The 963505-nt window shown below is 40.8% G+C and overlaps 4 protein-coding genes and 1 long non-coding RNA gene across 20 annotated transcripts; 3 read left to right on the forward strand and 2 right to left on the reverse strand.

The window, feature by feature from the left end:
• The first annotated feature begins 7341 nt into the window (after nt 1-7341).
• On the forward strand, nt 7342-589850 carry PDE1C (phosphodiesterase 1C). Of its 9 annotated transcripts, XM_032304733.1 has the most exons (20): nt 7342-7396; nt 78959-79039; nt 184243-184293; nt 212075-212246; nt 487384-487497; nt 489367-489549; nt 490508-490574; nt 495724-495840; nt 498014-498154; nt 506618-506718; nt 509442-509570; nt 510662-510763; nt 511320-511440; nt 520455-520536; nt 523910-524030; nt 524909-525084; nt 534108-534338; nt 540263-540340; nt 571287-571355; nt 589246-589850. In XM_032304733.1, the coding sequence occupies exons 1-20, from the start codon at nt 7357-7359 to the stop codon at nt 589413-589415; spliced, it is 2346 nt and encodes a 781-aa protein (XP_032160624.1). In that variant the 5' UTR covers nt 7342-7356; the 3' UTR covers nt 589416-589850. The 9 variants fall into 9 exon arrangements, with proteins under 9 accessions (XP_032160624.1, XP_032160629.1, XP_032160625.1 ...); XM_032304738.1 differs by lacking the exons at nt 571287-571355; nt 589246-589850 and adding an exon at nt 557445-561622; XM_032304734.1 differs by lacking the exons at nt 7342-7396; nt 78959-79039 and adding an exon at nt 93970-94114.
• Nucleotides 589851-620756: 30906 nt separating this feature from the next.
• PPP1R17 (protein phosphatase 1 regulatory subunit 17) lies at nt 620757-641838 on the reverse strand. 2 transcript variants are annotated; one of them, XR_004277013.1, is made up of 6 exons: nt 641662-641838; nt 635912-636018; nt 631320-631472; nt 629665-629817; nt 622868-623127; nt 620757-620769 (listed from the first exon to the last, which is right to left on the reverse strand). XR_004277013.1 is itself a non-coding variant. In XM_032305622.1 (5 exons), the coding sequence occupies exons 2-5, from the start codon at nt 635991-635993 to the stop codon at nt 623048-623050; spliced, it is 468 nt and encodes a 155-aa protein (XP_032161513.1). In that variant the 5' UTR covers nt 635994-636018; nt 641662-641838; the 3' UTR covers nt 621915-623047. The 2 variants fall into 2 exon arrangements, 1 of the variants encoding a protein (XP_032161513.1); XM_032305622.1 differs by lacking the exon at nt 620757-620769 and having other exon boundaries at nt 621915-623127.
• Nucleotides 641839-675749: 33911 nt separating this feature from the next.
• Nucleotides 675750-797152, reverse strand: ITPRID1 (ITPR interacting domain containing 1). 6 transcript variants are annotated; one of them, XM_032304882.1, is made up of 16 exons: nt 796986-797152; nt 788675-788700; nt 765812-765993; nt 764450-764498; nt 764077-764120; nt 754528-754579; nt 751640-751726; nt 748989-749191; nt 745243-745817; nt 740416-740473; nt 702011-702093; nt 700359-701636; nt 694692-694819; nt 693819-693930; nt 693107-693336; nt 675750-675952 (listed from the first exon to the last, which is right to left on the reverse strand). In XM_032304882.1, exons 3-16 carry the CDS (start codon nt 765969-765971, stop codon nt 675880-675882), a joined length of 3132 nt encoding a protein of 1043 aa, XP_032160773.1. In that variant the 5' UTR covers nt 765972-765993; nt 788675-788700; nt 796986-797152; the 3' UTR covers nt 675750-675879. The 6 variants fall into 6 exon arrangements, with proteins under 6 accessions (XP_032160773.1, XP_032160775.1, XP_032160774.1 ...); XM_032304883.1 differs by lacking the exon at nt 675750-675952 and having other exon boundaries at nt 689119-693336; nt 745243-745475; nt 745656-745817; XM_032304879.1 differs by lacking the exon at nt 675750-675952 and having other exon boundaries at nt 689119-693336.
• LOC116568991 lies at nt 693059-714814 on the forward strand. Its single transcript, XR_004276813.1, has 3 exons — nt 693059-693136; nt 693784-694012; nt 714640-714814. It is a non-coding gene; the product is annotated as an uncharacterized LOC116568991 (long non-coding RNA).
• A 139279-nt stretch (nt 797153-936431) lies between the features above and the next one.
• NEUROD6 (neuronal differentiation 6) lies at nt 936432-939867 on the forward strand. 2 transcript variants are annotated; one of them, XM_032305603.1, is made up of 2 exons: nt 936432-936721; nt 938182-939867. In XM_032305603.1, the coding sequence occupies exons 1-2, from the start codon at nt 936704-936706 to the stop codon at nt 939073-939075; spliced, it is 912 nt and encodes a 303-aa protein (XP_032161494.1). In that variant the 5' UTR covers nt 936432-936703; the 3' UTR covers nt 939076-939867. The 2 variants fall into 2 exon arrangements, with proteins under 2 accessions (XP_032161494.1, XP_032161493.1); XM_032305602.1 differs by having other exon boundaries at nt 936435-936721; nt 938041-939867.
• The last annotated feature ends 23638 nt before the right edge of the window (nt 939868-963505 follow it).

A 963505-nucleotide genomic window follows, 5' to 3' on the forward strand; every position in this document is an offset into this window, starting at 1 on the left:
GGAAACTTAAGCATAAAATTTACGTAATCTAAAAAATTTACAATAATTCCTTAATACCATCAAATATCCAGACAGTTTTCATATTTTCCCAATTGTCACAGAAGTGTTTTAATAATAGTTTATTTGAATCAAGATCCAAATAAATTACAATTGTTTAATATTTTTTTTTTAAAGATTTTATTTATTTATTTGACAGACAGAGATCACAAGTAGGCAGAGAGGCAGGCAGAGAGAGAGAGAGAGAGAGAGAGGGAAGCAGGCTTCCTGCGGAGCAGGGAGCCCGATGCGGGGCTCGATCCCAGGACCCTGAGATCATGACCCGAGCCGAAGGCAGCAGCCCAAACCACTGAGCCACCTAGGCGCCCCTGTTTAATATGTTTTAAAAATAGCTTTTATGTATAAGATTCTGCCCTACCTCCACTTGTAATTTATTTGTTGAAGAAATCAGTTGCTTATCCTATAAAATTTCACAGTCTGGACTTCTGCTGATTGTAACTCTATGTTGCCATTTATCATAATCCTCTATCCCTCGTATTTCCAATAAATTGGTAGTAGATCTAGAGCTCTCATTAGATTTAGGTTTGATATTTTTGGCAAGACAGCTTCCTAGGTGGTGCTGTGAACTGACATCAGGAGGCATATACTGTTTGTTGGTCTTGTTTCTCTTGTACTCTTAGGGGCCACAGCAGATTATTGCCTAGAACATTAATAACAGCTTTTTAAAACATTTGTGCTAATTGGTAAGCAGACTGCCTCAGAAAACAATAATAGTCAGTTAATCAATTCTCCTTAGGCTAATCTGTAACAATGACTGCATTTCAAATAACATCTCATCTTTTCAGGGGAATGTGATAAAATCTAGATGTGTAAATCTAGAAGAAATATTGTATAAGAAAATCGAAGGAGATTTTAGAAAGTTATTAAAACTTATTATTAAGTTGCAGTAAATAAACTGTTCACAGGAGCAGGCTAGTAGATTAATATTTGTCCTATGTTATTTTTATAAAAGTGAAAAATGGCAATAACTTAAAGGACTAGCATTAAGGTAGAGGTTAAGTATGTTATTGTGTGTCAAGAAATGAACAGATATATTATAGACATTTTAAGTTGTGTTTTATGAAAAATATAAATTAAGTATGAAGATGATATATTAAGGGAGAAAATCTGGTCTCAAAGTAGTATGTAATAATCTGATCCTCACTTCATAAAATATGGATATATTGGACTGGATATCTATGATTGGATGGGTATATATGATTGGGAGACACTATCCCAAAAATAATATGAGTCATATCTTAGATATTATACTATGTAATAACACTAAAATAATGAACATATACTTTGTTTATGTTTTAATGGTGAGAGTAAGATAAAGTGTGGTGGGGTTAAATTTTATTCTTTATTTTTTTTATTTTATGCTTTTCTGTAGTTTCTAAATTTTATCCCATGAATGTAGTTTCTAAATTTTATCCCACTGATCACTTTAATGATCGGTGAAAGAATATATTATAAAAAGTAATGAAAAAAAATAATGAACCCTCCATTACTGAGACATTAATTAGGGGCCATAAGTTGTGTTTTTTTTTCCTTTTTTAACATATTTATTTATTTATTTGACAGAGAGAGAGAGAGAGAGAGAGCAAGTGAGAGAGGGAATACAAGCAGGGGGAGTCGGAGAAGGAGAAGCTGAGCGATGCAGGGTTGGAGGACTCGATCCCAGGTCCCTGGAACCATGATCTGAGCTGAAGGCAGACACTTAACTACTGAGCCACCCAGGCACCTCAGAGACTGTAAGTTTTAACTTAATTTTTTTTTTTCTTGGAGCCTATAGAAGGAAGTGCTTCACTGGATGGTAAATGAGAACAGACAATGGAATAGATAGGAAGATCCAACTTAAATTTTCTTTCTGATTTTTACAGTAGACAGAACAATTGTCAGAGTCAGAGACCTGAGAGCCAGAGCTAGACTTGTGTCTTTTCTTACCACCACTTAGGTTTGGGCTATCCATTTCACCTTTTCAATTTTTATATTGTTTGGATCTAGAATACGGTAGATAGTATCTTTAGCCTTTCTAATTTACTAGGATCCTACCGTGACAAATGAAACAATGGAATATCTAGTGGGAAAACATCCTGTGTGTCATTGTTTTGAAGAACAATACTTGTGATGTTTATTCCTGTATTGTACCCAGAGGCTTAGCAATGCCGTCATAGTGCCAGCGCTCTGTGTCCCAGCCCTTTTCCGCCTCTCAGATTTCCCTGGAGCAGATCATCCTCTGACCTTTCAAGGTTGAGTTACGTGAATTTTTTTTTTTTTTTTATTTGCCAGTGCGTGTGGTTACCGCTCAGGCTTCCAGCATTGTATTATATTTCTATAGTCCCCACTTCCAGCATTGTATTATATTCCTATAGGCCCCCCTCCCACCCTGGGCAGGAGCCATGTCTAATCCTGTGTTTGGCTGACCATAAAAATGCTGTTGGTACCCCATCAATGTGAAAGGAGACTGGCTGAATCTCTTCTTTGCTCCTGTGTGTTCTGACTTGACTTGAATCATTCGGTTTCATGAGTTTGGGACCTTCTCTAGAGTGCTCTGAACTTTCTTGGGAATTGTTTAGGCCTCCTCAGCAGAGAGCAGTTAAAATAAGGCTGGCAACACAAATTCTCTGAATGAGGCTGGTGAAAATGTTAACTGTTGTGTTGGGATGAAACAGTGGCTGGGGTGGAAGATTTGGGCTCTACCTTGGGCTCTGCGACCCCTAACATGCTGCCAGCTCTAGTTACCCCAACTTGACCAAGGAGGAGGCTGGGGGCTGTTGTCTGTCTAGAGCCTATGATTTCATTTATGACCTGGGTTCCATCTGGCCTTTGTAGGGTCTTGGGGAAATCATTTTCACATTTCTGGGCCTCAGTGTTCTCATCTGCAAAATGAGGATAATATTATTTATATCATAAGGTTGTTGTAAGGAATAAATGAGACAAACTATATATATTATCCAGGGTTGTGTCTAGTACCTGGTGGGTTCTTAAAGTTTTCTTTCCTACTTTACTCAGACAGGGGTAAATTAATCTCCATAAAAAGCATTAACTAACTAAGGCTTAAAGTACTCTCTCATAGGGATACTTACAGTCTACAAGGGGTTCTTTTTTCATTTTTATTATTTTTTAGAGATTTTATTTACTTATTCATCAGAGAGAGAGAGAGAGAGAGAGAACTCTCGTGGTTGATGGGGAGGGGCATGGGAGAGGGGAGAGAGAATCTTAAGCAGATTCTGAGCCCATCACAGGGGTTGATGAGAGACTTGGCACCAGGCTTCACCCTGAGTTTCACACAGGGCTCACATGGGGCTAGATCCCTCGACCCTGAGATCACAACCCTGAGATCACGACCTGAGTCAAAACCAAAAGTTGGGCACTTAAATGACTGTGCCACCCAGACAGTCCTCCACAAGAGATTCTTAAAGATGATGTCAAAGAAAACAAATCTGAACTTATTAAGGAGAGGCTTTATTTGAAGGGTTGTTGCAAGAGAGGGAGGGATTGTTGCAATTGGGAGCATGCCCTGACCATGAGATCTGCAAATGGCTAAAGAGTTAGGCAAAACGGCTTTTTTTTTTTTTTTAAGATTTTATTTATTTATTTGACAGATTACGAGTAGGCACAGAGGCTGGCAGAGAGAGAGAGGGAATCAGCTCCCTGCTGAGCAGAGATGTGGGGCTTGATTCCAGGACCCTGAGATCATGACCTCAGCTGAAGGCAGAGGTTTAACCCACTGAGCCACCCAGGTGCCCCTCGTTTTTGTGTTTTAATACAGAGGAGTAAACAAAGCCAGAAAGAACTGGATGTAGTGTAGTGAGATGAAGGGATGACAGTATCAGATAGTAGATCAGGGAATATTTTACCCTGAGCCCAGCCTTTTCTCAGGAGGGTTGTGTGCTGGCTCGGGATGAGAGCAGGCTAAAGTTCAGAGGTCTGGAGAAAGGAGAGAAGCTTAATTAATGTTTGGTTAAGAAGCATTTTGTCCAGTTGATCAGTGGGGATGAAATAGTTCAGCTAATCATTTATGAGGCAAACAATGGAAATTTGTGGGGGTCAGTGTCCTAGCTTTGTCATAGGTAAATGAAGGGGCAACCTGGGGTCTTCTCTAAGTCATTTGAAGAAGGGTGATTTTGTAGTAAGCCATTTTCCAGATCATGGTAGGGCAGGGGACTTCTCGGCCTTCATTATTTTCCAGGAGCACAGGGCTCAGGTAAAATTCAACACTGCCATGCTAAAACCTTCAGGATCCAAAGGCACCTAGTTGGTGTCATCTCTGCAGGATTTTGATGGATAAGTCAGAAGGTCTTTCCAATGCTCCTCAATGCGTACTCTGCAGAGCATTCACCAGTGAAAATCTGGAGGGAGACCTCCTGTCTTTCATGGATCAGGTCAGAGGTCTGGAAAAGGAAAGGCAAGGGCCATGAGAATATCACCTATAGCTAGCGCGTTCTCTTAACAGTTTCCTTTAACCATACAAAGCCCCCTTTTTTGAAATGCACGTGCCAAAAGAGGACTGTTTTAGTTTTCCAGGCTCATCTCTTCTCACTGACAAGAGAACTGGGAGATTCTGGTTATCAGCAGCAGCAATGTCAACCAAACTCTGTTGATCTGAACCTCCCTTCAGGAGAAAGGTGTGTGTGTGCATGCTTATGTGTGTCCTGGGAAAGGCCTGGGTTAGCTGGTATGGCAGAGAGAACTCTGGAGGCTTAGGGTAGCAGTTCTTTACCATCCCATTCAGAAATACTATGTTAGGTACTTTCACAACAGGCACAGCCAAATGGAATATGTCACTTAGCCAAAGTCCAGAACATCTTACCTCTTTCCACACCTATCTTTATACTATTGCCAATGATGCCTATGTCAGGTTTGCGAGAAAATCAAATCCAGGTGCAAGAATAGGGAATGTCTACCCAGGGAGTTCCCTTTCTAAAAAGTCCTTTGCCCAGAGTGAGAATTTATACCAGGGACTATTAAGCCATCAAGTGAGCAAGGGAAGAATGAAAAGTGATTAAAATTAAAAAAAAAATCAATATAGCCATACAGACATCTGGGTAAGTAGACCCTGTTGCATTTCTTTTGACTGCCCTGAAAAGATGAATTTGTAGTGTTAGGAGAGGTGAGAGGACACTGCATGGTCCTTATATGGTATGGGGATCATAGTGTGTGTTTCCTTAAATGGTAGAGGGTCCATAGATTTCAGCTTTTGCCCTCCTCACAGCAAACAATTCTAAGAACAGAGGATTGTGTTGGACCTGAAGGTGTCCTATTCAAGTTAATTCCTTGACTTATCTTCTCTAAATAGCAGTTGAGGATTTTACTTTACTTTATTTAAAAAAAAAGATTTTATTTATTTATTTGTCAGAGAGCGGGGGAGAGAGCACAAGCAGGAGGAATGGTAGGCAGAGGGAGAAGCAGGCTCTCCACTGGGCAAGGAGTGCAATGTGGATTTCAATCTCAGGACCCCTGGGATCATAACCTGAGCTGAAGGCAGATGCTTAACTGACTGAACCACCCAGGTGCCCTACAGTTGAAGATTTTAAAAACTTTTTTTCTCTTTTCATCTTGGGATTCATTGATCTGGAAGCTACCTCTATGCTAATACTACTTTACATATACTTATTTGTATGCCATTTTATAGATGATAATGTCAAGTGTCATGCTGTCACAGAAAGGACACTGAATGAGGAGGAAGGGAGTGATGGATCTCAGGCCAATCGTGGAATCACTGATAGTCTTTTCACACACTTCAACCTTAGATATGCTGTGTATCACACAGTTGTTTGACTTCACAGTTAAATGCTTTAAAACCTTTGAAATGGGAAGCAATGTGGTAGGAGACTGGATCTAGAAAAAGGAGTCCAAGGGGCACCTGGGTGACTCAGTCTTTAAGCATCTGCTTCGGCTCAGGTCATGATCCCTGGGTCCTGGGATCAAGCCCCTCATCAGGCTCCCTGTTCTGTGGGGAGCCTGCTTCTCCCTCTCCCACTCCCCCTGCTTGTGTTCCCTGTCTCCCTCTGTCTCTCTCTGTCAAATATAAATAAATAAATAAATAAATAAATAAATAAATAAAGATAAAGGGGTCCCAGACATAAAACCCAACCCAACTCAACTGACTGCATAACCTTGGGTAAGACCTAAAACCTATCTGGACAACAGGATTTTAGCTGAAACATAATACCAGGCTTCCCTTTCTGCTTCTGGTCCCACATTAGGTCTCACCACCTTTCCACTGCAATCAGAGAAAAGCTGGGGCCAGCTGTGTAGGCCTGTTAATATGGCCCCTGGATGCTCTAGCTTCCCGTCTTGAGAGCCTCCAGGGCCCGCTGGCGTCTGCCTCCCTGAAAGGAATTATCTGAGTGGTCCCCCCTTGCGCCTCCGCCATCCTCTGAGACTTCAAACCCCCCAGCTCCCAAAGTCTTGGTTTCCACAGAGGAAGGCGCCCAGGGTGAGGGCCAAGGGAGGAGGCACGCTGGGGAGGGGGATTGCCAAATCTTCAGGGACAGCTGGCAGCAGGGCTCCTCTAGAAAACACAGTCTGGACGTGTAGTGACATTGGCTCTAAGAAGAGTAATTGAGAAGAAAACAAATGTAGGCTCCTCCTCTAACCTCACTAAACCCTCCAATCTTCTGGGGGGCAAAGGAGGCCCAGAAAGGAGCAGCAAGGACACGCCAGGCCCTTGGCCCCAGGTGTACCAACCAAGTACAGAAAGTAGAGAAAAAAGTATCTCTCACTTTAATGCCACGCCTCTTCCTTCCCCCACCCTTCAGTAAGGACTCTAGAGAGCAGCTGCACGCCGACCCCTCCAAGTGTCCTCATTTACCAGACTGTCGGGCACAGAAACGCCCAGGTTGTCCTGGGTCCACCCTGGAGCACGCCCTCCCTTCAGCCTTCTCCTCCTCCGTCAGAAGGGGCTGCAACCCGCGGGGTCAGCGGCGGAGCAGAGACTGGGGGCGCTCCGGCGAGAGGAAGGTGTAAGTCTCTGGCAGGGAAGGGGTGTGGGTCCCTCGGGGAGACGTGGCCGCTCACCTGGGCCCAGAGTGGCCCGCTGAGATGGGCTCCTTCTCCTCCGCGCTGGCTCGGTCCCGCAGCTCTGTGGTGCACTTGGGCTCGTCGCCACCGCAGCGCGAGGAGCCACCGGCTGCTCCCGCTGCTCGAAGAGACACATTCGCCTTTCCCAAGACCCGGAGGCTAGGACCCGGGCGGGCAGAGACGCCCTATCCGCCGGCAGCCTGGGTGGCTCAGGCCGCGGCGCCCAGCGAGGAGGAGGGCGCGAAGTTAGCGAGTCCGGAGCTGTCCCCGGTTCTGAAGCGTGCAGAGAGTATGTCCCAGCCCGGCTCGCCCCGAAGCGGTAGCGCCACGGGTAAGTCCTATTTTGTATAGGGATGTAGGGAACGCAGAGATCTGCTGCCTGGAGACCTGTGGGGTTCTTCTAACCACCAGGGGAAGAAATAAAGGCTCTGTTTCTCAACAGTACTTCACTTTCCTTGTTCTCTTGCCCATAACTTTTTTTTTTTTTTTAACAAGTTAAGATTCATTTCTGGTTCAACAGAGTTATTTTGGTAAGACCATTTTTCACAAGGATTTAAACAATACATGCAAGGCAGTTTACACTGTAAGGATCCCTTTACCCAGCTTTGTACTGTCACCAGAATCACGCACAGACGTCTTCCTTGTTGTCTTGGAAAGATAGGGATAAATGAGGCTCATCTTCCCATCTCCTTCCAGGAGAATTGGGAAAAGGACAGAAGATCCCTGTTTGTTTAAGACCTTGGTTACATGTGTGAAGAAGAAAACCAGTATTTGAACTAGTCTCTTCTGAAATGGCTTGTGGTGCATGGTTGGGGGAAGACGTTGTTAAGATAGGCATCAAGGGAGAGGTGAAAAAAGCACATAAGATTTGGGGTCAGGTGGACCTGAGTCTCCATCTACTGCTTTCATTGTGATCTTGGGAAGGATGCTCTCCTTTAGCCTCAATTTTGTCATATGTGACATAAGGATGATAATAACTTGAATCTCACTAGATAGCTGGAAAATCTAACCAAGACACAGTGCATGTAGAAGAACTATGAAACTGCAAAATGCTATGCAAATATTCAGTATTATCCTGGAACCTGATCTCTGAACTCTTCAGCTAAAACTGAAGGGACTAGTGAAAGTTTTCAATTTTTAGTTTAAGATGTTCAAAGGCTCCATTTTATAGGACAGGTGCTATTCTGTGTAAATGGGCATAAAAGTCTTTAGTTGGTACCTGTATTTAAAAAAAAAACTCTTACACTAGTAATTACTAAATACATCAGCTGGCCTTTTGTTTCATATGAATTCCCACTTTATCCCAGGCAAGGTTGTGATTATTCTCACTGCTGTTGTCTGTTGAGTTTTCAAAAAGGATTCAGTGTAATCAGTGGACAATGTTGCTTCCCCTAAAGAGAAAAAGATGAGGTTGATGGAGAGGTAGATTGGCTTACACATTGACTCATGAGAGGTAAGGATACGTGTATTCCTATTCCTTTGTGAATTTTCTTCTAAAAAATATTGTGAGTTTATTCATTAGCTTTTATTTGTTCTTAGGTCATTCAAACAACGTTCCTAAACAAAAATTATGAGAAGATACATACATACTGTCCTTGCAAGGATGGATTTATCATTTTAAAATATACTAGTCTTGGGGCACCTGGGTGGCTCAGTGGGTTAAGCCTCTGCCTTTGGCTCAGGTCATGATCTCAGGGTCCTGGGATCGAGACCCGCATCTGGCTCTTTGCCCAACAGGGATCCTGCTCACCCCCCCTGCCTGCCTCTCTGCCTACTTGTGATCTCTCTCTCTGTCAAATAAATAAATAAAATATTAAAAAATAAAATTTAAATATATTAGTCTTTTCCATCCATAGGACCTGTTTTTGCGGTATTAATTGAAAGAGAACCAGATCTGGAGTCAGGGTACCTGGGTTCTGCTAATCCCTGCATCCTAGGGCAGGATACCTGTAGTCTAAGCCTGTATTACCTGCTCTTTTAAAATGAGTACAATTAGGGGCTCTTGGGTGGCTTCATTGGTTAAGTGCCTGCCTTCAGTTCAGGTCATGATCCCAGGGTCCTGGGATCAAGTCCCGCATTGGGTTCCCTGTTCACATTATCTTTCTCTGTCAAATAAATAAATAAATAATTAAAAAAAAAATAAAATGAGTACAAGTAGAGTTGTACCAATTCACATGACATGAAACTCAAAAGAAATTATGGAGAAAAATAATTTGTAAACTGTAAGTGCTATACAAATGTAAGGTATTATCAAAGTATCTGGAAGTTTAGTATTTTCTAATATATAGGATGCAAATTTAATTTTTTATAATCTTATTATGGTCTATCATAGTTACATTGGATGGAATATGGAAGTCTGCTGTGAAACTCTTCAATATTAATTTGTGTGATATTAGTTGAATTACAAATATATATCTCCACGGAAGAATATTACCATATTTTTTTCTCACGCTTTTGATGATGTGGACAGAATATTTGGTTATCACAATTAATTCACACATTTATGATGCCTTCAGACCAATTTCTAGGAATTTGCATTCAATTAATTTCTGCTCTGGTTTGATGAATAAACCTATAAATACTACTAACTTTAACTTCGATTATATAAGATTTAATTTTTTCCATTCCTTCCATTTTATTTCATAAAGAATATCACCAATTAAAAATGACATTCTGAGTTTTATATTGCCTACGATATGTATGCAAAGTTATTCAATTTCTATATTTTGATATTTAAAAAGATGATATTTGAGCTTAAATCTTTGAAGTGTGGTGGGTTTAGATAGCTGGAATTGCAGATCAGGTTCAGTTTTATCATCTCTAAAAATGAAGGGAAAGAGACAAGTTTTATTTACATTTGCTTAAGGGTATATTTAGTAATGAGTAACTTTTCGAGTAGCCAGAGGTAAAGGTTTATATACCAACTTAACAACAGCAACAAAAAAAGAGGGGTAGTTTAGGGCTTAGTGGGCAAGTATGGAAGTTTCTACTGTGATTTTTGGGTGCTAGTGGGCAGCACAAGAATTTTCACACTTCCCAGTGTTAAGTGTCAGTCTTTTCCTACTCTGGAAATGCCCTCAGAAAAGGAGGGCCAATTGCAACTATATTTTTGGGAGGCTCTGCTTATGTTTAGGCAATGTTTCTTACTATTGCCACTGAGCAGATGCTTTTAGTTTAAAGTAAATTTCATATCATTTTGGTGGGCTATTAATTTCTTCATCAGCATTTGCCTGGAACTCAGTACCCTCATGTGTTAGAACCAGAGGTTCTCAAATTTTGGTGTTTATCATAATCACCTGGAGACCTAATTCTAGAGGCCCAGGTTTATAAGTATGGGATAGAGCTGGGAAGGGGGCGGTGGTTCTTAGTACTTTAACCAAATTTCCCAGGTGATTCTGTTACCACCAAAGTATGTATTACACTAACCGGGAGGCTGGTAAAACACAGAATCCTGGGCCCCATCTCCAGAGTTTTTGATTAGTAAGTCTGGCAGGCAACATAAGAATTTCCATTTCTAACAAGTTCCCAGATGCTGCTAATGCTGCTGGTCAGGATCATTTTTGAAAATCACTGGTCAATTCATAGAAACCACCTAGAAGGGTCACTATTCTTAGGTGTATCGTATTAGCCGTAACTTGAGTTCTTGATTTTGCACCTTGATGCATACTATGGAGGAGAGAGAACATGGATGCAAGGTAGCTTTCATTTACCTAATCTTTCTGCTCTACCTGCCTAGCTCCTTAGTGCCACTGTCTTGTTAATTTCTAAAATATCAGGAAAATTATGATTTTTTATCACTTTAATTTGGATTTTTGTTTTTGGAATTTTTTAGCTGAATGAAACGGACTTGTTGAGGAGGAAAATTCTTTACCTTTTAAGGTTTTTCTGGCTAGTCTAAAAATTAGATTGACATGAGACAGATTAACAGGAGAAAATCACATTTAATTATGTACACTACAGGGAATCCACATAAACATAAAAGATTCCAAAAACAGGCAAAATGAGTTGTATATGTCATTCTGGACTAAGGAGAAAGGGGTAGGATACAAAGGGAAGGAAGACAATTGAAAATGAACACAGTAAATGTCTGATAAACAAATGTTTACTGGGCCATCTAGAAACAATGGGACATAGAAAGGAATTCTAACAAACAGACTTTTCCAGGATCCTCCGTGTCTACCATACCTAGATTATATTATACTGTAGTTATCTGTGGTGATGGCTCCATTCCTGCAGCAGGTCATCTGTCTTAATTATTTTGGAAAGTTAGGAGGGGAGGTAAGAAATAAGAACTTCTTGAGTCTTCTATTTCTGAAGAATAATCAGCCTAAATTAATCCTCATTCTAAAGAGACATATTTTGGGGTGTCAAATTTTCTCCCCTGCAGATTGAGTAATGTGAAAATAAAACTCTTATCATTTTAAAGATCAGTGGGTGGGTGGTGATGCCACTAGTGTCTTAATCTTCAACACTTCAACAGCATCTCCTTGGATATGTCCCTGTTCTAAGTTCAACTCACTGTTCAACCCAGTGGGGTGTGTGTGTGTGTGTGTGTGTGTGTGTGTGTGTGTGTGTTTTAATCTGCCTTCTAGGAGTGAACAGTTAACATTAACACCATTAATTTAAAGTTAATTTAAATCCAAGTTCATTTAAACATATGCAAGCAGCCTTCTAAAAACTTAGGTTAATGACAAGGAATACTGGTGTTCTGGGCGAGTGCTGGCCCCCATGGATCTGGCATTACTTTCTGGAACTGCGCTCCTCTGCCATACTGCCTTCCACTTCGGGAGGCAACCTGGGTCCCATTGTCCTATCAAGTCTAAGAATTCTCCGAACCACTTTCCTTTCATTCTCTTTCTTAATAGTTACTGGAAGCATTGCTTTCAAAGGCAGTTCTCGCCTAAGGTCAGACTTGAGTAACCTTTTTATCCTGAGGCCCTAGCAATGTATTTGCTCCTGTTGGGTGGAAGACTTGGGGAAGAATGCTTCACAGCTTAGAAAACCCCTAGAGTCTCTTTATTATTTGATCTTCAGGACAAAGGTCCTGAGGTCGATGGGACAGATGGCCTTATTGTTCCCCTTTAATAAAGAAAGGGAATTGAAATAAACTTTTTATTCATTATTGATGACATGCTTTATCCTGGATCACTTGCAGTTAGTTAGATTTTCAGGTGGCCCATTGTTTCTTCCAGGAAGCATGGTGCCAGGGAAAGGGTTCTGGAATCTTAATCCCTGACCCTGACACTTCCTGGCTACCTGAATTGAACTTTCTCAGAGCCCATTTCCTTATGTGGAAATGGAAATAGAAATGGTATAGACCTCATTTCTATAAGGTGATTGGTGTAAGGCATTTAACCCATGCCTTGGGACATGATAATCATTTAGTAAATATTGACTATCTTTACAGATAAACAGACTCCCATAGCACAGGCAGAGCAAAGATAGAGACCTTTTGATTCTAGTCCAGTTCTCTTTCCACAATGCCATATTGAGAAGGGTATAGAACCAGAGAAAGATTGAGGGCATAGGGAAAGCAAGCCAAAAAGCACAAAGCAGTTCATTTGATGTTAGAGGATTGGGGTCCTAGCTCTCCCATTTTTGGATTAAGGACATAGATCCCACATACTTCTGTTATCCTTGGTGTTATGTTGTGTGTAATTTACTGTTCAATCCAGACAGTGGTGTGTGTGTGTGTGTGTGTGTGTGTGTGTGTGTGTGTGTGTGTGTGAGTTTCAATCTGCCTTCTAGGAGTGAGCAGTTAACATTAATACTGTGATCAGAAATAATAAGTATATTCCTAAATTCTTCAATTATTCCTTGAATTGCTCCAACTATGTTATATTTAATTGCATTATAGGATTTAAAAATCGGTATAGAGGTTATTAGAAATGATTTTTCATTGGTTAAAATGGGTAGTGCTTAAAGTATGTCAGTTGGTAAGATATATTGTCAGGTACTTCTGCTTTCATGAGTGAGGGATAGGAACATGGAGAGTCCACAGATCTGTACCAGCTCAAGTGGCACCCTACTCCCAGGTTTCTGATTTGGTTCTGTATTTTCCTCTTTGGCAGAAGATTTAGGGTTTGATCTTGCTTGGACTGCCATCTGGTCCTCCTGAAATATGGCTCATCCACATGCAGTGGGTCAGAAACGTAGTTTTCTGGGTGTCCAAGATGAGGAGCAGAACCGTAAATGTTGTGAGCACTGAGGACATGAGCCCATTCGGAGTTATTTTTCCTTGTTTTAGCTGAGGAAACAGGTTCATGAAGGCCAGGTCACTTGCCCAAGATCACAGAGCTACTAAATAGCAAAGCTAGGATTTAAACTTGAAATTTGATTGGAGAGATGATAAATCTAGGTGCAATAAAGGTGAACAGTGTCAGATGGACTTCAGTTAATTAAGTTGCATGGTATGGAACATAGCAAACTTTCTCAAAGTACATTCAGAAACCCACCTCAGAATTACTTGGGGTTTTTGTTAAAACACATTCTTCTGGGCCTACTGAGTCAGAATCTGACAGTGGAGCCTAGAAGTCTGCGTTTTTACACACATACCAGGGGAATCTTATTTATACTAACTTTGAAAGCTGTTCCCCTTTGGTGTTCACAGCAGCCTTTGGAGAGTCTGGGCACCTTGCTCATAGACAGATTTGGGCCTAACTGGGACAAAGTGAGATCATCGGTGTTCGAGGGCTTTGAAAGAGTGTGCATACATCAGACTTTGATTTGATTTTCATGGAAGGGCCCAGACCAGGAAAATAAATGTGCACATTGGGCCAGAACTGGCAGCAGCTGGACCTAATGAGCAAATATCACAAGAAAACTGTTGTGGGCTTTGTTCAAACTTGCCCTTTTCTGATGTCACTTGTGCTTCAAAGATCCCTGAGTCCGAGTAGAAGAAATAACATCATCTTTAGCAAGCTACTGATCTTAGTTTACAAAGGTTTTTTTTTTGTTTTGTTTTTAATGAAAATTGCCTGCTGAGGGAATGGAAGCTAACTCCAGAGGAGCCTTCGTGAGTAGGAAGAGAGCTCTTAGAGAGGCTGCTCTTTGCTCAGTTGCTCTCTGTCATGATCTCGCTCCACATCTACTATTTTTTTTTTTTTAAAGATTTGTTTAATTATTTTAGTGGGAAGGAGGGGCAGAGGGAGAGGAGAGAGAGAGAATCTCAAGCAGGCTCCTCATCAGTGTGGTGCCTGATGTGGGGCTTGATCCCACGACCATGAGATCATGACCTGAGTGGAAATCAAGAGTTGGGGGCTTAACTGACTGAGCCATCCCAGTGCCCCTCACATCTGCTATTTTTTGAATATCATTTTAGAAAGATATATCTTATTCAACTTTCTGGAGGATACTAGAAAATTACTAATTTGAACAATATATGAATTAGAAGTCAAATTCAATAACAGACTCTTAACTCCCAACTCTTTCCACTCCCTAGGTTACAGATTTCAGGAGGATTCCATCATATTGCCATTTTTTCCCTGCCATTTAGAGTGCTGGGCTTGTTACTGATGTCATATCTTCCTAATAGACCTCACTAAAAATGAAAGGAAACCTTAATAAACCTCAATAAAACTGTGCGGAAGAAAGGAACCATAAAGATCAGTACATGTACAACCTATTCACTTAATATTCTTGGTATCATTGCAAATTTTGCCTCTAGGCCAAATACTCCAAAAATTGGGTGGACCTCATTTCCGTGCTGTTTAGAAGACTCAATGAGAGGGCTGTTTGGAAAAGGGTCTTCTTGACTTCTTAAGACCTATCTGGCTGTTTTTGTTGAATTTGTTCCTGGACTTTGACACCCTAACAATGAGCATTTTCTTCCAGTCACGGAGGCAAGAAGTGTTACTAATCAGAGAGCACCCCCTCCAGAATAAAGCCTCTATTGTGAAGGAAAAACTGAAGCTTAGTCTTAAAATATACGTGTTGCTTTATCTTCCTGTGTCTGAATCTTGTTATGTAATGGTGCTCTTTGGACAGCAAGCAATGAAGTTTTTTTTGTTTTGTTTTGTTTTGTTTGTAAATGATTGTCAATGTGTGGAGAAAAAAATTAAATAATTATATTTTATTATATTGGATTATATATTATATATTATAGTATGTATTATAATATATATTATATTATAATTATAATATCATATCATATTATATATTTATATTTATAATTATATATTGTATTATATATCATAATATAATATTATAATACTATAATACATACTATAATATATAATATATATTATATTATATTATATTATATTGAAACAATAGAAACTAACATTTATTGATTACTATGTGCTAAGAAACTGTCCTATGCATTCTTTATGTACCAGCATTACACTACAAGGTGGAGTACTGTGTTATCTCCTTTTTATAGATGAGACACTAAGGCTAGGAGAATTAACCAAGGTCACATATTTGGTGAGTTCATACATCTGATGAGATCATGGATCTAGTGAGTGCTGGGGATGGGATTTGAACTCAGGTCTTAAGCACTTGTGCTAAACTTTTAGATCAAGGCATCAGCAGCTTGAGGCTGATGAAAGAATTTGACCAAGTTGTTATTGCCATAGTAGCAAATAGTATGCGAGAAAGACAATAATGCTGTAAAAGTTTTCAGAAGTACATTATCATTATCTTTCATTATTATAATGTTGTGGGCTAAATACAATGGTGAATATGTTGATAGGCTGACTATAGATAACATTCAAATTACTATGTTGGCTCAGATTATCTCTGGTTAAAATTAAAATAAGAATATAAATCTGTCTTATAGATATATATTTTTGATTATAAGATTATAAATTTATGATATCAAGAAAAATTTGAGTTAAAAGATAAAGCTCCTAAAATATCATCTCTTTAATGAAACAGCTATTTTGGCATTTGTGTATACCTTCCTATTTTTTTGTTTATGGGCATAATATGACTTTTACCTAGTTGGGATTATAGTATTTTTTTTAAATAAAAATTTTCTTTGGAAGCTAATATTATTTAATTGTTAAAAGACCAGGCTCTAGGGGCGCGTGGGTGGCTCAGTGGGTTAAAGCCTCTGCCTTCAGTGCCGATCATAATCCCAGGGTCCTGGGATGGAGCCCCGTATTGGACTCTCTGCTCAGCAGGGAGCCTGCTTCCCCCTTCTCTCTCTGCTTGCCTCTCTGCCTGCTTGTCATCTCTGTCTGTCAAATAAATAAATAAAATCTTAAAAAAAAAAAAAAAAGACCAGGCTCTAGAGTGAGACAAATGGGGAGTGAGAATCCTGGTTCTCCCCTTATGAACTGTGTGGTCCTTGGCAAGTTACTTAAACTCTTTGAAGCTCAGATTCCTTATCTGTAAAATGGGGAGGCAAACAATTGGCTTTACTGGGTTGTTCTGTGGGTTTAAGGGTATAAAGCAAAGCTCCTAGCATGGTGTAAGGCACAGAGTCACTGCTCAATGGACATTAGCTATTATTTTTATTATTAGATGTTGATGAAAAATTATTCTGCTACTTGTTAAAATAAAATAGAAGGATTTTATTCAGGACTCTTGCAATAAGAATATTACAATAGAGTAATACAATATTACAATTGCAATAGGAATATTACAATTACAATAGAGAAAGAGTTCACTCCCAACTCTGGGTACAGCAAAGATAAATGGAGATTTAGAGCTAACTAGCAGAGTCAGTGGGTCAGTGACTAGAAATTACTAACTTTTACCAAATTACTACAAGGAGACATCAGGGGTAAGAGGATTTTTGTTACACTGACCTAACAGGATTCTTGCTAAAGGCAGGAGAGAGATCTGGACATCAAAGAGAGGCATAAAGAACTTGATCAGATATCAAGAGTGATCAGCTATCAAAGGTCGGGGGGTTCTTGCTAAAAATGCACTCTGCAGGCCTGGCAAGGACAGGAGGAAGAGGGAAAGCCAAGGGTGAGACCTTATTGAGATAGAGACTCAGAGAAGCCTAACTAAAGTTTGGTCAAGAAGTAAGTCTTTGACAATGTATGATTTTATTAGTAGGAGTGATGCATTTTTAGTACAACTTCCTTAGATCAATACTAAGCAGCAGTCAGTGCTTAAGAAAAGAAAAAAGCAGTGCTTTTGAAAGGAAATCAGTCAGAACTAGGATTAACTCCTGCTTTGTATCAGCCTTGCTGGGTGCCTCTCAGCTTTTCTCCTAGATGTGGGTGCCTATGCCACAGAAATGGTGATTCCAGCTGGGAGCCACAGAGCTCATGGTGAGAGCTTCTAGACTGAGTGAAACAATACAGGGCCTGAGGGGCTGGTGTCAGGCTTTGCTCCTAAGGTGCTTGAGCTCATTAGACGCCCAGAGCATTGGTCTTTTGGAGCTTCTACCCGGGTCATTCTGCCCTGAGAGGGGGCGGCAACATTTTCAAAATTCTTGTCCTTCTGACCCTTGGGCGAAGTGTGTTGGCCAGGAGAATAAGGCATGGGTGGGGGTTTAAGGCTAGCTCCCATCTGTGGTTCTGCTCTCAGTCTCTAGACTCTCACAAGTCAGTAGTAGCCCCTCTGTTCCCACCCCCCAACCCTGGGGTCACTCCTTCCGCAGCTCTTCATCCTCAGCGGGTCCTTCTCACTCATTCCCTCACTCCGCCTGTCCTGATTTACAGACGTGTGTTCTGAGTCTATCATAGTGTGACTTGACCCCCCCAAATATTTTTTTTCCAAAGAATATGTATAGCCCCCACCCTAAGCCTGAACCTTACCCCGTCTCCTGCCTTGTTCCTGATGCGTCTTAGTCCTTGAGAGTGTCCCTGAGACTGTCTGTCATCCCAAGCCCACTTTCCCTTTACACTTTGAAGAAAATATAAGCTGGGTGAGGGTCAGGAATGGGTGGGGGCCGAGGGATGAGGCTAGATGATTAAATTGTTCATGCTACTTAGTCACGCTTAGTTAAAAAACACCTGGTCACTTCAATACAGCCACATCAAAATGTCACCTGGTTTCTCAGGAGTGAGTAACCACTTGGCCATATCCCTCTAGGGTTCTATTTTGAGTTTCCTGGAGGAGCAGGGCAGGGATGTCTCTACATCTCTCCCTCCCTTCCATGCTATCTCTCCTTATTTCCAGGGAATGCCCAAGGGTTCTTCTCACCCCTACCCCTGAATATAAATGTCCAGGCCATTCCCAAGCACACTTTGAGCCTCTGCATCCCGACAGGAGGGAGAAAGAAAAGGAAGAAAGGAGGAGGGTTCTGGGGGGGATCTCTTGAACTTAGATCAAAGATACTCAGTGTGTCCTGCCAGCAACGCCCAGGCCCCCGTGTCCATTATCAGCGCCTGTCAGTGTATCTGTCTGTGCATGCCCTGAAGAACTCCAGGCTCCCATCCCTGGTATATCAGGTCACATCACAACCAAAGGCTGTGGGAGTGGAGCCTTTGGACACAGCACTGCAGGGGATGTGGCAGGGAGGGGTGTGGCCAACACCACTCACTGGCCATACCCGCTCGCCCCTACCACCGTCTTTTAGAAGTCTCAGATCCTTTCCCTAAGAGCAGTCCCTGCCTAAATCAGGGAAAAGCTGTTCTGCTGGGATTTTCACCTACCACATGACCTTGGAGATGACTAACCTGTAAATCAGTCATCAAGACTTTTTGCTCTTTCCGCTCTGTCACTTTTTCCACAGCCACACTAATTGTGGGCTCCCCAGGGAGAAGGAAAGGAGGCATGTCCTTGGTGCCCCTGCCTCTCCCCAGCCTCCTGCCTTTCGCTTTGTTATCATTAGTCCTGGGTTTCAGGCTCCCCTGGGTACAGAAAAAGGAGAGGGAAAGAGGGCCAGTTAAGTAGGGGCCCTGGATCTCTGTTTCCAGACCCACACTGCTTCTCAAGCTGTCTTGGAATGGAAAGAAATGATAAGGCGTGTCCTTTTTTTTTTTTACTTTTGGGGTGGAGGCTGTAGAAGGAGAGGGAGAGGGAGAATCCTAAGCAGGCTCCCTGCCAAGCTCAGAGCCCCAGGTGGGGCTCGGTCCTTGGACCCTGAGATCATGACATGAGTAGAAATCAAGAGTCAGAGGCTTAACTGACTGAGCTACCCAGGTGCCCCAGGAGAGTCCTCTTTATCCCCTTTAAGAAAATTTCTCAAAAAAATATTTTTTTAAAAGTGGCTTCCTTGGACATACAGACTTTGAAGGGCCTAGGAAAAAAGTAACATGTGTACTATTAATATATATTTTTGTTACATCTATCAAAAAAATCTCGGGATGCCTGAGTGGCTCAGTCGGGTAAGCCTCTGCCTTCGGCTCAGGTCATGATCCCAGGGTCCTGGGATCGAATCCCACATTGGGTTTCTTGCTCAGCAGGGAGCCTGCTTCTCCCTCTGCCTGCTTTTCCTTCTGTCTACCGCTTCCCCTGTTGTGCTCTCTCTGTTTGACAAATAAAAAATCTAAAAAAAACAAAACAAAACTCAAGTTGCAGAAAATTTAGAATATTACTTTTTCTACTGTTATACTTCATAAAACAATTTTACTTAATTTTTTACATGCATTTTTATCATTAGTATCATTGTGTTCTCTAAAGCCATTTTTGGGGTCATTTGACATTTTTCACAGCACATCATCTTCCCTCATGTCCAAGTTTGTAAAACAGAACTCTTTGAACCTGTAAATAGTGCTGTCACTGGAAATTTGACAAGGCAGGCACTGACTGAAGTTTAGGTTTCAGTCACTCGGATTTATGTCTTTCCCCTTTTTGTGAAGTCTGAGTTCTATTCCACTGGGAAGGAGAGGCTGGAGAACTCAACTGTCAATCCTTCTTTACTGAGGGCTAACTTTGTGCATGCATGAACAAAATCCTTGTTCAATATTAGGGCATTCACAGCATTAATTAATATTTATAGCTGCTGGGACCAAAAACATCATCTGATAGTGGATAATGATTTCTTTCTTTCTTTCTTTCTTTCTTTTTTTTTTTAAAGATTTCACTTATTAATTTGACAGAGAGAGATCACAAGTAGACAGAGAGGCAGCCAGAGGGGCGTGGGAAGCAGGCTCCCTGCTGAGCAGAGAGCCTGATGCAGGACTCGATCCCAGGACCCTGAGATCATGACCTGAGCCAAAGGCAGCGGCTTAACCCACCGAGCCACACAGGCGCCCCTGGATAATGATTTCTTTTACTATCTCAATATGAGTTTAAAATAGCTTTATTATTTTCATAAAAATAATGCAAGCTTTTGGCAAAAAGGTCAAACAACAGAGAACAGTACAAAGAATTAAAGCACAAGTAAGCTACAAGCCAAAATACCTACTGCTAACATTTTGATAAACATGCTTCTAAGTATCTCTCTACGCATACACACAGAAAACACATAGACATGCTTACATATATACATATCATATTATTTAAATGAGACCATTTTATACATGCTATTTTATAATGTAATGCTTTCCACTCAATAGTATTTTGTGGGGCATCTGGGTGGCTCAGTGGGTTAAAGCCTCTGCCTTCGGCTTAGGTCTTGAACCTAGGGTCCTGGGATCAAGCCCTATATCGGGATCTCTGCTCAGCAGGGAGTCTGCTTCCTCCTCTCTCTCTGCCTGCCTCTCTGCCTACTTGTGATCTCTGCCTGTCAAATAAATAAATAAAATCTTTAAAAAAATAGTATTTTGTAATCATTTTTTATATTGCTGTAGTCATACATCATTATTTTAAATGGGTGCCCTTCTGTATACATAGTATAATTTACCTCTTAACCTCCATCTGATGGATTTGAAGACTATTTCCAGTTTTCTTCATCATCAACAATCCTGTATCTTGCTGAATTTTCCTATTGCTTATAGCAATTTTTTTTGTCAGTTCTCTTGGGGTTTCCAGATATGTAACCATATCATAGTAATAGTTTGATATTGCTATTTACAGTTTTAATGCTTCTCATTTCCTTCTCTTGTGTAGTTATATTTGTAATGACTTATTTGGAGTCCAGCATGGGGCTTGAACTCAACCCTGAGGTCAAGACCTGAGCTGAGATCAAGAGTCAGGTGCTCAACTGACTGAGCCCACAGGCATCCCCAGTAGTTATATTTATAATTACACTTTTATTACCCTTGGGACCAGGTTAAATTATAGTAGTGAAGATGAGCCTTCTCATTTCTGACTTTATTATATTGCTGTCTTTAGAATAAGTGTATGTATGTGTATATATAATATGTATTTGTATATATATATATATACACACACATATGGAAAAGAATATTTGTTATATTAAGGAATATAATATCATATTAAGGATATATATGTGTGTGCATATATATTTATGCATCTCTCTCTATGTATATATGTATAAATACCCCCCCACAGAATTATCAAAGATTCCTATTTTATTAGGCTATTTATTTATATATTTTTCTCCACATTTATATTTGAATTCCAGTTAGTTAACATGCAGTGTAATACTGGTTTCTGGTGCAGAATTTAGTGATTTATCATTTACATACAACCCCCACTGCCCATCACAACAAGTGCCCCCCTTAATACCCATCACCCATTTCACCCATCCCCCTGCCCACCTCCCTTCTAGTAACCATCAGTGTGTTCTCTATACTTAAAGAGTCTGTCTCTCTTTTCCTCCCTCTATTTTCATTTTCTTTTTTTCTTAAATTTCATATATGAGTGAAATCATACGGTAATTGTCTTTGTCTGACTGACTTAGTTTGCTTAGCATAATACACTCTAGCTCCATCCACATCATTGCAAATGGCAAAATTTCATTCTTTTTATGGCTGAGTAATATTCCATTGTATGTGTGTATGTGTGTGTGTGTGTGCCACATCTTCTTTATCCATTCATCAGTTGACAGACATTTGGGCTCTTTCCATAATTTGGCTATTGTTGGTCCTATAAACAAGGTGCCTATATCTCTTCAAATCAGTTTTTTAAAAAATATCTTTCGGGTAAATACTTAGTAGTACAATTGTTGGATTATAGGATATTTGGCTTTTAAAAAAAACCAAGACTAGGAGTAGATGCTTGTCAAATGCCTTTTTAGCTCCTGAGAAATCAGTATGGCTTTTCTCCTTAGATCAATAAATTTGAATAATCAATATATCTCCTGATATTAAACCATCTCTGCTTCCTAGAATCAGCTTTCCTTTGATAATACATATTATTGTCTTGATATGCCTTTGCCTTCTGTTGGTTAATATTTTATTTATGATTTTTGCTTTGATATTAAGTGAAATTTGCCTTTAGTTTTTTACTATGTGTGGAGTATTGAGCAGGTTTTGATATCAATGTAATACTTTCTTTACGGAAATAACTTAGAAATTTTTCTTTCTGTACTCTAGACAAATTTAAATACCATTGAAATTACCTGTCTTTGAAAGTTCGTATAATTCTGCCAGAAAAACCTTGGTCCTGGTGCTTCTTGGTGGGGGGGCTGTTTTTTGACAATTTCCTTTTTCTTCTCTAGAAGCTAAAAACCACTCAAGATTTTTGGTTTCTTCTGAGAAATCTTTAGGCAAATTTTATTTTCCTAAAGAATTCTCTATTTCATTCAGGTTTTCAATGTATTTATTTAGGCTTGAGTGGTGCGTTATGTCTCTCTGAATTTTACTGAATGCTTAAGCAGGATGGGCTTGAGCTTCCCTCCAGTTTAATTAGTGGGCCACACACATTGCTCCCAGCCACCCCAAATTTCTAGTGTCCAGAGTCTGTGGACCTGTGCGTTTCTTCCCTCTGCATGCTCTTGCCTGCACGTCGCCCCACTGCAGTCCCAACGAACACAGCTCTGATTCCATGGTTCCTTGAAGTACCACTAACCAAAAATGGTGGATGTAGCAATTTATAGAAAGTTTTTTTTTTTTAAAGATTTTTTAAAAATTCATTTTGAGAGAGAGAGAGACAAAGAGAGCGTGCATGAGAGAACATGAGCAGAGGGGAGGGGTGGAGGGGGAGGGAGCAGCAGATTCCCTGCTGAACCATCCCAGGACCCTGGGATGGTGACCCGAACGGAAGGCAGATACTTAACCGACTGAAATACCCAGGCACCGTAGAGAGGAGATGAGCGACAGCAAACAACTTAAAATTGTACATTCAACTCCTCTATTCTTTCCTTCACATCATCTCTTGGCCTACCTCTTGTTGTTTTGCTCTTTTCTCTTTCCAGCTTAGTATCATCTTCCCTGCCCATCAAAATTTTCCTACTTATTAGAGTGGGTTTTCCAGTTCTTTTAGTCTCTCTCCTCTAGTTTTTATGGTAGAGCTTATCTTTTTGCAGTTAAATACAATAGAACCCAGTAATAATGGTGCCCTGGGATGAAAAATTTCAGATATAACACAACTAACAATGTTCCTCCCTCTATGGAGCTGGATTTTAAATTCCAGTTACCTGGGGTGGGAGAGTGTGATGGGGGGTTGGGAGGGGGAAGGGGGAAGTGACTCCTCTGTGACCATGTTGGATGTCCTCCGTTCAGTGTGCACTAGCTGGTCAGGTACAGAGTCTGGGTCTTCCTGCCCTCTTCCCAGCCAGGTTACCCCCACACTACACAGGGTTTTGACTAGACGGTGTTTCTCCCTGCCTGTCTCAGTCAAGAAAAACCAAGCAGTTCTAAGGAGTACCTCTACAGTCCCACACACATACACTTTATACGGTAACTGGAAACCCTTCTGAAAAATATTGCTTTTCATTAACCTTTCAATAATGCAACTTTAGCATTTCATGCAATTGGATTTTCTGGATTCCATTTTCTTTTTCATTATGGTGGGGTTTATTGTAAACATCAATACATTTTGCTGAACAAGAGGAAGTCTGCAGCCAGCTTTGAATAGCATTTCTCCCCCCTCCTTCATACACTAGAAATAGAGGTCATCAGTGGCATCTGGGCAGGTTTGATGTTCACCTCCTTAATATTCTCTCTATAGTTTGTACCTGAATGTATTGTATTTGAGGATTTTACTTTATTTTCCTTCTGCTAACCTAGGAGCCCCTAGGAAGGGCTTTCTTTTCTTCAGTTTTTCAATCCCAGTGCCTGGTCCTGGGGCTAGCTCACAGTAAGAGCTCAAGAGGTGTGGTGGAAGAATGCATAAGAGGCTGGGAGATGAATCAGTCTTTGGCTGTGAGAGGAACTTGGTGGTGGAGATCTGGAAAGGCAATGAGTGGGTGGAGCCCGGATGCTACTCCCGGTTTGGCCCTTGAGGGGGTAAGACACAGCTTCTCTGAGCCTTTATTCTTTTTTTATAAAATGAAAATAAAAATACCTGGAGTATCTATCTCATGGGGTTGTTGAGATAAGCAAAGAATGTAATGGACAGGAAAGGCACTTTGGAAAGTATACTGAGCTGTAGAAGTGTGATGACTCAATCCTTTGATGCATGGAAGATGGGCATGCCTCTAATGGGTATACAACTATGCTAATAGGCTTCTGACTTCCGTCCGAGCTTTACGGCAGAACAGGGATTCTGAAAAACTCATCTTATGAATTCCTAGAATAATTGATAAAGCACAGCCAACATCTCTTAAAATGCAGAGCTGAGCTTGCGGGAAGTTAAGAGAATCTCTTAGGGGAACCAAAGAAGTGCAATGGGGCTGCTGATCGCAGTAACCAGGCTTTAACCCCTCTAGGGGAAGGGGGTGACAGGAAACAAGACCTCTGGCTTGGGTTAACTTGGGAATTGGGACTGAAACCCTGTATAAAGCAAGGACCCTCATGACTGAATGTGTCAGAAGAAATTTTGTCCACCAGCAATAAGAAAAAAAAAATAACAACACGTTATCTATTTTGTCCTGGGCTTGGGCAGAGGAAAAGAGAAATCTTTTTTAAGCCTTTGTTTCTGAAGGTCTGGTGTTGTTTGCGTTTGAGTTCCTGGTTCATATTACCTGTGTGTGTTGAGACACTATAGTGTTTGTAATACTCAATGTGTATAATATAAAAATGTGTAATGTGCAAATGTGCAAAATGTGCTAATGTGCAAAATAAAGTAGACTTGGTTGCTAGTGCCCTGGGCTCCAGGCAAAGGCAATGTAAGACCTTGCTTAACACAGGCCTGTGGGGCTCCCACAGATAAAGTCCTGCTGGCATAAATGCTCTATTTAAAGTTGTAGGTACACAAACCATCTTCAGCTGAGATATTTCAAGTGAGTAAACCAGGATGGATAGAAATATATTATTGTATGATCCCACTCTCAAAAGACCACCCTTTCTCCTCTCTCATCCTGTATGCACTCACATACAGCCCCTCCCTGTGGTGTGGATATGATTCACTGAGCATAAACAAAGTACAGGCAATATATTGGTTGTCAGCAAGGGTGATCTAGAGTGTGTATATGATAGGAAGGGGGGCAGGGGCAAGCCAAGATGGAGAAGAGGTCTACGCAATCCTGGCTCTTACCTTCTTCCTCCCACCCATGCCATAAAACCCTCTGCAGGGTTTTGACGGGAGAGCATGTCTCCCTGCTTCCAGAAAAATGAAACAAATCCAAGGAGCACCCTCAGCCCCTTGCCTATGGAGCAAATGGGCATGAAGAATATGTAGAGTCAGCAATGCCCGTGAACAAATAAGTAACAGCTATTGGACATGAAGTTAAACACTAGTGTGAATGCTGTAATTAACAGTACCCATTTAGGGACTGCTTGCTCTGTGGCTGGCACTTTGTAAATCCTTTGCATGCATAACTCCTTCAGCCTTCGTAACATAGGGATCATCCTGGTCCTATTTCAACCATGAGAAAAGGGAAGGGCAGAGAGTCCAGGGTCACAGGGCCACCTCCCTGACTGGAGGCATCAGGATTCAGGCCCTACAGCTCACCGCTCTGTGCAGGGGCTTGGTCATCGGGCCAATATGTGTATGAGCATGGATGGCTGTATGCAATAGTGAAGATTTTTTTCCCCAAGTTTTTATTTATTTATTTGACAGAGAGAGACACAGTGAGAGAGGGAACACAAGCAGGGGAAGAGGGGGAAGGTGAAGCAGGCTCCCCGCAGAATAGGGAGCCCAATGTGGGGCTCGATCCTAGGACCCTGAGATCGTGACCCCAGCCAAAGACAGACACTCAATGACTGAGCCACCCAGGTGCCCCGACAGTGAAGATTTTTGTGCCGAGGGTGGTAACATGGGTACATTTTGAATTATTGTTGTTGTAATTTAATTTTTCTTAAACTTTCTACCTTTAAAAATAAAGAAGAAATGGAAAAAAGGTCATCTGTCATCTTTCACAGCCCTTTCCCCCACTCCCAGTACCTAACACAGTGACTTGGAGGTACTATGTGAGAGTAGTTACCACATGCATCATTGACTCTGTCCATATAAAAGGTGATTTAGGGGGCTCCCTGCCAAAGTGTAGGGGTAGCAGAAGTATTTATTGAATGGAATCAGATTGAATCATGGAGTGGTTTCCCATTGATAGCGAATCAAATCAACAGCCGTGAAGGGCAAACCAAGCCAATAATCCTACAAATTTAGGGAGGACAAGAGTGTGATTGTTGCAACTTTCATGTCTCCACAGCTCAGGCTGCTTTGAATGATTAAAGTGATGAGGGATTTTAGTGCTAGTTTACATTTATGATATGGCTTCTTCCTTCTGAGTGTCTTCAAGCCTTAAAGTACGGCTTGCTGGGTCTCACTGCTAGGGAGTAAGGTTGATTATTTCGTAAGAGGGAAAGTGTCCAAGCAGGAGAGTGAGCGGTTTAGAACTCAGATGTAGAGCTCAGAAGAGGGCAAAGGGACCATATGGATTTGGGGAAGTAGCAGTCTATGGCGGAGAAAGGTGGAAATGAGGCCTTCAAGTGACACCGCCGTCCAGGCAGCGTGGGACCCAGGTCTGCAGGTTTGCAATCTTCCTTCTGCATCTTGGAGTTTCAAAAGTATCAGTTTATTAATTTAGTTGCCATGTTACAGAACGTTAACGGTTAACGGTCAGTGAATTCCCTCCTACACGGAGAGCTGAAATGTTTTCAGAAATTTGCGTGATGACCAAATTTGCGTGAAGTTCTAGGCTCCTACCTCTGCTTCGGGTGTGTCCTCCAGGCAGCTCTGAAACCCCTGCCCCAAAGGCTATGGGGCAGGGCAGGACACAACCCACACATTCTTGTCTTCTACAGGCTCCCAGCTTTTCTGAGTACCTGCTTTTCTTAGACAGGGCCCAACATGGTTAACTCGCTCTATAGCCTTATTCTGATGACTCACTTTTTAAAAAAAATTTTTATTAGCATATTATGTATTATTAGCCCCAGGGGTACAGGTCTGTGAATCGCCAGGTTTACACACTTCACAGCACTCACCATAGCACATACCTTCCCCAATGTCCATAACTGATGACTCACTTTTGACACCTTTTGGGGGACTTACTGGAAGTTTGACAATAACTGCTAATATTTGCTGCACCCAGGTGCTGTGCTTACATTTTGCAAGTGCTATTTTTCTCCTTTTCATAGATAAAACAACAGAGGCTCAGAGAGGGTGAGTGGGAGGCAGTAGAGTGCGGTGCTCAGGAGTCTGGAATTTAGAGTCAGATAAGGGGTTCACTTTAGGCAAATTATGCAGCCTTTTATTGTCTTGGTTCCCTGAGTTATTAAATGGGGATAATAATATCTCAATTGCATGACAGACATAAAGATAAATAGATCATGTGTATCAAAGTGCTGAGCAGACTACCTGACCCCTAGGAAATCCCTAATAAATGAGAGACACTATTAGTACTGAATAGTATGTGCTAAAGTCACATGCCAGCGAGATGATAAAATCAGAACTGGAACCCAGGTCACCTTCAAGCTGAAGCCCCCTGTGCTGAAATGCTGAACTGCTGCAGATTCTCCGACAAAGTCTAGTCACCCTCTCAGAAGCAGGAGTGGCCCCTTGAGCAGAGCTGTCTGCGCAGCTTAGGAGCTTTTTTTTGCATTTTGCTTTTTTTTTTTTTTTGCTTTTGCTCAAACCCTGAAGGCTGGTCTCCAAAGAGAGGGCCATGCACAGCAGTGGAGACCCAACCAACCTGCTGGGGTTTGTATGAAAACATTAGAACTTCTACTTATGTTTATTTTGTTTTGTTCATCTGATTTGCAATTCCATTCTTACGAGTTTCATGAAGGTCATATTATGTTAGGACAACAGAGCGTGCCCATAATTTACAAATAAATGAATAAGGTATCTTGGGAGTGCATTCCAAAATATTTTCACAGGTTGGGATGTACAATTAAAACTCTGGGGAGGCTCCTTGTTGAGATAATGGTGCAAGCAAGGTTATGACCATAAATTAGGTCAAGTCTATGGCAATTTTCAAAGGGTGAGCAACTGGGAATTCTGTGTATACTGGGACCTCAGATGGAAAATTGATGACATTTTATCCAAGAACTACTTAGGCAAAGTGAAGGTGGGTTCTGAATCACAGTGAGGAGCCAGGACATGAAGGTGACTCTGGCTTGGAAGGTGCATGCGAGGGTGGGAGCTGCTCAGGAGTGACCCTGGAAGGGGACCTTCTGCAGTACGGCCCTCCCAGGACATATGCTAACTAAATAGCACATTCATGATCTCACTCAACTAACATTTGTGATTTGATTTTCACTATCTTGCTTGGAGTTAAACAACCAGTTGAAGCTCTTCTGTGACAAAACCATAAAATATCGGCAGGAAAGAGCTTTGAACACCTTTCTAGTTCATTGGTTTCTGACCTCCCTAGTTCCATGAAAAAAAGAAGGTTTCCATGGCCAAATGATTTTTGGAATTACTGGCAAGACAAAGGTAGACTGGTTTACCTATTGCTGGGCTTCTCAGATGCATTGTTCTAGAAATGTGCTCTGTGACTCCAAGAGCTGAATCTAGCCTGATTTTCCCATTATTTTCCAACTCTCTTAATCATAGAGCACCCACCTACGCTCCCCCCACTCTTTTTTTTTTTTTTTTTTTTTTTTTTTTTTTTGTATAGAGCATTTCTGTAGGAAACACTGAGGAAAAATGAATGAGGACATTCAGGTTTAGAGAAAGAAACTGATTTGTCAAAGGTCATGACTTGAGTAAGGCAGGTGCTCCTGTGCCAGGTACTGTGGTATAAACCCGAGTAAGGCAGAGTCCTTTCTGTTGAGGGCTCCCACTCTTGTTGGGGACACAGTTGTAATATGGTGGGATTTTAGAGACACACACAGTGTGCTGTGCTTCTCGGAGGAGGCAACAGTGAGCTCTCCAGGTTTAGAGCTCTGTCTAGGATATCAGACGATTCCAGGACTTTAAAAGAAGAGTATCTTGTTCAGTTTGTGTAAGGATTCCACAAAGTACTTGTATCTTTTATTCCAATCATTCTACATCCACAAATTTAAGGATATAATGGGGAAAAGGCTTTAAGGGGAAGCAGTGGTGTACTGGAGATGGTTAGCGGGTTTGTCCAAACTAACTGTGCACCTGTGTTCCCAGTCCCTCCTTCTGTGGCTTTCTGTGGGAGTTAAAAATCAGCCATGCCAGGGTATTTACACCACGGAAAACACTAGAAATAAAGCCCTCCCCCCCCAGTTGTTAAACATTTTCCCCCATGCCACTGAACAAAGATGTTCACTATTTATAATAGTTATGAACTGGGTATAAACTAAGTATCTAGCAAGAGGACACATTAAATGATGTTCTTTTGTTTTACCTGAGGATGCTTTTCCAGTCATTCAAGTCAGGAGTGTTTTGAAGTTTTCCTCATAGAGGTTTTTTATTTATTTTTTTTTCCCCCTGGGAGTCCTTCTTATTATACCCTAACAATTTTTTAAAAAATATTTTATTTATTTATTTGACAGACAGAGATCACAAATAGGCAGAGAGGCAGGCAGAGAGGGAGGGAAAGCCGGCTCCCCACTGAGCAGAGAGCCTGATGCGGGGCTCGATCCCAGGACCCTGGAATCATGACCTGAGCTGAAGGCAGAGGCTTTAACCTACTGAGCCACCCAGGTGCCCCCCCCTAACAATTTTTTTTTAATAAAAGATTTTATTTATTTATCAGATAGAGATCACAAGTAAGCAGAGAGGCAGGCAGAGAGAGGGGGAAGCAGGCTCCTCGTTGAGCAAAGAACCCGATGTGGGGCTTGATTCCAGGACACCAGGATCATAACCCAAGCCAAAGGCAGAGGCTTTAACCCACTGAACCATTCCAGGTGCCCCAATTACCTAACCATTTTTATTGTTACCAGTTTTATTGTCTCTCAAATATCTCTGGCTCTCCTTGGTATTGATCATATTCTGCAAAACAACTTCCTCGCTGTTTTGTAGAAACAGTTCTAGCTAATTAAAATGCTTTTCCTTATATTGGCCCAATATTTTTTTCCTATAATTTATGACTTCACCACAGTTTTTAGTTTAGCTCAATTAGAATAACATATGAGAACTATAATTCCCCTTCTCAGCTTGCCACTAGGAGTTTAAGCCCATCTTTTTCATTTTTTTAAAAAAGATTTTATTTATTTATTTGACAGACAGAGATCAAAAGTAGGCAGAGAGGCAGGCAGAGAGAGACAGGGGAAATCGGGCTCCCTGCTGAGCAGAGAGCACAGTGTGGGGCTCGATCCCAGTACTCTGGGATCATGACCTGAGTCGAAGGCAGAGGCTTTAACCCACTGAGCCACCCAGGTGCCCCTCATTTTTTAAAAGATTTTATTTATTTGGGGCCAAATAAATAAATTTGGCTCAATGGGTTAATAAAGCCTCTGCCTTCGGCTCGGGGAGCCTGCTTCCTCTTCTCTCTCTCTGCCTGCCTCTCTGCCTACTTGTGATCTCTATCTGTTAAATAAATAAATAAAATCTTTAAAAAATTATTTATTTATTTATTTGAAAGTGAAAGAGAGAGAGAGAGAGAGAGAGAGCACAAGAGCATGAACAGGGAGAGGGGCAGAGGAACAAGCAGACTCCCTGCTGAGTGCAGAGCCTTGCTAAGGAACTCAGATGCTCCAGACCTATCCTAATTAGCCTCTGTGTACCTGTTCAGCTTTTCTACCTCTATCTCCTACCCTTACTATGCACCCTGGCAGTGTGGAATCACGTAATTCCCCATACATCCCCTCCCTTTTCATGCCTCTGTGCTTCTCCTTATGCCTTTCCTGTAGTCCTTGCCTCTTCATCTTTTTGATAAACTTTGAGTTCTCTCAGTTGAACAGACACCTCCTCTAAGAAGCCTCCCCTGATTTCCCATCATATATCTACTTTCATAGCATAGTCTTCCCTTGACCTGTTTTGACTGGCACTTATTACATTGTGAGGTAATGTGTACTACATGTCTTTCCCTCCTTAATGCTAGTTTCTCTCCATTCTTTTATTACTAGCATCTAGTACAGTTCCTGGTACATAGTATATACTCAAATTTATCGCCTTTTTCATTTTCATCAAATAGTTGGAAATCCCTATCATGCCTCTCCTTCAGCTCCCTCTCCTCAGGTCCCCCCCTCTTTTAAAAAAGATTTTATTTATTTATTTGACAGAGAGAGGGGAGAACACAAGCAGGGGGAGTGGGAGAAGGAGAAGCAGGCTTCCCACTGAGCAGGGAGCCCAATGAGGGGCTCAATCCCAGGACTCTGAGTTCACGACCTGAGCCGAAGGCAGACACTTAATGACTACGGCACCCAGGCACCCCTGTTTTCAGCTCTTTTAACAATTTCCCTTATGATATACATTCTGGATAATCTCCTATTGTTTGAAAAAAAATTTAACCAGAGAGACATTTCATAGTTTTCCACAACCTTTGCATCACTAGCAGACAATACACCTTAATTATCAAAACCCAGGGGTCCCAGTGGAGGGCCAGATAACCCAGAAGCTTTTTGTTACTTATTTCTCAACAATTAAATTTTCCACAAATAGCCTTGTACAAGGTCAGCTCTACACGATGTCATTTCTGAGTAATTAGTAACCTGCATCTTTTCTTGTATCATTATTAAGGAAAGCCTAACAGGTATACATTTCCCATAAGTATTGAATTGTTTGTAGCATTGGGAAAGTAGCTCATAAAACATTGGTTAAGGGAAGACATAAAATGGGGTGAGTGTTAACGATCTCCTGGCAACAATAAAGCAAAATATATGATTTGAGTGTTGGCACAAATTCAGGCAAAATTCTTGGCAGGAAATCTTAATGAAGAGTCCTCCCAAATCAAGTTGCATTAGGGTTACATTTTTAAATTTTATGTCTAGATGTTCTGACCATTATTGAGAGTGGTATTGAATTCTCCTTCTACTATTGTTGAGTTGTTGGTTTCTTCAATTCCGTCAATTTTTCCTTCATGTATTTTAGTGCTTTGTTTTTAAGTGAATATATCTTTGTTTTTAGTGAATATATCTTCTAGATGAATTGATCTCTTTATCATTATAAAATGTCCTTTTTTGGTTATGATAATGTTTTTTCTTGTCTATTTTTGTCTGATGTTAGTATAACCACTCCAGCTTTTTCTGTGATTACTGTTTGCAAGGTATATCCTTTCTCCTCTTTATTTTTATTCTTTCCTTACCTTCAACTTATTTGTGTTGAAAAGAAGGAAGAAATTTTCCTCTAAGATTTTTCTAGCTGGACTGAGAAATAAATTTACTTTTTAAGATTTTTCTCTTTAAGTTTAGTGTTTTATAGCTTGACTACAATGCATTTGGTATGATTTTCCTTCTGTTCATTCTGCTTAAAATTTACTGGTCAACCTGGAACCACTTTAAACTTAATGTTTGACTTAGGGTTTTTCTATCCTCACAGGTAGTGTAGATTCCAGTTCTGAATCCATATGAGTAAAGTCTTGTGATTAAGAATTCTCTAGGGTGATTTTTTTTCATGTTCTACTTTTTCATGTTCTACTCAGAGTCAGGATAAAAACATTGACGATCTCCACTGTTTGCCCATGCTATGGGGAAGGTTTTTTTTTTTTTTTTCCTTTCTTTTTTTAAAAGATCTACTTCATACCATTGAGGATGGTGTTTTTTTTGGAGGTCCTGGTTTTCAGTGAGACTTCTCGTTCAGCCTTCCACCTCATTCAAGTTCCATGCTTTATTTCCGGTACTCCTGTGCTCAAGAGGCCCATTAAAATCAGTCTGTAACCACCAGGGATGGACAGATACCTCCAGAGAGAACGTCAGTTTTTTTTTTTTTTTTAAAGATTTTATTTATTTATTTGACAGAGAGAGATCACAAGTAGACAGAGAGGCAGGCAGAGAGAGAGAGAGGGAAGCAGGCTCCCTGCCGAACAGAGAGCTCAATGCGGGACTCGATCCCAGGACCCTGAGATCAAGACCTGAGCCGAAGGCATGGCTCAACCCACTGAGCCACCCAGACGCCCAGGAATGCCAGTTTTTGGTACTTGCATATCTCTCTGGATTTATAGTTTCTCATTGTTTCTAACTTCTGAGAATTTCTTTTACTTTTCTGCCAGCTCGGCCATGTAAGTGAAGGAGATTTAAAAATGTTTTACTAGCATTTTAGGTGTCCTGTGCCAGGAGTCTTTATTCTTGACAACTGTATCAGTCATATTGCAGAAAATGAAAGTCAGTCTATTCATTCAGCAGAATAGTCTGGCTATTACATGTGGATATTATCTTGATATCACTCCAGTACAGTAGCCGTGTGAGGCTCACCATCTATTGAAGGGGAGTAATATATACACATAATAAATTGATGTAGAGGGTATGATGGTTCTCTATAAGGAGTAAGGGGGGGGACACCAGGGCAGAAGTGGAGGGTCCAGGAAAATCTGACAAAAGCTGACTTGAGCTGGATTTTGAAAGGAAAGGGTAGAGAGACAAAGGAAAGAATGAAGGGAGTTGGGTCAGTAAAGGCATAGAGGTGTGAAACAGCATCTTTCCAATCCTAAATCCAGAGCTCCTTGGCCATTCCAGTCTCTGGAACAGGTCTCAGGCCTTGTTTTGGGTGTTAAGGAGTTCTAGGCCAGAATGTGTCAGCAAGCAGTAACCTCATGCTTGGTCCATTTGACTTTGTGCCTTGATTTCCATAATGAGTCTGATGTACAAGGCCAGTTTCCTCCTGTATTTGTTTTTAATTATTATTTTATTTAAAAAATTTAGATATAATTGACATATAACACCATGTAAATTTAAGGTGTATAAGGTGCTGATCTGATTATATTGCAACATGATTATTACTGTAGCATTAGCTAACACCTCTAATATGTCATGTGAATTTTTGTGTACGTGTATGTGGTGAGAAAAATTGCGATCTGGTCTCTTAGCAACTTTGAAATTTATTATACATTATTGTTGACTATAATCCCTATGCTGTGCATTAGATAATTCTTGACTTATTTATCTGGTAGTTCTCAGGCTGTGTCCTTAGCAACCTTTCCCTAGTTTCTCTACCCCCCCAGACCCTACCATTTTACTCTCTATCTTTACAAGTTCAGCTTTTTTAGATTCCACATATAAGTGATATCAGGCAGTATTTGTCTTTCTCTGTCTCATGTACCTTACTGAGCCCAATACCCTTAAAGTCCATCCATGTTATTGCAAATGGCAGGATTTCCTTTCTCATGGCTGAGTGATATTCCATTGTATATGCATATATACCACATCTTCCTTATCCATTCATTCACTGATGGACACTTGGACTGCTTTTATATCCTGCCTATTGTGAATATTGGTGCAATAAAAATGGGAGTGCTGATAATATTTTTGACATCACTTTGAAATGTTTTCATTTCATTTGGATATATAGCCAGAGGTGAGAAGGATGAATCATATGGTAGTTCTATTTTTAATTTTTTGAGGAAACTCCCTACTGTTTTCTGTAGTGATTGAACTATTTTACATTTCCACCAATAGTGCACAAGGGTTCCCTTTTATCCACATTCTTGCCAACACTTGTTATGTCTTGTCTTCTTGATGATAAGCATCCTAACTGGTGTAAGGTGATGTGTCATTGTGCTTTTGATTTGCATGTTGCTAGTGATTAGTAATGTTGAGCATCTTTTCATGTATCTGTTGGCCATTTGGATGTCTTCTTTGGAAAAATGTCTATGTAGTTCCTCTTCCCATTTTTTAATCACATTGGGTTTTTCTGGTTGCTGTTGTTCTGAGTTGTATTAGTTTTTTTAATATATTTTAGATATCAACTCCTTATCTGATATATGATTTACAAAAACTTCCACCCATTCTGTATGTTGTCTTTTCATTTTGTTGATTGTTTCTTTTGTTGTACAGAAGCTTCTTAGTTTAGTATAGTCCTATTTTTGATTTTTGCTTTCACTACTGTGCTGTAGGTGTTATATTAAAAAAAAAATCATTACCAGACCAATGTCAAGGAGCTTCTTCCCTATGTTTTCTCCCCAGAATTTTGTGGTCAGATCTTATATTTAAGTCTTTAAGAAATTTCAGATTAATTTTTGTGAGTCATGTAAGATAGGGGTCCAGTTTCATTTTTCTGCATTTTCTTTTCCAGTTTTTTCAATAACATTTGTTGAAGAGACAGTTCTTTCCCTGTTGAGTGTTTTTTGGCTCTTTTGTAAAATGTTAGTTGGCCATACATGCAGGGGTTTCTCCTGTATTTCTTGTTTCCCGTACCTGCTCCTGTCTGGAGCTTATCTGACCTTCCGGGATTTAAATCCTGCCAAGTTCTTGCTGGTTCCCCCTGGGTATAGTACTTCATGTGACTATAGCCTAGCTCCTTCTTTTCACTCTCTGCCAGGCAGTGTCAGATAGCCTTTGTAATCTTCTCTCATTCCATTTTCTCAAACACTCTATGAAGAAGATCATGTTTGGATTTCAGTGGACAGAAACAAAGTGCCAAGATGAGCTTCCCACCAGAACTCTGTCAGGGAGCACTCATGTTCCTAGCACACCCCTTCATGTTCGCTTTTGGGGGACGGTGGGAGAGCAATGGTCATGCTCAAGAAGGGAAGTGCCGTGGAGCCACCTGCCCCCTGCTCCTCACACTGAAGGTCTTTTGAAGGCTGTCAGAAGAAAGGAAGCTGTAGCTCTAGTTTCTTTGGCATTATAGAGAAGCAAAAATAAAAATCTACCTCCTGCTGGCTCCCAGATATATGTCTTTAGTCTAGAATCATCTTCTGAACTACTGATCAGTATATTGAACTGCTTACTTGGTATCTGTACTTTGAATTTTCTGAGGAAGCTCAAAACCATTATGTGTATAAAGATGAATTCATCTTCTCACCTAAATTTGGCTTCTCCTTCTGGGTTTCAGTGTTGGTGAATGCTACCTTGATTCAGTCAGATGCCCAAGCCAGGGATCAGAGCAACATCCTTGCCTTCTTCTCGCTACAAATCCTGCAATAGTCCATCTCTGCTCATTTATGTCTGTTCCATTGGCCACTTCCCCAGCCCACTTCCCCACTATCGTTCGTCCGGCTGGTGCCCCTGCCTCCTTCCTCCTGCGCTCTTCTCATCTCTTTTCCAAAACCAGCTAGAGTCACCACTTTAAAATCTTGGTACGCAAACTGTGGTCTGAGGACCAGCACCAATGACACCACCTGGGAGTTCATTAGAAATGTGTGATCTTAGATTCCTAAAATCCCAGGCCCTGCCTCAGATCTACTGAATCAGAATCTGCATTTAACAAAACCCTGAGGTAATACCTAAGTACATTAAGATTTGAGAAGCATAGCTCTAAAAGGACTATCTAATGATATGTCTGCTTTTTAAAAGGACTTAAAGGCTCCCTACTGCCCTCAGGAAAATTCCCACTCCTTAAATGACCCCGTAATGCCCTTTAAGAGCTGGTCCCTGCGTACTTACACAGATTTGTCTCCCTCTCGCTGCGTGTGACCTCTGAGCAACAGTCATTGAACTGCTCTCAGTTCTCTGGTAGACTGAAATCCGTGCTTTTCCTTTGTATTTGCAAGTGATTTCTCTCTGTCTGGAATATTCTTTCTTTGAAACATTTCTTTCTCAAGGAAGCCCTTGTGACCTTCCATATCTAATTTGGTTTCCCTTTTATGTGGTCCCATGGTACTCTGGATTTCCCCTATCTTGCTAATTAATTTCTTTTTTTTTAAAGATTTTATTTATTTATTTGATAGAGATCACAAGTAGTCAGAGAGGCAGGCAGTGAGAGAGGAGGAAGCAGGCTCCCCACTGAGCAGAGAGCCCGATGCGGGGCTTGATCCCAGGACCCTGAGATCATGACCTGAGCCGAAGGCAGAGGCTTTAACCCACTGAGCCACCCAGGTGCCCCGCTAATTAATTTCTTTTTCAAATAACATTTATACAACACCTGTCTGCATTGTGATGAGATGCAAACCATTGAGAATATCTTGGATTGTAGATGCTTGTTTTATACATTCTTTCCCTCTAGACCCAAGGCTTGGTATAGATGGAAACCATGTTTATCCACTTGTGAATACTTAGACCTAGCACAGCAACTGGCATAAAAGGATACTCCATAAGAGCTTATTAAATGAATGGGGAGCTCCAACTATACTGATGACGAGTATGGGATATAAAAGACCTATTCTGTGAGCTAAGAAGCTAATTTTGGCTTTTGAGCAGTCCTGTGTGGGTCTGAGCTTTTCAGATTTGTGCGTGACAGACTTTTATTTCCTTTGATTTGAGTGTGTCTTCTCAGTCTTTGGGAAACTGGTAAATGGAGACAATGGGAAATATTATCTTATTTTAAAGATGCAGAGGGACACCTGGGTGGCTCAGTAGGTTAAGTCTCTGCTTTTGGCTCAGGTCATGATCTCGGGGTCCTGGGATTGAGCCCCGCATCCGGCTCTCTGCTCGGCGGGGAGCTTGCTTCCCCCTTTCTCTCTGCCTGCCTCTCTGTCTACTTGTTTGTGATCTCTCTCCTTAAAAAAAAAGAATAAAAATAAAAATAAAGATGCAGAAACTGAGGTTCAGGGAGGTTAAAAAACTTGCTAAAGGTTTTACTGGCTGTAAGAGTTAGACCTGGGATTCCCTCCTAGGAGGGGCTGACTCCAAAGCTGAGGACTATTCCCAGAGCCAGGACTTGAATAAAGGTCAGGTTGGCTGTTTCTGTCCTGAATGAATGAGTCAGTGAATCCATCATTCTGATAGTTATTTTACTAGATCAGATACTTTACATTCAAAGGTCAACCATCTCTAACATCTGGTCTTTTCCATTAACAGCAGACTTTCCTTTGGCCCCTGCCATGTGGGATCTGAAGCCTCTTTTTCTCTCCATAGAACGCCAGATCTAAAGGAGACCTCTCTAAAGTCCAGTTGATTCCATTCTCTCTTTTAACCAAGGCTCAGAGACACAGAGAAATTTACCTAAAGTCACACAGCAAGTGAGTGACAGAGCTGGTTTTCAAACCTGGACCTTTGAGTAGTTAATTCAGACCTCTACCCCCTGGACTTTGCTACTTAGTTTGCAGTAGGTATGGCACAAATGCTCATGTCACAGTGCTTGTGGTTGCTGCTCAGTGCTGGCAGCTCCTGCAGTGGATATAATGACTCAAGCCTCAGTCACAGGCAAGTCCCCTATGAGTTTTAGTAAGCAAAAGAGACGTTCATGTCTTGAGCTGTAATTATCCATTCAAATTCCTGCAATTAATGTCAGAGATAATAACTTGATAGTTATTATTAAATATAAATGTGGATAGTCCTGAGATGCCCCAGTGTAGCTGTCTATTAATTTTGAGTGGAGACATCAGCTGGCTGAGGTCTTGCCTCATGACTGTGTGTGCGCATGCGTGTGTGCGCACGCGCGTGTGTGTGCACGCATGTATTTGAATGTAGCACTTAGACAGCCAGAGCAATGTATTTTGGAATTTTCTATCCCCTGTTGTCTTTGAGGGGCATGAGGATCAAGCAGACTTATCCTCAGGCTAGAAGAGGTCTGCCTGGTGGCAGTGAGGAGGAGTAGAGAGGACACAGGTGCTCGCATCAGAAAGACTGGGTTCATATTCCCACTCTGACCTTTGGCAAATTTCTCAACTTTGTGAATTTGTAAAGTGGGTCTTAGAATGCCTGTCTCACAAGATTACGTAAGGTGATGTGTGGGAAGTTCTGTACACAGTGTCTGGCAGTTTCTAAGTGACGCAGGAATGGTTAATGAACTGTTGAGGAGGAACTGGTAATGTTACCCAGTAGGTAGGGGCTTGTGGAGGGACTTCTTCCCAAAGGCCAGCTTTGGAGGCAGTCATGGGCTGCCAGCCAGGTTTCCAGGGCTCAGCTGCCAGCAGCTGGTCCTGATGCCCCTGGGATGGCTTTGTCCGGACAGTCCACATAGCACCCAAAGGCCTCTGGGTCTGTGGCATACTCAGAAGCCTTCTTGTCTCTGGGAAGGGGTCTGGCAGGACCCACTTCTGGGGACAAGGATTCTGGGCAGGTGGGCCAAGACAGAGACTTAGGACCCTTACTGAAGAGTAAAACGGAGATAAAACTACCAGAATTTGGGCCCAGGTCTCAGCAGAGCAGAGCCATGCAAGCAGAACTGGGGCCAAGATCAGAGGCAAGTGCTGGATGGTGAGTCCAGGCAGGATGGGTCCTCAAAAACTCCTCCTGATTAGACCCTGAGCTCTTTAAGGGAGGCATATTGTGTGTTAGAAAGCAGGTGCTGGGCCAAACTACCTTCATTCAAATCCTGGTTCTGCCATCTACCTGCTTTGAGATTTTAGGCAAGATACCCCTCCTCTCTGTGCTTCAATTTCTTCTGTGAAATGGGAGTGATAATCATATCACTTATCTTGCAGTCTCTTTGGAGGATTGAATGAGTTCATTTATGTAAAGCACTCAAATCTGTGCTTGGCATATGGTGGTGTTCAGGAAAGGTTTAGAAGGTCTTCTGTGCGCCAGGTACTGTTCTAGGCTCCAGGAACGTGGCAGAAGACCAAATAAAGTTCCTTCTCTTGTGGAGCTGACATTCTCCCGGTGGGCAGTGGCGGTGGTAGTAGGAGGGGTCCGACAGACAATAAACAAATATACAAATGAATTTATACTGTTAAGGGATAATCTGTAGGGCAGGTAGGTAGGGCAAGAGGGTTGAAGAGGGGAGATATTTTAGGTAAAGTGGTCAGGGAAAGCCCCTCTGGCTAGAAGACTTGAAAAGAAGCATGGGTAATTGAGAGAGTCATGTGCACATTAGTTTTGTAGACTAAAGAAAGAGTAACTGGGACACCCTGAAGTGGGAGCATGCTTGGGCATTGAAGGAACAGTAGGAAGACCAGTGCGGGGCAGGAGTGGAAGGATCCAGCAGGATAGTGGGGGATGAGCCTGGAGAAGGGGTTGGAGCATGTCACACAGAGAGTCGGGGTGAACACAGTGAGGACATTGGACTTATTATAAGGGAGATGGCATGCTTCGGTGGGTGGCAGGCAGTGAAGCAGAGCTGTGCAGGTTCGTGTGGGGTGTACTGATAAATGACCTCTCTGGGGGAACGAGTGGCCAGGAGACTGGTGACCGGGGGAGCAGTGGAGCAAAGTTCAATGCTACTGCCATAGAACAGGCAGAGAGAGTGGTGACTTGGATGAGAGAAAAGCAGTCGTGGGTGAACAGTACTCATTTTCTGCAGGTAATTTGAAGGTAGAGCAGATGTGAAGAGAGAGCACAGTCAAGGATGACCCCAGCACCTGTGGTCTGAGCAGCTGGAAAGATGGAGTTATCATATCCCTCTGGATCTGAAGAAGGTGGAGCAGGGGGCAGGAGAAGGTGCTGAGGGGAAAGCATCCCTTCTGCTTTGGATGTGTTACATTTGAGCTGCCTCTGAGATGTCTAATTGAGGTTTGCCAGGAAGCTTATTCAGGGGAGAGACCGGAACTGGAGGCGTGGGACGGGGACGTTGTCAGCGGCATGTGGGCAAGTTCCCCTGGGAAGTGAGAATGGAGAGAGAGATTTCCGGGGACTCATCCCCGGGGTACCCCAAAGTGGGAGGTCAGAAAGATAACGAGTCCTCACAGGAGGCTGGGAAGGAATGGACAGTGAGGTACGGCGGGGGGAACCAGGCATGAGGGGTCTGGAAGGCAGTGGAATGCATGTTTCCAGAGCGGAGTAGAGATCAAACGGGTCACAGGCTGCTGGAGGCCCAGTGGAGTGAGAACTGAGGTTGACTGTTGATGTGGGGTTGGGGTCATTGTTGAACTCGGTAAGAGGGCGTCAGTGGAGCCGTGGGGATGAAAGCCCAGTCAGGGCAGGCTTAAGGGAGGATGGGAGAAGAGGAGAGGAAGCAGATAATTGATATTCCAGTATCTGGAATGGTGTGCAGTTGAGCAAGAGAACTTTTTTTTTTATATTAAATGATAGGGCAAATAACAGATTTGTGTGCTGCTCAGAATGATCCCGTAAAGAGGGGATGATGGTAATGCAGGGGAGAGGGGCAATTGACAGGAGCCAAGTCCTTGAGTAGACAATAGAGATGGACCTGTGTGTCCCAGGGAGGGGCTGGCCTTAGACAATAGCTCACACCCCCCAAAAGAGGCCCTGGAGTTGGCTGGGTGTTTCCTGGGTGGGGAGAGACTGCTGTGACACAGTGAGTTCTGCAGAGAATGTTGGAAGACTTGTTCCAACGCTAAATTCTTTTTATAGCCTCAGATTTCTGGTCTTAGACATACAGCGAATTTGATGAACTTATTACCGGAAACCAGACAGGGCAGCCTCTAAGAGCAGCTGCAGGAAATTCTTGGCTTCCAAATTATGCAGTTGTCCATCAACAGCTCAATTAATGCTCTCAGGCAGCCGTGGGTTCATCAGCTGTGTTTGCATTAAATAGGGTCAGGGAGAAACCCTCAGGAAAATGAATGAGATGGAAGTCCACTGTTGGGTTTATTTTCAGTTGTTCTGGGCAACTCTTATAAGGGTGGCATCTTGGGCCGCTTTATTTCAGTGTTGCTGAGAATTGACAATCTGAGAGGCCCTTCAAATAATGGACAACTTCCTGAAGCTTCAGGGACACAAGTCTTGCTTTTTTTTTTTTAATTGGAAGGAAGGCAGTTTCTCTTTTTCAGGAATCCTGAGTTGTAGGAAGTTTCTGTTCACCAGCCCTAATTATGGCTTATAATAACCTTGGAGGCCAGCTGGGTTAGCTAGTGTCATTGTCCTCAAACAGAACATTTGGCGATTTTGCTGTGGGTGAGAATGCCTCTCTCTGTGTTTCTGACATTGTTCTTTCTCACTGCAAGCCAGACCTCCCTTCTATGTCCTTTTTTTTTACAGCCCTAGTGATGGTCTTGGTTGGTGTCTCTGATCCTTGGGTCTTTGACTCAAGGGGTCTCTAGCTGTGGTATTCTTAGCTCTGTCCTATCAACTGGACTCGGGCCTCTGTGTGTCCTACCTACACACCTCTCTCAATACGGCTGCTGAGTTTCTGGCTGCCAGTCCTATAGTCTGATTGGCAGGGGGATGGTGTCCCAGGCCCCACCTAAGCCCTGATGAGATCCACCTGACTGTCTGGATCAACCTCCTACCTATATTGAAATTCTATACTGGGCCAGGCCTTCTGCTTGACAGAGGGACCAAGAGATGACTGTGACAGTCCCTGAGGGGGATCACAGGACAGTAGGGAGACCAGCCCCAGGGAAAATTCAGAGAGAGAGAGCTTTTTCAGGGATCTGCGACTCCTGGGATGGGGCTGGGGCTGGGGCTGGGGCTGAAGAGCACTGGAGATGGAACTGGGGAGAAAGCAGGCCAGAGTCTGGACCTCTGGCTGAGGGCAGTGGGGAGCCACTGAAGTTTTAAGAAGGCAAGTGACATGTCACACTTGCATTTGAGATTTGCATGCAAGAATCTCTCTGGCTTCTGCTGCCTCCAGGAGTGTAGATTAGAGGGGGCCAGAAGACTGGTGAGCAGGCTTTGTTCATCTTTGCCTCTGCCTGAGCCGGGGAGGTAGCAGAGGGTATATGACGGCTGACATCAAAGAATGTAAATACACTCCATTGGCAGGACTTGCAACTTGGCTTTAGGACATGATGCCACTGAGATAACTTGCACAAATCCAATTACTTCCAGTCCCCATACAAACCCCTTACTCTCCCAATCACATGGGCTGAGCAGCCGTGTGACTTTAAATATTACCTCTTACGGCGCCTGGGTGGCTCAGTGGGTTAAGCCTCTGCCTTCAGCTTAGGTCATGATTGCAGGGTCCTGGGATCGAGCCCCAAATCCCATCTGCTCAGCGGGGAGCCTGCTTCTCCCTCTCTCTCTCTGCCTGCCTCTCTGCCTACTTGTGATATCTCTTTCTCTCTCCCTGTCAAATAAATAAATAAAATCTTAGAAAAAAAATAAAAATAAATATTGCCTCTCCCTCCTAGAAATATTCTCTCTTTGTAGAGATTGGGGGATAGGATTATCTTCCTTTGTGGACTCTTGTGCACCAGAAATCATGACTCCAGTCTATGGGAGGTTGAGATAGAACGGAAGAGGAAGCTCACATGCTGTTTGCTTGGTGAGAGGCAGTAGCATATGACATTGGAGAGCACGAATTTTGTACCTAGACTACCTGGATTTGAATCCCAGCCCCACCACTTATTAATGATTCTGGGTGAGTGACCTACCCTCCCTATGCCTCAATTTCTCCATCTCTAAAACAAGGATAATAATTGTAGCCTATTTCATGATATTACCATGAAGATTAAATGAAATAATACCTGTAAAATAGAACAGGGCTTGGCAAGCTAGGATTTAATACATTGTAGCTATTATTATTGGTGACTTGAAACATTTCAGGACAGGAGGCAAGCATGAAATGCTACTCAATGGCAAAGTAACTACAAAGAAACCCACCAAAATAGTCCTTCCCCACTGGGGTACCAAAGAGGCAGGGCATGGCCCATAGACTATTTAAAAATAGCTAATAGAAAGTGCACATTAGTCTGGGGCGAGTATCACAGGCTAAACAGGATATTGCAGTACACTGTGGTTATAACAGTGGTAGGAACAAAGTGCTTTGGGAAAATAGGAAGACATCAGTGCTGTTCCTGGTGGGAGGGCTGGGAACAGGCAAGGAGGTTAATCAGACTCCCACACTCCTTCCCAGAGACCTGCCTCACACGCTTGTGACTGGATGGACCACCTCTGGCCAGCTCCCACTTTGCTCAGCTATTGAATGTCCTGGGGTCATTGTCTAAACCTTTCCATTTCACTTTCTAGATTGACTGGATAATGGGAAGGTAGGGGGAGAGATGGCAGTATCAAAGAACAGAGTAACCTGTAGCTGGGTCTATGAAGGGGTGCCCAAACTACATAAATGCTTATGGGATCTTTTTTCTTTATTTAAAAAAAAATTAAAAAAAAAATTTTTTTTAAAATAAGTAAGCTCCATGCAGGGCTCAAACTCATAACCATGAGATTGAGACCTGAGCTGAGATGAAGAGTTGATGCATAACCGACTGAGCCACACAGATGCCCCTATAGGATCACTGAAAAGAAGTCATCATATTTTTATGTTTCTACAAAGAGGCATGGGCTCAGGAAGCTCAAATGCTGATTTAGCCCATTAGATTAGCTGCCAGAGAGGGTGCCCCATGGAAAAGAGATGGCTTGAAGTTTAGGGAGAGAGAAAGGGCAGAGAATTCTCTGGCATGGTGGGTCTACCAAGAGCAGCAAGCATCCCTACTGGGGGTAGAGGGCTCTGTGGTTAAAGACCTCACCTGACCCTCCTTCTCAACAGCCCCAGGGAACAGGGGAGGGCAAAGGGAGGGGGCACTGCGTTTTATGAGAATTTGAGAAAGCATGATATAAAATATTAAGAAAATCTTACTTTATTCATGAAATGAATGTGATTCTCTCAAGTGTTAAAAATCTATCAGGGATCCCAGAATTTCAAAGCTGGCTGGCAGATGGAATTACCAGTGGTGTTTATGCTAATGACCTGTGGCTGCCTGAGTCCAGCTGGTAAACAGAACTACCCACCACCAAGATTTAAATCATATTAGGTCTTCAAGATTACCTCCTTTGCATAAAAAAACAAGGTCCTATATTATCAAGATCCTAATTTGACAGATGTGAAAGAGGCTCAGGGAAGTTGTGTCTCGCGTACAGTACAGAGCAAAGACTGGAAGCCAAGTTGCGTGACCCCAATACCAGGGCTTTTCCAAGGACAGCCTATAGCCAGGTTCCTCAGCCTGTGCTATTTGATGGATTCTTTGTTGTGGGATCTGTCCTGGGAATTGCAGGATGTTTGGCAACATCTCTGACTTCCACTAGATGCTGGTAGAATGGATACCCTTTCCCCTCTCTCCTTCACCCTCTCCAATCCCTATAAGCCCTCCCCAAATTATCCTTTTTTATAATTTTATTTATTTATTTGACAGGCAGAGATCACAAGTAGACAGAGAGGCAGGCAGAGATAGAGAGAGGAGGAACCAGGCTCCCCGCCAAGCAGAGAGCCCCATGCAGGGCTCTATCCCAGAACCCTGGGATCACGACCCAAGCTAAAGACAGAGGCTTTAGTCCACTGAGCACCCAGGCGCCCCCCAAATTATCCTTTTTATCATCTATTTCCCCAAGGGACTCAGGAGTTACAAGGACTTTTGTAACCTGACTGGTTCCTGGGAACTGAGTGGTGCTTGTCTACTATCAGGGATGATGTGTGACTCACAGTTTTGCCTTGGCCTGAGTGGAACTGGGCACCATGGATGTGGGATTGGCTGAGAGCCAGGGTAAACCTGAGTTCACGTGAAGATGGTGGTATATACATGCAATGGAGTATTATCCATAAAAAAGAATAAAATCATGCCATTTGCAACAACATGGATAGAGCTAGAGAGTACAATGCTAAGTGAAATAAATCTGAGAAAAGCAAAAACCACATGATTTTACTCATATGTGGAATATGTGGAATTTAAGAAACAAAACAGAAGAACAAAGGAAAAAAGAAACAAACCAAAAAACCAGACTCTTAACCATAACGAACAAACTGAGGGTTACCAGTGGGGAGGTGGGTGGGGGATGGGTCAAACAGGTGATGGGGGTCAAGACTGCGCTTATTGCGATGAGGACTGAGTAATGTATGGAATTATTGAATCACTATATTATACACCTGAAACTAATATAATGCTGTGTGTTAACGATACTGGAATAAAAATAAAAGAAAATTAAGGGACTTTATTTACCAAAAATTTGAGTTCATGTGATATCAGGGATTCAGAATGTTTTCTATCTTGCTCAAAACCTTTGATCAATGGAATTTACCTTTTGGCATCTGTTCTGGTGACTATTGGTATATAACAAAACACTCCAAAACTTAGTAGTTTAAAACAACCATTTTATGATTCAGTGGATCAGGAATTGAGACAGACACAGAAGGCGTGGTCTGTCTCTGTTCCATCGTGCCCTGGGAGGGTCTCAGCTGGGAGCACATGAAGGCTGGGTGATTCTTGACTGGGGGCTGGAATCATCTGGAGGCTCATTCACTCACACGTCTGATGCCTGGAACGACTAGAAGACAGACTGCCTCTCCGCCTGGGTGCCAGCAGACAGCCTCCATGTGGCTGAACTTCTTACACAGTGGCTCCAGTACCACATGCGAAGGCTCCAGCCCACAATCAGTTGCCTTCGATCTAGTCCTGGAAGTCATACAGCCTTACTTCTATGACACTCTATTAGCTGAAGGAGTCACCAGTCCACTCAGATTCAAAGGGAGAGAACATTTCACTTTTCCATGGAAGGAGTGTCAAAGAGTTTTGTGGCCATTACTGAGGTATAATTCACATACTAAGTTATTCACCCACTTCAAGTGTACAATTCAGGGGGTTTTAGTATATTCAAGAGTTGTGCAATCACCACCACAATCAATATTAGACTATTTTCTTTACCTCAGAAAGAATTCCCTTATCCATTAGCAGTCACTCCCCATTTTCTCCAGGATTCCTGTTCACTCTGCCCTAGGTAACCACCAATTCCTTTTCTATCTTTATTGATTTGTCTATTTTGGACATCTCATAGACATGGAATTGTATAATATGCAGTCTTCTGCGACTGATTTCTCTCATAACATCATATTTGTAGGGTTCCTCCATGTTGTAGCATGTGTCAGCTCTTCATTCCTTCTCATGGCTGAATAATATTCCATTGTGTGTATATACCACAGTTCTTTACCCACTCAGTGCCTGGTGAGGGTCTGCTTTCTGGTTCATAGATGGCCAACTTCTTGCTGTATCCTCAGATGATAAAGGAGCAAGGGAATGCCCTGGATTCTGTTTTCTAAGGCCATTAATTGCATTCATGAGGGCTCTGCCTTCATGACCTGAGCACCTCCCAAAGGTCCATCTCCTACTGACATCATGTCGAGTTTTGGGGGACACAGACTTTCAGGAGTAGCAGCATCCATGCATGCTGTTCATTCAGTGAGTGTTGGCTGTGTACGTACTGTAGTCAGGCAACCCACCAAATGCTGGGAATATAATGGGCAGCAAAAGCAGGCGTGATACCTAACTTTCTGAATATATAAGCCCAGGGGAGAACAGACATTTGTCAAATAATGACTGAAATGGTGGTTATTCACAAACTGAGAAGGGCTATGATTGAGGTTGTGTAACAGGGAGGTTTAAGCTGGCTTGGAGAATCTGGGAAGACTTCCCAGAGGAAGTGATATTTGAGTGGAGGTTGAAGGGATGCATAAGAGTGTGGTAAGTGAAAGCAAGTGATATTTTTGGGGGGGAAGGAGAGCTAGGGTAGAGGATAGTATTCAAGACAGAGGAAGCTTTGTAAACAAAGAACCAGAGACTGAAAGGAGCAGAGCAAGGTGATGTGAAGTAAGGTCCCCAGCATTAGATGAAGTGCGGCCCCTTTCTGAAGGCGGAGTCTGGTGTGACTGCACCTGCTGCACACTAGAAGCTGACCCTGGGTTTCTCCTTGGCCTACAAAGTTTTGACCTCACAGCATTCGAATGCACAAGAATCAGAGCAGTGCTGAATTTTCTCCCACAGCTTCCCTTTGAAGCCAAGTCAGATTACACTGGTTTTCAAAACAAAACCCGAACATTTGAGGAAGAGATGGGCAAATTGATACTGCCTTTGTTGTCGTGTTTTGTCCTCTCCAAACCCACTGGATCTGTGCCGTTACTGTCTTTGGGAATGCTCACCATAGCAACAAATAAGTTTGTTTCGGGTCACTCCTCTTAGTAATCATATTCTGTGCCCAGACACCTTATAGATCACAACTAAAATTAACATTTAGTGGACAACAGGAATGGCTCACTAGTTGTTTCTCTTCATTCCAGGTAGGTCAGCGCCTGTGTTCTAGCGTTGCCAGGCCAGGAAGGTGAGCTTGTTGGTCTTTTCCCTGTAAGTGGTGGTCACAGAACACCTAATGTGTGCCTAGTCCTTGCTGCACTCTGTGTGGGGTTTAGAGTCAGGAAAGACATCATCTTCGTTCCCACCCACCCACTCCCCAGGAATTTGCCATCAAGTAAGGAAACTCTATTTCATTAAAAAAATTAAATACCAAAGTAAGTTCTTCTGTAATTATAGCACAATTCAGAGGCGAGATGGACATGTGTGGGCCAGAGGATTGAAGAAGACTGGCTTGCATGGGGGTTTGAGTTGACATTGGGGGATGGGTGGGTAGGATTTGGATGGGTGCTGGGAAGGAAGGAAGGCATTCCAGGTAGAAGGGACTGCATGAGCAAGGGCTCTGCAATGGGAAGGACATAGTTATGCCGACGACAGTGAGGAAGTGGAGCTGAATGGAGCAGAACAGAATGCAATGGTTTCGGTCAAAAATAAAACATTCAGTAACAATCCTTTATATTTGTACAGTTTACATTTAAATAATGTAAAAAGAATGGCCATTCATAGAGAGGTAGTATTGCACAGTAATTAAGAGCGTAAGCTTTGGAGCTAGATTCTTTCATTCATTCTTTAACTGTTAACTGAGCATAGTAATGCGCTATGCACTGTTACAGGTATTGGACATATAAATGTAACAAAACAGGAAAAAGTTCCTGTTACGGAATTTATTATTTTATTTTTATTTTTACAGATGTATTTAATTATTTGAGAGAGAGAGTGAGCGCACAAGCAGGGGGAGTGGGAGAGGGAGAAGCAGGCTCCCTGCTCAGGAGGGAGGCTGATTCGGGGCTTGATCCCAGGACCCTGGAATCATGACCCAAGCTGAAGGCAGATGCTTAGCTGATTGAACTACCTAGGTGCCCATAAGTTTCTGTTATGGAATTTAAATCCAGTGAGAGAGACAGATGAAAAAAGTAAATAGGTATATGATATAAACAATATACATATAGATAACATGTATGTTATACACATGTGCACACACATATGTCTAATATTAGATAATGAAATATGCTATGGAGAGTAATAAAGCAAGAAAGAGGGATCTGGTGTGCTGGATCTAAATCCCTACTTTGCTACTTACGAACTGTATGATCTTGAGCAAATTACTTAACTTTCCAGCATCTCAGTTTCATCATCAATAATAATAGTCCTTGCTCATAGAGAAGTGAAGCTTCCATGAGTTAATGTGTTAGCACTGAGCCCTGTACCAGGTGATGCTCTACGAATGTTGGCTGTGCTGTGTGCCCAGCTCTCTTCTAGGCTCTGGGGGTGCAGGGATCATCCACGCAGATCCAAGTCAGTCTCTGTTCCCCATGCAACCCCCCGGCACTCCCAAGTCTAGTCTTTTTACAGAGACTAGCACATCCTGATTTGATCCTGTGAAGGGGGAGTGGTCCAACTGTATTATCAGCACCTCTTGCTACTGAAAACACTGCAGCTTGAGAAGTAAGCAGGTAAATGTTCTAGAGAGCAAGCTGGGAAGGGATAGGGGCTCTGATTTGATTCCAGTTATACCGTGCTGCTACTCAGCATATAAGAATTGCTCCTTTCTGGGGCGCCTGGAAGGCTCAGTCGGCTGAGTTTCAGACTCTTGATCTCAGCTCGGGTCTTGATCTCAGGGTCCTGAGGTCAAGCACCGTGCTGGGCTCTGTGCTGAGCATAGAGCCTACTTTAAAAAAAAAAAAAAAAGTTCCTTTTTGATCCCCACTTTCTCTGGCCTGGGAAGTTAACATTAAACTTCAAAAACTAAAAATGCCTGTTGGGATTGCGGAAGAAAAGATACTGCTGTATTTGGTTAGCTTGTTCTGGAGAGTGCTTGCAGTCCCTCGATTTGGTTTGGGGACCTCTGAAAGAGACATACTTTGGTGGTGGGCAGACACTGAGTGGGACGTGAAGGAGGAAGACAGAGAACAAAACAACAATACAAGATAAAATAAGACAGGAGTTGTGTCAGGCAGGTTCTCCTAGGGACGTAGGATGGCTCTGGTCAACGGCACAAAGCCCGTGGACTCCTGGTGGGGCCACTGCCTGTTCCCTGTAAGTGCCTTTGGGCAAATTTGAAAACCCGAGAATTGCTAATTAGAGACAAAACAGAAACTCATAATCACTGGAGGTCCCAGACGGAGCTGGACATTTCTGACATCTTGGGCATGAAGATGTGTATCTTCCCCAGTGAGCAGAATGAAAAGCCTGTGTATACAGATGCCAACGTTGCATCAGTCCTAAATCCCATGGAGTGCAGCCCTGAAGGTCCAGGCTCCAAAGATCTATGCTCTGACTGCGAAGGCTGGTCGATAAAGAGGTGCAGGAGTCAGAGCGCTGAAGTTCTTTCCAGGGAAGCAAAGGGAAGTGGGGCCTGGCTCAAGTGAATTTGAAGTAAGTTTCTGCTGATCTTGGAACTTCCCCTAAGCTGGCCACCCAAAATGGTCCACCTAATTCTGTTAGAACACCTCATTTCTATCCCAGCCTTTCCCAACACCTAAATTCCTCAAAGTCCACGAAGTTGAGTTTCCTCTTGCAATGTTTCTATTCTGAAGCCAGTGCCCAGAGTCAACGACAGAAAGAAAATAATATGTATTTTAAAAGATGGGTCAAATTTAAATTCAAGCATTTTTATTTTATTTTACATTTTCTCTGGATTTCACACTATTAAACCACATCACCATCTCCTAAGTTGTTTATACGCAAATGATATGCTCCAAAGTGAAGACTGGCCTGGGGCCCCTGGGTGGCTCAGTTGGTTAGGCATCTGCCTTTGGCTCAGGTCATGATCTCAGGGTCCTGGGATGGAGCCCTGCATCAGGCTCCGTGCTCAGTAGGGAGTCCGCTTCCCCCTCTACCATTACCCCCTTCTTGTGCTCTCTCCCTTTCCCCAAAAAATAAATTTTTTTAAAAAGTGAAAACAGGCTTTTGCAGATTAGGATGTTTGTGTAGATCTTGACAAAGAAGATATGTCATCCGGGGAGGGAAGATGTCCCCTCTAGGACTCTCTGTTCTGTGAGCATCCTGTCCTCTCCCACTTCTAATCCAGGCAGGAATTATTCCCTCTCTTAGGTATGGAAATGAGCCTAGAATACACTTATTCATCATTCATTTGTAAAGTAAATGAGTTTTCTATTCTGAAATAGCAGGTGTAATTAATTCAGTATAAATCTGAGAAAGCAAGGTTGGAATAACAGAAGAAGATGATTAGGTAACCATGACACATTAAGTATAATAATTAACAAGCCATCAGCTAGTTCACAGGGGGAGGATTCTCAACAAACTGTGCATGGCACTCCTGTTATGGATTTCTTTCACATTTATAGAACTTCCATGATGATTTATGAGTATGCTCCTAGATCGTGTCCATCCAAACAAGATTCTGGATAATTTAAAACACCTAAGTTAAGTACAAAGGACTTCAGTTCCCCCAGGGCCTGTGTCTTCTGGCTTTTGTGCCAGTGGACACTTTGTGTCCACTTTTTTTTTTTTTTAAAAGATTTTATTTATTTGACAGAGATCACAAGTAGTAGAGAGGCAGGCAGAGAGAGAGAGGAAGGGAAGCAGGCTCCCCGCTGAGTGGAGAGCCTGATGAGGAACTCGATCCCAGGACCCTAAGATCATGTCCTGAGCTGAAGGCAGAGACTGTAATCCACTGAGCCACCCAGGCGCCCCTCATGTCCACTTTTAACAGCTTCCTAGTTAGCAAGGTGTTTTTTTTTTTTTTTTAAGATTTTATTTATTTATTTGACAGAAAGAGAGATCCCAAGTAGGCAGAGAGTCAGGCAGAGAGAGAGGGGGAAGCAGGCTCTCTGCTCAGCAGGGATGATGAGGCAGATGCGGGGCTCGATCCCAGGACCCTGAGATCACGACCTGAGCTGAAGGCAGCGGCTTAATCCACGGAGCCACCTAGGCGCCCCAGCAAGGTTTTATTTCACTAAGCAGGCACTTATCTCTTGAAGTCATCAAGGCAAGAGCACTGTAATTAACAAGGGGCAGAACGCTTTTATTTTGCTCTCCCAGTGTGTGGGGAAGATGAGGTTTCCCAGGGAGACACTTCGGGGTCATTGGCAGTTGACCAGTATCTTGGATGAGAATATCTCTGATTTCCTGGAGTTCCAAAGTCAGAGGGCTGGCTGAAGCCCTGGTGATCATTTGCTCTAACATGCCATCCCTGTCCTCCACGATGTCCCTGACAAGACCATCCACCCACTCTGTGACGGAACAGATCATTTTCCTTCATCTGATCTTGGCCCCCCAGTTATCCCTTCTGTGTGTCCTGGGTCCCAGATCTTATCATATAGTCATGTTTCAAGATCTTATTGGTGGAATTCGTTTCAATGAGGAACATATCCCAGTGAAATAAAAAATGATGGTCGTGGATACTATAAAATCAAGAGTATCGTGGGGGAACTTCAGAAATAAATTTGTGTCTTAGCTTAGATGGGACCTTTAAGAAAAGCCATCTCTAGTACTTATAAAACCTTGAAACTCCTTTAGGAAATATCTATCTCATAAATTCGCAGGGATGAGCTTTAAGGTGTAATTAAGTTTCACTTTTAATTCAGGTGACATTTGTTTTTGCCAGGCCCTGAGATCAATCAGGAGGCTGCAAAGAGAAATAAGTCATGGTCCCTGTCCCGGGTCTACCTGGAAGGCAGATGAATAAACGGACGACCATAATACAGCATACTGGGAGATTCCTCAAAAGAGGAACAAAGGGGGAAGGAAATTCAGATGAGGGCGCATTCGTTCATCCAGGTATGGATGGTCAGGGAAAGCTGAGAGGTAGCCCTATTGATGTTGGAACTTGCTGTGTCCTGACGCGTCAGCGGGAGCTGTCCGGATTTGGCGAAGAAGCAGGAGCAGGGGAAGAGGACGGGCGGGAGTGAGAATGCACTGTGATAATGCGCACGGAGATGCCTTCTCTTCTTTTTCAATAGAAATGCTTTCAGGCTCAAGGTGCTGCAGTGAGTGCCTGGAACACGACTACCTCTCCTGCCCCTTCCCGCATCTCCTGGGAAGTCGTGCATGTTTTCCACTTACGGCGGATCTGCCGCTCGGGGTAGGGGAGGCTTAGCTTGCCGCAGGGCAGAGATGCACCTAGAGTCGTACCTCCTCTACATCTTAGTCGAAAGTTCAGAGCTCCCCTTAGTAACCGCAAGTGCAGTTTTTTTGGATCAGCCCGTGACCTTTCTGCCATATCTAGAGTTCTCCCAGGAGGCCACAGGTCACCTTGAGGGCTACCTCCCTGGAGGGACTTGGAAAGTTCCTTGACATTTGAAAGTGAATTTGCCAGCAATCCCCTTGGAGCAGAGGGTTCACTTGTTGTTTCTTTGATCGCGTGACTCCCCCTGGTGGTTCTCTGTTAGAATAGCATCTTCGTGGAGGTGCGGGAGAAAAGGATTTAGAATTTATCTTTGTCACAAGTTGGCGCAAATAGCAGTTCTTGCTCACTTAGTGCTGTTTAATGTGGGAGGGGACAGTACAAGTGAGCTCACCTGCATATGACAGGGCCCATTTGATGGTGCACTTGGTTGAGTCGGGGACTTCAGGGTGTCACTGGTGTCCTCTGTAAGAGGCCTTTCTGAACTCCTACAGAGTCCTCGTGCCCCAGATATGGACCTGAAGCTGGATCCATTGTCTTTAGAAGACCACTGTTAAAAAGCACACTCACGTTTTAGGTTAGACAGAGAGGGATAGTCATCATATGGGTAAAGAATAAAATCACATTTATTGAGCACCTGTTGTCTGCCAGATACTGTTATAGGCTCCTTCCCATATCTTCCCATCTTTAGCTACCTATGCTGATGTTCCTGGGATAAAAATGATTTCAGACCCAGGCCCACTTCCCTGTAAGGTCATTTGCAGTGTTTAGACTATGGACGCTGATTTCAGTTCATTAAACCCAGTTGCCATGTGTGCAGTCTACTCCCATGAACAGAGCAGCTCAGATGTTTTTATTATATTTAGGGCTGGACAAAATTAAGGATGCCTCCTTTGTGTGGCATCACACAAAGTGTATAGTTTTCAAGTGTATAGTCAAGTGTACAGTTTTCTCTTTTATAACCAATTACCATAAACAGAAGTTTAAAACAACATACATTTATTATTTCCCAAGTTTCGGTGGGTTGGGAGGTCCCACTGCTGAGGATCTCACGAGACCACAGTCTAGGTGTGGGTTGGAGAAGTGTCTGCTTCTAGCTCATCCAGGTTGCTGGAAAAATTTATTTCTGTACAGCTTTCTGAAGACTGGCATTTTGCTGGCTTTCAGCTGAAGGCTGCCTTCAGATCCTAGAAGCTACCCACTGTTCTATGATATGTGAATTTCCTCAACATGGTGGCTTACTTTATCAAGCTCGCAAGGCGGATCCTTAACCTTAGGTAGGGCTTTGACCTGATTAAGCCAGGCCCACCCTCAATAACCTCCCCTTTGATTAACTCAAAATTAGCAGATACGGAACCCTAATTACATCTGCAAAATACCTTCATCTTTGTCATATTCTATTGGCTAGAAGAAAGTCACAGATTCTACTTATAGTCAAACGAAGGAGATTATACAAGGCATGACCATGAGGGAGTAGGGATCCATGGGGGCCGTCTTAGAATTCTGCCTACTGTGATAAGATTGTCTTTATCCTTTCTTATTACAATATCATGAAAACTGTCAGTCCATAAAGACAGACTAGCCCATAGAGTTCCACTCTTCCTCAGTTGTTCAAAAAAAATTCAATATCTTGCGCTACCCGCTAGCACATGCATTGTTCCACCTCTTGGCAGAAGCTGCCAAGGTGTTCAGTTGCCCAAGTGTCCTCAGCTTCAGGGCTAATAGTGTTTCCTTGGTCATAGGCCTTGTGCTATGCGGCTAAGTCTCTGCTGGCCTAACCAGGCTCCGTTACAAAATGTGAGTGTGGGTTATGGGAAATAGGGATGAGGACTTTAGATTCTCTTTTAAAAAACTTTATTGAGATATAATTTGCATACCATTAAAATTTATCCATTTTAAGCACACGGTTCAATGGGTTTTAGTACATTTATACATTTAAACCATCCCCACAAGCCAGTTTCAGAATAGTTCCATTACTATAAATGTTCCCTTGGGCCAATCGCCTTCAGTCTTTGCTCCTACTCCCCAGCTCCAGATCATCCCCGAACTGCCTTCAGCCCTACAGTTCTGCTCCCCCGCACCCCAAAATACAGAGATGGAGTCATGCACTACGTGGTCTTTGGTGCCTGGTGTCTTTTATCAAGCAGAATGTCTGTGCGGTTCATGTTGCTGCATACCCGTTCCTCTGTTCTTCTTTATTACTGCATAGTATTCCTTCCAGGACTGGCTACATAATTTGTGGCCCAGTGCAAAGTGCAAATGGCAGGTCCCTTATTCCAAAAGCGGGAAAAAGAGCCATTACAGTTTTTTAAACTGTACGACTTTCTCCTCTCTTCTGCAGTCTCTTTCTCAGCCTGTTGTGGTGTTTTTTATTTGCTATTGAGTGTTGGTACTGTGTTCCCTCTGGCATCAGGATACTGTGTCCCTGTGCACGTGGCCCACTAGCAGCTGGTTTGCTAGCTGCTAGTCCTGGATTAACATGCTGTGGTTTGGCTGGGGGAGTGAGTTGAGGCAGGCATCTCTCTTTTGCATGGGCCCACTGCCCCAGCCTATGGTGACAGGTAACCCCCAAGGGTTGCATTACCTCTCTGCTAGGATGTGCTAGGTACCTAGATCTGAAGCATGTTCCATTGGACTTCACTGACTGAACAAAATTCAAGGATAGATTTACTAGGAATTTCAAGACAGCGACCATAGAACATTGAACCATAAGTGTGGGGCCCTTCTAAGTGCGGGGCTGCGTTCCCATGAAGCTGGCCCTCATTCCACTGTGTATTCTATCATTTTGCTTATCTGTTCACCAGATGATGGACATTTAAGGTTCTAGTTTGTGATCAATATGGGCATTTGCCTATAAAAGTCTTCGTGTGGACATATGTTTTCCCTCCTTCTGGTGGATACCTGGGAGTATAATTGCTGGGTCATATGCTAAGTATGTTTTTAACTTTTTAAAAAACTGTCAAATTGTTTTCCTACGTGGCCGTGCCATTTTACACTTTCTTTAACACTATCTGAGGGTTTCTTCACATCCTCACCAACACATACCATCTGCTTTTTTTTTTTTTTTTTCATAACCTTTCTGCTGGGGGTGTGTGTGGTGGTATCTCATTATGATTTTAATTTGCATTTTCTTAATGACTGGTAATACTGAACATCTTTTCATGTGTTTGTTTGCTATCTGTATATTTTCTCTGGTGGAATATCTATTTACATCTTTTCCCATTTGTTTTTAAAATTTTTAAAAAAGATTTGTTTATTTCTTTTGTGGGGGGAAGGGCAGAGAGAGAGAATCTCAAGCAGACTGTGCACTGAGTACGGGGCTCTGTGCGGGGCTTGATCTTATGAGCCTGAGATTATCACCTGAGCTGAAGCCAAGAGTCAGACACTTAACCACCTGAGCTCCCCGGGCATCCCTCCTATTTGTTTTAAAGTTGGGTTGTTTGTCATCTTATTGAGTTGTCAGACTTCAAAAAAATATGCTCTGGATATAAGTCATTTCAGCTCTACAGTTCGCAATTTTCTCCTGGCCTGTGACATGTCTTTATTTTCTTAATGGTGTCTTTTGAAGAGCAAAAATTATTAATTTTAGTGAAGTCCAAGTTATCATTTTTTTCCCTTTATGGTTCTTACTTTTGATGTCATCTGATTCTTTTTTATTATTCTCCAGGGAAGAAAATGGGGGCGAGACAGTCACTATTCTTTTACTTGATTTGGGGCACTGAAAGAGAGATTTCTCTTGATTATATTATAGAAACGCACAGAGAAAATGAATGTAATTTTTAGATTAACAGAGGCTTTGCGGCCATCCTCTGTCCTCTTCCCCATTGTGGGCATGCTGCATGTACTTTGGGAGGGGCTCAAGGATAGGGTAGGCTTAGGGGCGATGGAGAAGAGCCACAGCCTGACAGATACACTCTATGCACACAAAAAGGGAAAACATGTGGGAATTTCAGGGATCGGGGGATCCTCAGGTTCTGGAGGAAGGATTTTTTTCTGCATGATCGTGTTAGGAGGGGAATGGTTAGAGGCAGAAGCTCTAGTTACTCTTTGTTTCAAAATCTAAGCACCATTCAAGGCTATTGACCAGATGCAACCTCATTTAGCTAAACACACGTGGACAGTAGATGCAATCCTTGTAATGTAAATGACTGAGAGATGACTCGGGACATTGTTAGATTCTTATTATCTTTCTGTTAACTTAAAAAATACTTACTGAACACCACATATACCAGGCACTGTTCTGGGCCCCAGAGATGCCTAAACAGGACAAAACAGACAACAGTCCTTGCTCTTGGGGTGTTCATAATCCGGGAGGAAGGAGATAGAAAAAACATAAAAAGGAGGGAAAATGGGATGTGACAGAAGTGATTAATGTTGTGGGAAAAGGTAGTAGGGGATGGGGGATCCAGGATGCTGGAGACATTTCATAGTATACCGGGTGGTGAGGGGAAAACTTAGTGAAGGGGCTGCTATTTGAGGTGGGGAGTACTATCTGGGGAAAGAGCAAGAAAGGAGACCCCAAGAGGTGGTATGCCCTTCATGTTCAAGGCCTGATGCAGAGGTCAGGTAGAATGAGCAAGGAGGAGAGGAAACAACGAAGCAGGAGGCAAGCCAGAGGGAAACAGAACCAGTTATGGAGTCCTCAGAAACTGGCAAGACTTAAACTCTTATAGAGAGTGAACCAGAAAAAATTTTGTGCAACTATAATATCTACATTTCTGTTCCCTTCAGGGGTATAATAGTTACATTTTCCTCAAATGATTTCCCCGAACAATATAACAAATTCAGTGTGTCATTGAATAATAGTTAACTTCTTAAAATGCAAAATGATAACGGTGTGGATAATAACACAGAACAAATGGATCTAAAATGTTATTACAGAGCTGCCAAAAAGAAGAAAATACCAGCCTATGTACAAATGAATAAAACCAAAATACAAAAATGCATCTATTTTCTTTGAAATGGGTTTTAAATGGATTAATTAAAAACAGAGACTGTGGGAAATTACTAAAGATAATTTATTACAAAGGAGGCTATAAACGGGGAACCGCTGTCTTACCACGAGGACAGATTTGAAGAGCAACTCAAGAGGGTGTGCAATGCAATTATTAGATACAAATAAGATGCACGCTTAAAGATTTTTTTACACATACCCGAGTAATATGGAGAAATGTGGATGGTAATTCAAACACAGTGTCTTCTGGTGCGGGAAAAGAGGTGCAGCATGAACTTGCTAACTCTCCTTACGACGCTGGCAGGGCCCACCCTTGGTGGCTTGTGAACCCAGCTCATGGTCTATGAGAGAGGAAGAGACTTGGCAACAAGCTCTAAGTCAGAGGCAACATGACTCGACTGAAAAGGTGTGGAGTATGTGGCTTGAAACTCCAACTGATACTATCAGTTATTTAAATCAGAAAGGTCTCCAAGCTAGGGGGGTCCTAAATTGCCAGAACTGGATCTTTAAATGTAAAGAAAAATCCCATTTTAATCCGACTAAAGTAGACCGAGAAGTAATTCAGGTACACATTGCCCTGTTTTTGCCTGCCCTGACATTCACCTTCGCCCAGCTTCGTCACAAACTGTTGTTGGCGCCCTCTGGTGGCAGGACCAAGCCGCAGACTAGTGACCGGCAACACTCTGGGGTTAACATTAACTGACAGCCCTTATATGATGAGGGATGCCTGGATCAACTTATCTCATGTAAAATCTAGCATTTCTCTTCGCTAAAGATGCGTATTACAGAGTTTAGTAAAATCACTCAAATGATATATTGGGTTTAAGAATAAATAAGCACAGAATGGGTTAAGTACAAAAATTTTGGTGGAACATTTCTCCGTGATAATAATAGCTAATACTTTAGGTTCTTACTATTCTTTTTCTTTTAAAGATTTTATTTGGGGGAGAGAGAGAGAGAGAGAGCCAGAATGAGCAGGGAGGAGGAGCAGAGGGAGAGGAAGAAGCAGGATCTCCACTGAGGAAGGAGCCCAGTACAGGGCTTGATCCCAGGACCTTGGGGTCATGACCTGAGCTCAAGGCAGACAGTTAACTGTCTGAGCCACCCAGGCACCCCGAGGCTTTTACTATTCTAAGTGCTTCATATTTATTAACCCATTTAAGCCACACAACAACTCTATGAGGTCTATTATATTCCCATTTTACATAAGAGAAAACTGAGACCTCATTTTCACAAAGTCACACAGCCTAGTGAGTGGGACAACTGAGATTTAACTCAGGAAGTCTTGTTCCAGACCCTGTGCTCCTAACCCCCACCCCACATCATTGCTTATGTGGCTGAGCATACAAGTGGTTTTATGTGATGACTTGATCACTAGCATTGACTAACATCCTTTAAATAACTTTTCAAAAGCAAAACAAGATGATGTATTTGTACATATATTTTTATGTATATATATATATATGATTATATGTATGTATGCACACTCATATATATATAAAGCATATTTGAAACAAAATATATCACCTAAAGACAGATACATAAAAGGGAGAACTATATATACAAACCTAGATAAAAACATGACTTTGACTTTAATTATAAGTTTAAAAAAAAATTGTTTATTTATGTTAGAGAAAGATGTAAGCATGAGTGGGAAGGGCAGAGGGAGAGGGGATCCTAAGCTGACTCCACACTGAGCAGGGGGCCCAACACAGGGCTCGACCTCATGGCCCAAGGTCACAACCTGAGCTGAAACCAAGAGTCAGGTGCTTAACCAACTGCATCACCCAGGTGCCCCATGACTTTGACTTTAAAAGAAAAATATTTGTAGATTTTTTTTTCTAGTGATGCACATATTCCCAATAATAACATGTGTTATCAATTTTTTGTTATCAATTATTGTAATGCTCTTTACATTGAGATTGATAATTGAGAATTCTGCATGTCTTAATTTCTATTAGTCTAAGCTTCTCGAGAGCAGAATTAGGGTATGATTCATCTCCGAGTGCTAGTAGTAGAGACTGTTTGCATTTGTTGAATGGATGAACAATGGAATGGACGAATCAATATATCTGCCAAACTTTTTACACGGTAATGAGTATTCACAATACTGATAGCAAAAGGTCCTGTAGTGTTGATGATTCACAACTCTCCTGACTACTTTATATACTCACCTTATCTGCAGCAACCTCATGAGGTAGTTACTATTATGCTCTTCATTTTATAGATAAGGAAACTGAGGCATGAAGGTTAGATAACGTGTTCAAGCTGGTAAGTGGCAGAGCTAAGATTCAAACCGGGCAGTTCAGTCCTGGAGGGCATGAGGTCAGCCACCGTGCCACATGACTCGCATAGACAGACTCGCGCTGGCCTTGGCTGTGATGAGTGTGCTTATAGAGCTGCAAGGCTACATGCCCAGGGGCTTTCTCTGTGCTTTGTGCTTCTGTGGGAAAAGTCCTGGGCAAGGACTCCCTTCAGCTCTGGGAAACTCAGACGTCCCATCTCCTCCCCCCCAACCAAACTCACTGTGCACTTCTCCCCGTCCCCAACAGACCCCTATTCTGTGTCTCTGTCTCAGCAAGTGGCAATAACAGGCTCTTGTCTGGGCCTCCTTTCTCCAGGGTTGTCCCTGTCCCATTCAGGTTCCACACAGCATTTCAGAGTGATTAAAAAAAAAAAAAAAAATCAAAGGACTTTTTAAAAATCAAGCTGTTTGGGGCGCCTGGGTGGCTCAGTGGGTTAAAGCCTCTGCCTTCGGCTCAGGTCATGATCCCAGGGTCCTGGGATCGAGCCCCGCATCGGGCTCTCTGCTCTGCGGGGAGCCTGCTTCCTCCTCTCTCTCTCTCTCTCTCTCTCTCTCTCTCTGCCTGCCTCTCTGCCTACTTGTGATCTCTGTCTGTCAAATAAATAAATAAAATCTTTAAAAAAAAAAAATCAAGCTGTTTTACATTCACAGCAAAATTGCCTAGAAAACAAACACAAAGTGGGTAAACCCATGTTAAAGTCAATAACTGCACACCTGCCCCCCTCCGAGCTGCTGTGTTGCTGCTGGAGAAAGGGTCACAACCATGCCAGTGGGACCCATTTTACCTAGAAGATTGCAGACCCCAAACAGCCCCCCCATACCCCTAGAAAGTCCCACGGTTCCCTACAAACATTCTTCAACCTTGCTCATCTTCTCTACCAGCCTTGACCCCACAACCTCCTCCAGCTGTGGCCTCGTCTCTATGGTCCTATTCAAAGCTAAAATTTGAAGTAGTTAGGTAGCTTCACTAGTGCCATTTCCTTACCCTATAGTCTCTCTCCTATCTACATTTCCACTGGCTTCTGTAGCTCATTCTACTGAAATGGCTTTAACAAGTCTCTAGCGCCATGTCTTACTACACACAGTTACTTAACTTACCAGCAAAATCTACAAAAAATTTTAAATGTTTTTCTTTCTTTTCTTTTTTTACTTTTCAAAAAATTTTTTAAATGTTGGTGAAATATACTCAATACACAAATTGTCACCTTAATCATTCTAAAATGTACAGTTTAGTCATGTTAAGTACATTCACATTGTGCAACCAATCTCCAGAGCTCTTTTTGTCTTGTAAAACTGAAACTCTGTACCCATTGTTGTTGACTTGTATGACTGCCTTATATATGCTGGACTTTTTTTTTTTTTGCTTCTCCTCCTGTGCATCCTGGACATTAACCTCTTTTCAGATACATGATTTGCAAATATTTCTCACATTCTTTAGGTTGTCTTTTCACTCGGTTCATTGTCTTCTTTCACGCACAGAAGTTTATAATGTTGATGTAGTACAATTGATCTATTTTGTTGTTGTCATTGCCCAGGCTTTTGGTGTCATATCCAAGACACCATTGCCAAAACCAACATCATGAAGCTTTTTTCCTGTATTCTCTTCTGAGAGCTTTGTCGTTATAGTCTAGCTCTTTGATCCATTTTTTTAAAGATTTTATTTATTTATTTGAGAGAGAGACAGTGAGAGAGAGCACGAGCAAGGAGGAGGTCAGAGAGAGAAGCAGACTCCCCATGGAGCTGGGAGCCCGATGCGGGACTCGATCCTGGAACTCCGGGATCATGACCTGAGCTAAAGGCAGTCGTCCAACCAACTGAGCCACCCAGGCGTCCCTCTTTGATCCATTTTGAGTTAATTTTGCTATGTGGTGTAAGACAAGGGTCCAACTTCACGTTTTTTGTGTGTTTTGTCAGTTTTCCCAGCGCGCCATTTGTTGAAAAGGCTTCACTCCCTCTTTTCTGAATCCTTTCTCTTCTACTGCTTTGTGACTCCTCATGCTCCTGCTTTGCCTCTTACCTCAAAGACTCTTCCTTCTCCATCCATATTGCTGGTCCCTCTTCTTTCTGACCTCTGATCTACGTAGGCTCAGTACGTGTCTCTTGCCCCCTCCCTTCTCTGGGTGATCTCATCCAACCCTATGGCTTTAAACAGTGCCACCCTCCCTGCTCCATTCTCTCTGTCCATCCCAGATCCTGGACTTTAGGTCCACACATCCACTTGCCATTTTCATGTTTTTATTCTGATGTCTAATAGACATTGTACCTCACATCTATTGATTACCTCATAGAATTCTGCTGATTCTTTTTTCACTCCCTTCTTTGCTGATTCTCCCCCAAGAAAGAATATGTATAGCAGTGAACATTTTTAAATACTACCCCCCCCCCATTTTACTGCTGTAGTTTGGGTCTCCCAGCTGCCTGCCTTTGTAGCACCTGCTCTTTACTACGAAAGCACTCAGAATGTTAGCTGATTGTAATGGTTTGTTTCCAGTGATTGGCTCTCTCTCCAACTAAACTATTAGCACTAGGGTATGTGCCCACTTTATTTGAGGTTGAATCTCTAGTGCCCAGCATAATGTTTAGTCCATAATAGAGGCTCCAAAGGTATGCATCAATTGAAGAAGTGAATTATTTGGTGGTGGGGTATGGGAGGTGGTCAGGTTAGGAGACCAGAGTCAGGGAGCCCATTCAGGAGTCTCTCTCGGTCAGAGGTAATAAATACCTGGGCCAGGGAAGTAGGAATATATTCCTTGGAAAGGAAGAAATATATCATGAAACATGAAAGCAGAATCTATGGAATACAAATGTCTGGGGATGGGGCAGGAGGGACGAGGGCGCAGGACACTGGTGCTGAAAGTAGGCTTCCAGGATGGGGCCAGGGACTTCTAAATCATGCTCACCAAAGTCATTTGTTCCCATGCTTTAGTATAGAATTCTCTTATTTTCTATGGAAAGTTCCCTATAGGCAGTTCCTGGGAAAGTGTACCGGCGTCCAATGTGTGAAGATTGCACAAGATATTTAAGTGTTGCTTGGGCAACTCTGTTCTCTGAGAGCTAGCATGCACTTTCTGATCCCAAGTTATACCTTATCTCTTATGTCCAGTCTTTGAGCGTTTGGTTTTGGAATTTAGTCTACGTTTTTTAGCTTTTTTTCTTTTTCCTTCACAGATGTATACACATCAGCTTAAGCTCAGCGAACTCTCAGTTGAGAGAGTCCCTGATTCCAACCCACATGATCGTTCCCATTTCTGTGTTGATTGTAGTAAGGTGATGAGACGTACGTTTCTAATCACTAGTTCCATCCTGTCACTTTCCCATTTTCTACACACTTACTTGACATAATAAGGGCAAAATGCAGTAAAATATTCAAATAAGTGCATAAACAATCTCTCTTTAATGGATACAAGTGGGGGTGCTGCTAAAATTGAACAATCAGTTGAAAGCTGGCATGACAACTTGAATGGTTTGCTTGTTGGATGATATACAAGAGATCCCCCGCACTGAGGGCACCTTTGCTAAGCAGTGCCCTGCTAGAAGGGAGTGAGGGAGTGAGGGAGATGGAACTCTACCTATATTTTAGGAAATTTGCAGATGGTTCCATATCATATCATTAATGGGCTCTTGCTATTATCAGACCCATTCCGTCCACTCACTGTGTTCATTTCTTTTATAAGAACTTGTTGGGGGTAAATTATGTCCCTCCAGAATTCATGTGTTGAAATCCTAACCCCTAGTACCTCAGAATGGGACTGTATTTGGAGACATGGCCTTTAAGGAAGGAAGTAAGGGAAAATGAGGTCATACGGACAGACCCTAATCCATTATGGCTTAGAAGAGGCAAAGAGAAGTCTTCTTCTACGTGAGGACACAGGGAGGAGATGGCCATCTGCAAGCCAAAGAGGGGGGCCCTAAAAGAAACCATCCCTGTCAACACCTTAACCTAGGATTTCACTATTTGAAAATAAATTTCTGTTGCTTAAGCCATCCAGTTGGTGGTACTTTGTTATGGCAGCCCTAGGAAACTAACACAGAGCTCTTTGACTGAATGTCACCAGCCTTGCTGAGACTTCTTGGCCAACTTCTGAGTCTCACAGGGTCTCTGCAAAGACTGGTAGGGGAAGTGGAAAGGCAGCCCATGCAGGGCCCATGTGAGGAACAGAGGTTGTGAGCAGTAGGGCTTGTTCAGGGTCACACACAACAAAGAGGCCAGACTGTAGACTTAAGGTCACTCCATAGAAGATTTGGATGGGTCAAATTTTAGTATGTTTGAAGAGAGGCTACTAAAAGACCTAAAGTCTTGAGTATGTCCATGCAACCACTTAGATGAACCGGTGTTTATTTTTTTTTTTAGGTTATATGATAATGTTCATCAGCATTTCCCAAGAATGGTCCAAATGCAAGAAGTTGTAAGGGAGAAAATGATAGAGGAGAGAAGAGTTTATGAATCTACCCTCAGATTTCTGCTGAGATGTAAAAAAAATAAAATAAAATAAAAAGAAGTAAAAGTCAATTACAAATCATTTTAAAAGAGAAGACTATTTTCTTGTCTCATTTAAAAAGTCATAGATATTTATGGTGTAAAATCTGAAAGGCAAAAGTTTAAAGAAAGAAACGTGTCTCCCTCAATCCTGCCGTTCAAAGATATCTCTTCTGAACATTGGAGTAGCTGTCTGTTCAAAATCTTATTCTAAGGCTGTGCAAATATCTATCTCCAGCTTTGTATATCTCACAAAAGTGACATTACGCCTAGTATATACTATATTATAGCCTTGTTTTTGCATTCTCCATACTGGGTAGGGCCCAAAACTGTGACCCTGAAATCAAGACCAGAGGTCAAGAGCTGGATGTTCAATTGACTGAGCCACCCAGGTGCCCCTGAGAAAACACTTTTTAAAGGGTGCATTGTCTTCAATTACCTTGAAACTAAGGATCTTGATTTAGGCAATCACTACTGAAGTTATTCTTTCTTAGCAATTATATGTTGTCACTGGAGGTAGTTTAGTTTTACAGAAATATAAAGTTTTTAATATTTTATTTATTTATTTGACAGAGAGTGAGATCACAGGTAGGCAGAGAGGCAGGCAGAGAGAGAGGGGGAAGCAGGCTCCCTGCTGAGCAGAGAGCCCGATGCGGGGCTCAATCCCAGGACCCTGAGATGATGACCTGAGCCAAAGGCAGACTGAGCCACCAGGCGCCCCTACAGAAAGAAATCCGATTAAAATATGAAATTAAATAAAATGTATTTGATGACTTCTAAAATTTTTTACTTCTTTTTTCATTGATTCGTTTATGGATGGTTCATTTTATTTGGACTTTTAGTGTGTGTACCTGAAAAGGTGTCTGTTCCATGAATTCAAATTTGAGGTTTCAATGCCCTTCCTCCTCATCTTTGTCTTCTTCCCCTTCTGAAATACAGGGCCTGTGGTATTTTTAAACTTTTTTGTTGTTGTTGAAAATGTCCAGTCTATGAAGCAAGTTCAAAAGGCCTGACCTTTTGTTTTCATTAAATTATGGAGGAAATAGAGAAAGTTAATGTGTTTACTTTAAAATGAGGAGAATCACAAGACAAAAAGCCTGCTGCATTGCTGTGATTGTTTAGTATCTGTTCAGGGCTGACTGAGTCTCTGCCCCACATGTCCCTCTAAACAATTTTGTTCAATGCTCACTGTAGTCCGACAATTTAGGTTGCATTTCCTCCATTTTCTCTGGGCAGAAATGGAGTGGAAGAGGTTGACTCACTTGTGCAGGGGCACACGGATGATGAGTGGTGGGCGCCAATGCATGTGCTTTTTCCATTATACAGCGCCGTTTTTTCGATGACCAGAGCAGCTCTTCAAATAGTTTCGGGGTGTCTTTAATGGGCATTTGGTGGTAAGGAGCATGTACATACAGGCCAGTAGTGATGATAAAATACTCAGGCTCATTTTGTGGGTGGCTGTGAGATCATTCTCATTGTTTTGTAGTCATGAAACTGTATCATGTACAGTACATATCATGATGAGTAAATGCGTGTGTGCGAACATAGCATATATACGTGTACGAAAGACTGCCCTGAAAGAGACACAGCTATGCCTTCACAAACCCTCAAAATACAGCCAAATCCTATCGCCGAAACAAAAATTTGCAGCCAAACGCTGTAACAATAATATGTCAAGGCCAAACACTTAAAAAATGCACAGAAAATTAATATTCATAATTATAATGATTTTACTATTTATTATTGTTTTTTTAATCTTCACTCTTTGGACTTGATGTTGGGCACTGATGGGCTGTGACCTTGGTTTACCTTGACTATGATTTTGGTTATTTGTTGCAGCGGTATCTCCTTTGACTGCCAGCTGTTTTTAAAGTCTATTTTTATTGATGTAAAGGATAAATATATTTATTTTTTAAGAAGATTTATTTGTTTATTTTAGAGAGAGAGAGAGTGTGTGTGGGCAAATGCAGTGAGGGAGAGGCAGAGAGAGGGAGAGAGGAAGTCTGAAGTGCACTCCTTATTGAGCCCAGAGCCAATTTGGGGCTCGATCTCATGAGGATTCTGAGATCAGGACCTGATGGGAAACCAAGAGTTGGTTGCTGAACCAACTGGGCCATCCAAGGGCACCCAAATATGTTTAAATGTAGACAAATCACAAGGCACAGGCTGACAGATTTTCATGAAATGGACTTGACAGTGTAGCTGGCACCCAGATTAAGAAAAGGGATGTCACCTCAGAAAACTATAAAGTACTCATGAAAGAAATTGAGGAAGACACAGAGAAATGGAAAAATGTTCCATGCTCCTGGATTGGAAGAATAAATATTGTGAAAATGTCTATGCTACCTAAAGCAATCGACACATTTAATGCAATTCCTATCAAAGTATCATCTATCTTTTTCAAAGAAATGGAACAAATAATTCTAAAATTTATATGGAACCAGAAAAGACCTCGAATAGCCAAAGGGATATTGAAAAAGAAAGCCAAAGTTGGTGGCATCACAATTCCGGATTTCAAGCTCTATTACAAAGCTGTCATCATCAAGACAGCATGGTACTGGCACAAAAACAGACACATAGATCAATGGAACAGAATAGAGAGCCCAGAAATAGACCCTCAACTCTACAGTCAACTAATCTTCGACAAAGCAGGAAAGACTGTCCAATGGAAAAAAGACAGCCTCTTCAATAAATGGTGCTGGGAAAATTGAACAGCCACATGCAGAAAAATGAAATTGGACCATTTCCTTACACCACACACGAAAATAGACTCAAAATGGATGAAGGACCTCGATGTGCGAAAGGAATCCATCAAAATCCTTGAGGAGAACACAGGCAGCAACCTCTTCGACCTCAGCCGCAGCAACATCTTCCTAGGAACAACGCCAAAGGCAAGGGAAGCAAGGGCAAAAATGAACTATTGGGATTTCATCAAGATCAAAAGCTTTTGCACAGCAAAGGAAACAGTTAACAAAATCAAAAGACAACTGACAGAATGGGAGAAGATATTTGCAAACGACATATCAGATAAAGGACTAGTGTCCAGAATCTATAAAGAACTTAGCAAACTCAACACCCAAAGAACAAATAATCCAATCAAGAAATGGGCAGAGGACATGAACAGACATTTCTGCAAAGAAGACATCCAGATGGCCAACAGACACATGAAAAAGTGCTCCATATCACTCGGCATCAGGGAAATACAAATCAAAACCACAATGAGATATCACCTCACACCAGTCAGAATGGCTAAAATCAATAAGTCAGGAAATGACAGATGCTGGCGAGGCTGTGGAGGAAGGGGAACCCTCCTACACTGTTGGTGGGAATGCAAGCTGGTGCAGCCACTCTGGAAAACAGCATGGAGGTTTCTCAAAATGTTGAAAATAGAACTGCCCTATGACCCAGCAATTGCACTACTGGGTATTTACCCTAAAGATACAAACGTAGTGATCCAAAGGGGCACGTGCACCCGAATGTTTATAGCAGCAATGTCCACAATAGCCAAACTAGATGAACCTAGATGTCCATCAACAGATGCATGGATCAAGAAGATGTGGTATATATACACAATGGAATACTATGCAGCCATCAAAAGAAATGAAATCTTGCCATTTGCGACGACGTGGATGGAACTAGAGCGTATCATGCTTAGCGAAATAAGTCAAGCGGAGAAAGACAACTATCATATGATCTCCCTGATATGAGGAAGTGGTGATGCAACATGGGGGCTTAAGTGGGTAGAAGAAGAATCAATGAAACAAGATGGAATTGGGAGGGAGACAAACCATAAGTGACTCTTAATCTCACAAAACAAACTGAGGGTTGCTGGGGGGAGGGGGGTTGTGAGAAGGGGGGTGGGATTATGGACATTGGGGAGGGTATGTGCTTTGGTGAGTGCTGTGAAGTGTGTAAACCTGGTGATTCACAGACCTGTACCCCTGGGGATAAAAATATATGTTTATAAAAAATAAAAAATTAAAAAAAAAAAAGAAAAGAAAAGGGATGTCACCAACATCAGAGAAACCTTGTACCCAGTCTTAGTTTCAACTGCCCTGCCTCCAGTGGATTCCACTGTCCTGACTTTTGTCACCAGAGATTAGTTTTGCATGTTTGTAAAAGTCACATAAACTGAATTATAGAAAATACTCTTTTGCATTTAGTTTCATTTTTCTCTCTTGCTTTCTGTTTTTTTTTTTTTTTTTTAAGATTTTATTTATTCGTTTGAGAGTGAGAGAGACAGAGAGAGCATGAGCAGGAGGAAAGAAAGAGGGAGAGGGAGAAGCAGGCTCCGGATGTGAGGCTCGAGGTGGGGCTCCATCCCGGGACCTGGAGATCATGACCTGAGCCAAAGGCAGACGCTTAACTGACTGAGCCGCCCAGGCGCCCCTTGTTTCATTTTTCCACATGATGTTTGTGAGATTCATCCGCATCCTCTTATGTAGCCTATAGTCCTTTCTAGGTAGCATTTATTTGTGTCACTACCTCACAATTTGTTTTACCCTTTCTCTTGTGGATAAACATTTGAGTTTTCCCCAGTTTTTGATTGTGTTGTATGGTGCTCCTAAAAACACCCTCGTACATATCTTCTGGCACAAATATGTCCATATTTCCTCTGGATAAATGCCTAGGAATGGCTTGCTAAGCCAGAGGGCATGTGTACGTTCAGCTTTAGTAGATGCTGGCAGATGCTTTTTTTCCCCAAAGTCACTGTATCTGTTTAAATCCTATAAATAATATGTGACTAATTTAGTTGCTTTGAATCTTTGTCAACACTTGGCATTGTTAATCTTTTTTATTTTAGCCATTTGGTGGGTATGCAGTTGTAGCTCATTATGGTTTTCTCTCGTGTTTATCTAATGACTAATGAAGTTGAGCACCTTCTTCAGAAAAAAAAAATGTAGTTAACATACAATGCAATACTGGTTGCTGGAGTCCAGCACATTTTTTCATATGTTTCCTGGCAATTTGAGAATCCTTTTTGTGAAATGCCTGTTCAGATCTTTTGCTTATTTTTCTATTGGGTTGTCTATGTTTCTCTTATTCATTTAATAAACCTTAATTGGCATATAGTATTATATTAATTTCAGCTGCACAACATAGTGATTTGATATTTCTATAACATTACAAAATGATTACCACGATAGGTCAAGTTATCATCTGTCACTATACAAAATTATTATATTATTGACTATATTACCTGTGCTGTACAGTACTATATTTTTCTTACTGATTATAGGGATTCTTTATTAATATATATCCCAGATAATATAGTGGCTGGAGCTAGCATGAAAGTCCTGAGATTCTGAAAGGTGTGGTATGGTGGGGGGTGGAGGGAACAGAAAGGGAGATTGTGGCCCCAGAATAAAACCTCACTTTCTTCTCCCTTCCGCCCTGACAGCCCTGATATTTTAGGTAGCAATGCCTTTAGTGCCTCTGGTGGCTCTGTGCTTCACCAAGGGGTAGGCTGGCCCTCCCTCTTGTCCTGTTAATCTGGGTTTCAAAGCCTCATATTCTGGGAATCTATCCAGTATTATAAATTCACCATTTCAGGTGATTTTGTCTATTCCCAAACTTGGGAGTCATCTCCTTTTTTCTCACCTCTCCTCCAAGCTCTCACCTCTCTAGTCCCACTGCGTCCTGTTGATTCTATGTCCAAAGTAGGCATCCAGTGAGATCACTTCACTCCTCTTCTACCAGCAGGACCTGGCTCAGGGCCCATCATCTCTCCCCTAGGCCAATGAGATGGCTTCTAAATGGACTTCCAACTGCTACAGTGAACTGTTTTGAAACATAAAATTTATACTTTTCTTTACTGTTCTTTATTCTCCCTGTTATTATTCCTCATAATGCCTTCTCTTTCCTTCATAGCACTTATCATGATTGGTAATTACATGTTTCTTTCTGCCTCTGTTTTTGTGTCTTCTCCACCGACTGTCAGTTCCATGAAGGGGTCGGGCCTACTTTGTATATCAGGCATCTCAGTAAATAGTTGTTGAATTTGAACATGAGTGATTGAATTAATGCCTCATGTCAAATCTGAATCAAGCCCCCCGTGCTCCCTTCAAGAAGTCATCCATACTTCAAGGGTTGGAGCTCTCACTGCCCCATGGCCACCTACCCTATATTTGAAAGGAATGCAATTATACCTACCTCCAGTGTTCAGGAAGGAGGCAAAGCATGTAAGCTGAAGGAAGCCTAGGTCTCAGCAAGACTGAAAACAGGAAAACCGTCCCAAGGCACCAATGTCCTCACTTAATTATTTTAGTTGGAAAACTCCTCTCGGTTAGCAGATGCAGTTCTCGGCTCTTAGGCCTTAACCTCCCTCCCACCTATGATGTTCCTAGGGAACTTGGTGCACTTCTGTTCTGGGGACAAAACAAGCTTGGGGGTTGATCCTGTTCTCATGCCCTGCTTCTGACCTCTTTTCTGGGACAGAGGTCTAGAGTGGAACACATTATGGCCTGGGGCTCTGGAATGGGCTTCACCCATCTCCCAGTGGCTCATCTCCTTACCCAAGTGTGTACTTAACATCCTCTCATCAAAGGTGCTGGCAGGGAGCTAGATATCCAAATGCATCGCTGGAAAGAGACAAGACTGCAGTTTGAAATTCTGGCTGTATTGAGGCCGTGTCCCCAGTGTTTAGCTAGTCTATTAAGTAGTAATCTAACCCTGTGATGATCTCAATTAATTTGATGTTTTCCCCAGTCCCCTTTAGATAGTCTGTGTTCAGTGCTGTGGGTTCACGGGCAGTTTGAAATCCAGCACAGGAGAAGTCCTCCTCTGTTCTTTCTCCTTATACTCTCACAGTTCAAGGTCAAGGTGGAATCTATCAGTGTTACTAAACAAGGCCATGATGCCAGAGAGATCTGGACTGAAGCTTGATTAAGCCACTTACTAAGTGGGACCCTGGTCAGGTCACTTACTTTGCTGAGCCTCAACGTCCTCATCTGCAAAATGGAGAGAATACGTATCTCCAGGGCCATTGTGAAGATTAAGTAAGTTATAGAAGGTGTCCAGCACTGTGGCTAGCAGAGAGCGGGTGTCCTATTTGAGACAGCTCTTTTCCAGTCTCCCATCTTCTGGTAACAATGGCAATGAATCAATGGTTTCTGAATCTATTTGGTTGTTCTAGGAAATATTATATTTACTCTTGATTTCAGAACAGTTTTTGTTGAATTGCTGTGGGCAGTGCCAGGCTCCTTGATGTCTCTGATCCGGGAGACAAAAGCAAGGTGTGGAAGGTGATTTCAGCAAATGAGCTAGAAACAGGTCCAGACCCTGAGGCTCTTAATAATCTATCTCCACTTCGTTCTCAATTCATTTCCACCGGTGTGGGCACAGAGGGCTTTAATTCCCTCCTACCCATAGCATTGGCCTGAATAATTAGAATCCCCTAAATGCCCTACTTTATGTAGTAATTTCAGACATGTTCTTATCTGAGCCTTTTGTACAACACTGACAATAAACGAAAAAAGAGAAAGCAAAGATTTGGAGACAATTTACTGATCTTTCCTAGGTAGTAGAAGAACGAATGGCTATTATTTTTCTCTTATCAGATATCCACATGTGGCAAGTGATAACTTATTCACATTACTAGTAGAACTTCTCCCTCCTCACACAAACGTGCTGAATTAAAACACTGGGCAAAGTAATTTAAATGTTAAATTTAAATGTTACTGCACCTCTGAAGTAAGGGTGAATCTATATATAGTGGTCAAAAGTAGAAAGCAGGAGGCTCAAGGCATCTCATGTTATCTATACTGGAATAAAAGCTAATCAACAATTGAGAGGGAGCATTGATGTGTTTTTGGTTGCAAAATAGACAGGGCTTATTTCATTCATAGTAGGTGCTCAGTAAATAGGGACTACGTTGATGAATGATGCTTCTCTTCTGAACACCTCAGAATATTTTGCTTTATCTATTTTCCTCAGTGAGGAAGGGTTTAGATCCTCCCCAAACAGGGATACATTTATTAAATCCATCAGCTGATAAAAATTGATTGAGTTTCTCTTATGTGCTGAGCAAGGAGCCAGAGGCAGGGCTCAATCCCAGAACCCAAGGATCATGACCTGAGCCAAAGGTAGAGGCTTAAGTGACTGAGCCACCTAGGTGCCCTGAGTCTGGGTTTGTTCTGTGTGTAATGGGAGCCATTGGGATGTTTTAAGAAGGGGAATAATGCATTCTGATTTGTGTTTGAAAGGAATTTTTCTGGCTTTTATTTGGAGAGTGGATTGGAGGGAAGAAAAAGAGGAAGCAGGGAGATTAATTCAAAGGTTATTTAACAAGAACCTTTGGATGCCTGGGTGGCTCAGTAGGCTAAACCTCTGTCTTTGGCTCAGGTCCTGGTCCCAGGGTCCTGGGATGGAGACCTGTGATGGGCTCCTTGCTCAGCAGGAAGTCTGCTTCTCCCTCTTTTGCCGCCTGCCACTACCCCTGCTTGTGCTCTCTGTCTCTCTGTCAAATAAATACATAAAACCTTTAAAAAAAAAAAAAACCACACACATGCCAAAACCCTCCCCAAGAACCTCAGTGACATGGCATTACATAGCACTTGAATGGCTAAAATGGAAAAAAGAAAATATAGTATCAAGTGTTGGCTAGGATGTGAGCAATGGAACTCTTTATACTATGATGAGAGTGTAAAATGATTTAACCATTTTGGAAAGCTGTCTGGAAGTATCTACTAAAGCTGAATGTATATATCACTTATGAACCAGCAATTACACTCTTGAAGATATAGAAATAGAATAGAAATGCCTACAAATGTCTACATACGTGCACCAAGAGATGTGAAGGAAACATTCATGGCAGACTATTTCTAATAGTCTCAAACTGGAAACAATCCAAATATTCATTACAGTAGAATGGAAAAATAATTTGTGGCACATTCATCCAAAGGTATATAATTCAGCAGAGAGAATGAACTGTTTCTACATGTGAACAACATGGATGAGTCTCACAAATAGAATAAAAAAAAAAATCAAGTAACATAGAGTATGGTGTTAGTTTTCAGCAGTAGAATCTAGTGATTCATCACTTACATGTAGCTCCCAGCACTCGTCCCAACAAGCACCCTCCTTAATGCCCATCACCCATTTAGCCCATCTCCCTACCCACCTCCACTCCAGAAACACTGTTTGTTCCCTATAGTTAAGAGCCTCTTATGGTTTGCCTCCTTCTCTGTTTTTTATCTTATTTTTCCTTCCCTTTCTCTTTCTCATCTGTTTTATTTTTTAAATTCCACATATGAGTGAAAGCATATGCTATTTGTCTTTCTCTGATTGGCTTATTTTGCTTAGCATAGCTTACTGTAGTTTTGTCCACATTGTCACAAATGATAAGATTTCATTCTTTTTAATGGGTGAGTAATATTCCATTATTTAATGTACACACACACACACACACACACACACACACACACACCCTGTATCTTCTTTATCCATTCATCACTTGATGGACATTTGGGCTCTTTCCATAATTTGGTTATTGTTGATAGTGCTGCTGTAAACACAGGGGTGCATGTACCCCTTCGAATCGGTATTTTTATATACTTTGGGTAAATACCTAGTGGTTCAATTGCTGGGTACTAGGGTAGTTCGATTATTAACTTTTTGCGGAGCCTCCATACTGTTTTCCAGAGTGGCTGCACCAGTTTGCATTCCCACTGACAGCATAAGAGGGTTCCCCTTTCTCTACATCCTTGCCAACAACTCTTGTTCTCTGAACTTTTAACTTAGCCATTCTGACAGGTGTGAGATGGTATCTCACTGTGATTTTGATTTGTATTTCTCTGATGATGAATGATGTTGAGCATTTTTTCATGTGTCTGTTGGCCATTTGTATGTCTTCTTTGGAGAAGTGTCTGTTCATGTCTTCTGCCCATTTCTTAACTGGATTATTTATTTTTTCGGTGTTGATTTTGATGAGTTCTTTAAGGATACTAGGCCTTTATCTGCTATGTCATTTGCAAAATCTTCTCCCTTTTTGTTGGTTGCCTTTTAGTTTTGTTGATTGTTTCCTTCACTGTGCAGAAGCTTTTTATCTTGATGAGGTCCCAATAGTTCATTTTTACTTTTGTTTCTCTTGCCTCTGGAGACGTGTCTAGCAAGAAGTTGCAGTGGCTGAGGTCAAAGAGGTTGCTGCCTGTTTTCTCCTCTAGATAAACAAAATTTTGAGCAGAAGAAACCAGATGCCGAGGAAGCTATATGGTTCCATTTACATACATTTAAAAATAGTTGAGGGGCGCCTGGGTGGCTCTGTCAGTTAAGTGTCAGACTCCTGATTTTGGCTCAGGTCATAGTCACAGAGTTGTGAAATTGAGCCCCACTTTGGGCTCAACGCTGGGTGTGGACCCTAAAGAAGATTCTTATTCTCCCTCTCCCTCTGTCCCTCTTCCCTCCTCTCTCTCCCTCTCTGAAAAGAGAGAGAGAGAGAGAGAGAGAGAAATAGATGAAACTAATCTATGTTGAAAGAAGTCCAGATTTTGGAATGGTGGTTCTTGAATATGGACCTGTAGAGGCTGCTTTAGAGTAATGATTAATTGCCAGGGCTCTAGAGCTAGGCTGTCGGATCCAAATTCTGGTTCCATCACTGATGATCTGAGTAACACCAAGCAAGTTACTAAGTAACTCAGTTTATTTTATCTGCAGAATTGGGCAACAGTAGGACATTCTTCATAGACAGCAAGGACTCAATAATGCAATATACATGCAAGTGCCCCAAATAATATTTGCCCTTAGTAAGGATTCACTGAAATCAACTATTATTGTAATCATGTTGTCTTCAAAACCCATCAGATGTCTGTCTGGTACATGGTTGTCTGGTACTGGTACATAGCTGATACATTTACTAGGTATATAAAATGCTAATTATATGAGCAGAAGCATAAATGGAGGTAGAGAAGAGAGTGATTCTTGTGAGCTGGGGTAAGGGGATTTGAACAACCGATGCAGTTTGAAATGGGTCTTGAAATGTTGGTAATGTGGACAGATAGGGAAATTTAATGGTTAATTCAGCAGGCATTCATAACCTGTTCTCACAAAGTTAGGCCATTTGGTAAATATAGAAACTGAATGTGAAAAATAATTAGCATTAAGCTGATTTCATCTTAAGTTAGTAGCAGACCTGGTATCAAAATTCCATTTCTCTCTTCCCTGGTGTCTGCTGAGGTGTTACTAAGTGCTTTGCTCTAGGAATATAATAGATTTTAATTATTGAATGATGCACTTGAGAAAGCAGAAAGAAGTCAGGAACATTCTGTAACTCTGGGGCATCTACTTTACGCATCCTGGAGAAATTTACATAATACGCTTATGTTTCCACAGCCACCCAAAAGTAATTTTATGGTGACTTAGAGATTGCTTCCCTCTCCCACATCCATTGTCACTTTGCTTTTTGTGAATTATTTTTCCTTTTGGAACTCACCTGTGCTGTCTTCTGGCAAATCAAAGCCAAGCTAACAATGCATAGCTCTGCTCTGTGATTGTGTTAAAAGAAAGGCTGCTTCACAGAAAAAGAGAGAGATATTAATTTGTCTTTTGGGGGATGTGCACACTGATTGCGGTTGACATAAAACTCTTTGAGGTTTTTATTCTTTTGTCGTTGGGCAACCGTTTCTTCAGCTAAGAGTAGATGAGGACTGCTGTATAAGAGGGATCAGGACTATTGTGAAATTTATCTTAGTCCAACCCCACTCCAAAATTCATAGCCTCTGGGGCAAGATGGAATTCACTTTGAACTAGGACTCTCTGTCACTTGGTAGTGGTGCACCTTTGATTTCGAGCCTTACTTTCCTCTCCTTTAAATAGGGATTATGACCTTGTAGGTGGAGTGCGTTTCAATGAGATTGACAGTATGAGGCAGAGCCCCGGAGGAGTGTAATAGGTGCTTAAGAAATGCTTTTTTCCTTGCTCTCACTTTCTTTTCTCCCTTTCTTCCTCCCTCCTTTCTCCTTCCTCCCTTCCTTCCTTTCTGTTCCTTCCTCTTTCTTTCTGTCCTTCCTTCCTTCCTTTCTCTTTTCTTCTCTCTTTCTTTTCATTTACTTATTACTTTTTATGTCATCTCTTTCTCCCAGAAAGTGTGTTACATGAACACATTTAAATTGACAGACAATGTAAAAATTAACATGCAGATGAGACTCTTATTTCACGAATGTGTGCAAGAGTGTGGATGGATGTGTTCGCACGTGTGAGCTTCTGGGAGGCATGCAGGTGCAAGTGTGACAATATTCCTAGGATAATATCTTGCATAGTACCTTCAAGACCACCTTTTTCTTCTCTTCTCCTAAGCAAGCAAATCCATTAACCAAGAACAACAGAAAAAAGTAGCAGACTGGTCTGAAAGTGCATTGGACAAGAAAAACCCATTTTATTCTTATAAAGTCTTTGATATTTGTGACACACATGATACTTGAAATTCAAAATACACAAGCAGTTGTCATTCTGAAAATATGCTATACATTGGGTGGTCTCAGGGAATCCCAAACCTCTGTGAACTGTACAAAATATTACTATACATAAGGTGTGGTTAGTCAATAACCCATCAATTAGTACGTTGAAGATTCTGTTTGGGAAACTGGCATTCATTGAGTTGACCTCAAATCACCTTGTCTTCTCCCTTCCAACCTCCAGTTGGCTGGGCTGCGTGAAGAGAAACTTGCTCTGTGTTCCAGGCTATGGCATTCTAGGGGGTCTTTTATCTAGCCTCTTCATTTTGGTTTTGGGAATAATAAAATGTATAATTGTGTTTTATTTATTTTTGCTCAGAAAGCATAAAAACTATATGAAACTGAGGGAAATACTTTTTTTTTGAGGGAAATACTTTTAGTCATCATAAAATATGTGTAATTAAACACCATATCAAGAAACATTTCTGCGGGAATATTTTCACTTTAGAATGGACTTCTTAACTTTTCAGACTTTGAACCCACAGGGCTGGCAGTGGGGAGGAAGAGTATGCAGCAGACCTGTTGAAGGCTTGTGTTCAAATCCTGACTTTGCCACTTATGAGCTCTCTCATCTTAACCTTTCTAAGGTTTTTTATTTCTTTTAGTTATTTATTTTTTGGGGGGGTATTTGAAAAATGGGAGTCATTATAACTACTCAACAGGGTCATGACAAATGACATTCTACAGCAGAGTTTTTTCTATTCCTGACTTCTCTGGACCCGTGCTCTCAGGATGCAGGAATATTTCCCACATGGGGTTCTCCAGGTGTCTGAAGGAAGCTGTTCACTTTCCCAGATGGTCCCTTTTCTCGTGATAGTTTGCCCATTGTCCATATGGCTTGGTCCCTTCCTGTGCTGGTTGAAGAGACAGAAGTCAATAGCACGGGGGGGGGGGTGGATGGGAGGTGGGAGGGGGACACGGATGCCATCACCTGGAGAGAGAAAAGAAAAAGGAGCCTGTAAGGTTTTATAGGCGAGATAAACACGACACCAGGTGAAATGGGTGCAAGGCAAGATTTATTAAAGGCACTCTCCCCCGAAGTTTCAGGGCTCAGGAGAAGGGGAGCCAGGAAAGTTGCACCGGGAGGAGGTGGGCACCCTCAGGTGAGGTTTCTCGACTCCGACTCCAGAAAGAGGAGTGGGGGAAGTCGCACTGGGAGGGAGTTGGTGGGGGGGGTCTTTTATCTGTTTCATGCATAGGTATGGGGTTACCTATGGAGACGTGACCTGGGCATACATCCTTTTGGTGGGAGAGTCAAAGGTTAAGGAAAGGTGGGGGAGGAGGCTGGAAGACGGGACCCTGCGGTCATTTCTAATGTTCCTCCTGCACTCCCCACTGACCCAACAGAGCCTATAACAGAACACTTGGGAACAGCAGTGGTTAAGGGGCAGAGGGAGGGAGGAAGGCCAGCCAGGGGAGAACAGGCATAGGGAGTGCAGGAAAAACCAAAGTCAAAGGCCAGGCAGAGGCATCCAGGATGTCCTCCTCTGGTTATCACCTGGGGCCTGACGAGATATTTCTTTTCTTGGCTGACAGAAGCCAGGAGTACAGCATCTGCAGAGGAGTGCCACAGCCCTGGGGAGACTACGGAGAAACTCAAGGGTACAGAAGAGCAAGGTAAGCCCCACAGAGCTGCACCTGACTTCATTCAAAATCCTTCAAATGCTCTTCCTTCTGCTCTAGCCAAGCTCAAGGGAGCAGGACAAGTACAGTCAGTTCCACTGAAATGATGGCTCAACCAAGATTCAGACACAAATCCTTTTCTCAGCCGTTGCGGAGCTGGGATTTGAATCTAGGTGTCCTGAACCTCAGTCCTGAGCTCTTTGACTGGATTGGCTGTATCTTAATGGGGACTTCTAAGCGTTTCCTGTTCCCAGGGAGCAAGGCAGCGCCTCGTGCTGGTATCTTGGCCATGCCAAGGCCTGGATGCAGGACTCTGCACTGTTTGTTTTTGTGAGAAAATACCCAGGCAAATGTGGTCCATTTTAACATTCTCATAGCCAGTCTCTTGATTTTTCGCCTTTATTCCTGGGCTCACTGCCCCTTTCCCTGGTCACTGCTGCCGGGTAAGTGAGGGCCCTTTCCACCCAGTGAGAAGAGACCACAGGCAGCCCAAGAAGGTGCACTTCAGAGAACAGAGAAGACTCCTGCTCGCATATTGCTTTCAGTGGTCCTCGGTCACTTGTTCTCTTAGCATTTCCCCACTTTGTGTTCCTGCTGCCTTTCTGGTTTTTTTAAAAAAAATTATTTAAATTCAAGTTAGTTAACATATAATGCCCTATTGGTTTCAGGAGTAGAATTTAGTGATTCATCACTTCCATACTATGCCCATTGCTCATCACAAGTGCCTTCCTTAATGCCCGCCACCCATCTACCCCAGCACCCTGCCGACCTCCCTCCAGCAGCCCTCAGTTTGTTTCCTGTAGTTAAGTCTCTTATGATTTCTCTCCCTCTCTGTTTTTACCTTATTTTATTTTTCCTTCCCTTTCCCTATTTTCATCTGTTTTGTTTCCCCAGTTCCATATATGAATGAAATAATTTGGTATTTGTCTTTCTCTGACTTGTTTCACTTAGGATAATACACTCTAGTTCCATCCATGTCTTGGCAAATGGCAAGATTTCGTTCTTTTGGATGGCTGAAGCCTGTTGCCTTTTTGTTAAGTGACCCTCCTGAGGGGTGCGGAGTGGAGCCTTGCCAACACACGGGCGCCCCCCAGCGGTGCTGGTGGGAGGCACAGCCATGAGGCCCATGTCCCCAGGGGCTCCAGTGTGGGGAAGAAGAACCTGTGTTTCCCAAAGTTCCTGAGGCTGTGGGTAGTGGGGGTTTGGGGAGTGCTGGACACAGGGACGCTGTGAGAGTTTGGAGTGTGGAAGGATTTCATCACATTCAGAAGGAGACTCGGTACTGAGTCCAAGCATCCCCGAGTTAACCCCAGGTGTAAGGTCCTCTAATGTGTTCAGTGGTGCAGGTCACGTTGTCTCCTAGCTCCATTCCCCTCCTTGTTTATGTGAAAGGAGCACTGCTTTCAAGGAACTTTCTTCTGAGAGGTCAGGGTTTGTAAACAACCGGAGAAGTGTGGCGAAGTGCTGGAAATCACAGGGGCGATCAGAAGTCCTGGAGGGGAGAATTGCACTGCTCGTCAGCTGGGCGGTCTATACCCATTTCTGACCCTGTCCCTTTACCTACCACTTGCCACTCTTCACACATGACTATGTCAGAGACTCCTGCGAAAACACAGTGAAATGCGTATGGCTTGAAAACAAGGGGGGGACACCTGGGTGGCTCAGTCGGTTAAGCCGCTGCCTTCAGCTCATGTCATGATCACAGGGTCCTGGGATCGAGTCCTTGCTCAGCAAGGAGCCTGTTTCTCTCTCTGCCTCTGCCTGCCACTCTGCCTGCTTGTGCATGCTCTCTCTCGCTCTCTGACAAATCAATAAACTCTTGAAAAAAATAAAAAAGAAAACAAGGGAATGGTGACAATAAGATCAGATACAGACACTTCCTGAGTCATTCCTACAGGTTGGACACTGCTCTAAGCACCTTTCATGTCTTAAGTCACTTATTCTCACAACAGCCAGATGAGGTATTGTGATCAGTCATGAGGAAACTGAGGCAGAGCCCAAGGTCAGATGGCCAGTGAGAGCAGGGCCAGAGTTGGACCCTGGTGTGGGAGCTTGCGCTGTTCTTTGCAGTGTTTTACTGTATGACTGTGAGGACGGTTGGGATGAAAATGAGGCAAAATGATTAGGGTGAAAATGACACTAAGAATCTAAAAATAAATCCTATCACTTTTGTTTATAGCCTTTTATCACTCTATTTAAAAAATGAGACTAGCATTGGGGTGCCTAGGTGGCTCAGCCAATAACCAGCTGCCTTTGGCTCAGGTCATGATCCCAGTGTCCTGGGATCGAGTCCCGTATGGGGCTCCTTGCTCAGCGGGAAGCGTGCTTCTCCCTCTCCCTCTCCCATGCTTGTGTTGCCTCTCTTGCTGGGTCTCTCTCCGTCAAATAAATAAATAAAATCTTTAAAAAAAAATGAGGCTAGTGTTAATGTTATCTCCTCCAGGAATTTGTGGGCTGGACTAATAGTGCCCATGCTGCATCCCCTCCCCCTACAACTTCCCTCTGTCTTGGCACCGTCTATGACTATTTGTTGATTCACTCCAAGGTCAGCAGGTGTAAACTGTGAGCTGCCTGAAGGCAGGGGCCCAGGAAAGGTGGACTGTGGGGTTTAGATGTTGGACCTCTGGGTACTCATACAAATTTCTTCCAATTTTTCTTTCCCTTCCTATTTCTTTGAGACAGCTGGATGTCCCTTCCATGTTCCCAGGAGAGGTCCTGTTGAGAGGTTTCAGGGGTCCATCTGGGTATCAGGGATGGTGGTCTGTAGTCCTCTAAGCAGCTGCTGATTTGAGGGCAAGTCATTTTCATGGCATCTGGGATTTTCTTCTTTATTTTGGTGCAGCAGGAAGCTGCAGGTGGTCAGTGCTAGGGGTCTGTGACAGTGCTGTAGAAGGGAACCACGCCCACCAATGATACTTGGGGGTGGGGGAGAAGCTTGGGCAGTTGGTAAAGGCCCCCTCCCCCAGGGACAGAAACCTCAAGGGCAGCTCAAGAGCAGTTAACCTAAGGGACACAGTTCTGTATTCCAGGTGTGGGGCTGGGAAAGGAAGAGGCCTCTAACTAGCCCCAGTCTCCTCCCTGCTTAGTTAGTTCTTTGGATTTTGTTAAAAAGGAAGAAGTTGAAAAAGTAAGAATGAGTGGAAGGGCCCTCAATCAGATGGGAGTGTCTGGAACTTTACACCTTTCAGAAGAAGAGAGGCAGCCTCGCATGGTGGATGGAGGCCCGGAGAGGAGTCTGATTCACCCCCATTCACATGTCACATCCACCTTGCTGTGGCTGGCCTCCGTTCTTCATGTGCGAGCTGGGAATCATTGTGAGGGCTCAAGGCGATATGGACGGGAGAGGGTCAGGCACAGTGACCTCAACAAATAGGAGCTGAAAATCAACACAACTACTAGAAGGACCTATTGGCTTTTCTCTTCCTTTTTTCAGTTTAATCACTGAATTACCACCTCATTTTCACCCTTTCCCACTTATTATTTCCAACACATGCTTTTGCATTTCCAGTGCCCTTCAGTTTTCCTTGAGAGGCAATTTGGTTGTCACACATTCTTAGTTGATCCCATAACTGTGTGCTCAGTGCAGGCTACGTGTCAATGACAATGCTTTGTGGTTTGCAGGATATCTTCAAAGTTGGAGAGAGAGAGTTAACGAAGCCAGGAGGCAACTCGTGGGAAAAGAAGAAATCCAATCATCTCCATTCTTCTAAATGCCCTTTGCTGTCTAGAGAGGTGTGCCCTTTGCTATCTAGAGAGGTGTTTTGTACAAAAATTGGATTCCCAAATAGATGTGCAAGAATTTATCACAATGGAAAAAAATACCTTTTGGTAACTTAAATAGCTGACAAAAGCATCTCAGCATAAATCATTAATACTCCCACCTGCTGCCAACTGTAGCTGCTTTCTTTTCTCATGATAATATAGACTGATTCTCTTGTAGAGTTTTGGGAGCAGCAACATAATCAACATCTGGAAAAATCTTCCTGTGATTCTAAGATTTCAGTCGTCTTGTCAATGTAGAGATTTGTGCTTTCCCTATCCTTGAAGAATTTTTTAAAATTCATGATCATAGTTTACAATTTCAACCATCCAGGTGCGTAATCTATGTTTTTGGGCATCAGCTTGCCTTGTTTGGTGAACATGCCTGATATTTTATAAAGTACCAATGTAGAAGATGTTGCATTACTGACGATGTGGTAGCAGGATTTTTCCATTAGGTCCTAGTATGATGGAAGAATGAAATACCTTCTAAAAAGAGTAACCAGGAGTTTTGGGGCAATGAACATGAATTCTTTTTTACCAATTCTTGTGGTAAAGATGGACCATCTTATCCTGGTCCATGGAGCATATGGAGAGCATATCTTTGACTTAGAAGGCTGACATGTTCATTCCCCTATTTCTGCTTGAAGCTACTGTTAGAACCAAAATACTCATGTATTCATTTAACCAGTATTAACTGCCTGCTAGGTGCTAGATGTTATTCTAGGTGTTTGGAATATATCAGCCAATGAAATAGACATTGACCTCATAAAGCTTAGGGATGGGTCATTGATCTGGCTCAGGATAATTTAGTTTAATATACATTTTGTTTTATTATTATTTTTAAAGATTTACTTATTTATTTGAGAGAGAGAGAGAGAGAGAGAAAGAAGGGGAAGAGGGAGAGAGAGACTCCACAAGTGGACTCCCTGCTGAGTGCAGAGCCCAACATGCAGCCTGATCCCAGGACCCTGAGATCATGACCTGAGCCAAAACCAAGAGCTGAATGCTTAATCAAGTGACCCACACAGGCACCTCTAATATACATTTCAAATTATAAAATGTTTTAAACATGAGAATACAGGAATTAATTTAGATATCTACGTCTGTACTGACAACTGATTTTAAAATGTATATTTTTCTTTTTTTGTTGTTGTAATTATGGGCATAGTGTAACATTTAGAGGACACATCAAAGAAGAAACTATATTTCACTGATGTTCCTGGGTGGGAGACCACCAAGGGTGCAGCCAGCCTGTGTACATATGAACTAGGTCAAGCCTGGGCTCACCAGCTCTGGGAAACCAAGTTACCTATGACCCCAGCACCAGAACATAATCATCAGTACCATTTTGGTGTGTTTTCGTCCTGTCTTTCCAAAGTATGTTTTTAACCTAATTGCAACTATATTGCATCCTACTTTGCAGTTTTTTCTTTTTTCTTAATGTAGTTAATCTTTACTCTAACTGTGTTGGTCTGTCACATTTTCTCCAAAACACCAGCATCCTTATCATTAACAGCGGCAGGGTCCACATCCAGAAACAAAAGTGGAGTGTGTGTGTACGTGCGTGTGCGTGTGTGTGTGTGTCTGTCTAGCTGTGTATATCTGTGTGGGTCCATGTTTGCTAGTGACAAAGAACATGTTTGCTATCCTGTTGGAGGTGAATTACTAAGCTGGAAGAAAGTACGAGATGAATTTAGCTGCCAGTAAAAAACAGATGGAGGAGAATCTATTATAAGTCATTTTGTATTTGTAGTACGAAATAGTTGGATCCAAATTGGTGAACCCATTTTGGTGTCGGAAATCCTCTTTTGGGCTGCCTGTCTGTTTTCTTTGGTTCCAGCATTCCTGGCGCTCTTGATAATTCTGTTGCCAAGGTTGCCACTGAGAGGAGTTACTTTCTCCAGGGATTTCAGAACTGCAGTGAGACACTCTTAACTCCGTAACACATTCTTGTTATTGGAGGTCTTGAAATGAGTTGTATTCAGAGAGTCCTTAGAACAGAGCCTGGCGCATGGTGGCCTGAGTCATGTTAGACCCCTAAGAAACTGTGCTCCCTTATCCACATCCAAGTGCATATGGGAGCAGATTCTACCTATAACAGGTTGTCCATTTGGGACCTATTGCTGTGCAAGTTGTTACCTTGGATGCTCTGTATTTATTCGAATCCCCTATTCCCCTGAGCCTCATCAAGCATGTTTGATGCGGCAAATTTTGCTGGCCTACTAAGGATCATTCAGCAACTCTCTGTTATTCCTCTTGCCTCTTAACATACTGGCATTTTTCTATTTTATATATTTAGGTTTTCTAGTTACAGAAAGAAAAAGTCATATGTCACAAGAATCATGTCATTTTTAACTACTAAATGAATTATAATTTTGGCTTGCTTTCTAAAGTCTGAGCTGAAACATACTATTAGAACTGTTTGTACTCTTAAACCTTCTCTAAATGATAATACCAGCAACAGAACACATGAAAAATAGGTGTTTTTTCTGGGGCAAAACTTTAATTTATATGGTGGTGGTGGGCTTAGGTGCTTTGATCAAGTGAGCCTCGTCTTTATTTATTTTTCTTGAAATATTTTATTTATTTATTTGACAGACAGCGATCACAAGTAGGCAGAGAGGCAGGCAGAGAGAGAAGGAAGCGGGCTCCCCGCTGAGCAGAGAGCCCGATGCGGGGCTCTATCCTGCGACCCTGGGATCATGACCTGAGCCGAAGGCAGAGGCTTTAACCCACTGAGCCACCCAGGCGCCCCAAGTGATCCTGGTCTTAAGATTGAAATGTTATAACTCTCATTTGGGGGCAGATTTTTTTCCCTCAGCCCTAGCAGAGGGGTATAAACTATGTTAGCACCCGGAGACTTGGATGTCAAATTTGGTCAAACCAGTGATAAGGATAGGGTTTCAAAGGATTCATGTTTACCAAACCCTCTTTTCTTTCTTAATTTCATTTCTCAGATACCCTCTTACAGGTTGGTGGGGCCATATGGCTGATTTTTGGCTAATGGAACGTGGGAGGAAGGGATATGTGTTTCTTTTAGGCCTAGTCCCTAAAATTCTTCTTCATGGTTTTCCATCTTTTTCTCTCCCTTCATCTGTCAGCTAGATGCGGGGCATCCATTGGAGGACCCTGGGGACTTGGGGGTCAGTAGAGTGACCCGGTGGAAGGAGTCTGGGCCCCTGAATCAGTCCATAGTTACACACCTTCCCTACTCACTGTTGGGCTTTGTAATGAGAAAGAAATGAATATTATGGTGCCAGGCCACTGAGACTTTGGGTATTTGTTATAGAGGTTAGCTATGCAAACTAATTCAGGATGTGGCACATAGTAGGCACTATAGGCACTATATATATATATATATATATATATATATATATATATATACATACACACACATATATACATATATAAATATTTATAATAGTCATATATTATTATTATTTTTTTTTTCCTATGGGCCTCCAAGAAGCAACAGAATGTCAGAACCCTCTCAAGGAAGTCTGAAATGAGAAGAGTTGATAGGGTGTATCTAAGTGAAGCCCTTGAGAGAAAGTGAAGAATCAAGAAGGAAACCCAAATACAGGTGGGGTTTGCAATGGAAGACATGGCTTTGAGTCAGGAGCCAGATGGAACCATCATGATGGAAACAGGTTGAAGTCGGACGCCAGATGGAAACATCATGATGGAAATAGGTTGGAAATAGACCAGGAATGTTTCGGATGAATATTGCAAACCAGTAGTGGTTTTTATCCCTGGCTTCTCACTAGAATCATCCTGTGAGCTTTTAAAAAATACCAGTGCTTAGACTTCCCATTCAAGACCAGTGAATCAGAATCTGTTTTGGTGAATCTTGGTGTCTGTATGATTTCTAGTTCCAATGTGATTTCAGCATGCTATTGGCGTGAAGAACCACTGTTTTAAGTGGCATTGAAGTGTCTGTGTTTTGCCTTTGTTGGGCAGTGGCAGTAGATACGGACTAATCTTATAGCACACTAGATAAAGGGCAGAGGTAGTTGCAGCCAGAAGAAACTATGGCCCAAACACACCATTGCCCAAGATATCTATAACTCTTTTTCCGGCAGAGATATAGAAGGTCAGCCCATGGGCTTGCCAGGGTATCTTTGAGTTCCACTGGGTCTGGGTGCTCTGGTCAGGGGACCAGATTTCGTCCCCATTCCATAGCTGTCATGAGCCATGTTCATCTGTCCTGGGGACTGATGGAGCTTCATGTCTATGAGCCGGGCTTTGTGTAGACACAAAACAGCATGGAGTCAGTGGCCACTGTGGACCATGGGGCATAGTGGTTGCTGGTAAAATATTATGCTTTTAAGGGTGTGGGCAATCACTTTCCTGAGCCACAAGGCATCTCTTTCCAGCAGCTGGAAAAAGATACTGGAGAACCATTAATGGAGCTCTCCAGAGTGAAGAGGATTGTTCAGCCAGAGAAGGAACAGTGTGAGGAGGTAAGAGCTTCCAGGTTGAGGGGCTTCCTGGTCACATGACAGTAAATGAATTAGCCAGAAAGCTGGGAAACAAACCAGGAGCAAGCTGTGTCCTGGATGCCCAGGAACAAGAAGACATCTTCAGGAGGCAGCTGTGGTCCACTGAGTTAATGCTGCCAGGAGACCTAGGAGATGGGGGCCACAGCATGTCTACTAAATGCCCAGGTGTGCTAATGTGCAGATGATGGAAGTGTCATGGAATGGGGAGGCCACTGGACGCTGGCGTGTGTGCATGGGTGGAGAGGAACTGAGCATCTCCTCAGGTGCTGTCTGAACCATGCCTTGTCTAAGCTCTGGACTCCAGCTCTGAGGAGCCCTGCGAGTGTCTGCAGCTCAGCCGAGTGATAGAGGTCTGGAACCTATGGCTGCATTGCTCCTGGGGTGACTGATTCTCTGGAGCTTGGACCCAGGGGTGAGAGGACCCTAAGCCTTGTTTCTCTTGCCTCCAAGTATGGATTATCTCAAACACTATATGTAAAAAACAAGCACAGAAGGGATTTAGTGTCTTAGTGATGATGATCATGTTAAAAAAATTTTACTGAAAGTTTACCATGACTCAGGTTCAGGGTAAGTCTTTTTTTAAAAAAGATTTATTTATTTATTTTGGAAAGAGAGAGAAAGAGTGCAGGAGGGGCAGAGGGAGAGGGAGAGAGGGAGACTCTTAAGCAGACTCCCTTGCTTAGTGTAAAGCCCTAGGCTGTGACTCAGTCTCAGGGCTCCGAGTTCATGACCTGAGCCAAAATCAAGAGTTGCATGTTTAATGGACTGAGCCACCCAGGTGATCCTCAGAGTAAGTTTTTAACATAAATTATCATATTATAAATCACCTATTCCCTATGAGATAAGTGTTATGTCTCCATTTTACGGACTCAGTGTGGCTAAGCAATTTGTTCAAGGTCACACAGTCAGCAAGTAGAGGAGATTTTTGCTTTAGATTATTAATTTTAAGTGTTGCTAACCTGTTCATTATGGAGCTGTGTTTTGAACTGGCTCTGAATCTCATCATAGAGGAAAATAGAGGAATGGCAGAGGGAGGGAATGCCTGAGAATGAGTCTCTTACCTCCTTCATGTCACTTCTTGGCATGCAGCATTGCGTATTACATCTGTGTTCAATCTTTAATTCATTAAATCTAGTGAGGACCTACTCTGGACCAGGCACTGTGCTGGGCCTGGGAAGGAAGATCCAACCCTGGTACCAGCAGCTCGTATCCTCACGGGATGACCAGCATACAGAAAAGCAGTATGAGTGCAGTGTGATGGTTCTAGGACAGAATGGGGTCCCGGGAGGCTCCTGGGACTGGCCACTCCTGGAGTGGCCACCTCCCTCCAGGAAGGACAGGCAGGAAATGCTTGTTGGAGGACCTAGGACATCAGTGAGACTTGAAGGTTGAGGAGGAGGTCTCTAGGCAAACCAAGTGGTCTGAGGGGAAAGAATATTCCAGGCTCATATTCTGGATTATGTAAAATAAATTCAAGACAGTCTTTTTTGTCACTCCCATTCTCAAAATCTCCAGACTACAAAGGCTATTGGAAAGGTCTTCTGAAATTCTCAGGGCAAAAAAGAAATTGAATTTACTCTAATTTGCTACTTACTACTTTTTGCCACTGAAGAAATTTTTGAGACACTGAAGGCAGTTACTGAAAAATAGTCACTTTCACAACTGCACTAATAACATATAAACGTAGTAAAAAGAGTAGGCAGGAGGTTGTCCCTATCACAAAGCAAAATTGCCTTGTTGTGCAAATAGAATTCTGTAATCTCCATCAGGGTCTTCTTTCCAGCACCTTTCTTGGACCCTCAAAGGTGTAGGCACTTTCTTTTTTTTCTCCCTGTTTAAGCATGGGCCCTAGGGAAGCAATAGGGTAGAAGCAAAATGAAACCAGGAGGGGTGTTAGTGACAGCTGAAGAGGACTTGCCTCCCTACATGCAGACTTTGTGAGACTGCTTCCACATTCGGATGCTCTGTTTCAGAGACTGTCTGGGGCTTATTTTTCACGTAAAGTCCTCAAAGCCAGGGAATACTTCTTGGTTAGCATAATGCCTAACATAGTTGGCATTCAATAATGATTGATTGATTCTTCCTTTTCTCTGTTTATTTCTTCTTCCTCTGTGTTCTGCTTTGAAGGAAGTATGTTTGGTGGACTAGTGAGCACTCCTACTTGCAAGCAAGAAAAACTCCCTTATGCTGGGTCATTTACAAAAAGGAAATATAGTATAAGGTATTAGGGTATTTTATGGAACTTAGGAGGGGCTGATTTTCAGATACTGGCTGGAATGGGTCTCGAGTTTCGGGTCTCCTGAAACTAACCACCCACCTACCTTCCTTCCTTCCTTCCTTCCTCTCTCCCTCCCTTCTTTCCTTCCTTTCCTTCTTTAAAGATTTTATTTATTTATTTGAGAGAGAGAGAGAGAGAGTTCTTGTGGGCACATCTGTGTGGGGAGGGGCAGAGGGGAAAGAGAGGGATAAGGGCCCTGTGTCATTCCCATAATCCTGAGATCATGACCTGACCCAGAATGAAGAGTCAGATACTTAACTGGCTGAGCCACACAGGCACTCTTGGAATGTGCTGGAACTTTCTTTTTCACCTCTCATAATTCCTGTTTCCAGCAAATAGACTCATTAGCTCCATCAAGGTCTTACCAATTACAGCCCGAGGAGCAGGGTTGCAATTCAGAAACTTCATTGCCTGCAGTTGTTTCTGTGATCATGTGAAGGCGAGGGGGCCTTTCCCAGAATTTGGAATAGCTTTCAGACAGCTCAGTGGGAGTTCATGAGGGGTATGAACAATGCTCTTAATCGGGCAACTTGGGTTTACAATTCTTCGACCATTGGCTGTTGGGAGAATTCCAAATGGTGAGACAGCTTCCTACCTGAGAATGGTTGAAATGTATTAACAAAATGTCGAAGAGCTGTCTTTTCTTTGGTATGACAGATAAAAAGTTATTTTCTTGGAAAGCTGACTTTTTTATAACAAAGGCTATATATAGTGTCTCATCTTTTTCTAGACATTTTGACCAATGAACAATAAATACATGATATTGGCACTCTTTCTCATAAAAACCCCTACACAGCGAGTTTCCAAGGACATGAGAGTAGTACCTGTGTCAAAGGGGTATCCTGCCAGATTTTTACTATTTTGTATGTAGTTGTTACATTTTGAAGGACATGATTTCATCCATGAGCCACGAGCTGATTTAGGTACTGAGTTATTAAGATGAAGTAGGGTCATGCATTACCCCTTGGGAGAGATTCATCTTAATATAATTAATATTGGCCAAATACTGGATCAAGCTATGAATGTGTATATTGTTTTTTCCTTCCTTCCCTCATGACACATTTGTTGCTGTACCTTCCTTGTTAGAATCCACTCTAGTAGTTAAAAAAAAAAGATACTTCCTTTCCAAACTTATTTTATTTTAGATTTAAATTTTATTTTATTTAAGAAAGAGTGTGCATGTGCACAAGCAAGGGGAGAGGTAGAGGGAGAGAGACAAGTGGACTTGCTGCGGAGCAGGGAGCCCCATGTGGGGCTCTGTCCCAGGATCCTGAGATCATGACCTGAGCCTAAGGTAGACACTTAACCGATTGAGCCACCCAGGTGTCTCTCCTCAACTTATTTTAAAATAAATGTAATAAAACTAGAAGTTATCCAAGTCCAGACAGGTGTAGGATATTTACTGTAATCTAAGAGCAAACATTTTCTGTAAAGGGTCAGATAGTAAATATTTTTGGTTTTGCAGGCCATACAGTCTTGGGCACGACTACTCAACTCTACCTTTTGTTTTAAAAGCAAGCCATAGACAATATGTAAGTAAAGGAGTGTGTCAATGTTCTAACACTGAAATTTGAACTTCATATAATTTTAACATGTCAGAAGACTTGGTCTTCTTTTGAATTTTTTTCGCTCACTTAAAAATGTGAGAGCCATTCCTCACATGAAGACCACACAAACAGGTGACAGGTTGGATTTGTCTTGGTGGCCTTAGTCGGTCAACCCCAGCTCTGACAAAAGTTGCAGCATCCATACATCTGTTTAGCTGTTTGGTTTAGTTTTCTTACCTCATAAGCATTCTTGACTGAGCATTTCTGAACAAGCAGGTGAAAGCAATGCTTCCTTTGATCTTAGTCTCAAGCTCCTTCTTTCTTGGCTTATGTAATGTGAGCACTCGACTTCACTTGGTTTGGTGTGAGAGCTCCACACAGAGAAGGCTGCTTTGAGACTTTGCACTTGAAGCAATGCGTTTAGTGGTTCTGTAGGTGTGCAATCTCTAAAATCAGGGAAAGAGGTAATGATTCTGGGGAGAAGCAGTTTAAAGACAGTCCTAATTGTTCAGGCAAGTTATTTTTACCAGTCTTTAGGGGACAGATAAATGATCACGTTGTTATTATTTTTATAGATTGTATTTCAAAAAGCTTTTCTGCTAAGAGTGATTAAATACCAAGTTTTAATTTCACTCACTCAAGAAAAATTTCCATTGCATTAGGGTTTTCTTTTTTCTTGATAATTTACTGTAGGAGACTGTCACACAGGGCTTTCAGGCTCCTCACTCCAGGATTTACAGTGACACAAAAGAAGGCAGGTACTTCTGCTAAAGGTTTGGGAAACTGGGAGAAATACAGGGGAATGGGAACTATTGGAAACTCCTTTTCATTACTTAATTTAAAAATATATCTAATATTTTAGGTAATATACATAAAAATGTTATATGTAAAATTTTCCTTATTTACAAAATTAATGGTAATAGCAATAACTAAAATATATTGTTGTCATGGAGAAGAATTTTCCAGTGTCTACATAATGAAAGTCGGGAGCCACCCGGCAATTGTAGTAACCGAATGTCCACTGTATGTCTGGGTTTCATCCTCTCACTTAATCCTCATGATAAAATGAGGAAAGCAAGACTCATGAAGGTCTAGCATCTTTCTCATGGTCGCATAGCTGGTAAATGGTGGAATCAGATTTCAGACCCAAGTCTGTCTGTCTGTCTGTAGAGCCCTTTTGATGCTTTCATGTTGTAACCACTTGCGGTCTCAAGGAGTATCTTAGAGTTAAAGCAACCCCTGGCTTCCAAGCAGAAATGTGTCATTATGTGTGACATGAGGCCCTTGTCACCTGTTGCCTTGTGGAACAATTAATCTTACTATTGATCTAAGGATACTATCAATATGAGTGTGGGTCTAGGTGTCTAGGTCTTTCCTGAGATAATTTATAACTGAAGTTCCAAGACATCTGACATAAAGAAAGAAACACCTATGTCTCTGAAAGTATATGGTTAATTGAAAGAGATTCAGTTCCCTGAGACATTCATTAACCTGGGGGCTTGAGGGTTTTATGAGTCTCCTGAAATTGTGTGTAGAACACTGCACATGTGTGTATATGTGCCTTTTTTTGGAAAGTGTTTCTAATTTTAATTAGGTTCTAAAGACATGTGGACCCACTGCTCCCTCAACTCAACTGGAACCAATTAGGAATAAACCTGATTGACTCTCTAAATATACTTGATTGCCTCTCTGACTGATAAGTGTTTATTAATTGTGTCAAATCCCATCACAGCAAATGAAGATAAATTAATTGTAGTCTCCCAATAGTTTGAGCATAGCACTGTCATTCTACATGTGACACTGGGTGGACTCCACCGAGGGACTGGGCTCTGGTCTATTCATGTGGGCTCCCTAGTCCCTGACATAGAACAGTGCAACTCTAAATCCTCAATAACTGTTAGCTGGTCATTTCGGGTACTGGAAGGGCCAGGGATCGGTGTCAGAAAGTGATACTATGTCTAACCGCTGCCACTTTCTATCTGTAGGACCTTAATCAAGCCTCTCTGAGGCTCAGTTTCCTCATCGGTAACAAGAGGATTAGCTGTAGGACCGGTAAAATCTCTTACCTCCCTAAATACCAGGAGTCAATTATTTGGCAAAGCCATACTGGAGAGAGCTGGGACGTGCCCTGAGGAATGGGCTAGAACACGGTTGTAAATCGAATACATTCGAGCCTCTGTGTGAAAGCACGTGGCTACAAATATGGGTTGCTTTGATAATCAGCTCTAGTGAGGGACTGCTGCGCAGTAATCTTCTGGGGCTCCTGGCTAGCTGAGGGGACATCTGCTGGGAGGAAGTGGGCGTGGCGATTTTCCTGACTTCCTTGTTTGGAGTAAACTTTGGCAGCATCTGACCGGCTTAGATGTTTGCTTTCCCATCTGTTGATGTGCTGTTTGGGAGCTCTGCTGCCTGCCAGAGAAAACGTCTAGAAGAAGCACGACGCCAAATCTGAGCCATTCCCTTGAGTCCCCAAACCCCACCAGCCCCCAGAGAGGGGAAGGCGAAGTGGAGAGAGAAAACAGGCGAGCGCGCTGGCTTCGGCGCTCACAGAGACCAGGGTAGAAAAGACAGAGATTTCGGCACCCGCTCAGCCCCCGTCCCCACGCTGGGGCGCGCGTCGCCTCCCTTTCCTAGCGCTCCACGCGCCCTATCTGGAACTTGGCACCGGGGATGGGGCAGTGGCGCCGCGCGCTGATCGCTCGGTGTGTCTAAAGCCTCGGCGGACTTGCAGCCACAGCGCCCGCAGCCGACGCTTCGGGCTTGCAGGCGGCAGGCGGCGGGGCGGCGGGGACCGTGCGCAGCGCGGCCGGGGGAGGGGACATCGCCGAGCGCGGGGCGAGGGCGCGGGGTTGCGCGCTGCGCCGCGGGGAACCCCGGGACGCCGCCGGCCGAGCCATGACGGACGCCAGCAACAGGAAAGAGGGATTCAAAAAATGCCGGAGCGCTACTTTCAGCATCGATGGCTACAGCTTCACCATCGGTGAGAACTTCGTACCCTCTGTCCGACTCCTGGTTCCTTTCCCCTGGCTGCGAGGGTCCTTCCTAAGTGGGGGCAGGAGGTGGTCAGGGGTCCGGCGGGGCCCCGGGGCTCTCGCGAGGGGAGCCCCGGGGAGCGGTGACAGGGTCAGGGAGCCGCGGGAGTGGGGGGTCGCCGCGCCCGGGGCTGTCCCCGCGGTGTCGCTCCCACCGCTCTGACCCGGCAGCCTGCTGGAGCTGGTTTTCAGGGTTACCCCTTTCTGAACAGCTCCATTTCCTTGCTGCGACTTTAGCAACATAAATCAGAGAGGAGAGATAGAGACAGGGATGGAGGCAGAGAAAGGGAGAGATGGATCTAGAAATACTAAAAGAGGGAAGTCAGAGAGCGACAGAAAGACGTGGACACCGTAGAAACTGAGACAGATACACAGAGACATTGTGGAAACACCTAGATATCAGGTCAGAAACAGAGACAGAGACTAATAGAATGACAGAGAGGTGGGGATAGTGACAGAAACAAGAGACGCAGAAGCTGAAAGAGACAGACACACAGAGACAGAGTCAGAGACAGACCGAAGGACGGTTTTTACAAAAGTTTAAAGGCGGAGAAAGGGGCACTGAGAAAGGCAGGCGAGGGAAGTTGGGATGTATGTAAGAAGGTAGGGAGAGGGAGAGAAAGAGGGGAAGAGAGAACCAGTCAGACAGGCACGGAATCCAGGCAGGGAGGGATGGATCGTGTTACTGAAATGTTTGAGCAAAAGGGGTCCCCTGTCCTCTGGACTCGCCGTGGCTCTCTGTTTTCTTCGCGTCTGAAACCTGTTACCAAGAGGAGTACCAGAAGGGCTATTAGAGGTAGCAGGACTAGCGGGCTGACCCTGTGGGGGCTGAATTTCAAGAGAACAGTTCTGGATGCTTTCACTACTGGTCCCATGCTCTGCACTATTTTGAAAGAACTGGCCAGAGATTGGCCCCTCATCTTCCCAGGAGGTGGACAAAACCAGGGAGGCTTCCTTTCTGGAATGTCAGAGTTTGGAGAAACAGGGCAAAGCCAGGTGCCAAGGAGCTACTCCAGCATTTATTTCTACTTCTGGGTATGCTCTGCTCACTATGGCTTTAAATCTGAACTCAACCCCCAAACCTTTGAAAATCAGGTGGTATGTTAATTTGCTTTTTGGTGGGCTGCCTCTGCTTGCCTTTGCAGCAGGAAATTGCCAGGGGCTAGAAGGTACCCATGGAGAGGAGCTCATTTTTTGAATACTTTGTTCCTTTTAATGAAGTGGCCCAAGATTTCTGGGCCACGGACTGAACACGTTCCTTTCAGAATTAACTCTGAACTCCTTAGCCTGCTTCCCAAGGCTCCCCATTCTGGCTTGAGCTAGGGTTTCCTGCCTCAACTGTCACTTCAAATGCGTATCTTCCCCACACTCATCATTACTTGCCTTTAACCAGATCCCAGCCCTCAGAGCCTTTGCTCTGTTCAGCCAGGAATGCCATTTCCCTAACTCTGCTTTGAGAAATCTCATCTCTCCTGTCTCTCACTGGCCACCTCCGGTGCTGTCCTTCCCCATCAGAAAGAAGTTGCCCCTCGGCACTCCCTTGGCCTCATTGTTCTTTGTGAGAGCTCACACACTGTCCTGAGTTACTTATTTAGGTGCCTATGAAACTATGTCTAATTTATCTTTCATCCTCTAATGGTGATGGTGACTGCTTGGGAGTTTTTGTGAAAATGAATTTAACCTTGCCAAGGACAAAGGGATTCATTAACAGGCCATTGTCATGTTAATGTTAGTTTTTCTTGAATCTGGTAAGAAACCTTCTAAAAGTGATTTTTAAAGCTTTACTTGGTAGTTCCCTCTGAGATCTTCTAAAACGTGTGGCTTCTAAAACCCAGGTTTCTAGTGTGGTCCTTCTCCTCCTAACCCCTTCCGTCCTTTTACTCCGGTCTTCACTAGGAGAAATGATTTGGCACATTGGTATGGCCTGCAAGTTATAAGGGACCTCAAAAGTGAGCTGGTCACTTCCTGGTGAGAGAGCTGCCAACTTATTTCAGATCTTTGGACATTTATTCAGTTATTCCTTTCCATCTGTCCCCCTTCCCTCCTTCTTTCGAAAAGTGCTTACTGAATTTTACTATATATATATATATATATATATATATATACACACACACACATCTATATATGTGTGTATATATATATATATATATTTTAAAGATTTTTATTTATTTGACAGAGATCACAAGTAGGCAGAGAGGCAGGCAGAGAGAGAGGAGGAAGCAGGCTCCCTGCTGAGCAGAGAGCCTGATGTGGGGCTCCATCCCACATGATGGGATCATGACGTGAACCGAAGGCAGAGGCTTTAACCCACTGAGCCATCCGGGCACCCCTGAAATTTACTATATTAAAAGATACAATTTAGCACAACACCTGGCACTTGGTGCTCCTTCAGTAAGTGGCAATTGTCTTTATTCAAGGCCCTAAGTTAATATCATGGGGGTAGTTGATGAAGGTAAATCAGACTTAGAACCTGGTATTCAAGAAATTCGTACTCTTGAGGTGATGTGATCGGTCCATATATGACTTTTTACTAAGTAGAAACTTGTATGTGACTTTAGAGATATTTTAGAACTTTTAGGCCAATATAGACATTTGAGAAAACACAGATAATCAAAAAGGAAGAAGAAAATCACTTGTGATTTTATCAGCCAATGCTGAAAATTATTAATGTATCTTTATATACTCCTAGTACTTTTTGGTATATATACTTTTTAAAACAAAATGCAATGGTAATATTTGGTAATCTATTTAACATCTTATTAGCTTTGCTTCATGTTATATGTAAAGCATTTGTTTAATCAATCTCCTATTGTTGGTTATATTTAGTGTCTTGATTTTTTTCATTTTTCATAATAATAAAAAAGGACTAAATCTTAGAGAACATCCATAAATACTTTTGAGAATACATTTCTAGAAGTATAATTGCTTGGTCCAAGACTATGTATATTTTTAGGGATTTAAAAAAATACATCTATTGCTCAACTAACCTCTGGAAATACCTACTTACACTCCTACCAGCAGTTTAGCAAGCTGCTCATAGACTCTCATGAGTACCAGATACTTATAATTTCAAAAGAAGTTGCTGGTTTGAGAGTTGGACAGAAGTATCTCAATTCCATGTTATTTCATTTCTTTTGTAAAATTGTATTTTTATTTCCTTTGTCTATATGTTTTTCTTCTGAGTTATTTATCATTCATTTCAATTTGCGGGTACTTTTAATTTATAGTGTATAACACATGTTAATTATACATATAATTAATATATTAATGATAGATAATATGTAAGTATAATGCTGTATATTAATGATATAACATACAATTACTGTATATCAATCAATCACATAATTATATAATTAATATATATCAGTAATATACATTATACATGCACATGTCATTTTTTCTTTTAAGTTGGCTGGGCATGGAGCCCAAGATGGGGATTGAACTCATGACCCCGAGATCAAGACCTGAGCTGAGATCAAGAGTCAGACACATTACTGGCTAGCCATCCAGGTGCCCCAATGCATACGTATGTGTCTCTCTGTGTGTATATATATACACCTATATACATATCCAGGTGACCCTTGAACAACATAGTTTTGAACTGCACTAGTCCACTTATACATGGATTTTTTTCCCCAGTAAATAGAGTTCAGTACTGTAAAATATATTTTCTCTTCCTTATGATTTTTCTGATAACATTTTCTTTTCTCTAGCTTACTTTATTGTAAGACTATATTATGTTGTACATATAACATACAAAATGTAAGTTAATCAACTGTTTATCCTATCAGTAAAGCTTTCAGTTAACAGTAGGATATTACTAGTTAAGTTTTTAGGGAATCTAAGTTATATGTGGATTTTTAGTTGTGTGGTACCTTGATAACCTCTAACCTCCACATATTCAAGGGCCTTTCTCCCTACTTCCTCTGTGTGTGTGTGTGTGTGTGTGTGTGTGTATACACACATAACTTGTGAGTGCCATATCATGTATATTACGAATATTTTTTTCAGATAGGAGTACTCATATTCCTGCAACGTCAGCATGTGGCAGTTAAGACTTGCTTTGGAACATACAGATATCTTGTAGTCCACGCTCATGGTTGCCAGTGTTAGGGAGAAAAAATTTTTCTCTACCATTTAAGATTCTTCTAGCTGAACTAAGAATCAAACTGACATGAGGCAGATGAATGAAGAAAATAAAAATTTAACTATGTACATACTGGGAATCCATACAGACATGAGATTCCAAAGACAGTCAGACAAAATGAGGTATATATGTCATCCTGAACTGAGGAGAAGGAGGTAGGGTCTGAAACTTCAAAGGGAAGGAAAGCAATTCACAAGAAGATGGGAAAGAGTAAACGTTTTTACAAACAGATGTTTGCTGGGCCATTCAGAAACAATGGGGCATAGAGAGGAATTTTAACAAACAGACTTTGCTAAGTTCCTCCCTGTCTATCATCCCTAGTTCATATAATACTGTAGTTATCTCTGGCTCTCTTCCTGGAGCAGGTCCTCTAAATTCTTTTATTCGGGGGAAGGCCAAAGTTTCTTTCTAAGTCTTTTGGGCCTTGATTGTTTTCAGCTCAAAATAATCTGCATGCAAAAGTAGCTCATTTGGGGGGTGCTCTGCCTTGGCCCCTACACCAACTAGTCACATGGTTTCTGCAGGGTGGAGTAAGTAGACAGCCCCTCTCTCACCATGTGAGAGAAGATTCTTGATGAGATCCTGGTGGCTCCCAGATTGTTTCTTTTCAAAAGTGTCTGACATTGTCTTTGGGAACCACCTCCTATTCTAGTCTAAATTAATAAATGCGGAATTTCTAGGTCAAGGGACTTTACTAAAAGAATTCATGTTATGTACTGGCAACTCAAAAGATTCTTACTAGGGGAAGCTGATGAGGACAGTGGAGGTCTTAGGAGTCCTGTAGGAGGGGAAATGTGATAAGGTCAAGAATAAAATTTGGGGCACCTGGGTGGCTCAGTGGGTTGGACCTCTGCCTTCCGCTTGGGTCATGGTCTTGGTGTCCTGGGGTAGAGTCCCGCATCGGGCTCTTGGCTTGGTGGAGAGCCTGCTTCCCCCTCTCTCTCTGCCTGCCTCTCTGCCTACTCTCTCTCGATTTCTCTCTCTGTGTGTCAAGTAAATGAATAAAAAGAAAAAAAAAGAATAAAATTTGGAGGGCTTAAAAAAAAAAGAATAAAATTTGGAGGGCTACTGACAAAACTCTCTGTTGAATGGACATTTCTGCTCTAAGGGGAGGCATCGACTTCTGGTTCAGACTGGCAGGGAGAAGGCTTCAGCTGTGGTTCTCCATGGGGGTGGTATACCCTAGGGGGTGTTTGGATGTATATGGTGTGCTTTTGGTAGTTGCATGGAGTGTGGCTATGAAAAGCTCTAGAGACAGTGAGCAGAGTGCAGAGGAGTTCAATGTTTTACAGAGTGAGGTACAGCTCTTCACAATGGGGAATTTCCCTAAACCCCAGCAACACCCCCATGGAGAAAAACTATGAGAATTCCCTCTGACATGGAAGCCTGGGGCTCTTAAGCCTTTTCCCTGGCTTTGGGACCTCTGGGACATTAATGGTCAAGGCTGCAGTGAGAACAGGTGCTGCCATATATCGAACGTAGCTGTGCGGTTTGGACCAGGCTCTGATCTAGGTGCTTTACTCAGCTCATTTGATCACTTTTTGTAATTCTGGAAGTTATCTGTTATGACCCTATTTTAGGAGAAGAAACCCCTGAGAGACTCTGAGAGGGACTAATTTGCTGGAAGTCACAAGCTAGGAAGTAGCAGAGTTGGCTTTAAACCACATCTGCTGTGGCCCCTTAGCCCAGGGTTTGCCCTACACCATGCTGCCTCCCACAGTGGACTTTATTTCTGCCTACACCTTGGAACCAGCCTGTCATCCTTATGAAGAGAGACCAGGGAGTTTGCCATGTCTGCTGGACCAGCCCAGGCTGGGGCAAAACCAGCCAGTGTTGGAGCATTGTCACAGGTGGGGCAGGGTTGCTCCTGGGGGGAATATCAGGTTGAAGAAACAGGGGTTGCTGATCTGCTTCCCACCAGGGTTCCTCTTCAGCCTCATCATTCCGCATGTCATGATGCAAATGTTCTTATGTCCTCTTTATAGAACTTTCTCAGGTCATGAAATCAGATGTGCGATCAAGAGGTCTTGGAAATAGGACTATAAAGTTGAACATGTGCTATACCAGAAAGCCCCAACTGTCGTCCAGCATTTGTGCTTTGAGAGTTCCCTCCCTAGGAAACCATTGAATTTTCAACTGTAGCAAGTGATTATAATGATTAGTATTAATTTAAGCTGTATGTTGAAGTTCAAGCGTAATTTGACCCTGGTGAGGTACTTGTGAACTAGCATTGGAGTATGGAACAAATGGGTGTGGGGGGAGTGCAGTATTCGTGTTTTCCAGAGGAACTTTCCTGGTCTTTTGGGGCTTGGATATCTATTTGGGTTTTATTAAGGACATGCACAGATTTTTACGTTTCCCGTGAGGCTGCCTAAAATATAAGCACAGAGCCTTCTCCACAAACTGAGGTATGTCTGCAAAAAACAAAAGCACTTTTTTTTTTTTTTTAAAGCTACCTGAGTGGGTCTCACTTAGTCTCTTTTGGTACTCCTTACCACTTACTCTACAGATGAGAAAATGGAGCTCCAGGAGGGCCCTCACTTCCTTTCTCCCCTCAGGGATGACCTCAAGGGTGTTGAAGAAAATGGGTGAAGCCATGGGCTGGGAGGATGTGAAGTTGGTGGGGTGTATGGCAAAGAAGCTGCTTCCTTCAAGAATGAATCTGGTGGTGTGGAAAATTCTAGGCCTGTACTGAAGCAGTGTTGCTAACAGAGGGATGTGTTTCCTGTAGCAACTGCCACTGGCTCCCTTGCCCCTATGTTTCTCTCTGTAGGGTTGTCCCAGAGGAGGAAACATAAGGGGCCCCTAGACAGCAGAGGCCCAGGGGGCTGGGAGTGAGGGTTCCTGTTCTGCCCTTGGATTGTCGGAGCTGGGAGCCCATGCTAAGTGGAGAAGGTCTGCTGGTGGATGCTCCTATCACAGGGCTTCTGGGGTGGGCAGGGGTCTGTGGGAAACGAGCCAGGGTGACTTGACTGTATGCCCTGGGGATGGGACCCACTCTCCAGCCCAGGCGTAGAGGCCCCTGTCCTCCCTTGGTGCATATGGCTCAGGATTTTCTCAGTCCAGTGTGGTCTCTGGGGTCTCTTGGCTGAGTGTCCTGTCTCTTTATCTGCCTGCTGTCTGTCTGGGTGGAGGCAAGACCTTTGGGTATTGCCTGCTTGGTTGGGGGTGACGGTAGGGAGCAAAGAATTGAATAAGGATCCAAGGCAAAATACTCTACAGCCACCTCCCAGTACCCATGGCCCTAATTCCCTCCTCTTCCCACCTCTGAGAAGGCTGGAGCAGAGTGAGGGGAAGGGGTATGTGGAACGAGAGGTCGTGCTGCCTGGGCCTTGCCATCTCTGCTCTGGCACCCATCTCCCCGACCCACTGTGCCTCTAGGGCAAATCATTCTCTGAGCCTCCGCTTCTTGTATGTGAAATGCAGTGTGAGTCTTAGGTATGGAGCTGTAGTGAGGATCAGGTGAAGTTATGTGAGAAAAAATTGCTTTAACTCTAAAATGCCATTCAAATGCTTCTTATTATTAAGGAAGACTTCATACTGGTTAAAATTTGTGCACCCCTCTTCCCAGCATTTATACTGCAACAAAGTGCAGCTGTATCTGTGGCTTGAGGAATGAGGCTCTCACGATGGGGTTCTGATTGTCCGCTAGCAGCAGGAGTACACAGTTTTAGGGATGGGTGTCAGTGGGGAGGTTGCATTTGTAGAGAGAAAACCCTGGGCTTTGGGAGTCACGCAAAGACTTATTGTCCTGGCCAGGCAAGTCAGTTAGCTTCTCTGAGCCTCAGTTTCCTTCTTAGAACAGATGAGGTAGTACCACCTTCCTTGTGGGTAAACCACAGAATGGAGAGTGAGGTGCCACGCACAGTGCCTGCCGGTCACACTGTGTGTCTTTGCTCAGTGTCCCTTCCCTTTATCTGAAATCAGGCCGTTGCCTACAGCTGGCTGTGGCCTGGAGTGGATGCAGGTCGGTGGTGTATGATCCTGAGGGTTGGTGGGTACCCTGTGGAGGCTCAGTGGTGGGTCTGTCTGTGCTGGTGTGGGAGTGAACACTAGGAAGAACAACCGTGCTGGTCCCCAGCACAGGAACAAGAGCAAAGTGTGCACTGGGCACCCCTCTGCCATATCATGGACTGATGCCCTTCCCTGGGCCATACAGTGTACCTGGAATGTCTACCCAGCTTCCACGGATCTGGCAGAATCCACCTGGAGCCATGGGGAAATTGGAGTAGTTCCAGAATTGTAGGAATGACCTTCTGAGGCAGGCCTGTGGATCTGTCCTGGGACATAGAAGGAAAAGGGGAGCAGGATAGTTAAATTGGACTTCTTTGAGTGCAGAATATGACAAGCTCTGGAGTTAGACACCGGGTTTCATATTCTGAACCACATCTTTCTTTTGTTGTGATCTTAGAGAGGTGACAACACATGGCTAAAGTTCGGTGTCGTAAGCTATAAGTAGACACGATAAATAGTATCTACCTTGCTGGGTTGGGATGTTAAATGAGATAAAATCAAGTAGAGTTCCTAGGTGTTGTCTTAGTCCATTTGGGTTGCTGTAACAGAAAACTGCAGACCTGGTGGCTTCAACAACATGACTTCGCATAGTTCTGGAGGTTGGGGAGGCTCCAGTGGATTTGGTGTCTGTTGAGGGCCTACTTCCTGGTTCATAGATGGCCATTTTCTCGCTGTGTCCTCACATGACAGAAGGGTCAAGGGACCTCTCTGGGTCTCTTTAAAAGGGTGCTAATCCTATTTCTGAGGGCTCCACCCTCATGACCTAATTACCTCCCAAAGGCCCCACTTTCTAACACCATCACATTGGAGATTAGTGTTCAACATATGAATTTTGGGGGGACACACTCAGTCTATAGCACTATTACTATTGGAAGTTAATAAATATTTGCCAAATATAGCATGAACTAGACACTGTGGAAGAGCGGGGGAACCATGAGGGGAAAATGCCCAATTCTGGACTCAGAATTGAGAGTTGGGGTGAGTTTCTTACCACCTTGCTCTTTCATCCTGTGTGAGTCGCTTAACATGGGCATCAGTTTCTCCATCTGTAAATGAAGTGGTTGAGTAAGGCAATCTCTGTGGTTCCTGCCACTCAAGAAGGAGGTGAACCTTGAGTCCTAAGGTCCACCATAACTTACCCAGAGTGGGAAGGTGCAGGGGAATGGCTAAATGAGGTTCACTGGATTTCTGGTGAAAGATGCTTTGCAGAGTTCAGAACAAAGCAGGGTAAATTGGATGTAAGACTAGTAGAGAGTTGGGCGCCTGGGTGGCTCAGTGGGTTAAGTCTCTGCCTTCAGCTCGGGTCATGATGCCAGGGGCCTGTTATCAAGGCCCACATTGGGCTCTCTGCTCAGTAGGGAGCCTGCTTCCCCCTCTCTCTTTGCCTGCCTCTCTGCCTACTTGCTATCTCTCTCTCTCTCTCTGTCAAATAAATAAACAGGAAAAATCTTAAAAAAAAAAAAAAAGACTAGTAGAGAGTTAAAATTATTCTTGGAGTTAAGTAGCCTAGATTGTGTGTGTATAATTTTGTGTGGTAATTCTGATTCACAGTGAGTTTGATGACCACTGAGCTAGGCTCAAGGAGGGAATCAAAGGCAAGAGACTGTCTATGCCTGGGCCTTCCACCCATTCCACTTTGATGATATCAAATCCTTGTGGGAAATGGGGCAAATGAGTGGAGATTTCCAAGTATATGTTTGTCAGTAGGTTTGGGTTTATTCTGATGGTATAGGAAGCCTTCATGGCTTCAATTCATGTTCCTAGATTTGTTTATTATGAACCATAAATGTGATAATAGATTTATAGTTATGGGAGCATCTGTCATGGGTTCTGCTTAATAAATGCTTGCTGGATTTGAGAAGCTCTTAACGGAGGTTAAGAGCATGGATTCTGGAACTTGACTACCTTGGTTTCAATTTTGGCTTCATCGTTTATTAGCTGTGTGATCTTGAACAAGTTACTTACCCTTTCTCAATGTGCTCCTCTGTTAAATGGAGATAATTACATTACCTGTCTCCTGGGGTGTTAGAGGATTAAATGAATTAATGTATCAAGAACTTCAAACAGTACCTGGTACATAGTAAGTTCTGTATAAATGTTTGTTATAATATTATTTTTGTGTTATTATTATATTCATGATACATATCCATAATGATGATATATTTCTACAATAATATTATCATGAAGATAATACTAATAACCAACTCTAAGTCCGGTTTCATCAAACACTTGTATATAGTGTTCTTTGAAAAGCTGTAATTGTGACCTCAATCTTCTGCTTTCTGATACTCAAATTTGGCATTTCCTGCCAAAAGGCGTTCATTCACTTTTGTATCCTTGGGCATTGGTGTCCTGATGCTGTACAGTTATTTTCAATGAATCCATGGTGGACCTACAAATTCTCCCATCTTTTCAACCAGTATCATATTTTAGGATTTAGTGTGTCACTTGTGATGGCTTTGCACGTGAGTCCCTAATTTCTAGGCCCTTTTTAGATGGTTAACTCTCCCAGGCCAGGATGGTAGGTGGAAAGGAACGTGATGCAGGAGACTTGGGCTCTAGGCCCCATGCTGGCCTGTTCTGTTCCTGTGACTGTGGGAAAGATCATGAATCTCTTTGAACCTCAGGTTCTGCATTTGTAAATGGGTTGGCAATTCCTTCTTTGTCGCATTGGGAGAATTCAATAGGATGAAGAATGTAAGAACCTAGCTCACTCTAGATGCCCATTGATTGGTAGCTATTGGTTATGATGATGGAGAGGCCCTGTAATCAGGGAGCGGGCAAGGCTCCCAGGCCCACAGCTGCTTCCGTGGATGGTGCTCACCAGCCTGCTCCCTGGCTGCCTCCCATAGACCCCCACCAGCCACTTATGTTGAGTGCTGGCAGGGCTGCCAGTCTGTCTTTGTTTTAGTATAGGATTTCTGACCAGGCTGGTATCTGAATCTCCTGACTTACCCCAGCCGAGTGCTGGGTAATTGATGCCAGCTGCTCTGGGGAGAGCTGGTTGGCACTTCCTGTGCTGTTTGGCAGGCAGGCTCTGGAGTGTGGTGGGAGCTTGGCCTGAGAATTAGGCCTCCCCCAAGGAGCCCTTGGGGAAGTGGGTCTTGGAAGCAAAGTTGTTGGAAGTTGGTTTTTACTTATGGGCTTAAGAGTTTCTTCTCTTAACTCTTTGCTATTTTTTTTTTTTTTTAAAGTAGTCTCCATGCCAAATGTGGGGCTTAAACTCAGGACCCTGAGATCAAGAGTCACATGCTCTACTGACTGAGCCAGCCAGGCACTCCTCTAAACTCTTTCTTATGCATACTTTCCCTTCCATCTCCCCTGCCTTAGTTCAGACCCTTCACTTCACTTACTGAGTCTATTGGGATATTTCCAACTGGCCTCCCCTTCACACTCTTCTCAAAACAGCAGCTAAATCTTCTTTTGGAACATACAAGTGAGCTCTTTGTCCTCCAGTTTAAAACTGTCCAGTAGCAAATTTCTGGGGAAGATGGCAGAGTGGATACCTGTCCCATGGATACAACTAGAAAACACCCACATCAGTGTAAATAACCCAGAAAAAGACCCAAAGATGGGCAGAACAGATTCCACAGCTAAATGAAGAGAAGCCACCTCATCAAAGTGAGTAAGAAAGGCAGAGATGTATTTGGGAGCTAAGTGGACCCACAGGGACTGTCTACAGGAGGGAGAGATACTGCAGACTGAAAGAGAGGAGGGAAACCAAGCCTCACATCAGGCACTCCAGATATGGGGAACTTGCATGGGGGAGAGGAATCACCACGATATTTCGCTTTGAAAACCAGAGGAGCCAAATTTCATGAATTCTTACAATCAGCAGGGCTTAACACTTGGAACTTTAAAAAAATCAGTGGACTTAATTTTGGGAGAACTAGATGGTGGTTAGGAAAGGGGGTCCCTGCCCTTAAAGAGATACACAACAGTCCTGGAAATACAGCATAGAAGAAGTTTGGAAGACATCTGGTGTATACAGGAGGGAGACTTGTTTACTTACTCAGAGCATGTGTTAGAGGGGCAGGAATCATTCAGGGACTCCTCCAGGAACTGAAGAGCTTGTTGGCACCATTTTACTCCCCTGCCTCCAGCATAGACACACACAGACACCTGCAGGAACCAGTGTGATGCCAGTACTCACTACCTAACTTGCTAACACTGCTTGCTCTGCCCCGTGTGCTTTTTTTGGACAACCCCTCTGGACCTTTCTAGCACCATGCACCTTGCCGCCATGCTTTCCTGAGAACTCGCTCCCTCCAGCCTTGTGGCAGAAGTTTTTTAAAAGTAGCCCCAGTTCTCCTCTCACAACAGACCTGTGCGAACCTTGCTAACACTGCACATTCTGCCCCCATGTTCTCCTGTAGTCCTTCCAAATTCCCCCTCTAATACACTCTTGGCTAGAGCCTATCCAAAGTGGTACCCTAAGCCTGGCAGTGTGCAAGCAGCTCTGATGGGGGCCAGCACTGCTCTAAAGTGACTCCTGCCGTGGGGAGATAACTACACACACAAGTCCAACTGCAGCCCCATCCGTGGACTGGGGGCAGACATTTGGTCTGACTACAAGCACTGCCCCCAAAATGAAGGCTTCTCAAGAGACAACACAGGGAAAATGCCTTATAGTTCAGTGCTACCGCATCTCTGGCCTGGTATGGCTCAGGTCAAGCCCAAGTGGCCCCACGCTGGCCCAGTAACAGCACAGAGACCAAACCCTGCCTACATCAGGCAAAGAGAGACATTGCACTCAATTGGACTGAAGGCAAATGCAACACAGCCAGAACAGTAGGGTGCACACAACACACATAGGCGACATCCCTGAAGCACCAGGTTTGGGTGAACAGGGGACATTGCTTTGCAGGGCACTATAGGACCGCTTCTTCATAAGGCCACCACAGTAAAAGCAGAAGAGGTAGCTGACTTTTCTAACACAGGAACAGACACAGAGATTTAGAGAAAATGAAAGACAGAGGAATAGGTCCCAAATGAAAGAACAGGACAAAATCACAGCAAGAGAGTAAATGGAGCAGAGATCAGTAACATCTCTGACAGAGAATTTAAAGCAATGGTGATAAATATATTCATTGGACTTGAGAAGCATGGAGGACCTCAATGAGACCTTCAATAAAGAGACTGAAAACGTAAAAAGGAACCAATTAGAGATGAAGAACTCAATAACTGAAATTAAAAATACACTAGATGGAATAAATAGAGTAGAGGAAGCAAAAGAATGGATTAGTAACCTGGAAGATGGGATAATGGGGAAAAAAAGGAGTGAGAAAAAAAAATAATAATAAATGAAAATAGACTTAGGGAACTCAGTGACATTATCAAACATAATAAGATTCGGATTATAGGGATCGTAGAAGGAAAGAAAGAGAAAGATGCAGAAAATGTATTTGAATAAACAATAGCTGAAAATCATCTGAATCTGGGGAAAGAAACAGAAATCTAGATTCAGGAGGCACAGAGAACCTCCAAAAACTTCAACCTGAAGAGGCCCGTATCAATACTCATAGTAATTAAAATGGCAAAAAGTAGTGATAAAGAGAGAATTTTAAAAGCAGCAAGAGAAAATAAAACAGTTACATACAAGGGAAACCTGATAAGGTGATCAGTGGATTTTTTAGCCATAACCCTGCACACCAGAAGGGAGTGGCATGATATATCCAAAATGCTGAAGAAAAATCTTGCAGCCAAGAATATTCTATCCAGCAAGATTATCATTCAGAATAGTAGGAGAGATAAAGAGTTTCCCAGACAAAGAAAAATTAAAGGAATTCATGACCACCAAACCAATCCTAAAAGAAATGTCAAAGGGAACTTTTTTTTTTTTTCGCTTGAATCTTTTTCTTTTTTTACATTTGAATTTTTTTTTAACTTTTTATTTTTTATAAACATATATTTTTATCCCCCCAGGGTACAGGTATGTGAATCACCAGGTTTACACACCTCACAGCACTCACCAAAGCACACACCCTCCCCAATGTCCATAACCCCACCCCCCTTCTCACAACCCCCCCTCCCCCCAGCAACCCTCAGTTTGTTTTGTGAGATTAAGAGTCACTTATGGTTTGTCTCCCTCCCAATCCCATCTTGTTTCATTTATTCTTCTCCTACCCACTTAAGCCCCCATGTTGCATCACCACTTCAAAGGGAACTTTTTGAGTGGAAGGAAAGACCATGAAAAGGAATAAGAAAATAGGAAGCATGAAAACAGTAAAATTAAGTATATCTATAAATATCAGTCGAGGGATTCACAAAATAAAAGATATAAAGTAGGGGCACCTGGGTGGCTCAGTCATTAAGCATCTATCTTCAGCTCAGGTGATGATCCCAGATTCCTGGGATCAAGCCCCACATCAGGCTCCCTGCTGAGTGGGAAGCCTGCTTCTCCCTCTCCCACTCCCCTGCGTGTGTTTCCTCGCTGTGTCTCTCTATCAAATAAATAAGTAAAATCTTTTAAAAAATGATGTAAAATATAATACCATATATCTAAAACTGGGGAGAGGAAGAAAAAGAGTAAAGAATGGGTTCAAACTTAGGTGACCATCAACTTAATATAGATTATTATATGCATAAGATGTTATTATATGCATAAGATGTTGTATATAAATTGAATGGTAACCACGAATCAAAACCCAGTAATATATAGGCAAAAAAATAAAAGGAAGGGAATCTGAGTGTATCACAAAAGAAAGTCAGCAAACCACAGCAGGAAAGAACAAGAGAAAAAAGGAACAGAGAACTACAAAACAACCATAAAACCAGGAATAAAATGGCAGTAGATACATACCTATCAGTAATTACTGTGAATGTAAATGGATTAAATGCTTCAAGCAAAAGACATAAAGTGAGAGAATGGATAAAATAGCAAGACCCAATTATATGCTGCCTACAAGAGACTCATTTCAGTCCTAAATATGTAGTTTGAAAGTTAAGGGATAGAAAAGCATTTATAATGCAAATGGAAGTGACCAAAAACTGGGATATCAATACTTAGACAAAATAGACTTTATTTATTTATTTTTTAAAAAGATTATTTATTTATTTGTCAGAAAGAGAGAGCACAAGCAGGGGGAAAGGCAGGTAGAGGGAGAAGCAGGCTCCCTGCTGAGCAAGGAGCTCAATGTGAGACTCAATCCTAGGACCCTGGGATCATGACCTGAGCCAAAGGCAAATGTTTAACCAGCTGAGCCACCCAGGCATCCCGACAAAATTGACTTTAAAATAGACCGTAATGAGACAAAGAAGGTTAACTATATAAGCATAAGGGAAACAATCCAATGAGGAGATAAAACAATTGTAAATATTTATGCACTCAACATGGGAGCACATTTAAAAAGATCAAAGTCATTCCTTGTATCTTTTCTGACTACAACACTATGAAATTAGTAATCAACCATAAGAAAAAATCTGGAAAGAACACAAATACATGAAGGTTAGATAACACACTCCTAAACAATGAATGGGTCAACGAAGAAATCAATGAGGAAATAAAAAAAATAAAGAAATACATGGAGACAAATGAAAATGAAAATATAGTAGTCCAAAACCTTTGAGATGCAACAAAAGCTGTTCTAAGGGGGAACTTCATAGTGATACAGACCTCCCTCAAGAAGCATGAAAAATCTCAAATAAATAATCTGACTGTACACCTAAATGAGCTAGAGAAAGAAGAACAAACAAAACCCCAAACCATCAAAAGGAAGGAAATGATAAAGATCAGAGCAGAAATGAATGAAATAGAAACTAAAAAACCCAGCAGAACAGGTCAATGAAACCAAGAGCTGTTTCTTTGAAAAGATCAATAAAATTGATAAGCCTTTAACTCAACTCATAAAAAAGAGAGAGAGAGAGAACTCAAATAAACAAAGTCAGAATTAAAAGAGAAGTAACAACCAGCACCACAGAAATACAAAAGATAAGACAATATTATGAAAAATTATATGCCAACAAACTGGACAACTTAGAAGAAATGGATAAATTCTTAGAAATATATAATTTCTCAAAACTGGATCAGGAAGAAATAGAAATTTGAGCAGACTGATTACCAGTGGTGAAATGGAGTCAGTAATCAAAAAAGTTCCCAACAAACAAAAGTCCAGGATGAGATGACTTCAGAGGTGAATTCTACCAATGTTTAAAGAAGAGTTAATACCTATTCTTTTCAAACTATTCTAAAAAATAGAAGAGGAGGAAAGCTTCCGAATGCATACTATGAAGCCAGCATTATCCTGATATCAAAACGAGAAAAAGGGGCACCTGGGTGGCTCAGTGGGTTAAAGCCTCTGCCTTCTGCTTGGGTCATGATCCCAGGGTCCTGGGATCGAGCCCCGCATCGGGCTCTCTGCTAGGCAGGGAGCCTGCTTCCCTCTCTCTCTCTCTGCCTGCCTCTCTGCCTACTTGTGATCTCTATCAAATAAATAAATAAAATCTTTTAAAAAAATGAGAAAAAGGCACTACATAAAAGGGGAATTATAGGCTGACATCTCTGATAAACATAGATGTAGAAACTTTCAATAAAATACTGACAAACTGTATCCAACGATATATTAAAAAAATCGTTCACCATGATCAAGTGAGATTTATTCCCAAGATGCAAGAGTGGTTCAATATTTGCAAATCAATCAACATGATACATCCACATCAACAAGAGAAAGATAAAAACATATGATCATTTCAATAGATGCAGAAAAAACGTTTGATTAGGTACAACATCCATTCATGATTAAAAAAACTCTCAACAAAGTAGGTCTGGAGGGAATATACCTCAAAATTATAAAGGCCATATGTGAAAAACCTGCAGCTAACAGCATACTCAAAGTGGAAAAACTGAGAGCTTTTCCACTAAGATCAGGACAAGACAAGGGTGCCCATTCTCACCACTTTCATTCAACTTAGTACTGTAAGTCCTAACCACAGCAATCAGACAAGAGAAAGAAATAAAAGGCATCCAGACTGGTAAGGAAGAAGTAAAACTATCATTATTTGCAGATGACATGACATTGTATATAGAAAATCCTAAAGACTCCATCAAAATACTGATAGAACTGACAAATAGATTCAGTAAGGTAGCAGGATACACAATCAATATGTAGAAATCCATTGCATTTTTATGCACTAATAATGAAGAAGCCAAAAGAGAAATTAAGAAAACAATCCCATCTACAATTGCACCAAAAATAATAAAATGCCTAGGAATAAATGTAACCAAGGAGGTAAAAGACCTATACTCTGAAAACTATAAAACAATGATGAAAGAAACTGAAGACAGCACCAACAAATGGAAAGTTATTCCATGCTCATGGACTGGAAGAACAAGTATTGTAAATATGCCCATACTAAAACAATCTAGAGATTTAATGCAATTCCTATCAAAATACTAACAGCATTTTTTCACAAATCCTGAACAAATAATTCTAAAATTTATATGAAATCACCAAAGACCCTGGATAGCCAAAGCAGTCTTGAAAAAGAACTGGAGGCATCACAATCTCAGATTTCAAAATATACTACAAAGCTGTAGTAATCAAAATAGTATGGTACTGGCATAAAATAGACACATAGATAAATAGAATAGAATAGAGAGCCCAGAAATAAACCCATGCATGTATGGTTAATTAGTCTTTGACAAAGGAGGCAAGAATATACTATGGGAAAAAGACAGTCTCTTTAACAAATGGTGTTGGGAAAACTGGACAGCTACATGCAGAAGAATACTGGACTACTTTCTTAACCATACACAAAAATTGACTCAAAATGGGCGAAGGACCTAAATGTGAGACCTGAAACCATAAAAATCCTAGAAGAGAGCACAGACACTACTTTCTCCGACATCAGCTGTAGCAGCATTTTTCTAGACAGGTCTTCTGAGGCAGGGGAAACAATAGCAAAAAGAAACTACTGTGACTACATCAAAATAAAAAAGCTTCTCCACTACAGAGGAAATGTTAACAAAACAAAAAGATGATCTACTGATGGGAGAAGATATTTGCAAATGACATATCAAAAAATGGGTTAATAACCAAAATATATAAAGAATGTATACAACTCAACACCAAAAAACCCAAACCCAAATAACCCAATTAAAAATGGGCAGAAGACATGAATAGACATTTCTCCAAAGAAAACATATAGATGGCCAACAGACACATGAAAATATGTTCAGTATCACTAACCATCAGGGAAATGCAAATCAAAACCATAATGATCTATCACCTTACACCTATCAGAATGGCTAAAATCAAAACCCACAAGAAACAACAAGTGTTGGTGAGGATGTAGAGAGAAAGGAACCCTTGTACATTGTTGGTGGGGATGCAAACTGGTGTAGCCACTGTGGAAAACTGTGGAGGTTCCTCAGAATATTAAAAATAGAATTGCCATATGATCCAGTAATTCCACTGCTGGCTATTTACCCAAAGGATACTAAGACACTAATGCAAAAAGATACATACACCCCGGTGTTTTTTTTTTTTTTCCCAGCATTATTTGCAATAGCCAAATTATGGAAGCAGCCTAAGTGTCCACTGGTAGATGAATGGATAAAGAAGATGGGAGATATCTATAATGGAATATTACTCAGCCATAAAAAGGAATGGAATCTTGCAATTTCAACAGCATGGATGGATCTAGAGAGTATAATGCTAAGTGAAATAGTCCAGTCAGAGAAAGACAAATACCGTATGATTTCACTTATATGTGAAATTTAAGATACAAAACAAATGAGCAAGGAAAAAAGGAGGCAAACAAACAAACAAAAAAACAGACGCTTAACTATAGAGGACAAACTGATGGTTACCAGGCAGGAAGTGGGTGAAGGATGGGTGAAATAGGTGAATGGGATTAAGAGTACAATTATCATGATGAGCCGTGAGTAAGGTACAGATTTGTTGGAGTTTTATATTTAAAAGGGATCATACATGTTTTCTATTACTTGCTTTTTAAAACATAGTTGTTGGGCACCTGGGTGGCTTAGTTGGTTGAGCCTCTGCCTTTGGCTCAGGTCATGATCCTGGGGTCCTGGGATCAAGTCCCACATTGGGGGAGTGTTGTCCCTGCTTCTCCTTCTGCTCCTCCCCTCAACCCTCACGCTTGTGCTCTCTCTCTCTCAAAAATAAATAAAATCTAAAAAAAAAAAACAAAAAAAAAACCCCACCCCAAAACCTAATTGTGTATATGGACATTTAAAACCACTCTGCTTACTCTCTAACTTAGTACCTAGGTCCTCTTTCATGCTTATCTCAGTTTTCCTAATGCCCCCACTTTGTGATACCCCCCAAGCCAGGTGAAACTTACCTGAGCATTTCACAGCATGGCCTGTTTGGACAGTGATGTCTCACCAGTTCGTTCTCTCTCTCTCTCTCTCTCTCTCTCACACACACACACACACACACACACACACACACATACTCCACATACACTGATTCTCTCTCTCTCTCTCTCTCTCTCTCTCTCTAATTGAGCATTTGTGGTTTGCTAGGCACTATTCTAAGGGCTTTGCAAGTACCTGCTCATTTAATTCCCTATTTTTTGATGAGGCAGGGAAACAAAGGCTCTTTCCTGGGAAGTGGAGAAACCACGATGAGTCTGGGGTTTCTGAAGCTGCCGTGGTTATGAGTGAACCTGACTATACATGGGAGATGTCAGAGGAAGGGCTCTTCCTGTTCCTGTGGCGCATACCTTAGGTAAAAATTCAAAGCAGTTGGGAACATCTACCATTTCCTCTTCTCCCAGTGAGAGGATTTATGACCTTATAGGCTGGTAGACTGATATTAAAAAATAACATCCCTGAGCCAAGTGTTATCTGAGGGATTTATAAAGAATGAGGCTAACACGGGTAGGAAGGTCTCACTGCCTGCAGGAGTCAGCAAAGGCTTGGACTCTGTTTTTTTCAGTCTTGTCTTATCTCCCCCCCCTTCCCTTCATTCAGTTTTATTGAGGTGCAATTTACATACCATAAAATTCACCCATGTTGAAAGTACAATTCATGATTTTTAGTAAATTTATGGAGTTGTGCAATAATTACTATGTATAACCACTCTACTGTTTTATTTTGAATAGTGTTCATTATATTGATATATACATTTGTGTATCCATTCGCCGGTTGATGGACACAGGTTATTTCTGTTTTTTTGTCTATTATGAATAATGTTGCTCTAAACATTCATATACAGGTGTTTGTGTGGATATAGGTTTTCATTCTCTTGTGTGTGTTCCTAGGAATGGAATTGCTAGATTGTATGGTAAATTAATGTTTAACTTTCAAGAAACTGCCAGACTGCTTTCCAAAGTGGCTGTACCATTCTATGATCCTACCAGCAATATATGAGTCCTTGAGCAGAGTTTTAAAGAAGTAGGAATTAACTAGATCTGTATTTTTCAAATACTGCAGGGGCAGGCCTGACTGCAGAAGAACCAAAAGGGGACTTTGTTAAAGATTTCTGTTACGAGGAATTGGAGATCCTGATTTCTAGTTATGCAATGGAGCCCAGGCTCCATGTGCATCTAAAATGCACATTTTGGAAAGCTTTCTAAGTAACTCTGATGTGCAGCTTTGTTTGGGAATCACTGGATTGGATGAGGTTAAGAATGGGATGGGCATGGGAAAATTTTGGGACATTCTAGGCAGAGAAAATGGCATGCAAAAATCTAGCATAATATGTCATTTAATGATTAGCAGTAGGAGTCTTGGGATTTCATATTCATTGTAGGAGAATTTATTTTGCATTCTGATATTGCAGTTGATTCTCTCTGGCTTGCTGGGCAATCACTGCTATTTACTCTTCTTTTCTGTAGGTTGGAGGTGTATTAGGTTTTCTCTAATGGAAATGACAATATTTAAACATTCTAGGGAGACACAATATAGATCCTGTAGTTAAACACCTTGAGGCTTCAGTTTATGTTTGCTTCTGTGCAAGTTGCCTGGCTCCTTCTACCCCCTGGTCCCTGTTAGTGGAAATTGCATTTAGTGTCTGTGCCGACACTTGACCCCGGGTCTCTGGTGGCTGTCAGTCTGAGCTCTACAGAAGTGGGAGATTAAGGCCCTTTGTGAATAAAGAGTTGGAGTCAGTGGTAGGGCTGTTTGCAGAGTTGGATGCATGATGAGGGGAAACTTGTAGTAATTACCGAACAGATGCCCTTAATGAGGTCTCTGCTGGGTTTCCAGCTGGCAGTGAGAGCCCTGCATTGGGATGGGAACGTCGCAGTCACTGGATCATTATGTGACATCACATCCTCCCCTTGTTGTCATAGCAGCTGTAATCATCCCCCTGAAAGTGTCCCTCAGGGTGAGGACAAGACACATCTTTTTCCATTAATGGGAATCCACGGTGCTTTCTTCCATGTTAAGGAGAAAAAAACTAGCATGTTCCTGCTCTTTGAAAGGAGAAAAAGCTTAACAATTTTCAGCATGATTTTACTACTATTATTGCTACTATTTTAACAATTACTATGCATGTCATACACGTTGATTGTAGAGACATTTACAAAATAAAGAATGGCAAGGAGAACACAATCCTACTTGTAATATCAATATGTACAGACAAACACTGTGAACATTTTGGTAATTTTTTTTTTTTCTGCTTGAGTTTTAACACGTATGTACACTTACTATTGTTTAAATATGAGACCACTGCTGTATGGTTGTTTACCTTTCCCTCCTACCTAACAATGTATAATTTCATAGCAAAATCTTCTTCTTCAACAGAGTTTCTAAGGTATTGTGGTTATTTAGCTGATCTCTGCTGTTGGATGTCCATGTCCTTTCTGTTTTCTTGCCATTATGAATACCATTCAGTGACTCTCATAATTTCTACATCTTTGTAAATCATTTTGCCTTAAGATTAATTCTTTGATGAAGTTGTTGAGTAGAAATATTTTTGAAGGTTTTGAAATGTATAATCTAACCTCCCGCAATGTTGATCTAGTTTACAATTCCACACATAAAGTGTAAGTTTGCCTGTTGACCTTTACTTACATTGGATCTTAACCTTTAAACTTGTACTCTGATATGTCAGACAATGGCACGTAACTCTTCCATTAATTTATTTGATTATTTCTGGGTTTGAACACTTTTTTTCCCCTCATGTTCTTTTATAAGCAGCATCTGTATTTCTTTAATAAATAGCATATTCATTTTTCTATTTGGGTTTCTCTAATATAAAGCTTTTATATATTAAGGCTATTAAACTTTGGCGATATTTGCTGTAAGTAATTTTCAGCACTCGTAAATATCCCTTTTAACTTTGATGTTCAGACATTATATTATATTATATTATATTTATTTATTTATTTTTTAAAATTTATTTATTTATTTGACAGACAGAGATCACAAGTAGCCAAAGAGGCAGACAGAGAGAAAGGGGGAAGCAGGCGAACAGAGGGCCCGATGTGGGGCTCGATCCCAGGACCCTGGGATCATGACTTGAGCCGAAGGCAGAGGCTTTAACCCACTGAGCCATTCAGGCGCCCACAGACATTATATTTTAAAACAAACCAAACAGGGGCGCCTCGGTGTCTCAGTGGGTTACGGCTCAAGTCATGATCTCATGGTCCTGGGACTGAGCCTTGCATCGGGCTCTCTGCTTGCCTGCTTCCCCCTCTCTCTCTGCCTGCCTTTCTGCCTACTTGTGATCTCTCTCTCTGTGTCAAATAAATAAATGAAATCTTTTTTTTAAATTAAAAAAAATTTTTTTTAATAAATGAAATCTTTAAAAAGGTAAAATCAAACAATTTTTTCACTTATGGTTCATGTTTAGAAAAACCTTTTACACTGAAGGGATTAGGAAAATCTTCATCTCTATTTTCTTTTAGAACTGTATTTATCGCTTTATTTTAATAAAATCTTTAATTGAAATCTCTGAATCCATCTAAATTTTTTTTGTAATAAGGTAGAGATTTAATTTTTTCCCCTCCAGATTATACATTTTTCTCTGCACTAATGTAAAACATTAATTTCATAATATGATAATATTGACACACATCTACATATACACATTTGAGTCTCCTTTTGGAATCTCTATTTACTTCTTCTTCCAGTCTTTTCCTATAGTAGTGAGACACTTTTTAGCTACTGTAACTTTGTCATACATTTTAAGATCCAATATGGCAAGGCTACACTCATTCATCTTTTTCAAAATGTTCTTGGCTATACTTGCTCATTTTTTTTCTTGATGGACTTTAAATTTCTAGTTTAAAATTCCATTCAAGAGTCTTTAGGGGAGTGCCTTGGTGGCTCAGTCGATTAAGCATTTGACTCTTGATCTCAGCTCAGGTCTTGATGTCAGTTCGAGCCCTGTATTGTGCTTCAGGGTGGGTGTGGAGCCTACTTAAAAAAACAAACAAAAAGTCCTTAGGATTTTTAATAGGGTTGTAGTTAAGAGCGTGACTTAGCAACTCCCTAAGTGGTCTGATTCTAAATAAACTTTAAAAAATGTTACATGGCCACTGAGAAACAGAGCCTATTTTCTGTTTTCATGCATAGGATGAAATATATTTATTAAATTAATTTAATTATATTGTAATTATATAATCCTGATTAATTACTCAGAATAGTAAACATATTACTGCAATTATTCAGATCCTTATCTATTTTTTGACTGCCTGAGCTGATGAAGACTACTTGTTTATCAAAGCCTTCTCATTATTGTATCTTGTTCTTGTAAGTTTCTTTTTGCTTTTAGCTTTATATGTATTTTGGTACACTGTAATTTGTTTTGTAGAATTAATGAGAATTATATATTCACTTCAGTTTTACTCTTTTTCAATATAGATGGTTCTCTATATATATATCTCTAGACTATGACTAAGTGGTTTTACCATTGTCTTTCTTCAATTTTACACTATCCTAAGCTGAGGATTAACCCACTCAGCTACCCAGGTGCCCCTGTAATCTACATTTTTGTATATGTGTTTGTATATGTGTGACTATATAATATTCTCATTATCAAAAATTCAAGTTAATCAGTCCTCTCCCATTTGCTTTCCAAAAACATGAAACTCCCTAAATTTATATCTGACATCTTGGTGAACACCTTTTACTTTATTGGGTGTGTGTGTACATGAACATACACATTCACAGTGTGCTCTGGGGTCATTCTGTACATGTTGGTGTGTAATCTACATTTTTAAAAAAAAATTTATTTATTTGACAGAGAGAGATCACAAGTAGGTATAGAGGGAGGCAGAGAGAGAGGTGGAAGCAGGAGCCTGATGTGGGGCTTGATCCCAGGACCCTGAGATCATGACCTAAGCCGAGGGCAGAGGCTTAACCCACTCAGCTACCCAGGTGCCCCTGTAATCTACATTTTTTTCCACTTAAAACTATGCCATCTTTTGGTTGCCATAAATAGCCGCCCCCTTTTAAAAAAGATTTTATTTATTTATTTGACAGACAGAGATTAAAAGTAGGCAGAGAGGCAGGCAGAGAGAGCAGGGGAGAGCAGGCTCCCTGCTGAGCAGAGAGCCCGATGTGGGGCTCCATCCCAGGACTCTGGGACTATGACCTGAGCCGAAGGCAGAGGCTTTAACCCACTGAGCCACCCAGGCGCCCCCAGGTGCCCCCCAATAAACCTGTTTTTAAATGAAGGTCTTGGTTTCAAATGTTTCTATTTTTCATCAGATCAAGAAATTAAGCTTCTTTCTCATTTTTTCCCTTATCCTTTTTGTTTTACTCTGTATAGTATTTTGTTTTTCTTGCTCCACTTTGATAGTTTTAACACTTTAAATTGGGGAAATTTAGTATAATTATCATTATAATTGTTATATTTGCCCTTTCTGACATGAACAATCTTTCTACTGAAAGAAAATGACGTGTTTCTTTTTTTCTTTTTTATATATGGACTATATTTTCTTTTTCTTTTTTTTTTTTAAGATTTTGTTTATTTGTTTGACAGACAAAGATCACAGTAGACAGGCAAGCAGAGAGAGAGGGGGAAACAGACTCCCAGCTGAGCAGAGAGCCTGATGTGGGGCTCAATCCCAGCACCCTGAGATCATGACCTGAGCCGAAGGCAGAGGCTTTAGCCCACTGAGCCAACCAGGTGCACTGGACTATATTTTCTTTACCTTTTCTCTAGTGTTTGGAATACATGTTGTAGTATTAGTTACCTTTCATTTTGCAGAAGTTCCTTTAATCAGCTTTTTCAGATAGGGTCACATGTGACATGGCACCTTTGGTGATAAGGTCCCCACTTCTTAGGCTATGTTGGTAAAACCTGTGGCTTAAAAATCCAAATAGTTTTTTATATGATTCTTTTTAGCATTGTAGATTTTTCTCTTTAGGTAAGTTTTATATTTGATTAAAAAAAATAAGGTGATGGTTAATTTTATATGTCAACTAGAATAGGCTAAGTGATGGTCAGATAGCTCTGGGGGTGTTGTCTTTGAGGGTGTTTACAGAAGAGATAAGCATTTGAATTCATAGGCTGAGTATAGATCACCCTCCTCAGTGCTGGTGGGCATCATTTAATTTGTTCCAGATAAGAAACATCTTATGTTCATTATTATGTGAGCCAATTCCTATAATAAATCTCTTACATATATCTGTATGTATCTAGTTGGTTCTATATGTCTGGAGACCTCTAATATGAACCCCTTTCTTGAGATATAATATACCATACAATAACCTGCTTAATTATACACTAAATTATTTTTTAGTAAAATTACAGAATTGTGCCACTGTCTTCACTATCCAATTTTTGAACATTTCCATCATCCCAAAAAGAACCTGTATACCCACTGACAGTCCCTGAACCCAGTTTCATGGCCAGTTTTCTGCCAATTGTTTATCTCTTTTAACTAGTTTTATTTCTCACTGCTGGTTACTTCTGTGCTTTTCTGGAACTCTTGTCTTAATCTTCAAATTGTTGGATTGCAAATTCAAGAAACTTTCTAGAAACTCCTTTGTCTCTTAAGAGCGCATACATGTCAATATACTTTCTTTCCTTTTTTTTTTTTTTTTGTAAAGATTTTATTTATTTATTTGCCAGAGAGAGCGCGAGAGAGCACAATCAGAGGGAGTGGCAGGCAGAGGGAGAGGGATAAGCAGAGTCCCTGCTAAGCAGAGATCCTGATGTGGGGGCTTTGTCCCAGGACTCTGGGATCATGACCTGAGTCCAAGACAGATACTTAACTGACTGAGCCACCCAGCTGCCCCTCAAAATACCTTTCTGACAGAGCAGGGTGGCGTATAATTGCCTGGTGGTAACTTTTTTCTTCTTCAGAATTCTATAGGCATTGATTCAGCATCTTTGGATTTAGCCTAGCATTGGAGAAATCTGAAGCCTGACTGATTTTTCATACATTATAGGAAATCTGGCTTATCTTCTTGAGTGCTTATAGTTTTTCTTTTTTTTTAATTAAAAAAAAGTTATCCATGTAGTTAAGTAGTTTTTAAGTGTAGGGGTAGATGTGGGTCTCTCTCTCTCTCTCTTTTTAAAAATTATGTTATATTAGTCACCATACAGTACATCATTATGGGTCTCTTTTAATGGACTTTTAGAGAAAGTCAAAGTCCTGTTTGATCTGCCTATGCAGTTCTTCAGGTTAGGAACGATTTCTTCTATTGTATTTTTGCTTATTGCTTGTCTTCCATCTGTTCTGAAGTTTCCTTCAGGAACACCCATTATCCCTGGATTGGCTTCCATTTTCTGTTTTCCATAACGAGAATCACTTTGATTTCCATGTTCTTTCCCTGACTTCCCTTTGATTTGAGCACCAACTGGATTTTGTACATACAGCATCTGTTTTGTTTTTTAACTGTTTCCGGTGTGTATTGCTTCTGCTACTGAATTTTTATTTTCTCAGGGTCCTTCTTTTCCCTTCTGCACTTGTTTTCTTTGCAACTTTAATTGCATTTTAATTTCCATCTGCTCATGTTTATGCTTTCTTTTTCTTTTTTTTTTTGTCACATAGTCGATCCCCTTATCATGCATGGGGCATGTTGGTATCATTACTCCCACCCCAGTTTCCTAATTCCATTAGGCCGTTGTCTGATGAGTCCTGCCTCACTGCAGTGGCATCTTTCATCTCCTCTATTGCTTGATTCCTTGGCACTCTGAATGTGAACAGCCACAGCTATCAGTGTGCATTGTCATCAAGGCTCATCCTGATGGTGTATGGCCTTTATCTACAAGGAATTTACTGTGCTGTCACCAGGTTTCTTCTCACCCTTTTAGTGTTGTACTTTCTAGAATATGTGTTTTCTGATTAAATTTGGAAGCCGTAGGAGGTGGAGTTGGGGATGACAATGAGGGAACAGAACCTGAGGCTGAGAGATGGAAGGGGAAGTTTGAAGCATCTTTATTTCTGTCCATCTCTCTCTCTCTCTCTGGTCTTGTGATCTGTTTCATTATCAGAGGCAGGCTGTGTCAAGGTGTTCAGCAGCTGTGGTTTCAATCCCGTGCCATCTACTTTATAATCCTCATCACTTGCTCCCAGGTTCTGATATTGGGCTGTGGTCAGTTTTAGTTTTGTTGTGACTTTTTATCTTCTTCTTATTTGCTATCAGTGAGAATTCAGAGGCATCTGCATTGTGGCTCTATGCCATTTTGGGCCAGAAACATCATAGCCGGTTTCCTAAAACTTGTGCAAAAAATTTTAAATGCCTATTGGCAATTGTCGAAGACTGCAAAAGTGAGGTCTAGAGAGGATTAAAAAATATCTCTTCATAGCTGAGTGGTGCCATATGTTGCTTATTGCAGGAGAACGTGGCGTGTATGCAGTTTTTAAGTGATGTGTGGTGTAGGGATTTTTAATTTTTTTTAAAGAATGAGTCCAGGAGCAGAATAGTGAACAACCATTTTTAAAAAAATTTTTAATTTTTTATAAACATATAATATATTTTTATCCCCCGGGGTACAGTTATGCGAATCACCAGGTTTACACACTTCACAGCACTCACCATAGCACATACCCTCCCCAATGTCCATAACCCCACTCACCTTCCCCCAACCCCTCTCCCCCCAGCAACCCTCAGTTTGTTTTGTGAGATTAAGAGTCACTTATGGTTTGACTCCCTCCCAATCCCATGATAAAAGCCAGGATTTTGTTCTCTCTGTGCTAATCAAAGCTTCATTTCCTAGTGCTTTCTTTCTCCAGTGGTGATTGTAGGGGTCATAATAAGAAGTAACTGATGCTTGTTACTTGATTCCTGTGGACCAGGTACTGTGTGAAGGCTTCACAGGTCGTAGATCACTTAATCTTCACAACAACACTCTGAGAGGGCATTCTTCCCACAGAAAGGTTAAATGACTCGCCTAAGATCCCAGAGCTTACGAGGGGGCAGAACCAGAGTTGGAATCCAGCCCGTGTTGCTCAGGATTCCCAACTCCTAACTGTCACACAGCACCACCTCTCAAAATAGCTGTGTGTCCTGTAGTTAGCCAACCCCCTTCTAGATCCTGAGGTTCCATTTAACCCCTAACTGTAGGCTTAATGTCTGCTTGCTCTTGCGTTAAAATGCCTCTCATCTGTGTTAACAGAAGACCCGAAGATGATGTTTGGGAGGTTTAAACTTTTTCTCTCACTTGTTTTTTGAGTCATGTTTAGATAACCATTAATACCTAGGTAGGAAGAGACAAATGCTCATTTAAGTCTGGTTTGTGCTTGTTTTTGCCAGTTCTGATACCTCCTTTCTTGTCTTTGCCTTTGTTTACTTTCTGTAAAGTGGGGCTGAGAATAGAAGTTACAGTGAAAATGAAAGCGCTCATGAGTCTAGAGTACTTACAACGTGCTTGGTACATGGTAAATGATCAACAAACTTAGCTACTGTTGATAGTATTATTGCAGTAAAATTTTCTGCTCTCTTTATGGCCATTTATATTCCAAGTAAATGCAAATATGTGTGCATTTTCACAAATTGGATATCTTGCCATTTGTAGATAAGGTTTGCTAACTCGTGAGCTGTCATCGGCAATTAGGTCTCCCTAAATGAGCGTGGTTAGGTATCATGTCATTACGTCAATGAATTTGTTAGTTGTTTTCATTTACGCAAACGACTTCTTGTCTTGGACTTTTAGTTACACTAATGTACAAGTGATTTATCAGCTCTCTGTGGTGATGAGGTTTGAGAGTGAGTGTATAAGTGAACCACTAGGGAAGCTCTACACTTTATTTCATTGCCCATTCCAGGAGCTGTTTGCAGCGGCAATCCAGAAAGACTTGCGGCTTTTGTTTTATTTTTCCTGATGTTCCCGCCAACTTGCAGTAGGGAAGTCTTAGGCTAGAGGCCAAGATACAGAATGGGATTTTGGAGGATTCTCATATGAAAGATGGCTACAGTCAAATTGAACTGTTTGCCTGCTGTGGTATTTCTTTGTTTGATGCCAAACTCTTACTGTGAAGTATGTTTCCAGGTTGACTTGCTTTCTCACTTTTGGTTCAGTAGGATTCATGGAGGAAGAGGCCACTTGTATGAGTGGCTGTGCAGATCGCGTGCCCACAAGAGGAGTTTGTGTGAGCTCCACTGACATCAGTGGGAGCAGGGCATGGGCATGTTGCAGAGAAGTTTTTAATTTAGAAGTTTTTTTTTTTCTTTTTTTTCTCATTTTAAACTCTGAAATACACATCAGGGAATAAAAGCTGATGAAATATATGAGCTTACTTTCCTTGCTAGAAATAAAAAGTGTGCTTATGCGGAAGAGGAACAACTTTTTTGTAGTTTTTTTTTTTTTAAAGATTTTATGTATGTATTTAGAGAGAGAAAGTGTGAGTAGGGGGAGGGGCAAAAGGAGAGGGAGAAAATCTCAAGCAGACTCCCCGCTGAGTGAGGAGCTCCTCACAGGGGTTGATCTTAGGACCCTGAGAACGTAACCTGAGCCACAACCAAGATTCGGTCGCTTAACCAACTGACGCACCCAAGCACCCCAAGGAACAACTTTTTGTACAGTAATCTCCCCAACCTGAGCTTGAATTCGTCATCTATGAAACTGAGAAATTTAGGTTGATTAGTGGTTTTTCAATAATTGGTAGAATCCTGGGGCCTAGGAGAGGTGCTGTAGGAATCAAGCAAATGTTTGATTAAAACAATAATTGTAAAATACATTTTTAACTTTTGAAAAAACTGTTAAATACATTCACTTGTTCTGCCAAAGATACTAATTTTCTTGAACACATCAACAATTGTAAACATGTTAATTTATGTTGTAAGATTAGCTACTTTTCTAGTAGAATTTCAAATAAAGTGTCTTCTGTTATTTCAATTTATTTGAAAATTATCCTGAGATTACAGGGTGAAGAGAAAAGCTTATCTAGTTTGTCCTTGTTTATAAGTAGAAATTTGATTTTTTTTTTATCCTGTGTAAACAATGTAGTACATGACAGAGAAATGCACTGGATAATGAAGCTCAAATAATCCACAGGAATCATCCTTAAATCCCAGTCTGAAATTTTGACACCTGAAGAAACAGCATCTAATTGACCTCACTGACCTACTTTATAATAAATATATGAGTTTTACCTTTTAAATAAAATTATGATAATTAAATACCATTATATCCTTATTGGGGTTCTGGATACAATTCCATTTGAATAAAAGGTTCACTGCTAAAATGTTTGAAACATTGTACTAGATGTTTCACAGTGTCCTTCTCTTTCAAAACCCTTTTCAGATTTAACTTCACTCTAAGCCTTGCTGTTGTCCTTTGGCATATGTTCATTAAGTACATAACCCTCCATAACTCTCTTCTGTAATGACAGGAGACAAGCCTCAGATCATGTCTCAAGATCTCTAGAAAAGAGAGAGAAGCACTAGTTGATATTCTAAGTTTATTATTCTCCTTAAGAACCCAAGAAAGTGGTGATACTAGGAATCAGTGTCTTTAGATTTGGGACAATGGCATATATGACTTCTGTGATCTAGGATTCTACCACAATTACAGTATTGATGCAACTGATTTTGTTAAGAGTTAGTTGGCTTCATGCTGACTAGAGACACAGCAATAGCCATGATGCCCTCAAAGACTGGTTATATTTGTCTTCAAAGGCAAAATTTGAATCCCCTGGTTTTCAAGGATGTCCTCCTCTATTACCATGGCCATCTGTTCTGGCGACTGAGCCCTGAACTGAATTCCACCTCCACCTAACTAACAAACAAATGCAAGGGGCAAAAGAAGAACTCCAGTGTGTTCTGAAGTCGAGTACCAGTTCCTACTCTGACGACTCTCTGTCCACTGTGGCTAAGGAAATAGTCGTGGGATGACATGTGTCCTCTGGTGTTACCCCAACGTACTTTAAGAAGTACTGTAATTACAGGAAGTTCTTGGTTTATGTTTATGCACTGGCTCAAAGCACAGGACCAAGACTTTACCATTTAATTTTATGGACAGCTTTGTTTTCCTCTAATATGTTTTGCAGAATGCTGGCTGCCTACCCCCCAGTTTGTGGGATAGGTCGTGTACCATCAGCCTTTGAGTAGGCACCCTTCTCCGTGTCTGTCATTGCTGCTGCTGCAACTGCTTTTGTTTTTTTTGCAGCTAATGTTTTTTTTTTTTTTTTTAAAGATTTTATTTATTTATTTGACAGAGAGAGATCACAGTAGACAGAGAGGCAGGCAGAGAGAGAGAGAGGGAAGCAGGCTCCCTGCTGAGCAGGGAGCCCGATGCGGGACTCGATCCCAGGACCCTGAGATCATGACCTGAGCCGAAGGCAGCGGCTTAACCCACTGAGCCACCCAGGTGCCCCAATGTTTTTTGAGAGCTGTGCTGGAAGAGTCACTTCCTGGATGTGATCCAGGCTGAAGTAGATTTCTTCATTGCCAGGTGTTGAGACATGTTCTGCTTAATAACCTAAAGGCCACCAACCATACCTCCATCTTGAAGCAGATGCTACAGAAGTTACTGATGAATTATTCCATACCTAATAACATGGGGTTATCTAAGCATATGGCAGATGCTTAATAAATACTTATTGAAATTATAGGATGGACCTGCGCTCTTTTGCCCAGTGTATTCTTTTACACTGTCATGTTGGAACTGTATGCCCAATGAAAATAGCTTTTATAAGCACCTGGGTGGCTTAGTCAGTTAAGTGTCTGACTCTTTTTTTTTTCTTTAAGTTTTACTGAGGGAGAGAGATAGAGAACGAGCATGAGCTGGGGGAGGGGCAGATGGAGAGGGCTAGCAAGAATCTCAAGCAGACTTGGGGCTGAGCATGGAACCCCATCCCACAACCCTGAGATCATGACCTAAGCTGAAATCAAGAGTCCAGGATGCCTGAATGGCTCAGTATATTAAGCTTCCCACTCTTGATTTCAGCTCAGGTCATGATCTCAGGGTCCTGAGATGGAACGCTGCATGGGGCTCCCCACGAGGTACAGTCTGCTTGAGATTATCTGCCTCCTTCTCCCTTTGTCCCTCCCCACCATGCTCACTCTCTTTATCTCATAAAAAATAGCTTTGCATTTCTGTTTTTGTTCTCCAGCTCATCACTTAATGTGGCCATATGGCTGCATCAGCAGTTACTTCCTTAAATCTCATTGGCTAGAAGTAGGTCACATGCATAGACCAATCACTGGCTTCTTTGAAAGGCATTGTTACTGACTTAGACCATTCATGAATCAGTTCTTGGACTGGGTCCAGTGCACCCAAACATAATCAGGATTCTGTCTGGTAGGCTTTGCAGGGAGAATGGCTGTTGGTTAGTCAAAAGTGTCTGACACAGGCAACCTAACTGACTGTTTTGCTGGTTGAAAGTCAAGATTTTTCCTATGTAATAAATCTTACTGCAGGCCATGAACTTTGGCCATGAATCTTACTGCAGGCTTTGAGACTCTATTGATTTGTGCAAATAAGTTTGTTGAGTTTTCAGAATATACTTGAATGGGAGAATTCTATCTTCATTTGTTCAATGAAAAGTAACTTATCTTTTGCAATCTCCTCGTGAAACAGGTAGCTGTATATGTATATGGTCTGGTCCTGTGGGATGTTCAGAATGTTTGTCTTGGATGTGTGAGAATGTAATTGTTTCCTGGTCCAGCTGCATCTCTCAGCACAGGTCAGTCAAGCTGGGTTATGAGGTCTCCTACTGAGTCTGGGCCTCACTGTGCTTGGATGTACTTCTTATTCCTTGCTGGTCCCACTGTTCTTTCTAACCTGTAAGGCGAGTTTCCATTTTCTCTGGGCATAGAGAGCTCTCAAAGTTTCATTATGCATTACTACGCTCCCCAGTTTATTAACTCAAGCTAACAAGCATCTTCGTATCTCAGGCAGGCTGAGATGCTGCAGGGATGAATGGGTTAAGACATAGTAGAGGTAACTTAGTGACACTTGTTGCAGGTAGACCTGTGGGAGAAATGACAGGTCTGCAGCACCCAGGCATTTTCCAGAAGAGGGCCTTGTGTATCTTGTCAGATTCTTCCATTACACCTCCATTTTTTTCATTTGCAACAGAAAGGCACCTGAGAAGCCTCCCCAGTCATTCTTGAAGGTGGAGCTAATAGACCACAAGAGGCTGTTCACCTGACTGGTGTTCGTTTCACTTGCAAGCATTTTTCCATTTACCGTAATCCTATGGTGGAGGTCTTGTTGCCAAGTCAGGGAGGCACGGTGCACAGCCTTTGACAGGTGTGCCAGCCCCTTCCTGTCCTGCCTATTTGTCAATAAGGTGTGAGGCTGTTAATTTTCTTTTTTCTTTTCTTTTTTTGGAGACTGTTAATTTTCTAAGTCATCACAGGTAATTTCTTTAAGTTCAGTTAATCTGATGCCATAACTTCCTCCAATACAATGGATTTCCTTCTGATGAAACCTACCCATTTCACAGCATCATTCCTGTTTCAGAAATGCTTCTGTTCCTGGATAAAATGTTTTTAAGCTTTTTCTTTAAAAATTGGTACCTCTTGTGGTTTATCTACTCTAGACTATCATAACCTTCTATCCTCATATCAACTCCTCCAAAGGAAGGAACATGTGCCTAGTTTATTACAACAGTATATACTGAGGTTAAAAAAAACATTCCTTCTATAGGCACCATCCCTGCCTGACAGGTGGATTAGATTGTCCAGCAGGCTCACCACTTGGCAGGTTGGCATTGTGGAAGGGACTTCTTAAGGGTCCATCTCTTTTTACAAATTCATCCAGGCCCTGTTTGCCCCTCTATTTTGAATTGCAGGAAACTGATATAGAGAGGTTATAGGCCTTCTGCTAAATGGCAGAGCTGGGATTTGAATCTGGATCCCACCCACTCCAAAGCCTGTGCCCTCTGCACTGTGCATCCCCAAGTACCATAAGATTGTTGAGCAGGATTTCTAGGATCATGGCATCCAGCCTGGGGGCACCTCAGGTCTTGAAGCCAGGTGGCATCTTGGTCACTATTCCTGATCAGCTCCTTCTATGTGGACTTTCAACTTGCCATTGTATAAGATGTTTTCCTTAGGTCAAGCCACTGGAAACCAGTCTCCTCTTCTAAAGGTCTTTGGGGCACGGTGATGGGTGGCATGGTCACATTTGAAATTAACTTGACTTCCTGAGAGGTGTTTCAACTTTTTCCTTCTTGACTGTGCCATGCATATATTCTTACCTAATAATCCCAGGATAAAGCATTTTCCTGAGCCTCATAATCTCTTGCAGATTTTTCTTTTTTCTTTTTTTTTTTTTCCATTACTCAAATGCTTTTTTATTATTGTAAAAAGAAAAAAATTAGAAAATACAGTTGTGCAAAAAGAAAAAGTAATTAAAATCACTCTAAATTTTACCACCTGGAAATAAGTACTGTTAGATTTTGTAGTGTCTTTTTTTTTTAAAACATTTTATTTATTTATTTGACAGAGAGAAATCACAAGTAGATGGAGAGGCAGGCAGAGAGAGAGAGAGGGAAGCAGGCTCTCTGCTGAGCAGTGAGCCCGATGCGGGACTCGATCCCAGGACTCCGAGATCATGACCTGAGCCGAAGGCAGCGGCTTAACCCACTGAGCCACCCAGGCGCCCAGATTTTGTAGTGTCTTATTTAAGATTTTTTTACATGCAAAATATATATATAAAATAGAATTAATATATATATATATATATGTATTGTTTTGTGCTCTGCTTTCCAAACTTTTTAATTGGATAGCCTGCTTTTATTGCTTAACAATATGTCCTAAACTCCCTTCCATATGAATGTATATAGATCCACATCATAATTTTTAACAAGTACACATTATTCTAATATACATTTATTAGAGTTTAAGCAAGGCCTTGCTATTCAAAGTGTGGTTTGTGGGCCATATCGTAAACTTCTTAGTAATGCAGAATTTTGCCCCTAGCCAGAGACCTACTGGCTCAAAATCTGCAGTTTAACACAACCCCCAAGGGCTTCGAGTCACATTGAAACGGGTGAAGCATGGGTTTAATAAAGTCACCATTGTTGAACATTTAGGTTGCTTCCAGCATTTTAACTATAAACAACAACACGATAAACATTTAGCAGGCATTTTTGTATATACCTATATACCGCTACTGTCCCAGCTGCCATGACAACCCGACTTTGGCAAGGTCGGGTTACTAGTGTTTTATAACTCTTGGCCTCTTTCAGATCTCATGGGGAAGAATTCACAAGATATGAGAGGGTCTCTTCGAGTGAGAATAACAAATGGTTATCAGGGGTGCTATCTGGTACTGCTCCCTCTCTTGGCCCCTCCTTGACCATCACTCAGGAATCCTTTCACCTGGCATGTGTTTGAGGATGGAGAGGAGGAGGAAGGTTTAGTTCAATGCTATTCATTATAAATAAATTATAAAAAAATGTTATTTGAAATATTATCCATTATCCTAAGTGCATTTAAGTACTAGACTCATTTTCCCCATCCCAGTGAAAGGCTGGAATTCAAATCATCGATATTAAAAATAAGCTAATAAATTGCATTATAGGCAATTTTTTCCTTATTTTTTTTTTCTCCAGGCTTTCTTTGGGACATAAAGCTCATTAGTCTTTATTTTACATGAACCTAGTCAACAAATATGTACTGTGTCCCAGATGCCTTAACTCTCTTTTGGAACAAGGCAAGGTAGAAATAAATAAATGTAAAGCCCCCACATTTAAAAAAATAATTACTCTGTAGTATTTTTCTGTTTCCTTTATATTCTGTGCTTTATATATATTATTCAATCCTTTTATCATTCCAGAAAGACAGGTGTCATTAATCTCATTTTCTTTCTTTCTTTCTTTCTTTCTTTCTTTCTTTCTTTCTTTCTTTCTTTTTTTTTAAGATTTTATTTATTTATTTGACAGAGATCACAAGTAGGCAGAGAGGCAGGCAGAGAGAGAGAAGGAAGCAGGATCCCCACTGAGCAGAGACCATGACTCAGGACTTGATCCCAGGACCCTGGGATCCTGACTTGAGCTGAAGGCAGAGGCTTAACCCACTGAGCCACCCAAGCACCCCCCCACCCCACTTTTTAAAAGATTTTATTTAGTCTCATTTTCTAGTAGAGGAACTGAGACTGGAGAAGTTGGTGATTTGCCTGTTGCCATGGTTTGGGCATTTGGTGGGGCCAGGGTTTAGACCCAGGTCTGTCTCCAACTCCACTCCTCATCCTGTCACCAGGTCATACTGAGCCAGGCACCTTCCTAAGCCTTTTGGAAAAATGTAGGGAGGAAACATTTGGGTACATCAAGACTGAACTGAACTTAAAATTTCCTGCATCTGGTCTTACCCTAACTTCCTCAGTGCTGGGTCTAGGAAGGGATCTGCACAGCGTGGGCTCCTGACCTGGCGAGGCCTACGGGGCCAGGGTGACAGCCCCAGGAGTCTGCTCCTTTTCTGATCTCATTGGACCTCCCACATCCAGTGTGCTTGTCCTGATAGCATACTAGCCTGACTTCTTTTACTGACAGGCACACGCATTACCTTTAGGACAGTTGTCCTCCCTAAGTCTTTCTGAGCCTCTGTTTTCCACTTCCGTAAAACAGGGAGAATGGGGCGCCTGGGTGGCTCAGTGGGTTAAGCCGCTGCCTTCGGCTCAGGTCATGATCTCAGGGTCCTGGGATCGAGTCCCGCATCGGGCTCTCTGCTCAGCAGGGAGCCTGCTTCCTCCTCTCTCTCTCTGCCTGCCTCTCTGCCTACTGTGATCTCTCTATGTCAAATAAATAAATAAAATCTTAAAAAAAAACAAAAACAAAAAACAGGGAGAATAATCCCTAATTTCATGGATGCATATAAAGGGCCTGAGAGCTCCATAAACTGGAGGCATCATATCTGGTGTTTGTGGTCAGCCCCTGCTGGGCAGAGAAATGAAGCCTTGATCAGGAGAAAAAGAAGCAATTTCAGAAGGGATTTTCTCCCACTGTGACATTATATCCCTTTCTAGTCACTGACAGGGGTATGAGAAGAGATCCCAGTTCAGGTGGATGGGGGTCATTTGGTGGAATGTTAGAGCATGAGAGAGAGATAGAGTTGGGGGGGTATTTTTTCTGTAGTTTGAGGGGAAAAGCACCTTTTGTTTTCTCCTTCTCTTCCAAGCCATCCCAGTCTCCAATGCTTGATGGGTTCCGCCCCACCCTACTTTTCCCCACCTATTCTTTGGGGTTTGGGTATCAGCCAACCCTCCTTTTCATTGTACTTGCTCTGAGTGTCTCAGTCATTCCAAGGTATTTGCTGCTACCCATGTGCCAAATATTCCCAGAGTTTTCTCCTGAGCCCTGAGATCACTCTAAAACTCGGAAGCCATGCTCTGCACTGTTCACTTGACGTCTCAACCCTACTGTCTCTAGAGGCATGCATGCCCCAAACTGACTACACCCTCCCTCTGCCCTTAGTTGAAAGAACCACAGTGTATGATCTGGCCTGGGCACCCCTTTCCAACCACATCTTCTACCTGGGAAAGCCCTTCAGGTCTCTAACTTTGGAGTGTAATTGACCAGGACCTCTCTGCCCAGCTTGGCTTGGCTGGGGAGCTCAGGCTCCACCCATAAGGCCTCTGGCAGCCAATGACTGGGTCCCAGGGAGGGAGCGGTGGGGCTCTTACTGCCTTTGGGGCTGGGTACTGGCCTGCCACACTTCTTTCAGATTATGGTGTAGCTCAGGGTGCTTTCATCCCTCCTTCTCTTCCTGCCTGCTCCCCACGGGTTGTGGTCACCTTCTCCAGCTCCCTCCCCCATTTACTCACAGGGATCTCAACTCTTGACATTCTTGCCCATATAATCCCATTTTTGCATGGAGGACCGAGGCTAGCACACTATTATTCGAGCTCATTCTCCTCACAGGGTCTTTGCCCTTGTAGTATCTTCTGGCTTAGATGTTCATCCTCAAGTCCAGCCCCATCTCACCATTCAGGTCTCTGCTCAAATGCCATATCCCCAGACAGGCCTGCCTTGACCATTCTACCTAAAGAAGTACCCGCCTCACTTTGGCCCCAGATTTTGTCACTTAACAGATTTTGATTCCTTCATAACCTTCTGAATTCTTTGTATTTTGTTGCTGACTGCTTTCCCTCAGCCGTCAATTAGAAAGTAAGCTCCAAGGTTGGCTGGGTGGCTCAGTTGGTTAAGCCTCCAATTCTTGATCTCGTACTGAGTTCAGACCTCGCACTGGGCTCCATGCTGGGCATGAAGCCTACTTTAAAAAAAAAAAAAAGAAAAAATGTAAAAAGAAAAAAGAAGTAAGCTCTTAAAAGGACAGGGATATTGTCTGTCCTGTATACAACTGGGTTCCAGTATTGGGAAAAGTGCCTGGCATATGCTAGGTTCTCAAAAATGATTTCTTGATTTGTTGTTCTCTGTATCTCTTCTGCTTCTGCTGATGGTGCCACTTGCTTACCCTAGTTTTCACCTTATCAGGAAGTTGGTATTCCTCCTTAATTCCTCCCCTGGAGATTTTCTCTCTCATATATTTTTCAAACCATTCCTCTCCATTTCTACAGCCTCTTTCCTGTCTTTGTTTCTCACCGGGATCATGGCTGTAACCACCTAACTTGTCTGCTTTGACAGATCTGTGTTTTGTGCATTTTTGAGATTGATCCTTTAAAAATGTAAATACCACTGGTCAAGACCTTTGGTGCCTGGCTTAGATCCTGATTTGAACAAAACAAATATAAGAAGACACTTTGGGGTTCTTTCTAAATTTTGTTGAAAAATATAGTATATTCTCCTAAGATTACTCTCTTAATAAATTATTTAATGTCAAATTCATGAAACTCAATTATCAACTATAGCAATGTTTTAATTGCCGCAATGGGCAACATATTGTCTTAATATTTGAGGCCACATGTATAAAAATACATAAAATTTTTACCTACACACAAAACTTGAAAATAAAAACATAGTAATCTATTCAATGGTTGAGCTCTTTTCATTTACAACCCTTAATTTTGTATTTACTTAGGTATTTGTTGTTTGGGTGCAGTTGATACACAGTGTTGTATTGGTTTTAGTTATATAACAATGATTTGACAATTCTGTACATTGCACAATGCTTGCCGTAATAGGTCTGTTTGCCCCCTGTTATTGTACAAACGTATTACAGTGTTGACAGCTATATTCTCGAGATTGTGCTTTTCTTCCCTGTGATTTATTTATTTTACAGCTGAAGTTTGTATTTCTTAATGTGTTTATTTAGTTTTATATACAATAAGTAATGATTCTTTGCAGTTAAAAAAAGACACTTTGGATATAACTGATAATTGAATATAGACTGGGTATTAGATATTATTAAGGAATTATTAATTTTCTTGTGTATAACAATGCTGTTATAGTTACATTTAATAAAGTCTTTATCTAGTATAGATAGGTATTGGAGATTTCATTCATGAAGTGATGTCTGCAGTTGGCTTCAAAATAAAGTAAGCTTTTGTTTCTTTTGTTCTTCTGGCTTGGTAATATCTCCTTTCTCTCTTGCCAGTTCCCTCCTCCCCTTGGAGAGGAGGTTCTCCAGATATTCCTACATATCTTTTAGGAGCTTGCTCAAATACCACCTCTTTCATGCAGCCTTCCCTGATTGTTCCATTAGACATGATATCTTTTTTCTGGGAACACACATAACATTGTATGTTCTTAATTTCTGACAGTATAATTCTGATCCATTTTTTCAGTTATTTGGAAAGTATCTATCTCTGCTAGTCAGGATTCCTTTAGTGGTAAGTGACTCAGTTTAACTGACGTCAGTGAAAAACTTTACATAGGGACTCACAAAACAGAAAACACCAAAGAGTAACCTAGATTTAGGCACAGCCAGAGTCCATGGCTCAAATTATGTCCTTGTGCCTGGTCTCTGTCTCTGTCTCTTTCCATCTCTTGGCTCTACTTTCCTGTGCATTGGCTTTACTCTTAGGCTAACTCTGTCTTGGTGGTGGCTTTCAGTTACATTATCGTTAAAACAAAAGAGAAAGAACATTCTTCCCTTTCCCTCTTATTTCAGGCCTGTATCCCTATGATGTCGTATCTCTATGATAGAATTTTCTTGGCTTGAATTGGATCATGTGCCCATCTCTCAATGTCCTCTGTCTGGGGAACATTTGGATACACTGGTTGGCCAAGCTTAAATCAGGTTACCACTCCTAGAGCTGAAGGATGGGGCCAGATTCATTCAGGCCTGAGCAACTGAGAGGAGTTCAGTGACTTGCTCATTAACTATTAGCAGCAATGTAATTATCTGGGCAAAAGGGCAGTGAGACAGAACAAGGTACTGATGAAATGAGTTCCCTTCTTTTTTATTTCTTCCTTGCTAATCTTGGTCTCCCTGGAGTGGTCCATCTTTTCTGTTTTGGTAACTGCTTAACTCCATTATTATTCTTAGAATTTTTTAAAAAATTAATTTTGTATTGAGATATAATCGACATAACATTTTATTAGTTTTGGGTGTACAACATCCGTTACTACTCTTAATTTTGTATATCTGAATGAGTTCTTCATAAACTGGACTATTGCCCTTGCTTCTTGGCAAAGCCATCCCAGATTCCAAAGGGAAATGTAATTTGGATTAAAGAACAATAGGGGATATTGTAGTGTGAGCTGGCAGAACAAAAAAGCATCTGTTTGGGCATTTTGGAAAAGCCTACTTGAAAAGGAAGTGCAAAAGGCTTATAGGCAGAATGTTAGTTAGAACTGTATGGTTGGTTTTTTTCTAGCTCCATGTTTGGCCCACTCTGCTTCATCAACTTTAGGACAGCTAGAAGGAGGATAGGATCAATGTAGGCACTGAATGAGATCTCCCTTCCCAGCAGGCACAGTGTGATGAGAGACCTGACAGCTTGGATCCATTTTTGAGGAAATCAGAAACAAGTTTTGAAAGTAGCTGTGTAGAAAAATGGATGGGTTTTTGAGTCAGATGAACCTACATGTTCAATGCAGTCATTTAGTAACTATTTGACTTCGGGTGTGTTAGCTAATCTCTTTGAGGCTCAGTGTGTTAATCTGTGAAAGAAGGTGGTCACGAAGGGTCATTGAGATATGTAGATAAAGGGCCTGAAGATAGTAGGGGCTTGATGAATATTGGCTTCTTTTCCTTATTTGATAAACATGAACATCTTAAATAATCCCTGTCGTTTGCACACTAAATCTTCAACACCTGTCAGTGTTTTGGGGGTTCTCTATTCATTGGTTCTCAATTGTTTGGAGTGTAAAGGTATCCTAGCGATCTGGGGGCCATTTACAATCATCACTTTGCAAACATCATAGTAAAGTTTAGATGAGTCAAAAATGATTGGTGGATACTAAATCTAGAGAGTGGGTAGGATTTTGAGGAAGAGCAGGATATTTGCCTGGTCCTCCAACTTCTTGCAAGGAAGGAAATAAAACAGTAGGGATATTGAGAAAAATAGGACATTACTTTTGACCAAGTGACCAAAATTAAAATGACCTGTGAGAGACAGATGGGCATTGTGTGCCTCCAAATGTGAGACCATAAGAAAGAAACACCAACTTTTCCACTGCTGTTTGCTTTGTTCAGTTACTCTCCTTCCCTTCACTGCTTCTCTCCCTGACCCTGACTCTGATTGTCACAGGCTTCCGACTTTGAACCAGACTCAAAGCCAAAATCCTAACCACTGAAGTCTTCTCTGGTGAGATGACCATTGTCAGTGGGCCTGGAAACAGGAAGACGGGTTAGGCCTAGTCCTCAGGGTCTGATGACACTTTTTGGGGGGACTAGCTAAGTATTTAGGTGGAACAAAGAATTTCTGGCTGGGTGGAAACTGGGCCATACTGTGGTTTGTGTTGTGTGTTTATGCAGTGACATTGACAGACGTATGTAATGGAGGTTGTTGAGAAGAAAGCATGTGGGATAAATGGACTCACCCTCTTCATGCAGGCTGGAGGAGCTTGTTACGGTGACAAGTAGCCTCTATTGACAGTGTTCTCTTTCTCTAGATTAATTGGATCTACCCAGGCTACTGTATATAGCAAGACCACAGGGTGGAAATGGGTGATGTTTGCTTCAGGAATTTCCCTTGGGGTGGATGAGAGAACAAATAAAATTCTTTAAGAGCAGTGTTTTTGTGTGTTTGCTTTGCTTTTAAAAGTTTCAGCCCAAGAGTAGTGAGAAAACCATTTTAAGTCAGATCCAGATTCAAGTCCAGGAAAGCGTCAGCACCCCTATGAGGACACGTACAGTTTTGGGAGCGTGTCCAAGGTTCCCCAACTGTTGAGAGGTAGAGTTCAAGTTGAATCCACTTGTTCTTACTCCAAGGTAGTGTGCTGTCTAGAGCAGAAACTTGGCCAGGCCCTGAGCACATGAGGCATTTGTCCTGTACCTTTGGAGCATTGTCCAGCTGTGCTCACCTGTTCTAGGATGCAGGTAGAATTTATTTAGTTATTTATTTTTAAAAGATTTTATTTATTTATTTGACAGAGAGACATCACAAGTAGGCAGAGAGGCAGGCAGAGAGAGAGGGGGAAGCAGGCTCCCTGCTGAGCAGAGAGCCCGATGTGGGGCTCGATCCCAGGACCCTGGGATCACGACCTGAGCCGAAAGCAGAGGCTTTAACCCACTGAGCCACCCAGGCGCCCCATAGAATTTAATGAAACATTGATGACGGCAGTGACTTGGGGTCTCGGTGCTGCCCCTCACCAGCCTTGGCCCTCTCTTCCTCCCCTCTTAGAATGTGGGAAAACAGTTTATCAAAACTTCTGTTTGGAGGAGAAAATTGCTGATAGCATCTCTGGGTCCAGGGAGTTAGGAAGCACATACCATATGAAATGTTACAAATTCAGGACTTCATATGGAGAGGGTGGTTGGGTGATGGACACTGGGGAGGGTATGTGCTCTGGTGAGTGCTGTGAAGTGTGTAAGCCTGACGATTCTCAGACCTGTACCCATGGGGCAAACAATACATTATATGTTAATAAAAAAAAAATTTAGGACTTCAAAAATATCTTTTTCCTCTTGATAAATTTTACTGACTGCCTACCATGTGCAATGATCCATCAAGGTCCAAACTGTGGAGTGAGATGGATGAAACCTGCAGAACCCGCCCTGTGCTGGGGGCATGGAGGATGTCACCGTCTTCAGTCCTCAGAGTGGCTCCAAGCAGTAGATCCTGTTGTTTCTAATTCACCAATGTGTAGACTGAGGCTCCAAGGGGGTAACTGACTTGGGCCTACTAGGCTTTTCAAAAAGCAAGAGCAAAAGCTGTTTCTGGAAGGAGCTGAGACTTTCGAAGGATTCTTGAGTATGAGGACAGATGTCCTTGGCTTGAATGAAAAAAACAACACAGAAGGCTGCAAGCTTGTCCAAAATAAAGTTTCAAAAAGTTGGCTGCCTTGTCCACTGGGCTTCCTGGAGTTTCTATGTGAGCCAGTCCCCAAATTGAAGCACTGACCTGGCTACTTTTCTTCTTCTTCTTTTTTTTTTTTTTTTCCAAACATCATTGTTCCTCAGGGAGCCCAGAGTCTTAAATTCCCTTGCTGGCACAGGGCGTGCTGGGCACACAGCTTGTTAATTGAGAATTCGCTAGGGGCATGCCCTTTCCCTCATCCCTCTGCACACCAGCCACCCCCAGGTCACGCCACATGCGGGGACCCAGCTCTCATGGGTGAGAAGGGAAACACATGGAAAATGTTTTGTTGAGAAACTGATTGTCAGGCTTTGTATCTTGAAAAGGCAGGTTACCAGACAAGACAAGGGCTGATATTGATCCCAGATTCAATGTAGACTCCGTTGCATCCGGTTTGGAATGACTGTGATGGGTCGGCGCTTGTGCTAACATATGAGTTAATTCTGAGAATTAGGTTTTATTATCCCATTATATAGAAGAGGAACACAGATTTTAAGTGGTTTGGGAACTTCACTGAGGTCCACCAGCTGGTAGGAGACAGATAGCAAATTTGAATTCAGAGGCATTTGTCCTGTATTTTTGAGGCATTCATTAGTTCATCTGCTGCCTCTGGAAACTCTGCTCAGGGGCCTGGTGTCTTTGAATTTGCCCATCTGTCTCCTTGGAGATCATCCAACTTGCCCGAGCAGGTAGATGGAATGGGCAGCATGTATCCAACCCCATGGCTGTGAAACAGCCCCGGTGAGAGCTGGTCCCTGCCTGTCCCTCACAGAGGTGGTGTCAGGATACAGTGAGGCTATTTGGTTCCACTCTCAGACACAGGAGGTGGCCAAGCAAAGTCAGAGGGCTCCAGACAGAACTTTGCTGGTGAGTTGATGGCCAGGAGCATCCGCCGTACTAGGGCTCTAACCTCATCAAGAGCCTATGCTGGGCTTGGGCAATGGAGTGACATGTGAACTTCAGTGAGATTGTCTGTCCTGCTGCCCAGCAGAGAGCCATGACCTCTTCTATGTCATGATAAGATTATGAATGGTAATAATAGGAATAATAGTAGTAATGGTGGTAACAATAATAAAAACCACTCATAGAATGATGACAAGGTGCCAAGCACTGTTCTAAGCATCTTAGAAATATTAACTCATATTAATCCTCACAACAACACTTTAAAGTAGGTACAATTTTGATCTCTTTTGTAGATGAGAGTACTTAGGCACAGAGATGTCACATCATTTGTCCACGATCACACAGTAGATGAGGGAGCTGGGATTTGAGTTTAGGGAGTTGGTTTCTGGCACATCATTGAGGTGGCTGTAAGTCTTCATTGAGCCACTGTCTTTCAGGCACCTGTCCAGGCCCAGAATAGAGGCAAAGCAGACACAGACAGCCACAGCAGGTGGTGGTAGTGCTGTTCCTTTTTCTAATTTGTTTGTTTTCCTCCATGACCTGCCTTTTCTCTAACTTCCCTCAATTCTTATCTTTACTGTTTCTGGGTCCTTGTTCTTGCCTCAGTTCTGCATTGGCACAGGGTAGCCTGCTGTCCAACGTGGGTTGGGGTGGCTTGTGTGTGAGTTCTTGGACGTCAAGAACAGTATGCCTGATAATCCGAGCAGCAGCATGAAGCCCAATGCATAAAATGTGCTTGTGGAGCGGAGAGGTGGATGGATGGACAAATGGACTGATGAATTTCAGCCCTGCTATTCAGTGAGCAACTTCAAAATGACCTTTCCTGGGTGAGGGAGGGGATGGGGACTGGCTAAAGGAAGGTAGAGACAAAGCAAGACACTGAAGTTAGAGACTGGGCTGAAATTGGCAGGAATGGCAGCACTTACTGATTTGCAACTCATAAATTTGCAGTTTAGGGGCACCTGGGTGGCTCAGTCGTTGGACATCTGCCTTCAGCTCAGGTCATGATCCCAGCATCCTGGGACTCCCTACTCAGTGGGAAGCCCGCTTTCCTTCTCCTAGTCCCCTTGCTTGTGCTCCCTCTCTCGCTGTGTCTCTCTCTGTCAAATAAATAAATAAAATCTTTAAAAAATACATTTGCAGTTTATATACATTGTCATATTTAATTCTCACAGTAACACATAGTAGAGGTAGAGCAGATGCTGTTAGTTCTATTGTACAGATGAGGAAACTGAGACCATGAGGAACAGTGACTTGCCCAAGGTCACATTACTGTGTATTCAGTGGTTCTTTCACTGCTCCATGGGACTGACCCAGAGTAGGGCAGGGGAGCCAGCTAAGCCGCTGAGCAGTGCCTGGAGCCAGCTGAGCCTGAATGGGGAACAGGAATTCCTTGGCAAGGCTGGTAGAGATGTTGGCAGAGAGAGCTGGCTGCTTGTGGGAGAAATATAGCCCCTGGTGAGCTGGCTGCCTTTAGCCCCAGGGCTCATGCTCTGGAGAAAGGGAAGCTGGGATGTGGATGTCCAGGGCTTTTCCTCCAGACGGTTTGCTCTGCTGCCCTTCTCCTGGACCTTCCACTCCAACATCTGGCAGGACAGTCAGACTGCCTGGCCACGGTGGGAGCTCCTTCTCTATTACTCCAAAGAGGATGTCTATACTGAGCTTTGGGAAAACTCCATTAAACAAGCGCTTACACCTTATTTCCACTTGAGTGAAAGCCGGGAGGTGTCTGGTTATTCAAGTTCAGATGCTCAGGTCTCTGAGCTGGATTCTTGCTGGGAACCCTACCTCATGTCAAGTGGCAAAACACGTTGGAACTAGGCTGGGCAATTCTCGTGAAATGCCTTTTGATGTCTTTCTCTCATCTTCTTCCTTGTGAATCACTCTGGGTCAGACTTTTACCAGCTTTTGCCTCGTGAATGGTTTCCTCTCTTCTAAGCCTAGTCTTCCCATCCTTCCACAGCTGCCACAGTGCTCTGTCCAAAACACAGAGAAGACTGGGTCCCGTCTCTGTTTCAGCGTTTTATGTTGCCTTAGGTCCTTCATGGAAGATTGCTCACCATAGCCTACCAGGCCCTTTTGGCCTCGCCTCTCCCGTCCATGTGTACCTAACTCTGGGCCCACAGCAGTAGGAGCCATGTCTCTCCCAAACTTGCCATCCATTGTCCTGTGTCCTTGTTCTCGTTACTGCGGGGATGTCCCCTGTCCTCTTTCTCTCTTTCCTTCAGGGCTCACTGCAAATGTACCGTCCTCAGTGAAGATTTTCATACCTTTTACCTCCTGGCAGGCAGGACAAACATCCTTTCCTCTTCCATTTCCATAGCATTCATAATATTTCCAGTGTTATATTTAAAATAATGCATTTTAGTCATTTGCTTGTGTCTGGCTCCCTGGATTTTCTCAGGGGCAGGAGAGAGGGTCTGTTCAGCTCAGTCTCCGGCCAGCACAAACCACAGCTTCGTCTGATGATGTTTCACAACTGATGACCGTGAAGCAGTAGGGCAGTCCCCTACAGCTGCATTCTCTTTCCTTCTTCTCAAGGGCAGTGAAACGTCAAGGAACCCAGAGAACTGAGAATATTTCAGTAGAGGAAGGTGTGCATGCCTGTGTGTGTGTGCACGCGTGTGCCTGTATGTGTGCATGTGATACTTTCTGAGATTTGGGTTTCAGGACCCTGGGATTCTACTTGTTTTACTGTCTTGGGAGCTCATGGCTCTCTTAGTGTAAACCTCCACATTCCGTTTTTATTCCTTATGTGCCAGTCACTGAAAAACAGGTTCTCTCCAGCACTGCCTGTGGTGACTTTAGGGAACAGGTATTATTTTCATTGGAAAGATGAGGAAACTGAGGCCCAGGAAGGTTAGATAATTTGGCAGAGGTCACAGAGCTAGTATGTGGTAGCCCAGGGTTCATAGTCTGGATGCGTTGACCTCACCTGGAAGCTTGGGCAAAATGCAGATTTGTAGTTATGCACCAGACTCACCGAATCAGAACCTGCACAGGAGGCCTAGGAATTGCCTTGCAATAAGTTCTCCAAGTAGTTCTGATGCACACTCAAGTTTAAGAACTTTGAGTATGGTCTAGCTGTATTCAAACCAAGCTCTTCTCCAGGCTTCTCCAAGGCCTGTCCTCATTCTCCTGCTTCCTTAGTGAGAAGGGGGAAGGGTTTGGGGCCAGAGACCCAGACACAGAAATAAATCTGGGCAGTTTATTCTGGTGTCTTCCATCTGAGTGGCCTTGAATCCCATGAACTCATTCATGCTCTTAACAGCTTTGTGAGGTGACGGCAGCCACCATGGGGTCATGCTCTGGGCCCTTGCCAACCTCTGGTACCTCTTGTTATCAAGGCGGATGATTTCCAAAGCAGAGAGCCTTGAGTTTCATAGCTCTTCTGGGAATAGTTTGGCAATGGGAAAAGATTCAGTGTTTCGGCCACTTTAGACTGGCTGCTTTCAGTAGAGTCCTGAGGAGAAAGGGGAGTTGTTTCTTTGATTTCTTTCCTGGTCAGATTTTAGGATGTGCCTTTGACTTTGTGGGGCAACCATGATCTCCTGAGAGAATTTCCTTGGCAGGAAAGTCCTTCTTGGAAGCATAGAGTTGATTGTAGGGTCCTAGAGCCCTCTCTAGAACAAGACCTTCTTAGAAGTAGGTAACTCCTTCCAGCGGGGGTTTCTGAGGTCTCTTCTGCCTTCCTCTTGCTCACGTGTGCATTTACATACACATATGTGCTTAGGTACCTGTTTACATGTGCACACACACACACACACATGTGCACAACATACTCACACACCACATTCACCCAGTCTGGATGGATTTGCCTAAGTTGGTGCTGTCTCCGATGAATAGTAGAGCAGAAGTCAGGATCTTTCTCTTCGTCATCTGCCTGAAAATAGCATTTATTTTTTGCTTTTGGCCTATGGTGATACCAGTGAAGGAAGCCATTGGACATCCTGGTTTCATTTTAAAGTGTCTTCTCGTGAATATATGTAGAGGCCCCGTTTCCCGGACTTGTCAGTACGAGTGAGATGCAGTCGCAAGTGTCATCGGCTTTTGTCCCCACCTACTTAACATAGGACTTCCAGCCTCCTGAGAGTCTCACTGTTGATTCTGGAGATATCCATGAAAGAGTGTCAGGTGTATGCAACAATTTTTTTGTTCTCTTGTAGTCATGATAACTGTGACTCACATTCACATGTGTTCTTGGAGTTGAGTCCAGCTCAGATGCTCAGATATGGTCTCATTTCCTTGTTTCACTGGTGCACAAGGCCCTCTAGGGTTCCCCAATTCCTGTCCTGCCTTATACCCTTGCCCTTTTCTAAGTAGTGAGCTACCTGTGGTTTCCAAAGGCATCATGATAATCCCTGTCTGTGGGATGGTATTCTTAGACTTGTATGCTTGGGAATTTTTTCATCTGTTTTGAAAGACCCGCTACCACCTCATCCAGGAATCCTTCTCTGACTCACTGACCCCTGCTCCCAGAGCAGACACAGCCTCTTCCGGGTGCTCCTGTGTGTGTGTGTGTGTGTGTGTGTGTGTCTGTGCAGCATTGTGTTTACCATGCAGCATTGCCTTTAGTCACTTTACTTCATCTCCCATGTCTGTGACCTCAGTGTGCAGCTCAACACCTGGCCCATTGCTTGTGCCAGAAATGTTTGTCTGAATGACATCGAAACCAACTTTCCCTCAATCCTGCAAGTGAGCCAGAGGAGAAATGATTGGCTCCATTTTATAGATGTGAAATTGAGGTTTAGAGAGATGGCTTGATAAGCCCTGGGTCTTCTAGCTGATACGTGATGCAGGTGGGTCACAGGTACTTCCTGCCTAATGGCAAAGGCCTCCGTTCTCACTCCTGAGCTGAGCTGCCTCCTGGCCTTCCTTGAGCCCTTTCCTTCCTCAGCTGCATAAACTCTTTTAGAAGTCATCACAACCCCTTGGAAATCCGTCATTTTAAGAGAGATGAGAAAATACTAAAACAACAGCCCATTATAAGCAGATTCTCATTCCAAGTCTGGGGTTTCATTCATTACAGACCATTTGCATGAAGAATGGCAGCTGTGTTCTCTGGCAGTCTGGGTAAAACCGATCAGTCATCATGGGGTTTCAATAAAGGCCACTTTGGCTGTGGATGGCATAGAAAGGCTATTTACAGAAATAGTAAAAAAGGGTCTTGTTATAAGGTCACCAATAAGATGGCCCCAAGGATTGTATTTAAATAAGATTTTGGAGAATCTGGACTTAACTAGGTTTTTGGAAGTGTGAATCCTATTCCAAAGATGACCTTAGATCTCACTGAACAACCTGTTTATAGGTTGTTGCAAATATTAAGTATCATTTTCTCTAAGGTATATCGTCTCATACCGAGATGCCTGTAGTTGCCCCTCCCACCCAAACCTATTCCCCTTTCAGCCACCAGGATGATCTTTGAAGAACTCAATTCTGAATGTACCTTACCCATTCTTAAAGTCCTCTGATGGCTTCCCATCCAACATTGCTACTCAAAAAGTGTGGTCCCTGGACGAGTGCCTGTTTGTTATCAGTAAGCCATGACAAGTGACACAAATTGAGAGCAGGCATTTAAAATCTTTTATAGTAACTGGCAGAATTATTCAGAACTGAATAATTATTTTGTGTCTGTTTGGTCGTGGGAAAAATGGGGCTTGCATTTTGTATGTCTTTCAATTGTTAATTTTCTGGTAGTAAACTTTTATTGGTTTTAACAAAAGTATCAGCACATGACAAACTGGAAATAATTTGAACAGTACTGGCCTGCTAGGCCTGAAGCCTCAGGTCCTGTCTGCCTCTCTAGATTTGGTTTTTGGTCCTCTCACATCCTCCCCACATGCATTTTCCCCCCATGTGGAGCTTTGCGAACGCTGTTCCCCCTGCCTAGAATGCCTCTTCCCTGCCTGTTCTCACAATGGATTTAATTTCTGCTTGTCCTCCACTCACAATTTTCCGAAGAAGTCTTTTTTCTTTTTCCGCCCAGACTAACTAGTCATATGGTCTCATTGTCCCTGGTTCTTCTTAGTACTTTACAAAACTGTCATCAGATAATTGTACAATTTGTTGCTTAAAGCCTGTTTTTCCAGGAGAATATGTTCCATGAGGGAAGGAGCTGTGCCTGTTTCATGGTTTGTGCCCTGTAATTGTGGGATATTGCACAGTGCCCCAGACAGATGAGGAAATCAATGGGAAAATGTGCTTGCTACACAATTTATATGATTGTATTAGCATAATTTTAAAACAAGAGAGGAGTTGCCTAAGTAGGCAAGTTAGACAGGAGGAGACACAGATGATGATCTGTTTAACATAGAATTAGATGGTCACCCCCGAATAATTGGCAGTTACCTAAAAGATTCATAATCCCTAAGTGTCCGCTATATGGGAAAATACAAAATGGAATGCTCTCTGGAGACATTAGCCATCAGCTGCGTTGTCTTTCCAACCCTGAGGCTGATTACATCAATGAGATGCAGTCTCAACTAAAAGGGTTTCAACTTGGGGCCTCTGGGTGGCTCAGTGGGTTAAAGCCTCTGCCTTTGGCTCAGGCCATGATCTCAGGGTCCTGGGATCCAGTCCTGTATTGGGCTCTCTGCTCAGTGGGGAGCCTGCTTCCTCCTCTCTCTCTCTGCCTGACTCTGTGCCTACTTGTGATCTCTTTCTGTCAAATAAATAAATAAAATCTTAAAAACAAAACAAAACAAAAAACTTCACCTTGGCTGGAGTGCGGAGAGGGAGGGATGAGGGAAACAGCAGGCGACACACCTGGAGAGACGACTAGGACCAACCTTTGAGAGCAATCACAAGGACTCTGGACTCTATTGTAATAGCAAGGGGAGCTGCAAAATTTTAAGGGGCGTGGGGTAGAGAACAGAGAATGGAGAAAAGGCAAGAGGTGATAAATATTTTAATTATGCCTTTCTTATTCACGGGTGGATGGTTTAGTGTGTATATCATCCTCCTCTGAGCCATGCAGCTCCTCTGTGCAGGTGCTGGGGAGAGAGCAATTCACTGAAAAGGAAGAATCTTGAGGCCGGAAAGCAGTTAGGAGCCTGCCACAGTGGTCCCAAGAAGGAGCATGGCATTGGAATAGGAAACCAGGAGCATGCTGGCAGTGGTGGACTGGAACGAGGCAGGCAGATGACAGGTAGCACTGACAGCATTTGGCGATGGATTTGTTGTAGAAGGTGAGGGAAAAGGAAGGAAGGAGGATGGTGACCAGGTGCCCGGCCTGGAAAACCAGGTAGATGAGTCAGCTTTCCCTGAGCTGAAGCTTCAGGCTGCTTTTGCTATGTTTAGATTGGGCCAACCCAGCTTCAGAGGTGCAGGCAGAGGTGGGTGGGTTGGAAGAGGGCCCACGGGGCGCAGTCCCGGGCTGCCTGATTTAGGCCTGGGTCTGCCAGGACTGTGGACGTGCCAGCTGCAGGTGGGTGAATGCCAGCTCTCTCCAGCTGTGAGAGGCTAGGAACGGCAGAAGCCACGGAGCAGAAACAGGCTGCTGGGGAATCTGCTACTTTAATTTAAAGAATTTAGCATTAGCTGTGTGTGTGTTTGTGTGTGTGCATGTGTGTGTGTGTGCGCTGATAATCCGTCATTTTCTTTATCTGCATCATGCTTCACTAAAGCACTTGACTTAATCCGGCTTGACTTATACAAATGTCACCATCTGGCACTAGATCATGCGCCTTTTCAATCAAAAGGAGCGGAATGATTCCATTCAGAAATGCAGGTCCATGACCAGACGCCTTCGTGGTGCGTTACAGCCAAGAACTTGTAATCAGCCTTTGAGGTATTTTTTAAGTAAAAAGCTTATTTGGGTTAACTTTGAAACAGATTTCATGCAGGAAAAGGCTCAGCAGTTTTAGGGGCTGTCCTCTGCCCCGAATTGTCACAACAAACCCCAGGCAGCTGGGTGTGCTTAGGGAGGGACGTGGGTCATGCCGCTTTGGAGATGAGTCGTAAGAGGATGTGGCTACAGCATTATCAGGCGTAGTCATCATCCTCCAGCATTTTGTTAATAGCCCTCGCCGCACTGGGCAGGGAGCATGGACATGGTTTAGCAGGAAGTGCATCAAGCAGAGGTGCTAAGCCTCTGGCAGGGTTTCTCAAAGTGTGGTCTGTGGACCATCCATACCAGCATCAACTGGGAAGGGGGAGGTGGGGTTCTGAGTTGGCTGGTCTAAGATGGACCACGGAAACTCTACTTTTAACAGGTGTTTCTGACACACAGAGAACTGGAGAATCACTCCGAAAAGCCCATGTGTTGAGTCAGACAGACCCCGGCTCCAGCCCTGCTCCTTCTTGACTGTGTGTGTGACCTAGGTTTACCACTCACTCTCAGCCTTCATCCGTAGAATGGGGACAGTAGCAGTGAGAATGTAAAAATCAGTAGTTGAGAGGATTCAGTGAAGTACCGAACACAGACGTTAGCAGGTGAGTGCCAGTAAATGGGAGCTATTGGGCCATTATTCAGCTTCTGCTAGACCAGCTGATCTAGGGAGGCTCGTGTGTCTTACAATGTTGCAGAGTTGAAGATGCTGGGCTCATGGTGGAGTGGTAGCAAAGGCTCGTTTGACTTATGTATACCTTAATTTCCCCCTCTCTCTTATGTAATTTAAAATTCTCCAAGCTTATATTTTGCATATGCATTCTTTATTAAACACTGCCTTACTGCGTGCATTTACCTTGTACATTGTTTAGGATGGTATAGAGAAGACAAAAGAGACTGTACTTTACAACTGACTTAAGGGATTTTCAAAGGCAAACCTTGAGCACATGTGATCTTTGCTTTCTGAGCTAACTTTAGAGCCTCACCCCCACAGAAGGTGTGACTCCGCTACTATCTTAAGATGCAATGATTGACTTATTTTTGTGCATTTGACTTTTTTTTTTTATCTGCAAAATGGAAATAATCTCATGGATTGTTGGGTGGATACATGAGAGAGTGGTTGTGAAAGGTACTTAGTTCTTAAAAAGAAAAAGTTTTAAATTACTCCAAAATAGAATTGACAAAAATAATCACCAGAGTAGTGGGATGGCTCTTTAAGAGCAACTCCAAGAAACTGGGATTTTCTGTACCATAGTCAGTTCTGTTCCATAACCTCCCTGGTACGAGTCTCTTCAGACCCAGGTTAGATACTTCCAGTGATAAAGGAGAACTTAACTGTCCCCTGTGGCAGCCACTTCCTTCCAGATATCTTTGATGATTGGACATCTTTTTCTTTTTTTTTTAAATAATGTTTTAGAAAACATTTGACTCCCAATGGGCTCTCATGCATTAGCACTGAGAACATAGACGCAACCCCTCTTCTGTATGACAGCCGCATATATTGGAAGACTACAGATGCTTCTCTTCTTTACCATAAACCACTCTGCGGAGACTCCCGCCTAACATGTCTCATGTCTGTTCTTCACATATGCAGTAGCAGTTAGGTACAAAAGGAAGCTTTTCATAAAGTCTTTTCTCTCCAGGTATTGTGTTTTCCAAGTGCTGGTGACATTCGGCCCATTGGTGTGGTTCAAAGTTAATGATGGTGCAGCCCCTGGGTCAGAGTACTGGCTGCAGCAGAGGGTCCTGGCGTGTCTGTTTGATGAGAGGTAGTACAGTTTGTTTGCAAGGGTTGCATTTTTCCTTTTGTACGTCTTACCTGTCCTTCAGGTCTTGGTAGAGCTTACCTTCTCCAGAGGTCTTCTGTCAGTCTGTTGTGTCCTCTGGCTTTTTGTGTTCGTAATTCACTAGGTAAGCTTTTCTCCAGGTTCTAAAAAATCCCTTCTGGGGCTGAACCAAGCTGTTGTTTTGGTTTTACATGTTTTCATTCTCCATACGTTTATTTCTCAACTCCCCCACTATACTGTAAGCTCAGTTAAGGCCAGGACTCGGGCTTGTGTGTGTTAAGTATTTCTAGTCCAGTGATTTTTCATGTTTTTGGTGTTCATTGATATGATATGGATTTGAGGACGATTTGGTCTTTCCTTTAATACTAAATTCTCTCCCTCGGGGACCTCAGCCATTTGTTTCTGAGCAGTGGTTTCTATGTGGAGTTCTTTATTATCTATAGCAAACTCCAGACTCCTATGTCCCATTGCCAATTGAATCTCAGATACAACATGTACAGTCCTAACTAATACCATTTACTCCCTCACGTGGGCCACCCAAGCCTGCTCCGAATGGCAGCGTTCTTACTTCAATAACCAGTGCTTACCTGTGCCCACATAATATATTCAGTCTTTTTTTTTTTTATAAAGATTTTATTAATTTACTTGACAGATCACACGTAGGCAGAGAGGCAGGCAGAGAGAGAGGAGGAAGCAGGCTCTCCGCGGAGCGGAGAGCCCGATGCGGGCCTTGATCCCAGGACCCTGGGATCATGACCTGAGCCAAAGGTAGAGGCTTAACCCACTGAGCCACCCAGGCACCTCTATATTCAGTTTTTGAACTGACTCAATTCAACTTTGGAAATGTCTGTGAAATCCATTCCCTCTTCTCTATTCCCGCTGTCATGCCTCCCTGGAGGCCTGCACTACTACCACGTAATTCACACATTGCTTTTCTTGGGTTTTCTTTTTGGCTACTTGCCATGAGCTCAATGCTGTCAATCTCCACTCTTGGTTTCTTCAAGTCATGTCTTTCCCAAAAGCCATCTGTGAATTCTTAATAATTTTGGAAATCCTGGGTTCAGTGTTTTTCAGACATAAGCATGGATCAGAATCTTGTTGGGGCGGAGGGGTGGCTCGGTTGGTTGAGCAGCTGCCTTCAGCTCAGGTCATGATCCTGGGGTCCTGGAACGAGTCCTACTTCCAGCTTCCTCATCAGCTGGGAATCTGCTTCTCCTTCTGCCCCACCCTGCTTGTGCTTTCTCTATCTCTGTCTCTCTCTCAAATAAATAAATAAAATCTTAAAAAAAAAATACAGATTCTTGGGACCCCCATTCCCTGAAAATCCCAATCCAGAATGTCTGGGTTGATTTGGGAATATGCAAGCTTCTTGGGTGATTTCAATGCAGGAGGTGGGTTAATGGTACACTGAGAAATATTTGCCTGCTCCCATTTACAATATTTTTATCCACAGAGTCTTCTAATTCATATGACATTTCTTAATCCGCAGATTTATGGAAACAAATGTTTGCTTTGGAGAACTAGGTATAAAATACCTATACTCATAGCGAGGTCTAGGATAGTCTCAGATGGCCATTAATGGTTTTAGATATTCATGTGACAGTCAGAGAGGAACTTAAAATCGACATGATCTTCATGATACCTCTTTCTAAAAGGTTTAGTGGACTGCTTGGGTGGTGTAGTTGGTTAAGCTTCTGGCTCTTGGTTTCGGCTCAGGTCATGATTTCAGGGTGGTGATCGAGCTCTTCCTCGGGCTCTGAGTTCAGTGTGGAGTCTGTTTCAGATTCTCTCCCCACTGTCCCTCCCCACCATGCAAGCTCTCTCTCCCTCTCTCTAAAGTAAATAAAAACATCTTTAAAAAGGACAGTTTTTGGTTTAGCACTATTATCAAGCTTCCTCTCTTCTGAAGTCCTATATCATCTTGTTTGTACCTTTTTCATGACGCCAACATCTTTTAAAAAAAATCATTACATTCTCCATGTGTATTTGTAGGATGAAAGAATGCAACATCTCTTCCCTTTTGAGGTGTCCAAGTCTTTAGCTTAGGTCTGTTTGGTGGGTGCCTGGGCAATGAAACTGTGAGAGTCCCATCTTTGAGGATCCCCAGGAAAACACCACTTCTAGGGGGTGTGTTTCATGTATAAATGTGAAAAGAGTTTTCTAGTCATGTACATTTTAGAAACACCATATTTATCAGGTTTCTGTACAGCAGAACATTGTGAGGCTTTGGTATGCCAATGTACCCTGCATGTCTCTGGGATGGGAAGGCTGTTTGCAGGGTTAGCCAGCATTATCCGGCAAAGCACTTTCCTATATGGACTACCTTGCTGCTACTCCATAGAATGTCTATTAGAAAACAATGCTTCAAAAAAGACATCCAGATGGCCAACAGACACATGAAAATGTGCTCCACATCACTTGGCATCAGGGAAACACGAATCAAAACCACAATGAGATACCACCTCACACCAGTCAGAATGGCTAAAATTAACAAGTCAGGAGACGACAGATGCTGGCAAGGATGCAGAGAAAGGGGTACTCTCCTACACTGTTGGTGGGAATGCAAGCTGGTGCAGCCACTCTGGAAAACAGCATGGAGGTTCCTCAAAAAGTCGTAAATGGAGCTACCCTATGACCCAGTAATTGCACTACTGGATATTTACTTCTAAAGATACAAATGTAGTGATCTGAAGGGGCATGTGCACCCCAATGTTTATAGCAGCAATGTCCACAATAGCCAGACTATGGAAAGAACCTAGATGTCCATCAGCAGATGAATGGATAAAGAAGATGTGGTGTATATATACAATGGAATACTATGCAGCCATCAAAAGAAATGAAACCTTGTCATTTGCGATGATGTGGCTGGAACTAGAGGGTATTATGCTGAGCAAAATAAGTCAGTCAGAGAAAGATAACTATCATATGATCTTCCTGATATGAGGAAGTTGAGAGGCAGTGTGTGTGGGGGGGGGTTGGGAGGTAGGAAAGGAATAAAGGAAACAAGATGGGATCAGAAGGGAGAGAAACCATAAGAGACACTTAATCTCACAAAACAAGCTGAGGGTTGCTGGGGGGAGGGGGATAGGGAGAGGGTGGTTGGGTTATGGACACTGGGGAGGGTATGTGCTATGGTAAGTGATGCGTGTAAACCTGCTGATTCACAGATTTGTACCCTTGGGGATAATAATACATTACGTTAATAAAAAAAGAAAACAATGCTTCAGACTGAGGGAGCTGGTGTTAGGTGAAAATACTAAATACCCACAAAGGAAAAAGGAACTAAAGTGGATTCCTTTTTCCACGTTCAGTATCAGGGCTCACAGGCACCTGCTCTCAGAATGCTGCTTCAGTTCAGGACCAGCTAGACCAGACCAGGGCACATGGTTCTGGAATAATGAGAGAGCTTTTGAGGACAGGTTTCATGTGTGAGCTGGGCTTCGTGGCCTTCAGGTGTACCAAAAGCGTTAAGACCAGCCTGGGCTCTTGCCCTGTTTCTTGTAATCTAGCACTACTGCTTGTCCCAGGCCCAGGGACTGGGTCCCCGACTGCCTCTGTGCTCTCTCCTTGGGCCTTACATGGCCACTTTCCCATGTCACTGTCCTTTCTCTTCCCCCATCTCTGCATAAAGGAAAAACACAGCACTCATTCATTCCACAAATTGTGGGGGTTCTGCCTTTGTACCCTCCTTTAGGCCTCTTCCTCCTACATTTCCATCATTTGTCAGAAGGCAGAAGAAGCTTGCTGAGCACGGGAGTGTGATGTTATCTTGTTTTTGTAAAGGAAGTGTGTTTCATAGTAACTTTTGTAAAATCTGTCTCCTTGGAAACCCACTGACACATAAATCCTCATCTTGAAAGGCTTTTGAGACATGCTTCATTCTTTCACTATTTCCAAAACTCTTATGTCTGTCTTTCCTGATCAGGAATACTGAGACTTTCTTGTCCTCTTTGTCAGGTTGTAGTCCCCAGATTTCAAGGTTTCTTTTTGGGAAAGAAGATGATCAAGAAGACTATCTATCACAGATTTAGTCCTAAAAGCTCAATGGACTTTGCTCTTCACAATTACTCTCAAAAGCTGGTATCACTGTCCCCCATGTGTCCATGAAGAGGAACTAAAATTAAATAGAGGCCATCCCCCAGGATAGAGGCAGGATTTGAACCTACTGACTCTTATCTCCAGCTGTTTGATCCTTAGAAGGACTCTTCCAGGCCCCACTATCACCACTTCCCACCTTAACTGCGATGTTGTTGAAGACCCCAGTTTCCTTCAGATCTGTGTGTTGGATGGGGGACTCTATTTTGGTATTTCTAGTGTGCACTTTAAACCATTTTAAGTCCACCAGCACCATTTCCCATGACATGTGGGTCAAGGAAGGTGTGGATCATGAACACCCATTGATAATTTCCATATCCCATTTTAAACTAGTGTCACCAGCTTCCTCCTGCTCAAAAATGTCACCCCAAACAGGTGAACTATGAGGGCTCAAAGGACTAATCTGAGTGTTCCCCATGCTCCCTGCCTTGTGGGCCCTGTGTGTATATCAGCAGAGAAAGACCAGCACTGCCAGCGTGTGGGGCCACCCCTGCCCATGTTCACTGTAGGAAGCTCTTTATCTCAGAGCCATCTCCCTAAGAAATACATCATGCATATGTCCTTTGTGCAAGTGTGTAATGCCTGTGTGATCCAGGTAGGTCTCATTCTTCCTCCTCCTAACATTCTTCCTTTCCACTTCAGTTGCCCAAGAGATGGTCTCTCTATACTTGTCCGCCAGGAGTAACTCATTTGTGTCAGGCACTTTAGAAAGCCAAGCTCCCAAGTCACCCATCACCTTCTTCCAGACACTCATCTCCATATGGCTCTTGTATCCTTTAACTGAACCAGTGTCTCTCTTCTCCCTGTTCCCTTCAACCTTCCACAGGGCCCAGTGGGACCCTCATTCTCCTACTTGTAAAAATCCTCTGTGTCCTCACTTTTCTCTGAATGGCTGGCTGCTTTGCCTCTTTGCTCCATCTAGAACTGAGCTGTCTTCAGAGGACATGGCTTCCACGGGGTGTTTTATTCTCCCATGCCCCACCAGGCCCAGAGGCGTGAACATGAACAACTTCCTCCACATCGCTGCTTCAGGCCACTGTTCTTGCCCCCTCCTGAAAAGCCCCCAGGTCTTGGGGAGCTCCTGCCTCAGTCTGTACTACCCACAACTCCTTGTTATAATCTTGGGTAAACCATCTCCAGCCATTCCTTGAAGACTTTTTTTTTTAGGGAACAGTTGGATCTTCATTTCATTTTGCATTTCACAGCTTATAAAACCTTCATGTTGTGTCTCAGTCCTTATCAGAGCCCCCTAGGTGGGGACTCCTAGTTTACTATTTAAAAGCAAAGATATTGAGAGAAAATGGTTCACAGCAGATTACAGAAATAGTCAAATAGCGGAACTTCAAATTCAAGTCTTCTGTTTGAAAAGCCAGTGTGCCTTGTGAGACCCACGGGCTCTTCCAGTAAGGTGAATGCCTCATCTTTTATTCATCCATGTTCCCTCACTACTAAACATAAGTGAAACACAGAGTCCTTGAAATAAATACTTGTCTTCCTTCTGCACTTTTTCTGTTCATTGTGGATAAAAGCTGCAATAGAAGGTGGGTGGGAGAGGTGTATGAACTGAGAAAATCTTAAGGAAGAGACTTTTGAAAATCACAGGTTTAGATCTGTCTTAGTTGCCATGCCATTACTTTAGTTACTATTTATTAAATAGCATCATGTTATTTCTGATAATCTGACAAACTATTTGTAACCCCAAGTCCAGGATGATCCCCTAATTTTTCATTGTTTTTTTTGCAAATATAATAGAGGAATATTTTTCTGTGAATATTGGATCTACAAATTCTGTTATTCTTCTCCTTTTTTAAAAATATAATTATTTTTTATTCCCTTGAGGACTTTTATACACTCACTCTCATAGGCATACCCTAGGCTTTGTCATTACTGATTACTGTGTATCCCCCCTCCCTCCATACCCCATTAACAACATCCTACTTGCTTACTAATTCTTTTTTCCTTCCAGACCACTTCTAGTAGCAAGCCCATCTTCAACAATTATTCAAGACATTGGGAACTCCAAACTATTGACCCTACCTTTTCACTGACCAGCACCGTGTCAGGTCCTCTGTCCCATCCTTACTCATCTTGTTTCCGTGGGCCACCATTGTAATCACTCCTTTGTACTCAGCCTCTATTTCACTTGTTTGGCAACACCACGTAGTCATGTAATCCACTAAATCCGCCTACTCCCTGGCTGTGGAATGTGGCTGAGAAAGCATAACCATGCTGCCTGTCTTATTTAAAAATTCATGACTGGGGTGCCTGGGTGGCTCAGTCAGTTAAGCGTCTGCCTTCGGCTCAGGTCATGATCCCAGAGTCCTGGGATTGAGTTCCACATTGGGCTCCCTGCTCAGTGGGGAGTCTGCTTCTCTCTTTCCCTCTGACCCTCCCCCCTGCTCATGCTCTCTTTCTCTCAAATAAATAAAATCTTTTAAAAAACTATAAAAAAATTAAAAATTCATGACCATGTGAATCTCACATTGGACCCTTATCCTACCTGCAAATCTTAAGCAAATCTTAATGCTTATCTTCCCTTTGAGAGACAACTGTTGTATATCCTCTCATGTCTTCTCAAAATTTTTGCAAATCTTACGACCTCCTCATTCTCTGCTGATGACCTTGCTGCTTATTTCTCTGAGAAAATAGAAGCAATCAGAAGAGAATTTCCTCATGGTCCCATTGCCACATCTTCAACCTTTCTTGCATGGGTACTTCCATACCCTGCATTCATACTTTACACTTGCTGTTTCTCCCTGAATGCACTGTTTTGATACAGTGGATGGATTGTGTCTAAGGCCACTATCTCTACAGTGCAATGGACCCTATATCCTCTCTACCTTCTCAAGAACTTTGCTTGCAATTATCCCCCCTCCACAGCAACCAATTTTTCTTTTTCTTCTGGATCACTTTCACTCACAAGCCAACATACTTTAGTAGCTTCTATCTTAAAAAAAAAAAAAAAAAAACCTGTATGGACATAACATTCTCCTCCAGTAATCACCCCATTTCTTGGATCTCCTTGATAGGAAGATTTCTCAATATAATTTTTACACGTGAGGACTTACTTTTTGCTCTTTAGTCTGTGCCAAACCCACACTCCACCACAACTACAGTGACACTGCTTTCGTCAAGGTCATCGCTTCCACATTGACCTCCACATTGGCCAAATCCAGCCACCATCATATTTCATCCTCAGCAGCATTTGACATAGTTGCCCACTCCCTCCTTCTTAAAACTCTCCTCCACCTGGCTTTGTGTGCGTAAATGTGTGTGTGTGTGTGTGTGTTAAAGATTTTATTTGAGAGAGAGAGCACAGGAGCAGGGGCAGAGAGAGAGGAAAAAGCAGACTTTTGATTTTTTTGAGACATGTGTCAGAGCACATCCTTCTCTTGCTCAAGGCTACCTGATGGCCTTCCATGGTCTGGAGGGTCTTGTTCCCAGATCTCTCATCCAGACAAAGGGTTTTCCTTGCCCTTTTTCTCCCCTCAGTTTCCCTTCTCTTCCGCCTCTGCCCCAGCCCACTGCAAGTCTCCATGTTATGGATCTCTGCTCAGATACTCCTTTATCAGAGACTCTCCTGACCATGCTATTTCAAATAGTACTGTTTCTGTTTCTATCCCTTTAACTCTGTTTTGTTTTTCATTATAGCGAATAATGGCATCTGATTTATTAAATATGTATTAGTTTGTTTTCTGCTTTCCCTTTCTGAAGCTCCACAAGAGTTTTGACTTTTTTGTTTGTTTGTCGTTGAATCCTGAGCCCCTGGAGCAGTGTGTCTGGTACACAGTCAGCCCTCAGTTGATATTTGTTGAATGAGGGCAGGCATCTTCTTTCCTTAACCTAGATAAGGTTTCATTACCATCACATATTCTTTAAAAATTATGAAATATTTTAGGTCTACAATGTATAGTGAATAATATAATGAGCATCTGTATGCCTACCGTCAAATTAAAGGAATAAAATGCTACTCTGTTAGGATGGGCGAGTTTAGGTTGCTATACCAAACAGTTCTCAGATCTAAGTGGCTTAAGACAAAGAAACAAACAACAGGTTTTATCTCTCACTCATGCTTCACGTCCATACATGGGGGACAGAGGCCCAGTCCAGGATCCAGGCTGTGGGTATTGTTGTCAGCCATGCAAAGGGAGAGAAAGAGGACCAAGCACAATTTTACTCAAAGGCTGCCACCTCCAAGTGGCACTTCTGTATACATTTGCTTGGCAGAAGCAAATCACACATACCTGCCTAGCTTAACGGAGCAGGGACATGCACTCAAGGGAGGGGAACTGAAATATTGGTGAGTAGGCCTCGTGACTGTCAGTTACGGGTTTTGTTAAAGCTCTCTGTGAACCACTTCCTGGCCCCATTTTTTCCCTATCTCTAGAAAACATCACAATACTCAGTTTGGTGGTATTTCATTGTGGTGTTAATTTTCATTTCCCTGATTGTTAGTGAGATTGAGCATCTTTTTGTATTTATTAACCATTTTGGTTTCCTCTTTTGTGAGTTGCCTGTTTATATGACTTTACTAATTTAAAGAATGATTGCGTTATTTATTGCTTTTGTATTGTTTTACTAGAGTTCTTTGTGTAGTTTGGAGACTAGCACTTTGCTTGATGGCTTATATTTTACTTTATTTATAGAATTCTTGAAACACTGTAGTTTCAAAATGCTTTATTATTTTTAAAACTCTTTACTTTTATGGTTTATGCTTTTTGCATCTCACTTAAGAAATCCTTTCCTATTCTGAAGAAAAAATATTTTCTTTTGAAAGTTTTGCTTTTCATGTATAGGGCTTTATTTACCTGGAGATGAGAGTTGTAGATGGTACTTTTCTTCAGTATAGATAATAAACAGTTTCAGCACCTACTAATTTGCGATGCCTTTTCTGTCTGTCATATGTCAATTTTCCATATAGCAAATATTTCAGGACTCTTTATTCTATTCTATTCTATTCTTTGTGTCTCCTCTTGGGCCGATAAAACATTCTTAATGGTTTCATAATTAAGTTCTAATATCTGGTAGAATGAGAATTATCTTTCTTCCCACCTCTGTTCTTCAAGATTGCCTTGGCTCCTTTTGGGCCATTGTTCTGTTTTAAAAATTTTCAAACGTGCTTGTCAGTTCTATGAAAAAACCTTGTTGGAATTTTGATTTATTTTTTCAACACTTATGTATCACTTACTCTATGTCAGGCATTGTTCTAAATGCTTTGCAAATACTTAATCAGTTAAAATATATACTTTTATATGGCGAGAACAGATATCTTTATGCTGCTGAGTTTTTCCATGTATGAACATGGCAAAGATCTGGCTTTCTTAAATATCTTTTTAATAAAATTTTGTGATTTTCTCCATAATGGTCTTGATGTTTCAACTAGATTTAGTCCTTGGCACCTTGTAAACTTTTAGCGCTGTGGTAGAATATACCATTTGAAAAGTTACACTTCCTAATTGTCCATGGCTGGTGTAAAGGAATTCAATATAGATTCTTTTTTTTTTTTTTTTTAAAGATTTTATTTATTTATTTGACAGAGAGAAATCACAAGTAGGCAGAGAGGCAGGCAAAGAGAGAGAGAGAGAGAGAGGGAAGCAGGCTCCCTGCTGAGCAGAGAGCCTGATGCGGGACTCGATTCCAGGACCCTTGGATCATGACCTGAGCCAAAGGCGGTGGCTTTAACCCACTGAGCCACCCAGGCGCCCCTCAATATAGATTCTTATTGTTAATCTTAAATCCAGCAAGTTTATTCAACTCTCTTAGTAGTTCTAATTATTTGTCTGTGAATTTTCTAGGATTCCTATGTGAAAATTATAACCTGTGCTGGTAGGACTCCTAATTGAGCAGATGTGGCGATAGTGGGTATGCTTATCACATTCCTGACTTTCTTTCTTTTTTTTTTTTTAATAGATTTTATTTATTTATTTGACAGAGATAAAGTAGGCAGAGAGGCAGGCAGAAGAGAGAGAAGGGGAAGCAGGCTTCCTGCTGAGCAGAGAGCCTGATCCCCGATGCCAGGCTTGATCCCAAGACCCCAAGATCATGACCTGAGCTGAAGGCAGAGGTTTAACCCTCTGAGCCACCCAGGTGCCCCCACATTTCTGACTTTCAAGGGACTCCTTACTCTTTACCACTGAGAAGAATGTTTGTTGTCGGCATCTGGTAGATTTGCTTTACCAGTTATGTAAGTTTCCTTCAATTTTAGTTTGTGGAGAGATTTTTGTTTTTTGTTTTGAATTTTATTTTTGAAATTAGCACAGAATATTTCGTGGTGTATAGTTTTGGTATTTTCACATGCCTAGATTTGTGTAAACACTGCTACAGTAAGGGTATCGAACAGTTCTATTACCCCCCAAACCCTTCAGCTATCCTTTTATAGTTAAACCTTCTCTCTAACCCTCACCTCTGGCAACCACTGATCTCTTCTCTGTCATATAATTTAATTTTTTTTGAGGATGCTACACAAATAGAATCATGTAGTATGTATCCTGTTGAGCCTGGCTTTTTTCACTCAGCAGAATGCGTGTGAGTTGTATCAAAGTTGCATGTATCAGTCGCTTGCTGCTTTGTGTGGTTGAGCAGTATTTCTGTAGTATGGTCCTAACAGTCTGCCCATTTACTCACTGAGGGGCATTTGGGTTGTTTCTGGTGTTTGATGATTGTGAACGGAGCTGCCATAAACATTTGTATACAGGTTTTTGTGTGATGTAAATTTTTGTTCCTTAAGGCTAAATACTTACCATAGTAAGTGTATGTACAGCTTTGTAAGAAACTGCCAGAATGTTCTCCAGAACCATTTTGCGTTCTCACCAGCAATGTTTGAGAATTTCAGTGTTCTGCATCCTCACTAGCATCTAGTAAAGTCAATTTTTAAAAAAATTTTAGCCATTTTACTCATCCCAAGAGGTGTGTAGTGGTATCTCATAATGGTTTTAATTGCATTTCCCTGATGGCTAGTGAGGTTGACCATCTTTTCTGTGTGCTTTGTAAGCTTGCTATATATTGTTTGCAGTGAAATGTCTAACACTTTTGCCCAAATTTTTGTGTTGTCTCTTTTTTCTTTCTTTCTTTTCTTTTCTTTTTTTTTTTTTTTTAATATTTTCTTTATTTATTTGACAGACAGAGATCACAAGTAGGCTGAGAGGCACGCAGAGAGAGAGGAAAGAAAGCAGGCTCCCTGCTGGGCAGAGAGCCCGATGTGGGGCTCGATCCCAGGACCCTGGGATCATGACCTGAGCCGAAGGCAGAGGCTTTAACTCACTGAGCCACCCAGGTGCCCTGTGTTGTTTCTTTTCTTACTCTTGAATTTCTAAAATTGTGGTAAAATTTACCATTTTATCATTTCCAGAACTTTCACATCATCCCAAACAGAAATTTTATTCATTAAAAAATAACTCTGTGGAATGCTTAGTCAGTTAAGTGTCTGCCTTTGGCTCAGGCCATAATCCCAGGGTCCTGGGTTCGAGTTCCCATCAGGCTCTTTGCTCCATAGGGAGCCCGTTTCTCTCTCTGCCTGCCTCTCCCCCTGTTTGTGCTCACTCTCTCTCTCTGACATAAATAAATAAAATCTTTAGATACTAACTCCCATTCCCTGCACCCCCCCAGCTCTGAGTAACCTTTATTCTCCTTCCTATCTTTATGAATTTACCTATTCTAGGTTCCTCATATGAGTGGAATTATACAACATTCGTCCTTTTGAGTTTGGGTTTATTACTTAGCATAATTTTCAAGGTATATCATTTTTAAGGTATATACGTGTTGAACCCTGGATCAGAATTTCATTGCTTTTTATGAATGACTAATTTTCCATTGTATGCATAGTCTGCATTCTGTTGATCCATCAACAGATGAATAATTGTGTTGTTTCCATCTTTTGGCTATTGAGAATAATGCTACTAGAGACATTGGTATACAAGTATCTTGAGTTCCTGCTTTAAGTTCTTTTAGGTATATACCTTGGAGTGGAATTATTGGGTCATGTGGTAATTCCATGTTCAGCTTTATGAAGAACCTCCAGACTTTTCCTTAGTGGCTGTACCATTTTGCATTCCCACCAACAACTTACTACTCAGTTTTGAGAGTTCTTTTTTTTTAATATATCCTGAGTACAAGTCTTTGTTTGGGATGTGTAATTTACAAATATTTCCTTTTTTTAAAAAAATAAAGTTAAAAAAATTTTAAAGGTTTATTTATTAATTTATTTTATTTTTTTATATACATGGTTTATTTATTTTTTGGAGAGAGAGCGAGAAAGAGAATTTGTGAGTGGGGAAAGGATAGAGGGAGAGGGAGAGAATCTCGAGCGGACTCCTTGTTGAGTGAGGAGTCCAATGCAAGGCTGGATCCCAGGACCCTGAGATCATGACCTGAGCCCAAATCAAGAGTTAGACACTTCACTGACTGAACCACTGTACTTTTGGTGTCATATCAAGAAATCATTGCCAAGACCAATTTCAAGAAGATTTTCCCCTATGATTTCTTCTAGGTGTTTCATGGTTTCAGGTCTTACCTATTAATCTTTAATTCTTTATGTGTTGATTTTTGTGTATGGTATAAGACAGGATCCAATTTCATTCTTTGCCTATAGATTTCTAGTTTTCCCAACAACATTTATTGAAAAGGCTATCCTTTTTCTTTTGCATATGCTTGGCACTTTTGTCAAAGATCAGTAGATTGTATATTCATGGATTTATTTCTGGGTTTACCGTTCTCTTCCATTTGCTCTATGTTTGTCTTTATGCTAAATTTCTTCTTTATCTCTGGTCATTTTCTTTTATTGAAGCCTGTTTTGTCTGACTAATACAACCACTCCTTTTTTAATTTAATAAGTTTTCTTCAGGGTATATCTTTTCTCACTCTTTTGATTTTAGCCTTTCTATAGCATTACATTTAAAATAAGTTTCTTGTAGACCTTATGTAGTTGAACTCTTAAAAATCCGTTCTGGGGTACCTCAGTGGTTCAGTTGGTTAAGTGACCAACTCTTGGTTTTGGCTCTGGTCGTGATCTTGGGGTCCTGAGATCAAGCCCCATGTTGGGCTCTGTGCTTGCAATTGCAGTCTGCTTGGGATTCTCCCTCTCCCTCTGCCCCTCCCTTCACTGGTGCACTCACTCTCTCTCTCTAAAATAAGTAAATATAATATTTTTAAAAATCTGTTCTAATAATCTCTTTTAATTCGTGTATTTAGATATTTTGCACTTAATATATTACTGATATGTTTGAGTTTAAATCTATTTTATTATTTCTTTGGTTTGTTTCCTCTGTTTTTCTTTTTTGCTTTCTGTTTTCTGCTTACTTTTGAACACTTTTAGTCTCTCATTTTGTTTTCTCTGCATTGTTTTACTGAGACTATCTTTCCATTATTTCAAGAGTAGTTGCCCTTCCTTGTTGGGGAATTTTCATAATAGCTGCTTTAAAATTTTTGCCAGATAATTCCAACAACTTATCATTGCAACATTGATATCTGTTCATTGTTTTTACTCATGTTTATCATCATATCCAGAAAAGTTTTTGAATTTTATCCTAAACATTAGAATATTGTGTGATGAGACTTTGGGTCTTATTTAAATCATAGGAATACTTTAGATATTTTTGTTTTGGCAGATGGAACCAAGTTGTATTCAGACTTAAAGTTCTGACTTGTCTTCTGTGGGTTGTGACTAGAATATCAGCTTTGTTTCCAAACCTTGACAGTGTTACTCAGATCTGTCCCATGTGTACCACTCAGCAGTCAGTCTGGGTAGGTACTGGTCTATTGGTTCAGCTTTTAAGGTCTATACTAGTCTGTTAAGAGTCAGATCCATGGGCACCTGGGTGGCTAGTGGGTTAAGCCTCTGTCTTCGACTTGTAGGGTACATGGTCAAAGGAACAATACTGATACAAAGCAAAGGTCAAGCAAAGCTTTATTTCGCACCAAGCATTGAGAATCAAACTGACTAGCCAGGGCCGTCTCTTGCAAAGAGGCGACCTCTCTCTGCCTCTGTAAGGCAGAGGCCCATGTGGTTGGGCCTGGCCATGCACAGGTGGCCAATGAGATTGTAACACAGAGAAAGCTGCACAGTCCTGCTAGGTCACACATAAGTGACCAACTGAATTACAATTTACCCTATAGTAAATTGTATAGATCACACATAAGTGACCAATTGAATTACAGTTTACCCTATAGTAGATATTTGAACTAGCCTATCACCTTGGTGCCAGAATTGGCACCCAAAAGGCACCCAAAGGGCAGGGCCCATACTCCTTGGTAGCTAGGAGACAGTATGCACCCCCACTGATTGAATGCCTCCACCTGGCCTGACCTACCCTTGTATTTGGGCTTTCTTAACTGGGACTAGTTTCCAGGACTCGTTTTTTTAAGTAAGTCCCCTGGGGGAAGGAGGGGGCAGGACAGTATAAGTTTTACTGTGTAAACAACAAGGCCATTATTTAACCGGATGGAATAGCTTTGGCTAAATAGGCCCTTACAGGCTCAGGTCATGATCTCAAGGTCCTGCGATGGAGTCCTGCATTGGGCTCTCTGCTTGGCAGGGAGCCTACTTCCAACTCTCTCTCTCTCTCTCTCTCTCTCTCTGCCTGCCTCTCTGCCTATTTGTGATCTCTCTCTGTCAAATAAATAAATAAGATCTTAAAAAAAAAAAAGAGTCAGATTCATACATGTACTGCTCAGAAATGAGCCTGGAAGCTCATACAGCTTTCACTGGTTTGTTTTCCAGAACTTCTCCACAGCTCCCCTCGTACTTTATGGCTTCTTTAAGCTCCCCTTTTAGGTCTCTGGCGAGAAAGCTGGAACTCTATTTAAATTTCTCTAGTACTCATGTCCCATGATTGTACCTGAATCCCAGGCCAAGGGGTGGGCAGCGAAGGTGGAGGGAGAAAAATAATGCACTGGGGGTTTTATCACTCTCTTGGGACCACAAATCCTTTGATCAGAGAGGTAGATACTCCCCTATAAGGGCTTATGGGTGTCTAGGGTCTGACATACAATAGAATACACAAAATAAGAAAAAAGATACATGGATTTTCCCTACTCAGACTATTAGAAGACTCATTTTCCAATTCTCTTCCAGTCCTGGAAGTATTCACCTGGCGTTCTCTTTTTTCATGGTGCTGTCTACTCTGTATTCATTTTGATATCCCCTTTACTGCCTTGAGGCATGGCCAGAGGACAATGGAAGAAGAAAAGAAGAAAATCGAGAAAACTTACCACTGGTTTGGTGGCGCTTTGAATTGTTGTTTCTTTTAATTTGCCTGCCATGGTTTACTTTCCTTGGATAGGGGCTCCGTGCGTGTTCCCCAGGTTTCGTAGCTGCCTCCATTGGGAAATGTGGGCTGGAGGGTGGCCTTCCTCCATCTTACTTACTTACTCATCCTTTTTGTTTTATTTTTACTTGTTTTCTTTTAATCATAAGGAAGCCTTGAGTTTTTTTTCTTTATTTTTGGATATTTTTGTTTTCTTATATAATCTCCTAATATTCTAAAAGAGGGAGATTATGAGATGATTAGATTCTCTGGTATTATTCTTACAGTTCTTTGATAAGCATAATTCATTTAAGCTTTATAATAAAAAGGCCATTTTTGCTTTCAGTTTGCTAACTGGTTTGGGTCTGGTGTTTATTTACTATTATTTCACCCATGTCCATGTTGGTTGGTGTTAGTAACATTATGGAAATATTCTATTTTCCCATATTTTCTTCCTCTTTTAAATAAATATTCCCCCCACCAGCTTTAAGATTTACTTAGCTCTTGTGAAATGGTAGGTTGATTTTTACTTTACAAAAATTGGACTCTAAGTGTGAAGGAAGAGGTCAAACTAGAAGATAGCTGTGCAGAGACATCTGTTAGCGGCCATTGGAGCCCTTGTACAGATGTTGTGTGACAGCTCCCAGTATCAGTTTGCAGGTAATTCCATAGTCTGTTATTTCCTGGGCTGCACAGGTTGTGGAACCTGGGAGCCTGGAGTCTTGGGTCCTCCTCCTGTGTGGTTCTGAACCAGCTGTGTATGGGAGAAGTCTCAGGGACTCGTGTAGCAAAGTGTGTGGACCAGGTTCACATAAGGTGAGAAGGAGCATTTTCAGGGATATTTAAAATGTCCTCTCATGAATGTGGTTGAGCCAGGACAGACCAGCTAAGTGATTTTAGGCAGTCATCCTGTCTTCCTGAACTCTGGTATCAAAGTGGGGATCTCTGTGACTCTAGAGGTCTTTAAGGCTATCATGCCTTTGAGCTTAAATTGGGCTACATTGTCTGGAAAGGGAATTGGGAGGCCTTGTCGGGGTGGGAAGTGGTAAGAAAGGACCATTCATGAGGCAGCCCAACAGGAGCAGGGCCGAACAGCAGCCCCAAAGGGTGAAACACTTTAATTGGCATCTTCCATAGAACAGCAAATTGAGTGCTCGGATTTCCTCCTTGTGTTCTTTCTCCCTTGACTCCTCCGGTCACCCTGGCTGGAGCCTGGGCAGAACTGGGTTGCTGCCTAGGGGCCATCGCCGTGGTGTTCATGGGCTCCCAGTGAGGCCTGTGCAGAATCTGAGCTCTCCCTGCAAGGTGGTTGCCAACTGCCTGGAGGGCCACTAGGGAGCACCTAGAAGCTTCCACTTAGCAACACTTTCCCTCCCAGGACCTGAAAGCCTGCAGAGGAATGCACTTCATGCTTATTCTGGAGAAACTTCTGAGCTCTGGCCCTTTCAGTTCCTACTTCCTTCCAACCCTCTTTTAAGCTTGGGCTTCAGAAAATTGTCTGGTGAGGGATACTTCCTTGAGATCCTTCACTCTCTGCCTCCACCTAGAACCAAAAATGTGATACTGATTGAAAAAAGAGTTGAGATGACTAGCTTAGATAATATAGCTCTGATTCTCTATGGTTGTTCTTAGAACAGCTTTCCAGTGGGGCCAGACCTACCTTCAGCTGCACGGTTGCAAGCCCCAGCTATGCTACACCCAGCTGTATAATCTTGGGGAGTTCACTTCTCCTCTCTGGGCCTTGTATTCTTCCAATACAGAGGGAAGTTCTTGAGGTAGGTTATTGATTACCAACATCTTTTCCAGCAGGGATGGTCTGTGGCACCATCTTTGCTGGTTATCCCAAGGAAGGTAGAGGTCTGGTAGAAAGAGCAAGGGTTTTGGAGTCAGGTAGATGCAGGATCTAACCACTACTGACCAGGAGGTTGGTAGTTATCTTGTAGAACCATACATGCCTTTGTTATGAGTTGGAAAACTATACCCCTTCTGAAGTCACTTTTTTCCGCTCCCTAGAATTATGCAGTGCACATCCTGTCCAGGTATACACAGCTGTTGTCTGTGTCCTAGGGCAATTTATTTAACCTCTTTAGACCTCTGTTTACTCATCTGAAAAAAGAGGATACTGATGCCTATCTTACAGGATGATGGTGAGGATAGACATATGTGTAAAATGCCCATAGCTCATACAGAGTGGTTGCCCTGGAAGTATAAATTTCCTTTTTATTTTTACAGGAACAGTCTTCCTGAGATGTGGGCTTCAGGGCCCAAGGTACCTCCCCCTTCCGAAAGAGCAGCCTAGTGTTCGTCCTGTCAGTTTGCCTCAGATTCTGTGCTGTCTTGGGTGTTCATTCCAGGATGCCTTGGGATGCCACCTCTGTTTGCCCTACAGGAGGGAAGGAGGGCCCCCAGTGGCAGGGTGATCACCTAGGCACAGAGTAGCGTCACTGTTGCGAGGCAGTGGGGAGGCTCAAGAGAGCCGAGGCCAGAAAGGAAGAATGGCACAGATCATGAGGAATTTCCTCTGGCCGAGGGTAGCCCTGGAGATGGAGAGACAGAAGCTATTCATGCCTCCTCCTGTTCCACCTGGCAGGCAGGGCAGAAGCACTGGTTCACCCACTGAGTCGGGACCTGGGATGAAGGCCGCTGAGGCGCCTGGTTGAGGGGTCATGGATTTCTCCTAACAGAGGTGTTGGGAAGAGTGCCAGCTCTGGTGTTAATTCCTCTTGCTTTGAATTTGGGGACTGCCACTTTTGTCCTCCCAAAATTCATATGCTGAAGCCCGAAGTGATGGTATTTGGAAGTTTGTCTTTGGGAGGTAATTAGGTCATGAGAGTGTAGACCCCATGATTGGATTAGTGTCCTAAGAAGAGGAAGAGAGCAGCTTAGCTTGGTGGGTTTTGGCCCATAGTCTCTTATGAGGCCACATTCAAGACCTCAGCTGGGATTATAGGCCCCTGAAGCCTTCACTGGGGCTGGAGGACCTGCTTCCCTGTGGCTCGCTCACATGACTGGCCCGCCGATGTTGGCTTTTGGCGGGAGGCCTCAGTTCTCCACGGTGAGGGCGCTCTCCACAGGGCTGCCTGAGTATCCTCATGGTTTGGCTGGCTAACTCTCCCAGAGCAAGGGATCCATGACAAAGAAAGGTGTGAGTAGCGATGTTTTATGGCCAATACTTGGAAGTCACAGAGCACCCATTTACAGTAATCTGTTCATCGTGTGGTCTGTCCTAACGCATTGTGGGACGAGAACACACAAGGGTGTGAGCATGAGGAGGCAAGGCTCAGGGGAACCATCTTGGAGGCTGATAGTGTGTTTCCACAACAGAATGAAGTGTTTTGGTGTTCAGCCGCATTCATTTATTTATGGTGTCCTTCTGTGCCCCAGACACATGCCAGCCCTGTGTTAGGTGCTGGGAATGTGGCTGTGAACAGGACAGACAAGGTCCCTGCCTCATGGGACCCACTGTCTAACTAGGAAGATAGATATTCATTTCCCAAATCATGATTCCATCACAGTTTTCATAAACACTGTAAAAGAAAAGAAGGAAAGGAACAGAGTTCAATGAGAACATATGACGCGGGGCTCATGTAGCCCGGGGCAGGGATGGAAGGTGGTTGTCTCTGAGAATGTCCTCCCCTCTGTGTTTCTGGGGCACTTTGCATTGGGGTCCACCCTGGTGCTGCTTCAGTTTTTTTTCTCCATCCCTAGCTCCCCAGCAAATAGTGAGCTCCTCAGGAGCAAAGATGTCACCTTGATGCAGCTCCGTGTCCCCAGTGCCTGGCCCCGAGCTGAACACACACTAGGGGTTCAGCGCGTTTGAGCTGAGTGACTGCACGATCTGACGCCTGCAGAGACCTCTTCTCCTCAGAGGCTGTGTTTGGGGCCGGGGAGAGGGCAAGTGTGGAAGAGGTAGGATCCAACTGAAGACGAAATAGAGCGAATCTGCCGCCCTCCTGTGCAGGTACTACTCTTTAATGGCCTCTGCCCCCTTGTGGCTGTTTTCAGGAGCAGCATGGAAAGAGCCCCCAGAGTTGAATTCTGACTTGGAGGCTAGGATCCGATGGGGCCTAACTAGCGTCTGCTGTGGTGCATTGGGTTTCCTTGGCTTCTTCAGCTCATTTATCAATGGAAACTGGCTGTTTTGGCAGCAGTGAGAAGCATAGTCATTATCACAGAGCTCCTGCTTGTTGTGTGCTTATTATGTGCTGGGCGCGGCAATGTGCATTCTCGCCATCACATTGCACTGCAGGGCCTTTGCATCTGCCGTCTGCTGTGCTTCTCTCTGGACATCCCCACCTCCTGTGCGTGCCTGCTCAGATTTCCTCCTCATCAGAGGCCCTACCTGACCATCATGTCTCAAGGTGCACCCTTCATCTTCTCAGCCCCCTTCATCATCAGGCCCCTTCAGCTAGCTTCTCACCTGGCTGCATTTCTAACCTTTATTGTACTGATCATATCTACTTATTTTAAATATGGACTCTGGGGGGCACCTGAGTGGCTCAGTGGGTTAAGAATCCGACTCTTGGCTTCTGCTCAGGTCATGATCTCAAGGTCCTGGCATCAAGCCCCACATTAGGGCTCTATGCTTAGCAGGGAATCTGCTTGAAATTCTCTCTCTCCCTCTCTATTCCTTCCCCCACTCATGCTCTCTGTTTCTAAAAATAAATAAATAAATAAATATATATATTTTTTAAAAGATTATTTATTTATTTTTTTGAAAGATCACAAGTAGGCAGAGAGGCAGGCAGAGAGAGAGGAGGAAGCAGGCTCCCCACTCAGCAGAAATAAATAAATAAATATTAAAAAAAATACAAACTCATAGTCTGCTTAGGTTTCTATAACAAAAAAGCCATAGACTGGCGGGTTTAAACAGTAAGTATTTATTTCTCACAGTTCTGGAGAATTGCACTTGGCTGGGAGTCCACCATCAAGGCACTAGTGGGCCCAGTTCCTGATTAGTAGACAACTGCCTCCTTGTTGTATCCTCACATAGCCAAGAAAGAGGGTGTGATCTCTTTTCCTCTTCTTATAAGATCACTAATCCCATCATGGGAGCTCTACCCTCATGACCCATTCACCTCCCAAAGACCCCACCTCTATGTTAGGGCTTCAGTGTATGAATTTTTGGGAGACACAAACATTCCGTTAATGGCACATGGAGAGATAAATAAAGGGGTCACAATGTTTGTCCAGGGGAGTAAAACATTAGAATTCTCTGTATTAGTTGAAATATAAAATTTCATAGTGGGAACAGAAATTATGTTGAAAGCCTCATCCCTTTATAATTTACAGAGTGTTTTCTTTTTCTTTTTCTTTTTTTTAAATTTTAAATTTTTTATTAATATATAATGTATTATTAGACCCAGGGGTACAGGTCTGTGAATCTCCAGGTTTATACACTTCATAGCATATACCTTCCCCAGTGTCCATAACGCCACCACCCTCCCCCCGCCCGCAACCCTCAGTTTGTTTTGTGAGATTAAGAGTCTCTTATGGTTTCTCTCCTTCCCGATCCCATCTTGTTTCATTTATTCTTTTCCTACCCCCCAAACACTCCATGTTGCATCTCCACTTCCTCACTTTAGGGAGATCATTTGATAATTGTCTTTCTCTGATCGACTTATTTCGCTAAGCATAATACCCTCTAGTTCCATCCACGTCTTCGCAAATGGCAAGATTTCATTTCTTTTGATGGCGGCATAGTATTCCATTGTGTATATATACCACATCTTGTTTATCCATTCGTCTGTTGATGGATATCTAGGTTCTTTCCATAGTTTGGCTATTGTGGACGTTGCTGCTATAAACATTCGGGTGCACGTGACCCTTCGGATCACTATATTTGTATCTTTAGGGTAAATACCCAGTAGTGCAATTGCTGGGTCATAGGATAGCTCTATTTTCAACTTTTTGAGGAACCTCCATGCTGTTTTCCAGAGTGGTTGCACCTACAGAGTGTTTTCTTATGAGGTAGCTCATTTAGTCCTTTCTTAAAACAACGTGAGGAACGCGGGACATGTATCCTGCCTTTAAAGCAGCTCTGGCCCTTAGAGGCTGAACGAGGGAGTCAGGACCAGGCAGAGAGAGGCTGGCATTCACATCGAGTCCTGGAATCCTGAATCCGGATCTTTGTCTCTGTACCGTGATAAACCACAGTGGCCATCAGGGTCTGCAGTCCTATGAAAATGACTCTCATGACACAGCTTTGCTAACACCCTTCCCAAAACGAGTAGACACAACTGTTGCCATTGGCTGTTCCCATTCCCTTTGTCCTTTCTTTCTAGGTCCCCTTTTGCAGGGCTGTGCAGAGGCTAGCTGAGGAGTGGGGAGAGGCTAAGGCAGTGTATTTTTTTCAAATCTCACCACAAGCTTATATTTAATTTTGTTAGAGAGCTCTACTCTGCTCCCCTAATCTAAAATATACACCCCTACAACCTTTCTCTCTCTTGAGAGTGCCCTGGACTTTTCTGTCACAGTGTTCATTCCAATCCTTAACTAGACTCCAAGCTCATTAGCAGAAAAACCCTATGCGGAAGAAGGTGAAAACTGCCACAGCCCAGCAGGCAGTCGGGGGATGTGAGCTCAGTGTGTGTGCTGGGAAGAGTAAGAGGGAATTGTATAGGGAACAAACTGAGGGCTGCTGCAAGAGCGGTGGGTGGGGGATGGGGTGACGGGCATTAAGGAGGGCACTTGATGTCATGAACACTGGGTGTTATATGTAAGTGATGAATCACTCAATTCTACCCCTGAAACTAATAATCCAGTATATGTTAACCAAATGGAATTTAAATTAAAAAAAAAAAAAAAAAAAGGAATTCTGTAGAAACTACAAAGGGAGACACAGAGGAAAACACGTCAGGCTTGTCCCTTGAAGGTTTGTAATGTGCGTTCTAGAGGCACAGAGGCCACCTTTCCTCGCCTTACCGCAGTATGTCCTCTTAGTGGGGATGCTGTGGAAGTTTCATCCAGCCAGGCGGCCGTGACATGCTGAGCAGCCGCCTTCTCTGAAAACAAGTAATGATTGGTTTGCCCTTAATGCCTCATCTCTTGCTCATTCACCAGTAGACTGTAGTATGGTTTAATAGTTTTTTTTCTTGATTAATAGAGCTGAGCACAATGGCCAGCTCCCTGGGAGTGCTCTTCATCTCCAGCTTGTCCTCTGCTACCTCCTCCCAGAGACCACAACTGGGTCTTCCTCGCTTCCTTTTCTAAGTCAGTTCTAACATAAGATCCTGTATGCACAGTTTTTGTCCATCTCTCGGTTTTTTCCTTATTAGTACTAAAACGAAAGGACCAGAGCAAGGTTTTGACCTCCTGTGATCCCAGAGTTATCTGGAACCAGAATCCCAAGATACCATTCCTGCATTTCTGCAGAAGATGGTTATTGAGATTCCTGTGTCGTGTGTGCACTTAGCTGTGAAGATAGTGTGAAGATAGGAAGAGGATTAAGAGTGCATCCCTACTTTCATAGAACACACATATTGTTGGAAAGCTAGGCCTTAAAGAAATAACACTGACCCCATCATTTGCCTTTCGTTGGGCGTCTCACCCTGACTGTGGGTTCAGGTGGTGCTGAGTGTTTCCCACATTTCAGCTTTCACCTGGACAACCTTGAGAGGTAAGTGCTGTGACTTAAAAGTGCATGTGAGGAAAATGACTTGGACAGGTTTGGGAACACAGCAGAGGGGCCAGCGTTCCAGAACAGGTCCGTCTGACTGGAAAGCCTGCAGTCTCTCCACCTGTCATGACAGGAAGCTGGTGTCAGGAGGACAGGAGCTGGATCACAGAGCCACTTGTTCTTTCGGGGCAGTTGCATTTGGCTCGTGATGCGTGAATGGGCATCCGGTAGTTGGAGAAAGGGGAGATGGACGTGAAAGTCGAGGGAGGGCATGAATAAAGGCCTGGGGTAGAAAAGCATCCAGAGTGGGACCCCAGGTAGAGAACTCAGGATGTGGGAAATGGTGGGGTCTGAGGCTAGAGCAGGGGGGCTGGGGCCACAGTGTGTGGGACCTTGGCACCCGGGGTTGGACTCTGTCCTGTGGAGCAGGCCGTGGGGAGACTACAGATAATACACAAGAAACGACAAGATGGAGGATTGAAAACTCAGAGGCCTTCAGAGGCCAGCCAGTAACAAGCCAGGCAGTGGGCTCGTTCATTATTGCTGAGGAGGCTTTGGGCCAGGCACAATTCTGAGTTTGGGGGGTACAGAACATAAAGGCGCTGGAAGCTTCCTTCCGGGAGCTTATACCCTCTTGTGTCCGTGATGGAGAAGTGTTTTAACTCTAGATGCCGATAGGTGCTTGAGAGAGGGTGAGGGTCTGAGAAGGCTCTGGGGTCCCGCCATTGGGGTGGAGACCTGAAAGGTGAGGGGCTGCTGTGCAAAGGACGAGATCTGTAAGAGGCAGGGTATGAGGTAGCCCAGAGCAAGGCCCGGGAACTAGACTGCACAGTAACGAATCTGGTTCTGCCACTTACAAGCTATGTGGCCTTAGGGAGGTCACCTAACTTCCCTGTGCCTCAGGTACCTCTTCTGTTAAGTGGAGATAACAACAGCACTACCCCTTAGGGTCGTGAAGAGAACCACATGAGTTAACACCTGTAAAATGTTTAGACTGGCCTCTGGGCATGGAAGGTTCTGGAAGGGGAGCCAATGCTATTGGAATCCTTGTTACTGGTATAGCACAGCATTCCAAGCAGGAGGAGTAAGTGAGAAGGCACTGACGTGGGAGTAGCTTTGGTGGCTTTGGGAGGGAGAAAGGAGGCTACGCAACGTGGTCAAGTAGCAGATGAGAGGACATGAGGTTAGATCAGGGAAGGATGTGTAGGCACTGATTTGAACACAGTGAGGAGTGCTGGAGGGAAGTAAGCAGGGAAGCCGTGCAGTCTGAGGGACTGGTGGCAGACGGAGAAGGGGCGAGAGTGGAACAGGAGAGCCTGCGGTGATGCTGGGGTCATCTAAACAAAGGACCCTGGGTGCTTGGGCCCCAGTTTTAGGAGAGGGGCTGGAAGGAGTGGTAGGAGTTAGGAGATATTTTAGAGGTAAGCGCTATAGGCCTTATTGGCAGAAGGGCTATGCGTATGATGGAAGGAACGGAAATTATATAACCACACATTTTTGTCCTGATCACCTATGGTGGAAAAAGGAGGGTCGAGGGGTGGTGGTGGCATTTACCGAGCTGAGAAAGCCTAGGAAAAGCAAGATTTCTGGAAGAAACACAGTCCTCTTTGGCCATGTGCCGTCCGAGAGTCCTAATGCGCGGGTCTCAGGTAGGCAGCTAGGATGCAGCCCGGCTGGTGTGAGCGGCTGGGATTCATGCCACGGTGGCCAGCTGTTCCCAAGGGAATTTAGACCTTTTACTTTTGAACACTTGCTTGCCAAACTCAGTACATCTGCCTCCAATTTGTGACTCTCCCTACCCCAAAGGGTTCCCAAACTTCCATCCAGTCAAGAAGATAAATTGCCAAGCCAGGAGCCTTTTACGGGTTGGAAGTGGGGCTTTTTGGCGTCTGCAGAGGAGGAGAGGTCCTGGCAGCCTGCCAGTCTCTGTCCCAGGTCCTCTGTGGCTTCATGGCCGGACCTGGCTTCCTGCGCTCTTTCTCCAGCCTTCATTCAGCCGCCCTGTGTGCAGCAGGCCCTGCGCGAGGCTGGAGGGAAATTGCCTGGCAGATACGGGCTCCACTGTGGGGAGCTCAGCTCAGTGGGCATCTGAGTTCCTGTCCAAGGGTATAGTGACGTGTGCCTAGTTTTATTTGTTCAATGCCTTTGATCGGCTCAGCCTGCAGCTGGTCAGTAACAGCATGATGATCTTTGCTGCTGGACAGAACAGTGCCGGCAGCACGTGCCTGAGCCAAGCTCGGGAGCTGAGTGTGCACGCCAGCCCTTCGGGGCTCAGGGTCCTGCAAGGACCATGCACGATAACGGAGCAGCTCCAGCGAGTGCTGCCTGGACGTGGACTTCTTACCTGGGAACTGGGGGCCTCTTGGCTCATTTTGGGCTTTGCACCCTGCTGGCGGCCTGCTCGGGGTGGGGAGCGGTTTTCTGGTTCAGCTCTGTTCTTTGTCAGGCCCATGGAGGGGTCTGAGTTTCCGTCTCCCTCTCTGCTTGGACCCCCTTCTCACATGCAGACACTCAGCGTCTGGTCCTTCAGTAGGTTTCAAAGTCACGCTGTGAACAGTTTTTTCTCACAAAACTGCTGAAAGAAACCAAGGGAATTGGACGTTAGACTCCTTAGTGTATGTTTTCAAAACCGTACCGGCGCTTTCTCTTAGAAAGTGTGCTTGGCTGTTCCTTTTCCAAGTGGGTTGCGCTTTAACACCTTCCTATTCAGGGTGCGGTCCCGGGACCCACACCATCGGCATTACCTGGGAGCTTTTTGAAATGCAGAGTCTCAGGCCCCACTTCTTTTTAATCTGCATTTTGGTAAGATCCTCAAGTGATTTTTATGCATAGTAAAGTCTGAGGTGAGGTGCTTCAGAAAGCAGCCTTCTGGAAAATACTCAGTCTTGGACAACTCCTGATTATATAGTCCAGGAGATGGTTCCCAGGTGCCCTTTGTCTCCTGAGAAGATGGGCATCTGGCTTAGCCTGAAGGTCACTGTGAAGGTGAATGTTGTTCCAGCAATGGGTGGCTGAGGCTTACTTAAAAGAACGCGTATAGGGGCACCTGGGTGGCTCAGTTGGTTAAGTTTCTGCCTTCGACTCAGGTCATGACCCCAGGATCCTGGAATTGAGCCCTGCATTGGGCTCCCTGTTCAGCGGAGAGAATGCTTGTCCCTCTCCCTCTGCCCTTCTGCCCTGCTCGTGCTCCCCCTTTCTCAAATAAATAAAATCTTTAAAAAAAAAAAAAAAGACACACACATATATTCTCTTCTTTTGGCAATGATTTAAGTGACTTGACTTTTGTGGATGAAGGCCTCCAGTTATTTTTGTCAAATGAGGGGGGACTGGGTGTGTCAGTCTGGGGATGAGAGGACTTAAGTGGCTGAGGTCAAGACAGTTGTCACCGAATATTTCATCATAACGAAGAGCTAAGATTGTACAGCGGGTTAGAGGTGAAGGAGCTCATCTCCAGAAGGGCTGTACTCCCATCCCTAGGGGTGATTCAGGCATCAGCTTGCCATCCTCTTGTCTGGGATATTGTAGGGGATCCAAGCAGGACATGCGGCGTTGAATCGGACGCCTTTTAACATGCATTCCAGCTTTGGTAACTACAGAGGAAGGAGCAGAATGGCTCACAGAACTCAGCTTCAAGCCCAGCTTTCCCATTTACTAGCCCTGATATGGACAAGTTACTTACCTTTCCTAAGCTTCAGTCCCCTCATCTGAACATAGGGGTAATAATACTCACCTCATGGGCTTGTGTGAACATTAATGAAAATTATGGACGTAAAGTTCCTACCAGCGCCTGGCATGATGTGGCAGTGTAAGACATTTCCGCGACCCTGCTCTTCTTCTCTATACCTTTCTTTGCCTTGTCTGGAGTGAGCTCTAGTTAGTGAACACTTTGGACAGCCAGCCTGATATTGGGTTTTAATCTCATTCAGTTCTGATTCTTATTCTTCTGTGAACAAGGACCTTTCATTTAGCATTTGGCAGAATTTGGATCAGGTCCTGTATTAATATTATGTTTCCCCAACTTGGCCTCAGGCTCTGTGAGGTTAGGGTCCAGTACCTTGACCAGGTGGTTTCCACAGAAATACAAGCACCGTGATACATTTATTTTGTAACAATTCCAGTAATCCGTGTCAGGAAACTCCATGCCCAACCTTTGGGTCTCAGCTGGACTCCTGGCCACCCATGGGCCTGTAATGTCCATCCTTGCCTCCAGCATAGCAACAGGGAATGGGGGATCCAGGGGGGACTCAACAGAGGTTAATCAGTTGTTTGATCTAAGTCACAGGAAGCTGTGAAAAGTCAGTTTGAAACCCAACATCTTGGAAAGAGGGATCAGGAAAAGGAAGCAAGGAAGTGACTGAAATAAATAAATTTCACTTTTTCTTAATAGCCTGTTTTGTTCCATGAACAGTGCCTGGTGCCTACAGCAAAATAGAAATAAAATATAATTTGTGGAACAAGGTAGGATATAGGTAAATAAACAAATGTATAAAATCAGGGCCAGGGAAAAAAGAAATTCATTTCATGAGTCTTCCCATATGACCCAAATTCCTCCAAATTAAAAAAAAAGAAAGTAAAGGAAAAATGTTTCCCAAGCAGTCTTCTCAGATTGGCAAAGGCTTGTATAATTTTCCTTCTGTCTGTGTTTCACTGCACGCCAGGCTGAGTGAACCAGTGAGCCGTTCTGCCCTCTGGCAAGCAACTCGCCCTCTGTAAGGATTTGCCCGTTACCCTAGGAGAGAAAGGCCTGGAAGGTGCACCATCCCTGCCACTCTCAAATTATCAGCCCTGATGAGTCATCACTACAAATTGGTTTTATTTTCTTTTCTGCAAGAGCTTGATTCAAAGTCGATTTGACAGCCAAATTGGCCCGGAAGGTATAATGAGGCGATGCTGAGCATCTCTGAATATAGAAGGGGGGGGAAGGAACAGGCTGAGGGGTGGTGATGTCTTTTATGTCATTTGGGCACCAATTCCAGCTGGATTGCAGAGCTCTGTTCTGTGTAAGAAACAGGAGAGCAGGGGGCATTCCTCTGTGAGCTCCTAACTTGAGCCTAAGTGGGCAGGAGACAAGGACCTCTCCTACCAGGACGGGGTGGTAGTCGGGCTCAGCAAACAGTGGTAACACTCGGGTGCTGAGATGTGACAGGCAGCACAGGGGTCAGGAGCACTGGCTCTGGAGTAACGAAGCACTGGATTCAGTTTCCAGTTCTGCCACTCAGTAGTTTCATCCCAGGCAATTTACTCAAGTTCTCAAAGACTCAGTTTCCACATCTGGAAAATGGGAAAATAGTAGCAATAACTTCAGAGAGTTGCTGTGAAGATAAAATTAGGTAATGAATGAGCAGAACTTCATCTGGTCCTTAGTTATTACACAGCTAGTGTTTCTCATTTTAAGCAACCCCAATAATGTATTTTAGATAAATGTTTAGCTCAGTTATCTTTGTGAATTAGGCATGTTGTGGCCCTGTTCTTTGATGTGCCATGTAAGCTGACGAACTTTCCCATGTACCTGTCCGCCCTTCCCTGGCCCACCTACTGCGGGCTTTGATCATGCGTCAGACTGGGCTTCAGAAGCCTCCTTAACACAGCACTTTTACATTTTTGTGCTTAAAATGGATCCTGGGGTTGTCAGGCATTGATCTTTACCAAACCCAGCAGGGAGGAGAAGGAAGCCAGACCCTTTACTTCCCCCTCAAACACACCCCCATTTGGGAGTTAAAGAGACTGACTACATCCCTTTTCCTGAGAATGCTGGGCCCGGAGCGGGAGACACGGTTTGTTTCCGACTCCGCTCCTTGGCTCTGGCCTGATCTTGGGACAAGTCGCTTGACCCCTTGGAATGTCAGTTGCTTCCCCCGTTAAAGAGAACAGGCCTCCTGGGGCTGTATTTGTGAGCTGTAGTGCTTCTCATGCCAACATGAATTTGATTCTTGTTCTTATTCCCTTGTCCCTATTTTCTCCCTGGGGAGGATATAAGAGGGTTGGGGAGTCAGCTGGTAGCTGGGGCTCTTCCACGAACAAGGCAGTGAAGGTCCTTCCTTTGTGTCTGGCGTCTCCCTCTTCTGGATGCCATTGCTGTGAGTCCTGGCGCCCGCACCCGCCTCGCAGAAGGACCCCTCTCTACTGACGGTCTCTGGGCTTGTGCCAGGTAGGAGGTCCCGGGCAGGTGACCTCCTCCAGTCTCTGGAGGCCAGTAGGTGGCTCTCGGGGCGGGCTAGGGGCTGGAGGGAGAGGGGCAGGCCTCAGTAAGACGTTTCTCCAGGTGCAGCCCTCTCCGGAGCATGGCTCCAGTGTGCCTGCCCCTCTTGGAAAGCAGAGAAGCTAAACGGAAAGAACATGGACTTTGGAGCCAGGTACACCTGGCTTTGAATTGGAGTTCGGCCACACAACTGCGGGTTCTTAGAAAAGTTACCTGACCTTTCTGAATTCCAGTGGCCTGAGTGCGTTTCACGTGGGAACGGCAGTCTCGGTGTGAAGGCAGGGGCCGGGACTGGATGTTCACAGCCTTCCCTGGTACCTGCAGTTCGGTCAGGGCTTGATAAATATTGCGCAGTATTTCTGAGCGCGTGGAGCCCATGGAAGTGCTCCCTGTGTGCTAGCGTCCTTTCACCTTCCTCCTCCACGTCTTCCAATTCTTGGCGCCCATTGTACTCCGGGAGGTAGGTTGGTAGAAGGTTGGTCATCAGCTTGTATGATAAATATTGCGTGCCAGGCGTTTAGGCATTGGGGGTGGGGTGGAGAATCCATGCTCTGAGTTTGGCTCACATCACCATGACCATGGAATCACGATCATGCCCTTCTTCCCTGGTGCTGGTCCGGAGAATCCATTGTAGAGGCAGGAGGAAGGCAAAACGCCCGATGAAGGAAGTACAGAGCACACGAGAAGGCAACGGTGCTGCGGGGAGGAGTAGACTAGGGAAGGGGAATGGGTGTGGGGCAAGAGGGGGAGTTGGGAGTTGTGATCTTAGTCATGTGATCATGGAAGGCCTTACTTAGAAGGGGACAACTAAGCACATGTGATGATCTTGGGCCAAGTCTCTTGCTCCCCAGCACTGAGCCAGTTTTCCTTGCCATTGCTTGGGTTTTTGCAAGCTGAAGGCAATGTGAGCAGTTCTAGCTTCATCTTTTGTAGTAACTTAGGAAGATGTCTAGAACCTCCTTCTAAGGCTCTCTTCTCTGGGAGTCCCTTGTGCCTGGCTTTCTGACCCACCAGGCTTCCCAAAGCACCTCCCCTCGAGAGGTTCCTGGGCTGGCCTCAGAGACTGTGGCAAAGCAGCAGACAGGCCACGCACTGGGCAGATTTCCTTTCAGGAAGCCAGATTTTGTTCCCGGCTCGCTTGCTAACCGTGCTTTGGCCGTCGCACCCGGTACCCCAGCTGCGTTTATACTCACCCAGGTGCCAGAGCTTCCAAAACAAGGGTGGTGGTGTTTTTGAGGCTACTTTTGGTTACAAAGCAGTGTGCACCTGCCCAGGCCACCACCACAACTGTTTGGACCACCCTCCCTCCTGTTCTGATGGCCTGGATTGTTCGCAGCTGAGCTGGGACATCAGTGCGCCCTCATGGTCAGGGGCTGGGATGCGCATTGTTCTGAGTTAACTTCCTGTCTCTCCTGCCTCTCTCTCAACGGTTGCCATGGCAAGCCCTTCCTTTCAGATTTGCTTCTGGCCATTTTGTTTTTTTTTTTGGGGGTGCGGGGAGTGTGCACTAGAACACACATACCAAGGGTGTACTTCATTTATAGTGCTGCTTTTCTCATAGGAGTGTAGCTTCTGAGGAAATTGATTAAAACCCAGACTCCTGTCCCCACTTGGAGGAATTCTGATTCAGGGTTTCTGGGTTGGGACCAAGGAATCTGTATCATCATCATCATCATTATCATTTTTAAGTCAGTTCTCAAGCTCATGGTAGATAGACCCAGACTGAGAGGTATCCCTTTCCCCTCTAACTTATTTGTATGTCAAGCTGGAGTGAAATCTACTATGGTAGTCCCCCCAGAGCTTTGCCTAGTGCTGGGCTTATAGTTGGTGCTCAGGGCACCGGTGGAAGTTGGAGGCAATCTTTTTTTATTTTTTTATTTTTTTAAGATTTTTAAAATTTATTTGGCAGAGAGAGAGATCAAAAGTAGGCAGAGCAGTAGGCAGAGAGAGAGAAACAGACTCCCTGCTGAGCAGGGAGCCTGATGTGGGGCTCAATCCTAGGACCCTGAGATCATGACTTGAGCCGAAAGCAGAGGCTTAACCCACTGAGCCACTCAGGCGCCCCTAAATCATTTTATAAGAAACCCTTCTCAATGTGAAGAGTTGCTCACTAATAGGTTCCCACAATTATGTTTGCAGTCTGAACAGTTGATTTTTTTCTTAATGCAGAGGCATATCTCTGTTCAGGCTTTTGATGACAAAACAAAAACATCCTGAAAAGAAGAACTGAGTAGGGGTGATTATTTTTGAAGGAATTTGAGCCACATCTTCCTTCCCAAATGTTGCTTTGGTAACGATGTGTGAAGTTACAGTATCAGTGCCTCTCAGCTGCTCAGGGGGATCAGGGGGCCCCTTAACAGGTATGAAGCTTGGGTCCCATCTCCAAGGCTCTGTTTCATTGGGCCAGGGTGTGGCCTAGGCATCAGGATTTTAAGACGTTCCCTAGGAAATTCTCATGTGTGGCCAGGGCTGCAAATCCCTGACCTAGAAAGTGTGGAACTTCTTGAAGAGGAGAGTGGGAGACTTGTCTCTTGAATCTTAGAGGGAGTCCTCTTGGACTAGAGATGGAAAGTCCCCAGGATTTTGTGATCCAAGACTGCTCTGGAAACTGAATCTAAAAAATAATTTGTATGAATAAATAGACATACACATACAGTATCTAAAATGTTAATGTATATCAAATAATAGTTAATTGTTTTCTATCCCTTTAATAAAACATTTTTCTAATTATAAACTTGGTACACGACTATCATAAACTATTAGGTTTGTGTAGAAAAGTATAAAATAGGTTAAAAATCTCCCCAAGTGTCAGCATACAGAAGAAGTAACTATTAATACATCTTGTACACATCTTTCCACTCGTTTCTCTTTGCCTATAGAGACATGCAGCCTAGCCCTACAATTCAACGTCAATGGAATCAATGATATATACAGGTCTGGGTATTTTGCCCAACAGTATGATATGGATAACTTTCCTTAAATCCTCATAATCACTTTTATGAGATTTTGCCAAATGCAAGCTCTAATAGGGTCTGATGAATGGAACATCTACTTTGATGTTAAGACTTGCTGTAGAGGGGCACCTGGGACCCAATGGGTTAAGTCTCTGCTTTCGGCTCAGGTCATGATCTCAGGGTCCTGGGATCAAGGCCTGCATCAGGCTCTCTGCTCAGCAGGGAGCCTGCTTCCCCTTCTCTCCACCTACTTGTGATCTCCCTCTGTCAAAAAAAAAAAAAAAAAAAGACTTGCTGTATATATATATATACAAATATACGTATATATATACATATATATATATACACACATACATGTATGTATATATATATATATTTAAAATAAAGGGCAAATAGCAGAGGTCTAGGGCTCCTGTGTTGGTCGAGAAGCCTGGATGTGTCTGAGCAGTCAGTGGGCTGGGCACAGAGGGCTCAGCAAGCTTGGCCACACCACTTTTTGTAGTGTTGGTCTCTATTGAGTTTTAGTTTCATTATTTAGTCTTTTTTTCTTTTTTAAGGTTTTATTTATTTGACACAGAGATAGAGAGTACAAGTTGGCAGAGCAGCAGGCAGAGGAAGAGGGAGAAGAAGGCTCTCCACTGAGCAGGGAGCCCGACGTGGGGCTCTATCCCAGGATCCTGAGATCATGACCTGAGCTGAAGGCAGCTGCTTAACCAACTGAGCCACCCAGGCACCCCTCATTATTTAGGCTTTTAAACAGTTTTTGTTTTCATTTGCTTTGTGGACCATGCCAGAATAGAGAACGTTGTCCAGTGCCAGTCAACAGAGTTGCCTCCTGACCGTGCAGGAGGCAGAACCACCTGGAGGGGCGTCTCGGCGGTGATCCATTGCTGGGCTTTGGACTGGATAGCTATTCAGTTATTGAGAAAAGACAACAAGCTAAGTTTTTATTTGAAATCTGATAGCTTGTCTTTTTTGGGGGAGGGGGGCGTATGGGCAGAGGGAGAGAGAAACTTAAGTAGGGTCCATGCCCAGCACAGAGCCTGAAGTGGGGCTCAATCTCATGCCCCGAGATCATGACCTGAGCTAAAATATAGAGTTGGATGCTTAACTGACTGAGCCACCCTGGTGCCCCTGAAATCTCTTGCTTTTTAAATGTAGACTACTAATTGTTTAAAAACACTGGGGGGCCAAACAACACACCTGGGACTTTTTAGAGTCCTCTAGGAGCCAGTCTTAGGTTCTTGGTCTGCTAAGCCATCTGTGGCAGTGGTATGGATTTAGTCTACTTGATTTAGTTCTAAAAATATTGACCTATGTGTTATTCTACGTGGCACTTGCTCAGTGTTCAAAAGACTGGAAATAAAAGATGAAAAGTTATGCTCCTTGTCTTGGGTGGGGTACCTTGTAGTTGAGAGGAGCTATTCTCAAAATATGGTCCCCAGGCCAGCTCCTCAGTATCAACTGGGAACTTGTCAGAAATGCACATTCTCAGGCCCCACCCCAGATTCACAGAATCAGAATTTACATTTGAGCAAATGCTGCAGTCTTTTTTTTTTTTTTTTTTTTTTTTTTTTTAAATCATACCTTCCTGATGGTTCTGACTCCTTGCTGAAGTTTGAGAACCAGTGGTCTGGGAGGGGAGTTAAGTGTATGGACAGAGTTCAATGGGATGGAGAAGTTGTGGTGAGAGTCAGGGAAGCTTTTCAGAAATAAATGACTCCACTTGAATCTTAAAGGATGAGTAGAAGTTGGCAGGTGAGGCCCTGGGGAGAGGAGGGAGCAAAACGAACAAGAGTGAGGAGGAGAGAGTGTGTGTAGGGTTTGGGAATTGTGTTTAGAGCATGTGGATTTTCTGGCAAATAGAATGAGCTGAGAAGACTGGATGGGGCCAGGTGTTGCATACCAGGTCACATTAAGTGGATTAGGTCTTGTAAGTGTTGGGACATCACTGGAGACCTTGGAGTAAGGGAATGTGGCACTGGGTCTGCGTTTAGGAAAATAATACCACTGGCATGTTTCTTTCTGAGTAGAGACAACCCTCTTGATACTTCACTGGCCTAGATCTGGATTCCTGCCTCTCCTGGTGAGATTTGGATCTGGGTCAGCAATTCCCATCCTTGTATGGGGTGGTGAGTAGAGGAGAAAAAGCTCTTGCATGAGGAAACAGTCCTTGCTGCATGTGAAATTGTGACTGCAATTGTCATATGTCACGGTGTCCCCTTCCTTCCCACAGGGTAAATGCTCATTCTCCAAGCTGAACATTTTAGTGGATCCTAGTGTTTTCAGCAATGGCAGTGGTCTTTGTTTTCCTACTTTAAAAGCAGCTCATCAATTTCTGCAGCAAATATTTTTGGGAAAAAAACCCTTGCTCTGTTTTCTTTCCTTAGCGTTCTTTGGTGTTTAAAGAGGAAACCATTTGAACTCAAGGCCAGGGAAACTCATGTCTATACCTTAGTAGGACTTTCTTCTCCCTCCCTCTCTAGCCCTCTTTTTGAAATGCGGGGAGGTAGTGGGAGCAGGCTGCCATGTCATCTCCCCCTGCTGGTCGTTTTTTGTAATGTCTTGTTGGTAATCTACAAAGCCAGCGCAGACAATGGGCTATGCAAATGACAGAAAAGTAGACCCAGGTTGGATCCATTCACTTTTAAAATTTGTCCACAGGTAGTGCACTGTGAAATCTTTACCTTTGTGAGAGGGTGAAAGGATTCTTTTTTTTTTTTTTTTTTTAAAGCTAAAATGAACAGGTTTTTCCAGTTAATTGCTTTGGGTGCTCTGTTCAACTTGACCACAAGTATCTGTGCCTGTTTACTATGAGTATATAAAACAACCAAGCTGTAATTCTTATGAGCATTAAAGTGATATTTAATGTGAGTGAAACTTGTGTTTCTACTTGATGATCGATCTCTGTTTTTAATCACAAAGGTGGTGTTCATAAATAGGGGATTTTCATGATGACTCTATCCACATGATAAATTATATAGAGACATTTCAGAGGAGGGTGAAATGCCTTGCTGAGAAGCTCTAAGGGTAAGGTTTTTCTAGAGCAGTTCTCTGAACAATTCCACTCCCCTCGCCCCTTTTAAACTTCTCTGTTTGGGAGCATCTAAATATAAACAGCCTTCCTAATAAAAACTAATCTTGTTGTTACCTTCTGAAATCCTGTCTTGGCTTTGCCCTCCTATGCGGAGCAGATTGGATTTATGGGGTGGTTACATTTATGTGTTTCAAGAGAGTCTGATAAGAGGAAGCTCAAACCGGCTTGGAACTCAGGCATTCTTGCCTCTTCCCACGTAGGTACAAGTCAGTTACCACCTCGAGGCATAGTAAACTGTGATACAAGAGTTATTGTTTAGGTCCTCTCCAGCTTTATTCAAATGCACTCATCAAAATGATTAAGACATTTATCCTCCTGTAGACATTGAGAGCAATCCCAGAAATAAGAGAAAGAAAGAAGTGAAGTTGCTTTTATTGTCTTACAAAGATCCTCGAACATAGTTTAATGTCAAATCATCCAGAGGGTTAGCTGTAAGTTGGGCGTATTCTGTGGACCATGTGCCTTGTTCTAATTGCATTGTCTGCTTTTTTTTTGTTTCTCCAGTTGCAAATGAAGCTGGAGACAAGACTGCCAGACCCCTTGCCCGCTTCTCCCGTGAGTAGATCTTGTTTCACTCCTTTCCTGGGCTCCTTCAGAGGCTTTTTTTAACCTGCATGCTCTACCGCTGTAATCCTGCCAGGTGTCCGTAGAACACTGTCAATAAAAGAGTCATATAAAAAAATATCTTCAGCGGGTTAATATTTCATTTGAGCTCCACCGCGGGTGAGCTATTCATTGCTCTTGCCTTTTCAATCCTTAGAACTATGTGTGGTTTATCAAACTGTGCTCTAGTGTTTTGCTATTTCAAGTGGGGTCCTGGGAGCCACAGAACTAGCACGCCTGGGGAGTTTTAGAAATGCAGAGCCCCAGGCCCAAGGAATCAGAATTTGAATGGAACAAACCCCTAGGTGATTTCTGTGCACGTTTTAGTTGGAGAACTGCCCATTGGGAATCCCTGCAGCGGAGGTGGGCTTTTTATGAGGATAGAGAGAGGAAGAGTATGTGAAATGCACGTAGTCGTCAAGGTCCACACATGTGTGAAACCGTCATCAACACCCAAAGTGATTTAGGGGCTGCCTCCACAGGATTTCCCTCCTTTAAGTGACATTTTGGAAGCTCAGATAGATTGAATGGTTTTCCTTGGGATCCCATAAGGGTCTTGGAGCTCCCCGTCAATTTCTCTCGACTCTTCTGTCTCCAGGTCTTGATCATAATGGGAGAGTCAAACGCTTCGCAGTGTTTTCTGTGCTAGTGTGATCAGCAAATCACACAGACCATTAATGCTGTCCCTGGAATGAAAACCCAGATCCCAACAAGGGAACAGAAATACCAGAGGTTGAGTGGGGCTGGGTGGGGGTGCCCCCCAAAGCCTGGAGCAGAGAACTGGTGGGGCTCTCCATCGAAATGGATGGATTTTTCTTCCCAGCACCATCAGTACTTGCTGGCTTTTGCTTCAAGTAATTTCACGGCTCGGGTGAAAATTTCCGGGTCTTGGTTTTCCCATCTGGAAACCAGAAAATTCATACCCATCTTCTCTCCTTTATAAAAAGGTTACCTACTTGTGAAGTCATGGCACACAAATTCCTAATCACTGCGTAGTTTGCATAAAGTAGATCAAGTCGTGAGTGTGGATACCACCAGAGTATGCCTCAATGCCTAGAACTGAAAGTATCATTTCTCTATCTACAGGGCCTTCTTCTAAATTCTGCCTTTCAGCTCTGCTGGGGAGGCTTCAAAACTTTTGAGACTGATTCCTAGAAATGGTTTTTATAGAGCTGTAATAATACATGGTAATGCGAGAGCATTAAGTGCTCACATTTTAGAAGCTGTGAAATAAAACACTCATTTCTCACTGCCCTCCTACCTGGAACCTTACTTCCCCAAATAAGTATCTCATCCCACAACTCAACAAGAATGATGAATATGCTTTTAGTCCCTTTCCTTATCTCCCGAGCAGTAGTCAGGCAAATTAATAAGCCGAAATTGTAATCCAACCACTCTGCCTGCCTTGTGGTACTCCCACCTCTGTGAGGGTGCCTGGAGCTTTTTTTTTTTTTTAAGATTTTATTTATTTATTTGAGAGAGAGAGAGCAGAGAGCACAAGCAGGGAGTCGGGAAGGGCAGAGGGAGAAGCAGACTCCCAGCAGAGCAGGGAACTTGATCCCAGGACTCAGAGATCATGACCTGAGCAGAAGGCAGAGACGTAACTGATGAGCTGCCCAGGTGCTCCTGCCTGGTGTTTTGATGCTCACTATGATCCGTAGGAAGGGGATGGACCAGGGTCCTACCACCGTGAAGCCAGAATGACAGCTGGAGCAGCTGGTCCCTTTCCAGACAGAAGAGGTTGACTTTGCTTGTAAATAGCTTCCACCACTTCTGAATTGTTTGTCTGGGTTGGAGGGATGATATGTCACTTGAAAGCTTATTCATAGAAGATAAGTGAGGACATGAGAGAAGCAAAATATATAGGCAAAAAGTAATTAGTGGCAAACCAGTCAAATTGGGCTGTTTCTGGAACCAAAAAAAAAAAAAAAAAAAAGAAAGAAAAGAAAAACACTTTTGGACTGTGCCATGTTCTGGGGGTGGGGGGGATCAGATGGTATCATTAGTTCCTAAATCTTTTCATAGCAGATAATAGAGGAAGAAAATTAGGTGGCCTTTAGGAAGAAAAAAATATATATTTTTCTTTTTTTTTGGTGGAGGAACTGGGGATTGAACCTAGGACCTCGTGCGGGGAAAAAATAATTCTTAATGTAGTATTGCCTGACTGACACTTCGCTTAACCGCATTGAAAGTAACCTTGATGCTGTGGTGTGATGGGAATGAAATGTTCAGTTTGGGGAGATTGGAAGGATTTGGATGACAGACTTCTCTTTGGAGGTTTGAAGATGAATACTGTGACCTTCTCCAGTGTTGGCAGCCGCTAACACAGGCGTCAGACCCTGTGGTGTGCACTGCCCAGCATGGATGTCAGCCCAATGGGAGTGGGAAACAAGAACACAGGCTGGAAATGCTGTGAAATCTGGACCTCCTGAGGTGGGGGAGGGGTGGTCTGCAGAAGAGAGCTCCGGGCTGGAAGGAAGGAGCTGGCTCTGGGGCCTCCCAAGTCATCCCAAGGTTTTCATTCCCCTGGGGGGTGGGGCTCTCACATCCTGATTCCGATGGCCCTGGAATATGCGGCTCATTTCTGTATAGATTTTGCCCGTGCTTGAATCAATATACTCTTCTTGGCTTCCCTACATTGCAAGAGATGAGCTGTGTTGATTCTATTAAGAAATCCTAAAGGAGAACCAAGGGAAGTAGAGGGTAGGAATCATGAAAACATCTAGCTTCTCTGAGCCCTGGTTTCTGATCCTGCTCTGGCCAGCTGGTCTACCAGCCTTGTAGGCCTCATTTGGTCGCTTCTGCAACACAGCCCACGCTGGGGTTTCTTCTTGGAATCCGTGTCTCTAAGTGGCTGACACGGCTACCAGGAGGCCCCTCGTGGACCAGTCACTGCCTGACACTGGGGCTGCTGAGGCAGATGTTGCCCTGATAGCCCGGGATAAATAATACGAAGCACAATGTCTGCACACTCAGTGCGCGGTAAGTACGGGAGATTGTCACTGTATATTACCACCCTTCCTGTCCCCCTCCCTCCTCCCGTTGACTTCCACCCTCTCTCCCTCCCTCCTTCTTTTCACATATATTTATTGAGGACTTGTCTATGGCAAGCCCTAGAGACACACACAGGAGTGAGTTTGTCTTCAGAGAGCCCATAGTCTGATCAGACGATGCAGAATTAAATGGTTCCAATATAGCATGTGGAGGGAAACCCTAGAGATCGGTACCAGGAGCTACGTGAGCCATATGGGGAGACCTCATCCTATCTGGAGTGGGAGTGGATTCAAGGGAGTCCTCCTGGAGGAGACAAGTATTCGCTGAGATTTAGGGAGGAAGCGGAAGTTAATAGGGAGAGAAGATAACTTATTTTTTTAAGAAAAATAAAGGCAATACAACTTTTCAGGGACTAAAGGCTGCAATGCAGTGCTCAGATGTGGCCACAGTGTGGCAGCAGAAGCCCAGAATTTGGTGTGCAAGGAGCCTTGAAGGAGGCAGGCATCCAGTGTCCCGGACTTTGAGGGAGGCAGCCAGGGCTTTGAAAGAGCCTGTGCAGCGGGAGGTCTGGCCTCAAAGCTTGTGTAGCTGGGCAGCAGCACTGTGGAGTTTTTCCTCCTTTGCTTTCTCCCCTGAGGTGAGCTGTGGTTGAAGAGAAAATAGTGGAATCAAAAGTAGTAAGGCAGTGGAGCCCCATTCGACTTCTGCTTTTGGAGGTAAAAAGCCAGGTAGTGTTGAAAACAGATCATCCTATTGAAGAGCTGGAGTAGTCTGGGGAGATGGATGTTAAAGCAAAAGGAAGGTCACTTGCTGTTTTTGTACTGGGTGTGTAATCAGGGTGAATGATCCCTTTCCCTGGGTGGAGAATGGGCCAGGGCAGATCGGGGTGTTCATTGAGGATGAGCTCTGGGGTTGGGATAGAGAGGAGCCAGCACCTAGTACAGGATGATACCCATTGTGGAACCCCAGGGCAAACTCAAAATCGTATCCGACAGAGTGCTAGATAGAGTCTGGCCAGAGAACTTTCTGAAATTGCTTGTCACAACGAGGAGGGTCGTTGTAAGCATTAGGAGCTTGAGTTGGAGTTGGATGGGTTATGGAACCATGGTGATGAGAACAAGGAGAAGAGAAAGTGGGTGGGAGGAAGGGCTGAGAGATGCCGGAGGCAGTGGGCTGTGGCTGGTGGCTGGGTGCTCAGTGGTGTGGGGGGCAGGGGCTGTGGATGAGTCAGAGCCATTTAAAGGACCCAGGATAGGGCAGGAACTAGATCTGGAGATTTTCTCATTTGTCTTCAACAGCCCTAACTATTTCTAAAAAGTTCAGATCCTGTATGGAGCTCTAGGTCTTACCCTAGCAGCATTTAATGACTGTACATCTTCATTTCCCACTTGTTCCAGCAGAAACTGGAACTTTATCTTCAACAGTGGAAGCTCTAGAATTTCTATGCACGAGGGACATAGGGGTAGCAATCTAGGTCAGTTGTCCTCAAAGTGGGGTCCTTGCAACTTGTGAGAAAGACAAGTACTTGGACTCCTTATTGGGTCTGCTGAAGCAGAAACTCGGGGTGGGTCCCAGCAAACGCTATTGGTGATTCTAATGTACGCCAGTTTCTAAACCACCACTTCAGCTGTGATGGTGATGAGGGGGTAGAGGCAGAAGCCAGGGCACAGAGCAGCACAGTGTTTTTGTTTATAGATCATGGAGTAATATAATTAGCATTTTTCTATAACCGCTTGTAGTTATATATACACATGACAGAGCAAATGTTAATTACTCTCATCAAAGAATAGTGTTTTATTTTTATTTTTTCAATTAAAAAAAAAGATTTTATTTATTTATTTGACAGACAGAGATCACAAGTAGGCAGAGAGGCGGGCAGAGAGAAAGAGGGGGAAGGCAGGCTCCCTGCTGAGCAGAGAGCCCGATGCAGGGCTCAATCCCAGGACCCTGGGACCATGACCTGAGCTGAAGGCAGAGGCTTTAACCCACTGAGCCACCCAGGCACCCCAAGAATAGTGTTTTATTATTTTATTTTTATGGGGAGGGATCGTGGGGGAGGCCTGAAGGCGATTACGGGAAGAGTCTAAAGATACCCGTACTCGACCCTTAGACCTGGCACTCTCCGCATCCTCTCTTGAATCTAATTCTCTTTTCTCTTCCTGAGGTCATCTCCTGCCTACTCTTGGCCTTTCCCCCCCTCAGAGAGCAGGTTGGCTGCCCCCCCCTTGCCTCTTGCTTCCACCTCGAATCACCTGAGCCATCATCCTCAAACTCCCGTTTTTGTCATGACCTATTTGTGTTTCAGGACCGCAGACAGTTAACTCCCCAACTTTTGTTCAGCCAAGATACATCTGCCTGACTGCAGTGGGTTCCACATTCTGTTGTACTCCTTGTCTCTTTCCCTTTCATCAAATCCAGTTGTTATCAGCCAAACAAATCTGTTTGTATTTATGACAACAGACATACCAACCCATTATCTTACATTTGAACACTTTCAAGTTAGACTAGAGCTTACAGCTGATCCAGTCCAAAGCTCACCACCCATGTAAAATTTAAATCCTCTTCATGGCATCCCTGTCAGGGGGTCATGAGCTCTCCACAAGAACTCATCTAGTGGGGAAAACTCAGCTTGGCCTGGAAGGGATTGAAGGTCACTGTCATAGTGAAGGCCTGGAATATGTATGTGTTTTAGGGAACTGAGACTCACTTTGATTTCTCTTTTTGAATGTATGGGATTGGGTGTTTGAATGTATCCATTATGGTACTTGGTCCCCAATATGTTAGCCGTTGGTTCATCCGGTAGACTATATGGTGATACTATAAGTAACTTCTAGGAGCTTGTGGGTGATATGTAACCCAGGGGTCAGCTGGAAGCTCCTGGTCCATTGAGATCCAGGGAAATAGGCTCAGACTGCTACTGTGTGCCCTTTGGAAGTTCAGAGCACTCCTCGGTGTTTTCTGTGAATACTGGGGATGGCCTAATATTCTCCTTGCCTTGATTTCCTACCTCTTTTGTTTCCTTCTACTCGCCTCTGGCTGTCTTCTTACCTGCTCTGAGATAGGCTCAGATGGGAAACAAAACCCCTTTTTCTTCTTTTGGAGTAACCAAAGGCTGTTGGTCAAAGCAGAACTTGAGCGGAGATGAGAAATCCACAGGAGAGATGACAGTATCCAGTTATGTGAAGACAACTTGAATTCACAGTTCTGTTCTCACAGCCCTTTCATCCATTCATCCATCTCACCACCTGTCGCTTCCTTAAAGACCACTTTGCCCATGTAGCTGCTGGTCTGCCGCCCCTCAGTCCTTCTGTGCCTACCCTCCTCCACTTTTTGACCTGTATTTCCATTTCCCTCCTGGGAACTGAGAGACACTCCTCCAGCTCTCACACACAGCAGCTTGATCATCACATTAGTTGTATTGGTATCTGCTGACACCTCTGCCCTCAGCACCACACCTCTACTCCTTTTGACTTATTCTTATTATTTTTTAAGATTTTATTTATTTATCTGACAGGGAGATAGAGAGCACGAGTAGGCAGAGAGGCAGGCAGAGGGAGAGGGAAAAGCAGGCTCTCCACTGAGCAGAGAGCCTGATGTGGGGCTCCATCCCAGGACCCTGAGATCAGGACCTGAGCTGAAGGCAGATGTTTAACCATCTGAGCCACCAGGAGTCTTGACTTATTTTTTTTTTTTTTCCTACATGCAGACTAATTTCTTTTTCCTTCGTGGGAATTATAGTCCAGCTTGTTGAGATAGTAACAAATATTTACTCCTTCCTACATGTGTACAAGCTTACACAATTTGAAAATCTGAATAGCAATTTTTGGTGTATAGTGTACCCTCAGGGAGGGCAAGGGAGACATAGGTTGAGTACTGCATGCCAAGCACCTCCTCTTTTCCTCTCTCAATGTATGCTCCTTTGAAAAAAGTTAGGATGAAGTTTCTGGTTCCAGCGAAAGGTAGACTAGGATAGCCTGAAATCCTCTATTTTTCATGAGCATGTAGAAACGCTGAGTAAAATATTTTTAAAAATGTTTTTAAATGCATAGTTAAACTTGCAACAAATAAAGGGAACTCTGCAGGTGGAAATGAATGAGGAACTTAATATTAGTACAACAAGCTGTAAACATGCCTGCTGATTCTGTAGGTATGCCGTGTGGGAGTGTTGTTGCCAAGGCCACGGGATCTGGTACATGGGGTAAGGATTTCAGGCCTTGGGCTGTGCAGGGTGAGGAGTTGGATCTGAGACTTCTGCCTGAACTTGGACTCTTAAAACTTAGATGGAATGGACTACTTTCTTGAAAAACAAACTACTATAACTCATCAATTATGAAGTAGCTAATAGCTTTATAACTATTAAGAAAATTGACTTAATAATTAAAAATGCCCCAATAGAAATCCCAGACCCAGTAAGTTTAGCTAGAAAGTTCTACCAAATTTTTAAAGAGAAGTTAACACCAATTTTATATAATCTCTTCCAGAAAACAAGGAAGAGGAAACATTTCCCAATTCATCTTATGAAGTTAGTAGTACCCGCATAGCAAAACCAGAGAAAGATGGCAGACCAATATCCTCATGAATGTAGATGTAAAGTTTTTAACATAATATTAGCAAAACAATTCCACAATATGTAAAAAGAATTATATACCATACCAAGTGGGTATGAAAATTTCTGTATTGAAAATTAATATAATTCACCATAGCGAGCTAAAGAAGAAAAATAATATGATCATATCAATTGATGCAGAAAAAACATTTGACAACATTTGGCATTCATGATAAAATCTCTCAGGGAAATAGGAATACAGGGGAATGTCCTCAATTTTTTAAAGAGCATTTATAAGAAACCCACAGCTAATGGTAGACTGATGCTTTCCCCTTAAAATTGGGAACAAGATGAGGATATCGGCTCACATTCTTTTATTTAACGTTGTGTTGAAAGTTCTAGCCAGTGCAATAAGGGAAGAGAACGAAATAAAATGCATACAGATCATAAACAAAGAAATCAAATTGTCTCTGTTGCAGAAGACATGATTATCTATGTAGAAAACTGTCAGGAGGGGCACCTGGGTGGCTCTGCCTTCAGCTCAGGTCATGATCTCAGGGTCCTGGGATTGAGCCCCGAATCGGGCTCTCTGCTCAGCAGAGAGCCCGCTTCCTCCTCTCTCTCTGCCTGCCTCTCTGCCTACTTGTGATCTCTGTCTGTCAAATAAATAAATAAAATCTTAAAAAAAAACTGTCAGGAATTTATAAAAAACCTTCTAGAGCTGGGGTGCCTGGGTGGCTCAGTCAATTAAGTATCTGCCTTCAGCTGAGGTCATGATCCCAGGATCCTGAGATCGAGCCGTGCTCAGTGAGGATCCTGCTTCTCCCTCTCCCTCTGCTGCTCCCCCTGCTTGTGCTCTCTCTCTCTCTGTCAAATAAATAGAAAAAATCTTAAAAAAATACCCAAACCAAACCAAAATCTAGAACTAATAAGTGAGTTCAGCAAGGTTATAGGATATAAGATAAACATAAAGAAAATCAAAATTAAAAATACAGTAGTGTTTTCAATTGCTCAAAAAAAGTGAAATGTGTAGGGGTGCCTGGGTGGCTCAGTTGGTTAAGCATCTGACTCTTGATGTCAGGTCAGGTCATGCTCTCAGGGTTGTGAGATTGAGCCCCTCGTCAGGCGTCATACTGGGCACAGAGCTTGCTTAAGATTCTCTCCCTCTGGCTTTGCTTCTTCCCCTTCTCTCTATCTCTCTCTCTAAAATGGAAAAAAAAATGTGAAATGTGTAGATGTAAATCTAACAAAACATGTGTAAGACTTACATGAGGAATGGAACGCCTGGGTGGCTCAGTTGGTTAAGCAGCTGCCTTCGGCTCAGGTCATGATCCCAGCGTCCTGGGATCGAGTCCCACATCGGGCTCCTTGCTCTGCAGGGAGCCTGCTTCTCCCTCTGCCTGCCATTCTGTCTGCCTGTGCTCTCTCTCTCTCTCTCTCTCTGGTAAATAAATAAAATCTTAAAAAAAAAAAGACTTACATGAGGAAAACTACACAATGGTAATGAAGGAAGTCAAAGAAAATCTAAATAAATGGAAAGAAATACGTTCATGGGTTGGAAAACTCAATGTAGTGAAGATGTCAACTACCCCTAAATGGATAAACAGATTTAACAAATTCTTATGAAAATCCCAGTGAGGGTTCCATAGACATAGACGAGATTATTTTAAAATTTATATGGAAATTCAAAGGAACTAGAATAGCTAAAACAATTTTAGAAAAGAAGAATGAGGTACAAGGATCAATCTATTTGATTTCAGAGCTTAATGTACAACTACAGAAATAAAGACTAGGTAGTACTGGTCAAAAGATAGATTCATAGGTCAATGCGACACAGTAGAGAAGTCAGAAATAGATTCATACAAATATGCCCAACTGATTTTTGACAAAGGCACAAAAGCAGTTTAATAGAGCTAATATAGCCTTTTCAACAAATGGCGCTTATGTATTTGGACATCCATAGGCAAAAATACAAACCTTAACCTAAGTCTCAAACTATATATAAAAATTCACTTGAAATGGATTATGGGCTTAAACATAAAACATAATGCTATGAAACATTTAGAAAAAGAAACAGAAAAAAAAATCATGGGATTATAGCACTAGGAGAGAAAGACCTGTCACCAAGGGCATGATTCATAAAAGGAAAAAAATTGATAAATTGGACTTCACCAATATTAGAAACCTTTGTTCTATAAAAGGCCCTTTCAAGATGTTGAAAAGACAGGCTACAAAGGGGGAGAAAATTACTTGCAAACAATGTTGCTATCCAACAAAGTTGGAGCTGAGGGAGATGCAGACTCCTCCCTGAGCAGGGAGCCTGATGCAGGACTCAATCCCATGACCCTGGGATCATGACCTGAGCTAAGGCAGACACTTAACTGACTGAGCCACCCAGGTTCCCTAGCATTATAATATATAAAGAATTCTCAAAACTCAAAAGTAAAAAAGAAGACAACCCATTCAGAGTATGCCAAAAGGCAGGAAGAGACATTTTACCAAGGAAGGTACAACAGATGACAAGTACTTGAAAAGTTGTTCAACTTTATTGGTCAATAGGGAAATGCAAATTAAAACCACAATGAGATACACTACCCATCTAAAATGGCTAAAATTAAAATGGCTAAAATTAAAAAATAGTGACAACACCAAATCTTGCGAACTGCATTATTTATGCATTGCTGCCTAGGCCACTTTAAAAAAGTTTGGCCATTTTTAAAAAATAAGTAAACACCCAAGTACCATATGGTCCTGGAACAGCACTTCTGGGCGTTTATTCCAGAGAAATGAAGACTTACATTCACACAAAAACCTGCACATGTGATCTCACACCTATTAGGAAAGAAACCCCAAAGTGTTGGCAAGAATGTGGAGAAATTGGAACCCGTGTGCTCTACTGTGAGGATCACAAAGTGGTGCAGCCGCTATGGAAAACAGTATAGCGGTTCCTCAAAAAATTAAAAATAGAATTACCATATGATCCAACAATTCTGCTTCTGGGTATATACCCCAAAGAGTTGAAAATAGGAGTTTGGACAGATATTTGTACAGTCCTGCTCCTAGCAGCATTATTCACAGTGTAGGTGGAAGCAATCCAAGTGTCCATCAGTAGATGAACGGATAAACAAAATGCCTCCAGACTAAAGTGTCAGTACAATAGAATGTTATTCCGCCTTAAAAAGGAAGGAAATTCTGACGCAAGCTACAACGTGGGTGCGTCTTGAGGACATTGTGCTAAGTGAAATACGCCAGCCACAGGATACTGTATGATTCTACTTTAATGAGGTACTTAGAGTAGCGAGATTCATGGAGACGGAAAGTAGAATCACAACCATGGCAGGGACTGAGAGGAGGAGGCCATAACTTTCATGGGTGCATAGTTCAGTTTGGCAAGATGGAAAGAGTTCTGGAAGTGGATACAACGTGAATGTATTTAATGCCACGGAACTTGGTTACACAGAGAAATGGTGAAGATGGTAAATTTCTTTTCTTTCTTTTTTTTTTAAAAAGATTATTTATTTATTTATATGACAGACAGAGATCACAAGTAGGCAGAGAAGCAGGCAGAGAGAGAGGAGGAAGCAGGCTCCCTGCTGACCAGAGAGCCCAATGCGAGGCTTGATTCCGGAACCCTGGGATCATGACCTGAGCTAAAGGCAGAGGCTTTAACCCACTGAACCACCCATCCGCCCCTCATGTATCTTTTACTACAGTTTAGAAAGCCCCACACGTGAATCATTAGAGAAGTTTTATTCATAATAGCCACATACTGGTAACAACCCAGATTTATTTATCCAGTGTATGGTTCTATTCATACCATGGTATGCTGCTCAGCAATGAAGAGAACAAGCTACCAGTACATGCAACAGCCTGGATGAATCTCCAGAGAATTATGCTGAGTGGAAAAGCCAATCCCAAAAGGTCATACGTATACTGTGTGATTCCACGTACACTGTTATTGAGATGACAGAATTACAGAAATGGAGAGCAGGCTTGCGGTTGTGAGGAGTTAAGGAAGAAGGGGGCTGAGAGGAAAGTGGGCGTGGCTATAGGCAGATAACAGGAAGGCTCTCCTGGGCTGTGTTCTGACTCATCTTCACCACCCTTGCTGTGATACTGTACTATAATATTATAAAATGTCACCACTGGGGGGAACTGGGTAAAGGGTACATGGGATTTTTGTATTATCTCTTGTAAGTGCATTTGAATTTATAATTTCTGAGAGTCAAAAGTTTAATTAAAATAAAAAAGCACTTCTAAGATGACTTTTCATAGCCTATAGAATTCAATCAAAATCTTTGACATGTCACATCAGGCCCTTCGAGAGATGACCCGAGATGACTTCTCCTGCTAAGCCCTAACTCATCATTTCAGCTTCAGAAAAATGAAATTAGTTGTCCTCTCATGCAATTTCACTCCTCCATGCCTTTGTACATGTGGTTCCCTCTGCCTGAAATGTTCTCTCTCTCTGTTGATATCCAAGCCAACCCATTCATCTCTTAAAACTCTGTAATAGACCACCTTTTCTGTAAAGCCTAGCCTGACCCCTGGAACAAAATTACCATTCCCTGCTTTGTTTAGCTGTATTATAAATAAGCTCTTTAAAAAAACAATTTTTTAAAAATTTTCTTTATTTATTTGACAGACAGAGATCACAAGTAGGCAGAGAGGCAGGCAGAGAGAGAGGGGGAAGCAGGCTCCCCGCTGAGCAGAGAGCCCGATGCGGGGCTTGATCCCAGGATCCTGAGATTATGACCTGAGCCGAAGGCAGAGGCTTAACCCACTGAGCCACCCTGGTGCCCCATAAATAAGCTCTTTAATGACTGTCTCCCCACTAGATTTTTGAGTACCTTGAAAACAGAAACTGTGTCTTGCCAGTCAGTACACAGTAAGTGTTCAATAGATGTTTGTTCAATTGGGTTGAAAGCAGAGTGACTAGAACTGTTCCAGATCTGTAGCAATTTCAAACAAGGGGATAAAACCACTTATCACTGGGACAGTTCTTAGAGATTCATACTCAATCACCTGACTAGAAGAGAAGTCAGATGCATTTTAACTTATGGGACTTCCATGATCTTCCAGTCTCAACTTCCTGTGATGCGCTCTTTTCAACAACTATGGAGGCCTACTGTGGCCAACCACTATGTCCTGTCCCTCTCCCCCAGCTCCCCATAGGCAGGTAGACTAAGGAGATGAGTGGTTCCTGGCCTTGGCTAAGCCTTGGATTGAAGCCCAGGGTGGACACATTTAGTTTTGTAGGCTGTAAAATGTGCGACTATAGAGGTCATCATCCTGCCGTTATGAAGTCCTGGGGAAATTCTCCTGTTTAGAGCTGCAGTTCTTGGAACTTATGAAAGAATTGCCTAGTTTCCAGGCCAGTAAATTTTGTGAAGCCAGGTTCCCAGTCCCATTGGGCAACATTGGAAGAGAGGTCAAGGTGTGAATCCACTTGTGTGAGAAACTGAAGAAAACCCATGCATGATACAATTGATGCCCAAGGAAGGAAGAAAACACTGAGAAGTTTACTGAAGTTTCTTAATGTGGTTTCTACAGCCTCAGAAGCAGTTATCTTAGAAGCATATGAAAAAATTAATTTTGAAAGAACATTTTGGGTACATGAGTATAAAAATGAGTAAGTCACAGTTCTTTCCCTAAAGGAGCTTATCACCAACAAATGATCTATTGTCTTTATTTTGTTACCAGGAATGGCTAGTTTGGGCCAGAATGTGAAAGAGCTCTTCTCTGTGACTAATACATTACCCCAAAGTCTCTGTTTTTCTGGAACTCTTGATTAAAACACCAAATCTCCAAGCAATTACTTTCAAACACTTTATTTTTTATCACAGTACACATACCATTTCAACATGTCTAGGATGAATGTGGCACATTCTTCCAAGTGCTCAGAGCACTTTCATACATACTATATCACTGAATTCATTCCTACCAAGTTTTTATAATGAGGTTAAAAATCCGTGCTGGAACCTCCCAGAGGAATACTAGGCAGATTTACAAATGAATCATCCAGCAGATGGTAAAACTTGGATTTTTGCATGCTTTGCAGACATTAGCATATTTCAAGGTAGTTATGCATTGAAAATTTTTCACTTAATTATGGGGGTGGTGGTGTCTGAATTAGTGAACGTCTAAATTATGGCAAACTTAAAAAAGTGCGGTCTTTTAACTCTCAAGTACCTAACTTACACTGACCATTAACAAAGTCTTTGTCAAGTAGATTTCACTCTCAATAGATAAACTTCTCTTTTAATTAGTGTACTAAATGAATGCTGTCAGGGTTCTTGAAAACAGCCTCCCTTTAATCTTGTCTACATCATTACTCTGCTGAACAGACTCATTCTTCTGACGTATGACAAAGAGTAATTGAGACTCTTCCTCTTGGAATTGATGGTCTCACTATATAGTGATCTACTTCACCATATGAATTTCTAAGTAGACTTTGAAAATTATGTGGGAGCTTTGCCCATCAATTGGGTAAAGACAGATGCAAGGCTTTACTCTGAAGCAAGCTGGGCACAATTTTTTGTGCTCACTCTTTTGGCTTGGGTTATGCATTGCTTATTATGATACTGTTTGGATAGAAATGTCAGTCTTACTCTCAGTTCTTTCTGCTGAATTTATTTGGAAACCCAAGGAGACAGTGACTAAAACCCAGAGTGACCTACATTCGTTGCCTTTTGGAAAACAATAATCTCTTTCTGAGCCTTTTTGTATTCCTGAATGACCAAAGTAGGGTTAAGTTCAAAATAAAAGTCTAGCCAAATATGAAGAACTAGGGAAGCGAAACACCGTCATAAAGACGTTGGGAAGAAGTAACCTGAAAAATGATTTAATGTAGAAGCCAAAAGGAAACATGTAAATGCTACTTCGCATTCTCCATAAGAAGTAGGAAGACATAGCCCTTCTAAGATAGGAGCAGTAAGCCATAAGAAAAGAAGCAGGTTGATTTTGAGTAAAGATGAAAAGAAAGTAAATATGCAAGCTAGGAACTAAAATTCACATTGAAATATAGAAATGACACTGAAAAAATTTAATTAAGGATTGGAAGACAAACTTGAGAAACAGTGTTTACACTATAGATGAAAATGATGAGCAATTGAAAATGAGACAAGATAATAGGAGGTCAGAGAAGAACCAACACATGTAAATGAATCATCGATGTTCTGAGACTAAAGCTAAACAAAATAATTGGAACAGAAGTAGTAATCAAAGATAAAGTTGAAGGCAACTTCCCTGAGTGGAAGAAAGGGCTCAAGTTTCCATGTTGAAAAGGCTCATTGTATTCCAGAAAAATAATTTAAAAATCAGTAAAAACAACTCACAATTCTAGATATGCTAGCAAAATATTTGGAATATGAAGATGAAAAAAAAATGTTTGCAAGAAAGAAAAACTATCAGATTTGGCTCCTAATTCTCTTCTATAGTGCATAAATAGCAGAAGATAATTAAGAAATATGTTGAGTTTAATCTAAATTCAGTGAATCTGTACTTAAGTTGTTGCTCATGTGTATCTACATCATTAACCATTCATTCTGGGAAAGAATTATTTGAGGGTATACTTCAAGCAATTGAAACATGAACAAAATAGGACTGACTGTCCCATGCAACGTAATTCTGGAGCACTTGAAATGTGGCTAGTGTTATTGTTTTTATTTTTGCTTTTTTTTCTAGGATTTTATTTATTTATTTGACAGAGAGAGAGGTCACAAGTAAGCAGAGAGGCAGGCAGAGAGAGAGGGAAGCAGGCTCCCCGCTGAGCAGAGAGCCCGATGTGGGGTTCGATCCCAGGACCCTGGGAACATGACCCGAGCTGAAGGCAGAGGCCTCAACCCACTGAGCCACCCAGGCACCCTGAAATGTAGCTAGTGTTAACTGAGATAGGATGTAAGTGTAAAATATCCACTGGACTTTGGGGAAAAAAAAAAAAAGAATAATACAAAACTTCATTAATATTTTTATGTTGATTACATGTTAAAATGAAAATATTTTGGATTTATTGACTTAAAGAAAATGTGGGGTATGTATATCTTTTCAAATTATTGTCATCATTTTCTTCAGACAAATGCCTAGAAGTGAAATTGCTGCATTATATGATAGTTGTATTTTTAATATTTTGAGGAACCTCCATACTGTGCAAACTGTGCATTGGGAATGCACCAATGTACATGCCCACCAACAGAGCAAAGGGTTCTCTTTTCTCCACATCCTTGCCAACACTTGTTATCTCTTACCTTTTTGACAGTGACCTGTGGGAAGTGATATCTCATTGCGGTTTTCATTTCCATTTCATTGATAATTAGTGATGTTGAGCATCTTTGCATGTAGCTGTAGACCATTTGCAAGTCTTCTTTGTAACTAATTTAAATTTAAATTGCTACATAGACTAATGACTACCTTATTGGATAGCACAGCCCTTGGAAGTAATCAGAGAATAAAACAAATAAATACTCAAACTCTTAACTATATAGATGAAGAGTAAAATAGAAAATGCATAGAAATCAATGCTAAGGAATTTGAATATCTCTAAAGAATGGCAGTTTTTAAAGGAAAATACTCCAAAAGAAATAGATATATGGAATTCAGCAATAGCATGTGATGACATTGAAAAAATTGTGAAATAATTACTTTGCTAAAAATACTTTGGATCTCAAGAGTTTTATAGGCAATTATATTCAAATATCAGGGAATAGGTTATTCCTGTGATGACAGCTACACAGAAGAAGAAAGTAAAGGCTAATCTTTATGAAGATAATTGCAAAAAGCTTAAAATAGAATTCTAGCAATGCAAACGTATAAATATACAACATGAACAAATAGAATTTATTTGAGTACTGCAAGGTGGCTTTACAATTATCAAGTGTTTTAATGTATAATCTAGATGTTGTACAGACATGGTCTTTCAGACATTTAAGCTCCATCCCACAACAGTTTTAATTACTAAAATTCAATCAATGAATTTTTCAGGGGTTCTCCAGGTTTCTTCTCCTTACTTGTCAGCATCATTTTCTGGGTCTGTTGAATTTTTTGGTACACTTTGTGTTTTGTAGATGTTGATTTACTTTTTTTTTTTTAACCCCCGGACAATAAACTAAAGATGAGACACAGCCTAGTCTTCATGATTTTCAAATCGTCTCCCCAATATCACTTTCATACAGCAACAAGTGGGTAAAACTGTTTTACTGTTTTGGAGAGATGGTTATGTTGCACTTCCACCCAGCATTAAACTTAAATGTGGATATCAGATTTAGATGTTTTTTGGGGGGTTCTGCCGTTAATGCTGTCAGCTATGGTTCCAGCTTGGAGCCATCCTGCTGGAAAGTTTCTGTTGTAGCCTTATTATAAATTTCCCTTCAGTAATTGACTTTGTGAATATCCATCCCCCCAAAATAAAAATAAATCAGTGATGATGGCTCTATCATCCATTGAGATGATTGTGTACTGTTTCCCCTCTCTCGCCCCCTTCTTTTCCTTCTTTTCTGTTCTTTTTTCTCCTTCTCTTTCCTTCTTATCTGTTCTCTTCTACTCACCTCTAAATTCTCTTTGTTTTATAGGCAAAATAGGGCAACTCTTTCTTTGTTATCTCTTTTCAATTCATACCTTTAGGGCTTTTCACCTACTCTCCCCCCAACCCCTTGTTTTATGAAATTATTTTTCCAACAAAGTTCCTCAGAGGAAATTTGATTCCATCTGGAAAATAAGTTTGTTTGTTTTTGTATTTTGCTATCAATACAACACATCAGTAGGTCAAACAGAAAGGGAGAGAGAGAGAGAGAGAAAGAGGAAGGGAGGGAGGGGAAATAATATATGATCACCTCAATAGATGAGAAAGCCATTATCACTGATTTATTTTATTTTATTTTTTGGGATAGACATTCAAAACTCAATTATAAAAGGGAAATTTATAATAAGACTGCAACAGAAAATTTTATAGACATTTCATAAATGGAAAATTAAGTGAAGCTAGCAGAATCATAAGATTGCTTGCTATTGCCAGGATGGTTCAAAATTCTTCTGAAAGTTTTAGCTGATGCAGTAAGACACAAAATGGAAATAAGAGGCATAACAATGAAAAAGAAGGGAAAATGATTGTAGATGGTATATATGCTTAGGAAAACAAAAGCAATGAAGCCAAGAAATCCTTAGAAAGAGTGAAAGTTTAGTAAGGAGAGACATTGTTAAGTAAATACAATAAATAAATAGCTGTCTTATATCCCAGCAAAAACAATTAAGAAAGTGTAATCTAAAAATGTACTCTCTGGACAGGAGTGGGCAACCATATACACTGTCCACAAAAACAAAGAAAACCAAACCAAACCAAAACAACTACTATGAATTTCCAGAATCAAGGAAAACTAAACTTTTTAGTTTAGTTGGAAATAAAACGGAAATAAAAACCTTGAGTACATGCCAACCTTGTTGGCAGTTGACTGGAACCTGATACAAGCTCTCTTAAGCTCAGGTAGGGTGTGTTGGAAGGATACTGGAGTAGTTCACAAACCTATGAGGAGCTGTGAAGGCTGCTGATAGGAGGGATTACAACCAGGGACGTGCCCCTCTCAGGATTCTTTTTTCCGGATTTCCTTAGTGTAGTAGCTTCATTTTCTTAGGCTTATTTAGTTATTGGGATGTGGTGGCTTGCACTAGCAACCTACTAAGAAAGAAAAGGTACTTCCTTTTAGTTTCAGGGTGGAAAATACCAGGGAAGAGCTGTGATTATCCAGGCTTGGGTCGTATATCCACTCCCTGACTAATCACTGAAGCCAGTAGAGTAACATAGGCAAAAGCCCGTAAGAGTCATATGGAATGAGTAATGTGGGAGGGAATAGTCTCAAAATAAAATGAGAGGGGCTGTTACAGTAAGGGAGGAAAATGTACTTGGGTAAATAAATACAACAGGTATTCCATACAGAAAGGACTACTCATCTACCTGGATGAGAGCATTCTATATTGTTAAGATGATTATTCTTTTCCTTGAGTAATTAATTATACTATTCTTAAGTACTGCCTCAGTATACACTCAGAAGGGAGAGTTCTCTTTAGAAATTGACAATGTGATTTTAACTGAAGTTTTCTTAGAGACATAAGCAATTAAGAATAGCCAAAAAAGAGAAAGGAGGCGGTCTTGCACTATCCGATATTAATAGATACTGTGAAGTTATACCAAGTAATGTGATCCACTCATTAAAAAAACAGGTTAATCTAATGGTATAACTCAGAAATAAACCCTAACATATTTGAGAATTTAGAATATGTCATTACAAGTGAAGTTGTATTCTTACATTTTGCTAGAAGAGAATTTCTCACCCTGGTGTGTATGATATTAGAAATAGAGTTAAATTTAAAAAACTTTAAAATTGTAGGAGATGAAAATTGTAGGAGAAAAAAAATCTCTGAAGTGTTTTCAAAATCAAGAGTTAGTATGTTAAAAGTAACAGAACAGTGCCTATGTGACTGATTTAAAGATATTCAAGTCTATCGATACCTTATTTTTTGCACTGTCATTGTTTTTAGTGAGCATAAAACTTCTCATCTGGGTTTCATTAAGTTCATTCCTGACCTTTGTGCTCCAGCCCCAGTTTTCCTACCCCGTGGGAATTTCAGGACCCGGATCCTCTCAGAGGGAAAGGATACCTACGAAACCATGTCACAGATATTTTGAGAATCATTGATGGTTTCTAAGAAAATTTTTTCACCTTTTTGGAGATTTAACTCTCTTTCCTCTATGCTTTTGCAGGACTCTAATTTCTCAGCCTTTTGCCAGCATAATCTTTGTGTATTTTTTTTTTTTTAATCAGGAACTGAGTTGATAAGTCACTTGTCAGATTTAAATAGGATTACCGACCACATCACCTTGGGCTCCTCCAGCAAGCACTTCATCAGACTGCCGCCATTAGACACACTTCAGAATGAATCAGAAAGGATGAATACCCAACTTTTGTAGCAACATGGACGGGACTGGAAGAGATTATGCTGAGTGAAATAAGTCAAGCAGAGAGAGTCAATTATCATATGGTTTCACTTATTTGTGGAGCATAACAAATAACATGGAGGACATGGGGACTTAGAGTGGAGAAGGGAGTTGGGGGAAATTGGAAGGGGAGGTGAACCATGAGAGACTATGGACTCTGAATCTGTAGCTATTTCTGATTTAGATCCTCCTCATCTCATTTTCTTGCTTTCTTAAGAAGTCTTTTCTCAACCCAATTAAACTCACCTTGCATTATTCATCTCTCCCTGCAGCCCAGACTTCCTTCTTTAAAGGAAGCTGCACATGGCTTCATGGAAGAGACTAAGCAACCTCAAGGCTCTCCCCAGCTGCAGATAGAGTGTATCTTATTTCTTTTGTAAAAGAATGTTTGTTTCATAATAGCAAAACTGGACTCTTCTGCTTGATCTACATTATGCATCTGTTTATTTGCTCATAAATAAAGTAAAAACAGTGTGGTAGATCAGCTGGAGCCCTGGATTACTAGAAGGAGAATTTTGGGTCAAAGGAGCAATCTGCTGTTTTCTAACTCCGTGGTCTAGGTTATATGGTCTCTTGGAGTCTTAATGTCCTAGTGTTCAATAATATTTCAGTAATATTTACTTCCAAGGGTTGATTTGATGACTGAATAAGGTAACACAGGTGAAGCCCTCTTTACAATGTCTAGCACATAGCAACTGCTGAACAGTGTTTGTTACATCTTGTTCTCTTGATAATCTCCATGGTACAGATGCTGCCACCAGAGTTTATGAGTCTGGAAGATTTATAATCAATCTAGAGGTTTCCTGGGGGTACACAAAAAGTTGTCTCTGTAAAGAGAAGGGAGAGGATTTATCGCAGAGACAGAGGGGAAATAACAGAAAAGGAGAATGTAATAAGCTTCAAATGAGAGTCAGGAACAAGTCAAGGGAGACAGGAAAGCTGGGATGGGGAGGGGAGGGGAGCAGGCAGGAGCAGGTGACGTGGAGCGGGCTGAATGGAGTTGCTCATCTCCTGCACCTGAGCCACATTATTTTTGGTACCCCGAAGGCTTAGTGTATCTATGATTTCCCTCATGGGGTTTTTGATATTATTGAGAGAGACCTGTGTGACTCTTATCTGTTAACATATTTTTGCTTCTATTTAGTCAGGAACATTTCATGCCTTCAAAATCAGCTTAAAATAAATCAGAGCAGGGGAATTTTTATTTTTCATCTTGTTAGAGCAGACCATTCCAGTACCCTGCGAGGGTGCTCTGCCCATATTTGTGGAGGCTCAGAGGACGAGTTCTTTCCTGCTCTCAGAGTTCAACTCCAAAAGGCCCACATCATATTGCCTTAGGAAGAACCATGGCAAGGGTCTGTTGTGATCCTTCTAAGGCAGGAAAAAGTAGCAGCTGGGATTCTGATTGTATTTTCTAGGATACAAAAACTGTGTGGGAACTCTATGCTTTGGGTACCTCTTGAACCCAGCTTCACATCCTCTTGGCCCACTTTTTAAGCTCTAGCTGTACTGTTTTCTCTTTATTTATGTCCTGGGGATTCTCTGATGATGTGGGAATTGTCCCATAGTCATGCATAGTCGACCCAGAAAGCCTAGGGAATTAATATCCTGTGGTGTTTTGCTTGTCCCTGGGAATAGAGCTTGCATATAAATGTTCCTTCTTCCTTTCCTCAGGAGGATAATTCTGAGCATCACTCACAGGTCTTCTGAAGATTTGACAGCTAGGGTACAAGGGGTAGGAGGGAGGAGTTAGTATTATTTTATTATTAAAGGTACTAACACTATACATGAAGTGGTATGGTGGTATTTGGAAGTGGACTTGGATTAACTGTAAATGTATGTTGCGAATCTAGGGAGACCACCAAAAAATAAAAATAAAAATAAGAAAAGAACTATAACCATTATGCTAAGGAGAAAATGGAATCATGTAAGATGCTCAATTAAAATGACACAAGGCAGAAAAACCATGAAAGTAAAAAATAGGAACAACAACAAAAAAGAGCAACAGATAAAAAGCAGTAATGAAGATGGCAGATATTAATCCAATTATGTCAATACTCATTTGAATGTCAAGGGTGTGAATGCATGAGTTAAAAGACAGAGATTGTCAGAGTAGATCAGAAAATAAGAACCAACTATAATTGCCTATAAAAAACCCACTTTAAATATAAAAATATCTCCAAAGTCAAAGGAAACAAAAGCGAAAATGAGGCAGCCCACAGAATGGTAGAAGATATTCGCAAATGACACTACAAACAAAGGGCTGATATCCAAGATCTATAAAGAAGTCCTCAAACTCAACACCCAAAAAACAGAGAATCATGTCAAAAAATGGCCAGAAGACACGAACAGACACTACTCCAAAGAAGACATACAAATGGCTAACAGACACATGAAAAAATGTTCATCATCATTAGCCATCAGGGAAATTCAAATCAAAACCAGATTGAGATACCACCTTATACCAGTTAGAATGGCCAAAATTAACAGAACAGGAAACAATAAGTGTTGGCGAGGATGTGGAGAAAGGGGAACCCTCTTACAGTGTTGGTGGGAATGCAAGTTGGTACAGCTACTTTGGAAAACAGTGTGGAAAATCCTTAAGAAATTAAAAATAGAGCTGTGCTATGATCCTGGAATTGCATGACTGGGTATTTACCCCAAAGATGCAGATGTAGTGAAAAGAAGGGCCATATGTACCCTAATGTTCATAGCAGCAATGGCCGCAATCACCAAACTGTGGAAAGAGCCAAGATGCCCTTCAACAGATGAATGGATAAAGAAGGTATGGTTTGTATATACAGTGGAATATTACATAGCCATCAGAAAGGATGAATACCCAACTTTGCATCGACATGGATGGGACTGGAGGAGATTATGCTGAGTGAAATAAGTAAAGCAGAGAAAGTCAATTATCATATGGTTTCACTTGCTTGTTGAGCATAAGGAATAACATGGAGGACATTAAGAGAAAGAAAGGGAACATGAATTGGGGTAAATTGGAGGGGGAGATGAAGCATGAAAGACTGGACTCTGAGGAAAAAACTGAGGGTTTTGGAGGGTAGGAGGGTGAGCCTGGTAGTTGGTATTAAGGAGGGCATGTATTGCATGGAGCACTGAGTGTGATGCCTAAACAATCTTGGAACACTGAAAAAATAAAATAAAATTTAAAAATATAAAAACTCATATAGATTAAAAGTAAATTGGTGGAGAAGAATATGCAGTAGTAATAACTATATTAATTTCAAACAGAGCAGACTTCAAACAAGGAAAACTATCAGGGATAAAAGGGAATTGCTAAGGATAGAGGGGTTAATTCTCCAAGAAGACCTAACAGTTCTTAATGTGTATGTGCCTAACAACAGAGTGTCAAACTATGTGAGGCAAAAACTCATAGAATTGCATAAAGAAATAGGAGGTGAATTCACTATCATAGATGCAGACTTCAACACCCTTCTCTCAGAAATGGACAGATTCAACAGACAGAAAATCACCAAGAATGTAGTTGGACTCACCACACCATCAATTTGGTGGAACTGAAAATCTGTCTCTAAATCAGGGGCATTTATCTTCTTTTTTTTTTTTTTTTTTTTTAAAGATTTTATTTATTTATTTGACAGAGAGAGATCACAAGTAGGCAGAGAGGCAGGCAGAGAGAGAGGCAGAGAGAGAGGAAGGGAAGCAGGCCCCCTGCTGAGCAGAGAGCCCGATGTGGGTCTCGATCCCAGGACGCTGAGATCATGACCTGGGCCGAAGGCAGCGGCTTAACTCATTGAGCCACCCAGGCGCCCCTATCTTCTTTTTGTATTGAGTTATGGACCCCTTTGAAAATCTAATAACAAATCTGAAACCTCCCCTCACAAACAAACACAAAGATTTATTTATCAAAAAGTTGCTATAAATACAAATCAGGTCTTTTTACACTCTGAAGTTTTCATCACAGATCAATTTTAATAGGAATAGTTCTTCAGATGCTAGTTAGGAAAAAAAGGTGGAAATATTTTTTCTGACGTTATCATCATAAATCTTTAGAAGAACTTCCCTATCTCTGGGATTAAATAGTGAGAGGGAATATACCATAAACTTATATATAGCAGGGGGTATGGGATTCCTTATGTGCACATAGAGTGACCTGTATACTGAATATATACTAACTCTTGTATATATATATAGCACTCTTTATGTATATAGATGCTGTTTTAATGAATGAAATAAAATTTATTTAAAAAGAGAAAGAAGCCTGCACCATCAATCAGCTGGATATAATGAATATCTGTAGTCTGTTTCCTCCAACAACAGTGGGATACACCACATTCTGGGTCATAAAACAGATCTTAACAAAAATTAAAAAGAATATAAATCATGCAGTGTCTACTCTTAGACCACAGTGGAATTGAACCAGAGACCAAGAACAGTCTCCATTTGAGACTCCTAATGGAGAAAGAGCTTAGGTCCCATGACCCTTCTGATTCACTCACTGAGAAAATGGTGAAAAAGCTATTATGAATTTGTTAGTGCTTCTACATGAATTTGTAATTTATTAATCACATCTATATATACTTAAAAATTAGTCATAAATATGTGTAAGACTTTACTTCATCTACAGATAAGACGGATTCATGGACCCTTTCATATTACCATGCTATTCCTCAAAAATTCACTGCTTTGTAGCATGCCAGCCTCCTTTCTCAAACACAGATAGAGCCTTAGTTCTTTTTTGTCTAAAGAAGACTTTATAAATGACTAGCATTTTATTCAAGGTACTTTACAACTTGTCCAACCAGCCTTTGACCTTTTCTCTGGCCACTGTCCTCTCTCACTTTGCTCCAGCCTTTACAAGCTACTTTGTTATCCTCTGAGCCTTTGCACATACTTTTTGCACTGGGAATGTTCTGTTCTCTGTTTTTTCACCTACCGAAGATCTGTTTCTGCTTTAGATTCATATCATATGTGACGTTCTGTGTGTAGCTTTCCCCTGAGCCCTGAAGCAGAGTGGGTGAGCCCTACCCTGTCTCCTAGAGCACTTCATTTGCCCTTAGTTATGGCGCATTGTGATTGCTTATGGGTTCATCTTTCTATTTCTGTGGGCCGGAATGGGACCTGGCATATTGAGGGAATTAAATATGTCTATATTGAATGAATAAATAAAAGAATGAAGGGAAATGGGCAGGGAGTTTATTGTAAGGTCTTCATTTAGATCAAATTTAAGAAAACAGGCTGCCTCTGTTGTTCTTCCTACTAGAACCAGACCTTAGTTAACATAGAACAGACCTTTATTGACATAGAACCAGACCTTCATTAATAGGAACAGATCTTATTAGGATATCTGTTTAAGACTTTAGAAATGCTGCACTGCATTTCAGGACTTGGAGGCATCTGTTGCCTGGCACTAGTATGGTTTAATTTTCTCTTGATTAATACAAAGGCAGTTTGGATGTGGGATATCCCAAGGGGAGCAGTCATAGCCATGGTCCTTGACAGAGTTGTTTGCTGACCCATATGTGTCCTTAGTGAAGGTTCAGAGATCTTTGTGAGATACTCCCCTTTGGGTATAGAGTTCTTTTGACCTTAGTGACAAAGCTGTCTTTCAAGTGATTTCTTTTGTTGTAGGCTGCTGGTAGCTGGTTAGGGTCCTGTCTGCCCACCTATTACATGCGTATGCATTAACTGGGAGTGGTTGTTACCTCTCTGTGCACACCCCCTCAAACCCCATAAAGAGCCTTTATGTGAGTTAGAAAAAGGTTCTTCTCCCTTTGCACCAGTGAGGTAGAAAAAGCCAACCCCTTCTGGATGGACACAACTCCATGGGTGCATGTCTTGACAACCCATTGGTATCTTTATGCAAGGATAAAAGCTTTCTTTCCTTTGGGAAGAGGATAAGAAGCAGGAGCCAATGGTAATTGGATAATAGCAATAGTAGTACTCTCAGGCTCCACTTAAAATTTTTTTTTGTTTTTTTTTTGCTTATAGACTTCTTTACAATAGCTACTTTTATAGTATTTATTTGTATTTTTATAATAACTTTATTTTTATATTTATCTTTATATTTATATATTTTAAATATTTAATTTATATTAAATAAATAAAATTTATTTTTATTTTTTATAGATTTTATTTATTTATGAGAGAGAGAGAGAGAGAGCACAAACAGGCAGAGCAACAGGCAGAGGGAGAGGGAGAAGCAGACTTTCCGCTGAGCAGGGAGTCCAATGTGGGGCTCAATCCCACGCCCTTGGGATCATGACCTGAACTGACAGCAGACTCATTGAGTGAACCACCCAGGTGCCCCAAATAACTTTTTATTTTAGAACAGCTTTAGGTTTGCAGAAAATTTGCAAAGGTAGGATTGAGAGTTCCCAGATACCTCATTCCCATTTCCCCTATTACTTATCTCATATTAATAGGTAATTTGTCATAATTAATGAACTAATAATGATGAATTATTATTAACTAAAGTATCTACTTCATTCAGATTTCCTTATTTTTTTTTTTTTTTAAGATTTTATTTATTTATTTATTTGACAGAGATCACAAATAGGCAGAGAGGCAGGCAGAGAGAGGAGGAAGCAGGCTCCCTGCTGAGCAGGGAGCCCGATGCAGGACTTACTCCCAGGACCATGAGATCATGACCTGAGCTGAAGGCAGAGGCTTAACCTGCTGAGCCAGCCAGGCACCCCAGATTTCCTTAGTTTTTACCTAATGTCCTTTTACATTTCACGATCCCATCAGGACACCACATTTCATTTAGTCATCATGTCCTCTTGGACTCCTCTGGACCGTGATAGTTTCTCAAACTTTCATTGTTCTTTGATAACCTCAACAGTTTTGAGGAGTATTGGTCAGGTGTTCACAGAGAATGTCCTTCATTTGGGGTTTGTCTGATGTTTTCCCCTTGACTAGACTGGGTATTGGGATAGATTTTTATTATTTAGGTATGGTAGGGCCAACAGATTCAGAGATGACTGCCATTGAAAAGATAGTTTTGTGATACTTGCAGATCCCCAAAGAGGGGGTACATGTCTCACCATGGAGGCCATGCAGAGGGGCCCTGAGAAAAGTTATAAGGCAGAGCTGGGGTGGAGGAAACTGTGGGCAAGTGACTTTATTGTGGCTTCTGTAGGGAGTAATGGGCAAGGCAGGGTAAGCAGGCTTAGGACTGGCTAATTTGAATAATTTCAGTGGACTGTAGAGCATAGGAGCTGTCCCTAGTTGCTCTGGGGTGAGTGGGGCAAGTAAATGGTGGCTCAATGTGCAAAAGCTCAGTAAGGGAGCTTTTGGGAGTAAGGGAGTATTGTGGGGGTGGACTCTGGTTTGGTTGGTTTGTATTTGAACAGCAAGGTGACTCAGATGCATTATTGAGTTGTCCAGAGCAAGGCATGTCTGGGATATGCACATAGGACTGATGTTAAAACATCAGGTTGACAGAAGCTAGGAATATGCTTAATACACTGGGCCTATATGTTTTGGGAAGGAAGACCATAGAGGTGATGTTCCAGTCTCATCACATCCTAGCAAGGGTACATGATTTCGGTGTAACTTGTCCCTGTCAATGTTGCCCTTGATTGCCTGGCTGATTAGGCCCTATTTTGTGACACTATTACCACTTCATGTTTGCCTTTAATGTTCATCTCATATATTTGAAGTGTTTGTTGGGTAGAACATCAGTAAACATGCAGTATAATTTCCTTGGGTCTTGATCTTCTAGAAGACTTAAACTGCCTAGAGTGAGCTCTGGGTTTTAGAGGTGGGGCCCTGTTTGAAGTGGGTGTCTCTACAGAATGGAGTCTTGAAGCTTGGTCCTTGCACATGCTGAGTTTGTAAGGGACACTTGTGTCTGAACAGCCTTACTCTTCTCTAAAATAGTAATCTTTGTATACTTCCAATTGTTCAATAAATATATATGTAAATGTCTACAGCTCTACCATGAGTTGGAGTTGATCGCTCCTGAAATGAGACAAGATTGATATCCTTAATACTTAGCTATGGGTCAAAATATTCAGGATGTTAGCTTATTTTCTGCATTTAAATTTAAAACTTCCTGGTAGCTCCATAGGTTGCCTGACCAGTATCTTTTGGAGCCCTCAGATGATGGTGGAGATCATGAGAAATATATGTTTCCCTGCTTTGCTTTTGAAAATCCTGAGTTTAGCAAGGCAGGACATGTTGTTGGTTGGTAATTGACGGCACACCTTTCTCCCCTCATAACTCAGGGTCTAAGTCGCAGAACTGTCTGTGGAACTCCCTCATCGACGGGCTCACAGGGAATGCCAAGGAAAAGCCACGGCCAACGATTGTCCATGACCCCCGACCACCAGAAGAGATCCTAGCTGATGAATTGCCTCAGCTCGATAGCCCAGAAGCCTTGGTGAAGACATCCTTCAGGTTTGGTGGCTTGCAGTCAATTTGTTCCTTCTTATTTGCCGCAGAGTTATTTCAATCCAGTTGGGTGCGTCGTTAGCGTGGCCAGCAAATTACCTCATTTCTCTGCACTGAGTAAATTAGAATTGATGAAGGAGTGTTGGAATTAATGCTAGCTGGACTTCTGGCTGGATTTCCTGAATGTAGTGAAGATGCTATCAGTAGTTAAGTTGCTGTCGGTATTTAATTGGTATTGGCATTTAAATGCTGAGGCAAAGGATTTACTGATGTTGGCAATTTGAATTGGATTAATGAGTCTTTTGCTTCAAAGGAAGATGACGGATGGAGATAAGTGCACAGAGAAGCATATGTGGGAATGAATTCAGCGCCATGCGTTTACATTCTATGGCTGGGGGAGGGTTTCTAGTCATAAGACACGTCAGAGCTGCTGCTTCCTGAAATGATCTGCAGAGGCTGCTGACTCTGTTCTTGTTCATCTTTAACGTAGGGACCTCTTATATTTTCTTCCTACACTGGACTCTACTTCCTCATGACTCTGGCATTTACCTTTCCACCATGTCAAAGAAAAATCAATCTGAGTATGGGATGTGGTGGATAAAAGTAATTTCTTCCCCTGAATGGGTCTTTGAAGTTCACTTTTCAAATACACAGCAGGGCTGGTATTGGAAATTAAGGTTGATTTTTTTTTTTTTTTTGGCAGCCCGTCTTTCCTCCTTGTTACCCTAGTTTTATGTCTTTCACTTTTATTTCCATTATAGAAGGCTTTCATACTCTTCCCATGGCTAGCAGAACATAGAAACCTCACTTTTTCTCCTCCCATAAACAGCTCAGACAACTCTTGGCATCCATGAAAAATATACTCTCTCTGGCATCCAGGTGATGTGTGTAATCGCTCAGTAAAAGCCATTTCATTGTGCGAAGCTTCTTAGTGTAGACTGAATTATAGATGAGCTCTGAAAAGCAGGGATGAATAGGTATTCGGATTTCTTTATGTAATGTGACTGATGCAGTGGTGGGGCAAGAATTGCAAAGCAAATGCTTTTCTTTTTCTTACTAAAGGTTTGGTTACTGCATTGTGAGGTTTTACATAAAATAAAACCCACTCAGGTAGAGAGAAGTAACTTCCATGAACCTGTGACTCTTGGCACATGACTGTGTGGGAGAGGGAAGGGCGAAAGTCTTTCTTGGGCTGTGTATTCTCCTTTTGGAGTGTCTCTGGTAGAGTTCACCCCTTCACCTGGGGTCTTTTATAGCAGCTCCTTCCAGCCCAGAACAGGTTCATTGTCCTCTTCAATGAACAGCTAAAGAGGCATTCTCATGAAAAGAACATCTCATTTGCTTGCCAATTCTATTACCAGCATCTCTTCTCGTGGCCTTCAGTGCTCTTTAATAGAGAAAATATATTGATGGCCATGAACTTCATTTGATCTGCTGGTTGTGTTATGTATCAGTGTCTGGGTCCCAGAAAAAAGATTCAGTTATGTTAGTTAAGGTTGGGACTAAGACTTGGTGCAGTATGAAAAACGTGGCAGGTGTAAATATACCAAGCCTTCAGCAATTGAAGCTAGAAATCCGTTGGCATTTGTTATTCATTTATTTGCCTCCTTAATACAGCTGTGTGTTTTTCTGGCACCATCCTTTCTTCTGAAGAAGATAAGTGTTTTCCATGGCAATGTTAGAGGGTAAATATCCTCTATGTCATTTTCCTTAACTGTGGTGGTCACATCAGTTGTGGGATTTGTTGTACATAAATTGTCATAAGCAAAGTACTGACATGTGCTAACAGTTTATTTATCAAGAAATATATTAGATCAGAATCAATGTTACCCATGTAATAGTGCTGCTTGTTTTCTATGTGCTTCATGGATTGCAAAGAAATGAGTCGTCACTGGATTTTAAATAAGGCTGATAAAAATGTATCACTTATGTGTTCTCTCTTGCCTCCCCACTCCCCCATTTCACATTTCACTCGAGTGAAAAAAACACGAGACTTGCTGACTTCCTAATGCCAGTGACTCTGGGAAATTTAGGACGAATGGTTTGTTATACCTGCACATTTTTAAATTTCAAGAGTGCGTCAGTGATCAGTGCTCTTGGTCCCTGAGATAACTCCTTTTACTAAGCAGTACAGTCTTACCTCTACTGAGGTTGAAATGTTGGGCTCTTCTTTCTGACTCTGAAAAGTCAGAGCTGCTCAACCCCTGTAAGTGTGTGTGTGTGTGTGTGTGTGTGTGCGCATGCGTGTGTGTGTGCGCTGGTGCATATAAACACATTTATGCACACCTGTATACACAGTTAAGGCATCTGGGCATGTGATTGTTAATATCCCATCTTTTTCAATTATGGAGGGTCTTCTTTGCTGAAGAGGAGCCCATGGTTCTCATCAATTTGCATTGTCTGTCCTCATAGCTACTCTGTAAGATTGTTACCACTGAGCAACATAGTGGCAACTTTGCATACTCCCTTCTCTTTCTCCTTGTTTCCACTTGGGGAGTCATTAGGAATCCTGGGTCATGAAATAGGGTCATCAGCTTTTATTATCAAATAAGATCTAAACTGCAGTGACAGTAAGCCTAATGTGCCAGATTATCAGGAAGTCTAGTCTTTTCTTGGGGGTTTGTCTCCCTAACTGTATCCAGGGACTCCAGACTTTCTGACATTGGTTACGGACTCAGCGCTTAGCCTGCTCTGCCTCCTGTCACCAGCCTGGGCAATGGGGTCTCAAACTGAGGATGGACTTTTGGACCTCAGTGAAGTTCTAAGTCTGTGTCCAGTCCAGATCTCTTCTTTCTTGTGATGCCTCCTCCAGCTGGCTTCTGTAATCTTTTCCTGACACCTGATCTCAGCACCATCACAGTTTCTCAGACATATGCTAATGATGTTGATCCTTAGAAGGAGGGGGTCAGTTGTTTTATATCACTTTCCCTAGAAATCTTTTCTAGCTCTCTGCAAGTATGTGGAGAAAATTATATACAAGCCACTCCCGGGACAAAGGAATGCATACTTGTATTTATGTTTGTATAATATTTCCATTCAAGTAATTCCTTCTTGATCAAAGAGAGAGCCTGCCCTAAAGATAGATTCTATTCACTATTCCAAAGATAAGAAGTGTTTATAAATTTAAAAATGGTAGGTGTTTTTCAAAAAAGCTTCAAGAGTTTGTATGTTTCAGTGTCCCCCCCCAGGCTCCGTATTGCAACAACAATAATGGTAGACTTCTTATATTGCCAGGCATGACCCTAACAACCTAAAGATGATGCCCATTTTAGAAATGGAGAAATTGGCCCAGAAAAGTAGAGCCCATAGTTCTGATTGAATTCAAGCACAAGCTAATAAGGACAGTTGCTTGCTAATTGCCAGTCATCAATGAAGCAGAAGCAAGGCGTAGCTTGGGTAGGCTTTAGGTCTTACTTAGGCTTTAGTAGCCCCTGGAATCCCACCCCAAATAAATGTATCATCTATAAACTCACATAAAAGGCACGCCTGTGGGGGCGCCTGGCTGGCTCAGTCAGAAGAGCATGCAGCTCTTGACCCCATGTTGGTCGTACAGGTTACTTAAAAAATAAGTATATAAACTTCTTAAAAAAAAAAAAAAAGATTGTGATGCAAACGTGGCTTCAGGACACTCCTCTTCTAACCAAACAGCCACTGGCGGCCAACACTCTGTTTATGTCAGTTAGCAATAATGCAAGGGGGTGTAGCAGAAACTGAGAACTTGACACACAGATTTAAAATAACGATTTTAGAAAATGAGAGGCACCGCCTCAATCCCCCAAGGCTTGTAAGTCAACAGTTGAGGTGTGTGCAAATGCCATCTCAGTTCTGAATGCGTTCCCTGGCACGCTCCCTGCCAGTCCTCCTCTTTGCTGGGCAGCGGTGGGGAGGCAAAGGTCCCATGTCTCAGGGCAGACAGTTCAGCAGAGTCTTGAGAGGAAGACCAGTGCATGAAGGGAAGGGACTCCTCATTTCAGTCCAGGTTCAAATCCCAGCCAGTAACCCTGGCAGCTAACAGTTTTGTGTGGTCATACTATGGACTTTAGTCTTTAGTCCTCATGAAAGGGATATTCTAAGCTACCCAGGAAAATTCAACTCCTGAAAGTGGCTGTACTGGGCTTTATTTTTTCCTTTTTTAAAAATTTTATTTATTTGGGGGCACCTGGGTGACTCAGTGGGTTAAAGCCTCTGCCTTCAGCTCAGGTCATGATCCCAGGGTCCTGGGATTGAGTCCCGCATCAAGCTCTCTGCTCAGCGGGGAGCCTGCTTCCTCCTATCTCTCTGCCTGCCTCTCTGCCTTCTTGTAATCTCTGTCTGTCAAATAAATAAATAAAATCTTAAAAAAAAGATTATATATATTTATTTGACAGAGAGAAAGAGAGATCACAAGTAGGCAGAGCAGCAGGCAGAGAGAGAGGGGGAGGCAAGCTCCCTGCTGAGCAGAGAACCCAATGTGGGACTCGATCCCAGGACCCTGAGATCATGACCTGAGCTGAAGGCAGAGGCTTAACCCACTGAGCTAGCCAGGCACCCTGTACTGGGCATTAGTCTTGATTCGGTTACCAAAGTAAATTGCTTCATCTCTTTGAACCTCCATGGCTTAACTGTCATATCCGAGGGCAGACAAGGGCAGTGGGTCTCAAACATGGGCGTGCATCACAGTCACTTGGCGGGTTGTGAAAACATTGTTGAAGTCCCCCCACGTCTGGGTGGGGTCCTAGAATGTGCCTTTCTAACAAGGTAGTGCCTATGCTGCTGGTCCAGGGAACATGTTTAGAGAATCATTGGACCAGATGATACTGAATATTCCTTGGAACTCTGAAATATTTTGCTGTATTAGTTGGAGCAGGTCAGTGATCTCATCTGGCCTCAGTTTCTTCATCTTTGAAATAGGGATAAAGGTGTCCACTTCCCAGGATTGGTGGGAGGCTTTAAAGGAGGTAATATAAATGAAAGACAAGCATACGCACAGTATGTGGCATCTGGATACTAATCTCTTTCTATTCAGCTCTCACTGGAAACCTTCTATGCCTTTGAGCGTTATACACATGGAGTAAATAGGATCAGACTTGGGTTTTGTGGCTCCGGAGGCAGACATTATGGGCCCTGAGAGTTTGCTAAGCTTCTGGCATGAAGAATCTGCTTTTAAGACCTGAGACTTTGGAAAAGAAGAAGGTGGGAACTGTAACTTAAAAAGAAAAAAAATAGTGTCATTGTTCAGAAAGTAGACACTCCTGGGAATTATACACCCTGGTGCCTGTTTCCTTCTTCCTCATGACCTATCTCTTTGAGCTTGTTGTTCTGCTCAGGTTTTTCTTGAAAGAGATGAGAGAGAAAACTAAACCTAGAGCTTGAGGAAGAGAGACAAGCCCCACCAGTCTCATTAGTGACAGGACTCTGAGGGCCCAGAGAACAGGAAAGAGCTGGCTGCCGGCAGCCCTTTCTTTCCTCAGCCTCTAGTGTGCACAGTTGCAAAGGTGAGACCCAGTCCAAGTTGCACTGAGAGGCAAAGAAACCAGTGTTTATTGAACATCTGCTATGGCCGGGAACTGGACATTCATTTGCTCCTTTAATCTCTCCAAACAAGGGCAAGGTGAGTATCATAATCCCAGTTGTACAGGTCAGGAAACTGAGGTTCAGAGAGATGAAACAGTCTACCCAGAGTCACTCAGCAGGTGGCAGAGCCAGGAATTTCAGCCTGGTCCACCTGGCTCCAGAGCTATGACTTCTCTACTGCATCTCCTTGGCTTCTGGGTCTGTCATTGGTGAGTAAGACAGTGTGATCGGTTCTACTAATTTGGATGTGGTGATTGGGATACGTAGTTTGATGCTTCTCCTGTGAGACGACCCTGTTATTTTGTGCTAAATTCTTTCTCTAGTTCAGATTTATGTTTTTAAGCCACCCATGCTTTTGGATAGGACCCCTTTAAAGGCAGCGCTTCTCAAACTTTATGAATGAATTCCTTCAGGGATCCTGTTAAATGCAGATCCGGATTCAGTAGTCTGGGTTGCAGCCTGGGAATGTGTACTTCAAAGAATCTCTCAAGTGATGGGAGGCTCTGAGGACCACCCTCTGAATGGAAGGGCCTGGGCTTTGGACTGTCACAGATACCAGTTTGCAAATGCTCTTCTAACCCATGTGATCTGAGTCTCAGTTTCCTCATTTTACAAATGGAGACTGAAATAACAACACAGGCCTTGGGGACTGTTGCTGGGATTAAGAGGGCTAATGAATGTGATAGCCATTAATTCCTTCTCTCCCAGTTTTCAAAACCCTCCACACCTTGACCCCTCTTTACGTGCATGGGTTGTGCAACGAACCGCAGGCTGGGAACAGGAGCCCTGTGGGTGCTTTCTGTGCAAGGCTGTCCTGGTCTGACCTCCTTAGATGCTAGCAGAGATTCTGAGACTCCCATCCAGGGCATGGGCCATCTCGGTTACTTCCCTTGAGCCATGGGACTCCCAACATGGGTTGAGTTACCAAGTTTTGATAATTTTGCATTTGGAAGAATAGCATGCTTGGTCCCCAGAGAATCACTGAGGTTTTGATGAGCTTCTCTTCCTACTGAGAATGGACTTATTTGGGCTTTGGCAAAAGTGTTCCCGATTCTATACATAGCTTACTAAGAATATGTTGCGGAGAGTAGAACTGCATTGAGCCAACGCCCTCAGCTATGGATGAGATTAAGGCCTTGTCAGATCCCATTTAACGGATTGTGTTTTCCATGCAGAATTAAATCGTTGAACTCATCCTCATTTTGGATTTTGGCAGTCATTTTCCCACTAGGGGCTACTGCCAAGAAGCCAGTTTCTGACTTGATTACTTTCAGGAAATGTGCAATCTGGCTGATGATACGGCGTGGCGTGGGGTGGCGGCCCCTGCAGCTTCGGACCCAACCCTAGGATGAGTCATGGGTTAAAATTCCCAATTAGCTCATGGGAAGTCTGGTCACACATCTTTCTCTATCACCGTATGTTGGTCACCTGCTGGGACTTTCGGGGACACCTACTTCCCTGACTTAGTGCTGCCTCTCTGGAGTTGACATTTTCCCCTTCTGGTCTTTGCTAATCCTAATTGTAGAGTCTTCCTTAAGTTCGTTAAGGGGAAAAAAGAAAAGAATGACTTTAGAGGGCTTTTTTTTTTTTTTTTTTTTTTTTTTTAAATTCAGAGGAGTTTCTATTGCAAAGATGGTTTCCCATTAGGGAAATATTTAGGCTTCTTTTTGGTAAGTAAGTTTTTATGGACAGATTTTTTTAGTCTTGGAAATTAACAAAGCGTGGAACATGCAGACACTATTCCTCTTGTATTCTTCCTGGTCCTTTCATGGTATTTTGGGAAAGAGGGGCTCTATCTTTGTGGCAGCCATGCAAATGAACCTTTCACATCTCCAAGCACAAGGAGTGTACTTGGCCCAAGGCCCGAGCCTCTGTGTGAGAAAATTTGTTTTGGTGATGGCTGAGCCTGTGTTTCCCAAGGGTACTCTCAGCCAGTGACTGAGAGCATCAGAGATGCTAAGACTGGCCATTCCTGGGAGACATGGGACTTCTCTAATGGTGACTTTGGTTTGAGGACTCCATGATGGCCTTGCTGAACTTTCTTTGGAACTGTCCCATAGTCTAAGATATTTCCATTCAACCTTCCTTCCTTTTCTCCTTCACTGGGAGTCAGACCTGCATCCCAAGTCTGCCAGCCTCCCTGGCTTCTTCCCCATGTTCTCTTACAGATGGTCCCCTGATATATTTCTTGCAGGTCTAATCCTGTCTTGGTATCTGTTTCCCAGAAGACCTGGGCTAACGCGGTCCCTGTCTCACTGTGATCCTCTGCTGGCTTACGACTGTGGGCTCAGATCCGAGGCTTCTGGCCTCAAGATCCTGGGTCAGTCCCTCTATTTAATTTAACATTTTGTAGTTGATGTTGTGCCTTCCTCATGGGCTCTAGTGCTGGGGTAAATATGGGGCAGGCACAATTTTCTTTATTTCTTTAGTATCTTGTACTTTTATTGCCTACAAAAGACTTTGTGAAACATTTGGATTCACTAGAGAAACTATAATATAAAGAGAGGGGAGAATTTTAAACCATACCCAAAATACATCTGTTTCTGTTGTCCAAGACAAATGCTCAAAAATGTTGAACATCATGTAGATGATTTGTTTATGGACACACTCCGGTTTCCAGCCAGTGGACTTGCCTCCAGGGCTGAGTTTCCCCAGAGAGTGCATCCTTCTTCAGACCAGACACATTCTCACTGGACTACTGGAGAATCCAGACTTCCAAGCACAGAAATGGACTTCACCTGAGGTATCCTCAGCACCACAATGTATACCCCTCAGAATAACTCCTAGAAGCACATTGTACAAAGTGTAAGTGACTCATCCTTAAATAACCCTACAGGGAGTATGAGGCAGCTTCAGTACTGTCAAGTGGGGGGCGGGGGTTGGGACACTCTTGGAACCTCTATTTCCCTGCCAGTGTGATGTGTGGACCAACCTTCTGTGCTTCCTGATTAGCAACAGGAACTTCTGCCTTAGGCCACACAGAGACCTGAAGTGTGCAGGGAATCCTTGATGTTCTGTCTCAAATGACGGAAGGCCTCCCCACCCCCAACCCTCCTCTGGCAGTGCTTTGAGACCCATTGCTTTCTGGTTATGATTCTACTACACTTCTGATCAGTTGGTCCAGATTCCTGCCCTTGGCTACTTTGTCTCCATGACAGCCTTACTGGTCAACTCTCCAGTCTCAGTCCAAGGTTATTTCTGAGGTTTAGCCTTGGAGCTCATAGGAACATCTGGGGCCTGGCCAAACCACACAGAACCTAAGAGACAACTTGGGAAAGCTAAAACCTAGTCTCCTACTACCTAATGTTACTGGCCACTGAGTGTACGTGGACCTCTTTTGGTTTTGTGGGAGGATGTCTTTCTAGAGAGAGAAGAAGACATACAGCTCTCACCACTGCTTCTCTTCTGCTCTGGTTTCCCTTCTCCCTGTAATCCTCTGAGTCAGAAAAGCTGGACCTTGGCTTTCCACTTCTACTTTATATCCTCCTCCTCCCCAACACCAGGTCTTAGGCTTAGGCTTAGGCTTAATGGTAGATGAGGTAAAGAGACAGATTGGCCTACTGATATGGGACCCTACACTGGGAAATATCTCAAAAGCACCATATGTTATTTCTTATAAACTTTCTGTGATGAATGACTTTACTGTATTTTTTTTTTTGCAGTAAAATTAAAGTATCTGAGTAAAAATAAAGCAAAGCCCTTTAAAACTGTGTCCAGTGATAATGCAAATAGGATATCACTTGGCTGGTTGTTGGTCCCTCTCCTCTGCAGTGGGGGCTCTTGGTTATATTATTATATTATAATAACATGACCCTGCATTTTACTCTACAGAAATTTTTTTTTCCCTACTTACAGCATTAGGGCAGGTGTTTTGCCCTTTTAGCAGGGAAGGAGCAGTTTTCTTCTTAACAGAAACTTTTTAATACCAGATGCTATCTTCCCATTCAAGTGCTCACTCTACACTTACATCCTGTGCTGTGCAATGGAGCCACATGGGGCACCCCCCCGGTCCTCACATTGATTAATGAATATGATGGCACTTGGTGTAACCATGAAACAGGCCACCTTGGATCATGGTGTCCGTGAAAGAGAAGCAAAAGGAGCAGTGTGAGCCAAGGTTTGGAGGCAGGAAGATAGGCTGAAGGAACTGGATTTGTGTGTAAGGCATATGAGAGGGAGGCAGTATTGGAAAGATAAAGTAGGAACCAAGTATGGTAGGTTTACCGTGGGTGTAAGGTTCAGTTTTATTCCATAGGCACAGATCTTTGGAGCTCTTATAAAATCTTCAGGGAAACAGAAAGAAGATTGCATTATCCATTAAGTTACAGAACTAGGAATCACATTTCCATGCCTCAGTCCCCTACACACAGAGCATCAAAACAAAGGTTTCTGACCTTTAGCAGAGATGGAAAAATGGAGCTAGAGAGAACCATGGGGTCTAAACACTGAAGGTGCCTGGAGGATGTATATGGATAATTTGGGGAAGAAACCTGTGAAAATGTGTTTTTCCACATGGATTGGAACTGAGACAGTTTTTTTTTTTTATTACTTCTAAATGCAGTGGTAGCTAATGGTTATTGACTAGACAGCCCCATATCTATAACCTACCTGCTCCTCATTTATTGATTACTTAACAGAAGTGCAGCCAGAAGTGAATTTGCTATAATAAATTACCTCCAGACCCTGGGGGTCAGCTTAGTTGGGAAAGGATTGTTATTTGAACAAGAGCTGCAGACACACTTGTCTTCCTTTGGAACCTTTGGAAGGGGTGATAATTCTGGCTTTGGTGATATAGCTCAAGTAGTTGGAGGCAGGCACATTGCAAATTGCCCAAGAGTGTGACTTGGACACTGTCTGCAAAGTTAAAAACAGGAAGATATGAATCAAGTAACAGTCTTGGATTATGGGTTTGGATTATGGATTTGAAAATGGTCCAGATTTAGAATTAGAGAAGGGTATATGAAGGATATTTGAATTATATTTATTAAATTATGTGTTTCTCTAATACTTGGCTGATTATTCTGTCCTTGACTGTGACTAGTCATGTTAGGGTTGAGTTTCCATGGTGGTTAAGTTTACAAGGGTAGCAATGAACAAAAAACTATCATGTCTAGCTCTAAGCCAGTCCACGAATCCTAATATATAAGAAATGACTTGGCATTTGTATTTTTTAAAAAACCTATTTCAAAAGTTTTTAAACCTCCAGAAAATTTGCAGACTAATAAAATGAAGAACTGTCTAACCTCTCCCTAGAGTCACATTTGCTTACTTGCTATCAAATATCTATCCCATGTCATCTCGTCTTATATCCTAATCTATCTTTTTTTTCTGAATTTCTTGGCCTGAAGTTGGAGACTTCATGATCTGTCAGCTTCAACTTGAACTTCTGTGGAATGAGACCATTTTCTTGCATGGCCACAGTAGAATATTCAAACTCAGGCAGCTTAGCATTAATATAATACAATTATTACATAATACTATATTCAGCCCATATTCTAGTTTCACCAAATGTTCCCGTAATGTCTTTAATGGCAATCTTTCCTTCTGGCCCAGGGCCCATTCCTGAAGCCCACATTACACTGAGTTGTCACGTCTCATTGATCTCCTTTAATGTGAAACAGTTTCTTAGCCTTTCTTCGTCTTCCATAACGTTCACATTTTGAAGCAAACTGGTCATGTGTTTTGTTTTACGGAGTGTTGCTCTGTTAGGGATCGTATGATCATTGCCTCGGGGTTGGATTCAGGTTGTTCATGTTGATGGGAATACTATGTAAGTGGTGCTGTGTCCTCAGTGTGGCCTTAGTGGGGAGGATTGCTGATTGTCCGTATTACTGTTGATATTAATCTTGAGCATTTGGTTAAGGTTGTTTCCCCCAATTTTCCACTAGAAAGTTACCTTTCCCCCTGAGTAAGTAATGTTACCTGTGGGGAGATACTTTGAGACAATGCAGGTAGCCTCTTTGCTAACAAACATGGAGGCACTGGTTTTAGTACCATTTGATGATTCTTGCCTGAATGAATGGTTGTTTCTAACTCTGTCATCCCTTTTCCATCTATTAAATGACAGTTTGACTGTGGACAGGATATTTCCCTTCCCTTCCCTTTCTAGAGTATAGTATCACAACAGATTCTGGATTCTGGAACAGATTCTGGGTTCTGGATGAAAGAGTGAAACAGATTCTTCCATCCAGTGTTGTATAAGCCGTGTGTCTTCATTGCATCTGGAGCCCAGGGCTTTAATTACAAGAGAGGGGCTGCAAAGGCCAAGCAGAGGGATAGTATAAGTGGTCTTGCAGTCTCAAATGCATTAACTCTAATAGGTGGAAATAAGCTCTACCTGGAATATGAAGATGTGTAGCAGCAAATCCAGGGTGTAAACCCCTGCCCTAGTGGTAGGGGCTTTTTGGGGTCCTCTGATCTGGTGGAAGGCAGTGTCCTTGCCTGGCCCTGTTGTTACTACAAGAATTAGTGGAATTTGCAGAGTGGAGAGAGTCGTGTGGATTGGGTTGGGAAAGGCGTGGCTTAGTCAGAGAAAGGAGTTTGAATGTATTATTTGGGCTCGAGGCAGGGTCTCCAGTTCTTTCCCCTTCTCACCTCTTTTTGCCATGATGCTCCACTTTCCGCTTCCTGCTCCTGCTGGCTGGTATCAGATGATTCTACCAAACACCAGTCCAAAGAGCTGCTTGTATCTTGCTGGTGAGGTATAGTGGGAATATTTGAGCTCTGGGTTTAATCTAGCTTTACTCCTTGCTTTCTGTGTGACCTTGACCATGCAGCTTAAACTGAGGCTCTGTTTCTTCATCTGTTTTATGGGACTAGATATTCTTTTCTTCATGGGATCCCTGTGGGGAGTCTAGGAAAGTTACGCATGTTAGGCAGGGAGCACAGTCTCTGGCATCAGCAGGGGCTTGGTAATGTAGGTAATATGATTCAGCATCAGTATCCTGTTTAATGCTCTCAGAAGCTGTATACTTTGCTCTAGGTCCTGTGTGGTGTGAGGGAATTAACTTCATCTGACTTCAACAGCCATGTTCACATGTCCTTTAGCACGGAGTTGCAGTTCTGACATCTAGGACCTTTGAGGTAACCTCTACCTCTCTTTTGTTTCTGGAATTGTACTGTATCATCATCATCATCATCATAGCTAACAGCCTACAGATGGAGAAATAGACATGAAATAGTTAACTAATCCAAGCTCGTATCCCCAGTGGGTAGGTCTGGGATTCAAAGCCAGACAGTCTGGCTTCAGAACCTACATTTTATTTTGTTCTGTTTTGTTTTATTTTATTTTATGTATGTATTTGAGAGAGAGAGTGAGAGAGAGAAGATGAGCAGGGGGAAGGAGAGGGAGAGGGAGAAGCAGAGTCCCTGCTGAGTCCCTGGATATGGGGCTAAATTCCAGGATTGTGGGATCATGATCTGAGCCCAAGACAGACACTTAACTGACTGAGCCACCCAGGTACCCCAGAACCCACATTTTTGTCACTAGGCCACCTTGCTTTCTTAGTCTAGCATCAAGGAGTGGGTCTGTGTCTTCTGGTTTTGTTGTTAGTGTAGACCTACTTTCCAGTTAGATTCCCGATGCCTGCCTGCATCCCTGCCATTCTGATCCAATGCTAGATGCCAACATCTGCCTGCTTACTTCATTTCCTGCCATTTCCTGGTTCCTGGGGTGGACTTTTACCACATCACCAACTGGCCTGCTGCCTTAGGCTTCATTCCCTGCCAGCTCCTTCCTCCTGCAGTACTTTATTCAGCCCTAGAAAAGCCCTAGAAAGCCCTTCCTAAGACTTCCTACTCTCCCAGTTGTGAGTCTACACACCTGCTATCATAGGCCTTTCCACGAGCAACCACCAGTATCTCCCTGCAGTCTTGCCTGAGCTCTTTCTCTCTAGGGACTGTGAACCACAGAGGTGCTCTGTGTACTCTGTGTAGGATGTGGACCTGGCTGAGGAAGGTGGTGTAGAACTGGGGCTTGGAATCAGACAAAACTGGATTTCTGTCCCAACTGTGTCACTTACCACCCTGGAAAAGTTACTCTTCTGCTTCTCTTGCCCTCAGTGTTCTTTTCTGCAAAGTGGAAATAGTGATGATGGAAGGGTGGAATGAAAAAGTATATGTAAAAACACTTAGCCCAAAACCTCCTGAAATCTGATATCTAAGTATGGTTGGAGTCCAGGTAATCATCATGCATCAATGTCAACTTCCTTTTGATAACATACTGTAGTGTGTATGATGATGACATTGGTGGAAGCTGGGTACATAGCAAATCTCTGTACTATTTTTGCAACTTATTGTGTATCTATAATTTTTAATGAAGGTTAAATAAACTTAGTATGGTCCCTAATACCTATTAATTGTAGTTTTAAAGATTACAAAATGTCACCATGAATTTTGTGGTTTGGCTTAAACTGAACTGATTGAGGTGTGTGTGTATGTGTGTGTGCTGTCTGTGTGTGTATGTGGGAGAAGGAGGGAGGAGGAGGGGAGGGAAGGGAAGGGGAGGGAAGGGGAGGGGAGGGATAGGGAGAAATGGGGGGCGTCTACCTAAGAGAAAGTATAAAAAATGAATTCTAAAGTTCTATCCATTTTCTAACTTATCGAACAAAATCAATGGCATCACCAGCAACCATGAGTGGATTTGCTCTGTGCTGTAATTTCATCTTTTCCCAGTTGAAAACCTTGCCTTTTACCTCACCCAGCGGTCTCTGTTCTCTTCAGATTTATTATCTACCTTCTATGTCAGTGGTTCTTAATCTAGGCTGCACAATATACTCACAAGCGATTAGACCAGCATCCCTGGGGTGGGGCCCAGGCAGCTGTAGGTGTTAACAGCCTCTCTGGTGAAGCGCAGTACAGCAAGCCCGAGAACCACGGCTCTGCCTCTGCCTCCTTTCGCCGTCCCTTCATCCCCTATGTTCTCCCACATCCACACCGTCTTGGAATATTCAAATATTCCACAGGGCACCATTTTTCTGATGGCCGTTAAGGCCTTTCCTGACCATAGTCACCAGAGACAGACTCTGCGCCCTTCCTACAGAATGTATCTGGAACGGGCGTCTAGAGTTTTGGAATGATCACAGAATGAGCTCTCCCACCCCCCGAGACGCCATATGTCCGTGCCATTTTCGATAACTGAAGTGTCACCAAATGTTCCTTGTGTTGTCTTTCTCCAAAAGCCAATTCAACAGAATGCAGGCAAGTTGCATGTTTTCTTTTGGGAATGTGATATGTGGAAGTTTTCAGAAGCCTGCTAGGCGTTGACAATTTTTACTTACTATTTCAGTGGCTGATATGTTTTCACCACCTTTGGGATAAACTGACTTTGAGACATTGCCTCAGTTTCTTAGTCACCAGCCCTCCTTTCTTCATCTTTCCAGAAGGAGATTTTGTTATGAAAACAATGTGCTTACCTTGCAGAACATTTGACAAATGGTAAAAGAAAAAAAATATCTTGAATATAACCCATGCTATCATTTTGGCATCCTTCCTGAAATCTTTCCATCTATGCCTTATTCTTACAGTTGGAGTTATGGTGTGGATACAGTTTTGTATCCTGTTGTTTTTTTTTTTTTTCCACTGAACATTTTATCTTAAGCCTTTTTCTATGTTGCCACATAATGTGTGTATGTGAATGTGTGTTGGGCAGTTGGGTTGTTCCCAGTTTTTCATTTTTGGAAAGAATGCTATGATAAAAAATCTTTGTGCATCTAGATATCGCCATATCTGAAGCTGCAGCCTAAGGGTAGATAACTAAAAGTGGAAACACTGATTCAAAGGGAATCTTGATTCAAAAAGCCACATCACAGAAGAGCCCTGAGTAGCCTTTTCCGATAGGGTTTCTTCCAGTCATTCCAATCAACACTGAATTCATTGGATTGAGTGTGATAGTGCTCATTTTTCACAGCTTGGAATTGAGTATTATTATTATTCCTAAGGTAGCCTGCCCTTTCATTAAAGCCATATGGTGCCTATGCTGACGGTTTCCATGTCTTTTGCTAACATACTGTTCATGGGAGTAATACAGTCACTTTTTGTTCTGCTCCTGGTAGGTGTCAATATCATCCCTCTTTCACACATTAGCAAAGTAATGTTCAGAAGAAGTAAATAATTTGCCTGTGGGCACACAAGTGAGAAAGAACAGAGCCAAGGGTTAAACCTATATCATTTTGGCCCCAGAGTCTTTGTGCCTTCCACTCCACTGACTCCCTGGCTGGGAGCAGCAGCACAGATAATGGGTTCATAAATTGTTCCTGGGGCAACAAGTTGGGGGCAAAGGAGAAGAGAGGACACGTGCCCAGGAAAGACCTCAGGATAGTTCTTGCCCTCAAGGAACATAGAGTTTAGTGAGAGAAATATAAAAGTAAATCAGTGGTTACTGTACTTTTACAAACAACTTTATTAAGATATAATTGGTATAGAAAAAAACTGTACATATTTAAATATTCAAATGGATGAGTTTGACATTTGTATACACCTGTGAAGCCAGTTGAGTTTGAATGGTTCCACCTGCCCCCTGGAAGCCCATCAGTAAAGTGAGAGATTTTGTTATCTTGGTAGGGATCCTTCTGTATTTCAGCCTCTGCTTATCCTTGGGAAATCTTACTGACTTTAGAGCAAAGGTGGTCAATTTCACAGGCACAGCAGCAGGGGAGGCTGGGAGTTTTGGAGAGTTTGGGAGCTGTCTTTGCCAGCCCCTGGCTTGCTGCAAGGACATTTCCTATTCCAAACTCTTTATCACTGAGGACTTAATGTGGCTGACTCTTAGAATAGTGTGAACAACATCTCCCAGAGCTGGGTGGCGATTATCCAAGCATGTAAGGTGACCCCACACTGACATGGCTCTGTGTGAAGGGGGTCTCCTGGAAGGCAGCCAGGGCATTTTGGGAATATGAGCAGCTTTGCAGTGACAGTTGAGTTGTATCTGTTGCCGAGACTCATTTCTACAAAGCCGTGTGACCTTGGGCATTGAGCTAGACTGTCGCCGAGCAGTTGCCACATTTTTCCAAAGGGTGATGATAGTTCTTGACCCACCCAGTAGCTTAGATCAACAACTCAGAGTAAAGGATTATCTCCTTGATTATGAGTGGAAGCTCATTTTCTAGACAGAAAGATATATTATACATATACATATACAGACACACACACATATATATACGTACATATATATGTGTATATATATATGTATATATATATTTATTTTGCATTTCTATTTCTAAGTGATGAATGCTCATAGAAAAGGTAAAGGGAAAAATATCACTCATTGTTCTTTCTTTTCATATTGTTAAAATTTGATTGATTTCCTCTTGGATGTGTTTAACTTCTCTTTAATCACACAGTATCATGTTCTAAAATTGAACATTGTAAACCTATCCACCAATCTCCACATTTAAACTTTCATAAACATCAAAGAACTTTAAATGTCACTTAGTGGATGTACCATAATTGAGCCAGCCATTTGTTGATTTGGACCCTGAAATTTTCCCAGTGTTTTTGCAAATGTAATATAAGCAACTCTGTGATAGACATCTTTGCATAAATAGATTTTTATAGATCTAGGGTAATTTATTTGGGTTAGATTCTCATATCCGAGGCAGAATTTATGGAACTGCCCAGATGAGCAGTGTTTCTGTGATCAGAGGTCCTCTGCCTAATAGTGACTTTGTTGTCCTTCTTTGGATACTGTTCCAACCCTTCTTCACTTGGTATTTTCTTATCAAACACATATTAACTGTAATCTCTTTGGTCTTAGAATGTTTTACCTTGACCCTTCCTTTAATTGGTGTGTACGATCTATGTAATTTTGATACTCATGTTGTATACTGACATAGGACATGGCAGAGAATCCTTTCTCACCTGTAGTCAGCATATTTTGTGTACTCTGCAGTTTTTAATTCAATTCCACATACATTTTTTTTGATCAGTAAAGAGCAGCTTTTAGTCTGTTAAAGGAACTTGAATTGGGATTCAGAAAATCTAGGTTCAAAATCTGGCTCTGCCCTTTACTCTTGACCATACACACAGCAACTAAGCTTCCTGAATCTTATAAATTATTTTCCACCTGAAAAATTGAAATAATATCTTTCCAGTGGATATTTGTGAAGATGAGTAGATGATAATAAACTCTTCATTGTTATGTAAATGAAAGGTACAATTATTTTCATTTATGCAAACTATTCTGTTGGATACCTAGGTGACACTAGGATGAGCAATTCATTCATTCATTTATTTAAAACACTTATTGAGTACTACTACGAACAAGGCAATGATCTGGGTACAGGGCATACAGTGGTGAATAAGTCCCTTTAAGCCCTCAAGGAATTTTAAATCTAGTAGTGTAGACAGCTGGGCTGAGCTATATGGTAGCCATTTACTACATGTGACTTGTACCACCAAGCAACAGCTTTTTAAACTTCATTTACTTTTAATGAATTTAAATATAAGCTTTAAAATCAATTTAAAGCTTTAAGATCAATTGAGTTATGGAAAACTATTGTTTTCCATTAAGAGTTATAACTGAACAACTTGAGTATGTGAATCTATGCTTTCAGCTGTATACTTAAATCTAAACATAATCAGGTATTTCCAATGAAATTTTAGCTTCCATATTGAGATGTGCTACAAGAGTATATTACACTTATTTCTAGGATTTAATACATACAAAAAATAAAATACTAATAATTTTAATATTGCTTAGATGTTAAAATAATATTTTGGATACTTTAGGTTAAGACATATTATTAACTTACCTATTTTTACCTTAAATGTGACTACTGGAAAATTAGATATGTAGATTGCACCATATTTCTACTGGCCGTGCTGAAGTGACTAAAGAGATCCATGATCACAGCATGAAATCTCACGAAATCTAGTGCAGAGTGCACTGAAGGGCAAATGCTCTGGAAATTCTGGGGCTGGGAGACAATGAATCATTCCACTGGCAGGGGCTTTCAGAAGGGCTTCCTGGAACAATATCATTGACAGAGTGTTGAAGACAAGATATATGGTTTTATGATTAGTTTTTGTGTGGATATAGCAAGTTCTAGTGAAAGGAAGTAGATTTTGCAAAAAAATGGTGGTCAAAGAGTTCGGAGCCTGGCATTAGGAAGTATAATGGCTTATTTATTAATTTTTCCCCCTTTTAACTGCCATCAGCTTTAGCTCTGCCTTATCTGAAGTCTCCGAGATTCAAAGTCTTTTCATGCCCAGGCTAGGTCAAGGTGTCCTAAAGTATCATCCAGTCCCCCAGAGGGCAATAGAAACTACGAATTTCGGTCGTCACAATGCCTGGAGGTGAGAGTAGGGGAGGAGTCCAAGATCCTAAAATACAAAAGACAGTTCCATACAAGGAGGAATTGTTTTGCCCCAGATGCCAATAGCAGCGCCATGAGAACCTCCTGATAGAACCAACCAAATTGCTTTGGGAGCTTTTTCTACTTCTCCCAAACTACCTACACATTTTCATTTCTCCCTATTTAAAATTTCTCCTTGGGAAAATCCAAGTAACTAAAAATCCAAAAGCTAGATGATAATCCAGTTCTCAGATTGGGGATACAGTTTTATTTAGTAATTTTTACTGAAAATAATGTGTACCAAAATGAAGTAGAAAAATCATGGTCCTAGGTGTCAGAAACCTGGAGTTTCAACCTTTTCTTTGCCAATAATCTGTTCCGTGATTTGGGACACGTCATTCAGTCTGACAGCATTTGTGAAATGGGATCAATAACACCTGTTTCAGAATTATTGTGAAAATAAAATAAATGGAGATAAATGAATGTGTAAAGTGGTACAGTGCTATAAAACATGAAGGCACTCTTTTGAACAGTTATTAGTAACAATATTTTTACAGTAATTAATAATTGTGATTATGGCTATAGTTAATAATGCCCACACAATCATTCATAAATACCTATAATCACTAACAATTATTGTTATGTTATTATTTGTTATATCTTAAATTACAATCAATAAGCAGTTATGGGGAAAAAACCACTCCTTTGAACCTGAGAGTAAGAATTTTGCTTAGACAGGAGTTCCTACATCTGTCCCAGTCATGTACTTCCTCCAGGGTGTATGTCTTAGCTGGTGGATAAGCAAAAGAGTTGGTTGGGGGAGCGGGTGGAAATACGGGACTTGGGAGCTGTCAGTCATCACTTTGGTGTTCTCCATTCAGTAAGTCATGACATCCTGCAGGACCCCTATAATTAGTTTCTCCTTTGCCATTCTCTCCAGCTATTAGTTTGGCTCAAGTCCTTGGCTCCTCTCACCTTTCTCTCATAATAGCCTTCCAACTGGCCTGTCTGCCTTTAGAATCTCCTCATCTAATCCATCCTACATTTAAAAACCTTCAGTGGCTTCGCATTGCCTACAACATCTGTGCACAACCGAGGCACTGGGAGACACTGTTGAACCAAAGTAATTTGTTACTACTAATAATTAGAGAGCAGAGTTCTGTGAATAATTTATTCTCTTTTCGTTTTACTCTTTAAAAACCAATTAGAGCAAGGTTCACTGTATCATTGCTGTCTAGTGTGAGAAAGTAAGGGTGGAATTGGAGCTAATGCATGGAAAAAAAAGTTCACAAATAACCCCCAGATATGCCTGCAGATGGTGTCATTCATCATTTATGTTGTGGGAGAAAATAGTTGAGAACCAGTAGCCTGAAGAATAAAATCCACATTCCTTTGCATATCCAAAAAGGGTCCTTATTTTGTTTTGATTTTTCCCTCCCATCACCTCACCACTCCCGTCTTCCCACCCCCTGTGCTATTGCTCAGCCACATCAGTTGTACGGACCTTCGTCTCCTAGCCTGCATGTGTTCTTTCTTCTGGTGGGAGCAGCCTCTGAGCTCCTTTGGGGAGACTGTTTCTCTACTTGAGGCCACAGGGCTTGGGTGGAGCTGACCCCAGCTTCAACCTTCCAGCTGGGTCGTGGTGTCCAGGCCTGGCTGGTGAAAGTACAGGATTGGAGATGGGAAGGTGCCTTTAGCCATTTCAATCAGAACTAACCTGTGGTTTTGCAGAAATTATTGGAAGACTGGTACTGAACTTGTAGGACGTGTGTCTGGTGCTTCAGGGGTGATGTAGTCTCCATGGGGAAAAGCCTACCGGGATATAAAGCTGACACAGAAGAGAGGAGTGCTGAGAGGCAGGTGGACACAAAGTCTTAGCAGCATCATTTGAGCCACTGGGTCCACTTGAAGCTGGATAAAGCTTGGTTTTATGGGCCAATACTGTGTCTGTCTGTTTGTCTCTTTCTCTCTATTTTTAAAAAAATTTGTTTGTTTATTTATTTACTTAGAGGGAGTATAAGTGAGGGGAGGGGCAGAGAGAGAGGAAGAGAGAGAATCTCAAGCAGACATGTGCTGAGTGTGGAGCCCCATGTGGGGCTTGAGCCCACCATCTTGAGATCATGGCCTGAGCCGAAATCAAGAGTTGGACTCTCACTGAGTGAGATGCCCAGGTGCCCCTCAAACCAGCAGTATTCTATGTATCTGTCCAGGGCTGGGTCAGATATCCTCGCTTCCTTTCCATTCTACTTGGGCAGGATGAGTCTCGTCCTTGTTCCTACAGTTCAAGGTCACACATGTTATTGCACTTTGTCTTACAGTTAGCTACGGGTGTGTTGGAATTTCTGGCCCCTTACTGTGGGATGCTTGTTTTCAAATATTTGTTTTTGTTTTTGTTTTTAAGATTTTATTTATTTATTTGACAGACAGAGATCCCAAGTAGGCGGAGAGGCAGGCGGGGACAGGAGGAAGCAGGCTCCCTGCCGAGCAGAGAGCCCGATGCGGGGCTGGATCCCAGGACCCTGGGATCATGACCTGAGCCTAAGGCAGAGGCTTTAACCCACTGAGCCACCCATGAGACCCTTCAAATACTTTTTAAATTTAAATTTATATTCCTGACACTTTGCACAGCTTTTGTGAATAGATGACAAATATTTATTGACCTGAATTTCATATAAAAAGAGAAATACTGAAAGGAAGAAGGATAGGGAAAGGAGAAAAAAAGTGCATTTTACCCTTTACAATGTGAGTCTTGGACGTGGTCTGTGGATAGAGGAAGATGTGGACAGAGGAACAAGATGTTGAATAACAAGTTAAACCTATTTAATCTCTTTTTCTGGGAACTGTTTGTACTTGACAGCTGCAAAATATATGGTAGCCCGTAGATGGGAGGGATTTAGCATAGCACATGGGACGGCAGGAAGAGAACGAAGTGATGATTCTTTCTAAGTTACATAAAGTCATGGTCAGTGATACTGTGTCCTGCACAGCTGCGAAGCCCTACCAGCTGATGGGATGCTCCCTCTTGGAGAGTCTCTAAGTACTCTTGACCCTTCTCACTGTCCCCGAGTTCAGGCTGTTCCCACTAGACTGCTCCCATATTCTTTTCACACATAGTTCATTTTGTGTGTTAGGTTAGAAGGACTCCTATAGCGTAGATCTGCTTCTATCACACCCTCACTTAAAAACCGTCAGTACCTGAGATAGAGGTTTAAAACATCACTTAGGAATTGCTATTGTGGAGCCTGGTTTTCTTTCACAGACTCATTTCCCAGCACTTCCCTGTAGTGTTCCCGGTAGAGTGAAGCATATGACAGTCTGCTGTTGACCACGCCTTACCGCTTCTGTCTTGATAGTTCCCTTAGGGACGTCTCTCCACCTGGAAGATTTAGTTCCCGACTCTGCAACCCCCACAGTTGTCATTCTTTGAGGCCAGAGGCTAATGCCAGCTTTTCCCCTTTCCACATTCTGAACTGCTCTAAAGTGTTTTGGTCAGTAGAGTTATTGATATATACATGCTGTATTAGGGTACTCTGGCAGCTGTCTAACACACAAACCTCCAATTCCAGCAGCTTACTACAGTAAAACTGTTTCTCATTTGGCCACCGTCCCATGGAGCTCGAGCATCTTTTGGCCACGTCCCGTCAGAGACTCGGGAATCTGCACCATCTTCTGTCACTAGCTTTACACCTCGGAGGCCTTAGCTTTCAACTGTCAGTCTGGACAGCAGGAGAGAAAGAGAGAGGATGCTGGATAGTGGGAAATATTTTAGAGGCTAGCGTGGGAAATGGTGTGTGTTGTTTCTACCTGTGCACCACTGACCGGAGCTGAGTCATGTAGCACCAGGCTAAAAGCAAGGATGGCTGGGAAATGCAGGTTTTTGTTTTTGTTTTTGTTTTGTGTGACTTTGTGTGTGTATGTGTGTGTTTTTTCATGGGTCCTGGAAGAGGAAATGTGATTGGAGAGACTCTGGCCTGTCACTGCCGCCTTGCTAGTGCAGAAGTTTGTTTCATCATTTCCACACCCCGTGGCATCTCTGTATACAGTAGCCTGAACATATCAGGCATCAGCAAAATTGACACCCTGAGGACCAGTGTGTGGGCAGGACTGTACGCGCTAGTTTTTGCTATTTTAATTTTGCTTCCTTGCTCCTGAATAGGGACAAAATCTTGTGTGCCTTGCCCTTTTTGACCTTCCCCTCTACTTCTCTTCTTCTTCAACCTTTTCCTTTTTTTTTTTTTAATTGAAGTATAGTTGACATTTTTTTCCCCTTCTTCTTTCTACATTTTTCCTGCTTATCATCTAAAATTTTCCTATTTTCTTAGGGTGCTTGGGTGGCTCAGTCATTTAAGCCTCTGCTTTTGGTGCAGGTCATGATCCCGGGGTCTTGAGATGGAGTCCTCTGTCATGTTGGGGACTCTCTGCTCCACAGGGAGTCTGCTTCTCCCTCTTCTCATCCCCCTGCTTATGCTCTCTCTCTTTGAAATAAATAAAATCTTAAAATTTTTTCCCATTTTCTTTGCCTTTTTCCCCCTTTGCCTTTTCTTAACTTACTTTTTATTCTCACTCAATACCTAATTGCAAAAGGCCAAAGTGCAGAGTCAAGAATGGATATGTGTGTGTTCTGGGGTGCGGGGGGAAGAGGGAAGCCGTTTTACTTTTATTCTCTTTTTTGGTGGTGGGGGTGTTGGAGAGGTGTTAAATAAACTTTTTTACTTGGGAATTATTTTGAATTTACAGAAGAGTTACAAATGTGATATAGAGTGCCTCCATTTACCCCTCACCTGGTTTCCCCTAATCTTACATTTTGGTACTTTTGTCAAAACTAAAGAAACTAACATAGGTACCTTTCTTTTAACTGAACTCCAAACTTTATTTGGATTTTGCCAATTTTTCTCCCAGCATCCTTTTCTCTGTTCTAGAATCCCATCCAGGGTAACATATTACTTTTGATTTTCATGTCTCCTTAAGTCTTTTCTGGTCTGTATCAGTTTTTGTCCTAGTTTTAGATGACCTTGACAGTTTTGAAGGCCAGATATTGTATAGACTATAGACTGTCCCTCAATTTGGATTTAATGTTTTTCTTATGATTAATTTGGGATTGTACGTTTTAGGGAAGGAAACCATGAAGTGAATTTCTTTCCTCATCACATCACATCTGGATACATGATCTCATTCATTATGATAAACCCAATCACTTGTTTACATAGTACTTGTCAGATTTCTTCACTTCCTGTTTTCTCCTTTCCATACTGTTGTACTTTGAATACCAGTCACAAAGTCCTTCCCATACTCAAGGGGGAATGGGATTAAGCTCCACTTCCTGAAAGGAAGAGTATCTACTTAATATTATTTGGAGCATCCTATTCTTATGCTTCCTCACTTAAATGCTTTCAAAGTTCCTAAATAGATTTGAGTCTCAATGGCAGACATAAATCCTGGCCTCAAAAGCTATCTCCCTGACAACTAGATGAAGAGACTTGCATATTTTTATTCTATAGGTGAGTGAGAGGGTCCATCCTTAGGAATCAAAACAAAGCAAACAAATGAGCCTATTACCATGTAATCATGCTGTGAAGTAGCACACCTTGGAATTGGCTAATAACGCATAATACTGCTTGACTCACTCACTGCCTTCATTATTCATGAACCCACATCCTTACTCTTGGGTAAAGTGGTGAGGCACCTAGGCTTTTCAAAATTACTCCCAACCTTTGTGGCAGGCCAAGACGTTGAGGTGCTCTGTTAGCTGGCAAGGGAAGAGGGCAAGAGGGTGCAGCCACAATCCTGCCCCTCCTAGGCAGCTTATCCAGCATCAAGCATGTTAGAGGTAAACCTGCAGAATGTCTGAAGGGAGGTAAAGTTTCTGGCTTCAAAGCCTGCTTTCTCAGCTGTCACAAAGAGTATGAAGGGAATGCTTTTGAAATAAAAAATTGAAATGAATCACAGCTCTAATTGTTTCCCATTTATAATCATAGTTGGGTGAGATTAGGCAGATCACTGTATTCTACATGTGAGGATCTACAGATGATGGGAAAAGTAATGCAACTCAGTTGTAACAGTGAGGCCACTTTAGGACTTAGCTGCTAATGCACAGCCTCATTGGGACATGGAGTTCTGAGAGACAGGAGCTGGAAGGGAATTAGGGGAGCTTCAGCATCAGGCACACCTGAGTTTCAGTCCTGATGTTGCCATTTATTACTCAAGTGACATTTGCAACTTCATCTCTCTTGAGCCTCATATTTCTCAGCTGCAGAGTGGAATTAATGAAAATTTTCTTGGATGGTTTTTGCAAGGATTAAATGATATAATGCCTGTTAAATACCTACCTGGTACTTAACACATGGTGGTTGTGTCAGAATGCTTTTGGCCTAAGTAACAGAAAATCCAACCCAAAGTGGCCAAAGAATCAAAATCACAGAAATCGAAGAGTGGTAGTAGGATTATTCCGGGATTTGTTGGTGCAGATGTTCAATATTGTCATTAAAATCCCAGGTTCTTTCCACCTTTCTGCTCTGTCCTCCTCAGCAGGATGTGTTAGGCCTCAGAAGTAGCTCCCCTCATAGTCATAATATGGCTGCTGAAGTTCCAGGCATCACATTAATAGATGATTATCTTCAGAGGAACATGAGGTACCTCTTTAGTGTCTTTCTTAAGAATGAAGAAACCATTTTCAAAAGCAAACCCCATTCCCACCCTTCCTTTCCAAGTTGATTACTCATGTCAGCCGAGTTGACTAGAATTGTATCACAGATTTGTATCTAAATTGTGGGTTGCCCTAATCCACTCCTGGGCCTGTGTAATTGGTTTAGACCAATTAGAATCCCCTCCTGGGGCAAAGGCTGGTTCAGCCTTCTTAATGCAATAGCCACACTTTTACCTGAAAAGAAAAAAAAATCTAGATTCTCTTGAGAAGGAGGCACATATGAATATGTCAGAAATTTGGAGGTTTAGCAAACAAGGTTGCTGAGATAATTAATGAGGTTGGTCCTTGGACTTACTGGTTAAGATGGGAGATATTTTTCCTTTCCTTTAAACTGGCCATTTGTAGAGTTGTAGAGTCTCAGGCTTTACAGAAATCTCTCTAAAGTGTATCTAAGGAATGGTTATTCCCTTGTCTTGAAGTCTTGATTCTCTCCCCATAGCATGGCTGAATGGCTTCTGGAGAACTAACCTTGGGGTTGTATCTTTTTAAAATTTTTTTGTTTCTTTATTTCTTTTGAAAATCTTTTATTTATTTGTCAGAGAGAAAGGGAGAGAGAATAAGCATCAGGCAGAGGGAAAAGCAAACTTCTTGCTGAGGACCTTGGGATCATGACCTGAGCCAAAGGCAGATGCTTAACTGACTGAGCCACCCAGGTGTCCCCCCCCTTTTTTTTTTTTTAAGATTTTATGTATTTATTTGTCAGAGAGAGAGTATGTTCACACATGCCAACAGCAGGCAGAGGGAAAAGCAGTCTCTCTGCTGAGCATGGAGCCTTATGCAGGACTTGATCCCAGGATCATCCCCTGAGGTTGTATCTTAAAGTGATTATTTATATCAAAATTAATTGAAATTAAGTAAAATTACAAATTTAGCTCCTTAGTTGTACTAGGCACATTTCAAATGTTTAATAGCCAAATGTGGCTAGTAGGTATAATATTGGACAGTATAAATGATGTAACATTGCCATTGCTGTAGAAAGTTCTACTAGACACCGGTGCTCTTGATTATTCTCCTGATTTTTTCACTTTTAAAATTCTGAAGGAGTAAAAGCCTCAGGACTACTGATGTCAATATATAAATTTAACAATTTGATTGGTAAATTGATTGGTTGAAAAATAGAGCAGGGGTACCTGAGTGGCTCAGTCAGTTAAGTGTCTGCCTTTGGCTGAGGTCATGATCCCAGGGTCCTGGGATCAAGCCCCCATCAGGCTCGCTGCTCAGTGGAGAGTCTGCTTCTCCCTCTCCTTCTGCCCCTTCTCCCTATTCATGCTCTCTCTGTCTTTCAAATAAATAAATAAATAAATAAATAATTATGATCTTTAAAAAGAGAAGAAAAATAGAACAAATAAGAATGATTTATAGGTCGATGTATAGAAATTCCTATCATAAGTTGTCAGTTGATCTGTGTAAACTGTAATCAATGATTTTCAATGTGTCTACATTTGCAATATGAGTTTTAATTGATTAGTTATTATATAACATATTTTGTGCCTATTCATTTATGCGCACAAACCTCAACTCTTGGTATTCTGGGAATAATAGTCTCTGACTTTGTCATTTTCTCTCTTGGCTTGGTCTGCCCAGTACTTTGCAATTCCCAGTTGTTCACGCCTTCATCAACCAGAAGATGGGGAAAGCAGAGGGTATTAAATTCAAATAGTGAAAAATTAGAGCTTGTCAATGACTTGGGGAAGGATTCGGAGGGGAGAATATTGGTCCAAATGAGTTTGGGCCATCTTTGATTTAATTATCTATTGTATTATTAATAATAGTATCTTATATTGGAATATCCCTTTCATATTTGTTATTCCATTTAATTTTCACAACAAATCCATATAAGCTATCTTATTATCATCATTTTTAGACAAGAAACTAGTTACTACTGTGTAATGTGGTACATTAGTTGAAGGTTACTTTTTTAAAATAAATATTTGGCTCAATAAAACTCTCACTGATCACACACACAATATGTGTTTCAAAAGATCATAAAACTAGAATTTGAACCCAGAACTCCTGATTCAAAATTCATTGTTATTTATATTATTCCAGCTTGCCTTTTTATTGTTGTTCTCTATTATATCTTAGTATCTTTCTACTTTGCCAGAGATATTTAACACGTGACCATGGTAAACTCTCATAGGAAGTTATGAAATACAAAATAAATGGACTCAATTCATAAGTAATCATTGAAGGGCTTAGAGATCTTGACATGAAAACTCTGCTAAATTATGATTATATAAAGAGGATATAAGCTATAATAGGATTTCCTTGATCAATCAGAAGTGTAAACACTAATGGATTGACACAAGCCCTCTTATTTATTATAAGTAACCATTACCATTTACATGCTGGGATGATGTCAAAGGGAGTAGAGAGTATGAGTAGGAGATGATGAGTTGAATGGATAGATACTCTGCCCTAATATATTCCCTGTTAATGTTGTTTCCAGAGAGGAAACACTCTTTCAACTGATGTAGACAAAACTTAAATAATAGGTCAAGTGAATTGGATAACAAATATTGAAGTGGAGAATGATTATTGGCTCTTTCCATTACTTAATCTGATGATGAAAAGCCTAGGAGAACTCTGTCTGCTTCTTCTCCAGGGGACAGAGGAGATACAGCAGCTGGCAATGAATCTCCCTCGCCTTGTTGATTATTCAGTTTTAGAGCCTTTCTTTAACTGTGGTTGCTAATCAGGTTTTTTCCAGGCAGGCTTCACATTGCTTTTTAATAATGGGGATGCCCAAGCAAAGCATGTGACAGGGATTAATTTGATTGTATTGTCCAGAAAGTGGAGCATGGGCTCAAAGAGTGCTGCAATTGCACAGCCCTGTGAAGAACCAGGTGATGCTGACGTTTTTCCTAATGGAGAGTAAAGATGGAAAGTGCTAGGGCTGGAGGTGGACCCTGGTCTATTTTTAGATTGCTGTGGATTGCTTGCTATGCATCTTTGCTTGCAGTATGAAAGTTGGTTTGTGGAAGCAAACTTCCCTTCACAATATGTATTGTGTTAAGTGTTTTGTAGGGTCTTTATTGAACGAGACCCTCAATTTATAAAAACACTAGATTACTAGATACAGGAATAAAATGAAAGAATGAATGAATGGGTGAATAGATGACTCTGTCAGTAAGGGTGAACTACTACGTGAAGAAAATACAGTGCTTTATAAAAGTAGGGCTTAAAGATTTTATTTATTTATTTTTGAAAGAGAGAGAGACCGTAAGTGGAGGAGAGGGGCAGAAGGAGAAGCAGACTCCTTGGTGAGCAGGGAGCCCGATGCGGGACTCAATCCCAGGACCTTGGAATCATGACTTGAACCAAACGAAGGCAGACGCTTAATCTACTGAACCACTCAGGAGCTGTATAAATGTGTGGTTTAAAAGGAAAGTCTTCTGTATAATTACTTCCTTCTTTTCTATTAAGGGCTGCTAAATACACAACACCAAACTACTTCCAATTAAACAAGTGAACTTTGCACGTCTTTTTCACATAAAGACAACTTTTTGGAGAAGGAGGCACAGACAGTTTAGATTCTCTTAGGCCCAGACACTTCCTCTGTTTAATTATGATTCAGTAGAGGTGTTTTTTTTTTTTTTTTTTTTTTTTTTGTTGTTGTTGTTGTTGTTGTTGAGATACAATTGACATATAACCTTACATTAGTTTCAGGTGAACACCATAATGATTAAATATTTGTACATGCATATTGTGAGTGATGTAGTATAGATTTATTTTGGATACAAGGATCTGAGTGAAAGCTATGTCAGCATGGATCAACATTTTAGTAATTTTAGCCTTACTGTTATTGATATGTGCTTGTTTTGGCTCCTCTCTCTTTGTAACTAAATATGCATTTTTGTCAGAAAGAGCCCTTTGATAAGATAAAATCCAAGATAGAGTAACGTTGAGTTATTTTTAAACAAGTTCATTCTTTAACAAATATTTTTGGGCATTTACTATATGCTGGACACTTCTGGGAACAGAGGAAGCAGAAATGGATGAATGGACTAGGGTAAAGTTACTGGGGTTGACCATAGAGGGCTGTGCTTTCCTCAAAACCTCCCTTGAGATGTCTCACTTTTCATCATCACTACTGCAAGACGTTTTTCAAAGTATTCTTTCCAACAATCTACGGGACTTGTTATGAGAGGAGTTCTGGGAACACATTTTTCTGTTTTGCATCACATTTCCCTTGATGTTTCAGTGTTTCTTCTAGATTGGCATGTTGGGAAGCAATACTCAAGAACCTTAATCTGTTGTGAACTCCTTCTTCTTCTTCCTCTCCTCCTCCCCCCTCCTCCTCTTCCTCCCCCTTCCTCTTCTTTCCCCCCCTCCTCCTCTTCCTCCCCCTTCCTCTTCTTTCCCCCCTCCCCCCTTCTCCTCCCCCCTCTTTCCTCCATCTTCCCCTCCTCCTCCCCCTAATCTCCATCACCCCCCCTCCCCCTCCCCCTTCTTCTTCCCCTTCTTCTTCTCCTCCTCCTCCTCTTTCTTCTTCTTCTTCTGACTTTAGGTCTCTGTATTAAGGTCTGCTGAATTGTTTTACTTAGGAGTAAGGCACAATGAATTTTGCAGTTTAGATGTTCCCTCTCATCAGAGAGGAGAATGAAGTCCTTGCCTCTCTTCTTGTCTTCTTTTCTTTCCTCAATCTCTTTAAGCTCTTGCACTTTGTTCTCTAACCTCTTCATTGGATGTGCTCTTGTCTGGGTTTTCACTGATTCCTGTGTTGCCAAATGTAATTGCTACTTTTTTGCCTTCATCTCACTTGGTCCATGCTACTATGCTGCACAGTTAATCATTTCCTTCTCAAAACACCTTTACTCTTGGCTCATGTGATCACCACGTACATCTGTGTTTTTATACCTCATTGGCCATTTTTTCCTCAGTTACATCTACTGGCTCTCCATCCTGTACTTGACATTTCCATTTTAGGGAATACTGTAGCTTAGTCGTCATCTTCTTCTCTGTCCTTACCTTAGGTGATTTTATCTGTCCCAGGTCTTTGTCTTTTAACACTTAGACTATGATGTACCTAGATGTGGTTTTCTTGAATGTGTTATTCCTGGATATAAATTTTTCTGCCTGCACTGTTGTGTAAGTACGATTTTGCCGCTGGAGCTCTTTAATTTGTAAATTTTTGTCTTTTAATAAATTTTGGAAATTCTGGCCACTTTTTCTATTATTTTCTTCTGGCCCAATTTCTTTCTGTTCTCCTGGGACTCCAACTACCTTTATGGGAGACTTTTGAAATTTCCCACAAGTCCCCAAGGCTCTTTTAATTTTTTCAGTATTTTTGCTATTTTTGCACGAGATGATTTCTATGAAATCTATCTTCAGATTCATTGAACTTCTTTGTCTTTCTCCCCCTACTATAAACTCCCTGGAGTTAGGGTCCTGTCTGTCTTGTTCCCTGCTGTCTCCACTATCTACAACATTGCCTGGAAGTGCTAAATACAGAATTGTTGAATGAATGAAGGAAAGAATGTGAAACCACTTGGAAGGTAATGCCAGTGGTTTAGAGACTAGGAGAAGCTGAACTTGGCAATGGCAATTAGGAGGAAGAGAGGACAGGCCCAGGAAGATACCTTATCATGAGTCATATTATCAGATCAGTTTGAAATTCAATATAAGTAAATTATCCTAAGGCAGAGAGTGAGTGAATTAGGCATAAAAGCCTTACTGACTCTAATGAGATGGATTCATTAGGCCTCCTGAGGGTCACTAATGCATTAATGGGAGCCCAAGGCTCAACTCTGGTGTACAAGTGACCAAGCATACCTTAAGGATTTAAAATATTCATTTCATCCATCCAATGAATCAGTCAACCAACCAACAAATTATTATCCTTACTGAGAACTGGGTCCTGGGCCATATCCTGGAGATACAGAGATGATTATTTTATGTTACTTTATGTTGTAAGACTAGTAGTGTCAGACATTCAGAATAATCAGTGCCATCTAGCATGATAAAATGCTCTAATAAGGGGGTTGTGCCGGGCTCTCACTCTGAGCGTGAATATAAAAGATTCAGGAGATTTGAAAGGGGATGCTTGAATTGTGACATTTGAAGGACAAGTGAATGCCTTTTAGACACCAAGGGGAAGGCTTATGGGGAAATTTACAAGGGGTTCATAACCTGTGGGAAAATTCCAGCACCCTCTGGTGGCATGTAGCAGCCTTGATCCACCTAGATTTATCCTGACCTCCTCAACTTCAAGAGACTAAACGTGAAATGAGACTTAGATGCCCAATACAAGTTAGCCATAGTAACGTTACTCACCATTGTTAGTGTAATGGTGACTGGGCAGAGCATGAGTTCAGAAGATGGTTTTGAGGATGCAAGAATGATTCATTAATGTCATTTTTTTCTTTTGATCGATTACTACCTTGATAAAGAGAAGCTTGAGAGCAATTGTCTATTGTATTTTAACAAACTGAAAGTAATTTGTTTTCCTGTTACAAAACTGTTATGTTCCATGTCTATTAATAAACTGAATTTGGGGGCTCCTGGCTGGCTCAGTTGGAAGAACATATGATTCTTTATCTCGGGGTTATGAGTTCAAGCCCCATGCTGGGTGTAGAGATTATTAAAAAACCCAAATAAACTTAAAAAACTATACTGAATTTGGTAAGCAAATAAGTATATATGAATATATTGAAATTAGCATAATAATAATCAAAAAGAAGAAAATTTAAAAGTATAATTCTAATACCCAGCTATAATCATTGCAGTATCTTTTATATCTTTTTACTGTTGCTGTATGTTTTTCTCAAAAACAAACAATTTTATAATTTTAAATTATAATTTAAACTATAATTAAATTAATTATAATTATAAATTTATAATTTAATTTAAGTGATAATTATAAGGCAAGTCATAATTTGCTTCCTGCATGAATAGTGTATTAGGAACATCTGGAACATCTTTCCATGTCAGTAAATGTGCATCTTCAGTCCACTGTTCTCAACCATTTTTTTTTACTCCAACATAATTGAGGGATTAACTACAGTCTTGATAGTGATATTCAGTGTCAACTTTTTTTTAAGGGGTCAAGAAATAGGATGGAGAGGAAGGAACAAAGATGGCCAGTTATGTAAAAAAAAAAAAATCATGTGACAAATACTAATATGCTACATCACTTTTAATGATTGTGTAAATTATAATGTTTTAAAAACAAGTCCCCATATGTTGGTCATTTAGGTTATTTCTTATTTTTAACCATAATGCTTAATATTGATAAACATTTTTTTAATGTTAGACTTCTCCCCACATCTAATTATTTCCTAAAAATACATTTCTAGATGTAGAATTACTTTACCAAAGAGCTTTTCCTGTATTAGTAGTACATTGACTCTAGGCCATTGACATATTTTTCTCATTAGTATTATACAAGTTGATATTATTGTTATAACAGTTTAAGAGATTGTCTGTGTTCTACCATTTAAGCCAAGAGGATTAAAAAAATCAATGCCAATTTGATGGTACAGAAATATTATCTTTGTTTCATTTACATTTTAAAACTAAATAATGAAGTTGAACTTTTTTTTTTTTAAGATTTATTTATTTTATTTGAGAGAGAGAGAGAGAGAGAGACAGTAACAGCACGAGTAGGGGGAGGGGCAGAGGGTGAGAATCCCAAGTTTACTCCCAGCTGAGACTGGAGCCTCACATGGGGTGGGATCCCCCCGCACATTAGATCATGACCTGAGCCAAAATCAAGAGTCAGATGCTCAACCAACTAAGCCACCCAGGTTCCCCAACACTTTTATAATCTTAAAGATCATTTGAATTCCTTCTTTGTGTATGCACCCGTCTCTCGATATATATATTTATCTTACTGAATTAGTACAAATTACTACATTATTCTACTTGTATCTCATTTCTCCATGATATGGTATAGACTTTTAATTTTATGTCACATATTGACACATAACAATTCTTGGAAGGTAAGGTTTCTCAACCCTTTATTTTTCACACTTAGAAAAAGAAATTTTCTGAATAAAATTTCTAGATAAAATTTCCACTTTCATATTATGTAAGCAGTTCCTTAAACTGTAATTTAGCATTCATATGGCTTCATTTTTTAAAAAATGATTTATTTATTTTGAGAGAGGGAGAGAGAAAACAGGTGAGTGAGGGGAGGGGCAGAGGAAGAGAGAGAGAATCTCCCCGTTGAGCAAGGAGCCTTATGCGTAGCTCTGTCCCAGGACCCTGAGATCATGACCTGAGCCAAAATTGAGTTGGATGCTTAACTGACTGAGACACCCAAGTGCCTTTCATGTGGCTTCATTTTCAAAATTTATATCTTTAATACATTCATGTCTACTTTGGTGCCTTGCATAAGATACTCACTAATTTTTTTTTTAAACAAATTGCTATATAACTAACAGAATACCAACTCTTAAAATTCTATCTCCTAAAGAGAAGGAAAAAAAGGAAAAAGAGACACGGTGCCACCTGTGCCTTGCTTGCCTGGGGTAGACGATCAAACCAGATGCTACAGACTCTGGCTGGGGTGAACCTGGCTAGCCATTTGGTACAGGGCAGCATGGTCTCCCCTCCATGGCCATGAAGGGGGGAAGAGCAGTAGCAGGAAGCAGGACTTGGGTGACATCTGCTACCAGATCATGATCACCACCAAAGTGGTGAGGCACAAGCAAAGAAACATGTCCCGAACAATCACAGAATGAAACCCTCGCTCTTTAGCATCCTATGTGAGATTAGAGAAAACAGGTCTCAGCATCAGAGGAGCCCAGGAGGAGGGCCTCCGATTCCCAGCTCATGAGACTGGATGATACACTTTTGGCAGAAGGGGTTTCGGGTCCTGAGAAAGGTGGGGTATCAGCAGCAGCAGCAGCTGCAGGTGGTTCTTCTGATAACTGTGAACACGCAGGTTACAGAACCAGGCTGACCCAGATGTGACCAATCTATCACAGAGAACTGCAGAAATATGAACAAGTCAGCAGTCACTATTCTCATAGTCTTGCCCAAACCCTCTATTGCTCTTCTATTAGATTGTTCTAACCACTTCTGTGAGGAGTAGGTATTAAAGCAAAGAGCAAAATAAATAAGGTCAATGCAAAACTCTCCATTTCCCCAAAATAAATTTCTATCTCTACCAATGTTAATTGCCATCTTTTCATATGCTAAATTCTGAAGTCTGCTTCAGTTCTTTTTTTTTTTTTTTTAAAGATTTTATTTATTCATGACAGAGAGAGGGAGAGAGGGTGCATGCGGGAGCAGAAGCAGGGGAAGGGACAGAGGGAGGGGGAGAAGCAGGCTCCCCAAGGAGCATGGAGCACAATGTGGGGCTCCATCCCAGAACCCTGGGATCATGACCTGAGTTGAAGGCAGCCACTTTACTGATTGAGCTACCCAGGCCCTCTTCCTTCACTTCTTTTTTGACTTCCAATTCTAGTCCATTAATTTGCCTCATTTTCTTTCTTTCTTTCTTTTCTTTTCTTTTTTTTTGCATTAGCATCATATTGTTCTATTTACTTACTGTAGCTTTATTTTTAATTTTTAATTTTTTAAGATTTTGTTTATTTCTTTGACAAACAGAGATCACAAGTAGGCAGAGAGTCAGGCGGAGGGAGAGGAGGAAGCAGGCTCCCTGCTGAGCAGAGAGCCCGATGCAGGACTTGATCCCAGGACCCTGGGATCATGACCTGAGCCCAAGGCAGAGGCTTTAATCCACTGAGCCACCCAGGTGCCATTTGCTATAGCTTTATAGAGTATCTATTATGGTCTGGTTGGGTAAGTTTCCTTTTGTTACTATTCTTTTTCCCAGAAATATTTTAATCAATATATACATTTAATCTTTCAGGAAAAATTTAGAGTCTCTTTGCACATATCCCCCAATCTTATTGAAATGGCATTTTAGAAAAATTAATTTTAATTAATTTAGATCTTTATAATATTGAATCTTTTAGTTCAGGAATTGGTGTGTTCTCTACTTATTTTAGTCTGCTTTTATGTTCTTCAAGAAGATTCTATCAATTTTTTGATATTGTTCTTGTTATGCTTGTTTCTAGGTATTTTATATTATTGTTGCTGTTAGAAAACCCCCATTTTCCTTCCACATTATATTATCTTCATTATTCTTGTTGTATAGGAAAATTACTATTTTTTGTAATGTATTTTGTTACTTTAATAAGTTCTTATTTGTTTTCTTTTGAGTTTTCCTGGTAGACAGTCATGGCATTTGCACATCAGCCCAGAAGAGTTTTCTTCTATTATGTCTTTGATTTTTACTCTTGTTTCATTGCTTTTACTCTTTCTTTAGGGATTTCTATTATATTAAAGCACGTTCTCAGTGTTTTTCTTTGCATTCTGAGGAGCTCTTAAGTTGATTTCAATTCCTGCACCAGTTAGGGTATTCCAGAGGTACAGAACAAACAGAATATATGTATAGATAGAGATTTATTGTAAGAAATTGGTTCATGTGATTATGGAGGCTGATAAGTCCTAAGATCTGTAGTTGGCAAGTTGGTGACCCCAGAGAGTCGATGGTGTGGTTTCAGCCAAAATGCCAGCAGGCTTAAGATCCAGAAGAGCACTTTGAATCTGAGGGCAGAAAAGAACCCAAGTCCCAGCTTAAGACTGTCGGGCGAAGGGAGTTCCCTCTTACTCTTGGGACACTCAGTTTTAGGCTGTTATGGAAACTGGAACCTTTCCCATTACATTGTTGCTTTTCTAAGACCCCTCTGGCAGCTCCCAGTAGGAGTCTTAAATGAAGCAAATCTGGAGATATGTTTAAGACTTTGCCTTAACCTGGGGCTTTTCAATGTCATTCTGTATGTTTCTAGCTGACAGTTTTGGCTTAGCAGCTTGAGTGTTCGCAGTCTTCCTTTATTTCTTCCAGTTCCCTGAGAATCCTCTTGAGCTTTCCGTAGACTTGGAATTTTAGTATAAACAGAGTATGTCCAAGTATATGTATGAATCAGTGTGGAAGGCAGGGATTCAGTGAGAAGGGGACAGAAGAGAAAATAAAAACTCATTTTTAGCTTGCCATTGAGACTGACACCTTTTAGCTCCCCAGTCTACATGTCTTGGACACCCTCTCATATATTATCTGGCTTGGCATTTTGTGCTACTCTCTATCCTGGAGGAGTCCTTCTAGAAGGAGTTCTGGGTAGGATCCAAAGTTAGTCATATCAGTATAGCATCACAAATAGCATATAGCAACTGCAAAATGTTTTGACCTAGAGATACAAGAAATGTCATATTTTGTTTTATTTTTCTACATGAAATCAACCCTGGATTTAAACCCAACTAGCTATGATTGGTGAAGAATTCTAATGTTCATTTTTATTGGGGTTTTCTTCTGTATGGGATCATGCAAGGATCTCTGTAGTGATGTGTGTCTTGGGAAATGAAGGAAGGACTTGACCTTAAGTCCATGGTGGTCACCATCATTGGTGTCCTTCCATTTGTTCCTACATGCTCCGGTTAAGACCTGCTCCTTTATGTCTGTCAGGCTTTGATTTTATACTTGTCTGTGGTGATGCCACCAAGATCCCTCCTTGCAGGCATGACCATGATGCTATGCAGTCTCCCAGTTCCTCTTTACTTACCCCTTACTTCCTCATACACACTCACATAACATCTCAAGTTCTAGAAATCTAACCCTCAGGAATAAGACAAGTCTCTCTTCCTCTTGTTGCACCAGTGTCCATCTGTCATCCACTTAGAAAACTCTCTTAAATTATTGTCCTTCCCTGAAAGTAACAGAAACTAGCCCTCAAGAACATAGAGACCAGCTCCCTCTTGGGAGGGGAAGGGGAGAATAGACTTAATTTTTTTGGCTAATGAGTTCACAACAACATCCTGCCCCCAAATTAAAAGCACAGTACCAATTTAACTTCTCGATAATTCATAGTATTCCAGAATTTCTATAGTCATTTAGGAGAAAAAGATGAGCAGTGAATTTTGAACACTTTGACCACAACCTACTATAAGAAATATACTTCTGTTCATATGAACAGACACTTCTCCAATGAAGACATACAAATGGCTATCAGACACATGAAAAAATGTTCATCATCACTAGCCATCAGGGAGATTCAAATTAAAACCACATTGAGATATCACCTTACACCAGTTAGAATGGCCAAAATTAGCAAGGCAGGAAACAACATGTGTTGGAGGGGATATGGAGAAAGGGGTTGGTGGGAATGCAAGTTGTTGCAGCCACTTTGGAGAACAGTGTGGAGATTCCTCAAGAAATTAAAAATAGGACTTCCCTATGACCCTGCAATTGCACTCCTGGGTATTTACCCCAAAGATACAGATGTTGTGAAAAGAAGGGCCATCTGTACCCCAATGTTTATAGCAGCAATGGCCATGGTCGCCAAACTGTGGAAAGAACCAAGATGCCCTTCAACGGATGAATGGATAAGGAAGATGTGGTCCATATACACTATGGAGTATTATGCCTCCATCAGAAAGGACGAATACCCAACTTTTGTATCAACATGGACAGGACTGGAAGAGATTATGTTGAGTGAAATAAGTCAAGCAGAGAGAGTCAATTATCATATGGTTTCACTTATTTGTGGAGCCTAACAAATAGCATGGAGGACATGGGGAGTTAGAGAGGAGAAGGGAGTTGGGGGAAATTGGAAGGGGAGGTGAACCATGAGAGACTATGGACTCTGAAAAACAATCTGAGGGGTTTGAAGTGGTGGGGTGGGGTGGGAGATCGGGGTACCAGGTGGTGGGTATTATAGAGGGCACGGATTGCATGGAGCACTGGGTGTGGTGCAAAAATAATGAATACTGTTATGCTGAAAATGAATTTAAAAAAAAGAAAAAAAAGAAATAAAAAAGAAATATACTTCTGGCCACACTGGTCAAGAAAATAAGAGAAGACAAATGAGCAATATTAGGAATGAAGGAGGGGACATCATATTAATCCTGGAACACACATGTGTAAATGTGCCCCATGTTTGTGCCCACATATGTGATAAACTGACCAACTGTTACAAGTTTGAAAGGCTTGAAGACTAAAAGAGTTGAAGGAGTATTATATTGGAGTTGAAAGCTTAGGTTCTACTTATAGCTCTGGTAATAATTTTGAGCTCATCTCTCAACTGCAATGGACCTCAGCTTTACTGTGTACAGAAGAGTAAATCAACCTGTACCAGAGGCCCTGAAGCCCCAAAGAGATCATGGACACAGAATCCTCATACAAATTATAATGTCCCATTTACATATGAGATCATTTTTCTTAGTTATTATTATTAGTGAAGTTTGGTCAAATAGCTTTTGGTCAAATAGTGTGGAAAGCCTAGCCAGCGAATGTGCTTGAGATTAATATTTTTTTTTCTTTACCATTAAAACAAAATCTGTCTGATGGGTTGGACAGAAAGAAAAATTATCATGTCAAGAGAGGTAGAAATTCAAGGATGTTTTCCCTCTGATGGGCTTCCAGTTGCATACTGAGCAAGAGTTTGATTTTTGCATCTGCATACTCCCAGGAGCAGAACGGCAGAGCTTTTCACTTGCATAGTTGAGTAATAATTTGCAAATAAAAATGCTTTTCCCCATATGGTCGAGGAAGTCACAGTGAGATGAGGAGTGTTAGCACTCCCCTCTAATGGCTTAGCTTATTGCCATGAAATGGGTTATAGGGTGCTGTTGATGAACTTGTCCAGAGACACAACTGAAGCTTTGTAAAGAAGTAACTATATGTTTGTAAGGAGCACAAGTTTTATAACTTTATAGTTTCATAGTCCAAAGCAATAGCAAAAGAGGACACAAGTCACCTAATGGGGATTATGGAGTGAAAGGTTTCAGACCAACCTCTCTTGTTCTGGTTTCCTCTCACTCTCTAGTTCACTGCTCCCTCAGCTCCTGGCTCCCTCAGCTCCAAGGTGACTGCACCTTCTGTGTTTCCCAGGGCTCATCCTCACTCTCACCCCAGGTGGTGGAATGCGGAGAGGAAAGTACAGGTGGCAGAAAAACTCTGGCACCTTCCCCTTTGCTGTTTTACATATGTATGTGCCTATTATGAGCAGCCCCCCCTGCCATTTGGGGAGGTCATTAAGGTGTTTACTTGGAATAAATCTGAAAAACCCCTGCCTCCTTGGTTATTATGATGCATCAGCTTTAATTGGAAGCAGCAAGGGCACACTACTCGCATCCCTTGAGAATAGCAGGTGTATTATCTTATGGGGTTTGCTGAGCACATTAGGAACGTCCTTTGGCAATGTGGTAGGTATAGCTCTGTAGTAGGAGAGAGAGCCCTACATCAAATCTTCTACAAACTGAGTAGTGTATGAGGAGTGGCTAGCAAACCTAGGTGCAGAAGTAAAAGGAGGAATGGATTGATTAAGATAATGTTATCAGAACATCACCTCAAGTTTCAAAATACCCTTTAGTTCCTCCCCAGAGTTATGTCACATTTAAGGATAAAGCTTTCTTGACTCACACTTCTGTAATGTTTTAGGGATTTTAAGGGCTTGGTGTAAGAATCTTCTTCTAGAACACCCTCATTCTTTCGTTTTAATACTCCAATCTCATGGGTATATTTTTGCACTATTACTTGAGCAGTATCCATGCGTCTATGCCATTTTGTTCCCACCATATTGGTTCCTTAGTCATGTGTGGCTTTGCAAGATGGGCTTCTGACAAGTCACAGCTTTCCACTGTGCAAAGCCTTCTGGAAGGTGTAATTCTTTCCTCTGATGGCTATTTTCTACAGAATCTGCCCATGCACCTTTCATCTTTTTTCTCTTCAGATAGTTGGGGACAAGGAAGAATCTAGGGGCAAAGGAATTGGAGAAATATGGTAAAGTAATTTACATTTATAATTGTATCCTATAATTAAGTTATCACACTGCTGTTGACTGACCATTTGGCACACTGCCTAGACTCATTGGTTTTTTGTTTTTTTTTGTTTTTTGGCTTATCTTCCTTTATTAGGAATATTTAGCCCCACTGAGTTTAGAAATTAGAAGATATAGTGAGCATAATATTGCAAATCTTGGTTATGATTTTTTTTAGAAATTAATACTTCAAAGACAACTGGTGGCCAGTCTCATTTCTGAATATAGACACAAAATTTCTAAAAACATTATCAAATTGAATCTTGCAGCATCATGACCAAGTAAAGTCTATGCCAGATAAATTGATTTCAAAAGGCAACATCCACTGTTACGCTGAAAATAAATAAAAAAAAATTAATAAAAAAAGGGCAACATCCATTTCTTTTTTCCCCTAAGTTATTTTACTTTATTGTGTAAGAACACTTAACATGAGATCTACCTTCTTAGCAGATTTTTAACTGTAATGTTGGCAGTGTCCATTTCTGACTAAATCTCTTACAAAAATAGAAATAGAAGGACAAGTTATTTTTAGGACACACAAAAAATGGTAACAAGGGAGGTTTTTCACGATTGGAAGGATGTATTATGAAGCTATAATGATTAAAACACTGTGTGCAGATTTGAGTATAGATCAACATAGATGAAGAAAATAGAGTAAAAAGTCCAGAAATGGACCAATGTCTTTATAAGAGTTGTTTATGTAGTAAAGAGGGCTTCTAATTGGTGGGTAAAGGATGGCTAATTCAATAAAATGTGTTGGAACCCTTGGTGAAACATCTGTTAAGAATGAAGTTGGATCACTTATGTCATTCATACAATAAGCTTTAGAAGGAAAAAAATGTGAAAAGAAGAGTAAGAGGAAATAAGTAGAAGAAGCATGAGGAGGGGGAAGTGGAGGAAAATAACATGGAAGTAGGAGAAAAAATCATTTTGGAGGTGAGGAAGGCTGAGTGGGGGGCTTTCCAGCAGCCTGCAGTGAGTACCTGGAATTGGGGGAAAACCCATGAGAAGACATATAACCTCCTTGAGGGAGACACCATCTTCAATATGGAGATTCCCAGGGTGTTAAGAAAGTTTAGGTTCTGACGACTCCTCTTTCGGCAACAGAGAATTACGTGTTTTTTGGTTGAAGGATAATATTGTAGCCATGAATGAGTTCAAACAGTATTGGGTGAAGATACAAAATGAGGTTAGGAGAACATCAAGGAAATCCAGTTTTATTTATTTTCCTGTGGGATTTTCTTGTAAAATGGATAGGGAGGTAACTTATATGAGTTTATTACGAGATCTTGTTTTGTCTACCTTTCTCTCACCATTCCTGTATTGACCAGCCCTGACAAGAGTAGTGTGGCACTGCACCCTCCCCGCCACCCCGCTTCTCAAGGTGTCTGTTATTGTTCTTACCTTGTCTTCTTAGCTCTGCACTCTTTCCTGCAGTTCTGGCTGCTGTCTGATTGTAGTCCAAAGGTCTCCTGATCTGAACCTGGGTTTCCCCGACAGACTTGGACTTGGTAGGTTCATGGCTCCCAACACTTCTGTGGCTCCAGAAGAACCCAACTCCCAACTGTGGTGCCACAATCTCAGGCTAATTGGTTGTGACCAAGCTGTCCTTCCCTGCCACCTCATTCCACCTCTATGCCTTGCACCATATTGTATGGTGGTGGTAAATTTCTAACATATTTAAGACAACTGGCACCTCACACTCACACAGTTGTGTGTCTTTAAAATGCTATGAGGGTGCTGATAATTTTTAGAAGATTTCAGGATCTATAATCAAACCTACTATCTTTGGTATCTCAGTAACATCCTTACTGTCACTTCACACCTGCCCCTCTGCTCCAAGCTTAAAAATCTAGGGACTTTGCACTAGTGATGTATAATTTTAGTACTTTCTGGTTTCATTTGCTTATACTTTTCAGATTTTTAAGAGATTTCATCCTTTTGAGTCTGATTCAGAGAGTGTTCTTGAGTTTGCTGTGGGACAGAGAAGGAATGGGAAGAGCCCCTTACTCTCAGAAGCCTTGTCCTACCATATGGTTACAAACCCTGTTTCCCACTGTGGTGTGTATGAAAGGCCTTACTACGAGTGTAATTTGTGTCAGTCCACTGCCTCCCAACAGCACCCTCCAGCTTTGTTTGCTTAAATGAGAGTACGTTCAACCTGAAATGTTTTATTTCCAGCAAATGTGTAGTTGTGCTTCAGGCCACTCTGGAGTTTTGAAATTTCTCTGGGGATTTTAAGGAGATTTTTAGTTTCCTCGCAGACCAAGTCATCTTCTAATAAGCTCAGTTGTTGCTTTCCCCACCTGCCTGAGAACTTAAAATGCAATAGTTTGGAAAATACCACCCATCTATGGGGTTTTGTCAGACGGCAGTCTCTGAGAGGCAACATCTTGAGGGACGGTGATTCATCAGCATCATTGTTACAGTGGTGTATAGATTGAGTGGCATCTCTCCCTTTAAATTAGGCAGAGAGAGATGGAAAGGGTGGAAAGGGGAAGAGATGATGATGGAAAGGGCCAGTAGAGTGGGACTTGGGGGCCAAGCATGTAGCTGCCTTCTTCTTTTGGTCAACCAAGGGAAAGACCCACTCTTCCTCAGGTGTCATGGTTTCTTCACACAAGGCAGCAGGATTTTGTAATGAAAACGGTGGTGATACATGTATCATCCTATGTGCTAAGCATTGTCCTAAACTCTGGATAATAGATTTCATTTAGTAGGAAGTTCCTGGGCTTTGAAGATAAACACACCTGGATTTATCATTTGTGTGTTGTAGTTCTGGGTAAGCTACTTTTCTAAACCTCAGTTTCTTTAGATATAACCTGACCCTGAGGGTAGTGAGAGAAGCTGCTGTAACAATGGCCCATGACAGTCCCTTCATGGCAATTTTGTTTTATGATCCTTCATCGATTTCTCTTGACTTGGGTTTGGCACAGCTTGTCTCAGCCCCAAACATGGCCTCTTCGTGCACTTAAAAATTATACTTCCCTTCTTTACACCTGATCTAAACATACTACTCTCCTTTCATGTAATGGTTTAGGGATTCTGTTTGGCTGTCCCCCTGTCATGTGCACATTCACATGTCTATCTTAAAATGCAGAGCCTTACAGAGGGCAATGATCATCTCTCTGCCACTTCTTCTCTGCAGGGCCAGGCTATGGCCAGGCAGAGTTCAGTGGATAATGAATATACTTTGACAATTCTCTCAGAGCTTAATGGAGGTAGTGAGTGAAAACGCAGGCATACTTTCCCAGTTGGAACTGCTCTCTGGTGGTTGCCTCAAGAATTGTGCTGAGCAATGCACAGGTATAGAATTATGAAATCAGTTTGTTGTGCACCAGAAACTACTATAACATTGTATGTCAACTATACTTTAAACAACAACAACAACAACAACAGTATAATCTGCACCCCCCACCCCCAAAAGCCAATTCAGGCATATGTATGAATATATTGGGAAGAACATGTGTTCCCATGGTGGTGAACTTATATTCTTGGTATTTATTTATTTAGAATGTTGCATGTACCAGGCATTGTTCTAGGCACTGGGCATATAGCAGTGAACAAAACAGACAAAAGTCCCTGGTCATGTTTGGCTCATATATACCCCTATAGCTAGGAGTAAATAAGTAACACATAGAGTGTGTCACAGGAAGATGAGCTATAGAAGAGTCATGTCAGGAAAGGGAATGGGTGGAGAGTGCTGGAGTGAAGTGAGGGGTTCTAATTTCAATTAAGGCCTCCCTGAGAAGGCAACTTTGAGCAGAGTCCTGAGAGGTGAGGAAGTGAGTCCTACAGATACCTGAGAGGGAATTTTAGGCCAAGGGAAGGGCAACTGCAAAGTCCTAGAAGAGCGAGTTGGTTGAGGAACATCAAGGAGGATGAAGGGGTAGAGCAGAGTGAGGAGGGGAGGGGATGGCACATGCGGTCAGATGTGGGACCTTTGTAGGCCATTGTAAGACTTCACCTTTTACTCAGTGAAAGATGCGGGCCACAGGATGGTTTTGAGCATGGGAAAGTCATGATTGAACTTCTATTCTAAAAGGATCACTTTGACACCTCTTCTGAAGAGAGACTGAGGAGGGATAAAAGCAGAAGCAGGGAAACTAGAGAAGACTGATCATTAGAGTCAGGGTGAGAGGTGGTGTATAGAGGCAGTGGAGGTGTAAGATGTGGACAAGTTCTGGGTATGTTTTCAAGGTAGAGCTAAAGAGATCTATGTATGTTCAGTGAGAGAAAGCAGGGATGTCAAAATGGGAAAGGGCAAGTAGAAACAGTGGCCTGTGGCTCCAGAAGGCAGAAGTAGGGACAAAGAATATGATAGAGGAGCTGGTTTCAGCTCAGGAATTAAAGAGGCAACAACCCAAACCTTACATTCAAAGCTGTCCAGTGAAGAAATGGGCTGCCCTTGTGCTGGTGAAGCCTTGGTGCCTGAGGGAGTCCTAGCCAAGGCCTGCCATCCTAAAGGGATACTTGTGCATGGGAGGAGGGGTCAGCAAGCTCCTTCTGTGAAGTGTCAGATGGGAAATATTTTAGGCCTTCTGGGCCATGCAGTTTCCACACAACTACTCCGTTCCACCAGTGTAGCATAAAAGCCATCATAGATAGTACCTGCGACTGGGTTCCAAAAAAAATCTTAGTTACAAAAATAAGTAGTGGGCTGTATTTAACCCATGGCTGTAGTTTGCTTGTCCCTGGACTAGAGGGTCATCAGAGTTTCCTTTCACCTCTACAATTCTGTTATTCCCTAAAATTAAAAAAAAAAATCGTCTTCATTTCAGGTGTATCTAAGTATAGACATTCAAGGTCCAAGCTCAGAAAGTATACATTTCATTTTGGGTTTATTAACAAACTCTGTTGACCAAGGTGAGCTCTTTGTTTCAACTTGACAATGCAGTATTTTAAAAAATATTCATAGTTCCATAAGAAATAGAAGCTCATGCTATAAAAATCAGAAGATACCTCAGAAGACTTCTTCATTCTAAGAAGAAAAGACAAATCACTTTTTATCTACCAAACAGAGACAGCCTGTTTAAGATTTACTGAATAGTAAAATACCGTATCTATACTATGCACCCTTCCAGACTTCTTCATTTAGGGCAGTGGCTCTCAACTGGGAACATTTTTGATCACCCCTACCCTCAGCTGCATTGGTAGTGTCTGGAGACATTTTGAGTGGTTCCAACTCGGGGGTAGTAGCTATTTACACCGAGTGGGTAGAAGCTGAGGGCGTTGTTAAACATTCCTACAGTGCACAGCCTAGTCCCCACAACCATCATCTGGTCCAAAATGTTGATAGTACTGAGGCTGTGAAAGTTTATTTTTTTAAATTTATGTATAGTTGACGCAGTAATTCAACATTTCCATACGTTAAGTTGTGCTCACAAACGTAGCTCCCATCTGTCACCGTCAACACTATTACAATACCATTGAGTATATTCTCTATGCTGTGACTTATTTCCATGAGTTATTCATTCCATAGCTGGAAGCCTGTATCTCCCATGCCTCTACACCCATTTTACCCATCCCCCACACTCCTTCCTTCTGACAACCACCAATTTGTTCTATTTCTAGGTCCAGTTTTGCTTTAGGTTTGTTAATTCATTTGTTTTATAACTGTACTTATATTAAAAAAGAAAAATGGAATCAAAAGTATATACTATTTTGTCATATGTTCTCTGGCAAAGCAATAAGCCTCTATCCATCTGTCCATGTATCTAAACTCTCTGTTGTTATTAAAGCCTATGTTATCCTTTTCTTCATGTGGATGTATTTTGATTTTAAAAATCTCTTCCTTATTTTCAGATATTTAGATTATCTCCAGTTTTTTGTTTTTGCTTTTGTGATCACAAACAACAGTATGAAGAGAATGCTTGTACATAAATGTAGATGCATTTGGTAAATTTGTACCCCAATGACACATTGTGCCTACAATAGAGTGGGTATTTGATAAGTGTACCCCAAGGCTGAGCTTCCATGTCTCACTAATTCTTTTGCTCCAACAGTATTTGTGGCCAATTCCCTACATGTTCCTTTGGCCAAGGGGCCTTATTTTACCTCAAGTCCTGTAACATGGACCAGATGAATCAGAATATATGTGTGCCAGGCGTAAGGCTGAACTGAAGAGAAGGCACAAACATTGGAATGGAAGTGTATGGTAGCCAGTGGATTGCATTGAATGACTCAGATTCCATCTAAATTCTCCATGCTCTGGCACAAACCATAGGCCTGGTGCTGTGGGCATGGGTTGGTATCTGACAGAGGGGCCAGAGGGGCTGGAGGGGACCAGGGTTGATATCTGACAATGTGGGATGCCCGAAGAAACCATGGCTAGATTTTCTAAATTAGGAACATTTATCTATTCATCTTATATGCTAATTAGCACAAGGAGGGAGCAAGTTGATATAGGTCTGGAGCCAAATGTTGACCTTTGTCATGGTGTTAGGAATATTGTTGGCACAATAAACGCTTAGGAAAGGATTGGGGCTGAGGATCTTGCTTTTCTATAATTTTCTTCTGGAATCATGACCTGGACAAACCCTTTGAACCTTCAATATCTTTTGGATTGATCCTTTGATTTTTTTTTTCACCTTTTCTATTTTTGTTTATTTGTTTTTTTTCTTTTTTACTATACTCTGTAGAAGAGTCTTTCAGCCTCTATTATGACACATTAATTCAATATTTAATTACTTTTATTGTATCTCTAATTTCCAAGAGTTATTTCTTATTTCCAGTTATTTCTTATTTCCTTATCTCACTGAAGGTAAATGTAATCTTTTTTTTTTTTTGCAGACAACATGTAGTCAGGTTTTTGTGTTTTATTCGTTACAATAGTCTCTGTCTGGGAATTGCTGTATTTGCCCCATTCACATTTATTTATTTATATATTTTTAAAGATTTTATTTATTTATTTGACAGAGAGAGAGAGATCACAAGTAGCAGAGGGAGAGAGAAGGGAACAGGCTGCCTGCTGAGCAGAGAGCCGGATGCGGGACTTGATCCCAGGACCCTAGGATCACAACCTGAGCCAAAGGCAGAGGCTTTAACCCACTGAGCCACCCAGGCACCCACCCCATTCACATTTAAAGTAATTATTGCTATAGTTGGATTAATATCTGTTTTACTTATAACTTTTTTTCTCTTCTTGTCCTTATTGCTTGTTCTTTTTTGTCTTCTAATTTTTTACCTTCTCTAGTTTTAAATGAGCATTTTATATAATTGCATTTCCTCTTGTCTCAGTGTATCAACTTTATTTCTTTCAAAATTTTTTGTTAGTGGTTGCTCTAGAGTTTGTAATATGCATTTGCAATTAATTCAAGTCCACTTTTGAATGACACTGCGCTCATCACAGGTAGTGCAGGCACCTTATAACAAAGAATTCCCAATTCTTTCCTCCCATTCTTTATAACATCACTGTCATTTATTTTACTTAGCCATAAGCTGTAATTATCAAGTACATGGTTACCATTATTACTTTGTACAAATTGTTATCTGTTAAATAAATTAAAAATAAGAAAAAGTATTTTATTTTAGCTCCATTTATTCCTTCTCCACTGCATTATTTTTTAACTTATATACATCCAGGTTTCTGACCTATGTCATTTTTCTTCTTTCTGAAGAATGTCTGAACATTTCTTACATGGTAGGTCTATTGGTGACAAATTCTCTCAATTATCATTTGTCTCAGGAAGTGTATTTCTCCTTTATTTTTGAAGAATAATGTTGCTGGATATAGAATTCTATGTTGCTTTTTTCATTTAGCACTTTAAATGTTTCACTCTAGATTCTTGCTTTACCTGGTCTCTGAAGAGAAGTCCAGTGTACTTCTCTTTTGTTGTTTTCTGTAGGTAGGTGACATTACCCTCCCTTTGTTTCTTTCAAGATTTCCTCTTTGTCTTTGATTTCCTGAGTTTGGTTATGATAAGTGTAGATTTTGGGTATTTATACTATTAAGTGTTTTTTGAGCTTCCTGGATCTGTGGTTCGGTGTTTATTGTTAATTTTGGAAAATTTTCAACCGTTATTACTTCACATATTTTTTGTTTCTTTCTTTTCTTTCTGATATTTTCCTTATGTATATGTTAGATCCTTTCCATTTGTCCCATAGTTCTTTGATATTCTGTTCTCTTTCTTTCTTTTTTCTCTTTGCATTTAAGTTTTGGAAATATCTATTGACAGACATACAGTAAAGATCATTATTTTGTCTCTTCAGACTGTTTTGTCATTTGTATGGCTTATAATTTTTTTGTTAAAAACCATATATTATGTATCAGGTAAAGGGAATGGAGGTAGATAGGCCTAATTTCTCTAAGAATTCGATTATGTTTACTGTAGCGTGGTGTCAGACGTGAAAATTTTCTCTCCTGTGCTTTTGTCTCTAGTCCTTGGCTTCTCCTGGAGGTTCCATAAATGGAATCTGAGGCTTGTATTACTTTTAGCTGTAATCCCGTTTCATTACAAAGAAGCCCTACTGATGTGGTGTGTGGGGGGGTGATAATTTTTTTTAATTTAAAAATTTAATCTTACAAAATCTCTTTTTCCTCTCAGGCTTTACCCTCTCATACTTTGTCTTTTACATTAGATACTTTCTTCAGATTCTGATGCTATATTATTGGCTGTCCATATTTAAGAGAAGGGCACTAAAATGCCACTTAAAAGCTCTGTGTATGGGTGGGGAGGGAGTGGTAGGATGGTGATTCTAGATTGTGGACTTTACCATGATTCGTTGAATTGTTTGGGGGGAGAATCTGTGATATCAGTGTATTTCTTTTTTCTTTTCTTTTCTTTTTCCTTGTCCTTTTCATTCCCTTTCCTTTCCTTTCTTTTCTTGGGCTAGTGCAGATTGCACAGAGGAGAATTTTTGTAAAAAATTTTCAGTTTCCCTGAGGGTTGCTGGAAGGGAGGGAGTGGGAGGGATGGAGTGGCTGGATGATGGACATTGGTAAGGGTATGTGTTATGGTAAGTGCTGTGAATTATGTAAGACTGATGAATCACAGACCTGTACCCCTGAAACAAGTAATACATTATATGTTAATACAAAAAGAAATAAACATTAAAATATCAATGGAAATGACTCTAATAAAAAATCCTAACAGCAAAAAAAATTTTTTTCAGTTTTCTTTAGACCGCATTTGCATTTCTCTTTCCTTCATCCTCTCAGTATACGACATTATTGTTTTTCTTGATCACCACTATGCAGTGGCTTTATTTTACCTTGATATGGGACCCAAGAAACAGGAAATCCAATTTAGGAAAGAAGTCAAGTTGAGCTGTGGGGGTAGCATATCCTGTATAGCTGCCTGAGAAAAAGAATACATTTTTTAAACGTTGTATGTCTGAAAATGTCTTTATTCTATTCTTATGCTTGTTTGAAATTTTAGCTATGCTTAGTTTTAGGTTGAGGAAGATTTTTTTTCCAAAACAATTAAGTCATTGTTTTATTGCCTCTAAGTTCTTGGGTTATAATTGAAAGCTGTGTGCTCCCTAATTCCAGTTCTTTTAATGTGAACTGTGACCTTACCCTCCTCCCTGAAGTTTTTAGTATATTTTCTTTAGCCCTGGCATTCTGATATTTTATGATGGTATGCCTTGATATACATCTTATTTCTCATCATGTTGCTCACTTTGAGGACCCTTTTAATCTAGGAACTTGTGTCTAGTTCTGGGAAATACTACTCTATATTCCTCTGGTAAGTTCTTTCCATTATTCTCTTCCCTTGATCTGGAAACATTTGTAGTCAGATGTTAGATATTCTAGATTGTTCTCTTATTTTTAAAGATCTTTTCTATGATTTTCCATGTCTTTGTCTTTTTGTTTTACTTTATATTAGATTTTTACAACCTTACCTTTTATCCTTTGTGTTGCATCTTTTAATTTTTTCTAATATATATATATATTTGCTTTTAATAGCTATTTTTGACTTTTATCATGTTAAATAATTCTCTTAAATACATGACATACATTGTCTGTCCATTCATATTTAAGAGCACTGAAAGCTAATAGCAAGCCCTCTCTATGCGATTGGACTTTAAACCTCTTGAGCTTTACTGTTGGGTCATTGGGCAGCTTCCTGGCTCGTCCCTTTGGGGAATTCCATGTTAGTATCTAGGATATTTTCTCTGGAGAATAACTCTGGATATTTTCTCTTCTTCAGTTTCTCAAGAGTCTTCCAGCTTCCTGCTTGAGCAGGAATGGGTGGGAGATATCTCTCTGACTGCCAGAACCATGGGAATAGAAAACAGGCTAAGACCCTCAGCTCCATCTTCATCCATACCTTCCACTGAACTTGACTGCTCAGGTTTTGGGTTTTTAGGATTCTGCAGGATGAATCACCTTGCCCCTCTTGTGGAGGGGTACAAGTATTTTGATTGTGGTATGCTCTGTTAGCATAGTCACACTGTACCCATTGCCCTTTCCTGCTTCCAGATAATCTATTGGAATCTTTTGCCCTCCCTTGTCTCCTTCACATTCTTTTTGTCCATTTTTATGCTTATGGGTGGAGTATTGGGTGGGAGAGTCAAGCTAATAAAACCTGAATATAATTGATTATATTAAACCAGTATCCCCTGGACTTGTACTTTTAGTCCAAGCAACTCTCTCAATCTGTAAGTGGCAACTGAGTTTTACCTGGTCTAGGCAGGAACTTCTCCCTTATTGAAAGGGACATGATTTTATATGGGTGGTCATGGGCTCCTCAACACTGGGGAAAACCCTACAATCCTGACTTCTCTATGTGAAGCAATCCCACGGAGGCCAGGGAGGCTGAAAGTTCTCCATGGATACATGTTCTGCGTGAAGAATGTCTATAGTAAACCAGCTTCTCCAGGGCCTGCCTTTGGTAGCAGGTGAAGGGCCCATGCCTCTGGCAGCAATCTCCAAGAGACCACACCAAAAACACAATTGTTAAACAGCAGTCACCTCAAAAGTCACTCTTTGCCCCTGTGTCTCCCTGTTGCTAGCATGTTATGCTGTAGAAGCAGTTGTCACTCCAGACCTCTCAGGAATGGGTCCAGTTTTTCCCGAACTGTTGCCTCCTACCAGAAGGGAAGGGAAGGAGGGAAAGGAGTTGACATTGACTGAGGTAGGCAGCATGCCAGCTGCTTTATATAGGCTTGCTAACCTCATTCTTGTATAACAACCCTTTCAGAATAGTATTATTACCCTCATTTTGTAGAAGGGGAAGCTGAGATTCAGGGAGGTTAAATAGCTTACCCAAGGGCATGGTGGCTAAGTGGCAGAATGGATATTTGAACCCAAGTTTGTCAAGCTCAAAAGCTAGTAGACCTTCAGTAGACTACTGTGGAGGAGGATAATGAAGGGGCCTCTGTTCCAGGAAAGCCAAAAGGAATCCTGCTCTACGTTTAGAGGATGGGCTCAGTCAATGTGGTCTTAGTGAACAAATACAATGGAAGGGTTCCCTTTTTCTTATTATTTAAGAGCCTTAAGAATACCTGGTATTATAGATCATTGTTTAGAAGAATCCAGAAACTTAGATACCCAACCAACTTTGACCAAGAAATATATCTTGAAGATCTGACCAAATTTTTATCATTATTTTCAAGTAATTCTCTCTGTGGGGAATCCATTGTAAGAATAACTTTGTTGGTTGATGTCACATTCATATGCTTGAAAAGCAGGTTGACCTTCTTTTGAGACAGTTTTTGAAAGGACATTTTAAAAAGTAACAGGGAAAAAAGCAACTTATATTCAGGAGCAAGAGAATTTGGATGTGGACCTCCTTATTTTCCAGCACAATGGTTTAATGTTGAGCCTGGGATCCCAGTGTAGGAAGTGACATCAAGTGTGACCAAAACATTCAGTTGTTCCTGTGTATTGTGCCATGTGGACATAACATTAGTAAGAACAAGATAATGTTGAATCATATCAACCACTTCTTAAGGGTTTAAATTAGTTCGTGTTTGTCTAATTCTTTTTCTCCAGCATATTTGTTCAAGTATTGGAGAGAACCTAGGTACATCAGATCTGGCTTAGGTAGGACTGTAGGTTGGGAGTAAGTTGTTCAGCAAAGAGAAGATCAGGAGCAGGATAACAAGTGTGCGTGTACATGTGTTTGTGTATGCGTGTGTGATCATTTCAGGCATTGTGTTGGATACTGTTTGGTGTTTTGGGATCACCTTTCTTATTCTGGCAAGTAGGTGGGCATGGATAGATCAGACTAGATTAAAAGGGAAGGTTAATGTTTGACTCTCTAAGGCATTATGTACTGCTTAAGGCAGGACTGAAGTCTTTACATGGCTTTCTGAAAAATTCAAATAAAACATTGTCTTCACTTTTTCCTGAATTTAGTAGATATTGGCATTTGGGCATGAGTATGTAATTTAGGTGATAGTAGGTTCATATGTTACCAGGCAGGAATTTAATTTATGGCATTGGGATGACTAATGGGAGCAACCAGAACTATGTATTTATTTTCCCATCAAGCAGTGAATTTATACCACTGATTTCCTCAAACAAAAAGTTCTCTAGGAATGCCATATTAAAACATTCTGAAGTTCGATGGGACATAGAAATGTTGCCTCCTTCCTTTCATTTATTTCTTCCTTTTGTTCTGTCCACCTTAGCTGAGAAATGGCCATGTTCCATGTGCTGTGCTAGGTACCTGGGAGTGGAGTGGGGTCTGAGGGGCTGTTCCGTGGCATAAACTGACATGCCAAGGAGACAGTCATATTTTTAAAAAGTGCATTGTGAGTACAACTGACAGTGGGAGGTGGAAATAGGGATGCACCATGTTAACTAGACTTATGGTGGTCATCATCTCATACTACCTGCAAATATCAAATCACTGTGTTGTACACCTAAAACTGATACAATGTTATATGTTGATTATATATTTCAATTATAAAGCAAAGCAAAATGGAGAAAGAAACAGCAACATAAACCCTGAGCAAACAAACAATGAAGATTCAGGAGGTAGCGCAACTGGTGTGATGGCCGTGATGATGATGATGAAGGATGGAGGCATGAGATGGTGAAGGGCTGAGAAGAGCTCAGTGGAGGGGTGCGAGTGAGCCGGCCAGGTCAAAGGAAGACTCAGAGTGAACCAGGGGAAAATGTACCCATGTCAAGGTAGGTGTGAGGGGAGGGTATTCAGAGCAGGGTTCTCTAGCCTGTGGAGAGAGCATCCTCAGAGGCACGGTGGATAGTCTACTTGAGAATAAGTGGAGAGTCATGGAAGAGGAGGAGACTGAATCAGCAGGCTTGTGGGGCCTTGAATGCATGTTCAGGACTCAGATGGGATTTTGCAGACAAGAGGGACCCTGCAGAGGTTTGGTGGTTTTTGTCTTTTTAATCAGTCAATTTAGTGTTTTTCTAATCATATAATATATACAGACTTATATAAAACATGAGAAAGTTTTCACAATTTATAGAACGTTAGAGTTAAAAAGGATCCAAAGTATCACTTCTCCACTTTTTTCTTTTAGATGACAGTATTAACACTGTAGAGGTGAAACACACATGAACAGCATGCAGAGGTTTAGGGGAAGCAAAATCGGATGTAGTCCAGGGTTCCTTATAAGGCCACAGATGATGTTTCCTCCCTTTGGGTACTTTCTTCTTCTTGAAATCAAATAATCTATGTATAACTCTTTTTCTTTAAAGACTTAAACACTTTTTGGGTCTGGCTTATGTAATATACTTTGTCTCACTCTTTTCATATTTATGTAAAAATATTTGAAAAGCGATTTTTTTTTGTTGGTTTTATCCTTTCTGTGTATTCTCCAAGAGCAATTATTGCTGCTATAGCCAATTTTCAGAATAATTAAATGTTTCTTTCTCTCTTTATGGTTCTTGGGGCACCTGGGTGGCTTAGTGGGTTAAGCCTCTGCCTTCGGCTTGGATCATGATCTCAGGGTCCTGGCATCGAGCCCCGTATCAGGCTCTCCGCTCAGCTGGGAGCCTGTTTCCCCTTCCCTCTCTGCCTGCCTCTCTGCCTACTTGTGATCTGTCTGTCAAATAAATAAATAAAATCTCTCTCTTTATTGTTCTAATGTAGTAGAGCATATACAATATAATATTTATCATTTAAACTCTTCTAGAGTGTCGAAGTCTGTGGTATTAAGTCATGCACATTGTTGTGTAACTATCACTACTGTGCATCTCCATGTACATTTTCATCTGGTTCTGAATTTTCATCCTCTTAAGCTGAAACTCAAAACTTCTCTCAGCCCCTGGCCTTACATTATCTCTATGAATCCCCCATATTTTTAATGAAAATTTTAAAATATGCAGTTAAGGTGATAGAATTGTATAGAGAACATAATATATGGACCACCTTCTCTCTGTAGTTAACAATTGCTATATTTGCATTTCCACAGATCTGTCCACTTATTTCTCTGTCATTTATCAGTCCCTGTTATTTTTTCCCCTATGTTTTTGATACATTCCAAAGTAAGTTGTAGACACCAGTATCTTTTCCCCTAAATACTGCAACATGTGTGTCTTACCAAGAGTTCAATATTTGTTTACAGCCATAAGTAGATATTTTATTTTATTTTATTTTTTAATAAATTAATTTATTTATTTTCAGAAAAACAGTATTCATTATTTTTTTTCACCACACCCAGTGCTCCATGCAATCCGTGCCCTCCATAATACCCACCACCTGGTACCCCAACCTCCCACCTCCCCGCCACTTCAAACCCCTCAGATTGTTTTTCAGAGTCCATAGTCTCTCATGGTTCACCTCCCCTTCCAATTTCTCCCAACTCCATTCTCCTCTCTAACACCCCATGTCTTCCATGCTATTTGTTATGCTCCACAAATAAGTGAGACCATATGATAATTGACTCTCTCTGCTTGACTTATTTCACTCAGCATAATCTCTTCCAGTCCCGTCCATGTTGCTATAAAAGTTGGGTATTCGTCCTTTCTGATGGAGGCATAATACTCCATAGTGTATATGGACCACATCTTCCTTATCCATTCGTCCGTTGAAGGGCATCTTGGTTCTTTCCATAGTTTGGCGACCATGGCCATTGCTGCTATAAACATTGGGGTACAGATAGCCCTTCTTTTCACAACATCTGTATCTTTGGGGTAAATACCCAGGAGCACAATTGCAGGGTAATAGGGAAGTTCTATTTTTAATTTCTTGAGGAATCTCCACACTGTTCTCCAAAGAGGCTGCACCAACTTGCATTCCCACCAACAGTGTAAGAGGGTTCCCCTTTCTCCACATCCTCTCCAACACATGTTGTTTCCTGTTTTGTTAATTTTGGCCATTCTAACTGGTGTAAGGTGATATCTCAATGTGGTTTTAATTTGAATCTCCCTGAGGGCTAGTGATGATGAACATTTTTTCATGTGTCTGATAGCCATTTGTATGTCTTGATTGGAGAAGTGTCTGTTCATATCTTCTGCTCATTTTTTGATATGTTTGCCTGTTTCGTGTGTGTTGAGTTTGAGGAGTCCATTATAGATCCTGGATATCAACCTTTTGTCTGTACTGTCATTTGCAAATATCTTCTCCCATTCCGTGGGTTGCCTCTTTGTTTTGTTGACTGTTTCCTTTGCTGTGCAGAAGCTTTTGATTTTGATGAAGTCCCAAAAGTTTATTTTCTCTTTTGTTTCCTTTGCCTTTGGAGACATATCTTGAAAGAAGTTGCTGTGGCTGATATCGAAGAGATTACTGCCTATGTTCTCCTCTAGGATTCTGATGGATTCCTGTCTCACATTGAGGTCTTTTATCCATTTTGAGTTTATCTTTGTGTATGGTGTAAGAGAATGGTCGAGTTTCATTCTTCTACTTATAGCTGTCCAGTTTTCCCAGCACCATTTATTGAAGAGACTGTCTTTTTTCCACTGTATATTTTTCCCCTTTTTTGTCGAAGATTAATTGACCATAGAGTTGAGGATCCATAGATGGGTTCTCTACTCTGTTCCACTGGTCTATGTGTCTGTTTTTATGCCAGTACCATGCTGTCTTGGTGATCACAGCTTTGTAGTAAAGCTTGAAATCAGGTAACGTGATGCCCCCCATTTTATTTTTGTTTTTCAACATTTCCTTAGTGATTCGGGGTCTCTTCTGATTCCATACAAATTTTTGGATTATTTGTTCCAGAGTACCGGTGGAATTTTGATCAGAATGGCATTAAAAGTATAGATTGCTCTAGGCAGTATAGACATTTTAACAATGTTTATTCTTCCAATCGAAGAGCATGGAATGGTCTTCCATCTTTTTGTGTCTTCTTCAATTTCTTTCATGAGTGTTCTGTAGTTCCTCAAGTAAAGATCCTTTACCTCTTTGGTTAGGTTTATTCCCAGGTATCTTATGGTTCTTGGTGCTATAGTAAATGCAATTGATTCTCTAATTTCCCTTTCTGTATTTTCATTGTTAGTGTATAAGAAAGCCACTGATTCCTGCACATTGACTTTGTATCCTGCCACGCTGCTGAATTGCTGTATGAGTTCTAGTAGTTTGGGGTGGAGTCTTTTGGGTTTTCCATATAAAGAATCATGCCATCTGTGAAGAGAGAGAGTTTGACTTCTTCATTGCCAATTTGGATACCTTTTATTTCTCTTTGTTGTCTGATTGCTGTTGCTAGGACTTCTAATACTATGTTGAACAAGAGTGGTGAAAGTGGGCATCCTTGTCTTGTTCCTGCTCTCAATGGGAAGGCTGAAAACTTTTTCCCATTGAGGATGATATTTGCTGTGGGTCTTTCATAAAGTTCAGAAGGAACTCAAACACCTGGAAGCTAAAGACCACCTTGCTTAAGAATGCTTGGATCAACCAGGAGATAAAAGAAGAACTGAAACAATTCACGGAAACCAATGAGAATGAAGACACTTCCGTCCAAAACCTATGGGATACAGCAAAGGCGGTCCTAAGGGGGAAATATATAGCCATCCAAGCCTCCCTCAAAAAAATTGAAAAATCCAGAATACACCAGCTGTCTCTACACCTTAAAGAACTGGAGAATCAACAACAAATCAAACCAACTCCACACATAAGAAGGGAAATCATCAAGATTAGAGCTGAGATCAATGAGGTAGAAACCAGAGATACAGTAGAACGTATCAATGAAACTAGAAGCTGGTTTTTTGAAAGAATCAATAAGATTGGTAAACCATTGGCCACACTAATCCAAAAGAAAAGAGAGAAAGCCCAAATTCATAAAATTATGAATGAAAAGGGAGAGATCACAACTAACACCAAGGAAGTAGAAACAATCATCAGAAGTTATTATCAACAGTTAGTTATATGCCAATAAGCTTAGCAACCTAGATGAAATGGATGCATTCCTGGAAAACTATAAACTACCAAAATTGAACCAGGAAGAAATCGACAACCTGAATAGACCGATATCTAATAACGAGATTGAAGCAGTGATCAAAAACCTCCCAAAAATAAGAGCCCAGGACCTGACGGATTCCCTGGGGAATTCTACCAAACTTTCAAGGAAGAAATAACACCTATTCTCCTGAAGCTGTTTCAGAAAATTGAAGCAGAAGGAAAACTTCCAGACTCTTTCTATGAAGCCAGCATTACCCTAATCCCCAAACCAGGCAAAGACCCTACCAAAAAGGAGAATTTCAGACCAATATCACTGATGAATATGGATGCTAAGATTCTCAACAAGATCCTAGCCAACAGGATCCAACAGCACATTAAAAAGATTATCCACCATGATCAGGTGGGATTCATCCCTGGGGTACAAGGATGGTTCAACATTCGCAAATCAATCAATGTGATACAACAAATTAATATGAGAAGAGAGAAGAGCCACATGGTCCTCTCAGTTGATGCAGAAAAAGCATTTGACAAAATCCAGCATCCGTTCCTGATTAAAATGCTTCAAAGTATAGGGATAGAGAGAACATTCCTGAACCTCATCAAATCTATCTATAAGTAGATATTTTAAATCTTAACACCAGGGACCAACTTCTTCAGGTAGTTCAGTGTTTTAGAAAAAGAACTCGAGGCCCTTGTGCTAGGGGAGATAAATGGGAGTGATCTAGAGGAAATTACTCCAAGGTTTGTAGCAGGCCCAAGATTCATATAGATCCAGACTTACCCTAGAAAATCCTGAAGGATACTTAAACAGAGTAAAACAGCAAACTAAAAACCTAGTGTAACTAAATCTCTCAAACTTAATGAAGCAAAAGGAGTAAAAGCTTTGGAATCAGAGAAATCTGGATTTTCATCCCAGATGTCCTATGTGCCCATCTTTCCACCCATCCTGCTTCTACGATGATTCATAAAGGATTTGGTGTGGTTTATAAAGGCCTAAGAAAAATAGACATTGAAATCTACATGGAGGGATTGTGTTAAGATCATTTGAACTCGGGGCGCCTGGGTGGCTCAGTGGGTTAAGCCGCTGCCTTCCGCTCAGGTCATGATCTCAGGGTCCTGGGATCGAGTCCCACATCGGACTCTCTGCTCAGCAGGGAGCCTGCTTCCTCCTCTCTCTCTGCCTGCCTCTCTGCCTGCTTGTGATCTCTGTCTGTCAAATAAATAAATAAAATCTTAAAAAAAAAAAAAGATCATTTGAACTCAAGTTTCCTGGCAGCAAATACAATCATTTATATAATTCTCATTGTCCATGAGAAGAAAGACTCTCCAAGGTCAAGTCACATAATCTTACGTGAATCCCATTTCTCTCATCTATAAGATGGGGAATGCAAATTCTTATATGTCTCAGGGTTGTGGTGAGAATTATGTGGGTCATTGCCTTTGAAGGGTCTGGCTCACTGCCTGACATACCTGTGCTTAGCAGTTGTCAGTCCCTCTCCCCTTTCCTGCCATGTTACCTTGAGACTTGTGCTCCCACTCAAAGTGGAGTGTGAGGAGTCCAGCAGAAGGGATGTTTTCGTTAGAGTCTCATAATTGAGGTTCTAGTGCCCATGGCAACTGTTTTCCTATTTACCCACACATTTCCCAGTGATAGTCTTAGTGCATTCTTTAACTGTTCATCTTTTCAGGGCAGGCAGAAGTTTGCTAGGGTGCTTCACTGTCTTTTTTTCTTCTAAGATGCACCAACAGGGTAGAGCTATATGATTAAAAAAGCAAACAAAGAACACATTGTCATCAGCGTGGGATGCTTTGTTGATGGCTAAGAGCATTTTAACTTCCGTTTACAGTTTTCCAAATATTGGTATTAGAATGGAGGCATGATCTGCTGATCTTTAGGGGCCAGTCAGTGGGCAGCAGGGTAGATTGTTGGATAGTTCACTGTAGCTAGATTATTGAACAATTCCTCCAGTGCTTTAGGCATCTTGGCACTAGAGTTGGGCTGTCACTTGGCATTTCAGTTTGCTTCTTGGCACATTGGTCTTCTGACAACCCCGAATTCCAGATTTGCTCACTTTAGTTAATTCAGTAGATGTATTTAGATGTTGTGATGGTTAATTTTGTGTTTCAACTTGATTGGACTAGGAGGTGGCCAGACGTTTGGCCCGGTATCATCCTGAGTTTGCCTATAAAGATGTTTCTGGATGAGATCAGCCTTTGAATCAGTGGACTGAGTAAAGTAGATGTGGTGGTCTTCACCCAGTTAATTCAAGACCCGAGTAGAGCAAAATACCTGAGTAAGAGGGAACTTCTCTTGCCTCCTGTTCCAGGGAGCTATTCCAGGTCTATTCGGTCTATTCCGGCCTTTGGACTTAGGTTGAAATAATCTGTTTTCAGGTTCTCAAGGCTGCTGGCTTTCAGACTGGAACTTATAACACTGGCTCACCTTGGTCTCCAACTTGCCACCTACATATATATCTAGGGACTTCTCAAGCCAATGCCTTGCAATAAATATACACATATTTGGCATATATCTGTACATAGGAAAATACACAGTTGTTATTTGAAGAGTTTGAGGTTTGGGGCACTGACCCTGGCACCATCGAAAATCCACATATAACTTTATATTCTCCCCAAACTTAGCTACTGGTAGCCTACTGTTGACTAGGAGACTTATCAGTAACATAAACGGTCAATTAACACACATTTTGTGTGTTGTATATAGCATATACTGTATTCTTACAGTAAGGCAAACTAGAGAAAATGTTAAGAAAATCATAAGGAATAGAAAAATGCATTTATAGTACTGTACTGTATTGAAAACAGTCTGTGCATAAGTGGACCCCTGTGGTTCAAACCTTTTTTGTTTAGGGTCAACTGTATATACCTATATATGATTGTTTATAGATCCTATTCATTCGGTTTCTCTGGAGAGTCCTTATTAATGCAGTAGCTTGGACTGGAACCGTCACGTCTATAAACATAGAGCATAGGTTATTTGCATAGAGATAGTGGGACGTTTTCTATATCATAGAAAAATAATAATTTTAAGGCATGAATTAATTGCTTTTTGTTATGTGATGGTATTTATTGCCTTATGTAATTCTCAGCATAGCCCTGCAAGGCATTTTAGAGCCAGTGAACAGGAGCAGAGCCAAGATTTTCATGCAGGTGTGTTTAATTCCCAAGCCTATGCTCTTTCTACCATGAAGAGAATCCTAGGATGTCAGGAGGAATAAATAGTTTATTCTCTTGGCAGGATTTGAGGCTCTGTATGGCTTTATAGTTTAGGATTAAAAATTTTTGTTTTGGAGATATTTTAACATTTTCTGTTTAACATTTTGTTGTCTGACTTCAATCTGTATGATGGATTGAAAAAAAAAAAAAGTCTTCCAAAACCGTTAGTGTGTTCTTTCCTTGGCTTTGATTGAAGTGCCTCACCTGCTCAGTGACTGAATGAACTCACGAAGCTAGAACTGGATTCTCAAAGTTATATTGGGAGAGCGTTAGTGCCTACAGGTGATTTGCCAAAAAAGGAAGTGAGTGGGGGTGTCCATGGTCCATTAAATTGGACCTACATAATATACCTAATTTTGGAGGTTCGTGATTGTACCTGAGAGTGTTAAGTTCTCAGATGTCCTCCGATAAAGATACCCTCTTCATATTTTGTAACTCAGCATTTTTAGAACTTATTTGACCCAAGGCCATTTATGATGCCAATTTAGAACCCCATGCAACATGGTATTAGGGGAAATGCTGGCCTCAGCATGGGATGGATGTCTGCCCTTGGTACTTATTGAGGCTGGAGAAAGGCCCGGTATGAAGGACCCTGTGTCGTGCTCCTCTGTAGGTATTTTACTTACAGCCTCATTTGTGTAGTTCTCATTTGAGTGAAGGCCTGGAGGACATACACATTTGCATCAGGATAGTCAACACGTGATGCACGCTATTCTAAAGTCCAAGACGCAGAAAGAGCAGCATTCTCAGAAGTAGCAGTGTGATTGCAAACTTCGCAGATGAACATCCCTCTAGCAGCAGCATGCTGGGTGCATTGGAAGGTGGATGTAGAGCCATACATTGAAGCCCCAAGTGGGCTGGAGAACTAGGAGAACACATGCCTGTGTCTTGTTTGGTATTCCCTGACCCAGTGTGATTCTGGCCAAGGCCGTAGCCTCTGCAGCTGCGCCCTGTGACACAGCAGCAAAGGGCAGACCGCTCCTGCTGGGGGTGACACAGCTGTTACCATAATCTGGGAGGAAGAAACAGTCCGTGAAGGTGGGACCTGATGCAAACCCATAGAGGATGATGGATCTGTGTGTCCCGGGAACGTAGTTTTTGATTATTCTGACTTCAGTGTCATCAGAAATGCCACCATGGTATGCTTTCTTTCCCAAGGAGATTTTCAGTCTTCAGGCAGTCTAAGCACACAGAAGTCTCTTTGAGCAGCAGGAGTCTTTTTCTTAATGAAATAGCAAGATGATTTCAGCAGGCATTTATCTGACATTTCCTATATGTTCTGGAGGACAGACTAGCCCAGTCCTTGCCTTCAAAGAGTTTACTTAGAGGAGGCAAGAGTGTCTTTTAAAGAAATAAGGACAATAAGGTAGCAGAAAGCTACGTAGATCTTAGCTGGAGATGGTGGATGGGTGAAAGGAGGAGTGCCCCCAATAGTGGGGTGGAAGGTCTGACTTGAGGCCAGAACTGGGGAAGAGCCAGTCATTTAATGGAAATCCCGAGTACTGTGGCTGGAGTTTAGATGAGGTCACTCAGGTCACAGGACTGGTGAGGAGAAGTAGGATCAGGGCCAGATAGCCTCTGTGCCACATACTACATACATATCTGGGACCTTATCCTATGGTTGATAGGTAGCCACTGAAAGAGTTAAAATATCATCGTATCTACACTGTAGACAGGATGCTTGGACTCCTGTATGGGGAGATGCAAACAGATGAATAAATCATAAATAGGGCTCGGGACTCAGATTTATGTTCAGTTGGCAGTCTAACCCACTCGGAGGTGGTCTCTTTATTTGTTTAATAATAACTGCTTCACCTCTTTCACAGCAGTTTTTTTGGTTGCACTGAAATAAAACATGGGAACTTGTTTAGCACAAGAGAAGTAAATTACTTGGCTTGACGTAGTAAAAAATAAAATAAAATAAAAAGTTCCTCCACTATATTCAAGCCAAGTGTGATGCACTTCCTCTGTCCGCTTCTGTGGTTCCGTCATTCTTACAACAGCAAATTCTTCCTCCTCCATCATTCAGGAATGGGAAAAGTGGGGCTAAAGAAGGACAAGGCATTGAGTTCTTCATGTGGGGATTTGAGTGGTCGTGTGCTGGAGGCAATTGTTAGCATTTCTGCTCAACTCTGTTATGTGACATCATGTTGGTAACTTGAACCTGGCCATCGTGGGAGTATTTACACTGCAGAAATCAGCAAATGCTGCAAAGAAGGTCCCACCCTGCACCAATTAAACATTGACTGGCCCACTGTTGCAAGGGGGGGCTTGCAGAGGCAAGATCAGAGATAAGCAGGGGGAAGAGACTCCTGCTAGTGGGGTCCCTTCCCATCTATTTCTGGCTCACAGTGACATATTCAACTCTCTTTGCCTTTTGGGCATTAGCCCTGAGATCAAGAGCTGAACCAGAGACTGTGCCTTCCTGTGCTCCCAGCCTTGCGGAGAAAGGTGTACGGTAGGGCTCTTCTGCCCCTTGGGTCCACCCTGCCAGCAGTGTCTAAAACACATAAGCTCATGTCAAGGGCCTGTCACCCCAGGCACAGCTGGGCTGGCTGATCAAGGCTCACAGAGCCTAGTGCAACAGTTCCACTATACTGGCTTATTTTTACCCCTCAGTTTCTTTGATCAAGTCACCAGACGATAAAGAGGAGGAGGATGTCTTCTGTGTCAACTGTCAAGGTCCAGGTCCCAGGTCCTCATACCAATGATATTCCTTGTAAAGAGAGGCCTTTGCCAATTGACAGGTTATGTGACAACACTAGGTTTGGCTCAAAGTTGGCATAAATGTCTGTGGAATGAGTGAGGGAGCATTACTAGCAAGTGGGGCAACGCAGGTTTGAGAGAAATAACACCACTTTCCTGAGCAGTGGAATTTTCTCTCAGGTAGCTGAACTCATTGATGTCCCTTTGGAAAGACATTGGGTAGATTGGTCAGGGGTATAAATTGCAATGACTTGAGCAGGAGTTACAGTTGACATTTTGCAGCAAAGAGATGCAAAAGGCAACGGGATGTGGGAACACTCACAACTGGCAAGCTTGCTGGGAGGCAGCTGGAGAACTGATCCTCTTGTGGAGTTGAATGTGTAGGAAATTGGGGATTAATGTTCTGCAGCAAATTCTCACAAAGGACTCCCTCTTGTGATGGCAGAAGATTGGCTATTAACGGGGTGGGAAAGAAACCTGTTCTTAAAGGCAGAACCCACTTTGGAGGCCATATTTACCTTAAATAAGAGTGTGCACTTTTAATTTTCCTAATGATGTTTTTAAATTTATTCTACTCAGTTTTCTAGGTATTTATGACATGATTGCATTTTTATGGGCATATTTTCATTTCAAGAGGCAACAAGGTAATCTCTTATGCTGGTTTGCCTGAGACTTTCCTGCATCTCAAACTGAAAGTCCTGCATCCTGGGGACCTTCTCAGTCCCAGGCACACGGGGGACAGCCAGTCATCCTAGATCAGCTATGGTGGAAACTGTTGTTTGTAGTCGGACAGCTGTATGGATTTACTGAGTCACTTTGGGCCAGTTGCTTGACCACTGTCACCAGAACAAGCCAAATTATGCTGGCTTCCTAGGATGTTGTGTGGAATTCAGTAAAACAATAGTGCCACGCACGTCGTTGGTGGGCAACACATTTTTTTTTTTTTTACACAAATATAGTTTTTCTATCATCCTGTCTTTTCCACTTTAGCTTTTTGTTTTGTTTTGTTTTTTAAAGTAAACCCTTGATGGAAGTAAGTGGGGGGCTTACCCTTTGCAAACCCTTTTGCTTTAGCCTCCTGTAGACTATCTTGTTGGCTGTGCGGTGTGTTCCGGAAGCGAGCTCCACATTCACTTTTGATTGTTTCCAGGGCTGAGGGCTTGACATTTGCCTGGCAGCCCATGCTAACCAGGAATGCCTGTGTTTTTCATGGGAGGAGAGGGGACAGCCCTGGCTTCTCACTCTTGGTGTCAGATTAGGGTCACCCGGAAGTCAGCACCGACCTGCAGCTCCCTGTTTCAGAAAGTTGTTTGGAAACACTCGTGGTCAGTGGCCAGCAGGAGCTCATTCCAGTACTGACCTGGTGTCCAACAGAGCGGGAGAGAAGGTCATGCAGCCTCAGATATGAGGATAGGGAGTGAGACAAAAGAAACACTTTCTGGAGCTTGCTTTCTAACACTCAAAAGTGAAAAACGGGCCGTTTTTAAGGAATCCCTCCTCTTTTCTCACAAGGCTATGCACAAGAATTTCTTTCATGTAAAAAAGAAATATATTTGGAAACTGGATGGAAACCGTAAGCACATTATTTTTCTCAGGTTGGTTTTAAGGCCTTGAGAATAAGAGCAGACTTTTTTTTTTTTTTTTTTTTTTTTTTTGCCTACTTAGAAGGTCAGGATGAACCTAACAGGTGTCAGTTTCATTTCTTGGGCCTGAAACCTTGGAGTCATCCTTAACTCCTCTCTTCTCTCACAAGTCCAGAGTATACTTCTCTCCATCTCCACTGCTGCCACCCCGGCCAAGCCCCCATCATCTTTTGCCTGAAAAACTAGATGTGGCCTTTCACCTGATCTCCTTACTCCTACTCTCCATCCTCATGTCAACAGCCAAAATGGTCTTTGAACACAGAGGTCAGATCATGCCTCTGCCCCACTCCGTATTTGCTATGAGTTCCCATTTCACCCTGAGTAAAAGCCATAGTCCTTGCAGTGATTGACACGAGGTCTTTCTGCAGCCTCCCATCCCCAACCTTACCTCCTCTGACTCTTCCCCTGGTCTCCCGACTTATTCCTAGAGCTACAAGGTCTACTTCTGATTAGGGCTGGCCCTGGCTGTTCCCCTCCCTGGGATCCTCCTCTGCTTAGCGCATCCTCTCATCTCCTTCCAAGCTCTGCTCAAATCTCACCTTCCAGAGAGGCCACCGCTGACCACCCTGTGTGTGTGTACCCGTGTACCGTGGCCTGGCCTGGTCCCTCCACGTGCCTCCAGCCCACCTACTCTGCTTCTCCTCTTTCCTGCAAGTCTTGCCAGCATATCATTTGTGTATGTCTTTGCTTTAGTCTCTCATACCAAATGTTCATCAAGACACAGGCGAAAGAGAATAGGCAGATCTGAGTTCAAATCCCACCTCTACTAGCATTTATTTCCTGTCCGATTTATAGAAGTTGCTTAACCTCTGAGAGGCTCAGTTTCCTCTTCTGCAAAATAGTGACAATGAATTCACTCAGCAAGTAATTTGGTTGGGTTGGGGAGGGGAGGGACCAGCACTGTGAAAGGCACTGGGGAGGGAGAGGTGAATAGTAAGACACAGTCCTTGTTAATGCATGATTGTAAAGAGGATTAAATGCACATATGCATATCATATACCTGGTAGAGAATTTGGTATGTATTTGGTGTTCATTAAATACAGTTCACTTTTTAGGGAGGCCTGGTGGCTCAGTCAGTTAAGCATCTGCCTTCAGCTCCAGTGATTATCCCAGGGTCCTGGGATCGAGTTTCCTTCTCCTTTTAGTTCATATCATTTTCATTTCGTGCTAAGAAGAGTGAACTAGATTAGAACACACACACATACACACACATCATTGAACCACAGTAGGATTTTGGCAAAAGGAGCCTGGAAGAGCTCCAGGAGAGTCCAAGAGTCTCCTTATATATGCAAATCTTAGCATATAGGTTTAATTTAAATAGGCAGAAACTCTGTAGCTTTTATCAGATTCTCCAGGGGTGTCCTTGATCCATAAAAGTTTAAAACCACTCTAAAACCCCATGATTGGTCCACTGTTCTGGGCTTCTCTAAACAAAGATTTGTAATGGAAACTCTGAAATGATGATTAATTCCAGGGTGGAAGGTGGCTTTTGTGTGGTATTGGTGGTGCTGAGCCCCCAGCTTCCTGGGTGGTGAGAGGAAAGCCTGTGTATGTCAAGGTCATTGCCTTTTGAATCCCTGGTGCCGCTGGAATTTAAAGGCTTGTTCCTACGCAGATGAAACCAGCCCTGACATGGCTGGGATGACAGTGTGAGAAGTGTAAGCACAGGTGTTATGAATGCTTCATTAATCTGGGTTGAGTAGAGATCACAGAGGGCAGAGCCCCTCGGGCCCTCTGCATAATTCCGTGTTCTGATTTGGGAAGCCCGAGAAAAGGACTGGCCCAAAGGGAGATGAATGCAGAAGTGTTGCTATTATTATCATTATTATTACTATCATTATTATTTGTGTTTTCGATGAGGAGCCTGCTGCTCATTTAGCTTTGTGCGTTGCTGTCTGCTCTGGAACATGTCAGCTCAGCTCCCATCATTGTCTCCTCATTTGCATGTACCATTCCAGGAACACGCTTTCTTTTCATTTCTTGCAACAGAAGAATTAGATGAGAAATGAGAGAAGTTTAAAAGACAGGAGAACAGTGCCAAGAAAGTATTTTGTCCTGCCTTAATGAAGGGAGCCAGTGCTATTTTTACTATGGTCTCTCCTCTGGAGGAAAATGCTGCAGAGGCAAAAGCAAGACCATGGAATGGGTGAGAAAGGGTTTCCTGGGTGTGGGGTATGTGGGGTTTCTTTCTGGAGTCCCTCACTGTGTTCCCTGTTGGTCAGGGAACCCCTCAGGAAGAGACCGTGCCTCCCCGGGAAACCGGTGGTACATGCTGTGCTGTGTCTTTCTGAAGGTGAGGCTCTATTCGTAGGCCTTTAGATGAATGACCGACGCAGTTCCCATAATAATTAAAAGCTCTTCCCCCCCCCCCAGCTTTATTGAGGTATAACTGACCAATAAAAGTTGTATATGTTTAAAGTACAATGTGATATTTTGATATATGTATACACTGTGAAAGGATTACTACAATCAAGCTAATTAACATACCGCTTCACATAATCACTTTTTTTGGGTGCTGAGAACACTTAAGATATACTCTTAGCAGTTGAACTCATAAAAGCAGAGTCAAACAGTGGCTGCCAGGGATGATGAGGGGGCAGGGGAATGGGGCAATGTTGGGCAGAGGTTTGTTGGTACAAGCAACGTGTGTACAAAGTTTCTGTTACTCGGGATGAGTACATCCTGGAGATCTAATACGTAGCATGGTGGCTTACAGTTAGTACTCCTATATTGTATACTTGAAATTTGCTAAGAGACTAGCTGTTAAGTTTCTCACTGCAAGGGCCTTCTCATTTCAGCGTACTGCCACTGTCTGCCAGTGTGGTCTTGGGTCAGTGGTCGTGGCTGTACTCTCCTCTCCCTGTTCTTTTCTGTAAAGCTACTTAAAGATGGCTGGAAATGGTCTGCAGTTGCAGTGATTGTACCGTTATCAGAGGGCTGTGGATGAGAGGGCTGTTGGTTAACCAGATGCTTAGCATTAGCCTTTCAGCTTACACAAAAATACCTACTTTTGGGAGACACCATAGTGGGTAGGCCGATGACAGGCTTCGGTTTAAATCCAGTTCTTCCACTTACTAAATGACCTCGGACAAGTTAAGTTTCCAAGCATTGTCATGATTACAAAGAGGGTGATAACATACTACATATGGTAAACAGTAGCTATTCTTATTATTATACTGCTACTCTTACTATTACTAACTCACATTGGTAGCAAATACTTATTTTGGGGGAGAGGAGAGACTGGATATGTCCTATGGACACTACGCAGGGTTAAGCCTGCCCTTTCCGGAACAGTGAAGGCTCTGTATGCACATGGCCTTTTAGAGCTATATTTTGACAACTGCTCAATTACCCAGATAGCTGAAAACTATGTCAGCCACGATCCCAATGCATTATTGATGTTGGCCCTTTCCTTCCAGCGGCATCGCCGGGTCCTTGTCAGTGGAGAACAGGAAGGGTATTCTCTCTCTTGTGTCCCTTGGAGGCAGGCCAGAGTGGAATCCTGCTCCAAAATGTTACTTCCCTTCAAAGGTGAAAAGCATGAGTCACAGCTGGTCGTCCCCTTGGGTTATTTCACGGGTGATTAAGGACAGGCAAGCGCGCTCCACTGGGAGTGAGGACAGAGCCGGCGGTGATGCAGAGGGATTTTCCTTCGCTGAGCAAACACCCAGCGACGTCACCGAGCCTCTGGGGCGCTATCAATTGCTGCGGTGAAAGGTGAAAGCGCCTTCCGAGGGGATATTGATTTGGCGTGATGGTTAGCAGCAGCTGGGACAAAGGGAGCCTCCTCGCCGCTGCTGCGGGCTTCTGGCCGCTTTGGAGGACCCGGCCAATGAGAAAAGCGTGTCCTCGATGTTTGCAAATGCCGGGCGAGATGGGCTCAGCCAGCGGCACGAAATGACGCGGAGTCAGGCTGCTGCCAAGATGCCCAGAATAATGCGTTCACATGTACTTTTGGAGAGCAAACTCTGATAAGCACTCAAATTTAAGCACGTGCTTAATTGGCTTAAAGAAAAGAGAAAGAGAAAGAAAAGTCCAATCACCACATTTTCAGAAGGTGGTTTTTTTTGTCTTTAAATTTCTGTAGCCTTTTTTAGGAGTGTTTTTTTTTTTCTCCCCTTTATTCTTCCCCCCATTCCTCCCCCACCTCCTTTCCTTTATGTTTTAAGTGGTTTATGATGATGCTTTTATTAGTCGTGGTTTCCGGGGCTAGATAGTAACTGTGGGCGGTAGGTGATCGCTGCAATTTTAATCAAATTTATAATCAGATTGAATGATAGAAGTCTCCCTGCCAAGATTCTGACATATGCACATTTTCATTTTGATGAGACTGTTGTTTTTAAGAGCCATAGTTATCAAATAAAGCTCCCGAGGTGACCAGGAGTAAATGACCAGCCTGCTGTCAATAAACCCTTCACCAAGTTTGATTTTGCTGTGGGAGGTGGAGGGATTTTGAAAAGGTCATGGATGCATTAAAATTTCCTCTCTGACCAGCTGGTTCTAGAACAAAGAGATGGATAAATCCTGCAGTAAATGAATAGGAAATGTGGTCCCAAGTCCCAGCTATAGTAGTATCTTTAGGAATTGCTTGGAATTGATCTGGCAGAATGTTTTCTGATAGATTGGGTCGTACATAGAGCAGCAGTACATGGGAAATGATTACTGTGGTCACTAAAATTGGAACCTCCATGGCAAATGAGACCAATTTCTGGCCCAGATGGAGAGGCTACTCCTGCTATGTTGTGTGGATGGGTGAAGGGTGGGGACTGATTTTCACGAATGCTCTGTGGGCCTGAGTGGGCGTGGGAAATAGGAACTGGAATCTTTGTTATCTGGAGGCTGATGCCGAAGGCTGTGTTTGGTGTGCCTATAGTGAAACCAGAAGGGCTGCAAACAGGATCTTAATTGACAAGATTGGAGCTCTGTTCAAGGACTTGGTACTTTCTTTTCAGTGCTTTGGTTAAGATTTCTTAAGTGCTTCTGAAATCCCACTGAGGAGAATTATTTTCATTTCTTCACTTACATTTAGCCCAGGCAACGGAGTAGCCACAGGATGGTGCCTGTGGGAGTCCACCCCGTTCCATGGTGGTACTGGTGGCACAGAGGGTTTTTAGAGCCTCTGGCTAAGATTTGCTTTGCATGCTAATTACTTTTCCAATTGTGCCCATAAATTTCCATGCCTCTCCATAAATCAGGTCCCACACCCTGCTTATAGGAGTCTGTTTATATCTCAGAAGTAAAAATATAAGCATATGCCAACTTCTGATGAATCTGTCAGTCTGTATGTAGGAAGGATTCAGGGTCTTTTTTATTAGTATGAATCTGTCAAAAATGTATGGGTGGAAGGTATTCACGGGGACATTATTTTATTCTTCTGGATCTTAAAAATCCTTTCACTTCTGAGAATCAGAGGGAATAGAATGGGCCATTTAGGTGTCCTGGAGGACAATTTAAAAATTGCCCTTGGGAGCATTTCCCCTAATTTCCCTTGTGTCCTTAATCACACAAAAAGTAACATTTCACTTATCTGGACATACAGTTAACCTTTTTTGCACCAAAATGTAACCTGGCCAGCGCCTTACTGCCTTTCCCCAAACAACCCCAAATTAGCTTCCCGTCTAGTTGAAGATGGATTTGTTCCCATGTCTCAGGTTTGCTCATTGAATATAGTTCCTATGGCAGGAATCATTTTGGACTATAAATGAAATACATTTCATAATCCTTCTCTGAAAAGCCCAGTTGGTCATGGGCCATTTGTTCTGTTATAACCTCAGGGACAGTGGCGGACAGGACACTTGTGATCTCTGCCCTCTGGGACACTAGTCTCATGAATCTTGTAGTAATACTATCAACAGGGAAATCAGTTCATCACTGATTGGATTAGTTCAGTATTGTCATTGTGGGTTTTGGATGCTGGAACTCATGGGTCTAGATCTCTCCTCAGTTCAGGTCACTTTTTTTTTTTTATTTGTAAACTAAAGATTATTTTTTTGAGAGAGCAAGAGAAAGAGAGAGGAGTTTGCGGAGGGAGGGGCGAGGAAGAGGGAGTGAGAGAATCCTCAAGCAGGTTCAGCCCTGAGTGCAGACCTTGAGGTAGGGCTGGATCCCAGGACCCTGAGATCAAGACCTAATGGGAAATCTAGAGTAGGCCTCTTAACTGACAGCCCCACCCAGTGCCCCAAGTTACTTTTTGAGATCATTTGCATTCTTACTCCTTTCCAGACGCTCTTCATGTAGCAACCAGAGTGACCCTTTACAAACACACCTCTTGGAATCCCTAAGTGATTTCTCCTTGTACTTCAGAGGAAAGCCACCCTCAAATCTGCCCTCAGGGCTCTAGTAAGGCACTACCTGGCTCCTCCCTGGCTCCTCCTCCCACTCCCCTTCCCACTCCCCCTCCCCACCCCCCCACCCTGCCCTTTGCCACATCACCCCAGCCACCACTACTAACTGCCCTCAAGCTCCTTCCTGCACCAGAATCTTTACATATGCTGTTCCCTCTTGACAGAAATGTTTTCCTCCTTTCTGTTAGCTAAATGACTTCTTTATCTGCTTCAGGGCTTGGCTCCCTTGTCCCCTGCTTACAGACGTCATTCTTGACCACACAGGTGGGTTAAAGATGGCTCTGAAATCTGTGTCACTTTCTTCCCTCCCCACCCCCCAGCCTTGGAAGGTAGAATTTATTTCTCCTGACCTTGAATCAGAGCTAGCACTGTGATTGCAAACAAATACAGTGGAAGTGATCCTGGCCCAGCCTTTGAGAGGAATGGCAGCTTCCCCGCCTTGGAACGCTTGCTGTCACAAGCCAAGGCCCCACGTGTGCGTGAAATCATATTCGATAGTATGATTGCAAGTGCATGAGAGACCCCAAACAAGACCAGTGGAAGAACTGCCTGGTCAACCCTGAAATCATGAGAGGTAAAAGAATGGTCGCTGTTGTTCTGAACCACTACATTTTAGAGGGTGGTTTGTTATAAAGCAGTAGTTGGTTGATGCCAACCTATTTATAAATAGGCCCCACCCCTATTGTTTTCTGTACTGGATTCTGTTTATTGTCTTTTTAGCACATTTAATGATTTGTGATGATGTGTTTATTATCTGTTTCCCTAATTAGACTGACATTCCATGGTAGAGGCACTGGGTTTCTTATTGACCGCTGTATACCTCTCACCACAGAGCGCCTAGCGCATAGTAAGCACTCAGCAAAGTTTGTTGAATGAATGAATGGAAAGTCCTGGCATTTTTTTGTGACATTGGGTCTGTGTCATCCCACCCTCTCACTCCCTGTCCTGCTACAGAGATAAGAATCTGCAAATCTTTTTCTCTTGTGGCAGTTCAAAACAATTTTTTGAAAAAAAATTATTGTTCTTTATAAATTATACTTGTTAAATCAATTCTGCTTTGCATCTACTACACACCTTCTCAACAGATTTTAACAGTTCCCTACCGACAAGAGCATAAAAGGTCTAAGCTTCCATAGGGTGGCCCCAGCCCACCTCAATGTCCAGCCTTTGCTGTCCTACCCCTGGGGCCCCCTACACCAGGCACACCCATTCCTTGCCATCACCTGTGCCACCACACGCATTTTCACTTTCCTGGAGTTTCTCTTCTCTAGTTTTTTCCTCCAGGAAGCCTTTGCCAATGGCCTGTGCCTTTAATGGGCATTCCTTCTTCTTATCTGTGAACAAACCATTGAACCACATCCTTGGATGGGAGCAGGAGCCATTCTTAAGATCTGGGAAGGAGGCTCAGGGATAATGGAGCACTGGTCCATGGCTTCTGCTCTCAGCTCTGCCACTGGGCCTTCTGCACTGGGCTTCATTGAAACTGGCTGGGCTACTTGTTCCTCTCCATATGATTAGCATCTTGGCTAAAAGGGTTGCTAAGGTCCCTTTCTGTGCCGAGGTTTTCCACATTCAAATTTGCTTCACAGCCATCGGAAGAACAACCCGCTGATTTATGTGCATTTGGGTCAGAATTTGGCTGACTGTAGCATCAGCAGTTTTACATGAACAGAATTTTCAATTTCATTAGTACAGCCACGTTCATTCTGCTGGGTTGGCAGTGTCTTCTGAGAGGCAGAGTGGCCACGAGAGTGAGGAGTCAGGAGCCGCGTGCTATCGTGTTACCTGGCCACTAGTGGAGGGTAGATCAGTGGAGGGAGGCCAACAGATCTCTTGGACCTCATCCACTTCATCTCTAAACTGGGGATAAAAATAACATATTTCACTCACTTTAGGATCGTTTTGAGGAACTCACTTGTATAATAAGGGCAATGCCTTGGTAGGCCATTATCAAACTGCTACTGAAACAAAATTATTGGGGCACCTATTTATCAAGATAAAAAGTCTCCTTACATTTACCTCGGGTCCCCTGCCCACCCCAAGGTCCTGTACCATTTCCAGGTTCCTTGCCTTCATGTTCTATTGGATGGATGAGATGGGGGAGGAACTCTACTATGCTTGGAGAGCTTTCAGTGTTTAAGGCACTGGCCATACATTTTTTTTTTTTAAACTGCTTCCAAAAATCCTCTATGGGAGTTCTATTAGTCAGAATTTTTATGGTTTTCAGTGGCAGAAGTCTGATTCATATTGTTTATTTGGTTCATATAACTTTTTTGGGGAAGGGGTTGAGCTTTTTTTATTTTTAAAAGAAATTTTTTTATTAACATATAATGTATTATTTGTTTCAGGGGTACAGGTCTGTGATTCATCTGTCTTACACAATTCACAGCACTCACCATAGCATATATCCTCCCCACTTAAAAAGTCCATGGATAGCTCTGGCTTCAGGCATTGTAGGATCAAGGGGCTCAAAAGATCCTTTAACCTTTGCTTCTTTGTGTCTGTAGCTATTCTCTCTGCTGTTCTCTGTGTTGGTGTCATTTTTTTCTGGTATACTCTCTCTACATGGTAAAAAGATAACCCCGGGGCCAGGATAACTTCAAGCTTTATAATATTATCTCAAAGGAAAGATAAATAGACCCTCTCTCTTTCCCAGTGGCCATATCAAATCTCTCATAGGGAACAAATGCTATAGTTACATGTCACCCTTTGGTCACTTTGTTTAGAGATACAGGGATGGCTCTGATTGACCAACTGAAGTTGTGTTTATTAGAGTCAAATCTAGCCAGACTCCAGATTTTTCTGTAGCTTTTTTGGGGACCCATGAAAAGTTTGGTTATCCCAGGCCAGGCTGTGGGTTTCAAAGGTATGTGAGAACTGAAAGAGATCTGGCAGCCGCTGAGCCCAACCTAGCCCATGGCCAGAGAAGGGAAGTATCTTATCCCAGGTTACGTGTGATTCAGTGCTATGCTTAGACCTCTACTTGCCTGTGCCACCTCCACTGGAAGCATTGCATGAGTTTGCCACAGCACGTGAAAGATCCTACCAGAGAGAGGGGCAGAAACTTGTTCAGTGAGACCACACCTGAGCTGGGATTGCATCCTATTTCTTCTCCTGTCTGCTCCCCCTCCCCCTCTTGGCCAAACTCTGGGTAGCTGAGATGGTAGCTACTCAGAGCCCCATTTCAGATGGGCCAGAGAATGGGAGTCCTCTGGCCTTAGTGGTTCACCCTTCTTCGTGTACTTCCTTTTTCCTGGTGGAAGTGGTTCCTGAGACTGAGTCTGCCCCAAATTATAAAACCAAAATGAGAAGGCATCAAAGGGAAAAGACAGCGTGACTGTCACCAGAGAGGCCCCTTGCCAGAAAGGGAAGCCGATGGGAGAGGAGAGCCTCCGCTGACAGTGTGTTTTCGGGCTGGCTCACATCTGGTGTGAACGGGAAGGAGGAGCTGCGGTGCCTGGCGGTGCTACTTCCCATATCCTAAAGTCTTCTCTAGAACTTCCCCCTCAGCAGACTCTCTGGATGATGCCACTGCCAAATCATGAAAAATGTAACAAGGGCGCTGGTGAGCTTCATGAAGGTTGAAGCAGGCAGTCCTGATCTCGAAGCTTCTCGAAGGGTATTTTGGAGACAATGCCGTGCACTTTCTGGTTGTGTCTCTTTTCTTTGGGCAACTCTTCCTTCTTCATAGGCTGAGGAGGTCATTTGTATTTGATAGTCGGATTCATCTTATGGAACCCTGGTTATCATTTGCCCCATGGTTGTTGCATATGCCCCTGGCAGGTTCCTGGAGAGCTGATCTCAGTGTATGATGTGTATTCAGGGCAGCGGGCACCCTTGACATGGGACCATGCCTTCCACTGCTTAGCATCACCCCTCATTCTTCGTCATGTGGGGAGAGCCTGAGTTTCTTCCATGACCATAGCCTGGCTGATCCTTCCAGCCTTTCCTCCTGTTCTTCTTAGTTATGCACTTACAGTCAAGCCACCTAAAATAGTCTGGGAGCAGCTGCACACCCCACACCTTCTCGTGCTTCTGTGTTTCTTTTCATTCAGTGTGCCCTTTCTGGAATCACCTGCCTTCACTCATCTCCATGTAAGCAACTTCTCGTTCATTTTCAAGATCCAGTTTGAATGTCACCTCTGCTTTCCTGTCCCTCTCCCCCCAGCATCAGTGACCCTTCCTCTGTGTTCCTGCAGGCCTGCCTTCTCTGTTATCGATCCTTTTACTTACCTTTTTATGTGTCTGCAGGGACACAGAAAGGAAAGGAACAGGAGCTTTGCACTCTGGTCTGGGTTTAAAACCTGGCTCTGCCACTTGTTAACTGTATGTCTTTGCAAAAGGGATCTGACCTTTGAGAACCTCTTCTTGCCTTTACTTGTAAATGGGCATGAGGAACTCTTCTGAACTGTTTGGTTGAGGATGAAATGAAACAGCCTGTGAGGTGCTTAGCATGATGCTTGACAGAAGGTAGTAGTGTTCAGTAACAGGTAAAAGTAGTGATTGTGGTTTTTATGATTATTATTGGGTTGTGATGTCCTAGAGATGAAAGGGACCTGAGGGCTCATTCTTCACATATAAAGCCTGATGCCTACTTCCTTGTCGGAGAGTCACCCAGCTTTTCCTTGAACTCTGCCACACAAAGAGACATCACTTTCTCTCTTATCTTTTGATACTTAATGCTGCTGATACAGAGGCTTGCCTAGTGCTTAGACAAAGTTACTCTATGTTTATTTGGGGAACTATTTTAAATTGGCAGTTATATTTATGTATATATGTATATGTATATGTATGTATATATGCATTATATATTATATATGCATGTCTGTCTTTTTTTCTATCTATTTTCTATTTTCTGTCTATTTCTATCTAAACATCTTATATGATGTTTCACCATATAAGATTTCCTAAAAAGTCTTACTGAAAAAGCTGGGTAAGGAAGTCACAGTGGAAGTTAACTTCCCAAGCAAAGTTGTGAGTGGCTTTGCATTTCCTTAGATCTTTAGATTCTCGGTGGGTTTGCATCTGTTTATTGCCTCTCTCTGTGTGGACTACCCATGGAAACTGTTGTTCATAAGGTTGCTGCAGCGGTCAAACATATCCTGTCTGTGATAGATAAAAAGAATAAAATCTGAGTAACATAATAACATGATGCATCTAATAGTACTAATACTTTATTGGCAGGAAGACAGATTTTTTCCTAATGTAGTTTAGAAACAACCCTGAATTAGGAGCAAGAAATCCTAAAATAGTTTACGGTACTTTGGCTTCAGTTTTCTCATCTGCGAAGTGGGCGTATTCCTCACGCAGAAATGGGAGATAGACAAGGCAGTGGTGGACTCTGTCCCTGAGAACGACGCATTTCCTCCCTGCCCTATTCAACCAGAGCAGCTCTTTCTTTAATTTTTCAACATGAAATAGCATTGGAATCCCTTATAAAATGTTATTCTAAATAAAATGTTCTGTCACTTAAAAATTTTGTAAACTTCTAGACCATATTATCTTTAAGTTCTCTCCGGCTCCAAAAACTTTGTGTCTCTAAAATAAAGAAGAGTGATGTATCCTTGCTAACTTTCTGATGCATGCTCAGTTTTAAAAAATGAAACAAAATTACTTTTGAGAAACTTATTTTTAAAAAAGATTTTGTTTATTTGACGGAGAGAGACACAGTGAGAGAGGAAACACAAGCAGGGGGAGTGGGAGAGAGAAAAGCAGGCTTCCTTCAGAGCAAGGAGCCCAATGCGAGGCTTGATCTCAGGACCCTGGTGTGGGGCTCCATCCCAGGACCCTAGGATCATGACCTGAGTCGAAGGCAGCTGCTTCACGACTGAGCCACCTAGGTGCCCCACATTTTAGAAACTTTTTTTGAATAATATTTTTTGTCTTCCCTTTCTGATTGGCTTAATTGCAGGGAAAGGCTGTTCCTTTTCTTTTTCTTCCAAAATTTGCTCTTCTCTGACTTAATCCAAATCACACATCTGAAGAAAAGGTGATAGGTATGGTGGAGGACAGGAAGACAAATATGCTTTATTATTTCCTTGCATCCTTTCATCCCAGGCCAGTCATTGGAGAATCCATACCATAATTAAAATATGTTTTCAGCAACATGCATCTCCCTTTTCTGTGGTTTCTTCCCCCCCCCACCCTGTTCTCTCCAGATGACCTTGTAGACCCATAAAGGTGGAACAAATGTAAAAAAATCTTTATACCTAAATTCTTCTCTTGAACCATGTGGAAAATGGGACCCGGTGGGGGGACAGATTTGTACTGGATAGGGTAATGAGCCATAACTCAAACGCGGGTCTTTTCCAGGTCAGTTCATTTTCTAGTAGGTCTGGAAAACCTCCTGTGCTTTAGCTCCCTTATTGTAAAATAGGGATGATAAGAATACTATTTGCCTATTGGAGTTGTTGCTAATATTATGTGAGCATAGAACCTTAGAGCAGTGCTTGGACTATAGACAGTTTTGGATACCTGTGTGCTGTTCCCCTCATTACTACACTTCCACATTCCGACAGCAGGCTGCCCAAGGTGCACAGAGATGGTAACCTCATTTGGAACCATGCTGCCTCCCGTCTTGCATCCCCAAAACAAGTTATTAAAATATGTCTTTTTTTTTTTTAAACATCTAGTTTTAGCAGGTTACTGCTCCCTGCTGGGTAACATTGGGTAGGTAATAGGTTCTTTTCAGATAAATGAATTTAATGTTAACATGTTGGCTGCTTAATGCTATCTTTGTCTGGTGGTAATGTGTTAACTCAGTGATAATGTATGTGCTTTCAGAAAATCAAGGACTGACTTTCACGAGGTGACTTCAGATTGTGTGGTAGGCGAGTGTGTAAGCCGTTTTCAATCAAATGGGTCAGTCATCTCACCTTGAGGAAGCCACTTTCTTCCACTGGAATGAATGGGGGTGGTCATGCCATTCCCATCACTCTCACCTCTAATTTCTGGAAAGTAAATGCCGACTACCAAATGGGTGAGCATTTAGGATTTAGACACTAGCACTGTATTCCTTTATCAAGGTCGTATGACTGTAACTTTACTGGAAAAATGAGGAAAAACTAGCTGTTATCTTTATCACTATCTTACTTTTGAGAAGCAGGCATAGAACTAATGGCTAGCCAAAGGATTCTGGGAGTGTGAATGAAAGAATCTGCCAGGGAGGGAAATATGGTTAAGGGGCAAGCTGCACCCAGAATCTCAGGAGCCCTGGGTCCCAGCTTTGAAATAGCTCTGGGAGGTGGTAGTGGCTTCATCTAGATGGGAGTTTGGCTGCAATCAACTTGAGCCAGGATCTTTCTTTTTCCGTCTTTGGTCTCTCTCTTAATACCCCCTCCTTCCTCCCTTCCCAACTCCCTATCTGGTCCCATTCTTCCAGAGCACAGTGCTTTATTGACACTGTGAATGACCTAGGGGGACACAGTGAGTTGCCACTTTGTGGAGCTGAACCTCTTTGCCAGTCTCAACGCCTGCCCAACCATTGCGCCCCTGCAGGGACCTCTTGAGGAATATGTGGCATTAATCGGTGGAACTTCCTACCTCCTCAGTGTTGGTTTATATTTTCCTACCCGGCACCACCGCCATCCCCCCATGCCCTCCCCCCACCCCATCATGGGTCGGGGAGGCGGGGAGGGATGGACAAATGAAGGCTCTCATTAGTAAGAACATATCAGGTCTTTTTAAGTGTGATGTGTGATTACTTTAATCCCTACCAATTGCTTTAATATTTCAAATGGACCCGGGTCTCCGGCGGGCCTGTAGGTGAGCCGCACCTGAGAGCTGCCGGCGCGAACTCCGCTGAAGGTCGCCGCGCGGTTCTGCCCGCAGCCCTCTGGGGGGCCGCAGCCCTCGGTTCCCCGGGACGGCGCGCTGGGCACCTCGGGCGTCGTTTTGTGCGCGCCGGGGCGGTGCGTGGCGCGCGTGGGGCTCCCGGTCCGAGGCCCGAGCGTGTGCCCCGCGGACGGCGCTTCCCCGCGCGCCCCTCCCTCCGCGCCCGCGGGTGTCAGACCAGACGCCAGCCCCGGCGCGCTGACAGACGACTTTTCTCAGTTGTCAGTTTTCTCGCTTGTCAGCAGAGCTGCTGGTAAGTGAAAGAAAACAAGAGACGGGGCGCGAATGCGGCGAGGCTGGGCAGAGACGGTGGGACGGGAGGAGGGAAGCCGCGGGCCGCCCGCGGCTGGGGCGGGGGGCGCGGGCCGGTGAGGTGCGCGGCCTCCAGGTCGGACCACCCCGCCCGCACCAGCTCCCCCTTGGCGCTTCCCTTTCCCTCTCTCGCCTCTTTCCCTTCTCTCCCTTCAGTCTCTCCCTTCCTACCCGGTCTCCCTTTCTCCCCCAAATCCATCAGCTGCTACACTGATCGTTTCTGTGGCTTTGTCTTAAAAAAAAAAAAAAGAAAAAATAAAAAAGAAAGAAAGAAAAAAAAAAATCCGAGTAGGTCGGAGGTGCTTTCTCCTGGAGCAGGAGCACAATCCCTGTTGTGCTCGGGACCATGGCTGGTTCCTGCAGCTGCCTCCGGGAGGCACCTGGGCCGGGGGTCGCCCGTGCTGCGAGCCCGCAGTAAGTCCGGGTTTGGGGGCACAGAAAGTGACAGGCAAAGGCGCGCGGCGCCGGGCTGGGGCTCGAGGGCCGGACCCGCGAGGAGGCGGGGAGAGGGCCAGCCCAAACTCTCACAGCCTCACTCCCAGTGATAACCTGCAGCTATGGAGTCGCCAACCAAGGAGATTGAAGAATTTGAGAGCAACTCTCTGAAGTACCTGCAACCCGAACAGATCGAGAAAATCTGGCTTCGGCTCCGAGGGCTGTAAGTAAATCTATTTACTTCTCTTACCCCGTTTCTCTCTGCAATCGGTATTTTACGACCCTGCTACAGCCGTGACTGCTCACCCCCTTCCTGCAGGTCCCTTTAAATACAGCCCTGGACGTTCCACAACTGCTTCTCGGTTAATTACAGTCACTGCTACCTTTTTTCCCCCCAAGAGACTTGGGTTTTTTTTGTTTTGTTTTGTTTTGGGTATTTTAGAATGCCTTGCTATTTCCATAGCATACTTTCTTTGGGGGAAGGGGAAATGTCTTTAGATTTCAGTTGTAGTTAGCTCAATGTCCACGGAGATGTTTCTTATCTTTTTATCCAAGGAGGAAAGTCTGGGGGCACTCAGGCCACAGACTGTTAATCAAAGGAAGATACTCTCTACAAAATGCTTGCAAACATCTTGGCAGGTGGTCCAAGAACTTACCAACAGTTCACATTCAACATTCATTCTGGCTGCTCGATTTTCCTCTTTCTTGCCCCAGTCTAGTTCAACTTCTGATATTTTCTTAGGATTCTTTCTATTGGGGAAATAATTACTAGAAGGTAGGTCTGTTTCTGGAGAAAGCGGGGGGTCAGAACAAATATTGGAGTTTCCTAGCAATATTAGAATAGTGAAATAGCACATTTGCTTTCAGTACAGTGGCCAGAATTCTAGTTGGACTGATGGATAGAGATCTCTGAATTTCATTCACTTCATTGTTTCTGCTAAGGGCTGTTTCCTCTCTCTTACCGACAATCTCCTGCTAAGGAGAGGTGTCCTTAAAATACGTGGTATTTTCTGTGAGAAGATTTCATAAACAATGAACAGCTGGTTACTCTGGTCAGGAAGCTCTAGTGATAGCTGTGCATTTACAGCTTGCCCCTCAGTTGACCAGGCAGATCCCCAAAACACCTTTCATAACTACCAGATACTCATTTCATGAGACATTTGGCATCAAATATCTAGTGCTAAAACAACAACAACAGTTTTTTTTCCAAGTATATTCTCCATTCTCTTCCTTATGGACAGTGATAGGAATAGGAGCTCCCTGGCAGTTCGTTTTGCAGTAGTTAGTATGTTTGAAAGCGCGCATGCGCGCACGCACACATACACGCAACCTGAAACAAAATAAAAAAGGCGCTGATATAAGTTAGCTTCATCCTAGAGGAGACCACATCCCAACCGGGATGTTCAAAGTTTCTAAAGGGAAGGGATAGGCATATATGTTTTTTAAGGCATATATGTTTTCAATGGCACATTGAAAGCGCCATTTATAAAAGCCCTTCCATCAGTAATCCAAGTGAGTTTCATTGCCACGGATCTGCACAGGAAACCATGCCAAATAAGATGATTTTTGGGTTGTCTGGCTGCTGCAGACAGAGGCGGTACTTGGAGATCTTGTCTTTTTGGTTGGCAAGCTGTCCTGACCATTGAGGTGCATTTGCTGTTTACAGTAAGCACATGTTGTATGTATGAACATTACAACTGATCATATTGGGGTGCACACAGAAAATCGTTGTGTCTGCAAAGTCGGGATCTGAGGTAGGCAGCATCAAAGTGCTGCTGGGGGGGGCCCCCTAAAATCTCAGCTGGAGGGACTTGTCCACACACATTCAGGAGCTGCTTCTCTCTGGCTGTTTTTATAACTACAACCAACCCCATGGAGCTGCTCAGGCTAGAGGGGAGTGTTTGAGTAAATCAGCCAGGCTGAGCATGTGTGTGAAAAAGCATTTAGTGCTTATAACACACTGTCTTACCGCTTTCTGGTTCCTGTCTTTTTGGCTTCTCTCCCCAAGGTGTTGGGGTGTGACATAACCACATTTTCGTTCTGTCTCTTCCATCTACTCAGCATCCTGTGCCTTTGAATATAAAAGGTGTGGGTTGGTTCTTCTCCAAGTGTGTGTTTTCGAATTCCTCTCTTTACCCTTCCTACTGAAATGCCCTCCCTAAAAGCAATCTGAGGAGATCTGTTGCTCCACTTTCTATTTTGAAAAGGACATGTTACTATCGTTATTGTGACATATATATATATATATATATTTTACTACTGTTAATGGTTCTTACTGCCACTTAAAAAAAAAAAAACCAAAAAAACCCAAACGGTAGTGCTATGATAAGTTGCTAAAGACTCTGGAAACCGAAGGCATGCTTATTTATACCATTTGGAATAACACTCTTGCTGTTCAAAAAATAGAAACTCATAGGAGGTGGAAGGGTATGTTTCTGTTTGTCCACACAACAGATTGTCGGTAAGAGAGAGGAAACAGCCCTTACAACATTTTTGAAAGACCAAATAACCACAATTGGATTCTCACTATTACCTTGACTCCTTTTAGAAGGGGCTTTATAGGCAAACACAGATAGTCAAGAATTTGGTTCAGTTTGTTTGAGAGCCATCTAAGTTCAGGACTTGATCATCTCATACCTGGACGGTTCAGTGGCATCAGTCTTCTTGTCAGTATCTTCTGTGTTCAGTCTACTGTTCAATTTTTCATCTCCTCTGTTAGAACGTAAGTTCCTTGAGGATGAATACCTTGTGTGTCTTACTACTATACTCCAGGACATAGAGCAGGGTCTGGCACATAGTAGATGTTCAATTAATAGATGATGACGGAAACATTAAGGAACACATATGAACTTTTTAATAGTAAAAAGGAGGATAAATATATATTGGGGTCAGCTTAGAGGCCACATGATCTATCCACACTGTATTGCATGAAGTAGACAGGAGGCAAGTTTTGTTAACATCATTACCCAGGTTGGGCACAGAAATCTAAACTGAAGTAGGAACAGGGTAAGATGTGGGAAAGGAGTGGTCCTTACCAGCAGAAAGAGGATTGTTATTGCTGTTCTTATCTGCCAAGAATCCACAATGTAGGAGAATATAGGGGATGATCCTTTACGTGTTACAACCTCCGCCCATTGCTCTTTCATGCTTTGTTTCCTTTTTTTTAAAGATTGTATTTAGTTAAGAGAGACAGAGAGAAATTCTGAGAGCATGAGTGGGGAGGTGGGAGAAGGCTGAGGGAGAAGGAGAAGCAGACTTCCAGCTGAGCAGCAAGCCCAGTGGGATCCCCTGGGATCATGACCTAGCTCAAAGCAGATGCTTGACCGACTGAACCACCCAGGCGCCCCCCATGCTTTGTTTCTTTTTTCTTACACATCTCACCACCTGAAAGCTATGTATTTTATTTACTTATTATGTAAACGTATTTTACATGTGTATTTATTTTATTTACTTATTATGTACTTTACTTATTGTGTTTATTGTCTGTCTCCTCCAACTGAAATATAAACTTCATGAGGACATAGTTTTTTGGACTGTGTTGATTGCTGGTGTATCCCTGCACCAGTACTATCTGGTATATAGTAAATTCTCAATACGTATTTGAAATCTAGAGCCTGTTCACATATTTTTCTGGGAAAGAATTGGGAAAACCTTTTTTTTTTTAAAGATATTTATTTATTTATTCGACAGAGATCATAAGTAGGCAGAAAGGCTGGCGGGGTGGGGGCTGGAGCAGGCTCCATGCTGAGCAGAGAGTCTGATGCGGGGCTGGATCCCAAGACCCTGGGATCATGATCTGAGCCAAAGGCAGAGGCTTTAACCCACCCAGATGTTTTGAGGTGGCGTTTGAGCCACCCAGACACCCCTGGGAAAAACACTTAATCTAGCCTTGTAACAACATCAGGATGCTAATAGCACATCGACTATCAGAAATGGGAATTTTAAACACTATCTCCCCCTCTTGAGATTGCAAAACCCTTGCAAGTTTTGATGTTTACTATAATGATGACTCTTATCTCCCTTGAGCAAGGTGCTGAACACCCGTGCATGGAGGCTGACTGTGATTCGAGGCTTGTGGTATTCCTCACTCTCCCTCTGCAGCCCTCCTACCATCTCATACCCACGTTCCTCTAAGCCAGGGGGAAACAAATACTACACACCTGAGCTTTTTAATGATCTTTGCCAAAGGGATGCTGTCTGCTTACGTTTCTGGGAGGAGCCTCTCTCCCCCCCGCCATTTCCGTTTCAGTAGACCTCTGTTGTCCTCCAGTACCATTGTCATACCTCTTCCCTCTGTAGAGATGGTGGAATCTGTAAGAGCCCTTCCCAGTGGTTGTTTTGTCAGGGTATTTTCCAATCAGGGAAAATATGACAAGGGTGGCCCTTTATTCCTCTGGTGATGTCGGGGAACCTCAGGACTGTATAGGTTGGAGTCATGACTTGCACCTTGGGTCCTGATCAAGAGTTTTCCTATTTGCCAGCCTGTTCTATGATGACAAAAAATGTTTCTATACTTTTTTTTTTTTTTTTTTAAATTGAGAGCAAGCCTACAGGTTTCACTGACTCCTTTGGCATTTATTGTCACAATTGTATTTAAGCCATCATGTATTTATTTTGCCCAAGTATAATTAATTTTTTGCTTATGTGACACTATGAAGATGATTTCTTTTGCATTATCTAAAACAATATTGTCATATAAAGGGAGGTAAATGGCTATTAAGGTAACGGACCAGCACAATTGATTTTTTAGTATTCAGTGAGCTTTTTGACTCCCTAGTATGGTAATGGGCCCTGCCTCCCTCTACTCCCTACCCTGGGCTTAGGTATGAGCTCAACGTCCAGGACTAGCCAGTCTTAGGATTTCACCCTAGTGGCAACAGTGGTAGGAGTCAGGTGTGGCAGGGAAACCAAGCAGAAGTGATAGAGTCCTTCATTGAGACTGCTCTCTTGGCTGTTGGGGAGTGCTGCTTTCCCTTCTGGGTTTTCCTGGTGGCTGCCACTGGGTCCACTTCCTACTTCATGGAGAAGACCTTTCTGTGCTAGGGGACAGGAGAACCAACACTCAGAGAAAAGCAGAGGGGAGAACATGTTGTGGAAAGCCCTGGTCTGCTCCCAGAAGCCCCAGTTCCTGCACCTGTTTCTCAGATTCTGGGCTCTCCCAGCAACAGGACGAATCGGGCTGTTTCTGCTTGGGTTGCTTGGAGTTTGATTTGTCTTAAAGAGTCTTCACTAATACCCCATTGAAGCACAGAGAGCTTAAGTGACTCTTCCAAAGATGTGGGGAAAAGCCATAGGCAAAGAAGCCCGCATCTTTGCTTTCATATTTCTTATTTAATTAAGCCCTCTTATGCTGTATTTTCTCTGTACTCATCAGAAATTTTTAATAGTGCCATCAATGTTCAGGCAACATTAGTTTACTCAATTAACATCTACTGAGTGTCTATTATAAGCCAGGCACTTTGATAAGCTCTGGGTGTGCAAAAGCAGATAAGATACCCTCCCTTTGGCCCTTACCAAGCTAGCAGGAGAGACTGAAAGGAGAAGCTGGAAGTGCTGACTATAGTTACAGAGGAATGGGCTCCTCCACCTGGGCTGCCAGAGAAGGTGCTGCAGGCTAGCAGTGAGCTGCAGATTTATTCTAGCAGAGTCCTTAGAGTCACAAGGAAGAAACTTACACGGATCCTTTTCATTCATATCAGCCTTCTGCAAAGATGTGAAGGAGTCTTTTCAAAGATTTGAGGAAAACAAGGAATCCTCTAGTCAGCCCAGAATAAACCAGAATAAATAAGCCCAGAATTCTGAGCTGATTTTATGGAAAATGAGAAAACCTGCTTCTACTTCCTAGGGATATAGCCTGAGTCCTAGTGCCCTTCTCTATGCTCATCTCTCACTGATAATTCCTAAAAGAGGAGGGTGTGTTTGGGTCCATCTGCTGTCCTCTAACATTGAGTTACTGGATAGAAATCTCTCAGGTCACCTCAAAAGGAGTTGGCCCCCAAATTGGTCCCTGGTCCCTCAGGGGGACCTTCCCCTACAAATCAATTTCCAAGAACCTTAGTTACTTTCCTTGAAAGGTAGCTATGTGATGTCCTTTTGCAACGTATCAAGTACAGTATGGAGGGATAGATAGAAGCTAGTGAATGGAGGTAACAGAGTGTGCAAAGTACAGAGGCACAGGAGATATTAGCACGTCAAGGAGGAGTGAGAGATAATGTTGGACAGGAAGGCATGGGCCAGATAGTGAAACATGTAATTTTGAAAAATTTGCTTTTTGTTTTATTCAAAACTATACATGCTTATAATTTAAGGAGATAAGTACTTTAACATGTTTTCCTATGTTGCACATACATAGAAGTGTGTCCCACTCTCCACTTATCTTGCGGAATCTTTTTTATTTTGATACATGTAATTTTAAGGAGTTTACATTTTATCCCTTACCTTATAAGGAACTGTTAAAAGACTTTAAGCTAGAGAATAAAGATTGAGACTTGAATTTTAGGATGGGCTATTCTGGAGGGCAGACTGGTGATGGAATCTGAGGTCTGGAGAGCAGTTGGAGAGGATTCTTGAATTTAGGGTAGTGCCACTTAGTTTTGGAGCAGAGAGATAGAGAGAGAGAGAAGGAGAATTTGGCTTCCAAGTTTGTTTTGGCTTGGATGTCTTAGTGAGTTTGTTGCCATTTGCCTTGTTAGGGGCCATGGAGAGAAGAGCAGGCTTGGATAAAGCAGGATGATAAACTTGGGTTTGGACATGTTGAAATGGAGTTGCCTCTGGGAGATCCACGTAGCTATTGGTGATAGCAGTCTGGAACTGTGGAAAGACCTTTGGCCTGGAGCAGGGGGTCTGAGAGTCATGGTTCTGAGGTAAAGCCTTGCGAACAGATGGCCTAGGGAAGAAGGGCTTCACCCGACTCTCACTAATAAAGCAATGCCAAAAGAATAACCTAAAAACTCTTTACGTCCACCAGATTACATATTTTAGTATATTAATGGGTCCTTCCACTCTCTCATTTAATTAAAAATGTCAAGTGGCTGAGCATATTTTTGGTGAACTCCTATTATATACCAGATACTAGGAGCTTCAGAAGAGATGTAGAAATATCAGGAGTAAAGCCCTGCTCTCAGGAAATTTAGAGTCTAGTTAGAGACAAGATAATTCTTTATACATGTGAGAAGTTAAAAAAAACAATAGAAGTATGCACAGTAACTAATTGCTTATTAAGTGATATTGACACAGGGTCCTAGGGTTCTGAGAAGGAAGACATTCATGTGTGAGGAATTGTTTTTGTCTTTCTCTTCCTACTAAAGATCAAGTAAGTCTCATCTGAATACTTCCTTAGTGTGTATTAAAGGGAGGAAAGAGGTGAATAGAAAAAGGCTAAGTAGGTTCTTACACTTAGAATGAAATTTTCTGTACTTGAATACTAATGCAGTATATTAGCACGTGCTCGCTTGCTTAACATAATTTGGTTGTGCTGACTTATTAGCCAATTACAACTCAGTATTTATCACTTAAGTATTTATTATTTTGACCAAGCTTTACAGCCTCTGTTGGCTGGGAAGCAGCCATAAGCAGAGAGATTTCTGCATTTCTAGTTTGATTTTCTATCTTTAATTTTCTTTGGCTCATAGAAGATGGCTTGGTTCCAGTTTTCCCATACGGGGGGGAAAGTACTCACCTGACCTAACTCATGGTTTTTCAGTAAAAGACTAAGAAAAATAATGGTTGAACATGAGGCCCATAGGTAGTCCATAATGGCTTTAAGAATGGCCATCGCAGTTTCTCATCATAATAAAAAATGAATTCTACAACAAATAAAATACTCTATTCCTAGAGAAAGTGTACTGAGTCCATGGGAAGCTTTGGTATTCTTCAGACTTACTGGAGTGTGCTTTTTTGACAACTCTTATTAAACAAAATAAATGAGGCTTCATGAGTATATGAACATCCAAGATGTTTTTAGGTTGTGAAATAATGAAAAGCTTAAGAGAATTATTCAATCAAGAAGACATAATTTATAATTATAGGTAATGAATTTTATTTATATATTTGAATGAATACACATACACCTATATGCAGGAAAGTCATCCATCACTCATTCACTAAGCAAACACTTTTCCAGGCACTCACCATGCACCGGGCACTAGAGAGTGGGAAGCAAGCTAAAGGCTCCCTCTCTTCAGGGAACATTCAGTCTACTGATGGAAGCAAATATTAAACATGTAATTCCACAAGTAATTATTTACATTGATGAGTGCCACAAAGAACTATAGGGCACTGTGGAAACATGTGAGGGGATGAAACCTTGTCCAAGAATCAAGGAACCCTTCTCTGAGGGAGATTTAAGCTGAGCTATGAAGAACAAGTAGGTATTAGTTAAGGAAAGAGGTAAAGGAGAGTATTCTAAGGTATTCAAAGTCTAGGAAAACATACGCAAAGAGCTAATTGAACATGGAAGCTCTGAAAAAAACAGGAGGGCCAAGTAGCAGTAGCCAAGACTCTATGGAGGTAGGAGGCTCAAGACACAGCTAGAAGGGGATCAGATCTTGCATTTTATTTTACTTATTTAATTTTTCTTTAGCCAAGGCAGCAGAAGAGATGATTTATTATATACTTGTTACATTCAGCCACAAATGAAAACAGAATTAGTCCCAAAAGTCACAGGTCCAGGGCAAAGGACCAAAAGGAATTGTTTTGGTATGAGCAAGGTGGGTCTCTCAAAGGTGGTGATTGTGATCAGATGGTGATGAATATTCTTGATCCATTGAATCAAACTCTAGAAAGTAGGCACGCACTCCAACAATTGGTATTAGTATCCCTTGCCTCTGGCTTTCCTTATCTCTGTTCCTGTGGCTTCTATGGGTCCTTAAGCTATTGGTTTGCTTGGACCTCTGCCTCACTGTCTTCTTTGATGCTTTAGCCTATGCATTGGCTTCTTCCTCTTCTTGGCTCTCATGGTATGGCAATTTCCAAGAAGAGGTGCTAAGGCCAAGAGGCTTCTTTTTTTAGACCAGGGGGTTTTAGCAATGGGAAGCCATTGTAGGTCTGTAGGAATGGATTTGAGAGATTTTTAGGAGATAGACTCAACAGTACTTGGATGTGGAAAATGAGGAAGAATGTGGAATCTAGGATAACTCCCAGGTTTTTTGCTTCATTTCCAGATGCTATTTACTTAGATCAGGACCACTGAGGGGGGCGCAAGATTGCAGGTTTTGTTGTGCATGGGAGCAGAATGAATGGAGATGAGTTCAGTTTTGGACATATTGAATATGAGGGACCTACAAGATGTCCTTGAGGAGATATTGGGAAGGCATGAGCAGTTGGATAAGTGGGTCTGGAGATGAAAGTTCTGGATTGAAGGTATAATGGATAGCCCAACAAAGTAAGAAGGAAAAAAAATGGTATATTTGTATATATACATAGACATACACACAAGAGAACACAGTTTAGTGTGACACCCTAAATGGTCTGACAGAAGGTGCCAGAAGACTGTAAATTTATACGTATTTTCTCATTGGCATTTTTTTTTTTTTTAAATTCAGCATATGGGAAAGGCCAGCTAGCCATGGTGTACATAGCTTTGCTTGGAATCCTTATGTTGACTACTTGGTGCTGTGCTCACCATAACATAGATTTGGAGTAGAGACAGAAACCTGGAGGGTAGGAAGGATCATTCCCAATATTCTAAAGGTAGAAAGAGACCGTGACCCAAGAAGCCAAATGGAATCTAGGCCCTCATTACGGACCTTCTGGGAAAACAGGGCATGAGCCAGGCAGTGAGACCCAAAGTGTGGAGCCCAGCCGCCACCATACAGCCTGTTGAAGGTTGGCTGGATGGGGGTTCTCTGGACTCTGCAGGAGGCCATCCTTTGTCTAGGCTTGCCCAGTGCTACCCTGTGGGGACAATGCTGTCCTAGAGGAGGCCTTTGATGGACACACCAGCTCTCTGTCTCTTGGGGCAGTGCATAGGTCCTGTTGGGGTTCTCACCCTCCATACTACATGTGCCTTGTTCACGGCCCTTTCTCTCTTTAAGGGCTTCCCCAAATGGCCCTCCCTCCCTTCACTTTCATTCTCTTCCAGAGGGACCTAATATTCAAGATTCCCCTGAAGCTTTCCTTGCCTTAAGGCCACCAGAAGAGTGAAAACTTAAACAATCAACATAAGAATGTGTTGGATATTTTGGCTGAAAGTCACTATTGGACATCCAAAGAACATTAAGTTCTGTTTATCCAGATTCCAAACAATCAAAATGCTGAAATAACCAAGACTTTTCCTGTACTCTAGAGACACTCTGAGTAAATCCAGTAGTGAAAGATTAGTTTTTGAAAGCTACTTCCATGTGTGTTTTAGGAATAGTTCAAATTCAGACTAATATCTGACCCTTTTTCCCTCTACCTCTCTGACTCTTATCTAAGAATGACTCTGACAGGTCTTTACCTTTAAAATACCTCCCCCGAAGAATTTTATACTTAGTATACTAGTCCAGGTGGTTGCTATTTGGAAATCCCGTCTGCTAACTATGAGGAACCATAAACACTTTCATGAAGAGAGTCCTGTGTTGCTTATTTGTGAAACAAAAGGATTAATTACTGTCAATTGAAGCCCCATAAATATTGTTTAGAATAGTCATTCTTTCTATAAAACTATGGACTGAAATTAGTCATCGTTTAAAAAAAAAATGAAGGAATTATTCAAAGTACCCGTTTCTTGGAGTCTTTGGATAATTGCAGTAAAGGTTATCCTCAAGGAGAATTTGGTTCCAATGTTCAACTCATTTCCATTGGCAGTAGAAGCTCAAAATGGTCCCTGTGAACGCACCTGCCGCTTAATTTTTTTTTCCCTTTTTTTCCCCTGTATTTTGGATATTGGCCTCATTTCTACCACATTTAAATTGTTGAAATTTACAGAGTCTGTGTCCAGAGAAGAGCCTTATATGGATGATGTTCCTGGGAGAGAAGGTTTCAGAGGAAATAGGAAAGACCTTTGCTCCCCAGGAGCTGGTATATTGGCTTAAATTCCCCTGCTTTCTGCCAGAAGGAGGTTTTGATAAGAGCTGGGAGGAAGGGTCTAAGAGATCAGGGAAGGAATACTAATAGTAGGAATACTATTGGAGTAGATGGGAAAGGCTTGGAAAAATTAGACCAGTCACTGACGTTAAACTTGGCAGAAGATAGAGTTTTTGTTCTGGCTAAATACGTATGGGGAAGAACAAAGTAGGGAGCTGAAGCAACTCCCTGGAGAATTCAAGTTAAAAATTCTACCCCTCCCCTAATTGCAGGGATAGATCTATAAAGAGTAAGATGTTGTCTTAATCCTTTGGATTTATCCCCACTTAGGCAGTGTTGCACAGATATTAAGAAATATTTTTGTTTTCAGCCTTTCTCATTGATGTTTATCTAAACGGGAGCCAGGCGCCCAGGAAAGTGGTCACAAAAACCTCTTCCAGTCCCACCCACGCAGTTTTCTTGTACTTATAACACAGCAAGTGGTTGTAAATGCGTGACCAGAGGGATAAATAACTTGTGCAAAAAAGTACTACCTCGGGGCACCTGTGGCTTAGTGGTTAAGCCTCTGCCTTTGGCTCAGGTCATGATCTCAGGGTCCTGGGATCAAGTCCCATCTGGGGCTCTCTGCCCAGCGGGGAGCCTGCTTTCCCCTCTCTCTCTGTCTGCTGCTCTGCCTACTAGTGATTTCTATCTCTCTGTCAAGTAAACAAATAAAATCTTAAAAAAAAAAAAAGTACTACCTGGACTTCTACAAGCATGATATTTACTTTCTATTTTCTTTCTCGAAAAACCCTTTTCCATATTTTGTTGCTGGTGCCAGTAATTAGCTCACTGCCTCGCTTAAAGCAAGATGGGAATAATGCTTGGTCTGCTCAAAACCCTTGCTTTCCAGAGGAAGATTTCAGCTTTCTTTGGGGAGGGGTCCCATTTGGGGAGCTGTTGGACGGTAATTTGAGTGCTGGAATTTTTAACCCAGGCCCAGGAGAGAAGCAGGCATGCACAAGAGATTTGGATTTCTGTGTCTGGCCAGCTGTCTGCAGGCAGACAAGGGGGCTGGGGAGGGAGAACAAAGAAGAAACACGGCTTTGAGAATGTGGGAGCCTGGGGCACAGTGTGGATTGGCTGTGTGAGTTGGTGCTATTCCATGTGGGGCTTCCTGTGGGGTTGTTCAGTTTGGATTAATCTTTCTCAAAGGTTTCTCCTCTTTCCAGTGTCCAGCCAGCAGTAGGTAGAAATATACTTGTTTCCAGGAATGAGTTAAGAATCGATTGTCTTATTCATAGCTCTGTTTCAGATTAGCATTCTCTCATTCTTCAGATTCACCACCCTTACCCCCAAACCTCACTTCTTCACTTGAATTTGATCTCATCACTTTGGGTTAAACATATTACAATTCTGTACTTTGGGAGTTGCTGACCCTGAGTATGATTTTCCTTTACTAAGAAGGCTAAATGAAAGGGTGTGAGTCTGTGGGACTAATAAAAAAGCGAGCAGAAAGATTTTCTAGAAGATTTACAGAAAAACAACCCTTTCCTAATTATTGGGTGAAAGTGAGTTTATGTCATTTCACTATTTTTTATTTTTTGTATTTCCTTAGATCTTCGGCCAAGCAGGAAAATAGAATCATTGCTTACATGGATTTTTCCTCTGCAGTTTATCAGTTAAGAAATATTTGAACTAGTAAGGGAAGAAAATCCCTCACTTTCTCTAATATCATCTCCCCTTCCCCAATACTCTACAAGAAGGTTCCAGGCAACTGCAATTTATATACACTTTCTTATTGGTGTTTACTTATAAATGAGAAGTGCCATCAAGTAATCAATATACACGTAGCTTTGCAAACCTAGGTTTTAATGTATGCATCATGGAAATGAAATCACTGGTAGGAATAAGAAGATACATACAAGAAACTTCCATTCTTAGCAACATGTAGAGGAGGTTCTACAAATGATTTAAGGCATGTTCAGTAGAAGTTTCCAGATACCCAGTTCTGTTCAGTCTGCCCCCCATATGCCAATGAAAAACAAAACCAGAGGATCAGATGATCATTCAGATCCTTGTTCATTTCATGGATATTTGTGACATTTTATCTTCGTCCACTTTCCCACAGGGAGTTGCATGTGACCTGAACTCCTGAGAACATTAGTGAACTCCACACAGTTAACGGAGTCTTGCTGTGCACTTTGTTTTTTCTGAGTCTGTCCCCCAGTCTCCACTCCCTTGAGGGAACTGAAGACTGAGAACCAAGATTCCCAATGCCGTCTGTGCATTGGAGTGGTAGTGACCTTGGTAGGGTAGGATGGAGACAGGATCTGACGGGATCAGGACCAGAATGAGTCATCCTTGCCTGGAAGCGCGGGAGAACACCGAAGGCAGAGCTTGAGTTCCCACTGTGCATGTTCAGTTGTTGTAAATTCAACTTCCCATACCAGAAAACCTTCTTGTGCCCAACTGGGAGGTATCTTGCTGTCAACTTGGAAACTCAGCACAAGTTTTATTTTTTTTTTAAGCCAGCTTGTTTGAATATTAAGCCTATTTATAAACCTCATTATTGCAGCACCCATATGGCTCTTACTCAAAGATACTCACTTTGAAAAAGTGAAAGACTGCCAGCCAGCCTCTTCATAATTTAACATCAGTGCTTAATCAACTCTCACTTATCCAGGCTATCAGGAATGATTCCCAAATCATCTGTTTGACTTTGGAGTATGTGAAACTTAACATTTGTTTGATTGTGGGCATGCCCATTACATTGGGAATGCCTAACCATCAAAAAGCTAATAAAGCCCTTCAGAAACATCCTCTCTCCCACCTCATTGTTTTCCGGTGCTGTTCCCTTGCAGTCTGTGCTCTGGCCCCAGGCAGGCCCAGGTTTACAGTGGACAGAATCACTCCTTTTACACTTGCTTAGTTTCATCCTTTCTCTCCCTGGCTGAAGCCAAAATGAAACTCAGAGTCTAGAAACCTCTGCTAGATGACACAGCTATGGAGAGCTTTGGGGAACGTTTTTAAACATGGGTGGCAGGAGTCAGTGGTCTTTGCTCTTTGATGATGCTCCTGGCTCAGTTTTCACTTCTTCAGATGTGATCAGCTGTATGTAAATGGACTGAAGCCTTTGGGGGAGATTTTCCAGTTCCTCACTTCCCATTCTGCACACAGACACAGACATACACCAGTCATAGACCCACCCACAGACACACACACATGCACACACCATTTGATAGTTCTTGGGCAATCCATGGTTCCATAGAAACATTCCAGGCTTAAACAGACCCTGATTTTCAGTGAAGACCAGGAATCTTCTAATTTGTCTAAGGGGTAAGTGGATATGGGTCAGTCAGTGCTGGTTATAGTACATTATGTCTCTGCATTGACTTTCAACTTCTGGAGAGTACGTAGGGATTCTTTTTAAGCAACTTACTAGGCTTCAGTTTTTAGGGAATTATTGGTAAAAAGAATCTTTATCAAATGATAACTTTAGATATTTCTAAGGATTGTTTGGTGTCCAGTTCATAAATATCCAGTTTTACTTTTTTTCCCTCCTACCTTCTCAGCAATGGCCCTACTTCAACATTGGAGGGAAGTGTGTAATTCTGCTAGGTTAACTGGGACCACAGAGAGAGTAGGTGGCAAGGTGTATAACCTACAGGGCTTGGGGGGAAAGCTGGACAGAGTTTCAGCTACTCCCCTTCCTAGCAAGACTCAGAATAGCACCTGCTTCCTCTCTGGTTCAGGTGTTCTTAAGGAGAATTGCAAGTATTTAATTTTTTTTTTTTTACCTTTAGAAAGCAATCTACAACTTTTTTTCATTACTTCTTTAATGAATAAAGCCTTTTTATTTCCAAACAGAATTTGGAAACCTACTGAATTGAAATACCATTATTTTTGCAGTACTGTTATTAATACAGTAGCTGACCCTCAAACCCTTCCTTGGTACCCAGCACTGTGCTAAAGGCTCTTTGTTGTTCTTAACACTAGATTCTCACATCACCTTGTGAAGATGTTGTTATTATTGCCCAGCTTTTATAGGTAAGGAGACTGGTGGTTGGGAACCTGACGTCAGTTGCTGAAGGTCACATTGCTTATTGGGCGGAGTAAGTTGGGAGATGGCTTTGAGCTCAGGCAAGGGATCTCAAGCATTGTGCTCTAACGTCTCTCAGAAGAGTGAGGAGGGTGGAACCTGTTCTGGGAAGTTTGCAAAGCAATACTCTAGACCTTCAGGGATGTGGTTTCCTTGGCCCAGCCTTGTGGAGATGACCCACCTCTGCCTGAGTGTGAAGCCCCACTGTCTCCATCTCCCACATGGCCGGCTTTGCCAGATCCCAGGGCATAACAGCTCCCGGTCATTCTTTACTTTTTACAGCAGCTCAGCTCAGCTATGTGAGTCTTGAGATTTGTGATCTGTTGTATCAGGTTCCAAAAAATTGTAAATGTGAAGTAAATTTGAAAAACCAAAACAGAACATTTAAAAACATTCCTTTTGTCTTTCAGGTTATGAATCAGGAATAAATTCTTTCGAATTCTTAAAAACAAAAGGCCAAAAATAAACTGGGTTCTTCTCCAGTTCATTTCCTGCATTTGGAAGGAAAGGACCCAGTTTGTTTTATTGTTGTTGGTTTTGTTTGTTTTTGTCTAGTGTCTAAGTTCCCCTTTGGCACCCTTTGACTTCTTTGCATACCTTTCTTGATTTTCTTTGAAGACCTCAGAGTTTGCTTTCTTTCTCAACCAGCTGAAGGTTCTATATCCTTAGATAAGTTACTTAAAATCTCTGAGCCTCACTTCCATCAAGTGTAAGGTTAGGGAGACCTCCCAGGGTCCGTAGGTGTCAAAGTGAATGAATTTGTATAGTAGGCATGGAACTGAGGAGATGCTCCTCAACTGTGAGGCCTCAGCCTCCTCTCATTGTGTTTCTCCTGTGTGCAGAGAACTATGGCTATGGTAGGCGTCCTCACTGCTCATGGTAAATCATTGCTACACAGAAGGAAAATGAGTAGGAAGAAAGCGTTTTTTGATCAGCTTCTTGACAAATCCACTTGTTCATTCCCTGCTAATGTATTGAGCAGCTGCCACTTGTCAATCACCATGTGAGGAAGGAGAGAAACACCAGCAGGTAGTGGACAAACCATCAATGCCATCAGTGTGACAGATCGTAACTACCTGGAGTGACAAATGCAGAGATGTGGGTGAGCTCTGGCCAATATGGGGCATATAGGGGCACTGTCCAGTCTGGGAGACTGTAGAAGGTTTTCAGGAGGAAGTGATGTCTTGGTTGAGAGCTGAAGGATAAGTAGGGCTCGTTCAGTCCTTGCTGATCCTGCCCAGTCCAAATGATCTGTGAGTTGGATATTGAGTATACTTTCCAAAGAAGTATATTTTCTCTTGTACTTTAAGTGCTGCCATTCAACTCCAGTAGAAGATGACACTGTTTGGATTGGGTCTGTCTTGGTTCTGAAGTGTCCAAATGGGACAAGATGGGAAGAGAGCTCTTCAGGATGATGAAGCCAAAGATGGATTTAGGAAGGTGGGGGAGTAAGTACGAAGAAGGTGGATAGTACTGAAAATCAAATTTTTGGTCTTTCTTTGGGTTTACCAAATGCACAGCCAGTATTTTATATGTGTGAGGGGCAGCTATATATGATTTATTTATTTTGCCAGGAGACACGTTGCATGCCACCCATGTGCCATGTGTTATGTAAGCCCTTGGAGTAGATACACAGATCCATGTAACAGGACCCCTGGCCTGAAGAAGCTCAAAATAAGGGGTAAAGGGATCTAAAATTTTCAGAATGCCTACATGGCAGGCATGTACTTGGCAAATTCAAAACACTCTGTCCTCTGAGATCATTCTTTCTATTTTACAGATGTGGGTACTAAAGCTTAATTTAGAAGAGAGCATGCCTGAGGTCTCACAACTTGGGGGGGCAGGGGTGGGTAGTAGGGTTTTGAACCAAGTCTGTTACATCCCAAAGCCCTATTGTCTTTCCACATAATAGGAGATGAGACAAGGCAATGCAAGAGATAACCCCTTCTCCCAGGTATCATCTTTTTTAAAAAAAGTATACATTGTATTACTTTTCCTACCTTTGTGCTCAGCACTTTTTAGCCTTATGGCCTGCTATCTCCTTCTATATCTGTCTGGGCTGGGCTGATTTGAGGCCACTAGACATACCCTCCTTTCCTGTTTGCCTCATACTTAATGTATTTTTCCTTCTGAAATCCCAGCCATCAACCAGGACTACCTCTTCCACAAAGCTTTCCGAGCCGCCCCCCTTGTGTTGGTTGTTATCATAACATAACACTTTTTAGGTACATATTTTAACTTCCATTTTTAGAATAACGATTCTTTCGGAGAGTGAATTTCAACAGTGCTATTATGAGGATTAGTGATCTATGAAATGCTTGTTACTTGTAGGTGCTGAAAATGGAAGCTCTTCTTATTTTTATCCATCTTTGATTATCTCAGTGCTCCCAGCAGTGACTTTGTATGGTTCTTGGCAAATGCTGGGAGAGTTCTGTGGAAGCCAACAACAAAGGTTGTCTTCTTCTGACCTTTGAAGGTACCCTCTGCTGATAGAATTAGTTGGGCTTCTGGTTCAAAGCCGGGGCATCCATCTGGCCTGACTGCCCCCTTGTCTTTGGTCTTTGCACACTCTCAATGGGTTATTTTTTGATCTTGCCTTAAGAAACTCCTTAGCCCAGTTTAGTAGACAGTAGTCTTAACAAGGGCTAAGGGCACAGGCAGCACCCATAACACACTGTGGTCTATGCCTGTAGATAAATCCTCTGCCCTTGGCTACTGCCTAACAAGTGATTTGTTCCTGCTGACAGGGTCGAGGCACAGTCTTTAGAGGGGGCACAAGACACTCTCTTAGGCACTCGGTAACTGTGGGGAACCACACAAGAATCTGCCTTTGTGGAGCTGACATTCATGAGGGTTATCTCATTTATTTTTTACCATAATGTCTTGAGAGTGGTTCTTTGATTATTCCCACTTTATAGATGAAGAAACTGAGGTTTAGAGGGGTTAAATAACTGGTCTCACACCGTAGAGCTCAGTGCCAGAGGCAAGACTTGAAAGCAGGGAGTTTATTCTAAAGCCCAAGCTTTAACCCACTCTGTTAGTTGACCTTCCTCTCTTTATAGAATATCTTCATATATTTGCAGTCTTATATGTGTATATCTACATATGTGACTGTACACATGTGTAAGATAATAGTAAAAATAGTAAATATAAAAACAGTGATCCATTAATCTATTGCCCTGGGGTCATGGTTATCATTTTGGTGTTTCCTTTCAGATGTATATTTGGTGCATTAGGCAAGATTACCCCGTACATTTTATGTTGCATGCTGTTTCCTTCACTTAACACTCAGCACCATTGTGTATATGTTCATTTGAACAGAGGTGTAACAGATCATAATGATTCTGAATTTGAAAATCTGTGCCCTTTTTAAAAAGCGTGTGACATATAGCTCTATGAGCAAATTAGTGGATTGGCTTCCTGGGTGCAGTGACTGTAATGGGAATGCAGGTGTGGAACTAAGGACAACTGGGATGCACTGCACTTTCTGGAGATGCTGCCAGAAGGATGCATTTTCTTCTCCCAGCACGTTCTTTCCTTGAATCCCCTCCAGTAAAGAGCCTGTTCAAACTCCTTTGAGACACTTCCAAGCCTGCAAAAAATGACACAAACCTGAAAACCATTGAGATAATGGGATAATAAACTTGGTGGCCACTTCCCCTTGAGTGCTACTATGACCTGGGTGAAATAGCTAGGGCTGATGTTATCTATATTTGATAGATTAAGAAACCCTATGCCCAGGAGATTTGTCCAAGGCTGAATAGCAGAAGTAGACTAGAATTCCAGCCACTTCTGCTCCTAGGGAAGTTTCTTCTAGGAACTAACCCACAGCTGCAGAGCCATTAACAAGTTCCTACTGCTGCTCTCACCACTCCTTCTTCTAGACTTTCTCATTGTCCCTTTTCTCCCTTCTTTCTTCTCTGAAGAGCTTGTGTCTGATCTTAAGGCTTAGCTACATGATTACTCATTTTCATTGTAAAAGGCACATCCTTAAAGGGACTTAAGTGCTATATGGTGGAGGTAATAGTAATAATAGTGACAATACAAATAGCTAATGGTTATTGGCCATTTTATATGTGCCAGACAAAAGAAATGTATAGGATCCTGCCCAGTTACTTCTCACTAAACCCATGAACCTAATAAATGGAGGGCTGAGATTTGAAACCTTTAAAACCTGACTTCAACCCAGATTCTGTAGTGCTCTCAAAGGGGAAGAATGAATATAGGAAGGCAGAGCCACTGAGCTCTTGGGATGTTATTTTTTTTTTTTCCCCTTGGGATGCTATTTTTAAGTGTTAAGGCTGGTCATAGGCATCTGACCACAGTATCACACAATAATCCAAAACTTTTAGCTGGGCTTTGAAACCCATAAGCCTCACAGAAAGAACCTCCCGCAGAGTTTTCCCCTTCGTGCCTGTCCCTGCTGAAGTTATCTTTTCTAATTCACTGCCTGCCACAAATTCGTTTCTGATGTGTGTTTATGCTTCTTTTCCTACAGGAGGAAATACAAGAAAACATCCCAGAGGTAAGAGTGTCTTTCTGAGAAGGGAGAGCTTGTTGGTTGAGTCATTTGTGGCACAACTCTTCAGAAGCCTGGCTCACGGTGGACGCTCAGTGTAATGGACAGTCTCTTGGCTCCTCAGCGAGGTGCCTGCTTCATCTTTGGATCACTTCTGCTGCTGTAGTAAACCCTGGTTGTAACATTTAGTGTGGCACCCTGAGTGTCTATCTTCCCGTGAAAATGGATCTGGTGGATGAAAAGGCCTTTTAACTATAGATCTGCCTATAGGAAGTGGTTTTACTGAAATCTTGACCAGAGAGGGCCTGGGCTGGGAGGTGCGGAAGCTTTATGGATGGGAGCACCAAAGTATCTTTAAGTATTTGAATTCTCCTTTGCCTGCAATTCCTATTTGCCTCATTCTCTGATAAAATGCTGTTGAGCTCAAAGCATAGGTACAAATTCCTTTAAGGGCACTAATGGTCTTTTTTTTTTTTTAAACCATAGAAAAGGTAATTTAAAGTAGAATATCATCTTTTATCATCCTCCATTACTTCATGTTATTGAGAAGAGTTGGGAAAGCACATTCCAAAGAAATAGAGTTGCTCAGATCTTTTGTTTGCCAAGCGTTAGAAGCCCAGAGTTCAGACTAAAAGGCTAGTGTCTGCTTTTCATTGATTGTATTTGATTTTGGTATTATGACATTAAACAGATTATATTCAGATAAAAAAAAATCCCACCAATGAAATTAAAATCTGCCAGTCGGTTTCAGCAATGGTAGTTTCAGTCGGATGACCATTTTAATCTTACCTTTTCTCTTGAGCATCATCTCAAGGCAGAGAGTCCTGTTCTGTGGTTTCCAAATAAAGTCAATAATCCACAGTAGTGTTGTTACCGTTTGATATACAGTGTAGAGGTGCACACATCGTTGAGAGAAGATGAATACAACCTTAGGGTTTCCTGGCAGTTGCTATACTTTTCTAAATATAGTGAGCTTACACAGATGGCTAAATAATTCTGTCTTGTTCAGGTTCATTGGGTTCAGGGTAGTAATTGCATGTGAACCACTGAACAGGATGTAAATTAATCACTCAGATTAGAGGGCGTAATAGTCATCAGTAGTAAAAGGTAATTTATCATTTTTACATGTAGTTAACCTGGGGTATGAAATATTTCAAAGTTGCTTCAATTTTATTTGAAAAGAGATAAATAGACAGGTTAGAGGAGTTTAACAAGAGAGCCGCTCCAACCTGTCAAGTTTCAAATTACTATGTCGATTATTTTTGAAAGCACATTTTTGCATATCTTACATGAATGCTGTCGCATTTTTTATTATGTCAATATAATAAAAAAATAGACTGTCTTGTCCCAGCTTCACTGAAGTCATGCAAAGTGCAATTAGTAGAGCGTTGGTTTGGGCTCTTCTATTTTAAATCACATACATATTTCCTATGAAACTGATACATGTCTGCTAATCTCTCATTGATTACAAACCATCTCTAAACTTCTGGCTTGAAACAGCCGTTTTATTCTGCTTACAGTGATATGGGTCAGGAATTTAGGAAGGACTTGGCTGAGTGGTTTGAACCTGGCGCAGCTGGAGTGGGCTGCAGCTACTGGAGATAGAGGGTCCACTTCCAAGATTGCTTCTTCACGCATGTGGGCAGAGACTTGGTGCTCTTTGTTTCTTTCTTTCTTTGCACGTGGCTTTTATCCTCCAGCCTGGAGCTTGGGCTTCTCAGTGCATGGTGGTCTCAGGGTGGTTGCACTTTTTGCTGCCTTCCTAGGCCCTATGTGTTCCAACAGACAGGAAGTGGAAGATGCTGGTCTCTTCATTACAACTTGGGCACAGAAACTGGGGCAGTGTCACTTCTGCTGTATTTTATTGGTGAAAGTATTACAGAACCCACTCAGATTCAAGAGAAGGGGACATAGATTATAGCTCTTGATGGAAGGGTGGTTAAAAAAGTTGAGACCATCTTCATTTACCAAACCTGTAGCCTTTATCAGAATGATCTTGCTTGAGAACTTTTCTGGGGATCTGTAAATTTGGATGAAGTGGATACCTCGTTTGGTAAATGGTAGACACTTTTAAAGATGTCTTGATATCTCTGTCAGATGCTGGTCTGTTTGAACATACCCTTGTCTACTTGGTGATTCATTTGGACTGAGGGGAGCTGTGATTCCTTTTTCATGTTGGGGCAAACATACTAGTATAAACTCAATAGGCTACTTGAATGCTAAGTGTCGTTATTTGACTTCAGTTAATAATTAGATAAAGCCGGTGGCTTCACGTAGGGAAACTAAAAGTTATATTAAAAAGCTTTAGATCTCATAGGTTTGCTTTGGACATTAGGAGAAAGAGAGTCCAAGATACAAAAATAATCTACCTTTGTTTAAACTTCTTGTGCTGGGCTTCATTTCATTTCGCTTATGTATTTATTCACCTTTCAAAGCCGTGTTAAAGAAAAAACAAATCCTCTGGCTTTCAAAGTCATCGTCATCCTACTATACAGCTCAATTGAGGAAGGTATCGTGCTTTAAATATTTTATCAAGTACTAGGCAGATTTCAGTAGCCCAAGAGTATGTTATGATAGTGATTCTTCTGAATATCACTGTTAATATTAAAGGAAATGTACTAATTTCTTCCAAGGCCAGAATTTCAACCAAAAGAACGATGTTATAAAAACCCTTGACTGGGTTAGCAAGGGCACCAGTAAGTAGAAGATAAGATTCTCCCTGCACAGAAGCCCTTACTGGATTAGGCTTTACATCAACGCAATTAAGGGGAGCCATCCTTTTGCCTTGTGATTGAGTCTTGTCCTAGAGGGCCAGTCATTCCAAGAGATTTGTTGAAGTGGTGACATGGTAATTTGACAGCTAGAGAGGATTACCCAGGAGAACTGCTTCCCCCTAAAATTCTCATCAGGTTGTTTTTAAATAGCAGCAACTTCAAGTTATCAGGTCTGGCTCTGAGAAGTTTGTATCTTTGAGAAAGAATGCCAGATCATGTACAAAATAATCACAAATACCTAGAAATAATCTAATACTTCTGGGCTGCCACTAAAGAAAGGATTTGCTATCAGAGATGGTGTTGTAAGCTGAATCTATGTTAGAAGTGTTTGCAGCACACCCACACACATACGCACACTCACACCTCTATTTTAGTGTGCCTGGAAATGCTGTGGTTGGCCAGCATAATCAGAGGCAGAGGTACAAATAATGACTTATCTACAAACCTCAAGGACCTCTGCAGACTCATGTGCAGTTTTCATGTCTGGACTATGGAAATACTTAGATCAGAATGGTGAGGAGTAGGAGTTTTAAGCCAAATCAGGTAGTGAAAACTTCATTAGAATAAAGGTTTTTGATTTATCAGGTATAAATTCTAGGTTGGTGGGTGGGTTTGTTGGTTGCTTGGTAGATTGTGAAATCTTAGTTAAGTTTAGATAGAGTAAGAAGTTCTGGTTCTGACTATATCTGATTTACTCATTTTATAAATCTAGACATTTCTGTGATGAGATAACTCTCTGATAGTCTAATTAGATTGATAGTCACATGTATATAAGTTTTGACTCCCCCAAAACTTAACTACTAATAGCTTATACTGTTGGCTGCAAACCTTACCAATAATATAGTCAATCAACACCTATTTTATATGTTATATATAGTATATGCTGTATTTTTAACTTAAACTGAGAGAAAAGAAAATGTTATTGAGAAAGTTATAAGGAAAGAAAAACACATTTATAGTACTGTATTTAACTAAAATAAAAAGATCTGTGTGTAAGCAGACATGTGCAACTCAAACTTGTGTTCTTCAAGGGTCATCTGTACAAGAAATTGCCTGTGAATTGTGACGAGAGAGGTACATGGTTTTGTAGTTAAGACATATGTGAAAAGCAAAATAGAATGTGGTACATGCTATAATAGATCTGAATATTGAAGGTCATTGGGAACAACTGGGTCATTTGGGAAGGTATTTACATTATTTTATACTCTTCTCTCACTAGACCACAAAGAGGGCTATACTGTTGCTTCTTATTCATGGTGCTTGGAAGTATGGGCCTATTAAAGTCTAATAGGATAGCTGAGAATTGTTTCTCTCTGTTTTCTCCATGTTTTCATTTATCTTAAAGCTGTATGTTTTGCTGGTTCTTTAGGCTTTCTCTCAAAGGGGCAAATGTCTCAAAAACATTCTGGACATTAGGAGGAACACAGCCCAGGATAAAAACATGTGGAGATAATTGGTTAAGTGGATATCGCACATGCAGTTAACAGAGTGGCCTCTATCTGTTGCCAGGCAAAATAAGGAGTTATTTTTTCCTCCAAGTGTCTAATGCCTGCTTTCACTTGAATTTTTATGTGACTTAGTAATCACATTTGATAAGGCCAATAATTGATTAAATCCAGCGAATGATTCCCTTAGTCAGGTCTGCCTGTGCTGTCACGAATCAGCATGCTTAATGAGTCATCAGCAGAACCACCACCTTTGCTGTTAAGAATAGATTGTCGTGTGTGTGTGGTGGGGGTGGGGTGGGGTGACAGAGGTGGGTGGGAAGTGGATCTTACCCTCTGGGAAGGATGCCTTCAAAGCTATTATATCCTTGTATGAGCAAGTGTATCTTCTGCTGAGCTGTGCCCCTTTCTCATTCTGGGACATAGTAAGACTCATTGGTGAATTCTGAAGCTCTTTCAGCATCGCAGACATAAAATCAGTGGTGTCTCTTATCCAGTGAAAAATGACAGTCAGTTGAAGGGGACATAGGATAAAGCAAGGCACATAGTTTAGCATACTTATGAGTGACCAATTTTGCATACTACTACTTACTTAGTAGTGTTGATATTTAGAGCCTGAGTATTAGTAGTAAAATCAGACAAGGGAAACTTCTAAGTGGCAAAGTCCTTTGAAAAATATTTTCCTGTATTTGTGATGAACTATGAAATTCTCAAGAGTAGTAAGGACATGTGCATCAGCTGTGAGAATATGTCCAATTTACATTCCAAGATTGCCAGCTGAGTCGAATTGACTTTCCAGTGAAGCTACACCAGACAGAGCAGCAAAGTCATTTGGTTAGAGCACAGATCACAGATGGACACTGAGATTTAACCACAAAGAAGAACACCCAATGCAGTTAACATGGAAAATGGCCTACAGGTATTGAAATTTCAGGTGAAACACAACCCGGGGAGAAAGGGGGGCGGTGATGGAAGGTCTATATAGATAGTTTGGTCAGAGGTCAGGGTCACTCTCCTACTGTAACATCAGGAGCCTGGGGAGCACAGGTGCAGGGATCTCGAGCCAGAGAGGTGGTGTAGGTGTAGCAGGAGTTAGGAACTAGGTGTAGGGAGAGAGGGTGCTGAGGTACAGTAAGTAGCTCAGACACTGAGTCTGAGTAGTGTAGCTAGATACTAGTAGCAGTAATGACTTTGTCGTTGAGCTGCTGTTTTCTGAGCCAAGAGGATCATCTAGGCACAATTCAGTCTTCATTTCTCTTCCATCCTCGTGTCTGATAATTACTACCATTCTCCCACTTGCCAAAGATTAATACTTTTGAGTCACTTCATATGAGCTTCTGTTGTGGTGTTTCTCCAACTTTAACTTTTGGTTCTTCTCCTTCCCCCATGTTAAACAGGTCTCTGACAGGTTGTTATGGGCTTTTCCTTCTCACTATTTTCATTCTCATGATCTTGCTCCCGTCTCATTACTCATCTCTTAAAGAGTATTGAATGACTTTTCCTAACCACTCTCTTTACTCTGGTTTCTTCATTTCATTACGCATACCCATGTCTGATTAATCTTTCCACAGTGTCTCTGATGTGCTGTTTCAACAGCAACAGCAACAGCACACCTCCATTAGCTTTCTTTTGACTAATAAAAGCTGTCTTCTGGTTTAGGATTTTAAGGGTTTCTACAACTGCATCTACCTCACTTTCCTGCGTTGTCTCTGTTACTCCCTTCTGTTCCTTCTAAGTTCCAGTCAAGCTGAACTCCTTACTGACTGCCATCTTTGCCTTGCGTTTTCTGTCGTCCTTCCTTCATTCATAACTTTCTGCTATTTTAAATGTTCTCATTTTTACCTGTTGAAAGCCCGTGTTTTCTTGGAGATCCAATTCGAAAGTCATTTCTTTCCATGGAGCTTCTTAGATCTTTCCACCTAAAAGAGATCTTGCTCTTCTAGTTATTGCTGGTCTAATTCTGTATGCAAGAAATAGCTGGGTGCGGGTCATTCTTCTTGGCACTAGTGTGATTTTTTTTGAGAAGGGAATATGCTCCCCAAAAGCATGGTGCATTGGACATGATTGGTATTTGTTAAGTGTGGGTTGGCTTTATGAGTGAATCAGGTTGATATCCTCTGTATATTTTTACCTTATGGAATTGTGGGTAAATAACCAGAATTACCAAGTGGAATTGTGGGTAAATAACCTCAGATTGATGAATGACTCATACTTACAAGTGGCTTTGCAGATCACCATATATTCCCACATCCAGACTCTCATTTAGTTCTCACACTGGCTAGAGTGGAGTCCTCTGAGGTCAGCAAGCTAGATGGCATGCATGGTCAAGAACCAGAAAGTGTTTAATTGCTTGGATCATCGACTCTGCTTTTCTCTTCTATATGATTTTTGTCAGTGTGGAAATTCACATATGGGTGGAAACTGTTTTTGCTCTATTACCAATGCTTTAATCTCTATCTTTCCTCCATTTAAACCATTAATTCTAGAGATATTTAGTGCCATGACAAATGTATTTGTTTACAGTGCATTATTCTAAATATTTGATAACTGTGGTGTGCATCATTTGGATGTTCTGTGGTATATTGCCAAAATGGTTTTGAGAATCATTTTCTTAGGTTGTCTAATAAGATTTAAGTATGACTTTAAGACTTCAGTAGCACTCATGCTGGATATATTGCCTCAGAAGTTAAACCCGGACTTTTAAATTGCCTGGGTAGGCAAGTCTGTTATCCCTCCTAATCCCGGTGGCCTTCATTTCTAAAGAAGCAGAATTGACTTGATTGATTCAGTCATTGGTGAAGGCTTCCACATTGGGGCCAAGTCCAACACCCAACAGCAGCAGCCTAAGAGGCAGATTTTGGAGTCTCTGGAGGCATTGGATCCAATAGTGTAGATCAGAGCTACTTAAGCTTGACCTTATCGATACTTCTATTGTGAGGATAGCCTGTGCATCAGGGAATGTTTACTAATATCTCTGGCCGGTGATGGTGATGGTGGCAGTGATGGCATTGGTGGTGCCCCATGCATACAGCTATTTATTAAGACTGTGGCTTATGCTCATTAGATCCCACTAACTTCAGACTTAACCTGTTTGCTTTTTATCTGCTTTTTTACCCCCTGCTGACTTCTCTGTATTGAGAGATGGGTTCCAGGAGCACGATTTGGGGATTTGACAGATAAGGTGCTGATGAAGCCATTGTGTAGCTTAAATAGCTTCCCATTTAGCATCATTATTTTGAATAGAAAGAAATTTTCCTTAAATGAGTCTCTTGTGTGGAAAAGGGTACTTTTGATCTATAGATTGGTGGGGTGGATGATTCCCCCTCCTTGATATCCATGACTTCCAACTTTGGTTCCTGTGGGGTACTCTAGGGGCATATTATGCCAGAAGTTTATTAACAAGGCAACATAACACTGACACTCAGAACATGGCTTTTGGGGTCTGAATGGCCTCAATGTAAATCTCATTTCCACCCCTCCTTAATTTTGTGATATTTCAGCTTGATAAGCATGCATATTCTCAAGGTGTAGGCTACTAGTTGTTCCTAAGTCTTAAGGTTGTTGATAAGGATTAAAGGAGACAATGTATGTATGGTAGCTGACCCAGTTCTAGGCATATAATAAGTGCTTAATAAATATTAGCTGTTAATATAATGCCCTCCCTCCCTATAAAAATTAATGGCTATTGAATGAGACTTTTCCTCATAATAAAGAATGAGACCTTGCTAACTCTCTGCAATATTTGGCCTCCCTCAAAGACTTATTCTGCTTGTATAGGAGATTAATTCTTCAGGATCTCATTAGTCAGAGGAGTAGCTGGAGTGGTGCCAGCAAATTATGGACAGGTGGGAGAATCTGCCTTGTGCTTCAGGCTGATTCATAAAGTTGTGAAGATAAAGTACAGGTCTCTAGAAAGAACCTAAAAGAAGGAATCCAATTGTTTAGTCAAAGATTCTCAGTGTTACCTGCTCTCTGCTATTCTCTTGGCCCCTGTATTTATCTTTTAAGATGTCCTGCCATGTCCATGTCAGGGGGCAGGGACCTACCATCCCTGCCAGAGATTTAAAAGAGGAAGTCAAGTTGCCAAATGAAAGCTAGTCCACATGGTTGCATTAACAATACTACTCAGAGGTTGAATGAAGAGCAAATTAGAAATATTTAGTTTTAAAAGTGGGTTCTGGGGCACTGGCTCAGTAGGTTAAGTGTTCTACTTTTGATTAGATTAATTAAATTAAATTTAAATTAATAAGCATTAATTTTGGCTCAGGTCATGATCTCAGGGTCATGAGATCAAGCCCTGCATGGGCCTCCACACTCACACTGCTTGAGATTCTCTCTCCATCTCCCTCTGCCCCTCCCCCACTTTTTCTTTCTCTCTCTAATGTACATAAAAAATATAACAATGAGTTCTGCCAAAAGTATTGAATAAAATAAAATCAGCATGTTTTATTGGTAGGTATAGATTTTGGCTTGTCTCACTTCATTCCCAGACTCTTCACTTTACTGTATACTTACTATCAGCTGGGTGATGGTCAGGCACTGCGAGACATTAAAAAATAAAAATAAAAGGACTAAGATGTGGTTTCTACCCTCAAGGAGCTAAGGACATATTGGGAGAGAGAGAGAGGGACCCAGGCAGGTTATTTCAATATGAGGTTTTTCATAGAGGTACAGAGGAGTGCTCTGCTTAGTTTGGGGGCTCAGGAAATCTTGTTGGAGAAGAGCCTGAGCTAATATTTAAGGGTGAATAAGAGAAAATAGCCAGATATGGGAAGTTTTTATGAGCATTTATTTAGAAGGAGTAACATGAGCAGATACTCGATTTTAATAACTTTTGTTATCTGAGTCCCAGTCTCTGCTCTGGCTTGAGTGGGTTTTGGTATGCAAGGGTAGGGCAGGATCAGTGTGCTATGGGTCTCCTAGGGGTGTGTCATGAATAGTTGTGAGCTGCTGCTCAGAGAAGTAAGTTTTCACTTCTCTAAGGGTTGTAAGCAAAGCAAAGTAGACAATTAATAAAGATTTCTCTTTATTTGAAGGCAGGTACTGTGGCCATCTGGACCCTGAGGACCACTTGCCTTTTAGAATGGCTCATCCCAAAGAAACCAAGAACTACTTCAAAATAAAAAAGGCAGATAAAAAAAGAATCTCCTATATCTTCTGTAAGAGAGTAGAGATTAGAAGTAATGATGGAAAATGTTCTGTCCTCGACATGGGGAGTTAGAGAGGAGAAGGGAGTTGGGGGAAATTGGAAGGGGAGGTGAACCATGAGAGACTATGGACTCTGAAAAACAATCTGAGGGTTTTGAAGGGGTGGGAGGGTGGGAGGTTGGCGTGCCAGGTAGTGGGTAATATAGAGGGCACGGATTGCATGGAGCACTGGGTGTGGTACAAAAATAATGAATACTGTTATGCTGAAAATAAAAAATAAATTAAAAAAAGAAAGAAAATGTTCTGTCCTCTATTTTCTCAGTTTTTATAAGGCTGGTCTTCCCCCCCCCCCCCCCCCGTTTTAGATATTCTTATTTATTTTAATTACCTAAATAATTTCTGAATACATTTTCATTGTAAAAAAATCCAAAGATTAGAGATAAAGGCAAAGTTTCTTTAAATCATTGGTTAACCGTGTTCTGTTTCCAGGTAACCACTGTTATGAACTTTTTTTTTTTTTTTAAAGATTTTATTTTTCATTTATTTGAGAGAGAGAGAGCATGAGAGGGAGGAAGGGTAGGGGACAAACAGACTTTTGGCTCAGCAGGGAGCCCAGGGTGGACTCAATTCCAGGACCCTGGGATCATGACCTGAGCCAAAGGCAGATGCTTAAGTGACTGAGCACCAGGCACCCCTATTTATCAACTTTATTATATTTTACTTCTATATGTTTAGATAGAATTCATCAGTGAAACCATCTGGACCTGGCCTGGGCTTCTTGTAGGAAGAACATATTCAAACATATTCAAAGTTCTCCAATGATATCAGAAACACCAGGAAGGTCTGTTAAAACACAGCTTGCTGAAATTCACTCCCAGAGTTCTGATTCTGTAAATCTGGGATGAGGTCTGAGGATTTCCATTTCTAAGTTCCCAGGTGTTGCTGATGCTGCTAGACTGAGGAACCACACTTGGATAATCACTGCCTTAATGGGTGTAGGGGTACTCTGATTTTCTCTTTTTTTTCCTTGGGTCATTCTTGGTAAGTTCTCTCAAAATTTGTTCATTTATCTATATTGTGATATTTATTGATATGATATTGCTTACCATCTTTTTAGTTTCTGCAAAATCTGCCGTGATACCTCTTCTTTTATTCTTGATAATGGTAATTTGTGCTTTGGCTCATTATTTTTTTCAGTCCTTTCTACTTGTTTATTATTACCTATTAATGTTTTAAAAAACCCAACTTTTCTCTCTAATCTTTTCTGTTGATTACTTTATATTTTGTTGCTTTCTACTCTTATTTCTTCTTGCTTACTTTGGGTTTAATTTTCTAACTTCTTAAGATGAAACGTAGAGCATTTACTTCAAACCTTTCATCTTTATAATATACATATTTAAGCTATATAGTTCCCTATAAGTTATATTGTTCTTCCTCTGTATCTCTGTGTTGTCTATGCCTACAGTGTTATCACACTGGATTCTAGTTAGTTCGTCTCCCTAAGCATCCCATAAGCTCCTTCATATAAAAGACCCTCCTAATCATTTTTTGTTTTCCTAATAAATCCAGGATGACTATGTCAGAGCAAGTGGATGAGTGAATATGGTTGACCTGGTGGCTTAGATGCTTTCTCCTTTGTCTTTGTTTCTTACATATGTGGTTCTCAGACACAGGAGCACCATTTATGGAAGGAAAAGTCATTTTTGAAGCAAACTATGTGGGGGTTGAGAAGTCCTTGTTTTGAAATACTGTTATAATAGGTGGCAGTAAGGCCTGCTTGGCACTCGGAGAACATTATTCCACTGCCTAAGTTGGTTGAATTTTCTCTGAGCTACCCCCTCTCTGGCATTTTCTTTGGAGTCCAGGCTGCTCTTCGTGCTCATTACCAAATGGGGTCAAAATGAAATTTCTCTCCCTTCAAGTCGCATTTCACAACTGACCAGGTACATTATGGCTGAAATGTGGGGCTGCTTTTTCCATTTCCACAGCAGCTGCTGGTGTGGATGGCTGTGAGAGGCCAGAACAGAACCTCTGCTAATGTACTTATATACTAGAACAGATACAGGCTGATCCCGTTGGAATTTTGCACTACTGGGTCCTCAGAGATTTAAACTCTCCCATGCATGGATTTTCTGGCTTTTGGCAACTTGTTCAAAGGAAGAAGCATTATGGTGTTTGTTTCCCCAGGGAAAATGGGAACTTCTTTGGAGCATTGAGCTCGGAGGCCCATCATTATACAAGACATTTACAGTAAAGAGTTAGTAACAAAATATCATTACTTTATTCTCAAACTTTTAAATCCATACCAGGGGTATAGATCTCAAAACAAACACATAAACTAGGCTGAGGAGACATTAAACTTTGATTAGAAATCACAATGACTGTGATGATAATAATAATAGCTATGATGGTACAGGATAATACATGATAGTCATTGTATTCCCGGCACTAGGCTAAGTGCTTTCTACATTTATCTTATTTAATTTTTGCTATAATCTGTGTTGTAGGTGCTTTTGTTGTTCCTATTTTATGGGTGAAAAAATGTCTTAGAGAATATAAGCAACTTACCCAAGGTCAGAAAATAGTAGGAAATAGTTTCAGCTGAGGCCAGTTTGGCACTGAAGTCCTCTGCTGTCCTGCCTGTTTCTTTGACTCTGGAAGATGGCAGGATGGTGACAAAGTGGGGTTGTAACTGTGCTTGCACAACAGTCCATCATCAGGGCTGGTTTCAGTCATGCTGATACAGGTGACTTGGGCATTTGCTTAATTCCCCTGTTTAGTTTCCCCGTGCATCGGAAACTGATGATGATTCGGGGCTACCTCAAACATACCTGGGGGAGAAAAGGAAAAATAATCCTTGTGGAGAATGAAGACCTTAATGAAAGCTGTACCAAAGGGAAGGATCTCCAGTTTGCTCAGCCGTTTCTTGTGCTGCTCAGGGGAGGCAGAATACCAGCCTGGCATCTCTGTCCAAGGCACAAATCTGTGCTGGCACAAATCAGCACTTCTTCCTTTTTGTGAGATCTCTGATGAGATGTGGCTTGTGATCAAGTATAATTGAGGTGTGTGTGGGGGGGTGAGTATCTAGAAGCTCCAGTCCCATCTGTGGGGCCACAAGAGGACTTGATTTCTCTTTCTGTCAGCTTTTAGAAGTTCATTGAGGAAACCAGTTTTTCCAGTTCTCTCCCTAAGAGTCCTCCTTTTTTTTTTTTTTCTTGCAACAGGCTGATTTCCAGGTGCTCTAAATCAGCAAGTGGTTTTCCTGCCCACTGTGACCCACGATAAGAAACGATTTTATACTGTGACTAAGTGTGTGCTTACACACACATGCTCACACCCCCACACACTCACAACTGAAATAAAAGTTTATCTCACCACGAGTAATTTAACTTGATATCTCATATTCTATTCTATTAACATAGTAAACTGGTTTTATTACCCACTGATGGGTAGCAACCCATAATTTGAAAATTACTGGTGGTGATCAGTGGGTGCTGAAAATAAGGGCATAAATTATATCCTTTTATGGATATATTTGAGTGTCCAGGTCTACCCCAAATGCATTAGTAAATTCAAATGTGTGTTTTTTCCTAGGGATAATTTAACAACTCTCGAAGAGTCTTGGGGTTTTCTGCCAACCTAAATTAGAAGCAAGTTGTTTGAACCTCTCTCAGGTGGGTAGGTCGAACCAAAAGAAATGGCCCACAGAGGAAGAGCATGGTGGAGTGTCAGAGTGAAGGCCCAGGGCCCTTGGCCTTTGCCTGCCTATGTGGTTCGAAGTGAAAACACAAAGTAGTGGGAATGGCCTGTGTCTTAGGGAATGGCTTCTTATTCCAATAAACCCCTGAGGATCTGCATTCTTTGGGAATTTGCAGTAGATAGCACTAGTAATGGAAAGCAAGACTTTTCTTTTTTTCCTTTCCCAAGTGCTGACAGGAGGAAGGATATTTATCCCTTTGGTAACAAAAGAAATTGGGCTTCTCTGACGCACAGGGCAGCATGAAATGCAAATGTATTCCGTATTCCGTATGCGTATCCATTCTTCACCCTGCCTTCCAGACTGTGAGTTCATTAAAACTACTGAATGAGTTCCAGGGTAAGGAAGACGAAGCTGTCATTTGCTATGTTCCATGGTTTGCTTCTCCCTTTTCTCTAAGCTCATTCATCTGTGGCTGAGTCACAAAGAAATAGCACGTTCACCCCAGAGCATCCTGCACCCTAGGACCACTTGGAGACCTGACATTTATTTGATTCTGTTAGAATACAGTCAAGACAGAGTTTACCCTTCCTCTCTTGCCTCCTCCTCCTCCCTGTGGATTCAATTCTCAGTTCACCATGGGAAGATGTAGCCTTGTTTGTTGATCTCAGTTGATGATGAGTTTTGAGAAGTCACCTTCTGAATTAATTGTGTTGCTGATGGAGTTTGTATTTTCCAGTTCATGGGCTGGTTTTCTCACACCTGCATCTCTCTGCTCACTCGTTAGCTCTTAGTGTACACATGCTTTGCTGCTGCATCGCTCCTGGGAACTATGCAAACAGCACTTCTGAAACTTTGCTGTGATCACCTTAAATATGTTGTTGATAAAATGCAAATTTTGATCCAGTAGGTATGGGGTGGGACTTGAGACTCTGCATTTCTACTGGGTGATGCTGATGCCCCTTGTCCCTGGCCCTTTGAATAATGAGGCTCCCTGGGCGGGCATGTAGGTGCCTGAGAGGCCACTGTTGTGTGGATGTTTATTGGTTTCAATATGCAGTGTGTGACTAGGGGGTGGTAGATTTTAATCTATAATAAGAGAATCAGGAATCATCATTCCTTCTAGGTAGAGTTGGTCTGTACCATCCAGTCTGATCACTCTTCTCTCTTTCGGGAATAAATGCCCTGTTTCCTATCAGGGGCTGTCTTTCCACCCCTGCAGCAGTAAATGGATTCATTGAGACCTTGATTCTTGCCTTGGAGTTGTGAGGACCAGAGTAGGCCCAGGTGGCCAAGAGTTGGGAAAATTCTCAGGGTGTGAGAGATTCTTGAGAGTGACATATTTAACCAGGAAAAAGCAGCCAGGGACAGTAGTGAAGTTCCTGCTGATCTGGGACACCACCTGATAGTGGAGTGACAACAAATAACTTTGTTTTCCTCTTCAGGAAAGCTCCTCCAACACAATGGCGCCCCCCTAACCCCCCACCACCTCCCTGCCCCTGCAAACACAAATGAAGTCAAACCCTTGCTGCAGCCTCTTCTTTCCAGGATAGCACATGGCTTTTCTCACTAGTGGTGGCATCGTGGATTTCTGCAACACATGATTAGAACTCTATACTACCACGATCAATTTAAGAGGGAGGACATCTGATCCTTTGATGTTGCTGTAGCTTTGGCTGGGGTCTGTGAATCGTCAGGCTTAAACATTTCATAGCACTCACCATAGCACATACCCTCCCCAATGTCCATAACCCAGTAAGAATTTATTTAATTCATCATTAACAAAGGAACGGATAAGAGGTTACAACAAGATTATCTACCATGAACAAGTGGATTTATCCATGGGATGCAAGGGTGGCTCAACATTGCACATCAATCTATGTGATAGAACAAATCAGTAAGAGAAGAGAGAAGAATGACATGGTCCTCGCAATTGATGCAGAAGAAGCATTTGATAAGATACAAGATTGTTCCTGATAAAAATTATTCAAAGTATAGAGATAGAGGGAACATTCCTCAACTTCATAAAATCTATCTATGAAAAACCCACATCAAATATCATCCTCAATAGGGAAAAGCTGAGAGCCTTCCCTATGAAAACAGGAACATGACAAGGATGCCTACTCTTGCCACTGTTATTCAACATAGTATTAGAAGTCCTAGCAACAGCCATCAGTCAACAAAAAGAAATAAAAGGTATTCAAATTGGCAAAGAATAAGTCAAACTCTCTCTCTTCACTGATGACATAATACTTTAATGGAAAACCCAAAAGATTCCACTCCAAACTGCTAGAACTCATATAGCAATTCAGTAATGTGGCAGGACACAAAGTCAATGTACAGAAATCAGTTGCTTTCTTATACACTAACAATGAAACTATAGAAAGGGAAATTAGAGGATCGATTCCATTTACTATAGCACCAAGAACCATAAGATACCTGGGAATAAACCTAACCAAAGAGGTAAAGGATCTGTGCTCGAGGAACTACAGAACACTCATGAAAGAAATTGAAGAAGACACAAAAAGATGGAAGACCATTCCATGCTCATGGATTGGAAGAATAAACGTTGTTAAAATGTCGATACTGCCCAGAGCCATCTATACTTTCAATGCCATCCCGATCAAAATTCCACTGGCATTTTTCAAAGAGCTAGAAAAAATAATCCTAAAATTTGTATGGAACCAGGAGAGACCCTGAATTGCTACGGAAATGTTGAAAAAGAAAAACAAAACTGGGGGCATCACGTTGCCTGATTTCAAGGTTTACTACAAAGCTGTGATCACCAAGACAGCATGGTACTGGCACAGAAACAGACACATAGACCAGTGGAACAGAGTAGAGAGCCCAGATATGGACCCTCAACTCTATGGTCAAATAATCTTTGACAAAGTAGGAAAAAATATACAATGGAAAAAAGACAGTCTCTTCAATTGGTTCAAATGGCCATCCAAAGAACAGGCCCATAGATTAGAAAGGTGCGAATGGAATGCAGAGATTTTCCACAGTGCAGGAGGGAAGTTGACTGCCTCCCCAGCAGACAGAATGTATCTGCATGTCTGTAGACAAGAATTATTTTGTATTGGGGTGGCTGGGTGGCTCAGTTGTTAAGCCTCTGCCTTCGGCTCAGGTCATGATCTCAGGGTCCTGGGATCGAGCCCCACATCAGGCTCTCTGCTCAGCAGGAAGACTTCTTCTCCCTCTTTTACTTCCCCCGCTTGTGTTCCCTCTCTTACTGGTCTCTCTCTGTCAAATAAATAAATGAAATTTTTTTAAAAAAAGAATTATTTTGTATTATTATCATGGATAATCATGGCCCTGATTATCTACAATTGACAGAGTTGTCAAATGACTCAAAGGCTATAGGGGTTATGCCTCTTATGGTGAGGACAGAAGCAAGAGAGACGAACCACTTGGTCAACTTTAACACTTTTGCTTCAGGAGTATATGTCATGACTCAAACTCCTGTGGGCAGAATGGTCTCATGGCCAAGCCCAACATCAGTGGGATTGAGAAGCCCTCTCATAGGGGTAGAAGAGGTCTATGTAACAAATGACAATAGCATCTAACACAGTTTGTGTTTATTTTATAAATTCTTAATCAGTTTTATTATAAAGTCAGCCAAAGACAAAGAGGAGCTGTGAATCATAGTTGCAATCCTGCATCAAGCCCAGCATCCAGTGAATTTCTCCATTTTATGTTTATTTCACAGTATCACCAAGACCTTGAGTCATACACAGGTAGAAGCATACGAATGGATTCAGGTTTACATGAGAAGATTTGTGGAGATGTGAATTTTTAAAAAATATGCAATTCAAAGGAACTACTTCTCTGTATTCAGGGACACATCCCCATGTTCAAATATCTACACAGATATGGTGGGAGAAGCTTTTTTCTTAGGCGAGCACAAATACCTAAGTGTGAGTATGGTTGGTTCCAGTACATTAAATTTTGATTTGGGATAAACACATTTGAGAGTGTGCCTTTTAGTTTTAAAATTCTTTTTTTTTTTTCCTATACAAGTAAAATATGAATGTATTTTCCCTATAAAAATGGAAATATTACTGAGAAGGCTAAAGCGTTCAGTCTCCTTTGACTCTCCCTCTGTCCCTCCACCTATCCTGTTCCCAGGTTCCTCCTGAGATATTAATAACTATTACCAGTATGGGGTGTATGTATTTAATATAATATGTATTTCTCAGCAACGTGCTTTTTCAAGCAATCGTATCTTGGGTTTTTTAAAGATTTTATTTATTAATTTTAGAGAAAGAGAAAGAGAGCAGGAGAGAGCACACAAGTTGGGGGAGAAGAAAGGGGAAAGGAAGAGAATCTTAAGCAGACTCCCATCAAGCCCAGATCCTAACACGGGCTCTATCTCATGGCCCTGATGTTGTGACCTGAGCCGAAACCAAGAGTCAGATGCTTAACTGACTGAGCCACCCATATACCCCCACATCTTGGAAATCTTTGTTAGCTCCTAAAAATTTATCTCTTTAAAAAATTAATAATATCTGGGGCACCTGGGTGGCTCAGTGGGTTAAAGCCTCTGCCTTCGGCTCAGGTCATGATCCCAGGGTCCTGGGATCGAGCCCTGTGTCAGGCTCTCTGCTCGGCAGGGAGCCTGCTTCCTCCTCTCTCTCTCTCTGCCTGCCTCTCTGCCTACTTGTGATCTCTGTCTGTCAAATAAATAAACAAAATCTTTAAAAAAAAATTAATAATATGTCTAAGTCGTAGTTAATTGGGCTGCTTGCCTAATGGTAGACGTTTTGTTGTTTCCAGTTCTTTGCTATGATGAGTTATGCTGCAGTGAAATAAGAAGGCCCATTATAGTGTTTATTGAGGGAGTCTTTAAAATGCACAATTGCAATGGCTAAACTCTGTGCTTTCTTAGTTTTTCAGAGGTATTGGTGCATATAATTGATGTTCATCAGTTTGAAAATCCCTTTTATAACATTTACATTATTATTTAAATCTAGGTCCTGTTACCTGTTTGGGTAAAAGTCATTAAATGTGAAAATCTTGCTCTCAAACTCTTGATTCCTCGCGTTTGTTTCTGTGAAATGCTGTGATATCTGCCCCCTTCCCCGCTGCCTTCTCTCCTCCCTTCCATCTTTCACCTCCTCCCACTCCTCACTTCCCCTCCCTCTACTTTTTTTTTGCAGGCCCCAAATAGCATCTCACATATTATTTCTTGATTTATTCTGCTTTTATAAGATCTGAAGATCATTGTTAAAACAGAACTATGTACAACATTACTTTGAATCATAAAGATCAACTTGGGATAAAAAATTCTTTGTTTTTCCAAACAGGATGGGAAGGATATGGACTGGAAATAAAATTAACTACAACAATAATAAAACTGACATTGAGCTGGTTTTCACATTAGCGTGGATCTTAAACTTGTTTTTTATTGATTTGCACATATGGAAGGGGTGACTTAAGTGCTCTTCTTACTCTGCTAAACTTTTTAAAAAAAGATTTATTTATTTGAGAGAGATTGAGAGACAGCTAGGGAGAAAGAGAGAACGTGAGTGTGCGTGAGGGGAGGGGCAGAGAAAGAGAATCTTCCAGCAGACTCCTCACTACACTCTGAGCCAATGAGGGGCTGGATCTCATGACCCTGAGATCATGACCTGAGCCGAAATCAGGAGTTGGACTAAGACACTCTACTCTGATGTACTTCTAGTAGCAAGAATAATAAGATATGTGAAGAGATTGAATAAGTGCATTTGAATTAATAAATAAACATTTGAGAAGGGGGAAGCATGGGACCTTTTAGATTTACACTGAACGTCCAAAATCTCTGCTGTTCCATATGGCAACCACTGGTCACAGGCAGCTATTGAATCCTTGAAATGTGGCAACCACTACTGTGTGTTGAAATGATAAACATTGGGATACTTTAAATAAATAGTGAAATACACTGTTTTAAAATGTAGCTCCTAGAAGATTTTAAATGCCACCTGTGACTCTCAGTAAATTTCTTTTGGACAACACTGCCATAGCTGGGAACCAGGAGGAAAACTCTCCCTAGCCAGATTTACTTTTGCATTCCCCTCTTTAGTAAAGACATACTTAAGTTCTGATCCTACCCTTAGTCCCCAAAGATGATTAAGTTGAAATCCCAAGAGGACTTGCCTGTGCTTTTTTTCTGATTGGTTTTGAAGACTTAATACGGTTTCAGTGTAAGACTCATTATATCAGATTTTTGCTGCTCTGAAAACACGAAGTGAAGAATTGAAGGAAATGGTAATCACTACATTAGCCTAACAGATAAAAACAATTTCTTTTTGAAGTTTTTCTGCAGTAGATTATAATGCAGCTCATAACAGTGAGACTCATCTTGATAGAGATTCAGAGTTGTGATTTTTGATTGATAAAAATTCCTTACTTTAGCCTCTTTACCATTTTTGATAAGCTTCTTTGCCTTTGCAAAGAAAATTGAGGCAGTTACATTCATTTGTGACATATTTGGAGTCTTAACCTTTCCCATCTTGGTAAAGACAGCATTTCTTTGGATTTTTGTAACTTGATAACTATTCAAACACACACACACACATACACACACACACACACACACACACACACACAACCACTAATTCTGCACGTCAATATTTTTGGTTTGGCTTTTGTCAGTCCCTGAAGATTTTTTTAAATAAATTATTTTTTAGTTTTACCTTCACTGGAAAACTGAGTGTAAGGTACAGAGAATCCCATATGCCCCTGCCCCTACACACCTACAGCCTTCCCCACCATCAACTTGATGAACCTACACTGACATATAAACATCACCTGAAGTCCATAGTTTATATTAGGGTTCACTCTTGGCATTGTACTTCCTATGGGTTTGGACAATGCATTATGACAGATATCCATTCATATGGAGTAATTTCATTGCCCTAAAAGTCCTCTGTGTTCCATCTATTCATCCCTTCCTCCCCCAACCTCTGGCAACCACTGATCTTTTTTACTGTTTTCATAGTGTCATCTTTTCCATAGTGTCATATGGTTGGAATCGTAAAGTGTATAGCATTTTCAGATTGACTTCTTCCACTTAGTAAAATGCATTTAAGATTCCTCCATGTCTTTTCATGGCTTGATAGCTCACTTCTCTTAGCACTGAATAATGTTCCATCATCTGGAGGTACCACAGTTTATTTTTCCGTTTACCTACTAAAGGATGTCTTGTTGCTTCCAAATTTTGATAATGATGGATAAAGGTGCTATAAACATCTCTGTGCAGGTTTTTTCTGTGAACGTAAGTTTTTGGTTCATTTGGGTAAATACCCAGGAACGTGGTTGCCAAGTTATAAGATAAGAGTAAATTTAGTTATTTTTTCTTTTTTTAAGATTTTATTTATTTATTTGAGAGAGATACAGTAAGAGAGCGCATGAAAGGGGAGAAGGTCAGAGGGAGAAGCAGACTGCATGTGGAGCTGGGAGCCTGATGCGGGATTTGATTCTGGGACTCTGGGATCATGACCTGAGACAAAGGCAGTCGCTCAACCAACTGAGCCACCCAGGTGCCCATGTATGTTTAGTTTTTTAACAAACTTCTAAGCCATCTTCCAAAGTGGTGTACCATCTTGCATTATCATTAGCAATGAATGAGAGTTCCTGTTGCTCCATATCCTTGCCAGCATTTGATGTTGTCAGTGTTCAGGATTTTGGCTATTCCAATAGGTGTGTGGTGATGATGATTGCTTTCATAGGCCCAGATGAGTGAGTGGTTCAGTTGGAATTCTCTTGTCCCAGCAGAATACTGTTCTTAGAGGACTGAGGTATGTTCTTGATGTTCTGAAATGGATAGCGAGCCCCTTCTGTGGTGGCTATTGAAGGATAAGAGGAGATGCAGACCAGATGGGGCACCAACACTTCGTCTGACATGGAAACTGTGGCCAGCTCTGCTCTGTGGGTGAACATAAGGAGAGCACAGGCTATGCACTTGGCAAGGGGAAAAGTGGGAATGCTCAGTTTGAGCTGGAGACAGCCTTTGTTCCATTTGGTGTGGATTCATTCTAACCATGGTTTCTGAATTATATTGGGAGGAGTGTGTGTGTGTGTATGTACAAATGAATGCTTGTGCGCATGTGGGGGGATATCGGTTACCTCAACGTGTAGCTTTTGTTCTCTGAGAGCAGCTTGTGTAACCAGCTGTCAGATGGAGGTCCCTGATTAGCAGAGCAAATTCCTGGGACAGTATTACAAGGAAACAGAAGCTGCCCGAACTTGGTTGGCCTGAAAAGACACAACTAGGTAGGTGTTCTGATTCTCCTCTTTAAGATCAAAAAGAGAATGTACTTCTTTGTGAACAGAGCAGTGGAGTGGGGTCTGTATCCTGACTGTGTGCCCTTTGGCTGTAAGTACAGATTGGGAACTGCGTCTATGACATGGGTGCTGAATATGTAATCGTGGACAGGCAAATCCGCATCAACCAATAATTGACCTTAACTGTCCTCTCCCTGTTGTAGTGAAATCCCACCCGTGGCAGACCTACCTCATGGCTCTGCCTTATTTCTGACGCCGTGAGAATTGGCTCACCCAGAGCTGCTATTCCTCCTCTCCCTGGCACTGCCCTTCTGCCTTCTGGTTGTCTGCCCTATCTTGGAAGCCTCAGCCAGCCCTGCTAGGATCAGCTCCTCATGTTCTGAGTGGTAGCAGGCAGCTGTTTCAGCGATGTCTTCAAGCCGTGAATACATACATGCTTCTAATTACCATCTTCATGCCCCATTGGTTTCTGCTAATTCCCGCCACCATTGTTTCCTACCTCCACCTCCTCTCCACCCCCTGGACCCTTGCCTTGGCTTTCAGGCTGTCCTTGTGCTTGGATTCTCTCTTATACTCTGTTTTTGGTGTCTGGCATCAGATGAATGTAAATAGATAGACACATTTAGAGATGGGAGAAAGTTTTCTGAAAATATGGTAACTTTATATGAAGATGACTCTTAGCATGCTGCCCATTTTCTGCCTTGTCTGCTTTGACCCTTGAGGTCAGGGAGGATCCATTGCATTCTGGCTTCTAACAGCTGATTCTGGGACCATTTCCTGCTTTACTGGTTCTTGGCCTGCTCAACTGTTCCATTTAAACCTCCTGGATGTATTCCCTCATTGGGCTGGTACTTGAAGACATCACTTTCCTGGTGGCCTGTTTGCCATCTGTCCAGGTCATTACAATTAACTAAAAGGAACAAAAGGTGGGGGGATTATATGCACTGAGAGAAGTGAAATTGCAATTATCTTGGGACAGAGACCTCTGTAGAGAGCCTCAGTGATAAGTATTTTGAGCAGGATCTTGTTAAAGTGCTACATTTCAGCCCTGTGGTTGAACTGTATATGGGATCCTGTGCTTCTGAGAGCTTACTGAACTGCGTTTTTCTGGTTTAGCAATTAAACTTAGGTCTCCTTAAAACAGATGCACCTATATGAAATGAGCTCTGATTTTATGCTTAATCTTTGCTGTCTCTGATGGTTTTGAAGGAGGAAGAAATAATTTTTTTTAGGAAGGTCAAGCAATAAGAGAGTAAGGAGAGAAGAATAAAAGCATAGAGAATTTTTTCTTTTTCTTTTTGCTCATTGGAAAAAAAAATTAATACACATGATCCCTGAGCAATATGGAGGTTAGGGGCACTAACCCATCCCATGGAATTGAAAATCTGCATATAACTTTCGACTCCCTGAAAACTTTACTATTAATAGCCTACTCTTGACCAGAAGCCTAACTGATAATCAGTCAAGTAATATATATTTGTATGTTTTATGTATTATATGCTGTTTTCTTACAATAAGCTAGTGAAAAGAAAATGTTATTGAGAAAATCATAAGGAAGGGAAAATACATTTATGGAATTGTACTGTATTTGTAAAAAAATCTGTGTGTAAGTAGACCTGTGCAGTTCAAACTCATGTTGTTCAAGGGTCCACCATATTTCTTAAGTTCCAGCTCTGACTAAATACCATATATGCTTCTTTATTTTGAAGAACTACCTTATTAGGTTGTATGTGTCCCCATTGTATAAAGGTATATTGAAAGCTTAAGACAACTTTGTAAATTGTTCCTCAAATCAAGATTTCATCAATTTTTAAAAGTTTTTAAAAAAGATTTTTATTTATTTGAAAGAGAGAGAGAGAGAGAGATAACTCAGCTGTTTATTAACAGTTTTGTTAAACTGTTAACAAAGGTTACAAACAAAGAGGGAGACAAAGTTACAAACAAAGAGGGAGAACCAGATTCCCCCCTGAGCAGGGAGCCTAATGCAGTGCTTGATCCCAGGTCCCTGAGATCATGACCTGAGCTGAGGTCAGATGCTTAACCAACTGAGCCATCCAGGTACCCCTTAGTAATTTTCGATCTGCTAGGGATGTTACACATCTTCCTCCCTTCTCCTCTCACCCATATTTTCTTCATATGTTTTATAGCTTATTTATGCACTCAGTATTTATTTATATTTTAGTAGAGATAAACCTCCTGACATGTACTGATATACATTGACCAAATACTTTAAGAACTTGTAATGTTTAAATAATGATAGATTCATAGGAGTTTACAGAGAAATGTGCAGGGAAATCTTGTGTATCCATCACCTAATCTCTCCTAGTGGTACATGACTATGGTATGATCTCCAAACCAAGAAATTAACATTACTACAATCCATAGAGTTTATTCAGATTTTATCAGTTATGCATAAACTCTTTGCCTGTGTGTGAAGCTCTATGCCGTTTTGTCACATGTAGCTTTGTGTAATGAGCCTCACAATCAAAAGACTCTACTGAACCATTACCATGGGACACTTCCATGTTATTCCTTTGTAGTCATACCCATCCCCTCTCCTCCATCCTTAATCCCTGGAAAACTCCTGATCTGTTCTTCATCTCTGTACTTTTGTTATTTCATGGGTATGACATAAGCGGAATCATACAGTATGTATCCTTTGAAGATTGGCTGTTTCTTCACTCGTAAAATTTCTTCAAGTTTCATCCAAGTTGCGCATTATCAATACTTCATTTGTTTTGATTGCTGAGGAGTAGTTCATGGTATGGATATACCACAGTTTGTTTGACAGTTCGCTTACTGAAAGATAGTTTGGGTAATTTTCAATTTGGGGCTGTTACAAATAAGGCTGTTATGAACATTTGTGTGCAAGTGCCTGCATGAAAAAGAGGTTAAGTTCTTCTGATGTATGTTTAGAAGTTCATTTGAGCTTAAGCACAGAAAAATCATGTTGTGTGGGAAGTTTGATGGCTTAATAATCATGGTTGAGGTTGTTTCTCAGCAAAGAAAATCTTTAGTGAACATCATGGGTCAGAAGAGATTTCAACCATTGTAAGCTGTTGAAGTGTTGAAGCTTTTACTAATCCCACTGGCTTTCATACTGATTTTGTTTTATCCATCTTATTCTAGAGTTAACCTTTCTGCCAGGACCAGTTGTATGGAAGTATGTTCTATTTTTTAGGCTTTTTGTTTGTTTTTGTTTTTGAAATAGAAATAGTGCAGCCACAAAAGCCAGCAGAAAAGTACTCTATTGAAAAATTGTTTGGCCAGTCTTTAATGTGTACATGTATTGGTGGGGATTAAGTAGGCAAGAGGAAGAGTAAGGCAAGAGGAAGAGTAGGAACAAAGTCTTTTCGAGCTTGCTTTTAAATGTTAAAAAACAAACCAAACCAAAACAAAATCAGAAATGAAAAGGAAGGCAAGAAAAGCAAACTCACAGTGGATTATAGTTTTGGTAATAGGAAAATAAGAATCAATTTCATATTGATTTCCCACATCCTTGAGATTAAAATAAAATGACATGCAAACACTATGAAATACATAAAATTTTGTCATTCATTTTTTTTGTTCAAGTAGATCCAATTTAGAAGAAGGCTTTCCAACAATATTCTTTACAAAGTGATAAATATGTAATTTGCAATTGATATCAGTGGATACATAGTAGAAACCATATTCATATTCTTCTTTTATCTTTTAAGTGCCAGGCCTAACTGGATTCATTTGTTCATTTATTCATTTACTTATTCACTTAAATGATCTCCTAAATCATTACTAATACTTATGCTGTATGCCTGGCTCCTGAAGGAGCCCATCCATATTGCAAGCTCCTCTTAAACCACTTTATTTCCCATTACCCCATGATTTCTCACATTCAGGACTTCTTGGAACTACATTTGCCCTTTATGATCACTTAAATGAATTCTATGTTCTTCAAGGCCCACTTCAAATTATCTCCTCTATTGATTTGCTCCTGACTTTCCCTCTCTAGAAATTATATAGCTTTCTTCTGATTTTCCTCAACATTTTATTTGTGGTCCTTTAATGTTTATTGCTTTTAATTATGGTTATTATGTGTATGTCACATCTTTGCTACTCTGTTGTTAATTTCTTGAGTGCTGAGTTCCTCTTTGACCCTTCTTAGTATTTATTTGTTCTCTCCTCCTCTCCCTTTCCTTTCTTCCTTTCTCCCTCTGGCTCTTTCTTCTACCTTTTCATCCCTCTCTCTCACTGTTCATTTTTTTTCTCTCTCTCTTATAGGTATTCATTAAATATTTGCTGACCACCTGCTATGTGCTAGACACTCTAATAGGGGCTTTGGGTAGAGAGTATAAAAACACATATTAGACCCCTGGGGGTAGCTTGATTATATATTTAAGTTAAACATCAGGAATGAAAAAAAAGATTTCTCTGATTATTAGAGAATCTAGAGACATCCTAAGAGAAAAAGTATTGAATTTTCTTCTTCAGATATTTTAAAGGAGTGTAAATTATTTTTTTTTCCTGAGAGAGAAGTATGTAATATGGTCTTCCTTAATGGCAGTAGACTGAATAGTATCTATTTTATTCCTACATCCAGGATTCTGTGAATTTAAGAATGTTCCTAAGTTTTGTTGATAGACATCAAGTGGACCTCAGTTAATGATATAAACTGAAAATGTCAAATAAGACATGATTGGACTTCAAATCATGTGCTAAAATAACTTTTCTTGGTGCATAAAATATTTCAGCCAAGCATTCTGGAAGCTCTGAAAACAAAAAAGACACACGGAAGTACAGAATAAGTATTTGATTTGCTTATCACTTACCTATGTGGGATCTAATTTGTATCTTGTCTCATGGCTAAGGTGCTTAATAAATGGCAAATAGGAATTGTGTCTATACAAGGTAAGATGTGTTTTCATGTCATTCTCCTTTTATTATTATTTTTTTAAAGATTTTATTTGTTTATTTGAAATGGTGGTGGGGGGAGAGGGAGAGGGCAACCATAAGCAGGGGGAGTGGCCAGCAGGGGAGAAGCAGGCTTCCTGCTGAGTAGGCAGCCTGATGTGGGATTTGATCCCAGGACCCTGGGACCATGACCTGAGCCAACGACAGCCTCTTAACCAACTGAGCCACCCAAGTGCTCCACTGTCCTTTAACTCTTATCTGCCTTTCTGCCTTCTCTCAAAAAAAAAAAAAAAAAAAAAAAAGAAAGAAAGAAAAAAAGAAAAAGATAAAAAATACAAAAATACTGCGGAGAGAATGCACTCAAAGCTGGGAACTTCTGCTGAGCATAATTTGTTTAGAGAGAAGTAAGTGCAGTAGGGATTTGTAGAGCAAAGTCTACAATGCTGTCAGAAGTTCACTGCCTTGGATTTTATGTGAAGAATATAAGGAATTGGAAGAAGTCCATTTCCAAACAACAGAATCTCTAAGAAACCTTCCTTTCAATGCCGTGTGAGGAAGAATGAATGTGGGACATGGGCCCACAAAGGACATGGGCCTAGAAAATACAGAGTTAGGGCAACCTTTACTGACGGGCTTCATTTGGGATTAAATCAAGAGTGATATCACCCATAAAAAACTGATCAGAGTGCAAATTAGGAAAAGACTCTAGAAGAATGTATTGAGGAGTTGTTTCTAAAATTCTCTTACATACCCTCCTCAGATGTTAGTTTTGTGTTTGCCTCTTGTGTGTAGCTGGTTTCTAAGCGGGGCGGAGCATTTGGCAGCAGAGACTGTGGTTGGCCCCCGTGTCACGGCCATAATGGCTTAACCAGACTGAGGGTATGGAAATTACTGCAGTGTAAAACATCGCTTCAAAGTTTATCTTATTTGTGGTTTTGATGAAAATGAGCAGTATATGATCTGTACTTTGTCAGGAAGATTTGGATTTGCTCCCCAGAGCAAAATTCTAGATTTGTGTGGAATTTGTCTGATGCAGACTGAACTCTTTGGGGCCTTGTTTGAATACACTTTATCCTCATACAGATTGCCAGGATTTGAGGCTCTTGTGTGCTTTTCAGAAAATATAACTGCAATTTTACACTAAATGTCTTTACTCTGTAAAACCAAGAATCTGTGGGATGTTCCCCCGTCTGTCTTGATTTTAAACTACCTGCAAATTTCTCTGCTTCAGGTGTGTGGGATTTGGCTCAAGTGCATAATATTTAGCAAAGAACCTACTAAAAATTTTGGTATTTTGGAGGCCCTTGTATCATTTTATGGACTAACTATTTCAGAAAAACAAATTTAGAATTTATAAAATTCAATTACATTCTGTCAATAAAACTTAGGAACATGGTTTTTCTTAAATTCACTGAATCGGGGATCTGGGAGTGAAATGGATCCTAATCAATCTGCTGTCATTCAGGAAAACTCCATTTACATACCCCTCTCTCAGGAAAGAATATAATTTTACCTTCCTTTAAAACTTCAGATGTACTGAAAAGAGTCAGAGAGGGTACACATGCATTGGGAGATAGACTACCTGGGAGCTGCTGGTCCTGCTGGCCAGCATAGACCCACTCCTCCCATTACCAGTGTTTGCTGTTAGTGTATGAGCATTTAGCAAAGTGATTATAACCTAACACTTGTATTGCACTTTTGAAAAGCACCCTGTTGAGTGGGAACTGGGATCTGGCTCATGGATTAGAGTTTTCTATTTACCACTTCCTTTTAGAAACCACAAACCTCATCAAACCCTCTGCAACTGACTGTACTTCAGTGATGTCCCCTCTCTTGAGATTTCTTCATTTGCACATTGAGCTAAGGCCATTTGGAAGTCCTTGCATCGGGCAAACATTTCTGGGGCTGTTTCATTTCTGTGTGTTTGATTTCTCCTCTTCCTTGAGAACTCACAAGCCGGAAGCACTCTCTGTTGGGACCTGCCCATACTTCTTTAGTAGAAATAGGCTCTCCCTGGGAGTCATTTGCTGGGGTGCCCTGAGCTCAGCTGTGTCCTTCTTGTCCCCTGCCCAGCTAGGCTTTGTCAGGGCATGGGATTTGTTGGTGTCTTTATACTGCAGCACCCAGGATAACGCTTGGTAGATGGTCTTCCATGGACATTCTTGGGATAAAGCTCATTGAAGGTGCACAATGGGGCTAGCATGTCTGGGAGCTAAGGGAAGAAGACCAGGTTCTTCAGCAGTCAGACCCTAAGTGCCTATGCTGACCAAGCTGACTACTTCGGACAGAACAGAGGCCCTTGGATGGGGCAGGGAATGGGGCTCCCATGGCCCTAGAGTTAGTGGTCTTTGGGGTCTGCCGCAGGCCCTCTTCATTCTCTTTCCTGACAACTCAGCTTCTCCCAGAACTTCCTCTAGTCTCTTCAGAATCATGATTCCCAAATCCGTATCCCTCCACCAGCTCTCTTCCCTGACCTTCAGACCTATATATCCAACCTTTGTCTTCACTTAGAAGGCTCATTGGCACCTTAATTTAGGAGTCCAAATGTAATGGGTTTAATACATTCCATTCCAAATTTTCTTCTCTTGCATGTTGTCTATTTTGGTAAATGGCATCATCATCCCTCTGGTTGCCAAAGCCACAGCCTGGTTTCTCTGTCCCATATATGAAGTTGTGTCCCTTCAATTTATAAGTACCTCTTGGATCGAGCAGCCCTTCTCTGCTCACACCATCAGTAGCACAGTTCGGGCTGCCCATTTCTTACCTGGTGACCTCCAAATTCAGATATTTGCTTCTTATCATATTTCCTTTGGGTCATGTATAGGTATCCTGAAGCCAGAGTAATCTTTCTAAAACACCATCAGCCAGTGTTATAAGTTTTCTGTTTAATAGTTCTGTATTGTTTTCCAATTAATATCTGAACTTCCTAACACGGTACACCTGACCTCCCATGAAGAATCCTACTTACCTTTTACCACCAAAGTGAACACTATCTTCTCCGACCATACTGCATGTACTTTATTCCCCCCAAACAATGTGTGGGTCTCCAGTCCTTGCCCGTGTTCTATCTGCCCAAGTCGATTCCTTCTTTCTCCAGCACTTTTGCTTGCTAACTCTGATTCATCCTCTAGTTCTCCATGTTTGCATCATTACTTCCCTGATGCTTCCTTTTACCAGCCTGCCACATGCTGCCACGTACCTTATACTTTGTCCATCTTGCATTAATGTGACTTGTGGTGCCCCTCCACTCAACTGTAAGCTTGATTTGGGTTTTTCTTATTAACATATAATGTATTATTTGTTTCAGGACTATAGGTCTGTGAATCATCAGTCGTACACAATTCACAGTGCTCACCACAGCACATACCCTCCCCAGTGTCCATCACCCAGCCACCCCATCCTTCCCATGCCCCTCCACTCCAGCAACCCTTGGTTTGTTTCCTGAGATTAAGAGTCTCTTATGGTTTGTTTCCCTATCTGGTTTCGTCTTATTTCATTTTTCCCTCCCTTCCCCTGTGATACTCTGTCTTGTTTCTCAAATTCCTCATATCAATGAGATCGTATGATAATTGTCTTTCTATGATTGACTTATTTTGCTTAGCATAATACCCTCTAGTTCCATCCATGTCATTACAAATGTCAAGATTTCATTTTTGATGGCTGCACAATATTCCATTCTTTCTATCTATCTATCTATCTATCTATCTATCTATCTCACGTCTTCTTTATCCAGTTATCTGTCAATGGACATCTAGGACATCTAGGCTCTTTCCGTAGTTTGGCTATTGTGGACATTGCTGCTATGAACATTGGGGTGAACGTGCCCCTTTGGATCACTACATTTATATCTTTGGTGCAATTGGTGGGTCATAGGGTAGCTCTACTTTGAACTTTTTATGGAACCTCCATACTGTTTTCCAGAGTGGCAGCATCATCTTGCATTCCCATCAACAGTATAGGAGGGTCCCCCTTTTTCCGCATCCTCACCAACACCTGTTGTTTCCTGGCTTGTTAATTTTAGACATTCTGACTGGTGTGACATGGTATCTCACTGTGGTTTTGATTTGTATTTCCCTGATGGCAAGTGATGTTGAGCACTTTTTCATGTGCTATTGGCCATCTGGATGTCTTCTTTGCAGAAATGTCTGTACATGTCTTCTGCCCATTTCTTGATTGGATTATTTGTTCTTTGGGTATTGAGCTTGATAAGCTCTTTATAGATTTTCGTGACTAGCCTTTTATCTGCTATGTCATTTGAAAATATCTTCTCCCATTCTGTCAGTTGTCTTTGGTTTTGTTGACTGTTTCCTTTGCTGTGCAGAACATTTTTATTTTGATGAAGTCCCAATAGTTCATTTTGCCTTTGCTTCCCTTGCCTTTGGCGATGTTTATAGGAAGAAGTTGCTGCGGCTGAGATGGAAGAGGTTGCTGCCTATGTTCTCCTCAAGGATTTTGATGGATTCCTATCTCACATAGGGGTCTTTCATCCATTTTGAGTCTATTTTTGTGTGTGGTATAAGGAAATGTTCCAGTTTCATTCTTCTGCATGTGGCTATTTTCCCAACATCATTTGTTGAAACGACTGTCTTTTTTCCATTGGACATTCCTTCCTGCTTTGTCAAAGATTAGTTGACCATAGAGTTGAGGGTCCATTTCCGGGCTCTCTCTTCTGTTCCATTGATCTGTATGTCTGTTTTTATGCCAGTACTGGACTGTCTTAATGATTACAGATTTGTAATAGAGCTTGAATTCTCGAATTGTGATGTCACCAACTTTGGTTTTCTTTTTCAACATTCCTCTGGCTATTCAGGGTCTTTTCTTGTTCCATACAAATTTTAGGATTATTTGTTCCATTTCTTTGAAAAAAGATGATGGTATTTTGGTAGAGATTGCATTAAATGTGTAGATTGCTCTAGGTAGCATAGACATTTTCATAATATTTGTTTTTCCAATCCATGAGCATGTAACATTTTTCCATTTCTTTCTGTCTTCCTGAGTTTCTTTCATGAGTATTCTATAGTTTTCTGAGTACAGATTCTTTGCCTCTTTGGTTAGATTTATTCCTAGGTATCTTTTGGTTTTGGGTGTAATTGTAAATGGAATTGACTCTTTAATCTCTCTTTCTTCTGTCTTGCTGTTGGTGTATAGAAATACAACTGATTTCTGTGCATTGATTTTATATCCTGACACTCTACTGAATTCCTGTATGAGTTCTAGCAGTTTTGGAGTGGAGTCTTTTGGGTTTTCCACATAAAGTATCATATTATCTGCAAAGAGTGAGAGTTTGACTTCTTTGCTGATTTGGATGCCTTTTATTTCTTTTTGTTGTCTGATTGCTGAGGCTAGGACTTCTAGTACTATATCGAATAGCAGTGGTGATAGTGGACAGCTCTGCCGTGTTCTGACCTTAGGAGGAAAGCTCTCAGTTTTTCCCCATTGAGAATTATATTCACTGTGTGTGTGGTTGCAAGGAAATGGCTTTTCATAGATGGCTTTTATGATATTGAGGTATGTATCCTCTATCCCTATACTGTGAAGAGTTTTAATGAAGAAGGATGCTGTACTTTGTCAAATGCTTTTTCTGCTTCTACTGAGAGTATCATATGGTTCTTGTTCTTTCTTTTATTAATGTATGGTATCACATTGCTTGATTTGCAGATGTTGAACCAACCTTGCAACCCAGGAATAAATTTCACTTGATCATAGTGAATAATCCTTTTAATGTGCTGTTGTATCCTCTTGGTTAGTATTTTGGTGAGAATTTTTGCATCCATGTTCATCAGGGATATAGGTTTGTAATTCTTTTGATGGGGTTTTTGTCTGGTTTTAGGATCAAAGTAATGCTGGCCTCATAAAACGAGTTTGGAAGTTTTCCTTCCATTTCTTTTCTTTTTTTTTTTTGGGGGGAACAGTTTCAGGAGAATAGGTATTAATTCTTCTTTTAATGTTTGGTAGAATTCCCCTGGGCACTTGTTTGTTGAGAGATTTTTTGATGACTGCCTCAATCTCCTTACTGGTTATGGGTCTCTTCAGGTTTTCTGTTTTTTCCTGGTTCAGTTTTGGTAGTTTATATGTTTCTAGGAATGCATCCATTTATTCCAGATTGTCTAATTTGCTGGCATATCGTTGCTTATAATATATTCTTATAATTGTTTGTATTTCTTCGGTGTTGTTTGTGATCTCTCCTCTTTTCTTCATGATTTTATTAATTTGGTCTTTTCTCTTTTCTTTTTGGTAATTCTGTCCAGGGGTTTATCAATCTTATTAAATTCTTATTTATTTGTTTATTTAATTTATTAAATAAATAATTAAATCTAATAAATAAATAAATTTATTCATAGATTTATTTAATAATTTTAAAAATATTATATATAATCATATTTTAGTATTATTTAGATATAATATGTTAAATAACATATAGTAGTATATAATAGTAGTAGTATAATATATAGTAAGTATAATTATTATATATATAATATATATATTATATAATTATTTATTACTTATTTATTAAATTCTTTACTTTCCTGGTTGATCCATTCATTCTGTAGTAGGATACTCTTTAGCCTCCATGTATCTGAGTTCTTTCCAACTTTTAATTAAGTTCTAGTTTCAGAACACTGAAACTAGAAAATAGTCTGAAAATATGGGGGAATGATCACGATCTTTTGGTACCAGTTGAGACCTGATTTGTGACCCAGGATGTGATCTATTCTGAAGAATGTTCTATGTGCACTACAGAGGAAATGTGTATTCTGTTGCTTTGGGATGGAGTGTTCTGAATGTATCTGTGAAGTCCATTTGGTCTAGTGTGACATTTAAAGCCTTTATTTCCTTATTGATCTTTTTCTAAGATGATCTTTCCATTTCAGTGAGGAGAATGTTGAAGTCCCCTACTATTATTATATTTTTGTCGATGTGTTTCTTTGATTTTGTTATTTTTTTAAAAAATGTTTTTATTAACGTATAATGTATTATTAGCCCCAGAGGTATAGGTCTGTGATCGTTAGGCTTACACACTTCACAGCACTCACCATAGCACATACCCTCCCCAATGTCCATAACCCAATGATTTTGTTATTATTTGGTTTATATAATTGTCTGCTCCCATGTTAGGGGTAGATTAGGGTTTGCTATGCCTGGCTTAGCACAGGTGCTCAATAAAGAGTTAAGGGGTGAGTCATGGGGGAGGAGTCAGTCATGGTGAATATGAAAAGGAAGTGTCTGGAGCCTTAACTGTTCAGTAGAAGATCTTTTTAAAATATGTTTTTTTTTGCTTCTCTTTTAAGCTGCTGGCTCTTCCAAGGTCATGCTTAAGAAGTGAAGCTCAGAGTTGTCAGGGAATCAGAAAAATGTAGTTCAATACTAAAATATTCACCCATTTAATGTGTATAGTCAATACATTTCATGTATTCAGAATTGTGTGACTATGACCAAAATTTAAGTTTAGAGCCTTTTTATCAGTTAAAAGGGAAACCCGAGACCCATTTGTATTCATTCCTCATTCTTATCTCCCATTCTCCCTTAGCTCTAGGCAATCACTAATCTACTTTTTGCCCCTATATATTTGCCTTTTCCAGACATTTCATATAAATAAGATCATATAATATGTGGTCTTTGTGTTTGGCTTCTTTCACTTAGCATGATGTTTTTGAAATTCATGAATGTTGTAGCATGTATTAATATTTTACTCCATTTTATTGCCAAATGATATTTCATTGCATGAATGTACTAGAGTCTTTTCTGTTCATTGGTTTGTTGACCTTTGGGTTATTTCCACATTTTGGCTGTTATGAATTATGCTGCTTTGACCATTCCTATATAAGTTTTTATGTAGACATATTTTTAGTGTTTTCATATCTGTTGATTATATACCTCGGTGTGGAATTGCTGAGTCATGTGGTAACTCTGTGTTTAACATTTTGAGGATTGCTTAATAGTTTTCCAAAGCAGCTATAGCATATTAAATTCTCACTGGCAGTGAAAGAGGGTTTCAATTTCTCCACATTGTCTGCAGCATTTGTTATTATCTGTCTTTTGGATTGTTGCCATCCTAGTGGATGTGAAGTAGTAGCTCATTGTGGTTTTTATTTGCACTTCCTTAATGGATAATGATATTGAGCATCTTTCCATGTGCCTACTGGCCATTTGTATATTTTCTTTGGACACCTGTCTTTTCAGATCTTTTGGTCATTTTTAATTGGGTTATTTGAACTCTTTTGATTTTTAAGTTTTAAGAGTTCTTGATATGTTCTAGATACTAGTCTCTTAGCAAATATATGATTTGGAAATACTCTTCCCTTTTGTGGATGTTGTCCTTTGCTTTTTTGATGGTATTCTCTGAAGCACATAATTTTGATGTTGTCCTGTTTATCAACTTTGTCTTTTGTCACTTATATTTTTGGTGTCATATTTAAGGAAATATTGTCTAATCCAACTTTACAAGATTTACTCTTGTGTTTTTTTCTTCTAAGCGTTATATAGTTTTAGCCCTTACTGTTAGGTCTATGATCCCTTTTGAGTTAATTTTTGTGTATGGTATAAGGTAGTACTCCTCCTTCATTCTTTTATATGCAGATAGCCAGTTGTTCCATAACCATTTCTTGAGAAGACTTACTTTCTTATCGAATTTTCTTGGCACCCTTCTCATTGTCAAAGTATTTCTGTCTAAATTGTTTCCAGCATTATTATTTTATTTACCATATAAGTAACACAAGTAGAAAATGATGATAATAATAATAATAACAACAACAATAATTAGCAGTATTGAGTCTTTACTAAGTGTCCTGAACTATTCTAGGAGAGTTACCATTTAGTAATCATAGTAATCTGTGAGGCAGTTATTATCCCCATTTTCAGAAAGGAAGCAGAGGTGTGGAGAACTTAAATAATTTGAAAATGGACATACAGTTGGTAAGTGTTGGAGCCAGGATTTGAACTCAGTCAGGCTGACTCTACAGACTATGTTCTTAACCATTATCCTATCTCTGACTGTGTATTGTTCACAGGACACATAAAAATTTGAAACAGTCAAAATTCTACTTTCCAGAGAACTACTATCAGCATTTTCATATATACAGCCTTCTAAATCTTCTTCATTGCAAAAGAATGGTATAACAATGGGATTAGACTACATACACATTCTTGAAATGGTTTTACTTTATTGATGTGTAAATATATATATATATATAAATATATATATACACACATCAATAAAATATATCAATAAATATATATAACACACATCAATAAATATATATAAGTATATATTTATATATATACATATTTAAAGATTTTATTTATTTCTTTGTCAGAGAGAAAGAGATTGAGAGAGAAAGAGAGAGCATGAGCAGGAGGAACGGCAGACAGAGGGACATACTGGCTCCTTGCCAAACATGGAGGTGGGATAATGACCTGAGCCAAAGGCAGACACTGAATGGATTGAGCCATCAAGGTGTCCACACTTTATTGATATATTAGTGACTTTTCTTGTCCATGAATCTGCTTCTAAAGCATCATTCTTTATGTCTGCATAATATTCTTCCATATGTTTGTCCATTGTTGATTTAACCAATCCACTATTGTTAGACATTTAAGTTGTTTTAATTTTTCATTTTATAGACACTGTTCTCATGCATGCATTCTTTTATGTACTCTTCCAATTTTTTCCTTAGGATTATAAAAAATCCCTTTAGTGGAAATTTAAGGAATATGAAATATCTTATAAAGATTTTAATACATAATGAAAAATTATCCTCTAGGAAATTCCTAAATGCTTACCTTTGATATTTTATATTTTATATCTGATAGGTAACTCTGATCTTACATTGCTCTAGTGTGCATCTTTTTGATTATCAGATTGAACATATATCAGTAGGGACTATAAATTTTCATTTGTGAATTAGCTATTTGTATTTTGTCCATATTTCCAACTAAGAACTGTTTATAGGTTAAAAAGTATGAATCCTGTGTCTTTTATTTTTGTTTTCCCTCTAGTTTATCATTGCTTTTAAAAATTTTCCTTATGATTTCTTTTGATGTATAGAAAATTAAATTTTTCAGTAGCAAACTCTATTAGCAAAACACATATCAGCCTTTTCCTTTATGGCATCTTTGTTTTTAAAAATAAGAGGTCAAAATATTGTTGCCAGTACCTGACTTCCATGTACTGAGGGAGGATATTAGAAATAAAAATAATTTTCCTTTATATTTCCCTGGCTTGTTTTATCTTAAACATTGGTTTTATGGATTCCTTTAGCTTACAGAGAAATAAAGCATCAGTTTTAACCATTTGGCATTAAAAATGTTAGTGGTGAGACAGGCTGGAATGGAGAACTGGGGTCTTCTCTAAATTGTATGGTTTTCAGCAATATTTTCTTCTCCATGGTTTGTACTCATTTAAATTTGCTCCTAGCATTTAGATGCCATATCTTAAAACTCAACTGGATTGTATGAGGTAGTGTGGACTTTTTCAGAAATGTTGGTTAGTAAAATCCCAGACTATCCAATCCTGAACTTCATTCAAGTGCCATCTCAATATAACATGGGGATTTGGGATTTTCTGCCTGAATGAACTGGTTATTTCCCAAGCAAGGGAACAATTTCTGGCCTCCTAATCTGGTTTGTTGCGATGATGATGGCCACCAGACTGATTTTACCCAATTGATTTAGAAGATGGATTTTCCCCAATTTTTAACCTGTTTTTTTCCATATGTATGAAATACATTACTAATTTTGTCTCCAGCTCTATGTCTGATTTATTCTTTTTTTTTTTTTTTTAACCGTTTTGGCCTTTTATTAGAAACCTTAAGAGGCCAAGTCTTGAATTTTTACAACTGAAAAGAATACCAACCACATACAGTCATGTTTACTTTAACCTCAATTATATGAAAAATTAATCATCCTAAGAGAATATCCTTAAAAAAAAGACCCTTACAGACTGGTTCATTTTTCCTCACCTGGTGAAACACAGCTAGAAATAAGAGATAAACCAGAGACAATTTATGCTCATGTCTCAACTTTTATGCACGGAAGTCCTTATACTTTTTTGGAGGACTAGAAATGTACCTGCCTTAATTAGAAGTTAAGACTAAGTACTTTCTTTTGCAAAACTGTGCCAAACACTTTATAAGCTTTATCTCACTTAATCCTCACAACAAAATATACTAGTTTTGTGCATGTTTTACCTAAGAGGAAACTGAGACTGAGTGAGATTAAGTAAGCTGCCCTAGATCAGAGAGCTAGGAAATAGCTCTATGGATTCAAACCCAGGTCTCGGACTGTATGTAGGGCTGTGCTGTAGCACTTCTCAGGAGAGAAAAGGAGGTAAAGAACTTTATTGACTTTAAGCCTAGTTGAAACCTTACCCATATAGCGATAAACCTCAGTGCTTGTACAGATTGAAAACCATTATTATTATGTGACTATGATTGTGAACACCTGCAAACTAGAGTGTCACCATTTATGCGTCAGTTAAGCATTTGATTCCTCATTTTTTGGCCATTTGTTCAGTAATACCTGTTTTGCCTCTGTAAGTTCTAAATGCACACATCTTGAAAGGTAGGGTTTTAGCAGCATGCTTTCAATTGAGATTCCTAAGCAGAACTGTAGACCCTGTCTCTTTCTGTGAACTGGGAAAAGACGTGCTAGGAATAAATGAGGACTTTCTAATCTCGGAGTTTAAGAAAACTTTGATAAATTTCTTAAGGCTATATAGTAAAATAAAAATTCTTGGACGTTTTTGCTCCTAAATAGATCACATCTATAGGCATTATAACAATGTCACTTTTTCACTAACCATTGCTGTAAGGTATGATCTCTTGAGTCAGATTATATCAGAAGTGTCATTGACTATATACTTGGTGTTTTTTTTTTTTTAATGTTTTAAACTGTCTTCTTGTGGACTTGGCATGTAATGCCTTTTTTTTTTTTAATGCCTTTTGAATGTGAATTTTCCTCATTTTGTTTTCTAAAATCTCAGTAAAGTACTTGGTATCTTGCCTTTTTACTAAGTTTTACAGTGCTGAAGGACATTTTTCCAGGCTGGGTCTTCCACTCGCATATCATAAGGATGCTACCCAGGCCTGTCTCTTGTCTTTGCACAGCCCCATAGGCCCACCCATATGTTCCCCTATGAAGGGACTGTCATTATTCATGCATTCTTTCTTGAGGGTCCAAGCTGCACAGATGTGAAAAGAACTTTAAGTTGAAAATTTTGAAGGATGTGTATGTGTATGTGTGTAAAACTAGAAATGTAGTTTTGCCAACTGCAGTTGAGGAAGGATTATATAAGTATAAAGGAGCATTATTTTGCTGAGGCTGTATACATAAACCCATCATGTTAATAATAGCAGGGTAGGTCACAGTGTGTATTTGAAAATACAATTTTAAAGGATCAGAAAAGCACACTTTTTCTGCCAATACTCTTTTTGATTTAGCAAAACTCATTTCTGTTAGCAGTCTGAAACATCGAATAGGAAAGTGGAGAACACTCGGCTTTCTAGGTTCTGAAAATATGGATTGTATGTCTTTCAAGGTCTTTCAAGGTAGATTTTCTAGGAAGTCTTTCAAGGTAGATTTTCTAGGAAGTTAAAAAGTAAGCATGAGTAACTTCATTTTTTTTTTTTTAAAGATTTTATTTATTTATCAGAGGGTGGGGGGGAGAGAGCGAGCACAGGCAGACAGAATGGCAGGCAGAGGCAGAGGGAGAAGCAGGCTCCCTGCTGAGCAAGGAGCCTGATGTGGGACTCCATCCCAGGACGCTGGGATCATGACCTGAGCCGAAGGCAGCTGCTTAACCAACTGAGCCACCCAGGCGTCCCGAGTAACTTCATTATTGTTATTGTTAATAATAGCTACAGTTTATTGAGTATTTCTTATTTTCAGACACTGCGTTAGATATCAGTTGATATCTACAATAGCCCTGGGAAGTAAGGGTTATGAATCACCATTTTGCAGTCAGAGAATGTGAGCCTCAGAGACAGACTTGTGTTAAGATAACAAAGCTAGAAAGAGATAGAACAGGACTTGTAACAGAGGCCATCTAAATGTGAAATGAGTATTTTAACATCAGCTTTATTGAGTATAATTCACACACAATCAGTTGTACTTATGTAAAGTGCACAATGTAAGTTTTAGCATATGCATACACCCATGAACCCATTACCATATTCAAGATAAAGAAATATCTGTCACCTCCAAAACTTTGCTCACGATCCTTTTAATGCCTCCCTCTAGCTCTGCCTTGACTTTTTCTTTCTAAATGTCCATTTCTGGTTATCTGCTTTCTAGCACTATAGATTATTTGGCATTTCCTAGAATTTTATGTATATGGAGTCATACAGTCTGTACTCTTTTTAGACTGGCTTCTTTCACTTAGTATCACTGTTTTCAGAGTCTTCCATGTAGCACGTATCAGGGCTTCCTTCTTTATATCGTGGAATATTATTCCATGCTATGGATTAAATGCCACAGTGTTTTTATTCGTTCACTCTCGATGGGCATTTGAACTGTGTTCAGTGGGGCTATTACATAAAGTTGCTAAGAATATTATAGGCAAGTTTTTGTGTGGACTATAGACTTTCACTTTCGTAGACTAAATACCTAGAGGTGGGATGGCTAGATCATATGGGAGCTACATGTTTAAAGTTTTAAGAAACCACCAAACTATTTTCTAAGTGTGTGCCATCTTGTATTCCCACCAGCAGAGTCCGAGAGTTCCAGTTACTGCATAGCTGTGAAGCACTCAGTCTTTTTAATTGTAGCTTTTCCAGTAGATGAGCCGTGGTATCTCATTGTGGTTTTAGTTTATAGTTCAGTATCATCTAATTATGTTGAACACTTTTTTCATGTACTTATTTGCCACTTATATATCTTCTTTGATAAAATATCTGTTCACATCTGGTTCTCATTTTAAAGTTGTTAATTTGTTGTTGCTTCTGGAAGGTCTTTGTATAATTTAGACACAAATTCTTTATCAGACTTGTGATTTGAAAATATTTTCTTGCACTCTGTGTCTTGCTTTTCATTTTCTTAACACTGTCTTTTGAAGAGTAGATGGTCTTAATTTCGATGCAGTCTCATTTATCAGTTTGTTGTTTTTATGGATTGTGATTTTGATGTCTATTTTAGGTTGAATTATGTTTTCCCAAAAAAGGTGTATCCAGAGTCCTAACTTTTTGTGCCTCAGAATTTCACCTTATTTATACCTATTTAAACCTACAAGGTCTTAACAGAGGGAATCAAATTAAGATGAGGTCATTAGGGTGGGCCCTAATCCAGTGTGTGACTGGTACCCTTATAAAATGGGGACCGATGTCCTAGAGAGGTTGAAGTGCTTTCTGTGGGTCTTCTGAAGCAGGAACAGAGTAATAGGGCCCGATCAGGTCACCTCATTCTGGACCCTGCCCTCCTACCGCTTTGGATTCATTGACTTTCATAGTAAGGAGATTGTATGGTATTTCAAGAATCCACCTTTGTCATCACGTGTATTCCCACTGGGTTGCTGGGAAGGAATATCTTTGTGATTGCTTTAGCAGTGTGAGTGAGACGGGAAGGCTGAGGGAAGGAAGCATACCCCATGCTTGGGACCCACATCAGGGTCAGGGAAGGCAGTAGTTAGCTGTACTCAAGGAAGATGATTTATAGAGACACAGGATAAACATGGCCATCTACAGGCCAAAGAAAGAGGCCTGGAACAGATCTTTCTCAGCCCTCAGGAAAAAACAAACAAACAAACAATAGGCTAATACCTTGATTTGGGACTTCCTAGCCTTCAAAACTGTAAGACAATAAATTTTTGTTAATCCACCCAATTCATGGCACTTGCTTATGCCATAGCAAACTAATACAGTGTCATAAGGATTTTCTTTTATATGTTCTTTTAAAGGTTTTAGGATTTGCATTTACGTCTATGGTCTATTGTGAGCTGATTTTTACATGTGGTGGTGAGGGTGGATTGAAGCTTAGATTTTTATGTATGAATGTCTAATAGTTCCAGCCCCATTTGTTGAAAAGACTAGCCTTTCTGCACTGCATTGCAATTACATCTTCGTTGAGAATCAGCTTTCTGTATAGTTGTATGTTTATTTTAAGACCATTTTCTGTTCTGTTGCTCTATTTGTCATTTTGATGTTAATGCCAAACTGTCTTTGTAATAAGCTGTGAAATCAGGTTGCATTTCTGAAGTTTTGAAGATCTTTGCTCTTTTTCAAAGTTGTTTGCTATTTTAGAACTTTTCCACTTCCATATGAATTTTAGAATCAGTCTGTCAATTTCTTAAAAAAAAAATCCCTCTCTAATTTTGATTTGGATTGTGTTGAATCTATAGATAAATTTGGGAGAGATTTTACAACTCAACAATATAGAATTTTCTGACCCATAAACAGTATATCTCACCATTATTTTAGGTTTCCTTTAATTTCTTGCAACAACATTTTGTAGTTTTTAGTATTCAAGTCTTAATCTCTTACCAGATTTATTGTTATCTCATATTTTTTGTGTTATTATAAATGATATTATTTTAATTTAAATTTAATTTTTATTTTTTCCCCCTAAGTGTACAAATGCTTATGTCTTGATGTAAGAAGTTACTTCAGTGATGGCGGTATACAATGTAGTTCAGTGAGTGAAGCACCAGGCTAAACACTTCTATCTTAGTGAGAGAAGATGGTACTTGAAGTTCTTCTATACTAAATGGCATTCTTTTTAAGTCTCAACTTCTTATTGTTCATTTATAGTATATGGAAGTACAGTTCGTGCTTGTGTAATGATCTTGTATCTTGCAAGCTTCTGGACTGATTAGTTCTAGTAGCTTTTAGGTAGAGTCCATCAAGTTTTCAACGTAAAAGATGTTGTCCATAAAGGCAGTTTTCTTTTTCCCTTCCAAAGTATATGTCTTTTATTTTTTTCCTCTTGCTTTAAGGTACTGGATACAATCTCCAGAATAATTTTGAATGGAAGTGGTGAGAATAGGGGTGCCTGGGTGACTCATTCACTAAGCATCTACCTTCGATTCAGGTCATGATCCCAGGGTCCTGGGATTGAGCCCTGCATGAGGCCCCTGTAGGGAGCCTCCTTCTCCCTCTCCCACTCTACCTGCTTGTGTTCCCACTTTCGTTGTGTCTCTCTCTGTCAAATAAATAAATAAAAATCTTAAAAAAAAAAAAACAAGTAGTGAGAGGGGATATCCTTATCTTTTTCCTGATCTTAGAAGGAAAGCATTCTTTCTTTTACTATTAAGTATGATGTTAGGAGTTAGCAAATTTTTTTCTGTAAAGAGCAAAATAGTAAATTTTTGGCTTTGAGGGCCATATGGTTGCTGCTGTAACTTCTTGACTGTGCTGTTGCAGTAGAAACAGCTGTGTCTTCCTCACACATACGCACTGACATCATGTAGCGAGATGCAGGTGGGATTCTCTGCAGATCTGTGATGTTTTCTCTTTGTGCCATTCTTCTTTCTCAGGTAGTCTGTCCTGCACATTCTAGCTGCCTTGGTCTCTTTGGAATTTCACCTCTGTTTCTTAACTCAGGGAGTGTGCCAGGCTCTGCCTGTGTTCCCAGTCCCTGTGCTGAGCCCTGGAAACTTTCTCAAGGCAGTAAGCTCTGGCAATCAGAGGGCTCCCCTTGTTCGTTTCCCACGTCTCAGGTCTCAGATACCATTCTTCATTGCCTGTTCTTTGTTGCCTTGATGTCTAGTGTCTTGAAAACCACCCAGTTACAGATTTGCCTATTTTTAGATTGTTTCTTGCCAGAGGGTAAATCTGATAACTGCTATTCCAGCTTGTTTAGAAGCGTCATTCCCCATATTTTTTCCCATAGCCTTGCCTTGTACTGTGTCTCTGTGAAGAGGCCATTTATCATCCAACTTGCAAGAATCTACAACCATGAAGTAAAATAGCAGCTTTTTGGCAGCTAATACAATGGGGTAAGAGCCTGGGCCATTGATCCAAATGGTACTAGACTACCCATAGCTGCCACTTTTTATGTCTGATCGGTTGAACATATGAGGACCAGGTGTAAGTATCCTTAGGGTTGTGGCAAATGTCTGGAAAGGAGCTATTTTTTGCTGAATATTTATTGAAGGGATTCTGAGACAAAATGCTAAAAGCTACACTTGAATTGCTATCAGAAGATTCAATTTTTAAAGAACAAGTTTCTGTCATTTACCTTTGAAATTTCTCTGAAACTCATTATTTAGTATTATCATATTATATTAATTTTTACTTTTCATGAAATTCTTTATATACAGGGAGTCTCAAAGAAATATTATATCTGGACTGAATATTACATATTCAACAAATATTTTTGAATTCCTGCTTTGCATGAGGTAGTGGTATAGGTATTGAGGGTATAGAAGTAAAAACAAAGTGACAATTTCTTCAAGCTTCATTCTAGCAGAGTGAGGCATAAAATAAAGTACATAAGTTAAATATATGGAACTGGCATTGCTATGGAGAAAAATAAGGCCAGTTGAGACTGGGGATAGTGGTGTTGGTGTGCAAGCAAAAATAGTGAGGACGGGAAAGGCCAAGACCCAAAGTATCTGATCATTATTTGTATGACTATTTTGATTATTTATCTTAGGATAAACCATCATGATATATGAAAAATAATCATTACAGTCATTTTACAGTTCCTTTCAGTGGCCTCTTTTCCCCATGCTCCTGATCCCAGCCAAGAGAATTAGTGATACAACTTACCTGGTTTACAATATTCTAAAAGCAAGTGGGCTGAGGCTTATGTTGGAAACAAAGTACAATTAGGAGGCCAGTATGGTAGGTGTGCTGAGGTGGCTCTTTGGAGGAAAGAAGTTAATGGGGCATATGTGAGGGTAAAGTTTGTTTCTTAGGACACAAGGCCTATGTATAGATAGAAGTATTGAACAGACAGCAGTAGGCAATTAACTCTGACACAGGTTAAGTTCTATTTTTAAAACCTCTCTGGATCCTAATAGGCTTAATTAGGCAAACTTAATGGAAAAATAGGATTGCTCATGGGGTTCCAGATTCTGAACTCACTGTTTTAGTCATAATGCATGCACTTGAATATTATAAAAATAAGGCAAACCTTGGAAGACACGAGGCTTTGATTGCACCAAGGATTATCATAGAAAGTGAGTGGGGAGGAGAGAAAGGGAGACCACCACCACTGAATGTGCCAGACACTGGACTCGTTCCTATTCTTGTCCTGCCATATGGCTACGAAGCAGGAGGGTGGCAGAGCTGGGATTGACGCTTACCCAAGCTGACTTAGTATCACGCTGGCCCCTTTTTCTGACTGCACTGGGTGACCCCAAGGGCCACCACGTCTTCCTCTCTCTCATGTCTGTTGGCCATATGTGTGTACTTTATTGCCAGTGCCAACCATGTTTCTCTTTCCTACCCAACTTACCCGTTTATGGAATTGTATCATGTTTTTCTGTCCATGAGCAGAAAGAGAACATTCCAATACGGAGCTCGTATGGGAAATGGCATCAATCTGTTTTATAGTGTTAGCACCAGCTGTAGGTGATGGGCCTAGCAGGGAAGCCCTCCTTGAACATGAGGCTTGTGATCCAAGACACCTATCCAGCGGTGGTATCTGAAAGATCTGGGACCCAGGACATGTTTTATGGCCCCTACATGGGAAAACATTTTGTACTTAAGTGTGAATAAAATAGTTTTTCTAAATTAATCAATGTCGAAAATGTTAATTCTTCTGAGGGCATTGTACCCCAAAGTGAAACTGCTCACCAGTTTAATGTGCCAGAAGAATAAGAAGGGAGTCATTTTCAGGCAAAGAAGTAGAAATCAATTACCTGTAAAAGTTTTTAAATTCTTTTTTTTGGGTGATTTTGTTTCTAGATTAAGTAAATGAAACCCCTGTGCCTTTTCTTACTTGATTTGCTTCAGTCAGAATCAGTGCCCAAAAAAGGGCAATAGACCTATCATCGATCTGCAGAAAGAAAATTCCACTAAAGAAGGGAGTAATGACATTTTGAAGAAGTGACTTTTGAAAAAAAGTTATCCTGGAAAAATCTGATTTAAGTCTGGCTTGACTATTTCAGTGTATCTGGGGGCACCAACTGAAATTTGTGCAAAATGTCTTTAAAATGAGTGCATTCAAAGATGAGAAATCAGCTGTTGACTAGAAGCAATCCCCTAACTTCTGGCTTTATGCCAGAGTGTGAAGTGTCTGTTCTGAACTAGACCTTTCAAACATGCCAGCCAATATGGAGCAGCTCCTTGCTGCTGGGATTGGAGGAACTCCTTTTATGTTGCCCTCGGCCCGCAAGAACGACAATCAGCCTGGTATGGTGTTAATGCTTCATCTGTTTATTTCATCAACTTCCTTAGCTTATATGCGGCAGGGTGACCAATAAGGGGCCAAGCAATGGGGAGAGCCAATGAGAGTCCTGTTACTATGCTGATTAAATTTGAAATGACTATGTCCTCCAATGACTATGTCCTCCTTTAGGTGGGCTTCACCAAAACGTTCGTTGTTTACTTGCAGCGTATTTTGCTGGCAGTGAGCCAAGCGCCATCTTGTAATGGCGGGGACTTTCCCGGCCGGAGGCGGTCCCCGACACTTTTATACTTTCATGAACAGGCCAATGAGGAGGAGAGGGAGCTCACTAATTGTGAGGTTTGTGTGATTTACCAGAATCTCAGCCTCCTTGTTCTGTGGCGAAGATGCAATGAAATGGTGTGAGTAAGGGTTAGTGGGCACTTGATCAAAAAGGGCTGTGTATGGGGCTATGATGAGAGTTTATAAACTAAGGATTTGGATGAATCTAGTCTGATTCTTTGCACTTGAAGTTCAAGTTTCAAAAACGCACTATATCCTAGAAAGCTCTGTGGATTAGTAAAGCATTAGTAACAGTGACAGCTTGTAGGATATGCACTTTGAGGCCAGGGAAGCAATGTTTTACATATTTTCATCCTCTATAGAAGCTGGCACCAATATGAAAATACAGTATGTGCCGACTAAAGAATTATTGATTATTGGAAATTTTCCTCTTATACCAATCTAGAATTTCTTACAAATGGCTCTTTGGATATATTGGGAAGTGTGTGTGGTTCCCAATAATTTGGTATTAAGGAGAATTTACCTGTGGTATATGTTTGGACTTTTTCTGTGGCATGTGATAGAAAACCCATCTTAAGCTAGTATAAGAAAAAAAGAGATAATTTATTAACCAGTGAATCTGAGACTCAGAGAGTATGTTGGCTTTAGGTGTGGCTTGATCCAGGTGTTCAGATGAAGGCATCTAGGCCCACTGTCTCACTCTGTTTTCCCACATTCCTTCTCCACATAGGCTCTATTCTGTGCCAGGTTAAGCTGTTGCCAGTAGGCCTTAAGTACCTCCAGATTCAGTCCCGTAGACTGAAACATTATCTCTACTCACTCTTGCACAAATCCTAGGGCTTACTTGGATTGGAGAAGTTTGGGCACATGTCCATTCTGTAGCAGATCCTGTGGAGAAGGAGTGGGTCAGTATGCACTCTGGCCAGGTCTGAGTAAGATATTCTTTCCTGGAGCTGGCAGTCCTGTTCTCTCAAAGCAGGAGGCCTGAATGTGGGGATGTGAGGAGTGTATGACTGCCAGAAGAAAGGGGGGGTGGACACCAGGTGACTAATTTACAGTAAATATTCCCTCCAACTGTAGGCCTTTGTAACTCATTCCTCCTCTGGTAAAGGTTAGAGAAAGGATATTATCCTTAATGAGATAATGACAATTCGAATTAATCTATTCTGTTATATGAGTCCTCTTTGTTTTCAGGCGTCTTGGAAGCCATTTAAACAACAGAGGCTCCCTTTAAGTGTCTAGACTATACTCAAGGGTCTCTCTGAAAAGAACTCTCTAGGGATCCAGGAAATTGAGAGATTTTGGTACATGGAGTTGGTTTCAAGTTTTCACCATGCATCTTAGCTGTGACTTTCTGGAAAACTGAGCATGTGGTTCTCCCATAGAGCCCTGCAGAGGTGTGAACAGAACAGCCACATTAAATTCTGTGCAAAGGACAATCTTTGCATGAAGCCCCTTCTCATCCATATCTTACCTCATCAGAAAAGCCTTCCTGATTCTTTTATCATTACCTGAAATGACCTTTTGTTTTTTTTTTTTGTTAGTCTTTTCTCACTAACATTAAACTCCATAAAAGCAAAACATTTTTTTTTCTTTTCTTTTCTTTTCTTTGGATAGCCACAGTACCTAGAACAGCATGTGACACAAAGTAGGTACTCAATAGTTAGTAGGGAATGAATGAATGGCTCCAAGAACCAGTCTTCTGCCTCCCTAGGAACAGACTGTTTTTTGTAAACATGAGGTTGGCTTAAGTAGCTACAGTGGCTGAGTGCAGCCATAGCTATGTTGTTGTAATGGATGGGCCATGTAGTGTAACGAAGTCATTAAACTCCGAATGTTTTGCTTTATCCCAAAGACATATGACTGGTTTAAGGCAAGGAGTGCATCTGGCTTCCATGATAGATGGGGCTTACAGTTAGACGATAAGCATTGTAGTATGGAGTGCTTGTCTTGATCCATACAATTATATCTGAAGACAAACCATATAGAAATGGAATAAGGTTTACTGTTGGTGCCTTCTTGGAGCTCCATCTTACAGCCTGCTTGACAGAGATACCAACTTGCAGAATTTTGCCAGAGTGCCTGGAAAAGAGTTAGAGTTTCCTTTGCCAGTACCTCCACCCATGCCTCCCCACTCCCACTGAGCTGGGAGAACAAGGACTGATTTGAGAGATTGCCCTTGTTACAGGGGACCTACCTGTCCCCACTGCAGACAACCTGTTGATTGGGTCTCTGCGTAGGTCTGTGGCAGCCCAGGCTTTTTTGATGAATTGTATTCATTTGGTCAAATGCGTGGGCTTAAACTTTGCAGAAATGAAGTTGAATGAACATCAAGAAGAGCTAGAGGGCTGATAGCTTAGCACACTGGTGGGACTCAGAGTATATGTTAGTCTTACTTATAGATACTGCTTTTATGGCGAACTACCTAAAAAGACATCCACAAAATGAAAAGAAACTGAATTTCAAGTTTTAAAAATATTGTTTGTAGTTATCAGTCTGTGAGTCTAAATGATTCAGAATTTTTCATTCCACTTTGACATTTTTAACAAACATGTATAGCACGATCCAGGTGTTAAGCAGTGAAGATAAAAAATTGAATAAACTACAACTGTTTTGATTTCAGAAAACATTCTGTCTAGAAAGGAGGCAGATCTGCACATAACTCATTTGAGTATCTGTGGTAAGTGGTATGATATAGTCTGTGCAAAATACCATAGGATGTGGCAGGTAATTCTTGGGGTGGAATGTGTGTGTGGTGTTTATGCTCTGGCTATGACTTTTTATCTCTAATAATACTAGAAACAGTAAACACACCAATGTTCATTGAGTACTTGTTACATCAGGCAGTTTTCTATTTACTTATTACCTTTATCTCATGTAATCCTTGTAGTGGACCTTATGTGATAGGTACCTAGATCATCCTCATTTTGCAAATAAGGAAGCTGAGGCTCACAGAGGATCGGCTTTGTCCCAGGTCATGTGGCAGAACCAGTACTTACCAAGGTGACTGTGAGCCATGGCTTCTCAACACCACGGGGCTCATGCTTTCATGTTGGCTGCCTGGATGCTCCCAGAGGTGCTCCCTGTGGATCACAGGGGGTGGTTTTCTTCCCCTGTAGGTCACTCTGCTTGTCTATGGAATCTGTGCACATGTGTGTGTCCCTAAGGTGACTTTACTGGTATGAGGATTCATTTTATGTGTTAACTTTGCTGGCCAAGGGTGCCAAATTGAACATTGTTTCTGGGTGTGTCTGTGAGGATGTTTCTGAATGAGATGAGCATTTGAATTGGTGGACTCAATCAAGTAGATTGCACTCCCCAATTGGGTGGGCCTCATCCAACTGGTTGAGGGTCTGAATTTTACAAAGAGTGGAGGGAGGAAGAATTTGCCTCTCTTTATCCTGCCTCACTGCTTGAGCTGGAATACGTCATCTCATTTTCTCTTGCCTTTGGACTGGTTCTCAGGCTTGCAGACTGGAACTAAATGACGCCGATGGCTTTCCTGGGTCTCTAGCTTGCAGGCAGCAGATTCTCCATGATTCCATGAGCCAATTCCTTATAATAAATCTCCTTTTATATATATGTATGTGTACATATGTATTATATGTGTGTAATCTCCCATTTGTTCAGTTTCACTGGAGAACTCTGGCTATTATAACCTGTCTCAGGGGAAAAAAAAATCTTACTACATTTGTGCGTTATGAAATGATGTTTGTTGGTCTGCTTTGGACAGCTCACTTAGTAGTCCCCACTCTGGTTCTCACTGGGTTTTCAGCATCAGTCTCACTGCTGGCACTGAGCTCAACCTACTATGTTTTAATGTGCCCACCACAGCTGATGGAAGGTTCTGCCTGGGAGCCTTGGGGACCTGGATTTTGAGCTCCTCCCCCAACTTTTTGACTTTTGGCTTCTAAACATGACCTCACTGGACCTTAGTTTCCACATCTGCAATGTGGCGATAAGGATGTGTTTGCTCCCTCAACCATGGGGTTGTTGGGCAGGGCAGTTATTCCTGTGTGTATTGGTTCAGTTGGTTGATGGTGATCTCTCCAGGAGGTGCCGTAAGCCAAGGCCAGTCTCACAGCCCCACTGGGGAGATCTGATGTACGTGGATAAGGTTGAGAACAGTTACTACTACATACAGCGTTACTATACAAAAAATTATATAATAATTATCAGTCACTATACAATAGGTTATTTTAAAAAAGGATTTTATTTATTTATTGAGAGAGAGAGAAAGAGGTGAGCAGGCAGAGGGGCATAGGGAGAGAGAGAATCTCAAGCAGACTGTACACTGAGTATGGAGTCCCACGTGAGGCTCAGTCTTGCGACCCTGAGATCCTGACCTGAGCAGAAGCCAAGAGTCGATCACTTAACTGACGGAGCCCCCCATGCATTCCTACAAGTTTTATTATTACACATGATGATAGTAGTGGTGATAGGCAGCTATTACTTACCAACAACTTACTGTGTACCTGGAAAACATACTTTTATTTAAACATTAGAATGAACTTCTGAGATGGGATTTCTTATTCATTTTTTAAACTCATTAAAAAACATTTAAAGTAGGGGTACCTGGGTGGCTCAGGCATTAAGCATCTGCCTTTGGCTCAGGTCATGGTCCCAGGGTCCCGGGATTGAGACCACATTGGGCTACCTGCTCATCAAGGAGTCTGCTTCTCTCTCTCTACCATTCTCCCTGCTTGTGTTCCCTCTCTTGCTGTCTCTCTGTCAAATAAATACAATCTTTAAAAAAAAAAATTTAAAGTAGTACATATGCGTGGTATAAAATTAAGATGTACAAAAACTACATTAAATGAAAAATTAGTCTCCTTTTCACTGTAGATCTCTTGGTCCTACTCTCCAAAGAAAACTCACTATAAACATTTTTTTGTAGCCTTCAAGAATTCTTATCCACATATGGGCAATATACTTATATCCATTCTTTTGCACAGGTGTAGCCATATTACATACAATTTTATACAAAAAAGATCAGCGTCTACCTCATTATTTTTGATAGTGATTAGTACTCTTTCTCAGAGAATCAGTAGAGTAAAAAATCATATTATGTGAAGGTGTTCTGTAAAAGTAAAAATATTAAAAAGTGACTATAACTATAAGAACTGGACAGCATATGGGAGCTCGAGCTAAGGGGCTTCAGTAAAGGACTTTGGATTCTGGGGCAGCTCGATGATCCAATGGAGGGTGCAGTGTGGCTTTCTGGGTGTGCAGGTGAGCACAGAGAGGGTTTATTGGGCATGTGTGTGTCCGGGGCTCATCTTGGACCCCTGCTCTATAATGAAAACACTGATTCCCATCCCGCTGGCTGGTATCTGAGGCTGGTGGGAGGGTCCCATGCTGGGAGGATTGGCGTGGGACAGAGTGGGACAGAAGCAGCGAATGACAGAGACCTAGGAGTACAAGGGTTGTCTTCTTGGGCCCCTGCCTTCCCACACCACTTTTCTGCTCTGTGTTTTTTGCTTTTTGTTTTTCTTTTTTCTAATTCCCACCCCTCCCTTTCCACCCATACTCCCACCAAACTTAACTGGTAAAATCCTGGTTTAACTTCAAAATCTTCCCCAACACCCTTGCAGATCCTTCTTACAGTACTGGGAGTACAGCAGGATAAGAGCTAACTTGTTGTGAATTCTTATTACATTCCAGGCAGCATTCTAAATTCTTTACATGAATTTACTCTTTGAATCCTTATCACAACCCTGGAAGAGACTCTATCCCTCTTTTATAGATGAGGAAGCCGGAGGCTCAGAAAGGTCATACCTTTGATGAGTGATGAAGCCCAGTTTCAAATTACGGCAGTCTGATTCAACGGTTTGACATAATACCCGTAGTTGCTATTATTTGGTTTTTGCAATGACCTTGAGTAGGTGTGGTTGTCTCCATTGTCACAGATAGGAGGGAGAACTGGGTTTTCCATGCAATTCTCATGTCCTTTCCCTTCCAACTTGCTGCTCTGTAGACACCTCTGAGAGTAGAAGCCCTTGCGCCTGATCTACCCACCACTACTGGGGGTCTCTTTCTTCTCCCAACAGTAGCCACGCTTGGCATTGCTCCTGGCAGATGGCAGGCACTCAGTAAGTAATTGTGGCACGATCAGTCTGTCTCTTGGCTGCTCTATGTGTGTGGGTTCCTTACGTCACCTAAACTTAGATGCATGTGTCACCATATATAATACTGAAACTATATACGGAAAGGTATAAAAACCTGTGATGACTTAATGTGGACATGCCACCCAGAGTTCATCTGAGTTCTTGTTTGAAAGCGTTTTTACGTTCATGTAGGAGTGCCATTCCCTCCATGTTCTTGACCTGGCATGTCATCAACAGATATAATAATGCATCAGTGTCACATGAGCTTATCATGTGCTGTGTGGGAAGTGGCTGCGGGGTCCAAGAGCTATGAAACTGCAGGGATTCCTGGTGCTTCTCCCAGGCTCTGCTGTGCTCTGCTGAGTGTGATTGGCGCAGATCCCCTGGCCGAACCTGTGCCGGGCTGTGTGGACCCTGTATGGGGGTTTGGATTGGGCTGTAGTAGGGTGTGTCAGTTATCCTGGCTCATTTAACCATGTGCATGTTGAACAGATGATGTGGTCTTATTGAAAGGTGTATTTGCATATTAATGTGCCTGCATTTTGATTCTGAGCCCTTTATTTCCTCAGGACTATGCCCCTGAAGTTTATGCTTAGGTCTGAGAATGCATGTCAGTTCTAGCCATGCCGGTGTCTGATGTAACTGTCCCCTGGCACAGTACTGGGCACACAGTGAGCAACCATAAATATTGAGTGAATGAATGGTCATGTCTTTAGGGAGTGAGAAAGTTTTTGGGTAGGGAAGAGTTTCTGAAAATCCTCCAAGTGTATTGTTTCTTCCGTTACTGAACCCCAACATTTCCTTTGTGTTTCAGTACTTGTAAATGACTCATGGTGTTCTGACAGCACAGCCATTAGGAGGTGGCATGGTAACCTTGGCTGTGACCTTCTTGGTTGCAGTAGGTTTGCCCAGAGAGTTGCTAAAATTAAACTGTTGCTTTGGCTTAGTGCTGTTGACCTGCTTTCATCATTTGAGAAAATGTGCAGATATTAGAAAATTTGCCAGGGGCTGGAATTTGGCTGTGGAAATGAATTTCGGATAATCCTCCATTTCGCTAAAAGAACTTCTAGTATTACAATTTGCATATGTTAACCAAATTGTTAATTATACACAAAGCAATGTGTATGTAACTAAATTACCATATTTTTATTACAAATGGTCATTTTCTGCTTTAGTCTTTTTAATTTTATTGTGAACTGTACACATGATCCTGTAGCATTGTTTTGTTGTTGTTGTTGTTGTTTTTATCTTTTATTTTTTAAAAAATATTTTATTTATTTATTTGACAGAGATCACAAGCAGGCAGAGAGGCAGGCAGAGGGGGGGGAAGCAGGCTCCCCGCTGAGCAGAGAGCCCAATGCGGGGCTAGATCCCAGGACCCTGGGACCATGACCCGAGCTGAAGGCAGAGGCTTTAACCTATTGAGCCACCCAGGCGCCCCTTTTTTGTTGTTGTTTTTATAAAGATGTTATTTATTTATTTGATAGAGAACAAGCGGGCACAAACAGGCAGAGGGGCAGAGGGTGAAGGAGAAACAGACTCGCTGCTGAGCAGGGAGCCTGACACAGGGTTTGATCCTACGACCCTGGGATTATGCCCTGAGCCAAAGCAGATGCTTAACCAACAGAGCCACCACGGCACCCCTGTAGCATTCTTTAATTTAGTTTAACAATTCTTTTGTGGATCACTAATATAAACTCACATCTGTACCTAGATGTGTACAAAGATAATTGATGATAATCCAGTGTATTACCTTGGCCTAGCACAGAGTCAGACACATGGAAAAGGATTGCTAAGTATTTAGTGATCCATCTAATATGTATACATGCATTTTTCCATCTGGTGATAGTGCTATTAAAATGTATTTTAGCAGCCATATAAAAGTATTTTCTTTATTTTTTTAAGTAGGTGATATTTATATATTTCAAATTTAAATTATTGTTCCAGAGCTCTATGATACATATTCTGGAATCCCAACTCATTCTTGTCTAAGCATCTGACAGGTTTATGATGTATGTTTTCTCTGAGATAGAGAATTGGCTTTGTCTATAATCGTGCCTATAGCCAGCCCTCCGTATGGAGGTGGGAAGGCTCACTATCTGGGTGAGATAGTCAAAAAGATGTTAATCCCACCACTTGGCAATGAGTCCTGTAGCAACTCCCAGACTGTTGTTGAGACCATTGTGAATCTAAGAAGCCAGCCACCATTCTTTCAGTCTCTCCCAGTTTTATTGTTGCATCTGGCCAGCAATTTATTTGGACCATTGTAGAATCTTATCTACACTCCCCTCATGGGCATTAGGTCTCTAACTTTTGTCCCATCCACGTGGAGACCTGAAACCAACCACTGTGAGTGGGGATGAGGAAAGGGAGATGGAACCAACATTTCTTCTGTAGCTACTGGTCAGGTACTGTATGGGATCCTTTATCTGTGTTATCTCATTTGATCCTCATGACAACCTTATGAAGTAGGTACCAGCACCTCCATTTTAGAGTGAGGAATCAGAAGCTTCATGTGCTTAAGTAGATTGACCAATGTCCTAATTACTATTTTGAACTCAGATTTGTCTGTTGAGAAATCCACACTCAAAGCTTCTGTGCTGACTTGCTTCATGTAGCACTGTTATATTATGTTTTATTAATATTTGTCAATCTCTCCATCCATCTTTACAGTTTCATGCAATGAATTACTCCTAAATTCAGTGCCAGGAAGACCTATCTTTCTGTAAGCTGGTAGTGCTCCCTTTTATTACATCGTGAGAGTTATTTCACTTCTCTTGATTATCTTTTTGCTTGACTGGAGAGCCAAATTGAGTGCTCAGTTGTAATAGTCCCCATCTCTGATTTCTGGTACTTTTATCTCCCCCTTTCTATCTAGAATTTTACTGCTCTCTATTCTCTTATTTTAACTGCCTTATAAACTTCCAAATTATTTCTCAAAGTTAAATTATCGTAACATTTTTCAAACAGTTAAACTGTTTTACTCATCTTGGACATTAGCTTAACAATGTTCAACAATAAGGAGATACTGGATCCAGTTAAGCAATACAATTTGTGTCTTGTTTTTCCACACACGTGTGTGTATAGAAGTGTATGCCAGGCATCACGTTACCTGATTTCAAGCTTTATTACAAAGCTGTGATCACCAAGACAGCATGGTACTGGCATAAAAACAGACACATAGACCAATGGAACAGATTAGAAAGCCTAGATATGGACCCTCAACTCTATGATCAATTAATCTTCGACAAAACAGGAAAAAATATACAGTGTAAAAAAAGACAGTCTCTTCAATAAATGATGCTGGGAAAACTGGACAGCTATAAGTAGAAGAATGAAACTCGACCATTCTCTTACACCGTATACAAAGATAAACTCAAAATGGATAAAAGACCTCAACGTGAGACAGGAATCCATCAGAATCCTAGAGGAGAACATAGGCAGTAATCTCTTCGATATCAGCCATAGCAACTTCTTTCAAGATATGTCTCCAAAGGCAAAGGAAACAAAAGCGAAAATAAACTTTTGGGACTTCATCAAAATCAAAAGCTTCTGCACAGCAAAGGAAATAGTCAACAAAACAAAGAGGCAACCCACGGAATGGGAGAAGATATTTGCAAATGACAGTACAGACAAAAGGTTGATATCCAGGATCTATAATGAACTCCTCAAACTCAACACACACGAAACAGGCAAACATATCAAAAAATGAGCAGAAGATATGAACAGACACTTCTCCAATGAAGACATAAAAATGGCTATCAAACACATGAAAAAATGTTCATCATCACTAGCCCTCAAGGAGATTCAAATTAAAACCACATTGAGATATCACCTTACACCAGTTAGAATGGCCAAAATTAACAAAACAGGAAACAACATGTGTTGGAGAGGATGTGGAGAAAGGGGAACCCTCTTACACTGTTGGTGGGAATGCAAGTTGGTGCAGCCACTTTGGAGAACAGTGTGGAGATTCCTCAAGAAATTAAAAATAGAACTTCCCTATTACCCTGCAATTGCACTCCTGGGTATTTACCCCAAAGATACAGATGTTGTGAAAAGAAGGGCCATCTGTACCCCAATGCTTATAGCAGCAATGGCCACGGTCGCCAAACTATGGAAAGAACCAAGATGCCCTTCAACGGACGAATGGATAAGGAAGATGTGGTCCATATACACTATGGAGTACTATTCCTCCATCAGAAAGGACGAATACCCAACTTTTATAGCAACATGGACGGGACTGGAAGAGATTATGCTGAGTGAAATAAGTCAAGCAGAGAGAGTCAATTATCATATGGTCTCACTTATTTGTGGAGCATAACAAATAGCATGGAGGACATGGGGTGTTAGAGAGGAGAATGGAGTTGGGAGAAATTGGAAGGGGAGGTGAACCATGAGAGACTATGGACTCCAAAAAACAATCTGAGGGGTTTGAAGTGGCAGAGGGGTGGGAGGTTGGGGTACTGGGTGGTGGGTATTATGGAGGGCACGGATTGCATGGAGCACTGGGTGTGGTGAAAAAATAATGAATACTGTTTTTCTGAAAATAAATAAATTAATTTATAAAAAAAAATAAAAAAAGAAAAGAAAAAAAAAAAAAGAAGTGTGTGCCAGGGCACGTGCACACAAATATTAAGAGGGCATGCCTTCTGAGCCTCCCGTCTATGGCCCGCATGGGCCTGTCTTGATATTTGTTTCACTGACTCTTCTTTTAGGATCTGATCAGAACCAACTGCACAGTGTGATGAAAGATCATCCATCCAAAGGACATTGTCCTTCTTACTCCTTAACTCCCCCATGTGAAAGCTGTTTTTAAAAAGGCATTTTCTGACTGTATGAAGACTTTACTCTAGGTCTGTGACCTTGAAATTTAGTTTTGGGTACCATTTTGGATGATCTGTATTAAGTGTTTCAGGCTATAAATTACTATTCTAACGTGAGGGCTGGGGCTAGAGCAGGGCAGGGACAGGGTAGGAAACACTTTCTCCCATACAGGTGCAAACCCATATAGTAATCGTGATGGTTCTTCAGTGAATGCTGTTTCAGCCTCTGCTGTGAGGTAGACATTTCATGTTGCCAGCTTCACTCTCCAACTTGGGTTTCATACCCAGTCAGTGCATGGAGGAGTGTGTGTGTGTGTGTGTGTGTGTGTGTGTCCTGAAGCATAAGGAGGCAGATGGTTCTGAGGGCTGGCACAGAGTGGGAGCTTCCTGCTGAACAGATGTCCCTCTTGGGGTAATGCCGGCTGCCCACTAAACCTATGTTTTCTGGCATCTATCCCCATTACCAACGGTTCTTTCACCTTTTGAATAGGCAGCTTGTACCTCAAGTACATGTTGGGGGAGGCAGGGTAGGAGATGTGGACCAACCAGTAACTGGGAACAAATACAAACACATTTGCTTAGCCTAGATGCTGGGGATAGTTCAGTACTGATGCTTTTTGTTTGTTTGGGTCCTAAGATTTGATGCTTTTGCTAGGAGACCAGTTGGTCTGTTGGCTATAAGCAGCACTGTGTATAGATGCAAAACTCCCTCCATGAAGTTACAAAGTTGGGTAGAAAATCTATTCTTATTTGTAAGAAAGTGGTGAACCAGTCAGTGTTTTCAATGCCAAAACCTAGAGGGAATGAAAAACAAATGAAAAAACTCTGAAACAACTCCTTAGTTCATAATTAGGAACGTAATATAATTATGTTATAATTTTAAACATAATTTTAAAATGGCTTACTCTTACATGGATTTAGATGCACAGTTGAAAAATGTAAAAATGTTGGAGAAATATCCTCTACTGTAGAACAGGACTTCTGGGCTCTGAAGGTGTGGAAAGAGAATGAGTCACTGGGAGGTAGATGTATAAGCCTATATTTTGGCTCCTTAAAAATTGCAAAAATGGACTTGTCCATTTAGTATTTACAAAATAGACCTCCAACCAGAAGGGGCCTCACCGGCTCTCTTCCTTCCCTTTACCCTCCCACTATAATTCTAGGAGACCCTAGTTGTAGTTACCTGTAACTAAAAGGGATTCTCAGGGGAAAGAAAAAGCTGCCTTTCTGAGTAAGAAAAAAATACCCAAAATAGTATCTGGAAACAAGCGTATCCATGAAAAGGGCAAAGATCATCTGGGTATTTGGCCTTCTCTCCAGGATGATTCTGTTTATGATATAGGATGGGAAAGCATTTCTAGATGTACTATTATAGTCCAGTCAGTCCTGCCATTTGGGTTTTTGTTTCAGGGGTGAAATCACAAGACTGGTTCCTGCTACATTTTGACGGGACCAAGGATTCTGAGATAAGTTGGAGTCTTTGGTAAACAAGCACTTGCTGGAACCTGCTGCCATTGTTTTACAAGCCAGTTAGGAACAGTAACTAAGCAAGCTTCTAACAATCTTCAGTTACTGTTTCAGGGTTTGAATAAAGCTTAGGTTGAATTCACTTCTTCTGTAGATGGTCTTTCACCATCTGAGGATCCTGAAGTTTCCAGATCCCTAATTGTTGGACCTGTAAAATTTAATGGCTGAAGGAGAGTGGGAAAATGGTTCCTAGTTTCCTTCTGATTGTGATGAGGCTATCAAGAACTCACTTTTTGTAGTTCAAAGATACCATACATTGGATACTCCTCGTTGGATTTGGTAATCTTGGTGTAGACAGGTAAGATTTTACCATTAGCCCTTCCTTATTAAAGGCGAGAACTGAGAGGTCAGAATGTCACCCAGCTCGTCGATAGCAAATCTGCTTTCAAAACTAGTTCTTTTACTTTCCAAGTTCAGTGCTAGTTCCAGTAAGCACATTAACACTAAAAACTAGGACTTTCTATTCTGAAATGTTTTGATTATGAATGTGTCTAAAGTATTCATTCTTTTTGTAATAAGGCAGCTTAGGTAATATTAACATATATTCAGATCAGAAAACTAAGGCATACAGAAATTTGGGGACTTGCTCAAGGCCATAAAATGAGATTAGAGGCAGAGCATTGAGAGAATTGTGGTCCTTCAACCACACACAGTGACTGTTGTTTGCGTTTATATCTATCTTCTTCTGGTTTGGAGCACTTGCCACAGCTTGTGATACCAAAGGAATTAGTCAATGGGACTTCAGTATCAGATAGCAACGGTGATTTGGCGACATCACGGACTTTCCACTTCCTGGTTTCTCTTCCTGGGACGCTAATGATTTATTCTGTCTTCTACATTGGGCAGTTGGGAAGACATACAGATAAATTGTATGCTTTTCAGCATAAACACTGTCCAACAAGGGAAAACTCAGGACTACTGCATTTGGCCAGTTACAAAAAGGTTTTTATTTGTTCTTAAGAGATCAAGTTTGTCCATCATTTTCTTTTTACGGATAAGGAAAGAGATTGAGAGAGACTTGTCAAGGTTGCAAGGTAAGTTAGTGTAAGTTTTAAGGTCATACATAAGTTAGTGTAAGCTTTAGGATCAGCACTTAGGCCTTCCAATTTTCTGTTCTGTTCACTTTTTACTCTCTTACATCTTTGCATATATTAGCATTCCAATTATTTATTATTTTGATGTTCCTTACTGATTTGTAAGATTTTATGAGGCTCCTCACTGTAAAATTTCTTCCTTTAATTTCTCATACCCAAAGATTTTATATTTATAAAATATTACATTATGAAATAGAGAAAAAAATTAGATTTGTAGAGGAAATACACCCATTCTCCTGATTTCTAATTGATCACTTAGGACAGCTGAACATATATGCTCTGAGGGCCTGTGTCTCCCTTTCTTATTTTTCCCCAAGCCAGGTCCTCTGGAACTATTTGCTTTCTACCCCTGGGGCTGGCTCAGACTATGATCCTTTGCATACCTCAAAATGTCTTTAAATCAGCCAGCTCTAGTGTTAGATTATCTATTGGGTTAAACATTCATACCAAGTGGTCAGGAATGATTATGTTGGAGTTCAAACAGTAAGCTCACAGATATTCTCAGTCTCAGACATAGCTGAGACATTCAAAACACTTTTTATTATCTCACTATGAAGCCACTTAAATATTAACCAGTACTTATTGGCTTGTATTGGGAAACACAAAAGCATAATTATTGGATACGAAAAGCTCCTCTAAGAGATGTTCCCAGAGCAACTGGCATAAACTAATTAGAGTTTAACTATTACGGACAATACACTAAGTAGGTACTAATTGTATGGTGTGAAGATTAGTGATCAGAACTTCATTGTGTTACGTATAAAATGCCACTGGAGAATGGAAAACAATAAAACTTCCACTGATTATAATTGATATTTATACAGTGTCTTCCTCCCAAGATCCTGACAAGTGCTAGCAAGCCATCATTATCTGCCATCTCTGTGTGGTGATGAACAATAAGGATTTAGCAGTTTTGCTTAAATAAAGAGTCACAGTTATTAGTATTGGTGCCATAATATTTAGAAATGCTGTTATTTACACACCTGTAATGTGTTTTCTATTAAGCTGTGAAATGCCCCCCTTTCCCCTGTGACTGTGAACGCTGCTGCAGACACATGTGACTGAAGGCTGCAGGACTTTGTACTTGGCTGTCCCTTCCCTCTGCACCCTTCTCAGACCCTCCCAGCCTGTGGAGGACCACCTCCCTGCCCCCCAGAGAAGTCTCACCCCCCCCTCGATTGGGAGTTCCTGGGGTTTCTCATATGTGACGAAACAATTCTCTCATGGTTTTCCTCCCTGAAGCCTTCCTTCCCTGATGTTCATGGGGCTTGCTGGTGCTAGGCCCCAGTGCTTCAGTCATCCTGGCTCCATGGTGTTTCCTTTAAGAAAAGGACTTCAGTGATGAGCTGGTGTAGATTCCTGATTCTCCTAAAAGTACAAACTCTGGTATCATCCCAGTGGGTACTGTGGTTCCCTGGGTGTCACTGAGCTGTAGCCACATTCACACCCTGGGTATCGTTGTGAAATACCCTTGCAGCCTGTGAGCACAGCCCACCTTTGCATTGGGCTCAGGCCTTATGTGTGGGACCCCTCTGGGGGACAGGCACTCTTTCTCTCTTTCACCCCCGACCCCAGGGCCTTTTTCAGGTCATGCAGATGAACTCATGGAAATCGATGTCTCTAGGCTTGCCTCCTTATGCCTTTTCCAGATTAACCCAGAGGTCTGGAACCAACTAGAAACCCTATAATATATTACCAGCCACAAAGACGATGGCTTTGTGACTTTTAGAAGAAGCACTGTGATTCACACTCCAGTGGCCCAGGGACAGAATGGTGAGCAAGAATTCACAGGTTGTGTCAGTGGAAAAGGAAGCATGCTGTTCAGGAGATTGCTTAGAGCTGGTGGAAAAATAAGCCAGTATTTACTGAGTTCTTACTATTCACTGGACCATGTACTTAGTATTTACTGATTTTATGCACACAGGTACACATACACATAATACATACACATAACATACACATAACATACACATAACACACACACACACACACACACACACACACACAAACACAAACACAAAGATGCATTTCATTAAGTTCTTTTTTTCAGTCCTACAGTGGAAGTCAATTTCTTCATTGTCCAGGACAGATAACAGGTTCAGAAAGCAGAGGGAGGAATGGAAGGGAGCCAGTATTTACTGAGTGTCTACTTTGTGTCAGGCGTTGTGGAAGTACACAGTATATGCTATCTTATTAATCCTTACAGCCATTGCCATTTTGTAGGTGAGGACATGGAGACACAGAGAATGTAATTTCTCGATGGCCACAAAGTTAGTAACTGATGAATCTGAGATTCTGACTTTGGTCTGTTAGAGTTCAAAGTCGTAGTTCTCTCCTTGGTGCAGCACAAGGGACCCAGAGACCTCACTTAACTCTGTACCCACATACCTGTTTTCAACCTTTGCCTCAGAGGCCCTAACCTCGTTTACTTAATCAGAATCAGCATTCTAGGCCTCTGAATTTCACCCTTGCCTGTATTCTCTCCATGGAGATGTTGCTTGATGTGGTGACCAGAGCCTGTAGTGTAAGACTTTTGAGGGCTAGCCTGGGAAGTTAGGCACTGTTAGGTAGCATCTCTGTAGGGAAATGCATGTCACATTCCAATTAAATGTCTCACAAATAAACTTTGACTCTATAATACACATTCATTCATATATGAATGAGGGAGCTTCTCTTGCTATCTGGAGGCAACTCAAAGTTGCTGGTAAAAAACATGTAAGAGGCTCCTTGGTAGGAGGAGGAAATAGTAGTAGTTCAAATATGAAATGAATATCATAGTAAGATCTCAATGAAGTATTTTTTTATTTTTTTATTTTTTTAAGAAAGAAGGTATAGGGAGAGGCAGAGGGGGAGGGAGAGAGAGTGTCTCAAGCAGACTCCATCCTGAATGCAGAGCCTGATGCAGGACTCGGTCCTACGACCCTGATATCATGACCTGAGCTGAAACTAGTAGTTGGACGCTTAACTGACTGAGCCACTGAAGTGTCTCGATGTATTGAATTTTTAAGTTTGATTTTATTTATTTATTTTTAAAAAGATTTTATTTATTTGACAGACAGAGATCACAAGTAGGCAGAGAGGCAGGCAGAGAAAGAGGAGGAAGCAGGCTCCCTGCTGAGCAGAGAGCCCCGATGTGGGGCTCCATCCCAGGACCCTGAGATCATGACCTGAGCCGAAGGCAGAGGCTTTAACCCACTGAGTCACCCAGATGCCCCTTAACTATGATTTTAATTTAATTTTTTTCCCTGCATTTTGCTGCTCTAAGTGACTCTCCAGCAGAGCAATTAATTTAATTTTGAATCTGAATTAAGTTCGGTAGTCAGACTCACGAAAGCAGATACTTTTTTCTTTAAACCTAGTAGAATTCAAGCAAATCTATATTAATTTCACTTATGATAAGGATTTCTCTGCTGCTGCAACTTGGACAGATACTATTCCCATCATTCTCAAAATCAACCAGACTATCGAGGGTGTTTCCTTATCTAATTCCAATTTAGAATTAGGGGCTTGGTCCCTTCTTCTGAGAAGACTTCATGCACCATATTTGCTTTTCTGTTCCTCTGCGCCTCCCACACCAGACTGCAAGCTCCTTGTGGGAGGGGCTCCTTCACACTCACCAGCTTCCCTGTACCCGGCCCCGTGCCCTGCCCAGTCCTCAGGAAGTCTCTGCTATGTAATCGACTCTGTAAATGACTTAGTTATTCCCTTTTTTTTTTTTTTCTAGTTGAGGAAGTTGAAACTCAGGACAGAATAGATAATTGAGTATGATTGTATAGTAAGAAGTGATGGAGCCTGCGGGAGAGAGTGTGAGCCCAGAAGAAGGCTGAAGGAGCCGGTCTCTGGATTATCATAGTTGGGGAGAGCAAAGGACAGTTCACCAGTCAGGGGCCAACAAGGGCTGCAATGAGTGGTGTCATTAAAGGGAAAAGGTGACAAAGGAGAAAGTAAATGTTCTCCAGATGAGCAGGGACAGTGGAGTATAAGAACACGTAAAATGTTTGGAAAACCACTGGACCAAAGGTGAAGACTTGTTTTATATCTATACCTATACCTACATCTGTGTCTGTGTCTATATTCATATATCTATCAAAATAGAAAAGGAAAAGTTGGTTTATCAGGAAAATGTCAGTGGATGTGTATGTAAATATGTATTATACATAAATAAATAAAACCCGATATGCATGTTTGTGAAATGTTTTTGGTTTTATGGTAGGGAAATAATTGGAAATACCTGCCTGCCTAGGGTTCACAGCAGCAGCACATGTTTAGCAAAATGTGTATGATGGTGAACTAGCTACTGGGTTGGGAGGAGACATACAGAGTAGTACCATTCTGTCATTGATCTTAAAGAGTTATAAGCCAGAGAAGGAGGATATGCCCTGAACACAAATGAAAATAAGGCAGAATTTACTTAGGGCTTTACCCTAAGTAAAGCCCCCAAACTTTAAACTTCATGTATATATATATGTATGAAGAGGCCCAAATATGGAAGAAACTGTACCAAGTTAGAATATATGTTAAAGATGATTCCTGAAGGATGGGCAGAAGTTCCACAGATGAGGCTGGAATGGAGAAGAGGCAGGTAAGGCAAAGTCCTGTTAGGAGTTGCTGCGATTGCTTATATGGATTACATGAGCATATTTTAAATTAACTTACAGATGTCGGCATTGTTATCAGTCATGGCTCTGGCTGGAAACCAATGGCAGACCCAAGGGTTTAACTCAGGGGCACTTAATAAAGGTACTTTTTACAGACAAATGGGCACAGTTAATAGAACCAAGAAGAGTAATGAGACACCCAGGGACTGGCAATGGTGGGAGACTGTCTCTGCCTGGGTCTGATGGGTCAGGGGAGGGGTGAAGGGACTGAGGGCTGGAGGTAGCTCAGAAAATTATGAGAGGAGCTGCCTCACCTGGTGCTATCAGAACAATAGTAATCTTAGGATGTCATGTCCTAAGTTCCCCGTCCACCCCAACTTCCTTCTCTTTCCACTCTCTGATCTTCTGCTGGTGCCTCCAACAGAAGCTCAGTGGGCAAGTGGAGGGCCACAGTGACTCCAGGTGAGTCATCCCCCAAAGGCACCCTGAGAAGGATGTAGAATGGATTCAAGCTAGGAGATAACCAGCACAGATACAGAACATACTCCACTCATGCCAACGTGATACCAAAGGTTCATTATGGAACTATTCACAGAGAAGAATTCACCAAAAGATGGCCTTTTCATTCAAAAGGATTTTATTACTGAAGTTACCAGAAATAATCTCTTTTAAGTCTACTTTGCATGCTAATGAAGCTATAGTAAGTTTCACTAGAAAAAAAAATTGTGATGATGCTTCGATAAGTTAGTTTTATTATGGAAGGGGATATTTTATTATCCAAGACCTTGCCCCTTCATTTCATCTGGGTATTTGCAGAGAGAGAACAAAGACCTTCTTGGGGATCAGAGCTGGAGCCGATTGTTTTCCCTTCAGGCCCGAGTGTGGTTTTCTCTTTAGGCAATTAAAAAAGTCCCAGAGCTCTGTAATATCTTCCAGGACTCCTGAAAAGGAATGGAGGCAGCGGTAAAATGAGCTCAGCTGGATGGGCCCACCCTGTTCTGGTTCCTAAATGCCCCTGGGAATGAGTGCTTTAAAGTTGCACATCCCATTTGCATCTCTCTGTATACTTTTCTTAATCTCCTCGAGAATCCTTGGTTGATCAAGAACAGGTTGTTTCTTTAGCAAGGATTTCCAGGTAAACAATTTAAAGATCTCTCTTTTTAAAAAATATTCTATGAAATAAACATGCGTATGAATAAATTTAAAACAAATAATTAAATATCTAGTAGCTTAATCCCAATCTATCTAGGAATTTTTTTTTTTCACATACCTGTTTAAGGTACAGAGTCAAGAAAATTTTAACAGTTCTGACTCCTATTTGCTTGATTTAATCAATGTTGACATTAAATGGTATAGATTTGAAATTTGTCTTGAAACAGATGCATTTCTCCCTAGTCTCTTTTTCCCTTTTTTTCCTGGAAAATGGAAGCTCATAAAAGTGTTGCAATCATTCATCTTCAACAACTCTTCATCATTCCCCTTCCCCGTTTGTTCCTAGGCTGTTCCAGAAAATTACCACAAACTGAGTGGTTTAAAATAGGAACATACTCTCATAGTTCTGTTTTCTGGAAGTCGAGCATCAAGGTGTGGGTGGGCCACGCTCCCTCTGGTGGCTCTAGGGAAGAATCTCTCGTTGACTCTTCCATCTTTTGGCGGCTCCATACATCCCTTGGTTTGGGGCAGCAGGGCTCCAATGCCTGTCTCAGTCTTCACTCTGTGTCCTTCCCACTTCTTATAAGGTCAAAGGTCACTGGATTTAGGGCACACCTGAATCTAGTAGGATCTCACCTAATTCCTAACTAATTATATCTGCAAAGACTCTATTTCTAAAGAGGTCACCGTCCTGAATCAAGTTCTCCCAAAATTCATGTCCACTGGAAACACAGGATGTGGCTTCATTTGGAAATAGAGTCTTTGTATATGTAATTAGTTAAGTTAACTGAGGTCATGCTAGACCAATGTGGACCCTAAATCCAATCACTGGTATCTTTATTAGAAGGGGATACCCTGAGAGAAGAAGGTATGTGAAGTAGGAGAGAGTGGGATAATGCAGCTATAAACCAAAGAACAGGAAGGATTGTCGGGAACCTCTAGAATCTAGGAAGAGACAAGAAAGAATTCTTCTCAAGAATCTGTAGATAATATGGCCCTGCCAACACCTGGATTTTGGATTTCTGAGCTATAGAACTATGAGCGAATAAATGTCTGTTCTCTTAAACCAATGAGTTTGTGGCAGTATGTTATCATGGCCCCCCAAACTAATAGTCTCATTCTGGCTTTCCAGGTAGACATGAATCTGTGGGGGCACTAGTCAATGCACTATCCTCCCTTCCCCTACTCCTCTTTGCCAGTTTTAAAACATTTGCTGAATGCCTGCTCTTACCAAGCACTGTGTCAAGTGAAGTGCCTGAAAAAATAAACCCAGGCCCTGCTTTCAAGGGGCTCACAGTCTAGTGAGGGGAAGAAGGACTTCTGAAGGGAACCATGACACTGAACTGTACCAAGTGCTGTGGTAGGGTGGAATGCAGAGAGGTATGGAAGAATGCAGGAATGCTGTCACATCGGGAGTGTTGGGGTGTGTGGTGTGCATGCACACATGCATGCATTCGGGAGGACTCTTGGAAAAGTAACACTGTAACCAGTACCCAAACTGAGATCTAAAGGATGAATCGCATTCCAGGAAACCAGGAAGCCAGAGTAGAGTATGCATTTTAGGGGTTTAGGAGAGCCACTGGTAGAGGACAGGTGGGGACTTGGCTGGGGTCACACCCTGCATAGGACAATTTCGGGATTCAGGGCTGGTGCCCTAATTCCAAAGCCATGTTGCTGGTGAAGAGGGAGATCTTGGGCAGCATCTGTAGCTGGATAAGGCAAGGGTGGGCAGGGACTGACAGACTTAATTAGTCTGAGTGAGAATAAGGGGGTCTTAGGAAACATCTTGAGTTAAGGTGAAGAAAGGGAGCTGTCCAATGTATAAAAGCAACACTTTTCATTAGTGATTAATTCACCCAGCTTAAAAAGCATTTTTATACGAATGAGCTTCTTATTTGGCCCTTACAGTAACCTTATGGTGAGATGTGTTGGCTAGTGTAGTTCTACCTATTATATAAATGGGGAACAAGGTACTAAGGGAGGGTGCAAAGCAGAGACTGGATTTGATCTGATGTAAATTAAAGTTCAAAATTCTTTTATTTTAGGGAAAAGATGATTCTCAAGGTTTCAGAGAAACCATTCCATTGGAGTCAATCATAAATTTTTTTTTTCTAGATTTTATTTATTTATTTGTCAGAGAGAGAGAGGAGCGAGAGTGAGCACAAGCAGACAGAGTGGTAGGCAGAGGCAGAGGGAGAAGCAGGCTCCCTGCTGAGCAAGGAGCCCGATGTGGGACTCGATCCCAGGACGCTGGGATCATGACCTGAGCCGAAGGCAGCCGCTTAACCAGCTGAGCCACCCAGGCGTCCCGGGGTCAATCATAAATTTAATTTACCCAATTATATAAACAGCCTTACTACCTAAAAAATGTGACCTAGGACCCTTTGTGTTTTAGTGGAGCAAAGAAGGATCATGAGAAAGCTCATTCCTTCCTTGTGAAGATGTGGTATCATTTCATGACCGCTGTAGTTCCAGTTGGCTAGTCTGCTCTCAGCCCTTGTCCCTGGACTGGTAAATCTTTCCTCAGAAGAGAAATTTTGCACTCATGGCTTGAGGGTATCTCAACAGCAGTCTCCCTGTTTTTTTTTTTTTTCTTTTTCTTTAAACATAGATTTTTGATCATTTCCCTATACTTCTCTCTACTCTTTTGCAGTAAGGGTCATTTTTCTCTCAGAGGGACCGAGGGGGTTGAATGAACAGCTTCTCTGAAGGACTGTGTCTTTTTAACTTGGTGAATTTCCTGTCTGAGGCTTCCATTTTGTATATTTTTGATTTGCTGAAATTTTTCAGAGAGAGAGAAATAGTTTGTATTCCTCTATGACAAGATCCACTTATGTCAACATTTGATTTAGCAGTCAGTGTTTTTATAAACCAAGGTTGTATACAATCCACAAACTCGATCAATTTTTAAAAGATCATTGTGCCAGAGGTGACCTCCCTTAGAAATTATTTTCCACAACTCTCTGTGGTGGAATCCCTAAATCTTTTAGGCAGAACCAGCTACATAATTTGCAGGACCCAGTGAAAAATGAAAATGCAGGGGCCTGTTGTTCAAAAATTATTAAGAATTTCTGGACAATGACATCAGAACATTAAATCAAGTGCAGGGGCCCCTCTGACTGCAGGCTGATGAATCTGGTTCAGCTTCCAGGTTGATCACTCAGGGTAAAGTGGTAGAGTGGAGGGTGCAGGTGGGAGAAGGTAAGTCAAAGATGCTGACGGCTGCCTAGAAGGAATAAGAAAAGAATATGGCAAAAAAAAAAAAAAATACAGGGAAATAAAGGGATGGGGATGACAGACACTCAAAAGAGATGGAGAAGGAAGTGTAACTCCAAGATGGTATGGGAGAGAAGGAGAGGGAATGGATAGATCATCTGGGTGCAGTTTACCCCACACATTGCCTCAAAGTCATTGCCTTTTGTTTCTCTTTCCTAAGGATCCTCATACCATCTCCCAACCTGAGATTCACTGTCTCTTCGCTGAAGAGTCAGTGCAGAGTTCCTCAGCTCATGGAGACCTTTCTTGAATTCCTGGTGCTGAGGGTGGGAGAGCACGATGCTTTCAAGGCATTGCAGATAAGTCAGTACTTATCTGTACTGTACTTAGCGAGATTTCTCCTCTTTTCTACCTTCCCACCCTCACGCTGAAGTACATTCTGAGTGTCTGTCTGCTGGAATTCTTTGTGCTTCTCTGGGCTGGAAGGATGATTCTGGAAAACAGAATCTTTCTTCCATAGCAACCACTTACCTTGGTTATCGTTCTTATTGACTGATGAGAAACTCCCATCAGGTCAGGCTGCGTGTTTTTCATTGCTTTGTCTCCAGTGCCTCGCAGCATTGTGCTGGTACATAGTAGGCATTTAATTGTCTGTCTGTTTGTGTATGATCGAACATTTCAGATTATCATTGTTGGCTTACTCATATATTTACATTATAGACTTTTGAGTTTCTCCCTGTGATGGTGATTTTATATCTTTATCTTTATATCTTTATATCTTGTTTCTCTCCAAAGTTACAGTGCATGAATGAATGAATTATTGGTGAATTCATTGATGAGGGTCACCAGAATGTGAGAAGGAAAAACAAGGCAGAAATTGCAGAGGGGAGAGGTGTTTCTAGGAACAGTGATTCTCGATCTTGGCTGTGACTTGGGAACACCTAAGTAGCTTTTAAGAATCCCAATGCTCAGACTGTACCCTAGAACTCTTAAATAGGAATCTCATGCATCACAATTTTTAAAAACTCTCCAGGTGATTCAAGCATCAAGTCAAATTTGGGAACTGCTAGTATTGACAATGACTCTGATCTCTTCATGGAGGAAGGAGCTAAAACTTCATCTGTTCACATTGTTGTAAAGATTGGATAAGTCAACATGTACAAAAACCTTTTCACAATGTCTGGTATTCAGTAACACATGTTACTGCATGTTATTCTTTTACTGCATGTATACTACAGGCCCTTCCATGTATACTCACACATTTTCTTGCTCTGGTAGATAGGTGCTAGTTTGCTATCACAAAGCAACAAAGCTCAGGAAGGTTTAAAAACTTGACCAAAGTTTCCTGGCTGGATGGTGCCCACATTCATCTGTTGCTGGTCTTTCTGTGAGATACTACCATCGAGAAGTTGATAATCCTCAATTTATGTTTTTATAGAGGGTTTCTGGTAACTCAGTTTTTAAAGCTTTGTATACGCACTGAATACTTTTCCTCGACTAAGTTTGGCTGGGTTAGCCACACACTGAAGATTCATCTGCTTGTTGAGGATTTGTTTGCAAAGGGTAAGAAGGCCTCTTATTCTTACTTTTAAACTCTCTGTACAGTTTGTTTACTAATTCTATATAGTTTGGCCACTAATTTCCAAAACAACTTTCTGTATGGTTTGGTTATGAGTTTTTTTTTTAAGATTTTATTTATTTATTTGACAGAGATCACAAGTAGGCAGAGAGGAAACTGAGAGAGAGAGAGAGAGAGAGAGAGAGGAGGAATCAGGCTCCCTGCTGAGCAGAGAGCCCAGTGTGGGGTTCAATCCCAGGACCCTGGGATCATTACCTGAGCTGAAGACAGAGGTTTTAACCAACTGAGCCACCCAGGCACCCCTGGTTATGAAATTCTGCCAGTATTATTTCTTTAGAACCAACTATAGCCAGCTGGGATGGCCATGGGCTGGGGGTGAAGGTTGCCAGAAAGGAGTGGGCAAAATAGAAAGATGAAAATGGAAAAAAAAATCCCAGAATAGAACGTTATCAAAGCAGCCAAAAGGGAAGGTGGTGATCTGAGAAGTGGGAAGTAAGAGAATGAAGGGGAAGAGGGAGGTCTATGGAGAATAAGTTTTGGTACCTACAGTAACTCAGAGAAGTTCTTTGCACCTCTGCCAAGAGTTGCTCATTTTCTTTGCTTAGTTGGTTTTACAAACAAAATAAAAAGGTGTTAGCATTATAAACCAGAGGGCTATTTTATTTACCCATTCAATAAATATTTATTGAATAGCCTAACAGGAAAAAAAAGATGAAAAAATGAAAATTTTATTAAAAATATAATACAGGGGCAGCTGGGTGGCTCAGTGGGTTAAGCATCTGCCTTTGACTCAGATCCTGATCCCAGGGTCTTGGGATGGAGCCCCGTGTCAGGCTCTCTGCTCAGTGAGGAGCCTGTTTCTCCCTCTGCCTGCTACTCCTCCTACTTGTTCTCTCTCTGTCAAATAAATAAATAAAATCTACAAAAAAAAAAAAAAATAGAGATTGGGACACCTGGGTAGTTCAGTTGGTTAAGTGTCTGACTCTTAATTTCAGCTCAGGTCATGATCTTAGGGTAATAAGGTCAAGCCCCACGTTGGGCACCACACTGGGTGTGGATCCAGCTTATGATTTTCTTTCACCCTTTGCCCACCCCCACTCTCAAAAAAATTACATATATATAGATATAGAGATAATAGAAATTGAGGCAGTAAATATTTTATATAAGTGAGGTTACAACTCAGGAAGAAAATATAAACTTGATATCCAAAAAACTCTAAAACATATCAAACAAATTCTAAAAATCAGAAATTCAGTTGGTATTTTAGATTTTTACATACACATACTTCTCCTATCTTTGAAAGATGAAGTAGATATTAAGGAGATACTAATTTTCCTAAAAAATCTAATTAAGAAAGAAATAGAATACAAAGAGAGCAAGCATGCATTTTTTAAAAGCAGTAGAGACTACATCTCATTTGAAACATCCATAAAACTTGATTACATGTTATCAAGTATTTCATTAAATTATATATAAGTTAACTCAGAGACCTTTCTAATGTTTGAATTAGCTCTCACGTGTAGTGGAAGAAATAAGGAGGCATATGCACGATGCTATGGGATATAAGTTCTGCGCAGCAGCAGCAGTGTGTTTCCCTGTAAACCATGGCCCCTTTTGATTCTCATTTCATTTTTTAATCAGGAGCGCTAGTTTCACTTTCTAGTAATAACAAATTATTTTGGGTTGTCAGGTGTGATAGTAAAGGGAATTCATGTTTCAGTGCATTTACTTTTGTACTATCTTTTTATTATCTTATTTTATTTATTTTATCTTATTTTTAGAGGCAGGGAGGGAAAGGAGAGGTAGGAGAGAGATGATCTTTAGTAGGGTCCATGCCCACTGTGGAGCCTGAGGCAGGGCTTGATCTCACCACCCTGAGATCAGGACCTGAACTGAAATCAAGAGTTGGACATTTAACCTACTGAGCCATCAGCTGCCCCAACTTCTGTACTATCTTCTGTGGTGTGTTAAGGAGTCATCCATAAATTGGTTTTAATTGAGGCTCCCTCTATATCCCTGTCCTCCTGGACAGTCTCCACCCTGGCTCTCATTTCCTTTCTCTTGTGTAGAAGCTTCCATAAGACTCTTTTTGATTATTCATCCTTTTGGGAAATTTAAATTCACTAAGGAATATGTAGTCATTAGAATGTTCACCCATACCTGTCTTTGAATCCATGTAGCTAGGAGCAATTGGGAGATTTTCTGTCATTGCATAACCCTGAGACAGTTAGTACTCTGACTTAATAACAGTGTGGCAAGGACACTTACATGAAGAGAGAGATGGGTTTAGAATATTTTAGTTGTTATTCTATTATATGTCAATATGACATGATCTGCAAGAGGAAATTTCTCTAAAGAACTGAACTCTACACCAGTCACATTTTGTTCATTCAGAAGAGGTGTGAAGCAGTGTGGATTCCCATTTCTTCAGGTGGTAGATATTATATGAATTTGGGGGGTAGGGCTGTATATGTATGAGTTAGCTGATTTGTGTGAATATGCCCCAAATTTATACAAATTTGTCCAAGTCTAAGTGTTTTAAAAGTATCTTTTGAATTACTTTTTCTATTCTACTTTATTCCCAACTATTGATTTTGAAATTTTCTTTAAACATAAAGGAAACTTAAAAGATCAGTATAATGAACATTCTTATACCCCATCTAGATTCAACAACTGTTACAGTCAGTTGGTTCTTGATTTCAGTTAGGCAATTTGTGTGTGTGTGTGTGTGTGTGTGTGTGTGTGTGTGTGTGTGTGTGTGTTATGCTTAGGCCCATTTCAGAATCTATTGGTTTTGGCTTATACTCAAAATTATCCAGACTAAGAGGGACCCACTTCTGCTGTATATACACATGGGGGGGGGAAAAAAAGTGTGGAACCGTCTATAAATAGTATCTTCAATTTCAGGAATTTGTTATACCTATTGATTCCAAAGAGTATTCCTATGTTCTGTAAATTTTATTTATTGTTATCCTTTCATCCTCTTTTGTATAGACTACTGAGAGTTGACCACTAATTCTTCCTGAACACACGGTTTGACATTAAATTTCTGGTTGGTAACTTACCATAACCACTCCCAGGACAAAAGTCAGATTCATGTCATATGGAACTGTTCTTCATTCTTTTGAATTTGTACTGATGTGCTTGTTGACAAAGAGAGAAATATTTGAAAAGCAGAAAACCTTGGGATGACCTCTAATCCCAAGAGGTCATTGGAAGGGCTTCTTGTCCATGGCATCAGGACTGAATGGCTGCCACGTCAGAAGTCAAGTTGAGAGCCATTGCCAGGACTGCTTTTGGTTCCTTAGAGGAGACTCTTAACCTCCACATAACTCTGTTTGGATATTTTCAAGTAGAAAGAAGAGTGTGCTGCCCTGTACTTCAGGTGGAACATCAGGCAAAACAGTGAATGAGTTGTGTTTTACAGCGTAGAAGGGGAAGGTAATATAATAGGCTATTTTTAAGACACTGACAAAAAATATGATATATTTGAGAATGATTGTTTTACTGGAACATCTAGAACAAAGAATCAAATAGGAATTGTACTCAGAAAAATTCTGTTCTCATTCTGCTTACAAGGCAGCAGTTTCATCTGTAAGATAAGGAACTTTCTTTTTTTCTGTCTCATTTTTAATGCTCAGATATAAAACTTTCTAAATTGCTTTGACATCATCAAAAGATAAAATATATGCAGTTAGCACTTTCCCTGTTATCTCCTCTTTTATGTGTATTGACACATACCACTATATATAGTAGTATGTGTGTGTCATCTACTCAAGCTAAGAAAGTAGGCATGCCTGTCTAGAAAAAGTGCTCGTAGGCAGATATAGTTTTAAAACTAAAGCATTGATAAAATATTGTCACTTGAGGTAGTGGGGTAAAATGTAGCTCATAGTCCATAAAAGTCTTTATTCTTTTTTTTTTTTTTAAAGATTTTATTTATTTATTTGAGAGAGAGAGCGAGCAAGCATGAGAGGGGAGAGGTCAGAGGGAGAAGAAGACACCCCACCAAGCAGGGAGCCTGATGTGGGACTTGATCCCAGGACTCCAGGATCATGACCTGAGTCAAAGGCAGTTGCTTAACCAACTGAGCCATCCAGGTGCCCCAAAAATCTTTATTCTTGAGTAAAAGTATTGTTGATCAAAATTCATAGAGATGACTTGCTTTAGATTCATCATTATTGAGACATTTGAGTGTGAAGCAAATTAATTTAATTTGAATTTTTCTTAGCAAAGAGTTTTATATTTCATGTGTGTGAAATAGACCAATTAAAGACAAGTGATATGTTATGTTATTAAGAATTACTTACAGTATTCATGACCTTAGCAAAAAAAAAAAAAAAAAAAAAAAAAAAGAATTACTTACAACCTTATCTGCCAAATCTCAATTATCCATAAATCCATAGGTTTATAAATGCACAAAAGCAGAATTTAAGATTTAAAAAATTTTCTATACTTTTTGTCTTTCTGTTTATTCTTGGCTGTAGTTTGACATAACTTATTATAAGGTTGCATTATTAGATATGCAAAGGTGGTATATAGTTGCAAAAAAACTTAAAATTCAGTTTGACATTTAATGGTCTCATAGAACAGAAGAAAAGACTTTAAGAAAGGATCAACAAGGTAGGTAGAAAATGCCCTCCCACAGCTGTCCACATACTAATCCCTGAAATCTGTGAATACATTACCAACATGGTTAAGGATCTTGAGATGGGAATATTATCCTGGATTATCTAGTGGGCTACTCATACAAAGGCGGCAGAATATCAGAGACCAGGAGAGATTTGAAGATACCACGCCGGCTGGCTTTAGAATGGAGGAAGGGCTCATATGTAATGGAATGCAGGCAATCTCCGGAAGACGGAACAGACAAGGAAATGGATTCTCCACTAGAACCACCTTGAGTGCAACCCTGCTGATGTCTTCATTTTAGGCCAGTGAAACATGTATTGCCCTTCTGAACTCCAGAACTACAAGATAAGAAATTTGTGTTGTTTCAAGCCACCAAGTTTGTGGAATTTGTTGCAGCAGAATAGGAAACTAATAGAGTCAGGAAGCAAGCTAGTCATAAATATAAATGGTTTTTGACCAGGAAGGTGAAGATGAAAACCTGCTTGCGGCTCATTTCATAGAGTATCAACCCAAAGGCCTTATGAAATATAGAAAAAACTAATCTTGCCACCCAGGATTTACTGAAGCCTAGGAATTCACCATCTAGGAGGTGTTAGACAAATGTGAAGTACTTTTATCAAGATTAGTCATCATAATTATATTAGTAGGTGGAAATTAAGCAGGAATTTAAATCATTCTGCACAGGATAAAGCTTTAACTTCCATACTTTTAAAAATCAAATATTATTTCTAAAAAATAATTCCTTCCTGAAATCTTAATCCCTGATACTTAAGGTTTGCTTTTTATCTGTGACTCACCTAAAACTTTGTGATGAGCTGTGTCTGTGCAGCTTTGTGCTGGGGTGCAAGCAGAACGCTAGGTTGAATGGCTGGAAGATGCCAGTATGACTGGCTGAAGCCTCATCATCTGCCAAGGAGAGGAGAGCTGACAGCTCTGGGGTACTTCCTGATGTCTGAGCTGGTATGAAGAAGGCTGCTTTTTCTTAAAGGAGCTCTCTCCTGGAACATTGACTTAGGCCTCCATCTCCTTGTGACAATTTACATGTTATTTTTCTCCACCTTCAGGAAAGATGAGTTCTCTGAGGTTTTATTATTTAAAGAGTGTTGGTACTACCTGTCACCTGTCAGGAAGATGGAGACCAACATAGGTTATAGTTGTTGACCTGTGGCAAAATAATTACTGGGTCCAGTCAATTCTGCTGCTTGTATTTCTTCTTGGTTGATGTTTGGATTAATAAAGTAAATCTTTACATTTTTCTGGTAGCTTTCATATGCAGATCTCAAAGCAAAGCATGTACATATTTTTTAATGCACTTTCAGGAAGCCTGGCAGGAAGCTAATGGGCGTGTGAACTATCTTCTTAATACATGTGGCTTATATGTGTGGACTCTAGAGTTAGGCTCCCTAGGTTTAAATCATGGCTCTGCCACTTACTGGCTGTGTGACCTTGAGCAAGTTACTTTACTTTTCTGTGTCCCTGTTTCCTCAGACAGGGATAAGGACACTTTTTCATAAGATTATTTGAGGATTAGATGCGTTAATATGTGAAAAGCAGCTAGAGTAGTACATAGCCCTTTTTTAAAAAATAAAATGATGACTATCACTTACTTGAATTATTTAATCTCTATAACCTCCATATAATGAATTAGGGACTATTTTTATTCCATTTTTCAGATGGAAACCAGCACACATTAAAGGAAAGAAGCTAAGATGTGAAATTTTGTTGAGCTTCAGAGCAGTGCTCTTCATGACCAATCTATGCTGCCTCACCTACTTCTTTATTTCCATACAGTTACTCATGATAACGAAGACCCATCATTTTTGAGTGCTGTTCTGATTGATGGATTAAAGACTCTAAAGTTTGATTTATTAATGCCATCTTCCATGATTCCTGCAGTTGGGAAGGTGAATGCTCAGCATAGGCTCCTACACAAGGTTCAGTATCTTTACCGGAGGATTTATTATTCCTATCTAGTCTTATAAGCAAATATGACTGGCTGTGCAGCATCATTTGAAATGAGATTTCATAATGTGGAAATACACCCAATCTTTCTGAATGCAATGAAACCACTGAATGAAAATAAAGAAACAATTTGGTTTAAAGAACTTCCCAGACCATTGACTCCTCTAGAAACACAGGGATGGATGAGTATATCCTTGAAGGAGTAGGATCTCATTCATTTTTTGTAGGGATTCTGTTGAAAAGTGGAGATCTAAGACAGTCTCAATATCCCCAGCATCAGATTATTGGTTAAGAAAACTTTCCAGGGGCACCTGGGTGGCTCAGAGGGTTAAGCCTCTGCCTTCAGCTCAGGTCATGATCTCAGGGTCCTGGGATCGAGTCCCACATCGGGCTCTCTGCTCAGCAGGGAGCCTGCTTCCTCCTCTCTCTCTCTCTCTCTGCCTGCCTCTCTATCTGCTTGTGATCTCTGTCAAAAAAATAAATAAAATCTTAAAAAAAAACCCAAAACTTTCCAGATTTTCTTCCTTTTTTAAGGTAGAATAATATTCCATTGTATGTTCATACCACATTTTTTAATTGAAGTATAATTAACATACAGTATTATATTAGTTTCAGTGTGTAATGATTCAGCAATTCTATAAATGGAACTCAGTGCTCATCAAGATAGTGTACTCTTAATCCCCATTATCTATTCTACACACCCCCACCCCCCTCCCCTCTGGCAACCACCAATTCTCTGTTTTCAAGAGTGTTTTCTTTTTTTCTTTGTTCATTTGTTTCTTAAATTCCACATTTGAGTGAAATAATGGTATTGGTCTTTTTCTGACTGACTTATTTCACTTAGCATTATACCCTCTAGATCTATCCATGTTGTTACAGATGGCTAGATCTCATTCTGTTTTGTGGCTGAGTAATATTCTAACATATCTTCCTTATCCATTCCTTTATTGTTGTACACTTGGGCTGCTTACACATCTTGGCTATTGTAAATAATGCTGCAGTAAACAGAAGTGCATATATCTCTTTTAATTAGTGTTTTCGTTTTCTTTGGATAAATTCTCAGTAGTGGAATTCTGGATCATAAAATTATTTTTAGTTTTTTGAGGAGTCTCCATACTCTTTTTTACAGTGGCTACACCAATTTGTATTCTCACCAACAATAATTGAGGGTTCTTTTTTCTCCACATCCTTGCCAATGCTTGTTATTTCTTATTTTTTTTTTTATTTTAGCCTTTCTGATAGGTGTTAAGTGATACTGTGGTTTTGATTTGCATTTATTGATGAGTGATGTTGAGCATCTTTTCATGTGTCTGCGGGCCATCCATATGTCTTCTTTGGAAAAACGTCTATTCAGTTTTTCTGCCCATTTTAAAATTGGATTATTTGTTCTTTTGGTGTTGAGTTGTACAAGTTCTTTATTTATTTTATCTATTAACCCCTTATCAGGTATATCATTTGCAGATATCTTGTCCCATTCAATAGACTGCCTTTTGGTCTTGATGGTTTCCTTCACTGTACAAAAACTTTTTAGCTTGAGGGTGCTTGGGTGGCTCAATGGGTTAAGGCCTCTGCCTTTGGCTCAGGTCATGATCTGGGATCAAGCCCCGAGTCAGCCTCTCTGCTCTGCGGAGAGCCTGCTTCCTCCTCTCTCTCTGTCTGCCTCTCTGCCTGCTTGTGATCTCTGTCTGTCAAGTAAATAAGTAAAATCTTAAAAAAAAAAAATACAAAACCTAGATTTCTAAAAAAGAAAAGAAAAAAAACTTTTTAGCTTGGTGTCATACCAATAATTTAATTTTGCTTTCATTTTTCTTGCCTGAGGAGACAGATCTAGAAAAATGTTTCTATGGCCAATGTCAAAAAGAATTACTGCCTGTGTTTTCTTCTAGGAGTTTAATGGTTTCAGGTCCCGCATGTAGGTATTTACTCTATTTTGAGTTTATTTTTGTGTATGGTGTAAAAAAATGGTCTACCTGTCCAGTTTTCCCAGCAACATTTGTTTAAGACACTGTCTTTTCCTCATGTATATTTTTGCCTCCTTGCTTTCTATTCTGTTCTATTAATTTGTATCTTTTTTTTTTTTGCCAGTACCATACTATTTTGATTACTACAGCTCTGTAAACTATCTTGAAATCTGGGAATGTGTTATTTGTCTTTCTCATGATTGCTTTGGATAGAGCACGTAGGTGGCTCAGTCAGTTAAATGGGGCCTTCAACTCAGATCTTGATCCCAGGGTCATGGGATCGAGCTCCAAGTGGGTTCCCTGCTCAGCTGAGAGCCTTCTTTCCCTCTTCCTCTGCCTTGCCCTGCCCCCACACATGTGCTTTCTCTCTCTTGCTGTCTGTCTATCTCAAATAAATAAATAAATAAAATCTTTAAAAAATGTTTAAAAGATTACTTTGGCTATTTGTATACCATATTTTCTTTATCTATTGATGAACACTTGGGTTGCTTCTATATCTTGGGTATTGTGAGTAGTGATACATTGAACATGGAAATGCTTGTATCTGTTCCAAATCCGGATTTCAGTTCTTTTTGATATATACCTATAAGTGGGATTGCTGGACTACATGGTAATACAATTTTAATTTTTTGAGAAACCTGCTTCCTGTTTTCTACAGTGGTTACACCATTCTACATTTCCACTAGTAGCGTGCAAGATTTCCAAAATCTGCCGTGCAAGATGAAAAAATTCTAGAAATCTGCCATGCAACATCGTGCTTATGGTCAATGATAATATACTACACACTTGTAATTTGTTAGGAGGGTAAAACTCATGTTACATATGTATATTATATGTGTTACATATATATTTACATTAACAATATAAGTAATAGATATTTTAACCACAATTTAAAAAAAAAAGAAAGAAAGAAAACACTCTGTTGTCTTGTATCCTAGGGCTCTATCTACGAGCTGCTAAAAAGTCTTGGCAGGAGAATGCATTCTCTTTCCACCCCATCTGATAGCCTTTAGCTCAGTCCTTCAGCCCCAGGGTCCAGGCCTCCTATTTTGTCTTGTTCCCTGGCAAAGCTGGGCTTCTCACTGATTTCAGAGTTACAGGACCACCTCTGAGTAACCTGGCCTACTTAGCAAGCACACATTTCTCCCATCCTGACCCAGCTTCCAAAAAGACCAATTTGGTCTGCCTTAATGTCTGCTTAATGCTTTCTAATTTGACACTAATCTTCTAAACATCTGTACTCAATTTGAGTCTTCTAAAATGTACATTCTCTAAGTACCCATCAGTTAACATTATAATTTTGTGAAGCTTAGATGACAGAATTGGCTCCCTTGCTGCCTAGCTTCCATATGTAGCTCTGACTTGGGAAGACTGCTTCCTCACTGGGGGGCCCCCGCAGGGAGACTGCTGAAATCCACGTTGAAAATTCTGGGCAGATGCCTTTTTCAGCCGAGGCAGGATAGGATGATGGTACAGAATATGAACTTTGGAGTTAGAGAGCCTGGGTTTGAACATTAGTTCGACAAATACTGGCTCTGTAGTCTTGGGCAATTTGTTTAACTTCTCTACACTCAGTGTCTTCATCTCTAAAGTGGAGATGATGATATTTCTACTTCATTAGCTCTAGGAAGAATTAAGGAAGATGCCAGAAAAGATTTAACCCAGGGACTGGCTCATAATGAGCAGACAATTTGGGTACTTGTTGTTATTAATCAATATGGAGTCTTTATCTCTATTATTATTCTAACCTTGTGTTAAGTGGTTTTATACAGGGTTCATTCATTAATTTATTTTGTAGCTGTTGAGCAACTATTGTTCACAACCTATTGAGGTCCCAGTGATTAATAAGACAGAGATCTTTTCTCTCAAGCTCATGCTTTAGTGCACAGACAGAAAATCAACACAGGTATCAAATAAAATGAAGTCAGATTGGGCTAAGTGTTATCAATGGAAATAGTGTCATATGCTAGAGAGTAGCTGGAGTCATAGTTTTAATGTAGTTGATAGAGAAGAAAGGAGTAGGAAACAGAGACACAGTTCGTATTTTCAAACAGGAAGCATCATATTCTTTATCTTTTACTTTTAACAAAGCCACAAGTTGGTACTCCTTCAAAGGATGTTTTAAATCAGATTAATTTTGAATGCCTTTAATATTTACTAAAAGGAAACACTTTTCCCTGCTACCTTTTTCCTCCTTTTGTACAGGTCATTTCACTTTTGAACAATCTGACTTGGCTTCCCTACCAGTGCCTGTGAGGGTACTATGTGCTGTTTCAAACTATGTAATAGTACACTCTATAGATAACCCCCTTCTAAGCTATATTGTAATGAAGCAAGATCAGTAAATTGCAATAAAAGGTGATTGTTACATGGGGATGACTACTACATTTGGGGTCCATTTGCACCAGATTTTTCTTTTTATTGTTATTATTACTTCCTATCTTCTTTACTCTCTTGCTGCCAGACTTGCTGTTGGCCACCAGTGAAACACCAAGCGGATCTTAAGGAACATTGCAGGCATCATTTTTTCCCCTTAGGTGTGTACCAGTCTCCATTCAGTTCCAAACTCAGATATCCTGGGTGGCTTTCTGGGTCTTTATTGATGCTACTTTTTGCTGTAGACGTCATTTGTAATGTTCCTCACCTTTATCTTAGAACAAATTTACTGTGAATAAAAGTGACCCATTTCTTTTCAAATGTTTCATGTAGATGTTATAAATTTATAGTCAGGTTAATCATCACATTTGTCCCTTCTCCCAAAGAGGTTTAATAATTTAATTTGATAGATGTTTTCAAAGACTTACTCTGCTGTAGGGAGACCAGTTAGGAGACTATCTGAATTATCCGTATTTAGGACCATAGTGGCAGTGGGATTGGTGGCAGTGAGGTATACAGATTCAACATGCATTTTGGAGATAGACTTCGATGCTTGCTGATAGTTTGGTTATGGATAAAGGGGAAAAGTACTAGTTAGGATGACTTAAGTAATATTGAATACTTAATGGAAATTCTGTATCTCCTAAGAGATGTTCATCTTAGTTCATTTCATATACCTATCATGAATTTAATCATCATTGACCCTGAATCTTTTGTTAACTTGCTGAAATTAAGGTGCCCCAAAGCATTTCACTTATGCTCCTTTGTAGCATACATTCCACCTGCAGATCACAGGTTACTGCCTTCTAGACTGGCTCTTTCATCATCTCATACATCATTTGTTCAACAAATGCTTGAGTGGTTGTTGAATGAATAAGTTTCTTCTTCCTATACTGGATTGCAAACAGAGACCTCCATAATTCTTTTACTGTGGTAGCATGCAATTACATATTATTTAATTTCCTAGGTTATATGCTAATTCTTTATGTGCTAAAATGTTAATTTTCCTTTGAAAGAGACCTGGCTATTGTCCATATATATTTCCCTGCCTTCTTACATAGTGTTCTAAAGCAGAGGTTAGAATTTTCTTAACATATTATGGCTTCAAAAGAAGCTTCATTTATTGGAATAATCTTTACGGATGTGTAGTTTTAAAAGTAGATGGAGATGCTGTGGGATGTAAGACTGAATGCCCATTGGTCTTAGTTGTGATTTTTTTTGGTTGAACTTAGAGTTTGAACTGAGATCTTTGACTTGGGTTTTTGACAGTTTTTTTTTTTTTTTAAATCCATTCTCTTCATTGCTGCTAACATAGTTTTTGACTTGTGTGCAGCAATCTTTATTCTTTTAGCTCTTTTCCACAATAGGTAACCATTTTGTTGTTAGCCCCTGTGTATCTGCCCATTATCTTTATAGGTCTGAGAAGGAAAGGATTGGTGCTAATTTTGGTAGAATTGCAGATGTCTTTGTCACCTTAAAGGAAAAAAATATTTATAGACATTGACTGTGTGCCTTGGGTGTACACAAGAAGAAATGGCTAATTCTACCAAGAAGGTCAAAAAGCTTCCTAGAATAGGAATTAGGTTGATCTGTGTCTTTGACACCGTTTGGTGTTCATCTGGCAGCTATGGTGCAGAAGACGGGAAGGCAGAAGGCAAATGAGCAAAGTGAGCAGATAGGTGGGCGTGTAAACCCACCTTAGATCTACTGGAAGTGGCAGGTTGTGCAGTAGACAGAAGCTAAGTGGAGTGGTGGGTCAGAGGGCTGGGGAACACTCAGATGGTAAACAAAGATAAGATGTGAGATAAGCATAAATGCTTTCATGAACTTGGGCTTTATTCCGAGGGCACCGGGGAGATTTTTAAAAAACAGCTTTACTGGGTATACTTTACATATAAAATTCATTTACTTGTACAGTTTTGTCATTTTCAGTCAATTTACAGAGTTGTACTACCATCACCACACAGTTTTAGAAAAATTCCATCACCCTCTTTTATGCCCCTATGCTGTCAGTCGGTTCCCACTTTATAGACTTATTAAGGCATTAGTTTGGCATTTCACTCAAGAATTCTAGGAGTGAGGTGGGGATTTGAGGGAGATAAGCCCAGAGTCTGGGTCTCTCTCCTTCCCTTTCTTTCTCCCTTTTGTCCATCAAGATTGCATTTATTGGACACTTAGCATGCCCCAGTATATCCCAGTGGCCTCCTCCAGTCCCAGAGTAAATGTCACTCATAAACAGGGCTGTCGCCTATAGGGAGTATTAAGGTGGTTTAGGTTGACAAAACATTTCAGTTTCCTCCTGGTTTACAAGAAACCACAATTCTGGAAATAGTTACCCATTAGAACAAAAAGAAAATATTGGCCTAAAAAGGACAGTTTTATCTTGAGACCTATACTATTTTCAAATTTGCAAAAGATTTCCATTGTTCAGTGTAACTATGTTGTTTAGCTGTCTCATTTCTTTGTGTGTGTTTTCCCTTTTAATTAATCAAATAGTGAAGAGATCTGCTTTCCATATTTGAGAGTGTATTTGTCTTAATAAAAATCATTGAGCACACTGGTATGATTTTATAAATCACAGATACCTTTTACTATATGATTCCGGCTGGAAAAAAAAGTATTTTTTCACTAAGTACAGCTCCAGGTTAGACTCAGTTCTGAACAAAGAAAGTTATTAATATTTAGACTTACCTAAGCCATAATGTCCAGCCCTAATATATTCTGAAAAAAAAAATTTAAAGAAAAATTTAAAAGAAATACCTGGAATGAAGTGCTGCATTATTTCTTGTCTAGTTTTTAAAGACCTTGTTCTTTTTGGTAATTGATTATACTACTACTTCTGTGCATAGCAGAATACAGAGTCTCAGACTGCCTGAGTTTGAATCCTCAGCTCAGCCTTTTGCTAGCTCTGTGTCCCTGGGCAAGTTAATGAGGATAATAACACTTACCTAGTAGGATTGTTTCGAGAATTGAATCAGTTAATGTTTGTCAAAGGGCTCATAAGTATCTGAAACAATGTAAATGCTATATTGTATTATATTTATAAATATAGGTATGTCTCTATATATCTATTAGGCAGAAATCAATGTGCATTTTTTGTATGCAAAGACTCCCAGTGCATAATATCAACAAACTTTGACTTTTTAAATATTAATCCTATTATATATTTTTGTCATTAGTGTTCATAAGTTTAATTATGATGTGTCTCAGTGTGGATTTCTTTGAGTTTTTCCTGTTTGGGGTTCTCTCAGCTTTTTGAATCTGCAGATATGTCTTTCAACAAATTTGGGAAGTTTTCAGTAATTACTTCTTCGAATATGCTTTCAGGCCCTCTCTCTCCCTTCTGCTTCAGGAACTCTAATGATCTGACTATTAGATATTTTGCTGTTGTTTCACTGGTGTCTCTTTCTATTGTTCTGTCTTCAAGATCATTTATTTTTTTTCCTCTGTCTTATTCATTCTGCCATGGGCAAATTGAGTACTTCCAGAGACCTATTGTTATTGCATTTTAAGTTCTGTCATTTCCATTGGGTTCTTTATGTCCTTTTTTTTTTTTTTTTTTTTTTTTTTTGCACTAGATTTTCTATTTTTATTTGTTTCAGAGACATTTGTAATCACTTTATTACATTAAAAAAATGAAGCATTTCAATGCTGGATACTTAAAAATGCTTGTCAGAATTCAAATATCCAATTCATTTCGGTGTTGGCCTCCATTGGTTATCTTTTCTCATTCAGGTTGTGATTTTTTTATATGGTCTGTGATTTTTAAAATTGTGTCTTGGACATTTGGATATTATGGTAGGAAGTTCTGGTTTCTATTTTAGCAGACAGTTGCCCTGTTTAGATTTAGAAATGCAGTTGGATTTATTTTGCTCATGATAATAAGAATAAAAATTATTCAAATACCTTACATGTTTGTCAGCACTTTCTGGACATTATAATTTCATTTGGTCCCCGTAACAGTTCTGTGAGGTAGCAAAGGCTAGAACTGGCTAGGCTATAGCATCTCTCCCTGACGCCATCATAAAGGAAGACTCTCAAGACCTAGAAAGGCAAAGGGACTTCTTTTCAGTCATAGAGCTTGTAGGAGCAAGCAGCAAGGCTGGGGATGGAGCCAGGATTTTGATAGTAATCTGGTCTTGACCCAGTGGGCTAATTTAGAGTGCCCCCCTCTTCATCTCCATAGTTCTGTAGTATTGGAGCCTTTTGAATTGGAGGATCTGCTCAGGCTGCATAAAATATACATATATATATATATATATATATATATATATATATATATATACCGCATAGATTGGGTGGCTTATATAACAGAAAGTTATTTTCTCATGATTCTGGAGGCTGGAAGTGTAAGATCTAGGTGTCAGCAGTATTGGTTTCCTGCGGCTTCTCTTCTTGGCTTGTGGATGGCTGCCCTCTTGTTTGCCTCTTTTCCTTGTCTTCCCCCTGTGCATGTGGCCCTGGTGTTCTAATTTCCTCTTCTAATAGGGATTTGGATTAGAGCCTGTGTTAACTGCCTCATTTTTAACTTAGTCACCTCTGTAAAGACCTTATCTCCCCAAATGTTCACATTCTGAGGTACTGGAGGTTGGGATTTCAACACATGAGTTTCGAAGAGACACAGTTCAGCCTGTGATAGGAGTAGAGAGGTTATCACGCACATCTTGACAAATTCTGACCTACTAGACAAGACTGTGTTCATCAGTGAAGGGGTGCTGTACAGAAAAATACTGGGAACATTGGTTTTTGAAGTTTTGTTACTTTCTTATTTCCTCTTTTTGTCATGAAGTGATTTAACCTAATTTCACTTTATTCTTGTTTATCTTCTGTCCTTCTTTCCCTACCCTCTTTTCCAATCCAGGGATCCAGAAGCCCAATGTATGGCCCAGACTGTTGTTATTAGCTCTGTGACTTTTGCTAATGAGAGTCACCTCTATGGGCCTGAGTTTCTTTAGCTTTGAAAAGGTAGAGACTGATTGAACTCTATGCCCATTACTTTTATTCCAAATGGAAAAATTCCATGATGTTATTGATATCTCATGCCAAATTTTCTCTTTTTCTCCTGTGCTTTGGCTTGGTACCACTACTTAACTTTATCTGTTCTTCTTTCAAAAAATGTAAATGACTTCTCTGAAAAAGATATGGGTAAAAGTTGACAAGTACATTTTAAATCACTGCTCTAACACTCAGATGAGGATATGGCATTTGTTAAATTGTTCGTACTGACAATTGTGAACATTTATTGAGCAATGACTATATGCCAGGTAGAGTTCCTCCTGTGGTGGCTGATTGCAATGGGTCTGGCATGGTTACTGCGAAGGGGACAGGAAGGGGAGCTCTATGAAGAGAGGATGGAGTCCCACGGTGTTCTTTTTGAGTAATCAATAGAAAATTGATGTCACAGAAAATTGATAAGGACAAGGCAGGGGCCAAGCTTGCTGTTCTGATTAAGGCAGCAGGGATACCAAGTGGGGCCCTAGGCTGTGCAGAATCAGGTAGGGTCTGATGGGTGTAGGATGCTCATGACATTGATGTGGAACAATGAGCGAGAGGTAATTAGATGGCAAAATGAGCCACATTTTGGGATGTCCAGATGGACTCTTTTATTTATTTATCCGTTCATTTATTCACTTACCCATTTATCAAGTATTTATTTTTGCTTATATTCTGGGCAAGAACCTAAGAGCTAAGTAGGAGTTAGCAAGGAAAGGTAACTATAACTATATGACAAAAAGGTTGATTAGACCTGGATGAACAGAGTGTGCATGCAAGGTGGCACAGATGACAAGGAAGTGTACCTGAGGCTGCCCTCCCATTTCTTTCTTTCTTTTTTTTTTTTAGATTTATTTATTTGGAATTGGAGGGGCAGAGGGGAAGAGTGGGAAGGTCTTAGCAGATTCTGCACTGAACTCAGAGCGCATGGGGCTTCATCTCAGGACCCTAAGATCATGACTTGAGTCAAAACCAAGCTAAAACGACTGTACCACCTAGGTGCCCCGAGGCTACTCCTTTCTTCATGGATCCACTGGATTCCAAAATATTCTTATGGCACTCCTCTCTGAATGGAAGAACTTTTATAAGCCATCACTTAATCCTCAGTGAAATGCCCTAGCATCTGGGGCAAAACCCAGCAGCTGTGTGGCTGTGTGGTACAATGTACAGGGCAGGAAATGGGTAAAAGTTCTGTATCCAGCTGACATTGCAGCTGGGAGTTGGGATTGGCAGAATATAATTGTTGAAAGTGGCAAGTTGCCAAGTTCTCAGAGCTTATACTCTGTGCTTGCCTTGCCAGCTTGGAGCTAGTTGATGACCAGCAATTGTCAAGACTACTGTTTTATTGCTCCGTTCCAAAATGGGAAATTTGCAATGATTCACTAATAATGTGGGGTCACTTATAAAATTGCTTCAAGTCATCAAAACTGATTACAGTCATGTGAAACACTATGGCACATTACTTTGGACATTTCATCTAATGCGCCCAAGCTTCACATAGCAAATTGTGCACCAAAACAAAAACTATGAAAAGATCTGCAGAAACAGCAAAAAGGAAACACTGAAGCAAATACAAATTTGAGTCTTTGAAAACATACAGTACGCCTCTTTTGGATATTGCATCCTATATCCCTTGATCTTGGAAGGTACAAATAAATGCCCATATAATTACTCTTTAACTGAGTAATTACATGCTTGTTCATGCCCCGTGGATTGATTAGCAATTACACTTGGAATTGCTAGGGGAAAAATGAGACCTGCTAAAGTGGCTTCTGTCAGGTCCTAACTGAACATGGTTAAAAATGATGGCTTGCAAAATCACTCTGGTGGTATTTTGATAATGATGGTTTCCAGAGTTTGAGGTGTATGGTAAACAGTTTTCAGAAGGACTGAGAAAAACCATGCTGGCTATAGTTTGGGCATATATATATATATTTTTTAAGTTTCCGTGAAGGGTCTTTCTCAGAATAAAGTTAAATTAGTGTTTCTCAGAAGAAAGTTGAATTGTAGTTGGTGATATGTTCAAGATTGGGTTTGGACCAACCAGGGTAATTGCGGTGAAGCTTTTGATGAGATGGAGAATCTTTTCAATTATTGTCAAAGTAAGTCACCAAATGCATTTTTTGGTAGTTGCCAGCTCTGCTTTAACAATGCTCCTCTCCCTTCTAAGAATGGCTATTTATTAATATTTGGTGGTAAACTTCCACTTTAGTTTAAATTTCCATTGGCAAATGAATGCTTTGTAAAGCACTGGCAATGGGTCATTGTGGTAGTTGGGTCCCTCATTGACTAACCCATGATTTTTGAGTTTGGGTATCAGTTCAGGTTTGGCAGGGAGCAGACTTCAACTCAAATGGGTTAAGAGCTTTTAATAAAGGAAAACTTACAAATGTAGGCCCAGGAGTAAGGGGATCATCGAGGGGGTGTTGGTGATCTAGAAACTACTAACAGTGGGAAGTTATTACTACCTTTAGTTCTGAAGGCACAAGGAGAGGAATTAGCATTATATGAAGCCATTAACAGCAGAAACTATGGAACAGGGGTCTCTAACAGGAGCTGGAGTCGTGGGAGGGTACCACCATTGTCAGAAAATGTAATTCAGAGGAAGAAGAAAGTGGAAATACCTGAACTTCTTTCCTCCTGACCTCTCACTCCTTGTTAGTGATTCCCACTGGTCTTATCTAAGCAGAACCCTACCAGTAAGGGAGTTCTGGTAATTCATCTTTAGGAGGAAGTCTTGTGTCATAAAGCAGGGCAGAGAAGGCAGGAGGATAACCCAGAACTGAAGTGGAGACAGAAGAATCATCTACGTAATACATCTTAGTAATGATGGCTGCTACCTATTACTAATAATGCCTGCCACCTATTGGATTCTTGTTATATGCCTGGCACTGTGCTAAATGTGCTATGTATCTAATCCTCAGTGTCCCTAGACTCTCATCATATTCTGTATACATAATCCTTGTAGACTCGGAGGTTTAGAATAGTTGTAGTATAACTGAGGTGCATGTACACAGGCTTGGGAGTATGCAGCTGGGTTCAAATACCATTTCTGATGCTTACTAGTGGAAAAAAAAAAAGTTTTCTCTGTTTCTTATTGATTAAGAAGCTATCGCAAAGTGATTGAATAACTCATTCAAGATCATACATCTGGTAAACAGTAGAGCTGATATTTGAACCCTACCCTTATGTTCCCAAGCCTGTGTGTATATGCTTCAGTTATGCTGTAACTGCTTCAAGCCTTGGTTTTCAAGTTGTGATACAGAGTTAATACACCCATCTGAGAAGGCCATTTTGAAGAAGAGCCTATGAAGTGTGAGCACAGTCCCAAGAGTATAGGAAATGCTCAGTGATGACTCATTCTCTTCCCATCCTCCCCTTTCATCATCTTTCTAGATTAAAATGCAGAAAAAGGAAGTGTGGTCTACAGCCCCATGTGGCTGGGATGCCTACTTTCCCAGTAGAGGTGTTGTGCTTTAAATGTCTTTCCACCTTGTTCCTTCAAGGATTCTAATCCTAAACATCAGTTTAGTTCTGGTGGTGTGTTGGACCAAGTGACTAAATAGAAATTCAGTGCAGGGAGCAAAGGTAGTTAATAAGTAGCAGTGAAAATAGATGGCTCTACAAGTTGTTTATTTAACAATGCAATTTTCATTTCTTTGGAAAAGGGAAACCACAACAAATTCTCAACTGAAGAAAGATTTGTGTCTAAAACAATTGAATAAATTAAGATTCAAGAAGAAGGCAGCCCTATGATTTTTGACTTACCCATATCTTAGCAACATGGTTCAACTCCAAGAAGCATTTTCACAAATCTGTTGTTCCCTTTCCTCCTTATCGTAAAGATTTTTCAGTAAGAGTATTATTGATTGTTTTCACTGTTTGAGGAGCTACAGTGATAGAGTTTAGTGGGTATTTGGAGTTCACCATAAAGATGTTATTTTGGTGTTATAGTATTAAAATCTCTGTGTTTATATTGGGTTTTTATCTTCTAACTGCCCATTGACTCAGTTATAACATAAGCTTGTTTATTTTGGTGGGATTTCTTTTGCCAGCTGAGCTTTCTAGGGACTTTCTTAACAAATAGCACAGGTGGACTCATGTTACACAATTTAGTATTTGCTATCTCTCTAGGTGCTAACAGATTTTCATACATGAACTTTCAACCTCCTACCCATTTTGTAAACTCTCATGTCAAGGTCAGTGGTTTCAGGATTCTTTTATAACCTTCTAGTGTCTAATTCCCTGGCAGAACAAATCAATAAGTAGATGCTCATTGATGTTTTTGTATCTGCACTTATTTCTATGTCTTGCAAGGAAACCAAATCAAATTAACTGCTCGTTACTCTTCCTTCCTCCATTTCCCCATGGCTTTTAATCCTTAATAGAAAATATCTTTGGTCTTTTTCTTAAAGGTGACAGATTACTCTCAAAATTATAGGGAATCCTAAATAAATATATATATAAACAATAATATAACTGGGAGAAAAGAATCCCAGTCCTAACTGCATCAAAACTAAAGAATAAACTCAACAGGTTGTGGGAAGAGCTGAAAAAACACTAGTTCTCTACTGTCAGAAGCTCTGAATAATTTGGGAAAAATTCATGTTTCTGAATGGGGAGACCTCAGTTTTTTGTTTTTTGTTTTTAAAGATTTTATTTATTTATTTGACAGAGAGAGAGACAGTGAGGGAGGGAACAGAAGCAGGGGGAGTGGGAGAGGGAGAAGCGGGCTTCCCACCGAGCAGGAAGCCTGATGTGGGGCTTGATCCCAGGACACCGGGATCATAACCTGAGCTGAAGGCAGATGCTTAATAACTGAGCCACCCAGGTGTCCTGACTTCAGATTTTAATATGGAAATGATTTCATTACTAAATAAATGCTTATGTGCAAAACAAATAAACAAATGAGCAAATATGTAACAAACAATATAGCCTAGTGATTCAGCATGACATTTGGTTTTAAATATCTGTAAAATGGGCTTAACGCTTTTTTCTTACCTTTTTTTAGGTTATGTTTTACAGTGAGATTAAAATAAGAATATATCTATAAAATGCTTATGAGTGACTAGCATGGTAATTGATCCATAAATATAGGCAGTTATTCTTATTTTGGTTTTATTATTACTTATATACATAGTGGTAAATGATGTTTATCTCTGTGGTGAGCATCTGGCTTGTTTTTTCTTCTTTGTGTTTTCCAATTTTTCAAATGTATTGCTTTTATAGTAAGACGTTAACAGAAGTTGCCTTTAATCAGAGGGAAAAAGGAGAACCTAAAGACACCAAAAGCCAGATATTCTTAAACTGGGGGGCCAAATTTAATGGTGGAGTTGACCTGGTTATGGTCCCTGGTCAATAGGACCAGGCAAGTGGACCTGACTTTTCAGAAAACCCTTCATGTGCTGAGGTTCAACTTGTGGCCTGTCTCTGTTCTGAGGTAATTCCTGCTGATCTTGTATCCACACAAATCCTGATCTATATGTGTGGGTCTTGACTGGCGTGGAGACAGGGAGGCTTTAGATGGCAAACTCAGATGTGTAAGTGCTGAATCATTTGGCTCAGACCAGTCCTAGGGAGACATATTGCCCTTCTTGGAACCCTCCCGTTGGTTTGCGGGCCTCCCATTTGTCTGCTACCTTCCCCTGTAGGGCTCCTTGAAATTAACGGTGTCATCTCCTCTTTCTTTTGTCTCCTGCTGATGGCTTCTCTCTGTTCTCTGACCAGAAAATTTTAAGGTCCCATTATTTTAGTTCTAATTTTGCACTTCCTCCATCCTTCTCTGACCCCCTCCAACCCACCGCACCCCTCTGCAGCCCTTATGGAATACAGTTGAAGCAGAAGTGAGTCACACCTCTGAGTGGAAAATGTGGCCCATAAGCCTATCCATTGCAAGGTTTATATTCTGTCTCCACAGAACTGTCATAAACTGGAAATCTTTGGTTTTCAACTATTACAAATAGCAACTGTTACAATGATTACCACGATTACAAAGGACTCCTTTCTATTGTGTGTAGACTCTTGGGGGTCGTTGGCACTTACCAGCCACAGTGAACTTGCTTTGAAAGATGTCTGCAATTCGGTGCTTACAAGGTAAAGAGATTTTAGGAGTAGCAACACTTTTGAAATATTATCTAGGCTCCTTTAGTTAGAATTGGTTTGCTTTCAGTAAAAGGCCCGGGAGGTCAGTGGGAACAAAGTGCCTCTTTATTTTGTGCTATTTTGATGGAAAGGCGCTGGAAGGCTTTTGAGCATTTAGAAGCTGGCATTTGATTTCTAATTATGAAACTCTGGGCATGATAGAAAGGTAGACAGTATATCAGGAATTTTCTTTTAACATTTACGCTAGATTTTACTGGGATTGTTGGCTGTAAGTTTGTTTTTGTGTCTTGAGGTTTGAACTGTCTGTGGCTTAAAGGACATCTCAGCAACCTGAGGCAGGATTATTTTTTGCAGATAGCTACTTTCTTCTGTTCACATGTTCATTAACTCCTTTTGTTGAGAAGAACAAAAGGAAATAAACTGATTTCTGGAGGGTTTTTTTTTTTTCAAGATTTTATTTATTTATTTGAGAGAGAGAGAACAAGCAGGAGATGGGGCAGAGGGAGAGGGAGAAACAGACTCCCTGCTGAGCTCGATCCAGGGACCCTGTGATAATGATCTGAGCAGAATCACCCAGGTGCCTCCTGGAGATATTTTTATTGGTGTTGGTTCATGCCTGAGTTTGGGTGAAATGGTCTATTCTTGTTAACGTCAATGTTAAATATATTCATGTATGTAAGTTCACATCCATATGTATATTATGCAGCATGTATATGCACGTACATGTATCTATGTTTGTGGGATGGGAAAGTTCCAGCATGCCCCAGCACGATCCATTATGGAATTATAGATGGGTACCTGGGAGGGTGAATTTCTCAGTTTAGTTGAATAGTCTCTACCTATGATTTTATACAGTACAAGTCCCTTGTCCCATTTCCCCTCCTGGTTCTTATCTGTCAAATGGGATTCTTCTCTGTTTTCCTCAGAAGAATGGAGTGGAGATGGATGAGAGCATATCCCATACGTTCTGAGACGGTTGCAGGGTTGCAGAGTTCTTGTCTCATGGGGTTGAAGAATGACTCTCATGGACACAAAAGGGTGAAGTGAAGTGAAAGTTTATTAGGTGAAGGAGATAGCAGAAAGGAAAGAAAAAAGCTCTCAAGAGTGAGAGGAGTCCTGAATGGATTGCCACTGTGGGCTTTCGCTGATGGTCTTTTATTGAAAAGTGACTGGAAAGCTTGTGGCCTTGAAGTTCTTGTGCCATCCTGGTTTAAGTGAGGACTATTGATAACATCCTTAATGGCTTACTTCTTTGAGTTCTGGTCATTTTTGGTGATTACAGTGTAGCTGCCAAAAAAATACATTCTCTAACATTCAGGGCCAGGTGGTCTGGTTTGTTCCTTTATCTCTGGTTTTGTATGCCTCAGCATTTCTCCACATCTGGGATTTCTGTGAGCCTGGTCAAGGGAGTCAGGAGCCTCCTATCTCTCTCTGCCTATACCTTAACCCTTTCCTTACTCAAGACCACATATAAAAAATAGGAAATATGGATTTAGAGCTACATCATTCTCTTTAAAGAGAAATCTCAATATTACACCTTGTATATTTTATCATGTATATACAGAGAGACATTATCCATATGCTCAGTGCTCAGTTATATATATGTATGTGTATATATACTGTATATATAATACATATGAGATATGTCATATATAGGCTGTAGATAAAAATAATTTAATGATGGTGAAGAGTTTTGGATACATTTTGTTTTCTTTTTTTCTCCACATGCTGACAATATAAACTCAGATTAATTGTAGATCATTCATCTTTAACCTTAATTAACTTGTTGCCTCTCTAGGCAAATAGATCATGCTTATTAAATAGAAAGTAATAACTTTACTATTGCCTCAGAAGATGGCAGACAGAGAGTGTCAATTTGCTAGACAAAATTGGGAAAGGAGATGATAAAATTGAACATACAGATCTTGTTGTGGGGAAATGCATGAACAGGAGTTCAAGAGAGCAGAAATTGTTTGACTGACAAGGATCCTGTTGAGAGAGAGGAACAATCCAGAATTTGCAAGCATTTTGCTAAATTTTGACCAATAATACCTGGTAGGACTCTGGAAAATGATGGAGTCACTCCTATATTTTAATTTTTTAAGACCTTATTTTTATTTGTGAGGGTATGAGAGAGAGCATGTAAAAGAGCACAACAAGGTGGGTAAGGGTAGAGGGAGAAGCAGATCCCCTGTGGAGCAGGGAGCCTGACACGGGGCTTGATCCTAGGACTCTGGGATTATGACCTGAACTGAAGACATACGCTTAACTGACTCAGCCACTGAGGCACCCCTCCCATATTTTAATTTGATATGTAGATTTTATTTTATTTACTTTTTATTTTGAAATAATTACAAACTCATGGAGAATTTCTAGAGTAGTACAAAGAACACCGTATACCCTTCATCAAATTCATTGTTAATATTGTTAACATTTTGCCAATTTTCTTCTTTATTCATTATCTGTTTGCCCATCTACCTACCTATTTTTCCTTTGAACCATTTGAGGTTAAGTACTCCCTTATTCTTATATACTTCAGTGTATATTTCCTAAGAACAAGGACATTTCCAACATAATCACAGAACAATTACCCAAGTCAAGGTGTTTGATAAAAAACCATTATCACACTTACAGTTTTGCATTCAAGTTTCATTACTTGTCTTCATGCATAGCAGTTTTGTCTAGTCCAGCATCACTTATTGTAGGAATCCAAAAGAGTTCCTCCATCTTCTTTGCTTTCATGATCTTGACATTTTAAAGAATAAAGATGAGCTATTTTGTTGAATATCCCTCAGCTTGGGTTTGTCAGAAATTTCCTCATGATTAGATTTGGGTAATGCGTCTTTCACAGGAATTTCCCAGAAATGGTGTTGTGTCCTTGTGACTATGACACATTAGGAGTCACAGGATACCAGTTGTCTCATTGTTGGTCCGTTAACTTTGATCCCTTGGTTAAGATGGTATCCTGCAGATTTCTCCACTGTAGTTACCTTTTAATTTTAGTAAGTTGAAAACTGTTATTTCTAGTATATTTTAAATATTGATAGTTTGAAATGAAACGCATACATCACTCCTTAAAGTGTATATAACAGAATATTTGACTTAATTTGATATCTATTATCATCTTTAAAAAAAATAACAGAAACAAGTTCTTCACCACTTGGAAACTCTATTCATTCCACTTCTCCTAGAGACTGTTATCCTATGTTTGAACATCTCTTATTGATCACCCTATCCTGGTGTCTTGAAAAAATATGAATATTAATAAAACTGCATTTATTTTCAATTTCTTGTGACCGTAAGTCTTTAAGTATTAACCTTTTTCCCCCTCTGGATTGGGCTATCTTTAGAATTATTATTATTATAAAGTTGACAAAAATTATGTGAATGAATTATAATTTTTAAAATAAATAATTGTTACGTGTAAATAACAAAGCTATTAACAATTTAGACAAAGATAGTTGTGGTACTTCGATTAAACAAGGTGTTGAGGACTGCTATTTTGTCTTATCTTTTTGTTTGTGACTTCATGGTGGAAAGGAATGGTAGGAAGGAGAACTGGTAGAAAGTCTCAGCTGCAGAGAGATTAGTTCTGGGGACAACTACACAGAGAAGTCAAGAATCTGGAAATTGATTTCCCAAGTGACTAAGCTCTCTGCTAGTTAATCCAATCCAAAGATTTCTCTAAAACTCAAAAATTCCATGGAGTCATCTAATATCATGAATATGCCCAAATTATTCCAAGGTCAGAAATTTGTACATAATTTTATAAAGTGTGTCTGGGTGCACTGTGATATATATATATAGATTATTTTGTGGATTTCCTGAAGCTGCACTAAAGCAGAATATTTTTTGAATTAGTACTACCATGCACTGTGGTAGGCATTTTTTTTATACTTGATATATGAAGATTGGGAGTTACAAAATAGATAAATTAGGGCTGGATGTTCACGTTGCAAAAGAGAATTTTGCGAAAGAAATAGTCATAGACTTTCTGTAAATAATGAGTACTCTTGACTACATGTTTAAATTTCTCTATTAAAAAAATCAGTTCACAGACAGTTCTTTAGGAATATTTTGACCATATATGTCAAATTCACCTAAAGCAGCAAGTATTTATAAAAGATAAAACATTTCTAAATATGATTGTAGTTTTTAAGAGAAGCAGTTACTAATGTTGATTGGAAGCTTACCAGGATAAATTGATGAGACCTGGAAAAATTGCATGAGCCTGAATGAGGAAATTGAGATCAAGCATTGTTTGGCCATTCTAACTGGTGTAAGGTGGTATCTCAATGTGGTTTTAATTTGAATCTCCCTGATGGCTAGTGATGATGAACATTTTTTCATGTGTCTGTTAGCCATTTTTATGTCTTCATTGGAGAAGTGTCTGTTCATATTTTCTGCCCATTTTTTTATATGATTGTCTGTTTTGTGTGTGTTGAGTTTGAGGAGTTCTTTATAGATCCTGGATATCAACCTTTTGTCTGTACTGTCATTTGCAAATATCTTCTCCCATTCCGTGGGTTGCCTCTTTGTTTTCTTGACTGTTTCCTTTGCTTTGCAGAAGCTTTTGATCTTGATGAAGTCCAAAAAGTTTATTTTCGCTTTTGTTTCCTTTGCCTTTGGAGACATATCTTGAAAGAAGTTGCTGTGGCTGATATTGAAGAGGTTACTTCCTATATTCTCCTCTAGGGTTCTGATGGATTCCTGTCTCACGTTGAGGTCTTTTATCCATTTTGAGTTTATCTTTGTGTACGGTGTAAGAGAATGGTCGAGTTTCATTCTTCTACATATAGCGGTCCAGTTTTCCCAGCACCATTTATTGAAGAGACTGTCTTTTTTCCACTGTATATTTTATCCTGTTTTGTCGAAGATTATTTGCTCATAGAGTTGAGGGTCCATATCTGGGCTTTCTAATCTGTTCCACTGGTCTATGTGTCTGTTTTTATGCCAGTACCATGCTGTCTTGGTGATCACAGCTTTGTAGTAAAGCTTGAAATCAGGTAATGTGATGCCCCCAGTTTTACTTTTGTTTTTCAACATTTCCTTAGCGATTCGGGGTCTCTTCTGATTCCATACAAATTTTTGGATTATTTGTTCCAGCTCTTTGAAAAATACTTGTGGAATTTTGATCAGAATGGCATTAAAAGTATAGATTGCTCTAGGCAGTATAGACATTTTAACAATGTTTATTTTTCCGATCCAAGAGCATGGAATGGTCTTCCATCTTTTTGTATCTTCTTCAATTTCTTTCATGAGTGTTCTGTAGTTCCTTGAGTACAGATCCTTTACCTCTTCGGTTAGGTTTATTCCCAGGTATCTTATGGTTCTTGGTGCTATAGTAAAGGCAGTCGATTCTCTAATTTCCCTTTCTGTATTTTCATTGTTAGTGTATAAGAAAGCCACTGATTTCTGTACACTGACTTTGTATCCTGCCACGTTGCTGAATTGTTGTATGAGTTTTAGTAGTTTGGGGGTGGAGTCTTTTGGGTTTTCCATATAAAGAATCATGCCATCTGCGAAGAGAGAGAGTTTGACTTCTTCATTGCCAATTTGGATACCTTTTATTTCTCTTTGTTGTCTGATTACTGTTGCTAGGACTTCTAATACTATGTTGAACAAGAGTGGTGACAGTGGGCATCCTTGTCATGTTCCTGATCTCCATGGGAAGGCTGCAAATTAACAATACAGGAAGCAACATGTTTTGGAGAGGATGTGGAGAAAGGGGAATCCTCCTACACTGCTGGTGGGAATGCAAGTTGGTGCAGCCACTTTGGAAAACAGTGTGGAGATTCCTCAATAAATTAAAAATAGAGCTTCCCTATGGCCCAGGAATTGCACTACTGGGTATTTACCCCAAAGATACAGATGTAGTGAAAAGAAGGGCCATCTGTACCCCAGTGTTTATAGCAGCAATGGCCATGGTCACCAAACTGTGGAAAGAACCAAGATGCCCTTCAGCGGATGAATGGATAAAGAAGATGTGGTCCGTATACACTATAGAGTATTATGCCTCCATCAGAAAGGACGAATACCCAACTTTTGTAGCAACATGGACAGGACTGGAATAGATTATGCTAAGTGAAATAAGTCAAGCAGAGAGAGTCAATTATCATATGGTTTCACTTATTTGTGAAGCATAACAAATAGCATGGAGGACAAGAGAGTTAGAGAGGAGAAGGGAGTTGAGGGAAATTGGAAGGGGAGGTGAACCCCGAGAGACTATGGACTCTGAAAAACAATCTGAGGGTTTTGAAGGGGTTGGGGGTGGGAGGTTGGGGGAACCAGGTGGTGGGTATTAGAGAGGGCACGGATTGCATGGAGCACTGGGTATGGTGCAAAAACAATGAATAGTGTTATGCTGACAAAAAATAAATTTTTTAAAAAGAGAAAGCATTGTTTGTACAATATTAGCTTTAAAACAATTTGTAAGCCAAAAAAGACATTTCATTTAATCACTAAAGTATATTCAAGGTTTAGAACACCTCAGTGAATGAAAAGGCAACTAACTAGCATATCCAGTATTGCAGGTGGACCAAACTGGAGCTCCATGGCTGGAAACAGTACTTTTAGTAATAATACCCAGTTGATTTTCAGTTATTTATCATGTAGATGGCAACTTGTTAAAAATATAAAGCACATCAGGTCTTGGTTGCTGCTCAGTGGCTTGATGGGGATGATGTTTTCTACCTGCTTTGCCCTTACCCCCCACCACTGCCAGCAGTAACCAAAGCCACAGCTGGGAGGTGAACTGCTGAGAAAGTGCATTTTGGCTAAGCTACTTAGGAAGGGAGCGGTGTATGTAATGCTGCATAAAAACTGGCCTAATGTGGCCAATGTTACCCCTTTTAAAAAAATGACAGCGCTTAAATTAAAAAAAAAAAAGGTAGCACTAAAGAAGTATTCTCTTATTAGATGCTATAGAGAACCAAACTAAATTTGCCAGTGATGTCACAGTTCTCTAATGCCGAGTCTCTTCCTTTTATCCTCTTGCTCTGCCTCTTGACTATGAACCCTGTGCATCAGCTCAGGGGGCCTTGGGTGCAGCTGGTTCTTTCCATACAGGGGAGCTGTTTTCAAGGTCATATAGAAAGACATTTTTGAATGATGGATTAAGGTGATGCTGGGGTTACTGGAAAAGGTTTCTATTTATGCCTGATAACCCCAAGTTAGCTAATGTCCACAGTAGAAGAACAAATGGAAAACTGACCCATTACCCTTAGGCTTGAAATGCCAAATACGAGTTGTGTAGGCACATAGACAATCTTTATGTCTGTATCAGAGGGGTTAACTGACTTGCCTATCTAGTGTGAAATGTAAGACTAGAGAAAATTATATGTGTTTAAAATTTCTATTTTAATAGCACTATGGTTTTAGCATGGGACATTTTCTTTTGTTTCTATAAAAAGGATCATTAATAAAATTTCTCCATTTTTATTCCTTAGTGTGCATATTGGCCAGTTTTGCCTTGGGTGCTATCATATGTTCAGATTATGATCTCTCTGTAGAGAAATTATGTATGCTTATTAGGAAGAATATTTTATTCCAGGAGAAAAATCTCTTCTGCATGGTTGGACATGCCAGTTTATGGAAGGGAAGCAGACACCTGTGCAAATATAAATTGGTTTCATTGTTTATCTGCTCATGATTTTGACTGACTGGCATTCAATTTTCTTTTTGTGGATTTTTTGAAAGACTCTTATAATTGGGATAGAAGTTAGGAATTTTTGTTTGGTTGTTGAGTCTTTGTTAGAAAACAAAGTTCATGTTTTGTTAGAAAACAAAGTTCATGAGTTAGTTTTAGTTTGAATTTTTGGTTTACTGACTCATCCTGAATTTTGTTTTCCCTTGGTGGCTATAGGTGATGTAGATAGGTAGGTTAAACAGAAACAAATTTCAGGACAGGGTTCCCCAAAGTGCGAGTTGAAGTGATTTAAAAGGTGACTCTGTGTTAAGAGAGAGAAAAACTTAATAATTATAAATGACTTCAGTCCAAACCCCAGTTAACAAATTTTCACTTCATTTAACTTATCTCTACTTACTGAGAAATTTAGAGAACCTATTCTTCTGGATAAAAGAGTTCACATACACCTGTGGAAGTTTATTTTACTTGTAAATCTGTTAAGGAGCACATTCTGAGCATGCATCAAACTGTTTTATGTATTAAAACATTAAAAGTTATAAATATTTAAAAGTTTAAAGATCTTTAATCTTTCATGACTTGCTTTGTAAGAAAAGTTGATCATCTTCACCTGTGACCCAGCAAAACAAGCAAAGACAGGGAATATAAAAAAACATGAAATGTCAAATTAGAAGTAAAAAGTGTCATTGTCTTTTTACAAAGGAAGAAACTGAGACATTGTGAAGGAATTTGCCCAGGGCTACTCATAATCAATATTTAAACATGTATTTATGACCCGCACTACAACTCTATTCTCTTATAATCACTTCCATCAAAAAGTAATAGTTTTGGTATGATAAGCCAAGCTGCTACAGATAAATGAAGAAAAATGTAGGTAACTATTTCAGTAAGCCAGAGGGACAGATTCTTGGCAATCTTTATAGTACCTAAAAGCCAAGAATAGATCAGAGAATCAAATTTTTCACTAGAAATAAATAGACCTATTAAGAGACCTATCAAAAAGAAAAACTATAATAGAAAACTGAGATAGCAAATTAGACCAGTTAGGGTAATGCTAGCTGCTGTAACAAACACCAAATTGCCAGTGACATAGCATTACTGAAATTTACTTTTTCTTCGCATGTTCCTTGTCATGTGGCCAAGCTCCCAACTGGTGATTTCAGTATCCAGGCTCTTTCTATCTTGGGACACATCCTGTGAAATGTCCACATTCAGCCAGAAAAGTGGGGAAAATGAATGAAGAAGGGACAAGTGCTCCTTAGATTCTTGGTCCTCATGTGACACACATGCCTTCTTTTGAGAAGTAGTCCCATAGTCTCACCTCCTTGCAAGCAGGTTGGGACAGATGGCCCCTGGTCATGCAACCACTTTTCAACAACCCAACCCAACCATGAATGAGGGAGAATGAGTCTTTGGGAGGTCCTCACCCCCTGGCTACACAAACAGGGCCTTCTTCAGACCTCTAGACTTCACAGCAATAAGTTTTGCTTACTTATAACAGAGGATTGAAATGGAGAATATATTTGGGAAAAGAACGAGGAAGATGCTAAACTTCAAATGACAAAGTTTTAAATCATCGCAGTTTAAAATGCTCCCTTCAAAATACTATGTACCAAGGTACTAAGATACCGCATTCTATAGTTCTACTTTTCCTATTTTGTTGTTGATATCTATCATCTATCTAGCTATCTTTTTGCTTAATATTTTACAGACTCAAAAGAACAGTACTTTTTGCCTTCTTTTTTTCCCTTTCTTTTTCATGCAAGTTACCATGAAAATGATATCTGGGTTGAAGCTCTCAAAAAATGCAAGTCTTTTTAATGGCATCATCTGAGGTAGTTTCTACTGGTATTCTGATGTGTCAAATACATTTATCTTAACATGGAACTCCTGTGTCAAAGTACCTGGTAGGATGAATGGATATTTTCTCTGGAGAAACTCATTTGAAACAAAACCAAAATCTGAGTTTATAGAAGAAACCTAGAAAGTAGAATTTCCCTAGTGAAGGTGTTCTTGTGTAGAGCCATCAAATGCCCCATTTTGGGCTTCCAGTTTTGGCCTCTATACTTTCAGTAATTTTGCTGAGGATCTGTCCATACCAAACATACACAGTGGGGCAAATTATTTTGCATTTACTTGGAGACTAAAGAATCAAAACCTTGCTCTTTTTTTCTCAAGGTGTTCCCCCTCTGCCTTCAGAATGGAGTGTGGAAATTGGATGCAAATAGTGGAGTCCATTAAATTGAGTTAGGAGTAGAACCTGCTGTGGTTACCAATCAAATAAGCACAGCTGCAAACCTGTGTTCTTGTTGGCCCAAACAAATTCAGGAAGATTGGTCAAAGAATTAGCAAACATTTAGTAGCTTTTGAAATAAATTTAATCTCTCTTTTTAAATGGCTGCCAGTTAATTCTAGCTTTCAAGCTATGATGGTTGACATACGTATTTATTACCAACCAACAACATCATAGTTTTTGAATATCTACCATATGGAAAAACATGTAAGGCACACTATTGGAAATATCCACAATAATGAACATCATCTCCAAAATTGAGTACTTGTGGCTCATTTGCATTTCTAGATAGGTGCATGTAAAAATTTTAATAATACCAGCTGTAGTGCTTATTTAATTTTTGTCAAAACTCATTTACATGCAGCCTCTCATTTTTAGTTTTTCAGGTCTGTTGAGTGTGAAGAGCAAGTATTCTTAGTCCATCTTCTAGATGTGGAACTTGAAGCACAGGGAGGCATTGCAGTAGCCCTGCCAGTGATACATAGTGTGTGACATCCAGGACTAAAACAGAAATAGTACTTTTTCCATGAGACCTCTCTACCTCCCTATATAACAACATTTTATGAAAAATAAATCATTCCCTCATAGAGGTACATTCTTATACCTAAGTTGGGTAGGAAATTTATGCTTGAGTAAGTAGGAAAAGATAGTCAATAAAACTTGAGTGTTAGAGATAGATTAGAATATTAATGCCCTCAAGGCCCACCCATGTTGTTGCAAATGGCAGTTTTCTTTTTTTAATGGCTGAATAATATTTCATTGTATATGTATACCACAACTTCTTTATCCATTTATCCATCGGTGGACACTTAGATCATTGCTATGTCATGACTATTGTAAATAATGCTCTTATGAATATGGGGGTGCAAATACTTTTTGAGTTAGTGTTTTTATTTCCTTTGGCTATGTTCCCAGTAGTGGAATTGCTGGATCTTTTTTTTTTTTTTTAAAGATTTTATTTATTTATTTGACAGAGAGAGATCACAAGCAGGCAGAGAGGAAGGCAGAGAGAGAGGAGGAAGCAGGCTCCCTGCTGAGCAGAGAGCCCGATGCGGGGCTCAATCCCAGGACCCTGAGATCATGACCTGAGCCGAAGGCAGCAGCTTAACCCACTGAGCCACCCAGGCGCCCCGAATTGCTGGATCTTATGGTAGTTCTATTTTTAATTGTTTGAGGAATCTCCATACTGTTTTCCATAGTGGCTGTACCAGTTTAAGTCCCACCAACAGGGGTGTCCGGGTGACTCAGTGGGTTAAGCCTCTGCCTTCAGCTCACGTCATGATCTCAGGGTCCTGGGATCAAACCTGGCATCTGGTTCTCTGCTCAGCAGGGGCCCTTCTTCCACCCCGCCCTCTGCCTGCCTCTCTGCTTACTTGTGATCTCTCTCTGTCAAATAAATAAATGTCGCGGGGGGGTGAGAGGTTGGGGGAACCAGGTGGTGGGTATTGGAGAGAGCACGTATTGCATGGAGCACTGGGTGTGGTGCAAAAACAATGAATACTGTTACACTGAAAATAAATTTTAAAAATTTAAAAAAATCTTAAAAAAAAATAAATAAGTCCCACCAACAGTGCAGAAGGGTTCCCTTTTCTCCAAATCCATGCCAGCATTTGTTATCATCTGTGTTTCTTAATGATGGCCATTTTAACAGGTGAGAGGTGATATCTTTTCATGCATTTCCCTAATGACTAGAGGTGTTAAGCATGTTTTCAGGTACATGTTGACCATTCATAAATTATTTTTGGAAAAATGTCTGTTTAGGTCTTTTGCCTATTTTTTAATTGGATTTTTTTCTGTTGAGTTGTATATGAGTTCTTTATATATTTGGGTGTTAGCCCCTTATAAGATATATGGTTTTCAAATATTTTTTCCTCATTCCATAAGCTGTTCTTTTACTTCGTTGACTTTTTTTCTGTGTTGAAGCTTTTTGGTTTGATGCTTTTCCACTTGTTTATTTTTGGATATTTTTGCTTGTATTTTGGGTGATGTATCCAAAAATCATTGCCAGAACCTGTTTCGAGGAGCTTCTTACCTATGTTTACTTCTAGGAGTTTCATAGTTTCAGGTCTTTAATCCATTTTGAATTAACTTTAGTAAGTGGTGTAAAATAGGGATCTAGGTTCATTCCTTTTAAAAAATATATTTATTTATTTATTTGAGAGAGAGAGAGAGAATGAGAAAGAGAGAAAACATGAGAAGGGACAAGTCAGAGGGAGAAAGAGACTCCCCGCCAAGCAGGTAGCCCAGTGTGGGTGTGGGACTGGATCCTTGGACTCCAGGATCCTGACCTGAGCTGAAGGCAGTTTCTTAACCAACTGAGCCACCCAGGCACCCCTCTTTTCATCTTTTTGCATATGAACATGAATGTCTATTTTGTCTGGCACCATTTATTGAAGAGACTGCCTTTTATCCATTCAGTATTCTTCCCTCCTTTGTCAAATATTAATTTCCTGTGTATAAACTTAGGTTTATTTCTGGGCTCTCAATTCTGTTCCTTTGGTCCTTCTGTCTGTTTTTATGACAGTACCAAACTGTTTTGATTACTATAGTTTTATAGTGTTGTTTGAAATTAGGAAGTATATTATTTTAATTTTAGCATTTCAATTTATTTAAGGATTTCATAGCAGTGGTAAGGCAAGGAGAACTGTAAATTGGTATTTTCTGTGGAACACTAAAGGAAGGGTAGTTACTGAAATCTGGAAGGCACAGCATCAAGGTTCTGTGTCCCATGGCTGGCGACAGTCCAGCTCTCTCACACACATGGTTAAGCCTAGCTGCTCTTGGGATCAGGTGTTCAGTCAAGTAAAACAAAAACTATTCATCACAAAAACAACCCATGAGGGAGTGCTGGTTAAAGGAAGACTCTGCCAAATTGTGGTTAGTTACGAGGGGCCAATCTCATCCTGCTGAGTGATGCCCACAGTTGGGATGAAGACCTTATAACTGTGCAGTAGCTACTGAAGCAACGGTTGGTTTCACCATTTCTTCTTTGCCTCATTGCTCAGACCTACCTGGCTACAGGTACCTGCTGGACAAACACTAGAGATAAATAGAGTAATCTTGGGGAGGGGAAGACAGCTTTACTAAAGGCTGAAAGAAGGGCCAGTGGCTGAACTGGCATATGTGTCTTGAGAGCTTTGGGATTTACTCTTCTTTGCATGTATTCATGGATAATTTCTGGGTCAAATACATCTCATTTTAATAGGAATAGTAACTAAACTCCTGGAGGTTACCATGCTGTCGGCGTATCCTCTAAGTTGGTGAACATTTTAACCTTTTCTAACTCTTTTTTCAAGTTTAATTCTTACTGATTTTGTAAGTAGAATTTACTAGACTGGATTCTCTGGGCAGTGCCCATTGTGGATGGATTTTGTGGGGGATGTCACAGTAATTTGCTACTAATAATAAAACCATAAAGTTTCTGAATGATTTACTTAAATTGATGAGTGGACTCAAGCCATTCCTAAGCTCTTACTTTTCTTCAAATATACTTTTCAGGAGTGAAAGAAAAAGGGAGTGGAATGATAGCAAGAACACACACATATGTGTAAGAATGCTTAAACTGCACTCACACATACTGAAAATCTTTTCCAAAGAGAGCCCTTTTTTGATACATGATATTACATTGCTCTGTATATTTTTAAGGAGTTGTGGAAATTGCGATGAACTTTGAGAGTGTACTTCAGTTTACTGAAGTTGTACTTCAGTTTATTGAAGTTGTACTTCAGTTTACTGAAATTGGGGTGGCCTATTGAAGTGTCTTTTACTTTATCTAAATTGGGATAAGCTATGGGAGTATATTTCCCAAAATATTATTGATTAATGGTCAACTCTTAATAAGTCCTCTGGGGTTCTTTTTGTTTTTGTTTTTGTTTTAATTTTATTTATTTAACACACAGAGAGAGATCACAAGTGGGCAGAGAGGCAGGCAGAGGGGAGAGAAGAAGCAGGTTCCCTGCTGAGCAGAGAGCCTGACTCAGGGCTTGATCCCAGGACCCCAAGATCATGACCTGAGCCAAAGGGAGAGGCTTAATCCACTGAGCCATCCAGGAGCCCCAAGTCATCTGTTTTTATATCAACACCCTCTTGAGCCTCTTGGGAGTAGAACTTGCATCTTCTTTATCTTTGCATACCTTGATGGATCAGAGTGCCAGTCAGATAGAGAGATTTATAAATATCTGAATAGGAGTTTAGATTTTTTAACTTGGGGACAGACAGCTTGAGGACTAGGTTAGTTAACAGTTACCAAAATAAAGCAAGAGAAACAGCCAAGAAACACTGCCTGCTCAAGCATATAGCTTTTCTTTATTAAGTGAGAGTGAAAAGATGTGCACATTTTTTTTTTTTCATGTGGAAGCTGAAAAATTATGCTTTGAAACATATGAAGCTTCTAAACTTCACTGGAGCAGGTCTTTATTTTTTTTAAACTTTTCTTTATGTACATAGTCTCTCACCCAATGTGGGGCTCAAACTCAGGACCCACAGATCAAGAGTGGCATGCTCTTCTGACTGGACCAGTCAGGGGACCCTAGAAAAATGTCAAAAAAAATGTCAAACACCAGTTAATCAGGAAAAAAGAAAACTTACTAGAATGTAAGCTAGCAAAAGTTATGATAACCCTTGGCTGCCTTTGGGAGCTCCATATGCTTAGGATATATAGTTCATTTATCAGGCATCTGTGGGGAATCTAGTGCTCCACATAACTTAATTTTCTAGACTACCCTTTTACGTCAAACTAAGAGTTGAAAATGCCTTATTTGGGGTGAAAATGTCTATAAAATGTTGAAACTCTCAATCTAGAGAACAATGAACCCAATTCAACTTTTTTATGCACATTTATTACCTCATTTATTTTATCCTACATTGTAAGATATACAATTACTAGATTTCATTAAAGGAAAGAAACACTATTATGTTAAAGAACACATCACTTCTAAGACTCATTTTGATTTCTTAAACATTAAAAAGTGAAAACATATATGTAAGAATAGAGGGAAAATGGTAGTAATTTTTTATTTTTATTTTTTTTTTATTTTTAGACCAAACGGTGCAGGGTTACTGAATATAGTTCATCAGTTTAAAAGACCCCAGACTCTATTGTTTGAGGAACTTTGCTTGTTGTAGGTTTTTGTTCGTTTCCAATATAACCTCTCCTGGGGACAGACAGCATGTCAGCCTATTGCCCTTGCCCACCCTTCATATTTGCAATTTCCAATATGCTAAGAGTGGTAAGTAAGTTTGTTACACAAGGTTAGGGCTAGCCGTAAAAATAGGGGGTTTCCAGTAAACTGCACTGATTTGAATGCATTGACTTGTAGGGCTCCTTCTTTGCTGTGCCCCAGTTTAGAGCTTGTCTCGGATCTTGGTTGCCAGATATGTGATTGCTATTAAACTACAATGTGTAGCTTAAAAAAAAAAAAAAATCTTCCTCATCTAGATGACTAAGGAAGAGTACTAGGTGTTAGGATGATAATTAAAGCAAACAAACAATAACAACTCCCCCCCCCCAGAAAACCCACAAAAATAAAAATACCCCCTCCCATCTCCCCCCATCCCATTCCTGAGACAACTATCCTTCTCCTCCCAAAAAGTATAAGTAATACTGAAACATCAAGAACAGGGATAAGTAAGGAAAGAAAATTGGGAGCAAGAAGAGATCTGGAGAAGATATCCAGAAGTGGTAATTTTGAATACTACTTTATTTTATGCTTAATATGAGAAGAGTGCTAATTGATTAACAGCCTTCATGGAGCTAAGTGAATGTAAAGGAATGAATCATTTCCAAATACTAAGAAAATAAAATTCAGCTATCACTTAAATAATTGTTTTTAAACTTCAGCTATTTTCTTCAGCCAATACCTAAACTATTGTAAAAAAGGGAAACTGAACTGTACTTAAACAGAGTTTATCATTTACAGCTTCTTTTCGTGGTTGCCAATCAGCTAAGATACCTATGTTTACTGAGTAAGAGAGTTCCTATTAGTCAGATCCAAAGTACACATAACTGTTTTGATAAGGGAGGACCTCTCAAATGAGTTATTGACACTGATATCTCTAGAGAAATTGGAATGTATCTTTATGTGGGTTTTTGAAAACATGACAGATGGTTTCCTATTGAGCTGGGTGGTTAGAAGGTCCTAGAGAGGGGTGTCTGGGTGGTTCCGTTGGTTAAGCATCTGACTCATGATTTCAGCTCAAGTCCCATGTTGGCTCCATGTTGGCTCCATGCTGGGCACGGAGCCTACTTAAAAAAATGAAAGTCCCAGAGCGAAGTTGCGGTTGAGGACTGGCAGTGTTTCAGGTGCTGATCTGATTAGTGTTGGGTTTAGCCTCTCAATCTTGTTGACATGATCCTGGAAATAGAGGCAACATTGTCCCTCACATTTTAATACCATCACTTGTGCATCTTATCGCACTTTCTTTAGACTTGTAACATAGCTAGAGTGGAGCTTCCCGGGTAAATGTACTTAGTATCTGGACTTAACCTCTTCTTAGGAATGTATGTTGAATTAATATGTTGTATATTGTCTCAACTATATTTTAAGCTCTTTGAAGTATTTGCTTCTTTATATCTTCTACAATGACTTGATTGCAGTAAATGTCCAATCAGTATTTTGAGTAAATGCTAACTTAATTTTTTAAAAGCTATTTTGGGACAGGTACTATTAAAATATTTACTGATGGTGACCCTGCATATGTGAAGATCACTGAAACGGCTCAATAAAATGGTACTTGGAGTTCTTGCTTAGCAGTGGTGAATGATTGGGGGCTTCTCCTATGATGAGTGGGTACTGTGAAGACCTGGTTGACTTTGGAGGGATGTAGTGATGCCTTTGGATAGGAAAGAGACCCAGCCTAACTTGGCCTCAAAGACCTGCCAGTTCTTAAAAGTTATCATCATCATTATTGTTTTACAGAAGTAAATCATGGATTTAATTCAAATATAATATGAAATAAATTCATGTGTCAATTTGGTTAAGCCACAGAACCAAGATATTTGGCCAAACATTATTCTAGATGTTTCTGATAAAATATTTTTTAGATGAGTACTTGCTTCGGCAGCACATATACTAAAATATTTTTTAGATGAGATTAACATTTAAATCAGAAGACTTTGAGCACAGCAGATTACTCTTCATCAGTTGATCAGTTAAGACTGAATAGAAAAAAAGACTGACTTTCCTGAAGGAATAGAGAGTTCTGCTAGTGCCTTTGGCCTTGAACTACATTAACTTTTTCCGTGGGCTTCAACCTGCTGGCCTACTCTGCAGATTTTGGACTTGCTGGACTCCACAGTCACATGAGCTAATCCCTCTCTATGTCCATCTTTATCTACTACCTCTATCTCAATCTCTATTCCTTTCTCTGTGTTTACCCCTGTCTCTATGTCTACCTCAATCTATTTCTCTTTATAAACATATATTACATATATGTGTACTACATATATGAAATGTACACAAATACTCTCTCTATATACATATATATACTCTATCGCATATATAGTATATAGAGAGATACATATCTAATGAAAATTAAAAAAAACAAATACTCACTATCAATCGGTGGATCTATCATTTCCTAATGGTTCTTTTTCTCTGGATCCCTAACTAATACATGCGTCAGATATATTATTTAACTCGTTTGTAAATGAGAGGACTAGTAAGATATTACAGCTCATTCAAAAGAGAGTTCAAAGTACCAAAACTTTGATAAACGAAGTGTGTTTCAAGAAAAATTGCGTGATTATTTGTGGATAATCTGGGCCTTGGAAAATGGTAAGATCAGTCATCCAATTTGAGAGATTTTATTTCTAAGCAAATTCCATTTGTGAGAGTGAGTGTGAATATACGTCGTTGACACAGATTTAGTGACTGGATGAAGCTATTTATTATATTTCCTTCACACCAAGTCTTACCACACATTGCTGATAGGCTATTCCACCTGAAAGAATTTGAAACTTTCATGTCCTGAAATTTGATTCTTCCATATTTAAGCAACCAAATCTATTTGGTATCACTAGACCTTATAATTATACAGCTAAACAATGTGTATACTTAATTCGAGGGTGGAGGATTATGATTTTTCTGTTAGAACTTTTTTCCTGATCAGTTGATACAATGGTGAATTCCTAAATCCAGTTATAGAAGAGATACTAAATCATAAATGGCAAATCTTAATTTAAAAAATCAAATAATAATGAAACACTAAAAGCAATAAAATGGTAAAATAATAACTTAGTCAAATTCTACTATTATGAAAATAATTCACAAAGAGCAAAGCAAAAGCCTACAGTAAATATTAAAGAAAAGCAATTCATTGTAGCTGTTAATGCAAACAAACGGCTACTACATTAATTTTCTGTTGTTAAATTACCACACACTTAATAGCTTAAAACAACACAGTCATTTTCTTGCTGGCTGCTGAGCACAGGTGGTGGTTCTCAGTTTCTAGAGGCTTCCCATGTACCTTAGTTTGTGGTTCCCCTCCTCTATCTTCAGAGCCAGCAGTGGTGGGCTGAATCCCTTTCATGCTTCACATTTCTCCTGTCTCTTCTTCCACCTCATCTTCTGACTGCAACAGGAAAGCTTCCAAAGGCTCCTTTGAGTATATTTGATCCTCCAGGATAATCCAGGTTACTCCATTCTAAGATTCCTAGCCTTAAGTGTATCTGCAAATTCCCTTTGTGTATTCAAGGGTTCTGGGGATTAGCTTGTGGACATCTTTGGGATGAACCATTATTCTGCCAGCTCCTAGACACATGCTGAATCATGTGCCACGCATGTACTTGTTGACTTTAGGTGAATGTTTGAGCATGACTGTGATGGAGAGAGAATACCAACAATAAGTAAGATGAGGAAGTTTCAAAAAAGTTTGAAAGTGATAGAGGATGGCTATTGATTGGTCTTGTTTGGGGGATTTGAAAAGTGGGGTTTGGCCTAAAGGGAGTTTAAATACAGAGTAAGGAGTTTGTTTTAGTTGAGGGAAGGCCACTGGAACAAGAGGACATGTCGCAAGCTGCACTGGGAATGATGTCAGCAGCTTCAGCTGGAGACTTCTGCTTGACCGCAGGATGTTGCTGTTGAGGTCACTTGTGAAGACTTAATAAATATGAATTTTGTCCTACTTGATTTTTTTAGTGAGATTATTTTTTATCTAGCTGTCCATATCTTTAAGAAATAGTATTTTAGAGATTCCCCTATAGTTTTTCTGAGCATAATTTTTTTTTCACGATAGGGATCAACAAAGTCTTCTAATCAGTTTTGATCTCAATCTTTGAAACTTTGATCCTTCTCTAATGAAATGTATAGTTTATCTTCCCTTGAGAGAAAGCGTTCATGCACATGTCTCTGGAAAGAAGACTCCCTGTGTGTACTGAAATTCTGGGGAGAATGAATTAAGTATGTTGGAAGAATTACTCATTACTTAGGGGCTTATATCTCGATCCTTGATGTTTATGAGACCATAACTGGTGGGTTTGCTTTCACCTTAAGATTTGAGTACTAATTTTAGGTTGGCATAAAATGAGGAGCTTGATATCTCCAGGTGTATTACCCTGGGCAATACAAATCAATTTACTTATCTGTTGCGTAAAAAAATACAAATAGATCAACAATCAATATAGCCTTTTGTGAACCGGGCTTCCTTTGGAAAAGTGTCTCCCATAAACTTTCTGAATCCCATATGTTTGGTGAACAAATACTCCAGGCCAGAGGTCAAATATGTATTCTGAGCCTCACTGGGCTAGACTTTTGATATCCTTTTGATGTTGGGAACTAGACCATAGACATATAGCTCTTACTTATTACCTTACATGGATCTAATCTGGCAACATTTGTTTTGCTTTTAGAGCATGCATGCTCTGAAGCTCAAGCTTTCCAAATTGTTGAAAGACAGGGTCTTTTTTAGAAGTAGCCTAACCAGGGGAACACACATAGAATAGGGATTTTTCATGCTTTCAGGCCTTGGAATTTCCTTTTTACTGGGATCCTGGTCCTGCCTGGCCCATCTCTATGGCTACAGCTACATATTCTCCACCAGTCATAGCCAATTGTATTTTTTTTTAAGCGTTATTGATGTCTTGCTTAGCCTAAATGGTACATTTTTTTAAATACATGCGCTTTTATTTTACTTTTTGTAATTGCTTTATTGAGATACGTTTTCATGGGTTGATGCACATGTCCTAACTCACCAAAGTATATGCATTAAAAATGTGCAGTTTCTGTATATCAGTAAGAACAGTAACAATAACATAAACCATGGTACAATTTTATCTTTTTTTTTTATAAAGATTTTATTTATTTATTTGACAGACAGAGATCACAAGTAGGCAGAGAGGCAGACAGAAAAGGGAAAGCAGGCTCCCTGCTGAGCAGAGAGCCTGATGCAGGGCTTGATCCCAGGACCCTGGGATCATGACCTGAGTTGAAGGTAAAGGCTTAACCCACTGAGCCCCCCAGGTGCCCCTGTGGTACAATTTTAAAAACACATCTAAGTGACAAGAACCAGATTGTTAGATTTAACAGCAGAAAAATAAAATTCCTTAGTAAATGAAGAAATCTTATAATCAAATATGAGGATCAGCTATATTGGATGAAATTTTAAAGGAGAACAATATAGATGGTGTTTATTTTTCACATTTGTACATGTCCCAAGGATAGCAGTCCCCCACACAAGAGATGGAATCCAGGCAATACCATGCTTTCTTACTACAGCCTCCAGTGACTATCGCTTTTCTCTCAAAATGAGTGGTGTGCAAGAAGAATTATCTCAAGTTTCTAAATCAGATCCTTCTAATATTTTGCATCATCACTCACTTGAACAGCATCATTTATTACCTATGAGACAAACAGCAGCACACATCCATTTAATACCCCTTGGATCAATTTCAATTCATGCCATTTTAGGGTATATTTCTTCTGGGAATTCAAATGGCTTTGACATCATTGTTCTGCCAGGTTCATAAATTATTAAGGGTCAAAACTTTAAAAATGTACCCTTTCCTGGGGGCAACTAGGGGCAGCATGAGGGAATTGGTTTTTGATAAAAGGCTATTCGAAGGACACAAGTTGGGAGCTAGCAACTCTGAAACTGATACTGTTTCTGGAGAGGTTTGGAGGGGTTCATGATTCAGACTGATACAAAACACAGTGCTTCATAGTGCTTATGATTTCCCTCCTGAGCTTTGAAATGAGGTATCCACAGTTTTCAACCAGAGTCAGTGTTACACATCTGGCTCTTTTTACTGTGGTTTCCTCAGGCTACTCTGGGAAGAGAAAAATGGGTTGTTCTTTTCTCCACCTTTATAGAGATGTTTAGCTACTGTTTTTAAACATAATTGTAAAAGGAAACCCAGAAAGGTAATCTACCTCCCCACTCTATATTCACATGAGTAGTGATATCTGTTTCACAGATAGATAGCTGATTCTCAGTTTTGCTGGAAATATTATTTCTTGTTTTGTGTATCTTTGCTTTTTCAAGTATCAGCGGTATTTGTTGTATGATTTTGTCAAACAAAATCACTGAAAATACCACTAAATTGTGATTAACAGTTTTTAAAGCACTTTCATACACCAATTTTATTTGAGCTACATAGGAACACTCACGTTATCATAGTAAGATCACAAATGACAAACTTTTGACAAGAAGGTAAGGGATACCCTGGTTACTGCATTAAAGAGCTATAGAGACAAAATTAGAAGCCAGATCCCAGGACAGCTTCAGTTCAGTGTTCTTTCTCCAAAATGTTGGAAAGTTTTCCATTAAGAATGACTGACAAGAGGGGGATGTTGGAAAGGTCACAAAATCCGTATTATTTACATATTAATGTAGTGTACAGATGTTATCTCTTACCTCCTCCCTGGATCTGTCAAGATCTGATTCAGTTCTGGGAGCAAGCAGTGTGGTAGGGCTGACGGGGGTGACTGTAGATGAAGGTTCCAAGGTAAGGATAGTTTCCTTTTCTGCGCTGTCCATAGAAACTTATGTGCCTTTGGCAAGAGGATCTTCTGTCTTATCATCTAGCATAGCTTCTGTGGGTTTTAGACCATTGGAATTGGTACTGATATCTTCTGCAAGATGATTAGCTTATTCTAGAGATAAGTTGACTCAAGAGACAGTGCTGGTGAGCAAGTCTTCTCTATCCTTCAGCTTTGAGTCGGTGGGTTTCTTGTCCTCTGTGGAGGAGGCTCCCTTTAGGCTGCCATCTTTTCTTGCCCTTTACCATTGCTTTTTAGGGTTCTACTCAATGTACTTAGAGTACCATCTTAGGACTTCGTTTCTAAAGTCTTACGATAGCCAGAGTTCAGGTCACCTTTGTTCTACTGTGGAATGTTCTGATAAACTTGTGCCTTGGGAGGCTGCCATATGCTTGGGTGGACAGCTTAGGTAAGTGGCTGCTTAGTGTTTTGAAATGCCTGTTTCCATTCAGAAGATTGTGTATTTTGCTTATTCTCTGTCATATGCAGAACTGGGGCTTTAGCTGGAATTAATTTTATATTTGCAATTAACCCTGAATTTGTGTGTGGATGTGTGATGTGGAAGGTGTATGTATGTTCTGTTCTTGTAAGGGGTGAGATAGGCAGGGCAAATTTACCTGGAGAGAAGGGAAGGATGGAAATGACTGGTTGGTCTATGTGGCTAGAAGAAGACCCAGTTAGGATCATCAGGGTTAAACTCTGGGTTCACTAGCCCACAGACAGTGACTGGTTTTCATTCACCTTGTCATCCCCAATTCCTTACCAGAATTAGTGCTCAGTAAATGAGGACCAGGGAGGGACCAAATGTTCATATGAAACAGGTTCCTGCTCAGGTTACTAGACACAGTCTTTGTCCTCCTCCAGGGAAGCTCTGACTTAGAATCCCTAAACTTAATCCCTAATCTTAATGCCTCCTCCTAATGTCTCCATGTGTTCTGTGGTATCCCTAGACTTCTCTGCTCCTGCTATTTCTCCTGCCCCCTCATCTCCTTCCCTCTCCTCAGGCTGTCCAGGTCAGCAAAGCTGGATTATTTGAGTATTCCCTAAGGTCCCATTTTTTGTCTCAAACAGAAGCCTTTGCAGACACTTTTTTCCTAGTCTGAAAGTGGATGAATCAACAACCTACTGGGCAGGGAAGAACTGGATAATTATTCAGGGGAAAGCCTGATGCAGGTTCCTCCAGTCTGTTCTCCCAGTTACTGCTTCCATCTTAAGCAGTAAGACTTTACCTACCTGAGAGTATGTCAGAAGAAAAAATATAGCCTAGACAACTCTACCTTTCCAGTACAGCATGGTTAGTCAGAGATAGAAGGAGGCAACTTGGTATAATAGAAATGTCATGGGATTTGAAGTAAGACAGATGGGAGTGCAAATCCTGTCTCTGTTATTTATTAGCAGGAGCCTTGGGCAAATAACCGCACCCCTTTGACTCCCATTTTGCTCCTTGCATGTAATAATTCTTCACCTGGAAGGTGACTGTGACAGAGAGAATATAGATGTAAAATCCCCGACACAGAGTATTTGATAAGCAAATGGTATCTAGGATGATCATGATTAATAGTAACCTCTCACCTTGCTGTAAGTCTGATTTGTTTCAGGACTTTGGGTCTATTTGATCCCATTGTGATTTGAAACTGAGAATCAGAACCACATCCCAGCTCTCGGGTCAGATATAGAAAGGTTATGAGACCACAGGCCAAGTCATCCAGAAGGCTTAGTCCCCCAGTGATCTACCAAAGAACATGGGAAAGTGGGTGTTACAGAATGCATAACTCAACTACTTGCTTCTGGGTCTTAAAAATGAAAACAGGGACTTTCCCCGGCCAACAGTTGGACTTATCCCAGATAGTCTTGGAGACCCACTCTGAGACTCTGCCCTGAAATGAGAGCAACCCAAAAATGGTTGCTAGCCACCTTCATAGGAACCTCTCATGGACTGGAATCTTGTTTCAGTCCTCTGTGCTTCTCTGGGATCAAGCACAGAAGTTGGAGAGAGGGAAAACTCAATGTTTGTTGACATTGGAGCTTCCAGTGAATAGCCAAGAGATAAAACACAATATTCATCTTTAAAGTCCTTTCATTAGAGAGAGTGTGTGTTCGTTCACAAAACACACATTTGAAGAGGGTAGGGATCAGTTTTTTGAGAAAGAGTAAGCATATTTTTCACTACTTGACAGATGGGAAGCTGAAAGCCAAGAAAGAACAGATATAGACCTGAGAGAGGGACAGTGGTTTGCTGACTCTTATTTCTAAGCTCTCTTCTTAGAACCCAGTATCTAGTGTCCCAGACAAACATGGGTCTGGGAATAGTTATATCCTGTCCTTGGACACTGGGTCTACCTGTTGCATTCTGGGATGAGTATTTTCCCAGAGCAAAGACATTGGTTTGAAAAGTTGGGCTTCCTACTCACGGGGCCACAGTCATACCATCGGGGCTCTGACCTACTTTCCTGCTAAGTGGTGGCCCTTGTCCAAGGCTTGATCTTCCTCTACTCTGCTTGTATTCTACATCTTCCTCTTTCTTAGATTCATTCTTTTCGTAATTGGAGAGTTCTTTAATTCATGGCCTGTGGAGGCAAAGTCTTCTGAATGCTAGAAGGCTTGAAATATATATATAAAATTTTCCCTTTCTCTTTGAATGTCAGTTTGATGGGAACCAATTCAGAATAATATCCTATCCATACTCAGTGAGAGTTGTCCTTTCTCTCCTCACACTGCAGTGTTATCAATGAGAAATTTGATAACAGTATGTACCTTTGTAGGTAATCTGTTGTTTCTCCTTTCAAGCTTGTACTATTTTACTCCTCACTAACTTTGATGTTCTGAAATTTCACCACAATATACAAGTATAGTTTAATTCATATTGCTTGACACTTGAACCCTTTTCAATTTGAAACTTGTGTTTTTAGCTCTGGAACTTGTGTTTTTAGCTCTGGGATTTTCCCCCCTAAAATTTCTTCACTTACTTTTTTCTCTCTGCTGTTTTTTTTCTCTCCTTCTGAACACCTGTTAGACATATATTGAAATATCTTGATCCATCCTCCTTGTTTCTTAACTTTTCTTTCATATTTTAGAGGCCTATTTTTTATATTAAAATTTTTAATTTAATTTCTTTTCAGTGTAACAGAATTCATTGTTTATGCACCACACCCAGTGCTCCATGCAATTCATGCCCTCCATAATACCCACCACCTGGTACCCCAACCTCCCACCCCCTGCCCCTTCAAAACCCTCAGATTGTCTTTCAGAGTCCATAGTCTCTCATGGTTCATCTCCCTTTCCAATTTCCTTCAACTCCCTTCTCCTCTCCATCTCCCTATGTCCTCCATGTTATTTGTTATGCTCCACAAAAAAAAAAAAAAAAAAAAAAAAAAAGAAACCATATAATTGACTATTTAAAAAAAATACTTACCATTGAAATACAGTAGACATACAATGTTTTATTCATTTTAGGTGTACAACATAGTGATTAATAATTCTATAAAACACTCAATGCTCACCACAAGTGTAGCCACCATTTGTCACTGTTGACTAATTCCCCATGCTGTACTTTTTGTCTCTGTGACTTATTTTATAACTAGAAGTTTGTACCTTTTAATTCCCTTCACCTATTTGCTCATTTCCTCACCTCACCCTTCCCCCTCTGGCAACCACCAGTCTGTTCTCTATATTTATGAGTCTGTTTCTGGTGTTTTGTTGTTGTTGTTTGTTTTGTTTAGATTCTGCATGTAAGTGAAATCATATGGCATTTGTTTTTCTCTGTCTGACATATTTCATTTAGCATAATGCCCCCTAGGTCCATCTCTATTATTGCAGATGGCAAGATCTCACTCCTTTTTATGACTAATAGTACACATACACACACACACATGCACATACACACAGAACTCTATATTTTTGTTCTGCATCCTGGAAGAGTTCCTGGACTTGTTATTTCTGTTTCCTAAATTACAAACTGCTATTTAGCCCCTCTATTCAGTTTTTTGTCCAATGATCAAAATTAATTTAAAAGATCTTAAATATATTTATGGATCTCATAAATATCATATCCCATCTCTTGAAAATTGTCAGTGTATTTATTCTAAATTTATCTTTGCTCTATTTCCTCAGGTACTAGTTCTGTTGAGTTTGGTGTTGGGTTTTCTAAAACATTTAGTGATTCTTGCTAATATTTTTTTCTTTGTATTTGAAAATCCCTTTTTTCCTCTCTGCTTGACCTACCATACTATATTTCCAGTTAACGTGGAGATGATCATGTATTCTTTTGAAAATGTTTGCTGGTAACTTGTCTTCTGGGTATCAGGAAATTGCTGTCCTTCTTAGTGTCTGGTACACCCTCAGCCTCTCTGACTCTAGTCCCACACTTTTTGCTTTAGCCAGTGGGCACTGTCCCTGCTGTCTGTTGCTTAGCACAAGAGGAACAGTGGTGAAGCCTTAAATGGCAAGGAACTCCAAACCTGTCCCTGGTGAATACTTCACGGGTTTCTCCTGGTATTCTGCCTCAGTTACCCGTGAGTTGGCTTTCCCCAAATGCTTTTACTTTGTAAGCAATTCTTGCCTCTGTGAATTTTGGGATGTGGTTTCATTCTGGTTTTGCTTCTGAGTTGGACTGTTACTGTCTATGATATTTCCTTAAATTTTCTGTTTCACCATGGAAACTTTTCTTAGTTTGCAAGGATGTTTTGCACATTTAAAAATACATTTTTAGTTATTTCATGGGATTTTAAGGGGAAGGCAGGAAATATTTATGTGGTCCATCAGTCATCACTCTCCTTCTTCTCCACCCCCTTCCTGCCCTGCCATTTTTCTGTTTCCTATGCATGGAAGACATAGGCTTTTAAAAGTTTCTTTTTGACTGGTTACATCATCTATTGTAACACAATAAGAAATCTCACTGGAACCAGATGCTGATCAGAGGATAACACAACAAACTTTTTTTGTGATAGGCTGTGTTGGGGAGGGTCCTCTGAGGTAGCAGGAGAAGTGTCTGAGCACATTTTCTAGTCTCACTTTCTAGTGCAGGGGTCAGCAAACTTTTCTGTAAAGGACTTGATAGTAAATATTTTAGGATTTATGAGCCACATAATCTCTGTCACAGTTACTCATCTCTACTGTTATAGAATGAAAGCAGCCACAGACAGTATACAAAGAAGTCAGTTTCAAATAAAACTTCCTATAAAACCAGTCCAGTGGACAAATTTGACTTGAACAATAGTTTGCTGACCCTTGCTCCAGTGTAACTTGCCAATTCAGTTTGGGATCTAGAGCATTATTTAGAATATAAACTATTTTTTCAGGTCAGAATTTTATGAGAAAGTTGATCCGTCAGGTAAACCCCACATATAGAATTTCAATATCAACATAATATTAGAAATGTCACTTATCTTTCTGTTTATGTTTTGAGTTATTTTCAAAGTCAAACATTACTGGAGAGCTTGAATAAGACTGTGGCCTGGGTCATATCTGAAAATACTGTCCTCTGATGGAGAACTGATAGATGTTAAGGAAGCTCTGTCATGAATACTCAGTTATGAATTTCTGAAATGCTGAAATGGAGAAGGACCAGCATCCTTCATACCCCATAAATAAACTCTGTGCAGAGAGAAGTGTGGGTAGGAGCTGATGGTAGGGTAGAAATGACAGTAATGTGAATCTGCTGATACATAAAAAGACTCTGAGAGCTACAGTGAAAAAGATGAGAGGCCATTTTGAAAGAAGCTACTTTGGCAAGAAAATGGCTTCTCTTCACTGCAGAGGAGTTTGTATAATAGTCCAGCCCTTCACTTTACATTTATGGAGTGGAAAGCCTTCCCTGAGGTGACATAGATGAATCAAGACTCAGACTGAGACCTCTGATTTTCCAGCTTGTTGCCTGTTCCATGACAGATAATGTCAACAGATGCCACAGATATCCTTAAGAGAAAAAAGTAAAAAAAAAAAAAAATCATTGGGGAAGATGAATTACAATCCTCCTTTGGCTGTAGTTTCTTTTCTGTTAGACAGTTGGGGTAGAAATCATGATTCTCAGCTCTGACTATGGATTAGAATCCCTAGACAGCTTTAAAATAATTTCTACACACAGGTTCAATAGGAATCAAGTAAATCTGTCTTTCCAGGAGGGGCCTGAGCTTCAGGATTTTGAAAGTTCCCCATGTAATTCTACTGTGTCGTCAGAGCTGGACAGCATTGGTCTGACATTCATAGCCATTAGTTTGTGGGGACTCTCCTGGATTCCGTTTCTGTATTTCACTTTGTGGTGATGGTTATGGACGGCTGAGCGTGCTTCTTCTTTATGAATTTCAGTTGGTCCTGAGTGGACTGTTTGGGAGTTGCCAAGACTTTTTATCTGCCTTGACCTTTGTCATATACCATCTTATGTCTTCTCTTTTCCTTCCTTTCTATTTATTTTGATCAGTTTCTGTCATATTTCATTAGTTCATTTGGTAGAAAAGAGATAGTTACTGGCCTAAGCATGACCTGATGAGTCAGGCAGGGTGAGAACTGTTCCTGCATGTCTTGAGGTGGCTCTCTGAAATCTTTCTTTACCTTCCTCTATCACCTTCCTCAGATTAGTTCTTTCCCCTTAAAAATTCTTTGCTTTTCTCAGCTGTCAAATTTGTTTCTTATGTGTTTCATATAAGACACTTGTCATTGTCTCCTCTGTTCTCTGGCATTATGGGAATATAGTGATCATATCACTAAATATTAGAGAAGATCATATCATCAAATACCGAAAGCAAAGCAAGGATTTACCATTAACAGTTGTTTTCCTTTTAACTCTTGTCCAAGTTTGTCAACTTTATGGATAGTAACCTTGAGAACTGAGTGAAATTGTGTATTCATCGTTCACCCAAGTCAGTGATGTGTGACTAAATAACCATGTACATGAGTCAGCTACTTTCTTTCAAAGAAAGTGACTATGTATTTGTGACTTGAAAAAATAAAAAGCAGTCTGGCCACCTCAATAGTTTTGTCCCCGCATCGTTAGAGTAGTAATTTTAAATTTGAAGTTTTACTGGTGTTTGGGCTTGTTTAATTCGGACACTCTTAAAGGATTTAGATTATGTGTCCAGATTTTTCTGTGCAATATCTGAACATACATTGAGGAGCTAAAAATGCTTTAGTGCTGGTGGTAATGGTGTTACTGAGGCCTCGATATTGCTGTATTCACGGTGCACTGTAACCATAATGAAGATTAGAAATACAACCTAAATAGTTTATTCAATTATTCATTCAACAAAATTTTAAATTATTGAGTACTTATATGTGCTAGGAGTTAATTACGAAGTATGAAGATAATTCAAAGTAGGTTTTTCTTAAAGCTTTGCAGTAAACTTTTGTCAAAGTTTTTGGCATTTGTGAGGTAGAGGTATATATATATATATATATATATATATATATATATATATTTAAAATGAAAGTGTTCTAAAAGTAAATATTGTATTAGGTATAAAGGGATTTCCACCAGTAAAACTGAATCTGGCTTTAAGCTGTTTGACTGTTGACCCTCAATTTATCCAGTTGGTTTACTCTTTTTTGAGATATTTTACAGGATAAAAGCTACAAATTTTGGTAATCCTATTACCAAAATTTGTAACTAGTTTTGAAAACTGAAAATTCTAGTTCTCCACAAACCACATTTTATTTATTTATTTATTTATTTATTTATTTATTATTATTTTATGTGGGGTAGGGGAGAGAGAGTTTGGAGAAATGGCAGAGGGAGAGGGAGTAAGAGAACTCAAGCCAGTTCCACACCCAGCACAGAGCCCAATGCAGGACTCAATCTCACAATCCCCAGATCACGACCTGTGCCGAAATCAAGAGTCAGATGCTTAACCAACTGAGCCACCCAGGGACCCCTACAAACCACTTTTAAATGTGTTAGATGCCTACTGATTTTTTTTTTCCTAGGATGCTAGATTAATAGCCACCGTTGAATAAAAATGATCTATCTTCCAAGATGACATTGCAAGGATCTCAAAGTTGCTTGTAAGTCGTGTAAAAGGTGTTAGATGGTGTCTACACAGTAAGAATGTGCGATGAGTAAATAGCCAGAGGGCTCAATCAATATAGATCTCCAGCCTGTATGATTAAGGATTTAAAAAAAGGGGCTTTTTTCCTCATCACAAGGGAGTTTGTTTTAAATGTAAACCAAATACCATTATAAATAAAGCAAGGTGGGTTTTGTTTTTTTTTTTTTAAAGGCAAAATGGAGAAATTCTTTATTTATCTTGTACTGTCTGGGAATGGAGTGCCCCATCTTAATGAATTTTATAAAGAACTGAAATTTGCTACTGCAAATGCCACTTATAAAGATTGTTTTGTATTGGACAGTCCTGAGAGTAATATCCATGTCCAATCTTAAGCATAATGTACTGAATAAAATGAGTTTCTTAATGGTTAATATTGTTAGCATTGACAGTTGGTAGTGAGCATAACTTGATGCATATAAATATTTATTAGGGCAATAAATGGTTCTGGATGTCTTTTTAAAAAAGATTTTTATTTTATTTATTTATATATTTTAGAGAGAGAGAGAATGTGCGGAGGAGCAGAGGAAGAGGAAAATAGAGAATCTTAAGCAGGCTCCACACTTAGTGTGGAGCCTGATGTAGGTCTTCATCTCATGACCCTGAGATTATGACCTGAGCCAAAGTCACGAATCAGATGCTTAACTAACTAAGCCACTCAGGCACCCCTAAAAAAGACTTTTTAAAAAAAGAAATTTATTTATTTATTTATTTGAGAGAGAGAAAATGCATATGGAGAGCACAAGCAGGGGAGTGGCAAAGGGAGAGGGAGAAGCAGGCTCCCCACTGAGCAGAGAGTTCAGTTCCAGGACCCTGGGATCATGACTGGAGCTGAAGGTGGACACTTAATTAACAAACTGAGCCCCAAACAGGCATCCCCCTGAAAAAGATTTTTAATTGTAAAAACACACATCTTAACCATTTTATGTGTATAGTTTAGTAATGTTAAGTATATTCACATTGTTGTGCAACAAATCTCTAGACCTTTTCGTCTTGCAAAGCTAAAACTCTATACCCATTAAACAATGACTCCTCATTTCTCTCTTCTCCCCCAGCCTTTGACAACCACCATTCTACTTTGTTTCTATTAATTCAAACTACTTTAGATGCCTCTTATAGGTAGAATCAAGAGAGTAGTTGTCTTTTTTTTTTAAGATTTTATGTATTTATTTGACAGAAAAATAGAGAGCACAAGTAGGCAGAGTGGCAGGCAGAGGGAGAGGGACCCTGGGATCATGACCTGAGCTGAAGGCAGCCGTTTAACCGACTGAGCCACCCAGGTGCCAAAGAGAGTATTTGTCTTTTTGTGATGGCTTATTTCACTTAGCATGGTGTCCTCAGTCTTCTTCCATGTCATAACCTGGAACAGAGTTTCCTTCTTTTGTTCCATTTTTATTGAGAAATAAGTGACATACAGTACTGAGTGTAAGGCATACAGCATGATGGTTTGAATTACATATATTGTGAAATGATTACTGTAATAGGCTTAACTAACATTCATCATCACATACAAATACAACAAAAAGAAAGAAGAAAAAAAATTTGTCCTTGTGATGAGAGCTCTTAGGATTTATTCCTTCAGCAACTTTCTCGTATATCACACAGCAGTGTTAGCTATAATCATTATGTTGTACATTACGTCCCTAGTACTTATTTGTCTTATATCTGGAAGTTTGTACCTTTTGAATCTTCCTCCAATTCCAAGACCTCCTCCTCCGATAACTACAAGTCTGATTCCTCTTTCTATGAGTATGTTTTTGTTTATTTTGTTTTTCAAGATTCCACATATAAACAAGAACATACAGTATTTGTCTTTGTCTTACTTATTTCACTTAGCATAAAACAATCAAGGTCCATCCATGTAGTCACAAGTGGTAGGATTTTTTATGACTAAATAATGCTCCATTGTGTGTTTATACATAACTTCTTTGTTCATTCATCCACCAAGGGACACATAAGTTTTTTCTATGTCTTGGCTATGAAAATGAAGATACAAATAACTTTTTGAGTTAGTGCTTTTATTTCATATAGATATATTCTCTGAAGTGGAATTGTTGGCTCATATAGTATATGTATTTTTAGTTTTTTTGAGGAACCTCCATATTGTTTTCGATGGTGGTTGTACCAACTTATAATCCTGCCAATAGTGCAGAAGTGTTCCCTCTTCTCCACATTCATGCCAGCATTTACCTCTTGTCTTTTTGATAGTGGCCATCTAATGAGCATGAGATGATATCTTCTATGATCGTAATTTTTATTTCCATAATGACTAGTGATGTTGACTGTTGTTTCATGTACTTGTTGATCTTTCAAAGGCTGAATAATAATTCTATGGTATATATACACCATGTCTTATTTATTCATTTATTTTGTGGTCATCTGGGTTTCTTCCACCTCTTGGCTATTGCAAATAATGCTGTTACTGTAAATTTCTAATAATATTGCATAAGGGTAAGAGTTCTACCACATCCTTACTAGCACTTATTTTTAATTTTTGTTTTTGGTTTAGGTAGTAGCCATCTTAACAGGTGAGATATCTCACTGTGGTTTTGATTTGTGTTTCTCTAATAATTAGTGATGCTGAGCATCTTTTAATATGGTCGTTGGCCATTTCTAAAACTTTGGACAAATGGGAAGTCCAGAATATATATGTGTGTGTGTGTGTGTGTGTGTGTGTGTGTGTGTGTGTGTTTAATTAACCCCTTATCAGATATATGATTTGCAAATAATTTCAATTATTCTGGGTCCTGGATATTCTTTGATCAGTTTTTAATACATTGCCTATTGTAAGGCTATTAAATGTAACTCATTTCTTCATTCATTCATGAAATATTTACAGTTCCAGCTCTATTCATATGGCTAACTATAGTTTGCTCTCTATCCACTTTCTATTTCCTTGTCTCTAACTTGCTATGAGCTTTTATTTTTTATTTTTTTATTCTAAATTTTTATTAATTTTTAATTAGAGTATACTTGACAATGATGCTATGAGTTTTTAAACCAGAGAAGTTCTTACACTTGTATGCAAAAGTTCATAGGTCTACAAAGTTCTAAATATCTTGCTTGTTATCATCACCTTCATGAAGTTTAGTACCTGAACCTAGTGTGGGGAATTCTCTTGACCCTTCCTCTTTGTGTACTTGCTTGTATATGTTTCTGATTCCTATTAAGTTTGAGATTAATGAGGTGTTGTAATTTTCTAGAGTTCTTTTCTCTCTTGGAAGGAATAGAATTAGAGTGCCATAAGTATAGTTTTTTAGAGCACGTTGTTGAGTTTCCTTTCTGTAGATCTTTTCGTTAAAATCTCTGGGAAAGAGAATTTGAGTTTTTATCAGCAATTGGCAGGATCAGTCCTTCTTTCTACTTGGGTTTTGTTGTTGTTGTTGTTGCTGTGTGGGTAGCATCAGTATCAGTGTAGTTTGGGTGTGGTGGAACTTGTTACTCTCTATGTCAGTGTATCAGTGAGCTTTATGGGCCATTCCCTAATTCATCAAGGCTATTTGTCAAATATACAGCCGTATGTGATTCAGTCTTTGGTCTTTCAAACCAAAAGATTATATTTCTATTTCTATTTATATTTATATAAATATATATAGAACAAGTTTTTTTTTCTTCTTTCTTTTTGTTTTATCTGTAAGTGATGATGGATGACGGATTTGTACCTTCATGTTCATAGCCAAGAGATTTGAAAAAAAAAAAATGATCCTTTGTCAGACTACATGTCTCATATTTTTGGTTTGCAGAGTATGGTCACTGTAAATGTATATAATGAGAAATAATGGAAATGTGGACAGAGGTTGCTGCCTCTATCCCATGGAAGATACTCTTTCCTATGTTCCCCCATAGTGAAGTCCCCTCCCCTCTATCAAAATGTGAGAAGTGATGGGGCGTCTGGGTGGCTCAGTTGACTAAGTCTCTGACTTGTGATTTCAGTTCGTGTCTTAATCTCAGGGTCATGAGTTCAAACCCACTCTGGGTATGGGGCCTACTTAAAAGAAAAAAAAAAGTGAGAAGTGGGGATAATAGGCATTTGTTGTCCTCACTTCTCCCCAACCCATGCTCAGTGCAGTGAGCATTGTAGAAGCTACTATTACTGCTAGAAATGTCTTTCTTCCCTACCCATTGCCCCTTGGTGAGGTTATGCCTTGATAAATAGGAGACTGCAGAGGTAACGAAACTTTAGTACAAAGGATCCCAGAACCCTATTCTTGGGACTATCGTATCATTTTATTTTGTATTGTTCTTAGCACATGTACCTGAACTTTAATTCATTTTATCCTTCCCTGTGCCTCAACCAGATATTAAATACCTCGAGCCAAGGAACTAAATAATATTTGTCATTACATCCATCTCCAGGGCCTAGCTCTGTGCCTGACACAGAGTGGTTGCTTGTGAATAAACAAATAAATGAATGACTGTTCCCCCCGGTATCATTGGAACCTTTCTCTGACCTTGGCGTTGCTGGCTTTTCATTTGTACTGAGAGGTGATGAAAGGTTTTCCTTTCAGAAGTATAAACTTCAGTGTGAAAAGCAAAAGTCAGAGGAGAATGAACTTGTGCCCTGAAAATCAGTAAGAGGGAACTTCTGTAAGAGCGAGAAGTATGGGCCTGGGGCAAGGGGCAGAGCTGAAATAAATGACTTGATTTGTTAAGGAAACAGAAGAATGCCCAGGGCCCAGGGTTGACAGCCAAACATTTTTTATTTTAAAGTATTGATTTCAATTAAACAAAGGAATTTCATGTTAGTATATGAACCTTTTTATTCCTTTCCATCTACCCAGGATGCCTTCTCTTCACTATTTCAACCACTTGGCATTTTAAACTTTATAGACCCATCATATATAGATAAAACTTTATCCATTGGCTCCTTTTTTTTTTTTCCCCCAAAAGATTTTGTTTATTTCTCTGAGAAAGAGAGTAGAGAGTGTAAGCAGATGGGTCGGGGGAGAGAAGGGCAGAAGGAGAGGGAGACACAGACTCCTCGCTGAGCAGGGAGCCTGAGTGTGGTTCGATTCCAGGACCCCGAGATCATGACCTGAGCCGAAGGCAGACGCTTAATGACTGAACCACTGAGGTGCCTCTATCTATTGACTCTTACTGAATTTTGTTGCCTGTCTTAAGAGAAGGTTATGGGATAAAATGAATCCATTCACTTGACATTTTTATCCTCATATGTGTGACCCAGAAATGAGGTTTTTAGTTTAAAAATGCGGTATTATCATTGCATTTTTAATACGTAATAGTACATAATCATTTACTTTCCTTTTTTTTCTCCCCCCCTTAAATCACATGTTTGTATTATCAGAAAGGGATTTTAGTATTTGAGGACTCTATTTCTTGTAGAGCTAGACCCTCATAGTCATATTGCCCATGGTGACCCTACAGACAATGGAAGATGAGACTGGCTGTCAGTCACCCTGAGAACAGCAAGTGCTACCAGAGACTTTTAGTGAAGGTTCTGGTCACAAACAGGTTCTTAAAAGAATGGTGACTTAAACATTCTTAAACATTCTTAAGAGAATCATTCCTCTTCCTCATCAGTACTACAAATCAGATAATTTTTGAGTACTTTTGCTATTAACATTTCGATTGTGAGACAAGAGAGTTTTACCATATAAACCTGACATCAACTCACATAAACGAGTGTAATTTTTTTTCCTGGGTGTGCTATCTGAATTTACTGGAGATTTTTATATCAGAAATTTTCCACTTCAAAGAGGTTGTGTTGTGAATATAAATTAGTTTCAATGAGAAACATGCTACACAGATAAGGGTGCCACTGGACTAAATGGCAGAATTACATTAATTATTACATTGTTTTCTGAATTATGCTTACCAATGAAAATATTGTTAACGAACTAAAACAATAGTCTTAGAGAGTTATACAATTACTATTTCATTTAAGTAGATGCATTTTTAAAAAACTGAGTTATTTTTGAAGCTGGTGTCATTCTCACAGCAGAGATGGGCATCGAATAAAGCATTCTTTTTCATGCTGTGAAAAGTTCTTACGTTTCATGGTGTCAGAACATTGCGCCACCCAGGAGATATGTAGTCTTTTGGTAGAGACCTGGGAGGTAGCGCTAAAAACTTTTGAGAAAATTCCATATTTTTTTTCTGTAATGTGGAAAAGCATAAATGGAACAAAGCATGTTCATGTGCTTCGATAAAATGAAATTAATTCTTTGGGCACGGTTTTTTGAAGTCATCCTAAAACTGTTATATACTTGTTTAACATAATAGGCCTATTGGCTGTGCTTGGCATAAAAATTTGTTATTTAGATAGAAAATTTCCTTTTATTTATTCTTTTATTTTTAAAAAGATTTTGTTTATTTATATTTTAGGAGAGAGTGTGTGTGGGTGGGTGGGAGGGGAGAGGCGGGGGGAGGGGGTAAGAATCTCAAGCAGATTCTTGACGCTGAGCATGGAGCCCAGTGTGGGGCTCAGTCCCAGGACCTTGAGATCATGACCTGAGCTGAAACCAAGAGTTGGGTGCTCAGCTGACTGAGTCCCCAGGCACCCCCAAAGTTTCTTTTAATATGATAATTGGTGTTGAGGCACCTGGGTGGCTCAATGGATTAAAGCCTCTGCCTCAGCTTAGGTCATGATTTCAGAGTCCTGGGATCGAGGCCCGTATTGGGCTCTCTGCTTGGCAGGGAGCCTCCTTTCTCCTCTCTCTCTGCCTACTTGTGATCTCTGTCTGTCAAATAAATGAATAAAATCTTTAAAAAATATGATAATTGGTGTTGAAAAGCAAAAGACTCCTCTGTTCTGGGAAATGAATTAGAAACTGTTCTTTCATGTGAATGGTTACTGTAGCATCACTTCTAGAAGTAAATACTTAGGTATTAATCCCATCCATGTTTTAATTGTTTTAATAAACTGGAAATACTGTATAGATATACTGGTTTACTACTTTATCAGATTGTTAGTTTTCTGTCATAGCTCTTTCAGAGGCTATGTTCTAAAATGCTCATAGGTTTGCATTCCCTTTTTTTAAGTAAAGATTTTATGTGTGTGTATTTTTTTTAAAAGATTTATTTATTTGAAAGAGAGACAGAGAAGGAAAGAGCTGGGGAAGAGGGCACAGGGGTAAAGAAACTCCAAGCAGACTCTACGCTGGGTGTAGAGCCCCTTGTGGGGCTTGATCTCAAGACCCTGAGATCCCAACCTGAGCTGAAACTGAGAATTGGATGCTTAACCAACTGTGCCACCCAGGCACCCCTCACTTTCAACTTACGTATTTAACTCACTGATAGTCTGCTATACTATAAACTATAAAACTGTAGTTTGCTGAGTTGCTGATTTGTGCTGAGATCTGAGTTAGGGACTCTCATATGTTTCATTTAGCTAATTCTCATGACAATGCCATATGTAGGCTGGAACATTAGCATTTACAAATCTCTGAGTTGGAAAACATTTTGTATCATAGGCCCTTGAATGACTCACTGAAAAAGAAAGAGCATTTGAAGACCCACAGTTGGCAAGTACGCAGATGTCAGGCTGTATATGTGTGTGTAACTGCACACACACAAGCATGCATGTAGGGTAAATATAGCGTGTTCTATCCATCCATCACGAATACAAGATATAGTATTCTGTTGATAAGCTTCTATGTGTAGTAACAAGTATACTTGTGTCTTCCATTATAGCTGTTTTGAGAGGACTAGCAGCCTTGCACCTGGGTGGGCAGGAGGAGAGAGGTTTACAATATATTTAAGACATAAGGCACAGAGTGTGCACATATGCACACATGGAGATGCGGGTTGTGGTGCATATGTCTGTGAGTCTGTGTGATTTTGCATGTTTGCCAAATCTCTAATCATTTATTGAATTCTAATTTTACATGAAAACTTAGCCCTAAGGTTTAAAATATATTTGAACATTAGGTAAAATTATGAAAACTTGTGGTTTTTGAAATAATTTTTTTCTCATTTTCAGTGATAGTGATGTCTACTTTAGAAAATGGTGCTTGCAACTTAAACATTTTTTAAATTATGAAATATGAAATATAGATGTATATGGTAAAAAAATGCAAACACTGTGATGAAAATTAAGTTTCCCTTCTACCACAAAGGGGCCCCACTTCCCAGAGATTGTCAGTGGTTCCTGGTGCATTGTACTAAAAGTTTTCCCTGTACTGATGTGCACATACAAATATAAATATAGATATAAATAATTTTTAAAAGTGCAAATGAAAGATACTTTGCATATGATCATACTGCTATTTTTTCCCCTTGAGTTTCCCCCTAGCATCCTGTATAGATTTTCCTCATTCTTTTCGGACAGTATGGAATTTTATTGTACTGATGACCTAATGTCTTAACTAGAACCTCACACATAACAGACGCTGAATAAACTTGTGCTGACTTAGTAAGTTAAATAATTGATTTAGTTATTCCTCCCATTGACGAGGAGGGACAGCTGACTGATAACAGACATATTTAGGGGGAAAAAAAAACCCTAATAATGAATCAAACTAATAATTAGGTTCAACTCAGCCTTATAGACCTTTATCTTTTGGAGTCCACTTATTGGTGGGGCTCTGTTTAAAGAAATTCTTCAGCTCTGATCCCAGTAGTAATGAATCTCTCTCTCTCTCTCTCTCTCTCTCTCTCTCTCTCTCTGACACACACACACACACACACACACACTCACTCACTCACACACAGATAGAATTGTCTCTTCTTAGAGAGCTGCTTCAGGCATATGAACACATTTTCAACCAGGTATTTTCTATAAATCCAGCTGAGTGAGCCATGCATTTGGAAATTTTCATTGTTGTCTGAATTAAGGACTTTTTTTTTCCTGCTCTGCAGTAAGAGCTCTTCAGTTAATATAGTTTGATTGGGGTTGATAGGACACCAAGGTTCCATCTTCTTTATGCATCTCACAAAGGTATGGTTCATACATAGATCTGTGATATGTCACCTTTCACTCATTTGTCTCCCATCTTGAATATATTTTGCCATTTGAGGTAGTGTGTATCAACTGACTTGGCAAATGTAATCAAATAAATTAGACTTCAAAAAGAGTACTATTGACATATAAAATAGTTATGGGAATCTAAGACTCTTCTATTTTCTGATGGTCCTGGGCTTGAACTTCACTCTTTTGGTTCCTAAAATTATTTTAGTAACAGAACCACATTGTCTCCAAGGCACCTGCCTTTCCCCCTGGGGAGAACGCAGTGTTTTGGACTTTCTAGTTGCTTCCAGCAGCAGAACAGAGCGTGAACCACTGCCCATCTCCTTGAATAGAAAAGGCATTAGAGCAAACAATGTCACAGTGCCCTCCTTCTGAACCCTGCCTATATATAAATGTGGAGTCCCCAAAAGGAAGGAGCAGCTGCTGGATCAGTGCAGGAAATGAAGAGGCTCTTTACATAGACCAGGTGCCTGTGGCTCCCATTGATTTGTTGATCAAAGCTGTCTGAAATGCTGCGAGGCAGCGATTTATCAGTGCCAGTCATGTGCCCGCAGGCGACAAGCCAGTCCCTTCTGTTTCCTAGGTTGGAATCCAAAGGTGGTCACATGGGAAGAATGAGAAATGCTTTTCAGCTCAGAGGAATCTTCTACTAAGCTTTGCTGCAAATTGAAGGGGGTCTCTACTTGTTTGGGGGAAGAACCTAGATACCCTTCTCTACTGAACGTACCCCAAACAGTGCTAGCCAAGGTGATAGGAACCTTCGCACTTATGTTTTAAAACTCAGGTTTCTACTGACTTAAAATCAGAGCTACTTAGTAATGGGATCCTGTGTAATAGAAAAAGTTCACCTTAGGAAGTTGGGACTATTGCATTACAGTTGTTACTGAGAGGGTTCTTCGTTGAAAGCACTGTACTCGGATGACCTTGCCTTGGCTTTGCTGAGACCAAATCCCACTTCTGATCTGCAAGGTCCTAACTTTTCCACATCTACACTTCTTGGTGTCGTATTCTGTATGCCACAAACATATACAGTTGACATAAAATATTCTCAGTTGTTTATAAGCCAAATGTCGTTTTAATTTTACATATGGGTAGCTGGTCTCTTCCTTGTTACTTAGGAGAGAGAGAATTATTTACCATCATTAAATAAACTCTGGCAGCCACTCACCCTGAACTAGTGGTTCTTGACTCTGGCCGCTCCTTAGAATTACTGGGCGGGGGGGTGCTTGGAAAATGCTAGTGCCTTGGAGCTACTCATCTATCCCCCAACTCGCACCCTCCCATAAATTCCAATTTAACTGGTCTGGCTGGGTACTGGGTACCCATAGTCTTTAAAAGTCCTCCAAATGATGCTAGCATGCAGCCACTGTGTTTGAATCATGCTGTGCTGCTCAGGTGAGAAGCAGCTCAATCCAAAATCAGAAGGGCAGTTCAGAGCAGTTCCCACCGGAATTATTGATTTTGGGACTCACGTTTAATATCTCTGTTGGCTTTCTCTGTTTAGAGAACCTTAATGCATGTTGCTGGGACCTCCCTCCTGTGCCTCAGTGTCAGCTGCTCCCAGGACCGCCCCCCCCCCGCCATGTCTCTCTGCCCCAGTCGATTCAGCATATGTCCCTGGTCTATGTTTAGTCATAGCTTCCCAAACATACACTCCCAGCTTGATGCAAATGTGCCCAAGCTGACAGAAACGTCTTTATAGAGAGAGAGACACATGGAAAGAAAGAAAGAAAGAAAGAAAGGGCAGAGGCTTCCAATTCTGGGACAATGGACCCACTTTCCCAGTTGTCGTTATACATTGTGTAGTCTTTTACATTCTTTCAAGGACTTTTAGTAATGATTTTTTTTTAATATAAAACTCATTCTTAACTGTACACTTATGTCTTGAAGATTAACATCTTTTTTCTCTTTTGCTTATAAACCACTGAGTGAATGATTTTATTTGCTTCAACTGTTTCTCTAAGCATAGCTGTCAGCCTGTACTATTGTAAAAATGTCCCATAAACAGGATGCTGGTCCTACATTTTGTCCACCCACATCACTTTGTTATATCCTCATTTGCTTCAAATACCCTAACGTAATTTGGTTAACTGTAAGAGAGAGATATGCTAGGGAAGTTTTATGACAGCCTGTGCTTCGATTAAAGCCTTCAGAATACATTTTACCTCTGAAATATGCTGCTTAAAGAAAATAAACATTTATCCGTATTCAGAAAAATAGGCATACAGCAAAGTTAGTAGGATTACAGCCTCCAGACTGGCATTTTTGGAATGTAAATTCAGAATTAAAACTCTATAAAAGCTGTATCGCTATGCAAATGATGGAGAAAAAAGGACTATTAAATTATAAGCAAAATCTGGCTCTAATTTCTCAGAGAATTCTTGCCTGGGGCAATGAGATCTTACATTTTAAGAGCTCCATTCTGTTGGTGTTTCCAGAGCATTTCCCTAAGACTATTAAATAGAGTCTACTCAAAATAATCTGAAGTATTTGTAAGAGAGGTCATGGCCATCACACAGGAAGTATTTAAAGAAAAGTTAAATGTAGACTCCCTTTTCATTTTCCCTGCCATGGAATTTCATATGGATATTGAGGTAATATAATAAAGACCTAAAGAAAGAGGTGAACTTTGGAGGCTGACTGGATTCAGACTGTAGTTCTACCAATCCTCAGCTGTGAAACTTTGGAAAACTATTTTTTAGCCTTTCCTAATTCCAATTTTTCACCTCCACCTTGAGTATTAACAATATAGATCTCATATAGTTGTGAGGGTTAAATTAGTTAATATAGTTCCAACATTTGGCATAGTGCCTGATAGAAAATAAATGCTCAACAGATAGCTATTATTTAAGTAGTTAAATATTATAATCACTAATAATAAAAGAAGATTAATTTTTTTAAACTTTATTTCATTTTTTAGATTTACTTGTTTATTTTAGAGGGGATGGAGGGGCAGAGGGAAAGAAGGTCTTACTTAAGCAGACTTCACGCTGAGTGCAGAGCCTGACTCAATCTCATGACTGTGAGATCACGACCTGATCTGAAACCAAGAATTGGCTGCTTAACCAATTGTGCCACCCAGGTGCCCCCAGATTTATTCTCTTGATTCCACTGAGGAATGAAGACTAACCTTTCACCAAGAAAAAATAAAACTCAGACGCTGGACCAAGATGGCAACAGAGGAGGGTCCTGAATTCCTTCCTTCCAATGATGCACCAAATAGTGTAGGTACCTGTGGAGCAATTGCCTCTGAAAAAAAGTCCAGAAACTTGGTTGAATGACTCCTAGACATCAGGCAACTGAAAAAATACTTACGTCAAATTGGATAGTATAAGCTGAAACACACTCTTGTCATAAATCCTACTACTGGCGCAGCATATACAGTAATGGAGAGAAAACATCCAGCTTCCAGCATCTCCCCAAGGCACGGAGGGTTTGGATCACATATCTAGCACTTCAACTTTTAAGGCTACTACTGCAGAAGGACAGGCCCCCAATCACACAGCTCTGAAAGCCAACAGGACTTGCACTGATGAGTCCCATAAGACTATAGCAAACAAAGAATCAGTTCTTAACAGGGAGCAAGCACTGGCAGCTGGCTATCCCTCCAGGGCTTAGAACAGAGGGAGCGAATAAAAGTGCCCACCTCCCAGTCTTTCTCTGGAAAGGGTTTGATTGCATACTTTACAAGTGCTCCCTGAGGGTCTGGATTATAACTACCATGGTACTGACTGAGCTCCTTCCTTGAGCCCAAAAGAGGGCACATCCTCTCACTTGGTCCAACCAAAAAAGCAAGTTGCCAGCAACTTTCTGGAAGGAGCTTGTTCACACCTCTGGCTCCCCAACTTTTATGACTACTGCCTGAGGTGTAGGTCCCTCATCACCCAGCTCTGATAACCAACAGGACTTGGATTTATGAGTCCCACGGGACTATAGCAAACAAAGAAGAGCTTTTATTCATTTCTTTCTTTATTTTTTATTATTTTTTTAATTTCTTTTCAGCATAACAGAATTCATTGTTTATGCACCACACCCAGTGCTCCATGCAATCCGTGCCCTCCATAATACCCACCACCTGGCTCCCCCAACCTCCCCCTCCCCCCCTTCAAAACCCTCAGATTGTTTTTCAGAGTCCATAGTCTCTCATGGTTCATCTCCCCTTCCAATTTCCCTCAACTCCCTTCTCCTCTCCATCTCCCTACATCCTCCATGTTATTTGTTATGCTCCACAAATAAGTGAAACCATATGATAATGACTCTCTCCGCTTGACTTATTTCACTCAGCATAATCTCTTCCAGTCCTGTCCATGTTGATACAAAAGTTGGGTATAGGTGCACCCCCTGTGGCTATACACCTGGGCTCAGTGCAGAGGGCAAAGGCAAAAATGTCCTTCTTCCAGTTTCCTCCTAGAACAGGTTTGACTGCATAGTTTCCCAGCTGCTGCCTAAGGGTCTGGCTTCTGGTCTTCCAGCATCTGGGTGCCGACTGCAGAGCCTCCCCTTTGGGACACTGGTGAATCTTGGCACACACTCAACTACTGGGAGCTACTAAGAAAACAGATGGTAGCTTGAACAATCACAAAAGTTTGAGAGGCAAAGAGGAGCTCGGGCTGGGCTGATCGACAAAGTTCATTTCCTACAGGAGACCAATCTGTCAAGACTGGGGGGATGACTGTTTTATCGAATGCACAACACAGAGAGTCAAGGAAAAGAAGGAAACAGGAATATGTTCCAAGCAAAAGAACAAGGTGAATCTCCAGAAGCCTTAATGAAATGGAGATAAATGATTTACAGAATAGAGAATTCAAAGTAATGGTAACAAACGTACTTGCCAAAGCCAGGAATGGAGCGTGTGAACAAAGATAGAAATGCAACAGAGAGAGAAAAATCTAAAAAACGAAAATAAATAAAACAAATTTTATTTTAAATAAAACATAAATAAATAGCAAACAAAAATAAATAAATGAAAAGTACCAAACAGAAATAAAAAGGATGAAGAATACAACAACTGAATTGAAAATTGAGTAGAGAGGTTCAACCATAGCCTCGATCAAGGGGAGGGAAGCATGTGGTATTCTTTTCTCAGGTCGTCTTTACTCCATGAACTGTACCCTTTTTACTCCACATATGACAATACTGTCTATTAAGGATTATATGGGTTATGCCCTGAGATTATGACTCAGGTATTTGTTTTCTTAAGTGTTACTCCCTATTTTTAGTTTCTTAATAAGATAGTAAATAAGTAAAAAAAAAAAAAAAAAAAAGTCAAATTTGAACTTAGAGATTTATCTGTAAACCCCGCCATAATATATGACTTATTTATATCAGTACTGCTGGTGATCATTAGTTACATGTAATCCAATCCATGGAAACAGAGGAACAAGAAAGAAGAAAAGGAATGCTGTTCACTTTTTAAATGTTAGTCCCACCTTTGAAATCAGCCATCTTGGGTGAAATAGATTTAGATTATAGTGGTATGCTCTAGTACAGAGGAGACATCTGGCCAAATATGGCGGATTAAACACATGGGTATACCTGTGCTCCTTCACAAAACTGTTGCATATGATAGCAAAGCAACGAAGAAGACATAAATGTACAAGAACAGAAGGGGAGAGGAAATACTGGAAAAAAAGGGATGTCAACAAAAATTCGAGAGCTGGAAATTGCATGAACTGATCCTGACAGTCATAGCATGCTGGACACAGCAGAAAAGCCTTCAGAGAGGGAAGGCAGAGAGGGACCAGTTCATACTGGCTGCAGAAAGACTATTCAGGAATTGGGGCCACAAAGAAGCCCTGAAGGACTAGTTCACGGTCTTCATATGAGCAGTCAGACCTCCAGGTCCTCTCTGCACAAGTGCAAGTTGCATCTCACCCTCTTTGTCCCTCTTCCTCCTCCTTTCCCCTCTCCTCCCATCTCTGTCTTCCTCTTTACTCTGGGTTGAAGAAATCACTGGATTTTCATGGGTCTATAGAGCTGGCCTGGGCATACATGCATCATATATACGTATACAGAAATGAATAATATGTTGCCTCAGAGTTGGCTGTTTGATACAAATTTTGTTCCATGTGGGGTATTCCATTTCCAAAACTCTGAAGCTACAATGGCATGGACGTGTGACACAAGCTGTCCCTGTCTTGCTTGACTCTAAGACACTGAGACTACAGGTGAGGTGGGGGGTTCTGATTAATCTTTAATTGATAGCTGTCATTGAAATAGAAAATGAGCATGTTAAAAAATCAGTAGTTACTCATGGATCTGTTTGATACAATAAATCAGTAAATGAATTTAATTAAGGAGGTCCAATCACCTTGACCTCTTAGAAATCTCCTAGGGCTTAATATTGGAAAGGACTTCAATATTAAATATCTTTGAAGGTCTTTGATGTATGGCGTTGTGGGCAGCACTTGATATTTATATTATTTATAGTATTATTATTTCCACATGGTTTAAATCAGGGCAATGATTTAAATCTAAACTATTCAATATATCATTTCTAACAAAGGCTTTTCCAGAACAGGGGTTATAGATATTTTTAACAGGTCCTTTGGCAAGGCTTTGATGTTTAATTATCAAAACATGATTGAAGAGTAATGTATTACTTAAAAGTATAGCTATTTGGAAGAAATGGAGAATTATGAAGAGCAGATCAATAGCTTGCCAGGTCCTGAATGCAGGTTCAATGTAGTAATTTGGGGGAAAAGAACTTTATTGATTTGATTTCTATTTTTTTTTTTAAACGTGTTTGTTGGTGTTTTTCAGAGGGGATGTTTTGCTCTTTGCTTTTTGTTTTTTGTTTTTTACATTCAGTTGCTATATGAAAAAGCAACTTACCCAAATGCAATATCAAGACAGTTAATGTCATTAAGTGAAATATTTCTTTAGCAGGCTTATTCAGGAAGCCAGAGAATTAAAAGTACTCTACAAAGGCTTGGTTTTGGCAGTGTAATTAATGTAATGCTCAGGAACTCGTAAGTCTGACTCATTTATACTTGGGTTGACATTAATTTGCTTTAAAGAGGAATACTCATCTATGATTGTTGCATTGGTAAAAGGTCATAAAATCTTGAAGGTGCCTGAAAACCCTTAAAATGAAATTGATGACTACAAAACTCTTCTTTTCCCTTAAAATAATCCCTGGGATTTTAGAACACATGAGGTAACATATCTTCTATTCATAAAGAGAGAATTATTCCTACCAAAATGAACTCTCTGTTTATCTTGTGATTGTATTTGAGATGGGTCCTAGATCAGGATTGAGGCCATTTATTTCTCTACCTGTGGTTTTTCCCGTTCAGGAGAGCTGCCTCACTTTGAGCTGCTGGACCTCCATAGGGCCATTTATGTTTCTGTCCATAACAGGTAGTGGGGTTCTTCCTCAGGTCGGCTGTGAAGTATAGACTTTTAGCATGAGGACTGGCAGCAAAATAATAACGTACACCCCCGCAGCATCACATCCATACATTTCCCTTTACCAACCAGGTGTTAGAGGAAACTGGTCTGGTGACTCTAGAAAGATGTATGAATAAATGGAATGGGAACTGATAGTGTCATTGTAGGCCATATAATAGAGCAGTCCCTCAATATTATGCTCACACTTACCACAATTTAATATAGAGTAATGTTTTTACTGTCTACACCCCATCCACCTTTCCCCTACCAAATGTAAGCTCCACAAAACAGTGTATTTTCCCATTTTATAGTGGTCTCCTTATACCTGAAACAGTCTGGCACAAGGCTGCTTAATAAATATATGACGAATGAGCATGCCTAAGCTACCCTATGACATGCCCTTCCCCAAGGAGAAGTAAATTATGTAAAACCTAAGGTCTGAGTAAATACATTGGTTCTTATATCAGGAAAACGGTATGGTATGAAGATGGTGCATAAAACCAAGAGCAGTGCAGGCTTTTGACTTTCTTGCATTTTGGGCTCTCTTAGTGACTCTGTGTCTTTAAGTAGGCCATTTGATTTCTTTGGTCTTGACTTTCTACAGCTATATGATAGACATAATATTTCTAGATATCTTTGGTAAGTACTCAGTAATTCAATTTTATTGGACAACCACTTATTGCCTAAGATATACAAATCACCCTTTATGTCTGAGGGGTTTTAAGAATGAAATAGATACATTCTGAATCTTCAGGGATCATGCGGCTTACTGGAAGAAGTCAACAATAATAGTAATAGTAATACTCATAATAACACTTATAGGGCATGTATTGTCTGCTAGATACTTGTAAATTTCTAAGTTTTATATACTTAAAAACTTATAAAATATTAATGTTTAAAATAGTAATAAAATATATATAATTTAGTCTTTATAGTTTCTCTGTGGTGGATATAAATGTTATTCTCCTTTTACAGATAAGGAAACCAAAACACAGAGTAGACACTTCAGGCTAGGCAAGCCCAGACAAAAATTCTATGGATTCAATGAAATGTGAAGGATATATGGTTATCACTAATCCCCCAAATAAACAAGTAGCATCATCTAGGCCAATTTTGTCAATATCAAAACTGAAAGTTAGGCAGACTTTCATGGTGAAGTAACTTGGCAGCAGACAATAGACCCAGTGGGCAGGCAGGGATTTTTAGGAAGATAAAGCAATCTTCAGCCAAGACCTAGGTGAAAGGGCTGTAACTTGGCAGCCGAAACTTGAATATTGGTAGAACTCAAGAGGAAGGCCAAGACTGGGTCTGGGACTCTTGGGGAGCATCTAGGTTGGGCTGATGTAACAGAGATTGGGACATGAAAGGACATCTCTTATTGGCTAAGGCAGGATCTTAATAAAGGACCCAGGTTCGGAACCCACAGATCAGTCTTCACAGCAATTAGATGACTTTTGATTATATTCTTGAGGGACCTTAAATCTCATCCTGGGTGGCAAATGGGTTGGTTTAAGAGGGATAATAATGAATGAGTGAATGAAAGTCGTCTTGGTGCTAAATAGAGCTAAATGAATTGGAGATATTTAGGGGCAGACAGACAGACATATCATTGTTACATAGTAAGGTTTTTTGTGGTATTGGATATATTCTTCAGCAAAACCCTCTCATAGCTTCAGAAAGTAGTAACTGTCTCATGATTCAACTGGGGTGTTGTCTTCTCAACTCTTTTCATCTGGACAGCGTTTTTTGTATCATAGATGCTGACAGGCAACATTTAAAGTGGAAGAAAAACTTTGAGATAAACATAAGTTACATTTGTTTATGTGGCATGAGCATCTTTTGCCAAAGTTGTTTTTGAAGCAATTCTTTTTATGTATTTGGTAGTTTAGTATTCAACCTTTGTAATGATTGAAGAAGATAGCTGATAATAGGGGAAAAAGGAATGAATTTGCAGAATTCACATCTCCTTGCCTTGAAAACACATATTTAGTGTGAGTTCACTGTAGTTAAAGATGTATTATGTTAGATCTGCTCTTTTCTTTCCCTAGATTCCTCTTCTTATCCTGGCCAGTATAAGCATCCCTATTTAATACACAAATAGAAAAGCAAGATATATGTTGACATTTGGGTGTAAATGGATCAAATTGGACATAGAATTGCTAAATTCTTCCCTGAACTCCTTGTCATCAAGTGTTTCTTTCCTGCCTATGCTTATTTTTACACATATAATCCAAACTCTTATCTTTATCTTGACATAAGGTTTTCCAGTGATAATCTCATCTTCTCTAGACTATATTTTAACTAAGATCTTAGCCTTTGACTTTTTTTTGTAGTTGTTTTGGCAATATTTGTGTAATTAATTCATACTTGGTATAGAACCAACTTTGAATCTGACTTGTAAATCAGATTGAGCTGCTTAAAAATGATCTGAGTGACTTTGAGCCAATCTGAGTTATGTTTGTATGAATTTATTTTAGCTGGTATACGCTTTTCTTTTTGTTTTTGCCTTGGACCTAAACCAGACTAACTATATGGAGTGTCAGTGAGAAAGAATGAGGATAATTGCTGGTTTAAAAATATAACTGCTGTGGATTTAACTGACGTACAACCCTGAGATGTAGGCGGAACGTAGCAAGCTGAAGGGTGATTAATGAAGTGGACTGTGCAGGTTCTTTTCGAAAAACGTTGTTCCATGAGCAGGCACAGCAAACCAGCACACAACTGCTGCTCAGTAGCCAAAGCCAGACTGGTTTTCGGAGGCTAGGACTGGAGAACTCTGTGTAAGGACGAATACAAGTTTGTCCTTGCTTCCTCAAAAGGCGTGCCAGTGCCATCTCTTGAAATGATTTTAGACTATCCTTGTCTTTGTCCCAGATCACATGTTCCAGACTTGATCTGATCACTTGGGTTGCCTTTATACTTTAAATCACCCCACTCCTTGCCCTGTTCAGATTCTGGTGTCTTACCTGCTATTCTCAAGGTCATCCACAGTCACCTCTCTAATTTGACCCCTGCTGCTTAACTTCTGCCTTTGTGACTCCAGACTTTGGGTTTGTCTTCCTGGCCCAAGGTTGATTGTTACCATTAGCCTCTCTCCTCCTATGTGACCCAATTGGCCAAAACTTATTATTTATAATGTTTTATTTCCCCAGCTTACTCCGTAATAAAATGGAACCAGACACAACTATTGTAAAGCATTGGCTAGTACCTTGGGGATAGTCTTTCTTGTAAACGGTCTCAAATTTCATTGAAAATTTTTATTGAAATTCCGTGTGACTGGCTGTGTGCCTACCATGTAGAGAGCTAAAGTGAAAGTTGAAAATAGGGCTTCTGAATTATAGACAGTGTGGGACAAAATGCAAACTCAAATGTATGCATCCTCTGTGATGATGACAATGAACCCTTACCACTACCCCTGTTCAGGGGGAGAAAGCTGAAGTCCATGATGTTTGTGTCCTTGTTGTTATGTGGTAAATCAACAGGGTTGGGAACACATCTCAGTCCCTGAGCTCTGGTGTCTCTTGAGCACCAAAGCTGGTTGAAATATGAAATACTTGGTCTAGCCAACCACTTGGGCTCAAGAAGATAAAAAACAAGCCCAGCTATGTAGGCAAACGTTTGAGTACTCATCTGTGAAACACAAGCATTATCAGTGACTATCTGTTAAATATGTTTCTGTGTGCAAGAAAAAAAATATTTTTTTCATATTATTTGTAGCCAGCCAACTCTGTTGTCTTTTAAAAATCAGCCCTGCTGATTGCATCCTGCTGTTTTTCAGGGAACTCCCTGTCTCAAAGGCCAAAGTAATTTTTAAAATTATCTATGTTTTAACATACCATGATATGAAAATAGTACTGTCTCTCTCAAAGTAAATTTCCTTTTAGAAATACATGTTTATCCAAATGGAAAGAAAATCTCTTTGTAGGCACCTGAATGGCTCAGTTGTTAAGCATCTGTCTTTGGCTCCAATCATGATCCCAGAATCCTGGGATCGAGCCTTGCATCAGGCTCCCGGCTGAGTGGAGAATCTCCTCCCTCTCCCACTTCTCCTGCTTGTGTTCCAGCTCTTGCTGTGTCTCTGTCGAATAAATAATTTAAATCTTAAAAAACAAAACAAAGAAAAAAAAATGAAAAAGAAAAAGAAAACTTGTATGTTAAGTCATTATATTCTGAATATTTGTGGTAATAACTGTGTGGCTAAGGGACTATAACTAGATTTGAAATAGAATTCTTCCTTCTCATTCCTTGTTTCAGAATTAATAGGTTTTGTTGATTTTTATCCTCCTTCTGACCATAGGGACTTGTATATGTTTCTGCTGGTCTGTTAACTTTATGTCTACCTCTGTTCAGTAACCCTTTGCTTCCTAGAAACCAATGGATTTAAATTTTGATTAAAAGAAAATATGTTGCGGGGCGCCTGGGTGGCTCAGTGGGTTAAAGCCTCTGCCTTCAGCTCAGGTCATGATCCCAGGGTCCTGGGATCGAGCCCCGCATCAGATTCTCTGCTCAGCGGGGAGCCTGCTTCCCTTCCTCTCTCTCTCTTAAAAAAAAAAAAAAAAGAAAAGAAAAGAAAATATGTTGAATTTAATGCTACCTACCTGAACAGGAACAACAGAGAAGATAAAAGCTCCTGCCACACTTTGGTCATGCTGAGAAGGAGAAAAAGGGAAACCAATTTTGCTTCCTCTGAAGGCATAGATCGCGGGCAGCACACTTCATTTGTTTTTAATTTTTTTTTAAGATTTATTTATTTATCATGAGAACAAGAGAGAGAACACGTACAGGAAGGTTGGGAGAGGCGAGGGAGAGGGAGGGGAGAATCCCAGGCAGACTCCCTGCTGAGCATGGAGCCCCATGTGCACCTTGACCTCATGACCCTGAGATCCTGACCTGAGCCAAAATCAAGAGTCAGCCCCTTAACCAACTGAGCCACCCAGGCACCCCAATAGGCAGTGCACTGTAAAAGAAGTAAACAAGGAAACTCAGTGGCTAGGTTGAGATGTAAGCATTGGGTTTCCAGATGGATTTCTTAGTTGACTTGAGGGAAGGTTATTTACCTTCTCTTGGCTTCAGTTTTCCCATGTGTAATATGGGCATATTAACAGTACCTGGCTAACGAAGACTGATGTGAAAGGTTTCAGTGTTATGAGCACATCTAGTGCACAATGAACCCGATTTATCATTTACTGTTGTAAAGGGAACTGAGGGGGAGCGCTCCCTGGCTGACACCACCTCGGATGTGTAGAAGTGGATTTCAGGGGGACTGATATAGGAATGACCTTAGGGAAGTTAACAGCACATGCTCCCTTCTTTGGAGACAGGCAAGCAGGGTGAGGTTTGCTTTTGCAGTTATGGCAACTCATGTAAAATACCGTAGTTAACTTAGAGGATTCCTGGAGCCAGCTTAGAGGTTGTGTGATGACTCGGCTCCTTGAGATTGTCCTGTTCCTGATGGTTATACACCAGGCCTGAAAGGTGACAGGGAGCATCATAGATACCATAGAGGCCTCTCTCAATTTTCAAAGGGTTAAATTTCTGTAAATGTATGTTTGCTAGTTTACGTGTGTGAATGTGTGTGTGTATAAACTAATCGAAAATGATGGCCTAATTCCTACCTTCTCCTCTGAATATACGTTGGCTTTATATTTTTGTTGGATTTAGGCTTGGCATTTTGATGTGAGTATTCTATTTAAAAATTGGGCTGACAGGGGCACCTGGGTGGCTCAGTAGGTTAAGGCCTCTGCCTTTGGTTCGGGTCATGATCTCAGGGTCCTGGGATCGAGCCCTGCATCGGGGCTGTCTGCTCAGTGGGGACCCTGCTTCCTCCTCTCTCTCTCTGCCTGCCTCTCTGCCTACTTGTGATCTGTCTGTCAAATAAATAAATAAAAATCTTAAAAAAAAAAAAATTAGACTGACAGTGGTGCCTGAGTGGCTCAGTCATTAAACGTCTGCCTTCAGCTCAGGTCATGTCCCAGGGTCCTGGGATCGAACTCTGCATCAGGCTCCCTGCAAGGTGGGAAGCCTGCTTCTCCCTCTCCCACTCCCCCTGCTGGTGTTTCCTCTCTCACTGTGTCTCAGTCTGTCAAATAAATAAATTAATTAACTTTAAAAGAAAAAATTAGGCTGGCAAATTGGAAACCAGCCTCTCAAGCTAACCTGAAAACCCATCTCAGTTGTTTTTAGAATTGGTTTTCTCATGATCACAAAGAGTTATCTGTTGTTTGCATAAACCAGGTATTGCACTCTTCTAAGTGTTTTAGATCAATTGCATGAGATGGGGGCTCTATTTTCCATCTTGACAGAGGAGGACACTGAAGCAGGGGAAAATCCAGTAGCTCAAACTCATACCATTTTTGAGTGGCAGAGCTGGGATTGAAACCTAGGCCATCAAGCTGTAGAAGCCGTGCACTCACCCATCACATCTGTGCCTCTCATCTTACAGGCTTTTGAGAACTGATGGGTCTTCTCATCACAACATATTGCAATCAAGTCATGTTATTTATTTGCCTGGATTTTACCATGCTACTAGCTTTTGAAAAGCCTCCGCTTGATTTCCTCATTTGGCCCCACTGGAGCAAGCAGGTGGTTCCCATTATCTGTCCCAGGGGTTGTCAGGTGGAGCTGGTACAGGGCAGCAGCAAGGGAGCAAGAAACGCTCCACTTGCGAAAGGCAGGTTGGGGGTAGGGGATAAAGGCTTTCCGCACCTCCAGAGGTGCTTCTAAACTCCAGTTCACCTAAACTGAAGGAGAAAACTTCAGTGAACAGAAATAGGACATGGCAAAAAAATGGAAAGAATACTGCCTGAAGGACTGTGCAGAATTAAAATGGGGGAAGGCAGTAAGAGCAGGGTAAAAATAAAAGAAGAAATCAGGAGGAAGGACCATCTTATGGGAGAAAAGTTAAGCTAAGCAGTGGTCTTGATTTTTGGAGAAGACCCAACTTTTTTCTGGCTGTAGTGGAATTACCCTACATATGTCTTCATTTTTAGAGAATATATATTGCACAATGATTAAACATACCCCAAAGAAAATGATTCTCAGTCAGGAGTGATTTTGCCTACCAGGGGACATTGACAATGCCTGGAGACATTTGGGGTTGTCACAACCGGGGCCTGGGTGCTACTGTCACTGAGTAGGTAGTGGCCAGGGATACTATTGAATATCCAACAGTGCACAAGGCAGCCCTTCACAACAAGGAACTAGACCAACATGTAAATAAGAGTGCCAAATTTGAGGAACTCTACTCTAGAGCTAGACTGCAGGGTTCAAGTTTTGATGCTGTCCCTTACTCTTTCTTTGGTCTTGGGAAAGGTACTTAGCCTCTGTGCATCAGTTTTCTTCATCTGTAAAATGAACTGAAGACCCACCCAGTTTCCTTTAAAATAAGAAGCTGTGAAATGTAAGATAAGCTTTCATTTTATGGAAGATAAATCGGTGCCAAATAAGTCATTCTATAGATTGTACAATATATTTCTGTTTCAGATATATTAAAATGTGGAAATAAGTGTGTCTTAGAATTGATGATACATGGTACGATCTGTTAGTAGGATTTTAGAAAGATTAAGTAGGTTTGTGTTCTTAGCTCATACATGGTAGGTACTATTTGAGCTTTAAGAGTAATGGGGAATAAAGAAAGAAGGTTTCCTTTTCCTTCCCTCTCTTTCCCTCTTTGGTGGTAATGAACCTAAAAGTGCCAGTACCCTGGGGGCTTTATCTCTAACATAGCATACATTCTGGATGCTGGTTATCAGCTCCAAGTGGAACAGAATGAGGGAGCCAAGTATGAAGCCCAAGAGAGTCCAGGCAGTTGATGGTCAAGGGTATGATAGAAAAGGTGGCCAGACTCATTCCTCAAATAAGAGGGCATGAGGCCTTATTTAGAAAGTTCCAAGGGTGTGTTTTGATAGTAGACGATGTCCAGGCATCTGTGTGTTCTCTGACAATGATTTGATCAAATCACTGATCACCAGTGTGTAGAAATAGCCATAATGGCCAAAACCCATCTACTTACTTATTTATAATTAGACACTGACATCCTGGGTAACCAACTAAGAAGACTTAGGCCACATTTTTTTTTTTTTTTGAAGTTTTTATCTTTGACAGGCTCATTTTCCTCTTTCTCAGTGGTGATAACGATGTTTTCATATTTCAGTGGTTAGGTCAGAATTCAGTGGATTTCTGAGTGAGAGAGTTATACAGTTCATATGTGTGAAGTGCTGTCTTAAAAATGAGAAATTCATGTGGAACTTCTAAAGAATAAAAGGCTCTCAAGCAATTATTTATCAGGATCTGTAGTTTCCATGCTAGAGTCTCACATCCTTTGTACCACAACCATTGCAAGTGAAGTATCTAAGAGATAGAGCACAAGAGAACTGTCAGCTGAATCAACTCATTCGTTCACTTGCTCATTCACTTAGAAGACATTTTATTGTGCACCTACTATGTTATAGTCACTGGAGTTATAGGGATGAGTAGCAGTTTAGAGTGTTTATTAAAAGTTCACATATCTGTGTTTTGTTCTTCTTTAAAATTTATTTTTCATTAAAATGGTGGTAGGACCCCCTAGCTGTTGCTAAGTTTTATGTTGCTTCCAATATAAAGTCACTAAACCCCTTAGCAACAGCTGTGTGTTTCTTGAATAGAGGCTGATAAACCGACTAGAATCACTACAACTCTTTGCCATGTAAGAACTCAAGAGTCATTCTGTCAGTCAGGGTTCAGCTGGAGAAGTGCATGCCATAGGAGATATGTATTAGATTGTGATTGCTAGGGACAGTCTTACTCAATTCTGGGGGCTGCCAGATGAGATCCAGATATGCTGGCCATCAGGCAGGGCAGCCTGGAACTCTTTGACATGGTTGAAGCTGCTATTCAGCAGCAAAGTTTCTTCTGGGAAGACTCAGTTCTGCTTCTAAGGCCTTTCAACTGGTCCACTTGTCTAGTATAATCTCCTTTGTTTAAAGTCTACTGATTATGGACTTGTATCATACGTACCTTCACAACAACTCCTAGATCAGTGTTTGGTGGAATAATTGAGAACCAGCCTAGCCAAGCTGACACCTCAGAAAGACCATCACAGGGCACCTGCGTTGCTCAGTGGTTAAGCCACTGCTTTTGGCTCAGGTCATGATCCCAGAGTCCGGGGATCGAGTCCCATATCAGGCTTTTCCTGCTCTGCAGGGAGCCTGCTTCTCCCTCTCCCTCTGCCTGCCACTCCCCCTGCTTGTGCTCCCTCTATGTCAAATAAATAAATAAATAAAATCATTAAAAAAAAAAAAAGACCACCACAGAAATGTTTGAAAAAAAAATTGTTTTAAACTGTGTATTTTAATGGATAAATAATGGCCAGATTATCTCAGTCTACTATTAATTTTCTAATAGTACTTTGACATTGTTACATTATTTGGACTGAATTTATAAAACATCACAATTAGTTGATAAAAATCAATGAAAGGAAAAAACAGAGGCATTTTTGCATCAATTTTTTGATGCAAACTGTCAAATTTGATGCATTTTGCATCAGTTTAGTCAATTTGTAAACTAACATGTAAAAGGTGTGTCATTAGTTGCGTTAGCATTTTGAGGACAATCTGTGGCTTCTAATATTTCTTTTCATCATTTAGCTCATTCATTGGATGCCAGTCTCCATAGTATTGGGCATGGTCTTGGGATCTAATTTTAACTTGGTAAACATACAACTCAATACTTTAAAATATTCTATCTCTAAGGAATATGGTCACAGTATTTGTGTTTTAGTGTCTTATTCATCTGTTCAGTCATTTGATAAATCATCCAATCTATGTTATTTATTGAATTACATAATGGTTAAAAACACTGGCTCTTGAGTCACATGCCATCACTTTCTAGGTGTGTGACCTTGGAAAACTTACGTACACTGAGCCATTTTTTTCCTTGTGAAATAGTAATAATAATATAACTACTTTGTAGATTTGTTTGGAGAACTAACGGAGGTTATCCTGCAAAGTCAGAGTGTTTCCTTCTCGAAGTCATGGACCTGATTTTCAATCACTGTTCATCTTGGCACAGCACAGGGACTGACTGACAGAGGCGTACAAACTGATCATAATAACACACCATGATGTGTCTGTTAATGGTGGCTGTCCTGAGCGTGGCAGAAGTCCCTCGAGTGAGAATACCTGCATATTCTTACTGTGGTGAGGTGTTTCGTCATCCAGTCCTCACATGGTGAACCTTAGCCCCACTATCAAAACTTGGCATCGAGATTAACGACCCGATAAAAGAAGAACTGTTCCACCAAGAAGCTGAAATTAAAGAAAGAAAATTATATTGAAACTTTTCATGGAAAGTCAGGTCCATGACCTCCAGAAGTAAATTTAAAGATCCTAAAGAAATTTCTAGGTTACAGAGCAATATTACTAAATGATTGAGTATTACCTTCTCAGAGATTGACCTACTGAGGGTTGTCACATGAAATCCAGTTTATCTGTATCCTGTAATTAAATCACTGTATGGTTATGGGCCCATTTTAACTTTGTCTTTAAATTAGATATAAATTAAATTTTACATCTTCCCCTTTTACCTGCCCCCCCTTTTTTTCTGTACACTCATCTATTTCTCTCATAAGGTTTTATTTTGCTCTAGTTCTTTGGCTGCATATAAATACTTCCTGACTTGTAGGAGTAATTTTTACCTGTTCCCAGGTGATTGCTGGCATTGAAAGTAAATGACTCTGTCAAGTATATTTCCAAAGAACTTCTGCACAGAGAACTTAACTCACTTTATGAATACCTTCATATAAGAGATATATTTTCCACCTTTGTATAATAAATCTGCTTATATCTTTGGGATATTTTTTCATATAATACAGATTTTATTGTTTTTTATTAGATTACTTTTCACCCTAAAATAAATTGCCTACCAATGAGTTGCAATACATTAACTTTCCATGAAGAATGAAATGAAAGGGAGGAATATGAAATTATAAATAGGGGTATGAATGGCATTATCCTAACAACAGGAGACTTATCATAGTCTAGTTTGTGGGGCATGTGATTACATTTCCCGTCATTGTTCACAGGCAGACCACCTCACAGTACTTCATATAATCCTTCTGTTAGGCTTGTGTTCCATAAAATGGGACTCAAACACCTGCTTCCCATAAAGTTTTACAGGTTCTAATTTATTAAATACCATTTATGCTTGCTGATTTTTCTTGGTGATAGTCTCCGTATAGAATGAGTTATGAGTCACAGCCGACCTTATCTATGGAGGCCTATGTGTGTTGGGAAGGAAGGAATGGTGCCCAGGAATGCAGATGAGGCCGGATTACTGTATAATATGATTGGATGCCATTTTTCTTGCCCTTAGCTTCAAGGATATTTATCTTGCTCAGAACTTTCCATCCTCTGAGGTTAGTTCTGACTCTAAACACACACACACACACACACACACACGTGCAAATTCTCATGATGTATTAGGAGGTTGTTGGCTCATTCTCAGAACCTATTCTTGCTCATCAGTTTAACTCTTTTTAAAATATCATCTTGCATCATAGTTATTTATATACCTAGCAGAGTGTCTGGCACAAAGTACACACATATGTGCATGCATACACGTAGCAGCCGCTGGGCATTTAGAAACACTCTGCTAACCACTCTACATGCATTATTTTATATAATTATCACCAAACCTGTGAAGCAAATACTCTTATCATCCCTCTCTTATCAAAGAAGAAATGACAATACTGGGAGTTTGAAAAACTTGTACAAAGTCATTTGACTAATAAACAAAAAAGCTAGATCTTGGAACAGAAGGCTTTATATCCCATTGGCCACATGCTAGACTGCTGGGCAAACCCTTGTCTTGTTCACTTACTGTTGTATGACCGAATGACTATGCCCCTCAGTGAACTGGAAACTTCTTGCACCTTTTCTCTCAGTAGCCCATACCATACCTGCCGTAGCTTGGCAGCAGCAAATGCTGTTATCTCAACAATACACTTGGCCAAGGGCATGGGGATTTTGGATTGACACCTCTTCCAATATCAAGCCCAAACCAAGAAAAGTGTATGTCACTGCACAGTTTATTTATTTAAAGCAAAGGCAAAGATGGATTCACAGAATGACCCGTTATCCTTGTAGTAGTTTATACTGTAATATACAAAGTTAACACACTCTTGGGATTGAAGAGAAGTTGACACTTGGGAGATAATAACTAACTAGAATCTCATGATTCTTACACTGTGAAAAGAACCTGAAAAAATTGAAAGATTTGTGTAAGAATGAGATGACTGAAGGTGTTACATGTGGTGTCTGTGAGGAAATAATGTGGGAATACTTAACATAAAGAGAAGTTATGGTTAGATAATGACTTCAAATATATGAAGATTTTTGGAGAAATGTGATAGTGATCAGTTTACACTTAAGAGAGAATATGTACTTAAAGTAAAATGTTTGGCTTGCCAATTATTATTCATTTAACATATTTACTTGATGTCCTCTATGATCCTAGCACTACAAAGGAAATTTCAACCATAAGGGATTTAAAAGAAAAAAAATTTGCACACATTAAGTTATATAGTTCCCACTCTCCATTTAAAATGACAAATTATTTCCCTGGTTCTAAAATGTAGAAGGAATTGGGATGCCTGGGTGGCTCAGTCAGTCAAGCACCTGACTCTTGAGTTCATGTCTTGATCTCAGGGTTGTGAGTTCAAGCCTTCCATTCGGCTTAAAAAACAAAATTTAAAATGTAGAAGGAATTTATTTCACAGATAATTTTGCAACAAAAGACGCAATTTTTTCAAATAGACATTTCCATCTCTAAGAATTTTCTAAAAATAAGTGGCATAGCATTTTATCTTAATTTGATATTTTTTTCAAGAAGTCATGATAGCAAAGTCCAGGTCTACTGATATTTAATTATAAAATATAGTGATAACACTTAGCTAGTCTATAAGAATAGAGTTGTTCATTCTTATTTGTACGTCTGAAACCACATAGAATACTGTCAATTTGTGACCTATTTGCTCTTGTTTCCTTGGGTCTAGAATAATGTGTAGCACATCAGCAATCTTCAAATGTATTAAGTCAAATTAATTAAATTACGTGCAAACAATCACTGGAGATCTTGCACTGAATTTGTGCTGTTAGGCTGTGAGCAACATGAGGTCCATGTCATAGATTCCTCTGTTGTTCTCCACAGTGTCTAACAGAATATCTAGTCTAGAGTAAGTATGTTCATTTATCATTCACTATATGAAAGAATGCAATAAAAGAAGTCTTAGCATAGATTTTACCAAGTTTTTCAACTGAATAATAATTCAGATAACACATTTGACTGCTGGTTAAAATGCTCCTAGTTTGTGATGATTAAAAAAAAAAAAAAAGCATCTCATCAACAAATATGGTCAGTTGGCAAAGCTTCCAAAGGATTTCCATAAGTCCTTTAAAGTGTATTAATTCCAGTGATGAACCATAGAGGTTAGGATGCATAATTTACTGTTAAAGTATTAATTTTACTCACTTTAGTCGACATGGCAGGTCTTTATTGAGTTGGTTCTTTCTCAAAAGAATAGTGGAAGTTCAGTGATTGTTGGAAAAAATTCTTATTCTTATCCATTTCTATAGTGAGTTGAAGCAGTACTTAGCAGTAATCAGTAGGAGAAAAATTATACATAGAACCTGCTTCCTTCATATTTGTGTGTCCAGACACACTAGATTTAGATATTTTTAAGAAGTGAGTGGAGATGTGATATCTTCTTTAGGAGAATCTGAAGAATCTAAAAAATTAACAGTCGTTGTAGGACCCTAAATTTAAGGCTTTTACATTGAAGAGAAATTTCTTTAATTCTATACAGATTTTTTTCACTTTCAGTGATTTTGCTTGCAAATTTTATATTGTCTCCAAATCCAAATTTTACTGTTACCCCTAATGAGAAATGCTAAAAGTTTCCTTAGGATTATTAGTTCATTAAAGTTTGAAGTTGTTTCTCTTTGCTTTTTCATTATGTTCTGTGCTTCTCTTTGATGCTTATCAAATCAAGAATGGGAGGGATGGGGTGGCTGGGTGGTAGACACTGGGGAGGGTATGTGCTATGGTGGGCAAGAGTGAGTTGTGTAAGAGACCTATATCTCGAAACAAATAATACATTATATGTTCATAATAAAAAAAGGAAATGAAATGGTTTATTTACTATTGCCTGGTCCTGCATCTTGAGAGGCTGAATTCTACTTCCATCCTGGGTTGGTGTGGAGCTCTAATGACAAGCATTCCCCAAAAGACTATACATAGAGTCCACTATGTTCCTGTACTCTAAGAAGGTTGCCATGAAATTCAGAACATTCTCACTGTCTGAGTTTTCTTTTGAGTGTAAGTTCATTGCTCTACTTACATGTTTAAGTATAAACAGGGAAACCAAGATTGAGAGTCAGAATAGATTTAAGGGGGAAATAACCACTTACTCTCTTCTCTTAATCTTATTTTTCTAAATTATAGCGATAACCAAAGAAGAACTGATTATTACATAAGCAATAATGCTGGCCCTTTGATTAAAGCTGTACATGTAATTTCCTAGCTGTCCCATGGGCAACTGTAAAAACGTGATTAGATTGTAATAATAAATGAGTTTGACCAATTGTTTTCCTGTTTGACTCAGGCTGCTATTTTTGAGAAACCTCCCCTAAGGAAATAGTCTTCCCATTAAGTGCTCTCATTTGGAAAGCTTTGGCAAAAGAATGGACTATCCTGAAACTTAAATTCTTAACTAGTATAACATAATGCATAGATTGACTAAAGTATCTAGGACTCAAAGATTGACAAGTTCTACAGTGAATATAAATGCAAGAACTGAGCTAAGAATCTGACTTTGTGGTATTTGATTGCGATTTACAATTGACTGGAGAACTGATGTATAAAAGTTCATTTATTAGAATTCCTTACTGAGTGAATTAATTTATTAGTGGTGTACATAAGATTAAAAATTTTTCCATGTATTTCCTGGCATATTTGTAAAAATAGGATCCTTGTGGTACCTATAGAAAGGAAAATACAATTTGTTAGAAGTTTTAGTCATCACATATATCTTCACATATTTTCTGTGCTCTATAGAAATACTTATTTTAGTATTTTAAAAGTTTCTTTGTAGAATCCCATATGCCAATATTTGCAGAAGCTTTATTTTCATATCAAAAAGGTATTTTTTTCTTAAAAAATTTAAATATTGTGCATCTGGGTGGCTCAGTGGGTTAAGCCTCTGCCTTTGACTCAGGTAATGATCTCAGGGTCCTGGGATCGAGCCCTGCATTGCATCGGACTCTGCTCAGCAGAGAGCCTTCTTCCCCCTCCTCTCTCTGCCTGCTGCTCTGCCTACTTGTGATCTCTCTCTCTCTCTCTCTGTCAAATAAATAAATAAAATCTTTAAAAAATTTAAATATTTCCTTTAGATATGGAATTATTTCATAAAAAGCACAGTTCCTTATTAGTGCATTAACTCCTTGCTATTGGTTACTTCCTTAAGGTTAGTGGTATAGCTTTGGCCGTATTTACCCATTAGTCCATAAAGTTATTTGTTCAAATGAAATATGTAACAGAAAATACAATATAACACTTTGATTTTAGAATTAAGACGTACTTTTTTGTTTTTTCAGCATGTCATTTGGGAAGGCTAAGAAAGATCTATTATTATGTGGATTCTGTAAGTTATCTGGTAACCATGTATACTTACCCATTTCACTTTATGTGTGTGTGTATATGTATATATGTTATATATATAACATATAATTATATATAACATATATGACATATATAACACACACACACACACACACACACGATTATATTATATTAGTCACCCTTCAGTACATCATTAGTTGGATTTGTCTGCTACCTTGATGTGGTGATAGTATCACAGGTGTTTGCATCTGCCCAAACTCATCAGACTGTTCACATTAAATATGTCTACATCTTTGCAAATCAGTTATATATCAATAAAGCTTTAAAAATAAAACAAACAAGAAAATCAATTAAGTAGAAAGTATGTATGGTCTGTTAGTGTCTTTTTGTTCTTTAGCTTATTTTATATTGGCATTTATTTATTTATATTTTATTTATTTTTTTTAGCTCTTCTATTTTTTTAATTTAATTTATTTTTTCAGTGTTCCAAGATTCATTGTTTATGCACCATACTCAGTGCTTCATGCAATCCATGCCCTCCTTAACACCCACCACCAGGCTCACCCATCCCCCAACCCCTCTCCCCTCTAAAACTCTCAGTTTGTTTCTCAGAGTCCACAGTCTCTCATGGTTCACCTCCCCCTCCGAATTCCTCCCCTTCACTTTTTCTTTACTTCTCCTAATGTTCTCCATGTTATTCTTATGTTCCTCAAGTAAGTGAAACCATATGATAATTGACTTTCTCTGCTTGACTTATTTCACTCAGCATAATCTCCTCCAGTCATGTCCATGTTGATACAAAAGTTGAATTCATCCTTTCTGTTGGAGACATAATATTCCATTGTATATATGGACCACATCTTCTTTATCTATTCATCCGTTGAAGAGCATCTTGGCTCTTTCCACAGTTTGGCGACTGTGGCCATTGCTGCTATGAACATTGGGGTACATATGGCCCTTCTTTTCACTACATCTATATCTTTGGGGTAAATACCCAGTAGTGCAATTGCAGGGTCATAGGGTAGCTCTAGTTTTAATTTTTTGAGGAATCTCCACACTGTTTTCCCAAGTGTCTGCCCCAACTTGTATTCCCACCAACAGTGTAAAAAGGCTCCCCTTTCTCCACATCCTCTCCAACATTTGTTGTTTCCTGTTTTGTTAATTTTTGCCATTCTAACTGGTGTGAGGTGGTATCTCAATGTGGTTTTGCTTTGTATTTCCCTTATAGCTAATGATGATGCTCATTTTTTCATGTGTTGCATTTTTTTTTAATTGAAGGGACAGATTGCCAATGGCATTGCTTTTCTCCGGTAAGATCTCTAAGTGCAGATAACTAAACTTCTGTTTTCTTTGGAGCAAGGTTTCTTGGCATTACTCACATTTCAAGTCAAATAATCCTCCGTTGTGGTGGGCTGTCCTGTGTATGACACGGTTAGCGGGATCCCTGGCTACTAGTACACTAGATGCTGGCAACACTCTTGTTACAAACAGAATGTCGCCAGACATTGCTAACTTTCCTGTGGGCAACAAAATCCCCCTCCTTGAGAATCACTGCTGAGGCTGAAGCAGTAATGTGCACATTCAAGAGTCAAGTTTAAGTCTAATGGAAGCCTTTGGGCAAAATGAAATAGGTAATAGATTAACCTGCTTCCTGTCACTTGTGGGGGGAAATACAGGAATGCTCATTTCTAAGGGTTTACACATTTTTTTCATCACTCTTTCCTCTCCTGCATCTTTCTTTGCCCCCCTCCTTTCTTTCCTCACTTTCTTCTTTCGGCCTCTTTTTTTTCTCTCTGTCCCAACATCTTTCTCATACAGATATAAAATCTGTAATTTTTTTTAAATACTTCTGTTAATAACTGGGCATTTAGGGATCTTCTGAGACTTGCAATATTGGTTGCCACTTCTTGATGCTTTATAATCTACATTCAGGATTGACTGGTGTAAATGGGACATCTGTGATCTTGGTAAAGACTGGAGCCACGAACAATGCTATGCTAAGGGCAATCTGGCAAGAGGCTAGACTGCATGAATGATGGAAAGCTTCTGAGTTGCTACGCAGAGAAGCAGAGAGGATCAAACATGACTTCTTTACTATTCTATATTAGAAACATAAATAACTTCCTTCAGTTAAAATCTAATTGGAACAGAGGGGAGCCATTCCAGTTAAAGATGATAATCTTATATCAAGCCCTTTATTACCCCCCTTTCTAAAATTTCCATTGAAAATCCAAGGAATAAAAAAATGAGATGAAATATATATCTATGCAAATGTATTTCATTGCCTTTCAAACAGTCTTACCAGGTATTTGGGAAGGTCTGGAGAAGTGGGCATGCTCTTGTTCTGCTGGTGGAAAAGAGAAGATTGCTATATATTTTTTAGTGGCGGCTTTAGCGATACAAGCATCAAAGAGTTGAGAAATATTCTTTTCCTTTAATCCTGATACTGGACTTCTAAATTTTATCCTCACAAAAAGTGCACAAAAATACACACATAAAAATTTTATTTAAATATATCTCATAATTATTATCTCATAATTATTAGATTATCTCATTAATAGAGTGATTATATAAATTATGGTATATATTTAGTGACAGACTTTGTTATTGTTAAAATTGTGTTGGAGAAAAACATTTATAGTATGGGGAGAGATTTATAGCCTATTAGGTAACAAACATTCTTCCAAATAATTTGTGTAACGCAGTCCAAAAAAATCATGACTTAGAAAAATCTATCTATGGGTATATGATAAAATATTAAAAATTATTATCTCTAGGTAGAACAATTTGATGTGACTTTTATTTTCTCTTATTTTGTAATAGGCATTTTATAGATTTTCCGTAATGACCAGGTATTCTTTTTGAAATAAAACAAAGTTTGTAAAATTTAAGAAAGCCTAATGGGGTACTATACAGGGAATGCCAATGACAAGTGTGCTTATCATTTATGAAATACTATTTCATTTGGAATCATCTCTGATATTTTTTTAAAGAACATAAGCTAGGGAGAACTTTATTTTTATCTCACATTTGTACATGTGTTACAGTAAACACAAAAGAAAACAAAACCAACCCTAAGTTGCTTAGAAGAATGTTATGAAAATTTTAAATAAAACCCAAGAAAAATTTCTCAGTTTGTGTTAGAAAATGTTCTGTGGCGGGTAAACAACTTATTATTGGTTGTCTGACTAGTAGAAAAGAAAGGAGTAAAATATTAATGCATATCAGGTTATTCATAGTTTTGACCAGAAATTCTTCTAACCAAAAGCATGTGAATGAGGGAGAATAACTAGGATATGGTGGTTCTGTGTTTAATTCAGGAACAATATTCCAAATGTGAGAACCGGCAGTCATAATGATATGCACATTTGTCCTTATAAATTATGTTAGCCAGTCATCCGGGAGTGTCCAAAGAGAGAAAGAAAAAATACTAGGGACAAGTCATAAGAGACAAAGGGAGAGAATTTTTTTACTTATTCTTCTATCATTGCAGAAGTAAAAATGAATTATATCCGAATATCTGAGACCACCTTTCCTATTTAACTTATGAAATCTTTGATTAATCAAGTGATAATGTCACAATACTAGAAAAGAGTGGATGAAATGTTCTTAAAATAGAAAGCTGGTTCAAGGAGAGTCGCATGTTGTGGTTACTGCTTTGCTGCCATAAATGCATAGTCTTGTATCTTTTTTGCTCCTTATCTTTTTCTCTTGCTATATGATAGAAAATTTTAAGTGCGTGAAGAGAAGGGAAACTCTCTTGTGGTATAATTGTCATTTCACCCCAAGTTTGTCAGATCCCTTGGGAGAGCAGTGCTCCCCAAATCCCATATGATAGAACCTTCAAGCCCTGAAGGGTTTCAAAGAAAAACACAAATCGTTTTGTCAGATCTCAGGGGAAATACCTTACACAGTAGTCTTACCTCAGAGAGTCCGAGTGAGTGTCGCATCCATGGTAAAAGATCTAAGAAGACAAACACCGAAGTTTGCCTAACTGTCTTTAACCTGGATTTTCACAACATTTCCATCCGGAAGTCTCTTTGTGACAATGCCTGGTAACATCCCGTGGGCCAAGTGTTCTGTGGAACACCACTTAGAAATGCCAGTCAAGATGACTTGAACCACACAAGGCCATTTAAGTAATCAGAGTATTTGTCTGAAAGTGTTACCACCACCCTACAAGGTCAGAATTATCAGCATGATTTTGTTCATTTCATATTTTGGTCTAAAATCTGCCCTGGGTTTCTGTATTTTTAAAAGCACCCAGGAAATTCAAATTCAGTGTTGGCTTTGGGAATCTTGGCACTAACATAAATTTTAGAATAATGCCAATACAACGATCAACTTCACTATTCCTGTAATAGTAGTACTACAGCTATTACTTCTTCAAAACACTTTCTTCCCTGCTTATCTCGTTGCCACTGCCTGTTGACTTGCTGCCATGGTGGCAAATAGATCACAAAAATGTGAAGGACAGTATGTTCTGGACAGTATGTTCAATGAAGGTGAGTTAGCGGCTCTCATTCTTAGACAAAGTAAGAACGAATCCTTACCACATGGACCACAAGTAAGAAGTCTCTAAGAATAAGGAACCATTCTGGTAATAAAATCAAGTAGTTGGGTGATCCATCTTCCCCGGCCTTCCCCACTTGTGTCCATTCTCTGTGTGGGTCCTGCTCCCCCTCCCCACTGTGGTCTGGGCGCAGACATCTCCCAGCTCTCTGCAGAAGCCTCAGCACTGGTGCCCAGACACCCACTCCTCTAGCATCTGGACATCTGATCTCCTCTTGGGCACCCCCCCTCCTTTGGAGGGAAACACTAATAGGTATGTAAAGTCTTTCTGCCTTTGCATTCATCCCTGTGAAAGGACCCCAGAGCTTTGTCCCAGGGCTAAATATGCACGACGTGTTTCAAATGACCACCAGAGAGTCACTGTCCAAAGTAGGGGGGTGGTCTTGTCCCACATCTGCCCTCTGCTCCTGAGATTCAGGTAGGATAGAAAAATGAAAATAATAAGAACTGCCCGTTTAACTCGTGTTCTGTCCTTTTGGGATCCCTTCCCCTCTTACAGACCACATTTTGGAGTAGAAGAAACTTTCAGAAAAAGTCTTCCTAATGTTTTCTTCCCTGTGCCTTCCTCTGTTTGAGACAGTGTCCGCTACTACCCATAGGACATCGTCTAAAGTGGACACTACCGACCCGCCTCCTTCCTTTATTGTTCTTCCGCCTTCTTTGGAAAGGGAGCAGGGCTGTTGGCTGGCAATTGCCCTGTTGATGGCCTAGGGAGACATAAATAGTATACTGGACTCATGGTTACTGCCCTTTCAAGTGGGACCAAAGGCATTATATTCCCAAATATGAAGGGAAGAAATTCAGGAAATCACTTGGAAATTATCTCATATTTCTCCCCTCCCCCTTCTCTTCCCCTGACCTCTTCTCAGAATACCTATTTTAAAGTGCTCTCTTTTCCTAAGTAGGAGATGGAGGGTCCCGTGAACTTTGCCACTGATTGCTTTCAACTTTGGGTTTCTTGGTGTCTTTAGAAATTGAAATCAACAAGTTCAGACCTTATAATTTTTCTTTAATGCCCAAAGCAATCTATTTTAAGATTTCACGTATTCTGTAGAATTTATCTCTTGGTGCCTGCCTTCCCTACCAGACTGTACCCTCAAGATGCATGGGTCCAGCACAGCTGCAGGAATATATTAGGACACATGAAATACTTGTTATGTTGAGCTGTCCAATCTCGCTTGCATGTCTACACCTGTGGAGTCTTGTCTGACCTCTACTAGGAATAAATTCCCTCTTGTGTGTGCTCCAGCGATATTTGGTTATAGCTCTGGCCCTGGATTTGCCAAAGAAGATTATGGTGGTTTTGCACTGAGCTCCCATGCCAGGTGTGAGTGCCTTGGGAGCCGGCATGGTGGTGCACCTGTTTCTCACATGCCGAGCCTGCCTCTGAGGAGTTGCTCAGCACAGTGAGTGTAGGCAGGCAGTGGATAGAAGGCAGAGGATTTCTCACAGCATCCTCAAGATGGGCAAAGAAACTGTGGCTTCTGTACTTCCTGTGTATGATCTGATCTTCATAAGCTTTCTACTCTGCTGGGTCTGGGTCTGTAATTGGGTATTCCTGTGTGTGTGTGTGTGTGTGTGTGTGTGTGAGAGAGAGAGAGAGAGAGAGAGAATGAGAGAGAGAGACAGAGTTTGGTGAAGGTGGAAAGAGAGAACCTATAATATAATTTATGAAATTCCACCCAATCTAATAATTTAGATGGTCCTTTTAGGTGACTCCTGTTTAAAAATATTTAAATACATAGACTTACAGATTTCCATATTCCTTTTCCTGTTGCTCTCCAGGACAGCATGGGCCTTATGGTCTTGCCTTGTTATCTGGCTCCTCTTCTCTCTCTTGTCCACTTGGTCACTGCAAATCTCTAGCTAAGGTCTATATTTCTCCCCAGCATTTCAGCCCTGTTCTGCTCCTGAGATGCTACGATCTCGTTGAGGCCTGGCTGTAATTCCCACTTGGTTCCTATGGCCCTCACCCACGGCAACACTCTTGGTAGTCCCACCAGTCAGCTTTGTCAGCTGTCCCGTGCCCTTATGCAGGGCACAGGGGACCTCTCACACCTCCCTTCTTCCCACCCAGGAGCTGAGGGAGACTCCTGGGTGTCTCCCTCTAACTGTCTTGCTCTAACTGTCATCCAGGAGCTGCTCATACTGGGATGTGCTGGGTTGGTGTGAGAATGGCCTGGGTGTCACTGCAAGGAGTCATTCTCTTGCCAAGTCCACAGAAGGCTAAATGACAGTGTTGACCTATCCAACAGCCGCTCACCTCAAGATTTTGGCCAAGCACACGATGCATGTCCTAGGCTCTTTCGACCACTTCCTGGGGACCTGTCATGGTGAGAATGGCCGTTGGCAGCAGTTGGTGGAATTGGGAAGGGGGAAGCTGAAAACACAACATTGTCTTTTTTGTGATGATCTTTTTGTGAATCCGGGCAGTAGATTTCCCTGCATGAAGGGGAACTAGGGTTTTAGGGAAGGGAGGTCTAAAGCAGTAGGTCACTTGGACCACAGGTTTTACCTTTCCGGCTCTGATCTGATGGCATCTTTGTGGAGGGAAATGTAAGAATGCAAGGGCTAGGAGAAAAGGGTGGGAAGGAATCCACACCTGGTCCATAGCAAGTGATGGTAAATAGCCCAGAACCAAAGCACTCACAGAAGTGGCTGTTCCCTGAGCCATATGAGGGTGACTCTCCATTTCAAAGAGCCACCCCCCAACTATAGCAGAGATGCTTTTGTTGTTCTTAGTTCACACTAGCACTGGGGCCAAGCCTAGCCACTTCTCTGGTTCCACAGGGACACCTGTCATCAGGTCTGGCTGGCCTTCGGTCCTGTAGACAGAGCAGGTGTGTCCTCAGCTGCTCTACCAGGTCAGGGATATCCCCAAGCCCCAGTTGTGTGGGTTTGCAGTTCCTTGAAAGAAAAAACTTCTCTTCTCCAGAAACCCTTGATAGCTTAGGTGTGACCTCACCACCACTTCCTCGAGACTTGACAGATCTCACGTACTCTTCCAAAGTCAGGATGGAGTGTTGAACGTTTTGTGATTCCCTTAGTGTCTCTGTTTCCTTTGACAGAGAATCCTCGAATGGGACTGTTTCCTCCGCATTTTAGTCCTGAGCAAGAGCCTGGAGCCTCAACAAAGCTCTTCTGAAAAAAGTTCTTTTCACATTAAATAGTAAAACATATTACAACACCACAGAAGTTCAAGTGTCATTATAAAGTCTTACAGAGTACGTACTGAGTTTTAGAAGGTTTTCAGAATGTGACATGAGGAAGTCCTTGTGCCGTGGGGGCTCACCCTGCTCAGGAGGGGAGAAGTCCAAAAGCACAGGACAGTATTTTTAAACCATAAAAATCACCCCCATGAACCCTGAGAAATAATTTACTTCGGGTAAGGTAAGGTTTACTTGCAGGGTAAGCAATATCCCTATTGGTCCATCAGTGTTTGCTATGATTGCTGCTAATTCCATGTAGATCAACTGTCCTTGTAAATTCTGACAGAAAATAGCTAACAGAGGATGAGCTGTGTTCCTAAATAGCTATGGGAGTTGGGTCCTGTCTTAGCATTTACCTTATTTAGCTACCTGCGCTATAGCAAGTTTGAGTTTCCAGCCACAGAGGGGGTGGGACATGATTCCAATAGTAGAACAAATCCCAGCCCTCAAGTACAAAGCCAGGGAGCTAATGCTGGTGAGGGAGATGATAGTGCCTGAATAAAAAGTCTTCTCAACTCTTTTTTTTTTTTTTGTATTAAAATATAGCAAAAGAACGGAGAATCTTGTGGCTTTTGACACATTCAGTTATTAGAATGTGCTGGAGCAGACAATGAATGATAATGCACTACAGGTCCAGATCCCTACCTGCCCCCCACCCCAGAGCTATTACAGAATGATTTACAGTTGGCAGGAAATTGAGTGGTAATTATGTGGAAAACAAACTTCAAATGTTAATAATATGCAAATTGGTTTCCTGTTTGATTGGAAATGACTATATAGTACAACACAATCGCTGTGACAGGTTCTTTCACACTCCTGCCTACTTACCCTCACTCCATCAGCCTCATGCCTAGCTCTGAATTTCCTTCTTCAAAGACCCTTCCTGGTCAGCCTGCCTTAGTGAAATCAGCCTCAAAATGGGACAGACTTCTGAAGAGGAACTGGAGAGGGAGAGCAGAAATGCAAGGAGAGAAGGTGCCTCATACCTCAGAACTCTGTAGGGATCATGGCCAAGAAAGGTGGAACCTGGAACCATTTAGGCAAGTCACTGGAGTTCTTCTTTCCTCGTCTTGTTAGTGTGCCGACCAACTGCTGCTAGCATCTCTGTTTCTTCAGCTGATCCAGAGAATCTCCAGCATGAAATCGCTTTGAGTCGTTCCCTGGTTCTTACCATGCTCTGAACACCACTGGATGTAAGCCCTTGTTGGATCCTCTCCAAGGCCATCAGACAGTTAACAGCCCACCCGTGAACATTTCTCCCTTCCTCTGCTGAAACCAAGCAGAAGGATCCGGAAGGTAGATAGTAAACCCACCACATGAACAGAAAGACCCTATAAAACCAGCCAGGGTAAGGACAACCTAAGTCCAGCCTGTTACTACCAGTATTCCATTACACTGCAGGGCTGTGTCCCTTTTTCTTTTCTTTTTTTTTTAAGATTTTATTTAATTATTTGACAGACAGAGATCACAAGTAGACAGAGAGGCAGGCAGAGCGGAGTGGGGGGAAGCAGGCTCCCCGCTGAGCAGAGAGCCCAATGAGGGGATCGATCTGAGGACTCTGGGATCATGACCTGAGCAGAGGGCAGAGACTTTAACCTACTGAGCCACCCAGGCGCCCCTGTGTCCCTTTTTCTAAATTAAACTTTTCTGTTGAGATAGATGCAGATTATTACAAGAAATAATAGGGGGAGATTTCCCACATACTTTTTACCCAGCTCCCCCAGTGGGAACATTTTGTAAAACTGTAGTACAACCAGGATATTGACATGAGCACAATCTGCTTATCTTTCTCGATCCCCCATTTTTATTGTATTTGTGTATGCACATCTGTTTCGTTCTATGAAACTTTATTACCCATGTAGGTCTATGCATTTTTACCACACTCAGGATCCAGGATAGTGCTATCACCACAGGCTCCTTTTATGTTCCCATCTTTGTCCCACTCTCTGCCCCCTCCCACTCCTGGCAGCCACTAACCTGTTCTTCATTTCACAGTCCTGTCATTTTAAGAACGCGATACAAATGGAATCCTTTAGTATATAACCTTTGGGATTGCCTTTTTTCACTCTGGGTAATTTCTTTGAGAACTATCTCGCTTTTATCAGAAAGTTCGGGAACTTATCTCATAATCAGCATGATTATGTTTCTCAGTTTAGTAGGATTATAAAGTTATTTCATACACATCCCATTTGATCCTTTCAACAAGGTAGAAAGAAAAGAGTTAAAAGGAAAACAAGTGTAGGTGACAGGATTCCGTGTTCCAGCTGTGGCTGAGGTTGGCTGGCTCTCCAGCAAACCAGCTCCCTCACCTCCCACACAGCCAGACTACATCTTCTAGCTTTTCTCCTGGAAGGGCATGACCATGCGACTGGTTTCTGGACAATGGGAAGTGACCAGTGGTGATGAATTTCAATTGTAACCTGGTTCAAAAAACCCTCCCACCTGTGTCTTTCCACATTCTCTTTCCTTCTGTGGCCATCTTGGAACCTTTGTCGAGCTTGATGGAGCCACGAGGTTGGGACAAACAACCCTGATTGAACTTTCCTGAATCTCTTGACCTTTAGAGCTGTGAGTCACCAGAGGTATGGGGGTGGCCACTGTGGATTTGGAGGCAGTGGAAGGGAGGGAACAATTGCAGATGGTAACACTTCCTTTCCTACCATTTCCTCCGGGGCCTGGTGGGGCTGCCTCCTGTCCTAGCCCAAGGACACGCACTGCACTGTCCTCACACAAAGCACCCTTGACTCACCTTGGGAGTGTCTCAAGGTTTTGGGGGGGGGCTGTTTTTTAATTTCTTTTGTCTGTGTGTGTTTTATTTTATTTATTTATTTTTTATTTCTATAGTTCTGGAATTAATCTCAAGGAAGGGAGCTGGGCTAACTCAGCATCTTTTTAGCCATTCTTTGTAGGTTTTTATCCATGAATTCATTTTATTTATTTCTGTTATAAAACCAAAAGTTGGGGAGAAAGGTAATCCTGCATTTATCTTATTAAAATATACTATGTTTCTAGTATGGTAGGATTTCTGTGATTTTGCTGGGTGAGTGAGCTTTAGCTTCTCTGGATAATCATACCAATGCAATGCAATTCAGACTGAACAAGGAGCTGAGTTCAAGGAAGGAAAACGAGGGAGCCATGGGGCTGGGTTGACTCTCAAGATGTAGAGAAACATGTTTGTGTGTGGTTTCAACCTGCCTAAATCTTCCACAGACTTTCCTCTGATGTTTGCTCATTTCCCTTTTCTCATTACCACCATTCAAAGATGTTTTTAGTTTTTCTCATTCCTTTGGTCTATCGAAACAGATGTTTTTGAAGTGGCATGTTTATCCACAGACAGAAGTGATGGCGATTCTTTGCACATGAATAGCTGCAAATGAAAAATGGCTTCTAGAACTTACCTATTGGCAGCCTGGCAGGATTTCATCTCCCCCCTGCACAGTCCCCAGCATGGCCTGTGGTGGATTCTGAAGGATGCTCTTTGTATTGTATTCTTTGTATTTTTTTTTCCTGAAGAAAGTGGGCCAATAAAGTGGGTTCTTACTAGCATCCTTTCCTCCTAAGCTCTGCCTGAGAAGAGTCATAACTTTAGAGAGGCAGTGTTTTCTTTCAGGAATAAAGATTTTCTTAGCCTAATTGTGCGTCTTGCACTTTTTTTTTTTTGTTTGTTTTTTTTGTGCGCTGTCTCCTTTTAACAGAATGTGTGAGTTGAGTGACAGTTATAACAAGTTGAGGGATAAACCGGTTTTGAGGAAATATTTCTCTAGAAGACCAAGAATGACTACAGGGGGCCCCTTTCTCAAGCACTGCATTACATTACTACAAGAACTCTTGCAGGAGGACAGTCAATATTGGAAACTCAAAATGAACTGAAGCTTTAACCTTGGGTCATAATACTTCCTGAAAGACCATCAAAATAGAAACCTTCTTTTGACCTGAACAGAGTTTTCTGTCTAGTGTTGCTAGTGAGCTGGCATGCGTGTGCACACATGCTCACTCCCTCTCTCGCCCACAAACATGCATCCTGAAAGGAGATATACTCTGTAGAACAGAAAGCAGAAGACGACTGACTGTGCAGGTATGTTTCATGGTGTAGCTTCATGAAAACAAAAGGAATGCAAATATCCATCATCCACAGTAACCAAGAGAGTTATAGCAATACCTTTGAGTAGGCATCCAAAAAATGGGCCCATGCTGATGGACCAGAACAGTCACATGGAGAACAGGATAATTCAAAAGCAGTTTGTGTTTAGCTGTTTTAATTATTCTTGTGCAGGTTCCCTTGCCTGCTTATGTTGTGCGTATATTAATATAAAAGGACAGGTGCACATCCTTATACATAACCAGCTGAACGTTGAGAGGAGAAGGCTGGAATAGCGCAGTGGTAGAGGGACACAGCCCCAGAACTGAAAACTTCATAAGACTTGGTATTTGGGAGTATACATTCTTCAGCTTTGTTCCTTTTTATTCAAAACCATATTGGGTATATTTGGTTGCATTTCCAAATAGATTTTAGAATTAGCCTGTCGATTTCCACCAAATGACCTGCCGAGAATGTATTTGGGATTAGTTTGTGTGTATAGATGAATTTAGGCAGAATTCATATTTCTTAAATACCCTGAGGTTTAAATTTCATGAATGTGGATTCTTTAATTTATTTAGGCCATTTATATATCTCTTAAAAATATTTTATAGTTTTTCTCTATAGAGTTCTTTTTTGTCTTTTATAAGGTTTATTTCTGTATACTTTTTATTATGATTTTTTGTAGTAGTACCCTTTTCCAATTGTTTATTGCTATTTATTCAGTGACTTTGCTAAATTCATCTTTTAATCACAATACTTCCTTTGTAAATTATTTTAGATCTCCTGTCTATGTATGATTTCATCTGCATTAATAATTTTATTTTTTCCTTTGCAGTCTGTATACATTTTATTTCTTCTCTTTTCTTTCTTGAGCTGGTGAGAAGTTCCCATGCAGGCTTGAAGGGAAGTAGTGGTAATAGATGGCCCCATGGTAAGTTAGCTAGCTCAACAGGAAAGCTTACTGTATTTTAGTATTATGCATTATGATGTTTGTTGTAGTACTTTGGTTTTAAAGACCTGGTATCAGATGTAGAAAATCTACTTTTTCTCCTTCTTTGGGAAGAAACCCATTATGAATAGGGGTTTCCTCAAATACTTGTTCTAAATCTGTTTTGAAGATTGTATCAAGAGATTTTTTTCCCCTTTCTTTCCTTTTAAAATAATGAATAATATTTATTCATTGATTTAAAATATTAAAACAAGCTTGCATTCTTGCAAAGTGTGCTTGGTGTTTGCTTTCCATTTTATTTAACTTGTTCTTTTTCTGTTTCTTGAGATGGATTAATTTATTCTTTTCCTAATTTCTTCAGATGGATAATGAAATCACTTATTTTCAGATTTTCTCCTTTTCTAATATATTTAGTTAAGTCTATATATTCCCTCTTAGAACTGCTTTACTTATATGCTGCAAGTTTTGATGTATGATTTTTCATTAATATTTAGAATTATTTTCTCATTTAGTCTTTGGCCCATGATTATTTAGAAGCATATTCCCAAATTTTCAAACATTTAGAATATTTTCTTCCTTCCTTCCTTTCTTTCTAAGATTTTATTTATTTGAGAGAGAGCAAGAGAGAGCATGAGTGGGGTGGGAAGAGGGGAAAAGGAAGGGGCAAAGGAAGAAGCAGGTGGGACTTGATCCTAGGATCCTGAGATTATGAACTCAGCTGAAGGTAGACTTAACCAAGTCTACCTGGAGCCACCCAGGCACCCCCAAACATTTAGAATATTTTAAATCACTTTTTTTATTGATTGCAGCCTGACTTACACTGTTGTTAAAGAACACTGTCTGATTTCAGTTGTTTGGAATTAATGTTGAGATTTTTGCTATGATCCAGCCTATGGTCAGTTTTGATAACTGTTACTTATACACTTGAAGAGAGTATTTTATTCTGCAACTGGGTGTAGTGTTCAGTATGTGTTTAATTAGTCAGTTTTCTTAGTGATGCTATTTAAAGTCTATAACCTTATTATTTTTTTAAATCATTAATGACTTATACAGAGAAGTATGTTAAAATATAGATATGGACTTAGACAGCTGGTTTTTTTCTTATGTGAAAGAGTAATTAGAGCCCAGTTATCTATTTAAATCTATTTGAATATCTGCCTAAGCATGTATTATTAGGAACCATAAAAACAAAATTGTCTTTTATTTATGAGATTAGCAAAAGGTAAAAGTTACACAACTAGTCTATTTTTGCCAGTCATCAATTTGATGGTCTTCTTGCTTTTGGTTTGGAGGTAACTAAATCAGGAAGCCACATGCCTAAAATAAGTCCTTTTTCAGAAACTATGAAAAGCAGTAATCCATACTACCACCAAACTCTTGCAGCATCCTACCATGGGACTATCACATGAGAGATGATATTTGTACTACTCTGTTCAGGCTACAAGACAAACCTCATTATAACAAAAACGTATAGAATTTTCCCATTTGTTAAGGACCAGCTCTCCTCTACTCTGTGGCTAGATCGATCTTTTAAAATGCAGATCTTATCATACCATTCCCCTACCCGATTTAAAAATTCTCCAGGGGATCCCTAATATCTCCAGGAAAAAATTAAATTTCTTCAGCTTGGCATGATAAGCCCACCAGGGTCTAGTTTCTTTCTGCCTTCTTCTAATGTCTTATCTCTTCACATATCCTTAAGCTCCAGCTACCCATGGATTTCCCTGCATGGATCACAGTCTTCTGGCTGTTCTCTCAGTCCAGAGTGTGCCTTTTTTTTTTTTTTAATCCCATCTTGCTTGCCTGGCTGATACTTAGGTGGCCTCCAGTGGCTCTGATGTCACGTCCTCAAGGGAGGGCCTTGTGTTTTGTATATGCTTTCTTAGCACCCTCACCACCTCTGTCATCATGCTTTGCTATACCTCGAGGTAGGGGCTGATGAGCCTTCATCTTCCCTAATTAAGGGAAGGCACTGTGTTTTCTCTTTCTGGATAGTTAGAGACTGTCACAGTGCCTGCACCCAGAAAGCACACAGCAAATATTGAATGAGTGTTTCAAGGGCAGCCATCTTAATTAATTATAAAAACAAACAAATGACCAGAAGAACACTCAGGTGGCATTAAAGCATACGCCTGAAGGTCACTTAGAGTATCCCATTTGGAGGAATTGTTTTAATTTTCTTTCTATGGCATTTAAGTAAGTGACAGAGGGATGGGAGTGACATGGAGGAAACAGGTGTGTGAAAAGTACACAAGAGACGCCTTTGCCTTACAAATACACGGATGTGATAAGCTGAAGCATTGAGGTTTTTATTCAAAAGAGTTTGTAGGACTCATGATTCACTGAGACATGTACAGGAAGTGTTTTAAAAGATCCAGTTCCCTTTTATGTTCTTTCAAACTAAACAAAGCCTGTCGTTGGCCACCCCGGCATTTTAGGGAGTTACTCACCATTCTCAGAGGGAATGACCTTGGGCAGAAAGGACAGACATAAGAAAACACATTTCCTGGCTTTTTATTCCAATTTATTTTTGCTCCATAGGCTTTTCTGATTATTTCATTGTAGTCGTGTGTAAAGCTCAGCACATGTGTATGCTTTCAAGGCATAGTATTATAGGGTTTTCAGGACCTTACTAGGGTGGGGAATAGTGCCTAGTTCATTGTAGGGCAATTTTCTGGGTTATGAAGTTGAGTCATAAAGTTATCTCCTGGGGGGTCCAGTTGGCTCAGTCTGGTTGAGCATCTAGCTCTTGATCTCAGCTCAGGTCTCCATCTCAGGGTCATGAGATCAAGCCCTGTGCTGGGCTCCATGCTGGCTATGGAACCTACTTAAAAAAAGAAAAACTTGGGGCACCTGGGTGGCTCAGTCATTGGACGTCTACCTTTGGCTTGGGTCATGATTCCAGTGTCCTGGGATTGAGCCCTGCATTGGGCTCCCTGCTCCGTGGGAAGCCTGCTTCTCCCTCTCCCACTCCTTCTGCTTGTGTTCCTGCTCTCACTCTCTCTCTTTCTTTGTCAAATAAATAAATAAAATCTTTAAAAAATAAAAAGGAAAAGTTATTTCATAATAAAATCAATCCCCTTAGCCCTAGAAATTATCTTTGTGCAAAAAAAAAAGAAGACGTTCTCTTTTCTATTCCAACAGCCTTTTCAAATTCCAAAATACAGTGTTCAGCCTTTCCTTCCTTAGTTCCTCTCTTGTGACGCTTTTATGCATTTCAGATAATTGCATAGTCTCAAGGTAACTCAGCATCCAGGACTTGCCCTGGGCTTGAGGGCACAGAAAACTGAAGAAGCACAGCATTTCATCATATGTCTTATAGCCAGGAAGCCTGTAGAAAACAGTGTCTGTGGAGAAACGGAGGACTCCCGTAAGGCTGCCGTGGTTCATCCACAACGAAATTACATGCTATCCTAACAGAAAGGCGTGTTGCCAAAGTTTGAAAGCATAAGCTATTCCTAAAATGGTGTTGCACTTCTATATTGGAACTATTATCTGGCAGCCATGGTGACAGAAATGGATGGAGTGCTGGAAACTATGAACATTCACTTAGAAGAGGAGCTTTATTATTGTTATTGTTGTATATTTCCTTTTCCCCTCCTTCAACTTTCTCCCTCCCTCTCTTTAGGTGCCTGAACCAGAATTATTTATGAATAGTATTAAATAGCTAGTTATATGGTGTACAGCTTACCATGGGATCTGTCCTTGGGGACATAGACTTTTAGGTGAAATGAACCCACATGGAAAAACATCCAGACGGATTTCAGGAGGAGAGCAAAGGAAGGCATCGGAGCCTTCCCGCCTTAGCCAGTGTTCTCCAGGGTTAACAAAAATACTTTAGGGCGCCTGGGTGGCTCAGTGGGTTAAGCCGCTGCCTTCGGCTCGGGTCATGATCTCAGGGTCCTGGGATCGAGTCCCGCATCGGGCTCTCTGCTCAGCAGGGAGCCTGCTTCCCTCTCTCTCTCTGCCTGCCTCTCTGACTACTTGTGATCTCTCTCTGTCAAATAAATAAATAAAATCTTTAAAAAAAAAAAAACTTTATAACGTGGCTATGAGATACTTTATAACAAGGCTATTTTCAGGCAACCCTTCTTAAGATGGATTCAGATCTAGGGAAAACCTAAACTGTGCTGGAAAATAGGGGAGGATGCCCCCTTATTTCCAGATACTTCAGGAATTTTCAAAATTTTTGAATCTCGTTGGTGTCAGTAGAGAAAGGGCCCATTTGAAACTTTTTCATTCACGAAGCAGCAATTTCACCAAGAGGCAGGTGGTAGGTGGGGAAGGATGGGGCATCATGTTCCAGGAGTGATAAAGAGGAGAGGGTGGACGGAGGGACCAGTGGAGGAACACCCACCTGAATGCTCTCTTCGAGCCCAACAATACTTGACAATAGGACATCTGGAACCTTCCAGGGCTTGTGTGACAGCTGTATAAAGCATAATGCCGGCAGCTATGTGGGCAGGGACAGGTATGGATTGTACCTGGTGGGTGCCAGTCCAAGTAGGAGCTTGGTATCTAAAAAGTTGGTCACCATTTACTTTTTTTTTTTTAAGTTCATGTAGTCTTTCTATTGTCAGATTTTGTTTCTTTGTAATTTCTTTTCTTGTCTCAGTAGATTTGCTTTTTATTACATTATGATTTCAGCTTTCACCTTTGTTTCACAGATCCACGTTTTCTTGAATTTTATTGAACACAAAGTAGATGTTCCCTAAAATTTACCATTAGTACATTTGTTGCCATTCATACATTTTATTTTCAAAAAGTGAGTCCTGGACACCTGGGTGGCTCAGTGGGTTAAAGCCTCTGCCTTCAGCTCAGGTCACAATCTCAGGGTCCTGGGATCCAGCCCCGTATCGGGCTCTCTGCTCAGCAGGGAGCCTGCTTCCCCCTCTCTCTCTGCCTGCCTCTCTGCCTACTTGTGATCTCTGTCTCTCTGTCGAATAAATAAATAAAATCTTTTTTTAAAAAAGTGACTCTTTTCTTTGCATTTTGAGTGTGGTATTCTCTGCATTCTTGAATGCTGAAATCTTTTTGTTGATATATATATTTTTTCTGTTTGGTTGTTTTTGAATAAAGAGAGGTGGATGTCAGCTAGGTGTTCTCCTTAAACACAGTGGGTGTGTTCTAGGTTTCCTTTATGTCTGCCAGGGTGTTGATAGAACCTTTTACTCATCTCACAAGCTGAGAAACGGAAGTAGATATGAATTTTTAGTACTTTTTATGTATCTTAAAGATACCTCATTCTATATTATTTCTTCTCTGGATTTGTTGAAGCCATTGGGTTATGTGTTTTGCTTCTGTTTACAACTATCTGTCAGGGCAGACCTTCACACCAGCTATATAAATGTGGGTATGCCCAGTGTTGGTCTGGTACTCTTGGAGACTACATCAGGATGGAGCCCCGTACTCTTGATTTTCTGCCACTTGTGGCACTCAGCCTGGGACTTTCCAGGGGAGGTGGTTTTCAGTGCTCTGGTCTGAACTGTTGAATGGAATTCCAGGTGATGCTTTCACCAGGCACCTCACCCCTGCTTTGGCCTATGGCCCTGGTTGCCAGATCCCAGGATAATAGGAAGCTTTTCCAGGCTTGATTGCCCTAATACTGTGCTTTCCTGGGAGCGGGAATCGTTCATAATCATGGATTCAAATTGAAACTCTATATGATGTTCTTGGTCATTTCAGTTGTTTTTGACTGATTATCATTGGTTTTTAGTTCACGAAAGTGACGTAGGAAGCCCTTCTACTAGGAACTTCTTTTCTCTTAGGAAAAGAAGTGTCAGTCATTTTCATATTTACTTGACTTCGCATAATTAGCACTGTATTTCATCTGCCACTTTTAAAAACTCTTTTGAAACTACTTGTCTATTTTGTAAAGATGGGCTTTGTTGAATCTAAGTCACATATCCGTAGTCCACTTAATGGGAGACCTAGGAATCTACTCCCACCCTTGAAAGATCACTGTTCTAGAATATGCCTTCAAGTTTTTTGTTTTTGTTTTTTAGAAAATCATATTAATGATGAAATTTTGAACTTGCCCACACCTGAGAATATGTTTTTTGGCAATTCTACTAAATATAGGTATAGACATAGATATCTTAAATTATACCACATTATTCTCAAAAAACGGTATGACTGTTAAATGGCTTTCTGGTATTTGGCATGGTAGAAGTCTATGGCCAACTTACATTCTGTTACTTTCTAAGTCATATATTTTATTTTCTAAGATTTGCCAGTTCTTTTCTCTATTGTTTGAAATAGAAAATTACAACAGCATATGTTGGATGTTTTTATGTATTTTTTTTCCTGGTTTTATCTGATCCCTTTTTATCTGCTTATAAAGATTTTTTTTCAGTCTAGGAAAACTTATTCGATTAAAGCTGCTTAAGTTTGTTTATTTCTTATGGAAGACCTATTATAGGTGGACAGGATTATATGGTTCTGATTTTTATTAATGTTATATTTGCCTAGTCATTTTTTTTTCTTTTTGTCATTTTTCCTCTTAGTTTTCTCAATCTCTCAATAGTCAGTCATGTCAATTCCTGGTAGAATCTTCAAGCCCCAAATGAAGAGAGAAAATTTTAAAAATTCTTAAATTTACCTTCATTTTACTTTGCTAGTTGAGAGTCCAGACAGCTTGGGGGTGGTTGGGCCCCTGGAGGTGAGAGTCAAAATCAGAGGCAAACCTAGCCAGGAATGTGTTTTGCTAAAGAACTTCCAAACCTTATTTGGAATAGATCTCAGGGCTCACAGCTACAATCTCCCCATTCTTTGGCAGACTGGCCGTCCACTCTGTGTGAGTGACTGGTAAGCCCTTCCATGCCAACTCCCTGTCCTGCTGTCCCTGAAACCCAGAACACCTCCTAATGGGAACCACAGGGCTGATCCTCACCCCTGGGCCCACAGAGGCCTCTGCTGGTTTCCTTTGTCTACTTCCCTGTTAACATGTTGGAGAGTCATAAGTCAGGTAGTGACCACGCTCAATCTCATTTCTTTTGTATTTTACATTGTTGAAATCCCTGGGAATTTCTTTTGTATGGCTGATCATACTGTTTAAGGTGGATCCAGAGTTTTTCCTCAGTCTTTGCTGCTGATCGTTTTCATGGAGATCTGGAGGGGAATAATTTACACCTTGCCACAAAGTAAACTATCCTCACTTAGGATGGCAAATCTTGAGAATATTTTGAAGTCAGGAGAGTGCAAATAGACTTGGGAGATGGAGACTTGATAATAATCTTAAGTATATTGCTAGAATGTTTCCCATCTGGTTGCCTGGGATCATCAAGGTCACTGAATAACAACAATGACAATGAAGGTAACAATTGCCTTTAGAAAAACAACCAGGAAAGGGGAAATGTTGGTCAAAGAATATAGACTTAGTTTTGAGGTGAATAAATTCGGGGGATCTAATGTGTTTTGGTAATTATAATTAGCAAGTTATTAGCTTCAAATATTGTATACTTGAAAGTTGCTAAGAGTAAATCTTTAATGTTCTCACCATGAAAAAAGTTATAATTGTCTGAGGTGATGGATGTGTTAACTAACCTTATTGTGGTAATTGTTTTGCAATATATATGTGTATCCAATCACCATGTTGTATACCTTACACAATGTGATATGTTAATTATACTAAATAAAGCTCAAAAAACCTCATGTTTGATGTGAATATATTAATATCACAACACATATATCACATATATTACATATATTATTTATGATATAAAGTTTGATTTAACTTTATATCAACTTAGAAAATTTGGTGGTTGGATCTCCATCATTTAGCTCAGGGAAGTTAAATATCTTACCTGGTATAACATAGCTAATATGTTGTGATGCGGGGCTCAAACCCAAGGTTGTCCTCAAAGCTCCTGTTCTTTCCTTTGCGGGCCATCAAACAGCCTGATGAGTTGTCCAACCTCCACATCTCTGATTTTTACAATGTTCTCAGTTACTGGACTTTGATCATCTGTTGTTATTTTTTTGCTCTCATATATACTAACCCCTTCCCTGTGGGGATAATGTTGATATAAATGAAAGAGCCTACTTTATCATTTCTCTTACACTTTCTGAAACACTTGACTAGCAGGGCGGAAGATCTTGTCTTCAGTACTTTGCTTTACTGTCCAGCCTCTCTCTCTTTTTTTTTTCCTTAAAGCTGAGGTATTTATCTACCCCTAGAGGAATTCCTCTTGCCCAGTAAAGTAATTTATCTTTGTGTATTCCTTATGTAGCCCTCTGTGGGTATTTTGGTGCTCTGAATCTCTTCACCTGTTTTGGAATATGCTTTGACCATGAGGTTGCTCATGCAGGCTCAAGAAGTTGGTCATGGCTAAACAAACAGTTTAATTTTTAACATAGCAGAATCTTAAGTGGTATTTGGTGATGTTGGTGTGGTTCATGCTTTACTATATCCAATTAAAATTTTAAAAATTGAAATTAGAGAAGCAGCAAAATCATTGCTAATTTAAGGAATTCTTAGAAAGATAAAAGACAGCTAGAAGGTCTTGGGGTGGTCTGTGCCTGGTAGTTGAGAACATTGTTGTTCTTGCTTCACAATGGCAAAATCGTATATATTTCTTTTATAATTTGCTCCTTTGAGAAATGCTGGTCAGCTCCATCATTAGATTTCTATTTTCCTTCCCGGTAAATTGGAATAAATAAAAATACTCTGTGCCTGTAAAATGTGCTGCTGGGATTGTAGGATTATTCATGGTCTTCTCTATTCTAATTTAGTTGTGTCTTTTCTCCCCCTAGGTTACGGTCTTTGGTCAAACAATTAGAGAGAGGCGAGGCTTCAGTGGTAGATCTTAAGAAGAATTTGGAATATGCAGCCACGGTGCTTGAATCTGTGTACATTGATGAAACCAGGTAAGCAAAATGTGTCAAAAAGTTAGTACACTGAGGGTCGGTTTTCTGTTATGTGGCTTTTCTGAAATGTCCCCCTTGGCCTGTAATGGGGTACCACTCAAATGGGGGGTGATGGAGCTTGGGTTTCCACAAAACGAAATTTGGACCTCTCTCCTAGCCTCTGTGCCTCCTCATGGGAGAGAGAGCTAACTAAACTTCTCTGACATGGCCATTGTGATAATGAAGTAAGATAATGCAAGAGGAGAAAAAGTGATTTTTAAAAACATGGTAAGATTTCTTCTCAGGTGTAGAGTTCCACTGTAATAATTGCACACTGTTAACCTCAGCCTAAAAATTGTGTTCATGTGTTAATTCACATTGTCTGTCAATGGAGGTTCCTGAAGTGACCTTAAAGCATTTTTCCTCTTAAGGACCCAGAATTCCTCCTTTGATCTTGTACATTATCAATTTTCTTAATAGACTCTTCCCACCTGAATTATCAAAAGGTATTAAAGCACTGCCTGTCACCAAATTCATCTGAAAGGAGCAAAAGTGCTTTTCTTTTGAAAAATGTTGACGTGGTGAATTTGCAAGGCTTTTCTTCTCTTTCCTAATTCAGGCTCCTCTCTCAGGCTTAACTTCTCTATGCCAGATTCCAATCTGAAAGGATTTCTCACAAATCTGAGGAGTATGCACGTGGTGGTTTAGTTTTTGGTGACTTCCTTGGTTCCTAATTTAGGGAAATTTGATAGCATCATTTTTTCCAATGTTACATTTTATCCGTCCTCCAATTGATGTGTCTAAAGGAAAAAATAAAAAACAAAAAACCCAACAACCTTTTTAAAAAACTCTTTTTATTGATACCTGATTACAGCTTATTTTTAGTAGGGCTTAATGTAAGTATAAAATACAATTTTATTATAACTTACCATTATTTATGTTCTCTTCTGGTGGTTTGACCTAGGAACAAATTTGAAAAATTAGCTAAGCATATCTTACAGATGACTTAAATCACTGAGCTCAAATAAGGAACTGCATTATTTTGGAAATTTTGCTTGAATTTAGAATTTACATTTCTGTACTGTTCTATCAAAGTAGAATGAATATCAATTGACATCATTTCCGTTTATAACCACAGATAACTGCGTTGATGTGATTTGGGTAATATTTTACAAAGTCTTTCTTTTTCTTTTAAAAATTTTTAATTTTTTAAAAAATTATTTTTATTTTATGTTAAATTTGTTTTTATTAAAGATTTATTTTATTTATGTATAACTGATGTATAACTTTGTATAGCTTTAAGTTGTACAATGTGTTGAGTTAAGGCATTTATATATTGTAATATAATTACCACCAGAGCATTAGCTGACACCTCCATCATGCCACAGAATCATAATTATTTTTTTGTGGTGGGAACAATTAAGATCTAGTCTCTTAGCAACTCTGAAGTTTGTGATACAGTATTGTTATCTATAGCAAAGTCTTTAAATGTTCTTTTTTTTTTTTTAAACACAAACTAACACCACATGGTCCATCTAAGCAAAGCTCCCTGTGAATGCATTATTAAATGGAAGATTTAGATCCCATTCAAATTCCACAAGATACTGAGGGCTCCTTAGGGGAGTGGGTCTGGGACCCATAGCCTGAGAGGGAGCATACTTGACTTTCTCTGGTTTCTTTGTTTCTTTGTACAGTCTGGTAGAACAAACCATCCTGAAAGACAATGGTGACTTTTATAAGCCTTACCAAAAAGGGGCTGCATTTTTTGTGGCCATTTTTGTTCGGTTTCTTTGTACCTGTGTATTCAGGTGGGGTGGAAAGGAACAGCTGTTCCGAGAGCTCCAAATGCAGGTGTAATCTCAGTGTCCTGGTTGTGTTTCCTGTGTTTAGGAGACTTCTGGATACGGAGGATGAGCTCAGTGACATTCAGTCGGATGCAGTGCCTTCTGAGGTCCGAGACTGGCTGGCCTCCACCTTCACCAGGCAGATGGGGATGATGCTCAGAAGGAGCGAGGAGAAGCCGCGGTTCAAGAGCATTGTCCATGCAGTGCAGGCTGGGATATTTGTGGAGAGGTAAGGAGGCTGCCGTTCAGGGACCAAAGCAGCAAAAAAGACACCTGTTTCCAATAACTGGAAACTTTGCTTTGATGTAATTTTTGTATCTTTATAAACACTGAAAATGCTGGTGGAAACAGGTAGTCATGAAGGAGAGATTGCAAAAACGTATTTGTTTCATCTTTGTAGCTTCAATAGGACAATTCTTTGCCTTTGCTCAGAACTCCTTTCATTGACTAGAAAAGATTTGGTGTCAGTTCAGTCTCCCATTTTTAAAAAAGAACATCATCTAATCCATCGTCTTTTGACATACATGGAACAGGGCAGGGATGCCTTGAGGTTGTTGACCTGGGGGGGTGACAGTTTATTTAAAGGCTTTGAGTTCTCATGATGCTTTCCAGTTTTGTTAGCCATTTTGCTCTTTAAATTAAATTGCCCCCTTCCCCAGAAACAGATTCCAGAAATTGATTTAGTTTTCCTACGATCATTATTTCACAAATCAATTTATTGTTCCTGTAATCCTTATTGCACATTTACAGGTCTTAGAAATGCCATATTCAGTTCAAAGGTCACCTGGGACATTTTTCCTTCTTGTTTTTGAGAGTTCTAAAGAACAAGGTCTTCCAAATGAGTTGCCCATAGGTGTTCCTCATTCAGGTTAAAGTACTTCTTTGCATACTATCTATGCTATATTATAATTCACTTCTGGCAGAAGTAGTGACCCATTTTAATAACTGAATTTCCAATTTGAGGCCCATTGATTAATTTTTGTTTGTTTCCAATGATTCATGTATTTGGGATTGCTTTAATTTCTCTCAAATGTAACTCTGTCTGAGGCCACTTGAATAACTGTGAAAAAGGTTATTAAAAACTGTTTCTTTGTTCACCGGCTGACCCAACTTCTCGTATTTGTCAGTACTTAGTGTAAATCTTCGTAAGAAATAATACTGCATTTTTCCCCCTCTGACTTTGCCAGAATGTATAGAAGAACATCAAACATGGTTGGACTGAGCTACCCACCAGCTGTTATTGAAGCATTAAAGGTAATACCAAAAAAAGTCTGACAGTGTACATGGTATCTTATAAGAGGTACAGTTATATTTGTTGTTAGAGAATAAAAGGCTTTCATTTATGGTTCACTTACAGGTTTTCCAGTCATTCCTGACTTATTCTTTCATTGTTTTTTACTTACCTATTCTTACAGTATCGTGATCTTTTTGCCTTTGACTTGCTAATTTTTTTTTAAAAATCAGACTATGTGGGTCTCATGCCTATCCACATCACCATCAATGGGGTGGGGTCTTTGATGGGATCATAGTTGTATCATTATCTGATTATCTACTCTAAGTCCATTTTGTAGATGAAGAAACTGAGACTTAGTGAGATTTTTAAAAAGATACAGTTAACTAGAGCCAGAAGAACTAAGGTCTGATACCAGAGTTCCAATCACATAGTAAGTGTTCGATAACATTTTCCTCGTGAATGTGTGTCTCCAGAACCTAAACATACTCCTATTTACCTAAGACTCTCACGGAGCCCGAAAGTTCCATGGGAAGTTACACAAGTATTTGAGTTTCAATGAGCTAAATCTTGCAGAATTACTCCCACTCAGGCAAGCTCTTAGAATTGTATAGAATATTCTCTAAGAGCCTCAAAGTGCCTGTATTCCTCTTAGGGCTGTGTCTGTTCAGATCCACTGGCTGGAGGCTGTCCTGGCTGTGCTAAAGCTGATTTGGCTTCTGGATTTGAGCATGGGGGCTGTGCTAAGGGTCAGGATCACTCGGCCAGTTGACACTGCATGGTGTCTATACACGGAATCATGTCATCCATTTGCTTAGGGACATCCTAGCATATGAATGCATGTGTGTGTGTGTTAAGATGGATTTATTTATTTATTTGTTTATTTATTTATTTTTAAGATTTGTTTACTTATTTGACAGAGAGACTGTGAGAGAGGGAACACAAGCAGGGGAAGTGGGAGAGGGAGAAGCAGGCTTCCTGGCAAGCAGGGAGCCTGGTACGGGGCTCAATCCCAGGACCCTGGGGTCATGACCTGAGCCAAAGGAAGACGCCTAATGACTGACGCACTCAGGCACCCCTTATTTATTTAGTTTAGAGAAAGAGAGAAAAAGAGCATAAGCAGGAGGAGCAGAGGGAGAGGGAGAAAGAACCTCAAATGGACTTCCTGCTGAGTGTGGAGCCCAACATGTGGCTAATACCATGACCTTGAGATGATGACTTGAGCTGAAATTGAGAGTAGGGCCCTTAACCAACTGCCCAACCCAGGCGCCCCCATTCTGACTATTGTTATGGCTACTGTTGTCTGTCTCTGCAATCTGAAACATGTATTACATGATACTTAAATTACCTACTTATAGAATCAGGGTTGGGAGAGCTTCATGATCAACCTAATGTCAAGAAAGACTTTTAGGGCCATTTTGATTTTATATTTCAGTCTCTTTCTCTTGCCTAAAGACATTCACTAGTTAAATTTGTGAGACCCTATATTCAAATTGCCAGTTGTCCATTTTCTGTCTCTTAACTCATCCTAAGAACAGAAAAGAAGCTCAAGAAAGATGCAGCAAGAAGACACATGTTTCTTCTTACTCCTCTTCAGTACTCCCCACCCCGTGCCCAGTGCACCAGTGTAATTTACAGCCACATTTGCCATGTAATCAGTGAAATCACTGCATGAGATCTGATGTTTCATAACACCCGCTAGGAAGCTGCATTGATTTTCATAACTGAACCCAAATCATTCAATGAAAGTCTTCGGGACATGAAAAGAGTCCTTTAATTTCTTCTCTTGTCATGAACATAAATACAGGTGGTTATACAAGTATTAAGACATTTATAAAAACATTTCCTCTGGATTGGAGCATCCTTTCTGAAAAAGATGTGGAGTGACCTGGGATATGAAGGTCACTCTCAGATGCCCACATGTTGTCTTTCTGAGGAAAAAGGAACCTAGATGATTCAGACCAAGATTAAATGCTGCTTATCTTAAGTACCCTTAAGTTAACTCTCTGAACTGCTACCCTTCTGCAGAAGTATTGCTGATAATGTGCATAAGTTTAGAGCTGTGTTTTCTCCTGAGCCTGGCCCCTGTTTACTGGGGGATTTTAAGATCTTTTTACAAGGCAGTATTTTCCCCCTCCCTAGACTCTGGTTTTATCTGCAGTTGATTGAAGATGAGTTGGTGGAGTCACACAGATATTTTCTTTCTTTCTTTCTTTCTTTCTTTCTTTCTTTCTTTCTTTCTTTCTTTCTTTCTTCCTTCCTTCCTTCCTTCCTTCCTTCCTTCCTTCCTTCCTTTCTTTCTTTTTTTATTTTTCTGTTTTTAGGTAGTACCTGTTTAAGAAATGGTCATTTCTACTTCACTGCCAGCAGTTTTTATGAAATGGTCATTGCTTTCTTCTATTCCCAGAAAGCACCCCCCTCCAACTGAGAGAGTATAATTCAATAAAATGACTGTCATGCCACAGTCATATTAACCTTTGTGATTAATGTAAGAACAGGGCATGAAATCACATTTAAGTAGGAGAATATCCACCACCAATCTCTAACTTTGAAATATGTTGCAGCATTGTTCTTTTAATTTTTTCCATCCAATATACGCTAGCTTCTGATTTGGGGGAGTCTTATCTCTGGGCTTTTGTGGTGGGGCTATTGGAACTGTAGAAGTGTGTTGTTTAGAAGGTATCACCCTGGGTAGACTCTAGGTTTAAAGTGGAGGAAAAGAGGAGGTTCAGGCTTCCATTACATTAGACTGACAGGAAGTTCCTGAAGTTTTTCCTTGGGAATGGGACTTGGGCCATGTCTGGTAAGAGAAGAAGAATGGCTTAAGATGGGTTAAAGATGGTTAAACTCGGTCCTTGTTAAAAAGGCAGATTCTAGGTCCCAGGCCAGGATTCTGGAAGTCCCTCAGCTGAGAATCAACATTTTTCCTGAGCACTTCAGGTGATTCTGTAGAACATTAAAATTTGAGAATCACAGCAAAGGCTGTGATTAAAAATCACATAAAATGAGTAGTGGGACAAAACATCCCAATGACTATTTACACTCATCCTGTTTCTCTAAGTCCTGAGATCCTGAATCAATCGTGACTTCTTACTGTGATCATTTCTCTATTTTCAGTGATAGTTCTCTTTTTTATTCATTCTGGAGAAGAGTAAACATTGCAGATGTGACAAAGTGTTTTCTCACCTGTTGAGTTGTCAGTGGACTTTTCCTTAGGACTAATGGATGTCATGGCAACATCAATTATAGTAGCTAAGGTGAAGCTTTAGGTCTTGGGTTAATCTTAAAGGGCCCCACTGTTTATGGCCTAGGCCCTATTGGTATATTTAGGGCATGAGGCTTGGGTCACAGCATGTATTCATTGAGTTTACAATCTCCTCTATTGACAATGATAACACTGTTGACAATGATGTCAGTGGTGTTACTACCTAGTTCTGGTACCAAATGGCATTAGACACTTCCTTAAAAGTGGGGGAAGTAACACCTATATGTAGGCATATGAGGATGAGCAAATGTATATAAACCCTTTTCACTCTGCCTGGCACAGACAGTGTGCTCAGCTTGTAGCTATTTCTTTAGTTGTTATAATGGAGGAGAAATGTTAGAAGGCTGAGGTGAGGTTACCACTAAGAGTCAACTGAAACAAGCCAGTTGAAAGCCTTTTGGAAAAGTTTGGCTTTCCCTATATATACTTCAGTTTTCCTGTGCCCTCCTGTCCATGAGGGAGACCCTTAATAGCCTTGGGATGATCTTCAGTGGTTGGGATGTTTGAGGAAGGACAGGGTTGGGATAGATGGATGATGTTGGAATGCACTGAGGGCTGAGGTGAGAGCCCCTCAGGCCAGCAGTTCCAGAAGAGTCTCTTCCAGGGAACCATCTGACTTTTCCTGTTCTCTGTATGGTCTCACATGCGTCCTTGTGTGGTCTCATGTATGTCCACTTATGACAACACACTTTCTATACCTACTGAAAGTGAAATTCTTCTTCTTCTTCTTTTTTTTTTTGGTAAGATTTTATTTATTTGTTAGAGAGAGAAGAACAGGGGGAATGGCAGGCAGAGAGAGAAGCAGGCTGCCTGCTGAAGAAGGAATCCAATGTGGGACTCAATCCCAGGACCCTGAGATCATGACCTGAACCAAAGGCAGGCACTTAACTGACTGAGCAACTCAGGCATCCCTGAAAGTGAAACTCTTGACACAAGAAAACCAAATGACTGTTGCTTTGACTGCTGCTTAAACACACCTTTGTTTACTATATCCACCAGTAGCCGGTTGTAAGTCAAAGACACATCAGACAATGTTTACATCTATTTTGGAGTAGCTATTTATAGACAAGGCTTTGAACTTCAAGACTGATAAAGTTTAAAGACTGATGTGTGAGGAGTGCATTCAGCTTAGCTCTCAGTTTTACCTTTTTTAGTAAAGTGGCTCACAGATATGAGGACTAGGTTCACAGATCAGTGACACCAGAAGTGGTCGCATTTTCCTGTTTTGTGAAATGAAGTCTTTCTCCATGGTTTTAGCTCAGCAGTCTGAACTGAAGGGACACATGATTTGTGTTCCGCATCAAACATGTTTTTTTTAAGTGGATTAACATAATCAACTGTGGACTAAGGAAGTCAGGAGATAATAGTAAGGGACTGGGGAGATGTTTGCAATAGGGAAGCACCTTAGGTTGTCATGAAGTGAAATAAACGTTTGAAATTCAGCAGTGGTAGTGACAGGCTTAATGCAAAGAGCCTGAGATTAGGCATCTGTTGACCGTGTTTGTGTCCTGATCCCACTTGGTCCCTAGTGCTGCCCTTGTGATAGGTCTTAGGGAAATTAACTTACCAGTTTTCTCATCTGTAAGATGTGACAAATAATACCTGCCATTTAGATTCGTTTTCAGGATACATTATGTATTTATCGCTGATCACAATGCCTCACATATGGTAGGCACTCAATAAATTATAGTTGTTCTTGTAAGTAGTAAGACTATTTAATTATGTTATTAGTAAATGCTATGTGGGTCTGCCAAGCTGGGAAAAGTTTGAGGGCAGAAGTGGTGTTAGAGTCTTGGGCTATGAAATCCTGGGTGAAGGTTGTGGGGTGACTCTCCAAGTGGGGAGACAGGTATCTGTACAAGTGGCTGGGGACTTAATGCATTCTTTCTCCCTTCCCTGCCATGCAGGATGTGGACAAGTGGTCCTTTGATGTCTTTTCCCTCAATGAGGCCAGCGGGGATCATGCACTGAAATTCATTTTTTATGAATTACTCACCCGTTATGATCTGATCAGCCGTTTCAAGGTCAGTGCCTACTTTTAAAAAATGCATGCATTTGTCCATCTCTCTTTCTCTCTCTCTTTTATTTTTTTTTTAAGAGAGATTTTATTTGTTTACTTTAGAGAGAGTGAGTGAGAAAGCAGAAGTTTGTTGGGCAAGGGGAGGCAGAACCGGACTCCCCACTGAGTAGGGAGACCAATACAGGGCGTGATCCGAGGACTCAAGGATCATGACCTGAGCCAAAGGCGAGTGTCTAGATGCCCCACATTTGTCCATCCTTCCATGACTTTTGGGTTAAGAACAAGGGAGTCCTTTTAATATAAACTGAAGACTGCTGTGGGACTTGGGAAGCATCATCCAGACTGCCGCTGCCCTGAAGTCTGGTAGTGGGAATGTGTCCTTAAGCCCCTGCCGGGTGGGGCTCACAGCAGGCGAGAGGATGGATCTGCACAGTTTGGTTCCAGTCTTCCTAGAAGTACAGCCTGAAGTGTGGGCTAGCGGGACTCCTCACAGATCTCATTTCAGCCTGATGTCGTGTACTGTCCATCACCGCTGGTGTGGAGACAGTAATGGAGACAGACTGAGCATCTGCTGTCTCTGCAAACTTTTTTTCCCACCCCTTGGCTCAAGCGTAGACAAATGCTCTCACTTATCATCCATGACAGGTCACTGGTATTTCCCAGCCATTCATGCTTCAAATTAATTCTTCAACTTTAAGTAAAGAACATGAATCGTTCCCCGCGTTCAATCCCCTCTGCTTTGTAATACCACTGACTCTAGGGGTCTGGCCAGGTTCTCCAGGGCATCTTTGCATTTGTGTGGTGACATCTCTCCTATCGTGCTCTTCAGATTTCTCTCATCATGGGGGTAAGCCTTTAGAAAATGCAGGGGTTTGGTTTTTTTATTTTTAACATAACGTATTGATTTCTCTTGACGGCATGGTTCTTTATCATTTTCCTAAGGACCGTGTGTACTCGGGAGCATGTTTCCTCCATAGCCATAAATGCTGTATTTATGGTTCTTAATTTCTTTGTGTCAAAAATGGGCCTGAGAATCTGGTGGGTGCTCAGGACCCTTCCCACAGAACAAAGCTTGTGCACATATGCACACCTTTACCTGTCATTTTCTTGGCTCATGGATCTCTCATGAGCAGCCCCGGGAACCTAGGCTTATTCGATATTCGTTTTTAAAACTGATGATGAATTAATCTCTGACATAGGAGAGGCAATATTTAAATTTTTAAGAATCCACAAATGGTAAATATGGAAGGATCTGCTCAAGGAAGAACATGTTATAGACTCTGCTGAAGCATTACAGTAAAGCATTTTCCTGATTTTTTTTTTCTTCCTAACATGCTTATTGGTCTCCTGGAACCCATGCTCTCTCTTTTTCCCCCAGGGTTGTATTTGGTAACTAACCCTAAGCCAAAGAATTAACCTAAAAAGGAAATACGATGAATGTTTTCAGGGTCCCCTTCTTTTGTACAGGCATTTTACAGTTGTTCCTTATTTTCTGCCACATAGAAAATGAAGGTATCTATATTATATGTATTTGAGACAGAAAAGGAATTAGGCTAGTTTGAAATATTATTCCAAAAATTGCAATGCAACAATTATAACTTGCCAAGCAATAGACATAAGAACACAGTCTGTTTCTGTTCTTGTACAGAACAGGCTATCACATGTTTTGTTTTTTAACGAGTGTCCAGTGCATACAATCACTGCTTCTAAAGGGCCCGGTTTTCAGGAGGCAGCAGCTTGTGTTTGTTTTGCAGCCATTTTACAACTTTAGATTTTTATGTACTTTATGTTTTCCCACAAAATACATGAGCTGTGCTACCCGGTATGTATCTGTTTATTTCTCAAGAAATAAAAGACTCTAACCTTTGCTCGGAAAAGAGATGAACACATACCTTTCTGCCCTAAATATTTTTGAGGTGATTCTGGGGTTCTGGACTGAGAACAACAACAACAACAAAACATTCACAGGTCAGACTGTTCTTAACCTAGGGACTTCCTATGAGATTTTCAAATCATTGCTAATTTCTTCAGTAGTTTTTACTAATTTTGCAAAGTTCCAGTCTCTTCATGCGCGATGTTATGCTTCCAGAAAGATGCCGCTCGAGTGACTTCGACTTCTGCTTCCTCACTTAAAGCGACAAAACCACTGACTACTTAACCTTAATGCTTTCTTTCAGATCCCCATTTCTGCCCTTGTCTCATTTGTAGAGGCTCTGGAAGTAGGATACAGTAAGCATAAAAATCCATACCACAATTTAATGCACGCCGCCGATGTTACACAGACTGTGCATTACCTCCTTTATAAGACAGGAGTGGCGGTAAGTACTGATAGGAATTCAAAGATGACACAAAAGATGTGATGATGATTCTTTTGTTTTTGTTTTTGTTTTAAAATATTTTATTTATTTATTTGACAGAGATCACAAGTAGACAGAGAGGTAGGCGGTGGGGGGTGGGGAAGCAGGCTCCCCACTGAGTGGAGAGCCTGAAGCAGGGCTCAATCCCAGGACTCCGAGATCATGACCTGAGCTGAAGGCAGAGGCTTAACCCACTGAGCTACCCAGCACCCCATGATGATTCTTCTTATTGGAGGCTGTTCCTATTCTGATGTGGTTGGGCCCACAAGAAGTGCACTGGGGCGTGGACTTCCTGCTCCCCAAGAGTTGTCTAACCAATCACTGAAGGTCTTGGAGTTCCTTGTAGCCTCTGATATTTTCTTTATCCAGGACTTAATTAAATAAATATGTGGTAATGACTTGCATATTTATTAGGCTATGACCAAATTAAATATAATTAAATATAGTTCTAGAAATTTCTAGAACTAAATATGTATTTCCAGATATGGAGAGTGGTACCATTGACCTCTTGCTACGGTCAGTCACAGTGCTCGCTATCCATGCATACTGAAATCATATCAAGTGTGCCTGGTGACCACATTGCACAAAGTTAGCTTTTGGTTAAAACCATTTGATCTTCTTCACGAGGATTACAGTTTTTTCTTATCCTATTTTTTGTGTGTTCAATATGTTTGACCTTAGGGGCAATCTTTACTTCTAATCATCTGAAATTTTTCTTACTTGTTTTGACCCAATATTTCAGCTCTTTAGATGTCTTTGAATCTCTGTTCTGTAATCCATTGTATGAACTGGCCTGTTTAACGTGGTTATCTGTCCCTTTGCCCTCTTTGCCTTCATGAAAGCTATTAATTTTATAAGATATAGCTATTAGTGACAAACAGCTAGTTCTCTATTTTAGGTCTCTATGAGTTTTTCCTTTGAAATCTTCAGAGTCGACATCAAGGTAGACATTGTTTGGTTATGGTTATTAATTAGCCCATAAACTCAACACATTTGTTATTTTTTCCTCTAGGACATGTTAAAAGGCTTGGTCTAATATCTCACTGAATTAAAAATGGAACACAGTGGGAGGAGTGTGGGCTTTGGAGCTAGATATAGTGGGATATAAATCCTTGAGTAGTTACTTATTAGATTTAGTGACCTATGATAAATTGCTTAAATCTCTGAGGCAGGATTTCCTCATTTTTAAAATGGTGAAAAATATTCTATCATGTAGAAAAACTGTGACGGTTAGAAATAAACTATCAGAAATAGGAAGTGCTCTGTCTGTCTTGTGAAGGAAGCTCAACAGTTAGAAATTGTTTTTAGTGAAACTTTGCTGAGTTTTCCCAAAACCTCTCAACAATTTTCAGTTCTTCCTTATTATAAAGCTGGCATCTTGAAAATATTATTTTAAATTTTTAAGAAATATTTTATTTGTTTATTTGACAGAGAGAGACACAGTGAGAGAGGGAACACAAGCAGAGGGAGTGGGAGAGGGAGAAGCAGGCTTCCTGTGGAGCAGGAAACCCGATGTAGGGCTCCATCCCAGGATCTTGGGACCATGACCTGAGACACTTAACAACTGAGCCACCCAGGCATCCTGAAATATTATTTTAAAAAGCTATAATTTTTTTAAAAAGCTATAATTTTTTAAATTATAGAAACACTATCAAGGGGACCTATTTAATGTGATAAAAAATTTCTGTCAGAAGCATAGAGCAGACTTAGTTAATGGTGGTTCCTGGAAAACATGGAGCAAAACAGGGATGGCTACACTAATGTTGTCATTGAGCATTTTTCTGGAGGTCTCAGAAAAGGCAATCTAATATCAAAAAAGTTGAAGTAACCTATGAAAATAGTTTGACCATCTCTTTTAAAAAATCAAGAAAATCAACTACATATTATTAGATCAAATAAAAGGCTTCAAATAGATGTCGATAAAATAATTGTCCTAGGGGACCTGGGGGGCTCAGTTGGTTGAGCATCTGCCTTCAGCTCAGGTCATGACTTCAGGGTCCTGGGATCCACTCTCCCTTCAGGCTCCTTGCTCAGCGGGGAGTCTGCTTCTCCCTTTGCCCCTCCCCCCACTAATTCTCTCTCTCTCTCTCTCTCAAATAAATAAATAAAATCTTAAAAAAAAAAAAGCTATCTTAAAAAAAAAAAATTAAAAAAAAAAAAAGCTATCTTAGACATTGGAAATTAGTAAGTATAATAAAGGAACATACCTTCCAGAGAGTATTTTTTTTTAAACTGATAAATTACTAACGAAGAACTTAAAAACTGGTAAAAAGGAAACTATAAAACTAAATTAAAGAGCAGTAAAACAATATTAAAATAAGAAAGGAAATACATTATGTTTTTAATGCAAAGCTTCAGTATTATATAGATGTCAGTTTTCTTCAAACTAATCTGTAATTTCAAAACAATACCAATAAAGGCGAATGAAACATGATAAGCTGAGTCTGAAATTTATGTAAAATAGGTATTTAACAACTTTAGAAAAAAACGGTCTTGAAAAAGACAATGTTTGCTGTGATGATGTAGTTCTTACATCCCCTACTAGATGTTAAAATATCTACTGAAGCTATAGTAATAAAGATAGGGTAGTATTTGTGCAAAATTCACTAAATATATGAGTGAACTAGACACAAATATTTATTGAGCACAGTTTTGATTTAGACATGTTGAGTTTCAGGTCCTTATTAGACATCACTGTGGAAGTATCAAGCAGGAAGAGAACCAATGGAATCTAGAGCTCTAGGAAGAGGTCAGGGATGGACATGTAAATTAGGCAATGTTAGCCCTATCAATATTATAGAAAGATGGAATTAATTGAGATCATCTAAAGAGTGAGTGTGAATAGGAAGTAGTAGGGGCTCTGAAGTGAGTCCTGGGGCAACCTAAAGTTTAAAATGAAGGTAAGAAATTAGAGCCAACAATAGTAACTAAAACTGAGTGGTCAGTGATGTTAGAATAAAAGCCAACAGAGTGTGGGATCATGGAAGCCAAGGCGAGTAAGTGCTTCAAAAGAGAATAGTGAATTGTGTGGGACATGACAAAGTGTCAAGTAGGATGAGGTTAAGTGATTACTGTCTTTGGCCACATGGAAGTCATTAGTGCCCTTGACAAGAGTGGTCTCAGGGCTTTGGTAAGGGTGGACCACTGACCAGAGTATAATGAAGAAAGAATTCAAGTGAGAAGGTAAGGACAAGTCTATAGACAACAACATTACAGGGAAAAATGACTCAGTTCAAAAAATGTTTTGGGAACTATGGTTCATTGGGAAAGAAAAGAATGTTTTTGTTCTACTTTAAACCAATCACCAAATATTGGGAAAATGAATTAAAGATTTGAATACAAAAAAATTTGATCATATTAGAAGAAGATATGAGAGTATTTTTATTTCCTTGAAACAGGAAAATCTTTGTTATATAAGCCTCAAAACACAAGTTAAATAAAAATATTGATCAAACTGAATGTATTAAAATTAAAACCTATAGGATAAAAAGAATCACCATAATGATGTAAGTACTTGAAGAAAATATAGGATTAAGATCCAGATTATAAAAAGGAATCAACAAGAAAATGACAGAAATTCAGTAGAAAAATAGGAGGCAACCCATTCACAGAGTTAAGATTGCCCTGTTATAGTCTCTGTCATAGGCAGAATTTTGTCTTTCCCCTCCCCTGCCCCCAGTTTATATTGTTGGAAGCCCTAGTCTCCAATGCCTCAGAATGTGACTGCATTTGGAGGGAGGGTCTTTAAAGAGGTCCTCTAGGTCACATGGGTGGTCCTGATCCAGTATGACTGCTGTCCTTATACAAGGAGGAGATTAAGATTACAGACATGCTGGCGCATTGAGGAAAGACCATGTGAGGACACAGCACGAAGATGACCATCTGCAACCTGGTAGAGGGCTGTCACCCAAAATGACCCTGCCAATACTTTGATTGTGGACTTCTAGCCTCCAGACTATGAGAAAATAAAGTTCTGTGGTTTAAACTGCCTAGTGGGTGGTATTTTGTTATGGCAGACAAACGGAGGAGCGGAGTTATGATTTGATCCCAGGACTGACTTCTCTCTCTCTCTCTCTCTCTTTTTTTTTTAATTTTATTTATAACACCATGCATTTAAATATCTAGCCATACTTCTACAACGCCTGTGGTCAAAAAAAAGGCACCCCTGATATTCTTAAACCTCAGTATCCTCATGTGATCCTTGCAGGTATCCTGGTGAGGATGAGCATAGACAGGCAAATGCACTTTGGCCTCATCTATTCAACATATATTTAGTTAGTACCTGCTGTGTACAGCGTACTATGGAGATAAAAAGTGAATCATACACAGCTTTTCTAGCCCTCAGGAAAAACTCCCAAGTATTTATGCTAATGCAAGTTATCATTAACGTGAATGTTACAGCAGCCAAGGATTGTGACGTTCAGCGTGCTGTTCTTAAACGAGCGCATTTGCCATTGAATTTTCATTATCAATTCAGGCCATATTCAGAATCATTCTTAAATATAGAAACTACTTCCCACCCACTCTCTCTTAGAAATGCAGTTCAAAACAAACTTGCTTTCATTGCAAGCTTACAGAAACAGTGGGGAGCATTCTGATGAATGGAGAACATATTGTTACTCTAACCTTTCATTACAAACCAGGAGGGGGAAATGCTTTAAATCATTTCAGTTTTATAAACTGTAAGACACATAGGGAATCAAAACATCCCATTGATAAAGTGATGTCTGGGCTTCAACATCAACAGTATTACTCATTGTAATCTGTTTATATTACTCATTATTGCTTTACTTAGACGCCAAGAAGATGTTTGAATCCTTTCAGAATTATTTCGCCCACTTTTAAGGGAAAAATCCTTGAACAGAATTAGACTGAAAAGTTGTTGATTGAATAAATATGAATCAGACTTTGAGCTTTAGTCAAATTTTGATTTAGGTCAAAGGATTCCAAACTCCAAAGCCATCCCTTGTCCCCTTCCATTGCTTTTGTTAGGCAAGTGCCATTAATTTTCCTTTTGCTTATTATTATTTTTTTTTTTTAGAGGGGAGAGGCTGTGTATCTTGTTCTTTTGATCATATCTGTCATCATCATATTCACACGGGAAACACTAAATGGCTAAGGAGTGTTTAATAATTTTACCAATGTTTGTGGTCAGTAGAATTTTGGCCCCCATGACCTTTGCCCTCTGTTGTAACACTAATGTTGCATTAGATGGGAAAATACAAATACAGTGAAGTTTACTAATCCAAGAACTGGTAAAATCTAGGGAGATGATTCCCCAAGTGGGCCCAGTATAATCTTGTGGGTCTTTGAAAGTCCAGAGGCAGGACACAGGAGCTGTGAGGACTCAACCAGCTGTTGCCAGCTTGAAGATGGAGGTAGCCAAGTGGATGGAAAGTCTGAGAAGGAAATGAAATTTGCCAATCCCCTGAATGTACCTGGAAACAGATTTTTCCACAGAGCTTCCAGAAAAGAACACAGGCCTGCCAACACCTTGATTTCAGCCATGTGAGGTCCTCACTGGAAAAATCCAGCCACACTGTGCTGCCTTCTGACCTCCAGAACTTTGTGCCAATAAATGGGAGATGGTCTTTGAGCCTTAAGTTTGTGGCAATTTAAGGTAGCAATAGGAAACTAATACAGGGGTGGAAACATTACTAAGGAAACTGTCATTCACTTACAAAACCCGCAACTTGTGAATAATGTCCCCTCAGGCAGTTTTGCCCGTGTTGCTTTCCTTCACTGTCCACTACCGCCCCTTGCCCCCATGCCCATGCACGCAGGGCTTACTTCCTGAAGTCCATCACTGCCGGTTGTCCCTGTCATTGAATTCGTTGTGACACTCATTTTATGTGGATAGGAAATACTGATTGAATCTGTGGCTTGTACCTTGTCACGCTTTGATAAATCTGGAATAAAATTCATGCCATACTTAATTTCTTACTTCTTATGGGCTGTCACAAAATCTTCTGGATTCACAGTAATTAACTGGGAAAACACAAGAAAATCCGGACCATATTAAAATATGAAGACTTGCAGGGCGCCTGTGTGGTTCAGTCAGTTAAGTGTCTGCCTTCAGCTGAAGTCATGATCTCAGGGTCCTGAGCTTCCTGCCCAGTGGGGAACCTGCTTCTCCCTCTCCCTTTGTCCCTGTCCTCCTCCAGTCCCCGCGCATGCTCTCTCTCTCTCTCTCAAATAAATGAAGCCTAGTTTCCCTCAAAGCAACTTCTCCATCTCTGTCTCTTTTAATGATGCTATTTAATGCCACCCATCATTTTTTTGTTTGGTGTAGTTTTGTATTTTGGTCACTCAGGCTAGGAATGTTAGGGTCATCTTTAATTCATTCTTCTCCTTGACTGCAACTTCTTCCTCCCTCCCGTATTCAGTTAATTGCTGAGCCATATGAATTCTAGCTTCATACTGTCCATACGTCCTCTAAGGACTTTCCCGTGCAAAAGTACTGCTCTGGTTTCTCTCCCTCAGTGGCATGCTGATTGTGCTGCCCTCTTGCATCATTGCCTGTTGGATCCGATTTGTGTTCCTCACTCTGGCTTTTAATGCCTGACACCACGGGGCTCTAATCAGCTCTAACTGCCACTTCACTAAAGGGACTCATATCCTTACCCATGATGAATCCCCTTTTGACACTGGGACTAACTCATGTGTTCATTCTTCTGGAAATGTCCACTGCCATTTCTTGTTCGGTCCATTCTTTAGGGCCCATCTGTGAAGATCTTCTTTATCTTTTCTTTTCTTTTTCTTCTTTACTTTCTCTTTTTCTCTCCTTCCTCCCTCCCTTCTCCTCCCCACTTTCCTTCCTTCCTTCCTTGCCAGGTACCATCTGTCCTTTCTTCTTATCCTCAAACAGCAGAACCAATTTCTAAGCATCCGCAGGGTTTGTTGAAAAGCAAGGGTGTTAAAATGACTTTTATAGGCTACGGTTTTATTTTTTGCTGTTGCTTATTTGAAGCATTTGTTGATTTTGGTTTATTGGAGTGGGCTATACCTAAGATAGGATCTTATTAGTATATTTGGGTAAAGGGGAGTAGTTACACTGATATTTATAATGTGAGAACCGTAATTACATAGTTATTTAGACACTTGCTGTCTGGGTTGATGCTCTGTGATTCAGATTTGTTTAGATGGATATTGGCTCTCAGTCATAATCTTTTTATTGATTGATTTATTGATTTCACAGTAGAAAAAAAAAATTGCCTATTTATTTATTTATTTATTTACCCGTGAGTTTAAATCCTTGAAGGGTATAGCCTAGCATGGGTTCTATGTCCAAAGGCCATAGGAGGAAGTTTGCTTTGGAATTTGGCACGAGTCATGTCACTGCTTCCATGAGCATGAGTTACCTTTCCTCCGATGACTTGGGCCACCAGGAGTCACCTTTTCCTTTGTACACATGAGCACTCACTCGCCTAGACAGAATTGGGTTTCATCTCGGGTATAAGCACTTCCAGATACCCTACTCAGAGCCAACAGAAACAGCCTCAGGCTACAGTGTTCCAGACATATTTGTCATTTTAGAAGTTCTGTTCCAAGCAGGGCTCGACAGGTTCCAAGATAACCTCGTAATCTTATTTTAAAATGTTAAGTTAACTTTGTATAAGTTTGGAGAAAGAGCTATGCTGGTGGTGAGGGCGTAGGTAAAAGGAGTTGAGGCTGATGGGTGGGGACAGGGTACTGGGGAAGGATTGAAAGAAATGGCCAAAATGAAATATATATATATATATATATATACACATATATATATATGTATATATATATATGTGTGTGTGTGTATGTGTGTGTGTGTGTGTGTGTGTGTATACCAAGAACATGTGTAATATAAGCTGCCCGACAATGCTGCCTCTGGTGGTCCAGGGAACACAATTTGAGAACCTTGGACTATAGTCAGTTTCGGTGGCATGGTTGGGGGTGGGTGTCTCTTCAAACATCAGGGTACATAAAGCAGAAGGCCAGGTTTATCTTTCCTTCTGTCTACATCCAACCACTTTGTAGTAGATATACATTAGGTTTTCTGTTACTCTTAATTCTCGGTATTGTGTTGAAAATTTTAAGTTATTTTTTTTCTATGTCTACCAGATATCTTTACTTGGAATTTAGGAAAGAATACATGAGGGTTTTTAAAGTCTTCATGTTCCTTGTTTTTTGCTTCCTTGGGAAAACAAAACAAAACAAACAACTACTAGTTAGCTTTCTCAACCTTGCTGGGCATGCTACTTCCAGATACCATATTCCTCAGTCTCCACAGAGGGGAAAAAAAGAAATTCTGTCTGTCAGAAAACATGTGTTTGGCAGTAGCTTGCCAGCTGCAGGGTGGAAAGGCAGTGATGCGGGTGTGTTGTCAGCAAGCTGAAGACTGTGTCGGAGAAAGAGACAGATTATCTGATTGCCCTGCAATCTCCCTTTCAGAACTGGCTGACAGAGCTGGAGATCTTTGCTATCATCTTCTCAGCAGCCATCCACGACTATGAGCACACCGGAACCACCAACAATTTCCACATTCAGACACGGTGAGGATGTTGGATGTTTGGAGAGGAGGCAGGAGGGGGCAGGGATAGAGTTTGGGAAGTTGGAAAGGTATCAGTCACCCTTATTTTGCATGGTTACTCTGTTCTGCTTTTCTGAAAAAGAGAACTTTTCCACAAGAGATCAACCTGGTCAGCTTCAGTCAAGATTTAGAGTTTGAGAAGGCATCTGCTCCAGTGCTCCTACGTTATCCCCATGCAATACGGATATCCTCTTCTTCTCTACCAGAATGCTAGCTCTTTGTTTCCTTATGTATGCATTGTGCACACTCTACATGTCTCTACTACATGACAGAACAGTTGGCACAAAGGTGCAGAGGCCAGGTAGACCGAATTAGTAAGGATGGGCTGAGATCAAGATATTTCTGTCCACACGTACAATACCTGAGCCTTTTTGCCCTGTGACCTCTGGGATTCTGGGGACACTCTTCTCATCCTTCCCGATTTCATCCCTGCTGTCTTTAGTACTTGCATTGCTCCCTGGCAGAGGGCTTGGGGAGCTGGGTTGTCTCATGTAGACCGCCTTCACCATAGATCTGTGTATCCACTATGATGAACTGCAGAGGTAAACCCACAGCTCTGTGGGGGGAATTAAATATGGGTTCAAGTGTCCAACTCTGAACCTCTTGACTATAACAGACATCACTAATCAATTTTTTTTTCTTGACCAAGCTTCGTATTTATCCTTAGTATTCCTCTCAGCACAGAATTCCAGACAAGCAGTACCATTCACTTGTCTTTTCCATTTAGGATGAATCCTTATCTGTCCTGTGCTAGCCTAAGAACTTGCCTTCCCTTAAGACGGTTCTAGGAAGCTGGAGAGACTCTGATAGTAGGGCTAATTGGGCCTTGACATAGTAATCAAAAGAAGCTAGAATTTGGGGGAAGGTGGCATGGCTAAGAGGAAGAATGGAGCAGGGAGAGATGAGAATTTGAATAAATACTTGAGGTTTCACTTGAAAAAAGCAGGTGCCCACGCCAGATAGGTTTGTGTTCATTAAATCAATCTACATGTATTTAATGAACCCAACACTTCATTATGGGGAACACAAAAGAAGACAGTACTGTCTGATCTCTGTTCAGAAGGGGAATTTCAATAGAATAGCAGCAGACAAAAGGATGTAAGCCGCTAGCTTCATTGTCTGCCTCCCGCTTCCTCACACAGAAGAGCCCAGCTGCTGGGAAGCAGCCTTTTGTGGTTCTGTGGCAAGGGCTTTAAATACAGGGAATGCCACAGAGCAGCTCTGTTTCGTGGATGTCTACAAGTGGAATCTTTGCTCTGAGGACAGAGGCTGTGGTGAGCAGCACCTGCTGAAGGAAGAGAGGTTTGTGTGGAGCAACTGTGCCTGGGTCTTTGCTGGAGCCCAATACCCAAACCCATCTCCACTCAGAGGAAATGGCTTAATTACAGCAGCTGGAAAAGAGCTTAATGTCACAAAATGCACATCAGTTGGAGCCTGTCTTCACAGATACATGATCAGATCCTTCGCCACAGGGATTGCACATTTTGTGTTATCTCCATAGGAGTGAGGAAATTCCAGTGGATTCAGTTACGCTTGCTTTGGAATAAAATTTAAGCATTGGTTTTCTTTAACAGAACTTTATTCAAAGCGTCTCAGCCCGTGTGAGCCCCATACAGAGAACTAAATCCGTAAGCAGGTTCTTTGTCCTTTGATGGTATGTTAAGCCTAACACTTTAAAGCTATGCTAGATATATCCCAAAGGTTGGCCAATGACAGGCACAAGTTATTGGGGGGAGTAATGGCTGAAGGGTCAGAAGGCCTTGATCTCAACCCTGCCATGTAGGCACTGTGGGGCTCTCTGAAGTCATTTTACATCACTGAGACTCAGCTTCCTTGATGAGAAACAAATAAGCTATAATCATCTAAGTTTTAACTGAATTGAAGATATTGAAAGAGTGTACAGCTCTGTGTTTGGTGCAGTGGTTTGTGAGGAAGTGACTAGCAACTATCCTATAATCCTATATTCTTTACTCTCAATCTTAAACTTATGTCTTTCATATGGCAAAATGTTAAGGTCAAGGTACTACCAGAGGAACTTGGCAAACTGTACCTACCAAGTGGCACGTGTTCAGAGAACTATAACGATAATAAATAAATTCTTTCATTGAATAAAATTTTTAAAAACTAAAGGCATTCCAGAAAATAGAAGGAAGTTTGAGTTGACCAATGTTTTATGAAATCCCCTATGCTAGTGGTAGAAATCATTGAAGTCTGGTTATAGAACAGCTTTCAGAGAGTTATCAGTGGGATATCACATATTCCTTTTTTTTTTTTTAAGATTTTATTTATTTATTTGACAGATAGAGATCATACGTAGGCAGAGAGGCAGGCAGAGAGAGAGGAGAAAGCAGGCTCCCTGCTGAGCAGAGAGCCTGATGCGGTGCTCAATCCCAGGTCCTGGGATCATGACCTGAGCCAAAGGCAGAGGCTTTAACCCACTGAGCCACTCAGGCACCCCGAGATATCACATATTTCATGTTAACATATTGACATTAAAATACCCTGCCTATATCTGTTGATAATTTGTACTGCTGGTTTTAGCTTATTGGTTGGCATGAGTGACATAGGGGCAAAGATAATTGTCAAACATAGGAAAAAAGATGGTGTATTCTAACTTGAGAGAGTCACCTGAAAAATCTCAACCATTTAACATCCTGAATTATTTTTGCTTGGCTTTCTGTTCAGGTCTGACCCTGCTATTCTGTACAACGATAGGTCTGTATTAGAAAATCACCATTTAAGTGCGGCTTATCGCCTTCTGCAAGAAGATGAGGAAATGAATATTTTGATCAACCTCTCAAAGGATGACTGGAGGTAAGGATGAGACAGGAGAGAGATTTGGAGGCCAGGAAAGGAACCATGAGGAGAGACGAAGCATGCTGCTTTTGGAGAAATACTACCACTTGAACTGTTTATGTCACCCTTTCTCTCTCCTCCTTTCTCCTTACCCCGTCTCCCTCACTCCCCGCTCTTCACCCCTCCTCTCCCTTTTCTTTCTCTCTCCCCTTTCTCTCTCCTCCCTGCCTTCTCTCTCTCTCTTTTTTTTCTTAACACAATTATTTAAATATATCACAGGCACTTTGGAAATACTTGCTTCTTGTTACGTTAGGAAACGTGTATTGCTTTTGTCTTCGCTTCTTAAATCTGAGTTTTTTTCTTTTAACCTTTGTTTTTCGCCTTCTATTTGACTTGAACTTCTCTTAAAAGTCTTTCCAGACTGGCTAAGGAAATTATTTTGGCACTCAGAACAAATCATGGGTACCCAATTCTGTTGCCTAAATGACATTGTGTGTCTTTGAATGAATTTAGGCACACGTGAGCTTGAATACGGACACAATTACTAGTTGTATAACATTTAGGAAGCTATTTAACCCCTTCACACTGTTGTAAAATTTAATTTCTAGAAAACAGATAACAAAATATACCTCATGATTTGGTTAATGTTATAATAAACTATATAATCCATTGAAAATGCTTAGCACACATTGTGATGTATATAGCAGGCCTGCAAGTTTTTTGTAGCTACAAATACAGGTCAAGGTATTTCAAAGATTAGAGCCTTACAATGTTCTGAATCTACTGCAGTGCAAATAGTACTTATATTTTAATTAAGTGATCAACTATTCATTGACTATCTTTGTGCTAGCCATTATGTAAAGATCCAGAGAAATAAGCCATACTGTGTCATATGTATGTTCCACATGTCATATTCCTAATAAATGATTTCCTTAATTCTTAACCTTCACTTATTCCTCATTAAAAAAAAAAAGTCCACCTAAAAGGCTCAAATTGATTAGAATTGTCACCACTAATTAACTGCTTTTGCTTAGCAGTGGCAAAAAACGAATTTTTACTTTCCATTTTTTTGCTTCCATGTTTCTCTCTCCATGGGGTATCTCTGAAAGGGAGTTTCGGACCTTGGTCATTGAGATGGTGATGGCTACGGACATGTCCTGTCACTTCCAACAGATCAAAGCAATGAAGACTGCTTTGCAACAGCCAGAAGCGTGAGTGGACCTGTGACATCATGAGTTTTCATAGGTGTTTGAACTGGTACTCGTCCATGTTGCCGTGCCTTCCTCAGAGAGCTTCCCTGAATGGTCTCATGAAGTGAGGCTGGTGGAGGAGAGAACCTGACAGTTGTACTTGTCACAGACAGATTTTCATCAGGGTTGAAATAAATCAAAGGGCCAGTAACAATTTGCCCCCAGTTAAGAATTTAAAAGAATTCTTTGTGGGAAACTAAGCTATCAAAGATTCACTTGGTACAGGGGCAACAAAAGTCTGTGAGTGACTCGTAGATCCTTGATGTCTTTTTGAACGATGCAGTCATTTCAGAAATTGTTTTCAGTCGGTTTATGAGGTGTCCAGCTCAGTAAGCATGGAGACCAAGCTGATGAATGTCCCAGCTGTAGGATGAAATGATGCTTCCCCCCCCAGCTCAGCCGATGTGGGGTTTGAGATGGGAGAATGGAAGAGATTAAGAAATTAATGATTTTTAAAAACTCTTATTGAGGTTCTGAAAATTTGGTTATCATATGTCTGGGTCGTTTTCATTTTTAGAATTGAAAAGCCGAAAGCATTATCTCTGATGTTGCACACGGCAGACATTAGCCATCCCGCAAAAGCATGGGAGCTCCATCATCGCTGGACAATGTCACTCCTGGAGGAATTCTTCAGACAGGTATGTTGTTGTACTACTCCTCAAGGCCATCAGCCCTATCTAGATAGTTTCTGAGTATTCTATTTCAGCAATGCTATAATAAGATAACTGGCATTACAATCATTTTCTTTGGGGAGGAAGGGTTGATAACTTTTTTTTTTTTTTTTTTTTTTAATTTCCTGGCCTCTTGCTCATGTGATATTTGACTCTTACCTAAATTTTGGTTCTCAGAACATTATGCTGTTTCTGTCCTACGCATTTCTGTTTGGAAAAAAATTTTCTCTTTGTCAGTTTCTTGTCACTATTTTGCCTGGGTACTTTCCCTTTTACTCATCGGGCTAATGGGCTGACAAAATGACGGTTGCTTTTGCATCGTTGTGTGGGATTAAGAGGTTAATCTTTAACTTATAATGATCTATTATAATAGATTATGTTGTTTCTTTGGAGCAGATAAGCCATGTTGTCAAATTCCATGTTATCAAAAAAGTGAGGTGTAGCAATTTTTTTTTAAGATTTTTATTTATTTATTTGACAGAGAGAGAGAGAGAGAGATCAGAAGTAGGCAGTAAGAGAGGGAAGCAGGCTCCCCACTGAGCAGAGAGCCCGATGTGGGACTCGATCCCAGAACCCTGGGATCATGACCTGAGCTGAAGGCAGAGGCTTAATCCACTGAGCCACCCAGGCATTCCGAGGTGTGGCAATTTGTGGTCAAAAAACCACTAGAAGCTACTGTCAATTATGTTTAAACATACTGCCTCCTAAAACTCAGGGTTGTGTCTACTAAAAGGGTAGCCAGAGTTTTTTGTGAGTAGGCAATGCTTTAAAAAAAATTTTTTTTAAAAGGTACACAGAAGTAGAGAAATCAGGAAGTTAATACGTAGTATCAAAACTGGTGTCTTCTCAAGAAGAGCTGCCATTAAAACATGTGCTTCAAGACATGTGGTCCTGAGATTGAAGGCAAGATGACTTGCAGACTGGGGGGTCTCCATGATAGAAATTCACATCAGTACAGTTAATTCAGTTACTTCTGATACTTCTTGAAGGGTGGTGCACGTCATGGACTAGGAGACCTCTGAGACCAAACAAAGCACTGCTCATGCCACTGATCTCAACCTTGTCCCCTAACCTGACAAGAGATGGGCTCTTTCAGTGGTTACTCAATTTCTGGAAGCAAATTTCTCCTGTGATTACTCTTATTCTGTGATTCTGGTTTGAATGGAAAAATTGTAAAAGGCATCTGTACGTGTGTGTTTTTTCTTCTGAAACTGTACACAATATCTAGTGATGAGTGGGACCAGAATCAACAGCATATTCAACAAAGTCCAGAAGACCCTTATTGGAGTTTTAGTTCCAGCTGCTTCGTGGGGCTAATGGAATCCCTCTGCTAGTTCCCAATGGTTTTATCTGTGACTTGTGTTTTAGGAGGTGGTGGTGGCAGCAAGAAAGAGTTAGGGGAACATTGGGCCAGATGTTCCCTTCGGATCCTTCTGGCATTAAATGTTCTATACTCCCTCCTGCGCACCTCAACACCAGCACACACATGCTCCACTAAGCTGTTATATGAATATACCATGAGGTACCCTATCCTGCATATGGCTGTTTCCCCATGCAAGGTCATTGCTTGGTCTCAGACTTGTTCTCAAGAAGAACCCAGGGGTGCACAAGGACAGGAGGGCCTTGTATATACAAGAAGGACTTTGCCATTTTTCTGAAAGCTATTTTTCTAATATAAATGAGAGGATTTTCTGAAAATAAGACCATTATCATATGCTTTCTTTAATATTACTTGTGTAATAACAACCCCTATGGCTGGGAGTATTTAATCTACAGCCAAAGGGAGGTGATAGCCAACTCATAAAAGTTTGAGATATTGAAGTGATTCCTTCTTTTAATTGTGAGTGTATATGAGAAATTTCTTAAATATGTGCACATTTTTTTCCCATAAAGGAAACCTTGTGTGCATACACACATGCTGGAATTGAATGAAAAGGTGCTAGGGGCAATGTGAAAATAACCTTATTGAATTTCTTGCCTATTGGGAATAGAATGTTAGCTCATTGGACTGGAACTATTTTTTAGTAATTATGATTCAGTAAATTATTTTTATTGACTTAATATTTTAACCCAGATGCCATAAGCCATTGTAAGTAACCCATGTAGGAGAAATGTTGCCTCAGCTCTTAACTATAGATTTTAAATCAGACAGTTCAAATGGGAAATCTCAATGGGACTGTAGAGTCTTTGAGAGTATTATATTTGAAAGTTGGGTTGTAATTCAAAATAAGGGCATAGCCTCAGTGCTGATAGACCAGACCTCCCATACTTTGCTAAAAGAGTTAGTTACATCTTCAGTATTATAACCATATTTTACAAAATCCAAGCTGTGGCCTTAGGGTGCTTCTCAATGAAATATTGACTTTAAAGAAGTATAAGTTTGCCTCTTTGGTAAATACATGCTATAAAAGTCTTGAGGTTCATTTCTCTTATATTGCTGTTTATGTTTGTACTTTGCAAACGTCCTCTACAGTTCTTTTAATATCCTCTGCGTCTGTAGTTATTTTCCCATTTCCAATTCTCATTTCATGTATTAGTGTTTCTCCCCTTGCTTCTCTATGAAATTAGCTAATCATTTGATTATTTTGTTTCTATTTTATAATACCTTAATTGAAGTATTCATTTTTACTAATTCATTTCTTCTGCTTGAGCTTATTTTGTTCTTTTGCCAGCTCCCTGAGTTGGATGCTCTGTTCACTTATCTCATTCTGCCTGTTTAGTATTAGAAAATATAGGGGTAGGAGTTTTTTTCTTGTGAATCGCATAGACTCTGATATGCAGTATTTTCACAATCATTCCTTTCTAAATACTCTGTAATTTTGGTGTAGATTTTTCTTTTCCCCAAGAGTTAGTTCAGATAGAGGTGTTTATTTATATAATTTTCCAATGGTGGGCTCTTCTGCTTTCTAGTTTTGTAATTAATTTGTGGCTTATTGAAATTTGATCAAGAATTTTTTCATTGCTTGGATTTTATTGTGAATCATTTGTCAGCTACTGTATAATCAGTTTTGTGAATGTTCACTGCTCTTGAAAAGTAGATTTATTTTCTACTTATAGGGTATAGAATTCAAACAATACCCCATACATCTACCTTATGAATTATGTCATTTAGGTATTTTATATATCATTTAAAAATTTTGATCTTCTGTAGGATGACAGATGTCTCTTTTCTTTTTTCTTTCTGCACAGTGTGAATGTTGATTCTATGTTATTTGGTTCTTGGATATTCACAACTATTAGATCATCATAATTTATTGTACCCTTTATCATTATAAAGCCTGCTTCTTTGCCTCCTCTAATGCTTTTACCTAGAATTCAAATTTGACTTATTTTAAGAATATGAGCTTTGTCTCTGCATAGATTTTAGCCTTTCAGAGATACTTTGGTTCGGGTGTGCATTTTAAACACTGTATATAGTTGAGGTTTTTTATGAGGCCATCTAAGATTCTTTTCTTTTATTATTTGAAATCAGCTATTTTCATACCTATTGAAATGACAGGAACATTTGATCTCAGGCACCATCATATTTTATATTATGCTTTCTGTTTTTATAGCTTCTTCATAAATAGTTCGTTATAGATGTGCTATTTGCCTTGTCCTATATTAATTTCTTCTGATGACTTGGAAGTTTTATATTATGTTTTTAGCTCTTCCAGTGGCTAACTTGATAATAAACATTTTATGTCCTCTATTTATTTAGATAGTATCTAATGACTCCTTGTTATAAAAAAGAGTAAACTTCTACTTCCTCTCTCCTCTTCCCCAGCACCTGATTTTTGTAGGTCTTATTAACTTGTTTAACTCTTGCAGTCTGTCCTTTATTAAGTATAGCTCTATTTTTTTTTATATGTCAGGTTTAGATGATATATTCTTATGTCCAACAGATAAGACAGCTGGTGTTTATTCATTACCTCCCAACACCATTCCTCATTTTCCTTTCCATAACATAATTAACTCCTTGTTACTATTTGTTGGCTTTACTATTTCTAAGTTGTTCTGATTTTTTAAAATGAGTGTTCTATGGCGTGTAGGACATGCTGCTTACAAAAGGTACTACACCTTAAACAAGGTGACTCAGAAAGGTAGAAAACACATCTGGCAAGAGCATAATTTTCTAGTTATTCTTATCTCAGTTCTCCTTAGTGTTGGTACTTTGGCCCTGGTTGATCATCCATTGGTTGGCCAAGGTTGTTCCTTGGGTGGTTTCTTCTAGAAGAGCTAATGAAACCACACATTTGCATACTTGCCCATTTTTGTACTGTTCTTATACTTGGGCCATAGTTTGCTTGGGTAAAACTTTTTTTTTGGATCAAACTTTTCCCCCCCGCTGCCTTTTTTAGATTTTAGTCAAATGTCTTCTACCTGTGGATATTGCTATGGAGAGATTGGAGGCCCTGCTGTAATTATTTTCATGTGTAGGTGATACAGCTTTTTGCTTATGGCCCTAAAGGATTATTTCTTTATCTTTGAAGCCCACTGACTACTAAAATATATTTCAATAATGATTGTTCTATAATAGCTATTCTTGGGAACTGGGCATGTTCTTTACTTCTGTAGATTCAAGTTACATTGATTTCACCTTTGAATGCTTTCCTTTTCCATTTGTTAAGTTCTCTTCTTTAGGGAAAACAGTTATTCATATGTTGACTCTCTTTTGTTTCTCATCCATGTGTATGTTTTTCCTTTAAGCCTTCTTTAACTCTTTGATCAGTGGTCTTTGTTTGGCCTGCTTTTTACATTCCTGACCTCCATACCCCTTAATGTGTTTTCATCAAGAACAGTTCTTGTTTGTGCTGCTGCCAGTGCAGTCTTCTTTTATGCCATGGTTCTGTTTTTCTCTTCCATATCTTTCCCGAGCTCCGCTAGCTCCTGTTTCCCTGAGCCCTTGTTCTTGATAATTTCAGGCATTTCTTTCTGTTCATGATAACATGGTTGGTCATCACTTGGTGGCACTGTTTTTTCTGTTGTTTCCTATCTGTTTTGTTGTTGTTGTTGTTGTTTGTTTGTTTTTTTCTTCCTTTATTCCCTTTTTTTTCTTCATTTGAAACATATTTTCACAGGTTTTTTTGTTGGTAGTGATGATAGTGCTGCTGCTTCTTCCTCCTCATACTTCTCCTTTTTATCCTCCTCCTTCTTCATTTTTAAAATTATTATTATTTACTATTGTTGAATGAAACGCATTATTTTTAAACTATTTGCAGGAGGTATATGCCAGGGAGAAACCAGAGCAGCAATATTCTAAACTGCTCTTCATGGTTTGTTATGAGGCTTCTGTGATGTGTGATATGTGTGTGTGTGTGTGTGTGTGTGTGTGTGTGTGTGTGTATCTTCACTTCTTCCCAGACAGCAGTAGGCAACAATTGCAGGGCTGCTCACAATTCAGACTCTGCCATCCATCATCTTCTTGCCATGCCTATGTGTTTCCTCATCCAGTGTCTCCTTTTCTACAATTCCTAGGGACTAAGTAGGGCCCAGCATTGCTCCTCACACCAGAAAGAACCAGGAGAACTAACTCTTCAAGTTTTACCTGAGATCTGGAGCCCTAGGCCTCTTCTCTGGGGGTCTTATCTCACTCCTCTCCAATATTCACAACATTTGGCAGCCGTTCCTCATCTAGTTCATTTGAGATTACAGATTTTTCCTAACATTTGTGTTTCTGTTTCTTGCTCTCCTGTTTTGAGAGGATAATTTCTGAGAAGAAAAGACACAGATGTCTTCACTATATTATCTTAAACCCCAAATCACAATGATTTTTCTTATACCTCCTACTTGTAACTTCTTCCCCTGGGAAGGAAGAGTGTACAGTGCTATGAATTTTTTTTTTTTTTCTGTGATGCTTTTGTTACCCTCTCCAAACAGATACTTTTTCTTCACACTACCTGAGAAGACTCACTTAAAATGTCACCTGCCCTGTGAACTTACAATATGGAAATAATCTTTGTTTTTCTTGATTGGCTTGTTTCTTACTTATAGCTTCTATAAAAAAACTCCAAAGTGAATAATGACACACATCAAATGGAAGTTTATTACCCACTCATGTAAAGCACAGGACAAGTGTTTCTTGACTGGCAGATAATTTACAATCAGCATTGATTTTAGAGCCAGACTCTACATGGCTTCCATATTGCTTGTCTACGTCAAGCCAGCAAAAAAGGGAAGAACGTGGAGAAGTAGGTATAGGAGATTTTATATGCCAGAAGTTTGGTGGAGGTACGACCCCCATCTCCTCTCATTTTATTATATAGTACTAACTGGCAGAGATCCTGGGAAATAGTATAGCTGTGTGGACAGGAAATAAAGAAGGAAAAGGAGGTAGGTCTTATGAACAGCCAACTGCCTGACTGTTGCCCCAGCTTGCCTGTCATAAATGTCTATGTAGCCAAAGAACTTCAGTGTTTCTAATCAAATTCATCTCTTCTTTCATTCAACAAAATGCATTGTGCTCCTTTTGCAGATTGACTATGTGACTTTATTAGTCTTAACTCCTATGGTAGGAATAAGTTACTTATTTTTCTGTATTGTCCTGGAAGAAAAATATGAGTTAGTAAAAAAAAAAAAAAAAAAATCCGTTGTGCTGAGACTTTTGCCCTTTTAAAAAATATTGACATCTTCAGTAAAAGGAAAGAGTATGTATAATTCCACACAGGCCAGTAGTTATAGAGTCATAAAATATTGTTTCAGTCAAGTTGAATTCACCTGTAGAAATACATCCTTCCATATTACTTTCTGCACATTTTTTTCAGTTCAAAAATGTATCCATTCTCCAAAGGAAATTCAATGACTACTATTTTAAAATAGGCATTTAATAGCTCAATTAAATCCAAAAGATGTAAGTGATGTGGAGATGTGGTATGGACAAGTCCATGGGATAAGAAGTTATTTATTTATTTATTTATTTATTTATTTATTTATTTTTTTTATTTCCAGCGTAACAGTATTCATTATTTTTGCACCACACCCCGTGCTCCATGCAATCCGTGCCCTCTATAATACCCACCACCTGGTACCCCAACCTCCCACCCCCCGTCCCTTCAAAACCCTCAGATTGTTTTTCAGAGTCCATAGTCTCTCATGGTTCACCTCCCCTTCCAATTTCCCCCAACTCCCTTCTCCACTCTAAGTCCCCATGTCCTCCATGCTATTTGTTATGCTCCACAAATAAGTGAAACCATATGATAATTGACTCTCTCTGCTTGACTTATTTCACTCAGCATAATCTACCCAACTTTTGTAGCAACATGGACGGGATAAGAAGTTATTTAATAGCTTGTACCTTTTCACTAATACAACCCAAATTAACGCATACACCTTAATAGCCAAGTGGTTAGTGTTCACCACCTCTTCTTCTTGATCACCCCTGTAAAAATGAACCCCCAAACCAACTTGTATCCCTGCTTCATAGGGAATAAGAATGGGTTTTATTTGCTTTAGCTGAGCTGTCCTGCTAAACCATCAAAACAGTTTATGTTACAAATACTCTTTCTTCTCTTTATCCTGCCCAAGTAGAAATAGCTCAGGAGTAAATTATTTTTATCCTGCCACTTTAGAGATAATACAGTCTGCAGCAGGGTATACTCAGAAATGGAGGAGCCATTGTGTCCCTTGGGAACAGGAAAGTGTGCAGAAGGAACTGAGCCACTTCAGGACTGTTCCTGAGGCCCTTGGATGTCCCTACCACCTATTGTGACCACACCATTCAGCTTCCTCAGACGCCCATTCCTTTTCCTTCCTTTCAGTAGATGTTCTCTGTGTGTGTGTGTGTGTGTGTGTGTGTGTATGTCCGTGTCTTTTCTCTTTGATAGCATGCCTTAGAAAGAAAAGTATTTAGTTTTTGAACCTGGTCTAGTTTTTATTGTTATTACTTTTTATGTACTATTGATTTATTGGTAATACGTATTATAATCAGAGTGTATTTGGTATAACAAATTGGCTAAATGTTTCTCAACTCTTGACATCAATATTAGAGATACCTAAGATACCTAATATTAGAGAAACAATAATAGTTCTTTTATTTATTTATATGTATTTCTCATTTAATCCTCATCATAACCTGATGTGATAGGGGTTATTATCCATACTTTATAGAACATAAAACTGAAATGTAGAGAGGGAAAATAAACTTGCTGTGATCACACAGGTAGAGGGAGAAAGGCCAGATTCAAGCTGAGGGCAGTAGCCATTAACCTGAGCAGATTCTATCCTAGTAAAATGAATCAGCACAACTTCACTATTGCGAGAAGGGTGCCATATTCTCCCTTTCCTCTACCTGTGTGACTAAAGGATGGAGCTTTTCGTCCAGGTTTTTGAAAACCATCTCCCTCATTATTTAGACTTTCATAATACTTACTTGTTATAGTGCTGTTTCTTGGGGAGCTTGAGAATATATTGACTAGAGAATTATTACTGTCTAGCTTGAGAAGCAGAAGCAGTCATTTACTCTGTCCCTCTTTTGGTCCACATTCCATTATGGACCAAGCCCTGTGCTCAAGACCCTGGAAACACTTATCCTAGTTGTGTGTAGCGTTAGGTAGCAGCACTGGGGGTGTAAGTCCAAATCAGTCCAGTTTGAATTTGTGTCTTGGCCACTTCCCACAACTGGGGGAGCTTCACTGGCTCAAGAAAGGCTGCAGACTGACACGACAACTTGAGAACATATAGGAATTCTGACTGCAGTGTTGGCTCTGGGCCACAGGACGCAATGGCTTTTCTTATTTTCCTCGGGGGACCTTTTGCTGCCTGATGAGGCTTCCTATACAATACCATGTGCCTTTGCAGTTGGATGAAATGATTGGATCCCAGAGGGCTTCAGCTTCTTGGTGTCTTTTATACAAAGGAGTAAGCCCCAAAAGGACTTCTTACATAATGTAATTGTAATAATTATAATAAAGACCAATGGCCTTTGTGGCAGTTGAAGTTGCTAAATAAAATCTGGGCAGCTTCACCTACTGATCTGAATTTACTATGACCTCCTGTTTTTCTAGGGTGACAGAGAAGCAGAGCTGGGGCTGCCTTTTTCTCCTCTGTGTGATCGAAAGTCAACGATGGTTGCTCAGTCGCAAGTGGGTATGTGTTGACAGCCCTTTGGATGGAAAGAAAAAACAGAGGGGTGCCTAGAAGTAAGCTCAGATGCTCCCAGTGGCCCTTTGGCTGGGAACCTGGCTCCATTCTGCTGTACTGTGCTCATGGCTCTGGCTGGTTGGGTTGATGGAGCTGTTTCCCCCATCCTACTCCTTGGAATGTGGCTGGTTTGTGGGAAGATTAGACAGTGATGCTCTGCTATCTCTGTTATTCCCCACTAAGAGCAAAAGGGGCCTCAACTTTCCAGTGTAATGACAAGAATCAGTGGCAAGAAGCCCATTCTATTTCAGCCTCTCCATTCTGCACGCAATACCGGAAGTCTCTGTGGCATTGCTCCTCAATGATGCTTGATGCTTCCTCTGGCCTTGTTTCCAGGACAGTCCCATTTCCTGAATGACCCTACTTCTAGGAATGGTTCATTTTAAATATTTCTTTCTTTTTAGAAATGTTTTAGCACCTTTTTTGGGTGAAGATAATTTTATAGTGCTGATAACCATAATATGTGTGCATTACAAAAATTCTCAGATATGAGAGAGGGGTACCAGTATCACACATAAATTAACTATCAGCAGTGCTCTTCACTTGGAAGAGTCTGAAATCACTTAAAAAAGAAATTCAAAGATTTACTGATTTTTTTCCTACTTATATTTTGAGTACTCATTCCTTTTTTTCATAATAATATATTGAGTTTCTGTGAGGTGCCAGGTGCTAATGGACACTGTTTTAAGATGTTATAAAAAAGCAAATACAAATTATGTATGGTATCTGCTCCCAAAGACATTGAACCAGTGTTGGGTGGTATGTAGGACGTTAGGAAAACAGAAGCTGTGTGAGTGTTACAGTGCTAAGGTAGAGTTTTGTACATGGAGCACTTGGGTACACAACAGAGTGTGTGGACCGTTAGAGGCAGAAAGACTTGTTGAAGGGTAATATTTGAGTTGGGGCTTAAGAAATTAGTAGGTAGTATCTAGTTAGATGGTGTTGTTGGTTAGAGGTGTGTAATGGTGAGTGGAAGGGCATTCCAGGTAAGGGATTAGCATATACTGAGCAGGGACATTTAGAACAGTCTTGTATGGTCAGGGCATTACAAACAGCTCCATACGGCTGGAGTAGTGGGCAGAGAATAGGATGAAGTGAGCGACATGTCTGGAGAGAAAATCAGGGCATATCTAAAGAATTTTAAATAAGATGTAAAAATATATAAATCGATGCTTTAGAATAAGAGTCTGCAAACTGTAGCCTGGGGACTAAATCTGGCCTACCACTTGATCCTATAAATGGTTTTATTATAACACAGCTAAGCTCATTCATTTGCAAATTGTCTGCGGCTACTTTTACACTACAGTGAGAGAGTTAAGGAGTTGTCATAGATTTGGCCCACAGAACCTAAAATATTCACTGCCTGGTCCTTTACAGAAAGTTTGTTAACCGCAGTTTTAGAAAAATTTTCTATCAGTAGCTGGGGGGATTCTGAGTTAGACTAGAGGCAAGGAAATAAGCCTGGTGCCTTCTGCAGGATTATAAGGAAACAATGATGGGTGACAGGATGAGGGAGGACAGAGATTTTCCAGGAGAGGGGCGGCATGTAATATATTAAGGATTCAGCTGGATGCAAAACTAAGGTAAAGGCAGCAATCCAGATTAAGTGGTTGGACCATGGTCCCGTTATAAGGGATGGAGGGGAAGCTGGTAATTTAGTTCTGGTTTGGACCTGTTAACTTCAACTTGAATGAAAACAAAAAGGTGAAAACAGTGTCATGAAACACTTCAGTTTCAGCTTAAGCCAAATTTATAAAATTAGACTGCAATGAACTGTCATACAAAGTTGGCCATCAGTGTTTCCTTATCAGGATACTATGGGTATTTGGGACAATGCTTGTTTTGACAATTACATTGTAAGAATTTTAGCATGCTTCATTGTTGGGCATTAAGCGCCAGGATCACCCCCACCTCAGTCATGAAAACCAAATAGCATTTGTACAAAACACCGTATTTCCTTTGATTGGTATTTCATTTCCTTCCAACTTCCATTTGGCTGTGTAATGAACCACCACCAGTAGTTTCAGATCATATATTTTTTACTACTATGTCACAGAATACCCAGGCATTTTTGGGCCATTGAGACAGTGACTCTAACCTAACATTAATTATCTCCCCAACATGGCAATATCTCCAAGTTCCAGTTCCAGATCCAGATCTGACCCCTCTCCCAGTTTCCAACCCTCATTCTTCTGGTTCTGCTTGCCCTCTCTCATCTGGATATGTCCCTGGCACATCAGAGTCAGCAGATCAAAGACTGAGCCCATCGTCCTTTACCCTGGCCTCAGTTTCCCCATCATCCCTTGGTTCTCTGCTTTGCTGTGGGAGGTCTTTGACAATTCCCACTTAGAAGCAGCACCCCCCTCCCACCGCTGTGCTTGCACCTGTGCCTCCGTGACGCCCCCGTCTTTCACTAGCACTAAATCCCGCCTTCCTTATCTTTCCGTCAAGCTGTTGCAACAGCTCCTGAAATGATTTTCCCAGCTTCAGCCTCTTCTGCTCTCTCCCTTCATGTCCGTCTTGCTGATTAACTTTCTCAAAGAATAATGAAAAAAATCTAACTGTGATTCTCTCCAAACATCTCAAGGGGCTTCTAGTACACATTTTAGGTCATACCCAACTCCTTAGGCAGATCCTTAGGAACCTCCCTCCCTGAGCTGGTGACTACCTGCCTTCCCAAACTTTCCCTCTCCAACTCCAAAAATATCCTTAAGCCCCAGTCATTCCTCAGACACATCCTACATTTTCCCCATCCTCATCACTTGGCTTATCCTACCTCTTCCACCTCGAATGAAGAGACTTAGGGCTCAGCTCAAACATTACAACCTCCATAAAACTGTTCATAGGCCTCTCAGTGGGAAGGAAAATATTCTCCCTCCCTTACCTTCCCAGAGGCCATCTTTGGGCTTCTCTTTGTCCTTTTCCATGTACTCTAGGGGTCATTTTTGTGCTTAATCTCTCTTATAACGTCTTGAGGGTAGGCAGATTGTGATCTACGTCTTTGTCTCACAGGCAGCACCGACTGCAGCATTTGTTGGATGGAGGGGGCGGGTTGAATATGTGTTTCTTAATCACTCGATTGAGCTAGCTACTAGAAAGTCATAGAAAAGTTATGTAGGAGAAATGGAACTGACTCACGATATTCAACTCAAGGCACATGTTAAATGAATAAAGACCAACTTCCTCTCTCCTAATCTGATCTGGAGTTCCTCTGTGGATAAATTTTAAAAGAAAGTTAAGATTCATCAGTTTCCATAGGAAAATATGGAAAGGCCCAATTAACATGTAGTTCCTCTGAGGTGTTGCTGTCTCTCTTCAGGTTTTATTGATTTCATTGTGGAGCCCACCTTCACTGTGCTCACGGACATGACTGAGAAGATTGTGAGCCCTTTAATTGATGAAACCTCCCAAACTGGTGGGACCGGACAGAGGCGTTCAAGGTCAGTGGAAAAACTTGAAGGATGGGGGTCAGGTCAGCCTGTCTGTGAGGACAGAGTTGTTCCTTTGGGAGAGATGGGGGTATTTTATGATGATGTTTGCTCTCCCTCTCTTGTAAGGGGGATGTCTGCCTCTTTCTTTTTCTCAGAGGAGTGGAAGCTGGACTGTCTGTGCTCTCCAGGCTGGCCTGGAAGGGAGTGACCAAGATTCACACCATGACTGGTGGGTTTCCAGTGCTGGTCCTCTGCCCTTTTCTCTCTTTTGGTGCTTTTGCTCATGGCAGCACCCATCACAGCACTTTGACCTTCTGGGCCCAGGTGGCCCTTTCTCCCCATACAGCAAAAAGAAAGTACCTTGATCAGAATTCTCACAAGAAATGAAACTGACTTTAATTTCTAGGTTTAGGAGAAGAAGGAAGTGGAGGAATGAAAAAGAACCTGGGGTCAGAGGCACTCCAGTATGGGGAGGGGGCCTGGAGCTGGAGAAAAAGAGGTACAAGTGACTGGGTAACTTGGAAAAGTGGTCAGTGTAAAAGCAGGTAGTTACAGTAGGGAACCAAGTAGAAGCCCAGTTTCAAACGGGTTAGTTTCAGAGAACTGAAGACAGAATTCATGTGAGAGAACTCTGGTCATATTGAATAAGAGGATACCAATCAGCAGAGAAGAAATATGGGGAAAAGCAACCCTCATGAGGCTGAAACCTTGATTTTTATTTCCTGCTGAAAATATAGAATTTCCTATTTGTCACATATGGAAAATAGGAATCGCAAATTTCAGGACCCAGGAATTTCGCAACACAACTTCCTTCTTGGGCTCATTCCTTGGCATACCTTTTTTTTAAACACTAACCTTCCCCTTTGGTGTGACTTTGTGTCCTCCAGTTTGAACAGCATCAGTTCAGCGGATGCAAAGCGGTCAGGTGTGAAGAGCACTGGCTCGGAAGGAAGCGCCCCCATCAACAGTTCTGTCATCCCCGTTGACTATAAGAGTTTTAAGACGACTTGGACTGAGGTGGTGCACATCAACCGGGAGAGATGGAGGGCCAAGGTGCCCAAAGGTAACATGCTACTGGGGAATCTTCCAGGGGATCTGTCCAGACCCACTTAGAAAACAAGGCATTGCCACCCCTGATTTATAGGAGTTACAAAGGAAGCACGATCTCAGGATCTGGATTCAAATGGCTTGACTGGTAGGGTCCTGTGTCTGTACCACTCAGTGCACAATAGAATAAGGCAAGTCCCCACTTCAGCATGACCTTTGTGCTATCTGACTAAAATCTTCTTGTTGTTGTGAATATCCTACCATGGATGGGCGTTATTTCTTGGTTTCTGCGAGATCACCTTGTCATTCTCATTTCATGTCATGTGACACAATGATGAGGCCTACTTTCTTCCTTTATCTGAGTAAAGCCTGGCCAATAGCCACCTCTGACTTTACATTGGGACAGAAGGAACTTTAATATCCTTTCAAGCATTTTTAGCCCCCTTTCATGTTCTCAACTTATCTTCAGTCATGACTCAGGGACCTTCTGAGACCAGACAAAATTTAGGTCTCTTACTCTTCTGCCATCTTGCTCCTCCCCTCAGACTGATCTGAGATGAAGGTAGCTTGTAGGCAAAATTCACTGAGGCCAACATCAAAATTCAGATGAGAAAAGTCAGGACTCTTGGTACTATAGATAAAAAAGACTGAAATCCTTGTACTTCTTGACAGCTGAAATCCGTTTGCTCATACGCATATTCATGTTTCTCGAACACATGCTACACGATCCATACATATGACGTGCTCAGCCTGTAGTCTAGGGAGGAACACATATGTGGGATAGGGGTACGATGCCATGGCACTGGATTCTGGGGAGAGACGCAAACATAGATGGCTCTTGGAGCTCAGGGAGGGGACTGACCCCAGTCCCCTCCCTGAGGTGAGACTTCAACAATAGTTAGTGTTTGTTAACATCTACCCAATGCTTCCTACGTGCTGAGAGTGTGGAGATGAAGCACAGACATCCTGGTCCTTAGAGCTTACCGTCTCCTGAGGGCAGAGGGCATTCCCACAGAGTTTCCTCCAAGGGGAGGATGGAAGTTCAGATTTGCGCTTGTCGCCAGCACCCATTGGCCCTGGGCCCCAGGCCCTCATTACAAGAAAGGAGAGTTTCATCCTCAAACACAACCCTGACACTTTTATCACAGCAAGTTGAAGGAAGTGTGGGAGAGGCCGGGCAGGACAAGTTCTGGCTCTGGAGGCCCCTCATACATCAGGGGCTGCTTCTAGTGTAGGACAGAAGGAAGTGTGGGAGAGGCCGGGCAGGACAAGTTCTGGCTCTGGAGGCCCCTCATACATCAGGGGCTGCTTCTAGTGTAGGACTGCTGCAGTTGTTTAAAAGCCAGCTCTTGTGGCTTTTAAACAACAGAATCCTGCCCGAGTGGTTGCTTGTTTCAGGTAGGGCAAAGGCGCTTTTAAGGCTTTATTTATGGCGCTTTTAAGACTTAATTGGGCCCTTATCATTTCAGGACAGATGTTGGACCCTGAGCTACGGAGCCAACACCTCTTCCATGTTTTAAATGTAGCCTCTCCCAGTCTATTCCGATGCTTGAAACATTTAAATTCTCCCTGTTGGCAGAGCTTGCAAGCAGCAATTGCGGCTACTACGTCATCTCAAAAGAAGCGCTCTCTTATAATCAATTACACTCATTACATACGAAAATCCAATTCCCGACAACACACAGTCTAAAGAGGTACTTCAAAATAATTTGTTTGCAGTTCTCTGGCTTACTTAAGTTACCTTCAGAAACTGATCACCGAGGGGAGCCATAGCCGGCTTCTTTTCCAGGGGAAAACTGGCCCTTTGAGAATGTTGTAAATAAACGCTAATAATTACAAAATGTTAGGTATGCTGATTGTGATATGGTTAAGCTATTTTGGAAGCATAAAGGGACTTGTCCCTAAATCTGCCTAGGGTGTTTGGGAAGGCATCTTGTAGCCAGGACTTCAAGGATGCCTGAGGTTGAGTCCTGCAGGAGGTGTTAGATTTTAAAATGGGAAACAGGAGAAAAGAGATGGATGGAGGCACAAAGCCTGGGTTATGTATTATATGTTTCGTGCGAAGATAGTTTGAATATCAAAGCAAATTTCAGTTAGTGGGGAAATGGAGAATTGAATCCCTACTTACACTGGGCTCTTTGGCAGATTCATGTAGATTCTTTGAGAAAATTACCTTCTGAGGGTGATAATAGATATCACAGAGTTGATGCAAAGAACGGAAATAGATTTGCAAAGCCCTGAGAATGGAGCTGCATGGGGTTAGTGCCTGATAACTCATAGTGGTTATTTTAAAAAAGCTGGAAAAGAAAGTTAGAGGTTGGAATGCAGAGCTAAGAAGATGGTGCTAAAAATACCAACCTGTATCTAATACTCTATCTTACTGTTTTCAGCCTCCCAGGAATGCTGTTGACTAGTTCACTAGTGCTGAGAGATCCATTTACATCTTTCTTTCCACTGGTGGTTAGTTTGTACTTGATTATCCCAGGCTGCTTTGCTCTTGTTCTTTTCTATCAGAAAACCATAATTTTAAGAAAGTCTGACCTGCATGGGGCACTTGAACATATCTTGTTATTAAATTGATTAGAATGGGATCTAAAGTCTTGGTTTTATTAACCAACCTGATAGACAAAGCTTGCTAGACCAGAACCCATAGTTGCTAGAAATGATTAAATCAATATTTCTTAACAGCTCTCAGGGCTGAAAATTATTATTCCCAAAGATACGTAGGCATAGCAATTTGTAAGTCTGATCAATATTGATCAATTTTTTTCAGTATTTAATACTTTATAAACATTTTTTTCTGGTGTAAAAATATGTGTTTAGGTTACAATGCTGAAATACAAATAAATGTGTAAAGAAAAAAATAAAAATCACTCCTGATAAAAATACATTACATGTTTATAAAAATAAAAAATAAAAAATTTAAAAATTTAAAAAATTAAAAAAAAATCACTCCTAACCTCTTTAGCCAGATATTGGTGAAATTCGGATATGATTCTTTTTAATTTTATTTATCATGCTTATGTATTTATATAAGTAAAACTTTATATTTTGTTTTATTATTTCTATTTTAAGAATTTTATCTTGATACTGAATATTCTCAGAAAGTATGATTTAAATGGCTGCATTTTATGTAACACACCTCTATTTCTGCACATTTTGGTTGTCAGTTCTTCATTATTATATATAACACAGTTATAAACATACAAGTTCAAAAGTCTTTGAACCTGCCTCTGATTACTTACCTATGATAAATTTCTAGATGTGGAATTCTTCTGTCAAAGTAAATGAAAAACTGTAAAGCTCTTGATATGTATTATCAAATTTCTCTCTGGAAAGTTTCTTCTTCTTCTTTTTTTTTTAACTAATGTCTTCCAAAAGAAGTGGGAGGTATTCCCCCTTCATTTTTCTCATTAGGATGTTTATATTTTTATTATTGATTCATAATAACTCTTTACATATTAAGGATGGCAATTCTTCAATTGACAAAATATCTTGGCAGTTTCTGTCATATCTAGTTTGTCATATGCCTTTTAATTTTTTGTCATATGCCTTTTAATTATGTTCTTTTTTGATAAGTACAGTCACCATCTGTCAACCTACAACATTCTTGTCATATTATTGAGTATATTTCCTATGCTGTAGTTTTTATCTCCATGATTTATTTATTTTGTAACTGGAAGTTTGTACCTTTTTGATCTCCTTTATCTATTTTGCCCTTCCCCCTACCCATTAGCTAGCTTCATAAATGGTCTTTTTAAATATGTCCTATTTGGGGGCTGCCTAGGTGGCTTAGATGGTTAAGGACTGTCTTGGGCTCAGATCATGATCTCTAGGTCTTGGGATCAAGCCCCATATCAGGCTCCCAGCTCAGTGGAGAGTCTGCTTCTTCCTCCCCCCTGCCTCTCCCCCTGCTTGTGTTCTAATGAATAAATACAAAATCTTTAAATAAATAAATAATCTTAATTTTATTTTCCCAGAGATTACCTTTACATTTTTTATTGACTTATGTGTCTATCAATGTAAATATGAAGTCATATATAGTGACACTCTTTGCAAATGCTGAGATATTTATTGTATTTTTATTTATTTCTTCCATAATCGATCAGTTTCTGTTGAGATACCACAAAATTTGTAATCTGAGTGATTATAAGTAAATTATTATTTTTAAATTAACTTAACCTTAATATTACTTTTAATATTTGCTTCAAGTTTTATATCTAGCTTAACAACAATTTTTTTTAACACTAAGATTTACTACTTTTATTGCACATCATTTATATATTTTCCTCATTCTTGAGGATCTAATACTGGTTGAATTTTTCTCCCAGCTGGAGTACTTCTTGGCTTCCATTTTTAGAAAGACCCTGTGTTGAACACCTTCTGAGTCCTTAAATATATAGAAGTATTTTTTTGTTGTTTTTGTATATAGCAAAGAGTTAACCATTCAAAATTCATATAGTATTTTGGTTGTTTGTTTTCCTGTTAGTCAGTTTCTCTCCTTTTCTTTCTCTCTCTCTGTAGGTAGTATAAGTAGGCAATTCAGAAAATTGTATCAAAGGATAACTAGTTCAATGCCATTTTTAACCAAGAGACCATAAACCATTATTCAGAAAGGGAAATTGAACAAAGAAATCAATGTACTTCTCCCAGAATGTGTAGGTATTCAGTGTGGGATAGAACCAGCTCTCAAGAGGAATGAGAATTATGGATCATGAGGGCGCTGCTCTGCCTTGCTCTACCTTAACTTATTAGCTGCTTGTTTGGGCCATTTTCATTGTGAGACAAATCACCATAGATAGTCTGAATCAGGAAGCAAAAGGAAATGGAATTGAACTATGACATTTCCTTTCTACTAGTCTAGAAGCCTACCAGAATGACTTAGATAGATGGCTAAAGATGATAGATGCCTAAAACTAAGAGCTGAAAACTTAATTCTATCTATATTATCCTCAGAACCTTGTAGCACATACAAATTAATTGTGCACTTAACCTACTTTTTCTCTGTGTAAGAAAGGTTTAGGTATATTAATAATTTTGCCCTGAAAATATGTGGCACAAACATACTTCCTATCATTTTTTTTTCTTATTTACATGTTTGCTTGTTTTTGTTTGTTTGTTTTAAAGATTTAATTTATTTATTTGACAGAGAGAGACATAGCGGAAGAGGGAATACAAGCAGGGGCAGAGGGAGAGGGAAAAGCAGGCTTCCCGCCAAGCAGGGAGCACAATGCAGGGCTCCATCCCAGGACCCTATGATCATGACCTGAGCTGAAAGCAGACGCTTAACGACTGAGCCACCCAGGCATCCCTGTTTTTGTCTATTTAGAGTAGTATCACTGGGTGCTGATGGCTGGTCACCCTAATATCATATATTTCAAAGACTCAAAGAGAGATGCAAGTAGAGAAGTTGAAGAACATTGCAGAGCCACCTGCTGGAACACAATTGCCACAGGGAAAGGAGTCATGTAATGGAACAGGTCACCTAGGATCTGCTTATGATGTCATAGGAGCTACCGTCATTAATGCAAACATTAGTCACCTGCTGTCCACAGTAGTTGGGCAAAACCAGATTTGTTTCTAAAATGGACCTTCTCCCAGGTTTTTTTCTGCTGGATTTTCCATAAAAAATTGTTCTGACTCAGTTGTCAAATGAATTTTTCTTGCTCAGATAATATTTTATGCTCTTCTGTAGCAAACCAGAATTTAACACCTTCAGTTTTTATCAAGTTCCTTTTAACTTGTGGATATTTTGAGTGTTGGAAGTTTGCCACAGCTACAGTGGGGATTCTGTGAGAGGACCATGAGTTATTTAACCTGGTACTTGAATATGAATGAAAATTCCCTTCCCTATCACTTTTTCTTTGTGTGGTGAATACAGTCATCTTTTTACTCATCTCTATCAGTGGTTAAGGAAACCAAAATTTGTCAAATGGCTAACTCCCCCAGGATAGGATTTTAGAGTTTGTACACTTTCTGTATTTTACACAGGCCTGGATTACAGATGATGGAATATGTACAAGTCAGGTTCATTGGCAGATAGGGGGAACCATACCCACTGTGTTTCATTTAGTTAACAGATACTCCATGTGTATCTACTATGTGCCAGGTGCTATACCAAGCACTGGAATTCAGTGACAGAGATGACATTTAACCTCTGTCCTCAGGGCACTGTGGGAGGATGAGAGGAAGTCAGGGTGAATATTCTATGGGGACTTCTGTGACCCTGTAGTCCAATGAGAATGCCATCTCAGCATCTGCAAGGGCATTCTCTTACCCTTTAGTTGTACCTTTCTGTAGAAGTCAGAAGACAAATTGTACTCTATATGTGCATAATTATTTAATTTTGTAAAGAAATCTTTACATACCTTTTCATTATAAAGTATAAATGCATCTTGTTGAGTAGCAGAATGTCAGGAAATATTGAATGGCAAACATTTAAAATTTAAATCCATGCTTGTCCATACTGATTGCATATTAGAATCATCTGGAGAGCATTTAAAATATCCTACCCTTGCCCCTCTCCCTCCACAATATGATTTAATGTGTCTGGGGTGAGGCCAGGGCATTGAATTGGATGGGTTGGAAGGATGAATCAATGAAAAGATTAATGAAAACTCCATAAGATATTAAGGAAGACATTTGAGCCAGGCAGATATAGGGGGAGGAAAAGCAAAATGAAGCTGGAGATCAAAGACATCCACAAAATACAATGCCATAAAGCCCCCAAGAACATGTGAACTGGATCAGATTTAGGCTTTTGTGCTTTTAAGCAGCTAGGACAAGGGGAGACATAATCACCCTGGTGCCCATTAGATTACAAACAAACTCGTTGTCTGTGAAGGCTAGCTTTTTTAGGAGTAAGACTAGGCAAGGAGAATAAAGAGGACCCTTGATAATGAGACGTGGGATATTTTTTTTAAATTAATTAATTAATTATTTTTTCTGTTACTATTTTTTTAAATTTTTTAAATTTATTTTCAGCGTAACAGTATTCATTGTTTTTGTACCTCACCCAGTGCTCCATGCAATCCGTGCCCTCTCCAGTACCCACCACCTGGTTCCCCCAACCTCCCACCCCATCACCCCTTCGAAACCCTCAGATTGTTTTTCAGAGTCCGTAGTCTCTCATGGTTCACCTCCCCTTCCAATTTCCCTCAACTCCCTTCTCCTCTCTAACTCCCCTGTCCTCCATGCTATTTGTGTGGGATATTTTTAACCCATCTAGAGAAAAAAAAATGCAGTAGTGCTTTTTAGAATGGATGGCACAATCTGGAAGGCCTTTTGAATCAGTTGGATGCTAAACAGGCTGAGTCTGTCAGGTAAGGGAGGACTGGTCTCTGTTAGGTGTATGTCACTTCCTACAGCCCAGCACCACTTCATCTGTCGATAACCGCTTCTAGATCTGTGTTAGCCATACTGACTAACTCGGTATCCCTTGAACATACCAAGCTCATTCTGACCTCATGGCCTTGACGTTTTCTATGTCCTTGGCCTGGAATGTTAGTTTCCCTGATTATTTCATGGCTGGCAATTCATCATTAAGAATTTGTCAGGTAGCACTTTCTTTACCTCCTGATCTAATGCCACCTCCTCCCTTACACTGATCCTGTTCCTTCATACTACTTTGCTTTCCTTTTTGCTTTACCTTTTTCACCACCTGAAATCATCTTACTGACTGGCTTTCTTTTTTTTTTTTTAATTTTTTATAATTTTTTATTTTTTATAAACATATATTTTTATCCCCAGGGGTACAGGTCTGTGAATCACCAGGTTTACACACTTCACAGCACTCACCAAAGCACATACCCTCCCCAATGTCCATAATCCCACCCCCTTCTCCCAAACCCCCTCCCCCCAGCAACCCTCAGTTTGTTTTGTGAGATTAAGAGTCACTTATGGTTTGTATCCCTCCCAATCCCATCTTGTTTCATTGATTTTTCTCCTACCCACTTAAGCCCCCATGTTGCATCACCACTTCCTCATATCAGGGAGATCATATGATAGTTGTCTTTCTCTGCTTGACTTATTTCGCTAAGCATGATACGCTCTAGTTCCATCCATGTTGTCGCAAATGGCAAGATTTCATTTCTTTTGATGGCTGCATAGTATTCCATTGTGCTTTCTTAATTATGGTCTTTTCAGTTCCCATAAATCTTGTTTGCTCCTACATTCCCAGTGCCTAAAATGGTACTTGATACTGTCACTCCTCAATAAATATGTTGAACCAATGAACCAATCTTTTCATGAATACTTGATTATATGCAATGATGCTGTGTTTTTGATGAAACACAGACCTTTGCAGAGTAAGGAGAATTGGAAATAAGGCTGACATCCTCTCATTAAAGGGGAAGATGCAGACAGGGTACCTGCCCAAACTAGAGGCTACCTTTAATCTTGTGGACAGTTTGAAGACCGTGCTTTTTGTAAGGCCTAATTATTCTCTTCCTACTTTTAATTTCACAAACAGTGACCTGAAACAGTGGCAGCTATTTTTCCTGTCTTTCTGTTTTGTCATCAGTTGTTTGTGTTTCAACTCCAGAGCCTAAGTGAATCTCCATGAAACTCCTGATTTCTACTGTGGCCATGAGAGGGTTTTGTAGTGTCCCTGAGCCTTGACTTCACATTTCTAAAATAGTGTTATAATAATGGTAGCTACCACCTAAGTCTGTTTTGGGAATGAAAAAGTAACCCTTAGAAAGCACTTAGCATAATACCTGGCAAAGAGGACACACTCAAGAGAAGTTATTGATGATAAATATTGAAAATGCCAATTGTTATATTGGTTTATTGTTATTATCCTTATTATTATTACTTTCTCCCTGCCCCTTCTGCTCGCCCACTATTTCCAGAAATGACATCACCAGGAACCGATTTTATTGGTTTCCTGAATATGGACACTAATCTCACTTGAATTAACCAGAGATAGACCCCAAACACTCAGTGCAAATACTTGTTTTTGTTTAAAGAGGCAGTTCTCCTAATAGCGTGACCTCTTTTCATCTTTTCTGTGCCTTTCCTGACTTGCCATGGGAACAGAGGAGAAGGCCAAGAAGGAAGCAGAGGAAAAAGCTCGCCTGGCTGCAGAGGAGAAGCAAAAGGAAATGGAAGCCAAAAGCCAGGCTGAAGAAGGCGCAGCTGGCAAAGCCGAGAAAAAGACATCTGGAGAAGCTAAGAATCAAGTCAATGGAACGCGCACGAACAAAAGCGACAACCCTCGTGGGAAAAATTCCAAAGCTGAGAAGTCCTCAGGAGAAAAACAACAGAATGGTGAGTACAGTTTCCCTGGTGAAAGGCTCTTTTCAGGGTGTTAATGATGTGATGAATGGAAACTGGCCAACAAACACACCTAGGAGGATGGCTCTTGGAGCCTCGTCTCTGCCCCCCCCCCCCCCAGCTGCTGCTCATCACACCTCACTGGGCCGTGGATTCCATTAGGATCCCATCAAAAGCAGCCAGAGGCTGGCTTGGGCCTTTCTCCTGGGGAGATTTATGTTTGTCAGACCTTTCCCAGCTGTTCTGGAGACTCTGGTCAGTGCTGACCTGTCCACTGGGGAAATAAATATTATCAATATGAGCACATTCCTGAGTGCTTACTGCCCAGATGTGTGGATGGAAAGTATCTTCCATATGCACCCTCCCTCTAGCAGGCAGGGCTGGGACTCAGGTCTGTCTGTCTGTAGGTGAATAAATATATACATTAGGATGACCACCTGTCCCCTTTGCCTGGGGACTGAGGAGTTTCCTGCATCTAGAGCTTTAGATTTTAAAACCAGAAAAGTACCAGCCAAACCCGGATGATCTGGTTATTACCTTAAATGCACTGTGCTTGACGCTGAGAATTTAGAAGTAGAAAGGCCACAGGAAGTCCATAATCTCATAGAGGACATGGACATCCTTAGAAATAATTCTGAGCAAGTAACAGTCATGGCAAGGCAGTCAAACTTAGCTCAAGGATCATGTCAAAAAAGAGACATTGGCCTTCTTGTGTCTGAGGTTCATAGAATGGAGAAATGTCCAAGAAAGCTTCAGAGGCTGGTTGTCCCTGAGCCGTTTTCAATGCTGAACTTCGCTGGTCGGATGGGGGATGGGGACTTCTTCACCAGAGGGACCAAGACAAGCTGAGGCACAAGGGCATGGAATGGTTACCCTGTTTAGGGAAGAGTAGGAAGTTCAGAGTCTCTGGAACTTTCAAGGGCCCAGTTGTAGCAAGGTCGTTTTGTAGTCTGACAGACTTGGATTCGAGGCACAACTGTGTCTCTCACTTCTTGGTGGCCTTGATCAGGTTACTTAGCCTTCTACTGGCTCTGTGAAGTGTGCAGAGTAATACCAGCTCACAGCAGGGCCACTTAAGAGCCTCCAATAATGAGAATGAGAGCCGGAACAATGACGACAATAGAATAATTAGCATTTATTGACTATCGACCAGATGCTCTTTTAAGTCCTCTCTTTACTTGTTTATTGTCTTATCTGCCTAGTAGGCCACTCTGTAGCTATTATGTATGCAACATAGTCTGAATAAATGAGGAATATGTAGAAGAGGCTTAGCACAACACTCTCCAATTATTTTTACAATGAACATATAGAACATGTAGAATCAGAAAACAGTATTTTAATACATATGATAATGTTAATAATTCATATTATGTTCTAAGAGCTTTGCATAAATTCCCTCAAGTAACCATGTGAGCTCCCCAGGAGGTAGAAGAAACTTGTCCAGTCCCTCAGCAACCTGGTTCTGGAGACTACTGCTAAGTCACTTTGTATTCAAGTGTATCATTGTCCAGAAAGTATGTTCAATTATATAAGAATTTATGATATACCTGTTTGAGTTTTTAGAGGGCAGTGCAAAAGACCCCCTCTTGTCCCCTCTGGAGGTCAGAACCAACTAAGAGAGAGATACCAGAATCAGAAAGTCAGTGGTCAACATATTAGTTCTCTTGCAACTGGAGTTGAATTGGAAAGTGTGACTTGGTCTGCTGAGCACATGGGCTTCTTCACACATCTGCCTCGAAGTGAACTTAGCCAACCAGATACTGGCAGGGCAGGCGGGCCTAGGACCTGCCACCTCATTCTCACTCCAGCACCCGAGCAATCCAGCACCCCAGCACCCCAGAAGGTTGCTTCTGGAGTGATGCAAAAAGTATGAGTCTTGTAGAAAACACATCTTGGAGGGGGCTGGGAACTAGAGAAATGGGTGGCTGAACTGAACTTTGCATTCTCAAACTCTTGCTAGATGAGCCTCTCCTCCTCAAAGGAGGAGTATGGAAGGGCTCCTGAGAGAGGCAAGATATGTTTCTTCCCTACTTTTTTTTTCTTTTAGGAAAGCGGGTTAAAATGCCTTTTCCTTCATAAAAGTAATATGAATAGCATATTGAATGCTTAATATATGCCAGACATTGTACATGAGATTTTACCTACATTAAGTCATTTAAAAATGCTAACAGCTCTGTGAGGTAGATATACTGATTCCCGTTTTGCAGATGAGGAAATGGAGACTCAGAGAGTTTAAATCACTTGCTTACAGTCAAGCAGCCACTAAGTAGAGATCTCAAGTCAAATTCAGGTCTGGGTCCAAATTCTGTGTTTTGTTATCATCATGTCCCTTCTATTAGCAAGTTTTGGTGCTGTTGGGGAGAGTGGGAAATCAGAGGAATATTGAGGCTCAGCCGAGGTCCACGAGAAGCTTATAATCTCTTCCAGGGTTTGATGTACTTTTTCTGTAAAGGACCAGATAGTAAATATTGTAGACTTTGAGAGCCATGCCATCTCTACTGCAACTGCTTAACACTTCTGTTTTAGTGCAAAAGCAGCCACAGATAACATATAAACAAGTGAACATGGCTGAATTCCAATAAAACTTTGTTTCTAAAAATGCAAGTTTGAATTTTATATACTTTTCAAATACCATTAAATATTCTTCTCTTTTTTTCAACAAATAGTTTTCAATAAAAACTATTCTTAGTTTTGGGGCCATATAAGACCAGGCACTGGGAGCACGTTTGGCTCATGGGCCAGAGTTTGCCAACCCCTGGTCCAGTCAGGGAGAGAAACCAATGAACATAAACATGCCAGTCATAGAGAGGGTTATAAATTCTATGAGATAGGAATAAACAAATACCCAGAGAGGGCAGAGGTGGCAGAAATCAATTCTGAAGACCATTAGAGGGAGAGCCTGAAAGAAACAAACAGGAGCCTGAGTTTTCGACTAGGCTGGGTTGATTTCACAACTGTGTTTATTTCCCAAAGTAATCAACAGTCTGCCATTTCCCTTAAAAATTAAGTATTAAGTGAGAGATGGGAAAAGAAGTCAATTTTAAGCAATAATAAGAAAGGCTAATGGTGGTTCGGGACTGTGTTACAGCAGCCTAATGAAAATGATTTATAACTGTGCAGAAAGGCTCTTTTGTTTCCCCTGTTTATTGAATAACAGCTCACATCAGCCATTACTCCATATACAACCCATGGGAAATTACCTAATGGATTCTGTTCAAGGAACATCATCAAACAAACATGTGTCACTTTCCCATCATCCTTCTTTGTGGTCTCCTAAGATACTTCTGGGATGGAACCAGAGGACGGTGGTTAAGTGGAGGTTCTAGAGGTGTTCTCATCAGCCACTATGAAATCCCCTAAGCTTTGGTCTCCATCAAGTTACTTCCTTTCTCAGCCTCCCCAACCCTGACTAAGGACAAGGCAGGCTGCCCACAGGCTGTTGGCTGGCAAATTGAACCTCTCCTGTGACTTCTGGAAGACATCCTGGTCTTGTTGCAGCTGTGGATAAAGCTCCAGTCCAGGGAAACCTTGAAGCCATAAAGTATTATGCATGAGGGTGTAAAGGCTCATTTAGGAAAGAAAGACATTTTTCTGCAGGTCATTAGTTTGACTACAGGGCTCAAGATCCTTGAGTTCATCTCTGGATCCTTAAAAGAAGGAGCCAGTATTTGAAGTGTTCTGAGGGACTTCCAAAGGAATCCTCTCTTTGGCCACTGATGGTGGTAAAGGGTGATGAGTATGTTCTTCACTTGAATTCCTCCTGCTTACACTCTGGCTGGAGTTGACCCCCTTTCCCTTCAATCCCTTCAGCCAGTTCATCCCATTTCAAAATTAAGAGTAAGAGGAAACTTGCGTAATTTATTGACTCCTAACTTAGCTTAGGATTTATCAAATTCCATTGAAAATACTTACTTTGTCAAATATATCACAACCCAAAATGGTCTTGAATCATCCTTAGATAACCAATTCTTTATAAATCTGTGGGTCAAAAGCATTTAAAAATGGCAGCAATAAATAGAAGCCTGAAATTGGAAACTTGAGCTTCGTAGGGAAGTTAGAGCCTAGCTTCTAGAATCAGACTGATCTATGTATATTGTGGTAGATTGCTATATTTATGCCTTAGGTTCCATAGCCATAGAACAGAGATGGTAATATAAGTTTCATATCCATTCTTCACAAGTTGGTTTGAACAAATCACTTTGTGGAAAGATCAGTTGGCCATCTCTGTAAAAACTGTCAGACAGATGGCTTAAACCAGATCTACGGCTGCCAAGAGGAACAGTTCTGCTGCTGGAAGGAGCCACACATGCAAGGTTATGGGCAGAGGCGGGGCCCAGGGTGGTGTACAAACCACTGGCAGGCAGCCGGCGCGCTGCTCAACACAGCAGGACGGACCAGCGTGTGCCTCAGTGGCTACAGGGAAGCCAGAGGAAAACTCACCCTTGGAAAACATCCTCAATCATTTGATGAGTTTGTTATTCTGCAAATTGATTGTTTTGTGAATTAAACTGTGATGAATTTGTCTACTTTCCATCGTAGTCCCTTCACAACGGGGTTGTTAGAAGAATTTAATGAAACGATGCAGGCAATATGCCTGGCACAAAGAAAGCAGGAAAGATAAGACCCTGCTTTCTCCTTCCTGGCTGCAGTTATTCCTAGGGTCTTCTTGCTTCAAGAAGTTTGAGTATTTTAGTTGTAAATTATTCTGGGTTTTATGCAGGCTAAAAAGAAAGATGCCGCTAGTAAGACTGTAAGAAAAATTTCCAAAACTTGAGAATAAGGCTGGGGAAAGGATGCCATGTCCTTTCAATGTCATAGTGGCAAACTGTTGAACAGACATGGCCAGGGATTATGTAATTATCTTAGACAGGGGTCAGCAAGAAGTTTTCTGTGTTGGCCCAGCCAGTGACTCGTCCTGGTTTTGCATGTCTCCGTCACAACCATGCAGCGCTTATCCCTACGGCGTGAAAGCGGCCGCAGACAGTATGTAAATGAATTCATGCGACTATTTCCAATGATCTCTGTTTCCAGATTGGCCCCCGAGCTACAGGTGGACGACTCCTGCTTTAGGAGAACAGGACTGTTAACTTTGTCATGTACTATTGACACAAACCTAGGTACTACGAAGTTGTGTGATAACTTACAGATTTTTGACTGTTAGAAGAGATTACCCCCTTGCCCACAGGTTATGATTTTATTGCCCTGTGGGAGATAACCAGTTTTGTTTCTAACACAGCAATCTCATTTTAAAGGCTTTCTAAAAGGCCTATAAATACCCATTTCCTTAAATGCCCTTGGCACCATCCTTACTATCTCTCTGGTTCTTTTGTGAATGAATTAAGTTTTTGACACATGTTTATTCTACATCTGTTTGCATAGTGTTTCTGAACACTTACAAATCATATTTCGACAAGCTCGTTACTTAGAATACCGTTTATAACTCCGGTTTAGAGTTCAGATATCATTGCGTGATGTGCCAGAAATCGCATTCAATACCTTAAATACATTTGTCCTTAGAGTATGTCTATAAAGTAGATATTATTATCCCCATTTTGCATATGAGGAAACTGACACCTATAGAACTTGAGTAGCTATGAGCTGGCATAATTTACATTTGATCTGAGTTTTTCTGCTCTCCACAGCCCAATAATAAAGCTGAACTTCTTTTCTCGAAAATAAACATTATTGGCTCAAGTGCTACATTGTTTAACAGGAACTTTGTCTTAATTTCTGGATTATAATCTAACTTTTAAGACCTAATATATGGTTTAAAAAGGTATTTACATTCAGACATGTACCCCCTCATGACTAAAATTATGTACTTTTTTTTCATCTTTTTACCTTGACAAGTTTAGGACTATTTATAACGTCCCTTTTAGCTATATACATATGCTGTTTGTCATGTTTATTACTTTCAGGTGACGTGAAAGATGGTAAAAATAAGACAGACAGGAAGGATCAATCCAATGTCGGAAGTGATTCAAAGAAACCAGATGGTAAGAGCATAATTCCCATTATATTTTTCCATAAAATGTGCGATTTAATGCAGGTTTGTTAGAATTACACCTAGAATTGAATTGTGATTGTTAATATATTCTTATACCGTAAAAAAATCCCTTCACTGCATGTAGGGAGTACTCGACCCCTATTTCAGTAATTTACAGATTATCAATGTGTCTCTTCCCCTCCGCCATCCTTTGCTCCATCTCAGATGCATTCTATACTCTCTCTCTTCACCACTTGCCATTTTTTCATTTTCACTTTAAAGTTGCCTCATGACTTACTGTTTGGAATGGAATGGACTACGAGTCTTTGGGTGTGAATTGTGCAGCATAAATGGGAAGTGCTCCATGTTTTCAGTTTCAGCACTTTCTCTTTAAATGAGGAATTATTGCTTTTGGTAAGAACAGAAATCTGTTCAGTGTTATCACTGTATTGGGAGGCCCACATGTTGGAGAATGAGCATAGTTGTAGAATGCAGGTTGGTCAGCAAGAATAAGTCTCAAAGGCAAGTTCCGAATGGCAATCCCCACCAAACCAGTTAGACTGAACCTACCTTGTGATGTGCTCCATGAACATTGCTTTTACTTTTCACAAAGAGCATTCTACTCTCTCTAAGGCCTGAAAAGTTCAGATTATATTATCCTTCAGACTTTGTACTAGCCTACTGAGAAAACTGTTCTCATCTTTTATATCAATCTCCTGTTTCATTTGTAACATGGTCTTATTCTTGGCGACTCCTTCATACATGTACATGATATTAAACTGAACATGCATGCTTACCTCGGCAGCACATATACTAAAACTGAAAATGCAAACTTCTAAAATTTTTTTTTAAAGATTTTATTTATTTATTTGACAGAGAGAGATCACAAGTAGGCAGAGACACAGGCAGAGAGAGAGAGAGGAGGAAGCAGGCTCCCCGCTGAGCAGAGAGCCCGATGCGGGACTCGATCCCAGGACCCTGAGATCATGACCTGAGCCGAAGGCAGCGGCTTAACCCACTGAGCCACCCAGGCGCCCAAAATGCAAACTTCTAGTTAGTGGTTTGTGTTAAGAGTCCTAGATGCTTTTGAATCATACCTCCCTAGAGACATTGCATTGAATGCTAAGCTGTTTGATGATTTGGTTTTAATGTCATTGAAGGATAAATACCAGATTGAGGAGTAAGAAGAAATTTGGACACAACTCCACCTATTAAAAAGGAAGCAGCCCCTCTAGCTTTCATCTAAGCCACTGTGGCAGGCTTTCTTTACGCATATGCACGAAATCAGTTCTCGAGACTTTTCTTCTAAGCTCATTCAATAATTCACGCCAAGTGTCTTATCACATAATACCTAGGGAACACTCATGTGCAGTTTTTCACCAAATTGTTTATGGAAATGGAAACCATGTATCTAATAAAAATAAAAATAAATACCTCCTTGAATGATTGTGACTAAGACATGAATTACACAGAGACAAAACAGAATTCAAGGGGCCCCTGGGTGGCTCAGTGGGTTAAGCTTCTACCTTCAACTCAGGTCATGATCTCAGGGTTCTGGGAGTGATCCCCACATTGGGCTCTCTGCTCAGCAGGGAACCTGCTTCCCTCTCTCTCTGCTTGCTGCTCTGCCTACTTGTGATCTCTCTCTCTGTCAAATAAATAAAATCTTAAAAAAAAAAAAATCCACACACAATAAAAACAGTATTCAAAATGACAGTCATCCTAGCCAAACTTTATTATGGGTAAGGTTTGTTGCCAGACATCATTAAACCCAAGTCAAGATAACACAAGCCGAAACATGTACAATAGAGGAGAATGGTGTTAGATATAAACCCAGCACCTGGAAACCTGGCCCATCCTGCATCCAGTGACTAGCCCATCTGAATTCCTAGAGCATAAAAGTGCAGAGTAAGTCCCAAATCTTTAACATGGGATCTCGTTGCATTTTTATATTGTGCTACAAATATCTATAATATACATACATCATCTGTTATGATGGTGTCATGTGGGCTTGTGAGTTAAATTTTATTACCTTCATTAAGCACTTTTATTTTACCGGTGCCATTTATAATTAAATTGTCCCCAAGTATTAAAAATAATTAAACAGCTTTTTTAAAAAAAGAGGGGTGTAGGAAGGGGTCAACAGATACTATGTTCTATTGAACAAATAAATGTAAAGCTTGACTGTTTAATGAACATGATTCTGGATCCCACTGGACAATGAAAAGGGTTCAATAAATAAAGAAGAGATATTTTCTGATGTCTATTCCTTTCCCCCTCCATAACTCTAACTTTCCTCTGCTTCCAGTGGGTCTGGTGTGTTTATACTAGCAAGCTGATACACAAACTTGGACATGAACAACTTTCTGTTTTAATTTCATTGATGGGCTAACATGACATCAGTTGTTCTCACTGCTTTGATACCATAAGGACACAGATCACTGAGCTTTAGTTACTTGTGCTATCTTAGCCAAAAATCTTTCCCAGGATTAAAGCCATTCTTGGTGGCATGAAGTGGATAGATTTCAATCAGCCTCATTTATCTCTTCACCTTTGATCATCAAAAGTCTCTACTTAAGGAAAAATTTTAAGTGATATATGGATCAGAGGGTACATTGATTATTAAAAGCTGCCTAGTAACAACCATATACATTTTGAATATTTCTTTTTAATAGATCCTATTAACATTTGATGATGAGAGGTAGTCAGTTTAACTATTATTAATGCCTCTTTCCCTAATACAAGCCTTGGGAGCCAGGGGTGACCAGCTCTGTCTAATTTTTGAGAGGGAGTATCCAAGCACAATTCAGTGCCCAGTATGACCAAACCGACTATGGTTTGAAGTTGGAACATTGTACCCATTCAGAAAGAAACCTGATGGAAACTGGACCACAGTTGGTTATTCCCAAACTCCACTGAGCTGAGGCACACACAGAGGGAAGGGGTGTGTGCTAAAAGCATAAATTATATCCTGGCATAGTGAAAACATTGCAGTTGAACATTATCTCTGTCAGGCTACTGAGGTACTACTTAGTATCCTGCAGTATTAATTTTCAAACTGGCTTCAAAGAATGAATGTCCTTTGAAACTACATTGTTTACTCTTAGGGAGAAATGTACTAACATAAAAAGATCGGGGCCTCTGAGCCAAGATTCTCTCAGGGCCTAAACTTTTACAGTGTCACTGGGAGACTGGCGGGGTGCCAGTGAATGAATTATTTTCAGTGTGTTTTTAGTCATGTTTGAAACAGCATAGTCTCTTGGACCTGCCATAATTTTTTATAGTTGCCCAGAAATATGAGTTTGCTTTTAACTTTGACTACATTAAAGAGATATAAGAGATATAAGAGATAGCCACCATTTGTGTCTCTCAAAAGACTGATTATAATTAGGCCCTACGGGGTTATTTGCCAAGTCCCAGAGAGAGAGAATTCAGCAGGAATTTCTCCTTCACTGAATGTTCTGGAAATTGGAGTGTTTAAGGGTGTTCATGAAATTTAAAAGTCAACTGTGTAGAGTGAAAAGAGTGGACAAAAGACCATCTATGTACCTCTGCTTCTGCCAAAGAGGACTAATAAGAATTAGATTCACCCTTTCACCTGAAACAATAATAATCATAATAAAAGACAACTTACATGGAAAAATAGTTTTCAAGATACTGGACATCAAGAAATGAAGAACAGTAATCTCTAAGAAACAGGAAACAAATGATATAATACCTATGAATGATCCAGCTTCCTCCTTTGAGAGGATTTCCAAGCAACATAGGAGGGAGAATCGAGGCAGACCTGATGGACTCCTTGAGTTGAAGAGTTGAATAAGGGTCTGGGGAGAGCCACTGTGGCTCCAGCTAACAAGATAAAGTACCAGAGAGGGGAGAGCTGTAGAGATATAGAACTCCAGAAATCTAAAGAGTAGTCATTCATCAGAGTCCTGATTGACCCATACAGATAAGAAACTACCTGAGATCAGGAAAGAACCATTCAAGAGGATTAGAGGGAATGGTCCTAATGTTCACACTTCATATAAGGCAAGAAAAGTACCTATTCTCAATAGTCAGACTTGAATACCTCATAATTTAAAGGGAATTGGATAGAAGCCACCTAAATGTCTTATTTTGTTAGTTGGGGAGTAAATAGCTGTCAGCTAAATGCTGCTTTGGTCTCACCTAATAAACCTTGAAAGCAAGACATAAAAGGATCAAAGTGTTTCCAAATAACTGCACCCCAAAGTTTGTGTATAGGAATACAAAAATATCCAGTACCCAACAAGGTAAATTTCACCATATCCAATATCCCATCAAAAACTACTGGATGTGCAAAGAAGCAAGAAAATACTTTGCATAATGAGAGAGAGAGAGAGAGAGAGAGAGAACTGAAACAGAAGTTAGAATAGCAGACAAGAATATTAAAGCAGTTCTTATAACTATAACCCATATGTCTGAAAGTTGATTAGGGAGATGGGAGATATAAAGAAGGGAAAATCAAACTTCTAGAAATAAGCACTATAATGTATGATTTAGAAAACATACTGGATGGTATTAGCTAAAAACATTGGATGAGATTAATAATAAGTACAATGGGTGAGATTAGACATTGTAGAAGAAAAGACTAGTGGAAAAATTATCCAAAATAAAACAGAAAAAATTATAAAGAGCAACAGTGAATTTTAGGACATCTTCAACAGCCTGATGTATGTAACTGGAGTTCCTAACATAAAGAAGAGAGAGAAGAAGAAAGAAAAATATTTGATGAAGTAATTTACTTGGGCAAAGAAAATTTTGCCCAATGATGAAAACTACAAATGCACAGACTCAAGAAGCTCAGTAAAGCCGAGGCACAAGAAATTTGATAAAATTACACCAAAACATGTCATAATCACATTATTCAAAATGAGTAATGAAGAGAAAATTTAAAAACAGCAAGAGGGATAAAAAAATTCATGTACAATTGAAAAAAAAATGAGGATAACTGTAGATATCTTATCAGAAACAATGCAAGTGAGAAGACAGTGGAGCAACATCTTTAACATGCTGAAAGAATAAAATAATTCAATTAAGAATTCTATACCCAGCAAAAATATCTTTCAGATATAAAAGCTGAAAGAAGTCACAGTACAAGAAATGTTAATGAAAGGGAGTAGGGTAACTATGCCAGTTGGAAATATGGACCTGCCCAAAAGAATGAGGCACATGAAAAATGGTAACTAAATGGATAAAGATCATTGCCTATTTGAACAAAATAATAGTAATACATCATCTGATTTATAACACATACAACTGAGGGGTACATGTATGGTGCCTTTGGTTAGGTGACTGACTCTGTTTCAGCTTAGACCCTGGTAATCTCAGGGTCATGAGATCAAGTCCCACATTGGACATCATGCTCAGTGTGGAGTCTGCTTGAGATTCTTTCTCCCTCTCCCTCTGCTCCTGCGTATTCTCTCTCTCTCAAATAAATCAGTAAATCTTAAAAAATAACATATGTGACTGAAATAGCATAAAACAATAGCATAAACAGACAATAGCATAAAAAGCTGGGAAGGGAGAAATGGAAGTATATAACTGTAAAGTTCTACTATACATGAAGTGACATAATATCATTTGAAAGTTAATTGTGGTAAATTAAGAGCATATACTATAAACTCTAAAGCAATTAAAATAACAAAACAAAGCCATATAGCTAATAAGCCAACAAAAGAGATAAAATGGAATTGTAAAAATACTTAATCTGCAAGAAGATTTTAAAAAAGATAAGAAGGGAACAAAGAACATATGAGACAAATAGGAAACAAATAGCAAGATCATAGACTTAAAACTAAGCATATCAGTTACGACATTAAATGTCCTAAAGACCCCAATAAAAAAAACAGAGATTTTCAGATTATAAAACACAATTGTAGTCTGCCTTTATTTAAAACACACACACACACACACACAAATAGCCCAAAAGTAAAAGGATGACAATTGGTATATCAAGGTAACTAATAAAAAGAAAACTTGAATGGCTGCATTAATAGCTGACAAGGTAGATTTCATTGCAAACCCTATCACCAGAGATAAAGAAGTCCATTTCATGATAAAGTCCGTTTATAAAGATGATATAATAATACTTTATGCACTGAATTACACAAAATTAACTGAAAAAATTATCTTTTTAAACTTTTTAAGATTTTATTTGTTTGGTGTAGAGAGAGAGAGAGAGAGAATGCATGAGTTAGGGGAGGAGCAGACACCCTGCTGAGCAGGGAGCTGAGGGCTTGATCCCAGGACCTGGGATCACGACCTGAGTTGAAAGTAGATGTTTAACCAGCTGAGTCATCCAGGCACCCTCAGCAAAAAAAAAAAAAAAAAAAAAAAAAAAAAAAAAAAAAAATTTAATCCATAATTTTATTCAGAGACATTAACATTCCTCTCTCAATCATTGATAGAATAAAGAGATATAAAATCAGCAAGGAAAGGAAGATTTGAACAACAATACCAACCAACTTCACCTAAGTGGCATCCCTAGAATACCCAACCATAGAGAACACACATTCTTTTCAAGTGCATTCGAAGAACATTTATCGATATAGACCAGATTGTGAGTTATAAAATAAGTCCCAATAAATTGAAAAGGAGCCAAGCCATACAAAGCATATTTACAGGTCATTGTGGAATTAAATTGGCATAAGGATATTAATATTGTTTTAGTATCCTTTTAATTTTTGTAGAATATATCATGACTTAATCTATCATTTTTTTATATTGGTAATTTGTCTTTTTTCTCTTTTTTCCCCCTTACCAGTCTGGCTAGAGGATAAGTTTTACTAATTATTGTTATTAATATTTCTCATTGTTTTTCTGTTTTTATTTCATTGATTCCTTATCTTTTTTTTTCTTCTGCTTTCTTTGAGTTGAGTTTGCCTTATTTTCTAGCTTTTTCTTAAGGTGGAAGCTAACATGATTAATTTGAGATTTTTTTTCTAATGTAGGCATTAAGTGCTGTAAATTTCTCTCTAAGTACCACTTTAGTAGTATGCCATAAATATTAACATGCTGTATTCACATTTAGTTCAAAATACTTTCTAATTTCTATTTTAATTTTTACATTGATTTAAGAATTATTTAGAAACGTAGTATTTATTGCCAAATATTGGGGGATTTTCCAGAGATAGTGGAAATGTAAGTCCTCTCCAAATTGATCTACAGATTCATGCAATTCAATTAAAATCTTAGCAGGTTTTTTGGGGGGGGTAGAAATTAGCAAACCAATTATAAAATTTATGTGGAAATGCATAGCACCCAAAATAAATAAAGCAAGTTGGAAAAAGAAGGGAAAAGTTGGAGGGCTAAAAAGGAAGACCTTGTTTGAAGACTTAAAGCTTAGTAATGAAAGCAGCATGGTATTAGCATCATGATAGACAAATGGGTCAATAGAATAGAGAGTCCAAAAGTAGATCTATATGTACATGGACAACTTACTATTGACAAAGGGCATTCCATGGAGAAAGGTAGTCATTAACAAATGGTGATGGAATAATTCATTATTGATATGCAAAATTATCTCCTATATTTTACATCATATGCAAACATCAAAATCATAAACCTAAATTGAAAATGTTAAATTATAAGACTCAAGGTTAAGAAAACAGGAAGGACCCTTTGCAATCTCAAGGCAAAGGTTTTCCAGGTCTGACACCAAAAGTATGAACCATAAGAGAAGAACCTGATAAATTATACTTTAATAAATTAAGAACATCTGCTCTTCAAAAGCTTCTATTAGGAGAATGAAAAGACAGCCCACAGACCTGGGGAGAATATTTACAAAGCCTATATGTTTTAAAAGAGTTATATCCAAAATATATAAAGAAATGTCAATGTTCAAAAATAAGAAAATAAACAAATTCATTAAAGACATGCAAAAGATTTAAACATTTCACAAAGAAGAGATGTACAGGGGCACCTGGGTGGCTCAGTGGGTTAAGCCTCTGCCTTCGGCTCAGGTCATGATCCCGGGGTCCTGGGATCGAGCCACGCATCGGGCTCTCGGCTCAGCGGGGAGTCTGCTTCCTCCTCTCTCTCTGCCTGTCTCTCTGCCTACTTGTGATCTCTGTCAAATAAATAAATAAATAAATAAATCTTTAAAAAAAGAAAAAACGGAAGAGATGTACAGCTAGCAAATAGGTACATTAAGGAGATCATAGATATCAGTAGGAAATGCAAATTAAAAGCCAAATTAAAAATTATAATGAGAGAAAACAAAACAAAACATATACATGGGGAGATGATTTTACACTTGTATATTATATTCACCTAATAATTTCTTAGTTCTCAACCTCCCTTTGCCTGTGAGGACACAACTTTGTCAGCTCATTTCCTTATAGCCACTCTTTCTGTGTATTTCTTAAGTTGCTCCTTGTCTTGTCTTTAGGCTCTCAATACAGGAAACATGAAAGGCAATTGAGCCAATATTCTTGTTAGTTCATGTAGAACAACTACTTGAAATTAAAAGTCCTGTAGTATACATTCACGAATTTGCTTGTGATGCGATTCTTCACAAGACTGGTATCTCATGACCTTGATTTACTGCAGGACTCACAAGAGTCAACCAAAGAATTATTGTGTTTTTCCTGTTTTCTAACTAGATGATCCTACCAGAGTAGTTTGAAAGTGGGTAAATAAATGGAATGGATGACTCTGACTCTGTTAGATGCCTTTGGTTCTGTTATAATAGATGTGCCAGTTTATAAAAGCAGTGGAAGGATATAGTCTGAACCCTTTACACTTGAGTTGTACTTGGTGTTCTTATTTTTCGGCTGACATTGAAAATATTTCTTTAGTTGCCTTAAGGGTGGAGTGTCATGACTTGCTTTGCAGTGGAGTTGGTAGTGAGAGATAGATAGGGCCTGCCCAGGCCTGGAGGTGTGCACTTCTCTGCAAATCCAGGGAGGAAACAGTACAAAAGCAGGTGCCTGGAGAAGGTGCATGAAGAACTGAGACACATGTCTGTCTTTACAGCAATGATAGTATCTGACTTAGTTCATGTTCGGAGATATGAGAAGCAACAAACACACTGGCACATACATCATTATTCAGGAGGCACGTTTTTGTTGAGACCATCATCAGTTTTCATGTCTGTATAAATACTTGTACCCCAGTATTCTCTTCTCAGGGAATCATGCTCACCTCATTCGTTCTTCCAAGTATTTTTTCCCCACACTACTCAGGACAGTAGTTGTTAGGCTGTCTTAATACACCAGAATAAAGAACTGCCTTATTTCAGATCTATCAAAACCATAGCTTGTAAGTCAATGCTTCCTTTTATTTCCTCATTGTTCCAATCAATGCTGTTTCTTCCCACAGGGCTTCTTAGTATCACTTGCAGCTGATGCTGTCTGTGCCTTGGTCCATGCAGAGCTATAGAAGCAATTGAACACTTTTGCCCACCTTCAGTATACTTGTATTTAAATCAATCCCATACATCTTACCTAGCCATGGGGAACTTTATAGGCATTTATATTTCAGAATCTTAATGGATTACAAGTCTTAGAGGGAAGTGTCTTAATGGCCATCCTAGTTGAAACTTCTGTCCCAATTTGTTTTATGAAAGGTACACATAAGACAATTTAGTAATAGAAGAGGTAATGGAGTCTTGAAAATTCTTGACATAGGATTTGTGACGTGAAGCCCACTTTGTGGATTTTCATTCATTTTGTTTTGTATGTAAGAACTATCTTATCTGGAAAACAAAACAAAACAAAACATCAATCCCTTCATTTGGGAGCCTACACTATGCGTGATGTTGTAAAGGAGAAGAGCTGATTAGCAAGAAGGGCTCCACACAATGGAAAAGGAGTTTCCTATTGACAGTAAATGAAGAGTTGGTTATGCTGCAAAAGATCTGTTGACACTAACACCAATACTCCTAACCAATGTATGGTTTTGACTGCCAATTTACTGATGTACAATATGTACTGGAATACTCCTGTCAACTGGCTAGTCAGTGGTTTCTTTCTCCTAAAGGAAAACCTAACTGGGAACTCAAATCATATCAGAAAGTTGCTTGACAAGCTGAGAATGTAAGGAGAGTTAGTTGATGAAGTGTAACTTCAAGGTAGAATATCTTGATACATCTTTCTCCACCATTGGGATAGACTTGCCAAGAATAGTATGGCGGCCATCTTGCATGCCTTGTATTCTGACAGTGAAAGAGGCACTCCTCCTTGGCACCTCTCTTTCTAGTCTCCTTTTTGACTACAAATTCAGCCATCAGATAGGTTGATATCTTGGAGTAGATGATCATTCTTGTTTACTTTTAGTTCTTTGTGATTGCATTTCTGGACCTTAATCTTGAAGAAACCTCTTTGTTTTTAAGGCATTGTTTTTGATTCCCCATCATAGGCCACAAGATTTTCATGACCTTTATAAATCTCCACAGGTACGATCAGATTATGAACCGTGATGAGTAAAAAGGGCCAAGGATGGTGAGCAGTTCTGATAACACTAGTTGTTACCCTGTCCTTTCCTCTCACGTCTAGGGCAGTACTACTGTAACAATAACCTTAAGTCCTTCCTAATTTACTTTAAGTACAGAACCTATAAAACTTTAGTATTTAACTGCTTTTAGCAATGAATGATTTGCAGTACACCTCACTATTGATCATGCCACTGAAGTGAACCTCTGCTGTCTTGAGGTAGTTTCTATAAATAGTTAATCCCATCTTTTGGGTATTTTACTTGTTTCCTTCTCAGAGGATAACAGTTTTTTTCTTAGTTCTGGGAAGATACTGCACTGTAGTCCTTTATGTATTGACAAAAAGCTGCCTATTTCTTTAATGAAGAATTTTCCTTCAGCATGAGAATCCAGCATCTTTATGAGTTATTTTCCATGAGTGTACAGGGACCAAACATCTGGAGTCCCCTGAGTCCCAGTTAAGATAAGTCATCATAATAACACATGTTCTGATTAATACCCCATTTCCCTTAGCCATTTGTTCATGAAAACTCCTGTGACCTATTTACTTAACAAATGTATGTGTATGTACTAACATACGGAGCATCAACAGTGAAGAAATGATATGGTTTAGCAAGAAAAGCCATGAGATGTTTGTTTTTCAGAACATTTTACATCCTTATTTTCTCAAGTAGTAAGATAACCCAAGGGTCTAAACCGTGCACTCCCATATCCCTGTCGAAGGAAAACTACAAAAAGTTTGATAAATGAAGGAGAGGATTGCAAAATTATTTTTTAGCTGCCTGCTATTCTCATGTATCTGGACAAAACCTCACTAATTGGATTTTAAAGGGTTTTGTTGCAAAACATTTTGATTGATATACTTAAATGTTATTTTCTAGTTATTTTCAGAAGCTGTGCTGTAGGTTGACCCAATAAGAGTTATTGTGAGTTCAGCAACACTGAAACCCAACACAGTTGTTTTTTTGGATGGATTTGGAGGAACACTAGTAACCATTCCATGATATGTGGCTAGGATGTGGTCATATGGGGTGAACTAAATAATGTTCCTGCTCTTTTTACTACCGACTTATACTCTTGAGAGCTTGGAAGTACAAAGGCTATTACTTACACATGGTTCTAGTATCGGTGAGTCACAGTGAATCAGAACAGTTAGCTCTTTCAGTTACAAACATGCATTTCAAACTAATATAAACTTCCAGGTTTAGTGAATATCTTTGTGCTTCTCAAGGAGGGGGTATAATAGGTATCCTCATGATGGATTATAAAGGAACAGGTGGCATGCTACTACTATCATCCTCCTGTCCATTTTTGTGCCTTTGGAATTCACCTTTGTAGTATTGAAACAGAAACTGAAATATATATAGTATATACATATGTATGTATATTGCATATATAGGTGATATAATCTATATAATACAATGTAAGATTGGTGGGTTTAAAATAATTAAATTGTGTTATACCAAAAAAAAATTTCTGAAGTCAATTTATGCTTTTTACATTGCCATTTAGATTCCAGTCACTTAGCAAATAACTACATAGTAGAAATGTCAAATAAAAGTATATTAGGTACACTTTGGTAATGACAAAATTAATCTTTTTAAACAACTTTTCCCTTGGAATTACTGGTATATAAGCTTTCGTTGTTTCACTTTATCTTCTAGACATTTCGTTACACTCTTAATGTACCATTGTATTTTTAAAGGAACCCAGTCTGACAGAAAGGATTATAATTTTGGAACTGTGGAAAATGTGATTTTCCCCCCTCAACACTGATGTTCAGGATTAAAAATAACTTCTTAGTATTCATGAAATAAATATTTATCTATTTCCCCCCTATATTTTAGATTTTGTCAGATTCTACACATGGAATGGAGGAACACAAGTAACAATGCATTTGTCAAAAGAAGCTCTATTAACATTAGAAAAAATTCATTAAAATAACAGCTGCCTTTGCAGTAAATATGTGCCAATTTCAGGAGCTAGCACTGTCTACATTGTTAATGCCATTTCTTTTCTAGACACCCACACACTAGGAGAACAGTTAAAAATGCAGTATCAAGCAAGTATCAAAGCTTCCTCTTTGTGTTTATTCTTAGCATTCTCCACAGAATGGCACCACAATCTTCAAGTGACATCTGTATTTCATAAGTATTAGCCCTCTATCATACATGCTATTTTTATTTTCTACTCTGGAGCCACAGTGAAAACTTGAGAAAAAATATTTCTTTCTTCTTTCACTTTGAATCTTACATTGCTTTTCCTGAACTAATAAAATTGAGAAAACGTGAAGAGCAGTCATAATGTTTCAGGTCTAAAATTCTAGCCTCACTTTCTCTGAAGGACTTCCTTGGTCTCTATGGTCTCTGGCTTCTTGTTGACTTCAAAAACAGCAGATTCAAAGACTGGTCAGAAATAAAAACTCTCCTATGCAGACAATTCTAGGTTGTCTCATCGGCACAAAGGAGTGGTATGGGCTGTGGCTGCCTGCTGTTTACTTACCTCTCAAGAGTGGGGCAGGTCTGGGAGCACTTACAGAGTCAAATGTTTTCATTGTTTCCTTAGGCATTAAAGTACTAATTTCTTAATAAGAGACGAAAAACAGTAAAACATGTTGGGTAGTGTGGGGCAGAGAGGGAGAGTTATTCACAGATTTTTAGTTTGAAAAGACCATGCTGTTTAAAGGGAAAGAGAAGGCAGAAAAGTTAGAAATTAATACTTTAATACCATCATTATTCTCAGTGATAACACAGATGCCATGGATCAAAAGAAAAGAAAAAATTGGGCGAGGGTTGGAGCTAAAAACTGCCCATCTTTTGTTCTATTCTTATTCTGTGAATTTGGATCAAATGGGTAAATTTTAAGATCTCATCTTGTTGGCATAGGCAACAGGAAGTTTCAGGAAGTTAATATTCCCATAAATTTACTTACTTACTTTGTCTGTCCATCTGTTAATCCATCCATCCATCCACCCATCTATCTTAGCAGGGCTGTAGCATTAGTATTACATGCAGTGAACTTAACTTAAAACAATCATACTGTAATCATATCCATTATCATTTGAGGCAGGGAGAAAGCAGGCAGTATATGTTTTTGGATATTTAGTGATAACCATTTAAAATAGCACTTAAGACCTAAAACAGTGAAATGTCTGGATAAATTCTAACAGCTATATCTAAAATAATATTTGTTTGTTTTTAGCATTTCCCCATTATTAAAAAAACAAACGAAACCAGAACCCACTTATAAGCCCACAATAATTCTACTAGACATCTAAAATTGGGTTTGATTTTGCCACTTTTATTCTTCCTTTCCATTGCTTACTGTATTTTGTTGTTTTCATAGAAAGTTGACTCCATAAGGAGGCAGCTATGGTAGAGTTTCTGGAACTCGAAAATCTGGTTTGAATCCCAGCTCTGTTCTCAGCCAAGTCAGCTTATTTCTTTGAGCTTGGATGATAGTTGAATCAGGCTGTAAAAAATCAAAACCAAGAAAAATGAAAAAGAAAAGTGTTTACAGTTGTTTTTCAAGCCTGGTGCCAGATTCGTAGATGATTTAGGAATAAACATTATGACAGATAAACACATTTTAAGAGTCAAATCACGTTAAATCGAAATTTAAGCCTCTTCTTAAAACAATTATCTTTAAACCGAATGGTTTCAGACAGCATCTCCACTTACCTGTAGGAGGAGTAGCGTGGGAAGAGTGGAATAAACAAGGCCACACTGTTGTCAATTTCCACCTCCTTTATTCTTCAAATGAAGTTGCTGAAACATTTTTTGTTGTGCATTTCGTTGGAGTAAATATGGTTCTGTGAATTCATATAGCCTGTGCCTCAGGATTCAGAGCCTCCACGGCTACCCCTTTGAGAGACGCAAGAAGTCTTTGGTCAAGGGGCGGGTGCGTTGGTGGATGGCACTCCCTTAGATATTTTCTCGCAGTATCCCAAGTTAGGTGAAGATATTTTCCATTTCTGCTTATAGATCATAAATAGGTGGCTGAGTTTAACTGCTTTTTGTGGCCTCCAAAAAGCCAATGTAGATTTTCAATCAATGAAATTCGGAGAGCCTAGAACAAAAAAAATGATTCTTTATCTCAGTTAAATACAGAGTGGCCACTTACTTGTCTTCAGGAACTTATTTTCCTAATGCTTTGTGGTCTTATCCAATTTTAGCTTAAAATGCTTGTCCAATTTTAGTTTAAACTGAAAGCTAAGATGCAAAACCCAACCACAACAGAGCAAATATAGGACACTCAGTGCTGAGGGAGGAAGTGTGGAATGAGTAGGGAGCAAGCCTGATTTACAGACCACATCAAAGCCACATGTACGACAGGTGCCCCTTCTCCGGGGTGTTAGTCTCCACAGTGGGGCAAATTCTCCAAAGGAAATACATGCTTTTGACATATCCTACCTTATTATTGAATAAAATATAAAATAAATATGTTTATGATTTTCTTCTTATATTTTGTTTCCTGCTATGAAAAGATTTTCAAAAAGGGTGGTGAGAGACTTCCTACCCATCATTATGCTTCTGTATCTGTCCCATCTACTTGATACTTACTTAATTCACTAGCTTTCAATTAAAAAATAATTTGTTGAGCATGTGCAATGTGTCAGGCATTGTAATATATGCAAAGAGTGAGGAAGATAAGTGATGTTTCTCCTGCCCTCAAGGGATCTACATCTTGAAGGTAGCTGTGATGGGAGACACCTTACAGCAAATGCCCTAAGAGATTTAGAAACAGAAACTACTTTTGGGAGAACCTGTGTTTGGGAAGGCTAGGAAGTCATGCAGGTCCCAGACCCAGCTACAGAGCAGCTTTTACTGTTGGTTGTACTTAATGAACATAGGTGCAGCTTAGACACACGTTTCCTTTATTTACCTCTTCCCTCCATCCCTTGACCAGAAGACGGTGGAGGGGAGGGTGGACATCCATAGCAGGTCACTTCCCATCTCATTCAGAAGCAATGACTGGAAAAGGAAAAAGGTCTTCTTTCTAGGGCCTTTGGGATCCATTAAGATCCTAGATGGACTTCTTTCCATCTCTGGAACCCCGCAGGCTGGACAGCTGGCTACCGTTCACAGAGGCTTCATGAAAAAAGATGTGAATCGCTTCCCTTGTTGGCTAATTGAGGCTCACTGGTATAACAGTGGTCCTTGTCAGCTCTTCCTAGCATCCTTCCAACCAATGGGCCATTTATTAAACAATCACCTCAGACTTATATCATCATAATAAAATTGGATTTTATATTTGGGGGGCTGGGGACATCTCCTAGGGTAGTTAGTGCTATGATGACTGTCTGAAAGGAGTCATTACATATGACCTCAAATGGGTAATGGTGGAGCCAAAGCACTCAGGAGGAGACCTGCCTTGCAACTGCCACCCAGACCAAATTGTACAGACGATCAGAACCAGGGGGAAATTTCTAGTCCTTGATTTCAGGTTTTATTTCACCCCTTTCCCTCACTGGCAAGTTCCGGAGAGGCAACTCATGACTTCCCTTACTGCCGGTGCCAGCATCGGACTAACTGGTCAGAAGTTTTTCTCTTTTCTGTTACTTCTGCCAAATGGGTGAAGGTGTTGATGGAGGGTAAACATACATGGAACCAAAATGAAGAAAGAGGAACAACAGGAGGATCAATCGTATCAATGACTCCTGGAAAATTGAAAATTGATAGTAATTTCAAAAGATCAGATAGGGCTCTCCCATTTCTCAACTAGTTCGCTGCCTAATTTCAACTACTTCTCATTTAGGACAGTATCTCAGTCTTTCAAGTTGAATAGGAAATGTTGCTTATCCACAAGTGACTCCTAACATTTCTGTAGGAAAACGGTGTTATCCTTAAAATCTAAGCCACTGTACTTCTCTCCCTGCACAGGAGGGAACCATCTCTAACTATAAGGCATGATAACTTATAGACCCTGCAACATTCGTGGGAAGCAATAACATGCTTTTTGTTTGTCTGCTGGCTTTTTAGAAATTCTGTCAAAGCCTAGTGAGCTTGCATGGAATAGAGTATGCCACGTGGGGGAAAAAAAAAATCCAGTACTGTCTATTTCCATCAACTTAGTCCTGTTTCCATCTTTGTCTTCCTCCTCCGCCACCTCACTCTGGGTCCAGTAGAGAAGTCAGGTGATTTACCCATCTGAATAATGATTTCGCTTGGGATACATCTTGCTTTAAATCTTCTTGGGGAAGCTTCTGAGGGGTAGGTGGGTGTGCAGAAATTCTAAGAGAGAAAAACATTGCTTCTGGTATGGACATGGTTGGGATTTGGTGAATCCGGTTTCTTCCAATCCCACTGATCCCTGAGGCACATTGGCCCGATCTGGCAGGTGCTGTCATCTTGGTTCAAAATAAGGTATTTTAGTATCCATATTGCATGAACCAAATGTTTGATAATCAAGTTGAAAGTAACCATTAAGATTTCGAATGTAACCAGTGTTTAAAATTCTCCACGGAGAGTTTCCCTTTATGAACAGAGCAAACGGTGCTACAAAGGAGACAGCAGTGACTAGTATGGAAATGTTTAACTGATCACCCCCTCCCCCCTCTTTTTTTGTTCCTCAGATTTTTTTCTCCTCAGACCCGGCGGGTGGAGGAGGGTGGGGGGAAAGGCAGCATTGACACTTTTCTTTTTCTTTTTCTTTTTTTCAGATTCAGAAGAGTAAAACACACCTCACATACAATAAAAGAGGCTGCCAGTGTCTTGCATCATTTTAGCTGAGCTTCTTCATTCTCCTTCTCCTTCCACAAAGACCCGTATCTGGGGAAGGTGTCCAACTTTCAGAAACAAGCTCCCCCTCCCCCTACACACTTGGCCTTCCCTCATGCCACCTCCTTTCAAGAGATGGCTCTCTGGGAGCTGGTTTGAGGTCTAAGAACTCTGGGGAAATCCTCCCCCAAGCAAACCAAACAACTTGAGCTTTTTGCACAAACAGAAACAAAACGTGAAGGGACTCCCTCAGAATTCTTTGCTAATGCCCTTGCTTTCAAGGCACCTGTCTGGCCTGATGAGGATGGACATCCTGGATATGCTGAGGGAGGCCTGAAAAAGCCACATGCGCAGTAATTGCCATCTTACTACTGTCGATGCCGTTCCTTTAAATTGTTATTTTTTTAACTGGCTACTGATGGTGGATACAGCCGTGCTGGTCCTTCATCACAGCTAAGATGATGACTCCAGTCTCTGGTTGTTTCTTTCCTGAGTCTGGAACATTCTTTTTCTCCAGTGTTCTTTCAGACTTAAAATTGGTTCTTATGCTTGTCTTTCCATTTATATAGGACATTCTTTTTTTTTTTTTTTTTTAAGAGATTATCCTATAGGACTCTATTTGTAAATGCTTAATTTATCTGTGCTTTCATTAATAGAAACCTGAATGTTTCCGCTGATGACCGTACTGTTTAGGTGGGAGACACATTGTTTTCATTGGGTAGCATCCATGACTAAATGGTTACTGAAATTCTTACCACTCGGCGGTCCTCTTCTTTTGGATATTTATGGTTTCACTTAATCACTCTTCTTTCTAGTCAGGGAAGTGCTAAGGGAATTAGTATCAGGGAGATATGTCAAATAACTCTTCTCATTTTGGTGGGTCTTTCAAAATAACACAGAGGAGATAATTAACAGCACAAGCCAAAAGAAAGCACCGTGGATGTAGCATGGAAAGAGAATAAAGATTCACCCCCCTGAATTCAAGTCAAAAATGGGATCCAGTGGAATCTAAGTAAAGGGTAATTTTATGAGTCTAAATGGTGTGATTTGGATAAAACTGATTCTTAAAAGGTGGTTATGGTCCCCAAAGGAATCTTTGAGTCCTTCCCAAGGGGAACCCCCATGACTCTGCTGGTGATGGAGTGGGGGCTAATCATAGGAAGAGAGCGAGAAAGCTAGATGGTAGGCTTAGGTGTGTTCCCCATTGCAGATTTAATTTCTACGTTAAAAACACCAAAACAAACATTTCAAAAATCTTCTTATTACTAAAGCAAAACGTTGCTATTTCTTCAGACAGAAAGGGTAGTCTACAGGGCCTCTTGCCCCCACTGAAATATTCCCCAACAGAAAGAGCTGAAGAACTCTTGCATCAAATGCCCAGTTTGTACTGATATTTAAACACAGTTCTCTGGTCAGCTTTACATTTTGCCTTGTAATAACACATATTTTTCTGTTGCTCCCTCTGCTTTTGTAACAGTGACCACAATAAATAATGTGGTCACAAACTCAAACCAGGGGCCTAATAGGTTGAGCAAATGAGTAAAGCAAAGCCATGTAAAATCAGAGTTACTGTGATCAATGGCAGTTGGTATCAGTGAGGCAGTAAGGAGCAGTAGGCACTGTGAGGAATTGGAGCTTTCTGTATATTGAGATATGTCTTATGGAAACAGGGCAGTTACTAGTCAGCAACAGGATGAGTGCTATGTAGGAAAGGTGGTCCTAGATACCTGGGATTTTATATAAACCCTCTCCAAATATTTAAATACTGGCAATGAGTTCATAAATCTCCAAAGATTCTGCTGGTTGAAAAAAGTATGCCTATGACACACATACCATCCATGGGATATCGGGATGCAAACTATGCTCTTTGAGGTGTTATGGTTTTGTATAGGAAGGAAATACAACCAGGGCATGTCCAGTTTTTCATCTTGGAACCTGAACTTTTTACCTCATTTCTGTTCTGTACTTTTGTATGTAGAGCTTTGCAGCCGGTCAAAATAGAAAGCTTACAACTTCCCTTTTATACTCAACAAGTGAGACTAAACGAGATCTGAAAAAGAAACAGGAATATAGCCATTTTTTCTAGCAACAATAAAGACATGGTAATGTTTTCCATTTGCTTTAAGTCACTAATTAGCTGAAAAAGAATGGGGAGAGAGTTTCATTCGGTATAGAACTCTGCTTGGAATTCTCATTGTGGAGAAGCAAAACTCCATGAAACTCATCTTTAAATCCTTAACAATTATTTTGAAGGGGCATTAAGTAAAACTGCAAAATTATCAACTTTTTGAAAATATAAACAATGTATTATTGTAATATTAATTAATACTGGAGTTGATAAAACATTGACATTATGATCCCCAGTCAGTATTGACTGGAAGAACAATATTTCCAAAGCTCTGGTGCACTTTCTGTGGTCTTTCTGTTCTCTTGAAACAGCTTCCAAAGGAGCAGCAATATGGGATACACATTATTCCCTTTTTTGGAGTCCGGCATCTTACTCAGTATTACACAGTCAGGCAGAAAGCAAGGGCTTATACACCTCAATTAAGAATTGATCAGCAGTAAAGGGACGTTTCCACCATAGACAAACCACAGTTTCTACCTGTCCCTGGGTGCAACACTTTCCAAATGAAGTTGACCCTGAAGTTTGGGAGACCCTATGTCACCAAAGAGCTCCACATCCAGGTTTTTTGGTTGTGCTATGTTTTGAGACATAACGACCGATCCATTGGGAGGTCTTCATTCCATCTTTTATTCATGCCAACCTTTCTTGGATTATGAGCCCTAATAACTTACAGCAGCAGGCAAGAGAGTCATTTTTAGCCCATTAAATTTAAATGGATTTTCTTCCATTACCCATTTCATTCTTGGAGCTTTTCAAAACTATTGAAAACATCTGACAGGATTCTATTAAAGGCCTGTTACACTTAAACAGAAAAATAGTATCTACACATCGGAGAGCCAAAGAAGAATCTAGCATGGCTGTTTATTTCATTTGCGGAACTAAAGCCACTGTATTGTATTTTCCACCTAGAACCATGCCTTTAGTAAATTTGGAGAGTGAACAAGTCAAGAGCAACATTATGATGGGATATGAGGCAGAAGGCAGACGAACAGATGGAGACCAATTTTGTAATCCTAATCCATATTTTGGGAGTAAGAATACTGGTCTTTTTGTATCACTTCTGTGATGGATCACTTTTCTTTAGATAGATGATAGATAAATAGATAGAGAGATAGAGAGAAAGAATATATATTTTCTTCTATTCTTCACCGTTGAGCAGAGACATGATAAACATGACTTCATAATGTCCTCTGTGGGCTATAGGGAAAAACAAAAGAAAAAAAGCAGTCAGTCTTTTTCTCATAATGAGAGATTCTAAGATTAAAGTCTATGTATGCAGTATTATGTCCCCAATAAAGATTCCAGTTAGAAATGTTGTTCTGATTCTGAGATCCCCACACATCCCAACAGGAGCTGCAGTGCTGCTCCCCCCACCCCAACCACCACCAAACACGGCCCAGAGATAGTCAGCATTCAGGAAGTAGGTGCACAACTGTCTAGCTGTGTTCCGCTATCCACCTGTGAGTGCCAACAAAGCCCAGCATCTCCTATATGCCAAGCATATCGCTAAAGGCTTACTTTCCACGGATATGCAGACATACCATAGTGACATGAGTAGCTTATCATAAGAGATAGAAATTGCAGGTGGTTTTGGGGAAATTGTCAGAGCAAGTTTATGAAAAAAATAGAAATAAAATAAAATTTTCTCTATGGCTTTCAGATTTAAGAAAAATAAAAACAGAATAAAACAGGATTTATCTGAAATTGTTCTTCCAAAAGGGATGATGACACCAATCTATATGAAATACCAGTGAACTTATTTGTAATCCAAGTTGAAATAGTTAAAATCCAAAGTGGACTGTCTTGCAGCAAATAGGAGATCCTATATGTGCGGCGTGGGGAATCATGGCCCAATTTTGCTCTACTGAACTTATGGTTGGTACAGCACTGAGCCACAGAAAATTGGACATTAAAGAACATAATGGTGCACTAATGATGTTATATTAGATCTTATGTGTGAATAAATGGAAAGTAATACTTATGATTCATCAATATTGCTCCAGCATTAAAGGCCTCATAATCACTTAGAAAGTGAACTTTAAAAAAAATTGTAATGAATGGCACAATATTTCTATGAAACATCCCTTTGAGAACTGGGGACGCATTACCTGCCAAGAACAGATTTCAGTTAAGACTTCCTCTCGTCAAAGACCCTGAGCATTGGGGTGAGAGTAGATCAGAATGGTGGCAGAGCTACCTAGAACATTTGACAGATTTCAGTTAATTTGGGTTCAGAGAGGTTAGAAAAAGATGGGATGTTCTCAACATTTGTAAAAGACTGCATACTTCTCTAGGAAAGTCTGCAGTCATCAAGGATTGTTTCATTGAAAGAACACCTTGTTTTTACATTAAACAAAGGTGGGTACCGTGGGAGACCGAGACTGAAAAATTCATGGAAATCCTTTTAAACATTATTACTTTCTGGTTCTTTTAACTAATCTGCCCCCACCTCTCCCATTTTTCATTAAGATATTGTAGATGTATTTAAGATGACTTTACATTTATGCTGGATCCTGTTCCCCAGGTAGAAGTGGATCCACACTGGCCATGGCTGGCTTCCCTCAATGAACTTGGACCTAGCGTAGATTGCTATCCACTGAGCCAGGAGAAGCAGGGGGAGGTGTGTGGGTCCTTTCAACACCCTAGGGGCACACTTATTCAACCTCCTTTGGGAAGAGCGTGCATCTCTGGAGATACATGCTGGCTGGAGCAGGCCAGGGGGTGCCCTCATGGAAGCTCCCATGGCTTCTGCCATGATCACTGAACCCATGTATTTTCATGGGAGCGGCCTTCTTAACCTGCGGAAGAATTTCTCTGCCGGGTTATTGTGCAGGGTAATTCATTTCAAATAAAGCTCATTAAAACCCAATAGCTATAGATTGGCTTTTAAGTAGATTGCCCTGGAGGCACGTTATTGTAGAGTCTTTGCTTCTTTGTCATGATCTATCTTGGGGTAAGTATTTGTATACTTGTGTCCTTGTCTTTGAGTGGGTGTATGTATGATGGTACAGAGACAGAGTCACACACCAATATACATAGATTTATAGTAAAAACCTACAGCTGTAGGTATCGTCCAGTAGATGATTCTAGAGATAGAACTGTAGACTATACATTTTCCTTTATTTCTTGCTTTGATATTTTTATACGATTTTATATGCTGTAAAAAAATTTTTAAAAATATTTGCTATTTTCATTTGTAGAGCTCAGTTGGGTTTTTATCGGCTCTGGTGCCCACTGTACAGCCTGCTTCCTCCCCCTACCTAATTTAAGAGTCTTCTCCTTTTTCATACCTTTCTTTTATCTTTCCCTTCTTTTCTTCTCCCATTTTCTACCTTCATAACTCCTTCTTTCGCCTCTGTCCAGGCAAGCCATTCTGCCTGTGGAATCATTTTAGCACAAGGAAACACAAAATAATGGGGGAAAGAGAAGCATCTTCTTCCAGTGGAATTAACATGAGGAAATGTCAGGTGCCAAGGATGGGATAGGTAGCTGTGGAGGAGGGAAAAGATTGAGGAAAGGAAGCAGGAAAAAGGAAATCCTCATGGGAGATCAGTTACCCAAAGCAAGATGAGTCACTCTGAGGCTTCACCTTCCCTCCCCTTCCCTCAGTAGAGAACACAAGAATGGCCAGCGCTCACCAGGGGTCTGTAACCCCTCTCCCGGCATGGGCGCTGGCCCTGTGTGAATGGATAACTCAGCTCATCTCAGCCTTAGACTTTGTTGCTGTTCCGCTGGATTTGTGAGAGGTGTCTGGACTGATACCGGGAGTGTTTAACAAGACTCAAAAGAGGGAGGCAAGCAGAACCCAAACCCCCAAACTCAGTCCAAATCATGCCAAATAAGTACTTCTTTGAGGGATAAGGAGGAGATTTCTGGGTGTGTTCTAAGAATGCTCCTCCAAGAGGGAAGATGGTAAAATGTACTTATGTTTGTTTTTATAGCGGTGAGAGGATGTACTTCCATGATGTAAAATAGCTCTCTAGCAGATAAAAAGCAGGTTGCAATTTGCATTTGTGTATCACAGGGCAAGAGAATGGCCATCCATTCTGAAGAAGAGTGTTTTGTTCCCTATGATACTGGTTTGTATGAAAACAAACTATTCAAATACCATAGCATCACACCTCGAAATGCAAAAATTATTCCTCAAGATTCATGTAAAACAGAAATGCTAAACTGCTCTCAATAAACTCAAGATGTGTTTCTTGTAAATCTTTATTGCACAGATGAGGCTGACAGTCTGTCGATGTACAATTTCCCCCATCATCTAGTGATGAATAAGTACCTGTATGTTCTTCTGATTACCAAATAAAAACAAATGAGTTAATCTCTTGGTTGGAATTTGAAAAATCAAATGCCGTTTTTTTCTTTCTTTGCATGTTTTCTGCTGTTGTCTGTGTTCTGTCCCAGATATGGGGCTGCCCAAGAGCTCACTCAACCATCTGTCTCTTTTGTATTCCTCCGAACGCCACGTAATACCCATACCAAGTGCCTTTGCCTGCACCCTTGAAGCTACACAGGAAAGCTTGACTCATGTCATCTTTTCTGAGGGACAAGGTGGATGGGTTATGAAAAGCTCCTCAGGGCTTAAGAAGTGTCAGCATGCATGGAATGAAGCTGGCCTCCATATGTTTCGTTTTCTTCTGGGTACAATGACATGGTTTGACAATCCCGTGATGCCAGTTTTCGAATTCCGGGCTTTTCATCTTTCTTTCTCTCTTGAAGGGCCTACCTGGCAATATTTTATTTCTCTCCAGCAGTGGACATGAGGGGTCTGGCTAGGGAATAGCATTACCCCTGTTTGTGGGTGTACTAGTGATTCACATCCAGGATGGCACCCAGCCTGCCTCCTTCTCACTGGCCACGAAGAGGGACTTGTCCAGCAGAGAGGATGCGTCTGACACAGATAGCACCCCCTGCCCAGCCACCTCCCTATGCTGTTTCTGTATAGAACCCCACTGGAATATTCCCCTCACAAAGAGGGCGGTGACAGCTCTCCAAAGGGGCTGTGTTTGCCATGCATTGAAACATATTTTTAAAAATTCTTTTTCTGAAAACTGAAACAGAACTTACTCATGTTTAAAAACAGAAAACAGGGGCGCCTGGGTGGCTCAGTGGGTTAAGCCGCTGCCTTCAGCTCAGGTCATGATCTCAGGGTCCTGGGATCGAGTCCCGCATCGGGCTCTCTGCTCAGCAGGGAGCCTGCTTCCTCCTCTCTCTCTCTCTGCCTGCCTCTCTGCCTACTTGTGATCTCTCTCTCTGTCAAATATATAAATAAAATCTTAAAAAAAAAAAAAAACAGAAAACAGAATTTAGTAAAATTAAATTCACCTGTAATACCCTATCCAACAATCATTCACTGTCAGTTCTTTCCTCATTTCCATATGGTTTCTGCTTTGCAGAGGCCATACAGTGCTGTATATTTATTTTTGTGTTTTGGTTTATTCACATAACATTGGGTTATAAGCACTGTCCCATTAAAAAAAAACACCCTCTTTATTAATATAATTTCAGTAGCAAAATAATAATTCACTTGGCTCTAGCACAGTTTGCTTAACCAACTCTCTGCTGTTAGACAATTAAGTCACACATATTTCATGTTTATTTACTTATTTATTTTGCCACTGTAAATAATATAGCAGGGAAGTTCTTTGTATATAAGGCTCTGTTGCATTTCTGAATATCTCCATTGGATGAATTCATAGATGTACAGCTACAGAGTCAAAGCTTGTGAACATTCGCTTGACTCGTCATTTGCTGGCCCAGTTCCAAAGCATGTTCACCTATTAAAACAGCTATATCTAAAGAGCATGTAGTGTTGCTTGTGAATAGCTCTTGTAGTTTTCGTCATTGATCTCTGTGATGAACAGAGATCTGGTTATAAAGCAGGCACGGTATCCCAGTGGGTGTATGGGGCAAGAAAAAAGGAATATGCGGTGCTAATTGATATACTATTGGAAAATGACTCTTGGGGAAGTATGGCTGGGTTTGAAGCCCCCCAGACTCCTTCAGTGATGCCCCAGCCCTGAGCAGAATGTAGGCTTCTCTTAATGCTCTTGTGTCAAGGATGGGAAGAGGCAGAACTGGGGATTTGTCCCAAGACAGCAGGCAGTGCCTTGTTGCCTTCTGCTGCACCCCAAGTGGAACACAGAGGTGTTAGAAGATGTGCTGAGCTGTAGAGATCAGAGGTTGTGGGTATCTCAAAGGCAGACATTGCAAAATGGTAAAAGAAGGGGATTGAAAATGCCCAGTAGGGTGATGAACACTTTTCCTACTTCCGTCTTTCAGCACCGCCCCTGCCCGTGGGATCTGTCTGCTGGCTTGTAACAACATTCCTGCTGTTGCCCCATTACTAATGATGACGCTCAATCTCAAGGGCTCTTAAAATACCCTTTCCCGGCAGGCTTGGCGGTGCTCACCCTGTTTTGCAGAAGGGAAATGATTTGTTCGACATCAAGCTGCGTATCCCTGGGGTTTACTGCTAACCTCTCGGTCCTGAGTCTTAGGTGTGTGTATCTGCCCCAAGGTCAGTTGTCACTTCCATCAGTGCCCTCTGCTCCAGACACTTGATGAATTGGTTTCATTGCCCTTTAGCTGAACCAACCAAGGACATTAATTTGAAATATCTGAGAGCTATGCGTTTGTCAAAAGATACTTCCAGTCACACAGGCTGCAGTGATGACATTTCTGCCCCGAGCTGACTGATTGGGTTGTTTATTCTTTGAACATTCACATGCCGTGGGTCAAGGACAATGTGATCTGTGACCTTAAAATGCTTATCTTCCAAAGATGACATATTAGCGACTCTACACACGCACAAACACACACCCCTTTCTTTCTAATATGAACTAATAATAAACACTGTATCGCACAGCAGTTTGCTAAGCACTTGTACGTGTGAACTCTGACTTGATTCTCACAATTGTATCCTGAAATGAATGTTTCTGAATTTTTAGAGATGAGGAAAATGAAACTTGGCAATGTCAGCCCTGATGTAGTTGTTTACTCATGGTTTCATTTTACGTACTTCATTTATAAAATATTTTGGAATTCTAAAATCACATCAACGTCATCAATTTTATTTTTTTATTTATTTTTTTTAAAGATTTTATTTATTTATTTGACAGAGAGAAATCACAAGTAGTCAGAGAGGCAGGCAGAGAGAGAGAGAGGGAAGCAGGCTCCCTGCTGAGCAGAGAGCCCGATGTGGGACTCGATCCCAGGACCCTGAGATCATGACCTGAGCCGAAGGCAGCGGCCTAACCCACTGAGCCACCCAGGCGCCCCTATGTCATCAATTTTAAAAAAAATTTAAGAATGCAGAATAAAATCAGGGACAGAAAGGAGCTAGCGTAGATGGAGTAAACCATGGTAAATGTTAGTGTGTGGTCATGCAGGCTGAATTGCAAACCCCCCCCCCCCCGCCAGTTCCCAGCATTATATCATAAACTGGATCTGAGTTTCCTGGAAACCTAAATAAAAATGAAAAGAAACCATGTAAAAGATTCACATCATCTATGAGGATCAAGCATCAAGCACCTTGGTTGTTCAGAAGCAAGAGGGCTTGCCCTGACGACTGAAATACCATTGTTAGATATTCACTGAGTGTGTGTTTCTCACTCATGGCCACAGAGCAAGCTCCATGGGGAGACTGAGAAATGCCCATGCCTGGGCCCCACTCCAAACCCACTAAACAGCATTTCTGGGGAGAAGTGCCTGGGTATCAGCATATGTTCTTTACAACTCCCCAGACAATCCTAATGTGTAGCTAGGATTGAAAAGCCCTGACAGTGAGTTCCCAAGTCACTCACAGAGGAGCATCCCAAGTAGATTTCTACAATAAATCCCAGAGAGGGTTCTCTGAGTCCCAAGATGTTCTGCTGGCGCGGAAGAGTAGGGCACAATTTGGAAGCTGATCTGGACTTAGACTAGATCTTCCAGCTAGTGTCTCTGATGTTTTCCTTGGGAATGGGAATGAGGGAAGGGGTAGAGTTTTAGAACACAAAACTTACAGAAGTTGAATATTATTTCCACAAATGGAACTGTGAGTCAGGTGTAGGTAATTTGATGGCTGCGGCGTGGAAAATGGTTTCAGGAACAAAACTTCAATGAATAGGGAGCCAGTGGGAGGTTGACTCAGACCCTAAGCACCCATGGTGGTCCATGATGTCGCCTAAAGGGTTGGGGAAACTGCAAACAGGTATTTTATATGTCTCCACCTGCTACCTGTTTTTGACTCATGATTAGGAGAGGCATGGATGGTTTCTCCCTTTACCTGACATATTGGGAATTTCATCAAGCACACAGAGAAACTAATTCCCTGTCTAGAGGGCTTGTAGTCTTACTGTTCCACTGTGCAAGGCTCCCAGAAGTTCAGCACCTGCAAAGAACATACCAAGGGAATGAAAAGGTGCCAGCCTCAAGAAAACTGTAGACATTTAAAAGATCATCGTAGGTGATTAAAAAAAAAAAGAAGAAGAAGAAGAAGTGCACCAAGCATTTCTATGAAATCACCTGGTACTAGGGAATGTTTCTACAAATAATAACACCGGAAGCTTCAGTCATTCAGTGCTTTGCAAGTTTTCAAGCGCTCACATAGGCAACATTACGTTTGATCTCCCAGGTTCACAAGAGTATCCTGGAAAATGGATAGATGGATATCCTGGAAAGAGTATCCTAGAAAGTAGAGTGCCATATTTTCCAACAGTGAGACAAGAAAAAGGAAATTTCTTTCACGCACAGTTTTCCAAGCCTGCCTGAAGATCAGAATCACCTGGGGGCATTTGTCAAATATCCAGGTCCTTCAGGAAATCCTGGTTCACCAGTGCTCAGTTGGGCTTGAGAATCTGGTTTAGTTTTTCCTTTTTATTAAAATTATTGTTTAGGTTTTTCTCATCCTTAGGCAAATTTAAGATAACTGCATTTGAAGGAATTCTGGGTAAGGGGTTAGTCAAAAAACAGCAAGAGTCTTGGGGAAAAGTTTCTCTGTCTGAAGGATCCTGGCTTAGGGATTGCCCCAGACACTCAGTAGCTTTCTGCAAATTGTTTAAACTCATTTTGTTTCCAAATTCCACAAAATGGGAATTATTTTACCATCAGAGAGTTAGTATCGGAAAAGATAACTAATGTATATTTTAATGTCTATAGCCAATATGGTGCTTAGAACAGAGTAATTACATGATGGGCAGCATCACTATTACTAGTAATAGCATCACTAGTAATAGCATGACTATTACTAATGACCAAGTGGTCAAATTGTGAATCCCCGCTATGAATAAAAAACCTGAACCCAGGCTCCATCCTAAAGCAATGGTTCTCAACTGAGGGCTGTTTTGCTCCTAGGGAATATTTATCATCGTCGGAGGTCCAGAGGACATTTTTGATGATCTCGACAGGGGAAATGCTACTGACACCTAGTGGTCGAGGCCAGGAATGCAGCTAAACATCCTACTATGCACAGAACAGCCTACTCCTGTGGCCCAGGTGTGCTGCTGCTGAGAAACCCTATCCTAAAGGGACAGAGAGACAAGGACAATGTTTCGTGAGCAGAGGATAAATGCTTTGAGTTTATAGCGTCCCCGTGTAAATGCAGATTCAGTGGAACCCAGAGGCAATTGTCGTGGATCAGAAGGGGCTCTGGACAATGTCAGAAGCATGGATCTGCATCCTGGTATTACCCCTGATCAGGGCTGACTGTGTAGGATATGGTATGAATCGGACCCACTGGAGTTGTGCAATAAGGCAGCCCTGGACCTGACCCAGAGCATCACTTTGGGCAAGTCTTTTTAACTCGGGTGTCGGAGACACCTCATTCTGCCAATGGTCATTAGACCCACCTGGGGAACTTGTTGACAGGCAAACTTCTAGCTCTGTTCCCTGGATATTTCACTTTAGGAGACTCAGGAAAGGACCCTGGAAGCCATATTTATAAAAATTTCCTCAGGGACTTTGAAATCACGGTCATAGCCAGGTTTGGGCTCTCTGATTTCCCTGCCTACTCTGATATTCAGGGCATATACAAGACCTGACAATGGAGACGTGAAGTTCTGCCAGATGTAGCTTCTCTCACCTCATGCACATTAACCATTTTTGTGGCTCTGAGGTATTTGGATTCATTTTGTGTTTTCTATTTTTACTATTAGTCCTCCTCCCACTATTAACACCACTCTCCCTACTACGGCCAATAATAATAATAATGATAATAAACACAGAATGTCAAGCATAGTACCCTGTTCTTTAAGACTAAAATGAAGCTGTCTCAAGCACTATCCTGGGGGTAGATCTCCACATCTCACCAGTGACTCGGGTTCACTTCCAGCCCCGAGTTCCTGCTTCCTCAGATGTAGATCAATCCACGGGTCATCTTGTCATTTTTACCCAGGACTGTGGTGACTCACACAGTTTCTCAATGAACACAACCTCCATAGACCCCAGGCCTGTCTGTGCCAAGTAGACTTTACAAAAAGTTTGCATAGGGTCGGGGACTTGTAACACGAATAACCATAAATCATGTGTATCTTCTGTTTAAGAATTCTCTCTGTACTTCTGCCGGGCTCAGACTCCAGGCGTCTGCCATGTTGCTGGCTTCCGAAATCCAGGCCTCTTTTGCCCCACTGTGGATGGCAAAATAAAGAAAGAAATGAATGAATGAGTAAATAATCTTTGTATACATGTATATATGTAAGATATATGTGTATCTATGTGAATGTGTTTCGATATGTGCATGTCCGTGTCTATATAATATGTATGTGAACATATGTGTGTATACACTCAAACACACACACTTACTTACACATTTATGTAAATGTTCTTTTGCACAACAGCTCAGCCCTCCCTTCATTTTGCTCTCCTTCCTGATCCTCACTCCGGGGTCTGCCTTTTCACTCCCTCAGGACCCATAAAACCATTTGTATGAACAGAGATAGATAATCTGTTCCCTGTGGGAGTTCTGATGCCAGGAGCAGGGAGCTCACAGACCCCGATAACCCAGCATTTGTGTAACCTCCTGCACACTCTCACATACCAAGGTCCCTTTCATGCTCACCAGAACACTTGGAGGTCACTGTGTGATTTCCCTCCTTGTGCAGATGAAGACTTGAGCTTCCAAAGACTCACGTTAATTGTGTGAGGTCCAGCAGAGTGTAAAGGCTATATGGACAACCCCTAGCCCCACCGCTGCCCATGCCCGATTCCTCGATTCTAAACTGAGAACTTTCCCGTCCACAACAGCAGATCTTTACCCTGGACGCACATGAACATCATCTGGGGGACTTTAAAAATACTGATGCCAGAGTTCTGCCCTAGTACAATGAAGACAGAATCTGGGGGTGGTGCACGGGCAATTGTATATTGTATATTTAGATCCACTCCCTTGTGGATCTGAAGTGCGGCCCTCCTCCATGGTGTGTTGGTCCCCAACATACCAACCTACCAACTAGGAGACCGAGAGCCACCATGCGCACAGAAGTAAAGGCTGAGCTCCTGGCTCTTTTGGGCCACGGGATGCATGATGTTCCCATGAGCTCACCCAGCCTTCTCCCAAATGTTGTTTTCAGACCCAAACATTTGGATCATTTGATAGTGTTTCAGATGAGCATTTCCCGTCCAACAGGTCTGTCCATGATCCTGCTCTTCCTTACCCCTCTTTTCCTCTTTCCAGGCACAAAGAAGCGCTCTCATGGCTCACCAGCCCCAAGCACTAGCTCCACAAGTCGCCTCACCTTGCCAGGTGGGTAAATGGCACCACACCATCATCTTACCATTCACAGGGAACAGAGAGGACTGGTTTCTCTGATGGATGGGGACTCTGGCCCCTTATCTCTCCAGTCCACCCCATGTTATCAGAGAGATTTTGCCTCTGTCATCAACATTTGTAATATTCCTTCAGGGACGAACATAAGGTACCCATAAGTGGCTCATAATCTTTCCTGCTCATTGATGGAAAGAGTAGAATCTTGTTCTTTCTCGATGTTCGTCTGGACATGCTATGGAATGTTAATAATGCTAAATGTTAATAATGCTAGCAATATGGAAGAACTTCTTTGAGAGGCAGATGGTACAGGGGAGGGAGTATTAGCCTTTGTGAGAGACTTGGGTTCAAATGCCAGCTTTGTCTTGTTCACATTGTGCAAGCTCACTACACCTACTGAGCTTCTCGGACCTCTGCTGCTCATCCGTCTGCGTGACAATAAGGATTAGAAGTAATGCTTGTAAATTCAGCATAGTACTGACTTTTGGATAATCTCTACTACTGAAATATGGAAGTAATGTACGGTCTGTATTGGGTATCAGCTGACATTTACCAGAAATTTTTAAGCATTCATGATGATCCTGTGTATTTACTATTTAATATGAGGGGCACCTGTTGGTCATTTCATCTCCAGGTATAGGCTTATTTTCTCTACCATAATTTGGTTTTTACAAGTAAAACTTGGAGGAACACATTTGTTTTGGAGGGAGGAGAGGTCATAAACAGAGACACTGGCAAATTTGAAAAATAACAAAAATTCTAAGAAGGAAAAATGTTAATAATGCTAGCAGTTGGAAGAACTCATTTGTTTAGGAGGAAGGAGAGGTCATAAATAGAGACAGTGGCAAATTTGAAAAATAAAAAAAGTTATAAGAAGGAAAAATGTTAGTAATACTAGCAAGAGGAGCTAACCAAAATTGCCTGTCCTTCCAGTCTTTATTAAATACTTTTTTTTTCCTAGATTGGAATCATATTCTACATAGAATTTTGTTTCCTCCCTTTTAAAACTTACTATTACATTATAGTTTCCCTGTGTTATTAAATATTAAGTAATATATCAGAAACTAACATTTTGTATTATACCACAATTTATTTATATATTCATTGATAAGTTTGGCCTTTATGTAGCTTATATTTTTGTTATTATAAATAACCTTATATTCCTGTGCAAAAATCTTCTTCCGCGTCAGTATGGATTTGGGATAGATTCCTATAGGGAGGATTACTAGCTCAAAGAATTTATATGTATTTAGGTTCTTGACACATTATTGTCAAAGTGATTTCCAGGAAGGTAGTAGTATTTTATACTTTTCGTGGTGAGTTTTCCTTTCACTATGCTCTTGCTAATGCTAATATTAACACTTGACCAATCTGATAAGAGAAAAAATTATATTCATATGCACTGTGCATCCATTTTACCATTTTAAAAAAAGAATCTCTTTTCTAATGTTAATTTGTCATTTTGCATTTCTTCTTTTTGGGAATTGCTGAATTTCATCCATTCTGAGAGGGACAGTGCCTTGCATTTTAGTCCCTCTGCAGTAGGAATGTCTTGCAAGCAATGTTGTGCTATAACTGAACGAGCAGCATTGTTTTCTTGGTTGTACATGAAATAATACTTCACTTTACAATCAGTGGCATCTTGGATTAGATGAAATATAATCTTTATTTGTTTGCTTTTTCATCTTCCACTTCTGTAGCTCCCCTACCGTAGTCCAAAAACTGGACTCCGTGTCCACTGAGTAGCCCTTGAGCTTTCTTGTCACTGTCACTCTACCTGGAATACTCCTTACCCTTTTCTTTTTCTGGATAATTTCTCTTTGTGGTCTTCCCAAATCATCTAGGTAGAATTAGTAGTGACGTATAATGATTTGCTTGTAAATCTCTTTACCCATTTACAGGTGGCTTTTCCAAGGTGGGACTGTCTTTTTTTTTTTTTTTTTCCCCCAGTGCCTGTCACGGTGACAAGCATGCATTGGTTGCTCATTAATGTCTATATGACTGGGTATGTGGGTGTGTGTGTGCGAACTACCCAATTTCATTTATGACCGTATAGAAGGCAAACACCTTCAGAAAAGACTCTTTCAAACTTGGAGATGTACTAACTATACTAACTCGCTTTTTAGTATTGATAGGACCTTGCTCTGTGGTCTCTGGAAGCCTCTTTCATCTTGTTCCTGCTTGTGGTTTTGGTGTTTTTAGGACTAGAGACATTAGGAGGAAAACAGCTCCAAACCAAACAAATGCAGTGTGCTTTGATGGTGTTTGTTTTTCTCTGTAAGGTTATAACATTCCTGGGTCACATGGCACCTCTGACATCATTCTGGACAGCTGATCTGGTTCTCACCGGCTGTGCTGGGGGCCTACCGTTGGCCTGCTAGTTTTCTAAGGCTTATGAGTCAGAGTTGCAGCCATCTCGTCTTTGGCCTTAGTGTGTCAATTCAAACTGATCCTAAGTTGGGTGTCTTAGGCACTGAATTCTGACCATTCCAAACCCTGTAGAAGTGGAGTGGGTAGTTCTCAAAGCACGTCACATAATTAACTGTGCTTTGTCTAGCAGATACTCTTCACAACACTCATTACAATGGTCAGCTTGCTACTTCTTCCTATCTCAGGAATACCATGTTGCCTCCATTGACTCAAATGCTTCTCCCACAAACTCTTGGTGTGGGCTGTCACGCAATTTAAAATATCATGTTTAAGGATAGTCAAAGAGCCAAACAGAGGGATACTAACCCTTGAAAAACAATACAATAAAATTATTCAGAAAAAAACCCCAAGAACAGAGGTATGCAAAAGAAGCCATTTGAAATCTAAAATTTAAAAAAGCAAACAGGCATGTAATCATTGGAACTTGGAAAAAGAAAGGGAAAAACAATGTGAAACACAGCCAAAAAGAGAATTAATGTTGTCCTTAGGACTTAAGAGCAGGGAACCAAGACAGGAAACCATATCAAAAAATGAAAGAACATGAACCATAAGACTTTTAGAAGATTATACAGAGATAAATGTTTATGACCTTGGATTAGACAGTGATTTCTTAGATATGACGCCTAAAACCCAAATGAAAAATGTATAACACAACTTCATTAAAGATAAAAATTCTGTGTTTCAAGGGACACTATTAAGAAAGTGGAAAAGAAGTCCACAGAATGGAAGAATATATTTGAAAATCATGTATCTGAAAAGGGTCTAGTATCCAGAATATGTAAAGAATGTTTATAAATCAACAATAAAAAGATAAATAACCCAATTGAAAAGAGGAATGAGGATTTAAATAAACATATTTCCAAAAAAGATACAAATGGAACATGAAAAGATGTTCAACATCATTAGTCATTAGGGAAATGCAAATCAAAACCATAATGACATACTACTGTACATGCGCTAGAATTGAGACAATAATAGTAAGTGTGACGATGATGTGGAGAAATTACTAGCCTTGTACATTGCTCCTGGGGATGTAAAATGGTGCAGCAACTTTGGAAAAGAGTTTTGTAGTTTCTCAAGAAGTTAAACATGCAGTGACCAAATGACACAGCAATTCTGCTCCTAGGTATATTCCTAAGAGAACTGAAAAGATATGTTTACAAAAAAACTTATCCACAGATATTCAAAGTGGTATTATTCATAATAGCTAAAGAAGTGAAGAGAAACTAAATGTCTACCAAGTGATGAATATATAAACCAAATGTGCTAATCTATATAATAGCTTTTTTAAAAAGATTTTATTTATTTATATGAGAGAGCTCGAGCTGGGAGGGAGGCAAAGGGAGAGGGTGGGGCAGACTCCCTACTGAGCAGGAAGCCTAATGTGAGGCTCCATCTCAGGACCCTGAGACCCTGACCTGAGCTGAAGGCAGATGCTTAACTGAATGAGCCACCCAGGCGCCCCCATACAATAGAATATTATCTACTACCTATCTAAAGGACTGAAGTATTGATACATTCTACAACATGGATGAACCATGAAAACATTTGCTAAGTGAAAGAAGCCAGGCACAAAAGGCTGCATATTTTATGATTCATTTATGTGAAATATACAGAATAGTCTTACCCAAAAGAGAAAATAGATTAGAATCTTGAGGAGAGAGAAGAATGAAGAGTGAATTCTCATGGGTATGGGATTTCTTTTCGTAGTGATGGAAATGTTTTGGAATTAGATATGGTGATGGCTGCATGACCCTGCAAGTATGGTAATTGAACTGTACACTTCAAGTGATGAATTTTATGGTATGTGAATTATATCTCAATAAAAAATGAAAGCATGGAAGATAGATAAATAGCTCTAAAGACTCACCTTAGGTGGAAAACGCAGCTCAGCTGCCATGCCTAAATAAAACCAAATGCTTATCTAATGCTATTGTGTGAGGTTGCCAAAAATTAACTCAAGAATGAGAAATTCTTTAATGTCACGGGAAGCTGGCTATATTCAAGCAGGTCACTTAAAATAAAGTGACAACCAAATAATGGCAAAATTTGCATTGGTAATAGTAGATGCCAGAAGACAATGAAAATGTATCTACCATGTGTTGAGGGAAAGTAAATCAATATATAATAACTAAAACAGTTCACTTATTAGTTATGAGTGAAGGGAAAGTAAAAACATTTTCAGGTATACAATGACATGGTTTACCAACTGCAGACTTCATTAAAAGAAAGATTAAGGGATATACATAAAAAAAAAAAAACAAAGTGTATCTTCTTGCATCTTGAGATACAAGAATAAATGGCATACACACAAGTAAATAAAACATTTTGGTAAATTTGAGCAAATAGTTTAAAAAAATAATGTCCAATTTCTGTGTTAAAATAGGAAACGGAAGCTTACAGCTGGAAAGAGGCTTATTCAGTGGAATGTTAAGGACTGCTAGAATCTATTTTGTGTTTGGGCAGAATTTTGTAATTTTGTAACTTTTTAACACAAAGGATCATCAATAAAATAATTGATATATACCCTATAACATTTAAATGGGGGAACTGAACAACAAAGGGAATATAAAAATGTATCAACTTAATAGAAGACAGAAAGGAAGAAAAGGAATAAAGAATGATTACAAAATTAGATGGTAGAATCAAATACAAAACAAAACGAAAATTAGGTAGTAGAATGAAGTCCAAAAATATCAGTAATAATAGTAATTGCAAACGGCCTAAATTCTGGTATTAATATATGAGAGATTATCTTTTTTTAAAATTTTTTTATTTCTTTTCAGCGTAACAGTATTCATTGTTTTTGCACCACACCCAGTGCTCCATGCAATCCATGCCCTCTCTAATACCCACCACCTGCTTCCCCCAACCTCCCCGGCACCCCCCCCCCCCCCGCTCCCCCGTCCCTTCAAAACCCTGATTGTTTTTCAGAGTCCATAGTCTCTCACGGTTCACCTCCCCTTCCAATTTCCCTCAACTCCCTTCTTCTCTCCATCTCCCCTTGTCCTCCAATGTTATTTGTTATTTGTTATGCTCCACAAATAAGTGATTATCTGATTAGATAAGGAAAGCAAAATCCAGTTCTATCCTGCTTTTAAGTGCACACCTTTAAGAAAAACCTACAGAATGAAAGTTTGCTAACATGTTGCTAAAGAAATTCTATTCGAAATAAAAAGGCACTTCTTTGAAAAACTTGTCCATTTTAATATCTGTTCAGCAGTCTGTTATATCAATGAGCCAAAGAATGTTTCATCATTCTCCTGTTGACAGTTATTATTCATTTCTTGCTATTATAAACAATGCTTAATGTACAAGAAAAGCAAGTTGCAACAAGATGTATACCATCTAACACAATTTATATTATCCCTTAAAACAAGCAAAAATATTAGCTATTTAACAGATGCATACAAATGCAATAATTGAGTGTTCATATGCACAGGGATATCAAATTCTAGATGATGCCTTTTGTGTGATGGGGGGAAGAGAAGTATCCTGGAAGAGTGTACTGGGTACTTTAACTCTATTTGTGACATTTAATCTCCTTAAATAAACTTATGAGCTAATATGCAAAATGTTAAAATTTGATTAAATTATATTGAAAATACATGAGAACTTGACATTATTATTATCCAGACTTTTCTATATGCTCAAAATATTATGTATTAAGAATTTTAAGTGACAAACATATTGCTGTGTCCTAAGGCAGTTTTGTTTAGTTTCATCCACATAAACGCAATTTCACATATATTTCAGAGAAATTTAATGTTTTCCCTTTCTAACATATTGGGAGAGATGGGTGTTGGTATATGAGGATTCAGATATGAAGAAAGCCCGCTGGTAACATGCTTCAGTCCAGAAGCCACCACAGACCATTTCATTAAGGAACTGCTTGTGTGGCTTCTGAAATTATCAAAGGGGTCGTCCTAAAGCTCCAGCAACTGGGAAACTCTCCTGGGGACAGCACCTTGATCCTTTTTATATCTATAGCAAAGTGACTCTCATGTAGTAAAGTAATAGCACCTGCAGCTGATTTTTTTCTAGAACAACCTTCTACTATGCCCTATGAGGTCTGTGAACCCAATCACACTCCATGGGTGGACTGGAAATGGTGGAGAGCTGAGGAAACGTTGGCTCTCACTGGAGGAGTGGCCCAGAGCTTCAGCAGTACTCACAGTCATGACCACTAACGATGGTGCCTAGTCAGTGACTGACTTCTGAGCAGATTCCCCAGGGCGCCTCAGTCATGTCACTTTCTGGAAGCGATCCTTAGACAGAAAGGTATAGTACCATCACTTTTGCTGAAGCAGATAGCTGATGGCTCCTGTGTGCGTACGGCTGCTGGTGTGCACCCTAGTGTTGGCGTAGATGCAGCTCTGCTTCTGATCTCCATGCCTGACGTAGAAAGAGTCTGCGTGTAGAGATGCCAGCTGGCTTGCAATGACATTGTCGTGTGTCCTATTCTAGGGGACTACGGATAAAACGTCCATCCAGAGGCTTCCTCAGAAGAGAACTGACCAGCTCTGAGGTCTGAAGACATTTTAGGAAGCTTATGATTTTTTTATTATTATTATTAAACCAAGACCAAGTATTATGTGTATTATAAGTAATGAGTGGTAAACTTCAAAAAGTAACTTCCGATCTCCCTAATACAGGTTTTTAACAATAAGTACTTTGATTTGTATTGCACATCTATTAACTATCAGGGATAATGCTGGATTCTTAACATGCATGATCTTATTTAATCCTCATGACAACTCTCTAAGGAAGGTCCCTTATCTCCATTTCACAAATCAGGGAACTGGAGCCTAAATGGTAAGCAGCTTGCCGGAAGTTAGCAGTCAGCAAGGCAAGGCAAGCCCATGCTTTTTGCTTGAGTTTCATTGCTCCTGGGTAAAGACTGATGTCAAATAGTCCGTACTGTAACCACCTTCCTTACTCTGCCCGGGGATTAGACCAATTACCCCTGCACTAATTTTTCAGGTGCAGCTGTGGGTGCAAAGGGATCCTGCACTGTCTTTCAAGTGAAAATTCCATTGAGTGCTCTCTTTGTAATTCTTTTATCTTGAGTTCAGTTTGAGGGATGGCCGTTGTCATTCTTTCTGTAGATTGGATCAAAACTCATTTGTGACATATTGATTTAGCACTTTAGAGCTTCAGAAACCTGGTGAAATTTAGCTTTTCAGGCTTCTTCTAGGATAGGTCCTTGTAAGTATGAACAAAGGGCAGAGTTCCTGACTGAGCCTTACACTACCCATTTCATATGCACATGTGGACAACTGAACACATGGACGGAAAAAGCTTAAGGAGAAGACTTAGTTTTTCTCCAAGATATTTTTCTCATTTGAAACAGCATGCCTCACATACATTGGGTCTGCTGGGGCAAACAAAGAGAAAGAGCTAAACTGAAGATGATCCCTCCTTGAGAGAGGACTTTCTTGTTCTTTGTTTGATTAATTAAAATAGTCATTTATCAAATGGAACTATTAATCATTAAATGGTCAGGTCGCAGGGCATTGAATCGCCAGCCATTGTCTAAGAAGAGAGCTTGTTTTCCAGCCTACTTAATTGTTCCTCCTCTTTCACCTCTTTGTCAGAGGGAAAGTGGTTCGAACCCCATGCCTCAGTGCCTCTCCAGACTCCAGGAAGACCTGTAGAAACCAGCCGAGGTTGTAGTGTTTGTCTAATGCAGGTGTGTTCAGGCTTCAGACTGGAGACTTCGAAGGGAAGGAACTTGCTGACTCCCTTCCTGGAGCAACCCTGGGCAGCAAATCTGGGTATCAAGACATTGTGGAGGCAAGAAGGAACTCTCAGTGTCTGTAGATGCCGATCAACTTTGCCAGCTGGCGGTTATTCTAAGTGACTCATTTATTCTTTGGTAAGCAGGAGGTTTATGAAGGTTACCAAATGTGACACAGAGTAGTTCACTCATTCATTAAATATTTCTTAGCACCCCCTGTTAGCAGTTCTGTGAGTAGGTTCTGGGAATGCAAGTGTGCCGAATACCCTGGTGTGTAGCTAGGATTGATTATCTGTGGGGTAAAGCATAAAGAAGCATTAAAAAAAACCAGGGTGTCCTTGATTTAAGAATAGCTTCCAATGAAGGTTACTTGAAGAATGTTTATGCCTCAGCATAATAAATGCAAAGATTCCTAAGAAGCAAAAGTGCCCTTGTTATTTTCCCAGTTGCATCAAGATTAGAACACAGGGACTGAAACTTCTTTCATCCTGGTTGGTTGTCTAGTCACACTTCCTGTCCCAGCCAGGATTTCCAGCACTCATTCACATTCATGGTTAGGCTTTGTCCATTGTGATTGCATGAACATTCGTATTTGTACATTGTATAAATAGTTTAGAATGTGGGCTAGATGTTTTTGCTTTGCTTCAAAGGACAGTTCGTTCCAGCAAAGTGGTTTCCTCGGGTAGCGGATATATACGTCCATATATACATGCACATTTTGGATGATTAGTTTTCCGTGAACCAGAATGACGTGTTCTCTGCCAAGTGCTCACAAATAAATTTATTAAGTTAACCCCTTCATTGTTTGGTAAGGTCTTCCATGTAGTGATAGCCAGTTGTGCGGAGAATTATATGACTTTTCTACTCTAGAATAAGAAATCCATCAGGGAGGGCACCATTAAAAGGCCCTCAGTGAGGATCATTCACCCCTGTGCTATGGGATAATGGTTGCCACATACCATGTTCCTACCACATCCTGGCAGTCCACAAGTTTACAAGGTACTGTATATACATGATCTCATTTACATTATATACACATGATCTCATTTACATCCCCTTTAAAATCCTCACAGTACTGTGCATATTCTTCCCATTTTACAGAGAAACAAAAAACAAAAACAAAAAACCCAAGTTCCGGGATGTTTATCTCCTTAGAATCTTACAGGTAGTAATAGCTTAACCCAGTGATGTGCTATCCCAACCCAGCACATCACTGGGTTAAGCTTCTCTTGTAATAGTACCATACCACCTGTTCAATTCTTTTTTTCAATATTTTTATTTATTTATTTGTCAGACAGAAAGAAAGAGAAAGAGTGCACAAGCAGGGGGAGTGGCAGGCAGAGAAGCAGGCTCCCGGCTGAGCAAGGAGTCTGAGAGAGGACTTGACCCTAGGGTCCTGGAATCATGACCTGAACCGAAGGCACAAGCCAACCAGACATCCCTCATGGGTTCAATTCTTATCACAGATCTTAGCACATGGCCAAGGGTTGGTAGCTCCTGCATGTAATGATAAGATCTTGCCAGCTGCCCTAGCCATCCCTCAATACCAAAGTGTAAGTTGACTTAGTCTCAAAACCAACTTGGCACTCAAGCCAGTGTTTCTCTACCTGGGTACACGTTAGAGTCACTGGACATGACCAACATACTGATGGCTTAGGTTCCATCTTAAAATGCTGGATTGCTTCAGAGACTCCTGGGGGCAGGAGTCAGTAAACGTTAAAGCTTTTCAGGTGATCTGAGGTGCAGCCAGGGTTGAGAACTGCAGGTGGAAGCAAACAGCTTCGGGCTGGATAAAGGGCAACAAAACCATGTGGTTTATCTTTTTCCTATGGACATAGGTTCCTCTGGGGGCCTGGAAATGCTGACGGGGTCATCTGTCTATCTTAGGTAGTGGTTTGGTACATGCAGTGTCACCTCAGTTCCTTCTAGGTAGCTTCTCAGTTTCTGTGCTCGCTGCTCTGTGAAGTGAAAATATGGTACCAGGGGAGCCTGGGTGGCTCAGTCCATTAAGTGTTTGCTTTCACTTCAGGTCATGATCCCAGGGTCCTGGGATTGAACCCTGCATCAGGCTCCTTGCTCAGCGGGGACTCTGCTTTTCCCTCTTCCTCTGCCCCTCCTCCCCCTGTTTGTGCTCTCTCTCTCTCTCTATCAAATAAATAAATAAAAACTTAAAAAAAAAAAAAGAAAATATGGAATCAGTGGATTATTTAGCATTCTCATTTTTGAGGTGAAATCCTTAGAGAGCCAGCATCTTTTAAAATATAGATGATGGATTTCATTATTGTAGTGTTTTTAAAAATGTTTTTTATTTATTTGTCAAGGAGAGAGAGCAGAGCGAGTGAGAGAGAACCTGAATGGGGGAGGGAAGAGAGAGAGACACAGACTAACCACTGAGCAGGGAGCCCAATGCTGACGTGGGGCTCGATCCCAGGACCCAGGATCATGACCTGATCTGAAGGCAGGTGCTCAACTGACTGAACCACCCACGTGCCCATCATTATTGTTGTTTTAATATAAAATACACCTTGAAGAGTTTAAGAGTAGACAACAGTACATCTAATACGCCTAGTATATGAGTGATTTTCTGGCTGGGTTAATGTTGCTAAATTGTATTGCTACAAAAGGAAGAGATACCGAGCTCTGTGGCCTCAGTATAATGCTGTTTGTGTCTTGAGGAGACAGATGAATTCCCTAACTGGGAAAGTATGACGCTGCTGAATTTTCCTGGCAGTTGCAAACCTTCCAGGGGGGGATGGAAAGCAAGAGCAAGGCAGCACCTACTATGTGCCCATACCATGTTGACGGCTCCACACGCGTGATTCCTTTCCTTCTCATCACAGCTCTCTGCGGTGAGACTTCTCAGCTCTGTTCTCTACGCGGGAAACTGAAATCGTGTGCCCGCAGCATAGAGGGGGTAGAGACAGAACTGATTCTGGCCCCTTTCAAGGATGGGGGCGGCTGCAATCAGGGATGTAAAAACACCGAAAACTATAGAGGACGAGACCCTGCTGCTGGTCTCCTTAAACAGCAGAGCCTTGGGTTTCTAAAAGGTTGTTATGTTTCACTTCCATTTTTTTAAGCATCTCATGGGAAGCCTAGATAATGAACAAGAACCAAGTCTGTTTTTCTGTTGAAACAAATTAGTATCTTCCACTCACCCCTTAAGGGAAAGACCAGCTTGGAAAGCCAGTTTAGCCAAATGCTAGAGGTTTAAAGGGAATGCTTCTGCCTTGGCAATGCGATGAACCCTTCCTGATTCAGTCCTCTGTGAAGCTGATGCTAACATTGAATGGAGACTTTTGGCTGATTTTGTATTTTCTCATGAGCTCACCTTCAAAATGTCACTAATTCATGCCAAATTAGCTAATGTGGCTGATCTGGCCAGAATCAGACATAAGCCTGGTTTGGAATTCCAGATAATCTGAAAAGATATCCCAGAAAGAAGCTAGAAAGAGTCCAGAAGGGAGACAAATCCAGAGACATAGAGAAACATCAGGCAGATTATCTCAAACTGAGCAACACTTAACTTGCAGCCCAAAATCAGTCCTGCAAGAAATGTCAGTGCCTGTCCGAGAAGTCTTTGGCATCTCTCTGTTCAGGGTTTAGTCCCTCTTTATCCACCGGGACATGATCACTATTACGATGACGATCTTGAGAGAATTCATCATGGACCGAAGGCATTCTTTATGCCAGACACTGTAGGAAATCCTTGACACAGCCAGTCTGGCTGAGTCATCCCAGCAGTCCTGCAAGATAGACAGCACTGGTACACCCGGGCTACAGAGGAGAAATGTGGAGCTTACAGGTGAAGTGACCTGCCAGGAAAAAACAACAACAACAACAACAACAACTACAAAAACAGGAATGGTAGAAGCAGGCTTTAAAACTAGATTTCCGCCTGCAAAGGTCTCACTCTTATCTTACTCCTCAGTCAGACATCGGGAACGTGCTCTTTGGTCTTATTTTTTCCTTTCCCACAAGTGAGATATATTTAGAAAACAATGGTTCATCTCAGGGTTGGCTGTTCTTGGTGCGGGTCTTACAATCCTCAAATGATAGCACCAAAGTTGCTGTCTCCAACAAAAGAATGCCTTTTCATTCCTCAGTGCTTTTGTCTTCCTGGTAGACCCGAAAAGAAGAACAAAATATGGTGGGCAGGAGGGGGTGGGGGAGAGCATAATTGTGAAGACCACATGTAACCTTAACAGATTCATGTAAGACTTCTCCCCACCCCAGGCAGTTTGTTGTGATCAAACTACAGCAGCAACATTAGCTAGCTCTCCACAGTTTTCACAACACTTTCAGTGTGTGCAAAACATTGGTACTATTGTTTTTTGTGAAGATAAGGAAGGAGACATTTGGAGAGACCAAAACAGTAGCTCTCAACCTCACACGGTGAGATTATCTGAAGAGCTTTAAAAACTCCTGAGGTCTCAGACAAACCTGCATAGATTCTGCATTCATTGATCTGGGGTACGACCTGAGTATCGGGATTTTTAAAAGCTCCCTATGTGGTTATCACATGCGGCCTGGGTAAGGACCACCAGTTAAGCACCTACCCAAGATCCTGGAGCTCTGCTTGGCTTGACTGCTCATCAACAGTCGTGACTTTTGGAATTCCTGTTAACATTCCAACCTGGCCTAAGTGAAGGGAGAGATAAAAGCAGTTACTCAAGAGACCTTTATATAATTCCTTCCTGAGCTATGACCACAAATTCTATTAAGTGTGTGTCTGTTGAGGGAGATGATTTGCTTTTGCTTTGGGGGAAGTGTGACTGTAGCTACTAACGAGCATGTTCAAGAATCCTGTCTGTTACACAGATTATATACTCAAACACTGAGAGTAGAAATGAGGTACTATTTTGACTCTCATAACTTAACATGGTAATTATTAAAACTTACTCTGAACCTCAGTGCAAAGTTGCTTTAAATATTGGGTGAAAGCTCTGAAGTTGAGCCGCCTGGGCGTGAATCCAGAATCCAGAATCCAGACTTCCTGCATATCAGTTGTGTAGGCTTTGGCACGTTCCTTAAGTTCTCTAAGCCCCAGTTTTCCTTGCCCCAAAAGGGGGTGATAACAGCACTTGCTTCATAGGATTGTAGAGAAGATTCACATTAAATTCTTAGCATTGTGCCTAGTAAACAATGTGTTGTCTTATGTCATAACTATCTTAACGGCGGTGAATCCCGACACGAAAATGCCAAGTTTGGTTCTTTCATCATTCCGTCCTTGATGGAGCTGATGTTAGCATTCCTATCCCTTGCAATTCAAAACTCGTGAATGATTTTTGTGCATTTTTATAAGAACTTTCCATAAGGCAGATACTGCAAGTAGACCTGCTTTTAGAAATGAAATGCATGGCAGTGGGATTTTATTCCTCATGTAAAACAACATTTCAGAGGCAACAAATGATTACTTTTGTGTGTGTGTGTGTGTGTGTGTGTGTGAATGCGGGTAGAAAAAGTCTAGAATGGAAATGTTTTCTTCCCCCAAAGGTGGTATCATGATATTATCTTTGAAAGGGCAGAAAACATATGTCCAACACTTTTTATTTTAAGAAGGTGCTAATATTCAAATTTATTCAGAAATTAAGAGCAGACCAAGTTGCTGCCCTCAGAAGTAGGGTTCTGCAACAGAGATTCAGAAATTCTCCAGATGGAGTTGCTGCTGCTGCATGAGAGATTGGGGAAGATCCCCATGAAGTCAGAGAGGATGGAAAGAACAGAGACAGATCCTCACACAGACTGTTACTAAACTCACGGAGACTAGGCAGGACAGACAGTAGGTGAGGACTGGTGATAGTTCTGTGCGGCCTGCTTTCACTTAGTACAAAACAACAAGGTGTGCTGAAGTAAGGATTTCTGATAGTATATGATATGACACTGTAAGATAAGGATGAGGAATTAGGCCAGTCTTTTCTGCTGGACACTGGGAGATATCCCTGTAAAGGAGTTCCCTAAGCTAATAAAATGGAGAAAAACCACATGCTGTTGGCTTCTCTCCAGGATTCCTAACACACATCTCCACTATTTAGGTGCCTGAGAGGTCCTGCCATGAAGATAGTAGTTTATCTTTTGACTAAGGAACCTCCCTGTCCCCCAACAATACCTATCACACTCACAACTTCATTGAAGGGTATTTGAGAAACACTTTAAAAACCCTCTTTTACATTGCAATACCGGAACTATCAACTATATTAATTTGATTTAGGACTAATCTCAATCTAGTTTCTGAAGAATAATTCTATACACTCGTCTCCCACACCACAAGAAAAGTGACCATCAAGCAAAATGGTCTCAAAGACCTCTCAAAGAGGCGGAGAGGGAAAAACAGATAGATTGGCGGTGGCGGAGGAAAGGGAGAAGATCATACACACTTTTGGGAGAACTGTGGTGTTCACGAGAAAGATGATTTAAACAAACGAGGATTAAAACTCCTCAAAGAGCATTGCTTTTATGAAAAACAAATACTGTATGTAATTGTGAAATAAAGGATGGTGATGTATCGATTTTTGTCTTGCACTTTTCTTTTCCTAAGTAATTTGAAAGTAATATAGATAATGACTCCCAAATCCAGGGTCTGTGCAATGATGATATGTACCTTTGTCAAACCTTCCTTAGCTAATTAGACAGCTTCCAGCAAGTACATTGCTTTAAGAGATGAGAGCAGATTTTGTGACTATGTCCCCAAGATTTAAAAAAAAAAAAAAATGGTCTAACTTGCTAATAATCAAGCATATGGAGAGATGGGATTCTATGCCCAGTTTGGTTCTTCTTCTCTACCGCCAGAGAAGGAGAGGTGGATTTTGACAATACTGCTTGGGTTCAGGTGTGAGACGTGTGTAGTCGTCGAAAGCAGAAGGATCCGATCCTCTTCCAGTATCTTGGGAATAGCCAGTAGACAAATGAAAGAGCCCTAGGAGGCCAGGCCAGCACCCCAGAACAAAGGTCTCCACGAAATTCAAGATGGTGTCCTTATCCCCGGTTCTCCTGTTTTGCTCTGTCATCAAATCACATACCCCCGCAGACCGGAAAGGCAATCAATGCCTATAAAACAGCACTGTATGAATTTTTTTTTTTTTCCAACATTTTGAGTAAGGGCGACAGCAGGCATATAAGTATTTCCACAATCTTGGTGGGAAGCCGATCTCTATCAGCAGGTTCAACTCTATTTGCAGTGACTCTGGTGGCAAGGGGAGTTTTTGTTCAGACAATCAGAATGCCAGCAAACGGTAACTGCTCCTTCATGCTGAGAAGTGGGAAATTCAATAATGCTTTGGCTGGGTTCATGCTGAGTAGCTAAAATAGAATGAATATGGAGAGGGACTGTGACTTGAAGAGCAGTAAATCAGCTAGCCCAGACGTTTGCAACAAGCAGCTTTTAATCTGAAGTCTCTCTTGTTTCTACCCCATTATCCAGGGTAACAGGGCTGTTTTTGTACTTGTTCCTAGAGTGCTTTGTGCTGTTTACTGTAAAACTCAGAATTAAGTGCTCTGAGGTCTGTAAAAAAACAAAACAAAACACCTCTCTTTTCTTCTGCGTGCATATTATGTCACTACCAGAACATTTGCTGCTAGTCTTTACTACGAGTTAGCCTAACTGAGAAGGCAAAGTTGGTGTGGGTGTTACGGCAGTAATAGTGTCCCTTATTAGACCTGAACACTTTTTTCTTCTGTAAGCGAAGTGACAAGTCTCAGTGGGGGGGTCACTAGAATGGAAGTCCCAGGACGGCAGGGATTTTGGTCTGTTTTCTTCACTGTTCTGTCAGCAACACATAAGTGCTCTACGCAGTCCACGAATGACCATTAGTCTACAGACGGGGAAAAGTCTAGTCAGCTCTGAGCTCTCTGAGACATCTTGTACTAAATCTCCAAGTGACCTCAGGTTTGCTGGCTTTTTGTTACATACGATCTTGCAGAATAGCTCTGACGTATGATTCAATGGAAGAAATTTTTAGCAGTATGTTTCTTTTTCAGAAGTCGCATCAGCAAAACCTGATCCACATAGAGAAATTAGAAAATGGAAACAACCAACCAAAAACCATGTTTAAACTCCTCAGAGATAACCACTGCTATGATGTAACTGTATGATCTTCTGGATTTTCTTATGCACATATTGATACATGCTGTAATGAGATTAGATTATATTTATTGCCTTTTTGATTTAACAGGATTACACGAGCATCTATTTTTATTAACAAACATCTGTAGTATCGGAGTAGTGTATTTTAAGAAGGTACCAGAACTTAACCAACCCCTATGACTGTACATTTAAGTTGTTTCTGATCTTTTGCTTGACCATATTGGAAGAGAGTTGTGCAACTGGTTTTCACATGAGTAACCTTTTGTGTCATGGATCTGTCCCCCAGTCTGAGCCTTCAAGCTGACCCACCTGTGTATTACCTTTCTTTGCCCACCCTGTGTTGTTAGAATCACTTCACCTTGAACAAGTGTTTGAGGAAATGACTCAGCACCAGCTCTGTCCTTCAAACCTTTTATCTAATTACTCTACCTCATCAGTTTGCGATGATCATTTAACCTGCTTTTCCCTTTATTCATTCTAACACTGTCTCACTGACAATGCTCTCCAGGAGGACCAAGAAGGGGAAGAGATGGTGCCAGTGGTGGGGGGCAGAGCACAAGGGGCACTGGGAAGAGGGATCAGTTAACACTTTATGTCTTTATGTGGCCTGACTGCTTGTTTCTTTTTATCACTGAATAATATCCCATTGTATAGATGTTCTACAATGTGTTTATGCAATTAACTATTGAAGGAATTCCTGGCTTATGGTTTTGGGCAATTAGGAATAAACTTCTATAAAACTCATGTACCGGTTTTTATGTGGACATCAGTTTTCAAATCAGCTGGGTAAATACCTAGTAGCATAACTGTTGGATCGTGTGGTAAAACCATGATCGGCTTCCTAAGAGACTGTCGAAGTATCTTCCAAAGTGACTGTAATACTTGACATCCTTCCAGTGAGGATGGGAATGGTGTCGCTCCTTGTCGTCCCCAGTGACGGGTGTCACCCACTCTGGTTTGGATTTTATCCGTCCCGGTAGGTGTGTCGTGTCTATCATTGCTGTTTTAATCTGCAGCCATGGCTTTCTGGCTGTGTGCATCTCTTCCTCAGCGAGGAGTTGGTTCAGATCGTTTGCTCCTTTGTAAATTGGGTTGTTGATTTCTCTTTACTGAATTTTAAGAGTTTTAAAAAATATTTTGGAGACAAGACTTTTATATATGTGTTTGGCAAATACTTCTCAGTGCTGTCTTTTTTTTTTAAAAATCACTTCTGGATCATGTGCCACTTTGCAGCCCTAAAAGCTCACATCTGGTGCTAAATGCTGGTCCGTCCTATGGCTCTGCTCGCCTGTTTGCTTTGCTAGTCCCAAAAGTGATCCCACCGTTCCCTCGCACTTCCTTCCTTCCATCCCACTCATGGTCAGAAAACATTCCTCTTCCAGGATCCTCGTTGTCTCTCTCGAGGAATTTGTCTGTCTTTATTTTAAGTAAATGACCGAGGTGAGAATGTGTTTATTCATCTTTCTGTAGTGAGAGCCCCAGTGAGGGTCCCACTTGTCTGTTTCCTGCTTTGAAAGGAAACAGGTCTGGGGAGAGCCAGTGGCCCCTGGTGTTTAGGTGGTGCCACGTCATTAGTAAGGCTAATGGTTGTCTGTCTTCCTTTGCATGGCCGCCAGTCATCAAGGCTCCTCTGCGCCATTTTAAACGCCCTGCTTACGCATCTAGCTCCTACGCACCTTCAGTCCCAAAGAAAACCGATGACCATCCTGCGAGGTACAAGATGCTGGATCAGAGGATCAAAATGAAAAAGATTCAGAATATCTCCCATAACTGGAACAGAAAGTAGGTCACGGGGAAGAGAGGGAGTGAAGGAGAGGCCCATCCTCTGCCTGTCGGCTCTCACCAGCCAGAGTGGGATACGCTTCCAAGACCCTTGGAGGCTTTGGGGGCTGGTGCTTTTGTAGTCAACTCCAGCGAGGCAAAGTGAAGGCCATGTGTGACTCTCCCCTTTGTCATTTTGTTATGGACCCATCCATCACTGGATCTGGGAGTCAACACAGACTCCAGCAGTAAGGGGGTAGTCTCATACGGCTTTTATTTGTATGGGTCTTTCAAAATCTAAATCAGACCCCACTTAAAATGATGTATCCTCTGTAGAAAATTCCTCCCACTGACACTTCTTTTATCCCTAGAAGTTGACTTGCCCTGGTAAGAATATTGTTAAAATAATCATCATATTTAAGAACTGCACTTTTGGGGTGCCTGGGTGGCTCAGTCGGTTAAAGCCTTTGCCTTCGGCTCAGGTCATGATCCCAGGGTCCTGGGATCAAGCCCCACATGGGGCTCTCTGCTCAGTGGGGAGCCTGCCCCCCCACCCTCTGCCTGCCTCTCTGTCTACTTGTGAGCTCTCTCTGTCAAATAAATAAATAAAATCTTAAAAAAATGCATTTTTAAAAACAGCTTTTCCAATTTTAAACACAATAGGAAAGGATGTTTTTAGAAGTACATTCCTTAAATACGGTGACTATGACAATATTTGAAATTCAGGCAAATGTGTAACTTTCAAAGTAAACCCATTAAAATTAAAAGTTCTGTTTCTGAATGTGACAATCACAGAGGGATAAGAAGACTGATGAACAGTTGAGTTCATGGAGAATTCTGAACTGAGGCTCCACAAAACAGATACAAGTCAAAAATAAAGACCCTTGCTTTGGTTGTCATTGGATGCTTCTTGCCCGGTGGCCTCATTTTGTACCTTTAGAGTCGTGAGAGTTTGCAGAAGACACATTTTGGCTCTACTTCTTCTAATTTGTTACTTTCACTTACAGTTGACGATGCTAGAAATCAATGGGATGCCCATGCCTCAGAGACTCCAGGTTTGAGATCTGCCCCAGGAGATGTCCCTTTGGTCTTGTGGGCCTGGGGCAGGAGGGTGGAAATTCCTGAACCTAATTTGAATCCCTTCCTTGCAGATTTTTGTCCATTAATTGGACAAGTTGGAGATACCTCTAAGTTAAATTCCAGATCAGTTTCCCAGCAGACCCTATAGCTGTGGCCCTTGGGGATCTCAGTTGCTCTCACAGGTCTTGCTGGAACGGAAGTCGATAACTCACCTCTCTTCACTGTGGCATTTTTAGCTCTTCAGAATCTCTCCTGGACTTTTCACTTTGGGACTAAAATCACACAAAATGGTAAGGAAACATCCAAGGCCAGAAATAGTTTTTGATCCCTTCAGAAATGCTCTGGTGCGGTGGAAAACTTTAGGTTTACTGTCCAGCGGGCCTCATCGCCAGTCCTGTCCTGTCTCTAACTAGCTGCATTTCTTCAGTCTAATGGCATAATCTTTAAAAGCCTAAGTTTGCTTAACTAGAAAGTGGGCATATACCCACGACCTTTTGTGGTGAAGACTGAGGATAACATAGGTTTGGATTGTTATCGCTGAACTCAGTGAGTGACCGGAGCACAACCAGTGTGACGAGGAGCCTTCCACGTCCAGAAAGGACTCTCAGGCACCCCTGCAAAGAAAGCTGTGCACGGACGGTCCCAGCATCTGCGGTCTGATTCTAAAGGGTTTCGTGTGCTCTCCTTCCCCCTCTTGCCCCAGCTCCCTTCCCCAAACCTCAGTTATGCAAGCTGAGCCAGCTCCAGAGTTTAGGGCCCACCATGCTACTGAACAATTTACTTACAACATGCTTGACGATAGTATTTCAGGGAATTTAATTACTCTACCAAAAGAAAAATCACTGTGACTTTTGGTTAGGAAAGCAATTGCAATTCTTAACTCCTGGCCCGGTGCCGGAGCTAAAGGATCCTTCTGTGGGCTCTTCCTCCTGAAGTAGTTTAGCTCTGCAGGTAATTCCTCCCTGTTTGTCTCCAGATGCCTCCATGCTTGCTTCACAGAGCCATGTAGGCACACAGGGAAACTGCCCACGGGTAGCGGCCTCCTGGCGACCCAGTGCATCATCAGTGATGTTCCTCAAATCTCCCCCATTTCTTTCAGTCTTAGGCATTGAGACATCAAGATGACTGTGCTTTCTCCACTGTGCTTCTTGACATTAGAAGCCATGATCCTAGGGACGAAGGTTGGCTTGTTCTGTATGTGTTTATCCCCAGATGCTGTTTTTCAGCTTTGGCTAATATGTTGATGGAACAAATGTACAGCTATTGGGATTCTGCTCTGCTTGTAAAATGCCTACCATGTTATTTGCATGATGGATTGTATAGACATGCCAGATTATATTCTTATAGCAAATAAAAAGATGCTTTTAAAGGACTTTCTTGTATGAGTCGCCTTTTTCTTCTCCAGGATTCTGGGATTCATTTGGAAAGAGTTAGATTTTCTCTATGCCTGGCACGATTCAGTCCTGAATATCTCGTCAGGATGAATGACACAACAAGCTTCTCAGTCGGCTTCTTGATTGTATAGGTGGTAGGTGTTTTTAAAACCACCTTGTCCCTATACCGCAAACCCAAATCGATTACTTTGTTAGTAGGAGTTACCCATAATACCAGCTAGTCTGTAGGTAAACACCTGTGTGATTAACTCAGTTTCTGTCATTCCAGGCGAAGCTATGTAGTTGGAAAGAACTGATATTCTGAGGCTAGAAAAACCTACCATTAAATCTTGGCCCCCTTTTGTTTGCTCTGGGAGCTCCAGCAAGTTTTGGAATTCCTCTGAACTTCAGTTTCCTCGGCCATAAACTGCGAGCAGTAATAGCCCCTGACTCGGCACAGCGCAGGGCTGAGAATACGGTGAGGGCATCAATAAACAGCCGCTACTATGTCTTGGAGAAAGAGTAGAGTGTAGTAAAAAGAAGTCCGGCTTTTGAGTTTGCGAGCCAAGTCCCTTACTAGTTCTGTGGCCTCAAGTACATTGGTTAGATTCTGTATCTTCATTAAAAAGAAGTTAATAATTTATCCAATAATTTGATTAACAATAGCCACCTGGCTGTTCTCCCAGGTACCGATTTCTGCCTCACGCTGCACTTCAGTCTTTAATGTGCATTTCAGCATTGGGTTGGAAATCTGACATCCCGGCCCTCAGCTCTGCCTTCGCCTGTGTTTCCCCGCACCCTTGGAGTTCATGGGCTTCCATCTTTTATCTGTTATGGCTCCTTCTCACTCTCGTGTTCCACATCTCTGCACCCTTGACCACCACTGGCACCTTACTCATAGAGCTCTGTCCTTCATTTGTTCCCGTTCACCCCATCTCATCTGCCACACCGAATCCCTTATTTTTTCCAAATTTCCACCAACACCAGCCTATGGCATACAACAGACGTTGCCCGAATGATGGCACAACAGGACAACTACATAAATTAAAAATCCAACAACAATATCAGCTAGTCTCGGATTTCTCATGGTCATGTCTTCCTTAGACACCGATTTCCCTGTGTCTTCTTGGATCTCTCCTTCTACGAAGACCTCTCTCCCCTCTTGAACTTTAAATTCCTGTGAATGTGCAGAGCAGTGCATCTCTTACTCCCGACACCACACAAGCTCAAGGCATTTTTTAAAGCTTATGAACTCACTCTGCTGCACAAAGGGCATTTACTCTGGGCCCTGCTCCTATAAGCACAGAGAACTGACAGAAGCTTCAAATGGTATTTTTTTTTTCTTTGTAATATAATCCAATTCTTAGGCAGGCCCAGTCCCTGTAAGAAAAGGGCAGTATAAATTGTTCTCTCCATCTTCCCACCACACCTCTGCCAAGAAAAAGTCTACGAGTGTTCTGGAGGCTTTGGCCAGGGGGAGAAGAGGGAGCATTGGGGTTTTTTGTTTGTTTGTTTTTTGTTTTTCCATCTGGTGGTAATACTAGTTTCACATGGGTAGGGCAGTGACCATCACTCTAGGTGCTCAGAGAACGCTCATTTCTTTCTCTTCCTACCTCTTTCTACCCCAAGCCAGTTAAGCCTTCCCAGGAACCCATCCACTGAGATTTTGAACTAGGGAAGGCCCTCCAGCACTCTTATTGTTATGATTTCTAATTCCTGTGAGGTAGAGGGGAAAAGTGGAGATGGTTGATAACCCCTATTTTGAAGTACAGGATTTCCATAAAGATCCATGTTCTTGGAACACTCAGGGGGCTCAGTCAGTAAAGCATCTACCTTTGGCTCAGGTCATGATCCTAGGTTTCTGGGATCGAGTCCCACATCAGTTTCCTTCCTCAGAGGGGAGTCTGCTTCTCCCTCTGCCTCTGCCTGCCGCTCCCCCTGCTTGTGCTCTCTGTCTCTGACAAATAAATAAATAAAATCTTTAAAAAAAAATTCCACGTTCCTAAGACAGATGGAAGGCCCCATATTTACCTGTGAAGTTTGAATTTATTTCCTCATTGACTGCCAACTTCACTTGATCAATTACACTCTCTTTGATCCATTTCCAATCTGAAAAAAAAAAAAAAAACTATTGGGCTGACATCTTGATTTATTGGGAATCTGTCAAGTTAGATGTGAGGATTTGTTAGGACTGGGAGTTTCGTGTGGGTGAAGGATTAATGATTTGGCTCCAGGTCCAGGGAAAGGCCAGGAGGGCCAGAGAAGGTTCTGCAGTATGGTAGATGTAGGTAGTAGCCTTTCCTGGTGGTAAGTTTAAAGACTAATTTAGGAGATTTATGAGCATTCATTGTGCTTTTTTTTATATTTAAAGAACATGAAAACTGCTATTGGGGACTAGCAAGTGATAGTAACTACAGAATACTGTATTCAATTGTGTATTTTAATATTCAGCTTGGATTCTCTGTGCATGTTCTATGGCATGCTTTGTTTTGTACACTTGAGGAAGAGCTCCAGCTGACCCGTGCTTATAGAGGCACCTTGCCTAGAAACCAGCCATTATGGAAACAATTCATTTATGATTATTGCCCTTTTAGTATCTCTTATGACTCACTGGGTAAAAAAGATTCCACACTTTAAGGCACAATAGTAAAAGGATATTAAGTAAATGTAACAGAGACAAATATCCAATGACAGCTGCTAAAAACTAAAATTATGTAACACTGTTCTAGCCCAATAGATTAAAATTTAGTTAATATTTTTTGAGAACCCACTAAGACCCAACCACTTTAATATGTACTAATATATTTAAATTTTTTAAATGATTTTATTTATTTATTTATTTGAAAGAGAGAGAGAAAGAACGAGAGCATACATGCATTTGTGCAAAAGCCAGGCATGGGGGTGGGGAGAACAGAGGGAGAGGGAGAGAGAGAATCCCAAGCAGATTCCATGCTGAGCTCAGAGGTTGATGATGCAGGGCTCGATCTCCTAACTCTGAGATCAAGACCTGAGCCGAAACCAAGAGTCGGACGTTCAAGCTCAACTGGCTGAGCCACCTAGGTGCCCCATAATATAGTTAAAACTTGTGTGGGAGTATATATTGTTTCCACATGCTGTGTTGCTTGCACATTTGATGTACCTCTTTGCTGAACCTGCTAGTCTTATGCATCTTCTATCACTTGGCATGCTCTCATATGGCTCCAACACAGAAGCCAGGAGCAGCAAACATAGCACAATCATTCCCAAACCAGATTGGTGGTATCCCTCTCCAACTTGGACCAGTATTGTGCCCTTTGTTGAAACTTTGTCATGAAGCTTTGCCAGGAGAAGCCCCACAACTGAGCTAACTTGACCACGCACACACGTGTAGCTCAGTCTTTCATGGACCAGCACTCACTGAATGCATCTTCCTCACCTCCCATCAATTAACCCAAGTGGATGGCCCCTTCCTCCACTTCCTGCTTCCTCTTCCCCGTCCTCTCAACTAGAGCATTAAGAAAACACAATCCATGGGGAAAACGCATTCCTTAGTTATTTGGCTTCCATCCCCTGTGGATATCTGACTCTATGCCAACCTTTTATTTGTCCCTGATGTCTTAGAGAAAGACATATTTCTTTTCCTCTTTAAGACCAGCTCCCACTACCAAACCGTATCCCTTTTCTACTGGCCAAATAGGCTTACATTTGATTCTCATGTAGAAAACCAGCAATGAAATTCAACAATCAAGTGGATAGGTATCCAAACGGCCGAAGGACAATGACATTTCCACAGGCTTGTTCCCTTTGAATTTTTGAAGCTTTTCACATTGCTGCCTGCACCACTTCATCTAGAAGCTCTCTTCCATTCTCCTGTGAGCACTGCACTCTCCTGATTTGTCTTCGTCTCTTTACTTCACGGCTGGACTAGCAGCTAACCACTTCTCTTTCTCAGAGGACTTTTCCCAAGATCATGCCATCACACTTCTCAGCTTTATTCCCATAAATTGTATCTTTTCTCAGGATTTTAAGGACCAACTCCTTCTGCATGACTTCCAACTCTACAGATCTGTCGTTATTGCTCCTCAAACCCACACAAGCATTCCCAACTTCCTGTTGGACTTCCTCATCTGAATGTTCTGTAAACCTCACTTTCAAACTCTTCTCCAGCTCCCACAGTGTGCTCATCCGGATGTCTGTATTTCTGTTATTGCTCCTCCCATTTTTTTAGCCACCCATTCTCAAAGTCATTTATCTTCTTTATTTCTCCAAATCAGTTTCCACATTTTGTCACTGATACTTCTCTGGAATTCTGCTACCAGCTCCAGATCTCTTCGTTAGGAAGTATGGAATTTCATAGCAAGAAAGGATACTCCCTCCCACGTTAGACACCTCCAAGCTCCAGAAAAACCAACTTCCGATGACCAATGGTAGAGGCTCTGTCAAGAAACACATGAAGAACAAGTCTCTGCCAGTGTGCGTCTTCCCCAGTGGGAGAAGGGTACCCACTGCTGTCTCATCCACAAGGCTCTTCACAGACTGAGGTTCAGCACCTGTCCACGAGGGCTGACAAGTTTGCAGAGAGCTCTGCCCAGTATCCTGTACAAGATCTCCCTTGCCCTCTTCCTCCCCGGCCACACTCAGAGGTCCGATGAATGCCAAAACGTTCAAATTCAAACATTCTAGGACCTAAAGTCATGCAGGTATCACTGGGTGATTCTGTTTAATGAATGAATATATGGAGAAGGTATTAATTGGGCCTTTTCCAGAAGACAAAGGTCCTTATGAAATGACACCCATCACCAGCAGCACTATTTGATACCCCTCACTTTCACTTGGAACTACTTCCTGACTGAACCAGGCCCGCTCTCATGTATGTTCACATCACTCTTTTTATGCACTTTCTTCCAGATCTTATGAAAATCTTACTTATTCAAGACCCAACAGAAAATTTCATCTTCTCTGGGCCATATGCTCTGATCCCTTTGACTAGAATTGGTCTTTTGCCTCGGTTATCCCTCAGAATGCTCTATTTCGCTTCTTAATGACACTTGAGGGGTTCTGCCTCAAAGCACACAAATCTTCATTCTTTTTTACTATATTATCATCTTTAGGAGAGCAGAGACCACCCTCCCCACGCCACTTTCTCATATTTGTGTTTGCAAGCAACACAGTGGTTCATATAGAATACGTCCTCAAAATTGTGATGGCTGAAGATGGCACCAAACCAGAGTAAGGCAGAGTTAGAAAATGTGTCAATATGTGACTAACACATTACCACGCCTCCTCTAGTCACTTACGACACACATTACTAATCAATCAATGTACCTTTTCCCATCAAGTCCAGACAGAGCCTGAAAAGGTTTCCCAACACAGAGCTCCATGAAATTGGTTCAAATGTATTGGAGTTTCTATTCTGTTAAAATCAATGTATTGTCCATGGATGAAGATATAACCCCGTTTCGCTTTTACTCTAATTCTCTGCTGATTCAATATCGCTTTATGTTTCAAAATCTCAGTTGATTCAGAAAAAGAAGTGTATGTTTAAAGATTGAAGTAACATTATACTTTTCTAAAAAAACAAAACAAAACAAAAACAAAAACAAAAACCAAAAAACAAAAACCTACTTGGTTGCTCCTATGTGTCTCCGTTTCTTCAGACTCAAAATTCCTGGAGTAGAATGGAATACCGCTCTAGACCCTGGAGTCTCACCCTTAAAAGTAGGTCGTTCACGTAGGCCCTTCTGTCCCACAAACACTGACCCATGGGGGTCCCACAAGACCCAGAGTTTTGGAAACAAATATCAGAGTGCGATCTCATCATTTCCTAAAATAGGCTAAAAATGCCTGGGGCGGTGGTGTTGCATTGGACAACACAGTTGTGTTTTCAGTCAACAGTCTTCCACCTGAAGAGAATGTGAATGTTAATAAGCCAAATGCAACGTGTCACTGAAAGGGCATGCCGCCTTGCCCATTTCTGATGATGGGGCTGAAGCCGCGATGAGCTGGTGGCACAAGGCTGTGGGTGAGGAATCCTAGGGGTTTAGTTTTGTGGCCTGGAGTTAGGGACCGAATCGCACTCACTTCTTGTGCTGTGCTGCCACCTGGCGGCATCTAGAGGCGCGAGCTGTTTGCTGTTTGACCATTTCATGGGGATGGTTTTTAGGGGGATGAATGTTGAATCTTGGATTCGAAAGAGCAGGCAGGTTGCAGAGAATACCATGCTCGCTCTGATAACGCTGCTACACTTCTGTACAGGTGGAGTCTACTGTCAAACACAGCGCAAAGGTTCTTGAATAGTTTTATTGTTGAAATTATATATATGAATATAAAACTATATATTAAATATAAATATAAATGAGAAGGATCCTTATCCTATGAAGAAAATATAGTTGGGGGAAATATTGGAAAACAAATTATAGAAATCCTGATAAATATAATAAAGACAGAATTCTAGGGGTACCTGGGTGGCTTAGTTGGTTGGGCGTCTTGACTTCAGCTCTGGTCCTGGTCCCGGGATCGAGCCCCACCTCAGGCCTCTCTGCTCAGTGCGGAGTCTGCTTCTCCCTTTCACTCTCCTTCTGTGCTATCTCTCTCTCAAATAAATAAAATCTTTTTTAAAAACTAAAGACAGAACTCTAAATAAAAGACAATGTCCACGACATTTTGTATAGGAGAATAAATAACCCTTTTATTTCTAACACCATTTAATTATATTGCCATTACAGCACCTTGAATTTCTATTGATTATCCCTAGTATGCTCGCAGGCTGCCACAACCTCAGTTTTGAAGTCCTTTCCCTATCTTTGCTGGAGAAGCTGTGAAAGTTAATATTCAATTGCCCAGTTTTCTTTTTCATTTAAGGGTGGCCAGGTGACACAGTTTTTGCTAATGAGATATAAAGCTATCTCTTCCAATTCTTCTTGCCTGGAATACTGACTTTAACCTGGATATACGGCAGCCATTTTAGGTCCATGAGGCAATGATGAGCATGGAAACGAAACCCAGCATGTTAACTGGAGGGGAGCAGAAAGACAGAAAAAGCTGTGTCCCCGATTACATCACTGAACCACTACACCATCCCTTGGAACTTAACTGCTGTGTGATAATAATAAACTATTTCTTTGAGTTACTGTTACGTTCCCATTTCTTTTGCTACGTTTGAGGCCTATTCTTAACTAAATAAAAGACCCTGCTTCCCTGAAGTTTCATTAAATATTTGTTTTACTTTTTTGCAGGACAGAATGTGTGTGTGTGTGTGTGTGTGTGTCCAGAGCTGATACAATCTTTTTGCTTCAGTTGTTGACACCATTGAAAACACAAGCTGCCTTTTTTGCTTTTATTCCCTTTGCCTTCTTCATCTTATTTGCTTGTGGGAGAGCAGTTGCAGGCATCTGATGGGTAGAGAGGAATGAAAAAACTGAAGGTTAGGTAGGGGAGGGGAGGGGACAGTGCAGAACAGAAAGCATACACCTGGTAAAATGCAAAGAGGCGCACAATCCCGGAGCACAGTGACCAGTGGAGAGGCTGGCGTGAGAGGAAGTTCTCTGATGAGCCAGGGCTGATCACGTCGTGCTCCTAGAAGCATATGAAGATTGTGGACGTGATTCTGAAGATAAGAGGAAGGTTTAAAATTTCTTTTACCACAGTTCCAGTGGGATAAAGTTCTTATTTTACAAAGACCACCGTCGCTGGAGAATGGAGAATAGCCTAGAAAGGGTCAAGAGAGAAAACCGGGAAGCTAATAAAGAGACCATAGGAGTGGGGAGGAATCGAGGCCAGGCTAGGAATGGTGTTGGAAACAGCAAGGTAGGTCGAGTTGATTCTAACTTGAAATTAGGACCAACAGACAAGGGCTGGGGTGTTGAGGGAGGAGTGTCTACACGAGTGAGGGCAGATGAAGGCAGCGGTCTCCGAAATGGATGTGCATGAGGGCAGGATGGAAGGGAGAGGTAAAGAGGAAGCATCGAGAGACAGAATGGAAACTGGTTATTCCATTAAGACACACAATTAGGAGTTTGATTTGCTGGTTGGGAGCTTAGAAGAAGGTTTGCGCTAGAGCTGGATATTCCCCATCGCATAATCTTGAAATGTTCATGGTCTACTTGGTCTTCCCCCAGTGATACTTAGCATTACGTTGGATGGTATAGATGGGTTCTGTGACATTAAGCTTCAAGAATGTGGGAAGCAAAGATCTTAGTTAGGGTCAATGCTGGGTTTCAGTGAAGGAAGATTGGGGAGTGTGATTTGAATTCAGTTATAATATAATCCTAAAGTCCTGATTCATAAGAAATTTGTAATTTTGTGGTTGTGGTGGTGGTTTAAGATTTCTTTATTAATTTGAGAGGGGGACAGAGCAAGCACTTGAGCTCAGGAGCAGGGGCGGGAGGTAGGGAGAAGCAGACTCTCCACGAGCAGGGAGCCTGATGTGGGATTCAATTCCAGGACCCTGGGGTCATGAACTGAGCTGAAGTCAGATGTTTGACCGACTGAGCCACCCAGGCACCCAAGAAATCTGTAGTTACTAAAAGAACAGAAATGGCAGAGTCTAGACAGCGATCATCAAATAAGACCTTAGGAAGATGTTGGCTTATTGGTTGATGTTAACAACCGATTGATAGCAGCCAAGCAGACGGCCTTAGGGTTTTTCCTGAGCAAACAGAAGTCCTGTGAGATGTTTGTTCCTTGTTGGTTTTCAGTGGAATACGTAGGATGTAGGCTCTCATTGTCCTCGAATATATACATGCCCCATGCTGCTTTCATTTTCTTTATTCGTGCCTCTTTTTCCTGGCTTGGAGCACCATTCATCCATTGTTTTATTGGACAATATTGATTGAATCCCTTCACTGTGCTGTGTTCTGGGGCTATGCAACCTTGGCGGAGTGGCAGTCCTCAGTCCCCATGGAGCTCTCATCCAGTGGGTGGGTAGCTTTATGAACAAACCCTACCAAACAGTGTGATGCATGAGAGCTGGGCTCCAGCTGTGAATAAAGTGTTTCCGGAACAGAAAGAGTTGTTAACTCCAGGGAATGCTTTGGGAAGCGAACGGGGCACGGATGACCTGCCTGCCACCTTCCTCCCCGCCTGCTCTGCAGCCAGTTCCCGCCCCAGATCCTTTTCACTCCAGTTGTACTGAATTCTTTATCTCCCGCTCAGTCCCTTTCTTCTTGGCCCTTTGCTAAGCCACATACCGGGGGGATATGGGCACGACTGCCCAGGAGGGAGAGAAGCCGTCGCTGGATGAAGGTTGCTGTAAAGACAGTCCCCTGGTTAGGAGAATCTAAAAGATGAAAATGAATAGAAATAACTGAAGATAAACCAGAAGCTAAAAATTAAAAATAAGGTATAAAGGGACGCCTGGGTGGCTCAGTGGGTTAAGCCTCTGCCTTCGGCTCAGGTCGTGATCTCAGGGTCCTGGGATCGAGCCCCGTATGGGGCTCTCTGCTCAGTGGGGAGCCTGCTTCCCCCTCTCTCTCTGCCTGCTGCTCTGCTTACTTGTGATCTCTGTCTGTATCAAATAAATTAAAAAAAAAATCTAAAAAAAAAAGATATGAAGTAGTTAAAAACAAGAAATGAAGTAGTTAAAAACAGAGTAGAATAAAACTGAAGGAAAAATGAAAGAAGAGTTTAAGAGTCCAAAAAAAAGAGTCCTTATTAATAAAAGAGTGAGAAAACTAATAATACTGAAAATAATTGGATGTATTTAGGTTTAGAGCAGAAAAGGTTAAACTTAAAAATATAATACATATTATATAGCCCTAAAAATGTACAATTTTGATGGAAATGTGTTTCTTAATGAGACAATAAATCTATTTTTCTTCATTAGATTATGACCCCATTGATAAATATTATCTATTGCTGAAATGATATACTCTCATTTTTAGCATTGAGACAATGTTTGAGAAAACTGGTTCACATAAATAAAGATGTGGAAATAGACGAAGTTTTATTGAAGTTCTTAAATCTTCGAACTTCATGTGCATAATGTGCCAAAAATAAACACTGGTAATCTAGCACCAAATAATTATTCTGATAGTTTAAATAGGTCCTATTTCAACTTTATTGCCAGTGAAATAGTGAAGATGACACGATTTGGAAAGATCTATAAGCCAGGCATTAGAGTGACTCACCTGCTCAATTTTTTCAGGTGCACCAAAAAGTTTTACCCAGACTCTGAAAAGACAGGCAGGGCTAAGTAGAGAGAAGTAGGTAAGGGCGCCATGATGAGGCTCTCAAAAATCCCCAAAATGAGGTGTAAGAAAACCTGGAATGCACCAGACCACCCTGCCCTAAGTGTCTGAGGGGGGAGTCTTATTTATGACAGTCTCCTGTGGTCAACAGAAAATAACCAGACCCTAAAAAGAAGGAAGCCATTAAAGATGTTATCACTAGTCCTTAATTAGTGGTGTTGCTAGTAGAGAAGTCAAAAAGATTTAAGTTTCCTTGTTAACTTTCTGTAAAAGACCAACCCTATAAGTCCTCAGTGCCAACCCTGTTGGGACCCCTCTCAGTCCTGAGAGTTTTTCCCCTGTAGCCTCACCTAATAAACTTCTATTGCTTTACTCACTCTGCTTTGCGCACGAGATTCATTCTCCGACTCTGTTTGACAAGAACCTAGTTCTTCTGCTTTAACTCCTCCATTAAGAGTCTACATGTTAGTCAATCACCACTCGGGAAAACAGAAACCCTCATATTATATGGCTTCGTCAATATTATTCTTTTCTTTGGGTAATCAGAGCGTGGGGTGGTGGGTGACTTCTTTGCCCATATCCCCCCAAAGAAAGGGAGTTCCCTAAAGCAACAGGAAGGGAGTTCGCCTGTCTCATTGGGACCCTTCAGAGCAAAATGCTCAAGACAGAAGGCTTTGCTTAGCACTTTGATGGGTCTTCCACGGCTGCCTGACCTTCTGTGGCGAGCCTTCCCTTCGCAGACTGAGATGGAAAATGGACACCCATGCAAACATGCAGACCAGACCAGTTCTCAGGCGGCTCAGTTTTAGGGATGAGAGTAAAGTTAAAAGTTGGGAAAAGAAGTCATGTAGAATGTCCCGTGTCCATGTGCCACTTGGGAAACCTTTGTGCTGCACATGGAGGGGCACGTCCGGTTCGAGGACTGCTGTTTGAAACTCTCAGCTGGGGCCTGCTTGGTTACTTTTGGGTGAGGATAGTAATTCTAGGATTTTACACATTTTCCTGGAGGAGGGGAGATGAGGGGCGCTGAGGCAGACAGTTTGCCAAACTGGTTTTCTTTTCTTCTGGCCACCTGCTAGACTTTGTTTCTCGGAATCCTTTGCAATCACGTGGGCCGTGTGACTCATTTCTGGCCAATAGAACGCAGGGAAGTGATGCCTACATCTCCAGCTCGTTCCCAAAATCTTCTGCACAATTCTTAACAATTTCTCTGTGGCCTTATCAGCTGCTGGATGCAGTGGGTGGTGCGGTGGAGGGTGCTGAGGCTAGGGGTGAGTGGAACCTTGAGATGGAAGGTGCCTGAGTGAGCACAGGGGAGAGTGTCCTCCTCTTCTCCCCCAGTCCTCCTGCAGGGCCACCAACCCACACTGCCCTGTGGTGTGACTGGAAGCCATGCTTTCCTGTAATAACCCACAGAGACGTGGGGCTCTTTATTTCAGAACTTGGCACCCCCTCAACAATCAATGTTTACTTTCAAATTTCTGCAAACTGTGTATTCAAAACTATGCAAAGCTTTACTTTCTTTTATAGCATATGGATTCTGGCTGGTGATAAATTGATCTACATGCCTTATTGCTGTATTTGCACTTTAGGTTTTTTATTTTGGGTCAGATGGAAAGGGCAAACCTGCTGGTCTCTAGATTACTGAATCTGCTTATTTCTAAAATACCTCTGGAGTTCTTTTATGGTTTTTGATATTTTATTTCACTCCCTATCATTAATAGGATAAAGTTTATTTACATCCAAAGACTTTACAAAAGGAAGGCATATCAGGTACATACACACACATATCTATATTCATGTAAGGATATATTTTTTCTCTAATTTTTGTGGATGGTACTGTAAGTAAAGAATATGCTTTTAATGTTGTTGAATTCATGGTGACTTTTTCTAGTTACACATTTTTTTTCAAATAATGCTTTCTAAAAGTTGAAGTTTTTTCATATGAAAATGAAACATTTCTAAGACTAATATGGATTGAGGGAGATGGGGCACAGATGGGGGACTGGAAGAAAAACTCCAGTCCAATGAGAAAGCACCTACTAGGTTTTCAGGCTTTATAATCTCTTTATTTAACCTATATAATAGTCCGCTGAGGCAAGCCAGACTTAAAACTCCTGTCCATTTCTCTCCTTATTAATGATGACCAAAATCAGAGTATTTTGGAATAGTTATTGCAGAAAAAATAGATACATGTTTAGGTTTTAGACTTATTATTCTAAGGTATGAAGTCTTTGGAGTGGAGATGATATTTCATATGTGAGAAAATGAATTCAGACTATTATTTGGGAAAAGTCAGTTTGAACTACTGAAAAGCTAAAATTTTTTTAACAGCTAAATTCTTGGTTCTAGGTTTCAAAAGTTATAGTTTTATTATATAGGAATATAAAGAGACCAAACTTGGTTAACGGTGGTAATGTTCGTTAATTTTTTCCTGCAGCTAAGGTAGAATCAGACGAGTTGTTATAATGAACAAATAATTTGTAACTAGAACATCACCTGCACTAAGTGGCCCCTTCTTTTTTTTTTTTTTTTTTGTAAACACCATACCCAACATGGGGCTTAAACTCAGGGCCTCATAATCAAGAGTCACATACTCTGTCCACTGAGCCAGCCTGGTGCCCCTAAGTGGCTACTTTTAAAGAGCCCCAAGGCTGGCCCTGTCCTGCCTGGCCTCTTGCATCTTTTCATACCATTGTCCACACTTTGCCATGTTCCATTTCTTCACAGGGCTTTCCTCCATATAACTATTTTCATTATGTAGAATGTCATCCTGGTTCAATCCCACTCACACCACACACACACACACACACACACACACACACACGTGCACCCATTCTCTTAATTCTGTGACATTTTAATTTCTAATTAAAAATTTTTACAAAGCCGAAGTAAGTCTCAACCTATCTAAAGGATCACAAGAATCTCTGAATATGCAGGTTCCAAATCCGCATTTGCTGGGTATTGAAGACACTCACGTTTGCCGGGCAACTGCAATGTGAACTTCTTCCAGCAGGTGGCGGTGGTGTGTAGGAAGAAAAGAAGCACTCCGCGACAAGGGTCTTCAGGATAGCCGAGAAGAGGCTGGCTGGAAACCTTCTCTTTGAGTCTGCAATCATGTATTGGGCTCCTCTACTTTTCAGGCACCGCCCTAAGTGTGCAGTGGATCCAGTAGGAGCGAGGCAGGGTCACCCAGCCTGAGGACCGCACAGTCTTAGGGGAGAATGTGCCCTTGTGTATCAGGCAGGCCATTCATTCCTGCCGCTTTTGGAAAACAACTCAAAACCAAATCCCACACCTTGTGCACTGCTGGTGGGAATGTAAAATGGTACAGCTGCCGTGTACAGTAGAGTAGCTCCTCAAGAAATTAAAAATAAAATAACTATATGATCCAGTTCCACTTCTGGGTATATACTTTAAAGAATCAAAAGCAGGAAGCAACCCAAGAGTCTGTAGACAGGACAGATAAGCGAACTGTGGTATAGCCACATAATGGACTTTTATTCAGCCTTAAAAAAGCAGGAAATTCTGCCACAAGCGACAGCATGAATGAACCTTGAGGACATTATGCTAAGGGACACAAGCCAGTTCCAAAAAGATGAGAATTGTATGATGGCGTTGGTATGAAGTACTGCAGAGAGTCAAGTCATCAAATTCAGGAGACAGACAGGAAGAATGGCGGTTGCCAAAGGCTGGGGGAGGGGGAATGAGGAGTTATGACTTAATGGGTATAGAATTTCAGTTTAACAAGATGAGGAGAGTTTGGAGGTGGACGCTGGTGACGACTGCACAACGCAAGACCACCGAACTGTATGTTTAAAAATGGTTAAAATGGTAACTGTGTGTATTTTATCACACACACACACACACATCCCTCCACAGCAAGTCCTCTGCCCCCAAATGCCTGCAGCATTTGCCATCATTGTAAGGACACAACGAAATTCCTAAGGCAAACCTATACACATTTCCCGGAAGCACCCCTCAGTATAAGACCTGTAAAGTGTGTATTTGTAATGGCTTGGCTATTGTAATAGATGTGATCATCGATCAGATTTGATTTCTTCAGCAATTGTGACCCTTCACAGGTGCAGGGGAAAAAAAAAAAAGCAACAAGAACAATTGTTTATGGACTATCTATCTGGGCCAGGCTTTCTATTTTGTGTTATCTCATTTAACTTTTATTACCACCTCAAAGAGCCAGGATCTGGTCATTTTTCTCACTCAGCAGGTAAAGAAACAGAGGCTCAAACTTCAGGATATAACCGAAGATCCAGAGCTAGTAAATGTCAAGGACGTGAGGGGGTGGATCCGAATTCTGACTGCAGGAGATACTCGCTGTGTGGTCTGGTTCGGAGCCTGGAGTCCTGGTTTTGCTTATGGTGCCCTTTGGACACTGAATGCAGAGCTTTTCAAATGTGAATGGAGTGTGTGAGGATGCCCTGGGGCCCTCTGGCCTGGTGAAAAATCCAGTTCTGGACTGGGTTGGGCAGATGATTCTATGATTCTCCTGAGCTCCCGGGTGACAGCAAGGTGCGGGAGCACTATTCCAGGAGCCAGGCTTTCCTCTGCAGAGGTTCCCAGACTTTCTGTCTCAGGAGCTTTTTCTCAGGACTCCAAGCCGAAAGACATTCCTCTTCCGAGTTTTAAGTTGTTAGCTTCACACAACGTATTCGGTGTTCTGTTCTTAGAACTTAGTAGCCATTTGAAAAAATTGTGTAGATAAATTGAAGGAAAACTGTGGTAAATTAATTCTATTCTTAAATAACCGCTATTATTTGCCAGTAGGATATAGGTGCACCCCAGCCCTGCACAACTTCTGACACCTTGGAATCAGTGTGGACTCCACCACCTTCATTTCCTGCCCCATATCAGTATTTTGTGTGTGATACTCACTCTTTAGCACAACAGTCAAAAACTCAGCTTCAAAAAGATAAGACATCCTGAAATTGTGAACCGCCTGGCGCTGGTAGTATCAAGTATTGCTGTGTTTCCCTCAGAAATGTAAAATATCCCACGGCACCCCAGGGTTCCTTGGTGCACAGTTTGGGAAGCGTAGCTTTAATGCACTCTTAATTGTGTTAAAGAACAGTAGGGAGGAGCCTGGAGAAGACTTCTGATTGGGAGCCAAGGGACGCTTTTACTTTGTGAACTCAGCCGGTTGCCAGGGTCTTGGGACCCTTTTCTGACCAGAGCAGGGACTGATGAGGGAACAGTAGGCAAGCTGAGGATAAAGCAGAAGTTGAAACCCCACAGCCCTGCCCCCTCAGATGGGATATGTGTGCCATTCCTCACTCTTGGCTAAGGCAAGGAAAAAATGAATAGTTAACTAGTAGAGATCACAGTCCTGCCGGACATGAGTCTGCCTCAGTTGACACAAGTCCTGGTGATTGACAAGGAAGAAGCTTTCTTATCAACATCCTGACTTCCAGAGACCCATAACTTAGTTTCCTGAAGGGCTCACATCACCTTTCCCCCCATAAAATTGAGGGAGGCTGAGGCAGAAGGAAATGTAAATAAAATTGAATTTCTTTGAAACCTGCAGCCCATTGATAAGGACCTGTGACAGGAGGAAGGGGACATTCCTCCAGGAAGCTCCCAACTATCCTACTGCTAATGCCTTACTAGAGGGGTAAGCAGCCTTAACTTGACAATGGCAAGGTCTCTGGGATCCTGTGAGTCTTCTTTAACATATGAAAATTCTTTCTCAGAAACCTCCCTTTTTCCCTACCTCCCCCAGCCCCCTAGCATATAATCAGCCGTTCCTCACAGCTCCCTTCCAGCAGCTCTTTCTGCCCACGGTCCCGTCCTGGAGGTTTAATAAACCACCATTTTGCACTAAAGATGCCTCAAGAATTCTTTCTTGGTTGTCGGCTCCAGACCTCACCCCACCACACCTCACATCAACTCTCACAGTGTCTTCTTCGCAGTAGTTGCTCAATAAAGAGCTGGACATTCAACACCTTATAAAAACATCTTAATTTCCAGGAGGCTGGGGAGGGTGGAGTTTTTTTAATTTTGAAATATCTGAAACATTTTCATATGTGAAAGAAGCATGCCGGTGTTTTACTAGTAATTTTGAAAGGATGCGTACATAGTGGAGACATTTGTCCCATGGAATTCTAGAAGGACAGGAATATTAATAAGCAATGGACAAGTACTCAGAACAAAAGAGTTGAGTCCAGTTCCAGGACAAGTGCTGACTACCTGTGTAGATTTGGGCACAATTGGGGCACAATTTACATTGGTTTCTTTATGTGTTTCCTGAGAATCATCATAGCTGCTCTCTCCCATGAGATATTTAAGAGGGTACCGCATAGGAATGCACTTTTTGGGTTGGGAATTCTAGCCATCATGGCCATGGTCCTCTCTCCAGCCCCTCTGCAGAGTGTTGACATGACTGTGTCCTATGTTCCACAGATGTCATCAGCTCCCAAAAGCCTGAACCAGGAGGGAGATCCCTGCCCAAGGTCACTATTTTAATGCTGGGGCTCAAATGTTATCCAGGTAATTTGGAAGGAAACACTGGGAGTAGACAAGGAGACCCTCAATCTCTATCCATTTGAGAGGTAACAAATTAGGCATTATAAGTCAATTTATTTAATGAATATTGATTCTCTTTGGGGACAGAAACTTTCACCTTCATCTGAGGAGCAAAAGAAAATGGATGTCAGCAGAATGGCAACTACTCTTATTCTTTTGCGGAGGACAACCATATGGAATGACTTGCCCTTAAGGATGGAAATTCCAAACTCAGAGCCTGACATGTGTCCCTAGAACAAGAGCCGCACCTCAGAATCTCACCTCAGTATCAGGATGAATCACTGGTCCCACCCACCCAACTCAGCTGTTCCCCTCTCCCCTAATCAATGAGACCTCAGGGGTTCTACCAAACCTATCTTGTGAGAATCAGATTCAAGAACATCCAGCCATTAATCCCCAACGTCTTCCTTGGGTTGACAGTTTCACTATTCTTGATTTTAGCTATATCATTAAATTTAAAATAAACCAAACACAAATGGTGGGACTGAAGAGTTCGAAGTGACTGGTTGTGTTAAGTCAGAGTTCTTTAGAGGAACGAGTGACAGAGATACAAATTTAAGGAATTGGCTCATGGATTGTGGGGTTTGACATGTTTGAAATCTGCAGGGCAGGCCAGCAGGCTGGAAGCTCAGGCAGTGTTTCTATGCTGCCATCTGGAGGCCAAATTTCTTCTTTGGGAAACTTCAGTTTTTGTTCTTAAGGCCTTCAACGGACTAAACGAGTTCCACTTACATTATGCTTCACTCAAAATCTGTTGACTTCGGTGTTAATCACATCTTAATAATACTTACTCAGCAACATCTGTACGAGTGTTTGTTCACACGACTGGGCACCATAGCCTACCCAGGTTGACAAATAAAATTAAGCCTCACCATTGGTGTCTAAAAATGACTGAGTCTCTCAAAAACAGTCCCAAATCAGCTACTTATCATAATTCCGCTGCTACCATTGTAAGATGAATAAAACCTAGAGGGAGAAAAAAGAAGAACTTTTACAGGTAAGTGTCTTAAGGAAATGAAATACTCAGGGCCCTCCTCCAACATCCCATATCTGGGCTTGCTGACCCCACACCATGAGTGGGAACATCTGAGTGGGTGTGGGAACATCTGTCTGTGTGTGCTCACCAAAAGGCGATCAATCTTTGGGATGATGTACCCTTTACAGCAACACTGCCTTCTCCACTAGGGCAAGTCCCTTCTGAATAACACCCTGCTTTTTCGGATTTGGAATTGAAGGAGGTTATGGAACTCTGGGAAAATAAGCAATGCAAACAGACAAGTCAGGGAAAGGAAATGTCCTCCATTCCCCTTCCAGCCTGCTCCCTGAGCCAGACTATGGACCAAATCAACCCCTGACAAGAGGTGAATTTGGTGGAAGTTTGACAAATGCAAGGTGTTCCTGGAAATATTTTGCCTTAGCGCTTAGTGAAAAGTGCCATCCCCCACCCCCAAACATTTGGTACTTAGTTGTATTAGGAGGTGATTTCTGACTAACGGTGGGTGGGAGCTTCTGAGAAGAGCTAAGCTACCCCACACTCTGATCTCTCAAGCTCTCATTCCGTCCTTAGGGGCTCGAAGGTTCCCATGGGCTTCCTGAATCTTGGTCAGGGTCCTGCAGGTCCCATGCCGATGCCTCTCCGGCCTCCCTGAGACACTCCCCACTGGGCCGGAAACACGAACCATTCATTGTCATTCCTTCCTGCAAGACCGTCCAAAGGCTTCCCATCAACAGGACAATGAAGGTCTGTTTCCTCTGGGGGCCTGCACGGCCCTCCAGGATGCGCCCACCTGCATTTGGCCAGTTTCGTTACTCCGAAGCTCCTTGCATTTTTTATCCCTTTAGATCTTACCAGGCTATTTCTGGTCTATTTCTTTTGTTGTTTCCTTCCTCTGCTGGGTTGTTTCCTCTTTTGTCCACCCTTCCTATCCGTTTTCCTCTGTCGTCTCATCCTTAAGCCTTTTCTGGGCCACTCCTAGGTGTGACCGCTGCCCCCCGAATGGGTACCTGGTATCGCAGGCATCACATCAAATCCTATGGACTTCTGTGTTTCCCCTTCCTCACAGAGGACAGAAACCATTAAGCCTCCTCGCAGCAGCTAATAAAGTCCTTGCCCCAGAGTGTGCAGGCACCTCTTCAGTTGAAAAACTAAAAAGGGGTATTTTGCAAATGCTAATTTAACTGAGCTGGCAGGGAAGCCCAGTTCTTCTTTCCCACACTTGCAGGGCTCATGGACTGAAATAAACCGCGTGCTGTTAGGGGACAGCTCAGAGGTCAGAGAGGCGGAAGGGTGGTGGGGTGACAGGTGGATGGGAACAGGGGCTGGCATGGCACTGGGTGACCCTGAGGGGCCCTGGAGGGGGCGTGGCTGGAAGCCTGGTGAAGGGAATGAGGAGGAAGTAGAGTGGAGGGAGCAGAAATTGAACCCAAGAATTGAGGTTGGAGGTCAGTGATTCTGAAACATTTCTATAGAGCTGAAAGGATCAGAGTGTGTGTGTGTGTATGTGTGTGTGTGTGTGTGTGTATGAGAGAGAGAGAGTATGGGCTCTTGTGCCTGCACACATGTGTGTGATTTCATGTAGCACAGTATCTGTTGGTGAGACCACAGACACCAAGAGAAAGTGGGGAGGAGAAATGAACTAAAACTGAATTAATATCTCGAGGAACCAGAGGTTTCTAAAGCAGATCTCAATTACTTGTCCCATCAACCTGGCAAGGAAGGTCTAACCAAATCGTTTTTTTTTTTTTTTTTTTTTTTTTTTTTTTTTTTTTTTTTTAAAGATTTTATTTATTTATTTGAGAGAGAAACAGTGAGAGAGAGCATGAGCGAGAAGGTCAGAGAGCGAAGCAGACTCCCCATGGAGCTGGGAGCCTGATGTGGGACTCGATCCCGGGACTCCGGGATCATGACCTGAGCCGAAGGCAGTCGTCCAACCAACTGAGCCACCCAGGCGTCCCTAACCAAATCGTTTTTACAGACAAAGACATTGAGGCGAAGGGAGGCTGAGGAACTTGCCACAGAAGGTGTAGCTGGGGAATGACCAAGCTGTTAGTCTTCCTAGTCATACCCCCGGGGTGTAGTTCCAGAGCGCCCCATTGCATTACATGTCCTCCCCAGGTGTCTCTCTGTGCTTGAAAATTAGGTGTGCAGGCTTTTCCTACAGAATGGTCCTGGTGAAAGTTTAAATTGCTTTGCCTCCTCTAGTGGACTCTATCAGAAAAACATAACTACTCTGGATCGTGGGTTAAAGAGGAAATCTCTAGTATTTTTCCTCTGAGCCCCAGCATCTCTCACTTGCCTGATCCTGTTCTCTTTACTGGACTGAACTTAGGGTCTGGAGTTGGCCTTCAGCCAACATTCTGGATGGGCATCTTTGAGGTTATAGTCTTCCCTTTCTCTAGTGCCCTTGGTGTGAGCAGCTTTTCCTTGATGTGGAAGAGTAAGTCACTTACCGGGTCCTTTGGATTCAGATTTAGCAGGTTTTGCTGAGGCTAAATTTATTGCTACTGCTAAATTGAAAAAGGATCATGCAAGCAGTGAAAATGCGAAAACCTCTTCTACTCTTTTCTCTTTCTGGCTCCTCACCCCATGGCTACTCTGTGTGTGCTTGTGGTGTATTGGGAGTTGAGATTTTATGAAATTCGTCACTCATGCCAGACTGAAGCGTTTGGTAAGGAGCGAATGGAATTTATTCACTCCAAGTGAACTCCGACTGAGCCCGTCCCCAGGGTCTCTGGGCAGGGGGAGCCATGCCAGGAAGTCCCAAGTAGAAGACCAACGTTGTTCAACAGAATGCATAAAGAAACCAACTTTTACTGAAAAGCTTCTATTATTTTGTACTTCCTTTATGAACCTCTTTGCTTTTGCTCATGTGTCCCTAGGACTGAAGTGCTTGCTTTCCATTCTTTTTCTTTTTTTTTTTTTTCAAAGCAAGCTCAGATGTTACCTCCTTTTTGAGTTCTTCTAAGACCTCCCTGGCAGCACTTAGCCTCTCCCTAACCCCAATTCTTCCAGGTCCCGGAACCGTCATTTATCTAGCACATAGGAGGTCATCATATTTTGCTGACAGCTTCCTCTAGGATGATGTGAGCCCTGGGAAGCCTGGGACCATGTCTTACTTTATCGCTGAACCCTCAGTGCTCAGAAAACAGCAGATGATCCCTAAATACCCAAGGAATGCAGGAATAAATTAATATAACCCCCAGAAGTTCCAAATAGAAAACTGCCCCTAAGGGGTCTGACATAGGTTCCAAAATGACACAGTCAGATCCCGGGCCAGGTCCTCCCAGCGTTTTGAGAGAGTTTACCTGGTTAACACTCACATAGCCTTTAGACCTTGTTGCAAATATCATTCCTTCAAGGAAGACTTTTCTGACCGCCTTCCCTCCAAGATGAGGCCAGGCTCCCTGGTTACAAGTTCCCATAACCCTGGCTTAGTCAGTATAAATACTTAATTGAATTATTTATGCTTCATCCCATCCTCCTGGACTCTGAACTCCCGGTGAGCACTTTCCACCGCTGTGTCTGGTGTGTGTCCCGTCCCTGTGTTCAAGAAGTGTTTGTTGAATGGATGTGGTTATTAAATTTTACACCAAAAGAAGAACATAGAACTTGGAGTCAAAGACCGTGACAGCAGTGTGGTTGACCAGACCTTGGGCTCTGGAAGGACAGGTTGGAGTGAAGTGAGAGCAGCCAGAGCAGCGTGCCTTCAGTCCACGTGGAGGCAAGGTGTGGGGGCTGGGGCTGGGCGGAGGGGCTGGGGCTGGGCAGAGGGCCTGAGGGCACCTGCAGTGCAGGGGCTCACAGAGGGCGGGGCTGAAGCGAATGCGGGGAGGGAAGGGGCAAGTCCAAGGCTGAGGCAGGTACAAAAGCAGTCTGCCAGAGGAAGTCCTTATCTGAAGAGGGACACAGCACCTTCTCAGGGATTTTGGTGCAAAGACGACACGGTTCGAACCTCAGGGGTTATACTTACTAGTTGTGTGAGACTTGGGCTCGCTCTCTTCTGAGACTGTTTCCCCTTCCTGCTGCCTGTGAGTGGGACTGTTGTGAAGAGGACGAAACGGGGGCCCATGGAGGCAAGCATCCAGCACAGGGCAGTTGTCAGACGGTCTCATCTCTCCATTTCCTCCCCTTTCAGCTGAGTCTTCTCTGTGCAGCCACGGCTGTGGCTGGTCACTTAGCCTGGCTCTCTCAAAACCAAAAGCATCTGAGCACAGGTTTGCCTATTGATTGGAGTTTCCTGTCCAGAGCTTTTCCAAGCATTGTTGGAAATCTAATTCCATTATTGTGGTTATTTAACATCTGGTGTTTCACTTGGAGTTTCTGGAGTTTCCCTCCTATCTCTGCCCCATGAAGAATGCTAAGGTATCTTCCAACTTAAAATCACCTGCTTCACTATACCCAATCCAACTGCTTGGATGGTAGATTGTTTCCATCCACAGCCTCCAAAATTAGGTACCTTTATATTTCAAGCCTTTGCTCTGTATTAAAGGAGCACTGTCCACAGTGCCACCAGCCACATTTCAAGTGCTCAGGAGATATAAGGTGGCTAGTGCCCACCATACTGAACCTCACAGACCTAGAGCATTTTCTATCAATACAGGGAGCCCGGTTGGTCAGTGTGGGTTGGCACTTCCAGATAATTGGATGTCATTTGTTCATACAAAGCGCCATGATAAAGGAGCCATGTTGTTGAGAGCCGATCATGTCTGAATGGTGAACGTAATTTCTGTGCTGGAATTCTCTTTCTGTGGACCTCTCCTCCTACTACCCCTTATTAGGGTTGAGCTTGCAGTGAAATGGGCCACAGAACATTCTGCCTTTTGCCAAGTATTGTGTACTTGAGGTTGGTTAGAGAGAAGATTTGGGGTGAGATTTATATGGTACACTCATACACACACGCATGCAATTGAGGGATTGATCATGGAGCCTACGTCTTTAAATCTCTTGTGACAAATCAAGAATACTCTTTTTTTTTTTCCTCTAAAATTAATATCTGAGGCCAATGGGAATTTTATTGCAGAGGTGGGGTTTGGTAAAATCAGGCATGGATTTTCCTTTACTCCACTCTAGCTGAAGTAATGCTTGACAGTACTAAAAAGTATAAATATTTGTACTGTTGGCAAACGTACACGGCTCCTTCACCAAATACCCAAATGGAGAAAAAAAATAAAATAAAATAAAAGCTTCCTCTCTGTTTTGGGTCGTTAGAGCAAAGCTCTAGGAGGGGATTTATAACTACACAGTTACAAATTATGAATGTGCATTTGTTCAAGAACTACACCCTGTTGATTTGCTATTTAGTTTTTTTATTGCTGGCTTTTTGCTTTGCTCTATAGGAGACGGGCTGCGGATTTGGCGGCTGCTCAGACTGAGGAATCACCAGGGACGATGTTCCTATTCAGAAATGCATGGGGTATATCAAAGACAGAGCTTGCAAACATGTATATTAAAACCCATCCATTACCCACACAATGAAAACCTGCATCTCACTCAACACGGGAGGCTTGGGGCTGAGTGTGAACCAAGGACTCTCACGTTGGAGGCGGTTGAAGGAATGCTTGTCCTCCCTAATTATCTCGTTCCTGTGCTTTCTAACCCTGCTCAGCAAAGTCCTCAGGTTTCCCTAAAGGCTAAAGAAGGTGATGGGGAGGGAGGGAGGAGAGTGGAAATGGGGGGCTTCCCACCATACTCTCACTTAGCACCTCTGCCGCTATGTGTTCTACATATTAGACTCCCCAGTATCATTTCCTTGCAAAAAAAAAAAAAAAAAAAAAGAATCCCTCAAACCCTTGACAATGGAAGCAAGAAGCTTTCCTGGGGGATTAAGGGATTTAAGGAAGGGCAGAACTGACCATAGTGCTTGTTTCCTTTCTGAATAGAAACCTTAGAGCAGGGGCACCTGGGTGGCTCAGTGGGTTAAAGCCTCTGCCTTTGGCTCAGGTCATGATCTCAGGGTCCTGGAATCGAGCCCCGCATCAAGCTCTCTGCTCAGCGGGGAACCTGCTTCCTCCTCTCTCTCTGCCTGCCTCTCTGCCTACTTGTGGTCTCTGTCTGTCCAATAAATAAATAAAATCTTAAAAAAAAAAAAAAGAAGTCTTAGAGCAGTGGAGATTGACCAGGATGCCTGGAACCCTTCACGTGTAGGATGGCTCATTTCAGCAAATGTGTGGAATTCATTTTTGTTGCTACTACTGTCTGTCAGATGGAGCACAGAATCATGTGGTTGAACACAGAGCCACGTGGTTGCGTGCCGGGATGGGTACGGAGGGCAATGTGTGACTGGGGAAAGAATGAAGGGATCACAAGTCAAGAAAAGAGCTATTTCCCAGAATGCATAAGAATTGACAAGAATTGTAATAGCATTGACCAGGCCAGTAAAGGGTTGTATCAGTCACTACGCACTAAAGGACAACCTCATCAGCACTGCAGAAATTAGGGAAGATGTCTTTTTAAAAATTTCCTGAAGCAGGTACCCCTGTCTTATTAATGTTCACTTTTTATTTTATTTTATTTTTTTAAATTTTTTTTTAATTTTTTATTTTTTATAAACATATATTTTTATCCCCAGGGGTACAGGTCTGTGAATCACCAGGTTTACACCCTTCACAGCACTCACCAAAGCACATACTCTCCCCAATGTCCATAATCCCACCCCCTTCTCCCCAACCCCCTCCCCCCAGCAACCCTCAGTTTGTTTTGTGAGATTAAGAGTCACTTATGGTTTGTCTACCTCCCAATCCCATCTTGTTTCATTGATTCTTCTCCTACCCACTTAAGCCCCCATGTTGCATCACCACTTCCTCATATCAGGGAGATCATATGATAGTTGTCTTTCTCTGCTTGACTTATTTCACTAAGCATGACATATCAGATATTTTATTTTATTTTATTGACAGAGATCACAAATAAGCAGAGAGGCAGGCAGAGAGAGAGGAAGGGAAGCAGGCTCCCTGCTGAGCAGAGAGCCTGATGCGGGGCTCAATCCCAGGACCCCGAGATCATGACCTGAGCCAAAGGCAGAGGCTTTAACCCACTGAGCCACCCAGGTGCCCCAATGTTCACTTGTTAATTTCGTCAATCATGCTGCTAAAGAAGCCGGTCAGTGAAAGTGGGGACGACAGATGATATTGGAGTAGCACTGCAAAAAATGGTGAAAGATTTGCCTCGGCTCATAGAAGCTCCCTTGCCCTTAGCACAGGCAGCATCTGTCTCTCAGGCACCTTGAGGGGCAGACTTACCAGGAAGTGAATAAAGCTATTCGTGGCCGCCTGCTGGTAATGGATGGTCCATTTGCTCTTCAAGCTGTGGTTCTAGAGCTCTTAAGAGCAGTCTGGACTTGACCATCCTCACTCTGGAGGGTGTTTCAGACGCTTTCCCCTGAGATGGTCCCAGGACCCAGGACCAGCCCGGAGGAGGTACCCTAGGGACCCGGCCACAGCTATGAGTTGAAGAAGTTTCTCTACAGCAGTCATTCCTCCACAGCCGGCTGCCAGGATCATAGCATAAGGCAGGCAGTTGGTCCTTAGCTGTACAAAACTGTCAAGAGATTAGGAATTTTTGTAACAGGAGGTCTTAGAAAACCTGGCAAATGTGAATTCTTCTAAGACTCAGGCACAGGTGAGCATGGGCTCTGAGGGCTTTGATCCCAGAGGACAAGCCGACTCACCTAGATGTCACCTGGAACAGCAGGAATGACTTGGGCCTTGATGAGTCTCAGTCCACACTGTTCCTGTTTACCTCAGCCAGTTAAGGCATTTGATGTACAGTGGCGTGACCCACAAGACCTTGGGGTAGAGACAGAAGGATGGACGAAAACTCTGCAGGCCCAAGGTCAAGGCTGATGGAAACTACATCTTATAGCTCATGGCTCCTAGCCTAAGCTGTTCTGTGAAGTCCACAGACTGCAAAAGGGACTCGAAGTACACAGAAGTTCCTTCTGCTATGAGAAAAAAAACAAAGATGCCTTCACATATGATCAATGAGGAACCAATTGCTATTGAAATAATAATAATAATGATAATAATAATACACATATATGAATAATAAACTGTTCCCACTAATTACATGGTCAAACCAACATCTTAACTTTTCTCTAGTCATTTTACCAGTTCTCAAACCTCAAGGATGATGGGCATTTTCTCCCCATTCTGCATAACCACTAGGGGGAGCACGTAAGTCGGCAATGGAGCCTCTCGTAAAAGCAGAGACCCTCGGTGCTGGAACCCAGCGACCCGTCCCAACCCCTCATGCTGGAAGTGCCCTACTCCAGAGTCTGTGAGGTCACCTCTTAAGCCGTGAGGTTACTGGGCAGCTGCCCTTCCCTCCGACTCCACCATTGATTCTGAGCAGAGAGGACTTGATAACAGCAAACACGGCTCTTGGGGAGGTGGGCTGCGCATTTGGAGAACTCTCCGCAGCCAACTGGAAGACCTGGGGTCCTGAGCACAGCCCAGCTTGTTGTAGCTGGTGTTTGCATTCAGCTGTAGTGACTATCTGGTCCTTTGCAAGAGTCAGTGGCCTTGTGTGCCTCCAGGCGGGCATATGGCGAGGCAGCCTTGCGCTGTGGGGCTTGGCTGCTGGCGAAGTTCATTCACCCACTTACTCACTCGCTGATATTTCTTGAGCATTTAGATCACGTTAAACTCTATACCAGGTACAGGGTGGAAGGGGTGCAGAATCAGATGAGGGGGGAGGGGTGAGTGAGGAGCGTCCCTGGCGGCGGCAGGACACTGTAGTGTCGCACATATTAGGGGACACCACACATGTTAGGAACTGTCACAAGACCAAAGCCCCTGGAGCCCAGAGGGTGGAGGGATCACTCCCAAGCTCCAGATCTTTGCTTTCATTTTAAGTCAGGAGAAGACGTTAAGCAGAGGTCTGACATGGTCAGATTTGTGTTTTGAAAAAGGTCACTCTGGGGTGCCTGGTGGCTTCGTCGTTAAGGGTCCGCCTTCTACTCAGGTCAGGATCCCAGGCTCCTGGGATGGAGCCCCAGTCCGAGTATGTCGGATCCTGTGCTCAGTGGGGAGCCTGCTTCTCCCTCTGCCTCTGCTTGCTGCTCCCCCTACTTGTGCTCACTTGCTCTCTGTCAAATAAATACATAAATTCTTAAAAAAAAAAAAAAACCCAAACAAAGAAAAATGTCACTCTGGCTGCAAAGTGGAGAATGGATAATATGGGAACTAGAGTGGAATAAGCAGACAAAAATCATCTGCTCACTATCCTAAAGCGTAGGGTCTGCTCCCCATCATCAAATTTGGGGTGTCCGGAAGTTGAACATATTACTTATGTACTTACTCAAAAATTATACTCCACGGGGTGGGGGGAGTCACTAAAAGGAACCACTTATGTATTGCATTTTTGTCTGGATCACTGAAAAATCTCCTTCTTTAACCTTCTCTGACATCCAGACACTGCTTTTAGGGGGGTTTTCAGAACAATTTCATACTCTGCAAAGAGCTCTGGGCTAGGAGTTCAGAGACCTGAATTCCCATCTTGGCCTCTCCTCCAAGTCTATCTCCCTGGCTCGTTAGCTTTCTTACAATGGCTTTTGAGGATGAAATAAGATGACAGAGGAAAAAGGGCAAACAAACACAAAGGCTCAGAACATGCCGTTCCTTTTGTGAAAGACCTTATTTAAGTCGCGTTTAGTACATTTTAAATATACTTTATATATGATTTGGTGGATAGATATTAAAGTATGTATTGTTTTTCTGAAGCTCTCACATAAAAGGCTCTGGAGTTTGCTGTTCTATCCAACTCTGAAAATTCACATTTAGCCTCAGGAGGAAGAGTGACATTGGTGAGATGGGTGTGATGCATTCCCTTTTCTTTTTCTTCTTCTCGGTGAGTCTCCTGAAGAATGAGGGCTCTCATCTTATTGGCAGGATCTGCTACTGTAAGTTACCTGTCCTTTTCTTCTTGTGAAATGCAAGTTGATACCTGGGATTTTCGAGGGCAGAGCTCCTTCAACTGTGAACACATTTATGCATGAAGAGTCTTCTGCCTTGACTTTGTGGGTCAGGGACTACAGTCATCCCAGGGATCTGAAACCTCCGTACAGAGACGAACCCCTCAAAGCCAGTTCAAAGCAGTCCTGTGTCTAGGCGAGCGGGAGGAGAATATTCTCTGCTCATCAAATTCTCTGCCTTTGATAGTTTTTGAGTAACGTTTTCACACTTGACCAATCACAAGTGGCAAGGGAGCGTCATTTCCACAAGATGACAGAGGGTCTACAAAGTCCATCATGGAACTAGCCTCTTACCCTCAGCTAGGAAAAATAAGTGCTCGACGAACATGCTACCTCAGTCTATCCGTTTTAAGAATCAGCCCAGGACGACACAGGCTTGAGAGGGAGAATTCATTTCATTAGACTTAAAAGGGAATACTGCTTGAGTCCTTTATGGTTCTATCCCCATCCTTCAATACCAGGTCCTTTCTGCATCTCCTAGTTGATAATTAAACATGTGAAGGAGGCTGTGTGATCTCAGCCAATAGCTTTTAAAGAGGGTCTGGATTTAAAGAAAGGCACCAGTCCTGTTGTGTTTTTGAACTTGAATTTTTTTTTAATTTTTATTTTTTAAAAGATTTTATTTATTTATTTGACAGAGAGAGACAGGGAGAGAGGGAACACAAGCAGGGGGAGTGGGAGAGGGAGAAGCAGGCCCCCTGCTGAGCAGGGAGCCTGATGTAGGGCTTGATTCCAGGACTCTGGGATCCTGACCTGAGTCGAAGACAGATGCTTAAAGACTGAGCCACCCAGGCTCCCCAGTGTTGGTGCTTTTGAAAGACAGCTAAGTGTCTCAGGTCTGGTGCCTCCTCATGTCAGGTAGCCTGGGGTTGGTGGATGCCTTCGGAAGGGACAAATGGCCAAATGGTTTGCCAGTTCTGTTGGGGTCTTTAATCTGGGCCTTCTTTCTGAATGGGCTCCAGTGTAATGCTTTTATTTTCTTAATTATGTTTTGTCACAGGTGGGAAGTTATTCACAATACACCGAGAACTATTTTCATCAGAATGTATCTTCATTATTAAGCCTCTACTTTACCTGCCCGGAAAAGGGTCACATGGGTCAAGGGGAGTAAGGGAGATTAGACTTCAATCCACATCACCCCTGTGATGTCCAGGGTTGGTTGAAAGTTTGCTTGGCTTTGTCGTCATTGCTTGGTAAATGCTCCTTGGCAGCTAGGACTGTTACTAAGGCCATTCCCAGAAAGAGGAGGGCTGGTCTTTCAGTTAAGCCTGCACGAGCCATGGGATCTCCTTATTAGAAGTCCTTCTTTAGGTGCTGAGTCTTCAGCTCAAATTCTATATAACAGCTACCCATTTAATACCCAGGCAGTGGGGATTTGGCAGTAGAAAAGGCTCTGAGAATCTCTTAAAATTATCCGTGATAATTTTAATGGATCGTGATCGATCCATTTTTTTTTCCCCACTTACGAAGCCCTTTGCCATACATTATCTCATTTAAATCTCAAACCATCAAGAAAACCAAATAGGGATTATTATTTTCATTTTCAAGATAAAGAAACAGAGATCTTTGACCCTTGCTCAGTGTCACTCTGTTGGGATCGGAGCCCAAGGCCTTCGTCTCTGCAACGGTCAGTCTGCTCTCCTCACCACCCAGACCTCAGGATCGGGTTGGGTTTTCCCAGCCTGGCAGTGAGTTTATCGAGTATGTTCTGCAGTCATGCCCGCAGGGACGCACCGGGCTTATCAGCCAATCTGACAGTGCAAGACTGCATCTGGGTTTTTCTAGGCAGCATCCCCTTGGTAAAAATTGCTTCCAGTGGTGATATAATCTAATCCTATTCTGTGCATTCACTGCCTTCGGCTTTTTAAAAGAATTTACGGTGGCTGTTGCCCTGCTTACACCTAAACCAGGAGCCTGGACACCCCCTGACACGGTGACTGAGGCCATCGGAAGTGAAAGGGGAGCCCTGGGATCAAAGAGGTGAGAGATCAGGGGGAACACCAAGCCTTCACCAGAGGCTCCAAACCCAATGTGAAGGCTGCCCAGTGAAGCCAGCGGGTAACGTATGCCAGCGGGGGCAGAGGGTGAGTCGAACGTGTGCTCCTTCTGAAAGGGCATCCGGTGCCCAGCATCAGCTGACAGGTGTCACGCTTCTAATCAGGCCCAAGGTTGTCAGATCTTGAGGTGTTTTTCTAAGAGGATCTGGAAATCTAGAATCTGATGCTAATTCTCCTGATTGGATTGTTAAATATTAATAGCGGATTTGAACCTTGTTAAGCCCAGGTGGGTCAAAAGCAAACAAATCAATCCTGTGACTCTCTTTTGCAACCTCTTCTCTTTATATTTGCAAGTAAATAATTTTTAGAAGAAATGCACCAGGACAGAAAGATGTGGTCAGAAGCATTTTTATTTTCAGAAGTGTCCTGCATCGTTTCCACATTTGTGAGAAAGCCTCTTGGAGCCAGGGTGTGGACAGAGCTTGGAAATGACCATTTTTAGGCAAGATCTGTTTGAATAGCCCCCTTTCTACTTTTGAACAAAAATTTTTGCCTTTCCCTATGTCTGTTGTCTGTTGGATGATGCAAGGTCTCCCTACAGGAGCCACAGACAGCAGGCTGGAGCAGAGGTTCTGTACAGATCCCTGCTCAGGAGCGAACACTACATCTTTCCTTCCCATCCAAGAAAGCATGGGAGGCCTACATAAGTGAGAATGCTAAACATATGGGAGTGGCCTTCCACTGGCCTTAATTAATTTTTTAAAAGTAAGTTCATCACAAATAATATTCTACCTATCATTAGCAATGGTTCACGTGTGACCAGTTCACAAATCTCAGGACAACGTGGTTAAGAGATGTTTCAAAAAATAAAAATAAATAGGGTATGTTGCTAAGCTTCTCAGTAGACCAGCACTCCCTATCTTTGGCATTTTCAGCCAATGCATGATTGATTTCAGTGATGCCCCCAGTTCACTCACCGTTATGGGATTGGTTACAAGGACCTTGGAAATGTCACCAGAGACACTTGGACTCTTGAGGAAAGACAAAAGAGGTAAAAGACCATGTTCTCCAAAGCAATCAGTGAGTCTGCACCCAAACATTCTTGGCTCTCTAACTGGCAACTGGCTGTCTGCACTTGAACTGCTCTTTGGATCATGTGAAGTCAAGACCCACCCACCAGCATAAACCAAGAAGGAAAGCATTTCCATGCTGTTAGTATTCTTTGCTCCATGGATTGATCCAGAAGATGCAGAAACCAAACACTAGAGCTTTCCCTGTTACCTCCTAATTTAGAATGATCTGTTCCCTTTTCAACTGCCTCAGAAAATGAAAATTCAAGAGGTGGGAATACAAACCAGATTCAAGAAAGAGGTGCCTGGCAATCTGATACAGCATGCCTCTTGGGGGAAAGGTGTCTGGATCTCAAAGGCGGACTATCACAAAATGAGAGCAGAAGCAAGTCTATTTTTTTTCTAGGTCGCCACCGGGAACCAACCTAACCTATTTACAAGTGGTCTCAGGGGAACTCTCTTTAAATAGCTATCTTGTCACCATCCTTTTCGTCATCTTCCATGATCACTTTGGGTCTCTCGTCCCTGAGCAGTGTCACACCTGCAAAACAAAGCACCGATTTGCAATTAAGTGCCTCTAATGAAAATATTAGATAACCTTCCAGCACAGGCACGGCGCACAAGAGCATGGCAACCCAGAAATCCCTTAGCGTCTGCGGAGCTAAGTGTTAAAGGTGCAGCCTGAGTCAGGGCTCTGGGTGCCTTACTTGGGCTGCGCAGAGGAGCTGTGACTCAATGAGCCACCATTCTGGTGACCAGGAGATGCTTGACCTGGGAGTCAGAGGCAACGTGGACCTCCCAGTCTATGGTCTGCATTTAAGTCTGCAGACCAGGAAGACGAGAGGCAAATAGGCTTTGGAATCCACCTGCTTTGGACCTCACGTTCTGCCACTCCTCCAGTCTGGGTTGGGCCAGATAACACTTTCACACTTGAATTTTCTTGGCTAGAAAAGGAGTGCCCTGATACTTATGTAAAGGGTTATTGTGCCTCCTGAACGGGATACACAGACAGTGTTGAGCCACACCTGTGAGCCCGAGTCCCCTTCTCCTTTCCCTTCACACGGGCTAGTTCGGTTCCCCTTTCCAAGGAATGGGTCAGCAGCAGGGAGTCAGAGTTAAATACGTTCTTCTCACACCTGGGGAAAAGATTGAGCTGGGGCTCTGGACATGTCATTCCTAAATGTCAGGACCGGTGGGTGAGAAAGTTTACATGGTTCAGAGCAAAAGGAGAAGTTCAAGGAAGTGCAGTGAGTGCTCGTAGAGTTCTGTGGCTTCAATTTGAAAAAGTTGTTCTTCATTTTTATTTGATTTTCTTTTTGGGGATGAAAATATCCTTTCTTTTTGGAAATTTTAGGAGCATCAGATGGTTGTTTTATTAGCAGCCTTGCTAGGCAAAATTCAAAACTCTCCCTGTGTTGGGCTCCAATATAGTTTATGTTTCAAAAGTTTACTGGTTGTTGAAATTCAGAGGACTGAGCACAGTTTTTTGGACAGGTCAGCCGAGTGAAGACCATCCAAGGAGGGCTGGGTGGTTCTGCTCATTCTTTAAATTATGAAGTAGGGCCATTTTAATAAAAAGACAAAGGAAGCTATGATTCAAGGCGAGTCCTCCATGATTTCTGTCATCCTCTCCAGCCAACCACCACTGCCTTGCATTGCCCCCACATTCTCACAATTAGAGACCTTTCCATTCATTAAGCATTTCACAAAGATCTAAACATGAGGGTAGAAAGCTGTGCACCACAAGAGGCCTTTCTACAACACTGGACTCCATTCAACAGTGGCAAATTAATGAAAACTATGTGTTGATCTTAATGACTATTCATTTGATTCAGTTCCTAGTTTGTTCATATGGGTTCTTTACCAATTAGGTGATATTTATTGGAGGAGAAAAACAATTTCAAGAGTCTGGTTGAAACTGAGGATTTTGCATAAATCACTTATGAAACACAGTGGGAGATATTTTCTTTTCTAACAGCTGCAAGGAGGTTTGGATTTTTATTTGGAATTAAGGCTATCACGGTAGGAGAATAGGAGTAAACTAATGCTAAGTCCCCAATCTTTCCATCCTGATTTCCTTGATATCTTTTCACCTTAAGCCAGATTTGAGTTGATTCAAAGTGGGCAACAGTATTTAAATTCCAGATCCCAGGGCACTTGGTTGGCTCACATGGTTAAGCATCTGCCTTCAACTCAGGTCACTGTCCTTGGGTCTTGGGATAGAGCCCCATGTAGGGCTCCCAGCTCAGCAGGGAGTCTGCCACTCCCTCTGCCTCTCCCCCTGCCCGTGCTCTCTCTCTCTCTGTATCTCTCTGCTCAAATGAATAAATAAAATCTTAAGAAAAATAAATTCCCAGATCCCAGTCAAATTTCTGATTATTTGGGGTATCCTTGAAACCTAGTCAGATGAGCATCTGGGCCAAAAAAAAAAAAAAAAAAAATTCCTAAGATTTCAGGGAAGGGAGGAGCCTGTTTAGCCATCAAGGTCAGCCCTTCCCAAAGTAGGCTAGGCTTTCCACAGGGACACAGGAGGTGATTTCAAGTGGAAAGTGAACTAGCATTTGTATTGGTAGAATTAAGCATTCTTTTTAGAGGCTGAAATCAGTGACTTTTCTATCATCAATACATTTTTATTCTTGATGCTTCAGATCTTCGACTTTGTTCCTTTGAAGATAAATGAAGTTGATATACACGGGTCTGTGGTTTACCTTAGTTCTGATCCACTGTTCTGTGGGCAGCAGAGATGTGTCATTGAAGGAATATACACTACAGCCAGAAAGTTTTCTCCTCCTTGGTTGTCATTTGACTTTAAGAAAGTCACTTAACCTGTCTGAGCCTCAGTTTATTCATCTGTGAAACTGGAGAAAAAAAATAAATCCTATCTCCCCCAGGGGGTGATGCTGCCAGGTAGACATAGACCAACATTCTACAATGCTTCCAGCACTTTTACATAAACGTCCAGTAAAGCATGTTTCACACTGTAGGAATCACTGGACAATACAACCACCCTCCCTACTGAACCCTGTGGTTCTTAAAGGATATTCTAGCATCTAGCGCAAGGGTTGGGGTACAGTAGGGGTTTGGAAAATGTCAGTTTCTACCCTTCCATTCTCTTTGGAGGAGAGTTTATGGAACTTGGCTCTTTGTTAGAGCCTGGTACGTTTTTAAGGCCAAAGCTTTCAGTCCCAGGTCTCTAAGGGTCAAGAGTTAGCCTTGTAGCAAGGTGTTTTAGGCCATGATCCCATTCAGAGCTGGTCACCTGCATTACAGATGTATGCCTCTGATCTAAGGGAGCTGGGGCTAAGACACCTCCTATCCTGCAAGCCAAAGCAAAGAGAACACTCTATTCCCAGCAGGACAGAGAAGGTGTCACTTTCAAAGGACACAACAGTCCCCTTTCACCAAGTATATTATTGAGCTTTGATTTTCAAATATTCATAGCTCATGGGCCAGTTTTCCAAAAGGCTTCTCTTCAATGCTTCTGGCCTCATGATTCTTTACTTTCTCTGGTTCCCTTTGCCACAGAGCTTAACTAAAGACTTCTTTTTCCTTTAAGCAGGTCTCAGCTACTTGGATCTTACTAATCACAACCCAGTGAACTCTGCCATGTAGTCGCCAAGATGGGGGGCCCTGGCAAATGTGGGCCAAGTTGGGAACAAACGTTGGGTTGGCAAGGAAGCCGGAGATGTCTTCTCACTGAGGAGTTGCCTGGCAGTTGGAACCTGTCAAATAAGCTCATTAACCTAGGGGAATGAAGGTAGTTAGCAAGAGATTTAGAAGAGAGAGATAATCCTTGTCCAGTCTTCACTTGCCAAGGGCTAATGAGAGGAGACGTCTCCAGAGTGCATTTATCTGTGAGTTCCTCTCAACACCCTTATTAGAACCAATATGAGTCTCTCTGAACATCTGCCGAAGGCTCTATCCTTATCAGCTTAACTAGCATTTCGATTACTGCCAAATCTTTAGATACTAAAAGGCTCTTCAAAAATAAAGTGCTTCAGCTAATATGCTAATAAAAGCTACAGTCATAGAACACCATCTATAATTGCAAATACAGCACAGAGATTTGCTGATTCAAGGAATTCCATAATGTGGATAGAGTCCATGAATATATAGCCTCCCTCTCCAGCTCTGTGTGCTTTGCTACTCTCCTAAGATGTAGATATTGGGATGCAGGCAGCATCCACGGCCAGATAAATAGGGCTCAACGTTCTAGGAAGTCCCTTGAATCAGTGGGTTTATATGGAAAAGTAAAACACTGCAGCTAGGAACATTCTTACCTTTAGAAATGATTTGAGTAATCTCAAGGAATATAAGGTTGAGGGGAATGGAGGGAAACTGACATTTACTGAGGACATTAAAAAATCCAGGATCTGTGCTAAGTGCTTTATGTGCTTTATTTAATTATGTTAACAATCCTGGAAGACAGATTTTATGGCCCTCCTTTCAGAGAAGGATGAAATGAAGGAGGCATTTTTGTTTGTGCTAGTTACCCAGGGTCACAAAGCTAGAACGATTAGAACCAGAGATCAAACTTAGACCTTCTTGCTGTGTGCTAAGGTGACTCTCTGCCCGTAACTATTTTTGTTCTACTACCAAGTCTTCCCCTAGGAGGACTTCAACAAAAACGAATGCAAAAATAGGTAAAAAATAAAGTCTCCCAATGAAGAACTTGTAACTGCAGAATTGCGATTCCAAATAGAATATCAAACCAACAGATACTTATTGAGCATTGCTATATAGAAGGGACTGGACTAGATATCAAGGTCAATACTAGCACAGTTCTCATGAATTCATCAAATGTAAGTTAAAGACAGCTATGATAATGGCAACAAGAGCCATGAAGACCATACTGAAAGAGATGACAAAATCTTGGTATTTGCATGCCTATGTCGACCACAGAGTTAGTTGAGAATGGAAAGGATTCATTTTGGATTTGGAGGAGTCTGTTAGCAGAGGCTTTGAACTGGTTGAGTCTTGAAAGGTGACTGGAACCAGGACAGAAGCAGAGCTTAGGGGGGAAATGTGTGGTGTGTCGGAGGATCAGTGCGGGTAGGAATGTATGTCGCTTATGAGAAGCTTGTTTGAGGCAATTCAGACCCTGCCACTTGGTCCTCAGTCCATTTCTCCAGAAAAGTGCCTCCTCAGGCCCCATGCCTCTTTGCCTGGATCTGCTCCACAGAAATCAGTAACCTTGTCTGCACCTCTGGCACCTCTGACTGCCTATTCATGATGTCTTCTTCTTAGTCTTCTTTCATTTTTTTCTTTATTAAATAAAATAATGAGCAAACATAGTTCTATAACAACAAAATCTCATCTCCTCCCAAAGTGTCCCTTCTGGAGTGCCATAGTGCCGAAAGTCCCAACTATACCACAGTACAGTGAAAAACTGCCCACAGGAGACACAGACCTGGCTTAGTGCCCCAGCTCTGTCACTCACTGTGTTTGATCTTAAACATAATTTGGTCCTTTTATCTGTCCATCTAATCATCTCATCATCATCCAACCAATCAACCAAGAAGCTATCCATCCATCAATGCCATCTTTCAGTTTCTTTATCTGTAAAGGGAGTTAATAGCTACTTTTCTTGCATTATTTAGCTGATTTAAAAAAATCCATGAGACATACCAGCCTCAGTATCTAATATTTAGTAGGGTCTCAGTAAACACCAGTACATTTTCTTCTCTGCCACCCACCTCTAAATACCTATATAACACACATATGCACACACACACACACACACAGAGTCTAATGATCTAATCATGAGCGTACATGTCTTATTCCCTAACCTCCCCATAAAATTGTCAGGGAGAAGACTACACTTCACATATTAGCTGCTGTATAGCTTTGGGCTGTGCACAGAGTTTGGCAAGATTTGGGGTTTGATTCGACACATATTAATATAGCTCTTATAAAGGCAATACTTTCAGGATTAAAAAAAAGTAAAATCTTGCCATTTGCAACTGCATGGATGGAACTAGAGGGTAGCATGCTGAGTGAAATAAGTCAATCAGAGAAAGACAATTGTCATATGATTTCACTCCTATGTGGAATTTAAGAAACAAAACAGAGGATCATAGGGGAAGAGAGGGAAAAATAAAACAAGACAAAATCAGAGAGAGAGATAAGCCATAAGAGACTCTTAATCATAGGAAACAAACTGAGGGGTCCTGGAGGGAAGAGGGGTGCGGGATGCCACCTGGCATCACTGGGTGATGGCCACTAAGGAGGCACGTGATGTAATGAGCACTGAGTATTATACAAGACTGGTGAATCATTGAACTCTACCTTTGAAACTAATAATACATTATATGTTCATTAATTGAACTTAAATAAAATAAAATTTAAAAAATAAAATAAGTTAACATTTTTATTATGGGAGTTTTCAAAATAGAACTATGTATTTAATACTTGCTAACATTCTGTCATTTTTGTTTTATCTAATTGTCTTTATGTAGAGCAAACTCCCTCTAACATTTCCATATATAGCTCTAACACTAAAAGCTTTTTAAAACCATAACTAAACTGCTATCATCATATCTGACAAAATTAACAATAAATATACAATTTCATCTAAAAAAAAAGATGATACTTTCAGGGATCATTTCTAGAGTTTGCTACTAAAGGTAGCTCTCACTATTTCTACACCTCACTTTCTCTCTCTCTCTGTCTCTGTCTCTCTGTCTCTCGCAGTGAAGATCTGGTCAATACATCCAGCCAGATGTCTTGGGAGATTCAGCCATCATTTGTAGGATGCATGATCCATGGAAGGCTGGGGAGGAGGAGATTTCAACTCTTTTCAAGGACCCACTGACATTTCTATTTCATTGGCTCAGTGGACCTGCCCAGATCTGCTGAAGCACAAGGAATGCTCTGAACCTCCCTCCCCCATTTCCAAATCAGTCCTTGGGGAGCTGCCAGGGAAGGTAAGCCTGAAAGGCAGCAGTAAACTCTGCTAACCCCACAGAGTGCTTCTGGGTGACACAGGACAGAGGCCATGCCCGTGGTACCTCCAGATGGCAGGGCTCCTGAGCTGTTCCCATCACCCCCTGCAAATGCCTTGTGTCAGCTCTTTTACCTGCTGCAAAGGGGGACACGTGCAGGGCAGGTGTGTCTTTTCTCCTTGGTTTTTTCGGTTCCAGGTCAGTGTTATGAAGAGCTGGACTCATCTTGCCTGTTGGGTGTCTCTCCTGAATGTCGTATCTTTTAATTAAGTGTTCTGAAAGCACACCTGCATGGTTAGGGGGACAGAGGGAGAAACATGGTCAAATATGTCTATTGTGGGATGTCTGGGTGGTTCAGTGGGTTAAAGCCTCTGCCTTCGGCTGAGGTCATGATCCCAGGGTTCTGGGATCGAGCCCCGCATCCGGCTCTCTGCTTGGCCCGGAGCCTGCTTCCCTTCCTCTCTCTCTACCTACTTGTGATCTCTGTCTGTCAAATAAATAAATAAAATTAAAAAAAATACATCTATCCTGATATGTAAGGATGATGCATGTGTATTTGCACATATCCCTAGTGATGGTAGTCAACATAGCTTTTCAAACTTATTTTAATAAAAGCTTTTTTTATATTAGAAAATCACATCTATCGAATCTATGACACAAAGGGTTTTGCATGCCTGATTTTCTTTTAGTCTCACAAAACCTGGAGGAATTTAATATTACTGCCACTATCACCTATCTGGGGAAGGCAAGGCAAAGCAAACATGCCCACAGTGACACAGCTTGCAGGGGGCCAAGCCAGGAAGCCAGCCCAGGTCTGTCCTCCTCCGAGGTCCATCCTCGTGAGGGTGGTGGATCATTTGCTTCTCTGCAAGCCATACGTTCGGCTCTTCAGTGACCTCCCTGCCTTTTCACTTCTCCCACACATGGCATTTCTCTCCATCATTTACAAACTCCCTGAAAATAGCCTCTTCTATATAACTTTCCACAATCCACTGCCCAGGCTGAGCTCCTGAAGTCCTTCTGGAAGAACCTCATTACGGCCTTAACAGCTTACTGCGTATTTCAGCCATTTATGTGTTTCTATTATTTCTCAGAGGACTGACAGTTTCTTCTCAGGAAGCTCTCTGTTCTATTTGTTTTGTCTCCCTCCAAGTGGCTTGTGAGTGGAGAGAACATTACATCAGTGGCCCGGAGGGAAGGAGAGAAGGAAATAAGAACACACAAAACTCTGGGGAAACAAGAGAGTCACATCACACACGAGGTTGTTACAGAGACATGTTAGCTGTTCCCCAGACCATTTTGCTTTTCTCCTGGGCACACAGCTGGGTGACATCTCTCTGCTGCCCTTGCAGTCAGGGGACATTTGTGGGTCACTTTTGGGTGGGCCAGTCTTCCAGTCTATTCTTCCCCTTTCCCCCAACACCGCCACCTCTCCTACTTCCTTTGTCCCCCTGCTTGCCGGATGCTGATGCTCACGGTGACTTTGAATGCCATGTGCCAGTGAGGTCCGAACTCTCATCAGCTGGAGTCCCTGAATTACCGTTTGGAGCAGAACCTGCCTCCCCAGCTTGCACTACTGATGAGGGAAAAAAACCCTTGTGTTGTACCGCTAACATTTTGCAATTTGTTTTCTATAGCAGCTGGACATATAGTAACGAAGACAGGTGCAGGGATAGTACCAGTGATTTAAAAACACCCAAATAGGTAAGGAAATCTTTCTAAGACCAATGTGATCTAGTGGTAGCGGTTCCCCCTCACAGACATGCAAACCGACCTTCTTGTCCATTACCTGGTATAAAAGGTGGGATGTGCAGTGCTGGTGTATCTTTTCTCCTTGGTTTCTTTTGTTCTGATTCAACATTCAGGGCAACCTGTGCATTTTTTCCCTTTCTTGGCTTCTTTTTAAGATCACAGTCTTTAATGAGCTGGTCTGAAAGGTCATCTGATTTTGATAGGATGCAAAGAAAAAAAAAGAATATAACATGAGTAAGGTTCACACACAAACTGGTTGGTTTCCAATTACTTGCAGAAGCCATTTGATCTGAAAAAGAAAAGGATTTATATATTTTGGGCTAGTCTACAGAGGACCTTCATAGTCTTGTACAAATGTATAGAATTAAACAGAAAACTGGAATCGTCTATGAGACTCCAAATGACGAGAGCTCTAATGGCTGGATAATCAAAGCAAAGAACTTCAAAATACAGCTAGACAAGTCAGAGTAGGCTTGAATTAAATTTCTGATAGAATAGGTTCTCTGTGCTAAATGCTCTTTAATATCCTTTGTTCAAGGCTTGCTCTCTTGAAGACTGCATGGGCTGGTGCAGAGCCATGCATGCTCTTTAGTCTTTGGGGAAGGTTCTCTGCAAATTCCTCACCTGCCTTCATTTCTGTGGCCAGCCGGGTCACACTGACCATTCACACTTGCCTTCAGCATTGGTCTCTTCATTCACCTCCCCCCTGGCTTTGCAATTCTCCCAGTTGCCCATCCTCACTCCAGGTCCTCTTGTCTTCTTACTCAGCTCTTTACCTTCCTCCGTCCCCAGAGCTCGTGAAGCTTGGATTCTGCATCATGTCCGTCAGATGTCAGTGTGTGTGATGAGTCCAATCTGATCACTCCTCGCCCATGAGAGTATGTTCTCTGCTCCATCCAACTCCTCAGTGCTTTGGGTGATGGCGTGCCACTTCTTTGAGCATCTCTGTCATTGTTCTAGACAATGACACTTGTTTTTTTGTTTTTGTTTGTTTGTTTTTTTAAAATTTCTTTTCAGCATAACAGTCATCATTGTTTTTACACCATATCCAGTGCTCCTTGCAATACGTGCCCTCCTTAATACCCATCACCTGGCTCTCCCAACCTCCCACCCTCACCCCTTCAAAACACTCAGGTTGTTTTTCAGAGTCCATAGTCTCTCATGGTTCACCTCCCCTTCCAATTTCCCTCAACTCCCTTCTCCTCTCCATCTCCCCATGTCCTCCATGTTAACAATGACACTTGTTTAATCTATCGTGGTTTATCTCCTGCTCTTGACGGAGCCTTCTTGGAGATTAAAGATTATATCCTTTTTTTTAAAAAATATTTTATTTATTGATTTGACAGGCAGAGATCACAAGTAGGCAGAGAGGCAGGCAGAGAGAGAGGGGAAGCAGGCTCCCTGCTCGGGGGCTCGATCCCAGGACCGTGGGATCATGACCTGAGCCGAAGGCAGAGGCTTTAACCCACTGAGCCACCCAGGTTTCCCAGATTATATCCTTTTGACAATTTAATTCTTAATTGCCTCTCCCTTCCATAAATGCATATTGAATGGATAAGTGGTATGGACTGATCTGAGTTCAATTGCTTACTCTGTCACTTATTAGTTCTGAGAACTTGACCCTTAATTTCTAGGAACTTTAATATTGTCTCAACTTCTAAAGTGGGGATAATTTTAAATCAGTGTGTGTGTATGTGTGTGTGTGTGTGTGTGTGTGTATGACAGAGACAGAGACAGAGAGAGATGACTGCATTTGATAAATGTTGAAAAGCAGTTGTTACATTTGATATATTTTAGATCCTCAAGAGAATGTTCACTCTGGTCATTGCTCACCCTCTAACCTTCAACAGGGTCCAAAGGAAGGTCCACCTCCCTGCCCTGTCTCCATAAGTTTTCCCAGTCTTGGGCGTCCTGTCTCATTTTCTGGATATCTACAGGATTTTTGCTCACATAGCACTTTTTCTGCATAAGTCTTCTCTGCTTTCTTTGATGACAGATATCTTGTGTTTTATCCCCTTGAAACAATTAATAAATATTTTGAATGTATGCTTGAATGAATGACCTCACGCACGTTATGAATAAGGAGATAGTCCATTAGGGTTCAAAGAAACCACAGACATTGAAGCTGTCTGCCTTCTCTGGAAACTCACTATGGTCTGGCTACCGTCTGGTACATCTACAACTGTGAATGAATTTGAGGAAATTTAGAGATTAACTCGATCTTTTCAGCCCCTTCTTTCTTTCCTTCTTCCCTTCTTTCTTTCTTTTTTTCTTGGTTCCTTTTTTTTAAAAGATAGATTTATATTTTTATTTATTTAAAGATTTTATTTATTTATTTGACAGACAGAGAGCACAGGTAGGCAGAGTTCCAGGCAGAGGGAGAGGGAGAAGCAGGCTCTCTGCTGAGCAGGGAGCTTGATGCAGGGCTCGATCCCAGGACCCTGGGATCATGACCTGAGCTGAAGGTAGATGCTTAACCTACTGAGTCACTCAGGTGCCCCAGGTTTATTTATTTTAGAAAGAGAGAGACAGAGAGAGAGAGAGACAGAGTGCGTGAGTTTCGGGGAGGAACAGAGGGAGAGAATCTTTGAGTAGACTCCCTGCTGAGAGTAGAGCCCAATTCTGGCATCCCCGAGATCATGACCTGAGTTGAAATCAAAAGTCGGGTCCTTAACTGACTGAGTCACCCAAGTGCCCCTCTCTCTATTTCTATTTATGAAAATATTCATGTCAGTGTCTTTAAAGTGTGGAGGATTAAATGTGTCAAACCTGTTCACTTCAGTTTTGTGGGTCTAGAGGCAACCTGTGTCATTCATAATGCATTTATTTGACAAAAACTGATGAAACTCATCCTCTATGCCAGGCCTTGAGCAAGATTCTAGGACTAAAAAGACAAATAAGAAATAGTTCTTCTTGGGCACCTGGGTGGCTCAGTGGGTTAAGCCACTGCCTTCGGCTCAGGTCATGATCTCGAGTTCCCGGTATCGAGTCCCGCATCGGGCTCTTTGTTCAGCACGGAGCCTGCTTCCTCCTCTCTCTCTCTGCCTGCCTCTCTGCCTACTTGTGATCTCTCTCTGTCAAATAAATAAATAAAATCTTTAAAAAAAAAAAAAAGAAATAGTTCTTCTTTTCAAGTTGCTATGGTCTATTGGGCTTTATGCCTGGACAGTCCTTTGTTTTAGAAAATCCAATATACATGACAAAACCACCGTTAGAAATACTTAGTAACCACACATTATTATGCTTCCATCATCCAAAGATCACAGTACATAACCAAAAAATCAAATAGCATGATTCTCTTTAGCCATATTTAATAGTAATAAATATTTCCTTTCACCTAAAGGATTTGAATAGATCCATCCAATCATTTCAATTTAATAAACATTTATTGAGATCATACTGCATGTAAGGCACTGAACCATATGTTTTTAAGGTTACATATACAAGAAAAAAGAGGTGAGAGAGGACCTTAATCGAGTACCGCTTATGTACTAGATGATTTCACATCCTTTCGTGTAAAAAATTTTTTATTTAACTTCAATTTCATCAACATATACTATATTATTAGTTTCAGGGGTAGAATTTAGTGATTCATCAGTTGCATACAACACCCGGTACCCAGTGCTCATTCCATCAAGTGCCCCCCTTAGTGCCCATCATCCCATCACCCCATCCCCTAAGCCCCCTCCCCTATGTTTCTTAAGGCCTGGCTGAAAATACAACTTGAAAAATTTATTGCTCCATAGCACAGTTAACTTCTCCCCATATCATACATACCATAGATGTTTGTTGAACGAATACATATTGCTCAGAATGGGTGCTGCCCAGCCGTGGGGTCTCTGGAAGTACAGGCTGGATGTGGACCCGTCACGGGTCACCCTTCCACCCCAGGATACGACTCAATGCACAGTACAGGGAGCAAGAGATTTGCTACGATTTTGACTTTTACTTCCATTGCACTTTTTCCCCACTTTTGGAGAAATCCTGAACATAAACTATCTTGATGGCAAATGGGGAGAGGGGAGGGGGGGGGAGTCATAACCAGGCGAGACATAAACAAAGGCTATGAATATGCAAAAAGCCCATCCATCAAAAGTCTGAGTGTCTCATTTTTAGAAATGGGTAGAGGCAGAAATGTTTCTGGTATTTTCATTACAAAGGTTATGCAAAAAGTCAGTTCTGGGAAGGAAACAGATTGACAATAAAGCAGAAAAAGGCTATTTAAAATTCTGTCTTGATAGGCAAAGAGAGATATTTGAAATATTTTATTGGCACTGCACATGGGGTGTAACTGTGCCGACAAATACTGGAAACAAACCGTGCTGCCACGTTCCATTTATTGCCTCAAAAATGCTCTGCCTGGGACTCCATTAGACCCCCAAAAAAGAGGACAATGCCTTTTCTCGCTTTTTCTAACTCTAATGAACCTCTCTCTAGTGCTTCCACTAATATTTACATGGCAGACCCCACAGAGTCATGGCTATTTGCCTGTCCATCTGGTGTTGGCCGTCACCAGAAGGCCCACATGATCAGGTTTCAGGGGGCCTCCCTCTGACTTGCCTGAAAACCCAATGGCAGAGGCCCCTCCTTTCTGACTTCTGCTACTGCCATTCCCACTGGAGCTCTTACCTAAGTGGTCACAACGAGGGTCTAGCTTGTCCAGTCTGTCTTCTGAGAGCTCCAATGGCTGCATTTGCTCAGTGGACATCATTGAAGGAGGTGTTCCTTCTCCAGCACTATGGAAGCATAAGAAACAAGCCTATTATTGTGTCCTCTGCTCATTTGTTCACTTGTGAAGTAAGTATATTTATTGAGCACTTACTATTGTGTTTTCAATTTAATCTTATTTTCCAAATCTGCTTCTCTTACTTACCTACTAGAAGCTCTAACTTAAGATTTAAGTCAAAATAAATGAAACAACACACACAAACACACATACACACACACGGATTTGTTGGTAATTGTCATGCATCAAATGTTCAATATTTATCTTCTTTCAGAAGCACTGTGGGAGTTTCAGAATGAATACTTGTCAATTCTGAATTAGAAATGAGTTAGTTGAGAATTACAGAAAATCTTGATTAAATCTTGCTTATGTTTTTCAATTGAGTTCTGTGTAATAAGATTATTCCTATTTCTCAGATGACGAAACCAAGAATCCGAAAACACAATTAATTTGTTTAGTCACATAACAATTAAATAGCCAAGATCCAAGTTACTAAATAGCCCGGATCCAAATCTAGTTCTGAAGACTTCCAGTAGACACGCAAGACTCTCAGGCAGTGATTCCACTGAATGTAAATTGAACCAAGCTTCTGGTTTTCTATCATTAAGTGCTATGTTTTATATGCACATATGCATTAAATATATGTAGCATGTATATAAATATTGCATTACACATATATAGCATGCAGTGTACACTGTAAAATAACTTCAAAGTAACGAGATTTCCTCCCTATCCATATTCCAGGTGGTAAAGTCCTGGTAGGAAAAAAATCTAACTCTTGAAATGGATCCTTATTATTTTCTCCTTAGAGAGTTCTGACATTAGAGCAAGTCTGCTCCCCCCATTTTTCCTAAACCACAAATCCATTGAACTTTCCAGAGCTATTAGTTGTAGCCCTTGTCCAGGAGGAGTGGAAATCCAGAATGGACATGTGTCAGGTCTGAATGAGAAATGCATTAGTTGAGACTTACAGAATCTGATTCTGTTTCTTTCTGATAATCTATTACTCATGTCCCATCACAATGAGAAGGCTTAGAGAGCAATAAGATTCAAATGACCCAAACTGATCCTTTTTTTCTTAAGATTCCTGGATCACTGGTCTATGGATGAACACAGAGACCAATGGTGTTAACATTTTGAGTAGAATGAGTTCAACTCTGTCGTCTTCTGAAGAATAAGCCGGTTTTCTCCAGGAAGCCTGGAGGGCCTCTCCCCCTACCAGCTGAGATCACTGCATAGCAGATGGAGCTGTTCACAGGTTCCTTGACCCTGGCTTTTAGTGTTACTCTGAGCACACTGATTTTACTGAGTGACTTTAGCACAAATCAATTCCGACCATTGTGTTAGTGTCTGTATAGAGACTGCCAGCTCCCCGGGAACATAAGGAGGTATGTGGCTCACTTGGGAGGCTCCCACCTGCTTGAGTAGAGGGGGGAGCTATGGGACCATCAGTCGGAATGAGTGGGCTCAATGCCGAGGCCTCCAGGAGAAGTGACAGCCTCAAATACAGCCTGTGCACCTACTTAGCTAATCTTCCTCCTCTCTGGGCAGAAAATCAAGAGCTCTGTCCTTGACTTTGTGCTGAAAGTCACCCCACAGAGGACCTAGTCAAAAAATACTCATTCTCCAGAAAGACAGCGGAGAGGCTCAAAAAGATTGAAGTGACCTCGCATTAGTGCCATGCTCAGAGTCAGCGTAATTGTTTGAACCCAGGCCTCCTGCCTCCTACTCTAGGTCCCATCTGGCAATGGTCCCCCTCTTGTTTTCTTCAGCCACAGTCAGCTCTTCTTTGTACTTGGGTCATATGGCTGCTTCTGTGTGCCCAGTAGTGGGTTATTTAATCTGAATCTGAGTTTTGGGTTCCAGCGGATCCAGGTAAAATTTCAACTCTCTACCTAAAAAACTGTATGACTTCGGTGAAGAAATCTTTGGGATGTAGTGAGGGTGAAGGGAGCCCAACTACAATATAATCACGTTTGCCCTTTCTTCTTACAAGCGACAGCCGCTGTGCTAGCATGAGCGAGAGCTAGTTAGCATCTTTGTGGTGCACCCATAGCTGGGTGCCCAAGGATGTAGGTCCCTTTCTGTCTCCCTATCCCATTCCTATCCTCCATTTTACTGTCTGCAAAATAGAGATATCAGTATCTACCTCACCGAGTTACTATTAGGGTTAACTAGAACAGCTCCCTGCTTTGTACACTACGCGTACTGAGTCCATGACATTGTTCTGTAGCTGATGCAGGTCAGCTTGTATAACCAAAAAGTACTAAAGATAATCAAATCTTTCATTTTCATCTAGATACCAAACCACAGGAGAGCTAGGCTTCATCGGAGCAAAATAACTTTCATAGTACTAGACTTGAGAGAGAGAGAGAGAAGCGTCCCCCTAACAGCGGAGTCGTGCCAGTGTCCGACGTCCCTGGACAAGGCAAGGGCCCACACTTTTTCCCCAAGATAGCACCTAGTGTCCACGGGGGAAACAATACTGGTTTAAACCAGTGTGATTGCAAGGGTGCCAGCAGCGGACTGCCCAGCCTCCGTGCGCTAGGGGGCTGAAAGATGGTTTTCAGATTGGGGCTTTTACAGCAAAAAAATAGTCTGAGCTGGGCAGGGGTGTGTTGGCCCAGGGGATTAGAAGAGACTTTTATGGTGGATGATGTCATTAAGCTCTTCTGGGCAGAGAAGTTGCACACAAAGAAAGGAACAAATACGCAAGGAGATGGAGGTTTGGTGTAGTGTCACCTTATTAGTAACTGTCCTTTACCTGCCTGTTGAGCGTTAGTGTAAGATGACCCCGTCTCCCCACCCACGCACCACTCCTCTCCTCAGGGAGAAGGGCTGCGCTTGGTGAGTGAAAACAGTTAGACGTGAGCCAGTCTAATTCTTGAACTAAGAAATGGAATATTTTGGGTCCTCCTGCGTGGCTCAGTTGGTGAAGCATCTGTTTTCGGCTCAGGTCATGATCCCAGGGTTCTGGGATCCAGTCCTACATTGGGCTCCCTGCTCAGTGGGAAGCCTTTTTCTTCCTCTGCCTGCTGCTCCCCCTGCTTATTCTCTCTCTCTCTCTCTGGCAAATAAATGAACAAATCTTAAAAAAAAAAAAAAAAAGAAATGGAATATTTTCACTTATGATTCCTGATCCTGCCCATGCTTTCCTTTCATTAATTTAGCCTCCCTACTCCAGGCACTGGCCAGAGGACCCTGCTCTGGTCATGCTGCCCAGGAAGATTTCATCGTCTCCCTCAGTAGATCTCTGTTCAGGAGCTTCTGAAACGCGGGCTCTTTTTTCATTCCTAAATTCCTGGTCCCTCGGGTGTTCAGATTCCATCCAGGGGGCTAGCCTCCCCCCCCTTAAAGATTTTATTTATGTATTTGACAGAGAGAGAGATCACAAGTAGGCAGAACAGCAGACAGAGAGAGAGGGGGAAGCGGGGCTCGAGCCCAGGAACCTGAGATCATGACCTGAGCGGAAGGCAGAGGCTTAACCCACTGAGCTACCCAGGCGCCCCAGTTTAGGGCCATTCGTACGTGGTGCCTTGTGGGGATTGCATGAACTGTTCTCTAGCACAAAGGTTTGTGACCCTTTAACCTTCTCTTGCGGTTTCCTGTGTGCCTGGTGAGATCTCTGGATTTTAGCAATCACACAGTGACATCTGTGGATGCCGTCGTGCTCCCCTGCCTCCCCCGGAAAGCATGTAGCTATGTGAGCCATGGAAATCAGGAAAGTTTTCCTACATGACCCTCTTAAGGGGGGGTCACAGGAAACACCACAGTCATACCCACTAATTCCATAGCAAAAACATGAACATGTGCACCAAATGCCATGAATAAAAACTACACCAATGTTCATATCCTCTCAGCTCAGATCTTGCTACCAGATACATTTATGTTGAACTTAAGAACAACTAAGAACTTCTGGTCTTCAGAGTTTTTCAGATTTCTCAATTAGAGAATAAAGGATGGTGGGTCTGTATTCACTTTCTCGATGCCATTTGAGCGATGAGGACGGCTTGGTGTAGCATGTGCAGGAGGGAAACCAAGCGATAGGCTTTCAGGGGTTTGAGGAGGTTTTCAGGACCCAATATTAAACTTTAGCAACTTCTTCTTGCTAATTTTTACCTTCCTTTTCACAAGAGACAAGGCCCTTCTTCTCACAGAGAGACACTTGCAAATGCAAATACCACTGAGGGAGGGGCTACGGTAACTGACATCACACAACACAGGTCACCTGTGCATTGAATGGCAAGAGTCACCCTCTCTTTTGAGAATAGGACCTGGAACACCAGGGACCCGGGAAGGAACTCCAGCAGAAGGCAGAAGGACAGACAAGGCAGGGCGGCTGCTGAAGCTGAGGACAGTGTTCGGGGAGCCCACCTCCACCAGCACAGAGCCAGCTCCTGGTTTAAGGCAGGAGTGCCAGTTGCTCAGCTAAAAACATTCGTCAGTTCAATCTGAGGTCGGAAGTGAGTCTGGGCATTTTGCCCTTCTTGATACCGAGTACGTTCCTTAGTTGGATGTTAGAATATGAAGTTTAACTCAAGGTCACTGACAGCAAGCATTTGGTGCAATATGGGATAGAAGCAAATGTTTGATTACCTGTACCACTCTCTAGCTGGGTGAACTTGGAAAAGTGGTATGCCCTTCTGGAAACTTAGTTTCCAAATCTGTAAAGTGGGCTGATGGTGGCTTTTCTCCAGGATTGAGAGTATTCACAATACACTGTGTGTAAGGTTCCAGCCCAGATCCCAGCGCATGCTGACCCTTCAAGAAGTGTAGGTTGCTTTGTTTGTTCTTTGCCATCCTCCCTTTGTGATTATATGACGTGTATATCTCAACTGAACCATTGGAACCATCTCCTTGCCCCATTTCTGGCCTTCTCTGAAGCTAGTAATGAGATCAGCACGATCCAAGCTTCCAAGCTACAAACCAATGGGAGACACCCCCCCACCCCACTTTCCGAGTCTGGCGAACATGGTACTACTGATTGTCAGGAGCGACCTGACACTTGGCTTAGTAGTAATGAAATTCCAAAAAATTCTAAAGAATTTCCCCAAAGTAATCAATTCTGGACTTACTCGATGTAATAAAAAGTTAGAAGGTTATGACCACAGTCCGATTTGGTGTCTGATGATGTACAATTCATATCCTCTGTCAAATCTCTTTTTAACTAGAGGATTGAATTCAGGTAAAAAAGTACTACATTTTAAAATCAGGTTTGTTCAATAAAAGACAAATGTGCAGTATTCCTCCTAGGAGTGACTCTTCCTTGAAGTAGGGCATGGAAAGGGTTTTTTTTTTTTTTTTTACTAAGCACACTCTCCCTAGCCTCCTTCACCTTTTGCATATACAGATATACCAATGTTCCTCTGGAAACTTAGCAACTGAATTTGCAAAAATTCTGACTCTCACAGAATTCAGGACTCTACCTCCCTTAGAAAAAAATGTCTTGAGGGTGATAACTTTCCCTGTTCCCCATCTAGCCCCAGCTTAACCTTGCTCCAGAAAGCACACTCGTGCCCCCACCCCTACCCCCCACCCTTGCTCCACCGGCTGCAGCCCTCTTTGTCCCAGCAACCATAAAGAACCTATAACTTATTGGGAATTTGCTTTTCTTGCCATGAAAGTTTTTGGAGTAAAAATCGGAAGCACTTACCAATGAGTGCCGGCGCTGGGATGAGGCGAGAGATGGGGAGGGCAAGCCTTCTCCCTGAAGCTGGGCAGGCTTTTCTACAGCAGTGGCTGCTCCAGCTCCTCTTATCTAGGGACCAGCTGCTGCTGTTGCCATGGGGATGCTCCGTTTCACAGGCGCCAGGGCAAGGGGGATGGAGAGGGAAAGAGGACTGATCTCGCTGCCACTGTTCCCGACTGCAATAACTGTCCGTTTCAAAAACACAATATGGAGTTGTGCTTTGAGTACCTAGTTTGCAAGGCTGGAGAGACCCAGACAAGCCAGCTCGACACTTTATTTAGTTAGACACTTTAATCTCTGAAACCACCCTATGTAGTAAGGTTTTTGGTGCCTTTTTTGGGAGGAGGAGGGGGCTGGTTTTGCAAATACAGTAGATGGGGCACAGTCAGATTAAGTGACTTGCCTGAAAGGTACCACAGCTGATTTTAACGCTTAAATCTACTTGAGTTTGAATTCCAAGTACTTTCACTCACCACCTGGGCCTCCTGGAGTAGTATTGGGGTGAGAGGAATAGTAGCAAGCAATCGCTAACATTTACAGTAGGCTTCCAGTGTGCTAATCACTCTTCTTTACATCTAACAAATCATGGCCAGAAAAGCAGCTGTTCGCATCCCCATTTCACGGATGGGGCGCTGAGTTGATAAATCGTTGCACAAGACCTCTCTGCTAGTAAATGGTAAGGCCAGAGTTTGAGCTGGGCAGTGGGATCTAGAGTCCGCTGCTCTTAACCAGTTTGCAATACTGCTCGCCGAAGAGAGCATTTCATGGTGAAGAAAGCAGCCCTCACTATCCGGGGTGGAGTCTAGAGGCCAGAGAAAATTTGCTCCTTCGAAGGAATGAAAGCAAATGTTCTAATATGAGGAATTCCCATGCACTTCAGGAAAGGCAGGGGGAGTTAAAGGTGTTGAAGCGAGGCTGGTGGTGTGATGTGCTGTCATATAGAAAGGAAGGGTCTGAGTTTGGGGCAAGCTTACTGGAGGAGATGTCCTATGCTGACCAGAGGAGCAGTTTGTAGTCAGTGGTCTGGGCATGAAGAGTAGGGCAGTTAGTCTAGGGGATGAGGTAGGGATCAGTGGGAGGGGCTTGGGATCCCTGAGGGCAGCCAAGAGACCACCCACCAATGATGCCCGAGAGATGGATTCAAAGTACAGTGCAATCCACGCATGGGGTTTCCTCTCCTTCCAGAGGCTGCAGGCAGCATGAGTCTCGAGAAGCCACTTGCTGGCTTCAATCACCTGTTGTCACCAGTACTGAGTGGTTGATTCCCTCTTTCCAGTTGCCAACATCTCAAATAATAGGGCTGGAACCATATGAAACTCAACCTGAAGTTGATGCTTAGGGTTAGAATTTATACAGAAGTCATGGTCACAAATCTGCAGGGAGCAGGCTTCCTTGTTAGAGCCGTTTGTCTTGGTCCTTCTTGGAATCTCCTGGAGAAAGATAGAGGCTGCCAATGCTCCTGGCTAGGAAGGGAGGCTCTGGATGCTAAGAGAAAGTCCCTAGAAACAACTTTCTGTTCTCAACTGCCTACTTTATCTTCTTATGAATAGCCTTTTTTGGCCAGTGGGTTAGCAACATCTTCATTTCCAAACCTGAGTGGAAAAAATACACTTTCTTCCTAAACTCTTCACTTCTTTTTAAAAATTAAACATTTTTTGAGATAATTTAGATTCACATGCAGTTATAAGAAATAATACAGAGAAGTCTTCTGTACCCTTTAAGTAATTTCTTCCAATGGTGCTATCTTGCAAAACTATACGAAGTATCCCAAGTGGTATATTGGTGCTGATACAGTCAAGATACCAGATGGTCCCATCGCCACAAGAATCCCCCACGTTGCTCTTAACTAGTCACACCCACCTGCCTCCCCTTCCCTTCCTCATTCTCCCTGCTTCCACCGACCCCTTAACTCCCCCAACTACTGATCTAGTCTCCATTTCTATACTGTTGTTGTTTCCAAAATGTTATATGCATGGAATCATATAGTATGAAATTTTTTGGATTTGGCTTTTTCTCCCCACTCAGCATTATTCCTGGTGATTCATCCAAATTGTTTCAAGCATTAATACTTTGTTCCTTTTTAATTACTGCCTGATTTTCCATGGTATGTGCTATCACATAACCATTTACCTGTTGTAGGGCATCTGAGTTGTTCCTAGTGTTTGGCTATTACAAATAAAGCTGTTATAAAAATTCATGTATAGGCTTTTGTATGAACAAAAGTATTCATTTCTCTGAGATAAATGCCCAGGAGGGCAATTGCAGGCTTGCATGGCAGTTGCACGTTTAATTTTATAAGAAACTGCCAACTTGTTTTCCGAAGTGGCTCCACCATTTTCTATTTCTACCAGCCACTTAGGAGCAATGCAGTTTCTCTGCATATTTGCTAGTATTCAATGTTGTTAGACTTGTTTAAAGTCATTCTCCTAGGTATAGGTGTAGTGGTGTCTCACTGTGGTTTTAGTTTGCATTCTCCTGTGGACTAATGATGTTAAACCTCTTTTCCTGGACTTATTTGCCATCTGAAAGTTTCTTTAGAGAAACGTCTTTTAGTGTCTTTTGCCCGTTTTTTCACTGGATTGTTTGTCTTTTTACTATTGGGCTTTAAAATTTCCTTATGTATTCTAGATACCTGTCCTTTCTAAGAAATACAGTTTTACAAATGTTTTCTCCCAGGTTAGGGAGTTGTCTTTTCAAACTCCTAACAGCATGTTTCATAGAGTTCAAGTTTTAAATTTATATCAAATCTCATTTACCAATACATTTATTGATAAATTTTAAAACACAGATATTTGAGAATATTTCCGAAGCTCTTCAGAGAAGCTGAACTGTGTTAGGAATTTTCAAACACTCTTTCATCACTTAATTTCCCCAACGCGAAGGGAATCTTTCAAAGAGAGAAGAGAGTATGAGTTCCTTATTTCCCTTTGGACAGATATGTGTACTTATTCCAAGTTCAGGTTGTTGTGGTGGTGGTGTTTTTTTTTCCCCAGGGCTTTCTACGCATACTTTAATCGATTATGCCCACCACCCCCCCTTTTAAAGCAGATGTAAACAGCAACTGAGATGGCAGATGGTAATGTAAATCTATACCTCAGAGAGCTCTAAGTAACAGCCACATATGTGCAGTGTTGAAGTCATAGACCCCTTGGCCTACAGCGCTCCCAGTGTAAGTGCAAAGAGCCATTGTGTCCATGACATGATTTGTAGGTCCAAGAGCCCTCTGATGTGTGGCTCAATTGGCTTCTGGCTTCATTCCTGATGGTTGCCTAATGGTAACTAGCTTTAAATGCATATATTTTCATTTTAATCACAAATACTCAATCTTTATGAATGAGAATGATCACAGTGATGTACATTTCCAGATAATTTATTTTAGTCAATAGCTATCAAGTGTGCACTTGAAATATTTGCCTTCTGAAATCAATCTAAGGGGGTTTCTGTGTTGAGGGGTGATGGGGCTCCAGTTTCTCAATCAAGGGGGAGAGAGAAAGAGAGAGAGAGAGCGTGAAAGCAAGCTGCTCAATGAAAATTTTGCAGGCGCTGGTTTTATCCCAGACATCTTGCTGGATCTCTTTGGTTGTCTCTTTTAGCACTTAGAGAGGAGAAATAACTGTTTTGGATCAATATCTTCTGGTAAATAAGTGTCTGTGTTCTTGCTTTGGGCAGCTCTGAACACCTTTTAGCTCTTTGTGACAGAAGATTATTTGAATTGATCAATAACAAACTCTGATATCATTTATTCTCATTGGATTAAAAATTAAATTATAAAATGTGCTTTATATTTCATAAATAAACTAACAAATACTTAGTAAGTGCTTGTTGAAATAGGAGGTCATGTTTTTAATTTATTAGAGATTATTGTAGATACACATGAAAATAATACAGATTCCTTTCTCTATTGTCTTTTGTGCTGTCATTTGTTGGTTTTGCTTTCTAATTAGTGCTGACCTTGTATAATGATTTGGGAAGTATTCCTGTTTTTTGTTTTTTTTTTTTATTTCCTGGAAGAACTATGATAAGCTTATGTCATTCTATTCAAATGTTTAGTAGATTTTCCATTAAAACCACCTGGGCCCAAAAATTTATTTGGGGAGACTTCAAATTACAAATTCAATTTCATTACTGATTCCAGGGCTATTTCATATTGGTTAAATTTTGACAGTTGGTAGTTTTCAAGGATTGGTCCATTTCTTCAAAGTTATTGAATGTATGAGCCTTCCTTTATTATCTTTTCAACGGCTGTAGAATATGTAGAGATATTCCCTATTTCATTCTTGATACTGGTGATTTTGCCTTCTATTTTTGTCAGTCTAGCTAAAGGCCTATCAAGTTTATTGCTTTTCACCCACCAAAGAACTAGTTTTTGTTTTATTGATTTTCTCTATTATTCTCCTATTTTCAATTTCATTGGTTTCTCCTCTTCTGTGTATTACCTCTCTTTTTCTGCTTGTTTTGGATTTATCTTATCCTTCTTTTACTAGTTTCTTGAGGTAGGAACTTAGGTTACTGATTTGAGAACTTTCATCATTTTGAATGTAAGTACTAATGATATAAATTTCCCTCTTAACACTGATTTAGCTGCATTCCACATATTTTGATTTGCTGTAGCTTTATTTTTATTTTATTGTACATACTTAAAGTTTTTTGATACTACCCTTTTGACCCATAGGTTGTTTAAAAGTATGTTATTTCATTTCCACATGTTTGCAGGTTTTCCTATTGTCTTTTTGTTGTTGATTTCCAGTTTGATTTTATTGTAGTCGGAGAGCCACTTTGCATAATCTCTATTCTTTAAATTTGGAGGTTTGTGTTACGGCCCCAAAAATAGTCTAGCTTGGTGAGGGTTCTATGATTTCTTGAAAAAAAAAAATGTGGATGGCGTGTTCTCTGTTTTTCAATTAGATAATTTTGGTTGATTGTGTTGTTTGGATCTTCAAGTTCTTTGGTAACTTTTTGTCTAGTTGCAGAGATGGGAGTGTTGAAGTCTCCAACTTTTATTATGGATTTGTCTATTTCTCCTTTCCATTGTATTAGTTTGTGCCTTATGTATCTGAGACTGTCATTTGTTGCTGAGGCAATGAGGATCGCTATATCTTCCTGATATATTAATCTTGCTATTATTTGTAATGCTCCTTTTTGTTCCTAGTAGGTTTTTGTTGTTGTTGTGAGGTTTATTTTGTCGTATTAATATAGACACTCCTGCTTTTTAATAATTGCTTGTGGTGCATATCTTCTTCCATCTGTCTACAATCAACTCATTTATATTGTTGAATTGGAAGTAAATTGGAAGCAACATATAGTGGGTAAAGATTCTTCAGATCTCTGTTATTTGATATATTTAGACCATTTACATTTAAGATAATTACTGATAGATTAACATTTAACTCTGATATTTTATTATTTGTTTTCTTTTTATTTCTTCTGATTCTTGTTCCTCTGTTTCTGTTTTCTTGCCTTTCCTTCAGTTCAGTTGAGCATGTTTTAGGATTCCACCTTCATTTGTTTAGAAACTGAGCATATTTCTGTATTAGAATTCTCCAGAGAAAAAGAACCAACATACATATAGAAGGGTATTTTTTTTTTTTTAAGGAATTGGCTCATGTAGTTATGGAGGCTAGCATGTTTAAAATATTCAGGGTGGGCTTTCAGACTAGAGACTCCATATATTCAAGTCTAAAGGCCACCTGCAAGCACTTAGGGGAAGTTATTTTTGTTCTGTTTGAGCTATAAACTGATTGGAGATGGCTCATTCACATTATGGAGTCAAAGTACACTGTCTTAAATGTTAATCTCAGACATAAACTCATAAAAACACCCAGAAACATTCAGAATATAATAGTCTACTAGTATCAACATGAACATTTCAAGCAAAGTGTGGAAACCTGAGTTTCACTTAGGTCCCTTCCCTTTCCCATTTTTAAACATGGGATTCTCTTGAATACCAAATGGTGTTCTAATTTTTGTTTTAATCATCAAATATTATTCATAAAACTCATAAGGAAAAGTTTGTTCCTATAAGTGCCCATATTTCTACTCTTTCCATTGTTCTTTCTTCTTTCCTGATGCTCTGAGATTCTTTCTTTTATCATTTCTTTCTTGTTAGAAGAACTTCCTTAGGTTAAATTTTAAAGAATATATTTGCTAGCAACACAGTCTTTTAGTTTTCCATTGTCTGAGAGCGTGTTTATTTCCCTCTAATTCCTGAAGGTTAATATCACCAGGTATAGAGTTTGAAATGGATATATTTGTTTTTTCAATTCAGTACTTGAAGAATATTATGCTACTTCCTCTGGCATCTGTGGTTTCAGATGAGAAATTCACTATCATTTAAATTGGTCTTCCCCCATGTGTGATTTGTCATTTCTTTCAAGATTTTTCCTATGCCATATAGTTTTGAAATTATAACTTGGTACAATGCCTGGTATTAAGTTAACCCCTGGTTAGGGAGTTAAACATGAATAAGATTTGGTCCCTACCATTTAGGAGTTTGTAATCTGGTAGAAATGAAGGGAAATTGGCATAGAAAAAATGATGGACACACTGTGCATTCTAGCAGATATGAGCCAAATGCTGTGGGATCAGCAGGAAAGAAGCAAGGATCTGTTTCTTTGAAGATAGTTTGAGGTCTTTGAAAAAAGGGAAGACTGATTTCGAATGAAAGGCAGAACAAGATAATCTAAATAAAGGAATAATAACCTATTCAGCTATCCATCCATCCATCCAACTATCCATCCATCCATCCATCCATCCATCCAGCTGAACATTGAGGAATTATGTTCAGGAAGTGTGTTAGGTACTGCAGGTACCATGGCAAATAAAACACAGTGGCAGGTACAATGTCACCACAGTCTCAAAGTTCCTTACTTGGAATATGGCAGGGGTGACAGCCAAGGACTTCCAAGTTTTGAAGGTTGGAAGAATGTAGCAATTATTTACCTGTCCTTCTGAGAAAGAACAAAAAGTTGCGGTCTTTCTGTAAGGACAGTGTTATATACAGTTTCAAGAATCATCAAATTTTAAGTAAAGCTGTGAACTATTTCTCATATTTTGGCCTCAATGATGATCTCTCTCCAGGAATATGGGTGAACTGCATTTAAATTGGGTGGGTTGGTCCCTACTTTCCAATGTGTGTTGGCTGTCTGAATGTCTCTGATGATGTGACACTCAGCTGACACTGAACCTGACATTCAAGTCTTCTAGTGCTTGACTGGGTATTCGATTTATCCTACCTCCCCATTTTCCACACATACTATATCTTTGATCTCTCTCTCTCTCTCTCTCTTAATCTATACCTTGATTTTCTCTTATTTCTTGCAGCTGATTCAGTTCTAAGATCCACTTAGATGCTTGTCTATCTAGCCTCCAATCTTCTATCTGGCTTATATTGATTTGTCTTATCCAGTAGAGAGTTAGAACTGCGATGTCCGTAAGCCTCATTCTGACCAAAAGGGCCATCGTCCCATTGACATTGAGCAGCATTTTGACCCCATGGGACATAATCACACTGACTGATTTTGAGCATTATTCTGATCGAAACCTCATTCACTTTGACCTAGCTACCTTTTATTAAGTGTTATTTCAATTTCCTAACTATATTCTGGTTAATTCTCATCACATCAGTATCAGGTATATGTTATTTTATGTTACGGATTTAAAACCTAACTTTCAGAGACCCAGATCACTTGTCAATGCTGAAAAGAGCAAAAGAGTGATTTGAACCCAGGTCTTTCCTGAGTCAGTGTTCTTCCCTCTACTTTGCTCTTTAATGAATGTGAAACTTCCTAGCTGCATTGGTGGTCTCTCCAAGCTTCATGCTCTTCTAGTCCCCTGCATCAATGAAACAGACCAATCTGACCCGTCGCTTGTTCCTTTCTGAAAATCAAGCTGATTTTATTCTTTTTGAGTAATATGCTCTCAAAGCTGGACATCTGGCTACTGTATAAAATGGTGATCACCACTCAGCAGAACAACAAGGGAGCCATGTGGCTTTTATTCGGTTCTTAATCCAAAGCTTTGCTTGAATATTAATTCTATCATGGCTTCTCTGATGCTCGATTAATAAGTGTACTAAAGATGAAAAACATGCTGAAAATATGCTGACTAATGCAGCTCTAAGTCATCAAGGGCGCCCGAGTGCTCTCTGGTCACTGGTTATCTCTCACAGCATGTGAGAATGAATAGGCCTGCAGAGAATGGATTCATCACCATTTCAATGCTTGCCTCCTTCCAGCTAAGCTGTTATGAGTTCTCCAAAGTTGAGACCTGCCTGAATCCTGAGAAATCTCCACCAGAGAGGCAGGAAAATAAAGGAACTGAGCCTAATTCCCACTGTGTCACCAAAGCCCAGCAAATGTTACTGCAAGTGTTCATATAAGGCTGCCTTGTTGGAGGAAACCAGCAAGGGAATTGGTGTCAGCTACCAGATGGTAATAGTGGCAGACGTGCCACACTGTTTATGGGGGCTTCTAAACACAGAGGGAGCCAGCACATATATTTTCCCAAAGGGCACATAGAATTTTAAGGTATGTGCAATGTAGTTTAAAGCTTCTGTTGCTCAGGGAGAAGTAGTTAAATGAAGGGTGATCATGTTTGAATTGTGCTACAAAAACATTAATAAGTAAGTTCATTAACTCTATGAGCATAAGGAAAAGTGTTGACTAAGGTTTTTACGATGTGGAACTTTTTTTTTTAAGTTTTGGGACTTTGCCTCTTTAGTTTCAACTGCATGAAAAATGACACACAATTTAGGAATATGTGAAAGCAAATTTTAAACTCAGCATGTATTTCAAATAGCAGCTATAACTTCTGCACTTGGTTTCAAGGAAATTACATGCCTCATATTACTACCCTCATAAAGCCCAGTGGGAAACTCTCCAGACTGTTGCCAGTGAGGAGGTCAGCTATGTGATTTCTGGCAAAGCCCTCTAGGCAGAGCTCTGGCCCCTCCTCCTGTCTACCCTGGCTTGGCAGGGGCAGCCTAGAATGCCTGCAGAAGAGTGGTCCCGGGGTGCACTCTGGTGGGAAGGGAAGGTTAGAAGATCTGCTTCTAAGCAGCTTTTGCAAGCAAGCATGAGGTTATTACCACATTGTACGTTCATTTGGGTTTGGATTGATGACGCACACAGTGTGAAGACTAAGTCAACCAGCTCCTGACTCATCTAGTGTTTCCAGAAAAGCTTTTCTCACATTCCCACCACAATACAGGAAGTTGCAATGATACCAATTGCCTTTGAGGTCAATTTCAAACATCTACAACTAGGATCACAGTTCATTTGATCTAATTCTGTATTACCTCTCCAACCTGGTCAACCACTACTGAGAGTACATGATTTCTTCAGTCTTCCCCATGTACATTCTTGTCTTGAGCATATAACATTCTAGGAAAGAAAGCACAAGATGTGCAATCAGAGAAAACTAGGTTCAGATTCTATCCTGTCTAGTTACACTCAAGAACACAAGCAATTTGGTTTCTGAGACTCAAGTCTCCCAGTTTTAAAATGAAGGCAGTAATACGGGGCTGTGATCAGTATTAAGAGAGAGAATACCACAGACATATCTGATATGCTTGGCTTACAGCAGTCACCTAACAATTATTCCTCCTCTTCCCTTTCCTTTGCTTCATCTTTTATTCTCACATTCCCATTCATAGTAAAACCAAGTTTAATTGGTTTTAAGATAGGAATCTCCTGGATCAACTTAGACAGAAGCTGTATCTGGAGGTTCAGCAGAACTTGGAAAATCATGTGTGAGAACATCTATAAGAGAGTAGAACTCCATGACTATTCAAATTGCATTCATTAAAATTGAAGTTGAGGAGAGACTTCTGCTGCCAGTTAGGCTTTAGAATGTTGCAAGGTCTTAACAATGAGAACAAACAAGATAAACCACAAAAATCATAATTGTTATTTTTTTAATCTTGACTCCAGAGAGTCAAGGAGGCAAAGGAAGCTAAATGAGCTGAAAATTAGAGAAAGTGATAAATATTCGTAGGAGAAAGTAGAGGAATGGCTACCTTTATCACTGGGGAAGGGAGAGGAGAAAGAATAATTCATTGTAAGTGAAAAGAATTCATAATGACTGGGTATGGGCTGGGGGTGGTGATACTGGTGAATTAGAATCCTGAAAAGCCCTGGCCAGAGAGCACTTCACTTTCCCAAGGGTTTGCCTTGAGTGCAAGAGGATAAGTAGTGTGCTGAGGGCTAGGACAAGACAGGAGGGCTGGAGGAAAACAAAATATTCTACTTAAGACTCTTGGCACCTTCTCTAAGTTAAATGCAGTGGTCCACTCCACTGAAAGCTGTGTGTGGGGCAGGAGAGTGAAGGAAATTTTCCTTGAGTTACCCGGACCATCCCTTAATACAAGGCAGGAGCCTACAGAAAGCAAGGAGCAGAGCAGGAAAACCATGAGAAATCTCTACAGCGCACTTCAGGCCTTCACCAAGTGTACTTTAGAGCCTGTGAAAGACGAGAATTGGGGCAGCTGGATGGAGAGAGATCTTACAGAAATGCACAAAACCAGAAGGACTGAAAGGCAAAGAGAAGCCCTCAGTGACTCAAGCTGAGAGCTGAGCTGTTGAGCAGAGAGAGCTCTCCTGTGGTGCTGAAGGGGAGCAGCTGGACAGTGAATCTTAAAGAGATCTTGAAGTCATTAATGCATTGAGCCCAAGTCCTGGTGAAGAGAAGGTCCTTATACTGCCCTGAAAATATCTGGAGTCAGTGGTGAATGAAAGCTCTGACATAGCCCCAAACCAGCTTAACCTCAAATTAGATTTATTTAGACCCCCATGTTATGGCATGACAGAAGAATATGTTTGCCTTTTCCTTGGGGCAAATATGTATTTTTTAAGGATTCTATTTATTTATTTATTTATTTGAAAAAGGGCAAGAGAGCACAAGCAGGGGGAGCTGCAGATGGATAGGGAGAAGCAGTTTCCCCTCACAGCAGGAAGCCCAATTTGGGTCTCCAGCCCAAGACCTGGGGATATGACCTGAGCCAAAGGTAGATGCTTAACTAACTGAGCTACCCAGGTGCCCATTTCCTTGGGGCAAATATTATTTGCTTCAGTCTCTACCGTTCTTTTACCCATGATATCTGGCATATAATAAAAAAAAATGTGACACATGCAAAAAGGCAAAAAAAAAAATGACACAGGGAAACAGTAAACATGTAAATAAACATAAAATACCATTATCTTTCTTTCTTTCTTTCTTTCTTTCTTTCTTTCTTTCTTTCTGAGAGAGAGAAAGAGAGAGAAAGCCTGAGTGCAGGGGGAGGAGCAAAAGGAGAGGACAGAGAAAATCTCAAGCCGACTCCATGCCTCCAAACCCAGCGTGGAGCTCAAGGTAAGGGTTGATCTTATAACCCTGAGATCATGAACTGACCTGAAATCAAGAGTCTGATGCTTAACTGACTGAGCCACCCAGGCACCTATATTTTTCTCATTTCTTAATTTATTTAATTTTATTTATTTATTTATTTTTTAAGATTTTATTTATTTTGTCAGAGAGAGAGCGAGCGAGCACAGGCAGACAGAATGGCAGGCAGAGGCAGAAGCAGGCTCCCTGCTGAGCAAGGAGCCCGATGTGGGACTCGATCCCAGGACTCTGGGATCATGACCTGAGCCGAAGGCAGCTGCTTAACCAACTGAGCCACCCAGGCGTCCTGTTGTTTCTTAATTTTTAAAGTGACAATTGGATACTGAAAACGTAAAGAGTAACAATTTATTATTGAGATTATATATATAGAAGTAAAGTGTCTGATTACACACTAACAAAGGTTGAAGGACAGGTAACAGGAAGAATAGTGTTGTAAGGTTCTTACAGTATATGTGAAATGACATAATATAATTTAAAAGTAGATTGTAGATTGCTTTAGGTAGCATAGACATTTTCACAATATTTATTCTTCCAATCCAGGAGCATGGAACATTTTTCCATTTCTCTGTGTCTTCCTCAATTTCTTTCATGAGTACTTTATAGTTTTCTGAGTATAGATTCTGTGCCTCTTTGGTTAGGTTTATTCCTAGGTATCTTATGGTTTTGGGTGCAATTGTAAATGGGATTGACTCCTTAATTTCTCTTTCTTCTGTCTTGCTGTTGGTGTAGAGAAATGCAACTGATTTCTGTGCATTGATTTTATATCCTGACACTTTACTGAATTTCTGTATAAGTTCTAGCAGTTTTGGAGTGGAGTCTTTTGGGTTTTCCACATATAGTATCATATCATCTGTGAAGAGTGATAATTTGACTTCTTCTTTGCCGATTTGGATGCCTTTAATTTCCTTTTGTTGTCTGATTGCTGAGGCTAGGACCTCTAGTACTATGTTGAATAGCAGTGGTGATAATGGACATCCCTGCCGTGTTCCTAAAGCAATCTACACATTTAATGCAATTCCTATCAAAGTACCATCCATCTTTTTCAAAGAAATGGAACAAATAATTCTAAAATTTATATGGAACCAGAAAAGACCTCGAATAGCCAAAGGGATATTGAAAAAGAAAGCCAACGTTGGTGGCATCACAATTCCGGACTTCAAGCTCTATTACAAAGCTGTCATCATCAAGACAGCATGGTACTGGCACAAAAACAGACACATAGATCAATGGAACAGAGTAGAGAGCCCAGAAATAGACCCTCAACTCTACAGTCAACTAATCTTCGACAAAGCAGGAAAGAATGTCCAATGGAAAAAAGACAGCCTCTTCAATAAATGGTGCTGGGAAAATTGGACAGCCACATGCAGAAAAATGAAATTGGACCATTTCCTTACACCACACACAAAAATAGACTCAAAATGGATGAAGCACCTCAATGTGCGAAAGGAATCCATCAAAATCCTTGAGAAGAACACAGGCAGCAACCTCTTCGAACTCAGCCGCAGCAACATCTTCCTAGAAACAACGCCAAAGGCAAGGGAAGCAAGGGCATAAATGAACTATTGGGATTTCATCAAGATCAAAAGCTTTTGCACAGCAAAGGAAACAGTTAACAAAATCAAAAGACAACTGACAGAATGGGAGAAGATATTTGCAAACGACATATCAGATAAAGGACTAGTGTCCAGAATCTATAAAGAACTTAGCAAACTCAACACCCAAAGAACAAATAATCCAATCAAGAAATGGGCAGAGGACATGAACAGACATTTCTGCAAAGAAGACATCCAGATGGCCAACAGACACATGAAAAAGTGCTCCATATCACTCGGCATCAGGGAAATACAAATCAAAACCACAATGAGATATCACCTCACACCAGTCAGAATGGCAAAAATCAACAAGTCAGGAAATGACAGATGCTGGCGAGGATGCGGAGAAAGGGGAACCCTCCTCCACTGTTGGTGGGAATGCAAGCTGGTGCAGCCACTCTGAAAAACAGCATGGAGGTTCCTCAAAATGTTGAAAATAGAACTGCCCTATGACCCAGCAATTGCACTATTGGGTATTTACCCTAAAGATACAAACGTAGTGATCCAAAGGGGCACGTGCACCCGAATGTTTATAGCAGCAATGTCCACAATAGCCAAACTATGGAAAGAACCTAGATGTCCATCAACAGATGAATGGATCAAGAAGATGTGGTATATATACACAATGGAATACTATGCAGCCATCAAAAGAAATGAAATCTTGCCATTTGCGACAACATGGATGGAACTAGAGCGTATCATGCTTAGTGAAATAAGTCAAGCAGAGAAAGACAACTATCATATGATCTCCCTGATATGAGGAAGTGGTGATGCAACATGGGGGCTTAAGTGGGTAGGAGAAGAATCAATGAAACAAGATGGGATTGGGAGGGAGACAAACCATAAGTGACTCTTAATCTCACAAAACAAACTGAGGGTTGCTGGGGGGAGGGGATTTGGGAGAAGGGGGTGGGATTATGGACATTGGGGAGGGTATGTGCTTTGGTGAGTGCTGTGAAGTGTGTAAACCTGGTGATTCACAGACCTGTACCCCTGGGGATAGAAATATATCTTTATAAAAAATAAAAAAATAAAAAATAAATAAAAAAAATAAAAGTAGATTGTAATACATTAAAGTTTCATATTATAAACCATAGAACAACACCTTAAAAAAACAAATTGGTGTGCCTAATAAATTGAGAGAAGTGAGAAAATGGAATCCCAAGAAATAATTAATTCAAAAGAAGGCAGGAATTGACAGAAAGCAGAACAAAGAACAGAGAGGCTACTTAGTAAATATTAAGATTATAGAATCAAAATGGACAATATTTTAATTAGAATAAATGTGAATGAAATGAACACTTAAAAGGCAGAGATTGTCCAACTGTATAAAAAAGAAAGTTCAAATTGTGTATGGTTTATAAGACACAGACTTTAAATATAAAGGAAAAAATAAAACAAAAGCAAAAATTAGGGAAAATATATCAGACAAAGAGTAAGCTTAAGAAAGTTCAGATTAGAATATTAATATCAGACAAAGTAGACTTGAGGACAAGAAGCATCATCAGAGATAAAGAGGGACATTTCATGAGATAAAAGGTCAATTAATTAAGAATACACATAAGTCATAAGTGTGTAGATATCTAGTAACAGGGTTTAATAAAACAATAACTGATGAAAGTAGAGGAAAAATAGAGAAATCCATAAGTATAGTTAGAGATTTTAACAATATAGTTAGAGATTTAACCCTCTCTCAGTAATTGATAGTACAAGTAGAAAAACAATAACAATTCAGAGGATTTGAATAACACTATGAACCAAATTAAATTAATGGAGATTTTAAAACATTCCAGTCAACAATACATTCTTTTCAAGTTCATATGGGCTATTACCAGTATAGACTATATATTGAACCATAAACACACACACACACACACACACACACACACTTAATTTCTAAGGATTGAAATAATACAGAGTATATTTTCTAGCCACGGTGTAATGAAATTAGAAATAAAGAACCCAAAATATTTGGAAAACCCTCAAATACTTGACAATTAAGACACAAATCTCAAAATTGTCCATTAGTCTAGAAATAGAAATCAAAGACAACTATTTTGTACTGAATGATAAAAATATATCAATATATGTAGAGTGTCATTAAAGCAATGCTTAGAGGACACAAATTACCAAAATGGATGCAAGAGAAAAAAAAACTAGAAAATCTGAATAGCCCTTCGTCTATAAGGAAATTTCATTCATAATTAAAATCTTACGTGCGCGAGCACGCACGCGCACACACACACACACACACACGAGCCTGCCAGTCCAGATGGCTTCACCACCAAATTTACCAACATTGAAGATGGAAATAATACCAAGTTTACATAAAATCTTTCAGAAAATAGAAGGAAGGGAACACTTCCCAAAACATTTCATAGGGCCAGCATAATTTTCATACAAAAACTAAGCAAGGACATTACAAGAAAAGAAAATTATCAACCAGTGTAGCATCTAGGAGCATGTTCATGGATTGGATGACTTAGTATTGCTAAGAAGCCTGTTTTCCCCTGTCTATTTAAAGATTCAATGCAATTCCCATTCAAAGCCCTAAAATTTGAGAGACCAAAACAATCTTGAAAAAGAACAAAGTTGGAGGACTTACACTACTTGATTTTATTTTATTTTTTTTAAAAGCTTAATATATTTATTTGAGAGAGAGAGAGAGAGAGAGCTGTCAGGGAGGGGCAGAGGGAAAGAGAGTCTTAACTCTGCACTGAACTCAGAGCCCGACACAGGGCTTGATCTCATCACCCTGAGATCACAAGGCTGAAACCAAGAGTTGGACACAGCTGAGTGTGCCACCCAGGCACCACTTGATTTTAAGACTTAATGTAAAGCTACCATAATCAAGGCAGTGTTTTATTGCTGTGGACTGGTGTTTCTCAACCTTGGCACTACTGACATTTTGGCCCAGGTAATTCTTTGTTGAAGGCATTGTCGTATATGCTATAGGATGTTAAACAGGATCACTAGCCACTATCTACTAGATGTCAGTAGCCACCCCCTCTCTGAATTGTCACAGACTAAATTTATCCTCACATCACCAAGTGGCTCCCTCCCTCAGTCCCTCCAGGGGTGGAGAAAAGTCACTCTGGTTGAGAACCACTGGCGTAGAAATAGCAGAGAGAGATAAATTGACTGATGAAACTGATCAGACAGATCCACACTTATATCACTAATTGACTTTTGACAAGGCTGCCAAAGAAGTTCAATGAGAAAAGACTTTTCAATAAATTTTCAATCGCATCACTCATCAAAGACTCAAAACAGAAACAGCCCAATGTCTACAAACAGGAAAATGGATAAAGAAATTATGGCATACTTACACCATTAAATGCTACACTATGGTAAGAAGGAGTAAACAACCATTACACCAAACAATATAAATGAACCTCAAATGAACCTCTTTATATAGGATATAAGTGAATATAAATGAACCTCTTTGTTGGTCAAAGAATCCAGCTCACATAGCATATGATTATATTTTACATCATATTCAAGAATAGACAAATCTAATTTATGATGAAAAAATGAGAAGTTGCTTATCGTAGGAAGGTTGCTAATTGAGCATAGAAAACATTCTGGGAGTGATGTAAATATTCTATATCTTATTTTGGAAAAGATTCCTAGAAGTGACATGATTGGATCAAAGGAAAAATACATATGACACTGTGGTCTACATTACAGATTTTTCCTGTTAAATTCCAGTTAAATTTCCTGTTAAATTCCAGTTAGTTAACATACAGTGTAATATTAGATTTAGGTGTCAAAATTAGTGATTCATCACTTACATACAGTACTCAGTGCTCATCACTAGTGGTCTCCTTAATGTCCATCACCTATTTAATCTATCCTGTTCATCTCCCCTCCAGTAACCCTCAGTTTGTTCTCCTTAGTTAAGAGTCTATGTCTTGGTTTGTCTCTCTTTCCCCACTCTATTCATTTGTTTTGTTTCTTAGATTCCACACATGAGAGAAATCATATGGTAATGGTTATCTGTCTTTCTCTGACAATTTATTTTGCATAGCATAATACCCTCTAGTTCCATCCACATTGCAAATGGCAAGATTTCATTCTTCTTTACGGCTGAGTAATATTTCATTATATACTATATATCCATCTATAGATATAGGTATAGATATAGGTATAGATATAGATATAGATATAGATATAGATATAGATATAGATATAGATATAGATAGATATAGATAGATATCCCCCACATCTTCTTTATCCATTTATCAGTGGATGAACATTTGGGCTCTTTTCATAATCGGGCTAATGTTGGTAATGCTTCTATAAATATCAGGGTGCATGGATTCCTTCAGATCAGTATTTTTGTATCCTTTGGGTAAATACCTAGTAGTGCAATTCCTGGGTCAATAGCATAGTTCTATTTTTAACTTTTTGAGGAACCTCTTACTGTTTTCCAGAGTGGCTGCACCAGTTTGTGTTCCCACCATCAGGTGTCGACAAGGATGTGGAGAAAGGAGAACCCTTCATATTATACATTTATGGTCAAACTGGTACTGTTAAAAGAAGTGTCCATTTTCTCATAACCAATTAACAGACTTACTGTCAAATTTATGGATTTTTGCTAAAATGGCATCTCAATACATTCCTAATTTCTTTCATTTGAGTGAAGTTGAATATTCTTTTATATAGTTAAGAGATATTTGTATTTCTATCCTGTGAGCAATTCATTCATACTTCTGTTGACACTTTTCTCAGTAGCTCTTATGTTAGGATTATTTCCTCTTCATCTACAGAAGTTGCAAATACATATTTCAAGCTTGCCATTTATTCTTAAATTTCTTTCTTTTTTGCCATGTAGAAACTTTTTTTAAAGTTATGTATTCAAATTTGTCAGTATTTTCCTTATTGCTTCTGGAATTTATACCATAGGAAATATTTCTCCACTTTCAGATCATAGAGTAATTCTCTTATTGTTAAAAAAATATTTTTATGGTTTTGTTTTTTTACATATAAGCATCTGATTCACTTAGAAATTGGGCTATCCTAGAAAAAATGGATTTGATTTCATCTTTTTTCATATGACTGTCTAGTTATCCACTTATTTTTTGTATCCTTTCACTCTTCACCTTGTACTTTGAGGTATCACCTTTACATACACATACACATATATACAACTACATATATACACATGCATATACATGTATATGTAGTTTTATGTATATGCATATATATGTAGTTTATAATATATTATAATACCTAGTAAGACTCTCCCCTTCTCTCATTGTTTTTATATTTTAGGGGTTTTCTGACTATCCTTGTTTGTTTATTTTTTCCAAAGAACTCTATTTAATTTGCCTACCTCCAGAAAAGTGGCATTTTCACAGGAATGGAATAAAATACATAAATAATTTTGGAGAGAACTGACATCATATCTTTATGAGGTTCAAATCTACTCTTTTTTTTGTCTTTTAGGACTGTCTTACATTTATTCTCATATGGCTTTTGAATATTTCTTGTTAAATTTATGCATTAGCATATGTAAGTTTATTTTTGCTATTGTAGATGAGAATTTTTCTTTTATTATGTCTTCTAGCTAGTTTTTTTTCTTGTACCTATGAAAGGTATTGATTTTTACATGTCAATTTTATAATTGCTATTTTATTAAACTCTCTTGCAGTTTTTGCAGTTTTCCTATCAATTCTTTGAGTTTCTCAGATATATAATTATGTCATCTGTAAGTAGAGATTTTTCTCTTTTTTTTTTGCAATTCATGCATTTTCTAATTCTTTTTCTATCTCTCTCTTTTTTGAGATTTTATTTATTTATTTGACAAAGATAGACACAGTGAGAGAGGGAACACAAGAAGGGAGAGTGGTGGCAGAGGGAGAAGCAGGCTTCCTGCTTGAGCAAGGAGCCTGATGTGGGGCTCAATCCCAGGACCCTGGGATCATGACCTGACCATGGCAGATGCTTAACCACTGAGCCACCCAGGGGCCCCTCTTTTTCTCTTTATCAACAGTGTGGGATGACCTGATCAGGTGGAGGGCAGTGGGCAGCAAAAGAATTCACCCAAGGCAGAACAAAGGAGATAGGAGTTTATTTGACTCTACCACAAGGGAGTTGTGTACAGCAAAGCAAAAACTGCCAGGAGGCAGTGGTGGGGGACTGTATTTAAGAGGGAAGGGAGGAATTGGAATACATGGAATTTTCCTTTTTTGATACCTGTGCTTGGTGTTAAGTAGTCTGTTGGTCAGCTAGGGCTTATCAATATTTTGTGGTGAGTTCCCTAATAAGCCTATTTGCAGTCACCCTGGTGGCCACTATGGGCCCGTTTACCTTATTCAGGCTTCCATTGTTCAAGCCTGTTAACTAAAAGCAGCCCCTACAAATAGAATTCGCTGATAAAATATGAAGATGATGTTTAATAGTTGAGGAGATAGTAGGCTTTGTTGCTCCTGACATTGGAAAGAATATCTAGAAATTTTCAGAATTGTGGGGGTACTACATTGGCTACTGTGTTGAATTATTAAGGGAATATCCATTAATTCTTTTATTTATTTATTTATTTATTTATTTATTTATTTATTTATCCTGCTAGTAGGAAGACTTTTTTTTTAAATTAAAATATAATGTATTATTTGTTTCAGGGGTACAGGTCTGTGAATCATCAGTCTTACACAATTCACAGCACTCACCATAGCACATACCCTCCCCAGTGTCCATAACCTAGATACCTTATCTCTCCCCCCACCCACCCACCCCCAGCAACCCTCAGTTTGTTTTGTGAGATTTAGAGCCTCTTACGGTTTATCTCCCTCCCTGGTCCCACCTTGTTTCATTTTTTTCCCTCCCTACCTCCCATGATCCCCACCCTGCCTCTCAAATTCCTCACATCAGAGAGATCACATGCTATTTGTCTTTCTGTGACTGACTTGTTTTGGTTAGCATAATACCTTCTAGTTCCATCCACATCATTGCAAATGGCAAGATTTTGGTTTTTTTGATGGCTGCATAGTATTACATTGCATATATATACCACACCTCCTTTATCCATTCATCTGTTGATGGACATTTAGGTTCCTTCCATAGTGTAGTTATTGTGGACATTGGTGTTATAAACATTTGGGTGCTTGTGCCTCTTCAGATCACTACATTTGTATCTTTGGGGTAAATACCTAGTAGTGAGATTGCTGGGTCATAGGGTAGCTCTATTTTCAACTTTTTGAGCAACCTCCATAATGTTTTCCAGAGTGGCTGCCCAACTTGCATTCCCACCAACAGTGTAGGAGGGTTCACCTTTCTCTGCATCCTCACCAACATCTGTCATTTACTGACCTGTTAATTTTAGCCGTTCTGACTGGTGTGAGGTGCTATCTCACTGTAGTTTTGATTTGTATCTCCTTGATGCTGTGATGTGGAGCACTTTTTTATGTGTCTGCTGGCCATTTGGATGTCTTCTTTGCAGAAATGTCTGTTCATGTCTTCTGCCCATTTCTTGATTAGATTATTTGTTCTTTGGGTGTTGAGTTTGATAAGTTCTTTATAGATTTTGGATACTAGCCCTTTATCTAATATGTCATTTGCAAATATTTTCTCCCATTCTGCTGGTTGTCTTCTGGTTTTGTTTACTATTTCCTTTGCTGTGCAAAAGATTTTGATCTTGATGAAATCCCAATAGTTCATTTTTGCCCTTTGTTTCCTTGCCTTTGGTGATGTTTCTAGGAAGAAGTTGCTGCAGCTGAGGCCAGGGAGGTTGCTGCCCGTGTTCTGCTCAAGGATTTTGATGGATACCTGTCTCACATTGAGGTCTTTCATTCATTGTGAGTCTATTTTTGTGTGTGGTGTAAGGAAATTGTCCAGTTTCATTCTTCTGCATGTGGGTGTCCAATTTTCCCAACACCAATTGCTGAAGAGACTTTTTTCCATTGGACATTCATTCCTGCTTTGTCAAAGATTAGTTGACCACAAAGTTGAGGGTCCATTTCTGGGCTCTCTATTCTGTTCCATTGATCTGTGTATCTATTTTTGTGCCAGTACCATACTGTCTTGATAATGACAGCTTTGCAATAGAGTTTGAAGTCTGGAATTGTGATGTCGCCAACTTTGGTTTTCTTTCAATATTCCTCTGGCTATTCGAGGTCTTTTCTGGTTCCATATAAATCTTAGGATTACTATTTCTTTGGAAAAAGTTGATGGTATTTTGATAGGGATTGCATTAAATGTGTAGATTGCTTTAGGTAGCATAGACATTTTCACAATATTTGTTCTTCTAATCCATGAGCATGGAACATTTTTCCATTTCTGTCTTCCTCAATTTCTTTCGTGAGTACTTTATAGTTTTCTGAGTATAGACTCTTTGCCTCTTTGGTTAGGTTTATTCCTAGGTATCTTGTGGTTTTGGGGGTAATTGTAAATGGGATCAACTCCTTAATTTCTCTTTCTTCTGTCTTGCTGTTGGTATATAAAAATACAACTGGTTTCTGTGCATTGATTTTATATCCTGACACTTATTGAATTCCTATATGAGCTCCAGCAGTTTTGGACAAGTTCTAGCATATTTGGAGTGGATTCTTTTGGGTTTTCCACATAAAGTATCATATAATCTGCAAAGAGTGAGAGTTTGACTTCTTTGCCAATTCGGATGCATTTTATTTCTTTTTGTTTTCTGATCGCTGAGGCTTGGATGTCTAGTACTATGTTGAATAGCAGTGGTGATAGTGGACAGTCCTGCCATGTTCCTCGCCTTAGGGGAAAAGCTCTCAGTTTTTCCCCATTGAGAATGATATTCACTGTGGGTTTTTCATAGATGGCTTTTATGCTATTGAGGTATGTAGCTTCTATGCCTACACTTTGAAGAGTGATCAAGAAAGGATGCTGTACTCTGTCAAATGCTTTTTCAGTATCTATTGAGAGTATCATATGGTTCTTGTTCTTTCTTTTATTAGTGTATTGTGTCACACTGATTGATTTGTGGATGTTGAATTAAACTTGAAGCCCAGGAATAAATCCCACTTGGTTGTGGTGAATAATCCTTTTAGTGTACTGTTGGATCCTATTGGCTAGTATTTTGGTGAGAATTTTTGCATCTGTGTTTATCAAGGATATTGGCCTGTAATTCTCCCTTTTGATGGGGTCTTTGGTTTTGGGATCAAGGTAATGTTGATCTCATAAAATGAGTTTGCAAGTTTTCCTTCCATTTCTATTTTTTGAAAAGTTGCAGGAGAATAGGTATTAATTCTTCTTTAAATGTTTGGTAGAATTCCCCTGGGCAGCCATCAGGCCCTGGGCTCTTGTTTGTTGGGAGGTTTTTGATGACTGCTTCAATCTCCTTACTGGTAATGGACCTACTCAGGTTTTCTATTTCTTCCTGGTTCAGTTTTGGTAGTTTATATGTCTCTAGGAATGCATCCCTTTCTTCCAGATTGTCAAATTTGCTGGTGTATAGTTGTTCATAATATGTTCTTATAACTGTTTGTATTTCTTTGGTGTTGTTTGTGATCTCTCCTCTATTGCTCATGATTTTGTTAATTTGGGTCCTTTCTCTCTTCTTTTTGATGAGTCTGGACAGGGATTTATCAATCTTATTAATTCTTTCAAAGAACAAGGTCCTAGTTTCATTGATTTGTTCTACTGTTCTTTTGCTTTCTTTTTCATTGATTTCTGCTCTGATCTTTATTATTTCTCTTCTCCTGCTGGATTTAGGCTTTCTTTGCTGTTCTTTGCCAGCTCCTTTAGGTGTAAGGTTAGATTGTGTACTTGAGTTCTTTCTTGTTTCTTGAGAAAGTCTTGTATTGCTATATACTTTCCTCTAAGGACTGCCTTTGCTGTGTTCCAAAGATTTTCAACAGTTGTGCTTTCATTATCATTTGTTTCCATGAATTTTTTCAATTCTTCTTTAATTTCCTGGTTGACCTATTCATTCTTTAGTAGGATGCTCTTTAGCCTCCATGTATTCAAATTCTTTCCAACTTTCCTCTTGTGATTGAGTTCTAGTTTCAAAGCATTGTGGTCTGAAAATATGCAGGGAATGATCCCAGTATTTTGGTACTGGTTGAGACCTGATTTGTGACCCAGGATGTGATCTATTCTGGAGAATGTTCCATGTGCACTAGAGAAGAATGTGTATTCTGTTGTTTTGGGATGGAATGTTCTAAACATATCTGTGATGTCCATCTGGTCCAATGCATCATTTAAAACCTTTATTTCCTTGTTGATCTTTTGCTGAGATGAGCTGCCCTTTTCAGTGAGGGGAGTGTTAAAGTCCCCTACTAGTATTGTATTATTGTCAATGTGTTTCTATGATTTTGTTATTAATCGGTTTATATAATTGGCTGCTCCCATGTTAGGGGCATAGATATTTAAAATTGTTAGATCTTCTTGTTGGACAGACTAAGTTTGATACAGTGTTCTTCCTCATCTCTTATTATAGTCTTTGGGTTAAAATCTAATTTATCTGATATAAGGATTGCTGCTCCAGTTTTCTTTTGATGTCCATCAGCATTGTAAATTGTTTTTCACCCCTCACTTTAAGTCTGGAGGTGTCATTGGTTTAAAATGAGTGTCTTGCAGACAGCATATGGATTTTTTTTTTTATCCCTTCTAATACCTTGTGTCTTTTGATTGGGACATTCAGCCCATTTACATTCAGGGTAACTATTGAAAGATATGAATTTAGTGCCATTGCATTGCCTGTAAGGTGACTGTTACTGTATATTGTCTCTCTTCCTTTCTGGTCTGTTACTTTTAGGCTCTCTCTTTGTTTAGAGCACCCCTTTCAATATTTCATGTAGGGCTGGTTTGGTGTTTTCAAATTCTTCTAGTTTTTGTTTGTCTTGGAAGATCTTTATCTCTCCTTCTATTCCAGTGACAGCCTAGATGGTTTTAGTAATTCTTGGCTGCATTAAATTTTTCTCATTTAGTGCTCTGAGTATATCTTGCCAGTCCTTTCTGGCCTGCCAGGCTCTGTGGATAGGTCTGCTGCCAATCTAATATTTCTACCATTGTAAGTTACAAACCTCTTTTCCTGAGCTGTCAGGGTTTTCTCTTTGTCACTAGGACTCATAAGTTTTACTATTAGATGATAGGGTGTTGACCTATTTTTATTGATTTTGAGGGGAGTTTTCTGTGTCTCCTGGATTTTGATCCTTGTTCCCTTCACCAAATTAGGGAAATTCACTATTACAATTTGTTCCAATATACATTCTGCCCCCTCTTTTTTCTTCTTCTGGGGTTCCAATTATTCTAATATTGTTTTGTCTTATGGTATCACTTATCTCTCAAATTCTCCCTTCATGGTCCAGTATTTGTTTATCTCTCTTTTGCTCAACTTCCTTATTCTCCATAATTTGGTCTTCTATATCACTAATTCTCTCTTTTGTTTCATTTATCCTAGCAGTAAGAGAATCAGTTTTTCATTGCACCTCATTAATAGCTTTTTTGATTTCAAGCTTGGTTAGATTTTAGTTCTTTTATATCTCCAGGAAGGCATTTTATTTCTCCAGAAAGGGATTCTCTAGTATCATCCATGCTTTTTTCATACCCAGCTACTACCTTGGTAATCATCATTCTAAACTGTAGTTCTGACATCTTACTAATGTCCATATTGATTATGTCCCTAGCCATCAGTACCGTCTCTTGGTGTTGTTGTTGTTGGTGATGGTGGTGAGTTTTTCTGCCTTGTCATTTTATCCAGATAAGAATATATGAATGAGAGAACAAAATACTAAAAGGGTAGCAACAACCCCAGAAAAATATACCACTAACAAATTGGAGGAGGGCCCAAACCAGGGGGAGAATAAATGAGGTTAAAAAAAAAAAAAAAAAGAAAAGAAAAAAAATATATGACTGGTGAATAGAACAGAGCCACACACTTGATTTTGGGTGTATTCTGGTCTGTTAGAAGAAACTGCCTCCTAATTGTTAAAGAAAGAAAAACATATATATATATATATATATATATATATATATACACACACACACACACACACACACACAAATAAGAGTAAACATGATGAAGGAATGGAATATTAATGTAAAGATGAAAATTTAAGAAGATTCTAAAAAAGGAGTTGATAAGATAAGAAGTAGGTTGAATTAAAAAAAATGGGGGGAGAATGTGAACAGGCTGGAAACTAGAACAAAATCATGAGCTAGATTTAGGGTATATTTTGATTTGTTAGAAGAAACTGTATCTCAAAATTTTAAAGAAAGAAAGACCTATATGTATATAAGAAATAAGTTTAAATACAATGAAGGGGTAGAATATTACTATAATAATGAAAATTTAAAAAGATTTTTCAAAAGGTATTGGTAAAATAAAATAGTTAAAAAACGTTAAAAGAGAAAAGAGGAAAATTTAAAAAATAGAATAATAAAAAAATAAAATTTAAAAAATTTAACTTTGAAAGACTAAGGAATCATGGGGGGAAAAGCCATGAATTCTATGTGCTGTATTCCTCTAGCTTTGTAGTTCCACAGTTCTCATTGGTCAATGAACTTGGTCTTGGCTGGGTGTTCTTGCTGATCTTCTGGGAGAGGGGCCTGTTGCAGTGATTCTCAAATGTCTTTACATGTGGCGGAATTGGACCACCCTTGCCAGTGTCCAGGCTATGTAATCCACTCCGTTTTGCTCTTGGTAGATTTTGTTCCCTGAATGCTTTCCGTACAGCTTTGGAGGACAGGAATGAAGATGGCAGCCTCCTAATCTCTGGCCATAGGAGCCAAGAGCTCAGTGCCCCACTCCTCAGTGTACCCTCAGAGAAAAGCAGTCAATCCTTTCCATTTCCTGGTCTCTGGCCACACTCCATACTCACCTGGCCCATGACCAAGCATTTCTATGTCTGGTGCACAGCCCTGTTTGGAGTCTCTAAACCCAGCCAATTCCTGCAATGTGCTTCCATGCCACTCCTCCTGGAAGAGGAAGGTGAGTCTCCCCAGATATGCTACTTGTGGAGTCCCTGCTCTAAGAGCAGAGGCCTGACTGGGCCTCAGATCATGGTTTAAGGTAACCCTGAGCTAAAAGTGCACTCCTCAGCTCTGTCTCTGTAGCCAGATTCCCTGCTCTGATACTTGGAGGCTTTGCTGCACTCAGGCACCTCCAGTTTTTTTGTGACCCTGTGGGTCCTGAGATCACACTGTCCCTGTGAGGGCTCCACCCCCTGCTTAGCCTCTGGAGTGATGTCCCTCAGTGGAGCTGACTTCTAAAAGTTCCGATTTTGCTCCACTGCTCTACCACTTGCTGGAAGATGCCCCCCGCCAATCTATCTTCCCATATATTGCTTCAGATTCACTTCTCCACACATCCTACCTTCCAGAACGTTGTCGCTTTTCTGTTCCTAGAATTGTTGTACTTCTCTTCAATCTCCTGTTGAGTTTGTTGGTGTCCAGGATGGCTTGATAAATATCTAACTGAACTCCTGGAGCCTGATGATATTTACGCCTCCTGCTCCTCTGCCATCTTGGTCCTCTAATTCATGTATTATTGAGTGTTTCTTTTTAATAATTGAATTCCAAGTTTCATAATTACTTTTTCTGCATCTATGAAGATAAAAATATAATTTTCCTCCTTAACATTATTGGTATGCTGAATTATTTTAAAAGACTTTCTATAGACACAGAGACCAGTGGAACAGATTAGAGAGCCCAGGTATGGACCCTCAACTCTATGGGCAAGTAATCTTTGACAAAACAGGAAAAAAATATACAGTGGATAAAAGACAGTCTCTTCAATAAATGGTGCTGGGAAAACTGGACAGATATATGTAGAAGAATGAAACTCGACCATTCTCTTACACTGTACACAAAGATAAACCCCAAATGGCTAAAAGACCTCAACGTGAGACAGGAATCCATCAGAATCCTAGAGGAGAACATAGAGGAGAACCTCTTCAATATCAGCCACAGCAACTTCTTTCAAGATATGTCTCCAAAGGCAAAGGAAACAAAAGCGAAAATGAACTTTTGGGACTTCATCAAGATCAAAAGCTTCTGCACAGCAAAGGAAACAGTCAACAAAACAAAGAGGCAACCCACGGAATGGGAGAAGATATTTGCCAATGACAGTACAAAGGGTTGATATCCAGGATCTATAAAGAACTCCTCAAACTCAACACGCACAAATCAGACAATCATATAAAAAAATGGGCAGAAGATATGAACAGACACTTCTCCAATGAAGACATACAAATGGCTATCAGACACATGAAAAGATGTGCATCATCACTGGCCATCAGGGAGATTCAAACTAAAACCACATTGAGATACCACTTACATCATAGAATGGCCAAAATTAGCAAGTCAGGAAACAATGTGTGTTGGAGAGGATGTGAAAAAAGGGGAACCCTCTTACACTGTTGGTGGGAATGCAAGTTGGTGCAGCCACTTTAGAAAACAGTGTGGAGATTCCTCAAGAAATTAAAAATAGAGCTACCCTATGACCCTGCCATTGCACTACTGGGTATTTACCCCAAAGATACAGATGTAGTGAAGAGAAGGGCCATCTGTACCCCAATGTTTATAGCAGCAATGGCCACGGTTGCCAAACTGTGGAAAGAACCAAGATGCCCTTCAACGGATGAATGAATGAGGAAGATGTGGTCCATATACACCATGGAGTATTATGCCTCCATCAGAAAGGATGAATACCCAACTTTTGTAGCAACATGGACGGGACTGGAAGAGATTATGTTGAGTGAAATAAGTCAAGCAGAGCGAGTTAATTATCATATGGTTTCACTTATTTGTGGAGCATAACAAATAGCTTGGAGGACAAGGGGAGATGAAGAAGAGAAGGAAGTTGAAGGAGATTGGAAGGGGAGGTGAACCATGAGAGACTATGGACTCTGAAAAACAACCTGAGGATTTTGAAGGGGTGGGGGGGGGTGGGAGGTTGGGGGAACCAGGTGGTGAGTATTAGAGAGGGTACGGATTGCATGGGCACTGGGTGTGGTGCAAAAACAATGAATACTGTTACTCTGAAAAGAAATAAAAAATCTAAAAAAAAAGACTTTCTAATATTTAACAAGTTTTCCATTTCTGGGAGGGGTGACCACATAGACTATATAATTTTTTTATTGTGCCACTGGATTCTATTGGCTAATCATTTAAGATGTTTGCATTGATATTCACAAGTGAGAATGGTTTAATTTTCTTTGGCTATAATCTTTTTCAAGTTTTTGTGTCAATCTGCTTCCTTCACAGCTGAGTTTGGAAGTTTTCTCTCTTTATGTTCTGGAAGAATTTAAATAACATTACTATTATTTCATCTTTAAAAAGTTTGGTAGAATTTCCTTGTGAAATTTTCTGGTTTTGGTACTTCTTTCAGGAAGTGTCCATAGAAATATTTTCTCTTTGTCTCCCATGGGAATTATCTTATTTATGCTTTCTATCTCTGCATGGTTAATTTTGCTGCTACATCACTTATAAAATTATTCATTTCAATTTGGGGTTCCAAATTTATACAGAGAGCTGTGCAAAACTGGGGTGACCATAAAAATCATTTTCCAATTGAGAGCTAACCTGTGTGATCACTGGAAGCAATGCTGGGACAACAAGGTGGGACAAATGGTCATCCTCTGCAGTCATTCCTTAGGATTTGTTCAAAGTCCCTGACTGATGTTACTTTTCCTTTGTCATTTTCCCACCTTGCCTTGCTTTTCCTTAATTATCTGGCTAATGTTTTGTCTCTTTCATTTATTTCATTCAGAGAAACAGCTTTGTATTTATCTGATAATTCTAGTATTTTCCTTTTTATTGACTCATTAAGATTTGTTTTTGTCTTATTAGTTCCTTCTTTTGGCTTTATTTTGGTTTACTATTTTTTTCTTTCTAGTTCTTAGAATTGGTAGTTAATTTATATATACACATTGTACTTTTATGTGTATATGTTCTTGCATATGTATGCTTATTTATTTACATAACACACATATATGTGATTTTCTTTCTCACTACTGCTTTAAGTATGCATCATAGCTTCTGATGTGTAATGTTTTCATTTTTGTTGTTTTTAAGAACTTCCACGATTTTGTTTTGTATTTCCTTGGATTAGGAGTTAATGGTGCATATGTTTGGATTAGGAGTTAATGGTGCATATGTTTGCATGTGTGTGTTTATATCTCTTAAAACTACTATTATTTGGAATTGATTTCTAGTTTTATTTCACTGGAGTCAAAGAATGATCTTTGTACCATATCCACCCTTGGGAATTTATTGAGGTTTTCTTTGTAACCTCAGCTCTGGCCAATTTTCCTGAATGTTACATATGTACTTGAAATGAAAATGTACTTTTTTTATTGTCAGTCTTTGGAGTTTGCATGGCATGTGTCCTTGACTCTGTTTCACCCACTGTTTTTCTCTGATCACTTGTTGACAGCCCTCAGCTCGGTTATACTGCCGTACCTCTTGCTTTTTGCCATGGGCTTCTCTGCCACTGCTGTGTGGAGCATGGACAGGAGCCTGCTCAGCGTTCTAGCATGTGTGCAAACCTAGAAGCACTGTGTTATTAACAAGGCATTCAGATATTCTGGGGCAACTCTGGGAGATGGGAAGCAGGGGTAAAATATTCTCTTCCATGTCTCAGGCAATTGATTCTGAGATACATTCCCTGTACATGGCTTTCCAGATGGGTACCTTGTCACTTGCTTTCTTGTAGATGTTGTCAGTGGATTTTGACTTTGCTATTCTCTTGCCTTGTCTTATCTTTTTTTTTTTTTAATGGGTAATTTAGTAAGATTCAGAAACTACACCTCCACTGCTGACATTTTCTCATAGTTTTTCTTATAAATTTAGCATATGTTTATATTCCTCACCAATACATTCTTTTTGCATACTTATGGAGCCTAGGTAAGTACAACTGTATTGTTGGTATTCTGCAGCAATTTGCTTTTTCTTTTTTTAAAGCTTTTTCAGATTCACTTGTGATGAATATAGTAGGGTATATCAGTTAAGGAACTGACAAACGAGTACCACTCTAGGTATGAAATAGAAGAAATTTAATACAGGGCATTGGTTCCATGGAGGATGAAGAGCCAAAAAGTAGAGGATGATGAAGCAAGCCAGTTATTAGTAACAGCACAAGGACCCTCCACCACTAGGGTGGGAAGGACATCAGGGTTGCCTGAAACAGAAGGCAGCCTAAAGCAGCAAGTGTGTGGCCTTGGCCTCATTGCCACCTTCTAAATTTCATGTCAGTGTACTTAATTGATTAGACCTAATTTGTACTCTGCTTCTTAGCTACTGGGAGTCTGAGAGTTTTTGTTTTTGTTTTTTATTTTTTTTTAAAGATTTTATTTATTTACTTGACAGACAGAGATCACAAGTAAGCAGAGAGGCAGGCAGAGAGATAGAGGGGGAAGCAGGATCCCCACTGAGTAGAGAACCCGATGTGGGGCCCAATCTCAGGACCCTGGGATCATGACCCGAGCTGAAGGCAGAGTCTTTAACCTACTGAGCCACCCAGGTGCCCCTTGTGGTTTTTTTTTTTGTTGTTGTTTTGTTTTTGTTTTTTTAAGATAAGATTTGTGCATCGCAGGGACACACATCAGAGAAAAGTGGAAATGGAGTCTGAGCATCAGTCAACTACGTCTTCAAAAACTTGCAGTCTTGTCTTCCCACCCAAGTCCTTAATTCATCAGGTCTTATGCTGTCAGGAAGGAACCTTATTTTATTTTTCCACATGGATAACCAATTGTCGAAGTACCATTTCTTGAAAGTCTATTCTTCCTCTACTGGTCTGCAATGCTATTTTCATCATAAGTGAAGTTTCTGTGTACGTGTGGTTTGTTTCTGGTTTCTCCATTCTGTTCTTTTGGTCAGTTTGTCTATCTCTGTACCAACACCACACTGTATTGATTAATATATCTTATATATTTTTTGATATCTAGCAATATTCCCTAATCTTGATCCTTCCAGAAGTGTTTTAGCTCTTCTTTGGGATTTTGCTTTTCTTTTTTCTTTTCCAATATTTTATTATTTACATTTCCAAACATATAAAAAGTTGAAAGCATTCTACAGGGAATATGCATTATACCTATTATCCTAATTTATCCAGATTTTATCATTAACATTTTGTTATACTTCCTTATCATATAGCTATCCTTCTATTTATCCCTTTATCCTTGGATCAACACATATTACTTCTGATGCATTTCAAAGTATGTCGTAGATAGTAACAGGCAAAACTGATGTATGATGGAAAAAAAAAAAGCAGAACAATGAGGAATCAGCCCCAAATGGCCAATGACTTGGTAATTACCTTCCCTTTCCCTAATTTTTACCAAGCTTCAACACAGGACCAACCAGATAAAGAGAAATATGTTCCCCAAAACCAATCATATAGATGACGCATTTGTAGCTAGTTCATTTCCAGGTTCACCATGCCAACAACTCCCACCCAGAGCACACTTGAAGGCTTCCCTTTATTTCACTACAAAGCTTTCATTTACCCATCTGCCCTCGAGTCACTGCCAAACCCAGGTGAGGGTGGCTCACTCCCTTGTTATAGTAGGCTCTGAAGTGAACAGTCTTTGCTCGCTCTCATGTGAGGGTCCCTCATTTATTTCCACACTTCCAAATGTGTGCAAAGAATGTGAAGAGGTGATTAAAAACCACAAAAGAAAAAAAGAAAGAAGAAGATAAGAAAAAAAGAGTGAAAAGTATGTATGTTTGATTTCACTACTATTCAGATAAATGCAAACCAAGCTCACATACCAGACTGGTAAAGTTAAATGAATGCTAGTGCCTTATCATGGAGAGACTACGGAGGAAGGGTCATTGTTGGTGAGTTTATGTGCGATACATTGTAGAAGGGGATACTTTGGCTGCATGTATGTAAAGCTCTAAAAATGTTCATGTTTTGGTCCTGAAATTGCACTTTTATTAATTTAATCAAAAATGTTCATATTTTGGTCCTGAAATTGCACTTTTATTAATTTAATCTACCAAAACTGTCTGTCCTATGTACAAAGATACCTATTTCATTGTTAGTAAGAAGGAAATAGGAGAAGCAAGCTGTATGTCAACTTAAAGTATTAGCAGTGGCATGGGCATGCTATGAAGACACACACACGAGTTGTGTCTTTCTACAATGTCAGCTTTATTCAGTCATAAAGCAAGGAAAACATAATTATAAAGCAGGTTTAGGATCCCAAATTCAATGACATTTCACCATGTGATTAATTTGGCTTCTTACACAGCATACAAAGCAGGACAGAAGACAAGTCACACAGCAAACAAGATAACACAGGGGACAGGAAGTTAACAAATCAAACATGAAGTCGTCTGTGGGCGCACAGTTGAGATAAGGCCTTGGTCTGGTTCGGGTCAGCTCTCAGCACTGACTGCTTCTGATGTTCAAGCAGGAAGGATTTGAGTTCCACTCAGAGATCCATCCATCAGAGCTGTCAGCAGCAGCTGCCTTTTTGCAGTGGTCAGACAAACAGGGGCAGTGTCTTTGTTACCCCAAATCCTCCTTTTTAAAAGGGATTTTATCAGTCTTAGGCCTCTGTAGACCAACTCTGCTTCTGCTTTGTTGTCAATTCTGGGCTGTCATCAGCTGGTGCTGGTCTCCATGATATCTGGTAACCATAGTACCCTTACTGCTTGCATCATTGCTGACATTGGTCCCCGCTTGACAAAGGTGACTCCATTTTGCTCTCCACAAGTAGTATTGGCAAATAGTTTGTAATTGCAATGTTCATGTATACAATTATGTAATTTTTTGAAAGGCCACACATGTATTTTTACTTCTTGGTAAAGTATATCTCCTGCCCCTTACCACCCAGTTTTGTTTTTTGTTTTTGGGTTGTTTTTTTTTGTTGTTGTTGTTGTTGTTGTTGTTTTACATTAACAATTGGGCATGAATCTGAGACTTTTTGACACAGGAGAGGGGACTAATAATGCCTAGAATAAAAAAGTCATTTCTTAGCTTTGAACATTTTAAAGTGCCTATCAAGATAAAAATAAAAACAGGACTTTAGGAAAGAAAATAAAAATACTAATTTTCTAGAAAACTCTCAAACTATATTTTCACAAATTGAGTATCAATCCTTGGAGCATGAAAGAGTGGAGGTTATGATAAAAAGAATGGTCCAATTTCACATCATGTACAAAAGCCCTTGTGGGATTAGGGGTGGAAGAAGCTAGGAGACAAATAAGAGGGGAAAATGAATTCAGTTTTAGTGGGTTTTGTGCCCTACTTCTGGTATCTTCTGGGTCCCTGTTAGATCTCTGGGATTCCTTGACAGTGGTTTGGGAATCTCAGAACTTAGGGGACTTACAACTTGCTTCCCATTTGAGCTTCTGGTTGACCAGCTATGTGTCTGTCCATGGCTATATCTTATATGTCCCATGGCTATATGGAGTGGACACAACAGCAATGCCAGTATGGTAGACTTAGGTGGACAAAGGGTGTGAGAGAGGGTCCCATGATTCCCTTCAGCCCAGGCATGATGTTGAAGACAGCCAGACATTCCAGTGTGCCCCAATTTGGTGATGGGAGGCAGGGTATAGAGCGGGCAATGTATATTATGTTCAGAGTCAGTATCATCTTGGCACTGTTGGGTCCCCCCAAAAATGGGTACCCCAATAAAGGGTCTGTGATTAAAGGAGTGAGACTGATACAAAGTGAAAATCAAGCAAAGCTTTATTTAGTGCCAAGCATCAAGAATCAAACTGACCGTCAAACAGACTGGTCGGGACGCCCCTTACAGAGAGGGTGACCCCTTCCTGCTTTCCAGACTTACTTTTATAGAGCAAAGGCCATGTGGTTGGGCCTGGCCACACACAGGTGGCCAATTAAAATGTAACACACAGAGAAAGCTGCACAGTCATTCTAGGTGACCAACTGAATTACAATTTACCCTAGTAGACATTTGAACCAGGCTATCACCTTGTTCAGAATTGGCGCCCAAAAGGTGCGTAAAGGGTGGGGCCCACACTCCTTGGTAGCTAGGAGACAGTAGGCGCCCCCACTGATTGCATATCTCCACCTGGCCTGACCCACCCTTGTATTTGGACTTTGTTATCTGGGACTGGTTTCTGGGACTTGTTTTTAAGTAAGTTTCCCTGGGGTGGGGGGGTGCAGAGTCAATTTAAGTTTTACAACAAAAGGCAGTTGGACCGGGGTGGGGCTGCTCTGGCTGAATAGGCCCTTACAGCACAAGGGAATGAGTAACCAGTGAGGGACAATGGGGCTTCCCAACAAACGGGGTACGATAGTCGATAGTCTCGTAGCAGATCATAGACAGGGCCTGGGCCTGAAGTTCTCAAGTTTCTTGAGAGTCCACTTTAAAGCTTGGCTTGATTTCTCTAGAACACAAGCAATAATAAGACAAAAGTTATCAGAGAGATTTGGGCAAAACAAAGTTCACAGGGAGATGTGCAGCATCATAAAAGAGAAACTGGGGGAAAATTGCACTGAAGCGGGGGCAGGTTTAGAATGAACAAACAGACTCTAAAATAATTACAAACACCAGTGCATAGGTGTGGCTTAATCTTATGGAGGCGTGGGCATGGGGTATAAGGATATTCGGAGCTGGTTGAAACCCAAGGTATCAAATCACTTACAATTTCAAGGTTGATTGGCTCTTGACACAGAAATATCTGGGTTAACTGGAAAGACACCTTGGGACCCGTCGCGGGATGGGAGGGGGGCTGGAGGTAGAGTCCGAAGTGAGAGTCAGACATTCCAAGGTTGAGCATAGTACTCTGCTGAGCAAACCTCCTCTATGAGATAAAATGAAGAACTCAAAAGGAGGGGCAGGGCAGGGGGTTGGAGAAAAGAAGAGGCATTTTGTGCTCTTTTATTTTTAAATTTTATTTGATAATCAAAATGTCTGTAAGCAGCAATTTAGGCCTGGGGAAAGTGCCCACTGAAAAATTGGGATGAATAGCAGACCTCGAATCTCATTACATGAGTAATGGTCTAACAAAGCCTGCCTATTCTTTGCCACCCACTTGAGCTTGTACAATGCAAATAATCCCTTAGGCCAGAAGAGGAATCTAATGCAAATGCTGTTTTTCTACAGATGCCTTATTGTTCCTTTTCCAAATACAACCCTGAAGACTGTAGTTTGTTTGTGATGTAGGAAAATCATTTGGCTGCTGTGAGCTAGGAAATTGGTGTGGAAAGAGTTGTCACAGATACATGAAGTGGCCTGTGTTTTACTTTGACAGTGCTATTTGGAGTGAAGAAGCAGGTTTTGATACTAAATTGGGATAATACCATTTTTATAAGGACTACTTATATAAAAGTAGTCTAAATTTTTCTTTATTAATAGATTGTTCTCCTGTGACCAGTGACGTACAACTTATTAGAGGTACTAAAGGTTAACAGAGGGTCGAATATTTTGGCTAGTGTCTTTTTCTGGGATAACTCATGAGAACTGTTCTGCTAAATATAAAGTGACCTTGTTTTTTTGTTTATGATAAAAAGAAGAGAAGAGCAGAAAAGAATAGACGAGGGAAGGAAAATAAAAAGGAAAGGAAAGAAAGAAGAAATCTATTACACTTCTGAGTTTGCCCAAACTGCCATAATAGGTCTTGGCTGGCCTCCCCGGCTTCCCTTTCTGCTCCCAAGTCAATCACCTCAAGGTTGTCAGACTCCTTTGATCATGCCTCACACCCTGTCACTATCGTACTTCAAACCCTCGGATGGCTTCTCATTACATTCAAAATGAAATCCAAGCTTCCCACCCTGGCTTAATAGATCCTATATGACACGGTCTCTACTTGCTTCTCCTTCCCCAAATAGCTCCAGCCTAACTTTCTCTCTGTTCCCTAAATAGGCCAGATTTATTCCCAGCTCAGGTGGCTTGTTTGCTGTCCCCTCCCTGGAAACATTCTGCTTCAGGTGTTTGATAATTGCCATATTATTTTTTTAACACTTCCTTAGGATATAATTTATATACGATATAAGTAAACAATTTAATGGCTGTTAGTATATTTATAGAATTGTGTGACCATCACCCATAATCTCATTTCAAGATATTTTTTTTGCCTCCAAAAGAAATCTTGTACCCATTAACAGTCACCTCCATTCTTTGCCTCCTTCTCCAGCCCTAAGACAATTTATAATCTAAATTCTGCCTCTACAGATTTGCTTATCTTGGATTTTTTACATAAATGGGATCATAAAGTATATGGTCTTTCCTGGCTGACTTCTCTCACTTAGAATGTAGTCAAGGTTCACCCATGTTGTAGCACATATTAGTAGTACTTTGTTATTTTGTTCTTTTTTATTGCTGAAGAGCGTCCCCTGGTACTGATATACCATGTTTTGTCTACACATTCATCAGTGGATAGTAATTTGTGCTGTTTTTACTTTTTGGCTCGTATGAACAGTGCTTCTGTGAATGTTCATGCATAAGTCTTTGTGTGGACATATGTTTTCCTTTTCCTGGGTAGACAGAAGTGGACCTGCGGGCTCAAAAGGTAATCCTGGGTTTAGCATGTTGAGCAATTGTTTTTTCCTTTTTTTTTTTTTTTTTTTTAAGATGTGAACCTTCAATTTTTATTTTTTAAACCTGTTTCATATTTTTATTTACTTTTTATTTATTATTATTTTTTTTGATGTAGTGTTCTGTAGTGGCTGCACTATTTTCCATTTCCACCAGGAATGTAAGAGGGCTCCAATTTCTTTACATTCTTGTCAACATGTATGCCATCTGGTATTGTCCCGTTATTCCGGTCTGTACTCCAGTGACAGAGCTGGTCCATCTTGGTGACCAGTACAATAAAACCTCTACAGTCACCATCATGTACTTTTATGTGTTGATTACTTAAAAGCACTTATTTGAAATGTTGTTATTTTTGTTTACTTGTTTATTGTCTATTTGTACCCTAACCTTACCCATCAGAATGTAAGTTACGTAAAAGAAGATGTTGTCCATATTGTTTTGTATATTTGTGACTCTGCAATGTTGCCTGGCATATAATATGTGCTGAATTGCTATTTAATGAATAGACCAGTAAAGTAAGTAAAAGAACTAAAATAAATTAGTAAAGTAACATAGTTATCAAAACAAGTTTGGGAGAATTTCCTTGAAATATACATTGACAGGAGACAGAGACTCTGCCTTTGATATAATCTATGGAATTCCAAGGGTTGTTTCAGAAGTGTGTGTTTAATGTTACAAGAGACGGCTACACTGTTTCAAAACAGCTGTAGCAGTGTGCATTCCCACCAGGAATGTAGGAAACTTTCAGTAGCTCCACATCCTTGCTGGTACTTAGTCTTGTCAATTTATTATCAGTATTGTTGTTATGGTTATTAATGTCATTCTAGTAGGTGTGTTCTGTTAGGTCATTGTGTGTGTGTGTGTGTGTGTTTTAATTTGCCTTTTTAAATGACTAATAATTTGAGACTTTTTTCATGTGCTTATTTGCCATCCATATGCTATTTTATTTGAGGTATTTGTCTGAATCTTATGGTTGGTTTTTTGTTTTGTTTTGTTTTATTTTCCCCAACTGGGCTGTTTTCTAATTGGGTCATGGCAGTGCTTAACATATTTTGAATGCCAGTTCTTTATTAGATACGCATTTTCTAAGTATTTCCTCCCCATCTACACATGTCTTCATCTTATTTCTTCTTTCTAGAATTTATTTTTATTTTTTCAATTTATTTTTAGATGGACCCTGGTATTATTCTCTCTCTCTTTCTAATAGTCAACTTTATTTTTTAGGTACATTGTTGACTTATGGAAAAATTGTGAAGATGGTACAGAAAGTTCTTCCTATATGTCTGAACCCAGTTTCCCCTATTATTAACAGTTTCCATTAGCTTGGTGCATTTCTTTCTTTCCTTTTTTTTTTAGTTTGTCGATAATTTTTTCATTGGTGAGAGTTTAGAAAATTTCACCTTTATGACTCAACTAACGAACCAATGTTGATACATTATTACAAACCAAAGTCTTTACTTTATTCAGAAGTCTACATTTTTATTTCTTTGGTGTTTACCTGATGTTATTTTTTGGATCCAGCATCCCATTCAGTGTAGCACGTTATAGTTGGTCCTCAGTCTTTTGGTAGGTTCCTCTTGGCTGTGACAATTTCCCAGTTTCTTTGTTTTGATGTCTTTGACGTTTTGAAAAGTATTGGTCAGATATTTTGTAGAATTCCCTTGAACTGACATTTTTCTAATGTTTTCCTCATGATTGGGCTGGGGTTATATGTTCTTAGAAGGAAGACCACAGAAGTGAAATGTCACTTTCATGATATCATTTAAGGATATATAATATCAAACACATACTATCACTGCCAAGGCTGCCCTTAATCTCCTGGCTAAAACAGTATGTGTCAGGTTTTTCTATGTCAAGTTATTTCTTTTTCTTCTTTTCTGTACTATGTTGTCTTGAAGGGTTTTACTGTGCACACCCCACAGTTGCACATGAGGGAGTTAAATAAAGTCCACCTCCTTGAGAATGGAGTGTCTACTTATATTATCTGAAATTCTTCTGCATGGGTGTATTATCTCTTCTTCCCATTTATTTATTCGTTCTAATAATTTACTTAGGTTGATGTGAACTTGTGGGTATTTATTTTATAATTAGAGTTACAATCAAGATGACTTTATTTATTTGGTTGCTCAAATTGGTCTATCTTTTGCCACTGAGATCTTTTTCAATTGGTCCAATGTCCCTTTGACACATCCCCTGCAATCAGAATGTTTTTGAACACTTGCTTACTTTCTGGCATCCCAAGATGCTCCAGGCTAATCTTATCTATTTCCTGCCCCAGGCCTAGAATCAGCCATTTCTCTAAGCAGTCCTATTTTCTTTCATTGGAGAATGATGTTAGGATCTAAGGTCTCTATGCTTGGTGTGATTGTTGCTATTAGAATGCTTCTAAGACCTTTCCGCTGATTAGGCATGAAGACATGTATGTTTGCACCTATGTTTATAAGGGATATTGATCGGATTAATTTTTTTATTGGCATATCTTTTTAAAAATTTTTGATATCAGGTTTTAAAACCAATACACAAAATTAATAACCTTAATATAAACAACAACAACAACAAAACCCCCAAATCATTTCCCTCTCAAGCTCTGTCACAAGAGAGACAAGGTGGGCGGTTGTCTCTCCTTGAATTTTGAGTTTCTTGTTTGCCCTGTGATCTCAGCTCTCTGAGAAGCTTACAAAATTTACAAATTTTATCTGGCTTTCCTCACTGTTAAGGGATTTTGTTTTTGTTTTTGTTTTTGGTATTTATTTATTTAGCATTCTAGGAAGAAGGGAATCTCTCAAAAATCAATCCCTAATGTAGCTAGTTGGTTCGGAATTCAGACATTTCATGGGGAAATGAGTCACAATCCATGGAATAAGTTCACATTCCCAGTCTTTACTCTTATTCTTGAGACTAGAGCAGAGGTTTGAATGTTTTGGGGGCACTCTGGGATACAGAGCTAGTCTGCATAATGTAAACTAGAACAGAAGGTGGATCCTGGGGTGACATCAACATCTGTAGCTAAGGGATGTAATTTCTTAAAAAAAATTAGTGGGAATTCTCATGGAGAAGTTTTGAGAAGGTGCGAGAAAAAGTCAAATCCTGAGGGCAGGTGAGCCAGGACACCATCTGGTAGGCATACCGCAAAAAGACCTCCTAAGAAGTCCTTAACTTGTGAGATTAGGAGAAAAGTAAAATTTGGCATGCATGTTTAAAATAATTTCCCTATAAATCTAATTCCTTATAGATTACTTATACCAATAGTTCTCAAACCTGTGTACACATTAAAATTACTCCGAGTAAGGGCACCTGGGTGGCTCAGTGGGATAAAGCCTCTGCCTTCGGCTCAGGTCATGATTCCAGGGTCCTGGGCTCGAGCCCCATATTGGGCTCTCTGCTCACAGGGAGCCTGCTTCCTCCTCTCTCTCTGCCTGCCTCTCTGCCTACTTGTGCTGTCAAATAAATAAATAAAATCTTTAAAAAAAAATTACTCCGAGTATTTTTATAAAATGCCGGTCCTTGGTTCCCATCCTGGACCAATTATATAAACATGTCTGGGTGTTTTTTTCTAGGCAATGGTAGCTTTTTGAAAACCTCAGATCATTTTAATGGACAGTCATATTGAGAGTCACTGACTAGATGTTTTACTATAATCTGAAAAGCCAATATAGATATGAGGTCCCAAAGGTAAAGGAAACCTGTCCATACTGCTTTGAAGCAGGCCCCTGGGAGAGAGTGAGTTTACAATAAGGGGAATTCAGGTAGCAAGTTCCAGGTGCTAGAGAAGCAAGTGGGGGCCTAGAGTGGAGAAAAAAAATCTTTGACATAGACACTCCATATTATGGAGTGAGGTTCGTTACCTGCAACCAAGAGGAATCTCCTCCTATTTAGAGGGAGATGTAACCATGAAGGAAGAGTTAGAATACTGTAACTCAGGTTACACTCACTTTATTATTGCCATATGTCCTATTATCTTTTTCTTGACTTCTCCACTGTCTAGTGAAAATGATGATCCTGGGCTCAGAAACCTTGCTGTAGATAGGGAGGTTTTGAAAGGTCTAAGCAAGGAAGTAACATGGACAGGTTATTGGCTGTATGTGTTTTCCTCCCCAAACTAAAAATTCCTTGATGGGTTAGACTGCCTTATTTATGTATATCCAATATCTGTAGATACATGATTAGTTAATTTTCCTGTCCATTTACTCATCAAAGTCTTTATGAACTTGTTATGTTTCAGGCAGTGGTTTAGGCCTGTGGATAAAATATGGAGTAGGCAGACTAGTCTTTCCCCCATGAATCTTACATTCTAGTAAGGGAGATAGTCACTGAACAAGATAGTTATTGAACAAGTAAATGAATACAAATCCAGATAGTAAATGTTATGAAGAAAACAAAGTAGGTTAAATGTACAGAGCGTATATAGAGATATTTGCAGAAAGAAACCCTATTTTGGATAGGGCTAGTTAGGGAAGCCTTTCTGAAGACATCTGAAGATCTGCATGAAAAAGTACCACCTATGTGAATGTCTGGGGAAAGTGGAATAACAAATGCAAAGAGGAAACAGCAAAGGAATTTCCCTGGAAGTGAGAGTGCCCTTAATATGTTCACGCATAGGCAAGACAATCCATGAAATTGAATCACAGTGAGAAAGGGAGAGAGTGGCATGAAATAAACTCTTGGACATATGCAAGACTGGGTCAAGTAGAGCACTGCAGATCTTGGCAAGGAGCTGACATTTAATTATAAATATACAGAAAAACTTTTGGAAATTCTTATTCAGGGGAGCAAAGTACCTGATTTGTCTTTAAGGAACTACTCTGGCCATTGGGTGGCAAGTGAATAACATAAAGAAAGAACAAAATATCATTAGGACACTCTCTTATGAGCATAAACGTCTTGGTTAGGTGAGGTAGATTGAGTGTTCCAAGGCACAGGATGGAAAAATATTCCATTCAGCCATATCTCTGGGACATCATCATGATCTAAAAGGACTCAATTAATCTCTTTGAAGGGAAAAGTTCCTCTGAGATGCAATTCCTGTTGGATGATGTCCCATGCTGTTGGCAAGAGTCTATAAAACGCCGTCTCAGACACAGTAATCCAGGAGGACCCAGGCACTGCATCTTAATTGCTGTCATCATAAACAGTTGCATCTGGTTGCTGAAGTGCCAGACACATGAGTCCGTGTTCCATACCTATGGTAACTGGAACATCATTTTCTATTATGTTCTATTTTGTTCTGACAGACAAATGATTAATTAGCACAATCAGCATCTCTCCTTGAAAATGGCCATGGATCAGTGTGTTCCTCTCCATCATGTAATTGAATCAGAGCCCACACACCTGTTTCCACTTCCTTTAAACAAACACCTGCCCAATAACCAACACAAAGCAATATTAAATCTCAACCTGTCTTGTGCATAAGTACATCTTTCAACTTGACCTAATCAATGCTGAAAGCTATGAAAACATGGGTCTCAGAGAAGACTGCTGCCTGATCCTTACATGTAATCAGAGCGTCTGCAGCTCTGACCCCATTCAGGGGGCTGCGTGACAGAGCTAGCCATGGCTATATTGTGGAACGATTCAGAGTTTGGCTCTGAGGTCAGAGCAGCCTAGGGTCATACTTGGTTTTCCAGTTGTGTGACATTGAGCAAGTCACTTAACCCCTATAAGTCTCTGTTTCCTCATCTATAAACTGGGGATAATGGAGTTTTTAACAAATGTTTGTTGTTTTTCTACATGTAAATCATGCATACAAAGTTTTAACATTTTAGCACATAGTAAACAACTGTTGTTAGCATTATTTACTATAATAAAAGAATATGAAGAACAATTATATTGGCAAATTTTAGTTCTGGTTAAGATGGAGTAGATGCATGCCCCTCTAGCTTTTCTGCAGATGACAACAAAAAGTCCTGAACAGAATACATAAAACACCATCTGAGGACTCTGAAGGATATATAGTAACAAGTTAACTGGGGAGGAGACTAAAAAACTCAAAGAACACCTATGGAGAAGAGTTTCTGTTTCTTCTTTCCTCCCATATTTCCTGGCGTAAATTCCAGGGTAACCTGAATCTTGAAACTGTGCAGTAGGTGTTATTAGAATTGTTGCAAGAAAAATTCTCCCTCTTAGGCTATAAAGTTAGGAAAGGAGCCCCTGGGAAAGAGAGATCATTACCTATTCAAGCCCTATTTGAGATGTGTCAGAGTAATGAAGTGGCATTCCCATGGTAGTGGCAAGAGCAGCGACAGTGGAGGTGGTATAGCAAAAACAGCTACGGCAGCATGTGGTTTGAAGACTCTTTCCTCTTGCTACTTTGCTCTGAGGTAGATCTAGTTTCAGGAAGTTCCATAGAGTGCATTGATGCTAAAACAATGGTTTTGCAGGTAGAGCCATGAAAAGGAGCTCCTGGGTGTCAGTGAATATGGTGGCTTCACAGAAGGGAGGTAGCTGGAGAAAGGGATCCTTTAAATCTCTATATACAAAGTCTTGGGCTCATCACAAGTTGTACATGCATAGAACTTGATCATAAACAACAGAGCAAACACTCTGAGAGCTGAACTGTAGTGTAGACCACTACCCAGGTTTTTAGACTGAGCCCTGAAAGGTGCATGCACAGGGTAGGCCAGATATTACAGAAAGGTTGTAAATACTAAATTGAAACTGAGCTACAGTATGCAAGTGGGTAAGGACTGTGGTCTGAACATAGCTAGGTTGGTTGCCTACTAAAGCAAACAAACAAAACAAAATAAGACACTCCCCATAAATTTTTTATCCAAAGTTAAACGCAGAACCCAGAGTTTCCTAGCATAATAGGAAAATGTCTGGGATACAATCCAAAATTACTCGACATACAAAGAAACCAAGGAAAAAAGTAATCAACAAGCACAAATTCTGAGATGACCCAGATGTGGGAATTATTGAACAAAGTTTTTCAAGAGCCTCTTATAATGATATACATAGAATAAGGCTGAACCTCTTGAAAATGGAAAGATAGAAATTCTCAGGCAAAAAACAGAAGTGATATCAAGAACCAAATGGAAAATTTGAATGGATAGATACTATAATAGAAATAGAAAGTCCACTGTAGAGCCACCAAAGCAGAATGGAGATGAGAAAGAAAAGAATCAATAAACTTGATGGTAGATCAATAAAGATTACCCAATCTGTAAAACATAGAAGAAAAAAAGTTTGATAAAATATACACAGAGTCTCAAAGAACCGTGGGACAGTATCAGAGCTTCTTACTTGACTGTTATTGTAATCCTGGAAGGTGAGGAGAAAGAAATGGTGCAGAAATTTATTTGAAGAGATAATGGCTGAAAATTTTCCAGATTTTATAAAGGAACATATATTTGCAGATGCAAGAAGTTTGTCAAATCAGATAAGATAAACTTGAAGAAAGCCATGCCCTGACTCATCATAAAGAACAGAAACTAAAAGCAAAAAATCTTGAAAAGGCCAGATGAAAACAACACATAAGGAATCAGTAATTCAAATGAAGGAAGCTTTCTCATCAGAAATCATGAAGGCAAAGCAAAAAAATGGAAAAGGAAATAGTGGAATAACATTTTAAACTGTTGTAAGAAAAATAACTGTCTATGCATATTTCCATGCCCACTAAAAGTATCACTCAGGAAATTTAGTTCCGGGATCAGTTCCCATATATTAAAATATGTTTATTTTTTCACCAAATGCCCCTATCATGTTCTGATTACAGTTCTCTGTAGAAGCAATTTCAGAAAAATAAGGACTCAACCTCTCACTTTAAGAAACTTACTGTAAAGTCTGGGGAAAGGTGGAAATGTGAGCAATTAAGTGCGATGTAGAGTTTGGAATTAACGTTGGAGTCCATCGAGGGGACTCTGGAGACACAAAGGACAACATGTTGTCTCTCTATTCAGGCAAAAAGAGGGAACCAGGTATAGTTTTAACAGGAGATTATGCTGAATATTCAAAGATATGTCTCAATGCTGGACACATATAGTATGTCTTAAATCATATTAACTACACACTTATAAAATAGTCCCCCTTATCTTCAGATTTAAAAAGAAAAACACAGAGATCCTGTGACTGGTACATTGTCATCAACAAATAAGCAATTATTAAAGGATAACAGGAATTTTAAAAAGTTCACATACAATTTAAGAATTGTTGTCATTCACTCCCATTTTCTTGGTGAAGCACTGAGTTCTTGGAGTACTCAAAGGGAAAATTCTTCAGTGTGATTCTAGTAAGAAATCATCTCCAATGTGGAGGGCTCTTCTTTTACTTAACATGGGGCAGAATCAGAAGGGCACATCTCATACTAAACTTCTGGTCTACTAAAACTACCATGTTTTAAAATTAGACTACTAGAGACTGACTTTAGATAGAGAAAGGTGCCATAAGTTTAGGTAAAGAAAAGTGGCATCCATATTTTGCCTTCTGCTTATACTCTGAATTAAAAAAAAAAAACAATTTGACATCATTTTTAGTAACCCATAATCCCTCAAATTATGGCTGCTCTTCGTTGTTTTAATTACAGTTTGAAATTAGATTTGCAACCCACCAACCCACAATAAAACACTTTGAAGCTTTTCTTCTCAAAGAGAAACTACTTTCTATCTTTATTTTTTTTAAAAAGATTTTATTTATTTATTTGACAAAGAGAAATCACAAGTAGATGGAGAGGCAGGCAGAGAGAGAGAGAGAGGGAAGCAGGATCCCTGCTGAGCAGAGAGCCCGATGCGGGACTCCATCCCAGGACCCTGAGATCATGACCTGAGCCAAAGGCAGCAGCTTAACCCACTGAGCCACCCAGGCACCCCTACTTTCTATCTTTAAACTCTGCACAAATGTCCCATTTTATTTGACTAGTGTTGTACTATAGAAATGGATGACTTTCTTAACAAAGAAAAAACAGTTTAATAGAGCAGCTTTTCATGTCATTAGGAAGTCTTCTGATCTTATTTTTTTCCTCAACAGAATTATTTCCTTTTGAAGACAAAATAACTCTGGTCTTGCAGACAAAAATCCACATACACAGTAATACCTGTTAAAATCTAATGGGACACTTTTCTGAGAAATGTTTATCTGTGGACAAAAAAATATATTTGCTTAGACAAATCTATACAGCCTATGCATATGCTGTGGTTCAAAGCAGCCTTCAAGGTTTCATCTTTTTGTCTCCATTATGCAACCTGGGTCTTCACTCATGCATAACAAAACCAAGGAAAATACGTGACTTGAGTTCCCAATATTGTTTCTCAAGTCAGTCTTCTCTATTCAAAGCTCTGGCTTTGAATACAGAGATGGCATCTGGATAGAATGAAATTAATACAGGGAAGCGACCCTTGTCCTTTGATATAGAAGGGGTTAAGCTGTTCCCTTTCCAAATTCTAAATTTGATAATAAACAGATAGTATGGTTTTACTTTTTCCTTCTTGTTCATTGAAACAAAATGGCTCCAACACTGAATTGGGTTTCAGAATTAAAGAGATTTTTGTTTTAACTTCCTACAAATATTTATTGCAATAATCTCCTCTGTTTTTCAAATACATGGCCTGTGTTTTCCTGAATATAGTCAACTTGAATACAGACAACTTTCAAAGAAAGAGAATTTAAGATCTTGGGACTTGATGATAGAGCAGAAAGATGCCCCAGAAAATCATTCAGAGGCTGCAAAGGGGTTCTAGCCATTATTCCTGTCAGTGGGACAAGTAGTAGTAAGCTAAGAATTTTTAGGATGCTAGGTTCTTGAGGATTCCTATGTGGTGGATGCCATTTCCTTGTATGAAAGCAACTCGGAGCCTGTATCTGACTGTAAGAGTCCTGTGTGATTAGCATTTCAAACTTTTCTATAGTAAGGAGATGATTTTTTTTTTTTTAAAGAAAAATCTCTGCTGAAGCCCACTATGTAATGTAGTCAAGAGCAGGGCTATTCTGGTTGATTTGGACCCATCAGTGGGCTCTCCATAAGCCCCAAATCTTGGCAGAGCCATAAACGGGAACCACTGGCAAAGCAGGGAATCAGAGAGTCAACTCAGTCTCCTATTAGTTTCCAGAACTTAGACAATTTACAATCTTTCTGAGCACGTGTGTGTGTGTGTGTGTGTGTGTGTGTGTGCGTGTATTCATTCTTGCCTTTCAGGATGGTTGTGAAGAAAAGTGATAATGCACATATAATGTCTAAACTAATACCTTGCATGGAAGTAGGTATTAAGGAGTTTCCTCTCTTCTTGTTATTCTTGTCATCAGAATCTTAATCATACTGAACCATACTCGGTATGGAATCCTACTGAACCATATTCCAATGAACCATATTGCACTCGTTCTAAAGGGCTACATATGTATTCACTCTGATAATTTATAGATGGTGACACTGAGGCTTGGGGATTAAGAAGTTTACCCAACACAGATAATAAGTAGAAGAGTTGGTTTAAGCTTCAGACCCTGGATTTAACTCCAGAGCTTAAGCTCCTACCCCCAGCATGCAGTTGCTTCTTAATAAAGCACAAGATTCAGTGTGTGCTTATGAGGTCAGCCCCTCCGTATCTTAGCTTCCTCATCGTTCAGATGGGGAATACTTCCTTTAGCACTGTGAGACTCAAATGAGGTAAAGTTTGTCACAGGCAAAGACTCCTATTTTTGTGTAAACAAATGGTGACCTGCATGGTCTGTCCATCGGTTTTATCCAGTTTGATTATATAAAATGGTAACAACCAAATCTTCATTTCCATCTATTTGTGTGGAAGCAACTCAGGTAAAAAACACCTCTGAACTTCATCAAAATACATCTGGACTCCAAAGTGGAATCTTATTTAGCTTTAAGCTAGGTTCTCAGAAGAAAAAATTTTCTGAGCCTAGGTGTGCCTGGGGGGCTCAGTTGGTTGAGTGGTTAAGCACTGGACTCTTGGTTTCAGCTGAGGTTGCATCTTTGTCTGGGGGTTGTGGGATCAAGCCCTGCATTGGGCTCACACTCAGCAAGGAAGTCTGCTGCTCCCTCTCCCTCTGCCCTTCCCCCTGCTCTTTCTCTTTCTCTCAGATGAATAAATAATCTTAAAAAAATTTTTTTTCCAAGCCTAGTGAGCAGTTTTGCTGTGAATCTACGTTTGAGAACAAGAGATTGCAAGGTAAGTGCTTAGTATGGGACATTGTTTTTGTATCACCTTGAATAAAGAGGCCAGCAAGGGATGCCTGAAGGTTCAAAGTGGAAGGCATTTACTTTGCTTCAACATTCGTTCCATAACCGTAATGTTTTATGATATTTTAGGTTGAGTACATTGATATTGGAGTGAAACACTGTAGCTGCTATAAATAATATGATATGCACATGAATTTTAGAAGCTTATTTATGGAAAAGGTGGAAGAATGCAAGGGGAGATCATAAGGTCAGAGTATTTGAGTTACCTAAATGCGTGTTGTAGATTCTGTCCTTGAGAAACTTGCTTCATATCCTCATGTACTATAAATAATACTCAAAACACCCAGTTTTACATTTATATTTAATATTTATGCCATAAAAGAAATTTGTCTAATTGTTCACCTTTCTAGAATGTTTGTGCTGTGTCCTAGTGGTGGAAGAACTATATACATTTAGAAGACTACTTATATATCCATAATTTTTGTAATGGGCTATTTTATACAGACATTTTCCTCCAAGAGAAGGAAGGGGTTAAATAGAAGAAACAAATAATCCTTACCCTGACCTACTGAGTCAAATATGTGTATTTAATCTGGTTTGTCAAATTTGGAATAGGACTTCTGGGAAAGGAAGGAAAACAGAACAAAGTCATCTGTTTACCACTTCTTTATCCATAAAGATGAAATGTAAGAACTGATGAGCAAGGTAGAAGTCAATGCTAAAAAAATAGAAATGAAGTCCACACATCATTTTTCTTTCTCTTTTCTCCCAGTTTCCTAATTCAATGGTTGTCAATGAATCATGAAAGCCTTCTTTAGCTAAGAGGGGTGGTATAGAAAGAAAAATGGGAAATAAAAGAGAGTCCTTAGAAAACAACAGGAACAGTTGAATTGTAAGGTAGCCTTTTCATCCAGAGCAACAATTTTAACTGCATATTAGAATAATTTGGGGAGCTGTTAAAATTTGTGGGTAGCTGGATCCCATTCCTGGGGATTCTTGTTTAATTGATCTGGGGTGGGGTTTCAATGTCAGTATTTCTTAAATCTCTCCAGTGAGTCTAAAGGGTATTCAGGATAGAGAACCCCTGGGGACACTAGCAGTTGCTTCATGGATCACCAGGTGGCCTGGGCTTCTAGAGGTTTCATGTTTATGAGAAGAAGGACATGAACTACAGAAGATGGCATTTGGAAGTAGTGTTGGCGATCAGGTCATGATGGGCCGAAGACAGCAAAAGTTCTGGGTTGATGGGCAGCTCTCTACATCTTGGTTCCCCTTTGGTGCTCTTTGTTGGAGAGTTTGGAGAATAAACAAGGAAATGCCATGAGATGTTTAGTGATCCTTAGAGATTCCAGATGCTACCCTTCATCTGAAGGCAATGGGTCTTTTTTGCCTCCCCCTTCACTTCTGAAGTCATCTCCAGAAATTATGGCAAATTTTTCAAAGTCTACATTGGAGATAAATGGAGATAAACAAGGATGCCTAGCATCTGACCCAGGGAAAGAGCAAAAAATTTTAAAAGTTTAGAAAGGGAAAAAATTGGGGGGGTACCATATACATACATCATGTACATATGCACATATATATGCAGTATATCAGGAGCCAAGTTGGGGCTGGAAGCTGAACCATGCTGCAGGAGCCAAAAGAGGGATGTGGTCCAGGGAAATGAAACAGCAGGATGCAGGAGGGGGCATAGAGCTTGTTTGGGGCAAGACTGCTCTGGGCAGGATGATCCTGGGACTTCTCTCTAGTTCTCTAGGATAGCCTAAAAGGACTCCCTGGCTACTCACCCTAGGCCAGGGTAATATGACCCAAGTGATGACCTAGGGAGACCACTTTGGCAGAGGCCAGTATAGCTCAGAGAGAAGGAAGCTAGAGGCAATTAGAAGGCCCCTCAGTTGGGTGTTCACCAAGTAGTAGGTTCTGAGGGGGCTTGTGGGAATGACACTGTAGCAGTACCCTCAGCGTTGATGTGATCTTTGATTCTGAGGCAAGAGGATGAAGGAGTACTAGGAGACAACATGAATTTGTGGTTCTGAGTCAACACGTCAAGGAGAACGATAATGCCGTGGACAGAAAGTATCAGGAAGATGAACCGGTTCTGGGAAATGACAGGATCAGGTTGGAGGCTGAGTGAGACAGACAGGCCAGTCTTCCAAGTGCAAATATGTTATAGAGAGTAGAGAATGCGGGGCAGGAATTCTGGAGAGGGCAGGAACTGGAGACGGGGGCCTGTAGATTGCACATATTGGGGAAATTGGTGTGGAGAGAGAAAAAAAAAATAGAGAATTAAGGATGGAAGGGGAGTGTTCCCAGTCTGAGAAAGGGCCGTCAACAGAGGAACCTGGAATGGTCCAGAGGGAAAGAGGGTTCCCCTGAAGCCAAAGGGTTTTCAAAAAGCAAGGAGGATGAAGGATTAAACAGGCCAAGCGGCCCAATCTTAGCCGGTAGTGGCTAGTTTCCAAAGAAACTTCCTTGCTAGGAAGTGACCTCCACTGGCCCATCTCCTACACGTTATAACTTCTCTCAAGGGACTACTTTTTCCATGAAGGTCTTCTGACTGTTCCATTCTTCTTTCATTCCCCATTTCTTAGAACTCCTCCAGGGCTTTAAGACGGCCAGTGCATCCCGCGTTTCAGTGTGGGGGGTGGGGGGCGGTTCCCAAGCCTCCCCAGCTGCATGGAAGCAACTCCACACTTTGCTTCTTACCGCAGGGATTACACCAACAGCCTCGTCCCTGGGAGTGCTGCCTAGCTGCATGTCCCCAACCGCATGCTCCCCACAGGCAGTCAGTGGGATTTTTAAATGTAAACCAGAGTATCTGACAATCCTACTTAAAGCCTGTAATGGCTTCCACAAGGAAGAAGGATCCTGGCTCTCAGACCCCCATACAGTCAACCTATGGACATCCTCGCCCTCCATGCTCCCATCATTCATGTGCTCAGCAACTTCAGCTGGTTCTGCCTCAGGGCCTTTAAACTTTCCATTCCTTCTGCTTTCAAGGTTCTTCCCTCAGAATTTCACATGGCTTCCTCTTCCTCACCATCCAGATTTTAGCCAAACAGCCTCCTTTCAGCAAGGCCCTGCCCGGCACCCTCAGGAATTCTGTACGCCTCTCTTCCACACCACCCCCTAGTGTTCACATGCTGTCTTCTCCGTGGTATTTGTCAATGTTGAAGTTATCTTGTTGGTTGTTCTTTTCTCTGCTCTCCATCCCGCTCTTTATGAGTCGAATGTCTGTCTTGTTTACAACTGTCTCTAGCGTTCGAGGATCTCCTGGGTCATGGTGGGAGCTTCTTCAGTGCTTTCAGAGACCGACCGCCTCAAGCCATTGGACAGGCTGGCCCTTCTGAGCCCTGGATTTTCTTTCCCTCTTCTGTTGTCACTTCCTCAACCAGGCACTCCTGACAGCTTAATCTCAGTCAGATTCCCTGCTATGTTCTCTTTCACAAAACCCTGTAATTTCCCTCAAATCTCTTTCACATTTTTCAAATCCATATGTCTTTATGTGTCCACATTCTATCTTACCCAGTAGACTGTATGTTTCTGCAGGGCAAAGACTATCATTTATATCTAGAGATATGTACACATATTTTGGCCCCCATGTATTCCCTGTGCCAGCCACATAGTAGGTGCTCACTTACTATGTATTGAATAAATATTGAAATATTGAGTTTCTCCTGGGTTGAAACACAGAGTAGAATATTTTTAAAAATAGCTGGAGCAGGTTGACCAGACACTTCTGGGGGGCAATTTAGATTTTCTTGTCTGGCTGGAATGTGCTCTTACACTTTGCGATCATCAAAACCACTCTGATCTAGAGGAAGACATTTGTACCCTTATCTCCAATAGGACAATTTGACAAAGGGGCTGGGCCTGACTCTGCCCCAGCTGGAGGAGACATCCTGGTGCTGCTTTCCAAGGTGGGTGAAGAGAAGGCAGGTAAATGGGTCACCCTTGAGCTGAGAGTTTGCTGGCCATCTTGGGAAGGAAAGGCAACCCGGGGGGCCATGGCTGGATGGATTTTAGCACATGAAGTCTGGCCATTCTTTTCTGCTGTCCAGTAACAGTCATGCAGGTTTGGATAGTGTTCAGTTTGTTCCTCTGTGAGAAGCTCAAAGTGCTAAATAGAAAATAAGAACAAAAAGAGAGGGCAGCTTACCATATTTGCACCAAACAGTTAAGCCAGACTTGTGGGAAAGGTGCTCCTGGGTGGGGAATTCTCTAGAGTGGGCTCTTTGAGCTGGCAGCAAATTCTGGCAGTGGCTAAGCCAATTCAAAAGTTGTGTTTCTTATTCTCATTGGGAAAATGGCCAATAATAATAATAAAAATAATTATTATTATTATTAATAATAGGTATTGCTTATTTACAGGACAGGAGGAAAGATTGGCATAGCAATTAGACGACCTGAGTTCTAAACCTCAACTGCCATCAACTAGCCATGTGGCCTTGAGCAAAGGCTTCACTTTCTTTATACTTAAAGTGAAGGTGTTGGCACATAATCCTAGAATCTGAAAGGATCGCACAATCGGGTTTCTGATCTAACACATCCCTCCGGTGGTCTGCAGGATGGAGTCAAGTGTCACCCTCCACCGCCCCGTACCAACAGAATCTCGTCTTTGATCTGCTGAGCCCGGTCTCCAAACTGAAACGCCAGCTCCTCCACCTGCTGCTGCAGAGCCCAGCGGAGAGTCTGCAGCTGTTTGGCCTCCTGCCTGCAGTTAAAGAACAGAGATTGACCACATTTCCCATCATTTCCAAGCTCCAAGCTCAGTCCTCCATCGTCCCTCTCAAAAGGTAGGTCACTCCTCTGACATCTCTTACAAGGGACTGTCACCTTCTTTATTTGTATCAGATACGGTATATCTCCAGGGCAGGTGTTCTTTCTTTTTTAAATAACTCTATTGCAGAATAATTTGTATACCCAGAGTTTACCTATTTTAACAGTCCAATGCAATGATTTTTTAATAAATTTGCCAAGTTGCATCACTCACCACTGATCAGTTTGGGATAGATTCCATCTGCCCAATAAAAACTTCCATGCCCCTTTATAGTTAATCCCTATTTCCATCTCTCAGGCCCAGGCAGCAGCTAATCTACGTTTGGGACATAAGCTTTTCAGCTATGTGAAAATAATGCAGATTTCCAAAACTCTAATCACCTCCAACACTCACATTTGCATAAGCCCCATTCACATCAATGGAAGATATCCTGCTGGCTATCCCCCATCTTCTCAGCTGACTGCCCATCTTCTGACCTCAAATAGCCTTGGCCTTAAAGAGTAAGTGTTGCTATCTCACAAATCACTCTCACAGATTCCTACTGCGAAAGCAAGAACAAGAACAGGAAAGCCAAGGAAAGGGACTCATTTCTCATTAGTCCTGCTCCCGGGTGCTCATCTGTCCTGCCCTGATTACTTTTCCTTGCTTCAGGTGTGTGGGCTCTACTTAGTTTTATGACTCTCTTCGATAATTACCTTTCCTCCTCTGTCATGTCCCTGCAAAAGAGTGCCTGCTGTCCTGTAAGGTGCTGTTCAATTTCCTCCAAATGCTCCTGGAAGCTCTGGCACACCATCTTCATCACTTCCATCTCCTGGACTGTGCACTGAGAACAATTAGAAAGAGCTGAAAAGGAAGTCCTTTCTGATTCACAGTAAGACCTCACGATGGTGGAGCCTGCCTGCCCCGCCAGGGCTCCCTTGTCTGCAGTGAAGCCCAATCGCTAAGGCAAAGGAAAGAATAGATGGAAAGCCCGGCCTCTGGCTTCTCCAGGTGAGCAGAGGCAATATTTGCCTGGGACAGAAGGACAGCAGTTGGTTGTTGATTGGCTCTTGGAGACATTCTGTCCCGGAGACAGGACGGCTGTCTGAAGAACTAGGTGATGTCAGGGTACAAGTACACAGATAAGGAAATCAGGGGGAAAGTGTCGGAGAGATGGCTTGTGCTTAGGAAAGCTGAGTCCTGTTAAATCTTGTTTAACGTGGGCATTGAATATTGCCTCACTCTGAATCTCAATAACATTGAACACATCTGTTCCAATGCTATGTGTTTGATTAGAGAAAGTCTGCTTAGAATAATATATATATATATATATATCAGTCTTAGCCCTGCTTAACCACAGTCCCTGATGGTGAAATCTGCAAGATTTCACCATGTGGCTAACAAGCTCACCCAGAGTAAGGGAGGCATCAGTTAGGCATCCTACTCTCTTTGTGAATTGGAATCTAGAATTAAACTCTGTCTATGCTCCCCATCCTGCTCCTTATTTTTCCTGATGTGAATGGTTCTTTATTTTTATTTTTTTAATTAACATATAATGTATTATTTGTTTCAGGGCTATAGGTCTGTGATTTATCAGCCTTTCACAATTCACAGCACTCACCATAACACATACCCTCCCCAGTGTCCATCACTCAGCCACCCATCCCTCTCACCCGCCTCCCCTCCAGCAACCCTCATTTTTTTTCCTGAGAGTAAGAGTCTCTTAAGGTTTTTTCTCCTTCTCTGGTTTTGTCTTGTTTCATTTTTCCCTCCCTTCCCCTATGATCCTCTGTCTTGTTTCTCATATTCCTCATATCAGAGAGATCATCTGATAATTGTCTTTCTCTGATTGACTTATTTTGCTTAGCATAATACCCTCTAGTTCCATCCCCATCTTTGCAAATGGCAAGATTTCAGTTTTTTATTTGATGGCTGCATAGTATTCCATTATATATCTACACCACATTTTCTTTATCCATTCATCTGTGAATCGTTCTTTAAATTGTTCTTAAATTTCTCTGTGTGACTCTGCTTCTGCCGTGGTGTCCTAATTTATATATCTTCCTGAAGCCCCTAAGTCCAGTCCATTTGTTGATTGAACCTGATGATTTGCTGAGTTCTTACTAGATATCTGCCTTCTTTTCCAGCCCAGGTTGGATCATGCTTTGAACAGATGCATGAAGGTGACTGGGTGGTTCAGTCCCTTACGCATCTGATCCCAGGAGCCTGAGATCTCAGGAACCTGAGATCAAGTCCCATATGAGGGTCTCTGTTCTGCAGGGAGTCTGTTTCTCTCTCTGCCCCTCCCACCACTGATTCTCTAGCTCTGTCAAATAAATAAATAAATATAGATGCATGATCCAGAACCCCTACATCTCCACCCATCTGACTTTAAGCAACATTAATGCTTGTTAGACCCTAATGCTTTCTCTACCATGCTTATGGATTTGGCTCCCCTCCCCACCGCCCAAAGTAGCATAGCAGAGGCTGTTAGTTGCCTGCTCACTGTCTTTTCCCCCTTTATTCACATGAAGAGACTTCTAATATCTTAGGGTAACAGTGTGTCTAACAAATGATATTTCCCAGCATCCCCTGCAGTAGGATGGCAATGAGATCAAAGTGGAAAACATGGGGTGGGGCTTCTGGAAAGTTCTTTAGAGGAAACTAGTTTTCATGGCAGCTGTCTTTCAACCTTATCTTCTTCTTCCTTCCATGGAGACCAGTCTTATAGCTGTGTTAATTCCTCTTAGCCCTGTTTTAAGGAAGTCCCAGATTTCTTACTTTTCTCCCTCAAACCCCATGGCCAAGATCCTTGGAGCTTCACTTCTACTTTTACTGGAATTGTCATAATAGAAATACTTTCCTGCAAGTGATGTTCTTATACCAAAAACTCCTCATCATTTTGCTCTGAGAGTTTGGTTTGATTCTGTCCCCTAATTTTTATGTATGAATAACATATTTTACATGGCAAAACTCTCTAATTACTTTTGCTTCAGTGTGAGTGCATTTGAAACAGAGGAGTATTTGAAGTGTTATTGATGTTGGCAAGCATGCTTGAAAGGTGACTACAATTATGGCTATAAATAAATATAAATAAACCAGAAAAGATCTTCGAGACCATGAAGGGCTCATTTTACAGAGAGGTGTTCTGACACCGAATGGCAAACTGACTTGTCCAAGGAGGTCCAAAAGGACAGATTTCAAGGCTGAGTCATATCTTTTCTTCTCAAGATCTGAGTCACAGTAGTGTGCCTGGACACGGGGACAAGCTATTTGTCGCTTAGGACTGAGCTGCCTGAATGGTCCTAGTAGATTTCCTACAGACCGACCAAACTCTAGGGATGGAAATATGGTGCTCAAGTAGGCTGAGCATTAGAAACATTAAAGTTTACGCTTCATCTAGTTATTCTGGGGTAATTCTTTGTGATTGGAGGCGCAGGGGTCTGGGATTCAGGAGTACTGATCACTGGCCCAGAAGGTGTGAGGTGGAAGATTCTGAAACACTGCCATCTTCTGGTCATTTGGAAGTACTAAAAGTACATTTCAGTTCTAGAACAGGTATGTAGTTTTCAGAAAAAAGGAAACACTAGGCAAGCAAAAAAAAAAAAAAAAAAGGCTGTTTGGAACTCTTTCTTCCAATGTAAGTGCTGGGTTATAACCCAAAGTCAATTCAAGGTCTACTTGACTGACCCAAGTCCATTAAAACAAACTTTAACTTTAATAGTAAGAGCAATACCATGAGAAAACATTGAAGCGTCACTTCTGAATTGGTTCATCTTAATTTTTAAGCTGTGTATGCTTTTTACCTAAATCTAAATTGTGAACATTATAAAAGAATTTTCTAATATCCAAAAATCTAATTTCAGATGTTCTTATTTTCTTGTATGAAAGTATTTTTTTTAATCACTAAATTATTATGAAGAATTCACATATACATAAGAATTAATCCTAGGGGCATCTGGGTGGCTCAGTGGCTTAAGCCTCTGCCTTCAGCTCAGGTCATGATCTCAGGGTCCTGGAATCGAGCCCCACATCAGGCTCTCTGCTCAGCGGGGAGCCTGCTTCCCCCTCTCTCTCTGCCTGCCGCTCTGCCTACTTGTGATCTCTGTCTGACAAATAAATAAATAAAATCTTCAAAAGAAAAAAGAATTAATCCTATCAACAAACCATGGTGACCCACAAGACCACCAAAATAACATTTACCGGTAAGTCAAGTGAATCTCTGCACTTTTATGCACTCCTCTGTAAGGGGAGGTGATGGGAATGTTTTTCTGAGTCTTTTACCTAAACTTGCTCTTCCTTTCAACACCTGCTTGGAACGGGTGGTAGATAGTATCTATCCCTGCCTATAATCTTCACTTGGTCCAAATTCATTTTCCAGATTTTTTTTTATAAATAATTTTTTAACCCTAGTTAGCAGCTGGCATCTGATTAAGAGATATTTTTCTCCAGAATATTATTTGGGCCTTACAAACCCAGGCTCACTCACCACAGAAGCCTTTTCTCTCTGTTCCTGAGTATGTTCTTTGGCTTAAGTAGCCTGCTCTTGTGTGCAAATGCAATCCCCCATTTTCACTTGCTTTTCTGCTGGTCTCTGTGTGCCTGTGTGTGCTCCTGCCCACAAGTACAATAATGCACATGTAAAAAGACTGTTTTCTTTGAGTGTATGTTTGTGGTTCCTCGAATCTAAGTAAGAAGAAATGCATTGTCATCTAATAAAACCTGAGACACTATGTATTTCAGGGTGTATAATCTCAGATCAATTTGAAAAATGATGAGTAAATCACTTATCTTTCATTGATTCTCTTTCTATGTTTATATAACATTTATGCAGATTTCTAGATGTTGCAGGGCTAGGTAGTAATTGCCTGGTCTTTCACATAATCACTTTCTCATGTTGCCATTACACTTCTTCGGATTTAGATATTTTAAAGCTAGATGCATCATTGCCTGGAGTATGTTGTCCAAGAATCTGGTGTCAGCTAAATCTGAATTTGCATCTGACTTAACCACTTATTAGTAGAGGAAGTTGGAAACTTATACTCTCTTGATTCTAGGTTCCTCATTTGTAAAAGAGGGAGGACTTGGAATATATATGAGGGACTCAGGATTTATGGTATGGATGAAAATGAGGGTTATGCAACATATGGTAAATAAAGTGATTAGCATAGGCACCCAATAAATATTTGTGGAATTAAAAGAATGGGAAGGTAACCCGTCAGGCCTCAAACAGTAGGTGCTTAATAAATAACAGTTGCCTTCCACTCTCCTTTGAACAGCTGTAGCCCTATATCATCTGTGCCACCTTTCTGTTTTTTTCATTTTAAATACAGGTGATTTCATGTGTGATGCTTTTAACTTTTTAAAGAAGAAAAGCCTAGATCATTTCTCACCTTGAGAATCAAGGAAGAGGAAACATGGGAAGGACTCACTAAATGCTTATTGATTTATCAGGGGCTGAACAGGTTGGGGGTCAGGCAGTTTTCAGTAAACTCAACGTCCACTTTTAAATGAACTCACCCACGATGGAGCAGGAGTCCCTCCATTTGACATGGAGCTTCTAGAGAAGCTCTAGATTCAAGAGCTGAACAATAATAAAATAATGATAAAAATGAGTAAGAAAAACAGGAACCATTCAATGAGCATTTTCTGGGGCCTTGTGTGGGCTGGGCACTGGGCTGAGCGTCTGTGCATGCCGAGTGCTTTACAAGCTTTCTCTCGCTTAATCCTAAAACAATCCTGTGTCTGTGGCATTAAGAGTCTCCCTATTTTGCAGTGCAGGAACTAGAATCAAGAGAGATGTAATAACGGCTTGTGCAAGTTTATTCAGCTAAGTGAATTTAAGACAGAGAATTGTTCAGTTAGACTGAACTGGAGATGAGGTACAGATGCATTAATATCTAAAACCTTACATGTGAACTTATTGTTCTATACCCCTCTGTCATATGAGGATTAATAATGAAATTTGCCTTCTTACTTCTGGAGGGGATTGGATGCATCAGACAAGAAAAAATTTGTGAGAGGGGAGCCTGGGTGGCTCAGTGGGTTAAGCCACTGCCTTTGGCTCCAGTCATGATCTCAGGGTCCTGGGATCCCCCCGCATCAGGCTCTTTGCTCAGCGGGGAGCCTGCTTCCCCCCTCCCTGCCTGCTTCTCTGCCTACTTGTGATCTGTCAAATAAATAAGTAAAATCCTTAAAAAAAAAAAAAGAAAGAAATTTGTGAGAATATGTGGTAAGCTGGAAAGCACTCTACAGATATTCATCATGATTTGAGATGGAAGCGTTTGCCCTGAGAGCTCACATTCGGGAGGCCGGAACATTCTCCCTGAGGCGGTGTTGCTCCCACGGCCTTCCGCCCTGTCTTGGCAGAGAGGAATACTTACAGAGCACAGCTCCTTTACTGTGGTGTCCTGAAGGACGCTCAAAGTCTTCATGAACTGGGCTTCCAGATGGTGATGGGAGCACAGGCAGTGTCTACAGGCTGAAGACACAGGGCTGGGGCTCTGCCTCTCTGAATGGCAGTGGAGCTGGTGATGACAGCAGACACAGCTGTGGGTGGGTTCAGCGTGGCAGATGCCCGGTGGGCAGATATAAGGGAAGCCTGTGTCCAGAGAGACAGATTTGGTGAGGCGCCGGGCCTTGTTACTCTGTCCTGAACAGCAGTGACAGGGTCTAAGCTCACGTATATCGGCCTGAACAGAAACATCACGGCACTGTCTTGATTTTGTCTCCAGTCCTGGTTCTGCTGTGGGAGCAAGGTCACCCATGGTGCATTCTAAAGCTGTTCCTTTAGAATCAGTCCCCAAAGCCCCAGCATTCAGAGAAGCCGATGCCAGGTTGGAGGACATCTGGATTGTCACCGACTTGGAACCAGCAGCGTTTGAGTCAGCATTTGGAGGAAACTTTCCCCTCTCAGATTCTGCCTGATGTGGTATTTGACCCAAAGCATGACATACTGGCTTTGCGTGGGGAGTATCTCCAGCAGGTTTGTCAAGGTGGGGAATGAACTTCGCAGATGTTTGAATAAGGTCAACTGTATAGGATGTGACATTGCTGGGTCTCGGGACATGCTGTGGTGGGCTCTCTCCTGCCACTGAGGTATCATTGGTGTTAGGACAGGTTGCCTCAGCGCCTACATGACGCTTGTCATGAGCAGGATCATCTCCCCGTGGTCTTCGGGACTTGCAGTGGTGCCTTTGCACGGATGTTTCCTCAGCTCCCTCAAGCTTCAGAAACCCATCCTTGGCTTCAGTGCTATGGGGTAGCCTAAACCCCAGAGGACAGTCCCACCTGGAGCTAGCTGGACCCACCAGGGCCTCAGTTCCAGTTTGGGGCCTGGGAAAGTCCTGCCTTGGATGGCTGTCTTTCCTTGGGTGTTCTCCCCCTCTGGGGGTCCCGTCAAGGGCTGTATATGGGGTCAATGGCTCTGGGGGCTTCTCCATATCCTCAAACAGAGACTCTTCCTCCACTGTAGATGTTGAGGCCTTTTCTTCCATGACACTCCAGTCTTGATTTGAAAAGGCTGTGTTCACCATACTCTTGGAATCAGATTCATCTGACTCTTGCTGGCAGTCCTGGGGAGGCACTAAGCACTGGCTCTGATCCCTTGGCTCTCTACATCCATTCTCAACAGGACTCTGGCTGCTTGGCAAGGAAGGCATCTGTGTGAGAAATCAGGATAAAAGCAAATGGGTCAGGACGGTGGGGAAGGGATTGGTTTAAGATGCACTTGTGTCTGTCCTTTGTCATTAACTTAGGGGTCCGGAAATAAAAGTTACAAACTCAGGCTTAACTTAACTAAGCTCTTCCGTCTATGCAGCTCGCTTCCTTGTTTGGTAAAATCAAAAGAAAATAGAAAGGAAAGGAATGCTAAGCTTTCTGGCACCTTGTTTAGTGTGACTCCAATCCCCCACCCCTTGGGTGCCTGTGGTGCATGTCTTCTAGGGCTGGCTGCCCTTCCCAAATATGGCAGTGTGGTGTGCTTTCTGTTTATCTTTCCTTCTACTCCAGTTCCAACCCACCAGGGGCCCTCTACCTGCAGGGAGAATGGCTCCAGGGGGTCGTCCAGGAATCCGCTGCTGTCAGACTGGCAGCTGTTTTCTCTGTTCACTATGGCACCTGTGGAAAGAAGTCACGAGGCCTGGGGTCAGTGAAGGGAAGTGGGGTGTCAGAAGGACTGAGATCAAACCCTCTCTGTGCCGGACAGGCCGAAGATCCTCAATAAATGCCCAATGCATGGAGATAGAGATGAGTGGGGGAATTCTAAGGGTCTATTTTCTTGATTGTCAGAGGGTCCAGGTAAAACTGTGTCACTGGTTTCCTGATACAAGGAGTAAAACACAAAATAAAGGAGAAAGGATGACCATCTCTTAAGACAAAATAGCAAATGATTGCAGATGCGTCTTTAATAAGGGGAAGAAAATCCAGAAGGAAATGCATAGTCCTTAAATGCCATGCTGACAATACAATAAAAAACAAAATGTATATATCTCTGTATGTATTTTGCAATGAACTGACTATTATGCACACCCCCCCCCCAATCATACATTGAAATCCTAACTCCCATGGTAATGGTATTAGGAGGTGGGGCCTTCAGGGAGTGACAGGTAAGGAGAGCAGAGCTCTCATTCGTGGGGTTACTACTTTGCAAAATACCTTAAAAGAAGTCCCCAGAGAGGAGAACTCCCTTGCCCCTTCTACCATGTAAGAACACAGTGAGAAGATGACCATCTGTGGACCAGGAAGTGGTTCTCATGAAACACTGAAACTGCCAGCACCTTGACCTTGAACCTCTAGCCTCCAGAACTGTGAAAAATAAATTCCTATTGTTCATAAGCCACCTTATCTGTAGTATTCTGTTACAGCAGCTCTGCCTAAGACATATATATTCTTTTTTTTTTTTTAACTAAATGTTAGATAAGAACCTTACTAGCTTCATCTGCACTCTATATGACTATAAGGCCATGTTCATGTTTTACACTGCTTCTCCTGTCATTGCAAAAGGCTGGAAGGAACAAAGAAAGAACTACATGAAGTGAGGGCAGGTAACAATTCTGTAAATATGAGCCTCTGGAATTCTAAATCTATCTGAACTTTTACCATAGATATTGTGTTATATTAGCAGGGGTGGGGGATATGGGTGGCTACTCGAGGATGAACCTGCTAAAGATTAAATTGGAAGATTTTTTTCTCTTACCTAAGGAGAAATACTTTATGGGCTAGAAGAGGAAGTCGCCTGGGAGGAGAGTGTTTGGAGTGTAGCCCTTCTTCTACAAGAAGTAGAAAGAATACCCTTGGGCACGTGGTTGGCTCAGTCAGTTAAGCATCTGCTTTCGGCTCAGGTCACGATCTCAGGGTCTTGGGATTGAGTCCTGCATCAGGCTCCCTGCTCAGTGAGGAGTCTGCTTCTCCCTCTCCTTCTGACTGCAGCTCCCCAACCTCTCTCTTTCCCCCTTGCTATCTCTCTCTCATCATTTCTCTCTCTGTATCAAATAAAAATAAAAGGATATAAATTTCAACAGCTGAATCCTAGACACATGGAAGAAATTTGAGAAAACAATGTCTTTGATCTTGTTATCACCTCTCTTACTATATAGAGAAGGGTAAAATATGGAAAATATTGACTGGTCATCGACCTAAAGAAGACTTCCGCTTCTGACAAGCTGAAGTAATAAGAACTAGATTTTCCCCCCACCTGAAACAACTGAAAAACTGGACAAAGTATATGAAAAACAGTTTCAAGAATATGGACATCAGGCAATTAAAAATGGGTGTCCCTGAGATGTAGAAGTAAATAATGCAAGTTGTATAATCACCCAGCTTCCTGCCTTGGGATAGTTTATAGGCTGTGGTGTAGCGAGGGAGGGCAGACTCAGGCAGCACCCAGCAGATTCTCTGAGTTGAAGAGACAAAATGAAGAGTCTGGAATGACTGAGCCAGCTAGAGTTTGCAGGCAAGAGTGGGAGAGAGGAGAGATCTTCACAGAGAGAACTCACAGAAACCCTCCTGAGTATTTAGCTGGGGGCTGAACTGCACATGTGTGTGAGAAAACACCACAGGCTGGGGAAAGAATCACTGGAAAGGCTTAGAAGACACAGTGCCTAGGAGTCCCCAGGCTGGGAATAGTGCAATCTTCCATCAGCCAGACTCCAAAACCTCACAATTCCCAGAGCACTGTTGGGGCAGAGTACTCATAGGTGTCTTGCTTTAGGATTGAGGAATGATTAGGCCTAGAATGAGCATTTCCCCCATACCACATATCTTAAAAGTGAGACTTGAAAGGACTTGAAAGGACCAAGTGACTCAACTGTGTCCCAGACCTAAGCTCAAGCGCATTTATAGAAATAAAATAATATGTAGCCTCCACAAGGTAAAATCTATAATATCTGGCATCTAACAAAAAACACCAGGCATGTAAAGAAGCAAAAAAATATGACTCATAGTGGGGGGAAAAAAAAACCCAGTCAACTGAAACCAATCTAGAACTGACAATGTTAGAATTCACAAGAAAGGACTTTAAAACAATTACTATGACTATAGTCCATATGTTTAAGAAGCTAGAGGAGAGATTAACTATGTTAAGAGGAGACTGCTAGATATAAAAAATACCCAAATTGAAATTCTAGAGATGAAAACACGATGTCTCAGGCAAAATTTATACTGGATAGGATTAACAGCATTTTAGGAATTGTAGAAGAAAAAATAGTGAAACTGAAGACATGACAGTAGAAACTACCCCAAATCAAAAACAGAGATTCAAGCAAAAAAAATTAAAAAAAGAAAAAGAAAAAGAACATCAGTGAGCTGTGGGACACGTCACGTAGCTGGAATATCCCAAAGAGGATGGGAAACACTGGAAGAAATGTTTCGAAGAAAAGTTTGTTTCAAGATGTTCGACAAACCCCAAGCACAAGAAATATGAAGAAAATTATACCAAGGCACATCAGAATGAAATTGTCCAACACCAATGATAAAGAAACATTTTAAAATCAGCTAGAGACAAAAAGACACATTATACATAAGGGAAACAAAGTCAAGGAAAGCAGTGAGTTTCTCACTGGAAATGATCCCAGAGAGAAGACGCTGGGATGACATCTTAAAAGTACTGAAAGAAAAAAAGTGTCTGTAAGTTTGTTTGTTTGTTTAAAGATTTTATTTATTTATTTATTTTTTGATAGAGAGAGAGACACAGCCAGAGAGGGAACACAAGCAGGGGGAGTGGGAGAGGGAGAAGAAGGCTTCCTGCCAAGCAGAGAGCCCATTGAGGGGTTTGATCCAGGACCCCGGGATCATGACCTGAGCCGAAGGCAGACGCTTAATGACAGCAACCCCAGCACCCCTGGGTAAGTTGCTGTTTTTGTTTTTTAATATTTATTTACTTAGAGAGAAAGAGAGCTTGCACAGGAGATGGGGCAGAGAGAGAGAGAGAGAGAGAAAGAATCTCCAGCAGGCTCACTGCTGAGTGCGGAGCTGATGCAGGGTTGGATCCCAGGACCTCAAGATCACAACCTGAGCTGAAATCAAGAGTTGGGCGCTTAACTGACCAAGCCATCCACATGCCCTGAGTGTGGATACATTTTACAGATTTTTTAAAAATTCTCTAAATCTTTTAAAATAACAACAGACTATTTAAACAAAAAATAATAATACTGTAGTGTGAGGTTTATAACAAAGACTTAGAAGCATAAAAGGAAAAACCAGCCCCTTCCCCCCTGCAAAGAAAACACCTGTTATAAAATTGAGTAGCTTGTGTGGAAGTAACTCCCTGTGAGGTTTTCCTTTGACTATGATGTACAATCTTTATAGACGCTTTAGCCTGGCTAATAGAATACTTGTTTACTTGTTGTCAAAGGAAATAGTGTATACCCATTGTGTATTTATTATAGGAAGTTTACTTGTGTAATATTTACACAATATGATGTAATATTTAAGACTTCATTGCTCTTGTTATAATGAGCTATAAAACTCTTCCAGCTCCTTTTAAAGTTAGAAAAAAAATCACCTATTTTTCTTCTTATAACACCTATGGGTATGAAATCAGTGGTGATTATGGCAGAAACCTTTGAAATGGCCAGAGCAGAATATACAATATTTTTCTGGTACTCTACGAAGGGCTCTGGCCACTTCCGTTGGAACCCCTCCACTGAACAGCCTCACCAAGTGGGCAGCCCTTCCTCATGAGTTTTCCACACAACCCTCCCATCCCAGTTTCTGTGCTGGTGACCCATGGCAGCTTTTCTACTTGGCCCCCAAAGCCGGTTTGCAGTAGACAGACCACGGAACAGGAGGGAGCAAGATGGGACTGACTGTACCCCTCACTCTCCATCCCCAGCCACGTAAGTGTCGGGGGACCAGAGATATTCAGCAGCAGGGTTGAAACTTGCTGAAGGATGGACTAAACAGCTTTGAAACCTCTTCTTTCTATATGTTTTGGTGCAAGATTTGCACGGTAAGCTGTGAAGGACTCCCGGTACGTCATTATCATTTAAACTTTCCAGATGATCCCTAAGCAATTATTATTCTAGTTATAAGCTTCATCCAAAATGGTCACTCTTCCCCTTCTTACAACCTTTTTTTTTTTTAAGATTTTATTTATTTAACAGACAGAGATCAAGAGTAGGCAGAGAGACAGGCAGAGAGAGAAGAGGAAGCAGACTCCCTGCTGAGCAGAGAACCAGATACGGGGCTTGATCCCAGGACCCTGGGATCATGACCTGAGCCGAAGGCAGAGGCTTTAACCCACTGAGCCACCCAGGCGCCCCTCCCCCCTTCTTACAACCTTAAGATGAAATTATACACTTGAGCACCAGAACAAAACTCTATGTCAGAGTTCATTCCTCCACGTGCTGGTTGGTCCATGCCAATCTGGTCCAAATGAAAATGAACAACCACCAAAGTAAAGGGTCCCAAAAAGATAGAAAGAGTGATTTCCTCTAGGAAGGATGTGTTTAAATTATAACTGTTACCATCAGTTAATGGCACTAGTGTAAAACACAACGAACAAGAACAAACAACAAAAATAACCTCCGAAACTCATTGAAATGAATTTGTGAAACAATCAGATTTTGAGAGCCTGTCTGTGATGGTGAGATCAAGTGATGGGATTGGGCATAGTTCTCCCAGGACTAGAGGCTTGTTTATCTTGTATTTTAGAAGTCAAATACACGCATCTGAATCATTTAGAGAGCGTTACCAAGCAAAGTGTGGGCCAATTTACAGATGGTTTAGTTTCTTCAGAGAACTAAACATCCTTCCCCGCCTATAAACCACCCTTTCAGCAACTAGATGGAAAAACACCTCAAAAATGGGTTTGAGTGTCCCAAATATTCTCTTAAGGTTGTGGCAGTTAAATGATCCAAAGGATGAGACACTTCCTTGCTCAGGATGGCTACAATAGATGATTAAACAAACAGACTAATGCAAATGTGCTCTGCTTGTCCTGCCCATGTCCTCACACGGAGGGGCATGACTTAAGGGAAGGCAGTAAGGCATCTGGCTAAGAGCAACGGAAGTAACACCAGTGCCCACCTGCCAACCCAGCCCAGTGCCTGAAACCATGGAGGCTAAGACTGGGAGAATTTTAGAAGCCTCATCAATGGGATTTTCCACAGGCTTTTAATATGCTCAAAGAGCTACAGTTCTTCCTTCCTTCTCTAGATTAGGGCCTTGACTTCCCACCTCACCTCCACCTACCAGTCCTTTTGTCCTAGCTGAATCTAATTATTCAAACCCCCGACTACTGGAGGGATCCTGCTCCAAACCACCACCAATCCCCTTATGGGTTTGTCAGGTCCCTTGAAACAGCTGGCTCCCTTACTCTGCTAATCCCATACTTTCAGGTGCCCCCCCCCCTTCTCTGCAGGGTAGGCTACTGAGATCCTAGCCGGACCCTTAACTGAGTCGTTTAGAAAATGTGGAACCAGATCTACTGGATTCAGAGTCTGACTCTGCTGCTGACTAGTGGTGTGAGCTTGGCCATGCCACTTAGGTCCACACAGAGTGTTTCCTCACGCGGGAAAGAATAAATGCGGGGATGATGGGTCACTTGAGGGGTTGCAGCGAGGATACTATCTAATAAGATATACTGGATATATGAAGACTTCAGGCACAGGAAAAGATGATCTAATCACGTATATAAATTTTTGCTGCGGAACATCCTCTTAATATTATCAATTAGAACTCAATCACGATGAATATCATTGTTAAATATCATTCATGTGTACTATTATCTATATCAGTATTCGTTAGAAATGGTCTTTTCCAGCACAGGCCTGTCTTCTCAGAGTCAGATTTTACCCTCCCAGTTGGGTGGACTCCGCCTGGGCTGGACCCCTTCTCTGCCTAAGAAGTTTGCAACCTTTCCGCCCCCGAGGAGACCGATGCCTCAGGCACTTTGTCCAAATAATCAGCAGGTGGCAGCATTACACCAACCACAGGACCGAGGAGCCCGGACCCTGCCCAGAGTCCCCGGAACGGCTGAAAGTTGAAAGAAAAGTCCACCGCAAGGGCTTGCTTTCCTGAGCTGAGTTGATAATAAAGACTTCTGAATCCTAAGTAGAGAGTTTTAAGGTTAGTGTAGTTTGAGTTCCCAGAGGCTCAGGAAAAAGAAAGTCTATGGAATAAAAACATAAATGAGGGAGGGAGAAAAGGACAAGATGTCTTTGGGGGTGCACCATAAGCTAGGGTTGTGTAGAGCAAAAGAAATAGTCCAGCCTTAGCCTGGGGCTCACTGTCTACACTGATCTATTCTATTTCACGGATTTCCCTGCCATGGTCCCCTCTCTTCTGCTCCCCCAGTGGTAGAAAATTCTGTGACAGTGCTGGTGAAGTTGAGTCACAGAACAAGTTATCTTGGAACTGCACTGGACATTATAGATTATGCAAACTCAAACGGGGCAGGTGGCATAAAGCTTGTTAAGCAGCTAGGATGCGAGACAATAGGGACGGTGTGGACTGCCTGGACTCCAGAGGGTGTGTTCCCTGAAGGCATTTTAAAAAGTAATTTTAAATATTTGGTAGAACAAAGTTCTCTGTGGGCCACAGTCCGTCCTCCAGACTGGAAGTTAGGATGGTACCACCGATCATCCAAAGTAGGAATCCCTTCCAGAACATTCCTTACAGATGGCCATCTAGCTAGTGATTACACATTTGTGGTACAGAGACTTACTTCGCTCTGGTCGGAACACATCATACTTTTTACGAAATGCTTCTTTATATTGAGCTGAATCTACAATTGATTTTTCCATTCACCGGTCATAGTTTGATCCAGGGAGTAATACAGAACATGTTTAATCCTTTTTCCTCAAGACAGCTCGCTTGTACTCTGCAGGCCTTTCTTCCTCAGCTTAAATCTCCCCAGAGCCTTTAAATCAACCGTCACAGGGCAGTTTTCAAGTTATTGTGTCTTGGGCTTTTCAGTTAAGTGTTTAACCTAGTCATGTTTGCCATAAAATCCAGCACTCAGAACTAGATTTAGGAGTTAGGATAGGGTCTGACCAACATGGAACAGAGGACTGCCCTTTGCTTAGTCAGAAGTTGAGCTCCCAGTGTTGGGTTATACACTAAGCTCAGTCTCTATTTTGTTCTCTTGTGAAATTGAATCTAGCTCAGTTGAGACTACATTTCTATGGCCTCAAGATGATTTTGATCTTCATTCTGAAATCTGTTTGTGTCATCTGGGGCCTTGCCACCCATTCTTGCTGTGGGCCAAGCCACTGCTAATATTCTGAAGAGAATAGGCCACACCACACAGCCTGGGATTGGTTTACTGCAAACCTCCATTTTATTGTTTTCCACATTTCACAAATGTTACTGGGCGCCTGTCGGGTCCTACGCTGTTCTAGAAATTCCAGCATAATGTCAACAAAGATACCCACTCTCACAGAGCTTATATTTATCTTGACTCTGATCCTAGAACTGAAGAATGGTTGAGAACATTCGTGACTGTGGCAAATATTCCTGAAGCAATTTAATTCTTCCTTCTATGCCAAGCATACTTGGGCGGAGGAGTTCCTATCCTACAAAAATTTCTACATAAGGTTTTCATAATTTCCACAAGTGCCCTGCTGACATTTTTGTTTTAATTTCTTTCTTATAACCTGGGGATTCTTCCTCCTTTCCTTCCCCACCCCTTCTCTCTCTCTCTCTTTTTTTCTTTTTCTTTTTTTCCTTTCCTTCCTCCTTCTTTTCTCTCTCCCTCTGTTTGCTTATTGCTCTTGGTTTAGCAGTCTGTCCTCTGTTCTTTTTTTTTTTTTTTTTAAGATTTTATTTATTTGAGAGAGAGAGCAAGAGAAGTGGAGGGTCAGAGGGAGAAGCTGACTCCCTGCTGAGCACGGAGCCTGATGCAGGACTGGGTCCTGGGACTCCAGGATCATGACCTGAGCCGAAGGCTGTCGCTTAACCAACTAAGCCACGCAGGTGCCCTGTCCTCTGTTCTTTAGTGAGAATTACCCTCCTTCATCATTACAAAAGAGAAAAAGAAGAAAAGAAGTTGCTTCTGTAAACTGCTTCTTTTGGCTTAATACCGTTAGTTGCTTTTTAGGATCATATAGTATGTGGTGGTGAAGAAAATGTGGAAAATGAAAAAATATTTAAAAATACGTATGTTGTCTATAGATCTTTCAGTCCAGCCCAGTTTCTTTGTGCATATGTATGTGTATATTTTATAAAATAAAAATAATACACAATTTATAATTTGCTTTTTTGCATACATATGTGAGTTTTTCTTTATCAAAAGTTCTTTATAATGTGTGTGTGCACATGTTTGTGTTTGCAAGCATGTGCATTTCTGTTTCGGACTGTGATGTCATGACTGGGTTGCTGTGTAGAACATAACTGGACAGGCTTCTGTCTTTGTTTCTATGTCCTCAAGCAGCATGGAGAACTGATGTTGTATTACTTAAACTTGTAGAAGAGCTCAGCGTTAAAACCACTAACCATGGTACATTTTAAAAGATGAAATTCTTTGACAACTTTTAATTTCGACAATAAGTACTGATATTTCAGGATTCCTACTTCTTGGATTAATGGTATTTCTTTTTCTTATTTATTTTCCAATGCCCTCAGTCAAATGATTTATTTATTTTCATTCTGAGGTCTCTAAAAAGAGAAAAGACTATGTCTATGCCTCTTAAGGTAGCTTTGCCCTTATTTCCTAGGTTTTTGTAAAAATTCCATTCTATCTAATGGTAGTACTATCATTCTTGTTTTCCTTTTCTTTTTCTTTTTAAACATTTTATTTATTTATTTGACAGAGAGAGAGAGAGAGATCACAAGTAGGCAGAGAGTCAGGCAGAGAGAGGGGGAAAGCAGGCTCCCTGCTGAGCAGAGAGCCTCATGTGGGGCTCGATCCCAGGACCCTGAGATCTTGACCTGAGCTGAAGGCAGAGGCTTAACCCACTGAGTCACCCAGGTGCTCCTTGTTTTCCTTTTCTTTTTCTTCTTCGCACTGGCATGCTTTTTTGATATATTTCTGCCCATTCATTTTTCCTTTAGTTTTTCTGTGATTCCTTATTTTAAATGTGACTAACAGTTTTACAAAATTTATTTATTTTATTTTATATATATATTTTATTTTCTATATTTTAAGTAAGTTCCACACCCAGTGTGGAGGCCAACATGGGGCTTGAACTCACCATGCTGCAGTCAAGACCTGATCTAAGATCAAGAGTCACTCAACCAACTGAGCCACCCAATCTCCCCATAAATGTGGATAACATTTTTTAAAGGATCTTTGAGTCTTTTCCTTTGTGAGAGGCATTTATTGCATCGATAGCTATTTTCATAAGAATGTACTGGGTCTTATTGCTTGTAATTTTATGTTTTCTATTTTTAGAACTGGGATTGATGTAGCTAATATGTGGCACACTTGATGCAAATCTGAAAATAAGCATCACTAATAATCCATAACAGTCTTTTCTGCTGAGCTGGAATCCAGCCTCAAAATATTTATCAGTTCAACATTACCAATGGCTAATATAAATCAATGAAAATTGGGAACAAGTTATAATCTATATTTGCTATCTTACTGTTATATTAATAACCCCCAAACTTCACATTTAAATAGACCTGATTTTGAACTGCACCATAAACAGCTATCTCAGAGACTTAAATGAGGATTAAAGGAGGTAATTTAAAATATTTAGCATAGTTCTTTATTATCTGAATGTTCAAAATGTGGCTATTTGGCCTCAATATTTGGTAGTATTATTAATATAATTAATTTTTCATGTTTATTCTTTTGCCATGTGGACTATATTTTCAATGATTGCTTTTCCCTTCTGGTAATTCACAAGGCATGTAGAGTGTTGTTAAACTTAATTGGTGGTAACTTAAAAAATCCAAGCATTTCAAACTGCAATTATCAACATCAAGAATTAAGCAGTATCTATTGACTCCCCAGTTAATCAGTATTTGCTGACAATTTTATTCTCTTCTACATTCAGCTTTTTCTCTTCTACATTCAACTTTTGGGTATGATCTAGAATTTTAGATCCAGGATATTATTGTTGAATTCTTTTATTCATGTTTCTTCTCTTTCAAGATTTTTCATGGTATTTGCATTATGCTTATATGATTTATGATTCCTGAGACTTTGCTTATCTGAAATAAGGCTTCACTAAAAATATGACAACTCTGAAGGGTATAGAATTCTTAAGCTACAAAATTTCCACTTTAAACTGTGCCCCGTTATCTCTTGCCATCTAATAAGAGGATGTTTGTTGAGAAGTAAGTGAGCATGAAAACCTCTCTATTAGTCCTACTGTCTGACCATGGTATTTTTAATGCCTAATTCACACTGCTTCCTCTGGCATCTTTTCAATACCATTTTCTTAAAAACTGTCATATCAACAAATTACCTTAACAATTGTTGAAAAGGACACTTTAGAGTAATATATTCACAGGGAGTGACTTGTGATGTTTCTCTCTGCTCCCTCCTCCCCACAAGTTATGTTCCTACCCACAGGAGAAAAGAAGCCAGTGCGCCTGGAGCTAAGTGGCATAAAGTAATTAAGGGTTTGGTCATGCAGAATTTTGGAATGAAACAAGTTAGAAGTCTAATTCAATTAAATATTTCTAAAACAGAACATTTCTATGACTCTATAAAGATTCTATGAATCTATAAAAATGTATAAAAATTGCAATATTTCAATACACATATCTTCTTTGTATACATAGATCCTTATTTATTAGATGTTCCTGAGTCAAAAAAGAGGGGCACAGATCCAGTTTTTTTAATAGCAACCCTGCATTCACTGTCTTGGGAGAATGTAATGACACATTTAAATTTAATTCCAGTGCTTATCCTATATTTGAAAAGAGAAAATTAGAAGTTTGCAGGGTGAAGTGAATGATGTCCCCATCACCATTTGAGACAATGGGTGGATTGCAAATTTTGTAATACTAGGTTCTTTGGAATTTTTAGTTTCTGTACTGATTCGACTACCACAGGCCTAGAGACAAGCAGTCCCAATGATTTTTTGTATTTTTTTTTTTCCTCCTTGTCAAGCAGTCTGGGAGCAAACATTATTGTTGCTTGAGTTAACCAGTTGATATGCAGGTGATTATGTCAAATCCTCAGACAATAGGAGGAGGTAGTCTTTTCACGTGGTAGCCTACTTCATCAAAAGTAATAATCCAGGATTAAGAAAAGGGAAAAATTTTTGATTCACCAAGCTGGAGAAGTAAGATTTTCTTCAAGAGTCAGCTTATGATTTTCATCTAGATGCAGTCTAGGGGACAGATGTGGGACTCATGGCTGCATCAGGGACAAAGGGGGACTCAGGGAAGCCAGGTGTGTGCTGGTTGCTTTCCATTTGCCTTTCCTTGCCTCCACTGCCTCACTCTGGTCATTCTCTGTCCCATCTGTGCTCCAAGATTGCACTTGTGTTCAGTCCTTGGGAGGTGCCAATAGAAGTAGGAGGTAGAAGGGCCGGAGAAAGAACATGGCACATTTATTCACCCACTTCCTTCAGGGTGTTTTTTGAAAATGGCTGCATTCCTTTACAGTAAGAGTCTTGATGAGCTGTTCTCTCTTTGTGTGTGTGTGTGCACACATGTGTGTTCTCTTTTCAGCCTTGCACTTTTACCTGGCTCCAGCAGCATGATTCTTTCCCTTTGTCTTTTCAGACATGGCCTTCTACATTTACTAGCCATGGAGTGCTTCCCCATCTCTTCCTGGCCCCTTGAATCCAGCCCACCTTGGCAAATAGTTCCTTTTCAAACTTTTTCAGTCAAAACCTTTGAATATACTTTCTCTTTCTTACCTGAGTGATAGACACAATACAATCAGACAACTAAAAATGCCTTGCATGATTAACTTTGACAGAGTATTGTATTCTTTCCTTTAATCCTGAGTAATCTGCTTTTTAAGAAAAACACAGTTTGGGTTTTTAGAGACCTTGGCTCACTCAAGTTTAGAGAAAAGATGGACAGAGAATTGAGCATTGTCTTCCATATCTGTCATATCTACCTACTCTCTTCTATTTGTCCTGTTTATGTTGATGATTCTCTAAAGAATATCTTCCATGTCAGCTTTTCTTTTCTGTTTTGTAATACTCATGTTCTTTTTTATTACCCCCAAGTCATTTTAAATTCTGATAAAATTATTTCATACATATTCTCATTCATTTAACAACCATTTACTGAATGGCTGCTTTGTGCCAGATACTGGATGAACAGTGAGGAGAATTGAAAGATGCAACCCAGGCTTTGACGACCTTGTCCAGTGGAAGAGCCACAGATTAAGGATAGAGTAGATGCTAAACAAAAATTCTAATACTGGGAAGCAAGGGCAAAAATGAACTATTGGGATTTCATCAAGATCAAAAGCTTTTGCACAGCAAAGGAAACAGTTAACAAAATCAAAAGACAACTGACAGAATGGGAGAAGATATTTGCAAATGACATATCAGATAAAGGACTAGTGTCCAAAATCTATAAAGAACTTAGCAAACTCAACACCCAAAGAACAAATAATCCAATCAAGAAATGGGCAGAGGACATGAACAGACATTTCTGCAAAGAAGACATCCAGATGGCCAACAGACACATGAAAAAGTGCTCCATATCACTCGGCATCAGGTAAATACAAATCAAAACCACAATGAGATATCACCTCACACCAGTCAGAATGGCTAAAATCAACAAGTCAGGAAATGACAGATGCTGGCGAGGATGCGGAGAAAGGGGAACCCTCCTCCACTGTTGGTGGGAATGCAAGCTGGTGCAGCCACTCTGGAAAACAGTATGGAGGTTCCTCAAAATGTTGAAAATAGAACTGCCCTATGACCCAGCAATTGCACTACTGGGTATTTACCCTAAAGATACAAACGTAGTGATCCAAAGGGGCACATGCACCTGAATGTTTATAGCAGCAATGTCTACAATAGCCAAACTATGGAAAGAACCTAGATGTCCATCAACAGATGAATGGATCAAGAAGATGTGGTATATATACACAATGGAATACTATGTAGCCATCAAAAGAAATGAAATCTTGCCATTTGCGACAACATGGATGGAACTAGAGCGTATCATGCTTAGCGAAATAAGTCAAGCAGAGAAAGACAACTATCATATGATCTCCCTGATATGAGGAAGTGGTGATGCAACATGGGGGCTTAAGTGGGTAGGAGAAGAATCAATGAAACAAGATGGGATTGGAAGGGAGACAAACCATAAGTGACTCTTAATCTCACAAAACAAACTGAGGGTTGCTGGGGGAGGGGGGGTTGGGAGAAGGGGGGTGGGGTTATGGACATTGGGGAGGGTATGTGCTTTGGTGCGTGCTGTGAAGTGTGTAAACCTGGCGATTCACAGACCTGTACCCCTGGGGATAAAAATACATGTTTATAAAAAAAAATGTGAAAATAAAAATTAAAAAATTAAATAACAAAAAAAATTCTAATACTGCCTTATTATTTAATTTGATAGCAATGAAAAATATCCCAGGATATTTTTCCAAAGCTATGTTTTTTTAGAAACACACAATTCACAAAATATGCCTCTTAAGCAATAAAAATCATCTTAAAACTGATGATTAGCTATCTTCTAGAAGAAGCCTGCCCTAATTGTTCATTCATTCCACAAATATTTACCTATTGAGGGCAAACTGTGTGTTAGTGTACTAGATGCAGGTGATACATGGCGAATAGAACCATGCCTCTCCTCTCCGAAGCTCAGTCCAATGTTCTGAAAATGAACTTTGATGTTAGTGGCCCTTACAAAGAATAAGCTGCCTTATAACAAGAGTTCAGGGGCACATTTAAAACTAAGCCCTTTTATCTGGGGCCCCAACAGCACTGGCTGCTCCAGTAGAGCATGATTTCATTGACATGGGAAAACTGGATTCAAGTGTTAAAAACTATTCAGAAGAGAAATCACTACAGGAGGGAACTCAAATAAAGCTGTTCTTTGCAGTATTCATGACAGCAAAGGGAAACATGATAACAAACGGAAAGGTCAACCACAGATCTGTAAATAGTAAAATAGAAACAAGAAATGTATTAGGAAAACTTATTTCTATCTAGTAGCACCAGTTTGGTGACCGCAATTTAAAATGTTACTAATGGCATGGAGGACAATTAAATGAAGGGCAGAAATCGGAGTGGAAGAGGAACCAAGAGAGACTATGGACTCTGAGAAACAAACTGAGGGTTTCAGAAGGGCAGGGGGTGGGTGGATGGGTGAGATCAGTGATCAGTAATAAGGAGGGCATGGATTGCTGGAGCACTGAGTGTTGTACACGAACAATGAATCTTGGAACACTGCATCAAAAACTAATGATGTACTGTATGGTGATGAACATCACATTATTAAAAAAATATGATAATATAAAAATAAATAAATAAATAAATGAAATGTTACAATGGCAGTTCTCAGAACATAAGGTTATCACCCAAACTTAAAATATAATTGTGGTCATAAGGTAGCCTATTTGCAAATCGCCCTTTCAAAAGGAGTCATGCAGTCGGTCTCATGTCAAACAAGCAATTTTTATATCTTTAGTTGCATGAAATATCCTCGATTGCTTTATGTGATGCTATGATTTTTTTTCCTGGACTCTGCTCACACGAAAGGAAAACCAGAAGACGCATGCACAGTAACAGATTTGGAGGCTGAATTCTTTTTTTTTTTTCTCCCTTGGTAGAACATGTTTTTGCCAAGATTACAACCCACTTGAACTTCTGTCTGTTCTTTGATTTTAGAATCAACTTGGGCTCCTTTTAACACTGGAAAAATCACAGATTGAGCCATAGATAAAGAAGTCTGAGCAAAGTTTTCTGAAGGTTTTTATCATCACTAAATATCTGTAAATAAACTTCTTATTAATATTTAGTGTAGCTGAATCTGAAATATAGTGTTTTAATTTAAGGTGAGATCATTTTATTTTGATTAAGCATTTATAAAATAAGTTCCTAAAGGAAAAAACTTTTATTTTTTATTTTTATTTTTTGAGGAAAATATTTTTAAAAAGACATCCTAAGAAACGTCTACTCTGGTTTTTTAAATATTTAAAGAATACGCTTTATTTAAAAACCTGTTTGGTCGCCAACATACGTATTTTTAAATATTTGCTCCAAGCCAGGCACTAAGGTAAATTATGGGTATTGAAGAGAAGTCAGACACTATTCTTAACCTCAAAATGCTGTGGTATAGTGGAATTACCGGCTTAACCTTGGCTTGGTACATAGAGTTTCAACAAAGAATAAATTAGGATCGTGTTATACAGAGAATTTGTTAATCATTAAATAACTAGAATTGAAGATTCAAAACTGAGAGTCTTGGGCCTGGTTTTAACTAATTATCACTTGGAGCTTATCACTCATTGCACTTGGAGCAAATCACTAACATCATGAGCCTTTGTTTCCCCCTCTGTGAAAGTACGAGGGTTGGCCTAGAGATGTAGACATTAAGCCCATTATCTTATAATGACAAAAATTTGATTGCCTGAAGATAAGCATGACCCCAATTCTGCCTTTAAATATCTAACATGAGCATGCATATTGGCTCAACATGGTTCCCCGAAGCCTACGGAGATAGAGAAAGAATACTTTGCATGTATTTACAGACAAAGAAAAGGAAAGGGGAACTAAATCTCTTTAAAAATACTAATAAAGGGGTACCTGGGTGGCTCAGTGGGTTAAAGCCTCTGCCTTTGGCTCAGGTCATGATCCCAGGGTCCTGGGATCGAGCCCCGCATGGGGCTCTCTGCTCAGCAGGGAGCCTGCTTCCTCCTCTCTCTCTCTGCCTGCTTCTCTGCCTACTCATGATCTCTGTCTGTCAAATAAATAAATAAAAATCTTAAATAAAATAAAATAAAATACTAATAAGATATTATGGTTAAAATGAAAATATTAAAGATAATGTGAGTATATTTTAGAAATTGGGAGAAGACAGTGGCAAACACAGAGACAGGGAACAGTGGGAGGAGGGATTTACTCTCTCTGCCATACTATATATAAGGCAATGGGCAGTTGGGTAGTCCAGAGTGACTTCTGAAATACTTTGCGATTTCATGTGATAAACCATCTTATCCATTTTGGCTTCTAATAGAATGCAATCTGCATCAGCAAAGCACATTTTATAATACAGTTATTTACAGCATGGAATCTGGGCAGAGCATGCCATTTGGAGTCAGAAAGTTCTGGGCTTTGTCCTGATGCCAATACTTGCCAGCTGGGTGAACTTGAGCAAGTTCCTTAACTTTTATGAGTACTGATTTCCTCATTCACAATTTAGAAATAACTGTGGGTAAGTCTTGATCCTCAACTATAATTATGGTGTTCTACATTATAGCCCAATTAAGGAAGGCAAGTTTCTGAAAATCTGCTTCTGGCCTTTTTTTGGCTCCCTTTGGCTTTCTTGGCTCAAGACCTTTTCCAACATCATGTCTACCTTCTCTTAGGAGAAGAATCTCCTGGAGGCGTTTTGTCTTGGAAGTGAACAATGGATAAGCAAAAAAAAAAAAACAAAAAAAAAAAAAACCATTCTGTCCCTCACCTTTCTTGACCAAAGGTTTTGTGAAATGTGGGTACCCAGAGGTGACAACACCCTGATCCCTCCAATAGGATTGTTATCTCAGAAGAAAAGGACATGAGACGGAACTCCAAGGAATCATGGACACTTGTCCCATGAGCAGCCCCAGTTATTTGTTACGGGCTATTGGTTCTATTGTAGGGGAAGAGGGGCAAATTGTGCGGTGACTAGAAAGATAAACACAAAGCAGAAAAGCTCTCGGGTTTGGAGAACTGGTTACACTATTGATCTTGGTAGGGACATCACAGCCCTTGCACCTGTAGCACTAAGGTGTTCAAGAGGGAATGATAATTCCTAACGTCTGTAAGCAACATGGCTTCTGCCTTCTCCAGGCTTCCTTAGGATGACTGGAAGGCTACAACAAGCATGGAATGTCTGAAGAGACATACAATCTCTGAAACCACAATAAATATAAGTGTGCTTCTGAAGTTCTTTTCCCACCATTTCCCTTGCTAAAATAGAAAAGAGACTATATTTTCTTCTCCTGCAGTGATTTGTGTTGTTAGAAATAATTTTAAGCATATCTCTTCTGAAGAAGTCAAATATTTTTTTTTCCTGAAATCCAGCTATTTTATCTCCATTCCCTCAACCAAGTTAACTGAATTTATTTTAGATAGTGTCCTACTGCAAAAACTGGAGGGGGGCACAACCATAAATCAGAAAATCACCAGATCGTATGGTATTTCTTTTTTTCCTTAGGAAATGAGACACTGGGGGCACCTGGGTGGCTCAGCGAGTTAAGCATTTGCCTTTGGCACAGGTCATGATCCCAGTACCCTGGAATTGATGCCCACTTTGGGCTCCTTGCTCAGTGGGGAGCCTGCTTCTCCCTCTCCCTCAGTCGCTTCCCCTGCTTGTGCTTGCTCTGTCCCTCTGTCAAATGAACAAATAAAATCTTAAAAAAGGAAAGAAAGAAAATGAGACATTGAATTACTTGGAAAGTAAAGGACTTGCCCAAAGAACAACTGTTGATGGAGGAGACCAATTGGGATGACTTTTCTCTGAAATAATTTGTGTGATCTCTTAATTTCTACTCACAATGAAGTTTTCTTCACAAAAAGCAAGATGGTTCTGATTTTGTGCTAATAACACATTTTCTTTCAATTAAATTGTTGGGGATACCTGGTTGGTATTTCAATGCCCATCTTGCTTAACTTAGAAATCCTTAATACTGCACAGAAGTAGGATACCTTTGGGCAACCTAACTGTAAGGCTGATTTCATTATAGGTTCTCAATGAACACTTGAGACAGAGAAACTCCTTTACACAAATCACCCTCTCCGCAAAGGTCTACCAATTCTTAATCATTGGTGTTATCTCCATCCTAATGAGAGCAATGCTTTGCATCTGCTGAGGGTAGTAATGATAAGATCTTCTCTAGGCCTTTCTTCCTGCAAGATGCCAAATGCTCTATATATTGAACAAGTCAATAGACCAATTGTGCCAGGACAGGCACACCTGATCCACACCTATCTCTGGGGCAGCTCCCTGCAGCTCTTTCCCATCCCACAGTGGTGCCCAGAAGCAGTTGGTTTAAAAAGAAAGAAGAATGCCACTCAGAACAGAAGCAACAGGGGCCGGGAGGAAGAGCAGACATAATTATCTAGATTGGAACATGACCAGGCCAGTGACACCATCAACACAAACCACCAAGATTAAAATCATTGCATTTATCAATGGATTGCACAGATTTTGAAGGCAAAAAAGAAGGCAGGGGAAGTTGGGGAGTCTGACAGTTGTTTGAAAGACAAGCTAATGTGTTTATGCTGTTGCATATGCATTTTAGAAACCTTCCTGGTCTTGTGTTTTTTGTCTCATTCACTTGTGCATAATCCTCATGCTGTTTCTTGCTTTGGGCACAGAGGAAATCAGAAAAAAGCCATTGAAAACTACTCTTCCGGTTATCTGGGGGAATCTACTGTGTGACTTAAGCTACTAGCTATTTTCAGAGCTAAAATAACAGGTACTGCCTGTGGACTCAATGAGATGATGAAAAAAATTAGATCTTTGTTGCTGTGTGGAAGGGTGTGTTAAAAAGTGTATTACCTCCTTCTCATCACAGTCTCACTCCTCAGTCCCCTATGTTTGTTTGTTTGTTTTTTTCTGGGAATACATCTTAATAAAACACTTTAACACAAACCTTCCCCCAAGGTGAGTTTCTGAAACGAACAGTAACGATGATTCATAACTGAGCTCTAGAACCTGCCTGTTAAAAAAATCTGATTATTGAAAGCAAAAAGCCCGGATACGTAAATATTTATCACTGGGCCCTGAAGGGCTTACCATAAATATAATAAAGAAAAATAAATTAACAATGACTTACATTTTTAAAAAATCAAGAAATGCCACAATCGAAAGCCATGATCCATTAAAGATGATGCTATTAATATACTGATAACAAACCACAGTTCTTGAAATTTGCAAGAATTCCAACAATTTACATGTCTGTATTATAAGAGGCATTTTGTAACACTGTCAAAGCAGGCCTCTTAACAGAATACTGAGTTAGAATTCCCAGGACACTTTAACATACTACTTGTATTAGTTTTTACTTCGATACTTAGAATATTACTAGTAACAGTCCGGATCTTTATTTCGATACTTAGAGTATTACTAATAACAGTCTTGATCTTACCTCAAGTTTAAAGTGGAAGCAATTACACATGCTTTACTCATAAGCATTAGAGAAAGGATTTCCATTTTTTAAATCAGTTAATGTTTCATTTTCCTTAAACAAGTAAGGACGATACATTGATAATCACTGATCATGTCTTTATATCTTTGTTCATAGAAATGACAGAAGAGGATTTGCAAATGATCTGTGGGATGAATCCATATTCATAACAATAGTACTAATAGCTACCATTCCTGTTTGCTGTTACTGCTTGTGATGTTCCCTACATGTCCTCTCGCATTCTTGCAACTGCCAAGTTAGGTAAACTTTGTCATGCCCATCATGAAAATAGGAACATTGAGGTTTGTGGGCCTCAGATAACTTATCATTGGTCACACAAATAATACATGTGACCTGACCTTTTTCCAAAAAGCACACATATCCAATTTTTGGTGTTATCTCCAGTCAGTCCAATATCCACACCCAAAGAAGAAATGAGAATATATTGGCCGTATGTATTTGGTGAACCCCTATCATTTTATTTTTCTAAGGGTTAATTCTGGACGATGGTAACTTCTACAATTTTGCTAATCAATATATCTGTCCTGGAAGCTATCTTATTCTCCTTTCAAAAATTAATCTAAGATTAACCTGAACTAAGTTACATTTTCAAGCCCGCAGCTTATAGCTAAAATATCTATCTAGTCCCTTGGATGATGGGGATGGACACTATTAGCAGTGGACCCTCAGTGAGATCCAGTGTCCATCCCTGCCATTCTACGCCAGGGGACAAGAAAGGACAATTCAGGATTCCTCGTGATCCAAAAGCAGAAAAGCAGCTGCTAAGTCAGGAGTTTTCTCAGTGGTTCTTTCTGGAGTTGGTTTCAAAATAGAAGCAATGACTGCTCTAAAGTCAGGTGACAATGGTGTCTGATACTGTCTCCTCAGAAAACATTCCTTAATTATCCAATAAAATATACCTCCATGGACCAGGACACTCTAAACTATATTAGCCCATTTTATATTTTTATAACCTTTAAAAAATCTAAAATGATCTTGTTAGTTAATTAATTCCATAAATATTTATTGAACACCAATTATGTACCAGGATCTGCATATGTCCTAAGGATCTGGGGATACAGTGTTGAACCGCTGTATCATGGAAATTGATGAAAATGAAAACAGAGAAAATTACTGTATTCATGAGGCATATATACCTATTAATTATATGTCATCTTTTCTTTTTGTAGAGGCATTGTCGGTATTATTTACAGCTCTGGACACACAACGGGTGCCTAATAAATATTTGTTAAATGGTTAGAAAAGGTATAAAGCCGCAGCCCTGGTGCAGAATTATTTTTCAGATAAGCGAACGAGCTCAAGTCTCATAGTCCCTTCCATGCCCTCCTCCCCTCCAAAAGCAAAGGTATCTACTTCCAGCCTTCCCTGGTAAAGGATCCTTTATTGGACACATCCCTGGACTCATCTCCCCAGCCCCTTATCTTAGATGCTTAAGAAGATCTTGGAGGTTGTATCGGTACTTTAAGCATTGGATGTTTGATACTAAACAATGACTGAACACTCCATCCTACCTGGGAGCAAGGACACTGGATGATGTATTGAAGAAATCTCTAAACTTTTTCATATAGGAGACCAGGATTCAGTGCCTAAACTTGGTGCACAGTAACGGATTATTCTCTGGCAAGTCACTTAACTTCTCTGAGCCAAAGTCTGGAACTTAAAAAAGATACTAAGCCTGACTGCTTGAGCAATCGCACAGGTGATGTGAAGAACAAACCTATGAGCTAGAAAATATCGATCCCTTACTAACTGACAAGGACACCAATGTAACTTAATATCTTTATGTTGTACAAAGGGCAACAAAGAGTTCAAAATGATACCTGCATATGAAATATTTAAAAAAAAAAGATACCTGAATTTCTGAGGAATCATTTTTCAAATTCAGAAATGTCCAGAGTGTTATTGGGTATATAACATAAATATAAACATAACCACTGGATCTGGCTTCAGACGGAAACAAAACAGACTGCTGATCATATGGGAATTTAAAATAAAGATGGCCTTGACTAAGAATATATTTCCTTCTGGTGTGTCTTACTACCTGATATTCCACTAGTAGCAAATTTAAAATCCATTGTTACTGAAAAATAACACAAACGTAGGACTGGACTAAAATGTTAGAATGAACACATAGTTTTTTTCTTTTAATTATCCTACTAAAGCTCCAGTAAAGAAATGTTTTATTACAAAGACATAATAAAAGGAGAGAAGTACTTCTACACCTCCAAACCCTGTTACTCCATGAAAGTAACATGAACACTGGCAATAATTGTCAAAATTGACTCTTTCAGAACTCTAGAAATTAACCAAAGTCCTGCAACAATCTAAGGAATATATATTAAAGAAAAAGGTAGCTGAATATAAGTAAGAACAATGCATTTTGTGACATCTTATCCTACCTTAATCATGTCATCATCTCCCTAGCTCTATCTACATTAGCTCTAAAACCCAGGACCCCTGGAGTAATGAGAGCTATGAAAACCTACAGCTCTAGCACTTACTGGAGAAAACAAAAGGAATGCAAAAGCCTCCTTCCTAGAGAACTGTCACTATTGAACCTGTGTGGCAGGTCTCCGGTAGGACTATGAAATGGCATAGCTGCTTTGGGAAACGATCTGACAATTGTTCAAAATGTTAAACAGAGAGCTACCATATGGCCCAGTAATCTCACTCCTAGGTATATTCCCAGAGGAATAAAAATGTATGTCTACACAAAACCTTATACATAAATGTTCAAAGAAGCATATTCATAATAGCCAAAATGTGGGAACTACCCAGATGTCTATCAGCTGATGAATGGATAAATTAAATGTGACATATCCATGTATTAGGATATTATTCATCAATAGCAAAAGGAATAAAGTATGGATACATGCTACATCGTGGATGAAACTCGAAAGTGTTATGCTAAGTGAAAGAAGTCAGTTACAGAAGATCACAAATTGTACAATTCCATGACATGAAATGGCCAGAACTGACACTAAACTAAAAAGTAGATTAGCAATTGTCATAGGGAGCGAGAGCATCAGAAATGAAGAGGTGACTGATAATGGGTATGGAGCTTATTTTGGGGGGGGCGATGAAAGTCTTCTAAAATTAGTGATGGTGGTTATGCACACAACTGTGAATACACTAAAACCCTTGAATTGGTACATATTATAAGGGTGAATTTTGTCATATATAAAGTATATCTCAATAAAGTTATTATAAAAATAAATTGAAGAATAAATTAAAAACGCATGAGGGGAGAACAAGAAGGAGACGCAAACACCTAACTTTAAGAATAGCATGTGTCGGGGCTCCTGGGTGGCTCAGTCATTAAGTGATTGCCTTTGACTCAGGTCATGATTTCAGGGTCCTGGGTTTGAGCCCCACATCAGGCTCTCTGTTCAGCAGGGGGCCTGCGTCTCCCTCACTAACTCTCCCTGCTTGTGTTGCTTCTCTCACTGTGGCTGTGGCTATGTCTCTTTTTGTCAAATAAATAAATAAAATCTTAAAAAAAAATAGCATATGTCTTAGTAAGCTACTAGAGATATTCCTCCATCAGAGGAAGGCATCACGCGAGACAGAGAAGTATAAAAAAAAAATTAGGGCGCCAACAAAGATTCAATCCAACTTTTTAGAAAAGGTAAACAGGAGAGCAAATCTGAGAAAAGCAGAAGACTAGTTTGTTAGTGCCAATATGCAAATTATTGAATTTTCAGAATGAGAAAAACGTGTTAAAAATTATTAACAAATAATTTGAAATCGAAGGCATGTATTTATGATTAAAATGGACCCTGGACACTGAGTCCAGTGTATAGAAATAGGCTCACACATATCATGAAATTTCAGAACACTAGAAACAATGAGAAAATCTTTAAATTTCTAACAAGACAGAAAAATAAAACAGGGTTGAACTTGGCTTTAGACTTCTTAACAGTTTAACACCGGAAGCAAGAAAACAGTGGAGGAAAGCCTTCAGATTTTTGCAGGAAATGAACATAGAATTTGATGCTGAGCCGATTTATTAATCAAGTGTGAGGGCAGGATAAAGACATTTTCAGATACACAATTAAGAAATTTACCCTTTTTGCATACATCTGAAGAAGTTACTAGAAATATCCTTCCATCAAAGTTAAGACCTCCATCAAGACAGAGAAGTACCAAACAAAAACAAAAACAAAACTGGAGATCCAATGAAGATAAAACCAAAAGGATTTTCCAAGGTGATGTTGCCAAGATATCCTAGCATGACAACTATGCACCAGGCATGAAAGGGCCACCATCTGATGGGAATGGCACAGTGAGGGCAGAACTTTGTTCTCTGATTCTACATCCTTTTTATCTAATGAAATCAGTGGAGGATGTTCTATGAACAAAACAAAACAACAAAACAAAAATGGAGAATTCAAAGAGAGAAGACTTGAGCTCTAGGAAAGAGAGAATCTAACCCAAGAAAAAAACAAAAGAAAAAAAATCTCAAGGTTGACTCTTCATAGCAGGCTTAGAAATCGTCCCAACCAGAGGAAAAAAGAATGGAAATTACTGTAAGGGTAGATGCCAAGAGTAAACTGAAATTATTACATTTGCTAGTCTACATGAGGTAAAGTTTTACTTAAAAAAAAAAATTGAGGGGGCGCCTGGGTAGCTCAGTGGGTTAAAGCCTCTGCCTTTGGCTCGGGTCATGATCCCAGGGTCCTGGGATCGAGCCCCATATCGGGCTCTCTGCTTGGCAGGGAGCCTGCTTCCTACCCCTCTCTCTCTGCCTGCCTCTCTGCCTACTCGTGCTCTCTGTCTGTCAAATAAATAAATAAAATCTTTTAAAAAAAAATTGAGAAGGTATTGGAAAGTATGAAAGAGTTGGCACTAATCACACCGGAAAATAAACAACAAGAAAAAAAATACTTTCCCAGAAATATCTTGGTCCATATCTCTTTTTCAGTATCTCTATGTAAACCTCCAGTTTACATTTCCCTGATGAACTCCTTTGTTGATACAATAGTTGATATAAATAATTGAAAATGAGAGTCTGATGGACACAAAAAATCTTTTCTTTCTCTAAATTCAAAGCTCTTTTTCCACATCATGTCAGACCAACAGAAGCCTATGATAGTGGATTGCATTATCTTTGCAAAGTTTTATCTGTGTGACCTCGGTTTCATTTCAGCCTCAGGGGATTGGCCATCATGAGTTTCTGTCCGTCCATCTGTCTTGTATCATTGCAGACATTTCCGGACGAGCTCGAAGTCTTTTTATCATAAATAGAAGTACAGCTCCTGGGAAATTTTTGTTCATCTCATTCACCCATTGAACAAACCGTTTGCAGCTTCTAGTAGGGGTCAGGCACCCACTAGGTTAAAAGGGTATATGTGTCAGGGTCTTCCAACTGCTAGGAAATCATAATTTGTTCACTTTCCAGTTAACAAAGAGCAAATAATGGTTTTTGAAAAAACCTTCTCATTCAGAATATAAGAATGTATACTCAGTATTATTCATTAAAATAATAGAAACAATGATAAAAAATTGAATTTTGAAATTCCCTGGAGACCATTTCTACAGATTTTTAAAAGAGAATCATTTAATGCAAAGGGAGTATCTATAACTTCATACCGTGATATATTTTATAAAATAAACTGTAAAGCCCATTGGTTACAGCATCAGACCCTGATCAAGGTTAAACCTGTGGGACTGCCATGCAGGTGGGCAAATTGCACATGCTGCAGGAAATAGACCATGTCAGATACGATTGTTGACGTCTGTGTGGGCACCAGAAGCTGACTAGAGTTGGCAGTGGAAGAAACCAATCAAAATCTCAGCTGCTCTGGCCCTGTGCCTCTCTCTAACCTCTCTACCCAGGAAGAAGAATGAGCCTTACCTCTGGCTTCAACTTGCCAGGGAAGGCCGGGAGGGGGAGATGCCAACTCTCCTTCCAAGATGAGGAGAACAACCAGAATACGATCAGTTACGGAAGGAAAAATCCTAAGCCTCCAAGCCTTTTCTAGCACGGGTTTCCTTTTCACTGGGGTACCCTGTTTGCTCAACCTTTTCTAGAGCCTCGTGCTTACAGAATGCTGTTTGCTACACCAGACAAGAATTGGAACTTTCTTCTGACAGGGAGTGGAAAAGGAGCTGGGAAGCTATGACTTCCCCCTTGTGCTTTCCCAAGCCACTGATCTTCAGACTACCTCATATAACCTGGAACTTTAAACACACACACACACACACACACACACGCACGCACGCACACACACACCCCTCCTTTTAATTAATGGCCTAGTTTCTTGATTAATGGCCTTGTTAATTAATGGCCTTGTTTCACCTTGAAAGGTTTTACAGGAGCGCTTGGACGATGACCAAAGGGACACAGAAAGGAGTAGAGGAGAAATGGGAGGGTGGAGCTGGGGTAGGAATAGGAGATAAAACACAAGAGAAAGAGCATCTGAAACACATCCTCTTACTGTCCTTCCTTCATTTTTGCTTCCATCAACTACCTTGGCCACGCCCTCCCTTCCCTGCAGGATCACCAATCCAGGATGGAAAACGTCAGTGAAAGACTGATTTTGGAATCTCCTTCCAAAACAATCTCTCGGGCTAAAATGACATAAAGTGTTCTTGGTTTCATACCTGGCATGAACTATCTTCTGAAAACACTTTGAAACACATCTCTTGTTAAACCAAAATATTTTATAAGGGGCATGGTGAAGAACGTTCCTGTTTATTTTCATATCTAGCATAGTTCTGTGGGGTTTTGAATAATAATATTATAATATTAACATAATAATAATAATTATTATAATGATTAAGTCTGAATTTAAATAGACTCAATTCTTGGTTAAGTCATAAACTTTATTTTGTTCCCTTTGTTGGTGTGGACGATTTCAACCATGTGAGTATACTTTGATTTTAATATTTCCTTGGAGATATAGCAGTGTTTTCTCTATTGAATTATCACTCGACTTCTACCTACCTTTTTAGATTATGGGGGCATCTTGGCGATTTTAACATAACAACGTTAAAATTTTTGCTAGGGAAACAGAGGAGTGTTTTAGTAAAAATAAAAGATTGAAGTCAGACAGAACTGTGAACCCCAACTCCATCCCTCACTATCTGAGCTAGATTGATCCAGATTACTTATCCTCTCTGAGCTCGGTTTTCTCATCTATAAAATGGTAGTAAAATCCACCTACCCCCATGGCTGTTTTGAGGATTAATTAAGAATGTAAAGTGCTTTGTAGAGTGCTTGGCACACTGAATGCTCAGTGAAGATATCTGTTTATCCCTGAAACCCATTCTCCATGCTCACCCCTCTGTAGAAGTGATGCCAATCCTTAGATATGAAATGCATGGAGAGAATCTTTAAAAGAAGTAATAGTCTTATTAGGGACATGTGTCTTACTCCAGCTAACTACAATTCAAGGAAAACTGTGTCAAGGCTTGGAGTAAAGGCATATGTCAAAATTTAGGGGAGCAATGAAGAAGGTATATCCCCAGGAAACAGGTTTCTTGCAGGAAGTGAGACAAGAGTCATCACCAAACCGAGACACTGAGGATGGGTGATATTTGGCAGGTGGAATAGGAGATTGGGTGGATTCCGTGAAAAAGAAGCAATGCACTGCAGAGATGGAAATGTGGGGAATGCTGGAGGGCACTGAACAACCCAGTACATGCAGTACAGGCGATGGGAGAGGAAGCGAGACCACAGGATGGACTAGGGCCAGAGTGGGACAGCCCTTGAATTCCATCCTAAGGAGATTCACATTCATACAGAGACAACTGAGAAAATAATTAAAAAAAAATATGAATAAACATGACAGCATCCTTAAAGACACAAAAGCTACCAAAAATGTGTAGGGTGTTGTATCTACTGAACTTTGCATCAAGCAACTGCCCCTTTCTTTCCGTCATGGATAATACCAGGCTTCGCACCATTAGAACATACTCAGTCAATTAAGAAAAGTACTGATTGCCGGCTGCAAAATATCCCCATGGTGCCAAAATGTCTGTGGAGTGGGTGGGGAGAGGGAGGGAAGGTGTGATAATTAAAAGAATTGTTACTTGCGATGTCACAGGAGCCAATGTGTTAACTCCGCATGCTGGGAAGCTAGAGTGCTCCCAGCTGCCACGGGGAGGGAGGATGTGGTTTGATCCCTGGCACTACTCGTTGGGACAAGATGAATCACAAATGTGTTAATAGTGAGGTTCCATGTCATAATGTGCCAGATGGAGGTGGTTACATCTCTGATTGATTGCCTCCTGGCCAAGACAGGGGTTTTCCAGAAGGCAAAATTGGCATTGGAGCTCTAAGGATCAGCAGGTCTTTATTTTGGTCAATGTGGACCTGACATTCTCGACTTTATGAAGTGCGGCTTCCCCCAAGACACGGACAGCCAGAAACAGTATGTGGATGAGGAAAGAAGGCATGAGGGTGTAACACACGGAAGAAAGAGTTTTCTGCTGGACAGAGGTCCTCTGGCTGACCTTGGCCTTTAAGGCATCCCTGACGGCCAGTGGGGATAGGGGCAGTGGGCAGGGGAGCCGCGCTGAAAATAAGGGACTGGGGTGTGGGTGGGGAGTCACCAAAGATGCCTTGCTTGCAAATGAATGAAATAACTGGAAAGGGAGAGAGAAAGTCAAGGAAGAAAAGAAGCCAGAGAAGGAGCTTCAGACACCAAACTCCCAAAGCAGCAGAGTCCGGGAGCCAGGCTGAGACCACCGGGGTGGGGGTGGGGGGACCACCGAGAGCAGAGCATTGCAAGGTGACCTTCCCGCCTCTTCCCTCCCACTAACCCCGACCAACCGACCGACCATAACCACCCAGTTCTTTGTTGTGGTGGTTTCCTTCCCCGGATGCAAGCTTCCAACTATAAACAGCCAACTACAAGGGCAATAACTGTGGCGTCCTACTGGGAACCAAGGCAGCCTCTCGTGCAGGCGCTGGGTCCTAATACAGGACAGTGAATAAAGCTTCATTACCGAACAATGGAGTTAGCTGCCAGAGCCTACAGATTTGAATAAACAACAAATAAGCAACATCTGCTCCAGCATATGTGTATGGTAAAAAAAAAAAGTCACAAAATAAAAGAATTTGTAAATGCCAAAAGCAACACTAAAGTGCCAGTGCTACTGTAGAGTGAATTTTTAATTGCACATGCAAAGAGGCAGGCTGTGGGTATTAGTCTCACATATGTCTTGTTGCTGCCAACCTGGGAGTATAGATGAATTTAATTAAATAAGGATTATCCCTTCTCCCCAGTACAATTACTTATTTATAACAATGATAAAATTGCCTAATAAAAAAATTGTAATATTTCAAAAACAAGCCCAGAAAACACCCTGCTTTCCTGTGTAAGTCGTTCAGGGCTGTTTGAGTTTGAGTGTGTCTTTTAAAATTAAGTCTTTGCCTACTGCCAAGGAAGGAAAAAACAAACAACAACCCTTATCATAAAGCCTGCTGCCGTTAAACAGCCAGAGACGGCATTACGGAGAAATATAAAGAAGACACAGAGCAGCATGGGAATTGCCTTTCGTGGGGCGCGTAGAAAATTAAGCAATTGGACTCAAATGGAGGCCAGGCGACTGAGCCAAGGGACAGGACCACTGAGGCTTGGGCTCCCCCAGAGCGCTGGTCCTAATCTGTTTTCGTGAGCAGGCAGTCACCGGTGATCAGTCAGTTCCCTTTAGTCTGGCTATCCCTCTTCCCTGCGTGCTAATTCTCTGAAAACAAGGAACACCACCCAAACCAAACAAACAACAAAAGAGATGGGCACTCCAGATCCTCTTCTCAGTGCCAGTGGAGTTCATTTTTTACCTCCAAGTTAGCAACCTACATCATCGGGGAGGCCAGTGGCGACAATCCAAGTATGAAACTGTAGATGGTAAAGTAGAGTCATGTGTAAATTACCACGGAAACCAGTATCTTCTGAGTCTCGTCATCTAAGTTAATCTTTGAGCAATTTCGTTGCCGAAATAGCTTTTCTGTGCTAGAAGTTAAGGCAAGTGCTAAGAGCTTATGATCAGGTGCATCGTCTCAAAGTTAATTCAGAAGCCAGCCAGAAACGAAAGGCAGTCAGGGGCTCTGGGGTGTGTGGCTGAGGGCAGTTACACCATCTCGCCACCTCAGTGTCCTCATCTGTGCAATGGGAAGAGTAGTGATCAAATCCACCTCCAAGGGAGAATTCAACGCAGTAACACATGTAAAGTGCCTGGAATGGCATCTGGCATGGAGTAAGCGCTCAATAAATGTTGCCAAGAATTTAAAGGGATGCTTTAGCAAGGCACGCAAATCTGCACTTGGCTTTTTTCTGGGTGTTAGTAGATTTCAATTTATCTCCTGCTTTCCTTTGTGACACATTGCAATTTTAATTCAATAATTAATTGGTTTCTCCTGAAATTCACAAGCTCCATGAGACTAACTTCTGTTTTGCTTTGATTTGTATCCCCAGCACCTAGACCAGGTTCTTACATGTTTAAGCGCTCATTAAATATTCACTGAATGAATGAATTCAGTATGGAAGGAGAGCTAGATTTGAATTCAAAAGATCTTGACCCAAATTTTGGTCCTTCTTTTTTGCCAGCTGTGTAAACCCAGGCAAGTTGCTTAATCTGTTGATGTTTTATCTCTAAAGAGGAAAGAGTGGTATGGTGATTATATTAAATAATGTAATTGAAATGGCTCAGGACACTGCAAAAGTGGGTACCAAATGTAAATTGTTAATTAACAACAAACTGCTTCCTAATAATAATTGTAATTGATAAGAATATGGAACTAAGCAACAGACTCCGTATATATTCAGGGAAAACAACTGTCTGAGAGATGTTGCTGGAATGTGTGCAAAACCAAAATAAATTAAGTCTACATTACTTAGGACTAAGTGCAACTTGCAAAAAGAAAGCACCAATTCATAGATTTGAAAGGAAGATACATATTGGATATAGTCCTAATTTACAAATACTGAAATGCATGCCAGTAAAATCATTAAAAATACCATGTGCTGCATTTTAAGATAATCATTATACTCTGCCCACAGTCCACCATTGCAACATTAAATCACCACTGGTGAATTCGAATAGAAACTCTTCCAGCTAAGGTAAGAGAAGTTTAGATGGTGTCATGCATGGGGTTCCCTGATGGGTCAGGCACTGTGCGAGGCATGGTGATGGCAGGTAAACGAGACAAGATTCCTACTCTCAAGCAGAGCACAATTTAGTGTAAAGGAGAGAGGCATAAGCAAATGGTTAGGGGTTTTCCAGGTGAGTCCTGTAGAGGTGTTATTTACCAAGGCTAGCAATAGCATATAGGGAGAGCTTATAGGTTGAGAAGAAAAAGGAGGAATAGTTGTAGGGACTGCGGAATTTGCCTGCTTAAAAAAAGAGAATGGGCTGTTTTTGGTGTTCTTCTAAATTAGGATGTCAGTGCCTTTGAAATAGCAGGGAGATAAGAGAGAGGGACAGAATGAGAATGAGAAATTGAAAGAGAATAAACAGAATTTAGTGGTACTGATGAGGAAGACTGCAAGGCCAACTAGGAGACAGAATATAAGAGATCTCTTCAAAACTACCTTTTTTTCAAATCTGCTTTGGAGAAAAATCCTATTAGCAGAACTTAAATAATTTAGCTCTCACTCAATCCCCAAATACACCCAATTTGTAAAAATGAACATTTAGCATTATCTTGGTTGAGTGATTATTTATTTTGTTGTGGACAAATTAGCAAATACAGAGAAGAAAAAGAAGGAAAAACCAGACGTCTCTTATCATCTAGATTGCCATCGTTTATACCATGTACACTTAGGCTTTCTCTATTTTTTTTTTTTCTTTGTGGGAAGTTGAGGGTTAGAAACTTGTATTAAAAAATTTAACTTGTAGCATATAAAATATTAAAAAAAAGAAAAAGAAAAAATACTACCTGAGACCCATCACCATAAGATGGTCACCAAACTGTTAACTGTAGTTTAAATCATATGCAATTTTTTAAAAAAGATTTTGCTTGTTTATTTGAGAGAGAGAGAGAGTGAGAACACAAGCAGGGGGAGCAGCAGGCAGAGGAAGAGGGAGAACAAGATCCCCTGTTGAGCCCGGAGCCAGATGTCCTGCTCGATCCCAGGATCCCAGGATCATGACCTAAGCCAAAGGCAGATGCTTAACTGACTAAGCCACCCAGGTGCCCCTCCTCATGCAATTTTTATGTGTATTATATAGATTATATACGTTATTTTATATAAGCAAATTGAGAGATTTTTCTGTAAAAACATTTTATTTTATAACTTGTTAAAAACCACTGTGGCATGAAATACCAGTTCTCATTTTTGATGACCGCATGATACTCCATATAATGTATCAAGATTTACTTAAACAATCCTTTATATTGGACATTGAAGCAGTTCTAATTTTTTACACCTCTTCATAATTGCCTTAGGATAATTTCCAAGAGGATGTACCCAGGTAGGAAGATAAACACTGCTGCAAAGTTTCTGATACATATTGTTGCACATTGCCTTCCAGAAAGCAATGTGTATTCCATCCCAAAATTAGGTTATATGATTTCTGAAATCTCTATCAATGTATTAACTCATTTGTCTATTTTAGTGTGTATTTCTTAGGTTACTACTGAGGTTGAAAACTACTTCATTTGCAATAGTTTATTTAATAAAATTCCTATTGACATCTTTTCTTTTTTTAAGATTTTATTTATTTATTTGACAGAGATCACAAGTAGGCAGAGAGGCAGGCGGGGCGGGGGGGAAGCAGGCTCCCCACTGAGCAGAGAGCCTGATGCGGGGCTCGATCAGGGCTCGATTCCAGGACTCTGGGATCATGACCTGAGCCGAAGGCAGAGGCTTTTAACTCACTGAGCCACCCAGACGCTCCCTATTGACATCTTTATTTTTTGTTCAATTCTCTTGCACTGGGAGATTTCAAACATGTACAAAGTATAGAAAATAGCATGACATGCATTCATTCCTTGTAACCACCTACCAGTTCTATTAAAATTTAACATTTTTCCATAGTTACTTTAGATTTGTTTTTAAAGGAAACATTACAGATACAGTAGTGGTTTTTACCTGGTTTTATCCCTTTCTAATCCCATTGCCTTCCCCTTACCTTTCTCCGCAGAGTTAACCAGGATCCTGAATTTGGTGTTTATATTTCCATTTTTGTGCTTTTACTTGGTATATGCGTTGGTAATACCAAGTGTGGCTAAGGTAAATATATTTTATATATTACATGAACCTAATTGTGACTTATTTACCCCCACCTTATATTTGTGATATTTTTTCATATGTACAAATTAACTTGTTTGTTTATCATCATTGTGGTATATTATATCCTACTCTGCGACAATGCTATGATATCATTAACCTTACTCTTATTGATTTGATTGACTTTAGGTTGTTTTAAGCTTTCCACTATTTCACTATTTCGGTGTTGCAAAAAATGTTTTTATATGTTCATTCATCTGCGTATATGTGAGGATTTCCCTAGGGCATATGCTACAAATGAAATGGCTGAGTCAAAGGGTCCGTGGATCTTTTTATTTGATTTTTAAACTTCTTTGTACAATGGCTGTACTTTAATGGTTTCCTCATCGGTTATTGGTGGTGTGAAAATAAAATTGATTTTTACATTTTGTTCTTGCATTTGACAAACTTGACACATTTTATTAATCTATGAATATGTCTATTAATTCTCTTAGGATTTCTATGTAGACAGTTATTTTATCTGCAAGTGTGGACAGTTTTTCAGTTTACATACATCTTACTTTCATGGTGTTGTCGTCCGGCTTTGACCTTTAGTTTGATGTTGAATAAAAGGAATGTCAATGGGTTTTTTTTTTTTTTTCTTAGTTGAATAGGATTTCCTTGAAGGTTTCATTGTTAGGATTGATACTTGCTATCAAGATTTAATAGATACCACTTAAAGTAAGAACATTTCCTTCTATTTCTACTTGCAAAGAGTTGTTGTTCATCCTTTATTGTTTATGATGAAAATACACTCTCAACTTGTCATTTACCTTTTAATTTTTTATGACTGTTTTTCATGCATAGATGTTCAATGTTAGGTAGTGAAAACTGATTAATTTAATTAGATATTGCATTTTAAGCCACATTTTAAAAATAGTTTCCTATTCCAAAATCATATACAATTCATTTCCATTTATATTTTTAGCCCTGTGATAATTTGAGTGTGTTTTTTGCGTTTAGTTGTCTATATAAAATTTCATTCATCTAAATTTCTGTTGGTAAACAGTGAAATATTTTGTAAATACACATATATTTTTCATAAGCTATCAAATTGATCATATCATTTTTTTCCTCTAATAATTTATCATTGTAGTTGATAAATTAGTTTTTCAATTTTTGAAACACTGAAGTCTTCAAATAAAAGCTAGTTTTCAAGGATTAGTGTACTTTTAATGTTTTACTGCATTTAAAGTTTTTTTTTAATTTATTTGACAGACAAGAGATCACAATTAGGCAGAGAGGCAGGCAAAGAGAGAGAGAGGAGGAAGCATCCTCCCTGCCGGGCAAAGACCCCAAAGTGGGGCTCGATCCCAGGATGCTGGGATCGTGACCTGAGCCGAAGGCAGAGGCTTTAACCCACTGAGCCACCCAGGTGCCCCTGTTTTACTGCATTTAAATCCTCATTACTTTATTGGAAAATGTTTATATCTGTATTCATAAGTAAAAATGATCAATTTTCTGAGCTATCTTAGTCAATTTTGAAATCAAAATTTTGTTTTGTTTTTAATCTAAAAGGAACTGGAAAGATTTGTTTACATTGTCTGGAAGATTTATAAAGAAGGGCAATTATCTCTTGAAAAATGGAGAGTCTACCCATGTAACTGTTTTGGTTTTATTTTGGCATTATTCATTGTTGTTCTTAGAGATAGTTTTTGGTAAACTCAAGTTTTGTTTGTTTTCCCCCCCTTTCTGGTATTAGTTTACTTAACAGTTATATTATGTTACTTTGGTAAGTTTTTGTTTTAAAATAGATATGTATATACAAATATTGGCAACATAATACCAGTATAAAATTTGGTAGTATAAATACATACATTTTCTAAAATATCATCCATATTAATTATCCCTGATTTTAATTATACCACTTGTATTGGTATTAGTATTCCTTTATAATTTAAACATGGTTTTGCATATGGTATAACTTCTTTTCTATATCAGTGGTTCTGTCTTTTCTCTAATTTTGTCTTATCTAATTTTGTTTGCATGCCTTTCTCTCTTCTGTTGTTTGACAGCTTCTATTGTTTTTATTCCCCAGACAAAAAAACTAGTGCTTGATTTTACTTACCAAATTATTTTTTTCTGATTTCTACATGATTAATTTCTGGCTTATTAACTTCTAATTTTTAATTATGTTTATTTTGTTTTTATGATGATTTCATGATCCAAATAATTAATTTTAGTTTTTACTTGTTTGATAATGAAAGCAATTAATGCTATGAATTTGCCTCAGATTACTGCTTCTGTTCCAGTTCTTCAATTTTATATGAAACATTCATCATTATTATTGAAATGATCTGAACTTATAGTTCTAAATCAGCAACTTCTGCACTCTTTGTAGGATGGAGAACTCAGTCCCCAAGTTCTGGATTTAGTGTTTTGTTTTGTTAGGAGGAGGAAGTGTTACTTATATTTTTATTTTTGAATTAAAATATTACTGCATTTATTCATGTTAAGGTGGCCTATACATAATATGGGCATATGTAAGGAATCAATGAGATAATCTTTGTGTATATAAATTGTTAGCTCTTTTAATAAAATATGCCAAGAACACTAAGAAAGAGCACTTGTTTCAATATTTTCTATTATACTCATGTTATCAATTATAATATTAATACATTATCTGTCACTTTTTACTATGTCATGTTTGGTCTGCAGAAAACTGAAGGTAGTATTAAAATCTTTCAATTTTGGAAGAGATGTTGGTCAAAGGATACAAAGTTACAATTATATAGGGTGGATAAATCTAAGGGTCTAATGTACCTGGTGGCTATAGTCAATAATACTGTATTGAATATTGAAAATTTGCTGAAAGAGTAGATTTCAGGTATACTTACCACACACACAAAATGGAAACTGTGTGAAGAAGAGATATGCTAAGTAGCTTGATTACGGTAACCATTTCAATATGCATATGTATATTGAATCATCATGTTTCATACCTCAAATACACACAATATTTATTTAAAAATTAAAAAAAATAAAAAGTGTCCAAAAGTTTTCGACTGGTTGTCATGGGGAGCAGAGATTTAGTAACAACAAAATCTCCCATTTTTATTGTGTCAATTTCCTATAGTATCACCAGAATTTTTTGCTAAATAGTGTTATGAAAATAACATATGCACATGATAACAAAAGAAAATTAAAAGATGCCAATTAATTTAAAACATGTTAGTTTCCCTTCTGTTAAGTCACTTCCATTAGCAGTTCCTTATATATTCTTCCAGAAGCATTCTGTGCATACTTTCTTCCCTCAGTAGAAATAGGTAACTTTTTAAATAAAAAGAGGTGTCTCTGTAAAATATTTTGCACCTTTTTTTCTCATTTAACAACTGTATATCTCAGATACCTCAACACATAAATATCTGCTTCATTTTTCAAAGTGAAGTCTGAGTAGATTTTAATGTAAAAATGTACCATAATTACTTAAAGCTAATTTATACTTTTGGGTCAGTAGGCTGCTTCTAGCTGTTTGTTATTATAAATATATTTTTTCAGTCAAAATCCTTGTGTATACACTGGGGTCTACAGATAGTTCAAACTGCAGAACTGGAATAGATGCATACATTTACAATTATGTGACATTGACAGAGTATACTTCAAGTAATTATTATGATTTTAACTGACAACCAACAATGGGTAGATTTGTTTCACATTTTTTACTATCTCTTGGTACTACTAAATTTGAAATACTTGTGACCTAGAACCACAGTTGATGATTATTTGTCATGGTTCTTTGGGTTGACTCGGCTCAGCTGTGTGGTTATTGGATTCTCTCATGTGGTGGCAGTTAGATGACATCTGGTGGGGGGGATGGTCATCCGAAAGTTTGACTGGGTTAAACATTTAAAAGTTTGACTAGGTTGCCTCACACAGAGGCTCAGTCAAGGGTGTCTACCACAGTGGACAATCCCATGTGGTTTGGGATTTTCACGACATGAAGGCTGGGTTCCCAGAGGGAATGTTCCAGAGCAAGTATCTCAAGAGCCAGGAACCAGTCAGGTGGGTTAAGGGCTACACTCTAGACACAACACAGTATCACTTCTGCTATATCCTATTTGTTCAAAATAGTCCATGTAGTATCACTTTTGAAAGAAGTCATCTTTTTAACTTTGAGTCAAAATTTATTCCTTGATATTCATATACAGATACATATACAAATTCATTCACATATATAGTTGGTTCATATATATAATGAATTCATTCATATATAAATAAAAATAATCCTTTTCCCTTTTTCCCATTAAGAGAAATAACAAAAAAATTCTTTCCCTGTCCTAGTTTTTCTTGGTTAATGACACTATTTTTGAAAGTAATAAATTATATTTGCTTTACTTTAGTTTAGATTTTCTCCATTGGGCTAACCTTCACCCATTTTACTTTGCTCTCTGAATTTGAAATTAAATGTAGGCTAGTGCTTTTGCCTAACTTCCCAAATCATTTTTTGGAATGATTGGGGAGACTTACATGATATCAGCAGACCTCTTAATTGAATGTCAAGGAAGGCAGCTCCTATTGGCACAGGGACCTCCAGCTTCATTGAGAAGCATTCAATTAGATGGAAAACAGATGCTTATTTTTGTCTTATAAACCTCAATGCAGGTTATGTGGTAATTACTTCGAAGAGCAGGATAACAATTTATGTAATCAGCAGGACCCTATAATTACTAATGCATAATTTCTAAACAGCATTTAGCAAAATGAGGCCCATACATACACTTCGTAATGAAAAAGATGTGTTTGACACCACACTAAATTAAATTAAAAATTTGCATATTTTCTTCCAGGAAATGCACTAGCTTCATCTGCTTTATTTTGCTTCACTAATCCCTGTCTACTTTTAGCTCTGTTATAGGATCATGGAAATGCTGAATCACAATGATGGCTGAATGGAAGCATAAGAATGAGGAGTAGAGAAAGCCCTCCTTCTCTGCTGTCTAGGATTCTATAACAGGATTCTGAGAGATTATTTGGAAAGTGACATCCAGGCTACTTTTTTCCACAGAGAGTTAATAGGAAGGTCCTACCATCACTTAATTTAGAATGTAGGGGCAAGCAGAGAACTTAAAAAATTACTTCCACTTCCCTAAGGGCCAGTAAAATGATATGATTTTTGACCCACCTAGCAGTTGTCAGTAGAAGTTAGAAAGTATTCTCTCAGTTAGTCCCATTCCTACGTGGAATCCCTTCCACTCTCCTGATCAAATCATACAGAGCTAATCTGAGAAAACCACATATTGCTTCAGCCCCAGGGATGTGGAATGTGTCTGTAGTAAGTCATTTGAAATTTACATGTTCATTGGCATTGCTAGTGGGTTTTCAATAGTAGTAGGTAGAAATAATAATGGCAGTAAATAACAGTAGTAGAAGCCATGCCATTTTCTGAAGATTATATAAGCTCTACATATTAAGAAAGTTGAACGCTAGTTATTTACATTCTCTTTCTGAAAGGCCATTGATGACTTTGCACACCGTGCTAAATCTTACCTGTAATTCCTGATGTCATGTCAGGAGGATTACCAGTCTCTTCCTCAAAGCTCTGGACCTGAGACACCAAAATACATCAATCCCATTAGGAATGCTTTCATAATAAATTCACTTCATTTGTTTAATCAACATATAATGATTGCCTCCTGGCTACTGCTAAGAGGATTAACCATGACTTCTGAACTCAAAGAGCTTACAAGTCCTCTGTAGGCAGATGGCATGTACAAGGCACTCAGGGTAAAGACTAAAGGAACTAAAGGAGATCAGGAGAGAGAAATGGGGGAATCACTTCCCGGTGGGAGGAACAGAGACTCTGTGTGGAAGATGAAGCATTTGAGTAAAACAGAAATAATAATATTATTATTATTCTAGGTTTTTTTTTTTCTCTTAAAGAGCTTTAAATATATTTGGAGAAAGCAAGTTATTTTCCACATTTAATTTTATCTCTCTAAGGGATTTATTTATGACTTGGTAAATTTATGGAGAGCAATTCAGAAAATTCACAACTCAGTTGCTATACGGAGCTTAGACAGCTCAAAGAAAATTGGTTTTCCAAATTGATAGAGCAGAATTTCTTTCAAAATTCTTTTCAGAAATTAATAAATATTATTCCATTGTGAGTAAAATTATAGATAAAATAAATAAATATTTCTTTACAAGTAATAATATAGATTACTATAGAAGCTGGATAAATAAAAAAATTAAAGAAGGTAAGAAAACAGTGACTGTTAATATTTTGGAATGTGTATTTGCACATTCTTTTGCAAGAATGTTTCTTTTTTTAATATTTTTTTCTGAATGTAGTTATGTAATCAAAAATTTTCACTCAAAACTTAAAAGGGGAAATTTTTCTCACTTGTAAGATTTCTTTGAAAATACCAATTTTAATGACTTTACAATAGACCATATTTGGAGGCTACATTAATTTACTTACTGGTTCCCCTAATGTTGGACTATTTCCTGAATTTTGCAAATAAAAGTAATTAATAATGGTGAGATGAGTATCCTCGTACAGAAATCTTTTTCTACACGTCATATTATTTATTTAGACTGATGTCTGTATAGTGAAAGCTGAATCAAAGGACATTTAAACATTATGGTACATGTGGCCAAAAATGACCTCTAACTCAGGAAGAGAGGACCACAAGGATATAGTCCAATGATGTAAGAAAGACTATTTATTCTTTCTTTTTAATCCTTCATCGCTTTCCTTCAAAAAAGTTGTTTTATACTTATAATTAATTAGACATATTTCTTACCATTATTTTTATTAGTTTTGTAACTCAAACCAGCATTAATCAAGGAGGTTTTTAAGTACAATAAGAAAATTCTTTTGCTCTGATCATTAGCATGGAGAAAAGCCCATTTAGTGTGATGTGAAGTATGTATTCACGTGTTGAGAAATAACCCTCAAACAACAAAATTTCAGCAATTTAAAATGAAAACTGAGTGTATTCTTGTGTTATTCCGCCTGAGCCAAACTAACTAATACATTTTTAAAAATTAAAGAAATAATTATTAACTTTGGAAACATTTTCCACCTAATCAGGATGCCGACTGGCATTGTTTAATAATATGGGCAATATTCTCACATATGAGTTCTAGACAGCAGGATCCCTGTATGGAAGTCAGAGGGAGATTAAAATGCTTTATTTTGGATATCAAGAAGCATCTTACCTTGACTTTACAATTGTATATGCTTCATCAGTATTAAATGCTCAATATGTTTGGGAGTTAAAAAAGAAAGGAACAGACTCAGTTTTACTAAGTAAACTTCAACACAAAAAGATGTTGATTTGTGCATTAAAAAAATCTATGCATAATTTTCTTAAAATCATAGTTTTGAAAAGTGAGCCAAATATTGCCAAAGGATGTTAGGGAAAGCATCATAGATTGATCTGGAGGAAAATTTTGGCCAATTCCAGTTGAAATTCTGATAGCTAGATATTTAAGGACATTGGCTCATGTTTTAAATGCCATGAAAATCTGCCAATTTCACACATATTTTTCATTTCTTATAATTGAATTTTTAAATTTGCCATTAAAAAAATGACTATTAAACCTGGCATTAGCTCCGGTTTAAGATGTAACCTACCCAAGCTTCATTTACTCATCCATTGGTATCGAGTGAAACAAGCATTTTTTTCCCCAGACTGGGATGAGGATGTAATATTTTAAATATTTTTTAGAAAACCAAAATTCAAGTAGTGAGTTTCTTTTATATTGTTTTGGGGGTTCTCTCTGCCTTAGATACACAGACAGCCTCTCACACACACCAATCTGGGCAAATATTAAAGAAACACCATAAACAAAGTTGGCTATGTAGTTGAACAGAATATTTTGTTTCTCTATGGATGCCACCCACTGACTAAATTAATGTTATTAAACTCTTCACATTGGTTTACTCATTCATAAATATTTACTGAGTACCACTATATGCCTAAAAACACATGAGTTTGTTTTCTTTCATTTTGGTGTCTGAGTTTCTTCCCACCTCCACATACACTACTAGATCACTTTTCGTTGAATAATTGTCCTTTATGAATATCTGAAAGTGTATCATGAAAGAATTGACATTCTTTTCTCAGTCTTTTTTATGCTGAATATGATACAGCATAATATCATATTATCTCTCTGTGTACTCTCACATATAGGTAGTATCTAATGGACATTATATTCCTCAGTCTAGCCTGAAGCACAAAATCTTTGTAAGGGACAGTAGCATTTGTGCAGCCTGCCAACAGGCTGGAGATGGTGACATTTCTTGTTTAGATAGTAGATGATATAGCAGACTGACAAATGGATTGCAGATTTTCTTGATATTCTTTATAGAACTTCAAGTATTAACTTGGTAATTAAATAATCTTTGCAAGATTGAATTAAAAGAAAATAATTTTTCCCAGTGTCACATCAGTGGATCTTCAAATCAGGGCATGAGACCAAAGGTCTGCTTTTCTCTCCATTTGTAATTTTTATCTATTTGTAGGCTACTGGTTTACATTCAGATTAATATTTCAAAGTTCTTTTAAAAAATATTTTCAGGTTCTTGAAATCATTTCGAACATAAGACATGTACACATATAAACATATATACATACGTATTAGGAGCATTGACAGCTACGTATTTTGAGGCAATTGTTTTATCTCTGTTGGCTGGGGAGGGCTACTCATAGGCACATTCACCTATTTTCTCTTCTTCTTTTAGGGCAATGGGTAAGCCTTACTTCCCCCAAGTTAGCTGGTCCTCTCAGTCCCCTGGCAGGTTAAGGACCTCTTTTCTTGCTCCGCAGATATTCCAGACATGTCTAGAGTGATATAAAAGTTTACCAGTAGAGCTGGGCCTCTCCCTGCATGTTACTGGTTTCTGTGCCCATCCCTGTCACTGCACAGAGGTTCCCTTGGAGGAAGAGTCTGCCTCCACCCCCAACCCATTAGAGTGTCTTGCTTGTCCCAGGCTCAAAGGAAAGGTGGGCCCACCTTGGAATTTCCATAAAAATATTCTGCCCCACTTCTGGATAATTTACATGATAAAGGGGAAACTTTTGTTCTTTTGTTCTTCCTTGTCATTATATTAAAGAGTAGAGAAATGTGTGAAAATGTGTAATTTTTTTTTAAAAGACTGAGGAGTGGAGGGGGGTGTCCTCCAAATGGGAGTGAAAATCAGCACAAGTGAGGGAAGGTAAAGATGAAGGAGCAAATTGCAAAATATGTTGTTATTCTTGTTTTGTTGAACAAAAACTCTTTATTGACCGATGTTAGCCTTCTCCCACTCAGGAAAGAGAAGCCTGTGGGGTTACAAGGCTCTCACCATGGGTGGATGGGAAATTAATGGTCTGGAGAGGAGAAAACAGGCAGTGTGAAGAGGTACGAATGGGGAAAGGGTCTGTAAAAATATAATCTTTTCCCTGTCACATGTTTCACGCCCATGTTTTAAGAACAGAATGTATGGTGACCAGGCAGCATAAGATGTGATAAAAAAGATGGAGGCAAGAAGTCACGTGATGTGTGAACTTCAATCAACCCGCAAAAGCCATGCCAAGGGGTGCTGTGTCATGGTGCAGCCCAGGGAGAACCAGAAATGGGAGAAATACCCCTACGCCTCAGCCTCAAATGCATTCATACTTTTCTGGAGTTGAGTCAGGGTGGCATAGAATCAGGCTGACGATGCCAACGGCATGGATGCTTGAAGAAGGTGGGATCAGCCCCAGAAAGGTGTATTGGCCTAGGAATGAGGCTGATGCGGTGAGTTCTTTTTGCACAAAATGGTGAATATATATATTTGTGCAAGGGAGGTCAAGTTATGTGACTATCAATAAATTCCAAAGCAAGCAAACAAATAAAATACTAGTCCTGTAAAATCAAAACCAAACCCAAGTCCCTACTTCTTTGTCCAAGACCCTGCATGAGGCATCATGGGGAAACTATTTCCAAGACACATCTTGTTAAGGCCAAAACCTTGTCCTTGGGGAGCTGACAGACCAGCAGGGGAGATATCATCGACACACATGTATAGTTTCTCTTATACAAGTGCTCCCTACCAAGGCTGTGAGAACCCAGAGTGGAAGTGGTGGACAATTTCATTGAGTGGGAAGTAGCTGAACTGACCCTCTAAGATAAGGAAAGTTAGAGAGTGGATGGAAGCAAGCTAGAATGGCCTTAAATGTCCTAGACAAACAAAACAAAACAAAACAAAAATAGGAGTTTGGACCAATAACATATAACTCTGAGGAAGTTAAAAGATTAAGGGATCAACTGAATGTAGTAGGGAGAAAATGCCTTGGGGAGGATTGTACCCTTAGAAGTTGAGCGCGTAGGTATAACACTGACCTCTTCCAATTCAAAGGAGTCCAGTGCTTCTCTTGCAAGATGAGACAAGCTCTTGAGCTTGTTAGTTTGAATGGAGTGTACCTTTTCAGTTCTGTCCTTGACCGAGCCCTCAGACATACAGGAAAGAGGAGCCCTCTTAGCCAATGTGGATGAGCGAGGCCACTGTTTGCTCACAAGAGCTTGGGGAGCATGACAGGGAACCAAATCATTGCAGGCTTGGAGAGACAAGTGTTCTGCCAAAGGAAACAAATGGCTTTGGTCGTGGTTGTTTGTCACAACTGGTAACTCTGCTCCACACCCTCCTGATTTTGCAGAGGTGATGGAAAATTTGCCCCTCATCTTCAGTGACTCTGATGCTTCTGGGCTACAATCTCTTTTAATGCTCTGCTTTGAAGTTCTCTTGAAAAGTTTACCCATTCTCTTCCGATGTCCATTGGCTTCACTCATTGAGGTTTTTTGCACATTTTCCCCTCTGTCTTCCTCTTCATCTTTGTTCTGCAGGATGTTAACATTATTCAGCAAAGATGAGAAGACATTGGCTACCTGGTCCAGGATCTCCAGCTGTTGGAAACGACCTGAACAATACAATGAACACAGAATTTTTAGACTGGGTCCTTTCCATGAAACTGCATAAATGTAGTAAAAAGTGAAAAAGTTGGTGACATATGTGATTTTCAAGGTCAGATAGACTACAAGCTCTTGAAGCTCTTGAACTTTTTCTCAGTACATGTCACTGGTTATTATGGAGGTGATTCCCCAACCTAAGGAGATGCCGTTGTGTCATGCAGAAAGAGAACACCTCTTATATTTAAATATAAATATAAATATTTAAATTCATATATGCCTGTAGTTTTTATGTGTGTATTCATAAAAACTATAGGCGAGGATGAATCTGAATCTTGTATATTAAACTAAATGACAAAGAGTGAACCTAGCTCTTTCATATGGGGTGAACTTGCGTATTCCTCCATGGCTTTATGTGGTAGATATCCTAATCATCACCTTCATCATCTCCACCTATACTGTCACTTACAGTTTGCAATGATCATGCAATATGGAGTCAGAAGGCCTGGTTCCAAATCCCAGGTCAATCAATGACTTCAAGTGTGATGTCAGAGTAAATGAGTTAATAGAAATATGGTGCCTAGCACCTGTGTCAAGCATATAATAAATGGTCAGTTTCCTCATCTGGAGAAAGAGGGTAATAATACTCATCTATATGTCCCTCACATCTGTGTAGAAAGCACAATGTTGCACAAATACCAGTAGTTAGAGTTATAAATGTTTAAGTCTCAGGACAGGAATATATTGTCCTTAACCATCCAAGAGAAAACAGCCATTAATGTGAAAATCCATTTGCTTTTTTACATGAACCAGTTCTTCAACCTGTAAGTCTTTCTGGATGGCTCATTTAGACAATACGCAAGTATTGACTTCATTATCATATGGATGGGACCCAGTGCAGCTAGTGGGACACATTGCCACTTTGAATGAAAATAGCAAAAAAAAAAAAAAAAAAAAAAAAAAAATCTCCAAATAATAAAACCAAAATGATGGAAAAAAAACATTTTGCTTTTATTACACAGCCTTTTTCTCAAGCCCAGTGATAGCATGCCAGGTTGCACAGCTCAACAGTGGTCAAGGGTCACATTGGTGGGTAAGGACGCTGGCCTCTGTTCTGTTGTTTGCACCAGCAGAGCAATGCTACTGACTTTCCCATGAGCATATCCTTCCACCTACCTGAACCCTTCACCAGAAAGGTGGGGGGGCAGTGACTACTGATCCTTCTACTTTAAACACTGTGATGGACTTTTCGCAGAAGATCACGACATTCTTTTAAGACCAAGAGGAACTCTTGGGTTCTGGGTATTTTTAGAAACATTCTGATTGCATTTTCAGAATGCAATCTTTTTAGTTGAAACTAAACCTTCTTTTTGTGAGCCCCAGGGTATGACTGAATCATAATTGTACTTCTATGACTGTCTTAACATCCATCCTATAGCAGAATTGTTAGACTAAAATAAAATCTATCCATTTAACTGGTTAGGTTAATTCAAAGAACACCATCTTGTGGTATTAGATGTGTGGGAGTTTTTTGTTTTGTTTTGTTTTTGTTTTGTTTGTTTCATTTCTTGTTTGTTTTTGCCTTTGGGAAGATTGAGCGATGAACCAATTGATTGTCATCCCTTTGAATTTGAAGCTATTTTAGTGATTCTGAATGAGACATACTCTCCCTTCTGTTTTTAGAACAACCAACTAATTTTTATTATTGCTTGTTTTACATTTGACCATCTCAGTTTTCTTGAATCAAAAGTGTCCAGGTAAGTGTTGAGTGAGAACTGTTAGTGTGCATTATTAGCACAGTGTTGATGGTGGAAATAAGAGTAGGGGCACAATCACAAGACTAGGGACCATCTCCTGGGTCTTCTATAATCTGTGTTGCAAAATGACAGCTCAGGTCAAACACTTCCCAAATAACAAGAAGTGTTATTATTGTTTCCAAAGAAAGAATTGATCTAAGAACTTGCATCTCCCTATGGCATGGAGGATGAGACAACAAAGGATACTTATTTCCTCTAAAAGGTAAAGAAACATGTCATTGCAACACCTTTGGGGATATATATACTCTTTTTTTAAAAAATAACATTGCTGAGATTTGAGACCCATTTCACCCACATGAAAATGGGGAAACAGAGACTAAAATGAAAAATCTGAGATATTTGTTTGAGAAAAACACTGTATCTCACTTGACTTTCATGAATTTATTTAAAGAATGTATTTCAGAAACAGAATTTTGGCATTTTCTCCAGTCCAGAATTCTGCTAAGTCTATCTCATGGAGGAGATGCTCTTCAGTGCTCCTCCAAGAGGGGGTTTCGTATTTAAATAATTTTGAAAATGCTGCCTGGCATCTTCTCTAGGAGATCGAGAGTGCACTTTGGCATATTAAGCAAATTCTGAAGTAAATAAAACTGTTCAACTGCCAGGTATCTTTCCCCCAAGTTACTTGAGCATAGTACAAACACTCCAAGAACATCCTGGTAACCTCCTAGAGAAAAGTATTCCATTGACCGCCAGTTGGGGAAAAAAATAGCAGCATGCATGATAATGAAGAGGGTTAGGCAGAGTTAGTCCACAAATCTGGAGATGTGACAGCTTCACACCTACCACTTATAGCTCATAGTGGAATAAGAAATCTTCCTAGCTTCAGACAAGAGGAAATTAAGGTTTTACCTTGTGACTGGTGATAAGATTTGTCAGCTCCTGGTTCCTCTGCCTCCAGGGTATGTGATTATGGTATATACTAGTGCTGTTCAGTGGTATGGCTCCCCCCCCGCACCCCGGACATATGGTGAGATGGCACATTCTTAACCCTTTAGAGTTAAGTGTGGCCATGTGACTGATTATGGACAAATAAATCTGACAGTGATACCACTGGGTAAATTCTGAACAGAAAGAGGTAAGAATCAAATATGATTCTCCATTTCTACCTTTCCTTTGTTATTGCAACCAGTGACATTCCAGATGACAGGGCCAAGTCCACATAGGAGGACAACATAGAGAGATCTCCTTTCCCCAAAACACTCATATGAACCTGAAGCAGACACTTCTCTGTTCTAGGCTGCTGCAAGAAAGGGGTGATTGCTACAGCACACATTTTCCAGAGAGCTCCTCCTGATATTGCGACTCTCATCTGGACACTCAGCCCCATTGCTGAGATTCAGAAACCACACAGCCCCCACTTACTGTACAAGTCAGGGTTCTCAATGTTCATTCGCTGCCTTTGAGCTTCAAGGAAGACCCGGATGTTGATTCCTCTGGCGGCTGAGCTACAACTCAGAAATCTGGCTGGGACTTGTGTGCAGATGTCCGGCTCATCTGCACCAAACCCCAGATCCAAGAGAATCTCCACCGGATCTTTTTCCCAAAATTCCAGCCATTCAGGAATGCTGTGGTAAAAATATGAATATCTTTATCCGGTAACAGTTCACTTAACAAAATCTGGTCTTTTTTCTAGTCACCTGCCCTTCCTGCCCCCACTCCTGCCCCAGTCTTCCAGAAACTGAGTAAAGAGGAATCTAAATAGACAACAAGATGGTGTGTCTACCAGAGCTCATACATACTTATTTAAGCAGTCCCACTCAGGAACTGCTTGTCTGTACTTCCTGTGCAAGAGCCATGAGTTTATTTACCTGACTTTCCATTTCATAATAGGCAAATGTTAAGTTAAGTAGGGCAGAGAGATTGTGGGTCAGAAGCCAGAAGCAATACACTGATAACCACAAAGAAATGGTAGTTTATGGCAATAAGAAACAGAAGAAAAAAACCAAAAACCTGTAGGGAGTGGAACTCAAAAAAGAATTTTTTTTCTCTTTTAAAGATTTTATTTATTTATGTGACAGACAGATCACAAGTAGGCAGAGAGGCAGGCAGAGAGAGAGAGAGAGTAGGAAGCAGGCTCCCTGCTGAGAAGAGAGCCCGACATGGGGCTCCATCCCAGGCCCCTGGGATCATGACCTGAGCTGAAGGCAGAGGCTTTAACCCACTGAGCCACCCAGGTGCCCCAGAAAAGAATGTTTTTAAAACGAGTCAGTCTGGGGGCCTCATCAGCTACACAGATCTGCTGACCATAGTGTGAAATGCAGACTCCAAGGACTGATACAAGTAATGATTTTCAGCCCCAAAGTAGAATGAAAATATGTTCTGGTTTTTTGTTTTTTGGGGTCTTTTTGGTCATGGGTGAGAAATAAGACATGGTTTCTTCAAATTGTTTGACTCAGTTTTGGCTTCGTTTGGTTTAGTTTTGGCTTAGTTTGACTCAGTTTATTATTATTAAAATAATAAACTTTGGTTATCTGGAAATTCTATTTATGTCTACCAACTCTTCCCAATTATTGACCTTCTCCTTGGTGACTGTGCTCTTGACCTTTTAGAACTCATGGACCGTATGGGAAGCAGAACTTTTGATAAGGTTTTTCTAGGTTTGCTTGGCTCTTTTGTTGCAAGTCCCTGTTTGCCTATACTTTCCACGCAACCCTAGAGAGCTTATTTGAGATAGGTTGGGTGATTTACTTTCATGACTTCATCATTTAAATTGGATTAATTACAATTCATTTATTTAGCCATTCACACATTGAGCAACAGTCACCTGTAGTCTCCCTGGGCAGGCCCACTTACCACACATTACCCAACATCACGTTCACACTTTCTTATGTAACATAGAGATCGGGTGCTTTGCCTCCCGATTCGATCAAGGAAGAAAAGACAAGCCAAAAACTCTTATTGGAGGGCTTAAATGGCTGAGGTTGGATATCCTAATCATTGGAATAACTGGAGAACAGGGGTACCAATCCCTTGATATCTTTTTTTAATTTTTTATTTTTATTATTATTTTTAAATTAACATATAATGTATAATTAGCCCCAAGGGTACAGATCTGTGAATCGCCAGGTTTAGACACTTCACAGCACTCACCATAGCACATACCCTCCCCAATGTCCATAACCCACCACCCTCTCCCCGCCCTCTTTCTCCCCATCCCTTGATATCTGAACATAAAAAAGTTTCAAGGGAGAAAAAAATTCTTGCAAGAAATCTAAATTGCATCTGAAAGGTTTAATCTGTGATCATATTGACCTCATTGTACACATTTTTATCCCTGCCCATTTATACAAATATTTATTGAACATTTATCACATTCTATGCTCTCTGCTAGTCACCCATGGCACAAAAAGGAATAGGGCATAGTTCTGCCTTTCAGAGGCTTACAACCTCATGTCTAAGAATGCATTCACTGATTGATTTGTCACTAAACATATTATTAATATCATTAACTCTTCTTATTTATATTTAATTATGCAAGAAGCACATACATATATTCACCTTGTTAAAAAATTATTATATTATACATAAAGCTCTCTTTCCCCTTAGCCATTACACCTATCAATCCTGACTCCTTTCCTGCTAAATTTATATTTATCCTTCTGGATATTTTTCTGTTACATATATGCTTTCTAGTTGTCACTGGTTCACTCTATAAATAGTAGCATACTCTAGGTGTCTTTCCACATCTTGCTTTTTTCTCCTGAAAAATATGACTCAAAGATTGTTCTAAGCTAATGTATATAGTTCTCTCTGCCTATTCCTTTTATCATTGTATAGAATTCCATAAAATGGGTTGGCCAATTGTTTGGCCATCTCCCCATGGACAGATATTTAGGTCAATGTCACTGAATCTTTTACCTTGTTCTTGCAAGTTGGAATTTTGAAAGCCCTTTATTCATTCTCTCATCTGTTCATTCAACAAGTTATTTCTCAGGGACCTATTTATAATTTCATAAAATCTACTGTCACACTGAATGATTTCTCTGGTTGACAAGTGCCTGGAAATCACATACCTTTGTGGGAGACTTGCAGCAGAATGGCAAGAGTTGAAACTGGTCCCTCTGGAAAGGGTGGGAGTTTCTGAAAACGGATGCAGAGATCTACAGTTGGGGAAAATACCAACGATGAGCTGTGTTGATTTAGATAGTCCCCTGGGAGATCATTGTGAATCTTTCCCTTCCAGGGCGAACATTTGCATTTCCTCCTCATTTCTAATAATCCCATAATGGCCACACCTTTGAGGAAGAGAGAGCATGCCGTGGAGAAGCTGCTCCTCTTTCCAAGAGTGTCTTGTTACAGAAGGTGTGAGAATTTAAGTGTTAGGTGCCCGCTAGTGCTCATTATAAAGGTGACAGAATGTCTCACTTTTGACAGATGGCAAATCATTGGGGAACCTTTCAGGAACACAGCTCTGCTAGGCACCAACTTTCTGAAGAAGTTAAAATTGTGTGGTGAAAGAGGTACGGTGAGCCGTCACTGACGTGACTCCGTCTTAATTCTCATAATGGTGAAGGGTTCCATATTGCACGGTTCACAATCTTTCAGTGCTGTCTCCTGGGCTCCGGGGGCCATCCATATGCAATAGCAACCAACTCCTCTACTACCACAAAAAAAAGTGTCACTCTATCCAAAGAGGCCTGCCTTAGAAGTCCTTTGGAAGCACTTCCAAACAGAATGAAACCCTGTTGTCACATAGTTCAGTGTTACAGAGCTCGGATACAGCATCAACACATCCATCCTCATCAGTCATAACCGCCAGGCGGCACGAGATTGGAATTAAGCAAAGAACACCATGTAGATATCAAGTTTCCCTAAGAGACAAAGTTGTCTTGAATTTGCCTTAGTCCTCATCCCACAGGTAGTCAGAATAGCTGGTCTTTGCCTCTTCGTTCAGTTGCTTCTCCACGTTAAGGTGGAGAAAGTATATGTTTCTGAATAATAAAGATTCTGGTTTTAACAGAGGGTTGAGTTTGCTGGGAGCCCTGACGAGATGCAGAAGATATCCTTTTATTTATTGCCTCCCCTCAGCTCGTATTAAGCCTGCCATATTTCTGTTTCATTCTGGGTTTGAGGATCACACTCTCTTTGTAACATTCATCAGAGCCACTCAGAAACTGCAGGCCTAGGATCCAGGAGAATCCCTGTAGAGTCACAGTTTTAAGCAAACCAGGAGAGCAAAAGTGAGTCACTGACCTTGGCTTTCATTTTCCTCTTCAACAAAATGAGAAAGTTGCCTGAGAGACTTCTAGGGTCCCTTAGGGCTCTCTGATTCTGTGGGCAACAAAAATAGCTAATCTGCTCAGAGGGGAAAACTGACAAAGTAGCATTTTGATTGTGAATTGGTGGGACTCACAGGGAGACAGTATTGAATATTTGGTCTTCAATGAGTTAAGATTATGTTGAAAATGCAAGGGTGGCTGAGGCATGGGAGCAGAGTTCCCAACCTCAAAAAGCTCACAGTCTATGCCGGTGGTTCTTAAACCAGAATGTTTCTCAGAATCATCTGAAGGGTTTGCAAAAACACAGATTTCTGAACCCTACTTCCAGATTCCCTGACTCAGAGTGTCTGGGATGGGCCTCAAAAATTCTCAAGGCTAATAAGTTTTGAGGTGATGCTGTTGTCCCCACTGTCAGGCACCACCTTGAGACTTAGTCTACCCTCATTTTAAGAGATTCTCACTGCTTTCTACCTGTAACATTGGAAAACTTATGCACAGGTGACCCTTGAACAACATGGGGGCTAGGGGCACTGACCCCCACCATAGTCAAAAATCTATGTATAAGCTTGGACTCCCCTGATACTTAATGGCTAATAACCTACTGTTGACCAAAAGCCTTACTGAGAAGAGTCAACTAGCACATATTTTATATGTCATATACAAAAAATTGTCCTTACAATAAAGTAAGCTAGAGAAAAGAGAACGTTATGAAGAAAATCAAAAGGAAAACACATTTATAGTACTGTATTCTACTTATAAAAAATCTGCATAGCAAAATACTTCAGTTGGAGAAGGACAAATACCATGTGATTTCACTCATATGTGGAACCGAAGACAGAACAAATGAACAAACAAAGGAAAAAAAGATAAACATAAAGTCCCAGACTCTTAAATACTGGGGAGGTGAGTGCCAGGAAGGGTGAAAGAGAATTAAGAGTACACTTATCTTGATGAGCTCCGAGAAATGTAGAGAATTAGTGAGTCGTTACATTGTACACCAAAAACCAAAACTGTGCGGTAATTATACTTGAATTTGAAAAGAAGTCTGCATGTAGGTGGACCCACACAGTTCAAAGCCATGTTGTTCAGAAGTCAACTGTCTTATTGCCCAGCGAAGAGCATGGTGATGAATAACACTGACTATGTGAGAATACGAAAGCAACTCTTTCATGAACAGGTTCTTCTGGACAGTTGTCTTATAGTCAAATGCCTTTTATGCATGTGGTTTGGTTCTTTTTTTTAAGATTTTATTTATTTACTTGAGAGAGAGAGAGAGAAAGAGAGAGAGCATGAGAGGAGAGGGTCAGAGGGAGAAGCAGACTCCCTGCTGAGCAGGGAGCCTGATGTGGGACTCGATCCTGGGACTCCAGGATCATGATCTGAGCTGAAGGTGGTCGCTTAACCAACTGAACTACCCAGGCACCCCATGCATGTGTTTTAATTAAATTTCTTCCCCATCCCTATGCCAGCGTTCATTGATTGAATTTGCTCACCCTTTTATGACATTGAAAGAACCTCTATCTCTCTCAAGGGTTGTGAAGGCATTGTGGGTGCTGTAGCTAAACCAGTGACAAGATCCCAAGCTCCATGGTGGTATTAAGAAGTCTCCTCATTTCCATTTCATTTGTGAAAGATGTGGCTCTAAAATACTCGAGTGAAGCCACACGGGTCCCACCACTTACCTCATATAGTCCTTCACGGTCATGTGCACCATTTCTTGTTCATGTAAAGAAACTGTAACAAAGAAAGATTGGAATTAATCAAAGCTTCATTTCTTTTAAGAAGCTTCATTTCCTTTAAGATAGAAGATTTTCTGGTCCTCGTCTGAATGAAGATGGGATTGATTTCCGTATCTGAGATGGTATCAGCATGAGGTAGAAGGCATCCCCACAGCGAACAAGACAGAATGTAATTAATGGCTAAATGGTGTGACAACAACGTGAAGAAATGTACTTGTTCAGTCAAGATGGAAGTCGGTGGCAAAGGAAGTAGCCTGCAAAGGTTTCATGGAGAAACTGGTACATGTCTTGGATTTTTAAGAAGGGGTAGAATTTGATAAATGGAAAAGAGGTGTGGCCAAGCACAAAGTGTGTCTGTAGCAAGTATGATGAGAGCATAGGGCATTTTGGAAGACTCACTCCTGGTCCACAAGATGAAGGAGTGAGTGTGGGGACAAGCAAAAGGATACACGGAGGACCCCACTGTTGTCCAGCACCCGCCATGCATTTCTATCTCCTAATCCTCATGACAGTCTTAAATTTAGGACCTATCCTGATTTTTCAGATTAGGAAGCAGACTCATAGGAGTCGAGTAATAAGCCCGGGATCACGCAGTCAAAAGTAGCAGGTCTGGGAATACATCGTCACCTTGGTGATTGATTATAGCAATAACAGCATCATTTATTTAATGTTAACTTTATAGGAGGCAGTGGGCTAAGCATGTTGTATGCACCGTCCCTGTTAATTCATACGACAAATCTATGAAATAGGTATTATGAATCCCCACTTAACAGAGAAGCAAACTGAGGCTCAGAGAGATTAAATGTATTTCGCACAGCCAGCAGGACGCCACAGCTTATTTTTATTTGTTGCTGTTGTTTCTTTTCAAAACACCACACGGCCAACAGCATGTCCGTAGCTTATCTGAAAACCAGAAAGAGGAGTTTATATGTATGTGTCGGGACATGGATTTTGAGCACACGAATAAATGTGAGAGAGACGATGCCGACAGTCCATTTGTCTGGTTAGTGGTGCTGAGGACAGACTAGAAGAGCTCCGTACTGGGAGGCTCCGGAACGAGCCGTGGCAGACTTCAGGATTTGTGTCACGATGTAATGCTACGGCAGCAGACGTATGCAGAGGGAAACCTTCAGAACATGGGCCAGTTCCTCCGAAAGTTCACCAGCCTTCTCATTTCCTCTCACAGTGGCTTTTTCTGGGTGCGAATGTGTGACATGTATAAAACTGGAAATGTCGCCACCCAGCACTCCCCTGAGAAAGTATAAATTTTTCACTGTAAGAAATACATGCAGGTGGGGAGAAATTTTGGAAAAACAAGCCTAAATGATTGAAACATTAAAAAAAAAAAAGGTTGAAAATAATAAAGGGCTCCTCAGTCTAGAGCCAGAGTTCTTGTCTGGGTAGGATACTATGAACAGATCTCTAGGTATCTGTGACCTTGGCTCTGAGTGCCAAATTTTGAGGGTGGAGATAAGAACATGTGTAGTTTCCAGCTGTTTTTTCAAAGGCTCAGTGACCCTGCTGAATGGGACAAGAACACTGGTCTAGAAAGATAAAAACTTGAAGCATATCATGAGGTATGGGCAGACAGTGAGTACTTAACTAAGCCCAGAACACACAACTACAGTTTTAAAAGGTAGCGAGAGTGCAGTTTCCATGAATCTCTGCCCTATGGAACAAATAGAACTCTGTCACCTGAGAGTCACAGGGAGTGAAAAACATAAACCCACGATGTGCCTTTCCAGTGCTGGGCCAAGCGGTTGAGAGTCTCACAAGACAGAATGAAAGTATTATTCCTTGCCTGTTGGAGGGTTTGTTGGGTTTTAGTTTAGTTCAGTTGTAGTTGTTTTTCCACTTTGCTAATTTGTAAGATAAACTTCCTGGGCTTGTCAGGGTTGGGTCTTTGTTCCCTCTGTCCCTCTTCAATAATGAACCTGAACCAAGAGGCACCAGCTGGCAGCCCAGTTCTCGCCAGTCCTGGGGTTCCTAGAATTTCCTTACAACTTGAAGATAGGACAGTGTCGGCCCAGATCTCTTCGGAAAGCAATGCATCGGAGGCCACGTGTGCGGCACACATGTGCAGCCTCCATCCTACTCACTTGGTTCATAAGCGGTTATCCGCCTGGCTCCCGGGAGCATTTGAGTCCGCTGCCTCTGAGCACAGGAATTTGACACCTAGGGAATGCCACCATGGGACAGACAAACTGCTCCTGGTACCCTGCGTTTCCTCAAGCTTCTGTAGGCATCGTGCTCCAGGCTGAAGGCGAGACACCTGCGAAATGTGCCTGTATCCATCCCATAAGGCCCTGCCTGCTAGGGTCTCCTTACCACCTTCTTGTATCTCTAATGGTTTGGTCTCATTATTTTTCTCCATTTTTTTTCACCTTCTATGACAGTCTTAGTAGGTTTTTAAAACCAGATTTTACTCTTTAAAAGCAATGGTGGATGGATGAAGAAAAAAAAAAAAAGAAAAAAGAAAGAAAGAAAGAAAGAAAGAAAGAAAGAAAGAATCATAATAATGTCCTCCTCTCCCCAAGGCTCAAGGCTCAGAAGGGTTGAGTTGGAAGAGAATCAAAGTAAGAAAAAAGTTTTCCGCTTTACTCACTACATCCCATCGCATGGGTTAAAATGCCAGTTCTGAGTCTCCAGCCGCCCTCCCGACTGTGAGGTGGACTTCTGCCATCTGAGGCAGCAGACACCACACTTAACCCTGCAAACTGTATTACTGTGGAAGATGTAGTGAGATATGCAGAAGGCACTAATTAGCACCTTTATTGGCTTAGAAAGCATTTTTTATTTTGGTTTTCCTAAGCATTTCTGACTGATTCATGGAAGACATTTGGTTCTTTGGAATATCGTCCAATAGACTAATCAAATTACATTTTCACAGGGCTCTAAAATAATAGCATTCTGCAGCTTTCTGTATGTTTAACTCCTGCATGACCAAGACGCAGAGCAGAGACCCTCGGCAGCGTTTATTTCTCCCAATTTGTTCATGATTTCAATCTACACTCTTACAAAATAAAAGATTCTTCCTTCTCCCTGACACTCAGCCTCAAGACCTCGCAGGCAGCCATACTCTGCTCTTCTCCGCTCGCCTAGCTGCTTATTTCCCGGATGCAGCTGACTCCTCCTTTTTCTTCCAGAGCCCCAGCCCCAGAAACCTCAAGACCTCAACAGCGTCTTCCCAAGATGTGCCCCTTCTTTCCTCTCGCCAAGATAAACAGCGGAATCTGTCATCTTTCTCCTCAGAAACCATTCAAAACTCACTCTAATAGACATGGCAAGTGTGTAACACGCCTGGTTCAATTCCCCAGCGCTGCACCTATGGCAACTATCACTAATTATTCATGACCTTCTGTTCAGGTGAACAAAGACACGGTCTTGAAATCCTCCTAACACAGACCCCAGTTACGACTACCTCTCCTTTGACTAGAACCTGAGACAATCGTCATACATCGTGTGGTTCCCTCTTTCTGGATTTTAAGGCGTTTACAACCAGACAACACCCTATTTACCAGAAGAATTACCACCTTTGTTCCCCAGCATGAAACCATTTCTCTAGTTTGACCGTCTTCTATATGCTTTCCTGCACACATTTGGTTTTCTTTTCATTCTGTGCCTTTGTTCTAGCTCCTTGAACCAAGTGACATTGTCTTTCTTTGCCTCTTTGTTTTTTTTTTTTCAGAACCACATTGATCTTTGACTAGCTCAAGTCACTCTTCTTTGAAGATTTCCCAATCTGACTCACATCAGCTTCATTATGGACCAGTTGTACGAAGGTCTTTTGTTGACTAGCTTTGGGGAAATCAGATGTGTTAGAGATCGTTCCTACCTCAGCAGGATTTACAATTTTGTTAGTGAGGCCACTCATATCCCTAATAATTCGAGGAAGCACGGGCCAAGTACCATATGGGTGGAACCCAGCACGGATGTGGCAGGTGTGCAGAAGAGAACTTGAGGCTCTTAGTGCGGGTGTCAGGAAGCCCCTTACAGAGAATGGGGGACCTGAGGCATGGTTCAAAGAGGAGAACAGAACAAGAAAGACTTTATGGCAGGAGGCATTGGATGAAGAAAGGTGAAGCATCAGGATGGCAATGAAAGGGGATAAGATAAGAGGGTCTTGTGAAACATGGGCACAGTTATATTAAGATTGCAACGGTCCTGGGAAGTCAGCATGACATATGTAAGAGCAGGAGCCATGCATTCTACATCTTTGTATTCTCCACCAGCACAGTGCTTTCTTTTTTTAGAGAGAGAGTGTGTGCCGAAGGAGAGATAATCCCAAGCAGACCGCATGCCCAGTGGAGAGCCCAATATGGGGCTTGATCTCACGACACTGAGATCACGACCTGAGCTGAAATCAAGGTCAGATCCTCAACTGACTGAGCCACCCAGGCGCCTCTCTACCAGCACAATTCTTTGCTCTGGGTGCTTCTGTTTGATAAGGATTAAAGGAGCATCTCTTATGTTTAACTGGATTTGCATCGACCTCAGCTTTTAGGCCACAGATTTTAGAATTTGATTTTGTAGTTCTTATTGAGTAAATTCCTTCTGGAAAGGGTAATTTTATTGCTCAAGGACCTCTCTGGGGATTGGAGAAGATATATCTAAATATCAAAAGGACAAATAAATTAACCACCTACCAAGTAATCAATGGATCCAAGGCGATCTTTGACAAAAGCTTTTTTTTTTTTTTCTGTAAACATTGGATCTGTTTTTTCTCCCCTCACAGTTATGTGTGGCTGTGTTATTAAACAAGCACACATTTTATAAAGGTCCCCAGTGACACAGGCATTCATGTAGGTGTCCACCCCAGCAGGGTCACTCCAATGTACTCTCACAGGGCAAAGGTGTCGAAGTCTAATTTGTTCCTTGGTGGTGGAAATGGGCTTGTCAAAGACCAACTCCTCTCCCTAGGCTTTCTTTTACACAGTTTTAATATGGAATCTGGGATTAGGAAGAATCAGCAGCCTAAGACAGGCCTTCACATCCATGGCCACGTACCGTTTAGCACCCCAATTGACCTCAAAGAGGTTCCGACTGTCCTTTGTGTTTGTGGTTATAGGAATGTCCACAGATCCTCAGAGAGCACAAACTGAGAATCAAACTTGCGTTTGCTTCTGTTGTTGGTGACAAGTATGAGGAGCCAATCTGCACCAGTGGTGGTGGTTCTCAGAAAGAGAAAAGCCAAAAAATGGAAGGATGCCCATAAGGGTCTTCCCTATAAGTCACCCACGTGCACGGAGCAGACAAGGCTCTGGAGATACTAAGAAGACCGCCAGACCACTCAGCCAAGATGGCCAATATTTGTCAGAAGACAGGACAGACAGTGAGACAGCATCCTTTGTGAAATACTTCAGTGAGTCATGGGAGGCAAGCAGCCAGCCAACCTTCATGTGGCTTTTCAGAGGAATTATTTGATGCACCTTTTTTTTTTTTTTTTTTGACATAAAAAAATTAGTTCTACTCTTAAAAAATGTAAATCCCAGAGGACTGTGTTGTGGCTCTGAAGACAGGTGCATCAGAGCCAGGTGACCTGGAGAGTCAGTAAACTCGGCCACAATGCTCACCCTCTGACTTTCCTCACAGCGAGATAGATGCAGGCCTTGCTTTCCTGCTGGGGGCTCCCGTGCGTAGCACACAGCGTAAATGACCTGGGCCTCTGGAGAGGCAATGCGGCTACTGAGTCAGACAGATCCAAATTCAAATCTTGACCTCCTTACCTACTCACTGGCCTACTTTGGGCAAGTTACTTAACCTTTCTGAGTCTCATTTTCCTGCTTGCAAAAGTTAGTGACTGTAATATTTACCTTGGGAGATCTCGGTTTGGGTAAAAGAGATAATATAGGTGAGGTACCTAGGCTGTGTGCTCTTCACACATATTCCTTTCTCTCCCCTCCTAGTTCTCCTGACAAAGATGCTGAAGTGCCCAGAGTTAAGGCTTTCATCTAGCATAATGGTACTGAGCACAATGGGAAATGGGCCAGCCAGATTCTAGGAATTTTTTGCTGGTTTGTTTTTTGTTTTTGTTTTTTAAGGATTTTACTTATTTATTTGACAGACAGAGATCACAAGCAGGCAGAGAGAGAGGGGGAAGCAAGCTTCCTGCTGAGCAGAGAGTCCAATGCGGGGCTGGATCCCAAGACCCTGAGACCATGACCTGAGCCGAAGGCAGAGGCTTTAACCCACTGAGCCACTCAGGTGCCCCGGGCCAGATTCTAGTTTAATGAAAATGAGACTTTAGGTGACCACAAAGCAGCATGAAAGCCTGAGTCACCATAAAAGGCCAACACCCCAACTTGGCCATCTCTAAACTCACAAGGAATTCAGCAATAGGACCCCTAAAGCCTTATGCCAACTACCCCCTTCCCATTTTATTTGGGACTCAGTCCAAGACCTGGAGGCCACTAGAATGCTTCCTATAGAGGGCCCTGTGTCATCTATAAGAAGAGCAACCACTTGGATCTCGTTGCTTCTTCATTGTATGAAGGGCTCAGGCATGATCAATGAGGGAAACCAGCCTTAGAATATATTCTACTTGTACTGGGTTGAATCAAACTTCTGTATCAGAAATCTTATTTTATTTTTAACAAAATTTTTAAAGATTTTATTTATTTTTTTGAGAGAAGAGAGAGAGAGCGTGCACAAGTGGGGTGAGGGGCAGAGAGAGAAGCAGACTCCCCTCCAAGCAAGAAGCCTGATGTGGGACTCGATCCCAGGACCCCGAGATCATGACCTGAGTTGAAGGCAGATGCTTAACTGACTGAGCCACCCGGGAGCCCCTGAAATCTCATTTTAGATTGTGTCTTTTATTTAAAAATAGGGTTTTGTAGATATAATTAGTAAAGGTGAGGTCATGCTGGATTAGGGTGGGTCTTATGTCCTTATGAAAAGACAAAAGCTTTCCCCCCACAGGGAAAAGTGGCTGTGTGGAGATGGAGGCAGAGAATGGAGGACTGTCACTGCAAGCCAAGGAATGCCCAGAATTTTTGGGAGCCACTTGCCACTAGGAAGAGGCAAGGGAGGATTCTTCTCTAGACCCTTCAGAGAGCGCATGACCTTGTCGCCACACCTTGATTTCAGACTTCCAGCCTCCAGAACTGTGAGAGAACAAATTTCTGTTCGAAGCCATCGAGTCAGTGGTACCAAATTACCTAGGAACGAATGTACCACTCTGGGTAATGCTAGGATTGCACAAGTTGTTCTGGGATTTTCCCTCAGGTCGCGACCCCTCTTTTCTCTTCTCTTCAGTTTCTTTTCATCTCACCACAGTTCTTCTCCTTGCCACCCTCACCACGACCTTCAGGTTACCAGCTTGTCCTGTTCTAGTTTCCACATGTTTTAAGTATGACTGCTGGCTTCTCTGAACTCCGCATTTACTGGTCTCATCGTGGCTGTGACCTGCACGCAGAGGGCTGATGGGACGCTGGGCTTCGAGTTCCTCTGCCCCCTTCTAACCAGATGGGCCCGCAAGTCACAGTGCTTGATCACTCTGTGGCCCAGAATCTTCACCTACAAAGCTCAGATGAATACCAGCCTTGCTCCCACACAGGTTACTGAGTTTAAAATATGATAGATCATAAAGAGCCTTGTAAAAGTGAAGGCTCAATTAAACTTGTAAGAGGCTACTCCATTATTATTAAAACCCTCGCTGAAGATAAAGGACCTGGCAAGTGGGAACTGCGCATTTCTGCTGGGCTAGCCCGTCTTTCCTCCAGCTTTGCACCTCCTGTCTGTGCCTTTACACTTCATCGACTTGATTCAAAGGTGGAAAGACCATGGTGTCTCATGGTGTCTCTTTCTGGGAAATGAAGCTTTTAATAATACAGTTACTGACAACCCCAGAGTTAGTACCAGGCCTCCCACCATGCCCTGGGCAAGATGAAACATCAGGGGAATCTGACATCTCATCCTGGCTACATTTCTTAAGTCCTTCCCTTCCCTTCCCTGCCATATCTTTCCCTTTCCCCTTTTCCTTCCTTCCTTCCTTTTTCAAGATTTTATTTTTAAGTAATAAATACCCAGTGTGGGCCTAGAACTCACAACCTCAAGATCAAGTCACATGCTCTACCAATGAAGCCAGCCAGGCACCCCAAGTTCTTGCCTTTTCTTGATTCTGTACTACTATAAATAGAGAATTCAGTTTATTGGCAAACATCTTGAGAGATGTGGGGATTGTGGAACTTTTATATTAAAAAAAAAATAAAGAAGCTTGGAGAAAGAGGAAATTTCAATGATATACTTAGTTTTTTGTTTTTATTTTCAGTAAAGAAAAAAAAAAGTCTAAATTTAAACTAGTTTGTAGCCAGTGGTCAATCTTAATTTAAGATGTCAGTGAAGGAAGTGAAATAATTAAAACCAGCCAAGTAAGTAACCAGCAGACTAATAGTTTTCCCCTCTAATCATTAAACTCCTAATTTATGTCATTTTTTTAAACATACATTATTTATGGTGTTTCCTCAGTTTTAAAACATGCATTTTGTCACATTTTAACATCTATGAAATCAGGAAGTGTCCTGCAGTCAGTGTTGCCTTTCATTTATAATTGCCAAGGCTTGCTGTTTTATTTTCCTAAGTAGTACTTAATATGTAAATGTATTTTTCTCCCTTCCTTCCTTCCTTCCTTCCTTCCTTCCTTCCTTCCTTCTTCCCTTCCTTTCTCTCTCTCTTTTCCTTTCATTTTTAAATACTCTCTACACCCAAGGTGGGGCGCCAACTCACAATCCCAAGATCAAGTGTCACATGTTCCACCAACTAAGCCAGCCAGGGTGGGGGTAGGGGGCACTGTGAGTGCATCTTTCAATCGTATTTCTATGAAATACAGTATTTTCTTTAAAGAATGTGGGAACTGTGAGATCTGCAATTAATTTCTTTTTCTTTTTATAATATTCTTATCAAATCTCAGTGTAACAAGTGTGATACATTCTCTGCGTCAGAAATACATACTTTCACTGTTTGCCATAGGATTCAGTCATCTGTTCTTTTTGAGAACAAATGCACCATTAGAAAGGAAGGATATAATTTTGAGACTGGAGGATAGAAAGAAACTAGATTTAGACATAAAAGTACCATACAGTGAGAGGAAAAGTTAGACAATTGCATTTCCATAATTACATCCTTGCAAAATGTCTTCATAGAACCCAATGAATTTTCTGGTAGAGTCTGAGCTAATGATGTGGCAGGAGGCCTGGTTTGCAACCCCACATGCTGCTGACGACCCCTATCCTTCCTGAGACTCTTATATATCAAACAAAGCAGTTGAGCTGGATGGTTTTTGAGATCCATTACATTTCTAGAAAGCTCTGATAATTCTCATTTTAAGAAGATTTATTTACATAAACGTTTTAATAGTTTTACTCAGGTCCACAAAGCCTAAATGCTTCTGGTTCTCTTGATAATTCTCATTTTAAGAAGATTTATTCACATAAACGTTTTAACAATTTTACTCAGGTCCACAAAGCCTAAATGCTTCTGGTTCTCTTGTCTTACCAGTGTGGTCGATGACTTGCTGAAAGTTTTCATTTACAGAGACCCTATAAAGAAACAAAAATATTGCGAGTCAAACAATGTGTACAACTCAATTATACTAAATTGCATTTTAATTAAACAGATGAGAGTAAATGCAAAGCTAGGCTTTTTTACAGGGGGACTTTTTAAAAGCAATCAACAGCCAGGGACTGGAACAGTATTCTGTTGAGTACTTTCAAATTGATATATAACTTTTGCAATAATAGAGAGATCCTTCATACACTCAGTTAAAATGAAAAGGTAGGCCTGTCTCACCTTGCCCCAGAAGAGTTACCCACATTGTTTTCACAGATTTTTGCAAGAGATATGTGTAAAGGCACGGAGAAACACTTACAAGAATCCAGAGTCCAGCCACTGCTGAATACTTGCTTGTTTGGAATCTTCTATGAAGGGGAAAGAAACAGACCATCAATCAAAGCACACCAGCTAAAATAACGCTACCCTATTATCCAGCCACCACCCATAGCTTTATTTCCTACATAGTTACACACTTGTTTTAGAAGGCATATTCATTTATTTTCCCAAGGCAAAACTTCCTGCTTTCCATAATCAGTCTTTCCTGAGAATGAAGTATAAACTTGCCAAATGACTGACATCAAAACAGAAAGAGAAAAAGAAAGAAAGAAAGAAAGAAAGAAAGAAAGAAAGAAAGAAAGAAAGAAAGAAAGGAAAGTGAAAAGGAAAAAGAATAACACTGAAGTACAAGAGATGTCAGGATAATTTTTAAATTACCTTAGTGTCAACATGAAGAGTGAAAAAGCATACCAGACTTTTGTCTTTCTCTTGTCGGATATAGATCACCATGGACCCTCTCCTTATTGAATCACGTTTACCTAAGGCAGCTAGCCAGTGATGTGTATTTGCAAGGAGTTCTCTGCCAGGTTCTAAACCAAATTTGCATTCATTCCAGGGACAAATTGCACTACAGTCCCAGGATTGCCAAAGGCACCCTGTGTTAAAAAGGCACCAGTCTTTTAAGGTGGATCTTTGTCACTGGCTTAACCAATAGTCAAGGAGCAAAAAGGAGAGGATAGAAAAGCAGTATTTCCCAATAAATATTTCTTTCCTTTCTGGTTGGCTACAGGCTACTCTGGTCTGATTTTCTTTGACTTTATCCCACCGAACAGTGAAGTAACTGACTTAGCCCCTCACAAGGGGTCTGGTGAACCAGAAAGGCCAAGTAGGCAAGCAAGATGCTTATTTTTCAATTTAGGGACTCTAGAGAGGTAGAATGAATTGGGTGGTGGGCAAAGAAGAAATACTGTCAGTTATATCACTGCTGAGGGAAAAGTGTTTTCCTACTTACGGCTCTTTAAACTATTAAAATTATTACGGATGCTTCATGCAAGACCCAGCAAAAAGAGCCTTTCGATAGAATGTTTGATGTTCTGAAGGAAGCGTCAGGTGTCTGGCATGGATTCCATGCCCCTTCAGGGTCCTGGGGAACTTGAGATGAGGAGACGTTGAAGTAGAAAGGGAGAAGTTGGTCTATTTCCATCAAGAAGATGTGTGTTTTGAATGTGTGTGGGTGGAAGTCAGAAGTACCCATTTCACAGAAGTCTGTAGCATCCTGCCAGGAACACTGGATCTTCAAAGCCAAGTGTTTGTTCCAGAATCATCTGTCCCCAGCCAAGCCCCCATGACCCTCAGCACCCACAGCAGAATGTTTTCAATAGCCCTGAGGGCCTGTTCTCACCCAGTGTGGAGATGATGACACTCTGGCTTTCCTCCTCAGAGCCAGGAGGCAACTGCTCATCAAGGGGAATCCACACCCTCTTGGTGGACCTCAGGATCTCTCTCCTGCTCTTTTCTTGGCCTCCTTGGGAGTTGCTGGAACCATGTGACCTCTCCGCCATTGTGAGAGAGCAATTCGGTAAACTGAAACACGGAGACACACAAATCAGACCCCACGAGCCTGCTTTCTGGCTTGATTCAGTGAGAAGGAGAAGCCAGAGCGCTCGTAGGCCACCACAGTCTTCTGGAGCTTGGCTCACCCATCTGATCAGAGTTCCCAGTCTCAGTGAGGGAGAATGGTTTCCTCTCGGTGGAGTGGCAGCTGGATACTGGATACTAATGTGACCTTGCCACATCCACCCTCTGGTGGATCCAATTGGGTGGTCGGCAATGTGGACGGGGAGCAAAGAAATGGTGGACTGGGAAGGCACTCCAGCCAGGAAGAAAGATCGAAAGTATTGATTAACATAATCAATATCCTTCAAGTTTATCCAACGTTACATCTATAAAAATATTTTTAGAGAATCCAAAATGTAAGAAATAAGGGCTTTGGCAACAGGTCAACCTGGATGAGTCTCACCTCTGCAACTCTGTCGCCTTGTGTAAATGATAAAATCTTCCTACATTCTCTTATTTCTTAGTTGGGTATAAGTTGTACTGAGTGGTAATTACTGTTGAGCTCAGTGAGTACTTATGATGTGCTAGAATCTATGCTGAATTCCATGCATCCATTATCTAATAATTGCCAACAAAGGAAGCAATCTAACTGCCACAATTTCTTTGTAAATTGGAAAAGCAGAGGGGTTGCATACCAAAGACAGCCCAATAATGAGCACTCAAACCAGGCACTGGAGAATAGGGACTGTGCCTTATTTATCTGTGTGTTCCCCAAGCATATTCCTGTGATTAGTAAGCTAGACCATCTAACCGATAGGATGGTTGGGACAGTTAGAATATTAATGAATATATTATGCATACTGCTCAAGAAATATTGACCACCCCCATTATCTCATTTAACCTCTATTAATGTCATTATGAGGCTTGCAGGGTAAGAGGAGGGGACAGAAGCTTAGAGCAGAGGAGTAAACTGTTGCAACTCCCCAGATTATCAGGACATTAAGAAAGAGGGCCTCCTTCTCACTCATCAATCTGTCTCCAGTATTTGACTGAATTCCCAGCACAGAATAGATGGTAAATAAATACATATAGAGCTAAAGTAGCAAAGCTCGGTTTCAAAACCACACTTTCTGACTAAATCCTTTCCATGGCATCTACTTGAATTTGCATTCATTTATGCTTCAAGTTTAGAGAAATGACTAAATAGTCAAATACCTATTTCAGCAGCATGTCTTGCATCCCTAAACTCACCCATAGTCACTGGCCCTGTGACTTAAACCATCTTTTCTGATCAGTGTTTAATCAAGGCAAGTCATTCAGATATATTATAAACATTTGAATATTTTCTTTTAAGTATATGTAAGCATTCTTGCTGCAATTGGTAGTGAGAGTTTCCTTCCCTGCTTCATACGTTAGAATTCTGTAATTCAACTGAAGTATAAATATACATTTATTGTTACAATAGTAAATTACTGCAAAAATCAATGACAATGGTGATGACTATTCATTTTACGATAAAAAAAAGCAAATACTAAGAAATTTCAATTGTTTAAAAATTATGGCAAAGGGTGGACAGGTGAGATCTAAATTAACAGTGAGTCTTTTAGTCAGCCAACTTTAGAAAGTTAACTTTTGGAGGGTGCCTGAGTGGCTCAGTCAGTTGAGCATCCGATACTTGATTTTGGCTCAAGTCAGGTCATGATCTCTGGGTTGTGGGATCAAACCCCACTTTGCGCTATAAGTTCAGCAGAGGGTCTGCTTGAGATCTTCTCTCTCTGTCTCTCTCTCCCTCTGCCCACCTGTAAGGGTTCTCTCTGTCTCTCTGTCTCTCCAAAATAAATAAATGTATCTTTTAAAAAAAGGAAAGTGAACTCTCAGAATATTCTCTGGGAACAACAACAAAAAAAAACGTTAAAAAAATTTTCAAACACAAGACAAAAATAAAATAATAAAAGGCAAAAATGATACAGATAAGATTATATTTCTAACTTTTATTTGGTATAGTAAGATGCATAACACTAGACAAAATCAACTTTAGGAATTGCATTTAATTTCTGGCTATTTAATTTTACACACGCTTTGGCTCTTTTGAGTAAAAAAAAGTCCTCTTTGGCAATGCCAAGCATCTTGCGTGTGTATTCAACTCCGACAATGCACAATTTCGAAAGGAAGGAAAATCTCCAAAATCGTGCTCAACAAGATTCATGAGAGCTCAGACTCAGTAAGTGCTCAGGGTTTGAAGAAAAGAATAATGATTTATGGAAAAATAAGATACCCCAGAGAGTCCTGCTCCTCCACCAGCCTCGGCGGTAAGTGGGGTCATATTTAGCACAAAAGCTTCTGCTCCGTAGTGGGGGCCAGAGTTCTCAAGCAGCTGAATTCCTCAAATTGCTGCATCTGTACTACAATGTCCAATTTTAACCCAGCTACCACCTTTTTTCAAAAAGAACGCTGTAAAAATCATCAAAGTTTTCGATAAAACTGCTGCTTTATTACTGGTCTGTCCCCAAACTTCTGTTCTAAAATGGCACGTTTGACCTTAGCCACCAGGCTCGCACAACCGGTGAGGATATGCTCCCTGCCAGCTCCGTGGTAGTTGGCTTTAGAGCAGTAAAAGCCTGCCAAGAAAAGTGGGAACCTTTGCTAAAGGCGAGGGTCAGGGACCAGTTTGTAAAGAAAAACCCTTTTGTTCCGGTCTGTTTCAGTGGATCCCTTTCCGCTTAGTAAACAAATCTGCTTTGGATTCTTCAGTGCTTATGCTGGATGCTCCGGTGTCCTTCCTTTGACCTCCACCGGCTTGACCTAAAGAGCTGTTCTTTGTAAAGGGACAGGGATCAGGTGGCAGGTTTCAGGATGTGGTCTCTGTCCAATCCTCTGATTAACCCCTTTATCCCCAGGACCATTTGGAACCAAATTCTTGCCAATGCTGACTTAGTCCAAAGTGAATCTTCATCTCAGATTATGTTTCCGTCTGTGCCTGAAGGTCCCTTCCCTGTCTTCAGATCCTTTCTATCCTAATTATAATGCCATTAACCCTTATGTGTATAAAGAACTTCCTTTAATATGGGAAATTTCTTAAATTATCATGTTTAATTTAAAAAGAGGATGAAAACCAATATATGCAGCAAGAACTCAATTTTGTAAAAACAAAACTAAAGTGAAGTGTTTTGAAAAGACAAAAAAGAGAAATGTACTGAAATATTACCAAGTTTCCGATTTTTTAAAATACTCAAAATGAGAAAGAAAATTGGTGTTGTTACATTAACTTTACATGACATTGTCTTTCACTTGGGCAAAGGCAAACATGTATGTGAAGCTTTCAGCCCACAGTGAAATCACAGAATTTGATACTTTGATTCTTGAAGCAGGGACAATGGTTACATTCTGTCCTCTGGGGTTATTTAACTTTTTTCACCTCTCTGCAAATAGGTTGTCTTGCCAAACAGCTTGTTCAGACTGGAGAATAGGGACTGTGCCTTATTTATCTGTGTGTTCCCCATAGATCCCAGCACAGAACTCTGCCCAGGGTAAATAATCTGTAACTGTAAGCTGATTGCTTGGTTATTTGGTAAAGGGACACCAACTGCTTTAGCCAGCATTCTTGGTTCTTATGTGGTTAAAAGAATAAATGTTTTCAGGTTAGATAACTCCAGATTTTAATCTCAGCTCTGTTGCTTTTCTGACATCTCCTTGGGGAAATTTTCAAACATCTCTGATAATCTATTTCATCTCTGTAATTAGTAGGAAATAACCACTTCATATGGCTGTTGGAAAAAAAATTAATGCAAAATGTATATAAAACAATCAATACCCATATTGATCAATTTTTTTTCTTTCTTTCTTTATGTTGCCTCTCTAGGTCACTTTCATGTCAATAACCATCAAGTATAGGAAAAGAATCACCAGTCAATGTAATAGTTGGGTTCTTTTTCCATAGGAGATCAATTCGACACTCATAGTTTGTGGATAACCTGTGTCGTCTTGAGATTACTTAGTCTGAATAATTGTGAAGATACAGTTGGAGAGTATGAGAATAAAATATTTCTGTGACCATGAGAATGCAGATTTACCTGAGACTAGAGACTCATATAAGAGTTTGGAAATACCTTCAACTACAGTCTTAATTTCAAGGTTATAAACTGATAATTGTAGGCTGTAGTTCTAGCCTTGACCCCACTTGTGAAGGAGACCTGTGCTCAAGAAGAGAACATCATAATGGGAAAAAAATTCCACAAGCATTCTAGGTCCACAGGAATCTCACCATCCCTATGTCTCTACAGTGGATCCTCGTCATGGCTGCCTCTGCTCAAGCCTTCTGTTAAGATCTCAAATGGTGGGCACCTGGGTGGCTCAATAGGTTAAGCCTCTGCCTTCGGCTCAGGTCATGATCTCAGGGTCCTGGGATCAAGCCCCGCATGGGGCTCTCTGCTCAGCAGGGAGCCTGCTTCCCCCACCCCCCTCTCTGCCTGCCTTTCTGCCTACTTGTGATTTCTCTAGCAAATAAATAAATTAAATTAAAAAAAAAAAAAAGATCTCAAATGGTGTCCTGGCTTCCTTGCTCCCCTCCACCTGCTATATACAATGACTTTCACCAGCAGAAAAATTTAGGAGAAGTCTACTTAGAGCCATATGCTCCATGAAGACCTGTCCCCTTCCCAGTTGTGACATCACTCACAGAGGTTTAAAAAGGAAGCCTTGAGAGCCCCTCGTGCTCTGAAAAAGATGATTACCATGAGCTTTGATATCATTCACTTCCCTCCAAAGACTAAGGTACCAGCCCTGGGAGGCTAACACTTTAAGAGAACTGATTCATACTTCTTACTCTTGGAGACCATAGGACTAATCCCATCATGCCCCTGAACCATGCTCCTGTGGCAGTGGACATTGCCTCATCTGGCCCAATCTCCACCTTCTCCAGGCACTCCCAAACCCTATGCCCTCTGGAATTCAGGGACTGTCACCTACCAAATCCTTTTTATCCTAAGCTCTTCATTGAATGTCCCTTCATGCCCTTTTTCTAATTCAAACCTGAACACGGTTTCCTTTGCCTCTTTCTCAGGCTGTGGCTTTTTTTTTTCCCCACCCACTGAATAAGGACCGTAATCTTGGAGATAGTATAGAGTTCCTCCACATTCCTCAATGATGCTTTCAGATCTCATTTCCTCTCTCCTTCGAAGCATAAGCTATCAGACTGTGTTGTCATCAACATCCAGGACACTCACCCTCATTTACTAAAAATGGAATGGTATCTCTGTGATCCTCCTGGAAGATTTCATTGTCAATCTAGATGACCCATCAACACCTGACCACTGAGTTCAATAATCTTCCCACTTTCAGTATCCCTTCCTTCCACTCAGTTCTCATGGTCATACTTCAACACTATAAATGAACAACCTTCAAATTCCCGATTTCAAGCATCCTTTGTCACCTCTATTTTACTCACAAACTTTGCTTAGATACCATTTTCCTTCCCTATTGGATTGTTTCTTTAAGCTTAGAACATGCTATCATGTCTCTCATCTTAAAATTATTCTCCTTTGACCCTTCAACTTCCCTCCAACTCCTACTCTAGTTTTCTATTTATCTCAAGATGATGCCTGAATTCCTATTTCCACATCTTAGAATAGAGGATCTAAGCTTCAGAATGGGGTATTCCTAGTCATTTGATATCTTCACTTGGATGCTTACATTTTTAACATAATATGTAGCACCCTGAATTCTTTACTCTTTTCTTGACTTCTGCTTGATTCCCTGTATACCTGCCTTTATTCCATAGGCCCCCATCTCAATAAATGGTGTACACTATTCAGGCAGTTGTTCAGGCCAAAAGCTTATGAGTCTTCCTTAGTTCCTCTTTTCCTTTTACATCTCACATCAAGTCACTTAAAAGCGGATGAGAAAGAGGCCCTTACAGTAGATCTCACATTGACCTCTGCTGCTGTTAACTGTATGTGAATGAGAACTTATAGTCTCATTTGGATCACATAGCAAATGCTCCCACGTACAGACCTATCCACACCTCCCACTCTCTTATTACCCACCCCAATCAGTATGCTAACACTTAAATATCTGTTCTCATCATTTCAGAATTTTCAGTAGTTTACCACTTCCTCTTAATGGAAACAATCTTTTCATTCTCTATTTCTCGTTCTTTCTTTCTTTTTAATATATCTTGCTCTCTCAGATATCCTCCTATCTCACTCAAGGCTTTTTTTCTCAAGATCTTTTGTTGGCCTTTCTAAATTTTTTTTTAGAGTGGGGGAAGGGGCAGAGGAGAGTGAGAGAGAGAATCTTAAGCAGGCTCCATGCCCAGTACAGAGCCTGACATGCAGCTCGATCTCACCACCCTCAGATCATGACGTGAGTTGAGATCAAGAGTCAGATTCTTAACTGACTGGGTCACCCAGGAGCCCATGACTTTCCTAAATTTTGAGTGTTCAAATCTCAGCCCACTCTTATCTTCTCTATCTACATGCTCTCCCTATGTGAGTATGGCTTTAATTGCTCCTCTGTGATCTAATAGTTTAGTATAAATCACTATAAAGTATGTTCATATTGTTTTATAAGTTTGTACTTACAATTCTGTTTGACCATGTAAGATTTTCTTCAGGACAGAGATCTTAGCTCTCCTATCATAATTGTAGGATAATGTACTCAATATATGCTTGCTGAATAAATTAATGTTTAAGTGGATGCTAGCAAAGAATTGAGAAGTATCATTGCAAGTTTGGTTATGAAATCTTTGATAAAATTTCGATATTCAGCAATGTTAAAGGTACAACTTGCCAGGAATAGCTATGGTATCAGAGAACAATGTAACCTGAACTAGAAAAATGATCAGATTATTATTTTTTTAAGATTTTATTTATTTATTTGTCAGAGAGATAGAGAGAGTTCAGGCAGGCAGAGTGGCAGGTAGAGGCAGAGGGAGAAGCAGGCTCTCTGCAGAGCAATGAGCCTGATGTGGGACTTGATCCTAGGACCCTGGGGTCATGACCTGAGCCGAAGGCAGCCGCTTAACCGACTGAGCCACCAGGCATCCCCAAATGATCAGATAATTAAACAGATACATATATATTTGCACACATACATGCACATATATTTCAATATATATTCACTATATAAATACATATACTACCTCCACTTTGAAGCAAAATTTTCTGGGTTATCACTTGAGGTCCACTTCCACTATTTCAACCAAGATTATCTGAGTAAATACCTTCTTTTACCTTCTCTTATGTTCCTTCCACCAGCTAACAGCAGATGAAAGATCTTAACTCATCACCAGGGAAACAAAAGGTAATTTATTTTAATTAATCAACAAATAGTTCATTGGTTGCATGACATTGGGTATGTGGTTTCAAGTTGTCATGGAATGTAATTTCCTCTTGCACGACATAAGAAAACTGGATGAAATGAGATGGTTCCATAAGATGATTATTCTATTTCTAGCCTCCACATAACCTATTCATTGACCAATGGAGCTCACATTTTAAAAATATTTTAGGGGCACCTGGATAGCTCAGTGAGGTAAGCCTCTGCCTTTGGCTCAGGTCATGATCTCAGGATCCTGGGATGGAGCCCTGCATCGGGCTTTCTGCTCAGCAGGGAGCCTACTTCCCCCTCTCTCTCTTGCCTGCCTCTCTGCCTACTTTTGATCTCTCTCTCTCTCTCTCTCTCTCTCTCTGTGTTAAATAAATAAATAAAATATTTAAAAATAAATAAATAAATAAAAATATTTTAAAGGTATGACCATCAAAACTATACAAGGGATAAGAATAAAAACACCGTTCCTATTGCTTAGAAGACAACTCAAAAACTCAAGCAATAAAGCCAGGCCAGGAATGCCCTTCTGCTCTTCCTCCCTGTCCAAGTATCAAAGTCCCATAAATATGGGTAAAGATTTCCAAGTGATTCAGTGAAGTAGAAGCAGAGCCTAGAGAATAGAGTGTTCTGTCAACACTCTGCTAGGAGGAACGCGCAGTCTGTGATGATTCGCTCCGTGGGTGGCTTCCTCCCACTGTGAAATCTGTGAAGGGTGCTCTCTCCTGCCATTTAGGAGCAAGCTAGATTTAAAGACAAAGCAGTTGCGCCCAAGTTGGAATCCAGAATCAGTTCTCTCAGACTTGGAGTCTTCATCTTTTGCTGGTGAAATAAGCAAAAGAGTATTAAGATGACAGTCAAGAACCATATCTACAGCTTCCTAGAAACGTGAAATGCCTTTGAGGCTGGGAACACTGAATCAACAGATTCACCTACTGCGAGCCCTGTTCCATCCAATCCCTTTCCAACTTCAAGGAGATTTTTTCCTTCTCAATGATTCTTTCTTTTTTCCTTATTCCTACTCTTGTCTTCTCCGTATTTGCCTTGCCTTGTCCTGGGGAAGGAGAATGAAAGGTGGTGGGGCTATCTTCCATTCCCGTAGCATCGCCATCCAGGTTCATTCGTGTACATCATATTCTGGATGCGCGGACCTGCTAATTGTTTTCAGCGTGCCCTCCTCTCTGCTGCTACGGGCTGCAGATCCCTCTGCTGGTGCTGCTTTTCCCTCTTTCCTGGATACTATTCCACTGAGTTCAGATGGAACTCATTCCATAGAACTTTCTTCCCTTATCACTCTCCACTCCGATCCTAGCTCTCTTCTGGCACTCCCACCAACCTGCACAACTCCTTATGAAAGCACTTTTCACATCAGTTTATTTACACTTCTGCCCTTCCCACTCAACTAAATGGACCCCCTGGAGACAAGGACCATGACTTTTTTTTTTTTTTTTTTTTTAACCTTGGCACTTAGCCTAGACCATGAGTAATAATGGGGGATTAGCCATGACTGTTAAGAATGAGTGATTTTTCTGATACTGGACTCTTGTTTTTGTTCTCAGGAGGTGAGAATTATGACTTACCTTCACAGTCTCTGTCAGTCCAGAGACAGTAATGTGCACTTGTCATTCCTCATAAAAATGCATTGTATGCATGAACTATTACATAAATGCAATAATAACATCTACCAATTCAATGAAACATTTTACTGTCTATGGTATACAAAGAAACTTTGAGGAACTTATAGTCCTTTATAAAAAATAGTACTTATTAACTATATCGTGAAGTAGAACATAATATGCATTTTAAGAGAAGTATAAAACAACTGTTCTCAAATATTAAAGGAGGAGAATGCTCATTTAGGGACATAAAAAAGGTTCCTTTGAAGGGGAAGTATTGGCTCTGGTTCTTGAAGATGGGTAATGGATAGACAAACATTCCAGACAGGGGGATTAAAATGCATGTGAACAATTATAGCATAAATTTCACCAAAGGGCTATTCAGCAGTGGATTTGCAACAATTAAACAGCTGTTCTTCAATGTTAGCTTACTGAAATCACAAGTCATCTTATCTGATAGAGCGATGATTAATATTTTGTGTCTACTTGACTCGGCCGGGGGGTGCCCAGATATCTGGCTAATCATGATTTCTGGGTGTGTCTATGAGGGTGTTTCCAGAACAGATTAGCACTTAAATCAGAAGACTGAGTAAAACAGATTGTTATCCCCGGTGTGGACAGGAATTATTCAATCTGTTGAGGCCTGAAGAGAAGAAAAAGGTGGAAAGAAATTTCTCCTTCTCTCTGCCTGACTGTTGAGCTGGGACATCAGAATCTTCATGCTATAGAACTGGGGTTTACACCATTGATGCTCCTGGCTCTCAAGCTTCACACTCAGACTGGACTACACCACCAGCTTTTCTGGATCTCCAGCTTGCACATGGAAGGTCATAGAACTTCTCAGTCTCCACAATTGTGTGAGCAACAATAGGTAGGTAGATGGATAGATAGATGGATAGATAGATGAGAGATAGATATAAATTCCTCCCTCCCTCTCTCTCTAATTAAATACATGGAATTATTTTACTATTACATATTAAATATATATTTAATATATAATATATATAAATATATTTATGTTATATATAATACATAATAGATATAAAATATATAATAATAGTTTATATATATATATATATATATATATATATATATATATATATACACACAGATATATATAGATATATATATACACACACACACTAGCTCACTTCTCTGGAGAATCTGACCAACCAATGCAGATGGCTATTTCTCTTAAAAATACTCTTAATTGGACTCTATAATACCTTCCTTCTATACACTTTTCCTAATACCTTTAAAAAATAACTGATCAATTTGCTTTAAGATTTTCCGGGTGTACAAGGCACCTGGGTGGCTCAGGGGATTAAGCATCTGCCTTCGGCTCAGGTCACCATCCAGGTGTTCTGGGATCGAGCTCTGCATCGGGCTCCCTGCTCAGCGGGCAGTCTGCTTCTCCCTCTGACCCATTGCCCCCCACCCCGCCATGCTCTCTCTCTCTCACTCTCTCTCAAATAAATAAAGTCTTTAAAATATAATTTTAAAAGATTTTCAGGTGTGCACATCTCAAGTTTCAAAACATACTGTTACACAATAAAAATTGCATCATATTTCAGTCCAATAAGAAACTGTCATAATGGTTAAAATCGTGACTACAATGAGAATGTGTTCCATCCAAGAACACACAGACATAGCTGGTAGTGAAGAGAAGAGATCAAGATTTAAGCCAGCTCCTGGGTCTAAATCCTCTTTCCAACCTGGATTATTCCACAAAGGCATATTCTAACATATTCTTTACTCCTCTGACATCAAAGGTGTCATCATCTTTGCTTTCCACCATGATCATAATCATAAACATCTCAGGGAATGTAGAGAAGAAAGTAGATATTATTCCTTATAAGTGATTATGAGAAACTGTCCTGATATTACAACTTCATAGCTGTTAAGTATGTTGATAGGATTTGTCCTATTCCAGATAGAAATCTACATATGCAGAAATAGGTTACCTATGTTGGAAGGATTCCTGCATTAAGGCAGGTAAACTTCGTATTATTTTTAGAACTGTGTGTGAATTTATAGTTATTTCTGAATTTAAGATTTAATGGAAAAAATACAAAGCAAAACAAACAAGAGACCCCTACACAATTCATCAAAATGAGTTCCAACAGTGTTAAGGATTTAATGTGAAAAAAATGAAATGAAAATAGTCCTCAAAGAAAATATTGGTAAATGTTTTTCTAATCTTGAGGTGGTGAAAGCTTATGGTGAAATGACACCAAAGGCAAGGAAGGAAAATTGCAATGGATTTAACCGGTTAAGAGTTTAAAAATTTCCTATGGTAAAAATAAAAATGTCAAAATGTTAAAAAATCTATAAAAATGTTGAAGTACATGTGACATGAAAGGCGTTTTTATCCTGGATGTATGACATGCGATGATAAATCAATAAAAAGAAGACACATAGAAGTAGAAACAATGTAATGAGGCAATTTGAAAGGAAATCGGGGCGCCTGGGTGGCTCATTCAGTTAAGTGTTCAACTTCTGACTTCAGCTCAGGTCTTGGTCTTAGGGTTGTGAGTTTAAGCGCCACATTGTGCATGGAGCCTAGTTAAAATGGAGGGAGCATGTACGAAGGGCTAAAGAATGTAAATGTAGTTCACTACATATTATAAATATTCAAGGAAATGAAGACTAAAAAGACAATAGGTGACCATATTAGATTCTCAGAAATTCATTAGTGTGAGAACGCCTAGAAGATAGGAAATTGACACTCGTCATTGTGGAAATATTAATTAGGGAAACCTCCTGGAGAGCTCAGATAATGTGTACTAATATCTAAAGGAGGCAGACCTGTGGGGAGATGGGAAAGCTATTCTTAGAGAATCCCAACAAATAATGATAGAAGGAATGACAGATTAGAAAATCATCCTCTGAACCAAATCGTGGTAATAAGTACCAGAGAAAATGACACACGAGTCCCACTAGTTACAATAGGAAGTAAAAATAACTTCTTCCTCTTACCTCAGAAACATCGCTTGACATGGTATTCACAACCAAAGGGAAATAAACTAAGAATTTTGAGCCTAGAGCATTTCCATCCCCTGTATTTTTTACCTTTCTTTGTTAATGGCAGCCACCCAGGTAGTCCTGGGAGTACGGAAATCATCCAGGCCAGAATCCATGCAATTAGATCGCTTACCTTATGGCTTATAGTCTTTCTTCCTGGGCATCACCAGGTCACACTGCTGCGGGTACGGAAGTTTCAGATCATACTGATGAGGGAGCAAGAGGCTGGCTGAAGACAAAGCAAAAGCTGGCGCCTTGCATCCCCCCCCTTTCATCCGCTCCCCTCCATATGTGTAGCATTCCACAGGCAACCCTGACTGCCCTAAAAGAAGAACAAATGGTTATCTTGCAGAGATCACAGTCCTGCAAGGTAGGAGTCTTCCTTGGTTTGCAAATATCCTTGAGATTTACAACAAAGAAGTTACCTTATCAATAGCCCAATCTCCAAAGACACAGAACTCAGTTCCTCAAGCCTAATGTTACCCTCCCCTCCATAAAAACCGAAGGAGGTGGAAGTAGAAGGAAAAGTAAATAAAGTTAAATTTCTTCTAAACCTAAATCTTATTAACAAGGATGCTTGATAGCAGGAATGGAACATTCCACCAGACTTCCAATTGTCTTTACTCGATAACAACTAAGCCTTCAATATCCTGATAGTATTCTTTGCCCCAATAGCCCTTCTGAACACCCCTTTGTCCTCACCTACCCAACCGTGGGGTATATAACATGCCCACCTTCACAACCCGGGGCAGCAGCATCTCTGCCTGCCCACGGGCCCTGTCCCCGTGCTTTAATAAACCACCATTTTGCACCAATGACGTCTTAAGAATTCTTTCTTTAGTCGTCGGCTCCGAACCTCCTCACCCCACCGAACCTGACTTAGGTTCTGGGACTTCATCAATACCACAGCTGCCCTCCCATTCCAACAGAAAGAAACTGAGAACAGAGGACTGAGACCCTTCCCCCACAGGCTGGAAACAAACAAATGGTAAGAATGACTCTACCAGAAGAAAGGAATTTTGGCAGAGAAGTGGCCCTTGCAACTTGCTGTGGTTGTTCTCAGAAAGTGTCTGCTTCTATTTGGACGCCTTCCTGTCTCCTTGAGCATCACAGCTGCTAACACTAAAAAGTCCTTGTGAACACAGATGCAGGTTTCTATCTGCTCCTGTTTAGGAGCTAGACATGGAAAGCCAGGGCAGTGGGCTTGCCCAAATCTACAGTCAAGCTGGGGATAAAGATACAGGGGGATTCTTTCTAGTCTCCCCTCCAAGAAAGCTGAAAGCAGTTAGAAATGGCAGGAGAGATTGGTAGCCAGTCCTGGACTCAGGGGAGGAGTGTGGGGGAAGGAATACAATGGCTCCAGTTGTGTTTTTATTTCTCTGAACCCTCAGGCTGTTCCTTTAAAGCCCTTGACTGTTGGCAGTAACATCAGGTCTGAATGCAGGGCTGGAAAGTACTTCACTGAGGAAGTAAGGCAAACTTGTCTTCATTTGGTTACCATGGTTATGGTACTGTGTGTAACCAACCCGACAATTTGCATTGCAAACCATCACTGGAGATGAGGACAGTAGAATTTGATATTCCAGGTGGAGAGACTCAATTCCCAGGAAGTTCTATTGGAAAGTTCAGAGGAAACGAAACAAACATACGTGCGTATTCCCAAGCCCATAAAGAAGGGACCAAGCTGTCAGGGCTAACAGTCAGTCCTACCTTCCAAGGGATTTCAGTATTTGTGAAGAATTTTAATTGAAAGATCAGACAATCCCACTTAGAAAGGTAAATAAGCACAATAGCAGCTTCATTTTTAAAAAATTAAATTTCACAGTCACATTCACCATGCATCCTTATAAAGGACACAATGCTAAAGCCCTATTTAAAAATAATTCTGGGGCACCTGGGTGGCTCAGTGTGTTAAAGCCTCTGCCTTTGGCTCAGGTCATGGTCTCGGGGTCCTGGATCAAGCCCCGAATTGGGCTCTCTGCTCAGCGGGGAGCCTGCTTCCCTTCCTCTCTCTCTGCCTGCCTCTCTGCCTACTTGTGATCTCCGTCAAGTGAATAAATGAAATCTTTAAAAATGATTCTGTTCTTGAGTCGTGCCTGCCAACCATTCTTTTCATTTTGATAAGCTGTATTATCAGAGTTTGGAATGACAGAAAAAACCATATGCATTTCCAATGCTATTTCATTTCAAAGAAACAGAACCCAAGGGATGCTGGGTGGCTCAGTCACTTAAATGACCAACTCTTGGTTTCAGCTCAGGTCATGATCGCAAGGTGATGGGCTCTCGGCCTGAGTCAGGCTCTGTGCACAGCCCAGAGCCTGCTTCAGATTCTCTCTTCCTCTCCCTCCTGCTCTCTCTCTCAAATAAGTCAATAAAAGTTTCAAAACAACAATAACAATAAAAACCAGGAACCCTAATATATAAAAGTGGGAGGCTTCAAGGGGAATGAAGAAAAAGACCTTATTATATTTCCCCTCTCCCCATGACAGTTTGAGAATTCCTCTGCAGAACTCCTGTCTGTGAGCAAGATCTGAATAGCCCTACAAACTGGCCTTGAAACTAACCTGGGAGATGTCCCTTGTCTCAGGATTTCTCTCACCTCTCTACCACTAGTATCTGAGACCTTTACTCTCAGGAGCCCAGGAGTGTCTTAAGGTCTGAGGTAACACAACATCCTTTTCCTCCTGTGGCACCCACTGCCCATTTATCCTTGAGAAGATCAGAACCTGGGCACCTGGGTGGCTCGGTGGGTTAAGCCTCTGCCTTCAGCTCAGGTCATGATCTCAGAGTCCTGGGATCAAGGCCCGCATCGGGTTCTCTGCTCAGCAGGGAGCCAACTTCCCCCCTCTCTCTCTCTGCCTGCCTCTCTGCCTACTTGTGATCTCTTTCTCTCTACCAAATAAATTAATAAAATCTTAAAAAGAAAAAGAAAAAGAAGATCAGAGCCTCTACATCACTTATTAGGATATGACAGTCTTGGACAAAAGCTAATTGACAAAACATATGTTAATTGAAATACTATGTCCAGAACTACACTTAGAAGATGAAATCCCTATTTTAACAGTTTTCATCTCAGAAGACTTTTTCAAAAATGGTTTTTTAGGGCACCTGGGTGGCTCAGTGGGTTAAGCCGCTGCCTTCGGCTCAGGTCATGATCTCAGGGTCCTGGGATTGAGTCCCGCATCCATCGGGCTCTCTGCTCAGCAGGGAGCCTGCTTCCTCCTCTCCCTCTGCCTGCCTCTCTGCTTACTTCTAATCTCTCTCTGTCAAATAAATAAATAAAATCTTTAAAAAATGGTTTTTTAAATAAAAACAGGCATGCACTTATATCCACAAAGAAGCCCTCAATTACCCACATTTTGATTATCCATTAATTACACATGTATTTATTTATGTAGCTCATTTATTGAGACTTGCTGTACACATGCATAGAAATCTGCATTTGAAAATAGGAAAATAAGAGCCTATCTAAACATAGCTCCTACGAGAAAGGTCTTGGAAAAATCAATTCCTCTTCAGATCCATAGTCAAATCAGAAAAAAGATACGTGTCATCACTGAATTTAAAAAAAAAAAAAAAAACCTTTCTTCATGAAAATTAAAGAAGATATAATAGTGAAGAAGTTGGGTACCTGGGTGGCTCGGTGGGTTAAGCCTCTGCCTTCAGCTCAGGGTCCTGGGATGGAGCCCTGCATCGGGCTCTCTGCTCTGCAGGGAGCCTGCTTCCCCCTCTCTCTCTGCCTGACTCTCTGCCTACTTATGATCTCTCTCTCTCTCTGTCAAATAAAGAAATAAAATCTTTTAAAAAAAAACAGTGAGAGGGGCACCTGGGTGGCTCAGTGGGTTAAAGCCTCTGCCTTCGGCTCAGGTTATGATCCCAGGGTCCTGGGATCGAGCCCCGCATCGGGCTCTATGCTCAGTGAGGAGCCTGCTTTCTCCTCTCTCTCTGCCTGCCTCTCTGCCTACTTGTGATCTGTCTGTCAAATAAATAAATAAAAATATTTAAAAAAATAGTGAGAAAGTCTGTGAAACTTTGAAATGGCAATTGATAGCCAGTGCATTGTTATGCTAAGAACAGCCTCCCAAATAGAACACTTCCGGCAGGGTCTGTCCTTCAGGTTGCAGAAGAATATCGCTCAGGCCAAATAGATACTTCGAGTGAATGAACAGAATTCACTGTCTGAGGGAGGAGGCAAGAAAGTAGATCAAAATGACAATAGAGTTGCTAAGTTTTTCTGGAGAAAAAGAAAGTATTAAGGGACCTTATCGGTAGGGTTCTTGGCCCAGCTTTGGGGGTTTGGAAAAAACATCCTGGAAAATAACAAGTCGAAGCCTGGTCCTAACAGAGAAGAGAAGTTAGTGGAGGAGGTGAGGGAGAAGGGAGGCAAACTAAAAGGCGGAGTTTCTGTGGTTAGCGGAGAGGTGAGAGTAGAACAAAAGTGAGATTGGATAAGTGATGCCATGCAGTTTCCATATTTTCAATAAGTAGGTCATTCTCATAGCCTTGACTTTTTTGGATTAACACGGCAATCTTGGAATGGAATGTCAAGGTTAAAAGGAAAATGAGACCCGGAAAAGCTAAGTGATTTGACAATTTTGCAAAATGAATTTTTGGAAAATGAGACCCGGAAAAGCTAAGTGATTTGACAATTTTGCAAAATGAATTTTTGGTATATTATGCACTAGAACGAAGGTGTCAGGAAGCCGCTGGGTAATGCTTCTACCATTAATGGGTCATCCTGGGAAAAAACAGGCTAAAAGAAACCCAGTTATCAGGTGAGTTCACCAGTAAACCCCTTTGTCTGCGGTAGCCTTCTTAAAGTGCCAGTAAGTAAATGTTAGCCCCTACGTTCTGCATGGGGTGGGAGGAAGGTAGAGGGAACAGCATGTGCTTGGGACAAGAGAGGGAATGGTCCACTTGAAGAACTGCAAGAATCTAGGAATGGCTACTGCAAAAACTATGAAGAGGTGTTTCAAGTCATGGAGCTGGAGAGAGAAGGAGGAACTGGATCGTGAAAGATGTCATGTGCTATTAAGAACTTGAAACTTTATTCTGAGGGTAATGGGAAGTGACATGATCAAATTTATATTGTAAAAATGTTCTCTTGCTTCAATATGGAGAATGGAATAAGTGGAAGGAACTGAACTGAAAGATGGGAGCCTGGAAGCCAGGTGAGATGTAATTGTGACTACAACGATGGCCCCAAGATTAGAAATAAAAATGTGAGTAACTTGGGACTCATGTGGGAGAAAAAAAAAAAAATCAGTAGGTTTCATTAATTGTCCACTATGTAGGGGGAGACAGTGGTCAAAGATTTTTCTCAGGTTTCTAACTTGGGCAAGTGGTTGGTACCATTTCTTTATTGAGCAGGGATTACAGAAGGAGGAGTCAGTTTATGGAGGGATCTAGCATGTTTTGTTTTGCAAATGTAGCTTGAGGTTTCTGTAGAAACCCTGAGGAGGGAGTATCAATATGCCTCTTGGATACTAAGTCCAGAGTTCAGTAGTGAAGGCGGGGCTAACATACCTGGGCAGCCACAGACTGGCTCCTATGTGAACCAAGGTGACAGATGAATTCATTGAAGGATGGAGTCTGGAGTGAGAGGAGAATCTAGACTATGATGATGAGGAAAAGAGTTAAGAATGCCAAAGCAGAAGCAGACGTGGGCTCTAAAGAACGGAAACCTTTGACCTACATGAGAAGCCACATTATAATCATGTTGCTTGGAGTGGAGAATAGAGTCGGAGGCATTGTTGAAATGTCTACTGGGAATAAACTCTCATAGGGAGAGACAACAGTAAAAGGTCTAGTAAAAGGCCTCTCAGACCTGAATGAGCATGGGAGTTGCTGGAGAGAACTTTCTAGTCCATCAGTAGATCTGGGGTGGGATCAGAAAATTGGCATTTTTTCCTCAAGTTTCCAGAACAGTGCAGATGTAGTGAATCCCAACAACAGTATTTCAGAATCATTGTCTCTGGTGGGCTAATCCTTTCCCCTGGTTGAGCTCTGACCAGTTTTCCTTCTTGTCATTTTCTTCTACACACACACTCACCTTCTTTTATTAAACATTTAAAAAGACATAGTGATTAGGCCAGAAGAGTGCTACAATTCCCATTTTCACCATCAGAAAACTGTTTTTGCAGAGAAGAAGTGAATTAGCAAACTAGTGAAGAGGTGGATTGGGATAGTGGTGGGTTAATGCTCAGAGACAGAGCCTGGGGTAGGGAGAGAAAGCCTCAGCCTTCCCAGGAATCTTCCTCTGACCCACATTCTTTACTAAGACCCATTGAAGTGTTTCCTGTTTTATAAAAAAGATTATGTCAACATAACTTCAAAGGTATACTCACTCTCATTTCAAGCTAGTCTTTCCCATATAGGAGTTCTGTATTTAGTAGTTGTGATAAAAATAGGATGATAAGATGATGGTAATAATGGCCACTATTTTTTTTTTTTTGACGTGTGCTAAATCCCATACTAAAAGTTTTACAAGATTTTCTTACTTGATTCTCCCAAGAAACTTAGGAGGAAGTCATTCTTTTTTTTTTCTTTTTTTCTTTTTTTTTTTTTTTAAGATTTATTTATTTGATGGGGAAGCGGGTGGAAGGAGAAGGTAAGGAAGAGGGGAGGGGCAGAAGGAGGGGGTGAGAGAATCTCAAGCAGACTACCATTGAGCAGGGAGCCTAACATGGGGCTCGATCCCAGGACCCTGAGATCGTGACCTGAGCTAAAATCGAGTGGGATGATTAATCGACTGAGCCACCCAGGTACCCTAAGGTAGAAGTCATTCTTATCTTCATCCTGTAGATGAAGAAACTGAGGTTCATAGATCTTAAAACAATTTGTCCTCAATCACATAAGTCATATGGATAGAGGCAGGGGGCAGGCACATCTATATCTATCTGACCCCCAAATCCATATTCTTAATATTTATATGTATTTCCACAGCTCAGAAAGGAATATGCAAACAGCTCCTATACACTTTCCAAAATTATTAGTTGAAGGAAGAGAAGCATATCTTTTCAGAGATGTCAGTTTTCCAAGTAGATTTAGCCCTGGGCTCATCAAGCTGAGTCAGAGAGAGATGGTTGTCATATCTGCTGACAGAGTTTCTATGCAGTTCCAAGAACCTGGCTGAACAGGGGCAAGAGCTAAAGGTAGGCTTTCCTTCCTCTCACATTTATGCAAATATGCTCCAGTTCAATAGTTTTGTACATTCCCAATGAGCCAGAAACTTACGAGAAAATACAGTCTCCATGTACAGTACAATTAAATGATGATTGGGACTGATTTATAAGTTAGTAAGCTACAAAAATAAATGAGAGGCAATTCTTTCCTAAGTAATCTTTAGCAGATAATATAAATCTAGATGCTAATGCTTGTTATGAGATTAAGTGACCCCAAATAGCTCTATATTCCACTAGATGGACATTAAGATGGGATTTCATTTTGGGAAGACATTTAACAATGCTTTTTATATTTTAGCCCTTAGAGCTAAATTGGACACATCGTGACTGCTCAACAAATATTTGTTATTCATTCTCATCTCAATAATCCTGCTAGGTCAATTCAATCTTTCCACAGTAAAGACCCAAATTAAAAGCTGCCTCTACTATGAAGGAGACTTCCTCCCCACCCCCCATTTTCCTCTCATTTTATTAATGCTGGTCCCAGAGCACTTAACACATTGTGTCTGTTATTAGACCACTGAGTCAACTGGAACTGATTTTGCCAATGAGACCTTGGCCATGTCTGCAGACATTTTTGTTGTCACAAATGGTAACAAATGATGGAGTACGCCAATGGAATCTAATGGCTAGAGGCCAAGGAAACTGTTCAATATGCTGAACAGAGCAGAGCAGCTACCCTCCCCCAACGACAAAAATTTTTTCAGTTCTAAGTATCAAAAGAGTGTTGAGACCCCCATACCACTCAAAAGAGAAGCATAAATTGCTTAGGACTTAGGGCCCCAAGGGCTTAGTCCTCACGCTGGTTCCAACGTGTACTATGCGTGAGACCCTTGTAGGTCTCAATCCCTAAGACTCAGTATTCTCACCAGTAAAATGCAAACATTCATTTCATAGGTGCTCCCTCACACAATTATTGTAGGCATCACTGCCATAATGTATGAAAAATATTCTTTAAACTGACTAAAATCATGTTAGATGCATGGTGATTGGTATGTAGGACGACAATCAGGATAATCATCATGCAGGCAGTTTGGATACATGGCTTTAGAGCTCAGTAAAGAAAGAAGCTCAACTTCAAATCTAAGTAGAATCTTATTAGTTTTAATTTCATCTCAACAGGTATTTATTGAGCAATATCTCTGAGATAGCTTTCTTCCAGGTACTACAGATAATAAAAATAAGATATTCTCCCTGAATTAAGGAGCTATCTTTTTAGGATGGAAATAAAGGCATAAACAAAAAGTTATAATACTATGAGAAATAATCTAAGATAACAGAGGATAGGTGAATAAAGTTTTTTAGAAGCAGAGCCATTCAAAATATATTTTAAAAGTTTATGGGCTGCATTATTGCTGGCAACAACAACAAAACCCCTTTCTTTACTCTCTCCCTTTACCGAACCCTATGGGGGAAAATGTACATTCTTATGACTTAGATTACTCACTCTACAGAAGATGAAAGTTGGCAAGAAAACTGAAATTGCTTTCTAACAATGAATATGTTAAATCTGACCATATAGGAAAGTAACACAAGGGAGGCAGCTCCCTAATCTTTACTCCTGAAATAGGACCACTAGCCATGACACAAAACAGCTTTATACACTGTGAATTGCTTATCACTGTAATTGAGGTATAAAATGCTTTCAGAATGCAAAGGAACGGTATTTGAGGAGAGTGCTCTAGGACACTCCAGACAGCTGGATCATCATCTCATTTCTTGTGCTCATAAGAAATAATTAACTGATCAATAAATAAAGGTCTGATGAAATGAACCAGTGTGACACAGTAATATAGGAAGGGGGCACTAGTTTTAGTCCTTCCTCTACCAAGTTTGATTGGAAGGGAGAATGCCAAATATTCAGAAACATTTCATAGAAAACAGTAAATGGAGTCATTTTGCCTACACATTGTCTTGAGAACTGAAAAATATCAGGATCACTAAATAGCTGTTTTATTAGTTATCTTACATTATATTACATATATTCAGACACTCCCTGTCATGTTCCTTTCCATGAATGTAGTCAGCATTGTCCACTCTAGTGGTTCCAAGCCATTTAAGTCTAAAGGTTTCTTTAGTAGTTCAAGAAGAACCACCACCCTTACAACTACTATTTCTGTCAACAAGCCTCACAGAGTAAGAAAAAAGTCCAGATTTCTGACAGAATCCTAATGAGGGATAGTGTATTTGTTACTATTTTGCAACAGTAACACACTGAATATGACACAGTTTGAGGTCACCTAAGATCCCTCATGGATGTAGTCCAGGAGAATCTCCTATTTTTGTGGGCTTTACCTCCAGGAAACCCACCAGGTTCTCACAGTGAAGATATAAGAAAGATCCCTTCATGGTTCTGAGAGAAGGAGAGGAAAAGTAATCATTCTGAAATATGTTCAGATCTTTCTCCACAGCAAAGGTCTACTTTTCAGGGGAAAAAGGCTTTGCCAGAACTTTATCCCAATTTAAGGGAAGAGAATTGTGGAAGGGGATTTCCCCTTTATTAGACCATTTTAGCCTTGTCTAACCTAAGGGAAAAAAAAAAAAAAACAACCATAGTTAACAGTGGTCAGATCTCCAAGAATATAGACTGGGAATGCTGCTGCCATGCGCAGGAGGGAAAAGGTTATCCCATTAGAGAAACACTTGTGAAAATCACGGCCCTAAGACTAGATCTAATCAGAATATTATAGAATGCTTCCTCTCCCAACATTTATCCAATACACCAACAGGGTTCCTCTAAAGTACTAGTGGTTTACAGTGAAAGAGTTGCAATCTCTGTCTCTCTTTTTCTCCAAGGAAGGCCGAAGTCAAAATAGGAGCCCAAAACTAAGACAGTAGAGGAATTTGAAACTTCTGGTACTTAGAGCTATAGCAATCATTAAACATAGGCCAACTTCTAGTTTGATTAACATAAATTCTCACACCAAAAGCTGTTTACCTCAGTTCCTATTACCTGACACAACATGTATGACTTTCAACAAAAATTTACAAAACACATCAAAGCCAAGAAAAAACATAGTCTGAGGAGACAATATAATCATTAGAAACAAACTCATGTATGACACAGATGTTGGAATGATTTACAGTGTAAAATAACTATGATTAATGTGTTAAGGGTGTAATGGAAAAAGTAGACAGCATGCAAAAAAGGATGGGTAATGTAAGCAGAGAGAAGGAAACTTTAAGAAAAAAATCGAAAGGAAATTCTAGAAATAATATATATTGCAGCAAAAATGAAGAATGCTTTGGATGAAATCATTAGTGGATTCACACAGCCATGGAAAGAATCTGTGAGCTCAAAGATAGCAGGAGAAACTTCCTAAACTGAAAGTCAAAGAAGAAAAAGAATGAAGTCTAAAATAGAACATTCAAGTTCTATGGGACAATTCTAAGATGTGTTATATACGATTTTAATATCAGAAAGCAAAGAGAGAACAGAGCAGAAAAAAAATATTCAAATAAAAGCCGAGAACTTTCCAAAATTAATGACAGACTCCAAACCACAGATTCAGGAAATTCAGAGGGCACCAGGTAAGATAAATGTGAGAAAACCACACCTACCTATATCATCTTCACACCATAGAAACCTAAAAACAAAAAGAAAATTTTGAAAGGAGCCAGAGGAGGGGAAATGAACCTAGAAAGGAACGAGGGTAAGAATCACAACAGACTTCTTATTGGAAGCCGTGGAAACAAAACGGGAGTGAAGGGAAATATTTCAAGTATTGAGTGAAAATCCACCTCCCAAATTAGAACTCTCTATCCACTAAAATTATTTTTCCAAATGAAGGGAAAGTAAAAACATTCTCAGGAACACAAAAATTGGGAAAATTCATCACGTGTGGAACTGTCCTGAAACAAATGTTAAGAGAGTGTCTTTGGTAGAAGGAAAATGATCTAGGTCCCAAATTTGGATCTATAAAAGAAAAGAGAATCACGGAAGAACAAAAGATAAAGGTGGAATAAAATGTTTTGTTTTTCATACTCTTAGTCGATCCAAAATATAACTGTTCGAAATAATAATAGTAACAATGTATTGGGTGATCATAACATACAGATAAGTGAAATAAATACAGTAATATCACAAATGGGATAGGAGGGAGGAACTGGGACTATTCCATACAGATACAGAAGGTATCCATATGACAAAGGAAGTAGTTTAGTGTTATTTAAAGTGAATTTAGATTAGAGGTGGCTGGGTGGCACAGTCAGTTAAGCATCAGACTCCTGGTTTGGGCTCATGCCATGATCTCAGGGTCCTGATCTCCTGTGAGATCATGCCCCATGTAGGCTCCAGGCTCAGCACAGAGTCTGCTTCAGTTTCTCTCTCGTCTCCCTTTGCCCCTCTCCCCTGTGCCATCTTTCCTGAAGAGAAAATTTATTTATTTAAAATTTATTAAATTATTTTAAATTTATTTATTATTTATAATTTATAAATAAATAAATCTTTAAAAAATTGAAGTGAATTTAGATTAAAATGTGTATTGTAAACTCTAGGGAAATCACGAAAAGTATTTTAGAATAAATATAACTGTCAAGCTAAGAGAAGAACTATAGAGTCATATAAAATGCTCAATAAAACCAAAGAAAGCAGAAAAAGAGGGAGAAAAAAAAAAACAAGGAACAAGTACAGCCAATAGAAAACAATTACAAACACAGTAGATACTAATCAATAATCTCTTTAAATGTGAATGGTCTAAATACACCAGTTAAAAAACAAATACTGTCAGAGTGGATTAAAAAAACAAGCCCTGATTATATACTGTCTACAAGAAATGTACTTTAAATATAAAGACTCAGATAAATTAAAAGTAAAAGGGATGGAAAAAGACATACCACACTAATCAAAGAAAGCTGAATTAGCTATGTTTATTTCCAACAAAGCTGACTTCAGAGCGAGGGAGATTATCAGGGATAAAGACAAGCATTATATGATTATAAAGGTTTAAATTCTTTTAGAAGTCATAACAATCTTGTGTATGCACCTAATACAAAAGCATCAAAACACATGATGTGAAAACTGACAGCACTTAAAAGAGGAATAGACAAATTTACTGTCATAGTTAGAGACTTCAACACTCCTCTTTCAGTAACTGATACACAAAGCAGGCAGAAAATCAGTAAGGGTATTGACAGCCTGAACAACACTATTAACCAACTTGATCCAAATAGCATTTATAGAAAACTGCATTCAACTACTGAAGATTATGCATTCTTCTCAAGCTCACATGGAACATTCAGCAAGATCGACCACATTCTGGGCTATATAATACAGTTACAAGATGAGATAAATGTCAAGACTTTATAGGTTTACAAGACTAGAAATCACACAAAACATGTTCTCATGCACAATGGAATCAAAGTAGAAATTAAAAACAGAAAAAACCTGGGAAATTTCAAAATAGATTAAACAACAGAATTCTAAGCAACATAACATGAATTAAAGAAGAAATCTCAAGATAAATTTTAAAATATTTTGAGCCAAATGAAAACGAAAACACAAAAGTATAAAAGCAGTGTTTAGAACGGAATTTAGGGTACCTATTTTAGAGAAAATAAAGATAAAAAATGGACAGACTAAGCTTTTACCTTAGAAAACTAGGGAAAGAAGAGCAACATAGGCTTAAAGCAAGCAGGAGAAAAGAAAAGAAATAATAAAAATGACAGTGAAAATCAATGAGGTTGAGAACAGGAAAATACTAGAAAAAAATTAATGAAACCAAAGCCATTTCTTTGAAAAGATTAATAAAAGGGATAAATCTCTAGCCAGGCTGAGAATAAAAGGGAAAAGACACAAATGTAAGGCAGGAGCCAGATTTCTCACAGTTGGAGTGGAAATTTACAAGTAAACAAGGGGAAGAGGCCGCAGTGACCCAGGTGGTAAGGGATTAGACTTGGGGACATCAGAATTAACTCATGATTAGCTTACTGTAGATACAGATGGTTACATATGGACATATAGGTATGTCTGTATACAAGGGTCGACAGACACATATATATTTCCTCCTTCTGTCAGCTGAGAAGGCCTAGAAGCGAAATACCCCACCATTAATAAGCATGCCTAGTACCTAGAACTTGGTTTCTGATACCATTCTTCAATAAAAGGAATCAGTGCTCCTTGAGAGCTGACTGATTCTAGGTCTAGGGCAGGAAATAAAAAACATGAACTTACAGCTCTTGACAGTGCTAGAAGGTAAGGAAGTGCTACACACACACACACACACACACACACACACACACACTAATGTGTAATGTTGGAGATCCAAAAGCCATCTGGGAAAAAAAAAGCCTCCTAATGGCCAAAGTTGGTACAATTTGAGCACACACTGAATCAAACAGCCTTAGATCAAGACCAAAAGTTTAAAATAACTAGCCATGAGTCCTCACTGATATAAATGAGTGATTGAATAAATAAATAATTGTGGGAAAAGAGACCAATCTCCCATGCAGAAGAATTCCATAGTTTAGGTCGATACACCACCTTCTAAATTCCCACTCCTTGGAAATGGGCTATGCATAGTGACTTTCTTTTAGAGGGTAAAGTATAACGTGTGTTTGGGGAGTAACTTTACAGTAGAGACACCAGGCAGACAGTACCTGTGCCGGGTGATCAAGGTCAACATCGGCAGCAATATCATGTCGACTGTTATGTAGCCTTGACCCAGTATGAGTAGAGTGCTACTTTACCTCTGAGTTCTTCCTCCGCCACACTCATAACCCTACTCTAATCACGAGACAAATCCCAGAGAAATTCCAGCTGAGGGATAGTCTACAAAATGCTTGGTCAATATTCTTTAAAAAAAAAAATGCCAAAGTCATCAAAAACAAGGGAAGTCTGAGGAACTGTCAGTCAAGAGGAGCCCAAGAAAATGTGACAACAAAATGTAATGTCACATCCTTCATGGGATTGTGGACCAAAAAAAAGAGTATCAGTTACAATCTAAGGGAATGTAACCATGGACTTTTGCTACCAATAATGTATCAATATTGGTTCATTGATTGTAACAAATGTGCCACACCGATTTCAGGTGTTAATAATAGGGAAAACAGATCTGGGAGACTCTCTGTACTACCTTTGCAATTTTTCTATATATCTCAAGTTATTAAAAAATAAAAAGCTTTATTTATGTGGAAATTGGCCTAGATGGCTTTTAGTGTATCCACTCCAATGCTGAGATTTAGTGACTTTAAATAAGATATCTGTGAGAGTGTGTTGTGACAACCAGTAGCAGGAAATTATATATATATATATCCATTAAAATTATACATCTATTGAGAGACTGGAAATCTATATGTATATGTATATGCATACATCTACATAGAGATATAATAGCACTATAATCTCTGGACACTATCATTCCGATTATGGACCATCTTTATTTTCTTCATTTCATTGTGACAGTATTTTAAAAACAATTTACCTGGTGCCTACGTGGCTTCATTGGTTAAGTGTCTGCCTTCAGCTCAGGTCAAGATCCCAGAGTCCCGGGATCCATTCCCCCCGTGAGGCTCCCTGCTCTGTGGGGAGTCTGCTTTTCCCTCTGTCTTTCACCCTGCTTGTGCTCTCTCTTTCTCTCTCTCTCTCTCTCTCAAATAAATAAATAAAATCTTAAAAAAAAAAAAAAAAGAAAGAAAAGAAAAACAGGGGCGCCTGGTTGGCTCAGTGGGTTAAGCCTCTGCCTTCAGCTCAGGTCATGATCTCAGGGTCCTGGGTTAGAGCCCTGCATCGGGCTCTCTGCTCAGCAGGGAGCCTGCTTCCTCCTCTCTCTCAGCCTGCCTCTCTGCCTACTTGTGATCTCTCTCTCTCTGTGTCAAATAAATAAATAAAATCTTAAAAAAAAAAAAGAAAAGAAAAAGAAAAACAATTTACCAAGGAACAATTATTTTTGTCAACTAAAGAGAAGTTAATGGAAGTTTTAATTTTGAAAAACAAGGAGTATCCATGGCGAGTGGGGCCTGTTGGGGCTGTGTGTCCTTCTTCCAAACTCAGCTAGCACCCTGTGCTTACCTCTGTCATTGTATTTATGAGAAACCGCTTTATATGTTTACATTATTTGTTGTCTTCCTTCCGAAATTACACAATTCTCTGGGGGGGGGGGATCCGTACTCCTACCACCTTAGGAAGCCTGGCACGCATGCTATGTCCTTGGGGGCACAGGCGGAGGGCAGCGCTGTGTGAGGTCTTGGACAAGTGACTGCTTGAGTTTCTTCACATGAAAATGCAGAATGTGGGCTACTGCCATCTCTGGGGCTCCTTCCAGATCTAGGATTCAAGATTCGTTTCCCATCTCAATGAATTGGGCATAATTTCACAAAACAGGAACTCTAGGGAGATTATGTGACTTGCCCACATTCTCCTTTTGCATCTTCTGGAAGGTGATGGAAGATCGAGATTCAGGAAATGTCGGCTCTGTGGGAATGGGCTCAGAAAGCCTTTTTCTGTAAGGTTTAAATAATTTATTATCTGCAGTTAAATTTGTCTTTGAAAATTTACAAATGCCTGAACAAACTGGAATGGTTAAAATACGAAAGGATTAAATACGAGGATAATTATTTTGTAAGATCTTTTTGAATATGTTTTTTAAGTTTTCTACACTGTGCAGAGAAGCTCCTGTGTGATGAAGTGAGTGCATTGCTCTATGTGTGTCACTCAGATGCTGCTGCTTTTTCCCGGTACCCAAGGATTGAGGAAGAATGATGGAAAAGCACCATTCACTGTCTACACCTCTAAAAGTCACACTCTGAGGCTTTTCCAGCTTCAGTGATTCTGCCCTGTCTTGATCAGCAATATTCTCCAGCTATCCCATTCCTGTCCTCAGTGACACTGATTGCTTGGAACCCACTAGTACACAAAAAAAGTCCATGGCAGTGGTATTTGTTTCCTATTGAGCTGCAACAAATTACTACAAATTTGATTGAAGGCAACACACATTTATCATCTTACAATTTTGGAGGTCAGAGGTCTAAAATCGGTGTCACTCAAGGCATTAGCAAGGCTGCATTCCATTCTGGGGGCCCTGGGGAAGAACCCATTTCCTTGCCTTTCCCAGCTTCTAGAAGCTGCCCATCATTGCGTGCTCAGGACTGCCCCTCCAGCTTCAAAGCCAGCAGGGTGGCATCTTTGGAGCTCTCTGACACGAACCCTCTGCCTGTGTCATCACATCTCCTCTCTAACTCTGACTCTCCTGCCCTTCTCGAACAAGAACCCTGTGATCACCCTGGGCCCACCCAAATAATTCCAGAGAATCTTCCCATCTCAAGACTCCAAATCATATCTCTGAAGTCCTTTTTGATACGTACGGTAATGTGTTGACATCTTTGCTACGGGGGCCATGATTCTGTCTAGTATATATCCATCTTTCCTTTACTAGCCAGTGGAGTGGACATTTCTTATGTGAAACCCTATTTTCTTGTAACCTCTGAGTCAGGCATCTTTGGTACCAGTCACATCTCGTCCCAGAGAAGTCACCACTTTGTTGGTTCCATAAAGCTTGCCCTTTTAGAAAGTATAAAAGGATACGTGAAGCTCTAATTATAGCCTTGTGAGCAAATGATACTTTCATGTCAGGCAGAATTTGTTTTTTTTTTTCTTAAGAGTATAGATTTGGTGGGACACACTTTGATTTAAATCTGGGCTCCACCTTCTACGATCTCTGTCACTTAGAGTGGGTGGCTTGCTTTTTTCCGAGCTTTGCTATCTCTGACTCAACCACAACTCCTGTCATCCTTATACTACATCCTCCCCCATCCCTGAGATTTCTCTCTTGAGATTTGAAGGATAGCCAGGGTGTCTTAAATTACACAGTAAGGGGCATAATTGAACTTCATAGACTTTAACAGAAACAAGCAGAAAACAAACAAGATCATATAATGTGGGTGGGCTTTTTCTATGAAGCCTAAAGTTTGACTTATTCAAATCCTGCCTCTGAAAACATTTTTAATTCTTATTTTCTAGAACCTATAAATACCTACCAAAAAAAAAAAAAAACTTTGAAAAAGTACCTAAAGTTCCAGTAAGACCCTAAGGTGATGAAATATTATGCACATTATAAAGTATGATATCTATAAAAAGGAGTTTACTATTAATCTTATGACCCTTTTCACTCCTTGCCCCACCCTGTGTCTCTGTGATTCTCTGTATCTTGTTCAAGTTGTTCTGCATGCCCCATGGTTTGGGGGGTCCAGCTCCTTTTTCCATTTTTTGAAAAGAAAATTAAACTAAGTTCCCAAAGTGTTCCTGTCCTTCCCCAATGTCTCTTTTTATTAATATATTGAATTGGTTAAAAACTCAATGTTTAATTAGGAGCCTAGTATATTATTAGCAACATAATTTATTAAGGATTGATTTTATTTATACACACACACACACACACACTTATTTTTTTTCTTAGCACAATGTCTTTGGCATTTTATAACACGAAATAGAAAACAATCAGCCCCATCTGCAAGGGAGGACTCCTCGACCACATTCTTGGGATCTGTGCCCTGACTCCTTCTTTCCCTCTTCTCATTCTCTCATTCACATTCCCTCTTTCAGTCATTTTTTTTTTATGTAAGAAATGCAACACTTTGGCTCATTGCCAACCTTTTGAACAACACAACATATATAACACCAAGTGGGGAAATGTTGCCATCTTCTCAATCTTGTAAAGTAATCATGATAAAAAGTGTTGCCAATTTTGGCCTCCAGGATGTTTCATCTGTATACACCTGCTGGACGTTATGCCATGGCCAAGTGTGTAGATCTGACTTATGTGTTAGTGGCCAGGTAGGTGTCCATTGCCTGGACGTATCGCAGTTTGTGTCTCTCGAGTGCTCTCTTTACTGTTGCCGCAGAAAGCAGATTGTTCGTCTCATTGCATTTATCACTCCATGTATTTTTCAGGGGAAAAGCACCAAAAAGGAATGCAAATGCAGCCCTAGAGCTATTTCCTTCAAAAAAAAAAAAAAAAATCCTTTCTCCCCAACCCCCTCACTTCTTGATCTCTTATCTTAGAGGAGTTGAGGGAGTGGCCCAGGAAAGTTTTATTTAGCAATGTATTATCCACCATGAATAAACAATTACTAGGGGTACTTCTGTGAGAATACCCCGGGAAGGGAGCCCTGTGCTGACTTTGAAAAAATATCTGCTGAAAATAGTTACTTTTATTATGCAGCAAGACAGACAGATACACACACATATATAAAACAAAGGTTTTTGTGTTTCCATATGTTGATATATAAATATATTGGAACATTCAATTTCATTAGTCTTAGCATATTTCATTAATTAACAACTTATATCTGCTAAAGATCAGGTATCAAAACATCATTCTGCTTAGGGCGTGCTGAACATTGTTCTGAACGACATCCTCACACAAAAATATCACCATCTGGAAACCAGAAATGGAGCATCGTGCTTACAGGGGGTTCTTATCTCCTGGACTTTTCTACTTGTCTCTCTCTCCTGTCTCTCCCTTCCCCTCCCCTGGAGTCAGCCAGCTCTCATGACCACACCATGTGTTTGTCAATTCCTAGCAACAGTTCTAGATTATGATCATCAGCGATGTGTCTCAACCCACAGAGAGACTCAGACTTCATTCTCCTCCTTTTGTCTCCTCAGGGAACTCCTCAGCCACTGTATCACTGACAGGATTTCTCATCGTTCTACTCATTTCTAACAAAGGCAGTCTCATCCATGTCACCTGTGTGCAACCCAAGCCTGTTAGCTTGGTCACAGTCAAAAGAGACTTATAAATACTTAAAAACAAAAAGTACTTAGAAATAGGAAGAGGGAAAGAAGAAGGAGACTTTCCGTGTCCCTTCTGTAGTGACCAGGAAGAGTATTTAGGCTGCTAAGACACAAAGAGAAGTTCTTGACGAACAGTCTTACCTCTGCCTGATGGCGTAGAGCTCAGGGGGCAATCAAAGCCCATCCCCTAAGGAAGCCAATCGTCACAGTCCCCTCCACCGGCCCCCATTCACCTGCAACGAAAGATCCACTCCTGAACTGACCGACAGTTGTGTACCTGGACAGTTCCTAAAGGAAACAGTGCAGCATTTGACTAATCTTGCATAATATTTTCATAATCCACGCCCATTTGTCCCAAGGAAAAACCTGTTCCCTGATCTTTTTGTATCAGGAGACATTCCAAACAAGGGGATGAGACAGTGAGCTCCTTCAGACAAAGGATCCGAATTAGAGGAGACTTGCTGTATGTGTGGGCACCACAAGATTTGGAGAGCTTTACTTCAAGCCGGGCCCAGGACTAGAGAAAGAAGTGAAGAACAAATCACTTTCCTCTCCCCAAGGATCTTGCAGACTTTGGAGGGGTCACAATCAGTAAATCTCATGGAGAAATGTTGAGGACACAATGGGAGAGGGGACATATTATCAACTGGGAATCTGGGAAGGATTCACCAAGGAGTAGTGTCTGCAATAGGTTTTGAAGCATGAGTAAGAGTTCTCCTACTGAATGAGGATTGAGCTAGGCTTGGGGGTAGTGGGAAAGATGTTGAAAGCCAAGAGATCAGTATACAAAGGTAATAAATTATTGAATAGGATGATACATTTGAGGAACTGCGAAGTCTTCTGTATGGCAGAAACCAAGTATGTGGAAGCAAAGGGGAGAGATGAGGCTGAAGAAGTAGGAAGCCCATATAAATCATGGGCTGATTTACAACTTAGAAAGTAACAACTGTGAATTTGGGTACTATAATGACTCTTCACTTTACTGGCTGAACTTAGCATATTATTTGTAATTGCGACGGGGAAGCACTGAAGGGAGGAGTTTGATGTATATTTAGTTACTCTGTGTGATCAGAAATTGGGTGGTCTAGTTGGTCAAACGACCTACCTTGAATTAGGTCACTGAATACCAGCTTCCAAATAATTAGAATAATTAAAGTCCATTAAATATTAAAGCTGCCATTAGTACATGTGAATACTCCTTTAACATTTCAGAAGGAATTTCAAGACTTCAGAAAGGGTCAGGACTGTAATCAGCATGACTCCCACTCTGTGTGAGGTCCAAGGTGATTGCCAACAAGGTCCATGAGGGAGGAGGTGAACTTAGGATTCTCCTATTTTAAAAATCACTTGCATTTAGAATATTTTTACACTTTATGTGCTGTGAAGCCTCCTGACAGATTGAATTTGAGCCAATGTAATACATGAAGCACTGCACTAATAATGTTAATGCAAACAAATAATCAGAATAAACCACATTTCCCCACGTGATCTAGTAAACATATGGTCTTGCGGTTGAAACTTGGCAAGTTAATTGTCATAAGAACCCTGAAAGGAAGGTGGAATGAATTGGTAATTCTATCCCTAGGTCAGATCTCCGTCCTTGATATTTCCCTGTTCCCACAGACTGGCAAACCCTTAAAACAGCAAGTACATTCTATTGTTAGCGTTCCTTCCCCTAGTGAAATTGCATTAATGATTATAATTTGCTCCATTGGTATTGGTTTTACAGCTTCATTTAAATGCATCCATTATTTTACTTTGTTTTTAAAGACCTGTTAGATACCTAGGGCAGGAAAGGTTTTTTTTTTTTTTTTCTTTGTATATATAACGTGTAAGAAGCTAAGACTCAGAAATGTGGTTGCTTTGTCCAAGGATACATAACCTGAACTCCAGACTACAATGGATGCTTCTACCTCCAGAATCTGAATTCTCATTTTCACAATATCATATGGCCTCAAGGACATGACTTACTCACTTATTCAGTTTATTTATTTATTTTTTAAAAATTAACATATAATGTATTATTTGCCCAATACACATAATGTATTATTTGTATAATTCACAGGTCTGTGGATTGTCAGGCTTACACATTTCATATCACTTACCATAGCACATACCCTCCCTAATGCCCATAACCCAGCCACCCTATCCTTCCTTCCCCCTCCCCGCCGGCAACCCTCAGTTTGTTTCCTGAGATTAAGTTACTCACCAGTCTAAACACTGCTTGTGTTCCTAACACTGTCTTAATTAAAACCTCACATCAGACCTGCATTATAGGTGCTATAGTTAGTCCCATTTTGCAGATGAGGAACCTGAGACATGGAAAAATTAGGGAACACAAACTCTCAAAGGAGGAATTAGGATTCAAACCCCAGTACTTGCTTGGCTCCAGAGTCTCTGCTCTTAATTACAGTCAGTATGCACCCTCCAAGGCAGCTGATTTCCCTTCCCTGATGCTATTACTGTACCTTGCAATTTTACTACAATATCACTTGTTTCTGTGGCTTTCTTCCCCACTGAACTTGAAGATTCTGGACAGCAGAGCCAATGACTTAATTATTTTTGTTTGTATTTGTTAAGCCCCGAAAGTATTCCCCTGTATTTCCTGTCTTCTGATCTCAGTTAATGACATAATCATTGACTCAAATTCCAAGCCAGAGATGTGGCATTATTTTAGATTTTTCCCTTCTTCCTCACTCCTATCACAACCAAGTCCTGCCAATTCTTCTTCCTTAACTCCTCTCAGATTTGTCCTTTCCTCGCTCTCCACCAGTACTACCTGTTCAAGACTGCACATTTCTGGATCGTATCAGCCACGTTGCTGGTCTTCTTGCCTCCTTAGGTCCTTATTCCAGTCTATCCTCGCAGCTAGTCACGATCCAACCACATCACTCACTTACTCAGCATCGGACTCATCGGAACAACCTGAAGGTCATTTCTGTTTTTTGTTTTCCTCACTCATCACACCCATGTAGATTTTGCTTCCTTCCTAGATCAAGAAGAACTTCCCTTTACTTCTTCGCTTGTGGGGTTCCCACTCTTCATATAAGACTCAAATCTATTTATTTTACTTATCCATTCCACCACTGATAAAATCTCAGCTGGGCTCCAGCACAGCCCGACGCCTGCCATGGAATTTTGAGCGTTCATGTTCATGTCTCTCATGGTAGGTGTTCATGACGTTGTCTATGAGTTTATCTGGGATATATACTTTGTAGTCAGAGGTCAGGATCAGAGTCAGTGAGGCAAAGTCACAGAGCTTAGTATAGAGTCACGGATTAGTGAGAAGGGTAACTCAGATATGGTCAACCTTACATTTTACTGTGTATTTTGGGTAAATGATACACCTACGATCAAAGATCATGGTGTTGTGAATGATCACAGCTCTCCCAGGTCTCTTTTTAGCTCAGAATACCTCCAGAGTTTTGAGGTATCAGCTAGCCTTGTAGAGTGAAGGCCAAACCATAGCAGAGAGGCCGAGTCTTGGGCTATCTTCTTTGTTATTTTGTTCTTTGTAAGGTGGGCATGGCTAACACCAGCATCCATGATCCACCCTATGACCACAAAGGGAATTGTATGCCATCGAAGAATTGAATGATTTGGTTACTTTTCTCCTTATGACATTCCTGCTCCTTCTCATCTCTACAGGTCAGGCCATTGCCTACCTTAGATGGTTCATGCATTTCTTATTTGACCCAGGTCTGCCGCATTGCTCTCCAGAATGGTGCTGCCTTGTCCATACTCCCACCAGGGTTCAGGAAGTGATCTCCTTTCCTAAGCATTTGCTAACTCTGGGTGGTATCTGATTTTCACTTAGATGGACAGAAAGGGGTATGTCCGCATTATTTTAATTTTTACTTCCCTTGTTACACTTTGACTAACAAAGTTGAGAATCTCTTCCACTACTTTTATCTTTCCAGGCTTTCCTTTTCTTTGAACTGTAGCATCATAACCTTTGCCTATTTTTCTACTGTGTTCGTTTTTGTTTCTGGTTGATTCAGAAGAGTCCCTTGTATTTTCTAGATTAATCCCTTGTTGATTTTTGAGGTTGCAAATATGTTCTCCTAATCTGCCACCCATATGTTAACATAATCTATAGAGCGGTTCGTTGAACAGAGGTCTTTAATTTTGATATTGTCAAATCCAATTTTTGCCTTCTGGTTTGTGCTTTGGGGTTCTTATTTAAGAAGTACTTCTCTATCAGATGATTAAATAAATTATCATCTCCCCCATTCATTTTATAGCTTTACCTTTAATACATAGGTCTTTTAAACCCCCGGAGTTCACGCTAATATTCAATATAAAGTGTGGGCCCAAACTTATTTTTTATGCATATGATGAGCCAGTTTCCTGAATACCATCTACTGAACAATCTTCAGTCAATCCACTTCTTATTCTTCCTGTTTGTGGAAGCATTTCTTTACTATATCAAATCTTTGGGTGCATGTGTCTCTCTATCTCTCTGCCTCCCTCTTTGTCTCTCTCTGTCTCTGTCTCTCTGCCTGTCTCTGTCTATATGGATAGATTTTATAGTATCTATCTATCTATCTATCTATCTCACACATCCTGTTCTCTGTTTCTCTGAAGAACCCTGGCTAATAAACTAGTATAGAAGAATGATATTGATATAACTGTTTATTTTCTAATTTATTTTTTAAATTTATTTTTTAATAACATATAATGTATTGTTTTCCCCAGGTGTATAGGTCTGTCCATCATCAGACTTACACATTTCACAGTATTCACCATAGCATATACCCTCCCCAATGCCCTTGGCCCAGCCACCTTATCCCTCCTCCCCCAGCCCCCAGCAACCCTCATTTTGTTTTGTGAGATTAAGAGTCTCTTATGGTTTGTCTTCTTCTGGTCCCATCTTGTTTCATTTTTTCCTTCCCTACACCCCACAACCCCCCACCGCCTGCTTCTCAAATTCCTCATATCAGAGAGATCATATGATAATTGTCTTTCGCTGATTGACTTATTTCATTCAGTATAATACCCTCTAGTTTCATTCATGCCATTGCAAATGGCAAGATTTCATTTCTTTTGATGGCTGCATGGTATGCATATATACATATGCATATATACATATATATAGATATATATCTATATATATATCACATCTTCTTTATCCATTAATCTGTTGATGGACATCTAGGCTCTTTCCATAGGTTGGCTATTGTGGACATTGTTGCTATAAACATTTGGGTGCACATGGCCCTTCAAATCACTGTATCTCCATCTTTGGGGTAAATACCCAGGAGTGCAAATGCTGGGTCATAGGGTAGCTCTATTCTCAACTTTTTGAGGAAGCTCCATGATGTTTTCCAGAGTGGCTGCACCAGCTTGCATTCCTATCAACAGTGGTATTGATATATAGTACCTAAGTTTGTACCTGACAATCTTTGGAACTCTATTGTTACCATATTTTGAAAATTCTGTTACACTTTCTGTGTAGATGATCCTGCAATTTACAGTAATAGCCATGTTGTCCCTTTCTATCTTCATAGCTTTTTTTTCTTTTTCTTCCTCCATTAATTATTATTTTTTTTTCTCCTCACATTGGCCAGAACTTCTAACACTATTTTAAACAATAGTGTAGTAGAGATAGTGGGTGTATCCTTGTGTTATTTCCTACATTAAGAGGATCAAGTCTGTATTTCTTTGTTGTGCATGTTTCCTGGATGTCTTTATCAAGTTAAGGTGATGGTCTTCTAATTCTAGTTTTCTAATAATTTCTCTGAGTTAGTCTTCCTTTTAGGTATTAATTTCCTAAGATAAATCCTCACTGATTATGATGTATTACCTTAGAAATACATTAAGTATTCATTAGCTAATACCTAATTTGAACTTTTAATCTGTTTTTAAGTGAAATGTCCACGTAATTTCCATTTGTTGTTCTTCTCTAGCCTTGGTATTACAAATATACTAGCCTCATGAATTATTTAATTACCTTTTTTTCTTTTAAAAAAACAAAACAAAACAAAAACATTATTTAAAAATAGATAGAACTCTTTTTAAAAGTCATCTGGGCCTGGGATTTTCTGCTGGCAAAAGCAGAGTGGAGGTATAAGTCTTTAAACATTTCTTTGATAATGGGATTTATTCATGTTTTCTATTTATTCTTGTGGTATTTAATTTTGGTATTCTATATGTTCCTTGATATGCATTTGTCTCAAGCTTTTCAAGTTGCCACCTGTAGTTGTCTCTGTCATTCTATCAAACTGCAAAAGCTTTCCACTTTGTCCATGGTTATTTCTCAAATTTCTAAAATATTTTGCAGATAAGCATTTTTAAATTAAATTTTTAAAAATTCAAGAATAATTAATGTGAAGATAAACATTTTTAATTTTCTGATTAGTCTTACCAAATACCTTTAGTTTATAAATCTTTGAAAAGAAACCAAGTTAAGGTTTTATTCATCTTCTGTATTGCTCTTTTATTCTGTACTCCATTTATTTCTTCTCTAATCTTTATTATTTCTTCTTTCCTCATTCTAGGGTTTACTTTCTTGCTTTATATCTACCTTCTTGAATTATATATTAGATCACTTGTTTTGAACCTATCAGGCTTATTGATCATATATTTAAAATTACAGATATTCTTTTTTTTTAAAAAGATTTTATTTATTTATTTGACAGAAAGAGATCACAAGTAAGCAGAGAGGCAGGCAGAGAGAGGAGGAAGCAGGCTCCCTGCTGAGCAGAGAGCCCGATGTGGGGCTCGATCCCAGGACCCTGGGATCATGACCAGAGCCGAAGGCTTTAACTCACTGAGCCACCCAGGTGCCCCATTCTTTTAAGTAATTATAAACATTTTAGTTTCCATTATGCCAATGATATGAAATTAATTGATGACTAGTACTTGAATTTTTGTGAATTTTCTGTGCAATATTGTATGTAGTGTGAGCTTCTCTTTTGCAAGCTCTTTGTATAGCTATTAGTTCTCACATTCCTTACATTCCTGAGTATATCTTTTTTTAAAAAAAAATATTTTTATTTATTTATTTGACAGAGAGAAAGAGAGAGCACAAATAGGAGGAGCAGCAGGCAGAGGGAGAGGGAGAAGCAGGCTTCCTGAGGAGCATGGAGCCCAACATGGGACCTGAGAGTATCTTTTTTAATGTTCAAGGTTAAGTGAGAATTTAACTGGATATAAAATTCTAGACTGAATCTTTTCTTTAAAGCTTTTGAAATTACATTTTATTGTATACTTGTATCTAGTGTTGCGATTGAAATCTGCTATCTCTCAGATTATTATTCTTCTGTAGATGATCTTTTTCTGTTCAGAAGATTTCAGAACTTTCTCTTTTCTTTCATGTTCTTAAATTTCACCACAACTGTAACAAATTTTATACCTTAAAACTCTTCTTTATGAATTCTTGCTCTGGCTTCATTTTCTTAACCTCCTTCTCTATCCCCCGTGAGAATATTCATTGAATAGTTATTGCACATTCATTTGTAATTTGGCACTTAATATGTGCTAGGTACTATTCTGCAAGATGGAAATATGGCTGGGACAAAACATGTCCCAATGAATTGTATTATATCAGGGGGAGCAAAAAATAATCAAATAAATATATGTCAGTTGTTATAAGCACAGAAAAGAAATCTGAAGCAAAGAAAGGAATAGGAAATGTGTATGAAAATCCCATTTTTAAACCTTTTATTTTAACATAATTTCCTTCTTAGAGAAAACTTATAAAAACAGTACAAGGAATGTATACAGGTCATTTACTCCCTATCCTTATTCTTTTTTAAAAAGATTTATTTATTTATTAGAGAGAAAGAGAGAGAGCATGGGGAGAGGCAGAGGGAGAGGGAGAGGGAGAGAATCCTCACTCAGATTCCCCATGGAGCGGTGAGCCTGAAGTAAGGCTTGATCTCACATGAACCTGAGATCATGACCTGAGCCGAAGCCAAGAGTTCATTGCCCCAACTGACTGAGCCACCAGGACCCTCCCCCAAATTCCTTATTCTTAACATTTTGTCACACTTGTTGTTCTCTCTCTCTTTGAGTTTAGATATCTTTATTTAGCTATCAATCTACAGATAAAGGTAGGTTTATAGATATACAGGTCTAAATCACCTAAAAGAAAATTATGGACATGATACCTCCTTATCCCAAAAGACTTCAGTGTTAATACATACCACTATATGGTAATACAGTGATCAAATTCAGGATATTCATATTGATAAAATACTATTATCTAACCTATAGCCCTTACTGAGAATTCACTAATTGTTCCCCAAATGTCCTTTAAAACAAAAGAAAATTTTAGATGATGAGTTGCATTCAGTTATTATGTCTCTTAATTCTGCTTTCATCTGGAACAGACCTAAGTGTTTTAAATATAGTGGGAACAACATTTTAAAGCATTAAATTGCAGGATGTCCCTCAGTTTGGGTTGTCTAATATTTCCCCATAATTAGATTCAGGTTATGCATTTTTGCATGAATACCACTGAAGTGTTTCTGTGTACTGTATTCCTCTCAGTGCACTGTATCAAGAGTCAAATGAAGTCAATGTGTCCCATTATTGGTGATGTTAACAGTGATAATTTTAAGGAGATGTCTTGCTAGACAGGTAGACATTTTTCCCTGGTCTATCAATATTCCTATATTCAGTGTATGCTGTTCAAGTTGTTGTCTTCCTTTTTTTTTAAGGATTTTTTATTTTGTTGAAATGTAATTGCTAGGTGAACAGACATGCATTTTTTAAAGATTTTATTTATTTATTTGAAAGACATTTATTTATTATTTGAGCAGAGAGCTCAATGTAGGGCTCAATCCCAGGACCCTGGGATCATGACCTGAGCCGAAGGCAGAGGCTTTAACCCACTGAGCCATCCAGGCACCCCCAGACATACATTTTTTAAAAGAAGATTTATTTATTTATTTTAGAGAGAGAGTGAAGGTAGGAGCAGAGGGAGAGAATCTTTGGCAGACTTCCGACTCAGCATGGAGCCCAATAGGGCCTTGATCTCATGACCCATGAGATCATGGCCTGAGCCGAAACCAAGAGCTGGATGCTTAACAGACAGAACCATCCAGGTGCCCCTGCTGTCTTCCTTTTAATGTTGCTTGCTCTTTAGCTACCCTGATGTCTTTCCCTCTGAATTTGTAGTCCTTTGGATATCGTGCACAATTCAACGGGCGGTATGAAGCTATGGCAAAGAGTAAAAGCTTGGATGCTTCCTTATGTCCACAAGAGTTTAAATGGTGGGAGTGAAGGAAGGCCTCTTGGTCAGATGAGTCATTTGACCTCTCTTCGTACCTGTGTGCTGACTCTGCTCCTTTTCAACGGTTCTCTCATTCACTTGTCATCATCTAACCAACACCTTGGGTCAAGGAAGGTGGTAATTAGGGTGGAAAAGCTCAATTACTGATTGGCCCAGCTGTCATGCATCTGTTGCTAGTGGCCCTGCGGCCTGCTTCCAGCCCTACCACAACCAGGTGTCCCCTCACCTCAATTGGGCTGGTTGCTGATTTTTGTCTTTTTGAGGTGGTGGGGTGAACAGTAATCTGCCCAGTGTAGAGTAGGGAGAAAAAAAGAGCACGTGTGAAATCCTCTTCTCTACCTAGAGGCTCATCCATGGTGTCTGGTCCTTCTGTTGTCCAGGAGTTCCATGGGTTTCGTGTAGGTTGGTCGGGGCTATCTTTCTCTATCATCTGGGGTCGTTCCAGGTCTCAGTCTCAGAAAAGGGGCCACAGGCCATGTTAGTTTTCATCCTGTGTAGTGATTTTATGAGGATTAAGTGAATTCATTATATAAAAGCACCTGGAAAATAGTGTATCATCAGTAAATGGTATCCACTACTAGTATTATTATATGAATATTATTATTGTCATAATTCATAATAACCTTTAATTTTGCATAATAGTAAATACTCTCACCAACATTTGAGACCCCATTCTGGATGAAAAGATGCAAGATGTATTCCACATAGGCCTTGCTTTGTGGCCCATGACCCAAACTACTGAGTATTCCAGTGTGCATAGCAGAAGGGGCGCACACACCCACTTGAAGCAGAGACGGTCCACAAAGCCTCAGAAAGGAAAGGGTTTCTAAAGTCTTTGTGAGTTTGCCAATATCTCTTACTCAATTTGGCAGGGAGGCAACTGACAGGCATGAGCATCTGTCTTGAGGAAAAGTAGGGCCAAGACTATAACCGGAGAGCCTGATGGGCACCCAGAGTGACACTGATGTTGGACCTGACAGCATCACATTGGGCTTTGGTGGGAAGAACAAGAAGACAGAGACAAAGAGAAGACACGAAATGGGGAACATAGTAGGGACTCCATAAATTTGGATTGTACTAATTGTTCTGGATTTAAGAACTGGACCAGCCCCTTATGAGCTCTGTGGCATTGGCAAGTTATCTAATTTTTTGATGCTCAGGTTCCTTATCTGCCAAATGGGGATAATAATGTCATGCCTGCCTGCTTCAGAGGGTGGTTTTGAGGTGCAAAAGATCAATAGATAATTCAGTTGCTTTGAAAACAGTCCAAATGCATTGTATTGATAGCTTGGCACCCACATTAGAAGATTTCACTGTGACACAGAGACCCATGGTGAGCTACAGACCAGTGGAAGGTGTCTCTCAATCCTGAACACGGTCAGATGGCATGTCGAATCTGGTACTTTTTAATTACTGATGCATCCCTGATCGCTGGGCTCAAGTTCATTTGCTAATTTCTTCTTCAGGGCTGAAAACACATTCTCTAACTACTACAACCCCTACCCCTTCCCCCCTGCCAAAGGGAGTTTCGTTTACTCTGAGTTTAGAGGTGAGTTAATCATACCAGTTACTCACAGTCTAATTTCCCTCAGCTGAAGCCAAGTATTTTAGGCCACTGGCCAAACATTGTGGCGAGAGAATGGCACAGGCGGAATTCAGTTATGATGATGTTATTCCATTTTGGTGAGGTAGGGAGCAGTGCTGCCTGATGACAGAGAGCATTATATTTTCCCCAGAAAAAGAAAAAGGTGTTAGCCTACTTAAAAAAAGAGGCTATCCTGGGCTTTCATTTTCATAGAATTTACCTGTAGAAGATTTCCCCATATGCACAACCTTTTTCTTTCTTTTTTTTTTTTTTTAAGATTTTATTTATTTATTTTTGTCAGTGAGAGAGAGCACAAACAGAGGGAACAGCAGGCAGAAGGAGAAGCAAGCTCACCCATTGAGCAAGGAGCCCGATGTGGGACCCTGGGATCATGACCTGAGCCAAAGACAGACGTTTAACTGACTGAGCCACCCAGACACACAACTTTCCCTTCTCTCCTTTCCTGCTTCCATCAAACTGGAATGGACCTGCAACTTTGCACAGAGCAGTGATGTTGAGTAAACTATATTTTTACAACTTCAAAATCATAGGCCACTCTGTGAAGATCCTACAGTTTTTTTGAAAGAGCAGGAGTAGCAGTAAATGTTTCCCAGGGAAAGGCATTAAGACATTACCAATTTCCATTCTCCTCTCCCATTGTTTTAGGAAGTTGAGCTCTTCTCATGGAAGCAGAGCTAGAAGCCCAGAGCTGGATATGAGGACAATGTGTGCAGTATGGGGAACAAGGGCTTTCTGGCTTTCAGTCCCAGAAAATATAATTCCACAGTATCTCTCCCTCCTCACCATATGTCTTCTACGGTGATGGACTCGGGAACTTCAGTTCTCCCCACCACGATTTACCAGAGGTCATGCAAGTCATAACTAGTGAAGTTTGGGTGCAAACCGAGGCCTTTCTTTTTTCAAAGCTGAGAGGTTTGAACCACGATATCATTGTGCTAAGGTATTTTTATGTGTGCGGCTCACACAGGTCAACAGCCTGTCCAAAGCTTCTCTTCCTTTAGCTACCTGAAACCCACACCAAAGGGACCACACTTCACTTGATAATCAAGACAAAATTGTACCTTTATGCATAATAAGGTGGGTTTTTTAAAATGAAGAAAGTTCTGGAAAAATTTTGTATTGTTACCACACACCTCCTTCTCAGGCTCCAGTATTTTCAGTAAACATTTACTAAATGTCTATTGTATTCTTCAGTTTGTGTTAGGAGATAAAGAAACTTAAAATATGAGCAATTAGAGTCAGTCATAGACAAAAACTATGGTTTTCACTTCCTGTGTTAAGAGTTCCAACACTCAAGTCCTAGCAAAGGGGCCTAGCAACAGGAACAGCATTGCAATTCAAGTCCAACTTACTTTTTTTTTTTTTTTTTCACTCTACACATCACTAAACATTATGGCTCAACAAAGCAATATCTCTAAAACTTTCAATGTCCAGGATGCATCAGCACTATGCTCAAGAGCTGTTTAAGAATCAAACCATTCTTCTCCTTTGAAAAACTCTGTGGAATTATTCCCTTTAGGCTTGTGAACTATGGGGCAGCACATCAAGGCCACAGTGGGAAGCCGATGGACACCTGAGAGGAAAGGAAGCAAAGCCACCCCAAAACACCCAGCCTGAGCTCAGCCAAGGGGCTCTCCTTTGGCATGTCAGTTCCCACAGGCCTGGGACCCACATTACAGGCATCTCCACCACCTAACACTTGGAGAAGAGCCAGAAATCAGGACCTGAACTTCTGGGAAGATTTGACAGTCCTTGACGGACTGGGTTACTAGCTTAAATAGAGAACAATAAATACTTCAGAGAAGTTTGTGGGTGGCAGGCCAAGGGGAGGTGACACATATTTCCCTTACCAGTCAAGGCTCACCCTTTGGGGGCAGGAAAGGAATGTTTATAAGATGGGTGGCAATTGGGCAAATGTTTGCTGTTTCTTTCATTCTCTATAGGACACTTTCTCTTTTGAAGTCAAATTTCTCTCAGGTTTATAAAATATTTTACATCACTTACAAAAGCAAGTTGAGCTGAAGGGTGAGGCGCTGCTGGGTAAGAGGAGCTATTAAGAAAACAAAGAAACAAACAAAAAAAAAAAAAGAAAGAAAGAAAGAAAGAAAGAAAGAAAGAAAGAAACCCAGTCTTCTGTAAATTTCACAGCTGACCTTTCCTTAAGCCAATGACATGACATTCTCTCCAACACCTATCCATCTCTGAGACCAGAGCAGTCATCTTCTAAAGACTTTCAACAGTTGGCCCTTGAGCTGAAAAACAAAATCGAAAAACTCAGCCTGGTTTATTTGGAAAATTTGCTTTTCCTTTACTGGTGCCTTCATACATTAACCTTTTGTTATCAAATTCTAGTGTCATTGCATTAGTCAGGACACTGAGGCCTATACTATATGCCTTCTTTGGAATTTTTGATTCTCTGTATATGAGTTTATGTGTAATTGATTTGTGTACATGGGAACATGAGGTTATCAGACTCCCAGTTTGTAAGGACATAAATGTGAAATGTATATTTAAGATTATCTGTATTAGTTATGTTACTCATGTCACCCAAAATCTTGCTTGTAACTTTACATATATATACACTATATTGTGCACTTCATCTGACAAAGAATTTTTAAATAGGCCAGGCTGTATCCAGATCCACTCCTTTTATGTTATGACTTCTTCATTCTTGCGCTCCTAATTTTGCTTACCTTCTTGTTTAATTGGAATGGGTCAGCAAATAATTCTATCAAGTGGGATACGTGTGTCATTAATATATTTTATGAGGGATTTATCAGAAGACATATTTCTATTGCCTTCTCAAAATTGACTGAATCTAAGATTCTTGAGTCTAAAAACTGTTCATTGACAGAGAAAAAAGCACTGCTTTATTGTCTACTGACATTTAAGGTTACAAATGAGAAAGTGAGCTAAATTAATGTTTGTTTCCTTGAGGAAAACCTGTTTCTCTTATTTGGATCATAGTTGATTTTTTTTTAAAGATTTTATTTATTTATTTGACAGAGAGAAATCACAAGTAGATGGGGAGGCAGGCAGAAAGAGAGAGGGAAGCAGGCTCCCTGCCGAGCAGAGAGCCCGATGCGGGACTCGATCCCAGGACCCTGAGATCATGACCTGAGCCGAAGGCAGCGGCCACCCAGGCGCCCCTTGGATCATAGTTGATTTTTATCTTTATCCTAGTTGTTTGCCTTTATCCAAAGGCCTAGATGTGTGTGTGTCATTTCTTTGACTTCACATAGAATATGCAGAAAATGCTCTTTTATTATAATTTTATGTCTTTTCTACTTTTTCCAGGGTTCATTCAGAAATAATAATAATTTGCAAGTTGGCCATCTATATTTGTCTTTAGTGTCTATAGCCTTTCTTTTTTTTTCGTATTGGCTCTGCTTTCTGGAAGAAAATCACAGATTTGTCATTCATATCACTGCTGATTTTTTTTTTTACACGTCAGTTCTACTCTTCTCCAATGTAAAATTTAATGCTGCCGTCTTTTAAGATTCTTTAAAATTCTCTATTATCTCATTTAAATCTGTTTTAATCCCATGCTCCAAGCTTTTAACCTCAATCTGTTCTCCCTTGATAGCTCTCTGCCGGTGTTTCAATAGACCATGTCTTTTTTCTTCATGTTAAATAATAACCTGCTTCCCAAAATTTTCCTTCAGATCATGAAGGGATGATTTGTAGAAATATCTTCCTTTCCTTTTTTTCTCCAATAATATGCTAGATGAGTCATTGGCTGTTATTTGCTTTCATGGTCCCCACACTTCAAGAAAGGTGAGATCTAGTAATTCCCCATATTTATTTTCATACAGGGTGTTTCCACTTACTGATTTCCCTTCTCCAATCTAAAGTGCAAGGGCAAGTCAATGAGCTCATCTTCCAGATCCTTGACCAGTTTCTTCTGAGAAGCTTTTAACTCGTGGATAGTCCTCCTGCTATTCTCCTGCCTTAGTTCTCTCATGCTACAATCCCAAACAATATGTGAAAATCGCTCATGCCGAGCTTGCTGTGCTTTACAAGTTTCCTTCCTCAGCCCTGGGCTTCACTCACTTCTTTATAAGCTATCTTTTAAAAAAATGTTTAATTTTTTAAACAGAGTGGGGAGAGGGGCAGAGAGAGAGAGAGAGAATCTTAAGCAGACTCCTCACTCAGCATGGATCCCAAGACAGGGCTCCATCTCATGACCCTGAGATCATGACCTGAGCCAAAATCAAGAGTCAGATGCTCAACTAACTGAGTCACTCAGCTGCCTCATTCACTATTTTCTTCATAAAATGAAACTTTCCAGAAAGCACTCTGCCCAAGACTTGCCCTCTGCACCTCTTACATGAGTCCACCGCCCCCTACCCCACCCACTCCCTGCCTGTCTGCCTAATTGTGATATCTCTCTATTGAATAAATAAATAAAATCTTTAGGGGCACCTGGGTGGCCCAGTTGTTAAGCGGCTGCCTTCAGCTCAGGTCATGATTCCAGGGTCTTGGGATCGAGCCCCACATCAGGCTTCCTGCTTGTGTTCCTTCTCTCGCTGTGTCTCTCTCCATTAAATAAATAAAATTTAAAACAATTAAAAAATAAAATGTGCATTTAAAAAAAACAAAAAGAGGGGCACCTGGGTGGCTCAGTGGGTTAAGCCTCTGCCTTTGGCTCAGGTCATGGGCCTTAGGTCTCTGCCTTAGTGTTTAAAAAGTAGAAAATGAAGGATTGGAGAGTATACACACTGCTAAGTCTTATGGGTAGAGTCCTAGTTCTTAAATTTGCAGGAGATAATATGGAAGGAAGGGAACATCTATTATTTCTTTAATCACACTATTTCATTACATTAAAGCAGGTCATGACACAAACTGGTCTCCTTTTTTCTGAAATAATTCCATTTGTGTTTTGTATAGTAACAAGGCATTCCAAATCTTGATAATAAGTTGTCTATAAGTCTCAGTTTCTAATGCTTTGGATTTTCTCTTATTCTGCCTCTTCCTGAGTATTTTAGTAAGAATGTGGGAGAGACTATATTGGGAGTTACTTACCAAGCAACAGTCTGAACAATTCCGTAATGATCAATTTTTAGTAACCCTTTGGGAAAGATGGTTAAAATCATTGAGTCATTGGGCATTAATCTGTTAGAAAGCTTAAATGCCATATGGTCCATCTATCTGAGATACCAAAATGTGGTAGAAGAACTTATGCCCCAGCAGACTTTCCAAAATCTGCAATTCTATTGGAGGAGATCCTAAAATTTTCCTATTAGCCTCTATCTCTACCCCTGGCTATAGGTCAGGGGCATATATGCAATTCTTCAGAGGAGCTAGGTACTAATCCCTTTGCCAGCTTTCCTAAGAGAAGCTGATACAATCTGTCATATCTCAGCCTTTCGTCTCGTCTTTCCATACCAGGAGTTGGATTCATGTTTCTACCTTCCTTCCTCTCCATCCCAACTCCCAGTACTTCCAGGAACTCATGCCGAATCCTTAACAGCGTGATTTCCCATCACATTTCCATTTGCAATATTCGTGTAATAAAGGGTAAGAAGACAAGTTGGGACAGTCATTGAGCTCAGTAGGGAAAGCAAGTGAAGTGACAGAATTTGTTTATCTGTATTCACCTTCTTCTTGTTCTCAGTTAGATGTGGTGGTAGCACTAAGACTTTCAGGCTCTCTCTTTCTTTCTGTTTCTGTTATGTGCACAGACACCCCCCCCACACACACATACGTACATCCACACAAAGAAAGCATTAATCATTGGCTATTCTTGCCATGGCCTTGATTGTCTCATAAAAGCAGAATAAACCAGAGTCTCATAATGTCAAGTCCAAGGTCTATGGAATGTTCATCCATATTACATGGAAACCAAGAGCAATCCTGGCACAGTAAGAACAACAATGAAGACTCATGGGGAAAGGCTTGGTGATCGAATACATTTGGTGAGTGTTGACTAAGCATGAATAGTCCTTGTAAGCAGGAATTCTGAGGCTCTTTCCTGAGCTGATGTGCCCAAGAATCTCTAAAGCCATGGAAAAGTAAAAAGTATTTCCCACCTTACTGAAACATGATTATTTCACAGTGTATACCCAGAGCAAGCTTTAGAAGCGTGGACTAAACACCTTCCCCACTTTTCCCCAGAGCTTCCAGATTTGGGCTATGGAGTCCTGACGGCTTATATTTAAAACCAGATTCCACTCATCCCCATGTGGCCTCTGTTAAGTTGGTAAACCACTCTCAGCTTTAGTTTCCTTTCCCACAAGAATTTAAATAATAATGTGTTTCATGAGGTCATTGTGAAGATTAAATGATAAGTCCACTCAAGTGCCTAGCAGAAGGACTGTCTCCTTTCCCCTAAAGATTCGTTTCTCATAAAACATTTTCAAAAATGACAATGAATTTGATGGACCCTACCCAAAAGGCACAGATCTCCAGCAACTGGCTGGTCCCCGAAGAAAATCTCCCATGGTCCCCCAAACCTCCGTAAGTTTGCCAAACCGCCCAAACACTTCATATATTAGACATTTATATCAGAGCATTGAGGACCGTGTAAAATGCAGAGGCTCTTGCGAAGTCATGAAAACGCTTAATGCTACTGTGTGAGTCAGCCTGTCAGATTAACATCTCCTAACCAACAAGGCCCCGAGGGAGAGCAGCGGCTGAGAGATACAGTATGGAAGGGCCTACCTTAGGGAGGCAGCGTTTGAATTCCTGCTCTACAGCTCACTCGTTGGGGATAGGACTGAATACTGAGTGAATATCTTAGTGCAATGCCTAATGCATTATAGGTACTTATTTAAAAGGATGTAGGTAACATTATTATTAGAAACTCATTAAGTGAGCAATGACTCTGGGCCGGACACGGGGGGCACCGTTCCTCCTCTCCTTACAGGGATGTGTTCACTAAGTCCAGCATTGTTTATGTAATATTAGGTCCTCCAAGCCTTGGAAGTCACTCTAATCCGTGTTCTTCCATCCAGTGACCGACTCCGCTCCACCTAGTTCCCTAAAGGTCACCAGGTTCTGCTGGACACCTAAATGATGAGGAAGATCTCTCCATTTTCCAAGATAGCTGATTCCATGGTCAGAGGCTGTAATGGTCGAATGTCCTCTCTTAGGGGGGAACACGGGTCTCCAACACTGCCAATTGTGCTTTATGAAAATAACTTCTATGCACATTTCAAATACCCTTGACCCATGTTAAAATCACAGCCTGCATATTTTCCCCTGTCCTTTTTTAAACAGTAATTGATAGCTAAAACACTCCTCTTTACCTGCCATTCCTTTTGCCTGGTACCACTCGTGACCTCTGCCCACCTTTTGTTTCAAATAGAGCTGATGCCACAACATCTGGCATGATTAACTACGATGTCCGTTCGGCTGCTTGATTAACTGCAAAGTCCACTTGCCCTCCTGTGCTGCAAGGACTCCCTTCCCATTGTCATCACGGGGTGCAGCCTTGGCAGTTTATGCTCACGTCAGCGGGGAGGTCCGCTCCCCTTGGGGACTGTTGGCTGTTTATTGCTGTCCAGCAGGAACAGCAGGAGGAGAGCTGCCTGTCCTTAGCTTCATCTGGGCCCTCATGGCCTGTGTCCAAAGGAGCCACAGGATTTCTGTTTTCCTCTCAGTGAGGGGTAGCAGAGATGGGATAGGCATGTTAAGGATCTTAGAAAATTCTTTCTTTTATATTTAGAAGGGTCAGATTCGAGCCCCAGATTACTTGAGGTAAATTTTTTGCCAGGATTAATGTGGGCAAATGCTCCGCCTCTGCTCCTATCTTTTGCCTTCCCTATGCTCGGACTCAACCCCCACTTGGAGGTCAAGGACCCATTCCACCAAGTCTCTTTTTCTTCCCTGCCTTCCCCTCACTTTTCTAACAGTGGGTGGGCAAATCATTGGGTTGGCTGAGAAGGCAAATGAGATGTTGGAGGAATGTCCAGTCTCATTTTCAAAGCTATTATTTCAATGCTATTATTAGCTTCAGTGACTGGGCTCAAATTCTGGTTTTGTCCTTTGCTAACGGTGTGAATTGGGCCAAGTTAATTCCCAAATGACTCTGGAAGACAGGTGTTGATAACCCATTTAGAGAAGAGAAAACTGTGACTCAAAGACAGTGACTTAACTAAAATAAAAAAGCAAAAGTGTTTCCAGGGTAAGTTCTTAAGTCTGAGTCTAAAATCCATTCTCTGTTACTTGATCAAGCTCTCTGATCAACGAATAGATGCTGAATGAATTCATGCCAGTTGGCAGATAAGACTCTACCAGATCACCCATTCACGGATTTTCCTTGTCAGTGACAAGTTTTGCCAGTAGAGTTCTCTGTTCTTTTCAGTGATATTGACATAGGAACCAGCTCCCAAGGGACTGAGTTGGAGATCAAGGTCCATTTTGCCTACGGGTCAAGTTATCTAAGTTCTTTGAGCCTCAACTTTCTTATCTAAGAAGTGAAAAAATGACACTTCTCCCATAGGTAGTGTCAGAATTAAAGCATGAGGGCTAAGCAATTTATACAAGTACATTACAAGTGTTGTTGTCCTTGCCAAGATGCATCCAGTTCCTTGGGAACAGGAGCTTCTGGGCCATCTGAGCTACCCTTTTGTCGTAATGATAAGAGTGTGTAGAGGAAATGGTAGAGTCTCCACTTTCAGATTCCAGTAGAAAATGAGTAGTCTTGGTTCTTCTTGACACTCAGTCATTAAAAAAACAAAACAAAACAAAACAAAAAAAACCCTATTGCTGTTGCAGTGTGCAGAAAACAACGAGGAAACAACTAGTCTTTGAGGCAAATCATTCATGAACATCTCTCAGCCCCAGGCAGGAGTGGGCAATCTGGGTTTTCTAGAATGAGAAAATTTGGCGGTTCAGCCCGGGCTTAGGAACAATGATGATTTCTGTCCATATAGTCGGTCGCAGATCATGTGTTCATTTGATAGCATTTTTGATCAATGGATCATCTTCCTCTATTACTCTACCATCATTATTCATTGATTCCCCCCCCCCCCCAGTGATGTTGATATAAGAAACATCTAAATTGTTCCAGGTTCTACAGCTAGAGTAGTGAACAAAACCAATGAGACCCTCACCTCATGGAATGGACCTTCTAGCAGAGGGAGGTAAACAATAAATAATCAAGCAAATGAATGGTAAAGTCATTTCAAGTCATAAGAAGTGTTACCAAAAAAAAAAAAAAAATACAATAAGATGGTGGCGTTGAAAGGGATTGGTTCAAAAGATCCTTCAGATCGGGTAGTAGGAAAAGGCATTCTGAAAAGATGAGACTTGGATGACAAGAAGGAATTAACCAGTGAGCTGGTGAATCACCATTTACCCCCATCCATGCCCTATTCTTCCCTGACTCCCTTCCCAACTGGTTTGCAAAGGGATTTGGCCAAAGGAGACACGAAGGGGCAGGAGGAGGGAGAGTTGGGACACGGCATCTCCTGCTTTTTCCTTGCTTAGCACCTGAGTGTTTAAGGGGAGACTGTGGCCCTCCCCAGCTGTGGCTCCCCTGGGGTGCCACCCATAGCTCCAGCTCAGTGACTGGGAGCCTCTCATCCTAGCCTCAATCCTCTGGCCTTAGAGGGGAGCAATGGCTTCTCACTTCTGCTTGCTCCTCGGTTTCTCAGTTTTCCTAGTTGTTCCCTTAAGCGTATCCACACATCTATCCCTTCATTATAATATTTGCATTAAGAAATTTGGGGTGAGGATCGCCTGGGTGGCTCAGTGGGTTAAGCCTCTGCCTTCGCCTCAGGTTGTGATCTCAGGGTGCTGGGATCGAGCCCCCCATCGGGCTCTCTGCTCAGCAGGGAGCCCGTTTCCTTTCTCTCTCTGCCTGCTTCTCTGCCTGCTTGTGATCTCTCTCTCTGTGTCAAATAAATAAAATAAAATCTTAAAAAAAAGAAAAAGAAATTCAGGGTGAAATTTGCTCCTTGCTGGAATCTAAACCCATATACCTTGTGGAGATGAAGGGGCTAAGCATTCGAGGCAGAGAGAACACCATTATGTTATGGACAAAATGAAGAGGATGATACTATTCTTCGTGTGATTTTTAAAATAGATTAGAAGCACGGTTACATGTTTAATCTTCATTTAAGTCCCATGACCACACAGATATTTTGGGTGGGTATTATTCCCATTTTACAAACTGGGAACCTGGAACTTTGAGAGATAAATGACTTGCCACAGTGTGACATGGATGGTCAATATGAGAGCCTTATCTCCGATACAGGTGTCTGGTTTCAAGTTCAGGTTCTTTTCCCCCTCATCTGTCCCTTAGCAGGCAGATGAACCAGGGAATCCAGGGGCATTTCTCGAGGACCAGGCTACTATCTTCAGGGGCAGCTCGCAGAGCCTGTCACACTTAACTAATTGCCAGCCAGAATCTTGGTTTCAGTCATAGAGTCACTTGAAGCTTCAGAACTCCAAAATCTCCTCCCAAGATCAGAAGTGACGAGGACAATCATCAAGTCTCACAGTGACAGCTGCATAATTAAGGTCTTCAAGTTGATACCTCTGTTCCAGAGTATATGCATTCCTCCCCTTACTCAAAACATTTCTTTCTCCTAAAGACGTGAAAGTAGCCACAAATAATCAATTTTAAACAAACTGGAGAAGCTAGATATTTATTATAATTATTTGATAAGAAAAACATACTAATAGAATTATTTTGATATGCAAATAACTAGTGCCTACTAGTGAGTTTTGAAGTTGAGAATTTTGTATAAATCGTTCTCCTAAAGTGCACACGCCATCCTTGTCGCAACGCAGCCTTTATGAGCGATTTCATGTAAATCTCGGGCTAGCAGAATTTATTCTTAAAAGTGGAGTAAACCACAGAAAAACCCAATCTCCGGCAGTAGATCATTGCTTCCAAGACTTCCACAAACCACTTTGCTCATTAACTTATCATTCGAGCTTAAAATATCTCCAGGCACCTCTGCGATACCCCCATAGTTAGTCCTCTGGGGGTTTCCGAGCCAGATTGAACATCTGGATTTTGCAGCGAATCCTAAAGGTCACCAGATTCAGAGTGGTAGAAGTAGATGGATAGATGGGCATCTGACACCAAGACAAACAGCTCCTGCTGGCCCAGGCCAGCCTCTGGAAGTTTCCACACATTGAGATAGATGCATTGTTATGTGGATGGATTGTTAGATGGCTTTGGAAAAAATCAGCGTTTCCTTTTCTTTCTCTCCCATTTGGCATTTTGGAGCCTGCTGTCAGGATTCACACCGATTTTTGGCTTGGGTTTCTAGAGGGTTTTTTTTTTTTTTCCCCTACTACAGTTGAGCTTAAAGAAAAATAGCGCAAAGAAATTGTTAAGAAGAAAGGAAATCATGCTCCAGATGGTTTTGAAGAACTCGAAATTGACCCAGAGCCCAAGAAAAGGCCTTTTATTTATAGAACATTGAGGAAAGCGGTATTCCTTTTATTTGGTCATAAAAGCTACAACTGAAACTACTCTGAACATCCCTAAGAATCGCTCCAACGTGTGTGTGTGTGCGTGTGTATGTATCTGTGAAGAGATGATACATATATACACATATATAACCACTCCTAGGAATCTCATAGAATCTGTGAAGAATACCGACTTACAATCTTTGATTTTGCATTCCCTGATGATAAAGGGCATCTCAAAACACTGAGAAATGATAGAACTCAGTCTCCCAGTGGTAAAAAGTTTCTGACAGATCCACTTTGGGAAACACAGACTTTCCCTCGCGGTATTTAAAATACAGAATTGTTGGGGTGCCTGGGTGGCTCAGTCGTTAAGCATCTGCCTTCAGCTTGGGTCATGATCTCAGGGTTCTGGGATCGAGTCCCGCATCTGGCTCCCTGCTCAGAGGCAAGACTGTTTCTCTCTCTCCCACTTCCCCTGCTTGTGTTCCCTCTCTTGCTGTGTCTATCTCTGTCAAATAAATAAATAAAAATCTTTTTTAAAAAAAAGAAATAAAAATAAAATATAGAATTGTTGAATCCTTACATGGCATACCTGAAAGTAATTTACCACCGTATGTATCTCTACTGGAATTAACACTTAAAATTTTTTAAAAATAAGTAAAGAAGAAATAAAATAGGTCCAGGCAGATGAAGTCCTGGACAATGTGGGAATACAGGAAAGGAGAGTCCGGCAGGTGGTGGGCAGCTGAGGAGGCTACAGCTGTGATGCAGGTCACAGGTCATGGAAACCATATTCAAGTAAGTGTTGGCAAAACAATAAGGAAAAAGGATTGATTATTAGGCTTCTGGGGCAATAAAGGAAGCAAAGCAATGTGGAAGGGCTAGGGCCTAGGATGTGGGACTCAGCTCAGTCCCGAGTGCCAATCCATTCCTCCTTTACACCAGCCCCTCTGCTTTTGACTCCACCGTGCACACAAATTTTCTCCTGAAGGCAGAGAATGTGCTCATAGTTGGTGTCTAAGCACCAAAGGCACATCGTCCTCCTGTTGTTTCCAGTTAGAATAAACCTCAGAGAAGCAGTCTGACCAGTGCAGCTTGGATCACACATTCCTCCCTTCACCAGTCACTGGGGCCAAGTCGATCATGCTGCCCAGCCTGCTTCCCCAGAATCAGAGTCTGCACAAAAATAAGTAGCAGTGGAAGGAGGGGCAGCTAAGGGAGACAGTGGGGGCAGTGCCTTGCGCAGATGAACACAATGTCCACCAGGCAGGGACTGCAGGCTAAACCCACTGAGATGTCTTGTGTTCACCACACTTACTATCCCAAATAATATACATTTCAAAGATGGGACACACATTTTAAAGTTGGAGACATCTTCTCATTGTATTTTGGGTAGTGTGCGAAGAGCTCACCGCAGCCTGCAGACGCTACAAGAGGTGGCATGTCGCCTCCCAGCCTGGGGACACTGGCGTCCCTCCTCTGTACAATCACACCGACCTTTTTTTTTTTTTTAAAAATTTATTTATTTGAGAGAGAGAGACGGTGAGAGAGAGCATGAGAGGTGAGAAGGTCAGAGGGAGAAGCAGACTCCCCATGGAGCTGGGAGCCTGATGCGGGACTTGATCCCGAGACTCCGGGACCGTGACCTGAGCCGAAGGCAGTTGCTTAAGCAACTGAGCCACCCAGGCGCCCCACACCTATCTTTTTCCAGGTCCCGGAGCACAGCAGGCTCTTTCCCTCCTGTGCAGTTAACACATTTTATACCTTCTGCCTAGAAAGGCTTCTCCCTTGCTGCTCACACGGCTGAGACCTTGTCGAACTTCAGGGCTCCTGTCTTCTGAGAAATCTTCCCTGAACCCTCTGTTTAAGTAAGCCTTGCTTTGAAATTTATTAGAGCACTTCGTTTAGTTTTTATGCTGCTTCATCAGGCTGGGTCGGTATATTGATTTGTTCGTGTCCTTGTTCATTGGGCCTGATAGACCGTAAGCGTAGTAAGGGGTAGGTGCCATGTCTGGTTCTCTCATTTTGCTACATTCCCAGCATCGGTGAATGTTCCCACCCGTAGTAGGGGCTCATAAGTATTCACCGAATGAAGAGATGAATGATGGAGATGGATATATTGGTCAGTGCAATGCAGCCGCAAGCAAGGAATAAAAAGGGAAAATGAAATCCAGTCCGAAACGGAGGAAGCAGGATTCTGAGTGGATCCTGATGGGCAGTGCGGGACACACGCCGGGCTCCTTTGCTTGCAACACCAGGGGGCGCCATTTGCATAGACTACAAGGATACTGGGGGGGCCCAGATCATTTCCTCCCTCAGTTTGGTCCATGCCACCTTAGGAACAAATAAATCCCATCTACAAAGTCACACACCTTCTGAGCTGTTTCAAACTGGAGATCAGTGCTTAAATCATCTGTGGTGAAAAACTGGTTTTGTAAGATGATTTCCAAACTGTTGCTCACCAAAACTTTTATAAACTATAACAAAAATGAATTGCTAAAAAAGAAAGAAACAGAAGACATGCAAGATAAAAATCCTAAACTCGTAAATAGGTTGAACAGACATAAAATCAATCTGTCCTATTATTATAAAAATATGCAAACACTTTTAATTTCTATAATTGCAGACCCACACTGGTTTATAGATCAAAACCGGTCTTGGAGCCAGGCTCAAGCACCGATGCTTTCGGGGACTCAAGTCCAAGTGAAAGATGAGGCACAAGGCCACATGCGGGTTAACCCCCTGCATGGAATTCTCCCAGCCACCCTGTGAGAAGAGCAGGATGAAAAGTGAGTTGTAAGGGCAGGGCCAGATACTGTTTTTATTAAATTTTAGAATGTTCACCATGTGGTTCTTTCGCATTAATTTTGACCTCTAAAAACTATGATGTTAAATAATATTTTCTTGATTACTGAGTTTTTGGTGTCCCCTGCGATCTTTTCTCCAAAGGGAAGTCTTTATTTTTTTATTATTATTATTTTTAAAGATTTTATTTATTTGACAGAGAGAGAGAAACAGGGAGAGAGGGAACACAAGCAGGGGGAGTGGGAGAGAGAGAAGCAGGCTTCCCACCGAGCAGGGACCCCAGTGTGGGGCTCGATCCCAGGACGCTGGGATCATGCCCTGAGCCGAAGGCAGATGCCTAGTGACTGAGCCACCCAGGCGCCCCAAAGCAAAGTCTTTATTCACCTCTCCCTGGTTCTGGCCTGGAGGAAGGGCAAAAGACTTACTGTTGTATATACAGAAAACTAGGCTAAAAGAGCTTAATAGTTCAGTGAGTAAGTCAGGAGCAGTGAGCAGGCGCCGGGGGCAAGAAGAACTTGAATATGAGGTCAAGGAATAGGGATTTTATCTGGAGTTACTGGGACAGTCTAGAAGTGACACAGTCAGAGTTAACATTCGGAAAGTTCACTCTGAGTGCAAGAGGGTGATTCGGTAGACTGGAGTGGGCCGAACTGGAGACAGGTGCCCCGTTAACGGAAGGTTGCAGCAATCCAGGGGAAAGACGAGTAAGAAAGTGGAGATTTGGAGAGGGTTCCTATACTGGCATTTTCAGGTTCCAGAGAAGAATGAAATCAGCCTGCTACTCCCCATCCATGCCCCGCTGTGCTCACGAGGATAAGGAAAGACACAGCACAGGTCCACTGGAGAAACCAAGCAAATATATAACCGCACACGGGGAGGGATAGGGAGGAAAACAGGGAGAATCTGGAGTGTGGAAAACGGGTGCAAGGAGACATGGCAATACAAGAAACTGGTAAAGGAGAGAGCAGAAGGCAGGCAGCATCTGCGTGCTCAAGGACAGGAGGAAGGAGGAAGGCGGGAGTAGGCGGAAACAGCAGTCAGATTCGCAGCAGCACTAAAATTGTCCCTGCCACTTGGCAGGAGTCAGTTCAGATGTCCCAGATCCAAGAGCCAGGCTCTTTTTTCTCATTCATGCAACTGCACAAGGAACAAGTCGTTGAGACTCATGGACCCAAGGATCCCTTGGTAAATATCACTTCTATCCTCCCGGGTGTTTTAAGTCCTCGAAGCTTTGTTTATCAAAGTGATGACAATGACAAAGGGTTATTTCTGCCCTAGTGAACTATAAGAAATTTCGTCTGTCTGATAAAAAAAAAAAAAAAAAAGTTTCTAAAGCACAGTTCAAACATGTGCCATGCCTTTTAGGAAAAATTTATTTAGAATTGAAATTAACACATAAATGGATACTATGATTCAATCTTTAGAGACTCAAAATGGTACTGTTTCCCTTATTGACTATTTTTATAATGGAAAAATGAGGCTCCCGATACTATGGACAACTTCACAATCCTCTCAACTTTCTCCACCCAGTTGTGTTTTTAATTTTGTATTTGTTGTGCACATGCACTATGCAACTGTTGATTTAAAAATCCTAGAGGGCAGAAAGGGAAGGAATTACTATTCTCATTTTGCAGAAGTGAAAACTGAGGCCCAGAGCTCTGCCAAGATTTGCCCAAGGTCATACATTTGCTAATTATCAGAGCTGAGCCAGGAACCCAGCTGTCTTTTTTTTTTTTTTTAATATTTTATTTATTTATTTGACAGAGACAGATCACAAGTAGGCAGAGAGGCAGGCAGAGAGAGAGAGGAGGAAGCAGGCTCCCTGCTGAGCAGAGAGCCTGATGCGGGACTCGATCCCAGGACCCTGAGATCATGACCTGAGCCGAAGGCAGAGGCTTTAACCCACTGAGCCACCCAGGTGCCCCGGAACCCAGCTGTCTTAACAAACAACATTCTTTCCACCATTCCACCCTAAGCAGCCTGTGTTGTGTGGCTTTTCTGGAAATGCAGCCTGATGATCATTTCATCATTTTCTCCCAAAGATCTGCTCACGGATCATTGTGAGCCATACTCCAAGTGTCTCCTGTAGGAGGTGGTGGCAGAGCCATGAGCTTGGAGTCAAAAGGCTTAGATGCTCCCACAGGGCGACCTACCAACCCCATGGTCTCAGGCAAAATATTGAACCCCGGGAGTCTGTTTCCTTAACTGAAAACTGGTGGCAGCTGTCCCTATTTGTTGTAAGGTATTATTGTCCAGCAGGAAGGGGATGGACAGAGGGATGGGACACAGGGTCCAGCAGATGCTATTGGAGAAAAAACAGAGAAAGAATCCCAGGGTATTTGGGGTCCCTAAAGGGGATCAGACCCAACTAGGATGTATGAACACAGAAGAGGGCATAGAGAAATAAGTTAGAATTAGCATGAGTCCTGTAAGTGTCTGGAGGACAGAAGAAAAGTTCACTCCTAGAGCACTCACTATGTGCCAAGGACTGTGTTAGACCCTTTGGGGGTACACTATTGTTTCCATGACTGTTTTTGACCACATCCTATGTGTTGAGCACTGTTGCAGGTGTTGGGGACACCCAAGGGAGGAGATAGAGATCCGATGGCCCCAGAGGCTTACCTCTTCCCTTTAATGGCTTAACAATGAGAGTTAGCTCACTGGGACCAAGGCAGACTTTCTAATGAGGACAGTTCTCTACCAGGTTGTCCACTCCACACCCTGAAAACTCTCTAGAACTTCAAGGTAGTGGCAGCTTTCTCTTCACCAGAGCCACGGTGCACCTGACCTCGGCACCGTGCTCTGGGATCATGAACCTTGAATGATCATGTATATTCAATTCTCCTTCTGTTTTTTAATTTTCCCCAACAGGCACCAGTTTGTATCACAGGATACTGGTGGCTCTCAGTGCCTTTACTGCAGAACAGTAATCTCATGAAACTAACATTACTAATCTCATGAAACTAACATTCCTGTGGACGAGGTGGACAGTGAACAATGAAATAAAATAGACTCTGTCATTGACTCCTTCCAACTTGACCACAAGTGTTCAGGTTGAATCCCGCAGGAAAGCCGGGTCTCACACCCAAACATGGCTGACACTCTTACCTGGGTGCATGTTCTCAGCTACTCTTGTGCCTTCGATGACCACCTACAGGCTTGATGAATCCTCTAAGGCTTTATCAGCAGCCAATGTCTCCCTTCTGAGCACCAGGCTCATCCCTTCCACTGCTTCCCAGAAGTCTCCCCATGTGTTCAAGAAGCTCTGTACATGCCTCCTTCTTTACCATCTTCAGGCTTCCCTGACACAGGCACCATCCATTTTGCCATCCAAGCTATGAACCAGGGAACAGTCAGCCTCCATCTTGTCCTCATCACCATCCATTTTGCCACCCAGATTTTGAACCAGGGAACAGTCAGCCTCCATCTTGTCCTCATCATCTCCCTACCACCAGTCTGTCACCGTGACCTGTGGAGCCTCGCATTTCTGGTCTCTTCCTGTCTCTCTTTCTCCGCCCCGTCTGCCTTAGATCCAGCCCCAAGATCTGAGGTCATGCTTGCCATAGTTTGCTAACCACTCCTCTTGCAATGACCCTTCTCTCCAGTCCTCCCTCCACCTGCACCACAGTGGTCTCCTCAGAGGACACACTGAAGCAGATTGCTCTCTGGCTTCCAAGAGCTTATAGGAAATGGGCCCAACTCCCAAATGTATCTTGGCTTTCCCTCTCCCATCTCCCTTCTGGCTCCTCTCCCTAGAATTGACCTATGCTCTGACCCCACCAAACTTCTCACCAATCTCCAAATACAACTTGCCATTTGAGATAGCCAAGCCTGCAGACCCTTCCTAGGTGCCCTGACCCCTCACCAGCCTGAAGATCCCAGCCCTCTACCAAGATGCACCTGCATGTGGCTTCTTTTAAAATGCCTTTCCTGGGACACCTGGGTGGCTCAGTCATTAAGCATCTGCCTTTGGCTCAGATCATGTTCTCAGGGTTCTGGGATTGAGCCCCGCATTGAGTTCTCTGCTCCACAGGAAGACTGCTTCTCCCTCTCCCACTCACCCTGCTTGTATTTTCTCTCTCTCTCTGTGTGTGTGTGTGTGTGTCAAAAAAATAAATAAAATCCAAATAAATAAATAAATAAAAATAAATGCCTTCCCAACTTCCCCCACCTAGAGAGTCTGGGTTCTCCAAACACTTAGAAAGATATATCTTAACAGTTTTTTTTTTTTCTATATGCCTATTTTCCCTCTAGACTGTGAACATCTTAAAGAGCTCTTTGTATGCTTAAGAGTTAGAAATTGGTATGTAATGTTAATAAAAATAACAATAAATGATCTATCATTGCCTAGCACATACAGTGTTCCCAGCAGTAAGTTTGTGTCTATGAATGTGTCTTCACAATGTTCACAAGAATCCTCTGAGGTAACTGTTATCATTTTTCCCATTTTACAGACGAAGAAATGGAAGAAAATATGTTAACCATCTAGGCAAATATCATATAGATAGTATCGGATTTTGAACTTCGGACCAGAATCCTTGGTCTTCACCACTAAGTTGATTGCGTTGCACAGGGCACTCCGCAAACTTTGGTTGTGGCTGGCTGACAGATTGGAGCTCATCTAACCCTGACCACTTTCAGAAGTTACCTTCTCTGGATACTCTCACACTGTGGGTGGGGCTTCAACATATGGATTTGGGGAGTGGGGGGAACATAATTCAGTTCATAATGCTTCTCTGAGCCAGGAAGTGGGCATAATAGACTATTTGGGAAAACAAAGTACAATTCAATGAGGATATATAGATATGTATATGTATGTATATATATACACATATATATATATAAATATATATGATATTTATATACTATGAGCTATATAATATATAATGATTTACTGTATTTATATATACATATTTTATATATATATAATACACCTTTATAAGGAGTGGATATTTGGCTTTAAATAAATTAGTTTCTTGGATTTTATCTCCTTACTTTTGTGGCCTGTCCACTAGCAGGTGACGAAATAACTCAGGTATTGACTCCTCATCCAGTCCTCTTCCAGACCAAACACAGGGTTGTTGGTCTGGGGGAAGTGTCTGTCTTGTTCAAATCCACAAACATTTTCCCGGAAAGTACTTAAATGTTTCAGGGACTATGCTGGACCCACATGGGGCAGGGTGAGGGGGCAAAGATATTCAGCTCCACACCAGTGCTACTGTCTAGTTTAATGGTATTTTGGCTAGATGGAGCACAGGTTCAATAAGAAGAAAATGACCAACCTAACTTCGGATGCTAGGATTCAATACAGAGAGAAAAGGAAGGGCAGATGAGAAGAAAAGCTGGAGATCTTCCCTCCTGCACTCCCTCTTTTGCCACTGCCCTCCACAAAAAGAGGAACGGGCATAAAGTCATCTAATAGGCAAAGAAAGATTTGTATAATTTCCTAATAAAATGGTAAAGGTTGGCCTGACTCTACTCAGCTGAGTGTTCTCGCCCCGCTGTTGGCCGGGCTCATAAGGAAAGCATTGCACCGAGGAAGTTCGGGCATGAATTTTATCCCTCCCCAAACAGTTCTGAGCAATAGAAGGGGAGGCATTACTATGAAGTTTTAAAACTCGTACTACTTTCAAATGATCACGTAAGGACTGTCACAGGGGAATGCAGCAAGACTGCGATTTCTCCTTGTTTTACACCACAGGACTGAAAAGGGAGTTGAAGGAGATTAATTACATTCCCTGCTAATCAATGCAAAGACATATTTTTCTGCTTCTCCATCTCATAATTTTTATTTCATCTAGTTTGGGCTTTTTTAGGGTTGCCAGATGTCCCAGTTTCAGTGGGACAATCCTGCGTTTTGAAGGTACGTCCCATCTGCTCTTGAAAATATTTCTGTTCACTGCTCTCCCGTGGACTGTAGGGTTTTTAGAGCCGCCAGCCAGAGTACGGCTGCTGGAGAGAGGATGATAAATTATTGTAACACTCTAAAAAAAATTACTCACATCCACCAGCACCCCACCTTAGCGATGCTGTGAATTAATTCTGCGGGAATCTTTGTCATGAAAGGTGAATCTCTAAGGTGCCCTATGGGAATCTGAAGCTCTTTCCACAGTGGCTCAGAGAAGATAGAAGATGTAGGCAGGGCAGGATAGGATGCAGGGAATGATTCCTAGACTTGCCTTTGGAACACCTGTCTCTGCCATTTTCACCAGAAGAGTAACTTTGGGCAGTTAGTGAAGAGAAGCAACTATATTTTGAGCACCTATGGCCTACCTGACTTGAGTTCAAGTATCTGATGCAGTTCTAAAATAATATTGGATTGCATCAGTTTATACCCATTGTATAGGTGAGAATGTTGAGGCTCAGATGCACACAAATCCAGAAATCCACAGTGTCAAACTCCATGCTCTTTCATGCTCTTTTCCTTACAGATGGCCCATTCTCTTTGTCTATTAAGCAGGGATAATCATAACCTATACCTTGCAAACTATGAATCAGAAGTTGGTGAACAGATTCTCTGAAGGTCTCCTCCAGAGCTCCTATAAGCCGGGTGTGGGAACTTGTTGGCTAAGGCCTTGTCTGTGAGACGCTTGAAAAGGACAAGTTCAACCAAGCAAAGCTTCTTAGTGTTGGTCTAAGTCCTTTTGAACTTGACCTCAGACTGGATGTCAAGGCCGGCACTATCCGAGATAAGCTCTGCCATGTCAGGGCAATGAAACCACCTTCTCTTCATCTTTTGTATTCTTACATCCCTCATGTCTCCTCACTGAGGCATTGAAACCCATGCTTTAATTCTGCTATCACCAGAGCTCAGCCACTCACGACATTATGAACAGCTGTTGTAACTTACCCAGAGGAAGCTTAGCCTATTTATTTTAACGGAACAAATCTCTAACAGCAGAGGCCAGGCTGGGCAAACACAGAGGGTGGTTGCTGTCCCAGGTAAATCCTAGGAGAGAAGCATCACAGGGGAAGCCATGTCACCACAAGAGAATGTTCTGGAATCCTGTGGGAAAGGCACGGGATGATCTCCCTAATATGCACTGCATGGTTTCCATCACACCAATAGCTGGATGTTTTTGCCAGACCCATGGCTTTCTTATTGTCATCCTCTATAGAAAAGCCTCAATGGAAAGAGAGTCAATAATCTTCAATGTGGGCCTTTGTCAGTGTATCTAAGGAACAAATGTGCAAGTGGCAGAGAGATCCTAAAATACCGCTAGCACGTCAGCTGTCATCACTTTGGATGTCTTGCTGGCAGTGCATCACGCAGCCTACTCATTTTCTTGTTTTCCTCCTCCTGCCCTTCAGAAGGCATTTTCTCCCAGGAACGATAAGCATCTTTTTCTTAGATTTCAGTTCCTTGCATTATCCTTCGACACCTCCCTCCGTCCTTTGTGTGGGGTTAAGAGTTTTTACCTCACAGGCGGTAGAAGTGCTTCAGTGCTTCAGGGCGTCAGTAAAGCCCTTGTAATTTTTCCCAAAGCCCAGGTCCATAGGCACATTCCGTCAGAGTCTCCAAGGACCTTTAAGACATGGAAGTGATTAAGAGCTAATGCCCTACTATATCCCTTTCCCTGGGATTATAGGGCCAAACACACCAATCTAGGTGGGAAGTAGGAATTCCAACCCATGTTCTATTGATGGAGAGAAGAAAAAAGTTATTTCTAATCCTAATTCCTATATTACAACAAGGAAATGCCTAGAGCACCGGATGCCTCTGTTTCTCAGCTATAAAATGGGCTCAGTCTGTCTCTCACGGACTCCACGGCCTTTTGTTTCCCACATGCCGGGTCTCCGGGGCCCTGGACTTTCTTTCCGGTTCTGCATACGCCACACCCTCATGGTCTTGGATGATGTCACATGTGGTTTCTCTACTCCTGACCTTTACTACTAGGCCCACCCCCTGCACAATAGTGATGCATTTACATGCCGGCGTCCCCTCTGTGTGCAGTGTCCTGGGGAGTGGTGGCCGTGGCTTCCTCATTCCACACCAGCGGCCCGCGGTGGAAATGAAGGAAGGAAGGGACTCATCGAGTTGTTGGTAGGGTTCAGTGCATCCGAATGCCCACACCGCCGCCACCTTGCTATAGAAAGAAAGAACGAATGAGACCAGCATGGCATGCGTTTCTTTTTTTTTTTTTTTTTTTAAAGATTTTATTTATTTATTTGACAGAGAGAGATCACAAGTAGATGGAGAGGCAGGCAGAGAGAGAGAGAGAGAGGGAAGCAGGCTCCCTGCTGAGCAGAGAGCCCGATGCGGGACTCAATCCCAGGACCCCGAGATCATGACCTGAGCCGAAGGCAGCGGCTTAACCCACTGAGCCACCCAGGCGCCCCATGGCATGCGTTTCTAATGGCACAGAGAGGGCAGGGCTGTGTAGGCAACCTCACTGCCTTCCAGCTCCTAGTGTGTAGAACAGCTTATTAAAAACACACAATTCTAAGCACTGCCAGTGAAGATTCTAATCCAACTTGGGGATTAGAATCCCCGTGCACCCGAAAGTTCACTTTTAATACATTCCCAGGTGGTCCTGCAAGGTTTGGTGTGCCAAGGTCATTGGGGACAGACATTTGTGCAGGGAGAGACAGCTATCTTTCCTGAGATAGAAAAGGGTCCCAAGAGGTAAGGAGTCATTAAATTTCCTCGACTGTCCTCTGGATGGCGCTGTGCAGAAGCATCTGTGAAATAGCAGGTGGCTGTCTGGGCTTTGGAAAACTCCATCCTTGGGGCTGGCCCCCAGGTGGGTCTTCTGGTGTGGGCTCAGGTTTGCCAAGACCAGAGGTTCATATGAGGCAATGTCTGGCAAGTATGAGGTTCTCATCCAGATTTCTCTGGAGAGAGCCTTGTTTCAAAGACAGGAACAAGAGTCTGGGTGCCCCCGGTGCTTATCACTTCTCACACAAAGAAAGGAGTTCAGAATGGCTGGGATAAGGGGTTTAGTTACTTTTCCCTCCTTGACTGTTATTTTTAATTACAGAAGCAGTGCATGCTTTTGTAGATTATTTTAAAAAGCATATAAACAAAAAGAAATGTTTAAAAGTCACCTGAAATCACACCACCCACAGATAACCACTGTTAACATTTAGAGCATATCCTTAAAAGGATACTGTTTGGTAACTTGCTTTTTGTAACTTAACAATATAGCGAGAACATTTTCTGGGCTAGCAACCACATATAAATCATTTTTAATGTTACATAATATTACAGTATTTCATTTATAGACGGACCATGGTTGATTTAACCAATTAAATTTATTGTGGGCATTAAAGTTCTTCACATGTGCATTTTCTCTCTCTCTCTCTCTGTTTCTCTTTCTGTCTCTGTGTCTCTTTGTCTCTCTGTCTCTGCTTTTCCTCCGTCCTGCTTCACCCACCCTCCATTTCCTTCTTCCTACCCATCCTCCCTTCCTCTTTAAGTATCTTTGGCTTTTAAGGGCAACTCTACTGTCACATTGTTACTGTTACCCACTGCCACTTTCTTAGAGTTTGTCTAGTGATTTCATAAAGTATAAATTCCTAGAAATAGTATGTCTGGGATTACGGATATATACTTAGAGTTTGTAGTTCTTGCTGCTCTCTGGAAAGGTTGCCCATTTCACTTTCATCACCAGTGAATGGAAGGGAAAGAGGGACCTCCCTAAAGAGTCGCTTTCTGCAACTTGTCCTACTGCTAGTGTAGCCAACCATACATTCTAGGGGGGCAAGGGAATCGTGGCTGCAGAATGCCTTCACAGAGGTGCCGTTGATTCTATCTCGTTCTAACAGAGCAGCTCTTCCCTCTTAGGCTTGGGAAAGTAGACATTTACTGGAACTACCCCAGTATTATTCAAGAAGAGACATATTGGCAAGGTAGTGGTGAGGCTACAGGGCGTGGCTAATGTAACCTGAGCATCAACCCCATTATCTCTTCCTCCTTCTTTGGAACGATGATAATGACTGTCTTTTCCTCCTGTCACACTGAATTGCTCAGGTATCGGAAGTGGAAGGGGGATTGGGACCTCACTCTTTGCCTAGGGTAGATAATGAGCAACCAAAAACATACATAGGCAAAATGTTGGAACCCACCCCATTGCAACGGAAGAAATTGGAGAAGAGGTGTACCGTGGTCAAAGCTGAAACTCCATATGACCATGAGGTAAAGGTGGAACAAGCCCAATGTGACAAAAGGGAACACAAAAGCCAAAGCCAAAGACCAAGAAGTAAAAAGTGGTAAAAAGTTGCCAAAGGATACCGCAGACAGCAATCTGAATTGGATACAGAGTTCAGAAACTGAAGCCATGAGTTCAGGAGCAAGGACAGGTGAGCAGAGGGCCTGGGCACAGTCCGGCTTTGAATTTGCTTTGATCAGCCTACATGAATGTAAATGAATCACATACAGCTCCCCTCTTCCCAACAAACTCACAAGTCTCCTACCCAAAGGCCCAAGGGTAGAGCGAACTGGCAGAAAAAGCCAGATCCTCCAAGTGCACCATATTATGGTCATTATGGAATGCCAAGCAGTAGAAAAGACCTTTAGCAGCCAGGGTCAAAGGGATTATCCTATAGAATTAAACAAAAAACTATCAAGGAAGAAAGGTACCAGGCTAGGGATCTAGAGACACGATATGCAAACACCCCCTCCCATTTGCCAGCTCTGCTCCACTCCACTGGCAGCCTGGAAAGGCCCAGATTCAGAGACCTAGCGCGAGGCCTAGCAGGCATTTGAGTCCATGTTCTGGGGGATGACATGGGGCTGGGTATGGGTAGGGAGAGACCACACCCTTGTACACCCTGCCTGGGGTCCACCATATGAATATTATATGTTACACCATTAAAAAAAACAACACTAATTAAATTTGTTTCCCAAGTTGTTTTCATAGAATTTTGTATTCTGTAACAACACAGTGTTAGGTGAAAAGAAAGCAGAATACAAAATTATGTGTAGGGTATAATTTCAACCCTGCAAAAATGTTTTTACACAGACACACACACACACAGAGACACACACACACACATATACACAGGTATTAGAAGGAAACAGACCAATATTTTGACGGTATAAGAGAAATTTTGAACTTTGATCTATTTTATCAGCTGATATTGACCACTCTCTATCATCTGTTCTAAGTCTCCAGTTTAAGGGGGCAGGAAGCAGCCACCCCTGTATGACTAGCTTCATAAGTCCCAAGTGGACCCCAGGCAGGAGCATCAGTGGGATCCAGGAAATAAAAGAAGAGGCCATAGCAACGAGTGGAACAGTCACGTCCTCAGCCAAATACCAGTGAGAACTATTGTCCCTTCTGTAACTTTCTCTCATTTCTTCTCTTTGCTATCTCTGCTTTCCCCTGTAATATTTTTATTTGTTACACAATCGTGCCCTTTCATAATCAGGGTAGATATTAGCCAATTAACTAATTTGTTACAATGAAGTAGGCATGGCAAGCAATGTCCGCAGGGATATAATGATTGCATTTCGGTCAACTGAAGAGTAAATGGCAGATAGTTCCTATCCCATGATGCAGATTTAGCCATTTTCATGTAATCTGTATTTGTAATTCACTAGTTGGAAAACACCTCCAAGTATCGTTAAAAGGAGATATGCAAACTGGGGAGGGGGGGGACCCAACTGTGCGATGAGGCAGTTTGGATGGAGCAGAAAAGATCAAGCATAATGAGCAAAGATATGGGTTTGGTCCCAGCACCCACCCACCCATACCAGATTGTAGGCTGTGTGACGTGGGATCAGTCACATATACTCTCTGAGCCTCAGTTTTCTCATTTGTTAAATGCGGATGTCCTCCCCATCCTCTAGGTAAATAAAAATGATACAAAATGAGGGCTCGCATACCCAGAACCAAGAAGGGAGCTGCCAGTTGCTCCCTTTTACCCACATCTCCTCCACTTCCAAACCAGGTTAATGCAATTATTATTGCTAAGAAGATGCCCTCTGCTAATGCAGAGGCCCCTGGCAGAGAGCCTGGAAATGTGAGCCATTCTTGCCTTCTTCACACCTCTACCTGCCCCAGGTCTGGATTTCTTTCCACGAAAATCTTTATGAACATTGCCCTCCCAGCCCGAAGCTTTCACTTTGCTGAGTACTATACCTGTTCCCTTATTAGTCCAAGGTGGGTGCCAAAGCTCACCTTTTAGAAGAAATGAATTAGCTTTCAGAAATACCGTCACTTAATGAGAATATTTTCTTCACTTGACAACAGTAAAAAGGAACAAAGCTGTTGTTGCTCATAAACTATATATTTTGTGAACTCCGAATTTCCAAAGTTGAATTTGTCTGGTTTGAAAAAACCATGTACAGTACTTCATCTTTTCTTGTAGCAATTCTTTCTTTCTATGAAAAGAGTCTTTTGCTTGACCATCAAGCTAGATTGCACAAGCTTTTTATTCTTCCTTTTCCCTCCAGAGTTTCCAGCCTCTAGAAAGCTCTAAATCTATTTGATAAGCACCTGAAATATTAATATCCCTTGTGAACTGCCGTTCCATAAACTAATTTTTGATATAACAATTCACAAAGCAACCCTTAGCAAATCCGTTTGCCTACAGACCTGTTCAGAGCTCACCTAGTCCAGGTGGTCCAGAAGAAGGTCTTCCAGGGGAACGGGCCATTCTCCTAACACTGACAGCATTCACATTAACACTGACAAGCTCTGCAACAGCATCACTGTATCAAGTACTTTCAAAGAACAGTGGAGGCTGAGCCTTGAAGAGAACTCCTGCAATTGTGAAGACCCCCTGCCTTTGCCCACTGCCACTTTCTCCCATATGCCAGTCCTCCTGAGCCACCACTGTCAAGTCCGCTCCAGAGTGGAGAAGACCCTGAAACACTTAGATTTAAGCTTCTAGTATATTTAAGAAAATAAACCAAGTAATCGAGATGACATTATGCATGAACGCCAGGACCTTGACACAGTGCTCACGAGGCCCAGGGCCTAAGAGACGCTGCACTCTGGCTACACACTTTCTGTTGGCCAAGTCTTAGCTTAGACACAGAGTTCGTCTTTCTCTGGAAGAAAGTGGTGCTCCCCAAATGTCTTTGTCTTCTGAAAGTAGGAATGAAGCTTCAGACTCGGGGATTTCCCCAGCTTCAAACATCACTCCCAGACTAAGTCTTAGGGCAGGGCTAAAAGTCCAGGGGTGTCACCTTCATGGCCCTGTCTTTGTTCTCGTCCCCTGGGGAGATTGGGCTCTCCTGGACACCTCCACTACATCTCATGCTTTCTCAGCAACATGAGTGAGCAGAATGGGGGATCAGATGACTTGATCCTTTGTATCTTTAAACAAGAGAAGGAGCGAGAGAGACAGGGTGACAGCATGTATGTATTTTCACTTCTATTATCCCATCCACTTCCCCACCAACCTGGGTCTGGCTTCTGGCCCCTGAACAGCTCTTGTGGTTCTGGTGGTGGCCTCTCTGCTCCTTATTCTAAGGAATCCCATCCTGACCTTATGGCACCCGCTAGTTCGTTTCGGCACCACTGACCATTTCTTCTTCCTAAAAGAACCTCTTCTTTTGGTGTCTGCTCTCAACACAAGGGAAGTATTCCTCCCACTTCTGGGCCCCCCTTCTGAGTCCCACAGGCAGGACTATGTTCTGCAAAGAGTGACCACTGTGCTCTTTCCTCTCCCATTTCTCTTTGCTTGGTCTGTGGTCAAGATGTCAATCACCAGTGATACATAGGTGACTTCGGACATTTCCTTTGGTCTCTAAATGCGTGTGCCCAAAAGATTACTTATTACAGCTCTTTTGAGACATCTCAAAAGCACTTTGGATTCAACCATTTGTGAGTTTCTGAAATCAAACTTATGATTCGCACCATGAACTTGGTTTTTTTCTAGTGTTTCCTTTGTCAGTGAATGGCCAGAATTCACCATATTCCTCCCCTTCCAAGAAGGATGGCATATGATGCTCTCTCTTCCCTGTTAGTATGTGCTATATAAATATATACAATGTATAAACATATGTGTTCATTCTTACCAGTTGTCAAATATACAGAAATGAATCCCATTTTATCACTTGCTAAATTTCAGAGTCTTAATGACCATTTTCATTTATGGACTGAGGTAAATAAAAATCACTTATCACAAAGAAATGGACTTGATGTTCAATTCTGTATAAATAAAATATTTAATTCCACACACACTGCAATTCTGTCCTTTGTAATTATTGTAATTACAGCCTCAATTGTAATCCACCATTGCAGATAATCAGTTGAGTTTTCTTTTTCTATTTCTTGTTTCCCCACTCAGTGGACAGCTGCTGACACTGATGCTTGTTTTGAGGGAATATTAGCCAGAATTTTCTGTTGCCACAGATCAGCCAATAAATTAGGTTACCTCCTAATTTAAACATGATTATTAGAAAGGACTGCATATGCTGATCTATTTTAGTTGAAATAGAAACATATGATAAAAAGATCCCAGAGGCCTCACTTCTCACTTTTACCCAGATATAACCCTCAAGTGCAACTTCATCTCTTCCAAACACTTTCTAAATATTTATCTTACCATTTACTTTCACCTTCTATACCCAGGACCAGCTATATAATTTGCAAGGTCTAGTGCAAAATGAAAATGCAGGGCCCCTTGTTAAAAATTATTAAGAATTTCAAGATGGTGCCAGCTACACATTAAATTAAGTTTGGGGCCCTTCCAGGCATGGGGCACAGGTCACACACCCATGAGCAGACTGTGTGTATAAATTTTACAGAATTTTCTTTTAATTCCTTATACTCCAAATACCACATCTCCAACTATTCTGACATGTGTATATCTTCTTCAGCTTTTTCCTACATTATTGCACCCATTTTTATTCCTTCATTCGTTAAACACTGAAGGAGTGTCTCCCCTATGCCGGGAAATGTGCTGGGAAGCTGGAGATACAGAGATATATAGGTGATGAATCTTTTTTTTTTTTTTTAAACTATTTTTTTTTAAGATTTTATTTATTTATTTGACAGAGAGAGATTACAAGTAGGCAGAGAGACAGGCAGAGAGAGAGAGGAGGAAGCAGGCTCCCTGCTGAGCAGAGAGCCCGATGCGGGACTCGATCCCAGGACCCTGAGATCATGACCTGAGCCGAAGGCAGCGGCTTAACCCACTGAGCCACCCAGGCACCCCTATAGGTGATGAATCTTATCCCCAGGGGCCCAGAGTCATTCTCCAAAGGACATCAGGTACCAACCTTTGAGCTGAAGTCCCTTCATGAGATTGCAGAGGTATTGCCATCCTTTTGCTTTTTTGATCGTCAATAAATGTTTGATATGAAGTTCAAGTGCGTTCCTAGTAAAAAGCAAATTATATCAAATGAGATATCACTACCATTGAATTATATTAGTAAAAAATTAAAAGAAATTATAATTCTCAAGATGTTCAAGGGTGCTTTGCTCACATTTTCATTTTAGGGTGTAATCCGACAATATTTATTAATTTTTAAAGTACTATCTAATTATGTGTCCTTCTTCTGATTTCCCACACAGATATGTTAACACATATGCAGAAAAACCTATGCAGAATGTTATAGATGGAAGAGAAAGGTGTTCATTACAATACTTTTACACTAGGAGGAAAAAAAATGGAAACAGTGATGCTCATCAAAAAAACGTTAGGTAAGTAAATTATAGTTTGTACAAGCAGAGGAATATTATGTAGCTAATAGGAAGAATGGTATAGATTCCTTTTTTGTTGATAGGACACCCAAGGTATCATCGTGAAGTGACCAAAGCAAATTACAGAATAGCTTATGGAGTATGGTGCCATTTGTGCTTTGAAAAAATAATGTTCAGTTCTTCCAGCAAGCAGATCCAGAGCTAGATCTGTGTCCGATACAGGCTCAACACTGTCTGCAGGGCAGAAAAAATGATAACCTCAGTGCTTCTGGGGAACAAGGTTGACCGCTTTGTGCAGAGAAGGAGAAAACATTTACTAATAACTCTGTTTCTTATTGAGTGATTTAAACTGAAAATGAATTTTTACTTCTTTCATAATTAAAAAACACTCAGTTAAAGACAACTTGGAGTCACTAAGTCTATTTTCCCTTCCCATCCTTTACCTCTTATATCATTTTGGAAAAGACAGAAAGAAATAGTTAATAGTTGAGAAATCCAAGAAGCTCTGACATCTATCATCAGAAGGACGTGGCTCAGCCTCTGTCCTAACAGCAGGATTGGTCTTGAGTGATAGCCACACAGCCCTTTCTCGCTGCACCGTCTGTCCTTGGAAACCTTATAACTGTAGTACACGGGCAGAACCAGTCTTTTTATTTCTGGAATGAAAACAAACCCTACCCAACCATAGTCTTTTTTTTTTTTTTAAGATTTTATATATTTATTTGTCAGCAAAAGAGAGAGAGAGAGAAAGAGAGAGAGAGAGAACAGCAGGCAGAGGGAGAAGCAGACTCCCAGCTGAGCAGGGATCCCAATGTGGGACGCGATCCCAGGATTCCGGGATCATGACCCCAGCTGAAAGCAGATGCTTAACCGACTGAGTCCCCTGCCACCCCGGCATCCCTTGACCCAACCAAGTCTTAAAAGAAGACTCTTTAGCACTGAAAGTTCTTTATGTCCCTCTAGCCTTGGTGAAAATCATTTAGATGGGATATTTTTTCATCAAATGCCCATAAACCTCTATAAGGAAACTATGGGAATTGCCTCGCTGGTCAGCAACCCAGCTGCTGCTGCTGCTTCTGCTTTCCTTCCACTTGCCTTTCCCAGAATCCACTGGCACTGGGGACTAGATTAAGCTGCAAGACTGAGTGACCCTTAAATCTTGGTGGCTTCCAGCCTCAAAGATCTGTTCTCACTCATGCAACACATCTGTCCTCAGTGGCTACACTCAGTCTAAGGTCCTCTAAGGTCACTCTAAGGGACTCAAAGTTCTCACCTTCACTCCAGGTCCCAGATGATGAACAGTCTCCACCTGGAACATTATAATGTCCAACTGGTACCACAGCAGAAAGGAGAAAGGACATCAAGTCCACGGGGATCTAGATCTCCCACCCACAAGGGCTGGACACTACCTTTCTTCAGCCTGCACTGGTCAAAATGACTCTCACGGTCAGGCTTGATTAAGAGATGAATATCTAGTTCTCCTGCAGGCAGGGGTGGTGAATAGGGTTAATAATAACATAAAGAAATAGAGACAATTATCAGGCCCACACTGAGAGCAATGCCAAGATTTAAAATAAAGGGTCAGCAATGGGGAATAAGCAATAGAGCAAAGCAGAGAGGCTAAGGCAGTCAGAAAGGGTTGTTTTTTTTTTTTTCTGTTTTCTCCTTTTTCTTTTTTTGTTGTTGTTGTGGTAAAATACACAAAACATAAATTTGACCATTTTCAATGTACCGTTCAGTGGTATTGCACACTGTGCAACCATCACCACTGTCCATCTCCATAACTCTTTTCATCTTGTAAAATTGAAACTCTTGGTCTTTAAATTTTGAATTTGGATCTTTTCCCGACCTAGCAGTACACAGTATGAGTCTTTTCCACAGTGCTGGGCCATGACAGCAAGCCTTAGCTCCCAGTCAGCCACGCAACCACGAAAGTAAACAGGTGATGTACACACCACCGTTCTGTACCCACACAACCATTCTGATTGGCCCTTTCGGTAATGTATTCAATACACTGGAGGAGATATTCAGCACTTTACTGTAAGGGGGGCTTTGTGTTAGAGGACTTTGCCCACATGTAGGCTAATGTAAGGGTTCTAAGCACACTGAAGGTAGGCAAGGGTGAGCAGTGAAGTTCAGGAGTTAAGGTGTGGTCCAGACTTACCATATTTTCAACTTGCAATGGGTTTATTGGGATGTAACCCCAACATAAGTTGAGGAAGATCCATACCACATTTTGCTTATCAATTTCATTGATGCACACTTAGGTTGCTTCCGTGTTTTAGCTATTGCAAATAATGCTACTATGTACATGGGTTCAAACAGACCTTTGAGATCCCACTTGCAGTTATTTGGGTTATATACCTGCAAATGGAATGGCTGGGTCATATGGTAATTTGTCTTTTCATTTTTTGAGGAAACACCTTACTGTCTTCCACAGTGGCTGCGCCATTTTACATTTTTACTGGGAGTGCACCATGTGTGGGGTTTGTGTTTAAGTTATTTTCCCAAAGCAGCATGAAAGGACACATTCCCCCTTAACAGGATGAGGTCTCTAGACTGGCAGACCCTGTATCACAGTAATCATCTTCCCTACTAATTACATCTGTTCAGATTTTTTATTTCCTCATGATTTAATGTTGACAGGTTTTGTGTTTCAAGGAATTTGTGTATTTCGTCCAGGTTATCCAATTTGTTGGTATATGATTGTTTATGGTACTCCCTTAAAATCAGTTCTGTTTATGTGGAACTGGTAGTAATACCCACTTTAACATTTGATTTTAGTAATTTGTGTCTTTTTTTTCTCTTTTTTTTCATAATTCTTCTAGCTAAAGGTTTGTCAGTTTTGTTGATTTCAAAGAACCAACTTGGTCTCACTGATTTTCTCTATTATTTTCCCAAAATTCTATTTCATTTTTCTCTATGTGATCTTTATTATTTCATTCCTTCTGCTAGCTTTGGGTTTAGTCACGTTTTTTTCCTAGTTCTTTAAGTTATAAAGTTAGGTTTTGATTTGAGATCTTTTTTGTTCTAATGTAGGCATGTATAGTTGTAAATTTCTCCCTTAACATTGCTTTTGCCATATCCCATTAGTTTTGGTATGTTGTGTTTTAATTTTTATTCATTGCTAAGTAGTTTCTAATTTCCCTTGTGATTTCTTCTTTGATCCATAGGTAGTTGAAGATTGTGTTATTTAGTTTCCACAAATCTCTGACTTTCCCAGTTTTATTTCTGCTCTCAATTTCTAACTTCACCCAGTTGTAGTTGGAGAAGATACTTCGTATAATATATACCTTTTAAAATATATACCTTTTAAAATTATTGGTATTTAGTTGTGGCCTAATGTATCTTCTATCCTGGAAATTGTTAGTTCACTTAGGAAGAATGTGTATGATGTTGCTGGGTATATTGTTCTGTGTATGTCTGTTAGATATCGTTGGTTTATTGTATTGTGTAAGTCCTCTATTTCCTTACTTATCTTCTGGCTGGTTGTTCTATCCATTATTGAGAGTGGGAATTGAAGTCTGTAACTATTATTGCAGAACTGTGTTCCTCCCTTCAACTTTGTTAGTTTTTTTCTTTATTTTGATGGCTTGTTATAAGGTACATAGATGTTTGTAATTTTTATATCTTTTTGCTTTATTGATCTTTTATTAATATATAATGTCTTTCCTTGTCTCTTGTGAACATTTTGATTTAAAGTCTGTTTGGTTTGCTACTAGTTCAACCACTCTGCTCTCTTTAGGTTGCAGCTTGCATAGAATACCTTTTTCCATCTTTTCATTTTCATTTATTTATACCAAGTATCAAGGATCAGCCTGAAGAATAAACTTAAGGTCTTTTCAGATTTTCTGAACAGGAACCTTTTCCTCCACATGTGTGGTCACTTCCTAATTTTCACCATGCATGCATTTGCTTTTTTTTTTTTTTTTTTTGAGAGAATCTTAAGCAGTCTCCTTACCCATCACAATTTGATCTCATGACCCTGAGATCATGACCCAACCCCAAATCAAAAGTCAGATGCTTAGCTGACTGAGCCACCCAAGCACCCCCGCATTTACTTTTGAATGTCCTAGGCTTTAATGTCTGGTTTCTAAAAGAGGAAGAGGGAAAAAGGAAAAGATGCTGGCCCCTTAAATCTCCTGAAAGTCATTTCAGCCAGAGGGAGAAAAATTCACACAATAGAAAGTGCCATGTTCCTGCCACAACATAGGCCACCAACCTCTTTGCCTATACCTCTGTGATCAGAAGCAGCAGTCAGCAGTCAGAGCACAGATTTCTGCAATATGTGGAATAGGATTCTTTTTGCTCACCCTGGCTCCTGAAAGCTGTGTGTGGGCTGCCTCAGGAGCACATGTCCACTGTGGCAGTGAAGTTGGGAGAGGAGTAGCTCCTATCGTGAGACCTGATATTGATGGAAAGTAAGGGAAAATTACTTTTCAAAACTTCCCCTGGAAGTTACAAACTTCCTATAGATTCAGGAATCCCAGAAGAGTTATATTAGACAGATTCTTGCTAGGCAATTGTTGTCTCGGTGGGGACCCAGATTCCTGGTGTTTCCTACTCAACCATCTTCCCCGAATGCTTTCTCCAGCAGAAAGTTTGGGTTTTTAAAAATTTTATTTTAACTTTTGATGAAAGATCACATACTAGCTTTTGCAAAATGGAAGAGATCAGAAAATGTTCTAAAGAAGTAGCATAGTTCAGTGAAGATCAAGAGACTAAGAATCAAGAAATTTTATTTGCATTCTGTAGCAACACTATCAGTAGAAATATAGTGTGAGCCACATACATAATTAAGTTTTTAGCAACCACATTAAAACAAAGTACAAATAAACAGGTAAAAGTAATTTTAATTTTATTTAATTCAATATATCCAAAATATTATTTCAACATACAATAAATGTAAAACTTATTGATGAAATATTTTCATTTTTTCATACTGTCTTTGAAATCTAATATGTATTTTACATATAGAGCACATCTCAATGTAGATGCTAAATATTCCTCAGGAGTAATTGATTTGTATTTAGATTTCATGAAGTTTATAGTTGGAAAGTAGATTAACAGAGCAAAGTTGGTCTAGACACACTTACAGTTTTCCAATAACTGAATCAACATTAGTTTTTAAATTTAAAATAATCAAAATAAAATAATATTTAAAATTCAGTTTTTCTGTGTCTCTACCTGCACAGTGGCTATGTGTGACTCATGTCTACCATATAGGACACTACAAATTTAGGATGTGACTTTGGAAAAGTCTGTTCCCATCTTGAAAATCAGTTTGGCCATGTGATAATTAGACTAGTTTATCTCTGATGTCACTTGTCGGTTTATCATTTGGTAATTCAAAGTGACGAAAATGAAAACACCACCACCACGCTGCCCGGCCACTGAATTACAGAGCATTTCAGAATCTCCACTTTAGATCTTTGAACAATTTCCGGGCTGGTTTCCACATCAATGAGTTTTAGACATTTCTGAGTGTATTTCAAAACCTTGTTTGCTAATTATAAGTGAATAGATCCTACAAAATTAAAAAATATATATGGTTGTTAAATTAACCTTGACGTTATACTACCATATTCTTCAAATGCCTCTGCTTTTTTTGATATATATTTAAGTGTTTGCCCCTACATTTTTGGAAATATGCAAGGTGACTTTGCCAGAATCAGGAAGGCCTGGGAACAACACAAGCCATCACCCACTGCTTCCCTCTATCATTATTCATCTGCTCAAGGACAGTTCTTTTCTATCTCCACATGAATTTGTTTTCTACTTCACCTACCCGTCCATATGAGTTAAAATTTAGTTCTAATTTTCTCTATTACTTAATAAGCCAAGAAAGTAAGTTGAAAATTGCATGTATACTACTTTCATTTTAGATAACCATGCAATAACAATTTGCACATGGATCATACTTTATAAAGTTCAAAATTTTTTATATAATCTTACTTGACCATGCAACGTTCAAGTCAATTTGAACAAAAGGAAGAGAGGAGTTTAAAATCATGCACCCAATGCACAGATTCACCTATATTAGAGCAACAGTTTCCTAAGCGTCAGCCAAGTACTCTAAAACATCACCTTGAATCTCCTGTCTCCAGTTTGCTTGGGGCTAACGTGGCACTAATTCCACATAGCATATAACCAACTCTCAACTTAGGCACTTTTCCCTTGTGCTCAGGATGTTCTACGATCCAAAGAGCAACTTCTGGAAAGGCAGGATATCATTCCATTTTTTCAAAGGATACACTTTCAACAAGTTCATTCTAGAACACAGCCTTGAATTCAAAATCAAGAAGAAATAAACTGAAAACTTGATTATTTGATACGAATAATAAGTGATTAAGTAGGTCAGCAGGTGCTTCTGTTTCCAAGGAGATGTTACTTGTAAGTTTCCACCGTGCAAAACAATGGGGGTTCATTTTTAAAAACAGGTTCCGAATAGAAAGGTCATTCTTTCCCTCCAATGGATGCTTTCCCACAAGAAAAGACCGTGGGAAGTAACAGAGTACAGAGGCACAGTCAAGGACAATAGACCGTCCTCTTTGAGCACAGGGAAAAGGATGAGGTGAGGTTCTCCAGAGGTCAGTGAGTGGGACACTGACTCTCCAGCCCGTGTTTTTAGCACACTTACAAGCATAAAATAAGTGAACAGAGAAATAACAGAAACAATGTCACCTCACTGCCGTAGTCACTTGAGAGAACACAGACAGAAAATTCCGGTTAACAAGACAGAGAGCTATAGCTTCTCCCAGACATTCCAGGGCAATGAAGCACATTAAAGTTACATTAATAACAATTGCCTTGGAGCAAGAAAGGGATATTATGAAAAAAATGATGATTACAAAAAAATTAACAGTATCCGTGATGATGATGATGATGGAAATGAGGGCAAGATGTGGATTTACTCTCTTCTTTGTATTGCTTACTTGCATTTAGTGAACGGAAACAGACCTGAGAATGAAGGTCTGGGGCAGTTCATCATGATTATTCTGGCCTGGACATTGAGACAAAGTCTTGCTCTTCTTACTCCTCTGTGACTGTCTGGGTCATCTTCAGACTAGCCTTTCCTAGCCAGTGGAGAGGGAAGATACTTGAGGACTTGAGATTCAGAGGCTCAGGAGAAAGGGGCAGTGGCAGTAGCTGAAGTCTCTTTATCCTAGGTCAGCGTCTGGTGCATAGTCCAGTCTAAGTCCTGGACTTGGGTCCCCTATAAGCTGCTCCACAATGTGATTCCCAATACAGGTGCCGGCTTGCTTTGGGGTATCCCCTCTCCCAGCTTTGTCTTCAGCATGGATGGTGTACATGGGAGCCATGTTCTGGCAGAATAAACCTGGGTGATGGGTTCCTGGAAACTTTGGTGAACCTCCAAGAGACTCAAGCAGTACATGCAGAGGACTAGAATATGGGGTAGCTGCCTCCCACATTGTGGCACGTCCTGCTGGCATTAGGAGAGGACTCTGGTGCCCTTTTCCAAGCCTATCCATACACCTCAAGAACCAGCCAGGAGAAAGGACAAAGAGGCTATGTATTTAAGTCTCTGGGCCAAAGATCCTTATTTCAACCAGAGAAGCTATACTTTAACTGGTTCATGTATTGGCCATCTGAGTGACATTTTATTTGAATAAAGAATTCTGTAGCACAAACAACAAACAACATAACACAAACCAGGTCTGAGAACCACCATTTTCATGTTTCTATCCCCGATGGAAAACTGTACCCCCCATATCTTCTTACTTTCTACATTTTGATACCTTGACATTGGGGGTCATCACGGACCCCAGAGGGACTGCGCCAGCATTAGTGAATTCCTAGAGATGGTTAATGACTCAGCCAGGAGGAGCAAGCCTTTCATAGGCAAACCAAGCAATAACCCCAATCAAAGTATTTATTAGGGCCTTACATTCCTAGCTATGATTTCCCTGCCCTAATTACTCCAGAGCCAGGTACCAGAGCATTAGGGCAGCCTGCTATGCCCCAGAGCCAGCTGAAATTATTCCCAGGAACCAAGCCTAAATTTGCTCAGCATGCCTTGCCTCTTCCTTCCCATGGAAACCACAGGAAAAGTTCTTGCCTGCAGTTCTACACACCTCCCCCTCCTCCAACCCGGGGCCACCCTACCTTGTTCCCTCTGCTTCCTGCCTGACCTCAGGGCTCCACGGTATGGGCCTGCAGGGCATACCAAACTTCCTGTTTCCAGGGAACTGTATACAATTTTTAGCTTCATGGCAGAGCCATTTCTGTGTCTGCATGTCTTTCTATACTTGAATCAAATGAATCCCAGCTAGCCTTAAAACACAAAATACAGCCCCAGGCCTGGTGAGCAATGGCCCATGTATTGTTAGTAGGATCTGGTATTAGCAGGAGAAGGAATTTTTTTGGATGAGAACAGCTTGTTCAGGAACCTTAAGCAGCTAGGCAGTTGCCTTCTTGGTGGGTAAATTCCCATAGCAAAAACACAGCTGGCGTGGGGCTGGTTTCTAGGATGAGGGAAGGCTCTCCTAACCAGTGGAGCTTGATGCGCTGCTTGAGGCCTTTTGGACTGAAGGGCTCAGGCAGGGGTGGGTGGCCTGGTGCTAGCTAGTGTAATCTCTTAATCCTTTCTCCTACCTCTCAGCGATGGTCCAGAGGCTGATGAGCTCCTCCAAAGACGTAGGGTCAAAGACTATGACGACATGCATGTTGCTTTTGTGATTCAATTAGCAGGGTTGTCCAAGGCAAGGGAATTTAAATACATCACAGATGTTTGGGGACTGGGGGATGTTTGGGATACTAGGAATAAAGGTGGGCATTCAGAAGAAAGGAAGCAGAGTTTTTTTAAGGACACTTGGAAGAGTTCCTCTCCTTGGGAGGACAGTTGTATCTCTGTGTTTAGATCACAACAGGGACTCTCGGGTGGGGATGATTTGGTCCCCACCCCCTCCCCCAGAGGACATTTGGAAATGTCTGGAGACAGCTGTGATTGTTCCCGCCAAGTGTGGGGGGCGTGCCTCCGGCATCTAAGGTGTCAACAGCAGTGATGCTGTTAAACATCCTACAATATAGAGAACAGCCCTGCCCCTGACAAAGAAGTATCCAGTCCAAAATGTCGATAGTGGTGAGTTTTAGAAACAAACCCTATGCTAGGGGGTGGGGAAGCACTGGAGAGAAGATTGCATTCGCTGGAAGAGGACAGAAGTGTTGGGTTGATTTGACAGTAGAAGGCCCTACAAATGCTAAGCTATGGAGGCTGAGCTTCGAGCCTGGAAATAAAGGATAAGAGGCCACTTGGCCAATGCTTCTCATGTTTCATCTGCCTGAGTCTGGGCAGGAGCCTAATGCACAGGGCAGGCTAGTTGGCCAGTGCCTCATGCTTTTGTAGGGGCAAAAGTCTCCCAATATTAAAGGTTTTATCTCTGTTCCTACACCTACAGCTCTTGGGCACCAAAAGATGGCTGCGCCCCTGGGAGCAAAGACCCCCCCATCTTACGCAGTCTACCTGCCCACTACCCTGTCATGTTCTCCCTCACAAGGGACTGTGTGCTTGCTGCATGAGCTCTCTCTCACCTCTGCACCTCTGTGGGGGTAGTCCCTTCTCCTCTGCCTGGATTGTTACTCTTTCCCCTTCCAGGCTTGGCTCATGAGTCACTCCTCCAGGAAGCCTTCCATGAAACACACACACACACAGACACACACACACACACACTTTCCCAGGGAAGGTGCCCAACACCTGTGCTCCCAGGGCATTTTCGGCTCACCTCCACCAGAGTCAGAATCATGCTACACCAGAGTGAGATTTTTGGTCTCACAACTCCAAACACCAGGAACCTCCTTGAACTCAGCTACTGTTGTAGTCTCTTCTGGACCTCCAGCACCTACGATGATGCCTACCCCAATGAGTATGAACTTAGTTGCTTGAAGGCAGGAGACTGGATAAAATGACCTCTAGAGGCTCTATTTGACCTTCAGGCCAAAAGGTCAGAGGTCAAAGAAAATCTTTCATCTATAGCTGTGCGATACAAATGAAAAACTCTCCTATGAGAGAAGAGCCAGAGTGGCAATAAGGCCCTATCTTTGTCTTACCTAGAGAGGTCTCAATCCAAAATGCCAGCCTGAAAGCCCTTTTTTTTTTTCCCCCGAGGATGTGTTAAGAGCTCTCGTTCCCAGCCTGGCACTGACGTAGTTAAATCTGCACCATTTGCTGTGTGAGGCTTTGATTCTGCTGACTTTATTTCAAGCAATCAAAAATATCTAATTTGCATTCACATTCACATCAGTGGCCCATATGTTAGCCCTGCTTAAAAGCTATAGGCTTGCATTCATTATGAAAGACTTGGCTCTCCTTCCTTATCTTTTCACTTGAAAATTATTGAGATACTGTCGCTACAAAGGGTTATATTTAGCGAAGACACAGCATTTCCGTGTGCGTATGTGTCTCTGCCCATATCTGTGTGTCTGAAGGGATCTGGTATTTGCATCTTCCTCCAAAATATCTGATAACTTTCAAAACGGGAAGAGGAAGAGCCATCTCTTTCTGTAGCCATTTTATATGTGACAGCGCTGCCTCCTACCTAAAGCATCATTAAAATACCGCGTTGCAATATGCTGGGGCACATGATTCTAGACCACACACTGAGCCCCGATAAGCAGGCCTCTCTGGAGAGCTGCAATGGGAAATTCAGTTTCTTGAGAAGGATCCTGGCCAGGGTTTGCTCCTGGGATTCAATCACATCTCAATTAGATGGCACTCGCCGGTGGAAGGGCTAGTCTCTGTATTCTTCTACTTCTCAAATTATACTGAGTCCCTACTATGTGATAAGCAGTCTTCTTTGTAAAGCCCCAGAGATCTGTGATGAAGGGTTTCTGCCAACAAGGAACTTACAAGGAACAAGGACAGAGGAGGGTGAACCTTCTGACAATTATGACTATTGGGGAAATGCTAGAGTATTGGAGGAGAGCACGCGGGGAGCACCAAAAGGGGAAAGGGGCTTCTTCCTGGAGAGTCAGAGCAGTGGGCAGGATGAGATGAGAAGGGAGGTCATCACAGAGCTGCGCGCCTCCGACTGGCATGCTCGTGAAGGAGCTTGTCGCTGTGGGTGGAACAGTAGGGTCTGAGTGCGGAAATCACCTTCGGTGGACTCCCTGGCAGGTTCTGACCCCACCTCTGACTCTGGCATAAATGAGAGATGCAGTGCCTGGGGTGTGTCCGACCCACTCCCCCAGGCCCTTCGTCCTGTGGAAGACTAGGCAAGACACTAGCAAAATGGTTGCCTAATAGGGAGGCTGAGGACGGAAGTCAGGAGAAATCTACGTCCTTTTGACCTGCTTGGATTTTTCCTGCTCTGCATAGGTCTTAGCATTTTTTCTTTTAAGATTTTATTTATTTGACAGAGAAAGAGATCACAAGTAGGCAGAGAGGCAGGCAGAGAGAGAGGGGGAAGCAGGCTTCCTGAGGAGCAGAGAGACTCGATGCGGGGCTCGATCCCAGGACCCTGAGACCATGACCTGAGCCAAAGGCAGAGGCTTAACCCACTGAGCCACCCAGGCGCTCCAGGTCTTACCATTTAAGGTCAACTTAGACACTTCGAACTGATGAATTCTAAGTATCATTCCATTTCAAAAGTTTTATCAACAACGATGCTAAGTAGAGGAACCGTATCAAGGCGTCAAGTCAAAAAGGCCAAAGAAAGTCAAGGGGATTGAAGAGCGCGTATGTGTATTCAATACTTTAATCCCAGTGCCAACAAGCCCCTCCCAGCTGCTCTGGACTGGTGGACACCCAGTGAGCTGGGATGTGTATCGAGAAGCACAGGGCTGGAGGACGAGGCTCATGGAGGGTGCAGTGCAGGGGGCCATGAGAGATGCAGTGGGAGAGCAGCTCGGTTCCCGCTGTAGTGACGGGAGGCCTCCTTGCTGAAGCCTCAGCCAATATAACCCTAGTCTCCCAAGGACAGGTCAGAAGCACATGCACACAGCTGTGCAAATTGCTAAGAATTGCTCACTTTGGGAGGAACCCAGGCTGAAGCAGAAAGGAAGCTGGGCCACCCCTGGGCCTGCCTGGTCTGGGACACCATTTGCCTCCTGCATCGGGGAATGTTGTCCCTTCTAGTTGTGCAGGGCAATTCTGTCCAATTGGGGGGGCGCCTGGGTGGCTCAGTGGGTTAAGCCGCTGCCTTTGGCTCAGGTTGTGATCTCAGGGTCCTGGGATCGATTCCCACATTGGGCTCTCTGCTCAGCAGGGAGCCTGCTTCCCTCTCTCTCTCTCTGCCAGCCTCTCTACCTACCTGTGATCTCTCTCTGTCAAATAAACAAATAAAATCTTTAAAAAAAAAAATCTGTCCAATCGTTCTGAAAAGTGGTATGGGAGAAGAAAGCTTCTAACACATTCAGAGGGTGGAAATTTAGGGGAGGAGATAGAACAGTATTCTTTGCAATTCCTGGAAATCATACTTCCTAAGAGTCCAACTACACCCAACTGTCCCCTAGTGCTCACTGGCCCTTTCTTGCTTTTACTGAAAGGAATGTTCTAACGGGGTGTGTGGCTGTCCAGCTAGAAACTACACTTCCCTGACACTCTTGCTCATATTAGGCTAATGAGGTATGAATGCAAGTGGTTGTGTATCTTCTGGGTCATCGCCTTAAAGACAGACTGCTTGTCCTGGATCCCTCTTTTCCTCTCCAGCTGTCTGGAAAAGAGTGATGCTGGAGGCAACTTTGGAAGTTACGTGTCAAAGATGAGTTTTGGCATTTTGGAGCCTTTTTGTTATAGCCATTTACCAATACCGCAGGACCACTAAAATTTACGCAAATAATCCACGTTAAATATAAAGATCCTAGATCTCAATACTAAGAGATCATTATTAATATTTTAATATGTACACTTCTAGATTTTTTCTAATATTTTTCTAATATTAGAAAATTTTTCTAATTTTTTCTAATATTAGAAATATTTTTTCTAATATTTTAATATGTATGCTTAATATGTATGCTTCTAGATTTTTCTGTGTATTATATATATATATACATACATATATGTATATAGATATCATATCATATCTTTTATATTTCTAACATGTATTTCTAATACATATATATTCCTAATAACACTAATGCATTTATAGCATACATACATACTACTTTGCAACTTATTATTCTTACCTAACAACATCTCATGAAAATGAAGGACTATAATGTCATGGAATGCCTGCATTCCATTCCATAGTCCACGGTTTGGGTGCTTCATAAACCATCTAGAGAAACCTTTGGGCCTGTACCTTTGTGTGTTATAATTCAGTGGCTAAGATCATTGACTTTGGGGTCAGAGAGACATAGGTTCTGCCAAGTCAAGTCTTTGGACTTCAAACAAGTCACTCTAAGTCTCAGTTTTTGATTTTGTCAAATGGAGATGATAATGGTACACACTTTATGAGGTTGCTGTGAAACGAAATGATCCAGTATCTATAAATATACTAATGCTGGTCCTGGTACATAGTAAACACCCCATGAGTATTAGCTATTATAGTAATAAATGGCATTCATCTTTTTCTGTCTATCTTTGCATACCTATTATTTCTCCAAAGTCCTTGAAAATAAAAATTCCTATTCCTTGTATTTTCTCATTGGGTGAGCGTATAAGAGCCAGGCAGCTTGCACGGCGGCTGGCTTATCCTAAGACTGCTGGGCGGAGGCCAGTTCCACCCACAGGTCATTAAGTGAAGGGTATCCCTGCTGTGATTTCCCTGCTCCCTCCTGTTCATATCATCTCAAGCCCAGGGTTGAATCAAGGTTTCTGAACTCTCCTTGCTGGTCTCCTGCCTTTGTGTCCCCCTATTTTTCTTTTGTTTGTTTCAACTTTTTATTTAAATTCTAGTTAGTTGGGGAGTCTGGGTGGCTCTGCCTTTGGCTCAGGTCATGATCTCAGGGTCCTGGGATCAAGTCCTACATTGGGCTCTCTGCTCAGCAGGGAGCCTGCTTCCCCTCTCTCTCTGCCTGCCTCTCTGCCTACTTGTGATCTCTCTCTCTCTGTCAAGTAAATAAAATAAAATAAATTCTAGTTAGTTAAAATATTGTGTAATATTAGTTTCAGGAGTAGAATTTAGTGATTCATCACAACCATATTGTAAGGGCCTATTTAGCCAGAGCGACTCCATCTTGGTTAAAAGCCATTTTGTTGTTTGTGCAGTAAAACTTAAACTGACCCTGCTCCCCCCACCCCCACCCCGCCCCAAGAGGAACTTAGAAGCAAGTCTGGGAAACCAGTAAAATATGGTTGGCTAGTTCCTAATAACAGAGCCCAGAATACAAGGCCAGGTCAGCCAGTTCCTGATAACAGAGCCCAGAATACAAGGACGAGTCAGGCCAGGTGGAGACATCCAATCAGTAAAACATACCTACTGTCTCCTTAACCACCAAAGAATGTAAACTCCACCTTTTGGATGCCAAACTAGGGCACCAATTCTGACCAGATAATAGTTGGTTCAAACAACTACTATACGGTAAATTGTTATTCAATTGGCCACCTGCGTGTGACCTAACATGACTATGCAATGTTACAATCTTATTGGCCACCTATGTGTGGCCAGGCTTTTGCTCTATAAAAGTTAGTCTATGAGGCTGGGAGGGGTCGCTCTCTCTGGAGGTGGCCCTGGCCAGTCAGTCTGACTTCTAATGCTTAGCATAGGATAAAGCTTTGCTTAACTTTAACTTTGTTTCAGTCTCGTTCCCCTGGCCAATCAGTCTGACTTCTAATACTTGGCATAAAATAAAGCTTTAAATAACTTTCGCTTTGTCTCAGTCTTGTTTCGTTTAATAATGGACCTAATACATATAACACACAGTGCTCATCACAGCACGTACCCTCCTTAATGTCCATCGCCCATGTAGCCCAAACCCCTGCCTACCTCCCTCCATCAACCCTCAGTTTGTTCTCTGTAGGTAAGAATCTGTTTTACAATTTACGTCTCTCTTTTGCTCCCTCATGTTCATCTGTTTCATTTCTCAAATCCACTGTTCTTTGTTTTAAGAAGTCCTATTTATCCTTCAGTGCCCTGTTTAAATGACCTCCTTGGCCCACTCCCCTCCACTCTCTGCATCTCTGTAATAACAACCATCTCAGCCTGCTCGGTCTGAACCAAAGAGCAAGAAATGTCGGTTGATCTACCAGCTATGCTCAGATTGCCTGAGAATCCTGACTTTACCATTCACAGTATGACCTTGGGTAAGTTATGTAGTTTCTTCCTGCCTCATTCCTTTCATTTGTAAAATGGGGATAATCATATTTTATCTCATAGGGTGGCCACATGAAACAAATGTTATGTCTGTAAAGTGCTTGGTGTAGATTTTGGAACACGGTAAGCTTTAAAAAAAGTACTTTTATTAGTAGTAGTAGCAATAGTAGAAGAAAGAGGAAGAGGAGGAGGAGGAGGTTATAGTGGTAGTAAGTGACACCTCCTACAGCCTTGCTCAGGGAAACAGACCTGGGCACTATTTGCATTGGGACGGCCACTAGGGTTGAAGGAGAGATGAGGCAAGTAGGTGCATGGACATGGCACGGACATAGACTGTGTGACCTGGTCTGAATGATGACACACATGAATTACCTATTTTCATTTTAAATCTGAACAGAACCACAGATGAAAGTTGTCAGTGATAGGAGGGCAACTTCTTTTTACGACTGTACAGATGAATCAGAGGAGTTAACAGGAAGCAGAAAGCAGAGAGAAACAGATGCCTAGAGAAAATTAGAGAGAGAAAGAGAGAACAAGCACAAATTTGCAGTCTCTGTGAAAGGTTGTCCAGGTTTCTGGCCACTTTCCAGTTCCCAGTTCCAGTCCCCAGGAGTCCTGGCTATACTTTGGTTTCTGTCCTTTGATTTCCATAGTAAGTGTCCTTTGTGTGAGTTTATAATAAATGTACCCATTTTGAAACTAGACCGAGGGACTCTCTGTTCTAGTCATCAAAAAAAGCTCAGTACAAACCAGTTGCAGATCTCATGTTCCACCTTTAAACTGAAGGCTGCAAACGTCTTTATTATTTTTTTTTAAAGATTTTATTTATTTATTTTACAGACAGAGATCACAAGTAGGTGGAGAGGTAGACAGAGAGAGAGGAGGAAGCAGGCTCCCCGCTGAGCAGAGAGCCTGATGCGGGGCTGGATCCCAGGACCCTGAGAACATGACCTGAGCCGCAGCCAGAGGCTTAGCCCACTGAGCCACCCAGGCGCCCCTGTAAGTGTCTTTAAAACAAAGGCTGAAATCAGTGTTTTTACTTAAAAGATATTTCAAAGATAGAAAAAAAAAAGAGAGAAATAATTAGCATGCACATGTGAACCCAATAATTAGCCTTAGCAGTTGTAGAGTTAAATAGTTTTGCCATCTTTGCCTCATAATTTTCAAAAAGAAATAAAGCACTCAGTACAGATGAAACTTCAGAGATACTCATCCTCAGTCTTATTGTCCATCCTTCTCGAAAGCAGCCACCATCTTGATTTTGGTATGTATCACCCACATGTGAGATTAAATCCATTATTTTGCATTATTTAAACTTTACAAAAATGATATCATTCTGCAACTTCAGCATGTTATGTTTTTGAAAGTTATGTAGTCAACTCTACAGATAAGTGGAAATTTTCTCTCCCCCAAATCATGCATCTCTCTCCTTGTCCTCATACTTTAGACATAATATTCGCATGCCTTCCCCTCCCCCCACTGTCTGATCCAAATGTTGAACATCTTTTCACTTTCCTTACAATTCAAACGTCACCCTTCAGACACATTTTCTAGCAGGAGCTTTATTCTCTCCTATGCTTGTCGCTCGTCTTTCCTGCCATCAAATTAGTCATCCAAGTATATTATAATTGTTCGCATATCTATCTCATGCACTAAATGTTGAAGTCTTGGAATGGGGTCAACAAACTTTTTCTGCAAAGGCCAAGACAGTAAATATTTTAGGCTCTGTGGGCCATAAAGTCTCTACCACAACTACTCAGCTCTGCTGTTGGAGTGGAAAAGCAGCCATAGATGATGGTATCGTACAAATGGGCATGCCCGCGCTGCAACAGAACTTTATTTATCAACACTGAAATCTGAGTTGCATATATTCTTCTCTTGACTTTTTCTGACTATTTAAATATGTGAAAACAATTCTTAGCTCACAAGCGTATAAAACCAGATAGTGAGCTGAATCTGGCCCATGGGTTATAATTGCCAACCCTCACCCCAGAGGCTGTGATCATGTCTTTCCAGCTTTGCATCTCTGTTGCCCATCCTGGTGCCTGGCACAGTAGATGCTCAATAAACCTGATTCAAATCAATGAATAAAGAAAGGAAAGAACACAGGCAACAGGAATATAGGCATGTCTGTTCTCTCTGTGCACGTGAGGAACAACAGGACTTATCAGCATTGTGAACAGAGCACACACAGAGCCCAGGACACATATCCTCTAGGGCTCTCTTCTCAGCTGGTAGAAGTGCTAAAAGCAGTTCAGAGTCGGGTCAGGATTTCCAAAAGAGTCCAAACTAAAAGGCAATGCCCAATTGTGGAGATGAGCTGGATGGGAAAGAGGGGCCCCTAGGAGCTGGGCATACGTAGACTCAGAACAGCCCACCCTAAGGTTAAGGCTGGGAGGTTAATCAGCCGCTGCGCCAGCAGCTGCAACACCCTCTTATTTCTCTCCTGCAGCTGCTGGCAATGGCGTCCTAAGTCCTTGAGAGAACAGCTCGGGAGAGGAGACTCATGCGAGATGATAGGAAGAGTCAGTCTACCAGGGGATGGGACGGAGTCAGAGAAAACTGTGAGATGGCTGGCGCATGGCCAGGATGACATGAGTCTTATAAACCAGGCAGGGAGTGTGAGACATGAGATATGATGAGAGAGTTGGAGCCATGAAAGTTTTTTATTGGGGTGAAGATAGGATTTAAGAAAGTTTTGTCATCATTTATAGGATTTAGAGAGACCCAAATTAAAAAAAAAAAAAAAGGAAGAAAGTTGGGGTGTCTCTTGAATACATGTGGGTGTGACATGATGAAGTTTGGCAAGGAAAATGAAGAAAAGGATGGTTTTAAGGAAACTTCAAAGGAACAACCATTAAAACTCTATATATCCTCAGTGAGTGCAGAGAGATAAAACAAAGATGATAACAAGATTTTGTGGCTAGCTGATTGAAAAATATGTAATTACTTTCTGAAAAAGAGACAAGAGGTGAAGAAGGGGAGGGAAACAGATTTGAAACCTAGGTCTTAGTTTCTGCTAGGAGAGTCTGAGATGACGATTATAAGTTCAAAGAGTGGTATCTGTTAGACATCAAAGTTAGAATCGGACATGAGGGGGTCATGGTGGTATGCTAGGAAGTGCTTACCCACCGGCTCTCCAGCAGCAAAAGCACTCTGATCTGTCGTACTTGCCATTCCCCGGGGTACAACAGCTCCTTTCTGGGCTGATTGTAAGCTACCAGTCTGATGTCACAGAACACAGATTGGGAAAAGCAGCCAGAAGGGGACTTCTGGGAGCTGGGGTCAGCCAGGAGACAGCACTGGGAGATGGCAGGGTGGATATTTGAAAATCAAAGGAAATGTAAACCTGGGAGAACTCTTAAAAATCTTGGGCTCAGTCCTTCATTTTATAAAGACAAAAGTGAGACTAGCAATAGGACATAGGACGGAGCTGAGTTCTTGAAAGTAGCAGGATGGTTTGGAGGTGGAAGAGCAGAGCATCGGGGGTTCAACCATTATACACCCGGACAGAGTGTGTGCTGCAAAAACACTCCATCTGAAGAGTGAGAAAGTTATGACATCTACAGTGAGAGAAATAGAATTCCCAATGATGATCGGTAACCACAGAGGATAATAAGGTTGGTGGCAGTTTTTTGTTCTAGGTTTTGATTTATTTATGGTCTGTTTTCCTTAGCTACCAGCACAGATGCCAAGACTCTAAGTTTGCCTGGGCACTCCAGTTGACACGTTCCTACAACAAATCAAAAGCAGGAAATGATCTTTGGGAGTCGTAAGAGAAGGCTGCGAAACCCACTACCTCTCAGATTCCACTGAGAGTCTCCCAACATCCAGGGGCATGGTGGGAGCTCCACTATTGTCTTTAGGTCGGTGGGGGACATCTGCTTACTTCCTCATCATGATGCCCAAAACTTGACTTGTAAGGAGGCTTCCCAAGAAACACAGATGTCACACATACAGCTATATAGTCTTACCTGCTCCTTAGACTTGGAGGAGTTACAGATCTCATCAAGTCCTCAAGTTCAAGGAAAGTTCAATCAGTATTTTTTCTTTTGTTAACTTCAGTTTCAATGAGGTGACAGTTCTCAGTCATCTCAACACATTGACCCTGTCTTGCTCTGGTCTTCAGGAAATGAAGGCGCATGCAACTTCATGATGTTGAGTTTTACCCCGAAAGTCTCCTTGAAATGTCACTTCAGCCTCCCTTCTTATCCTGAGGGTTTTGTTTTGTTTGTTTGTTTTTTGACAAACTGAGGTGCTGTGAGAACTTTATTCTATGGAGAGGGGAGTATCCTCTTATTTATACATTACCGATTTCTTTCAAATTTTCAGAAATGAAGAAAATCCCGTTTCCCTTTAAGACTTTGACCTAGGTGAGATCAGCCCTATTATCCACTGATAGACCTCATAAGCCAGTATTGATCTGCCGTCAGAAACTTACAAGGCCATTTAAGTGTTTTTTTTTTGTTTGCTTGTTTGTTTGTTTTAAGATTTTATTTACTTATTTGACAGACAGAAATCACAAGTAGGCAGAAAGGCAGGCAGGGAGAGAAAGAAGCAGGCTCCTCGCTGAGCAGAGAGCCCGACACAGGGGCTCTCTCCTGGGACCCTGGGATCATGACCTGAGCTGAAGGCAGAGGCTTTAACCCACTGAGCCACCCAGGTACCCCCATTTAAGTGTTTAAAGATATGAAGACCGAATGATTCACCAGGCCCACTTTGATCTTGCCAAGAAAAACATTTATAAGGAAATATTTGCAGTTTTGCATGCAAATACTTGTGTCAATCAGATCTTAGAAACCCACTTGTAACTCACTCATTCTTATTGGGAGCCCCCATGAACTGCTCAATCAGCAAAGAGTCAACTTGTTAGTTAAAACTGCTACTTTACTCCTGTAATCCATATTAAACTGGCCCTTTGGTGGTGGCCTTAAGCCTTGTTTCATCACACATGAAATACACACACATCTACAAGAGCTTTAGACAGTAAGAAAACTCTGTTCTAAAGGTTTTCTTAGAACTGAGCAGTATGTCATGGGAGGAATTATGCTTTATTTGATATACCCAAATTTTATAAAAACCTGAACTACATAGCAAGTTTCCCTGTCTCCTTTCTTCCTTAAACTCCCTCTGCTCACTCCTCCTCCCCTCTCTCCCACATTGGTCTTCTGGCCTTCTTTCTGGTCATTTCCCTCTCTGCCTGCTCTGGCCTAAATGTGTGTATCTCCCCACAATTCACATGTTGGAATCCTAATGCTCAGTGTGATGCTGTTGGGAGGTTGGCCCCTGCAGGTGAAGGTGCTTTAGGTCACGAGGGTGGAGCCATCGTGAATGAGATCAGAGCTCTTATTTAAAAAAAAAAAAAAAAAGACACCACAGAACTGCCTAACTCCTTCTGCCACATGGGGACATCCTGGGAGGTCTACAACCCAGAAGAGAGCCCTCACCAACCATGCTGGCACCCTAATCTTGGACTTCCAGCCTCCGGAACTGTGAGAAACAAATTTCTGTTGTTTATAAGCCACCCAGCCTGTGATATTTTGTTATAGCAGCCCAAATGGACTAAGACAGTGACCATCTTTTTTGTTAAGGAAAGCAATCTGGTCCTTCCTTAAATCTCCTCAAAACCTCTTCATGTGAAAGAAAATGTGGTAAATATTTTTAATTTTTTGTCCTGCCCATAAAAATACTTTGTCATGATTGTTGTGCAAACAAATAGTTTTCTCTTCAACCAAATCACTGATATAACCTGTGAAGTGGTTTGCTGGTGCTCCTTCTCCTCCTCGTTTCTTGTCTTCCACAGAATGTGTCCCCAGGTTCCCTAGAGAGAGAGGGGAGCAGCTTCACTGTATTATCTGTACACTCTTGCCTAAAAGCTGATCAGGGGTCTATGCCAAGGAAGATAGTCCTGATCTCATAGAAAAAGAGGGAGGCAGGGAGTCCCCTTTCCTCTAAGTGATAGCAGACTGTGTTACCCTAGTGGTAGGTCATGAAATCATGGTAGTAGGTCTTGAGTGGTGTGTGTGTGGTTTTTTTTAAAGAAATATGGTAGAATAAAATATCAGAGTTCATTAGATAGGCAGGATGAATAAAATGTTGTAAAATATTTATTTCAGTTATAACTAACGTAAAATGTATTTCTCATTATGAATTGCAAGTCAAAAATAATTTGAAAAGTTTGAAAGTCACTGCTTTAGGTAATGTTTCACTTGAAAGGCTCAAAGATTGTTACCAACTCTGTAGAGTAGACTGGGGTTGGGGAATTAGGCTTATCTGCGCTGGCTCTTCCGTGTCCAGTACAAAAGCAGATCTTCCCCCTTAGGTCTTTGGGGGCAGAGGGTTCTCGAATATTCTCTCCCAGGCTTTTAGAGAGTGTTGCACTGCGGGTTTTCTCATGGCCAAACTTTCTTCTCCACATCCCACAGCCTTCTCCTTTAAACTGCACCTTCCGCAGAGGGTCCCGTTCTGTCTCCCATTTTGCTCAACTGGAACTCACCATTCCTATCCACCAAACTGATTAAAACTCAGCCAGCATTAAAATCTTCAAGTAGATTACATATTTAATAGCCTTTGGTGTTGAATATCTGCCTCTCAAGGGTTGATGAGCTCTGGTGTTCCTGATGGTGTGTGCATGTGTTTGCCTGGAGGGAGAAAATTCTCCCCTAGGCAGTCCTTCTCCAACTGTAGTGGAGATGTTGGCTTACTGCAGATTCTGATTTTGTGCATCTAGAGAGGGACCTGAGATTCTGCATTTCCATCATGTTTCCGGTGGTGTCAGTGCCACTGGTCTTTACACCATGCTTTGAGAAACAAGGCTTAGCACACTCAACATGAAACATGTTTGGCCACCACAGAATTAACTCCCTACTAGTACACCCTTCTTTTCTAGTATACATAAGAAATCCACATCCCGCCTATTAACATAATTTTGACTAAGAAGATTCAGACATCCTTCCTATTCTGAATTCTCTCCCACAGGACCAGTGCATCTCCAGGAAGTTAATAACACAGAGCACTGTTCCCAATCTGCTTCATCCCTTTCCCTGGGGATGGAAGCTTTGGAGAAGTCCGGGTTTGCCATGCCACATTTACGTCTGCTGTCCCAATTAGCACTGGTAGGTTAGAGTCTCCTCTTAGGCTGTTTCTGATGCCATTGTTTACAATATGAACTCACACACATATGCACACACATTTATTTTAACAGCTCTGAGAAACTGTGTCCTCCGATTATCGTAAGCCAGGTGGTAAGCTTGAAATTATTGTGCTTGCCTGTGTGTGAGAAAACATGTTATTAGTGGTGGAATAACCAAACAGTTCCAATTCTTGGACCCTTCAGTCAACAAAGCATTTGTTGAGGGCTGTGAGTTCCAGTAGTTGCCTGAAAACCACCAGCTGACACATTCTGGTTAAGACCAAGAAACTGCCAGTGTCAGAATCTGCGGATGGATATCAGTAACTTAGAAAACACCAGAACCCAAAGCAGTGGGCTCTTGAGACAGGACTCTGAAGACTGCGGGTGAGGACGAGGGAGCATCAGCAACACTGAGCTGAAAAGTCACTCAGAAGACTCAATTTGGAAGAAGCTTTGTATTATTTTGCTTGGCTATTTTTTGATGTGCATGCGCGCGCGCACACACACACACACACACACACACACATAATGTAATTTCAGGAATCTATATTTAAATAGGTCTTAAAGAACTATGTCAGTACATCAAACAAAAATTCCAATTAGATAAGGAAGTATTTTATCATGGTTTCGTAAACTTTTTTTGTTTGTTTCTTATCAGTACATATAATAAGGTTCATTTCCCATTCGATGGCATCTTAAATTGATGGAACATGGAATTACATTTTGAACCACATTTCCTCACTTCTGATATATCCAGGGCCCCAAATCATGACTAATCTAGGATCATGATTCACCTTCCCTAGTTCTTGGCCATTCCATTCCCTCCCATATATCAGAGTGCTTGTGCTAAGGCACCATGCCCCGAGCAGTGGACTCTGTCTTTTATCCAGTAGAATGTCTTATATGTAGCGCTATTCAGTAGCATTTGTTTTCTGAGTAAAGGAATGAATGGATGATATGATGAGCAGTAAGCATTCAAAGTGACATGGCTTATGCTTTCCTAGAAGTGATGACCAGTAAGTACCAACTTCAACCTCAGAAAAAGACAAATCTCTCCTTTCTTCTACATCAAAGGAATGTGACCAAAATGTAGGTCAAGAGGCAGAGTAACTCATCTTTCATGAAGATATCATTGTTTAATGTCATCTGAAAAATATGAATGAAGAAGAAAAAATAATCCGTGCTTCAACAAACCCATCTAAATTTAATTAGCATGGAAAAAGAAAGGAACTTTATTTGTGAAGGATTATTATACCTTACTACACAGAGGAGTACATTTTCTCTTTAATTTGTGCATGGAATCTCTAAAGATGACAGCATGCACAACCTCAGCTCTCGATACATTCAAGCCAGTACCCAAGACACTCTCCAAGCTTTCAGGAGGCTCATCAGTGATGGAAATGTGTCACTTTCGCCTAAGGCAATGTCATTGCTCAGGGGAAAGTAAAGCACAAGTGTTAGGTCAAGGGAGTTGTATACAGAGAACACCCAAGGGCATAAGGGGTTTCTTCAAAGAAATGTGTAAGAGGAATTGAGTGAAAGTATGCAAATTTCCTTGAAAATGAGATGAGAAAGTCTTTGAGAACTAAGTGAAGCCCTTGATAAACCCATAGCTCCAAAGCCTCATTTACATGCCAATTAATTAGGGAACCCTTGTAAGGAAGGCAGAATCCTTGGATTGAAAACAAAACTGCAGCAGGGCTTGAGCCCTATCCTGTAAATAATCAATAGCCAGTTTGATAAACCAGTATTATACAAAGATTTTCAGCTCCAGATTTGGGAAAAACAACTTTATGGAAAAAGGGAAATCATGGAAACTCATCAGTTGGCCACCAAGAGAAAAACAGAATAACTCAACTCAAGAAAAGACTTTTAGTTACGGTCTACATCCCCACCAAAAGTAGTTGGGTTGTCCACTTAATCAAACTCAAGAATTGTCCTGATGTGGGAGTGCCATACAATTTTTGCCCCTGTATTATACCTTTTCTCAAATGGCTGCATCTTCCTAAGGTGGAGGTAAGAGACTGATAGGGAGGACAGAGGGAGGGAGAGGAGCAATAGTTTACTCGTCCACATTAATGAAATGACCTAAGAAATTCTCACAACTCAGCAGCAATATCTATGCAATACTCACAGAGCTCATATTTCAAGTCCCAAACTGCCACCCCACTGGCTTCGAATGAAGGAGAGCCCTGGGCAGAGAGTTTGAGGAGAAAGAGACTCTAGTGATTCATCCACTTGAATTGATAGGAACCAATGGAAAAAGTATCAGAAGTTCTGTCCCTATCCTGGCTCTGTCTCCAACTACACATGTGTTGCTGGAAGACCAGTTCGCATCTCTGAGTCTCAATTTCTTCGTATTTAAAATGAAAATATATGAGCAGATTACAAGACCTTACAGATGTGTCGTGCTGTAGGCTCCTACTCCTGCTCTCAAGGAATTCAATTTTAGTCAGTAAAAAAAATTACAAACTACAAGTGCAAATTAGAAATTAATGAGTCCTCACAGGGAGGAATAACAAGTCCTGTAAGCGTGCAATGGAAGAAGAAATTTCAAGGAGGCTTAAGTGAACATTCGTGGCCTGAGTGTCTTTTAGAATGGGTAGGATTTGAATTTTTAGAGAAGTAAGGGAAAACTCGGTCTCCTTGGAGAAGGGTCATGTCTGCCTTGCCATGATATCCCCTGGTAAAAGCATCACAAGTTCCCAGTAGCTCCTGTCACATGAGGGGATAAGGAATATGGAATAAGGGAGAAGGTCCCAATGTGGAAATAACGTTTCTGTCTACATGAAGTACTTTTTGACTAGCAAACAGTATTTGTATTTCTCACCTCACTGCTTCCTGATGTCTACCCTGGGAGATGATAGTGCAAGAAGCTATTATAATCCCTTTGATGGAGGAGAGACTTTATGACTGGCCTGGACCCTTGCTGTGGTTAAGGACAGAGCTGAGCGTGCTCATGTTATGTCTCTCCTCCCTCCTTCCACTGTCTGACAATCCTCCCATGAGCATCTGTTCCTTCAAATGTACATAGTGGCTAGATTATAAAGTCACTTATATATAAATCCCATCAAAGGTAGTCCCCCCAACAGTCTTCATGTGAGAACACTGAAGTTTAGAGGGACTAATCACTGTGTAAGTGCTAAATGATGTAGAAGATTCTCTAGTAGAAGCTATGAAAGAGACCAGATGATTTCTTTCCTTGGCAGCTTAAAAGGCAGAGGGACATGGAATCACAGGTGGAACTAAAACTCTTGGCTGGCAGCTTTCTTCAATATTTGAAGGTTGTCATAGATCAAAGAGGTAATATTTGCTTGCTTGTCTACTTCTAAAAAGGGACAACAAGAACCAGTCAACTTGATAAGAGTGTGATAGATTCCCACTCAAGTTAAGGAAGAATTTTTTCAATGTTTTCCATTTGTAGAGGAAATACAAGAAGATCTGAGGACAATTCAAAACACAAAGAAAAATAGTAACTCTTCCTAATCCCATAATCTAAAAATATATTAATATTTCAGGATATTTCTTCCTGTGATTTTTCAATGAGTATGTATGGTTAAATAATTGAGATCATACTATACATAAAATATTGCATGCTTTTTTCACTCAACATCATATCATCTTATAAGCATTTTTTTCCAGCTCACTAAAAGCTCTTCATAAACATAATTTAATGGCTACATAATATTCAATTGTGTGACTGCATCACAATTTATTTAAGTAATGCCCTGTTTTGGGACATTTATGTTGTACATAATTTTGGGCTATTATAAAGTAATGTTTCAATGAAAGTCTCTTGTGCATAAATCTTGTTGCATAGTTTCTTGAATTTTATAGGCTAGATTTTTAGGAGTTAAATTACTTAGTAAAAAGTGTGATTATCTTTAAGACATTGATACATATTGCCATTTTCCCTTCATGAAATTTGTACTAATTAACCTCTGCCTCTTCACTTTTTTCCCCTTGGTATTCAAGACGCCGCATGCAGGGGAAGGGAGGGAAAAACAGAATGGGAAGAAACCAGAAAAGGAGACAAACCATGAGAGACTCTTAACTATGAAAAAGGAACACAGTTGCTGGAAGGGAGTAGAGGCGGGGGATGGGCAAGTGGGTGATGGGAATTAAGGAGGGCATGTGATGTGAAGAGCCCTGGGTGTATATGCAACTGATGAACTCTTGAATTCTACATCTGAAACTAATGATGTTCTAGATGTTGGTTGATTGAATTTAATTTTAAAAAAGACTCTTCGTACTTCTGTTTTTATTTTTCCTTCTTCACTGATTATTCCTTCTCAATCCATTCTGCTTGCCATTTCTTTTCTGTTTGGCCCCTAAATATTGGAGGATAACAGGACTCTCTTTGGCCCTCCTCTTTGCTATTAATATACTTTCCCTACATTAATTAAAACATTCCCCTTGGTTTTGAAAACCAAATAAAACTCCCAAATTTGTATCTCCACCATGACCCTTTCCTGCAACTTGAACCTAGTATATCCAATTGCTTGGATATATCAACCTCGACACACCCAAACTCCTGATTTTCCTCCCAACCCACTCCAATCTGCCTCTTCATAAGCCTTTCCCATCTCAGCGACTGGAAATCCCATCCATTAATAGTTGTTCCTAAAGGGAGTTTTCATTGAGCCTTTTCTCTTCTCATCTACCAAATCAGATCTGCCAGCAGGTCCTACCAACCTTCTCTCCAAAATCATTTCTAATCTGATTCCCTCTGACCCCATTTCCCCAACCTCATCCAACTTACTATAGTCTTTTGCCTCCTTGGAGATCTCACTTTCTAAATGAAGTCACCATTTTCAATCTTGCTATGCCTACATTTCATTGTCCACTTAATAGCCACTTTTTCCATTTATGCATTCTGCCAACAAATATTTTTGAGCATCTCCTACATACTGGGTACTCTTCTAGGCACTGGGATATAACAGGAAATAAAGTGTCAACCTCAAGGGATTTATATCAAATTGAGTAGTACAGAGGATAAAAAAAAGTAGGAATTATTTATTTTTTAAAAGATTTTATTTATTTGAGAGAGAAAGTAAGTGGGGGAGAGGCAGAAGAAGAGGGAGAAGGAGAATCCTAAGCAGACTCCACACTGAGCGCTGAGACAGGGCTCAATTTCATGACCCTAAGATCATGACCTGGGCTGAAATCAAGAGTCAGGCGCATAACTGACTGAGCCACCTGGCACCCCAACAAAATGTAGAATTTAAAAAGAAAGTTTGGGAGTGGACCAAATTGCTGCTTCACCTTGGGTAGTCAGAGCCAGAGAGGGTCAAACTTCCTGTTCCTGCTAATGACTGGGCCCCCCACATACCTGTATTTCCACGAATGCTGCCCACACCTCTGTGAATCGTCTTTCTTAATCTTTCCTCAGTTTCCCACTTTGAGTACCCTGTCCTCCTCTGGCACGGTTATCCACACCTGTTTATTTTCCCTGACTTGGGCATTTCTTTCTCTGGGCCAGGATGGTGACTTGTGTACTGCACTCAGCACTCGTACACATTTGAAGTTATTTGTTGACTAGTTGAATATAATTCCTTCATTCACATGTATTTATTGGGTCAGTGGTTCTCATGGTGTGGTCCTTGGATTTTGGCTAATTTAAGAATCATCATGTGGGAACTCCTTCGAACTATAAATTCTCAGATCCATGCTGGGCCTATCAAATCAGAGATTCTGGAGATGGGCTCCGGAATCTTTGTTTCAGGACTGGGAACTGTTACAGTAACACTGAGCGCTGCAACCCTGGGAGATGGGCTGCCTGACAGGGTTGAGGGATCAGGCAGAGGACCCCAGAAACAACTACACTGTTGGAGTGGTGGGGGACAGAATGTCCCCTTTCTCCGCCCTACCCTCCAATCTCCTCACTGACTTCCATGCAGGGTTGCCAGATAAAATATAGGGCACCCAGTTAAATTTGAATTTCAGATAAACCGTGAATTCTTTTTAGTATAAGTGCGATACTTAAATATACTTCTACTAAAAAAAATTATTTCTTGTTTATCTAAAATTCCAACTGGGTGTCTTGTATTTGATTGTGGGTGTTAAATCTGGCAACCTTCTCCCCATGGGCATACTTAACCAGAAGCCAGAAAGCATGGGGTAGTGAGAGTTTCAGTCCGTTACATTTTTCAGGGCATGTTGCTGACAGAGACAGGAGGTCTGGAGTCAAAGGATGGGTTTTGGAAACTGGAGAATAATTGCATGTTTGCATGATCCGGTAGAGAGAGAAAGAGAGAAAGGGAGAACTGATGATTCAGGAGAGATTAACGTCATTTGTGAGAAGACCTGGAGTAGAATGTTGACATGTTGTCCATAGTGACAAGAGGAAAGGCCTCACATGGAGGCCCAGAATCTTTGCAGTGGCTTGCAAGCTCAAGAATCCCCTCCACCCCCACCACTGTCATCCTCTTATCATCTCTCCCTCACTTTCCTCTCCTCCTCCCCCTTCCTGCTCCAAAACCACTGGTCTCCTTGCTGTTCTTTGATATGGTTTAATAAGTAGGAGTTCAAAGTGGCATAGATGCTCATTTGGGGCTACTTGGACAATGAGGTAACTGGGACTACCTTGGTTCTGGCAGGAGGGGCTGTCCCAAAACTTAGCTCCTCATGGGAATAATGGCTTCCTTTCTCTGGCAGGAAGGGCTATGTGGGTGACTTAGAGATAGGAGACCTAAACCAGTCTCTGCATGGGACTTGTCCTAGAAAGAAAGGTAAGGAATGGGCATGTCTCAATTCAAACCAAGCAAACTCAAAGAAAGCTTTTCTGGGGATTTGTTTCAACAAACACTCCAGGGCATTCTAATATCTGTTAAATTTGAGAGCCATGGGGGTAAGAAATGGGAATATTGTATTGAACGAAATGACAAGGTCCCCAGATTCATGGTAATTATCAGTATGTCAGACACATTTGCACGCATTTATGTTAACTAACTTTAATAGACTGCTTCTAAATATAGTTTGCCTACTTATACTTGTGAATGTTTCCCCTCTGTGATTCATAGCCTGGGCTTGCCCTCTGTACGAAATCCCTGGAAATTTCCAACAGACCCTTTCTGAATCTGACTTGATGTAAACTGAGCTTTGCCAGTTTAGAGAAGCTGAGTTCTCCACCTCCAGCTAAACTTATTGCTAGCAACATGGGGGACAAAAGATCTGACAGCAAATAATGGAAAATCTGGAGAATCGTCCCATAATCTCATACTGCTTTCACATGTCCTACCTGATATTAAAAATCAAAAGTAAAAACCTAAATTAGGTATAAAACATGTTTATGATTATACAACCCTAAAAACAAAACTTTATTTTCATATAAACCTAAGATATTTTTGCACCATTTATTATGCTTTGTATTTTCCAGGGTTGCAACTACTATGCAAATTGAGGGCACGTGGTACTCTGGTGTGTTCTTGTCTCAAGTGCTGTTCATCATTTCCAAAAATCATACCACCAATGGATGTCTGAGTTGCCAATACAACACATCTTTATCAGTCACATTTGTGACAACCATATTCACTGTGATTCTACAAATAGGAAAAAATATCTGACTATATTATATCTTCTAGCAAGTATGTCTCAGACTCATGAGTTTCCTGGGGATGGTGTTACAACCAGATCCTCACTCAGTAAGTTTGAGCTGGGACCTGAGATTCTGCTTTTCCAACAAGCTCCCAGCTTATTGATGCTGCTGGCCCATGGACCACACTTGAGTAGTGAGTTTCTAATGTAACTGTGCCCCATCACTTGCATATTGAAATATATATTATTTCACTATTAACACCTTTCATTTCTCTTTTATGTTGTAATGAAGACATTAAATCAATTAAACATGTAGGTTAATTTAATTCTCTATGGATTTCATTTCATAGTAATAAAACAAACAATATAAAAACTCAATATTTTTTTAAAAGGGGTGCAAAATCTTATAGAGCTGAGAATATTGGTCCAAACTTTCAAGGTCATCAAGTATCTTTGCCATGTGGGTGACTTAGAGATAGGAGACCTAAACCAGTCTCTGCATGGGACTTGTCCTAAAAGAAAGGTAAGGAATGGGCATGTCTCAATTCAAACCAAGCAAACTCAAAGAAAGCTTTTCTGGGGAATTGGGGAAAAGAAGCTTCCTCATTTTTATGAGAGTGGATCTAGGATGAGAGCCTTTTCTCACTTCCTCTGGAGATTGTGGCGAAACGGGCTAAGGTCTGGAACTGTTAGAGCTGTTTCACTACCAGTGAGAAGACAAAGCTAGCATGTGGTGTGGGAAGAGGAGAGAACAGGCAAGTGCAGACAAATGGAGCTGAGCCTCTGGATTAAGTATATCCCGAAGCCCATCTATTTGTCATTGTATGTGGTGTTTGAGCCAATAAAACGTCCTTTGTTTAAGTCATTAGGAAGTGAGTTCTCTGTGCTGATAAGACATCAAAGTAGAGTGTCAAGAAGATGGAAACCAGAGGAGTTATCTGGTCTAAGAGATTCACATTTGGGGGACAGCAATGCAAAGATAGTTTTTAAATCCATAGAACAGAATAAACTCACCTAAGAAGAGACAATTGCTAGAGAACAGAAGAGGCTTAGTATTCAAACCCAAGGGACTAAAAACTTGAGACTCTGGATGGACGATGATAGACACAGGGTGGCCAGCTATGAGCCAGGAGAACCAGCAGACTACTGCCATTGCCAGCAAGGAAAACTCTTATGAGGGCACTTGGTTTTCTAAGCTTTTGCCAATACAGTGTGATGTTTGGTTTCATTTTCTCCCCACCACTCTTTATAACATCTTCCCTAGACTCAAAACTTGCCAAAGCTCTCATGCAAATGGGAATTGTTTTCATGTAAAAATCAATTAATATGCATGAAATGGATTATTTTAGTGTTTGAATTATATCCCCCCAAAACACATTTTAGAACTCTACAAAACAGTGTGAATACAAATTCCTCTTTCTTTCTCTCACATGGGGAAGTCCCTGTTGAAAACAACAACAAACGCATGTAATCCATTTCTAGAATTCACTAAGTCTGTGTGCAGGGTGCTGCCTCCTTTTCAGTACACAAGTATGGAAGGGTAATTGGACACAGAATGGGGGGCCATGTGGAGCTCGAGGAGGCTCCTCAGTACTTCTCTAGAGAAAAAGAGAAGTAGAGGAGCATGACAGACAGGGAGGGTGGAAACAGCAATTGGCAATTGCTAAGAAGAAGATGAAGACAAAAATCCTTAAGAAACATTGAGTCCTTTTTTAGTCCACTATATCCTGAATAGAAACGCCTTATTTAACATTTGTTTGATTTCTAAAAATTACCTCCCGAAGTAGTTCATCTTTGACAGGTTGCTGTCTCATCAAGACTTGTATTGTTCACTTGGACTATCATTCCCTCTTATGTCCTGACAATTTCTCTGGGAGCCTCACTCCGTCCCCAGTGACACAACCGTCGTGTTCTTCCCCATACTACTTCCTTCCCCGCTTGTTTCAGATATGTGCCTTCAACCCTGAACATTCCATCACAAAAAAGTGAAGGACTTTGTATCATGTCCCATTCAACCAAATAGATTTCCAATAGCCTGCTATCTACACACACACACACACACACACACACACACACACGTGTCTCGCATTGCTCCTAAACAATCAACAATTTGTTCTAGAAAGGAACTAGACTTCATACCAAACACATTCCTGAAATTGCTTTCCCATGACTCTTTTGTGGTATTTTTAAAGCAGCAATTGTGAACTTGTGGTTCTTTAGCTGTATTTAGTTGGCAGTCATGTTTTATTTGTCCCATGAATTGTTTTTGAAAATATGTATTTTAAAACTTAGGACATTTTAACATAAAAATCCAGGCTGTTTGTTTTCCTTGCAAACTCGAAAGATCTGGCAACCATGTGGGCTCCGTTCTCACATGGTAATAATTGGACATACTCTGTGGTTCACCATAGTCCTCACCATTCCCTAATGTCTCCATGACCTAAGGGTCATGTGACATATGTCATTTAGCATGATGCTTGTATCATGTCTTCTCTTTTTGTAGAGGAATAGCTCTCTGTATCTACATCTCTATCAAAAGTGGTAAACAAAGGACCACATATTTAAAGAAAAATAAGCTTGGATTGCCTTTTTTTTTTTGGTGGCAGTGAAAACCATCCCTTTGTGTTTTAAAGCAAATGCAGTGTTACTTTACTTGGGTTTTTTTAATCACCTCCATGTCCCTTTGTATAGTGTCTATATATGAGATGCTGCCTTTCAGCACTGTCTCCAATTAGTACAAAAGAGCCATAAAATTCCTCAAAACAAAACATTTCATTAACTTAAATATTAAATATGCTATTCAATGCATTTTCAACATGTGGGTAAGAACAAGGTTGGGGGGGGTCATGAAACTAAATAATAATACCCCAGGTTATCCCTGGGACAGCTCAGAACCAAGGCCTTCTGAGAATAGGCAATCTTCTGTCATCACTTCACAACCGTGTACCTCAATATGCTCATAATTTAAATTCTGAGGATATAAGAAATGTGAATCTGCTTACTCTTCCGGAGAAAAGAAATTCTACAACTGTGAAGTATTCTAATGGAATAGGAATGGGTTTCTTTTTTTATAACAATAAATCTAAACCTTTACCTGTATTTAAAGTGGTGTTTTGAAAATTAGAAAAAAGCACTGAAATTTAAAAAAAAAAAAAAAAACAAAAACCTGGTGAACATACTTGTCTTTAATTTCTTTGCAATCCAAGACCTCAGTTTAAAAGAAAAAAAATTAAGGAAGAAAAAATGAGAAAGTAATTGCTATGTTTCATTAGGAATTTTAGTAGCAATTCTTCTGTTCAAAACTTACTCATTTGAATTAAGATTATGAAGAGCACATTACTTCTTAATGGTGGCATGTGATAGTTATCTCTCTAAAAGAATGATCTCATTCAGGCACGTGCTTTCCATTAAATATTTGTTTGTATATTGGCTTTCTGTTGTTCCTTTTAGTCTCCTCAGATCTCCTCTAGAAGGAGGGCTGTCCAATTATACGAAAGGGTATATTGCAACTTCTTTCTAAATGGGAATGGAGGGATGCAGGGAAGGAAACTAAGATTTGAGTCCTTGTGAAGTGAAAGAAATTCTGTCACATACTCTCATTTCATTTGTTGAACTCTTCCAACTCATTCAACAATCATGTGAAGTCAGTATTATCCTGGCTTTTTTTTATATGAAGAGGAACCTTGTTTTTCAACACACAATGAATATTTAGGGGAGAGAAGATGTAACTCCAGGGTCATGTGGACTTCAATTTCCCTACTTTCCACTTCATAGAAATACCCAGAAACAGAACATGGACACTTGCCTTCCGGCACAGTGAACGTGGACCTGGAAAACAAGGGCAGAAAGAAAGGAAGATGCAGACCTGGCACGTAAAGAAAAAGGGGCAATGGATTCAGCCCGTAATTCACCTTTCCTGAGTACAGAAACAGTTCTGTATTATTTAAGATGTTCACTTTGTAATTTGTTTTTGGATCTTAAACTAGGAAAATTCTGAAAGAGCCCAGTCTAATAAAGGGAGAATTTCAAGGGTCTGGGAGTTGAAATAGCCTTAAAAAATTAACCTCAAGGCTCTGGCCTGATGCTGTCCTGGCCGTGGGGCCTCCTGAGGGCGGAGGGTCCAAGAGGAGGGCAGGATTCTCTGCAAAACAGGTAAAAGGGACCAGTTCTCCCCTCCTTGCAAAGCAGTGGTCCTCAAGCTTGTCTGTACCTTCGAATCACCGGGGAGACTTGAAAAAATTCTTGAGACCCTATCCCCATGAAATCCTGACTGAATTGGGCTAGAAGGTGGCTTAGCTATGTGGGGTCTTTAAAAAAGTCTTGCTGGTGATTCTAATGTACAGGACTAAGACCTGCTCAGAAAGGAAGAATATCTTCATTATGTATGGCCCTCCTCAGCCAAAAAGGCCTGTGTCCTGGCTGTGGAAGATGACTGACAGTAAATCACACCCAAGAGTACCTTTGCTTCCCAGTGGAATCTAAAAATACAGAAAATCAGTGAACAGTCATCAGTAATTCTCAGCCCGCTATGGGATCTATGTCTCCTCTGGGACTCCCTGGAGATGTGACTGCACAATCTTCTCACCTGGGGGCAGAGTCTTGCGTCTCAGAGTGTGGTCCTGGGTTCACAGCAGCATCGGAATCACCTGGGAGCTGGTTTGGGGGATGCTGAGTCTCGGGCTCTGCCCAGACTTACTACAAGAGAATGGATATTTCAACAAGACCCCCGGGCATAAAGATGTATGTTGCAGTTTGAGAGACATTGTTGTAAGAATAATAACATGTATTCATTAATTTTTTTGTAAATTATTTAAATTTAGCTATTAAAACTGACATGCATCCACACAGTACAGTAGGAATAAATATTTTAAAATCAGGACAGGAAAAAATACATACTAGAAGAGGATATTAAGAATAGGAGCAAGAATAAGTACACAGATAATTAAATCATAGGGAACCTTTGGGTGAAATTGTTAAGCACAAATTTGAATTTAAATTTCCTAGACTCCAAAGAGGAAAATATATAGTTCGTGTTACCCAAAGGCAGCTGGGATTGTTTTTCACGGTGCTTCAAAGGGCACCAAATTTTGGTGAAAAGTATCTTTAATAAGGCACCAATGTGAAGTCAAAGACATTCTGCTCACGCCACTTTCTAAATGTCTTCAAGAGACAAGTTACCTAACATCACCAGCTCTTAGCCTCATCATTTCCAAGACGGGCATAATACTTTCAATCCTACCAGATTATTTTGAGGACTAACTGCAGGCAGAATGATATGTCCCACTTCTTTGAGTTCAGAGTGAATTCACACTTTGGTTTTGATTCCAATAAAGTCAGTCGAAGCCTACTCTGACTACCTGAACCACAGTGTTCCATTTTGAAGAAAAAAAGACATGGGTCTTACGCGAACAGGTATCAAATCTTACTGAAATCTATAATCATTAGAAGAATATTATGCTGGTTCCGAGACAGAGACATAGATTAATGGATTATGAAAGTGACAAAAAGCAGACCTATAGGTGTATCAAAACTTGAAATAGAACACAGGGAGCCTTATAAAGCAGTAGAGGAGATGATGTTCTTATCCATAAATGATAGTTTGACATGCGGAAATTCTATATCATACATTATACAAAAATAAATTCTAATTGAGTTTAACAATTAAATGGGAGAATGTGATAAATTAGAAATTAATCAAACTCTCTCATCTCTCTTTCTAGAGAAAGAGGAATCTCATATCTCTCTCCCTCGAGAGAGATGATAAATAGATAGATAGATGGTAGATGTAGAGAAAGAGGAAGAAAAAAATTAAAATAAATAAACAAGGTCTTGTTCTGTATCAAATGGATAACTTTAAAAAGTTAATGTTGGGTGAAATTGAAGACAGAAACATAGAATATGGTAACACTTATGTAAATTTTAAACACATCACTACTTTATATCATTTATGGACACACACATGTATAGCAACAGAAAAACATGGCTAAGCAGTTTTGTACCACCTGTAGAAGAGAAGGAAGGAGGAAGGAGAGAAAAAGGAAAGGGAACAAACATGGGATCAAAAGGGACTTGAGCTGTCTGAGTAATTTTTTGGTTTTTAATCTGAAGTAAATATGCTACAACCTCAATGCTTGTTAAACCTGGGTATTGGATATATGATTATTTATTTTATTCTCTATACTTTAGTGTAGTTGAAATTGTTCTTAGTTTTGTTTTATTTTTACAGTTCTCTTCCACAAGCCTCATATTCTGGGTAAGTTCAAGAACTTGGGAGACTTACCTCTTTCCAAGACCATGTGAGTAACTTAGCTCAGGAAGAGGAAGCTAGCAACTGTGTTCCTTCCCAGAAGGGTTTCATGGGAGAGGTGACAAAGCTGCAGCCACGTGGTGTCCCTGACAAGCCATCAGGCCAATTCTGTGTCATTCTCTCCAGAGCCCAAGGCCTGGCAGCTGAGCAACTCAGGCTGTGCTTCTGTGCAGACATCCCCCGCCCCCCACAACCCCTTCCGCCACCCGGCATGGCCCCGTGCATGCACAGGGGGATGAGCCCCAAGCTGCAGAGAAAGAAAAAGTGTCAGACCCCACAGCTCACATCTCCCCTGCTCCTGGGCACAGCTTGGCCAGTCTACACACCCTGGCACAGCTGTCCCCAGCACAGGCCCAATTGTTCCCCAGAGGTGTCCTGGAAGGAAGGCGGGTCTTCTCATCTGTTTGTCCATCTCTGTATCTTAGTATGGGCCTAGCTCTCTGTCCTTTCTTCTGTCCCTCCCTCCATGACTATCTGGAAACCCCAACCACAGTGGAAGCCTCTGTGTCCCAAGTCCTATCTCAAGAGCTAGTCTCCTTTCTGGGTCCTCTAAAAGGTGACATCTCCTCCAGGAAAAATCGCAGGAGGTTAGAGTTTGCTAAGTAAGAAATCTAAGGTACATTTGCTTAATAATTGTGAAAGCAGTCATTACATGTGAAGACAAAACCCAGAACCACAGAGCTGTTTTCATTCAGCCATCACTGGGCCCCACATGACTGTTTCAGGGGCCCTGACTTCTAGTCTTTCTATTCATGTTGGACTTTCTCACCTGGAGCTACAAGAACTTAGGAATCCTCATGGAAGGAATTGGACTGGCTCACTGACAGCTTGGTGATATGCTCAGAAAGTACTTTCTCTCGCCACGGCCTCTGTCACTCAACACTGATCTAGATGGTTCTTCCCTCAGACTCAGTCCCTTGAGTCTGGGAAGCAAGCCAGTCCCTTCTTAGCACCTGGTGCTGGCCCTAGAGATCAGTGCAGTTCTGTGATGAAATGGAGGTTTCTGGGGCTTTTGCCCAGTGACACCTTTGTCATTTGTCTAAACTATTCCTCTCTTCCTTATTCATCTTTCCCAAGGCATGCCCACTTTAGTTTTATGATTGTGTTAGCTGCCATGAGGCCTCTAAGTGGGTACTGTGGACCTAAACGTGAAGACTCAGTCCATCCCTGTTTGTGAATATAAAACTTCTCATTTCTTCTGTCTCAGAGCTTGTGACCCCTGTTGAGCCACCTACTGAATTCCCTTTTCTTATTTGATGATTGCCTCTTATTCACAGTTCACTTGCAAAGAGACGGAGCCCTAGTCCTGACCTAGCTCCTTCCCCATCTCAGATTCCCTTGGATGACTTCCCACAGCTAAGCCTCTAGAGTGTCATTAGTAAGAACCCTCTCCCCACTGTTTTACAAATGAATAATATTATGTACATATAATTATACATGTATACATTTCTTATCAAAATAATTTTCTTACTCATCTAGATATTTCTGAATATATATCAAGTGTCAAGCACATAAAATCTTACCACTCTTTGTTAACTGACTAATCAGTATCAATAATATATATGAATGTCAGTGGCATGGTTGAATGTTCATGAGTCCCATATAGATATAGGTGGTAGTATGGTTATTTCTAGTTTTGATAGGAAGATATCTGAATGCGTAACAATGTGGCATATGACTGTACTTACAATCCAATCATTACACACCACTGTGGGTCGAGTAATGTAAAGGCATTCTAAAATGTGATTTGAATGCAGGAAAGACCATTGAGGAATCAGGAGACTGGAACCTGAATTTTACATGAACCCCACCCATTTCAAGTTTGTGTGGTAGACCTGGAAGCTGTTGTGTTCATCTGATGATTTTAAGCTTGGTTCCCTAAACCATTGGCCACGCTACTTTGATAAACCCCTGGCCAGACTTATCAAAAAGAAAAGAGAAAGGACCCAAATAAATAAAATCATGAGTGAAAGAGGAGAGATCACAACTAACACCAAAGAAATACAAACAATTATAAGAACATACTATGAGCAACTCTACGCCAACAAATTTGACAATCTGGAAGAAATGGATGCATTCCTAGAGACATATAAACTACCACAACTGAACCAGGAAGGAATAGAAAGCCTGAACAGACCCATGACCAGTAAGGAGATTGAAACAGTCATCAAAAATCTCCAAAAAAACAAAAGCCCAGGGCAAACGGCTTCCCGGGGGAATTTACCAAACATTTAAAGAAGAACTAATTCCTATTCTCCTGAAACTGTTCCAAAAAATAGAAATGGAAGGAAAGCTACTTTGGCGTTACAGCCTAGTGTTACGATTAAGCTTACCCACTTTGGGTATGCATCTGGCTTTGCCACTTTCTACCTGTGTGACCTTAGGCAAGTAAATGAACACTTGTCTATCTCATTTCTTCCTTTGGAAAATGGCAGGAACAACAGACCAACCTCCTAGGTTCATTGTGAGGACAGCCAGTACAAGGAAAATCACTTAGCATAGCGTTGGCAAATAGCATTCAATAAATCACTAGGATCATCACCATCGCTGAGATTTTCATTTAAAAAGAAGATCTAGTCTTCACCGTATACAGGATTCAGGGGCTCCAAGCCTGGGGACGGGGCAAAAAACTGATAAAAACAGGGAGGAGTCTCTCTGGTCCCAAATAGTGGGCTAGAGTTCAGGGAAGAGCCCCAAGCCCACTGGAGACCTGGCAAGTTGGGCCAGGAAAGGGGGCAGAAGTCCTGCCTGGAGGAGGAGTCGTGGGGAGGGCTTATTGCACATGGAAGACTGCCACTGGGAAGGAAGATGCCCCCTCCCCACCATGGGTCATCCCTGACAAAGTAGATACCAGCTCTACAGGTGGTAGGACCAATTTCAATTCTCACTGAATGGTGGCCCTGAGGTTTTCGCTCTATTTTCTGCCTTGGCTGTGAACCAGCACTATGCTTGGTTCCAGAGATGGGGGCCAAATTGCAGACAAAACTCTGAAAGTCATAGAATAACATCATGGATAAAATCATATGTCTTGGTGCTAGGTAGGGTCGTGTCTAAGCTTTGCCACTTTGTCATGAATGGCTTCTAAATTGTTGCCGTGAGGAGTAGATGAGATAATCTCTCCAAAGTCCCTGGCCTCGTATTTGGCCTATGGCAATGATCATAACCTAGTGGGCTGTTATTACTAAGTTTTATTATTAAGTTAGTCTGGTAATGATGAGGGAGATGAAGATGATGAACATGATGATGGAGAGAATGAGGGAAGAGGCCAAGGGAGGGGAATAAGGATGAGTGAGACCTTTCCCAGTGATGGAAAAACAGGTAAAGATTTAATCAATTTTTAATCAAGTAAAATGAACCCCCCAAATGGGACACAGCTAGTTCATCTGGCACAAGCCACCTCTCCCAGACACAGGACTCTCATGGTTCTGAGTTAGTTTGTGGTGCACACTTCTTCCCACAACCCCTGAACAACCTGTTTAGCCGCAATGGGCTAAAAGCCCACATCAGACTCTGCACTCAGGAAACAGAATTTTAAAACGCAAGGAGCAAAGGTTTAAATAACAGAGCTGACAGCCGAGAGTTACGTTCCCACACCTTTGGCACTGTGTACAGATCTCTGACATTTCACCAAAGCTAAATGTTCCATCTCTAGAACCTGACTCGTTCTTTACTATTTTTATTGTGTTGCAGCTTAAAAAAAAAAAAATGCCAATTAAGTTAAACTAAACCGTCGCACAATCAGCTTCTATAATTACCACCAATGCTTTATGATAGGTTCAAGCAAACAGAGGGTTTGATTTTTTTTTTTTTTTTGCCAGAGTTGTAGTTTCTTTTTGTAGAAACAATTATCCTGGCAGTGCTTCCCAGCAAAGGGAACACATAGCCCGAAGCCATTGCATATTTCATTTTCAGTCCAGCAGTTTTAGAGTTCTCGCTTTTCCTAGTGACTGTTCAGTGGGAGGAAAAGACAACCAAGGCTCTGGGCAAAGAATGGCATCTCGCAAGGCAGGCGGCGAGGCCATCAGGAGCTGGACAAAAAACGCTGCCCCATTTTGGTGCCACCAGCTTCCCACATTCACCCACAGGATGGAGTAATGACGGGTTAAGGTCCAGTCCCCCAACAAAATTCATGCACGCCTTCTCCAGCAACAGATGTCACAAGGCGTAAGGTTAACAAAATCTAATGGTATATCTACTAACATTAGCAATAAATGGCGAAAGACACATAATAACTTGCATTGGGAATATATTGGGTTTTAACTCCCATACCATCACCTCCTGGTTGAGTGACCAGTCTCAGTTTTCCCAACTGTGAAATAGGGTTACCAGTAGCATTTAGCTCAGAGAGCTATTTTGAAGATTAGGTAAGCTAATGGGTGGACTCATTGATTCAGCAAATATTTATTGAGTAATTACTATGAGTCAGATGCTGTTCTAGGTGCTGGGGATACAACCATGAGCAAAGCAAACAAAACAGGCCAAAGGAATTCAAGGGAAGATTAGCTAAGACACTGCTCAGCACATAATAAGCACAAGAAAAATATTACCTATTTTTTATGTGGTATTATTTCACTTTTACATATGGACTTTATTTTTGTTACTGGTACCCATTATATTTTACACACACCATAGTAGTGTATTTTATTATTGCCACATCACATATGGGAAAACTGAAGTTCAGAGAGCCCAAGGAATTTGTACAAGGTCATATAATTAATATGTAGGTCAAGTTTCAAACCTGAGTTTATGGGACGTGGGTCCATGTACTTCCAACTCAGAGCACAGTGTTGATTTTTCATGAGTCCGGGCTCTAAGTCTCTCAGCTACGATCCACTTGGACTCAACATTTCCCTTGTTTCTAGATCATGGTATGATAATATGATCCAATTCTTCATCATACATGGTGATCAGAAGATAAATGTATGTATCATCCTTACCTAGAGAGGAAATCAGGATAGAAGTAGTGAAGAAAACATCAGACTCAGGTAATCCTAAGGAAGAGCATTTCTATAATTACAGTGATTGGACTTTGCTATGGGTTAGAATAAAAGCTAGCATAATCGGTGTTGAATTTCTTGTCCTTGAAATGTTCAAGAAGTCAAAGAAGTATTGAAGGAGAATGTAATCCAGGGGATTTATATATCTGTTAGGGAGTTGGTCCAGATTTCCTACTTCCCAACCTGGTTGTCCTAAAGAAGCTTTCAAAGACCTTGATAAAAATACAGATTCTCTACGCTCTTTTCCAGAGTTACAGAATATCTGGAATATTTAGTTTTTAGCTCAGAGAACTATCTTTCTGATTAGCTAATTTTTTTATTATTTATTTATTAACAAATTTTTATTTAACAAATTTATTTAATGTATCTACTTATATTTATTTAACAAATATTTATCAGTTATTTAGCAAATATTTATTTATTTAGCAAATATTGATTGATTGATTGATTTAACAAATATTTATTGAATATTTACCATGTGCCAGGTCCTGTCTTAGATGGGGATATAACAATGAACAAAACAGTCCTTCACTTAAAGGAGCTTAGAGGAAGATGTCCAGTGCAGATCTCAGCACATAGTAAGCATGTGATGAATATTAGCTTTATTTATTTATTTATATGAATATTAGCATTATTTAGTTAAATAGATTCATTAGTCATCGCTGGTCTTCTAATGTAGCCTGTCCTTAGGTATTCTGAACTGAAGGATCAGCTCTAGGGTGTGACCCTTTTGGGTCTTAGGAATGGTACCTAGCACAAAAACTCTCCAAGTGTTTCTTGACTGGGTGATGAGAATACACCACCAGTGTTTCTTCAACTGCATCACTGAGTTGTAGAGAAGCTGAAGACAAAAGCATGAACTGGAGCTTTTTGGGAGTACCACAGATTTCTAGTTTCTGGACTCCTGGGGGGGCAGGATCCACCTCTGTTCCTGCTCTGTCCCCACAGTTTCTAGGAAACCTCCTCGTGCAAAACTGGTTATCAAAGAAGTTTATTTAGAGAATGGATAAATAAATTAGGACAGTGTTTTCGCACCTGCCAAATCATAAGGTTCATCCAGAACCCTTTAAAATACTGATTCTTGTTACCTACCCCAGGCCGACCAAGTCAGAATTTCAAGGTGAGAGGTCTCTAGGAATCAGTATCTTTAACAACTGGCCTCTCTGAGGACCCTTGATCTCAGGAATGTTAGGGATATACTGATGTAAGCTGAAATTCCCTGGGTTGGCTAAGACTTGAGGATGCTCTCAAGTGGGTTGACCATCAGGGACACTGGTCTGGAAACCAATTCCCATGCTGGGTTTTTCCCGCTCATTTCGGAAACTGCCATCCATGTGGAGATCAGGAGTGACAGTGGCTCATGCTGAATTAGACGCTTGGGCTTAATTCACCTTGTTTTTCTGTCTCTTTCTCCTCTGTGCTAAGCACCTATTTCAGAAGAATTTCCAAAGAGGCCTCTGAAACGCTCGCTTTAAGAAAGGGAGAGAAGCTGTAAGAAATGCACCTTCTTTTTTTTTTCCGCTAAAATCAAAACCTGCATTTTCTCCTTCTCCCACTGATTAGAATCTCAGCATTCCACCAAGACAATCTCCAAAAAAGGAAAAGCAAATGAGCAGGGCTGTTTCTGAGGATATGAAATACTTTACAATTAAATAAGGTATGGTCGGGCTTGGGGCTGATCACCGGTGATGGGTAGGTTTCTGCGAGGCTGCAAATGAATTCAGCGCGGGACAGCGTTCCAAATGGCTCCTACAAGCTTTCCCTTTATTATTTTTATTTGGTTATGTGCTGACTCTCATCCAGAATTGCACTTAATGCCCTAGTCTGAAGTTGTTGAAATGGCCCCCCATGGCATAGTGTGACAGTGAAAGGATATTGCCTTTGGAAGCTGCTAATGGTCCATGAAAAGGAAACAGCAGAAACAGGAAAGCAATGCTCCAAAATAATGTCAGATAAAAATATTCACGTCTTTGTTTTCATGTCCATTTATTGAGAGAGAGAGGCATGATCCCAGGGAAGGCAAGCATTTCCAAAACAGGCAAAGGTAGAAAGAATGCAGGCAACCAAGGTTTAAAATACACCCACATTCACACATACATTTTTCTACAGTTCATAATTAAAAGACAGAATTTACATTTGGAAGCTTAATTGAGCGCCAGACTGAGCACAGAAGGGAAAGAGCTCTGGGGCTATCATGGTAAGAATGGTGGTCAGCTGTGGGCAGGATCCTTAATTCCTTTATCTAACCCGTCTGCACGGGCACTTGGGATACACCAGGCCATGTGCTAGGAGCTGGGGATGGGGAAGTGAGTAAAGTGGGTCCCCCACCTCCAGAAGGAGCCCCCATTGGTGGGGAAGAGAAACTCAGCACACATCTTCTGGTAACTTGACAGGTCAAAACAAAATACCGGAGGGGCCCAGTAGCATTCAGAATTCTAGGAAGAGCTGGTATTGGAAGTTGTACATTGCCACGAAAAGGTGAAGAGAGGTTTTGGGTAGGGAGAGTGGAGAGTGATAAGAATGTTCTAGGCTGAGGGAAAGTTAAGTGCAAAGACACAGCATGGACAAGGGACTGATGATGCATAGAGTTTTGAGATGTTCAATGTGGAAGAAGCAAGGGGTGCTCGTGGGAAGAAGGTCCAGTAAAGCTAAGGCAGGGAGAAGGGGGAGAGGGGCAGCAGAGACACTAGAGAGAACTCGTCGGACACCGTACAAGTCTACAAGCACAAACAGCCAGCGAACCCTTCACTAATGATGAGGGCACCCACATACACTCCTCTTGCTCTTAGGGAGTGTTTGGCTTTGGTCTTGAGTGAGTATGTGAGAAAACATGTATTACCTTTTGGCTTCTAGAATGTGACCATTACATTTGCCTCCCACCAACACTCTCAAAGGGAAGATGGGAAGACATTCCATCCAGAAGCAATCTCTTACTAGAAGAGAACAAAAAGTAATCAACATCATCATTCGAAACTCAGTTATGTGGCAGTTTTATCCATCCAAAACAACAGACATATATTAAACACTTAAAATGTACTAGATTCTACTGTGATTTTTAATGTCTTATTTTATTAAATCCCTCCAGTCACGTTATAAGAGAAGTACCTCTTTTCTTCTTGTTGTATAAGTTGAGGAAACTCAGTCACAGAGAAATTATAAGCCCAGACCTCCTAGCTAGTCCATCTTGTCCAAAGGACTTCAGAACATGATCTTCAGCAGGATAGCAAGAGAGCCTAAAAATATTCTGAGAGGCTGAGGTAAATCAGTATATATTTATGTTAATTAACAAAACTTATTCATTAAACCCCTTCCCTCCTTCTTCCTCCCACCATCCCCACACATGATTTATATGACTTGAGTATGTTCTGAAGTACAGTTATTTTGGTAAGGATTACGAGACATTTTGGCATCAATTCAGAAATGTCATGATTTATTAAAGATTAATGGATAGAGAAATGAAAGACCAGAGTCTTAGTCTTAGTTCTGTTACTAATTAACTGTATAATTTTGTCAAACCAATTGTTTCTGGATTCAGTTTCCCCACCTGTGAAGTGCATTGAGGTGAGAAGCTACTGAGGTTTCCTGGAAGGTTAGTTAAGGAGGAAGATGTTAGTCAAGACAGAAGCCAGGACCCAAGACCACAACCAGTGGTTCCATGTTCATGCCTCTTAGATAATCACAAATTTTCTTTCTCCCTTCAGTCATAGACTATAGTTGAGATGAGTCAGTATACATATTTAAGAAGACTCAAGAATTTATTGGCTGATCACTGAATATGCTTTTATAGATATGGTAGACCTATTCTAGGTTACTTTTGCATGAGATTAACTAATTTGAATGAATCTAAACTTGTATTGTCCAATATGAGAGCCATTAGCCACATGTGGCTACAAGCACTTGAAATGTGCTTGGTGAAGATGGGCTGAAAATATAAACACACATCAGAGTTTAAAGATTTAGTTGGGGAAAAAAATGTAAACTATCTCAGCAATTTTTACAGTGATTACAGAATGAATTTCCAGTTCTCAAGAAACAAAATATACATTCAATGAATCAATAAACAGAAGTAATTGAGGGGCGGTATACACGGGCATTCATGCACACACAGTTCAGAGGGTCAAAAATAACAAAAGCCTTTATGGTCTTCAGTGGATGAACATTAGTAAATATAAAAATGTCTTCAAATTAAATTTAAATGTGCATCTTACCGACCTAGTGTCTTAGTCTGCCCATGATCCCACAACAAAGCACCACAGACCAGGTGGCTTAAAAAACAGAAATTCATTTCTCACCCTTCAGGGGGCTGGAGGTCTGAGATCAAGATGTTGACAATTCCATTCCTGCAAAGGGTTTGCTTCCTGGTTTGTAGCTGGCCATGTTCTTGCTACATCTTCACATGCCCTTTCCTTTGTACACACACACACATACACACATGGAGATCCTCCTCTTTTACAAGAACAGCAGTCCCATTGGGTTAGGGCCCTGCCTTTATACTCTCATTGACCCTTAACTACTTTCCAAAGATCCCGTCTCTAAATATGATCCCCTTGTGGGTTAGGGCTTTAGCAGGAATCTTCGGCCGGAAAACAATTCAGTCCATAACACTCCGTGTGGCTATCCTTTGTTGGAAGGTGTAGGATAATTCACTTCGTAAGTACCTACATTCCATGTTGCCTAGAAATAAAAGATTTTAATTTTCCAGGGTAACCATAACTTGGCATTTTCAATCTTGAGTATTTTTTCATCTCCTCTTCTTCCCAATACAACAACAACAATAATAAAATAATAATAATAACATTTAGGAGGAAAAATATTACCCTAAGAGACAGCCATGTTTACTGTGTAGTGATTTCCCAACAGAAATTAATTCCAAGCAAATTTACATTCTACATTTAAAGAAGGTATAAATAATTCATATTTTCATATCATCAGCACTGTGCATTTCCTACACCAGGGTACCTGTAATTTTTTCAGCTTATCTGTTCTAAATTTTGGTTCCATAGCTCATTATCACATTGTTTGTGCTTCTGTTCCAAGGTGGTAATTTAATAGCCTTCCATAGAATTATGTTCAATTAAAATGTTTTCGGTTTTAACATTCAAAACCTTTTTAGTTTTTAATTTAATTGCTCTAACTTCATTTGTATGTATCATTGACATACCTTATTTGCTCACTGCACTCACACAAATACCAAATCTTCCGACTACATGAAACCTTGGACACCTAGGAGTGTGTCCAGCGTCTTCTCCCTCCGCACCATGTGATTCATTCATACCAGCCTCTTGGAAGGGACTGATTCAGCAACATTTTCTGTCTAACATCTTCAGCATTTTGATTCTACATTCTCTTTAATGGGCTGCACAGTGCAGAAAATGGAGTTGAATTTTTTTTTTAACTCCTGTTGCTTTTCTGAAAAGCCCAAGAAGCCTATTTATATCACAGTGCTACATTCAGCATCAGTTTGCATGTTACATATTCATGGCATAGATCTAGATAGATTTACAAGCAAGAACCCAGGGAATTCCAAGCTGTAAACTGCAGAAACCACACTGATTTCTTCACAAAAGTTTGCAAATTGTAGGTTGTGGTTTTCATTAGGGAAGCTGTCTAAAAGTTGCAAAAGCATTCCACCTACTACCTACAATGCTTTCACGTTAAGTAAAAGTATTTCAAAGAGGACATGACATGTCTCGAGTTATAGAAAAAAAGTCATGTGGGCTAGAAAAGGTAAGATATAGAATTTTAAGTCCAATTTCACTTATTGCACCTAAGAAATGGTGAAAAGTTTAATACTATCCCTGGTGATCTATGTGTCAAATAACTGTGACAAAAATAATAAAATGATAATTCATGGAGGCAAACAAATCACCTACCGGCCCTCTGGAGGTGGTAAAGCCACTGAACTCTGAGGTATCCAAGATTACAGCATAAGTGACTCCTGCAGAGAAGACTCACTGGCCCAGGATTTCTGCTAATGCCCTAAGAACCTACGAATCACCACTAAGCCGCTTGAATTTTGTCTACCCCTCTTAATGGGTAAAGATGAATGAGGAACATGGAGGTCAGACATGTTGTAAGATAATTCTAGGGCAGCTGAAAGGCAAGGGAGGGATGTGATGGTGCTGTGGACTCATGACTTGGGAGTATGAAATACACTTGCCTATTTACTGAAGGTAGCAAAACCCATAGCACAGGCCTTCTTGATACTCCCATGAACCTTATTACTAATGCAGTGACTTCCGGGAGTCCTGGCTACAATTGCTTGCAGAAGGATGAGTCTCTCTCAGCGGAATGTCTGGGTCAAGCTGCTCACAGGTACCAAGAGCTCCTTTGGTTCTTGCTAAGTTGCCCTCTTATTTGAAAGGATCAAAAGCCCACAATTTATGAGGTTATAAATACAGACCTTTGAAAATATGGGGATGGGTGGGCTTAAAGTACTGTAATAATTCCATTTTCTTAATCCAAAAAGGGAAACGACTGTAATTAGGCTGAGTTGTCTGCCAAGTTTCAGCCTGGAGGGACTATTTTGGCCAAGATATAAACCCCTGAGAATAGAGGCTCATAATGGACGCATCAAATCACACTTAACTATGGCAGAACAAGTAGCTGCTTTGTAGTGTGATCACTCAATGATCATGCCTTATGTTAGCATTTTAATTAAAATAAAGAATACTTCCTCCTTTTCACTGTCTATCACCCTCTTCTCAGATATTATTATCGGTTAAGACATTTAGATTAACCAAAAAAATCTTTGAAGTACAAAAGTAGAAATGAAACCTCACCTTCATCATGTCCCAACTTACAAGATACCTTCATCAGGGCAGACTGGGAGGCAAAGAAAAAAAAAATTAGGTAATATAAGCCTCAAGAAAAATTCAGGTTTTGGTGTGTTCATGCCTCAATCGATGCAGTGTGAATCTCAAATTCACTGGGGATATAGAGAATTTCATTTTTAGGGAAGTTGAGTATAGTTTAATTAATTATAGCTACGGAGCACTAACTGGAACCTTAATGACTTGAGAGAATGAATTCACCTCCCAATGAGCCTAACCTCCTCTCAGGGAAAATTTACACAGAGGGAAAATCAAAATGATTATTAGATGAAATTACTCAGAGCAGTCAGAAACTGCAGCTACACCACGCTTTCATTTCCCATCCAATGGGACCTCCAAAGCCAAGTGGCACCTGGTTTACAGTTCTAAAGTCGCAGCTTAAACGAAAGCTTGTAACAGTGGCAAAGCTTAGCCTGAAAGGTAATCACATCTTAGTATCTAAGGGTAATTTCCGTGTGTGATGAACAGGGTATTATTCAAAATACTATCATCCAGACTTGAACATAAATCAACCAAGACAGATGCTGGCCATGAACAGACTCTAATAGTCATAGCGGGAGGTACTGGGCAAACATCAGTTATACAGAAGGGGGGATGGGCACATCCCATGAGCACAGAGGAAGGAGAAAGATGCTGTCTATCCCCTGACCTGGCACTCTGATGCCTACGTCTGTGAAAGAATGAGACATCCCCTCCACTTCTGTGCTGTTGAAGTCCTTTGGGAGGTGGCTGGAGGATAAACACCTGACAAGATCCCTAGCTTGCCTTCCCACATCCACACAGGGGCTGAAAATTCCAGAAAAAAAATCCAAGACAGAAAAAGGAGCTAGGGGAGGGCCAATGGTAGTATGCTGCATTTAAAACAAAGCACTTCCAATCAGAGACACAAGCAAGGAGAAACCTAGAAATAGCAATTTTGAAAAAGAGGAATAAAGTTGAGAGACCCTGTGATTTTAAAAGCTATTATAGAACTCTAGAAGACAAGACAATATGGTAATGGTATAACAAAAGACATACTGACATATTCCATAACAACAGAATAGAACTGAGAATCTAGAAATGGACCCTCCCATGTATGGTCAATTGATTTTCAACAAAAGTGCAAGACAAATTAATGGGGGAAAGATTAGTCTTTTCAACAAATGGTGCTGGAACAATTGGATATCCACATGCAAGGGAATGAATTTGGACCCCTACCTCATACCATACACAAAAATTAACTCAAAAGGATCATAAGCTTCATTTTAAGAGCTTCAACTATAAAACTCTTAGAAAAAAACCATAAAAGTAAATCACTGTCACTTAGGTTAGACAATGGTCTCTTATGCTTAAGTGACAGAGCAAAAAAACTTTATCAAAAGGATGAACTTTTGTGCATCAAATGACACCAGAAAGAAATTGAACAGACAACCCATATAATAGGACAAAATATCTTCAAATTATATCTCTGACAAGAAACCTGTGTCCTGAATATGTATACCATATAGAATTCTCACAACTCAATAATAAGAAGACAAATAACCAAATCAAAAATGTGCAAAGCCTCTACATAGATAGTTTTCCAAAGAAGAGATATAAATGTCCAATAAATACACAAAGAGATACTCAAAATTGTTAGTCATTAGGGAAATGCAATGTAAAAGTACAATGAAATGTCACTTTATACTTGTCAAAGTGGCTAAAATAAAGACTGACAATAACGAGTGTCTACAAGAATGTGGAAGAATTAGAACTCTTCTTTTCTGCTGGTGAGAATGTGAAATGGTTCAGCCTCTTTGCAAAACAGTTTGATACTTTCTCAAAAAGTTAAACATAAAGTTATACTAATACCCAATAATTCCACTCCAAGCTATGTATACTCCTAAGAGAAACGAAACATACTCACAAAGCTTTCACATGAAGGCTCATGATAGCCCCCCAGTGGGCACAAATCTAATATCCATCAATAGGATGGTAATTTTATGAAATAGATAAATAAAATACAGTGCATTCGAACAATGGGATATTATTCAGCAACAAAATGAATGAAGTACTCCTACATGCTACAACGTGGATGAAACTTGAAAACATTGCACTACGTGAAAGAAGTCAGTTGTAAAGGCCGTGTATTGTATAATTCCATCTATATGAAATTCCTTAGAATAGGCAAATCCATAGGGACAGAAAGTAGATTATGGTTTCCAGGCTCTGGGAAGAGGAAGGGAATGAAGAGTGATGGCTAATGTGAATGGAGTTCCTTTTGAGGTCATGAATATGTTCTACAACAGATTGTTGTAGCAATGGAAGGACAGTTTCATGAATACACTAAACATCACTAAAGTACACACTTTCAATGCAGGAATTTTATGCTATGTAAGATATGTCTTAATGAAGCTTTAGAAAATAAATATAGGGCTTGAATGGGAAACTTCATGATTTGAGGCAAAGTTAGGTTTTTACATCTGAAAACATGGAACTAGAGTTTCAGATACATAGGAAATTTTAAAATGTACTCTTTAAAAATATTAATTGATTATCTACTTCAACTAACCCCAGAAAAGGTCAAAAAAGAGGAATTCAACAAGACTGTTGCCTGTCCATTATTGATTTTACCTTTCTAATTGTGTTCATGTTAGTGTGTCCATCAAAAAGCCACAGGTCTTCCTGGAAGAGGGGTGTGTGCAGGAGCTGGCTGGGTCAGACATAGATCTGGCCAATGAGATGTAAGCGGAGGGCTCTGAGGGCTTCTGTGAAGGTATTGCTCTCCTGATACATGGACAGCCTTCCTACCTTCCCAAGACCCTTCCTTCATAACTGTTGAATCCAATGCAGCCACCTTGGAGAAAAAAGACCACATTCCAGGGATGGTGTAAAAGATCCTGAGTAGCCAATGATATTGTGAAGCTTCTATACCAATTCTGATTTCCCTGTATTTAGACTTCTTGTTACACAAAAGAACACAAATAGCTATCTTGTTTAAGCAATTATTATTTAAGTTTTCTGCTACACATTGCTGAGTTTACTCTCTAGCTAACAAAGGTTACGAAACAGTGAGTTTAAGTACTGCAACCAGTTAAGTTAGAAATAAGCCTAGGGGTCTCTCCCCTGGGTGGCTCAGCCAGTTAGTCTGCCTTTAGCTCAGGTCATGATCCCAGGGCCCCGGGATCGAACCCAGAGTCAGGCTCCCTGCTCATCAGGGAACCTGCTTCTCCCTCGCCCCCAGGGCTTGTGATCTCTCTCTCTATCTCTTTTGTTATCTCTCTCTCTCTTAAATAAATAAATTAAATTAAAAGAAGGAGGCCTGAAGAACATTTGAAAATCTAGCTAAAACAATGAATATACTGAAATATATATATATATAAAGGAAGAACTAATAATGTAATGCATTTTTGTGTATTTCCTTTTAGAGTCATGAACATGTTCTAAAACAGATCTTGGTGATGGGCACATAGCTCTATGAATATGTTGAAAACCAATGAACTGCATGACACAGAATATTGTATTCTGATATAAATCTCAAATATTCATATAAGTCAGGTAACAGGAGTGTGATTAAATATAACAAAAGGGAAAGTTGGGAATTAATAGTTACTTCTCTTAAATAATGAGATATTGAAGATTTAATTCAATTTTTGAATCTTATAGGAAAAACAGGTTAAAAATCTTTTTCAACAAACTTTAAGTAATGGTAGAAAATCTAAGAGAGGAGAAAAAGGAAAGAAACTATCTACTATATAATGCTAAAATATAAAAAAGGGGAGAAGCATAATGAGAGGATTAAAATCAATTATAATAATAAATCTAAATGTCACATTTCAGATTGCTTTAAAAAATCATAATTTTTACTTCCAATAGACATATTGCAGCAGACAAGAGTTAGTTGGTTAATTAGTCAGATATTTCCGACTCATTCTTTTTTATCTTCTACCAGAGACTCTAGAATAGATAAATACTTTCTAGCCTCATTTGCAGCTATGGTTGGTCAAGTCGTACAGTTCTAGTGAAGGACAGGGAAGTGTGGGGTGTCTGGGAAAGTTTTTACTTTTCACATGGAAGAAACTAACATAATAATGGTGCCATTCTTACCCTTTGTCTTGGCTTGGAAATTGTTGTGATGTCTAGAGCTGCAGTATCCATCGTGCAAACACGAGGCAACAAAGTAACATGCTAAAAATGGATGGCATATGAAAAGAACCTACGGCCTTAGAGGTCTGAAAAGGCAAAACAAAACAAAATAGAAGAGTAAAAGACACTATTTTTATTTGCTTAGGCTTTGGTTAGTTTTGATTTCTGACTTATGGCTAAAAACATTCTTTGCTGATCTTTACAACATACACAAAATAAAATGACAGAAAAAGCTTTAAATTAATGGAGTGTGTCATAGTAAGCAATAGCAACACAAAAACAACCTGTTTTATGTTAATATAAGAAATAATGAAAGAAAAAGTCTTGAATAGAGGGCCTTGTTTATATCAATAAAGAACAAGTGTTATAAATGTTAGAAATAAAACAATGAGTAAAAGTAACAAAGAAAAGTTTATTGAAATATGGAAAACACTTGGAATTGATATAAAAATATTTAATAGAAAAATAGGAGTAGTAGCTTTTTAAAAAACTTCCATCTAAATAAAATATATGATAAGGTCCATAGAATTAATAAATTAATGCAACAATTGTTTTTTTGTTAAGACCAATGAAATAGGCAATTCTAAGATGGGTAAAAATTATTAAAAAAAACCAGAAATGTGCAACATTCACAATTAGACTAGAAAGTATGAATAAGAGACTATAACACCTGTAAGTGAATACTAACTATAATTCTTTGAAACTAAATGTAAAGATGCAGATAAAATGAGTAATTTTCTAAAGAAATGTAAATGACCAAAATCTAACAAAGAAGAAAATTTGAATATATCAATAATCATGGACAAAATTGAGAATACATTCCAAGAATCACTTAGCTCAGATGGTTTTATAGACCTCAGTGTAGACCCTGTAAAAAGTAGATACATTTTATATAACCATGGGACATATTAAGAGATGGAAATTCCTCAAATGATGTTAGTAAGGTAGCAAAGCCTTGACACTAAAAAAAATGTTAAGATAAGTTGCACAACACTGATGGTAAATGTCACTTGCTAATAGAGAAACTAAGACCCTAATTAAAAATTAACAAATATAAGACTATATACATCATAGCCAAAAAATAGTCCAGTTAGAAACTGAAGAATGATTTAACACTTTGAAATTAATGTAATCCATGCTGATAATAGCCAAAGAAACAAAAAGCATGTAATCACTTTGGAAAATGCTGCATACATATGCAAGCCTGTTTTAAAAAAGAAAAAATATATATAAAAATAGAAGAAATCTGTAAGTAAATGGGATAAAAGAGAGCACTTTCCATGCAGGGCAAAACTGGAGTATGAATGGCAAATGGTTTTCTCTGCCTTTGCTCATTCCTGTCAGTTGGCAGTAGCTGTGGGTAGCTGGCAGAGCAGAGGTATGGTGTTCTGCAGAAAGAGTTCTGAGATTGAGTCCCAGTTTCCACCATATTAGTGCAAGGCTGGGGAGGGCCAGAACATTTCATGATGTCATGAAATCAAGACTAAGATTAGGATTTTCATTTTCATGGTATTACTTAACGTTTTCTGAAAGTTCTCTCAAATGTAATAATTGCTGGAAAGAAGGGGAAAATGTTACCATTATTTCTAATGCAGCCCCTTAGCTTAAGTTAATTCAGGACGTGTTAAGTGAAGATTGCTGTTACATCGGTTCATACAGCAGAGGGATGTCATGAAAACCAACCTGAGTGATGCATCAGCCATTAAGAGCAGGGAGCCCGCCGCCGGTAATGCACAGAAGGAGGGAGCCCACCCTGTCCTTCCTCCTTTAATCCTGCCCCACCATGGGAAGAAAGTACCTCCAGCAAATCTGGCCCCAAACTGTCTCTACTGGAGGATATTTCCAAGGAATTATGGACTTACTAAGCATGAGGAATCCAAAAAATAAGGAGGTAATTTATTGTTATGGGAAGATCAAGACCTAGCAAGCAAGAGTCCTGGATCCTGGCCTACCTTTGCTGGGTAGTCTTGAGAATATCAGTTGACTTTTGTGGTCATCATCTACAACATAAGCAGTCTTTAGGAAAAAAATCAATAACTCACCTACTTTTCTACTATGTAACCACATCCTTCACTGGCAAAAACAAATGCACTTTCTAGTCAACTGAGCCCAGAAGCTGTTCGTACCAAAGCTCATCACATTGTTATTATTATAATCACATTATTTTCGAGAAAATACGTGTAGGATAATGATCTTGATCTCTAATTTTACTAAATAAAGACTTTTCATATAGTCTGTGCTAAATGTGTTGAACGCCGAGTTATTATCTGAATGGAGTTCTATTTGGCAACTGGTTTAATCAACTGTTTCACAATTTGTCATGTATTTATGCCAGTTCAGTTGAGTGTCTGACAATAGGAAATTTACTTTTAAAGGCTGTGATCGTTGTATGAGTGGCATCACTCTTTCAACTCCTAAATTCAGTATCATGAATTTGAACAATAATGCCCCATCTGCCAATAAATGAGCAAACAAATAAATAGATAAATAAATGGCCTTAGTTTTTCAGGAGCAAAGGAAAGAAATAAATGTCTTTTCCTCAGCAGCACCTCTTAATTACTCCATCAAAATCATGAGGTAGTATTTTCACAGTCACTTTTGAATGTGTCACATTTGGTAATTATTATATAACTTCCTTTCATATGCACTCTTCCACCCACTGTGCACACAAGATGATTTTTAACACCACTCTTTCTTTTAAAAAAATAAAAAAGATTTTATTTATTTATTTGACAGAGAGTGAGAGACCAAGAGAGAGGTGGGAGAGGGAGAAGCATGCCCCCCACTGAGCAGGGAGCCCAACACCAAGCTTGATCCCAGGATCCTAGGATCATGACCGGAGCTGAAGGCAGACACTTAATGACTCAGCCACCCAGGCCCCCCAACACCATTCATTCTGTTTCTTCAGGAATTTCCAAAGACACCCTTGAGAAGATTTGGAATAATAGTATTTCTAGTTCCCTTCGAGTGAGATTTTGCAGTGTTTGAGTTGATGCTCTAAATGTAAAGAGTGGTGAAGAATGCAGACTTGCAAACAAAGTTCAGCTTTGTGCCTCCTTTTTCTCACCTGCCAAGGGATGGACACAGCATGTCTCTCATGCCGTTGTTATGAATAAAGTAATATATGCAGCATTTGGAATAGTACCTCGCCCACAAAGGCAAGCTGCTCGTTTTAAGTGGGTGATCTCATTTCCTTCTCACAACAGCTCTAGAATGGAGCCATGAGCTTCTTCCTTTCATAGCCTAGGAAAGGCTAAAGGTTAAGGGACCATCAGAGGCTACACGGGACTCAGGATAAGGAGGTGAACCCCCATTCCATGGTTCTTTGAGGCCTCACTTCTATTTTATTCTAGCCATTGTGTGAGAGAGCAAGGCTCAGAGCAGAAATGCTAATGTGACCTCAAATATGAGGACCCCATTTCCGGATTTCACCCCAGTCTTAAATTCCCTAAACTCTCCAGATTTCCTTAGAAGTCTTGCCTAGAAGTTGTTAATTTTACAATTCTCCTCTAAACTGATAATAATGTTTTCAATTCTTCCATATTTGGAAGCTCAAAAACAGAAAGAATCCCTTAGAATAAGATAGTAAAGACAATCATCTATATACAGCTTATGGAAAACAAATAGCTTTTAGACCAAAAAAAATTATATTTATCGGGTGGCTTACACATACATATATTTTACCCTTTCATTCTATGACCTAAAGTTGGCAGGATGATGGAGCTTTTGGAATGTGAGTAAAGCTTTTAGGCAAAAGAGAAAGTAATAAATATCTCACTCATTATTTATCACTTTAATCTCCTGGAGAAATAAAAAAGTCAAGTAACTGAGCTGACATGTTCATGTTCTATAAGAATTTTAAGATTTGTGAAAACAAAGATCTTATAAAGATGATGAGCACACATATAATCTCAATATGAAATCAATATGACTCTCCAAGTGAAGGTCAATATTAACGGAAATGTGGTTAAGAGCTAAACATGCTCTTGAACTGAAGAATTTGGAACAGTGTAAATGATTTGGAAGGAAGGAGAGTCATAGCCTGGAAGGGTAGGAAGAATAAAAGGTTTGGTCCTTCTTCCCACTCCTTGTATCTATCACTACTCAATGTCAAAGGACTGCTTATCTCATGCCCCTCTTTAGATCCACTGAAGGTGAGGACAGAGCTCTGTGGCCCAGCTCATGGACTCCCTGCCAATATGGCTGCCTTTGCAGTGATACCACCTTGGCATGAGAGGAAGCAAATGCCTAGATCTGTCTGGATGGAGACATTCTTCTCCTGGCCTCTACTTCAGCTTCACCATTGGTTGGGGCCTCTATTTACCTCTCTGGATCTCCCACATCTCAGCATCTTATTTATCCTCTATCCCTCACCTCAGTTATACTCCAAGGAAGATGGGTCCCAGGTCACTAAAGATGATTATATCTTCTGCACTTTGAACGTATATCCATCTGCTCCTGTTTATTTCATCATGTTATTGTACTATAGATCGGAGAGAACATTGAACCAACAGGATTGACACAGGCTGACATCACTCATGAAGATTTTTATGAATTTTCAGAACATAAAACAAATGAGGTTATGAGCTTAAACTATCTATGTACAGGCCATATTGATTTTGTGTTGCTGTGTTGTTTTATCATTTCCACTCTGTCTCATGGCCAACAACCACACCTTGACCCTGCAACACATTCTCTTGTCCAAACCATCTCCTTTGATGGCAGTGCAAGATACCACAATAGAGTCAATTGTGCCAAAACCTCTCATCATGTAGAAAAATAGCTAAGCACAAACTCTTGAGTCAGGGGCATTTGTTACTTTGTTTGAAAAGTAATCCTTTCTTATCTAGTTCCCCACATAAGCATTGTTCAAGAGTTACATTTGAAAACACTTGAATGGAGGCAGAGGTCAAGTGTCTCCCTTTCTGGAACCAAATCCAGTGTCCTGGCACATAAATCTGTTTAAGGAATGGTGACTCTCAGGGGCACCCAGGTGGCTCAGTTGGTTGAGCAGCTACCTTCAACTCCTGTCATGATCCCAGGGACCTGGGATCGACGAACCCGGCATCCGGCTCCCTGCTCAGCAGAGAGCCTGTTTCTCTCTTTCCCTCTGCCTGCTGCTCTGCTTACTTGTGCTCTCTCTCTGTCAAATAAATAAATAAAGTATTTAAAAAAAAAAAAAAAGAATAGTGACCCCCAGCCTAAGTATATTCCAAAAGTTCATGGTTGAGCTGCTGCATGACTTCCAGAATGTTCCCACTCTATCAGTCCATCATGACTGGAGTCTATCATTTCTTCTGAGAAAGGCTATAAAATTTATGTTATTTCAAATGTCCAAAGAAAGTATTTACTCATGCATGATGGTCCGTCCCTCTCTCGCTTCCTTCCTGCCTCTTGTTACCTTCTTTCTCTCATTCTTTATTCATGTGTGATTTTATTAATTTTCAATGAATAAAAAGCTACTAATTCAGAAATGTACTGTGTACCTAACCTCATTCTGGATTTAAAAATAAGAACTCTTGAGTTTTCTAAAAATGTTGCTTTGGTTGTCGTTACAATTACATCCAATTTCACTGTGCTGGTGAAGACACTGCTCAAATCATCATTTGGTACTAAGAAACACCAGGGATGCTTGTTTGTTTGTTTGTTTGTTTAATAAACAGTTCCAACATTTTAACTTAGAAAACTTTTAAGTAAAAAATTTAAAAAGTACTCCGGGCAACATGAAGAAAAACAAAAGAGAGCTGGAATGTAACCTCCGTAAAGAAGGAAACAGTCGATCCCCAAGTCTGCTCTTGTTGACACAGAGAGATCTGCAAAGACATCACTATGATGGCTGAGTGCAGGTGATTGAATATAGTACAAGGAAAGGGAAGCATTGTGGGGGAAAAGCAAGAATATTTGGCTAGAGAGATTCAGGGAGCAGGTCAGGGGAGGGAGAGAGGAAAAGATGCTGAGAAAAAAGTGAGAAAGTGTGAAAGCTGTCTATTCCATATTCTATACACTACAAAGGTTGGGTGAACCCCCGCTAATAACAAATCCATATATGTGACATGTGGCTAACCATAGTCTAAGAATGACATAAATGGTAGCCAGACACGTATAAAGAGGGAAAAATAGGTGACAAGCCCTCTAGAGAGGAACTAGAATGTGAAATGTGGAATGGAGGGGCCTGGGAAGTTATCACTTAGGATGCAAAGGTAGCCCGGGTTCACACAGTCACACCAGCCTGGGAAGAGTCCATTTTTCTCTGGCTCGACCTTTCATTACTACTTGGTAGAAATTTGAGCCTGACCTCAAATACCTCCATATTGGTTCCTGGGTCTTTACAGCTAGTGCATCTGTCATTCTTATCTCCTCTTACTCCTGCTGCTGTGCATGATACTTCTGCTGCGGACAGGACCCAGAGCTTCTGAAGGAGGTGGTCCCACGTCTCCCATAGCTTCTTGCCATGTCTACCACTTGTGCCAACGTGGAGGCTGCCATGTAGACAGTGCCTACCTCGCTATGTGTCACACCTGATACCTGAGCAACCACACAGCGGTGCTGACTTCTGCTCATGCCAGCTTCAAGCCCTTGTTCTGCTTCATACTTGTTCTGCATTAGACTGCTTTCCTGAGATGAGGCAGAAGTCATGAGACTTGGGCCACACAGGACAGTCCACGTGACAGACACCCCTGTAGCCAGAATCACCCATCCCCTTGCATGAGAACCTCAAACAGACCCCAAACATTGCTTCTGCGTTGGTATAAATTCCTTCCTGGGAGGGCCTCTGTACAGACCCTTCCAAATAAGTCTCTGAATAGTAATGCCGACTGCGCTTTGGCCTTTTGCCAGCACTGCATTTCAGAGGAGTTTTCTTTAGTGAACCAATAATCCTTTGGGATAGAAATTATCTCCCCTTGACACTTGTCAGCCAGGATATTATGGAGTCTGGATTTATATTCAGGTCTTCTGTGCTCCAAGAATGAAACTCTTAACAGCTAGACACAGTGGGTTTCAGAGGTAATGCCCTACTGACAGGGGTCCTGACGCAGGGTGCAGGGTTGTCCCTTGCTTGGGTTACTACACTCCTTTAAATGGAATGCCCAAGGAAAGGGACATGGTAAAATAATTTATTGTGCCTCAGAGCTTATGGTATCCCTTGACAACTTTTGATTCCTGTGGTCCCAATCACAGAACTAGCAACAACTTTGTATGAAGTAGAGGGAAGTGGCATGTTACAAGTCTGGAAAGTCCCAAAACTGAATTAGCATAATACATGCATACCGGTAATGTGGACTTCCTTGTAGTAATAGTGTATGCTCATGTCAAAAATGTTTTTTTTAAATATTTTAGTTTTATAAGACAATTAGCTACAAAGAACATGGCCATAGGAAATTAGATGTCATTGTTTGACGCTGCTTTATGGAGTGGAGACAGTGTAAATTTTAATTCCGTGACCTGAACGGTTCTAAGTAAGACAGCAGAGGATTATCATTCTACCTGATGTTTGGAAGGAACTAGACAGGTGTAGAAGTGTATCTGAGTTTGTAAGAAACTTCAAATGACAGTCAAAGTATGTGCAAATGTTTGTCTCACATGTAGAGAAGAAAACAACTGACCATGCAGATTCCAGGTATAAACCAACAATGGCAAAAGTATAGAATGAATCTGTTTTGTCCACTTCCCTAAGTTTGCTTCACTTCCCCTCCCCCAAGCCCATGATGTTCTCACTTACAACAAGGTTCTATGCTCAGGTGTAAAGCCCAAGACTAAAAATTCTTTAAGAAACATATCCCAGGGGAACCTGGGTGGCTCAGTGGGTTAAAGCCTCTGCCTTCAACTCAGATCATGATCTCAGGTCCTGGGATCGAGCCCCACATCAGACTCTGCTCAGCAGGGAGCCTGCTTCCTCCTCTCTCTCTGCCTGCCTCTCTGCCTGCTTGTGATCTCTCTCTCTGTCAAATAAATTTTAAAAATCTTAAAAAATAAATAAATAAACATATCCCAGATGGCACCTGGGTGCCTCAGTCAGTTAAGTGTCCATTTCTTGGTTTCAGCTCAGGGATCGAGCCCCTGCATCAGGCTCTGTGTTCAGCAGCAGAGTCTGCTGAAATTTCCTCTCCCTCTCCCTCTGCAGCCCCTCACCTGGCCCTGTTCACATGTTCATTCTCTTTCTCTCTCTCTCAAATATATAAATCTTAAAAAGAAAGAAACATATCCCAATATGTGAAATTCCAAGCACCATGAGAGGTGTCTTATATCCTTGTTTTCACACCTTGGAGACAATACCCTTCTTTAATTTCATCACAGTAGATACTCTTTCTTTATGAATATGCTGATGTTCCTCAATGAATAGGTTAACTTAGTTTTGCCCTGATTAGCTGTATTTCTATCATATTTGCTTTATGTATTTCTAATCCACACACATTTAGAATGACTGCATCTTCCTAAATGGATTGAGTCTTTTATTTTTTTATAAAAGGGTGTTACTTTATGGGACTCGAATATATCTTTTTCTATATTTTGACTTCCATTTACAGCATCCTATTTTTAAGATGTTTCTTTTGTAAGTAGCATATGGTGGTTGTTTTTTAATCTACTTGGATAATCCTTATGCTTTCACTGGAGGATAATAGTACCAGTGTATTTTTTAGCGTGTGCTTTGGTACTGGTACCCCATGCCCAAGGCCCACCTCCGACCTGAGGTGCAGCTTTTGTGAGCAATCCTGAAACATCCTGACAGTGTTGCACCTCAGGCACCCCCTGTGCATTCTATGTTCCTTGTGTTTCCTTGAGTGTGTGCTTTTCATCTATTTTTCTATATTTGAGTGCTGATATTTTCTACTGGCCTTGTTTCCAGTTCTCTAATCGTTTCCTTGGCTGTATTTAATTTGTTATTGAACCCATCTGTTTATTTCTTAATTTAATTAATTTCCTATATATCGTTAAGTTCTAGAATTCCCATGTGATTTTTAAAAAATATACATTATAGTTGCCTGGAGAAATCCCTCATTATTTTCTTGAACTCACTAATTAGTTATTTAAAAGTCTGTGCTGAATAACTCTAGTATCTGGATCGCCTGTAGCCTTATTGCTCTTTTTTTCCCTCAGTTTTTCATTATTTCTTCTTTTCCTAATTATGCTTGAGATTTTTTTGTTAAATGCAGACAGTGTATATGAAAATAATTCAAGGCTCAGAGTGATGTTATTTTCTTTCAGAGATAATTTATTTTGCTTCTGGATGGCAGGTAGGTAGGTACAGTGTCTTTTAGTCCAATATGGAAGTTAGCTGATTTCCATTGTAAGAGCTGGTTAAATTCTGTTAACTCATAGTTCTTATATACAGTCCTTCAGGTGTCCAAACTGACTCCAGGTGATAGTTTGAGATGTTTACCAGGACTTGCACTCACAGAAGGCCTTGAATTCCAATTTTCTTGTCTCCCCAAAGTTCTGCCCACCTTCTCAACTTCTCAGCCTCAGTCTCTTAGAAATTGACAGATTCCTAAGGTAATTGGTCATACCTCCATGTGCTTATTTTCTCTCTAGGGTCCTGGTGCCCCAAACCCCGGCAATCTTTTGACTGACCTGACTGAACCCTGATATTTACATATATTCTGATACATGTACATGTGTGTGTGTTCACACACACATGCACATATGTCTATACACATGCACATACACATGTGTATATACACATGTACACATATGTATACACATACATATACATCATCCCCAGCCTTTCTAGTTGTTCTAGGTGAGAGGGTCTGTCCACTGAGTTAATCCCTCACATAGTCAGAGATGAAATTGTCCATCTCAGTGGGTCAGCACTGTGGGAGACTGTTGGCATTGTACTGGAGCCGTAAGTTCACTTAGCTCATCAGACCGAATCTGCATCCAGTGCACTGTGTAACCTTAGGCATTGATTTCACCTCTATGTATCTTATGTCCCAAGTGAGAGGTTCAGCTGCACTACCTCTCAAGTCTGCCCCAGCCATGTCGTGCTAGAATTCTGTTCTGCTGATTCGCAGCATGATCTTCATTTAAAAAATGAAGTACAACTGGGATTCAGAAGTCACTGGCCAGTCAATCTAAAAATAATTTGCTAACCTTGCATTTTAAAACTTCACTGGTGTTTCTTAGTATTTCCTTTAAGAGGCTTTAAGAACTTTCTGTGAGACTTTTCTTTAGATCTCAGATAGTAAGGGAAACAGCAGACCACTGTTAACCCATAGCCCTATTAGCAGTTTTGCATTCCTGGGATAAACACTTCTTGGTTGTATCTTTTTTGCATATGTTACTTTGGTTTGACCATAACTTATTCAGGACGTTTTGGGTCTATGTTCGCATGTGCGTCTGGCCTACAGTTTCCTTTCCTTATGCTATCCTTGTCGGTTTCCTGCATCAAGGTTATTTACCAGGCCCAAAGAGGCAGGTGGTATCTTTTTCTCTTGTTTTATTTTCTGGAACAGTTGGATAAGACAGATGCTTTCACTTCCTTGGCACTCTGATAAAACTGAGTGTGGTAGTTTGAGGAGTAGGTCTTCATTAATGCTTTAAATTCTTTGAAGATATTAGGGTTTTCTACTAATTTTCTAGCCAACTTTGGCAATTTTTCCATTTCACCTAAATTTTAAAATCTATTGCCTAAAGGTTTCCAAGATATCCTCTTATGATTTATTTGATTTTCATCATAGTTGTGACCCTTCTGCATTTCTTTTTTTTTTTAAGATTTTATTTATTTATTTGACAGATCACAAGTAGGCAGAGAGACAGGCAGGCAGACAGAGAGGGGGAAGCAGGCTCCCCGCTGAGCACCGGGCTCGATCCCAGCACTCTGGGATCATGACCTGAGCCACGAAGGCAGAGGCCTTAACCCACTGAGCCACCCAGGCGCCCCAGACCCTTCTGCATTTCTAATATGAGTTTCTTTTCTTTTTCCTGAATGATATAATTTTTTTATTAAAAAAAAGATAACTTTTTTCAATATCTTTAAAGAACTGGACTTAATTTTGTTGATCCTTTCCATTGTCTAATTAGTTCCTATATCATTAACTTTTTTTTACTAGTTTATTTATTCCATTTCCTTGGATTTACATTTTAAACTGAAATCTTAGATCATTTGTTTATAACCTTTGTTCATTTCTAACATAAGTTTATAAGTCTGTATTAAAATGAGTCATGAAATTATGACAGAAAATAGTATATTCAAATGAATCAATTGATAAAAGATTAATAAAGGAATTATTTTGAAGTTGTGGAGAGAGTTAACAAGTCTATTTCATATAATGAAGTCTAAATATCAGATCTGTCTATCCTACAATTGTGTGCCATTGGGAAGCTTTATACCCCCTTTCCCATTCTCATTCTGCCATCTTATTCTGTCTCATATCTTAGGTCTAACTTGTTTTTAACTACCTTACCACTCTTTAGTTGTTATTGTTGCAGTTTTGCTTTTATAGTCATTTTATGTAGATTTCATATTTGTTTCTGTGTGATTTCATTTTCCTTCTGGTCTTTCTGGTCCAATTTCCTTTTTTCTAAAATTTAACCTTTATTTAGTATTCCTTTCAATGAAGGTCTGTGAGTGGTAAACAGAGTCACTTATTACATTAGTATTGTCTTGTCATTTTGATGACAACTTATGTCGATTATTCAGCATGGAGATTCCTCATTATGTTTTTGGTACATGCAGGATCCCTCACTACTGTGGTGTACGCATAAGATTTCAAGTTTTTGTGAGTGACTTTCTTCTCTTACAGGGCAAATTCTTTTGCCCTTTTGTCAGACCAGGGAGTGGAGATTTTCTAGATGCTGAGGTCAGGTATAACTTTGACACTGGAAGCATTATATGTAGAGCACTGCTCTTGTTTCTTTATTCTGGTTGGGCTATAGCCCAACTCCTGCCCTTCATAGATAGCCAAACTCCACGTGTCTACCCCAAGATCTTCTATTCATTCTGAAAAATCTATAAGCCGTTCCAGGATTGGAACAGCTTCCATGAAGCACTACTTATGCTTCATGCCTCTTTTCATTTTTATGACCTCCCTTTTTCATTCAATGTCTTGCATGTTCATCATGTTCACTGCTATATAGTATTTCACTTTACAAATATGCCACATTTTATTTCTCTATGCTCCTGTTCATGGACACATTGGCTCTTTCAAATGTAAACTATGCTCTCCTTGGACTTGCTGTCTGTATACAAATATGAGAGTGTGTCTAGAATATATTCTGAGAAGTGAAATTTCTGGGTCATAAGGCATATACATCTTCACCCCAGCCATTGTGTTTTCAAAGTGGTTGTAGTAATCGATAGTCCCACCAGCAGTATGTGTGTCTGTGGTCCCACATTCTCGCCAATACTTTGCATCCTTAGTCTTTTTGTCTTTTTGCCAATCTGACAGGTGTGAAGTCTTGTGGCTTATTTACATTTATCCTGATTACTGATGAGGTTGAGCATTTTTCATTTGTTTCTTTATACCTTTCTTGTTTTTTGAGAGACAGAAAGTGTGTGTGAGAGAGAGAGAGTGAGGGGAGGGGCAGAAGGAGGAGGAGAGAGAGAATTCCAAGCAGACTTCCCACTGAGCACGGAGCCCCACACAGGGCTCAGACCTCATGACCCTGAGATCATGACCTGACCCAAAATCAAGAGTCAGATGTTCAACCAAACCAAGCCACCCAGCTGCCACTACTCCTTCATTTCTTTCCTCATTTTTCTATTTTAAATTTTTTCTTCTTATTGATTTATAAATATATATTCTGGAGGCTAATATACATGGTTATGCAAGTTAGAAATATCTTTTCTAATCTGTGGGTTGTCTTTGCAATTTTTTTTTTTTGCCTTTTGGTGAAAATAAAATTTTAGTATTAATGATGTTAAAATGGTCCATCTTTTTCTTTAGGTCCTCCATTATTTGAGAATGTTTAAGAATTTTTTTTTCCTACTCCAACTTCATAAAACATCATTCTGGATTTTCTTCCAAACGTTTAACTTTTTGCATTTCATTTTTAACTCCATCTTTATGTTTGGCATGAGGAAGGAATTCAATTTTATATTTTACTCTATGGGTAATCATCAGATTCTGTCTTGGTAAGAACTGGGATCGATTTTTGTGAATGGTCCATTGAGGAAAAATGAGCCAGTATTGAGCAACCTTCAGTAATTTGTTACAAACAGCAAGATTTGGAGCAAAGTATTTCTAAGGAGTATTTTTAAACTACTCAAGTTTAGCTCTTCTACTGAGCCTTTGTCTGAAAACCTTTCTGTAAGACAAACAGTTAAGTGGCTCTTCTCTCCACAAGCTAACACTGAATTTTTCTACTTATTAGCAAGTGTTTCTTTTTCCTGGGCTATCTATGTGCCCTCCTATTTCCCCCACTAAACTGTGGCACCTTCGGGTCGAAGGTAGAGCCTTCTATCTTTGCATCCTGGTGCCTTACATGTAATAGATACTAAACGTTTGGCAGATTAATGAATTAATGAGTATATTTGGAGCACTCAGAGGGGAGCTTGGAAGAGCCGCAGACGGCTTGCTTAATGCTGGATAGAATCCTGCACAAATTCTTTACTCTTCTCATTCCTGCGTCTAAAAATCGGGGAAGAGAAAGATATTCTAAACTGTGCAATAATTAGTTCTAGAAGTGTCTTGTCCTAGGCTTTTGTGAATTAATTTGGGAAGCAGCACAATGCCCCATTTACTTTCATTTTTCTTTTAAAGAGAGGCAGAGAAACATCATGCATACAAAAAGCTGCATTAGGCGGAATCCGGCTCCAAGTGGTTAAAGAGTTACAATCCAATCCTTGCACATGATTCTAATCTTTTTTCATTTGTTTTATCCCAATGATTAGTTATTTCATACTGCACGTTTTTTTTTACCTGCCTTAACATATTTGAACTCTGTAAAATTCTCCTTTGCACATGAGTTAGTGTGAAATTTATTACCATATTCTTTCCACTTATTAAAAGGGATGTGCTCTACAAATATGACTGTAGTGCAGATTTATTATTTACATCCCAAGCCCTAGCCTTCATAACTACTTAATATGGATAAGGTGTTTAGTTTTCCAATGGAGTCCAGCTGCATCACTGGAATCAAACTTGTAATTGCCTCTTTGGGATTTAAAACCATTATAGTTGTGCTTTTATGTTCTCTTTTGTTTTGCTTGAATCACTTTTTCAGGTCTATGAAGTACAGCTGGCACAATAAAAGTTTGATCAATGCATAACCAATGCAGTGTATATTTCTTCCAGAAATATAAAACCCAGGTGAAAAATGTTAATCTATGAAAATTATCTTTGTCAGCTACTTATTCTTGGCATTTAAATGGGTTTCGATCTTGAGGTGAGGACTGAACTTGGATTTCTGTGTGAAAGTTTTGAGACTTTGCCCAGTTGTTTGTTGTTTGTTGTTTGAGGTGGATGTTAGGGGCTATAGGATGGAAGCTTTCTGTTGCCAAAGATTTTTTTTCGTCTATAAGATGATCTATGTTCAGATTGGTTAAATAATGTTCACTTGATTGTCTTACATGTTCTCTTGATTAGAAAATGGGGACAATGAATATTTTTTCCTTTGTTCAGGGGGGCAGACAGCACACAAATTTTTTAAAATATAAACATTACATTTATAAAGAAATACCTTTCAAAAACCCTTACCATTTAAAACTGAGTACTAGCATTTTTTTTTTTGAGACAAAGAACTGAGGCTAGCTGGTTTCACTTGAAGGTAATATGATTTCAAAATGGTGTGATTGTCTCTAATTTCTAAGTGCAATAGGGGTTAATCATAGACAGATGTTCACCATTAACTCCAAATTTCTTTGTTCTTGTCCATTAAAATTAGCTATATTTTGAAAGAAACACAAAGCTGTGTCCATGGCTCCTCCTCCAAGGAAAAAGAAAACATATATACCGATATGAAAAATATGACGGGGATAACCATTGCCTTAAAAGCTCTGGTTCCATCACTCTGCCACCTGGAATCAACCTGACTGTAACACAGATGTGTCTGTCAAATCTGTCCCCAGCCCTTCCTGTCTCTGCATGTTCTTGCTTCCAGGGCACATGTGTCCCTTTGCTCTTCCTCTTTATCTTAAATCAGAACCTGGAAAGAATTGATATTAGTCATTTACTTAATAGTGAAAACTAAAGGCATTCTTCTATCTTTTCCTTGACATAAAAAGTCTGGAAGCTATTACTGTGGAATGAATTGAACTGCTTTATCCCTAGATAGATACATTAAAGCAGGTGCTCAGGAGAGCAGGGAGAGAGACACCATCCCAGTTTCCACAACACTTAGGCAGCCATGAGTTGGGACTAGGGAGAGGAAAGTGAGGCACTTGCCTTGGGTGTGAAATTTATGGGGGTGCACACATGCACACCCAAAAACTTAGTAATCAAGATAAATATTGCGCGGCAAAATGTAAAAAATAAGTTTTGGTATTTTGTTCGTCTCAGCTAGTCGTACACACTTAACATTGATCCTGAGGTGAATAATTCACCCGTGGCCTGGCCCTGCATGGTACTCCTGTTCCAAACATGTTTTAGAAACTACTTCTGCCCAGGATGTGCTCTCCCCACAGAGGGTAGATAACCAGCTCATCATGTGGGCACTGGGAGAAGTGTTCATTGTCATGGCACACCAGGCCAAAACCAAAATGATCACTAAATATTTTGAAATAGGATTGAATGAATGAATTCATGAATACATGTTTGGTATTATTCGTGCCTAGATGAAAAAGAGACTTTTTAGTGGACTTCCTAAATGAAGGTTGCTTCCAATTGGGTCGGCTACATTTTTGGAAAGAAACCTAAGTAATAATAAACCTTAACACAAAAATCTTCTTATTTAAGACACTGTAATATAAGTTAGATATGTAAGCTGGAACCATAAATATTAAAAAAAGGATCTTCAGTTTCTTATATAATGCAAATGTCATAAAGGAGTTGTTTTTAGTAATCATAGTGCCTTTTAATTTTGAAATGAACTAGGGTAATTTTACTTCTTGGAGAAAAAAGGACAATTTTTGGATAGCAAACTACATTGTAGATCTACTGATTTTTTTAACCTATGGAATGAAAGAACTTAGCTTCAAGACCTTTATTCAACCAAGAATAGACCCATTTTCATCTGCCTTGAAGTATTGCACTGAATATTAAGGAAGCAATGTCTGTGTTACCTAATTAGTTCACTAGTTAGAGCACAGAAATATTTATATTATAGGTAGTCAATCAACTCCTATAGAGATATTATAGAAATAATAAAGGGTATGAGATGCTATAAATGGTGGAAAACCCAAGAATCACTAACGTAGCATTTGCTTAAACGTCCAAGGTTTGTATATTTAAATATACAAAAGTCTGGCGCTCTTGGAATTCAGTTTAAATAAAACAGCTAAAACACATGATGGAGACTTGGTTCAGGAAGAGCTGGGTATTTATATCACTTCCTTTGTTTACCTGTGCCTGGAGCTCTCATCTACCTCTCTCTGCCCTGCTGGAATTTGACCAAACCCCCTCTTAGAAAGAGGCAGGCTTCTTTTATTTTATCTGTGGCTCAGTCAAGCACAGTCAAATTCATTGAGCAATGTCATTGGTCCCAGCAGGGCAGAGGGGAATATGAAGGGAGGACAGGCAGAAGGCTGAGGTACGTAAAGGTCTGGAAAGCGTTTCCAGGTAAGACATGGGCGTGGGGTGTGGTGGTTGAGTGTTCGGGGTCTGACCGGAATCACAGAAATGCGTGGAGACTACAGTGGGCCGAGAAAGCAGGCAGGGTACCATCATGTGAGGTTTTAAGTTTTCATTTTCTTCTGAAATGTATGTGGCTATTGAAAGATTTCAAACACACCTTCCCACCTGCACTTTGGAAGGCTTCCTTGGGGCAGGAGCTCAAAATGGGTGGAGGTTGGGGGGAGGCGAAACCAAGAGGCTACCGCTAGTATGCTGAAGGTCACAATCATTTGGATGACAGCGGAGAGTGATCTGAACTAGGATAGAGGCTGGGGGACAGAAAAGAGGGCACAGAGCACATTCTGGTTTAGAGTAAGTATGTATTTCTACTAAAAATACCTTTGAGGATGGCAAGCTCCAAAGGAAGCCAGCTAAACAAGAGATGGCAAATGATTGAAGTTTGTTAAACTCTGTAAAATTTCACTATGAATGTCAAGCAATCCGTTTCAGATAAATGGAGGTTTGGATCATAGTCATGACATACATGTGTGCTGAACAGGTAGAGTCAGACCCAGGGAAGAAGCACATTGGTAATTGTATCCTACAGTGAAGCTTTGTCTGAGCTCTGACAACCCACATAAAACTTCGTCCTGCTGTTTGGCCCACAACCTATTCCACTGGATTAAAAAAATAATAATAATTTTTAAAAATTAAAAAAATAATAATTAAAAAAAATCTCTTCCAACAGATATGTTCACAAGTTCTATCTATTTCATACAGATTTATTTATTTATTTAGGTTTGGAAAAACATTACTTTGTGGAATGTAGTGATAATTACACTAAAATACCCAAATATAGTGCTGGTGTCATTCTATGGGTGCCATACCTGATGGTGAATGTTTCCAGACTGTTGTTTCAATCATCTCAAAAACATGTAGGAGGCCACCCCTCCATGGACAAGCAAAGAAAAAGTCCTCTGACTACATCCTTCCTTTAACAAGCATCCATTGGGATGCTCTCAGCAGCTAGAGGAGTTGCTGGAGCACTGGTGAAGGATTTGCTGGTGGATAGCCCCTTTCTTCCCCTACACGTCTGCCTCCCCCAAAATACGATGATCCTTAGCGGAGGGAACATTCTTTGATAATGGACATATACTCTTTCTGTCCCAAAGAGCAACCACACTGTGTTTATAAGACCTTCCCCTGCAGCAGACATAACTGCCACTATTGCATGAAGTGCTTATCTCAACTCCAGGAGGAAGATCTCGGATCCTTGCACATGTGTCAGATGAACCAGCAGGCTCTCTGCACATACGTGTGTGTATGTACAGCATTGAGCACCAAGGCAAGTACCTGCATCACGTCCTTCGGCTAAGGCCGATTTCAGAGCCAGCTCATCCAATGTCAGACTCACCTACCCTCAGTGACACTATGGGTCTCCACCTTCTGTCCCAGGGCCTTCTACACTCTGTGCAAAAGTGCATCCCGTTCAGAGACACCCTAGATCCACATGAGATGGGGACCAGTAGTTAAATGACCTAGCTTCTTGTCCCCGGAGACCCTTCTGAGGAAGCCTCACTGGAATTGAGGTGCTTCTCATTAACCCTTCCATAACATCCCCTTACATTGCCTTTTCCTTGTTCCTGCCACACTCACCCTTGACCCCCGCTCCTGCTTGCTCCACGATTTCCAAATAAGCTGCTGTACCCAAGTCCTTATCTCTGGCTTTGTCTGGAGGAATTCCAACCCAAACAAAAGCTATGCCTAGCACATAGTAGGTTCTCAACTAATGCAAAACTCTTGACCCCTTCTTCTTCCCACTGTGAACATGAGAACTCTGAAGCTCAGGGGCACTGAGTAACTTGCCCAAGACCACACAGCCTGAAATGACAGAATTCAAATTAAAGCTGCTTTCTGGTGGTTTCTAGTTCAAAAACTGGCTTTTGCTCTGTCCTGAGTAAACCAATGAGGACCCCTAGTGGTGCAAGTAAGATGGACATAGAGGAACCGAAAGCAGTGCCTTGAAACAGTCCAACACCATTCAGGGGAGAGGTGTGAGATCGAGGTCTGCACCCTGGTCTCTGGGAGAAGTCCAGCTAGCAAGTTACAAGCAGGCTCCAAGCAAGGCTCCACCCAGCATAGCTTCACACCACGGAACTGTCCCCAAAGTGAGCATTTCTCTTTCTTGTAGAAGAAAGATGATCACCTTATTCCTGGGTTTCTAAGGGAGGTTTCTTTTTCTAGATCTTAAACCTCCCTTTCCTGGTTTGGATAAGTTCTAAGCTTTCCTGCCCCGACTAATTGGCTTACTTGTCTACCTCGGAAGTGAGGGAGAGTCCTGTGCCCAGACTGAGCGCCAGTGAAGGGGAGGGTGGGGAAGGAGAACAAGGTCTACATCGTGCCCACACTTTGCTGTGTTGGACTATCCTGTCCCCAGGCTGGGCACAGATGCCCCGGCCCCCCATAGCGCAGCCCATGTGAGAAACAACTCTCATCCGCACTCACCCACAGGCATCACTGCAGAGGTGTTTGGTGAGTAACCCCCTGATCCCACCATGAAGTCAACCATTCTGTTCCTAATGTGTCACCCATATCTTACTACAACTAGATCTCTTTATCATCCATGCTTTGTAGCCAGCGGTGTCACACTTACTTCTGGGAAGCTTGGGTACATGGAGCCATTGTTCTGAGTAGACCCTGTCAAGAGCTATGGTCGTTGCTGCATGGCAAGGAAGCAGATGGTGCCGATGGAGACCCAGTGACAGCGCGTAAGCCCTAGAGTAGACATCATAGGTGGACTGGCCCGGCACAGGGTGAGGGAGTAAGAAGGAAGCAGAATCCGGGTTGACTAGTCTTTACTGGTCTTTTTATCCCAGCTGTAGAAGCCACCCTTTTCTTTTTTACTAGCTCCCCACATAAAGTATGGCCCACGTGTCAGGAGTCCCTGCTCTCCGTGAAAGCAGGGCAGTCTCACCACATCCTCCCTCCCCTAGGACTGCCTGCTTATAAGCAAGATTGCTTACAGACAGATAACTTGGGGGAAGTGTAAAACAAAATAAGCTAAGTGCAAAGGGCAGATATGAAACAGATTTTTTTCAGGGCTCCAACTGTGGTAGATATTATAAGCAGAACAGATTTCATATGGAAGACATTGACAAGGAATAAACATAGTGCCCAAAGCTAGCGTTTTCAAGGATTTGCTTCTTTGAATGTAAGCGTTTTTTTTTTTTTTAAAGCCACACACATTCTTATTAAACAATAGGCAGCAAAATCTCTCCCCCAAAATGGCAAAGCCAGATCAAACCTAGGTATGGGTTACCTGTATTTGCAAGACCTGCTTCAAAAATCCCATTTCAATTTGCTATGAAAGCATGTGCTGCCCTAGCGTTCTAATCTATGTTGAAAACTCAAAGGTTAAAGAGACTTGGCTGAATTTGTCTTAAGATATATCCTTTGTTCTGATTCAATCATTTATTTGAATTTAATATTTTAAAGAACTTTTCAAACAGACTTCACAAAGCCCTGTTACCATCAGGTCCATATTTATTATTTAATATTTAACTGGGGAGATTTGTCAAAACCCTTAAGAATTAATGGTTGCAAACTTGTGGAGTGAAAAGATTTGTGGAGGAAACCATTTGCTGACAACAGGGGGACCCTGCCCCTCAGGCTGGGCCACCACCACAATGTGAATGCACTCCTGCTGGGGGGGGTCTAGTGACATGGCGAGCCCATCTCCCCAGAAAAGGCAGGAAGTACAGTGGCCTTTAAATGAATGTTCTAATGTATTTGACTTCTGAACCCAGCTTGCACCATAAGACAAGGTGGGAGTAAGAGCAGAGAATTTGAATGCAAGTCATAAACAAACTATCACTTCTGGTCTTTTCCAGACCTTCTGGAGAGAGTCCCAGGGGTCCAGTGCCACCAACCACACTGGAATGTACCTCTGCCTCAAAGATCTTAGGACATGGGGGGAAGTGATTTTTGATCTTCAAGATCCATGGGTGGTATCTATATTTTTATGATGCCAAATGTCAAAAAGAAAACCCAAAGCCTGCATATTTATATATAGGCGGATGGGTCACATCACAGAGATGATGGATCATGGTGATTCCCGAATTGTCCACTCAGACAGTACTGTGTCCTGCAGACCAACAAAGTTGTTAGGTGGAAATTGTCATAGCTCTCAACAGCCTTTACAGTCATTCAGTAATTTTGATTAATGGCCTCAACTATGCAAAGTCCCTGACATAAAAAGAGGTGAAGATCTGTTAGCAGCAAGCCAAGAATGTCATAGGATGAATGCCAGACATGAAGCTGACTAGGTCGAGATTGAGGGATGGAATACCCAGGGTGAAATTTCTGGCTGTGGAAGGATGTACTTTCCCAAGAGGAAGGTGAGTCACCAGCCTAGCTTCACAAATACCCCGGACCAATGAGAATAGGGGCCAGGGTAAAGGGTGGGCCATGGGAACAAATCTCAATTTTATGAATGATGCTAGGAAATAGTGCAGTTTATGAGCTACCCACCTCTCTCTGAACTTAAACTTGGCCAGTTGGAGTGCAAAGCCAATGTGGAGTCACTATAAATGACACCAGTAGAGACCACAATGGCCTATCGGGCTTGTCTCCGCCTCTAATCTGGAGTAGCCAGCTTCTCCAAGCAAGAGTGAGGGACGCAGAGTCAGCAGGGTGAAAAGAAAGCCCTGACAGGGGCTCCCAGAAAGTGTGACCAGGACGACAACAGGGGTCATCCCCATCCTGCTGCCTGGGCTGCGTGGGGCCAGCCAGACACTAAGGGACACCAAGAAGAAAGTCATGGGCTCCAGAACTCAGAATTCCTTGTCTCAAGCATCTGGAACCTCTATCTTCCACAATAAGAGTTCCCCAAACATGAGCTGTTGTCATTCTCTTTGTCTGGAACTAAAATACCTGTGAATGGTGATTTATAAAACTGCCAACGAAGCCATCACAATGTTTTAAAATAAATAAGCATCAATATCCGCTTCGATCCCCAAAGGTAAACATTCACCAGACAAATGAAAAGATTCGCTGGGCCAAAAGAAGCAGCAGAGTCAAATTCCCAAAACGATACCGATTTATGACAAAAAAAACTTGGAAACATTGTACGTTCGAAGTTGCATGTTTGGTTTCTGTGACAATATATCCTGGGTCTGGTCAGTATATTGCAGTCGCATCTCTACAAGGGAAAAATCCGCTGCCAGGAGAGAATGCTTTCAGATGAAAAGAAGGATTTTCAATGCAGAAGTGCAGGTGCAGCCGTGAACAGCAGAACAGGGAGTGCAGAAAACGGAATCCCTGAACTAGGAGACAGCTTCAGAGTTTTGCTCAGAACTCAGTGGGAAAGGACACACAGAATAAACGCTAAGCAGAGAGAGATCAGTGACATGGATGCTAGAGCCACAAGACGATGGGAAAAACACCAGAAAATAGAAATACACGGGAGAATGAATTGTCTAAGAAATAACAACAGAAAAATTCGTGTGTTGAAAAATGATAGATGAATCTGGATTTCATGGGTCCATTCCACCAGGTAGGAAGAAAGACACAAACCACCCCCCCCCCACACACACACATACACACACAAATTCTAGTTATGGCTTTCTATTGGAAAGACAAAGAAAAAAATCTATATATATATATATATATATATTTAGGCATGAGTAATTTTTTTGAAAATGGTATTCCAAGAAGAAGAAAAAGAAAAAGGAAACAGATCAAAACTCAAAGCCAGAAACTAATTGGGAGGAATATGCAAAGAAATTTGAAGAAAAACTTCAAAACAAATCCTGTGCCATTTATGTTTGAAGGCAAGATAAAGGTTTTTTTTTTTTTTTATATGCAAGTGCTAAAAATGCTGATCACCCACATACCCTTTCTGAAAAATGTCCTCAGAAAGTATTTCAGTTCATTGAGAAAGGTATCAAAATAAAGAATTTAAACATACATCAAATGTTGTTTAAAACAAATGGCAGTGAGCAACAAGAGCCGTCAAGTCCAGACTTACTAGTAAACAATTGTTACTATGAATCTAAGCAATGCAAGTGTCGAATACATTCTGGAAAGGAGAGCTACAAACTGTATTTCAAGAAATGGATCTCAAAACCCCCAATTATTTAAACATCAACTGAGAATTGGAAGTGGGAAGAGGTAATAAAAGCAAAAGTATCTTCTCTCACAGGAAAGTGGAGGTAGGAAATTAGCAGAAACTGATTAAATCCTAATGCTGATAAAGATTGATTCAAATATTTTCAATAAAAAGATAATGAGTACTAGAGAACAATAAGTGTAGAACAAACCACTAGTGGAAAGAACTGTAAGCATCAAAGATAACAAAGGAAAAGGGAAGCTCACAAACATAAAATAGGATGACATATAAATGTAAAAAAGACTGAACTGAAAACAATTCAGAATGTCCCACAACATAAGACTGGTTGAATAAATTGTGGCATCTCCATTCCCACAACTGAATACTCTGCAGCCATAAAAATGAGGTTGTGCATTTTGAAAAAGTGACACCAATGAGTGACTACATGTGGCCACATACACACACACATATACACACACATACCCCAAAACAGCAGCGAGGGGTTGACTGCACTTTTGTTAAACAAATACCAGGTGCTTCTCAACGTATTTATCAACCAGGGAAGCACGGACTCTAACCAACCAGAAGGAGCCTTAACCCACTGGTCCAGATGTAGCATCAGTGCAAACCCCAGCAACACCAGGGACAAGTGTGTAGAGAAGTATGAATGTACATAAACACAGCTCTAGATGCAGCTACAGATTAAGTCTGGAAGGATGTAATCCTAAATGTTCATGATGGTCATCTTTAGGTAGTAAGATTAAGGATTATTTTCATTTTTCTTTATTCTAAAACATGAATACGAAAGAATGTGTTTGAAAAGGGCATAGATTTTAAATTGCTTTTCCTGGAAACCTAAGGCATTTCCTTTTATAAGCAGCAGAACCTGTTTTCAGACGAGGCGGCTACAGGATGGAGGTACAGAAGAGAGTTTCTTGTGATAAGCCCGCTGGTCATTTTAGGACATGAAATGCTTAACCTCAGCTCAGCGTCATCCTTTAACTTCAGAAGAATCGCCAAGAAATGGTGAGATCAAAAGCAAAACAAAACTCAGTCATTTCCCATTCAAAACATGGGCTAGAAAAAATAATCTGTTGAAAAATACCCCCTCTTCGAGAAAAGTACGACTCAAACACATTCCACATCTAATATATGGCACAGGGTTTCTAATGTAATTTTCTGAAGAAAACATGTTTACATTTTTTTTCCATTTCACCTTTGTAAAGCATTGAAAAGAACACTTATTTTTTTCCTTTCAGATGGAATTTTGAAGGTTCAGTGTTGCAGATTTTGAACGATAGCCTTTTGTATTTTTAAAAATCTGCATCACTATTCACGTTCATCAGTCTAATTATGATCTAAGATTGTTAGTGCTCTCAGGCTCTCATATTAAATAAATAATCAGTGCAGCCCTTCCCCCTTTGGGCCCCACAGAGCACAGCCGTATGCCCTGCAGAGCGGAAGGGTAGGAATTCTTCCACACACATAAACCCACAGAAGGGCCTCACGGGCCTTTCCCGAGGCTGTTCCCAGACCAGCAGGTTGGAGGATTCTGCTGAAGAACTATTAATCATCACAAGCCAAGGAACATTCAAACGAAGTTTATTTTGTTTGATCTTTGAGAAAATAATCTCCAAATTGTGTTCACCTCAAGACAGAAAGTAAGAAAACTGAGCCACGCGGGGGAAGCTGGGGGCTGTCACAAGCATGGGAAACACTTTGGGGTCCACCAGTCGATCAATGAGCATCTCTCGTACACATATGATTAGGCAAATTGTCCTTACTAACAGGGCATAGACGAAGCCATAAGTTGTTTATAGTTTATCAACACACACTGAAATATCATAAGAAGGAAAAGGTGCTTCAGGAGAGAGGGTGAGTTTAGTCATGTTTCAAAACTTTAAAGTAGGGGCGCCTGGGTGGCTCAGGGGATTAAAGCCTCTGCCTTCGGCTTGGGTTAGGATCCCGGGATCCTGGGATCGAGCCCCGCATCGGGCTCTCTGCTTGGAGAAGAGCCTGCTTCCTCCTCTTGTTCTCTCTGCCTGCTGATCTCTTTCTGTCAAACAAATAAATTTTTAAAAAAACACAAAACTTTAAAGTATGCATCCTTTGATCCAGCAATCTTTTTCTACATATCATTCTACAGATCTACCTCCACATGGGTGAAATCTTGTACATACAAGGATATTAATTGCAACATTATTTGTGGTAGCAGAAAAATGGGGAAAAACGGAATGCCCACCAATTGGTGGCTAATATAAAAACAATGACTACTCTGATATGGTGGAAAACATGCAGGCTTAAAAAATGTGGCATAACTTTTATGTATCAGTATGTGAAGAGTAAGATGCAGAAGAGCATTATGGTATGCTGTCATTCATTTGTATTTGGGAAAAGACACACATGTGCCTGTGTATGTGCACATGCGCACACGTGTACGCACGCACACACACATACGTCCTATCTCTGTATCTTTGGGAGGATGCACAGGGTTAGCGGTTGCCACTGGAGAGGGGATCAAGGAAGGAGCTTCATTTTTTATTAATTTTCCTGTGTAGTCTTAAAATTTTATACCATGGACATGTGTCTGGCAGTCCAGTTTTTCAAAAAATCTGAAAGTAAAGAATTTCTATAAATAACAAAAGATCAAGAACTAAAGTCACATAGAAAGCAGGTGGGAGGTGAGGAATGGGCGCTGAGCTGCCTGACTGCAAAGCCCTGGCACCCACAGTGGGGGTGATAAAACCATCACTCTGTTTTTGCCCACGAAGAAATGGATGCCATGAGATTAGATGCCTTTCCCAAGATTCCCAAACCTCCAGTGGCTGAGCTAGGGCGTGACTGCCAGTTGCCCAGCTGTAATGATAGCAGCTTCTTCTTTATTGATTACACATCAAATCCCACACAGAGAAGGCACAATCGAGAGGCAGGAACATGGGGAATTAAAGTAGAAATACCTTATTGAGAAGGAGAAGGAAGTGACAGGACACTGAACACGTGAGGATTTCACTCTTAACCACCATGGCTCCTTCCTCTCATCTCCCAGTCACTGAGTAGCACTTGGCACCTACCCAACAAAAAAGCAAGACTGTACATGAGTAACAGTTATTGTTACCTTAACTAGACTGGAAGTCCCTGAAGGCTGCAGCCGTTCATCCAACCATTCATTCATTCATTTGGCAAATACTTCCTTTTTAAAAAAAAGATTTTATATATGTATTTGACAGAGAGAGAGAACACAGAGGGAGAAGGGGAGAGCGAAGCAGTCTCTCCATGGAGCAGTGGGCCCAGTATGCGGCTCAATTCCAGGACCCTGGGATCATGACCTGAGCTGAAGGCAGACTCTTAACCCACTGAGCCACCCAGGCGCCCCACGGCAAAAACTTCTTAAATGTTCTCTCTGGGTATAAAGCTGTTAGCACATAGGTAAATCAGACATAGCCTCTTATCCTCCAAGAATTCACCGTCTAATTGGGAGAGACCATTTCCATGCATCACTTGCATGTCATTCTCTCCCCCACAGCGGGTAGCTGGTAACACAGTAGGTCTCCAATAAGAATTCATGAAATAAATCGAGGGCTCACCGTTCCTAGACATGTGGAAGACAGTTCCCTCCCCTACCAGCTCTTCCTCACCTCCCTCCTGCTGAGCCCCCTCCCCCAATACAGTCTCTTCAATGCACCCCTAAACCTGAATGATAAAACTTTTCATTCAAGGGCGCAGGAAAGCAAGATGATCATTTTGGCTTAAATCAACAGCGATAACAACAAAACCCTTGAAAACATTGGATCACAAGCTGTAGCATTCCAGCAAAGAAATGTGATTCCCTCTCTATATTCTCATTTTATTTATAAGTGTTTTGCTGCAAAGCGGGTGAACTGCCGAGCTCCGTGTCACAGCCTGCAGCACAGCAAACCGGCTTTTTCTGAAGCTCATAATGTGATAATTAAATTGCTAACAGGCACCTTAGTGATGGCATTTGCTGAAGATGTGAAAGCCCTCTCTCAATTGCACCTTTCTGGAGGGGACTCATCAGTAGAGGCACAGTGATCAACTCAGGGTGTCTTTTTATATATATATGTATATATATATATTTTTTTTCCTTCCATGAGTACATTAAATTTTTATGTGGAGTGAAATGGGACAGGACTTGTTTCCCTTCCACTGCACAATGATTTATTACCCAAAAAAGACCGCAGAACTAATTAGCAGAGTAATTAATTAATATAAATTTGCATATTTGCATTTGCAATTAGTGCAGCCGACTGATTAGTCTGAAAATGAGAAGTTTGACTCATTAGATGTTAGTGTCTGCTGGACCAGAAAGCGGCTGCCAGATGAGGCGGAAAAGGGTGGAATAAGCATGTGTGTTTCTTTTGTTAGAAGAATGGAGAATATGCTCAGATATCTGGGGCCAGACATCAGGGCTTGCAATTTGAAAAAAAATAAATTATTTGCTTCCATTTCTGCTACTCAATGTTCCTTGCCCTTTTGCCTACAGCAAGTTATTCCAACCAACCCTGGAAGCCAGCGTGCCCCTCAGAGTGGGCTCCTCCTATTCCCCAAAGGCAGAGGGGTCTCTGTTGTTTGTGGACGAGCAGATCTGTCCTGGTTTGATGTCCCAGGAATTTGACTCCTGCACCCAATTCAGTGGTTCTGTCAAAACAGTTCTCCAGTGTTGATGAGGACCCTCAAGGGACTGCGTGAGTAGACTACCTTCCCTTCAGGGGCTTCTCCTGATTGCCATCCCTTTGTTCCTCCAGCTGAGAGCTAAGCTCAAAGCTCTCCTAGCTAGTTGACTGAGTGAATCCATTTCTGCAGAATGACACAGGGCAAATAAACTATAAACACTCCCACAGATGCGCAGACACACAGACATCAAATAACAAGCATTAAGCACCCGTGGTAAAATGAGAGATCGGCTCACAAATTTCCAGGCAGGTTGGTGGAAAGCCTGAATGGCAAATAGTATGTGGTTGTGACCTCCCTAAATCTATTTTCAAGGGAAGGATGCACATGGCAATACGAGAGAGCCTGACCTGTTATGAATGCTTTCTTTAGGAATAAGGGATATTTTTAGTCTCAAGTCACACCAAAAGGGAAATCAAATTATTTCATTTGTGTCCTTAACATTCTTTCTAAAAATGAAATGTACTGTATATACTTCCCTTGATGTTCATGTATCTTTTATGGATGCCAAAAGCAATTTCTGAGAGTATGTCATATTGGCCCAATCCTATAGATTCTTCGTGGATGGAAAATTGTCACTGAGCTTTGTCAATTTATGAAAGAACTTTCTGAACCACACAATTGGTTATGTTGTCGCTCAACTCCTGCCCTCAAGAGATTCTAGAAAGAAAATATACATGCGTCTTGTATCAGAGTTGCACTTTTATTTTGCTTTCGCATTTTATTTTTCAGGTTCAAATAACATCAAATGCCTCCTCCTACCACCAAACCCTAAGCCAGGGCTTCCACACTGATGGGAAGCCATAGCGGTCCTGGGGGGCTCACTCCACCTTTTGTCCTCTAAAGCACCATGTTCTTGACCTGGACACCCTGCTTGCCAGAGAGCATTATAACCATTTCTCTATACCTTTCTCTCAGTCCTTAGAATGAGCACTATTTTTTGACATGGCTGTCTTATATCTGTACCTTGGTACCTGAGAGCCTAGAACACTACCTGGTACATAGCAGATAAGAAGTTTAAATCACGGCAGGAACAAATCAATGAAGGTATTGATGGTTTGACTGTAGAATGAATTTATCCAGGGTTTTGCCCAGGAGAGAAAGGAAGCACAAAACATAGGCAAAGAAATGGGTAAGAAGAAATGCAGTCAAATAGAGTGAAAGAGAATGAAAATGACCAGTGGATCAGTGTTGTTCTGAGGTCCAACCTTTACTTGGGGTCCACACTTCACTTCTCTTGGTTTTTGCCTCTCTCGGCACTTAGGAAAGAATCTCTGGCACTTCCTAGATATTTGGCAGATACTGATATTGGGTTCTTTGGCATTGTATAACAAACGACGCCGCCTTCTTTACACGTAGGTTAAAAATAAAGATAAAATTTAGACACGTAGCCTGACTATTATTTTTAACCACAACCTAAAGCTAACATTTAACTAGTAGTCCTGAAAGAATTGATATTATAAACACATGTAAAAAACTTAAGGGCAAGGCAAAAGGCCTGATGTGGTGTGTGAATCTACATGTCTCCTTATCGAATGTTTTTCCTTATCAAAAGCAAACAAACCTATTTTTGACGTTATCAAGTATTATTTTTTGTTGTTGTTCTGCTTTAATGCACCTTCCCTAATAGACCCCCATCAGGTCTTTTCCAACACTATATTCTCCCATCCCCAGGGCAGGGGCCTAGCAGGATGCCCTAACGTGGGCCGTACTGGGTCAGGGCGGAGCAGAATTTAATACAGTGACCTGGATTAACTTAGACATTATTTCTACCTAGCACCCCTGATAATAACGTCCCCACGTATCTTAAGAAACACTTGGAGCATATCCTGGGTTATCAGCCATTTTTCCCGGACAAATTTTCGTGCACAAATACTGCACCAGTCATCACTCAGTCACTTATTTCTTTGTTGGTCTGTTTGTTTTAAATTTATTCTCCACTTATCTCCAAGAAGATTTGAGGTAGCAATCGCACTGAACATTTTTATATCCTTTGTAAAGCAATTCACCATTTAAAAAGATTCCTTGTTTCCTAACAGTGCCATAATACATATGATAAAATATATCTTTATATTTGTTTTCTATAAACTGCATGGTTTATTTTCTGGAAATGTATCACAGATATATTGAGAGGACACCAGCCACGATGGATGGCAATACCTTCTGTCTTTATCACTGGAAAAGAGGGAAAATAAAGTCATATCTCAGAAAATGTACGGTAAGAATAGCTATAATTGTCCATTCCATATTTGCTTGTTGAGAAAACGAGGAGTGATTTTTATACTTGTCTGAAAACATAAATTAGGACTTGCTTATCCATGTAGTCATTTCCAAATGAGACAGGAAAATATGGACTCATGCATTACTACCGTCCAAACACGGCACTTTTGCGCAAAGACTTTGTTTCTCTGGTGTTGTCTTTTTATTCTCCTAGTCAAACAGTGACCAGAAACAAAAGAGGTTTAATTGTGCGAGTGGCTCCTTAGATATAGGAAGTTACAACCCAAAGGGGACGCATGGCTCTGGTAATGACAGAAACTTTTTCGTGCCCTGGTAACTTATAACACTGATTTTTTGAAAGAATCATTCCAGATCATTAGTCCATTAGGTGAATTAAACACTTGGCTATTTTCGTAAAACACATCGCAGGCTTTTAACATTTCTCGAAAAGAGAGACACTTATGCTCCTTGCGGGGCCCAAGTCTTTAGCAACTGCGCATCTCTGTGGGTTTGCCTTCCCGGGTACTCGCAGACAGGCGGGATCCCTCTGACCGCGGACCTTTAACATTTAAAATGTATTTTGTGAATTCATCCTCTCTTTCACAAACTATAAGGTTTAATAGCGATTAACACTAGACCACAGCACTTTCAAATTAACAATAGCCCTGCCAGTTCTAATTGGTATTCTAATTAGCCCAACCGATTCAACTAATTAAGAACATTAAACTTTTTAACAAAGGCTATCTTGCTTTGTGTGTTGTAAAATGGAATTTAAGAGGGGTGGAGATGTTGGGGGAAGGGGGAAAGAAAAAAAGCTGGATTTCCGTTATGGGCAGGCGGAGGAGGAGCAGCCAGAGTCTGGAGAAAGGGGCTGGGGAAGGGCTGGTGCTTGATGGAGGGAGGGGTCAAGGCAGCCTTTGCATCCGAGATGGGTGAGAAAAGGTTCATAGAGCGAGGCTACCCGACAGTCCTGGTCCCTGCTGAGACTTCTCAGGGGTGGTATTAAGGAGCAGGCAGCCCTGTGTCGGTTCACAATGAAATGGAACCATAAACCGTCCAGCTTTATGGACAGTTTGACCTTTGCTACAATGAAGGAGATTGGGGCTGCACAAGTGAACCTGCAATTTCAAACTGTGTTTAACTGAAATCTCAGATTTTCAGGACACCTCCGTGCTGTGGTAAACTCGGCAATGGAGCAGGGTGTGCAGCACAGGCCGTGCTAGGGAAGGCTGGGTTTAGGGTGAAAACCAAAAACGTGGCCTCACACTCGCGTCCCCTCTTTCTCTCCGTCAGTAGATTCTGCGCCTTCTTCAGTAGATTCTGCGCCTTCTTCCTTCAAAACAGATGCCAATTCTGGCGAATTCTCTCACTTCCTACACAGAACTGCTCCCATCCAAGCCACCAGGGCCAGCATGCAAGGAGGTGTGCATTCCCAGGATTGTAGCCCCAGGAGCATGACCCCAAGGATAAGGGCCTCCTCCAGCTTAGGACCCCGGGTGCCTTCCTTGCTTCACCTCATCATGGCTCTGTCTCCGCCATCATCTTTCACCTTGACACCTGCGATAGGCTCATGACAGACCTCCTCCTTACTTCAGCTCCCCTAAACTATTCTCCAACAGCACCTTAAAGCAGCTCTAACGACTGCCCATCATGGTTCAGACGAAGTTCAAAATCGTCATCATTGCACACCAAGCCCTATGTGATCTGCAACTAACTACCTCTTTGGCAATCTTTCTTGGCTTTTCTCTTCCTTAGTCACTACACTCCAGGCAGGAGGGCTCCCCTGGGGTGAACCAAGGAGCCAGGGCTGTCCTTGCTACAGGCTGTAGAGGGTACCTTGTCCGCAGAGAACTTAAAGACATTAAAACTGACATAGTGGTCTGCTTTTCATGGTCACCATTTTCTACCCATTCTAAGCCATGCCAGTGAAAATACCCATCTCCGCAAAATAGCGGTCTCTTGTTATTCTGAGTCTGTGCTGTCCAACATACTAGCTACTGAGCACTTCAGATGGGACCCGAGTTACTGACAAAATAAATTTTTAATTTTACTTAATAAATTAAGAACTGACACTTGATTCAACTACTGGAAAACATTTAAGAAAGTTTCTTAACAGCTCGTGTACGTGAATCTGTTTTCTGCTGTAAATTTTATGAAATCTAAATCCAGATTGAGTATTTCTGATGGAAACTAAGCATACCAATGGAGATGTGCTTCAATGTTAAAATACATTCCAGAATTCAAAAACTTAGTACAAATGTAAAGAATATAAAACACATCATTAATTAATTTTTATATTGAACGCATGTTGAAATGATATTTTAGTTATGTTAGAAGGGAGTGAAACATCATACTAAAATTAATTTCACCTGTTTCTTTTACTTTTTTTTTTTTACTATAGATACCAGAAAATTTTAAATTACATATGTGGCTCACATTATATTTGGAAAGTACTGGTCTAAGTTCTAAACCAGGGTATGCAAATTACTGCCTATAGGCAAAATTCAGTCTACCATCTGTTTTTGTACAGACCAAGAGCTAAGAACACTTTTGCCTCTTTAAATAGTTGAAAAATACCAAAATAAGAACCAAGATTTTATGACATGTAAAACTGTATGAAATTCAAATTTCCGTGTCCATAAATAAAGTTTTATTAGGACCTAAACACTCTCATTTGTTTGTATGTTGTCTATGGCTGCTTTCACATTATAACAGCAAAACAGATCCCAGGACCTGCAAAGCCTTTAAGTATTTACTATCTGTCTTTTTAGAGAATAAATTTATCCACCCTTGTTTTAAGAATTGATTCAGTTGCTATGGAGTTTTGATATATGTTCTAAAGGAAAGTAAATTCACAGTGCCTTCTTAGCGCAGTAGGCAGCGCGTCAGTCTCATAATCTGAAGGAAAGTAAATTCAGAGAATTCCTAGTTACGTAGCTGGCCCCTGACATGCATAGACAGAACTACAAACTGGGCATGTGGACACAAAGAAAAAAAACACAGGTACTTTACTGGAGAATCGTGACAGTTAGATAATGTAATAAAGCACCCAAGAGAGGCTAACACTTAGAAGCACCAAATAAATGCTCTTCCCAAAACACAGCCTCCCGAGGAGCTTATCTAATTCCAGAAGAGGAGACAGATAGGTAAGCAGGCAATTATAACTTCTCATGGCAATTGTAGCTGTCCAGGTACTTCTAAGACGGTATCTAAAATGGTCTCAGGGGAAATACCAATCAGTGGACCTTCAGACTGACTCTGGTTGCCACTCTGGTTGGCCACTTTGGTAACATAATTATCACTCATCTCCAGTTCTAAAGCCCTGTGCGTAATGTTTGTCAATACTATTAGTGATATGTGCCAGAAACTCCAACCAGAATTTTTTTAAGTGAATTAATTGTTCCCATAACTAAAAGTCTGGTGTAGGACTTGCTTCAGACATGGCTTGATCTAGGTGCTCAAAAAATGCCATCAGGAATTTGTCCCTGCCAGGTCTTGACTCCTCCCCCTCAGTGTGTGCATTCTTCTCAATCAGCCTCTCCTCAGGAGTGGCCAAGATGGCACCCGCAGCTCCAGGCTGACGTTCTTCCAGCTCAGCAGCCTCAGTGGAGGCTGGGGCTGGTTCTCATTGGGATGACATGCGTCATAAGCTGGTCTGCTAGCAATCACTCCATGTTAGGGGAAAGAATTTGCTCATCGGCCACGCCTGGCCCCTGAGTCTAAGCCTATCCTTGAGGGTACAGCCAGCCCCATGGGGGTCATGGGGAAAGACAGTGGAAGAGGTTTCATCAACCAAAGAAAAGAGGAACACTTTTGCCAAAATGCTTGACTGACTTTTGGTGCTCAGAAGCAGATGGTACTCAAAATAATAAACCAACAATTAAAGTATTCTAGAAACTTAAAAAAAAATAACTAAAGCTGTGATTTGTTAAATATGAACAGCTTCTTCTACATTGTTCAGAAGTTAGACTTAACCAGGTAATTGTCTTAATTTAAAGAAAGAAAAAATATAGCAGGTAAATATATTTGGCCACAGCTTTCTTTTTAAAGAAATTTGCCTTCTTTGGGAAAATCATATATATGAGATATGTACAATTCTAATGACAGAACAATAGATTAATTTTACATTTTTAGTCTCCATTTACAGTTTTTTATTTCTTTTTTTTTTTTAAAGATTTTATTTATTTATTTGACAGAGAGAAATCACAAGTAGATGGAGAGGCAGGCAGAGAGAGAGAGAGAGGAAAGCAGGCTTCCTTCCGAGCAGAGAGCCCAATGTGGGACTCGATCCCAGGACCCTGAGACCATGACCTGAGCTGAAGGCAGTGGCCTAACCAACTGAGCCACCCAGGCGCCCTCCACTTACAGTTTTTTAAAAATGATTATAGATCTTATGCCATTTATTTCTAAGAAATCATATTTATTCATCAGGATACGTGGATATATCTATGTATATATGTGTGTCTTTCTGTGTGTGAATTATAAAACAAAAATAAATGAACAAAATGTTCCCTTTTAAAACATAATTTTTTAAATAATTGATAACCCATACTTTTTTCCTGTCTTCTTTTGCTAGACCAAAAATAGAATGAGACCCCTCCATAAAATTTGGGGGGCACCTATTATGAACTGAATATGTGTCCCCCAAAATTCATATCCTGAAGACCTAACTTCCAATGAGATGGTATTTGCAGATATGACTCTTTGGGAAGTAATTAGGATTAGATTATGTCACAAGGATGTGGCCATCATGAAGGGAGGCCTTATAAGTGGAGAAAAAGATATCCCCCTCAATTCCTCTCTCTCTCTCTACTCTCCATTCCAACCCTGACCTCCGGCTCCCATATGTCTACAGACAAAAGGCCATGTGAGGACACAGCAAGAAGGTGGCTTTCTGCAAGCCAGGAAGAGCATCTCCCTCATCAGAAACTGAATTTGCCAGCACATTGATCTTGGAATTCCAGCCTTCCTATGAGAAGTAAACTTTTGTTGTGTAAGCCACCCAGTTTAGGGTATTTTGTTCCAGCAGCCTGAGAAAACTAAGACAGCACCAAAATTTAGATAAATAATATCCTCATTACAATGTTTTAAAGATTCAAAATGAATGCAAAAATATACAATGAACAAAATACCAAAAATTAATGTCCTCTTTGGCCAACTCTAGTGACCTTGCTTCTGCTTTTGACCTTTGGGTATCTGAAGATAGTCCTGATTATTAATTAACCTTTGGAAACTCCTGGGGTTTTCTGGGTGAGGACTCTCCTTATTTTGGCATTGAGGATGGTGCATCCGCAGGGCTGAATTCATGGGGGTGCCACCTGTGTGCCCTGTACTAGGTTTAATGATCTGCTGATGCCATCTTGAAATGTTTAATTATTTCTGAATAAGGGGTCCACGTCTTCATTTTGTTCTGGGTTCCACAAATGATGTAGCCAGTCCTGTACACTTGCTTTAGGTGTCCTTCCTTCAACAATAAGGAAAAATCCACAATTCCACAGACCCCATATTGTAAACTCCATCTCCAACTAAACATAATCCAGTCAAAAAAGGGAGCCAGTAAGACACTTAAGATAAAAGAGAAAGGTGGGTGTCTCCCTGCTATGTATTTCCCACCACAGAAGCCAGGAACAAAAGAGAAGAGGATAGTAAAGCAAATCAGTGAGGCAGATTCAAAATATTCATCACACTCAACATAAATAAAGACACATTGGCCTTTGTAGGGTATTAGGTGCATCCCATCAGAAATTTCAATCCTGTGAGAAACTCCAGCAGAAAAGGAAACCACTCAGTGGAAATATAAGTTTGGGACATGCTCCTCCCATATCCTGCTCTTGGAGAGTCATAATGTGCACCAATATACAGAAGAGCCCAACAGAACATGCTTTAAAGAAAACAAACATCTTCAACCATGCAACTTTCTCTCTCTCTCTTTTTTGAGTGATTCCTATTAATAGTTTACAGAGCGTTCTTTGGGCAACACTTTATTAGTGCATGGCATATTAATCAGAGAGTGTATTTTGGGAGGAAAAAAACAACTTGAGTTCCAAGAATAGAGGAAGCATAGAGAGTTGCCAGGTAAAATACAGGATGCCCAGTTAAATTTGAATTTCAGATAGACAATGAATACTTTTTTAGCATAAGTTTGTCCCACACCTAAATATATCTAAAATACAAATTCAGCTGAGTGTTCTGCATTTTGATTCGCTAAATCTGGCAATTTCAGTAGCATACCTATTCTGCCATATCCCCACACCAGGTGTATTTCATACGCACAGTGGGTGGTTCATGAAAACTGGAAGGGAGAAAGTGGAAGAGGCAGACACTTGCCCAGACTCTTCTTCAGGTCCTTGTGGGTTAGTGGGTAACTCCCAAAGCACAGGGATTCTCAACCCTGTGGAGATTTAAAAAATGCTCTCGGCCAAGCCCTATCTCCAATGACAAGTGGACTTCTCCATCAGGCACAGTACCCAAGAATAAAAACAAATATAATCAACCTTGTGTTATAGTTTCTTTATACCAACACAATCATCAAATATTTTTATTATTTTTATGGAGGACAGAGCCTCTGGAAGCCAAATGTCCAGGACCCAGAAAAGTGATAATTTCACACTACCCAGAGATTCTGAATGAAAGGCCACACCCCCACCTATCTGATTGCCTCTTTTCATTTAGTTATTACTAGAATTCCCATGGAAAATAAGAGTAAGTTTTATCCTGAGGAATAGTTAAAAACCAAATGCTCCAAAGCCCTGAAGAGTTACATTTTAGATTTGCATTTCAATCTGTCTTTTTTTTTGCCATAGAGAAATTCTAATTCTCCAGGTAGGAAGGTTGATTTCACCCCAGTTCCGAAAGGGCTATTGTATCATTATTGTCATCACCACTAAAAATATCTAGGTTCATTTCAGACCAACAAGAGACAGACGATCTTGCCTATGCTTCAGCAATGTCTCTACGTGAATCTAAATGCCCCTGAAGACCAGGAGCCCCTCCAGGGCAAGCACCAGGTTTGAGTCATTTGCCATGCTAGGCATTCAGTAACCGTAGTCATGGAAGTACATGCCGTCATCAAGTGTCCTCTCTGGCCTTTAATTCATTCATTTCTATTTCACTTCCAGCACTGAGTCTTGCTCGGCCCCCTCCCAACCTGGACTGTTTGTAAGAGAGATGCTAATCTGGAAAGGCTTCTGCTTTGGAGAACAGAGATTCATTATTAATATCGTGGATTTCCCATTCCTTATCAGTCCACCAAATGTATGTGGTGCCTCATTCGCCAAGTAACCAGCAGGGCCAGATGGAGCATGACGGAGGACGGTTCCTTCCATTCTTTTAATGTCAACCATCTCCAAAAAAAAAAAAAAAAAAAAAGGTAGGAGTGGAAAAAGTCGAGCTAGTGTAATGCAAGTTAGCGTCGTCTCTGACAAGCCAAACTTGCATTCTGTGAATGGTAGACGGTCCAGCTGGGGAACGCTTAATCTTCAGATCAAAAGGATAATGATAGATTTCCTCCAGAAAATGACACTGGGCAATCAAAGAATTCAAAGCCATGTGCCGCAATCTTAGACTGGATCTTGAACCAATACTGGTGGCCAAAATGAACTGCAAACTGCTTAGTGGGAAAAGTTACTGTAGCTTTTGAAAGAAATAATTAGCACTGGAGAAGGCTTTTTGGATAAAGAGCCAGAAAGGAGATAGCTGGGTTCAGTATTCACATACAGACTGCATAAAATTATGGCAAATCATTATTGCCACGACATTGACTCTTGCTTTCTGAAGGATTTTTGCTGCTTAAAGAATTATGTAATCTAGCGTCTAACTTACTGTATGTGGGGCATGCAGCTCTTTGTCACTGACTTATTACCTCATTGCTTAGCCATGGCGCTAATGAAGCAAAGATCACAGCTTTGATTGACAGATGGGTCTCATTGCTTTAAGGTGTTCTGCAGCCAAATGTGCTGTGCTGCCCCCAATCGATTCAATTCTGCTATCAATATTTTATTGAGTCCCTACTATGTACAGATCAGCGCGTTGTGTGACACAGGACTACAAAACAAAATGAAACAGACATCCGGGATAGTTTTTGTCCTCACAGTCTAGTTGGGGGGACAGATGCATTCACAAATAGATACACTACGAAGCAAATTATGCTAAGCACAATTGTAGAAGCACAAAGTGTAGTGGGAAATCAGAGGAGAAAGATTAATTCCAACCCATGAGGATGTGAATGGATCGCCACGAATTTATCACCACCCAGGAACAACAACTTACCACATATGTTATAATAACATTGGGCTAGGATTGCTATTTTAAAACACAAATGAAAAATATATTGTAATTAGATGAGATTCGCCAGCCAAACAGAGCAAACCAACCAGAAGTCTAAAATACAAAAAGGCAAATAATGATTTGAGCTTTTGCATTTTGTACAGGATTATTTAGCTGCTTATTTTATTGCTATAGGTGTGGACCATGATTTTTTATTTTTTAATGTGATCTGGAGGTTATAAGACTTCCCTGCATATGGCAGATCCCAGGGCAAATACGTGCATCCCCTGGGGAATGATTGGATCATGCCTGTGTGCTTTTGAATCTGTGGTATTAGCAAGGTTAGCCTTTCAACCTAATGCTTTAGTTTCCAAAGTCATCTCTGGGCTTAGATCAGCAAGCATGTGAACATTAGGACTAAAAAAAAAAAAAAAAATTTCTATCTTTTGGTTATGTAGTGTATTCTTCTATCAAAGCTGCTAAGAGATTCACAAGTAGGTAGAGACAAAGAGCAAAGCTTTTGGTGTTTCTCTGGGAAAGAAATGGAGTATACACAGCCATGAAGTTTGAATCTCTAAAAGATCTATTGGCCCATTCGGCCTTAAAATCAGAAGTTATTTGTCCTTAAGATGTTGCTATCTTTCCTGGGGTAAGGTGTGGAAATTGCAAGCAGATATCTGTAATGTTTTCAGAACTGGTTCAACTGACATCATAATATGTCCTCCCTATCTATACCCCAAATGCTCAAGTGACCAGAGGTCTCTGCCATGGACAGGAGCCTTTCCTTCACAAAGAGTTGAGAAATTATTTCACATAAATGTTTTATACTCAATTCTTCCCACCCCCATTCTTATTTTAAAATAATGTCATATAATAGTGCAGTGCCCACCACGTACCAGGGACTGTTCTAGCCACCTACATCCAACAACCAACCCATAAGGTAAGAATAGAATTACCCCCATTTGACAGATGGAAACACTGAAGAATAGAACCTTGCTAAGAGTCAACCAGCTAGAAGGTGGCAGCACCAGGAAGCCTGGCTCCAGACGCCATGCTTGAATCACTAGACTAGTCATGCTCATGAATAAAGTCCTCATATAGCTGCTGTAAGAATTACATCACATATACAGAAAAGCTAGCACAAAGAAAGTATTCAAAAATATTGGGCAATAGTCCATTGATCAAATATTAGCCTCTGTAATTTAACTATTGTGTTTTAAAACTTAAGATGTGGTATGCTGTAAGTGCAAGTATCCTGAAATGTATTCTTGGCAAAACTACTGCATAGTCTTAAATTGGTACTGAGTTCCCAAAGGATGTAGGATAAACAAAGAAGGGAGTCATTTGTTTGATACTCTGCACTGTACTCTGCCCTTTGGGCTTCTCGATACTCTAGGTTTGTTACTTTTCTTTCCTCAGTGGGACTCTAGATTCCCTGAAGAAAAGGATTATCTCTTCTACGCTTTCTTTCCGCAATCAGAGTGGCTTGATGCATAGGAATCCTTCAGTAAGGATTTGTAGATTGGTAATCAATACTCTCCTCAATTAGAAGACAGGAGTCCATAAACTTGGGATAATGTTATTGATCTTATGTGATGATTTTAGAACATGGGTGCTTACCATGTGGGTAATTACTAAAAATTAACTTTTTGTCAATGTCCTATTTTAAACTTCTCTTAAAAATCATACATGCAGAACACACATATGCATTTCTGTTGGATATATACCTAGGAATGGAATACACCTAACGTATATATGTTCACTAAAAAATATGTACTAGAATAGCATGACTTATAACATCCCCAAACTAGAAACTGTCCAAACATCTGTCAACAATAGAATGGAGAAACAGATTGTGGTCTCGTCACACAACTGAGTACAGTACAGCAATGAGAGTGGACAACCTATAATTTTGTACAAAAACATGGGCAAAGGGCACAAACAAAATGTTGAGATAAAGAGTCAGATCCAAAATATATTTAATATAAAAATGATTTTATTTATTTAAAATGCAAAATAAATAAAACCTATTAGTGCTGCTGGAAGTCAGGACAGTGGTTGCTCTTAGGGAGATGTAGTTGGTATGTTGAAGGGTCAGGAAGGAAGCTTTTCTTGATGGGGATCTTACTAAACAGACGTGTTCAGTTTATCAGAATTAATCAAGCCACATGCTTATTGTCCATATGTATTTTAGTCTCTAGTAAACTTCAAATAAAAGTAAAGAAAAAAAAAACCCTAACTACCCATACTTGCAAGCTCTCTACTCAAATTTTTCTTCATTTCCTGCCAACAACCTCTCTTATCACAGTGAGCTCACATTGTTTCTAATTAGACTATTGTGGACACATTTTATGTGCTAATTCAACTTTAACTTCCTTGACAGGTGGGGCTCTTGGTTATTTACCTTTACTTGCCCTTACAATGTCTACAGCAGTAACAAAGAAAAAGTGTTTTGTTGAGTGAATGAAAAAGAAGGAAAAACAACTCCTTTTCCTGAAGGAAAAGACATGAATAGATGAATAAGTGGATGAATGAATGATACATAGCTATTAAACAGCAGGATCAGGATTTTAATGAACAGCTCACCCCTTCTAGAATCTCACTGTCAAGACAATTGCAATCATTGCCAGATGAATCCATCATACATGGCAGTCTACTGACCTACCTGTAAACCTCAATCTCAAATACAAACATATGATAAAAAGCTTAAGTCACCAAATATATTAATGGGATGATTCTTCATTTTGTGAATAGGTTCATGGTTAAGTTTCTCTACTCCAACTAATATTTGGCATTTATTCAGGATTTGTTATGTACTGGAAACAGTTCTAGGCAGTTTGCTGACATTTGATTATTTAATTCCTAAGGTCAACAAGTATAGTTGGTAAGAAACTAGAATTTTGATTCCCACAGTCCTCGGTCCAAATCACGATCCCTTCACTGAAAGCTGGAACAGTCCTGGGTACGTTAGCGAAGTTCTCTGGGCCGCAGCTTCAGGGCTCCTACAGTGGAGACAATCCCATCTACCTTATTGCAAGGATCCCAGGAGGCCATGTATGTGAAGAACCTGGCCTGATGCTTGGCGGATTGCAGTGGAGGAGCACAGTTCATTGTCACCATGACCAGAGGATAGGTCACTTCCCTACATCCTATCCACACCCATTCGTCCCTAAGTTCTGGAGAGTCTCTCTCCAAAATACGTTTCTAGGCTTCCTCCCTTCATTTCCTTCACCCCACCCTAAGCTAGGCCATGGTCAGCCCCTCGTGATCTGTCCACTCATATAGACTTTGTAAATCCGCTCCCTGCTGCTTTTTCTCTTTCCAACTCTTCTCAGCCAGAGTCATCTTTTCAAATCTTTAACTGCCTGAAGTCCTCCCATGACTTTCAGTGAAATAAATTCCAAATACGTTCCATGACCTATACGGTCTGGTAGGATCTGATCCCTACTCTCACTGTTGTTTCCCCCAGAACATTCGACACAGCACACATGCTCATGCCTCTGCTTGCTACTCAGTCTTCAGGACTCAGCTTCAAAGGTGACTCAGAAAGGGCTTCCCAGATACCTGAATCAAGCAAGGCGTCCCGTGATTCTCTGTAGCCACCGCTACGTAAATTTCACATTTCTGTGATTACTATTTATTGCCTGTCTTCCCCCTCTAGAACTGTACCCCCCAAAGGCTTGTCATATCTGTTCCACATGCCACCGAATGGCCATCACTAGGACATTGTGTTAGCAAGGGTTGAGTGCTACAGAGAAAAGCAAAACTGGAAGGCAGATAGGAGGGGGCGAGATAGGAGGGGGCGAGGAGGGACACATGGCTATAGGGACACAATATAAAGTAGGATGGTCAGAGGGGACCTCCTTGACAGGGAGCAATTGAGCAGAGACTTGAGGGATGTGGCATAGGGATACTCGGGAGGAGTCCAGGTAGAAGTAAGTGCAAGGGTCTCGATGCCACATGCGTGGGAGTGGGAGGAACAGCCAGGGCCACTGTGGCTGGAGCTGAGTGAGCGGAGGGGAGAGCAGTAGAAGTCGGGAACAGAAAGACCAGAAAAAGCCTCTGGGCCTCTATGAGGACTTGGCTTTGACTCCGGGGGAGGGGAAGCCACTGCAGGATTTTGAGCATAGAGGAACGCAGACTGATTTATGTTCTAACCACATGCCTCTGGCTGCTGAGTTGAGGACTCTGTACCGGATATAAGGGGCGAGGAGTGAAAACCCAGAAGCTATTTGGGCCAGGTGAGAGACGATGGTGGTTTGGATGAAGGAAGGTGTGGTGGAATTACCAAGAAGTGGTCAGATTCTAGATGTAATTCTAAGGCAGTACTGAGAGGATTTGCTGACATACTGGTTCTAGGATGTAAGAAGAGCAAGGAAGGAGTCAAGCATGACTCCAAAACTGATATTCAGTAAACCTTTGTTGAATGGATGAACAGGTGAATAAGTGAGTGAATGAATGACACAGAGAAATTAAGGAGCAGGAGCAGGATTTCAGGCAAGTTTAGTAAGACATCAAAATAGTCATTGAGACTCTTAACCTTTTAGAATCCGACAGAGGGTCTTTCTTTAGAAAAATGCATGTATGTACATACATGCCAAATTTTCACATAATCTTAGGAAGCTCCAGAACTTCTTGAAACCCACCCAGAAATCCCATGTTAAGAGAGACTGCATGTCATCCTATAAGCATGTAACTTAAAACTTGACTTTCAAAATGTGGTTTGCATGAAACCTTTGCAAAACATCTCTTGCCTGAAGTTCCCACTTCAATCTTAAAGTGGATTAATGCTAACAGAAAAGAGACAAATTGTATTTCTGCTTTCTGTGCTTAAAAATAACCATCACAACACATATTATTGGAATATAACTCTAATTTCTAAGTCATAAAAAGTCATAATCAGGGCCAATAAATCATTCTTTCTACTTGTAAAAGACTAAAGGAAACAATACATTTTCTTACAATAACATCACAAAACTTAATAAAGCACCTTCTTTACGAATGGCTGGAACTATAATAACTCAGTCCAATAATACTGGTCTTCTCATACTGATAGGAGTTTAACCAGCAGATTTAGAGGAATTTATTTAATAACAAGTTAGAAAATGAATTTAATACATGCCGTTGAGGGAGTCAAATAGAAAGTATGCTCCATGAAGGAAAAATAATTAAGTGTATTTCTGGAAAGAACAGCAGTACCGTTTTGTGCAAAGGCTAAAATAAAAGATCGGATGGTGCTATGTTTTGTGAATTGCATAAACAACCATATAATTACTGCAAAATAATAGTACAATGCTGTTTACTCTTCACCCTGAAGTAAATCTGTAAAAGCAATTCAAATGCTGCCCTCAAATTTCCAGATTATCTGTTGGAGCTAAGTAATCCTTGCAGGTATGTATATATTTATAATATACACATACCTATACATACACACATGCATATACATATGTATATATGCATATATAATATATATACACACACACATATATTATAAAACATTTAGACATCTATGGTCAAATCATACTTTTAAGCCCTCTAAGTCTTCAAGGGGAATAAGGGGGTTTTACATTTTGCCTTATATTTTCAATACTTTTATTTAATACCCAAGGGCTGTTTCCCAAAGTCGGTTGCTCTACCACAGCCATAAAACTCTTTCAAGCCACAGGGGATGACAGAGTTAAAACTCTAAAAGATTAACACAGGGCTCGCTCACAGGCTTACACGCTGCCCTGAAGCATTTGTCTAAGAGCTTAAAAAAAAAAAAAAGGCAATAGAGAAAATTGTACAAAATCTATCTCAGGAAACACACGACTTCTAGGGGAAAAAACTCTGGTCCTGAGGTTTTGCTGCCTGACCCTGCCTGGGTCTGCATTCTGTTGCCTTACTCTCTAGGAGAGCTGAGAAAAATGCCTGTCATGTTCCAGACTGATCTCTTAGGTGATGAGAGGAGTGAGAAAGGGAAGTCAATAGAATCCTCCTTTCCTATGACACAGGTACTCACTGGATGACCTACAAATAACAATCCTTCAGCCTTGATTGAGACGTCTGGCTTCTATTGCCTTGCAATGAATCAAATTATATCTACATTTTCTGTGGGTCACTTTTATAACTGAAATATGAGGAATTACCCAGTGAAAGCAAGACAGAGGCAGACAGACATTGGGCACATTAAAAATATAAATATATAAAATGTCTTGGCCCCAGAAGCAAAGATCGTATCAGTTAAATCAGTATCAAATTGAGTTAAGATGTAAACTTTGGTGTTCAGGGATTACTGTAAAATGAGAAAATATATTATAGAAATGGGGATAATACACTCCCCATACTCGGAGTATTCGTCTATAATTCAGAATGTATTTCTGTTTGGAGTATTGGTGTTAACGTGCTTTCTTAGCAGAGAGTAGAACAGCCGTTATGGTGTATGTTATGAATGCATATTAACAGCAAAGACATTTGCATATCTGGAACTATAGTAGAAAATGCATAACAAAATTTCTTTTGAAAGATTATTGTACAAACACACCGAATCCTTGCTAGATCTTGACATAACAACTTTTTGTCCCCCCCCCCCGCCTTTTTTTGTTTGTTTGAAAAGGAAATCTGGGACATTCAAACAATAGATTAATACTCTGCAAACCTCAACACAGATTCTATCCCCCCTTCACCCCACCTCACCACCACCACGAAAGGTTTTTATTTCATGTTCAAAGGCAGAAATAGAACAGTCCCAAATGTTTTCATCAAAAAACTGTTTCTCATTTGTCTGCGCATTGGAAAGATAAAATATAAAGTCTATCCTTGCAATGAGCTACATTGGTGCTAATTTTCTACTAACATGTCATGTTAGCATTCCTTGGATTTTGATTCTCATGTTTGTGATGCCCGTAATACAATGCAGCTTCTGGAGACTTCGCAAGTTTAGAACATGGTACGATATGTAAAATGAGTGACAGGCTTTGTGGCTCCTGACTCTTGATACTTATGCCCTTTCACATTTCAAAAATTAAGCCATACGTGAGGACAAACGAAAGTCTGCATCTGCTCTTCCTGTAGAAACTCTGTTTTGAAGTAAAAAGTGTGTGTATCTTTTGAACCAAAGGCTATATGAAATAATCTCAGTGCACCCATGACCAGTAATATCCCCTTAAACAACACATTTTGAAATGCCTTTGGTGTGTCTGACTTTTTAAAAAGGTAATCGAGGCCAATCTACTTCACTTAACTTATTAATGTATAGGCTTATTTTTCTTTTAAATTTGCAATTTTAGCAGACCATTGAGAGAGAAAAATTATTTTTCTTTTACCTAGCATAATTCTCCTTTTTACCATCTTCCCCATCTTTTCTAGAACTGTCCAGGCAAAGCTGAACAACTTCGAGGGGGACGGGAATGAGTGGGATATGACAGGAGCAGAATTGAATTAAATTTGAGGCCCCCAATGCCAATTTGGAACCAAAGTGCATTAAAGCAGCAGAATTCTAAACCTTTCAAAACTGGGATTTATAAGGGGAATGCTAACACAGATTCAACAGTTACAACTCTGCCAGGGATTACTTTAATACCAAAAGCATACTGTCTCACTTTATAGAAAGAGATTATTCAGTTGTCAAACAACAAAGGTTGTGTTTGTCCATTTTTAAACTTTTTTAAGTGCACTTTTTACTTTACTGACGGGCAATTCTGAAATAAAATAAAATACTCCCTTTCTTTCTTTCTTTCTTTCTTTCTTTCTTTCTTTCTTTCTTTCTTTCTTTCTTTTTTTTTTTTTTGCAAGGGAACGGGGTGACAGGGGAGCAGAGAAAAGGAGAGGAAGGCGGAGAGGTGGAGTTTGCCTCTGGTTTCACAGTTTATTTTATCAATAAGGCCCTGCCAGTTTTGCTTAACTCTTTCTACTCCACTTTCGTTAAGATACCAAAAGTGGGGAGTGGGGAAAAAGAGGAATATGAATAAATCTGACAAAGAAAAACAATCGGACAGCGATACAAGAATGAGGAGACTTTTCAATTGGGTGTTCATCTAGAGGGGGGAAAGCGTGAGGAGGAGATTTTTAAGAGAAAGGGAAAAAGAAATCTGAGGGCTTCAGAAAACAGAAAAGCTAATCTTTGATTAAAATACTCAGCAGCATGCCAGGGAGAGCAAGACAAAAACCTCAGAGCTATTTTTTATATTTATTGTGTATGAACTGAAATGAGAAAGAACAAGCAAGTTCACGCTGGAAAGAGACTGGGACAAGGCTCGAGTGGAGTTGTGACTTTTGGGTAGAGGACCCGAGAATGCAGTTTGAAATCTTTCACGGGAGACTTGCAGACGTCTCTGCATTTGACATAGATAAAGAATCTCTCTGAAAAGTTGTTGAAAGGTACCAGCAAGTGTAGAAAGGGGAGCGTCGGAAGATGTCTTTCAGACCCCAGATGGAGAGACTGTTCTTTTATTCCAAATTCCCAAGAAGCACAGAAGTCGTACATGTTAATAAGAGAACACACAGACACACACCCATAAGTTACATGCCATGAAACAAAACAAGGAAATAAGGAGACCTTTGTTGATCCCTGTTCGCTTACACAAATCTTAGTTTGCTTAAGCATCTCAAGACCCTTTTCCCGATTTCAGCTCCTCCTCACGGCTTTCTCTCCCCGGGTACCCAGGTGCACGAACGGGATGGTGATCTTTACAAAACGTCAACATCAACAACAACAAAAACCTCTCGCTCACACAAAAGCCCACCTTGTAAATGAATGGAATATTAACGACTACCTAATAGTTACACCGTTGGCAGGGCGAAACTGAACACTAACACAGCTATTTCTCCAGACTGCCAGTGAAGCCGAAGCAGCTCGAGGAGAAACGCACCTACTGTATGTGAAATGCTGGTGCAGATTTTTTCCCTATCAGTCTAACCTTCTGTGTTGATGCATGAATGCTGGTACCCACTTACAGGGATGCCAGATGATCAGTGCAGAATGAAGGTCCCAAGAGAGAGGATCACATGGTTCTCTCTGCCCTGTGACGTCACTAGCAGATGGCATGGGTACCAGCTCTGGCAGTTGGCATCAATGTCACTTTTTAGAGATCAATGAGATAGTGCAGATATACACAGATCTAGAGACTCCAGGAGACGATGCGACACTCAGCCTGAAAAGATTTGGAAGATACAAAATGAAAACTGATTATTGAATGAAATTAAAACCTAAGGTAATATAAATAAAGATCTACTTCAATTGATGCTGGCTTTGCATGCAAGTATTTAAAGATACAGTGTCACTGTCTTATAGTATTTATATGCTCTTTGCCATCTATAACTTCTTATCATATTTCATTCTTATGATGTAATTGTCACATACTTTCACTGCTATTATGTAACACTGCAAGTATGTGGACATTACTAAGAGTTTGTGTGTGTGTGTGTGTATGTGTGTGTGCTGAGGGGGCTAGAGATTGTTAAATTGAAAAGTCTCTGTTTTAAAGTGCTTATTTGTTTGAAGACTTTAGATGAAAATACTTGCTGCTTCACCAAACGAAAGCCAAAATTGCATTTGAAACACAAATTATTTTCCCCTTTCATTCGGGATTCTGAACACACGTGCACAATTGCAGTCAGAATCCTTGGACCGTTCCTGTCAGATATTAGCTAGAGGGAGACTTCTGTGGCTCGTAGAACAAAAACACTACGAGAGTGGTTTTTTGTCCAGGATGATTTGAACAGCAGCAAACAGACGATTACATTTGGAAAAATTGTCAATGTAAAAGCAGTCTTAGCATTTTCTTTGATTAAAAAAAATGCCAGTGATTTTTATTTTTTTAATTTATTTATGGAGTTTATTCCAAATTAGCCCCAACCCCCCCCCTTTTTTTTGTGAAGGCTGGGAAAATAGTGCTCTTTTACATATTTCTTCACTAATCAGAAAGAAATCAGTTTAAAAACATTGGCTCTGGTTAATCTTTTCTTTAAATTTGTAAATGTCAATAGTCACTTATCTAAATTTGCAGTTATATAATACAGTAGATAAAGTTAAGGCTTATTTCTTTTTCTAAAACAAAACAAAACAAAACACCTCACAAATCTGTCAGCTAATGGAGAGATAACACTTTTTTATTTTAAAAACTGGGGTCTCTTCTCATGTGGTACTCAGGGGAATTGGAATTAATGAAATTCTGCATTGCTATACCATGTTTTGCATTTGCTTAAATTCCACGGTCCTTTTTGTGCATTAAAACCAGTTTAAAATCAAAGGGAAGTGGAAATGGTGGTGGCATTATCATAAATGCTTCTTGTTTTATTTTCTTTTGATAATTTGCCTATAAAAATCTATCCTATTGCATGTGCCAATGTTTTTTTTTTATAATTACTAGTCTGCACAAACTCAAAGATTCTATTTAATGTAAAAACTAGGTCCCAGAATTAGTCTTATTCATGTGTTTTTGTATTCTTATGAATAAGTCATTAAATATGCTTTAAGTGTATCGACTTTAAAAATGAAAACACTTTAAATATTGTGCTGGCACTTTTTCAGGTAATTTAAGATTAGAGAACCATGTTAACACTACCGTTTGATGAGTCTGTTGTAATGCCAGAATCCCAGATGTGCAGAAAGTTTTCTAGAGAATGTGAGGACCAGAAGCAAATTAAGAAACCAGAAAGCTTTTCCAAACAGATTGTCCTTCGAGGAAAGAGCATCAAAAGGGCCCCAGGAGAAGAAACCGAGAAGGAAGAAGAGGAAGAAGACAGGGAAGAGGAAGATGAAAATGGCTTGCCCAGAAGGAGGGGTCTTAGGAAAAAAAAGACGACCAAGCTCCGACTGGAGAGGGTCAAGTTCAGGAGACAGGAAGCTAATGCACGTGAGAGAAACAGGATGCACGGCCTCAACGACGCTCTGGACAATTTAAGAAAAGTGGTCCCCTGTTATTCCAAAACCCAAAAACTGTCCAAAATAGAAACTTTACGACTGGCCAAAAACTACATCTGGGCACTTTCTGAAATTCTGAGAATCGGCAAGAGACCTGATCTGCTCACGTTCGTCCAAAACTTATGCAAAGGTCTCTCCCAGCCAACTACAAACTTGGTGGCAGGGTGCTTGCAGCTCAACGCCAGGAGTTTCCTGATGGGTCAGGGTGGGGAGGCTGCGCACCACACAAGGTCGCCCTACTCTACTTTCTACCCACCCTACCACAGCCCTGAGCTCACCACTCCCCCAGGGCATGGAACTCTTGATAATTCCAAGTCCATGAAACCCTACAATTATTGCAGTGCGTATGAATCCTTCTATGAAAGCACCTCCCCTGAGTGTGCCAGCCCTCAGTTTGAAGGTCCCTTAAGTCCTCCCCCAATTAACTATAATGGGATATTTTCCCTGAAGCAAGAAGAAACCTTGGACTATGGCAAAAATTACAATTACGGCATGCATTACTGTGCAGTGCCACCCAGGGGTCCCCTTGGGCAGGGTGCCATGTTCAGGTTGCCCACCGACAGCCACTTCCCTTACGACTTACATCTGCGCAGCCAATCTCTCACCATGCAAGATGAATTAAATGCAGTTTTTCATAATTAATGAGGAAAATGAAAATAAACAGTGGTCATTCACCTCCCCCGTCTAATTAAGACAAAGCAGATGCTTGTGGGCTGAGTAATTGGCACAACTCTATCTGAGGTGTTTACTAGTTCCTGAAGTGTGTTTCAACTATTGTGAGAATTTTCTATGTAATAATAAATCTCTTTTCGTATGAGAACTTCTTTTCCTTTCCTTTAGTCTGTAAAGCACTGTGATTCTGTTTTTACTGGAAGGATTTTTTCCCCCTTGTTTTATTTTCTTTTAAATTCACTTAATTTGTTTGAACAAGGTGTCTAAGAATATACTGTTGAATAAAGACATGCACACAGCATAACTCAATGTCTATTTCAGTTGTACAGTAATTATAAAAATGCATGTTATTAAAATCAGATGAATAAAATGATGTGTTTATAATTACTAGCAATTATATATTATGTATCTCTGAAAATTGAAAATATTGAGAATAACACGAAGGTGACATTGATATTGGAAAATGCATTTGAGGATGTGCAACAATATAAAAAGCTATGCAATTTTCTTTTTATTAAGGATGAATCTAAATGCATTCAATTGGTAACTATTCCTCTTCAAGTATTGCAGATGGGGCAACAAGATATTTGGGTGGACGGTGTCATGATTTGGGAACAATTATTTCAATCGTAAAGAAAAATTTTTCAGCACTTGTTTTGTATTATTCAGAAATTATCTGTACAGGTTTGTTATCACAATGTATAATTGTGTTTTTCCACCCCACATTTTTAAAGCAATTAAACATAGATATTTACACTCCTAAAGGACATCTATTAGCTGTGATATTTTTGCACGGTACTTATTATTTCCTGGTACGCAGCTGCTTTCTGTCTCTAACACTCCCTTCTCCCCATTTCAGAAATATTTCTGGATCTCAACCGTACAAGGTAAAACAAATTTCTTAAACAAAATGGCCAAAGCGCTTACAAGAATTTTTTTTTTTTCTAAGTATGTTAAATGAAAGAAGAGGAGCCCATGAGGGTTAAACATCCTGGGGAAACAATGATAAATCCTGGTAACCTTCAGCTCCAGCCGAAATTCGGTGGCAAATTTCCAGCAAACACCAAGAGTGGATGTTAAAAATGGAAGGTTTTACGCTGCTCGGTTTAAATAAGTCTGGCCGATTAGAGGCTAAATTCTGTGTGATTAAAAGTTTCCTGACAAAAGGCCACCAAACACCTACCTGAATAGCTAGCGCCTGGGGAGCTCACCCTCTTAGGCAAAACTGAGCCCCTTCTAGAATAAAAACCAAGGTGGCAGTGACCTCCCTCCAGCTGCCCTCTTGCTCAGGTTTGCCCCCCAGGGGGAGCCGGGCAACAGCTGCGAAGGCCGGCAAGGTTAGCAGAAATGGGTCCTGCGGTGGCGGGACGGAGCGGGTCGGGTGGGCCCGGGCAGGGGGTCCGCGCTCACCGCCGCCCGGCGCTGCCCACTCCTGCGCCCCGCAGGCACTGCCCGGGACGGCGCAGGCCCGACGGCTCTTCTCGGGCGGCGCGTGAAGAGGACAGAGGCGGCTTCGCGCCCCCACATTTGTCACCCCGGCACAGGGGCACAGGCTGCACTGACCGTGGCTTGCCCGCAGTGGGCGCCCTGGGGCCGGGGGCCCTGCGAGCAGCTCCCGAGCCGACCTCGCCGGCCAGGAAAGGGGCTTCGCGCTCCGGGGAACCGGCGGGCCCGGATGCCGTGGTCTGAAGCTAGGAGGAGACGACCTCCTGGTACCAGGACCCGAGAGGCTGGAAAGGGCGTCGCCTCTTCACCCGCCCCGTCTACCGCAGTGGAGGGAGCGGCGGCGGCGGCGGCCGCTCCAGTTTGCCCACATTCCGTGGAAATCTGCCCCTGTCCTGCCCTCCCACGCCTGCGGGACTTCTAGAGCCCAGGCTGAAAGGCCTGCGACGGGGTTCTCCAGGGGCAGCGACTCTCCAGCTCCCCCCGCGTTAGCGCGCACCGCAGACGCGGTCCGAGGGGTAAAGGTGCCCAAGCAGCTGCTGGCGCAGGACTTGGCTGGTTTTGAACGTGCCGTTCTAAGCGGTGGTGACAGCACCTGTTCATTCCAATCCCGCGAGGGCATGAAGTCGGGGAAAGAGGAGGAAGTGTGCCCTCTAGGGGTGGAGAGAAGTTTGCCCGAGGTAGGGAGCCATCAGTCTCCTGTCTGTCCGACTCAGGAATGACTCGCCCGCGTCCTCGCAGACGCGCTCAAAACTTGCCTTCTCCGGGACTGTGTCCAGGATTGCCAGGCCTCTTTAAAGCCCCTTTGATACTGGGAGTCTGATCACTGCTCACCCCGTCTGAGCGAAGAGCAAGAAAGTGAGGAAGCATCTGGAACAAGAAGAAGCTGACTTGAAAAATTAAGGCATTTCTGTTTAGTCACTAACAGAGTAAGTGCGGTCTCCCCGACCTTGTTCCAAGGTGACCCGCTGCCTGACTGTGAACAGCATTGCGCCGGCTAAGAGTCTCCTTTGTCCAGACAGGCTTTGAAAACTGCGGTCTTTCCAGGGTCGCAAAGCCATGTTGGAAGTAGAGACTGCCACAGGAGATGCATTCTTCCCTCTCCCTTCTGGCAATACAGGAACGCTAAGGGAAAAAGCAGCTGGCTGAATGTGTGGGGAAGAAGCAAACATGCAGAAGTGTCTTATCTCAGTGCTTTGTTTGAAATGAACTCAAGCAAAAGAGTGGGCTTTTCCAGCACAGACCACAGAGATCATGAAATTTCTTCTATAGTTTGGGTGCACAAACCCGATGTGGGCGCTCTCCTCTGCCGGGCTGCTGAGATCTGGGATACCATGTTGTGTGTTAGTAAGATGTGTGGGACTGCGCCCTGTGATTTAATTATCCTTTGCGTCCCACTTTGCGTCCCTATCCTTTGATGACCCCTGGTATGGGAACCACCCAGCTGGTCCCCTTTACACTAACCAAGGTCAGGGTGTCAGTTCTCTTCCTCAGCAAGGCTGTACCTGTTCCCCAGGGACTGCAATCTTGAGAAATCATGACTTGTTCTTTCACATACCAACACTGCAGATGCCATGCATTGCAGAATCTTGCCTTTTAAGGTCTGACTCCAATAGAAGGGGAAATAGGATAGTATAGAAAGTATACTTCAGGACTGGGAAGTCTTAGGAGTCAGATTTGGGTCAAAATTCTGTGTCACCATGAACCTCTTATTACAGCCTCAGGGAGACAGCATATAGAAGCCAAAAGGTCAGGATACCTTCATTCCTTGCTCTCTTTCTGACCTTCTGCTTTCCTCATCTCCCAACGTGAAAGGATGAAAGGCCTTTCTCTTTTCTGAATCTTTTAAATAATGACTGCCTTTCACATGGAGAGGCATTTCTTTTGTGTTGAATTATGTGAATATTACATTTATTTTTTATATTACAAATCTTGTGTCTCTCTGTTTGTCCTTTCTCCTATGTCAGGACTTGATTAATAGGTAAACAGATAGACAGACTCAGATACACATATACCCTCAACAAAATAAAACAAGTAGTAGGTAGTACAGGACTGAAATGACTGTCCAGGGTCACCAGAGGCCTAGGTTCCTTTTACCTCCATTAACCTTAGCATGGTGCTTCCAATTTCAAATTTGCCTCATGACCCAAAATGGCTGTTGGGGTACTAACCATCACGTCCTCATTCCAATTATGGAGAAGGGAAGGGGATGGCAAAAAGGTGTCCCATCCACCTGATCAGAGCCTTCTAGAAAGTTTTTATGACTTCTACTTAATATCTCACTGGTCACCTCCAGATTTAAAAGAAGCTGGGAAATACATCCTTTTATCAGAACATAGTGCCACCTGCAAGTAAGAAAGAAGAAGATGTGTGTTGGTCAGGCACTTACTAGGCCTCCCTTTCCAGACTCTGAATCTTCAAGAGGTTGGGCCTTATCTTATATGCTGTGTGGACCACCTTAGCACTCTGCCTCGAACATCACGGGTTCTCAATAAGATTTTTAATTGTTTCCAAAACGCTCCCCACAGTTCAGGAGGCCTATGTTGTTGCCAGACATGTCTTCCATCCAGGTGTTAATGGGACATATCACACAGCACGCCTCCACTGGACCACTGCTGAAGTACATGCATTCTTCATCAGTGCCATCATGGGGTTATCTTGAACCATGCTGAACCATGCTGACCACACTGCACTGCCCTGGCCTCAAACCTGACACATTCTGCATGTGGCATCACTTGCCTTAGCCCGAAGGTTCAGTCTATCAGACAGGAGATTGTCTTAGTTATCCTCTTTGTAGTACTGTGAGCCCCATCTGTGAACCCCATCTTTACACGCACTTTCCCCTGCTGGCTGTGTGTGGCTGGGCTTGCTTACTTCTTTCCAGGACCAGTGCCTTTCACTCTGCTGTCTACCAAATCCTTCTTCTCCTCTCTGAGAGAGTATCCTTTGCCCAAGCATTCTGTTTCCTGTTTCTACCATCTCTTTCCCATCTGACATAAATCTGTGTTACACATGCTCTCTTAGCTCCCCAGCTTGTGTATTCTAAGTACTTTAATTCTTATACCCAGTCCTCCTTCCTCCCTGTAAATTGCATGACTTCAGGTCTCTTGCTCTGTTGGAAGGCATGGAAGGCCAGGGTTTCCTATATCCCCAGGTCCCCAAATTGTCTGTGCTGATGCCCCCTCTACTGAGGCATCCCACGGCTGGTGATGTACCCCAGCAACCCACCTCTGACCTCCATGTAATGTCTCGTGAGCATCTGCCCTCTCCCTTGGAACTGCTTTCTCTCCCTCATCACCTGTCGGTGGGTCTCTGGCCATGAGAAACAGTATGTTCTCATTTTAAAGGAAAGGCAGAGTGCTCGGGCTCCTGATAAGGGTCTCCAGCTTTAATAACTCAGCTCTCTTGGTCCCAGGGCCCTCAGCCATCCCAGAGAGTAGATTCAAGCAAAACCTGATGCTCTACACAAAGCTACTGCAGCCTCCCTTCCCTCCGGCCATTTCTCACTTGACCTCACTGCATCTGATACTTTCCCTACTTGTGGGGTCTCCCCTCTCTCCCTCAGGGCCCCTGTTTCTTAATCAGTCTCCCAAATTAGGACAAGGTTCAAGTTCTTACACTGAGTAGCTATACAGCAGGAGATGGAAGGGGAGGGTCTACACCCTGTGCTCTCATACTAGATGTGTAATGCAGTGCTCTAACCTCGGCAGAGACTCGGCTGAGTATGTAAGACTTCCCTCCCAAACTGGAGAACCAAAACGGAACAACAACAACAGAACACCTCTCTTCATCCTAAAGCCCCACCTAGCCTCTTGCTCTCTTTTCTTCCCAGTTGAAACTTTCCAATAAGCGCTTGACACGAAATGTCACACCTTCTTTACCGCCCTGTCTCTTTGCTCCGCTGCAGTCCTTCCTCCACTGCCACCATCCAACAGAGTCTGCATATGTTGTCATATTTACTCTAACGCCTATGGTATCCTTTGAACAAAGCATACTGATGTTTAAACATGAAAGTGTGTAAAAACCAGGGATAAAAAGAGTTGAAAGAGCAGGTTGGAAAAAGCTGACAAGAGATCTCATTATAGGAAGCCCTGGGTGCCAATGAAGGGGATGTGCAAGATCACCTGAGGGCAAAGCCTGAGGGCCCAGCTTTGTCCAGCTGGGTCCACCAGCTTTGCGAGTGAGGGCAAGGACATGACTTTGTAGATTCTTGGTTTCTGGTAAAAGAAGGATCGTGAGAAGTAACACAAGTTACTGATGCCCAGTGACTGTCTTTCAGACCTTCTCTTTCCTTGCTCCCTGGCTGCCCCTGCCCTCCCTAGATAGTGTGGGTCACCTCATACTTTGGTTACTCTTCTTCTGTCTCCTTTACCAGCTCTTCTGCCTTCTCTCATCTTTTCTAGGCACCCCCACTGAATCTGTCTTCATTGTCCTATGGATCCTACTTCTCCTCCTGGGTCCCCCACTTGAGGACTACCAGACTGTACTTCAGGCCACCAAATACCTCCACTTAGTGATCCCATTGTCCTCTAAAGTTCAACATGTGGACAGTAGAGCCCTCTCCAAAACACTACCACTCCTGCTAGCTGTTTCCAGAACTTTCTTGCAATGTGTATGAAAAAAAGATATAAATATTTCTCATTTTTCCTTCTCTTTCTGGCCCCTGTACTTTCAAGTTAGTTTCCATGTTCTGATGATTTCCTCTTATCACGTCACCTCCATATTAAAACTGAAAACAACTTTTGATATCATATAGCACTTTAGAATTTACAAAATACCTTTCACATATTCATCTTTTGTAGTTCCAGGAACTTCAGCATTAGTTGTTAATTTATATCATCCTTATTTTACTTGGAAACCAAATCAGCAGAGTCATGTCACTCTCCCATGGGCACAACACTAATGGACAAAGGTGGACAAAACCTGTCCTGATATTTTTCATCCCTAGGCAGTATTCCACAGTCCCTAATTTGGCACCCAATGCCTCATGGGTGGAATCTGTAGTCCACTTCTCCAAACTGATATCCCATTTCATTATCAATGGTTTTCACCTGCTTTTTAAAAAAAATCAGTATGCTTTGTTCAAATGGTAACTTGGGAGTTAGTGGACACATAAAAAAGGTTTCTGATCCTGGTGAAGACAAGACTAGAGGGCCTGGAACCAAGACACCCTCACCTGTGTTCTAGCTCCTGAGATATCTCTGAGGAGCAAGATTAGACCACTTCTGTACAACAGGAAAATGTCCCTGAGGTTGAACTTGTTTGTTGTACCTCTATCTGCCTTTGGGTCTCGTGATGTTCCACCTATTTGGGATGTCCTCATTTCTAGTTTCCACTTTCTCAAATTCACATGTACTTCAAGGCCACCTCCAATATGAAGGCTCCCAGAGCCCGCCAATCTGTAGGGCATCATGCTGCTCTGAAGTCACATCTCTGTTGTTTTGGTTATATAGTTGTCATCTAAATCTTTGCTGCCTAAATGTTATTGTATTCAAAATCTTACTTAGACTTCATATTGCTGTTAACATATAGATATGACTAGATTGTATGCTCCCTGAGGGCAGGGACAATATTTAATCCTCTTTGTGTCTGTATAGTACATACGTTCATTAAGTACTTGATTCAGTGATTATGATTGGGTAGATAAGCTCTGGCTTTGTTACAGAAGAACATCATGAATCACAGACAGAACAGCACAGACCTCTCACATCCAACAACAACTGACACTAAGGATCAGATTTTCACCTAAAAAGTGAGAATAATAACACATATGTCATCGGGTTGTGAAGATAAAATGTGATCACTTAGGAAAAATACTAATTCACTTCCTGGTGCAGAGCAAGCACGCAGTTGATGAAGCCAGCTATTGTCCTTATTGTTAACATAGTATCAACATACTGACTCCTACTAAATCTGAACAACATGAACAACAATTTTTTAAAATACAGGTTAGATCCAAGTAGCATGTTGTGATACAATTTAGGCTAGTGAACTTAATCAATATAATTTTAGTATATTATAGAACATAATTCTATTATATGTAAAATATAACAAATTTTATTTACTCTATCTAAAAGATAGAGTCCCTCACACAAAATCACCAACCTGTCTTAGAGAACATTAGGGCACTGTTTTGGCAATTGCTTCATGCCTTCAGTAAGACCTCAGAATAACGGGTCATGGTCTTCATGTGTTTTCATCCTCAAGAGAGGCAAAAAGTGGAGGATGGAATGAGAGGAGTTGTTGATTTAACAATTACTTATTGAGTCCCTGCTCTGATGAGTCACGCACCGCTCTAGGTGGTATGGACACAGTGAGGAAAAGGGGAGACCAGCTTCCCATTCTCGTGGAGTTTCTGGTGTAGTAAGGATGCCTATGAGTCCCCCACCCAGGGGTGCCATCCAGCGCCAATGTTGTAGAAGGTGCTGGGAGAGAGGTAGACACACGTCTGAGCAGGACAGGGTGCTCCCTGTTCTCTTGGGGTCCGAATAACCAAGGCCAAAAGAACACCCATTCAACAAATATCTATTAATAAATTACTGTTTATTAGACTCTGCACTAGGGGCGGCACCTGGGTGGCTCAGTGGGTTAAGCCTCTCTGCCTTCAGCTCATGTCATGATCTCAGGGTCCTGGGATCGAGCCCCACATCGGGCTCTCTGCTCAGCAGGGAGCCTGCTTCCCCCTCTCTCTCTTCCTGCCTCTCTGCCTACTTGTGGTCTCTGTCAAATAAATAAATAAAATCTTTAATAAAAAAGATTTATTCTTTGCACTAGGTATAAAGTGTATAAAAAATGAAGAAGACATGGTTAAGAACAGGGAGTCCAATAAGAGAGAAGACATCATATAGTTAAATATAAATGACTAAATTAAAGGCATTACTGGAGGGGACATAAATGGAGGCAAAATCTGCTTATTCTGGGCTAGGCCACTGGGGAGGCAGGACCAGGAGCTTCCTGTAGGAGATGCTCCAGTTAAAGACATTTCACAGGTGGACCAGCGTGAGAGGGTGTACAGTGGGAATGCTTTCCTCTTCTTGTTATTTCCATCCAAATAGAAAGGTCTAACATTCTTGGCTTTGCAGTAGCTCCTAAACCCCTTCTCTGGGGAAGAAATTGATCTCTAAATTGATTAGAGGATGTTGTCAAAGAACACTGGGCATGTGTGTCTCAGCCCCTCCTCCTTTCCATCCTCCCTTGGTCCCTAGAGTTCTAAGTTAAGAAATGACAGAGGTCCTGCAGTCTTCTGGGGTCTTCCAGTGTTTCCTATGATCACTTGAAACAGTCTTCCCATTTCTAGAGTTGTGTTAGCAAGCTCATTTAGCTCACACTCAAAGCAAAATTCTCTAACTTTAACCTCATCAATTATAAGGTTGATCTTTGGCTTTCATCTGCCTATGTCTTATCATATTAAGCAGCTGTTACTTATTTGGAAGCCCCTCTGAGACTCTAACAGAAGGGAGTTTCAGGCAGAAATGTTCAGCTGGAAAGAAGAAGGTGCAAATCAATTCTGGAGTTGCAAGTCCAGTTTGACGGGGATGTTTGGAGTGAGCTGGGATTGGCCTGAGGTGGGCCTTGGCGCCAGCCAAGCCAACACCATGGAAAGCCTCGTGGGTCTGTGGGGGAGTCTGCTGGAGGGTCTTTCTGGAGGAGCACATCAGCAGATGTGCACTGTGGGAGGGTCCCCGGGAACTGGACCCAGGGGAACCTGTCAGGAAACAGCTCCAATGCAAGATGACTATGGACTAGGAAGGAAGGGAGAGGCCTAAGGGGTGATGAACAGAGAGAAATCATTGCTGGTGACTGCCTGGACCTCGAAGTGAGGAAGAGAGGAGAGGCTGAAAAACAGGTAGACATCTGTGCTCTGTTTGTAACTTGCTGAGATTAAGTGCCTTGTGTTCAGTCCCAGTCGCATGGAGGGGCAGGCGGTCCAATGGCAGCTCTCTACGTCTGGAGTTCAAGAGAGGGGTCTGTGCTGCAATCGGAAGTTGGGGCAGGGGTGCACTCAGACTCAGTGTGTGGAGACTGAAAAGAACAGAGGAATGAACCTGGGGGGAGAGGGGAGCACCAATAGTGTTTCTCCAGGTACAGCTTGCTGCGGTGTTGAATGTGGCACAGTATAGTTTGTGCTTGTGTGTGGGGTTGAATACAGAATCCTCTCTGTATTGCTGCAGGAGCTGGACCACAACTGACCTTGACTCCTGGTAGGATCACTGAGGACCATGCAGACAAATGAAAATATGGCTCCGAACTGCAAGATTTTGGAGCAATATTTTTGTACAGGTTTTTAAAAGTCCTTTGTTATAAAGCTTGGTGTCATAAAATCAGATATTATAACAAGAAAAGAAAAAACTGAAACTGACCACTTTACTGCATTCCAACACATGCATGAGCTGAACCATCAATTTAGGAAGGGACAAGGGAGTCTCTTTTTAAACCTGTCTTCAGTATTTTTACTTGCAATTGTGAGATCCCGTAACAATTACTTGAGAGCATTTAGGGGAAGATTAGATTAAATCCTGTAAGTAGATCACTCAGTGTGTCTGGTACATAGTGAGCACTCAATAACTAATGATTGGTATTAGAATCTGTGTTGAACATTTGGGCTATTACCATTCCAATGACTCACATACAGATTACCCATAGCAATATCTTTTTCAGTATAAGCTAGTTTCCTCCTCCTTCAGAGAAGGCCATCTAATTATAATATTAGCCATTATCAAACATAATTAGAAAGAAATATTATAGCCAAAAAATAAAATATATTTTAAAAGTTATATATAAACATTTAGCACATTAGTTGTGAGTATAGATTTTTCATATTGTCCCTATTGTCAGAAATCTCCTTTGGCATGGAGTCTGAGATTATAGTGGCAAATGGGCCATCTGACTGAGCTGTGACCTCACCCCCACCCCAAATAATAGAAATGAGGCTACTTCCCATGAAAGAGAGAGGAAATGAATGTGAATATTTGTTGAAACTATTGCATGACTAGCCTTATGTTATACTTTTTCACATTTCGTCTCCTATATCTCTCCTAGCAGTTCAGGGAGACAGGTTTGGTATGGACATTCCATTGTACAGATAACTTCATTCCATTGAAGTTCAGAGCAGTGAAGCAACTTATCTAAGCTCATTTAATGTCTAAGAACAGTAACCGGTAGATCTGGGATTCCATGTAGGTTTGCCTGACCAGCAACCTCCCCAGCTTCCCATGAAACTCATTCTCCCCCAGAGAATTACAGTAGCTCACATTCAATGAGGCATCATCAAGGTGGCTCTCATCCAAGGGCTTTATATCTACTTTCTCTTTTAATCCTCTCAACAACCTGTGGGATACATACTATCATTTGTCCCCCTCAAAAAACCGAGGCACACAGACCAGCCCAAGGTCACATAGTTTGTAAGCAGTGGGATGAAAGATCAATCCAAGGGAGTTGGCCCCCAGAACCTATAGTCTCCACTACCAAACTAAATAGCTTCTCTTAAGACCACTGACCACAATTTTCAAAGTTTTGCGCTGACATGAAAGCATGATTAGTTTTAATCCAACAGAAGGGAGGAAATGGGAAATTCCATGATAGAGACAAATCACCTATGAAATTGGGGCAGGGGTGAGCAGGGGAACACTTCTAACAGTGCAGTTCCCACTTGGCTGTAGTGCCATGGGGGCCGTTCCTGGGTAGGAACACACCCATTGTTTACCAAGAAACTTCTCCAGTTTGAGCAAAATCATTTTCTCTCTAAAACTTTGGTGTTGGGGGGAAATAGTAAATGCACTCTTAAGCTTTCAAAATGACAATCTAGCATTACTTAAAAGTCTACAAATTTGTTCCTAAATGTATTTAAATCTTACCAGCGAACATGATGCTTGGTTATTAAAAAGTAATTCTGGAGAAATTAGCTTGCAGCTACAAAATTAATATAATTCATTTATTACTTGCAGCCACAAATCAAGATGCTGTTAACACTGCTACACACAATTTAATATGCACAGTAAGTTTCCATATGGCTTCAATTTTAGGTTTCTGGTCAGTCCATTGAATCATTTACAGAATAGGCCAGCATGTCAAGTCAGAGGGCACTTGACTTAATGGAAATGTGAAACACTGGCTTTCAAATTCTGGAATTAGAGGTTTGGTTTATTTCTTATTTTCATCATATTAGACAATATATATTTTTAAAGCTATAGGCCTACTATAACATGGACATTTACTGATGGAGAAAAACCAAAGCACCCAATCACAAATACTAACCAAGACTCAAGACTCTTCTTCTTCTTCTTTTTTTTTTTTTTTTTGGTTCCCAGTTTCTTTCTAATTCACTGTTTTTCCTTAGAAGATGAAGAAGAAGGAGAAACACACACACATACCCTGCTCATTTAAAAAGGTTGAGATAGAAGAATTTGTCCAGAGTTTAAGACTTCTTTTTCATGATCCTGCCAGAATTGATAGGTAGCTTATGTTTCATAGCTAGATTTCATGCCTAGATGAGAAGGAGTTCAAGTTCCCTAGTGAATGAGATCCCTAACTTGCATCATTCTAGATGAAAAATAAATATAATAATTGCTTTCATTTCTCAGGCTCAAAAGAGAACAGTAAGCTGAGAGAAAAACCTGTCACCTGTGACTTCCTCTAGTGTTGAGTGTTCTTGGGAACTTGTGTCTCATGGACTGGCGCCATGGAGTACCCCAATTTATTTTGTGCTGGACAAGTGCTTTTCTTGCTTTACCATCCTCATTCTGAAGGCTGGTTGAATAGACCAGATGAGTCGAACCACTTTCCTTCCAGACTTTGTCCTGGAAAGAATCTCTTCATCAATCACAATGAAGTCTGTGGTTAAGTCACTACATTTCACTCTAGAAATCTTGCCAGAGATGTTTTTCCTGCCACTTGTCAAAAGTTAAACTTACAAAGGAAACTGATGATTGGGGGGAAAAAAAACCCTAAGTGACAGAGTTCGCTTCTCAACTTTATATTTGGCAGTGGCACCTTTTCACTTCTGTTATATACAGAAGGAGGGGCTGATTGAGGAGGGAGAAAGGCAGGAGCTGAGAAGACAGAAGGGCAGTAAATCGTTGCTTGGATCTGTACTAGACAAGGATGTTCCTGCTAGAAAAGGGGGCAAGGCTACGTGAGAGAAACAAGCCCAAAGGGCTTCTGTTCTCAAATGGACATGAAGCTGCACATCTTTGTAGAAGTCGTCTGTGTTTTGATCTGAAGCTAGAAAATATGAAGTGATTAGAAAAGAAACACTCTATGAAGATCAGTGAAGAAATAGAACATTAGAAATTAGAAATAGAACATTGATAACCAGTAACAACTAGTGAAAAAAGTTTGTTATGATAATGTGCCCTCCCACCTGAATGATACCTGTGTTATTTTGCATAGATTTTCACAACCATCCTTTGGGTAGATTGTGGCAAATAAATGTAATTGCCAGTCTCGAATCTAGAAAAACAGAGAAATTAGGTGACTTGCCCAAACTCACCCTGTTAGCAAGTGGCAGAATTTAAATTAGATCCTAAACTTTCAAACTCCAGCTCCACAGGCTGTCCATAGCATGACTCAAAAAGTCCTGGCCAAAACAAACAAACAAAAAAAGACACTGGTTAAGAAAACCTTAGAAAAAAAGAAAATATGAGAAAGAAAACCTGAATTATGGCTTCCCTTTGTCCTTCCCAATCTGAAAATGCATTGCCCATCCCTCTCTTGACTTCCTGGGGTATTTACTCCATCATCGGCTCATATGGTACTTATTCCCTTTATGAAGATTAAAGATTCCATATTATGTCCATGTAAAGCGATATGCTCTATTAAATTGCAAATCCTGGTCATACTGTTGACTCACAGAACTCAGTATAGCACTCAACACAATGTCTTGCACACAGCAGGTGCTCAATAAATGTCTGCTTAACTGAATCCATTCGTTCTGTACGCCAAAAGTTCCCTATGTGTTTATCAAGTGCCATTCCTGTCGTAGAAGATGAGAATGAGTCTAATTTGTGTTTAGTATCAGTTTGAAATGCTAATTTCTTGCCTGGTTTCTGAATACCAACTATCCAGGCCACCATGTGGAATCTGACATATAGACAGTGCAAAAAGGCACCCCACTGCCTGAATAAAAGATAACTGTATTTTGCGTGTATTGTTTTCTCCAGGGGATCCCAGAAGGAAGTAGAATCTCTTTTAAGATCTTCTGATAAGTTTAGAAAAAGCAGGCACTGCCCCTTTAAGAAACCATTTCTGGCAAAAGGTTGGTCAGAGGTCAGGCTATAAAACTGCAAGATTAGTACAAGTACTAGTGAGTACACTTTCCTAGTTGTTTGTTAACAGAAGGAAAAACTCAGCTTCAAAGGGCAGAAAGCTAGGCAGGAAAATAATGAGGTGGAGGAGAATTACTCCCTTCTGATTGGAAAAGGACCATTAGGAGGGAATCACACTGAGGAGCCCTAGTGGGGCTCTGATCTCTCCCTTCCAGCTTTTCCTAAGTGATGTGGGGCAGAAAACCACGTGCATCTGAAAGCTGAACAAAATGCCAAGCCCAGTTCCTGTGTAGTGGACAGAGAGGACCTGTGTGGTTGAATACACAGAACTGAATTGCAAGCAAGAGAGAGGGGAGACCAAAGGGGGAAGGTCCCAGTATCTGCAGGGATTGCTGGCCCACTTGTCCTAAAACCCAGATGGTTGGGACATCATTTTAGCATTGAGAACTGTGGACTCTCACCTCTTCTATCCAAGCCTATGTGAGGCACAGAATCTGATGAGATTTGGAGGGGACCCACAGCAGTTACTTGCCAAGGGTGGAAGAGCAGATGAGAAGGTATCTGATTGTTTCTAGGATTATATTAACAATGTGTCCTCATTGTATCATTCTCTAAGTGTTACATAACACAAACAATAGTGCTTAGAATTTTAAATAGCTGGGCAATAAAAATTCACTGTTTTGTTGAAAATGTCACTGTTCTCCTCTTCCCAAAGAGAATAATTTTCTTTCATCCAAGAATGATTTCTCTTTAGGAATATGACAGATTCTGGCTACATTATCAGAAACATATTGAGCGCTTGACTCCACCAACCCAAGGTGGCCTTAGTCTATAAGATCGCTGTGGTCTGCTCCATTCTGCAGGGAGGCATTAGGGAAATGTTGTTCAGCGATGGTGACTAAGCACCTATCACTGGGAGCAATGAGGTGTGCTTCTACTTGCTCAAGCCCCGTGTTCTGCTTTGTAGTGGATTCTCCAGAAGCCTGGAGCAGCATTTGCTCTGCTTCTCCACCTCCCAGGCTTGGCGATTGTGGGAACCCTGAATGTTGATGCCAAAGTTCCTTCAACAATCTTCCCAGAATCCAACAATTTTTAGCAGACAGATGTCCTAGTGCACTTTCTTGACACACCGAACGGAATTTCTAAATTGTATGACTAGATTAGGCCTTTCAAGTTTTGCTTGCTTGACAAGTTTTTCACTACTTGACATTTGACAAGATGTGACAAGTTTTTCAATATTATTTCAAACAATACAAGTACTGCATATTCACTGTAGAACATCTACGTTATAAATCTTGCTCTCTTGACAAATATGCCTGCCTAATGAATGGGAAGGCCTAGTTCAAAGCGAGAATACTCTGACTCCTTGGAGTTTTTCCTTGGACCCTGCAATGTGGGGAAAGCCATCCCCCAGATGCTAGTCTGTCTCCTGTTCTACCTCCCCACCCTGGTTCCACTTGACCATCATTTAAGCTTGAGTAAGTATGCTCCACACAGTGAGTGGTCAAGCCAGAAGGTCAGTGGCCCAGGAATTCCGGAAAGGAATTCTGGGCCCTGGTACCTGGAGCTTAGTCTAGAGTATGTGCCAGGACTCAAGGTGGGTATCTGTCCTTGACTCTCTGTCCTTCTGCCTCTCTCTCATATGGCTTCTTCTTACAGATGAAGATTTGGGGACACTCACTTAGGGATCATTTATGTTGGGGTTACTGGGATATCTTCCTGTGGTTCTCAGTCACTTCATGCTACTGTGGCCAGCTTTCTCTGTAGGGCTAGCTTCCTGGAATAGTCATGCTACCTACATTCTGACCTAAATGGGGAATGAAGGTGCAGCACCAAAAGCCTCATGTCCTACAGTACCCAGCAGTGTGGTGATGGGGGAAAATAAGAAGCCAGACACTAGTCAGTGGGAAGTCCTACTAATGACTGGATATATGTAATTGTTAAGTGAAACTTTCTGTCTCATCTCAGTCTGGTCAAATGAAAGCTCTCCTGTCAGGGGTGGATCTGGTAAGGCAGTATATCCAAGTATAAATGCACCTTACAATTCCACCTTTTTTGGATACAATGGCTTATTTGAGAAAACTTATAAAATACCATCTGAACTAAAGTTTGTAAAGGCATTTTAGGATGTTCAATAAGGCAAGTGATAAATTACAAAATCTTGATTTGAACATACAGGAAATACATCTTCTTTGCTAATCCTTAAAATCATTTATAAACACACACACACACACACACACACACACACACACACGCACACCCCACATAGAGAACCAAGTTGGATAAAAATGATGGGTGGGCCATCATTTTTGGTGATATTGTGATCAACTATGGTGGAGGAAATACTGGCTCAGCTTTCTATCCTGTTAAAAATTGTATTACCAAATTGTTGTTCTGTGAAGAGAGGATCAATAATTATAATAATCATATAGCCAAAAACTGTAGGAGGGAAATGTATTTTTAAGTTGTCAACCAGTTAACAATTGAAAATATTGTGTGTGTAAGTGTGTGTACTTGGAGGTCTTAATGTTTTTAGTATTTTCCAGCTTTTTAAAAAAATCTATAAAGTACCTTAAGTAAATATTCATGAACCTAATTTTGTATTTTTCATTTTGCATCCTTTTTGTTAAAGATCTTCCACCCTCACCCAACCTCCTCCCCAAACAGCTCCAGAATCCACACACCTAGGCATGCCACTGGCTCCAGGGTTAGAGTAGATGAGCAAGTGCAGGGAGTCCCTAGATCTGCGGGTTGGATTAAGGTTCAGAAAGGCAGAGTGACAGCCAGAGAGTTTAAAGGGATAGAGAAGGTATTCTTTAAATCAAATTAGAAGTCATGATCATTGAGTAGAAGTCAATACATTCAGAATAATAGAAGGGAAAAGTCAATATAAACTAAGTGTTTGAATTACAGATATCTTTAAAGATTTTTTTTTTTTAATTTATTTGTCAGAGAGAGAAAGAGCACCAGCAGGGGGAGAGGTAGGCAGAGGGAGAAGAAGGCTCCCTGCTGAGCAGGAAGCCCAATGCGGGACTTGATCCCAGGACCCCGGGGTTCATGACCTGAGCGGAAGGCAGACATGAAACCGATTGAGCCACCCACATGCCCCTAATTACAGATATTTTTAATAGAAATATGCTTTATCTTCTTTCAAATATGTAAGTGAAGGCTAAATTAGTTCAATAAAACATTTGGGTATACATATTCTTTAGTTAATGACTAAAATATAATTAATTTGTTATTTGGGACCATTTATTATATTTACATGTAAATAGTTAACATATAGTCTTACAAACATACCATGTTATTTTTTTAAAGCAAGTGGTATATGAGCACACACTGTACCTTCATCCCATGGATGACGATTCTGGCTTCTTTGCTTACTATCTTTATGACTTTGGGCAGGCGACTTACACTCTCTGGCCCTCAGTTTTCTTCCTTGTATATCTTGCTGACTAGTAGCTCCAGCCTCATTGAACTGATGTGACGATTAAGTGAGATAATACATGGACAACGCTGAAAGCAGCGCCCAGCCCAGAATCAGGGCTGAATTCATATTACCTCTAACTTGCTAATCAAACACCTCCTTTATAGATTATGATAAAATGAATTTCAACCACGCCAGGACGAGATACTACAAAACCCGAATCAGATGGTAGGCAAATCAGCTTGACTGAACAAATTGTTTCATCTTTAGCCCAGTCACATCGTGGCAGAGTTTCTGACAGGTCATGCAGTGTTAGGCTGATGGGAGAACACGGCAAGGAGGAGATTAAATTAGTCATGAGCATAGCAAGTGATTGATATCATCTGTAACCCTCTAGGATTTTTCTGCATTGCCATGCTGACCAATTTAAAGCATGGCTTTTACTCTCTAGGTCAGATGTTTGAATTCTAGATTTACATGGACTGACTTCCATCCACCTGACAATATATGGAAAAGAATTAAAGCAACAGAATAAATTTCTAAGTGGTTAATTGTCATGGCAATAAAACTAAAATAGATTTTTCATGTGATCATAGTACAAGATTCCAAGTATTGTAAGTAATGTCCAAAAATATATATTTAAGAATTTTCTGCTGTAAAGCAATTCTATTGCAAATTAGCAAGTTGTAGTAAGAAAATATTAGCATTTCCCCTTTTTATCTTTACAATACAGTCCTCCACTTGAAAAATTATCTTTGGGCCTACGATAATGATGTCTTAGAAAAAGAAACAATAAATGCTGGCATTAAGCAAAAGGCTTAGTATTTTTTTCAGCCACAGAATCAATGACTGTCTAGAGAATAACATGTGATGTTCATTGCACAAAGATTTCTTAAAAAGACTATTAGCACCATAAGCTTTCGTGGATTTTTTAAAATAACAATTTTCTACTAAAACACAAAAGAAATTAATAGAAGTAATTTAAACCAGATTCAAAAATAAAGAAGATATAAGAATTGGATAGTTCCTCTTACTGTGCTTATCTTCCACAAGAAACTTAGTTCAAAAGTAGCATATTCCTCAATCTTGAGTCAGGAAATGTGGAATGGATGGGGAGGTCCATTGTTAAGTATCCTAATTAATGTACAGACCAATAGTACTTTATGTGATTCATACTATTTCATTAAAGTTGTGTTTGCAGGTCACTGGCAAAGTGTGGGCAGTGTTACAGTTAAATTCTGTTCTATTAAGTTACAGTTATGGTTATAGTGGAGCCAGAGCTAAGTCCTATAAAAAAAGAATAGAGGAAGAAATTAAAAATAGAGCTTCCCTATGACCCTGCAATTGCACTACTGGGTATTTACCCCAAAGATACAGATGTAGTAAAAAGAAGGGCCATAGGTACCCCAATGTTCATAGCAGCAATGGCCCAGTCACCAAACTGTAGAAAGAACCAAGATGCCCTTCAACGAATGAATGGATAAGGAAGATGTGGTCCATATATACTATGGAGTATTATGCCTCCATCAGAAAGGATGAATACCCAACTTTTGTAGCAACATGAACGGGACTGGAAGAGATTATGCTGAGTGAAATAGGTCAAGCAGAGAGAGTCAATTATCATATGGTTTTACTTATTTGTGGAGCATAATAAATAACATGGAGGACATGGGGAGATGGAGAGGAGAAGGGAGTTGAGGGAAATTGGAAGGGGAGGTGAACCATGAGAGGCTATGGACTCTGAAAAACAACCTGAGGGTTTTGAAGGGATAGGCGGGTGGGAGGTTGGGGGAACCAGGTGGTGGGTATTAAGGAGGGCACATATTGCATGGAGCACTGGGTGTGGTGCAAGAACAACGAATACTGTTACGTTGAAAAGAAATTTAAAAAAAAAAAAAGATTTCTAATTCAAGATGACCGAGGTCATGTGTTGCCAACACTCTCTCCCCAAATTCCATTTAAAATGCAGGAAGAGATTTAAAAAATTAAATACAAGGGGCACCTGGGTGGCTCAGTGGGTTAAAGCCTCTGCCTTCAACTCAGGTCATGATCTCAGGGTCCTGGGATTGAGCCCCACATGAGGCTCTCTGCTCAGCAGGGAGCCTGCTTCCCCCTCTCTCTCTGCCTGCCTCTCTGCCTACTTGTGATCTCTCTCTCTCTGTCAAATAAATAAATAAAATCTTTTAAAAAAATAAAATTCACAACAACACTTGAAAGCTGGAAAATGTAGCGCCAACAGATCAGAACAGAGAAAATTTTCTCAAACACGTAACACAGAGAGAGAAAAAATACAACTGAAAAACCTATAATCTCTTTAAATAAAAGAGAAAACTTCCTGGTCCAGGTGAGTTTCCCTACAGAAACCCTAGGAACTCCAATATCAGAAACAGCAGAGTCTGGAGAAGGAAGACAAGAGAGACTGCCTAGTTAATAAATCAGGTGACAATAAAAATGTTAGAGCAGCTCCATAATCTTGTGCTTCTGGATTTAGCACTTGACTGTGGATTAAATTCTGGAGCACCCTGTGACTTCAGAATTCTGAAAGGGCGGGCCTAACAACAATTAGCATGGGGCAGTAGAAGCAAGCAGCACTCCAGTAGACCTATGGTCATTGAGAAATTAGACTCTAAGCCCAGAGGTAAAACCACCTGTACACTTGAAAGCAAAGCCTGTCCTGACCTGCCATGTGTCCTCGTACTCCATTCAGCCGGCAGGAACTTTCCAAACCAGACTCAAATTCATGGGCCAGACAGGAGGTTTCAGTTGAGCTGAGGAAATAACTCTTCTTGACAATATTGTTTAAATTAGAACCACATCTATAATATGAACAGACCGCGGAGTCACCAAACATCCAAGAAAAACTCCAGCATGAAAGAGACATAATACTTAGCAAATACTAGAACTGCATCCAGAGAACACAGAATTAACCCTGAAAACAAAAGAAAACTGAGTAGATTATCCTCCAAGAGATTTGTAAAGCCATTTATAAAATTTATAAATTTTAAAACAAATAGCAGGCTGTGATAAGAAATAAGCAATGAGAACTCATATTAATTAAAAACAGATTGTCAAAAAAAATCAACAGTTCATCTAAAACACAAAGTGCATGGCATTGAACATCAAAGCAGAGTTCTAGAACAATGTTCATGCAGTGTTAGTCATCTTCTCTCCTATTGGAAAAAAGATGGCCTGGAGGAGCATGGGACAGTTCAGGGCAAGGAGTCATTTAGTCTGGCTACATGGCAGTATGAAAAGTGAGTGTAGTGGCAGATCCTGCTGTTGCGTGGATTAGAGGATGGCCAGGGAGAAACTAAGGTTGCCCCAGGGCTGGTGGAGAGTCAGTTATTGGGAAATGTGGCAACAGGGGGAGCAGGTCCAAGGTAGCTATCTGGTTAAGCCTCAGCTGCCTTTATCTTCCTCTCACTGTGAGCTAATCCAGGGAGAGCCCACAAATACAACAGAAAACATCTGGCTGTATATTCTGAGTGAAGGAACAAGAGCAAACTATTTTCCAGCAGCTGCACCTCCCTTCAGGTAAGGACTAGGGATCCAGGGAGGCTGCCTGACCCACAATGGAAGCAATGTCCCAGTCTTAGGCTCAGCAACACTGTGGAGTAAAAACTAACTAGCCATAGGCATTCACCCATCTTCCAAAGGAATCCCACTCTACAGTATTGCTCCTGCCAAAAGAAAAGCCCCCACCTAAGCCAGACTTCAAATAAACCTATTTCTGTTAAATGGACACAGTGTTTCAGTGAAAGTAACTTATCCCAGACACCGGCTGCCAGAGCTGTGTAGGCAATAGAAGCAAATTTACACTCATGTCATTGGTAAGAGCAGCAACAGTGCTAGGCTGGTAAACGTTTAACAGCTAACTCTGCAGGGGAAAAGCCTTGATTGTGGCATTTGCCATGTTTTGTTTTATAAATACTCCCACCTGGGACAACAATGTCAAACTATCCATATAAAGGCACTGAGTGTGGTGCTGGGAAGAGATGCTTGGCCACGTCCCCTCATAGTGGTGTACAGATGTACAGATCACTCCCATGTTGACCTGGACCTTCCCACAAAAGCCCCACAACCTGCTGTGATCTTTTGGACCCAAAGTGCATCTTCCAAAAAAAAAAAAAATTACAGACATTTAAAAATTATTGATCTTTCACTCTTTTGACAGTCAGCCAGCTCCTTGTCAGCATCCTTTGAAATGTACTTGCTTAACACCCTTTACCACTGAAATGGAACTCGACCATTTAAGCAGGTGTTTAGGTGAGACTGTGGATGTCTCCAAGAATGATCCATAGCAAACCAATTCAGAAACCTATTAAAATGACACAAAATAGGGGGGAAAAATCCCCCTCTGCTTCTAAAAACCCGGAGACAAATCTGGACTCTATTCCACTATTTTCCCAAAGCTAGAAAGAAAGTAACTAGTTCATAAATTCCATCAGGAGCTTGGGGATTTTTGATGTAATGAGTTTTACAGTTTCAGAGGAGAATGCTTTGCTAATAATTATGTAACAGTAATTAAATCTGAAAAAGGCTGTACTCTAACTATGTTGATTTATTGCAGCTCCTACAAAGTACTCCTCCAGCGTGCATTGGAGTGTGCGCTGCCTCCCTCCAGTTTTCTTTAAATTCTCACAGAGCACTGGGTCACAGATGGTCTGAGCTGCTATATTTTCCCTATTAAATTCCTAATAATCTTTTTCTGAGGCTGAGTCATGGAAGCCTGGGGATTTCTCATTTTAATTAGAAGGTTTAAGGAGCTAACTCTGTTTGAAATTTTCTCCTAGGAGAGATGGGTGCAGGTGATCCCATTCAGAAGAATGACACAGTACCGTGGCCAGGACGAATTTCCATATTAGATTGCAGCTTGCTTGGCTCGGCTCCTATTTCTGAGGTTGATGATGCATTGTCTGAATCTGAAGAATAAACTTTGGAAAATAGGGTTATTTGGGGATTATTCTTTTTGGGGACATATTTTGGCATTTGGTTCCCATCCCTACTTTGCATATAGAGCAGTGATTCAGGGATGTGAATTATTTGTTTTTCCTGGTGAAGTTTTTAAATCATATCACTCTGAGCCAAAGTCACTAGGGAACAGATTTGAGGCCCATTTGTCCATTTTATCCCCATCACTTTCTTCTTTTGGCCCTTTCAGACTTGGTTTTTAAATCTTCCAAGTTTTGGGACAACCTCCTATTCAATCTGATCTTTTGTGTTTAGTTTTGTTAGCAAAAGAATGTGTGTGAACAGACAGGACAAGCTACTTAGAACAAATAATACCCATAATTTATTGAGTAACCAGAGAGTAACATTCAGGATGAGCCATAGAGCTGAAATAAGATTATCTTTTGGAGTTGACCAATGTTTGATCGTTTTTTTGTTGTTGTTTTGGCTTTTTGTTTTGTTTTGTTTTGTTTTGGTAGAAAGCCTGTTATGTAAGACAGAGTATGTGGAGCTAGGCACCATTCCCTTGATATTATAATGTACAAAAAAGAAAATGCTTCTTATAAGACAGCTGTTCAAGTTTCGTCTGTTTCCATCACAAGGCTGGTTTCTCTTCTTTTGTGAAATAATGAGCACCTCATGCTTTGAATGTGGCAAGATCCAGAGAAGAACAGCCATGTGATCTGCCACCCCCACCTCCACGGATTTCATGTGGGCATCTGCAAGGGAACCAGCAACCACTGCATCTTATAAAACTAAAAAGTATAAGAAGAATGAATGCAACATTTAAAAAATAGATTTTGTAAGTGTAGAATGTCGCTGGAGCCCCCCCCCCCAGATATCCCCCCCACACACACACTATTACATCAAAATGGAGCTCTGCTTTCTGTCTGTATTATTAATTCTCTGGCCCCTTCATGTTCAGCTAATTGAGTCATTTCAGAGTTTGAGAAGTATCTTCACTTAGTTATTACCAATCTTCAATGATTATTTTTGTGGCTTTATATTTTTCGTAGCAATTAATTAGGTTTCTCAGGACAGCTCCTAGTCTTTATGGTCATAGTTTTATATGTAAATATATTTTTATTTTATATTCTATACCTGTGGAGAAGGAAATATTAAATTATAGATTTTTTTTCATTCCCCCTGTTAGGATATGTGTCATTTGCCTTGTGTTAAAATTCAATCAAGAAAGGAAGTAATAGTTCCCACGCTAAATTCTAGGTTACACCAGAAGGTTAAAAGAGTAGAGACATGTACAGCTTGAGAATATTATACTGAAAAAAATTGTTTTGAAGGCTTTTAAGGATCTTTAATCCTTAAGAATAAATTTTCTCTCAGATAGCTGCAGCCCAAGCTGATGTTTCTAGAATGTGCTGGCTAGAGCCATATGTTTGGTGATTCTATTGGTGAAATGTGTGGACAAGGTGGCTGAGGACTGCCAGACTGCCCCTGTGTGAGCAGGTTGGCCTGCATGATGGGTGTCGATAATCCTGTCATAACAGGCAAAATGACACCCGCACTGTCATCATGTGGGAAATCCAACCACCTTCGCTCCTAAAGGCCAGATTTAGAAAAGAGGAGCAATTTTGCATATCTCATTCACAAAATGGCTAGAGGGGAAACTAAACTGTATGAAATGGTCCGATAAAAATGTATGTGGGTATATGGAGATGGAAAGAATCTCAAGTTGTAGATGTTTATCCACGTTTTCAGATTAATGACTAAAAGCTTTCTCTGACATTCCCCAGACCTCCTGCTACCAAACCTCATCAAGGGAAAGGAGCACACTCTCTGAGCCTTTGGGCAGGGAAGAGTTAAGGGCTTTATGCCTGCGACCAGGTTCTTGAAGGAGTTAAATAAGAAAATGTTTCAGACTTCTGATTAATGGCCAGGGACATTCCAAGCTGCTTTGCCTACCTCAGCAGTACATGACTGGTACGGCGGGGTAATATCTAATAACTAATCTTTGACACAAGAATTAAGTCATTTTGCAAGAAAGCAGATCATTAGAAGCCAAATTGAATTATAAGTAATACTATCTCTGTAGAGGATTGTAAATTAATTGGTTTTTAACAATAACATTTCTGTGTTTTATTAAAGCAACGTAAGAATTCGGTGAAGAAGCGAGCGCAGCAGACAAACAGGCCAGGTGCCGGCGATGCAAATGAAATGGATGACAGATGGCGAGTAGCACGCTCACTCACTGCGCGTGTATAATGGATAGAGGTAATCAAATTCCTCTGTGAATTGGCGACTTTCTTTACATCAGGAACTTGAACACGGGCTCCCTTACACATCTCTCTACCCTGAGCTC

The sequence above is a fragment of the Mustela erminea genome, chromosome 11 (genome assembly GCF_009829155.1).
Source record: "Mustela erminea isolate mMusErm1 chromosome 11, mMusErm1.Pri, whole genome shotgun sequence".
Classification (NCBI taxonomy): Eukaryota; Metazoa; Chordata; class Mammalia; order Carnivora; family Mustelidae; genus Mustela; species Mustela erminea.

What these genes read in the sequence shown, in the direction of transcription:
- ITPRID1 (XM_032304880.1), bottom strand. Translation starts at nt 765,971, where the DNA reads ATGGCGGAGAGGTCACATGGTTCCAGCAACTCCCAAGGAGGCCAAGAA. An exon ending in TGTCATCATCTCCACACTGG is followed by an intron (nt 764,499 to 765,811) that starts GTGAGAACAGGC and finishes TCCCCTTCATAG; the next exon opens with AAGATTCCAAACAAGCAAGT. An exon ending in GCAAGTCATCGACCACACTG is followed by an intron (nt 754,580 to 764,076) that starts GTAAGACAAGAG and finishes TCTTTGTTACAG; the next exon opens with TTTCTTTACATGAACAAGAA.
- NEUROD6 (XM_032305602.1), top strand. Translation starts at nt 938,062, where the DNA reads ATGTTAACACTACCGTTTGATGAGTCTGTTGTAATGCCAGAATCCCAG.
- PPP1R17 (XM_032305622.1), bottom strand. Translation starts at nt 635,993, where the DNA reads ATGATGTCCACTGAGCAAATGCAGCCATTGGAGCTCTCAGAAGACAGA. An exon ending in CCCTCGTTGTGACCACTTAG is followed by an intron (nt 631,473 to 635,911) that starts GTAAGAGCTCCA and finishes TATCAAAATCAG; the next exon opens with ATGACCTTTCAGACCAGCTC. An exon ending in CATCCCACCTTTTATACCAG is followed by an intron (nt 629,818 to 631,319) that starts GTAATGGACAAG and finishes CTAACCATGCAG; the next exon opens with GTGTGCTTTCAGAACACTTA.
- PDE1C (XM_032304733.1), top strand. Translation starts at nt 7,357, where the DNA reads ATGTCCCAGCCCGGCTCGCCCCGAAGCGGTAGCGCCACGG. An exon ending in ATCTGATCAGCCGTTTCAAG is followed by an intron (nt 495,841 to 498,013) that starts GTCAGTGCCTAC and finishes GCTTTCTTTCAG; the next exon opens with ATCCCCATTTCTGCCCTTGT. An exon ending in AATTTCCACATTCAGACACG is followed by an intron (nt 506,719 to 509,441) that starts GTGAGGATGTTG and finishes CTTTCTGTTCAG; the next exon opens with GTCTGACCCTGCTATTCTGT.